Consider the following 1,153,433-nt stretch of genomic DNA (forward strand, 5'->3'; position numbering starts at 1 on the left):
TCCTCAGCCACTCACAACTAACCTGATTCTGGTACCTGAAAAATAAAACCATTGGAGTGCTCTTTCTAGGACATTCAGCCCTTCCCCATACTGTGGTTGATTCTTTGTGGTCCCAACATCTAAGGTTCCCATTGCTTTATTTTAGAGAGCAAAAGGAGCTGGAACTTTTTCCAAATGCACCAATGTAAGGCAAACAAGTCCCAGGCTGTCAGTGGCTTCCTTTCAATATCCCCATCCACCCACTGTTCTGCCTCAATCTTCTATGTCCGTAGTTTCTTGCAGGTGGTCTCTGTCCCATTAGAATGTGAGCTTCTTGAGGTTTGGGACCACATTTTGCCTTTCTTTGTATCCTCAGCACAATGCCTGGCACAAAGTGCATCCTTAATAAATGTTTGTTGGCTGATTGCTTGACCATGTATCTTGTGAATATCTACCAACAGACTGGCCTTTCCCCCTACGTCACTTGGGAGGACTCTCTCTCTCTGTCTCTCTCTGTCTCTCTCTCTCTCTCTCTCTCTCTCTCTCTCTCTCTCTCTCTCTCTCTCTCTCTCTCTCTCTCTCTCTCTCTCTCCCTCCCTCCCTTCCTTTACACAACTCACTTGTCTGACTGGGAATGTTATGCACAGGTCAAGTGGCCATGAGGGCATTGACAGGTGAATTGGCGTGAAGTTTTAGCCAGTTGGGTGCCCTCTTTCCCATGTGACCTCCTTTATAAGTAAGTTCCCTAAAGCAATCTGTTTTTCTTCCCTCCCTTCCATAGTACATAGCCCAGGTAAATTCATTCAAGTGCCCTCATTCAAACAAAAAGAAATTCATGAACGTCCCATTTCTAGAAACAACAGATTCAACATGGCACCAGACTTTTCAAATTCTCCTTATTTTGTATGCTCCCTCCCCTATGACACAAGCTAAGATGGGGTGAAGCTGACTCCCTGTGGCTGAGTTTGCTGGTCAGGAGGCTTTTCATCCCTAGTACTCATGGAGGTGGGGGCAGGATTGTTGTCTTCCACTCTACTCCCCCACTGCTGGCAAGTTTAGCTTATCTTGTGAGTGGTAACAAGCCAAACTGTCAGAGCTTGGACTAGCATCTTGGCCTTATCAACTCTCAAGCCTGGGTTGCTGTGAAGGGATCTTGATTGTAGGACAGTATTGGGAATTTCCCAACTTTCCCTCTTAATCTCTAAGCTTAATCATTCCCTAAGGCCAAACTCAGCTGGGCTGAAATCTCCACTGCCATTGTCAAAAGCAGAGACCTCCCTTCCAGATGTTGGCCTTATGTTTACTCTAGGGTTTTATTACCTCCAGTACATTTTCCACCAATCCTTCCAGCTCCCACAAAAAAACAAAATCCAAAACAAAACAAAAAACCAAACCCATGACAACAACCATAAAATCCTACACAATATACATAATAAGATACTCAAGCTTTAAAAGTCACTTGGCTAGAGGGAACCAAGGACTTGTACTTTCTGGTACCTGGAATTCACAGACTAGCCCTATGTTCTCTTTGCCCTTAGAAGGATTTTTTTAATGGTGGGAAGAGATCATCCAGACCTGTGAGAGGTAGTTGTGTGACTGAGGCACTTACTAGCTGTGTAACCCTGGGCAAGTCACTTAACCTCTGTTAAGCGTTAAGAGTTAACCTCCTCTGTTATAAAATGGGGAGGTATCTCACAAGGTGATCATGAGTATCACTTGAGATAATATACATGAAGCACTTTGCAAACCTAAAAATACAATATAAATTTTAGTTGCTTCATTCATGTGCGTAAACCCTAGAGTGGAAACTCCCTTCACTGATGCAAACCTAAAACATCTCTTTAACTTCTCTTTAACTTACAGTCTTAAGAGAATTGTGTGGTACTCCAAGAAGTGATTTGCCCATAGTCATATGGAGAGCAGGGATCAAAGGCAGGACTTGAACCCAGGATCCCGAGATTCCAAGTCTACCAGACTGATTTTTAAAAGACCGCATCCTATATAAGGCGGCAGAGTCTGTTCCTTGAAATCTCAGCCTTCATCCTTAGGAAGTTAGTTCAGTTTTACATTTTGAAGAGTTACAAACACAGTCTCATGCTACTTACATCTAACTTTGGGATTTAAAATGCAGACTACTATAGCACTTCATAGACAAACCAATGGTGGTACATACATACAAAGGAAACAAGCATTCATTAAACATCTAATGTGTGCCAGGTTCTATGCTAAGTTGCTTTACAAATATCCCATTTCATCCTCACAACAACCGTGTCAGGTAGGTTCTATCATTATTCATAATTTTTACAGATGAGGAAACAGAGACAGATTGAGTAAGTGTCTGAGACTGATCTGAACTCAAATCTTTTTCGCTCCAGGTCCAGCATTCTTTCTACTGGACCATCTAACTACCTACAAAAAGGATGCGATGATACAGTCACTAATAACCCCCATCAGCTATCCAGTTCAGCTGGTTGTGATCTAGAAGAGGCGAAGTACCCTATATAGCAGTTCCAGAAAGCCAACCCTTCTCAGGAGTACAGACTGAGTCTTAGAAATCCATACACACACAAACACATTTGATGGTAGCACTCTTTTATGTTCAAGGAAAGCCAAGAGAGTTGAAGCCTTTTTCAAAGCACTGGTCTAGGGTGAATGGGTACCATGTACTTTTTGAGTATACCATTGTTGTGGTTTATTTGTATCTGACTCTTTGTGACCTCATTTGGGTTTTCTTGGCAAAGATATTGGAGTGGTTTGCCATTTCCTTCTCTAGTTCATTTTACAGATGAGGAAACTGAGGCAAGCAAGGTTAAGTGACTTGCCCAGAGTCACACAGCTAGTAAGCGTCTAAGGTTGGATTTGAACTCAGGTCCTCTTAGCTGCAGGCCTGGTGCTCTATCTACTGCATCACCTAGCAGCTCCTTTGAACATACCAATTATAGGTAAACAAGGTAAAGATGTGTATGAGGCTGCTAGAGTCCCTTTGGTAACAAGTTTCAAGGGCAGTACTTATGGATTCAGCATCAGTCCTTCTAGATCTTTCTATCTGTCCTTCTAAGGGGAGGTGCTTTACCTGAATCAAACAATGAAGGAGAATACTTCCCTAAGACCTAAATCAATGGAGAGCAAGTTTGGAGAAGGTAATGTACTGTGCAAAAAAACACAACTCTGAGTCAGATGACTTAGATCTAGTCCCAACTTTGCTCCTAACTAGGTGTGGAACCTTGGATAAAACATTTCCTCCATGTAGGTCTCATTTTACCAATCTGTAAAATAAAGGCGTTAGACTACATGATCTCTGAGATTCCTTTTCATGGTTTCAGGTCTTTGTAAGCAAAAAAGTCTTAGAGTTTGGCCCCAGCTGTATGTTATGTGTTGTCCAAGGATGAGCTAAGTTCTCAGAAGTTCATCACTAAAAGGTCAACCACAAGGTAATTATTTCTTCAGCCATGAAAATCATTTACAAGGCTTAAAGTAAAGCTTCTTAAACTGGAGGTCCTTTGATTTCATGCATAGATTTTGGGAGGCCTGTGAATTTGGATGCAAGAAAAATGACACCTTTATTTTTACTCTATTTAAATTTTTTATTTATTAATTTTTAATTTATGGAATAAAACAAGTATTTCCATAACATATTTAGCATTTCCTTTAAGTATTTAAAAACATTATTCTGACAAGTTGTCACCACCCTGCCAAAGCAGTCCATGACACAAAAATGGCTAGGAATTCCTGATTTTTAAGAATTTTTGGCCCCACCTGTGGAAAGCTCATGTTTTAAGTTAGAATACACCCTACAGATGAGCCTGGTAGTTCAATCCCATTGTGGCAAGAGGGGCACCTGTTCTATGTTGACTGGGATGGTTTCTCTGTAAGGAGGCAGCAAAGCCAACCCAAGAATATCATTGGACCAGGGAATAGGATTTGTTTTAATGACTTGACTTCCTTTCCCCACTGACACATGAAAGACCCTCCAGCATCAGAGGGTTCGTGGTCTGAAGCCTTTAGCTGAATGCCTAATAACCTTCAGAGAGTCTTCCCTGGACCAAGTGTTACTCTGACGAGTGCAGAGGTAATTAATTACCATTTTATTTTAATTTAACTCAAAATTGTATCCTTTTTAGTCCTAGCACAAGTAGAATTTTATCTATTGCATTCCTGGTCCAAAAGTACCTCATTGCATTCTAATAGTGATCTTGAATCACTGAACTAGCCCAGGATAGGCCTGGCCTAGATACCCTTCATTTTATAGATGAGGACACTAAGACCCGAGGAGACCAAGTGACTTATTTGAAATCACACAGAAAGTCATCAGCAGAGCTGGGGTGTGAACCCATGTCCCCTGATTCCAAACCCTGCAGTTTTCCCACTGCCCCCAATTCCCAGGCTACTCAAATGATGGGCCATTAAAATAAGCCCTGTTTATAGAGCACTAGGAAGGAAGTGCTGGGGGAAATAATTTTGCTGATTTAATGATGGGTTAGGGAGGAATTGCAAATGGTCTACACAGAAACCTCCGCTTATAATAATAAACCCTAGAGCTGAAAGTGCTTTGAATAGTTTAAAAGCACTATGCAAATGCAAGGTATTATTCTGCATGATCAAGCCAATTGCTAGTCTGGCTTCCAGAAGGGGAACAAGAAAAGGATATTTTCTTGCTAAGAAGTAGCAGGCAGAAAAAGAGCAAAGCTAGCGCTCAACAAGTCCTATTTCTGTGGCCCTCTCAGTTTCACAAAGGCTTTTCTCCCAACAACCCGTGAGGCAGGAAGCACAAGTGTCATTTTACCCACTTTATTAACAGGCAGTTATATAGCACTTTGAAGTATACACTGGGCTTTATATACATGAATTCATTTGTTCCTCATAGCAACCCTGTGAGAGGTAGAGAACAGATGCATAGATGGGTGGAAGGATGGAGAGAGGGAGAAAGGGATGGATGGAGGGAGGGAGGGAAGGATGGAAAAACCTCTTTTAAATGCTAATGTGCCAAACACTAGGCTAAGCACCGCAGATAGAAATATATATAAGTAAACAAGACAATCCCCAACTTCCAGGTATTTACAATCTAATAGGGTGTAATGGTAATGAGAGTTAAAGACCCATTAACGGCCCTGCCCACTGAGGGACACTTGATTAGGGGAGGCCTACACCTTTGGTTAATTTCTAATGAGGCACTGGTTCTCAAGAGTTGTGATGCCCTGTGACTCTAAAAATGTATAAATGCTCTGAGGTGAGGTTTTATTTTGGAGCTTGCTCATTGGAGTGTTTGTTTGACCAGATGGGACTCTGGGTAGGCATGAAGGAGGCTTTCAAAACCCAGATGTTGGTGCTTCTGTCTCTGATAACTATGTATGTATTGCTTATGGTCAGACAGTTGAAAGCCCTATCTGTTGATTTTTATTTCTTTGTATTTTCTCTGAAGTTCAGGGTGCTGACTCTTCCCCCTGAACTAAGTGAATGACATTTGTGCTTGATTAAAGTAGATTGTTGACCCCTCAAAAGTTGCTTTCCTTTTAGGAAAGCAGATCTAAGAATCTGTACAGCAGGCCCTCCTGTGTATGCCAGGGTCCTTGCTGTTACATAGGGTAGGAGATATATAGAGGAGAAAGGGTAAGTAAGATGCATTTTGGACAAAGAAGTCAGCAGAAATGGTGAATGGAACTGTGGGGCAATTGACTGACTCCTGAGATAGTCAATAAATCCAAATTGGGAGATGTAGTGGTCTTTTGCAGAGAAAGAAAATGGGATCAGAGACTAAAGTCATATATGCCCAGGATCACACAACTATTAAGTATCAAAGGTAGGATTTAACCCCAGGTATTCTACCATTTAAACCATGTGTATGTTCGTCCTTCGTTGCTGAAGAAGACCATGCCATTGCAGAAATAATGACATGACTTGCACTTGACTTTGTTTTGAGTGAGGGAGGGCTGTGCAGGTCACCAGCCTCACTTCTCCTCCAGAACCATCTGAATCCGGTAAGCCGCTTGAGAATAGGGATTGTTCCATCCTTTGTATATGTATCTCCAGTGCCTGGACATTGTTTCATTGAGAATACAGAGTGTATACGTTCTTTGTATTTGTATCTAATGCCTGGCACGTGGTAGGTACTTAGCAATTGATTGTTGGTTGGCTGATAGTAGGAAGTTGTAACTTGCTTTTTTGAGGGGGGCGGATTGAGAGGGAAAGGGAGCTGTTGTAGTGTGATGTTGTGATAGTGATGTTGGGTAGTAAAAAGTGAAGCCCCCTCCCCAACTGATAAATGACCAAAGGATATGAACAGACAATTTTCAAAAAAAGAAATCAAAACTCTCTATAGCCATAAGAAAAAAAATGCTCTAAATCCTTTGATTAGAGAAATACAAAATTAAAACAACTCTGAGGTACCACCTCACACCTATCAAACTGGCATGACAGGAAAGGAAAATGACAACTGTTGGAGAGGAGGTGGAAAAATTGGGACATTAATACACTGTTAGTGGAGTTGAAAATTAGTCCAGTCTTTCTGGAGAACAGTTTGGAACTGTGCTCAAAGGTCTGTAAAACTATGCATGCCCTTTGACCCAGTAATACCACTATTATGTCTGTACCCTGAAGAGATCAAAGAAAAAAGAAAAAGATCTATACATACAAAAATATTTTTAATAGCTCTTTTGCAAGGAACTGGAAATTGAGGGGATGCCCATCAATTGGGAAATGTCTGAATACATTGTGGTATATGATTGTGATGACATACTGCAATAAAAATGACAGGTAGAATGGTTTCTAAAAAGCCTGGGAATATTTACATGAACTGATGCAGAGTGATGTGAGCAGAACCAGGAGAACATTGTATTCAGTAACAGCAGTATTGTGACAATGATCAACTATGACTGACAGCTATTCTGATAAATAAAATGACCTAAGAGAATTCCAAAGGACCCATGATGAAATGTGCTATCCACCTCCAGAGAGAGAATTTTTGAAGGCTGTGTGCAGACTAAAGCATATTTTTTCACCTTCTTTGTTTTTCTTGCTTTTTTTGCAACATGGCTAATATGGAAATGTGTTTTACATGATTTCACATTTATAATGGATGTTGCATAGCTTGCTTATTTAATGGATGGGGAACAGGAGGGAGGGAGAGAATTCAGAACTCGTTTTTTTAAAAAAATGAATGTTATGGATAATTAAATATTAATTTAGAAATTAAAAAATAGAAACTCCTATACCTCCTCTGAGAACAACAGAAAGGAAGGAAGGAAGGAAGGAAGGAAGGAAGGAAGGAAGGAAGGAAGGAAGGAAGGAAGGGAGGGAGGGAGGGAGGAAGGAAGGAAGGAAGGAAGGAAGGAAGGAAGGAAGGAAGGAAGGAAGGAAGGAAGGAAGGAAGGAAGAAAAAGTTCCTACAACACTCATGTAATGAAGACAGGGCGAGTACACTTACTTGCCCAGGGTAATTCAGTGTTTGGACAAATTTCTCTTGGTCCAGAGGAAGAGTCTGCAGCTTGAATGGGTGAAACAAAGAGTATTTTGCAACATTCCCAGAAATATCTGGTTAAATTCAGACAAAGAGATGTTCCAAACTGGGAAGAGAAGAGGTTATGTTATAAGTTCCATTCAAAGTATTGCCATCAACTCACTGCCAGAGCTCAAGAAGTTTCATTAAACTGAGGGGTCCATACCCATTCAGATAAACTGAGAAACCTCTGGGGCCTCTCCAAACTACTGGGGCTATTGGCTCCCAACTTCTGTGGCTTGCCCAAGTGGGAACTACTTCTTCTGGCCTTCTCTTTCATTCTACTATATTTCTACAGTATAATCTTAATGAAAACAGAAACTATGTATTATTTACCCTCGTAAACATCCAGCCTCTAATCTGGTGTATGTTATAGGTTCTTAGGAAAAGTTTGTGGAATGTTGACTCAAAGCCAGTTTCTCTGAACTCATGTTAGTGTTTTTTAGTGTCTTCTTTACTATGCTGAACACAAAGATGGTTAAATTCTGGTGGAGGCAGATATGGGCCTCTTTGATGTTGTGTTAGCTTGGAGAAGGCTATGAAGTTTCCCCATTTGGGGTGTGGCTCCCATCTGCAAACAGAATGTTTCTGAACATAATATAAAGCACGTCCACTATTATAATACTTCAAGTATGCACAATATTGTCAGAGTAGGTACTTTCTCCTCTGATACAAATCATAACTTTCTCATGCCTTACTAAGCGGTTTCATAAGTACCTGGGGCCAAGTTAAAAAGCAACTAGTGCAAATCTGGTCGTATGCTCTCCAAGCTAGGTTCTTTAGATGATGGACATCACTGGACCCATGCTCAGAGACATAACTAAGGCAGAATGACTGGGGCTTTGCTAGAAGGTGCTGGAGTTTAGAGGAAGGCTGATAGCACTTTTATTTTTTAGCAGGTAGAAATAAGGGAGCTTAACACTGAGTTAGCAAGAGTAATTCATTTAAATGGGAAATTAACAAATGATACACTCCCCTCCTTCCCCAGACTGCATCACCACTTCTCCTTTCCTACCCAGCCCTGTTTTGCTCTTCTCCCTGTAGCATCCTCCTGGTATACTATGGTCTCCACCCACAAGGATCAAAGTCCTGAGATCTCTCTTTCCCCCATGAGGCCTTGTGATGCAGAGTTTGCATCCCCTCCCTAGGATTCTCTTCTGCCCTCACCAAACACACACACACACACACACACACACACACACACACATGCACACACTGAATTTGTCTTAAAAGCTTGATTTAAGACTGCTTTTGTGCCACCTACACATTTGGGGATACTTGCTCTGGGCAGCATAATTACTAGTTACACCTCTGCTCATGCGACAAGCCTTTCTAGAATGGAATGTATTATACACAACACACAATATGTACATTAAATTAGAGAAATTGGTAATCAATATGTAGCTTTCTCTACTGTGCCATTGCTTCTATCCATCGGCTCAAATACAGTATTAGATGGAACAGTGCTTTGAAAACTATGCAGCCTTGTACAAATGTCAGGTGATACCCACTGTTATTTCTCTTGCCTTTATACCAAAATGTGATTATAACCTGTGCCTACACTTAAAGACACGTGTGTGTGTGTGTGTGTGTGACAGAGAAAGGGAGAGAGAAAAAGGGAGAGTGAGACAGAGACAGAGAGAGAGTACAACTAGATTTGAGATTTATTGGGGAGCACTTCTGTGAGGAAATTCCCTCTACCAGTGCCCATTGGCACCAGCTTTGCAACTCATAATCTCAGACGTAATTCCTAAAGCACTAAGAAGTCAAATGACTTGCCCAGGGTCAGGTATGCAATATCAAACTCTTTATTGTTTTTTCAGTTACGGGAACCAAGTCCCAGGAAAAATAACTTGACCCAAGTTATACAGCTTATGGGTGGCAGAACTCAAGACTGTTGACCCTCAGAACAATGTTCCATCCATTATCTGACTTATCATACAATAAGCCCAATGTACCCTGGAGAATGGAATTTTCTGGCATTAAGAAACACGCAGTGCATATATGCATCTGTGGTACTGTTGTGCTTTCTCTCTCTCATGCACACACACACACATACATACACACATACACACACACACACACACACACACACACACACACCCATACCCATCATTGCACTCTTCTCTGTGGTATATTTGAGGATGATACTCACCTTAACCACTCCTACTTATAGTTCTGAGTTAAGGAGTAAAAGTGAGAGGGGAAAATGGAAAATGGTTGCTCTGGAGCAGGTCACCCACCCCCTCTGTGGAGCTGGAAAACAGAGTTTGAATCATCATAATCATTTAGCTAAGCCCTTGGGGATACAAAGGTGACAAAGTAGCATAGTCTAGTCCTCTTCCAAAAGCTTCCAATTTATCAGAGTAGGAATTGGGGGGATAGAAACATCCACAAAAATAAAGGATGAATCAAGGTAGAGAGAGATGAGTTCAAAGGGGAGATTCAGACCACATGGTCATTGGGAGCCACATTTGAGGCTCTAAGGTTCCTTCCATTGGAAATGTTCTGTGATCATTCTTTGAGGAATAATGCACATTTTTGACAATTTTATAAAGTTTTTGATATTGAGGTTTTTTTAGTTTTACATTTTTACATTTTGAATTTTACAAAGTCTTTTCCTCAGAGTAGCCTTAGTTTTCCAATTCCCATTTAACAGATAAGAAAAATGAGACCCAAAGAACTTACATTCTGCCCAGAGAATATAAACTCCTTGAAGACAGTGATCATTTTATTTGGTCTTTGTAATCTCAGGACACACTGTGCCCTACGTATAGTAGATATTTAATGAATGTTTGTTAAACTAAATTAAATTGAACTGAATTGGTCACAGAGGTAGCAATGTCAGAGCTAGGACACAAAACAGTGCCTTGAAACCAGTGACAGAAGCCAAGTCTTTTGACTTCAAGCCCAAGCCTCCTTCTGCTTCTACACTAGGCTTCTTCTTGGGTACATGATTGTGCAGGCAATAGATTCAGAGGAAGAAGGCACAGCTGAGGCCTAGACGGGTCAGGGAATACTTCATGGACAAAGCCCATATCTGTTTTCCTGTTAGTGATGGAAGACTCCCTGGCAGAGATTATAGCTCAGAGCCATTGAAGGTAATGATTACAACGTAGATGTTAATGGGAGATGCAAAACAGTATAGGGTAAAGAGAGATGGATTTGGTGTTAAAAGACCTTGGCAATATTTATGACCTTTAGGAGTCACTTTAACTATGTGGGTCTCAGTTGTCCCATCTATGAAATGAGGGTGTTGTCTGATGTTCTCTAAGTCCCTTCCAATTCTAAATTTCATGATATCCAGAGCTTTGGGTTTGCTTTGGATGGTTTTCTCCACTATGAGTGCCAACTCTTCGGATTTCAAATACCTCCTCTTCATGATAACATTTGGCTGGTATGGATAGGGACAATTTTGGTGGTGTGTATTTTAAGAAAAGGTAGTTTTTCTTCATATAGTTTTACATTTATTGATTGCAAGCAGTTGCCATGACTTCACTTGGAAAATGTTGTCAAGGCCAGGTGTAGTTAAATATACCAGTAATCCTTGCCACAGGGGAGGTTAGTGATGGTAGATCAATAAAGCTTTGGAGTTCTGAACTGCAGTAGAGCTAAAGTCTATGTGTATCTGCACCATCTGGCACTAATGTGGTAAGGCTTCAGCATTGAGGTATAGGGGGAAATAGGGTGACTGGCAGATGTCCCAGGCTGACTAATAAGGGGCAAAGAGGCCTTGGTTTGAAATAGAGAAGGTCAAAGTTACCTAGTCAATCATCATTAGCAAAGGAAGGAAAGAAGAAGAGAGGAAAGGAAGGAAAGAAAAAGGAAGGAAAAAAGAAGGAAGGAAAAGATCTTGAGCATAAGCAGATCAATCAACAAGGAAAATATTAATAATAGAAGGAAAATTGGCCTTCACATCAGATAAAGAATCCCAGTATCTAAAAATAAATATTAAAATACAAAGGAACACCAATCAACACTTGATGAGGCAGAGAATCCCGTGGATGCCCAAGAGAGCATGGAACCACAAGCAAGGTGTTCCTGCTGGTAACTGGATGGTAACTGAAGATGAATTGAGTCATGTGATCCTATAAGAACCTCAGGAAAGCCAAAGCCCAGCATAAGCTGAGGGTTTGATAAACATTAAGGCAATAATAATGGGCTTTGAAACTATGTTGCAGGCAAGGGAGGGTAAAAGAAGGAATGGTATTCTTGTTGGTGGATAGGCTGATGACCATATGTGATAATGGGAAGACTGAACTACTCAACTTTTATTTTGTTTGTTTGTGTTTTCTACCAAGTCAGTCAACAAACATTTATTAAGATCTTACTTTACGCCAGTCACTGTGCTGAGCACCAGGGATGCAAAGATAGACAAAATATGGTCCTTTCCCTCAAGGAACTCCCATTCTAAAGGCAAAGACCACAAGAACACAACTAGGCAACAGTCTGATGTGCAGCCCAAAAAACTGATGTGATTTTAGCCTGCATTAAGAGAGGCAGAATTTTCTGGAATAAGGAGGTGAGAGTCCCATTGTACTCTGCCCTGGTCACAGTTGAATTCAGTTCTGATTGCTATAATTTAGGAAAAATATTAATCATCTTGAGAGCATCTCAAGAAGGGCAATTGGGGTGGTGAAGGGCCTTGAGCCATAGAAGAACTGGATGAAGGAATTGGAAATATTTAGTTTAGAGAAGAGAAGAATCGGAGGGAACATGACAGATCTCATCAAGGACTTGAAAGGGTGTCAAAGTCAAGTGGGATTAGATTCATTCTGTTGGATATCGTTGTTTCATTTACCAAGAAAAGGTCAAAATGGTACATGATTTAGACATGAAGGGTGATATCATAAGTAAATTAGGGGAGTATGGAATAGTTTACCTGGCATATCTATAGATAAAAGAAGGATTTATTACCAAACAGGAGGTAGAGAGCATTATGGGATATAAAATGGATAGTTTTCATTGCATTAAATTTTAAAGGTTTGCACAAATAAAATCATTGCAGCCAAGATTAGGAAGAAAGCAAAAAACTGGGGGTAATTTTTTTACAGCAAGTTTCTTTGATAAAGGCCTTATGACTCAAATATATATACAACTGAGTCAAATTTACAAGAATATGAGTCATTCCCCAATTGATAAATAGTCAAAGAATATGAAGAGGCAGTTTTCAGATGAAGAATTTATAATATCTGTAGTCATATGAAAAATGCTCTGTTATTATTACATCTATCAGATTGGCTAATATGATAGAAAAGGAAAATGATAAATGTTGGAAGGGATGTAGGAAAATTGAGACACATGCACTGTTAGTGGAAATGTGAATTGATCCAACCATTCTGAAGAGCAATTTGAAATTGTGCCCAAAGGGCTATAAAACTATGCATATCCTTTGACCCAGTAAAACCAATAATAGGTCTATATCCCAAAAAGATCCAAAAAAAAGGTGGAAAGGATCTATATGTATGAAAATATTTACAGCAGCTTTTTTGTGATAGCAAAGAATTGGAAATTGAGGGAACTCCCAAACAAGTTATGGTATATAATTGCGCTGGGATTCTATTGTACTGTAAGAAAAGATGAATAGGGTAATTAAAAATCTGTAAAGATTTCTATGAACTGATGAAAAGCGAAGTGAGCAGAACCAGGAGGACATTGCATATCTTAATGATGATCACCCATGAATGGCTTAACTATTTTCAGCAATATAATGATCCAGGAACATTCTGAAGGCCCTATAATGAAGGTCTGCTCTCTACCTCCAGAGAAAGAACTGATGGACTCTGAATGCACATTGAAAAATACTTTTTTTTTACTTTATTTTTTGAATTTTTAAAAACTTTTTTAACAACATAACTAACATGGAAATATGTGCATAACTGTACATGTATAATCTATATCAAATTGCTTGCCTTCTCAACAGGTGGGGAAGGAAGAGAAGGAGAGAGAATTTGGAACTCAAAATCTTAAAAAAGAATGTTAAAAATTTTTACATGTAATTAAAAAATAAAAATATAAAGTGGGAGCAAAAAAAAGATAAAAAAAATATTTTGCAAATACATACACACGCATGCATGTATGCGTGCACAAGCACCAAAGATTTGTTCTGTTGGGTGCCAGGGGGAGAACCATGAACAATGCATAAAAAGTTCAAAGAAGATAATTCAGGGTTAATTTTGAGAGGAGAATTCCTAAAAACTAGAGTCCTTTAAAAATAGGCTTCTTCGGCATATAATGAGACCCCCTCTCATTGCAGGTCTTTAAGGAGAAGCTAGATGTTCACTTTGTTGGGAATGTTTTAACGGGGATTCCTTTGTGGACATGGGTTGGATTGAATGACCCCAAAAGTCCCTTCCAGTTTTGGAAAGCTAAATTATGAATGAGATATTGAAATACAAGAGTCCAGTTATAGAGAACAATTGTCTTGTTTTTCTATTTCTATCCCCAATGCTTTGTACACAGTAAGTGCTTAATAAGTGTTTCACTCATCCATTCATTCTCCTTGCTATTTACTTTTAATGAGCTGAATTTGCCAGGCTGGGAGAAACTCTAAGCTGTGGTACCAAAAAAACCTTATGGATATGATTGTTGGACTATTATTAGTGATCTCTGAGGGACCATGGCAAATGAGAGAGCTCCTATAGGATTAAAGATAGGCAAATGATGACCCAGTTTTCATAAAAAGAGATGACTCTTCAAACTATTAGACATGATGTTTAACTTTGTTTTTTTGCGAAATTCTCAGATGCATTATTAAAAGGTGGTTTGTGTAAGCATTTAGAGTGTGAAATGGTAATCATTAAGAGTCAACATAGGTTAATTAAGAATGCAACTCCAGACTAATCTCCTTTGTTTCTTTTTTGTTTTTTGACAGGGTTATTAGACTGGTATCATGGGACTGCCATAGATAAAGTATAATTGCATTTCAGTAAAGTGTTTGACAAAATCTCTATACACTTATGGAAAAGATGAAGAGGTGTGTACCATATGAATAGTACAATTAGATGGATTTGGAAGTAACTGAATGATCTACCTCTCTCTCTACCTCTACCAAAAGTCATGATTTACTGTCCATCCAGATGCAAAGTTCACCTCTGATGCTTCATTGTGGTACAGAAGTGGTGCTGGAATCTGTATGTAGAATACAGATTCTAGTGCATTCCATTATGCTGGAAAGACTTAGGGCCCTGATGATACTGTTTCTGCTTTTGGAGGACTATTCTGGATAAAAAAGGAAAGACTTATTACCAGTACGTTGGTACTAGGTGACTATGACAGCTCATGAAACAAAGTAGAATTCAAAATGACCCACAGTCCTGTGTGGCCTCTTTTGCTTCTGTGGTGATGATGACAGTAGCAGAAAAGGAGCAATAGAGTAAAATGTAATTTTTAGACTTCCCATAAACATAAACTGAATTGTTTGTATGAGATCCCTATCCAGTGAATAGAATTGAAAGTAATACTGGGGAAATGAATTGTATCAATATTTGCAATTTACCGTAAGGGTAAATGGAAGACAAAACGAAGTTGAAGTTAAATGGAAATATAATCAATCAGTAAGCATTTATTAAGTGTCCCTATGTGCCAGAACCTATGCTAAGCACTGGATAGCTCCTGGGCTCTCTTTGAAGAGGCCAATGAAGGAATTAGTGAACTTGGTGTTATTCTGTATCCAAAGGTAATCAGAAATTTCTTTTCATGGGATATTTGGTCATTGGTAGTATACTTTCCAGGGATATACACATTGACAATGAAGTTGACTCACACATTGCCAAAGTTAGCTCAGTGTTTGAAAGGCTGAGAAGAAAAATAGGGGAGAGAAGAGGTATTAGTCTGACTACCAAACTGAAAGTCCACAGAGCCATTGTGCTGACCTCATTGTTGTATGCCTGTGAAACATGGACAGTGTACCAGCACCATACCAGGAAACTTGAGTTGCTTCCATTTGAACTGTCTTAGGAAGATTCTGAGGATCACCTGGCAGGATAAGGCACCAGTCACTGAAGTCCTTGCTCGAACTGAACTGCCAAATATTCAGACTGTGCTTTGGAGAGTGCAACTCCGATAGGCTGGCCAAGTTGTTTGAATGCAAAATGTATGCTTGCCAAAAAGATTATTTTATGGAGAACTTGCATGGGGCAGGCGATCACATGGTGGTCAGAAGAAGTGCTACAAAGATACTCTTAAGGTGTCTCTCAAGAACTTTGGATTTGATTGTGCGACATGGGAGACACCGGCACAGACTGCACAGAACGGGTGCCCACATCAGAAAGGGTGCTGTGCTCTTTGAGCAAAGCAGAATTGAGACAGCATGAAGTAAACACAGGATACACAAATTTGTAGTATCTACCTCAAATGTTCATATGGACTATCTGTGCCCAATCTATGGTAGAGCATTCTGAGCTTCTATTGGTCTGATTAGCCACAGTCAGACACACTGAAACTTGAGTTTATAATGGTGATGTCATTTTAGTCCCCTTTGAGAACGAAGGACAACAACCAGCCAACCAGTACTTAAAATGAACATTATTAAAAAGGCTACCATGAGGTTAAATCCAACTTATACACCAATATCTGTGCAGAATAAAAGGAGGTGGAGAAATACTCTGAAGAACTCAATATTATTGTTCAGTTGTATCTAACTCTTCATGACTCATTGGGATTTTCTTGGCAAAAATACTGGAGTGGTTTGCCATTTCCTTCTCTGGCTCATTTTACTTATGAAGAAATGGAGGCAAACAGGGTTAAGTGACTTGCCCAAGGTCACACAGCTGCTAAATGTCTGAGGCCAGATTTGAACTCAGGAAGATGAGTCTTCATGACATCAGGCCGAGCACTCTGTCCAATGCACCACCCAACTGTCCTAAAGAACTCCATAGAAACTCTCAAATAGATCAATATTCTTCAGTGACTTTAGTACAAATTTGGACATAGGGGAGGATGACCAAAAAAAAGGTATTAGTAAAAATGATTCAGAAATAAAAAACAAGAATCTCAAGTCTGGGGACTACAGAACAGCCTAGTGCCTGCATTTTAGGAGAACTTCCTATAAAATGAGAGTTAGGAAGTATTGAGCTTGGCAAGTGCCAAATAACATCACATAAAATGAAATTGATTCTATCTTTATAGACAGGAAACTGCAGGTCATCAATGAAAGAGTCATTTCCAAATCAGTTGTGGAACAGACCATTGATTTGTTATAGTAAAGACTGAAATCAATATTGTTAGAAGAAATAATAAAGACAAAAATATATGCTCTGAATAATTGAGATAACTACAACATAACCCTCTTTTCAACAAAATGCTGAAACCAAAAATGGGAATTAGATACAAGAATAGACATTGACATGGATTCTTAGCTCTTCCTAAGAAAAATTAACAGGTAAAAATCAATTGCCTCAGAAAAACACCTAAAAGTCTAAAATTTTCCTTAGCCAACATATACTTTTTCTCACAAAACAAAAAAAAGTTGCCAAGACTCATGTTGTTTTAGAATATAAATTTGTTTGTAAAATCTTACGGAAGAGGATAGTGCAAGATTATGAGCAGTATCATTCCCATAAAACAGCAGGAGGCAGTGGAGGGAAAAATAAATTTACAGATACCTTAGCAGAAGATCCAATTAAGCCATATCATGCCAAGAGCATTTAAGGATAAAACTGGAAGGAGGACAGCAGATAAAAATGGAAATGATCTGTCAAGATTACTATAACAAACTATTCTTTTCATCAATGGCAGTAGAACTACAACATTTGGATGCGAAGGATATTTATTCCCTGATGTGCTTGCTGAATAAAGAAATAGAAATGACACTAAAGAAAACAGAGATGGGCAAAACAGTTGGAAAAACCAATTATATACAAAGAAGGTCCAAGCTGGTGACAATTTTGAAGGTGCTAAGAAATTTATTCTCAGGATATCTGAAAAAGGGAAAAATAACACTTGGGAAAATATCAGGGATCCTATTACTACTTCCAAAAAATATAATTATGAAAACATCCATAACTACTGATCTATATGCTTACTTTTCTACCTCTATACCATTTTCTATAACAGACCATATATGAAAAGTCACACATTTGATTAAAAATAGAGTGAATACAAGAATTCAAGTTCTATCTATGCTTAATGTTTGGTTATAAGAAAACATTTGATATAATAGAACAAGATGCCACCTTAAAGGGTCTCTTCAAACATGTTATTCCTCAATGCAAATATTCAAATACAAGCTATCTTGAAAGATTCAACAATAGAGAACTGACAACCTCTATATCAAGTAGGACATCAGATAAGGAGATATGTGCTTATCAACTGTGTTTGCCACTGTCATGGTAGATGGTGCCCAGTGCACAATCCAAATCAAAGAAATTCTCTGTTAATAATGAAATTCTTCAGATGTTCTTGTTTGCACATGAAGTTATCCTTATGATATCAAGACCTAGACCATTGCAGAGCTTCCATAAACGTTCAAGAGATCTTGACTTAACTATCCACATAAGAAAAACCAAGTGGATAAAGCATATTTATTGTCGAGACCATGATACACAGTTAGATTGAAAACCCATAGGGCTAGTCCTTCAGAACATGTTGAAAATGGATAATACACTGAGGCTACAATTGAATTGCATCATAATGAGCTTTATTCCTCTCCAGACTGTAATCCTGACTCTGAACTTTCTCTTCCTTGCTACATCTACACCTTGAAAGCTCATTTCACTGCTAGACTTCTCACATCGGAAGTACCTTCTGTCCCTGCACTCTTTCCTTCCAATTGGCTGGCTTCTTCCAGAACCTCCATTTTAAGAAGGACACTTGGATCAGCTGTGTCTTCATTCCTCTCCATGTTGCACTCTTTAATCTCCAAACTTTTTCTAACACACCCCCTGCCAGGTACCTATATCTCCTCTCCCTTTTCATTTTCCTTTTATGTGCTACCTTCCCCCATTAAAATGTAAAGCTGCTTGAGTTTAGGGACTGTCTTTACTCCAGCTGGTGTTTCTGTTCCCAGCACTTAGTACCATGTCTGGCCCATAGTAAGCACTTCATAAATTCTTGTTGGCTTGACTTGGCTTCATTTGGATTACATTAAGGGATTATTTATTAACAACCAAAGGATTATTCCTTAAACAAAGAACTATCTTTTTTAAAAAAACATCAGCACTTTTCTATTTATGCTAGAGAGATGCAAAGCATGGAACATTACAGTCTCCAAAGAATTAAAGTTACAGGTTGCCAAAGGTCATTGAAGTGATTGAAATTGGTTGTGAACAGATTGTGGCATATTACCAATCAAGCATTATGCAAGAAGCAGCATAAAATAATTTGGCTTTGACCCAGATCTATAATGTCATGAGTATAGGGAATTCCAACTGAAAATACTCCCTTCACGCATGGAGACCAGTAACTGCTCTGCAGCTTGAAGTTACAGTTGCCTGGAAGCAATGAGAAGTTAATTGACTAGTCCAAGGTAACACAGCCAGTATATTTCAGAGGTGGTACTAGAATCCAGGTCTTTCTGACTCTGAGGCCAGCTTTCTATCTACTCTGCCATGATGTCTTTCAGTATGAAAAACATTATTGAAGATATACATATATATCTATATGCATTATACATATATATGCATTATACATATATATATATACACACATGCATATATATGTATATATTTGGAAAAGTGGATTGATCATGCAATGGATATAGGGATAAGTGATGGACATAATGTATACACTTTTGATGATAATAATGATGATAGCATCCATATAGTGCTTTTAAGATTTGCAAAGCTCTTTACACGTTATCTCAATTCTCACAACAACTTTGAAAGGCAGGAGCTATTATTATGCCAAATTTACAGATGAAAAAACTGAGGCTAAGAGAGATTGAATGACTAGCCAGGGCCACGTAGCTAATAAGTGTCTAAGACAGGATTTGAACTGAGGTCTTCTTGATTGTTAAGTCCAGCACTCTAGCTACTAGTCCACATAGCTAGACAAAATCAAGAGAGGCAGAGAATGGATCACATAGAATAAACCTTTCATGAAAGATTAATAGGAATACATAGACAAGAATCAGATGGGACAAAAAAGGTTTAGATAGAAGGGTTGCCGTTTACATTGATTGAGGCATACCCACATTGATCAATTATAGATCCATCAAAATATTAAAGTCCACTTGGAAGAAAATTGTCATTGGGATAATCCTTAGAGCCTCTACTCTTGGCTCTATTCTGCCCAACATTTTCATGAATGGCTCAGATGAAGGGACATCATTGCTTATCAGATTTTTGAATGACATGAAGTTGAGACATAGTTAATATGATAGATGACAGAATAGGACTTATAAAAGGTCCTGCCAGACTGAGATGATTAAAAAAAACAATAATACAAAATTTAATATAGATGAATGAAGTCCCACACTTGGGCAAAAAGCCCCCAAGAGAATAACCATCACATGTACAGGATGAGGAAGGTGTGGGTAAATAACAGATCACTGGCAGAAGATCTGGGGGTTTTAGTGGCATGCAAGCTTAATATGAGTGAACTATGTGACATGTCAACCACAAAAAATCATGTGATCTTGGGCTACATTCATAGAGTCATATCATCTGAACTGAGCCAGACTATGGAGACCACATCTGGAGCATTATATTGACTTCTGGAAAGGACATCAGCAAACTAGAAGTGAGGGGACCCATATAAGCTATGTAAGGGTCAGTTGAAGCAACTGAGGATGTTCAGCCTGTAGAAAAGAAGACTCAGGTGAGATGTGATAGCTATCATGAAGGATCTGGAGATCCCTCCTGTATAAGAATATTTGTTGTGATTGGTTGCAAAAAACAGAAGTAGAAGTGGTGGTGGCATTATCTATGTGAGGAAAAACTCTGTAATGTAAACAGTGCTATTTGACAGGGGGATGAAGTCAAGTGTAGTATAGCCTTACCTGTATCCCTGCTACCAGAGAGGTGGAGGCTAGGGGATCATCTGAGTTAGGAAATCTGAGCTGTACTTGACGAAGGTGATCAGGTATCTGTACCAACTAGAGCACCAGCATGACAAGCCTTTAAGAATGTACAAAAATATTTATAGCAGCATTCTTTGTGGTGGCCCCAAACTGGAAATCAAGGGTATGCCCATCAATTGGAGAATGATTGAATAAATTGTGGTATATGAATGTAATGGAATACTATTGTGGTGTAAGAAATGATGAACGGGAAGACTTCAGAGAGACCTGGAAAGACTTATATGAATTGATGCTGAGTGAAAGGTGCAGAATCAGGAGAACTTTATACACACCAACAGTCTCAATGTGCAAATATTTTTTCTGGTAGACTTAGAACTTGGGTTCATCCTTCACTGCCAAAGAAGACCATGCCATCAGAGAAATGATGACATGACTTCCACTTGACTGTGTTTTGAGTGAGGGAGGGCTGTGCAGGTCACCAGCCTGACTTCTTCTTGGGAAGACATGTATGATAAGATTGGAAAGGTAAGTTGAGAGTTAGAACTACATTGCAATGCAAGGACTTAAAAAAATTCCCAATGGTCTCTTAAGGCACCATCACAGAATGTAGCAGATCATTTTCTTTTGTATTATGTTTTGGTCCCATTCATTTTAATTCTTCTATGCAGCATGACTAAGGTGAAAATGTATTTAATAGGAATGTATGTGTAGAACCTACATAAAATTGTACAATGTCTCAGGAGGGGTGACAGAATGGGGAAGGAGGAGAAGGGAGGGGGAAAAATCTAAGTTATGTGGAAGTGATTGTAGAACACTGAAGACAAATAAAATAAAGAAAAAAAGAAAAAGATGGAAATAAAATTTTGCTCAAAAATGTCTTCATCTACTTATAAAATATCTATAAAAAATGTCTCTAAACAAATTCTAAAGCAGCAGAAGCCACAAAACAACAGAGTGAAAGAGATTTCCAGTGCAAGGAAGCCTGGAAGGCTGACAGGAAATGTCTTTCGCACTGGGCAGGGAGTGGAGCACTGCCCAGCCTTGGCTGCACAGCAGGGACAAGACCAGAGCGGGTTTCAAGGCGCCACTGGCAGCAGCTGCAATTCCTAGATTCATCAACCCATAAACATTAAAGGCAACTTCAAAGGTCAGTGAGAAAGTTCTTTCACCTGAGTTAGAATGGAACGCAGCAGTCTAGCTTTGGCCCCAGGTGGCGGCAGCTTCTATTGTTGGAGACTCTGGGGGAATTGAACTGCTGATCTGGATCTCAGCTCTGAGTGGCAGCCCTGGGGTGAGGAGGAGAACTGGCAGTGGAGCTGCCAGAGGGTTTGGAGAGGGATTCTTCTCACAGAAAAGAGTGCTTGTAGTAGCTCCCAGATCAGAGCACAGGCCAGGAGAGGAGGAAACTCCTCTTCCATGATTGTGCCACCTTGGAGGGACTAAGAACTTACAAGTTCCTGGAGTATACCCTCCTCTTGATAAAGAACTCAAAAGTCAAGTAACTGACTGGGAAAATGCCCAAAGAAGAGAAAAGGAATAAGACAATAGGAGGTTACTTTCTTGGTGAGCAGGTATTTTCTTCCATCCTTTGGGATGAGGAAAAACAAAGAATACCATCAGAGGAAGACCTAAAAGTCAAGACTTCTGCATCCAAAAACCTCCAAAATCAATGTCGAATGGTCTCAGGCCATGGAAGAGTTCAAAAACATTTTTGAAAATCAAGTAAGAGAGGTGGAGAAAAAATTGGGAAGAGAAATGAGAGTGATGCAAGAATATCATTGAAAGCAAGTCAACAGCCTGCTAAAGGAGACCCAAAAAAATGCTGAAGAAATTAACACCTTTAAAAATAGACTAACTCAAATGGAAAAAGAGGTCCAAAAAGCCAGTGAGGAGAAGAACGCTTTAAAAAGCAGAATTAGCCAAATGGAAAAGGAGGTTCAAAAGCTCACTGAAGAAAATAGTTCTTTAAAAATCAGAATGAAGCAGATGGAAGCTAATGACTTTGTGAGAAACCAAAAAATTACAATACAAAACCTAAATAATGAAGAAATTGAATACAATGTGAAATATCTCATTGGAAGAACAACTGACCTGGAGGATAGATCCAGAAGAGACAATTTAAAAATTATGGGACTACCTGAAAGCCATGATCAAAAAGAGAGCTTAGACATCATCTTTCATTAAATTATCAAGGAAAACTGCCCTGACATTCTGGAACCAGAGGGTAAAATAAATGTTGAAAGAATTCACTGATCACCTCCTGAAAGAGATCTGCAAAGAAAAAACTCCTAGGAATATTGTAGACAAATTCCAGATTTCCCAGGTCAAGGAGAAAATAGTGCAAGCAGCTAGAAAGAAACAATTTGAGTATTGTGGAAATACAATCAGGATAACACAGGATCTCACAGTTTCTACATTAAGATATCAAAGGGCTTGGAATAGGATATTCCAGAAGTCAAAGGAACTGAGATTAAAACCAAGAATCACCTACCCAGCAAAATCAAGTATAATACTTCAGGGGGAAAATGGTCATTCAATGATACAGAAGACTTTCAAGCATTCTTGATGAAAAGACCAGAGCTGAATAGAAAATTTGACTTTCAAACACAAGAATCAAGAAAAGCATGAAAAGGTAAACAGGAAAGAGAAATCATAAGGGACTTACTAAAGTTGAACTGTTTACATTCCTACATAGAAAGATAACATTTGGAACTCTTTGAGACTTTTCTCAGTATTTGGGTAGTTGGATGGATTATATACACACATATATAGACAGAGGGCACACATATATAGACAGAGTGAGTTGAATAGGAAGGGATGAAATAAAAAAAAATTCAGGGATAATAGAAGAATATATTGGGAGGAGAAAAGGAGAAATGGAATGGGGCAAATTATCTCTCATAAAAAAGGCAAGAAAAAGCTTTTTCTTTTTTTTTCATTTTCAAAACATATTTTATTTCCCCCCAATTACATATCAAAACAGTTTTTAAAACATTAAAAAAAGCTTTGAGTTCCACATTTTATCCCTCCCTTCCTCTTTCTTCTCCCTTTCCCCACTCCCTGAGATGGTAAACAATCGGATATAGGTTATAAATGTGTAATTATGCAAAACATTTCCATATTGGTCATTTTGTACAAGATTCAAAAGAAAAAGAAAGAAAGAAAGTGAAAATAGCGTGTTTCAGTCTGCATCTAGTCAATATCAGTTCTTTCAGTGGAGGTGGATAGCATGCTTCATCATTAGGCCTTTCAGATTGTCTTGGATCCTTGTAATTCTGAGAATAGCGGTCAGTCACAGTTAATTATTGTTACAATGTTGCTGTTACCGTATACAATGTTGTCCTGGTTCTGTTTGCTTCACTATGCAACAGTTCATGTAAGTCTTTCCAGATTTTTCTGAAATCATTCTGCTCATCATTTCTTATAGCATAATAATATTCTATCACAATCATATAACACAACTTGTTTAGCCATTTCCCAATTGATGGGCATCACTTTGATTTCCACTTCTTAGCCATCACAAAAAAGAGCTGCTACAAATATTTTTGTACAAATAGGTCCTTTCTCCTTTTGGTGGGTGTCTTAAGAAAAAGCTTTTTCAATGAAAGGGAAAAGGGGGAGGTGAGAGGGAAAAAGTGAAACTTATTCCCATCACATTTGGCTTAAGAAGGGAGTAACAAGCACACTCAATTTGGTATGAAAATCTATCTTATGCTATAGGAAAATAGGAGAGAAGGGGATAACTGGGGTGTGGGGGGATGATAGAAGTGAGGGCAATTGAGAGGAGGGGGGTAATTAGAAGTATACACTTTTTGGGAGGGATAAGGTCAAAAGAAAGAATAGAATAAATGGGGGGGGCAGGATAGGATGGAGGGAAATATAGTTAGTCTTTCACAACATGACTATTATGGAAATCTTTAGCAAAACTACACATATATAGCCTGTATTGAATTGCTTACTTCTCAGTGGGGATGGGTAGGGCAGGAGGAAGGGAGAGAAGATGGAACTCAAAGTTTTAGGAATGAATGTTGAGAATTGTTTTTGCATGTAACTAGGAAATAAGCAATACAGGTAATGGGGTATAGAAATCTATCTTGCCCCACAAGAAAAGAAAGAAGATGGGGATAAGGGAAGGGAGGGGTGTGATAGAAGAGAGGGTAGATTGGGGGAAGGGGTAAACAGAATGCATGGTGTTTTGGGGTGGTGGAGGGGAGAGATAGGGAGAAAATTTGAAACTCAAAATTTTGTGGAAATGAATGTTGAAAGCTAAAAACAAATAAATAAATTGGGAAAAAAATATGAGAAAAGAAAATAAGAAAAAAAATGTCTTCATGCAGAGCCTGGATGATGATTTTTTTAGGGATGCTATTCAATGGAAGAGCTGTGTCCAATGTTCTCTGAAACCCCTTTAAACTCAGAAATTCTATAATTCGAGAACCCTATTCTATTCATTCTCAGTCTGGCATTCTCTGTCTTGTACTCTCTCCAATCAACCTCTTGTTGCTAACAAGGTGCTAAATCAACTGATTTATATGTCTTCCTTTTACACCCTTGTGTAGTCTCTTAAACACATGGAGATGAATGAGAGGCAGAGATCAGCTAAGGGACCTGGGTAATCCACAAACCAGACACTAATCAATTTCATAGTAAATGAAAATTGCCTGTATCCATTCAGAGAGCATTAGTCACTATGACACTGACATACACTATTGAAAGTTCTAAGTTCAGTGTTCCATATATGTGTCTTGTCTCCCTAAATTGTCTGTAAGTTCTTGGAAGGCAGGAACTATATCACCTTCTTCTATTTCCTTTACAATGGCGAGCTCAGTGTGAGCATAAAACAGGACCTCAGTAAAGATTTGTTGAATTAATACATATCAAAGCCTAAAGCTGTAGATATTCTATCTAAAACATCAATTGAATACCTACTATGCAGTCCAGCATCTGGTACATAGTAAGCACTTGATAAATGCATGTTGACTTGACTTACAAGATTTTCTGCTCTGGGTTGTATAAAGAATTAGATGTGTCCTCTGGCCTCAAGAAGACTTCTCTAGTGAGAGAGACAACCAAATAGCAGCAATAATAATAAATAAAATTTATAGCACTTACTATGTCCTAGGCACTAAGTGCATTTCAAATATTATGTCATTTGACTCTAGTGACAATCCTGTGAGGTAGGTGCTTTTGTTATCCCCATTCTACGGCTGAGCAAACTGAGGCAAACAGAGTTAAATTACTTGCCTGGGGTCACAGAGATAGTAAGTATCTGAGGCCAGAGTTGAACTTAGGAAGATGAGACTCCCTTACTCCAGGCCCAGCCCTCTATCCATTACACCGCTTAATTGCCCTTGGTCTAGACTAGCACTTCTTGACCTTTTCTGTGTCATGGATTCTTTTGGCAGCCATCTGATGAAGCCTATAGACCTCTTCTCAGAATAAGGCTTTTAAATGCACAAAATTTAAAAGTAGAATTACAAAGGAAACCAATTACATTAAAATAAAGATGCAATCTTCCCCATTCAGATCCACAGATCTCCTAAAATATATCCATAGAACTCTGGTGGGTCCACTCTGAGATTACTTCTAATACCTTATAACTCTGTGGAGATGCTGTGGACATTCAGAGAACTGATCAAACACTTTGGGCTAGGTTAGGAATGGGGAGAATCAAGGAAAGACTGCCTATAGGTGGCATCTGAGTTGGGCCTGGAAGAATGGATGGGATTTTAACAGGTGGAGATTTCAAGAAACAGAATGGACAGTGTAAGTAAAAATGTGGAAGTCATCAAGGAAAATAGCATGGGAAAAGACCCAAAGACTTTGGACAGAGTTCTGGGGGACACCTCTCACTAGCATGCATGGCCTAGATGACAAGCCAGGAAAGAGAAGAATGAGGTTGTTTCTGATCTCAAAGAAGAGTTCCTCTGTAGGGAAAGATGGAAAGGCTCAGTACTCAATAGGGTACACTTTGGGAAAGGGAGATCTTATGGGATCTGGATGGATACTGTTTGTGGTGACCATTAGAGACTTGCTATCCAATGGGCAATCCTCTGGGGCATCCAGGCTTATTTTTGTGTGGGTGGAGCCTGGAACAGGCCTAAACTAGTATGGTCACAATGGGAATGGAAAGAAGATATAGATGTTCAGCATAGGTGTAATATATATGTGTACACAGACGCATGCACATAATACACTTTGGTAATGTCACGTTTACCATTACTTAATTGGACTAGTTTTGCAAGGTGTTCCTTCTACAATCTGTTGAGTTTATCTTAGATAGCAGTGATTTTTAGACAGGTAAACAGTGGTTCCCCTTATTAGATTTCCACCAAAGCATGTCTCACTATCTAATAGAATGGAATGCCAGTGAGGACAGTCTGTTGGAGAAGATAGGAGGTAGATTTAAGAATGCACATCACTTACTCATTGTGTGACCTTGGGCAACTCACAACCTCAATTGCCTTGCCTTCCCCCCTCCAAAAAAAAAAAAAAAGAATACATAAACAGTAAAGGTTCTTAATTCGTTTTTTGTCCTGGACCACTTTGATAGCCTTTGAGGGATCCCTTCTCAGAGTAATGTTTTTTAAATGTATACATTTGTTTAAATCCATAAACTTAGAGCATATCATAGACTTCACTTGTAATCCTATTTATTTTTACATAGGATTACATTGGAAACCAAGTACTGTAATTTAGAATATAGTTCTAATTTTTTTAAGTTCATAGTAAAGAACCCTTAATAGATGAATTGCCCTTGGCAAGAGGAAGGGTCACTTCATCGTTCCAGACCAGAATGGAGGAATTTGGGGGTTTTCTACAGCTCTTTCTTTTTCAAATCTCTGCAGGTAAAGTTTTAGTGAGTTGTTTCTGCTTATCAGAACTGAAGCAAGTCCAATAATCCCTAAAGCCAACCTTCCTTGACAGCCACCTGCTCTTTTAATGATTTAAACAGAAAACCTCACTGTGCCCTTTAAAACCTCATTGTGCCCTTTCCCTCTTGTGGGCAGCCAAAGAAAGGACCTCCAGTCACATGATGCTTTAAAATCAGGACTTCTCAGACAGGCTGTTGCCATGTCCCTAGCTCCCCTCATTCCTGATTCTTCTCACTCCATATCCTTTCTGATAAATAAGTCATCTCCATTTTAGCACCTCTCTGCTTCTTGTGGCATCCCCCCCTTTCTGAATCCATTATGGGGGAAAAGACAATTTAAAGCATGAGAATGCTATGGTCTCTTCCCATATACATATAGACACAAATAAATGTATACATGTACTCATAAAGAGGCATGCACAGAACAGAGTGGCTTGGATAGCAACTGAGGGTGTACTAAATCTGTGCTATTAATTATAATGGAACTAATTTGGATCTGCTCTGTCAAACTCAAGGAAATTGAATAATCTCAATAAAACAGAACAGATTAGAGTGTGTTTAGTGATCTTCTACTACTTTGTTCAATTTTATGTTGTACATAATTAGCAAATAAAATCATGTTGAGGATTTAATTACCAGTTACATCAGACAACTATTTTAATTTGGGGTGTATTTATTGAAAGGAGGGGGAAACAGAAAATTTCCAAGTTGTAAGAAGTTACTGCTTAATAAACTCTCATGCCCTAAGTAAATCACCATCATTATTTGGGATGGAAGAAGGAAGATCTTTCTTAGATGACGGATAGGTAAATTGTACAAAATTATAGAATAGCAAGAGCAGGAGTGAAATGTTTCCTATTCACCCATACAGACCCTTGGACATTGAATCAAAACTTCATATTAAGAATTTATATCCCACAGATTTAGAGATGATGAGCCTTGGAAGGAGTTTTAAAGGTTATCATGTCCAATCTCCTCATCTTACTGCTGAGAAAACTGAAACTCTGAGACATTAAGTACTTACCCAGGATCACTCAATTCATCCCACCCCTTCCCACATGCCCTATTTAACAAAACTGATCACTAAAACACAGAAAAGAGAAAGGATTTTCAAGATTCTATACAGTGAGTCAAGACAGGACCAAGCCTAGAATTGGAAACTGAGTCCAAAAAATATTCTGACCTATCTGAGCCTTCCCATGTGATTCAAACTCCTGAATATCTGCTTGCCTAGGTTCCATTATCTGACTCAGGTTTTTTACAGTATTTCTACACAACTCCCCTCTTTTGATATTTTCCTTCCACCATTCCCACTCCTACCAATCTGAGATTTATTCAGGTCCCAATAGATCCAATTTATTTGATGATTTACAATCTCAAGCTAGCTCTCAGCCAATGGGAAACTCTCCTAGTTGCTGCCTGGTGGTTGATGCTATATTGATCCACATTTCTTATTTAATTACTTGCTAATCTAGATCTTTTACTTCCCTCTACCTACAGGAGGAAGGGTAAACAGAAATCCATAAAATTTATGCCTAAATACTTAGGGAAAATGCAAACCAACACTTAATTCAACCCCCAAATTCACAATGGATACCCTTATTTCATCAGAATCTTCATGCTTGGTTAATTTTAAAACAAAAACTTACTAATTAAAAGAATTTTACCTTTATCTCTCCCATGCCACTGCCTAGATTTGTCCCTAAAGGCTCTGATGGCTTGGGTCTTTGCCGTGGTTTTGAGGGCATATTTTCAGAGGCAAGAGAGGTGACCAGTCTTTCTTGATATTTTCCTAATATTTAGCAGCAAATGCTCTCTAGATGGATGGTGATGTGGTATTGCTATCATACCATTAAAAAGTGAAAGCAGAGCCCAACGCACAGCCTACATGACTTGTCAATATGAGGAGCATTTATTATAGGAAACCATCGAGTTAAATATTGTCAAGATAGAGGTATAACCATCTAATAGAGAAGAAGTCATAAAGTCTCAGTTTATCATTTCCATCATGAGTTATTACGTATGTGTAAAATAGATGAATGTGAAAGCATCCCCAATGTTTATGGGAAGGAGGAAAATTCTGCAAACCAAATTATCCTTAATATTTTTCATAGGTATCAAGTAATGGGCAAGAAATGCCTTTGAGATATCAATAGTTCCTTTAGTATATAAGTATACTAATATAATAATATAATAGTTCCTATAGTATATACAGCTTCTTTAACTGTAATGGTCATAATGGTAATTAAGCAGAATGTCTGAAAAGCTTCTTTTCCTTTGGAATCTGTTTGGGTTGTGGACCACTTTTCCTTTTTCTTTTCTGCCACTTTTTTTTTTTAAATTTTTTTTATTTAAGTTTTCAACATTCATTTCCACAAAATTTTGAGTTCCAAATTTCCTCCCCATCCCTCCCCTCCCCCACCCCAAAACTCGGAGCATTCTAATTACTCCTATCACCAATGAGCCCTCCCTTCTAACATCCCTCCCTTCCCTTATCCCCATCTTCTCTTTTGTCCTGTAGGGCAAGATAAATTTCTATGCCCCATTACCTGTATTTCTTATTTCCCAGTTGTATGCGAGAACAATACTGAACAGTTGTTCCTAAAACTTTGAGTTCCAACTTCTCTTCCTCCCTCCCTCCCCACCCATTCCCTTTGGAAGGCAAGCAGTTCAATATAGGTCATATATGTGTAGTTTTGCAAATGGCTTCCATAATAGTCATGTTGTGTAAGACTAACTATATTTCCCTCCATCCTATCCTGCCCCCCATTTCTTCTATTCTCTCCTTTGACCTTGTCCCTCACCAAGAGTGTTGACTTCTAATTGCTCCCTCTTCCCATTGGCCTCCCTTCCATCATCCCGCCCACCCTTCTTATCCCCTTCTCCCCCACTTTCCTGTATTGTAAGATAGGTTATCATACCAAAATGAGTGTGCATTTTATTCCTTCCTTGAGTCGAATGCGATGAGAGTTAGCTTCATGTTTTCTCTTTCACCTCCCCACTTTTTCCCTCCATGGAAAAGTCTTTTACTTGCCTCTTTTATGAGAGATAATTTGCCCCATTCCATTCCTCTCTTTCTCCTCCCAATATATTCCTCTCTCACCCCTTAATTTCATTTTTTTAGACATGATCCCATCCTATTCAACTCACCCTGTGCTCTCTGTCTCTCTGTCTGTGTGTGTGTGTGGGGGGGGGGGGGTATGTAATCCCACCAACTAACCAGATACTGAAAAAAGTTTAAAGAGTTACAAATATTGTCTTTCCATGTAGGAATGTAAACAGTTCGATTTTAATAAGTCCCTTATGATTTCTCTTTGCTGTTTACCTTTTCATGCTTCTCTTGATTCTTGTGTTTGAAAGTCAAATTTTCTTTTCAGCTCTGGTCTTTTCATCAAGAATGCTTCAAAGTCCTCTATTTCATTGAAAGTCCATTTTCCCCCTAAAGTATTATACTCAGTTTTGCTGGGTAGGTGATTCTTGGTTTTAGTCCTAGTTCCTTTGACTTCTGGAATATCATATTCCACGCCCTTCATTCCCTTAATGTTGAAGCTGCTAGATCTTGTGTTATCCTGATTGTATTTCCACAATACTCGAGTTTCTTTCTAGCTGCTTGCAATATTTTCTCCTTGACCTGGGAATTCTGGAATTTGGCCATAATGTTCCTAAGAGTTTCTCTTTTTGGATCTCTTTCAGGTGGTGATTGGTGGATTCTTTCAATATTTATTTTGTCTCCTGGTTCTAGAATATCAGGGCAGTTTTCCTTGATAATTTCATGAAAGATGATGTCTAGGCTCTTTTTTTGGTCATGGCTTTCAGGTAGTCCCATAATTTTTAAATTGTCTCTCCTATATCTGTTCTCCAGGTGAATTGTTTTTCCAATGAGATATTTCACATTATCTTCCATTTTTTCACTCTTTTGGTTTTGTTTTGCCATTTCTTGGTTTCTCAAAAAGTCATTAGCCTCCATCTGTTCCATTCTAATTTTGAAAGAACTATTTTCTTCAGTGAGCTTTTGAACCTCCTTTTCCATTTGGCTAATTCTGCTTTTTAAAGCATTCTTCTCCTCATTGGCTTTTTGAACCTCTTTTGCCAATTGAGTTAGCCTATTTTTCAAGGTGTTATTTTCTTCAGCATTTTTTGGGTCTTCTTTAGCAAGGTGTTGACCCACTTTTCATGCTTTTCTTGCATCTCTCTCATTTCTCTTCCCAGTTTTTCCTCCACCTCTCTAACTTGATTTTCAAAATCCTTTTTGGGCTCTTCCATGGCCTGAGCCTATTGAATAGTTATTTTGGATGTTTGGGATACAGAAGCCTTGACTTTTGTGTCTTTCTCTGATGGTAAGCATTGTTCTTCCTCATCAGAAAGGATGGGAGAAGATATCTGTTCACCAAGAAAGTAACCTTCTATAGTCTTATTTTTTCCCCCTTTTTGGGCATTTTCCCAACCAGTTACTTCACTTTTGGGTCCTTTGTCAAGAGTAGGGTATACTCTGGAAATCTGTAAGGTCTCAGTTCCTCCAAGGTGGCACAATCAAGCATGTACACTGGTTTGGGAGCAAGTAGAGATTTTTGTGCCCAGAATCTTAGTAGAGTCTCCTCTTTACAACCACCTCACCTCGAGTTCCACCAAGCCAGCACTGGGGACTGAGATTTGGATAAGCTGTGGGGGAAGATCCACCATTTAGTGTGAGATAAAGATCAGCTGCTGCAGGGCCTCTACACAGGGCTGAGGTAAGAATCAGCTGCTCCATGCCCCCAGGGGTTTTACAGTCCAGCAATGGATGTAGGGTGCTCTAGGGGCTACTGTGGGAACTGCTGCTTCCCGCCCAATGTGGCCTCTTGAGGCTGGAGCTGTGGGAAGGCCCTTCTCCCTTCTCAGACAGCTGAAAAAACCCTGTCACTGACCTTTGGCACCTGTGGATTGAGGGATCTGCAAACCACTACTACTGCAACTGGGGATTCTGCCCCTGAGGTCTGCTTATATCCTCTTCCCAGAGCTGTGCTATGCAGCCAAGGCTGGGCTGGGCTCCACTCTGTGTCCAGTGTGACAGACATTTCCCATTGGCCTTTCAGGTCACCCTGAAGTGAAAATCTCCTCCACTCTGTTGTTCTCCACTTCTGCTGCTCTAGAATTTGTTGAGAGTCTTTCTTTACAGGTATTTTATGGGCTGTGTGGGAAGAGCTAATATATGTACATCTTTCTACTCCACTATCTTGGCTCCACCCCCCACTTTTTTTTCTTAATGAACAACTCTGTACATTGTTAAATGAGTAGGACTTCTTCCTAAGATACCTTCTGGCTTTCTAAGCAATTTCCTAAGTGGATGAAGTCCATCTGAACTTGCGAAAATAATGTTTATGTTTAGTTATAGTCACTATTAGCAATTAGTAAACTATATGTATGAAGCCTTCATTTGCCTCTAAAAGGCACATTATCTAAATGTGGAAAGATATAGGATTCATTTGTTGATGTCTGTGCTCAGCTGTAGAAACCCTAGGTACTCTGGATTTTGCTGGCATAAGAGATGGTTTTTAGAGACGGTCAACAAGCTATCAATCTTATTGGGTCCTAGGGCTGGCTGGAAATTATATTTCAATATACCCTCCCCCAAATAATCTGTGACCTTATCAACGGAGATATCCTCTCCAATGATGCTGATTGCAACCCATTCATGCCTACCCAGACTGTAAGACTTTTGTCTGTATCCTCTTATTTATTCATCACAGGAGATCTACCCATCATGCTCAAGGTCTTCCTTGAGTTCACTGGTGCTGAAAATTAAAACTGGAGGAATAGGTTCTTGAAGACTATCTGCCCTTAACCTATCAAGCTATCCTCTGTCCTTAGATAAATAGCTATTGTAGAAAATTTTCTAGGATAGTTAAAAACAAGAAAATCACTTTGGTATTTGACTAGGAAGAGTTCTGAAAATAAGCAGTGAACATAGTTTCTGTAAAAGTTTTGGTGACAGGCTCTTATTTCATGGGACATTTTCAGAATAATTTTGTGTCTAGTAGAATGGATGCTTCTTGAGGACAGGAGCTATTTTGCTATTCTCCTTTCTTGTACACTTCCATTCATTTTCTTTTCTTTTGTCTGTTCCTTTTCTTTTTTCTTTTCATATTTGTATCACTAGCACCTAGTAGAGTGCCCAGTATATTAATTAATTATAGTGATATAATGATATATATATATAGTGATTAATAAATGGTTATCAAATTAAACATCCTAAAAAAAGTTTATTGAAAAATATGTAGGTAGTCTTTCTAAATTTATGATTAGTCTTTTGAGCTTAGCCTTGGTATACTTTCAATATTTTCAGGAGCCTTATGCACAGGTGACTGTTATATTAATGGGGGTGGTGGTGAAATGTACTGGGCAGTTTCTCATAATTAACTAACGGATAATACATTTCAGCAACTTTGGGAGGTAATTTTTCAGGAGGAGAAAAATAAGGAGGAAAAGGATGAGGAGTACCTCAACCAAAGAGAAATTCATTAGTTATGGCAACGTCCAAGACAACAACTTCTTAATAAAAACTGAAGACGCATATTTTCAAATACTCTTTAACAATTCTAATGAGATATTCCAAGTTATTCTGGGTACTCTTTTCCATTTATGTATCTTAGCAAAGAATAGTAACAGATAACACCATTTTCTTTCATATGTGCTCCTTTTTCAGGTCTTCCAAGTCCACCTATTCTCAGGTCTTAGCTTCTAAGTCTGGTAGAAACTATTTAAAATGCAAGATCATGTTGTTGATAGATGGAATAATATTACTTGCCTGAGTCCTGCTGCAGAGATACACAGGGTACTTCAAGGGTCTTTTTGGGGGGGAGGACTTTTTACTAAAGCCTGCCCAATGTCGATGACAATAATTATTCTAATGCAATAGGAGTGATAGACTTGGGCATGTATGCTGACCTCTTGTTGAGGGACACATGCTTTACTTTGGGTTGAGAAAGATATCTCTTATTGATTTCTGTGATTGGGGACTGATGGTTGAGGGAGGGAGCATTGTTCACTCTGGGGAATGAATAGAGATGGTTTCAGGTCTTTTTTGTGAGGTAGCCAGCCTCTTTAATGTGATGCAGTAAACACCAGCTATTCCTTAGACTTCCAGCAAGGGGCTGTGGTGAATATTCCTTTTCAGCTTAGTTTGGAAATTAACAAGCAAATAAGTAGATGAATTAGTAAACAAATGAAGAGAGTGATAGATAGATCTTTCTTTACCCCTTGCTCTCCACACCAGATTCCAATTTCCTCCCCTTAATTTGGCCCACATATTTTCAATGATCAAATAAGCTCTAACTGATGGCCATCTAGCTTTTCTAACAATTTCAAACAGCATACAAAACAAAATTAAGCAGTTAAGAAATAACTTTCCCAAATGCTAAATGCATGGGGCCATAGTCCACAGGAGATAGAACTGACTTTTTTCCCCACCTCTTCCCCCATTTTCTCACTGCTCAGAGGGGAGCAATGGGAATTAGTTGTAACTGATATGCAGAGTCTGACTTTGCCATCTAGGAATGAAGGAGAGACACAAAGGTGTTAGAGATCAGATGAGCACATCTCACTCGCCCCTCTACTGGTTCACTCACTTGTGAGCTAGTCTAGTCTTCATCTCATATCATGCTTATCAGCTTGGAGATGGTCAATAGTTATTTGACAATAGAATGGAGTCCCAGTTGGGCCTCTGTCTAAACTTCATTCTCTTTATCATGGCCATTATCTTTTGTTGGACATCCATTCTAGGTTTTAAAAAAGCCACAAGAATTTGAGGAACCTGAGTAATGGTTGCCTGACATCTCAACCTACCAAGTCTCCAAAACAATGACCCTGAGGGAGGGGTGATCCTGGAGAATGACCTTGGAAAATGCTATCATTATCATAGAGTGGGGGGTTCATGCAGACAAAGCCTGCACAGTAAAGTTTCTCCAAAAGTTACAAAGGGAATAATATATTATAAAGAATAAAATAAACTCAACATGAAAGCAGAAAGGGTTTTTTATATTCACCACATAATTAATATAAGTGTTTCTTCTACTTGAGAAAAGAAGCTTCTAAAAATTAGGATTATGCTAAAGATTTCAGTATTCTATAAGTAATAAATGGACCCACCCACATAGGTTTGTTTTTTCTGTCACTCAGTCTTAATTCTACATGCAGAAATTCATACCTTATTAGCACTTTGAATAATGAGATGGACTGAAGCAGTTTTACATAGCACTGGCCAAGAAAAATATCACTTAGAACACCCCTTCAGTCCAATGAATAGTCCATTTCCTGGGCTGTGGGCCCCAGGTCCCTAATAATTAGCCCAGATATTAGAGGGCTGTGTAGATTCTTTAATATTGGTGCTGTTGCTTCTGTTTGAAATCATTATGACAGCACTTGCCAATATGAGAATGAGAAAAAGGTCCAGTAATGGGAATGGAAAGAAAAGCTGGCCAGTGAGTGGAAGGGAGAAGCAATCATATATACATATATATGTGTGTGTATTAAATAAATATGTGTGTATGTATATATATGTGTGTGTATCTTATATATGTGTGTGCATGTATTATAGATAGATGAATGGATGGATGGGTAGATGGGTGTGTATTATTATTAAGGGCAAGATAACTTGAGGAGCAGGAGAAAAGTAACAATTGAGGTTATCAGGAAAAACTCCCAGGAAGTGATGATGCCTGATTTTAGCCTTAAAAATCCCCTAAGAATTTTAAGAGCAAGAAGTGAGGAGGAAACATTCCAGGCATATGGAACATCCTGTGTAAAGAAATGGAGGAAGGAGATGGGATACAAAGTTCAAGGAAGAGTAGTTATATATAAAGGTGGGCCAATTGGGCTGGAACTCAGAGTGCATAACAGGGATTAAAGTGAAGTAAGTCTAGAAAGGTAGGCTGGAACCAGACTGGGGAGCATTTGAAATGCTACTAAAGAGTTTATATTTTATCCTAGAGGTCATAAAGAACCATGGATAACTTTTGATCAGGAGAGGAACATAGTTAGACCTCTGCTTGAAGGAGATTATTTTACTAGGTTGTGGAAGCTGGATTGGAGAAGGCAGTAGCTGGAAGCAGAGAGATTAGTTTGGAGGCTATTACTATAAGGTATACATAGGGCACTGGGGATCTGAACTAGGGTGGCCGTCGTGTGAATAGAAAGAAAGGACAGATGCAACAGATGTGGTGGAGATAGAATTGTTAAGACCTGGCAACTGATTGGCTGTGGGGGAAGAGGGGTAAAGAGTGAAACATCTACAATAACTCTAAGGTTGCAACCCTGGATGACTTGAAGGATGATGGCACCCTTCACAGAAATAGAAGTTCTGGATGTGGCCCAGGTTTAGTAGGGAAAACAATACCTTCCACTTTGGATAGGTTGAGTTTTAAATGTCTTTGGGAACAATGTGGAGGTGTCTGATAGACCACTAGAGAGGCAGGACTGGAGGTCAGGAAAGCAATAGTAGTTGGATATATAGAATTGGAAGGGGCAAAGGGTGGGGCAGTTGGATGGTACAGTGGATAGGGCACTGGGACAACTCATCTTCTTGGGTTTGAATCTGACCTCAGACATTTACTAGCTGTGTGACCTTGGGCAAGTTACTTAACCTGATTTGCCTCAGTTTCCTCATCAGTAAAGTGAGCTGGAGAAGGAAATGGGAAATCACTCCAATATCTTTGCCAAGAAAACCCAGATGGGATCATGAAGAGTCGTACACAACAGCTGAACAACAACACATAGACTTGGGAGTCATCTACATGAATTTGAGGCAGCTGGATAGCACAGTAGATAGAGGGTTAGATTCAGAAGCAGGAACCCTCCAACACTTATTGACTGTTGAATCCTGGGCAATTATCTTCCGCTATTTCTTCATCTCTAGAATGGGATAATAATAGTACCTATTATTGCCATGAGGATAACACTGAGATAATATTTGCAAAGCAGGTGTTAACCTTAAAGCACTACATACATGTTCGCTGTTATTAACTATGTAATAAATGGCTCTGTGGAATGTCAGCTGAGATTGCTGAGACAGGGTATAGAAGGAGGAGAGAAGAAGATCCAGGTCCGGTTTAGAGGGGCAACCCATGGCTATGTGTAGAGGTGGGGATTGGAGGGAGCAAACCGAATAATGATCCAATAAAGAAGTCTGAGAAGGAGCAGGTGGGCAAAGAGGTAGTTGGAGAGTCAGATGAGGACTGTCATGAAAGTTGAGGGAGATAAGAATACCCAGGAAGGGAAGAGGGAAGAGGAAGGCCAACAATGTCCAAATCTGGATAGAAGTCACAAAGGATGAAGACTGAGAAAACGTCATCAGATTTAGCTTTGAAGAGAACATTCATTAACTAGGGAGAGGACAACTTCAGTTAAATGTTGGGATTGGAAACCAGATTGAAAGGAACTGGGAAACTGGAGGTGAGGAAATGAACATAATCAATTTAGATGATGCTTTCTAGTATTTTGGCTGCGAGAGGGAGGAGAGAAAGAGGTCAATACTTGAAGTGGTGTTGGAATTAAATGAAAGATTAGAGTTTTTGTATTTCTTTTTAAGGATGGAGAAACCTAGCCATGTCAATCAATAGGCAGCAAGGGAGGAGTCAGTGGATAAGAGGAAATTGAAGATGAATGAGTGTGGGAATGTCTGAAGGGGCAAACTCCTAGAGAAGATGGGAGGGGATGGGACCAAGGGGCATAAGGAGAGGGATTAGTCTTGGAAAGGAATAAAGCCAAATATTTTTATAGACTGGAGAGAATAATTTATAAGCACTTTGTCATGTGTTATAAGGGGGAATACGGAGTTGCCCGAATGATCTCCATGTTTTTTCCAATAAAGCAGGATGGCGTGGTCCTCTACCCAGAGGAAGAGGGAAGAGTACTATGGGGGGCTTGCTGAGAGGACAGAAGTTTAAGAACAGCCAATGTGGGCAATGTGAAAGAGAATGTACTAAGGGAAAAGAATAAAAAAAAATAAAAGGTGGTGAAGGTCTAGCTGAGATACTTTTGCAATGGCTGTCCTCTGTACCCAGAATGCACTCCTTCCTCACCTCCACCTCTTGAGAGTCTCTTGTTTCATTCAGGCCTCAGCTCCATCACCACTGTCTACCATCCACCCCAAGGTAATAGTGTCCTCTCTTTCGAAACGATTATATTTATGATTAATATAGTATTATGGATGTATATGTATATATAAAATATGTATAATGTAAAGTCATTAATGACAGAAACTATTTATTTTTTCTCTTTGCATCTCCAGTATCTAGTCTAGTCAGCCAATCAGTCTGTCAGTCATTCAATGAACATGCATTTATTAAATACCTACTACATTCCAGACTCTGTGCTGGGACTGTAATGAAAGACAAGAGCAATCTCCAGCCTAAAGGGGCTCACACCCTCATGGAGAGACAATATGTAAGTAACTAGGCACATGCAACATAGAGACAGCTCAAGGGAAGGTAGTCTGAGTGGGCAAGGAATTGAAAGGATGGGGAAAACAATATTGCCTTTGAATCTTCAAGGAAGCCGGGGAAGCAGAGAAGTGGCGCAAAGAACATTCTCGGTGTGGGGAACAGTCAGTGCAAAGGGAAGGACAGGGGAGATGGAGAATCACATTCAAGGAACAGCAAGTACACCAGTGGGGCTTAATAAATACACAAGTCATTAACTTGCACATAATAGGTGTTTAATAAATGATTGATGAATTGAACTTAATTTTCACTGTGTTACCTCTCTTGGCAGCAAAGTTTTGGATATTTGCAGTCATTTCTGGGTGGGGCTTTAAGTCTTGCTTCTTGTTTTCTGGACTTTCCCTAAGGACCACTCTTGCTCTTGAACAGCCAAAGACCCTCCCTCTGCACCTCCAGGGTGATAGTTCACAAGGATAGTTTTAGGACCCCTCAAATCCTGGGCCCTGGTCCTATAACCAGGGTGGGTTCAAGGTGGGTCAAGGGTCACTTCTCCAGGGAAAAATTCATCTGTTTTCTCCACAAATCACTCTAGAACCTTGTACACAAAGGCACTCAATCTATATTTGTTCAGTGGATTGTGTAGTAAAATGACCCAACATGGGGAAACCTCAGCTTTGACACCTATGAACTGTGTGACCATGAGGTAATCATTTTACTTCCATGAGACTTAATTTTCTCATCTATTCAAATGAGGATTATATGATTCTAAACTGGAAGGGACCCTAACCTTCTGTCCAGCCAGCCTCAGATAAGGAAACTCAGGTCTGGAAAGAGCAAATGACGTGCTCAAGGTCATACAGGTTTTAAGTAGCAAAAGTACGATTCCTCTCCAGGTCCCCTAACACAAAAGCTAAGACACTGTAGTAATGATGGCAGCACTACGAACTCACTGGGTTGTTGGAGAAAGTCCTTTGTGAATTATAATGTGATTACAGGGCTTTGTAAACTTCAAAATGTGGTTCATTACCCTAATAATAATAGGCATTATTATTAGCAATTTCAGTTTTATTTTAAAAGGTAGGAATGAGATAATAGCAAAATACTAATATCATTATTATCAAGGACCGACTGAAGAGATCATTGGTCTAATGGACTCAACTTTTTTTTTTGGGGGGGGGAAGGATGGTGCAAAAAAAGTGATGGAATATAAGTATCTTTCCAGTAGGGATTATTTCATTCTTTGTATTTGTACCCTCAACACCTAGCACAGTGCCTGGCATAGAGTAGGAACTTAATAATTATCTGCTGATTGAATAATTGATTGACTGTGATTGATGGTGACAAGTCTGATGACTATGAGTTTCAAAAGGCTGTACCTTCCTTTCAAATGTTCTTACTTCCTCCTCATCCTCCCATGCCAAAGTCAATCTCCTTTCCTCCTCAACTGGAAGTTACACCTTGAGGTGGCAACCAAGAGACCAGGACCACTATGGCCTGGGGCCCCTCATCTAATTGACCCCCTTGCCCTCCTCCCCATCCCCCAAACTTTCTGTAAACCTCTGTGACCTTGATGGGCTGTTTCTTCCTTTATTGTATAAGGAGATTATGACGCACAGCTAAGCTGTGCTCTTACTCCTGAGGTCAGTGGGAGGGAGGAAAGAAGGCAGAAACACAGACCCTCCCCTGGGAGCCTTTATCGGCCAGTCTTTCTCATTGGTGCAGTTCTCATGTTCTGTTCCCCTCAAGACAGAGGTAGCTCCCTTTATTTGGGAACCCTTAGGATATTTGAAATCATTTCAGGTCAAGCAGGGGAATAGTAAGTGGGTCTGGGTGACAGGGAGGTGGAAGGGAGCTTGTGGGAGGAGATTATTCCCTAGCTGGAGAAGCAGTATGATGTAATCATAACTGGCATTTACGTAGTACAACAAAGTTTTTACTTCCTTTATATAATTTTAGGCTCAAAAGAATACGATAATGTGTATACTGAAGACACTTTAAACTATCTCCTTTTTTCAGCTGTACAGTCTCAGAGTGATTAAAAGCCTAGACCATAGTCACACAGCTAGGCTGTATCAGATGCCGGATTGGAACCTGAGCCCTGAACAATATCTACTACGTCATGATATCTTTAGTATAATGGAATGAACGTTGAAATTGGAGTTAGAGGATGTAGGATAGATGTCAGACTTTCCTACTTACTACTTTGAGCAAATCAAGTCATCTGTGTTAATCAGAACAGATCCATTTACTACCTCCTTGCCTTTGCACAGGTTGTGTCCTCCATGTGAGGAATGCTTGCCTTCCTCACCTGTGCCTCTTTATTTCCATCATTTCCTTCAAGACTTCAGATATTACCTTGTGAAAGGAGACCCTACCACGTCCTGTCAGATGCCAGTGTCTTCTCCCAGATTACCTCCCATCTACTGTGTATGTATCTAGCTATTTACATGTTGTCTTCCTGTTAGAATGTAAGGAGGGAGCGCTTTTTTGCTTTTCTTTTCTTTGCTTGCCTAGTACTTAACACAATTCCTGTCACATAATAAATGCTTGTTGACTTATTGACTCCCTAGTCTTGTGTCTTTCTTGATATGATGAAGAGGTTGTTATTTGTTGTTGTTCAGTCATTTTCAGTTGTGTCCAATTCTTTGTGACCTCTTTTGGGGTTTTCTTGACAAAGATACTGGAGTTGTTTGCTATTTTCTTCTCTAGCTCATTTTGCAGATGAGGAAACTGAAGCAAATAGGGTTAAGCGACTTTTCCAGGGTCACATAGCAAGGCTGAGGCCAGATTTGAACTCAGGAAGATGAATTGTCCTGACTCCAGACTTAGCACTCTATCCACCATGTCACCTACCTGCCCTTAATGTGAAGGCTAGACCAGACAATCTCCAAGTTTCATTCCAGCTCTAAATCTTTGATCTAAATCTTTGATGTGAGCTACTAGGCTGATATTCACAGAATCTGAGCCCTGGAATAGCCTGGGGGAGATCATTTGGAGCTGTGGTTGAGAATGATCATATGATTACTTTTATTGGAGGGAGGCAGTGAAGTTTTGCATTGTCTATAATATAACATAAATGCTAGGTGGTTTTTTCATGACTATATACATAACTAAAGCAGAAATGTGAGTCAAGAAACCAAAGAGCAATCACCTTGGACACCTTTCCTGTCTTTGCTGTTCATCCTTCATACTGCTCTGGTGGGTTTCTTTGACCAAGTTCCCTGAAATGGGCTTCAGAGAACAGGGGAAGCCTCTAGGGACTACACTGGCTTTGCAAACAACTTTTAAGTCCTAAGTCATATAGTTATCTAGGACAAAGGATTTTGACTCAGCCCCAAATATGTGGTGTTCAAAGCACAGACCTAATGTTAAACTGGGAAAATTCCACTGGGCTTTTATTTATCAGTGTGGTTGTTCTGAACCTCATCTATGACTAAATTGGTCCACCCTTATGGAAGTCAAGCTAGCCAGTAGGAAGCCTTAAGGAGAAGCCCAGAACATGGTTGGCTCGAGAAGGTCATAGACCCCAAGACAAGAGGCAGTGTGGTGTGGTGGACACAGAGTAGGTTTGGAATCAGAAAGACATGGGTTGGAATTCTTCCTCTGATACTAACTGTGTGACTTTAGGTAACTTACTTCACTTTTCTGTGTTTCAGTTTCCCTATTTATAAAATGAGAGGCTCAGATTTGATGATCTTTAAGGTTCTTTCCAGACCTAAACTTAAGATCCTAGGATTCCATTAGACCAGCATAAATACCTAGAAGAAAAAATGGAAGCTCAGAGGAAAGTAGAGTTAAAATGCCCAGCAGCGAGCATCATGATGATGTAGCCAAAAGGCAGCCTGAGATATTGAAGATATGAGTTGCCATGGCCACAGCTGTCCCTTTTCTGTGTGTCTGCCATGAGTGTGCCCTGGTTATACATATTCCCTCCATGTATATTTCCTCGTCATCCACATTCTCTGTATGTGCATCTTCTCCTATTGTTGATCTGGAAACCTGTGTAAGTGTGTGGCAATCTTCATATGGGAGACTTTTTTCTTTTCTTTTTATTTGCTATGTTGTTTGATTAAATGTTTTTGGTTTTGCGTTAATGTGTCCCTTGGTTCATAAAAGCAAATATATCAATGGGGGCTCACAAGTGTAGTTTTAAGTAGCTACTAACCCCCAGAATCCCTCAAACTTGGATAGCTATTCTGGAGTCCATATGCAAAAGGGGGTATGACAGGGACTACATATTACTATCAATATCCAACACCCCATCTATTTAGTTAGTGTCTACCCCTCCCCCTTGGAGCAGCTATATCTTACTACTACTTTCCCTTTTGGTACCCAAGTGATATTTCTTCCTGTCTGAGTTTAGTAAGAGGTGGGAATAGGAATAATCATTTCATTTTAACTGATACCAACTTATGGAAATTATTTCTTTATTGAAAAATTGTAGCTGGAGGGCATTTCAAACATTTTGCATTTTCCTTATTAGAGAGCTAATGGGTTTCCACCATCGATGAAGCCAATAATTTTCTAAGTAAGAAAGAATATGGAAATCTACCATGAAAGAAATACATGCTTCTGCCCTTAAAACTTAGACTTTTCCCAGATGAGTGAGGATAAACTAGGTTATGACAGCACCAGTAGGATTTGCAGTGGTTATGCCCCTGTGGTTATTATGCCCATGTCAAGAGGAGCAGGCTACAGATCATTGAGAGAGAGAGAGAGACAGAGACAGACAGAGAGAGACAGAGACAGAGAGAGACAGGGAGAAGAAAAAGAATATGAAGGGGGAGGAGGAGGGCAACTGGCTCCTCAATTCTACTTCCATCCCTAAAGCTCCACAGGAAATAATAATGTCTTTTGAAAGAAAAGAAGGAAGGAAGAAAGGAAGGAAGGAAGAACAAAAGGAAGGAAAATGAAAAATATAGGTAGATTTTTTTTTTTTTTTACAGAATTATAGAATCTCAGAACTGGAAGAAATCTTGCTGGCTGGCAAGTCCAACCTTTCCCATCACCATTACCCTCAACCTTTTCTTTTCCAGTTGAAACATGCCCATTTCCTTCAAGTGACCTTCATATCCCATGAATTCAAGGTCCATCACCTTCTAGGCCCATCAGTCTTCTTCCTAAAATATGGCACCCAGATCTGAACACAATACTCCAGGTGTCATTTCATTAGGCCAGAATATAGGAAATCACATCATTATTCCTGAACGCCATGCCCCTTATAATGTAGGTTGAATTCTCTTCCTTGCCTGACATTTAAACATTCTTCTGTCTCCATATTTCTAGGGAGCATAGCATTCGCTGCACATGATAGATGCACAGGAAATACTGCTATGGCTCACATTCATTGTTTCATATGATCCTCAGGTGGATAGAGTAAGGATTAGGATCCCCTTTTTTACAGATGAGAAAGCTGAGACCCAGAAAATCACTTGCTTTAAGTTCTACAGAGTTGGTGTATGATCTGGGACTAGAATCCAGGTTCCTGAAATGTAACTCAGGTTCTCTTTCAATGAGTCCTTCTTACCTTGTGTAGGAGAACCCAAAGCCCTGGTAGCCCTGGGCAGGGAGTGAGAAGATACAAAGAGTGGCCTGAGCAGTTCTACTGACCTGGAGCTGTTGCCCTGACCTCACAGGGCCCAACGTCTTCTCAATTATCTGGAATCTTGAGCAAAAATTGTCGTCAATCAATCATCAATCTTTATTAAGCATCTACTATGTATCAGGCACCATGTTAAGCACTGGGGATACAAAAAAAGGCAAAAGATAGTCCCTGCTCTCAAGAAGCTTCTAATCAGGTGAAGTCATGAGCTATGGGTCCTTAGGACCCAGGGAAGGAAAGAGAAGTCATTTTGTAGCATAATTCTCCTGACTCTTAGTGCCATGTCAGTTCATTTCATTAGAGCCCAATGTGCAATTGTAGCCAGCTTTCCATATACTTTCATATAGGAGCTGTCAGGTAGTTATTTAGATGTGTCTCATTCTGGGATGTTTTGTCCTTCATTTTGGTTGGTCCTACATCCTCTTTGGCCTCCATGACCATGCAACATGTACACTGGCATTTCATAAACTGAACTCTGTTAACTATATTTTAATATACTTAGATGCAGCTAGATGGTGCAGTGGATAGAATGAAGGGCCTTGAGTCAGGAAGACCTAAGTTTGTATCCCACTTCAGATACTTACTAGCTGTGTGACCTTGTGCCCCAGTCACTTAACCTTGGTTTGCCTCAGTTCTTCAGCTGTAAAATAGGGATAATTATGACACTCAGAGTTAGTGTGAGGAACAAATGAGGTCATATTTATAAAGTGCTTAGCACAGTGCTTGGTGCATAGTAGGGGTTATCTACATGCTATTAATAATAGCAAAAATTATCCTTATTAATAATAGATAACAGTATTAGTAGCTAATATCATTCTTATTAATAACTAACATCAATAATAGTTGTTAACATTATTCTTATTAGCAATAGCTAAGATTTATAATAATTAATACTAACATTATTAATTAGTAGTAATAATGGTTAACATTAGTGTTAATAATAGCTAATATATTCTTATTAATAATAACTAGCATTTATAGTGGCTAATATCAATAATAGTTAACATTATTCTAATTAATAATAGCTAAGATTTGTGATAGTTAATATCAGAATTATTAATTAGTATTAATGATAGCTAACATTAATATTAATCATAGCTAATATCATTCTTATTAACAATAGTTAACATTTATGATTGTTAACGCTAGCTACTTTTAGTATTAATAATAGCTTACATTATTATTAATAATAATAATTATATAGCATCTACTCTATTCTAGGCACTGTGCTTTACAAATACTATCTCATTTGATATAACAAATATTATCCCATTTTAAAACATTATTCTAAAAACATTATTCTAAGAAAACGGTATGTAGGTTTCTCCAGGCTGCCAGAGGGGTCTATGACATAACAAAGGTTAAGAATCCCTTGGTGTAATGTCTCTCTTAACTTTCCTTGAATGAAGAAGACCACTTTTCCTTATTTATAAGTCAGGTCATGTAATGACTCTGCTCAGAATCCTTCAATGGCTCCCTATTGCCCAGGAAATTTAAGTTCTATAGAGCATAGAACAGATTTAGAGTAGAAAGGGACCTTAGTTGTCATCATTTTACATATGAGGAAACTGAGGTCCAGAGAGGCTGCCTCAGGTCAGATGGAGGTTGGGGGGAAGGGTAAATGGCAGATTCAGGAGTTGAACTCAGCTCCTTTAGACTGAGAATCCAACACTCTCCACTGTACCTGAGGCTCCAATTCTGCTATTCTGCTATTCTGGCACCTGGTACCATTCTACCTTCACAGTTTCTTCTCATACTTGTCTTCATCTACTTTGCGCTCTAGTCAAACTAGATGCTGCCATACCTACCCTGTGCTTTTCCACCTTCACATCTTCGCTCATATTGCTCCTTATGTCTGGAAGGCCTTCTCCTTATTGAATTTCTACCCATCTTCTGAGCTCCCACTTAAATACTACTTCCTCTAGGAATTCCAGGATCCCCCTCCCTAGAACTCCCCTTAGGCAATAGCGACCTTTCTCACTTCCACCTTATGTGGCACCTAGCTTGTACCTCTTTTATGCTCTCCTCATGCATTCTTTTATATTATAGAGAAATGGCTGAGTGGGGTAGAGGATTGACCTCCATGTCAGGAAGGTCTGGGTTCAAGTACTGCCCCCAATATATACCATCTGTGCAACTCTGAACAAGTCACAACTACTCAGTGTCCTCAAGCACCACTCTAAGTCTGTAAGCTCCAGAGATGGTGCTGACCTTCATCAACATAGGAGGCTTCTCCACCAGCTGCAATTTACATGAGTGAAATCCTAGGTCTGATGCAAATTTAAAAAAATTTGTATCTGTGAATGAGTCATATTTCCTAATCAGCCTATAGGTGCTATGAAGTTGGAACTCTAAATTTTTTTTTTTTGCATTCCTCCTAGTTTTTGGAATTGTTCAACTGAATGGCATTGCATGTGTGTGTGTGTGTGTGTGTGTGTGTGTGTGTGTGTGTGTGTGTGTGTGTTTGTGTGGGTGGATGGGGAAGATTGCCCAGAGTTCAAGACACAGGTACCGATTTGAGAGGTCTAGCCGGGAGGCTACAGTTTCCACTTTCCATTTGACTTTAAGACTTTCTGTGTGAAGATCTGGGTCATCTGGGCAGTCACCTGTTAGACAAGTAGACTCATTGATCTCTGGTGCTCCAATGCTTCCTGTGAGTTGACAGAGTTTGCTGTTGTATTTCTGGATAGTTTTGGGGGAGTTTTACAGAAATCAAATCACAGTAAATATCTTTGGTTAAACTAACAGATCTGGGAGTAGGAGGACAACACACCCACATATATACTCCACAGGGCATGTCCAGTCTCTTCAACTCAAATGCAATAAATGTAAAATGCTTAGCACAGTACTTGGCACATAGTAGGTGTTTCATAAATGCTTATTGACTGACTGACCGATTGTCCTCACCTGACAAAGGTATCAGTGGTAACATCTTGTCATTTACTTCAATTAGGATGGATGTAAAATTGTTTCACTCCACCCTTACCCAAAGAATAAAACCATAAATGGAAGGGCTGTTTTCATTGTCTCTTTGGTGAACCCAGTGACAGCATCAGAACATGATAGGAGCAGCCCTTGACAAACTACCACCTGACTGATAAGAATTAAAGATGGCCAATTAAGGAGGGAATGGACTGAGTTGTCTTTAGGTCTTAGAAGCTTAAAGTGTCCCCAGAGTAGACCCAGGCTCCTCACAATATAATCAGAACTCAAAGATGCTGACAAAGCATTCTGAGTACCAGAATGCAAATTAAACTCACTGAGCATTCCATGAGAAACTAGGCATTTTTAACCCAAGAGCACGAGAAAATTAGCTCTCCTGGGAGAATAAAGCCTCTACAGTGTCCTGACCTCTCAGACCTGACTTGAATTTACAAACTTTGAAGAGGCCAGACTGTACTCCGAGTGCTGGAAAAGAAGTCAGGCCTGCTGATTCCTACCCATCCATCAAGGCTATGTCATCTCCTTTCTTTGAATTCCTAAAGTTTTGAACTCTACTTTGAACTCCTCAAGAACTGAAGGTCATGGGATCCATAGAATCACAAATTTTAGAGCAGGAAGAGACTTCAGAATCCAACACAGGTAAGTCTGATGCACATTACATTGTAATAGGTATATAAGAGGTTTATAAAGTGCTATGAGATCATATAAGGATGAATGACTTCCATCTAGGAAGACTTTATGGAGAAGGTGGCATTGAAGTTGGACCTTTAAGAATGAGTAGAATGCTGACAGGTAAATATGATGGTAAATCATTTATTTATATTTTGCTTATGGGCCCCATCCACAAACCAATCAATGAACTACTTTTTTTTTTGTCTACCATGAAGATTGTTTATAAGGTTTTTCCATCATTCTAATTTCCCTTTAAGCCAGTTGACTAATCACTTGGTATAATAATAATAATTAATAACAGTTGACATTTATATGTTTGCCCCTTTTCTAAAGGCAAAAAATTTCCATCATTAGAGCTTCATTCTTTTGGCTTAAGAATAAAATCACCATTAAAATGAAAAAAAAAAATACCTCTAGGATAGGTTCCCTGTTGAGCTATTTATACCTTCATGTGAATGAGTTTAATCTTAACTTTTCTTGACAATTAGTTATGAAAGGGGGTATTAGGGAGGATCATTAGGCCACTGTGAAGGATTGGAGGTAGAGGGGATGATCAATATTCTAGAATCTTAGAGTTATGAGAGAAATGGTTACTTTTGTCTTATATTAATAACCAATGATTAAATTAGTATGGATATTTTCTCTTCCTATTTCCTCATTCAGAAGCCAACCTCTATTAATAACCAATATTTAACAATAATTATTAACCAATTATTAATTATATAATAATATATATTAATAATTAATAACCAATTATTTATTAATAGCCAATGATTAAATTAGGATTAAAATTTTCCCTTCCTATTTCCTCATTCAGAAGTCAACCTCTGTAAGTTATTCAGTCAGTCTCTGAAGGACATTGCTGAGAGATGAGATTGTTCAAGTATTCTGGGTACATGTTTCTTGATCTTGGGTAGGACCCCACTCAACTAGAAGAACTTACAAACAGAATTCAATCTAGGTGAGTTCTTGTCCTTAAGAAATTAGCCCCTGTCCTTGGAACCTTGTGTTAGAATTTAGGGTGACCCAACCTATGAAGGAGAAAACCGATCAGAGTGGTCTGGGTAGAGATGGATTCTTTTGTACAGTTTGGAGGAGGCAGCTGAATCTCATGCTCAGGTCATGTTCTCAGCAGGAGGAGCTAAAGATTTTTTGGCCACCTCCTCATTAATATATCCACCCTCTCATTAATTGTTAACCAATCAGAGTTGATTTCCACCCGTCAGGGACAACTTCTTTTCCAAAGGAATTTAACCATTCAGTGATCTCCAAGATTCCTTTAGTTTCTGATCTCAATTTACTGATTATCTGCTAGCTTGATTAATAAGTTGATTATTTATTACCCAGAAACTATGTATCTCAGACTTCATTCATTTCAGTCATTTAGTGGAGACACTGGGATATAATGAATAAAAAAGCACTAGATTTGGTGTCAGTCTATCTAGGTCCAAATTCTGATTCTACTGCTTATAATTCCGTTTAACAAGCATTTATTAAGCACACATTACACATAAGACATTATGCCACAGAAGCAAAGACAAAGCAAGCAGACAGAAACAGACATGGTCCTCAAGGAGCTTGCATACTTGCTAGACACTTGTTTGAGCCTCACTGTTTTCATTTTAGCATGAAAAGGTTATACTAGATGCTCTTTAGGTTCCTTTCGGGTCTGAGCCCTATGATTCTGTCAGCATACCAAAGAGTACAGAAATCTGCCTGGTAACAAGTTTGCAAGTCATATCATGTAAGGAACAGTGAGAGAAAATAAGAATAGTTAGCCCAGCAAAGAGAAAATTTAGAAGAACCCTGGAAATTGTCTTCACTTTTCCAAAGGGCCGTCACAGACAATAGAGCACACACTTTTCTCTGCTATTTCAGAAGCAAAACTTAGGAGCAAAGAAGGAAGGTTATAAGGAGGGAGATTTTATCTAAGCATGAAAAATAACTCTAAAATAATTATAGCTGCCCAACAGTAAAATGAGCTATACTGGGAGGTAGTGAGCTCCCTTTCACTGGAAGTGTTCAAGCAAAGGTTGGGTCACCACCAGTGAGAGTCAGCATGATGAAGGGAAAATTTCATGTAAGGAATCAAAAAACATGTTTATCTCCTGGCTCTCTGTCACTTACCGGCCATGTGTCCTCAGGCAAATCATTTCGTTGGATGATCCCTAGATCCCTTCCCAGGTTAGAGACTGGCTAGGTAAAATCCAGCTAACACTCTAAATCCAGAGCTAGCACTCCGGACCTTGGTTCCCTCTTTTGAAAAATGAGGTAGTTGAATGAGATGATCTCTAAGATGCCCCCTAGCTCAAAGATTCAGTGAAACTTTTGCAGATTTGGAATTTTCAGTGTTCCAGGTGTTTGTAGACATTGGATATGAGTGGGAAATGGGTATCTTGGTAGGATAGCTTTAGATTTGGAACTAAAATTCTATCTGCAAATTCTGCCTCCCTGTGGGACTCTGGGCAGTCATTAGCAGCTGCAGCAACAGTAGTAGTAGTAGTAATAGCAGCAGCAGCAGCAGCAGCAGCAGCAGCAGCAGCAGCAGCAGCAGCAGCAGCAGTGGTAGTAGTAGTAGTATTAATAGCTAGCAATTATACAGCACTTTAAGATTTGTAAAGCACAGAAACCCTGGGAGGTAGGTGCTATATCATGCTTATTTTACACATGAGGAAAATGAGTCAAACAGAGGTTTGAATGACTTGCCAAGAGTCACAGCTAGTAAGTATTTAAGCCAGGATTCAAATTTAGATCTTCTTGACTAAAAATCCAGCACTGTATACTGTGCCATCTAGCTCTCTCACTGGGCCTCTTTCCTTTTTTATGAAGTCAAATGGGTTAGACATGATAGACAGCACAATATTTACTAGCTGTGTGACCCTGGGTATGTCACTTCAATCACTGTTTGCCTCAGTTTCCTCATCCGTAAAGTGGGAATAATTGCTTCTACCTCATAGAGTTGACAGGAGGATTAAATGAGATAATATTTGAATACCTGGCACATAGTAGGCACTATATAAATATTAGCTATTATTATTATTCCTAACCCTACATGTAGGATCCTGCTAGATATTATTGGTTTAATCAAGTCATTAAACTGTGTATTGACTTCCTCAGATGTTCAGATTTAACCAGCTGACCAGTTGTTTGGGTCTCTTGGAGGCATGGCCCATAATGACTCAGAAAGATCTTTGCAAAGCCAGTGCCCAGGAAGATCTGAGCCCTGGGGTCAGACTGGATCTTCTTTGGTGACAGGTTCTCTCATATCTTCAAGCATTGAGCTGATCTTGGCAGAAGACTCACTGGGATGAGAAAAATTTGGCTGGAGGCTGGATCCTTCAGTCAGCCAACTTTAGCTTGGTAGGTGAAGCTTTGTTAGCAGGTTTATCCTAGTGAAAGAAAGCCTCAGCTCGACTCCTGGTGCGGACCTCAGCTCCATAGGCAAGAAGATCCATTCACCTTCAGAGTAAATCTTGATAACATAGTCTGATAAAAAATCTCAAGGAAGACTGGGGCATTTTAATCCAGAAAGAACCTCTGACCTGTGAGTCACCTTTGCAGGGCATCTGCCTCATGAGCCCAGGTTGGTGCTAGGGAGTGCTGGGATTGATCAAGAAGTGAAGAGATGGTTCTCCTTCCCCTCAACAAACCTTCAATTACTAATAGTCATCTTCTGGTGTTGGATAACTAGCATCAGAATCAGGAAGACCCAATTCCAAGACCACCCCTGACACAAATTGGCCATGTGACTTGGAACAAGTCTCTCTGGTTAGCAGTTAGAACTCTTTACAACCTGGACCGCAAATTACCTGTCCAGCCTCATTACATACTACTTCCCTTTCTGAAGCCCATATATGGGCCTGGCAAACTGACTTTCTCACTTTTCATCACACTAGACACACCTCCCCCCATCCCCATCTCTGTCCTCTTCTCAATGCCTGGAATTAACTTCTTTCCTTACTTTCTCCTCTTAGAAACCTTTATTTTCTTTGAAACTCAACTCAGATATTACCTACTCAAGTCTTCCTTGTAGTGCTCTCTACCCCAAAATTGCATTAATTAGCTACTAAATACTAATACAACTAGCATTTAATAGAACTTTAAGGTTTGCAAAATACTTTACAAATATTATTTGATCCTCACAACTCTATTAGCCCATTTTATAGATGAAGAAACTGGAGCAGAGGTTAAATGACTTGCTCAGGTCACAGCTAAGAAGCATCTGAGGTAAGATTTAAACTCAGGTCTTCCTAACTTAAGGTTCAGTGCTCTATCCATTGAACACCCTACATTTTGTCTCCTGAGAGAATGTAATCTCTTTAGTGGCAGGAGACTTCTGGTTTTGTGTTTCTGGAACTCAACAGAGTGCCTGGCACATGGGTGAGAAGTGGCATAAAAGACCTCATGGAGGACCAGGAAAGGAAGAAGGTCAGTCTTCCCAACTGCATGTTGGTACCCAGGATATATTAAAATGTCCAAAGGAAGGTTTCCAGCACATTGAGTGGATCTTAACCAGCAAATATGGGGATGAGAGGGAGGAGAATTTCACAGAATGAGAAGGTATAAATGGACTTTGATCTTAGTGTATGAAGAGTGTACCCATGTCAAAAAGAGTAAGTCCATCAAAGTATCCACTGCATAACTATATTGTAAGAGGATCATCTAAAAGTCTTGCAGATATTTATCCAAAAGAAGAAAAAACATAAGCAGAATATGATCATTGCCCTCACATGCCACATGGTAGAAATATTCAATTTATTCTACCTCACCTGGGAGGACAGAATTAAAACCAACAGATAGAAGTTGCTGGGAGGAAGATTTTAGCTCAACATTAAGAAATTTCAAACCATTGGAGAGTACCAAAGATGGAATGGACTAACTTGGCAAAAGGGTGGTTGTAATGGTCCTCCAAGTGGATATTGCATACCCCTTTATTGGGTATCAAGAGGACTCCTGCTTCTGCTAAAAGTTGGACCAAGGGCCTCGGAAATCCCTGTGAGCAGACATTGAATTTAGAAAAGTCTCTTTCCCATTCTGGACAGAAAGGAAAGAATCACACAGCAGAAATGAGATGGTTCTTCATTTCCTATGCTGAGGAGGGAATGTGCAAAGGGGAGACTGGGATGCTGAAAAGAGAATAATGCAATTTGCTGAACTCACTAATCTCTCAGTCTGGCATATCAGCTCAGAAAGCACTCCAGACTTGTATTAATCGTAGATGCTGACATGCTAAATCAATACGTCAATGGGTAAGATGTTTTTTTTTCTTCTGGGCTCTTGATTTCCATATGGAAATCCTACCATCCTCAACTGGCAATCCTCTTAGCCAGGATGTGTTTGCTTGTGAAGTGAACATTCATTGTGGGAAGGGAAGGGGGAGGAGAAAGGAAAGGGAAAGAGTGGAGTGAAGGGAAGGGAAGGGAGAAGACGAAAGGGGAGAGGAGGAGGGGAGGGGAGGGAGGGAAAAGGAGAAGAAAAGAAGGAAGGGAAAGGAAATATGTATTACTTTGCTTTGTTAACTGTATTCTCTGTGTGTATCTTATCAATTCATTTAGACTTTAGAATCTTTATGGATAAAACCCATGTCTTTTATAATTTTTGCATTCTCCAAAGTACCTCCCAGCAGGGTCAAGTGAGTAGAAAACATTAAAGACTCACTGGATGAATGTTTGACTATCAAACCCTCAGAATCAATTAGGTATTTGCAAAGTTCCATTGCTTTATACATTTGGGGGAAGGAAAGATAGAGAAGGAAGGTCTAGACCTTTTATTTAATTGGTGTGGGGGACTCCTATTATGATAATTTCTGCCTTCCCCCCATACAGTTGGGTAATTCTATAAATTATAGTCTTAGAAAGTTGCCTGTGGACACAGAGTGGTTATGTGATCTACCTATGGTCCCACAACTAATATATGTAACAGAAGCAGGATTTGAACCCAAATCTTTCTGACTCTAAGGCTGACTCTCAAGCCATGATGCCATACTGTCTCTCTATTACCATGTCCTTGTATATACATTAAGCACTTGATACATTTGTTGACATGGTTGGTCAGTAACTTTTACTTTAAAAGGAGGGTAAGCAGGGGCATGTGTTTATCTGCTTGCCTGCAAGTAGGCAGGGGAAAGCTATAGTATTCATTCAGTCATATATCGTATGTGTTGAATACTTACTTTGTGTAAGACTCTGTAGTAATCTGGAAAGAGTATCCTTGTCAAATGAGAAGAAGGCATGAGTTGGGCTCCTGTCTAGTAGAGAAAATAAGGAATGTTAATATGATCCAAAGGAGAAACAGCACCAACAAGAAGAAATGAAGTACCATGGGCTGCTATCCATTCTTGAATAACCAAAAACTACTGTCTCTCTGGCAACTGGAGCTGTGCTAACTTGGGATAGCAAGAGTGGTTCTGCTCAGGGTCCCGAGCCTGCTGCCTGCAAAGGTCTTGTGGCATCTAACTTGGGCACACCCAGGAGAACAGGAAAAGGTTTTATTGGCAACACTGCAACAGTCATCACCATCCAATTCTTTCCAAGATCTTACAGGATGGCACATTTTTTGAAGGGACGCAGATGCACAAAGAAGTCACTCAGGTAGGTGGGCTCTGCAAGGGCATGACTTTTCTGAGAAAAGTTCTAGTCTGGCTCAACTGCTCTTCTTCCTGTCAACATATTCCAGAGTCCCAGCTTTATAGAACCAGTTTAGACAATAGTCAAGAGGCCTGGGTAATCTGTGCTTGTTGTACATGCTTCTAAAAGGAGTGTCAGAGGGGAAGAGAGGCTAGCGCCTTGACAGGGGCTGTTGGCAAAGGCTGCTGCCATCTTCATTCCCGTCTCCCCCACTAGGTGCCAGTGCCCTACTTCCATGATTACAAGAAAATGGAGGGGCATTTGGGGTAAAAAAATGTGGGGGTGACTAAGAGAGAGAGGGGGGTAGCAGCATGCCAGTCTTCAGACTGGCTAGCACTCGCCTGCAGATCCAGGTAGGAATGAAGTGCATTACTCGTGCTGTATGTCCAGCACCCTAATCAGGAAGGGCAATGGGGTCATGCCTGCTGTTGTGGATAATTGAATTTCCCAAAATAAGATGCCTCCCGCCCACAGGCACGATGTAATTTCCAGCCTCCAAATGGCCAGTTCAGGGCAGAGTGAGGAGGCCAGCCGGTCTCTCTCCTTACTGGCAGCACCCCTGCTGCTCCCTCTCTGTCTCTCTCCTTGGCAAAGGATGCCAGGGCAGCTGTTCAGTGCCAGGGCATGGAGGGATGCTAGAACAGGGACAGATGTCCACAGGGGCAAGGCCATTAAATTCATTTTCATTCATGACCCATATCCAGCCAGCATTTCTTGGGTGGTTGTTTTCCTATCTGAAGTGGGTCTTCAGAGGGGAAGAAGTCATTAACCAAAAACCACCTGGATTTCTTCAGCATGCAGAGTTGCATCGTTCTGTACAACTGGTATTTGTTTTCTCACCATTCCTTCCTTCCTTCCTTCCTTCCTTCCTTCCTTCCTTCCTTCCTTCCTTCCTTCCTTCCTTCCTTCCTTCCTTCCTTCCTTCCTTCCTTCAGTAACTGTCCGTGTAGTCCATAGTTTGTTAAGGCTATTGTGCTAGCTGTTGCAGGACATACAAAGATGAATAAGGTTCAGACCCTGCCTTGAAACTGAATCAAGTCAAATCAGCAAGTATATTAGGTGCTCGCAATGTGCAAAGCACTGTGGGGAGCACTGAGAATGCAGATGCAAACAAAAAAAATAAAGTCCCTGTCCTCAAGGAGTTTATATTCCAGTGTAAGCTTATATTCTAAGGTTATCTAATGGAGGAAGTGACACACAGAAGGAAGCTGAAAAGGAGAGAAGGGATAGGAAGGGGAGGTGTAGTGGAGGAGGATGTCTGAAGAGGAAGAAATGGAGAGGAAGGAAGGAGTGGCCCTGGTTGGCTTGAAAACTTCCATTAACATGGAGGTTCTGGGAGGAACTGACCAATCAGAAGAAGGAAACATAAGGGGCAAAGTGATTTTTCAGGGTGAGAAGACAAGTCCAGAGTGTCCAGAACCTGGAGTGGTATGAAGGAGTGAACTCTGAAGAGATTAGTCTAGTAGAGAGATGACATGCACAAATAGCTACAAAGCAAGGTGAAGGCATATTAGGGGGAGGGGAAAAAGGGAACTATGTACCTACCATGTGCCAGGCAATGTGTTAAGAACTTTACAAAAATAACCTCATATAATCCTCACAATAAGTCTGCAAGGTAGGTGCAATCATGATTCACATTTTACAACTGAGGAAACTGAGGCAAGCATAGGCTTGCTCAAGATAACACAGAAAGTGTCTGAGAGCAGATTTGAACTTAGGGTCTCTGCAACTCCAGTCCCAACACGATGTCATCTATGCTACCTCCCTGCCTCCAAATCATGGAATTACAGAGGAAGGAGACATCCATTTCCTTTTTTAAAAAATTTTTTAATTAATTAATTTTTAATTTACAACTTTCAGTTCCACAAGCTTTTGAGTTCCAAATTTCTGCCCCCCTCCCCAAGATGACATCAGTCTGATATAGTCTCTCTCTCTCTCTCTCTCTCTCTCTCTCTCTCTCTCTCTCTCCCTCCTCTCTCTGTCTCTCTGTCTCTTTCTCTGTCTCTGTCTCTCTGTCTCTCTGTCTCTCTGTCTCTCTCTCTCTCTCTCTTGCTCTCTGTCTCGCTCTCTCTCTCTCTGTCTCTCTTGCTCTCTGTCTCGCTCTTGCTCTCAGTGTCTCTTGGTCACTCTGTCTCTCTGTCTCTGTCTCCCTCTCTCTATATGTATATTATACACATCTAACATATTTTCACATTGTTCATGTTACAAAGACAAATTAGAACCAATGGAATGAACTATGAGAAAGAAGAAACAAGATAAAAAAAAAGAAAGGAAATTGTATGCTTTAATCTGCATTCAGATTCTATAATTCTTTCTCTGGACATGAGTAGCATTTTCCATTATGAGTCTTTTGGAATTGTCTTAGAACCTTGGTGAGGTTCTGAGAAGAGTCAAGTCTATCAAAGTCAGTCATCACACAATGTGATTGTAACCGTATACAATGTTCTCCTAGTTCTGCTCCCCTCACTCTGTATCAGTTCATATGAGTCTTTCCAGGTTTTTCTGGGGTCTTTCTTAAACTGTGGCACCAAGAACTGAACATTGTACCCCAGAAGGCATCTGGCCAGGGCAGGGTACAAAGAATGTGCCCCCTTTTATCAGCATGGGCAGAAAGGATTGGAATGAGAAGGGACCAGTTACGACATGTTGGAATAGTCCAGCGCTACTGAGACCCACCTACACTGGGACAGACGTTCTCTTTTTTGTACCCCTTTCCCCTAGAACTGTGGCTCTATTTCTTCTTTCTAGGAAGTCAGTGTCCTATGATTTGAGCCCTTTCCCACCAACCCCCATCCTAATGTGCTTTCAGGAGAAGCATTTCCATCATTTACTTCTCAGTGTGAAGATAAGCCACTCTGTTCCCTGAAGGCAGGCTAATAGCTGCTAACTTCTTGACTCCCACTAAGCACTGGGTTTGGCATACTGACACCCAGTGTCCATAAGTCCCTCCTCCTGGCACCATTCACTCAGGTGCATGCTGTCTCCCCTGATTGTTGATTTCCATGTAGACACCTGGCTAGATGAAACTTTCTACAGCCTATCTAGGGCAGGCAGGCAGGGGCCATGGAAAGCATGGTGATTTTTGGAGTTAGAAGTCCTCAGTTCAAATTCCACTTCTTCCACTTAAGGTTTATTTGACCTTTGGCAACTCAGCCTTTCTGGGCCTCAGTTTCTTCATCTGTAAAATAAGGGGATTCAATAAGATGACCCCTAAGGTCCCTTCCAATACTAAAAACTAAGATCCTATTGTCTGTCTGTAGTCTCTAAAAGCTCTTTCTGATGTCCTTAGCCTTGAGCCTGGCCTTTTCAATCCTTTACATGTACTCCTCTTTGATATTTCATTGCACAGTTATTTCCTGATTTTTCTTCTAAGGGACTTGATCTTTATCCATCATATCCTCTTTATTATGTGGTTTTCATAGATTCCCCTGTTTTAGAAAAATGTGTCCTCTTCTTAAAGGTGGCATAATGAAGTGGATGGAACACTTGGAGTCAGTAATATCCCTGGATTTGGCTCTAGCCTGAGGCACTTGCTAGCTGTGTGGCACTGGGCAAATCACTTCAACCTCTGTCTGCCTCAGTTTCCTCAGCTTTAAAATAAGGATAATTAAACCACCTTTCTCAAATGAATGTGAGGATCAAATGAGGAAATTTATGGAAAGTACTTTGCAAGCTTTAAAGCACTGCACAAATGTGATCTATGATTAGTATTAATTAGCAGAGCACTGAACATCTTTTCCCACCAGTCTTTCAACTCAGGGAAATGAAAATTTGAAATCTTCCCTTCAGTGTTACCATACCTTACCTCCTTGATGTTGGAACACACATACACACACACACACACACACGCACAGACCATTAAGGTATAAAAAAAATCCTGCTCTTCATTGATCATGACTACCCTGCCCACCCTGCCCACCATAAAAGCTTACTTCTAAGTCTGAATTGCTATTGCACATTGAAGTTATTTGCACATTTTTCCTATCTTCCCCACTAGACTGGAAGCACCAGAAGGACAGGAACCATATCTTTGTTTTTAAGATTTAAATTTATTTATTTTTCATTATCAACATTCATTTCCATAAGATTTTTGAGTTCCAAATTTTCTCCCCATGTTTCCCCTCTCCCCACCCCGAGATGGCATACATTCTGATTACTCCTTCCCCCAGTATGCCCTCCCTTTTGTCATCCCCCCATCCCCTTTCCCTTTACTTTCTTGAAGGGCAAGATAGATTTCTATACCCCTTTGCCTGTATATCTTATTGCCCAGTTGCATGTAAAAACAATTTTTTAACATTTGTTTTTAAAAATTTGAGTTCCAAATTCTCTCCCCTTTTCCTTCCACACCTACCCTTTAAGAAGCAAGCAATTCAATATAATTATAAATGTGTAGTTATGCAAAACGCTTCCATAATAGTCATGTTGTGAAAGACTAACTATATTTTTCTCCATCCTATCTCACCCCCTGATTATTTTATTGTCTCTTTTGACCTTGCCCCTTTTCTAAAGTATTTGCTTCTGACTACCTCCTCTTCCAATCTGCCTTCCTTTCTATCATCCCCCTCTTTTATCCCCTTCTCCCTTACTTTCCTGTAGGGTAAGATACCCAATTGAGTGTGTATGTTGTTCCTTTCTTAAGCCAGATCCAACGAGAGGACAGTTCACTCACTCCTTCCCACCTCCCCTTTCTTCTCCTCCATTGTGAAACTTTTTTCTTGCCTCTTTTGTGAGATTATGTGAGATAATTTACCCCCCCATTCTATCTCTCCCTTTCTCCTCCCAATATATTCCTCTTTCATCCCTTAATTTTACTTTTTAGATATCATCCCTTCATATTCAACTCACCCTGTGCCATCTCTCTCTCTCTCTCTCTCTCTCTCTCTCTCTCTCTCTCTCTCTCTCTCTCTCCTCCAACTACCCTAATACTGAGAAAGGTCTCATGAGTTACAAATATCATCTTTCCATGTAGGAATGTAAACAGTTCAACTTTAATAAGTCTCTTGGAGGGCAGAGCCAAGATGGTGGAGTAGAAAGACACACATACACAGGGTCTCCCCTCACAGCCCATAAAATACCTGTAGAGAGGGACTCTCAACAAATTTTGGAGCAGCAGAAGTGGAGAACAACAGAGTGGAGGAGATTTCCAGCCCAGGGTGACCTGAAAGACCCATGGGAAAGGTCAGTTGCTGAGCACAGGGCCCAGCCCAGCCTTGGCCACACAACGCAGTGCAGTGTGGTGTGACTCTGGGAGAAGGACACCTCGGGGGCAGAATCTCCATTCGCAGCAGCGGGTCCTCAGATCCCTCAACCCATAGGCGCCAAAGGTCAGTGAGGGTGTGTTGTCAGCTGGCCAGGAAGGGAGAAGGGCCTTCCCATAGCTCTGGCAGCAGACAGCCGCAGCAGAGGCTTCACAGCAGCTAGTACAGACCACTCCATTGGAGCATAAAAAGCCCTGGGGGCACTGAAGAGCTGAGTCTTACCTCAGCCCTTTGTAGATGCCCTGAGGCAGCTGGTCTTTGTCTGGAAATGAATGGTGGCCTTGCCCCCACAGCTTGACTGAATCCCAGACCCCAGTGCTAGCTTGGAGGAACTGGAGGTGAGGTGCCTATGGACAGGAACCTCTGCTAAGATTCTGGGCGCAAAAATCCTTCCCTGCACCCAGACCAGTACACATTTGATTGTGCCACCTTGGAGGAACTGATATCTTACAGGTCCCCAGAGTATACCCTACTCTTGACAAAGGACCCAAAAGTCAAGTAACTAGTAGGGAAAATGCCCAAAAAAGGGAAAAAAAATAAGACCATAGAAGGTTACTTTCTTGGTGAACAGATATCTCCTCCCATACTTTCTGATGAGGAAGAACAATGCTTACCATCAGGGAAAGACATAAAAGTCAAGACTTCTGTATCCCAAACATCCAAAATAAATATTCAATGGTCTCAGGCCATGGAAGAGCTCAAAAAGGATTTTGAAAATCAAGTAAGAAAGGTGAGGAAAAACTGGGAAGAGAAATGAGAGAGATTCAAGAAAAGCATGAAAAGCAGGTCAATACCTGGCTAAAGGAGACCCAAAAAAAAGCTGAAGAAAATAACACCTTTAAAAATAGGTTAACTCAATTGGCAAAAGAGGTTCAAAAAGCCAATGAGGAGAAGAATGCTTTCAAAAGCAGAATTAGCCAAATGGAAAAGGAGGGTCAAAAGCTGAAGAAAACAGTTCTTTAAAAATTAAAATGGAACAGATGGAGGCTAGTGACTTTAGGAGAAACCAAGAAATCACAAAACAAAACCAAAAGAGTGAAAAAATGGAAGATAATGTGAAATATCTCATTGGAAAAACAACTGACCTGGAAAATAGATCCAGGAGAGACAATTTAAAAATTATGGGACTACTTGAAAGCCATGATCAAAAAAAGAGCCTAGACATCATCTTTCATGAAATTATCAAGGAAAACTGCCCTGATATTCTAGAACTAGGGGGCAAAATAAATATTGAAAGAATCCACCAATCGCCACCTGAAAGAGATCCAAAAAGAGAAACTCCTAGGAACATTGTGGCCAAATTCCAGAGTTCCCTAGTCAAGGAGAAAATATTGCAAGCAGCTAGAAAGAAACAATTCCAGTATTGTGGAAATACAATCAGGATAACACAAGATCTAGCAGCTTCTACATTAAGGGATCAAAGGTCGTGGAATATGATATTCCAGAAGTCAAAGGAACTAGGACTAAAACCAAGAATCACCTACCCAGCAAAACTGATATAATATTTCAGGGAGAAAATGGTCTTTCAATGAAATCAAGGACTTTCAAGAATTTTGAAAAGACCAGAGCTGAAAAGAAAATTTGGCCTTCAAACACAAGAATGAAGAGAAGCATGAAGGGGCAAACAGCAAAGAGAAGTCATAAGGGACTTACTAAAGTTGAACTGTTTACATTCCTACATGGAAAGACAATATTTGTAACTCTAGAAACTTTTTTCAGTATCTGGGTACTTGATGAGATTACACACACACACACACACACACACACACACACACACACAGAGAGAGAGAGAGAGAGAGAGAGAGAGAGAGAGAGAGAGAGAGAGAGAGAGAGAGAGAGAGAGAGAGAGAGAGAGACCACAGGGTGAATTGAATAGGATGGGATCATATCTCAAAAAAATGAAATTAAGGGGTGAGAGAGAAATATATTGGGAGGAGAAAAGGGGAAATGGAATGGGGCAGGTTATCTCTCATAAAAGAGGCAAATAAAAGACTTTTCAGTGGAGGGATAAAGAGGGGAGGTGAGAGAAAAACATGAAGCTTGCTCTCATCACATTCGATTAAAGGAAGGAATAAAATGCACACTCATTTTGGTATGAAAACCTATCTTACAATACAGAAAATGGGGGGAGAAAGGGATAGGCAGGGTGGCAGGGATGATGGAAGGGAGGGCAGTAGGAGGAGGGAGCGCTTTGAAGTCAACATTCTTGGGGAGGAACAGGATCAAAAGAGAGAATAGGAGCAATGGAGGGCAGGACAGGATGGAGGGAATTATAGTTAGCCTTACACAACATGACTATTAGGGAAGTCATTTGTAAAACTACACCAATATGGTCTATATTGAATTGCCTGCCTTCCCAAAGGGAATGGGGTGGGGAGGGAGGGATGGGGAGAAGTTGGAACTCAAAGTTTTAGGAACAACTGTTGAGTATTGTTCTTGCAACTAAGAAATAGAAATACAGGTAATGGGATATAGAAAGTTTTCTTGCCCTACAAGACAAAAGAAAAGATGGGGATAAGGGAAGGGAGGGATATTAGAAGAGAGGGCAGATTGGTGATAGGGGCAATTAGAATGCTCGGTGTTTTGGGATGGGGGGAGGGGAGAAATGGGGAGAAAATTTGGAACCCAAGATCTTGTGGAAATGAATGTTGAAAAGTTAAATAAATGAGTGAATGAATGAATGAATGAATAATGTCTGTTATGATTTCTCTTTCCTGTTTACTTTTTCATGCTTCTCTTGATTCTTGTATTTCAAAGTTAAATTTTCTATTCAGCTCTAATCTTTTCAGCAAAAATGCTTGAAAGTCCTCTATTTCATTGAATATCCAGTTTTCTCCCTGGATGATTATAGTCAATTTTGCTAGGTAGCTGATTCTTGGTTTTAATCTTACTCCTCAGACCTTTGGAATATCATATTCCATGCCCTTTGATCCCTTAAAATAGAAACTGCTAGATATTGTGTTATCCCATTTGTATTTCCATAATGCTCGAATTGTTTCTTTCTGGCTGCTTGCAATATTTTCTCCTTGTTCTGAGAACTCTGGAATTTGGCTACAATATTCGTAGGAGTTCTCCTTTTAGTATATGCAGAGGCAACAGGTGGATTCTTTCAATTTCTATTTTACGCTCTGGTTCTAGAATATCAAGGCAGTTTTCCCTTGATAATTTCTTGAAAGATGATGTCTATGCTCTTTTTTTGATCATGGCTTTCAGGTAGCCCAACAATTTTTAAATTATATCTCCTGAATCTATTTTCCAGGTCAGTGTTTTTTTCCAATAAGATATTTCACATTGTCTTCTACTCTTCATTGTTTTGGTTCTGTTTTATAATTTCTTGATTTCTCATAAAGTCATTAGCTTCTATTTGCTCCATTCTAGTTTTTGAAGGAATTATTTCCTTTGGTGAGCTTTTGAATCTCCTTTTTCGTTTGGCCAATTCTGCTTTTTAAAGCATTCTTCTCCTCATTGACCTTTTGAACTTTTTTCACTATTTGGGTTAATCTATTTTTAAGGTGTTATTTTCTTCAGTATTTTGGGAGGGGTCTCCTTTAGCAAGCTGTTGACTCACTTTTCATGATTTTATTGCATCACTCTTTTTTCTTCCCAATTTTTTCTCTACTTCTCTTACTTGATTTTCAAAATTCTTTTTGAGGTCCTTCATGGCTTGTGACCAATTCATATTCCTCTTGGAGTTTTTTAACGTAGGAGTTTTGACTCTGCTGTCCTCCTCTGGTTGTATGCCCTGATCTTCCTTGTCAGCAAAGTAAAATTCTATAGTCTAAGTTCTTTTACAGTGTTTACTCATCTTTCCAACCAAACACTTGACTTTCTAACACTTTGTCAAGGTAGAACTCCGCTTCCAGTGGGGGTGAGGTTGGGGGTGGGTGTCCCAGTCTTCAGGGACTTTGTATCAACCCTCGATCCCCCACCATCTATGGGCCCCGAGCTCTGGAAGCAGCCTCTGCCACTGCTACTGCTACACAGCTGCTAATGATTCAGTCCCCTGAGTACTGGTCTGGCATGTCTATGCCAGTCAGCCCATACAGAGACTGTTCTCTGCTCCCTGCCTGGTGTGAAAGACTCTTCCTGTTGATTTTCCAGGTTGTCTTGGACTGGAGATTTGTTTCACTCTATCATTTTGTGGGTTCTGTAGCTCTAGAATTTTAGAGTCATTTTTTACAGGTATTTGAAGGGCTTTGGGGGAGAGCTCAGGGAAGTCCCTGCTTTTACTCTGCCATCTTGGCTCCAACTCCAAGAACCTCATCTTGTCTAAACTTTCTCCCCCAGTACTTAATACAATGCCCTGCTCACTGTGGGCACTTTCAATGTTGAAGTTGTTTCACAGGGTTATAAATGTGTTTTCCATCTGCTGATGGAAAAATACACAGCCTGTTGAGGGGACACATGCATTGTGGGTGAACTGAACCATGGGCATCAGAGACTGCTCAATTGCTCTTTTTCTGTTTTCTAATAATAAAGTAAATGTGGTAGATTTGGGAACTCTTTCCTGTTGTTGTTTTTAAGGCTTCTTTCTGCATCTTTCTTACCTCCACAGGGTCCACAAATCCTCACCAGCCCATCCTCTGGTTTTATACCTTCAGTATGACAATGGTATACCTTCCCTCTCATTTCAATCCATCAGTCAATCAACAAGCACATATTAAGTACTTACTATGTTTGCCTGGCATCTGAGCCAAACTCTAGGAATACAAAGAAAAGCAAAAACATGCTTCCTGTCCTCAAGGAGTTTACATTTTGATGAAGGAGACAAGAGGTAAACACACACACAATTGTACATATAAGATATACACAATGTATATGGGAGGTGACCTCAGTGCGCTATTTGCTGAGCTTTTCTGCTTCCCTTACAACTCTCTTCCATTGTTGCTAGTGTGAGATGACCTGCAGATGATGACTGGGCTATTTGTTTTCATATTTATATTCTACTTTTATTCTTTGGGGGAGAGACAGAGAACAAAGTATCTAGTTGATGGAAAGGACCTCTGAGGCCATCTGGTTCAATCTGTTCATTTTTACAAATAAGGAACTAAGGTACAAAGAAGTTAGACTTTGCCAACATCAATTTGGTTTTTTTATTTATACTCATACTTTTTTTTACATTTTTCATTTTTTACACAGTTCATATCACATAAAACAATTTCAACTTTTGATCAGGTGATACTTCTTTTAAAGCATTTACAATATAGACCAAAAATGATTTTTTTTTAACATTAACCGAGACACAGATAATAACTATATATGCTAACTTCACAAGCCCTTGACCTAATTGTCTCCACACTATTACTAAGAATTAAAGGACCCTAACTTATTGCTGTTGGTCTAAAGTCCTAAGCCTAATAGCTTAATTTTGGACTTAAGCTTGGATGTCCCCCTACCAACAATCTATAATTTAATGGATCTGGTATTAAGCTTACAAACCTTTTGACTGTAGGAAATTGCCACTAAGAGTAGGGACAGTGCAGGGAAATAATATCTCCCCAACTTCATGTCAATTCCAGGCAAGAGAAGATTGTCAACTTGCATTCAGTCAGGCTTAAAGTCTGCCAGGTGATGGTGGGGAAACTGAGTCAGGAGAATCCTACCTCAGCCCAGACTGAACTGCTGCTCTCTCACCCTTCCCATAAGATCACCTTTTGCAGTTCATATCAGCATCTTACAGGCTTACTGGCATCATGGAGTGGAGGCTCAGACCGCCTTTCTTGCTATCCATACCTGGTGTTAGATTCAGAAGAAAAGTCAGTCCCATAGAATCTTAAAATAGCAAGTTCCAATAACCAGGTTTCAGATATGACTATAATTTCACATTGGCTAAGAAACATCTTTTGAGGCAAGTCTTAAGTGGCTTACATGCCTTTCTTTACATGTTCTAGTTCCTGATTAAATAACAATCATAAAATCAGATTTAAGATTAAAACCTTAACTTTTCCATCAATGTCAAATTTTACTCAAGGTTTCCTGCCTCTAGGAAGCTTAGACTAAAATTCTTTTCCCCAAACTAAAGATGTATCTGACTTAGTCTCAGTAATTAATTCAGTCAATTGTTTTAATACTAATTGCTTTTATATCACTTTGTAACATGTCCAATTTTTCTCCCCATCTCTCCCCTCTCCCCACCCTCTAACACTTTGCATTCTGATTACCCCTTCCCTCAATGTACCCCTCCCTTCTATCACACCCCACCCTTCCTTTATGCCCATCTTTTCTCTTTTCTTGTAGGGCAAGATAAATTTCTATACCCCATTACCTGTGTTTCTTATTTCCTGGTTATATGCAATAATAATTCTCAACATTCGTTTCTATACTTTGAATTCCAACTTCTCTCCCTCCCCCACCCTCCCCAGCCCCACTGAGAAGGCAAGCACTTCATTGCAGACTAACTATGTGTCATTTTGCAAAAGACTTCCATAATAATCATATATCATATGATTCATATGATAAATATCATAATAATAACTATATTGCCCTCTATCCTACTCTATCCCACCTTGTTTTTATATTCTCTCATTTGACCTTGTCCCTTCCCAAAAGTGTTTATTTCTAGTTACTCCCTTCTCCCATTTGCTCTCCCTTCTATCATTCCCCTCACCCCACTTGTCACCTACTCCTCTACTTTCCTGTAGTGTAAGATAGATTTTCATACCAAATTTAGTGAGCATGTTATTCCTTCCTTAAGCCATATGTGAAGAGAGTAGCTTCACTTTTCCCCTCTTCCCTCCTCCCTTTTCTCCTCCAGTGAACAAGATTTTTCTTATGTCTTTTATGAGTTATAGCCTGCCCCATTCCATTTCTCCCTTTCTCCTCCCAGTATTTTTCTCTCTCACCTCTTAATTTTTATTTTATTTTTGTTTTTTTTGTGGATATCATCTCTTCTGATTCAACACAACCTATACTCTCTGTCTATGTATGTATGTGTGTATGTGTATGTACAATCCCTCCACCTAACCAAATACTGAGAAAAGTATCAAGAGTTACAAATATTTTCTTTCCATGTAGGAATGTAAACAGTTCAGCTTTACAAAGTCTTTTATGATTTCTCTTTCCTGTTTACCTTTTCATATTCCTCTTGATTCTTGTGTTTGAAAGTCAAATTTTCTCTTCAGTTCTGGTCTTTTCATCATGAATACCTGAATGTCCTCTATATCACTGAATGACCATTTAGTCCCTTGAAATATTATACTCAGTTTTGCTGGGTAGGTGATTCTTGGTTTTAATCCCAGTTCCTTTGACTTCTGGAATATCCTGTTCCAAGCCCTTCGATTCCTTCATGTTAAAGCTGCCAGATCCTGTGTTATCCTGATTGTATTTCCACAATACTCAAATTGTTTCTTTCTAGCTGCTTGCAATATTTTCTCCTTGACCTGGGAACTCTGAAATTTGGCCACAATATTTCTAGGAGTTTCTCTCTTTGGGTCTCTTTCAGGAAGGAATTGGTGGATTCTTTCAATATTTATTTTGCCCTCTGGTTCTATAATATCAGGACAGTTTTCCTTGATAATTTCATGAAAGATAATGTCTAGGCTCTTTTTTTGATCATGGCTTTCAGGTAGTTCTATAATTTTTAAATTGTCTCTCCTGGATCTATTTTCCAGGTCAGTTGTTTTTCCAGTGATATGTTTCACATTATCTTCTATTTTTTCAAACTTTTGGTTTTGTTTTTTAACTGCTTAGTTTATGTCATAGTCATTAGTTTCCCTGAACTCAGTTCTCTTTTTTAAAGAACTATTTTGTTCAGTGAGCTTTTGAACCTTCTTCTCCATTTGGCTAACTCTGATTTTTAAAGCCTCCTTCTCCTCATTGGCTTTTTGGACTTCTTTTTCCAATTGAGTTAGCCTGTTTTTAAAGGTGTTATTTTGCTCAGCATTTTTTTTTTTTGGTTCTCCTTTAGCATGCTGCTAACTTGCTTTTTGAGCTCTTTTATTGCCTGAGCCCAGTTTAAGTTCCCTTTGGAGGCCTTGGAGGCAGGGGCCTTGACTTCCCGTGACAGTATGCCTTGTTCTTCCCCATCCAAAAGGATGGGAGGAGACACCTGTTCACCAAGAAAGTAACCTTCTATGGTCTTATTTTTTTTCCTCTTTTTGGGGCATTTTCTCAGTCAGTTACTTGACTTCTGAATCCTTTGTCAAGAAGATGATCCTATTGCCCCTTCTCACCCCAGTGTCATGTTTGAGGCTGAGATTGGACTCAGCTGCTCAATTCTCCTGGGGCTTTGGGTGGGGGCAGGGCTGTCACTGAGGGCTGAGGTTTAGATCAGCTGCTCCCTTCTACCAGATGCTTTAAGCTGAACTGCCTGGACAATGGACCCAGGTTGCTTTCTGGCCACCATAGCTGACTGCAGTCTGCTACTGCTGTTGCTGCCATCAGGAACCCTGTTCCTCTCTCACCCTGCTGGAAAGCCCTCCCACTCTGACCTTTGGAGCTTTCTGTGTCACTTGTGGGTTGAGGGATCTGGGACCCTCCCTGCTGTGAACTCTGCTCCAGAGCACTATTCAGATCCTGTTGCTCCCAATGCAGCATGGCCAGGGCTGGGCTCTGCTCCTCTCAGCGTCCCATGAGATAGACCATTCCTGTTGGCCTTCCAGGTTACCTTTGGCTAGAAACCTTTTTCTTTCTGTTGTTCTGTGGTTTCTGCTGCTCTAGAATTTGTTGAGAGTCATTTTTTACAGGTATTTTGTGGGCTGTGAGGGAAGCGCTAGAGTATATGTGTCTTTCTACTCCACCATCTTGGCTCTGCCCCTCTTTTCTCTTTTGTAAGATGAGGGAGATGGATGAGGTGACCTCTAATATCCACACCATCTTAGACAGTCTATAATCCAGTCCCTTCTAGTTCTAACTCTCTATTTTATTTGCAGACAGTCTATAATCTAGTCCCTTCTAGTTCTAACACTATTTTATTTATAGACAGTCTATAATCTAGTCCCTTCTAATTCTAACACTCTAACATTGGCTTCCCATCCTATTGCCTATTTGAGCTATATTACCATCTCCCTACTGCCCTGGACCTTCTTCTCCTCATCTGGTTCATACTCTCTACCTTGGACCTGAAACTTTGACCTCCACATGCAAGTCTTCCAGAATTCTGGCCCCAGTCCTGGGGACTTATACCTGGAACTCCTGCTATGGGAGTCAACTCAGTTAATTGGTGACCAGTTGGATACACACTAGCTCACTTGGCCCACTGTCTCCATTGAATGACTCTAGACACCAGACTACGTTTCAGCTTCATATCCCATTCAGTTGGGCCATCTCACCATCTTCCCCCACCTTTATACTTCTCCAAAACAAACCAGTCTTCCCTGGTGACTTCTCTGTATGTGCTGTGTCTTTTCCTACCATCATCCAAGCTCCTTGAGGACTGAGACTGTCTCTCTTTTTTAAACATTTTCATCCACAACACTTACCAAAGTGCCTGGCACACAGTAAGCACATAATAAATATCTTTTTCATCCATTCATTTAAAAGTTTCTTCCAGTTTTAATATCCCAACTTCTCAGTTCCCTTTCTGACATTCTGTATTCTAAATTCCTTTCTAATTCTATCATTCTATGTTCTAAGATCCCTTCTCATTGAAATGCAGTATGATATATTGGGGAGAATACAGGATGCTGAATCAACCAGACCAGGTTCTGGTTATAATTTTGCCATTTACTAGCTGTGCAACCATGAGTGGGTCATTTAATTTCTCTAAGAGTGTTTCCTTAATTGTAAAATGCTTATGGTCCTTAAATCACAGGGTCATTGTGAGAAAAGTGCATTGTGAATCTTAAGGTACTATAGAAATGCTAGCTATTACTATTCCAGATTGCACATTCTATGGTTCTGTTGCTTGAAAGAGTAAAAACTCCATGAGGACAGGGCCAGTGTCTTACATAATCACTGCACCTTCTCCATTAACTAGTCTTGTAGGTACTTAATAAGTACCTGTTGTTTCTCCTTCATATTTTTTTTTAAAGAGAAGATATGTAGACTCCAAATATATTAAGATACCACCTCTAGTGCAATGAGAGGAAACTTACTGTCATCCTCACCCATTTCATGGTTCATTCACTCCAAACCTCTGCTTGGTTAAAGAGAAAATCATATCTTATCCAATCAATGGCCTTGTCCTAAACCAACTAGAATGAATAGCCTTCCAACCCTGCCTACTCTGACATGTGCTGCAATTTCCGTGAAATTGAACCAACCAACTATTTTCTGCCCCATTACGGCCCACCACTATGCCTTTTTAATGCCACACACACACCCCTTCTATTATTCTTGCCAGTTCCTGCAGGAGGAAACTTGAACAAACCCTAAGATCAGTGGTTTTCAATGCCAGTGGCCTCCAATTTCTATCTACTTCTTCCTTTCTTTTCTAAAATGTCAGCACGAATGTTCCTCATGTCATTTTTTTTCTGATCATGTTATTTATGCCACTGAAAATAACACCTGGCAGTTTGCTCGAGCTGCCCCTGAGGATCTGGTATAGCTGGGACCAATACCCAGGGAGTTACAGGCAGGCAGATGGCACAATCGAATGGAAGAATAAGAACAATCCAGAAGTCAAATAGGGTCACTTGTGAGCTTCTGACAGAAGGTGTCCCTGGACCAGAGGCTGAGAGAGCACCAGTCAGGCATCCTGTAGAGGGTTTGTTCCTGCAAATGGAGGAAAATAGGGCAAGATGACTTCTGGAGTCACTCTTGACTTCAAAGTTCTCAGATCAAGAAGCAATGTCTGGTGCTGGAGAGACCATAGTGCTAGGGAACAGGAAACTTGAGTTTTAGCCCAGGCTTTGCCACAAATTGGCCATGTACAATCTTGGACAACTCTAGGTCATCTGTAAAACGATGAAGCTGGACTGGATCTAAGGTCCCTTCTATCTCTTAGATCTTCTGTATTCTGCGAACTTCACCATCAGTCTATTGGACCAAGGACTTCCTTTGTTCACTCATTCCATCATATTTTTCACTTCTCCAGTCAGAGAAGATATCTCTGCTGATGAGTTCTGCATTTCTTTCACTTCTGTTTGATGCTCCAGTATCGCATCAATTCCCATTTTTCCTCTCTCTTCTTTTTCTTTTTCATATAATGATGAGAGCCTTGATTACCTAATTTTTCTCTTTCAGAGGCATCATGACCTATCTTTTTATTGTAAGCCCAACATCCCCGGGTTCCTTTCTCTTCTTTATTTGGCACACTCTTATTTAATCATCTAATCACAAAATGTTTGGACTGGAAGAAACTTTAGAAATCTTCTAATATACTTGTGTTTATCACAACAGAGGAAACTGAGGCTCAGAGTGAGAAGTAATCTAAGAATACCCAGTCAGTTAATGACACCATTAAGAATAGACTCCAGGTCTTGGATTTCTTTTCCTGTTCTTTTCACTGAAGAAGCTGGGTTTTTTTGTTTGTTTGTTTTTTGGTTTTTTTGTTTCTCTTCCTGTATAATTCCCCAATAATTCAAATTTTCACTTTCTTTTCTCTTCCTTATATTTCTGATGTATAGGTAACAGGTACCACACACCATACCCACACCCTCAACCAAAGTCAGGGGAAAATGTGACTCAGCAGGTCCTCTGGGATTAGAAATAATAATCTCTAATATTACCATTTTATTTCCCCACTGTGATCTGCAGATTTCTGCCCATACCAGACTTTGAGAGTAGAATGAGAAGTGATGGGTAAAAAAATCATAGGAAGGCAGATTTCAGCCAGCACAAGAGCAAGCTTTCTAACAATCAGAGCTATCCAAACGTGGAATAGGCTGCCTCATAAGGTAGTGAGCTCCCTATCCCTGGAGGTCTTCAAGTGAGGACTGGGTGATCACCTATCTGGAATGTTATGAAAAGAATTTGAAAGGATAGGAGGAGGACTGGTAGACCTCTGAGGTTCCTTCTAATGCTAGTATTCTATGACCTTCTAGTCTGCCTGTTTGAACTGCTCTAACACACATCACTGCTCCCCTCCTTTATTGCAGGTAGCCATCTTGGCTAGGAGAAACCCACCAGATCCCCTAACTTTCCCTATCTGAAGCCCAGGAAGAAGACAGCATTGGCTTGATGTCAAGCAATGCTTTCAGTGAACCCAGGACTAAAAAGGGGGTCTGCCAATTCTTAGTCCATAACCTCAGGGATTGAATCCTTGGCAGGCATATATGAGTACACAGCAAGGGGGAATTTCCTGCCCCTTACCATGATGGATCAACACTGTCTCATAAGGGAAATTTGAACTGAATATTGAATGATCATGCCCATTTTGTAAAATACCAGTTCACTATCACCATTTCAGCACAAAAGGAGAATCTCTAATGTAAACCATCTTATGTATTTATGTAGGATGATGGGGACAAGACCTGTGACTTAATTGACATAGAGAACTCTCTAATAGGAAACTCCCTGTACCAATGCAAGTGAGCACCTTCTTTGTAACTTATAATCTCAGAGAGTTGCCTAGAGGTATTAAGAGTTTGAGTGATTCTCCTGGGGTCACACAGTATTTGTAAGAAGTAGGACTGATTCTAGGTCTTCCTTACACCATGCTGTCTCTGTGTAATTGTGTGCAATTTAATAAAGGAACCTTTGGAAATGATTAGAAAGTTTACCCACTAAATAGACAGGCAAGTTACTCTTAAAATTCAATTCACCAAATAATAAGCATCTCCTGTGTGTAGAGCACTTGGCGAGGTGCTAAAAGAGATTCAGTGTGCAATGTTTAGATGAGACACAGTCCTTGACCTCAAGTAGCTTATGGTCTAATTGTTTGTCCTTTGTTCTTGAAGAGGACCTTGACAATCAGGAAAGGGATGCCATGATTTGCAAGTGAATTGAATTTAAGAGAGGGAGGGCTGTGCAAAGTCACCAACCTTACTCTTTCCTTTGGAGCCATTTGGGTCCAGTGGCAAGATATAGATCAGAACAACTGGAGGTGGTCCTGGATACAGGTGGAGACCTTGACCTAGTCTGGTAGGTAGATATGAAAGGTAATTGATAAATGGTTAAAGTCTTCAGAAGAAGAAATACAAGCTATTAAGAGTCATATGAAAAAGTTCTCTAAATCACTAATAATTAGAGGAATGAAAATTAAAACAACTCTGATGTGCCACTTCAAATCCATCAGATTGGCAAAGATAATAAAAAAAGAAAGCGACATGCTGTAGGGACTGTGGGAAAATAGATACATTAAAGCACTGTTGGTAGAGCTATGCACTGGTCCAGACAACCTGAAGAGCAATTTGGAACTGGGAATATCCTTTTACCCTGTGATACCACTATTGGGTATATACCCCAAGAAAGTCAAAGAAAGAGGAAAATAATTCATACATACAAGGATGTTTTAGCCAATCTTTTGGTTAGTGGCAAAGAATTGGCACCTGAAGGAGTGCTTATCAGTTGGGGAATGGTTGAACAGTTATGGCATATCAATATGGTCAATATTATTTCCAATAGTATCAATATTATTATGCAATAAGAAAGGACAAAGGGGAATTTTTCAGAGAAATCTCGAAATATTTGTATGAACTGATGCAAAGTAAAGTGAGCAGAACCTGAAAAACAATTTCTCCAGTGTTAATACACATTGTAAAGACAAACGACTTTGAAAGACTTAAGAACTGATCAACACAATGAACCACCACAATTCTAGAAGACTTGGGATAAAATATATTATCCACCTTCAGACAGAGGGGAGATAGTCTAAGTGGACAGGTTAAAATATATTTTGGGTAGGGGGAGGGTAAGGAATATGTGAGCAATGGAAAAATTTGTTTTGCTTGACTACATATTTATATTCTATTTTTTCTTGCTTTCTCAATGGGTAGAGAAGGGGGAAAACAAAAGATTTGAGATCTGAAATTAAAATAAAATTGAATTAAAAAAGTAAAGTGCTTTGTGAATCTTTAAAAAAAAAGGAAATAGGAAAGACTCCAGTGGAAAATAATCCATAAGTATATCATGAAAGCTCAATCACAATGTTGCATAAGATTCATGGTGGGGGGAGTGGAAGCAGAGTGAGCTAATAACTGACCATGGAGACCAAAGCGAGCTTCAAGGAGCACGTGACATATGAGAAGGATTTTAAAGAATTCAACAGGTAAAGAAGGGCAAGGAGAGAGCATTTTAAATATAGAAAGCAGACTAAGCAAGGTCTCAGGGACAATTAAATGCAGGGCATGTTTCAGGGATGGTAGTACAGTTTGACTAGAGTGTAGAGAGGCTGGAGGGGACCGTAAAGAGAATGCAAATTGTAGAGAGCCTTGAATATCAAGCAAAGCCATGTGGACTCTGCTTGGTGGACATTTGGAATCCACTGAAGAATTTTGATAGGGGCAGGACATAACTAGGTATGCATAAAGAAGATTCATTTGGCAATGGTAAGAAGCATAGCTTGGAGTGCATTAACAATGGAGTAAGAAAGATCTATTAGGACCCTAAAGAAATCATGGTATAATGAGAGACAGTATGGTGTAATGGATAGAGTCAGGGAGTTGTTGATAATCAGTCATGTCTTCATGATCCTACATGAGGTTTGCTTGGCAAGAATACTGGAGAGGTTTGTCATTTCCTTCTCTAGCTCATTTTACAGATGAAGAACTAAGACAAATAGGGTTAAGTAACATACCCAGGGTCACATAGCTAGTAAGCTTGTATTTGATTGGATTTGAACTCAAGAAGATGAGTCTTCCTGATTCTGAACCCAATACTCTGTCCACTGTGCCACCTAACTTTCCTCAGAATCATGGATACCATTATTTAAAACCCTCCTTGGGTATTTTGTAGGTCAAGATCTCACACTGCGTATGTGGCCACTGGCCCCACGTGGCTCTGGAGGAGAAAGTGAAGGTGGCAACTTTGCACAGTTCTCTAATTCATTTGCATGTCTTGGCATCACCTTACTACTGTCATGGTGCTCTTCGAGAACAAAGGACAAACAACACAGGTATATAACCCTGGGTAAGTTGATTCTACTCTCTGGGCCTCAGTTTTCTCATCTGTAAAATAAGGAAATTGGATGCTTAAGAAATACCTTTCAGGGTCTGCTAGGTGGTGCCATGGATAGAGGACCTGAATTCAAATGTGGTCTCAGACACTTGACCCTTACTAGTTGTGTGACCCTGGGCAAGTCACTTAACCCCAATTGCCTCACCAAAAGAAAAATTACCTTCCAGTTCTAAATCTCTGACCCAATGAGAGCTTGCATTGGAGTGGTGGCAATCAGACTAAGAAGAAGAGGACAACAGATTTGACATTTAAGGCTCTTCCCAACATGGTCCCTTCATAAGAAGTCGTCCCTCCACTTTACTTCCCTCCCCACTCTCTACGGACTAGCTCTCTGTGCCATTCCTTGAATTCAACTCTCCATCTCTCCTGTCTTTGTTCTTTTGCACTTGCTATCACCTGGGGTGCTCTCCTTCCTTGCCTTTTCCTACTGACATACCTGGCTTCCTTCAAGACTCAGCCCAAATGTCACTTTCTGAAGGCCTTCCTGGTCCCAAGAAGTCTCTTAAGCTTTCCCCTCTAAGATTACCTTTCCTGTACTCTGCGTCTGTTGTGTATGGATCTTTTTATTTATATATTGTCTCCCTCATTAGCATGTGAGCTCCTCAGCCCTTAAGAAAGTGCCTGATACAAAAGTTAATTGCTTAGTAAGTTCTCATCAGTTTTTAGACTGGTATAGCAAAGGTAGATGAGAAGAGAATAAGGAGGAGCCAAAGATAACACCAACATTTTGATCATGGGACACTGGATAAAGAGGAGAATCGGTGATAGGCACATTGGATTTTAAAGGAGAGATACTCAACTGTGTTCTGTACATTTTGAGTTTGATGTGCTATTGGGACATCCAAATAGAGATATCCTTTAAGTTATCTAATTGGAGAAGTGGATCTGGAGCAGGGGGAAGTGGTCAGGGCTAAAGATTCAGATAAGAGAATCATCTATGCAAGTATGATGTTTGAAGCTATCAAACTGAATGAGATTTCCAAGGGTAAGAGCATAGAGACAAAAGATGATTGAAATTTAGAGAACACCAACTTTAATAGAACTCTGGAAGAGGATAAAGAAAGTAGAAAGTGAACCAGGAGAGTGAGGTGTCTCTGGAGCCAAGGGGAAGGACAGATGGTGGAAAATGTGCAGTCAGCAGGTTGAGAAGAATGAGAACTGAAAAAATGATCATGGATTTAAAGGTAGACAGGATCTCAGAGGTCATCAAATTCAGTCCTTTCATTTTACAGATGAGGAAACTGAAACTGAGAGAGGTGACTTGCCTCAGGTGACCCAGCCTGTAAGAATGTGAAGCAGATGATTAAAGCCAATGTTCTACCCATTGAGTCAACTAGCTCAATTGGATGGCATAATTACGTCATTATGGGTGATCTTTAAGAGAGTAGTTCCACTAATGGAGTGGATAGAAGTAAGCTCCGAGGGGCTATGTAGAAAGTAGCTGCACAAAACCTTTTTTAAAGAAGTTTTCTAACAAAAAAAGAAAAGAGGCAAGAGGCTAGACTAGATGGGTCAAAGGGAGGCTTTTTGTTTTTGGACTTTTTAAGGACTAGCCAGTCCAGAGCATGGTTGAAGGCAGAGAGTGAAGGGGGAGAGACTAAAGATGCATGGAATAGAGGGCATGAATTTTGAAGCAAGACCATTAATTCAATAAATGCCTATGAAGTGCTGGCAAGGTGGCATCTTTGCATTGAGCCAGGTTCTTGGGGGAGACATAGTACTTCAATACTATTTGCAGGAGCAGTGGTTTTTGTTAATGGAAATTCTCCTTTCACTGACAGTCCACCCAACCTTTCTACAAATAAGTGGTTGATCTTTCTAGAGTCACTGTGGCCAAAAGTTTCCATGGCCACTGAGTGGCCATTTTTGTGTTGATTCTCTCTTATGTCCAGACTGGTTCTCAATTGACAGATATATAATCAGTTTCATTACTGGACTTGTACTTGAATCCTTTACTACTTGATGGCAACTGCTAAAGATTTCAATCTGTTGGCATAGCTTCTAAGATGCCATGGCCACCTCCATGCCATGTGTTGGAGCAGTGCAAATGGAGAAGTGCAAAGATGATGCAGACTGCTCTAATGGTCATCCAGTGTAGGCTCATAGATCTAGAGCTGGGAGGCACTTCAGAATCCATCTAGTCCAATCCCTTAATCTTACCAGTGAGGAAACTGAGACTAAAAGAGGTGAAGAGACTTGCCCAAGTTCACAAAGGAAGGAAATATGACAGGTCAGATTTGAAGTCTAACTTCAGAACCAGTCCCTTTCACTGGACCACCATAGCCTTTATCTTCTGCCACTCAAACCCCACTCAACTCAGACAGAGTTTGGAGACTTCCAACCAATTTCCTATACTGTAAAATGGCACACCGTGAAGCCTGGAAGCGTTGGGGAAGGCTTCATAGAGGAAGGAAGACTCATCCTTGAAAGATTAGTCTTTATTTCTAAAAATATTTTTATTCATATATATATATATATATATATATTTCTATAAGGGGAGAAGCTCCTAGATAGAAATTGTCATTCTTCTTGGTTCCCTGATGGAAAAGCCCTATAACAGTTAACAAAGGTAACAATGGTTAGGGGCGGGGGAGAGGAGGTGGAGAGAGACTGTTGGAAAGCTGTTTTGCTAAAAACCAATCTCTGTTTTATTCTGGGAAACAACACAATGCAACCAAGTCTTCTGCTCTTGTTGCTTGTTTCATTCAGGGGCCTCACTCAAATAGAACCAATTATAGTTATGGGCAAAGAACTTAAATGAATCGCAGAAAATGGTGCTTTACAAAACAAAGAGGTGGAATCTGCACATTTCCTGGCCCAGGTTTAGGATTCTTCCTTTGCCCCGCCCCTCTCCTTCCTAGCCCTTGGTGTGGATAGCAGAGGAAGGTGACATTTTGTAAAAACTTAAACCAAGGTGGCATTTCCAAAGCTTCTCCCTAGCTGAGTTTTATACACTTTGATAAGGGCCTACAGAGCCCACCTAAGCAAAACTAGAAGTTTGGTCATCTGGATTGTTTTCTGTGCCCCCCCTCCCATCTCAATTTAATTCAATTGATAAAAGAGTTTAAAGCCTCTTCACTGTGCTATAGAATAGATAAAGACAAATATGGCACAGTCCAATGCTCATAGAGTTCAGAGCTGGGGGTGGGGTGGGAAGGTGGCCAGAGGAGATACAGTAAGATGGGTAAAGGGGAGGATATTATCAGTAGAGGGATTAGTGTGGGTAAAGACAGGAGGGTAGGATAGAATGGATTGTATTTAAGAAAGAGTATAATGTAATGGGATGTTGAATGAGATAAGGTATCCATTGTTAAGTAGTACCCAACTGGGGATGGCTTTTAATGCCAGGCTACGGGTGGACCTCTCATTTCGGTTTCCAGCTTTCTCTTCTCAGCATCCCCATCAAATGCTCACTGTCCTCGTGTCGGTGTTTGCAATGTGATAGGAGACTCCTGAAGACTCAGTCTGTAGCCAAAGAAATGACTTTTGAATGGTGGAATTTCAACCACAATGATGGGGCTAGAAAGGATAATATTTGGGGGTGCAGGTGTGCTTAACAGGTAATCCATTTGTTGTAGCATTTGTATGTATATTTGTGGATGATGAAGTTTTGCATCTAGGCCTCATTATTTTTTCTTCCAAAACCAAAATGTATGTTCCACTTAGCTTCTTGGCCTCACCATTCCCATCTGTGATCTGGGAAGAATGGCCATCACTATCCATGGTGCTCTTCTCCTTATAGGACTATCCATTCATGAATCTGTACACAGTAGACATATTATAAATGTTGATTGAATTAAATTCCTAGCTATAAACAGTTGAAAATTATTGAATTGTAGCATATCTATAGATGGCAAGGCAATCTTTATATAACTAAGTAAAAGAGATATTATCAACATATTTTAAAAATCAGAATAAACCTTTTACTAATTAGAAATGCAGTCAATGTTACATGAATATGTAACACTCTTTGTTTAGTGCCTCATGGAACAGGGTAGTAGGCCAAGGTCAGATAAATAAATATTCATAAGCCAACTTGAAAATCATTTTCTAGAGAGAATACTTATGTATCTATGAGTTCAGGGCAGCCATGAGCATGGATTCTGTTGCTTGGGCATGGATAGGTCTAGGCAACAAGTAGCACAAAGCTTGGATCCTTCCTCTGCAACTCCCTGACCAATCAGCATAAGGCTTTCAGCAGTGTCTTCTCAAGGCCTTGTGTCCAGAACTTACAATAAAAGCAGTGAGTCATAACCATAGTTTTTAATGACATGCCCCCTCTCCCAGTCACCCAGATTCTAAATGTTGGGCTCTTTCTGGTTCTTTAATCCCTTTCACTTCTCACAACCAAATCCTGTTGACTCATCCTCTCCAGTATCTCTGGAATGCAACCTTTCCTTACAATTCTCACTAAGATCAACATAAATCTAGTTCAGGCCATTTTTTTATCTGTTCTCTGTATTATTTTAACAGTTTTCAAAGTTATCTCCATGCTTCTGTCTTCCCCCCTTTCCTGTTCCCCAATTCATCCTATCTACTATCACTATATGAATCTTCTTAAAATACTACTTTTGTTTTTTAAAATAAATTTTATTGAGATTGTAGAACTTGATATTTTAAAAAATGAATGTTAAAAATTGTTTTTACATGTAATTAGAAAATTTTAAAAATTTTTATTGATATCTTTTGTTTTTACAGTAGTTATTTCTAGAAATACTTCCCTTCTCTTTCCTCCCTCCCTCCAAACTGAACTTTCCCCTATAACAAAGAAAAACAGTAAAACAAAAACACATCCAAATGGTGACTGTGCCTTACAGGGTCTACAACATTCTGCCCCCTATTTCTCTGGAAAGAGAGGTTTCATCAATTCTTCTCCAGGACTAGTATTGTTAAATATGACTTTTATCATACAACTCCCTTGGTTCAGTGAAGCCTTCAGTGGTTCCTCATTGCCTATAGCAATGTTTCCTCTAAACTTTGTACCCATGAGACATCAAACATTTTCTGCCATAGACTGCTCTGTTCACAGAAGTGTCATGGCAGCCAGCTTGTGGAGTCTCAGGAACCATAGAGGATATCCAATTTTCTCATCTCATGGTGCCCTGAATTCCTCAGTGATTTTTTTCATGCCATCCCTAGGGCAAAAGAAATACCAAAAAATTGTGTTTATTAAGTACTTAGGTGGAAAATGTAAACATCTTGGGTGCCCCAACAAGTCTGTTGTGGCATCCAGGGAGCTGAGGCACATGGTTTGGGAATCAGAGAACAAAATGAAGGATATCCTTGGGTGAGAGATGCAGAGTATGGAGAGAAGGAGGAGGAGTTATTTTTATAAACTTATCAGCTGTAAGAAGCAAGAATCTTTCTTCTCAAAGGCAATGTGAAAGTAGAAAGTTCATGGGTTCTGTAATCAAGGGATCTGAATTCAAATCCTGCTCTGATACTTCCCTATCCCACCTGGGCCAGTCATTTAATCTCCCTTGGCTTATTTTCTTATAGATAAAGTAAAAGGGTTGAAGAAGAGAGCTTCTGAGGTCCTTTCCAGCTCCACATCTGTAATTCTCTAGTAAAAAATTTCCATGAATCAGTCCCAGTTTATGAACCCACAATCTGGAAAAATTGGTTTGCAGAACAAAGTCCATCTACATTCAGATTTGATCTACTTCCTGTCTCTAGAGGCACTTTTCTTTTTTTATGGTCAACCTTTGCCCTGAAAGTCGCCCCTGCCTGGAAGGCCCTCTTGGACCCTTCTTCACTCATCCATACACTACTCTAGCCTCAAAATCAAGATCAAGAACCACTTTTATACCTGAAAAGAATTACATGGACTGATGCAAAGTGAAATGAAAACATTGTACACAGTAACAGCAATATTGTATGATGATCTACTATGAATAACAGCTGTTCTCAACAATATAATGACCCAAGATGATTCTATTTTTTATGAGAGATAATTTGCCCCATTCCATTTCTCCCTTTCTCCTCCCAATATATTTCTCTCTCACCACTTAATTTCATTTTTTTAAGATATGATTCCATCCTATTTAATTCACTCTGTGCTCTATGTGTGTGTGTGTGTGTGTGTGTGTAATATCCCACCAACTACCCAGATAGTGAAAAGTTTCAAGAGTTACAAATATTGTCTTTCCATGTAGGAATGTAAACAGTTCAACTTTAGTAAGTCCCTTATGATTTCTCTTTACTGTTTGCCCTTTCATGCTTCTCTTGATTCTTGTGTTTGAAGGTCAAATTTTCTTTTCAGCTCTGGTCTTTTCAAAGTGCTTGAAAGTCCTCGATTTCATTGAAAGACGATTTTCCCCCTGAAGTATTATACTCAGTTTTGCTGGGTAGGTGATTCTTGGTTTTAGTCCTAGTTCCTTTGACTTCTGGAATATCATATTCCATGCCCTTTGATCCCTTAATGTAGAAGCTGCTAGATCTTGTGTTATCCTGATTGTATTTCCACAACACTGGAATTGTTTCTTTCTAGCTGCTTGCAATATTTTCTCCTTGACTAGGGAACTCTGGAATTTGGCCACAATGTTCCTAGGAGTTTCTCTTTTTGGATCTCTTTCAGGCGGTGATCAGTGGATTCCTTAAATGCTTATTTTGCCCTCTGGTTCTAGAATATCAGGGAAGTTTTCCTTGATAATTTCATGAAAGATGATGTCTAGGCTCTTTTTTGATCATGGCTTTCAGGTAGTCCCATAATTTTTAAATTATCTCTCCTGGATCTATTTTCCAGGTCAGTTGTTTTTCCAATGAGATATTTCACATTATCTTCCATTTTTTCATTCTTTTGGTTTTGTTTTGTGATTTCTTGGTTTCTCCTAAAGTCATTAGCCTCCATCTGTTCCAATCTAATTTTGAAAGAACTGTTTTCTTCAGTGAGCTTTTGAACCTCCTTTTCCATTTGGCTAATTCTGCTTTTGAAAGCATTCTTCTCCTCACTGGCTTTTTGAGCCTCTTTTGCCAATTGAGTTAGCCTATTTTTCAAGGTGTTATTTTCTTCAGCATTTTTTGGGGTCTCCTTTAGCAAGGTGTTGACCTGCTTTTCATGCTTTTCTTGCATCTCTCTCATTTCTCTTCCCAGTTTTTCCTCCACCTCTCTAACTTGATTTTCAAAATCCTTTTTGAGCTCTTTCATGGCCTGAGCCCATGGAATATTTCTTTTGGATGTTTGGGCTACAGAAGCCTTGATTTCTACATCTTTCCCTGATGGTAAGCATTGTTCTTCCTCATCAGAAAGGAAGAGAGGAGATATCTGTTTACCAAGAAAGTAACCTTCTATTGTCTTATTTTTTTCCCCCCTTTTCTGGGCATTTTCCCAGCCAGTGACTTGACTTCTGAGTGTCCTTTCCACACCCACCTCACCTCCAGATCTGCCCAGCCAGCAATTGGGATCTGATATTCAAATGCTGCTTCCCAGCCTCAGGGCTTTAGGCAGGGGTGGGGCTGCTATTCAGTGTGAGATTAAATTCAGGTGCTCAGGTCAGGGCAGGGCCACCACACGGGGCTCAGTTCCCTCATGGGGTTTATGCGGATACCTTCAACAATGTGTCTGAGCTCCTGCCTGCTTTGGGAGCCTTTGTCTGCTGTCACCTCTGCTGCTGCTTCCTGAGGGGGCCTGAGTTATGGGGACACCCCACTCCCTTCTCGTCCAGCCAAAAAGACCCTCTCACTGACCTTTGGCACCTGTGGGTGGAGGGACCTGTGCGGCCACTGGAGATTCCATCCCTGAAGCCTGCTCAGATCTGCTCCTCTCAGTGCCGCACAGCCAAGGCAGGGCTGGGCTCTGCTCTGGGTCTGGTGCTCGACAGACCTTTTGTGCCAGTTTTTCAGGGCTTTCTGGAACAGAAATCTCCTCCGCTGCGTTGTTCTGTGGCTTCTGCTGCTCCAGAATTTGTTGGGAGTTCTTCTTTACAGGTATTTTATGGGCTGTGGGTTTGGAGCTAACATATGTATGTCTTTCTACTCCACCATCTTGGCTCCTCCCCCTCCCAAGACGATTCTAAAGGACTTATGATGAAAGATGCTGTTCATTTCCAAAGACAGAACTGGTGGAGTCTGAATGCACATCAAAAGATATGTTTTCTCTATTTTATTATTTTTTGGGGGGTTTTCTATGTCTATGTTTTCTTTCACAGCATGATTTACATGGAAATGTGTTTTGTATGACTACACATCGATAACCTATGTCAAATTGCTTGCCTTCTCAATGAGGTGGGGAGGGAAAGGAAGGAGAGAATTTGGAACTCAAAATTTGAAAAAATAATGTTAAAACTGTTTTTACATGTAATTGGGAAAAACAGAATTTTAATTAAAAAATAAATGATTTTTTAAAAAAAGTATCACTTTTGTTATGGAAACTTTTCCTGACTCAATCCATGCTGCTGCTCCGTATTCCTACTGAATTTATAGCCAGGACCACACTTATGAATGAGCAGTTCCTTTACTTCTGCCAGTTTTGTCTTTTGCCTCTATAGTGCCTTGCATAGTATTAGACATATGGTAGAGACTCTAAATGCTTTTCGATTGCTTTGGTGCTTTTTCCTTTGAGTTGGTTAGCTAAATTACTGGGATGCAGCCTGATTGTTGTGGCCAAAAGAATTTGTGGTCCAATTTCCACCCTGCTGTTATGGCACTCTGCTCTAATTTCATCTTTCTGAGTCTCAGTTTCCCTATCTGAAATTGAGATAATATCCATCCTAACAACTCACAGGAATGAAGCATGGTCTAGTGGAAAGGGCATGAGACTTAGGGCTCAGCATTTTGCATAGCTCCTGGTATACAGTCAGCACTTAATAAATGTTTACTGACAGACTGGAACAGAAGACCTGGTTTGAGTCTGGTTCTACCAGTCACTAACTCTATGACTTTGGGAAATTTTTTATAGCTCTCTGATTTTACTTCTTCATGTGTAAAACAGAGATGATGATAATATTTATGGAGTCTAGCTCACTGGGCTCTATTGAGAAGGGAGCTCTGTAAACCTTAATGCTCTCTCTATAGAAATATCAGTTATTATTTTGAAGATAAAGTCAAATCATGTGAAGCAGATTGCCACCGTCTTGAAAAAATGTAAAATATAATTGTTATTTAAGTAGAGACAATCAGATGTCATGAGGAGTTGTTAGGGAGAGCTGACTTTAAACAACACCTCTGATATTTACTATCTGTATCACTCTGAGAGATTCAGTTATCCTTTAGGTGTTTTGAGCTAATCTTAGTTATGTATTAGCTATAAAAGATGTGTGGGGTGTTCAGGGAGGACTTGCACCCACCAGGTGAGGGCTTGCTGAGCCCTTTGCAGGGCTGTTCATCCACCATTGGTGTCCACCTGTCACCCAAGTCTCACCTGTGATTCCAAGAAGCTATAGCAAGTGCAGTGGCCAAACTGGGATGAAACTGCCTCAGCATTTAGGCTAAAGCAGATTGAGGGTAATTGACAAGCCTCAAACCTGTCAATGGGTTAGGAAAATATCTTCCTTGAGCATAGGAAGACTTCCCCCTGACAGAACGGGTGGATGAGAACAATTTGTTCCTTTGGCTATGAAGGAAGACAGCTGAAAGAGGAGCTGTGGAGTGCTTAGACCTTGGTCCGACATCAACGATGCCAAGGTCATCACCAGTTGTCCTGACTTTTGTATTGTCACTGGACTTAGGTGACTGAAAGAGAGAGTGAGGTGACGATTTTGTGCAACTTTGCCTCACTTAATTCCAATTTCATGCACAAGTCAAGACATTACCCTGTGATATCACTGGTCCTCTTTGAAAACAAACGATGAATAACAACATCAGCCATTAGTGGTGGCTAACTTCTACACTGTTGACAGAGGGAGTTCTCAATATGAGATTATGTTGATATCACAGGTCCTTTTAATATTTTAAATGTGAGAGACAGAATTTCCCAGTGAATAGAGAGCTAGTTTTGGATCTATAAAGACCTGAGCTGGTGTCCCACCTCAGACACACACTGGTTGTGTGACTTCCACAAGTCATTTAGTTCTGGGCAACTCAAAAGCTATAAGTCCTAGACGTCTGGGTAGCATTGGTAGAGGTGACTTTTTCATCTGGGGGTTTCCTATATGTATATAATGAAATCACCTTATCTCTAATATTTCTTGACAGGCTGGGTGAACTGAGCTTATTAGCAATAGCTACTTGAAATCTTTTCACATTGGTTGATGAGTCTTGGTTGGATGACTATTCAATAAAGAAGTTTAAGGGATACTTTCCACTTACCTTTCTCCATTGAAAAGAGTAAGTAGGCAGCCCTGGAGATTCAATACCATTCTCTATGGACCCAGGATATCCTCAGTAGTATTATGCTGAGTTATATTGGTTGCTCTTTGAGGAAAGCCATACCAAAACCTAAAAATGCATTTTCAGATTCTATGACCTAAAGATGTCTTAGAGGGATGAGGACAAGGACACCTATAAAGATATGAATGACCCTGGTCAGTCCTTTATAAATGACAAAAAGTTGATAACATTGCCTTTTGATTTCTTCCTCCTTTGGTTTCCAGATTCTTCTCTGTTCTTTTGGTCCTACCTTTCCAGAATGCTCAGCCTCTCACTAGAGACAAAGACAACTCCAAATCTTTTGCTCAATCTCTTTCACTGCCATCAAAACTTGCCTATTCTGTGTCTCATTATCTTAGGACCCTGATTGGTAATGGAACCTAATTTGTCATTAATGACTGATGATTACTTTATACATTATCCATCTTATGGGCATTTTCCTTTTAATAGGGAGCAACCTAAAGGAGTGCTCTAGCTATAAAATATCATGTTCCATGGCAGACCTATTACCAACCGTGTTAGAGGAAGAGAGATTTTTCTCAATACTTCTCAGCTTACACAACAATGATAACACCTATTCTTTTTTTTTTTATAGAGGGGGGAAAGGCAAGGCAATTGGGTTATGTGACTTGTCCAAGGTCACACAGCTAGTAAATGTGTCAAGTGTCAGAAGCTAGATTTGAACTCAGGTCCTCCTGACTCCAGGGCCAGTGATCTACTCACTGAGCCTCCTAGATGCCCCAATATCACCTATTCTGTCAGTATATAATAGAAGGTCATTCTTGAGTAGCTCTAGATTTTAGAACATTAGACATGAGACAGCCCAACTTTATTTATGGTTGGAGTTTCAATCCTGCCACCAGGTGGCACTATTTTGGCTTTGTAATCAGTTGCTTTCATGTCTTAGAACATAGGGCAGAAGATGAAGTGTTTAGATGTCTTTGGAGGTATACAAGAGTGCTATTTGCAGATCCACTTTTCTGTATAGAGTTTGAAGGAGGCAGAAAGCAGGGGAAATTGAACCAAGTGCCTGACTTCATGAACACATGTGTTTGTTCCTCCACCCAACCCTACTACTTATGAATAAAGATCATATTCACAACTATAGTTACAAAAATGAGCATGGACCAAAGATAGTCCTAGAAGAGCAGAGCCTCATAAAGTTGTTTTATATAGAGGGGTGCTCAGAAATAGTGACACATGAAAATCTAAGTAGATTGGTGGAGAGATGTGGAGTTGAATCCCAGTTTCCCCAAAGAAGGCATTATCTCCAAATTTTCTAATGGGTTTGCAGTACTGCACCAGGGAGGTATTTCCCAAAGGGATCACCTGATTTAATATATTATATGTAGACTGGAATCATAGAATCATAAACTATTAGAGTTGGAAAGGTGTAGGTCCTTGAGAAAATGGTGGGATTATACAGATCATGAATCCCCACCAATATGAATGGCCCTATCATTTGCTATCTGTTAATATCAGCAGGTGGGATTAACCTTTGGTGCCCTCCAATATCCATTTCTGGACACACACACACACACACACACACACACACACACACACACCCCTTATTCTGGTCCTATTTTCCTCCTATTTATTATTCAGAGCCTCTCTTAAAACAGCCAACAAAATGCCAATAATCTAAGTCATTTTACAGACAAAGAAACTAAAACCTAGAGAGAAGAAATGATCTGGCATGATTCTAACTCTGTTTCTCAGTTCAGTTTTCCTTGGATTACCTTTTCCCTTCAGATCTTTTTTCACCTCTACAAAGCATTACTAAGTATAGCAAGGGTGATCTCCTATGAAGTGGAATAAACATTGATTTGGGGCCAGATGCCCTGGATTTTCATTTTGGCTGTAACCCTTACTATTGCATGACTTTGTACAAAGTCACTTCACCTCTCTGGGTGGGAGCTTCTTCTATAAAATGAGATGGTTTAAAAAATAAAAAGATAATAAATTTTAAAAATGAGAGGGCTGAAACAGATGATGTCAAAGTTCCCTTCCCTAAGTTTTACTTCCCAATATCTTTGATTATCATTATCTGTGTATGTGCCATAACCCCTGTGTAAACTCCCTCAGTGTAGTGGGCAGGGAACATCTTTTCTAACCTCTGGATGTTCTTCCATTGCCTACCAATGTGCTGTGCACAATAGATACTTTAGAAATATGTGTGTGTGTGTGTGTGTCTGTGTGTATTTCATTTCCACCACATCCTAGGATCATAGATTTAGAGCTGAAAGGAACCTTAGAAATCATTGTCACCAAGTCTATCCCCCTCACTTTTACATGTAAGGGAAGGGTTGATTGACTAAATCAGTGAAGGCACCCCGTAACCCTTAAAGTGAAAGATAAGATGTTATCCCCTTGATATCTTAACCAGGTGTCTCAATAGAACCAAATCAATCAAAGACTTTCAACTAAGTGTGCAAAGGTCCTGATCAGTCTGGATGTCTCTGATGGGATATTGGATGAAGAGGGAGTGAAGTTTCATAGAAAGTGTTCAAATGGACTGAGCAAACTTGGTAACACTGTCTCTATAAAATGAGGGAGCTGAGTTAGTGTAGAAGTTGAGAGATTTGGGGTTAGACGCGTATCTGTTGGGGGAGAGAAGAGGGATATCTCTGAGAAGGGACCACAAGTTGGGAAGAGAACACCTCAGTTTTGTTGACATTGTACTCTTCCTGCCCCCTTCTTAGCCCAAGAATGAACTTTGCAGGTCTGGAGGACTTCCCATCTTCCCATCAGTGTTCTAGCAGAGTTCCTGGAACAACTAAGGACAGTGGCTACATCAGGAGCCAAGGACAAACTAGACATACAGTTACAGCTCTGCAAAGAGCCCAGCAGAAAAATATACTATACACAAGGTCCAGCAATGGGACTTCTTGGAGCTTTGAGTTACCCCCTTAACAAGATGTACTTTCTAAGCTTGGACCCACTTTCCACTGAATGCTGTATATACCAGTGGGAAAGTATGTTTTAGAATTTTTGGGAAATATTTTATGAAAATTGATAATTTTTTTTGAAAAAACAGGCACTTCCCTTCCCTCAGTCCTTCAGGGCTATTGCTAGAGCCCTGAGGGGATCCAGTAGCTAAACTTTAATGACCTGACTTGCCAGTACAAGGGGCAGTTGGGACATTAAGTCCATTGCATGCAATACATATACTTGAGAAATTGAGGGTGAGACACTTGAAGTGGCTGGTCTAGGACCATAAAGTTAGTAAGTATCTGAAGTGGAATTCAAACCCAAGTATTTTCAAGGCCAAATTTAGTACTGTAACCTAGAAGTGTTAAATTTGGTAGTCCACAGAATTCTCCTCCAACTAGGTGTTTAACAAAAGAAATTAAAAATACAATTCAACATTGATAATATTAATTTGTAGTTTTCTAGGTCAATATGGCCCACAGAAATCTGTTTCTATTGGAATTTGACAGCGTTGCTCCTTCATGCTGGAGTGCCCTCTCTCTGTCTCTGTCTCTCTCTCTGTCTCTCTGTCTCTCTCTGTCTATCTGTCTCTCTCTCTCTCTCTCTCTCTCTCTCTCTCTCTCTCTCTCTCTCTCTCTCATACATTAGGCTGCATCTCATGCCATCCCAGCTCCTGGACCCTACAAGGAAAGTGCCCTGGCCACTGGCAAAACAAGAACTTTCTAATAAGGTTGTGTCCTCCCATGCCACCTTCATAATCTTCTGCAGGAGAGAGGTAGGAAGAGTTGGGGAGGTTTGGGGGGAGCAGGGATGCTGGCAGCCCTTGCTGAACTGTAGAAAGTAGGTGATGACAAAGCAACTGTGAAATAACCAGAAAAATACCCCGAGCGACCCAGCTGGCACCAGCGCTGCCATTGCCACGTGAATCTTCCCTCCTGCCAGACTGGAGAATAAAAGCAGGGACAGCCATCAGTCTAACCAGTAGCACTGAGAACTGGTCAGTCTGTCAGTAAAAGGAGCCTATTGGAGGCAAGGACCCCTCCCTCCTCTTCCATAGGCACCAGAAATAAAAACTGGAAGAGATACTAGCTCTGTGTTGTTTTCTTAAGTGCTGGGCACAATGATTTGGGAGGGTGGCCCCTCATCTGGCTTGGGCATAACAAGTGACTTTGGTGCTTCTTTGAGCAGGAGCCAAAGAGAACTGAGGAAAACAATGCGTGTGGTGGAAGTGAGAATATCCTGGAAGGAAAGAAAAGAAGAAAGGCTGTGGTGAGCAAGGGGCCTTAGTCCCTTTAAATTTGTTCAATGTTTCTTGACACAGAAAGCTGGCATCTCTAAGCATTAGGCAGGGGAATATAACCTCAGAAAAATACTTTGCAAAACTTAAAGCACCCTATAAATACCAGCTGTTACCAGTACTGGTGTTGTTATAGCATTTAGGAGTCAGACTCTATAAAGGGCAAAGATCCATGTTTGCAATGCACAGAGACTGCATGGATTTAGTGCTGAAATTTAACTCTGGAAGCAATACTTGTTTCAAGAGTATTTAGGTTGTGATGTGGTTTGCTGTCCATCCTTTTCAAAGAGAACCAGTGACATCATGGGTGATGTCTTGGCTTGCAGATGAACTGGATTTAAGTGAGGCAGAGTTGAGTAAAGTCATCAGCCTTGGGTCTAGGTTTGGCTTTTGATTTTTCATCCACTAATTCTCTCTCTCTCTCTCTCTCTCTGTTTCTCTCTTCCTCCCTCCCTCCTCCGTTTTTATCTTTACTTTCTCCATCTGTGAAAAGGGGGGGGATTCTGGCTTTCCCTACAGAATTGTAGTGTGGGGGTTAATTAATTTTGAAGAATGATGAAATCCTGTTAATAGATGCTCTATATTAATGGCTTTAGCAATCTGAGGAGCTGGGGGATAGGGGGATAAAGGGAGATCTAGAATATTCTCAACCTGGTACCTATCTGATTTTTTTCCATGCTTGATTTAGTGATTGAGGGCTAAAGATGTGACTGACACTGCTTTTCTTAACTCGACATTTTTTGCTCTGGGTTTTTACCTTGATGCTTCTTAATTATTACTGATAATGTAAGCTGATGTTCCAAGATCAGTCCCTAAAAAGGAAGGTGCTCAAAGCACTCAGAGGAATGGGGCTCTTGGTGGGTAGTTTCTGCAGACAAGATCAACATAGCTGACGGTATGATTTGAGGAATTCAGAGTTGGCCTGACACCTCAAAATATTTTCTCATCTACCATGAATTAAATGCAATCAATAAATGTCTCTGGGAGACAAGGCATATTCAACTGGGACCAGTTACTAAAAAACACTTCAGGGTGGCTTTGCTTCTCAGATTTTCTTGCAGAGTGGGACTCTGATACCAGGTAGCTAAGTTTCAGTTAGGAGAAAGAGAAAGGGAAAGTTTTAGATCTCAAGCTTCTGCCTAGACCAGTAAGATGAAGTAGGGGGGGTATGGTCACTGTGCTGGGGGGGCATTGGAAGGGTAGGGGCAAGTGACTGTAACTGTCCTACATCTTAGTGTTTTTAGTGGCTGATCCAGAGAAGAGTTGTCCTAAAGCTAGGAAGGGTCCATGTGCTCTCCTCACTCTGGACTAGGCACGTGGGAGGAGGACTCTTCTGGCTCCCTAGATCAAGCATGCAAATTGAAACTTTAGGTGAGACAGGGAAAGGACTAACATTTGCAATCCTCACAGTATAATTTAAGCTTCTGACTGGGTAGCTTCTCACTCCATCTCTGCCCCTACCAGCCTTGGAAACGGAAGGGGAAGTTCCTTAAGATGTTTTTTGAAAATGAATATTTTAATAAATTATAGGAGTTAAGAGACAGAAGGTACTTTAGGGACTGTCTAATTCAATTGTCCTTTCTTTATAGTATGACTTGGCATTTTCATGCTGATGTTCATTTTGAGCTTATTAGGGTGTTTGGTGTAAGATATTCATCTAAACCTAATTTTTGCCAGACTATTTTCCAATTTTCCAGTAGTTCTTGTCAAAAAGAGTCTTTCCAATTCTCTTATTTTACAGACAAAAGCAATCAGTGACTGGAAAAATGAATGATCTTCCCATGGCCACCCAGCTAGGCTTTGGCTAGAACTTGAGGGACTAGAACTCGAGAAAAGCTGGTATAAGAAAGGCAACATTTGTGCTAGCAAGAGTACCCTAATGGCAGTTGCATCCAGAAGGCTCTGTGTGACAGTGAACAAGTTATTTCATCTTAGTTTCTTTATCTGTGAAATGAGGGCAGCAGTATCTGTCCTATATCTCTAATAGCATAGTTGTGAAGAAAACATTTTGTAACCTATAAAACACAATATAAATGTGGTCTATTGCTACTTTTAAATAAGCCTTTAGCCCATTCTCTAGGGGGAGTAATAAGAGATATTGGGCAAGCAAGAATGCTCCTTCATTTTTGCTACTGCCTATAGTTAAATCAAACAAGGATATTTATTATGATTTGGAGTGAAATGATTAAGCTTTGAATCCCAGTTCTTCTACTTATTGCTTATAGCATAGGATAGGATGGGATGGGATGGGATGGGATGGGATGGGATGGGATGAGATGGGATGGGATAGGAAAGGATAGGATAAGATAGGACAGGGACTGAACCTGTGATTTGATTGATGTCAGGAAAAAAGATAAGGAAGTTCTTTAACCAATGCACCTTAATTCATTTCTGCAACATAGAATGTTAGAGAGCTGTCTACTGTATTTGGAGGGTAAGTGAATTATTTGCCTGGGGTAACAGCCAGTATGTGTTAGACCCTTTAGGAGGTCTTTAGATTGGTTCTCTATCCATATCAAGTCTCTCTGTTCCCTGGGACAAATTATACATTCTCTCTGCCTCAGTTCCCTCATTTGTAAGATGTGTTTGGGATTTCAGCTCCCACTCTGAAGATCCTATGAGCCAGTATACTACTCATCTGTGTCCCTGTTTGCAAGGTTATTTTAAAAGTCACAACCAGGTGACAATGCTACCCTCCTTGTCAGGGATGAGTTGTTCTTTTGAAGTATTGTTACAAGGTTCTGTGTTGAAAATCACAACTCTGTGTACCAAACAGAAGATCTGCTCTTCCAAAGCTTTGCTAGCCCCTGAGTTTGTGTGTTGTGCAGAAAGGTGGGTCACATGCTTTACAGAACAGTTTCTTAATATAGTGTAAGCTTGGCAGGGAAGGAGCACGTCACAGGCATACAGAAAGAAAAAAAATGTAAAAGAAGGTATTTGTAAAGTCTGATATGATAGTTTTCATAGTTGCTTCAGAGGGAAAATATAGAAGGCAGAGATAAGCTAAACAATTTCTTTAAATCCCAGTGAACTTTTATCTTCTCTCTGACACTGCTTGGGAGTGGGTGTATGCATGTGATGTATTTACTGGTTCTCTTTGATATCCCTTCTCCCCACTCTGGACATGGTTCTTTGACTCAGCCCTCTCTACCTGGAATGACGCATGGCCTTCTGTGGGACTTAGCTCTGCCGAGGGAATCTGCACCACCAGACCCAGATGAATGTCCCCGGGAATCCTCCTGCCAAAACCTTAATTCAAGACTTGATTAACAGCGGGATGGAAAATGTTATTCTGCTTGTAGTAGTAAATGAGCTGGCTCCAGAGGAGCATGGAGAATTGGCTGGAGTAGGGGGAGGGGGAGTGTTAAGTCCTCACACCTCCAGGTGAAAGTCTCATTTTTGTAAGAGAAGACATTAATTGTTTGCTGTCTTTGTGGAGTTTTTCAGTTCAATTCTCACTCACTACCATTGCCTGAGATCCGGCTTGTTCTTACCAGGACTCAACAGTCCTTCTCCTCCCTCCAGACCTTTTCATAGCCTCCCCCCACCACTGTCTCTGTGCCTGAAATATTCTCTCTCCTTACTTATGCCTCTCGGAAGTCCTAACTCTTGTCAAGATTCAGCTCAGAAACACAATAATGCCTTTTCTGTGTCTCTCCCCTCCCAGAAGTTAATGGTCTCACCACCCTCAAATTGTGTGTATTTGTCTATATGTGTCTGTCTATCTATCTGCCTGTCTGTCTTTCTCTATGTATAGATAGATATGGATGTACACACATACATGTATAAGTACATCATATGTCATGTAATTTATGGCACCTAATATGTCATGTTACAATACACATGTGTGTTGTATGTTATATATGTGTGAATGTATGTATAATAACACCTACATATTACTGTTTTACCCCAGTAGGGCCTAAGCAGCCAGAGGGCAGGGACAAAGTTTTCAGATAGCACAGTGTCTCACTCACAGCAGACACTTAATACACGCTTGACAAGGAACTGAAATGATGCTCTGTCCTTCATTCTCTGCAACACCTGGTTATGGTGGAATGCATTCCCCATTCAGAGAAAAGAAAGGCTCTGGAAAAGTCTAAACTAATCTGATTCCTTTGTTATCTCCTTCAGAATTTAAACCTCAGTACAAGGGGGGATAACTAGCGCTGGAAAGGATAATGCCAGAAGCCCAGGACATTTTCTATAGGCAAGAGACCATGGTGAAGAATCCACTGGTATCCTGCTAATTGCATATGAGGTTCCAGGGGATGGGTAAGGGGCCTAGAGCTGGAACCAGTGGAAAGATAAAAGAGTGAGCATTGGAGTACCACTGACTGGAGTAATTCATTTCTTGATGAACCAGGAGTACAATTTTCCCATAGATATCAGGGAGGTAGTTTGGAGTGCTCCATAAGAGGAGGAATGCATTCTTTTTCGGACTCTCTGTGTGATCTTAAGGAAGTCATCTCTTTTCCACTACAGTTTCTGCCTCTGTAAGATTGTGGGGATTGGTCTGTATGACTTCTAAGATCTTATTCAGCCTCCAAATTCTGCTTTCTAGTTCAGCAGGTATATTCAGAGTTTGTATTGTTTTTAGAAGATGAAATAATGAAAAGAAAAATGCTAAACACTGTATCAAAATGTCTACTGATAGCCTCTCAAACTGCTGGTACAGGGTCCATCCATGTAAAGGGAATAAAGTGTTATCAGTTATATAAAAATGAACTTTCTTTTGAATTGAAAGACTCTGGGATTTTTTTTAAGCACAGATAAATGTAAGGGGTCATAGGAAGCAGATCCATAACTAGGGCTGGGCAAATAGAGCTTTGCCTCAGGGCACAAAATATAAAAGTGGTGAGAGCACCAACCCTGAGCTTGCTTCTTCCAGCCCCTTAACCATAGCAGCTGTACCCCATGTGAGCTCCTCCCTATCCACTGCTTTCTACCCCAGCTGTGCTTCTGAGCATCTCCACACTTTTGTTCTCTTCCTCACTGTGCTTCTAACTCTCCCAGATTTCATGACCATTACTCAGTCACATTTTCACCCTATAACCTTCCTCACTGTCTGAAGCCTACTCACCCTGGGACATTCCTCCATCAAATGTTCCTCTTCTCTGACTGGTAAACTCCTTCAAGAGTGTTTCTTTTTTGGGAACAGACCTAAGGCCAGACTTCATTCATTCCTATTCAGACTGTAGTCTTTACCACCATGGTTGACAAGGATTTATGTGTTTATCTTCCTGCATTAGAGTGTAATTCTTTGATCCTCTGAGGACCAGAACCATCTTTCTTTGTCCTTGTAATTCCATCTCTTAGCATAGTTCTTGGCACAGAGTTAGCCTTATTAAATCCTTTCCTTGTCCAATTCTCTACCTCAGGCAATATCTAGTCCTTAAGCCACATCATCCCAGAGCATATATATCCATCCCTCTGGGGCTGCACCTCAGGTGAGTTCCTTATTAGCCCCAATTTCCTAACACTTCCCTCTCTTGCCTCAGATACAGAAATTTCTAGTTATTTAATTAGTCTTCTCTAGGAAGTAACTAGTTAAAGGTAGAAGGAAGGACACTAGTAATTTATCAATAAACAATGATTCTTAATCATTCTTTGTTGGCTGAATAGATGAAGCTATTTAGCTTGGCCTGACAAAGGGAATGAGGCAAAGGAATCATATTAGCTAAACTGATCAGTTACTTTAAGACTTACAAAGCACTTTCTTCATAGTAGCCATGAGGTTGGTAGCAGAAGTACCATTATAGATCCATTTTAACAATAATCACTGACATTTATATAGCACTATAAACTTTGTAAATCACTATGTGTATTTCCTCATTTGAATCATAAAAACCCTATGAGGTAGGCTCTATACTTATTATTATTGATAGTAATAAATTAATATTATTGTTTTGATCCAGACCTATGATTTCATCCGTGTGAGAACTCCCAGTGTGGAAATTCCCTCCAAAGATGTAGTCAGCTACTCATCAGTAACTTGTGGTCTTAGAAGTTAAATGACTGTCTCATCCCATGATCACAGAGCTAGCATGTGGGCAGAACTTGCTGAATCCTAGGTTAGCCCTCTGTTCATGTCTCACACTCCCTCCCATCTCCATCTTATGGAGATAGCCAGGAATACCGAGAAGACTAAATGATCTTTCCATTGTCAAGCTCGTGTCAGAAGTGGGATTCAGGCGTAGGTCTGCCCAGCTCCAAGGCCAACACTTGATCCCCTATGGCCACAGTGCCTGTCCCCAGATCCATCCATCTGTTGCTTCCTGTACTGGGAGAGGGTTTAATACTAATCTTTATCACCATATGAATCTCTTCCTAATCCACCACACATAATGATATATGCTAATGGCCAAATACTAATTATTTCACAGGGTTATTGGGAGAAAATTGTTTTCAAAAAACCACAAACCTCTATACCAAACCTAAGCTAATATTATCATCAGTAGGTACAAGTGCCCTTTGCATCTCATCTGGGTTTGTTTTGGGGTTTAATATAATGCCATAAGCAGGACTCTATTGCTCACAGAATCTCAGCTGTGTCCAGATCACTGTGGGGTGTTGCCAGTTGTCCAGTTCTGTTGTATTCATTTTAGGTTTTGCCCTTTCTAACACCAGCTTATTATTAATTTTAGTCCCTAGGTCTAAGGGAGGAGGGGCAAGAGGGTGCCGGGTAGGGAGGCAGAAAATGAAGGAGAATCCTTTGGTTGTGATACTTCAGCAAATTTTTTTTCTAAGAACTACTTTACAAATACAGAAACAAGGGTTCAGTGAGGTGAAGAGATTCACCCAAAGCCACATGGCTAGTAAGTAGTATTAAAGCTAGGGCTGTCAGCCCAGACCTTCTGACTATAAGGTCTGTGATCCTTTCTCCACCCCTTTAGTCGGCTTCTTTAAGACCCTGAGTAAGTCACTTAGCTATTCTGGGTCATGGACGAAACAAACACATTTTTCTGAAAGCTTGAACAAAGGGAGATTGAAGATTCTGTGTGCTGTGAACTTCTAAGAAAAGTACTGGGGAGGGTGCGATCACATGGTCCCCAAGTGTTCAGCTCTCACATTCCAAGAGCTGGTTTTGCTGTTTTCTTATTTGTTTTGGGTTTGCTCATTCCCTCAACAAATATTAACTGGATGTCTACTGTGCACAGCAATGTGTAATATGGTCTGAACAGCCACACTTACTGGTGCTATACTGGTAAACAAACCTTTTATCTGTTGGATTTTCCCATGCTGACTGCTTGAGTGGGGGGGCTCTTTTTTCACCCCTGACTGTGCACAGGGCAATACAGCTGGGGTTCTTTATGGCCAGGTTTCCATCTTACTCTGAAGCAGGTGGTAAGGAATTGTGGGGAACTGCATTATCTCTTCCTTTAAAATCGCAAACAATTTATCCCCCAAAGACTCTGCTCTGTTTGTTTAAAAAAAAAAGTTGCTTTGACTACAGGTCTTTAAAATCTGACATCATTATGCAAGACTTAATAAGCCTATTAAGGACTTCACAATCAAGATCTAACTTCTCTTTGATCACACACATGTATATATATACATACATATGCATACACATGTATGTGCAATGCATGTATATAAAATACAAACTATATGTTCACATACATATATACATATATATCAGTCTATCTATATTTCTCTATCTTTGTCTACCTATACATCTATCAGGGCATTTGGCCCTAAGGAACTTTGGACCATCTGAAGGAGTCCCAGCTAGGGACCAAGCATTGCCTACAAAAGAAACCAAGGCCTCCAAGTTCAGTCATCTAGCTAGCGACATTTTCGTCTTTTCATGTGTGAACTCTCTTTAATTCTGGAATCTGATCTCCCTTTTTAAGCTCAGACAATCAGAGATTTGTTTAAATTATCAAAGGAATGGAAGACAACACGGGTCAGTGTAAAGAGTCTTGGATTTGGAATCGAGGGACATAGGTTCAAATCTTGGTGTTATCTATTGGCTCTCTTACGACCCTGGGCAAGTCATTTCTTTTCTGTGGATGTTGGTTGGACTAGATGACCTCTAAAAGATCCTTCTATATCTGGTTCCTGTGAGTCAAGAGACTCCCATAAACCACCTCAGAAGGCTGTATTGGCTTGGAGTGGTCAGGGCTGCTGACCTTAAGAATGTGTGGTCTGTCTCTGAGTCATGGCTAAATATCAAAACAAGCTAACGTCCATAGCGGAGAATAACCTCACTAAATAGGATTTGGTTTCCTCTTCTCTTGTAAAGTACAATCATTTAGTTTAGGCATTTTTGCCTGTAAGGAAAGAAAATGTGTTAATTATATCCATAGCTATACTTAATTACAATACAATCAATTGTATGCCATATTGATTATATAATACATACTACATTAACACAATTAATGAGAACCTATGTGCAGAAGTGGATAGAGGGTGACCTCAATCAAGAATTCATGAGTTCAAGCCCTATATTTGACAGATACTAGTGTGACCCTGGGTAAGTCACCAGTTTACTTAGCACAGTGCCTGGAATATTATAGAGGATTAATAAATGTAATGACTGAGTGATATAATGTCTCAGTGTCCCAGGCAATACTCCAAACCTCTATGTTACAGCCAAGTTGCTCATATAAATAATGAAGAGTATTTCAACAAAGGGAATTTTTCCCATTCTGATGAAAATAACAATTTCAGACCTTCATATATGTATATATAATAGCTAATGATAATAGCTAACATTTATATAGCACTTACTATGTGTCAGGAACTGGGCTAAGGTCTATATAATTACTACCCCCTTGATCCTCACAATAATCCTAGGAGGGAGGTGCTATTATTATTCCCATTTTACAGATGAGAAAACTGAAGCAAATAGATGATAAAGTGACTTTCCTAGGTTCATCAAGTTAATACATGGCTTAGGTTGGATTTGAATTCAGATTTTCCTAATTCTAGACCTGGTGCACTATCCATTGTGCCCCCCTACATGTGTATACACATGCATGCACATGTATATATGCACACACATATATACATACAAACACAAGACAATAATTATAAATGCAAGTAATACAGTATTTAAGGTTTGCAGAGTTATTTAAATGTAATCTATATTGAATTCTCATAAGTACCTTTGAATTTCACTCGCATTTAGAATAATAAAATCTCACTTGGAAGGAATTTTGCATGTCACCTAATCTAACCTCCTATTCAATGTAGGAATCCCTTGTATAGAACCTCAGACATCGAGGCAGCTAGTGTGGATAGAAGGCCCTGACCCAAGTTCAAGTCCAACTTCAAACACTTACTCTCTGTGTGACCTTGGGCAAACTACTTAATTTGTTTGCCTCAGTTTCCTCAACTGTAAAATGGGATAACAATAACATTTACCTTCCAGAGTTGTTATGTGGATCAAATGAGATAATATTTGTAAAGAGCTTAGCACAGTACCTGGAACATATAAATGCTAGCTATTATTATTGTCTCTCTTTGAACACTTTCCGTGATAGTGTACTTGCTAAATTGGGAAGTAATTCATTCTTTTTCCTTCTTTGAATGCAAATTTGCCCCCTACAGCTTTCATCCATTGGTCCTGGTTCTGTCCCCTGAAACAACAGAGATGTCTGTTCCTTCTTCCCCAGAACAAGCCTCCTGAATATATAGAGACAACTATCAGATATGCCCTTAATTTTCTCTTCTCCATGCTAAATATGCTTCAACCATATGACATGGTTTCCAGACTCCTCTGACTCTCAGTCACTCTCCTCAAAACATTCTCTAGTTTGTTAATGCTACTTTTAAATGTGGAACCCCAAACTGAATGCATTGTTTTAAATGTGATCTGGTCAGCACAGAACAAAATGGGAATATTCTCTCTCTTCATCTGAATATCACAGCAGCCTGCTACCAAATGTAGGATTCCTCTAGTTTTGCCCTGGTCTGGTGCAATCAAGGTGACCCTGGGTTTTTGAACACTATACTGGTAGAATTCAAGCTCTGGCAAGAAATATCTAGTTGGAAAGGTAACAAAACCAGGCAGCTAGGTAGTGCACCGTTAGGTAGTGCGGTGGATAGAGCACTGGGCTTGGAATCAGGAAGACTCATCTTCCTGAGTTCAAATCATTAGCTGTGTCACCCCGGGCAAGTCACTTAACCCTATGTACTTCAGTTTCCTCCTCCGTAAAAATGAGCTAAAAAAGGAAATGACAATTTTGTCCAGTATCTCTGCCAAGAAAATTCAAATGGGATCACAAAGAGTTAGACGCATGACTGGAAAACAGCAACAAAAAATAACTTGGGGGTACAGAGCTGGACCTGGTAGAGAGTCAGGAAGATCTGAGTGCAAACCTAATCACGTATACTTATTAGCGATGTGACTCATATGCCCATATCTGTAAAATGAGGATAATAATAGCACCTACATTTCCGGGTTATTGTCAAAATCACATGAGATAATATTTGTAAAGTTTGCTCAGCAAACCTTAAAGCTCTACATAAATACTAGCTGGTAGTAGTAAATATGGTAGTCTATTTGAAACCAGATCTTCTCACAGCATATCTAGGATTTTTCCTACTTTACTGTGTTAAATCTGGAAAGACCTATTACCAGAAAACTGACTGTGAAGAAATTTTGGGGGGGCTATAACAGCTAATAAATCCATTTACTAAGGCATGAAAAAGTTGCCATCTCCATGGATAGAAAGAATACTTAACTTCAAGGAAACAGATCTTTTGAAATAAGATTTTTATTAGCTATTTTTAAAAGTATCTATGTTACTGTTGGCTCATACTAAGCTTGCGATTAAGCCTCCAGGAGTTTTTCTTGTGAACTAGGAACAAGTTAAGTCTCCCTTATCCTGCAATTGTGCAACTGATTTTTTTTTTAACCTAAATGGCAGATTTTTACCTTTATCCCTGTTCAGTTTCCTAGTAATCTATCATCTCTCCATATCAAAACAATTTTTTTGGCACATTACTCCTCCCCCATTTTGGGGGGGAAGTTTTGAACAAATTTCATACAAATGCACACACATTTGACAAGCAAGCCTTCCATATATTCCTTCAAATTATTTATAAAAACATTAAAGAAAACAGAACCAAGGATGGGGCACTGTGTCATACAGAGAGACCTCTTTCCCAGTTGACAATGAGTCATTAGTCAAAACTGGTTGGTATTGATTCAGAGCAGGGACCCCAGGCGCAGTCAATACTCTAACTGCACCTGTAATCAAAGCATAGGCTCTGACTCATGTTAACAAATAAAACTAGAAATGTAAGCAGGATATCCAAATCTTTTTTCCCTTGTTGAGGAGAGTTGCTAGCATTCGGTTGTTATCAATAGCAATAGTTGTTCTAAGTCTACAGTTTATAAATATTAACTGGCTTTATTTAAAAAAAAAAAAACCCAAAGCCAACTCCTATCCATGTTTGTTTCTTCCCAGTGCCCAAGGAAGCCCTTTCCTTCTTAAGAAGATAAACTTTGGATGCAAAAGGTGAAGGTGAGAGTGAGGGTGGGATGGCAAAAGGAAGGGTGATTTGTTTGACGTCCTGCTAGGTCCGTTTTATTTTTTACCTACAACCCTGGGGATTTGGAAATAATTGGAACACAACAGAATGACTATAATGGAGGTCAAGGAAAATCAGTTAGGCAGGAGGCAGATGGTGAGCCTTGGATTCCTTCTTCATTACTACTTCCCTCACCTTTCCCATTGCCCAAAGGGGTGGAGGGACTGAACTGTCTGAGCATGGGGGAGTGGGAGTGAATTGGGAAATGGGTCATAAAACCTGAAGACATTCAAACACCCACTGGCTATAAAAGCCACCTTATGCTTAATTCTAATTGTCACCGAGGCATCGTGATTCATTCCCTGCTGGCTTCTTCTCTGCTCATGAGATTAGGTGGTGCCTGGAAGGAAGGGATTGGAAGGGGCAGAGCTCCTGCCTTTCTTTCATCCTTTACCTCCCGAGTCTCAGATTGGGAGGGAGAAGAACCAATGCCTTATTTCTTTGTGTTCACACTCAAATCTAGGGGGCTGAATATCTGATTTATGCGTCTTAGGGTGGGAGGGGGGAAGATTGTCTGAGAAGCAAAGAAAACACAGGAGGGAAAGGAATGCCACAAATCTCAAACACGGATTTATTCTCCATCATATGTGGAATTATCTGCAGAGGAATCACCTCAGTCCTAGAGAGATGATGCTCTGGGTCATATGGAAATGGGGTCCTAGTGAGGGGTGCTTGCTGGATTCCTGCATCCAGAATTTTGTTAGCGGATGGGACAGAGTATAGAAACCCCAGGTCCAAAAACGACACATTTCCTGCTGATCAGACCTTGACAGGCAACCTTTAGGACTCCGGAAATATCACTGAACTTGGAGTTGGAAATCTGGGTTTGAATTCCATCTTTGCCACTTACAATGTCCCTAAGTCTACTGAGACTCAGTTTTCTCATATGTAAAATGGAGATAATAACTATTGCTCTACCTACCTCATAGTGTTACTGTGAAGAAAGTACTAGTGTAAAAACACTCTACAAATGTAAATGATTATTATTGCAGACACCCCCTGGCGTCTTCTCACCTTCTGTTTCCAGCTAGTTGGCTGAAGAGAGAGGTCCTTTGGTTAGGGCAGGTCCAGGCTGCCGTCTCTCTCTACCTCCTTGAGCAGCCCCGGGGTTTGAGGTTGGCAGAAGGAGAGCTAAGCAGAATGTCACGATAGAAGACTGTCAGGGTTGGGGTGTTAGATCTTTCCAGACTCACAGTTCGGTTCCCTCTCTGGTGGTCCTTTCTCCCTGGTTCCTTCACTTACTCCCTCCTCAGGCCCCAGGCGCAGGCCCCAGGTGCTGTCCGAAAGCTGAAAGACACAAACATCCCAGTCTCGAGGGAGGAGAACATCTCGGTCCTAGGGCGCTGCCCCACCCCCAGCCCCGCCTCCTGCCCAGCCGGAGTGGCTCAGCCCTCTCTAGTCTCCAACCTTGGCCTGATTACTGACCGCCCCAGGGAGTGAGAAAGAGATCTGAGACCCCAGCTTCCCTCCCTATTCCTTCCTCCCACCCCAGTTCTTTGCTCCCGCCCGGCTGCTGTGACGCTACCCAGAGAGGGTCCCCACCGAGCCTTGACCCCAGGCCGAAGAAAGGTGCTCAGCCCTGGGACTGGTTGCTCTGCTGCCGGAACTGTCCCAGTCTTGGGGCCCTAGGCTCTTGCCCGGGTCTCTAGCTAGACCGGCAGAGGCGGGCGGGGGAGCGACGGTGCACGCACACGCACACACACACACATACACACACACACACACGAACACATACAAACCCATACACATCAAACCACACACACTCGCGCGCGCACACACGCACGTACACACACACACACACACACACACACACACACACACACACACACACACACACACACACACACACACACACACACCCTCGCTTTCTCGCTGTCACACTCGCACAATCTCTATCCAGCTCTCGCTCTCACACCCACAGATACAGAAACCGGCACTTTGCAAAACTCCACTCCGCGCCAGGTGGAAGAGCCAGCGGCGGTGGCGGCTGGTCCCGGGCGCTGCCCGCCGCGGTGGGTGCACACGACGGTCCGGGCTGGAGCTCCCGGTGCCTCCGCCTCGCTCTCCGCTGCCCCCTATGTCCCACTCCCGCTGACAGGCTCACGCCGCTCCCGGGGCTGCCTGCAGCGGCGGCAGCAGCAGCAGCAGCACAGGCAGTGGTGTTGCCTTCATGGGGGCATCTGCAGGCTAGGCGCTAAGCCCCAGTCTCCCGGAGGAGGAAGGAAGGAAGGAAGGCAGGCAGGAAGGCAGAGGAGAGGAGAGAGGGGCGAGGGAGCGAGCGCGCTGAAGAGCCGAGCCGCGGGCAGGCGGGTGGGGAGCGAGCCGCGCCGCCGGACTCCTCCCTCCCCACCGCCGCCGCGGAGGCAGCAGCAGTAGTTACCTCCTCCCTGGACCAAGGGACCGAAGCTCAGCGTCGAGCAATGGCGGCCCGGAGCTGGAGCCAGAGCCCCAGCGCCCTGGCGCCTTCGCCGCCGCCCCTGCCGCCGCCCCGGCCCCTGAGCGCCCTAGCTTGAGGAGGGCTCCGCTGGGGAGGGGCGGCTTCAGCCCCGGCTGGACTCTCCTCTCCTCGTCCTCCCTCCACTCCCCCGACCCCCGCAAGTTCCCTCCAGGTCCCCGACGCGTGGCCTCCCTCCCCGAGGGCAGAAGGTGGAGAACCGCCTCGCCCCTGGTGGCTCGCCCGCCCGGGAGTCCCGAGCCTTGCGCCAGCCCTCTGGCCCCCGGGCAGCCGGTGCAGGAGGGGTGGGGCGACGGCGGCGAAGCCATGGAGAGCCCCGTGGAGAACCCGAGCAAGGCGGCGGAGTATCTGAAGGAGCTGAACCGAATCATCGAGGCGCAGCAGGAGCTGCTGGAGCGGCAGCGGCGGCGGATCGAGGAGCTGGAGCAGCAAGTGGCGCGGCTGTACCGGGAAAACGCCTGCCTGCAGGACGAACACCAGCGGCACCTGGCCTCCTGCCGCCTCGGGGCCACGGCACAGCCCGGACCCCCTTCCGCGCACCCTCCCGCGCCTCCCCTCGGGGCCATCCTGGAGAACGTCCGCCACGAAAAGTAAGCGGGGCTGGGACCTGGGCGACCGCAGGCACTGGGGAGGTTGGCGCTTGGGGTTGAGGGTCGGGGCGGTGGCGGGATGGCGGGGGCGGGGGGGAGGCCGGGAAGCGCTCTTGGTCGCCACCCCGCCATCCGGGAGGCGCACCGGAGAGTTAGCACCCGCAAAGTTGTCAGAGGGTTGTGAGATTTGCCCGAAGGAGTGTTTAGACAGGATGGAGAAGGTGACGAGGCAGGAGGGACATTTAGGGGCTAGATTAGCGACCTGGGGCAAAGCGAAGGGCGACTTTTGGGGAGCCCTGAGATTCCTTGCTTGGCTGTACGAGACAACGAGGGTTGATGTCCCGGCTGATCCTGGCGCTCGCTCCCAGAGCCGGCGGGCCGATTGGGATTGTGAAGGGAACGTACCAAGCGCCTATTTTTTGCTACAGGGTGGAGATGGAGATGTGGACGGACAGAGTTGGGGGGAGAAGGAAGTGGTGGCTTTCTTTTCTAAGAAGTGTTTTTGTGTCGGTGGCAGCTCCCTTCCTGCTCCTTCTCCTCCGCCCCCACTCATATTGCCCACCCAGGTGGGATTTGGTGCTCGTGATGCTCCAGAGGCTCGTCTGGAATCCAGCCGGAGGGAGCTGGCTTTTTTCCTCCTCCCTCTCCCCAAATCCTGTACATGCCCCGAATTTCTAGACTTTCTGGCGTGGAGTGGCTCAGGACCCAGGTCCTGAGAGTCCTTCTGCGTTGATGGGGAAGTAGGGGGTGGAGTGGAGAAAGGTAGGTTGGGTGGACAGGTCCCAACATCTCTTTCCCCTTTAGTCTCCAAAGGGCTACTCTTCTGTTCCATTAACGCTAAGCTAAGGTCACTTCTATGACACTCCCTGTCTGCTACCTCTCTGATACCGGGCGGGGGTCGGGGGAGCGGGGTAGCAATCTTCCTACCCTCCAGACCCCACCTGGCCAGGATAATCTTTTCGTGAACTACGGGGTGCTTGTTATAGAAAACAACCTGGAATTGGGCTGAAAGGAAAGGGCCCCTGCCTCCCACTCCCCAACCAAGGACCTTACTGCACCTTCATCTCTCCACCCTACCATTGGCTGCCGGGATGAGTCACCCCTCTCTGGTGAGCTGACAGTGGATAGAGGATCTGTAAGCGTTGTCCCCCTGCTCTGAAGACCCTAGGGGACCGTGTGTTTTGTCCCAAGTCTCTCTCTTTCCTACATCCACTCTTCAGTTGGCTACCCCCACTGAAAGTCAAGGGTGTCAGTTTTTCTTCTTCTTTTCCCCGAACCAAGAGCGCCTCCTAACTGGAGACTGAAAACAGCTTTACTGGAGCTCAGAAATCGAGTGTGTGTGTGTGTGTGTGTGTGTATGTGTGTGTGTATGTGTGTGCTCAAAATGACTGCCATCCCTGAGGCCGGGAACTATCTGTCCAGGATGGGCCCCCTTGGAGTGAGGAGATATCAGCTGAACGGCTGAATTCCAAAGCAAGTCCTGGTATAGCCCCTCACCTCATCTCCCATCTCCCCACCTCAATTTCTTGGTCTCTGGAGCTGCTGCTTCTATTTCTCTGCCCCCTTGCCCAATCTCCTTACTACTCTTAGGCCGAGCCTGAGGCTGGACGAAACTCCTGCCATCATTCAATATCTGATGTTCTTTGGTGAGATCTTCCTGTTTGATCTGTCCCAGTGAGGAGTAGGAATCAGACTGGTTATAGTCTGGGAAAGTCAGGTAGGACTGGAGCTTTATGGGCCTCGACCAAAGCAGTTAAAAGAGAGTCATACTTGACTGAAATATGGAGGCCTTTGCTAGTTTTGCCTGGGGCTGCTAGAGTTCTCCCTTCTGCCAGTCTTCCTTCTTCTCTTTCCCTTCTCATCATGAAGTTCCTGTCATTACTTGGGCCAGATCGGGGGAGCAGATTTAAAAAGAGATGAAGTATGAGGCAGGAACCCTGTATTCTCCTTGGCACCCAGTTTCCAGTTTAGTACAGGAGCTCTGGACCCCCCACCCTCAACCCCCAGTTCTTGTTACATGACTCTACTGTCTCAAAGCAATGACTTTTCATTGCTTCCTATTTTCTTCTTGCTAGTGCTGAAATCCTAGCCTGGACTGTTGCCTTTTCCTTCATTCTGGTTCTTCCCTCTGTAGTTTCCAAAGGGAAATGGATTCTCATGTTTCAGTACCTCAAAGCCTCTAACTATTCTTCAGGCCTGAGTTCTTAGAGGGGGAGCTGCCACCCATGTGTCCTCCTGAGTTGGGGACAGAGATCCTTGAGGTAAGACCTCAGTATTCCCCAGTCCAGATATTGACTGTACCCCAATCTTCCCTTATGTCAAGTGAAACAGCATCAGGCCCAACTCCCCAGTTAGCTGATATGGGAGCTGGGACAGGTGGAAACACAAGGTCTGGAGGGGGCAAACCTGAGGTAAAGGTGAGGTGATTAGGTGGCTGCTCCAAGACTGGAGCTCATACTGAAGAAGGTTCCTTCAACATCTCTGAGCACATTGTTCCAGGGAAGAAACTACTTTCTGAGACATTATAGGCACCTGGAGAAGACCACATTTACTTCCAAATACTTCTTTCCAAGCTTAATTCAATCACTGGAGAGATGACAGAATAAGAATCCTAAAATTTAGGCACTGGAAGGGCCTTTAGAAATTACCTAGGCAAAGTGGATGGAGTACCAGGTCTGGAATTAGGAAGACCTGAGTTCAAATCTGGCTTCAGACACTTACTAACTGTGTGACCCTGGTTGAGTCATTTGACCCTACCTGCCTCAGTTTCCTCATATATAAAATTAGCTGGAGAAGGAAATGGCAAACCAGTCCAATATCTCTCTCAAGAAAACCCCAAAAGAGTCACAGAGTCAGACATGACTAAAAAGGAGCTAACAAGTCCTTATTTTACACATGAGAAAACAGAGAAACACATAGAGAATACATGACCACACCAGTATTACATTGTATGGGCAGATCCAAATCAGAACTGAGGTCTCCAAACTCCTAATTCAATCTCCTTTCCACAGCACCATGGCACAGCAAGGTAGAGTGCTTGAAGTGTTGTTCACGGAGTCAGAAGACTATGACACTTCCTAGGTGGTGACTTGGGAAAAGTCACTACCTCTGTGCCTCGGTTTTCCCTTATATAAAGCAGGGGTAGTAATAATTGCACCTACTCACCTCAGGAAAGTATTTTGTAAAACTTTTAAGTGATTACATAAGTAGGAGATACTGTTACCGTTTTTAGTAATTCCACTCCCCATTTTTTTCCCTCTCCCTCAGTTTTGGGTTACTTTGATTAAGCATAGGAAGCCACAGGAAAGGACACCTACCCACTGATTGCCTTAAATCCCACCAGGAATCACAGCTGTGCTCAGGGAGTGGCTCAAATATGTTCGCATATTTGTTGTGTATTGTGACATTTCATACAGTGAAATCCCAGGTGGAGGTGGGGTAGAGAGAGAAATGCTCTGTTAAACAAGGGAGCCAGGACATTGGGAAGAAAAAACTGTGAAAAGAAGTAGTAGGTTCCTGACCTTCATGTAGGAAGAACAGTCAAAACCTGTTATCGCATGGAAAAATATGCACCTGAGCAGGGCAGAGGTCTTTACCCTCTGGGGTGGATACTTGGGCTTCTTCTCAGCCCTTTCCCATAACCCCTTTCACAATCTATCTTCCACAACCTCCAGAGAGATTGGCAGGCATCTTTGTGTACCCAAGGCCCTTTCTTCATACTGCCAGATGAAAGAAATATATAGGATTTCCAGAAAAAACAAAAACGAAAACAAAACTCCTAGGAGTTTAGAGTCTGCACAGGAGATGAAATTGGCATTACAGGAAAACCACCTTGTTTTCATAGGAAACAGTGACACATGTTGGTCGGCAAATGCCTCACAACACAATCTCCAGGGATTGATTTTTCTTCAAAAATCACCCTTGGTAACCAAGTGGCCAACTTTGCTGAAGGAAAAGAGTTGACAATTTCCAAATAAAATTTATATCTGTAATCATCACTAACTAAGTGCTTTCCCCATATTTAGTTCAGATTTTTCCCTCTGGAGGGATTAGGGCTGGGGGTGGGGAGATGTGAAAATTGCATTTCTGAAGCACCCTGGGAATCCTTTGGGTCAGCCAGACTGTGGCCTGCTTCTCTTGTTTCTGGAAGAGCCAATGACAATAAAATCAGGCTCAGAATAAACAAAATGTGGCTGCTAGCTTATTGCCAGGTTTCCTATGAGGTGTAATGAACCAGTATATTGACAATAACAATTGGTGCTCATCAAGGGAAAAAAAAAAGCACTAGTCTCATTTCCAGTGGCTCCGTTTCATTTAGCATCTCACTGGTGAGAGGCCCCCCTGAAATACACAATACTGAGCCTCCAGCTTCAGGAGAACTGTCAGGAGTTGGACTGTGACAACGGATCCCCAGGTGGGACCCCTACTGTTTTGCTTTCAAGCCAGGTAATCCCAGAGAGTTCTTGAGACAGATGGACTAGGATGAGAAGGTATGGTCTACACCCAGATTGAGTATTGAGATCACTTGCCTCCTGGCTTGCCATCTTAATGGATTGAAGCATCCACCATTTCACCAGTGCTGGAGTAGAGTATTGGACTTGGAATCACAAGAGACCTGAGCCCCAGTTTCACTCCTGATGCTTCCCAGCTATGTGACTTTGTGCAAATAAGAGAATTTTACTGAGTCTCAGTTTCCTTATTTATTAAATGAGCATTTAAACCTCCCCCCCCCCAAAAACAGCCCAGAACTTATTTCTCAGAGTTATTGTGAAGATCAAGAGAACTAAGACATGGAAAGTGTGTTGCAGACCTTAAAGTCCTGTAGAAATGGCAGCTATCTATACTACTACTAATAAATATCAACAAATAGGATTTTGGCCAAAGTCTACAATCTAATAATTGAGCTCTAAACTCTAGGCTGCTTGGTGATTATCCATATGTACTTTAATGAAGTGTTGCAGAATGTTACTCAATTTCTTCATCTGAAAAATGAGTTAGATTAGATGATTTCTGAGGTTCCTTCTAACTAAAAATCTAATGATTTGATGAGTTTAGTACCTTGGAAGCTGAAAGTAACCAGATTCCATAGTTGATTTAATCAGCAATGTTGAATGACGACTGTGTATAGAGCCTAGTACTAGAAACTGTGAGGGAACACAGACCCTTTCCCCTAAAGTGTTTACCATCTAGTTGGGTTGACTGAATGCTCATAAACGCTGCCCTGTAACCCCTTTTCCATCTACAAAATGACCGAGATGTGCTTCTGCAGACCAGTTTATGATTGGTAAAGTTTAGTACAGTACAACCTAATAAGATTATTATGGTACAACCAAACTGCATAATTGAGAAATAAACTCCATGTCTCCATCCACTGCAAAACAAATCTGTACCTACAGTTCATGAGGGCAATAAGGATGTCCACCATGCAGAGAGTCTGAATTCACTTACCTTTAATGGCTTAGCAAGATGATGGCCCCATTTCTGAATATTTGCACTCCCTTTAACCTTTCTTAGAATTGTCATTGTAGGAGTAAATATGGAATTGCTTATTTGGATCCAATAGTGTGGTCCAGGGATGGGGAACCTGATGCCTCAAGGTCACATGTGGCCCTTGAGGTCCTTAAGTGCGGTCCCTGGACTGAATCCAAACCAAAGTTTATGGCCTTGAGACCACAGGTTCCCTACCCCTGGATGGTCTTTCTTAAGATTCCTGTTTGTGTTAGGGATTATACGGGGGGAAATGTCCTTTCCTGGGGAGCTACTGACATAGTGATTTTTTCCTTAGGGTAAGAATGGAAGGAGTTTTTCAGAAGTTAGATTTTTTTTTTCTCAATCAGCTTCTTGTATTTTGAGGCACCTAATCCAGGAGCAATCAGTTAACAAGTTTTCAGTGCCTCTTAGGTGCTAGATACTGGAAGCATAAATCCAAATAAAACAATCCCTGTCCAGTTTCTTATGGATAGCAGCTTCCACAACTTCTTGGGACTACAGCGCCCTTATGGAGAAGTCAGTCTAGTCTGTAGCTTTCCACTGTCCCATTCCATCCTTAGCATGGATCATAGAAAATCCACTAACATTCTTTGGGAGTAGTGTTCCTGTGAAAGAGAAATTACTGGGTCAACTGGAAAATTTTAGATATGCCAAATCCACTTAAAAGAAAAAAAGAATACCTTCCTACAAGAGTTAGTAAAAAGTGGATCTCCCAGCTCCAGGTCTCTAGGATTTGTAACCTTTAGGGGCGCATTTCCCTCTTGTTAGCTTTCACATAAACTAGCAAGGAAGTAACATGAAAGGCAGATCAGATCCTTGGTGTATTTAGGAATTTTGTTCTGACAGTTGAGCAAAGGTAAGTTTGCAAAAGCCCCAAACTGGAAAGGCAGATTTCTGATAGATTGAACTGGTACAATCAAGGACACTGATGGCTGAACAGGAGATGAGCCTGGGGCATTGGGTTGGCAGCAGGAGAGGGCTTTGGGTCCAGCTTCTGTCACTAGCTCTCTTTGTCCCTTGGACAAATCCCTCATCTCTTTGAACCTCAGTTTCCATTTTGGAAAAGTGAGGAGTTATACTGTTAGCTTTAAAGGCTCTATGAATCTATGAAACTTTTCTTAAGCAATAATAGTAAAAATAATAACTAACAATTAGGTAACACTTCTACATTATCTCCTTTGATGAAATGAGACAAATTCCCAGGCAAACCTTTTAATCTTGTTATGTCTCCTACATCTGGGTTCATTCCCATAGACTTGGAGACAAGCCAGAATTCGTTCATTCCTTTTTCTTTTAAAGTAAGTGTTTCATCGACATTCTTTCAAAATACAGAACTGAAGAACCCTCCTTGGTCATAAAGAAGTATAATTAAGCAAAACAAATTAACACTGGGCATCTCTGGCAATGTGTACCACACTCTTTACCTACATTCTACTGGCTCTCTGTCAAGAGGTCAGAGACGTGTCTCCCTGTTAGCCCGCTGGAGTCACAATTGGCCCTTGCATTAATTAGAGTCATGATATTTTCAATGCTGACTTCCTTTTACATCATCACAACCACTGGTTGAATTGTCCTGGTTCTGTATCCTTCACTCTGTATTAGGACGTCCAAGTCTTCCCAAGTTTCTCTGAACTGTTTTATTCATTATTTCCTCTGTCCCAATAATTCCATTGCATTCACCTCACAGTGTGTTTAGCCTTTTCCTACTCAGTGGGTAACCACTTTCCTCCCAGTTTTTTATTACTTTAAAAAAATTTTGCTAGAAATATATATATATATATATATGAGACATTTCCTTCTATCTTTGATGTTCTTGGGTTATATCATATTATTATTGTAATTGTTATAATAATAATGATGATAATAATTATACCTATGACGGTTTTGATGCATAGAATACATGGGTGGGGAGGGAATGTGGAGAAATAACACAAAAATTTTATCATCCAAAAACATCATTTTGAAGGGGGGGGAGGGAAGAGAGAGAAAGGAAGAGATGGGGAGAGGGAGAGAGGAAGAGAAAAGTAGGGGGGAGGGATGGAAGGAGAGAGAGACAGTTTGTGTGTGTGTGTGTGTGTGTGTGTGTGTGTGTGAGAGAGGGGGGGGGGAGAGGAGGAGAGAGAGAGAGAGAGAGAGAGAGAGAGAGAGAGAGAGAGAGAGAGAGAGAGAGAGAGGTGTATTTCAGCTCTTTGGTTAAAAAAGAGATTAGTTCAGGTGGAAAGACAAAACATGTTTTAGACCCTGAACAAAATGATCTCTGAGGTTCTCTACAGTACAGCCATTTCTGTGTTTCCATGATGCTTCTGAGGCAGATTTGAACATCAATCTAAAGGAGTTGTTTATAGTCTGGAGTGGACTTTTCCTCTCTCTTCCTTCTTCTAGTCCTCAAGCACTGTCAAATAATTCAGAAGGGTAGAACATTCTGAAGATCAAAATTTATGACTCATCCTGTGGGAGGATTCCAATGAATCCAAATATCTGTTTAGTTAACAAACAAGCTCCATTCCCAGGTCTATGGTGACATTCAGCATAACGATGTAGCATAAATTAGGAAGGAAACCCAGTAGCTATTGTGAGCTTGGGAGGGAATGATTTAATAGATGAGCTTACAAGAGCCTTCCATACCATTCAGATGAAGGTACACATTGGAGGGTCTCTGTAAAGAGCCCACTGGATGTGTAGCTCACTCTTTACAGAAGGGCATTAAATACCAGAATTGTGATTTAATGATTCTGAGGATTTTGAAAGCTTTTGAATTATGGGTACAGATTCATAAGGGATCAGGATTAGATCTGTGATTTCATTCATATGGGGCATTCCCAGATGAGGAAATACCCTCTACCAAGATAGGTTAGCATCTACTATGTACTTTAGAGTTGTTATAGAGTTGCCTAGAGCATTGGAGGTTAAGTGACTTGTCCAGAGTCCTTTTGTCAGTATGAGGGGAGGGCAAGATTTCAATCTAGGTCTTTGTGGCACCAGGACCAGCTCTCTATTCAGTAGGCTGTGATGATAACCATAATAAAGTTGTAGGGTTCAGACCTGGAAGGGACCTTAGAAGTCATCTAATCCAGGCCCCTCATTTTTAAGAGAAAGAAACCAAAGCTCAGGGACATGAATAGACTTGCTCAAAGTCATATAGGTGGTAAGGAATAGATCTAGACTTCCAGTTCATGTCCTGTGACTACATGCCCATTATCTTTTCTATTGGGTCATGAGCCACGGTTGCCAAACACTTACCTGTATTATCTTATTAGATTGCAAGGTATATTTCAACTCAACTTTTGTGATTCATCTTGATCTTTGCAACAAATTGTAGCTCCAGTGTGATAGCCACTGTAGTCACTATGGATATGCATGCATATTTCCAGGACAAATTTGCAAAATATAAACTCTCTTCTTCAAAGAGGAAACCAAAATATTTATTCAGATATCAGAAAGCCAATTCCACCATGGTAACAGCAGAGGGAGGACCACCATACTGAAGCCTTTCCTTCTTAGGCCTTCCCACAAACAAGCTCCCTTTGGCCAAATCAGTCCCTCTCTCACTCACATTAGCTGCTCCGCTGTTCCTCACTTTGTCCCAGCCCTGCCTCACTCTCTCTTCCTGTTCCACCCTTCTTGCTCCACCTGTTTGGCAAGCTCCTCCCACCACGGGCTTCATGTAACTCAGGCTGTGGGCTGGGCCAAAGCTCAAAGCAGGTCAGATGGGCCTGTTAAGGGGCAGGAAAGATCTTCAAATTCCCTTACCATTACACAAACATGGGCAGTGATAGTATTATTATCCCCATTTTACAAAGGAGGAAGCCATGACTTGGGAAGTTGTCATGACTTGCCCAGTATCTACCCAGTTAATGGCAGTGGTAACATTTGAACCCAGGCCTTTGCATCCTAAGTCCAGTGCTCCTTCCAGAAGCGCAGTGTTATGTTACATTATGTCTATTAAATGAGGAATATTCAAGTGCCTGTGTTTTTAATCAGATAGCAATCTTCAGATGTACAGAAATTGGGGTTTTGTCTGCCTAAGTGAGTGCTGATAGATGAGGCCAAAAATCATAGTATCATGGGATTTGAAACTGGGAAGGATCATTTGATAGATGGGGAAACTGAGGTAAAAAGAAGTCAGGTGATTTCCCCAATTTATCTGTATTTATTATTAATGACAATAGTGGCTGACATTTAAATGGGCTTTAAAGTTTGTAAAATTTTCTAGGAAGGAAACAAACATTCATTAAGTACCTACCATATGCCAGGCACTGTGCCAATATCTCTTTTGATGCTCAAAACAACCTTCTGAAGTAGGCGCTTATTATTTACGTATTTGTTATTACAGTTGAGGAACTTGAGGCAGTCAGAGGTTAAGTGACTTGCCTAGCCTCACACACCAAGTAAATCTCTGAGGCTAGGTTTGAATTCAAGTCTTCCTGTCTCTAGGCTCAGTGTTCTATCCATTGCACTATCCAGCTGCCTTTCACTTGATCTTAATTACAATCCTGGGAGGGAGGTGCTGTTTATACTTACTTTAAAGATGAGCAAACTGAGGCTTTGAAAGTTAGTTAACTTGCCCAGAGTCACAGAGCTGGTAAGTGTTACAGTTGGAACTCAAGGTTACACGGTTTCAAAGTTGCCTAGTTGTGATTCTAATTCCTATCTTTCTCCAAATCCAGGGTTCTTTGGGGGCAGCTCACTAACTCAGAATACAGTGATACAAAGTCAAAGCATTTGATTTAGGTAGATGGGCCCCTTTCATGCTGGCAGAGAACTATAGCTGATTAGAAAAGGAACTCCCTTCCCCTCCCCACCCTCCCCATCCCTTCTTTGTCAATTCTAACTTTCAAAGTCCAGCTTTTCCTGCTTCCTTTCACCACACTCCCCTATTCTGCACTCCTTTCCCTGTATCCAGTGTATCTCTGAAAGAACTAAATGTTTTATTATCACTCTTGCCTTGGCCTTGGACACTCAGTCCTTGGGAATCATTTTTTCCCAGCTGCTCTTGATTCAATGAACTATCCTTAAAAGCCCAGGTGGGGAATGGGGAGTGGGGACGCATAGCCTCAGGGATTGGCTGTTAGGTAATTAGGAACAGAAAGAAAGAACTCTATAGATCCATATGGATGGGCATATGTATACACACACACATACACACATATATCTGGATAGAAATAGGTATCTCCCTACATCTAGATTCACTGCAATTCAATTTAACATACATTTATTAATAAACAGGCACTCTGCTAGTACTAGGATTGTCGTTGAGTTATTTCAGCCATGTCTGACTCTTTGTGATCTCATTTGGGGTTTTCTTGGCAAAGTCACTGGAATAATATGCCATTTCTTTCTCTAGCTCCTTTTATGGAGTCAGAGTTAAGTGACTTGCCTAGTGTCACATAGCTAGTAAATGTCTGAAGCCAGATTTGAACTCATGAAGATGAGTCTTCCTGATTTCAGGTCAGGGACTCTAGCTGCCTTGTATTAGGATTACAGAGGCAAAAATAACTGTTCGTGACCTCCAGGAATTTACTTTTCTGCTGGAGGGAGTGGGCCAGCAAATGTTTAATATCTATCTGGGGATGGGGTGGGGGATGTAAGAAAGATACATTTTAAAATTTAATCTGCATCCTAATTTTCTCTATCACTTTTAAAAATTTAAACAATCAACAAAAAGATAAATCGAGCCTTGATTTGTAGTGTTTGCCAATTTCCAAAGTGTAAATGCTTACACCAAATGGCTCTAGCACATCCCTGGATGAAGCCAATATACAGAGAGGTAAATGTGAAGTAATTTTGCAATACAGGACAGAGTACTAATGACTGGAGTGGGAGGATCAGAGGAAATCCCACATAAGAGGGGGCCTCTGCAGCGAGTTGTGAGGATAGCTTGAGATCGGAGAGGCAGTACTGATGAGGGCAAGCATCTCAGACATAAGGAAGAGCCTATGCAAAGGCTTGAATTTGGAGAAGGGAATTTCACCTACAGAGAGTAGCTCTAGACAAGTTTGACTCACATTTCTGTGGAGGGAGGTTGGAAAGGTAGTGGGAGGCAGACTGGAGGAGTGACTGCCAGGCTGAGGATTTTGGATTTGGCCACTGTGTGGAGGGTGGAAGAAGGAGGAGAAGCTAGAAGCTAGGAAAAAAGTCAAGAACCTGTTGCATGGTCTTAAGAGGTGAGTAGGACCTGAGCTATGGTGGTAGCTGTGTGAGTTGAAATAAGATATGTTGAGGAGACAGGCTTAACAAAACTTGGCATCAGATTTGATAATAGGGGGTGAGGAAAAGGGAAGGGTTGAAGATGATTCCACAGTTAGGAACCTGGGTAACTAGTAGGTTGGTAGTACTCTCAACAGAAATAGGGATGGTTCTGTTTTGGACATGTTGAGTTTTAGATGCCTACGAGGGATCCAGGTGACCATGTGCAGGGGGCATGTAATTCTAGAGATTAGGGCTGGACATTGATTTGAGAGAAGAGATTAGGAGCTGATAAAATTAATTAGGGAGAGGTTGTAGAGAGAGAAAAACTGGGAGACCAGAATCTGGCTCTGGGGATGACTACACTTAGTGGGTGGGAACCAGATTGTGGACCAGCATAGGAGACTGAGAAAGAACAGTCAAACAGGAAGGAGAACCAAGAGACACTGGAAGTGGGAAGAGGGTATTACAACAGCTCAGGGGAGAAGCAGTGAGGGCCTGAATTAGGGTGGGGGCTGCATGTGTGAATAGAGAGAAGGGGAGGGATAGAAGAGAACTAGTATCGACAAGACTTGGCAACTTACTGGACATGCCAAAGTAAGACTCAGGAGGGCTCTGGATCTCAAGTCAGAGGATAATTCCAGCCCTAGTTACTAGTTACTACAAAGAGTTACTAACTAGTTGTGTGACTTTGGGCAAGTAGTTTCACTTCTCTGGGTCCAAGTTTTCTCCTCTGTAAAATATAAAGGGTAGGGGGTTGATCTAGATTGTTTTCCAAGATCCCATCCTGCTTAAAATTTTAGGATTAATAAGAAGATAATTATTGATTAGCCAACAGTTTGCTCTAGTTTCTTCTATTTGCTTTGAATGGACAAAATGTATTTCCCTCCCAGGAATTCATCAGTATTTAAACGATTAATTTTTTGCTAACACATGGTGAAGACGGAGGGGCATTTCTTTCTAAGGAGCCTATTTGGATTCTGACAAGCTAAGTAAATTATGATATTTAAAACCTTCTGGCTGAAATCTAGAATCAATGTATGTGAAATAAAAGGGAGACCTTTTTCCCCACCATTTTTCACCGACTCTTTCCTAATTTATGCGTTTTTTACATGTGGGAAGATTTGGATGCCATTGTACATGTGGCAATTTCATAGCCTCCCTGGATCTAGAGACAAAAGGAAAACTTTGAGATCTTTGAGGTTAGAGGTACTCAAATCTTTTGGCCTCAGGAGCCCATTACTCTCTTAAAAATTATCAAGGACCCCAAAGGGGTTTTGTATTGTGTCTATCAGTATTTACTCTATTAGAAATAAAAATAATATATTTAAAATACATGTTCATTCATTTGAAAAAAGTAATAAACTCTTTACATGGTAACATAAATGACATGTTTTATGGAAAATATATTTTCCAAAACAAAAAAAATGAGTGAGAAGAATGGCCTTATTTTTCATATTTTTTTGAAAATTTCATGGCCAGCTTAAAAGAAGGCAGCTGAATTCTCATATCTGCTTCTGCATTCAATCTGTTGTGTTATGTTGTTTTGGGTGAAGTGTATGAATAGCTAATAGTCATGGGATCAACTATTATCTAAGCAAATCTTATCTATATGAAGAAAATCTGGCATCATATGGATATGTAGTGGAAAAAGAGAGAAGTATTTTAACAGACAAATAACATCTTAAGTATTATTATGAAAATCATTTTGACCTTTCAGACCTTTGTCTGTGAAAGCCAGGGATGGACCACATGGTGAGAATTGCTGATTTAGCTCCATTATTTTATAGATGTAGAAACTGAAGGGCAGAGTAGAGGAATGTCACCCAGGAATCAGGGTCACCTAGGGAATTAGTACTAGAATCAAAATTTGAACTCAGGCCCTTCGAAACTTATCCCTCATGACACTAATCTACCCTGCCTTTTAAAATAAAGTCTTCTGAAGCAAAGGAAGTCATCGTTTTGGCCTGGTTTGCAAGTGGCTGCACTGGAGTAGCTCTTTGGAATAACTTGGATGGTGTCTCAGATTAAATTGTGCAGACTGCTGATTCAGCATTTGTTTGTTTGTTGCTTTTTATCTTTTTTTAAGGAATCCCTTGGATTTATTTGGAAAGAGCTCTAGGCTTAGCTTGTCTGGGTAAAGGCTGTTCTTGTAATTGTAAAGCTGGAAATTTGTCAGGAGAGAATAAATATGTACAAATAGTAAGACAGGTGGTTTGGGAAGAGGTTAGTGCAATAAAAATCAGTTAATTGAATGTAGTACAACAATAATGAATTGTAGCCCATGCTTATATAGCATTTTATCACATATAAAGGACATGGGACTGGGAGGAGGGGGACGGATGACTCAGAGTCAGACATTTCTCCTGTGTGAGTCAAAGGTTCTCCGCCTCTACAGTGTAGGGCTTGAGCTTGGTGATCTCTAAGGCTCCAGCCAGAAATCACACTCTGAGATTTGGCGAGTCTATGAAGCAGCTGGATGGCCCAGGGAATAGGGTATTGGATGGGGGATCTCATCAGAAAAAACTGAGTTGAACTTTTGTCTCTCATGATGGTTAGCTATACGCCCATGGTCACCTAGCTCCTCTCTACCTCAATTTCTTTACAAAATGTCGATAAAAATGACAGGGTGGTTGTAAAGACCCAATGAAGGGAAGAGAGAGAGAGAGAGAGAAAGAGAGAGAGAGAGAGAGAGAGAGAGAGAGAAAAAGAAGAAGAAGAAGAAGAAGAAGAAGGAGAAGGAGAAGAAGGAGGAGGAGGAGGAGGGAGGGAGAGACAGAGACAGAGTTAGATTTGCAAGTCTTAAAGAGATAGATATAACTCTTCTGTGGTTGCATTGATTCCCTTGTCTTTACTTATCCACATGCTTCTACCCCTGAATAGCATGTAAGGTCTCTGAGGGGCAGAGTCTTTCTATCCTCGATGCTTAGCCTGGTGCCTTGTGAACAGTCAGTACTCTGAGTATTCTCGAATTTTCTTTCCTCTAAGTTAGACTCAGCTCCCTGAATGATTCTCAGTTACTGAGATTTTGTTCTAGCTTCACAAACCATACTGGGAGTCTTTTCTTCCTTTAAGTTGGCACTTCTCGGATGCATAGGCATCAACACAAACAGTGGGGCACCAGCTTATTTGTTTAATGCTTAGATTGGCTTGTGGGTCTCTGGCATTGGAAGTTGCTAGGGATCAGGTTTTTTTCTCTGTTGTTGAAAATGTCACAGCGTCTCTTGGCCACTTTGGAGCTGACGGTGTCACAGAGACTGAGTTTCTTTTTGTGACAAGCGGCTTTATATGCCTGCTGCTACAAATAACTAAGTTCATTTCCCTATCCTGCTGCCCTCCAGATTCTAGAAGCATATGAGAGTGACTCAGAGAGCTTGCTGTGACTTCAGATTTTAGCCTTTGTAGTGGTGGGTAAAGGGCTGCTTAATTCTTCTCGACTGTGCTTTGGCCAAGCTCTGTCTCTGTGGGTAGAAGGCGAAACTGGTCTAGTCACTTGAAAATGCCCATCTCCTCCTGTGGGAGAAGGTGTGACCTACTGCATAGGAATATGTGGAGGAAAAGAATGTTAATTTTTTCCTTTGTGGAATCATAGGTTGTCAGAACTAGAGGGGCCTTAAATCTGACCTCATCCAACACTTCATTCTACAGATGAGGGAAATGAGAAGCAAATTCACTTGGCAGCTAACGATATGATGTTAGGCTTCAGCTCAAGGACTGTCAGGTCTTTGGAGCTCTAGTCCAACATTGCTTTTGATTGTTTCATGTAATGGTTCACATTTATATAGTGTTGCTTAAAATAATTGCAAAAACTCTTGAGAGCCTATCTGGCATAGTGAATAGAGAACCATCCTTAGTGTCGGAAGTCCCAAGGTTATGTCCTAGCTGTGTGATCATGGGCAAGTGGCTTACCCTCTCAAGTCCCCAGGCTACCATCTAGGATCATTAGTTACAGATGAATTGTTGTATGATTTATCTGGTAATGTCATCGCTGGCACTAGAACCCACATCTCCTGATTTCCAGACCAGTGATCCTTCTGTTACTTAAACCTCTCTCACTGAGGATATTTTGTGCAATATTATATATATATATGTATACATATATGTATATATATACCACACGTGTATATGTATCTAAGCATATATATATATATATACACTCACATATATGCAATACAATACAATATATATGTGTGTGTAGTATGTGTGTATATATAGTATATGTATGTGTGTGTATATATATACATACACGAGGTTGCTCATTAGATAGAACACTGACCCAGAGTCAAGAAGACTCATCTTTCTGAGTTCAAGTCTGGCCTCAGACACTTCCTAGCTGTATGACCCTGGGCAAGTCACTTCACCCTGTTTACCTCAGTCTCCTCATCTGTAAAATGAGCTGGCGAAGGAAATGACAAGGCACTCTAGTCACTTTACCAAAAAAACCCCAAATGGGGTCATGGGGAGTTGGACACGACTGAAACAACTGAACAGCAGCAAAAATGTACATATGTGTGTTTCATAAAAATTCTTTCAAGAAACTTTCAGAGATTTCCAAGGATTACATGACAATCAGTGGTCCAGGGAATTGTGCTTATACCAATTTGCTTCAGTGCTCAGGCTCTTGAAACAAAAACCAACTTTGTTGCCAGTTATCATCATTTGAATTTGTGTGTCTTCTCTTTTGTAAATATTTGAATTTTTTTGACATTAGTCTCTTGGGACACTGCTGAGAAATCTGCACTTAGATACTATACTATGTATATTACGCTGTATTACATTACATCCATTTTACATCATACATAAAAATCATCATTTCTCTTGACTCCCTCTGCTGGCTCTTGGACGCTTATCTGAATTAGTCCTGTGTCTGTTCGGACATCCCACTCAGGTTTTGGCCAGTCACTAGAGCTAAGGAGTTTAAAGCCTGATCCAAATCGGTTTTGTTTAAAACCTAGGGGGGAAAGCAATCAGTCTAATGACAAAAGATTGAAAGAGCCTCCTGTGGAGGAAATTTGCCTGTGAGCTGAGCCAGTCTCTGGTGGGCTCTCTGAAGTCGAGTGGTACACAGTTTATACACAAATGTTTCCATTTAAAAGAATTATTCTGTCTTAAAATGCCAGCATTTTCCTGAATTGGACCAAAGGGCAGGAGCGGAAAAATAAACATTTAGTCAATAGTGTACTTAAAATAAGCAAACAAACAAACAGACCCCAAACTCTACACTGAGGCAGAAGGCCAGCTTCTAATGGTCTCCCCATTGGGGGAAAGACAGAAAGTCAAACATCAGAGTCATCTGAAATAGCTCTGCTTAAAAATGTGAATGATTCATGGTGGATAGGAAACTTGAGTAAAAATCTGTTGGTCAAACACATTTTAAAGGCACACACACATACACACACGTACACACACAAATATGTGGGGTGAGGGGTCAGAAGGGGATCAGATTCATAATTTCAATAGGGCGTGTAACACCCTCTAAAGATGCAGATTGGCAGCACTTTGAACCTCTGAGTCTTAGACAATTTGAGCAGAGGCAGTAAGAAGTTTAGAGCCAAAAGGAGACCTTTGAAACCATGAAGTCCAATGCCCTCTTGTTTTACAGCTGAGGAAACTGAGGCACAGAGAGGTTAATTGATTTACCCATTGTCATACAACTACTAAGTGTTAGGAGCAGGATCTGAACCAAGAACTTATTTGCTCTAAGTCCAGCATCCCACTGGCTAATCAATACTGCCTTTCTTTGTTACTGTTAATATTATCAATTCCCCAGGTTTATCCTTGTTAGCAAACATTCACATTAGGTTACACTTTAGAGGAGACATGGAGGTGGGTTGGGAGCAAGACCAGAATTTCCTGGGCCAAGTCCAATAGGTAAATGAGAGAAGATCTCTGGTCTAGGCCTTTGTAAAGCTCAGTCTTAGGTCTCTGTACTGCATTTTGTTTTCTATTAAAATTCTTTTTTTGTTTAGAAGAGCTTTTTAGTCCTGATTTCTTCCACTCAAGAAAGATATATCCCCTCATCCATACCTTCGCTCATATCCTCTGTCTGTCCATCTGTCAGCCAACCAGTATTTATTAAGAGCTAATTCTATGTCTCAAGAAGGCAGTCAGGTGGCACAGTGGATAGATGGAGGCCAGACCTGGAGTCAGGAAGATCACAGTGGATAGATGGAGGCCAGACCTGGAGTCAGGAAGATCTGAGTTCAAATCCGGCCTCAGACACCTCATAGCAGGGTGACCCTGGGCAAGTCACTTAACCCTATTTGTCTCAGTTTCGTCATCTGTAAAATGAACTGGAGAAAGAAATGACAAAATACTCCAGTATCTTTACCAAGAAAACCCCAAATGGGGTCAAAAGGAGTTGGACATGACTGAACTGATTCAACCAGTGTGCCTGGTACTTTTAGTTGAAGATACAAAGAAAGACAAAAACAGTCTTTGTCCTTAAGGAGGTCACATTCTAATGAACGCTGCCCTAGGAGGCACCCTATGTACCTCTCCCCCACCCCATGGAATTCCAGTCTGTCCTCTTTAAAATCAAGATCAAATGGCATCTCCTCCTAGAAGTCTTTCTTGATCTCTCCAATCAGTAATGATTTTCCCCCATGCCTCTCACATAGTATTTTGAACACATCTTGTACGCTTTATTATTTTGTATTTTAGTTACTTAAGTGTGAGACTTAGCCTTCTGCCAAATTGTAAACCCAAGGAGGAGAGAGATCTTGTCTTATCTAAACTGTGTATACCACCCACCCACTCACATTCCCCCAGTTTCTAGCCCTGAATGGACAAGGAATTTAATAAATTGTTGACTTGAATTGGTCCTCAGGTCTATGTATTCATTCTGATCATATGCTCCATATGTTTTATCTTCTAAGCAGCCCTGTTGACACCTATTTTGGATTGTTGTGGGCTTTTAACCAATTACAGGTCTACTAAAGACAACTTTAAAATGATGGTGTTTGTATTTAACTGTGTGTGTGTGTGTGTCTGTCTCTGTGGTTCCCCTCCTCACTCTCCTCTCTACTCCATTTCCCTCTCTCCCCCATTCCCCCTTCCTATCTTCCTTTCCCCCTCCTCTGCCTCTCCCCTCTCTCTTTTCCTGCCATCCCCCTCCCCTCGACCTCTCTCTGATTTCTTAAAAAGAGCTGTATAGTTTAGCTGAAAGTGTTTTGCAGACCCAAATATCCAGTGGGGGAATTGGAACAGGCAAATGTCAGTCAAAGGCTCCAGTTCCAGAGTCTCTCATTTGACTGGTTGGCAATGCTTGAACAGCTGTTACTCAGGCCAGGCATGGTGGTAGCAGCTGCTGTCCCAGTTCACTGGCCCCAGTAGGAGCAGTAGCACTTGCTTGAGAGGTAAAATCCCAGCCAAGAGAGAAGGGAAGAAGGTGGGGATGGTGGGGATTGCTGCTGATCGTGTTTCATGTGGGGCTTTCCTAAACAATTTCTCCTAAAAATTGCAGCAATAAGAACAGAAGAAGAAACCAAACAAACTAGACAACTCTCCTATAGCAAGCCATTTGAATCCCCCTTACTCTGAGCTGTATTTTTAACTTCTACCATATGGCAGAGCAACCAGAACATGCAGGGAGAGGGAAGGAAAGCAGTAGAAATCTTCATCTCTAATATGTTTTTAATAACTACTGTAATTAAGAGCACTGCAGTAGCATCCCAGTCTTCCATCAAGCCATTTTGCCTAGTGATTGATCGAACATGAGAAAACCATTCCATTCTTTTTTTTAACCTGATGGAAACAGGTGAAAAGATAAGAACTGAATTTCCATTGCTTTTCCTCCTCATATGTCACTTTCTTACCACCATTCTCTCCCTGAAGTACATATGGATGTTCAGCTTCACCAACAATCCATCTCTGGTGGAGCCACCAAGTCATAGAGGCAAAGTCAAGGGCAAGGAATTGTTATGATGGGAGCCTGTTGTTGCCTTGTTCCTCTGGAGGGATAGTGTGACCTTAACAGCAATCTGAACATGGCGTCTGGTGAGCATCTGCCATCCTTTGAGATTTCATCCTCTAAATTCAAAAAACGCTTCTCACTTTTTAATTAAAAGCATAAACCAAACAAACAATTGTCCTAGTGTGTTCAACCAATAATTATAGAATCGTAGAATGTTAGAGATAGAAGAGGTCTTAGAGATCATGTGACCTAGCCCCCCTCATTGAACAGATTAGGAAAGCAGGGAGTCTGGAAGCCTATGCCCCCATATAGCAGACAAATGAACCTGTTGGAAAGTGTGTAAACATCTGGATGAACATGTTGAGTGTGGCTTGTTTCTGAAGTAAGCCAGGAATCTAAGGGTAAACTGCATCTTCCCATGGTGGCTCACTCACTAAGAAATAGACTGTTTGTGACAATAAACCATGGAACTTTAATATTTTCAGGGGATAACAGTGAAGGGAGAAAGCTCATTGATGAGCCTATAGTATTAAAGCTTCATTCAGCAAGTGTCCATCACAAGATGACCCCCAGCTTCCAGCAGTCTGCTCAGCAATGAAAAGCTTTGACTTTCATTACTATTGCACTCGATGCAGAGAGACACTGCTGAGTTTGCCTGGGCATTATGCTATTCTCACAATGACAAACAAAATAAAAGATGGTGCCTTATTACCTGTACCCACTTTGTACTTCAAGGTAAGACAAGGACACGTGTTTTATTTCTCACTGGGGGAAAAAAACCCCTTCAAGGCCCAAATATTCAGAATATCCCTCTGTCCTTTATCATTAACGGATCTTGGTGTGCGGGGTCCTGATTATACACACCATAATAGGAATACATTTTTATATTCCTCTCAAAATGGAAGATTGAAGTAAACCTAGTGTGTTTTTATTGATGTTTTCTTCCCCTATCCTGAATTAAATGGATTTTCAAAACCCTCCTCTTCACTCATGTAACATGACCATGGTAGATCAAAAAGGGCACTGCATTTGCAGCCAAAGGACTTGGCTTCCAGTCTTGGCTTGGCTGCTCACTACCTTTGTGACAGGGATGCGATTTTACTTTTGGGGACCCCAGTTTCTTTATAATATGAGAAGGTGGCTATGTTGATAACATGAGAAGGCTGAAGGAGGTGACCTCTAAGATCCTATGATCTTATGATCAGTGACTTTTCCATCGAGTCTACCATAAATGCATCATGCCATTTATTTCTGGAACTGTTCTGTGGTGCTGTTATGTTCTGCATGGAGTGAATGGTCTTCCTTGGGAAATGTCAGTGGGAACAGTAGTTAAAAAATATTCAATATTAAGTATCTGTAATATTTAGTACATGCATCATTTGTAAAATAGGAAAATAGATTAGATTTCTTCTCTTTTACTCCTGTTTTTCTGAACCTCCTTTATCCCAGGGATTGTTTATGCAGCCCTTTTGGATGAGCCTTGTTGTTGCTGATGAAGATGATGATGATGATGTCGTCAATATAGTTCAAGCCTAGAAGTGTTCTATGAGCAAATTAGCATAGGCAGCTTGCCACTTACCTCCAGGGTTCCACCATTGGTTACACAGGTTCAACCTGAGAATTATCCTTGCCTTTTCCTTCTACCTTGCCCCATACTAGTTGTCAAGATGTGTTGTTTCTCCCTCTAAAGCATCTCTTTCATCTGCTCCCTTTTCTCCAATTACATGGCAATCATCCTAATTCAGGGGCTCATTAACCCTTATCCAGGGCACTGTAGTCATTTTCTTTCTGATCCACTGCACCACCTAGCTGGTCCCAAATTAATATTCTTAAAACATAGATGTGACCATGTCACCCTGTTGCTTAAAAAGCTTTGGTGGCTCCCTATTGCTGCTAGGATATAATTCAGACTCCTTTATTTATCATTTGAAGCCTTTCACAGACTAGCTCCAAATTATATTTTTTCATGTTACTTACTTTCATGGACTTCATGTCCTGGCCAAAATGGCCTGCTGGCTTTCTTGGCTTGGTGTCCTTTGTACAGGTTTCTCTCCACTTCCTTAGAATGCTGTCTCTTTGTACTTCCAGCTCTGAGAAGTTGTGCCTCCATCCAGGTTTCAGCTCAAATGACCCTTCTTATCCAAGCCTTTTCCTGATCCCCTCCTTACCAATTATTTTCGCTCAGTAGAATGTAAGTTCTTTGAAGACAGTGGTGCTTTTCATCTTTGTCTTTACAGAGACAAAGATAACTAGTATGGTGCTCTGGCACTTAGTAGGTGCTTAATTATGCTTGTTCAATTGAATTAATTTGAATAGTTCAAATTAGAATATGATAACTATACGAGGGAGAACCGACTGAGCTGACTTGGCTGGGGAAGTATCTATGAGCTAGATACAGACTTTGTCAAGTCTGCGTGACCACTGGAAAACTGATCCCAAATCATACTGATGGAACAGTGGAATATCAGCTCTTGCACAAATTAAATTGGAAAGGGGAAAAATCTTGAGAACTGATTGGAGAGGAGAGCAGTTGGGGGGGGAGGGGATCATCCTAGTTTTGATGGATGGGAGGTAGAAAGAGTGTGGATGAGGCCAGCAAGGAGCAAGTAGAACAAGGGAAGAGCATTGGACTTGAATCCTGTGAAACATGAGACTGTTTTCTGGACATGGTTTAGCATATGTACAGATGTAGTGAGGGCAAGGGGGAAAGGAGAGGACAGAGAAACAGAGAGGGAAAGGAGAAAAACAAGGAAACAAGGCTCTTAGTAAAGGTAAAAATGAGGGACTTTGGGGAGCATCATTGAAGGAAAGATCACAGCGCAGTGGTCTACAAGTCTACCTGCCCTGGCTAAGCTTCACTTAGGAGCCCTATCCTCTACCCTGTCTGCTAACTCATATGTTTAGGCTCTGAAAGCTATATTGGGGCCCTGAAAAGACCAAAGTTCTGCCTGAAGGCCTCTCCTCTGGTCACCTTGCTGAAGCACAGTACTTACTTCTCACAGTTTCAATTGGTTGCTCTGTCCCTCCAATCCACAGGGGAGGCAGGATCATCCTGGCTGAAATGATCCACTGGGTATTTTCTCTACCTACAGCATCTTTTTCCCTTTCAGAGGGAGAGAAAGGGGTGTGTTTGTATGTGTGTGTGTGTGTGTGTGTGTGTGTGTGTGTGTGTGTGTGTGTGTGTGTGTGTATGTGTGTGTGCGCGTGTGTGTAGAGCTGAATGCTATTTCCCTTTTTTTACTTACCACTTTTCTTTCTTCCCTGGCAATCTGGTCTGAAATTTGAGAAATTGTGGAAACAATTCTGTGAGTCTGTCCTATCTCCCAGGATATTGTGATAGAAAACTGAGATCCTTCTAGGTTGTAAGCTCTATGAGAGCCTGAAATGTGTCTTCTGTCATCATTAGGAAAGCACCTAGCACAGGGGCCTGCCCTGTACATTGTAGGTGCTTAATAAACGTCTGTTGTTGTAATGAAAATCTAGGGTGTCTCTGCTCTCATCCTTGTTATGAGGCAAACTGAATGTTTTAATTTTACTGAGGTCTCAGTGAAATCTCCTTTGACTTGAAAATTGAATCAAGTAGAGAAGGGAAAAAGAGGAGGGGGGCTGAGAGGAAAGAAGAAGGCAGAAAAAAAGAGACACATAGAGAAGGGAGAGAAACACAGAGACAATAGAGAGGGGGAGATGGAGGGGGAGGGGGGACAGAGAAAAGAGAGAGAGAGTGATTGTGTTCATCCTTCATTGCTGAAGAAGACCATGCCATCAGAGAAATGATGACATGACTTGCACTTGACTTTGTTTTGAGTGAGGGAGGGCTGTGCAGGTCACCAGCCTCACTTCTCCTCCAGAGCCATCTGGACCCAGTGACCAGATATTCATCAGGATGGCTGGAGATGGTCCAGGATGCACTGGGAGGCCTTGGGCCCTTTAGGCCAAGGTCTTTGCAGGTACTCACTTAGGGTGAGGCAAAGTCCATTCATTGAATAGGCCTGTTTAAGAAGTAGCCAGGGCATGGCCCCTTTAATGAGGCCAAGGAAAAGAAAGACATCAGGCTGGGAGGGAAACAGCAACAGCTATTACTGATAATCACTCTTAAGCCAGGTGGGTCCAGAAGAGCCCTTAGGGAGGGGCCTGTTGGAGTCCCAGCTTCAGAGTGCAGTAGGTTCAAGGTTTGGGGAAAGGACAGGACAGGGGAGAGGAGAGGACAGGGGAGAGGACAGAAGAGGAGAGGAGAGGAGAGGAGAGGAGAGGAGAGGAGAGGAGAGGAAAAGTGATAAAGGAGAAAGAAAGGAAGAGAAAGACAGGTAAATGAGAAAGGGGGAGGGAAAAGAAGGAAACAGAGATGGAGAGGAGAGAGAGAAGATAGATGAAAGGAAGAGGGAAATGGAAACATATAGAAAGAATGATAAGTAGAGAAAGGGGGAGAGAAACAGGAGAATGAAGGAAAAAACAGAAAAGAGGGGAAAAGACAGAAGAGGGAGAAGGAGACAGAGAGACTGATAACTAAGTATTTTCTTCATTTTTGGAAAACTCTGTTCTGCCTCCCACACACATATCATCAACCCTTTCTGAGAGCTATGGTTTGTGACCTTTGGGTCTATGAGATGTGATTCTGACTAAAGACAAGATGGTTCATTTTTAAGCTGGACTCAAGGGGCTCCAGCTACCTCATTCTGCCACATCTTAGGGCTGGCCTGTCTTCAGGTGAAGACGGTGGGAGCTGTACTGGAGCTGGGCTATTTTTATCCACCTCAGCAAAGCTTTTGGCCTCTCTAATCCTCTACACAGACTGGATGGCCTTGGATCTCTGTGAGATAGGTGGATGTGTTGAATTTGTCTTCCATTTTATGCACAATTTGACTGGGTCTCATTTGTCCATATTTTCCCTAGTGCCTAGACAGTGCTTTACATATGGTGGATGTGAAATAAAGGCTTATGGAGTTGAATTGAGCTGACATAGCTAGGTTTGAATTGTATGTCCATATGGTAGTGGTGGTGTGGTGGTGGGGAATTGGAGGCCAGCCGATCAAGTATGAACATGTTTTAGAAACCTATTTTTATTGACACAGATACACTGTTTTCAACACCCCTGTCATCTTAGCATCTGCAAGAAAGAAAATTACTAAAGATGGCTCTGAATTCTTCCCTAGTAAGCACATATAATATATAATCTGTCTTCTCAAGGGCCATGCAGTTGATACCCAAGATGAATGAGAGGATCTTGAATTTAGTCCTAGAAGGAACCTTACAGATCATTTACTTCAACCTTTTCATTTTATAGGTAAGCCATATGAGACCCAGAGTAGTTAAGTGAGTTCCCCAAGATAAGATCTAGCAGCTTAATGGCACAGCCCAGATTCAACCCAGCTTCTTGGACTCCAGATCCCATACGTTTTCCACTGCACCATTTGGTATCTCAAGGGGTCCTTTCCTCCCTTCCTCTTTCCCTCCAATGCTTCCTCCTTCTCTCTCTCTCTACCTTACTCTTTCCCTTCTTCCTTTATTTTTTCTCCCTCCCTCTTTCCTTTCCTCCTTCCATATCCTCCTTCACTCTTTCTCGTTCCCTCTCTCTTCCTCCTTCACTTTCTGCCTTCCTCTTTCCCTTCCTCCTTCCCTCTCTTACTATTTTCCTCTCTTCCTCCCTCAGCAAAGAACTGACCTTCATAGTTTTCAAAACAATTTCATATAGATACAGATAAAATCGCATTTGATTCTTATAGCAGCCATGTAAGGCAAACAGGGCAGATGGTTATTAGCTCCTTTTACAGGTGAGGAAACTGAGGTTTAGAGAACAAAAGAGCATGAAATCCAGGCCATCTTTAGACTTCTATTGTACCGGGTTTTCTGGTAGTACTGGTATCATTTATAATTCTCCAAAGAAAATTTAGTAACTTTCCTTCCTAAGCCCCCAACCCACACAAAAAATATCCTTATTTTGTGATCTCCCAGGCCCTGTATTATCCCCTTCACTGGTAGTTACACCCATACTAAATAATCAGGTATGGGTTTTCTTCCACATGGTACCAGTCTTTCCCCCTACTCCCACTTGAGGTTATGTGGTTTAGTACAAAGATCTGGGGACTTAGAATCAGAAAACTTGGGTTGAAACCCAGGCTCTGCCTCTTGCTAGCTATGTGATCTATGGTAAATCACCTCCCTGCTCTGGGCCTCAGCTTCTTTGTCTGCAAAAAAGAGGATGGGTTTAAGGTGCTTTCCAGCTACAGCATCCTATAATCTCATCCCATCAGCTTCGAGGTGTTGCGGGCAGTTGGACATCCTATCCTTATCACTTTCTGCTGGGAATGAGATCTTACTCACTCCCAGAATGAGTAACAAACTTACTTTTTTATTTCTTCCACCCTCCCCCATTGTTCCCACTCCTTGAAAAGGAGGAGATGAGGGGAAGAAAGGAGAGGACATCATGAATGTGACATAAAAGGACTGTGTGGGGAAGGGAAAGCCAGAGCCCAAACTATGGCCCAACAGGTGAAGGAAGCTGTCCAGCCCCCAAGCTTACTTGTACTCCACATTCAGCACAAACATGACATCCCTATCTGACTCCAGGCTTATGAGCGGGACAGCACATGAAATCAAAGCTCTTTGTAAATTTTTAAAGTTTTTGGGGGGGCGGAGCCAAGATGGCGGAGTGAAAGCAAGGACTCACCTAAGCTCCTGGAAAAACTCCTCTGATTATATCTGGGGGGAGAGTCTGACCAGACTTTGGAGGTGTAGAATCCAGTGGGAGACGGACTTTGACAGATTCGGAGCCCAGGCTGGACTGGAAGGTCCACGGGAGGGATCTGTTCCACGGGGGTAAGACCCCGGCGCACAGCGCAGCGCGGTCGGCACGGCAGGGTGGAGGGGACCAGAGGAGCCCGAGAGTGGCGGGCAAGACCAGCGGAGCAGGAGATAAGCCAGGCCGAGCCGGTGAGAGCTGCTGAGTGCCAGACATCAGCGCAGCAGTCCTTGAAATCTTCAGCCTGAAGACGGACTTCGGTGGGTCACTACTTGAACTTCCAGGAACTGGGATGGCAGAGTGATCAGTAAGTGCTCTCTCCTCCCCCCTGATGACCCTGAGGGAACCATAAAATTCTTCCCCAGATTAATCCTGGATCAGCAGGAACAGCAGAAGGGGGCGGGTGGTCTCATAACACCAGAGGCTGGAGAGGTGGCAAAGGGGGATTCTTCCTACCGTGGTGGAGGCTATCTGGAGGGACAGACGACCCAGGGCAGAGAAAAATTCGCACTGAGACCCAAGCAAGCCGCAGCCCGGGAGACGAGCCCCAGGAGGGGCGGGAACACGCATTAGCCTCTAGGCGTGCCCCAGCCCTCCAGGGGAAAGGGAAGACAATAGGGAAGCTGGGATCAGCATCCCCGGACCTTGCCTTTGCCTCAGGCCAGCTGAGGAGATATCCTGAGACCAGACCACACCTCCCACACACCTATCAAGCTAAACCCAGGGTTGATCTGGGAAACAAACAAACAAAAAAAGCCTGCTTTTAGCCTAGACAAACATCAACTCAACTTAAAAGATCTGTATCTTCTGACTGAAAGAACCAAAAGCTACAACACTCAGCCAACATCATGAATCGGAAAAAGCAGACGAAAAGTGAAAAAACCATAGAATCTTTCTATGGGGATAAGGACCAAAACACAAACACCAAAGAGGTCAGAGCTGAGACTGTACTTCCATCTGAAACCTCAGATGGGACTATGAATTTCTCACAAGCACAACTAGATTACCTGGAACGTCTGAAGAAGGATATAAAAGAAAAACTGGCCAATGATTTTAAAACCATAAAAAAAGAATTCACTGATGAGAACATCAATCTGAAAAAGAAAATTGAAGAAATGGAAAAGGAAGTTCAAAAATTAACTGGAGAGAATAATTCCCTAAAAGGAAGAGTTAATCAAACGGAAAAGGAAACTCAAAACCTAATAGGGAAAATTGATCAGATGGAAAAGGAAACCCAAAACCTAACTGGGAAAATTGGTCGAATGGAAAAAGAAGTACAAAAATTAAATGGAGAAAATAGCTCCTTAAAGGGAAAAATTGGCCAGATGGAAAAGGAGATGCGAAAGCTAACTGAAGAAAACAATACGATCAAGATTAGAATTGGGCAAGTAGAAACTAATGACTCAATGAGGCAACAAGAATCAGTCAAACAAAATCTAAAGAACGAAAAGATAGAAGAAAATCTAAAATATTTAATTGGAAAAACAACTGACCTGGAAAATAGATCCAGGAGAGAAAATCTAAGAATTATTGGCCTGCCAGAAACCCATGATGAAGAAAAGAGTCTGGACAATATCTTCCAGGAAATCATCAAGGAAAACTGCCCAGAAGTACTAGACTCAGAGGGCAAAATAGTCATCGAAAGAATCCACCGTTCCCCACCGGAAAGGGATCCCAAACACAAAACCCCAAGAAATATAGTTGCCAAATTCCAGAGCTATCAAGTGAAGGAGAAAATACTACAAGCAGCCAGAAAGAAACAATTTAAATATCAAGGTCACACAGTCAGGATCACACAGGACCTTGCAGCTTCTACATTAAAAGATCGAAAGAATTGGAACCCAATATTCCGTAAGGCAAAGGAGTTGGGACTCCAACCGAGGATCAACTACCCAGCAAAGTTCAGCATAACATTTCAGGCAAGGAGAAAGTCATTCAACGAAATAAGGGATTTCCAGAGCTTCCTGACCAAAACACCAGAACTCAATAGACAATTTGATCTTCAAATGCAGGTCTCCAGAGAATCATAAAAAGGTAAACAGAGGGGAAAAAACAAAAACAAAAACTTGCAACTCAATTAGGGCAATCTGTTTACCTCCCTGTAAGGGAAGATGATACCTGTTAATCTTGAGAACTGTGCAGCTATTATGATAAAAGGGATATATGTAGAGGGAACGGGCATAAAGTAAATGATGTCATGGCAAAATATGATTTAAGTATGAGAAGGGAATGTAATAGGAGGTGTGGAAAGGGGGAAGCAGAAAATGGCAAATTATATCACATGAAGAAGTACAAAACTATAGTAGAGGGAAGGAGGGGAGGGAGATGAGCATTGTTTGAGAGGTACTCTCATCTGATTTGTTCAAAGGAGGGAACAATAATCTTAAGTAGATAAGCCTAACTAGCTCTATAGGTAGTAGGAGGGGAAGGGGGAAGAAAGGGGAGGGTGGCTAAAAGGGAGGAAAGAAGCAATAAGAGTAAAGGGGACTAAAAGGGAGGGGGGCTAAAAGAAGGAGGGGAAGGCTGCAGGAGGAGGGGGAGAAAAGTGAATACTATTGAGGAGGGGAAGGGAGACGGGAGAGTTAAAAGCACAAATGGTGGGAAAGAGGGTGGAGGGAAATACACAGATTGTAATCATAACAGTGAATGTGAATGGGATGAACTCTCCCATAAAACGGAGACGGATAGCAGAATGGATTAAAAGCCATAATCCAACAATATGCTGCTTACAAGAAACACATTTGAAACGGGGGGATACACATAGGATAAAGGTCAAAGGATGGAGCAGAATATATTGTGCTTCAGCTCATGTAAGAAAGGCAGGAGTAGCAATCCTAATCTCAGGCAAAGCGAAAGCAGAAATAGATCTAATCAAAAGGGATAAGGATGGAAACTATATCCTGCTAAAAGGCACCATAGACAATGAAGCAATATCATTACTAAACATGTATGCTCCAAGTGGTATAGCATCCAGATTCTTAGAGGAGAGGTTGGGGGAGTTGAAGGAAGAAATTGATAGCAAAACTATACTAGTGGGGGACCTCAACCTCCCCCTCTCTGAACTCGATAAATCCAACCTCAAAATAAACAAGAAAGAGGTTAAGGAGGTAAATAAAACTCTGGATAAGGTAGATATGATAGATCTTTGGAGAAAATTAAATGGGAATAGAAAGGAATATACCTTTTTCTCAGCGGTACATGGAACATTTACAAAAATTGACCATGTACTAGGACATAAAAATCTCACAATCCAGTGCAGAAAGGTAGAGATAATCAATGCATCCTTTTCAGATCACAATGCATTAAAAATTACATGTAATAAAAGGCCATGGAAAGAGAAACCAAAAATCAATTGGAAACTAAATAATCTAATTCTAAAGAAGGATTGGGTTAAAGAAGAAATCATAGAAACAATCAACAACTTCATTCAAGAGAATGACAATAGTGAGACAACGTACCAAAACTTATGGGACACTGCAAAAGCAGTTATTAGGGGAAGTTTTATATCTCTGAATGCTTACATAAATAAAATAGAGAAAGAGGAGATCAATGACTTAGGCTTGCAGTTGAAAAAGCTAGAAAAAGAACAAATTGAAAATCCCCAAGTAAATACCAAATTAGAAATACTGAAAACCAAAGGAGAGATTAATAAAATTGAAATAAAGAAAACTATTGAATTAATAAATAAAACCAATAGTTGGTTTTATGAAAAAACTAATAAAATTGATAAACCTTTGGTTAATCTGATAAAAAAAAAGAAAGAAGAAAACCAAATTACTAACATTAAAAATGAAAGGGGTGAACTCACCTCCAATGAGGAGGAAATTAAAACAATAATTAGAAACTACTTTGCCCAACTTTATGCCCACAAATTCGACAATCTAAACGAGATGGATGAATATTTTAAAAAATACAAATTGCCCAGATTAACAGAAGAGGAAGTTGAATACTTAAACAACCCCATCTCAGAAAAAGAAATTGAACAAGCCATCAATGAACTCCCTAGGAAAAAATCTCCAGGGCCAGATGGATTCACAAGTGAATTCTATCAAACATTTAAAGAACAGTTAATTCCAATACTACATACACTATTCTTGAAAATTGGGGAAGAAGGAGTCCTCCCAAATTCTTTCTATGATACAAATATGGTTTTGATACCCAAACCAGGAAGAGACAAAACAGAGAAAGAAAATTATAGACCAATTTCCCTAATGAATATAGATGCAAAAATTTTAAATAAGATTTTAGCAAAACGAATACAGCATCTTATCACGAGATTAATACATTATGATCAGGTAGGATTCATACCAGGACTACAGGGCTGGTTCAATATTAGGAAAACTATTAGCATTATCGATCACATCAACAACAAAGCTAACAAAAACCACATGATTATCTCAATAGATGCAGAAAAAGCTTTTGACAAAATACAACATCCATTCCTACTAAAAACATTGGAGAACGTAGGAATAAAGGGAACTTTCCATAAAATAATAAGCAGTATCTATCTAAAACCTTCAGCAAGCATTATATGCAATGGGGACAAGCTAGATGCATTCCCAATAAGATCAGGGGTGAAACAAGGTTGTCCATTATCACCACTATTATTCAATATGGTACTAGAAATGTTAGCTGTAGCAATTAGACAAGATAAAGATATTCAAGGAATTAGAATAGCCAAAGAAGAAACTAAGTTATCACTCTTTGCAGATGATATGATGATTTACCTAGAGAATCCCAGAGATTCAAGTAAAAAATTACTTGAATTAATAAACAACTTTGGCAAAGTTGCAGGGTACAAAATAAACCCACACAAATCCTCTGCATTCCTATATATTAGCAACAAAGTTCAACAGCAAGAGATAGAAAGAGAAATCCCATTTAAAGTTAGGGTAGACAGTATAAAATACTTAGGAGTCTACCTGCCAAAACAAACCCAGGGACTATATGAACACAATTACAAGACACTTTTTGCACAAATAAAGTCAGATTTAAGTAAGTGGAAAAACATTAGTTGCTCATGGGTAGGCCGTGCTAATATAATAAAAATGACAATTCTACCCAAATTAATATACTTATTTAGTGCCATACCAATTAAACTATCAGACAATTACTTTCTAGAGCTGGATAAAATAATATCAAAATTCATTTGGAAAAACAAAAGGTCCAGAATATCAAAGGGACTAATGAAAAGAAATGCTTGGGAAGGTGGCCTAGCGCTACCAGACCTTAAACTGTACTATAAAGCAGCAATTATCAAAACCACTTGGTATTGGCTAAGAAACAGAGAGGTAGACAAGTGGAATAGACTTGGCACTGAAGATGCAGTAGGCAAGGAATATAGCAACCTTCTGTTTGATAAACCCAAGGACCCCAGCTTCTGGGATAAGAACTCATTGTTTGACAAAAATTGCTGGGAAAACTGGATAACAGTGTGGCGGAAATTAGGCATAGACCCATACCTGACACCGTACACAAGAATAAAGTCCAAATGGGTACATGATTTAGGTATAAAGATTGATACCATGAATAAACTGGAGAAGCAAGGAATAGTGTATTTATCAGATCTATGGAGAAGGGAAGAATTCTTTACTAAAGGAGAGATAGAATGCATTATGAAATGCAAAATGGATAACTTTGAGTACATTAAACTGAGAAGTTTTTGCACAACCAAACCCAATGCAACCAAAATCCGGAGGGATGTAGTAAATTGGGAAAAAATTTTCACAGCTAAGCTCGGGGATAAAGGCCTCATTTCTAGAATATATAGAGAACTGACCCAAATGTATAATCATACAAGTCATTCCCCAATTGATAAATGGTCAAAGGATATGAACAGGCAATTTTCAGAGGAAGAAATTAAAGCTATCTATAATCATATGAAAAAATGCTCTAAATCACTATTGGTTAGAGAGATGCAAATCAAAACAACTCTGAGGTACCACATCACACCTATAAGATTGGCAAACATGACAGAACAAGAAAATGATAAATGCTGGAGAGGATGTGGGAGAGTTGGAACACTAATTCATTGTTGGTGGAGCTGTGAGCGCATCCAACCATTCTGGAGAGCAATTTGGAACTATGCCCAAAGGGCTACAAAAATGTGCATACCCTTTGACCCAGCAATATCGCTACTAGGACTATATCCCCAAGAGATCATAAAAATGGGAAAGGGTCCCACATGTACAAAAATATTTATAGCAGCACTCTATGTAGTTGCCAAAAACTGGAAGTCAAGGGGATGTCCATCAATTGGGGAATGGCTGAATAAATTATGGTATATGAATGTAATGGAGTACTATTGTGCCATAAGAAATGATGAACAAGAAGACTTCAGAGAGGCCTGGAAGGACTTATATGACCTGATGCTGAGTGAAAGGAGCAGAACCAGGAGAACTCTATGCACAGCAACAACCACAGTGTGTGAGAGCTTTTTCTGGTAGACTTAGATTTTTGTAATAACACAAGAACTTCTGAAAAAAAAAAAAATCCCAATGGTGGACCTCAAGGCAAAATGCCTTCCACACTCAGAGAGAGAAATATGGAAGTCACTCACATAATGTAGCAGATCATGTTTGTGTATGTGTATCTGTTTGTGTATCATGTTCTGATTTGTTATACGGATTCTTTCATTTATCTTAGTCTGACTACATAGCATGACTATAGTGAAAATATACTCAATAGGAAAGTATATGTAGAATCTATACAGAATTGTATGCAGTCGTGGGGAGGGAGGGAGGTAGTGGGGGGTGGGTGGGGAGGGATAAAATCGTAATTGTATGGCAGTGATTGTTAAACATTAAAAAAAAAAATAAATAAAAAAAAAAATTTTTAAAGTTTTTTTCTCCTACCATAATCTGAAGGAGACAAAGTAGCCAGTCTTACAGAGTCCCTGCCAGACACTCCTCCCTGGCAGAGAAAGCAGCCTGCATCCAGGGAGCTGTTACTAAACTTGGTCCAACATTGATTGGTTACAGTGTTTTTCTCTTTTGCTCTGTCCCTTTGCTCCAGAATAGTTGACAGTGATGAACTTGCTACCACTTCCCAAGTTATTAACTTGCTTTTCTGAAGGGATCTTGGTGCTTCATGCTCTGGATTGTCCATTTTTTATTCTTCCTGGGTTTTGAAACAACATGGGCATTGCTTTGCCAAATCACAATGACCAAAAAAAAAAAAAAAAGTTGGTGTGTCATGCTCTCAAACCTTTTTCTTGATTTTCTTGATCTGCAGATGAATAATATGGAAATCACTACTTAACTGTTCCCCTTTTAGCCTCTCTGTTTTTTCCTTTTTAAGTTTAAGGGTTTAGATTTGGAAGGAACCTTGGAAATCTGTTCATCCAACCCCCTTATTTTACACCTCAGGAATTTCATTTATACTGCTTGAAGATATAATAAGCAGCTCATCCAAGAACTGTGGGGTCTGGAGTTTGACCTCATTGTCCTTCTTCTCACACAAGCGTAGTGTGGTGGAGAGCTCTGCTCTGGGAGGTAGAAGACCTAGGGAACAGTCCCAGCCAGCCTTGCCACTAATTTGCTCTTTTATTTTGAACAATAATGTTTTACTTATACCTTGTGCTTTTCTATCAGTACTTTCCTGACGTATCTGGCTCCCAAAATCACCCCTCCCCCAATAAATCTCCTTTGCAACAGTTAAACTACCTACTAACACAGTTAACCCACCAACACAGTGACGGTATCTGTTGGGGTATGCACCATTCCACACCTGCAGGCCCTACCTGACCCCTCTCCCACTACTCCCTCCTTTGTTACAAAGAGTTAAGCAAAACCCATTGACACAGTAACCATACAAAAGTGTATAAAACACTCCTCCTTCCTGTTTCCTAGGCTCATGAATAGGTGGAGAGCTTAGTGCAAACCCATCACCACTCTAAATAATACACCTCAAAGTACCATGTAATTTCTGCCTTTTCCAGGAAGTGTTCACTGAGGTCCCCATTTGTGAATGACCTTCTCCCTTGTGTCATAAAATCATCAGTGTAAAGCTGAGATATTGTAGGTTTTTGAGTCTAAAGCTGTTCATATAGAATTGTAAGTGATAGATCAAGATTTGGTCCTTGAGTTTAATTTCTGGCACATATCACATGACAATTCTGTAAAGTACTTATGTAATATTGTATATAGTTATTTTTACATATTATAGTAGTCTATATCATATTCCACTATTTGACTATAACTTTAAGAGCATAGGGACTGTACACTTTGGGTATTTATATATTTATATTTCCCATCATTAGGGCAGGAAAGTGGCACTGTGGATGGAGTTTTGGAACTGGAGTAAGGAAGACTCATCTTCCTGAGTTCAAATCTGGCCTCGGACATGCACTGGCTGTGTGACTTTATTTGCCTCAGATCCTCATCTGTAAAATAAGCTGGAGAAGGAAATGGCAAAACACTCCAGTCCCTTGCAAGAAAACCCCAAATGGGGTCATGAAGAGTTGGATGTGGTGATTGAGCAATAAAAGCTTTCCAGCATGCCTAGCCTAGTTTTCTGTATATTATAGGTACTTAATAAATGTTTGTAAGTAATGAATATAGAAAAGGTTGAATGAACATACTACTGCCAAGTTCCATTATTTTCATATCCAAAGGACCGGCATCACAACAGAAAACCTATGTAGAATACCAATGATCACATTCAAACAATTACTAGTATTTTTTCAATGATTGTCTCCTTTTAAAAGAATCATTTTAGAGAATTTTGTTGTCTAAACAGGTCAAAGTTAGAGTGTTGAGACATATTTGGGGACTGAAAACCTTGATTCAAACCCATCTCTGCTGATTGTTCACTATTATGACCTTGGACAAGTAACTTTATTTCTTTGGGCTTTTTTTTTTTAATCTGTAAAGTGAAGAGTTAAGAAAGGATAGTCTATATCGCTCTAGCCCTAACATTCTGTGACTCACAAATTAGCTTTATCATAGGTAGATGAGTTTGCCAAAGGCTTAAAGTAGCCTTAGAACACAGAACATAATTATAATAATAGCTCACATTTGCATACTCATTTATAGTATGCAAAAGTGTTTTCCTACAGAATCTCATTTGGTTCTTACAAGAGTCTTTGAGTTAGGTAATATAAGTATTACCATCCCCGTTTTGGGGATTATAAACCAAGTCTAGGAAAAGTTAAGTACCTCAGCTCAGATCACACAGCTAGCCTATGGTGGACCTTGGACTCAAACCCAGATCTCTTGATTCCTAGGACAGAGCTCATTCCACCACATCCAAGTTAGGTGAAAAGAGGCAGCCAAGTGGCCATTTTGATAACCTTGGCAATAGTAGTTTCCTACTTCTTGAGTGAGATGGGAATTTACCAATTGATTTGCAAAGCAGGTAAAAAGAATGCACAGTAAAATACTGGTTTCCCTTTCTGTTCTCCTTATGTGTTATCTCCCCTCCCCTTTTCAACTCCCCCCCCCCAGCTTTATGTCATACTAAGTTTGAACACAGATATTTTCATGTCAACCCTCCTAGTAGATTGTGAACTCCACTTAATAGATGCTTAATAAATGCTTATTGACTGAATGACTGACTGATAGGAGTAGCATCTTCTTAGCACTGACTTCACACCCACTTAAAAAGGTACCAGATCCCAAAGTCCGAGTTTACAGTCTAAAATAAAATATGGAATCTGCTTTATATTATAATAGAAGCTGCCAAACTTTGAGAGGTATAAAATTCTCATGATTTATTTAATTGGTATAGGGGAAAATCCTGTAAATGTTTTACAAATTCATAAAACCCTAAATCTTGAATTTTTAACATTTGCTTCCAGATAACTTAGCTGTTTCTTGATAGCCAGAGATGACCCTACCTAATCACACTTCTAGAATTTGAGCTCTGTAAATCACTTAAAGAAAGTGAACCTTTGTGTGTTTCTAGTGTTACATTCGTCTAGAAAGATTAATCTCAGAAGATTCAAGTGCAATCCTCAATTCCTTAAGCCTTTCAAATGTCAAAACTTCCAAGGTTAAGGCAAAAAAGGCTTTGCTAATAAGGGTTGTGTTAAAATTCTATCTTGTTCTGGTCATCCCCCTTCTCCCTTCTGTCAGGATAGTAAGTGTAGTGAGTGAAAGGGGCAATAACAGGAGATAAGATTGCCTAGAGGAACCTGGAATTCACTTCCAAACTGTGCCAAAGATGAAAGGTGCGTAATTTACAAAGTGTATCATATATTAACCAAAATTCACATCCTAGTAATATGTGCTGAATCAGGGGAAGGCATCTAGGAGCTGCTGTCAAGATTTCTGGTCCTATGATATTTAAACCTCGGACAAATTCCAAACCTCCACGGTTCCACACCAGCAGAACATCAAAATGGTGTTGATAATTTTGAGATGATGACTTCGAAGTTTGGTTTGGTTATGTTAAGGAACTAACCCCAAGGTGGAACAGATAGGAATTATTCTGTCCCTCCCCCACCCCCCAAAAAACTATCACAATGAGACTTCAAACTCTTGCCCATCCAAGCCCTCGTCCATCCAAGTCCTCTTTCATCTCCATTGGGTCCATGCTGCCTAGTGTTTTCCAGTTCTAATCTGTGTTAACCCCATCCTTTTCCTCAAACTGTCTGCCTTCCTTTACCATCCTGTTTTCTCTGTCCCTGAGTCACTTTGTCTATCTCTGTTCCCTTCCATCACTTGTCTTTTAACCTTCTGTGCCTTATAAAAGTGTGGTTGCCTCTCCATTTCCTGCTGCCAATCATGGTCTTTCCCAGTGACTACCCAAAGAGCTGGGCATGCCTGCACCCATTCTGTAATATTGTAAATTAATTATTAGTTCAAAGAGTGATTCTTTACAGTTTTGTGTTTGTTTTCATATAGGTGATATCTCTAAATGACTAAATGAGTATGTGTCCAATTTTTCCTTGGCTGATGAAAAAGGTGGTTCTTTTCTTTGTCATAACCAATCTCTCTATTTGTGCCCCCTTTGATCTCTTCCCTTTCAACCTCAAGAACATGCCCCATCAGTGATTTCCTCTCTCATTTTCAATCTTTCCTTACCTTCTGGATCCTCTCCTACTGCCTGTAAACATTCCTAGGTCTTTCTCATTCTTTTTTCAAAAAAACCCAAACAAATCTTCACTTAACTCTGTCAACTCCCTCAAGCTATGGCACTGCATGTCTCTTTGCTTTAACTGCTGACCTCCCAGAAAAAGTCATCTGTACTTGTTGCCTCCAGTTTCTCACTTCCCACTCACTTCTCAACTGCTTGTAATATGGTCGTCACTCAAATGAAACTGTTGCCTCAAAGGTTACCAGGGATCTCTTTATTGCTCAAGCCCATGACTTTTCCATCCCTGTGTGTCTCTAGATACAATCAACAACTCTGTCCTCCTCATTCTTTTGCTTCCATAACACTGCTGTGCCATGATTTTTCTCCCTGAAATCACACTTCTCCTCAATCTCTTTGCTGGAATATCCTCTTTCTCTCATCTGCTAAATGCAGGTATTCCCCCAATGCCCTTTGCTGGACCCTCTTGTCTTTCTGTGTTTCCTCAGTAGTGTCCTCATCAGCAACTTCCCTGGGTTCAGCTATCATCACTATGAAGATGACTTCTACCTCTACACCTGCAAATCAAATCTCCTCAGTCCTCTTTCTATACTGTCAACTGCTTGCTTATCTTGTATATCACATAGCTATCTTAATTTCAACCAGTCTAAAACAGAAGTCATGATCTTTCCTCTAAAACCTGCTTCTTCAAAGTGATTCATTTCATAGGAGCCACTACCATCCTTCTACTCATTTGGGTTCACAGACTTGTACTCATCCTTGGGTAACCAATGCATAGAGTGGGAGACCTGCATTCAAGAAGACCTGAGTTAAAATCCAGCCTCAGACACTCTTTGTATGACTGCACATATAAAAGCTATTATTATCATGTTATTATTGTGGTTATGGCTATAATCCTTAACTCTCCCCTCTCTTCCAGTGTCCACATTTCATCACATTTGTTGATACTACCTCAGACCTATCTTTTACCACCACCTAGGTTCATATCCTTTTGCCTGGATTTTTGGAGGAGTCTGCTTGTTGTCTTACCTGCTTCCAGGATCTGCTTTCTTCAGCCCATCTTTGACACAGCTGCCAAAATAATCTTCCCAAAGCATAGGTCTGACCATATCATTCCACAGTCTTCAGCAGCTCCTTCTAGGAAAAATTTATCAAAAAAACCCCTAACCCTCAGTCTAGCTTTGAAAATACTTCCCATTCTGGCTCCACTTAATCTTTCTAGACTGATCTTGTCTTACTCCCCTTTATGCACTTTTCCTTCCACCAAAAGAGTCTATTTGCTGTTACCTATTCAGCATTCCATCTCCCACCTGTGCTCCTGTGCACAAGCTGTGATTGGAATGTCCTCCCTTTCTACCTTTATGTCTTAAAATTCTCAGCTTCTTTAAAGGCTCAGCTCACATGCCACCTCCTACACAAAACCTTTCCTGATACATCTAGTTTGCTAATGATCTTTCTGATTCTCAAATTCTATTATATTTATTTTTCTATTTTCCAATTTTCTCCCCCTCAGTAGAATATAGGTTCCTTGAGGGCAGAGAATTTTCTCAGTTTATCTTTTCATTCTCAGGCTAACACAGTACTTTAGAATAGGACCTTGGTAAATGTTTCTTGAATTAAAATAAATGGAAAGAGTACTCTGAGTTTTCCTTCTGGATAATTAGCTATATGAATTCAGGCAATTCAGATGATCTCTCTGGGCCTCAGTTTTCTCACCTGTAAAAATAGGGTTGGACAAGATTAGACTTAGAGCTTGACAAGGCTTGGGGGGACGTCATTTTACTGAAGAAAGTGAGGTTAAAGGGTTTGAAATGGCTTGCCCCATGACACACCAGAGCTGGGATTTGAATCCAGGTCTTCTGGGTTCTCACTCTGATACTTTGTGAACTATAATGTCCATGTCCATAAGGTAGCTAGCTTTGGGAGGAGGGAGAATGATTATTTGACAGATAATTGATAGAAAGGATCACACTTTTTTAAGACAGAAAGAAATGGTACAGCACAGGGAAATCTGTCAAATTGTCCAGTGGTCAATGGCCAAATTCAGGAAATCAGGAGTTGACTTGGGTTTCTGACTTCTCACTGCTATTTCAGAAATGTTTCTGTCTCCACTGATCTCCTGTCCCCCACTCTTCTAAAAATATCAAAGTTGTAGATTATGCAGTCAGTTTGTCTTGGGGTCTTATTCTAGGTCATAAGAATCCTTTGGCTGGTAAGCTCAGTTCACTCTTCCAATACTAACACCACATTGTGGTTGCAACCTTCTGGCTCCTCATCTCCCTCGCTTGCCTGTTCACCCTCACCCTGGCCTTAGCCAAAATGTTCTTAGGCATTGAAATATGCAGGAGGTGAACTACTTCCTGTCATTATGCATCTGGCTTCTGTGTTGGCAGGGGCAATCTCTGTGCCAATGATTTGTGTTCTGTGCCGGAGCTTTATTGCCGGCACAACCCGTCTAATTAGTCATATTTTGAAAGCATAGCTGCTTAATTGCAAACAGTACTAAATATTGGTATATAAATAAAATCATTAATAACTGTACACACAGGAACTTTTCTTCCACATAACAAATACAAAAATGAGGCGCAACTGAGAGTCTGTTTGAAGTTCCAACAACAAACCTCCTGGAGGGCGTACTGGTGCTTGGGTAAGAGCTGAGCATGAAAGCAGCGGCAGAATGATTTCAGCCCACGCATGTTGTTCGGAAGGGGCCTGCTTTTAAAAGCCCAGAATGGAGTAATGGGCCTTCTGTGATTAGGAAGCTAATTTACATGGCACTGGAAACATTTATGGTTTTAACCACTCGCTGCATTAATCAAACCATCTCCCTGAAAGCTGTGGCTGAATTGATTGCATTTTATGAGGTATCCCAATTTCTTCATTTAGAAGAAAACATAATGGTAACTCCCCAGCCCCCTCTTTATGACACTGTATCACCAGCCTGACCTTGATTATAAAAGTAGAGAATCAGAGAAACTCAGATTCAGAAGGAAGTTAGAGGACATGCATTCTAACTTCCCACACCAGTGGTAACAACCATAATAAAGTCATTACATAATTTTCTGACGGGCAAACTATCGTTGGGTTCTTCAGTCTTGAATAAAAGCAAGGCTCTGAATTTGTTGTTGTTTGGTCATTTTCAATTGTGTTTGATTCTTCTGTGACCCTGTTGGGGGTTTCCTTGGCAAAGATACTGGAGTGGCTTGCCGTTTCCTTCTCCAGTTCATTTTATAGATGAGGAAACTGAGGCAAACAGGGTTAAGTGACTCACCCAGGGTCACATAGCTAATAAATGTCTGAGGCCATATTTGAACTCAGGAAGACTCATATTCCTGATTCCAAGCCTCACTCATTATCCATTGCCCCACCTAGCTGCTCTGAATACAATACCACAAAGTAGGATACAACCAGATTTCCCAGAATGGGAAGAATTCTGAATCTCAGTGATGGCAGAAACTTTCAGGATAATTTAGTCCAACCCTCCCATTTTATAGGTGCAGAAACTGAGACTCAGAAAAGTAAGGTAACCTCTCTAAAGTCAGAAAGCTAGCTATTGGCAGAGCAATTATAGTTTAGTGGAGAGGATGCTGGATCTGGAGTCAGGGGGCCTGAGTTCAAATCCTGCCTTAGATGCTTAAGTATCTATTTGACCTGAGGAAAGTTATTGGATCCCAGATTCCTCATCTCTATAAAGAAGTTGAAGTGGGTTCCCCATGCTGTCCATTCCAACTCTAGAGCTCTTATCCTATGACCTATGACCGACTAATGAAATGAGAGTAATTTGAAGACCTCCCAAGAATGGTAGCTGCATAATATCCAAGTGATTGATTTTTGATTATTAAACATTTCTACCTCTACTTCCCAGCCCATGCCCAGTCCTCATATGAGTGAACATATTTTTCCATGTCCTTGTAACCTATCATTAGAGAAATAAATAAGGTGGTAAAGCTTTTCCTGTAAATCTCTATACAATTTAAAAATATACTCCATTAGGCTGATGTAATTGAAAATAACCCAACCTATTGATAATCTGGATAGAGAAATGGTATAGGTAGAAATTCTGGGCTATTAATTTAGAAAAAAAATTAGGAAAAAACCTTTACAAAGACAGAAGTGTTAAGTACAGAGTAATGTACTTAGTACTTCCTTAATACCTGTTATGAATTGAATTGAAAATAACTAGAATTCCCAGCCCTCTGTAGAAATCAAAGGCAGCTATCTCTTGGAGTCCAATCTCTTCTAATTCTCCGTCATCTTATGCCTTGTACAAATGCTCATACTCATGAACATTTAAACTTCAAATAAACTAAAGTTTGAAAGTTCTACCTAACCTGGTGTGTATGTGTGTGTATATATGTATATTGTATATATTTTATATATGTGTGTGTACACATACACACATACATACACATGTACATATACATATGTGTATACACATATTTTCTGTCTCATTCAACAGAAAACTTAGGTCTCTGATCATCCTGTCAAATAATCCTTTTGGAAATTTCAGGACCTTAGAGAGGAGGATGGAGTGGATGCCCTCCTTGCCCTCCAATCCCTGTGGTCCCCTTATTGGGAACTTCTGGCTTGTCTTTCAAAGCCTTATTAGCCCAGGCAAGCAGGGACTGTTTCAATGGTAGCTCAGACTGGGGAATTAAGTTTTTAATCTAAAGTCATGATGGTGAATCCAATCATTGCTGCATGAAAGTCAAATGATAAGACTGGAAACCTTATTAACCATCTACCTTTGCCTCCAGCACTGAAATTCTGTACAGGTGGTACAGATGTTTCTGCAACCTGTTGCCGACCCATCTGTAGCAATCTTTATTTATCTAATCCCCAAATCTGAGGGAATGCTGTTTTCACCTCCAGGTCCAGAGAATCATGGCCTCCAACACTGCAGAAGAATTTTTATTTCCTTTATTTCCCTGCTCCACATGGCACCCCCTTGTCATTATTTTCTCTTCTCAAATAAAACAGACACGCCACCTGGCCCCAGTGAAACTTTCCTTATGACTTTAGAAAACCTTAATCCAGACTGTCTAAATTAACTTTTGAATTGGCCTCCTTTGAACTTAGAGTGTGAGGGAAGAGGCAAGAATTTGAGAGGGTGGCAAGGGGCATAGCATCCTCAGGGGAAAACCACTTGCTAGTTAGGGAGAGGAGGTGGAAGAAGCATAGGAAGAGATCCTTACTGCAAGTGATTTGTTGACAATGGATGATGGGAGTGGGGAAGTCAGGGTTTCCATGGGGTAGAGGGAAATGGAAATTGGGGAAAGTTAAGACTGAGATGGAGGTATATTTGTAGCTGACATAGCATTTCAAGGCTTGCAAAGCAACTTACATACTTTAAATCTCACTTGACCGCCACAACAGCATTATTGGTATTATTATAGCCATTTCACATGTGGGGAAACAGGTCTTAAGAAATTAAATGACTTACCCATAATCACAGAACTATTAAATACCAAAAGTGGGATTTGAACCCAGGTTTCTGCTTATTTCAAGTATAATACACTTTACACTATAACAGTATCATCTCAATCAATCAACAAACATTTATTAAGTGCCTACTATATGCCCTCACATCCACCTCCATTTTGCATTCTGGTAATCAAAAACTTGCTCATTCTTTGCCTAATACTTTGAGGGACTGAACATTTAAAAAAAAATAAATTACTATAAACTGTGTTCCCTCAAATCTGTCATTATAACTTTTGGGAGTTTCTCTCTTTCAGCAACAACACTGAGATGTAGTATTTTGCTGAGGTCTAGGGAAGGAAATACTAAGAATGAAACATTCCCTTCTCTCAAAGAGTTTGCATTGTAATGGGGGTAGATGAGTGCCTATGGAAATATATACAGAATAAATATGGAGAAAATAAACCCAGGGAGTTGAGGAAAGGAGGGCAAAACCAGTTGGGAGCATTGTAATGTTAATGTAAGTTTAATGGTGGGTGAGGGGAAGAGTTAAAGATCTTCCCTGCCTAGTAATAGGCCTCAATACTTTTTGTTAATTTCTGTTGAGGCACTGGATCTGAGTGTTGGACCCTCAGGCTCTGAAAAATGTATAAATACTCTGAGATGAGGTTTTCTTTGGGGGCTTATTCATTGGAAGTGTTTGGCCAGAGGAGACTCGGGGTGGCCACTAAAGAGCACCCTGGCTTTGAAAATTCAGATGTTGGTGCTTCTCTCTCTGGCAACTATGTATATATGTTATGATCAGACAGCTGGATCTGTCTGTTGATCTGTGATATATGTATTACTTATGGTCAGACAGTTGGAAACCCTGCCTGTTGATCTTTATTTCTCTATTTGTATTTTCTCTGAAGTTCAGGGTGCTGACTTTTTCCCCTGAACTAAGTGAATGATATTTGTGCTTGATTAAAGTGATTGTTGAATCCTCAAAAGTTGCTTTCCTTTCAGAAAAGCAGATCTAAGAACCTGTACAACAGGCCCTCCTATGTATGCTGGGGTCCAAGCATCAGGAGCAACTTTACGTAGAAGATGATACTTGAGGTGTGATTTGTAGAAAGAAACAGATTCGTGGAGATGAGCATGAAGATCATTCCTGGCATGGGGGTCAGCTCCTGGGAAAGTAGCACATGAGAGAGGTCTCAACACAATGGGGAGGGGAAGGGAAAAGCAGGTTTGTACTCAGAGAGAAGTTGTTAAGGATGCCAGGGATCAGGAGATTAAGTTGGGAGGGCAGTTTACATTAGAGAGACTTGATTTCCTTGTCTTTGGAACAGTTTCAAGCAGGAAGGAGTTTACTGAGTTAGTGGACCCCATGGTTCTAAGTGATTTCAGCAATGTGAATATGGACTGAGGTGGAAGTCACTGGTTCAGGTAATCTGGTTTTAGACTCCCAAATACACATAGATTTTTTTTCCTAAAAAATTTGCCTTTGGGAAGAGAATATTAAGAAAAGGGATTTTGAAACCTGGTGTTTTTCTTAAAATGTGTCAAATCTATGTGCTCACTATTGCTTAGAAATGATTATTTCCATGGAGAATAATGAAGGTGATAGCAGCCATCCAGGTACAACACATTTAGAGATATCTGGAAGACAGTTTTTACATGAACAGACATAAAAACCCATAGGAAGGTGAGCATGGTAAAGTTCCCTGTCCTTATTCTGTCATTTTTTCAGTTGTGTCCAACTCTTCATGACCCCATTTGGGGTTTTCTTTGCAGAGATGCTGGAGTGGCTTGCCATTTTCTTTTCCAAATCATTGTACTGATGGGGAAATGGACACAAGGTATCTCCCTGAACTTGTAGGTTGGGACACTGGAGTCAAGAAGAATAGTACCATGTTATCTTGGTAAATATAAGAATTTCAGAGTCTGTCAATTAGCAATATAGTAGAGTTTTCAACTACAGTTGTGTTTAGAGGATGATAATCTGACTGCACAATTATCCATTGATGGAGAATTTTCAAAGTTCCCCAGTGGAGTATGTTTCTATTTCTAATACAGGAAATGCAGTTTCTGTTTGATTACTTCTATTTAATCACTTGCCAAATTCTGCAGAAGATCCCGGCATATGCATTTTAATTGATGTGCATTTTGCTTCTGTAATGTTGTGCCATTTACATGAGGGCTCTGAATAACTACAGTCATTCAACATCATAATTTTAGTGCCCTTGGAAGAGCATGAGACTGTGTGATGCCTTTTTCACCAAATAAGCCCAACCCTTTCACGGTAATATTTGTTTTTCCCAGATTTAGATGCAATTGACTGGTCTCCAGAGAAACTCCTTATTTTCTCCCCTACTCCATGTTCTCCCAGGAAAATGAGTCAATGGAGACTTCAAAAATAGAGTTACATTGATTGCTTCCGCTTCCACCTACATTTTGTACTCTGACAATCAAACGCTTGCTCTTTCTTGCCTAATGCTTTGAGGGATGGAACTATTTTTAAAAAAATTAAATTGCTGTAAACTGTTTTATTTCAGATCTGTTATTATATACTTTAAGGGTTCATCTCTTCTAACAACAATCCTGAAATAAAATTTATAAAATATTTTAAAATGGGCACAAATCTTTTCCCCATGCAGTTGGATAGAATTGTTCTTGAACCCTCTTCCAATGGGTTGTTTGTCATCTCCTTTCAATGTTACACTGGGGAGACGTTCAAATGAATAAGCAGACTTCTACAGGAAGGCAGAAGTCTCAGAACCTTCATTTCATCCTCGCACACTACTCATATTTAGTGTCTGTCCCACGTGATAGCACTGCGCATTGAAATGCTGCTTATCATCTCTTAGTTGAAGGTCTGGACAAGGAGTAAGAAGGTCTTTGTTTAAGTCCTAGCTTAATCACTTTGTATGTGATGTTGGGACGAGTCACTTAACCTCTGTCGGACTCATTTTCTTCATCTGTAAAATGCGTTCAACCAGATGGTCTCAAAGGCCCCTTTCATCCCTGAGATTCAGGGCTTATGTGCTTGTGATTGACTGACCATTGTCATTTACTATGGTCTGTTACAAAGACCTATCATAACTGACAAATCACATGGAAAATGGTACCCTGTTCTTGAAACACGATAGTATAATAGTGTCATGCTAATGAGTTTCTATTCTATTCCAAAATTTAAAAATCCACAAATAAATTAGGGAAGCTATTGTTGTGTAGAGGCAAGCCACTATTTTTTGTACGTTTTTTTAAATCTTTATTTCTCTGACCTTTACTATGTATAAAACATGTATAAAATGCATAAAATAAGGAGGCTAGACGAGATGAATGATAAAATCCTTTGCATTTTTCAAATCTAAGTAATATAGCTAGGATAATAAAGCTATGTCTACTGAATGAACTGGGTGAAGCTACATTAAAATAATTAATTAATGCATGTAGGTAATTTTGTCTATATGTGTGAAACTTTTTTTTTGGCTCAAACTTTTGATTGGTTGGTGAGCTCTTGGTATGCAAAGTGTCTTTATTAACTCATCTGTAATTAATATGTTAAGTAATTTGTCCATGGTCACACAAATGGCATATGTCAGAGGTAGAATTTGAACCCAGGACTTCATGTGCCACCTCTCTAAGGAAACCTCTAATCCATTACCTTGATGTCAAGCATTGGAAGGTGGGTTTCATTATCAGTCATTCAGAATTTATCATGATCACTGCTTTGGGCAGAGTTCTCAGGTCTTTTAAGTTGTTTGACCTCACATTCTTGTTGTTATCATCACACATGTGATTCTCCTGCTTGTGTTCATTGCAGTCTGCATAATAGGATTCTTTACATACATGTTCATAGGAGTCTTTATATATTTCTCTGAATCCATGGTATTCACATTTTCTTATGGTATACTAATATTCTACTGCCTCCTTAGACCACAATTCATTCAGCTATTGTCCAATTGCCAGATACCTATTTTGTCTCCAGTTCTTTGCTATGACAAAAACAATGGTACTATAAATAGTCTGCCACAGGATATTCTTGCCTGTCCATGTAATATTGCATAGAATCCTTTTCTTCTGTCTGTGACCTCCATGGGGTACATTCCTAACAGCGGTATCACTGTGTGAAAAGGTATACAGTTTAGTGGCTTTTGAAGTATAGTTTCAAATTATTTTTCAGAATGGTTGAACCAGTTCACAGATCCACCAACCATACATAATTCTTCCAGTTATTGCAATTTTCTACTTTTGTCATTTTTGTCTATCTGATGTGTATAAAGGAGAATATCCAAGTTGTTTTAATTTTCATTTCTCTTTTTAGAGATGTGGAGCATTTTTACAGAGAGGTCAATGACTTGGATTTTTTCATTTTGAGAACTGCTTGTTCATATTATTTGACTTTCTGTTGGGGAATAGTACACACACACACACACACACACACATGCACACACACACTGGGGGTGTGTATATGTATGCATGTATGTATGTATGAATGTATCAAATCGATTTCAATCTTGGATATTAGACTTTTATTAGAGAAATTTAATGGGAAGCTTTTTCCCCCCATTGTTTCCTTTCTGAATCTGTCTTTTCTTATGCTAATGAGCTAACATGTAAAAGTGCTTTGAAAACCTTGAAGTGCTATATAAATGTGCAAATGCTTTTTAATTTTATAAAATTGAATTTTCCATGTTATTTTTTGCGATCATCTTTATTGCTTGTTTGGTTGGAAATTATCTCTTTAGTCAGTTGTGAATTACCTCATTCCTTTGTCCTTTGATTTTTAATTATGTCATGATCTTTTATATTTAGGTCATGTGTCTATTTGGAGTTTGTTGTGATATGTAGCATAAGATATTGACCTAAGCCTGATTTCTGCCTGACTGCTTCCCAGAAGTTTTCCTAGAAATTTTTGGGAGTTCGTACCCCAGTGGTTGCTGTTCTTGAGCTTATAGAACAGTACTCTTCTGTATCTTCCATTGTTTCTTTTTTTTTAATCTAATCTTATCCATTAATCAACTTTTCTATTTTTGACAAACATTAAATTGTTGCTTCATAATTCTATTTAATCTCTTTACACCTACTTTTAAAAACTTATTTCTCTTGAAATTCTGAATGTTTTGTTCTTCCATATGAATTTGGTTATTAGTCCATCTAGTTCTCTTAAAATAGAGCTTTGGTAGTTTATTTGAATGGAACTAGATCTGTAAATTAATTTAGGCAAAGTCATTTTATTGTATTGCCATAGCCCAATCATGAGCCCTTAATATCTTTCCAGTTATTTGTTTTCTTTTAGTTTTGCCAAAATATGTTGCAGTTGTATTACTCTAAGTTAGAGGCAGACCATAACTCTCTCTGACCTGAACTAAAGTCTAATAAGGATATATATAACAAGATAAGCAAAAAAAAAAAATACAGCATAGATAATACTATATTTTAAAACAAAGTCATTAGGCAACCAATAGGGATCCTTACGTATGGATTAGTGGACAGCTATATAAATTAGGGGTGTGTCTGGTAGGTTGAGTCTAAGTTTCATATGTTCTGTATTTATTTTGAATGGCATTTCTTTATCTATTTCATGTTAACATAAAGAAAGACTGATGATTTTTGTGAGTTTGTTTGGTATGCTGCAACTTTTGAAATTATTAATATTTAATTATTAATTATTATTAATATTAATATTTCCTTGAATTTTCCTTGAAACTAGGGTTCTCTATGTATTAAATCTGCAAATAATGATAATCCTGCTTCCTCTTTGACTGCATGTATTTCCTCAATCTATTTTTCTTGTCTTATTACTAGAACTAGCATTTCTGGAACTTCATTGAACAATTATGGTAACAATGAAAATCCTTGCTTTACCTCTAATCTTACTGGATAGTCCTCTAGTGTTTTTCTATTACAGATGACATTTAGTTTTTGGATAGACACTGTTTAAGATTTTAAGGAAAGACTCATTTATTCCTATGTATTCTAATATTTTCAACAAAAACGGGTCTTGTGATGTTATCGTGCAGTTTATATTGTTTTTTAATTAATAGGATTGGTTATGATTATAATTTTCCTAACGTTCAAATAGCCCTGAATTCTTGGTATAAATCTCTGAACAGAAAGCTGCTTGGTTCAAGGCTCAGCTTTCTTCCACAGCACTTAACTGAGATTTCAGCTCTGTCCTGGGACCAGGAACTGGACTCAATGTTGGAACTTGTTGCAATCTGCAGCTTCCATCTGTATTCTAGGGATTAGTCTATCAGTGGTCACACTGGCCTTCCTCTTCTCCTTGTTGTCACTTAATAGAAGTTCTTGGCTTCTGGACCTTAGACTGGCTAATTTCAGGTTAGGATTATTGGGTATCCCCTTGTCAGGTGCAACCTCTTTGTACTTTCCCTCCAATATTTTCCATATATAATCATCTTCTGGTGGCTTGAGGCTCTTGCTTGGGGCCTAGGCCCATACAGTGAAAAATGACTCCCCACTGGGAAAACACCAGGGGAAATGGCTCCAATCTCAAGCTAATCTCTTAAGGTGACCCCAGATTCTCAGGTGTGCTAGCATTTGCCTAGTTTCTTAGTGTTATCAGGTGTTGGGAGTCCCCAAACACTGCAGTAGACTTTGCTTTGGGTCTAAGATCTTTGTAATGTCTTTTATGTGACAGAGGCGCTCAATGGTATTTTTCTTTCATTCTGTTCCATTTGGTATCCTTCATTGTTAAGAGGCATTTCTCAGGAAAGTTGGGTTTCCAAGAACAGAGGTCCTTTTTTTTTAATGTCATGATCCCTTTCACAGTGCAAGTTATAGACCTCTTCTCAGAATACACCTGAAGTCAGGAAGACCCGAGTTCAAATCCAGCATCAGATAATTACTAGCTGTGTGACCTTGGGAGAGTCACTTAATTCCAATTGCCTCCAAAAAAAATATGGTACTGTGAACTGAAGCAGTATATCTTTATGCATGTGGACTAGAATGATATATATGTGTGTATATACATCTATGTATCTCACAATATACATACACATATAATTAATGTATACATGTATTTAGATACACAAACACATATGTGAATGTATGCATACCATTATATATATCTACAAATATACATATATGCACACATACTACACTTATGTGTATTTGCTTCCTCTTAATTGAAATTATTTTTATCGGTGACAAAGAGGAAGACATAGAAGGTATGCTCATCAAATTTGTAGGTGTCACTAAGCTAAGAGGGATAATTAATATGATAGATGACAGAAATGAGATTCAAAATGATCTTGACAGACTGAAACGCTGAGTCAAAACCAATAAGATGAAATTAAATAGCAATAGATATAAAATCTTGCATTTAGGTTAAAAAAATCAATTTCCTAAATATACTAGGGGAAAAACATGATTGACTTAACATTCATGTGAAAAAGACCTGAGCTCTTTGAGGGCCAGAGTCATGCTTAATTTAGTTCTATGAGTTGTCTATAGTTAGCAGCTAGGTGCTTGGAATAAAGAAGTAGGAGAAAGAACTAGGAGATGCTGAAATCAACAAAAGGTAAAGATGTCTGGAAGAAAGAGTTGTTCAAAAGTGTCAAAGGCTGTGCATGAGTCAAGGTAAATGAGAACTGGAAAAACCCAGATCAACTGGATTTGGCAATCCCAAGGTCATTTAACCTTGGAGAACAGCTGACACTGCATTGGTAGGAATAGAAGTCCAGGTTACAAAGGTTTAGGAACAGAGTTGATGTTAAAGGTGGGAAGCTTTAAGAAGAACCAAAGTAGGCTGGGGGGGGGGGGCAGGATGGTGGCTTGCAAAGTGGCAGATTTCAAATGTATGTGGAAGCAAGATCTTCATAGCATCTAGAGCTATCCAGCAATGAGGCAGGGATAGACTGTCTCCACAAACTGTAAGCTTTGTGTCAGTGGAAATGTTTAAGTAGAAACTCAATAACTATATATCAGTGATGTTGTTTAAAGGATTTCTGCACTGGGTGGGATATTGGATCAGATGACTGATGTAGTCTAGTTAGGTCAAGAAGGAGGGTGAATTTGTAGACAGAAATAGGCTGAATGACTGATGGATCCATTAAATGCAGCCCCTGACATCAAAGGAATTCTCCCAGCCCTTGTGATTAACCTTACCTAGCCTTTTCATAGGACTGATATATTCAGAGATGGATGGGGGGGAGGGGGTTCCTATTTACCATGGTTTAGTGTGATTGTAAAGGACTACAGCTCTCTTTGTTTTGCTGCATATAAAGCCACCCTTTGAGCTAACCACACTGAGCTATTCAGACCTCCTGGAAGGTCCCCAATGGAGTATCTCAGGGATCTGTGCTAGGTCCTGTGCCATTTAATATTTTAATCAGTGATTTGGATTAAAGTTGTAGATGGCATGATTTGCAAATCTGCAGATGACACAAAGCTCCACGGGATTGTTAACACATTGTATGAAAGACAGAATCCAAAAGTTTCTTCATAGATTAGAACATTGGGTAGAATTGAATATAGTAAGTTTTAATAGGGATAAATTTTGGTCTTATAATTGGGTTAAAAAATTCAGGGGCAGAGCCAAAATGGCAGAGTAAGTGCAACTACTCACCTAAGCTCTAGGACAAACTCCTTCAGATACTTCTAAAAAGAGAATCTGAACAAATTTTAGAGTGGTAAAATCCAATAGGAGACAGATTGTGGCAGATTTCCAACGCAGGATAGACTGGGTCAATGGGAAGGATCTGTTGCATGGAGCTGGAGGAATGCACAGCGCATAGCTCACAGACTGTACCAGCTATATCTCCAAGGCAATATTCACAGCATTGGTGGTGACTATGAATATGCCAGCATAGTTCTCAATCACAGATTATAAAAGACTCTCCATATAGAAGGCAGAAGAAACGCATTTATTTAAACACCAGAAAGCCAAATCCCAGAATCAGAAAGCAAAATCTGTCATGGTGAGAAAGAAGTTAATAAACATGATCACAGCAGAGGGCACAGCCATTCTCAAACCTCCCTTCCCTCAGCCAGAGCCTTCTCACTATCAACTGTCACAATGTGTCAGTTGGCCTGTTTTCTTTCCCCTTTGGCCTGACCCCACTCACTCACTTCCTCCCAGTTCTATTTCACCCTTCCTGTTCTGCCTCTTCAGCAAGCTCCTACCACCACATGTGACCAAGGCTTCCAGGTGATTTAAGCACATTATATGGGCCTAATAATTAATGAGAAAGATCTTTCCATTTAAATTACTATTTCACCAGTGTGGACCTTGACATAGCAAAGCTGAGCAGAAAGCCCCAGGTGGTCTGAAGCAGCAACTGCACAGTGGAATCTCAAACATATCAGCCCAGGATGGGAGTCCAGTGGAACTGAGCAAGAGGGAACTGCAGAACCAGAACTGCACCAGCCCCTCCTGAGACTATCAGCCTGCAGATTAAATGTCTGTAAGTCACCTATTTGAACTTCCAGGAGTCAAGATGGTGGAGTGATTGTAAATGCTCTCCCCTTCCCCTTGTTGACCTTGAAAAACCCATAGAATATTTCCCCAGAAAAAATCCTAGAACAGTGGGATCAGCCCCACCTCAGCAAACTGGGAGGAGATCCTCAGCCCCATGGGGGTGGAGCCCACAATTGTCAATACCAGGACCCCAGACATGCCTCAGCACAACCAGGGGAATAGGGAAGACACCAGTGCAAATGGGGTTCACCAACCACTGAGCCTGCCTGTGCTCAGGAGACTAGACCTCCTCTGGTCAGATCACCCCCAACACTTAATGCAGCTGGCTCCAGAGTAACTCCAGGGAAACTCAGAAAGACTTCACCTGATCTCTGCTTTGGTACATTAGCCAGCTCAGCACCAGGTCAGCTACAGCATTCTAGATTCTAACTGAAAGAACTACAGGCCACAATAACAAAGCCTCAAATTCTACGCACAAGAACAGTGGGACAGAGCCCTGCTGTGCCTCAGAAGCAGAGATCCACTTTAAAAGCCAGGAAAAGGGTGATCATCATAAGCAAGAAGCAAACCAGAAAAGATTAGACGATAGAATCTTTCTATGGGGACAAGGACCAAAACACGAATAACAAAGAGGGCAGCATTGAGACTGTACTCCCATTTTAAACTTCAGAAGGGAATTTGAGCTGGTCTCAAACCCAAAGAGCATTCTTAGAAGAGCTCAAGAAGGATTTCAAAAAGCCATATTAGGAAGATAGAAGAAAAGCTGACCAATGATTATAAAAATATGAAAAAAGAAATCACAGAAGAATTTAAAAAGAAAATTAGACTAATAGAAAAGGAAGCACAAAACCTAAAGGGGAAAACTGGGCAAATGGAAAGGGAAGTACAAAAACTAACTGGAGAAAATAACTCCTTAAAAGGAACAGTTGGACAGATGGAAAAGGAAATGCAAATGTTAACTGAAGAAAATAATTTGATAAAAAATAAAATTGGGCAAGTAGAAGCTAATGACTCTATGAAACATCAAGAATAAATCAAACAGAATCTAAATGATGAAAAGATAGAAGAAAATGTAAAATATCTAATTGAAAAAACAACTGACCTGGAAAATAGGTCGAGGAGCGAAAATTTAAGGATTATTGGTCTACCAGAAAGCTATGATAAAAAAAAGAGCCTGGACAATATTTTCCAAGAAATCATCAAAGAAAATTGCCCAGAAGTCCTAGATCCAGACAGCAAAATAGTCATTGAAAGAATCCACTGTTCACCTCCTGAAAGGGACCCCAAACTAAAAACACTAAGGAATATTGTTGCCAAATTCCAGAACTATCAAGTGAAGGAGAAAATACTATAGGCAACCAGAAAGAAATAACTCAGATTTTGAGGAGCTACAGTCAGGATCACACAGGATCTTTTGGCTTCTACATTAAAAGATCATAGGGATTGGAATATGATGTTCTGTAAGGTGAAGGAGGGGGGACTACAACCAAGGATCAATTATCCAGCAAAATTGAGCATAATATTTCAGGCAAGGAGAGGGATATTCAATGAAATAAGGGATTCCAGACCTTCCTGATGAAAAAGCCAGAGCTCAATAGAAAATTTGGTCTTCAAATAAAAGTCTCAAGAGAGGCATATAAAGCTGAACAGGAGGAAAAAATATTGTTATTCGATATGGGCAAACTGTTTACATCCCTATAAAGGAAGATGATACTTGTTAATCTTGAGAATTGTTAACTTATTATGATATATATAGATAGAGGGAGTGGGTATAAAGTAAATGATGTGATGATAAAATGTGATTTAAGGGTGTGAAGGGATTGTAATGGGAGATGTTTAAAGGAGAAGGCAGAAAAAGGTAAATTGCATCACAGGAAGAGGCACAAAAATATATTACAGTAGAAGGAATGAGAGGAGGGAGATGAGCATTGCTTGAAATTTACTCTCATCTGCTTTGGTTCAAGGAGGGAAAAACAAACTCAATTAATTATAGAACTCTAACTGATTCTATAGGCAGTAGGAGAGGAAAGGAGAAACAAAAGGGAGGAGAGGCTAAAAGTGAGGGAAGAAGTAGTAAGGGAAAAAGGGAGTAAAAGGGAGGGGGGCTGAAAGAAGGAAGGGAAGACTGAGGGAGGCTGTGGTCAAAAATTAAAACTATTGTGAAGAGGAAGGGAGAACCAAAATCATAAATGGAGTGAAAGAGGATGGAGGGAAAGACTAAGATAGTAATTATAACTGTGAATGTGAATGGGATGAACTCTCGTATAAAATGGAGACAGATAGCAGAATGGATTAAAAAACATAATCCAACAATATGTTGTTTACAAGAAACACATTTGAAATGGGGGGATACACACAGGTTAAAGGTAAAAGGTTGGAGCAGAATATATTGTGCTTCAGCTGATGGAAAAGAAAAGTAGGGGTAGCAATCCTAATCTCAGACAAAGCAAAAGCAGAAATAGATCTAATCAAAAGAGATAAGGAAGGAAACTATATCCTGCTAAAAGGCATCATAGCCAAGGAAGCAATATCTTTACTAAATATATATGCTCCAAATGGTATAGCATCCAAATTCTTAGAGGGGAAGTTAAGGGAGTTACAGGAAGAATTAGACAGTGAAACAATACTTGTGGGGCACCTCAACCTCCTTCTCTCTGAACTTGATAAATCTAACCTCAAAATAAACAAGAAAGAAGTTAAGGAGGTGAATAAAACTCTGGATAAGGTAGATATTGTAGATCTCTGGAGAAAATTGAATGGGGATTGAAAGGAATATACCTTTTTTCTCAGTGGTACATGGCACATATACAAAAATTTATCATGTATTAGGGTATAAAAACCTCACAATCCAGTGCAGAATGGCAGAGATGGTCAATGCATCCTTCTCAAATCATAATGCAGTAAAAATCATATATAATAAAAGGCGATGGAAAGATAAACCAAAAATTAATTGGAAAATAAGTAATCTAATCCTGAAGAAGGAGTGGATTAAACAACAAGTCATAGAAACAATCAACAACTTCATTCAAGAGAATGACAATAATGAGACAACCTACCAAATCTTATGGGATACTGCAAAAACATTTCTTAGAAGTTTTATATCTTTGAATGCCTACATGAATAAAAGTAGAGAAATAGGAGATCAATGCCCCTGAAAAAGCTAGAAAAACAATAAATTGAAAATACCCAAGTAAATATCAAATTAGAAATACTGAAAACCAAAGGAGAGATTGATAAAATTGAAATCATGAAAACTATTGAACTAATAAAAAAAACCTAAGAGTTGGCTTTATTTTTAAAAAACAATAAAATTGATAAACCTTTGGTCAATCTGATTTAAAAAAAGAAAACTAAATTAACAATATCAAAAATGAAAAAGATGAACTCACCTCCAATGAGGAGGAAATTAAAACAATACTTAGAAATTACTTAGCCCAACTGTATGCCCATAAATTCGACAATCTAAATGAAATGAATGAATAGTTTTAAAAAAATATAAATTGCCCAGATTAACAGAAGAGGAAGTTGAATACTTAAATAAACCCATCTCAGAAAAAGAAATTGAACAAGCCATTAGTGAACTCCTTAGGGAAAAAATCTCCAGGGCCATATGGATTTACAAGTGAATTCTATCAAACATTTAAAGAACAGTTAATTCCAATACTATATAGACTATTTGGAAAAACTGGTAAAGAAGGAGTCCTACCAAATTCTTTTTTATGATACAAATATGGTTCTGATACCTAAACCAGGAAGAACCAAAACAGAGAAAGAAAACTGTAGACCAATTTCTCTAATGAATACAGATGCAAAAATTTTAAATAAAATATTAGTGAAAAGAATACAGCAAGTAATCACAAGAATAATATATTATCATCAGGTAGGATTTATACAAAGAATGCAGGGCTGGTTCAGTATTAGGAAAACTATCAGCATTATTGATCATATCAACAGCAAAACTAACAGAAACTATATGATTATCTCAATAGATACAGAAAAAGCTTTTGACAAAATACAACAACCATTCCTTTTGAAAACACTGGAGAGCATAGGAATAAATTGAACTTTCCATAAAATAGTAAGCAGTATCTACCTAAAACCTTCAGCAAGCAATACATGCAATGAAGATAAACTAGATGCATTTCCAGCAAGATCAGGGGTAAAACAAGAATGTCCATTATTGCCACTGTTATTCAGTATGGTACTAGAAATTTTAGTTTTAGCAGTAAGAGAAGAAAAAGAAATGGAAGGAATTAGAATAGCAAAGAAGAAACTGAGTTATCACTCTTTGCAGATGATATGATGATATAGTTAAAGAATCCCAGAGAATAAAGTAAAAAACTACTTGAAATAATAAACAACTTTGGCAAAGTTGCAGGTTACAAAATAAATCCAGATAAGTCATCTGTATTTCTATATATTAATATCAAAGCCCAACAGCAAGAAATAAAAAGAGAAATCCCATTTAAAGCTATGGTAGACACTGTAAAATATCTGGGAGTGTACCTGCCAAATCAAACCTTGAGACTATATGAACACAATTACAAAACACTTTTCACACAAATCAAGTCATATCTAAGTAAGTAGAAAAACATCAGTTGTTTGTGGGTAGGCCAAACTAATATAATAAAAATGACAATTCTACCTAAATTAATTTCCTTATTCAGTGCCATACCAATCAAACTACCAGATAATTATTTTCTAGAACTAGAAAAAAATAATATAAAAATTCATCTCGAAGAGCAAAAGGTCCAGAATATCAAGGGAACAAATGACAAGAAATGTTAGCTACCAGATCTCAAACTGTATTATAAAGCAGCAATCATGAAAACCACTTGGTACTGGCTAAGAAACAGAAGGGTAGACCAGTGGAATAGGTTAGGTAATCAAGACACAGTAGTCAATGAATATAGAAATCTACTTTTTGATAAGCCCAATGACCCCAGCTTCTGGGATAAGAACTCACTATTTGACAAAAATTGCTGGGAAAACTGGACGACAGTGTAGCAGAAACTGGGCATAGACCAATGCCTGACACTGTGCACTACAATAAAGTCCAAATGCATACATGATCTAGGTATAAAGACTGATACTATAAACAAATTAGGGGAATAAGGAATAGTATATTTGTCAGGTTTATGGAGAATGGAGAAATTTTTGACCAAACAAAAGATAGAGAACATTATGAACTGCAAAATGGATAATTTTGATTACATTACATTGACAAGTTTTTGCAGAAACAAACCCAATGTAACCAAGATTAGGAAGGAAGCAGAAAACTGGGAAAGAGTTTTTGCGACTAAAATCTATGATAAATGCCTCACTTCTAAAATATAGAGAGAACTGAGTCAAATGTGCAAGAATACAAGTTATTCCCCAATTGGTAAATGGTCAAAGGATATGAATAATCAGTTTTCAGAGGAAGAAATTAAAGGTTTCTATAATCATATGAAAAAATGTTCTAAATCACTATTGATTAGAGAGATGCAAATCAAAAAAACTCTGAGGTACCACATTACACCCATCAGATTGGCTAACATGACAAAACAGGAAGATGATAAATGTTGGAGAAGATGTGGGAGGCTTGGAACATGAGTTCATCGTTGGAACTGTGAGCTGATCCAACTATTCTGGAGAGTAATTTGGAACTATGGCCAAAGGGTTATAAAAATGTGCATACCCTTTGACGCAGCAATTCCACTTCTAGGACTGTATCCCAAAGAGATCATAAAAATGAGAAAGGGTCCCACATGTACAAAAATATTTATAGCAGCTCTCTTTGTGGTGGCCAAAAACTGGAAATCAAGGGTTGCCCATCAACTGGGGAATGGTTGAACAAGTCATGGTATATGAATGTAATGGAATATTATTGTGCTATAAGAAATAATGAACAGAAAGACTTCAGAGAGGCCTGGAACAACTTATATGAACAGATGCTGAGTGAAGGGAGCAGAACCAGGAGAACTTTGTACACAATAACAACCACAGTGTATGAGGAATTTTTCTGGTAGATTTAGTCCTTCACAGCAAGGCAAAGACTTAAAAAATTCCCAATGGACTCTTGAGGCAAAATGCCTTCCACATGCAGAGAGAGAGCTATGGAATTGGATCACGGAATGAAACAGACCACTTTCTCTTGTGTTATGTTTTGTTTTATGGTTTCTGCCATTCATTTTAATTCTTCTGTGCAGCATGACTAAGGTGAAAATGTATTTAATAGGAATTTATTTGTAGAACCTATGTAAGATTGCACACCATCTCAGGGAGGGAGTTAGGAAGGAGGGGAAAAAATCTAGGACATATGGTGTGGGTGTATGTGTGTTTGTCCTTGGTTGCCAAAGAAGACCATGCCATCAGAGAAATAATGACATGACTTGCATTTGACTTTGTTTTGAGTGAGGGAGGGCTGTGCCAGGTCACCAGCCTCACTTCTCCTCCAGAATCATCTGAATCCAGTGACCAGATATTCATCAGGATGACTGGAAATGACTCAGGATGAGGCAATTGGGGTTAAGTGACTTGCCCAAGGTCACACAGCTAGTCAGTGCCAAGTGTCTGAGGTGAGATTTGAACTCAGGTCCTCCTGACTCCTGCACTGGTACTCTATCCACTATACCACCTAGCTGCCCAACATATATGGAAGTGATTGTAGAAAATGGAAAACAAATAAAATAATTTTTAAAAATTTAAAAAATTTAAAAAACATCAACTTCATGAGTTACAAGATGGAAGAGGTATCACTAAATAGTCATTTGTCTGAAAAACATCTGAAGGTCTTACCAGAGAGCAAAGTCAAAATATGTCAATACAGTGTGATATAGCAGCCAAAAAGTTGTTATCATCTTAAATTGCTTTAAGAGAGGTAGAGTATCCAGGATTAAGGATGTGATCCTGCTGCTGCAGTGATCTCCCCTGGATGAATCATATCTGGGATATAATATTCAGTTCTAGTCACTATCTTGTAGGAAGGACATTGATTAGCTAGATAGTATCCTAGAGAAAAAGACAGCTGGCATGAGGAAAGACCTCTAACTCGTAACATATGAGGGCTAATTAAGGGAATTCAGGATGTTTAGCCTAGAGAAGAGAAGACAGACTGGGGGAATATATCTGATAGGTGGCTTCCAATATTTCTGGATCATCCATGTGGAAGAGGGAATGGCCTTGTTCTGCTTGGCTCTAGAAGACAGAATTAAAATTGAAGGGGTGAACTCTAAAAAGAGGCAGATGTAGACTTGAGGTGAGGAAGTACTTCTTGAAAATTTTGGTTTTGTACAGTTGTGTCTGACTCTTCATGATCCCATTTGGGATTTTCTTGACAAAGATGCTAGAGTGGTTTGTCATTTCCTTCTCCAGCTCATGTTATGGATGAGGAAACTGAGATAAACAGGGTTAAGTGACTTGCCCAGGGTCACAAAGTTAGTGAGTGTTTGAGGTCAGATTTGAACTCAGGAAGATGAGTTTTCCTGCTTCCAAGCCTAGTGCTCTACCTACTGTGCCACCTAGAGGCCCCTCCTAATGATAAACACCATCAAAAAGTGTCATTGACTCCTTTAGGAGGTAGTCAATTGTCCTTTCCAAAGGGAGGTAAATTTCTAGTTAACGTGGGGTTTACTGCCTAGATTTCTTCCTTCCTCCCTTCCTTGCTTCCTCCCTTCCTTGCTTCCTTCCTTCCTTGCTTCCTTCCTTCCTTCCTTCCTTGCTTCCTTCCTTCCTTCCTTCCTTGCTTCCTTCCTTCCTTCCTTCCTTCCTTCCTTCCTTCCTTCCTTCCTTCCTTCCTTCCTTCCTCCCTCCCTCCCTCCCTCCCTCCCTTCCTTCCTTCCTTGCTTCCTTCCTTGCTTCCTTCCTTCCTTCCTTCCTTGCTTCCTTCCTTCCTTCCTTCCTTCCTTCTTTCCCTTTCCCCCCAGTTCACTCTTAAACCATAATGGGTCTCTGGCCAAGCTCCACTTAATGACTGTATTTTGGGCCCTCTTGGCTTTGAGTGAATTTACAGTGAATGTCAGTGGTTACTGTTTGTCTTTGGAACAGCAACCCTGAGGGTCTTTCTCTCCTAGCTTGATTTTGTTTTGTTTTGTTTTTAATTAAAGGGGCTACCCCTTAACTCTTTCCTTAAAGAGGCGAGGCCTATTCCATAAATTGAAATTACCTCACTTTAAGAGAGTACCTGAAAATGCCTTAGCCTTAAAGGGCAAGTGAGTCCCATTGCATCCTGGGCCATCTCCAGGCAACTTGATGAATGTCTGGTCACTGGATCCAGAATGGCTCAGGAGGAGACAGCGAGGCTGGTAACCTTGCACAACCCTCCCTCACTCAAATCAAAGTCAGCTGCAAGTCATGTCATCATTTCCCTGATGTCATGGTACTCTTTGACAAACACAAGTTGTCCTTCATCAGAGCTCTTTGAAATAAGGTTGGATAACCACTTACCAGGGGTGTTAGAAAAGAATTCTTGTTCAGGTGTAGCTTGGTCTTGGAGACCCCTTGAAGTTGTTTCCAACTCAGAGATTCAATGATCCTTTAATTCTCTGTACAGCCTGCAGAATTCTGGGGAAGGCTACATTCCTGAGACTGTTGCTTTGTCTCTTCAAAATAGATCTAACTCTTAGACAAGGGTGGCAATGAGGCAGACTTTATCTGGAAACAGCTGGTGGCTCAGAAGATAGAGCAGTGGAGCAGGAAGACCTAAGTTCAAATTGAACCTTAGATATTTTTAGCTCTGTGACCTGGGCAAGGTCATTTAACCTTTATCAGCCTCAGTGCCCTTATCTGTAAAATGGGAATTATAATAAGCGCCTGCCTTCCAGGATTGTTATGAGAATCAAATGCGTTAATATTTGTAAAGCATTTTGCAAATCTTAAAGTGCTACATAAATACTAGCTAATATAGGCAATATATTCACATGTGCCTAATTATACACATCTACTCATATATTCATACATATTCACATATATTCTATCTACGTGTGTGTACACACATACTTTTTGGAGTTTACTACAGACTGATTTCTGTAGTTAGGTCACCTGAGTCTCTTGTCTCTTGGAATCCCAGGCCAAACAGGTACAAATTCCTCTATGTCTTTCACCTCTGTGATTTTATAGAAACAACTATACAGTTGTGGAAACACCCAAATGCTACGGGCTAATTAGAGAGGAGAGATTGGCCCATAGAGATGAAGAAGGGAGCTCAGACGTTGTTTTGGGCAGCACCAAGTACTGAGGTAAGACAGAGAAGGAATAAAATTAAACAATATGAGGTATTTCTGTATTGTTTGGGTAAATGGGGATTGGATGTATTACCTGGAAAATCAAGATGCTTTGTGGGGTGCAGTTTGGCCAGAAATGGAGTTGGGACCCAAAGGAATCAAGGAGACAACAACTTTCTCAGTTACAAGAGAGTTAGGGAGGCACTTCTAGCTGAGGTTAGGGGTTGAAATAGAATGCACCTAAGAAAAATGCTTATAGGAGTTTGCAGTGTTTCCATCTTCCCTTACTATGATTATATCATAATAACTAACATTTATAAAGTGTGTTAAGATTTGCAATATATTTTACAAAAAGTATCCTGATTCTCCTACCAGTGAGGTAGGTGATATTATCTGTATTTTACAGATAAGGAAACTGAGGCTAAGAAAAGACAAGTGACTTGCCTAGGTTCACACAACAAATGAGTGCCTGAGGCAGAATGCTAACTCATGGCTTCCTGACTCCAGGCATAGTGCTCTCTCCATTAAACAACTTAGCTGAAGGTCTAAGCTCCTTGAAAGCAGAGTCTGTGTTATAGCTATCTTGGAATCTCCAGCACCCAACACAATGTTCTACTAATAGCAGGTAAATAAGAAATGATGAGCCAGATTTCCAGGGCATTTGGAATGACTAGGACTTGACTGACAGGGAAGCCAGAAGGAATGATTGTTTTTTCTGCCCTTCAGCGGCTCTATGTTCCTGTAATTCTTGGCTTAGATGGAGTTTTTTTCCTTGGAAAGTACTCACACCTGGAGTAACATTAATTCTAAAGTGCTTACATCAGTCGGCTGCAGGGTGTTCTGATGATTTACAGTAGAAGTGAATAGAGCAGCTTGCAGAGGTGGGGAGCCTGTGGCCTTGAGGCCATATATGTCTTCTGGAGGACCTAGAGGACCACATGTAGTCTCAAGGTCGCAGGTTCCTCACCCCTGATAGGGGAAGGCTATGGCCCCAGGAAGACACCCTCACACAAGTGCTAACGATGAAGAAAAAATGCCTGATGCTTTCCTATTTATTTCCTTACTTGTGATTTTCCATTCCAAAGTCCATTTCTCTATCACCACTAAAGTTCTTAGTAATATTCAGAAGTTTAGGAAGCTACAGAGAACTTCAGATCTTCCATATAAACCAACTGGCTGGAGATATGATGATGGTGGTCATTCTCACATTGTATCTTAAAGTCACCAGGAATGTTGAGATTTCTATGTTGTGGATTCAGCGCAAGGAGCAGTAGAGAGGACTGACTGGATCTTCCCAAGGTGCTTGAGTTTAAATAGAATTGTTTTGCTTTGGCGTGTTTTATTCTCCACCCTCTCTCCTTCCCAATTTCATTGAAAGAAGCAGGCATTGTGACATAGGAAATAGCATGCATTGGACTGGATATCAGGAGACCTAGGCTTGAGACCCAGTTCTACTGCTCTGTACCCATGTACCATGGGAAACTCCCTTTACTCTCTGAACCTCAGGAGCCTCCTCTCAAAAATTGCCAAAGACAGTCCGTGGCCTCCCTAGCTCAGAGGGTCGTTATGAGCATGAAGCACTCTGTAAATATGTAGGGGGATGGGGGCAGGGAATAGATTGAGCTAATATTATAAGTAAGGTGATTTTCCATTTACTTATCACGTCCCCAAAAACTGACAAAGAATCATTCTTAAAAACTTGCCTAATCTCTATAAAAATGATTAGGGGTCTGAGTCTAAGGTTTTTTTCCTAGAATCAATGTAATTCATTTGCTATTTTAATTGGTAATAATTTTGCTATTCATGCAATCATTCAGTCACTCAGTGCACTTTAATTACCTCCTATGTGCTAAGAAGAGTAGATGACACAAAGATAAATGAGATTCTACTCATTGAGAAGAGTTAAATTTTCTTTTTTTAAAGACTGTCTTTTCTAATTCATCTTTTATTTCTTTGATACTTTTATGGAAAAGTGATCTCTCCAGATGTTCAGATTTCAACTGATCTGTCTTCTCAACCTGTGTGACTCTTGTCCATGCCTTTCCATGAACCTGTCACCAGGGGTTGACCAGACATGCTGTAGGCTTTCCTCAAGATCTCTTGATTTTGTGTGGATATGAGTGGAGCACTTGGGCTGTCCATTGGTTATTGATCATTCTTGATTTATGACTGACCCACATCTCTCTAATGACCTACATCTACTATAGAATTCTTCATTGTTGCAGTTGATATGCTGCATTTGACTCACCTTCCCCATGTGCTATGTCTGAACTCTAGCCACACACTTCAACATGCTGCTTGAGGGAGCAGAACTAGTACTAAAAAACATCAAAAAGATTGGGAGTGGGTGGCATCTATCAGGGGGGATCTGCAAATTCTTTGGCTTGCTGTTGGTGAGCTAAGAATGTTTTTGACATTTAAAAATAAAATTTTAGTATATTTGAAAATGTAAAAACCATTCTCAACTTACAGATCAAGTCCTTAGCAACTGATTGCTGACCTCTAGACTATGCCAAGTATGTAAGTCTATACTGGGGGAAAGACATTTTGAGACATCAATTTTTGAAATAACTGGAGGAAGGAAGATGATTAGACAATCAAAAATCATGGACTTTATTCATATCAACAATAACAACAGTGAGGTGGCCTAGAAAATATCAATAACTATCCATCTATCCTATCTATCCATCTATCTGACTATCCTACTTTCCCCTCTCTAGCAAGTCTTTATGAGGATAAACTATACACATGCCAAGACATCACTGATAAAGGTATGAAAAGGGCTTTTGCAAAATAATCAGATATTGTTTTTACAGACACATTGAAAAGCATGAAGAATATACTATTCTGCCATGCTTATTGTTTGTTAAATGAAAGCTCTTAGGTGATTATTTTGTCAAGAACTCTGCTAAATGGTGGGGATACAATTTTTTTTTAAAAGGAGAACACTTGCTGCTCTCAAGGAGCCAACACTTGATACATGAGTGTTGTAACTAGGGAGTGGTGTTTTGTTCTGGGGAAGAGAAAAGCTAAGGAGGGTGAATGGATGGTGAGAGGGTATACAGAGGGTGAGATGGCCTAGTGGATGGCTAGATAGGATGTGAAACTGCCATGATGTCATTGGTCCTTTACAAAAAATGAAGGACGAACAACAATGTAGTTGACTGTATGTAGCATGGTCTGATATTGCAGCTGTTTGTGTAGAAGGATAAATATGAGCCCAGTGTTAGGTGGGGTCTGTCTTCAGAAGACCTGCCTAATTATGGAGACTCATCACTAGTAGGTTGTTCCCTTGGTGATGAATTATTTGGCTATGTCAGTCCATTAAGCAGAGAAAAACATACAGTCAATCTCAGTCCAGTGTGGTCTACCATCATTTCTGCAGGAATGGCGGAAAGAGGATACAGATAATGAGACATTTTTAAACCACCTATAAGCATTAAGTTAATAGCTGGTTCTCTGAAAATGAGATCCTTGCCTAGTGATTAATGAATCAGGATACATACTAGCAGGAGAACCAAATCATATCAATTTTCACATTCTTGCTATAAATGAAACTAGCAGATCCAAAGAGATCAGGGCTCAATAGAATCTTCTTGGAGAACCAAACAAAGACATCTACAGAATTTACTTTTAAGTCCATTACAACAAGACAAGAAGAAGCATTATCTTATAATAATTTGATCATCTCTCATTATGTTAAAAAGCATTTTAAAAAAAGAGCACTATGAAGCTGATTGACACTTGTATACCAATATCTGTTGCCTAGAATAAGGAAGAAAGGACTTTTTTTGAAGAACTTGATTGAAGTCCTTCATGTTAATTCAACATCAATTTAACACCCAGTGTGACTTTAATGTGCAAAAGTTGTCTTTAAGAGAGGATGGCAAAAACCACATTGGACAACAGAGTTCAGGAGTAAAAAATGAAAGAGACTGAAGGCTTGTTAGACCATCCAAAAGTGTCATAAAGAAAGAATACTTTCTATAACAATAGGTAGGAACACCAGACTTTCCCTTTGGTATTCCTGCTAGTGACTACCTCAGAAGCACTCAGCCCCTATTTCTGCCTATAGATTCATATTGAACTCTCCATTGGAGGTCAGACCACTAGGATTTGGAAAAGCTCATCCTATGTTCCTTTCTCAGAGAGGTTTTTATTACAGGTCCCCAAAGCCAATGCTTCAAGCATTAGCTCATCTCAGAGTGGCCAAGGTTCAAGACTGGAAAGGACTGATTTGAGATTCCATTTCTGAACATAACAGCAGCAGAAATGAAAGGGCTGCCATCTGATGGGCTCCCTTGCCATAGCCAGCCCCATGCATAAGATGGCCATCAAGGGCAGGAGCTTGAAGAGGGGTCCTGTGGATTGAATCTGGCCAAAGGGATCAAGTTGTCATCACTTAGCCTCTGTCCAAGAAGTCACTCTGCAAAGCAACTTAAGTAATGTTTTTGGAGTTAATAGTAAAAAGAGGTGTGTGAGGAAGGACAAAGAAAGAAGAAAGAAGGAGAGAGGAGGAAGTAATAGAGGGAAGGAATGAGGGAGGGAGGGAGGGAGGGAGAGAGAGAGAAAGAAAGAGAGAGAGGGTGCCAGTAGCTAGTAGGCATGACAAGCACAGAGTAACATAAAAAATGAAATTGATTATACTCTAACAGATGGTAAATGACTAGTTACTTATGAGAAAGTCACTTTTAAATTCACTCTCCATATACGGTTGAATATCTGCTTCTTAGAGCAGAGATAAAAATCAATACTAAACTAGAAGAATAAAAATGTGAAGTAGTTACAATGAAGCAACTAGAAAATGATCTATTTGAAGAACATTTTGATGGAAGAATGAGGTATGAATGAAGGTACAGACACTGACAAGGACTATCATCATTTTCTAGGAAAGTTGAAATTAAGACTGTTTAATTGATGTAAATAACTTACTACATTGAGAAGAAGTTTTTAGAAAGCCATTTTAAGAGTCTTCTATGATTTTGACATTTATGGGAGACACCACAGCTGAGCAGAGACCTTAAGATGACATTGTGCTCTAGTGAATCAAATTTTTTTTAATGCCTTCCTCCTTTCCTAATCTCGACCTTCTAGCTAACCAATTCAACTTTATACTATCATCAGTTCTCAAATCCTTTGGTCCCTTACCCTATAGCCATTCAGCCATTGCTAAATCCCAGCCCTGCATTACTCCCATCATCCCCTTCTTTTGCTCTTCCTACTTCTGGTTGCTGAACAGAGCTGGAGGAAGTCACAAAACTATGCTGACCACTACAAATTCAACTGGGCTCTCACCATAACAAGGCAATCCTTTTATTCCTCCTTGAAGATCTTGCCTCAGTTTCATACCTATCCAGTCATCTACCCAAGCCGTCTCACCATCTGCCCATCCTCCATGACCTTTTCCTCCCCACCTGAACCAGGTACCCTCCACACTAGACCTGAGAGTTGGACCTCTACATGGTTCTAGTCCCATGAGAAGTTAATCTACTCAACTTTGAAACTCTGGCCCTAAGTCCAGTTGAGATGATTGGAGATTTGAGTGTGTGCAAGCTTGCCCACTGTTATCTGCTAGTTTCATAGTCTGTCTCCAGGCTGCCTTTCAAGCTTTATTTCATATTAATCCATTCTTTATTCTTACCAAACTATATTATATCAGTTCATTGAAACTGATATTTCATCTTTCCTCTGTACATTTACCCCCATGCTTGGAGCACATGCTTACCTCATTGCCACTGTCCTGACATTCCTTCAAGGCTTAGTACGCAAGTCCATGAAGCCTTACCTTATCATCCTGGGCATTGATGCTTTCTCCCTCTCTGGTCTTCCTGAAGCATTTTGATTGGATCTCTTTTATCCCCATCACTTTATACCTTTTAATAGACTTATCTATATACATGGGTCATCCAGTAGAACATATACTCTTGGAAGGTAAGTACTTTTCTTCGTTGATGTCAAGGGTTCTTAACCTGGGGGTCCAAAGACTCCCAAGAAGTCTGCAGATACATGTGAGGGAGGTTTGTCAATTGGATGGAAAAAATTACATCCTTGTTTTCACTAATCTCTACCTGAAATTTATTAATACCTTCAAGTATTTAATATAATTCTGAGCTGTATATAGACTTCACCACACTGCTACAGTTATTGTTGTTCAGTCATTTCAGTTGTGTATAACTCTTTGTGACCCTATTTGGGGTTTTCTTGGCAAAAATACTGAAGTGGTTTGCCATTTCCTTCTCCAACTCATTTTATAGATAAGGAAACTGAGGCAAACAGGATTAAGTGACTTACCCAGGGTCATACAACTAGTAAGTGTCTGAGACCAGATTTGAACTCAGGGAGATGAGTCTTCCTGACTCTAGGCCTAAGTCTATTCACTGCACCATCTAGCTGCCCCTACCAAAGGGGGTCCCTGGCAACAAGAAAAAACTCTTGATGTATGTATTTCCAGTACCTAGTATGATGTCTTGAACATTGTTACTTTAAAAAATAAATTTTAAAGCATTATCAAGTTTTTATTTTTTTCCCTCCTACTTCCCTTCTTCCATTGAATAAAAAAAAGAAAAAAATCCTTTTAACAAATAAGCATATTTATACAAAACATATTCTCATGTTGACTGTAGTTAAAAATGTGTTATATTCTGCATATTTAGTCCCTCTCGTCTCTGTCAGGTGGTGGGTGGTATTCTTCCTCACTGGTCCTTTGGAATTATGATTGGTCATAGAGCTTATTGGTCTTCTGAAATCTTCCAAAATGAAGTTAGTAGAGACTTAATTCCATCTTGAATCAAACTAAGCTGTAGATGATTAATAATAATATTAATATGAGCATTTATAAAATGGTTTAAGATTGCAAAGGAAAGCATTTTACAAATGTTATCTCATGTGATGCTGGCAACAACCCTGGGAGATAGGTACTATTATTATCTCTATTTTATATATGAGGAAACTGAGGCAGATAGAAGTTGTGACTTATCGAGGGTCCCACAGCTGGCAAGTATCTGAGGCTGGATTTGAACACTGGTCTTCCTGATTCTAGGTCCAGTCCTATATCTACTTCATGACCTTGTTGTCCACGGCTAGTAGGAACCAACATAGGTAGCTATGTTAGTGTTAACTTGATACCATATGAAATATTTGTCTCTTTGTAAGAAATAAATAGCCGTTTCCAAATATCAAAAGATCAGATTTCAGTGTTTTTGCCCCATCCTTCTCCCCTTTAAAAAGAGGATATTTAGCTGCTAAAATGAAGTTAGGGAAGGATAAGGAGTGTCCAATAGGGGTAAAGATTACTCCAAGCAGCCACTGCTGGCAGAAACCTCTTCCTCCCCTCTTTCCCCTTCCACTCCTCTCTGAGGAGGCCCTGAGGGCTTAGCCCAAGTGATAGATAGCTGTTAACATCCCATTAAGCCTTTAACTTCCAGCAAATGCCTTCTTGGCTGCTGTGACCCAGTCTTTTTAGCAGTTCTGTCCCCTGTTACAAAATTAAGACATCTTCCTATGGGGAACACAGAATGAAAAGAAAAATCAATGCTTCCTTCCCAGTCAAATGCTCCTTCCTGTATATTTTCTATAAGTGTGATTATAATCTTTGTGAGCCAGACACTTAAAATGACAGGACTTTACACTATCAAAACTTGGGGAAGAGTTGCTATAAGTTACATGAAAATATATGTTTCTACCTGTTGGTAGAAAGGTGTCTGATTAGATTTACAGAATAAAATAGATGTTTTCAAATGTGTCTGGTCAATGTAGGAGAAGGGAATATGGGTTTATAAAGTGCCTAATATGTACCAAATCAAACTGTTGTTATTTTTTTCTTTATTAAAAGGGTCCATCCCATGAGTAACTGCTTAAAGAGGTCTATTCATTGAATGGGTGTATCTCACTCAAAGTGAGAATCTGATAAGACCTTAGCCTAAAATGATCAGGGTCATACGTTGCATCCTGGACCATCTCCAGAAGTCCTGATGAATATCAGGCCACTGAACCCAGATGGCTCAGGAGAAGAAAGTGAGGTTGGTGACCTTGCACAGCCCTCCCTCACTCAAAATAATGTCAACTGCAAGTCATGTCATCATCTTGATGTCATGGTCCTTTTTGAGAACGAAGGACAAACACATACAATATGTACCAGGTATGATGTTAAGTTCTTACAACAACCCTGGGAGGTAGGTGCTCTTATTGTCTCCATTTTACAGTTGAGGAAACTGAGGCAGGTAGGAGTTAAGTGACTTGTCCAAGGTCACAAGCGAAGTAGTGTCTGAGGCTGGATTTGAACTTCGGTCTTCCCCACTGCAGGCCCCATGTGTCTATCTATTTTTCCACTGTACCATCTAACTATTTTGGTTGCCTCAGTGTACTGATTTATTTTGTTTAGCTATGGATATGTGATACAAGGGATGGTTTCTACTAAGATCAGGGAAGTGGATTAGTGGAGGGTGATAGACATGCTTTAAAGAGCACCAATAAAGTATCTGAAAACATGAAAAAATGTACTGGTGTTGAAATAACAGATGCAGATTTCAAGGAAAAATGAATGTCATTGCACTTACCTGCATCATTTTATGCTAGATTAAGAAGGAAATAAGTTTCTTTTGGAGAGAAGTTGGTTTAGAAATAGTTTCAACTGATTTTTAACCTTAAGGGACTTGTATCATCTGTGAATGAAAGCGTTGCATCTGTTTAATTGAACATTCTTCAAAGGTGTAGATCTGCTTCTTGGAAATGCAAAGACAAAGATGGGAGAGAGCCTAGAAGAAATAATCCAGTCAGAAAAGATGTACCCACAGAAGGAAAACATCTCTCTGAAAATCTGGGAGGCCCTTCTTTAAAATGAAAGTCTTTGCTTGACCCTTTACATGTGGACGTCTATACAAGTCTGGCTGATTTTGTCCTTCCTGTGCTCCATTTATTTAGGATGCTACCTACCTTCAATTAATTTTTGGTCCTTCAATGAGAATTTATCCTGGTGTGGAACAGTTAGAAATATATCTCATTAGCATGGAAACTAAACATCTATTCTTGCTCTCCTGTAGGTAATGGATCTCTACGGTGGCCACTACCCTATTAAGGATCTGTGGGGGTTTTCAGATGAATGATTTATCAATGGAGTCAGTTGTAATAATTGATGTCTGTCCTGTCCCATCAACTCTGCCAATTAGAGTGAATCGTCTTCCCTTAGTTCAGGGAGGCAGAGTATAGAAAGTGTAATAGGAAGGCCCTTTGTCAAGTTATCTGTGGTTCTTTTTCATGGTTCCAGTTTGCCAGGAAGGGACCCAAGATGGACCATGTGCATAGAAACCATTCCCTTCCTGGGAGAGGATTGAGTGGAAGGCTCCTCTCTTGTGTCCATCAAACTCTGAAGGTGCTCTGATTCTCCCTGGCTTTTGAGATCTACTTGCAGGAAAATACTTTATTCTGTTAGTACAACAATAAGCATTTATTAAGCACCTGCTGTGTACCAGGCATGGTCTTAAATTCTAGGTATGAGAAGAAAGGCAAAAACTCAGTCCTTGCCCTCAAGGAGCTTAAATTCTAATGAGGGAGACAATATGAAAGCAGCTGTGCACATACAAGATATCTCCGGTATAAATAGGAAGTAATCTCATAAGGAAGGTTCTTTGTTGGGGGGAAGGGGTAAACCAGAAAAGGTTCCCCCTAGAGAAGGGAGGATTTGAGCTGTGTCTTGGAGAATGTCAGAAGGTGGAGATGATGAGAGGGAATATATTCTAGGCTTGCAGAACAGTGAGTAGAAAAGCATTGAGTGGGAGATGGAATTCAAGTGAGACAGATGTTTAGGTATTCAGTAAGAGATTTACCAAGAGAATGAAAAAAAAAATACAAAAAAACCCATACCAGAGTATGACAATTGTATCATTTGATAAATATGACAGATTCACCAAAAGAAGGGAACCCTCCTCTTGTTCATATTCCTTCTCATAAATCTGTCCAAAATTCCATAACTCTCATTCTGAGAGTTACCCAGGTAGAAGATGGCACTTTTCTCAGAAGATGGCCCCTACAGATATCATGGAGCAGTCTGGGTCAGTTCTGATGCCCTGCCTGTACTTACCAGATGCCTCTACTGCCTTTTTCCTTGAGGGCAGTGTGACTTCTATCTGTGAAAGTTCTACTCTTGCCCTCCACCCATTTCACTGTCAAATTAAAGGGCCTGAAATGCTCTCTTGTCATTTCTGTAGGTTGGTTCTATCCTGAGGCAAAGCTAGGCTACTTAACCTCTTGTTATAACTAGCATCTGGCCTATCCTGGAACCCACCCACTTTGTTCTCAATGGTCACCAATCACCATGATCCTTGAAAATGACAAAGATGAAATCAATGTAGTCCTTGATCACGTAGAATTTATAGTCTGACAGGAGCCATATGCATTAATAAGTAGCTTAAGGTGGTTTTGAAATGTATTTGTGAGGCTTTTTGAAAGTAAATTACCCTTTTTACATTTTGTCACTCCCATGGCCACCACCCTCGTCCAGGCTTCTTGCCTAGATTACTGCAATAATTGGGAAGATCAATTAGGAGGGCTCCCAAAGAGTCAAATCTTTCCCTCCAAAAGTGATTTTCCTAAAGCAAAAGTATGACCATGTCATTCCCTTACTTAATAAACTGTAATGGTTCCTTGTTGCCTCAAGGAACAAATAGCAGCTCTGATGTTTAGCTTTTAAAGCCATTGACATTCTGGCCGCCAAACCACCTTTCCTAACTTATTATACATTATTCCTCTTCCCGTAATCTACCGTCTAGCCACACCGATGTTACTCACACATCTATCTCCCATCTCGATGCTCTTACGCTGGCTATCCCCCAAGTCTGGAATGTCCTCCCTCTTCCCCTCCACATTTTAGGATCCCTTGTTTCTTTCAAAACTCTGCTCAATCAATATTTTCTACAAGAAGCCTTTTATTGCTCTTCCTCCCCAAACTGCTAGTGCCCTCCCCCTTCCCCTTAATTTACATTCGATTTATTGTGTATGGATTTATGCATGTTAGCGTCCAAGGGAGTCATTTTGCCATATGGGCTTTTTGAATTTGTACCTTAAAAAAAGTATACAAGGCTCTCTTCCCTCCCCCCCTCCCCCCCACAATGCCTACAGTCTATAGCTCCTTAATTGCTTTCCTCCACAAAGTATTGCTTCAGTATGTCTTTAGGGAGCCAGCTGGGTATAAGGGAAAGAACACTGATTTTGGAGGCAGGGGACCTGCTTCAGGCCCCATCTCGGCCATCTATAAACTATCTGCACATGGGCAAATTATTCAACACCTCTCACCCTCATGTTCCTTCTTTGTAAGGTGGGAAAAGTAATATTTGCTGTACATGCCTCCCAGAGTCATCATGAGGAATGGGTGAGATAGCTTTGTGTGTAGAAATGTAAAGCACTGGATGAAAGTTAACATTATGATTAACTTCCTGACCCTATGAGACAATCCCATTGTGGATCAGTTCCAGGCCCCAGTCCAGACTGGAAAGAAGCAGCTTATTTCACTGAATACTAGTCATTGAAGGTCTTTTTCAATCTAAGGGCATGAGCTATTTAGAAATATCCCAGGGACCACATTTGTGGAAGTTCTACTTCATTTATTTCATTTCCTATAAGCTTCTTGAGGGCATGGGGCTGCTATTTCTCTCTCTTTTTTAAATCTTTGGATCTCCATCTCAGAAAGGCAACATGGAGTTTTATGACTAGAGAGCTAACCCAGGAAGGCACAGATTCAAATTAAGTCTCAGACTGGGAAATTCACCATGATTATAAGTAGCAACTTGCATTGGTAGAGAGGGCTTTCCTCATCTAGGAGTTCTCTGTGCTAATGAATCAATAGAACTAGTCTTCAGGTCCTATCTAGCTGGAGATCTATTGACTTCAGAATTGATGGTGGACTGACCGTATATCATTTCTCAGAGCATCATTCAGAGAGGCTCATCACCAGGCTATCTAAGGGGTGAAGAATTTTTGGGTGCAATAGCTGTAGGAGAACATCTTCTAAATTGTAGAAGGCTGCAGTCTGCTTCAGCAGAGGGAAGTGCCCACATTGATAAACCACTGATCCTTGAAGTATCATGGACTTTGTGAACAGAGCTCTCCTCTCAACAATCCCATGAGGTATTACTTCAGGTATTTATTGTCCCACTTTCACAGAAAATGAAACCAAGGCTCACAGAGACCCTGGCAATTTAATGATTCAACTGACTTGTCCAGGAATCAAGAATATGTACTTCAAATAGTTGTACAAACAGCTCCTTAGAGGCAGAGTCAGGGCTCCTGAATCAGGCTGATCCTCTTTCAGCTACACACAATCTCCTTTTTTAGTTCTTTCATATATGTTGATTGCACCATAGCTTACAAAACTGTGGCTCAATTTGAACGGGAATCTGCAATTTTAATTTAATGCAAACAAAGAAAATATACAACTTACTCTAATACTCCTTTGAGAAATTAATTCAGTTGCCTGTCTTTGCCCCCAGCAGGATCACCATGGAATTAGCTGCATTATCTTGAAGAAACTTATCCTAGGATGAAAACATAAATGGGCAAAATTCATCTTGTGGGCTTGTATGCACTCACAAATTATGTGGACTAGTAAAATATGTTAATTTTTTTCTTTTCCATTCTCAGTAATGGAGCTAGAGTTAATGTGATGTTTGGAATTGTTATCCCCTAACATTTTTTAAACAAGCTCAGTCTTGGGGCTTTGTAATTATGTAGTTCATGCTGATTTCTAGTCCTCCCTGAATCTGCTCTGTCCAAAATCAAGATAACTGCATCAAACTCCTCTCCCCTGTCTCATTGATGAGCTCCACCTGGTACCTCACTGGGGAGATGCATGCTTCAAGAGGAAACAGCCTAGAGACAGCGATGCTGACACCGATTGTGGCTTTCAGCCCAGAGGAAGCAGCTGCTGTGCTCCATCCAGCTGGGATGTTGGGCCTGCAGACATTGTTCAGCTTGCCCTTGCCCACAGCACTTGAAGTGTCCTAGTGGGAAGGACACTGAACTTGAAGTCAAGAGACCTGAATTGGAGCCCCAGGCTACTGCTTACTAGCTAGAAGAACATTAGGCAAGGGATTTAACCTCAAGGAGGCCCCCATCATTTTGTCATTTGTAAAAGTGTGGTTATAATATTTATGCCCTACCAGGTCCTTCTGAGGAAAGTGCTTTTTAGCATCCTTGCTCCTGGAGAGACTAAGACTGGTGGATCACTTGAGTTCAGGACTACTGAGCCACAGCAGGACTAATGCCACACTAAATCTGGCACCAAGCTCCAGGAAGTGGGGAGGGAACCACCAGACAGTCTAAGGCGATTAGCATTGGCCTAGGTCAGAAAGGGAGCAGGTCAAAGCTTTTGTGCTGAGAATTATTGGCATCTGGCTCACAGGTAATCACTGAATTTCCAGACTGGGAGACCCAGTCTCCAAAAAAAAAAAATGCTTTTTAACCTATAAGATGCTATATGAATGTAAGTTATTATTATTATTAGAAGTAACAATAATAACAATAACAGTTGGAGACTATATGACCTTGGATAAGTCACTTAACTTTTTAGAGTTGTAGGCAATTCTCTAAGACTGTAAGTTGTAAAAAAAAAAAAATGCTGATCTGCATTTGAAGGAGTTTTCTCTCCAAGGGGATCCCTTTAAAACAAAATCATAGGTCTAGTCTCTGTTTTCTACCTACCTATATTGTTCAGCAATGGGAAATGCTGATTAGTATACTAAGTCCTTTTGTTCCCTCTCTCTTACCACCATCAGTAGCTCTCTAGAAGAGCATGGAAACTGAAAATCATTTCTGAGACTGGATAATAATCAACAACACATTATACCACCCAATCAAAATCCTGGTAACTATTGTCTATAGACTTCCAGAACACCCCCTTCCTTCCTCAGTGAATTCAGTACTTGACTTGCAATCATTATCTTTTTCCCAGTTCCTGCCCTTATACCAGAGGTCTTCAATGTATATGTATTGATACTTCTTTAAATTCCCTAGCTTTGATCGATACTGTGGACAAATTGGTGGAGCAAGGAATGGTGTATTTATCAGATTTATGGAGAAGGGAAGAATTTTTGACTAAAGAAGAGATAGAGAGCATTATGAAGGGCAAGATGGATAATTTTGATTACATTAAACTGAAAAGTTTTTGCACAACCAAACCCAATGCAACCAAGATTTGTAGGGATGCAGAAAACTGGGAAAGAATTTTTGCAGCTAGTGTCTGTGATAAAGGTCTCATTTCTAGAATATATAGAGAACTGAGTCAAATGTACAAAAATACAAGTCATTCCCCAATAGATAAATGGTCAAAGGATATGAACAGGCAGTTTTTAGAGGAAGAAATTAAAGATATCTATAGTCATATGAAAAAATGCTCTAAATCACTATTGATCAGAAAGATGCAAATCAAAACAACTCTGAGGTACCACATGACACCTATCAGATTGGTAAACATGACAGAATAGAAAGATGATAAATGTTGGAGAGGATGTGGGAGAGTTGCAACCCTAATTCGTTGTTGGTGGAGCTGTGAGCTGATCCAACCATTCTGGAGAGCAATTTGGAATTATGCCCAAAGGGCTACAAAAATATGCATACCCTTTGACCCAGCAATATCACTTTTAGGACTGTATCCCCAAAAGATCATAAAATGGGTAAAGGTCCCACATGTACAAAAATATTTATAGCAGCCCTTTTTGTGGTGGCCAAAAACTGGAAATCAAGGAGATGCCCATCAATTGGGGAATGGCTGAATAAATTATGGCATATGAATGTAATGGAATACTATTGTGCTATAAGAAATGATGAACAGGAAGACTTCAGAGAGGCCTGGAAAGACTTATGTGATCTGATGATGAGCGAAAGGAGCAGAACCAGGAGAGCTTTGTGCACAGCAATGACCACAGTGTGCAAGCGTTTTTTCTGGTAGACTTGGAGCTTCATTGCAATGCAAGGACTTAAAAAAATTCCCAATGGGCTTGTAAGACAACATACCTTCAACCTCCAGAGGAAGAACTATGGAATTCAATTGCAGAATATAGCAGATCATTTCTTTGTGTGTGTATTATGTTTTGGTTTGTTATATGATTTCTCCCATTCATTTTAATTCTTCTATACAGCAAGACTATAGTGAAAATGTATTTAATAGGAATGTATGTGTAGAACCTATGTAAAATTGTATGCCATCTTGGGGAGGGAGGGAGGAGGAAAGGGAAGGGGTGAGAAATCTAAGTTACATGGTAGTGCTTGTAGAACACTGAAAATAAATAAAATTAATTTAAAAATATAAATTTCTTAGCTTCTTAGGTCATAAACCTCCTCAGTTCACATGACTTACTCTTCCACCCCACCTCAGTCATACACAATGGTTACACTCCTGATCTTGCCATCACCTATAAATCCACCATCTCCATGTTCATGAACACAGAAATTCCATTATCTTATCACAATCTATTGAATTTTTCTCTCTTTCTCTGCCTTCTAATACCAAATCCTACCTTTCCTCCATATTGGGACCTCCAATCTTTCACCTTCTCAGGTCTCTTCCAGGCCATCACCCTTGAACTAGTCACATTTTCTTCCTTTCTCCATATCGATCCCTTGGTGAACCAATTCAACTTTATACTATCTTCTCTTGAATTTTTTGTTCCTATATCATATTGCTAATGGTTCCCTGTCAAATCACAGCCTTAGATTACTCCCACCAACCTTTGGCTTTGTTCCTATACATGCACTGTTGAACAAAGTTGGAGAAAATCATACAACCATCCTAAATGGGTTCAGTACAGATTTAGGTTACATAACTTCAACTGGGCCCTCAGTACACCTCCCTAATTAACTCACTATACTGCTCTTTCAAATCTTTTCATCCCTCCTCAAACCTCTCATGGCTCCCCTTTCCCCATCCTCTCACCAGAGAACCTTGCCTCATATTTTGCAGAAAAAGGAGGCTGACTATTCACCAAGAGCTCCCTCTTCTCCCTTCCTTTTTATCTTACATCATCTGTATGCCTTTGGCCACTATTTCTTTCTTTACGCTGTCTCTTCTTGCCATGGCCTCTATAAGCTTAGGTGATCCCATTCTATCTCGTCTCCTCCAGCATTTGTCTCCTCTGTCTTCTCCATCCTCTCACTTATCTTCAACCTCTTCCTGTGTGTACTGATTGCTTCCCTACTTCCTATAAACAAGCTCCCCTATTTTCCCTATCCACAAAAATCTCCCTCTTCATCCTTTCATCCCTGATGACCATTGTCTAATATGTCTCCTGCCTTTTGCAGCTAAACTTCTTGAAAAGGCCACCTACAATAAATGTTTCTATTTCTCTCACCTTCTTTTAAACTCTCTATAGTCTTAATTCCAACCTTATCAGTCATCCAAAACTCCTCTCTCCAAAATTACCAATTATTACTTTTTGGGGTGAGTGGAATTAATCTAATCTTTTATTTCTATATTCAGTTCCAAAGTCTCTCCCTCCCTCTATCCACCCACCCCCATTCATTGAGAATGCAAGAAATTCAGTATCCATCATACATATGAAGTCATGTAAAATATTTCCACATTAACCCCATTGAGAAAAAAAGCAGGAAAAAATAAATTTAATCTTCACTTGGAGTTCATCAGTTTTCTCTCTGGAGATGGATAGCATTTTTCATCATGAGCCCTTTGGAACTGTTGCAGATCATTGTATTGATCAGAGTAGCTAAATCTTTCATAGTTGCTTATTGTTACAATATTGCAATTACTGTGTACAGTGTTCTCCTAGTTCTGCTCACTTCACTTTGCATCAGTTCATATAAGTCTTCCCAGGTTTTTCTGAAACTATACCTTTCATCATTTCTTACAGCATAATAGTAGTCCATCATTATCACATACCATAATTTGTTCAACTGTTCTCCAGTTGATAGACATCCCCTCAATTTCCACATGCTTGCTACCACAGAAAGAGCTGTGTTACAAATCAAATGAATTCTTAACCTGCCAAATCCAATGTCCTTTTCTCAGTCCTTATCTTTGTTGACCTCTCTGCAGCCTTTATCACTGTTATTCATGTTCTTCCCCTTGGTACTTTATCTCTTAACACTGTCCTCTCCTGGTTCTCCTTCTACTTATCTAACCACTCCTCAGTCTCCTTTACTGAATCTTCATCTAGGTCATGCCTATAAACTATGGGTTTTCCACTGGACTCTGTCCTGAGCTTTCTCCTTTCCTCTCCTGTCCTCTCCTGTCCTCTCCTGTCCTTTCCTGTCCTCTCCTCTCCTCTCCCCTCCTCTTCTTACTTCTGTCCTCTCTTCTCCTATTTCACTTGCTCATCTCATCAGCTTCCATGGATTCAGTTATCATCTCTACGCTAATGATTATCCAGCTCTACCCACCCTCTCTGCTGACCTTCAGTCTCACATCTACAGTTTCCTATAAGACATTTCAAACTGGATGTCCTCTAAACGTTTTAAATTCAACCTGTCCAAAACTAAACTTAGGATCTTTTCCCCCAAATCTCCTCCATTCCAGATTCCCGTATCAATGTGGAGGGAACCACCCATCTTCCAGTCCCCCAGGTTAGCAACCTAGGTGTCATCCTAAATGCCTCACTCTCACCCATATACCTGGGAAAATGCTTTTTATGGTGAACTGGACAACCTGGGATCCTTAAGCTTCACCATACTAACAAAGGGCTCCATGACACCTAAGAAAAAAAAAAGATTAAGAACCTGTGATCTAAGAGGAGAATCATATTTGGAATTGAGCAAGAGATGATTCATGCTGCCATTTTGTTTGACCTGATGTCACTGGGTAGAGAACAATTTTAAAACAGCCAGGAGCTATGTGTCCTATCCCACCCCCAGTCAGGAGATGAGTCAAAGAAAGCTGCCCCTCTGAAGCACTAGGGTTAGAGAGAAATAGGAAAATGGGGGGATAAGTATGTTAGGGGAAGATAGGAAAGAAGGAGGGAGAATGAGTAGAATTCCCATATGGAATTCATCCCCATGCTTCCGGTAGCTCTAGTCCTTAAAGCTTCTGACATTGATAACATTGGACCACATTTCCTTTAATAGAAGTGTTACTACTATAATTGAGGAGACAAAACCAAGCCAGAGAACAATTAGAGAATACAAGACAGCATACAATTAGGTGCTAAATTATGTGGAAGATTTTCATGGCTGTAGGGGTTCAGAGTATAGGAAAATCAATGAGGGTTGGAACAGTCACTGAAGGCTTCATGAAAGAGGTGGGTATTGATTTGGGTCCCACCGATACACAGCAAAAAAATCTGAAACTTCACTAATTTCCCTTAAAACAACTTCACAAATTGCTTTTAAAAATCAGCCTCCACTTCCCCTTCCCAACCTTCCCCCCCCCCCCAGTTTTAGATTGCTATGACATTTGTACTGGAAGCTTACAGCTCCCCACCTTCTGTTCTTCCATATCAGGATATGGGAATATATGAGCATGCCATCAACATGAATTTCTATGTAAACTTTTGGCATGAAAATGATTAGAATGACTAGAATGTGGTCAATCTCTTGAAAGCCAGCTACCAGACTTGAATCTGACCCCCCTCCTCATTTCTCTGAGACTTTTGTTTCAGCTAAAATTCTACTTTCTGCAAGAATATTTTCCCTTGCTCTTTAATGTTACCGTTGTCCATCTGAGATTGTCTATAGTGTATCCTGCATGTAGTATTTTATTTTGTCATATTTGTGTGCATGTTAGATTAGATTTAAGTGAGATTAGGTTTGATTGAACTGTGAGCGCCTTAAGGGAAGGACACTTTTGGCTATTTATTATGTCCTCAGTGCTTTAGCACAGTGCCTGGAACACAGTATGCTCTTAATAAATGCCTATTGATGATTTGAATGGGCATGTGTATTGCCTGTTATGCCAGGGACAACAACAAAAAAAAAACAGCTTGGTTCCATACTCCCACCCTGCCCCACCCCCACCAGTAGATCCCATGCCACAGCTGGGGTTCCCAAGTCATGTCTGCATCCCAGGGTGGAGGGAAAGGGTTTCCAAGAGAAATAAAGGGGATTCCATTCCTGCATTCCAGGAAATCCATCATTTTTCGCCCTTTCCAGCACACTGGTCACTAATTTTCTCTAAATGAATTTCCATCTCTATGTTATTTTCCCCCTCTGTTCTGCCAGCAGGAATACTCAATGAGATACAATTGGGATGATTTCGGGCAACCCCCAAATCATCATCATTTCTAAGGTCTGTCAGTTTGGGGAAAAAATTGTTTCCAGTGGCTTCTGTTTGTTGCAGGTACAGGAGTAAAGTGAAATGCCCAGAAGGCATCTTTGGGTGTTTAATTGCTGAAATATAAAGGGAGTCATCTCATTAATCACCTCCCAGATGTGAAACTTGTTTTCGTTTTTTCTCTCCCTTTCTTCCCCCCTGCCCTCCACAATTCTTATGCGTGGTTAAGGACAGAAAACATTAATGCTCCTTAATTCATCCCTTGCATTTACAGCTAATGAGATATGTATTGTATTCTTCTGGTCCTTGCTGTTTCTCGCTCCATGAAAGCTAATGAATCTCTCCTCCTTTTTCTTCTTCATTTTGTTCCCTCTAGAGTTTCACTCCATTTATTTTGAAATGTGACTTGAGTTTGTCAGCCATCACCTCTCCAAGAGCTGCTTCTTCAGGCTTTAGCAAAGCTGTGGGAGAAATATTAGAGGCGATATAAGTATCAGGGCAAACAGGTTATTAATGAGTTTCTTTGCTTGCTGGAGCTATTATGGCTCCTGTTGACTTAATACCGTATTGGGCTTTGTATCTTGAAGGCATCAGGTGGTAGCAGATGAGAAATCAAAAGGAGCCTCATGCCACTAGGTGGTGTTTTTATTAATGATGCCACCCCTACCTTAAAATTCTATCTTCTTTTCCTATGTTTTATTTTCTGCACCTCTCTGCAGATGGATCTTTGTGTTGGCAGACAAATTTAGGACAAGGACTGGAGTTTATGAACTTCTGGCATGGAATTTTTGCAAATGTCACACCTGCTTTCTGTAAAATGAAAGGAGTTGGACAAGAGGATCTCTAAACTCATCTCCACCTCTGAATCCCATAATCCTTTGATTGGGGAGTAGAGGTTCATTCATAAGAGCTAGGGAATCTGGGAGTGTGTGTACACCAGGCTGCTGGTGCAAAAATAGCACTTCAGGCTGGGAGATGGGCGGGGGAGCGGGGAGCACATCCTTAAGCTCATTATGACTAACTGGGGAAATTAACACTAACCTGACACTGCTGATTTGGAAGTCACTCCGGGAAATCTGGAACATGGAGTGACTTTTAAATGAGACTGTTTGGACTCCTGTTTTGCCCACATGATAATTTTACAGTCTGTACCTATGCTTTGGGGCATGGCCTTTGCGTTCCCTGCCTTCTCATTCATAGAGAAGCTACTAAGCCTAGATTGTCCTGTGGCAGGGGATGAGGAGGGTGAGTGTGAAGGCTGGTTTCTGGTGAGGAGAAGGGGATGATGAGGAGCCATATCCTCCCGGCCGGGACTCTGTCTTGCTTCTCAGCTAGTCCTTCAAATACTGGGAACGATAAGAAACATTAGTGGGTAGGATGGAGGAGAGATCCCAAAGGATCTTCCATTGGATTATTCTTCTGAAACCAAGGGAATAACCCTTGAATGTTCTGACTGTACCTGTGTTTTGCTTGGGCTGAATTCTTGATTAAAAGAGAGACACTATTTCTTAGTCATAAGTGTTGGATTGTATGAAGTCCTCCTAGCCATAATGCTGATGAGACCTCACAGAGAGACCTCATTTTCTCTTACTCACCATCATCAAGAGACATTCACAGAGCACCTACTCTGTGTAAGCCCAGGAGATGAAAAGAAGTATAAGGCAGCCCCTTTCCTAATGAAACTTTGAAGCTAATTAGGAATATGAGATTTATATAACCCTGGCATCAGAAGCCTGATACAGCTGGTGCTCTGGGCACCTCTTCTCTGGTTTGGTACCCCACCCAGGTTGAACCCAGCTGACAGCATCAACATCTGATACTCAGCCAAGATCTTAGCATCATCAATTGAGAAATGGAAGGGCCCTCAGAGGCCAGCTAGTCTAGCCCCTACCTTTACAGCTGAGGCCCCAGAGGCTAAATAATGCCTGGCATGTAATAAATACTTAATAAATGCTTGCCGATTGATTGCCCAAGTTTATATAGTAGTAAGGATCAGAGGTGGGTTTTGAATATGTGTTATTTGTATATGGTTTGAGCTCTTACTGAAGGTGAGATGAATTCATCTAGTTTAAAAATTTCCTTTTCTATAGAGGACTGTTCCTCAGATAATTTGTTCCCTGAGATTTCACTGAATAGTATATTCTTCACACTTTTCTTGTATCAACTCATGGAATATACTGCTGCTTTCTTATAGCTACTAACATTTTTCTTTACTGGGTGCCTTGGTACTTAGACATCCTCACTCTCAAAAGTATTCTCAATCATACCTAGGTAACAATTGTATGAAATGTAGTTTGGAGTAGGGAACATGAAATATACCTTTTTTATAACAAACTTTGCACACACGAGTGTGCGTGTGTGTCTGTGTGTGTGTCTGTGTGTTTGCATGTGCACGCGTGTTTGGAAAAACCTGGGACCTGGTGAGGACAAACTAAGGAAGAATTTGGCTACCATTTTGTACTTTCCTATTTTAACTAATCATTCTCTTTTTGAATTCAGTTTTGTTTTCAGTTCCAAATTCTCTCCCTCCTCTAACCCCTCCCCCATCTAGAAGACAAGAAAGAGAAAATCCATTAGAAAAATGAAGCCATGCAAAACAAGTTTCTGCATTTAACTAATTTTTCTTGATAAATTTGTGCAAAGATGAGTTGTTGTTTTTTTTGCCATCAAAAGCCTGTAAGTGCTTCTGGCACCCTTTAGTTCTTGGGCAATTCCATGATGGTCTTACCCTACTTATGGCTCTGCTCTCACTAGAGGTGATTAGTAGAATGTAAGTCCCTCATCTGTAGGAAGTTTCATTTTGGTCTTTATATGTACAGTGCCTTGCTCTGAGTTGAAACTCATTAAATGTTAGAGGGATTGAATTGTATGAAATCAGTTCATGTGTTTTTCTTTTGTATAATTAGATGTAGAAGTCCCTTCTTTTTTAGAGCCCAGAGGCGCTGAGCTGAGTGTTGTTTGATACACATTAATAAAGCTCTTTTTAGCATGTCAAGATGTTCAAGGACATTGTCTTATTCAGTAAAGTTCTGACAGACTGTGGTTCATAGCTCAGGGATCCAGTCAGAAACAAAGGAGAAAAAACAACCCTACAAGTCTGGATTTCTGGGTTGTCCAGGACAAGCCCTGTCAGTCAATATAACCGGAGGTTGTTTCCTGCCAGCTTCTGACATTAATGACTGCAAATTTCAGACTCGTAATGATAAATGACAGGAAAATCCTGGCAAGAATTGTGGATCCTAAAGTTAACTGGTTATGTTCAGTCAAGAACTGATGTTTCATTGGTTGGATGCAAGATTTCATGGTGTAAAAAGTATTGGAATGACCCATGCAGAGTCAAAGCTGGAATTCTCCAAAATTAAAAAGGCAATTATAAAGCTATTTGAGAAATGGTGGATAATCAATCTCCCCATCTTGGAATAGAGAATGGTTCAGCATTCTGCAGTGGGCTTCAGAGTTGGAAGATTAAGGTTGCAATTCTGACTGTGTCGCTTACATGGGAGTTCTGAGCCAATCACTTTAACCTCCGAGTCTCACTTGCCCTTTTTGAGAGGGTTGAACTGGATGACTTCCAAGTTCACCTTTAATTTTAAGTCTAGGGTGCTATTTTATGCTTTTTTGAAAGATAGCGAAGGTTTAGTTTTGTTAGAGATGGAAACTGAGGGAGAAAGTTTTGATTTACTGAGAGCAGTAAAATTGCACTTCATGTCCCTTCTGGAAATTGTATCTGGGAAAACAAGAGAGAGATGTGTGTTTGCAAAGAAAATGGATCATCTTGGTCTTTAATAGAAGGATCAAAATTTAAAAATACCTTGAAGGACCAAGTACATTTTTGCATCAGTTGATGGGCTTGGTCCATCTCTAGTGTAACCATATTGTCCAGGTAAGTATAACGGAACAGTCTAGAATGAGGGTTCAATACCTAGACTTAGGCTTTAAGATGAAAGTCACTTATTGTGAGTTTCCTTGTAGGTATATGTTGTATCCATATACATCGTGGATAATTGAAAAGGATCAATTCAAGTTAAGATGACTGAAACATTAATAGGGCAGTCCTGAATTCTTGCAAGACACAGTCCCTTAGATTGTTTATGAGTCTGGTTTTGACATTTAAAAAAAGAAGGGTGAGTGCCTTGGGTGTATGTATACATGTATGTATGTGTATATATGTGTATATATAAACACACATGCACATACATGTGGAAATTCCATTTCCTATGACAGAGTGAAAAGCATGCTAAATTTGGGTTCAGGGAGACTCAGTTTCAAATCCTTCCTCTTGACACTTAATAGCTGTGTGGCTTCTTAGACAGTCACTTAATCTTTCTGAACCTCTGTTTCCTGATCTATAAATTGGGAGGTAATGATACCTGTAGTATCTACCTCACAATCTTCTTATAAAGCTCAGATGAAAAATGTAATGTAAAGAGCTTCATTAACTTTAAAGAAGGAGGCAAATATTAATTGATAAGGGAATGGAAATAATTAAGGTTTGCAAAAGCACTTTATCAATATTATCTCGTTTGATTCTCCCAGCAACCCTGGAAGACAGGTGCTATTATTAGCTCCATGAGCAATTCAAGGCTACCATACTATAATTTAATAGGCAATTAAGGAATTATCCTCTTTCTGGTTTTAGCCAGAATGTTCTGGTTACCCAATCTGTTCACCCAACCATGGTTATTCATTAGCATGTGAAATCATTAAAGAAATGAAACGGTTTCTCTTTCCATAAGTCCTTTGGAATTTCCTACCAAGAAGCTCAGTCATCCTTGGTATTTGAAAATGTCTTTGGTTAAGGTACAAAGCTTTACTTTCTCTTGAGAAAAAATAAAAATCCAAACAAAAATTCATGAACTTTCTCATTGTTAGACTGTAGTATGGGGCTGTCCAGCTACTGCCACCACTTTAGTTAACATCCATAGCAACAGACTTTATGTCAAGGAGGGCTTGATGGGTCATCACAAACCTGCCTGAAGCTCCTTTCTGGAACCTATTTATATTTTTGACCAGTGTCATCTCTCAGAGTAACAAGTTCCATCCATTTACCCACTGTGTGAAAAAAAGGACATTCTTTTATTTGTCCTAAAACTGCCTATTTCATGCTTCAGGAAACCTTGACTCATCTCCTTTCAAATTACATAGTATTAATTTCTCTCTTTAAGTGTATCCAGTGTCTCTCTCTCCCTTCCCTCCTGCCCCCCTTCCCTCCCATGTAAGCTTTGTGAGGGTAGGTGCTGTTTTTGTCCTGTCTTTGGTTTTTTAACTCCTAGCATCATGTGTTATTCAGAGTAGGCGCTTAGTAAAAGCCATTCCAAATGGAGCGGATTCAGGAAGCACCCCCAAGTTCAATTATTCTGGGAAGTAGTCAATTAGTTCAGGTTCTCTCTATCCAGAAACTTTGTAATTTTATAGACCTGGACCTTGGTCCTTCTTAGTCTTTTTCTGGAGTAAAGAATGCTTTCTATCTACACTTTGATCTTTTCCTTTGCCCTAGAGAAATGTAAAAGATAAGCAATCTTTTAGACAAAGATTAGAAATTGTCCAACTCTTAATGACCCCATTTGGGGTTTTCTTGGCAAAGATACTGTGGTAATTTGAGATGTTCTTTTCCAGCTCATTTTACAGATAAGGAAACTAAGGCAAACAGGGTTAAGTGACTTGCCCAGGATCACACAGTTAATTAAGTGTCTGAGGTCAAATTTGAACTCTTGTCCTCCTGACTCCAGGACCAACACTCTATCCGCTTCACTACCTTGCTGCCTCTAATGGTGATAGTTCATATTATTAAATATTTCCCTCCTTTTCCCCATTAGATAAAGAGCACAATCAGGAAACAGCTAGGCTTCTCTGTATTCCTACAATGGTCAATAGAAGTCTTTTTTTTTTTAAATTGACAAAAGATAAAGTATTTACTTTGTTTGCTGAGTCTTTGGAACAATATCTTTTAGACGTCAGTGTCTTCCTGAGCTGGGTAAACCCTGGAAGATCTTTAGGGCTTTAAAAACATACACACACAGAGTAGAGATTTGGTCATTCTTTCTGGTCAGCATCTCCTAAATCCATGTTGAAAAATCTCTAGAGCACTGTAGAACAATTGAACTGAATTTTTCTATCTTGCAAAATAATTACTTTTTCAAAACCATAGCTCTGTCTCCTGCTTAATAAATTGGTTTAATGAAGAATTGACCCTACCCAGTTTACTGTGTTAGGAAGATGGATGCTAGTGTAGACTCCACATGTGGCTTTCAGCCTCCTAGTGGCCTAGTCCTGACGGGATCACCTCGAGGTTTTAGTTTTCTGACGTTCCGGAAGGGAAGCGTAAGGATTACTCATGGCCCCTCTAACTCCTCTTGTCCATCTTGCCACCTCCTTACTCTGCCTCTCCTTTCCCAAGGATACTTCATCTCATACCACAAAACTGTTTCATCCTCGAAACCCTTTCCCTGAATCCTCTGGCTTCTTCTTGGCAGCTCTGGAGAGGATCCAGAACCCTGCCAGAGGCAGATCGGAGCCAGCTGCCGAGTGAGGGCAGAAGGAGCTGCCAGCAAAAGGAAGCATTCCTTTTAATTACATTAAAAGGCACGTGGCAGACACCCTCTCCATTCTTGCCAGCTGTGGCTGTCAGCCTTATCCAAGCACATGTGAAAAGCCTGCTTGGCTTGGGGAGGCCAGAAGCATCTTCCAAAAGGACTGAGACTAGTGGGTGAAGGTTAGAGGTGACTGCTGAGGAAAGATGGCCAATTCCCTTTAGCCCTGTGCAAAGTCATTATTTTATTAAGCACCTATAATGTCCCATACACTGGGCTAGGCATTGTAAGAGATGGACAAAAAGAGATAATAAGACAATCTGTGCTCTCAAGGAGCTGACATGGAAGAGCTACAAATACTCACTATAATTACATAATAATGCCACCAGTTCTCCATGGAAGATTTATGGGAGATCACAGGCAAGACTTGCCCAAGATAAAAAAATAAGTACAAAGTGTCTTACCTGAGTACTGGACTGTGTGTGTGTGTGTATACACACGCACACACATGTATGCATGTGTGTGTGTACACATATATGTGTACACACACATATGTATACACACATATATGTATACTAATGCCCAGAATCAGATTGAGAATTGAACTTTTCTCACTTTTGAGTTGATAAACAACAGTTTTAGCCTCTTGGTAATGTTAAGGCAAAGAAGCTGATGTGATCTTGGAAAGCTCTGAAGAGCATCAAGTCTAGGACTGGGGATGTGATGGCCCTACTCTACCCTGACTTGGTCTGAACATATCCAGAGTACTGAGTTCGTTTCTAGGTGCCTCATTTTAGAAAGACCATTGATGAGATGGAGACTCTAAAGGAAGGCCATCTGGATGGTGAAGGACTTTGAGTTCATGTCTTATGAGGAGTACATGGAAAAGAAACCAAATTAATGAACTTTATTCTGGAGATGAAAAGACTTAGGGAGTGGGGCACTCAAGATCATTGTCTTAAAGTATCTTAATGATTGTTATGTAGAAAAAGGAAGGAAGGAAACAGCATTTATGAAGCACCAGGCACTGATCCTCACAACCCTGAGAGGTAGGTGCTACTATTATCCCAAATTTATAGTTGAGAAACCTGAGGCAGACATGTTACGTGAATTGCCCAGGGTAAGTGTCTGAGGCCAGATTTACATTCAGGTCTTCCTGGAACTCTAACCACTGCACCACTTTCATACCTTGTTTTGCTTGACCCAGAGACCAGAACTAGGAGCCCCAAACTAAGTGGCAATTGTAGCTTTGATGTCAGGAAAAACTTCATAAAAATTAACACTATCCAGAAGTGGAGGTAGAAGTGGTTTCCCCCTAGAATGGGTGGTCTTTGAGCCAAGGTTGCAGGATCAGTTTGGTAGAAGGGATGGGTTAGAGTGGATGAAGCCTTAGGTTCTTTTCTATTCTCAAGTTCTGTGAACTGGCTATTTTTTATGGATGGATCTACTCCAGGGGATTCACTGATAAAATCACAGATCCATGGAAGTGTTGAAATATATACACATAAGGATCACAGTCAGATGCAACAATTTAACTTTGCTCATTCATTAATTGTAAACAATAGCTTTAGTATCTTCATAAGCAAGAGGTCTGTGCCATTGTCCTTGCTACTACCAAAGCCTTCTTCATCCTGTAAAGGTTGAGGACTCCATGGATGCAAAATCCAGTGAAGGAACAAAGCCAGGTTTGCTGTGGAATGATACTCAATACTCCTGGGGCAATCATTCCCTACAACTAGAGTAAGGAGTCTATGTAAAATGGTTATAATGGTTTTAACTAAGAAGAGGAAGAGAAAATTGTATCTTCCAGCAACATTCTGTGTTGCTCTCCATTTATATCTCTCCCAGGTGCCACTGAGTTGGAAGATAACCTCATCGTGTACAAAGATGAAGCTTTCTCAGTATTATGCCTGTCAGCAAGTGGAGGCATCATGACTTGTTCATTTGCTCTTCAAGTACCAAGTCATAATTCCCATGGGCTTTGATTTTTCTTGTTCATCATCTTCTCTCCAGTGGCTTATGCTTTGGACTCCTTTTGTTCTCCTCCCAATCCCCAACTTAAACTTCCATAACTTAACTTCCTTCCACTGATCCAAATCGTGCCCAGATTCAATGTCCCCTTCAAATATTCCCTTTTCCATGAAGGTTTTCCAGACCACTCCTGCCCCCAATGAATTCTCCCCCCTCTGAATTCCTCCAGCCTTTACTATTTGTACCAGTCATTGGAAAATTGATGAACCGATTAGTAAATGTAGTTATGTGGCATCTCTCCCTTAGCATTCTTAAACCTTTCATCCATTTATTTCCCTAATCAGAATGAAAGCTTTTTGGGGGAATGCCCTGTAACCCTCTCAGCCTTAGGCTTCAAATTCTTCATATGGGAAGAAGCTTCACTAAGTATTTGTTGAGTCAATACCTCTCATTTCTATGTCAATTTCAGGCTTGCCAATTGCTTTCCTCACAAATGACTTGGAGGGTTATTATCTGTAATTTTACAGATGAAGAAGCTGACGGCCAGTAATTCAAACTGACTGGGTTTCTGACTCCAAATTTGGTGCTCTTTCCATGGTACTGGATTACCTCTGAGTAATTTATTAGATTGTATATTTTATTCTTTATCATTTTGCCAAAGTGCATCCACCCTTCCCGCCCATGTTAGTTTCTTCATTTCAATTCAATTCAAAAAGCATTTATTATAATTAATAGTATTAACATTAATATTAATGAAACTTTGTAATTGGTATTATTATGAATAGCTAACATTTAGGTGACACTTTAAAGTTTGCAAAGCACTTTACAAATATGATCTCATTTCTTCCTTACAACAGCCCTAAGAGGTAGGTGCTATTATTATCCCCATGAAATATTTGAAATACATCGAAATAATACTTGCAAAATGTCTGGTACATAGCAAACATTTAATAAATGCTTGTTTTCTTCCTTCTATTTTACAAACTGAGACAGACAGGGGTTAAGTGACTTACAGTCATGCTGGGTCAGAGACTAGATTTGAACTCATATCTTCCCAACTCCAAGTCCAAAATTCTATCTTACACAACTACCTAGTCATCTCATATTAAATGCTTGCTATGTGCCAGGCATTGTCCTAAGTGCTGGAAACATGAAGAAGAAGTAAAAACTCCTACCTTCAGGAAGTTTACATTTTTATGGCAGATACAACATTAATATAAATAGGTAAAAATAAGATACATTCAAACTGGTGGGAATGTAAATTTAGAGAGCAAGACACAAACATTTCAAGGAACCAGGAAAAGCCTCCACTAGAATGTGGCATTTGAGCTGAGTTTTAAAGGAAGCTGGGGATAAATACAGACAAAAATTTAATAAGAGTAAATGCACAGCAACTTTGAATATGGAAGAGTTCTAATGATGGGAGGTGGAGAGATTAGGAAAAGCCTCCTGGAGAAAGTAACCCATGTGAGCTGCTGCACTGACCTGGTCTATTGCAATGTATTTTACGATTGACTTTCTATTGCTAGTCAGTGAAAAGGCCCTCTTCTCTTCTAAAGGTAGAAGGCATTTGGTTTCAAAAAATCAACTTCATAAGCACAGGTTGGGGAGAGATGGCTAGACAACAGTTCACTGGAAAAAGATATGGGAGTTTTGGTGGATTTCAAACTAAATATGAGTTGGCAGAAGAAGTAATATGGCAGCCAAAAAAAAAAAAAGCAACTGTGCTCTGCTCTAGTCAGATGACATCTGTAGTATTGTATTCAGTTCTGGGTACCATATTTTAGAGAGGATGTTGATAAGTTCAAGGCAATCCACAGATGACTATCCAGGATATTGAAGGACTTTGGGTTCATGCTATGAGAAGATCACTTGAAAAAAAAAGACATGAGTAGCCTGAAGAAGAGAAGACTTAGGTAGAAGCATGATAGGTATCTACAAGTATTTAAAAGGCTGTCATGAGAAGGGTTTATAATTTAAATTCTATTTTGCCTCAAAGGCAGAATCAGCAGCAACAGGGGGTATTGCAAAGTAACATATTTTGGCTTAATATATTGGGAAAAATCTTTCCGAAAATTAGAGTTATCCCCAAGTATAGTGGCATGCCTCAAGAGGTAATGGGTTCCATCCTTAGAGGTCTACAGGTAGAGACTGGATGACCACTCCTTATAGTAGACGTTCCTTTGGGGTATGGGTGGCGCTAGATGGTTGTTGAGTTTCCTTCTTATTCTTAGATTCTGTGACATGGAGAGAGAAATTTCCTATGACTTTATCTTCAGTGATCCCCTTTACAGAACTAACTACTATCATTTTGCTTTATGTTTTATATACCGTGTGCAACCTTTTGACAAGGTCTGAATCAATAGTCTATTTCATGGTGAAAAACTCAAATCCTTCCTCATGTGGAGTCCCTTGTGTGGAGTCATTACAATGGAGAGAGAACAGTAGTTCCAGAATCAGAGAACTTAGGTTCATATTCCTCCTCTAATATTTACTGCCTGTGAGACCTCAAGCAGATTACTTAAGCTTCCTGGGTTTGAACTTCCTCATTTTCAAAATGATGAGGTTGGTCTGGGCGGCTTTTGAGGTACCTTTCAGTTCTAGCATTAGAAGACTAAAAGTCTACGGTATCTAGAGTACATTCATCTATGGGCTTTAGAGTTGTTCTGTTATTTTGGGGCGGGGATTGGTTTTCAGAGTTTTACAGACATGTTCCTGGCCTTTGCCTGGTGGATTGAAGGCTTTCCAGGTACGCCTGGATTCATAGAACCAATATAAAGGAAGCAAGATATCTCTCACTGGGGATTACCCAGCAGACTCAGTTAAGGAAAGGCATATGAACTGTTCACCATTCCCACAGTGCCACCTCAGGTACTACTGATTCTGGGCACACATGATAGATAGGGTTGTGGAAGGAGCTGCATATTGTGAGAGAAAACATTCCAAATATATCACCCTATATTTAGGGGCTTTTACAGCACCAGACATAAATGTGTTGGATTAAACTGACTTCCCTGCTGCTTCCATTTTCACAGAGATTTAGTGAGTCTGAATAGCCTATTAAAGTCTTCTTAGAATTAGAGTCTAAGGTCCTTCAGACCTTCAACTGAATCTGCATTGCTGGACTGGGGAGATGGGAAGTTGTTTGCACCATCAGAAACTCCATGCCTGATGCTATTTTACCCTCCATGCTAGACCTCTAGGGATCACGATGAGAGAGAGAGAGCTAAGCCGCTCAGCTCTGAGCTTCCTCTGACTGCGGGTCTGTCCTTATCTCTGCCTGGGTCATCTACTGCCCTGCTGTCACCCGTGTGTTTCACCTCCCTTTTCCCACTTCTTGCTTTGAGAACTGTAGCCAAATCAGCCCCAATATCGCCTCTGGAATAGAATGTGCCGCTGGGCTTCCCTGCGGTTCAGCTCGCCATGCCTGCCTTCCTAAACCAGAATGCCCTTCCTTTGCGCACCGCTCTCCTAAACGTATTGTCTTTCCTCATTACGGTGTGAGCCCTCTGAGGGAAGAGATCGTCTTGATTTTATATTTAATTAGCATATAGTCTTTGGTGTGCAGAAAGCACTTACTGCATCTAGGTGGCGTAGTGGGTAGAGCACTGATCCTGCAGCCTGGAGTCAGAAAGACTCATCTTCCTGAGTTCGTATCCCACCTCAGACTCTTACTAGCTGTGTGACTCTGGGCAAGTCACTTAACCTTGTTTGCCTCAGTTGCCTCATCTGGAAAATGAACTAGAGAAGGAAATGGAAAACCATTCCAGTATTTTTGCCAAGAAAACACCACATGGGGTCATGAAGAGTCAGACATAAGTGAACAACGAAAGTACATACTGAATTTTTTAAAATTCATTCATTCACTCACTCGTTCATTTACTTGGGACTCTTACTTACTCTCTTCCCCTCTACCGCACGAATTTGTGTCCCTTTACAGAACAGTAGCATTTCCAAAAACATTGTCTGTTTTATGTTTAAATTTATGTGCGTTGAAGTCTATTTCTTTCATTAACTTGCACTATAAAGCAGATCTGTGTCCCACTAAGAAAGAATTTGGCAACAATCCATAATGAAATCATATTTAATAATGTAGTGAACTTGTAAGTCACATTTGGAGGGGAAAAGAATATTTTTCTGATAAGCTTTTAGTAATGATAAACTATAAAATATAATGCCAAGAAATGAGTGCCCTTTTGATGTGAGACAAATTAGCTCAGATGTCTAAAAGAAAAATAAGTTGATTGCACAGAACACAAAACAGAAAGGCCCCTCGACTTTATCAAACATTCTCTCTTCTAGTTGATGGCTTTCAATCATGCAGTGCTCTTTGGTGGCTCAGCCCCTGCTGCCTAGCTCTGTGCAGAAGACACCACATTTTGTAAATAATAGGTTTAGTTCAGCTGAAGAGGAAATGTAGAAGCATGGGCAAGGCAGAAGTAAATGGCCAGATGGGAGTACGTTGACGGGGGCTGATGACAGACAATAAATGAGGAGGCGTATTTGTTGAAACACATGGCCTAGAGTGCCTCATATTCAGCAAGAGTATACTCATCTCACTGTCTACTGTCTAGGCTTATGTTCACACAGATCCCAGGAGTTGTATAACTTGTGTTGGGGGAATTATCTTGTTGAATAATCCTTCCACTTAACTGTAGATTAGGAAAGCTATTTCAAAAAAGGGGGAAATAATCCAGGATTATTTCTGAGGGCCAATGAGAAGAGCTCAGGGTCTCGGCCCCTAAATAAGCTGCCCAAGAGATGGGACCTGCAATGACAAGGCTTCTCAGAGGCAGGTGCATCCCTCCCCTCCCACTAGGACGTGTATTTAGAGCTGGTTCCTTAAATTATAAATTCTTCCTAGCAGGTTTCTATATAATGAGATAGAGTTGTCCCTCCTTTCCTCTCTAGTTCCCCAGCTAGACTCAATGTCCCTAATCAGCTAATAAAGAGCTGGAATGGACCAGGGAAGCTATGCAAATAAGCATAGGCTTAAGACCTGAAATAATTAAGCTTTCTTTCTTCTCTCTTAATTCTTTTTGTTTTGACTTCTTTTACAGACACAGCTCCCCTATACACCCTAAGTATATCTTCTGCAGACAGAAGTCTTATGTCTTATAGTTTCATGAGATAGGCAGAAGGAAAGGGTAGAGTTGGGGGTACTCCCTGGGTGGCTAGATGCTATGTAAAATTGGTGGTTTGGTTAGCATGTTAGAAGGCCACTAGGTGATGCAGTGTATAGAGTACTGGGCTTGGTGTAAGAAAGACCTGACTGGCCTCAGATACTTACTAGCTATGTGACCCTGGGCAAGCCACTTAACCCTGTTTGCCTCAGTTTCCTCATCTGTAAAATGGACTGGAGAAGGAAACGGCAAAACCACTCCAGTGTCTTTGCCAAGAAAACCCAAATGGGATCAGAAGAGTTGGACATGGCATGTGAGACATCCCAGCAAGCAGTAGGACATTGATTATGGGTCTTTCTACAAGATTGGGTTTGCAGATAGAACACCTCCTTCAACCAACTTCCCTTGCTCCAAGCCCTAACCACCTTCTCATGTAGGTCTGCGTGCCACCAAGGTCCATCTCATTCTGACCCTAAGCATCAGGAGAGGAGGATGAGAAGAAGATGGAGAGGGATTATCCAAGATACTTGTCTCTTAGGCACTAGTGAATCATCAGTCTTTTATTGTGCCTCATTTCCCTTACCTTTAAACGTGCGTAATGATATTGTTGCAGTCTATTTCCTAGAGCTGTGCCTTGGGCAGCAGTGTGGGACAATGTAGATATGGATTCAGAAGACCTAGATTTGAAACCCAGCTCTGCTACTTGCCATCTGTGTGACCTTGGGAAGGTCATTTCCATTCTGGACAGTTTCTTCGTCTGTTCTGTGAACCTTAAAGAATCATATAAATCCAATCCAACAGTATTTCTGAAGCAACCACTATATGCGAGGAAGTAGGTTAGCAAAAAATAAAGCCAAAAAAAAATAGTCTCTGCCCTTGAAGACCGTACATTCTAGTGCTGAGATACAATATATAAGGGAGAGAACAGTAACAACTAGGATTGGGAAGGGCTTCTCATGAAGGTGTCACATGGGATGAAGAGGCTGAGAGGAGAAGGAAATGCACTTCAGGGACAGACTATGCCAAAACCTAGAGGCTGAGGATGAAAGTCCAGGAAAAGGCTAAAATGGAGAGTGTGTGTGGCCAGGGTCAGGTTATGAAGGACTCTGAATGCTCACCTGAGGAATTTGTCTTTAATTCTAGACTCAATTTCACAAGTCAACAAGGATTTGTTAAGCACCTACTATGTACCAGGAGCTATACACTGGAGATAACCCCAAACCCCAAAACCTGCCCTTGCTCTCAGTGAACTCAGTCTTTGGGGAAGATGACATGCAATCAACTAAGTACAAACAAGATATTTATAGAAAAAATTGGAGATAATGCACAGAGGGAAGGCATGGTAATAAGGATTGGGAACAGCTGCATGTAGAGGGGTATTGAATTAAAGGAAGCCAGGAAAACTAAGAGAAAGAGATGAGGGAAAGAGTTCCTGGGATGGCGACAGCTAGTGAACATAACCCAAAGTTAGGAGATGGACTGCCTTGTGAGTGGAACAGGAAGGATGCCAGTGTCACTGGATTGAAGAGTATGTGCAAGGAATGAAGAAGACTGGAAAGGTAGAGAGGGCCTGAATCTGAGGGCTCGCAAGTCCCCAGTGGGATTTTGCATTTGATTTTGAAGGTAGGAAGAAGCCAGTGGAGTTTATTGAATGGAAGGGAATGGCATCGTCAGACTTGCATTTTAGGAAGATCAATTTGACAAGCTTAGGGGAGTAGGAAGAGACTTGAGGCAGGGAGACCAGCCAAGAGGCTATTAAAGTAGTGTGGGAGTGAGGTGATGAAGACCTGAGCATTTGGCAACAGATTGGATATGGAGGGGGGGGGAGGGGAGAGAGAGAGAGAGAGAGAGAGAGAGAGAGAGAGAGAGAGAGAGAGAGAGAGAGAGAGAGAGAGAGAGAGAGAGAGAGAGAAAGTCCAGAATGATGCCTAGGTTGTGATCTTGGGGGACTGGGAAGTTTATGGTATTCCTGATGGTAAAAGGACAGTTAAGAAATAGGGAAGATTTGAGGGGGGAATCATTTTGGACATGTTGAGCTTAATATATCTATAAGGCATCCAGACCAAGATGTTCAATAGACAGTTGGAAACACAAGACTGGAGGGTAGTAGGGCTGTATAAATAACTCATCAGCATAGACATGATAATTGCATTCATGGGAGTTGATGGAATCACCAAGTCCAACAGTATAGAAGAACAAAGCGATGGATGGAACTTTGGGGTACGTCCAGTTTGTACATAGTGGTTTGCACATTATCTCCTGCATTAGACACTGAAGTACTCAAGACCAGGGTCACTTTTTTGCCTTTCTTTGTCTTTTCAGGGCTTAATTTAATATTTGGCATGTAGTAGGTGGCTAAAAAGTGCTTGTTAACTGACTGAATAAACAAAAAGGACACTCTACTTCTCCAGTTATTCAAGTTCTAAGATAATTTCTTTTCTTGTAAAATAGATTTGTCTTTTTTGTTTGTTGTTCATGGCTTGTTTCTGCTCCTTGTGGGAAAACAATGAGGTTGGAGTCTTTCATGTATCAACCTCAGCAACTGCCACAGGGTCTTCCATGAAGAAGATAATAGACATTTGTTAAGCAACTGAATGAGTAAAAGCATATCTGAATGAAAAATACATTTATTGAATGTTCACTGTATTCAAGGCACTAGAGCCTTGCAGTAACTATAGAAAACTATAGCCCTAGTGTCCTATAGCTTGGTTCTCACTAGACCTTTTTGCTCAAGATGTTGCATTATCATTGGCATCCATGGCACTCATGCATGCCATGGTGTGTTCTTTCCAATCAAAATTTTCTTTTAACTTAGGAGCAAGTTCCCTTAAATTATGGACAAAAACTGTAATTTAGCCACAGAGGCCTGAAATCCTGAACAGGCTGAATTGTAAAGATAAAAAAAAAAATCCACTGGGCTTGTGGGGGTTTTTTTGTTTTGTTTTTTGTAAATCTGTAAATTACAGGCACTGTGCCTCATTTTCCAGATCACTAATTGCATGCAAAACTTTCCGAGTTTGTAGCAGATGCTTGTAACACCAATGGCTCACCGAGAAGGAAAGGGGGTGCTTTAATATAGTCACTGTGAGAATGGACCATATGCTTTATCGCTTGCCGTCACATTAAACTCTCTGCTGAGGACATGCTCGCCTCATTCTACACTTTCTAGGCGTATGTTCATGCAAACCCTGGGAGTTCCATGATTAGTGTGTTGGGGAAAATCATTTTCTCAAATAATCTTCCTGCATAGTTGTAGGAATGTTTACAAAAGAAAAAAAGGAGAATTCATTCAGGATTATTCACAAGGATCCATGGGAAAAGCCCAGAGTCATTATGGACTACGAATGAACTGGCCAGGAAGGGGTGACTGTCCACAACAGCAGAACCACTTATCACACTCCTGAAGCACCTTATGATTGGGAGGAGCTATCAGAGATGTTCCGACACTGGCAGAATGATGAAGGTTGTTGGGCATTAGAAACTACCATTTGAAGATCAATTAAAGGAACTGGGATTATTCATTAAAAGAATAGAAGAATTGATGAAAGGTAGGAACCTAAAGAATATGATAGCTATCTTAAGGTATTTATAGGTTGGCATGGGAAAATGGGGTTAGATTTATTCTCGATCATAGAGGGCAAGACTTGAAGCAAAGGGTGGAAATTCTAGAGAGTCAGAGCCCCTACCTTGATGTTGGGAAACATTTCCCACTTGTCCCAAAGTGAAATGGACCGTCATTGGAGGGAGTGATTTCTCATTGCACCAGGGGTTGGAGAGGGGGTCCTTTGAGCTGAGGTTAGATAGATATTCATTTGATTTTCAACATTCATATGTTTAACTTTATCTTCAAACATTCACATGATTTTATTAGTAACCTCATATTCACTTTCACATTGGCAAGTGTGCAGTTCCACATGACTGTGTGCAGTAGAAAAAAAATCAGAGGCACAATGTGTGCAGATTTTTGTAGCAGATAGTATCCTACTAGGCAGTCTCAAGGTTCAAGGTCAATTGGTCTCTGCTATGGTCCTATACTCTGAGACCCTTAAGGATCTCAAATGGTGCATAAAGCAGATGTCATTGACTGATTATTTCAAGCTGATGAGTTCTTCATGATCCAATGCCATCCACCAGCTGTGAAGGACAGACTGTGGGAGGTGATGTTGAGACCTCCCCAGGCTCAAGGTCTGCAGACAGTAGGGACTGAAGTCCCAGCAATGTCCCCCTTTGTTTTTAGAGGGTGGCCAAGGTACAGCGGTTTAGAGCAATATGGTGTACAGCACAACACCATCACACAGCCCTCTAACATAGACAAAGGTAAGATTAAGTTTAAAAAATCTTTGAGTTTTAAGAATTTTATTTGCTCTACAGTATTTGTGATGCTGTAGACTTCATTTTTTATGAAAAGTGAATATTGTCTGAAATCAATGTTTTTGTTTTTAATTAAGATATTAGCCTAAATGGTCACAAAATACTAGGGAATTACCAGCAGGAAAATATGTTTTGCATGTTAACAATTTTATTTTTTGTACTGCATTTTATGGGTTTCATGGTTACTGTGCTAGAAAAAATGCGTATCATCAAAATTTTAATAATTTGCTATAAAGAATTGTACATAGAAACGTGTATTTTCAGCAGTCTCTAACAAAAGATTGCAGTTTTTGGTGTTGTGGGATTTTAACCCCCTACTTCTGACAGGTTCAGTGTATCAGCATTTGCAGTTTTTACTTTTGTTCCATTTTCTGGGAACATTACCCTGTAATGTTCATTACCTCTGAAAGTTGAGGACTGAGGCTATAAGATGAGGATCCTATAGAGAAAATTTCTATCTAGCTATGGTTTGGACTCAATGCCCTCTGAGGTTCTTTCTTTGAGCCTTCGATGAAGCAGTGAATACCTGATGATGATGATGGTGATAAGTTTTCCATAATGTTTTACATTTATAATGTCCCAAAAGATTTAGTGTAATTTTAAGCTCTTAAGGCTAAAAGCACCAAAACTTTTGGGACACCTTGCATCATCTTACTTTGTTTTTCCCAACAACCTTGGGAGGTAGATCCTATTATTATCATCCCTATTTTACAAATGGGGAAACTGAGGCTGAGAGAGGTTAACTTGCTTAGGGCCATATAACCACTAAGTTTAAGAAGCTGGATTAAGAACTCATATCTTCCTCACTCCAAGTCCAGCAGTATATCCACTGTACAACCAAGCTGCCTAGTTTTAAGCAGTTAAAATAGTGAAAACAACTGAATGGAGAGAGAGGTTTATTTGTTTGTTTGTTTTCCCCCAGTGATTGTTATCTACCTGAATACCCCTCTTAACCTTGTCAAGAGGTAGCAGCCCCGGCTCCAAAGCCATGAAGCAAAAACTAAGAAAGGATTTCCATAAGAGGGAAGGAAGGAAGGAAGAAAGAAATAAAAAAGAAAGGAAGGAAGAGAGAGGGAGTGAAGGGAAGGGAAGGAGGAAAGGAAGAAGGAAGGGGGAAAGAGAAAGAGGAAGGGAGAGAAGGAAAGGGAAGGAGGGAGGAAGGAAGAAGAAAGGAAGGAAGAAAGGAAGAGAAAAAAGGAGGGAAGGAAGATAGAGAAGGAAAAGAAAGGAGGAAGGAAGGAAGAGGTAAGGAAGGAGGAGGAAAGAAAGAAGGAAAGAAAAGAGTAGTGAAGGGAAGGGAAGAAGGTAGAGAGAAAGAAAGAAAGAGGGAGGGAGGAAAGGGAAGGAGGGATGAAGGAGGAAGGAAGGAAAGAAAAAAGAGAAAGAAAAGAGAGAAAGAAAAACTAAAGAAGCAGAGCCATTACTTTTTGGGGGGGGGGCGGAATGTATATTCTAAGCCTGAAAATGAAAGGAAAAATTCTTTTAAGGAAAACAGAGGTAGCTTTGAACATTTTGAAAGACTTTCTACCTCAGAAGTCAAGGAAGAATTTATAAAAAAAAGTAGTATTTGATGAATGATCACAATTAACTAGACAATACAGATATAATGGGAGACTGATGTGAATGTCAAATGTAAAATATCTCATCCTATCGATAAACTTGAATTACCTGCTGGTTGGCACCTATCCCCTGATGAAAAAATTGGTGGGGGGAGAACGTGAGAGAGCCATTTTATAGCAAGGCCCAGTAAAAGCTAACTCGCCCCTTCCTACAGGAAGACCTTTCCTGATCCCCTAGTTGTTCGTGTTTGCCCCCTTATCACCACCTCCCTCCTCCAAAATTACTTTATATTTTCCCCATGTTTATTTTGTTAATTCTTATCTGTGTGTATACAGTTGTTTCCCCTAGGACATAACCTCTTTGAAGACGGGCACGGTTTTGTGCTTGCCCTTTTCTTTTTCCAGACAGTGTCCTGCTACTTCTTGTTTTGAGGAAACCTTAGAGGGTTGGTACCTTGGTAGAGTCTCTGCTCATTTCTGATCATCTCCAGATGGGCATCAGAGTTTAGGGATAGACACTAATGCATAGAGGCTGCCAAGAGGTGTTTAGATGGTAGTGTATGGAGGACTGGACCTGGAATCTGGAAGACCCAAGTTCAGATTTGACTCCTGAAACTTACTAGCTGTGTGACAATTTACTTAATTTTCTGTCTCCCTCAGTTTCTCCTCCTGTAAAATGAGGATAATGGTACCTACTTCACAGGATTATTGTGAAGCTCAGATGAGATCATATTTGTAAAAGCTGCTTAGCACTATAGGCACTTAATAAGTGACTATTTCTTCCCCCACCCCCCAACTATTGGTGTAATGAAAGGCACATTGGAACTTAGAAGCCATGGGTTCTAGGCTCATCTTTGCCATGTACCTGGTGTGTGATCCCAGTAGGCCTCAAATGAGAACCTTTCCAGGGGTCACAATCTAGAATGAGTTTCATATACTTGAAGCTAGTGAAAGTTTCCAGAAGTCTCACTTGCCTATCCTGGTTCCCTTGCCTCAGGCTCTGCCTGCATTCAGACCTCCTACCTTTCTGGATGGGAGAGGAACTGTCCAAGTGCCCTAGTAGGATCAAGGCAGTTAAGACATCTTCAGGCCTGGATAGGCAATGTACAGCTGGTAAGGTGGAAGGAACACTAACTCTTGGGGAGGGGGATGAGCTCAAATCCTGCTCTGCTACTTATAGCCTGTGTGACCTTGGGTAAGTGACAAGCTCCCTGGGTCTCTTTTCACATCTCTAAAATTTGTGGAATTAGATCAGATAAAGAGCAGCTGAATGGCTCAGTGGACTTGGAATCAGGAGGACCTGAGTTTAAATCCATCCTCAGACACTTACTAGCTGTGTGACCCTGAGCAAATCACTTAACCCTGTTTGCCTCAGTTTTCTCATCTGTAAAATAAACTGAAGAAGGAAATGGCAAACCACTCCAGTATCTTTGCCAAGAAAACCCTCAATAGTGTCATGAAGAGGTGGACATGGTTGAAAACAGTGACCAACAGAAGATTAGATAACCTCTGATGTATGTACTCATACGAACATATATTTTTCCACACAAATATAGCAGAATTTTTACTTCTAAATGAGCGTCGTCCCTTTCAACATAGTTCCTCTGGAAGATTAGTAAACTCAGCCATTCCATGGGTTGCAGTCTCATACAATGTCATACTTAAGGGCACATTAAGAGATGATCTAGAAATGATGGATATATGCATTTCATGGAAACGTTAGAAAATTTGCGCTCTGCAGAGAGAAGTCAGCAGAACCAGGGGCACCATGCACACCATCACTATAATAACAGAAATGAAAACAGTATCCAAAGCTAGTTAAACTCAGATGAATTGCAAAGGTCAACTTTGGAATGGGAGAACAGAGGTGGGGAAATGAGGGGAGCACAGTGTGGCATATGATCTCAGATGCAACCGTTCTATCATTTGATTTTGTTTAACTCTTCAGTTTATTGTTGTTGTTACCAGGAAGGAAATAGTAGAAAATATATCTAGAAATGACTTGTAATATATTAAAAAAGCTATAAAAATGTTTTTTAAAGTATCTTTGCTAAGAAAACCCTAAATGGGGTCATGAAGTATCACACATGACTAAAGTGACTGAAAAACAACCTAAGGAGAATTTAAGAGCCTTAAGAATAAGTCACTTTAGTCTGTCCCTTATTGTGTAGAAGAGAAAACCAGGGTATTTCTCAAAGGCAGCATGGTGATATGCAAAGATAACTGAATTTGGAGTTGGAGAGCCTGGGTTTGAATCCAGACGGATCCTAATTAGTTGTATGATGAGTCCCATCTCCCCATCCCTCTCTGGACTTCAATTTCCCTATTTATTAGGTGAGACAGTTGAGACAGATGACCTCTAATATATCTTCCAACTCTAGATCTATGATCTCTGAGACTCTTGGAAATGGTTTTTGAAATAATTTCTGAGTCCCCCAAGAAGGGTAGGTTTCCTCCTTTGTTGTCATACCATTTCAAATCAATCACCTGTCTTTTCCTTCCTTACTTCTGAAACTCAATATCACCAGACTGTCTCTGAAATTACTTTTGATAGTTTTGTGAGCAGAGCACCAGGCCTGGAGTAAGGAAGACTCATTTTACTGAGTTCAAATCTGGCCTCAGACACTGATCAGCTGTATGACCCTGGGCAAGTCACTTAACCCTGTTTGCCTTAGTTTCCTCATCTGTCAAATGAGCTGGAGGAAGAAATGGCAAATAATTCCATTATCTTTACCAAGAAAACCCTAAACGGGAGCATGAAGAGTGGGACATGACTAAAATTACCGAAAAACAAGTTTCTAAAAATTGAATCCAGCTTCTTACCCTATGCATGCTACCTTTTTAATATGCTGCAGTCCACAAAGACAATTCCCAAAGAGCAATTCAGAAATGCTTTCATAACAGTAGTTTCCCTGCCTGCTGGGTCTTGAAGGATGCAAAGGGTATCAGTGGATGGAAATAAATTGAATAGATGGAAGAGACTCCTACAAATGGAAGATGGCATGAGAAAAGGCAAAGATGTGGGAAAGGATAAGATGATTTTGAAAAATGATCAAGAGTATAGAAGAAATGTAGCATGAATTATGTGGAAATTAAGGCTTGGGATAAATGTTTGACCTCTCAGGGCAACCACTTTGAAGGAGCACCATACTCATTTCCTTGAATAACTTGTGGTCTGTTTGTGGTGGGGAGAACAGTCCTATCACCATATTGCTACATTTTACCTGTATGTGTGTATACCTATATATACACACATATGTATATACACACACACATACACACACAAGTACACATATACACATGCATGTGTATGTATATGCACATGGGTGTATACACACCCACACATATGCATGTGTATATGCATATATACACATATGTGTGTATATAGGTATATCTATGTATACATATCTATGTATATATTTGGTACTATTTATTCACAAGACTTGGAAATTGGGAAGCTAGATTTCTCTCCACCTGGTAGCTGAGTCAGAAATGGCTTGAGCAGTTTAGCAAAACTTATAGACTAAGACAGAAGTGATAAATGTACAAAATTTTTGGTGAGGGCTCTGCTGGTGTTGAATTATTCATCATTTTAATATGCACTCTTTACAAAATCTATTATAGCATTCCAGTACTTACTAGTGTAGGGCAATATGTAGCTAACTTAATAAATATTAATAATTTATGTAACATTTGTTACTTGGGGAGCACTTTAGACTCATACTTAATACTCCTCTTAATCATTTGGGGAATGTTAATATTATCTTGGATGTTATAAAATAATAACAGTTAATTTAGTGTATACTTTGTTATTAAGCACCAGTAATGTTAACACATTTATAAAGCATTTAAGATTTCCAAAGTGCTTTTCTCATAGCAGCCTTGTGAGATACGTTGTTCAAGTATTCCCCATTTTATAAATGAGAACAGTGAGACATCAAGAAGGAAATAATTTATCCAAGGTCACACAGCTAGTAAATGTTAGAGCCAGGACTTGAACGCTGGCTTCTGACTCCCAATACCAGATTTTTTCTTTTGTTAAGTAAGACATTAGACGGAGGGATACAAACTGCTGGTATGAATGTAGGGAAACCAGTTCATAAACCTTGGAAAAGAAGTATGAGTGATGTGTTATAAGCAATGTCAAAATTCTAACTGTAACAATGAAATAGATAGATGGATGAAGTGAGGGTGCCATAGCCAACTACTGGTAAAATGATGAAGGGGGTACAGTAAATGGAACTTGTATCTAGGAAAATTGAGGGTTAAAGTAAGGAAAAACTTCCCAACAATTCAAACTGCCCCAAAGTGTAATGGGCTGACCCAGGAGTTAGTGAGTTCCTCTCACAGGAGATCCTGGCATTTAAGGCCCCACAGTCTGTCTCCAAGTTTCCTTTCCAGAGATATTTTCCATTTTTCTTCAGGCACTCTGTCTTCCAGTCAGATTGGTCTACTGGGGATTCTCCAATCTTCACATTCCATCTTCTTCCTCTATGTATTTGCAGCATATTTTATCCTCACCTCCACCTCTTGAATGATTTTTCTTCCTTTAGAGTTCAGCTTGTATGCTACCTCCTCCATGAAGCCTTTCCTAAGCTCACCCCCAGCACCACTTCCCATTGCTAGTACTCGCCCAGCCTCCAATTACTTGTCTTCATTTATCTGTGAGCATGTTGTATCTTCTAGTAGAACATTCTTAGTATGAGGACAGGGATTATTTCAGTTCTATTTGGGTATCCCCAGCACCTACTGCAATGCTTTGTGCATAATAGGTGCTTTATAAATGTTTATCATATGGTAGCAGTAATGACTTAGATTCTGTAATGTTCTCCAAAATCTCATTCACTTCGAAGCTCCACCTTTGGTTCAACAATTCAAAAGGAGAGACCAGGAGCTCTGTAATAAAGTCATCAGTAGACAATCATCAAAGCTGGTTATTAAGTCTTTTTAATTACGATTTTAAATTATTTTTTCAATTAACAAGATTTTATCTTCCCTATCAAGAGGGGAAAAAAATTTTAAAAAACCCCTTTTTAACAAATATACATACTCCAGCAAAAAGATTCCCACACTGACCATGTCCAAAAATATATGACCCATTCCATACCCTTGGTCTATCTTCATCATCTCTTAACTAGGAGGTAGGCAGCATTCTTAATCATAGTTGGAATCATAGTTGGCCAGGTATTGTTCAGAGATCTTAAATCTTTCAAAGTTATTTGTTTTTAAATTTTCATTGTTATGTAAATTTCTCTTTCAGTTCTGCTCACTTCACACTGCATCAGTTAATACAAGCCTTCCCAGATTTCTCTGAAACTGGCCCTTTCTTCATTTCTTATATCACAATAATATTCCATTATATTCATATACCATGTTGTGTTGTCATTTTCCAGTTGACAGGCACCCCCTTAGTTTCCAGTTCTTTGTCCCTGCAAGAAGAGACATGATTAACTTTTCAGTACCTACCATCTGGCATAATGGAAAAAGCACTGGATAAAATAAAAAGAAAGGAAGGAAGGAAGAAAGAGAGAAAGATAAAGAAAGAGAGAGAGAGGAAGAAAAAAGAAAGAAAGAGAAAGGAAATTATGCCTGTTACATCAAACTTTATAACCTAGTATTTGGGCCAGGATGTGTGTGTGTGTGTGGGGGGGGGGTCTATCTTTCCTTACCCTTGCTAGAAATATCCATGTAAGCCCCAAGGGTAGGGGATGTGAGGACTGGGTACAATGTGATTTGAGGATGGGTGACCTTTCAAAGTTTCCTTCTGCTTCTGTTTATTCACCTGTAAAATGAGAAGAGTTATACTTAGACGTCTCCTAGGGATGTTCTGAGACTTGCTTAATTAATGTTGAAATTGCTTTGACAGATTCAGATGAAAGGAAAGAGCAATAGAACTGCTGGGTGGCGATTTTACTGTTTGTTGTTTCATTTTTTTCCTGCACATTCCCCATGAGCTGGATGCACCAAGCACCCCGTGGGTCACATCCCCGATCCTGTGCTGTCTGAAGTCTCTAGGCTTGCTGAGTTGGTTGATTGGCTGGAGGCTTCGTATTTCAGCCTCCAGTTAATCGTGGCTTCACTTCCTTTCCCAATGAACCTTGGAAGAAGAAGTGGTAGAGGCTCCAGGGAATGTCGTGAGCTCCAAAGGAACAGGAGAAGGCACCCATTCAAAGCTGTTGAAGCAGAGCCTTTCAAATGGGTTGCTGGTGGAGGAAAGAGGAGAGTTCATACTCTTGTCTGTTTCCCCAGCTGCAGGGAACAGAATCTGCTTCGTGACATTGCAGTTAAAGGGGTGAAAACTTGACACAGAGAGGTACAACAGGGTTTTTAGTTTTTCATCATGAATGTTAAAAATGGAAGTCTTTTACAAGCTGATCTCATTTAGGTATATAGAATCATAAACGTAGAGTTGAAAGACACCTCAGAGATCCTCTGATTCCAAAGGAGCCAGACTTCTTTCCATTGTACCATGTTATCTATTAGTTAATTAACCAGTTAATTAATAATTAATTTATCTGTCAATGTATTTATCTCTGGTTTGTGAATTTTAGGACTGCCAATAAAAAGAACATTTTTAATTACAAAATAGAACAGGAAAAAGGGGATTATATGGGGAACCATTTCTATTACTTATGACTTGCTTTTTAAAAGTATATAATAAATTCAGTGTGTTACTTTCAAAACCGTCCTGTTTCCTTATGAACTTCAAGACAGGCATTTGTTGGCGTTTTGTTGATATGAAGCTTGTCTGATGCTGGACACACAGGAAAGGGCTTCCTTGACTATCAGAGCAAGTTTGCCTGTATTAAATAAAGGCCACCCTAGGACAGATGGTAGAGGAAGAGATGCTGAGCCCCAGTTAGGGTCTTTTGTTTGACGGAAATAAATGAAATTTCTTGGGCAACAAGGGGGGAATGTTAAGTATTTTTAAAATCTTGTCCCTAAGTTTGAACCAAATTTTGCCTAAAAATAAGTTTCATCTCCTAATTCGATGTTTTGCTGTCAGCTGTAAGGTGACATTTCTGATTAGTCTCCATTATTCATCGGACTCTTCCTTCCTCCTAAGGTTTTTGTGAAGATCAATGATATAATATGTAGCCAGCTATTATCACATGCTGCATCACACAAACAGGTTATGGAGTTGTTGTTAAGTCATTTCACTCATGCCTAACTCTTTGTGACCCCATTTGGGGTTTTCTTAGCAAAGATATTGGAGTGGTTTGTTATTTCCTTCTCCAGTTCATTTTACAGATGAAGAAATGGAGGCAAACAAAGTGTCTGAGGCCAGATTTGAACTCAGGAAGATGAGTTTTCCTGACTACAGGTCCAGTGCTATATCCTAGTATAATTATTCAGATAACTCAGGCCCCTAAGTAGCCATTAGGAAGAAAAGCAAAGTTTAAGGGCTGAAGAATAGTATTTAGCCTGGGGTGGTGGGAGAAGACCGAAGGAGGACCCCAAGTTTTTCAGATTGACTTTCTCATGCCAATTAATTGTGGTTTACAAACTCCTGGCACTCGGGAAGTCACAGTGGACAAAACATTGGTTTTGGAGTCAGAGAATCTGGGTTTAAATTTTAGCTCTGTCACTTCCTACTCCTGTGACCTTCAGCAAGTTCCTGAATCTCTGAGCATCTGTAGAAGGAGGGGGCTAGATTAGGTGACTTCTAGGTTTCCTTTCAGTCCTCTATCTATGATCCTTTGATCTGCTATATAGTGTATGTCCATGGCTTGTAAATTAAGATAGACTGGCAAATCCCAGGGGGATGACTTCCACCAAAAAGTGGCAAATATGCCAGAATCTCCTAGGAATGTACTCATTCAATGAAATGAGACTTATACATATAGGAATGAAGGCCTCAGAAGGAGTTTTTTTTGTGGTTGATATCCATTCTCTGGTTTTTCTCAACTCATTCTATTGCTTATTTATTCTAAATTCAAAACCTAAAGGCAAAGCATTGCCAGATATGTGGATCTGTGCATTAGTCATTTTGCCCCCACACTCAAACACTTGTTTCTACCATAGTCTTAGTGGGATGTTCTAATATGGTTGGCTATGCAATGATATTTCCAGATATTCTTTTAAAAGAACCAAGCTGATGTGGCAAGAATGGGAGAAAGCATGGTTACTTCCAAGACTCATGGCTGGTTACGCTATGTTGCTGTGGTGACATGCATTTAATGATTCCAAATTGAATTTATTTAGTCATGAAACATTTTTGAGAAAAAGCATTTTTGAGAAAATCTGGTAAAGCCAAGTGCCAATAATAAATACGAAATTCATAACGCCTTCTTCCACCATTTGAATCTAAAGAGATTGCTACTGGAAGGAAACTGGGCTGGGAATCAAGGTACTGAAGTTTTGGTTCTAAATCCATCACTTCTTAGCTGAATGATCTTAACCAAGTCACTTCACTATTTCTGCCTCAGTTCTATCATCTGTGAAATGAGTATAATGGGATCATTGATTTGGAGTGATAAGATATTTTAGAGGCCGTCTGGTTCAACCTCCTTATTTAACAGAAGAGGAAATAGACCCAGAGAAGCTAATGTAAGTTGCCTGAGGTCATTCTTATAAGTAACAGAGGTGATATTCAAATCTCTGGCCTTTGACTCCCAATCTTCATCTGCAAAATGAAGTGGTTGAGCTCCATGGTCTCTTCTAGTTCTGGATCTATGATAATATAATGAAATCCAACATTCTTTCCCCTGTACTCTGTGATCTAGCTCCCTCTGTTTTGCAGCTCTTCTCTGAACATATATAGTTTCTCTATTATTAGCCACAATAATAATCTTAATAACAAATAAACAAAGTAGGGGAAGGTATTGGGATTATTAATTGATTTAATGCTGAAAGAGTCCCTAGAAATCATTTACAAGGAACTCAAGTAACTTTCTTCAAATCATACAAGTGGCTGAACTAGGATGTGAGCCCATGTTGACTCTGAATCTAACATCCTTTCCATACAACCACCTGTCTAGCTTCCCACAAGGGGCTACTGCAAAGAACAAATGAGATAATGCATGTGAGAGCTTTATAAGCTGCAAAATGCTAGAAAATGTGAGATATTAATATTATTATAGCACTTTTGATCAGCAATGCACAATTTAACACTTCATTACATACTATCTTCTTCTCCAGCTGCCTCCTGGGTGTGAGTTTTGCTTTCCCAAACAAGAAGGTTAAATTTCTCAAGCACATGAAATATATAACAACGGTAATAAATATTTATTGATTCCTTCTACTCAACAGCCATGTAACCTTGGGCAAGTCAGTCTCTCTGAGGCACGGTTTCCAGACTTGGGCTCATTTTTGTCCTTTGTCTTTTTTTTTCTTTCCTCTTCTATCCCATCCTTGTTCCTAAGGCTGTTTGAGGCTGATTAATCCAGCTCTCCACTTCAGATCAGCTTATTCCCAGATCTCTTAAGCTCTTCTCTGAACATGTATAGTTTCTCTATTATTAGCCACAATAATAATCTTAATAACAAATAAACAAACTAGTGGAAGGTAATGGGATTATTAATTGATTTAATGCTGAAAGAGGCCCTGGAAATCATTTAGCCAGGAGTTCTCTTTCATGTCATAGACCTCTTTGGCAATCTGATGAAACCTGTTCTTCCCTTCTGAGAACAATGTTCTTAAATGCATAAAAATAAAATCCATAAAAGTACTAAGAAAAAGCTGTGAAATAAAGATGCAATTTTTTTTCTCTTTGAAGTTCATATACCCACTGAAATCTATCCATGAGCCCCTTGGAGCTCTAAGGATCTCAGGTTGGGGTGGAGCCAAGATGGTGGAGTGAGAGCAACTGCTCACCTAAACTCTTAGACACACTCCTTCAGATACCTCTAAAAAGAGAATCTGACCAAATTTTGGAGGTGCAGAATCCAATAGGAGACAGACTGTGGCAGATTCACAGACCAGGACAGACTGGAAGATAGACAGGAAGGATCTGTTCCTCGGGCATGAGCCCACAGCACACAGTGCAGTGCGTCCTGCAGCAGCAGGGCCAAACAGGAAACCCCTAGGGCAGCCTCAGGCAGCAGCACTGTAACGGGATGAGTTAGAGCTGACCCCTATCCATTTCAGGACGCCACACACTGAGAGCCTGCCTAGATAACCTAGGGGCTTGTCAGTAGGGGTGGAACTAGATGGATTCAGGAGGAAGGGTCTCGTCCTTGTTTGCAACGTGGCAGTTCTTTGTCCTGGCTCCGGATGTCCAGTGGAGAGGACACCCATATAAGGAAAGGTGATAGGTGATAGGTCCTACGTAAGGCTTAGAAATGTTTTACGTATTCAAGACTATAAATGCCTGTGATTTAGGTGAATAAAACAGAGTCTTCACCACCTTTGTCTCCCACCCCATTTCATTACTCACGAGATCAAGGCCTCTTGCCAGACAAGAGCCTTGGGTCGGGGTCAGGGGTTCCCGTAAATGGTCTAGGGGACCCCAACACAACACCATGGTGGAAAGGCAGAGTGGCAACCCAGGGTAGGAGACCAGCAGAGTGGAGTGAGTGACAGCTGCTGAGCCCCAGGTATCAACTGCAGTCACTCCCAAGACTTTCAGCCTGCAGATTAAACATCTGTAAGTCACCTACTTCATCTTCCGGGAGCCAAAATGGCACAGTGATTAGTAAATGCTCTCTCCCTCTCCCCTTATTGACCTCGAAAGAACCATAAAATATTTCCCCAGAAAAATCCTAGATCAGTGGGAACAGCTGAAGGGGCAAACTCTCATAGCACCTGAGGCTTGGAAAATAGCTAAGGTGGATTCCTCTTACTGTGGTGGAGGCTAACCAGAAGGAGAGGAGCAACAGAGGGAGTGGAAACTCACACTAGGACCCAGGTGTGCCTCAGCGCTAGGAGAGAAGACACAGAGGGGATGGAAACTTGCACCAGGACCCAGGCATGAGCTGAGCTTGCCTTTGCTGTAGCTCAGCTGAGATCGCCCGGGGCCAGACCACCCCTTCTGTACACTTAAGAAGCTAGTCCCAGGACTAAGCCAGAAATTTCAAAACAAAAGGAAAAACAAAGGCACTTGCCCTTAGCTTTCCCATACCAGCAGCTCAACAACAAATTCTCCAGCTTCTAACTGAAAGAACCAGAGGCCACAACACACAAAGCCTCACCATCATGAGCAAGAAGAAGCAGAGCAAGCAGGAAAAGACTATAGAATCTTTCTATGGGGACAAGGACCAAAACACCATTACCAAAGAGTTCAGTACTGAGACTGTACTCCCATCTGAAACTTCAGAAAGGACTCTGAACTGCTCACATGCACAGAGAACACTCCTGGAACAATTGAAGAAGGAAATAGAAGAAAAAATGACCAATGATTTTCAAAGTTTGAAAAAAGAATTCACTGAAGAGGGCAGCTCTTCAAAAAGGAAAATTGAACAAATGGAAAAGGAAGTACAAAAACTTCCTGGAGAAAATAATTCCTTAAAGGTAATAATTGGGCAGATGGAAAAGAAGATGCAAAAGTTGTCTGAAGAAAACAATTTGATGAAAATTAGAATTGGACAAGTAGAAGCTAATGACTCTATGAGACATCAAGAATCAGTCAAACAAAATCTAAAGAATGAAAAGCTAGAAGAAAAAGTAAAATATCTAATTGGAAAAACAACTGACCTGGAAAGTAGATCCAGGAGAGAAAATTTAAGAATTATTGGCCTACCAGAAAGCCATGATGAAGAAAAAGAGTCTGGACAATATCTTCCAAGAAATCATCAAGGAAAACTGCCCAGAAGTGCTAGATTCAGAAGGCAAAATAGTCATCAAAAGGATCTCAGGTTAAGAATCCCTGATCTAGGCCAGCCCCCAGATTTTATAGATCTGAGGATGGTTGATCTGGTACTAGATAATACCTCAGAGCCATCTAGTCTGACATCCTCATTTTGAAGATGAGGAAAGTTAAGATGCAGGAAAGTTGTGTCCTCCTTCCATAACTTATTTTTACATCAAATTGTTTTGAGTTTGTTTATTCTATATATGTTTATGTCTGTACCATTTGTCTCCCCCTGTAGAATATAAGCTCCAAGAGACTGGGACTCTGATTGTATCCTCGGTGCCTAGTGTATAGTAGGTGCTTAATCAGTGCTTGTTGATGGATTGCTTGTTTAATTAAGTGACTTCTTTGAAGGTCACAAGGTACTGTAGTAAGTAGTTAAGCCAGAATTTGAATCTGTGACCTCTGACTAGCTCTGACTGGCTTTCCATTGTGTACGTTGTTTCTGTTTTGATCAGAAACCCTGAGGGTCTTTCCCTCCCAGGTCTTTTTTTTTTTAAGAGACTATTCTTTCCCTCATTTTTTAATAAGCCTTAGTCACTGAATGAGTCCTTCCTCAGTTGAACTAAGCTTAGCTTGAACTTAACTTAGCTTGAAATGGCCAAGGTCCCCCACTCCATCCTGAGCCATCTCCAGTCATCTTGATCTATATCTGGGGACTGGACCCAGATGACTCTTGGGGGAGAAAGTGAGGCTGGTGACTTGACACAGCCCTCCCTCACTTAAATCCAATTCACTTCCACATCATGGCATCACCTCCCTGATGTCATAGTCCTCTTCAAGAATGCAGGACAAACAGTAGCAGTTGCCTCTCTCACTGCCCTGTTATGAAACTCCAATGAAATCACAAATATGGCAGTTCTTTATAGTGGCAAACTGCCATATAAGCATAGGTTCAGATTCATCCAATCAGCAGATACTAATTGGGTGCCTTTTACATATGGGGCAAAGTGCTAGACTAATTCTGCCCTGTGAAGTCATTCAAAATAGAAATAGAAAGCAAAATCCTGGTGGTATTCCCCTTTAAATTCTTGAATGGGTCTGAAGGTGCTTTATGGAACCCTTGTAAAATTATTGTAGGTGGGATATCACAGATGGTCAAGCAGCTCACCACAGAAACCTGGGAATTGGACATTGTTCCCGCTCATGTTCATAGAGCACAGACCTCGAGGCAATTATTTCAGATGTGAACTGATTGTTCTTAGATAATTTAATTGGTGTGTCATTCCTGATTTTATTAGTCACTAAACATGCAGCACGCGGTCTTCTGGGAACGGTCATGTGTCAGTTTCATTGTTCTTGAGTCGAAAAGGTTGGAACACTTTTATGTTCTTTTGTATCTTAAAGTTACTGAATATTTTAAGAAAAAAAGAATCCTCACTGGTTCCATGGACTGTTTTGTGTGTGCATCTGGGCAGCAGGGCACATCTTCCTAAGCCACCTAAATAATGAGGCCGACATAGCACAGAATGGCTTTAGAACAAGCAGTAGAGATGGTCATGTCAAAAATCACTTTTCACTTGCTAAATGAGAAACACATTTTGACACAGAAGTCAGCAAATGAACCAGTCAGGCCCTGCCATAGGTACTTAGCCTCCAGTTATGGTCTGGGAGAGGATGCAACCTTTGTGGAAGTTTCTTGCTGGAGATCATAAACACCTCCATTCATTTACATCCATTGACTTCCCCTCCAACTCAAGGTTGGGTCTGTCATGGCATCTCCCTGTGTGCTTAGTGTCTATAGAAGAGGGTTTTTCCTACATGGCTATATTCGTCCCATTCTTTGGAACAGGATGGGGAAGTGTGGACTTGGACTTAAATGATTCATTTCACTTAGGTCTAGATGACCTTGGCCTCCAAGGCTGAGAGAAATAGTTTAGTATACTGGAAAAAGTCAGAATTGGAATGAGATAACCCTGAGGGGACAGGGGAAAGGCAAAGCCAGGAGTAGAATCCAGTTCTCCATGATTCCTATCAGAGTTCTCAAGCTCCTCCCATTTCCTGTTCATGACCTTCAGTTTCCTCCCCCTGTGGATACAATGTAGCCCAGTGGAAAGACCTTGGGAGTCCTGCGGGCCAAATCCCAGCTCCTAGCTCAAGCACCTCCTTCTACCTAAAGCCATTCTGATCTCTAACTCTCCCATTGGCTAGTGTCCACTCTCCTTAACTAATTTGTATTTTTTCTCCTATTTATTCAGAGTATACTTATTGATCTACTTGTGGGTCTCATTGAGAGCAAGGATTGTTTTATTAATTTTTAAATTTATTTCCCCAGTGCTTAGCACAATGCTGGACCTATTTTAATTGCTTAGATAATTACCTGTGTGATCTTAGTTTTATCCATATGTAAAATGGGGGTGGGGGTCAGACAAACTTATCTCTGAGCTCCCTTTCAGCTTGAAATCTATGAACTTAAGGCTAGACAATGTCTGAAAATCCCCTTCTAGCTCCTCATTAGATGACCTGTGATTAATGATTTCACTTCTAGCTCTAAGAATCCATATTTCTTTCAGTTCCTAGTCTACTACTGATGACCTGGGTGCATGTAATCAAATCATTTCACTTTCCTAAGACTCAATTTTTTTATCTGTAAATGGGGATGATGATACTTATAGCATAGAATAATGGAAAAGTACTGGGCTTAGACTCAGGAAGAGTGGGTTTAAAACCCACCTGTGATAATTACTAGCTGTGTGGCCCTGGGCAAATCTTTTAACTTCTTTTGACATTAGTTTTATTTTCTGTAAAATGAGTAAAATAAAAACACCTTTTTTTTTTTTTACAGTTTTCAATTTATTTATTTTTCGTTTTCAACATTGACTTCCATAAGTTTTAAATTTTTTCCCCCTCCTTCCCCAAGATGACATATAATCTGATATGGGCTCTACACATACATTTTTATTAAACATATTTTCCCATTAGTCATGTTGCATAGAATAATTATAACAAATGGGAGAAACCATGAGAAAGAAAAGCAAAACAAAGCAAAAAAGATAAAAACATCTTCTTCATAGTGTTGTTATGAGGGTCCATAATAATAAGTAACATATATATATATGCATGTATATATTACAAATGAGAACACGAAGGCTCAGAGATCATAAATTACTGGCCCTGGGTCACACAGCTAGGAAGTGTCTGAACTTAGGACTTCCTGCCTCCAACCCCACTGCTCTGAATCCTCCGAGTTATCTAGCTACTTTTCAAAGAAGATGATGTATGTAAGGTACTTTACAATTCTCTTCTTGGTATTCATTTGTAATTCATTCCTGTCCAACTTTCTGTGACCCTATTTGGGGTTTTCTTGGCAGAGATACCGGAGTGGTTTGCCTTTTTCTTCTCCAACTCATTCACAGATGAGGAAACTGAGGCAAACAAGAATAAGTGACTTTCTCACTGCTAGTAAGCATCTGAGGTGGGATCTGAACTCAGGAAACTGAGTCTTCCTGACTTCCTGATTCTATCCACTGCACCACCTAGGTGCCCCTCTATAAGATGCTACATAAATGTGAAATATTAGCGAATGTTAGATTGTCAGCGTGAGCATTTCTCTCTCAGAAATCAGCAAATGCCCCAAATCAGGGCTTGCCTGATTGTTTTGTTATTGTCCAGATTTTCAAAAGTGATGGAGAAAATGTTAATGCACAGATTAAACTTAAAAGTGTGTCCTGTGCCCATTTGGTTCCCCACCCCCGAGAGTTGTTAAGCATTTGCCCAGCTTCTGAGTATTCATGCTATTATCCACTTTGTAGAGCATTTGGCAGACTTAAACGCGATAGTATATGTCAAACACTTTGTAACCACTTATAGAAATGTCAGCTATTATCCTATACTATACTTAGATTTGGTGGTTGGTAAGGACGAGGTGAATGGGCCCTCATATCCTGTGGAATATTCCTGAGGCTTGGCAGAACACTCCAAGAGAAAACTTCTGGGACTGCTCATGGATAAAGCTCGCCTGCTTTTTGAGGAGCAAAATGAAGAGAAGGCAAAGAAGGTTTATTGCTTGATAGCAGGACCCTTTGATGATCTAGGTGATTGCTGGCAGGGCTGGATTTGTAGGGAGTAAAAGAAGGATGTCCTAACTCTGGTGCAGTTGTCTCCTGCCTGTTTCCTCCACTGACCCCCCTTATGCCTTCTCCCTTCCTCCCTGGAGGAGAGTAGCTGTTAAGCATCAATCTGTCATGGCCCACGCTAATAAAATCCATCATCAAGACAGCACTCTTGCCAGCCTGCTCCTTGGCTGTGGCACTACTGAATACTAATAGCTCCCATACCATTTACAAAACACTTAACTCCCGTCACATTGACCCAGCGAGGTTGATTGTGCAAATTTTATTATCCCCATTTCACAGATGAGGAAACTGTACTCAAAGAGGTTAAGTGATTTGTCCAAGGTCACACAGACCCAGGTCATTGAATTCTAAAAGCCACAGCTCTTCCTCCTGTCACACAATACCTGTCCAAAAGCTTAGCAACTGTCCAAAGTTTATCACCTGGCTGGGCACAATCTGGCATGAGTTGTACTGCAGAACAGCATGGGATTCAATCACATGGATTGATGTGGCTAAATATATTATGGATTGGAGGATGAGGTGGGATTTATTAATATTACTTTATTATGATAATGACCATAGAAATACTTACTGAGAGTTAGCAGGTCATAGAGGACAGAACTCCAGTTTCAGAGTCAAGAAGACTTGTGTTCAAGCCTTACTTATATATACCAACTGTGTCATCCCGGGCAAATCATTTAATGTCTCAGTGCCCTGGGCTACTTGATATGCTTTTAAATTGCAGAGAAAGTGTTGATATGCCTTGTTTAAGGGACTTTTTTCATCTGGGATTTCCATAAAACAATAAAATCACAAGTCTGGTCCCAAAATAATAATTGCTTATAATCATAATAATATATGCATGTATATAGCTTTATACTTCTGAAAGAGTTTCCATACACCTTTCATCATATGAGTCTTATAACAACCACTGGAGGTAGTTAGGTTAGGGATTAGGTGCCCTTTTTGACATATAAGGAAACTGAGTCAATATGAGTTATCTAGGGGAAAACCTATTTGATAATAATAATAAGAACTAGCATCTATATAGTGCATAGTATATACCAGGCACTTTACAAATGTCATCTCATTTGACCCTCACAATCACCCTGGATGTAACTGCTATTATTTTCCCATTTTTTACATGGGGAAATTAGGGAAAGGCAGAGATTAAATGACTTGCCCAAGGACATACAGTTACTTGGTGTCTGAGCCTGGATTTGAACTGTGGTCTTCCAGAGTCCAGGTCCAACCCTGTATCCATTCTATGAAACACTTTGGAATCGATTGTGAGACATGGGAGACACTGGCACAAGACCACCCAGCATGGTGTCCACTCATCAGGGAAGGTGCTGTGCTCTATTAGCAAAGTAGAATTACAGTAGCTCTAAAGAAACATGAGATGTGCAACTTTAGAGACATTTCCACTCCAAATCTTCATGTGGATTAACTATGCCAGACCTATGGTAGAACCTTCCAAGGTCGTATTGGCCTGATCAGCCACTAGTGACATTCTGCACATTGACCCCAACATAGTGACATCATTTTGGTCCTTTTCAAGCACAAAGGACAACAACCAGCCATTGCATGACCTAGCTGCCTAGAACAAACATGTTTTGAGTCTCTTCCCAACAAAGACAGCATGATGGAAGGGAAGTGAAAGGACACTGATTAGCCAATTAATAGAACTGTATAATTGGAAGGAAATTCTTCCCCAAGGTATACCTGTCTTCTTGCAACTTTTGCCCACCGGTCTTTGTTCTGACTAGGCAATAATGCGGAAAAACTCTGTTTGCTTTGCCACATGATAGGGCTTTAGATATTTTAAAGATGTCATTTAGCTCCTTCCTTTGACCTTCTCTTCTCCAGGTTAAGTGATTGATAGCTGTTAGTAGGACCAGAATTTAGAGATACCTTCAAAGGACCAAATAAAAGTATCGGTTGATATTCCTGGTCCTTCTGGTGTTAACTGTTCTGTAATGTTCCATAGTTTCTGAAACTTACCCTGTTCTGACTGGCCTCCTCTGGACACACTCAAACTGGTCCAACTCTCCCTCAAAATATGGTGCCCAAAACTGATACAGTGCTCTGGTGTGCTCTGACCAGTGCAGAGTAGGATGAAACTCTTAACTTCTTTGATGTTCTAGACACTCTGCTTGATGATGAATGCATGACTGACTCTAGGGTTAAAAGAGAGGGGAAATTTAATAGTCTTGAGACAAACAAGTCCCCATGGATCCTTCTCAAGGAATGCCCCTCATTATTCCCTCTGCCTGATTCTTCTCCTCAGGACTCATGGGGGCCCTCCAGATAGGAGCCTGTTGGATGTGCTCCCACATCCTTCCTGGGTTTGGATAAGTCACTGCAGGATTTTCAAGGACATGAGTGCCTAAGATTCCCACAATTCCATCCTACCATTTAGGTTTCCAACTCTGACTAGAAAACAATCTCCAGAAACCTTCCAGTTGCAGAGACCTGTGAGGCATAGCATTTTTTTCAATGTTCCCCTAGTATCCCATTCCTGCTTCCCCAAAATAACAACCTCCTCCTCTGTTTCTCCTGCTTCCCATCCCACTAGGCTCAGAGGCAACCAGACTTTCTGCCAATGGCAGACAAACATTCCCATGAAAAAACTGGGCTAGAAGAATGGGAAGTAGATACATATATGTGCTTTCCATACCTTTTAAACTGGCTACTTAATTTCTTTTAACCCTCCCCTGTGATTTTTAAAAACCCTGATCAAAGGATTCAAATCATAATTCTAGTTTCTCCAGGTTCGCCTGCAGTGATGTTGGCTTCATCCTACAGAATCAGAAACCTTGGGTTCCTAGGGAACAGAATAGGGCTTTGGGTTTTCAAAAATATTTTTTTCACTTGTACTCGTGAAGCAAGGCAAGGAAGAGCTGAGTCTAGTGGAGGAAACCTCTTCCTGGGGGTGAGTGGTAAGGGTGGAGTCTACAGGCTGTCCATAGTTAATTCCATTAATGTGATCTGTTGAATATGAGAGAGGGGCAAAGGGAGGAAAGAAGGAAGGAAGGAAGGGAGGAAGGAAAGAGGGAGAGAAGAAAAGAGAGAAGGAAGGAGGGAGGGAGGGAGGAGGTAGGGAAGGAGAGAAGGAGGAAGGAAAGAAAGGAGGGAGGAAGCAAAGAAAGAAGGAAGGAAGGAAGGAACAAAAAAGGGAGGGAAGGAAAGAAGGAAGAGAGAGAGGGAGGAAGGAAGGAAGGGAGGAAGGAATGAGACTAAAAGTAGGCAGGTGCGATTTCTGTCTGTGGACTTCCTTTTGGATGGATGTTGGCAAGGCCCTCACTTTCAACTCAGCTCTGTCACTACTTTTGACTGTGGGAACCCAGATCTCTTGGTTCCCAGGGCCCTGATGGGGTTCACTGAGCAAATGGAAACAGAATAATGAGATCAGGAAATAAATTACAATTCCAGGCTGTCTCTCTACCCTTTTCCCCTAGAGCTGCCATTAATAGGCACCTAATGAAGACTCTTTATCTTGGGTTGAAGATTTGGAGAACATAGGAGGATGTCATTGAGAAAAGCTTCCTAGTAAGGAAAGATCCCCAGAATTTCATATTTTAGTCTTGGTGATGACAAGGAAAATGGTAGGCAGTCTGCAACCTGTCTCTCCACTATTTTTTCCCTTATCAGCAAAGGTAGGCCTCCAGTGACTGGTGTCCCCTGCAAATTCCAAGCCACCATCACTTTTCCTTTTGAGAAGACCACATGGCTTTCTTCACCTTACTTCTTTCCCTGCTCCAGTAGCACAGCAATCTCTTAGGTATTTAAAAGGTATTTAGTATGAATCACTATAGAGGAATACACATATAGAAGTGTAGGGGGCATTATATGACAGATCACAGTTTATAAAGGTTCTTATTCTGTGAGTTTAATCCTGGTCCTCCACTAGTTACAAGGCACATACAACTTTTTTTAGTTCTTTCCTGTCTGTTTCTTTTTCTAGGTCTGAACCTTGATTTTTAAAAACTTAAAATTTGTAATCTTAATAGCCACCAAGAAAACAATCAAATCCACTACAAAAGAGGGAGTAAAATCCTACATAACATATAGCAGTAACCAGGTGGAAATGAATGAATGTACTAGCGATAAATGAACTAAAAATTCTTTGGGGTTCTATGTTCCCTTCCTGATCTGTCTGGAGTTTAACTAGCCTTATTTTCTTTTCTTTCTTCCTTCTTTCCATCCTTCCTTCCTTCTGTCTTTCCTTCCATTCTTTCTTCCTTCACTCCCTCCTTCTTTTATTCCTTCTTTCCTTCCTCTTTCCTTCCTCTCCTCCTCTCCCTCCTTCCTCTTTCTTCATCTTCTTTCCTTCCTTCCTTCTTTTTTTCCTTCTTCCTTCCTTTCTTCCTTCCTTCCTTCTATCATTAAAAACTCAACTTATATAACTCTGTAAAAGTCATTTTTGGATTTCCTTTTATGATTTTTTTATTTATTCTTTTTGGTAGCATCATAATATTTTGTTACTCTTGATTCTGTACTCTTGATAAGAATGAGAAGTATCAAACAACGGTCTCCATTTTGAAGAAAAGGACAGGATCCCGAACAGTGTCAAGGAATTGGTGATGGCCATGGCCGTGGTGGTAGACAGTAGTGTGACTGGAACCTGCTGGCCAGAGAGACTAAGGTCACTACTCTGGTTTCTGGTTCAAGCAACAATTTCTTTGCTATTACAAATATAACAGCTATGAATATTTTGGGGCAGATGTCATTTTTAAAATTTTATGATGTTTTGGGGACAAAAATTCTATCAAAAGGATTACTATATTGAAAAGTACGATTAGTTTGGTGACTCGTTGCATATTTAGGTCCTGATTTTAGCTCATTTCTAGTTCTGTCTGGTGGGTTTGGCTAACCCCAGCTGACCTTAGCCTTCTAGAACTTGGCTTGCTTAATTTGTCATGTAACTCATAGGAATCTAGCCTGTTCAGATGGTAGGGAATGAGGAAAGCACTGCAAGATTAGAGAAGGGTGGGTATTGTCTTGATTTTCAAAAAAAAAGGAAGGAGAGTAGAATGTGCAAAGCATGGACTAGTGAGCTTGACACTTATCATTAAAGGGTTGGTTGAAGAACTTTTAGAAAATGAGGCAGTAACCACAAAGATCAAGCAGGACTTCATCAAAAACAGGTCATGTTAGGTAATCTCATTTCCTTGTTTGATAGAGCTACTCAACTGGTAGATCAGAGACATATATAGATATGTTTTATTTCTATTTTATTTTCTTTATTTTAATTTTCTTTTTAGAAGAGTTATATCAGAACTTTTTTGAAAAAACTTTACAATTTAAAAAAATATAATTGTTTCCCAATACTCTGTCTCCTACTAGCTAACACTGGTTACATTCTGCTACTGGAGTCCCCTACCTCTTTACTGAGTGGAAAGAAGTGTATTTCATCATCTGTCCATTAGGAACAAGATTGGTCATTGCATCTAGAAGTCTCCATAAAAGCATTAGAAGGCATGATTGTCCAAACTGCTGATAATACAAAGTAGGAGTAACTAAAATATTGAATGACAGTGAAGATCCAAAAAGGTCTTACCAGGTTCAAGCTTGGAATCTAATAAGACAAAATTTAATTGGAATAAATATAAAATTTCATGCTTGGGTTCAAAAACTCAGTTTTGCAAATACAAGATGGGGGGATTTATAATTAGACAGCTAGCCATTCGAAAAAGATCTGAGGGTTGTTTTTTTTTTCTTAGCAGAGTGTATTCTTAATATGAAGCTAATATATGATATATCTGGATGCTTTTAGCTGATCTGAAGGCTACATTCCCTTCTGTTATTAGTGTTTTTTTCTATTGACTTACCTGCTTCCACGGAAGGTATTTAGCTGAGTTTTCTTCCTCCTGAGACCTTTGCCAGTTTTGGTCTTTTTAATTTTTTCTGCTTTTTTTTTTTTTTTTTGGCTGTGCTCACTTTCTAATTCCTTCTCTTTTGATTTGTTTCCCTTGGGGCTAGACCTCAAAGTTATCTTAGCTTCCTCCCAAGTAATTTATATTTCACTGACCTCAGTCTCTTCCTCTAGTAATTTCTGGGGTGACCGAATGGCCCCTCAGGCTTCCCACACAGCTCCTCCCCCCACCCCAAGTGTCCTGTCACCTTTCCTTCTGATCCTCAGTTCTGTAACTGAGCTCACTGTTGCATCATGGAGCACTGCCATGCTGCTTGTCCCAGCCAGACAAATCTTTTGGTTTTTCCTGGAAATAGGAGGAGGGAGTGGTAGAGTTGTGTTCTTTTGCAAGCTCAGGAGCTGGCTTGTGTAAACCTGTCAGTGAGGGAGTTAGAGGTTGGGGATTAGCCTTGTCTGCTATCAATTAATTGAATTATTACCTTACTAGTTCCCTTGGTGTCTTAGATCATGGAGATAGCTGAAATTGCTTTATCTCTTGTGTTCCTGTTTTGGAGAGGTTTGAGAGGTTGTGAAAACTGGAGAAAATATGTAGTCCTCCAGTTAGTTGGTCATGTGACCCAGAAGTCAGCAACTGTATGATATGGCAGCCAAGGAATCTAGTACAATATTTGCCAAGGAAACCCTAAACAGAGTCACAAAGTCAGACACAATGGAAAATGACTGGACAACAACGCTGTGCTAAGGTTTGGGGATACAAAAAATAATTAAAAGACAGTCCCTGGTGTCATGAAGATCACAGGCAAGGCGGGGAGACAACATGCAAGTAACTACCAAAAGTTATGTATGGGACAAATTGATATGACTTAACAGTGGAAAGGCATTAGAATTAAGAGGGATCTGGAAAGGTTTTCTTTTTAATCTTATGATTTTGTTTCATCTTTTTAAAAATCATTATTCTGAGAAGTGGCCCAAAGACTTCACCAGACTACTCAAGGGGGCAAGGACACTCAAAAATGGTTAAGGACCCTCGAATTTACAGCCACCCTGTACTAGAATGGGCTGCCTAAGGAGAAACGGAGGTTCCCCCTTAGTCTTCAGTGAAAGACTAGATGAATATTTGTCCATCTTCTCCCAGAGGATATTCTTTTGGACGGGGTGGCCCAAGTGAGAGTCCCCTTCCCACTCAGTCCCCTTCCCACTCAGTGATTCTATAAATCTGTGACCAAAGTTGCCTTTTCAGTGTATGGCATGTGAGCTGGGACCCATGAGACCTGGGCAACCTGGGCATCCTCACTGGGCTAATCCCCCCAGAGAAACTTGCTTTCTGAAGATAAATAGCAAAACTCATAGGAATAAAAATGGAGATTGGACTTTCCGAACTGTATATGTGATTTTGTGGTTGTGCACAGGGAATTACTGAGGACCATTGAATCCAAGTGCCATCCTCATTTGGCAACTGACCAGATGAAAATTTGCATTGTGGGAGTCCATCAGCTGTCTGTTGTTGAAACCAATTCTAGCTTCAAGGTTATCTTTTCTATACAAAGCTGAAAAGCTGGATTTTTGCCTGGGAGTAGCTCTGTGTGTGTATGTGTGTGTGTGTGTGTGTGTGTGTGTGTGTGTGTGTGTGTGTGTGTGTGTGTTGGCAAATATATTACCTTCTATAGTTAATTTCAGCTTACTACTAAGACTATAAAATGTGAAATCCACATAATTTTCCTTGCTTAGCTTCTATGTTTATCTCTGCGGAGGTATTCCTTTACTTGGCTTCAGAAAAACTGTAGCATGTAAATGCTTGATTAAAATAACGCATATGTCATGGTGGGGAGGAAGGTACTGAACTAAACAATATGTGGAAGGTGCCACTTTTTTTTTCAGGGCAATAAACATAGTGGCACATGGAAAGATTTTCTGATGAGTCAGGCCCTGTACAAAGTATTATAGACAAAGCAAAGTCAAATAAAAAAATGATTTCTTTCCTCAAAAAACTAACAATTTAATTGGCCAGATAGGACATGAACACATTCAGTTAAAAAATAATACAAGAAATATAGCTCACATAGTTATTAATTGTAGAATTATTAATAGCTGGTTTATATTGTATTTTAAAGGTTCTAAAATACTTTAAATAGGGACTAGATCCATCGTTTTATTGGTATAGGGAACTCTCAGATAAAGAAACTGTCTCTACCAAGCTAGGCTGGTGTCTTCTTTGTATCTTATAGTCTTAGAAACTTGCCCAGGATGCTGAGAATCTTAGTGACTTGTCTGGTAGCACAGCTAGTATGTGTCAGAGATTGGGTCTGAACCCAGGTTTTCCTATACATCTGTCTACTATATCGTGCTGCATTTAAACCAAATAAGTGAAGTTTTGAAAGGGGAGGGAAGGGGAGAAAAATCTAAATTATGGAAGTGATTGTTGAAAACTGAAAACTAATTTTTTTTTAAAAGTGAAGTTTCACAATAACCCTTGGAGGTAGGTACTGGGGGTGTTATCCCCATATTGTAGATGAAGAAAACTGTGAAGACCATAAAGGTAGAAAAGTCTGAATCAGCATCTCTCATACCATAGTACACACACACACACACACACACACACACACACACACACACACACACACCAAACTCTTTGGATTAGGACTAGAGATAGAGAAGGAACCATATCTGTGCATTTATGAACATTACCCTATGTTGACACATAGAGGTCCTATGTTGACACATGGAGGTCCCATGTGAAAGATGGTCCTCATCGTTATTCTCTTTTGATTGTTTTGTGTCCCAGACTTCATTCTAGGACCCTGTTTGGATACAGAGCCTGCATAAGGCACTGTCCACTTTACAGGGGGTGGTGCAGATGATGCACACAGGGCTGGAATTGGATGTGCAGGGAGATAGGATGCTTCAGACATTCCCAGATGTTGCTTCATCACTGAGTCACTCTCTACTCCTCTCAACTTTAGCCTTCATTACTCATAGACCATGAAGCCTCTCTTGACCCTTGCTTAGTTGTGCATGCCCTCCTTAATTGGTAGTTCAGTGTATAGATTTATCTGTTTACATGTTGCAACCCTCCAGGAGAATATAAGCTCCTTGGGGGTATTTTGTCTTTTTATCTCTAGTTTCTAGCATAGTGCCTAGCAAAGAGCAGGAGCTTAATCAAATGTTCCCTGGGTTGGGATTAGATTGCTAGGGAAATAGAAAACATGAATAGGGATGTGGAGACTCAAAGTGAAATTGTCCCAATGGTGATTTATTGACCTCCAGAAAGGTGTTCAGGAGGAAAGCAGAGTTTTATTTGACAAGAAGATCATGGTAACCGGCTGCCTGGGAGAGTTTTTTCTTCTTTGTCTGTAGGTTTCCAGCTCATGTGCTGTGATTGATACAGCTCCTCATTATCTCTGCCATTTCATTCCCTTCTTTCTGGGGACTTTAGCCAGCTGCGGAGATCCATCTGGAACAGGCACCTGCTAATCTCACTCTTTCACCCCTCCTTCCTTCCCTTCCTACCCCCATCCTTCACTCTTCACCTTAGAGACTGGGAATCTGTCTCACATTTATGACCATAAGGCTTTTTGTTTTATATTTAACCTGGGAAAATGTTGGGAAAAGAAGATTCAGTGTGTGTGTGTGTGTGTGTGTGTGTGTGTGTGTGTGTGTGTGTGTGTGTGTAAGGCTCACTTAGAACCTTTACCACATTTAATCATCAACTTTTGTAGGCTTGCTATCCTGTATCTTATTAAAATGTGGGACATTGTCTCTCTAGAACATGTAGCCTGGATCACAGACTGACCACTTGGGGAGGGTCTCTGCAGTTCACACTGCCTGCTGGTAACAATCATATTGTTCAGGTTGATTCCCAGGGCTCCCTATCTGCAGACCCCAATCTGGGTCTCCTATAAAAGCAGCTACAACCAGCCTGGGCTATTCTCTCTGCAAGATTCTCATTTTTTCCTAGACCCTGAGTTGTCACAGGTTTAAGATAGCCGGGGAAGATTATAATTATAGAAACTTAGAGTCAATTAATGAACTCCTTGATGAGGAAATTCCTTCTACCAATACAAGTGGTCTTAGAAAACTGGCTTTGGAAATTATCTGGTTTAACTTGTCACTGAAGGATGAAACTCACAAACAAGATCCCAGAGAGGGAGGGGAAGGGAGAAGGAGGGAGGGAATTTAGAACTCAAAATTTTAAGAAAGAATGTTAAAATTGTTTTTACATATAATTGGAAAAATATCATTAAAAAAACCCCAAGATCCTTAAGAAATGGTCACATAGCCTATACTTGAAGAATTGGAAACTCAGCACCTTCCTAAGCAGTCTACCGCTTTAATTAATTATTCCATTTACAATGAGCTGAAGTATGCTTCAGTTAGTATTAAGCACCTACTATGTGCTTGGCACTGTGCTAAGTATTGGAGATTCAATAAAAAGTCCCCCCCTAAAAAAAGACCCTCAACAAAACATTTGTCCCTGATTTCAAGGATCTCACAGTCCAGGAGAGAGAAAACATGCATATAGTTATGTATAAACAAGATATATACAGGATAGTTTGGAGGTAAAAGGCACCAGCACTAAAGTTTCTTGGAGAAGGGAGTATTTTAGTTAGGACTTGAAAGAAGCCAGGCAGAGTGGGAGATGGAGACATTGAGAGAGACTTCCAGGCATCAGGGACAATCAGTAAAGATGCATGGGGTAGAGAGGAGGACAATAAGGAATAGCAAAGAGGCTGCTTCTTGGTAACTTCATAGCTATGGAGTGTGGGACTAAGGAGAATAAATCTAGTCCTGCTCCCATGCTGAGCTTGTGCATGCATATTCATTGTAATGATGGGGATAGATGCCCATTCACCCCTGCGCATCCCGTGCAACTTATGGTAATGTTCCCCCATAGGTCTACCTAAGGAGGTCCATATAAATATCAACCCAATGAATTCATGTTGTTACCCTTCTAATATCTGAAGGCATCTATCAAACCCTCCCCTAAGTAATCTTTTCTCCAGGATAAACATACCTAGTTCCTTCAATTAATCTTGATATGATATGATTTCTATTCCCCTAATCATCCTGATTACTGTGCTTGGAAGAGTTCCTGAAATCTGAATCCCTGAACCAAATGTATTATTCCAGATATGGTCCAACCAAGGCAGAATCTAGATATTATAGGAAAAATACGTTGGAGGACGGAAAAATGAGGTTAGGATTGGGGTTGGATTTCACTCTAAGAGATCAATCAGATTAGGGAAAGACCCTAAAGTATTTTGTCTACGAGGAACAAACACACATTCACCTCTCCCCTCACAACTAGAGGATAAGAAGCTCTTTCAGGAGTACATCTTTCATCATACTAAAATATTAAAACAAAGTAAAATAAAAGATCACCAAATGGGACATTATATGCCCAATGGGACATATACCCTGCCTCTTCCTCTCTCTCAATGACCTCATGAGCTCCCATGGATTCAAGTATCATCTTTATACGGACAACTCCCAAATCTATATATCTAGTTCTACTTTATCTCTTGAGTTTCCTTTCCACATCATCAAATACCTATTGGAATCACCACCTGAATGCTCTGGAGGCATCTGAAACCCAACATATCCAACACAGAACTCCCAAACCTACCCCTCCTACAAACTTGTATTTTTTTTTATTGAGAACACCACCATCCTTCTAGCTATAACCAGTTTTGATTCAGCCTTGACTCCTCTTTCACCTTCAGCCTCCATCAAGAACAAGTTGAAAAGTCTTGTGGGGTCTACCTTCACATCTTTCGCATGAATCATTACCTCTCCACTCACATAATTCATTACTAGGTCATGACTCCACTACCTTTCCTAATTGGTTTACCTTCATCCATTCTCTTCCTTCTCCTAGCCATATTCCACATAACTGTCAAATTGATATTCTTAAAATGCAGATCCAACTATTTCGCTCCTGTACTCCAAAATCTTCAATGGTTTCCTAGACATATTGCATAAAGTATGAAATCTTCAGTCTGGCATTTAGGATCCACCATGTGGATCCTATTAAAATTCAGTCTTACTTAATTTTACTTTTCTCTATGGATACTATTCGAGTCAGACTATGCTGCTAGCCATTTCACCTGCACCACATTCCTTTTCTTGCCTCCTCATCTTTCTGTTGGTGGTGCTCCATCCCTAGAATACACTCCTTCCTCACCTCCACCTCTGACTCCCTAGCTTCCCTCAAAACACAGCTCCTACATGAATCTTTTCTTGATGCTCCTTGATATTCCCAGTTATTGGTGCTATCCTGAAATTATTGTGTTATGTTTATGTTTTGCATTTATTTATATATGTACATGTGTTATATGTGTATATATGTATACACGTGTGTGTGCATGTTATGTTCTCTCATGAGAATGTAGTTTTGCTCTTATCGTTGTATCTCTAGGGCTAGCATAGTCACATTGCACATATAAGTGCTTTAAAAATATTCATTGAATTAAATTGGATTGAATATGTAGCAGGTAATAATGTATTACCAAACCACACTGTTGTTTAGCCTGTAATAGAAGTATCCAACCTCCTGTCACGTAGGTGGGAATGCAGTAGGAAAGGAGTTTGTTGCTTATGATTTTTCCAGCATCAGGTAAATTAACTATCCTATCTCTACGAAAGGCATATTCTGTTATTCCAGCAGATTTACCCCCCTTGACTACGACCCCCTGCCATCAAATATTATTAATTAAGGTAGCAGCATTCTAGTTCAATGCAATATGATGCCGTCTGTGTAAATTAGCATTAATTTAAAGGTTGGGTGAATTTCTTGGCATCTCCAGGAAATTTTTGGTCTTTTCTTTCCACTCCAGGAGGGTTTGAAACAGATGGGTAGGCAAGAGGAGCTCACTGAGAAACTGAAAAAGGCATCTGAAACACCAAAGACTCAGCTTCTAAAGGTGTGAGTCTGATGTCATCTTAATTGCTTGCAACTAAGTGCAGAGAGGTAGAAAAATCAAAACAGAAATGCCCAGCAGCCACCTCACTCAGAGGATTGCATGATTGTTGTACAGATCGGCCTGGCCAGGCTGCTACTTCTTCTGTACTGGCAAGAGTCATAGAATGTCTGCTCAGTGGCATCATGGTGTTAATCCAGTCAAACTGAAATTAACCTCCTCCTCCTCCCAAGCCAATGAAGGGCCTAATAAAATTATTGTTAGTGATTAGCAAGATGCTCCTGTAGGGTCAGAGTTGCTGGGGTGAAAAGGGGATGTGTTTGGGTTTTTCATTTCCAAGGCATCTCAGTGAGGTGCAAATTACTGGTAAGTTTTTGGAATCACCTCTCCAAATGGCATTAAGAGTTGGCAAATATGCTAAGTTAGGTTAGCCAATGACATGGATATATTATGGGGGTGGGAATGGATTTTCAATTTAGCAAATGTTTGCTAAGAGAGAAAGAATTGGGTATTGTATTCAGGATACTGGGCCAGATACTAGGGATTGGAAGATGATAGAAGATAGTCTGTGGCCTCAAGGAACCTACAGTCTAGTAGGGAAATTATTGTTCTTTTATTAGGAAATGGAGTGCTCACCTCATTATCGAGCTGGATTTGGGCCAGTGGGATTCTATTCTGCCAAGACGATTGACTTCCCAGAGCTACCTCCCCGCCTTAGAACAAAGTGACCTCCTTCTTATTGACCCCCGCCCCTTATCAGGGAACATTTTCCTTCCCCCAAAAAACCTGATGGTAGAAATGGATCAAATGATTATTGCTGTTTGCTATTTTGTTGTTGGGAAAGGGATGGAGATAGAGAATAGATCTGTGATTTCACTAATATAGGGAAATTCCTGGTGAAGAAACCCCCTACTAATGCAGATCAGCACCTTCTCTGTAACTTATAACTAAAGCACTGGAAGTTTAAGTAACATATCTAGGGACATACAGCCAGTGTGTATCAGAGGCAGGATATACTGCTGTTATTACTGTGGCTAATAATAATAGGAATAATCTGACATGTATATTGATTAAATTTCACCAAGTACTTGACATGTCTTACTCATTTGCTACTCAGGTTATTTAATCCTCGTTTTATTTATGGAGACTCTCAATCTCAGAAGATAATGACTTGATTGTGATCCCATATCTATTAAAATTCCATAGGCAAGATCTGAACCCAGTTCTCTCTTGACTCCAAGTCTAGCCCTACACACTGAGATATGATGTATATGCATAACTTTGATACAAATTAGAATATATTAAATATCTATAAGGTGTCTAAAAGAGCAATGGGAAACTTTACCATGGACAGATCCCCTCCAGCTGGGGGAAATCAAGGAAAGCTTCATGTAGGAGGTGACATGTGAGCAGATACTTGAAGGAAGGACAGGATTTCAAAAGGGCTCAGATGGCTGGCACTCTCTTCTGGCTGCAGGGAACTAGGAAAGAGCAAGGCAAGAACTCTGGACAACAGTAGTCCTGTTTTATTGGTCAGTGGTGTCCACGAAGAGAAGTTAGAGATAAGGGTAGAATCCTCATTCCAATATATGCTTTTTTGTAGATTGAAGGGGTGAAAGTAAGACTCATACAGTTACAATGGGTTTTTATCAGTGATGAATTTCATTTTATTTATGAAAGTAATCACTAATGCAGCTAATGTGACAATGTCAAAAACTGCATCATCTTCCTCGAGGTGAATTTAGATTTGGTTTTGACTTCCAGAAGAGCCTCCTAAGTTTTTGGAAATGGCATTTAGCCAAATGGTTCCCAGTAATTTAGCATGAAATGCCCATTAAGGACTCAAAGTCAAGAATAATTGGGAATCCATCGGATAAGGTCATCAAAGAGGAGAAATTCAGCCAGTGGTGTGTTTCCCAGTTGCTTCAATGTCAGTTTATGTACCACGATCCCCACTCATGCACACCTGCATTCCTTCCTTCATCAATATTTATTAAACACCTACTATGAACAAAGAACTTTGTTAGGCAGTAGGGGAAATTTGAACTATTGTAGAAGAGAAGGTTGCTCAGGTCACATGGCTTGTAAGTATCAGAGGTCAGATCTTCCTGACTCCAAATCCAGTGCTTTTTTCATTTTCTACCTAGTTGTTTCCCCTTCCATTAGAATGGAAGCTCCTTGAGGACAGGGACTGTTTTTGTGTTTCTTTGCATTGTGAACTCTTAGCACAGTGTATATAGTACATAGTAAGTGCCTACTAAATGTTTGCTGGCTCTCTGACATATGAAGTTAATTCATAAATTACCTTTGCTATCATGAAACTGAGGGAATATGATATCTACCCAAATATATAAAGCTATAAATAACTACATCGTAACTATAAAGTAAGATATCAAAAGAACATTAGATAGGTATAAAGGGCTATTAGAACTCAGGGAAAGGAAAGATAATTTTCGGTTAGGGTGGATTGGGTAAAAAAAAAAATGAAAAGCCCACCCAACGCCCCATTTGGTGAATTATGATCTAATCATCCCAGTTCAGTCCCCGAGGCTGATGAAATCTGGATGGAGTTCCAGTCACCATGCTTGCATATGGAATTGGGCAAATATACAAAACCCATGAAAATTGACTTTGCATCTGGTCAGAAAATATCAGCAAGACATTTCTCTGCCACAGGGAAAATTGTAGGAGATTGTGTCTGGCCCCCACTCTCCCTCTGATGATATTAAACTGCACAGAAAAGATGCAGATTCAGGCCCCGGAATAGCTGGCTCCTGTAGCTGGCCACATCCTTGGGAAGGACTAGTGGGCTCTAACTCTGGTGGGATTTAGTGTGTTAATAATTTTACTAGAGGCATGAAAGTGGAAAACAAGCGTTAAGTGGTCGCACAGGTCAACAAAGCAATCTCAGCAACCCAAAAGGCAATTTCGGAAACAAGGCTGGGCTACAAGGTAGGATGCTTCAATGCCCAGTAGGTACTGTGCACGTAGTAGGCATTTTAGTAAATAGCTGTTAAGTTGGACTGAACATATTCACATCCTCTGGATGACTGAGAAGAACAGAGAAAATGGGAAGTGTTGGTGACGTTGATTACACAGACAGATTGACTTTGGCTCCAAGGTTCAAGAAAAGACAATGATTTAGTATTCCATGAAAAAGATATTACCATATTTACTTAAACAAATTTTGCCCTCTGCCTCTAGATGACCTTGTTTATGTTTTATATACTTACATCTGCACACACTTTCCCCTAAGAGAACAGAAGTTACATAAGCTATTTTTTATCTTTTTACATCTAGTGCCTAACACAGTGTTTGACATCTATTAGGTGCTTAATAAATGCTTGTTGATTGATTTTACACACACACACACACACACACACACACACACACATACACACATGCACACATGCACACACCAAATTTTTTTCATTCTCAAATCCAAGAGAAATTATCTAAGCACTAGGTCCCCACTCAGAGCGAGGAATTATAGTGGATATCCAAAGTGTGGACACGTAACTGTGTTTGGATGTGTCAGGGTACAAGATGGAAGAGGATGCAAAATGATTTTTTGATGTGATTGAAAGCCAGTATTTACATGAGTATGGCTTCCTTTCCTTTCAAGTTTCAGATAAGGAGCTTTGGCAGAAGGAAAAAGCACTAGGCAGCTCCCTATCCCAACTCTTTTGTCATTCTTTCAGGTTAGAGTTACTCTGGAACTGACCAAACTTATATCACCAATCGAGAGACAGGAGACAATAGGAGAGACAGGAGACAATAGGAAGAGAAAAGAGGGAAGAGGAGAGGGAGAAACAGTTGAGCTAAGGTAGATAAATGTTTGCTCACTGCCGCTCATCTTGCACCTTTTCCTATCATTGGTAAGCAACTGAGTTCTGTGACGGGAAGGGCTTTTATTTAATGGAAAGCTTTGGAGGAAGACAGGGATCTCAGCAAATATCTGCTTTCTGTAAAATGAGATACTCACTTCTGCCCAATCATTGGTAATAACTTGAGAGTGAAGGAGGCAATCCCTTTTCTCCTCCCTCTCATTATTGTTGTTCTGGGTTCGCTTCTCATCAGCTGAAAAGTTATTAAATTAGATGCTGTTGTGCCCTTTCAAAACAGAGTGTTCGGTGATTATTGGAGATAGATTTCTATTGCTTGATGGTTCCTGGAGTAGTTATTCATCCATAGAGTTATAGAAAGAGGGTGGTGGGAGATTAGATCAACTGAACTTAAAACTTCAAGTTGTCCAGTGAGACAGAGGTGAGAAGTGATCATGGGTAGGCTAAAGTAAGGAGGAAAGGGACCGGTTTTTTCCCCCACCCTGTCAGGAATTATATCTCAGCAGCTTTGCAAGGTATCTAACTGACATTGCTGTTAACATGTCCTGACTTTAAAGATACTCCACAACCTAAGCCCACTGGAGAGAACTTACCCAATATTATATTCCATTGCATCTCAAAGCCCTATTATTAATTTTCTTTGTCAATCCATTTTTATACATCTGAGTAGATTTCTACTTGACTCTTTTCTAAATGATCACAAATTCTGAATCAGGATCTGAATTCATGTGGTTTTTCTGTCATCAATAAAAATTCTACAAAATACCTGTCAACAACCTTACAAGGAAGATTGAATTCCGTTGTCAGTCACTTAGTCCACTACTGTTTTCCAGACACTCTGCTAACTGCTGGCAATACAAGGAAAGGTTAAAACAGTGCTGGCCTCAAGCAACTCATATTCTAATGTATAGACCTATGTAAATAATTAGGTATATACCCGATAGAGAGTACATGGAAAGTTTTCTCAAGATTGGATGGTACTCACTGCCAGAGGGGCAGAAGGAGAGAGGTAGGAAAGGCCTTCAGGAGGTAGGATTTAATCATAAACTTGGAGTTCCTTTTCCAGACTTTTCTAGATCTCAAGTCCAGATATTGCCTTTAAATAGTATTAAATGCACAGATCGAGACAATAATGCATTTCTTTCTCTGTGCATGTGTGTGTGTGCATGTGTATTATGAATGTATGTGTTTCTCTACTTTTGGACCATTAGTTGATACCAATGATACTTTTCAACTGTGCACTTGAATGTCTGAGGAAGTTGAAACTGGGGAGAAACACAAGCTTGTGTGAAATAGTAAGCAGGTGTTAGAACCAACCAAACACCTTCCTGATCTTGTCTCCCTGTGTGTTTCATAAATAATTAACAATGGAGGTGGCAGCTACATGCTTGTCTCCTTATCCTGTAAAGCAGAACTTCAGAGTCCTTTGTTATTTATTCCCCATAAGAATTCTCCATTGAATCAGGTAATGGATTGTACTCTTGCTATTAGAGGTAATAAAAATAACTCAGTGAATACAATACAAAGCACATTTGCATCTCTCTCATGGATTCTCATCGTTATTAGATGCCAGTTTAAAGAACAGGTATGAGCCCCGTTTTCCAGGTGAAGTAACTGACATGGACAGAAAAAAAGTCACCTACCCAAGATCACAGCTGAGGTCGGAGTGGAGACAATATTAGACCTCTGATCATCAGAGTTGCAACTAGGGTGAGGCTATTGGACCTTTGTCCAAAGGTGCCAAAATGTGGATGGCTCTGACCTCACTTGTACACCTGCAGATGGAAACAATTGACCTTAATACCAAAGATAGCAAAATAATTAAAATAAGAAGCTACCAAATGGCATCATCTTTCTCCCCTCTGTAGCCCCATGCCAGGATAGCTCCACCCTAGTCACTTCTCGTCTTGTTCCCTCCCACAGTGGTGACTTCTTGAACAGGAGTGAATTTTATGTGTCTCTAGGTCTCCAGATCCAAAGGTCTCTGTTTAACCTTCAGGGGGTCAGTGGCCAGTGGTCTCTCCTCCTTGTGTCCCAAAGTCAAGGACTTATCCCCCAAGAGTCTTCCTTTCACCTCTGTCAAATTTCTCTTTAAAAGTCATTTGAAGAGGCTTTTCTGCTGCTTGCCTGGAGAACATTTTGTGATTCCTGCCCCAGGTACAATTCTAACTGCAGCTTTGCCTTCCATTCTTTTCCTTTATGCTCTGTCCTTTAGGGACTACTTGCAGCTAAATTCATGTTGGTAACACCAGCCCACTGCCATAGATTGCCTCTGGCTTCCACCCTTCCATAGTAACTTAGAAGAGCTCCACGTGTATATGACTATAGAAGAAACTTAGGGACTGGTTTACAGGCCAGTTTTCTGCAATCAATTAGCTTTAAAGGCATGATGAAAATTCATTTACTAGCATTCCCAACAAATTGGAATTTGAAATGCTTTAACCCTAGGAAAGTTTATCTTTCTACTACTTAAAGGTTTTGAAAAGGGAATTGCAAAGAAAATAATGATGTAAACAAGATTTCAGGGTATGATGCATCATTAATCCCTAAAATCTCTTCCAACTTTGAAGTTCATAGGATTGTAAGATATTGAGCTAGGAGGACATTACAAGGTCCAGTATACTCATTTTTTAGAGGAGAAAACTGAGGCCTACAGAGCCTAAAATAATAAGTTGTCTAAGGTCACATAAGGAGTAAGGAATATTAGATTTGGGATCTGAAACCGGGTCTTATGACTCTGAATCCAAGCTTCTTTCTAGTATACCACATTGTTGTTTCTAACATCAGCATTATTATTAATAATAATGATAATTGCTAGCATTTATACAGTGCTTCAAAGTTTGCAAAGCACTTTATAGATTTTATCTCATTTGATCCTTACAGTAACCCTGACAGTAAGGTACTATTATTATCCCCATCATAGATATGAAGAAACTGAGGCACAGAAATAAAGTGATTAACCCAGGGTCACACAGCTAGCAAATTACCTGAGACAGAATTTGAATTCAGGTCTTCCTGACTCCAAATCCCATACTTTATCCACTGCATCTATGAAAATGTCAGCACCAATTTCAAACAATTTTCAGGGTTGTTCAGTTCATCAGACCCTACTGGAAGTTTTCTTGGCAAAGATACTGGAGTGGTTTGCTAATACTACAGATGAGGGAATTAAGGCAAACAGGGTTAAGTGATTTGCCCAACAGGTGGTAAGTATCTGAGGCTGGATTTGAACTCATGAAAATGAGTCTTTTTGACTTCAGGCCCAGCACTCTATCCACTGCACTACCTACTTGCCCCAATCAGCCATGGGATATAAAGGAGTTCCGTCTTTAGAGTTTGACCTTGCTACAATAGCCCAACTCTTAAGAAGAAGATAATTCAGTAGTTGCTGTTCAATGAGAGGGAGTATTTTCCTTTTGCAATAATATAAGGAATGGTACCTTCTAAGTACACAGCCTAGCCCCTGAAATCAGCTCTGTCAAGGTTAATGAAGACATTGGCTCTTTTGGGTCTTGCTGTCTCAACCCACTCCCTCTCACACCAAACATATCCTTGTACCACACAGTTAGGCTCCATCCTACTTCATCTCTAGTTCTTAAGGAAAATAAGATTCTTTTTGACTGGTTTCAGGTTTACCCTCCCAAATCAGTTTGAAATGGCTCTCCCTGGACCCCTAACAGATGAAGCGGTTGCTTTAGTCTCTCATTCTGATTTCCAGACTTTGTCTTGTTCCCAAGGACCCTGGCTTTGGTCCAATTCCATAAACTGCTGCTCTGTCAGATCCTGCTCTTCAGTTCGTAAAGAAGTCCCCAGCTTCCCTATCTTGCTTTCTTTTCGTTTTCTTCTCAGATAGCTCCTTCCCTCCTCCCTGACTCATCCTTACTTCCCCCAAATATCCAAGGGTTTGCACATTTTTAATCCCCCTTTTGTGCCTGGTGAGTCAGTCTTTTACCCATTACACACATCTATTTACAAAGCAACTGTATTCTCATAAGTGAGCTGCTGGATGGCCAAAAAAGAGAGAGAGATGCATATATACATATTTAATGGAGGAGTAACCCATGGGAAGCTTAACGATGAGAAAACATTGAAGCACTTTATTCATAATAGTAGAAGCTCCTATTTATAAAGTACTTTATGGTTTACAAAGTGTTTTCTACCCAACAACCTTGTGAGATAACTAGCACAAGTATTCTTATCCAGAAGATAGATGGGGAAACTGAGATTCAGAGAAATTATAACGTTTACTCAAGGTCTATGAGGAGCTGCGTTGGCTTGAAGTTTTTAATTCAAGTCCTTTGTCTCCAATTCTGGTGATTTTTTCACCAGTCTAGATACTTATTGACCAAGTGCTAGTTAAAAGTACTCATTGAGACATAACATAGAAAAGTTGATAGAGGCCTGGCCTTAGAGTCAAGATGACCCACATTCTAATCCTGCTAAAACATAGGCAAGGTTGTGCGATCCTGGGTGAGTCATATAACCTCTCAGTGTCCTAGGCAACTCTCTTAAAACTACAATAAAAAAATAATTTTTACAAAAACTTATAAAAAATAATTCTTGATTTGTATCAGTGGAGGTTAGTTCCCATGCCAGGAGTTTCCTATACCGATCTGGATTTCATTAAAAACTATGTTCACTAGAAAAATTATTTGACCTCACTTTTGTGAGCTTTGATTACTGCTATTACGTACTTAGGAATAATACAATTGCATTTCTTAAAAAAAAATTCTATAATCTAACCTTTCTTCTATTTGTCTAAATTAATGAATTTGATGCATTAGACCTATTCTGAAACTGCTGTGTTTGTCACTGAAAGTGAACTACTAATGTAGAAAACAGATACATTTTACTGAAGTTGAATAAATTGGTTGGTGTACTGTGCTGTTATGTCAGAAAGGACACCCTCTTAATGGAATTTTGCAAATGTAAGTGCTGTTCTCCCTGTGGACACAACTCTGGCCTTTAACCATTTGGGGAAATAATCATGGTTGAATCCTGAATGCTTCACTGTCTATATGTCTAACCATGTGTATCTCCTGGGAAGTTTTTGCTTAGCAGATTAGAGCTGGGAGCTACTATTATTATCATCATTATTGTTACAACAGATGATAGAACTGTCTGGTGGAGTAAAGCTTGGGTCCCAGATTTCATAACTACACTTTCGTTAACAAGCAAACACAACCTTTTTGTGTCTTTGTTTTACAGGATAAAGTGTGGAACAGGGGAATATTCATTAGGGAGTTTAATATGAAAACCACAGTCCCAGCTCAATATATTCAGGGCATTCAGCTGGGTCTATCTTTTTAAAATTAAATTCCCATCTGATTCTCATCCTCCCTCTTCCTTATCTCCCAATTCATTCTGCAAAACAAAGTCACAAGAAGGCTGTGTTTGCTCCTTAATGAAGCCCTGTGGAGTCAGGAGACATGGAATCCAGTCTTGATTCCACCAGTCAGTCCCATAGCTTGGTGTTATAATAAGAAGACTTGAACCACAGTGGGAGAACTCTCCATGGTGGATCTATGAGATACTGTAACCAATAATTGTGCAGGCTTAGGAGTCATGGATGGGTGATGGTCTCCATCAAGAGAGGACATAGCCTCAAAGAGAAGCTCAGAGATACATTTGTTTTTTAAAAATTTAATTGATTTTCCCCTCATTTATGGAGGTAACAGAGCAATATAGGTCATAGAAGCTCAACTTTGGAGTCAGGAAGACACACTAGCTGTATGATGGACCCAATACAATTGGCCTAATCTCTTGGAGTCCCAGGGAACTCCCTCTAAATCAAAAAGACGTGTTGCCCCTCTGAAGAGATGACAGTTTCCATGCCTAGAGTTGCCCCACACTGATGAAATGACAGATCTATATCAATCAATCAACAAGTATTTATTAAGAAACTGTCACCTTTTCATCATTTAATGTACAAGGCACTGGGGACACAAAGACAAAACCTAAAGAATTCTGCCCTTAAGGAGCTTATGTTCGATTTGGGGGAACAAAGTATACTTGTATAATAAGTACACACCAAATATATACAGTCATTTCTGGGAAAGGACATCACAAAAGGTCTCATGTGGCATCTTAGCTATTGAAAGAGAGAGCAACAAGACTATGTGTGTGTGTGTGTGTGTGTGTGTGTGTGTGTGTGTGAGTTAATAATGTATGATAAGTCTAAAAAGGTAGGTTGGAGCCAAGTTGTAAAGGGTTTTAAATACCAGAAGAGTTTGTACATGATCATAAATGCAGCAGGGAACCACTCGAGTTTATTGTGTAGGGGATTGATATAGCAAGGATTGTGCTGTAAGAATATTACTTTGACAGCTGTGAGGACAGATTGGGAAGGGGAAAGATTTGAAGAGAACCCAAAAAGGAAGAAATTATAATGGCCAAGGTAAAAAGCAATGGATAACTGGCCTAGAGAAGGGGCATATATGTAGAGAAAATGGGGAAAAATGCAAGAGTTGTCGGAGAGATAGACTCCTCCAGAGGTGGTGACCAATTGGAGACTAGGGGTTGGAAAGAGTGAGGATTCAAGGATGATGTCATTATTATGAATGAATGAGTGATTTTTTTTTCTTTTTTATATACCTGGTGCCTAACAAAGGGACAAGCACATAGTAGCAACTTAACAAATTCTTGTTGATTGATGGTTTGGTACTTTCAAACAGAAAAGGGAAGTTTGAAAAAGTGTGAGTTGGAGGGGGAAGAGGTAATGACTTCTGTTATGGATGTTCCATTTGAGATTCCTATAGAAGTCCAGTTGGAAATGTAAAAAGAACAGTCAGTGATGCAGGACCACAACTTGGGAGACAAGACTGAAAAGAATAACCCTAATGCTTAATAAATGCTTGTCATGTCTTATCTTTTTAATGTTTTTAAGATGTGAGCTCCCTTTTATCAATTGGGGAATGATCTATAAATTCTTATAAATTTGAATCAGTTCTCTATATATTTTATAAATGAGGCCTTTATCAGGTAAATTGGTTGCAAAATTTGTTTCCCATCTTTCTGCTCCCTTTCTAATCTTGGTTGCATTGGCTTTGCTTGTGCAAAACATTTTCCATTTAATGTAATCAAAATTATCCATTTTGCATATCATAATGTTCTTTATCTCTTGTTTGATCATAAATCCTTTCATTCTCCATAAATCTGAGAGGTAAACTAATCCTTGCTCTCCTAGTTTGCTTATAGTATCAGCCTTTATATCTAAATTGTGTACCCATTTTGACTTTATGTTGGAATGGGGTATAAGATGTTGGTCTATGCCTAGTTTCTGCCACACTATTTTCCAGTTTTCCCAGGAGGGGAAGAAAAATTTGGAAGTCAAAATCTTATGGAAGTGAATATTGAAAACTAAAAATTAATTAATTAATTTTAAAAGGATGTGAGCTCCGCATATGCTAGAGGTGTTAATCCTAAAAATTTTGAGGATAACCCTTAGCAGGTGCCAGAGCCCAAGTGTCAATATACTTTGTCCTGGCTTTTCAAATATATACATACATACATACATACACAAACACATGCAACATATGTACATGCTCACACACATATATGTACATGCATATGTGTATTGTATAAGCATATATGTATATGTATGTATACATGTATATATATGAATGTTATACATACTATATGCAATATATATTATATATAGCTAACATTTATATGGCATGTAATGGTTTGTAAAACATTGTATAAATATTATCTTATTTGACTGTCAGAACTCTGGGAGATAGGTGCTATTATTACCATTATCTTACAGATAAGTGAACTTAGGCAAGCAATGGTTAAGTAACTTCTCTAGATTCACATAGCTAGTATGTGTCTCTGGTTAGATCTGAACACAGGTCTTCCTGACTCCAGAGCTAACATTATCCACTGTGTTACCTAGCTGCCTACCATCTATTCATTTAACAGATATAATATTAACAATGATAATAAGTTCTCATAAAATGCTTTATAGTTTGTAAAGTCTTTTTCTCACACAAGCAGATGGGTGATAGAATTATTTTTATTTCCATTGCATAAATGAGGAAACTGATCTTCCCTGAGGTCATACAGACTAACTGGTGGAGCTAGGAATTTGGACCAAGATCTTTGGGTTCCAAACTGGTGCACAATGGTTTGTTAAAATTATGATTGAAAAAACCTACTTTCCACCCACCTTAGAGGTTATTGTGAGAATCTCTTGAGACAGTAGATGTTAAAAACCTTTGAAAGGGTAGAAAGTGATATGAAGTGCTAATACCCATCTGGCTTCTGGAGCTAAGCCAACTCCTATGAACTCTGACTTTTTTCCTGGTCATTATTTCCGTCACTGAGATATTTTTCCCTACACTCCCTTCAGAAAATTCTTTGTTGTGTGTTCTGCTCTTTAACAAAACTCCTCTACCCTGTGCCTGGGGAGAGGATATCATCTGCCTAGTTTTGCTGTAGAAGGAAGGAAAATATCAGTGAATGGAACTTTTTTCCTGAGGATTTTTCCAAACAGTCAACACTTGCCTGGGTAATCTGTAGCTAGGCTAACAGTAAAAATGATACTTGGAATCAACCCTTTTCAAACTGCCTGAAACAGTATGGTACCCTTTGGGTGATCCATAAAATCAGAAAATCTCAGCACCAGTAAGGGTTTCAGAAGTCATCTCATCTAAATTTCAGGATGTCTTGGATTAGAATCCCAAGCTGGACACTCATTAGCTTTGTCATCCTAGGCAAGTCATTTAACCTTCTGGGCCTCAGTTTCCTCATCAGTAAAAATCCCTTTTGGTCTAAATCTATATTTCTGTTGTCTTATGAAACATGAATCTTCTCTCCATTCTCCATGGCAGATAGATGTCTAGCCTAGTGCAGAGCTTTGCACCTAGTAGGCGCTTAACATTTGCTATCTTGAATGGAATGGAATTAAATACTGAGCACTTCCAGTGACAGAGAGCTCACTCTCTCCCAGGCAGCTAGTCTACTTCATCATCAGTTAGTCAACTGTCAGTAAGTCAACTTTATTATTAGGTTTTTTTGTTGTGATTGTTCAGTCATGTCTGACTCCATGTTCACGACCCCATTTGGGGTTTTCTTGGCAAAGATACTGGAGTGGTTTGTCATTTCCTTCTCCAGTTCATTTTACAGATGAGGAAACTGAGGCAATCAGGGTTAAGTGACTTGCCTAGGGTCACACAGCTAGTAAGTGGCTGAAGCCAGATTCGAACTCACGAAGATGAGATGCCTGACTTCAGGCTTGGCACTCTACCTACTACACCACCTAGCTGCCCTGGCAATTCTTTTACCTGACTCCAAATCTGCTTCCCACTACTTTCCTCCCATTGATTCTAGGCATCCACCATGCAGCCAAGCAAAACAAGGCATATCCTACACCAGCTATCTGACAAGAGCAGTGACACCTCACTTCTCCCCCTGACCTCCCCAGTCCTTGCCAGGGATCTGGCCCTGGGGCTTATCACAAAGGATGCAGGTGATATTCCAGCTGCCCCCAATGAGCGCTCCTCCCAGTTAGTGTGTCCTCTTGTTGACAACTCAAATCAAAAAGGAAGCTGAAGAGGGAAGGTGTCTGAGACAGATGTTACAGTTTGGAGATGGGCTAAAAGTAATGGAGGGAAGAGGGATGAAGGAAAAGGTAGTGTGGTAGAAGCTGCTGGTGGTGCCCTTGGTTTTACTGCTGTGTGCGTCTATAAGTGTCCCCTGGTAGTTATCTGGGTTGGGGATGGGGGGTACAGTGCCCCCCTCCTGGGAGAATGGGTCTGTATACAATAGTAGAGAGAAAACAGAGGATGAGCTGTCGTCTTGTTCTCTTTGCCCCTCAGAGGTGAATGATGCTTCTGAAATATTAATAGGCTCAAAATGTGCTTGTGTTTGTGTCCAAACCCAGTACATGATGCTCTGGGAAAATGGGATTTCTTTGGATTGACTGGCCCAGGCTGCAAAGGATTCGAGCTGAGCCCTGCGTGGAGATGGAGGGCTGCCTTTGGAAATATTTGATGTGCTTAGCTTTCTGATCATTTCACGTAGCGCTGGCTTTCCCTAACATTCCTTTCTGTGTTACTGCTTAATAAAATTAATGACATAATTAATGTAATTATGATATAATTAATAATCTTTCATTCATTTATTCAGCAAACATACAGTAAGCACCAGAAATCCATGCACGTTGGGGCTCCATCTTAAGGATGCCGTTCGCTAGAAGTTTTGTCAACAGTTTTAGCATCCACTTAGTAGTCACAGCAAAAATTACAAATCCACTCTGCTCCTTAATTCTCCGTCTTTAATGACACCATGAACACTCACAGGATATCAGAGTTAGAATGGACCTTTGGGTCATCTAGTTCACCTTTCTGCAAGATGCATGAATGTTGGCTTTTTCCATTTCAGGCAGCATGGTATTGGAATGAGGGCCAGACATGGAAATGGGAGATTTGGGCTCAAATCTGGGCTCCAACACTTATTGTGTGAGCATAGGTAAGGCTTCTCTGAGCCTCAGTTTCCTCTTCTGTAAAATTTTAGTTGTCTGACTGTACCCACCTGACAGAATTGTTATAAGAAAAGTGCTTTCAAAAACTCTAAGCCTTCAGTAAGCCATAATATCATAGATTTAGGTCTGGAAGGGATTTCAGAGGTCAGCTAATCCAACCACCTCATTTTACGAAAGAGGAAACTGAGGGAGAAGAGCACAATAATTCACTCCAGGTCACATATGTAGCAAGTGACAACTAGGATTTGATCCTGTGTCTTTCCTGCTGAGGTATGCACTGGGACTATTGTGATTTAAATATTCTGTTGCTGTTATGGTGATCACAAACAGTTATCCAGCTTTTTCTGAATACCCCCTCAGTAACAAGGAATTTACTACCTCAAAAAGCAGATAATTTGATGATCAGGCACCTCTCCTTTTCAGAAAATTCATACTAATTCCTCTGTGGCCAAATTTCACTTGGCCATCTAGGGAGAGAGTCTTCCTTTGTTAGATTTATTTTAAATTATTCTATAGTGAGAAAGACCATCTGTAAACCCTGCAGTAGGAACTACCTCCCTTGGATTTACTTGCCAAACTGTGTTGTGGTTTATTTGTTGTTACTGTGCATGATTGCCTGTAGGTGTAGGGTAATTTGTGATTGGGATTTCCTGGCAGCCTCAAAGCCAACACCCATCAATGGAGAATATGTTTACCACAAGTTCCAAACTGAGTGATACAGAAATATTAAAGTTCCATTGATTGCAAGGAAAAACCCTCCAAATTCCTCATTCCCACCAAAAAAAAAAAAAGAACAAATATGAATTTGTGTTTCTGAAGACTATGTAGTAGTGAAAGTAACGTAAAGAGCTTTATTGCTCTTTCTATTAATTTGGAAATCTGGGGATTGAAATGCAGCTTTTTGGATTTGAAAAAAGCAATAGTAAACACTTATGAGATTCTAATTAGTTAAAAAATATATCCAGTATTCTCCTCTTGGCTAAGCGTTGTTTGGATATGAACTTAAATTTACTCTTCCAGTTGTAGGGACAGAGAGAGCCATCACTGTACTTTTGCTCAGTGCTCCTTATGACCAAAGGTACTTATGCATAATATGAAAGATGGCCAAGGAATGTCAGGAGCATCAGTCTGTAGTTGGGGTCAAAGGTCAGTCTGGGCTCATGGCTAAGACTCATTCTATAGCCAAGGAAAGGCACAAACCAAAACTGGAATTAAAGCTCAAACTGTGGTTGGTATTATGGATTGTGTATAGGTTCAGGGACCTCAGAAGACATCTCGTCTGGTTACCTCACTTTACAATGAAAGAAACTGAGGCTAAAAGATATTAAGAGATTTGTCCAAGGTCACACATGTAGTAAGTGGAAGAGCTAGGATGTGAAACCAGGTGCTTCAAGACTTGGGACTGAATGTCTGGCATTAGGCTCCTAATCAGTTGAGATCAATCAATTAATCAGTAAATAGGCATTTCTGAAGTACCTGCTGTATGCCAAGCACAGTGCTAGGCTCTGGAGGTACAAATCCAAAAATGAAATGGTCCCCGCCCTCAAGAAGCTTATATTCTGTCAGAGGAGACAACATGTTTAACATATATGTGCATGTATATGTTATATGTATCCAAAAGTACACATATATTTATATACACATATAATATATTTAAAGTATATATGCATCTACAAGTATATATATATATATATTAAGTATACATAAAATATATATATTTGGCAAAAACATACAAAACAGATGCAAGGTAATCTTGGGGGGAAGCTCTTAGCAGCAGGGGGCCGAGAAGGACCTTCTGCAGAGGCTGGCGCTTGAGTTGAGTCTTGAAGGAAGCCAAATACTCCAGGAGACGGAGAGGAGGGAAGTCGTCTTTGCACAGTACAAAGACAAAGAGATGGGAGATGAAGCATCATGTGTGAAGATCAGCAAGGCTGGAATGGCTAGACCTTAGAGTTTGTGGAGGACAGTACTATGTGTTGGAAGCTGAAGAAATAGGAAGGCGCCAGGTTGCCAGGAGAGATGAATGGCAAACAAAGGAATTGATGTTTGAACCTAGAAGCAACAGTGATTCATTGGAGTTTATTGAGCGGAGTGGCAGTAATGTGGTCAGATCTTTGCTTTAGGAAAAATCACTTTGGTGCCTTTGTGGAAGACGAATTGGAGAGGGGAGAAGCTTGAAATCGGAACACCATTTAGAAAGTCATTGCAGCAGTCTAGGCAAGAGGGGGTGATGACTTGAACTGGAAAGATGCTCCAAGACTATTTGCTGATAATGACAAGAATTGACTCTAAGAGAAGCAGCTTGGTACAGTGGATAAAGAACCATACTTGAAATCAGGAAGACCTGTGTTCAAGCATTGACTCTGACGCACACTGGCTGTATGATTCTGGGCAAATTACTTAACCTGTCAGAGCTCTGGACAAGTCTGTAAGATCTTAAGTTGTAGTTGCCTGGGCAGGGAAGTGGGGGGCATGGGTCCTCATCTGGGAACTCCCAACATCAATGACCCTAACTATACAGCACTCTTGGGTTTGTGAAGTACTTCATATGTTAGCACATTTGAGCCTTTCAACAATGCTGACATTTATCATCCCTGTCTTACAGATGAGGGAACTGAGACTCAAGAGGGTAAATTATTTGCATTATAGGATCATAGACCTAGCACTAGAAGGGAACTTAGAGGTCATCAGTCCACCCCACTCATTTTTACAGTCAGGAAAATGGAGATCTTCATAAGTTAACGCTACTTGTCCAAGGTCACTCAAGTAGCAAAAAACAAAAAATAAAGCAGAACTAGGATTTGAACTAAGGTCCTTTTACCCCCTGCACCATCTGTTTGCCCATGATTGCAGAGCCAGTAGTTGTTAAGAGGCGCAGAATTGGATCCTGGATCTTAACTTGTGTTGCCTTCTATAGAAGGCTCCACCTGGTCCCCTTGATGCTGGTGACTTCTCATCCAAGGTTGCGTTGTCTGTGCTTTGTAAGTTTATTGCACATCTCTACAGACATATATATTTCATGTGCCTCTAACAGAATGTTTAAAAAAGGACATTCTATCCACTCTGTGATGTTAAATCCATCTCTGTGGATCACGTGATACTCATTAGTCCCTTCTACTCCATGACACCAAGACCCATCCCACTCCATCTCTGGAGAAGTAAAATTTCCACATCTTACTATCTGAAATGCATCAGATGGTTTCACCTTTCCTCTTCATCTTTACATGGCTTTTGGAAATAGCTCCATAGGCCCTGGAGAGGAAGAGCACCTCTGGATCTCTCTCCCTCTTGCAATTGGTCTTTTCAATTTTTTTATATTCATGGGGGCATAGGGCTTATACTTGGGGGGGGGGGGTGGAAACCACAAACTCATAATAATAGGCAGCAGAAGCAGAGACTAAATTAACTTTTAATGTCCAAATAAGCTTGCTGACCCAAGGACTAAATTATATAAGCCCTCCAAGGGGAAATGATTTGAAATCTTTTAAAATTAGAGAGAAGGGAGATGGGAGTTGACCCTTGGTTCACCTGCTCTGTGTTCTGTAATTCTTTCCACTGCCCTTGTGGTCACATCCATCAAAAGCATTGTTTAATAATTTGCATGTTCTCCAAACAGAAAATGCTCCCTAGGAGGCATGTCAGGGGCCATCCCCTCCTAGAATAGCAGCTAGCAAGTATTGGAGGGCCCATAATGGGGGCCCTTGTGTGTGTGTGTGTGTGTGTGTGTGTGTGTGTGTGTGTGTGTGTGTTGGCAAGGTAGAGGAAAGTGGGCAGTGACAGCTCTCCCTTCCATGACTCCCCTGGGTATGGTTCTAAGGGCTTCTCCCTTCCCTATTCCCCAGCCCTATGTTCTGAGAGGCAGATTAATGCTGACTTGTGTAGTCAACAAGAGACCCCTGCTGGGTCACAGCTGGAAAAATGGGGATGATGGTGAAAGGCACAGAGTGTGCAGACTTGCAGATGCCCATATCTTGGTCCCTATTTGATAGATGTAATGCAACATTTGACAAAAGTTAATCAATCAGCAAGTATTTATTAAATCCTTGCACTATACTAGGTACATGTAGAGAGCTGATATAAGATATAAATGTACGTGTTTATAGATATAGATTATATATATACATGTATATATTTAGGTACATACATACATTGTGTACATATCATATAATTTATGTTTGTGTCTGTCTATATATATATGCACCTATATGTAGACAGACACACATATGCACAGTGTGTCCCAAAAGTCTAATTGTAGTTTCAACTTCACTAAGACTTTTAGAACACTATATCAAATCCTATCTATGTCCATATATGTCCTAAATTGTGTGCAACAAATAATTAGTAAACAGAACATTTGGATTTTCTAAAACCTTATGCCAGCAGGACTCATTACCTTTCTCTTCCCCCTCCTTTTCTATGACTTCAACCCTTTGAAAAATAAGGCAGTTGCATGCAACTTTTCATGCTCCAAACTTAGTCACTCTGCTGGCACCATGACACCAGCCCCTCACCATCCCTTAGGTACCAGTGAAATCCTAGGGGCTATTCATGAGCTAATGGAAGGTGTAAGGAGGTGCTACTGCCCTCCCATGCATACACTTCTGCATCCTGTCCCTGATTATTGCTCCCCAACTCTACCCTCTATCCCACCCCGACCCCATCCCCCAAATGATTAGGTATTTGAGGTGATTTATTTGTTTTTTAGCTTATCTCCTATATTTTCATCAACTCCTATTTACCTAAGTTACCTAGTTCATTGATTCTCCCTGCCCCTCTCCCATCTGCCTCTGCTTCCTTTACTTGGTTTTAAACCGTTTATTTCAACCACTAATAGCATCTAGAAATTGCAGAGCTGAGCAGAAGCTTGCAAATACAGCCTTTCTATCTTATGCTATTTACTGTCGTGAGGTAGCCAAGGAGCTGATTAATTCTGGTCTGAAGCCAACTGGGGAGGGGGGCCAGAGGAAGACAAGATGAATTGTATTTGTCATTGAGTACTGAGAAGACTAGGGGGGAGTTGATGCTACATAGAGCAGAATGTGAAAAGACTGGGTGAAAAGGGTTGGCAGCACATCAGTGGCACCTAGATGGGCCAACATGGAAGTGATGCCTTTCTCAAACTGCTCACGGCATTATCTTCAGCCTCTTCTCTAGTATTCCCAATGGTGCAAGCACTGTGAGAACAAGGAATGTTTTCTTTTTCTTTTTGTATTTTTGCATATTTGTATTTTGTATTCCTATGTACTTGGAACATAGGCACTAAATAAATGCTTTTTTAGTTGAATACCACATGCTTAAACTGTATTAGCATTTTTAAAAAAATTTAAATTTATTTTAATTTATGGAATAAAACAAGCATTTCCATAACACAGTGTAATTTTAAAAATGATTGAACTTGGAACTGGAATTTTTTGTAGAGATGTATAAGCACCTCCAAGACGAGAAACTGTATCATCGTTCATCTTTTAATTCCCAAATAATATAGCACAAAGCTTACATATGGTAGGCACTTTTAATAAATGTCAAATGAATGAATGGCTTGGAGGGAAATAACCTTATATTCACTGAATACAGCTGGCCCCTTGGAAGGGCAGAGGGAAGACAGAATGCTGTGTATAAATGGAGCATGGGCATGCAATAATGGAATTTTCATATCTAGAGCGTTCCTGGAATCTTAATGCCCACCCTGAGAAGTCCCCAATAGAGTAGAAGTTCCTTCAGACCAGGGACTGGTTTTTCATTTTGTCTTTGTATGTCTAGCACCATCTTGCAGATGTTTGATAAATGCTCATTGGATTGAATTGGAAACCTCGTTAGAGAAAATAAGCACCACTGCCTAGTAAACCCTTGACCTGAGAGGGTCGTCACTCACCAGTCTGGTTTTTTGAGGTCAGGGTTTCATAATAACAGTAAAGAATCAATTAAGAGTGAAGCAAGTGGCTATTCGTTCCAGCCAGTTAGGCAGATCGGAAGGTGGGTGACAATCTACCCCCAGCGTGACATGTCTCTTTACGTACAGACTTTTTAGGGCTACATTCATAAGTTAAACATTATTCAAAGTAACAGTGTGAAACAAAGCAAAGAAAGATGGTCATTCATAAATGACAAGTAGCTATGAACAAAAATAATAGTATACTTGTTAGAGAAAAATGTATTCTTAGCTATAGGTGACACGTATAAGGGAATTGTTGTCTGAGTATGACTGGTGTCACTTAAAGCAAAGAAATTTGTTTATCCAGCCAGAGAGGCAACAGAACATTCCCAGGATTCAGTTTGGTAAGTCTTTTGGTGATAAGAGGTGAAATTGAGACACTGACAGACAGTAGCTGCTACAGCTTTCCTTCCTTCACTAACAATAAAATAATTGGAGTCAGGATGTCTTAAAACATGGCTGTTCCTAAGGAGGTGAGAGCAGAAAAGGGGGTCTTTGTGTTACACAAACATGTCAGGGAAATTCATGGTGCAGTGTGAAAGGGGGATTGGTATGGGATATTCAGGCAAAGGCACTTAGAGGTCACTACTTAATTCAAGATACTTGCTGAGGTCAGTCTCTCGAGTTCATGGTCGGGGTTGTATCTTTATTCACTTCTACACCTAAAAAAGAGTCAAAAAATGGAGTATTCTAGTCCATACTCCACAGAAGTAGCAGATGGGCAATGGAGCTGATGTTGGTTAATCTGGATGTCTCATTCTTTTTCTGAATGACTACATATCAAAGAACAGAATTTTTTAACCTAGGTCCTACAGACCCTCAAGAAGTCCATGAACTTAGATGGGAAGAAAATTACATCTTTAATTTTCCAGTTTCTAGCTGGAATTTAGTATTTCTGTTCATTATGATTTTAAAAAAGACATGATTCTGAGAAGGGGTGCTTCAGCTTCATCAGACTCACAAAGAAGTCTAGGGACACAAAGTAATAATTTTTACTGTAGAGCAATGTTATCAAACTCAAAAAGAAACAGAGGTTACTAAGGATCCCTATGAGCCACATATTGACTTAGAAAATAACATATTAATGTTATCTATATTCTATTACATTATTATTAATATTGTTAAATATTTCCCAACTACATTTTTAAAAAATTTTGTTTTATTTATTTTGGTAAATATTTCCCAATTATATAAACAATTTTAAAATAATTTTAAAAATTTTGAATTCCAAATTCTCTCCTTCTCTCTTGCCTCTCCCTCTCCTTGAAAAGGGAAATATTTTTATATCAGTTATACATGTGGAGTTATGCAAAATATTTCCATATTAGCCATTTTGCGAAAGAAAATAAACAAAAAAATAAAGCTTAAAAAGCATGTTTCAGAGAGGATTCTGGGAAACTGGCAGAGTAAGTCAGAAAATTTCAAGCTCTAGAGTTTTCCCTCCTCAAAAGAAATAAAATAGTGCCTCTGGGTGAACATAGAGCCAAGAGAACAAGTAAGAGTAGGGGCAAAACAGGGGTCCTTTTGGGACAATCAGAGAAGACCTGAAGAAAAATCCCAGGGCTAGATTCTCCCCCTTCCGCAAGAATAAACACCTGAGGTTAGGGTTAGCTTTGACTACTAGAGGCACGCTGCTTAAAGAACAAGTAGCAAGTCCTGGGGTTAGCTGGGTTGGGAGACTGCCTTGGCCCCAGCCACAGGAACTTTTACCCCTGGGACAATGAGGGGGGAGTTGGGTGGTTGACCTGTGAAAGATCTAGGGCACCTCTGCTGACAAAGAACACCAGACCTAGCTGTGCTTTGGTTGGGGGGAGGAGGAAAGAGCACAGGACAGGTGAGTACAGAAGCAGTGGGCAGGATGCCACTGCTTGTGGGTACTTAAAAGAGGTTGGAGGTCTTGGTTTGAATTCAAGGTCAGAGGAGAGAAGTAAAGAGGCACAATCCCCATACCCTAGGAGGACTAGAGGTGTTTATAAAAATTAAATTATTACCCCCTCCCAAAATGCACAGGCAAAGGAGAAAGAACCCAACCATAGAGAGCTACTATGAGAACAAAGAAGACTTGTCTTCAGAGGAGATTACTAAAGCCAAGAAACCCTCTTCTACCACAGAGTCATGTCAGATGATCACCTGTCCCAAAAGAATTCATTGTAGAACTTTAAAAAGACTTTAAAAACCAAGTGAGAGAGATGGAAGAAAAACTAAGAAGAAAAATAAGAATAATACAAGAAAAACAAGAAGATTATGACAAGAAAGTCAACCAATTAGAAAAGGGAATCCAGAATCTTAAGGAAGAAAATGACTCCTTGAAAATCAGAATTGGGCTAAGAGAAGAGATGAAAAAATATAAAGAATGAGGAAAGAGAAGAGAATATGAAAAATCTCATAAGAAAGACAACAAATCTAGAGAATAGATCAAGAAAACATAGGAATAATTGGGCTACTTGAAAGTTCTGATCAAAAAAAAGAATCTTGGTACAATAATACAAGAAATAATTAAAGAAAATTCTCCGGAAGCATTAGAACAACAGTAAAGTAGAAATAGAAAAAAATCCACCTGTCACCACCTGAAAGAGATCCTACAGGGAAAACTCACAGGAATGGTATAGCAAATTCTGAAACCTCCAGACCAAGGGCAAAATATTACAAAGCAACAAGAAAAAAAAATTTACATATGATGATACTACAATTAGAATCACACAAGACCTAACTGGTGACACTATAAGATCACAGGTCTTGTTACACTGTGTATCAAAGAGCAAAAAAATTGGGCCTCTGGTCGAAAATATCATGCCCAGCAAAGCTAAGTATAATTCTGAATGCAAAAAAAATTGACATTTGATCTACTGTCAGACTTCAGGATTCTGTTTTAAAAAACCCTGAACTCAATAGAAGATTTGACATACAAGAGCCAAGCAAAATAGGAGGTACATAACAATGACCAATTAATTACAAGGAACTAAATAAGGATAGAATATTTACCTTTTATGTATGGAAAATTTTAAACCTCTGTCTAATACTGTTACTGGTGATTAGGTAACCTATAAGAAAGATTGGGGTAGACCTGAGTAAGGTATGACTTTAAAAAGTGAAACCATTCAAGAACAGCTAAAAGAATAATTATCTTATACAAATGAGGTACAACAGAAAGAACCAATACAGAGGAATTAGATGGAGGAGGGAGGCTTCTAGTTCTGGAAGCCTACTTTCATTGGGAATGGATTTAAAAGGGGAAAATATATATACATCTATAAGAGTATATGTCTTCTAAATTTAAAAAGAAATAAAATTCTAAGTGGATAGAGAGGAGGGGGGAGAGGATAAAAGAGATCTTTAGAGGGGAGGGTGAGGGAATAGTTTAAAAGGGGGTTATAGAAGGATTTTAGATTTAGGGGAATGGGAGAATAAAGGAAGAATTGCTGGAGTGGGGTAGGTTAAGTAATAGGAGGGCAGGGTAGCAGGTAAAGTAGAGGAGTTAGGAGAGATAGGAAGAGATGCACAAACACAAACAAGATTAGGTGTAGAATCTCTTAGGGAAAGTATATATTTATGTATGTATGTATATATATATGTGTATATGTGTATACATGTATGTATATATCATTACCTATATAAAAATATATCCATGCTCAATTGTAGCCTTGGGTTGATGGATAGAAGGAAGGAAGGAGAAAAAAAAGTGTATAGCAGAGAAGAAAAGAAAACCTATAAGGAAGCAAAGAAAAGATGGACAGTTTTCACCATAACTCACAGTATTTACCATATAGGCTTTCTTGAAATGATAAGTTATTGCTATATACTCTGAATCCTCTCCTATGTTCTGCCATGCAAATGACAAGTTTTTTGTCTTTTCTTATTTTATGTATGTTTAATATTTAAGTTTATAATGTTTTTCTTTTCTTATTATGCATTTGTTTTAGTATTTGTCTAAAACAGAAAAAGGGGAGTAGATAGGTGGTGCAGCGGATAGAGCAGTGGTGGAGTCAGGAGAATCTGAGTTCAAATCCAGCCTCAGACGCTTACCACTCACTAGCTATGTGAGACCCTGGGCAAGTCATTTAATTCTGATAACCTCTCCACCAAAAAAAAAAAAAAAAGAAAAAGATGCTTCTATCTGCATTCAGAGTTCATCAGTTCTTTCTCTGGAGGTGGATAATATTTTTTGCAATGTTCCCTTGGTTCTTCTCACTTCACTTTGCATGAGTTCATATTAGTCTTCCCAGGTTTTTCTGAAACCAGTCTGCTCATTTCTTATAGTACAGTAATATTCTATCACAATCCTATACCACAGTTTGTTCAACCATTCCCCTAACTGATGGGCATCCCCTCAGTTTCCAGTTATTTGCCACCACAAGAGTGCTATAACTTTTTTTGTACAAGTAGGTCCTTTTCCCCTTTTTTTGTCTTTTTGGGATACAGACCTAGTAATGGTATTACTAGGTCAAGGAGTTTGCTCACTTTTATAACCGTTTGACCATAGTTCTAAGCTATAGAGCATTTTTTCATGTGACTGTTGATAGTTCTGATTTCTTATCCTGAAAACTGCCTGCTCATATCCTCTATTTATCAACAGGGGAATGCCTCTTATTTTTATCAAATTGGCTCAATTGCAAACATTTAATATATTCCAAATGTAATAAGTCTAATAAAGGAGACCTTTATTAGAGAAATTCACCTTAAAATTTTCCACCAGTTTCTGTTTTCCTTATAATTTTGGGTGCATTAGTTTTATGTATGCAAAAACTTTTTAATATTATATAATCAAAATTATCTATTTTATTCCCTATGAACATTTTTTATCTTTTGTTGAATCATAAACTCTTCCCTTATCCATAGATCTGACAGGTACATTTTTCCATGCTCCCTTAATTTTCTTATGACATCATCCTTTATGTCTAAATAACTTACTCATTTTGACCTGGATATATGGTGTGAGATGTTTGTCTATGACAAGCTTCTGCCAAACAACTTTCCAGTTTTCCCAGAAATAAAATTTTGTCAAATGGTAAGTTCTTGCCTTCTCAGCTTGGATCCTTGGATATATCAAACACTAGATTATCATGGTCATTTACTGCTGTGTGTTGTGTACCTAGTTTATTCCATTGATCCACCACTCTGTTTCTTAGCCAGTACCAGATAGTTTTGATGATTACCACATTGTAATATAGTTTGAAATCCGGAACTGCTAGGCTGCCTGTCTTCACATTTTTTTCATTGATTTCCTTGATCTTTTATTCTTCCAGATGAATTTTATTTTTTTCTAGCTCTATAAAATAATTCTCTAGTAGTTTGGTTGCTATAGCACTGAATAGGTAAATTAGCTTAGACAGAATTTTCATTTTTATTATATTGGCCAACCCTATCCATGAGCAATTATTATTTCTTCAGATGTTTAGATCCATCTTTATTTGTGTGAAAAGTGTTTTAATTGTGTTCACATAATCCCTGGGTTTGTCTTGGCAGGTAGACTCCTGAGTATTTTATGTTGTCTATTTTAAATGGAATTTCTCTGTCTCTTCCTGATGGAAGAAAAAGTATACAGAAAAGCTGATGATTTATGTGGTTTTATTTTATATCCTACAACTTTGCTGAAGTTAATAATTATTTCAACTAGTTTTTCAGTTGATGTTCTAGGATCCTCTAAGTACAATATTGTATAATAGTGTTGATAATGGACATCATTGCTTCATCTCTGATCTAATTGGGAAGGCTTCAAATTTATCCCCATTATAGATAAATGTTTCCTGTTGGTTTTAGATAAATCTACTTATCATTTTAAGAATAACTCCACTAATTCTTATGATTCCTAATATTTTGTCAAAGTCCTTCTGTATCTATTGATCTAATTATATTATTTTTGTTGTTTTTGTTATTGTTACAGTCAATTATGCTGATAGGTTTTCTAATATTGAATCAGCCCTACATTCCTTGTATATATCCCACCTGGTCATACTTATATGATCTTTGTGATATATTACTATAATCTCCTTGCTAATATTTTATTTAAAATTTTTGCTTAGATATTTACTAAGGGAATTGGTCTATAGTTTTCTTTCTCTGTTTTTGCTCTCCCTAGTTTAAGTATTAAAACTATATTTTTGTCATAAAGGAATTTGGTAGGACTCCTTTATCATTTTTTCAAATAGTTTATATAATTTTGGGGCTAATTGTTCCTTAAATGTTTGGTAGAATTCACTTGTAAATCCATTTGGTTCTGGGAATTTTTTTTCTTAAGGAGTGCAATGACGACTTATTCAATTTATTTTTCTAAGATATAGTCATTTTAGTATTCTATTTCCTCTTCTGTTAATCTCTTATTAATGGTTCATGTCTGTGTAAATATTCATCATTTCACTTAGATGGTCAGTTTTATTGGTATATAATTGGGCAAAATCACTCCTAATAATTAATTTTGGCTTCATTGATAGTGCATTTACTCTTTTCATTTTTTGATACTAGTAATTTGGTTTTGATCTTTTTAAATCAAATTACCCAATAGTTTATTTTATTTTCTTCATAAACCCATCTCCTAGTTTTATTTATTAATTCAATTCTTGCTTTCAGTTTTATTATTCTCTCGATTTTCAGGATTTACATTTTGGCATTTAATTAGGAATTTTAATTTGTTCTTTTTAAATTTTTTTTAGTTGCATGTCTAATTCCTTGATTTGCTCTTTCTCTCTTTTATTGATACACTTGTTTAGAGATATAAATTTTCCCCTAAGCATTGGTTTGGCTGCATCCCACAGATTTTGGAATGTTGTCTGATGCTCATCATTCCCTTTAATGAAATTATTGATTGTTTCTATGATTTGTTCTTTGATCCACTCATTCTATAGAATCAGATTATTTAATTTCCAATTTAATCCCTGCTTCTATGGCCCTTTATCAAATGTAATATTTCTGCTTTTCTGAATTTGGTTGTGAGGATTTTATGTTCTAATACATGGTTAATATTAGTGAAGGTACTATGTACAGCTGAGAAAAAGGTATACTCCATTCTGTCCCCATGCAGTTTTCTCCAGAGGTCTGTTGTATGTAACTATTCTAAGATTCTATTCATCTCATTGACTTATTTCTTGCTTATTTTATAGTTAGATTTATCTAGCTCTGAGAGGTGTAAGTTAAGGCTCTCTGCTAGTATAGTTTTACTGTCTATTTCCTTCCATAATTCATTTAAGTTTTCCTTCAAAATTTGGATGCTATACTGTGTAGTGCATGTATGTTCAGTACTGATATTACTTTCTTGTCTGTGGTTCCCTTTAGGAAGATGTAGTTTCCCTACTTATCCCTTCTCATTAGGTCTGTTTTTGCTTTTGCTCTGAGATCATGATTGTAACCCTTGTCTCTTATTTCAGCTGAAACATAATAGATTCTGCTTCAGCTCTTTATTTTAATTCTGTGTGTGTTTCTCTGCTTTAGGTGTGTTTCTTAGAGACAACATATTGATGGATTCTGGTTTCTAATCCATTCTGCTGTTTCCATTTTATGAATGAATTCATCCCATTCACATTAATGATTACTGTGCATTTTCCTCATCCTATTTTCTTCTGTTTATCCTTCTCTCTTTTTTTTTTTATCATGTCCTGCTTTTGAAGTCTGTTTTACTTCTGACCACTGCCTTAGTTTATCTGCCCTCCTCTTATCATCCTTCTCCCCATTTCCTTGTTCTTTTCCTCTTCTATTTCCCTGTTGGATAAGATAGATTTCTATTACCAATTCAGTGTGTTTGTATGTGTATGAGGGTGTGTATGTATGTTTTCATTTCCTCTTCACAACTTGGATGTGAATGAGGTTCCCCACTCCTCTCCCCCCACCATTTTTCTCTCCACTCTGAAAGTTCTTCCTTGTGTACCTCTTTTATGTGAGATAATTTCCCCATTCTTTCTCTCCCTTGCCCCTTCTCCCAAAATATCTCTCTTTCTCACCTATCCATTTTATTTTATACATTATCCCAACATACCTCATTCCTGTGCCCTCTTTTTCTGTAGAATTCTTTTACCTTCCTTAATAATAGTAAAGTTCTTAGAAGATACATGTTTCATCTTCCCATATAGAAAGGAAAACAGTTTTATTTTATTGGATCCCCTATGATTTATCTTTCATATTTACATTTGTATGCCTCTCTTCAGTTTTGTATTTGAAAGACAGTTTTTCTGTTCAGCTCTGGTCTTTTGATCAGGAATACTTAAATGTTCTCTATTTCATTAAATATCCATTTTTCCCCTTGAGGGATTATACTCAACTTTGCTGGGTAAGTTATTCTTGCTTGAATTCCTAGCTCTTTTGCCTTCCAGAATGTCATATTCTAAACCTACTTCTCATTTTATAACATAGTTGCTAAATCTTGTGTAATCCTTACTGTGGCTCCATGGTGTTTGAATGGTTTCTTTCTGGCTGATTGAAATATTTTTTTCTTTGACCTGAGAGCTCTGGAATTTGAATATAATATTCCTGGGAGTTTTCATTTTGGAATCTTTTTCAGGTAGTGGCTGGCAGATTCTTATAATTTCTATTTTTCCTTCTGGTTCTAGAATATCAAGGAAACTTTCCTTGGCATTGTCTTATAACATGATGCTTAGGATCTTTCTTTGATCATGGATTTCAGGTAGTCCAGAAATTATTTTTTTACCATTTAATTTTTTTCTCAATTACATATACATAGAAATTTAAAGCATTCTTTTCTTAAAATTTAGAATTCTAAATTCTCTCCCTCCTTTCCCTATCCTTTAGGAGATGAGGAATTTGTTATAGTTTATTCATGTACAGCCATGGAAAACATTTCTATATTAGTCATGTTACAGAATAAAATAGAGATTGAAAAAAGAAAACAAGAATAATGGATAAAATTTAAAAAGTGTGCTTAAGTCTATATTCATATTCCATCAGTTCATTCTCTGGAAGTGGATAGCATTTTTCCTCATAAGACCTTTAGAATTGTCTTATAGTCCAATAATTCTTAAATGATCTTTCCTCATTTTTTTTTCCAGGTCACTTGTTTTTCAGATGAGATATTTTACATTATCTTCTATTTTTTTCATTCTTTTTGCTTTGTTTTTTTTTTTCATATCTCATGGAATCATCAGCTTCCACTTTCCCAATTCTGATTTTTAAGGAATTATATTCCTCCATGACTTTTGTACCTCTTTTTCCATTTGGCCAATATTGTTTATTAGATTGTTATTTTCTTCTCTATTTTTTGTGTCTCTTTTAACAAACTGTTAATTGTCTTTTCATAATTTTCTGCTTTTGCTTTCATTTCTTTACCTAAGTTTTCCTCTACCATTCTTACTTGATTTTGAAAATAATTTTTAGACCCCTCCAGGATGTCTTGTTGGGCTTGTGTAAAATTTGCAATTTTTTTTCCTTTTGAGGCTTTGCTTGTAGCTGTTTTGATTTCATTCTTTTCTTCTGAGTTTGTATCTTGATTTTCTTGTCACCATAGTAGGTATTTTTTTAATCATCAGGTTCTTTTTGTTGCTATTTGTTAACTTTCCCACCCTATTTCTTTATTTGGAGCTTTACTTTAATGTTGGACTTTGTTTGTGGCATGGGAGGGGGCACTATTTCAAGCTTCAAGCTTTTTTGCAGTGCTGTTTTCAGAACTAGTTATGGGGATTTGGAAGTCTCTAATGCTTCTAAGGAGGTATGACTTGAGGTCAGGTGTGGCTACTGCTTTTTTGGTCTACACTCTGGTCTTTACCCAGAGAGCACTCCTGATTCCTTGGGATTGTAAGCAATAATGTTCCTCAGAGACCGTGATCCCTTGGTTCCAAAAGCAATATTGTCCCTCAAGGCTTTCAGTTCCTCTTAACTGAAAGTGATCCTCTCTGCCTTTGAAATATGATCCAGAAGTGGGTATAGGCAATGGAATTTCCAACTAGTATCTGGTCCTATATCCAATGTTAGCATTGGGGTCCCCCATAATCTCTTTCTGACAAGTACCCAGGTTCTCTTACTATCTCTGACTTGATAACTACCAATGCTGCTGCTACTTCTGTTTCCACCACGTGATCTCCCTCTTGGTGTTTCCTTCATATAGACTCCAGGCCAACCTCTTACTGCATGTTACAGAGCTATCTCTCTTCCCAACCTTCTATGTTGTCTTGGGCTAGAAGAATGTCTTGCTTTTATTTTTTGTTGGCTCTGGCACTCCAGAATTCAATTTGAGGCATTATTTTAAAGGTGCTTGGAGGAGAATGTTGGGAAGACTCAGCTGAGTACTTTCTCTACTTTGTCATCTTGGCTTACCCCCTGGAAGTTGACCCCCACCTACATTTTAGTCTTGTTCAACCGCACTAGGGAATATGCACTGCTGCATGTTTGCCACCTCTACTATAGACGGATAGTTATCTTCCAACTCTTCCAACTTTCCAGCTATATCCAGGAATTCTCTAGTTCTTTATTTAAGTAACAAAGCCCTTCCTTGCCATTCCTCAGCCCCCAACAGTGGGGCAAATAATCCACTCAGCCTTGATGTGAGTCAGGGTGCAAAGGTTAATTGAGTTATCTGAGATTAAGTACCTCAAACTTGCTTCACTCCTCTAAATTAGTATTACTGCAACACTCCACTGTCCTTCCTTTGATAGTTACACAGGGACAGGGATTTGAATGCTGGTCTGCTGCTGGACATATTACCACCCTTCTCCACCTCTCATTTTGCTTCTGATTCGTCCCTTGGCTAGGATGAAGCTCTCTTCCCTTACCACTAATCTCTTCTTCCTCATATCCATCCATATCAACCCCCTCTTCATACCCCTCCTTACCCTTCTTGTATTTATTTATAGGTAGACATGTCTTCCCCCTTTTCCCTCTGTCAACAGGAAAGCAGAGACTGTTCAGTTTAGTCTTTAGATTCCCAGCCCCTTATGTGCCTGGTATATAGATAGGAAACACTTCATATAAGGTATATATAATTTTTGCCAATATTTAGTTAGTATAAAATGGCATACAATAGAATATACCTGCAATCTCCTGAAATATTAAACCCTAAAACTCTATTGAATATAATTGAGTGTTTGACAATTCAGAAATTTGAGAGATGCCTCTTACTTTCTGTGGTTCTATGGACAAGAGACTTAAACTCTCCTTAAAAGAGGTTTCTCTATTTGTAAAATAGGGGAGTTGGACTAGATGATACATTGGCTTATTTCAGTCTGATGACTCTTTGATCTTTCAGTACAGTCTCTATTAATCACTGGCTAGTACTAGAGGCAAATTGTGATCATTTGAATTTTCTAGTTCCTTAGATTCTGGATCAATGCAGGTTTTCTTTAGCAATCATCAGTTCATTGGCTGGAGGCAGTTCTTGGGAATATGTGGAGGTGGAGACCATTTCCGACAAATCATCTTTAATTGGGGACATACTAACTGGCCAGAATAGCTTCTTACTCTGTCATCAGCCAGTTTGGGGACTGGCTCTTCCCTTTGTCATGAATTCAGTTGTCTTTCTTAGTGACCGAAAGTAGCCCAGAATGTTTTGATTCTTGGACAACCAAGAAGCTTATCTTTCACAGAGGTAGCTGAGTTCTCCCTTCTTTGGGCAAGGCCATTTGGGCATGTATAGGGCAGGCCTTGGATGAAGAAGGGGTTGTATCCTAGAGTCTGTGAAGAGAACTTTTGCTTATTGACATATCTACATAAGTGTGTGATGATGATGGCTCACATTTATATGATACCTTAAGGACTATAAAAGTTTCCTTATAACAACCCTATGATACAGATAGCTTAAGAATTCTTATCCTTGTATGATAAATGAGGAGACCAAGGTTTCAGAAGATTGTGACTTGTCCAAGGTCATACAGGGCCCAAGGTAAATAAGGGTCCAAACTATCGTCTGAGCCTAAATTTTCTGCTTTTGAAAGGTCCTCCCTTTCCCTATAAAATACAGCCTCAGGTTCCAACTAAAGCCATTTAAAAATGAACAAATTAATACATTTTGATTTTGTTCAAGCATTTGTTCTCTGGAATTCAAGGGCCCACTAAAATCCCACCTGCTGCAGGAAGACTTCCTTAACCTCTCATTTCTACCCCAATTGAAAAATGGTCAAAGGATATGAACAGGCAATTTTCAGAGGAAGAAATTAAAGATATCTATAATCATATAAAAAATGCTCTAAATCACTATTGATTAGAGAGATGCAAATCAAAACATCTCTGAGGTACCACATCACACCTATAAGATTGGCAAACATGACAGAACAAGAAAATGATAAATGCTGGAGAGGACGTGGGAGAGTTGGAACACTAATTCATTGTTGGTGGAGCTGCGAGCGCATCCAACCATTCTGGAGAGCAATTTGGAACTATGCCCAAAGGGCTACAAAAATGTGCATACCCTTTGACCCAGCAATATCGCTACTAGGACTGTATCCCCAAGAGATCATAAAAATGGGAAAGGGTCCCACATGTACAAAAATATTTATAGCAGCACTCTTTGTAGTTGCCAAAAACTGGAAGTCAAGGGGATGTCCATCAATTGGGGAATGGCTGAATAAATTATGGTATATGAATGTAATGGAGTACTATTGTGCCATAAGAAATGATGAACAAGAAGACTTCAGAGAGGCCTGGAAGGACTTATATGACCTGATGCTGAGTGAAAGGAGCAGAACCAGGAGAACTTTGTGCACAGCAACGACCACAGTCTGGTAGACTTAGAATTTCGTAATAATGCAAGAACCTATTAAAAAAAAATCTCAGTGGTGGTTTTCTAAGGCAAAATGCCTTCCACACTCAGAGAAAGAAATATGGAAGTCATTCGCAGAATGTAGCAGATCATGTGTGTGTGTATATGTTTTTGTGTATCATGTTTTGATTTGTTATATGATTTCTTCCATTTATTTTAGTTTGACTACATTGCATGACTGTAGTGAAAACGTACTCAATAGGAAAGTATATGTAGAACCTAGACAGAATTGTATGCTGTCATGGGGAGGGAGGGAGATAATGGGGGGTAGGTGTGGGGGGGATAAAATCTTAATTTATGGCAGTGATTGTAAAACATTAAAAAATAATAATAATTAAATTAAATTTAAAAAAAAACCCTCTCATTTCTAGTGCTGCTTTTCCTCCGTTAATTATTTCCTACTTAAGCTTGTTTGTACATATTGTTTACTTGTCTCCCTCATTAGATTGTGAGCTCCCGAGAGCAGAGACTTTTACCTCTTTTTGTATCATTAGCACTTAGCACTGTGTAGGTATTTAATCAGTGCTTATTGACTGACAGGCTGATGGCTATAAGTACATAAAAAAACCTGTTTGTTTAGCTTGATATTTGGACATTTTCATAGTTCTGTGGATATGTGATCTCACCAATGTGAGCACTCCTTCCATTGGTGTGGATTGTCACCCATCTATTTCTTCTGCTTGGCATTTTTTGAGTGCCATTCATAATCTGGCCCAACAGCTTTTCCAGTCTGTTTACACATTACTCCCCTACACCTACTCTGGAATCCAGTGACATCAGCCTCCTTCCTACTCCTTGAATACAGTATCTCCACACTGGAGGCATTTTTACTGACTGTCCCTCGTGCCTCTCATTCTCTCCCTCCTTATCACTATCTCCTGAATTCTTTCAAGTCTCACCTAATATCCCACCTTCTATAAGAAGCCTTTTTCAATCCCACCGTAATGCCTTTCCTCTATGATTATCTTCTCTCCATCTCATATGTCTCTTTTAAAAATTTTTTGGTATATAGTTGTTTGGGTGTTATCTCTGCCATTAATAATAATAGCTAATATGGCACTTACTACGTGTAAAGCACTGTTCTAAGCACTTTATAGTTGATGATAAGAACTGGGGTTTTGCCTTTCTTTTCATCTCCGGAGTTTATCACATGCCTAATAGATGCCGCACTTTTACCAAATGCTTGTTGACAATTCATTTTGGACAGCTTTTGCCTATGACCTTCCATAAATCCTCTCCTACGAGTTCACCCAGTGTGCTGGGAACCTTCCTCTAAATTGCTTGGAATTCTGTATAGCACCATGCAGGCATATTCCCAGTATGGAATAGGTAATTCACAAATTCTTGTTTCTTTCCTTTCCCCTTTTGCCTCATGGCAAGTATGCCACCTTTACTGGTCATATATTTCTCTGAGGCTACCTTTCAAGAGATTTCTCTTGAGCAAGTTTTTATTGGTAATATTTTGTAGCCTACTTGGATAACCACCATCTCTGGCATTTCATGATTCATAGCCATATAGTATCACTGGAAGGATATTGTAGAAAAGATGGAGCTTTGTTTCAGAGAACTTAATAAAGTGACAGATTGTGTTTTTGTGTACTTGTTTATTTCAGAGACTAACTTTAAAAGAAAGAATTTTCTTTGGTGTGCCGACTCTCTGATGAGGCTCAGTTCAATAAACATAGGATGGATATTTCTACTAATGGTGGCATTTTAGGTGATTGACAAACCTATGGATAGACAAAAAAAATTTAAAATCTCCAGCTGTTGCTCAGAGAGTCTTCTCAAAAAAGTCCCGCAAAGAGTAGTTTGAGAAGGGTGAGAAAAAGATCAGTTATTAAGGTCACCAATTTATTTTATTTTTTTATCCAAATATATATTTTTATTCAAATATTAGTCTTTCACCTCTTTCTTTTTTTAAATTAATTTATTCAACTTTTAACATTCATTTTCACAAAATTTTGGGTTCCAAATTTTCTCCCCATTTTTCCCCTCCCTCCACCCCAGAACACCGAGCATTCTAATTGCCCCTATCACCAATCTGCCCTCTCTTCTATCATCCCTCCCTCCCCTTGTCCCCATCTTCTCTTTTGTCCTGTAGGGCCAGGTAACTTTCTATACCCCACTGCCTGTATTTCTTATTTCCTAGTTGTATGCAAGAACAATACTTAGCAGTTGTTCCTAAAACTTTGAGTTCCAACTTCTCTTCATCCCTCCCTCCCCACCCATTCCCTTTGGAAGACAAGCAATTCAATATAGGCCATATCTGTGTAGTTTTGCAAATGACTTCCATAATAATCGTGTTCTGTAAGACTAACTATATTTCCCTCTATCCTATCCTGCCCCCCATTGCTTCTATTCTCTCTTTGGATCCTGTCCCTCCCCAAGTGTTGACTTCAAATTGCTCCCTCCTCCCATTGCCCTACCTTCCATCATCCCCCCCACCCTGCTTAACCCCTTCTCCCCCACTTTGCTGTATTGTAAGATAGGTTTTCATACCAAAATGAGTGTGCATTTTATTCCTTCCTTTAGTGGAATGTGATGAGAGTAAACTTCATGTTTTTCTCTCACCTCCCCTCTTTTTCCCTCCACTAAAAAGTCTTATGCTTGCCTCTTTTATGAGAGATAATTTGCCCCATTCCATTTCTCCCTTTCTCCTCCCAATATATTTCTCTCACCACTTAATTTCATTTTTTTAAGATATGATCCCATCCTATTCAATTCACTCTGTGCTGTGTGTGTGTGTGTGTGTGTGTGTGTGTGTGTGTGTGTGTGTAATCCTACCCACTACCCAGATAGTGAAAAGTTTCAAGAGTTACAAATATTGTCTTTCCATGTAGGAATGTAAACAGTTCAACTTTAGTAAGTCCCTTATGACTTCTCTTTACTGTTTACCTTTTCATGCTTCTCTTCATTCTTGTGTTTGAAAGTCAAATTTTCTTTTCAGCTCTGGTCTTTTCATCAAGAATGCTTGAAAGTCCTCTATTTTATTGAAAGACCATTTTTCCCCCTGAAGTATTATACTCAGTTTTGCTGGGTAGTGATTCTTGGTTTTAGTCCTAGTTCCTTTGACTTCTGGAATATCCTATTCCACACCCTTCAGTCCCTTAATGTAGAAGCTGCTAGATCTTGTGTTATCCTGATTGTATTTCCACAATGCTTGAATTGTTTCTTTCTAGCTGCTTGCAATATTTTCTCCTTGACCAGGGAACTCTGGAATTTGGCCACAATGTTCCTAGGAGTTTCTCTTTTTGAATCTCTTTCAGGAGGTGATCGGTGGATTCCTTGAATACTTATTTTGCCCTCTGGTTCTAGAATATCAGGGAAGTTTTCCTTGATAATTTCATGAAAGATGATGTCTAGGCTCTTTTTTTGATCATGGCTTTCAGGTAGTGCCATAATTTTTAAATTGTCTCTCCTGGACCTATTTTCCAGGTCACTTGTTTTTCCAATGAAATGTTTTCACATTATCTTCTGTTTTTTCATTCTTTGGGTTTTGTTTTGTGATTTCTTGGCTTCTCCTAAAGTCATTAGCCTCCATCTGTTCCATTCTAATTTTGAAAGAACTATTTTCTTCAGTGAGCTTTTGAACCTCCTTTTCCACTTGGCTAATTCTGCTTTTGAAAGCATTCTCCTCATTGGCTTTTTGAACCTCTTTTGCCAAATGAGTTAGCCTATTTTTCAAGGTGTTATTTTCTTCAGCATTTTTTTGGGTCTCCTTTTAGCAAGGAGTTGACCTGCTTTTCATGCTTTTCTTGCATCTCTCTCATTTCTCTTCCCAGTTTTTCCTCCACCTCTCTAACTTGATTTTCAAAATCCTTTTTGAGCTCTTCCATGGCCTGAGCCCATGGAATATTTCTTTTGGATGTTTGGGATACAGAAGCCTTGATTTCTACATCTTTCCCTGATGGTAAGCATTGTTCTTCCTCATCAGAAAGGAAGGGAGGAGATATCTGTTCACTAAGAAAGTTACCTTCTATGGTCTTATTTTCCCCCCCTTTTCTGGGCATTTTCTCAGCCAGTGACTTGACTTCTGAGCTTCCTCCTCACACCCACTTGGTCTCCAGATCCACCCAGCCAGTGCTTGGGGTCTGAGATTCAAATGCTGCTTCCTAGCCTCAGGGCTTTCAGGGGGGATGGGGCTGCTATTCAGTGTGAGATTAAGTTCAGGTGCTCAGGTGGGGGCAGGGCCACCCCATTGGGCTCAGTTCCCTCAGGGGGTTTATGCAGAGACCTTCGACTGGATCTGAGCTCCTGCCTGCTTTGGGAGCCCCTGTCTGCCGCCCCTGCTGCTGCCTCCCAAGGGGGCCTGAGCCACAGGGACACCCCACTCCCCTCTCGGCCACCCAAAAAGACTCTCTCACCGACCCTTGTCAGGTGTGGGTGGAGGGACCTGAGCAGCCACTGGAGATTCTGTCTCTGAAGCCTGCTTGGATCCGCTCCTCTCGGTGCCCCACGGCCAAGGCAGGGCTGGGCGAGGGACCCTTCGTGTCAGTTTTTCAGGGCTCTCTGGAACAGAAATCTCCTCCACTCCATTGTTCTGTGGCTTCTGCTGCTCCAGAATTTGTTGGGAGTTCTTCTTTACAGGTATTTTATGGGCTGTGGGTTCGGAGCTAGCATATTTGTATCTTTCTACTCCGCCATCTTGGCTTCTCCTAAGGTCATCATTTTAAAAATTGTTTCTGATTCTTTTGCTTATGTATTATAGAAAGACTGTGTAGCCATGAGTAGAAAGACAGCAGGACTTGAAGCCAAGACAGTCAGGACTTTATCTAGATGCTAGCATTTTCTAGCTCTGTGAAAATGGGCATGTTCCTTACCATAACTCTCACGGCAATAACTTCGTCATCTGTAAATTGAGAACAATAATATTTACATAATATTTCCACTTCTACTTTGGAGAAAGCTCCCTCTACCCCCTTAAAATTCACTCTGTGCCTACAAACTTTTATAGGTCTTGTTGCATTCAGTGGGAAAAACCAAACTAAACTGGCTGAAGTAAAACAACTATGGGAAAAAAAGCACTTAACCAGAAGTTACAATAACTGGATGGTAGACCTGGTTCTAGCAGCAGCTAGCAATTCAACTAACTAAGCCCTGCGACTCAGTTTCTACTGCTGTGGCATCATCATGCTCATTGATTTTTATAGAGCATCTTGTAGTTTACAAGGTTTTTGTGGTAATTTGTGGTAATAATAAAACAGCCATTTATTTTGGTAGTATTTTAAGGTTTATGAAACACTTCAGAGAAATTTTCTCATTTGATCCTCATGACAACTGTTTGAGATAAGTACTACAGGTATTATCAACCCCATTTCATGGAGTAGGAGCAGAAGGAAACAGATTCAGAGAAGCTGGTCACTTGCCCACAGCTAGTAAGTGTCAAAGGCAGGCTGTGGTGATAATATGGGAATGTCTGACCTGCCCACCTTACAATGTCCCTACGAGGGGTAAGTAAAGATTTGAAATAAACAACTTAAAGAGAATAAATTTATTTCTTGAGTTTGCTGAATGTGTTTGCTGTCATCCCAGAAAAGGCAATGCCAGACCCTGGAGCAGATTTGAGGGAGGGGGAAAGACTCCAGCTCCATTGTCTGTCTCCCACTTGTTTGAGGGTGCAAAGAGTATCCCCAAATAGACAGGGAGATGAATGAACCTCTCAGGTATTTTTTGAGATGCAGTGGAGTGAGACACTGTTATTTTAGACCCTAATTAATTCTAAAGCCAGTGGCATTTAAGGATCATTGTTGTTGTCGTTTCTAATGACATTTTTAGAACTGGGGCCCTAAATCGGCAGTGTGGGCTGCCAGGTTTGAATTACGTCCTCAGTATTCTCAGCAAAAGAAAAAAAATTGCCCCAGAGTTGGCAGGAGCTGGTGGAGTTAAGCGCTTGAAATAAGACACCTTTTCTTGGATTGAACTCATTCCTGAAGGAAACAGTCGCAAGAACAGTCTTTTTTGATCTGCTGCGTTGGGTCTTGTATTTCCTTAGCAGGCTTATATGGAGAGAGCTGTCTTCTACCAGCTGAAAGGTTTCATTTGGTTTGCACTAATAGAATCTGCCAGTCCCATTAAACACACTGTGGCATTTTAACAGTTTTGTCTTGTTTGGTGTTTTGTTATTTTTTTAAGAAGATTGGTTTTCGTGGTACTATGTTCTATCTCATGTCGGAAAGTTGATTTTAATAAAAGTACCATTTTGGGGGAGGGGATCTTACATTTTAAGAAAGGGTCTGCTGACTCTTTCGTATTAGCAACCTCGTCTCTTTCGGAGATGCCTCATAAGGCTCCTAAGAAGACACAGGATCTTTGTCATAATACATGGAACTAAAGAAAGAGCACTGAACTGGAGGTCAGAGACCCTGGGTTCTAGTTCTGGCTCTGCCACTGCCTGGCTATGTATTAGGCAACTCACCCCTTCTTTCTGGACCCCTCTTGTCTCCTCTGTGAACTGGGAGGTGGAGATGAGGAGGGGCTTGGATTGGCTGACCCCAGAGCTCCCTTCTAGCGCTGACATTCTGTAATTCTGGGAAGAGAATGATATATTTCTTCTTTTTCTTTCAGCATAGTGTGAGATAAGAGGCAACCTGGCGTAGTGGATAGAGGTAAAGGTTGAAGTCAGGAAAATCTGAGATAAAGTAATGCTCTTGCCAGGGGCAAGCCAGTTCTAACTGGCTGTGAGGGGTGCACAATGTTAAATTTAATTTACCTCATTAATACCTCAGAAATCAGCAATCAGCACAAATTAGTGCTTGGTTCTTTGTTTTTGGATTGTCTTAAATGTAAGATGCAGATTAATGCGATTAAACTTACAAGTTTGTGCCTATATTTGTCACTCCACACTGCTCCCCAACCCAGGCACCAAACATTTCCCAGCCCCCCTGTGTATATTGCTCTATAAACATGCTTTATCTGTCTGAGGAATGAGGTCATCGCCAGCTTGGCAGACTGATGACTATGAGATAATAGTGATAGTAATGGGCATGTATATAGTACCTTAAGGTTTGCAAAATGCTTCCCATTCATTATCTCATTTAAGCCTCACAAAATCCCTGTCCCTGCCCACATACTGGCTTTGTGATCATGGGAAGTCATTCAACTCTCAGCAGCCTCGACAACTCTCTAAAGCCAAAAGATACAGGTGGATTGTTGAATTAGTCGAGCAAGTTTCCATACCAGGAGCTCCATACACATATTTTTGGATCTGCAATCAAAAAAAAAAAAAAGTTAGCTATTGAAGGTCAGGGCATCGCTACCAGAAATTGTTGTCATTCAGTCATTTTTAAAGACATTTGTGACTCTTTGTGACCCCATTTGGGGTTTTCTTGGCAATGATGATGGAGTAGTGTGCTGAGATTCTGTTTTCTTCTCCAACTCATTTTATAGATGAGGGAAGTGAGGCAAGCAGGGTTAAGTGACTTGCCCAGGGTCACATAGCTAATAAGTATCTGAGGCTGGACTTGAACTCAGGTGTTCCCAACCTGAGACCCAGGTCTCCATCCACTGCACCGTCTATCTGCCAGAAATTATAGAAAAGTTATTCTCAAGGAGACCACACATTCATTAAGGCTGACTTTGCAAGCCAGTGATAGAACGTATACCATAAATCAGATATACTTGACTGACCACAGGCCACAAAAATTTAGGACCTATCAAATACCTAACAAGACACAACCTGGTGGCTAGAATTATACACCAGAAGGTCCCTAACTTTTTTAAACTAACAAATGATAAACATTTGTGCTATAGAGATCTCAAAATGTGCATGAGAATTCAACAAATAAATTTCAGTGGAACTAAAGCATCATCCCAGACAGAAAAGTTGCCCACAATCACCTGAACAACATGATCCATAAAAAATTTAAGAACAATGTTTTCAGTCTCCAAGTTACATGGAATAAGAGGCTTTCAGAATATAGAGACAGAGGAGGAGAAGACAAAACCATGTGAAAACAGGATGAGGTGCGTTACCCTATTTTCTACCAGAGATGTCCCGAAGTTATTTCAGTGAGCCTAGAGGGGATGAGCTTATATCCCCAAACTATTCAACTACAAAAGTTCACTTTATCCATCTGTTCTCAGAACATTAAGTATAAAAGAAATATAGGAGACTGACCTGTTCCAGGATCATTTCTATCTGAACTCCATCTAATTACAAATGAAAACAAGATGGCAACAGCAACAACAATGATAGCAATAAAAATGGGGCAGCTAGGTGGTGCAGTGGATAAAATGGTAGGCCTGGAGTCAGGAAGACCTGAGTGCAAATCCGACTTCACTTACTAGCTGTGTGACCCTAGGCAAGTCACTTAACGTTATTTGCCTGAGTTTCTTCATCTGAAAACGTACTGGAGAAGGAAGTGGTAAACCACTGCAGTACCTTTGCCAAGGAATCCTCAAGTGGAGTCACAAAATCAGACACTACTGAAAAACAACTGACCAGCAGCAATCCCTCTTCCACAGGACAGCCCTCCAGACATTTTAGTACTGCCCTCATGTCTCTCTAGTCTGCAGATATAAAAAGGGAAGTAGGAGGTTAATAAAGAGCTCTTTTCTTTTAACAGGATGTAATGAGGTGGTCCTGTAATGATACAAGAACTCAATTGCGAATCTGCATTCTGTTCACATCTATTCCCTCCTAGCATCATGGACTCCTAGTGAAGGAAGTGAATTACAGGCCAGAGCCGAAGCCCAGGGCACTGAGTGGACCAGGGAATGTAGTTTGCAGTGATGAGCTGAACATCCACATGATGGGGATAAACCAGCGAGAGAAATGAGTGAGAGGCAGCAAAAACAGCAGATTAAGGCACTAATTTATGAGTTCTAATAGGGAAGGAAATAAGCCCCAAAACAGAGTTATTAAAATGCCAGTAAACAAATTGCCTGCACACACAAATGAAGCACTAGTAAATAGGACGGAAACCAGCAAAACAAAAATCAAAGTGATTTGAGTAGATTAGGCTTATGGGTAGATAAGTGCCTCATGTAATTCAATGAAGCATAGTGTAAAGCCGTGATGCTGAGGAAGGAATGCAGACCTGGGAGGAGGGAGGCTTACTTACCTACAAGATGCAAAAGACTTGGGCCATCCCCTACTCTGGGGATACGGTTTTTAGGTTAAAGCTTAGGACATACATTTGAATAGCTGAGTGCACCATATTCCTCTGGGCACATGACGTGGGTGCGACCTACCTCCCTGCACTTCAGGTTTCTCTTCTGCAAAATGAGGGGGTGAAACTAAACGACCTTGTGGATAGAGCCATTACAAATCTACCATTCTATGGTTCCGTGAGATGGGACGAGGTCTGCCCACTTGTGTCAAGAATAATTGTTGTCTTTTCAGTATTTAAGTTCGAACATGGATAGAGCACTGACCTAGGAGTCAGAAAGTTTAATTCCTTCAGATGCCTAGTTAGGTGTTTGATTCACTTACTGTTTGTTCCATATGTAGGAGGACTGTGTGCTAGGTACTATGGAGGATACCCACAAGAATAAGAACATAGTCCCTGTCCTCAAGGAGCTTCTAGGCTAGAAGCAAAGACAAGAAAGTTTTACCAATAAATATATTATGTACTGCCAAGTATAGGATCATTCTGGACCTCAGTTTCCATATTAGTAAACTAGGGGTAAAAATTAGTGTGTGTCGTTCCCCCCCCCCCCCCCCAGCTACTAATGTCTTCTCCTCATGGGGTACCAGCCATCTACTCTGTATTTCACATGTACCTTTTATGACGGGTGATCTATTCACTTGGGGCACCTAAGTGACTCAGTGGATAGAACATGTTGGGCCTGGAGTCAGGAAGACTTATCTTCCTGAGTTCAAATTTGGCCTCGGGGATGCTGATGTTGGCCAAGCCACTTAACTCTGTTTATCTCAATTCTGCATGTGTAAAATGAGCTGGAGAAGGACATGGCAATTCCCTCTAGTATCTTTACCGAGAAAACTCCGAATGGGGTTATGAAGAATCAGACAGGACTGAACGTCTGTTCTCATTGAAGTGTGTTCTCCTTGAGAGCAGGGGTTGTTTTTGCTTTTTCAGTGTACCCCCAACGCTTGTCATAGTACCTGGCACACAGTAAGCACTTAATAAATGTGTGTTCATTCACTGATTAAGTGACACCTCTCCTGTCTGCCACACTTGATTTATTGTGGGAATCAAAGGAAATCATAGATATGAAAATATCTTTAAAAGACTGATATTTCATATGTACATAAAATAAATGTTTTTACATATGAGTGAAAATAAAATCTAACACTTATATAGCACTTTAAGGTTACCAATATGCTTTCTACAAGTTATCCCATTTAATTTCATTTTGTATATGCCCAGATATGTTTTTAAACTAAACGAAAGACTCTAATGTATCCGGTGTCCAAAATGCTTTCCCCACCTCCCTTTCCCATGTGTTGAATTAGTACTCATCCTTTCTTTCTTTAATTCAATTTTATTTTATTTCCACTTCCAAATTCTATTTCTCTCCCACCCATTGAGAAATACAAAACCCATTACAAATATGAAGTCATGCAAAACATATTTCTGTATTAGCCATGGTATGAAAAAAAAGAAAGAGGGAAAAATCTGCTTCAATTTGTGCTCTGAATCCATCACTTCTCTATCTGGAGGTGGATAGTATTTTTTGTCACGCATCCTTTGGAATTATGGTGGTTCATTGTGCTGATCAGTTACTAAATTTTTCACAGTTTATTATCTTTACAAGAGGCTCATCTCTTCAAGCCCAACTCATGTTCCACCTCCCCTTGAAGTCTTTTTAGATTCCCAAAATCAATAATCCTCTGTCCCCTGTCCAAGTTTACTTTGCCCCAGCACATCTCTTATACACCAAACAGTCATTATAGTGTATCATAGTTAGTAGGGTGCGTATTATGCTTTACTAAAGTCATTCTCTAATGCCTGGCATCATCACCTGGAGGTGACCCTGAGTTCTTGAGAGCTGGGACAGCAGAATAAAATCTCTGGCAAGACTCACCAAACTGGAAAGATTTCAAGTATAGTGGGGGAGGGAGGGCGTCAAACGATGTTGCCCAGGGGTTAGTTTGGAAGCAATATAGTTGATATTAGCCCCATGTCATCTATCGTATGCATAAACATGAATAAATATATCCAGAATAAATATGAAAACAATAAATACAAAGCAGTTAAATAGAAGGTGATTTGACAAGGTGGTCATTAACAGTGGAAGAGTCAGGAAAGGCTTGATGTAAAAGGTTGTGCTTGAGCCACATCTTGAAAGAGAGATACTTTATGAGGTGCTGAGGAGGGAGTGATCCCAGACATGAGGGATAGTCAGTCCAAAGGCACAGAGATGGAAGATGGGGTATTGTTGGGGAGGAACAGAGAGAAAGCCAGTTTGGCTAAATTGCAGAGTGAGGGAGAAATAGTAATGTCCATTGAGGCTGGAAAGATATATAACAGCAAGGATAGTGCTTTGCATGAAGTAAGTACTTAACAAATGATTGTTGAATAAATTTGATCTCCCAGACTCTCCGTGAAATGAAGGTGTTGGACTATATGATCTCCAAGGTTTCTTTCAGGTGTAGTCATCTATAATGCTATGATACTCATCTGAGAGCTATCAGGTTTGAGTCTGGGTATGTAAGTCCATTCTTCTGTTTCAGTATCTTACCCTCACACATTGACAACTTACAAGATTTTCCCCCCAAATTCAGTTCAGTGTGTTTTACACTTTCTCCAGTTCTAGATTTCTTAGGAGATGACATTTGTAGACTTCATGGAAAATTCTGTGGGTTGGTGTGGCTTCTTTAACACAAATCTGATGGGAACAACTCAGCTCTCTCCCACAATAGTAATGTCTGTTCCATTTACAGAAATTAAACCCAATCTGATGATCATACAATGGGAAAAATAAGAAATCTGAGGCAGCTCCCCCCCATAATGAATCATTATGAATCAATCACTCCTGATGCCAGATATAAACATAGAGCCAATTTGAGCCATGATAAACCATTATTTCTTCTTAATGTTCTTTTAAAGATAGATACAATTAAGAGTGATGAAATGTGTTAGGGTTCTACAGCTCTTTAGTATGGAATTAAATGGGTTTCTGCATATTGCATCAAAGGAGGAGACATCAGAATTTAAGGAGCTGTGTTCTGCCTGGCAGGGTAGGCTAATGACATTATGCTTGCTGTTTGTCATCCATAGACGAATACTTAGGTAAGTAGAAAATTTCCCATCTTATCATCTTTAGGAGGCAGGCTTGGCTTTCTCTTTGAGATAGAGTAGGGATTTCCTTTCTAGGCAATGACATCCCATTGTCTTTTTCAATCAGTGTATGAAATATAGGCTTGCCTGTTTTTTCTCTGTTTCTCAGTAAGTGGCATGTTGACTTTTCTAGCATTCAGATGAGATTTTAAAAGCAATCCTAAATGGGATAGTTTTCTAAGTGCCTATAATCACTCAATTCATGTTGCTTTTATAGAACAGTAAAACATCATGCCAGGTATAATCCTATCCATAAACTCTGATGTTGCTGCAAAATAATCAGGAAGCCTCCTTTCCTACCCCTGTACCACGCCCCCCCCCAACTGGATCAATTCTGTGCTACCTGCAGTGTAGACTCCACTGTCTCATACTGTTGACTTACAGTTCATGGAAACTACCTACACATTAGGAGCTTACAGGAGGATTTTATTACCTAGAACACTGTAGGTTGTGAGGTTTGGCTGTTTTGCTGCATATTCATCTCCCTCTGCCCCTACTCCCATCCAAATTACGTTGTCTCTACTTTGCTTATATTTTACATTTGTTTATTTATGTACCTGCTGTTTTCATTTTGTCATTGTATGTTCAGGATCTAGTACAGAGTCTGACACATAATAGGTACTTCACAAATGCTTGACGGGTTTACATTCAGTATGTGTGCATGTGTGTGTGTGTGTGTGTGTGTGTGTGTGTGACATAGAGTTAAAATTTTAAAACATACAATTTAGAGTTGGAAGGGACTTCATGTCCCTACACAGTATCCAAGCCATCCCTAAGCAGGGTTGCCCTCTACAAGATATCCAGACCTTTTCTTGAAGACCACTGGAGGGGGATCCTCATCCTCCCTGGGCAGCCCTTAGCTCCGCCAGGCAGCCACAGAACTTTGGAAAAGCTCTAATCATGTCAACACCTGAGGTTTTTAGGGCACTCGGTTCTTCTCCCTCTAATTGGCAAGGACAGAGGGCTTTAATGCGTTTGAGAATTTTTTTTCTCCATCTATTTGGGTTGTTTTGTTTGTTTGTTTTTTCCATTGGTGGAGATGGGTTTGCACAGAATTATCCAAACCGTCTTACCTTATGGTCAAATGCATATTATTTTTTTAAAAAAATGAGTCCAGGGGCAGCTAGGTGAATGGAGCACCAGCCCTGGTGTCAGGAAGACCTGAGTTCAAATTCAACTGCAGACACTTGACACTTACTAGCTGTGTGACCTTGGGTGAGCCACTTAACCCCAATTGCCTTACCTTCCCCCCCTCCCAAAACAATTTTAAAAAGTTTCCAAAAGTTAGGAATTCAGTCATTGGTTGGGGAAAAGAATAACAATTACTTTATTTGAGAATCAAATGTGCGACCCCCTTCTTCATTAAGGCCATGCTTTAGCCAATTAAGATTACAGAGCCTTCCTAAGATTGGATTACTCCTGTATTATGAAGACTCTTAGACTTCACAGTTTGTCATAAAAGCTGCTGTTTTCTTTTCATGTGCCTAGACTTCTCAATTAGCAGATTGAACTCTGAAGTAGAGGTCAGAAGTCACTGCTTCTGCTGTTAGCAGCTCAAAGCCTTTGACAGTTTGCAGGCTAGTCCTTCCACAGCTTTGAGACCTCAGTATTGGTAAATCCTTAGTATTTTAAGGGAACAAAGGATTGCAAGGTGGTGACAAACCGAGGACGAACCAAACAAAGCACCAGACTGTGAAGAGATGCCCTGGGATTACATAGAGATTATTTAGAAAGAGTAAATTTCTGCCCCTGCCCCCATGGGTTTGGGAAAGGGAGTTATGAATAATATTTCTACAGGGTACTGAATTTTGAAGGATAACATTCTGAAGCCCCCACAACATGCATATGCTTTAGGAAAGCTTTTACTCCAATTTCAGAAATGCAGAGTCACTTATAACAGAAGCAGAAAAAAAAGGCAAATGGGCAGCCATCAGCAAAGTGGAGAACAAACTGTCTGAAGGGATTTTGATGTCAAAGTGACCTGAACATGCAGACTCTAAGGATGATCCCAAGAAGACATCTGACTCTGAGGTAGAAATTCAGGATGAATTGAAAGATGTACTTGATTAAGACCTGGGGCTAAAATCAGACCAGAATTAACTGGAGTTTAATGACCACAAGGGATTAGTTCTTTATATCCAAATACAGGAAACTAAATGAAATGGTTTGACATAAGAGGCTTGAACTAGACAGAGAGAGACTAGAAGGTGTGATCAGATGGATGAAAGCAGATAGATCTGGAAGGATCAGGCTGACAGAAAAGTTCCACCTAGATGGTTCAACAAAAGGTTGACCTAGAGGAATCTTCCAGTCCTAAAAGAATTTGGTAAATATTGTAGGCCCAAAAGGTAGGGTCCAAGAGACAATGATGTGGGTACTGGTGAACACGGAAGGCTAAAGTAACCTGTGTTCCTCAACTAAATTTTAAGCTCTTAGAAAGAAAATATTACACCTTGGGTTCCACCCCACCCGCACCCCCACCTCCCATACCACCTGTCATAAGGCCTATATTGAGTAGTTTGCTCAATAAGCATTTCTTGATTATCCTAAGGCATATGTCTTTGTTCTTTTTCATTTTATGCCTGTCTCTTGGGTGCAGGCAGCCCTTAGTTTAGCTCAGGTGTTATTTATGCCAAGAAGAAAGCCAGCAGTTTGAAAGTGAGCCTTTCATTCACCCTGTGAATGAGACAACACCCAGCAGTCTAGGATTTCTTTACTTTGAGAAATGGGCAGGTTCTGGGCAGATAGTGATATCCCAGATCACAGATATATAGATCACTAGAAGTGAAAGAGACTTTGCAAGTCATTTAATCCAAAAGGTAATCTTCCTTCCTTCCTTCCTTTCTTCCTTCCTTCCTTCCTTCCTTTTCCTTTCTTTTCTTCCTTTCTTTCTTTCTTGAACCCCTTTGGCAGCCTCATGAAATCTATGGACTCTGTCTGAATAATGTTTTTAAATGCATAAAATTAGATACGATGGGTTACAAAGGAAACCAATTATATTGGAATATAATATCAAAATATTTTTAAAAAATAAGTTCACAGATACTGGGCTAAGATCCACTAATTAGTGCCACCCCTTCATTTTATATATGGGAAAACTGAAGCCCAGAGAGAGTGACTGACTATTTCAAAGTTATACAGCAAGTGACTGGGGTTAGAAGCTGAGGAGCTTTCCTGGTGTCATGATAGCCTGTGGTTGGTGATCAGAGGCATGGTTAATTTTTCAAAGCACAATCAAGGCATCCTCACTGCCTCTGAGGCAAGCAGGAGTGACTTCAGGGTTCCATTGGCAGGTACGGACTGGTGGACATGGCTCCATCTGAGCATAGAGGTTATAGTTTCAGTGGACATTCCAGGCTGTGCCTGTGCTCAAGCTCCAGGACATCCCTTTATTGCCTCTGTTGTCTGTAGCACAATCCTGGAACCCCTGAAAATGATGCAGGAAAGGGGGAGAGAGGAGCAGAAAAACAGCTGTTGCTAAAAAGTGAAAATGAATTTGGTGGTAATATTGAAATGCCGAAGGGAAATCAAGGAATAAGAAATTGATAATTGCTTTCTCCCTGCTTGTCTTTTCCTTGGGTCTCATTGGCAATCTCCATATGGGTACAGACTTCTGACAAGTTATCTTTTTGTATTCTCAGTCTGTTGACAAGAGGGTAAAGAAGGTAGGGGAGGCACAAGGAAAAAATGGGCATAATGCTTTGGAGTTGGGGATAGCTTTGGCGAGTGGGCTAGAGATCATTGATGATCAGAAGTAGTGTCCCAGAATAGTTATAGCACTGAACTTAGAAACCAAGAAGTCCTGGGTTTAAATCTCCCCACTAATATTTGCTATGTGATCATAGCTGAGCCACTTCATTTCTCTGAACCTCAGTTTCCCCCTCTGTAAAATGGGGGTAGTATACTTATAATGTCTGTCTCAGGGATGTTGTGAAACTCCAATGAGGTAATGTCTGTAAAGCATTTTTTAAAGTTTAAAATGTAACCTAAAAGTCAGTTATAAGTTTCCCATTATTCCTTTTCTATAATGAAAAACTTTCCTTCATTCCAGACCTCTTTCTCTCATACTACTTTTATCCGTTAATTTTCACTGAGACTTCTATCTCCCTGATAACTCTATATCCCTAATCATCCTCAGTAGCACTAGTTGTATCTTCTCCCACCTCTCCCCCACAAATACACTCAGCTGCTCCCTGAGAAGGAAGTGGAATATTCCTCCTTCCCCATTGACACTTCAGGCTAGCCCTTTACCAAAGTCACTGAGCATCTCTTCCTCTGGATTCCATTCAATCAGAATTATAGTAGCTTTTGTCTACCAATTCCTGGTCTTCCTACCTTCTTTTTTTGGAGTTTAGCACCCACCTCATCATCTTTCCTTCCCTAACTTCTGTCCTTAAGGTGTTTCAACATTGATGATCCCTCAAACTCCCTGGTATCTTAATTTCTCAGCCTCTTCAGATCTCATGACCTTCTCTTTCACTCCACCTCAGCCATATGTAGCAATGACTCCACATAGAATCCAAACCCTTGCCTTCTCCTTTTACGTTCTCCCTCATAGTGACCTCATCTGCTCTGATGCTGTCTCTAAGCAGATGATTCCAGATCTATACCTCCAGCCCCGATCTCTCCCCTGAGTTTCAGTCCAGGATCATCAATTGCTTTTGGATATTTCAGACTGGATATTCCAGTCTGAAACTGAGTTCCAGTCTGGAACTCAGATTAATTTCTTAAACTCAAAATGTTTGAAGTTAAATTTAGTCTCCCCTCCCCTCAATATGTTTCCTCTTCTGTTTCCCTACTTTTGTCGAAAACACCACAAAATGCCACTATCCTCCCATTCTCCAGGTTCATAATATTGGAACCATCCTGGACTCCTCACTTTCCCTCATCCCCCCCATATTCAATTAGTATTTGCCAGATCTCATTTTTGCTACCTTTACAATATTCCATCTCTGACCCTTTCTCTCTAATAGCCTCCAAATTGGTCTCCTTGCCTCAAATCTCTCCCCATATCAGTCCACTATCTCCCCTGCTACTGAAGTGATTTTTCTTGAGCACCTACTCAACCAACTCCAGAGGCTTCCTTTGCCTCTAGGATAAAATACAAACTCTTCCGTTTAGCTTTCAGAACCCTTCACAGTGTGCCCCCAATCAATCTTTCCAGTCCCATTGGATATTACTTCCTTTCCTGTACTCTACAATCCATCCAAACTGACCGTCTTTCTGTTGGTCACTTACAACACTCCATCGCCCATCTCTGTCCCTTTGTGCTGGCTGTCCTGTAACTGGAGTGCATATTCTCCTTAGATCCACCTCACAGAATCTTTCCTAATCTCCCCAATTACCATTGTGTGCTCTCTGTCTCTGTCTCTCTCTCTTTGTCTTTCTCTGTGTCTCTGCCTCTCTCTCTGTCTCTCTGCCTCTCTCTGTCTCTGTTTCTCTCTGTCTCTCTCTCTGCCTCCCTCCGTCTCTCTGTCTCTCTCTGTCTCTGTCTCTCTCTCTCTCACACACACACACACAATATTTAGCCTGTCTATGCTTATTTGTGTATTTGCTGTCTCCTCTGTTACAACATAACAATCTGTGGCATATAGGGGGAGCTTAATAAGTACTTGCTTATTAATTTTATTGATCCTGGATATCTCTGCAAGGTTGCCAGGATGTTTGATGTGCAAAGGTAAGCATTTCTAATCTCTAGAATCCTGAGCAAATCTTCCTAATCAGGCATCATCTATAAATCCTGGTATCTCCTTAATCTCATGGAGATACAAACATTATTGTAACTGGGTTTTAAAACTTTTGAATGCTGTCTATTCTCTGTTTGCTGCATATGTTTGGGTTTTTGCCCAGCATACTGATCTGAGGGCAGAATAGGCTTCAGCAAACACAAAATCTCATTGTCCATCTTTGCAAATGACACGAGTAAATATCGCCGATTCTCACGTGATTAACTCTGTCATACTTTTTATGGTCTTGTATTATACATTGATCCATATGTTTCCCATCATACAGAAGACTCTTCTACTCCTTCACATATACAAATTCCACTATTGGACAGGGAAATTAATACCAGGCAGTCCTCTTCATCTCCAAGCACTTATTAAGCACCTGTTGTATGGAGAGCCCCAGTGTTAGAATATGGAAGATGCGAAGATGAATAAGATAAAGATTGTAGCCTAGCAGAGGTGGTAAGACATATTAGCAGATAAGTTCACATAAAAATTAGAATCCAACCAATTCTCAAGAGGAAGTGTTGAATAACAAATGGAGGATAGATAATAAATGAATCAGAGTTAGGAAAAACTGGGTTCAAGTTCTTGCTTTGTGGACACATACTGGCTTGGCAACCACAGGCAAGTTACTTAACAGATCAATCACATGATTGGTACCCCACAGGGAGCCCTCAAAGACCACACTGTAGATAAATGTCTGTATGAGTCCCCACATCTATGAAGTCACAGATCCAGATCTTCTTCCTTCCCCGCAAAAAAAGGAAATAGGAGAGATTCCAATTGTTCTCATGAATAATAATAATACCTAACAACTATGTAGCACTTGGGGTTTGCGAAGTGCTTTACAAATTATACTATCAAAGATTGAGAGCTAGAGAAGAACTTAGAATTGATCTAGTCCAGACCCCTAATTTCATAAATGAAGAAACCAAATCCCAGAGGGAGAAATGGGGTCCCTTTGTTCATAGTCAGATCAGTACTAAGGACAGAGGTGCAATTGTAATTTTGGTTCTTTGATGCTTTTCCATGGTATCACATCACTGCTCTGAGAGTGTTGAAAAGGGAGAGATGCCTTCTGGGACACTTACACAGAAGCTGAGACAGTTCCATGGGAGCTTTGTCTTAAAGAAAGAGAAACATGTTGACAGGCATAAATGCAGTGTACATTCCTTGGGAAGACATGAGGAGTCCATTCCAGATGTGGCAGGGAGGGGCACATGAGCAGACGTACAGAGAGGGATGAGTATGATCTCATGTTAAACAAAGGACTTGGCAGTTTAAAAGCTAAGTACAAGACAGGTCCAGGTGACAAATGAGAAAAACAGAGGACCAGAGAAACCAAGTACTTGTCTGAGGCCAGACAGTTGGCAAAATGGCAGAATTGGTCATGAAACCAGTGATTTCTAATCTCAGATCCAATGCTTCTTTCACTATATAGAATCATACAGTTTTAGAGTAGGAAGAAGTCTCAGCAGCCATCTAGTCCTATCCATATTTTCAAAATAATCCTTATTATGAAATGCCTGACAAATGGTTTTCCAGCTGGTGTTTAAAGATTTCCAGTGTGGGGGAACCTTGCTATCTCCCATGGTAGCCCATTTCCCTTTTAGATAGCTTTCATCATTAGGAAATTTTTCCTGACAACTTTCAAGCAGAAATCATCTCTGGGACTACACCAGGTTCCTTTGTTCTGATTTCTGCAGCTAAACAGGACAGTTAATTCTTTTACCTGACAGCTCTTGAAATATTTGAAGGCAGCTATCCTGTCCCTTTTTCCAGGCTATATGCCTTTATCCCCTTTGACCCATCTTCACAGGACATGACCTCAAGGTCCTTCACTGTCTTGGCTGTCCATCTCTCCCTAGCTCATCAATGCCCTTATTAGACAAGTTCAAGTACAGTATTCCTTTTGTGGTGTGATCAGGACAGAGTACAGTGGGGAAATCACTGCTTTATTCCTTCTTCTCTTTGCGAAGACCAAGATCACATTGGTTTTTTGGTGTTGCCTTGCTTTGGTTGTCATGCTACACTTGCTACTGCTGTTCAGTCATTCGGTGGTGTCCAACTCTTCATGACCCCATGGACAATACATGATTTTCTTGGTCAAGATACTGAAGTGGTTTGCCATTTTCTGCCTCCATCAAAACCTTAAGGAGATGAGGTACTTACTTCTAACCTTAGCAGTTTTACTTATGTGTCCTTCTCAGAGGGAAAAAAAAATTTCTAAATCTTAAGTTAAGGATCATTTTCTAGAAGGGCTTAAGCCTCAAGGCACCTAACTGTGTACTCAGGGTTCTGTGGTATGGCTCACCAAACATCATTTAAGCATCTTTCTAGCAGCTATGCTGTGTTACTCATTGCCATGATAAACCCTAATTACTCTTTCAACTCTCAGCTCACTTGTGTCCATAGGTAATTAGAGAACCGTAAGTCCAAATCCTTAAGCATTCACAATTACCTTGCATTTTAAAATGCCTTATGACATTTTTAACTCAACAAATAAGTGAATTCTTTTGGCATACCAAGAGATACCTTGTTGACTGTGTTTTTATGTACATATATATGTATGTCTGTGTATGCATATGCATTATACAGTAAATGAAAGCAGGATAGCCTTGGGAATTAAAAGGGATTTAATTATTCCAACTGCTTTCTCCCCAGGGACCTTTTTATTCAGGTATGGTACTCGAAACAACATTAGAATTCCATGTTTGTCTAACTTGCATTTGTGATATTGATCGACTTTATGAAGCCTGTCTGGGCCTTCCTTGATCAAATCTCATAATCGTTCTAAGTATCTATACTAAAAGATCTCTGATCAACCTGGAGGTTTCTGTTTTGTTTCTTTGCAGATGGGAACTTGATCAGGAATGTTTTGCTTGAAGAATAGAAAATTTAGGGCAAAGTTGGTCTCTGTCCTCATAAATCTTAAGAGTTGCCATATGAGATTATCTTGACTTTGTACCTTCTCCTAGATTTCGCTCAGCTTTCCGTTTGCAGCAGGCATTTGACATATATTTGAAGTTATTGTTAGACTTGTGTTGTTTGGTCCTAGAAGTCAGAGATAGAACCAGCTGGTGAAAGTTGTCAGGAGGTAGCAGATTTAAGGTAAGGAAGACTTCTTTCTTGGCAGGTCATGAGAGCTTTCCATTTTTAGAGGTTTGTAAGCAGAGTTTAGGTGACCCTTTGTTGGTGGTATAGAGATTCGATTAAATGATTGGCAGAGGAGGGCAGGCAAAGTGCCACATATCTGTCATCCTTGGTACATCACCTGAGCTCCAGAGGTCTGGGCTAATGCAGAGAGGGTGTCACTAAGTCCCTCACTAATATGGTGAGTCCTGGTGGAAGCCCCCAGACTGTCTAATGAGGAGTAAACTGTCCCAGGTCCAAAAGACTGAGAAGGTTAAAGGTTCTGTATTGATCAGTATTGGCATCCAGCCCAGGAGTGGGTATTATACTAGGAGAGCTTGTTATACTTACACTGATCTTACTGGGTGAAATAAGAAAGCTAGTCTCAAAAGAAAAAAATTACTTTGGAGACCCCTTTCATCTGTAACTTGACATACAATCTGAGCAAATCTTATGGGCTTTAAGGGTCCATAAAAGAAAGGGATGCATTCATATTATCTGTGTGATGGAAAGAATGCTGGGTTCAAATTCTACCTGGCTGACTCCCCTCTGGTGATCCACTTGCCCTTCCTTGGCTTCAGTTTGCTCATCTATAAAATGAGAGGGTTAAATTAAGTGATCTCCAAGCTACCTTCCACTTTTAAACCCATCACCCTGTGTTCATGACAAAGGTGGTTCTGGGAGCAGAGTTTTGACTGAGATGGGGGGCAGGGAGTCCTTTGCAAAATTGTTTGGAATAAGGTAGGAAATGTAAATTGCAACCCTGTGTCCACAGGCCTAACATCTTTCTGTTCACCATCAGTTTGTAGATGGGATCTCTTGACAACAATTCAGGGAATGGTTAATGGTTCTGCACCTCCAGGTAGCTCCTAAGGCCAGCAACCCATTGAATCTGACCGAGGATTAAGTCTGTTTCACAAACTCACTTATTGAAGCTCCTCTGTTTAAGCCTCCCTCCTGACTTCAGGTATTCTGTGCTACAGGGAATGGAACAAAATGACTCGCAAAGATGCATTTAGATCTCTCTCATTGCTGGTATGTGGTAGAGAGGCAAGTGGTTCTCCGGAGTCATATTTTATCCAGGTATTTTGGAGGAATTTTTGTGTTTGGAAAATCCACAAACTCCTTTCCCCTGGCTATCAGCATTCTCCTTCCACCTGTTGGTCATGTTCCCAGGTGTCTTTGACCTGTGTGACCCTGGGAAAATCACTTATCTGTTTAATGGGATAGTTGTTGTAGCCCTAAATCTATGATCCTATAAATATTTTGCTCCTTTCATTTAGAGACAGCTTCCAAATCATCAAGGACCTCTCTCTGAGAGAGATAGGTACAGAGAGATAGAGACAGAGAGACACACAGAAATTTACATTATGACTTTACTTAAGAGTACTGGATTCAGAGACAGAAGATCTGGGGTTTTTTTTTACATTTACTAGCCATGTGACCTTGGGTAAGTTGTTTCCCCTTGCTGAGTCTCAGTTTTCTCATCTCTAAAATGGGAATAAAAATAACTTGTACTCCATCACAGGACTGTTATGCAGAAAAGCCATTTGAAAGCTTTAAAATGCCAGGCAAAGCTATTGTATTGACATTTATATGCCACCTTTATTTTTTTCAAAGTACTTTCTTTTATTATCTAATTTTATCTTCACACCATCCTTGGAACATTGCTAAATCAAACATTATTATCCTCAGTTTACAGACAGAAGAAATTGAGACGTAAAATAGCTTCTTCAAGGCCCTCCACTAAGTTCTTCAGGAATTTCCTCTATCTTAGACATGGTATGTTGCTCATATGTCCCTCTTTTCCTCTAAATCAAGTTCAAGTTGTTCTCATAGGAGGAAAACAACCAGCACTGACATGGGGCCCTTTGGAGTCATGACATGCTTTGAGCAGACCGTCTTGTTTGGACGTACAGTAATCCTGTGAGCAGTTGATCCTATGGATATTATTATCCCATTTGTACAGAAAGGAAATGGAGGCTAAGAAAGAGAATGAGGGGATTTCCCCAAGGTTACACAGCCAGTCAGTGTCAGAGATAGGATTCAAACCCAGGTCTTTCTGGTTTCAAGTTCGACACTTGACACACAGCATCACATTGCCTCCCCTGGACCAAAAGATTGCTGCTCTGGGTCACCTGGATCATGTCCCACGTGCATGATTGTTTGAATCTCAGGCAAAACCACTGTGGGCCTCAATGTATTTATCTGTAAAAGGACAGAGTTGGACTGTAAGAGCTCTTCCAGCTATGAACCTATAAAATAGACTCAAGGAGGTAGGTGACTCACACAAGGACATGTAGTTAATAAGTGGAAAATCTGGGACGGGAGCCCAGGTCTTCTGATTCCTGGTTCAATGCGGTACTTTCTACAGTGCTGGGCTTCTTGTCAGCATCAGTTAAGGCTTGTTTTTTGAGTTGCCCCTATAGTAAGGACACTGTAGCCAATTGGTTTCTTTTATGAGACTGGGCACTCTTCTGTAAGGAGGCTGCCTAGAGAGAGATGTGAGGTCAGTCTGCGGTCACAGAATGGAATGAAAGCAGCTGGTCACACGGGGATTGAACCTTGGACCTTGGTCTTGTGAGCCCTGCATGATAACTAGCTGAACTAAAGACCCTTCATCTCAGGATTAACATACTGTAAAGAGAAAAACCCTCCCTCCTGCCTGATCAGTATCCCTCAGTGAGCTAGTTTAGGAGACCCAGTATCACCTTTTAGCCACTCTCTCTGAATGAAGTAAAAATGATATCTTGTAAACAGGAGGGGGAAGGAAAAAACCTTGGGATAGAGGAGAGATTTTAGGAAGGCCCCTTAGGGTATGGAATGAGAGAAAATGTGATGAAGCAGGACAAATATCGCCAGTTGAAGAGTAGATCATAAATTTTAATCAAAAACAGCAAGTGTTGGAAGAGTGGGGTCCAGTAGGGAGATGCTTGGACAGCATACCTTGCATTTTTTAGTATGTTATATAATCTCAGTGAATCGGATAAATGTTACTGCTCTGATGGTAGAGTCATTAAAATTGACTCAAAGGGCCAAGCAAAGACATGCAATACTTGATGTCTTTGAGTTTTTAAAGGTTATACTATCTCAGCATAGTAATACCATGGCTGAATTCTGGTTTTCCTGTCTGAAGATATTCTATCAATCTTCCCTCCCTCCATTCTCATCCCTCATGTATTCCAGGCCCCTATCAAGGAAGCATCTTTATTCTCAGTCAATGTAGACACCATCATACCCAGAGCTAGTTTCTGTTTTTTCTTCTTATATCTCTTCTATACTTCCAAAGAGCTAAGGTTTCCTCCCTATGGGTGCCTTTGCCAGTGTCTCAGATCCCTACCCTCTCCATACCTCAGTAGGTGGTTTTAAAAGTTTCTGAGGCCAAAAAAAAATCATTACCTGGTAACCAACTTTTGGATGATGAGCCTGTCAAAAACATAATTTGATTGACAGTTTCTGGGCACATACTTGAATTCCTCACCCATCTTGGTAGAACCTTTCTGAGCATACTCTCCTTTGCATAGCCTTCAAGAACTCCAGGTTAACTGTGAGACAGCACAATGAAGCTTGAGGAAATATTGATAACAAAAATCATATAATCATGTCAACAGATGCAGAAAAAGCCTTTGACAAAATATAATATCCATTCCTATTAAAATTACTAGACAGCATTGAAATGAATGGAGTCTTTTAAAAATAAGCACTATCTATGTGATGCCAAGAAAAAGCATTATCTGTAATGGGGACAAACTTGAAGCCTTTCCATTAAGATCAGGAATAAAGTAAGGATGTCCCTTATCACCACGATTATTCAATACTGTATCAGAATTGCTAGCTATAACAGTAAGACAAGAAAAAGGATATTGAAGGAATAAAAATAGGCAATGAGGAAATAAAATGATCACTCTTTGCAGATGATATGAGGGTATACTTAGAGAATCAGCTAAAAACTAATTGGAACAATTAACACCTTCAGCAAAGTTGCAGGATAAAAATAAACCTGCATAAATCACCAGGATTTCTATATACCACCAACAAAATCCATCAGGAAGAAATAGAAACAAAAATTCCATTTTAACATAACTGCTGACAATATAAAATAATTAGGAGTCTACCGGCCAAGACAAACCCAGAGATTATATGAACACAATTACAAAACACTTCTCACACAAATAAAGACAGATCCAAACAATTAGATAAATATTAATTGCTCATAGGCAGAACCAACTTAATAAAATAATAATTCTATCTAAGTTAATTTACTTGTGCAGTGCCATACCAACAAAACTACCAGTGAATTGGTTTATAGAGCTCAAAAAATATTAACAAAAATCATTTGGAAGAACAAAAGATGAAGAAGGTAAAGGAATTGGTGGGAATAAAAATGAAGATGGCCTAGCAGCACTAGATTTCAAACTATATTACAAAGTGGTGATCACCAGAACAATACGGTACTGGCTAAGAAATAGAGCCGTGAATCAGTGGAACGGATTGGGCACACAATACACAGCAGCAAATGACCTTCATCATCTAGTGTTTGATAAATCCAAAGATCTAAGCTTTGGGGGTAAGAGCTCACCATTTGAAAAAATTTTCTTGGAAAACTGGAAAACAGTTTGGCAGAAACTAGTCAGAAACCAACATCTCATACTACATACCAAGATAAGGTCCAAATGAATAAATGATTTAGACATAAAAGGTGTTATCATAAGTAAATTAGGGGAGCATGGAAAAGTGTGTCTTTTAGATCTATAATAAGACAAAAGTTTATGACCAAACAAGAGATAGAGGGAATTATAGGAAGTAAAACAGAACATCAAATTAAAAAACTTTTGCACAAACAAAATTAATGCAGCCAAAATTAGAAGGAAAATTCTGAAACTGAGGGAAATTTTTATAGCAAATTTCTTTAATAAGAATCTGATTTCTTAAATATATAGGGAACTGAGCCAATTTTATTTTAAAAAAATACAATATTCCCCAGTTGATAAATGGTCAAAGGATATGAAGAGACAATTTTCAGAAGAACAACTCAAAACTATTAATAGTCACATGAAAAAAGGCTCTAAATCACTACTGATTAGAGAAATGGACATCAAAACAAGTCTGATGTATCAACTCACACCTATCAGATTGGCTAACATGATGGAAAAGGAAAATGACAAATGCCAGAGGGAATGTGGAAAAATTGGAACATTATCGCACTATTGGTAAAGTTGAGAACTAGTTCAACCACTCTAAAGAATAATTTGAAAGTATACCCAAAAGGATATAAAACTGTGCATACCCTTTGACTCAGAAATATAACTACTAGATTTGTATCCCAAAGAGATTTTTTAAAAAAGGAAAAGTACCTATACATACAAAAATACTTACAGCAGCTCTTTTTGTGACAGGAAACTGTAAATTGAAGGGATGTCCATTGGGGAATGGCTGAGCAAGTTGCGGTTTATGATTGTAATGGAATTATAATAATATGCATTACTACCTAGATAGATAGTACTGTATTGTATATACTGTATTATAACAATATAATAATATACAGTACTATCTATCTAGATAGTACTATATATAACACATATCTTTATATATATAGTACTGTATATATACATATATAAAGTATATATACTATATATAATATAGATAGATAGTACTGTATATAATATATAATAATAATACTGTAAGAAATAAGTAAGGTGCTTTCAGAAAAACACGGAAAGATTTACATAAACTGATGAAAAGTGAAATAAGCAAAATCAGGATAATGTATACAGTAACAACAATATTGTAAGGATGATCAACTGTGAAAGGTTTAGCTACTATTATCTGGAAGACAATGATCCAAGACAATTGCAAAGGATCCATGATGAAAAATGCTGTCCATCTCTAGAGAGAGAATTGATGCATTCTCAGTGAAGAATGAAGCATATTTCATTTTAATTATTATTTTGTTTATGTTTTCTTTTTCAAATGACTAATATGAAATATGTTTTGCCTGATTTCACATATATAATTGGAATAAAATTGTTGAGCTTCTCAATGATGGGAGAGGGTTAGGAGAGAGGGAGAGAATTTGGAACTCAAAGTTTTTAAAAATGATTGTCCTAACTTTTTTTTTAACATGGATTTGGAAACAATGAAATAAAATTTTTTTTTTAAACTTGAGGAAGGACTATAGAAATGCAAGCAGAAAATTAAAGATAAGTAGTAAGGAAAGAGAAATATTAAACAGATTAAATTTGACCTTTTCATAGTGATGGACCCAGGGTTAATTCCATGCCATCTGCTTACTGGAACGTAATTTACTAAATGTGTAACTCATTTGTAATGACTGAATTTACTCAATCAATAGAGAAAGTGGAGTGTGACTTTAACCATGTTTCAACATATACTAACAAACAGATATATCATTCTTTATGGAAGAGGTATGTTCTTAGAAAGCAATTTTCTAAAAATAGGAATATCTTTTCTCTTTTACTTACACTATGAAATCTGCTATGGGACTTGCCCACCTCACCCAGAGGGAGAGTTAACCCTTAGATTCAATCAAAATTATTCTTTAAAAAACTCAGCCTACCTTTTAAAAACATATTTAATGAAAATAATATATGATTTTTCTTTAAAATGGTTTTATTGATAAATGGCTTATTCTTTTGGCATCAGTTACATTTCAGTTACATATATCACTTCTCCCTCCTATTCCCAAAGTGCCATCAATTATAACAAAGACTAAAAAAGAGAATAAACTTGTTCAGCAACCAACAGTGGGAATCAATGTGACATTGCAGAATTCACGAACCATGGGCCACCATCTCTGTAAAGAAGTGAGGGAGGTGCCTTCTCCTATCTCTACTTTGTGGTCAATTTTTTTTTCAAATATAAAACTTAATAGTCACAGAGAACAGAAAGCACTTTGAAAAGTGCTTTGAAAAGTAGAAGTCATAGAACCCTGAAAGGGTGGAGATGGGTTCTGGCCCTTTATATATAGTCAGTGTCACTTCCTCTTTCCCTTGGATGTTACCACCTAACAAGGAGACAGCTAGGGTGCTGGCCCTTTCACTTGAGTTAATGCTGCTTGCAGGAACCCTTCCAGAAGCTCCAGAATTGTTGTCATTGAACAAGACCAGTCTGGAGCACTCAACTTTCTAATGTTAAAGCTCATAAGACCTGATGCTCCACTTGTCTCCTTTATAGCTTGCTGCATACTAAAACTACTCCAGAACAAGGAGCTTTAATATTCATCACTGAAGATCCATAACCATCTACATAAGAGCATATCCATGGGGATGGCCGCCTCTCAAGCTCTCTGGGGACTATTAACAAATCTGTCATGGAAAGAAGAGGATGTGCATGGCAGGAGAATAACCATGCATGAGTTCTTGCTGCACAGACCTCACATGACCCTTTCCTTAGACCTCCCCTATTCATTTCTCACATTCTAATTTATGTGTCTTTGGAAGCTCTAAGATCTTTGAAAGTATAGATTCTGTCTTACTCATATTTGCCTCTCTACAACCCCTAAACTCAGGAATTAGCACAGTGTTTTATGCGTAATATGTATTTATTAAATGCCAGCTGAATGTGTCCCTTTCTTATTACCCTCTACCAGGTTGTAATCTGTACACGAAACTGTAATTCCATTGCTAAGCACTGGAGCTCTTGGAGATTTAAGCATTTCAATCATGTTGATTCAACTCTACAAACATCTATTAAGCATTATGTGAACTCAATCAATCACTATTTATTAGATGCCTACTATGTGTAAGCATCTATTATTTATTAGATTATTAGCTGCATTAATTAGATGCCTACTATTCTATTAAGTGCTGGGGATATAAAAAGAGCCAGAAAACAGTCCCTGATGTCAAGAAGCTTACAATTCAATAGAGAAGACAACATGCAACCAAATATATATAAAACAAGCTATATACAGGATAAATAGGAAATAATTAACCAAGGGCAGGCACTTGGATTAAGGGGGTTGGGGAAGGCTTCCTGTAGAAGGTGGGATTTTAGTTGAGACTTAAAGGAAGCCAGGTAGTCGGTAGTCAGAGCCAGGAAAGGTACAGAATCTATTACCTAATGAGTATAATTATCTGAACGAGAATTCAGATAACTATAAAACCTTAAGATTAGAAAAATATGAGAGAAAGTGGTATCTTATGTCCAATGGGAAAATAGGAAAAGGAAAATAGGAAGGAAAAGCTTCTCAGAAGAAGTAGCTCTTGAGTTAGACATTAAAGGATGAGTCAAGAGGAGAAGGAGAAAGAGAAGGCATGCCTGTTATAAGAAACTGCCTGAACAAAGGCATGGAGATAGGAAAAATCAGCGCAGGTACGGAATGCAGATGACTGAAGTAGCACCATGTGAGACAAAGGAAAAGTAAGACAGAGGGAGGAAGATCCCAGCCTGCCAAGATCTTGAGGCCTGATTGAGAAAAGTTCTTTGACCTGCTCCTGGTCACAAAGCAAAATGGGACCTGTGAGGAAACAGTGCCAATGACAAGTATCTATAGATTTAAAAATTTTTTCTCCCAAGTAATATGTCCAGTTTGTGGCACAGGGGGAGTCTCCACAGAGGGGTAGCTCCCTCTCTGATTCTAGGCACATCCCCATAGTGGCTGGCCCAGAGCCCTGATGCAGCAACAGCTCTGAGCTGAAGTCACACTGAATTCTTCTATATTTTCCCCAGATTCACCACTGCCATCAACCCTCCAGATTAACAGCAAGAACCCAATGTTGGACAGATAGTCGGGGTACTTCACTCTAGTCCCAGAACTGCAACTGACTTGAAATAAGTCAATCCCTCAATTTCCTAGAAAACTTTTATGTGGTATAATAGGAAGGGCAGTGGACATGAACCCAAGAGATGGTTCTGGTCTTGTTTCATACCCTAAATGTATAGCCCTGGAAAGGTTAATTAAACTCTCTGAGCTTCAGGTGCATCCTCTGCATCCAGAGAAAGACCTGATAAATAGAAATATGTATAGAATGATTTTACATATACATATACGCACACATACACACACATACATATACATATTTGTGTCTAATGGTAGCCATCTCTAAGGCAAGGGGGGAGGGGTTGGAGGGGAAATAGAACAAAAAGGAAAAAATATATAATTTCATTGTATATTTAAAAGAAATAGTAAGTTGAACACAACAGATTTGCAGTTTCATGTGCAATCATCTTTTTTTCTATTCTAGTATGTAATGAAAATGCTTGTTTTATTTCTTCAGTTCAGAATAAAGTAAATTTGTTGTAAATTTATAATAAATATATAATATAATATAAACATATAATAAAATTTGTAATGACAGGAATAATACCTGTAATACCTGACTGTTGTGAGGCTTAAATAAGACAATGGGTATAAACCACTGAACACTTTAAAGTTCTGTATAGATTTTAATTATTATAGTTATTATTGGACTAGACTAAGGATTTCAATGACAGAGGCAACTCCCACTAAGGAAACTTCTTCTGTTAAAGGGAATTGGCATTCACTATGCATCTTGTAGTCTTAACAGCCTGGAGAAACATCAGATCAAGTGACTTACCCAGGGTCACACTTCCTGTTTGGTGCCAGGGGCAGGACCTGAACCCAGGCCTTTCTTCTTGGCTTCTCCCCCATTAGGAGGCAAGTTCCTTAGAGGTAGAGACTGTGTTCCAGCTTTTCTTTGTATTTTCAGGCCTTAGCAAAATGCCTGGAGTATATTAAGCTCTTAATAAATACTTGTTCACTGGCTAATTGGCTTGAAGACAAGCTTTCTATACAGTATCCCCTGCTGTCTGTATTACAATAGTCATTCATGCCATAAACTTAAACTATTTTTATTTCTTCCTTTGTCAAACGAGGAAGCTGTTTTAGGTAATTTCTCTTAGGTCCTTTCTCTTTCTGAGGTTTGATGCCTATACTTATGTCTGTCAGTCTTTTCAGATTCAGCCTGACTTTTTGTGAAAATGTATTCTCATTTCTCATAGCTGCCACTCTATCAATAGTGACACTGCCACACAGAGTACCTTAAGAGATGCAAAGTATTTTACATACGTGATTAATTTAAGCTTACAACGATCCTATGAGCTAGATAACAGTGGGGAACCTGTGGCCTCAAGGCCACATGTGGTCCTTTAAGTCCTCAAGTGTGGTCCTTTAAGTCCTCAAGTGTGGCCCTTTGAATCCAAACTTCACAAAACAAATTCCCTTGAAGGATTTGTTCTGTAAAACTTGGACTCAGTCAAAAGGCCACACCCAAGGACCTAAAAGACCACATGTGGCCTTGGGCCTGCAGGTTCCCCACCCCTAAACTAGATCATTTGGGATTTTACCTCCATTTTACTGATAAGGAATCTGAGACTGAGAAAATGTATAAGTTCCTCGTGGTCATTTAGCTACCAAACGTCCAGTCAGGATTTGAACTCATGTCTTCATAACTCTAGGTACAACACCCTATTTTATATTCCTCTGCTTCTAAAATTCAAATAGGGCTGTAGAGCTGGGACTTCGCAAGTCCTTCTATCTAGTCTAGGGGTGATTCTCTGCTCATGGATGTACAAACCTGAATTGCAGTAGCTACTCCCACCACAAAAGGAGGAGTTTAAGCTTTTGAGCTGTGTTCTCAGAGAGGTCAGAGTACTTTGGAAAGTACTTATTCACCCTGGAGGCAGAGGATCCAAGTTAGAACCCTGACTGCATACTACCTTCCATTAAGTATAGCAGAGTGTCTGGCACATTGAAAGTGTTGCAGAAATGCCTGTGGATTGATTGCATGACCTTGGACTAGTCATTTAACCTCTTTCACCTCATCTGTGAAATGAAGGCCTTGGATTAGATGGTCTCCAAGGTCCTTTGTAGCTTGGAATCAGTGATCATCTACTTGTTTTGTCATACCTGAAGACTGTGGTCTTCTCTTAGACAGGTGCCCCAAGGACACTCCTGCCCTTCTTTCTTCCCTTCACCCTACTCGATAGTAAAGTCACATATGAATTGAAGAGTTAATGCATCCTACCTAATGGTATCAAATTCATTATGTGTCTCTCAAAGATACTTAAAGCCAGACCTCAGAGGGCAGTTGTTGGCTAAGCAATCTATATATTGAGTAGCAAACAAATGTTACCACAGTCATTAGCTTGATGCAGCAACGCTCATGGATACCATTTAAACTTCAATGTCAGCTCAAAGCATTTTCTAAAAATAAAATCTTTTTACAAAAGGCCTTTGACTGGAGCCAAATTAAAGCCATCTTCCTTGCCCTCGGGAAGGGATGGAGACAGAACCAGGCTAAATGGAGACTATTAGTGCAAACTGAACTTGACTTTGAGATTTGACCAAGGAGTGGTCTACTGCAGACCTGCTGGGTCCCCAGTGCCGCTCTTCACAGAAGCCTTCAATGACAATGACAGAGCTGAAAGGAGCCAGAGAGATCATCTAGTACATTTTACATATGGGGAAATGCTGAAAGTCAAGAGAAAACTGACTGACTCAAAGTCACATAACTGGCATTCTGCAGAGCTAGGGCTCTTTACTTTTTGCCCTTGTCCCTTCCTCATGCTGGTACTGCTCTGGGATCCAGGAAACCTGGGTTCTAGTCTCAGTTCTGACACTCATGAACTATGTGACCTTGGGCAAATTACTTGCATTCATTCAACAAGTATTTGTTAAACATCTGCTATGGAAGGAACATCATGCTAGTGCTGAGAACACAAGGCAATCCTTACCCTAGAGGGGCTTTCATTCTACTGAGGTAATATAACACTTACATGTAAGATCAAGATAATCTGAAGAGAGAGAGCACTAAAATTACACCAACATAATATTTAGATTGCTTTGTGGTTATGAAGTGCTTTCATTTTTTAATGTAATCCATAAAGCAACTTCCTATCTGAGATCTGAGAAGAGGGTAGAAAGGTACAGTCTCACATTTCTTCTTCAAGGCCAAGGTGGGTTATTACAGTTTCTTATCATTCAGGGGTTTTTTTTTGTTATTTTGGGGCTATTGTAGTCATTGTGCAGCTTGTTTTCTTATATCAGTCTGCATCAATCCATTTAATCTTCCCTTGCTTCTCTGCGGGGGCAGCTAGATGGAACAGTGGATAGAATGCTAGCCCTAGAATCAGATGAACCTGAACTCACATCTGACCTCAGATACTTTGTAGCTATGTTACTCTGGGCAAGTGACTTGACTCATTTTGCCTCAGTTTCCTCATCTGTAAAATGAGCTGGAGAAGGAAATGGCAAGCCAGTCCAGTATCTTTGCCAAGAAAACCCCAAATGGGGTCATGGAGAGTCAGACGTGACTGAAATGACTCAACAACAGCGACATGCTCTTCTGTATTCTTGCTTTCTTATACTATAGTAATCCATATTCCATGACATTCATGTACCATAAGTTGGTTAGCTGTTCCCAAATTGGTGGGCTTTATTCCTTACAGTGAAATCAATGACTAGAGTAATTTAGTCTGTTTCTTAGTATAATTCCAAATGTCTGCAGAATGATTGGGTCCAGCCACACCTGCACTAATGGTGCGCATGCAAGTCTTGTGACTACTTTTCTACAGTGCCTCCAATATTGTATATTCTCGTGCTTTGTCATCTTTGACATTTGCAAAGGGGGGAAGGTGAAACGTTAAGATTGTCTTGCTTTATTTTTTTCTTATTATTGATGATTTGTGACATGTTATATATTTTAAAATATATTTTATTACATTTTATTGCAATATTATACAAATATTAGAGGGCAGCTAGGTGGTGCAGCAGATAGAGCACCAGTGCAGGAGTCAGGAGGACCTGAGTTCAAATCTCACCTCAGACACTTGACACTCACTAGCTGTGTGACCTTGGGCAAGTCCCTTAACCCCAGTTGCCTCATCCTGGGTCATCTCCAGTCATCCTGATGAATATCTGGTCACTGGATTCAGATGGCTCTGGAGGAGAAGTGAGGCTGGTGATGTGCACAGCCCTCCCTCGCTCAAATCAAAGTCAAGTGCAAGTCATGTCATCATTTCTCTGATGGCGTTGGTCTTCTTTGGCAACGAAGGATGAACACACACAAATATTATATAATTTATAAATGTATCATATATTATTTATTATATGTTATATTTATGTATTATGTATAATATACAAATGTATTAAAATATATTTTATATATTATGTTTGCATAATTTATAATATGGTTATTATAAGGGTCAAATGAGATAATATTGGTAAAGTATTTACTATAGTGCCTGGAACACAGTGAGCTGCTTCCTTCGCTTTTGCCAAGTCTAAGGGGCCATGTATAAGTGAGCTACTGCTATTATCGTTTGGGTCTTACTCTTGTCAAAGAAAAAATGAATGAAAAATGATTACAATAGAGACTTGACCAATAAGTCAGTAAATCCTGGACAGCAACAGCAAATGGACAGGGAGCCTGGCCCAGAATTGAACAGGAAAATTACCATAGGCTGGATTGGATTGGGGGAAAATGCATAGGTCTTTTTAATTACCCCAGGCTTCTCCAGGAAACAGAGACCCGACTGATTCCAGTGTTCATCCAGGAATATGGATTGATTCTAAGTCATGGAATATCACAGTTTCTGAAGAGCTGAAATTCTCTCAAGGGGGAGTAGGGAGGTACATGGTGGATGGGAACAGTTCTCAATTCCATACAAAAGGGGAGAATCAGAGTACAAGATATTATCAGAGGGATGCATGTTAAGAGAGGAAAAACACATACACATCTCATATAGAAAGAGTGATGAATTCCCCTGCCTTCCATCAGTATCCCCAGATAAGAAGAGTTCTAGAGAATGGCCCAAGAATGTTGGGGATTTGTGGGAGGACATAGCCAAGAACTGCATAGGACAGGCAGACATAAGTTGAATGGATCTACATCATTAAAGGAGTCCCCACATTGATGATGTCATAGATTGACTCAAGTATCAAAATCGCAATCAGCCTCTATCATTAGAATGTAGACCCCACTCTGTGAAATTGCAGGTCTCTCTTTCCTTTCTTCCTGCATTTCCAAACTCGAAACCACTCGTTCACTTCCCTTCCTAGTCTTGGCAGGTTAGGTTGTTAGTAGCATCATAATTCAGGAATAGAAATAATACATGAATCCTGATGCCACAGTATGGGACAAAATGAAAGAATATTGACATCATGTCAGCGTGAAGAGAGGTCTGAGAAGTCATCTCTTCTAACTCTTCATCTTAGAGGTGAAACATCTGAAGCCCAGAGAGGAGAAGTAAATTTAATTGACTGGGGGTCACATAGCTAATAAACAGGCCTCCTTCAAACCAAAATTTCTTCCTTTCTCCCCTGGTCCTCATTTTGCTTCACCCCATCTGCCTCCTACTGGTTACAAAAACACTGCAAATAATTCTGATGAAACTGCATCTAAGGGATTCTTAATTACATGTGTGTCTTGTTGAATTTGAGAGAATGCAGCTTTGTTTATTTCGAGATGTTGCTCTAAAAGAAATTATTACTTTGTTTTTGAAATGAAAATGTGCTGTCAGCGTTGAGTTGTCTGGAGAGCCTCCTATTTTTAAAATGGCCCATGAGATCCAGTTTCCTAATTTGTCAAGAGAGGGTAATAATTCCCACACTCCTCTGCCCTGGCCACCTCACAGGACCTGTGCCTGAGTGTTCTTTATGGGATGGTCTTGTGTCTTTAATTAGATTACAAACTTCTCAGGAGCAATGATTTTGCCTTCAGCTAGCAGCACCCAGCATATGGTTACACCCAAAAGGAAGAAAGTATGACATAACTCTATAAATTTCAGGGCAGAAAAAAAATCTAGTTCAGTATGACTATTTTAAGTGGGGGAAATTTTCATCTGTTTTTTTCCTCTATAGGCATGATCATAGAATCCTAAGAGTTAGAAAGGACTTTAGGGCCAGCTGGTGTAACCTGTAACCCCAAAAGGATCCCCTCTACAATATGCATGCAAAATGGGTCAACTCATCCTTGCTTACAGACCTAGTATGAGAGGGAGCCTCCCCAGGCAGCTCGTTCCACAGCTCTAGTTATTAGGAAGCTTTATTTTTTTGTAAACCATTGCCCATCTATAACTTTAACCCCTTGCTCTTAGCTCTGACCTCCGGATCCAAGTAGGGCAAGCCTACTCTCTCTTCCATACCACCATGCCTAGAAAACTTGAAGAAAACTATTTCTGACCTGATCTTTAGGTAAACCATCCTCAATTCCTTCAACCAATTTCCGTCCTGATTGCTTTCCACTAAATAGCCTTTAGTTTGTCATTGTCCTTCCAAAAATACAGTGCCTAGGACCAAAAAATACTCCAGATGTAGCCTGAGCAGGGCAGAGTGGAGGAGGACTATCATCTCCCTAGTCAATCAGTCAATTGACTAGCAATTATTAAGTGATTACTATGTGCTAAGCATGGTGCTAAGTTTTGGAAATACAAAGAAAGACAAGAAAACAAACAAACAAACCCGTGCCATCAAAAAGTTTACAGTCTAATGAGGAAGGATTCCATATAAATAACTGGGTATAAACAAGAAATATGGAGGCTAAATTGGGGGGGGGGCGGTGTCACAGGGAAGGAACTGAGATTAAGGAGGACAAGGAAAGACTTTCCACAGCAGGTGAGACTTGAAGGAAGCCTGGACAATGTACTTCTCTTAATGTAACATAAGATTTTAGGATTCTAAGCACTAAGGTACCTTACAGGGAGGTCATCAGCTCCAAGAAACATGGGATCAGAAGTCAGAGGGATTCAGCCCCTTCTTTTACAGATGAGGAAACAAAGCAGGGCCCAGCAGGGACTAATGATTTACCCAAGGTCACACAGGTAGTGAGTATGATGAATTAGCAGCCAGATGTGATCATTGTGGGGGAGCAACACATTCTGTAAGAAAAACCAAGTACTAAGATACCAAATTAAAATGAGCTATACTCACTATCCCTGAGAGATTACCTAATCAATAATAATAAAAAGAGATCTAAGATTCAGCTCTAAATCCTCTACCAAAGGGGATATTACAGCTTGCTGAATGTTTTCTGCATTTTAAACAAGTGGTTTTGCATTTCACTTTACTGATAAAGAAACAATTGAACCTCAGAGGTGAAGTGACTTTTCCAAGGCCATGAAGTTAGTCAGTTACTGAAACTAGGACTTGAACCCAGGTCCTCTGGTGGTTTTAAATTGTGCCTCTAAACTGCAAGATGTCTACTGCATAAAGATTAGGAAGTAATATGTTGTAAGGAACGTCATTCGATCCGAATTTTACAAAGCCTGTTTTGATTGTTTACTTTTATTCTTTCTCTCTGGCAGTCACCTGCCCCTAAAGGTTTATGACTCACCCAACAGACAACAAAGATGCTTAAAGATGAGAGATGGAATTGGATTTTTATCTTTTTTGAGGTTTTGGGCTGCTGATTATCTCATATTTCAGGGTACAGTGACTGTTGGGCTATAAATATCTTTGAAAGTTTACAAAAAGAAATGGTCTGGATTTTCTTGCCATTAGAAAAGGTGTGGCACAGGGGATTTGACTCAGGAAGACTCGTCTTCCCTAGTTCAAATCCAGCCTCTCATACTTACTAGCTGTGCGATTTTAGGTAAGTCACTTGATCCTATTTGTCTCAGTTTCCTCCTCTGTAAAATGAACTGGAGAAGGAAATGGCAAACCACTCTAATGTCTTTGCCAAGAAAATCTCAAATGGGGTCATGGAGAGTTGGACATAACTGAAATGACTGGATGACAAAGAATAACAAAGAAGATACTGGTTTTGAATACATAGCCATTCACCTGAACCTTCTGGGATTACTGTCTATTCACATGGGATATAACCCAATAAACACTAGACAAGGGTGGAGAAGACCAGTGTTCTAATCCAATCTGTGTGACAGTGGGTAAGTCACCTAATTTCTTTGAGCCTCAATTTCCAATCTATTATATGGGAACAATAATACTTGAACTGTCTACCCGACAGGGTAATTATGAGGAAATTGCCTTGTCAGTCTCAAAGTGCTTTCCAAATGTGGGCCTGAAACAAACATCAATATTATTATATATTCCGTTACTTTCAAAGCCTCACAAAAACACACTTTATGATGATAGATATATAGAAGGTAATTTAACCTTCCAAAATCAATTATCCAGTCCAACCTCTTTATTTTATATCTGGAGAAACTGAGGCTCAATCAAGGTCAAATGATGTGACAAAGGTCTCATGAGTAGCAGAACCAGAATTTGGACCCAAGTCCTCCGAGTCCAAAGCCAGTGATCTCTCTACTGTACCACATTGCCTCTTTTCTATGAAGAAGAGTTCCATAAAAAGACACCAACTGTGTTGTCTTTTTTGGGTCTTTGACTCTTAAGTAGCTGCTGTGTGATTCCTGGCAAATCATTAATCTCTTGGAGTCTCAGCTTCTTCATATGTATAGCGGGGGCATGACACCTATGAAACCCTCCTCACACAGAATGGTTGGTTGGTTCTTGTGTGTGTGTGGGGAGGGGTGTTCCTTTGTTTTTGAAGGTAACAAGTGACATCACATGGATTCAAATGAGATGGTGTATGCAAAATGTTTAGTCAGCCTTAAGCTATATAAATGCCAGGTACAATTATCAGAGGAATGGTGGCTGTGAGAGAGAGAGAGAGAGAGAGAGAGGGAGAGAGAGGGAGAGGAAGAGAGAGAGAGGAGAGAGAGAGAGGAGAGAGAGGGAGAGAGAGAGGAGAGAGAGAGAGAGGAGAGAGAGAGAGGAGAGAGAGAGAGGGAGAGAGAGAGGAGAGAGAGAGAGAGAAGAGAGAGAGAGGAGAGAGAGAGGGAGAGAGAGGGAGAGGAGAGAGGGGAGAGAGAGGGGGGAGAGAGAGAGAGAAGGGGAGAGAGGAGAGAGAGAGGAGAGAGAGGGAGAGGGAGAGAGGGAGAGGGAGAGCTTGTTGAGTTGGATCCTTGGCTTAGAATCCATCATTTATTTTCCCTCTTTTTCCCTAATGCCAGAATGATTGGAAAATCTTGGGAACAACTTTTAAGAGTACTTTACAACGAAGTATGGTGATGTGAGCCTCTAACCCCTGCATCTTTAGAGGCAGAGGGTGAAGTATTGTGGAGTTCCAGAGTTCTGAGCTCAGTGAGCGAGAGCAGATTAAGTGTTCACACTAGGCCTGTCATCAGTATGGTGAGTGCCCAGGAGCAAAAGGCCACCAGGCTGCTTAGGGATGGGTTAAATCTCCCATGAGGATCAGTATTTGAATCATTCTCTAAGTGGCTGGGGAGAGATAGGCTGGCTAAGTCACAAACAAAAATCCCAAGAGTGCTATACAGCTTCTCAGATTTGCTAATTTGATTATCTCAGCTGGGCCATAAGGGGAAGTAGAGGGAGGTAAAGAATTTGGGCAAGAAACTTATAGGGACTGCTTTTTCATCCAAGCTAAATCTGTCTACAAGAGTCCATAGTAAATTATGTTCAAGACCTTTCTAAGATGCTGCAGGTTGATTCAAAATAGGAACAGGTAGAAGAAACAGTGTCTGAGAAAGGATTAGAGAACATTATTGCAAATTATTTGTCTCTGTTCCATCACTGAATTTGCCTTATATGTCTTAGGACAGCTAAGTGGCACAGTAGATAGAGTGCTGGGCCTGGAGTCAGGAAGACTCATCTTCTACATTCAAATCTGGCCTCAGATACTAACTAGCTTTTAGACTTTGGGCGAGTCACTTAATCCTGTGTGCCTCAGTTTCCTCATCTGTAAAATGATCTGGAGAAGGAAATGGCAAACCATTGCAGTATCTTTGCCAAGGAAACCCCAAATGGGGTCAGAAAGAGTCAAACACAACTGAACAACAAGCAAAATCTTAAAGAAATTATTTGATATCCATATTAGGGTAGTTCTGTCAATAGCGCCTATTCTGCATTGAGTTCTCTGTCCTATAAAGAGACCTGGAACTATTCCCAGTTTGGACAGTGAAGATAGTATATGACTTAGCAACAAGGCTTTCTCAGTCCTCTTTACATTTAATGCCTTCCCTCTGAATGACCTTTGCTTTATCTTGTCTGTATCTTCTTTATACGTAGTAGTTTGCATGTTGTCTCCTCATTAGATTGTGAGTTCCTTGAAGGCAAAGACCATTTTTTGTTTTTCTTGATTTTTTTTTTTTGCTTTTCTTTGTATCTTCAGTATTTAGCACAGTGCCTAGCATATAGTAGGTGCTTAATAAATGCTTTTTGACTTGACTTAGGACTCAGATTATTGAATGAAACAGCTAGGTGTCAAAGTAGATGGATTGCTAGACTGGAATCAGGGAGACCTGAGTTCAAATGTGACCTCAGCTGTGTGACCCTAGAGAAGTCATTTAACTAATGTGTGCCCCAGTTTTGTCAAGTGTAAAATGTGAATAATGTTACCACCTATCTCCCAGGATTGTTGTGAGGATCAAATGATATAATATCTGTAAAGCACTTAGCATAGTAGATACTTAACAAATGTTAATTTCTTACCTTCCTTCTCTATGGTTTAAGGTTTAGGGTCTCTGAGATCCTTGGTGATCACCTAGAATTCATGGAGAAGAAAGGTACTAGAAGATTAGAGATGGACAGATATTGTCCCATTTTTCAAAAAGGAAGAAATAAATGATTCCAGAAACTATAGATTATTAAACTTGACATTGATCCGCTTCAAAATTCTACAATCAATTCTCAAATAGCTTGTGGACATTTAAAAAAAGAATGTGGTAATCACCATGAACCAGTATTGGTTCATTAAGAACAAGAAGTATTTAATTTTTTTGTGACACAGAATTTGTTTGACATGTTGGGGAAATAAATGTTTGATATCAGTCTCAATTATTAACGTGATGTAGCTTTAAAAAAAGATAATGTGCAATCTAAGATCCTTTACTTTTTATATGTGTTTTTTCAATATTTTCAAGCTTCTGGATTATTCTTTTAGTCAACAGATCTGTTGGTTCAATCCTGACTTCAGTTTTGGAGCTTGGTCAAACAGATAATATTTTAGAGATAGTATAGTGTAGTGGAAAGAAGGCCTGCATTTGAGTCCTTTTTTGAATACTTAGTAGCTGGGTGACCTTATATGAATCACTTAATCTTTGTGCCTTAATTTCCCCATTTTAGAAATGAGGATAATAATATTTGCATCATAGGGTTGCTGTGATGAAAGTACTTTGTAAACATTAAAGATCAGTAGAAGTGTGAGTTTTTGCCAATCTTCCCTGACAGTTCATGATCCTGGAAGCAAGCAATCTGGGTAAAGGGCAAAAATCCATTAGGTTCTGAACTCTTAGAAAACTGGGATATTTTTGCTTTTCTTTGAATCCCCAGCTCTTAGCACAATGCCTGGCACATAGTGTTATTAAGTGTTTGTTGACTCGATTTGAAAATCAAAGAAGTAGCATTCCCAATTACTCTCTGCCCCTATTATCCCTTGGAGAGTGCCATGATCATTTGTTTTGATGTTTTCTCTGTCTCTGGGCATCCGGTGCTGCTATCAGCAAAAACTGCCCCAGATGGTTTATCTTCTGTTTTGTTTATAGAAAGCCAGGGAGAGACCAGGCTATGCTGGGTTGCTTATGAAGAGATGAGGGGAAGTAGGACAAGCGAACAAAGGTCATCAGCCTAATCAGCCTTCTCTAGTCAGCACAGATGTTTGCTGTTTCCATAGAACTGAGGAGCACAAGAGGATGAGGTTCACAGTTGCCTGAGCAGCTCATTTTCTGTTTGAGAAGGTACACCTCAGAGAGATGAAGTGATTTCCCCAAGGTCATACACTAAGGAGCTGCAGAAACAGGACCTGAAACCAGGTGTTCTGACTCCAAACCACCCCTACAATAATGATAACTAGCATTTACATAGAACTCCAAGATTTATTAATCACTTTACAAATTTTATCTCATGTGATCCTTGTAACAACTTGTGAGGGAGGTGGTATTATTATCCTCATTTTATAGATAAGGAAATTGTGGCAGCGGTTGAGTGACTTGCCTAAGGTCACACAGCTACTCAGTACCTGAGACTGAATTTGAACTCAGATCATCCTGACTCTAGGACCAATGTTCCATCCACTATGCTAAGTATTAATGCTATACTTATTTTACAAAAAACCCCACAAAAACCCATGATGCTTAGAGTCATTAAATAACTTGCCCAAGTATAAAACAGGTAGTAAATTTTGGAGCCAAAATCTGAACCTAAGTTTCATACATTTATTCATTCAACAACTGTTTACTAAGCATTTACCCATATACAGATTTTTTTTCCAATATAGCCTGCTGCTTCCCCCCAAAAATTATCTTTATGTTAATTTTAAAAGATAAGCTGATTATGTACTTTCTCATTTAAAATGATAATAGGAATAACTGACATTACATAGAACTTTAAGGTGAGCCAAACCTCATAGATATTATTTCAATTGATCCTCACCACAACCCTATGAGGTAGATGCTGTTACCATTCCCATTTTACAGATGACAACATGGAGGTTCAGCAAGGCTCAGCAACGTGCCCAGTGTCACCCACCTACGTTTTCCTGACTGTGTTTAACACCTTGCCTGCTCTATTAGTCTAGTACCAAACCTGTTCACAGTGTTAAAGTTCATACTCAGTATGTTTTTAAGAGTTGTTGCTACAAGTCAGATAAGAAACATTGTTGGTAACAGGTAGTGGGGAGTCCCTTAAGGAACTTCACAATGGATAGTATTAGTATGCAAAGTAATCTGAAACAAGGAGAGGGAATTTGTTAAGCATTTGGACTGCTGGGCCTCTATATACTTCGGAGAAATTTCTATTAGCATAGAAGATTTATGTACTGGATTGGATATTTTGCTTATGTATAATTCCTGCACATTCTCCATACCTTTTCTTCATTTCAGTCTGACTGCTGTGTATACCTGTATATTCATGGCCTCCACCATTGATATATGGTAAAATGTCTTGTCATCATCTTGTTGGAAACAATCTAATTCTTTTGAACTGAAGCCTTTGTCTAAATTATCCCAGAGATGTTCACTCCCAAAGGTGTCTGTTTCTTTCCTTTCTACTACATTCTAGTAATTAATTCTGACACCGATGAGAGATCATCAGAGAGATGGTTTTTTCCCCATTTTTGACCCTTTTTGCAAGTTAATGTTGTCAAATATGAAGTGGTAGGGAAAAAAAGCTTAACAATTGAAGGAGAATGCTATGGGTTTTCATTTATTCCTTACCTAAAGCTCAGTCTCAAACTCTGGGAAGGGTATCAGAACCCCTAGTGCTTTGGGAGTCTTTAATCTCTCTGCCCCCTTTGTCTTTGTAAGCTGGCTAGTTTCTACTTTGGGAACATTGAGGGCAAAATGTGCTTGTGAGAATGGCCACCAGAAGCAGTTCACACCCCTTCAAAAGTCTCAAGACCCAGAGATGGGTGGAGGACTAGAGAGGGATTGGACTGGGAAGCTCTTAATGGATGCCATTTCACTGGAAACATTTTTATTTTTAATGATGAGTTGGGAGGATAGCTTTATTTAATTTTTTTCCAACTGGGTACAAATGGTTTGGAAGATGGAGTGGTTTTTAGAGGGAAAAAGGACATGAGAATTTCCCAAGAGGGCACAATATTGGTAGAGGAGATCAGATATGGCCCTTCTTGGGGGCTGATTGATGTGTCTGTGACTGAGACAAATAAATTGTTGCATTTAATGGTTGGGAGGATCTTTATTCACGAGGTCAGTGGAAATTTCCCTCCAGATTATTTTGGAGGGAAAAAGAAAGAATAGAAAACATGATAGAAGTAACCTAGCACAGGCTGGAGAGAAATAGAGATAGTGTTGTGCTAATACCTCTTTTTTTTTCTAAGACAAAAACCCTTTAAAGAGAGATACAAGTGTTTGCCTGGATGTGTCTCTATACTTGCTGTTTGGGTGGCAAGCTTTTAAATCACCTGTAATAGGGAAGGAATTGCAAATGTGAACAGAGGGAAATATTATAAAGTTTGGAGCTTCACAGATCTATTTAAAGTTTTTTGGCATGCCCTGGCATTTGGGGTAATATAAAAACAACAGTTTAAGCTGGGAACATAACTGCTTTGCCAGTGAGTCTCAGCTCTGATATTTATGTGATCTTAGAAAAGTCACAATTTCTCTGAGCCTCAGAATTTCTTCATATGTCAAGTAAGGGGTTGGAGTAGATACTCACTAAGGTAAATGGTTTTCAAAATGTAGTCCACTCTTGCAAGGTACTCATGAGGTCAAAACTATTTTCACAATAATATATTTTACTTTATAATTTAGTAAATATCTACAGATATTTACAGATAGATATTTACCTACACATACAAAAATTCTTGGTGGGGGGGGGGTTGTCTTTAATAATTTTTAAGAGTGTAAAGTGGTCAGGGATGAAGCCAAGATGGTGGAATAGAAAAAATGCTCAGTTTTCCCCTCCCAACATTCCCCTCCAAACAATTTTAAAATAATATCTGAAATCAAATTCTGGAGTGACAGAGCCAACAAAAAATCGTAATGAGACAGCTCAAAACAACTTAGGAGTTCAGAAAGAGGAATCTGTTACAAGGGATGGGAGACTGGCTCAGAGCCAACATGGAGGAAAACCCAGTGGTAGGACTAGGTAGTGTCAGCAAAAGCAACATCAGTATCAGGAGCTCCCAGCCAGAAACAGTAAGGGGACCTGTAGACTGGGCAGTAAGAGACTACAGGGGACTGCCATGTTAGCACTGGAGCAAAGACCAGATGCTACTTGGCAACTCCATTTTCTATATTCACTTCTGGGTCATAGTTCATGGGCAGCGAGAAGCATTTTTGGTCAAGAAGGAGTGGAAATTCTGAGGGAAAGTATCATTTTTGGTCCCAAGGGATTAGGGAACCTGAGAAGCAGTACTAATTGCAATCCCCAGGGATCAGAGGTCCTTCCTGGATAAGGAGCAGAGTGATTACCAGGAGATAGTGACCATACCTCTCATCACATCATACCACATCAGAAGCATTGAGAACTTTGAATTCCCCAGAACTAGCTCCAAAAACAACAGTGTGAAAAAACCTGAAATTAGAGATAGGGTCCACTTTTCCCCCTCCCCTCATATAAACTGGGAACAGAGTCCAACATTAACACAAATTTCCAAATCAAGAATAAGGGTTGGAAAATGAGCCAACAACACAAAAAGAACATGATCATTAAAAGCCACTATGATGACAGAGAATATCAAGACACAAATTCAGAAGACAAAGAAGTCAAAACAGCTACAAGCAAAGGATGAAAGAAAAAAATGTGATTTAGATACAAGTCCAACAAGAATCCCTGGAAGAGCTAAAACATGATTTTCATAATAAGAGTGATAGAGGAAAAAATTGGAAAAGAAATGAGAGTAATACAAGAAAATTGTGAAAAGAGAGGCAACAGCTTGGTAAAAGAGGCACAAAAAAGGAAATAACACATTAAAACCCAGAATAGGCCAAATGTGCAAAGAGGGTACAAAAATTCAATAATGAAAATGACTCCTTAAAAAGCAGAATTGGCCAAATAGGAAAAGAAGTACAAAAGCTCACTGAGGAAAATAATGTCTTAAAAAATTGAGCAAGTGGAAGCTCCGAGATAAATGAGAAAATACTTCAAGCAGCCAGAAAGAAAGCATTCAGATATTGTGGAGCCACCATCAAGATCACACAAGATTTATCAGTTATCACATTAAAGAAACTGAAGACTTAGAATATGACATTCCGGGAGGCAAAAGAACTGGGATTGAAACCAACAAGAACCTGCCCAGCAAAACTGAGTAAAATTTTTCAGAGGAAAAATAGATATTTAATAAAAGAGAGGGCTTTCAAGCATTCCTCATAAAAACCAGAGATGAATAGAAAATTTGACTTTCAAATATAAAACTGAAGCAAACATATGAAGGTAAAGATGAAAGAGAAATCATAGCGACTCGGGAAGATTAAACTTTTTCTATATGGGTAGATGATACATGTAACTTTAAGAACTTTATCATTATTCATGCTGTTAGAAAAATTCTACATAGAAAGAGGGTGCAGATGTGGATTGATTATGTTGGGATGATGTAACATAAAGTGGATAGATGAGAAAGAGGGATGCCCTGAAAGAAGGGAAAAGGGAGAAAGAGAATGGGGGAAATTATCTCACATAAAAGAGGTTAAAAATGAAGATCTTTTATAGTGGAAGGGAAAATGCTGAAACCTACCTCAATCTAAATTGGGAAGGGAAAATACACACACACTCAATTGGTAGTACAAATCTATCTTACGCAACAAGGAAGTAGCATCTTACTAGAGAATGAAGGGGGATGATAAAAGGGAGGAGAGATAAAAGAAAGCAGTGATCAGAAGCAAAACAGACTTTCAAGGAAGAACAGAAAAGAGAAAGGGGAGAGACAGAGAGAAGGATAAATAGAGTTAAATAGAGTGGAGGAAAATGTACATTTAGTAATCATAAATGTGAAGGAGATGAATTCACCCATAAAATGAAAGCAGAATGGATTAGAAACCAGAATCCAACAATATGTTGTCTATAAGTAAGAGACACACAATGGGTTAAAATAAAGGACTGGAGGAGAATCTATTATGTCTCAGATAAAGTAAAAAATGCAGGGGTTACTATCATGGTCTCAGACAGAGCAAAAATAACAGTAAACTAATTAAAAGGGATAAACAGGGAAACTGTATCTTGCTAAAAGGAACCATAGACAAGGAAGTAATATTAATACTAAACATATATGTGCTAAATGGTATAGCATCCAAATTCTTTTTTTTTAAAGCAATTTGGGATTAAGTGACTTGCCCAGGGTCACATAACTATAACTGTCTGAGGCCAGATTTGAACTCAGGTCCTCCTGAGTTCTATCTACTGTACTACATAGCTTTCCCCACCGTCCAAATCCTGAGGAAAAAAGGTAAATGCATTACAGGAGGAAGTAGTCAAATTATAGTAGTGGAGGATTTCAACTTTCCCCTCTCTGAGCTAGATTAGCTTAAAGTAAATAAGAAAGAAGTCAAAGAGATGAAGAGATTCTTAGAAAAGTTAGACGTGATAGTTGTCTGAAGAAAACTAAATGGGAGTAGAAAGGAGTATGCCTTATCCTCAGCTGTATATGGCACCTTCACAAAAATTAACCATGTATTAGGGGATAAACACCTTACAACAAATGCTGAAAAGCAGAAATATTAAATGCATCACTTTCAAACCATAATGCAATAAAAATTACTTTCAATAAAGGCTATGAAAACATATATTAAAAATTAATTGGAAACAAAATCATCTAATTCAAAGAATGAGTGGATCAGAGAACAAATCATGGAAGCAAGCAACAATTTCGTTAAAGAGAATGACAACCATGAGACAACATTTCATAATTTGTGGGATGTAGCCAAAGCAGTACTTAGGGGAAAACTTATGTCTCTAAACATGTGCATCAATGAAAGAAAGAAAGGAAAGATCAATTAATTGGGCATGCAACAACAACAAAACAACAACAAAAAACCTTTAAAACAAATAACCAATTAAAAATCCCCAATTAAACACCAAACGGGAAGTTCTGAAAAATCAAAGGAGAGATTAATAACATAGAAAACAAGAAGACCATTGAACTCATAGATAAAAATAGGAGTTAGTTGTGACAAAACCTAAAAAAAACAGATAAATCATTGGTTAATTTGATTTCAAAAAAAGAAAGACAAATCAATTTACTAGAATTAAAAATGAAAAAAGTGAATGCACCACCAATGAAAACAAAATTAAACAATTATTAGGAGTCATTTTGACCAATTACTTGCCAGTAAAGCTGACAATTGATGAATACTTACAAAAATATAAATTGCTCAGATTCACAGAAGAGGAAATAAAATACTTAAATGATTGTGTCTTAGAAAAATAAATTGAATAAGCCATCAATGAGCTCCCTAAGAAAAAAATCTCCAGGACCAGATGGAATTCTACCAAACATTTAAGGAACAATTAACTACAAAATTATATAAGCTATTTGGAAAAAGTCAGCAAAGGAGTCCTACTACATTCCTTTTATGATGCAAATATAGTTTTGATACCTAAACTAGGAAGAACAACAATAGAGAAAGAAAAGTATAGACCAGTTTCCTTAATGAATATTGATACAAACATTTTTAAATAAAATACTATCAAGGAAACAATAGCAAAATATCACAAAGATCATTCACTATGACCAGGTAGGATTCATGCCAGGAATTCAGAACTCATTCAACATTAGAAAAACTATCAGCATAATTGACCATATCAATCACAAAAGAACAAAAATTATATGATTATAGCCATAGATGCAGAGAAAAACCTGAAACAAAATACATCCATTCCTATTAAAAATGCTAGAAAGCATAGGAGTCAATGGAACCTTTCTTAAAATGATAAATGGTATCCATCTAAAACCCAAAGCAAGTATTACCTGTAATGAGGATAAACTTGAAATCTTCTCACTAAGATCAGGAGTGAAACAAAGATTTGCATTATCACCATTATGACTGATATCGTACTAGAATTGCTAGGTATAACAATAAGAAAAGAAAAAAATGAAGGAATAAAAATAGGTAGCAAGGAAACAAAATTATCACTCTTTATAGATGATATGGCGATAGACTACCCTAGAGACTCAACTTTAAAAAAATAGTTGAAACAATTAACTTCAGTAACATTGCAGGAAATGAAATAGAACCACATAAATCATCAGCATTTCTATATACTACCAAAAAACCATCGGGAAGAGATAGAGAAATTCCATTTAAAATCAGACAATATAAAATATTTGGAGTCTTTAAGACAAACCCAGAAATTATATGAACATAATTACAAAACATTTTTCACACAAATAAACACAGACCCAAACAATTAGAGAAATACTAATTGCACATATAAGAAATGATGAACAGGAAGACTTCAGAGAGGCCTGGAAAGACTTATATGAACTAATGCTGAGTGAAAGGAGCAGAACCAGGAGAACTTCGTACACAGCAACAACCACAGTGTGTGAGGAATTTTTCTGGCAGACTTAGTACTTCATTGTAATGCAAGGACTTAAAAAATTCCCAGTGGTCTCTTAAGGCAAAATGCCTTCCACATCCAGAGAAAGAACTATGGAATTCAATTGCGGAATGAAGCAGATCATTTTCTTTTGTATTATGTTTTGGTTTGTTTTATGATTTCTTCCATTCATTTTAATTCTTCTATGCAACATGACTAAAGTAAAAATGTATTTAATAGGAATGCATGTGTAGAACCTATATAAAACTGTATGCCATCTCAGGGAAGGAGTGGGGAGGTAGGGGTAAAAGGAGGGGAGGAAAACAAATCTAAGATATATGGAAGTGATTGTAGAACACTGAAAACAAATAAAATAATATAAAAAATATTAACTGCACATTTGTTGGTGAAGCCAATATAATAAAAATGACAATTCTGCTTAAACTAATTTACTTATTCAGCGCCATACCAATCAAACTATGAAAGAATTATTTTACGGAGCTAGAAAAAATAGTAGTAAATTTAATCTGGAAGAAAAAAAGGTTAAGAATATTAAGATAATCAATGAAAAAAAAATATGAAGAAAGGTGACCTTAGCAGTTCCAGATTTCAAACTGTATTACAAAGTGGTAATCATCAAAACTATGTGGTTCAGGCTAAGAAACAGAGTGGTGGAGCAGTGTAATAGATTGGGTACACAATTGTCTTGTTCAATTGTTTCAGTCATGTCTGACTCTTTGTGACCCCCATTTGAGATTTTCTTGGCAAAAAAATGATAGTAAATAATCATTGTAATCTTGTGTTTGATAAACCCAAAGATCTAAGCTGTGGGGGTAAAAATTCACCATTTGACAAAAACTTCTGGGAAAACTGGAAAACAGTTGGGCAGAAATTAGGCACAGATCAATATCTCACACCATATACCAAGATAAGGTCAAAATAGATAAACGCCATAAAGGGAGGATTATATAAATAAATTAGAGAAGCATGGGAAAATGTACTTGTCAGATCTATGAAGGAAGAGTTTATGACCAAGCAAGAGATGGGGAGGATCACAGGAAGTAAAATAGATAACTTTGATTACATGAAATGAAAAAGCTTTTGCACAAACAAAATGAATACAGCCAAAATTATAGGGAAAACAGAAAACTGGGACAATTATTTTTCAGCAGGTATCTCTGAGAAAGGTCTCATTTCTCAAATATTAAGGTAACTTAGCCAAACTTATAAAAATAAAAGGCATTCTCCAGTTAAAAAATGGTCAAAGGACATGAATAGTTTTCAGAAGAAATCAAAGCTGTCAATAGTCATATGTCATAAGTACTTATTTTAGTGAAAATGCACATTAAAAAACTCTGACTTACCACCTCCCACCTATTGTATTAGCTAATGTGGCACAAAAGAGAAATGACAAATTCTGGAGGGAATGTGGAAAAATTCAGACACTAATTGACTGTTGGTGTAGTTGTGCACTAGGTGGTGCACAGGGTGGTGCAGTGGATAGAGTACCAGTGCTCGAGTCAGGAAGACTGTTCTTTCTGAGTTCAAATATGGCCTCAGAAGCTTACTAGTGGTGGAATCCTGGGCAAGTCATTTAACCCAGTTTGATTCAGTTTCCTCATCTGTAAAATGATCTGGAGAGGGAAATGGCAAACCATTCCAATATCTTTGTCAAGAAAACTCCAAATGGGGTCTGATGTGACTAAAAGGGACTAAACGAGAACAACACTATCACCGACAATGGAGTTATGAACTGGTTCAACCATTCTGGAGGATAATATGGAACTGTACCCAAAGGTGTTTAAAACTGCCCATATACCCTTTGATCCAGCAATATCACTAGTAGGTCTGTATCCTAAAGAGATCAAATAAAAAGGAAAAAGGACCTATATGTGCAAAAATATTTATAGCGGCTCTTTTTGTAGTGGCAAAGAATTGAAAATTAAGGGGATGCTCATCAATTGAGAAACAGACAAGTTGTGGTATATGAATGTGATGGAACACTACTGTGCTGTAAGAAATCTAGTATTGGTTGATTTCAGAAAAATCTGGGAAGGCTTCCATTAACTGATTCAAAGTGAACTGAGCAGAACCAGGAAATCATGTTACACAATAAAAGCAATTTTGTACAATGATCAACTGTGAAAGGCGTAGGTATTCTGATCAAGACAATTCCAAAGGACCCATGATGAAAAGTGCTACCTATCTCCAGAGAGAGAAATAATGAACTCTGAGTGCATACTGAAGAATATTTTTCTACTTTTTTTATTTTTATTGTTTTCTTTTGTGTTTTCTTTTACAATATGACCAACATGGAAATACTTTTTGCACTATTTCACATGTATAATCAATATCAAATTGTCTCCTCAAAGAGGGGTAATGGGTAGGAGGGAGGGATAGAATTTGGAACTCAATATTTTTAAAAATTGAATGTTTAAAATGTACATGTAATTAGGAAATATTTAATGAAATAAAAATAAATAAAAATATTTTTAAGGTTCTAAAGGGGTTCTGAGACCAAGTAATTTAAGAAATACTGCTTGCTCTAAGTTAGCTTTCTTAGTTAGTCTATGATGCTATGAATACCCATTTCTTAGATATTTCTATGTGAGTCCTTGCTGGGTAAGGAATTCAAGAGGGGAAAAGGCACAAAACATGCTGTTGCACTATATTTAAAGATGTTTTGACTGATTTTCACATTAAGCTACTTAATAACTAGGTATTGTTTCTGTAATTATTAAATCCTTATTTCAATGCTAATTGCACATTTTACCAAGATGCTAATAATGGGAAAGGAGACCTCTTGAAATCAGAGCTGTGAGTTTCTCCTTCTTATACCCACATCTCCAAGCTCTACTCATTGTTCTAGAACAGATGCTGGAATTTGGCAGGAAATGTAGCTAATGGAGTGTGTATTGGGGATTTTTTCTCCAGCCTTTAGAATCTTATTCCCTTTCCTAATCAACTTTGTAGATGGTACTTGTGAGTATCACAAACCAAAGCTGGCTTTCTTCTACAGCGTTTTTTTTCCTTCTGATAAGTTTCTGAGGTATAGTTAGCTACACAATTGGCAAAAGGTCTCCAGGGTAGCCATGGGGCCTTTTATCTCCTGCTAGATGGCAGAAAGAGTTTATTTCTGTTTTTTATCTTTAGCATTGGAATTATAGAACCTTAAAGCAGGAAGGGTCATTGCAAAGTATCCAGTCCAAATTTCTTACTCTGCAGATGAGGAAAGTGAGGTCCATACAGACCATGTGACTTGCATATACTCGCGCAGCTGACGAGTGCATAACCAAGGCTAGAACTCAGGCTTCCCTCCCCCCACTGCCCCCAGGTCCTCTGACTTCAAATCTCATACTAGAGTGCCTTCTAATTTTATGGAGTAAGAAACCTTAGAAAGCTTTCCAATCCCAAGCTCCCTCTACAAGAGGAATATTTTTTTTCTCTCTCATTTTATGCCCATGTGTCCAGCCCGAGGGCATGGGCAATAGTAAATACTGTTAAGTGACTACTGCCAGGCCTAGAGGCCTGAGGGCTACCCGAGTCTTCTTACCTCTATCCTGAGGTCTTCGGTTGGCCAAACCGGATGCTCGTATGAGAGAAAGGACGTTCCAGAGTCGAACAAGGGTTGAGCTTTATTTCAGGGTCTAGTTACAAGTGCAGGGGAATTCTTCCTTAGGAGGGAAAGAGAATCTCCCAAGGAGGCAAAGATCTTACAATAAGAGATTGGAAGTAGAAGTATAAGTGGGGAGAGGGGGAGGGGAGAGAGGAGAGAGGAAAAGCGGAGCCTTGTGTCCTGTCCGCTCCGCGCCCCTCCCGCCAAGAGCTTTCAGGCTTTCCTGATCCTACTTAAGTTCTCCAGTCGCATAGTTTGCATCTGAATACCGTGCCTGTTAGGTGTGCCCAGATCCGGGACAATCTCGAGGGCAGGGAGAGCTCTCTCCCATCACGTCTCTCCCGGGAAGAGGCGGAAATACACGAGATAGCTCGGTTCACCTCAATTCCCAGTCGTTTCCTGGGGGGTCTCGTGAGAACTCTAAGATTTAGAAGTTCCCACCTTTACCCGCCCGAGACTGTCCACATGGAATTGAGCTTCCAACCCTAGCAGACTACTGTCCTTGGATTGTAGGAAAGGGTTTTCATGGTGTAGATGCGGAGAATACCCTTGAACCTCAGTTGTTTTTTTTATTTACTATTTTAAAAAAATTTTCCCTTTTTTTTTTTACATTAGCACATATTTATGGAATAAAACAAGTATTTCCATAACATAGTAGAATATAAAAAGGATGATTGTACACGAAACTGCAAATCTGCTAACCACACTTGCTTTTCCTTTCAAATAGGCCACAGTTATCATGTTAATTTTTTTTCTACCCTCCCCTCACCCCACTCTAGATATCTACCATTATAAAGAGGTATATATATACATACACAGATAGATATGTAGACATATATGTGTGTGTGTGTATATATATACACACATATATAATATGTAAAATTATTCTTTTCATACTTCTACTTATCATTTCTTTCTTTGGATGCAGATAGTGCCTTTCTTCATATGAAACTCAGTTTCTTGAAGTAGTGACCAGGTTTCCATAGCATTAGTTCCATTGTGTCTCTCCATAGCTATAATCAGGGCAAGGTGACTGCGTCTGGGATCCAGGAGTCCAGCATCCAGAGGTGTACTTCCTTGTATCTGTAAGATATGTAAGATATGTCTGACACCCGGTCCACTCAAGCTAGATGTAAACACCTCTGTTTGCTTACTCAGTCCCATCCCTTGCCTTCTCCCAGGGCGTACCATCCCCTTCTGCTATGCACCCTGCTCTCCACAGCCCTCCTCTTTTTCCTCCTCACCAGTGTCTCACCTGCCACTTTATCTTGTCTTTCCTACCCTCAGCTTCATAACAACAGCTGATGCTGGCTTCAAAGTTTCAATGACTCATGAGCTTCAGCCTAACGATCCATCCTTGATGTAAGGATCCATTAAAATTCCTTGATTCTTCTGGCTCCTGGAAAGCTGACCAAGCTGTTTGGTGCAAACACTCCTGGCTGCTGCCTGAATCAGATGCAATGGAATTGGGAAGTGTTTAACAAAATAAATAAAAATATATAGAACAAAAATAATTTTAGTATGTGGTTTTCAAGGTCAATATACTATAGGAATCCTGATTTAAGGTTTACTGGCCCCTGGTTCTATGTGAGTTTGCCACTAGTGCAATAAAAGACATGGAAAGAAACGACTTTCCCTGCTGGTGGCCTGCCTTCTGACAACTGAATAGCTGGGTGAGCCCCAAAGCTCCTCCATCATCTTTACTTGTCACCTCAGTGAGACTCTGTATCTTCATCTACCTTCTCTTCTTTCCTTTTCTGGCTCAGAGGAAGCAATATTTTTGTCTATGCTTCAGTCCCTTCTCCCCCTGTCTTTTCTAGGACCTTGCCTCATCAGTGATCCCTCTAGTATCCTGCCTCTCCCTTCCTTAGTCCTGCACCTGAAAGTGGTTTCTCCTTCTGTTCAAATTCCTCCTCTGATACCATCTTTGTGACCTTGGATATGGTCACTTAATGTGCCTGAGCCTCAGTTTCTTAATCTGCAAAATGAAGGGATTAAAGCAGATGACTTTGGAGGTTTCTTCCAACTCTAGAGATGGGATTCCATGGTCCAGTATCTTTATCTGTTTACCTCTCTTAGTCCACATATAGATAACTTTAACCTCTTTTGGCCTCCATTTCCTTATCTGCAAAACGTTAAGACTGAACTAGATATAAAATGGGCTAAATGGAAGGGCCCTTCCAGCTATAAAACCCATGGTCCTATGATCTTGCGATTCTATGTACATATTTCATCCTCCCTACTACACTCTAAGCTCTGAGGGCAAGGACTGTATCTTATACATTCTGTACCCCTCTCCTTGTCCATTTTCCCTCCTTTGTGCTTAGCACAGTGACTTGTACTTAGTCGGTTTTCAATAGAAATCTGATCAATAAATGAATGTCTTGAAATGTGTTTAGGTCTCCTTGGATAGAAAAACCTTTGCTGCTTTCTCTAGTTCCCCATCTGCTTCTCTCTTTCCTTTCTCCTCACCCTTAGCAGCTGGTGGCTGTGCTTTGGCGCTAGGGGCAGCAGTACTGCTCTGGGTTCTTGCTCATATTAGTGACGATCACCCAGATTAGCATCCATAGGGAGCTGAGGCAAGATGGCAGTGATCATGGGCTGCAAGGATGATGAAGCAGCCATTGGAAGGGGTCAGAGACACAAGACAGGAATTCTCAATTGAGCTAACAGGCCAAAGTATTGCCCTCTCAACTTTATGCTGCCCAAAGGTGACTATTTTTACAAGAAGTAATGATTTGTTGCATGTTAAGAAACCTCACCGCCTGCCTACTCAAGCTTCAGTTTTCACTCTCTCCTGAACTTGCTGAGGATTGGTCTCCAACAATTCAATTTAATGAGAATTTATTAAGCCCCTCTTTTGCCCCGAGGATACAGAAGTGAAGCATAACCTGTCCTCAAGTGGCTCACTGTCTAATAAGGGCATGGTAGAATGTGATGGCACATAGGATAGAATTGGGCAAATTTCTCTAACATGATTTGAGAATGAAGATTTACTTTTTAGACCAGAAAAAACCAGGAAGACTTTTTGGAAGAGATGGCAAAGTCCTGAGTCCTGAAGAATAGAATCTTTCTTTCTTTTTTTTCTTTTTTTTTATTTTTTTATTTTTTTATTAAATTTATTTATTTAACTTTTAACATTCATTTTCACAAAATTTTGGGTTACAAATTTTCTCCCCTTTTATCCCCTCCCCCCCCCAAACACCAAGCATTCTAATTGCCCCTATGACCAATCTGCTCTCTCTTCTATCATCCCTCTCTGCCCTTGTCTCCATCTTCTCTTTTGTCCTGTAGGGGCAGATAGCTTTCTATACCCCTTTACCTGTTTTTCTTATTTCCTAGTGGCAAGAACATTACTCGACAGTTGATCCTAACACTTTGAGTTCCACCTTCTTTACCTCCCTCCCTCTCCACCCCTTCCCTTTGGAAGGCAAGCAATTCAATATAGGCCAAATCTGTGTAGTTTTGCAAATGACTTCCATAATAGTTGTGCTGTATAGGACTAACTATATTTCCCTCCAACCTATCCTGTCCCCCATTACTTCTATTCTCTTTTGATCCTATCCCTCCCCATGAGTGTCGACCTCGAATTGCACTCTCCTCCTCATGCCCTCCCTTCTATCATCCCCCCCACCCTGCTTGTCCCCTTATCCCCCACTTTCCTGTATTGTGAGATAGGTTTTCCTACCAAAATGAGTGTGCACTTTATTCTTTTCTTTAGTGGAATGTGGTGAGAGTAGACTTCATGTTTTTCTCTCACCTCCCCTCTTTATCCCTCCACTAATGAGTCTTTTGATTGCCTCTTTTATGAGAGATAATTTGCCCCATTCAATTTCTCCCTTTCTCTTCCCAATATATTTCTCTCTCACTGCTTGATTTCATTTTGTTTTAAAGATATGATCCCATCCTATTCCATTCACTCTGTGCACTCTGTCTCTGTGTATGTGAGCGTGTGTGCATGTGTAATCCCACCCAGTACCCAGATACTGAAATGTTTGAAGAGTTACAAATATTGTCTTTCCATGTAGGAATGTAAACAGTTCAGCTTTAGTAAGTCCCTTATGACTTCACTTTGCTGTTCACCTTTTCATGGTTCTCTTCATTCTTGTGTTTGAAAGTCAAATTTTCTTTTCAGCTCTGGTCTTTTCATCAAGAATACTTGAAAATCCTCTATTTCATTGAAAGACCAATTTTTCCCCTGAAGTATTATAGTCAGTTTTGCTGGGTAGGTGATTCTTGGTTTTAGTCCTAGTTCCTTTGACTTCTGGAATATACTGTTCCATGCCCTTCGATCCCTTAATGTAGAGGCTGCTAGATCTTGTGTTATCCTGATTGTATTTCCACAATACTTGAATTGTTTCTTTCTAGCTGCCTGCAGTATTTTCTCCTTGACCTGGGAACTCTGGAATTTGGTCACAATGTTCCTAGGAGTTTCTCTTTTTGGATCTCTTTCAGGCGGTGTTCTGTGGATTCCTTGGATATTTATTTTGCCCTCTGGTTCTAGAATCTCAGGGCAGTTTTCCTTGATAATTTCATGAAAGATGATGTCTAGGCTCTTCTTTTGATCATGGCTTTCAGGTAGTCCCATAATTTTTAAATTGTCTCTCCTGGATCTATTTTCCAGGTCAGTTGTTTTTCCAATGAGATATTTCACATTATCTTCCATTTTTCCATTCTTCTGTCTTTGTTCTGTGATTTCTTGGTTTTGCATAAAGTCATTAGCCTCCATCTGTGCCATTCTAATTTTGAAAGAACTATTTTCTTCAGTGAGCTTTTGAATCTCCTTTTCCATTTGGCTAATTCTGCTTTTGAAAGCATTCTTCTCCTCATTGGCTTTTTGAACCTCTTTTGCCAATTGAGTTAGGCTAGTTTTCAAGGTGTTAATTTCTTCAACATTTTTTTGGGTCTCCCTTAGCAGGGAGCTGATCTGCTGTTCATGCTTTGACTTCATGTCTCTCATTTCTCTTCCCAGCTTTTCCTCCACCTCTCTAACTTGATTTTCAAAATTCTTTTTGAGCTCTTCCATGGCCTGAGCCCATTGGGTGGGCTGGGACACAGAAGCCTTGATTTCTGTGTCTTTGCCTGATGGTAAACATTGTTCTTCCTCATCAGAAAGGAAGGGAGGAAATGCCTGTTCGCCAAGAAAGTAACCTTCTATAGTCTTATTTCTTTTCCCTTTTCTGGGCATTTTCCCAGCCAGTGACTTGACCTCTGAATATTTTCCTCACACCCACCTCACCTCCTGATCCTCCCAGCCTGTGTTTGTGGTCTGAGATTCAAATGCTGCTTCCAGCCTCAGGGCTTTTGGCGGGGGCAGGGCTGCTATTCAGTATGAGATTATGATCTGGTGCTGAGATCGGGGCAGGGCCACCTCTCAGGCTCAGTTCCCTCAGGGGGTTTATGCGCCGACCTTCCGCAATGGATTCAAGCTCCCGCCCGCTTGGGGAGCCCCTGTCTGCAGCCGCCTCTCAGCTTCTACCTCCCGGGGGGGGGGGGCCTGAATTATGGGGGCACCCCACTCCCCTCTCGACCCGCCAAAGAGACTCTCTCACCCACCCCTGTCACCTGTGGGTGGAGGGACTTGTGCGGCCGCTGGAGATCCCGTCCCTGAAGCCTGCTCGGATCTGTTTCTCTCGGTGCCGCAGCCGTGGCCGCAGCAGGTCTGGGCTGGGCTTTGTGTCTGCAGCGCGACGGACCTTTTGCGAGAGGTTTGCAGATCCCTCTGTGGGTGGAGGGACCCGCGTGGCCGCTGGAGATCCTGTCTGTGAAGCCTGCTCGGATCTTTTCCTCTCGGTGCCGCGGCCGCGGCAGGGCTGCACTCAGCTCCCAGTCCCAGCGCCCAGTCCGCGGCGCGAAGGACCCCCCGCGAGAGGTTTGCAGGTCTCTCTGGAACAGAAATCTCCCTCGCTCCAATGTTCCGTGGCCTCTGGGTGCGGAATTCGCCGTGAGTTACTTCCCTGTAGCCATTCTATGGGTTGTGGGTTCAGAGCTATGTGTATGTGCGTCTTTCTACTCTGCCATCTTGGCTCCGCCCCCCCAGAATAGAATCTTTCTTAAGTAACCTTTATTTTATTTTATTTTTTATCAATTATCAAGCATTTTTCTTTTCCTCTCACCTTCCAATTGAATAAAAACCAAACAACAAAAATACCTTTGTGACAAATATGTATATTTAAGTGAAACAAATTCCCACTTGGCCATGTCCAAAAATGTCTCATGAGTTTTGAGTCTGTCACCTATCAGGCAAGTGAATAGTTTCCTTATCTGGAATCCTGGCTAGTCATGACATTGACCAAAGTTCTGAAGTCTTCTGAATTGTTTGTCTCTTCAATGATGCAATTGGGGAAGGTGTTTCAAAAGAACAATCTTAAAAGTCGAGAGCTTCCAGTCATGGATCTTGTCCCCAACAATTACAAGGAAGAGGAGAAGCTGAGATTCAAGTAAAGAAGCAGTTCAGCTGGAGCCCAGAAGCTGAACTGGGGTGGGTGGGACAGCCAGGGCATTGACTCAGGAGGGCTCAAATTCAGAGGGGGCTATCAGTCATGTACTCCAGCAATTGGGAACAACTAAGCTTGATGATTATTTAGAGAGAATAATTAGTTAAAATAGAAACTACCAAATCCCCATTTCCTCTCTCTTGCAGCTGTAGCCTAGATTTGCTCCTCCCTGACCAGTTTTCTTCCCCTTTGCCTCCTAGTAAAGGAATGGACTCCCTAGAAATGCTCTCTCAGTATCCTGATGTCTCTACCCCCAGATCAGAGTCTGACTTTCCCTTTTCTCCCTCCACCACGGGGCATTCATTGCCCAGATTTCTTCCCCCACAGGTCCCTTGTGTTGTGAATTCATTGAGTCCCTCCCCAAAGATCTCCCTGTTTTCCAACTGAATTTGCCTTAAAAATAATTAACTTAAGGGCACTTTTCAAGTTCTTCCCATTGCATCAAAGTTACTAACTCCAACACTGCTTCCCATCAGCTTTCTTCTCTGAACTCTTTTCTTTTTGTTTTGTTTTAAATTTTATTGATATGTTTTCTTTTTAAACTACAAAGATTTGTAGATTACTCCCATGTCATGAGAGGTCTCTTGTAGCAAAATAAAACCACTAAGTAGAACCAACATACATTGCCTTCAGCTGAAAGGACATACAGCATTTCACATCTGTAGGAACCTCCACTTCTTGATTTTTTTTAAGTTAAGAGAATTCTATTTTCTTTCCCTATTGCCTCTTATCCCATTCTTAAAAAAAAGAAAAGAAAGCCAAATTTCATGTAACAAATATGCATTGTCAAGCAAAAAAGAATTCCCTCAGTGTCTGTGTACCACTACACACAGAGAGATATGTACATATATGATACATATATGTGTGTATATTCACATATATGTAGATATATATTTTATATATGAGTATACATGCATACATGTATTCATATTATACCTTTAATCCATCATCTCCCTTTCACGTGTAGCATGTTTCATCATTATTCCTCTGGATGCATGGATGGTTATTGTATAGATCATAGTCTTCATAGCTTTCAAAATTGTCTTTACAGTGTTTTTATTGTATGAATTGTTCTAATTTTGCTCATTTCATTCTTCATCGGTTTATAAAAGTCCTCAAAATTGTCCATTTTTATAGTAATATTGATGTTACAAATAGAAATTCTTCTGGTTCTGCTAACTTCACTCTGCCTCAGTTCACACAAGTCTTTGCATGTGTTTTTGGAGTTTTCCCCCCATATTTTTATTTTCTCATTTCTTACAGTCTAATAATATTCCATTACATTCATATGCCATATCCTATTCAGCTTTTCTGCAGGGGATGGGCACTTTTCAAAGGTGTATCTCAGTTCTCTGCAGATGGCTCCAAACCCCCATTAGTGATATTCCTCCAAGTTTAGAGGGTGGTTCCTGCCCTCAGTTCCATTTAGCCACTAACATATTAGCTTTTAACAGAAATGTTTACATTACATATAATACACCTTATAATCACAAATATACAAACATTCTTCCCAATCTGTAGGAGGCATAATCCCCTTCCCCCAAGTTTGTATCATTTCACTCTTTGGGGAGGGGAATGGATTCAGTTTATAGTTTAGTTTGGTTCCTATAGAGTACAGTCCCAGTTCCAAGTCCAAAACCCCACTAGGGCTCAATTCTCAGACACCCTGGCTTCTCAGGGCTTCCCTGTGGGTTAGTTGGCGGCACCATCCTTCCTGTAAAACCATGGTTTGAATTCTCAGTCCTGTGGGAAACACTGCTAACACCTGAAACTGAGAAGGACAAATAACACAGAACAGAAACCAACATCCCCATGCTCATTTCCTGGTGCTAAGGTCAAAAAGAAAGTAGAGCAGAGAAGTCCTTCCCTTCTCACCAGTTCAGTTCATGGCATCAGTTGGACGAACTGATGGACGATCTGTGGACATTATCCTTCCAGTCAGAAAGAGAGGAACCATCTCAGTCTCACATTTCTAAAGATATGGGCAGCCAATCAAAGGAAGCTACACTCACCCATGTAGTGGAGGAAACAGAGATCTCCATGTTAGGCAATCTGGATAAATTCTAAAGGCCACTTGGGGTGCCGCCATGTTAGGATGACTGGACATGCCCAGACAAGCTTGGATTAAATGGAATTGTAAACTATACCTTCACATGTGCTGGTCTTCTCTTTTCTACCAAGTTGTGAGCCTCTAGAGAGATATCCCTTGTGTCACCTAGCATTCAGCTTTGGGCATAGTAGGAATTCAATGAATATTTCCTGGGATAAACTAAGTATCTGGTGTTCCCTGGACACTAAAGAGCACATGCCCGCTCTCCAAGACCAGCAATGGTCTCTAAGGAGAGACAAACAGGTCACCCTGCCTTTTCCTGTCTCTTCTCTGATGAGCATTTGTTCAATGACTGAAGGAGCTGTTGAATTTTCTTACTCTTTCTACAAAATATTTCTTTTCTCTGGCTTTGTGAGATCTTTCTGCCCCTCTCTCTTGTGACATGTCAGCTGTCAATCATAATAAATCAGTCAAACAGATATACTTTGGGGAATTCTCTGACAAGAAACAGACAAAGGAAAATCTGATTTCTTCCTCCAAGCTAATTCAGGACCACTCTTCTCCCTTTCAGAGATCACCCTGTGCCCTTTAAGAATTATAGAATTTTAGATTTATGATGGGAAGGGCCCAAGTCTTTTAGAGGAAATTAGAGACAGATTAAGTGATTTGCCCGAAGTCACAAAGGTTGTAATATCAGAGTCAAAATTTGAATCTAAGTTCTCTGATTCTAGTGGAGAAAATATTCTCATATAATGGCAAAAGAAATGAATTTGTTGCCAGAGGGGACCTAGGTTCAGATTTCAATCCTACTGCTTACTGCTGCCTATGTGATCTTAGAGAAGTCAATTCATATAGAATGCAACAAGAAATTAAGTGATTACTGTGTGCCAGGTATTGTCATGGTCCCTGGGGAGTCAAAAAGAAAAACCCCTACCCTCAAAGAACTGACCTACAGAGATAAGGAACATAATCAATATATTAAAAGTTCTTATGAGAGTGGGAGGACAGGGAGCCTGGGACACCCTCCCCCCATCATGAAAGTCCTCTGGTAGGAGATGACTCATAGAGAGCTTTGACAGTTTCTTCATCTATAAGAATGTAGCACTTGAATTCCATAACTTCTTTTAGCTCTAAAGTCCATGATCCAGTAAGGATCATTATTCAAGTGAGCTATGCCATGGCCCATTTTGGAGAGTCAGGGGTTCTGTACTCTGACCCCTTTCCATCAAGCTAAGGATTCTGAAAGTAAATAGGAAGTTTCCAGTTCAAAAGCCAGAGACTTCACAATAGAACCTATCAGAGCAGAAATCCTTGCCCTTGCCATAGCACCCTCCTTGCCTTTGCTTAAACTCTTCTTAAGGGATGATTTTTAGGGTGTTTGGCTTGACTCCTTCACAGCCATCTCACACTTTGATTTTCATCCCTCTCTTTATGTCAGTGCTTGAATCATGTTGTGGCCAGAAAGATTCCTACTGGGAGAACAGTCATTCGTGTTGTGTCTATTGGTTGTTCTAATCTTAAAAATGACATCTTGGTGGCCAAATCCAACACCTACTGGTGTTACCCATGCTGCTCTCTTGAATTCTTACCTGGAGTTGGAAGAGCATTAATCCAATTTTTTTAAGAACAAAGAATTTCTGCTTGGTCATTTGGAAAGCTCACCCTAGGTGCTAACTGCTTTTTGTCTCATTTACTGCTAGAAGGAAGGAAGGAAGAAGCCAGGGCATGATAGAGAGCAAGATAATTGAACTGGAGAATCCTGTTAAATAGAATCCCACTCTCAAGTGTGTTGAATAGGGCTAACTTACCCCAGGGTGTTGGAGAAGGGCCTACTTTTAAAGTTTACCTCCTCTTCCCCCACCCATCCCATATCAGAGATACTGCCTTTTTCTTAGCTTAAACAGATCTTTTAAAATGGGTTGACATCAGCAGAGTATAAAGAATACTGGATTTGGAGTCAAAAGATCTGGGTTTGACTCTTGATTCCACCAATTACCACCCGTAGAAATTAGGACAAGTCCTTTCACCTCACTGTTCCTCAGTTTCATTGGTAAAAAGGGGGAGTGATCCCTTTGTTTCATTGCCTTCCAGATATCTTTTGTGATGTGCCTGTTCTTGATGCTTCTCCATTGGCTTGAGGGTAACTTATATGGTATTTGACAAGTCTGTGGAGCTATGGCTCTGTATGAGATTCTGCCCCATAAATCTGAGGGGGCTAAGAGCCCTTGGCATAATGCTGCTTCCATTGGTGACACTCTTCCTGAAACATGGAAAACTGGCAGTGGGCTCAGCATTAGATTGCATCTGGCCAAATGTCTCATTATCACTTACTCCTTCCCCACATCCCCCCATTAATTTTTCCATGTCATAAGTAGATCCAAGAAAAACCCAAGCCACACAACTGGGCCAACACAAACATCTATGGATGCTCCCACATGCCACACATATTGCTCAGAGTCCAAGTGCAGCCTGTCCCTCTCCTAAATTAGTTGGCCACTCACATACACACATTCCATTGGTCCTCACCAATGTTCTCTCATGTTATCATACCCTCTCAAAATGACATGTAGGCCAGTTTCCATGTACCATTAAATCACTATTCATCTGTTGCCTTCCTACTTGTTGACATCTTTAAATGCCCTGGCAGAAACATCCACAGAGTCATCTATTCCTCATTTCGTCTGTACCTGAAGTAGGAGCATCCCAACCCAGCTGCCTGTGTACAGTATCTCCTGTGTTTGCTTTTGCATCTCAGCCCCTGTAGTACCCCTTGCTCCTGACTCCATGAGATAAAGTATTTTGATTTCCAAGGGATTCCTTGCTGACCTGGAGAGTGGATGTCAAATAAGGCCATTTGGGGTGAAGAGGGATAAGACTCATTCTGTTTCCCCTAGAAGGCAGACCTAGAAGCAAAAAGTTGCAGAGAGACCAATTTAGTTTTGATATAAGTAAAACCTTTCTAATAATTAGATGTAGCTAAAAGTAGAATAGATTCCCTCTGGAGATAGTAGGACCTCTCCACCATTAAGGTTTTAAATAAAGACTGAGTTACTACTTCATCACCTGTGTATTATAGTGTGGTGTGAGATAGACCAGATGGATGAAAAGGGGTCCTTTCCAACTCTAAAATTCTTTGATTACCTCTACATACATCCTATGATAACAATACTTGATAACATACATGTATATATATATATATATATATATATATATATATATATATATATATATATATATATGATTTTAACATTTGCAGAGCACTTTTACAAATATCCTCAAACCAACATTCTGTTAGATATTATTATATCTTCTTTACAGATGAAAAAACTGAGGCAGACAGAGATTAGATGGCTTTCCCAAGGTCATATGGTTGGTGTCAGAGAGCAAAGTTGAACTCAAATCTTTTTGACTCCAATGCACTATGCCCTTCAGCTGCTTCTGATCCAGTGAATTCAGTTTAAAACAGGGGCTGAACCTAAATGAATTCAATTTAATGGGAGTGGGGGGAGCTGATCATCTTCTCTCTGCCCAGTCCTAAAGCATTATAAAGTGGGTTGGTAAGGGCTTATGTGACACCTTACAAATGTAGTGTTGAAATCAGTGGGTCATGTTCCTTGGGCTCGCCCCACCAGAGGTGATGTTTTGGCTCACTTACTAAGTCCATTAATAAATCATTGTGGTTGAAACAACTCCTGCTTTCCATGCTCTACTGGATAACGAAGAATCAACAAGCAAGTTCGAGACTTGCTTTCACAAGTGAAACCCAAGGCATCTGTCACTTTTGATAAATGAAGCTACTTCCCTTCTGTCCCTTCTCTGAGTCAACCCAAAATGCACTTAGGATATCTAAGGCTGCAACAGTTGCAGGGGACAGGGTGTCCTGGTTACATATTTCCATTTGTCATAGATTTGTTAAAAGGTTACTTCCTGCTACGTTCCTATCAGAATTTTTATATGATTTTTATTCTGGAAAAACAACTCTGGGAATTGATATCGATCATCACCACAAATAAGGTACTGTGGTACTGTGGACAGAGTGGTAGCCTTGGAGTCAGAAAGACCTGGTTTCAATCAACAAGCATTTATTAAGTCCTTGCTGTGTACCAGGAACTATAATTAAATGTGGGGATACAAAGAAAGACCAGAATATCCTATTCCCTCAAGAAACTCACATTCAAATACAGGAGACAATGCACAAAGATAGGAGGGTTGATGGAAGGGCAGATGCAAGGTAAGCCCAAAAGAGAAGCACTAGCATTAAAGGGGGCTAGGAAAGGAGGCTTTTTGCAGTTGGTAGGATTTTAGCTGAGACTTGGAGGAAGTCATGGAAGCCTGAAGGCAGAGATAAGGAGAGAGAGTTCTTTAGGCATGAAAGAAATCAATGAAAATGAACGGTTTCAAAATGGGGTGGTTTTTAAAAAAGAAACAGGAAGTCAGTGTCACTATAGCATTGAGTATGTGGAAGAGAGTAAGATGTGAGAAAATTGGAAAGGTAGGGCTCTCAAAGCCAGAGTTTTTTTAAATTTGATCTTTGAAGTAATAGGGAGCCATTTGAGATTATTGAGTAGGAGGGTAACTTGGACAGACCAATATTTTAGGAAGATCACTTTGATAGCTGAAGGATGATAGACTAAAATGGGGAAAGACTTGAGGTGGGGAGAGCATCCAAAAAGCTATTGCAATAGCCCAGGTGAGAAAGGATGAGGAATTGGACCGGGGTGGTAATAGTGTCAGAGTAGAGAAGGGGATGTATCTGAGTGTTTTTACAAAGATAGAACTGATAGGATTTGTCAACAGACAAGTTGAGGGGTGAGGTTGTGAGAGGTCTAATCAATCAATAAACATTTATTAAGAACCTACTAGGTGCCAGGTACTGCGCTAAGCACCAGGAATACAAAAAGGAGACAAAGGACAGTACGTGCCTACAATCTAGTGGGGGAGACAATATACAAATATACACAAAGTTAAGCTATATACAGAGTAAGTAGGGAATAATTAAGAAAGGAAATTAAGAGGTACTGGGGAAGGTGTCCTATAGAGAGTGGGATTTTAGGTAGTCAGTAGTCTGAGCAGAGGAGGGAGAGAGTTCTAAGCATGGGACAGTCAGAGAAAATGCCCAGAACTGAATGGCTCATATCCTACCTCACTCAACCACTTACCACTGGAACCCTGGGTTAGTCATTGAAAATCATCGGATCATAGATATAGGGTTGAAAGAGATCTTAGAGACCATCTGGTCCAGTCTCCTCATTTTCTAGAATAAAATGAGGCCCAGGGAGATTAAGTGATTTGCCCAGTTACCCAAGTAATAAATGTCAAAGATGGGAGTGAATACAAGTCCTCTGACTCCATATCCACAGCTCTATCCTCTGGACCAAGATATTTCTGGGCCTCAGTTTCCTCATTTGTAAAATGAAGGGGTTATACTCATTGATTTCTAAAGTCCTTTCCAGCTCTAAATCCCTATCCTATGATCATACACTCCATTAATTCCTGTTGTTGAAGCCTAAAATGAAACATTCTGAGGCTGGATTATCCAATAAAGAGTTAGAGCTTCATAACATGGGCTCAGCCATGCAGAAAGAAATATGAATGGCCATTTTAGGTGGAAAAAAATTGGAGAGCTGAAGCATGTACATAGATCCTAATCTTGCCCAAGGATAATTCTAGCTCCTGCTGCAGACCAATAGCTTAGAATAGGCTGTATTCTCAGGAGAAGTTGGTAAATTAAAAAATCAAATTGTTTCAGGAGAAACACTGCTGGGAGGCTGCTATCTGAGTCCTTGCTTTACCATGACAACTTATGGGCCCTTCAGCAGGTTCCCTCACACATTCCTCATGTGCCCAGTGTGCTAGCCCCTTCCCTCATACTTAGAAGTTAAAGGAATGGATTCTGAAGCCAGAGGTCTTTGTTTATACCTTCCTGCAATGAGTCATAGCACACCTCAGAGAACTGAACCAGAGAGAATCTAGGTGACCCATCTTAATACTCTACTGAACCTAAATAGAAATTTCTTTTGCCATCTGAAAAATTTTTGGCTTTTGAATAACTTTCTGTGTTAGTGCCCTGTATAATAGAAAAAAGAATCAATGAATTTCAGAGCTGTAAGGCAGGTGTCAAACTTGAAACTGAATTAGATTAAAGTATAATTGGAAAACATTTAACAAAACAAATAGAAATACAATAAAACATTTATTGTAGTTCAATCACGTCTGACTCTTGATGACCCTGTATGGGGTTTTCTTGGCAAAGACACTGGAGTGGTTTGGCATTTTCTTCTCCAGATCATTTTACAGATGAGGATACTGAGGCAGGCAGGGTGAAGTGGCTTGCTTAGGGTCACACAGTGTCTGATGCTGTATTTAAATTCAGGTTTTCCTGACTTTAGGGCCAGTGCTTCCAAGAAAGGTGAAACCCACTACCTCCTAAGGAAGCCCATTCTATTTGAGGGAAGCTCCAATTGTTAGGAAGGTTTTCCTTACATTAAGACTAAATCTGCCTCTCAGTAATTTTGACTTTGCTTCAAGTTCTACCTTCTGGGACCAAATGGAACAAATTTCTTCCTGTTTCTCCCTTCAAGTCTTATTTGACATTCAGCTTTAGCCCAGCAGGAAAGCCCTTAGAAACCAACATTCATTTAGTATCATATGATAAGGGCAGACTGCAAGGCACACAGTAACACAAGGGGTACCATATGTAGGTAGCCTGGGAACATTTTCTTGGGAAATTGTTATTTATGTATAGCTTGGCTGGGGGCCCTGTCAGACCCTAGGATCATAAATCTAGAACTTTAAAGGACCTCAGAGAACCATCATAGTCCAAAGGTCTCCTTTTACTTAAGGAAATGGAAGCAATAAGGAGGTCAAGTGCCTTGCCCAAGATCACAAAGATCAGTCAGAGGTGAGATTAGAAAATAGGTGTTCTCACAGTTATTCCATATCTATTAGTGTCAACCACTAGTAAGGCCTTGGGGAGACAGCGACAGAACCAAGACAGTCCCTGAATTCAAGGAGCTGCTGTGACTCTAATGGACATTAATGGACAACTAATGACAACATGGACACTAATAGGTCAACAAATACATCCACACAGAGAGTAATTATGGAAGGTCTCACCACAGAGCATTAGGAAAGGTGCTTGTAGAAGGTGCACTCAAGTTGAATCTTGAAGGAAATTAAGAGGATTCAAGAAAAGAGATAATTCCAGTCATGGGAGGAGGAGTATAACCCATTCAAAGGCACAAAGACCTGGAATTTTATTTCTGGGAAATAGTAAATAGATTGGTTTGGCTGAAATGTCAAGTATGTGATGGGGAGTAACATAGTGAGCCTCAGGAGATAGGTTGGAGGCCAATTGTGAAGGTCTTCAAATTTAGAAGGAATAGGGAATCACTGTAGCTTCTGGAGCAAAGAAATGACAGGGTCAGATCTACCATTTATTACAGATTTGGGTTTTTTTGTCAATAGTGATGGTACAGAGAATCATCAAGTCTAGAAGGTCATTCATTACAAGGAAGACCAAGAGGGTTTATGTGAATCTTGTGGGGGTGTAGGCCTTCTAAAAAGGAGGGTGTCTGAGATACCATCATATCATTTGTCCTCTGACTACATGACTGTATCAGGCCCCTCCATCAGTTACCTTCCCCAAGGCTTTTCAGCTTCTTTTTATGTGTTTATGTGTTGCATTCTTTATTGGATTATGAATTTCCTGAGGGCAGTGACTGTTTTCTGCCTTTCTTGATAGTGTTTTGAACCATGCCTGGCACATAATAGGCCTTTAATAGATGTTTAGGGCCTCTAGGTGGTACAGTGGATAGAGTCAGGAAGGCCTTGAGTCAGGAAGACCTGAGTTTAAATCTGAACTCAGATACTTACTGGTTGTGTGACATTTGGCAAGTCATTTCACTCATTTTGCCTCAGTTTCCTGTAAAATGAGCTGGAGAAGGAAATGGCAAACCACTCCAGTATCTTTGCCTAGGAAACCCCAAATGAGATCAAGAAGTTAGAAGTGACTGAAAATTAACAGAGCAATAGTAATAAATGTTTATTGATGGATGATCAACATACCTCTTTATAACAAAACTTAATATGCACAAGTTAGAATTTGTAGAATTTCAAACTCATGGACCTGATTTTATATTCAATACCTGGCAATTCAATTCACTTTGCAGAATTTTCAAAGGCAGAGTAGCATTAGAGGGAAGCAATGTCTTTCTGCATTTAGAGTTGACCAAAAAGCAGGCAGTTAATAAGTGTTGAATAAATGAACCAGTGAATAAATGGTTGGATAAATGGATGAGTGAATTCTGAATTAAATCAATAATGAAGAATAGTCCGTTGTGTTTCCTCTTAAGTCGGTATTAGAAATATGTCAGAATCAATAGATTTATTTCCAGATGAGCTAAAGGGAGGAGGTATCCTCAATTGCTTCACTATCACTACTCATGTTCAAATCTAGCTTTTATAAAACCACAAGTGTTGCTAATGACCATGCTTTAGCCCCACTGACCAGCTTAGGCCTTGATGGACCCCCTAACAGCAGCAAAAATAGCTGCTTCCCTGGAAATCTGCACAACAGATGAAGGATCATGTATCCATTGCCTCTGTCACTGGTGCCAAAGATAGAAAATCTAGATCCCTTTCACCTGCTCTCAGTCTCTGCCTGGACTCCCTTAGGCAGAGGGAAATAGCTCACTACAGAGCTCAGTAAGTCTTCCTTCCTCTCTCCCCGGTATCCAGAGACTTACTTAGGGTGGGTGGTTGGAAGGGATCTTGAGGAGTCCTTCCCCCAAATAGTTTATATTCTGCCCTGCTGAGGCATAACTTCCTATTTATTAGAGAGTTGCCTCTGGGTCTGCAGATGGAAACTCAATTTATTATTCACTGTCATGAAGTGGAAAAAGTAGGGGGGTGGTGAGTCTCTCAATCAAGCAATATATTTATTAAGCACCTCCTACACCAGCCACTGTCCTAGGTGCTAGAGACACAAAGACCAACATGAAAGGGTTTCTGCCCTTAAGAAATGTGTATTTAGTCAGGAGCTTTATATATACATATATACATATATGTATATATAAATCTATATCTATCTATCTATCTCTATAGGTATAGATATAGATAGATATAACCTGTAGAGTTGAGTAGTGGGATTTCCAAGCTTTGTAACCAAACAAAGAATTGCTCTAAAATGGAGTGAGAGTAGAATGGTGTCTGTATAGGGAGCCAGGCAAGTGGAAAGAAGGGTTGAAGGCCTCCTCTGAGGCTTTGGGGGTCTCTTTCTCTAAAACTGAAAGTGGCAGAATGTCTTTAATGTGTCAAAGAAATGATAAAGCAAACTCAACAACACCACCTTTGCATGGTACTTAAATATTTGCAAAGTGATTCCTAAATGATAATCACACAAGGTGAGGTGTGGAAGAAAGTCTATATTCTTAGTTTAACTTAGTAGTCCCCAAAAGCCTGAATCTTAACCTGAGTTAAGGGGGTAGGGGGACAGGTCTTAGAAGCCACCAAGACCTTCTTCTCATTTTCCAGATAAGGAAATTGAAGCCCAGAGAGGTTGGGTGACTTGACTTGACTGAGGTCACAAGAGCTAGTAAGTGTCTTGGTAGGATTCAAACCAAAGTCTTCCTGGCTATAGTTCAAGCTCCTCTACTGCCACAGGCTGCATTGTCTCTGCACTTATTCAAAGACCTGCTGAAATGGCAGGATGACCACATGTAACAGCAAGCACCCTAACAGGTTCCTGGATCTACATTTCTTAAAGGAAAGGTGTCAACCATCTTTTAATCAAACACTTAGTTCAGGGGAAAAAGTCAGCACCCTGAACTTCAGAGAAAATACAAACAGAAATTAAAAGCAGAAATTACAAACAGAAAAAAAATAGCATAAAGACCAACTGACAGGGCTTCTAACTGTCTGACCATAAGCTATGCATACATCACAGATCAATAGACAGATCCAACTGCCTTACCATTACATACATACATAGTTACCAGAGAGGGAAGCACTCAACGGCTATCCAGAGTCTCATTTGGCCAAATTACATGAACTGTCTTCCAGTGAGTGAGCCCCAAAGCAAAACCTCACTTCAGAGTATACGTAGAGCCTGAAGACATCACTTGTTTCAGTGCTTAATTACCAAAAGGTGTGAAAACCTTCATGCAAGCAAGCTTCCCCTAAACAACCTTCCTTTAATGGGCTCCACATGAGGCCTATTAAATGGATTGGGAGATCTTAAATCCCATTAACGTTACACCATAGCAGAGTAATGCAAGAATATGTAATAGTACCACAGATGAACAGGAAGATGAACAGGGTTATGGGGGCGAGGGAAGGACTAGCAAGACATTTCTTCCCAAAGCTTTTTTCACTACCCTCCTCGGGCTCTTAATATAATGCAATTTATTTAATCTGGACAGAATGGGAGCATTACGGAATGTCATCAAGATAGTCAGGGACAGAAAATATGAATTGCAATTGCAAAGAAATGACTACCAATGGTCTCCATCTCTGGCCTGTAAAAAGTGACTTGGAACACTCTTAAAATTTGCACAGTTGGGTGAGTTGTTACAGGATGCTCAAATTTAGACTTGGTCCTGTACCTTAGAGATGCATTTCACAGACAGGAAGCTGAGGCCTGCAGAGATATGACTTTCCTCAGGTCACGCAGAGCGTCGTTGGCAGGGATAGAACACAAACCTAGTGCCTCTGATTCCATTCCAAATCCACATGTCCCGTGTCTTCTTTTGAAAAGACGCAATTTTGTAGGCTCTTTGCTTTTGTTACCGTTTTAATGCCGAGTCTTGGCTTGCGCCAGCTCCCAATCACATCTGGTCGCAGTGCAGTAAAAGGGGGTAGAATCTGAGAATCCCCAAACCACTAGTGCCTGAGGCTTTAACTGGTCAAGTCAGAGAGAAAGCAGACAACCACTGTTCCATCAAGGAGGCTGTACTGAATGCACTGATTATATTTAAACATGTTTTTCATATACTCTGCATGCCATATTTTATTAGAAGCTTAAATGTTCACAATTAGAAAACTAATGACTTTCCTATTTTCAAACTTATTTCTCATTTCTAAATTTCCCACCTTGGGAGGTTTGTTTTAACTTTCTATAGCGTTTTGGAGTTGTTGGCATTATGTTTGCTTAGGGGAATTTCACAAGACGTGGTCATTTCACACAGTTAACTTTTAGGAGTCAAGATCTGGGTTTAAATCCAGTCTCAGATACTTGACACTAGCTGTGTGACCTTGGGCAAGTCATTTAACCCCATTGCCTTGCCACAAACAAAAAAAAAAAGACCTGGGTTGAAGTACCACCTTTGGATAAGTTTCTTAACTTCATGGTATCCTGGACAACTAAGGTTAGAAATTGTAGAACAGTTGATAAATGGAGTTTCTTCACCAGGAATTTCCTACATTAATGAAAGCATAGGTTTTTCACCAAAAAGAAATAAAAATAAATTGCTACTTATGGGTGTGTGTATTTTTTTTTCCTTTTTAAATAGATCTAGGTTCATAGTTTACATCTGAAGTTAGCTAATACTCTAATCAAACACTGTAGGGATTAAGTTTTGTTTACAAGAGCAGATGGCATTTGGGGCTAGCTAAATAGCAGGTACTTAATAATTGTTTGTCCAATGAATGAGCAAATGAATGGATGAACGGATGGATGAACAATGGACTGCTGAATGAAAAACTGAATCTTGGGTTGAATCAACAGTAAAAAAGAAAGAAAGAAAGAAAGAAAGAAAGAAAGAAAGAAAGAAAGAGAGAAAGAAAGAAAGAAAGAAAGAAAGAAAGAAAGAAAGAAAGAAAGAAAGAAAGAAAGAAAGAAAGAAAGAAAGAAAGAAAGAAAGGGAGAAAGAAAGAAAGAAAGAAAGAAAGAAAGAGAAGGAAGGAAGGAAGGAAGGAAGGAAGGAAGGAAGGAAGGAAGGAAGGAAGGAAGGAAGGAAGGAAGGAAGGAAGAAAGAAAGAATTCTGCAGTCTTTTTATTTTTATTCCAAACTTGACAAACACCAAATAAAAGTAATTCCATATAGCATAGAAGAGCAGATAAAAAGGATTGTACACAAAACTGTAAATATCTGTTGTGTAGAGCTTCTTTACTTTTTAAATGTAGTGGCTTTCAAAACTGTCCTGCCTGTGTATGATTCTTTCTGGGTTTTTCTTGCACCTTCTTCCATGCATTTCTAAATCTTTTTCCTCTTTTTTTTGTTTTGTCCAACCTTCCTCTCCCCCACCCCACATTCCCCAGGGAGTTACACTTAAAATCTCTGCGCAAGAGTTAGAAGGGAGTTAATCTAGTACAATCCCTTCATTGTACAGATGAGAAAATTTAAGCCTAGACAAGAGGAAATATGTGTTGCCTAGGTTTCATGGGATTATAGTTCCATCGCTTGAAGGGGCCTGAAATATCATGTAGTCAAATCCCTCCATTATACAGGTGAAGAAAAGGGACCAGAGAGGACAGGGTCACACACTTGTAATTCTGCCTTTGATGTTTGGGGTCCTAAGATTTTATCTGAATAGTTCTCTTTCATATGCTAGGGATTTTGTGATGAAACTTTTGTATCAACAACATCATTGTCTACTGGTTGATTTTCATTACACTTATCTCTTCTGCATCTTGGGGTTACAGGCACAGTATTACCCTCCCCCCAACTCTGGAAAATTCATGTAAAATTTTTTGGCCCTCCCTTTGTATCAGAGAAGAAGTCTGAATTTTGTCTTTTTCTTTTATGGGGTATTTACAATACCTTATTGTAAAATCTGGGTAAAGTTTTGGTCATAGGCTATATATAGGTCAATGTTAAGTAAAAATACTTTTTCTGTGTTGCCTGCTGGCCTTTTGTGTGTCATCTGCGGTTTCTTCAAAACTCTCCCAAATTTCCATTTAATTTTTTATGCTGACCTGTGACATATCAAAACTGCAATGAAGAAAAGTTGTATTGTGGAAGGAATAATTGTATTTCCAAAGGAGAATTCACCTCTGACAACTGCTTTGTGTTATTAAGGTTTGTTCTTTGGGGTCTGTAAACTGAGTGTGAAGGGAGGGGGGGTCAGGAATAGTATCACTGACAGTATCACTACTCTCCTGCTGTCCAGTTGGTTCTCCTGCTGTCCAGTTGGTTCCATGATTAGAAGTAGAAGTTGAGTAGTGCAGCGGAGAGAGCCCTGAACCTGGAGCTAAGAAGACGAGTTCACATCCAGCTTCAAACACTGTGGGCATGTTACTTAACCTGTAACTGTCTCGATTTCTTCATCTGTAAAATGAGGATAATAATAGCACCGACTTTCCAGGCTTGTTATGAGGATAAAATGTAAAGCCCTTTACAAACCTTCAAATGCTATGGAAGTTCTAGTTTTTGTTATTATTAAGTAAAGTGTCATCACCGCCCATAGTTATAACAAACAGTATTACAGTGAACTGATTTCTGAATATGGAATCAGAAGACCTCAGTTCAAATTCTAGTTCAGACACATACCATGTGACCTTGGGTAAGTTATTCACCTTCTGGGGGCATCTGTTTCCATACTTGTAAAGTAAAAAGACTGTACTAGATAGCCCTTCTGGCTTTAAATTCTGTGATAAGTGATGATCTGTAAAGTAGGAGTGAATAATACTTTCAGCTTTTGACCACAGGTAATTGTGAGAAACTCGTAAACTTTCAAGTGTCATGTGAGTTAATATAGTGCTCCTTCTCCAGAACTCTCCCACAATTTTTTGTCTTTCTCTTGTTTATTTAATACATTCTTCTTTGTGTTGTAATTATTCATATAGACAATAAGATAAAACATTTAAAAGCTTACTGTCTACCAAGTTCTGTACTAAGTTTTGGGATTACAAACACAAGCTAATGGGATGGTCCCTACTCTCAAAAGGCTTATATTTTAGTAGAAAAATTCAAAGCAGAAAAAGCTACAAAGGGGGAAGGAGAGGGTATTATATAATTGGCATGTCTTCCATATCAGACCATAAGATCCTTGAGGTCAGGAAAGGAGGGAAGGAAGGAGAAAGGGAGGGAAGGAAATATGGAAAGGAAGGAGGATTGGAGGGAGGGAGGGAGGGAAAGAAAGAGGAATGGAGGGAAGTAATCAGGGCAGAAATTCCAAGCTGTTCTTGCAAAGTTATCTCTTCCTCCAATAAGACAATGAATAACATGAAAGCAGCCACATTCCATTCCAGAGGTGATCCATTTTCCTTTGCAGTGAGATAATTTAATAAAGGAATACTATCAGAAAGTTGCCAAGTAATTGTTTCTACAAGTTTGGTCAGATACTTGATTTTCTCAGAATAGACAGCTTTGCCGTATTGGAAGTGAAAAGCCCAGAAAGAAGAACATGTTTTACAAAGATGGCTCTGATTACTTCCAAGTATTGTCTAGTCTGAGTTTACATGGACAAAGTTCAATCATAGAAATTTCTTACATAATCATACTTCTAGACTCATGTTTTCACCCTCTTCGTTCCCTGGGAATGCTAGATTTTGACTCTTTGCAACAAAAAAAAAGTCTTTCAGCTTTTATACAGTTACTCAGGTTAACAAAATATCAAATATAGGATGGGGTTTATCTCACCTGACAAAACAAGCTCATTAACAAAAAAGAAAAGCCCTCCTTCCCTCTACTGAGAACCCTATCTCCCCAGAGACCTATCCATCTTCATAATTTATAGTAGTACCCTGAATAAATCCTCCCTCCCACATACTAAAAGTAGGGAGGGCAGAGAGAAGGACTTGGGTTTCTGGAGAATTAAGTAATTCTCCCTTCTGATTGGACCAACCTCCCCAGGGACCTCTGGGCATTATGATATTCCCCTGGATGTGGGGAAAGGATTCAAGGCTCTTGGAGTGACAGGCCACTCCCCTCCCCCCACCATCCCCATAAGTGAGCTCACTCTGATAACTGTGTGGGAACCTCTGCTGTGAAGTAATACATAGCGCTCTAGTTGACTTTCTATCTGTCTTTGCAAGCGTTTAGTTCTTCTTTAGATTTTTAACCCATTTAAGCAAATGAACCAAAATGACTTATTCCTGTTTCTTCTGGGATTGTGCTTTTTTAAATCATTAGACATGAACAAAGGCATCATTTAAACAAACCTTCACATTTAAGAGAGAAGGGGAGTCAGAATGTTATCTCAGAACATTATTAATTCCAATACCTTCCCTCTCAGAGGAGAAAACTTTACCCTAGTTCTTTAACTAGTTCTTTAACTAATGGCAGTGATACTTGTTAAAGCAGCCCTTACATGGCAAGAGTCATCCAGCTAGACATACCTTGCAAGAGAGCCCACTGAAGACAGCTGCAGAGATGTGTTGGAGCCAGCTCTGGGGGACTCGAGCAATTACAATTTAAGAAATGGGCGAACGTTATAAATCAGAACTTGATTTATTGTTTTGTTGATTTCTGTACTTAAAGTGATGGAGAAAGTTGTAATGCAAATTAAACTTAAAAGTGTGCTGTACTTTTTTTGGAAAGCTGGTTGTTATATATTTACTAGCAGCTCTAATTAATTATTAGAAATATTTTCCTTCTGTTGAACAGAAATCTGCCTCTCTGCACCTTTGGCCACTTGCTCCCAGGCTCTGCCTTCTGTTGTCAAACAGAACAAAATTAATCCTAAACTCCTCCTTGTCGTAGCCCTTCCAAAACTCGAAGACAGCCACCCTGTCTTCTTCTTCCTACTGTAAACATAACCAGTTCCTTCAACTGAGCTTCCTATGGCATCCCTAGAGGACTCTTTTAATTACCCAACTCTGGTTTAAGTACGTTTTTATTTTGGTAATAAATTCACATTTAGAAAATCCAAGGATTAGATTCCTGAACCTGTTTGCACATGGCCTTTTAATCCAGTCAACTGAGCGGAAGGCTAACCATCATTAAACTAATCCTCTTGCCTCTGGTGCGGTTAGTCCAGAGAGCATGTATTTTGGCTTGCAGAATGTGAAGTCTTCATCTTTGATTCTGTGTATTTTCCCCAGCCTTTGAGAAAGTTCAAGTAGGTGATACAATCCTATTTCTTGACTTTTGCAGATGTCTCCTTTTTAAAGTGGTATAATTGATTTTTTGGTATTTGAAAATTGAACTTGTAGTTTGGAAATGCTTGAGAAATACCAAATAGGTAATAAATGAAGCCACCCTCCATTCCCTCACTCCCTCCTTTTTCCCCCTCCCCAGTCTCCCCTTTCCCACCAGTATGGGAATATTGTGTTTCTTTATAGAGTAGATGAGTGTCTGCATTTTTCTTTTTCTCCCCGAACTCTATTTTAGCATTTTATTTTTTCCTATTTCATGTAAAAATCCATTCTTAGCCTTTGAGTTTTTACAATTTTGAGTTCCAAATTCTCTCCCAACCTCCCTCTCCTCCCCCCTCATGGAGAGAGCAAGCAGTTTGATAAAGGTTATATATGTGCATTCATGCACAACATGTTTCCATATTAGTCATGTTGTGAAAGAAAACAGACAATAAAACCAAGAAAAATAAAGTTAAAAAAAATCGGTATGCTTCGATCGGCATTCAGGTTCCATGAGTTCTCTCTGGAGGTGGATAGCGTTTTTCATCATGGGTCCTTCAGAATTGTCTTGGATCATTGTATTGATTAGAACAGCTCAGTCATTCACCCTTGATCATCATAATGTGTGTATTTTTTAAGAGAAAGTGTCAACAGCACTCTAAGTGTCTCTCTGTTCCATTTCCTTGCAGGTCTGAAGGAGAAGGCTCACGGAGTGTCAGGTATGTGTTTAATTAGTTCCTCTGCTTGTGTCACTGTGGTCCCCTGGAGTTTGTTGTTTTAATGAAGTCATGTGCTTTGATTTCTGTCTGACTAGTGGTCTTATTAGGTCAGAACCATTGAAGCAAGGAACTTAGTGTTTTGCATTTAAATGGATTTGTTTAGAAGTGCACCCCAAAATGAAATATACTCCTTCCTAGCCCTCCAAAACCATGGCTTCTTTTTCTTCCCCTAAGCAATTCCAACAAGGGGCTTCACTCAGGAAGAATGTGGACTCATTTTTTTAAAAAATTGCTTTTGGTCCGTATCCCTCAATTGTCCCCTTCCCCCAATCACATTTGATCAAATTAAGCAAAGTAAGGGACTCTATGTCAAGGCCTGCCTTGATTTCAAGTGGCAACATGAGCTTGATTCCTTGAGTGACAGAATATATCTAGTCTTGAAAGTGTTCCCCTTCAATGGAAGCAGGCATTCTACCAAGCTATCCATGGATTTCTTACTCTTCCCTGAAAACATCCCCAGTCCTCCATGGCTGCCTTGTTGGGTCAGGGCACACAGGACCTGGAGTGTTGCTTGTTTGTGAACACCGGCTTTACAAAGAGGGCTGAGATTGATTAAACAGAGATTGCTCTTTCAGAAAAACAGAAAACCAGAACTGCAATGGTTTTTCACTGTTGGCATTTTGAAATGTCTGCCTGGTTTGAAGGAGAGAAAAGAAACCAAACAATATTGGTGTGATATCCATTGAAGGCTGTTGTCATTAATGGGGGTTTCTTGCCTTTTTCTTTAACTAATGACGCTACTCTATATAGGATGTAGATCCAACTGGCTAGAAAAGGTCTGGAAAGAGGGTCTGACCTGAACATTACATTTGTCTTTACAATTTCTTTGAATTTTGTACAATGGGCTAGAGTTGATGCTCTTTACGTTTTTTGGGGTACCCAGCAGGACATGTATATTAGTTGTCTCCATCTGTCTGTCTATCTATCTGTATCTATTCATAGATAGATAGATGATAGATAGAAAGAGAGAGAGAGAGAAAGAGAGAGAGAGAGAGATGATAGATGATAGATATGAAAGAAGCATTGCATTCAGGAAGAAGGAGACAGTTGTCCCATTCTGCCCTGGTCAGACCTCCTCTGGAATGTTGTGTTCATTTCTGGGTGCTGTACTTAAGGAATAAGAGAAGTAAAGTGGTGCGTATTCCATGGAGTGAAACCAGAATGGTAAAGAGCCTCATATTCGTTCTCCAGTGGGGGGAGGTCAATTTAAAAAAGTGGTGTTGTTTGGTCTAGAAAAGAGATATGATAGAGGTGGGACATGATTGACATCTTTAAGTATTTGAAAGGTCATCCTGTAGAAGAGAGATTAAACTTGTTCTGTTTCTCCCCAAAAGGCTGATCTAAGAATGATGGGATGGAAGTTTCTGAGAGGTTGATTTAGGTTGGATATAAGGAAGGATTTCATATTGAAATTATTAAAAAATGGAACAGGAAGTTTCAGGAGGTAGTGGGTTCCTCCTCAATGGAATTCTTTTTTTAAAAATAGTAATTTTTTTCCCCAATTACATGTCAAGACAATTTTTAGCATCCATTTTTACAAGATTTTGAGTTTCAAATTTTTCTTCCTCCTCTCCCCTCCCCTTTTCTAAAGATGGTAGGCAATTTGACATAAGTTATATATGTGCTATCATGTAAAACATAATGTATTTATGTTTTCTGTATTTCTGTATTAGTCACAGTTATTAAAGAAGAAAGATCAAAATGGGAAAAAACATGAAAAAAGAATAAATTAAGTGAAAAAAATATGCTTCAATCTGCATTCAGAGTCCATCAGTCCTTTATCTAGATGTGGATATGATTTTCTTTTGTGGGTCTTTTGTACTTGTCTTAGGTCACTGTGTTGCTAAGAAGAGCTGAATCATTCATAGCTGATCATCACACAATGTTGCTGATACTACGTACAATGTTTTCCTGGTTCTACTCATTTCACTTTGCATCAGTTTGTATGAGTCTTTCCAGGTGTTTCTGAAATCTCCCTGCTCATCATTTCTTATTGAACAATAGTATACCGTTGCATTCATATACCACAGCTTGTTCAGCCATTCCCCAATTAATGGGCATCCTCTCAACTTCTAATATTTTGCCACCACAAAAAGGGCTGCTATAAGTATCTTTGCACATGTGAGTCCTTTCTCCTTTTTATGATCTCTTTGGGGTATGGACCTAGTAGTTGTATTGCTGGATCAAAGGGTATGCACAGTTTGGTTGCCCTTTGGGCATAGTTCCAAATTGCTTTCCAGAATGTTTGGATCAGTTCACAACTCCACCAGTGTCCCAATTTTGTAAATGCATTAGTGTCCCAATTTTCCCACATCCTCTCCAACATTTATCGCTTTCCTTTTTTGTCATATTAGCCAATCTGATAGGTGTGAGGTGGTACCTCAGAGCTGTTTTAATTTGCATTTCTCTAATCAAAAGTGATTTAGAGCATTTCTTCATATGCCTATACATAGCTTTGATTTCTTCATCTGAAAACTGCCTGGTCATATCCTTTAATCATTTTTCAATTGAGGAACCTCACTGGAATTCTTCAGGTAGTGACTGGAAGACCATTTGTTGGGAGTGGTTCCAGAGGCTTCCTTTTACCTCTAGGATCAAAAATAAAGTCCTGAGATTGGCATCCAAAGTCCTTAATAACCTGGTCTTTTCCTACCTCTCCAATCTCATACTTTATTCCTGTCTCTACAGTCTAATGATCCAGCTATCCCTCATCCACTTCTTGTTGCTATCTCCTGTCTCCATACCTCCATTTTGAATGCCCCCCACGCCTGGAGTGCTCTTCCCCTTCTCTTCACCTCACTTTCCTTATTTCTTTCACAACACAAGTGAAATTCCATCTTCTGCAGGAGGCTTTTCCCACTCCTGACTTCTCCTCCATCCTCCATATAGTTCTTTTCCTCTAATATTATCTTCCATTTATACCTTATAAATCATATGTGCACAGAGTTATTTATATGCTGTCTCCCTCATTAGAATATGAATTTCTTGAAGGTAGATTTTTTGCCTTTCTTTGTATTGCCAGCACTAAGCACAGTGTCTGGCTTTTTGATTGTTGTTCACTGTTTTAGGGTGGTATTCTTGACCTTGCATGAGCTACAATTCCTCCAGAAGACAAACCATAGTTAGTTATTAATTTCACAGGGAGGCAAACATTTCAAAGAAAAAATTATACTTTCAGCACCTGCTCCTCTAAGTTTCTAGCACCTTCATACATCTCCTTGGCAGCCCATGGCTTTTCATTGTGGGGACCTGCTTGGGTCTGTATTCAGATTGAATTTTATCTGCTTTTACCCATCCTTAGCATGGATGCCTCACAAATCTCTAACTTGAGCCTTACCTTGAGCATTTACATGACTACCATATACTGGACACTAGACGCTTGGTATTCCAGAACCAAAAAATAAAATAAAGTTCTCTTTCTACTGGGAAAAATGTACATAAGTAAACAATAAGCAAAAGAAATACAAACTGATTTCAGAGGGCTCAAAGAGCAATAACGTCTAGGGTTTGTGAGTGGGAGGAAAAACCTGAACTCAGCCCTGAAGGGACCTAGGAATTTGTAGAAGAGGAAGGAAGTAAAAGGGAAGAGGATTCTTGGTACATGCACAGAGACAGGCGATAGATGTCATATACAGGAAACCACAAGTAGGCCAGTTCATCTGGTGCATAAAGTACGGGAGGGGGAGTGATATGAAATCAGTCTGGAAGGAGAGCTTGCAGCGAGATTGTGAAGGGCTTTAAATGTCAAACAGAGGAATTTGTATTTTCTCATAGAGAAAGTAAGAAGTCGTTGAGGCTTCATGAATGAGGGGTGTCGTGGTCAGATCTGAGCCTTGTATCATCACCATTTTGGCATCTTGCTGAAGGATGGTTTGATGAAGGGAAAGGTTGGATCCAGTGGGAAGAATTATGAGGGGAGTGGAGGGAACAAACATTGATTAAGTGCCCACTATATGCCAGAAACTATACTAAATGCTTTACAAATATCATCTCATTTGTTCTTCACAACCACCTTGGCAGGTAGGTTCTATTATTATCACCATTTTACAGCTGAGGAAACTGAAGCAGGCAGGGGGTAAGTGACACACATCACAAGTGTCTGAGGCTGGATTTGAACTCAAGTTTTCCTGATTCCATGTCTACCAACCGTGACACCAAGAATAGTAGTCAGGTGAGAAGTGAAAAATTCTTGAATGAGGGTACTGGGTGGGGGAAAAGAGAAGGGAATGAATGCAAAAAAAAATTGGAGATAGATTGGATAAGTAAGTCTCAGTGACTGCTCTGAAATGGATGTAAAAGAGAGAGAAGACTCCAGGATGACTCTGAGGTTATGAAGCCAGGTTGGGGTTAGTATTAGCTAAAAAGATGGTGGTGACCTTGGCACAATAGGGAAGTTAGAAGGAGAGATGGAGTTTTTCATGTCTCTAATCTCCCTCACTGAGTGATCTTCTGTAATCCCACAGATTCACTTTCATCTACAAATAGATGACTCCAAAATCTCATTACCTAGTCCTAATTTCTCTGTGGAGTGTATAATTCTTTTTTCCCAGCTAGCTGTTGGATGTGTCCTGGATGTCCTATGGACATCTCAAAATCAAAATATCCAAAAACAGAACTGATCATTAAACCTCCAAACCAAATCCTCCACTAAACTTCCCCATGTCTATGGAGGACACCACCATCCTCAAAGCCACTCAAGTCTCTGACTTCATTTAGCTTTGATTCTTTTCTCATTCTTTCACCTTCCATATTCAATCTGTTGCCAAGACAGAATTTCTCTAAATGCCCAAGTGTAATGACTTATATGCCGAATTCTTTTTTCATTTTCAATATTTTTGAAGGAAATATTTCTAACATGTGTTATGTGCTTCCTATCTTAGGAAACAGAGCATATGGAGCATAATGTAACCTTTTCTTGATGACTCAAGGTCATCATTATGATCATGAGGGCAAAGATGGTGTCATATTTATTTTTGTCTCCCCAGGGAACATGGTGGAACACAGTCTTGAACATAAGACCCTTAATACTGTTTATTGAATGAATTTTACTGTTCTCTAAATGCTATAAGACATTGGATATAATCTTGTAAAATACTCCTAGGGTGGTTAGTCTTTGATGTTCTGTAACCTGTCTTTCTCAGCTGAATTCCTCCATTCAACATGTTTTCTTAATAAAAGTTTGTTGACTTGAACTAGGTTGTTTTCAGCTGCTTTCTGGTAAGAATGAAAGAAACTCCTTTCCTTGGAGAGGTGGGGGACCGTGAGTGTGGAAAGTTGCATATGCTGTCAGATATGGTTGATTTTGCTAAAATGTTTTGTTTTGTTTTTATTTTTGCTACAAAGAAAGGTTTACTGAGTAGAAGAAGGAGAAGAATATATTGAGAGTTTGATGTAATACTATAAAACAAAAAGCACCGTTAAAAGTTTTACAATTTAGAAAACAATAAAGGGCAGGAGCTTGATGATAATACAATTAAAATCTTCTTGGGAAATCAACAATTGAATCAAAAATAGAAGCAGCTTTTCCTTAGTTGTTTTCTCACCCTCAATAAAGAGTCCATGTTTTATCAGTATCTTTTCACTGCTCAACCAAATTCAAAACATTCTCTCCAATTTCAATCTCTTTGTCACTTTCAGGTCACTTTTAGTTAGGTTATCTTGCTTTAGAAAGTGGGGAGTATCCTTTTTCCGAGGGGCACCCCATCTTTTTCCTGTGATCCTACAGGCTGTCACATACTAACGACCTTAAAGCCAGGTTACATTTTGACAACTAATTGCAGACGTGAGTGCCAACTTGATGTACTATTGATGTATGTTATGAGTTCTTCTATCAGATACCTGATCTGGGCATGCCAGACAATTGAATTTTTGCACTCTTTCCCATGAAAGCTTTGACAGTAGAAAAAAGGAAGAAATTATTATGGCTGTTGAGACTTCTGACTCTTCCTGATTCTCCTTCCCTCTCATTGTTTGTGTTGTTTACAGGTATGATCCACTTGGATAAAACACTATGAAAAATTGGGCTTCACAAAACAAATTAGGGGTGATTTATTTGTATCATGTGAGGACTCCTTGCTTTACCAAAGGATTCTCCTAAGTATGCCTGTAAATATTGAACTCTCCTAGCGTGTTCAAAATTGGATTTAACTGACAAGTATTTGATTTATGCACCTCTTTCCGAAAATGTATCTAGAACAAAAGTAATAGCTCATAGTCACATGGTATTTTATGTTTTACAAAATACTTTCCTCACAATAGCCCTATAAGGTGGTAAAGAATGGGCATGTTTAATCTCATTTTATAAATAATAGAACTGAGACTCAGAGAGGTTAGTGACTTAGCCAGTTATACATCTAACGAGTGATAAGGTTGGAAAGAAAACTAGGTCATTTCATTTTAGAACTCTAAGGGGCCTTAAGGCCCACTTAGAACCATAGTGGAGTTCAGTGGCAGCTAGGTAATGCAGTGGCTGGAGTCCTGGACCTGAAGTCAGCAAGACCTGAATTCAAATCCTACCTCAGACACTAAGTGGGCATATTACTTCAAATCTGTCTGCCTCAGTTTCCTCATCTACAAATGGGAATAATAACAGCAGCTCCTTCCTAAGGTGGCTGTGAGGATCAAATGAGATAATATATCTAAAGTGCTTCCCAAATCTAGCCTTTGTCTAATCTCTCATTTTACTGATGAGAAAATCAAGGCCCAGAGAAATTAAATGACATGTCCAACATTACCCATGGATAGAGTTAGGACTTGAACTCAGGACCTCTCACTTTCCACCCATCACACTTTCCACTGTATCAAACCAACTTCCTGAGGTCAGTGCTCCTGTTCACTCTCATGCCGTCTCACTTCAGCAGTCCTTAATTGCTCTGTTGTACATGAAGGCAGAGTGGTAGGGTACTCTGGGAGCCAGCAACCCTTATGCAAGTTGATTTCCCTCTGGGCACCTCAGTTTCCTCATCAGGCAAAGGAGGGAGCTAAACCACTGATCTCAAAGGTTCATACCGGCTCTGGCATTCTGTCAGTCTCATGTTGTATTGGCCTTCAGAAAGAAGACTGCCATCATTAGAGAAAATCACTCTGTGCATGCAGGAAAGATGAAGTGATATGATGAGCTCTTGGTGAGTCAAACTCAAAGGGAACATGTGTGCACTTGGATTTTCAAAATGTTGAGCCCTGCCTATGTTACCCAGCACAAAGTGATCTCTGTCCGGTGCTCGAGTCTGGGAGAGACTTGTCAATGCCCTAGGGAAAAATCACTGTGCTTTTCCCATCCCTGGACAGCCCTCTGCCTGGTCTGCCTGTTTTGTTGCTGCCTCAGCTGTTCTGGCTTATCTTTCCACAGACTCTCTTTTCTCCCTTGCTAACTTTACGACCTTGTCTCTGATTTGTTCCCCTGATGGGTTTTGCCTTTATTACCTCAGTACAAGATTTCAGCAGGAGGCATCGACGTGACCACAGCTTCATCATCTACAGGGAGAAGGAAGGAAGCCACGTGGAGAATGTGACAAAGGGCAGCATCATCACTCTGCACAGTAAGGTACAGCATCAGAGAATGTACAAATACCTGGGAGATTAGTATGGAGAGTGGAACATATGTCAGCCGCCTCCAGCCAAATTGTTCTCAGTGGGATGCATGAAGAGGAGGAGTCACCAGCATTGATCAAACTGGGGGGAAAGCCAGGAAGAAAATACTGTGTTTAAGTATTTATAGCCTAATGAATTAGGTTACGTCTTGTAATGACTTCTGGTGTGACTTGCTATGGAGAGTCGTAGACTGGAAGCAAGAGTCATGACAAGGTTTGATGCAGAAAGCACTGATAAGAGAGGTAATCCCCTGAGAGGAAGGAAACATCCAGCTGGTGATTGGACAGAAAGAGAAGAGTTTGTGCTGCAAAGTAACTAGAGGCAAGTTGCAATCTTGGAGAACCTTTCAAAAATGAATCCTGATTTCTCTTTATGGATCTGACACAAAATTTGAGTCAGTGAATCCGGAGACATCTATATCAGATCATGCTAGATCTATTTATTCAATAGCTGGTGTGCCTAGTGCTTGGTACTGTGAGGGCATACAGAACAAAGATAAGATGCAGTCTTTGCCTGCAAGAATTTACAATCTAGTTGGGGAAGGAAGGCATAAATCTATAAACAGGGAAACAAGACAATCTATGATCAAATAGTAAAGTACTCTTGCTCAATTGCTCCAGGAAGTCAGAGAAAGGAGAGGTCAGCATAGTTTGGAAGGTCCATGGGAAGTTTGGGGCAGAGGGAAGGGTAGGATTTGACTTGGATCTTAAAGGATGAACATGATTAAGAGAGGCCAAATGAAAGGCAAACTGATTCCAAGGTGGGGAGCATTACGGACAAATGCAGGGAAATCCCACTTTGCATACTGAGAAAATGAACAGGGCTCAAAGATATGAGCCAGTCTCTACTTGGAGTCAATGCATGAGCTGTGGCTTGATTCTACTTCATGGTGCCAAGCACTGGCTTCTCTTTTCACTGATAGGGAGTGGTCTGGACTGGCACTCATGAACAGCCCCCCACACACAAATTTCCTCTGAATGCTGCCATTTATCAACTTTTGTGGGTAGTGGAAGGGAGACAGAATCCTGAACTTGAGTTCAGAGGTATTTGACTCTGGAGTCAGAATGTAATTAACCTACTGCTAAGGACAGTGGTAAAAACTAACTTACATCAGTCATTTGCAGACATTTCTAGTCTATCAGCTACTTTGTCAGGGCAATGAACTAGAAGACAAAATTCCTAACAATGGAATTTGTCAAATATGTAATGAGTTGTGTTATGATATAGTGACTTTCCCAATATATATGTTCCATCAGAAGATGAATGCCCAAGTAGTGGGAATGTGATAGAAAGCACTCATATTTTGAGTAGGGGATGGGACTAGATCAGGAGTTCTTCACCTTGTTTATATCATTGATCATATGCTGTCTTGTTTCCCTGTTTATATATATTTTGGCAATACGCTAATGAAGTCTATGGACACCTTCTCTGAATCCAGCTTTTAAATGTGTAAAAAAAATGCATTGGAAACCAATCATTTTGAAATAAAGTTAACAAAGTATTTTTAAAAACAATTTATGGATCTCAGTTTTAAAACCCTTAGCCCAGATAATCTCCCAGATCAGGTTGTATGAACTTACAAGTCTATGATGACTTGGCACTCAACAATGAGAGAAGAAGGAAAATCATTAACAGAGTGAATGGATAAGACTGGCTCTGCTTTGATGGGCTATCCATGAGATCAGTCAATCAACAAGCATATACTTCTACTACTATTACTATTATTACTGCTACCACCATCAGCACCACCACCACCACCACCACCACCACCACCACCACCACTACTACTACTACTACTACTGCTACTACTACTACTGATAACAATAACAGTAGAAGAGAATAAGCATTTATTAAGTATCTACTATATACCAGGCACTGCACTAAATACTTTTTAAGAATATTGCCTCATTGGGTCCTCATGACAACCCTGGGAGGTAGGTGCTATTATTATCCCCATTTTATAGATAAGGAAACTGGGACAGATAGAAGTTAAGTGATTTGCCAAGGGTCACGCAGCTAACAGCAACATTAACCACAACAGCTAGCATTTGTATAGTGCCTTAAAGTTAGCAGAGGGCAAGTAGGTGGCACAGTAGATAAAGTGCCAAGACTAGAGTTGGAAAGACTCGTCTTGCTGAGTTCAAATCTGACCTTACACACTTACTAGCTGTGTTACCTGTTTTTTGCCTCAGTTTTCTTATCTGTAAAATGAGCTGGAGAGGGAAATGATAAAACCAATCCAGTGTCTTTGGCAAGAAAACCCCAAATGGGATCATGAAGACTCAGACACAACTAAACAAAAACAACTTACCTAAGGTTTGCAAAGCACATTCTATGTTATTTCATTTATTAAGCATCTGCTGTATGCCAGATGCAGTACTAAGCACAAGGAACACAAACAATGTGTCAAGTGAACAAGCATTTATTAAATACCTACTCTGTGCCTGGCATTGTGCTGAGTAAAGCACACACACACATGCATGGCAGGGAGCTTACAGTCAGATGGTTTTTCTTGTTCATAAGTATACAGGAGCAAAAGAAGGACCCTGCAGCATTTTAAGCATGAAAACCCCAAGAAACCCTCCATATACCATCTCAAGTAACCTACTTAGAGAATCATGGGCTTGGATGCAAAGCTTTATGCAGATCCATGTTTGCTTGGGTTTGTCACTTGTCAAACTACATTAATAAAGAAATACAACTCTCTGATCCGCCTTTGAAGGACTCTGAGCTTGGGCCTGCATTTGCCAGGAAGCAGCCGGTGCAGAATTAGCATGCGTTGCTTTCCTCCATGGTGGTTTGCTTATTTTCCCCTCTGTGCTGCCTCCTTTCTGACCATTTTGCTAGCATAGGACTTTTTAATTATGGCTTGTTGTTCCTAAAGAAATGGTGTCTCCAATTTTCTTTTGGCTCTTTGCAAGCAGAATGCCACGGGGTCACACTGGTTTTGACTCCACGATGATTCAGGCTTGGGTTGGCAGGGGAAAAGGGAGCCTGTCAGAATAGAGATGAGGGAGAGCAGTAAGGACAGTTGGCTCATATTTAAAATGCAAGGCCTCTCTAGAGTAGTAACAACTCTGCCTTCCCTCCTGGATTTACAACAAAACAATGGAAAGAAATGCTACTGTGGCGAGATTGAAATATGATTGCGCTCAGTGTTTTCTGGGAACAATTCATTTCCCAATGTCAGATTATGCTAATGTTCCAGAAATGAGGGCTGATCAGTGCTTTGCAAATCTGATTTTGTTTAGAAAATATTGCAAGAGAATGCCCTGAGTACATCCCCTGACCTCTCTCTGAGGCCAGAATGTTCGCTAAAGTTTTCTGAAGTAATTATCAAGCTCACTTAGCTTGAACCTGGTGAGTGTGACCAAGGAGGGGTGCTCTGTCAGGAGAAGTGATGCTGGCAGAGCCAAACTCAGTTACAAATATTGTATTAAATGGAAGCTATTTGTTTAAGCTAAAGCAATTAGTTAAATTAATTCATTTTTCTGTGAACACGGGTCCTGCTGACATGGAGCCAAGGCACAATGCATGAGCGCTGCAGCTGTCATAATTAACTGTGCATTTTTACAAACTCAAAGTGAGAAAATGCAATTTATTTTGTGTGCAAGGAGGTAGGAAGATTGCCTAATGCAGCAGTTCAAGCTGGGGAAGTGGGCTCCACCAAGCCAATGGCGTCTGGCCCATTCCCTCTTTAAGAGTGGGCAACAGCCCCTCCCATTGAGATAAATTAGTCCATTTGGGAGCTATGCCAGAAAGTTGTTGGACATTTATGATATACCCCAGGAAGAGAGAAGTCTAAAGCAAATCAAGATAATTAATTTCCTGATGAGGTAGAACTTTGGGAAAATTTCCCAGTTTGCCTTCAAGTCTGCAAAAGGAATCCTAGAGATTGGACACTGATCTCAAAATAATAATGCTAAGAGTGATCATTCTTTCAATTGGTCATCCTTGACACACTACTCCCTCTGCCAATATAGATTGCAACCCTTCTTTTTCATAATAACTTTCTTTATAAATTGCCTTGTGTGAGTAGATCATATTTGTAAGTTGCTATAACTGAAAAAAAAAAAACAAACCCAAAGTATTATCCAGAAGTCAATCTTCCAATGAGCAGTCACTCCAAGCTTAGTTAAGCTGCTGCTGGAAAGGTAGAATTTGTAGTCCACTATCTAGTCCCCTATTTGACATCTTTCCAGCTTAGAAGGATCAGTGAGAGCTTGAACACTTTTGGCATAGCCTGGGATGCTTTGAGAACCTATGGTCATGCCTGCTCTTGAGGTATCAAAGCAGGGTTTCAAAAGGAGAATGAGAACAGTAACCTGCATTTGTATTTATGGTGGCAAAGCAATTTCTATCCATTGTCTCATCTGATCCTCATGACGATCCTGTGAAGTGGGTCAGTTACAATTTTATGTATGTGAGTGATTCTTCTACCAAATAGAAATTATCTACAATTCACTAACTAGCCTTAGAAGAGTATTAGCTAGAGTGCTAGTAAGCAAAGTAATTTGGCAAAGTATCAGAAGCAGAACTGAAAAACCCAGGTTTTCTTGACTCCAACACTTTATCCCCTATGCTAGGAATTCTTAACCTTTTTTTAAATTAATAACCTCTTTGGGCAGTTTGATGAAGCCTATGGACCCATTCTCAGAATATTTTAAATGCATAAAATACATAGGATTACAAAGGATTCCAATTATATTGAAATGTAGCTACTAAATATTCTTTTTAAAAAAAGTTAATGAACCCCATCTTAAGAATTCATCCACCATGGCATTAAATATTTGTCTTTATTTTATAGATGGGAAAATTGAGTCTCAAAGAGGTAGCCTGATGGAGTGCAGGAAATATCAGACTAAAAGTTAAGAGATCTGTGTTCCCTAGGCAATGTCCTGTCACTAATCACCTGCATGACCTTGGGCAAGCCACTCCAAATGTCTGCTGAACCTCAATTTCTTCACTTTTAAAATGAGGCATTGGAATAGATGCTGTCTAAAATCCATTCCAACTCTCAAATTCATGATTTGGTGGGTTGCCCCAAGTCACATAACTAGTGAGTGTTGGAAGTAGAACTTAAACCCAGGTCATCTGATTTCAGTCCACAGCCCCTTCTGTAATTCCCCATGGCCTCTCATCCAAAAATAAAAAAAAAAATTAAAGATAAAGTGGCATGCTTAAAATAATTAGTTAGAATAATTAGTTAGTTAAAGAAAGCTTGGATTTTTTTTAAAGAAAGAAATTGCTAAAAAAGACAACCCAGTGCTTCATTTAAAGATAAAATGATTTGGAGCAGCTAGATGGTTCAGTGAATAGAGCACTGGCCCTGGAATCAGGAGGACTTGAGTTCATATCCAGCCTCAGACACTTGATACTTACCAGCTGTGTGACATTGGGCAAGTTGCTTAACCTCAATTGCCTCACCTTTCCCCCTCCAGAAAAAAAAAATCTTTGAAGAGATTTTTCATTCAGAAAAATTTCAATCATTACCCTTAGCTAAAAAAAAGAAATATTAAAAAAAGTTAAAATGGTTTGATTCCTCAGAGAGAGAGTGTGTGTGTGTGTGTGTGTGTGTGTGTGTGTGTGTGTGTGTGTGTGTGTGTGTGAAAATAACTTTTGGATGGACTGGACTGGACTGGAATTGAATTGAAGTGTGTTGGTGGCAGATCCTAGATTGGCTTCATCATTCAATCAGGCTCCTAGAAAAAGTACTTAACAACCACAGCAATACTAGCTAGCATTTATATAGCACCTACTGTGCTAAGTGCTTTGTGAATATTGTCAGGTTAGATCCTTACAACAGCCCTAGAAGATGGCGTTATTGTCATCCTCGTTTTACAGATGAAAGAACTGAGACAGACAAAGGGTGAGTGACTTAACCATGGTCATGCAACAGTTAAGTGTCTGAAGCTGAATTTGAACTCGGCTCTTGCTGGTTCCTGACCAAGAATTCTCTCTATTGAACTACATACTAGGTCCTAGATTCTTGACTTTGTCAAGGAGTTATAATTTTCCTCACATGGAAAGCAGCTTGAAGTCGTGGATAGAGTTCTGGACTTGGAATCAGGGAAACCCGAGCTCAAAGATTGCCTCAGAAACTCACTAGTTGTGTGACTGTAGGCAAGTCACTTCGCAAGATTATTATGATAATCAAATAAGGTGATGTTCATAAAGCACCTTGAAAATGTTAAAAGTGTTCTATAAATGCATGCTTTGTTATTATTAGTGAAGACTCTTGGAGACAGCATCAAGAGCCTCCTTGAGGCAGCTAGAGATGCCATATATCTGGAATCAGGAAGACCTGAATTCAAATCCAGCCTCTGATGCTTCCTAGATGTGTGACCCTGGGCAAATCATTTAACTTCTGCCTCAGTTTCCTGCAAAATGTAAAATTGAGATAATAAATCTATCTAATAAAAATAATTTAAAAATCTCCCAGGGCTGTTGTTAAGCTCAAATGAGATAATATTTGTTAAAAAAAAGAAAAAAAAGCACCTAGCACAGTACCTGGCACATAGTAGGTACTATATCAATGTTCATTCTCTTCCCTTTTGCTTGTCCTCCCCTCCTTCCCTGGACATTCCAGCTTAGTGTGTAGACTCAGATAGAACGTGAAAAGAGCCACGAAGAGCTCTGGTATTTATTGTCATCTTGCGTGAGACTGTTGCACGAGACTAGACAACAGGATCCCATCTACTCTAGCCTTCCTTAATAAAATAAAATAATTGGTCTCACCCAGTTTCCTATTTGAGTTGTTTGGATCGCTTTGAATTTCTGTTTCTGTTCATTTTAATTTCATGCTTCTTCTAATAGTTCAAAGCTCTTGTTTTGGGCAGCCAACCTTGCCAGGACTCAGGTACCACATTCATAGTCATGTCTCTGTCTACAACTGAAAAATAAACATTCAGCTCTCCTTGATCACAGGTCACTGATCCCAGCCACAGGTCACTGACCCCTGCCACTGGGGATGTTCTGTCAGCTGCTGGTTACTTCTTTTATTTAGCAATATTCAGTTACAATGGTAAGTATGAGCTTGTGGGAAGCAGTCCCTTCACTGGGAGCCAGCTGGAGTTATTCAGTCAATTATTCGATTTAATAAGCATTACTAAATGTGAGGCACTATGCTAAGTATACAAATACAAACTCAACCTAGCCTCTGCCTTCATTTGCTTCCAGTTCCCTATGGAGTTAGGATATCCCAGAATCGTAGAATTTTAGAATTGGAAAGGACCATGAGTGACCAACCATCTAGTTTGAAGCATGCATAAACAGAATCTCACCTAAAACACAATCAAGAAAAAATAACCGATTCCATTTTTGGACAGCTACATATTTTATCTCCTCCCCACCCCCACTAGTCTTCGTGAGAATATGGCCAGTCTTTCAGTCAAGATGATTTCGCCATCTTAATTGTCCTCCTATTGGCATCTCCAGCTTATCAATAGCCTTCTTAAACCGAGGTACACAGAACTATGACAAGATCCCACAAATAAGTTTGGTGAAGGTAGAGTGTACCAGAACTATGACTTACCTATTGCCTCTCTTGGTACAGTTCATGATTACATAACTCTTCCCTGCTGCCATATCAGATGACTCATATGGAGCTTGTGGTCCCCTAAGACATCCAGATCTTTCTCAGAATAACTGTTCTCTAACTATATCTTCCCCATCTCTACTTGTTTACCTCTAAAAAAAAAAACCTGTAAGTTCATTAGAACTCTTTAAGAGAGGGATGAAAATTAACATCTTTTGTTTGTCCTGGCACTAAGGGAAAAGTACCCATGCTACCAGACATATATCTGGGGCAAATTCATCTGGGATGATAGGTGGCAGTGGACAGCTTTATCTCAGCCTAGTGAATATGATGAGGAAGGAACAGGTCTGTCCCCCAGAGATTCTAACCCTGAATCTTTTCAACCTCTGGGAGGCAGCGACGGGACAAAAAAATGGTAGCAGCTTTGCTCTGTGGGGTAGAGCCTGGGGATAGGGAGTTGATAGTCACCTTGCACAAGTAAGAGTCTACCTAGGGCAAGAAGACTCTGAGACAGCAGACTAGTACAGAGAGAAAGCTTGAACTTACCCTCTCCTCTTCATGTCACTACCCTGCTGTCAAATCCTCCTTAGTCTGATCTCCATTCTCCATCCCAAGAACTATTTGTTCCAAAGTCAATGGGGTCCCCTTCCAACATTTTTCTTAACAGGTTCCAAATTATAAACTTCTAGGCCTTAAAGAATGACTTGGCTTCATAGAGAATCCTGCAATTTTTAAGACATACTCTTTACAACATTCTGGTGAGTGAAGTAGGGCAAGATTACTAGCCTTAGTTTACAGATAAGGAAACTGAGGTTCACCATTTTCAGTGACTCACTGAAGGTCACATTACCAAACAAAGAGTATGCCTAGGGCTTGAATCTTGGGCTTCTGATTCTGATTCCATGATTCCACTTGCCTCTCAGAAGGAAAAAGAAAAGAAGGAAATGATTAATCTTTTAGATTTAGTATCAAGTAGGACATTTCTTTTGTGGGGTTTTTAAGCAGCATGCTGCATGGGTCAGGTGTTAGGCTGACCCCTGTCTCCCTCATTATTTGCAGTCGATGGGAAATGTTCAAACCCATGAACAGTAAAATATGGCAATGATCTCCGTTAATTTATTTGACAATTTTACTGCTAGAGTCAGGGGACTGAAGCACACCGAGTCGATGCCCTCTTCAAAGACATTTTTGGCTCTGAGATTTGAAGGAAGCAAAACCTGCAAAAGCTATGAAATGGATAGACCATTAGAATAAATTTAATATGGAATATTGCTGTCATTGCTGCCTTTTAGGCTGTCAGACCTTTAGAAGAAGAGACCAATCACACTTTCTATTATAGAGTTAGCCTGAGTACACTGGAGCTGTCGCCGGGAGAATGGAGAACGTTTTGAAGTGGCTTGAGCCAAAAATCAGCAGGTTGACTAAAGGATAAAAGGATGAAAAAGCTGGCCTTGTAAACCCAATTTGAAAATATGTTTTAGGCCTGGGAGCAATTCAGACTACTTCAGCTCACTCTACATTTATTAATTGCTTGCTTTTTTCATAGCTGTGTGTTCAGTGTGGGTGGGAGATACAAAGATGAATGAACCCTGGTCCAGGAATTTGTGATCTTGTAGCAGGGTAGAACACATCCACAAATAACTAGAATGCAAAATAGGGCGATTGGGTGCACAGAATAGCTACAGATGGAATCTTATTGGAAGTTCAGTGTGTCAAGAAATTGGGAGTCTGCTAAGCTCAGAGAGGGGAGAGAGCATATATGTAGGTGATGTTGTTTTCGCACAAAACTTTCCTGCATGGCTGGAGAGAGGAGATTTAATTGATTCCACTGATGCAGATTATGCTAATGATGATGATGGTGGTGGTGATGATGATGATGATGATGATGGTGATGATGGTGGTGATGATGATGATGGTGGTGATGATGATGGTGGTGGTGATGATGATGGTGGTGGTGATGATGATGATGGTGATGATGATGATGATAGTGGTGGTGGTGATGATGATGATGGTGGTGGTGATGATGATGATGGTGGTGGTGGTGGTGATAAAATTATTCTTGAGAAGAAGTATTGTGTTGATGATGATGGTGGCAGTGGTGGTGGTGATGGCAGTGATAGTAAAAACAACTCATGTTTCCATAGTGTTCTAAGATTTGCAATACTCTTTCATCACTAAGGCATCACAAGCACCATCATTCCTGGTTTTTTTTTTAATAAAAAAACTTTGGCTGGGAGAAATAGAATGATTTGTCACAGCAAGGTCTGACTCTAGGTCCTGTGCCTTTCCAACGTAGGGTATCACAATGCAGCCTTGCAGGGCATTTGGACAAATTTCTGGTGTTTGGGAAGGAGTGGTGGGTATGAATAATGGCCTTAATGAAAAGTGTTCATTGATACATGAAAGTGCCTCTGGGGAGGGGAGCAGCACACCAGACAATATTACACAAGGAAGGAAAACTAATTTCCAAATAAGCTATATAGTTTGAATGGGGGTAGGAGGAAGGGAAGTTGTTGGGTAGCAATAGTGATACAAAAGTAAAAAAGAAAAGAGAATCAAGGAGAGATTTTTTTAAATGTACACAGAGAGCTAGAGTACTGCCCCCAAATCCAACTAAATGCCTGTAAAAAATGGCTCTAACAAATTCTGAATCTGGAGAACCTACAAAATGACAGAGTGAAGCAAATCTCCAGTTGAAGACAGGCTGGCAGTTCACCAGGAACTGTCTATCATGGCATGCAGGGGGCAGGATGCAGTCCAGTGTGGGTCATGCCAGCACAGACAGGACCTGAGAAGGCCTTGGGGAGACTGAATCTCCCACACCTGAGGCAGTTTCCAGACTTCAAAATGCAGAGGCCAAATTGGAAGGTCAGTGGAAAAAGCCTGTGGGACCAGTGCAGGACAGTGGAGTGATCCCACCCCAGCCCCAGGGCAGAAGAGGGGGAAGGGGGCGGAGGAACCCACAGTAGCCACAGCAGCAGCAGGAGGAGAGACAAGGACTATTTCTGGAGCTCTAGACCCACAGATTGTGGGGGAATTGAGCAACTGACAGTACACCCCCCACCCCCACTGGAAGCAGAGATCTACCTTGACAAAGAGCTCCAAAGTCAAGTAAATGACTGGGGAAATGACCAAAAACTGAAAAAAGAATCAGACTATAGAATCTTACTTTAGTGACAAGGAAGACCAAAATATACAAGCAGAAGACAACAAAGCCAAAGCTCCTCCATCCAAAGCCTCCAAGAAAAATATGAATCAGGCCATGGAAGAGCTCAAAAAGAATTCTGAAAATCAAGTCAAAGAAATAGAGCAAAAATTGGGAAGAAGAATGAGAGCAATGCAAGAAAATTATGAAAAACAAGTCAACTGCATGCTAAAGGAGACCTAAAAAATGCTGAAGAAAATAACACTGTAAAAAATGACTAACCCAAATGACAAAAAAGATCCACAAAGCCAACGATGAGAAGAATACCCTATAAAGCAGAATTGGCCAGATGGAAAAGGAGGTCCAAAAAGCTCACTGAAGAAAATAATTCCTTAAAGGTTATAATGGAGCAGATGGAAGCTAATGACTTTATAAAAAAATCAAGAAATTATAAAACAAAACCAAAGGAATGAAAAAATAACAGACAATGTGAAATATCTCATTGGAAACACAACTGACCTGGAAAATAGATCCAGGAGACTCAATTTAAAAATTATGGGACTACATGAAAGTCATGATCAAAAAAAGAGCCTAGATATCATCTTTCAAGAAATTATCAAGTAAAACTGCCCTAATATTCTAGAATCAGAGGGTAAAATAAATATTGAAAGAATCTACCAATTGCCTCCTGAAAGAGATCCCAAAAGGAAAACTTCTAGGAATATTGTAGCCAAATTCCAGAGCTCCCAGGTCAAGGAGAAAATATTGCAAGCAGCCAGAAAGAAATAATTCGAGTATTGTGGAAATACAATCAAGATAACCCAGGATCTAGCAGCTTCTACATTAAGGGATCACAGGGCTTGGAATATGATATTCCAGAAGTCAAAGGAATTAGGATTAAAATCAAGGATCACCTACCCAGCAAAACTGAGTATAATACCTCAGAGGAAAAAATAGTCATTCAATGAAATAGAGGACTTTCAAGCATTCTTGATAAAAAGATGAGAGCTGAATAGAAAATTTGATGTTCAAATACAAGAATCAAGAGAAGCAAGGAATGGTAAACAGGAAAGAAAAATAATAAGGGAATTACTAAAGTTGAACTGTTTACATTCCTACATGGAAAGATAATATTTATAACTCTTGAGACTTTTCTCAGTACTAGGGTAGTTAGAGGGATCATATAAATATATATATATAGACAGAGGGCACAGGGTGAATTGAATAGGAAGGGATGATATCTAAAAAAATAAAATTAAAGGGTGAGAGAAGAGAAAGGAAAAAATAGAATGGGGCAAATTATCTCTCACATAAAAGAGGCAAGAAAAAGATTTTTCGATGGAAGGGAAGCAAGGGGAGGTGAGAGGGAAAAAGTGAACCTTACTCTCATCACATTTGTCTTAAGGAGGAAATAACATGCATACTCAATTTGCTATGAAACTCTATCTTACACTACAGGAAAGTAGGGGAGAAGGAGATAAGCTGGGGCTGGGGGGGATGATAGAAGGGAGGGCAAATGGGAGGAGAGGATAATCTAGAAGCAAATACTTTTGAGGAGGGATAGGGTCAAAAGAGACAATAGAATAAATGAGAGGCAGGATAGGATGGAGGGAAATATAGTTAGTTTTCCACAACATGACTTTTATGGAAATCTTTTGCATAACTGCACATGTATAGCATATATCGAATTGCTGAATTGCTTGCCTTCTCAGTGGGGATGGATGGGGAGGGAGGAAGGGAGAGAAGTTGGAACTGAAAGTTTTAAAAATGAATGTTAAAAATTGTTTTTACATGCAACTGGGAAATAAGATATACAGGCAATGGGGTATAGAAATCTATCTTGTCCTCCAAGAAAATAGAGGGGATGGGGATAAGAGAAGGGAGGGGTGTGATGGACGGGAAGGAAGATTGAGGGGAAGGGGTAATCAGAATGCAAGCTGTCTTGAGGTGGGCAGGAGGGAGAGATGGGGAGAAAATTTGAAACTTAAAATCTTGTGGAAATGAATGTTGAAAATTAAAAATAAATAAATTTTTTAAAAAAAAAGAACCAAAAAATAAAATGTACACAGAGAGCTAAAGGAATTTTAAGAGGCCAGCTAGGTGGCACAGGGGATAGATTGTTGGACTTCAAGTCAAGAAGACTCGAGTTCAAATCCTGCCTCAGGTACCTAAGTAGTTGTGTGACCCTGGCAGATATATGCTGGGAAATATTTAACAACTGGCTCCCCTCTCCCCAAAAATGTATACATGATACACTTTGAAGTTGAATCTTCATTATTAACATTTTTCTTTATGACGTTCTTAAGTCCAGAAAATCAACAAAATAATAAAGCCTGGATATGTAACATTTACTGAATTTCTGATGTATAAATTTTCACCCTGAAAATTTAACAGTCACCTCCCATAAAGAGTTTGTTCCAGTACATCATACCACTAGACGTTGGGGAAGTCAAATCACTTAACCTCTGTCTACCTCGATTTCCTTATCTGTAAAATGGAGATCATAATAACACCTAGGGTCGTTGTAAGCATCAAGTGAGATATTTATAAAGGACTTTGTAAAACTTCAAAGTGTTACGTATGTTAGCTATTATTGTAAATTTGGATATTAGGGGGACACAGAGATGAAGGAGTTTTATTACCATATCAAATTTAATATATACTTTATTAAAAATAAACTCTAGGTAGTAGAAGTTTATATACACAAGTCTTCAAAGCTTCATATGCAGCCCTTTTTCTGTTCTTTGTACCTTGATGTGATAAATGTAAAAGACAAACCTTGAATGCTAGCTTTTACTATTGTTACTTTTATTGAAATGTTCATATTTGTTAAGTTCATAGAAAAAGAAAAATTTTTAAAAGCAAACTCGGAGAAGTTCTCTGAAATTATTTCCTTGCTGTGGTAAACTCAGTGTAAAATTAAAGTTCCCATTACTCTCCAATAGAAAAATGATTAGTTTGTTGGAAAAGACTTTCCTGTGCTAAAATGATCTAATATGTCCAGTTTGGGGGCATGGATTTCCCAGTTTCCTTGGTGCCAAAAAAGATACCCTTATGACTTTGTAAGGTCAACAAGTCAACAAGCATTTTTAAGTGCTTACCATGGGTCAGGCACTTTGCTAAATGCTAGGGATATAAATACAAGCAAAAAAGAAAGGCAGACCCTGCCCTCAAAAAGCTTACCTTCTAATGTGAGAAAACAACACAAATGGAACTGAAAAGGTTGTCATATTGATAAAGTCTAGAAATACAGAAGCCTGGATGGCAAGGAGAAGAATGAAGGATAGCTGTTCTGGGCTCTCACTCAAAATGGAAGTTCTGAGAGAAACTTGTCAATGGGAAATAAGGTCCCAAGGGTGGAAGGATGTACCAGAGTGTGACAGAAGCTGAGGCATGGTGACATTCTGAAGAAGCAGAAGCAGAACTGGGAGAGAAATGTCACTGCACTAAGCCTCTAATTGGTTTTACTGAGCGTAGCGTTCAGTTTTAGGGACTGAGGGAGCAGCTATTATAGTAATAAGCTTCTTGTAAAAACCAATTTGCCATGGCAACAAGTTTTTGAAATATGTTTGTAGGGAGCATAGCCAGCACTAAGACGGCAGCAGCTGGAGGCAATGACAGCCTGGGAAGAACCTTTGGGCTCAGCCTTCCACAGAGGAAAGGGAGAGTTCCACACTGCCGACATCCCTCCCCTCCCATGGTTCCCTCCTCCTCGTGGCCCCCCTCCACTCTGCCATCTATGAGCAGTCCTCCGGGTAGGACTGCATGGAGAAGTTGATCCTTGCTTTCCAGAAACCCAGGTCAACCCAGGCTGCCACTCTTCATCTATAACGTGGGGGATGGTATAAAAGGACTTGTCACATCCCTTCCAACTCTAAAGGGATCTTTAAGTCTTACTGCCATGAAGAAAGAAATGACAAGACTTCATGACAGATTGGCTAGAAGGATTCCTTCTGTGATTCTCTTCATAATAGGAGCTCCCAGGTGGGGAAACTCCTGCTAATTCAGGTCAGCGCATTTTCAGGTACAGAATTATAGGCAGAGAGTTGCCTAGAGCACTGAGAAGCTGTGACTTATGAGGGTCACACAGCCAGTATATGTTAGAGGTGAAATTTAAACTCAGGACTTCTTGGCTACGAGGCTGAGGACCTAGCCACAACTCCACAGCTGCCTCTATTAGCTGTAGGAGAAGAATGTTTTAATCTCTGTCCTACTTGGCCATAGGGTTTTTATTCAACAAGATAGCCAACTATCTTCTTAAGGATCTTAATGATTATCTGTGATTTCCCAAAATCTGGATAAAGCATCATGAATACCCCAGTCCTATACTAAAAATAAATAAATAAATACCATTTTTTAAAACATTGTGTGGGAAGATATATATTTTCTGGTTCTTTTTGTAAGTTTGGCTTGTCTTCTCAATTAGGTTGTAGTCATATTTCATATTTTCTTTGAATACCCTATAAAACTTGTGGCAGTATTTTGCATGTGTCAGTCTTGAAGGCTTTCAGGAATGAATGAAAGAATGAAAATAAGATAGGCCTACACAATATGCCTTTTTATTTATAATTCCCATGTAACCTTTCTGTTTTCAGTAATAGAAGAATCAGATTGCTATTGTCCTCCCTCCCTAAAATACTTGTATGTATTTTTATTTATTCTGTCTCCATTTATTTATAAGCATGTTTTCTCTCTCCCAAAGGATGTAAATTCCTCATGGAAAGGGACCATTTTTTTGTATTACTTTGTATTACTTGCAGCTGGCAAAGTATCTGGCACACAATAGGTACTTAATGAGAATGCCTGTTGATTGATTAATTGATGGTAATTTGGGCATTACCACTGCCATATTTTACAGGCACTTTTGAAGTTGTATAGTCTCTGTTAATCTGGTAGAAAGAACTGCTAGGTTGGGGTCAAGAACCTCAGTGTGAATACTAACTCATCTATGTAAGAATTGTATAGCCTTAGATAAGTCACCTAAGCACTTTAAGGCTCAGTTTGCTCATTTGTAAAATGAGAATGATAATGTTTGCGCTAACATCCTCACGTGACTATTGTGATGAAATTAGTGTATAAGTGGGTTATGAGTAGTGGCAGACTCATAAGATCATACATATGATCTTACGGAAGGGACCTTAATGAAGGAACCTTAAAATCTATCTAGTTCAACACCCTCATTTTACAAGTAAGGAGTCTGAGTCTCAGGGAATTTAATTGATTTGCCCCAGGTCACAAAGAGAGTAAGTGACAGAGACAATATTTGAACCCACATCCTCTGCCTGCAAAGTCAGTGATCTTTCTAATTTATTAGCCAAAAAACCTGGAAAAATTGGAAAATAGTTTGGCAGGGACTCGGGATAGACAGCTGATGCCATGTGCCAGGAGAAATCTGAAAATGTCTGTACAGTTTAGACATAAAGAGTACCTCATAAACTCATGAGAAGAATAAAGGAAAAATTGCCTTTCAATTCTATAAGTAGGGAAACAATTCATGACCAAATAAGGGATAAAGAGGTTCACAGAAGATAAAATGGACAATTTTGTTTACATAAAATTTAAAAGTCTTTTCATAAAAAAGCAATGCAGCTAAAATTAGAAGGGAAACAAGTAACTGAGAGAAAAAATCTTTGCAGCATGTTCTTCAGCAAAGACCTTTCTAACATATACATGGAACTGATTCAAATTCACAAGATGAAAATTCATTCTCCTATTGATAGGTGATTAAAAGATATGAACAGGCAATTAATAGCCACATGAAAAAATACTCTAAATCACTAATAATTAGAGAAGTACAAATTAAAGCAACTGAGATTACACCTCACACCCATTAGATTGTCAAAGTTGACCAAAAAAAGGAAAGTGATAAATCTCTGAGTGATTGTAGAAGAACAGGTATATTAATGAACAATTAGTGGAACTGTAAATTGATCCAACTATTCTGAAGAGCAATTTGGAATTATGCCCCCAAGTTATTAAAATGTGCACATTCTTTGGTCCACTAATATTCAGTCTATAACACAAAGAAATTGATGAAAGAGGAAAGGGAACTTGAATAAACAAATATTTATAGTAGCTTCTTGAGGTGACAAGGAACTGGAAGCTTAACGAGGTGCCCAATAATTGGATAATGACTTAACAAATTATGGTATATAATTATAATGTCATGACTGTCATGCTATATGAAATGATGCAGGGAATGATTTGAGCAAAGCCTGAGAAGATTTCTATGACCTGATGCAGAGTAAAATGAGCAGAACCAGAAGAACAATTTATACAATAACAACATTGTAAAGACAATCAAATTTGAAAGAACTTCAATCAGAATAATAAAAGAGGATTCATTTTTTAAAAATATTTTTATTTTGTTACATTTTTAAATTACATTTAAAAAAAAACCTTAACATTTATTTCTAAAATTTTTGAGTTACAAATTATCTCCTTCCTGCCCTTCCCTCATCCCTTGAAAAGGCAAGTAATGTGGTATTCATTATACACACGAATTCATGAAAAACATATTTCCATGTTAACCATGTTTCAAAAGAAAATACATGCATACACAAATTAAGAAAAATAAAGAAAGTGAAAAAAGTATGCTTCAATCTGCACTCAGAGTCATCAGTTTTCTCTCTGGAGATGGATAGCATTTTTCATTATGAGTTCTTCAGATATGTCTTGGATCATTGTGTTGATCAGAATAACGAAGTCTTTTACAGTTAATCATTCTTATAATCTCTTACTATGTACAGTGTCTTCATGGCTCTGCTTACTTCACTCTGCATCAGTTTATATATGTCTTCCCCAGATTTTTCTGACACCATCCTGCCTGTCATTTCATATAGCACAGCAGTATTCCATCACAATCATATACCACAGCTTGTTCCCCAATTGATGGGTATCCCCTCAATTTTCAGTTTTTGTCACCACAAAAAGAGTGGCTATAAGTATTTTAATACATGAGGATTCATAATGAAACATCCTCCCCACCTCTGGACAGAGGTGATGGATTTAGGGTACAGAATGAGGCATACATTTTTTGAACATGGTCAATGTTTGAATTTCTTTTTGTCTTTTGATTCATTTGTTCATCCAACAGATATAGAAATGCAACTTACCTATAACTTTTAGTCTTAGAGAGTTGCTTGAAAGCACTGAGAGTTCTTGACTTCTGCACAGTCACATTTCTAGTAAGTGTCAGAGCCAGGACTTGAACCCAGGTCTTTCTGCCTCAACTGATGGTCCTTGATCCATTATACCATACTGTCTCCCATTACTATTATAATAACATGCAGATAGTATTACGATTGTTCCATTTAAAGAGTTTTTATCGTGATGACAATAGTATAATATTTAAAAACTGAATATACAAGGACCAGAGTTAGATAGGATGGGAAGTCATAAGATGGGTTGTGATCTACATTTTTGCAAGGAGTGCTCACACCTATGAGATCACAGATTCATTAGGGTATTGGAGAATAATGACTCTTTATATCCAGAAACTGGACCTTTTATTATCTTCATATTGCCAGTGACCAGCACAGTACCTTGTTCATAGTATATGCTTAAGAAAATTTTTTTTCTGAACTGAACTGAATTGCTTTGAAGTTAAAATGCATGTCTACCTTTTTCTGTTATTAAAATAATGTACATAGTGATCTAGTCACTTTTTACACAGAGAAGCATGTCTACAAATCACAGTTTTTCCCTTTTCATGCAGCTTCGTACCTACCTCCGGGAAATAAGATGTGTCACCTAAATTGGCCTCAGTTCTCTGGCTAAGCCTAATGTTCAGTGGTGTGTTCTGCAGCTAAATGTGAAGGAAAGAATGAGTTGGCACTGCAGTTTATCCACCTAATGCATGTAATCTCTAGAGCCTGAGAAAATAGGACTTCAGGAGTGGACCTACTCATTTACTTAGGTAAATGGTGGGCTATTTTTCTTCTAAACATCCAGCAGAAGATAAACACAATGTAAGTTTGTGCTATATGAGTATTCCTTATTGTAACTGGGGTGAAGAAAAGCCTTATTGGGTGGAAGAAGGCCATGGTAGTGATCTAAAAGTATTTGAAGGGCTGCGTTGTGGAAGTGGGGTTAAATTTATTTAGCTCGACCCCAAAGCACAAAACCAGGAACAATAGTTGAATGTTATAAAGAGGGAAATTTAAACTTGATGTCAGAAGAGACTTCCTAACAATGAACACTATCTGAAAATGGAATAGGATACCTCAAGAAGTGGTGAGTTCCCCTTTGTTAGAGGTGTTTGGAAGCAAAGCCAGGTAATGCTGGGTATTTTATAGGAGGGATGCTCATTCAGATATGATTGGACTAAATAACCACTGACTTCCCTTCCAACTCTGAGGTTCTGTGATCCTGTGAAAAAGGAAGAAATCAAACATTAAGTTATTCAAGGAGTTAAACTGGGTTCCATAGTGTCTGAATGACTTCAATAGTCTTCTTTGAAATAGGGTTTTTTGTTGGTATGTACCATTGTTTAGGTTAATATTCATACTAGTGTTTTTACTTTAAGACTGACCATATTTGATATGGAATCTATCACTAAGTGACATTTGTTCTGTGGCTACTCTGTGATGTTAAACCCCTGTGAGAAAAGGTTAGAGAGGATGAAAACTACATAGCCTGGAGAAGGTAAATTTTACTCATTAATGTCCTTCATGTCTAGCCATCATGGACATCTTAGTGTTGAAATAGAGAACCTCTGACACAGGGAACAAATGCAAACCTTGATTTAACTTTATCTGGTCCCTGGGTCAAAAGTAATGTCCCTACTTATGCCTATGATTGTAAAAAATGTAAAACATTGTAAAAACATGTTAGGTTGTAACAAGCTCTTAAGATTGTAATGTTACTCCTTTGAAGTCTATCTGTCTTTTCATCTCTGTGAAATTCCATGTGTGTATGTGAGTATGTGTGCACCGCTGCTTCGAGCTTTGTCTTTTCTTCTGTATTGGGAGAATCTATACAAACGCATCAATGTTTTTATGTACTTCTTATCTTTTTCTTTGTACCTATGTATGCATGTGCCTTACTAATTCTGCTTGTCCCATCTTCTTATTTCATTTTCTTTATCTCCCAGTTTTCTTTTCCTTTTTTCCCAATCAACAATCCAACTTCAATTTCCCACTTTCAATTTAGAAGTATAGAATCCAAAAGAATCTTGGAGCTTCTCTAGGCTAACCTCCTTTAGTTTACAAATAAAAAAAACCTGAAGTCAAGAGAAGTGAGGTGATTGACCTTGGACTTGATTCCTCTTTCTTAATTGGCTTTCTGTAGAATGTGATGACCATAATCATAAAAATAACTCATTCCTATAGTCTTTTAAGTTATACAAAGTACTTTCTTCACCACAACTCTATGAGTCAAGCAGGGCACATTTTATTATTCCCATTTTTAGAAGAAGAAACTGAGGCTTACAGAGGTTAAAATAACTCACCTTGTGATCACACAGTTATTTAGTGTGGAATTCAAACCCAGGCCACCCAAGTTCAATGTTCTAGGGGCTACAGTGTTACCAGGAGCTCTCCATGGTCCTGCCATGGACAACTGCTGCAGCTCTGTTTTCAGCACTGATTTTTCCTCAGGCTGCCTCCTGTCTTAGTGACTGACCCTGCCTTGACCTGGGTTCATGGCCAAGTCTTTAGCTTCTTTATTGAATGTGATCCTGTTTGTTCAGACTTCTTCTGTGAGGCCACACCTCTTGGCTAAACCTCCTAGTGCCGCTCCCACTCATCCTTATTATGCCTGACTAATCTCCTATTTGAGCACCCACTGACCTGATCCCCTAGCAGGAAGGCAGTCTCATCAGGAGACCTGGCTCTAGTCTCAATTTTTCCACTGGCTTTAAACTGCATCATAGCTCTAGCAATTACTTTTCTTCACTTATAAAATGTGGAGGGAATGAACTAGATGCCCTTGAAAAGTCCCAATTCTGACATGTTGTCTTCTATGAGTCTGGTGTAGCATCCTTTCCAGGATTTTCTGCAGAGGATGAATGCTAATTCCTGGATCAAGGTGCAAGAGATACCTTGTGGGTACCCACTCTTACTACTATGACTTAATTAGCTTGAAGGAAAGGGCATTTATTAAGATGACATGATAATAAAAACACCTCATTTCATTACAGTAGAAAACAACCTCCACACAAACACCTACATCCCATTCTCCCTTTACCCCTTTTCACCTCCCACCCACACACATAATCTAGGTATATCTGACAAAAAAAAAACCTTGATTCTGTGAATATCTGTTATCCTCATCCCAAGCCTACTACCTTTATCTTTTCCCTCACACAAAAGAATTCCCATCTGTGTATTCTCCCTTAAAAGAAGCAGAATACCTTGGTCTCCCTATAGTTAACCAGAGAAGACATTCTGAAGTCCAGTGTGCATAAACATGCCCTTTTCTTGGTCACCTGATTTCTGGCTTTTGACTTTTTTACTTGACTTTAACTCAGAGGCAACAAGCCCAGTCTGTCGATGAAGCTATAAATGATCTCAAGAGGCTCACTGATATTGGCAGCCTAATGAGACCAGAAGTACTCAGTAAAGGGACTTCAGGTAGCACACATTCCTTCTGCCAGACAATAGCACCCTCCAGCATCCCAGAATCGGAGAGTTAGAGCTGGAAGGAACCAACATTGTGTACAGCCCCATCATTTTATAGATGTAACTGAAACTGTTCTTTCTTTTGTTACCAGTGATCTCTAAATGGCCAAATCCAGCAGCCTTTTTTCAATTTTTACTCTTCTTGTCTTCTATGTAGTCTTGGATAGTGTCAGTCATCCTCTTCATGATACTCTTTTCTCTCAAAGTTTTCCAGACACTACTGTCTCCTTGTTCTCCTTCTACCTATCTGACTACTACTTTCTCAGTCTTCTTTGCTGGATCCTCATCTAGCTCACACCCACTAACCATGGATTTCCCATAGGGCTTTTTCCTGAACCCTTTTATCTTTTCCCTACTACTTCACTTGTTGATATTATCAGCTCCCATGGATTTAATTATTATCTCCTTGTTGATAGTTCTGAAATCTACCTAATTTCTTTACTGACCTTCAATCTCACATCTTAGCCTGGATGTCCAATAAACATCTTAAACTCAATATATCCAAAACATAACTCGTTATCTTTCCTCCAAAACTCTATCCCCCTCCAAATTTCCGTACTACTGTTGAGAGCAACACAATCCACCCCAAGGCTTGCAACCTAGACATCATCCTCCGTGCCTCACTATCTTCCACCCCATATCAAATCTATTACCAAGACCTGTCAGTTTTACCTTTGAAGACTCTCTTGAATACTCTCCATCTTGCCTCTCTCACTCTCTACACTTCACTCTAGTGTAGCCCCTCATCACCTGGGCTATTAATTAAAGTAGACTGCTGGTAGATCTGTCTGTCACAAGTCTCTCCCTACTCCACTATGTCCTTCAGTCAGCCACCAAAGTGATTTTCTTAAGCTACTTATCTGACCATCATATACACACAAACACACACAAAATAAACTTCATTGTCTCCCTGTCACTACCAGAGTCAAATATACAGTCTTCCCTTTGGCAATCAAAGTCCTTCATAACCCCTTCCTACCTTTCCAGTCTTCTTACACCTTGTGGTGGTGTTATTTTAAGTTGTTTCAATTGTTTCTGACTCTCTGCAACCCTATTTGGGGTTTTTTTGGCAAAGATACTGGAATGGTTTGCCTTTTTCTTCCCCAGCTCATTTAATAGATGAGGAACTAAGGCAGACAGAGTTAAGTTACTTGCCCACAGTCACAAAACTGGTAAGTCTCTGGAGCCAGATTTGAAATCAGGAAGATGAGTCTTCCTGATTCCAACTCAGTGCTCTATCCACTGCACCACCTAACCGCCCTGCACCTTAGACCTTCCCACGTACCGTCACTCAGTGACAGTGATCTCACTGCAATTTCTTAAACAAGACACTCCATCTTTTGGCCCCAGACATTGTCTCTGGCTATTCTTCTTGTTGAATATTTCCCATTTGTTTTATGTAGCTGGTTTGTCCATATTTGTTTGCATGTTGTCTCCTAATCATTAGATTGGGACCTCCTTGAGGGCAGGAACTATCTTTTGCCTTTCTTTGTATCCATAAAATTTAGCATAGTGCCTGGCATATAGTAGGCACCTAAACGCTTATTGATTAACAGATGAAGAAACCAAGGCCAGGAGATGTTAGATAAGCTGTCCAACATCACATACATGAGGAATAGCAAAGATTCAGACTCAGATCTTCCAGTTTCAAAACTAGTGATCCTTCTCCTGTGCCCAAGGACAAAATGCCAACAGCATTAGATAGTAGCATTGGTCCTCTTCTGCTTTTAGATCTGCCCAAATGCTTTGACGGTTGAGGGATTTTGTTCACAACTCTGAATGGCACCATGGTATGGTGGAAAGAACTTTGGCCCTAGCGTCAGAATATCTGAATTCAAGTCCTCATTCTAATATTTACAAGCTATAGATACACCATGGGTAAATCAGTTTGGATCTCTGAGACTTTATTGCCTCATCTCTACAATAGGAATAGTAATCCCTATCCTTCACCTTCATTTTGAGAACCTTTAAGTCTTGTATCGCTGTGAGTTATTACTGTCCTTGATTCCCAGGTGCCAGATCATATTTTGAAAGTCATTTTCAATTAAAACTAAATTCTTTACACAGAATCATGTTAGCCTCATGTATTCTTTGTAAGTACCAACTTCCACAGGGAAAATCCTATCTCCTTTTAAATATCATTGGTAGAATGACATCTAGTCTGTCATCCCAGGCACCAAAAGAAGTATGAAGATAGGTATGCACTGCCCGGTTCATTCCTGGAGCTTATGGCCTAATAGAAGGGAGGAGATGTGTACATGAACTTAGGGATGCTTCCAGCCCAGTGTCCATGGTCATCATCCTGAGAAGCAACCACTCTGGCAATAGAGCCACAATAGCCACATCTATTGAAGACCCAGAAAAGAAAATTATTGTCACCAAAGTTCTTGGCACTATAGTACCTACTATGCACCTGGCACTGTATTGAGTGCTTTACAAGTATCATGTCTTTTAGTCAGAAACTGATATAATTTTATCAGTGAAAATGATATTGTGGGTGGGTATTGCCATCTGCTTTGGTGCTGCTCCCTAAAGACTTACTTTTCCATTGGACTTGCAGCTGAAACTTTCCATTTACATTGCCTCCCTCATGAGAATGTGAGCTCCTAGTGACCAGGGGCTGTCTTACTCTTCTATTTGTATCCCCAGCACTTGTGTGTTTTGCTCATATTAAAGAATTAATAAATCTTTTCTTCATTAATTCATTAGTGAACTAAGGCATATGCTTATACTAATAATATAATCATTATAACAGCAATAGTTAGCATTTATAATGATTTAAGGTTTGCAAACTGCTTTACAAATAAATTATTTTAGCCTTACAATCCTAGAAAGTAGATGCCAGTATTATCTCCCATTTTATAGATAGGGAGGCCAGGGATAAATGACTTGCCTAGGGTCACAAAGCTAATAAGCAATAATAATAAATATGAGGTCAGATTTGAATTCAGGTCTTCCTGACTTCAGGAAGTCTGCCCACTGCCTTACCGGCTGCCAATATTGTACATAAATAAATTACTATTAATTGAAGCTACTATAACTGAAGTTCAAAGTTTGGTTGTTTTATAAGTTTGCTCTAAAGAATCACCATTAGATTTGGTGATTGCTTATTTTTAATTATATAAACAAAGGAACTTTTAGTACAAAAAGATAGATGAAGCCTTGTGGCTCAAATTGCACTGCATAGCTGTGGCAAAATGCCCCCACCTGACAGAGGCCTGCCTTTGTTATAGGGGCAATACTGAAAGTTTGGGATTTCATAGGGACACAATTCATCATAGAGCATAAAGATTCATCTACTCAAGCCTCCCTAATTTTACAAATGAGGAAACTGAGGAACAGAGAGGTAAAGATAACTTGCCCATAGTCTCAAGAGTTGCTCCCCTATATTGCAGTGTTAAAATTATTTTCAGATGCATCATTTCATTTGATCTTTACAACAAGCCTAAGGGTAGATATTATTATCCCCAACTATAGAGGATGAAACTAAGAAGTGAAATCACTTGCCTAGAAACATATGACTGGCAATTCCTGGAGCTAGGATTCAAACACAGGTTCCACATCCACCATGTTGTCTGATTGCTCTCCTTTCCTATGGTCTCTTTCCACTCCAGTCCATCCACTATTAGCTGACAAAGCGTTCGTCTGCTCATGTCACCCACTATTCAGTAAATTCCATGGTTTCCTGTTCCCTCCAGAATCAAATAGAAACTCCTTGGTTTGGTCTGTCAAGCTCCTTCCAACCTGATCTTTCCCTCTTTCCAGGCTTCCTCCACTTTACATTCCACCGTAACACTACAGTCCAGTCATGTTGGCCTGCTTGTGGTTCCTCACAGAGGACATGCTCTCTTCCAACTCCATGGCTTATACCATCTGTAGTCCATGCCTGGAATACTCTTTCTCTTCACATTCACCTCTTAGTTTCTCTGGCTTCTTTCTGCCCTCAACTCAAATGTCACCTTCTGTCAAAGGCCCTTTCCTGTCCCTCTCTTTCCTTTTATTTCCCCCTTGGTCCCCCCTGAATCTCACCATCAATGCCTTGCCCCCATAGATGACTCTTCATCTAGTCTGCATGGATCTCGAGTGCCCCTCATTATTTACATAGTGTCCCCTACAATTAGAATGTGAGTTTCTTGAGATCAGGGACTGATTTTGATTTTTCGTTGTAGCCCCTGCCCCTGGTCCAATGACAAGCACATAGTAAATGTTTAATAAATGCCTGTCAGTTGATTGATTGACAGAGCGTGCTTGCTGCCTCTCTATTACTAGTTAGATACAAAAAGGAATTTCCATTAGGCTAAGGGAAAGGGAAGACAGCTAGGGAGTGCAGTAAATGAAGTGCCAGACCTGGAGTCAAGGAAGATTCCTCTTCCTGACTTCAAATTTGGCCTCAGACACTTACTAGCTGTTTGATCCTGAGCAAGTCACTTAACCCTATTTGGCTTAGTCTCCTCATCTGTAAAAATGATCTAAAGAAGGAAATGGCAAGTCACTTCAGTATCTTTGCCAGGAAAACCCCAAATGGGGTCACAAAGAGTCTGACACAACTGAAACAACTGAACAGCAACGATACCAAGGACAGGGAAGGAAAATAAGTCATTAAACAGAGGCAGAGGCTTAAGTGCTAACGCAGATGCAATAGTATATTCTCAAGCAGAATAAATAGACCATATTGAAGGCTGGTTTAGATTCCTGCAATCCTGGGGCCAAAGGTTGTTTGCAGATTTGATCCTTGTATGAGCCAGTAACTTACCTCTGTTTTATGGCCATAAAGTCCTCACTCTCATCACAGCTCTGGCCAGTTTTCTTCCACAGATGTGTCCACTGTCAATTAGAGGTCACCTGGAGGACTCCCTCCTACATATTGTTGTTCAGTCATATCCAAATTCATGGCCTTTCTAGGACTTCATATGACCTTGGGCAAGTCACTTAACCAGAACCCAAGTTTCCTTATTATAAAATGAAGGTAATAATACTCACAATATCTACTTTACAGGATTGCTATGAGGGAATCACTTTGAAAAGCTTACAGTGCCATGGCAATTTGAGAAGGTATTATTATGATCTCCAAGTTCCTGCTGTTCTCCCCTCTCCTCCTCCCCATCCGTGTACTTTGGCCCTTATTTTATTCATGAGCTTCTCTCTTAGCACCTTCTTCTCTACTCCTCCACCCCAGCCCAGCAATTCTAACACTTGGGTGAGATAAAAAGCAGCTTCTCTTCATGACAAGTTTGGGGACCCCTTCTATCTACCATGAGTCATCCAAGCACAAAACATCACTGGAAAGTCCTGGCGTTTTGTGCAGTTTGGAAGTACTGTAAATGTCAGTGACTCAGAGGAGGCAATAATTCTTCTGCACTTCTCCCATTGTGACTCATGGTCAGATGCCCCCTCCTTTCTATGAGTGAATTTAAATATGTTTTCCTTTCCCTTCAATCATCACCAAAGCCATTCCCAGTGGGAGACTTCAACTTTGGTTTCTTTTTTTTAACTTTATTTTTACTGAGAGTATTTAAGTGTGTAGTTCACTAACGAACAACTTAATTGTCACTTCAAGGACAAAGATCCTTCAGTTGTGTCTGAGCCAAGGCAGGACAATATGGAAGAGTCTTGATTAAAGTAGAGAAAATCATTCGTTCACTACCTACCTCATAGGAGTTTAGAGGGGAAAGTATTTTTTAAAACCTATAAGTACTAGCAATCAATCATTCAACAGTCACTTAATTAAGCACCTACTATATATGAGGAACTGTAGTGGGCACTTGAGATACAAGGAAAAAGAATAAAACAACCCCTACACTGAAGAAGCTGGCATTCTGTCTGATGACAACAGATGCCTCATCGTCACAGCTAGCATTTATATAGCTCTTGTATGTTTGTGAAGTGCTTTACAAATATTATCTCATTTGATCCCCACAACAGCCCTGAAAGGTGGGTGCTACTATTATCCTTATTTTGCAGATGAGGAAACCAAGGCAGAGAGCGGTTGCCCAAGGTCACACAGCAAGTGAGTATCTGAGGCTGGATTTGAACTCAGAACTTCCTGACTCCAGGCTAGTCCTCTAACCTCTCTGCCACCTGGCAGATATTTATATCTATAGCCATATCTAGAGAACAAACAGAGACCGAATAGAGATGTAATGAAAATGTCCTCTGTATAATACAGACCATAGAAGCATGGTAATTGTAGGATTGCAGATTTGAAACTAGAAGGGATTTTGGAGGTCATTTAGTCCAACCAACTTATTTTACAGATGAGGTAACTGAGGCTCAGAGAGGTAAAGTGATTTGCCCAATGTCATACAAGTATTAAGTAGAGGAGAAAAGTTTTGATCCCAAGCCTTCTAACTCTAAACCCAATGCTCAGAGCGTCTGAGGCACCATGAGGACAAGGGACCTCCCCTGGTCACACAATTAGCTTATATCAGAATCGAGGTCTTCTTGACTCCCCTGCTCACCCTCCATTAATTACACCATGTTGCCTTTCAAAGCAAGTATACATATGAGTTCTATTGCTGTTGCTATTATAGTATTATAATTTAAGTCAAAAGGAGCAGTTTCTCCTGCAAGTGAAGTGCTGGCTGAGACTTTTAGCAGGGAAGAGCTTGGAACTCACTATGTATTCTCAGCACAATTTTCCTTTGGAGAAATAAGCTATTATCGGTCCAAATGGTGGAAGTTAAGCCTCTGATTTCCTTAGCATCATAGCTTCTCATACCTTGAGCCCTGTGCTACCTTGGTGCTCTCCTCTCGGTGCCATTTCTCTGGCTCATTTCTAGTTAAGTTAGTCATTTCCTAGACAGCAGGGTTGCTCCAGCACCACATGAAAATTAATTTGGGGTTAGTCATAACCAACTAACACCCTGTGAAATGAGCAGGGTGGACTAGATAAACTTTATGGTCTTGGCCAACTTGAAGTCTGGTCATGTGGTCTGATGATTATAGGGAACCGGGGCAATCTACCTCGATTACTGAGATTGTGGTGAAATTGACATGAACTTGAGGATGGAAATGGGGAAACTGATAAAAATGGAACAATTGGGTATTGAAAAATAAAAGAATTCGTAATAAGAGAACGATGTAATACATTTGGATTCTTTTTCTCTCTCCCTTTCCCTCTCCCTCCTTTACCCCACTATTCTCTCTGTCTCAGTCTTTCTGTGTCTTGCATTGTCCCTGTCTTTCCTGTCTCCTCCCCCTCCTCCTTCTCATTGTTCTTGTTCCTCTGTCCCTCTTTTTCCCTTCCTTTCTCTCTCTCAGTATTTCTATCTCTCTGTCTATCTCTGTCTCTGTCTGTCACACACACACACACACACACACACACACACACACACACACACACACACACACACACACACACACACACCCCTGAAAAGACAAAATGGATAGAAAACTGACTTCAGGGTCAAGGACATCTGGGTTCAAGTATCACCACTGATACCTTGACTGTGTAGTCAGTGTGACACTGGGCAAGTCACTTAGCTCCTCAAAATTCTAAGCAACTCCATAAGACTAAACATTGAAAAGAATATGTCTGTTTGAACCAGTCATAGCAAATTCCTCACCTAGAAGTCCATTGTACCAGTTAAATCACAGATCCAGCTCCCATACCTGTCCCTATATCTTCAATTCAACCTGATGTTAAGTGCCTATAATGTTCTTAGGTATCATAGATCCACAGCAGAAAGTACCTCAGAGAGCCAATCCCTTTAATTTACAGGTGAGGAAAATGGTCTCACAGTAAGCTTTAGAAGGCTAATTTGAACCTAAGTTCTCTGACTACAAAACTGGTGATTTTTTTCCTGCTGTACCATTCTTTTCCAGGAAACAAATTTATGTACCTCCTTCTGGATATAATAAAAATAGTTTGTTGTTGTTCAGTCATCTCTAACTCTTTGTGACACCATTTGGGATTTTCTTGGCAGAGATACTAGAGTAGTTTGCATTTCTTTCTCCAACTCACTTTACAGATGAGGAAACTGAGGCAAATCTGGTTGCCCAAGGTCAAATATCTAGTAAGTGTCTCCGGCCAGATCTGAACTCACAAAGATGAGTCTTCCTGACTCCAGAACTGATGCTCTGTGCACTATGGCTCCACCTAGCAGTCCAAGTACATGAAAATAGTGCTAGACTTGAAAATCAAAGACCCAGATTCTAGACCTGGGTCTACCATTCACTAGATCTGTGACCTTAGCCATTTCATTTTACCTTTCTGTGGCCATCAGTTTGGAAGAAAATGTGTAGAGTGAAGATAATCTCTTACGCCAGGGTTGTTTGTGGGGAAAATGCTTTGCAAACTGAAATTCTATAGACAACATATCCCAAAATTCTTAGTACCGTTTTAACTATTAAAGCTTAAGTAGCTTTTAAGAGTTTTCAATTTAAATAGCTTAATACTGTACTAAGACTTTTGAGACATCCAGTATATGGAAATCAGCAGCAGCAGCATTATTTCTTGCCAGTGATGTAACTTTGGACCAGTCATTTATATTCTCTGACTTTCATTTCCTTTAACTGTAAATTGGGAATCATGATGCTATTACGTCTTACTTCTCCCTTAAATCTGCTATAAAAATGTGTGTATTATTATCATTGTTACACAAAAACAGAGGTTTATTTGTACATTACCAGGTGGAATCAGCTGCACTACCATGAAAAAGCTTACTTCAGGGCCTGTTAGGAAACAATGCAGTTAACTTTAAAACATTTGTATTGAGTTGGAAAACAACCAAATGAATTAAAAAGAAATTTCATTGAATTTGCCGTCACAGATCCTCAATCCCAGTTTGGTGCTTTTTCCACTAGAATTCTCTATGTTTATATAGGTTTTTTTTTCTTTCTTTAACCTAAGGAGAATAACAAAGAGATTTTTCTTTCTTTAACTTAAGGACAATAATAATGCAGAATTTTTTCCTGCTGACCCCAATGCTACTAGAGTATAAGGTCCTCAAAGGCAGGAAAATATTTGATTCGTGTCTTTACCCTCTGCCTTCACTTCCCCACCATGACAAGCACAGTGCATTGCATATAGAAGGTACATGATAAATATTGGAGGGAGGGAGGAAAAAAGATAAAAAGAGGAAAGAGAAAGATCAGGGGTGCAGGAGGCCTCTTAAAATTCTGTCATTTTGGTAAAAAGAAATGCTTGATCACCCTCTGCCTATAGGAAATATGTTCTTTCCCAATGTAACTAATGCAGCCATGTAGAATTAAGAAGAGTTGTGTGCTATTGTGTACTTCTGGAATTTTAATGCGTTCATTCTAAGACTTTAAAATTTTAAGGGAAAGTCATTACCTTTCAATTGCTTTGCAACAGATGGCACCAGTGCTGGCATACATAGGCTCTGTCATCTCAGACTCAGTGTGTGTTAATTAATCCCTAAATGAACTTTAGCAAACTTGGTTTGCACCCTGACATTTTGAATAGACAGGAGATTTGCTGTTTGCCTATGAGGAGCACAAGGGACTGGGGGATGGATCAGGTAAGTCATTTTACATTGTAAATAAGATGGGTAGTGCCCTACATTTGATTGGACAGTCCACAAAAGAGCCCTTTATTGATGGCCACGCAGTCCAATATGGCAGAAAGTGTACTGGACTAAGAAGCAGGAGACCTTGGACAAGTCACTCATGCTCTCAAGGTTTTTATTTCTTTACCTGCAAAATAAGGAGGTTGGACTAGGCAATTTCTTTTGAAGTTCTAGGATTCAATGAACTGTTTTGTCTGTCACTAAAATGTATGCTCTTCCTTCACTTTGCTGTCCTCCAGAAAGCTGGAGTGCTTTCTGGTTTCTCCCCTAGCTTCCTCCAAGACTCAGATCTAAGGTTGCCTTCAGCAGAAAGCCTTGCTAGATCCCACCAGCTGCTAGTATCTTCCTCTCCAAGGCTACTTTCCATCTATTTTGTAGATGTCTTGTGTGTACCTATTTATTTACATGTTGTTGACCTCACCAGACCATGAACTCCTTGAAGGCAGGAACCATTTTTGCCTTTCTTTGTATCCCTAGCACTTTTCACAATGCCTGGCACACAGTAAACACTTGAATACTTGCTGCTGATTGATTGATTCTTCTTGATTTCTTTCTTCTCCTTCATCTTCCTCTTCTTTCTGAAGCTGGTGGTGCAGCCCTGGGTCTGGAGTCAGGAAAGCCTAAGTTTAAATCTGATCTCACATACTCAGCTGTGTGACCCTGAGCAAATCACTTTAGTTTCCTCAACTCTGAAATAGGGATAATAATAGCACCTACTCCCTAGGGTTGTCATGAGGATCAATTGAGATAATAGTTGTAAAAAGCACTTAGCATGGTGCTTGGTACACAGAAGGTGCTATATAAATGCTTATTCTCTTCTCCTTCTTTGCTCCATGGTATGTTGTAGTACTTAGAAGAAAAAGTCTGCTACATCATTGACAGCCTCCAAGGCATAGAGTTTTTCCCCCTAGAGAAGGCTCTGAACCTCTATCCAATTCTGGTTCCTTTCAAGCTTGGGGGCTTAACATTTATTCCTACAATATTTTTATGGTTTGCCTTTCTAGAGAGTTGTTTTGGTTACTCCCCTATGCCTCTTCTAGTTGATAACATCTGCCTTCAGGCATATTGATCTCCGGCTCCCACCACCTTTTCAAAGAAGGATCCTCTGATCATGACTTAGGCTTTTAGGAGAAATTCCTCAATTTCTTTTTTCTTCAAACCCAAATGAAGGCAAAAGATAGCCCAGACTCTTGAGAGAGGGAGTCCAATGAGGGAGAAGACATGAAAAAACTGTACACAAAGATATACTGGAAGAATTGGGAGTAATCCCAAAGGGAAGGTGCTAAGGTTAAGAAAGACTGGGGAAGGCTTCTTACATAAAATGCCACTTTAGCTGATTCTAGAAGGAAACCAGGAGAAAAGGATGGAAGAGAGAGAGGTCTGAGCATGGGAGATAGCCAAACCAAACTTTCAAAGTTGGCATTTGGACTGCGAGAGAAACAACAAGGCCAGCGTCACTGAGTCATAGAGGGAAGTCAAAGTCATTCATAGTCAACTAGTCTTTATCAAGCACCTGCTCTCTGTCTGACACTGCTAAAGGCTGGAAAGAAGACTGGCAAGGCAAGAAGGGGTAGGGTTAGAAAGAGCTTTAAATGTCAAATGCTACAGGGATTCATTTAATGATGATTCACATGTATGTAACAATTTAATATTCATAAAGTTCTCTCATTGCTATAACCCTGTGAAGTATGTACTGCGAGCATGATTTTCTCCACTTTGTGAATGCAGAGAATGAGATTCAGAGGGAAGTGACTTGCCCATCAATCAGTCAACAAATAAACATTTAGTAAGCACCTACTGTGTTCTAGGCATGGTGAAAAGCATTGGGGACATAAAAAGAGGCAAAATGCAGTTTCTACCCTCAAAGAGATTACAATCAAATGGGGGATATGATATGTAAGCAAATATATGCCAAGCAAGCTACATATAGGATGAATGGGAAATAAGAGAAAAAGCACTGGAATTAAGAGGGGTTGGGAAAAGCTTCCTGCAGAAGATGGGATTTTAGTTGGGACTGAAAGGAATCCAGGAGGTCAGTAGACAAGAGTAGAGGAGGGAGAAAGCATCCCAGGCATCGGGGACAGCCAAAGAAAATACCCTAGGTAGAGAGAGGGAGTGTCTTGTTCATGGAACAGACAGGAAGTCAGTGTCACTAGATCAAAGACTATGTGGTGAGGCATAAGTTATAATAAAACTGGAAAAGTAGGAGGAGGCTAAATTATGAAGAACTTTGAATGCTTTTGTATTAGTTCTTTGAGGCAACAGGGAGCCACTGGAGTTTATTGAGGGGGAAGGATGATTGGATCTGTCTCTTAGGTTAATTACTTTAGTGGTTAAATGGAGGATGGTTTAGAGTATGGTTTAGAGTAGGGAAACAATTGAGGCTGGCAGGCCCAACAAAAAGCTATTGCAGTAACACAGACTCGAGATGACAAGGGTCTGCACCAGACGGGTAGCAATGTCAGAAAAAAGAAAGAGGAGTGTTTGAGAGATGCTACAAGGTAAAGCTGGCAGGCCCTGGCAACACCTTGGATATGGCAGCATTAAAGACAGTAAGGAATCCAGGATGACTCCTAGGTTGTGAGCCTGAGGCACTGGGAGGGTGGTATTGCTCTCCATAGTAATCGAGAAGGTAGGACTGAGAGAGAGAGTTAAGCAGAAAAGATAATCAACTTCATTTTGGACATATTGAATTTAAGAGATCTACTGGGTATCTAGTTCAAGATGTCTGAAAAGCATTTGGAGATGTGAGATTGGAGGTCAGCAGAGAGACTGAAGCAGTGAAAACAGATTTGGGAATCATCAGCATAGAGGTGGTCATTAAATCCATGGGAGCTGATGAGATCACCAAGCAAAGCAGTATAGAACGAGAAGGGAAGATGGCTCAAGTCAGAATCCTGAAGGTCACCTACAGTTAGAGGACATGATCTGGAGGAGGGTCCAGCAAAGAAGACAGAAGGAACAGTTTGATAGTTAAGAGAAAAGCAGGAGAATGGTATCCTAAAGAGAGAAGAAAGTGTGATCAGCAATGTGAAAGGCTTCAGAGAGGTCAAGGAGAATGAGGATTGAGAAGAGATCATTAGTAACTTTGGAGAAAGCAGTTTCAGTAGACTGATAAGATCAGAAGCCAGCTTGTAAGAAGTTAAGAGAGAGCAGAGAAAGTGGAGGCTCTTATTGTAAATGACCACTGCGAAGAGTTTACCTACAAATGGCAGAAGCAGATCTAGAATGATAGTTACCAGGGATACCAAGGAAAGGTTTTTGTTTTCTGGATAGGGGTGACATGAGCATGTTTGTAGGCAGTAAAAGATGAGCCAGAAGACAGGGAGATTTTCAAAATAAGCAAAAGGTGATGGTTATAGAAAGGGCAATCTGTTGGAGGAGAGAGGATGAATGGGTTCACTTGAACAAATAGAGGGGTTGGCCTTGGTAAGGAGTAAGGTCATCTCATCATGTGAGCCAGGAGTGAAGGAGGAGAAAGTGACAGAAGGCATCTGAGTGATAGGAGATGAGGAAGAGGGAGCTCTCGGTGAATGACCTACATTTTTTTCTGTAAAATATGATGCAAATATGATCTCCACTGAGAGAGTGAGGTAAGGGAGAGCCATGAGAGGTTTGAGGAGAGATTAAAAAAGGTTTGGAAGGACCTCTCCGGAGAGTAGAATAGGGAGTTGATAAGAGAAGTATGTAGTAGGCTGTCTATTAGCAGTGAAGGCCCAGTTGAGGTTATATAACATAAATTGGTAGTGGACCTAGTCAAAACAATTGTATGATTTCCTCCACCCTCATTCAGCAGCATTTGTATAGAAGTGAAGGCACTAAGTGATGGGAGTGATCTGAGGGTGAGTCTTCTGGGAATAATCATCAATGTGCAAAGGGGGCTAGGGATTCAAGAGAAGGAGACAGCATAGAACTGAATTGGTTCACCAAGGAGTCAAAATGGGGGAAAGAGGTGAGAGTGACTAGTGCAAGGAAGATGGCCCAAGAGAGAATTGAGGGGTCAAGGGATTGGGGGTCATGGTACAGATGAAAAGTAGGGAAACAAAGACAGAGGGAGAAGTAAAAAGCCAAGAGATTGTGGTCAAATAAGCATTCTTAAACGTAGTGGTGGTTCATTAATGGGTGATGGTAATATCAAGGGTATGAGCATCTTTGTGTGTGGCTGGAGTGGGGTGGATGAGTAGCTCATAGGAGGTGAGAAGGTTGAGGCCCTGAGTGGTCAGGATATTTGAGGGAGAATCCATATGTATATTAGCCTCCTAGTATGAGGGCAGGCATTAGGAAGGAAAAACATCATGAGCCATGTTTTGAACTCATTGAGGAAGGAAGAGGACTGACCTGAGGATCTGTAGACAAGATATTAAGTGGCAGAGCCAGGATTTGAACCCAACTCCTCCTCATAAATGTTTTTTATTCATTCATTCATTCAATAATGCATACATAGCTGACAATTAATGGGAGAGGGAAGGGAATAAATACTCACACATTCACACACACACTGCACCATGTTAAACATTTTGTAAATATTATCTCATTTGGTCCTCACAACAATCCTAGGAGGTAGGTGTTATTAATATCCTCACTTTACAGTTGAGGAAACTGAGGCAAACAGAAGTTAAATGACTTGCCAAGGGTCACACAGCTAGTGTCATCTTCCTGTCTCCAGGACCAGTGCTCTCACTTCTTTTCCCCTACATCAGGTTGCCTCTCAATTAACTCTAACAATTGCATATGGGGCAGCTAGGTGGTGCAATGGATAGTGCACCAGTGCAGGAGTCAGGAGAACCTGAGATCAAATCTCACCTCAACACTTGACACTAGCTAGCTGTGTGACCTTGGGCAAGTCACTTAACCCCAACTGCCTAATCCTGGGTGATCTCCAGTCATCCTGATGAATATCTGGTCACTGGATTCAGATGGCTCTGGAGGAGAGGTGAGGCTGGTGACTTGCACAGCTCTCCCTCACTCAAAATAAAGTCAAGTACAAGTCATATCATCATTTCTCTGATGGCATGGTCTTCTTCGGCAATGAAGGATGAACACACACACAAACAATTTCATGTAATAGTTTTCTTGATAACAATAGAATTCCACTTTACTTTACAAAAATGTGCCCTTTAAATATTCAGCATCACTGGATGGGTTCTGAGCTCATGTAACCACTAATAATAGTTATAATAATGTTATTAAAATATTTTTTAAAAATTCATGGACTTCAAGTGAATAATTCTTGCCTTAAAATCTTATAGAAATATCAGACATTGTTCTGTTGTTGATCTCAAGGTAGGACTGAGAGGTTGCCAACCTTTAGATTTGATGCATCAAGAACTATTGTTGGATCCTTCAGAGGAAAACTTTATATAACTGAAAATGCCCCAAAGTGGTCCTTTCCCCCAAAGCCCTTCATTACTCAAAGAACATGGCCACCACAAATTGTGCATTTCATTTATTTAGAATAATGTGTTGAACAACTCAGCGTCTAGAGAGAATTGGTCGCTTTAATATTCTTATGATAAATAAATAATCTCTCAGGGGTGTGGGGAGAAGCCAACTGAGAGGAGTGGGAAGATGAAAACAGGCTTGTCTCCATTAACAACTCTTTTCCTGGGAGATTCCTTGGAGAGTTGCAACCACCAGCTACCAAATAGAGCACCATGATCTGGTTTTATGCCTGTATTTAAGCTTCATAATGAAAAGCCAAAGGCACAGAAGAAGAAGGATGATAGTCCTGCTGTACTCTCTCCTGGTCATATTCCATCTTGTCATGTGAAAGTAGGATTAACCTACATAGCAGATCTAAAATCAATTAATAGAAATTTTAAGGGGAAATTACATTTTGACCTTATGTATAAGAATTGTATGTCCACTAGAGCTTTTATCGAAAATAGAATGGATTACTCCCATGATTGTTGAGCTCCCCAGCACAAGGGACATTCTGGCAGAGACAGGATAACTACTGGAGAGCTATCTCATCAGTAGAATCCATGCCCTAGGTAGGAGCTAAACTTGATAGAATCTCAAAAGTTGGAAAGGACCTCAGAAGCCACTTAGTCCCACTCATACCTGATCATGTACCTGATTTAATATCATAATAGCTAGCATTTATATAGAGCCTACTAGTGTCAGGCAACATACTAAGAGCTTTACAAATATTGTCTCATTTTATCTTCCTGGCAACCCTTGAAGATAAGTTCTATTATTGCCTCATTTTATATTTGAGGAAACTGAGGCAAACAGAAATTAAGTGACTTACCCAAGGTCACAAAGCCTATAAATACATGACACTGGATTTGAATTGAGGTATCCCTAACTCCAGGCCCAGCCCTCTGTCCACTATACCATCTAGTTGCCTCATCAAGTGAGGGGTCCAGAGAAGCTAAGTAACCCCAGTTCCTATAGACAATATATGAGAAAGCTGATCCAAATCCAGTTTCCCTTTCTATACCATATGGTACCATATGGCCTCTAAGGCCCCATTCCAACTCGATGGTCTAACCACAAAGATTCCCTTTATACTCTGACTGTCTCATGACACTGATAATCCTCCAACTGTTTCTACCACTTTTATACACCAGATATGTAGAATATGTTGTACCTGATCTTTGCTCAGTTCATTAAATACTAGAAAATGGCCTCCTAAAAGATAACTTTTCTGACCCGAAAGACAGACCAAGAAGAACATATATTATTCATCTGCTGGAGTGATGGCATCATGTTCTTATGGTGCTTTTTAGATGATGAGCAGGAAGATATATGGATTTAGCTAACTGATTAATAAGCATTTATTAAGTGCCTACTCTATGCTAAGTGCTGAAATGCAACTACACAGAACAAAGCAAAGTGCTTTTTCCTCTCCTCATCATTCTCCACGATGTAAGCACCTCTTTGTATTCTATCCAAGGTTGTATTTATGTACAAGAGTGAATGTGTATGAAAGAAGTAGTCATTTCTCCCGAAATCCTTCCTCATTTAGAGGATATGGTTACCACATTGTGCATTTCGCATTGTACATTGTGTGTTTATGTGTAGACAGACAGACAGACAGACAGATAGGTAGACAGATAGATAGAAAGATAGATAGATAGATAGATAGATAGATAGATAGATAGATAGATAGATAGATAGATAGACAGACAGACAGACAGGTAGACAGATAGACAGATAGACAGATAGACAGATAGACAGATAGACAGATAGACAGATAGACAGATAGATAGATAGATAGATAGATAGATAGATAGATAGATAGATAGATAGATAGATAGATAGATAGATAGATAGATAGATAGATGGATGGAGGGAGGGAGGGATGGAGGGAATGGAGGGATGAATAGATACGCATATGCAGAATAAACATAAATAGAATAAATCCAAGGTAAAAGCTATCTTTATTTCCAAAATGATTTTCCTGATTCACGATTCAACTAGTGTACCTATCTTACCATAATCCTTCCAACACTGATCATTCTCATCTTTTTTAAAATTTTTGCCAAGGTATGAGATTATTGATCAGGGTTATTTTGATTTGAATTTCTCTTATTAATAATTTGGTACTTTCTTTCACATGGTTGCTAATAGTTTGCATTTCTTCTTTTGAGAACCGTTTGCTCATTTGACCTTGTATTCATGGGGGAATGACTTTTGATGTCGTTTATAGATATATAGATATGTACACATACATATATTCATGCATGCAGATTTGTTAAGTGTGTATAAATCTTGGATACCAAACTCTTATTGGGGAAATTTGATAAAAGGATTATTTTCACATTTAAATGTTTCCCTTCTTACTTTAGGTGCATTAGTTTTCTTTGTACAGAAACCTTTCAGGTTCATGTAGTCAAAGTTTTCTATTTTATCTTTTCATAATTGTTTCCATCCCTTCTTTGCTTAAGAAAACATCTCCTGCCCATAGCTATAAGAGGCATAAGATCTGTTTCTCTTCTAATTTTGTTTTAGCATGATCTTTAAAATTAAGGACCTATATCTGTATGGAATGTATTGTAGAATATGGTATAAGATGTTGGTCTAAGCCTAATTTCTGCCATGATGCTTTCCAGTTTTCACTGAAGATTTTATCAGATAGGGAGTTCTTCATGTTTTCTGGTTTATTGAACACTGAGTTTTTAAGTTCCTTCCAGAAGGAGTTATGTACAGTGAGATGGTTGCAGCTAAAAAAAGAAGCTTATCCTAGAGGCAATAGGAAGCCAGTGGAATTTCCTGATAGGGGAATAGCATGGTCACATCTAAAGGAAAAACATTTAGGGGATTGTCTAGAGGACAGCCTGGACAAAGGAGAAATTTGCGAGAGGGATACCAATGTCTCTTAGTTTTAAATCTAAGAATAAAAGTTGATTAAGGCAGGTTTCAACTTTTCAGGTTGTGCTGAATTTTAATCACTTCTGCTCATTTGCTGTTAATTTAATGCCTGCAATGAATTTGTCAGAAAATGATGGTAGAGAAACCAACTCTCACATTATTTCTACAATATATACCATATGTCTCAAAGGCAATTTTCTGTTAACGAGGAACCAGACTGAGCAGATTGTTATATAAATTGTGTCCTTTCTTATAATAATAACAACATAATAGAGTTTTCTGCTAGTGGTCCAACTTTGCAATATGTCAAAGAATTTGGAATGGAGAGACTATAATAAATGGATATGGCTTTCTCTTGCAGCAAACCAGAGAATTCACACAGGACAGAAGCATCTGTTGTAGTCACATTAGCCTATCTGAGCTTGGTTGTACATGATGCTCCTTCCCCCTTTGTGCCTTTACCTTGGCTGTCTCTCCTGCTTCAAATGTTCTCCTTTGCTTTAACCTTTTGGATTCCCATCTTCAGTGCTTTGTTCAGATGTCACTTCTTCCTGGAGATCTTTTCTAATTCCCTCACTCGATCGTGCCTTCTTCTTCCCCAAATTACTTTGTTTCTACTCAGTCAGCCACCTGAAGGAGCAGTCAGTTAGGATTCAACTCAATTGAACAAGCATTTATCTATTGCCTGAAGTTTAGAAGACCTTGTACTAGGCACTAGGAATAAAGAGGAAATAAAAAGAATTCCTGCTCTCAAAGAGTTTCCATTTTAGTCAAAGGCTACAACATATACATAGAGAAGTAAATAGTGAATTGAATTTCATCAGGGGCAGGAGGAGAGGAAAATAGAGAAGAAAATCAGCAAAGATCTTGTGTAAAATGATACTCTTGATTTGAGCCTTGAAGCATGGGAAGGATTCCAAGAGGTAGAGGTGAGAAGGGAGAAGAGTAGGATGTGGCAGACAGCTGCTCAGAGGACTCATTGTAGCCACCACAGGCCCTTGAGTTTCTGATTGGAATTTCCATTTCAGGAACTCCTGTCATAACAGATGGCCAACATAATAGCTTATGTTTATCTAGCGTATTCCCATACACTCTCTCCTCTGAGCCTCACAATGCCTGTAAAGTAGCAAGTGCCCCCTTTATATAAACCAAGAAACCTAGACATAGGAAGGTAAAGGGTTATATGACTGATAAATGCCCAGACCCTGTGAGAGGTCATATACTAGTGAAACCCTGTCAGAGCTTGAGGACAGGTCTTAAGGTCAGAGGAGTTTTTGTTCTAGATCTAGTCAAGTCCAATGCCACTCTGCTTCCTGTTACAGATGAGGAAACTGAGGCACAGAGAGGTGTGTGTGTTCATCCTTAATTGCTGAAGAAGACCATGCCATCAGAGAAATAATGATGCGACTTGCACTTGACTTTGTTTTGAGTGAGGGAGGGCTGTGCAGGTCACCAGCCTCACTTCTCCTCCAGAGCCATCTGAATCCAGTGACCAGATATTCATTGGGATGACTAGAGATGACCCAAAATGAGGCGCTTGGGGTTAAGTGACTTGCCCAAGGTCACACAGCTAGTAAGTGTCAACTGTCTGAGGTGAGATTTAAACTTAGGTCCTCCTGACTCCTGCACTGGTGCTCTATCCACTGTACCACCTAACTGCCCCTGGCACAGAGAGGCAGACTGATTTGGTAGGTAGGAGCAGAAGCAGGACTAGAATCCAGGTCCAAGGCTCTTTCCGGGACATCACACTAGCTCTCCTTAGCAATAAAAGGGCAGCAGGGTTAAAATGTTAATCTACTTAATTCAAAACCAGCTCTAAGAGTGTCTTTTGCTTGAAACATCCCTTTGCCGCTCTGTGTCTCAAATGGCTAATGTTTTATAGATGAGCTCATCATTTCCCCTGTCTGCTGTGTTTTCGCATTGGCAGTTCTCTTTTAACTCTATTATCTCAATTGTTACCTCATAAATCTGTAAGACATTAAAGGTTTATCCCTGCCTAATGCAGAGGAGATGACATGGTAAAGGACGCTGAGTTGTTGGTGGACCTTTTTATTGGAGTTGACACTTAGAAAGGACAGTGTTTATGCCCATAATAAGATTCAATTTGAAGCTAAGTACTCCTTCCCAGAGCCAAATGGCCAACAGGAAAAATTCTGTGGGCCCAAAAGAGAGGAGACAAATGGTGACTGACTTTTGGTTTTTAAAACAAATCAACTCCCCAAACATTAACCATTTACTCTTTAGAATAGCCTCTTCTAAGCCTCTTGTCAATGACTGCTGGAGCTTTATCCTTGGCCAAGTATTTGAATGCTTAACCATTGGTATAACGTGCTTAATTAGGTGGCCAACCCTGCATTTGGAGCTCATAGTCACCTAACTGCTAATGTAATTATGTTTTATACACACACACATGCGTGCATGCATGCACGCATGCACACACACACGCACATACACACACACACATGCTACAACTGCCCCCTGCAGGTGCAAGCCACCACCATGTGGCTTCTGGTTACCCTGGCTGGCAGCCAGGTGCTGACCAAGGCAGTTTTATATTGAATGTCATCAGGTCACTCTGGTGATTGTTCAGATTAAGTGGCTCACATGAAAGACCCTGAAGTAGATTGCCTGAACCCAGACTTGAAATGGACCTGAGCTTGGAGCTGTCTTCTGATTTACATATATTTGCATATGTGTTTACATATATACATGCATACACATACACATACACATGCACATATGTGGTAGGGAGTGCAACCACATGGTTCAGTGAACAGAGTACTAGGCCTGGAGTCTAGAAGACTAATCTTCTTGAGTTCAAATCTGGTCCCAGACATTTATTAGCTGTGTGACCCTGGGCAAGTCACTTCACCCAACTTGTCTCAGTTTCTCACCTGTGAAAAAGGAGCTAGAGAAGGACAAAGCAAACCACACCAGTATCTCTGCCGAAAGGACACCAAATGGGTCCACGAAGAGTTGGATACAACTGAAACAACCAAACAAAATGTATACATACAAACACAAAGACATACATACACACATATATACTATATACATGTGATATATTATAAATTACATATGTAAACACATATACACACAGGTACTGTAAAACATTAATTCAGACTAAAAGGTGATGGGAAAAGAATCCCTATCAGACTTGGGAAACGTCCTGGTTCTATTTTGAAATACTAGTCTTTGGAAATTGGGATAGATCTTAGAGATCACCTGTTCCTCTCCATTTTCCACAGAAGGAAACTGAGGACTAAAGAAGGGAGTGACTTATCCAAGGTCACACAACCCATTACTAGCCAAGCCAGGGCTAGAACCTAGATTTCTAGATTCTAGAGCCTGGACTCTTTCCACTGTGCCAAGCTTCCCTCTAGGAAATGCTGTGTCTAAAAAGGAAGTTTTATATTACCCTCAATACCATCATAATGAATTGCACACTACAGGAAATGAATAAATGTTGTTGAATGAGTGACTGAATGAAAGCTTAAATAACTTACTGCCACTAGCCTCCATGCTTGGTTGTGCATTGCCTTACAAATCCAGCTTCCTGAGAGGGATTGAAAACTGCTTAGGAGTACAGTGGGTGCCAGCCACGTGGGAAGGCTGGGGCAGATGGTGAAGGCAATGCCAAAGTCATCAGGATCTTCATCTTCTTAAGTCCTAAGTGTGCTGGATTGCATGGTTTATGTAACTGCCATACAGCCTGGTACAGTGGAAAGAACGCTGGATTTGGAGTCTTAAAGTCAAGGTTTGATTCCTGGCTTTGCAACTTACAACTGACCTTAAGAGAGTGACTTCTTTACCTCTGCAGTTCTGATTTTCCACATGTGTAAAATGAGAGAGTTGAACTAAATTATCTCTAAGGTCCTTTTGAGTTCTATATCCGGTGCCTAAAGACAGAATTAGAGCTAATGTCTATAAATAGGTAATAGCTATTAGCAAATTCACTAATGAGGACCATGTTTACACTTTTGTTGTCAATTATAATTATTTGTTTGAGCTGAGGGTCCTTTAGTGTATTAACATCATTACTGCTTGTCAGTGAAACTCAATGTGATTGAATTTTAAAATTCAGGTTGTACATTCGTAGCTTCTAAAGGGAGTATGCTCAGACCAGAAAATTGAATACTTCCAGATGCAATACAGTCAACTCCTCCAGGCATAGACCTTGTCAAAGCCACTGGGGTTGGGCTCCCTTCTGAATGGAATCGACAGTTTCTGGTTTCACAATTTTGAGATTACCTAAGACTCACCTGTGACTTGAAGTGGACAGAGTGGGAGACTCCTATCAGTGGATCATAGGGCTATAGACTTAGGGCTGGAAGGGACCTTAGAGATCAGTTAGTCTAACCTCTCTGATTTTCAAAAGACAAAGTTGAGGTCCAGAGAAGTTAAATTTGGGTCTGCTGTGCCAGCTCCTAGGGAAACTGAGGCTGGTAGATTGCTGGACTTTGCTGAATTCTGACCTGCAATAGAGCTATAGCCTATCAGGCATCCCCACCAAGTTTGGCATCATTATATTGAACCCCTGAGGCTAGGGGGCCATTAGGCTGCCTAAGGAGGGGCCCACCAGCCCAGGAATGAAATGGAGATATCTGATTGCTCAGGAAGGGTGAAGGTGAGGGAGGGAGGATTAGATTTTGGAATGCAAAGGTTTTTTTTAAATGTTTAAAATTGTTTTGATATGTAATTGGGGGAAAACATAATATATTAAATTTTTTTAAAAATAAAGAAAAGAGTAAAGCTTTTTAAAAAATGATATTGAGCAGGTTAAAACTTGCGTGTGTATCAGCAATAGCGTGAGACCACGAGTGACTAATGTACCTGAAGCCCTAGCTATGTAGGGAGACCCAGTCTCTAAAAAAGCACCACCCCCCCCCAGAAAAAGAAAAACAAACAAAAAGAGTGCAGAGGAAAGAGCATTGTATTTCAAGTCAGAAAACCTTTATTCTAGTCCTTCCTCTGTAACTTACTTTCATTGTACCCTTTATCTCAGTTCCTTCTTCTGCAAAATAGGTATCATAAGATCTGACCTGCATACCTCACAGGGTTGTGGAAAAAAAGCATTTTATAAAGTGTAAGTGTGAGGTATTTTAGCAAGACTGTACAACAAACATTTCAGACTAAACTTGCTTTTTTAGGCTCTGAGTGACATCACAATCATTATTTTCACAGGAAAGCTACAGTTCGACATCACTGCAATGAGGAATATTTAGCAGACATTCTCTCGCCTCTAGGACAATATACATACTTCTCTGTTTGGCATTCAAAGTCTCCTTAATAATAATAGTAATACCTTCCTTCTCTTAATTATGTCCTGTACATTTGTACATAATTGTTTACATTTTGTGTTCACCATTAGAATTTGAGTTCCTTGGCAGCAGGGGCTGGCTTTTGCCTTTCTTTGATCCCTAGTACTTAGCACAGTGCCTGGCACATAGTGGGTATTTAATAATTTAATAAATGCATCCTGTTTTAGGTTACTCCTTCTCTTGCACTCTGTGTTCTGGCTAACCTTGCTGTTCCCCATACATTTTATTCTTTCCTGCTTCGTGCCTTTGCAACTGGATGTGGCTGTCCCCTCTGCATTGGTCCTTGCTCACCTTTGACTCTGGGAATCCCCAGGTCTTGTCAAGGCTCATCTCAAATGGTCCTGGATCAAAACTGAACAGTATGTCATCCAGAAGCTTTGCAAGTATCCTTGCCTGTTAAACAAGAGCATTGGAGTAGATCATCTATCTCCAAGGTCTCTGCCAGATCTGAACATCTGGCTTTGAATGTTACATACTGTCAGGTCTCTTATAGACTATGTTCTAACATTACAGCACCTAATTTTTCTCTCCAGTTGTGATTATATGAGGTTCTTTTCAGCTATATTAGTCTATATCTAACACTGACTATGCTAAAGTCTCTTCTAGGTCTGAAATTCTTTCTTCTAAAGTCCCTCACAACCTATTCCAACAAGCATTTTTTAAGTTCCTTCTATATTCAAGGTACCATGTTTAGATGAAGGAGATACAAAGATGAAACAAAGAATAGCCCACAGAATCAAAGAGTTAACATTCCTCAGGCAGCAGTGACATATAGAGGTCATAATGGCATATAGGCCCAAGAAAAGTGAGTCCCTCACCCCAATGTCACACCAGTACTAAATAGCCGAACTGGGCTGTGAACCCTACTCCTCTGACTGTATGACCAGCCCTCTTTCCATGCTATGGCGGTCTACTTTGGAGAGTGATATGGCAATACTTGATGCCCAAAATCACGTGAAGGAGGATTTAAAAATTGGAATCCAAAATCCTGGGTTCTAATTGGGACTCTCATCATTACTAGATGTGTTTAATTAAGAATAGCAAAAGTCATTTATACTCTCAGTTTTGGTTTTCTCAGTAAAGCATGAATTTATAATGGTAATAATAATGTTAACACTACTAATATTACAGAATTGAAAAAAACCTGTTTTTTAAACTATAAAACATGATAGAAATGTAAGCTATTGTTGTTATTAACATTATTATTCCCTTAATAGTACTCTATTGCCAATACAATTCTTGGCTAAATTAATGGAAATATAGCGTCCTTGACAAATGGAAAAATGTCAATGGCCCACCTTTCAGAGTACATATGAAATATTGTGTTCAGTTGTGGAAGCCACATTTCAGGAAAGATATTGACAAACTGGCCTAGGTCCAGAAAAGGGTGACTTGGATGAAGAGGGATTTATAAATCATGCCATACAAGGTATCTCCCATCCACATGTCAAATTTATTTAAGATACCTTGAAAGACATAACAACCAAGATAACCTTATTTGGCAATGCTCTGACCACAAATATTAGATAAGGCATGGAACAGAGAAACATATACTCACCAAAGCTTTCCTCAATTTGCATGGAGTCAATCCAACTGTTGAGTCTGAGTTGAAGAGAGATGTCCTATGGACAATGAAGTCTTCCATGTGCTTCTGTATGCAGATGCCATTTTGGGTTGCATCAAGCTCTGGAACATGGCTGATCCCCCTGGAAGACGTCCATAGCCACCCTAGAGTTTGGCCTGACCATTCACACAGGAAAAGCCAAGTAGGCAGAGAATGTATTTTGTCCATATGATGACATGCAGCTATATGGCCAATGTTAAGAGCTCATCTATCAGTATCTATAGTTTGGACAGACAATACAAATGGACTGGTTGGGTCTAGAATTAAACAGGAGGATGTAGGCTGGCCAGATTGCTTTCAGGAAGTTGCAGAGCTCTTTTAATGATCCCAGACTTCCATCTGAAACAGAAACCCATCTTTTTAATGCCAGTATTCTGTTGGCGTCGTATGGCTGTGAGTCATGGAACACTATAGTCTTTTTTTTCTTATTAAATATTTTATTTTTCCAATTACATTTAAAAACAATTTTAACGCTCTCTTTTTTTCAAATTTTGTGTTCCAAATTCTCTGACTCTTTCCCCTCCCCCCCCATTGAGAAGGCAATCAATTTAACATAAGTTATACATGAACACTACAGTTTTTCAAGAATTAAAGATGAACACCACATGGAAGGCAATGGAGAGATGCGTGGGGGAATGAGCAGTATATTATAACATATAATGAATGATGCACTTCAGAGAAGACTGTAAGTCATAAATGTCATCAGGGAAATGCATGGTTGAAAAAACTAATGATGAATCATACTACCTACCTCCTGAGAGACAGGTGGCAGACTCAGGGTACAGAATGGAACATACATTTTTTTTATTTAGTATTTTATTTTCCCCAGTCACATGTAAAAGTAATTTTTAATATTCATTTTTTAAAACAAATTCTCTCCCTTCCTCCCTCCCCACTCCCCCCATTGAGAAGACAAGCAATTTGATATAGGTTATACATGTATAGTCACTCAAAATATATCCATAATAATCATGTTGTGAAAGAAAACATAGACAAAAAAGACTCAAGAAAAATTATGAAAGTTAACAAAAAGTGTATTTCCATCTGTATTCAGACACCATCAGTTCTTTCTCTGGGGATAGATAGCATTTTTCATCATAAGTCCTTCAGAGTTGTCTTGGATTGCTGTATTGCTAAGAATACCCAAGTTATTCCCAGCTGATCATCTTACAATATTGCTGTTACTTTGTACATAGTACATTTCACTTTGCATCAACCCATGCAAACCTTCCCAGGTTTTGCTGAGAGCATCCTGCCTATAATTTCTTTTAGTACCATAGTATGGAACATACATTTTTATGGACACAATCAGTGCTGGAATTTTTTTTTTTGCTTGACTTTATCTATTTGGTTTTTTTTCTTTTTCCCCACAATGGGAAACATTGAGGTGGGAAGGAAAAATAGATTTGTATTCATTAAGAACGTTAAATTGAGTTCAAAAGAGAAGAGGAACTGGTGATGTGAGAAGAGTGTAGCTAACCGGTAGATAGAATATGTGTTTCACTGGTATACTTGAGATGTCACCTCTGTGGAGAATACATAGGAGAGCATGGACATAATTCACATAGGATGATTAGACATAGATGGACTGAAATCTGTATCATTGGATGGAACATGTGAACCAGGGAAGTCACAGAGCCATTTCAGTATTTATCATACAGCTGAAGAAACTTGGAATGCTTAGCTTGAAGAAGCCTTATTAGGACATAGCATTCTTCTTCCAATAAGGGCAAAACTAGCCTGTGAGTAAGACTGATGCTGTTTTGTTGTAACAAGAACAAGTGCTAATGAGTGGAATTTATAGGAAGGCAGATTATTTGCTCAGTATAGGGAAGAACTTTCTAATTGTTAGAACTATTTGAAAAGGGAAAGGATTTTTTGTTAAAGCAGTAAGCTTTCCATTACTGGTGGTGCTGAAGGAGAGAGTGGTTGACTGCCTGCAAATATTCCTCACTGAGAAGTATGCTAGTCTGCATGACCTCCAAGGTCCTATAGTCATGATGATGACTATAACATGACGACAAGGAATGACAACATTATTTATCTAGCACTTTAAGATTTGAAAAGTGTGTCTCCTAAGCTGGTGCTCCCCGTCATTAATCAGCATAGATCATTGTCTGGGAATTAACTGAACAGATAAGGTAAAATCCAAAGCTGGACCTTTACTCCTTCCATTGTGCCTCAGATTTTCCCTTTCTTTTCCATCTCATCTCATTCCCCCCTACGAGAATTTCAGAATTTCAGAGCTAGAAAATATTTCAGAGCCTTTCTCATCCAAACTGTACCTAAGTAGGAAACCTCTTACATATAATGTCTCTGATAAGTATTCATCCATCCTCCACTTGAAAACCTCTAGGGAAGGAGAATTATTGTCTGAGTCATTCTGTTCCATTCCGAATAGCTTTAATTGTTTGCAAGGTTTTTCTTTAGGTCAGGCAGAATTCTTGCTTCTCCCTTTTGCTCTTAGTTCTAATTGTTGAGGCCAAATGGAAGATTTCCAATCTCTTTTCAGTCATGGTACTTGGAAAGAACATTGCATCAGGAGAGATCTCATCACTGGAGTTCAGCGTCTTCCTTAGTGATACACCCAGTTTCTTTTCTATTTGTAGGATGTAGGTTCCCAATATGGAGCCTGGGGAATACAAGGTAAAGGTTACTTAATTTCCTGAAAGTTTCTTTCTTTTAGACCTTGGGCATGTATTCATTTCCAGGGAAATTTTAGAACAAATTATGTGAAGGCTTATTTGGCCACTGAGTCTTTTAGACATCCTGAATATCTTTGGGACAAGATGCATTTCCAAATCTTGTCAATTTATTTTTTTTTAGCAGGGCAAAGGAAGAGAAGTTTCATTTACTCCCCTACACTGGACATTTTGCAGCCACTTCTTTCATGGCACTGGACAGAACGCAAGGGCTCTTGTAAAAAGTGTTTTAAAGCTGTTGAAAGTCATCTTCTTTATGCTATAAAATGCTGAGTTGTTTGATTTATTTCTGGCATGACTCCTCATGCTAAGATGGTAAGAAGCAGGGATACTCAAATAGAAATTTATTAGATGAGTTCTAAAGGTGTCATGTTGTGTCAATGTGCTATTATGGCTGATCCCTGGTACATTATGTGTGGTCCATTCTCTGCAAGCTTTAGTAAATTACCCTCTGAACAGGGAGAAAGGAGTGACATAAAATGAAGTCACATAGTAATAGGATATCTGTGGAGATGACCCAAGGGTGGCAGAACTTAAAGATGGCCCAGCCTGAGGGTGGAATGCTGGCACTGATTGTTCTGGGAGCAGCTGAATGAGTGGTTGACCTATTATGCCTAGACAAAACAATACTCCAATTTACCCTCTGGAGCAAGGTTGGTGCAGAATGAAAAAATGCTGGCTAACAACTGAGAATTAGGACCATGCTGGTAAATGTTTAGCAACCAGCTCTCTGGGGCAGTGGGGGAAAGATATAGGCACAATATACTTTTAAAAGTTTAACCTGCATTATTAACATTTTCTCCACCACCTTCTTAAGTCTAGACAATCAACAAAACAATAAATCAAGCCCTGGATCAAGCCCTGGTTGGTCAGTTTGTCAAGTTTCAAGATGTAAGCCCTCACACTTACCCCTCCACAAGCTGAACTGGCTCCAGCACACCCCTGTTAGGACATTTTGCTCCTGGTTCTGGCTTGTGATTCTGCTCCTTCTGCCTGATTTCTTTTAGACCTTGGATGGGTGTTCATTCCAGGGCAAGTTTATTGCTGGTTCCCATGGTAAACATTTCATATCCACCCTGCCGTCTAAGGCCATGAAATTTCCTGGATCCCCTGGGCACAATTTCTACTTCCAAATACCAGCAATTCTTTTTATTTATAAGGACAGGAGAGAAGAAGGTTCCCATTATTCCCCTCTTTCCTTGCAGAGTAGTGACTTCAGAAGTAGCCAGGGTGGAGGAGATTGGAAGCAGCTGACTCAAGAATAGTTTTAAACTTCCCCCAAGATCATAACTGAAACAAACAGTGGGTCCCAGAAAGTGTGGGAGAGTCTGCGAGGGAGCAACTATAACTCTGGGCCAGAGCAAACTCTTTTTTCTTAGCCTATTTTTTCCCAGTGTTCTCTAACTCCCAGAAGCCCTGGGACATTGAGCTTCTCTATCTAATGTTTATGACCTTGTTGGGGGGCAATGTGGCTTAGTGGGAAAAGTCCCAGATAGGAGACCTAGTTTCTAGTTTTGATTACCACTTACTGGCTAAGTGTCTCTGGGCAAGTTACTCCCCTTTTCTGAGCCTCAATTTTCTTATCTGTAAAATGAGGAGGGTTGAACTAATTTGTCTCTAAGATTTCTTCCAGCTCCAAATCTATGTAATTTATGAAAAGGAACCTGATGAAATGTCACTGGAAACTTGTAGTCCGAGAGCTCTCTCTCTCTATGAGTAGAAAAAAATCCCATTGTAAATGTGAAGGAGAGCCAGCCCTCAAGAGGAGAACCTAAACCAATGGATGGAAGTTACAGGGAGGCCAAAATGGAAAGAAAAACTCCCAGTGAATACAGTAGTGAAAGGGGTAGCCTCCGGAGTGAGGATCTTATCACTAGAGACCTTCTTGGCTTCCAATGAAGCTTGATGACTATTTTTGGAAGATATTTCAGGTCTGAGCCTCCTCCTAATTTTACACTTCTATGCAATTTGCCACCCAGTGCCAACTGAAGAGCAATGTTCCTGCTGGGCTCCAGAAGACAGAACAAGCTAGCAGCTTCTAGAGTTCCTTAGCAATGTCCCATGCAAAAGCTTTTATTTAAATTTCTTCTCCATGAGGAAAAATAGGATTGACTTTATCTAAATTTTTGCATCATGGTGTGATGGAGAATGCCTTGGACTGGGAATCAAAAGATGTGGTTTCTATTCCAGGCAGCTCAATGACTTTGGCCCGGTTGCTTTCTCTCTCTGGACCTCAGTTCCTCCACTTTAAAATGAGGAGGTTGGATTAGACAGGATCTCAAGTCCCTGCCTGTTCTGCCTTTCAGTGGTTCTATGAATCCAAGCCCTTCCCTGCCAGGGAGGGCATGAATGCCACTCCTTTTTGCACCATCTGTTATGCCTCTTGCTCTCACTGTGAAAGGCAAAAGGCCAAGCAGGGGTTCCAGAATATGTTCATTTCCTGGGTTTCTCTGGGCTTTTTATCTGTTGCTTCCCAATGGCAATCAAGCTGACCTCCTCATTTTCTCTCGTTGGACTTGGCTGCTGAAATAGCTGGAGGGCTCTGAGTTCCCCCTTCAGCACTGTAGCAAGAATGGGATGCACCAAGGGAAGCCCATCCCCACGACTGGCAATGAAGTGCTCACTCCAGAGAACAGTAAATGGTGGTTGAATTTTTTTTCCTTTTTTCTGTATCTTTGAAAGTAGAAAATGCAGTGCCTTGCCTGATTCTGTCTATGAGTTTTGATGATAATTACAGAGTTAAGGCAGACAGGGACATCATGGGCAAAGCCCCTTCATCTGCTTCTCAACAAAATTCCACAATGGAACCAGTCTTCATTGTTTTTGCTTTTTATTTCATGCTTTTCCCCCCAATTGTGTGCACTAGCAGAGGCAGATTTCTTTTCTTAATCCCAACCAGAGGGAGGCACCTTTGTCTCCAGACTTCTCCTTTGTGTTGCAGAAATCCCTCCGATTTTCTTGCTTTCTAGTCTAACTTATCACAGTCCTTTCTAGTAAATTGGGGTTTTATGTGAGCAAAAAAAAAAATCAGTATTCATTTAAATTTGCATAAGATGAAGAAAGCAAAGCTGATATGAATCACCAAATTAGGAAGCCTCTGGTGATATGTCTCCTGTTAAAACCTTGTTGTTAAATTAATCCCTCAGAAGAAGAAGAAAAACGATACATTCCTACCTTACTGTTCTTCAGTGCTTGGGAAATGGGGCCAGAGTATGGCATATGACTTTCCTCCAGCCTAGGGTTTGTGAATGGCTATCTTGGCCTCATAGCAAGGCCCAGCAGGCAACCAGAGGCTACAACTTAGCATTACATTTTTGCTTCTTAGAATCGCATCTCTTTAGCCCTGCAGGGTCCAAGCCAAGCTGTTTTCAACCTTTTCAAAGAATGAAAAAATGAAGGCTATTAGGAAGGGTTTGAATAACTATAGGGATCCCTTTTGGGAGTCTGCAGGAATGCTTTTTGGCTGGGGCAGGGCAGTGACATGGAGGGAAGTATTTGAAAGTGAAGTGGATGGGAGGTTGGCTATTGATTCAGGCTCACAGGAGACAGCTGCTCTAGTGTCTGTGTGAAGCTTGCCCATCTCCATTCAGTAAGGAGTCAGTTGAAAAATAGATCCCTCCCTCAGCGCCTAGTGATTTAGGAGCACAAGGCCAATTAAGCCACATAGACACTAAAACCAGAGCTCTACCAGCTGAGCTTCTCTTTGCCAGTTGGTAGAAAACAAGCAACAGGGAAGAGACTCAGAGCAGATGGAGAATGTCTCTTCCACTCTTATCTATGGAAGCCAGGTCAGTGACCTCACAGATCCAAAGGACTTTTTAACTGATACAAGTGTTTGGGAAACTGCATTAAGGCATTTATAAATATTAGAAAGGGATAGGCCTAGGAACCAAGGTGGCTGAGGGAACTGAATATCTTTATTGTGGAGGACACTTAGGGAGAAGGGAAGGGGGGAGGGGAGATTGATCTGTCATCAAATATCTTAATGGACATCAAATGGAAGAAGTCTTGATGATAATAATAATAGCTAGCATTTAAAGTTTGCAGAGCACTTTACATATGTTAATTTATTCCCTACCTCATTACAACCCTAGGAAGTAGACACTAGTATCCCCGTTTTACAGATTTGGAAAGTGAGGCAAAGAGAACAAAGTGATTTGCCCAGCGTCACAAAATTAGTGAGTATCTGACACAGAGTTTGAACTCAGGTCTTCCTCATTCCAAGTCCTGAACTCTATCGACTGCACCACTGAGCTGCCTTTAAGACTTGTTCTGCTTGACCAGAGGGCACAACTGAGAACGCGAGGAAGAAATATATGATGTAGCAGATGAAAGAGCAGTGAATTTACGCCCATGGGGTTGTTATAGGGCTCAAATGAGATTATATATTGTCTGACAACTTTAAACCGCCATGTAAATGTCAACTATAATTCTTTCAAGTGAAAAAACACAAGTTCAAATCCTTCTTCTGTCACTTACTCCATGGGTGACTCTTCTGAGTCTTAGTTTCCTTCTCTAAAGACCTAAAGTTGTGGGGTATGACTAGATCATCTCTAAGGCCCCTTTTTCTGAATCCTATGATCCCTACATGTACAAGGAAATAGGGTGCAGCCAGATATAAGGAAAACTATAAACACTGTCCAACACTCACCTGGAATGGAACTCCCTATGAAAGGTGATGTCCAGGCTGAGTCTAGATGCCCTGCTCAGCTTCAGAGAAACCAACCGTGAAAAGTGCTGCCACACATTGGAATGGCTGATCGGAAAATAATCAAGATGCCACTATCTGTGAGCATCCATGGAGTGCCAAGGTGAGGCACAGTGCTAAGTACAATGATGGGGTGGGAAACAAAAGTGTGAGGATGCCATCCCTCCCTCAAGTGACAGGCTTATGACCAAGGTTCCATTTTGGTTCCCTCTGATTATTGAGAATCTAATTTTTGTGAGTCAAAAAAATTATGGACCAGAAGACAAGAAAACTCTGGTGCTTGTTTCAGCTCCACCTCTTGGCAGCCCTGTGAACTTGGGCAAATCGTGTAACCTCTCAGTGTCTTGTTTTCCCCAGCAATAAAATGGTGGGAGGGGTGATCATAGCAGTCCCTTAAAGTTTACAAAGTACTTTACATTTTATTCCATCATCCAATTCAATTTTATGTTTTATTCATTTTATTCAGTCCTTATAAAACTCCTGTGAGTTAATGTTTGTTGTTTTTATTTGTTATCTCCATTTTATACAGAGGCTCAGGGAAATTAGGTAACTTCCCCAGGCTCACATAGCTAGTAAATATCTGAATGAGGATTCACTCAGGTCTTCCCAATTCTGTATCCATTGTATCCAATGCTCTATCCACTATGGTGCCTTGCTGCTAGCCCTTCCTAGTAATACCTCACTTTTTCTGTAGTAGGCTAGGGTTTACACAGCTCTTTCCATAGCTACCCTAGGAAATACTGAGTATCTGAAAACTGAGGCAGAGACACTAAAGTGCCTTCTCCAAGGTCATATAACTGCTAAGAGTGTGAACTGTGACTCATATTCAGGTCTCTGTTTTAAAACCAGGTTTCTTCCAGTCAGGGAGTCAATCAATCAGCTAAGATTTATTAAGTATCTACTATGTGTCTGATACCATGCTAAGCACTGGAGATGCAAAGAAAGAGAAGGGTGAGGCAGGGAACAGGAATTTATTTAGAACCTACTCTGTGCCAGGCATGGTGCTAAGCACCTTATAAGTGTGTGCTATCTCATTTGACAAAGGCAAAAACAGTCCTTGCTATTAAGGATCTGGCAGTCTCATGGGGGAGGAAACATGGGAACAACTACATACAAACAAGGTATAAGGCAGGCTAAATAGGAAATAATCAAGGTCAGCTGGGGGCACCATAGAGCACAGAGCACCAGGCTGGAATCAGGAAGACTTCTCTTCCTGAGTTCAAATCTGACCTCAGACACTTAATAGCTGTGTGACTCTGGACAAGTCACTTAACCCTTTTTGCCTCAGTTTCCTCATCTGTAAAATGAACTGGAGAAAGACATGGAAAATTCTTATTCCAGTATCTTTGTCAAGAAAAACCCAATTGGGGGCCATAAAGCATTGAACATGACTGAAACAACTGTACAACAACAGGAACACAGAGATTGAGACTTGTCTAGGGTCACCCAACTTGCAGTCGTCTGAGGTGAATTTTGAACCCAGATTCTCAGGTCTAATGCTCTATCGACTCTGCCAGGTTCTGTCTCCATGAGATTTCCAGGGCCTTAGCCTGAATAGGAGAGCCCCCATGGGCAGAAGTGATCCATAGAGAGTAAAAGAGATTTTAATTTGTAATCAGAGGACCCAGGTTGGAAACCTGATTGCCATTTAAAGTATGCCCAACCTTGGGCAAAGCACTTGGTCTCTCTGAGCCTCAATTACCTCCCTGTAACATCTGTAAAACGAGAGGATTGAGCTAGATGCTCCAAACCTGTATTCCTATGATCCTCTGCCTGAGAATCAGCAGGGCTTCATCTCCCTTTCATAACTTTCTACATCAGGTCCTCTCGAGTTCTAACTAGTATGCATGATGAAGATTCCCGGAGGCACCGCAAGATCCCCAAGTGCCTTCTGAATCATCAAAGGAAGATCTAATTTTAGTTTCAGCCAGTACAGATGCACAATGATGGAGGCTGGGAAGAAACTAGAAATCTCCTTTAAGACCACAAGCTTCCCTTGGAGGAAAAAAAAAAAGACCTCCCTCCCCAAACTCTCTTGGATCCATTTAAAACATATATTATGTATCTACTTTTATACATGCATATATAAATAAATATGCTTCCTCTTCCCTCATTAAAATATAAGCATCCTGAGAGGAGGGATTGTTTTTTTCTTTATACCTGTATCTGCAGCTCCAAGAATAGGACTTGATACATAATAGCTACTTAGGATATGCTTGCTGATTGTCTGATTAATAGCAACATTGTAACAGTGTCCTATATGGCAGTGAGACTTGGAATACAACAAACTGAAGGAATAATTATGAACATCCAACAGAGGGAAATGGAAGGTGTCAAGAGACCACAATATTATCAATCAACCAGCATTTACTAAACTCCTTTTCGGTTCCAGGCACCATGTGATTATGTGTTGGGAATATTAAGACAAAATGAGATAGTTACTGCTCTCAAGGGGCTTCCATTCTAAAGAGGGAAGCACCATGATTATTTCTATCTCTATGTCTAATCTACATATGTATGCATGTATATACATATACGCACATCTACATATATACATATGTATGTACACCTGTGCATATCTACATATATAATACATACCCAAAGTACAAATATGTGTGTATGTATATGTAGAATTGTATAGTTATATCTACATACGTATACATATAATTTACATGTAAATTATATGTCTATTTGCAAATTGAATTTTATATGCATATACATATTTATGTGAGTACATTTCTCACATGCACATATGAAATTCATCTAAGGTAGCATGAGAAGGGAGTTCACCAGTAGCTTGAGGGTGGGGTGGGGATCAGGAAAGGCTTCATGTAGAAGGTGAGGAGGGCAGTGCTTCTGAAGTATGGAGGGTCAACCAGGGAAAAAGCAGAGGTAGAAGATGGCATGTACTGTTTGAGGAATAGCTAGTAAGCCAGTCTGGCTGGTCTGCAGAGTGCATGGATGGGTATGATATATTAAGAGGTTGGAAGGGTAGGAAGGAGCCAGGTTGTAAAGACAGAGGAGTTTGCATTTGATCTTAGGGTATTGATGAGAAGGAAGAGAAAGACAAGAAAGAAATAAGCCTTTATTAAGTGCTTCCTAAGTGCCAACACTGTGCTAAGCACTTTATAGATATCTCAATTGATGATTTCAACAATCCTGGGAGGCAGATGTTGTTACCTCCATTTTACAATTGGGAAAACTGAGGCAGCCAGTATTTAAGACCTTCCCTAGGGTCATACAGCTGGTAAGTATCCTGGGCTGGATTTGAACTCAGGTTTTTTTACTGCTCTATTTACTGTGCCCCCTGGGAGGGGTAATATACATGGACCTACAGGTTTAGGAAAATTACTTTAGCAGCAGTGTGGAGGATGGACAGGAGTGGAGAGAGACTTGAGGCAAGGAGACCAAAGAAGCCACTACTGTTACCATTCAGTCAAGAGGTGATGAGTGCTTGAATTAAGGTAGAGGCTTTGTGAATGAAGAAGGTAAATAAGAGATACATGGAGATGGGAAAAGTAACATTTGGTGCAGCTGTTTGGATATGGGAGGTGAATGAATGAAAGGTAGAGGATGATAATGTAGCTGTGAAGGGACATGACTCTCCTGGGTGGTACCCTCGATGGGAATAAGTCAGAAGAAGACAAATGGATTCGGGGAGAAGATAATGGGTACTCTTTTGGACATGTTGAGTTTGAGATGTCTATGGGACATCCACCTTGAGATGTCCAAGAAGAGGTAGTTTGGGATGTGGGCCTGGGGCTCGGAAACATCAAAGAAGGATGGGAGTAAGAGAATTCATCAAGAAAAAGCATGTGAGGAAGAAGATAGGCTACTCACATGCCAAGGACATGGGATGACACCTAGGCAGAGGAGCCTAGTGCCCTTGCTATGTCCAAAGAAAGCACACTGTTTGGGGAGGGGGGAATCTGCTAGGACTCCTATCCTTTGCTAGGATAGTGCCCAGACTTGAATGGGATGGGCAGGCAGAGATGGATTGTGGTCTGTGTTGTTGGAGAGCACTTCCAAACTGATAAAATCACAGGGAAATGAGTCTTTGCAAACAGTTTCTGTACAATCCAATCAGGACCTCTATCCAGCAGAACACTGCTATCCAGCATTCTAGATGAATTAGTGTTTATGTTCAGTTGCTCAGCTGCATCTAACTCTTCATCATCCTGGGGACCTTCACGCACTAATACTGTCCATGGGGTTGTCTTGGCAAAAATACTGGAGTGGTTTGTTATTTCCTTCTCCAGTGGATTAAGGCAAACAGAAATTAGTTGACTTGCCCAGGGTCACACATTTAGTAAATGTCAGAGGCCGGATTTGAACTTAGGTCTTCCTGACTCCAGGCCCTGCATACTATCCATGTGGCTTCCTCTATTCTAGATGAATATGGCTTATAGTTGGTGGAAGAAAGTTTTCACACACACACACACACACACACACACACACACACACACACGGAATAAGTATCACTATGTCCATAACAGCACAAGATTGACTAACTGAGGCTACATGGGACTAGAGGACAAAGGAGTATTTCAAATTCAGCAATATGAACCTAAAATACCTTCCAGAGAAAGAACCCATGGTCTGATCACAAAATAGTAGTTGTTAAATTTCATTGATTGTAAAATGGAAGGAGCTTCAGCAAGCTATTGGGTCTAACCTCTTTATTTTGACAAATGAGAAAATTGAGAACCGGAGAAATCAAGTACCTTGCTCAATGTCATCCAGTTAGTAAGTGACAAGAGGCAGGATCTGAACCCTTGCCCTTTGACTTTACAGTCTCTTCCAGAGGGTGCTATCTCTGAAAGATGCCTTTGTCAGGAAAAGTTGTTGTTGTGTTCATCCTTCGTTGCTGAAGAAGACCACGCCATCAGAGCAATGATGACATGACTCGCACTTGAGTTTGTTTTGAGGGAGGGAGGGCTGTGCCTCACTTCTCCTCCAGAGCCATCTGCATCCGGTGACCAGATATGACATTCATCAGGATCACTGGAGATGACCCAGGATGCACTGAGAGACCTTGGCCCCTTTAGGCCAAGGTAATGCCTATTTAGGGTGAGGTAATGCCCATTCATTGAATAGGCCTGTTTAAGAAGTAGCCAGGGCATGGCCCCTTTAATGAGGCAAAGAAAAGAAAGACATCAGGGTGGGAGAGAAACCGCAACAGTTACTGTGGAAGGGGAGGGGAGGGAAGGGGAGGGAAACTAGCCAGTAAAACCCAAGTCAACTGGGTATCTTTTGACCATCCAAATTTACCTTTCTTTGGAGAGAAGAAGGAAGGGGAGGGGGAGGCAGACAGGAAAGGAGGAGCCGAGAGCCTCGTAAGGATTAAAAAAGCCAGAGAATTCCATCTTCTGATATCCAGGAACTCTTGATACTACCTTTTGGAGAAGTGACTCTTAGAATATTGCAAGCAGAAAGGATCCGTGAACTGAACGAGGATTGAACTAATGAGGATGAGACTCTTTATTTGATAATGAAGGAAGCTGAGGCCATGTTGTTTGATTTGAGGAAAGTCCACTTCTCTGGACTGTAGTCTTTAAAATGAAGGTGTTAGACTAGATTGGGAGTGCTCAACCAGGGTCCTATGAACTTGCTTTTAAAAATATATTGATAAATATATTTCACAATGATTGGTTTTCTTTGTAATTCCATGCATTTTATTTGATGCATTTAAAAACATTTTTCTGAGAAGGGGTCCACACACACACACACACACACACACACACACACACACACACACACACACACATTAAGAACTCCTGGCCCACATTGAGACAGATCCTTCTAGCTGTAACCAGATGGGAAACTGACTCAAATGGCAGGCTCTATCCACTATTAGCACAACTGTCATTTGTGACTTCATTATTTTGACCTTTGAATTATTTTAAAGACTTAGCACAACTTGTACGTCAAGGCAGAGCTAAGAGCCAGAACTTGGGTCTCTTGGCATTCAGTTCATATTTTCCCAATGTCATACCACAATGCTTAAGCCAAGTAAATGGATGCTAATGTTGGCATTCGAGGTACCAAAGGCTGGTTGGGGAGATACATCCTTTGAGGCAGAGGCACCTTTCTAGAGTTCCAGTCACACCACAGAGTTAGACACACTCCAACTACGTGCAACATTGTCTCCCCTGGCTACATTCAGCTGCTCAACATAGAGGGAATGTGGAGTCTGTGAGAGTTGAGTGTTTTACCAGTAAGATACCCTAGTTCCTTGTCTCATGTTCACACAGCCTATCCTAAAGCTCTGTGTTTGCAGAGCTCAGTCCTCATGGCCTGGCCTCCTCAGTATGGTCTGGCTTGTCCTCTCCCCACCGTCCATCTGTTCCACTGGGAACACAGCCACTCAGCAGCTTTCAAGTCTGCTGACTTGACAGAAGCCCCTTCTGCTTTCTGTGCTCTCCTGAAGGCTCGCTCAGTTGCCAGCCTCTGTTCTCTGTAATGCCACTTGGCTTCTGCTCAGGGCAAGGCTCTATCTAGCAGCTCTCAGGGCAATGGGTTAGGAATCAGTAGCCATAGTTATCAGCCTGATTCTGTTACTAATGGGCTCTGTGACCTTGGTCAGGCTGCTTCTCTCTTGACCTCAAGCACCTCATCTGTAAAGATAGGGAGTTGATCTAAATGACCTCCAAGCTCTCTGCCAGCTGTGGGATTCAAGGATACCAAGTTATTGATTGAGGGGAAAAATGGAAAGCATTGAGCTGGTCTCCTAGCTCTGCTTCTCCCTGACTAATTTTGCCACCACAAGCAAGTCACACAAATTCTCAGGGGCTTGCTTTCCTCCCTTATAAAAAATAGATTAGACTAGATGACCTCCAAGTTCCCATCCCAGTCTAACATTAATGATTGGGGTCATCTCACAAAAGTCAGCTCTTGATTTTAATGGGTCCTTTAGTAATTAATATTGAAAACCTCCCTTGTATGTCAAATAAACCTGCAAGTAAGGCCTAGGTAGAATAGGAAGAAAAGAAAGTGAATACTGCGGATAGGTCAGCTTTTTGTGTTTGTTTATACTTGTTGTTCAGTCATTTCAGACTCTTTGTCACTCCATTTAGAGTTTTCTTGGCAAAGATACTGGAGTGGTTTGCTATTTCCTTTTTCAGCTCATTTTACAGATAAGGAAACTGAGGTAAACAGGATTAAGTGACTTGCCCAAGGTCATACAGTAATAAGTGTCCATGGCCATATTTGAATTCAGATTTTTCTGACTCTAAATCTTCTGTGCCACCTAGTTGCCCATTTGTTTAGGTAGGTAGCTATAAATTTACTCTTGAAGGGGGACCATTTGTCATAGAAGAGGGTGTCTTATGTTCAGGAGAGGCAGGGTAGTTAGTGGAGAAAACCCTAGCTCTGGGATCAAAGGACTTGGGTTCAAATCTTGCCATTTTGGTGACCTGGCATACATCATTTCACTTCCCTGGACCTCAGTTTCCTCATCTGTAAAATGATGGGTTGGATGAGGTGGTCTGTGATATTATGAACATGGGCAGTCATTTCACCTCCTGTGTGACCCTGATCAAGTCACTCCACCTCCGTTTGCCTCAGTTTCCTCATCTGTAAAATGAAAATAATAATAGCATCAATCTCCCAGGGTTGTCATGAGGATCCAGTGAGATAACATTTGATAAGACTTAGCACAGTACTTGGAATACAGTAGGTGCTTAATAAATACTTGTTCCCTTTCCCCTTTCCTTTTTCAGCCTCAGTTTCCTCACATGTAAAATGGGGAAAGTACTTACATATTCTTCCTGCCCACCTCACCCTTACGGGGTTAAAGTTATTTAAGTTATTAAACAAGTTGTTATGTAAATGTGAGCTACTGTTATCATGATACAGAACAGGATTCATGTCTTCCCAAGCCTCTCATGTGATTCCTTCTCACTCAAAAACTGCTTGAAACTGTGAGGACAAGACAACTTCACTGGACCTCGGTTTCCTCCATTGTAGGTTTTTTTCAGCTCTGAATAGTATGATCCTACCGCTCAAGAAGAGGCTAAATTGGGGGGGGGGGAGGGGAATGATTTAAAGCACCTAACACAAAGGAAAATCTCCCATACGCAGGAGACTGAACATAGCATATATGTTTTACCAATGGTATTTTATCTATGGTCCCTGTCACCCAGTAGGAGTATGGGGGACTGGAGGGGAGAGATGGAAAGAATTCTCAGAGATCCTTGAAGTAGATTTTGGATGGCAATCCCTAATAAAAGCCAAAGGGTTTGAACTGTGAGATAATGAAAATCAAGCTGCTTTCTCAGACACAAAACGAGGAGATCAATGAAATGAGTTCTTGAGGAGACCTTTCTATCACTAATCATTAGTTGCTCTTATATACCATTAGAAAAGAAAAGTTTTCCAAAAACTTTCATATTGATTACCTCATGTTATCCGCATAGCATCACATGAGCATGGTGTGCCTCCCCTCCGTTGATTTTGTAGAGTCATGTTTGACTCTCCTTGACCCCATTTGAGGTTTTCTTGGTAGAGATACTGGAGTGATTTGCCATTTCCTTCTCCAGTTCACTTTACAGATGAGGAAACTGAGGGTTAAGTGACTTGCCCAGGGTCACACAGCTAGTAAGGGACAGAGGCCAGATTTGAACTCAGGAAGCTTAGTCTTCCTGACTCCCACCCCAGCACTCTATCCACTGTGCCACTCAGCCGTTGTTGATTATCTCCTATTTATCCTGCCTTATATCTTATACCTGCCTTACCACATTTTTCCTTAAAAGTAAAAACTGTCTTTCTTTGAACTCTCCACTGTGCTATACATACAGTAGGCACTTAATAAATTATAAAAAACCAAAACTAATTCTGTCCTCAGCTCATCTCTCATCTGTTCCATCGTGGGCCTGTGCTAAAAACAGACAATAGAGAATTAGAGCATTGGTTTCTGTCTCTTTCACATTAAGGGACCAAATGTGCCACGTGTGTTTCCTGCAGCCTGTCCTCATCACTCCAAATCTCATTTTAAAGACAAATCACCTGAGTTTTCATGAAGCGTCTTCCTCTTTTCTCCATGCTGCTGCCTTGGCTGTTCTAATGACAGCAGAGTTGTTTAGTGTTCTCCTGTTATTGTGCAGAGACTTTGGAGGGATGTTTCCCCTTTGTTCCAAGGACTTTGTCCTTTCCATGGTAAAATTCCTCTGTCACTGAGATGAGTAGTGATTATGCCTTCTTTAGAGTTGGTTTTTTTCTGCCTCATATTTGTCGAGTTCTAAATCATCTCGAATCTTTCAGAGTCTGTCTAAGCTTTTTACCCAGATGCCGTCCCTGCATCTCTGTGACAGGATCAATTTAATTCGACAAGCATTTATTAAGTGCCTACTATTTTTGAGGCATTGAACTGAGCTCTGGGGACACAAAGACAGAAGAGAAATACATTTCCTGCCCTCATGGAGCTTATATTCAGCTGGTAGAGATATTGTATCTGCTCTACACTGTTTTCCCCTGTCCCAGCTGTGGGTAGGTGTCCTGGTCCATAAAGGTCTTCTGCCTGGACCCCAATCTTGAGCTCCTGATTCCCCTTGGCTACAAATGCCTTTGCTCCCAAAACTCCCTTGGAGACACTGTGTGTATATATTATGCATGTGTGTGCCTATATATAAGCGCATATATACATAAAATAATATTTACATGGACACATACACATATATTTATATACTGACATGTGTGTGAATCTCCCAGGGATTGGGCAAGAGAAAGAGGGAGGCAGAGAAAATAGTACCGTAATTCTGTCTGCACCTAGCTGATGACACCATTCTGAGTCCTTGAAATCTGTTATGATCTTACGATAGTAGATGCTCTGATTCCTAGTATTTTAGTGCATCCTGGTCTTATTACTGGTCCCCTGCTGTACCATGACTTCCTCAGAAGGGGATAAGTGAAGGCCTGGTGAGGCCCTGCTAGTACACTGGGGAGAGAGAGCAGAAGAGTGTGACTTCTCCAAATGGAGAGTCATGTTGCCTGTCTCTGCCAAACATCCTCAATTAGATGGAGAAAGATATGAATCAGGAGAATACCCCAAAGGATTACCTAATATTGAGTAGATTGCAACATGGCATAATCTGTTGGCCAATAAATATTTCTTAAGCACCTACTATGTGCCAGGCACTTTGCTAAGAGCCAGAGACACAAAGAAAGGCAAAAGATTGTCTCTACTTTTAGGTAGCTGACCCTAGAGTTGGGAGAACCCTGCCCCTAGCTGTGTGACCTTGGCAAGAATTTAACCTCTCAATGTGCCAAGCAAATCTTTAAGTTTGTAAGTAGTGATCTGCATTGATAGAGGGTGTTTCTACATTGGGAGATCCCTATACCAATGAAATCACAGTTTCTGTTGGGGAACAACCATTAAAAAAAAAAAGAAAAAAGAAATGAATTGTTGGGTCCCTAATGGCACTAAGATTTCACAAGACAGTGACTTCCTGTCAACAAGCCTTTGGGTAGGGTTTGAGTCATTGACATCTCTTTGCCCAGGTCCCTGAGGGTGGAAAACATGCATTGGAGATAGCAACATTGGAGATAGGGACCAGGAGACACTGGGATGACATACTTCTCTACCTCCATAGAGCAGCTCTTCTTGATCTGGGGTCCACAGATAGATTTCTATGACAGAGAAAAATTACATCTTTATTTCCATATAATTGGTTTCCTTTGTAATCTTATACATTTTGCTTCTTGTATTTTTTTAAAGTTTCCAAGAAAGGATTCATAGGTGTCTAGGTTTCACTAGCCTGCCAGAAGTGTCCAGGACATAAAAAACGTTAAGGAGCTCTGGCCTACAGCAAGAATGTTCTCTGCTGCTTGGACCACCCAAGAAGCTCTAGTTTGGGCTCAGCATCACTGGGGTTTGTTGGGGAGGCTAAGCCAGGAGCAGAACCATCTGGGAAGGAATATGGTGTCAAGCCTGCTGCTTGGGGCTTTGGCAGGAGGCACATTGCACACAGACACAAACTGTTTATAACTGGGATGGACAGATCCGGAAAGTCTGCTCTGGGAACTGCTGTCTCCAGTCTTCCTGACCACCCACAGCACTGATTGTACCATAGACATTGGACCTTAGTTAGGATCATAGAACTTTAGAGCTGAAAGAAAATTATCTAGTCTAACTCTCTAATCTTACCATTGAGGAAAGTGAGGCCCCATGAGGTTAAGTGACATCCAGTGTCACACAGGTAATAAGTATTCTATCACCTTGTATTATCGTCTGACTTTTTCATATATTAATCTGGGCTCCCACTGACAGCTCCAAGGTCTTTGTGATGGGGGATCTGCATCTTCAACTCATATCTTCAAAGTACCTAGGACAGGGTTCGGCACACCTTGATCACTTTGTAAATATTGAATGAATTCAATAGAAGATTAATGGACTTAGATGGAAAGGTGGAAATAATCAAAAGTGACTGTTAGAATTAAAAAGTAAGTGTGACTTTAGAAAGGAGAGATAAGTGGATATCCCAACCCCATTCATATGGAGGTGGGGGATCCAAATATGCATATGTATCCATATATAAATACACATATATGTATATACATCCATGTATATGTATATACGTATATGTATGTGTATATATATACATATGTTGTATATACAGGGTATCTCAAAAGTCTTAGTGCCACTTTAAGTTTTAATAGCATAGGTAAAGAAGGCTTAAAATTACACTATGGTGTTTTAGAACACCGTATTTTCAGGCTTTTTCAATGTATTTTTATGAGGGTGCTGATTTTTTGTCTACTCTTTCTCTTTCTTTCTTTAAAAATATTATGTATTATATGAGATGACTCTGAATGGGGAAAGAGAGGAATACTGAGCAAAAGTCTGGTGATATTTTTAAAAATAAAACAAGCAAAAGATATTGATAAAACAGTTTTTAGGAAAAAAGAAAATTAATGAACCTATGTGCTTGCCCTTGACCCAGATACCATCTTTTCTTGTTTGCTATCTTGCCATGTAATAATAGTACCTAACTCCCTGCATTGTTGAAGGGATCAAATGAGATAATATTTGTTTGGCAAACCTTAAAGTGCTGTACAAATGCTTTTACTATACCACTACTACCACTACTACCACTACTACCACTACTACTACTACTACTACTACTACCACCACTACTACTACTACTACTACTACTACTACTACTACTACTACTACTACTACTACTACTACTACTACTACTACTACTACATGGAAAGACCCTGTGGTACAGTAGAAAAAAAACATAGGACTGTAAAGTAGGAGACCAGAGTTCTAACTTGGGCAACTCACTTAACTTCTCAGCATCCATTTCCTCATGTGTAAAATGGGGGTGGATATAAGAATCAAAGGAGCTCATGAACATGATACTTCAGTGATCTGTGCTCTTCATCAGTATATATAATTTTCATACCAATTCCAACCCAACCCCTCTGCACCTTAGTAAACCATCTTGGTGGCAATCTGTGACTGCCAAACGTGTCACTCTTTAAATATCTACAGGATGTCCCTCTTCAGCATGGTTAGGCTGGGCCTGGGATGAGGGATATTGAGCTATCCTTACTTGAAGTCCAGTTTAGTTGGACCTCTTCTAGCTTGTGCTGTGCTGATATTGAGACTGTTCTGGCATTGAGTCAGCTAGGACCTGACTAGTTTTATGAATAATAAATCCTCTGAAGTGCTTACATTATCTGAATTTCTACTGCATATTTCCATTGGGCTGGAACCAATGACCACTGTTGTTGTTTAATCATTTTTCAGTCGTGTCCAACTTTTCATGACCCCATTTGGGGTTTTCTTGGCAACTATATTGGACTGGTTTGCCATTTCCTTCTCTAGCTCTTTTCACAGATGAGGAAACTGAGGCAAACAGGATTAAGTGACATTCCCAGGGTCACACAGCTAGTAAATGTCTGAGGTCAGATTTGAACTCAAAAAGATGAGTCTTTCTGACTCCAGGTCCAGCTCTACAGTGCCACCTAGCTGCCCAAATTCTACATAATTATAACTTAAAATAATGCAAATTGGGTACATGCAGCCATTTAGGGATTCATTATTTGCATTAATCAGTACCTAACTATAAATCTTTAGTGGCAAAAAGTGTCCCCCAAAATGCTATGTAAATTTGAGTTCATATTATACTAACCCCCAAGGTAGAAGGGGAGAGACAAACAAGGTCAGATATCCTGATGCTATTTCAGACATGGACTACATCGTGTGCTTAGCCGCCCAACAATTTCAATCATCCAGACTTGTTTTAGAAAGTCCTCAGGAGCACCAAGAAATGGACTTTTACAAGAAATAAGGAGGGGCATCAGTCAACAAATTAGAAAAGAAATCTCTTAAACCCAGGGTGCTAAAGTCCTCAACTTCCTAGGAACTGTAAGGCCTTACCATGAGCATAAATCTCGGACTTCTATGGCCAACTGGTGACACAGGAACTCTCTAAAATATTGGGGCCATGATGGCTAAGTGCCATGAAAATGGACAATAAAATCTTGATCAATACCAAGTTTTATTAGATAACAACGTAAAGATTGTGAAATTTGTAGAGCCCACTCCCAGGACAAGACTCTGGAGAAGTATGCCTGGGAAAGTAGCGTTAGTGCAGTGAGGGACCTTAAAGGCATATTGTGCAACTTGCTCATTCTACATAAGAGGAAACTGAGGTGCATGGAGAGGAAGGGATTTTTTTTCCCAGGTCACATGGGTAATAAATGACAAGGCTAGCGTTCAAACCTGGTCCTGTCATTCTGAATCCAGCCCTTTTCTCAGTGTGCCATGTTCATGAACATGATAGAATGTTCATGATTTCACCAGGGAAACAAAGTCTCCTGCATGCATCAGTAATTTCTATTTGTTTTTTTTCTTGCCAAAATGTAATAGAATTGTCAGCTTTTGGAGTAAGAAAGGGCCTCAGAAATCACCTAGCCCTTCTTACAGCATAGGAGCATAGATTTATAGCTTGAAGGAACCTCAGAGGCCATGTATTTCAACCTCAGAGGCCCCTCATTTTACAGATGAAGAAACTGAGGATAGAAATAAATGAGAGTCCTACTTCTCTTTGAAGGAGCTCACATTCTAATTGGAGAAGATAATCGAGAAAAGTTCAGCCACAGGACAGATGGAAAGAGCTGGAAGTACTAAGGGGTAGTTGCAGGGTAGATTGAAAAGTTCAGGAGTTCTTAGGGGACTAAGTAGGTCAAATGGTGATACTGGGGATCTTGAGGGCTATAGAAGCAGGATGGATGGTAAGACCCAGATGTCTTTAGGATGAGGCAGTGAGGCAGGTGGTAGGCACTGGTGAGCTTCTAGAGAAGTGAAGGTTGCTCATGGTTACACCCAAGTGGTGAGCCACAGAGTCAGACAGATGGTTATCCAGGCTACAGTGAAAAACTTCCACCAGTTCCAGAACCTCACCCCCATGTCCTGAGGTGACCAGTTCTATTGTTAGACATCTTACATAGTTGGATCTTCTTCCTATTTCACTGAAATCTCCTTCCCTACATCTTCTACCCTCTGGCACTCACTTTGTCCTATTTTAGACCAGTAAGTCATTCAGCAGAAATTCAGAAATTTCCATCACAGAGATAAACGAACAGAGACCCTGGTGTTTTTTTTGACACCCAGAGCACCACCTAAAGATGTCCTAGAAGGTGGACTCAGACACTCATCTGCTGAAAGCCTCAATGAAATATGTGCTTCAGAAAATGTCTAGGGACTGTGGAAGGTATAAAGAAGGGAAAAACCTGGCGTTCCTCAGTCTACATGACCTCTGTCACATACTTAGATCCTGCACTATTTCCTAGTGTTTGGTGTATGTTTTAGCTTCCCCAACGCCATGTCTGCCTGTCTGTCACTCCCAACTAAACAGTTAGCTCCATGCAGGCAGGTCATATGTCTTATTTATTCAACCTAACAAACTTTATTAAGCACCCAACTAATATGACCAAGGCAGCATGCTAAAGTCTGTGGACACAGGGAGGAACAAAGATGCAGTCCCTGCCCTCAATGGGCTCATATTCTATTGGGTAAAATGTGTTGATTGGGAATTTGTTGGTTTGTTTTAAGAAAAATCTGTAATTTCATTATTTAGGGAGGTCTCAGAAAGGACTTCCTCTACCCACACACAGATATACCTTCTCAGGACTGCATCACATGACTGGTCACAGCCCTCTCTCACTCTACTCCTGGCTTTATTCATTCTCTGGACTCCGCCCCTCATTAGCAACCTTGCCCCCTCCACCTTCGCCATGTGTGTTGTCTGCTTCCATTAGAATGGGAATTTTTTGAGGACAAGAACTGGATTGTTCATTGCATCTGTATTCCTAATGTTTAGCACATAGACGTTCATCAATATATTCTCTCTGTCTCTCTGTCTCTCTCTCTCTGTCACACACACACACACACACACACACACACACACACACACACACACACCAGACATTGGGCTGACAGTCAAGAATACCAAAGTTCAAATCCATCCTCAGACACTTAATAGCTGTATGACCCTGGGCAAGTCACTTAATTTCTCCCAGCTTCAGTTTCCTCATTTGTAAAATGGGAATAATAATAGCATCTAACTCACAGTGTTACTGTGAAGATCAAATAAAATAACAATATACAAAGCCTTTTGAAATCTGAAAGTGCTACGTAAATGTTAGATCATATTATTATGACTGTCTAGTTGTTTAGTCATTTTAATTATGTCTGATCCTTTGTGACCCCATTTGGGGGTTTTTGACAAAGATACTGGTGTGGTTTCCCATTTCCTTCTTCAGCTCATTTTATAGATGAGGAAACTGAGGCAAACAGTGACTTGCGCAGGGTCACATAACTAGTAAGTGTCTGAGGCTGGATTTGAATTCAGGTCTTCCTGACTCCTGATGTGGCACACTATCTACTGCCCATTGTTATCTAATTGTGCTTCTTAAAGTCTGAGAAAGTTTCCTGGGGCACTGAGATGCTGTCACTTGCCTAGGCTCTCAGTATATGTATCAGATGTGAATCTTGAGCCCAAATCTCCCTGTCTGTAAGGTCAGCTTCCTATCTACTGTGATATGCTCCTTCTCAAGTGAGATGAGTTGTGTACACACATCAGAATAATTCAAGGTTGGGAGTGAAAAGAGCACAGGGTCATACAAAGCACTTTGGGAAAATTGGCAGGGGGAGATCAGTTTCAGCTGGGGAGATCAGAGAAAGTTTTTATGAAAGATGTGTTAGCCCTTTATGAAAAATGATTTCAACAGGCCGAGATGGTGGGGTCAGGAGGGGGCTGTGCATGCACCATGTGTGAATGCAAGAGTTGATAGAAAGTAGGACAGGAACAAGAAACCTCAGCTCGGTGTCCACTTTATCTGAAACAAAGTACATGGGGGTGGGGGAGAGGGGAAAGAATTTTTTTAGTATCTTTGTTTTATTGGGGGAAAAAAAGCACAGGATTATTTTAATTATTCTAATTTAAATATGAAATCCTTTGATAGTTAATTATTGTATCACCTATGAGACATTCATTCTCAAGAGTTGTGAATAGAGGGCTGGAAAGGTAGGTTGATTCAGATTATGTTGGGCCTTAAATGTCAGGCTGGGGAGCTGGTAATTTATCTTAGAGGCAATACGGAGCTGCTGCAGTTTTATAAGGAAGGAAAATTACATGGTCAAACCTATGCCTGAGGGAGATTATTTTGGTAGTTAGGTAGGGAACAAACCAGAGGAAGGAATGAGTAGACATAGAAAGACCCGTTAGGTCTTTGTATTATCCATAATTCCTAGAGCAGGGCTGGATACCGACTGATATGTCATTTTTCATCTTTATATCCCCAGTGGCTCCTACAATGCCTTGTATATAGCAGTAATATTTTTTAAAAACTGTTTGGAGTCAGGGGACTCGAGTTCAAATCCTATTTCTCCTACTTTTTGCCTGTCTAACCTTGGGCAAATCATTTCACTGCGAGCCTCAGTTTCTTGAGCTGTAAAATAATCTAATGCAAAAAATCACATTCGTCTCTGAACTTTAGAGCTATGATCCCATGGGCAGTTAAACTGAATTGAGATATAGATTTAGGAGTCACTCTCATAGAGGGGATAACATGACATAATAGACTGGGCACTGGATTTGGAGTCAGGGGAACCTAGGTCAAAATGCTGTCTCAGGTACTAACTAGTGAATGACAGTCTTTCGTTTCTGTCAGTTTCATTATCTGAAAATGGTGTGGGGGAGGGGGATAATGGAGGGGAAGCCTCTAAGGTCATTTCCAGCTCTAAATCTATGACCCTATAGAACTAGATGAGCTCTGGGCAGAAGAGCAGTCACAGGTTCAGAAAAGAGATAGTGGTTAGCATTAGATATGACCTAGAGACCAACTTCCAAACTGATGGCTCCAGAAAAAGCTCCCTTACCCCTTTAGCCTTTAGTCTATGCATTCAGATGAAAATGTAGCTCCGGTTGTTAAAATTCTGAACATGACATTTTCTGAATATGTCCTGGTTCTTCTTTGAAATTCACTTTCTTTTTTTAGCCAATTTAATTATAATAGCCAACATTTGCCAAGAATACTTTCCTCACAACCAACCTGTGGAGGGGGCAGGGTGGTTATTATTATCCCCAGATGAGGAAATTGGCAGGGAAAGGTCAAATAATTTCTCTAAGGGCAAACAGCTAAAAAGTAGCAGAACCAGCACACCCATCCATGTCTTCTGACTTCAGGTCTGGACCCTTTCCTCTCCACCATAGTATCTATGTCATTCGGCCCCAATGATGGCCATGGGAAGAGGACTCCGGATTTTGTCTTCACCATCTTGGTTTGGGTCTGAGAGAGTCCATCTCTTTAAGATGTAGCATTTCCCAAATATGGCCTGATTTGCTGAAGCATCAATGTCACGAAATTTTTTACTGAGGGAATTTAAGAAAAGTCTCTCCATGGGGAAAGGACCAATCATTCTCCTTGCAAGCTCCAATAATTCTAAACTGCGGTGAACTTCAGGAAGCGGCACTCAATTATAAGACATAGCGGCAGTGCCAAGGAGTAAAGATGCAAATTCTCCTCTATAGATCCTTCTGATTTTTTTACTTGGAGATACTTTACTTGACTTATAAATCCTTACCAGAGCGGCATAGCTTAAACGTATTTTTGACAAAATATGTGTCACCAACATTAGACTTGTAAGCAATTATGCTGTGGACATAAATCAGGGAATATGCTTTTGTTAGCTACCTGTTCCCCAAATCAGGTTAAATATGATGCTCTAGAGGCCATAGATACCAAGGCTAACTTCAGGCAGTCACTGGGAACAGAGTGGCAATGATGATCATACCTGTACTACCTCTGTCCTTGGAATGTTGCTTCACAAACTTTTAGGGGCCGTGTACATGTTGTTTGTCTCTAGTTCATCCTACCTCCAAGTCAAATGTAAGCTTGTTGAGGGCAGGTACTATTCCATTTCTGTCTTTATATCCTCTGCACCTAGTAAAATACATTGAAAAATCAACAAGCATTTATTAAGCACTTACTGTATATTATAGTATAATTATATATTATAGCACTCCTATATACTATAGTACTACTACATACAGTAGGTGCTTAATAAATAATATTGTTAGTAATACTATTTTTATTATTTATTGTTAATAATTAATATATTGATATTAATAACTATTAAGTGCCCACTATTTAGCAGTACTATCATGAAGTGCCTACTACATATAGTACTACTACACTATCCTATTTGTAGTACTACTATACTATATTAAGTATTTACTATATATAGCACTACTATATACTATACTATAGTGCTACTATATACAGTAGGTGTTTAATAAATGCTCATGGGTTGTACTTAATGAATGCTCGTTGACTGATTATATGGCACTATGCGAAATGCCAGGGATGTAAGGAGGAAAGCATAAACCTAGGAGAAGGTGTTTAACAAATGTTATTGTATTATATTCATAAGGACTCAATGAATGATGCTACCCTTTTTTCTACACTTCCGAGTGTGACATCAAGTGACTCTTTTCCTTTCAGATCAAATGCTCTTTCCCATTTTAGAACCCACAGTAGCTCCCCAACGTCTCAAAAAGTCTAAATGTCTCTTCCTGGCATTCTAGGCTCTCCCTGATCTTTTCCTACTTTCCTGGTTGATCTCATATACCCCAGTGCCCCAAGACCAGTTGTTGATTCTTGTCAAGCCAGTCTCCTCACTGTTCCTTTCATGACCTGTGCTCAACGTGACCTTTGCTCAGGCTGTTTCCAACCCTACTCTGCTTGCCTTATTCAACTTCTGCTCATCCTTCAAGGCTCTCCTCTGCTAGGGAGACTATCCTGACCATTGTCCATACCAGTAAGCCCTTTCTGCAGCACTGATCCTTTAGTACTTTAAATTTTTGCTCCTTTTCGTGTTTTGTATGATTCATTTCTGGACAGTTAGTGGCACAGTGGATAGAGCATCAGACTTGGAATCAGGAGGACCTGAATTCAAATATGACTTCATACTTTTAATAGCTGTATGACCCTGACTGTATGAACGGTGTTTGCTTCAGTTTCCTCAAAAATGAGCTGGAGAAGGAAATGACAAACCACTCCTGTAGCTTTGACAAAAAACTCCAAATGAGGTCACAAAGAGTCAGACACGACTGAACAACAACGAATAATTCATTTCAAGTTAGACTGGGCATGCCAGACTTATTCTGACAGTTACAGATGGGGGTACACAGTAGTAGATAATAACTTGTGACCCTGGGAAAATCACTTATCCTCTGCTTGCCTCAGTTTCCTCATCAGTAAAATGGGGATAATAATACCTCCCAGGATTGTTGTGAGGGCGAAAGAAGGCAATAATTGTAAAGTGCTTAGCACAGTGACTGGCACATGGGAAGTGCTACATAAAAGTTATGTATTATTATTATCAGAACTTATATAGCACTTAAAGTATACAAAGCACTTTACAGATATCTCATTTGGTCCTTACAATAACTCTGGGAGATAGGTGCTATTATTATCTCCATTTTACAGAGGAGGAAACTAAGTCACTATCCTTGCTACTTAATATAAGAGTCTGAATGGTATGGTGGAAGTGACTGCCATACTAGGCATATAGAGAGGAGTCAGGAGACTTGAGACTTAGTGGCTGTTCTACTCTTATGTGACCCTGGACAAGTCACTCACTCCTCTGAGCCTCAATTTTCCCCCAGGTAAACTGAGGCATTTAAACTAAATGACCTACAAACTCCCTTATGGCTCTGAATCCTGTGATTCTCTTGTAAAGCACCACACACACACACTCCCCTACCTACACGATGTCTAGGGCCCACTAAATATCTGAGTAATTGAATTGGAGTCCTTTTTTCTAACCCCATCCCCTGGCCAGCATTTCTTGGTGATTAGGCTAGAGAGGTCAGTCTGAAGGTCTGAAGTTAAGAGAAAGCATCTGGAGCCTGGAGACCTGGAGATAGCTTGCCATCCTTCTTGAGATAAAGACTTCATGCCTCCCTAACCAATGACTAAGTGCAGCCAAGCTAATGAAGCCAACCAAGCAGGATGCCCACCCTGCCTCAAGAAACTACTGTGGTCCTTGAAGTTGAGGAGGTAGAGGACCACTCCCTCCATGAAGCCTTCTCTCTTCCTCCTAGCTAGAAGTTACAACAGAAGCATTAACAAATGGTAGCTGGCATTTAGAAGCACAAGCAAAAAGTCTCTAATTTGATCTCCCTTACAAATTGACAGGTAGCTAACGCGAGGATTGTTGTCCTCATTTTACAACTGAGAAAACTGAGTTTCAGAAAAGGTACATGACTTAACCAAGATCACATAGCTAGTAAGTAGGAGAACAGAGATTCGAACTCGAGTCTCCTGACCCCAAAGTCCCTCACATCTACTCTCACAGCATATTGTTTGGCCTTCTTAGGCACAGCCTGACCTCAATTTTCCAGTGGGTCTGTACTATACCAGTGGGACCTCAATATTCCAGTGGGTCTCATCTATACCTTCTCACTCTGAGCACTTCTTATTGGTATGTCTTTCCATAAATCCCTCATGGTTAATTTTGTTGTTGTGTTTGTCCTTTGTTGCCAAAGAAGACCATGCCATCAGAGAAATGGTGACATGACTTGCACTGGACTTTGTTTTGAGTGAGGGAGGGCTGTGCAGGTCACCAGCCTCACTTCTCCTCCAGAGCCATCTGAATCCAGTGACCAGATAGTCATCAAGATGCCTGGAGATGGCCCAGGATGCAATGGGAGACCTTGAGCCCTTTAGGTCAAGGTCTGTTCAAGAACTTACTTAGGGTGAGGCAACGCCCATTCAGTGAATAGGCCTCTTTAAGAAACAGCCAAGGTATGGCTCCTTTGTGAGGCATAGGGAAAAAACGATAACAGGCTGGGAGGGAAACAGCAACAGTTACTATTGACAATCACTCTTAAACCACCGTGAATTTATCAATTCACTGAAGCCTTTTCCTAGTTCTTTTAATATTTCATGGATACCACAGCAACCCTAAAGCAGTTCATCTGATAACCCTCACTTTTTATATCCTTTTCATTCATTCATTCAAAAGCCATTTATTTATTAAGCATCTACTATGTGCCATCCCACTTTGCTTGGCTATGAAGATGCAAAGACAAAAGGAAAATACAGTTTATCCCTTCCAGATCACAGGGAGTTAGGGTCACAGCACCGCCCCCCCCCCACCCTGTGATCTGGAAAATCCACTTAAAACTTTTTGACCCTCCCTTTGTACCAGAGAAGAATTTTTCCTTTTTCTCTTATGGGGTATTTACAGCACTTTATTGCAAAATTTGGTTAAGTATTTGGTCATAGGCTCTGTGTCATCTACTGGCCTTCACGTATTTACCCGTAGCTTCTGCAAAATTCCTCCCAAATTCCATTTAATTTCTTATGCTGACTTGTGATATATCAAAACCATGATGGAGAAAGTTGCTATGTAGAAGGGATAACTAGCCCTTGCCTGCAAGGAGTGTACATTCTTTGGGATTTGGGGATGCAGTAGGAACTACAACATGCACATAGGTACACAACATGAAAATGTATACTATGTAATTTGGGGGAGAGTACAGCATTAACAATTAGGAGGGAAGAGTCAGGAAAGAATCTGTAGGAGATGGCCCTTGAGCTCAGCATTGAAGGGACCAAAGGATTCCAAGAAGTGGAGGTAAGGAAGATGGATGTTATATGCATGAAGGAAAGCCCATGTAAATGTTATGCAAAAGCACTGGAGTGGGAGATGGATGATTGTGTACAGGGAACAAACACTGGACAGCACTTTGGAATGCAGAGTACATGATGGATTATAAAATCCGGCTTGAAAATTAGTTTGGAGACAGATTATAAGGGGCTTTAAATGACAAACATAGGAGCTTGTATTTAATCTTAGAGACAATTGGGAACCATTGAAGTTTCTTGAGCAGTGGAATGAATGTTCAGAGCTATGGTTTAGGAATGAGTTTGGCAGCCAAATAAAGGATGTATTGAAGGGAATCTTGATTAAAGTTATTCATCTCTGCATTCTGTTGTCCCTGGCAGACCATAAAGTTCTTAATGCCAGGCACTGAGCCTTATTCATCACTGTTTGCCCAGCAGAGTCTAGTACAGAACATTACGTGTATAGCAGCCACTTAGTTTGCATTTATTGAATGAATGAATGAATGAATGATGAGGCATTGCCTGACAACTTTCCTCAATGACATGTGCATACTCTTGTTCTTTCCTGCCTTCTTTTCCCTCTACATTTGACTCACTTTTGTCTTTTAAAACAAAATGATCTGCCTAGAAAAAAAATGTTTGCTTGAATTTAACTATCTTTGATGGCAAGAGGAGCTATTGAGTTGAAATTAGCCACTGCAGTCTTAAACATCAGAGTTTACACTGTATTTCAACCTCATAAACTTCCCATGTGTAGTTTGTTTGCTTCAAGTTAAATGATCTAATAATTCACCACTCCTCAGGGGTCCTGAGAAATGTAAAAAAAGAAAAAAGTATGGAGATCACATCAAGGCTTTACATGGATTCCAAGACTAGGATTTGTCAAATACAAACCTTCTCATAGCTAAGATTTCTGTTTTATATCATTGGAAAGCCCCACAGGTACATGCCTATCTATCAGCCCTTGCTACTGTGTCTCTGAACAGCTCATTCTCTATGATACTCTTTATTAAAAAGAGCTTCAGAGACTAAATTAGAAAGTCCTCCTGGCCTTCTAGTGGATGCTGTATAGCTCTCATAACTTCCTTTGGTTTTCTTTACAATGTAGGAGCTGTCAGGGTACTCCACCCAAAAGAACCCACAAGCCCCCATCCCTGTCTCACAGCAACCATGATGGTGATCAAAGCTCCTCTTTTGTCCTAATTATTGGAGAAGAGTCTTCTCAGTTGGCTATGTCCATCCATTGTCTGTCCTTCTGATCTAATACCTTTGTTTCCCAATCCTCCAGAGCTTGCTTAGGTCTCTGGGATTGAGTTAATGTACGTTCCTCATCCAGGCTAACCCTTCCCTAGTTGGCCACACTGACAGGTCCAGGTAAATGGGTCAGTGGGAAGATCATCAGATTTGGAATCAGAGGACCTGGGTTTGTATTCTGGCTCTGCCACCTATTAGCTGTGTGTTCTTGGGCAAATTATCCAACTTCTCTGGACCTCAGCATCTTCATTTCTGAAAGGAGGAGGTTGGAGGCAAAGCATTGTGCTGAATGATTGCGGAAGTCCTTCCAGTGAAATCCTAGGATCCTAGGACCAGATAATCTCCAAGATCCCTTCTAGGACTTGATTCCAAATCTATGAATCCTGCTCACTTGAGACTAGGCTGCCCTCTGCTGGTTTCTGTGGCAATTACAGACCAGATTACCCTCCTATAGCCCTATGACCAGTCTCTGATACAAAGTCAACAAACATTTATTAAGCACCAGGCTTATATGTTAGGCATTGAAAATACCAAGACAAATAAATAAGACAATTCTGCCTGCCTTCAATGAGATTACATTCTGCTTCTTTGAAACATGATCAAATAAGTAAATACAAGATATGAATATAGATATAATATAAATATATATTATAACTAATAAAAATACAAGATATAAAAAATAATTTGGGAAAGGGGTTTTATTAACAACTGATGGGATCAGAAAAGACCTTTTGTGGGAGGAAATACTTGAACTGAGCCTTGAAGGGTGCAAAGAATTCTAAGAAACTGAGGCAAAAAGAGTGAGCATTCTAGACATGGAGAACAGCCCGTTCAAAGGCATCATGTCAGAAGCTAAATGTCATGTATAGGGAACAGCAAGTGTGCCAATCTGGCCATAATTTAGAGTACATGAAGAGGAGAAATTGCCAATATGGAAATATTGGCAATATGGAAAGATGGATCTGAGCCAGATTACAAAAGATTTTAAGGGGCCAAAAAGAAGAATTTGTACTTTATTCTAGAGGCCCCAGAGAGCCACTAAAGCTTCTTCGGGTGCAGTGATATTTTTATAGTTCTTTAAGGTTTTTAAAGCACATTATGAACATGACTTTATTTGATTACTAGAAAGAAATGCTGGATATTGGGATCCATAGAACTGGACTGACTGACCATAGCCAAATAATATAGGTTCATGTTCTGAAGATCACTGAATCTATGGGAAAGGTGACCCACATAATCAGGAGTATTAGGGAAGGACAAAAATAGCGTCCAAGCAAGTGGGACATCAAGATCCACTCATTTCATTCACTCATTCATTCAAAAAGTATTTGCAGGATAGCTGTACTCCATATTTTCTATGGAAGATACAAAGAAAGGATCCAACCTTGGTACTCATGGATCTCACAATCCAGCCTAGGAGAACTGCACTGATGTGGAAAGACTACTGGACTTGGAGTCAGAAGATGTGAGTTCAGATCCCACTTCTGTCACTTTATTAACAGTGTGCTCTAGCTATGGCATGGATAGGGGCTATGGCTTATTCAAACTCTATATCTTTCTGACACAGTGCACTGCACAACGTGTTTCACAGATGTTTATCTAATTAAACTGAATTGGATGGAAGAGGTAGCATTTGAGTTGGGCCATGAAGGATGGGTAGCATTCCACAGGTGGGGAAGGCCTTCCAGACAGAGGGCTTATTCTAAATTGTACCAAAATAGCCATATTCTACCTTTTGGGGGTTAAATGTATTTTGAAGGAAAATATTTAGAGACAAAGTTCTCCAACTGTATTGTACTTAAACACGCCAACAACAGTCAAATATTACAAATAACCTTGAACTAGTTTTCAAGCCTTGTCTGCCTCTATTCAAAATATTTTGGTCCTGGACTTTAACAGCAATTTAGTATAGAACCTGATTTTCAAGATGCAAAATAATCCTGCTAGCAACTCCTACTCACTAGTAAATAAAGCCATGCTCAACAGCCTGGAACACAGATACTTTACAAAGGTAACCCTGGCCTTGAGAAGATCCAGCATCAGGGAAATGGTGTATTCATTCAATACACTTTTTGCATAGCCAACATCTTCCATGTAAACACAAGCTGATTGAAAATGGTGAATATTTATAATTTGGTGAGATGGACTTCTAGAATGTGACCACCATGTATGATGTCTGTAGATATGGCCTCTATATTTTAGTTCATGCAATTCAGAGGCCTACAGCAACCCAGGCATCAGACCCTAAGAATTCAACCTCCTGTCCTTCAAAAAAGGAGATGTTTTTTGATACTGCTTGTTTATACTAGCCCATCAGTCCTTGACTACCTTTTATTTCTTTCTCCCTCCCTCCTCTCTCACTCCTCTCCCTCTTTCTATCCTTCTCTCCTCTTCTTTCCCTTCCTCCTTTCTTTCTTTTTTCTTCCTTCCTTTCTTCCCTCTCTCCCTTTTTTCCTTCTCTCCTCCTTTCCTTTCTTTCCTCCTTGCCTTCTTTTCTTCCTTCCTCCATTCCTTCCTTCTTTTCTTCCTTTTCTTTCTTCTTTTTTCTTTCCATCTTTCCTTTTTCCTTCCTTTCCTTCCTTCCTTCCCTCCCTTTATAATGAATTCATTTATTCATTTGATAGGCATTTTTAAAGTAGCTACTGCATATAGAGTTCCATTATTTATGCTGGACATGTGCAGATAAATAAGACCTAGTCCCTGCCCCAATGAGCTTAAAATCTAGCAGAAAAAATCAGAAATGAAATATATAAATACTCAAAGGAGTTAGAATGAGAAGTACATAAGAAAAACACAATTCAGTCTGTGATCATGTGAGGGCAGCATCCCTTCCATCAGAGAAGCTGGAAAATTTCACTTGCCTCCCTACCTAGTTTTGACCCAATGGTAAATCATGTTGGTGATGCCCTGTCCTCTACTCCTAAATCCCTTGTCCTCTTGCCCTCCATCTTCATGGTCTGCTCATCCTCAACACTGGATAACTTCTACCATCTACATGTTCTGCTTCTACTTCTGAGCTGCCAGAAGAAATCACAAAATGATACTAACGAGATTCATTCCAAATGCATGCTACCTAATCTGAAGCATTCCCCTGCCTCCGTGAGGCAATGTTTTTATTCATTGCATATTGATTTTCTATCACATTCTCTGCCATGGATGCTTCAAATCTCTTCTTGCCTTAAGCCCCCCCAGCTCTGCCCCTTTTCTCTCACTCTCAGCAAATGACCTCCTCCTCTTTTGATGAGCAGAGACTATTGTATATAAATTGTCCTAATTCCCCTCCTCCATTCCTCTTAAAACCCTTATTTCCCTCTGAGAGAAAGGTGGCCCTCCTCCTTGCCAAATCAGTGCCCTCAGTACTATCCCCTTCTGTGTCTCTGCTGTTCAAATGAAGCTAATCCCATTATCAATAAAAATAAATCGTTAGCATTTATATGTCTATACTATATGTAGTATAAATTATGTTTATGTTTATACTGTATTTATATAGCATCTACTATGTGCCAGGCACTTTACTAAGCATGTTACAAATATTATCTCATTCAGGACTCACAAGGAGTAAGTACTATAAGTATCCCCATTTTACAGTTGCAGAAACAGACATGTTAAGTGATTTGCCCAATGTCACACAGCCAGTAAATGTCCAAGGCTGGATTTGAACTCAGGTCTTTCTTAGTCCAGGCCATTGTGCTACTTACTCGTGTCAGCCTGCTCCCATTCATTCCTACATCTTCCAGGACCTTGCACCATCAATCATCCCCCCCCTCCTTTCTCATGTATTTTCAATCTCCCCATCTCCACTGGCACTTTTCTTTCAACCCATGAACATGCCCATACTTCTCCTCACCTATACTGCTGAGAGTCTCCTAATTCATTTTTGTACATCTAGCTCATGTCTTCATGATTCATGCTGCTTCCCAAGAAATCTTCTTTGTATACAGCTCAGTTAATGTTGGCCCCCCATGGAGTGCAACAAATACTGAGTACAATATTAATTCCTGTACCTGACACTAAAAGCTCACCATAATCTGTTTACAGCCTACCTCCCTAGCTTTATCTCATGGGACTTCCCTTCATCTATTCTACATCCCAGCAAAACTGAACTATTCTCAACTGCCAATTCTCCTCTTAACCACCTTGCCTCTATGTACGTTCCATCCACTCTGTTGGAATGGGACACCCTACTTCTATCTCAGTCTATTAATGTTTCTCCCCTCCTCTAAGGACAAAGTCAGGTACCATCCTCTTCAGGAATCTTCCCCTGATCTCACTCTCCTTAATTCCACCAATGAATGTGGCTTCCTTCCTCAAGTTTCTTGTAGCACTTTGCTAGATCCTTATTTCATTCCCTGTCTCGTAATTATCTATATGTATACATATAACTATCCATCTATGTGATAACCATCCATCTCTATACATTGCTTTCTCCCCATTAGGATTATAGGAACACAGATTGAGAACTGAAAGGTCATCTAGTCTGTCACTGTAATTTTACTCAAGTTAGGATTGTGATGAGGCCAAGAGTTGCCCAGAGACTATATGATAGGCCCAGAATACAAGCTTGCCTTCTAGTGTTTTTCCCACTTTATTATACTGCCTTCTTCATTTTGAAAGTTGGGTCTGTGTCATATCCATCTTTGTAGCACCAGCACCAACCATAAAAGAAGTTCTTAAATATTAGTACAATGGAAAGGAACCAGTGGCATTAGAACTGTTATCAGGTAGAAATTTAGACATAGGGATGGCCCAAGAGAACATTTAAAGGTGGAAAAGCCTGGAAATGGCGGGCACTCCAATTTAACTAGTGCATAGATTATATGAAAAGGAGTAACTTGAGGAAAGATTAAGAAGCAGTCAACCAACAAGCATCTATTAAGTCACCTACTATGTGCCAGGCACTGTGTAAGTGCTGGGGAGACAAAGACAAAGAAGTAACCTCAAGAAGCTTACGTTGTAATGGAGCAGGGGAAACATATATACATATGTATATATTCACATATATATACGCATATACACACTGAATAAATATTAAAAGAATAAACCTATAAGGAAGATATTATTTGAAGAGATCAGAAAAGGCTTCATGTAGAAGGTAATCCTTGAGCTGCACCTTGAAGGAAGAAAGGGCTTCTCTGAGGTGGAGGTGAGTGCATTTCAGGGAGGGGGATGGCCAGTACAAAGACAGAGACATGGGAAAGTGGAGTCCTTTATGGGAGAAACAGAAAAGTCCATTTGGTTGGATTGTAGTGTGCAACAAAATAAGTAGGGGCCAAATTATTCAGGTCTTTTGGATAATAGGTTAAGAATTCCAGACTGTTTCAAAGCAGATATCCAGTGATTTAGAGAATGTGAGGGAACGGTAAACTCGGTGCTCTCTCTCTCTCTCTCTCTCTCTCTCTCTCTCTCTCTCTCTCTCTCTCTCTCTCTCTCTCTCTCTGTCTCTCTCTCTCTCTCTCTCACACACACACACACACACACACACACACACACACAGTAGTTGTGATAGCAAATACAAATTCCAAAGCAATAGCTAGTAGCATCAACCTAGTTGATCAAACTGGCTGTTTGACGCTTGAATGACCATGCTTGAAACTGATCTGAGATGTGCCACTTTTTCACTAAAAAGACCTCAATTTAAAATTTTAATATCTAATTACTGAAAAGAGAAACATGTAACATTTCCTTGCCTCAGAGTAGAACTTCAATCTGCATTCCTCTGAGCTCTGTGTGAGGGGAGATCACTTCTCCATTCTCAAGAGTGACTCATGGTAGTTTAGGGAAGTACTTTTCATAATGCAGTAGCTTCAAGACTCAATAGATTCCATTTCCTCCAAAACTACATATTGCAGGAGGATAGTAAATGAACATCCAAAACCAACTCAAATAACACCAGTAGAATTTTTCACTTTAATCTTTAAAATCCCAATTCTTTCCAATCATAGCTTGCATTTGATGGATTCTGGTGATGGGGAAACCATGAATTTTTTTTTTTTGCCTGGAATGGGCGGAGAGAGGGAGGTTAGAGTCACATTACTAAAAGTGATTACACTTTATCAAAGAGGAAATCATAATAGCAGAAAGGATGGTGAGTGTCAATACACTAAACCATGGTCTAGGACAATTGAGAGCTCAGTTCTAAGCCCAGCTCTCACCCTGTGACCTTTGAATGTTGTTTCTTCCAGCTCAATAAGTGTATAAGTCTATGAAATGAACTACTTACTTTTCTGAATCCTTTTTGAATAGATTAAAGGAGGTGGCAGCAATGGACTGCTAGAGATTCTACTCAGTGGCCTGACATTATAGGTATTTGCATCAGACCCTGCTTATTGATTCATTAAATGTTTATTCAACACTAATAATGATGCTGGAGCAGAATCTATTATGTTTCAACTGAATTAAAAAAGGTGGGGGTAACAATCATGATCTCAGGCAAAACAAAAGCAAAAAATAGGTCTAATTAAAATAGATTATCAGGGAAACTACATTTTGCTTTAAAAAAAAAGGTACCATAGATAGTCAAGTAATATCTGTCCTAATATATTTATACACCAAATAGCATAGTATCCAAATCCTTAAAGGAAAAGTGAAATGAACCACAGGAGGAAATAGACAGTAAAACTATACCAGTGAAGACCTCAGTTTTCCCCTCTCAGAATTAGATAAGTCTAACCATAAAATAAATATGAAAGGCATCAAGGAGATGAATTGAATCTTAGAAAAATTTGATATGATAGACCTCTGGAGAACACACTGAATGGGAACAGAAAGGAGTATACATTTTTATCAGCTTTCTACAACATCTTCACAAAAATTGACCTTGTATTAGGGCATTAAAAACCTCATAAACAAATTCAGAAAAGCAGAAACATTAAATGCACCCTTTTCAGACCATAATGCAACACTGATGATGATGGTGATGATGAAGATGCTTTAAAATAACCAAGGAAACTGCATCTATGAACCCATATGCCTAACTTCTTTCTTTTGTAAAATCCAGTTCAATACAATATGCATTTATGAATGCCTATAATGTACACGGTAGTATGCCAGGAGCTGGGACATGAAACTATAAAACTATATCATGGTTCAGATCTGGCACAAGCGAAGTATTTAGAGTCTAGGTACATAAGCATATGCTTCCTTGCCTGAGGTACAAAGGATATATACTCTTAGGTAATGACACAATGATACATGATAAACATAGATTCTAATAGTCTTATTTCCCTACAAAGACAGGTATAGTGAGACCTTTTGGAGGTGCCTGGAGGCATGGTTTCCATCATGTTTGAGAAGTCAGCCAGCAGTATTTAGTGTGGTCTTTACAATTCTCAAGAGGTTTCTCCCTATCTGGTGATCACATACTCAAAGTCTACATCGTATGTCATATCCCACTGAGAAGATCCTGACTCCTTCAACCAGTCCTATGTTTGTTGTTTAACCGTGCCATAGCTTACCATATCGGTCAAAAGTAGAAACTCTCCCCTCAAAGAGCTTATCTTCTACTGGTAGATACATATCAGCGTAGTACAATGGAAAGAGAACTAGCTCTGGTCTCAGAGGACCAGGATTCAAATCTTATCTCTAACACTTTTACTACCTGCCTGATGTTGGCCAATTTATTTAACCTCCATGCCCTTCTGTTTCCTTATCTGCACAATTAATGGGGCTGGATGATACAGCTTCTTGGGTCTCCCCCTCTAGGTCTATGAACTAACAAAGGAATGATAAGCATGTACACAAGTAAGCAAGAGTATAATAAATGCAAATGAACACCAATGGGATACAGGAGTTAGAATCATCTCAGTAGCATCCACCTGCTGAGCTGGGTGGCAGAGGGTTGCTGCCAACAACTGACCATGTCTTCTTTGGAGAGGATATACATTCTCCCTGGTAAGGGCATTTTTTTTAAAAAAGTTTTTTGCAGTGATCTTTCTGTGCTGGTGGAAAGCATTTCTGCCTGAAGGCAGGGGGCTGGACTAAATGACCTATAGAGAGTTTGGCTATCTCCTCATTGCCCACACAGTTTCGTCACTTTCAAGATGATATCTAGAGATATTGTTTGCCTTTGAATCACAAAACATCACAATCTCTGAAAAATCAAAGTTGTAAATGAGAGATGGAAAGCTGCATGGTGAATGCTGAGCATGCTTCTAGCATGCTACCAACAATTATTGGCATGATAGAAATAGCTTAACATTCATGACTAATAATAGTTTACATTTGTATCATGTTTCAAGGCTTGTAAAGCATTTTATATACATTACCTCATTTGATCTTCACAATAAAAATCCTGAGAGCGAATCACCATCATCTTTCACATTTTACAGATGAGGAATCCAAGACTCAGAAGGGATAAGTGATTTTCCGTAAGCACATAGCTGGCATGTCTCTGAGGTAACATTTGAAGCCAGGCCTTCCTAAAGCCACATTTGGCACTCTCACCATCAGAATGCATGGACCCCCAAGAAAATAGGATTTGAATGGGAAGGGGAGAAGTCATGCAATTAGTGTTTGGGATAACAGGTGGCAGCTAGATAGCTCAGCACATAGAGCACTGGTCTTGAAGTTAGCAAGACCTGAGTTCAAATCCATCCTCAGACACTATCTGTGTGATCTTGGGCAAGTTATTTAACCTCTGTTTACCTTAATCCACTGGAGATGGAAATGGCAAATCACTCCAATATCTGTGTCAAGAAAACCCCATGAGGGAGTTATGAAGAGTCAGATGTGACTGAACAAGAACATCAGGTAGCAGGTGGAGTGCTCCAATGTGGCATCGATACCCCAGGCATTTTCAAAGAAGTAGAGGAAAGACCTGTGATACACTGGGGAGCTCCTCACTGATGAGACTAGATCTTATTAGAGACTCTCTTTTTCTCTGAACTTCCCTTCAATGCCCAGCACAGGATTCCGGGTTCTGTACCTATTTGCTGACTGAGCGATTGACAGTATGGAAGGAATCTCAGTTCAAGTCAGTACTTTCTTTGATTTTTAAGGCTTGTAACCTCTTTCCACAGACTTGGGTCCCTAATTGGCTCCACCAGAGTTTACCAGATGTGACATTTTTTCCTTCAAGTGCTTTCCTCTCAGTGACTAAAGTCAAACCCTCTAATACCTCTTCTCCTATGAGATCATCCATTCTTTTAATTGGCCCCATCCCCTAAGAGTGGAAAGCAGAAAAAATCCAAGTTAATCAAGATTTCTGTCTCTTATACATGAAAATCTGAACCTACCAAAGAGATAAATCAGGGGATTATTTCCATTACATAAGAACTCTGATTTACAGAAGGATTCCGGAGAGAATTCCTTTAAATAGTAAGCTCCCTTACTGCATTTAATTTTGGATTTACAGATCATGAGTTGTCAGAGAGACCGGGTTGGGAGGAGAAGAGATTTCAAACGAAGCCAATTGAAAATCAATCAGGAATGAAGATTAAATAGTTCTGAAAATATAGAGTCAATGGGGAAAATAGGATTTTATTTACAAAAAATATTGATTTTCACGATGTAGGAGAAATGTGTTGTGTGAACTTGGCTCTCTCTGGGCCTCAGATACCTCATCTCCAAAATGAGGAGGGGCTGAGATTAGATAAATGCATATGTTCCTTCCAACTTCGATATTGCTCATCTTTAGGGGATAAGGTCATGTGCAAAGGTAGGGACACTGGCATGGCCAATCTCATCCCATCCAATCTATTCACTTTGCTTCCTGAGAAATGTGGATTGACTTTTGAGATGTTTCTCACTAGGCATTTCTGTCTTTGATCAGATCTTGGTCACCAATAGATCTTTCTGGGTCAGTTCCCTTAGTTTCTCACACACAGTGTAGTTTGCTCAGCTGATCCAAAGTTTCAATCAAGCTTGCGTAGGAACAAACAACTCGTGGGAGCAAAATCCACATCTTCATGAGCTGTTAACATGGCCTGTCTGCAGTAGGCCAGTGGGAAGAAGGCAACTGTGAATTAAGCATGCTGAGTGCCGAGAAGAAATCCCAGATTGGGAACAAGAGAGCTCTGTATTTGGTTTACAGATATTCTTTTAAATTAAAATCTATGCTTGCAGTGAACGCTGAGTGAGTACATCAGATAAGATTCTCACGTGGCAGATGTCAGTCCTTGTTAATTACTAGAGCTCCATTGCACAGAATGTGCCCCCCCCCAACGTCTCGAAATCTAGGAAAGTCATTAGCCTATGAGCATGCAGCCACCTGGTGCTTAATGGTCTGGGACGGACCTGAGTGTGCCACAGTTGGCAGGCTGAATATAAAGAGAGCTTAGAAGATGGGGGATTTCACTCAGCAGATTGCGCCCAGAGCATCCCTGTCACTGTAATTTCAGGAATGCCAATCATTCCTCCATCAGAGCCTGTAACCAATCTCAGGGGTGCTCCATGTTTACATGATTCTACTGGGTGGAGAGGGGATTCTGGTGTTGCAGCCTCACTAGAAGCCTAGGGAAGGGAGGAGGGGGGAAGTGAGAGACAGTTTACAAGGTAATAAAGACACATACTGAAGAAGAGGGCCAGGGGCATTTTTTCAAGCAACCACAGGCATCCAATGGCCTCCCACCTCCCTTTACTGCTAAGGGCTTTCTTTGATAATGGCATCATGATAGTTAAATGCCACATCCTAGCATCGTGAATATCACAGCGGCAATCCCTCAGCTGAGCCATATCTGCTGAAACCAGCAGCCCCTATACTGGTGGAAACCTCCTGATTCTTCAGGCCATCCAAGGAAGGCTCTCAGACAGACCTGAAGCTGTCAGTATGGGGCTCACTGGCATTGTATGCCAATCTGTAATTGATGTTTTCTGTTGCATTCCCTTTGGAATCACTACCAAAGGAGGGATTATTAAACAACTCCTCAAAAGGAAGTGGGGCTGAAGCTAGAGCCACAGGAAGATACTGTCACACCTTAGAGCGAGGGTTCTTAACCCTTGTTGTGTCCTAGACCTCCTTTGGCAGTCTAGAAAAGCTAGTGGATTCCTCAAAATAATGTTTGTAAATGCATACAGAGGATCACAAAGGAAACCAAAGGTGGATGTCAATAAAGATGCCATTTTTCTCCTTGAATCTATCCAGGGCCCTTGAATGAAGAGCCCTTCACTAGAACAACTTAACAGAAATAGTTGAGAAAGAAAGAATTCTTTCTAGTGTGGTTTGGGTATAGTCTTCATGCATGGGAAATGGAGTAAGTGGCCCACTGAGATTACCAAGAACCTTCTGTCATGGAACCAGCCCCTACCAGGGAGGCCACAAAGAGAAGTTTTGGTATCAAGTACTGAGCTTCCACTGACCTTAATGACACAGAATCAGCCCAGCCTGGCTAGCCAATACTGTCAGCTGGGCCTAAACTCCCAGGAAGCATGAGAGCAAGGCCTCAGATGGAGCAGCCTAGTCCCCCCACTGCTGATTTCGTCCCTTGCATGAGTAGTTCCCTAGTAGGACACAACAGCATATAAAGGAAGAAAAATAAGCAATGACTGAAAATCATGCTATACCTACTGTCTCAGGAGTCTGACCTGCCCTGACCTTTCTCTCACCCTACGATGGCTCACTCTGGATCCACAAAATTGTAAGAACCAATATCAACAACATCAGCATGGGTTATGATGTCATTCATATTTAAAAGGGGTGTCTCCACACAACCGTTGTGTGAGTGGAGACATCTGTGTACTAAAGGAGCATACATACCCATTTCCTGCCCTGTTAGTTCTGCTGTGTCACCTTCCACATTATCCTAATACACTGAAAAAAAAATATTCCTCCCCAAAACTTTGATTCACCATGTCTTTTCTTCCCAGGAATGCTTTAAGAAGGCAAAGCTGATCAAGTTCCCCATATGGGAGCCCCCTTTGCCAGTAGAGATTGCAGTCCAGCTATACCTTACTAAGTAAGTCCTAGGGAATTGCCTGAAGGATTGTAAAGATGTGTCTTGCCCAGATTCATGCAATTTGTAAGAGTTAGAGGCAAGATTTTTAACTCAGGTTTTTCTTGTTCCTAGTCAAGTACTCTATCCACTATTCCATATTGCCTCTTCATCTAATCAGTAATCTGTAATTACACAAAAAAATCCAACTTATTGTAGCTCAAAAATAACTGGTGCCTTCACAGACAATATCAAATTTTTAAAACTAAATTCATATTTTCAATTTCTAGTAAAGCATACAGGACTAGGGCACTGTTCAACTGACTGATTTAAAAATGTTAAGGGTATGGCAGGGTTTCAGAGTGGTTACAAGTTTAATTAAAAGGCAAAGTGAGCTCAATAGATTCCATTAGAATACTGGTGCTATCTATTGGTAGAGCTATGAATTGGTCCATCCATTCTGGAAAGCAATTTAGAATTATTCTAAGGATGTGATTATAACAGCCATACCCTTTGAGCCAGAGATATTACTGCCAGGTGCATGCCACAAGAAAGTCAAAGACTGAAAGAAAGATTCCCACGTACACCAAAATATTAATATAACTATTTTTTTTGAAGTAGAAGAGAATTAAAAACAAAGGAGTTGCCCATTGATTTAATTTAACAGAATGAAAGGACTGATAAAAAAAAAAAAAACAACTGCAAACTTGAAGGATTTTAAAAAAACATGAGAAGACACTTGAACTGAAGCAAAATTAAATAACAAAATTAAATAATAAATACATTAAATAATTTATTTGATTAAATAAAATTAATTAAATAAAATTAAAGAACAGGAAGATAATATGTAGAATGACCACAGCTATGTAGGAGACAAAAGCAACATAAGCAAAATAAAATTGAATGATACATAATTATAGTGATCAAGTTTTTCCTCTCCAAGAAGAGTTGAGAAAATATACTGGGATATTAATAGATAAATATAGATAAATATATTTATAAATAAATATAAATATATTGGGATGTAAAGGTGATATAAGAACAAAAAGTATCAACAGATTTTTAAAAGGATTTTGGTATTAGGAAGACAAAGATAACACCCACATTCTAAGTTTGGGGTATTACCATAAGAGAAATACCATTCCTGTTCACTTAATAATCATAACAATAGTTAACATTTATATAGCGCTTATTGTGTGCTAAGTGTTTTACATTTATTATCTCATTTGATGCTCATGACAACCCTGGGAGGTAGGTGCTATTTTTATCCTTATTTTACAGATAAGGAAACTGAGGCAAACAGCAATCAAATGACTTGTCCAGGATCACACAGCTAGTGTCTGAGGTTCAGTTTGAGCCTAGGTCTTATTTCATGCACTCTATAGTCCAGCCGTAGATGGAACTACTCACCAATACCTATTCTTATGCTTCTGTCTTCATACATAGTCTCAAACTAACCTCTTTCCAGGGATGGACTCTCCAACCATGCCCCTTGTGAAAATCCTTGCTTCTGAAATTTTCCAGTATTATTTTCAAGTATCTTATAATTTGTTTGGATCTATATGGCATTGCTCATGAGCCCTCATAGTCCATCTAAATCTCCCCATAACAAGTCAGAATTAATCATTGGAAATTCCAGTGGTGAAAAGTGCATGTATTAAGATAAAAGGTAAACAACAAAGACAAATTTCAAGTAGTAAGCATGCCCATCACCCAATTTCCAAATTGTGAGACATTAATTTACGGTTAATGAAAGATAGTAGTCCTCTTGCAAAAGGAAACAGGTCACCATCTGCACCAGTGTACAGTAATAACCTAGGGAAAGGAGAGGGAGTGTGAACAACATACCCACTGACCAAACCCAGGAGCCTCAAAGTCTATAGTTTGGAAGTCTACAGCCATTGCTTCTCAGGTTGGAAACCAGAAGCGTGTCTGCTGCTGTGGCACCAAAGCGCTTGCCCTGAAAGACTAACCCTGTCACGGGATGTAGCTGCCTCAGTTCTGTGAATCAATATTCAAAAATGAGCAGCAGTATGATAAAGAGAAAACAGCTGAACTTAGATCCAGTGGCCTGGAAGGTTCCTGGTTCCCCATCATTTTTCTCTCTTGTTCTTTCCTGTCTCTCCTCAGCATTGGAATTAGGAAGGACTGTGGAAAGTATTGTTTCTTTAGGGGAAATAGACATGCAAGATGTGAATGAAGGTCAGGTCCTGACTATCCTTTCTCCCCCATCTCTCTGTCTCTTTCTCCTTTTCTTTCTTCTCAGCTTTGGTTCTCTGATGGGCAAAAAGCCCTCTTCCCATATTCACTTCAGGAACTCACTCCAGTAAAGAAAAGAGTGATCTCCACCCCATAATTCCACTTCTTCCACGAACTTGTTCATGAGCTAATTACTTCATCTGGAAATGGTAGCCCCTTTAGGAAAGAAACAGGAGCAGTGACTCCAAACCAGAAAAACCAGACATCCAGATTTTCCAAAAGGGACAGATTCTTCACCTCTAGGCTATTAACACTATCATTCCTGACAAAATTCTAGGATACACTTTTAAAAGGATCGCACTTAGAAAAGGAAGCAGCAATCACTACAAGCCAGAATGGTTTCATCAAATAGAGTCATGCTAGGTCAAGCTCACTTCCTTTATGACAGGGTCACTAGACAGATAGATGATAGAAGGCCACAGATATGATATGCCTAGATCACAGAGAGGAAAGTGACAGAACTTCTCCTGATATTCTTGTGGATAAACTGTAGCTATTTGAGATATGTGATCCCCTAACAAGTGCATTGAGAAGTTGTTGAAGATTTGAGTGGTGGTTAATGATGAATCAATGTCAACTTGGAAAAACATCTCTGGTGAAGTGTCCAAGGATTCTGTCCTTGGCTCTTGTCTGTCAACAATTTTATTGACAACTTTGAAGAAGTCATAGATACCAAGCTTAACGCATTTTCATACAACACAGAGCTAGGAAGGGTTATAAACTAATACAATGGATAAAAAAATTAGCTGTTACAGGATCCCAAAAGATTTTAATAGACTGGTTATAATCATCCAATCTAATAAAATGAAATTTTAAAATTTAATGTATTTTACAGATTCTTTTTTCTTTATAGTACAATATTTTTCTGGGAGAGAGAGAAAAAAACCTCCCTATGCTTCGGATTGAACCCTCTCTTTTTTAGTGCACAAAAACACCTGATACGACATTTTGCCCTAGTTGTCTCTCTCTCTTTGGCATGAAGATATAGGTATGTTTCAGTAACTATTTTCAGTTACTTTGGCTTCCTTTTAGCAATCATCTCATTCACATTGTTATAGTTACTGTGTGTATTTTTCTTTGGGATCTGATCGTTTTATTCTGTATCAGTTCATGCGCATCTTCCTATGTTTCTCCAAATTCTCCATAATTCTCATTTATAAGATAAAATTTTAAAAGAATAAATGTAAATTCCTTCTCTTAGTTAAAAAATATCAATTGCCCATGTACTGAGTTGGGGAAGAAATGGCTCTTGTGAATAACACTGGGAATTTTAGCACATTGGTAACTCTTGAGTCTTTGTATTCTCAGCACAGAACGTGGTGGGTACTTAATAAATGTTTAGTGTCTGATAGACAGTGCTGTGATATGGCAGCCAAAAGCATTGCTACAATCTTAGGTTGCATTCTTAGCACCAAAATACTGGAAATGAATGAGAAAATAGGTCTTTTAAAATTCTACTGCCTACTACACATCTGGATTAATGAATTCACTTCTCTGTAACACATTTTCGGAAGGACATCGATAAGCTGGAGCTTGTCCCAACAGGGATAACCAGGCTAATATGGAAACTTGAGCCAGAGGGGGTGTGGAGTTCCCAAACGATCAAGTGACTAAAGCTGGTTAGCCTAGAGAAGACTTACTTGGGAATGTGATAACTGCCTTCAAGTTTTTAAAAGGCTGTCTCCTAGAAAATAAATTAGACTTTTTCTGCTTAGCCATAGAGAGTAGAGCTAGGAGCTAGGAGCAAGAGGCAGAAAAAAAAAAAACCAACCTGAAAAGTTTGTTCCAAGGAATACTGTTGTTGATGTTCAGTCATTTCAGTCATGTCTGACTTTTTGTGACCCCAATTGAGGTTTTCTTGACAGAGATTCTGGAATGGTTTGCTATTTCCTTCTGTAGCTCATTTTTTTTATGGATGAGGAACTAAAGCAAACAGGGTTAAGTGACTTGCACAGGGTCACACAACTATTGTTTGAGGCCAGATTTGCACTCTGGAAGACTCATCTTCTTGCCTTCAATCCCACCCCACACCCCAACTATCTGCTGTGCCATCTGGCTGCCACTCTGAGGAATAACTACGTAACAGTTAGAATTGTTGGCCAGGATAATGAGCAGCCTCAAGCAGTGGTGAGCTCTTTATCACTGATGCATTAACGTTCTGACTGACCACTTATAAGCAATGTGGTAGAGAGCATTTTTGCTTAAATATAGGTGTTATTAAATGGCTTGTTACTCTTTTCTCCTCTGAAATTCTGTGATTTTATAAGGGATCCTTTCTTCCCTTGGATTTCTAAGTGCATTTTGTTGGGACCTATCTTCATGAGAGGCTGGGTGGTATAGCAGAGAGAAGGAGCCAGTCATGGGACCAGGACTGTTGTAGTGACTTGTCTTTCATTCTCAAAGAGGACCATGACATCAGGGAGGTAATGTCTTGATTTGCAAGTGAATTGAATTTAAGTGAGGGAGGGCTGTGCAAAGTCACCAGCCTCACTTTCTCCTCCTCAGCCATCTGGGTCCAGTGACCAGACATGGAACAGGATAACATGCCCAGGATGCAGTTGGAGACCTTGATCTTTTCAAGCTAAGGTCTTTAATAGGCCTCAGTTTGACTGAGGAAAAGCCCAGGTTCAAGCCCCATGTCTGGTACATACGAGTTGTGAAACCCAGGGCAAATTGGTTGTCCTCTTAGTAATATAGGCAACTATTTAAGACTTTGTTGTAGAGGAGGTGCCTGCCTGCATTAGACCAGGGGATTTGTTCATCCAGGGAGTTCATTTTGTGAATAAAATCACAGATCTAGCACCTATCCCTTCATGATCACTTTCTAACATGATCATATTATCGTATTTGATATACCTGTCAAGTCTCTATCAGTCATTTGTAAGTTCCTGTATGAGTAAGCACCTCAACATACACAGCGGGGCCTACTACAACAGGTTCTTAGATCTGCATTCAGAAAAAGAAAACAACTTTCAAGGGGTTAGCGATCACTTTAATCAAGCACAGGTATCAGAGAAAATCAAAATTTTAGAGAAATCAAAAATAAGTCAACAGACAGCGCTTCCAAACTGCCTGACCATCACATACATACACATGTCTGACCATTACATACATACACAGTTATCAGAGAGGGAAGCATCAACTTCTGGATTTTAGTGGGGGGGAAGGGAGGGTGAAGGGGCTCCTTAATGGCTTCCCAGAGTCTCTCTGGCCAAAGAAACACTTCCAGTCAGTAAGCCCCAAAGTAAAACCTCATCCTTAAAGTATTCATACAATTTTTAGAGTCAGAGGGCATAACCCTCTGACCCAGTGCCTCAATAGAAAAAACAAAACCGTTCTTGGGACGCTCCTACAAAACAATTCCCCTGATCAAGCTTCTCATCAATGGGTGGGAGAGATCCTCCCCAATCACATTATTCAATCAGAGGCATTTTTAAAACAAAAACAGCAAAAGATCCTAATTTGATTGCCATTACAGTTCCTCAAAAGAACTCTGTCGGAGTTCAACTTTCATTCAACTTTTATTCCTAGTCCCTCCGCTTAGTAGGAGCTTGTTGCTGAATACAATTGCTGAATTATATTAGAATCACAGGATCATAGATTTAAAGCTGAAAGAGAGCTCAGAGATGTTCTAGTGCAACATCTTCCTTTTACAGATGAAGACACTGAGCACCTGAGAAACTGCTTGCTCAGGTTCACACATATACTAAGCATCAGAGATGGAATTTAAACTCAGGACTTCTGACTCTAAAAACCAGTGTTCTTTCCATACCTCCTCAATATCATCCCACCTCTCTCCTGTCTTCTCATATCCAGGACATCCTGTACAGCTTTGCTGCAACTCATTAGCAGTATCTACCTGGGATTGATATTGAGAAGGTTACCTTAAATGCAAAAAAGGGTACAAATTGCTAGCATTACTAGCTGTTGTTGGCCAGTATGGTGTCCCATCTATCAGCCCCTGCTGGTGCAGCCAGACAACAGTCCAATTAGTAGAATCATGTTAGAGCTGGAAAGGACCTTAGAAATTTCATGGACCAACCACTTCATGTTATAGAAGAGAAGAGGTGTTGAAAATGGAACTGACTTGTCATAACTAGTGGTAATACTAGAATTAGAACCTAGATCTCTTTGTATCTGGTGTTTTTTTCCATCACCACATCCTGTTTAACCAAAACATTAGGGCTTCCTTCTATATTTTCTATGCAAGGAGATCATAATTAATTTTAATTAATTCATTAATTACTAGAAGCTTTTCTCTACCCTTTATCTCTTAAGGATTGAGAGAAGAACTCCAGGTTAACCACTGTGGACATGTGTTCAATTGGGTTGGTGGCCCTCAGTTATTTCTCCAGCCTTTGCTCACCATCCCTCAGCCAGTCTTTTTGACCTGAAATTTCAAGAACCTACATTTATAGTTCTTTAAAGAATGTCCAGTTTATTTAAAAATTGAAACTAAAATTCTGTGCTTGGTTTCCAATAGCAGCGAAGTGTTAAAGGCTTATATGCCTCTTCATTAAAGCCTCTATTACCTTGCAGGTGTGTTACTTCTGATTACATGTGTTTATGCTGAAAACATTTTGAACTGGGTGCTTGGGAGCAGAGACAGTCATATTAAATGGGTTGTTATTTTATAGCAATAGTAACACCAGAGGGGGGTGGGGTGTTGAGTGGAATATGGCACTAGGTTATTAAAACTGGAAATGCCAATGATTCATACCCTTTCCCATTTAAATGTGAGTTTCTCAGTGTTGATTCCAAGCAACTGCTCTTGATGACTTGCAGTAAAGCTAGACGTGGTGCCACAAGTTCTGGAGGTCAGGAAGGAGTTAGAGAGAAATCCGGAACAGTTGTCAAGGCACAGGATATCAGAAGTCAGGAAGGGGGTAGGTTCATAGAATGTAGAGCTGGAAGGGACATTAGGAATCAATCAACTAGTCTTTTTAAGCCATTTTATAGATGAGGCAACCAAGGGTCATAAACATGAAATCATTTTCCTGAGGTCACAGAGAAGGTAAGTATCAGAACTAAAATTTGAATCAAGGTTCCCCTCATTCTGAATCCAGACTGTTTTGTTACGTTCAGTCTAATTGACAAACAAGTGTTTATTCAGAGCATATTTTGTAGATACTTTGTTACATAAGACTAGAATAAAATAGTTCCTGCCTTCAAGGAGCTTACATTTTATGGGGGAAACAATATGTACACAGAGAGTAGATACACAGTTCATACCAAGTAAATGCAGTGGAGTTCGGGGGAGAAGGTGAAGCAAGAACCCCTAATAGTTCATCTCTGGAAGAAGGCAACCCAGAAACTACTTCCAGAAGGAAACAACTGGGTAAGTTATTGTGGAAGGTACTGAAGAGAGATTCTTGGACAGAAAGAAAAGATGGAAAGAGGAAGTATGTCTGACTGGCCCAGAACACTCACAAGTATCTATTGGGTTATTTAAGATCAGCCAGAAATAAAACAGGGAACTTAGAAGGATAAAGCCAAAATTGACTAGAAGCAAAGCTGAGGTCAAATGCCCGGATCCCAGATTGTCAGGGCCAGAGCAGGGCAGGGCATGTGGCAAATTGCATCATCAAAGGTGAGTTTGACTGAGCCTTCTTTTGAAGATGAAGGAATTCAATGGCCCTTCTCCCAGGTGGGATGTGGTACTCGAAACACATGGGCCCTGACACTACTATCTCTTTCAAGAATCACAAGTAAAATAAAAACCAATGAAATGTAAGCAATTGCAAAAGCCACAAGTGTAAACAGCAGGAGTATCATTTTATTAGGAAATAAAACAAGAAGACATTCAAATAGATATCCTTTGTAGGCTTTAAATAAAATATGATGGAAAACAAATATTAAAAACTGATTCTTTCTCACCGATTGAACATTTATGTTCATTACAGCTTCATAATAACTTTTGAAGACAGTTCTGTCAGGCTCTGCTATCAGAAAATCAACCCATGGAAAGTCTTTTAACTAGATTTTATCTTAATTATTTGCTCAGTGTGTGTATTATTTGACGTGTAATTTTGGTCCTAAGGGAAATTAATTTTCATGACTCAGAATGGTCTTTATTAAAAATGGAGCAAGCAGTGAATTTCAACCATGCCTCCAAGTTACACTGCAACCATATTTAGCACATCTCACCAAGGGAAAATTAATAAAAGGAAGGAGGGAGGATGGAGTCAGTGGTGAGGTATGTCAAACCCTGGAAATGATCAGAGACTTTTCTCCATGGAGTTCGGATACAGCTTGGCCAAATTAGGATGCCTGGAGTGCTCCTGAAGCCCTTGTGTTCCTCATACCAGAATACAGCTTTAGAGTTTGAGGAAGACCTTATTGGCTATCTGACTCAACCCTCAAATTTAATAGATCAGAAAAGTTTAATGATTTGCCAGAGGCCCACATGAATGGCCATCCATTTCCCCTTCTGACCTATCTTGCTATTCTCTCATTGATCCAACTGTAGGAATTGGCCTTTGGTGCAGACAGAGACCATGTTCAATGTCTCTTCCTGACTCAACAAGCCGTCTCTTCACACATCATCTGTGTGAAGGATCCAATTTAGAAGTGAGCAGTTCAACCCATAGCTCAACTTGTAAGCATGTGTCTATTGCTTAGTATCTTACTTCATTAGAACCTGAAGCTAATGAGATCAAGATCACAGCTTCCAACTTCTTCAGTAAGTTAAATTCAAATGAAGAAAAATTATTCCCCATATACAGTCTGTAGGTCTGGCTCCTCTGGTGCCATCTGTAGCCAAGGATGTGCAATTGATCACAAAGGGGAATGAATAGACGTTAGTGAAGTTAGGAAAGCAATGGACTGTGAATATGGACAAATTCAGTATATTCAAGGCAGGTCTCAGAAAGCAATTAAGTGCCTACTATATGCCAGGCAGTTATTTGGAGCAATCATGACTCTATCAAGGACAAGGTCTTGCTTGTTGTAACATCATTTCAACTTGCTCTAACTTCATTTTCTTTCTTGACAAGATTACTACATTGGTAGGTCAAAGGAATTCCAGAGATCAAGATTTATTTTTTATATTGCTTGTTTTTTTTAATATCATGGACTCCTTTGGTAGTGTGGTAAAGCCTATGGATCCCTTCTCAAAATAATTTTGTTAAGAATTCCTAACTGAAAAAAATACTAAGTTATAGTTGAGTTAATAAAAAATAAAGACTTTTTTTCTTTTTTACCTAGTCAACTTCATAGATCCCCCTGAACTCAGTCCACAGATCTTTTAGATTTGAGGTTAAGAATCCCTACTATTCATATAATTGTTGTTGTTCAGTTGTTTCAGTTGTGTCTGACTCTTTATGACCCCACTTGGGGTTTTCTTGGCAAAGATCCTAGAGTGGTTTGTCATTTCTTTCTCTAGCTTCTTTTGCAAATGAGAAAACTGAGGCAAAATGAGTTGTGACTTGCCCAGGATCACATAACTAGTAAGTGTCTGAGGCTGGATTTGAACTTGAGTCTTCCTGACTCCAGGCCAACACTCTATCCATTGAACCACCTAACTACCCCAATTCATACAATTAAGCAATAATATAAGCATCGTGGGGCAGAATCTATTTTTTACTTTGTCTTTCTATCCCTAGTGCCTAACACAGTGCCTAGCACATAGTAGACACTTTACAAATGTTTATTTGAGTAGATTAGATTGAATTGAATTTAGAAGTGACTGAATAGTCAAATCCATTATATACAGCCAAACCCAGATAATGCTCTATATTCTGGACATAAGGACAATCATCCTCCCTGGATATCTTGCCATTTGTCTTCCCATTGTCTGTTTCCCTCCTACCTTACTCTGCCCTAGGATGGTATGATCTAGATCCAATGTGGATCTAAGGCAGAGACTGCTCCTTGAGCCCCAAAGAGAGTTAATCCAAAGCTGAACTTTGGATCTCCTTTCTTGGAACAAAGTTGCCCTGATTGGAAATGAGGGTCCAAACTCACCTAAACCACTCTATCTAGCTGGCCCTGAGGATCTTCACACCCACCACCCTGAACATCTTGCCACGTACTCTGCTTCCATATATAGTAACCTCCACCCCAATGCAACCACTCCTGTTGCTCTGAGAACACCAGGAATCAGATAAATACTAACATTGCTTCAGGAGACAGTGTACTACCACATGGCCCCACTTACCATTCCTGTGACTTTCCATTCCAAAACTTTGCCCATCACTCTCCAAATTCATCCCCTAGCAGAATTAAAAACTACTTGACGGTAGAAACTGTCTCATATATCTGTATCCTCAGTGCCTGGAACATAGTAGGTATTTGATAGATGCTTTTTTGATCATTTAGTCATTTGTCATCTTGCTCCTTCCATTTTCTGATAGCTCTATGAATAGAAAAATTCTCTTTCCCTGAGCCAAAATGTTTCCTTGTTACTTCTACTCATTGATCCTGCGATCATTCTTCCTTCTGAAGCCACATAGAGAATAATTTTAATCCGTGTTCCATAAGACAACCTTTCAACTACTTGAGGTTTTCATGTCCTTCCTAAATCTTCATTTCTCCAAGATAAACATCTCCAGTTTCTTCAATCAATCATCATTGAACATGGTTTTGAGTCTTCTTATTATCCCTACTCACCTTGCTATGGCTAGAAATTAGCTTATCGATGTACTTCCTGACATGGAATGCCCTGAACTCAACATAGCACCCCCCTCCCCGGACTTCTTTTATTGTAGCCTAAGTAAATATCCATTAGGGGGTTTTTTCCCCTCTTTTTGTCAATTAAGTCATACCGTTGACTGCCATTAAGTCACCTGCCACTGCAGTGCACTATGGCTCCCTAGGTCATTTTCCTATGGACTATTATTAGATCATGTTTCTCTCTCCTATACTTAGGCAGTTCTTTGAAAAATTTAACTACAGGAAATTTCCATTTCTCTCTATTAGTCATGAATGTGACAGCAGAGGCCCCTGACTCACCTTTCTCAGTCTCTATGTATTTAAATGTCCTCCCACCTCTGTCCTTTTGAAACTCTCAGATTGAGATTGTAGTTTGGAATGAATGTGATTTTTTTATATCTGTGTACATATATACATATACGCACACATGTGTATACAATGCATATCTGTATGTACTTATGGATATACATTTATACATATATATCTATATTTATGTATATGTGTATATGTATAATATACATATATAAATATATATACATTTGTATATGTGTACATATATGGGTGTGTATATATGTACCTAGATACACACACATACACACACATACATATATATGCATATATATATATGTATGTGTGTGTATGTATGTACATCCTCACCTAATACCTACAGATTAAGAGTAGGAACATAAGAAGTCTTGTCATTCCCCTCACTCACAGAATGGAGCAGTGTGTGACAATAAAACCTGACAAAATGAAGTGGACTTAAGATCCAAGAGAGGTTAAGTTAGCCACTTAGAGAACTTTCCTGAGACTACACGGCAGTGGGCATGTTACCCCTGAGATAGCAATGTCTCCTACTTTAGGAACTTTTGAAAAAGGAGATACATAGCTAACATGATATAAAAAGTAGATGCAGTGCCAGATTTGAAGTCAGAAGCCCTGGGTTTGAATCTGGGCTCTTCCATTTCCTACCTGTGTAACTTTGAGCAAGTCAGTAAATAATAACTCACATGTATATACTAAGCTTTTAAAATTTTGCAAAGTGCTTTTCTAAAAAACAAATCTAGAAAGCAGAATTACCCCAATTTTACCGATGAAGGAACTGAGTCTCTGAAGGGCAAAGTAATTTATCAGTTTACATAGGTTTTAAGTGTCCTGGGCAGTTAGCTGGTATAGGAGATTGTTTGTGAGACTGGGATTCAGGAAGACCCAAGTGCAAATCCTGCCTCAGACACTTACTGGCTGTGCAATCCTAGGCCAGTCACTTAACTTTTCAGTCTCAGTTTCTTTATATGTCAAATGAGAACAATAGTAGCACCCACCCATCCCAAGGGTTGTTGTGAGGAACCAATGCGCTAACATAACATGGCTACTGTCGTTGTCTTAGGTGGAATTTGAACCCAATTGGTATGTGAACTCCAAAATTAGCACTCTCCCTACTGCACCAGGCTTACTCTTGCTTAACCTCTCCGGGGCTCAGTCTCCTTTTACAATGAGGGGAAAGGCCTTCATGTGCTCTCAGATTCTTTCTAGTTCTGAGTTCTAGAATCGGAGGTCAGTGCAATCTTGTCTAGAGGCAGGGTGATGAACTAGATCCCCGTTACCCCAGGCTTCTGCCTCTAGCATTTCTATTTTTTGAGAGACTCCAAGATTCCATTAATTTGAATTGTTTCTTTTTCCATAAGCTTCTCATCCTGTACAAATTTGGTTCGTGTGTTCCCATAAGTTCTCTATAGAGTATCCACTTAACCCATTAGAGTCTTTCTCCTTAACTTTCTTCATGGATCCCAGAGCAGTATTTAGACCATCTGTGTGTTATCTATCATGTCCACCATCTTTTCCAGACATACTCATCTGGAAATACTCTTATTCAGTCATAGTTTTTTATATTTTGTGTTCATATTATCATGGGCACTCTGCTACAACCTACCTAGACTTGTCCTTCATCTTTCCACTGCCCTTGGGGTCACTTGTAATTTTGGTACTGTTTTGCTGTCATCTTCTGCCTCCTCCCATACTTCCTGCTTCCAGTAAAATAAAAATTCCTTAAGGAAAAGGACTGATTAGTTTTTAATCTTCAAATTCTCAGCACCTGACATAGCACCCATCCATAGAAGACTCTTAAAAAATGTTTGTAGAGGTGTGACATTGTAATGATTGAGCTATTCCCTGAAGAAGTGGATGAATGTATCTTTCTCCATTCTTTTGCAGAAGGCTTACAACCCCAGTCTCTTCTGACCATGAGTCTCTTATAGGAGGCCTTGTGGTATTCCAGCACTCGGTGCTGTCTCTGATGCCCTCTACCAGTTGAAACCATAAAACCTCTTGTGTGGTACCTGCCCTTATACAAATACAAGACGACTGAAGATATATAAAAATGGCCAGGTATAACATAGGTACTGGCCAGTGCCTATCTCCAGTGCCTTCTAGGGGAGCTCCACCCCACCCCATCTCATCAGCATATACAGAAAATCTGGGCAAAAATCTACAGCCTAAAAAACGGCAAAGGAGAGACCTGTACAAGTGGGGTACTGCATGCTCAGCTGACCTGTTGGTGTGTTTTACTGGACAATGTTTTCGTCTCTCTTTTCAATTATTTGTTACATAGGATGTCTCACTGTGTAGAGAAGGGGAGGACTAGATTCAGATTTGATAGTAAAGTAAAAGATAAAGATATCAGTAAATATTTTTAAATTTTTTTCCTTATTTAATTGAATTGAATCAAATCATCGAGTACCATATAATATCACAGATTGAGCATCTGTAAGTCAGGATCATTGGGATCATTAATAGTTCTATTTAGTTTCCCAAAATTGGTCCAGCCTAATCTCCTCACATTTAACTCTATCCCATTTCTCCCGCAGTGCCCATCTACCATCTCTCCAAAGTATCTGTCCAGTGTCTATATACTGAGGAACTGATTCAAAGCACTACTAATCCCACAGGGTGTCATAGTTCAAGGAAATGTACAGCCTTCATCCACTTGGCTTTTCCTTTGTGAATTGCCATCCCAGTCTCCTTTAAATGACCATGAATCTCTTATATGATATTCTAGACTTAATGCAGTCCTTGATGCCGTCCACCAGCAGAAACATCAGGAAAACCTTGACGCTTCTAGAGACCCTTCTTGTATGGTATCTACACTTGTACAAATACAAGGCAAATGAAGCTGTGTAAGAATGGCCAGGTATACCATGGGCTACTGGCCCAGTGACTACCTCCAATATCTTCAAGGGGTGCTCTACCCCACTCTATCTTACCTATATGTACAGGAAATGTGGAGAAATGTCTGCCACCTAAATCACTGCAAAGGAGAGGCCTAGAGAATATCCAAACAGCCTTGGTGGCTTACAGTGCCATGGTTTCTCAGGCAGTATTTGGAAATAATGCCCAGGCTTCTTTCTGAGTGGATTAGCTTGACAATGCTTTTTCTTTTCCTGTGCATGTGTGTTTATAGGGAGAGGGGCAGAGGGAGTTCCTGTAAGACCAGCTCTTTGGACTTGTCCCTAGGAAGCCTGAAGGTCACAAATGCTGCAAAGCAAGTAGGGGTGAAAAACACAGTCCTCTGATCCTTGTGCTGAAAGTAACTTGTCAGCAAGCTAAATAATTTATTTATCTCCATTCATTTCATACGGTGCCAAAGCAATGCCTTATAAGGATCCAGGGCAATGGAGGCAATAAAGAGCCTCCCTATAAAACTGTGTTTTCTACTTAAATGCTTACCTCTGTGGTAATTATACTCTCCTTCCATAACTAAATTACCAGCTGAGAGGTGATAGTGGATTGCCTTTGATTCTTATTAAGTGGTTAACAGGGATGTCATCCTATACTGTAAAAATATAAGTTGTATTATATTAAAAGTCTCACTTTATTGCCTTTGGAGGTCTCGAGGAATCTATGTTTAATCTCTGTGTGACCAAGAGGAAAACAGAAGAGTTTGGGTGTTCAACTCTACCTGCCCATGTGTCACACTTCTTCTTGTGCTTGTTAGGGGGAGAAACTGATGGGAAAATTAAGAAGAAATAAATGGAGACATCATTTTGTATTGATTTGGCAGGAGAACGAAATCTGCAGCAGAGGAATGCTGTAACTAGACAGCAGCATTTATGCCATGGAAACTTCCTTAGGCAACAGTAAAATGGCAGGGTAATTCTGCCTAGCAGATAGCTGCCAGCCTACCCCAATGTCTGCCCCCCCTCCCCTCCCACAGAGTCTCCACTGCTGTTTCAGGGGTAAGCTAACGGATGAACAAAGTCTCTGAAGGAGGGCACGAGCGCTGTTGGCTCTTCTTTCCATTTTTATCTTTTCCTGAAGCTAGCTGCTATTTAGGCTCCTTTTTGATTTCATTCAAGCTTAGGCCTATAGTGATCTGCACAGGAAGTCTCTGTCCCCAGTGGCATCCCTTATAAACCTGGGGTTTCCTGACCACCAGCCATCCTCCACCAAAGGAGGAAGAATAAAGGATGGTACTGCCAGCACCATTCTTCCCATTTTATAGAAGCATGGAAAGATCTTTCTGGGTCTGTGGAAGTGGAACACGATGCCCATTGGGGGAATTATCCCCCATATGTCTGTAATCCAAAGTACCTGATCTCTCTAATCTCATTGCAAACCACTTAATCCCTGGTGGGCATACAGGCTTGCTAAAAAAATGTGATAAACAAATGCGGGCAGCTGAGGCTTGGAGGCCTCCCAGTATGTGCTACCTATCATATGGAACCACAGCCTTCCACAGTACTCATTTAGTCTGTGACACACCCTTCCATGGCCTAATCATCTGTCTTCTTATCCCCCTTTGGAGGAGACCTTGAGGAAAGATATTCATTTGGGAGAAGATGGATTATAGAGCTAAAACTGGCCTCCCAAACCATTATGTCCAACCCTTTCATTTCACAGATGAAGTGACAGCTCCACAGAGAGGAAATCACTTGTTCAAGGTCACAGAGGATCAAAGAAGATTTGAATCAAGGTCCTCCAACTATACAAATTTTTCCCTCTCTACCAACCTGCCTTCCAACATAGGGTACAAGTTTATGTCAACAGTAAAGACTGTCAGGAACGAAAATAGTCAGCATTTATAGAATAGATTCATTTATAGAATAGTTTCATTTATAGAGCACTTTCGCACTTTACAAATATCATCGCATTTGATCCTCCCAACAACCCTGAGAGGTAGGTGCTATTATTATCCTGATTTTTGAGAAGGGGAAACTGAGGCCAACTGAGATTAAGTGACTGCCCAGGGACACATAGCTAATAAGTGTCAAGTAAGGATTAGAACGCAGGTCTTCCTGACTCTAGCTGCTAGGAGGCGCAATGGATAGAACACTGAATTTGGAATCAGGAAGACTCCTCCTCCTGAGTTCAAATCTGACCTCAGACACTTCCTAGCTGTGTGACCCTGGGCAAGTCACTTACCTGTTTGCCTTATTTTCCTCATCTATAACATGATCTGGAAGAGGAAATGGGAAACCACTCCATTATCTCTGTCAAGAAAACCCCAATTGGGGTCACAGAGAGTCAGACACAACTGAAAACAACTACAAACTTCCTGACATGAAATCTAATACTCTGCTCCACTGTGACACCTAGCTCCTCGCATTCAAGCCCCAAAGAAGAGAACATTTGAGAATGACAGTATGTCGTTTTACAATACCTGCCTGCTGGAACAAGGACAAAGAGTAGCTGAGGTCCTGGCGCAATGGAAGGAAAGCAAAATTCAGTCAGAGGGCCTGAAATCGAATCCCAGCTCTGGCGCTGAGTGACCCTGGACAGATCACTCCAACTCTCTGAGCCTCAGTTTTCTCCTCTGCAAAATGAGAGGGTTAGATGGGATGACCTCTACTACTTCAGTGGCCTCTTGGTTGTTCTCTCTGCCTTAGGTTCACACACACGTACACACACACACACACACACACACACACACACTATTGGTCCATCCTATCCTCAGTTACCAAGATGATTTTCCTGAGAGTAGGCAAGACTTTATCACCTCTCTCTGTCCAAGAAACTCCATTGGGTCCCAGTTACCTCCAGGATCCAATATAAATCTTCTTTGTCACTTGAAGTTCTTCACAGCTTGGCCTTTTCCTACCCTGGTCTACTTGCCATTCCTTCAACAAGACAATGCTTTCCTCATCTCTTTACTTGTCCATTGGCTGCCTTCTTATCTTTACCTCTGAGTTTCCCAGGCTTCCTTCTAGATTTAGCTCAAATCCTATATTTTTCAGAGGCCTTTGCCTATCTTTCCAGCTATTAATACCTTCCTCTTTTAGATTACCTTCATTTACTTTGTATCTACCTTTTTATATATAGTGTCCCCCATTGAAATATAATCTCCTGAGGGCAGGGACTGTACTTGTTTTAAGAGACTTTTTTGGGGGGGTAGTGTTTGGTTGGTTGTTTTTTGATTTGGTTTGGGTGGGGTTTTTTGCCTTTCTTTGTATCCTTAGCACTTAGCACAATGCTTGAAACATAGTAAGTTCTTTATAAATATGTATGTTAACTGATTAACTCTAAAGTCACTTCCAGCTTTAAGGGAGCAAGGGAAAAGTTCTAGAAGGTCTGAGCATACCTCACTCACCTGTCCTACCCTCCCCTCACTCAGCACATAAAATCAGCTCTAAAATGGTAAATTTCAGAGCTATTGAGAATGGTCTGGAAGCAGGGTGGAGAGAAGGAAGGGAAAGGGAGAGAAATACCCATTGAGTTTTATGGCTAGTAGAATAACAAATATATTTTTATAGCCACATAATATGATCCAGAATACACAAAGGTAAACATCCCACTCACTTCTGGGGCTGGTGGAGATGGGAGATTGCTTGCCATAAATTTGACAGGAGAGCCTGCCTAGCAATGAAAAGTTAAATTTCTAGCATATTGGGAACAGTACAAAATAAACGCCTGACTTATCTGTACAGACACCAGTGCAGCCGATACATTGCGGATTTGTCAAAACACTAGGCTTAGAAATATCCTAGTTCCATCTGAACGAGCAAGATGGACTCTATGAAGGGGAGCCAACCTAGCCACATGCCTTTACCCAAGGCATCAGAGCCTCATCCCACCCCTCCCTGCCAGCACTGGCCTTGCCACCCCCTACTGAGAGCTAAACTCAAACAGGCTAGAGCTATCTCTGCTCTGGGTGCTGCTGCAGGCTCTCTGAGCATTTGCCTCCCCAGCTGCTTGTGAATTCATGAAACGCAGTGGGAGCATCTGGGGGAGTTGTGTATCTCTCCGCAGTGCCCTGAGTGGAGGTCCTGACCAATAGCACAGCACAACTTCTAGCAGTCAGCTCCCCTTGCCAGCCAAGGGTCCCTGGATGTGTCCTTAAAATCCTCCCAGAGGAAATTAAATAAGATTTAGTGACTTTGGAAGCAGTTTGGTTTTGCTTTTCATAAAGTCAATATGTGAGAATCAACCAAATGTGGCAGAAGGAGCTGGGAGGGGAGAGGCCTTCTTTCTAGTCCTTTCTCCATCACAAGCTGTGCGGCCTTGAAAAATCATTTCGCTTCCCTGGACCTCAGTTTGCTCATTTGTAAAATGGGAATGAGATGACCTGCTCTGAGATAATAGATATGAAGAAGACTTTGGGAAACACAAAGTTCAATTAGAGATGGGGGGTGAGGGGTGGAGAAATGTCATTCCCAGAGATTGTAAGTGGAGAAGGAGGTTCTTTGTTCTATCGATTTTAGTCAGAGTTGATTGAATGGACATGAATCCTGTTGCAGGAAACACAGCGGTCAGTGGGACATAGTGATGCTGGCAGACTTTTCTTTTCATTGAGGTTCTAGGTTCCAGAGTAAATCAGAGGCAGTCTGGGATAATCCAGTGGGCAAAGTACAGAACTTGCAGTTGGCAAGATGTGTCTTCAAATCCCACCTCAGACGCTTAATACCTGTGTGACCTTAGGTAGGTCCCTTAACCTCTCTGGGCTTCTCATTATAAAATTAGGAGACTGGACTATAACTTCTAGTTATAAATCTATGGTGCTATGAAACCATGCATGGATCCTTTGTTTATGAGCCTCTGCTAGGAGCAAGACACAGTGGAGGGCTGCAAAGACATAGATGATTTCTCTTCCTGCCCTCTGGCCACTTTTGAGCTGAAAGGGAAAACAAGACACAGTCATCGAGGTCACAGTTCATCACAGATGAACTCCTGACCTACCTAACAATGAGAGTTAGCATGTAGTTTTCACCTTAAAGTTTTTATAAAGTATATGCTTTTATATCTTTTTATCTCATTTTATCCTCATAACAACCCTGTGAGCTCGGTGCTATTATTACCTCCATTTTACAGATGAGGAAACTGAGGTTCAAAAAAAGATGTGACTTGCCCAGAGTGAGATGCCTTGGAAGTGTCAGAGATCAGATTTGAAACCAGGTCTTCCTGACTCTCAGTCCATTGCTCTTTCCATTATAATATCAGCATCAATAAAATAGGTGTACTTTTTTCTTTTTAAATTCAATTTTATTTTATTTTTACATTTGCTTTCTCTCCCTCCCACCTCCCTCTTCCCCCATTGAGAAAACAACAAAAATGAAACCTATTGAAAATACGTATAATCAAACAAAACATATTCCCACAGTGGCCAAGTCTTGGTGGGGTGGGGGTGTACACATGCAGAATGGAAGGCGACTGAAGCAGGCACTATGGAGTCCTTAGGGCTTGATCGGACATGGAAGATGCCAGGCTCATGCACCGCATCCTGGGCCGTCACCAGTCATCTTGACTTTTGTCCTGCTCCTGGACAGACGCCTTAAGTGAGGCAGAGTTGTACAAAATTGTCAGCCTCACTCTTCCAGCTCTGCCTCACTTAAATCCAATTCTGGCACAAGACATCAATTCATGATGTCACTGACCCTCTTCAAAAACAAAGGCTGATTGACATCAGCACATACATACATATTTAAATAGACACATAGTTACATGTGTATGTGCATATATCTGTATATCTGTCTCAGTCTGCTCTCTGAGTCTATCACCTCTCTACTTGGGGGTGGGAACATACTTCATTGTGAATCCTCTGGAATTATGAGTGGTCATTGTAAGTGTCTAGAGGTTCCTAAGTCTTTCAAAGTTATTTGTCTTTACAATATTGTTGTAATTGTATAAGTTGCTCTCCTGGTTCTGCTTACTTCATTTTGCAGCATGTCCATGCCAAAATATCCAGATTTCTCTGAAAACATCCCCTTCGTGATTTCTTAGAGAACAATAGTATTCCATCATATTCATATACTGTAACTGTTTAACCATTCTCCAATTAACGGGCATCCCCTTCAGTTTCAATTTCTTGCCACTTCCTTGAATTTTAGTTGCAGAAATGAATTTCTCCAGCCCACTCTCTTATCTGGTCTCTCCATTCCCCCTTCCAATTCCATTCATACTTGGGGACCAACCAAACTTGTGGCCAGTTTATATCACAGGACAGAGCTGAGTAGCCCAAAAGACTACAGCCTTGGTCAGCTTGCCAAACTGGGCTAAAATGAGAAGAATACAAGACTGTGCCAGAGCAGTAACTTTCATTTAAAATCCTAGTTGCAAGTCACAAATAATTGTAGTAGCCACAACACAAGGCTGACAGTTAAGGAGACCTTGAATTTAGTCCTGGCTGCAACTAGGGGTGTAGCCCCAAACAAATGATTGTGTTTCTCTGTGTTTCATTCCCTTCAAGTTCTAATGTTCTGCATGAGCTCTTGCCAGATACAACCACAGCGAGAATAATCACCTTTTCTCATCTTTCCTTGTCTTGTTCCTTGTAATCAACTTTCTTGATGATTTGTGTTTATGCAGGAAAGGGAGAGCTTAGAAAAATGAAGCCCACAGATGACCCACAGATGTCTTTGTATCAGATACCTTTGCACTTCAGCCACACCTAGTGTTTTCCTAGATCCAATCGATATGCTGTTGGCAGTCATTTCTTCTTTGTATCACCTCTCTACCCTCTCTTGGAATTGTCCTAAATTATAGAATTTTAGAGCTGGAAGAGACCAGAGGATCACCCCTTTGGACTTCCTCATTTTATGAATGAAGACTCTGAGCCCCAGAGAAATTAAGTGGCTTGTCCCCAGGAGACAGAGTGAGTCAGTGGTAATCTCGGCTCACAATCCAAGTTGCTTTCCCCTGTACCACTCTATAGTCCAATTGGCCAAAAATCAGTTAGTGGGAAGGAAAGAAGAGACAAAAGGCCTAAGTAGTCCACACAATCCTAGAGATGTCTAATCTAGACACCTGAGAGCAGAGTGCCATGGGGATGTCTTTGAAAGCAGTCTCACACACAGCCCTCTGTGTTTTTCTGTTAGAAATCCTGGACCTCCGCCTCTCATTGACTGCCATGTTTAATATTCAGTGACAGCAGCTGAAAATCAGAATGAGTTTATGATGAGCTGACTGCTTTTTAATCACATCAAGATGAAATCTGGCAGATTCAGATGCTGATTCATTTGATGATGCTGTTTGGCTTTTCATTTTAATGTACTTGCCTCTCTTTACTTATGGCACTGGGGTTTATTTGGGTTCTCAGATATCGAAGCCTGTTAAACAAAATCTGTTTCAAGTGCAAGCATACATTTTCCCTTTACCTGTCACCAAATGGATGCAGCATTTGGAAAAGGAGTACAAGAAATACATCTGGTGCCTGGTCATTATCTTCAATAAACATGATAGGTACCTACCATCTGCTCTGCACTAAGAATAAAAGACAAGTAATGAAACAGTTCCTGCCTGCAAGGGGTTTACTTTCTACTTAGGGCAGCTAGGTGATACAGGAGATAGAGCTCCCACTGAAGTCAGAAAGACCTGTGTTCAAATTCCACCTCAGACACTGGACAAGTTATTTAATCTCTATTTGCCTTAGTTTCCCCATCTGTAAAAAGAGGATAATAAGCACCTTACAAGCACCTCCCATGCTTGTAAGGATCAAATGGGATAATAATTACAAAGTGCTTGGCACAGTACCCCAGTACATCATGAAAGACATATAAATGTTAGTTCTCATTAAGGGCTACAGCAGATACATCGATGTTGACTGATAGAAACAAAGTCATGTAAATTAATTTCAAGGAGAAAATTAGAGCTGAGGAAAGGCCTCAGGAAGAATGTGGTATCAGATTTGTGCTTGGAAGGAGTCTAGGAGAAATGAAGGGATGAATGTGAGGAAGGAGTATATTCCAGACCTGTGGAGTCACCTGTGCAAAAACTTGAAGGCAGGAGATAGAATGTTACATACGAAAAATGACTGGTTGGCCAATTGGACTGGAATGGAGAGTGTGTGAAGGGGAAGTAATAAATAGCAAATAAGACTTGAAAAACATTTCAGAGCCAGATTGTGGGAGAACGGAAATGACAGGCTGAAAAGATTGGTTTTTCTTCAAAAGACCATAGGGAGCTAATGGAGACATTGGGAAATATGTCGTTTAGGAGCATCCATTGGACAGTTATATAAAGAATAGATTTTAGAGGGGAGAAACTGGAAACAAAAAGACTAATTAGAAGGCTTTTGTAATAATCCAAGCAAAAGGTGATAAGGGCCTGAACTGTGGTTAATAAACTGGCATTAATTAGGAAATTAAAGAAGGGAATGGATACAGCAGATACTCGGGAAATGGGATCTATAAGGCTTGGCAACTCTTTGGATATGGCAGGTAGGTTCATTGAGGGTAGGGTCTGCTCTTGTTTTGTCTTTGCCTTTCAACCAACAGTTGATGTGAATAAATGCTTGTCGAATGAAATAGTACTTCATACATGGTTTTTTTTAAAAAAAATTCATTCATTCATGTATACTTAGAAATGATCTTATCATTGTGGTTCCTTCCTCCACATTTGCTTATTCAATAGAATTCTTGTCTCTTTTCACCTGTAAGAGAACTGTAAAGGATCTGTAAGGGTCCTTGAAGTTTCCCTCTTTGACAAGTGATGATTCCACTTCTGCCCAAATATTTCTAGTGACAGAGAACTTACTACCCAACAAGGACAGCCCATGCCACTTTAGATAGATCTAGTCAGGAGAAAGTTGTTCCTCATAACAAGCCAAAATGTGTCTCCTTTTACCCCACAACCCTTAGTTCTTTCTGGAATGTTGCAGAATAAGGCTGCATAATTCTCCACTTAATGCCCTGGAGATATATGAAGAGAGCAGCCCTAGGCTTGTGGACTGCAAAAGGCTTGGTGAAAACAATGGCAGGACTGAATGAATTACATGATGGAGACTGAGATGAGCATTGAGGACATTTTGATTTAATTGAGAAGATAAATACTACATTAAAGGCAGAAACCAAGTTACTTCCACAGCTGTTCAGCTCTGCTGTCATGACAAAAGCATTGGATTTAGAATGAGGGGAACTGATGGGAGTTCTGGCTCTGTACTTATTACCAAATGTGACACTGGACAAGGCACATCTTTTTGGGCCTCAGTTTTCTCATCTGTAAAATGAGAAGGTTGAGGGATCTCCATTGTCCTTTTCAACTCTAAATCCTAAAATCCCCTAAGGGGAGCAGTAGAACACTTCAGAAAGAAGACCTGAGGGGTGGAGTCAAGATGGCAGAGTAGAAGGATGGACCTGTAGAAGCTCCCCGCCATAGCCCATAAAATACCTGTAAAAAATGACTCTAAATAAATTCTAGAGTAACAGAAGTCACAAAACTACAGAGCAAAAGAAATTTCCAGTCAAATACAGCCTGGAGGGCTGACAGGAAAGGTCTATCACACCAGGCGCAGAACGGAGCACAGCCCAGCATGGGCCGCACAGCGTGGCAGGGACTGGACCTGAAACAGGCTTCAGGTCACCATCAGTAGCAGCAGTTCCCAGATTGCTCAACCCACAAACGCCAAAGACAGCTTCAAAGGTCAGTGAGAAAGCTCTTTTACTTGGGTGAGAAGAGAACACGGTCTGGACCCGCCAGCAGCAGCCACTGCAGTGGCAACATCCATTTTTGGAGCCCTCTGCCTAAAGACCCTGGGGGAATTGAGTGGCTGATCTAGATCTCAGCCCTGAGTGGTGCTTCTGGGTTGAGAAAGAGTGCTAGCAGTGGAGCTGGTGGAGGCTCTGAAGAGGAAACCCTGCAGATAGATACTGGGCAGAACAGAATGCCTGTGGTTGCTCCCAGACCAGAGTGCAGGCCAGGAGAGGAGTAAACTCCTCCCCCTTGATTGTGCCACCTTGGAGGAACTGAGAACTTACAGGCCCCCAAAGTATACCTTCTTCTTGACAAAAGACTCAAAAGTCAAGTAACTGACTGAGAAAATGCCCCAAAAAAGGGGAAAAAAATAAGACTATATAAGGTTACTTTCTTGGTGAACAGGTATTTTCTTCCATCCTTTCAGATGAGGAAGAACAATGTATACCATCAGAGAAGACCTAAAAGTCAAGGTCTCTGCATCCAAAACCCCCAAAATAAATATGCAATGGTCTCAGGCCATGGAAGAGTTCAAAAAGGATTTTGAAAATCAAGTAAGAGAGGTAGAGGAAAAACTGGGAAGAGAAATTAGAGCAATGCAAGAAAATCATGAAAAGCAAGTTAACAGCTTGATATAAGAGACCCAAAAAATGCTAAAGAAAATAACACCTTTAAAAATAGGCTAACTCAATTGGCAAAAGAGGTTCAAAAAGCCAATGAGGAGAACAATACTTTAAAAAGCAGAATTAGCCAAATGGACAAGGAGGTTTAAAAGCTCACTGAGGAAAATAGTTCTTTAAAAATTAGAATGGAGCAAATGGAAGCTGACAACTTTATGAGAAACCAAAAAATTACCAAAAAACCCCCAAAAATGAAAAAATAGAAGACAGTGTGAAATATCTCATTGGAAAAACAACTGACCTGGAAAATAGATCCAGGAGAGACAATTTAAAAATTATGAGACTACCTGAAAGCCTTGATCAAAAAAAGCCTAGACATCACCTTTCATGAAATTATCAAGGAAAACTGCCCTGATATTCTAAAACCAGAGGACAAAATAAATATTGAAAGAATCCACCTATCACCTCCTGAAAGAGATCCAAATAGAGGAACTCCTAGGAATGTTGTAGCCAAGTTCCAAAGTTCCCAGGTCAAGGAGAAAATATTGTAAGCAGCTAGAAAGAAATTCGAGTATTATGGAACTACAATCAGGATAACAGAAGATCTAGCAGCTTCTACATTAGGGCATTGATGGGCTTGGAGTATGATATTCCAGAAGTCAAAGGAACTAGGATTAAAACCAAGAATCATCTACCCAGCAAAACTGAGTGTTCAGGGGAAAAAATGGTGATTCAATGAAATAGAGGACTTTCAAGCATTCTTGATGAAAAGACCAGAGCTGAATAGAAAATTTGACTTTTAAACACAAGAATCAAGAGAAGCATGAAAAGGTAAACAGGAAAGAGAAATCATAAGGGACTTTCTAAAGTTGAACTATTTCTATTCCTACATGGAAAGAAAATATTTGTAACTCTTGAAACTTTTCTCAGTATTGAGTAATTGGAGGAATTATACACACACACACATATCTATATATATATAGACAGAGAGCACAGGGTGAATTGAATAGAAAGGGATCATATCTAAAAAAAATAAAATTAAGGGCTGAGAGAGGAATATATTGGGAGGAGAAGGGGAGAAATGGAATGAGGCAAATTATCTCTCATAAAAGAGGTAAGAAAAAGCTTTTTCAATGGAGGAGAAAAAGGGGGAGTTAAGAGGGAAAAAAATGAAGCTTACTCCCATGACATTTGGCTTAAGGAGGCAATAACATGCACGCTCAATTTGGTATGAAAATCTATCTTACATTACAGGAAAGTAGCAGAGAAAGGAATAAGTGGGGTGGTGGGATGATAGAAGGGAGGGCAAATGGGAGGAGGGGGTAATTAGAAGTAAATACTTTTGGGGAGGGACAAGTTCAAAAGAGAGAATAGAATAAATGGGGGCAGGATAGGATGGAGGGAAATATAGTTAGTCGTACACAATATGACTATTATGGAAGTCTTTTGCAAAACTACACATATATAGCCTACATTGAATTGCTTGCCTTCTCAGTGGGGATGAGTGGAGAGGGAGGAAGGGAGAGAAGTTGGAACTCAATGTTTTAGGAACAAATGTTGAAAATTGCTTTTGCATACAACTGGGAAATAAAAAATACAGGTAATGGGGTATAGAACTCTATCTTGCCCTATAAGAAAAGAGAGAAGATGGGGATAAGGGAACGGAAGGGTGTGATAGAAAGGAGGGCAGATTGGGGGAAGGGGTAATCTGAATGCACAGTGTTTTGGGGTGGAGGGAGGGGAGAGATGGGGAGAAAATTTAGAACTCAAAATTTTGTGAAATGAATGTTGAAAACTAAAAATAAATAAACATTAAAAAAAAGAAAGAACACCTGACTTAGCCTCAGAAGGCATGGGATCAAGAGCTAGCTCCATTGTTTACTAGCTATATGGCAGTACCTGATTTTGCCGAGCCTCAGTTTCCCCACTTGTAAATGAGATTGCTATCATTTATGTAGGGTGGCTAGGTGGTGCTGTGGATAGACTGCTGGTTCTGGAGTCAGGAGGACCTTAGTTAAATCTGGTTAAAATATTTACTAGCTGCGTGATCCTAAGCAAGTCACTTAACCCTGTTTGCTTCAGTTTCCTCATCAGTAAAATGAGCTGGAAAAGGAAATCGCAAACCACTTCAGTGTGTTGTGTGTGTTTGTCCTTTGTTATTGAAAAAGACCATGCCATCAGAGAAATAATGACATGACTTGCACTTGACTTTGCTTTGAGTAAGCGAGGGCTGTGCAGGTTACCAGCCTCACTTCTCCTCCAGCGCCATCTGAATCCAGTGACCAGATATTCATCAAGATGACTGGAGATGACCCAGGATGAGGCATTTGGGGTTAAGTGACTTGCCCAAGGTCATACAGCTAGTGAGCGTCAAGTGTCTGAGGTGAGATTTGAACTCAGGTCCTCCTGATTCCTGCACTGGTGCTGTATGCACTGCACCACCTAGCTGCCTCAATTTCTCCATCCACATCTCCAACCACTCCAGTATCTTTGCTAAGAAAACCCCAAATGGGGTCACAAAAAGTCAGACATGACTAACAACCACAAATTTTTTATTTGCTGTTCCTAAAACATGAAATTACTATTAGAAAAACACTTTGTAAACAATTAAGTACTTTATCAATGAAAGCTCTTATTATAAGTAGGTTTTTTAATCTTAATTTTGTTGATAATTTCCATTTTTACACCTCCTTCCTTTCTGAATATATCCCTCCCCTATCCCCACTGATGCCACATACCCCTAGTAGTCAGTTAATGAACACTTATTAATCACTTATGGTACTCCAGGAACTTATGCTAAGTTCTGGGGGTACAAAAAAAGACAAGAAATACACTGCCTTCCTTCAAGGAGCTCACATTGTTTTTTTTTTAAATTTTTATTTAAAATTTTGAATTCCAAACTGTGTCCTTCTCTTCCCTCTTCCCTCCCTGAGATGGTAAACAATCAAACATAGGCTACACATGTGCAATTGTGTAGAACGTTTCCATATTAGTCATGTTGTACAAGATGACTCAAATAAAAGAAAATGAATGAAAGAAATAAAGTGAAAATTAGCAAGCTTCAGTCTGAATTCAAACATTAGTTCTTTCTCTGGAGGCAGAAAGTTTGCTTCATCATTAGTCCTTTGGGATCGCCTTAGATCATTGTATTGCTGAGAATAGCTAAGTCATTCACAGTTCCTCATTGACCAATTTTGCTATTACTGTGTACGATGTTCTCCTGGTTCCATTTTCTTCACTATGCATCACTTCATGTAAGTTTTTCCAGGTTTTTCTGAAGTCATCGGGTCATTTTTTATGGCACAATAATATTCCTTCACAATCATATAGCAGAGCTTGTTTAGCCATAGGAACTCACATTCTAATGGAAAGGCTAGCATGCAAACAGCTATGTACATACCAAACATATACAGTGTAAAAATTAAGATTATAACAAAGAGAAAATTTAACAAAAGCAACCAATAGATCAACTGAATCTGACATTCTATGCAATATTCCACACCAAAGTCAAGGAGCATTTAAGCCCTTACTAGAACACCCCCACTCCCCTTCCAAAAAAAAAAAATGGAGGGAGATGATAACTTTATCAGTTCTTCTCGAGGGTTGAGTAAGCAGGTTTTTAATTAGATTCCCAAACATTCAAACTTGAGCATAATGACTGGATTAAATAATATGCACCTAAACCCATAATCAGTTTCACCTGCCATCATTACTGTTTACTACTTAGTAAGTCTATAATGACCATAAGCTCTTTAAGGAAAGGGTCATTTCAGTTGTCACCTTAATTACCCTAATATCATGTGTGTCTCCAGGAGGACATTGGGATGTGTGCATCAATCTTAAGGGTGATAGAAAGTGTGGGGAATAAATGGCATATGGGTTGGTGGGTATATGATACTAAATCTATTTCAGTAGTTAAGTCAATTAAATTTTACAGCTTGACAAGCCTTAAGTAGCCATTATGATGTCTGTAAAAACTGCCTGCTGGGAGCACCGCACAAAGAGTCAGTTTTCCCCTTTGCTACAGTCAGTGAGCATGCCTACAAGCCTGTGACAACTTTGATGGCCCAGAAGTGCTGCCCCAAAATTACAGTCCTAGCGGCAAACAGCGTCTCCCACCTCACCCATCTAGCCTTGGTTCAGATAGCAGAGCTGGAAGAAAAAATGGGGGAAGGGAGCAGAGAAGGAGAATTAGAAATGACAGCAGGGCTGTTGGCAACATTTTAGGAAACTTGGGAGGGTGCATCTTGCCCTCAGTTTAAATACATTCTGGAAATTTGTTGTCGGCAGTGATGCCCAGAAATCTGTACAAATCTGGTGCTGCATTAAACTCTCTTTTCTTACAGATAAGGACATTAGGATTCCAAAGAATTTCAGAGACTTGTCCAAGGTCACGTAATCAGATAGTTCCAGTGGCCAAGTCTCAATTCCTCCTACCATATCGCATCACCTTCCTCTCCACACCCCCTATTCAAGCAATTCCAGTGGTTCCTTCTTGCCTTCAAGATCAAATATATAATCCTCTGTTTCGAATCAAAGCCCTATGTCACTTGAAGACAGATACAGCTAGGTAACTCAGTGGGCTTGGAGTCAGGAAGACCTGAGTTCAAATCTGTCCTCAGACACTCACTAGATGTGTGATCTTGGGCAAGTCTCTTAACTTCTGTTTGCCTTAATCCATTGGAGAAGGAAAGGGTAAGCCACTGTAGGATCTTTGCCAAGAAAAACCTATGCAGAGTCATGAAGAGTCTGACACTTCTGTACAGCAAGAACAAACTGGCTTTTCCAAAATTTTTGCAAGTCTTCTCATGCCTTACATTCCCTCCACCCACCCCCAGTCTGTGATCCAATGATAACTGGACTCTTTGCTATTCCTCAAACTAGACATTCCATCTCCAGTCTTGGGCAGCTAAAACTGTTCTTCAAGAAGCTGCGTGATCACCTTTAACACTAGCACCTTTCTTCTGCTGATTGTCTACAATTCATTCATATGTGTGTGTGTATATACATATATGATACTTATATATGCTATAAAACATTTATTAAGTATTTAGCATGTGCCAAGCATTCATTTGACAAGCATTTATTCACATTAACTGTTGTTTGGATCGCAAAATCGAAACAAAAAGACCCTGCCCTCATTGAACTTACCTGCCATATCCAAAGAGTTGCCAAGCCTTACGGATCTAAAGCATCTGCTGTATCCATCCCCCTCCTCTAATTAATGCCAATCCTGTCCCCAGTTCAGTCTCGCATCACATTTTGCTTGGATTGTTGCAGTAGCCTTCTAACTGGTCTTTTTGTTTCCAATTTCTCCCCCCTATAATCTATTCTTCATATAACTGTCCAATGGAAACTCTTAAAGTACATATTTCACAGTGTCTCCTTTGACTCCTGATGGCTTTTTGAAGAAAAGACAATCTTTTCAGCCTGTCATTTACATTCTCCCACAATCTGGCTCTCAAATTCTTTTCAAGTCTTATTTCATATTTATTCATTCCCCTTTATATGTATGTATGTACGGATATATGTATGTGTGCATTATATACACACATATGCACGCACACATACACATACATACATACATATGGCCTGTATATATCTTGTTTGTACGTACTTGTTTTCCTGTTGCCACCCCCATTAAACTGTGAGCTTCTTGGGATCAAGGACTGCCTTTGGAATTTCTTTATACCTGCCCAGCTTAGCACAGTGCCTGGCACATAATAGATATTTAATAAATACTAGTTAACTGGTATCTCAGCAGCCTCTAATTTCTTCCATATAATATATTAGAACATACACATACCACACACTGATATCCAACAGTCATTACAGCATTCAAATCTCAAATCATTTTGGGGGTGGAGTAGAGGAAGACTTGGTCTGGACCTATGATGTCATCAGTTTGGAGGATCTCTCAGTATGGAAGCTCTTTGTGCCAATGCAGATTTGAAGGGGGGAAAGAGGGTATCTATAGCTTATAGTCTTAGAGACTTGCTGGGGGAACTAAGAGGATGAGAGACTTGCCTAAGGTCACAGAGCCAGTATGTGTCACAGGCAAGATATGAACCCACGCCTTCCTGAGTCTAAGGCCAGTCAGCTGTACTGCCTTAAAAGGGTGACTACAGCAAAGTAAATAAGACAGCCAACATAAAAAAGGGATTAAATAGTTTGAAAAGTTTCTAACTGATAAGCAAACACAAAAATCACACATTAAATTTATGTTAATCATTTATACCTATCAATTTATATTTTAATTAAAGTTTAAGCCTTTCAATTAAAGCTATTCAAGTGTTTTATGGTTTTAATCATTTCCTGTTCTTTTTTTGCATAATCAGTTTAAAGTGTCAGAAATCATATTTTCAGTTCTATTTTACCATCGGGAAGGTGGAGGAGAAGACTTCCAAACCTCAGTTTCCTTTGTTGTCTGTCAGTCATGTCCAACACTTTGTGACCCCATTTGGGGTTTTCTTGGCAAAGATACTGGAGTGGTTTGCCTTTTCCTTTTCCTGCTCATTTTACAGCTGAAGAAACTGAGGTAAACAGGGTTAAGTGACTTGCCCAGGATCACACAGCTACTACATGTCCAAGTCTAGATTTGAACTCAGGAAGATGAATCTTCCTGATTCCAGACCCAGTGCTCTGTGCACTGTGGTGCCACCTAGCAGCCAACTTTCCTTACCTTTAAAAATGAGAGAAATCAGACTAGATGACTTCTAAGGTCCCTTCAAACTCTGTGATCCTCTGATCCTGTGAGTTCTAGTATGGAAACTCCTTTCCCCCAATGCAAAACAAATATTCATGTGTAACAGAAAGATCTAAAGAGTTACCTTGGGCACAGGAAGGTCAGTTAAGTGACTGCCTGTGGTTCTGGGCACTAGTATACGTATGTGCCAGAGTGAATATTTGAACTAGGGCTTTTGGGGCTTCCCAGGTTCTACTCATTCTGCTAGTTAATGTAAAAAAAATCAATAAAAATATATATTTTCTTTTAAAATCTACTTTATATAAACCCCTGTGCTATGTGCTGGTGGGAACAAGGGATGATCCCAATCCTTAAGAAGTTACAATCTAGTTACAACTGAGTTTGTTTTAAAGCCCAGAATAGGAATGCCTAAAGGTAGCTTGGTGGTGCCGTAGATTAGGGTGCAGAGCCTAGGGTCAGGAAGACCTGAGTTCAAATTCAGCCTTGGACACTTACTAGTGAAGTGGCCCTGGGCACTTAACCCTGTTTGCTTTAGTTACCTCATCTGTAAAATGAGCTGGAAAAGGAAATGGCAAACAATTCCAATATCTCTGCCAAGAAAATCCTGAATGGGGTCATGAAAACTGGGACATGACTGAAAAACAACTGAAACGGAGATGGTAATGTCTCCAGTACAGTAGAAGAAGGAGGGGAGGAAAGGAAACGTGTGGAGATGATCCCTTGGTGCTCTAGGAGGGTCAGTTTGCAACATGAGCTTTGCTCCACCATCAAGCATCAGCCTCCTTTTCACCTCCATCTCAGTCCCAAATTTCTTTAAAGGCCACCATTCTCCACTGGCCATCATTCCTGCCAGCCACAATGACCAAAGAATCCAAGCAACCATCCATACCTAGATCTGTACTTAAACTTTCTGAGGACACACTCTTCCCGTCTCTGACAGCCAACAGAATGGGGAGAGGGTGATGTATATGGGCTGCAGTGTGTTGGGAGGGGGTTAATTAAAAAGGTGGCTGGGAGATGGATTTCTGGAAACAAAAATTGGAAAACAGTGGAAGCTATTGATCTGCGTAATGGGAAGCCGATGGTATCAGTGAGAGCAGACAGTTTGGGCATTATGTAGGTGGCAAAAGATAAATGCTGAGTTTTCTTCCTCAGGATGAACTGGGTGGGGGGGAAGGAGGGAGAGAGAGATGGAAGAATTATGTTCAATAAAGGGATTTTGCTTCAGTTCTGCCAGACCTTTCACAAGTTGAACTTTGGGTTCAAACACTAGCTGGAGCTTTGGAACAGTCGGCAGAATAAATTACATTACTGATTGGAAGCAAAATCCTTATTGTATCTGATGCATCAACCTGATAAAGTGTCCAGGGAGGACGCCATTAATCAGGCATTTCACAGTGAAACTGATTATATCCTATTTCTTCACTGTGGTGTTGTTTTAGAACTTAAAGTGCCAATTCCCAGAAATATGGGAAGAAGGCGGCACACTCCTCTCAGTGGGATGCAGGAAGTTGGAATCAAGGAAAGAGAAAACTGGGCATAGAGTCTTCCAACTTGCTTTGGCAAGCAGGAAAAGAATTCAGTTATATTGAGTAAATATTCCTTAGGCACCTGCTTCCAGGCACATAGGGATCAAAGTCTGGGTCTTGTCCTTAAGGAATTCATAATGGTGGAGAGCAGAGGTTCTGAACTTGGTCCCTGCATGGACCCCTTTGGCAAATTGCCTAGGGAAGTCTTCTCATAATAATTTATTAAGATGAATGAAACAAAATATATTGGATTACAAAGGAAACTACTTATTTTAGAATAATATTATCAAAATATTTTTAAAAGTTCATAGATCATAGGTTAAGAACCTCTAGGGTTCACAGGTTCACAGATAAGTAAATGCAGCAAAGGATGGGATTTCAGTTCTCCTCACAGCCTGATTGTGTCCTGCCTTTCCAAACTGAGCACAACTACTTCCCTTCATGCATTCTGCAATCCAGCCAAGCTAGCTTTCTTGCCATCACTTCCTTGCCACATTCTGTCTTCTATCTCCAGACCTTTCCACAAGCTGTGCCTCATGCCTGGTATGCACTCCCTTCTTACCGTTGTTTCTTAAAATTCTTTTGTTGTTGAGTCATTTTATTCATGACCCCATTTGGGGTTTTCACAGCAAAGATACTGGAATGGTTTTCCATTTCCCTCTCCAGATCATTTTACAGATAAGGAACTGAGTCAAATCGGTAAATATCTTGTCCAGGATCACACAGCTGGTAAGTATCTGAAGTCAGGTTTGAACTCAGGTCCTCCTGCCCAACACTGCCTCGCTCAGCTTCTGTTACCTAGTATGGTGTGTGTGTATGTTTATAAGTATATCTATGTAGAGATATACACATATACATATATACCACCTACATATCGGAAAGAACGAGTAAGAATTTACATGTATATTGTATGTCCCCCAGCAAAGTTTCTTAACCTGGAGTCCATTAGGTTGATTTTTTTATCATCTTATTAATTTTATTTCCACATATTTGGCTTCCTTTATAGTCCTATATAGTCTTATTTTATGTCTTTAAAAACATTATTTTGAGGAGTCTAAAGAAAGACAAAAAACAAGGATAAAAACCCCTTCCCTAAAGAATTGTATGTGTCTGTGTATGTATGCATGTGTATATAAACACATTACATATGCACTACATACATTTACACATATATATGTACATATGTGTTTCCATGTGTTCGTGTGTTTCCATGTGTGTATATATGCACCTGTAAACAAGCACAGAGGTCATTTAATCCAACCCCCTCATTTTACAGTCAGGGAAATTAAGACCCCAAGAAGTCAAATGACTTCTCCAAGATCACACAGTATAGAATTTGAACCTGGTTCCTCTGACACCAGAGCCATGGCTCTTACTGCTCCCTAAATACCAACCTGCTTCTCAAAAGACTGTAACTAAAAAGCTCCTTGAGAGCAGAAAATATTTCATTTGCTTTTTGTATCTCTAGAATTATATGTACTGGTAAATGTTTAACAACCAGACCTCTAGGGAGGAAAATGCATTATTAATATTTTCTCCTTCATTTTCCTTAGACAATCAGTAAAATAATACATCCAGCCCTGTTTTGTCATTTTTCCTGATTTCCAAGTTATAAATGCTCATGCTGATCATTTAACACCTGACTCTCACACCATAGGAACTAGCTGCCAAAACTCAGCAAAGACTAGGTGCTTTATAAATGACTGTCAACTTATTGATGAAAGATATTAGAGAAAGGTCTATGGTGTTTAGAAGGAAAAAACATAAAATTTTAAGATTTTAGAGTTAGAAAATTGTATAAAACCATCTAGCCCAACCCTCTCATTTTACAGATGAGGAAACTGGGATCCAGAGTGGTACAGAAGAAAGAACACTAGATTTAGAGGCAGAGGTGCTGGATTCAAATTCTGAATCAGCTACTTGCTACCACTACCTTGGACAAATCATTTCTACTTCTTTGGTGTCTAGTTTTTTTTATAAAATAAAGGGGTTGGATGAGTATATCTCTAAAGTTGAGTGTATCTCTCAATTTTCTTGGCTCTTGGTCTAAATCTTGTGATGTGGCCACAATTACCTTGGGAGTAATGGAACTGAGCAAAGATTTGAACCCTGGTCTTCTCATCCCATATCCAGAATTCTTTCAACCTGCCATACTAGGAAATTCAGGTCAAGGACAAGGTCATTGAGTTAGAGTGGTAAGTGATGGTAGAGGCTAGCTCCTCCAGCCTCTCAGTTTTACAGAAGAGGAGCTGAGGCCCAGAGAGGCTAAGAACTTCCCCAAGGTCACACAGAGATACATTTACACTGTGCCTTGCTGCCTTCCTTACTGGAAGAGGTTGCCATTGTGCTGGGTCTTTAGGAAGATCAGGGAGGATTTCAGTAGGCAGGGACAAGGGGGAGGTATCTGTAGATTCTCCTTGCCACCTGGGGCATTTTGTTCTCTGAAATGCATCCACTTAGGGGAAATGGAATAATTGCCGCTAGTTCTGACCTGGTGGTCAAGAATGCAGGCGAAGGTTAAAGATTAAAGGGCCCCTTGTCTGCCAAAAGGGAAATGTTTTCTGGCTTGAGTTCACGAGTACTATTTTCTCCTGAACAAATGACAACTTCACTGAATATGCATTCTTGTTCTAGGGTTTCTCTCTCAGCTGCATTCAGTTGCAGACTCTCCAGGGATGGGTGATACCAGACCCATGCCCTGAGACCTACAGCCAAGGGATGCTTCATGGTGGTCCTGGATTTTTTTTTGACAGAGAGGATATCCTTGGGAATGGTCTGGCTTCATCATTCCCCTGGCAAAAATTCACATGTATGCACAGCTTTGTCCCATCTTCTTCAGGCAGTGTGGCAGAGTAGAAAGGGTCCTGAATTTGAGAGCAGCCAGATGGCACAGTAGATAGAGCACCAGCCCTGGAATCAGGAGAATCTGCGTTCAAATCTGGCCTCAGACACTTACTAGCTGTGTGACCCTGGGCAAGTCACTTAACCCCCATTGCCAAAAAAAAAATAAAGCAAAATACCAGGAAGGACCCTGAATTTAGAGCCAGAAAATCAGTCAGTCTAGGTTCAATGGTGACTGTGCAATCTACTTAACTCTCTATTTCTCAGTTTCCTCATTTGTAAAGCAAGGGAGCTAGACTAGCTGACCTCCAAGTGCCCCTCCATTCTGAATCTATGTCCTTGAAATCCTGGGATTAAAAGCTGACTTTCTACAGCAGGCTCTAACCCCTTAACCCTTTGACTTTCCAGGGAACCCTGACCAGAGCAAGCATTACCCAAGACAAGAGCACCATCTCTGGAGCTAAACTGCTGGGTCTCATTCTGTCTGCTCTGAGCAGCTCTGAGGAAATAGTAGAAGCAATATTGACTTTTCTATTTTTTTCTCTCCTGCTGCTACAGTCCTAAATCTGTTATTAAGTCTTGAGTCATTCAGAATTTTAAGCATCTTAGCATCTAGAATCAAATCTTGACTATACTATGTGTGTGTGTGTGTGTGTGTGTGTGTGTGGCTTTGGGCAAAACCTACCTCATCCTCAGTGTCCTCACCTGTATAAGGGGGCTAGACTATAATGGTGGTACCATGGTGCACAGAGCCCTGGGCCTGGGGTCAGGAAGCCTCATTTGTTTTCCTGAGTTCAAATCTGGCCTCAGACACTTACTAGCTGTGTGACCCCAAGCCAGTCATTTAACTTTTTATGACTCAGTTTCCGCATCTGTAAAAAGGAGTTGAAGAAGGAAATGGAAAAACCACTCCATTACCTCTGCCAAGGAAACCTCCAAATAGGTTCACAAAGAGTTGGACATGACTAGTCAACAAAGCAATGTGAACTATATAACCTCTGAGGAGCCTTCCATCCATAGATCTACAGTCTCACTTTTCTCATTTCCTACAATTTCCTTGTCTAAAAGGACTATTTTAGACATCCCAAAGATAACTAAAGACAGCCTTGGAATACCTAACCTCAGAGTTAAGAGGTCCTGAATTCAAGTCCCTGCTCTGACATATCCTTGTGCTACTGGATAAGTCACTTCACTTCTCAGTATCCTGGACATCTCTCTAAAAGAATCCATTGTAGATCAGACTCTGATCTACATTAGTGAAGAGAAGTTCCTCACTGGAATGTCCCTGCATGGAGGTAATCAATCACAGATATGATCCAACATAAACAAATAAATAAATGAATGAATGAATGAATGAATGAATGAATGAATGAATGAATGAATCCCAGCCTCCATAATCTGTGTTTATTTATAATTTCAATTGCTCCCATGTGTTTTGTGAAAGCTTGAGATTAAAGAGACCTTGAACAGAAAAAAGCAAATAACTCCTTTTCCTTAGCTCAAAAAACATAAGACAGGTGTTTCCAAAGGCTAAACAATTAAAAGGAAAATTAAAAAAATGGGTGGAGTAAAAAATGGCAAAGTTACCAGACACGTGAATCTTCTTCCAAATTAAACCCATGTCCAGTCATAACTGGACAGCACTGCTGCCAAAGATAACTAGCCTGGCTCCCATCATAATTAGTCTCTTGCCTTAATCCTGCCACATGGCACATCCTGCTATTCTGGGTTTCCCAGCTCTCATTAAACAGATAAAAGCTTTGTTAAATGCTTATTCTGTGCTCTGGGCAGCTAGGTGGCACCCTGGTGCATAGGGAATTGGGCATGGAATCAGGGAGACTCATCTTTGTAGGTTCTAAACTGACCTTAGACACTTACTTGCTGTGTGACCCTGGGCAAGTCACTTAACCCTATTTGCCTCCATTTCTTCATCTGTAAAATGAGCTGGAGAAAGGAAATGGCAAAGTATGGAAGTACCTTTGCCAAGAAAACCCCAAAAGGATCACAAAGAGTCAAACATGATTAAACATGAGTATAGGCTCTGTACTCTTCCTAAGCTCTCCAGATACAGATCCAGGTAAGCAAAAGTCACATAGGGTACTGCTAGGTTCTCTCTACCAATGCAGGTTTGTACCTTCTCTACAACTTTTAATCTTAGTGTTGTCTAGAGCACTAAGAGGTTAAGTCACCCAGCCCAGAGTCACACAGATGTAATGGGGCAGAGATGGGATTTGAACCTAAGTCTTCTTGACTTCTACGATGGTTCTCCAGCTACTAGGCTACCATATTGTCTCAGTGGTATATTCTTATTTCATGCTGTTCCTAGAAATTTCCCTCGAAGCTCTCCATTGATGGGCTGGCAGAGAATAAGGATAGCCAGCTTTGGCTCTTATCATGGCAACTTTCATAGAACTTGAAGCTTCAAGCTGCCCATTGTCACCAAGGTAATGATAAGCATCGAAGGCCTTCTACAGTCTAGTCAAGTCATATCTATCCAAACTTACTTACCATTGTTTCATGACACTACCTTCTCCACTCCAAAAAAAAGGTCTTCTTACTCTCCCTGGAAAATGCTGTGATCATTCCTACCTCCCTGCCTTTACCTACACTCTTCCCTCTTCTTTTTTTTTCTTTCCACCTACCTAAATCCTGCCCCCCTTCCATGATCCCTCCCCCACCCCTAGTACTTTGCACATAGGAGTTTAAAAATGTTCATTCATTCATTCCAGATCAATCTAATCTTCCTCCTTCACTGAGTTCCTAAAATATCTAGTGTTTGTCCCATGCCTGTTGTCATTTCTACTGTTTGTATCACATACTGCCTCCTTTGTAAACTATCCCCATGTAGGAGGCTTGGGTTTCCAACTAGAAGGTAGATACTTACTAAATGGGTGACCTTCAGTAAGCCACATAACCTTGGATCTCAGCTTCCTTGATGGTAAAATGAGAGGGTTGAGCATCATCTCCTCTGTCCCTTCTAGCTATAACTCTGTGATCTATGATCTTACGACCATCTCTTTATACTTCTTCAACTTGATTAAATTCAACAAACATTGATTAAGCACCTGCCATAGGCAAGACTGTGTAATACTCTGGAGCCGAGAGGTCAAACAAGCTCACTGTGCCTCTGAATCAGATTAAAATGTAATTGGGAAATATTTAACAAACTAAATAAAAATACAATAAAACAGGGATATTACATTTTAAAACTAAGTCAATAACTTTAATACTTTTAATCATTTTAAAACTAAGCCTGCAGGGATTTTTTTGTATGGAGTAGTGGCCCTCGTTTCTATTTGAGTTTGGAACTACTGCTCAGAAGGCTATAGACATCAGCAAGACAAGGTCCCTCCCTCAAGGAGCTTACCATCAAATAAGGAGTAGACAAATAAATCACCAAATGGCACAAATAACTCAGCACCAGAAGAACTGGACACATAGTAAGAATTCAGTAAATGTTTAAAGAATTCATTTGATCATGGGATCATAGATTTACAACTGAAAGGGATCTTGCATGTTATCTAATACAACCTTCTCATTTTATAGATGAGGAAACTGAGGCCCAGAAAGGTTAAATGACTTATCCTAGGTCACACAACTAATAAGGGGCAGATCTAGAGTTCAAATCAATATCCTTTAATTCCATCGTCCATATTCCATACTACCTTTTTGCAAATGCTCATCAATTTCATTGATCTAAAGGTCTGAATTTTCTCTCGAATTTTTTGGGGAATAGGGCAGGGTTAAAAATCAATTCCAACATCCTTTGGTATTTTTTATCCAGATAAAATCAAACCCAGCAGTACTTATGTAGTACCCAGATGCATTTTGGCGGTCACTTGTATCAGTACCTATCCTAGAAGGCTAAGATCATTCAGAAACTGCTCACTCATGAAATACTCATTTTACAGACATGCATTTTTTATTCACAATGTATATTGATTCACAGCTGCTGGGCTTAACTTTAGAATAATAGAAAACAGGAGGAGAAAGCCTGCATTCCAAGAAATCAGTGAAAAATAGTTAACAAGTCATTCTATTTAAGTGAGGGAGAGAATGTGCGTATACATTCAGGGCTAAGCTGATCAATTTGATGTGTTGATGTTATTAGCAATTTCGGTGCCTAGCCCAGCCCAGCTGGTATGAGGCTGAGCTAATGCGCATTAGTTAGCTTGATAAAAGAAAATTCCACTCGGTTCTACTGCCTATATATGGCATGCTATTGTAATATGTTGGCAGCTAGGTGGTGCAGTGGATAAAAGAAAAGGATTAGAGTCAGGAAGACTCCAAGTGTCTCAGATACTTACTAGTTATGTAGGCTTGGGCTAGTCATGTAACCTCTATTTGTTTCAGTTTCCTTCACTGTAAAAGGAAAATAATAATAGTACCTAAATCATAGAGTTGTTGTGAGGATCCAATGAAGTAATATTTCTAAAGCACTTAGAGCAGCACCAGGTATGTACAAGATGCTATAAATATGCTAGCTATTATCATGGTTGTTGTTAATAATGTTGCATCAGACAATGATAAGCTGTATTATCCTAGGTAAGTTACTTAACCTCTCAACCTCAGTTTCCTCATTTGCAAATGAGCTAAGACTTAGAGGATAAAAAATTCTGAGAAGTGGAAATGAGAGAGGAGTCCAGTGAGGAGACAAAGGACAATTTGTGCAAATGCACAGAGCCAGAAGAAGCAATGTCAAGTTAAGATTGCAGCTAGAGGTCCACTGAGTATGAGAAGAATGGAAATGATTTGAAATAAGGCTCGAGCAAGAATATGGAGGCTCTTGTATACGATGAAGAGTTTATATCTTATTTTCAAAACCATAGAGAGCCACTGAAAACTTTTGAGGAGGGGAATGGTATAGTCCAGTGGTTAGGAAGAATTATTCTGGCAGGGAAAAGACTGAAAGGGGACATACATGTTGGAAGGTTATTACATAGTCTAGTTGAGAGATAATGAGGATCAAGACTAACATGGTGACCATATGAATGGAAAGAAAGGAAGAGATGTTAGGGAGATACAATCAACAAGAGTTGGCAATTGATTGGATATGGGAGGAGGGAGAGGGAAGACCGAAAGATGGCTCTGAAGATACAAATCTGGATAACAGGGAGGATGGTGGGACCCTCAACAGAATTAGGGAAATCTGGTTTAAGGACAGGTTCAGGGAGGAAGATGATGAGTTCTATTTTGGACTTGCTGATGGAACATTCAAAAGATGTCTAGCAGCCAATGTGGTGCTAGAGCATAGGGGTGAGGTTAGATCCATATAGAGACTTGGAGGGGTCATCTCTATATAAATAACCACTGAATTCATGGAAGGGGATGAGAACACTGAGTCACCGAGCAAGAGTCTAAAGAAAGAAGAGACACTAGGCAAGATGGAGCCTTGAAGGGACAGCCATGTTTAAAGGGATGATAAAAGATAATAGACCCAACAGTAAAAATTAAGAAGCAACTATCGGACAGATATGACGAGAACCTGGAGAGATGTATGTCATAAAAGTTACAAAGGGACTAGCCAACAGGGCACAAGCAACAGAAAGGTTAAGGAGCAGGAGGAGTGAAAAAAAGCCATTGGACGTAGCAGTTAAGAAATCTTGTCCATAACCTATGAGAGAGGAGTTTCTGTTGAATGTAGAGGGATGGGAACAGTCAGAAGCCAGATTGAAATGGGTTCAGTAGTCAATGAGTAGTGAGACAATGAAGGCAACAATTATACACAACTCATTTTAGGATAATAAGGTCCTCAAAGTGACATCGAGATAATCTTGTTCATTCCTTTATTTGTTTTTAAAAATGAACAAATTATGCATTCTCAAGGTCCCACGGGTACCAGAACTGAAACTGGACGCAAGAATCAGTGATGACCAGTCCGGTGCTCTTGCTTTCCAAAAAAGACATAAGAACAATAATGAGGTCAAGTGAAGGTTATTTCAAGGTGGGGCAAATCTTTAGCATGTTTTTAGGCACCTCAGAAGGAGTCAATAGTTAGGGAGATATTGAAAGTAAGGAGTCAGGAAGACCAATGGTAGAAAAATGGTAAAACCATTCAGAGGAGACTGGACGGGATGGTATAAGGAGAGGGATAAGCAAGCCTTCTCAAGGAGAAATATCTTATTTTCTGAGCAAAAGAAGGAATCGATTCTTTTTAAAAGACATAGAAAAGATTCAAAGTATGGAAAAGGCTATCTAGGAAGCTGATGACATATGTCCTTGATTTTCTTGGTAAATTTGATAAGAAGATTGGGTGATATTAAAGACTTGAGGAAAGAATGGAGGATTTGGAATATGGCTGCCTGAAATGTTCCAGAGTCAACCACAGAAGGATAAAATGGATTGCTATGCAACAGCGAGGATCCCATTGAGTTTAGATAACATCAACGTGTAGCAGACCCCAATGACTTGGCTGCATGACATAACATTCTCCTTGATCATTCAGCAACATGCATGTAGGACAGGATTTGGTATGAGTGATGATGAGGCAAAGGAATAAAGGATTCAGTGATAGAAGGTATCATACAAGGTATCCTAAAAGCTTAATTTGAAGCTTTAAGCTTTAAAAATGAACTAAGACTTTTGGGACACCTAATATAGTTGAACTGGTCAACTCTTAGGTCAAGATTGAGAAGAGAAGTAAGTCAAGTCAGAGCAAAGGTCATATATTGGGAGAATAAGGAGAAATGAGAGAACTGGAGGTCGGGGTGAGAATTCAGAATAGTTAGAAGGAATGAGTCAGAGAGAGAGACAGAATATTATAATCAGAGTGGAATTTCAGAGTTCAAGGTCATAAAGATGGCCAGAGGTGAATACTTTTCTTTGTCTCCCCATTGCTTATTACGGTACACACACACACACACGCACACACACACACACACACACACACGCTTAATAAAAGCTTGTTCCCTTGACTTACAAACAGAAGAACGATCTTTAAGGTGATTTTAAGTTCTTTCATTCTTTGACTAATATACCAACAAATCAGCGGAGTCTACTCCAAGCTGGCAGAGTACAGGAAGATGTGTCTTAGTGGCAAGATATTGTGTGTATTTCCTAGAAATTATCCCATGATCCAAAAGTGTAATGTGTCTCATAAAAATACTCTGAGTACCTTTGTCTTAAGATGTCTGGCTTATCAAATAAGCCAGAAGAAAAGGGTTCTTAGGTGGCCAAGTATTAGACTCTGCCTCTGCAGAGAGAATGGTTCAAATGGCAGGGTTTGTCTCTTTTTAACTTGTTACTGCAGAAAGAAAACTAGCCATGACATCATCTCAATACAATGCTTTCTTGATAAGCATACTTGATATGAAATCAGTGAACGTTCTTAGTAGTTAACATTTTGTTTAGTGGTCGTTAAAAAAATTGTAAGAGAGAGAAAGTGGGCCTGTGAGGCATGCTTGCCTCCCCCTAAACAAACAGGCAGGCATGGCATCCTTTGAAAGCATGGTAGTGAGTGAGTAGCACAGTTGGAACAGCTGGGCTGGAAAATCTTCTGCTCTCCAAGGATCAATCGGTCATTAACAAAGTGATTATTATTACTGATTATTAATCAATTAATTAGCAATTACTTTTAGGATGATGATGACACGTTCCTCTCCTTCCATGGATCTCCATGCCTACTCTCTCCTACAAAGGTTATTGAAGAAGGACATTGTCAGGGCTGACTGAGAGTATCGTGTCCTTGGAGAGACAGCATTTTGTAATGGAGTCAGGAAACTTGGATTCTAGTCCTAGCTGTGTGACCTGGGAAAATCACTTTTCCTCTCTGACTCAGTTTCCTCATCTAGAAAATGAAGGTGTTAGATTAGAGGAGCTCTGAGATCTCTTCCAATTCTTACTTTCAATGGTTCTAAGGATTTTCTTTGCAATCTAAATCCCTTCCACCTGAAAACAATATATATTATGAGCCCTTTTAGAAAGATAGCAGGCAGAAGAAGATTAGTATTTTTCCTATGTGTCATTTATAAAACATGATAGCCCAGGAGAAACTTTAATAAATGGCAAATGCTGATATCAGTCCCTCTTTAAACAGGGAAATATATGATGGCCACATTAGTTATAGGAAACACGGGAACATAAGTTCCCAGCTTTTGTGACTTAGCTTCAGCCTCCCAGGAAAATATTAGCGTACAGCATGTGTGTTCAGAGTCCCATGAGTTTGTGTGTTTGCTCTGAGTGGGAACAGGTTGAATAATGTATTTTTTTTTAATTGAAGCGTTTCACTTATATATCGCATTCATTTCCATACACATCCCTTCCCTCTCTCCTTTGTAATGAGCCATTTCTTGTAATAAGAGAAAAAGACGAAAGGAGTCATCAAAACAAAAATCTGTTTCAGTAGAAGTGACTTTCCACCCTCATAGTCTCTGCAATAAAAGGAGGCCAGGTCCGCTTTCTCAACTCGTCTCCAAGGTCAACTGTGACCGTTATAATTAGGCAGCATTCCACTTGTGGGTTCTCTTGCTCCTCTCTGTGTCACTGTAGTCACAGTATATTATTTTCCTGATTCCTCTTCCCTTTGTTTCTAGTTCATAGATCTTCCAGTGCTTCTCAGAATTCTTCATGTTTGCCATTTCTTATAGTGTAAGAATGTTCCATTACCTTCATGTATCACTTTTCTATCACAACCAGGGACTCAATGTGTTGCCTTCTCAGTTCTACTTTTCCAGTAAGGTACAGTTCCCAAAGGACCTCGTTTCAGCTCCCACCTCTGGCTCTGTCTACCAGCTCTCTGTCCGAGGAGTAAATTAGCTCATTACTAAACTTTTTATGCTTTTTATGGATATAAGTGGGGCAGAGAAACAATTTGGGGTACCATAGGAATGCAAGATTATTGAACACCTGAAAAAACATTTCCCATGTTTTGTATAGCCCAGCACACAGACCACGTTTGTATATTTTCTCTCTCCCAGTACTGAGTGTGGATAAGAGAAAGACATGGGGGTATAATGGAAAGAGTGTTAAACTTGAACCTGAATTCAAATCCTGGTCTGGCCACTCACCTGTGTGACCTAGGGCAGTTACTTAATCTCTCTAAGCCTCAGTTTTATGATATATAAAATGAGAAGGTTGGACCAGATGAACTCTAAGACCTATGCCCTATGAGGCAGAGATGGGGAACAGGAGTTCCTCAGTGCTTTCTCTAGATAGGCCTGGCTCTTGAGTGACCCTCTTCCTAAGAGTTTATAACTCATATAACCTCCTAAGAATTACAGTTCATTATGCCTTCCATCCTAGGTAACATCTAGTCATTCTTTCAAACTCCTAAGGTATCATTTTTAAAATTGGTATTCTGGTGTAGTCTCTGTTATCACAGTGACCTGGAGGAATAAATGCTCCTATCAGTGCCTCATGGATGCTCTAAGGTCTGGCTCCTTCTCTTTCTTAGATTCTTATGCCCCAAGGAAGTGACAATTTCTCAATCAATAGGCATTCTATTAAAAGACCTCACAGAAAAAATGCCAATCCTGATAAGTGAACAGTTTTAAATTTAAGACTCAGTTTTGCTTTAAAAAAAAAAACCTTACAGCAGACTTCACCTTCTAAATCCAGACAACTGTCTTGAAAATGTAAGTAGTTTATTGCTGCATAAGAAATAAATGCTATGCAGAATTCAGGGAAATTTGAGAAGCCGTATGAGCAAGTGCAAAGCAAAGTGACAAAAATCAATTTACAGAATAACCGTAATAACGTAAATGAAAATAGCCCTGAAAGACATCAAAACTTTGATGAATTTAAGGGGTGACTTTGGTCTCTGTAGTCCAGTGGTGAAGTGTGTCTCCCTCATCTCTGCAAAGAGGTGGTAAACTATAGGTGTAGAATGATGCAATGGATTGATTTGTTTTGCTTAACTCTGATTTATGATAAGAAGAGGGAGCATTAGAAAGTAAGGGGTTTTTTTAATAATTGTATGTGTTTAGTCATTTCAGTGACGTCTGATTCTTCATGACCCCATTTGGGTCATTGCTTCAAATACTGGAGAAATTTGCTATTTCCTTCTCCAGCTTATTTTATAGATGAGGAAACTGAGGCAAACAGGGTTAAGTGACTTGCCCAGGGTCACACAGCTAGTTAGTGTATGAGACCAGATTTGAACTCAAAAAGATGAGCCTTCCTGACTCCAGACCTAGTGCTCTACTGCACCACCTAGCTGACCCCCCGCCAAAAAATTTTAATTTGGTCATTAGCCATAGTAGTGTAGGAAGATCTTGTTCTATAAACTAGGGATCTGTGTTCTAGTTCTTCCCTGTACAACCTCAAACAAGATCCTCCTCATTTCTGGGGATGCATATTTACAGAATGCTGGGAATAGAAATGAACTTCCAGAACACTCAGGCTGACCTTCTCCTTTTATGTATAAGGAAAAAGAAGTCCAAGTAAGACCAGGGAATTGACTAAGGTCACACCACTAGGAAGTGGCTAATACGGGAGAGAGACTCAGGACCCTTTGTACACTGTGCTGCTGCTCACCTGCCAAGCGATGGGGCAGGATTATGTGCTTTCTCAAGTCCTTTCTAGCTCTGACAGTCTACAACTGTTATGAGGAGATCCTGGTTCTGGCCACATTGACTACTTAGAAAACAACTCCAAACACAGGCCTTGAAGATGGTGAATTGATCCAATAGTGTTTTCTGTTTACAGACTTTACCTCTACCATCTCTCCCAGGACACCTGCCTTCTTCCTCCTTCTTTTCCACTGATGATCTTGCCAGATCAATGGCGGTTCCATTGAAAAAGCTTACAGCTCACGTCCTAAAATGCATGTTTGTGAAAATCCTTCTCCAGGGTGAGGCTGTTGCTGGCTTATTTGTTGATCTTTGACGAAAGGTGTAGCTATTGACCTTATTAGGTAAATGATACTTTTGTTTGTATTAGCCTGGTTAGTTAGCATAAATATTGGCTTTTGCTTCAGCAGGTATTGAAAATCTGCCATTTGCAATACATTGCGTGGATGTTACCAAAGTTCATCCATGTATGCAAAACCCTGGCTATGATTTGGTCTTGTAAGTGGATGAGTTGACTTTCTAAAATTGCATTTACATGAAACTTCCAGAGGCAGTTCTAGGTGTTGAGCCCTGAGGACTCCACCAAGGAGCAATGTTTACTCATTATTGTATCCTAAGATTTAGAGTTGGAAGGGTCTTTCAATTTAACAAGCCTTTATTAAATGTCTCCTATGTGCCAGGCATTGTGCTAGACCCTAGGGATGGAAAAACAAGGAAACATCACATTTCCTGACTTCAAGAAGCTTCTATTCTAATGTGGGACATCAGCTAAGTCAATCTCCTTTTACAATTGAGGGAACTAAGGTCCAGACATTGTCCAAGGTTATACACATAGGACAGGCAGCTAGGTGACTCAGCAGATAGAGCTCCAGGCCTGCAGTTGGTAAGACCTGAGTTCAAATCCAACCTCAAACATTTATTATTCGTGTGACCCTGGGCAAGTCACTTAACCCTATTTGCCTCAGTTTCCTCATCTGTAAAATGAGCTGCAGAAGGAAATGGCAAACCACTACAGTATCTTTGCCAAGAAAACTCCAAATGGGGTCATAGAAAGTCAGGCACAACTGAAACTAGACAACAACATATACATAGGAAGTAGCAGAGGTGAGTTTCCAACTCAGGTCCCTGCCCTCCTGTTCCAATCTCCACTACAACTAGATCCTTCTCTTTAATGGCCCATTGCTAGTCTCAGAGTGATAAGAAGAGCCATGCACAGAGCCTTTATTACATTAGACAACCCAGTGAGGGCCCTCTAAGAAGGCCAGTTGCATAAAGAGAGTTGAATTGGCTGCTCACTATTCAGTTGCTTCTCCTCTTTCAGCTGGGAGGGGAGCAAACCACTGCTCCAACCCTGTTGTGTTGGAGGTTCATTAAAGAGGGGGCTGCAAAAATAGCTTTAATTTTAGCATTTCCAAAGTGACAAATGGCTGATAATTAATGTTGGGGCTGAAAGTTATTAATCAATTTAAAGTTGAGTGCACAGCCATGAGCAGTTCCAGGAAAGAAAAAATTGTACGGTGCCACATATGCCGAGCTCTGACTCATCAATCATCAGTTTTGCAAGCAGCTTATTAAAATGTAGAGAAAAGCTTGACTAGAAAAATAAAGAGCCTCTTTAAAAGCCCTAGAGAGAATTTCCTTGGTTTGCACCTTGGTGTGTTGTAGAATAGAGGAAGCCAGTTGGCTCAGTGGATAGAGTGCTAGGCCTGGAATTAGGAAGACTGGAGTTCAAATCTAGCCTCAGATACTTGCTAGCTATGTGACTCTGGGGAAGTCAAGTAATCGTTTTTGTTTCAGTTTCTTCATTTGTGAAATAAACTGGAGAAGGAATGGCAAGCCATTCTAGTATCTTTATCAAGAAAACCCCTTATAGGGGCACAAAGAGTCAGACACAATTGAACACCTTAAATGACAAAATGTGAATGAAATATCATCTTTGGAGACTTGTGGATGTTGAGCTAAAGGTGACCATAAAATTCATAAGATTATAGAGTTGAAACCGAAATGGACCATAGAAGCTATTGAGCTCAACCCCCTCATTTAAAGAATAAGGAAAGTGAGGCACAGTGAGGGTAAGTCACATCTTATAAGGGTTCTAACTGAGGTTTTCCTGACTCAGAGTCAGCCACCCAGCTACAAACATTTCATCAGTTCATGTTAGACCCTACTGCTGTGTCTCTCCAGATTTAAGTAGGCAAGTCTTGGAACCTGAGATAGAGGTCATAAGAGCATCCCTGAGGCCTTTTCTGGTGGGTAGAGTCAGCCAGAGCTTTTCCTCAGCTGACATAACTTTCAAGGATCCAGGCATAACATTTACCTCCAGGAAGCATGGGAAAATGAACAAAGAGCCAGCCTTAGAGACAGGGAGACCTGATTTCAAGTCCCATCTCTGATCCAACCTGAGATAAATCTCAGGGCAAGTCAGTTAATCTCTCAGGGCCCCCAAGCAACTCTCTATTCCAGAAGCTGTTTATGCTTTTAAAAATTATTGAGGATCCAGAGCTTTGGATTATGTGGGTTATAGCTATCAATATCTACTATATTAGAAAGGTAAACATCTTAGTATTGTTATAAAAACAGCGTTGACCTCATGGACCAGGCCCTAAAAGACTCTTCCCAAAAGGGTCTGTGGGACCCCCAGGGGTCATTGCACCCTACTTTTAAGAACTGCTACTCTGGGTTATACTTCTCCAAAGATTAGTCCTGAGCTCTCAGAGGTTGTCAAAATCTCACTTTAGGGTCCTTGTCCCTCAGGAAATAGTTGCTTTTTATTTTCAAGTCTGCTTACTTGACCCTAAAATATCCCACTCTCCACCAGCAGCAGGGCCAAACAGAGACTCCCACTTGCCCACTAACATCAGCCTGCAGGGAATCCCATACACCCACAAATTTCAACCCCCATTTGTGTGCCCTCCTGAATTAGAAAATTCTTAGTGTCATTTTTTTTCCTTTCTGCCTCTTACTAATGAAATCTGTAAAACTGGCTTTTTCCACACATTAGGAGATTCCTGCCCTTCCCACATTAGCTGTTATTGAAAAAGCTGGCATTGCTTTTCAGGCTCATGCAGCAGCAGCAGAAGCAGCGTTTATGCTGAGGGGGCGCAGAGCCTGTGTAGATTGGCAGGAGGGAAAAAGCGGGGAGGGGGATGAAAATGACAGGAATCAAAAGATCGATTTTCAAAGCTACAATTGCTCTTCCCACCTTCCTTCTCCTCCCCTCCAAGCATAGCTCCTCCACTAGCAGGACTTCCTCTTCTAATCTCACAGTAAGAAAACCTGCTTCTTGTGGTTGGTAATGTTTTCATGGGACTGGTTACAATTCCCATCCCATCCCCAGCTCCCCTGAAGGAAAATGGTACAGTTGAGAGTGGTCAGCATTGATATGGTAATTAAATCCTTGGGAGCTGATGAGATCACCAAGTGAAGCTGGGGTTGTTCCATCCTTCTAGAAGAGGGCTAGTAGCATCATGAGGGTGATTTCTTGACTTGCATATAAGTTGGATTTCACCAAATGAAGTAATATATATATAGAGAGAAGAGAGCCCAGGACAGAACCCAAAAGGATACCTGTGGTTAAGAGGGCATGTTCTGGAGGAAGATCTAGAGAAGGAGACAGAGAAGGAATGGTCAGATAGGTAGGAGGAGAATCAAGAGAGAGAGTCATGTCCTAGAAACCTAGAAAGAAGAAAATATTGAGGAGGAAAGAGTGTCAAAGTGTCAGAGACTGCCAAAGCTGCAGAATCAAACAGTGTCAAAGAGAGGTCAAGGAAAATGAGGATTGAGAAAAGGTCATTGAATTTGGCAAGGTAAGAGATCATTGGTAACTTTAAAGAGAGCGGTTTTGGAGGAACAATAAAGTTAGAAATCAGATTGTAAAGGGTTAAGAAGAGAGTGAGAGGAGAGAAAGTTGAGGCATGAATTGTAGATTGTAGAGAGCCCTTGGAGCTTAGCTACAAAAGGCAGAAGAGATATAAGATAATAGGTAACAGGGATGGGGGAGAGATGGGCATATTTATAGGACGTCAGAATAAGCCAATAGACAGTGAGAGACTGAAAATAAGTGAAAAGTCAGGAAGAAAAACTGGAATTTAAATCTACCCTAGCTGTGTGACCCTGGGCAAGTCACTTAACACTTCCTCAGCCTTAGTCTCCTTGTTTATAAAATAGGGATGATAACTATAGTACCTACCTTCCAGGATATTGTGAGGATCAAATGAGGCACCATGTGAAGTGTTATGTAAATGTGTTTATTATTTTGTGGTTATGGTGGTGACGATTTTGTCTATTACCTTGTCCCAATCTCTCGGCTAAGCTTCATTTCCTATTTCTAACTGCCTTTCAAACATCTCAAACTGGATGCCTGGGAGATATCTGGTTTGTTTTTTTTTTAAGTTTTGAGTTCTGAATTCTACCCCTCCCTCCCCCACTTCCTCCCTTCCTGAGATGGGAAACAATCAATTTCAGGTTATACATGTGTGATTATGTCAAACATTTCCATATTAGTCATTTTGTACAAAAATACTCAAATAAAAGAAATGAAAGAAAGTGAAAAATAGCATGCTTCAGTCTATATTCAAGCAACATCAGTTCTTTGCAGATAATATATCATTAGTACTTCTGGGTTGTCTTGGATCGTTGTACTGTTGAGAAGAGCTAAGTCATGCACAGTTCATAGGACAATATTGCTATTACCATGTGAAACATTCCCCTAGTTCTGTTTACTTCCCTATGGATCAGTTCATGTGAATCTTTCCAGGTTTTCCTGAAATCATCCTGCTTGTCATTTCTTATAGCACAATAGTATTCCATTACAATCATATACCACAGTTTATTTATTTACCCCAATAGATGGGCATCCCTTTAATTTCTGATTCTTAGTCACCACAAAAAAGAGTTGCTATAAATAGTTTTATACAAATAGCTCCTTTCACGTTTTTTTTTTTTGGATATCTTTGGAATATAGACCTAGGAGTGGAATCACTGGATCAAAGCCTATGCACAGTTTTATTACCCTTTGGGCATGGTTCCAAATTGCTCTCCAGAATGATTGGATCAGTTCACAACTCCACCAACAGTGAATTAGTGTCCCAGTTTTTCCACATCTCCTCCAATATCCAATGTTTTCCTTTTTTGTCATAATATCCAATCTGATAGGGGTGAGGTAGTCCAGTAGACATCTTAAACTCAGTATATCCAAAATGGACCTCATTATCCTTCCCTCTACATCCTCCCCACTCCTATCTTCCCTATTACCATTACCTGTAGCCACAGGCTCACAGCTCCTCCTCAAGCTCACGGCATAGGAGTCATCTGGACTCCTCACCATCTCTCACCTCCCCCCACCACCACCCTGCCATATCCAAGCTGTTGCTAAATCTGATAATTTTCACCTCTGCAACATCTCTCAAATAGTCCCTCTTTCTGACACTGCCTGTCTTTTAGTGAGGACCCTCATCACTTCATGCCTGGATTATTATAATAACTGCCTGCCTCAAGTCTCTCCCCACTCCAGTGCATCCTCCATTCAGCCACTAATGTGATTTTCCTAAATAAAGCAAAGGCCCAATCATGTCACCCCTTTTCTCAATAAACTCCAATGGCTTCCTATTACCTCCAAGAACAAGTACAAAATTCTCTGTTTGGCATTCAAAGCCCTTTATAACCTAGCCCCTTCCTACCTTTATAGTCTTTTGAAAAGAAATCTTCTCCCTTCTTCCAGTCTTCTCCCCAAAACACTCTTTGATTCAGTGACGCTGGTCTCCTGGATGTTCCACAAAGAAAATACTCTTCTTGGCTACAGGCTTTTTCTCTGGCTATCCCTGAAATGCTCTCCCTTCTTCTCTCCCACTGCTGATCTCCCTGGCTTCCTTTAAGCCCCAACTAAAATTCCACTTCCACAGGAAGCCTTTCCCAACCTCTCTTAATTCCTCTGGTAATTATTTCCTATATATCCTGTGTAGAGCTTGCTTTGTATATGTTTGTTTCCATGCTGTCTTCTCCATTAGATTACAAGTTCCTGGAAGGCAGGGACTGTTTTTTCACCTTTCTTCCTTTGTAGCCTCAGTCCTTTGCACAGTGCCTGGCATATGGCAAGCCCTTGATGAATTGATTGATTGATGGACTCCAACAATCTATCCAGTGAACTACAAGTCCAACCCTCTATCCTCTGTGGTAAAAGAAAAGAACAATTCAGATCAGTTCAGATTTGTATACATACAAATATATATAAATCTACATACTTATGCACACAAGCAGACATACAGTCTGACACAATTCTAATTCCTATGCTTAAATCTGTGCCCATGAAGCTGGGAAACAGGAGAGAGAAGAGAAGGAAGGAGATTCCTTCCCCCTCATCCTACCCACCCCCCAAAAAAGCAGTAGGCAGAGAAATTCCAGAAAGACTGAGCCAAGTCATAACAACAACACCTTGTTTTCATAGGTCACCTTTTGGAAGGGTTTCCACATCAGTTCTCTCATTTCCTCCTCCTTGTACTACCCCCTCCCCTGTGGGAGTGGTCTGAGAGAAACAGGGTATTACAGAGGAAAAAGTACTGGATCCAAGACCATATCTGATGTATTCAGAATCTAGCTATTAGTTAACCTTTCTGTGCTTCAGTTTTCTTATTTGCAAAATTTTTTCAATACCTACTTCACAAGGTGCTTTGTGGACTAAAAAGCACTATAGAATACAATTCAACCATTATTAAGTACCTACCCATGCCAGAGGATGACAAACAATGCAGTCTTAACCCTCTAGAATGCTTATGCTACAGTAGCATGGTTATTAGTTCAAATGGTTCAGCATCAGAAATGGATATGACTATCAGTAGATATGACTTTAAAGTAGGTGCATTGCAATCTCCTTTGCTACTCTACTGTAAGGACCATGGGACCTTTCCTTCTGACTCAATCTAAATCTGTAAGTATTATCTCCTCTGTTAGAATATGAGCTCCTTGAGAGCAGACTATCTTATTTTTCTATCTGTATTCCTAAAACTTTGCACACAGTAAGTGTTTAATAAATGCATTTTCATTCATTCATCCACATGACATGATCAAGTACAAGAAGGCTGTGATAAACATAAAGGAGTGAGGATGAGAAATTTAGTTGACTGTCAGCTGGGGAGAATCCAAAGAGGCTTCATGAGAAGAAGTAACACCTAAGCTAAACCTTGAAGGAAAAGCTTGGGAACAGAGGTTGAAAGTCTGTGGATGTAGTGACTAATAAGCCTCTTCGTGACAAAGGAACACTAAACCTCTTTTAATAAACAGCTGAGACCTACATGATATTACACTCAGCCTGGCAACAAAGAGTGTGGTTACGGTTAAGTCCATTCTTCTGAACTGCTAGATTCCTGGTGCCAGTTAGAACTGTTTCACCTAAGCCAAATGATTTGGGTTCAGAAAATTCCTTCTAATTCCCCTTAAATCCTTGGTTATATCTGTCTACACCCCCAGAACCCATTTCAGAGACTATATTCAACCATATCCTCTACTAAACTATGGGAAAACCAGGGTAAAAGGATTTCTTTCAACTCCCACAAATAAACAAACACTTGAAACCAAAGATGTCTGTGGCCCCTTAGTCACATGGCCTGTGCTTATAACCATATCCATGCATCACTACTCTGATTTAGCCTTTTTCTCAGTGTCATGGAAACTGGAAAAGAAAGGCTTTTAAAAGAGTAAAAATCCATTCATTAAGAATTCTTATTAAAATAAAAAGGCAGGCAACTACTTCTGTCTGGGCCTCAGTTTCCTGAAGGAGGGGGTTGCACCTGGTAATCTCTAAAGCCCTTCGGGCTTTAAATCTTACAGTACCATTGGCCTGAAGGCCAATACAACATCCGCTGTTTGATCTTGTTCCGAAGCAGCCAGATATTCCACAGGCTTGGATTTGGGCCCCAGACCTCCTATTTCTCAGGGTTAGAAGTCCAGACTTGAGCCCAGGGAGCCTTTGGCAGAGGAGAGGTGAAATCCTGATGCTAACCTCTCCAAGGCATTCTAAATTAGCAAAACAGATTCAATTTAGCTCTTTGACAATCAACAACAGAATGTGAGGACTTCCAGCAAAGGCAGCTTGCCGTCTATCTCCTGGTAATAAGCTGAGATTTGTAGGCCCTGCTGGGATTTTCTTTTCCTCCCTAGCAGCTGATTTAGGACCATGAAAGCAGCTTGAAGGCCTACATGCTGCAGAAGCAAAAGGCATCCTGTGAGACAGAATGATAACTGGTGGAGACTGGGGGAAGGAAAAGAGAAAAAATCTGGAGGAGGGGGAGGATGCAGTGGCCCAGCAAGACAAGGAGCACTTTTTAGGCACTGGTCCCTCATTTTTAGGGTATCCTGGACAGGAGCAGTCCCTATGAAGCCAGTCATGCACTTTGATCCCCTTCCCACGAGAGGTACCCTGGCTCCTTCAGAAAGGAGATGAGTAAGCAGAAGCTCTTGGCTGGTCTCTGTGTTCTGTAACAGGGGCCAGACGGTATGCCCAGATCTAGAAGGCTAACCCCCCACCATACAGAGGAGAGGATAGCAAAAGATGAAGAGCCCAGAGGAACCTCGAGCAGGGGTTCTTCACTTGAGGTCTGTGGATTTTTTTTTTAATTTTAATAACTGTAATTCATATAATTATTTTCTTTTGTAATCCTATGCATTTAAAAATAGTATTCTGAGAAAGTAAGAGTCTATATCACAGAGGAATTGAATTGAAAGGACAGGCTTTCTGCCTATAGAGCTGGGGAGAGCAAATAGAAATAGGGAGAGAGAAGAGAGAGTTGGGAGAGGAGGGAAAGTGGGGGAAGGAGAAGAGAAAGAAGGAGATAAAGGAAGAAGAAAGAGACAGAGGAAGGGAGAGAGAAGAAGAAAGAGAAGGAGGAAGGAGAGAGAAAATAGAGGGAAGAAGAGAGGAGGGAGGGAGAAAAAGATAGACAAAGGAAAGAAAGGAGAGAAAAAGAGAAAGGGAGGAGAGAGTGAAGGAGGGAGACAGAGAAGATGGAGGGAAGAAGAGATGAGGGAGGGAGAGAAAGAGAGACAGAAGGAGAAGAGAAGGAGAGAAAAAGGAAAAAGGAGAGAGAGAGAAAGAATCAACCAGTGGACAAAGAAAAGGCTTAGTCAGGATAAGCAGCAAGAGAAGCCCCTTGTATTCTCATATCTGGACCATTACTTGCTGGATTTCATAAACTCAGAACAAGGAGGCAGTTTTAGTGGTCATCCAATCCAACTCCCTCATTTTACAGATGAATAAATGAGACCAAGAGGGGTTAAGTGATTTGCTCAAGGTCACATAGATAATCCGTGGCAGAGGGAGGACTCAAACCAGGTTCTCTGTGTCCACATTTAGAGCTGCTTCCTTCTAGATCTTGAAATGAATAATTACTCATTCATGGGTTTCTGTTTATTTTCCTCCTCCTTTCTTCCATATTTTAAGCTGGCCAGGAGAGCCCCACCCCAAACTCACCACGTCACCCTCAGTGTCCTGGGTGTTAGATACCAGAGAGAGATTTTCCCAAGTTTCCTCATTATAGGAACATATGACCCAAGGTCTCCCAAAGTGTACCCAGGGTTCTTTGTGCCTTGAAATAATCTTACACAAGGGATACACGTTTGTATAGTATTTCAATTCAGTCCAAAAAAAACAGAGATAACAGAATCAAACCCTTTCCTGAGTGCCTGCTATATGCAAGGCACTGGGCTGTCTGCATTACCTTACTTCATCCTCCCAAGCGTGGCTGAGGACGTAGTCTACATACTACAGTGCTCCCTCCAATCCTCATTTTACAAAGAGGAAAAAAAGGCTTCTAAAGGTTCAGGGATTTGTCCCAAAGTCAAAGAGCCAGCAAGATTCAGAGGAAGATCCTGTCCCTCTGAGGTCGAAAACTCCACTCTAGTCTGACTAGAAAATCCCTAAGTCCTGGATTTCTCTGCATTTCAGCTGCCCTTCCTTACCCAGTTATGTTCGCTGGAATCCCTGTTGGCAGCGCTGTATCTGTAGGGTGGTCTGAAAGCAAGCCAATGGCCCCTCGAGGCTCCCAGACTCCACTGGGATCCGCCTGAGGCACAGCCCTGTTTCCCTGGCTCTTTCCCTACCAAATGTTCCAACAGAGACTCTGATTTTATCCCCACACATTTTCATTTAAGATGATTTCTCCGGGGCAGGATGTAAATGCATAAATAAAAACGTTCTTGAAAAATATATATTCCAGAGCCACCATTCTGTTTCCCAACCTAGCATTCATTCTTTCTGAATGTTCTGTGCCTGTTTGGTTTTTTCCCTACCCTTCCTATTTCCAAAATTACCACATAAAATATAAAAAGGAGAACTCCATGTATGCTGAGATACCACAGCCACATTTATTTATCAGTGTTTCTATCCTGTGCCCTTCTCACCCAGGCCAGCATTTTCCCTCTCACTTCTCTCCTTCCCACCCCCACCCCCACCCCAACACTATGGCTCTGGGGGATTAGCAGGCATTCGGCACTCTCCCCTAAAATGGATCCCATGAACCACCTCCTTCTCCACCCCATCCCCCCCTTCACAGGAGATCTCAGGACAGCTGTTTTATTCCCATTGTCAGGTCTCCAACCTTCCTAGCTTTGTGTATCCTGATCACCCCCTTCATGGGCACTGCTGGACTACTCATTGGCCTCCAAAGCCACCCCTGGCTTTTTCATCTGGGTCTTTCTTCATGCATTCTCTCTACCTGGAATGCCCTCCACTCTCATCTCCACCATTGTTTATGGAATCCAGCCCATCTTTCAAGGATGGCCTTGCAGAGGGATGTTCCATTCTGAGGAGACTCCAGGAGTGCCTCAGTGTTGCAGAGCAGGGAGGCCCAGATGCTAAGGGAAGCTCCAAGATGAGACAGCATGGAAGAGGGCCAGGAGGGGACATTGGCTTCAGAGATGAGATGTCGCCTGTCTTTTGACTGTCCTTGTGTAAGAAATGGGATAAAGAAAGGAAAATGTAGAGGTTAAATGTGACTTGTCATTTAACACTGAAATGGAAGTTCATTCTCAAATGGAATTATTTATGTCAAGAGAAGGGAAATCTTTCTTTGATATCACAATTGTACATTATTATAGTTATTATAACCCTCTTAAGGATATGGACCATGTCTCAATCTTCCTTGTGCCCTTGAGCGCTAGGTTGATTTCCCTCAGTGTCTCTGTGTCTGTGGGACCAACTTCTTACCTTACCTTACCTTACCTTACCCTTACCCTTACCTTATCTTACCTTACCTTACCTTACCCTACCCCTTAGTGGAGTGAAATTGGTCTCAAATCCTGAGTCTGCCTATTATTTGCTATGTGACCTTGGGTCAATCCCTTTCCTCTATATCATCTCCAAGTTACAAATGAGGAAGTTGAAACTCAGGGATTCTATTTCCTCACTGGTAAATGGGGTTAATAATCCGTATACTCCCTTCCTCACAAGTCTGTTCAGAGAAAAGCACTTTGTGAACCTTAAAGCATAATAGACAGGAATTTTTATTGTGATAATGATCTTGCCTTTCTTTGTCCAAGCACTTTTATTTGCTGAGTAAACAGCATTCTGTCCTTTTGCAGGCATTTTACAGAAAACAGGCATGTCCCCTCTCATACTACATTCTGCTCATGTACATCAAACTCTACTTTGTGTTCATACATACCCCTCCATGCTTCTTAATTTCATTTTTTCCTTCTCTTTGCTTTGAGCATTTTGGTGGCATCTTTCCAGTTTCTTTCTCTGCTGTATTTTATTACGCCTTTCTTTCTGATTTGTTCTTCACAGCACCCCTGTGTGATAGGAAGGAACAGGGGGAATCTCATTTTACTGGCGAGGTCATGAGAATTGAAAAGACTTGTCAAAGGTTTTGTAGGAAGTGGGGCAGAGATGTAAGTATGGGGCTTTATGCCGTAGTCCGCGCTGCCTCTTCAGGGAGCCCTTTAGCTGAAAATGATGATCTCTAGATCTTAGCTCTCATAATCGCAGAATTTAGAGTTGGAAGAATACATAGTGTCCATCCAGTTCAATCCATACCCAAAAAAGAATCTCTGCTATAACTCATCCATCAAGTCATCATCCACCCTCTTCTTGAAGATTTCCAATAATGGAGAACCTACTAAGCACTAAGGTAGCTTATTCCACTTTGGGAATGGTTCTGTATTAATAAATTATCTCCCTGGCTATTGTTGATGATGAAATAATAATAGCTCACATTTGTGTAGCATTTTAAGATATGCAAAATTGTGTGTGTGTGTGTATAAGATTCATAAGCTAGGGACCTGGGGTACCCTCTCCCACTAAAGGCCCTCAGTGCTAGATTCACATGGACTAAGTTCAGTCCTGGAAAAGCCTGGTCCCACAAAGTAGTATCACAGGATTTTCTTATACTCCTTGACTAATTATACTCTAACATCATAAACAAAACTTGGGTTTTGTTCATGTCTGGAGTCTCCCCCCAAAAGATAACAGAGTTCCTTCTAGGAAGGCTCTCAAATGTACAAAGTTGATGAGGTATAGGACAGCTATTTATTTCTTTCTCAACGAAGCAAATGTGTAAGACATGAGGTTCAAAGAATACACTGACAAACACTTAAAACATGATAAAGGAACCTACCACTTCTATTATGCTCTCTCAGAAGGTTGATACTTAAAACAGCAAAACATGAAACACTTTGTGGAGCCACTGAACAGACATTTCACTTCTATCCAAACAAATCACTTAAAGTCCATGCCTGATAAGCCTGTTTATACTTAGGTTTCTCCTTCTGTCAGCAGTCATTTTCTCTTCCAAGAATCATTGTAGTAGCTTCAGGGAGCACCTCCCACAGGTATTAGCATCAAATGACAAGCCCAGGAACTCTTTGACTCTCAAGGTAGCCAATCAGACTTGAAAATTTCATCTCTCAGATTTACATAGCACAGTCATCTGTGCTAAGGGAAAGAAACCCAAAGCAACAGAGGCAGCTAGGGCTTTGAGATCCAGTCCCAGGCTTATCTAAACAAATACATCCTCTTGCCACTCTTTCTGTGCCAGAAGCTGGCATACTTCTGGGTAAAGGGGGAGAATTAGCTTACCACTACTACCATGGAAAGTCCAAGGGGAGAACAGTTTTAGGACACATATTCAGTCAAATATTCAGAAGGGAGTGAGAGCAGACATTCCCTTTCATTTTAAAGTGCACTGTACAGGAGGCTCTTCCATCTCAGTGTCCAGACCTCTTTGACACAGCTCCCAGATGGTGATATGTTGGCAAATGTTTAACAGCCAACTTTCCAGAAATAAAGATGCTTGCAGGACACTCTTTTAAGTTTAATTTACATTATTAACATCTTCTCCATCATTTAATAAGTCTGAACAATCAAAAAACAATAAATCAAGCTCTGATTTGTAGTATTTCCTGATTTGCAAGGTAGAAATGCTCACGCTGAAAATTTATCTGTTCTGATAAGCCAGTAGGAACTGGCTCCAGCACACCCCTGCCCTTCCTCCTTCTCCCTGACTTCAAGAAACTCCCATGAATTCAGATTCTGGCTCAGTTCTGAGGCCCTGACATAAGAGACTCCAGGACTGAATAAGATACTGATGTTTTGGAGTAGATGATATGTTGACTTTCTATAGAGTAAAGTCACAGGACTCTAGGAAGTCTAGGGGCTGAGGAGAGGTATATCCTAGAAGAAATTCTATTTTGCAACTACTGGTAGGTCCACCATGGAGGAGGGATTGGGTGGTTTCTAAGTGACCGGAGACAATTTTTCAGCTTTCATCATCTCTTCCATACAATCTGCCATGGGCACCATTGTCAGACTAATCCTCCTTAATACCACTTTTATCATGTCATTCCCTTGCTCCAAAACCTTCCTTGGCTCCCTTTTTCATAGAATTATAAAATTTGAGGTATGGAAAAGAGCTTGGAAACCATCTGATCCAACCCTTTCATGTCAACTGATGAGGATCCTGGGGGCCAGTGAAATGAATGGCTTATTAGGTATTAAAAACCCAAGTCTCTATGCTCCATGTTAGTTCTTCCCTCCATCAAATATAAACTCTTTCACTTCTCTTTGGATTCTTTCCAAAATCTCGGCCCTCCATATCTATTTGTTGTTATTTCCCACTGCTCCTCTTCCCTCATCTAAAGCAGCAGCTCTGATGTAACCCCTCTTCTCACCTTCCCAGGGCGAACCCATCTTTGTTCCTATTTCTGTGTCCATGGCTAATGTGGTTCTTGTCAGACAGGGACTGTGTGGTGAAGAGGATTGAATTTAAAGTCAGAGGATCTTGATTTTTGAATACTGATTCTTCTACTAAACTAACTTTGTAACTTTCAACAAGTCACACACACATCACATATATAAGTATATGTACATATATACACATACTTATATATACATATATGCAAATATATCTGTGTATATATGTATGTATGTATGTATGATAGATGATAGATAGATAGATAGATAGATAGATAGATAGATAGATAGATAGACAGACAGACAAACAGATATAGGTATATGTCTTTAGGTCACAGTTTCCTTATCTATAAAGTGAGAAAGCTGAACTAGGTGACATCTAAGCTCCCTCCCAGCTCTAGTTCTATGAAGCTAGAATTCTCCCTTGGCCCCGCTACCTACACAAGTCTTTCCTGTGCTTCATGGTCTGGCCCACGTTTTCCTTTCTTCTACAAAGATTTATTAAGCACTGTATCAGTGGGAAAGTCACTGGGCTAGACACTATGGAAAATACAAAGATGAATAAGACATAGTCTTATTAAATGAGTTTAAAGTATAATAAAACAGAATAGATCTATATACATAGATCAACTAATGGTACAAAGTGGTAGGTTGGTTCAAAGAGGGAAATACCATTCTCAGCTGAAAAGGGCAAAGAGAACTTTGTGAAAGAGATAGCATTTGGGCTGAACCCTGAATGATAGGTGGCATTTGGGCAGGTAGAGATGGAGGAAAAAGGCATCCCAGAGGAAAGGAGTGGCATGAGTGAAGACTTAGAGGCAAGAGGCATAAGTCAAATGGAGGCAATAGAAAGTAGTCCAAATTGGCTGGAATAGAGAACACATATCACTGGAGACAAGACTAAAATGATATGTTGAGAGCCTTGAATGTGAGGCTGAGTTGGGACCTTATTTTCTGGGTAAGGGGGAGCCACTGAAAATTTCTCACTAGGGGAATGACATGACTAGTACCCACTCTTCCGATTCTAAAATTCTGGGATTGATTGAACTCTTACTAGAAAGAGGATCCTGTAGCTTACCTGATTGTCAGGTGAATTGGAGCAAGCTAGAAGTCCCAAGAGCTATCCTTCCTCCATGGGCTTAGAATCATGGAATCCTAGAGCTGGAATCTACCACCTCTGAGTGGCTCAGCATTCCCCTAAAAGAGGAATGCCAGGTGCTTAGGAAGGACTGGAAGAGCTCGAAGGTGGCTCCAGGTGCCAGTATTCTGATTCTGTGAGATGATGGATGAGAGGCTGGATTAAACAAACAGGAGATGTGTGGTATATGGCATAGCAAACAGCCCTGGGGTTCAGGCAGATCAAGGTTGAAGTCTCACCTCTAACGCGTACTGACTGGGTAAACCAAGGCAAGTCACACAATCTCTCTATCCCCCCAGGCACTTTCTTTGTCTATAAGTTGTGTTCAGGTCCTGATCTAAATCAATAGAGGAAGATTTCTGGACAAGAGTTCCCTACACCAGGGAAATCACAAGTGCCCACCAAAACAGTTCTTTCCAAAGCCAAGATTCTAAGAATGTCCAATTCAATACTTCTAATCCATATCATGTACATGCAAGAGGCAACCAGGAGGTCCAGTGTATAGTGCTGGATCATTTGGAGTTAGGAAGACCCAAGTCCAAATCTGGTCTTAGATACTAGCTTTGCAACCCTCCTCAAGTCAAGTTTACCTCCCTCAGACTCAGTTTCCTCATCTGTAAAATGGAGATAAGAGCATCTACTTCCCAGAGTTTTTGTGAGGATCAAAGGAGAGAAGCACTTTGCACAATGAAAGCTCTCTAAAAATGCTAGTTGCTATTAAAATTATTATAATAATTATTATTATAGTTCTTATTATTTAACTGACCAGTTGCTTTATGGAGGGGCAGAGAGTGGAATTTATTCCAGGGAGAAGTTTTGGAATCAGCTGATCAAAATAGTCCTCATTTGGCACATTTTCATAAAAGGCTTGGCAAATACATGAGCTTTGTTTTGATAAAATATGACAGCCCTAAAAAAGACATTTTAAAGCCAGTTGAGCCCATCCATCTCCAAAGAGCTGTGGCTCAGGAGCTGCATTTTCCTTGGCTGGCTGTCTTTCTAACTCCAGCATAAAGAGGGATGTTTGAGGTTACCCAGAAACTTTGAGGGCCATCTCTAAAGTTGAGGCTGAAGCCAGGATATCCCATAGCAAAAGAGACACCTACCCTTGGGAATCCATCACCATCAGCCAAAGGCATATGGTGTCTGGAAAGAGGAGAGCTAGGACGAAGTTGTTTTATTTCTTAGACTCAGTGGGGCTGGATACCCCAGAAATCCAGCAGTTCTCTCTCTCTTACCTTCACTATCCTCATTCAATCTTGAAATGTGTCGTTTTCATAAAAGATATAGATTATATCTTGTAATCACATTACATAAAAAATCATAGATTAGAATTTACCAATCTCATCTCTACCTCTCAGAATTCCTTGTTCCCTTTCATCCATCTTCAGCATAAAGCCTTTCCTGATCACCCAGCTGTTAGACCCCAAGTCAAAAAAAAAAAGTCCTTGTATTTATTTCCTCTTTTGTCTGTATACGTATACAGATGATGCCCTTTACTGTAATGGGAGTTCACTGAGGGTAGAGTCTGTTTCATTTTCATCTCCTATGCTCAGCACCCTGCTCAGTGTCTGGCACACAGTTGGCACCTAATAAATGCTTAATGATTGGCTGATTAACCAATCAAGGCCTTCTCAATAGGGATTTAAGCAAAACTTTTTTTTTGCCTAAGAACTCATTGCAGGTTGAATGGGAAGAGAGCTGTTTTTCTTCCTAAGTGATTTGTTCCCAGTATGATATAATTGAGAGAGGCCTGGTTTTGGAAGCAAGGAAGGAAATAAGCATTTATTAAGTACCAATGTGTGCCAGGCACTGTTCTAAGCATTTTACAAATATTATCTCATTTAATTTCCATAACTACCACTCTGAGAAAAAAATAGGTGAAGCTATTATCCTTATTTTATGATTGAGGAAAGCCAGCCAAGAGTGATTTGCCTGTGGTTACACAGCTAGTATCTGAGGTCACATTTGAACTCGGGTCTTTAGGACTTCAGGCCCAGTACTCTATCCACTGAGCTGCCTGCCTATCTCACTTTTTGGAGTCAGAGCACCTATATTTAAAGCCTGACTCTGTTACTGACTTTTTTAGGCACATTGGACAGGCCTTGTCACTTGTGAGGAGTGTCTGATCCCTCATCTGTGAAGTGATGAAGCTTCGGACCTTGTGGTCTTATGATTTGGAGGAGCTGGTGCATTGACTGCTAAGGGCAGGTCTGTCCATGTACCATTTTGATTTGGGGCAGGGGAGGGGAGGGAATAATAACTCCCTGCAGGTGGCACCTAAAAACTTGCTTACTTCAAGCTTAATATCAGCTTCCAGGAAAAACCAAAAAACATTTATTCCTAAAAGCATCATGGACACTTTTTGAAATGCATAGCCGGCAGCTTAGGAATTCATACTGATTCCAGTTCTGCATTCAAATGCATAAAATATATTCAGGTAAATACACAAGTGTGAACCAAACCAAGTTAAGGCAGGCCAGGAAAACAGCTTGAACCTATATGCCTTGCCTCATAAAATTCTAAGGAACAGCAAAGAAACACAAACTTCCCTCCCTCCACCCCTCCCAAGTTGTATCTGTTTATTGGTAGTCAAAATGCAAATTTATTTGGTCAAATCCCTAATGAATAAATAACCAGTTAAGAATCCCAGACTAAGAGTCAGATGACCTGGTTTCTGTTATCAGCCTCCATGACTACTGCTGGGCTATCATAGGAGAGCTGAACCTCTGCCTATAGAGTCACAAGAAGGGGCATAAAAGTGTGAGCACAGGTAGGGGAACCTGTCCACCTCCTTGGATACAGGCATCATGCCTTTTTGGAAAAAAAAAGAAAGTTGAGTCTGACTGTGGGTATTTAGCACCCACTGCTGACAAATTACCTGCCATAGACTCGGCTTGAGATTTTAGGGGCTGTAAAGTTTACAGTCTCTAGAAAGGTCTGTCTTTTGGGGTTGACTGATTAATTGGCTATCCAAATTTGAGCTTTCACAACAGTGTAACTTCCTGCTGACTGCAATGTCCAGGGAGGTGTATAATACACAGAAATCTAATGAGTGCCCAGTAAGTGTGAAAGGAATTATGCTGGCAGCTGCTTTAAAGGTATTCTAGGGTTGACGGTCAATGTAAACAATTCCAGATAGTTGCATTCCTTCGGCAGCTTTGATTGTGTGTTCCTCTTCCCAGACTTTCTAGGTCCTTTATGTATTGGCCAGTTTATAGAAAATATAGGCAAAGAGGCAGGGCATAGGATCATGGAAGTTCCTAAGTGAGGACAGTGATGTCTAGACCACCTTGAGGAGGAGGCATCCTCCCACCCCTGCCATGTCAGCACCCTAGGCCAAAGTTCTACCTGCTCTACTCTGGTTATATCTCTGCTTCTCTCCTTGCAGCCTGGGCTGTGATTTTGCTTGCTAAGCAGTTTTATTTGTCACTGCAAATAAAATATTTCCCCATCTCCATCCCCCCACCCTTGTTTCTGCTAACACACACGCACACACACACACACACACACGCACACACATACACACACACACAGACACGACTTTCCTTATAGGCCTTCAGACATTCTACTCCCCTGTCTTTTGCAGCAGCTGATGGGTATATTCTCCCGTAATCAACTATTCATTGTACTTCCTCATCTGTAATGTTTATGCAGATTGCAGTTTAAAAAGGCAGCATTCAGTGTCTTACACATTAAAAAAAAAAAAGTTGCCTCTTCAAAACCAGAACTGGTTTCCAAAAGGGAAGTGATTGGGCAGATACTATCCTTGCCCGATACTACAAAGCCAGGTTTGCAAAAAATAGCCCGCAGGCCGTGGATACGAGAATGTAAATAATTATGATTTAATGTAAAGTATGATTAGTGCCTCTGTGGAAATAGTGTTTATTTTGCTTCTAGTTAGGATAGACTTGTTATGTATTTTAAGGACAGAATAAATTCATAAACTACCATTTGGTTACTGGTAAGTGTCCCAACTACCATTATACCTAATGGTTATGCTATATTCAGCCCTAAAATTATCCGAAGAAATGCAATCTGTCTCCAACTGCCCGATACAAGTAATTAACGGGGTGACTCTGGGTGTGCTTACAACATGGTAAAGCACGCCAGACAGGCGGTGTTAATGGATACACATTTCAGTTCAGTCAGCAGCCTCAGTAGTTACATTGGAGGGAACTGCCGAGCTCCCTAATGGATGGATCAGCTTTACTGCTCTGCAGCAAATAGCAGTCATGCAGTGGAGGATGTGGTGATGGAGAGACGGAGTAAAAGAGCTTCTTGTTCCACTTGCCTTGAGCCTCCATGAGGCTTTGCCCCCTGAGGGTTTGGGCCAGGATGCCATACTGGAGCTCATGCTGGAGTCTCCTTCCCATGCCCTCTAGTTAGCTGCCCTGGCACCTCCAGGCTTTGCCACCTTGGTGTTTCTGCTGACATTTCATCCCCTCAATGTGAATCACCCCATCCAGAGGTATTCTGGAGCCAATGGTGGGAGCATTAACAACTCAGAAACTGGTAAACATAGGGCAATGAGGTGGCAAAGTAGCTCTGTCTGGAGTCAGGAGGACTCTGAGTTCAAATCTGATCTCAAACACTGACTAGCTATGTAACCCTGGGCAAGTCACTTAAACCCAATGGTCTCAAAATAAAAAAGAAAGAAAGAAATTCTCAAACACTAGATGCATCAGAGCTGGATTTATTGTTTCGTTGACTTTCTAATTTCAAGAACATGATGGAGAAAATGTTAATGATGAAGATTTCTGGAGAGGTGATTGTTAAATATTTACCAGCACACCTTCATATCTCTACAAATTGAAATCCTAGTCATGACAGAATTCAGAGCTGGAAAGGACCGTGAAGATCATCCAATCTGACCTTCCTGTTTTATAGAGGAGCAAACCAAAACCTAGAAAGAAAAAGTGACTTTCTTATGGATATGTAGGTAGGAAGTATCAGAGCCTGCTCAACTGAGTCCAGATTTAAATCTGTTTCCATTACAACACATTGCTTCTTGTTAAATGGGCACCAATCTCACAGAGTTATTGGAAGGATCAAATGAGATAATGAATGGGAAGAGCTTAGCACTGTGTCTCATTAGGAGTGTTCTAGAAGAAGTAGAAAGAGCACAGGATTTGGCATTCAAACTCCATCTCTCTCACTTGCTACCTGTGAGATCCTGGGCAAGTCAATGAAATTTGAGGGTTTCATATCTTCATCTCTAAAATGAAAGAGTTTGACTCAGTGGCCTTTTAGGTCCCTCCCAACTCTAACTCTTTGACTCTATGACCCTAACTTCAAGGAGACCACATGGCACAGTAGAAAAGATGCTGAATTTGGGGTCTGAGGACCCTAGTTCAACTCCCAGCCCTGCACCATGCTACCTATATGAGCTCGGGCAAACCACAACTTCTCAAGACCTATTTCCTTATCTATAAAAAGCTGAATTTGATTGGACTAGCTACCCTCTAAGGTCCTTACTGATTCAAAATCTGTGATCCCATGTTGTATTGGTCAATCCATCATTTAATGAATTCCAGCTATATGCTCCACACTGTGCTGGGCACTGGGGTTACAAAGACAAAAATAAAACCTTTCTAACTTTCATGGAACTTACATTCTATTGAAGGAGCTCACATTCTAGATGACTGCCTGTCGAGGGTGTTATAGAGGAGATTCCAGTATTAGGCAGAAGATTGGAGTGGATGGCCTCTTAGATTCCTCCCAAATTGAATTTCTTCTGGATTGCATCAATTCAGACCAGCTGCTCTGGCTGTGCATTACATTTTTGTTTTTTAAATGAATGCATTTATTCCATGGTTTTGTTCTCATTTTTCTCCCTCCCTTGCATACCTAGTGTTGATGAAATTGTAAAGAGTAATCCATTTAGGAGAGAGTAATCTCTCCCTTCCTGCCTTCTAGCAGAAGGATGGGGGGAGGGATGTGTGTCAAGCTGCTGGTGCCCAGGGAGTCCTGTGGTTATGAATTAGTGCAGTGAGTTGTTTATCAGGTGCCTACAGCATGATGTGATGTATCCTAGCCAGCCTCTTAAAGACTATAGCCTCATTTGGTTTCCTTGCAAAACTCCCATTTGCCTTCCAAAATTGGCTACATGTTTTCTGCCCACAGAATGCAAGGAGTTGAACAGGACCTTAGAATGAAGAATGGAAGGTTGGTGCTAGAAAACACCTTATAATAGAATGATAACTAGTTTATGGCCTAGCACCCCATACTCGGGGACTTATATAGGTTGTGTTCAGCCCTTGAGGCAGTCCTCAAAATCATATGTCTTTTTCATTTTGTCCTCACCCAGAGTTTCTTCTGGTAACCCCAGAACATAGCCTATGCCTAGGGTTCCACAAATGCAGGAAAAGGGGTCCCCAGGTCCTTTGTAAATTATTCAAGGTAACAATTCATTTCAGGTACAGCATTCCACAGAAAAGACAGGTGACACATAAAGAATTCTCAGAAGCCCAGAAATAATTCTCCTTTTCTGGTGAGTCCTACCTTCCTGCTACTGTCCTATGTAGACTTCTATTCTCAAAGCAACTTCCTGTAGTCTGTAGTCCCATTGAAAAAAGGAAATGAGAAAGGCAAATTACCCACATTCTGGTAGATCTACTTTCACCCTGAAGGACATAAGTCTTCTCACCTTAGAGCATACTACAATAAGGGCTTAGATGACCCTTGAGGGGAAAAAATGATCTTTCCCTTGCTAGGGAAGAAGCTTTCCCCACTCCCACCCCATTCCAGTTGGTCCTCTAATTTTCCTAGGAACTAAACAGTCTCCAGTCTTATGGCACTACCCTGTAGGTTTGCATTTTCTGAAAGGAATATGACATTGGGATTGCTAAAGAGTCAGTCATTATTCCGTTTAGACCCACATTGTCCAGAACTCACAGTAGTAATGGATATCAAAATCCAGATCTTTTCCCCCCATTTCATGATTCAGTTCCTTGTTGCTCCTCCATTTAGGTAGCCCACATATATGATATTCTTCTCCCTAAAAAGTCAGTGATATCCAGGAACACCCCAAAGCTTAATCCCAAGATCTTTTCTCTAAGAATCTGATGCTATCCAGATACTCATCTTTTCTCTTTCTAGAAGACCAGGTCCTGGAACTCTCCAACTTGGAAATGTTCAAGAGGCAATCCAAAGACTTCTCCAGAATTCTCCCTTCTTCTCTAGAAGAAACTCTCTAGGAATTTGACATTGCTAGTTAGATACTCCCCCTCTATCTAAGAGTCTGAGATTCAAGAACTCTCAACTCTAGCCCCTCCACAGCTGGGGACAGGAACTCAGGGTCCAGGAACTCTCAGGCCTCAAAGTTGAAGATACAGGCAACTACAATGTACTTCTGTCCCAAAGAAGTCATTAGTGGTTGGAGGGGAAGGAATATATTTGCATAGACTTCTCCCTTCCCCCTCTAGATTCAAGTCTTCTCTTAGCTCTGCTATTCTCTGACATGTGTTTAGCCCTCACAGGATCTCCCAACAAAAAGCTTTGACAGTGACCCAATTGTTTATAAACCTAGCACAAAGGAGTGGTTCTAACCAACATTAGTCAGATTTGACCAATTCATTCCCAATCAGTGAAGTTTAGGAAAATACCATCATCCTCAATGAGACATTATTGGAAATACCCCAGCAAATATCCCCTAATCCTTTCAATGAGATTGTCAATGAAGTGATAGTCAAAATCCCAAAGAAAGTCTTGCTACACTTTAAATTCATCCTCTAATCATCCCCCTGTTAGGATATATTACTTGGAGACCTTCTCCAGGGCTGCCTTCTCTGACTACATGACTCCCTGTTGCCCTCTGTTAGTTATTGTTGTCTACCTCTCCTCCCCTTCTCACCCTCACCTCTTGAGGAAGCCATGAGCAGCTGAAGCCTTCATTTCCCTCTTCTTACTCCTCACTCTTCAGTCTGGCTTTTGACCTCATCATTTGACCAAAATGTCTCTCTCCAAAGTCCCCAGTGAGCTCTTATTTGCTAAATTTAATGACTTTTTCCCCATCTTCATCCTTTTTGACCTTTTTACAGTCTTTTATACCATAGATCACCCTCTTCTCTTCAAATTTTCTGACAGCATTCTCACTTGATTCTCCTCCTGTCTGAGTGTTCCTTAATTATCTTTTCTGGTCATTCATCCAAGTCATACCCACCAACCATAGGTTTCCCTCAAGGCCATTTTCTCTTTGTGCCTTCTCTTAGATGCCTTCTCTTTTCCCTCTATATCCAGAGTTCATAACCTGGGATCCATGAACTTGCTTGAAGTACAGTTGAAAACTTTCAACATAATTGGTTCTTTGTAGTCCTATGTGTTTAATTTTATGCATTTAAAAGCATTATTCTGAGAAGGTGTCCAAAAGCTTTGCCACGCTGCCAAAGGGGGCCATGACACAAAAAAGGATTAAGAACTCCCCCTCTATACTTTCTAGTTTGGTGATCCCATCACCACCCATGGGTTCAATGATCACCTCTATGCAGATAGATCATATAGAGATCCCCAGATCTATATATGCAGCCCTAAAATCTCTCTTGAGTTCCAGTCTCAAATCACTGACTGCCTCTTGGGCACCTCTAAACTGTATGTCCCACTGACATTTCAAAATCTATATATCTAAAACAGAACTCATTATCTTTCCCCAAAAGACCCCTCCAAATTTCCCTATAATTATCAAGGGTACCATCACATTTCTAGTCATCCAGTGGATCAGTGTAGAGAATATCTTAGATTCTTCTCTTGAACTCACTCCACATGTCCAAACTCTTCCCAAGTTTTATCATTTCTACCTTCACAACATCCCCTTCTCTTCACTCACAAGCACCATCTTGATGAAGACTCTCATCAGCTTAGGCCTGAACTGTTGCAATAGCCTTCTGGTTGTTCTCTCTGCCTTGTTTTCCACTCAAATCCATTCTGCACTCAGCTATCAAAATGATTTTCCTAAAACTCAGCTTTGACCATGTCACTGTTCTCCAGCGGTTACTGTTGTCCAGTCATTTTCAGTTGTGTCTAGCTCTTTGTGATCTCATTTGGCATTTTCTTGGCAAAGGTTCTGGAGTGGTTTGCCATTTCCTTCTCCAGCTCATTTTACAATTCTCCCCACCCCCTCTCAATAAATTCTAATTATTCCATATTACTTCTAGGATAAAATATGAAATCCTCTGTTTGGCATTTAAAGCCCTTCATAAGTGAACCCCTTCCTATCTTTCCAATCATCATACATTTGGCTCCCCTCCATGTTCTCTATGATCCAGTGACACATACAGGCCTATGTACTGTCCCTCTAACTTTAAATCATATCTCTTGACTATTTGCCTTTTCAGTGGTTATCCCCCAAGCCTGGAATGCTCTCTCTTCTCAACTCCAACTCCTGGTTTCCCTCAAACTTTCTATCAAATTCCACCTTATTCAGGAAGCCTTTCTTGATCTCTCCCCTACACTCTCTTCCCTCTCTTATTGCCTTCCCTTTGAGATTATTTTTCATCTACTCTGTATCTCTTTATGAATACAATTGTTTCCATGTTGTCTCTTCCATTAGAACGTGAGCTCTTTGAGGACAAAGACTAGGTTTTTGCCTTTCTTTGTAACCCCAGCACTTGGCACAGTGCCTGGCATATAGTGAGCAGTCAATAAATTCCTATTAACTGACCAACATGAATATTTAGAATTCTACCCAAATGTCATGGAACCAGTAGACATTAACTCTTTGACATTCACCTAGCTAATCAGACATTTTTCCTGTTCCAAATCTATGTTCCCTAATGAGTCTTTTTTTGTGAATTTAGCTCTTCTGATCAAAAAATTATAGATTTAAACCTATAAGGGACCTTAGATGAGAAAAGTAAAGCCCTAGGAGTATACGTGATTTATATGAGGCCACAAAAGCAAAATTTCAGGTGGTAGAAGTTACAAAGAGGAAAATTTAGGCTTGAAGTTGGGAAAAAATTCCTAACAATTAGAGGTATTCACAAGTTAAATAGATTGCCTCCAGAGGTGATAGTGTCCCCCTCAATGAAGATTTTCAAGCCAAGGTTAGTGGACTGCTTGTGGACTTTTTTATAGAAGGAATTTTTTTTCCAATATGGGTTGGTCTGGATAACTGCTGAGGTCCCTTCCATCTCTGATATTCTGTGATTCTGTCTATGCTAACTCCTAACTACAGAAACTTAAAGACTGAAATTTGATCTATATGAAAATGCTTAGGGGAATGGAGTGTAGAAACCTCCCCTTGTTGGTGTTTACCTGCCCTACCACCCATACTCTGGGACTATTTCCCATTTATTGGAGCTGTCAGAGACTGGATTTCTGGTAAGCTGCAAAGTGAGTGGTGATGGCATTGAACCAGTGTACTCACATGTGTGGAATGAACAAGGAAGAATAAAAGACTCTGAAAAGAAGGCCGTTCTCCCACCATAGATATGGGGGGAGAGGAAGGAAGGGTGTGTTCAAGAAGGAGAATGAACTTAGTGAGCGGGACGTGTTGCTGACTTGCCATCTGGGAGACACTGAAATAATGTTTTGCTAATTTTTTTTTTAACTGAACCTCTCACCCCTGGAATTACCATCTCTCTTTAAATTCCTTCACTTTAATCTTTATTACAGATATTTGAATACTTAACTTTCATGTCTCTTTTGCACTCTAAAAGAGATTGAAGGAAATTTCTGCTTAATATAAGAAAGGATTGCCTAATGATTAGTCATTCGAAAATGTAGTTTGCCTCATAAGGTGAGATCCCTGTTGCTGGATATATTCAGTGGACTTCATTTCAAGAGTTATATATTAAAGTTCTGCTATGTGCCTGGGGTCAATGATACAAAAACTGAACAGTCCCTGCCTTCAAGGATCTTACATTCTACAAGGGGGATAGAAGAGAGAAGCATATATATAAATATATGAGTATGTATTATAAATATGGGGGATAGTGTGTGCAAAGGCATGGAGATGGGAGATGGCATGTTGGTTGCAGAAAACATCAAGTAAACCAGTTGGAGGAGGAGTAACATAAAATCCATCAGAAAAGATAGTTTAGAGTCAGACTGGAGGGCTTGGAGTGCTAAGTAGAGAAATTTGCGTTTTTATTTTCTAAAGATAATACAGAGCCAATTGAACTTCTTGGTCCCTGACTACTTAATTCTTTACCCCTCTGGGCCTCAGTTTCTTCATTTGTAAGGTGACGGGACTGGATTAGATGGTATCTAAAGTCTATTCCAGCCTTTGATCCTAATGTCAGGCCTATGCTTAAGGGATGTTCCTTCAGCTATGTGGAGGATGGATTGGAGAAAGGAGAGATAGAGGCAGAGAGAGACATTGGAAGGCTACTGTCACAGTCCACCAAAAGGTGAGGAAAGCCTGTTCTACTGTAGAATGCCAGTCATGAAGGTTGAGAAATGGATCACTCTGAGAGGGGTTGTGGAGAGAATCAACAGCTTGAAAACAGGCTACAGAGGCTAAGAGCAAATGAGTTGAACGTGGCTCCATGGTTGTAAATCAGGGTAAATGGAAAAATAATGTTGCCCCCAAAATAAAGAGGGTGACTAGGAGGGTGAGGAGGTGAGCCTGGAGTCTCAATGACCACATGATAAGGATCTTATAGGAGAAATTCATGTGGCAGATGCTGGACTAGCTGGTCTCAAGGTATCTTCCAGCTTTAAGGATTCCACTATTTTGAGGCATCTTGTAGGTCCATTGAGAAAAAAATGAGGAAAAAAATGTCATTCTTAGAAACACTGAAGATACGACTACTCCTTATGGATTTCTTCCTTTCAGAATCTGCTAGGATGACCAATGTGAAAATAAATTAATTATCTCATTTTTGTCTCCTTAGTTTTTGATGTACTAGACTCAATCAATCAATCAGCAGCTAAGGGACACTGATTACAATAAACAACTTGGAGTCAGGAAGACCTGAGTTTGAGTCATGCCTTGGATGCTTACTAACTAACTGTATGACCTAGGAAAGTCACTTAACCTCTGTGTCTCAGTTTCGTCCTTGGTAAAAATGGGGCTAATAATAGCCCCTATTTCACAGGGTTGTTGGCAGGATCAAATGATTTCACGTATGTAAAGTGCTTTGCAATCTCTAATGTACTACATAAATGCCATTACTATTTATTACTGCTATTATTAAGGACCTACTATTTTCCAGACACTGTGATTAGCTCTGGGGCTACAAGTACAAAGGATGAAACAATCCCTATTCACGGTGAACAAGGAAGCCTTGTTCAGGTTGAGCCGAGAGGAAAGGAAATCAGCAGCAAACAGAAGCTACCCCAGGAGACTTGATGTCAGGGGAAATCATCCTCATAACTAGTGCTAACCCAAAGAGGAACAAGCTGCCTGAAGAGAAGGTGGGTTTCCTCTGAATGGAGTCTTCATGCAGAATTTAGATGCAAAACCTTTGCCAGGTAGGAGATGATGATTGCAGTCTCTTCCAATCCTGAAATGCTCTGACTCCAGGATTCTGCAAAGTAGACCTTTCAGTAGAGGTTTGCATATTGTCCTTCGGCTTTGAAATATACAATCTGGTTTTTTTTGTTGTTATATTGATTTTTTAAAAATTTCTATCCTAAGTTTCTTAGTCATATCTGTTCACCTTTAATGGAACCTTTCATTGTAACAATGGAGAACAGTGAGTGAATCAGACCAACATCTGAGCTATAGCTCTGCCAAGATCCAGCTTCTTTACTGCCTTTTCCAGGAAACTTTCTCCTTAATTCCACCCAAAGCTCTTTTTCCTCAACCCTTCCCTCTCTCTCCCCTCTGCCCATAGTACTTATTGTCTGTACCATAAACTTTGACAGGTTATTACAATATAATCAAGTGAGTTCTTGACTATTACATGAACGTAAGTTTACAGACATAAAACTATTTTTCAGTCAGCGCACCTAAACTTACATATTCAAATAAGTGTTCTTTACAACTAGCAACCTTTAGTGGCTCTCCTTTTATTAGAGAATCCACCTTCAATGAGTAGCATTTAGTAATCACCTACTGTATGCTAGGCACTGTGCTAAGCACCAGCAACCAATTTGTGACTGCTATGAGAAACTGAGGCTTATTTTTTTACAGCCCCACCTTCAACTGATCCAGACTGGTCTCATCCCACTTGGTCACCCTCCTTACTCACTCAGTTTGAATCCAAATGACTTTGGATTGCTTCTGAAACATAAACTACTGTGAAACAATGATGTCTTGCCATAATCCAGGAAAACCAAAAGTATATTTTATGGGTTCTAAAGAAGGGTGTTGGAAATGTCCTGGACAAGACAGCCTCATCGGGAATAAATATGTGACCTCCCATAGCACTGCATTGAAGGAGACAAAACATATGAATGTGCAATTTCTGATGTTTCTTGTCATATCTCATCTACTGTCTTCTATCATTTCCAAGACATTTTATAAGTTTGAGTTTTATTAACCAAGCTAGATGTGAGTTTATGTTGAGTGTGGAAGCTGCCTTCCTTCCCTTGTTTGCCCCCAGGATGCTCATGCTGCAAGCCCTCGGTTAATGTTGCTTGGAATCAAATAGTGGGGAAGAAAAAATTCTCAGCAAACTCCAGCCTGAATCCTGCCCTACCATACCTTAAGTTTCTTAGAGTTGAAAAGATGTTATCCTTCAGCATGCAGATGATTCCCTGTCATTATATAATGAGCCCTGTTCTCTGGCTCTTTGAAATCAGGGTCTAACATTGCTTTCTATAAAATTGTCTCACACACACACACACACACATACACATGCACGCACACATGCATACATGCATGCAAACAGCTTAGAATAGTAACTAGAAACTTAATTGCATTTAACATGCATGGCATATTAGAAACATCAATGGATTGGGAGTCAAAGAACGTGGGATCAATGCCAGTTCTTCTATTTACTATAGTTGTGACCCTGGACCTCAGTTTCCTTCTTTGTAAAATGAAGAGTTTAGACTAGACAACCTTTAAGGTTCCTGCCAGCTCAAGATCTATGAGGCTGTGAAATCAGTGATCTGAATCCAGCATGAATGAATAGATTCTCCTGGTCATTGTGATTGATGGCTTTGTTTGGTGGGATGCATGCTACGTTGAGGAGGATCTACAATCCCAAGGAGCCAAGGAGGTACTTTCCTCTCTCTGCCCTATTGATGTACAGTTTAAGAGAATGACTCACCAGATCTCTGGGAACCAGTCCTGATTGGTCACCAGTCTGAGAACAAAGCAACCAATCACAGAAGAAGGGACATGGGCATAACAGGTCCCAACCACAGAATGAGGATAGGGAAGGTTACAAAGACTTCATGACATTTTCAAGTGACTCCCCGAATCACAGCCTCATCTGCTTAGAGCTAGAAGGGAAGTTAGAGGTCATGTAGTCCAAAACCCTCATTTTATAATTGAGGAAACTGAGATCCGGAGATATGGTCACACCACATAATGGTAGAGCCAAGATTGGAACCCTGGACCTCTTACTCCCAATCCTCTTACTCCCAATCCCAGACAACTACACAATACTGTCTCCTCAGTGGGTGACCTAAGTTTAATTTTGCCCCCATAAACATGAACTCATTCTTATCTCTAAGTCCCTATCATTACCAGATGCATTCATTATACCCTGTTTGCCTCAGTTTCCTCATCTGTAAAATGAGCTGGAGAAGGAAATGGGAAACCATTCTAGTATCTTTACCAAAAAACCCCAGAAGGGGTCATGAGGAATCGGACATAACTGAAAAATTATAAGCTATAGCAACATTGTGCTAAACACTAAGGAGGCAAATACAAAAGCAGATGTATTCCCTGCTCTCAGGGACTTTACATTCTGATGGGAGAAGATAGCACATAAAAGAGAGTGGGGGAGACCAAGGGAGGATGTTTTGTTTGGAAAGTTATGGGGCTAGTAGGTGGAGCCATTGTTTGACACATCCTTTCCAGGAGCAGTGTCAGAATTGATTTGCTTCTGCTTCTAGCACCGGGTAGAGGGGGAGGGTAGACAAAGTGGGGGAGATGCATGGCGGTTGATGAGATGACTGGCAAGCAAAGCAAAGCTTGGCTGGAGCCGATCCTGGATGTCGTGAGTGACTGGGGCAACCACCTGTCAGCACAGCCTTAGATTGCATTTGATGTCATCTCCTTCCCTTTTGACATATGTCAGGTTATACCAAGACTTTTAATGTTCTATGGGAGTTAACAGCCCCATCTGCAGGGAAATACTTTGGAATTTACATGGGAATTAACTCCAAAATAGATTTGGCAGCTCTTGCTTGAGTTCACCAGCCTGTCACCCAGAAGGCTTTGGGAGTCAAGAATGCTGCTATCCTTTAAAGAACATTCTCTCGTGATGCTGCTCCTTTATCCTTGGCCAGGAAGGACACCAGATCATTTCACTGGAGCCAAGCATCAGATGACAGGTTTCTCCTTCAGTTTTCTTCCTTCTCAGACCTCACATAATATTTTAGTGTGCAGCTCACTAATCTCCTTATCACATAATAGTGTGTATCAAAACTAGCTTTCTTAGTATTTCATCATATCTACACACACACATATTTACACACACAAACTCATACACATACACATACACACACACACACACACACAGACTATGAGGGAAGGGAATTTGGACCTCCCTCATCACTGAGCACAGTGCTTAGTATACAGTAGGCTTGATAATAAATACTTACTGCTTGACTGAGGAGGAATAGTTTCTCTCTCTCTCTCTCTCCATCTCTCCCCTCATTCCTTCCCTCCTTTTCCCTTCCTCTCTTTTTCTCTCCTTCCTTCCCTTCTTCACTCCCTCTCCCCCTGCCTCTCTCCTCTCCTCTCTGCTCCCTCCTTATTCGCTCTTCCCCAGATAGAGCTGGTTGGACTCCAAATGGAACAGTCCCTTATACAGATGGTCAAAATACCTGGGCTTGTTCCCAGGGACACCTTAGAGACTGAGCCGTAAAAGGGCCTCTTATGAAGAACTAATTTCCTTTTTTGTAACTTGGATCCTCAATTAACATTTATTACTAGGTACCAGATGCTGTGCTAAGCACTGGGTGTATAAAGGAAGCAAAACACAATTCTTTCCCTCAGGGAGTTCACATTCTAATGGAGAAAACAACACACAAACACCTATGTTTATGCAAAACATATACAGTATAAATGTGACATCATCTCAAGAAAGGCACCTGCCAGGCAGGGCTGGGGGACAATGAATTGAAAGAAAGCTGTCAAACTGAAATAATATTATATAGTTACATAATAATATTCTTTCAGTCTTTTTTCCAGTTGTGTCCAACTCTTTGTCATCCCATTTGGGCTTTTCTTGGCAGAGATACTGAAGTGGTTTGCCATTTCCTTCTCCATCTCATTTTACAGATGAAGAAACTGAGGCAAAGAGGTTAAGTGACTTGCTCGGGGTCACACAGTTGATAAATATCTGAGGACAGATTTGAATTCAGGGAGATGAGTTTTCCTGACTCCAGACTAGGCACTCTATCTACTGAGCCACCTCACTGCCCCATAGCAAACTTAATTATATATTATTAATAATACATATTTATCATATTCATTATATTACAAATATTATTAATAATAATCATAGACAAAGAGAGAAAGGCTTGTAGAGGCTGTCTAATCCAGCTTCTTCATTTTAGAGATGAGGAAACAGAGTCCCATAGAGATTAGACAACTGTCTCAAAGTCACATAGCTAGTAAGGTCAAGCATGGGATTGCATGTTTCCTACCCGTTCTCTAGCCTCACCATGGGACACATGCAGAACTTTGTACAGGGATGCATTTTGTACAGGGGTCCCAGATATAGTTATAAGCTCCAAATTTAACTACTTAGGAGGAGATGGGGATGGGAGAGGGCTTTAAAGTTAGGAACCCTATGTCCCCAAGTAAGGTAGTGCCTCCAGATGCCCTGATGTGATTACAAGACTTCTACCACCTCATCTCTAGCCTGGATGCTGCTTAAGAATGCATCAATTGAAATCACCAACCTGAAGCTTAATGAGGTGCTACAGACTCTCAGGTCTGAAAAGAACATTAAGAGGTCATTTTACTGCCTTAAATCATCATGACAGAGCTAGGCAGGAAGCCCATCTGGATTGAGAACAGAGATTTTGTATCCTGCCTCAAGGCAGGGGGATGGACCATCCCACTCCAACTCACAGCGATCTCTTCCTCTGGATACACAGTGCTTATCATCAATAACAGTCATTTGGTGTTTATTTGTAGATTTCTGAAGCTGACCAGAGTATATTATAGTGGAAAGCACCCTGGATTTAGAGTAAGAGGACCAAGAATTGAATACTGACTTTGCTATTTGCTCCTTGTGTGACTTTAGCCAAGTGCCTTAATTTCTCTGGGACTTTGATTGCTCATCTACAAGATGGAGTCGAATTAAGTGATTTGCCTCAGTTTCCTCATCTGTAAAATAAGATGGAGAAAGAAATAGCAAACAACTCCAGTGTCTCTGCCAAGAAAACCCCAAATGGGGTGACAAAGAGTTGGACACAACTGGAAAAAAAGACTGAGAGAACATTATTATCTAACTATATAATATTATTTCAGTTTGACAACTTTCTTCCAATTCACTGTCCCCCAGCCCTGCCTGGCTAGTGCCTTCCTTGAGATGATGTCACATTTATACTGTACAGGTTTGTATAAACATAAGGGTTTGTGCGTTGTTTTCTCCATTAGTTGTCTCTCCTGTCTCAAAATCAATTCTTTGCCTGGGGTCTGTGAACTTGTTCTTGAAAAATATTTTAATAACTGTTTTTCAAAATATAATCCTAGTTATTACATATGTTTAAAAACTTCATTTTGGGAAGGGCTCCATAGGTGTCCATAATCTTCCATAACCTTAACCCTAACCTGTCACTAAAGGTTCTCATGGTCCCCCCCAAAAAGACTCAGTACCCTTGCTCTGAACCCTTTGGGGCAGCTAGGTGGCACAGAGACTAGAGGTTCGGACTTTGAGTCAGGATGAACTGAGTTCAAATTCCTCCTCAGAGACTTACTATCTCTAGGACCCTAGGTGAGACTTTTTATCTCTTGTATCTGTTTCCTTCTTTCTAAAAAGGAAGATAATAACACCGACTTCAGCAGGTGGTTGGGATGATCAAATGTGATAACAAATGTAAAGGACTTTGGAAACCTTAAAGTACTATTTAAATTCTAGCCATTATTATCATTATCTTGTTATATTAACCTGTGTCTCTAATTAAATTGCAAGATCACTGAAGACAGATAGCCCCTTTGTCTGTTTCTTTCCACCCCTTAGCATGATGCCTTCCTTTCCCGTTGAGTTATAAAAGCTCACCATAGGAAGCCATCTTAGAGAGTATCTAGTCCATCCCACCACCAGCACTACGTGCTGGATTGTGTTTGTCCTTCATTGCCAAAGAAGGCAAGGGGGAGGCAGACAGGAGAGGAGGAGTTGAGTTATCCAGCTAGTTGGATCCCCCATTCAGCCACCTGCATCTACTCACAGGACTGTATTCGTCCTTCTTTGCCAAACAAGACCATGCCATCAGAGAATTGATGACATCACTTGCATTTGACTTTGTTTTGAGTGAGGGAGGGTTGTGCAGATCACCAGCCTCACTTCTCCTCCAGAGCCATCTGAATCCAGTGACCAGGTCTCCCAGTACATCCTGGGTTATGTGCTGGAATCACTGCTCCAAACCCCTAAAAATAGTCATAGTCTCCTCTCTCCTCTTCATTCACTCCACTCCATCTGCTACTCTGCTTGGTTTCAACTCTAACTCCAACTCCAAGATGCTCATCCCAGGTTCAGCTCATCACCTCTAATCTTATCAGCATGTTGCTAACTCCCAAGCCTGGGCTGAAACTTCTTCGGCCTCCTCTACCCTCTGATTGGAGGACTGGAAGGTGGTGTACCAAAATCCTCTCAATGCTTTCTTTATAGAGGGCAGAAACTGGACTTTTAGACTCCCTCCATTCTGTATCAACTGTCCTGCCTCCTTTCAACTCTACAGAGCAAGAGACACCCCACCCCTCTCCAAGTCCTGCTTTCTCAACCCTCTCCACCTTCCTGCTTTATTTTTTGTGTATTGTCTCCCCTGCTCTATTAGATTGTAAGCTCCTTGAGGTTGGGGACTGCTTTTCTTTTTTGTTAATTATATCCCCAGTGTTTGGCACAGTGCCTGGCACATAGCAGACATTTAATGAATGTTTATTGGATTGGATTGGATCTTCTAGGACACATGCGATGAATCCAAAGCTTACACAATGCCATTTTCAGACAGTTCTGATTGTTTGAACTTCTTTCTCACAGTGAGCCAAAACTCTGCATCCCCATAACTCCCACCCATTGGTCCTAATGTTCCTCTCTCAAATCACACAGAAAAGTCTGTTTCCTCTTATACAACAGTTATTCAAATATTTAAGGACAAAATTCATGTCCTCCCTGGGTCTTCTTTTCTCCATTCAACATATAATCTTCAAATACAAAAGTAAATGCACTGGATCTGGAGTCAGAGGCACAGTTTAAATCCCTGGTCTGCCACTTACTGCCTCTACAACTCTGGAGAGGTGACTTCCCTTTTTTGTCCTCAGGTTCTTGTCTGTAATGTGAAGAGGTTAAACTAGATGGTACCTAAGGTCCCTTCCAGCTCCCAACTTGTGATCCTATGATTCTAGGATCCTAAGATATGACGTTCAGTCCCTCAGCATTCTGGGAACTCTCTGGTTGTGTGTCAACTTGTTGAAGCAAATTCTAAAACATGACCCCCAGAACTAGACATAATGGCTCAGATATGGTCTACTCAGAGTTGAAGACAATAGCATATGGTCTTCCTTTGCTCTGAACCATAATACCTAAATTCTAATGAGCCTAATAGGCAACTGAATAGTCTTCTTTACATAGGCTTCCGTTTACCCATATCTGCACTTATGCAATTGATTATTTGAGTCCAAGTCATGGAGTTTACAATGATCCCTACTATAATAACAGAGGGTATTTATATCTCACTTTCATCCATTACTTTATTTGTGCCCTGTAATAGGCTGTACACATATTATTATTCTCATTTTAAAAATGAAGAAATAGAAGCTCAGGGAAATGACATCCAAAATATCATTGCCAACAAGTGGTTAGAAACAGGATTCACACCAAGGTTTTTTCTTCCATACCATGAAAGCCTCCTCCTATCATGTACCTATTAAACACCTAATATGTGCCACGCTCTGTCATAGATGCTGGGGATACAAAAGGCAAAATGAAAAAATTCGCTGTCCTCAAGTTGTCAATAAGCACTTATGCATTTACTGTTTGCCAGCTGTCTGCTAAACTCTGAGGATACATATATAAGCAAAAAGATAGTCTCTGCCTTCAAGGAACTTCCATTCTAATGCAGGAAGGCTCATCAAAGGAGCAATAGGGTGGAAGTGGTACTCATATAGAGGCATGGTGGCAAAGTCAAGACAGTCAGAAGTGTTAGAAGTGAGCCCCCAATAGTGAGAAGCATGCTCATCTTAAATGAAGAACAATACCTGTTGTGAAATCCGGAAAGCTTTTATTAATCTTTACGTCCACCCCTGAATGGATGGGTAGTCTCCCCAGTAAGGTTACAGGATGACTACAACATATGCAAAAAGATGGGGTTTCTTATACTGCTTTCTTAACTTTGGTTCTCCCGCGATACCATCCCTTGGCCATGTGACTCCATGTTCTCCTCTCTTATAGGTCCTTCCTCACACAGCTCCTTGAGCCTGCATATTAGTCTCTGACATCTAACTTGTCCATGCTAGGTCACAACCTCCTATCACCCAGGAATGTAGACAGCAGAACTTTCTTACTTCTCACAGAAGGAAAATACGAAGGGCAGTTCCAATGTGAGGAGGCAGCTGAAACATGGAAGCAAAGTCTAAAGAGGCCAGATGGTTGTCTTGAGCCTTTCATCCAAATGGATATTCCATGAGGAAGTCATCCATGGGAGGAGGAGGCTTCTGGGGTACAAAGATATGCCTGTGTGAGGACACAAAGAAGGAGGCAACTTCTAGGGTGAAAAGGCAAGGTCTTTACTCATTTTTATACTTGTTGGTAGCCCCAAGAATGTACCCAAAGGTACCACTGACCTTGAATCCATGAATCACTTTGCAGGAAGCAGAACTGGCACCATATTTCCCCAAAAAAAATCTTCTTGGAACTGAAGAAGCTGCCCCATCAGCCTGGCTGAAGTTTTATTGGTAGGAGTATCTGCCTGATTGTCCTTTCTTTGGTGTCTGCCCAATCAGATTCAGGCCAATTTCCTCTGGGAGACAGTCTCTAGGCTCTGCCAAAACTTGCCCCCAAGGCCTCATATTCTTTTGAAGGATCCAACCTGTACATTTAGATGTATATACAAAAGGATTCAAGGTGATGGTGGAGGGTATTTGCCTTTGGGGGAAATAAGGAATCTTATTTTCTTAGATTCAGTCCTTTGTTCCTACCTAGCTCGATCTGTTTGAATGCTGTTTCTTATTAAGAATATCGTAGACCTAGGCTTTACTCTAACAATCTACAAATCTATAAGAGATGCTCAATAATTACAATTGCTTGTTGATAGAAGAAGGCAGTGTGGGGCCAGGGAAAGAATGCTGAATTTGAATTAGGAGACCCAAGTTTGAATCCCAGCTCAGACATATGTTGTCTATGTGGATTTGGGCAAGTTACTTCTCGGGGTCTCAATTTCCTCTTCTGCTGAACAGGAATAATAACACACTGCCTACTTCACAAGGTTGTCAGAGAGCCACTCAGATTGATGTGAGCTATTTTTAGTACCGATGGCCAAATAAGACAGGCAGAAATTGTGTCTTCCTGTGGTTTCCAGGTTTTTTTTGGGGGAGCAGTTCATAAAACAGAATTCCTAGTGAAACGACCTACTCACTGACCTGTTGTAGGAGTGTATAGGGTCATAGGATCAGAGACTTAGAAAGGGACCTAAAAGCTTATCCTTTCATTTTACAGATGAGGAAACTGAAGCCAAAAGAGGTCAAGCTCTCCCCCAAGGTCCCACAAGCAGTAAGAGACAGAACTGTGATTTAAGCGAGGTCCTCTGATTCCAAATGTAGGCCTCCTTCCACTGTCCTTCCTCTCTCTTTCATCTCACGAGCAGTTTCCCTGGCTCTCAGACACACCCAGGCTCACACAATCTATTTGCAAACTCCTCCTGGGTGTGAGTGAACATTTATCTCCCTGCTCATTCCTGTGTCCCTGGGCTGTGATGGAGAAGCCATCCCTACATTCTCCACTAAAGCCTACATCTCTCAGATTTGATCAGTTTGCCCCAGAGGGACGGAATGAGCTCGGTTGGGGGAACTATTACAAGCAGGCTTTTGTGTAAGAAAACATGAGAAAGCACCAGGCCCACTCCATGGGCTGGGAGCAGAGGAGAGAAGGCAAACCCTGGCATGGTTTTTCTCCCACAAAGAAAAGAGAGAGCTACTGGTAAACAACCATACAACAGCATGGGACTGTTCCTCCAAGAGATACAGCCTGAACTGGTCTGAATTGTACTTAATAAAACTGTGCAGCCAAGAGAAAAAAAATGAACAAGACACAAAGCAGCTCCCAAGAGGTTCCTGGTATTTGGAGGGGGTCAGGAGGTGAAGTCAGCCCCTCTTTCCAGAAGCTCCAGTCAAGAGAAAAGGCTTCTAATCTGAGCTGATTGACCCCGCTATGTGGAGCAAAATTCATTAAAGCTAATTAATCAAGATACAAAGGTAGTATGGTCCCAGGAACATTGAACAGAGTGCTAGAAATGGAGTCAGAAGATCTGGTGTGAATCCTGTATCAGATGCTTGTGAGCTGTTTGACCCAGGAAGAGTCCTTGAGGATCTTAGAATTATAGAGATAGAGCAGGAAGGGCCCTTAAAGGCCACCTAAAAGTCCAGCCTTCTTCATTTTACAAATGGGGAAGCTGAATCTGAAAGAATTTAAGGGATTCACCCACTGAGCATGTCAGCCTCAGTCTCCTCACTGGTAATGGGGGAGTGATAATAGCACCTGCCTCATAAGGCTGTTGTGAGAATCCAGTGCAGTGATGTGGGTAGAATGCTTTGCCAGCCTTAAACCTCAGTATAAATGTCAGAGCTGGGGTTTTTTAATCATTATTCGCATTGTTGTTAGATGAGTATTATACTGAGTTGAGAGGACTGGGTTTTAGTCTCGGTCCTACCAATAGCTTGCCTATTGATTCTGAGCACATCATTTGCCCTCTGTGAGGTCCCTTCCAATTCTAAGTCAATGACCCCTATGATTCTATGGCCTCTGGACCTCAGCTTCCCCATCTGTAAAATGATGGAATTGAATTAGATGAACTTGGTGTTGAGGGTGAAAGAAGTTATATTTCCATTGTCTTTTCTGCCAGATATTGGGTTCCATTCTGGTGACATGTTTTAGGGAAATGTCCTAGGTGGGGGATTGCTTTATCTGGCAGCCATGGAGAGACCAGGTCTTGAGAATTGTGATCAGCAGCAGCTTTACTAGGCAAAGATACAAGGGAATGCAGTTAACCTAAGCCTTTTTTTGTTGAGGTTGCCTAGAAATGCTCAGGTAAAAGCAGCTCCAATATATAAGGCTGTCCTTTTATACCCCTAGACCAGGGGTAGGGAACCTGCCGTAGACTTAAAGAGCCCACACCTGATTTGTCATGGCCCACAACATTCCATTTCCTGATCTGATCTCTGGCCCACAACAGACATTGATAAGGAGAGGTGAATCCAGACCTTGGAAACCATGACTGTGCTTGAACTGAAACCCATCATAGGAAGTTGATGGCTCTAGGGATATTTAGCCTAGAGAAGATATAAACTTAGAGGAAACACGGGAGCAGTCTTCAAGCAGCTGGAAGACTGTCATTACAAAAGGAATGCAGTCAATAATAGGTGGACTCTGCAATGAGGCACATGTCATCTCACTATGTGAAAAGGCTTCCTAACAATCAGAGCTTTCCCCAAGAGGACTGGGCTGTTTCAGGAAACAGGGTGGTCCTCATTAGGGCGGGCTGGGGAGGGAGGTGATTTTTCAGATAGAGTCTGGATGGTCACTCAGTGGTGATGTTGAAAGGGGATTCCTGCTTAGGTACAAGTTGGACTGGATATCTCTGAAGTACCTTCCAACTCCTATGATCTTGAAAGAGCTTTCAGACTCTGATATTCTGATTCAGGCTGGCACAGTATGGACAATTGCCTACTGATCATAAAAGCAATAGCAGTTCAGAGAAGAGAGAGAGAGATTGCTATGAGTTGCACTGATCGTAGAAGACTTCAATGGGAATGGGACTAGAGGTAGACCATCAAAGCTGGTGAGGATTTAGATTGACAGAATGGGGAGTGAAAGAGTTTTCCAGTGGAGAAATGATATATGCCAAGGAGTTTAGCAAAGATTTGAGGGTCAGGTTTGGCGGCCAGTGAGCAGACCTAGCTATAGTATCATGGATTCATACATCTATAGCTGAAAGGGACCCCAAAGGGCATCTACTCTAATTTAAACTTCTGTCTCAGTTTGTGTAAACTAGGAATAAAAAATAGTACTCCCAGCTTAGGGTCACTGTAATGATAAAGTGAGATGGTAGTTGTAAAGTGCTTTGCAAGCTTTGAAGTGCTTTATAAATGTTGTGTGTTATTGTTATTATTACTAGGAGTTGAAGGGACTGGATTCTAGTCCTGACTCTGGCCACTGTGTGACTTTGGCTAAGTCACTTAATTTCTCTGTACCTCTAGGGGTCTCATTTAAAATAGGGATGATATCTGCTCTACTTACTTCACCAACATGTTGGAAGGGGCAGATGAGGAAGCAAACATGAAAAAAAATCTTTGAAAATTCTACAGTATCTTAGAGGAAGATTGACAATCTAGAAAACATTCAAACATCATCAGCCAGGATGCTGAGGGGTCTGAAGATCATATTATCTGCGAATGGGTTGAAGGAGTTGGGCATGTTCAGCATGAAAGGAAGACTTGGGAGATAAAAGCAGCAGAGGAGGACATCATAACTATCTGCTAATATTACAAAGGACATCTTGTGGTAGAGCAAGGTGATTTATTCTTGGAAGCACTTAGAGAAAGGCAGATTTTAGCTCAATACAAGGAAGAACTTTCTAACCATCCAAGCAATTAGAAAAACAAATAGGATATTTTGTGAAGTAGTGAACTCCATGCTGCAGGAGGTATTAAGACAGGAACAAGCTGACAACTGGTGATGGAAGATCATAGATGCGTAGATTTGGAGCAGGAAGGGACCTTAGATGCCAGCTAGTCCAACCCACTCATTTTTCAGATGAGGAAACTAGGGAGATTAAGTTGCTTAGTGAAATCACCCTGGTGATAATTGACAAAATCCCACTTCATTTCAAGGATTCATCTAGGAGTCAGGGGATTGGACCAGATGACCTCTAAATTCCCATCCATCTCTAAGATTCTTTGTGCTTGATACATGAACGAACAGCATCTAAATTTAGCCTCCAGATAAATGCCTTCTGTAGAGCAAACAAACCACGGCTTTTCTGGAAAAATAAATTCCCTTATCTAGATCTGGAAATCTGCCTTGAACTCTAACGATGTCTTCACCTTGCATTTACTTGGTGCCTACCTGGGAGGAAGGAGAAAGAGCTTGGCAGCCAGCCTGGTCTTTGGACTCTCCTTACCAACAACCCTTCAAACGGATCAGATGAGACGATGCATGTAAAAACGCTTCGCAAACTTAAAAGCATCACAGTCATGTCAGTTATTGTTTTCAGCACCACCGTCATGATCACCTTCATCATCATCATTATTAATCAACTGCTTCAGGCATATGTGGCAAGGGATGATTTATATAAAGGTCCAGTTGACATCATCTCCTGTGGCTCTTACAGCCGGGCACTGCCCTCTGCTGGCCTGTTATTGAACTGTGGTCTTCAGCGAGCTCATCTGGCATAATCAGGTTTTCTTAGCTCCCCTCTTAGAAAAACCTCTCCAAGGAACCTTTATTAAGCACCTCCTGGATGCTGGGCCTTACGTAATGGAGTCCTAGGGTCTCCAAATTCAAATCAGATATTTGTCCATAGCATTTATCTATTTGTAGCATTAGCCAACGCGGTATTTCCCTTTGGATATTAGAGATTTGTGTATATGTGTGTACATATATGTATCTATGTATGTATACATAAACGTGTCACTTCACCTTAAGAATCTAATAGAAGAAAGTACATTGGATTTAGAGTTGAGTCCAGACTCTTCCATTTCAGTTAATCAAGCAATCATTTTTTAAGTGCTTACTATGTTCCAGGCTAAGAATGCAAAGGTAAAAGCAAAAGCAGTCCTTTATTGTTTCCCTGACTACCTCTGTGACTCTGGGCACTGGCCTCCCTTGCCCTTAATTTCCTCATCTGTAAAATAGGGGGTTGGGCTAGACAGCTCTGAGGTCTCTTCTAATTCCAAATCTGTTTCCACTATTCTGCATCCTGAGTTTTAATCTTGGCCCTATGCAGAGTACCTGCGTGACCTCAGTCATGTCACTTAACCTTTGGTCTGATGTTTCCTCAACTGTAAATTCAAGGACATCTGGGGTCCCCTCTGGCTCTAAAGCTATGAACTCCATTATGTGAGACAGACTTTTCAAGACATCCTCAGATGCATAAGATAAAACCCTGTGGTTCAAATTTCTCACTTCAAAGAAGGGGTATAATTTAGCTGACATTTACATATTGTGAAAAAAAATTTGATTTTTGTCTTCATGGAGTCTAAGACTTAGTACTTAAGCCCTAGGTCATTGGTTGAGACACATACAGAAGGTATGGAATTTGTCCAAAGTCACAGAACTAGTAAGTATCCCAGACAGGATTTGAACTCTTTTCTTGCTGATTCTAGGCTTAGCAACTCTGTTACCAGGAGTGGAGAACCTCGAGGACACGTGTGGCCCTCTAGGTCCTCAAGTGTGGCACTTTGACTGAATCCAAACTTCGTGGAACAAATTCGCTTAATAAAAGGATTTGTTCTGTAAAGCTTGGACTCTGTCAAAAGGCCACCTCCAAGTACCTAGAGGGCCACAGGTTCCCCACCCCTGTATTATACCATGGATACCATTATACCATTATGCCATGTTGTCTTCCTATACCCAATAAATGCCTGTTGGACCAGGAGGCAGCATAATTTTGTACCAAATGTGGACTCTAGACTAGAAAGACCTGGGTTCAAATTCTGATTTTCATCAGTTACTACCTGCGTAGTGCTGGGCAAGTCATTTCGTTTCTCTGGGCCTCAGTTTCCTCCTCTGCATAATGAGGGAGGTTGGACTAGGTCCCTTTAGACCTTAGCAGCAGGTCCAAGATCCTAGGATATTAAATTAACTCTAGGGCTTTAGAGCTGGTAAAGCCATCTATATCCGTGATCTCATTTGTGCCTCAGGAGAGCCCTTGAGGCTGGTTGTACAGGGATTATTGTTGTTTTTGTACTGTTGTTGAGTTATCTTAGTCATGTCCAACTCTCCATGACCCCACTGGGTGTTTTCTTGGCAAAGATACTGGGGTGGTTTACCATTTCCTTCTCCAGCTCATTTTACAGATGAGGAAACTGAGGCAAACAGGGTGAAGTGCCTGACCCAGCTGGAAAGTGTCTGAGACCAGATTTGAATTCATGAAGATGAGTCTTCCTGGCTCCAGGCCCGGTGCTCTCTCCACTCCACCACTTAGCTCCATTTTATAGAGCAGGAAACTGAAGCACCAGCAGGTTAAGAGGATGGGCACAAGGTCATGCAGAGCCATTCAAAAGCCAACCACTTGCCACCCTGCTCGATAGCAGATGTCATCATCTCTTTGATGCCTCCCCTTTAAAGAGCACAGGACCAAGACTTGGGAAACCAGTTTTAGTCTTGACTCTCTCCTAGATGAGTATATGTTAGGATCTCAGACCTAGAGCAAATCTCTTGCCCTCTCTCAGCCTCGGTATTTTATTCTGTGGCAACTGAGTGGCATAGTGGGTAGAGTGCTGAGCTTGGAGTCAGGAAGACTTGAGTTCAAATACTACCTCAGTCCCTGAACAAGCCACTAACTACATCTCTGTGCCTCAGTCTATCAAATGAGCATGGAGGGCTCAATGACCTCCAAGATCCACTGAGAGTCTGAATCCATGACCCCATGAATTCTACGATTTCTGGGATTCCCTCCCAACTCTAATGTGCCCTCTACCATTACTGGGCTCCCCTTTGAGCTCTGGGTCAAACACGGACCTTTCACTTATGGTACTATCAGTCTAATGGTGGAGTCTTTTAAAAAGACTCAACCCAGGGCAGCTAGGTGAAGCAGGGAATAGAGCACTGGCTCTGGAGTTAGGAGGAACTGAGTTCAAATCCAACCTCCAACACTTGCCACTTACTGTGTGACCTTGGGCAAGTCACTTAACCCCAATTGCCTTGCCTTCCCCCCTACAAAAAATGAAAATAAAAAGACTTAACTTGATAACCCCATTTGGGGTTTTCTTGGCAAAGATACTGGAGTAGTTGGCCATTTCCTCTTCCAGCTCATTTTATACATGAGGAAACTGAGGCCAACACAATTAAATGACTTATTCAGGGTCTCACAGCTAGTAAGTATCTGAGGCTGGATTTGAACTCATGGGAGTTGGCTACATATATGTATGTTAGGGACTGACCTATGATTTCACTGATAAAGGGAACTCTTGGGTGAAGAAATTTCCTCTATTGATGAAAGTCCTAGAAAACTGCCTATGTGTAATATATAAATATATTATTTATATTAATAAGAATATATATTATGTGGCTGGGATTGTTAGTAAGGGTGAGAATTTGAATATAACTTGGGCTGTGTGGCTGATAAGGTCATCGCTTGAAGGTCCCACTCCACCATTCTAGAGTCAGGACAGGGTTTGAGAGTGCCAGACATTATACACAGAGAGGTTGAAACAGCCAGTGAGTGACAGTATATAACTGGTCACGTTGGCAGTATTGGTTAGAAGTAGAAAGTGCTTCTCTTTTCTCTCTTAGATACAGGTCCTGAAACTGAGCTGGTCAGCATTTAATTATATGTCAGGGACTTCTGACCCTCCCTACTCTCTACCCTATTTTTGAGAGTGTAGGCTTCCTTTTCTCAGCCCATCTCTTGCCCCATTGACAGGCAAGCAGAGCCCTACCTGGCTGACTCTGGCTTGCTATCCAGAAATGGGACATCTGGGAGCTCGTGTAAGCTCAAAGCTTACACATAGAAAGGAATGGGGTGATAGAATGGGAGAGACAGAGACATACTACAATGGCTCCCCACCACCATGGGTCAGCTCCCCTGCACTGTATGGAGAAGTCTCCACTGAAGAAAGTTTCCCTAGGATGGTCACTCCACTGCAGCTAATCCCTTTCCCCAGGTACCAAAGGATTACTTTGAGAGGCAGCTTAATTAATAGAAAGAGCAGTGAGCTTGAAGTCAGAAGAGTCTTGAGTTCAGATTCTGACTCAGAAACTTACTGGACTGTAGGGCTCTGGGTCTCACATTCAGCTATGACACATACGAGCCCCCGCTTGTAACTTACTTGTTTCTAAACCATTTCCTGAGCCTTCCCTATCAGATTATAGATTTCTCAGGGAGAAAGGCTCTGTCTCTTTTTCTTGTATTCCCCCCAACAATATCTAATCCAGGCCTCTGTCCATGGAGTGTCCTCAGTCAGTGCTGCTGACTGATTGGCACCTCAAAGGGACATGAAGAAATGGCTCTGCCATCAGAGCCATGATTGTTATTATGGCTTTCGAAACAAAGCAGGGAAAGACTGAAAACCCTCTCACCATTGGAGAATCCAGACTATCTACCTAGAATGGTTCCCTAGACTTTCTGGTGCCTTAAAAGAATGTATAGCTACAGCCAGGCAGACATAACATATGTACGTGTGTGTGTGTTTATTTGTTCAAAAGAAGAGATGTGAGAAGACCCCCATTCAACCTATTTTCAGAAGCCTACAAGTGCTGTACAGTGCACATTGGCAGACTTTTTCAGTGTATTGAGCAGTACTGATTTTTTTTCCTCTTTCCTTTTTTTGTCTTTTAAAAATACTATTTGTTATTTGAGTTGGCTCTCTGAAAGGGGAAAAGGAGGGAAACTTGGGGAAACTAAAGTGGTGTAAAAAAACATCAAAAAAATTTATTTTGTAAAAAAACTGTGCATTTTTGTGTGTGCATGTATATATATACATACATATGAAAATATGTGTATATAAGCACACATATGGACACGTATATGCCTGGAAACCAGGAAGATTTCAGTTCAAATCTTGCTTCTGGTATGTATAGTGGCTGGGTGATCCTGGTCTCATCACCCAATTTCCTCAGTGTTAGGCAATTTTCTATGAGCTGCATTGATAGAGTAAGTTTCTTTATCCAAGAGTTCCATTTATCAATGAACTTGCAGGTTCAGTCCCTAACACAGATATGGATATAGATGACTAAAAATAGATATACAGAATTCTGTGTATGTACATATATGTATATGTATGTGTGTATGTGGGGCAGCTAGGTGGCGCAGTGAATAGAGCTCTGTGCTTGGAATAAGGAAGACTCATCTTCATAGAATTCAAATCCAGCCTCAGATACTTACTAGCTGTGTGACACTGGATAAGTCACTTAATTGTGTTAGCCTCAGTTTCCTCATGTATAAAATAAGCTGGAGGAGGAAATGGCCAACCACTCCAGTATCTTTGCCAAGAAAACCCTAAATGGGGTTACCAAGAGTCAGACATAACTGAAACTACTGAATGACAATGACGTGTGTATACACATACATATAATTGTATATTCATATTTTTGGTCCCAACCATGATCTCATCCCAGGGAAGAAATTCTATTTATCCAGGCAAATCAGTGGCTTCTCTGAAGCTTTGAGCCCTTCAAGGCTAAATGACTTGTCCAGGACCACACCGGCAAGTCTTTGCCAGGGATCTTCTTGACTCTGAGGCCATCTCTGTGTTCCCTATGCCACATGGTCATTTGTATACATATGTTCACATACCTAATCATACACATATTCATTCTAGGTTGCCAGATTTTGACTGCCCTTGGGTGATTTATTTTGTCATTCCCAAATTTTAAAGAATTATTAGCCAACTGACTGTGTTCCCCATAGTGACCTCAGGATGGACAAGCCAGTGAGCCCCTGGCCATTTAGCAGCATTACAGAGGCAGCATGGTGTAGGGAGATAGAACATTAGACTTGGAGTCCAAAAGACCTGAGTTCAAGTCTTGCCTTAAACACATGCCAGTTGTATGAATCTAAGCAAGTAATTTAAGTTCTCTGTGCCTCCATTTACTTATCTGCAAAATAGCAGGATAGGGAAGACAACAAGGGTTGAACTCAATGTTGTATAAGGTTCCCTTTCAGCTCTAAATCTGTGATCCCATGACCCATTTCTGTGGCTGTTAGAAACATTCAACAGGCCAGGGTTGATTATTGTTTTTAGGTGTCCTCCAGATCAGAGTATACTCCAAACCAGGTAGGCTTCATGGGAGATGGGGCTCCCCAGGCCCAGACCCTTTCATTCCATCCTACCATCCAGATGAGGTCTCATCAAAAATTCATACCATTGACATGAGCATGCTCCAGTCATCTACAGAGTAACATTTTCTGAGACATTCGCTCAGGAAATTCCTCACTAAATTACTCCTTGATACATCAGTTTGAGGGGAAGCAAGGAGGAGAAAGGAAACACTTTATAGATAAAATAATAGCCATAGAACAATAAAAATGGAAACTTTCCTTTTTTCCCATTTTAAAATGAGCATTAGCTCAGAAAGGGCAGTGAGTTCCCATGAGTGCATTCCACAGAATGCTCCCTGGAGTTGGCGTCTGAAATCTGACAAGTGAATGTCTCCAGAGAAAGAGAAACAAAGAACTGAAGGTAATGTCACAGGCAAAGCTTACATTCTTTTGTATCCCTAGGAGCATTTCTCTTACAAAAAAAAATGCATTGGGTTCAACTTTAGTCTATGTTTCTTTGGAAAAAAATAATCTTTGTACCACTGAGCCAAATCAGGCATGAGTGACCTTCCTTTCTCCCCCCATCTTCCAATGCTGTTTTTCTCCCCTTCCAGCCAAGTCTTGATAAAATTACTTTTTTTTTTTTTTTGGTCAGCCAGAATCAGATGCCAAAATTAGTCAGCAGAAAATATTTATCATGGGCAAAAAAAAAATAGTGCAAACATCAGGTCAGTTATGTAACAGATTATCTCACTTCTCCCCTCCACTAAATTGATTGCCACTGAAAACTGGATGGTTTATCATTGATTGAAGAGGTCTGCGTATGATGGAGTTCTCTTATCAGTACTCCCCACTGCCAGTTCATTCTGTAGCCAAGGATCCATCTCTGTCAACAGAGTGGGGGTTAAAGGCATGGTATTGTCATCAAGGCTCCTGCCTGATTCAAGTCGTCCAGGTCTCTCTAGAAAGCTCAAAGCCCTCTTCTCAGACAGATCCTTGGTGGTCCTGGGCTCAGGCCAGAGGCACAGAAAACTCAGGGCATCTGTCCTGTTTGCTGTCTTTGATTTATGTGTCTGCAGAGATCCCTTTTGTTCCCCTAGAACTCGTGAATTTCTAACTTTCTTTTCTATTTTTAAAGTATAATACAGTGCTGTGGGCGAGGAGCCTTTAATGTGGGGAAATTACCTTTTCTACTGCAAGGCAGTAAAGTCTCAGGTTCATAAGGGAACATTTGAAAGCAGCCGAGAGGCCCCATTCAGTCACCATTCTAGGAGATGCTGGCAGGATCACTCAGGGCCCAGCACCCTCATTTTCACAAGTATGTTATTGCCTAGAAGACAAATATCCTGCCAGGACACTGGCACATGAAGGCTGCTTCTGGTTCAACCACTTCAATCATCAGCTTCTGGACATGTGGCTTTGACCTCAGTTACTTGGTCGGGAAGAGTGCTGGATATGGAGTCAGACAGTTTGGTGTCCTGAGTAGGACACTGGGCTGGGGATCAGAAAGATCTAAGTTTAAATCTTACCTTGGATACTCACTAGCTGTGTGACCCTGGGCATGTCTCATAACTAATCTGTGACTCAGTTTCTTCATTTGTAAAATGAAATCCTCTAAACAAGGACTCAGCCTTTCAGGTTCCTTTCCAAACTCCAAATCTGTGATCCCATGGTCTGATGATTTGGACTTGAATAAAGCCCTGGTCTTGGAGTCAGGAAGATATAGATTCAAACCCTGCTTAAACTCTTACTAGCTAGTAACCCTCATAAGTCCCTTAGCTTTTCTATGGTTTATTTTCTTCACCTGCTGAATGAAGGTTGTCCTGATTGCCTCTAAGGTCCCTTCAAGATCAGATGTGACCTTTGACAAATCACTCAGCCTTAGACATTAGTTCCTCATCTCTACCACGAGAGGGCTGGATTAGATGTCCGTCAAGGTATCTTCCAACACTAAATCTGTAACCTTGGAACAGGAGCGTGTCTTGGGCAAAGTAAAGCATCAGAGCTCTTGACAAGGGAAGGCCTCTGTTTATGGACAAATCTATAACCTCCCAACAATGCAGGGCTCAGCTCTGAGCTCCTCTAACAGCCCTCCATGGGTTTCTCCAAAAATTGAAAAATGAATTGTCTTCGAAAATCACTTAGTTACATGAACATCTAAACATGACTCTTCCTTAACCTTCTGATCCTCCCCAATTTCCTCAAACAACTCTTCTTCCTTGTACGTGTAGACAGAGTCAGAGCCATGGATAAACAGTGAAAGAGGCAGGAAGGAGTTATGAGAAGGATTTAAGCATGGAATCTGGGCCCCAGTTTGGGTTCGATCCAAGAAGTCTGCTATATCGCTACCACGAGAGCCTTGCACATGTTTCCATCCCTTTCGTCAGTCTATTCTGTCTCAGGGGGTCCTATTAGTAATAATGCATATCCATTATTCATTTTACACAGCAGCTAATTAACCCACTCCCTACCCAAGTTGTATGACTATAAATAAGCTCATGGATCCAAGTTTTCTTCTTCAGCTCCCCTTTTACCCCCTGCCTTTTCAGAAGACTCTCCAGCCTTGCCTGCTTGTGACATTGGCCCCTTCCCAGAATTCTCCTTTCTCTCCAGACTTCAGCAGCCCATACATGCTCTCTCCATATAAAAAATCGTTCTTATTTTGCCTTTAAATGTGCCCAGCACTCCTGGGTGAGTACACAGGTGACAAATCAGATGAATTCAAAAGTATGTGTTTCTGCCATATGCATTGGACTAATTTTCCATCTTTGCAGCAATATCTAGATGGGGTTTGCACCATCTTTTTAGTTGCATATAAAAATCAGTACATAAAGCTTAATTCTCCACTGTTCAACTTTGGGGGAAGGGGAGGGTCCAAACTTGTAACTCCATTGATGTATATAACTATACCAATGTGGATGTACAAGTATTCCACAATTTATGCTTTTAGTCTGTTGCCTGGGTTATTCACGGTTACATATATAGGTCAAAGACAGATTTTGCACCCAGGTCTTCCTGATATGGAACTATTTACAACAGCATGAGGCATCTCACACAACATGAAATAAAGAAATAGTATCAGAATTCTTTCCTATAAGTCAGATTTCCTTTGCTTTCTAACGGCCTCTCATGGTCTGCTGGTTCCCCTAGAGTACTTTCCTATTCTCAGCAAAGGCAATGTCTCAGAGAGTTCTGTTCAGATAAGAGTTTGTGGAGTAGGCAACATCATGCATGCCAGCCTTGGGCTCATCTCACACAAGACTGTCCCCTGAAGCCCACCGACCTGCCTCCATCCCACCCCTCAAGAGCATACGTAAACCAGCTGGGCTCTATCTACCTTAAGACCTCATTCCCAGAAGGGTACAAATTGTCCTGAACTGGTGAGCATTTAGCCCTGACATGGGACAGGTCCCTTGAAAACTACACAACCAAGAAGGGGCAAATCATTCATAGCTGAAGAGGTGGTGTCCTTCAGGACAGGTGGTCTTATCACTCAAACACTGTAATAATAATGACCATAATAATAGCATTGATATAGTACCTACTGTGTACCAGGGCCAGGGTTGGGGGGCAGCTAAGTGGAGCAGTGGATAGAGCCCTGTTCTTGGAATCAGGAAGACTCATCTTCCTGAGTTCAAATCCAGCCTCAGACACTTCCTAGCTGTGTGACCCTGGACAAATCACTTAACCCTGTTTGCCTCAGTTCCTCATCTGTAAAAGGAGAAGGAAATGGTAAACCACTACAGTATCTTTTCCAAGAAAGCCCCAAATGGGGTCACCAAGAGTCATACCTGGTTGAAACAACAACTATTCTAGGCGCTGTGCCATGCTCGTTACAAATATCTCATTTTATCCTCACAACAACCCTTCGATATAGGAGTTATTATAATCCCCATTTTGCAATTCAGGAAACTGAGATACATAGAGAGGTTAAGTGATTTGCACAAGGTCACACCACTACTTAGTGTCTGAGGCAGTGTTTGACCTCAGGTCTTCCTTACTATAGGCCAGCATCCACAGCACCAACCTAGCTGCTCCATTGCAAACATAACCCAGATTCAAGGATCATCAATAATGAGCAGTGTCTATCTCTTGGTTCTTAAAATGCTCCCCTGCGGGCATCCCAGGCTCCTTAGCAGCCACAACAGCTTCCAAGGTGGTCCACACCAGCAAAGTAATTTGTGAAGTGGGCAAAATGGACAGCAACCCAACAAGACAGACAGGTGCCCAAGTCTGAGTGTATATGGATAGGTATAGATACACAAAAACACACTACGAAATTATCTCCACTTAAACTTTCTTACTGTTCATTTTCAACTTCGGGTATGTAATGGAAAGATCACTTAAACAGCTGGGTAACTTTCCAGATGCAGATATTCCATCTAGTCTATTAACTAAAATCAAGTCTAATAAACTATAATCACAGGGCCTATTATTAGTCTGTTTGCAAGAGTAATTGCACAGTGCAAATTTAGATTGTCTAAAGAATGTTTATGTGTGGTTGTATTTTTACCAAACTGGTTAGGGGTGAAACATCTTAAAATAATTAGAAACTAAGCAACAGTGTTCACACTCCCGCCTAAATTAGCAGATTTGTGAATGTGTTGGGTAATTACTGGCTCTGGGCTTTTATCAATGAATTCCACTCACCTCATTGGATTCCGAGGTAAACCCACTTGTGCCCTATGTATGGGATTGGTTCATTACCTCCAACCCAGATGAAGCCTGTGTTTCTTGGTCAGCTTGGGAGGGAAGAAAAGGATACTACTTTCTCCCTGGGTAACAAAACTTTATAAGGCATCTCCAGACTAATAGAGACACCACTTTTAGAAAGGAGAAGCTGGCCACCCTGCCCAACACACTGAGGCAGCTGGGTAACACAGTAGCTAGAGTTCTGGACTTGGAATCTGGAAGACTTGAGTTCAGAGTTTGCCTCAGACATGTATTGGCATTCTTGGTGGTGGTGGTGGTTGCGTTTAGTAGTTTTTCATCATCTCCAACTCTCTGTGACCTTGTTTGTGGTTTTCGTGGCAAAGACACTGGAGTGGCTTGCCATGTCCTTTGCCAGATCATTTTACAGATAAAGAAACTAAGGCAAACAAGGTTAAGTGATTTGCTCAGAGTCACACAAACTAGTGTCTAAGGGCAGGTTTGAACTCAGGTCTTCTGCCTCCAGGTCTGACATTCAATCACCTAGCTGCTCTGTCCATGGGGTTTTCTTAGAAGAGATATTAGAGTGGATTGTCCTTTCCTTCTCTAGTTCATTTTACAGATGAGGAAACTGAGGCAAACAGGGTTAAGTGACTTACCCAGGGTCACACAGCTAATAAGTGTCTGAGGTCAGATTTGAACTCAGGTCTTCTTGACTCCATCCACTATGCTCCTATCTACCCCATTAGCTGTATTACCTTAGACAAATCACTTAACTGATCTCAGCCTCAGTTTTCTTATCTGTAAAATAAGGAGATTGGACTTAATGGCCTCTAAGATTCCTTCTGTCTCTAAATCTATCATCCAGGGTTAGGGTTAGGGTAAAGTAGAGATTCCTTATGTGGAGTCCATAAATTCCCAGGAGGTCTGTGGAGAGATTTCAGAAGTTCAGTGAACTTGGATAGGGAACAAAAAACTTTCAGCTTTATTTTCAGTAACCTTTGGTTTCCTTTGCAATGTTTAGTATTTTATTTTATGGATTAAAAATTCTTATTCTGAGAAGGGGTCTATAAGTAAAATAATACATGTAGGGGAATTAGAAGAGGACACAGGGAAAGGTACCTGCATGGGGTTGGTGAGAAGCAAGGGAAATCCAGATAGTGAACTGTGATCTAAGGAAAGTGAAGGCTATCCGGAGCCCTTCCTGAAATGATGGTCCTCAGGTGGGAGAGGAGTTTCAGGGTGGAGATTTTCCAGGGTAAAAGGCAAGAACTAAGTCTATCTATCGTTTCTATCTCTCCCAGTGCCCAGCACAGTGCTTTGCATGCAGGAAGTATTTCATAAATATTTGTTTAATTGAATTGTTAAAAATCCAATCATTCAGATTCCTTCAGGACATTTGTTTTGCTGCATTAGGTTTTATTCCGAACATATTTAGAAATTTTCTGAATAATGTTTGTATAGTAAGTAAACCTTCTTAGTCGTTGATTAAGAACGATAAGGGACATGGAGGTTATTTTGCCTAACCCTCCCATTTCATGGGGGCCACCTCCAGTCTTGCTGATCTATATCTTGCTTGTTGACCCCAGCTGGCTCCAGAGGACAAAGTGAGGTTGGTGACTTTGCACAGCCCTCCCTCACTTAAATCTAATTTACTTGCAAGTCACAACATCACCTTCTTGATATCATGGTCCTCTTCAAGATAGAAGGACAAACCTACTTCCTGGGGGAGAAATGTGAGGCTCTGGGGGGTTTCAGTGACTCCAAGGCCCTGAAGGCCATAGAAGGACTATATCTCAATGTAGGTCCTTGAATTCTAAGTATACCTTGTTTCTGACATTTCAGTAGTCAATCTATCAGTCAGTAAACATTTATTAAGCACCTACCATGTTCCAGGCACTGTTCTAAGAAATAAGGATACAAAGAGAAGCAAAAGATAGTCCTTAAGGCACTCACAGTCTAACAGTGGAGATAACAGCAAACGGACAAGCTGTATGAAGAATAAATAGTGAATGATTTACACAGGTAAGGCACTAGAATTAAGAGGGGATGGCAAAGGCTTCATGAGGAAGGTAATACTTTAGTTGGGCCTTGAAGGAAGGAGGGAAGTCAGGAGGAATTCCTTCTTCAACCATGAGTTCTGCCATGCTCTCTTCGGGGTTCTTGATGCTAGGGAACAGGAAGTGACAAATTAACCTTTTTTAGATACAGTAAAAGTCCCTTGACACCTCTAAGGACAATCAGGTGACCTCAAGAGTTCTCACTAATGGCTAGACAAGAAACTCAGGTGAGCTCGAAGACTCCTTCTGTAAATACATTTCTGAGAGTCCATGTGTAAGGTCAGAAGGTCATAGATTTAGAACTGAAAGGGACCTCAGAAGCTGTCTGGTCTAGTCTTCTCATTCTATAGATGAGGAAACTGAGGCATGGGAAATAAAGTAACTTGTTCAAGGTCACTCAGTAAGTGACAAAGGGGCAATTCAAAACCAGGCTCTATGATTCCAGATCAGCGATTTTTTTCATAGTATCAGACGCAGTCTTAGAAGTTCTGGATATACATGCAGTTCTCTGCCTAATCAGATCAGGCCAAAGGAGGGTGAGGATGGATGGAAGAAAGCCTAGGATAGAAAATAAAATCTTGGAAAACACCCAAAATTCAAGGGTACAATGTGACAAGGAGACTGAGAGAGGGTGGTCAGACAGGTTAGTACAAAGAATGTGTGTGTGTGTGTATGTACGTGTGTATATACATATGTAAGTACAAAATGTCTATTATGTAGATATACGCTTTGTATATATGTATTTTGTAACTATATAGACAATTTGTAGTTACATTTGTGTGTATACATATACATATATCATATCTGTATATATAATAACTTGAAGAGGGAGAGGGTTCTGGAAGGATCAGGAGGAATTTGATATAGAAGTTGGTACCTGAGTTGAGCCCTGAAGGAAGCCAAAGCAGCAGTCTCCCAGAGATGGCATTGAGGAGGAAGAGATGCCAAAATGGGCATATCATATGTTCTTTGAACTCAAGGCTCCTTTCTGTGACTTGCCTGGATTCCAGGACTATTGTGAAAATTTAGCACTGCTTTCACTTGCTCAGTAATTCCCAGCACTCTGTGGTCTTCCAAACCAGTCATTCCACAAGAACTGAATTATTTATCATCCTTTGATGGATAACAAACTCTGAGGCTGTCATTGTGCTATTATGCCCCATTGCAAGGTCAAGGTCTCATGGCCAATCCAACAGCTCTAATCTTGCTCTCCCAGGTCCAGGTGCCGGGATGCGTCTGCCCAACAAACCACCAATTGCACTCGGAAGAATCAGCCTACCCCGCCTCTCCCTTGTCTTTCCAAGCCCACTCTGGTAACTGTCAGCAGGCTATTCCAAGGCACCTCACATACCCAGGCCACACAGTCTGATTGAGACACGTCAAGTCTATGCCTCTGGGAGAAGTGAAGTGGGACTCTGAAATGCAGCACCACTGCTGGTACTGCTCTCAGGGCCAGCATTGACTGAAAGGTTGTGTTTTCCGAGGTGCCACAGACTTACATGTTTTAAATGAAAATAGCAGGTGATAGCAGGTGCCCAGAGTCTGACAAATTATTTATTTTCCTCACATTCTCAGTCAGAGAATAGCAGGTTGCTTTCTGGAATAGGAGACCTTCAATTGCAACCATCTTTAACAACATTGGAAAGAGCATATGGTTTGCAAGCTCTGAAGTTTCTGGTAGTTAAACACACACACACACACACACACCCCTTCCCTCCTCTTCCTTCCAAAAAAGAAATCTCCCTCCAGCTACATTCTGGTCATATGATGGCTGTGTGCACTGTAGCTGCCTGTCTCTGGTTCCTTATGGTGGTAGATCAGTGAACAACCAGGGAAATACTGCTCAGGTTTTCTTAGAAACGTTTCCCAAGTTAGCTGCTGATTTTCTTTGTATAGAGAAGAGAGGGGGTGGGGGAGAGGGGGTTGGTTGGTAGAAGGTGAGCTTGATCTCCTCGACTTCAGGGGCTCTTTTAAGAAATCTAGTGTCAGTGTTGGAGCTTGGTAGGGTAACCAGAATGACCTGCCTAAAGATGGCTAAAGATTACGCAAAAGAATATTAGATTTTAAGTCTGATGACCTGGGTTCCAATTCTGACTCTGGGACAAATTTTCTCTGAGCCTTAGATTCAGGGTGATGTCTAGCAGTGAGAAGTAAAATAACCAGCCATTGAAGCGATGGTAGAAGGATTCAATGGCCCATTCCCACTCCCACCCCCCTCCCCCACCCCCATTTTTATTTTTTTTTAAAATGTAAATACAAAATGAAAAAAGAAAAAAAAAACATTGCCATGTATACAGTGACCATAAGAGAAGATTCAGTATAAGCAATAAATTACCATTTCAAGAAAACCTACATAATAAATACAAGCTTGAATCTGTTTATAATATAATGTATATTTATAATATAATATTGATGTTCATTTATAATAAATATTAATTGTTTTCCAAGCTGCCCAGCTTTTCTGTGCCTCCTTATTGGTTTGCTTTTGTCCTCTGCTGTGCATTTTTTACTTTATTTTATTTCCCCTCCCTTTCCCCACCACCCTAAAGAAGGCCACATTTAAGCATGAATACTTCTACATATCCCAAGCATTCTCTTTTCAGCTCAGCTACACACCATGGTTTAGATAAGCTGAACCGGACAGGATCCTGTCTTCCTGCTTATCCTCACTGTTCCCTCTGTGCTGATATCTACCGTGTGAGGGTACCAGCAGGCAAACCACAAATCCTGACGGATAAACACCCCTGAACACCACCCACCACAGTGAGGATGCCGGGGCAGGCTCTCTGAAGGAAGGGCAGACAGCAGCTGCTCCATCTGCCAGCTTTTACCCTCCCTCCTGATATTCTTCTGAGATCTACAGCTCAGCACAGCCATGGACACTCTCTACCACTCTCTGCACCCAGGCTGGTGGCACATCTATCATTTCCCACCAGCCACTAGCCATCTGCCAACTTCCTGCCCCACCTAAGTATGTACTCCTCAGCAGAATTCCCAGCAGTCTCTTCCCCTCTCTAGCTGCTTGAGACACACCCCACACCAAACAAAAACAGACAAACAACAAAACTCTGCAGGGAATTGAACTTCCCCAGCATCCCAGAATGACAGTCAAAAGAAACAGAGATGGCAGCGGCCATTTCGTGCAACCTGTACCATTCCCAACCAACACGGAAACATGAGTAGTCATCCCACCTTTGGGTGAAGACCACCGATGAGGGGGAAACCACTGCTTTTCAGGGCAGCCTATTTCCCCATTAGCGTAGCTTAAATTCTTAGTTTTCCTGAAATCAAGACTTAATTCTCCTCTTTCCAGCATAGATTTATTACTCCTAGTGTAGCAGCTTGGTGGAGCGCTCTTGGCTAGAGCACTGAACCTGGAGTCAGGAATACCTGAGTTTAAATCCTGTTTCAGGAATTTACTAGCTATGACTTTTATTTGCCTCAATTTCCCAAATTGTAAAATGGGGATAATAATGGCACCTATCTCCTAGGGTTGTTGTGAAGATCAAATGAGGATATTTGTAAAGTACTCAGTACAGTTCCAGACACATAGTAGGTGCTTAATAAATGCTTGTTTCCTTGTTTCCTTCCCCCTGGGGCCAAGCAGAACACCTCTGATCTCTCTAAGGACAACAGCCGTGGCTTCTCAACTGTCTCTTCTCCAGGATAAACAACCCCAGTTCCCTTAATCTAACCTGCTATACCTACCTTCACATCTCATCCATCTATCTACCTGGATGCCATCCTCATCCCCTTCTTCTCACCTTACTCTCTCCAAAGACTATACTCCCCTTCCCTGAGATATCTGATCCACTCAGTTTTGTGGAGCTGTCACCACAGCTGTCCTGATTGGTGAGTGAGTGCAAATTTACCTAATCCACTATATGGACCTGAAGTCTAGACATCTTGCTATCTGACCTGTCACTGAAGGCGTACCAACATCAAAACCAGCCCACCCACTCATGTTTTGCTCTGAGAACAGTAACTTAATTAGTACTACATTGGCTTCTGGAAAGGATATGAATTCAACCACCTTATGACTTCTCCAAACCACGACTTCATTCCCTGACCACCATGCCCCCACCATTCAAATGTAAGCTTCTTGAGGGTAGGTATGGCTTCACTTTTACATTGTATCACCCTTGCTTCACACTATTCAGTACCTAGTTAGCACCTAATAAATGCCTTTCTTTTTATTCATTTATAGGCTTGTCATTCTTAACATGTTCAAAATAGAATTCATTATCTTTTTTCCAAAACTCACAATTCTTCCTACTTTCCCTTTCTCTGTCAAGGTTATCACCATCCTTCCAGTTGCCCAGCTTTAAAATTCCAGAAGCTTCCTTCTCCCTCCCTCCACAAATCCAATCTATTTTCATGATATCTTTTGCATACACTCTTTTGTCTTCACTCACGTGACCATCACCCTAGTTCAAACCCTCATCATCCCTCTTCTGGACTATTTGAACAGCTTCCTAGATTGGCCCCTTTGCCTAAAGTCTCTCCCTTCTCTAATCCATCCCCACTCAGCTGACAAATTGACATTCCTAAAGCACTGTTCTGACTATATCACTCTTATGCTCAAGAAAGTCCAGTGGATCCCAAAGACCTCTAGAATAAAGGAAAATAAAATATAAACATCTGTGTTTGATATCTAACACCTTCTATCATCTAGCTCCAGCCTGCCTCTCCAGGCTTATTGAAATTGCTGCTTTCATGCATTCTTCATTCCAGGTTCAATATTTGGCAAGAAATTGGCCAGGGTGAGATGTGTAGCAGGCCTGGGACCAGCTGTGAATGGTGGGCTATGTGAACTTGAGCTTACTCACCAATCAAGAGAGGGAGAGCTGCAGGGCTCAAATATACACCCAGAAGCTCCACACCATACTCCATATGTTGTCTGCCTAAGGCCAAGAACAGAAAAAAATGTCACCTTATTCCAGAGAGTTATGCCTCTTGTAATGATGTCTAAGATCTCATTATCTTTTTTGACTATCACAGTTGACCAGGGGCTCTTAACCTGGTGACTGTAAACTTGATCTTTTTAAAAAATATTTTAATAATTTTAATAATTATTTTTATTTTAATTAATTTATTTTATTTAATTAATTTAATTAATTAATATTAATTTTAATAATTTAATATACTTATAATTAATTATAAAAATTAATTATAAATTTAGTCATAAAAATTAATTAATTAAAATAAAAATCAATAACCTAATACAGTGATCATTTAATGACATTTTTCATATATTTCAATATAGTTTCCTATTATTTTACTTTATGCATTTGTAAATATTATTCTGAGAAAGGGTACACAGGCTTCACCAATTTGCAAAGATACCTTCAAGTCCGATGTCCTCATTTCATAGATGAAGAAACTGAGACTCAAAGAGGTGGGACTTGTCCAAGGTCATGCAGGCTGGATTCAAGTCAAATCCAAATTCTACTACATCACATTGCTTTACTGATCATATTTTTAATAAGCTTTCATTTTATTTAAATGCTTAGTTTTGTTGGCATATAATTGAGCAAAATCTTTTCTTACAATTTCCTTTAGTTCTTCATTATCTTTTGTGAATTCACTTTTTTCATTTTTGATTTTAGTAATTTGGCTTTCCTCTGTTTTTTAAATCGAGTTAGCTTATGGTTTCTCCGTCATATTACTCTTTTAAAAAAAAACACACCTCCTACTTCTATGTCAACAGTTTTATTTTTCACTCTTGTTTATCTCTTCTTTGATTTTCAGCATTTTTATTTTTATGGGTTGTTGTTATTTTAATTGAATACCCAGTTTGTAGGATTTTTTCTTTCTTTTGTTGATATAAGTAGAGATAACTTTTCCTCTCAAGATTTCATTGGTTGCCCCCCAAAAGTTGTAATCATTTGTTGACTCATGTTATAATTTTCCTTGATAAACTTATTTATTGTTTCCATTATTTGTTCTTGTACTCACTCATTCCTAGGATTCTATTATAGTTTCCATTTAATATTGAACCCCTTTAAAAAATTCAATCTATTGATTATAATTTTTGTTGAATTGTGGTCAATGAAGGTTGTGTCTAATATTCTTGCTTTTCTGTATTTGTTTATGAGTTTTTTAATGTCCTAGCACATGGCCAATTTTTGCAAGGGGGCTACATAAAGCTGAGAAATATGCATAGTCCTAACAATTCCAATTCAGTAATTTCCAGAGTTTTCTCATATTTAAGCTCAGGATAAAAGATGGATGAGAGCAACCACAGAAGCCAAATGTAGAAGTAGTCTGACAATAGCAGGACAGATGTTGGCTTCTGGAACTATTAGATACAGGTGACTGGGTGATTGGAAGTGATTAAGCATAATCAGAGACTGGAGAGAAAGTTGAACACTCTCCCTTCCTGCCTGGAGCATTTCTCTATGTAGATCAGAAATCTTCCCATTCAGAGAAACCAAGTTAGTCAAGTTGATGCCTTGGATGGGAAGCTTGAACACCATGGATTATATATCAGCAGCTCTCTAACATTTTTGTCTATAGTCTTTAAAATTATTAAGGATGCCTCAAAGAGCTTTTAAAAAAACTGTGGACTATATCTATCAATATTCATTGCATTAGAAATTAATATCTTATCATTATTATGAAAAGTTTTGACTTTGTCAACCCTTTGAAGGATCTTGGGGGCCCCTGGGCATCCTTACCCCAGACTTTGAGAACCACTGGATTTGAAGATCATACATTTAGAAGTAAAAGGGGCCATAGAGAACATCTAGTTCATTTTGCTTATGAAGAAACTGAGGCCCACAGAGGTGAAGTGATTATCTAGGGGAGGAAAAAACCAGAGCATGTAAGTGAGAAAGTCAGGATTTGAACATCTTCCTCTTAAGCCAGTGGGTTTTTTCCCACTATATCATGCTGTTTTAGATAGAAAGTCCAGTTACTGGAACAAGGATGCAAGGTCAGGAGCTAGACTAGTGATGCTGACTGTCTCAGCTAGGGTCTTTCTATTTCCCCTGTCTGAGATCTGGATTGGGCTCAAGGCTAAAGTTGCGGGTGGTATATAAATGACCCCAGATGGAGGGATGTAGAAACAGGAGGCCAGGCTGGTCATCATAATGAGGCGCTCATCTGGGTCTCCTGCATGCAGCATTTCATTGCATCTGGCCAGGTAAACAAGAGCAGCAGGAATCCGTGTGGGCACATCCTACTTATCTTCAGGAGATAAGTTCCCCTATAAAACAGCATTTATTTGGATTCCCCAAACCAATGCTCTTCCACCCTGCTTCTGTTCTCCATGGGCCATGCGGCAGTGGGCTATTCCGATCTTGGAAACAAAGATCCTGAATCCCAGAAAGCTCCCAGAAAAGCACACAGTTGACCCTACTTAGAGTCACAATGACTAACAGTGGGTGGGTGATAAAGCATCCAAAGACAGGTGCCGGTAGCGGGACATCTCCTATCAGGGAGCAAGATGTGCCTTCCCTGATGTCCTGGCTCTTCCTGTACCTATAGCCACAGCATGCCAAGCTGGCAGCAGGGCACAGATGCCCTTGAACTCAATGCTTACGGCTGTTTCCCAAAGAAAAAGCAAGTAAATGATGGAATTTCTCTCCTTGAGTTTTTCCTTTTCAAGTTTTCTCCGCTCAGAGAGCTGCTTCCTTCCCCCCTCAGAGCAGGCTGAGCCTAGGGGTCAGGAGAGCCAAGAGCAGGCAAGCCACCTTTCTGTAGCCCTTCGAGGCTAGCAAAGCCTTGCCTTCACAACCTCCTCGGTGAGGCAGGAAGCACAAGCATGATTATCCTCATTATACAGAAGAGGACATAGGGTCTCTAAGAAGTGAAGCCACTTATAGATAGGAATACACTAAGCTAATAAGAGTTAGAGTCGCGATTCGAACTCAAGCCACATAATCCGATGATCTTTGCCATTACAGAAAACTGCTTCCTAATAGGAAAGTGTGGTGGTTCAGGAAAAAAAATCTTTCAAAGGTTCCCCTCATTGGTACTAAACATGCACTTCACAGGCCTGAAGGAATTGGTTCCTTCTACCACCTTGGTGGCCCAGTGGATAGATTGCAGGGCCTACAGTCAAAAAGACCCAGGTTCAAATCTGACCCTAGACACTAGCTCTGCGACTCTGGGCAAGTCACTTAGCTTCTGCTTGCCCCAGTTTCCTCAACTGTAAAACAGAGAGAGTACCAGCACTTACCTTGAAGGGCTATGGTAAGGACCAAATGAGATAATATGTGTAAATCACTTACTCTGTGCCCAGCACATAGTAGGTGCTATATAAATCATGGTTCCTTCCTTTCCTCTTTCCCATCAACTCCTCTAAGGAGCTCTATAGGCTCAAAGATAGGATCGTCAGTTTCAGAGCTCAAATGAGGCTTGAGGAGATATTGTCCAACTCTTTCACTTTTACATAGGCAGAAACTGACTTGCAGCAGTCACAGACCTGAAGACAGAAAGGACCTTAGGCATTTTCCAACTAGCTCCCTCATTTTTCAGACAAGGAGCTAAAGCCCAGAGATGTTAAGTGAATTGCCAAAGGCCACACAGGTAGTGAGTAGCAGAGCCAGGATCTGAACCCAGGGCCTCTGAGTCCAAATCCAAAATGCTTTCCATTTTCCCAGCATCACATAAGTAGCAAGTGGCAAAGCTGGGATTCAAACCCAGGCTCTCTGATTCCAAGTTCAGCATGATTATAAATTATTTCTGCTCAGTTGTTTCAGCCATGTCCAGCTCTTCTTTAACCCATTAGGGATTTTCTTGGCAAGGATACTGGAGTGGTTCGCCATTTCCTTCTCCAGCTCATTTTACAGATGAGAAAACTGAAGCAAACAGAGTTAAGTGACTTGGCCAGGGTCAACCAGCTAATATCTGAACTCGAGCCTTCCTGACTCCAGGCCTGGTGCTCTCTGCATTATTGTACCACCTAGCTGCATAATTATGAATTTGGGTCTTCCTAATTCCACTGGGAAAATAGCATTGCCACTGGAGTTGGAGAATCTGTGTTTGAATCCTTCCTCAGACATTTTATACTTATGTGACCTTCAGCAAATCAACTTTTCTTGGCTTCTTCCTGAATTCTAAAATAAGGAAGTTGGATTCAATGGTCTCTGATGGTCTCACTTTCAGCTCTAGTTGTACCATCCTTTGTTTCTGGCATGTGCCCCAAATGGCAAGAGATAAATCTGTCTTTGTTGTGACTCGGTAACTGTGTGTGGGAGTGGCTCTATTTCGGTGTTTCAAATTTCTCGAAAAAAAATTTCATTAAGTTTTACAGTAACAGACAGTTTATGGAGCTTGGGGTGGATTGTTGTGTTTTTGTTTTTGTTTTCTAAGTCATTTCCACTTAGTGATGGAAACCCAGAAGGAAAACAAGAACAAAGAATGAGGGATTTAATAAAATCCTGCTTTTCAAATTGGCTGATCTCTGAGCCCCAGTGTCATTAAGAGTGTCTGGGTGTTGGTGGGGCACAGCTCTTCCCCTATGCCTGACAACGTAGGAGCCAGGCAGCCAATTATTTTTGTTATAGGCTGTAATGGCATTCGGTGCGTCAGAGGGGACAAAGTTATTTATCAAACTGACACCATGCATTTCCACGCCTTTGCCCTGCTCAGCCATTTGGCAGAGACTCTGCTTCTCATTACCGATGAAGGTATTGACATTTACAAAAGCTGTTTGGAGAAAACAGGACTTTTCCCTGATCATAAGTTTTGCTCAAAGCCTCTAATTATTTTCCCTGAGTGATGTTGGAAACATCATCTTCCAGGCACAGGACTCGAGTACCAACTTGTGATGTGCACAAAATGACGATGAACAGATTTTAAATATAAATTAAAGCACTGGGCAGCCAATGAATGGAGAGTCTCCTCTGGTCCTGACCATCCCTATCAGTCCTGAAAAGGTATCACCTGATCTTGGACTTTGACAAATAATGCTTATATTTTTCAAAGTGCTTTTTCCTACATTCTTTGAAATGTGTTGTGGAGGAAATGGGTTCTAGCTGGTCTTGCTACTTACTATAGCAATGGGTGATCTTGGGACCTCAACTTCATTTTGTGGGGTCTCACTTTGTTCTCTATAATGGACTAATGATCTCCAGAAACCCCTTCCAGCTCCAACATGCTACTCTATTTTTTGAAATTCTATGTTCCCCTCAAATCAATTGAATAGCGTTAGAGGATGTCTGTAGGTTGTCAATGGCATGAGTTAGACTACAAGGGCTGCAGGAATTCAGAGATGAGCTTCACCATGGATGGGGATAATTAGGAGGTCTTCTTGAAGTAGGTAGTTCTTCACCTGGGCTTAGAGTTATGGGAAGGACTTAAGATATTGAAGGAGAAAAGACAAAAACACAGAGGAAGGAGTGAACATGGGCATATGGCAAGCAGGGATGATGAGAAATGAAAGGTCCATGTTAATACAAGCACACCATACTTGAGGTGGAAGGAACCTCAGGAAGGCCATTCATATTTGAAAAATGATCCCCTGTAGAATATCCCTAATAAGTTTATAATAGAATCATAAATGGAAGAGAATTCTGAGACCATGCAGTCCAACTAACTACAGATAAGGAAACTAAGGCCCAGGAAGATTAAATTACTTACCCAAAATCAGGTGGATATCTTGGTGTTACTTGAAAACCATCCTAATGCAGAAATTATTTTTCTTCAGGCCTCCTACAGACTCTAGGCCTAAAATTCTAAGGTAGCCTCCAGGTGATAGTTGGGAACCGTTAGAGACTTGACACTGTGATATGTGTCCAGGTCAACCTCACTCTGAAGATTGGTATACAGAAAAGTATCACTTACATTGGCCTGGAACAAACTTTTCTCTAGATCTCATAGTCCTTTGGTCATGTTTGTGGGAATCCATTCAACCTTATGTCCCAGGTCAGTACTCAGTGGATGAATGAATGAACTAAACAATGATTAGAAGGAAAAGTATCTATTAAGTGCTCACTGTGTGTGAAACACTGGTAATATAAATGCAAAAGCAAAAAGTCCCTGCCCTCATGGATCTTATGTTCTAATAGGGAGAGACAAAATATAAATGAGAATGGTGGCCAAGGAGGGGTATTTTGGTTTCAAAATGTAAGGTGATGCTGAAGGGAGCCATCAGGGAGTAGAATTTCTCCCTTTTAGGAGCAGTGGTAGTACTGAGTTTATTATAGCTCCAGAATTGGTCATTAGGGAGGAATGAGGATCATGGCAAGGTCTATGACAAGAAGATATCCAGGGAAATAAGTTAGGCATGGTTGGGAACAAACTGAAATATTGGGCTCCAGAAGGTTCTCATCAATCATGGGGGAAGCATGGAGGAGAGGGGAAGTGGGAAGAATTCCAGAGAAGAATGCGAAGGACAGTGAGGGACAAAGGTACCTGCAGAGTCTGGGTCCAGTTTGGAGAATTCATCCATCCACCCATCCATCCATTCAATAAGCATTTATTTACTAAACACCTACTTTGTACAAAGCACTGTACTTGGCCTGAGGATACACAGAGTCAAAAATTAAACAGCTCTTGCCTTCAGACAACTTACATTGTACTAATAGGATACATCCTATACATGGATAAAGAAATACAAAGCATCTACAAAATCCATCCAGATTATCCAGAACATCCAGAAGAGAGAGTGCAAGAAACTGGGGCAATCAGGGAAGCCTCATGTAGGAGGTGGTCTGAGCCAAGCATGAAAGAGAACATGGGTTTGAAGAGGCAGACACACACACACACACACACACACACACACATACTACCTTCTTTCTTGACAAGGAATTTCTTTATATGTTTGCATGACTTCACATGTGAAACTAATATCATGCTGTTTGCCTTCTAATAGGGGTAGGGGAAGGGCTGGGGGAAGATGAGGATTGGAACTCAACATTTTAAAAAATGAATGTTAAAAAGTAGAATAAATTAAAAGATTATGACATGTCTTTGATATAATCCTTTATTCTACTTATTCATCATAGTTCCTTATTTATTATATGCTGTGGGCTGCTCACATCCATTGCCCTCTGAGTGATACTGATTCTTCATTCTTCTTAGAATGTAACATTCCATGATTCATAGCCAGACAACAACATAGGTGGGATGTTCAGTTTTTTCAGTCATGTCTGACTCTTTGTGACCCCATTGGGTTTTGGGGGTTTTTTTTGCAAAAATACTGGAGAGGTTTGCCATTTCCTTCTCTAGTAGCCTATATTTTACAGTTGAGGAAACTGAGACTTGCAAAGGATCACAAGGGTGTTAATTGCATTCAATTCAACAAGCATTTATTAAGCACCTTTACTATGTGCTAGTTACTGTTCTGGGCTCTGAGAATGGAAAGGCAAAAAATTAAAAATCAAAATCAAACAGTCTCTGCCCATGAGGAGCTTCCATTCTACTGAAGGACACATGCATACAACATAAATAGAAAATAAGTAGGAAAGTAAGTTCACCACTGGGTGAACCCCTCTTGGAGGAGGTGGGGTCTTTAAAAAAAAAAAAGCTGGCATACAGAAGTAAGGATAGAGAGCATCCCAAGCATGTGCAAAGACAGAAAGGACAGCAATAAAATGTCTGGAATGGGGAACATCCAGGAAGCCATTTGCACTGGAACAAAATGTGTGCAAGGGGAATGTTGTCCACATAAGTCACATAATTACATGAATGCATTAATTACATAATAAATATCTTTATGACTGATACTATTTGCTGCCACCTTCAGGACCTCTTTTTGGTGTTGAGGAAGCCCTCAGGAATGGATGCCACCCCCATCATTGCTTCTGCTCATGTTCTCTAAGTTTTTGTGTATATAGCTCACACGAGTCTTCTCTCTTCCAAGGAACAGCCAATAATCATTTATTAAACTTCTATGTGCCAGGCACTTTTCTAGGCATGGATGATTCAAAGACAAAATTTAAAATGAGCCCCCACCTTGAGGAGCTTACATTCCATAGGAAGAATGATGGCGGCTAGAGATCCTGGTTCTTGTGTTATCTGAGAGCATGTGTGCCCACAAGGGAAACAAAGTACAGAGTTGGGTGCTACCTCCCATTAGCTCTGTCACTCAGAATCTCTCCCTTCATCTTCAAATATCTAGGCTTTCCTCAAGTCTAGATGTAGTAGAATGAGCACTAACTAGCTTTGGAATTAGGAGACTTGGAATCCCAGCTCTGTCAGGTCTTTCCCCAAGTAACCTTGAGCAAGTTACTCCACCTCAAAGGGTTTCGATTTCAAATGTGAAATGAGGAGTTCCCATCCAGTTGGCAAAGATGATAAAAGACAGAAATAGCCGATGTTGGAGGGACTGTGGGAAGTCAGGCATATTACCGTCCTCACTGTTGGTAGGTCTGGGAATTGGTCCAACAATTCTGAAAATCTATTTTGAATTATGATGGAGAAGTTTCTAAACTGTTCATGTACTTTGACCCCTGCAGATCCCACTATTGGGCAAACACTCCAAAGAGTAAAATATTGAATCTCATCTATACCAAAATACTTATGGGGCATTCTTTGTTGTAGGAAAAAACTGGAAATGAAGTAGGTGCTCATTGATTGGGGAATGGATGAATACATCGTGATAGATGAATGTGGTAGGATATTATGACCCAGTAAGAAATAATGAACATTAATTCAAACAAACCCAAAGAAGACTTGTAAGAACCAACCCAGAAGTAGGAGAATCCAGGCAGGATATAAACAATGACTGCAAGAATGTCAGTGAAAATACCATTTGCCTTCCCCCCACTCCAAAAAAAAAAGAAAAGAAAAGAAAATAGTACCAGAAAGCATTGTCCTCAGATTAGTTGCTGTGACCATTCTTGATCCTGAAATAGAAGATAAAATAAAATTTCATCCTCTTGCTGGTGAGATGGCAGATTCTATGTGCGGTCAGCCTTTCTGTGTCTCTGGTCTCTTTGCTTTGCTTAACTAGTTTTCAATTTCCTCATTTAAGAACCAAGGAACTCAGACAAGATGGTGTCTGAGGTTCCTTCCTGCTCTGTTGTCCTATGACTAAAAGATTCCTGGGGGAATAAAGAGACAGGGTAGGGGAAGAAGGAAATATTTGGAAACAATAGTGGTATTTTTTAAAATTTTAAAATTTTAAATTTTGGTATTTTAAAAGAATGAATAAAATAATAAAATAAAATAGCCCCTAGAGTCTGTCCCTTCTGTTTCATAAACTTCTGCTATTTCTAAAGGTGTTCTTTTCTTCAAGTTCCATTTTTCTTCTCTTGGTTCTCTTTCCTCTCTTCATTACTTGCTCACTTTGGACAAGGCAATCCTTGGCAAGATTTCTATCCTTCTCTAGACAGTGAGAATTTTTTAAGTGTTTCTTCTTTTTTGACAGAGGTATTCCTCTTGGACCTCTCTCCTTCCTGCCAGCAGCAGCTAGGTGGCACAGTGGATAGAGCAGCAAGCCGAAAGTCAAGAAGACCTGAATTCAAATCCAGCCTCAGATATTTACTAACTCTGTGATCCTGGACAAGTCCCATAACCTCTATCTGCCTCCGTTTCCTCATCAGTAAAATGGAGAATTAATAATAGCACCTATCTCCCAAGAGTAGTTGGAGTATCAAATGAGATAATAATTGTAAAGCATTTAGCCCCGTGCCTTGCACATAGTAAGTGCTACATAAATGTTAGCTATTATTAATATCAAAATCCCACTAAAGCAAAGAATAACAGCCAAGTCAAATCTAAGGCTTAGAGCTTTCAGTATTTTAGATCATTTCAGCATTATTCCCCTACCTCCAGCTCTGGTGAATGAAGAGTCAGAGCTGGCTGATCAGCTCCAATGTCATCTCCTAGATGAGGTCTTTCTGGATGCCCCCAGTTACTAGTGATCTTTGCACACCCCAAAATGACTTCATATCTCGGGTGTTCATCCCTGCTCTTACCCCCACCCCTATGGAATGTTACTTCCTTGAGGGCATGAACTGCTTTGTTTTTGTCTAGATCTACAATGTAAGCTTATATAGTAGGTTCTGCAGAATTCTTGCTGAGTGAATGAATGAAAACTGATTTGACCAACTGAGGTTTTTCTTCAAAGGAATGAGGTCAGTTTCTGTCTATTACTAAATAAAGAAGAAATCACCCAGTTGGCTTGAGATTTAATGTCATGCCTTTCCTTTCTCTGCTGGCATGATATTTGAAGTTCATGAAGGGAGGGATAAATTTCGTTTTATACTATTAGCCTTTCTGGTTAGATCTGTTAGCCCATATTCCACATTTGAATGTATAAAAAGTGGGGGAGTGGCCTCCTCACGATTCATCTCATGAGTAGGTCATGCTGTTCAAAGATTGGAAAAGAATAGGAGAATACTGGGTGGTGCTATAGAAACCTCTGTATTCCAGGACTTTTCCCAGCATGACTGAATGCTTTGGGGGTCCAGCAAAGTGACTGCATGTACCTTGGTGATTGTCAAAAATGAATTGGATCCTAAACTATTCCCAAAAACAATCCCACAAAAGGCAGACAGACCCATGAATGTGCTGGTAGAACTGTCAACTGCTCCAACCATGCTTGAAAACACTCTGGAATTCTTTAAGAAAAGTAACACAAGCATTTGACTCAGAGATCCCCCCCTACTATTGGTCAAGGCTTTGACCATGGATGTCAGAGACAGAAAGAAAAGTCTTATATGCATCAAAATACTGACAGCAGAACTTTCTGTGAGAGTGAAAAACTGCAAACAAAAGAGGTTCCCATAGCCTGGGGAAGGGTTGAACAAAGGAACAGAAATGCAATGTGTTATTTTTTGCACCAAAAAGAATTATAAATATGAGGAATTCCGAAAGAAAACTTATATAAACTGATTCACAATGAATTTTAAAAGTAAGGAGAATAATGTAAACAATGACTAAAATTATGTAAATGAAAAGAACATTAAGGCAAGGCTGAACACAGTGTCATTGTAATAACCAGCACTGACCAATTGGAGAAGGAATAAAGAATCATACTATCCTCCTTTCCTTAGAAATATGAGGAACTACAGGTACAGGCTGTTGCGTGTGTTTTCAAATGTAATCGATATAGCAACTGATTTGTGCTTGTTTTGTTAAAAGGGAAAATTTATGCAGAAATGACTGCTATTTTAAAGTTATCAATGTTGAGAGAGAGGGGCAGGGAGGGAGGGAGAGAAAGATGGATAGTTTAGATTGTGAGCTTCTTACAGACAGGAACCATCTTTCATTTTTCTTTGTATGCCTGTGGCATTCCACACAGTGCTTGCCATATAGTACATTCTTTAATAAATGGCTATTGATTGATTGACTGAAAAAAATAAATTTTTAAAAAATCCAACTAGGTCTCACCCATCAGAAAATTCAGGAAAGAATGTCCCAATCTATCTTCTAATCAGAAGTTCACGTTGATTTTCTATATTTATTTAGTGTGCTTCTCTATTTTAGAATTTATTCCATTAGTCAATAAATATTTATAAAGTATCTACTAGGTGCCAGACAATGGGGATACAAAGCCCACAGTCTAATAGCTCTCTGGTATGTTACAACCTCTACAGCATGTGTCAACTCTGTAGTGAGATTCCAAGAATCTTGGTGATGAAAAGGATTCTCAGAGGTCATCTAATCCAAGCAATCACTCCAATAGGTTTTGAAACATTACGTGGTAAATCTTCAGATCATTTGCTATCACTACACATGCCCACTTCCCCCATCTTACCCTTGTTTTGGAAGTTTGCTAGATTCTCTAATAAGTGACAATCCATCATGCATCCCACAGATCTCAAAACTTCCAGGAAATGATGGATAGCGCCTCCTCACTGAAATATTGGGGGCTCCCACTCTTTGTCGTTGTTGATTCATTTCAGTCATGTCTGACTCTTCATTACCCCATTTGGGGTTTTCTTGGCAAAGATACTAGAGTAATTTGCCATTTCCTTGTCCAGAAATGTTTACATATGAGGAAACCAAGGCAAATAAGGTTAAGTGACTTGCTCAGGATCACCCAGCTAGTAAGTATCTGAGGCCAAATTTGAATTCAGGAAGAGGCGTCTTCCTGATTCCAAGACCAGGGCTCTATCTCATTCTACAAAACCTAAGTCACACTGAGTGTAGCAGCACCTTGTAGAACAAAAGAGGACGCCAGCCTGCAGGATGGGGACTAGGTCTGTTTATAGAATACATAGCAAAGGACATAACAAAGGAAACTTAGAAGGACATGGAGTTCCAGGCAAAAACACCCATCCTTTCTAACCTGAACATCTCATTATCTATACCTCGAGGGAAATACTGATTTCGGCCAACTCAAAGTCTACTGCAGAAGAATTAGATCTGAGTTCTCCTCTCCCGTGAGAGGAGAACTACAAGCAGTACTGACTTGTCCCAGCACACAAACTAGAGAGTGTCAATATCACTGTCAAAATGAAGTAGATGTCAATTTCACACAGTGGGTGTGAGAGAGCCGACATCAGGCTGTCTGTTTTGCACTTGGTTTTTATTCCTGCACACTCGTGAGCAAGGAGTCTCAGAGTTGTGGGTCAACAATCTGAACAGACAGCTGGTATGCATGGAACCGATAGCCAGTATTGATAACTGTCCCTGGCTGTTACTGAGATTTCTGCTTAGTAAAATAGTTTGAAATAGGAATAAGAGTAAGCAGTCAAAACAGCCCTCACTCAGTTCTATTCTGAAATGATCTTTTACAGCAGAGTGAAGTGTATGGAAGGAAAGTGCCTTCATTTTTAAGTGGGATCTCAGAATGCAGTGCTTGTAGAAAGAAGGCCCTTATTCTCCCAGGGGTAACCTCAGTGCTCTGGCCCTGCCTCAGCCCATTGGTCTGAAAGTAAATGCCAGGGACTGTCAACCATGTTTTCATTCTACTGAGACCATTTTGCACTGTGGGAATTGATGGAAAAGAAAACCATCCTGCTTCTTTTGTAATGTTTTTTTCCTTGATATCATCTTGTAGTACAAAATGAACTATGGTAAAGTAAATGGAGAACCACAAAGACATGAATTCAATAGATGGGTGTCATCTCTGACACAAGGCACTTCACTGATCAGCATGCTGGGCAGCTAGGTGGCACAGTGGATAGAACTCCAGGTCTAGAGTCAGGAAGACCTGAGTTCAGATGTGACCTCAGGCACTTACTAGCTGTGTGACCCTGGGCAAGTCACTTAACCTTATTTGTCTCAGTTTCCTCATCTGTTAAAAGACCTGGAGAAGGAAATGGCAAACCATTCCAGTATCTTTGCCAAAAAAAATCCCAAATACAATCACCGAAAGTCTGACATGACCAACATCAACTAAACAATAAAAGTACTAAGCATCCAACTAAAATTAGACGTTATGGAGAAAGTGCTTACCTACACTGGTCAAGGAGTTTTCCTTCCTTGGCAGTTCTCTGTATGAATGAAATCACTGGTTCAGTCCCTATCTCTGTTGTCATGCATCCTTGGTCACAGGATCTTGGATATGGATTTCCAAGGGCCACTAGAGGTCATCTCATCCTTTTGTGTTATGATTAGGGAAACCGAAGTCCAGCAAGGTTAGGTAATTTGTCTATCATCATATAAATAATTGAGTAAGGATTTGAACTGGGGTCCTCTTGCTTTAAATTCAGTCCTTCTTTCTAATTTACTATTTGATTTATATGTATACATTTCCATTTCCATTTATTCAGTTTCTAGAACTTGTAGTCCAGGTACATGTCATTGAGGTACCTGTCCAGGACAACATGTTGTCTAGGAACATGTTCTTATAGTAGAGTTATTTGTATATTTTATAGTCTATGTAAGCTCTATGAGGGCAGGGATTGTGTTTTAGTTAAACTTACCACCTCCAAAATCAACCATTCAATGAATTAACAAATATTTATTAAATGATTAGTATCTGCTAGCACGGTGTCAAATTTGGGGGATACAAAGACAAAAATAAAACAATCCTTGCTTCCCCAAAAGAGGGGGCATTCTACTGCTGAAGACATGTAAATATATGATCAAATAGCATATATATACACATATCCATATCATATATATAAACTTATATATAAGCTTTAAAGCTTACAAAACATCTCCTTGTGGGATAGTTTTTCTTAGCCCCATTTTATAAATGAGTCAATTGAGGCCCAGGGAAATTAAGTAACCTACCCACAGTCATACAGATCATAAATATTGGAACATGGATTTAAGCCATTTTTTTCTGATATAATCAATCAATAAGCCTGTATTAAATACCTTCCTGGTGCCAGGCACTCTCATAGGTACTAGAGATAAGAATACAGAAGTGAGTCAGCTGCCTTAAGGAGCTCACATTTTCAATCTTCTTTCCACCCCATCATGTTAATAATCCTAATAGCTCACATTTAGAGGGACGTGGGCAGCATTTTGGACTTGCTGTCTAGAGGATCCAGATTCAAGTCTCAACTCTGAGTTGAGTGACTATGGACAAATCACTCAGCCACTTTTAGCCTCAGTTTCCTCATCTTATAGACAAGGAAAATGATGCTCCTCAGACAATCTCTGAAACTCTAAGTCACATCCCCAGACAAAGCTCTACAAACTAAGTTGCTGGGGAGCTCTGATCTGCACTGGTAGAGGGCCCTTTCAAATCAAGAGATAAAACCACTAATAAACCACTGATAAAAATGCAAGTCTAGACTTTCCTCATCAGCTTGGGATGAGGTCCAAATAAGATAAGGACTGTCAAGTGCTTTGTAAACTTGACAGCGTTAAAGAAATGCCAGATCCTCCTAAAATGCACTATACTTTCCTTGGGACAGTGCTTAAAAGGTACAAGATTATTCTCATTTTGTAGTTGGGAAACTGAAGCTAAGAAATGTTCAATGACCTACCCAAGGTCACCCAGCTACATAAGAAGCAAAGTCAGGTCTTGAACCCTGGTCTTTCAACATGAAGTCTAGCGCTTTTCCCTCTATACTGTATTGCCTCCTGATTTTGAGAAGGGGGGCATCAAAGGCTGTGCACAAGATCCCTCATGTGACTTTCACATGCATGTGGAAGTGCAGGTTTAATCTGCTGACAGGTCATGCATACAGAGCCTTTCAAAAATGCTACTGTAGGCAGTGTGTTCAGAGGAGAATGTCGTGGGTTGTCCCAGATGAATTTCAAATTCAGCAGTTCTATTTCCTCTTGTCACAAATCTCCAGACCTCATGGAAGATCTGTAATTGGGTGAAGATTTGTCTCCATGTGTATCAAGAGGGTGCGATCCACTCAGGTGAGGGGTCTCCTTGCTTTGATAATTCAAATGACAAAACCTGTCAGGATTAATAGGGTTCCAGGTAGAGTTATTGGTAAGAAAGGTGGCAGCCAAAAAGCTAGATTTTGGTGAATAGTTCTCAGGGAGGAATTTCTCTTTTAGAAAGAGAAGCACAGGGCAACTAGGTGACACCATGGATAGAATACCAGGTCTGGAGTCAGGAAAACCTGAATTCAAATCCAGACTTGTATACTTAACTGTGTGACCTTAGGCAAGTCACTTAACCCTATTTGCCTCAGTTTCCTCATCTGTAAAATGAGCTGGAGAAGGAAATGGCAAACTACTCTAGAATCTTTGTCAAGTCATAAAAAGTCAGACATGACTGAAAAAAAAAACTCAACAATCACAGAATCACAGGTCTGTTGTAAGGAGTTTGGCTGTGATCCAGGCTTATTTTAGAGTTGTGTGCTTGATCTACCCTAGATCTGAACTAGATCTGAAACTCCATGAGGTCAAGGACCAGGAGTATCCAAATGTTGTATGTCTCCCAGAACCCAGCATAGTCCTCTGCATTTCCTGATCTCTCTCATTATTCATGCCTTCTCTGTAAAATTACCTCCTCTCTACTCTGTATGTATCTTGTATGAATATTGGTGCTTTCATGTTGTCTCTGTGTTCAAACATGAGCTCCATGAGAGCAGGGGATCATGTTTTTTTGCCTTTTTTTTTTTTTTTGCTTTTTCCCCAGAACTTAGGATAATACTTATACTTAATAAATGTTTGCTGACTGACATTCTTTTTCTTCCTCATCTAGGGTCTTCCACAGGATAAAAAAGGAACTTAAAGGTCATCTAGCCAAATAATGTTGTTGTTGTTGAGGTTGTTGCAGTTTTTTTGAATACATGAGATAACTAAGACCCATCAAAGTTGAATAATTTGTCCAGGATTGTATAGCTAGTAAGGGACGGAGCTAGGATTCAAACTCAGGTCCTCCAAAAACCCATCTACTGCCCTTTCCAAGCCTCCTGAAGAATTATGTCGGCCTGTTACTAACCAAGGCTGGAACTTTAGCAATTCCAGGCCAGATCCACAGGCAGGGAAAACTTCATGATTAGACCTTCCCCAAAGGATAAATTGGCCTCTGTTTCAGATCCTCTCAAAGATTTTCCTTCCTACGGAGATCACAGAACAGGGCAGCTGAGATCAGTAGCCCAGGGCTCACCTGAGATGACATCAAGTGGTATGGCCAGGACCAAATGGCCATAAAATTGCAAGCTCCATTTGGCAAACATGCCTTAAGAGTCTACTCTTTTCAATACACTCGGTATTTGCTCTCTCCTATCTATATAATATCCAAATTGCCTGCTTTTGCTGGAACTTCCAGCAGCTTCCTATTAAACAGGTAAAGATCTTCCATTATTTTGCCATTTGAGTTTCCAGAAATTCATCTCCCAGCTACCTTTTTACTTAATCCTCTGCCTTTCTTGACTCTCCTCAGCTTATATACGTCATCTCTTCCCCACCCTTCATATTAGTGCCCTCCCTCTGTTGATCATTTCTATCGTGTACTCATCTTGTTTATGCATAGTGTTTGCATGCTGTGTCTCCCCGTTAGAGCTCCCTGGGAGCCTAGACGATCTCTTACCTTTCTTTGTATCCCCAGAGCTTATTATACACACACACACACACACACACACACACACACACACACACACACATACATGTATTCTGGACTGACAGATTGCCTGCTGGTACAAATGTAACCCTAGGTATTAGTGAGACCACAAACTCAGTAGCCATAATGCTTGACACAAATAGTGGTCCCATGGATCCACTACGTTGGAAGAAACTGTCGGACCAGCTGACCCTCCTGCTCACAAAAGAGCCTTCCCTAAAGGCTACCTTCCTCTCTTCTCCTGCCTCTTTTGCTCTGCTGTTGATATGACATCCTATGGTCTAAAGAATGTAGTTTGTGGTTTCTTGAGAGTAAAAATTAAATCTTATTCACCTTTGTCATCCCCATGGTGCCTAGCACCAGCCCGTGGCATGGAGCAGTCATAGTAGAACGAGTGCTTATTTGCTTTATAAATAAGTAATTATTATATACCAAGTCAGTACTATGGGGATGCAAAGATGAATGAGAACTTAAAGGAATGCTTATTCTATTAAGAAATATTTTGTTGTTCAGGATTTCAGTCGTGTCCAACTCATTGTGACTCCATTTGGGGTTTTCATGGCAAAGAAACTGGAGTGGTTTGCCATTTCCTTCTCCAACTCATTTGACAAATGAGGAAACTGAGGCAAGCAGGGTTAAGTGACTTGCTCAGGGTCACACACCTAGTAATCGTCTGAGGAGATATTTGAACTCAAATCCTCCTGACTCCCAGCACTGTGCTCTATCCACCATGCCACCTAGCAGCCCTAAAATATAAGGTCCATGGAGAAGGAATAAGGCAGAGTGCAGAAGTTCCTAACCTTTTCCAGTCCCCTACCCCCCTGTATTTCAGTAAATCTTCCCATATTCCCTTTTCCATATAAAAGGAAATCAATTCTAGAGTTGATCATGCATATACACATTAAGAAATTAAATTAAGAGATTTAATTTTTCATAATAGAAATTTTATTCAACATGCATCATTTTAATGTCTTGAAGTTTCTAAATGTTTATCAAATCTGTCAGATAAATTAATGAAACCAATTCTTGATTCTTTTTCACACCAACCAAAAGTTTTATTCTCTGTATAGGTTTTTTCAAGAAATATGCTAGTAAAATGTCTATCCTCTGATTTTTATGTCATATTTTGGATTTGCTTGAGAACAGGACCAAGAATCCTAATTCAAAGACACAGATTGTTACAAATGGAATCCAAATCTTGTAAGCATATTCAGTAATAATGGGATAAGCTTCTCCAAAGGCACACTTCAAATTTTGTAATCTCATTGATTGGAAATCAGTTCAGAGTTTCTAGTTGCTGCAAACCCCAATTAGCTCATCTTCCACTGGGTCATCATTGCTGGGTTTTGCTAGTTCAGTATGAAAAAGGTCTTATATCCAAATCTTATTATTTTGGTTTTGGTTCATAAGAATAATTTCTACCAGTTGTTCCTTTCCAATTCTACAGTTGCACTAAAATGTTCCTCCTTCTACCTCATTGTTTTCCATTCAATCCACAGATGTTTTCACTAACATTAATGCTTTTGGAATATTTCAATTGGATGAAAGAGTTATTTGCCAAATAAAAGCTAGCAAATATCCCACGTATGCCCTTGACAAGTTCCCCATACACCTCAGGAATGTTGTTGTTCAGTTGTTTTTCAGTCATGTATGACTCTTTGTGACCCCATTTGGGGTTTTCTTGGCAAAGATACTGGAGTGGCTTGCCATTTCCTTCTCTAGCTCATTTTACAGATGAGGAAACTGAGGCAAACAGGGTTAAATGACTTGCCCAGGGTCACACAGTTAGTAAGTTTCTGAGGCTGGATTTGAACTCAGGAAGATAAGACCACCTGACTCCAGGCACAGTGCTCTATGCACTGTGGCACCACCTAGCTGCTCCTCCTCAGAGATACACATTCCTGAAATCTGGAACTGCAGGCTGGGTCTGAATCCTACTTCATACACTTACTATCATTGTTTTGCTAGACAAGTCAAATCAGTGAATATGTATTAAGCACCTACTATGTGCCGTGTGCTGTGCTACATGAACAAGCAGAAAACAACCCTGCCCTCAAGGAGCTCACAGACTAATGAGAATTTCTCAGCCTAGCTTCTTTATCTGTGAAATTGGGATAATAATGTCATCAGCCTCATGGGATTGTTGGGAGACTCAGATGAGAGGATTCATCAAATCCTGAAATCATGAGCTGACCCTGAAGGAAACTGGGGGGGATTTATTTGCCTATCTTGGTCTACATTCATTTTACCAAGGGAGAAAATGCACAGATCTAGAGCTGGACGTGAGGTATCTGGCCTCAATACCTGTGAGATATTCTGTGGAAAATTTTAAAATGACCAGTGTCAATGATCAAATGAAAATTAGAGCCAGCTGAGATCAAGAATAAGACAGAGAATAAGACCAGTGCAAGGCTGGGAGACTTGCTACCAAGATGGCAGCGTCCACAAGAAGCAAGATGCCCAGTTCCCACAAACCATCTCCAGAAAACCCCGAAATGAAGAGCAGATGAATAATGATTAAGAAGCCCAATGAGGAATTAACAGTGACTTCTTTTACCTGCCCCCCAAATACACAAAAAGTTAGCCAGAAGCCCATGGACTACAGGAAAGGGGGCCCCTCCAACAAAGGAAGTATTCGCTGACTTTGCACAGCCCAGCCTCACTTAAATCTAATTCACTTGCAAGTCAAGACCTCACCCTCCTGAGATCATTGGTCCTCTTCTAGAACAAAGAGCTGGAATACACATAATCTCCATGAATCTGTATCCAGAGGTGGCAAAAGTGGAGAGCTGCCCTGAGGAAACATCACGGTGATCAGAAAGCCCCAGCATGGGCACCTTGGAAGGCCCAGAGAGTGACAGTGGCCAGCTGCCAACGAAGTCTACAGGGCTCAGACCAGAATAGTCCAGACCCAGGGGGACTGAGGTCTCTGACTCTCTATCCTAACATGCCAGAAAAGACCCTGAAGATTCATTGTTCTGAATCTCAAAGATCTAGGAAGAATCAAGCTGAAAATCAGAACAAAAACTGGAGGGACCCAGAGTGAGACCAAGTGGGGCTGACCACCTCACTCAAAAGCATAGTAGGGGATAGAGACTGGTCCTGGCACAAATCTCCAATTCAGGAACAGAAGCTGGAGAGATGACTAATACTAACCAATACAAAAAATTATAGTAAACCTAACTCCTAATAACTGCAAGCAGAGATGCAGAGAAAAAAATGGATTTTCCATAAGCACTCCATTAATACCTATAAGAAATGAAGCAAGAGATTAAAAAAGTGATATAAAAATTCTTGAGGAAAGAATTGGAAGGAAAATAGATATCTTAAAAGAGAAAGTAGTAAACCATTCTCAAGAAATGAAATCCCTCAAGACTAGAAGAAACTAAACAAAAATCAATGATTCCCTGAGACTGCAAGAAATATTAAGACAGAATCAGAAGATTGAAAAGTAGAAGAAAATGTAAGATACTTTATATTAAAAACAACTCACTTGAAAAACAAGTCAAGGAGGGAGAATTTAAGAATCATTGGACTCCCTGAAGAATGTGATTTTTCACAATGGCTACACAGAAAATAAAATGAACAATTTTTGATTGTATAAAATTTAAAAGTTTTTGCAGAAACAAATCCAGTGAAGCTCGGAATACAAAGTAAAGAGTTAGCTGAGGGGGGAAAAGGCTTTGCAGCATATTTCTCTGATAAACATCTCATTTCCAAGATCCATAAGGAACTGATGAAAATTTATAAGAATAAGAGCCATAAATGGTCTAAGGATATGTGTAGACAGTTTTCACAGAAAGAAATCCAAGCTGTCTATAACATTTTTAAATGGTCCACATCACTAATAAGAAGAGAAAACAACTCTAAGGCTCTACCTCACACCCATCAGAGTGTGATGATGAGGATGACAAAAGAGGAAGATAATGAATGTTGGAGGGGCTGTGGGAAAACAAGCACATTAATGCACTATTGGGGGAGTTGTGAGTTGGTGTGTGTTCGTCCTTCGTTGCCGAAGAAGACCATGCCATCAGAGAAATGATGACATGACTTGCACTTGACTTAGTTTTGAGTGAGGGAGGGCTGTGCAAGTCACCAGCCTCACTTCTCCCCCAGAGCCATCTGAATCCAGTGACCAGATATTCATCAGAATGACTAAAGATGGCCCAGGATGAGGTAATAGGGGTTAAGTGACTTGCTCAAGGTCACACAGCTAGTGAGTATCAAGTGTTTGAGGTGAGATTTGAACTCAGGTCCTCCTGACTCCTGCATTGGTGCTCTATCCACTGCACCACCTAGCTGCCCCAATGTGAATTGGTATAGCCATTTGGAAAAGTTACATGGAACTATGCTTCAAAAATTTTAAAGCCATTTGGGAAAGTTACATGGAACTATGCTTCAAAAATTACTAAACATTTTTTTTCCAGTAAGGGACCAAAAGGGAAGAAGGAGGGGGAAAAATAAATGCTCAATACCTGAAAACAAAATTATTTAAAAGAATAATTGGTTGATGATTGGTTGAGGAAACTAGGGGTGGGGTAAAGGGATGAGCACACCCAACAACACAGAAAACCACTCCATCTATTTCACCATTTCTACCTGGATGTCCCAATACTCCCATCAAATTCAACATGTCCAAACTGAACTCATAACCCTTCCCCTCATTCCTACTTCCTTCTTTCTATGACAGCATGACAATCCTTCAAGTCACTCAGGCACAAAACCGTGGAGTCCTTTTGAACTGTTTAACCTCATTTTGCACATCCAAACAGTTACTGGTTCTTGTCAATTCTTCCTTCATAGTATTCTTCCTTCCATCCTCTTTTCCATTCTCACCACCACCATCATTCAAGTCGTCATTAGAGGCATAAAGCTAGATCTTGAAAATCTAGGAAGATCTAGACCCCAGACCACTTAGTCCAATGATCTGATATTATAGGTGAGGAAAGTGAGGTCTCTAGAGGGTAGGTAACTTGCTCAAGGTCATTTAGGTAGTAAGTTACAGAGACAGACACTATGACTTTCAAGTTCCTTAAGAAAGTTCAACACTCTTTTCATTCCACCATTGGCAACCACTTCCTCCCTTACTTCTATCTGAACTATTGTAATATCCTTTTTTCTCATCTATCTTTTACATTGCAGCTAAAATATACAGCTCTGTTTATGCTACTTTCTGATTAAAAAAAAAAATCTTCAGTGGCTCATCCTTGCATAAGGAATCTAATGCAGACTTCCTAGTCTGGCATTCAAGATTCTCTACAATCTGCTTCTGACCTGTCTTTCTAGTCATACTATTCCCCTTCATGTATTTTCTCTTCCAGTCAAATGGGACCATTTGCCTTTCCACCATATTGTCCTGATCTCTGCTGTCTAAGGGATTTTACTTTCTCCACCTCTTATGCCTGAAATAGACTCTGCTCTGAATCACCAGCCATTAAATCCTCCCCTTCTTTAAAGGTCAGATCTTAATTCCTCCAATAGTCATTGGCCCCGCATCTTTTTTTTTTCTTTTCTTCATCTTTATTCCATCCTACCTACGTATCAATCAGTGAGCTTTTATTAAGCACCTACTATGTGCCAGGCATTGTGCTAGGCTCTGGGGATATTAATACAAAAAGTAACCTCAATGAGCTCATAATTTACTGGAGCAGGGGTTCTTAACAAGAAGTCTAAGAACTTTTTTAAAGATAGAGACAGACAGACAGACAGACAACTGGATTTCAATATAATTGGTTTCCATCATAATTGTATATATTTAATTTTATGCATTTAAAAACACTGTCCTGAGAAGGGGCCTCTAAGTTTCACCAGACTGTAAGAAAAAAAAAAAAAAAGATGGGCACTCCTTGGACTTCACCAGACTACCATAATGGTCCATAACACAAAAAAGATTAAGAACTCTTGGACTAGGAAGAGGCAACATCTTCATAGATGAGTAAATTTAGCATGTGATATATGATGGTTGAGGGATGGAAGCAGTATGTGGGGAGGAATATAATGAACTTTATCCTAGGCCCGTGTAGAACATAGGCTGGGTATGCCTAAGTGTTCCAGCACACCTGACCCACGCTCTATATGTTGTTGTTCAGTAGTTTTTCAGTCATGTCCAGCTCTTTGTGGCCCCATTTGGGGTTTTCTTGGCAAAGTTACTGGAGTTATTTGCCATTTCCTTCTCCAGCTCATTTTACACGTGAAGGAACTGAAGCAAACAGAGTTAAATGACTTGCCCAGGGTCACACAACTAGTAAGTGTCTGAGGCCAGATTTGAACTCAGGAAGATGAGTCTTCCTAACTCCAGACCTGATATTTTATCCACTGTACCACCTAGGTCTCCCACACTCTATGTACCCCTATGAGTTATGAGTAATAATAGGTGAGTGCTAGTGTTACAGTAGCACCAAACCACCATATGTTGTCACATGTTTGTGGGAAAATGGGCCACTTGGGATGACAACTGTGCATCTATAGACCCTTTGCAGAAAGATTGGGGATTCCTCCTTCATCCATCCTCAGGACAGAGTTGTGAAGCAGAAGTACTATTTTGATGAAGCTATCTGTTGTGGGAATGGGAGAAGAGGAGAGAGTACAGCGTGAACTGCTCCAGGGTGGAGAGCATGGTATTCAGAGCTCACTAGGAAAGCCAAAAGACTGGAAGGGAGAGAGAAAGAGACATGGTGTCTAAACAAATCCCAGGGAGGGCAGATTGGATGGAGGCTCCGCTGAAGGACTGAGTAACGGACAAATCAAGGATTTTCATGGGCAGAGCTCAGGAGACAACAGCTTAGTCATCATATCAGATGGCTTCGAGGAACGTAGTTTCAACCTGAGGCCAGAAAGGTTGGGTCTGTGGAATAGAAAGAAAAAAGCCCTACTTCCCCAGGGATCTGAAGAGCTGACTGAGAAAGAAACAACCTGGCAAGGTCTGGGAGTAAAAGGAGCAGGACAAGCATGAACACTGACCCCATGGATGCTGGTTGAAAAGGGGGCCTGTGGGCTGGATTGAGAACAGGAATGAGGAGTGCTTGAGCCTGAGTCAACCAAATGAGCTACTAAAGGCTAATATCAACTATGCCTGGTCTGTGTCCTAGAGACTAAGGGGCACTATCAATGAAGAGGTGTAGGAGAGAAAGGCAACACCCTAGAGCCCACACTCCAGGGGAGAAAACCCTACCCCAAGACTCTCCCAATCCTATATGCTGGGCCCCTCAAAACACCCACATTTTTCTACATTTTCTTTTCCCTTAAGTAAACAAACCAGAAATTGGTAATATAGAAAGAGGGAGCTCCCCTTCTGTTTGGGAGCAATCCAAAAGGGATAAAGAGAGGATTCCATTAGGCCATACCTCAACCAGGCAGGGTTTCCATTTTAAAAGGGGAAACATTTACTGACAAGTTATTGTTCATTGTTCATCTTTAATTTTCAAAGAGGACCAGTGACATCGCAGTGTGATGTCTTGACTTGCTTGTGAATCAAATTCAAGTGAGGCAGAGTTGCACAGTCATCAGCCTCACTCTCTCTTCCAGAGTCATCAGAGTCCATTGGCCGGACAAAATCAAGATGATCAACAAGCTAATCTGTCTGTGGGTGGGAGGAAGCATGGTTTGAGGGGTAGAGGACTGAATTGGGAATCAGAGAACCTGGGTTCAAACCCTAGTTCTGACACTACCTGTACATCATTGGGTCAGTCACCTAGCCTGTCTGGATCAGTTTCCTCATCTGTACGATGAAGGAGTGAGAAAAGATGATTTCAAAGGTTGCTCCCAGCTCTCCATTAGAGATGCTATGATTCTAAGGAAGGGAGAACATTACTATTTAGACTTTGAAGGAAATTTGAGGTCATCTAGGACAACACTCTAATTTCAGAGCTGAGGATTTTGCTTTCCCTGGCCAAGAAAGGTATATAAGTAAAAATTAGCAGAGCTGAGGTTGAAACCTAGAAAGTCTTCGGACTCCAAATCCAGTGTTCTTTCCATTGTAGCGTTCTACAATGAAAGGATTAACAGAATAGCTCCTAAAATTATTGACCTCAGGTTCATGGTATGGTGTACTTGGCATCATGGAGACATGGAGGTACAATGGAAAGAGTTTTACATTTTTCCTTTGAACTTAGAGTCATGAGACCTGAGTCTGGATTCTGCCTCTGCCATTTACTACCTGTAGGAACATGGGCAAGTCATTACAGTCTTTGAACCTCGGTTCTCTCACCTATGAGAGGAGGGCAATGGAGTAGGTAGTGCCTATGGGGTCCGATCCAGCTCTGTAGCTAATGATCCTATAAGGAAGACATCAGGAGAACTGAGTCCTAATTCCAGTATTGCTGATGACTTTAAAGGATCTGGTACAAATTATTTAACATTTCTGTGCTTCCATTTCCCCACATATAAAATGAGAAGATTAACAGAACTTTCCGTGTAGTCCTTGGAAACATTTCAACATCTCAATTCTACCACAATTTGTGATTTCTTAACAGTTTGGAGAGTCCTCCCAATACAGACTTCAATCATTCAGTCATTCTAGGTTTTAGTAGATAGTTTTCAGGAACTGCTGGGGTCAAAAGAGAATTCACAGTTTGGTGTCCATCCTTCTAGTTAGAAACCAGGCATGCTTTTACAGTCTGGTCTCTGGACTATAGTCAGAGTCTTTGAGCCTATTTTCAAAATCTTTGTAGTTCAGGGTCAAGAGAGCTAATCTTAGAGTCATGAGGCCTGTTTTCAATTCCTGTCTCTGCCAAGAAGGCTTCATCTGTAAAATGAGGCAGCTATCCCAGACAACCTCTAAAATTCTTTCCAGGTCTGAATCTATGATCTCATGACTTGCCAAAGTTTTATACTCTGATAGCATAGTCTTCAGGAGCCAGGGTTACCTTCATACCATTGGTAATTGTCCTTCATTCTCAAAGAAGACCAAAATGACATCACCGTTTGGATCAATGGATGGTGTGTCTGACTGTAGCTGATCAGATCCACATAAGCAGGTCAAGCACAAATAGTCTGTATGAACTTTTGGAGTGGAGTTTTGGGGAAACATAGAAGGTAGCAGAAGTGAGTAATACTTTGAGTTTTTCCTTATCTAAGGGGGTATCCCAGCCACCCAAGCTGCAATTAATGTCATTCAAAAGATATTCTACGCTCTGATACCTTTATCAGGAGAGAATGACTCTTTGATTGAGTTATAGAATTAATCCATTCATCAAAAGTGTAAAATGGGTGAACAATTCCTAGACACCTCTATTGAATCAAGTAAACAAAAACCTACACCAGGCAAGAACATCCTAGTTTATCAAGTTGGGAAAGAGTGAAGTACTTTGAGCTACTGGAAAAAAAACCAGATGATGAAATGTATTGAGACTGGTTGAAAGTATTAGACACACCTCAGGGTCCGTGTATATCAAAGAAGGAGATTCTGTCAAGAGCATTCCCCTAGTTGCTTCAAGACTTAAAGCTTTCTCCTTACTTTGAGGAGCCAGACCCTTGCTCCTGTAACCAGAGGGCAGCAGGGGGGGGAATAGGGGAGGAGGCTTCCACACTTACCGTCCCCCATCTCCTCAGTGACATGGTCAGTGGAAAGACTGGATCAGGAACAAACAGTGCATCCAGTCCAGCTGGGAGCTGAGGGGGACAGACAAGGTGTGCTAAGGAAAGATGACTTTGGGGAGCATAATCTCTTTGGGATTGAGAGAGTATAGCCTCAGGATTCCTCATAAGTCCCAGCAGAGAGCTACACACACATTTAAGGGAAATTTCATGATTATTCCAAGAAAAGAGAAAAGGACTTCCATTCAGTGACAAGCTGGAGGTTACCCCTTCCCACATATGCTTGCCAAGCTTGACTTCACTGTCCCTTGGAATCTGTATATATTTTTCACTGGCCCCAAACTTGGGAGTAGGGCGTTGGGGGAAGAGGGCATGCCTTACCATTTGTTCTCACTATCCCTTCTCTGTAAATACTGCTAACTCAAGGCCAATGAGGTATGGCTGGTAAATCAATGGAGAGCAATAGTCAGCCACCCTCTGGGGCCCCAAATTGCCACTACAAGTGAAGTCTGGGAAGTATCTCCAGAGAGGATGCTCCACTAAGAAGGTGCTATATAGCCAGGAGCCTAAAGAGGAGGAAAATGTGGGTTTGGAAGCTGCCTTTGATTTCTCCCAGCATGAGGTCTGGCTGGCCCTGATGCTCGCCTCTGACATCATGCATCAGCCACAACAACAGCGCAGATCAGATGGCAAAGAAATGTTCTTTAGGCTCCACAGTAGAGCAGGTAGTGACTTGGCTGATAAAGAGAATCATCCTGGATCATATGGTTTTATTCCCTGGCCACGCAAATCAGATCAATTCATCTACAAAGGTGATTTTTCCTGGGAAATTGATCACACGGGTCCTCAATAAAGGACATGAAGTGACACTGTGAAAGACGTTTTAAACCGTGGTTTTATTTATGAAAGATACAGAAACCTGTTTAACTGGGGGGTTCTGTATTAAACCTCTCATGAAGCCAGATCTAACATTAATCGCAATGAAGGCATTTCTGCCAGGTTCTAAAAGAATGTGTTCTGAGTACTCAGCCTCCTGATTATACAGCAACGCAGGAATATAATTCAGAGAGTATAGATGAATGGATCGTTAGCATGTCATTAGATATTCATAAGCTCTTTCTTTTCTTTTGCCTCCCTCTCCCTCCCTTTGTCCCCTCTCCTCTTTTTCCTCCTCCCTACTCTCTATCTCCAAATGAGCTCCTAACAGGTGTTGGTGGGCCTTCAATACCTAATCAAACCATCTAACAAGTATCCAAGGGCAGCTAGGTGACACAGTGGATAGAATTCTGGTCCTGGAGTCAGGAAGACTCATCTTCCTGAGTTCAAACAGCCTCAGGCACTTAATTGCTGTATGACCCTGGACAAGTCACTTAATCCTGTTCACCTCAGTTTCCTCATCTATAAAATAGGCTGGAGAAGGAAATGGCAAACTATTCCAATACCTTTGCCAAGAAAACCCCAAATGGAGTCACAAAGAGTCAGACTTGACTGAAAAATGACTCAGCAAAAACCAAAACAGAACAAGTATCCATAGTCCAAATCATGTATGTTTTTAATTAAAGTGAGAACCATAAGTTTTGGGTCCTGGAGGAGAAGAAGGAAAATCTGCCACTCTGTGTGGAAGTTTAAGAACCAGACTTGTATTTCTTGCCCAGACAGAAGGGCCAACCCACATCAGCATGGATGTGGGTAGAGGAGAAGGGGAGGAGGGGAGGAGGGAAGGTGGCTACATTTCCCTTTTATTTTTTTTCAAGAAAGAGCTTCTCAACCTCTTCTACTACTAATTAATTAATACAATAATTCTCTATAACATTATATAATATGAAAGAGATTGTTTAAATCTAAAAAATTATTAAGACAATTATCTATTCTTTCCCCAAAGACACTCAGTATGAATCTAGTATGCCTTATTTGCAGAAGAGCTACCTTCTTCGGAATCCTCTAGGTTGAGTCAGCTACAAAGAACACTCATGCATACTTTAATTCTGTCAACAGTCTCTGTGCAAAGGCTCACTCCAGGCATTTAGTCAGTTCATCAGCATTTATTAAGCACCCACTATGTGCTTAGTATTGTGTTGGGTGCTGGGGATACAGACAAAAATGAGATAGTCTCTGACCTCAAGAAGCTTACATAACATAGGGAGACACAACATGTACAGCATGCACACTTGTAAATATGCATAGAATAAGTGTTGCTGGGCATGAAGAGGCATACCTGTAATCTTAACTCCCAAGAAGGGTAAGGCTACTGGATCTCTTGAGCTCAGGAGTATTGAGCTACATTGGGTTGATGAGGGCTAGAAAGGGGGTACCAGAGGCAGGTCGTCTGGAGAAGAAGTCATGAACTCAAGTACTGCTAAAGTCAAGGTAAAGATTTATTACACTTTTCAGCAGGCAAGAGTTCTTAGGGAACCTGCAACTTTAAAGGGGTACAGGGAAAGTTTATATAGGATATACTATAGTATAGTTAACTAGGTGTTTTGGGTGGGATTAGGGAGTGGTCAGTTCTTAAAGGAACATGCACTTTTGATATCTCTTGTGCGGGTATTTTACCCAAAATTCATCGGGGAAATAGCCTAAGGAGGGGTTACCTGGAGGTGTAGTGTTAGGCCTGAAACATCTCTAAGTCAACCAGCAGTCAGGGCTGGCTCAGAAAAATCAGGCTTCTCTTCTCAATGTCTTGTTAGATAAGATTAATGTAAGGGAATACAGGTATGTCTAAGTCTAGGATACATACGATTAGTCAGTAAGTAGTAAATGTCGTTATGACCCAGGACATAGCCAGTTCGGTCAGTATGCAGCTGACTCTAAGTGATAAATTCTATAGGCTCAGCTGGCTGCCATAGCAGGAAGGGAGATAGTGTTTGTTGCTGGGGCAGGCTGTGTCCTTGGGCTGGGGAGAAACTGCCTGAGAGTATTTTGAAGCTAGAGAGAAATGTGATTTTTAAAGAGAAATGTGACTTTAGAATTGGGGCCCAACTACATGCAACCATGCACCCTATCAGGGTTATATGTTGATCAAGTGTCTACACTAAGTTTGGCATTAATATGGTGACCACTTGGAAGTGGGGAGACACCAGGTTGCCTAAGGAGGGATGAAGGAGGGTCTAGGTTGGAAACAGAGGTCAATACTCCTGTGCTGATCAGTAAGTAGTAGGATCAGGTCCATGAGGAGTCCCTTGACCTATAACCTGAATAAGAGCAATGGTCTCCTTAAAATATGTATGTGTGTGTATATACATACACATACACACACACATATACACACATATATACGTACACACACATATATATGAGTTCAAATTTGGCCTTAGACTTTGGGCAAGTCACTTAACTCCAGTTACCTCCCTCCCCCCCCCAAAAAAATTCCATGTATATGCAGAATATACACAAAATTGTACATATCATGATCTCTCCACCCAATGTCATCCTATATAACTTCTGGCTCCATGGTGCACCGAGCACTGGACCTGGAGTCAGGAGGATGTGAATTCAATTGCAGCCTCGGATACTTATCTAGCTCGATAATGGTGGACAAATCACTAAAAAGTAAAAAATTAAAATTAAAAATAAATTGTTTGCTTCAGTTTTCTCATCTGTAAAATGGGAGTGATAATAATAGCGTCTACCTCTCAGGGTGGTTGTGAGGATCAAAGGAGACAATCATGGTAATGTACTTAGCTCAGTGCCTGACACATAGGAAACACCATGTAAACATTGTTATCATCATCCTCAGTCCTCCACGTAGATTCAGCCCACCTTGCTGGAGACCTAACTCTTCTTTCTGTAGCCTGAGGATGCTAGTGCCACATGTACCACCTATCTGAGGATACTAAGGAACACCCTCACACACACTCTCAAGAGTAAGATTAATATTTGGGAGGCTTAGAACCTTGGCTTGGTTGATTTCCCAGTTGGATGCTGACCTGGATTGAGTCTCTCTCCACCTGCCACCTCTACAAAGCTGGGAAAGATTTCTAGTGCAGAGAAGAGCTCTTTGCAGCTTTCCCCAAAACCTATGGCCTTTGTGTGTATGCAGAAGGATTCTAAGATGTCAGAGGAATCCAATATTCCTCCAGCTGGCAAATGCCTCCAGAGAGTGAGATTTGACCTCCTGACTGCTTCTCTCAACCTTAGCTTCCCAGGCCCAAGAAGCCTGTTGTCAAGAAAATCTCAGAAGGTATGGTATAGATATTAGGAATAAAGACCCCTACTTTCTCAAGACCTTGGGAGTCCATCCCTAGGTGAGGATGCAGTCTTGGCCCCACTTCCAGACCCAGAGCTAAAAATATTTCCAAAACCACGTGAGTGTTTTTTGCATTGAATTTAGCTAGGTGGCCAGATGGTGGTGTGGGTGACTCACTGATTCTCAGAGGCTGGTTTGGTATCCCAGGGGCAACAGACTGTTCATGAAATGGAGGATGAATTAGCCCCACTGAGGGTAGAGGGATGGCAGGGAGAGAGATTTAGGGACAGGGACAGTTGCAGAGAAAGGCAGACTCCCTCTCTTTTCTATCCTTGGGCCTTTGGACCCTGGAAAGGTGGATAAGGGAATGATGCTAAAAGAGCTGTCTTTTAACTTGTCCAGACTTTAGCCCCAAGGCAGGATTGAATAATGGAAGTCATCAGAGACTAAACAAAGCCAGCTACCAGGGGAAAGAGATCTGTTCTGGGAGGCAAGGGAGTGAGGGTGTGGATATTGAAAAGCTAGTTGTTTTCAAAGGGAAAACTTTGCTTGGAAATAACTATAGAGAGGATTATTAGCATGGTACCTGACTCAAGAAGGATTAACCAGTGTGTGAAAGCCAAGAGAAGATCACTGGTTCATTCTGTGGACACCAGAGCTATGGGAATGAGGACTGCCCTGCACTGTAGAACATGGGTGGGAGAAAGGTGGAGAAGGCAGAGACACTGGGGAATGGGGGTGGGATACAATGCATCCTTGCAGTCACAATGGAATTTGTTTTCCAGCCTAAGGATTTATAGATGTTCTATTCCTTTTGTCTGTGTATCCCCAGCACCTAGTACAGCGCCTTGCCCATAGCAGGGACTTAAATGCTTGTTGAGTCGCAGTGAATTCAACCTGCACAGCTGGGTCTGGGTTTTCATGTTCAGATCCACTCCAGGGAGCCACAGGTTGCCAAGCAATAGAGAGCCTGGGTTCAATCCAATGCAATGATTATTGGAGGCCAATCATGTGTCCAGCACTGTGCTAGATGCAGTGGAGGGATGTAAAGGAAACACAGGGCATGGGACTATTCTAGGAGGCAAGACTTAGAAAACTGAGGATAAGAGACCATGTGAAATAATACATCCCCTCAGAGAGTCAAGCCATCTCAGGAGTCCTGAGAAGGGCAAGAGAGGTTAGAAAAGGATTCATGAAGAAGGTGGGGAACTGAGTGCAATAAGTATCTGCAAGGTTCTGCCTTCAGGGAAAGGCATCAGGGAACCTATGTGAAGGCAGCTTGGTCACAAGCTTGTGCATTTTTGTTGTTGTGTATTATTTTTAATAACCCTCTGGGTTAATGATAAGGTATAGTTTATGCCCCAGAGAAAAGTCTTTTTTTGAGAAGGGCATTTAGAAGAGCATTTCTATGAGCAGCAAGTTTCCAGATGCCCTTAGCAGGGGGTGGGTGTTGGTATGTGCTTCTCTGTGAATGACACCACAGACATGGGAGCCCTGATGGATGGCACTGACATTCTCAGTCTAGCATGGCTTATTTCTATTCCTGCTCTCTCTGGCTAGTCCCTGATGTAGCCCCTGCTGCCTTATCAGTTCACAGAATAGTATGTGACTATAAATTGACTTTGCAGCCAGGAGGGAATACGATTTGCCGCTACGGATGCTGCTGTTGCCATGGAGACGGAAGCCAAGGTGATTGGTCCTCTTTGGACTGTACTACGTTGCTTCTTCTGTGATGGTGAATGCTACCATCTCCCCAGTCACTCCTCTGACTGCTGACTGTGAGCTAAAATCGAAAGGCAAATTCTCTCTCCCCCCCCCCTTCCTTTTTTTTCCCCCACATTCTGCGTGGGGAAGGGAGGAAAAAAAAAAAGGGAAGAATCAGAGGTGTTCCTAGGTAGCAGAAAGCCAGCCCAGATCACACCATCCAGGCTTGGTGCTTGCTGCTCTGCACGTTCTCTAATCTTCCTCCCTGGCTCCTGGGCAGAGCAGAACCCCTTGGTCCTGGGCTCATCTGATGCATGTTTGATGACACTTGCAGCGTAGGCTGACTAGCTTTCCTGTGTCGTTCTCCCAGGCTGAGAGTGAATGAGAGTGCTCACACTCTGAATGTGAATTTTTATCATTTTTTTTTACTTCTTGCCAGAGTGACCTCTACCCTACCTCCGGTTTATCATAACAAGACAGAAAAAGAGCAAGAGAGAGAAGGGGAAAAAAAACACCCCCCATACAGGATGGCTTGTAGAAGGTGTTATTTGTGAGTATGTTTCTTCTCTGAGCTGGGAGCCCAGCACCTGGGAGATATACTGTGGATTATCAGAGGGAGAAGGGGTTGGAGGTACAACGTGGGCAAAGCGATGTGGTGTGTCAGGGTGCGGCAATGGGAACCGTAAAGGTCTCTTTTCAGCAGAGGCCAGTACTGCAGCTTGGACTATTGGTGCTGTTCATTGGCAGGTGAACTGACCCGTGGACATTCATGTCACAAAGGCACTGAGGCTGGAATAGTAGGATTGAGGATGGCGAGGGTGTTAATGAATCAGCATGCCAGACTCTTGATCTCTTCTCTGCCCGTTTTGTGGCAGGAACCCCTACCCCACACTTCATTCCTAGTCCTGCCGGATGAGATCTCTCTGCTATTTTAAATTTAAACGTTGCTCCCATATTGTTTTTATTTTCTGGTACAAAATAACTGCTCATTAAAAACCTCCTCGGCCTCAGGGACGTTTGCACTGCTGCCTGTTCTGGCTGGGACATATTGTTGGTGTTGTGTAGGTTGAAACCTCTGGACTGTAGATGTGGAATGGAGGGAAGAAAGGCCGTTGTCTTGCCCACTCCAACCCCCACCCCAGGGGGTGAAGGGTTTGTCTCAAAACCAGAGCATGTCCGCAGTCCCAGCCCTGCAGCAGAGGCTGCTGAAATATCTTGTTTTGTTTCTGAGTTTCAAGAGCTCTTTGCACTGGCTGCTGCCCTGTTGGACTGAGAAGTGAGGGATCTGTAGCCACAGTAAAGGTTGTTAAAGTTTGCATTGTGCTGGTGACATCACACAGCTGGAGTATTTATGGAATTAAAGCCTCCTGTTTCATTAGGTGAGGTGTCCTGGTGAGAGCCAGAGGGGATTAGAGTCCTAAGCCTCCCAGCCAGCCACCTAATGCTCTAATATGTCCTTCTTGGGCAGCTGACAAATATGAACAGATACGGTGGTGATACAAGATTTCTGCTTTTTATTGGATCTCTGTCTTGGCATGGTACCCCCTAATGCTTAACCTGACCTGACTACTTTCCCTTGTTATGTCTGCTGGGAGACCCATGCCTTAAGGGTCATCTCCCAGCATCTCCCCCAAATGCTTCTTCCCGCTAGAAGATGACTTGCCAATTCCTAGATGCTATTTTGGGCCATTTCAATTACCCCCAAAATATCCTATCTCCTTGGGAAATGAAGGAAGCCAGCTAAGAGCCAGAAGAATCTTCCAATGGCAGTGTAAATTACACAGTGAGGCCCAGGGCTGGTTCCACCCTATTGGGTCCAATTTCAGGCACTGAAGGTGAGGTCTTCTGCTCTCTGAAAAGCAGCAAGGGGGCAAGCATTGGCCATGGCTATCTGTCATTAACAGGAGTGACTGATTTCCTTGCCCCTTCTGGAGTCAGGCAATTTCAGGGTTTATGGACTAATATCAGGAACTGGAATGAATGGTTGGAAAAAAAAATAAGCAGGGCCACAACCAACACGGTCACTCTCCTGCCATTGATCGCAAATCCTTCCTTAGCAAGCTGTTCAAATTGTCTAGTTCAAGTGCGTGTGAGTGGAGTTACGAACATGCCTCAGGTGCTGAGTCAGGAGGCTTGTGAAAAGATCCCTGTTTATTATGAACCTCGCTGAGACTGTGATTTGCTGTTATATTCCAGGGGAATTTTTGTGTAGGGTGTTATTTTTTCCCCACCCTCACAGAAAAGCCTGGGGGTTTGTTTGTTTGTTTGTGTGAACAGAAAGCTCTGGATTTTACTTCTTTTTGACAGGGCCTTGGCTAGGTTTTTAGAAATAGATAGTAAACCCTTCCTCATGGGTCTTCCATGGCTAAGGGAAGCAGATTTTCCAATACTCTGTGGTGGCACCTTGAATGGGGTTAAGAATTGGAGTGTTGAGGGGAATTCACACTTGGCAGGTGTGCACCTGGTAACATGCAGGTGAAGGTATTATGATAGGAGAGATCTGGAGAAGGGAAGGCTGGGAATATCTTCAGACCTCAGTCTTAATGGTTTTTATATCATATTCTAATGTACCTCCATATAGGTTATAAACTGCTTTACATACTTTCACACATCCATCTTTGCATTTGGTCTTGACTATGGCCTAAATAGAACAAGTATGATTACCCTCATTTTCAGATGAGGAAACTGGGGTTTAAATGCATTTTGTAGGATCCTAGATATGGAACTTGAAGGGCCCTTAGAGGTCATCTGATCCAATCTCATTCTTTAAGAAAAGAAAGACAGAAGAAAAGGAAGGAAGGAAGGAAGGAAGGAAGGAAGGAAGGAAGGAAGGAAGGAAGGAAGGAAGGAAGGAAGGAAGGGAGAAAAACCTGTGTCCTAGAGAGGCTCATTGATCTGCTTTAGATTATCTAGGTAGTGAGTCAGGACTTGAATCCAGGTCACCTGACTCCAAATCCAACACTTTCCCACTCTACCATGCTGTGATTTAGAGGTGGAGGGAAACTTTGAGATCGTGCAACCCAGCCTCTTCCTTTTACATATGAGGAATCTGAGGTTCAATGAAAGAAACTGTGCAGTCAGTAAGCAGTCGCTGTCCATTGTGGTTCAGCCATTTCAGTCATGTCCAACTCTTCATGACTCCATTGGAGGTTTTCTCGGTAGAGATACTGGAGTAGTTTGCCATTTCCTTCTCCAGGGCATTTGATAGATGAGAAAACTGAGGTAAACAAGGGTAACTGATTTACCCAGGGTCACAGCTAGTGTGAGGCAAGATATGAACTCAAGTCTTTCTGATGCCAGACCTGGCATTCTGTTCACTATGGCACCTAGCTACCCTGGTCACTGTCCAATATGTGTTGATACCCTTCTAAGGATACTTTGTACTACATGGAATATGGTTCATCTTCCTCTTCCACTACCCCAGTCCTACCTCTCTCAATGACCACTTCTTCCAGTAAGTCTTCCCTGACCATTCAAGCACATACTAATTTCTTCTCTCTTCTTTGTCTCCTGAAATTACAGTCTATAGCATAGCTCTCAGCACCTGATTATTCTTTGTTCCATGCATGTGGGTGTGTGTCTTGTCTTGTCAATTCACCTCTAAATTCCTAGAGGGTAGCAGCCATGTCTCTACCTCTCTCCTTAAAACCCAACCCAATGCCGGGCACATAATAGAAAATGAACTTTAAATTGAACAACCCAATGTGTCTTGAATCTACCACACACACACGCACACACTCTAGTGTCACCCTAGGCTCCCATCAGCCCTCACCTGTTCTATTACAGTAGCCTCCTAATCAGTCTCCCTACCTTAGGTCTCTCTTCTCCAAATCCAGGCTCCACACAGTTGCAAAATTAATATTCCATATTGCTCTCCTGCTCTTAAAGCTCTGATGGATAAAAATACAAACAAAAAATACAAACTCATATGTTTCTTTTTTTAAAGCCCTTCACAGTCTGCCTCTAACCTTCCTTCCAAAGTTTATTATTACACATCACTTCTCTTCACAGTTGACTGTCCAGTCAAACTCGCCTACTTGTTGTTTCTCATTCGTGACATCCCATTTCCCTCCTCCATGGCTTTCCCAAGCCATAAGCTATGCCTGAAGCACACTCTTTCCACCTTTCCTCATAGAACACCCACATTCCTTCAAAGATCAGCTCAAATACCATATCCTACAGGAAACCTTGAATTACTAGAACCCTGCTCAGGGGGCTTTGTATATCTCATTCTTATTCAGTCCTGTCAGTTGTATCCAACTCTCTGTGACCCCACTTGTGACTTTCTTAGCAAAGATGCTGGAGTGGTTTACCATTTCCTTCTCCAGCTCATCTTACAGATGAAGAAACTGAGGCAAACAGGGGTAAGTGACTTACTCAAGGTCACACAACTAATAAGTGTCTGAGGCCAGATTTGAACTCATGAACATGAGTCTTTCTGACTCCAAGCCCAATGTTCTCTCCACTGTGCCCCCTAGCTGCCCTTGTTTGTATTACTTAGTATGGATTTTTTATTTAATTTTCTGTTTATTTACCCACCACCACCACCTTTGAATCATCAGCACTCATCACAGTTCCTGGTGCATAACAGGTTTTAAATAAATGCTTACTGAATTAAATTTAAAGCCAGAAGTGTCCATAAAACTAATCTAACCTAAGTGCTTCATTTCACAGAAGAAGAAACAAAGACCCAAAGGCTCATAAGATCATAGACTTAGCATTGGATGGGACCTCAAATGGCTTTCTGGTCCCACCCTCTCATGAGGAAAGTGAGGTTGTGACTTTCCTAGTTACCAAGTAGGCCATCATAGATCATGGATTTAGATCTGAAAGTGACCCCAAAGGCCAGCTAACCCAATCCCCTTCTATCACAGGTACTACTAAGTCCCCAGAGAGTATTAGTGACCTACCAAGATCACATGGGGAAAAACTGGCAAAGTGAGGATGAAGGGACTTAACCAAGGTCACACAGCTCCTGACCATGAAACCAAATGAAAAACCTAAGTTTTTTGGTTTTTGAGAAGTGAACCTCAAAATAGGGCTGTTCAGTTCCTTCCCAGAAATCTATTTATACCTAATATAGTTTCCCACTCCAGTGAAATGAAGGAGTTGGACAAGATGACCAATCCTAAGTTCCCTCTAAGAGTTGAGGTCCTACATCCTATATCAACAGGCCACCATTGGCAGTTGATTCTTTTGGGCTCTTTAAACATTAGGTGAGGCAGAGGTTTTTGTTGTCAATCATTATTATTTGTTGTTATCATTATGGTTATTACCATTACATGAGCCAAAAGTATCAATAGTGGCCAGGCTGGGGATAGGGAGAGGTGTTGCTGACTGATAGTTCTGACAGAAAAATCTTAATGGATGCTTCATGCTGGTCAAAAACAAGAGGGACATGGATGGCTGACTGGTACGCAGGAAGATGATGTGATCCTGACCTCCTCTGCTAGACCAGCTTCTCTACCCCTTGGTTCTACTTTGGGGCTTTGGGAGGTCTTGTGCACAGGTTAGGTGGAGAGGGATGGAGTTCACTCCAATTCTGCGCTAAAGCCCTCTGTGATCTCAGGCAAATCACTTAACTTTTCTGTGCCTCAGTTTCTTCACCTGTAAAGTGGAGTTGGACTACATGACTATTAAATTTTCTTATAGAGAGGGGGAAAGACAAGTTATAGTCATCAAACTCAATGTGTTTCTCTGTAAAACGAACCCTTATGTCATGGTTAATGATTGTTAACCATTTACTCAAGTTCATGGTGGCCCCTGAGTAATTCACGGAGTTAAAGGAATACGAAGAGAGCAAGGGAAGCTTTATCAACCAAAAATAAAGGGGAAAAAAAGTGCAACAAGACTTTGAGACTGTATTTCTTAATCAAACATGCTTACAGCCTTCTAAGACTATAGGTCAGTACTTGTTAGACAGCTTAATTAATGCTGGCCTAATTAAGGTTAACCCAATGTCAGACATTAGCTGGAGGCTGGATTTTTATTACCAGTTAATTCAGCAACTGGACTTTTAATGGGTGCGTTACATGCTATGATTCGAACATGAAAAGTTGGGCTGTTTTCTGAAGGATGACTAGTTAGTTGACAAAAAGGTGAAGCATTCATCTGTGCCCAACCTTTCATTAGAGGTAGTAGCTTTTAGCAAGGGGTAGAAGCGCACACATGTGCGAGCGCACACGTGTGTGTGTGTGTGTGTGTGTGTGTGTGTATTTCAGAGGAGGCAAATCCCTATAGTTTCTATTCCGTGATCCCCATCCCCTGTGTCTCTGGTGAACATAGGCAAAGGGCCTGAAACCCATGCTGGAGATGAGTGTGCCCGTACATGCCTATGTGTGCAAGGGGGCTGGATGTGTAGTAGGGAATGAACATTGGCCTTGGAAGAAAGGGAATGCCAAGAAAATATCTCAGATTTGGGAATCACAAGATTGGAAATGTAGAGCTGGGAGGGAACCATAAGAGGTTAAGCCCACTGTCCTTAGCTTAGGCAATCAACAAGCATTTATTAAATGATTACTATGTGCGAGAAACCTATTAAATGCCTACTATGCACTGGGAACACAAAGACTGATACGAAACCTTTAAGGAGCTTATAGAAAACATAGACCCAGGGAAGATACACAACCTGCACAGGGGTCACCACACAAGTTGTAAGTAGTAGAGCTAAGGTTTAAACCCAGTTCATCCAAGCCCTGGATTCTTTGCATGGTACCATAATGCTGGGTCTAAATGAAGTCAAGGTGCCGTGTTAATTGTTGTGAGAGATCTTGGAATCACAGAGTATTAGATCTGGAAGGGACTGTAAAGGTCACTTCATCCAAGTCCACCATTTTATAGGGAAAAAAGGAGAAGCCAGATCTAGAACCTAGATCTCTTGACTCCCAATTAAGGGAGTCTTTCCACTTCAATAGAATCCCTAACCTCCAGGCTTGCAGTCTAGCTGGGAAGATAAAAAAGAAATAAAGAACGAAGTCACATCATTGTCTTGCCAAGGCTTGCTCCTTCAAAAAAGGGCACCACCAGGCTACTGCTCCCCATCTCTTTCTAAGGTGGGCAGGGTAGGTAGGTCAAGTACACCTCCTTGGAAATATTCTTTCTTCCCTCTGGGCTCCTCTAGCACTTTGTAGCTTTCTTACACATTGACTGTTCAATTTTTTTATCATGATTATTTGTGTGTGTGTGCGTGTGCACGCACGTTATCGCCTCTATTAGCCATCTCTTTGAGGCCACACACTGTTTTTGCTTTTGCCCTTGCATCCCCAGTGAGCAGCTCAGAAGCTGGAACACAGTAAGTACACAAATGCTTATTGACTGAATGATTTGGGGTTGATTGATTATTAGACTGTCAACTCCCTGAAAGCATAAACCTAATTTTCATAACTTCCCAGACTTAGCACATAGTGGGTATCTAATACCATGAGCATTGCTTTGCCAATATAAGTCATTCAACCAGCCAAACAGCACCTATTAAGCACCTACTCTCTGAACGATTATTAGACTGTATTATTGATTATTAGACTTTATTGATTATTAAACTGTAAATTAGACTGTAAATTCCCTCTTTAATTTTTGTAGCTTCTCAGACTTAGTGCATAGTAAGTATCTAATACATGAGAGTTTCTTTGCCAACATAAATTATTCAACCAGTCAATCAGCACATATTAAGTGCCTACTCTGTGCTAGGCTCTAGGGATGAAAAGACAGAAATGAAACAATCTCTTCCCTTAAGGATCTTACCATCTAACTGGGGGAAACTCCATAGGCCAAGGAGATATGTACAAAATGTTTGAAAATAAGCATACATTGATTTAGGTGGGAAGGCAATAACAGCTAGTAAGATCAGGAAAGACAATGAAGCTTAGCATAGATGGAAAATGGGAATTCTAAGAAGCAAAGGTGAAGAGGGAGAGTTATCCAGACATGTGGGAAACACCAATGCAAAGGAACAGAGGTGAGTGTTCTATATGAGGAACAGAGAGACTAGACTAGACTGTAGTAGGTGAGAAAGGAAGTGAAGTATAAGACTATAGACTGGTAGTCTGAGGCCAGATTGTGAAGTATTCTAAATGCCAAACACAGGAATTTTTATTTAATCTCACAAAGTAATAGAGAGCCACTAGAATCTATTGATAGGGGAGGGATTGTCAGACTTATGCTTTAGGAAAATCACTGTGGCAGATTCTGGAGGAGGGTTTAGAATGACTTTAGTAAAAAGGCAATTAGATGATGCAATGGAGAGCGTTGGACTTGAAGTTAAGAAGCTTTGGATTGGAAGGATTCAAATGCACTTGAAGCACTGTGGGTAGAATGCTGGACCAGTAGGAAGTCGTTGTTCAGTCACAACAGACTCATTGTGACCCTGTTTGAGGTTTTCTTGGCAAAGATATTTCCTTCTACGGCTCATTTTTCAGAAGAGTAAACTGAGGTAAACAAGGTTAAGTGACTTGCCTAGGGTCATATGACTAGCCATTGTCTGGGGTCAGATTTGAATTTAACTCTTCCTATCTCCAGGCACAGTCCTCTATCCACTTCACCACCTAGCTGCTCAGGAAGACCTGAGTTCAAATCCAGTGTCAGACATTTACTAGCCTTGTAACCCTGGGCAAATCACTTAACTTGACTTGGGCAAGTAGAATGAAGCTAATAATAGCACCTCCCCCACAGGATTGTTGAGGGAATCAACTGAGATCATATTTACAAGGCATAGCCCCCTGCCTAGCATGCAGTAGGGGCTTAACAAATACTTGTTCCCTCTCCCTTCTCCCAGATACTTTCTAGCCGTGTGAACTACTCTGAGTTTTAGTTTCCTCATCTGCAAAATGAAGATAACATCACCTCCCTAACAAGGTTATTGTGAGGATCAAATGATATAACTTATGTAAAGTGCTTTGCATGACTTAATAGGCTATGTAAGCACTAGTGATCGCTTTATTTATTGTTTTAGCGGAGTGCCCATTTTTAACATTTTTCTTAGGGAATTAGCTGGCCCTTTTCACCTACTATTGTGTTTTGAAGCTACTGATTAATGATCTCTGGCAGGATATGCCTGAATGATGTTTGTGTAATTGAATTGAATTTCCTGTTGCCAAAGGAAGTGGCCTTAAAAATGCTGCCAGTGTGAATTGGGCTTTCCAGGAATTCGTCAGAATATGGTGACTTTCCCTTCTTCTGGACGTTGTTTATTTTCAGTCCAGTGACTTGGATTTCCTAAGGTGGAGGATGGCACAGGGAGGAGGAGACAGGATAAATCAGTGCCTGCCTTTGTGAACTTGAGACAGAAATAGTAAATGATCTCCCCTCTACCGTCGTATTGGCCCCTGTGTAGCCTGTGCAGGAAAATTTTCTCTGTTTATTGGTGGTTCAAGTTATCAGTTCCAAGCTTTGCCCAAGAGATTTCTGGGAGATGAAGTTTCCTAAACCCCCTTCTTTCTAGGAGAAAGAAACAGTCCTGAATACAACCCAAGAAATTTTCCCTCCTCCTCTCTTCTTTGATACCCCTTTGTCTGTAACTTCAAAAAGACCAAGAGAATATTCTGTAATGTCTTTTTTATTTTGGAAATATTAGATTATACCATTATATCTTTTGTGGTTGACTCTATTGGATTTGTCTTTTGGCATTTATATCCCAGTAGATTTGTTTATATACTTACCTTCTTTCCTCTATTAGATTATAAACATCTTGAGGGCAGGAACTTTCTGTATCCTCCGGTAACATTTAGTATAGAATCTGATACAGAATGAATGTCCAGTAAATGATTTCTTGTAATGTCTGGAGGAAGATGGGTAAATGTTGTGAGCAACTGAAAACTTAATTGGGCAAGTGACTTCTGAAACTATTTCTAAAGCTGATTTTTGGAATGTCATCCCCCAAATGTCAAGGGATGGGTCTCCTGTGCCAAGCACATTTGGGGCACACAATGACTAGCCAAGAACAATTTGGTTTCATACTCATACCAGTGTTGGTCCACAGATGGTTTATTCTGTAATCATCTTGGTTTAACCTTTTGATAAGCATTGATGCAATGTTTATATGCATATATGTGTGTGTATGCATGTGTGTATATGTATATACTTCTTCTTCCTCCTCTTCTTGCCATTCTCATTTTCCTTCTCCTTTTTCTTCTTCTCCTTTTTCTCCTCCTCATCTTCCTCCTCTTCCTCCTCCTCCTTCTTCTTCTTCTTCTCCTCCTTCTTCTCCTCCTCCTTCTTCTTCTTCTCCTCCTTCTTCTTCTCTTCTCCTTCTCCTCCTCCTTCTTCTTCTCCTCCTTCTCCTTCTTATCTTCTGCTTCTCCTTCTTATCTTCTGCTTCTCCTTCTTATCTTCTCCTCCTCCTTCTTCTTCTCCTCCTCCTCCTCCTCCTCCTCCTTCTTCTTCTTCTCCTTCTTCTTCTTCTTCTTCTTCTTCTTCTTCTTCTTCTTCTTCTTCACCTGAGTTTGGAATCTTGTTTAATAACCGAGGATCTTTCAGGATATTAGTGTCTTCATCTTGAACCTTTATACTAGCTGGAGGTAGAAGGTGGGAAGGACATTGTACTGAATGGGTACTGTGCTCAATACAAGATTAAATAAGTGGTGCATTTGATTTGGGGACCAAATCCCAGATCTGAGTTGTGATTACCTTTCAGAGGACCAGGTTCATGCCCCACCTCAGCTGCTTCCTACCTGTTTGCCCCTTGGGTGAACGCTTCACCTACATGGGGCCTCAGTTTCCTACAGCTGTACCTTTGAAATGAGGTTGGTCCCTGAGGACTTTTCTGTGTCTGTCTCTGCTTCTCTAATATTCCTAGAGAAGGCACCAGTTTTCAAAGCATTTCTATGCAGATGACTCTCTTTGAACAGGAGGCAGCTTGACTTGGAGCTTAAAGACATGGCTCTGGTACTTTCTGACTTAGTGACTGCACAAATCACTTCCTCTCTCTGATCCTCAGTGTCCATATCTGTAAAATAGAATGGTAATAAGACCTGTCCTGCCTTCTTCCCAGGGTTTCTATAAGGATAAACAGAATAAAAATAAAAAATAAAGGAAAGACTCCAGTTAATGCAGAGTTCTGGGTAGTCATGTGGCTTTGTGGTATACATTTGTGTTATGAGAAAGCATACCAGGTATGGAGTCCAAAGAATCCTGGTTCATGTCTTGGTTCTGCAGTTTACTGTGGGGGTGGCTGGTAGTAAAACACTAAACTCACATTTATATAATGAGATAAGGTTTGCAAAATGCTTCGGGAACACAGCTCATTTGAACCTCACAACAACGTTGTAGGGGAATGTACCTGCTTTCTAGAGGAGAGCGCTGGAGGTCAGAGAAATTCAGTAGCTTGGCCTGGGTAACAGCTAATAAGCGCCTGTGGTGGAATTTGAACCCAGGCCATTCTGTCTCCAAGTTCACTCTGAGTTTCAGTTACCTCTTCTTGCAAAATGGAGCATTATAGTACATGATCCTTAAGGCCTTTTTGAGCTCTCAATCCTGTATTCCTAAGTTCCAGTTGAGTGAGAGTCCCCTGCACAAGTCCTGGTATTGCACCACTGCAGTCCTGCCTAGGAATCTGGGCGCCATGTTGATTTTCTTGTTCAGAAGGCAAGGAAAATTCAGTATGGAAAGTTGCAGCTGTAGATGACTCTCATTTTGTCATCATATGCCTTATTCTCTCCTATTGATGTCTCTTTGTCTTATGGCAACATGAAGCCAGAGCACCTGATGCAAACCAATGAGGGAGGATTTTTCTTTTTCTTTTTAATCCTATGGAGACATTTGCTGTCATTGTTTCTGAGATGGGGGCTTTTGAATGCTAACAAAAGCAATCCATGTGCTGGGGAGGCTTTTCCATCTGAGCAGTGAATGACTGCTGATTTGACAGCACCTGTCCTTGCCTCTCCACCCCCCTCCCCACACCCACCCCCGCAGAGTGTGTAACTCCGATAATACTCTAAGGAAGTAGAGTCACACTTGATGTGTGTGATGCAACAGCAGGAATGCACTTTCCTTTTGCCAGGAAGGCTTGGGATGTTTTGGAATGACTTTGAGTGGGAAGATGGTGGGTGGCAGGCTGCTCTCACTGTCTGATAAGAACTGGCAGCTGGGGAGCGCCTTCCCAGAGTCTACAAGAATTCTTTGGTCCTGACCATTCAAAAGCGCAAACTGTCCTAGTTAGAACAGTACCATGAACCCAGCTGCAAGTCTAATAACTTCCCTTTAATAGAAAGGGCAGATGGGAGTGAAAAGGCCTAGGCTCCACTGAATTATAGGATATTCAAGCCAGGCAGGTCCCCCGAGAATACTCTGTCTAGCCTCCTCATCTTAGAGAAGAGGAAAAATGAGGCCCAGAGAGATAGTGACTAAAGCAAGATGATTTATGAGAATTAGGCCAAGTACCGAGGTGCTTGTATTGCCATAACTGAACCCGTTTTTCATAGGCCTAATGGAAGTAGAACCACCCAACTGGAGAGCTGTGTTAATCTTGTCTGGCCATCAATGGACCCACTTACTATGCATGGATTATGAGATTTTAGAGTTAGGAGGGGCCTTAGAGATTACCTAAGATGTTTTTCCAGAGTGTAGCTGCCTAAAGCCTGCTGTAGCTCAGGGAATCATTCCGGTCCATGAAGACTCACTATATTCGGTATTTACTAAGCAAAGCTAAAAGAAAGCCCAGCAAGCTTTTCTTCTCCAGATCAGCCCTGGGTCTAGCTCAGGGAAAGAGTTTACTCTTCAACTTCCCAAATCATCCAACTTTCAGTCGGTCAGTCAATACACATTTATGAAATATTTACTATGTGCCAGGATTTGGGCTAAGTGCTAGAGATACAAAGAAAAATTAAAAACAGTCCCAGGTTAATAGTAGAGGGAATATGCAAATAATGGAGTGGGGAGGAATTACATAATAGCTTTATTATATATTTAAAAGGAATAACAAGTTGTACATAATAGATTTGTAGCTTCATGTACTATCTTTTTTTCTGCTCAAAAAATATGTAAAGTGCTTTAAAAATAAATAAATAAATACTTGAAAGTATATGCTAACACAATATACAGGATAAGTTGGGTCTAATTCCAAAGGGAAAGCACTAAAATTGGGAGGGATTAGGAAAGGCTTCTTGTACTTGAAGGTAGGATTTTAGTTGGGTCTTGAAGGAAGCCAGGACACCTAGAGATCAAGATGAGGAGGGAGAGTCTTCTAGGCGTGGGGACAGCCAGTGAAAATGCCCAGTCAAGGAGATAGCGTGTCTTGTTTGAGGCCAGTGTCACTGGATCAAAGGGGTAGAGGGGAAGGGGGATTTATGATGAAAGAAGACTGGAAAGGTGGAAATGTCAGGTTACGATGGCTCTGAGAATAAAACAGAGGATTTTATATTGATCCTGGAGGCCAGAGGAAGCCACTGTGGTTGATTGGGAGGAAAAAGAAGAAGGCAACATGGTCAGACATATGTTTTAGGAAAATCCCTTTGACAGCTGAACAGAGGATGAACTGGAGTAAGAAGAGAAGTCAGAAGGACCAATCAGGCAGGCGATTCAATAGTCCAGGCATGAAATGATGAGAGTGGGGACTGCATCAGAGGAAAGAAGGGGGTGTATGAGAGATGTGCTGCAGAGGGAAAACTGACAAGCCTTGGCAACAGATTGGATATGTGGGCAATGAGAGCAAGGGATCAAAGATGACATCTAAATCATGAGCCTGGGTGCCTGGGACCATGGTGCTACTTTCAATAGTAATAGCTTTATACGAAGCCATCACTTGTCAATGAATTCAAGGCAGCTGCTCTTAAACTCAAATTAGAGGCATAATAATATTATTGTCATTGAGAGGCAGAGTGTCATTATGGATAGAGTGCTAGGTTTGTTGTCAAGAGGACCTTGGTTTCCATCCCACCTGATGTTTCCAAGCACTAGCATCATGGGCAAGTCACTTAAACTCTCAGCTTTGGTTTCCTCCTCTGTAAAATGGGACTAACAATATCTATTTCACAGATTTACTGTGATGTTCAAAATCAGTCAAAAAGCATCAATTAAGTGCCTACTGTGTGCCAGCACTGGTCTAGGTGCCAGTGATACAAACACAAAAGAGGTAATATATATAAAAGATACTTTGCAAATGATAAATTTTAGGCATTAATAATTATTCTTACAGTTATATATTTATAACTATATAATGTAAGTATGATACATTTTTAAATATAATTATTCATAATAATAACAATAGATAGAGTGGCCTAATAGAAAGAGCTAATGGATTTGGAAACATGAAGCCTGAATTCCAATCTCAACTCTGATACGATGTTGAGGACTGTCACTAAGTCACTTTATCTCACTAGGTTTCAGTTTCCTCATCTGTAAAAAAATGAATGAATGAATGAATGAAGAAATAAATGAATGAACGAATAAAATTGGCCCAGACAATATCCAAGGTCCCTTCCCACTCTAAAAAGTGCTTGATAAAATGCCTTAGAATTATTATTACACATTAATATCAGGATTTCTGCAGAAATCTACCTATGAGGTAGATAGTTCAACTTTTGTTATTCCCATTTTTCTCCATTTCATTGAGTCAACAAAAGGCAGCATGACCCATTGCATGAAGAACCAGCCTTGAAGTCAGGCAGACCTGGGTTCAAGTCTTGCTTCTCAGACTTGCTAGATGATCATATGACTCTGGACAAGTTACCTGACCTCTATGTCTACCCCCACCCCTACCCAGGCAACTCTCTAAGACTCTAAATTTTCCTATCTGTATTAATAGCCAGAGTCAATCCCTCCCTGGGAGTCTCCTATACCCATGAGGTACTAATGGCACTAAAAAAAATTATTCAGCAAAATAGTTGTGAAAAAGCTAAGGGACTGGGCCAGGTCTTCTGATTCAGGACTAGTATTTTTTTTTTTAGCTAATTTAATTCTTTTTAGTTTCCAAAATTCACTTCCATAAGTTTTAAATTTTCTCCTCTTTCCCCTCCCTCCTCCCTGTGATGGCATGCAATCCAATATAGGTTCTATATATATATATGTTCCTATTAAGCATATTTTCACATTAGTCATGTTGTATAGAAAAATTCGAATGAATGAGAGGAACCATGAGAAAGAAAAAAACAAAACAACAAAAAAAGAAAATAGTCTGCTTTGCTCTGCATTCAGACTCCCTAGTTCTTTCTCTGGGTGTGGACGGCATTTTCCATCATGAGTCCTTTCAGTTGTTTTTGGTCTTTGCATTGCTGAGAAGGGCTAAGTCTATCAAAGTCAAGTTGTCACATACTGTGTCTCCTGTTCTCCTGGTTCTTCTCACTTCCCTCAGTATCACTTGATATAAGTTCAAGACTAAAATTTTTTCTACCATTCTGCACTGCCCTTCTATATGATGTGCACTAATGCTAACCTCGAGTCCATAGTCTCATTTGATCCTCAGAACCATGGGAGTTATATAGGAAGAGTATAATTATCCCCATTTCACAGATGAGAAAATTGAGATTCAGAGCTGCTAAATTAATTATCATATAACCAGTGAGCAGTAGAACCATGATTCAGACCCAAGTCTTCTGTTTCTCAGCCCAATGCCCTTTCCACCATACCACAATATATTCTTTTCATTGTCAGGGTTGATCCTCACAATAGCCAAGGAACAGACCACATGCTCACTACTAAGGGATCACATCAGACTGATCATTGGGGCAAAGCAGACACACAAAAAGCCATTCTGCCTTTGGGTCACCCCTAACTTCCTGGACTCCCAATATCTGAGATATATAAACGCATGGATGTCATTGGATCATTCATCAACCAGGAGGTGCACCTGCACTGTCTGAGATTGTCAGTACTGGCGAGCACCACCCAAGGGACAGACGCAGGTGCAGGCTTCTCTGCAGTAAGCACCAGAAGTCAGCACAAATCCATCCATCAGTTGTTTGCATGGACTAATGGCCAAATAGGAATGAAGCAACAGAATGACAGTGTGATAAGAGCTTGACTAAAGACAGCAGAGGAATCCAGTTCTACAGCACCTAGTTTTTGTAAATACAGAGATAAGCAATTATGGGTGAAAAAAATGGGGCATAACATAATACTAACAATAGTATTTCTATAAGGCTTTAAGGTTTAAGAACTACATTACATAGGTCATCTCATTTACTCCTTTAACAACCTTGGGAGGTAGGTGCTATTATGAACCCCATTTTACAGATGAAGAAACTGAGTCAGGCCATAGTTAAATGACTCGCCCAGAGTCACAAAACCAGAAAATGTCTGAGGCAGAATTCAAACTCAGGACTTCCCAGCTCCAAGTTTAACTAAGCACCATATAGTCTAGCATCACAAAAGAACTCAGTACCTTGATTCAAAGACAGCCTTTCACAACCAAATCAAATCGGCGTATACAGCTATAGGAGGCTCTCTGGACTGATACACCAGGCAAAGAGATGTGTTCTAATAACCCTAACTGTCCTCCTTTCCAAAGACTCTCATGAGGACAGATGAGGTGGCAGCTGTGAAAGTGCTCTGCAAATGTAAACGGGTATTATTCCAGTTGTAAAGGAGGAAACGTGAGCAAAGTTAAAGGCCTTGCCTGAGGTCCCAAGGTTTCTAAAGGGAAGATCCAGGGCTTGGATCCTCATCGTCCAATGCCTTTTCCATTGCACCGTGTTGCCGAATCACAGAGCGCAATGACAAGTAGTACAGTGTTCGATGTGCATAAAATTGTTTATTATATTATTTTATTACTGAAACTTAAATACACAATAAGAAAAGAAAAAGAAAAATTATAAACTTAAATATTGAAACTTAGATACAAAATAAGAAAAGAAAAAACATGGCATATACACAGCAGAACATAAGAGAGGATTCAAAATATATAGCAATAAATTTCCATTTCAAGCAAACCTATGTAAGAAATACTGTGCAATGTGTTGAGAGCCATCCATCTTCTCTGCTTCTTTCTGAGTTTTATTTTGTTTTCTACTGTGTACTGTTTACTTTGTTATTTTTTCACCTTCTTCCCCTCCCCAAAGGTTATAATTCAATATGGATATATTCCTATGTAGATACATAGATACAAATATATATACATACATGTATATGTCCATACATATGTAGACATAGACTTTCCCTAACAGATTCTACTTCTGACATTTGGTTTTTTTGTTTGTGCATATCTCTTATTTCTTAAGAGTATATTTTTTCCAAGTACACATTTGTGATCCTCCAAGTACACAATTTTACTTCATGTGTATGTTGTCATTACTTGTGTTTTTGTCCTATCAGCCTACTCCTTGATGAGCTCACTGAGGGTCCAGGTCCTCTGGGTCATGTTGGTCAACAGCCAATAACAAGCATTTAAGCCCCTCAGGTCATCCTTTCTCTGATGTCATGGTCCTCTTTGAAAATGACGAGGAGTACAACTACATACCAGGCAGAGTGCTAAATGCTGAGAATACTATTCAAGCAAAAAGAATGGCCATCCCCGCCCTCCAAGAGCTGACAATCTAATGGAGATAAAACAGTCCACAAAAGGAAGCTTTGAACCAGGGAGGTATAAAGAGGCACCCAGGGCTGGTGGTACCTTAAAGGGAGTCGAGAGTCTAGCCTGGAGAGAAATGAAACAGGGCTGCCCTGGGAGCCCTCCTTGATTAAATGGAATTTCTGAGAGGAGCCATTGAATCAGAAATCTGGGAGGCTGCAAGGGTACAAGATGCTTCTAATGTGTGAATGCCAGGGCTGGAGTGAGGCTTCAGGATGAAGCCCAGAGGTCTGGCAGAGGAAGCCAAGTTCAGCCTGGAGAGGAAGGGGTAATTTAGAATTCTCCAGACTTGCTACCTCTGAATTCCTGACACACTGCTGTAGACCCTTCAGGCATTTTAATAAATGTTTGTTGAATGAACAAATGAATACAAGAAATAGTGCCTGAACACATACGTATTACAATTAAACATAACATTATCAAGGTTTTAGACACTTAAAATGTGTTTGTTGAGTTGAGTTGAATTGGAATTGAACTTAGTAGTTTCTTATGTGTCTCCTAAACATAGACCTGATGTGAAGAATGAGAATTGTTCAGTCATTTTCAGTCATGTGATCCCATTTGGGGTTTTCTTGGCAAAGATACTGGAGTGGCTTGTCATTTCCTTCTCCAGGTCATTTTACAGATGAGGAAACTGAGGCAAACAGGGTTAAATGACTTGCTCAGGGTCATACAGCTAGTAAGTGTCTGAGGTCAGATTTGAACTCAGCAAAATGAGTGTTATTGACTCCAGTCCTGGGCACTCTATCTACCTAACTACCCAACAACAACAATGATATTTAGATTCTTTTTTAAAATATGTTCATTCATTCATTCTTTTAGGCCTGATCCAGACCTGCAAATTTACCAGAAAAGGTGAAATTTCTTAGCATAGAAATCCCTCCATTGCTGTCACCTCTTCTGTAAATTGATAGTCTTAGCAAGTTGCCTGGAGGATTGAGAGATCCAGTGACCTGTCCATGGTCCCACAGCCCAGTATGCATTAAGCAGGCCTTGAATCATGTTTTGCTGACTCCCTTAAATGATGAACACTTTGAGAGCAGGGACTGTCTTTTGCCTTCCTTTGTATCTCTAGCACGTAGCCCAATGCCTGGCACACAATAGGTCCTTAATAAATGGCTAGTTGTTTTAAGTGGACTGCCTGAGCCAATGCTGACTATCCATCCATGAGGCCATGCTTAAGAAAATAGACAGGGTTGGAAAGTTTTCTCCTATAGTTCTAACTCTTAGCTGTGACTGGCCCTGGTAAGCACTTAATGAATATCGATTGATCAGTGAATAAATGTTTGTTCAATTAAATTTGAATTGAATCTCTCCAAACCTCTGTGTCCACATCTGTAAAATAAAGAGGTTGGACACAGTGGTCCCTAAGGTCTCTTCCATCTCGAAACCTAAGATCTCCTGATCCTATGGTAATAATAATAAATAAATAAGCATAATTAGTATTTTTATGGCACCTTAAAGTTTACAAAATGCTTTACGTATGTTATAACTGAATGAGTTTTGGTTGATTTTGTTCATTAGCGTTTTGAAAGTTTTTCTAAAGAAATTTGATTCAGGTCACAGTTTAGGAAAATAATTTGGGATCCAGTTTGAAGTTCAGCAAAGCAGTGAGTTTCATTCCCATTAAGGGTACTGAATTTAGTTTGGTTACATTCCAGATTCAGGGCAGCAAGTTGGCACAGTGGATAGAATGCCAGGCCTGGAGTCAGGAGGACTCATTGTCCTGAGTTCAAATCTGATTTCAGACACTTACTAGCTGTGTGATCCTGAGCAAGTCACCTAGCTCTGTTTGCCTCTTTCCTCATCTGTAAAATGAAGTGGAGAAGAAAATGGCAAATCACTCTAGTATCTCTGCCAAGAAAACTTCCAAATGGCCCCGCAAAGAATAGTGCGTGACTGAACAACAACACGTTCTCAATCAATGTTTTCTCCTAAAACAAACTCCCATCTATATGGATCGATAGGCAAAGTCTCATTGTTTTGGCATGCTATTATGAAAATAGTACAAGATGGAGAGTCAGGAAGCCTTGGTTCTAGACCCAACTCTTGGCACTAATTTGCCATGGTAACTTTCAGCAATCACTTTACTTCTCTGAGACTTGGGTGTTTCTCAACTATAAAATGAAGGGTGTTGGATTACATGACCTTTAAAATGTTTTCTGAGTCCACCATTCTATAATTTTGTCAAAAGTAGGGGATTCCCTATTCATGGGTCTCCTTCCCCATGGTGGTCCCTTCCCATTCCTGATCTAACAGAAAGGATATGTATTCTGCTGATGGCAGTCTCTGGCTGTCACTTCATCAGCACCACGGGGGATGTTTCATGCCCTCAGTCCTGTGTTGGAAGGTCGTCAGCTCTATATTCTCCATTTCCATCTGGCTTGGCTTGTCGGTCTCAGGCAGGGTGCAGGAACAACTCATTCACGTGGGGTGGGCACAGAATCCAGCTCATAAACTTGTCTCTTTGGTCTTTTTCAGTAACATAGCTACCAGGAGCCTCACCTTCCTCTGAGAGGTCAGGATGGCTCTCTGACACCTGCTGTTCCATGTACCCACATAAAAATAGATATTGGATTAGGCACAGAAGGACTGAATGGCTAACTCTGGGACCTTGGGAATGTCACCTCTTTGGTCATATTTTTCCTCATCTATAAAATAAGATTGGAATTGAAACTAGACACTCTGAAATTATAATGGCTAAATTTGTCTCCAAAGAAAAGATATGAGAATAAACCTTTTTTCCTTCTATACAGAGGCAGAGGACTATGGAACACTATACAGAGTGTCCCAAAAGTCTTAGTTCAGTTTTAAGCAATTCACTATAAGCCGTTAGCTTAAAACCACACTAAGATAACTTGTGAAATGGGTGTCTGTGCTGGTTTGGTTAATGTGCTGGTTAGTTTTGCTAAATTAGTTTTTTTTTCATCTCTTGTTCTTTATTATAAGATGTAACTCTCTGGGAGAGGCAATATATACGGAAATATAAGTGATATCTATATTAGGAAACATAGGAACAAAAGCAGGAATAATTTTTTTTAATTCGCTTAAAAACAATGACATTTGACTAGATGACCTAAAATATCCCTTCCAGCTTCAAAGTCCCATGGTTCTATGAAAATATGACTCAGTCGATGTTTAGGGAATGTGTTCCCTCATTCTCAGAGCCCCCAAACCTAGGAGGAAGCCTCCACCCAGGTTATTGCAATAGCCTACCCTAGCTAAACTTTCTACCTCTAATTTTTCCCCTCTCAAATCTATCCTTTATCAGATTAATCTTCCTAAAAACTCACCCCTCCTAATGTCACTTCCCTTCTCAGAAACTGTCCCAATGACTCCCCATCCCTAGAGAATCAAGTTCAAACTTGTTTTTCAAGGCCCTCCATGATCTGACAACACTCTCTTTAGCCAATCAACTCTACTTATCTGTCATTCCCTACACAAACACTACCCTCCGGCCAAGCCAGTCCCCTCAATTTCTCCTAGAATAAGGGCCCTACTTATTTTGACTTCCCTGTCTTTGCTAAAATTATTCCCAACCTCAACTGAGAATTTCTTCCACCTCCCTTTCCAGTGCTTCAGGGCCCAGCTCTAGTATAATTTCTTTCATGTCCAATCTATTCTATAATAAGAATTCCCTCTTCTAAACTCCAATACTACTTAGAGTCTCCATGACTTTTTAATGTTTTTAAGTCTTTTTTATTTTAATTTTTTTTCAAAAAGTATATATTGCTCAATGCCTTGTCTCTTCAGTGAGAGATAATTTCCTTATAAACAGGAACTGCATATTTAATTTCTTTTATATCTCCCCATAGTGCCTAAGAGATGAACACATAATTAGGCACTCAACAAATCTTTGCCAGCTTGAGTTGGATTGAAGTGAGTTAGGTTAATTTGCTGTATTTAAAAGGTCCTAATATTGGGCCATTGGAAGAGCATTGGGAAATGGTGGTCTGAACATTACAATCTATTTTAGGCACTGATTTAATTCCTACAGTAGAACATCCATTAAGAAAAACAAAGCCATAAGCACCATTGCAGGGAGCCTGGAAAAGAGAGTCAACCAAAGCTGACAGCAAGGCTTTCTGGAATTAACATTCACACTGATACTTCTAGTGTTTTAGTAGTTTTCAGGGATGGAAGAGAAGTAGTCCAACTGAATGGTCTTCTCTGTGTTTTCTGTCCTTGAGCATCTCTCTGTTGGTACCCATTGTTCTCTGGTTCTTCAGTGCCATTCTGTCCTGCCTCTGTCTGTCTGCCTCTCTCTGAATCTCTGTGTCTCTGTCTCTCTCTGTCTCTGTCTCTCTGCCTCTCTTTGTCTCTCTGTCTTTCTGTGTCTCTGTGTGTCTCTTTCTGTCTCTCCTGCTTCTCTTTCTGTCTGTTTCTTTCTCTGTGTGTGTGTGTGTATGTCTCTCTCTCTCTCTTTGTACATCTTGGCTGTGTCTCTCCCATCAGTCTGAGTCTGGTCTGTACAGAGGACATTCACAAGAGTTCCTGGGATTGTGCTCCAAATTCCTGGGGTCACATTCTGAAGAGTTTCCATGGGAGACTTGAAGCTGATTCAAAGAAGCTTGGGAAGTGGCTTGGCTTTGTCATCATCTTTCATTTCCTTTTTCACAGAGGAATAATTTTGAAAGGGAAAAACCTCAATAGCAGTGCATTGATGGTGGCCACAACCTGCTTCCTTGAACCAGCTGGATAGGAATTTGTCTTTAAAGCTTCTTGGCTCAGAACAGAATGTGTCCCAAAGCCTCACTGTAGCCCAGGTTGAATGACATCCATGGGCAGTAATGTGAATGGCATCTGGCAGAGGCATCTTTGGAGTCATCTGAAAAGCATCCTTTTCATTCTGAGTCATTGTGTAAAGAGAACTTTAGCCATGGAGTTCTCATGAGTTAAGAGAGGTGATAAAAATTACAATAATAATAACAGTTCATATTTATATGGCACTTTCCAATTTTAAAAGCATTTTCCTGAGAGCAACTTTGAAAATTAGATCCTGTAAATACTGGGGAGGAGGACAATTGGACCAGCTCTTGGCTGTTCTGGGTGGTTTCTCTCCCAAAAGAGCGCTTCCCATGACCCCACACCCATTTCACCCTCAAAGGCTTTTGCCAAGTGGTTGGGAGTTATCAGGGATGAAAGAAGCAGAGCACAGTATTAGTCTGATATTTCCCGAAAGGGCTAGATTTTGTACAACTGCTGAAAGGCACCTTCTTGCTATTTAACAAATGTCTTCTGGTCCCTTTCTAGGACATAGAAACTTGACTGATTAATAGGTGGATAGGGGATCTAGCCCTGAACCTGCTTGTGATAGTCTTTAGAACAGAAGTTCTTAAGGCAAGATCTGTGAACTTTTTTCCATATTTTGATATTTTCATTTCAATATAATTTGTTTCTTTTATAATCCCATTTTTTATTATGCACTTAAAAATGTTGTTCTGAAGAATCCCTAGGCTTCCCCAAATGGCCCAAAGAGTCTCTGACACACAAAACATTAAGAACCCCTGATTAAGAGTTCAAAAGGACCCTAAGTCTAATCTAGCCTGATCACCTCATTTTATAGAGAAGAAAAGCAGAGCCCCAAGAATTTGCCCAGTCACACAAGGAATAAGGAGCAGAAAGGAAGATTCAAGCCCATGTCTTCTGATTACAGTCAGTACTCTTCCCCCAACCACCATCCTGCTTCTAGTAATTGACACTTAAAAGTCACCTTCTAGATTATTACAAAGTACTTTACAGGCATTGTATCATGTGGTCATAGGCAGCTAAAAGGTGCTAACTTAGAGTCAGAAAGACCCAAGTTCAAATTCTGTCTCAGACACTTAACTATGTGACCCTGGCCAAGTCACTTAGCTCTATGTGCCTCAGTTTCCTCATCTGTAAAAAGAAGAGATGAAGAAAGTAGACCCTACCCCCTCCAGGGATTCCTCTAGCTCTGAATCCAACATCCTCGGATCCTCATGACAACCTGGTGAGGTAAGTAAAGCCAATATTGCTCTCCCCATTTAGCAGGTGATGAAACTGGAACTCCATGATCTTAAAGCTAGAAGTAAGTGATAGTGTGGATATGAACCTAGTGCAGTTTCCTCTCCTACTTGAGAGACCCCAAAATGTGACTTAGTACAACAAGGCTCGAATTTCAGGTTCTTTCTCCATCTCTGGCATGGAACAACTTCTCCATTAAAAACTCAAACATGACAACTCTCACAACACATACACATGCATGTGCACACACGCACATGCACACACACACACATACACACACATACATCCCCACTAGGAGCTATCCCTCTGCAGACCTATAGCAGCCCATCCTTTACTTTTCAGGGATGGCACCTGCAGACCTAACATAAAGGCAAAGCAGACTAAGGTTTTTTTCTGTTTCTAAGTTTTCCTGCTTTACCTGGAAAGCCCTCAGAAGGATTAAGTGCTAAATTCTCTCTGAAAGGAAGACAACAAGCCCCCGTCCCTTGCTGGAACACAGCAGATTTGTGCTCAGCTAATTGCTGGATGTTTGATTTGCTCCAACAGTTTCATTTCGAGCTGAGATGATCCTCAGCATCTGTTTAGAGTGGTTAATAAGGAAATAATGCATTTTTAATATCCTTGCCTATTGCAGTAATTCGTGGCTCATTTTTTTTAACACTAGTCGCCATGCACCACAATCATACAAGACATTTTTCTCAGATTTTTATTTTGTTATCAAATAAGTGAAATAAACTATCCAATTAACCTAATAATTTCTGGGCTCCTGGCTGAAATCTGATTCCTGCTGTAAGCAGAGTTAGCAAATGACCTCAAGTTGGGTTTTTTTTTCCTTTTATCAAGTCAGTCAACAAGCATTTATGAAGTACTTGCTATATGCCAGGCATTAGCCTAAAGGCTAGAGATATAAAAAATGGGCCCTGTTGTCAAGGAGCTCAGATTCTAATGAGGGAGACAACATGCCAATGACCATGTACAAATAAGATATGGAAAGAGGAAACTTGGAGTAGTATTGTAGAATTTCTGAATTGGAAGGGACCTCAGAAGTTACTGAGCCCACCCCTCCCTGAAGCATAAAACCCACTGTGAAGGACCGTGGCAAAACTGAGGACAAAATGGACATAGCAGATACAAGGGAAGGGAGCCTCTGCCTGTGGTAATTTGGTGTTGTTTGATCAAAGTCAGCTTAGAAATTTGGGCAATGACTAATTCATTTACTGAAATTATAAGACAAGTTCCCTTCCAACCTCAGTAAAGGACAGAGGCAAAAAAGCTGTCAGGGGCTGAGAGTCTAAGGTAATTGAAGCTTCATTCCCTGTACATGTGTGCAGGCAAGCTCAATGGTGCCAATGGCACCTCTTCTCCTGACCACTTCCATTCCCATCTCCATCTTTTGAGTCTGCCATGTTGGATGTGTCTAGTACATTTTTCCTTCATTCCCTTTATTCCTTCCTTCCTTTTCCCTTCTATTTTTTTTTATGAAACAGTCTTAGGTGGAGAGGAAATATATATGTGACATGTTCTACCCTCAAAAGCCTGGCCATTTCTTTCAGCACATGACAACATTAATATTGGAAGACTTTAGAATGTTGGAGCTGAAAGGAACCTTAGAACATAGACTGTAAGGGCTGAAAAGGAACTTAGAACATAGAATGATGGACCTGGAAGTGAGCTTAGAACTTAGAATTGTTAGAGTTCAGAGTGGAGAGAGAGAAAAGGAGAGAGCTAAAAAGAAAGATGGACAGGTGAATGCACTTTTTCATGCTCCCGTAGATAATGAGTGGTAGAAACAGGAGTCAAGAACTCCAAGTGCTCTTTCCACTTGACCTTATAACCTTACATATGACCTTGAAAACTATTTAACAATCACCTCAAGGAAGGAAACCCCTTTTCAGAAAATGTCATTCTGTTATCTGAGGCTCTTGAAGAATCACTGAGATCTAAGGAAATAGGTAGGACAAGAGGTTCGCAAGAAGTCTTTATATAAAAAAGGCTAAGATGTTTGAGCCAAGATGAATGTGGTTCATTATTACTGTCATCCAAAAAGAGAGAATCCATTCCTTCAAACCAACCTGGAATATGATCTTTCCATTGTTTCTTTTTTTCTTCATTTTTTTCTAAGTTGGCCCAGGTTTTGATTTACCCAGGCCTGAAGGTAAACTAGCCTTGCAGATTAGTATTCAGTTTACTAGCCCACATACAGCCTGTTTCTCCCCTCAGGAGTTTGCAGGAAGTCCAGTAACCATTAATAATAGACTTTATTTTTTACCCAGTAGAGAGTATCACTCTGCCTCGATAAATCTATAAGTAGTTCTTCCTTGACAAGAAAAGGCAGAATTGCTTGGTATGCCTGCCAAGTCATCCAACCCCAGGAGATTGGCCTGACCCATATCCTTGTGCTGACCCCAAATGGGGAAAAAAAATTAGACCTGGGTTAGAAACCAATCAGAAAGTGTGATCTGACATTGGGGGAGAGGTGGTTGCAACTATAAAAAGAACCAGCAGTAACAAGAACCAACTGCCTATGCTGATTAAATGGTGTTTGGCTCTCTATGGGGACATTCTCTTGAATGCAGCATTGAGCCCTTCCACATCTCAGAATGTCTCCCATATTTAAACAGTTGAATGATGAGCTACGAAGCCTATCATGTTCCTGGAACATGGTGGATACAAAACAGCAATTGGGAAGTTCTTAGGTTAAGTGATTCTCCAGATAAAAATAGGAACAGCAGACAGATCTGAAGAACTCAACAGATGCAGTTGGATGGACAGGATCCCACACAATTTCTCATGAGGGCTACATTTAGTATTCTGATCAGAGTCTCTAAACTCTAATATGAAAATAGTCTTTCATTGGGTATAATGGTGCACATCTGTAGTCCTTTCTGCTACTGGGAAGGCTGAGACTGGTGCATCACTTGAGTTCAGGAGTTCTGAACTGAAGTAGGACTCAAGCCAATTTGGTGTCCATAATAAGTCTGGCATCAATATGGTGAGGAGGAGGAGGACCACAAGGCTACCCAAGGAGGAATGAAGTGGCCCAGATCAGAAAAACAGAACAGGTTAAAAGCTCCTGCGCTGATCAGTATTGGGGGGAATCTGTAAGAGGCTGCTACACTTTCAGCTTAGAAGAGATGGGGAGAGAGGGAGGAGAGAGAGACAGACTTAGAGCGAGAGACAGAAGCAAATAGAGTCAGAGAGGAACAGAGAGGGAAACAGAGAGACAGATATAGAGACAAAGGATAGTTTTTCCCCATAACTAAGCTTGCTTTGTTTAGATTCAATGCTGGTATGAATGCACTATGAGCCGTAGTTCATAAGAACATGCTACTAGGGCATCCTATCTGTCTCCATTTTGTTTCCTCTACCCCTTGTCTGTCGTGTTAGCCTCAAATGTAGGTAACAGGAAATATCTTGAGTGAACATGACCATGTCTATGAAAAAGAAGAATCACTCCCAACTTTCCTGATAATTAAAGTTGTTTTTATCTCCATTCCATTTCTCACACCCCCACCCCCACCCCAGCACCAAGATTCCATAGAACTTTAGTTACTCTGCCTTGGCTGTTTAGTTGACTAGCAAGTAAAGTTTGGTTTGCAGCAGGTTTTACAAGACTGGCACTTTGTATGCACTAGATAAACATTTGTTGAACTGGATTGAATTGACAGTTCTGAGCTCCACTCAATCAGTCTCTCACAGGCCACTGTGAAAGACATAGAAATTATCTTCCCATCTCACTGTCCTCAGTATTCTGTGCATGTGACATTCATCCTGATCATTTTGGAACCATCTGCTGAGAAGCCTCTTTGCCTTCACCAAGCTGGGGGACAGACATGTGGAGTACAAAGTGTGCCTGTGTCAAGGCATTTTCCTTTCCCTGAAATAGAAATTTCCAAGTTGCACACCATCCAAGCTTTCTGATAAAGGAAGGTCCCCCACTCAACTGAAAAAAGCTTTGGCTTTAGAGTTAGAAGGCCTGGGTTTGAAACATGGCTGTACTACTTGTTTCTGAGTCTTTCTGAGCTTCAGTTTTCCTATCTGTAAAAGAAAGAGAGACAGACAGAGAGAGAAAGAGAGAGAGAGAGAGAGAGAGAGAGACTCAATTATCTCCAAAGTCCCTTCCAGCTCTAAACCTCTTGGAGCTGGGTTACAGGCCATTTGGAAAGCATAATCTCCTGAGGTTGGAGGAGAAATGGTTGCAATTGTAGACAGAAGCAGCACTAGCACGAAGCAACTGCCTGCACTGATTAGATGGTGATTGGCCCTCTGTGGGGACATTCTTTTGAATGCAGCATTGAGCCTTTCCACATCTCAGAATATCTCCCAAATTTAAGCAGTTGAATGATGAGCCACCAAGTCTAATATGTTCCTGGCATATGGTGGATAGAAAGCAGGAGGATCCAAGTATCCCATCATTCCATAGTCCATGGGAGGTTAGGATCCCATCATTCCATAGTCCTGGGAGGTTAAGAGTCAACTAGCATTTCTAATGAGTGAGCCAGGATATTTTTTTATTAAAGCTACAACAAACATTTGTGAAGTATCTGCTTTATATAGCTTAGATAAGCCCTTGCCCTCACTGAACTTACAATTTAGTATAGGGATTTCATACTACATTTTGTGATACCTAACATTTTAAGTTTCTTTCTTCTGCTCTGGAAGGTCATTAGCAATAGGAGGGATCAGGAAAGATTTCATGGAGGAGGTGGCATTCAAGATGGGCTTTAAAGGATGGGGAAAAATTCAACTGGAAAAAGTAGGGAGAAAAGACATTCCAGAGTCAGGGAAACTTAAATCTTGGTGCTATTCTCCTCAGAACTCACTTTTCTAGTATTTGTATCTCTGTCTCTCTCTGTCTCTGTCTTTCTCTCTGTCTCTGTCTTTGTCTGTGTGTGTGTGTGTGTGCGTGCGTGTGTGTGTGTATGCATATGTCTCTTTCCCCTCTCCTCCATCTTTCTGTGTCTCTCTTTGTCTCTCTGTGTGTCTTGGTCTGTCTCTGTCTGTCTGTGTCTGTCTCTGTCTCTGTATCTGTCTGTCTGTTTGTCTGTCCGTCTCCTCTCTCTTTCTCTCTCCCTCCCTCCCTTCCTCCTTCTCGCCATCCCTCCTCTTTCTAATTCCCTCTCTATCAGGATGCTAATATCCCTCTACCAGTTCTGTTGTCCAACCTTGAACCCATTCTGAAAATGACAACAGAGTTCTGGGCACATGGTTTAAGGCTTGGTCTAGAACAGTAGTGTCAAGCCCAAATAGAAACAGATCTCTGCACACTGCATATTGATTTAGAAAGTCACAAATTAACATTATCTAGGTTGTATTGTATTACTATTTATTTTGATAAAACATTTCCCAATGATGTTTTAATCTGGTTCTTGTAGCACTTAGGAGTTTTGTAGGCTGTGAGTCTCACACCTCTGGTCTGGAGCACTAAGCCAGTCTATCTGTATCTTCCTGGAATCCACACTCATGCTGGGTTATCTGGTGTGTTCAGGAGGGACTCTGAGAGGCAAGTGCCAACTAGGTCTATATCCTGAGAGGCCATTACCATTGTTGACTTTGACCATTTTCTGATCTCACATTTTTTTTGCTTAGTCTTCACTTCAGTCACATAACTTAAAGTATGATTAGTATGTTAAGGAAACAGAGAATGCACAGTGTGTTCTGAAATCACTTCCTCTTTCTGGGCTTCTCTTTCCTCTTTTTAAAATTAGGGGATTGAACTATGTGGACCCTAAAATCTCTTCCCAGCTCTAAATCTGATGATTCTTTTATCTAAGCCCTAAGGACTAGCAACCTAAAAAAGAAAGGAAGAGAGTAGAAATGGGTGGAAACTGAGTTGGTGCTATCCAAGGTTATGGGAAGGTAAAAGGTAGAGGGGGAAGGAAGCTGAGTTGGTGCTGTCCAAGGTTCTACGTGGCTCCCTGGAATCAATGAAGACTCCAGTTCAATCCAGCATTCCCTTGGAAGAAATTTATACTCAGAAGAAACATTCCTATCTGGTTGAACCTCACTTTAGAAGATAAAAGGAACAGCTGAAAAGTTTTAAATAAATGGAGTTTGGGCAAGTTGAATGATGTTTGAAAAGTATTGAGAAACAACATAATGAATTCATTTATAAAGCATTATTCATGCATTTTGTTTTATGAGTTCAGTTTTTTGTATACATTGCATCTGCTTCTCTCTTTGAGCAATAGTGATTTGATTCTATTAAAGAGAAAATTCAATTACGAGGGAACTGGTGAAAACTATTTGAGGAAGGCTTATCTCAAGAGAGACAGCAATAAAGAGAACTTTGGATTTAGAGCCGAAAGAGCTGGGCTAGAGTCCCAGCTCCCACACTCACTAGCAGCATTATTGTAGGCAAGTGGATTTACCTCTATATAGTTCGGTTTGGCTCTCTGTACTATAGGAATATATTACAGGTGTCCCAGAGGTCTATTTAAGCTATTAAAGCTTAAAGTGGCTTATGGGATACCTTGTGCTTAAGGTAGCTAGGTGGACACAATGGATAGAGTACTGAGTGTGGAGTCAAGAAGACCCAAATTTGAATGCTGCCTCAAATGCTTGCTAGCCATGGGACTCTGGACAAATCACTTGACCTCTGTAAGCCTCATTTTCCTCATCTATAAAATGAGTGGGCCATTTAAATAAAATAATTTTGCCTTTAAAATCTCTTCCAGATATAAGTCTAAGATCCTACTTTTGCTACCATTATCACCAGGCTATTGCGAGGATAACTCTTTATTAAATGGATAGAATTATGAGTTCTCTTTCATTATTTTTTGGTTAATATTTAGTTTGTTTGGTTATTTGGTTAATATTAACCAAATCATAGTTGGAATCCATTGCAAGGCATATCTTAATCTAAGTAATACCTTACAACTGGGACTGGCATTTGATATTTTCCAAAGTATCTTAATAAATTTTGAATTGAATTGCCTTGAACCTCAAAATAAATCTAGGAGGTAAGGATTCTGTCCCCACTTTATAAATGATGAAACTAAGGTCCAAAGAGGTAAAGCAACTTATCCAAGGTCATGTACTATGTCAGGAACTAAGCTAGGACCAGAATCCAACTCTTCTAGATCCCAGGTAATATCCTTTCTGGTACTTGGTGTTGCCCTTCCTACTTTTAAATGAGCCAACCATAGCTAAGAGTTTATCATCTGTTTTATGAGATGCCAAGATCTGCTAAAGCTACTCAGGCCTAGAAATGCAAGTTTTTAGAGGTTGTCCATAGAGTCTGCATAATGGGATAGCAACATGTGTTCTCTTAGCTTTTCCCAATTAGTTGTTGTTGATTTAAAGAAGTTAATGGGTTATTCCAAAAATAGTGGCAGCTGGGATTTAACTTTTGTCTCAGAAGAGACCTTGGGTGGGTAATTTCTGTAACAGAAAATATATCTCTATAGGCACAAAGGCAGATCTCCGCAGTGCCATAAAGCCAAGAATTGTGGAGGAATGTTTATCATATTTGTGGATGACACTAAACTTGAAGAGGCAAGTGACACATTAGACAATAAGGTTAGGCTCCATAAAGATCTCAACAGTCAGAATATTGCAATGAATTAATCAGATAATATTCAGTAGGGACAAAAGTTGGATCCATTTGGATTCAAAAATTCAATTTCACAAGAATAAAATGGGGAAGATGCTAGTAGATGGTATTTCATCTGAAAAAGATCTGGGAGTTTTCGTGTACTACAATTCCAGAGCTGATAATGTGATATGAGAGCCAAAAAACTAGCAATAACATAGACATCACAATAGTATCCAGAAATAATAGCTTGTTTTGCTTATGTTTGTTTGCATGTTATCTCCCACATTAGATTGTAATTTCCTTGAGGACAGGGACTGCCGTTTGTGTCTTTTTATATCCAAAAGGCTTAGCACAGTGCCTGTCACATAGTAGGTATTTAATAAATGTTTATTGATTAATAGCTCCTCTATCATCTAGCCTAAACAAACTCACCTTTGAAACTTTGGGTTCTAGTTACCACATTTTGGGAAGGATATTGATAAGATGGAGAGTATTCAGAAGAACACAGTGGGCAAAAGACTTTGAATTCATGCTATATAAGGATTCTGTAAAAGAAGTGAGGATGTTTAGCCTGAAGAAGAAAAGATTCGTGGGGGATATGTTAACTATCTTCAAGTATTTGAAAAGCCATCATGTGGGAAATGGATTAAATGAATTTTGCTTGATCATGGAGAGTAGAACCAGAAACAATGGATGGAAAATGCAGAAGCACATTTAGACTTGATATAAAATTTGAGGCTCAGATGCAATCCATCTCAGACTCTGTCTAGCTGGGATTGTGTCTGGCCCACTTGTGAACACCAGCGTCACAAGTGCTTAGGCTCCTTAAGAGGCAACCCAATTAGGCGAATCCTTAATAAACTTTGTTTTCTTTGGCTTTAAAAAAAATAGATAAATAAAATAAAATTTGACCAAAAGGAGGCATTGCTAAAATTTGCATGATCCTGTTCAGTAATAAGAATGAGTTACTGAAGGTGCACCCCAACAATGCTGTATCACACCCAACACCAAAGATCACTGTTTAACATAATCTAAACTCTCAATAGCTTTCCAAGAACTGGCTACTTCTCTCCCCCAGCTCCCTCATTTTTGTGTATGACAGTGTTCTTTCCTCCTAATCTAAGGAGTTGCTGTACATGTATTTATCCAGTTAGATTTGTGGCTTAGTCTCCCACCATTTCTTTCCTACCTTTTTCATTTTGCTTCTTCACTTCAATGGAATCAACCTCACAAGTATGGCATAATGGATATTTTACTCAAAGAGTCAAACAGTCAACATTTACGAAGTACCTACTATGCGCCATACACTGTGCTAAGTGTTAGGAGTACAAAAAAAGGAATACAAAAGATAGCGTCTGACCTCAAACAGAAAATAAATGAAAAGATGCACACTAAAAAACCCTGGAGTAGGCTGGATATCCCCAGATCAAGAAGCTCAAATCCTTTTGGATCAGACCAAAAGGACATGACTTCAAAGAACATGATTCAGGTACTCAGATTCAAACATCCCCTGTGTCTACAGGCAAAGCCTCTCCACTTCCCCTTTAAACACACACACACACACACACACACACACACACACACAGAGCAGTTTATGGAACAATATTCAAGTGCTCGGATTCAAATCTTACAAAACCACCTTCAACACACTAGCACAAGATGGTGGATGAGTCAGCCATTCATAGTCTGAATAGCTAAGTACATGAGTTCTCAGCTGGATCTTTGCCCTGAGATGTGTCCCCACTGTGCTTCCTTAATCACCACTATAATACTGGTAAGTGAGGGGAATGCTGCTCATCTCTGACCCCCACTTAACACCAGCAATTAGGAGGAAACAGATCTATATAGAAAATGACCTCTCAGTCCTTTACAAGCGTTTGCTAGGGGATATGCACAGGTATTCCATGTGGTACCATTACCTCTCATTTCTCCTTCTCTTTCCTTTTTCATTTTTGGAAAAATCTCTGTGCACCAGGCCCTCTCTCATGTCACTTCCACAGGCAAAATCTAATTCCCACACTCTTTGCCTCTTTTCATATCTTTGTAGTTTGGTAGAGGTTGTTCATCATCTAGACTTCTCTTCCTCCTACTCCCTCAGCCCTGGTTGGGCAGATCAACAAGGACATTGCATAAGGAAAAACTTCCCAAAAGTTAGAACTCTCTGGAAGTGTAACAGGATGTCTGAGGAAATAATGGGTTGCTCACAGGAGGTCTTCAAGCAAAGATGAGATCTTATTTTTAGAAAGATCATAGATATAAGGCTGCAAGAGAAATCACTGATCATTTAGTCCAGCCAGATCATTTTACAGGTGAGGAAACTGACAGCCATTGGGGCCAAATGACTTTTGCAAGGTAAACTGTATAGTAAGTGGCAGAGCCAGGATTTGAACCCAGGTCCTCTAATTCCAAATTTGGTGCTGTTTCCATTGTACCATGTTGTCTGCTTTAAGAGATTCTTATTCAGGTGTAAGTCAGATTTGTTGTTCAGTTGTTTTTCAGTCATGTCCAACTCTTCATGACCCCATTTGGGGTTTTCCTGGCAAAGATATTGGAGTGGTTTGCCATTAAACATAAAACTAATCAATGCAGGCTGCTCCCCTGCTTTTCCTCCAACCTTCTTTGCTGGTACATCTTCTTCCTCCTGCCACTTTTAGAACTTCCATATATTCCACTTCTTTATCTTCATTTATCACCTCTACATGGTTGACTTTCACATATATGTCATCGTTGTTCTTCACTTGTCTTCAGTGATATCTGACTCTTTGTGACCCCATTTGGGGTTTTCTTGGCAAAGATATTGGAGTGGTTTGCCATTTCCTTCTCCAGGTCATTTTACAGATGAGGAAACTGAGGCAAACAGGGTGAAGTGACTTGCCCAGGGTCACACAGCTAATAAGTATCTGAGGCCAGATTTAAACACAGGAAGATGAGTCTTCCTGACTCCAGACCCAGCACTCTATCTACTGCATCACTCAGGTGCCTGTTATAAATCAGGCTAAGCAGCCTTAAAACCATTCCAACCAGAAATCTTGTGAACTTATACACAACATTCCCAGAGAGAGAGAAACTGAATGAGACTTACTGCACAGAATTACTTTGTAGTTATTGACCATAGTTCTAGGATTAATGGTTCTAAGGTATAGCAGAGATATTACAGTCTAACTTCCTTATTTTACAAATGAGGAACCCGAAACCAAAAGACCAAATTATACAGCTAATACATGGCAAGGGCAAGATTCTAACCAGCCCTCTGATTATAAAACCAATGTTTTTTTCATTAACCAACTAAATGCCAAATCCTGCCATTTCCAATCTCAAAATTTGGATGTTATGATTTTGATATGAATTTTGTCTACATGAGTTGTCTACATTTTGTCTGCACTTTCTACATTTTGTCTACATTTTTTGTCTACATTTTCTTTTCATTTCACTATTTGGACATGGTCATATCCATATAAGTATGAGTAAGTTCTATTACCCAGTGAGTATAATGTAGAGGTTCATGGTTTCAGATTATCTTTAAGTGAGGTAAATTTATAGATTTTGTGAGGCACAACTAGTTATCCAATCATTTACCAAATATTTTTTGAGAAGTAGCCATTAGCAGGGCATGTGAGATGCATAGATCATAAAAATGGTCCTTGCCTTCAAGGAATTTACAGTCTGGGAGAGCCAAGACAAATACACAAATAGCTACAGTACAAGGCATACATGGTAAGTGCTATATAAATGGAATGAATAATAAGCCCTGTAGGAGTTCAGGGGAGATAACTACCAAGGAAAGCTTCATTAATAACATGAAGCCTTACTTAGGACCTAAAAGATGAGTAGGATCTTTTTGTCATTATTTTTTTTATTTTTTTCCCAATTACATGTAAAGACAATTTTTAACATTCATTTTTTAAAATTTTGAGTTCCAAACTTTCTCCTTCCCTCCTTCCCCTTCCCCCTGTCTTAGAGGGTAAGCATGTAGATTATATATGTATATATACATATATACGTATATGCAGTCATGCAAAACATATTTCCATATTAGTCATGTTGTGAAAGAAGACAGAGACCCAAAGGAAAAAAATCATGAAAAAATAAAGTGAAAAATAATATTTTTTAATCTGCATTCAGACTCCATAGTTCTTTCTCTGAAGGAGGAGAGCATTTTTCATCACGAGTCCTTTGGGATTGTCTTGAATCATTGCATTGCTGAGACGAGCTAAGTCATTCATAGTTGATCATCATACAGCATTGCTGTTACTGTGTACAATGTCCTGTTGGTTTTTCTAACTTCACTTTGTATCAGTTCATGTAAGTGTTTCCAGGTTTTTTCTGAAATCAGCTTGCTTGTCAGTTCTTATAGCATAATAGTATTCCATTGCAATCATATACTGCCACTTGTTCAACCCTTTGATTTCCAATCTTTGTCACTTCAAAAAAAAGCTACTATAAATATTTTTATACAATTAGTTCCTTTTCCCTTTTCTAAAAAATCTCTTTGAGATATACCTAATAGTGTTACTGGATCAGATTGTACACACAGTTTTATAGCCCTTTGGGCATAGTTCCAAATTGCTCTCTAGAATGGTTGGATCAGTTTGCAACTCCACCAATAGTACATTAGTGTCCCAGTTTTCCTACATTCGCTCCAGATTCCTTTCCTGTGATATTAGTCAATCTGATAAATGTAAGGTTATTTTAATTTGCATTTCTCTAATCAATAGTGAGTCAGAGCAAAAGAGGCAACAGGGGCCTCAGTGGACTAAGGCTTTTATAGGAGGGTCCAAGAAGGCCTCTCTTTCTGGATCTGACTATAGATAGCTTTGATTTCTTCATCTGAAAACTACACGTTCATATTCTTTGACCACTTTCAATTGGAAAATTACTTGTATTCTTATAATTTGATTCAGTTCTCTGTATATTTTACAAATGACACTTTTATCAGAGACACTTGCTGTTAAAAAAAACTATTTCTCAGCTTTATGCTTTCCTTCTGACCTTGGTTGCATTGGTTTTGTTTGTGCAAAACCTTTTTAATTTAATATAATCAAAATTTTAAAGGATTGTTAAGATTTCAATAGGCAAAGATAAAGGGAGGCTATTTCACATCTGTTAGCAAAGGCAGGAAGGAGAGAAAGAATAAAGGTTTTTGGGTGAGGAGTAACGTGGATAAGAGTGGTGGAGATAAGACTGGAAAGTAGGCTGGGGCCAGTACATGGAAGACCTTGACTTCCAGTCAAAGGAATTTAGATTTTATCACATCGGCAGTGGAGATGCATAGACAGATTTTGAGGAAGAGAGTGATGTTTAAGGAAAATTCCCATGACAATCCTGTGTACGACAGATTTGAGGGAGAGACACTGGAGCCAGGGAACCCAAGAAACCTTTTCAGTTGCCCAGACATGAGGCAATAAGGTTCTGAACTAGGGTGATGGTGATGGAAGGAAGAAAATAGAAATGAGACATTCAAAAGGAAGAGCTGACAGAATTTGGTGATTGATTTGATTACAGGTGGGAGGACAAAAGAGACAGAAGAGTCAAAGATGACTCAGATTTCTAGGCTCAGTAAATGGGAAAAGGTGGTGCCATTATGGAAAATAGAGAAGTCAGAAAGAGGAACTTGTTCTGAGGGAAAGATGATCAGTTTAGTTTGGGACATTTTGAGTAGGGGGCTGGAGTTCAAAAGAGATGTTAGACCTAGAGATTTAGAGGAGTTGCCAGAACAAAAATTGATACCTGAAGTAATACAAATTAATGAGACCTTTGAGACAGATGGAAAAACAAAGAGAGAGAAAGAGAAAGAAGAAACCAATGAAGGAGTCAAGAAACAAGCTGTCAGAAAGGTAGAACCAGAGCAGTGTAGTATCAAGAGACCCCAAGGGGAAAGGGAATAAACATTTTTATATAGCACCTACTATGTGCTAGGCCCTGTTCTAAGTGCTTTTTACAATATTAACTAGTTTGATCCCCATAACAACCCAGAGAAGTAGGTGCTATTATTATCCCCATTTTACAGCTGGGGAAACTGAGGCAAACAGAGGTTAAGGGACTTTCTCAGAGTCACATGGTTAGGTCAGATTGGAACTCAAGCCTTCCTTATTCCAGGCCCAGTGCTCTATTCACTGAATCACCAACTGCCTCTAAGGGAAAAAGATTTAAATAGTGTGGGGGTGTGATCCACCAGACCCATAGTGCTAGGCACTATGCTTCCCTTACCTCCTTTACGACTAAGGTCAAATCCCACCTTCTGCAAGAGATCTCTCCCTGTCCCCCCTTCCAGCTAGTGCCTTCTCCCTGAGATTACCTTCTACTTACTCTGTATGTATCTTATATGTACATAGGTATTTGTGTATCATCTTCCCCCATTAGTATGTGAACTCCTCAAGGGAAGGCATTCTGTTTTTGCCTTTCTTTGTATCCTTAGCACTTAGTACAGTGCCTGGCACTGTTAACTGACTGCTAATTGGTCTTTATGAAATGGATTTATTTAACCCAAAGTGGAGAATTCTACATTTATCTCTGCTAAATTTAGTCTTTATAGATCCAGCCCACTATTCCAACCTGTTCAGAACATTTTGAATCCTCCTCCTCTGGTCTGAACTCTTAATTCCCAGCTTTGTTAACATCAACACATTTAATAAGCACAGCTTCTTTGTCTCCAAGACATTGATAAGAGCGTTGAACAGGGTAGAGTCAAATATAGGTACCTATAGCACATCAATAGTGACATTAAAACAATAATTGAGTTTCCTGCTCAGTTAATTTCACCTCAATCTCTTTCACACACACACACACACACACACCTACCCCTATCTTTTCAGTACCCTCCTTGTTTCCTTTGACTCTTTCTCTCTCTCTCTCTCTCTCTCTCTCTCTCTCTCTCTCTCTCTCTCTCTCTCTCTCTCTCTCTCTCTCTCTCCCTCCCTCCTTCCCTCCCTCCCTCCCTCCCTCCCTCCCTCTCTCTCTCTCTCTCTCTCTCTTTCTCTCCCCCCCCCCCTTCTTTCTTGCAGGTCTTGCCCAGTGACCTAAGTGTGTGATATCTCCTCACTAGACCAAAGTATTGCTTTTCCATTAGCCTACGGGAGACATTATAGAAATCATAGTCAGTCACATTTATTTGTTAATTATCCAGAAAGGGAACGCAATATTTACATTATCCACCAGATGGCAATCTCTTTGAACCACCAGCTCAGTGACCAACATTTTCTCTAGGGAGTGTGTATCCAGTTGTATGGGATAGCCTTCTTAAAAGGCTGCAGTGTCTCCACTGGCCACCAGAGGATGCTTAGTCTATAAATGCCTAGACTTCTCTTAGAGGCAATGGGGCTCCCTTTTCTTAGTTCACAACCCACTACAAACACACATTCTGAGAACATAAATTTTATTGTACAAAGGAGTGAAAGGAAATAGACCATATACTTTATGGAGAAGTTTAGACATAACCTAAACCTCCTCCCACTTGCCCTCCCAGCAATTTGGACATAGCAGTGGTAACTCCTGAGCTATCACCCAGACACCTCTTGGAAAGGGATAAAGGAGGGGAGTATCCACCTCTGTCTCAGATCATGTCCTAAAAATACAGTGGGAGAGACAATGTTAGAAACCATTCTCTCCCTCCCAAGTTCACAAAATTCACAGTGTCTGGCAATTTCAATGGCTTGGAATGGCTCTCTCCCAGTGGCTCCTGTCTCTGTTTCTGCTCTAAGATCTGGATTCCTCTCAGCACTAATCTCTAGTAAATTCATTAAGAGGACTTTCTAGTCTCTGGCAGCAGCAGCGATCACCACAGCCATAGCCACAGCTGTTTCCATCTTTCCAAGAATCCAGATCCAAAGGCAGTAGCTGCTCACACCCAATGTCCTCATGGGAACCAGGAAGTCCAGCTCTTTAAGTTGTAAGGTAGGAAGGGTTACAGCTGACCATGGACAGCACATTGTACATATCCCATCCCCCTCTTTCTTATTGCTCATCAACCTTACTAGTTATAAGTGCATGTTTGCAAGACTCCTAATGAAGGGGGTAGGGTGAGCATTTACTCCCTTGGGTACCAGTATCATCAAAAACTACTTCACCAGCCTCTCTCCAAATTATCCTCAGATAATGAAACCAGAGGAAAATATTAATTAAGAGATAAGAGGACAAGACTGAGTATAGGTTACAATCACCAGACCTCTCTTCTGCCCTATCTCTTTTTCCTTTTTCACTCTCCCTTTGATAAGCTTAAGAACTCTACCAGTGACAGACTTGTATTGAGGAAAAGGAAATCCATCGCTGTTAAAATGAAATTAGATATCATTTTTTTAAAAAAACAGGAAACTCCATCTTTAATGTCCTTGAAAGGGCCCACAGATCCCTTTATAATCCTCACAAACCCTCTGTCTTACTTGCTTATACTCTTCTAATGAAACCTGCTTTTCTTTGAGTCCCAGCATCCAAGATAAATAATGAAGTTTTTTTTAAGTCAAGTTTTACTCAACAGTATAGTAGTATTATTTTCTGGTTTTCATTGGCCATATAGAGTCTTGTAGCAGCATTATATCCTAAAAAAGATTTTTGTGTCCTTGCCTGGAAATCCAGCTAACATGTATGACATCATTCCTCTAAGTTAACGAACTCTGAGCTTCAAACAAATGAGGATCTAGGTTTGAATCCTGACTCTTCAACTCACTCTGTGGGTGACTTTGTATCCTTTACTTCCCTCTCTGAATCCCTATAAAAAGAGGGGATTGAACTAGGTGACTCCAGAGATCCATTCCAGCTCTTTAGAACCCATGGCTTGCAAATGGACTTTTGGAAGGTAGTCCTTGGGTAAGCTGGAAGCCATTCATACCAGGATTTAACTCTTAAAAACCAGAGAGAAAAGTTTGAGCTCTATACAAGGATAAACTTGCCTAACAGCTAGAGGTATTCAAAAGGAAAAAGAGCTATCTCTGGAGGAAGTGAGTTCTCCTGTGCTTAAAGGTCTTCAGGTAGGGTCTGGATGAACATTTATCAGAGATTAGTAGAGGAATTCTTATTCAGATGTCTGTTGGATTAGAAAATATCCACAAAGGCCGTTCCAGTGATGAAGCCTTGTGATCCTTTGACCTCTGTGATCCCATTAAAAGAACTATACCACAAAGATCATAAATTTTGAGCTAGAAGGGCAATGAGGAATCATCTAGTCCCACTGCTTAATTTTTTTCAAAAGTCTTATTTTTTATTTTATAGAATAAAAAAGCATTTCCATAACAGTAGAATAAAAGAGATGATTGTACATGAAACTGCAAAGCTGCTGTGGACAACTTGCTGTTCCTCTCAAATATACAAGAGAATGATCATGTATATTTCTTTTTCTTTCTTCCCTCCCCACCACCCTAAAGATGACTACCCTAATTTTACAAAAGGACAAACCGAGGCCAGAGAAATTAAATGACTTAACAGGTCACACAGGTGATGTCAGCTTGGTTTTAACCTAGACCCTTGACATACAAGAATCAGAACCAAAGAGCTAATATGAGTGGAGGACTGGTTGCCCTCCCCCTTGGAATAGAGACTCTATTTCCCTTTTGTTTTTAATAGATGTTTATTGAGATCTTTTGTTTTTATATCACCTACAATGTCTAATGCATTGCTTCCCCTCACCCTCTGAAGGAGGAATCCTTTAGATACTCTGCTTTTACAGGCATGAGCATTTAATTTCCCCCTCCTTCTCTCTCTATATATATTCCATTACCAGATGCTGTCTGGCAGCTCCTCTGAAGGAGCCGGTGGGCATGGTGGGAGGAGGCCCTCTTTCTAGCTAAGTTCTCACCATTAGTATATTGTCCTAATGAGAGAAAGCACTGGACCAGAAAGCAAAGGAGCCTCCAGCATTCCCCTCCAAGCTGTGGGAGCAGTCTCTTTGGGGGAACACAGAGGAAGAAAACTGGATTCCCACCACTAGAGGGAGAAGGGAGCTAAATGGAGGCTTTGCTGCATCCACAGTCCGGCTTCCAGAAAGGACATTAAGAGCCTGGTTAGAAAAGATAAGGAGATGACAATATGAGATGAGACCAATGCCCCACTTTGATCTAGAATATTGGATCAGGGAGCTTTGGAGGTTCCGAGGCTCAGGAATTAGGAAGGGGGGTTACAAAGTCATAAAGACAGTCAATTTTACCCAGGCTATCCCCCAGTCTTGATGCCCTGGTTCTTCCCCAATCAATAAATAGTCAAAGGATATGAATAGGCAATTTTCAGATGAAAAAATCAAAACTATCTGTGGTCATATATGAAAAAACACTCCAAATCACTATTGATTACAGAAATGCAAATTAAAACATACAACTTTTTTCAATCTTTAGAGGAAGCTCGGTAGTGACCCCGGGCAGGTTCTCCTGCCTGCCTCAGTTTCCTCAACTGTAAAATGGCACCTACGTCACAGGATTTCTCAGAAAATCAAATTATATAATATCTGTGAAAGGTTTTGTAAAGTTTAAAATGCTATATAAGTGTTAGCTGTTATTATTTTCATCCTTTTTGCTACAGAAAAGGATTGTTATATCCTTAGCAATTCTCAAAAATGAGAGCCGTTACTATGGTTATCTAGCAGGTCATAAAATGGGTGCATTGGGCACTGGTGGAGGGAAGGCCACACAGTTGAAATTGCAGCACAGATACTTGGAGGATTAAAAAGTAGCTACAAAGCTGTGGGCTAGATGCTAGGGATACAAAAGGTGAAAAAACCATCCCTCAAATGGCTTAAAATCTAATAGAAGGTCTATGATCCAAACGCAGATTTGTTATTCAGTTATATCTGACCCTTTGTGACCCCACTTTGGGGTTTTCTTGGCAGAGATACTGAACTGGTTTGCCATTTCCTTCTCCAATTCATTTTACAGATGAGGAAAGTGAGGCAAACAGGGTTAAGTGACTTGCTCAGGGTCACACAGCCATTAAGTGTCTGAGTCTGGATTTGAACTCAGGAAAATGAGTCTTCATAATTCCAGGCCTGGCACCCTATGCATTATGGTACCACCTAACTGCATCAAACACAAATAAGTATAGTCCAACATCAGCCTAAGTGACACAGTGGACAGAGCTTTGGATCTGACCTCAAGAAGCCTGGACTTCAATTCCATCCTCATAAACTTCCTTCTGTGTGACCCTGGGCAATTCACTTTACTTCCCTCTGTCTCCGTTTCCTTATCTGTTCAATGGGGAGCCTAATAACATTTGCCTCCCAGTGTTGTTATGAGGATTAAATAACATTTGTGAAGCTCCTAGCACAGTACCTGACTCAGAGTAGGCACTGTGTGTTAATTATTGTTGTTACAGATGAAAAACTGAGTCTCAGCTTGAGTGACTTGCCCACAGTCACTTGATCAAAGGAGATATTTGTAAAGAGATTAGGCAAAGAGTAGGCTCTTATTCCTTCCTTACAAAGTCGCACATTCAGTAAGTGTCTGAAGCTGGATCTGAACCGAGGTTTTCATGGATGAGGTGACAAGTGGACTAGATATTGAAGGAAGAGAACTTAGGTAAGAGAGGAGCTTATTTGTCACAGGAAGGAATTTGGTCTTTGTGAAGGCAAGGAGACTGGACGATGCAGGCATAAATCAAGCTGATTAGAATGTACAGTTTAGTTTGTTTGAAACATTGAGTATATAAAGATGGGCAATGGGAAATAAGTGTGGAAAAACAGGCTGGAACCGTACTGCATATGGCTTTAACTGCTGAGTTACAGAATTTGCATTGTGTCCTGTAGACAAGGGACCTCTGAAGATTCATAGGATAATAAATATATCATAAAGGCACAAGATCATCTAATCCAACCCTCTTGTTTTATAGATGTGGAACTGAGAGAGAGAGAGAGAGAGAGAGAGTGTGTGTGTGTGTGTGTGTGTGTGTGTGTGCGTGTCTTGGGACAAATGACTTGCCCAGTGTCACATGGCTTGAAAACGTCAGAACTAAGATTTGAACTCAGGATCTGTGCTTTCAAATCCAAATTTCTATGCTTTGTCAGCAGTAGAGGGACATGATCAAGCCTGTTCATTGAGTAGATTATTTTTGCAATTATACAAAGAATGAAATCAAAAGGGGGAAAAGATTGAAGATAAGGAACCTCCATTAGGAGGTTTTCACAGTTTTCTGGACAAGAAGTAATAACTAGAGGCCTGCGATAGGGTGTTGGCAATGTGAGAGAAAAGGAAGGGATGAGAGTGAAAGATATTGGATTTGGCAAATGATTTGACTTGGGGGTGGAGGGAAGGAAAGAATCAAAAATGATCCAAAGATTTCTTTCTTCTTTAGGCTAAATTTTTAAAAATTTTAATTAGCAAATATTAATTTTCTCTACCTCATATATCTCCTTAGTCATTGGGGAAAAAAACAGAAACAGAAATAAAATTCTTATAACAAATATGCACAGTCAAATGTGGAAATGTTTAATATAATTGTACATGTAAAGCCTATATCTCATTGCTTACCATCTTGGGGAGAGGTGAGGGTGGGAAGGAGAAAAAAAATTGGAAATCAAAATCTTATAAAAGTGAATGTTGAAAACTAAAAGAAAAAGTAAATTTTTAAAAAGAAAAAGGAAAAAACAAATATGAACGGTTATACAGAACAATTTCCCGTACCAGCAATGTCCAAAAATGGAGGTCTCATTTGGAATCTTGAAGGCAGCACCTCTCTGCCAAGAGCTGACTAGCTTTCTTTGTCATGAGTCCTCTGGAATTGGGGTCTGACCTTGAAGTTCCAAGCCTGAATGACTGGGAGGATGGTGATTAGCAAGTTGTGAGAAGGTTTAAGGGAGGATAGGATGATCTCAGTTTGGAATACGTGGAATCTGAAGTGCTGGCAGGACATCCATATGGAGCTATCCAGCAGGCAAATAGATATGTAAGAATAAAATCCAAGGGAGAGGGTCAAGTAAGCAAGCATTTATTAAGCACCTACTGTGTGCTAGGCACAGTGAACACTCTAGTGACTTCCTAATGGCAGAATTTCAGCAATGAAATTCAAACAGGAAAGAAGAGAAAGAATGTGGCAAATGAGGCCCTGCTTGGTACCCTTAAAAACTGCAATATGTAGATAACTGCTTGGTAAAACTAGCCCCTCCTGGGTGATGTAATTCACTCAGGTCCAAATAAAGAAAACAGAAGGGAATAGCATGTTGATTTGGTTCTGGGGAGCCAGAAAGAAATGCTTCACTTCTATTTCTTATTCCTGAAGGAACTTGGGCTCATCTTCAGATGGTAAGTGGCATTCACTATTCACTATAGGGTGGGCCAAGGCATTGCCTGCCCAGCTGGAGAGAGGAAACCAGGAGATTGCGTGTCATTCCCCATTTCCATACTGTCTATCTCTCTGGTATTTTCTCCCTTCCCAGAGCCTACTTGGGCAACTATATTTGCAGCCAAGAGACAGCCTGGGCACCTTAGGTGCAAGAGGTCTTGAGAGAAGGGGGAGGTGGATGGAAAGAAGGAACCCTGAAGATAAACTGTGTCTAGACTCTGAAAATGTTAGAGCCAGAAGGAACTTAATGGTCATTTACTCCGTTTTTGTTTGTTTATTTGTTTTGTGAGGCTACTGAACTTAAGCGACTTGCCCAGGGTCATACATCTAGTAAGAGCATCGTATTCCATTTTACAGATGAAGAAACTGAGGCCCTAGTTAGTATCAGACCCAGGCCTATAGGCCAGGTCTCCTGCTACCCACCTGAGCCACAAGCCAGACTTGCCTGAAGATCCTCAGGTCAGAGCAAAGATGGACAGATTAACAAAATACTTAAAAAGCATCTTGAATGCAGAGTGAAGAGTACCTTGGATGTGGGCTATTCTGTTGCCATCTCATTCATCCAGACCCACAGATTTCATCTGTCTCCCTTTTCTGTCTTTGGAGGGAGGGGAGGGATGAATAATCGAAGTTCCTCTCCAATAGTCATTCTGGAAAGTGGACACCAGAGGGAGCTCCAGAGCAAATTCTTATCCAATCCTGGGCAGGGGTCTTTGGTGCTGATGGGGGGCGGGGGGCGTACAGCACATTCTCAATCACCTTTTTGTCTGTGGTGATGCAGTGACCCTGAACTTGACCCTATTTCCCAGACTTGGAGCCTTCACACCCAGAGCAGTTGGTAAATGGTATGAGGTGCTGTCAACACTCCTGGCTGAGCAGCCTAAGGCTCCAGGACCTTGGGGACTCTGTTTTAGCAACCCAGCTTCAGAACCCAGTAAACACCTTCTGTGTGTTTGCAGAAGCAGCTTACAGAGTGAAATCTGCTCTAATGGGGTTCTAGGCTATAGTAATGGAGGAAAACCCCCCACCCCCACTGGAGGAGACAGGGCCTGGGGGTCTTGGCCTGGAGACTTGATTGTCAGCAAGGGGGGGACATTTGCCTGGCTCCAAAGATGACAAAATGTTAGTGGTGTCAGAGGGACCCAGTCACCTGCAACCGCAGAGACCAAAGACTGTGCTCAGTAGGGACAAACTGCATGTTCTTTTATAAGCAGCTAGAACTGACTTTGTTTACAGAACACATTAGGGAGGCAGCTGATTTGGTGACATATTAGGGAGAGAAAGTGTCTAATTAAAAAAAGAGGAAGAAGTTATGAAAACAACCTCCTACACATAAGTCTTTGTGCCTGGACAGCAGCTATGACTGTTGCGGGGAGCGGAGGGGAATGTGTTTGGGCAGGCCCAGGGAACTGGATCTATCAGCTCATCAACACGCATCTACTAGGTGTTGAGAATTTTGTTGTTGTTTCAGTCATGCGCAATTCTTTGTGACTCGGTTTGGGGTTTTCTTAGCAGGATGCTGGAGTGGTTTCCATTTCCTTCTTTAGTTCATCTTACGTATGAGGAAACAGAGGCAAACAGGATTAGGTGACGTGCCTGGGGTTATACAGTTGGTAAATATCTGAGGCTAGATTTTTAAATGAGGAAGGCAAGTCTTCCTGAATCTAGGCCCAGCACTCCATGCACTACACCACCTAGCTGCTCAAGATTTATGTTTATATATACACACATATGCATATATATGTACATACATTTATTTGCACAAATGCATATATAGTGTATATGTGTAGGTATGCATATGTATATATACACATAGACATGTGTGTGTATATAGGTGTGTATATTTATATGTATAGATACATACACATATACAGAGATATACATGTGCATATATACACACGTATACATATATACGTATATGTATATATAATAGTATGTCTATATGGTATATACGTGCTGTAGTATAACATGCATATAGTATACACTTCAACTATTTTTCGAACTGAACTTATTTTATTGAACTGAATGAATGAAAACCTTATAAACCATCAAGTCTAACCCTCCCATTTTATAGGTGAGGAAACTGAGACCCCAGAGAAGTAATCTGCCCAAGGTCACAGTGTCCAAGCCAAGGGTAAAAGACCTTCTGACTCCCAATCCCTAACGGTCTTGCCATTTTTGATCACAAGCAAGTTGCGGCACTGGAGTCAGAGGTATGGGGTCTCCAGCTGTTGTAAGCCGTAAAGAGTCTGGAAACCCCCTTTCTTTTTTTAACAATTATCCTGCCCCCAGAACATTCCTGACTGCATCGGGGCAGACCAGCTGTCTCACTTGGTGATGCTCTGCCCTCTTTGTGGGCAGGCAGACTTGTTCCAGACCCTAGGAGATCTCTCTTCCGGAACTCCCTGCAGACCCTAGGCGGCGGGAGGGCTGTGGGGAAGGGTGGGGATGTGGAAAGAGAACAGCAAACACAGACTGAGTCACAGGGAGTCATGGGAAATACAAAGGCTGCAGTGTGGAGCTCCCTCACTCTCAGCAGCCCCAAGAGTGGGCTGTGGTAGAGGGTGGAGCATGATGGGAGGTAGAGATTGGAAAAACAGAGGTTTCAGCAAACAGGGGCGCTTGTGTGAGTGTCCTCAGCTACCAGCTTAGTGGACACAACCCTTGCACTGGATGTAGCTGGTTGGAAAAGGCATGGATCTTGTAAAAGCAGGCACCAGGATCTTGTGGAAGGCTGGGAAGTGATGGGGTGGGACCATGCTATGAATGTAAAATAACATGATACACTAGGGAGTTCCTTGGAAATTAAAAGGCCTATTCAATGGCAAGGGAGGATTAATTTTTAGCCTAATAGTTCAGCTTGATCGGGTCTTCACTCTTTGTGCCTGCACAGATCCTATTGTCTAGAGGCGTGATTAATAACAGAGGGGAAACCAACCTTAGAGGTCCCTAAATAACAACCTCCTCATTTTATAGATGAGGAAACAGAGATCTAGACAAGTGATTCATTTCCTGACTTAGCACAAGATTCAGCTTCTGCCTTTTGGGCAGCTGGGAGTGTCACTTACGAACTCAGGCACTTCCTAGCTATGTGTCCCTGGGCAAGTCACTTAACCACTTTTTGCCTCAGTCTCTTCATCTGTAAAGTGGGGGTGATAATAATAGCACCTATCTCCCAGGGTTGTTGTGAGGATTTTATGAGATATTGTAAAGCACTTATCATAATGACTGGCATGTGGTAGGAGCTATATAAATGCTAATTATTATAATTATCTTTTGCCAGAATCCTTCTGTGGCCTCCTCTCTGGCAAACCCTACTAATAACTCACATCTGTAAAGCACTTTAAGGTTTACAAGCAATTTTCCCCAAAACTACCCTGTGACATAGGTAATTTTATTGATTTTACACAGGAGAAAACTGAGGCTCTGAGAGGTTCAAACAGGGTAACAAACCTAGCTAAATATCACAGCGCCAACTCACACCACAGTGCTTTCCACTGTATCGCTCCACCCTTCTGTGTCCACCTCTCTGGTCTTTCCTGACCCTTCTGTCTTGTACTTCCTCTGGTTCTTTCTGTCTCTCACTATCTCTGGCTTAATGTCTCTATGTTATTGTCCAGTTCTCTGTCTCTCTCCCCTCTTTCCCCCTCCCCTTCTCTCTTCCCTCCCTCCTCCCCAGTTTTCTCCCTTTAGCCTCTTTCTTCTCTCCTTCCTTCTTCCTCTCCTTCCCCCTTCTCTCCCTTCCCCCATCTCTCTCCTTGTATGTCTCCCCCTCTCATCGCCTCTCTTCCCTCCCTCTCTCTCTTCCTTCTCTCCTCCCCAGTTGTTTCCCTCTCTCCCCTCTCTTCCTTCCTCCCTCCACTGTCCCCCCTTCTCTCTCTCCCCACATCTCTCCTTTTCTCTTTCCCCACCCCCTTTCTTCTCTCCCCTCCCTCTCCCTTCTCATTTTACCTCCCTCTCTCCCCTTATTTCCTCTCTTTTCCCCTTCCCTTCTCTTTCCTCTCTCCTCCCCAATCTCTTCCTCTCAATCCCTCTCTTCCTTCTCTCTTCCTCCCTCCTCTCTCCCCTCTTCCCTCCCTCTCCCCACATCCCTCCTTTTCTTTCTTTCCCCACCCTCTTTCTTCTCTCTCTCCCCCTCCCTCCCCTCTCTCATCTTTCCTGTCTTCTCTCTCTCCTCTTCACCTCCCCCATCCCTCTGTCAGGCTCTCTCTCACTGGAATGCCCTACAGAAAAGAAAGATGATCCATGCCAAGATGTAAAGAGGGCATCTGGTTTCCCCTTCCACCCAGCACCAATAACACTTTGGACAGTATTTGCCCTTCGGTGAGAGACCCTGCGCCCCGGGGCTATAACCTGTTTGAGAGACAGACAGGGAGAAGATTTTTCAACAAGAAGACATGCATTTGTTAATTTGGAAAGAAAAAGCAACTAGTCCACTGTGCATTCTTGAAGGATGGAGCAGATGTTTCTGTGAACAAGGTCTGATTAGAAGCCTTTCCTGGGCTTTGTTATCAGCTAATCTGTGGCCTTGTCAGCTGAGGCCTGTCAATATCAGCTGTCCATGAAATTGTACACACACCCCCAGACCCCCCTCAACCCCTCAGTTTTCATGGCTCAGGATTAAAGTAGATCTCTTTGTTATAAGCCCCCTTCCTCAACCCAGAGCCCTCAGCCCTCCTAGGCCCCCACTGCTGCTGGGCCCCCCCTTGCTATCCTGCTTACTGCCCCCACAGCTGCTCCCACTGCTACCCCCATAGCTGCCTTCCCTGCAGCCCCCACTGCGGGCTCCCCTGCTGTCCTCACAGCTGTTTTGCTACAGTCCCCACTGATGACCTCACTACTGGCCCTACCACCGTTCTCACTATTATCCCCCATTGTGACCCCACTGTTGCCCTCCCTCTGTCTCCCCTTCACTGTTGCTGTCATCACTGCTCCAACAATCACACACATCCCCTGGGGTGAAGCAGAGAATTGATCCTCCTCCTTGAACCAGTTCTGGGTTGGTCTGCAAGTGTCCGACATTTGAGCATCCCATTCTGATTAACTTCATTTGCCTGTGAACCCGGCAGGGCCTAAAACCACTTAGCCCTTGGTTGTAACAGGCTACATCTGAGCTATGGAAATCTACCAAGGTTAGGGATCATGTCTCAATCTCCCTCCCTCTACCCCCCCCAAGCCCAGAGCCTAGCCCAGGGGGTAAATATATAGGTTTCCAGGACTTGCTGGTTGATTAGGTCACAGCTGTGCTTCCACTCAGTGATAGCCAAGAAGTGTGCTTTGACCTGTGAGGATGTGGGACAGACCCTAGCTCTCCCCAAGCACATGGCCCCTTTCAAGCCCAGCATTATAGACACAAAACAGTACAATGGAAGGTGACCTCTTTTCATATCCTGACTTTCAACCTTACTAGCTGTACATCCACATGTGTGACCCCTTTCTGGGCCTCCTGTGATCTTATCTATGTTCTCGCTACCTCGCTCTTTATGAGCCTTAAAATACTATGCAAATATTGTCATTATTATTATGACCAGGAAGCAGTGTCCCATTCTCCCTGCAAAGCTGAGAATCAAATGAGGCCACTCCAAGAGGGAGTGGGGTGCAGTGGAAATGTTGCTGGTTTGGGAGTCACCCACCTCTGACACCCACCTTGTGCCACTGGACCATTGAACCCCTCTGAGGCTCAGTTTCCTCATCTATAAAATTAAAGGATTAGACTAGATAGTCTCTGAAATACCTTCCAACTCTGAATCTATGTTCCTAAGCCACTTAAACTCTTTGGCCCTCAACTGCCTCATTTATGAAATGAGGGGAACACATGGGCTCTCAGGTCCTGCCTAGATTCTTATCTATGATCCCAAGATGGCCTCAGTTTCCTCTTCTGTAAAATGAGGAGGTTGGACCACACAGGCTCTAAAAAGCCTACATTTAGATCTGTGAAGGAAGATGGAACCACGATGCTGTAGACCTTTTCTGAACGGCATAGTGACATTGTCCCTGAACGTATAACGACTTCTTGTAAGACGGGCTAGAAAATGTTTAGTGGTGATGGAAGAGAGGTTGGCTGGCTCTGAAGAGGGGCAGATTCCATTGCCAAGTATTACTGGGCTCCTCCATCCCCTCATCACAATCGCACACACTTGCCAGTGCCAAGGAATTCAAGCCAGGGCAGCCAATTTCTCTTGAAAGGAAGTGGTCTCCTCCAGGAAACATTGAGAGTGGGGCTTAGAGGGGAAGGCTTTTCTTCTTTGATCTGGAGGCAGAGGGAGGTTGGAAAAGAAATATCCCCAAAGCAGCATTTTCCAGGCATTCTAGACAGAACTTTTTTTCCCTTTGCCAGAGTAGCCTGGAGGGGGCAGCTACTTCCCCCAGCCCATGGATGATCACCTCTAAAATCACTTAGGGGAATCTTAGCAGGACAGATTCAGGCAGGGGTATTCTGGAACTGCCTCAGACTCAGAGCCAATTGTTAAATTTTCCATGTGAACGTTTATGGCAAATGTTACAAATCAGGGTTTGATGTATTATTTTGTTTATTGTCTAGACTTAAGAAAGGAATGGAGAAATGTAAATAATGCCTAGTAAGCTTAAATTTTCAGAGAACTAATTGTTAAACGTTTGCCAGAAAACCCTTGGGTTGAGACATCACCAAAAGAGAGAGTTTTCTTTTGTGAACCCTGCCTCTCCAAGGCAGTTGGTTGTTTATAATAATAATAGTAAATCACGTTTCTATAGCCCTTTACAAAGTGAGACAGGCAGTCATGGTGCTGTTATGCCTATTTTTACAAATTACAGAACTGAGGCTCAGACAAGGCATGGGAATTGCCCGAGGCCACACATGTTGCAAGTCATGAGAGCTCCCATTCCAACCCAGGTCTCCTATGACTAAGATTTCTTTCCAGGATACCCTGTGGTCCTAGTCAGAGAACCCAAACTCCAGAGGCATCATCTGAAATCCTAGAGTTCTCTGGAGAACTGGAAGGAAAGATTGAATAGCTGAGTCCAGAGGTCTGTGTTGGTCCCTGGCGCTCCCCGAGGGACGTTGCCGGTGCATGTTTAGCTACAAAACAAACATTTACAAAACACTTACTTTGTCAAAATATTAATCGCCTGTTTATCAAATGCTTTACGGTTTGCAAAACACTTGTACATGCCTTGTCTGGGTCCTCACAACGACATGGGAGGGCGAGTAATACTATCCTAATTTACATATGAGTAAACTGAGGCTTTGAAAAGCTTGTTCATGGTCACACAGCGAGTCCTCAATGTGTGAAAGGAGCACCTCAAGCTAAGGCCCTTTGACTCCTCCAGGCTACCTTCAGCCTGGCTCATAGGACTGAGACTGGGATTTCCTGCCCTCCAACCCCCACCCCGGGCAGGCAGAAGTTGGCAGCTTCCATCAGGAGCAGGTGGGATCTGGGCACTTTTCCTCCAAAGCAGTATCCTGGTTAATGGCCTATTTCCTGGGGCCCCTCCAGGTGGCAGCAGCTGGTGGGTGTTTGTCTGCAAGCTCAGCTGGCCCTGGGCTCCTGTACATCTTTGGGAGTTGTCCTGGGCTTCCTATCCTCACAGGACCTAAATCTTCTGGCTTAATGGAAACCCATTGGTAGAGAGCATACAATGACTCCTCTCTCCCCAGAAAGGTTATTGGCCAGGACCAGGGCTTGCTACCTGCTCCTCCTCATACAGGGAAAAGAACAGTAAGTAAGAGAGGCTGGAAGATCAAGGTTCAAATCCCCACCCTGCTGCCACTTATTAGGCCTACTTTTTCTCTTTTTGGCCAAATCATTTTGCCTCTCTTTGTCTCTGTTTCCTCATTTGCAAAATGAGGGAGTGTAAAGCAGTTTCCAGTGCCAGATGGGGGCTCAGAGGTCATCAGTTACAAAACAGAAGAGATCGTTGGAAAAGTGACTTGCCCAAGGATCCCTCATAGCTAAAAAGATACAGAAGAGCCCAGGTGCCTGCAGCAAACGGAGTCAGTTGGTCTAGACCTCTAGGGTAGTCACTCCCAAACTACCTTCATTACTATGGACAAATAACTTTGCTTATCTGGGCCTCAGTTTCCTTTTGGTAAAGTGAGCTGGTAGAGTCCTCACTGGGCCCTCCTCTGATTTCTAGTGTTTACACAGAGGCTAAGCTGGACTTGAGTCACCTGCAGCAGAGGAAAAGGAGAACAAGGCAGCCCTGTGTGAATGCACAGCCTTTTTCTCAACAAGAAGATGAAACAAGTCGAATTCAAGTGGGATTGCCTGTCAGAGTGTGGCATCATGGCCTCCAGGGAGACTAGTGGATTTCTGCTCAGTGTGGGAGAAGGTCATCTCCGGGGAGCTGTGGCCATTGGCAGAGACCTTTATGGACCACTATAGATAGGCCCGTGAGAGAGCAGAGCCTGTGGAAGTAGAATCTTTCTCAAGTTCTCATTCCACTCCACCTTCCACGTAACTGATTTTGTTAAAGCACAGACCCGACTATGACTCTTCCTGCCTCCATAAACTTCAGCAGCTGTAGCTCCCTACTCCCCTTATCTGTTTGGCACATAAAGCCCTTCACAAGCCAGCTCCAGCCTACCTTTATCCTAGGTTATTCCCACTTCATTCACTTTGTATTTCAGCCAGACTGACTTGCTGTTCTTCTACGTCTTGTCTTGGGATCTTGTCCCCCTTTCTGGGAACGCATAGTGTCCTCACCTCTATGCTTAGAGCCCACAGCTTCCTTGCTAGTGCCTTCTCCCCTTCCCCTGCCCATTACTTTGCATTTATTTTGCTTATAATGATATACACTTTTATTTACACCTATTGTCTCCCCCTATAGAATGTATGCTTCTTGGTGTTAGGAACTTTTTCATATTTTTTCTTGTATCCCCAGTACCTAACATAGTGCTTGTGATATAATAGATAATTATTGATAGCATGATAGATTGACTGATTAATGGTGAGATCACCTGTATTGTCGTTGTTCAGTCATTTCAGTCATGTCCGACTGCCCATAACCTCATTTGGGGTTTTTTTGGCAAAGCTACTGGAGTAGTTTGCTATTTCCCTTCTCCTACGGTTAAATGACTTGCCCAAGGCCACACAGCTAGTAAGAGTCTGTGGAAGGGTCTCAGGAAGCTAAATCTTCCTGATTCCAAGCCCAGTGCTTTGTGCACTATAGTACCACCTAGGTGCATCATATAGAGCATTGGATTTGGATTCAAGAAGACCTAAGTTTAAATTTTGCCTCCAATGCCTACTAGGCCAGTCACTTAACCTTGCTCAGCCTCAGTTATCTCAGCTATAAAATGGGGATGATATTAACAGAACCCATCTCACAGTGTTGTTGTGAGAACTAAAGGAGATGACATATGTAAAGCAAATTCCAGACTTTAAAGTTCTGTAAAATGCTAGCTATTAATTGATCATGGACAGCCAAGCCTGATCAATGAGCTCATAGATTTAGAGCTGAAAGGGACCATGGAGGTTGTCTAGTCAAAACCCCTCCCTCTCCAGATGAGAAGCTAAGGTTCCCCCAAGGGAAAATGACTTTCTCAAGGTCACACAGTTGGTAAACACCCAGGCTAAAACTGAAACTCCAGGTCTCTGACTCAGACTTCACATATTGGAGAAGATTCATTTTCCCATGTATTATATTATTCATATTATATTATACTATATTAGATTGTATTATATTTTATTATATTATATTATTATATTATATTATGTTATACACAGTCTTGTGCAGAATCTCCATTTGTCTCCTGTATCTCCTCCATTGTCTCCTCAATAATCCTGTTAGTTCCTTAAAAGGAAGCCTGGATCTCCTCCTCCTCATTTCTTCAATCATTCATTAAGAACCTACTATGTGCCCATAATAGGTGTAAAGGGGAAGACTATAGAAGGAGAAATAAAAGATGGGACCTCTATTCTCATAGAACCACCTGTAGGGGTCCCCAAGAAGAAAAGGCTGCCATGAAATAGAGTAGTTGAGGATCATAGGAGCTCTCAGGGTCATTAGTGGTCATCTAGTCTAATTCACTCATTTTTATAGATAAGGAAACTGAGGCCAGAGCTGAAGTGACCTACCTACCCACAATCACTCAAGAAATGAATGTCAGAGTCAGACTTTGAATCCAAGCCCTCTGACTCAAAAACTGGTGCTCTTCCCATTGAAGGATTATGAAGGAATAGGAGGAGGAGGAGGAGGAGGAGGAGGAGGAGTAATAGTGGTAGTAGTAGTAATTGACATTAAACTTGAAGGTTTGCAAAGTCTTTTACATTTATGATCTCACAAGTCTCATAACAACCCTATGAGGGAGCTATCATGAATATTATTATTCTCCTTTATAATGAAGGAAACTGAGTCTCTGAGAGACTTAACATTCCCTTAGTTCTATAAGATTTGCAAAACACTTTCTATACGTTATCACGTTTAGTCCTCAAAATTCTGTGAGGTATGTTCTATTATTTTCCCCATTTCCTAGAGGAAGAAACTGAGGCTTGAGACAGATTAAGTGACTGCTTGGGGTCACACAAATAGTCTACGTCAAAGGCAGGATTTGAACCCAGGTTCTACTAACTCCAAGTCCAGCATTCTAAACACCAAATCACATTGGAATGGAAAGAATGTTGAATTTGGAATCACAGTGCACCTGTATACAGATTCAGTTATGCCACTTATTAGCCACCTGACCTTGAATAAGACACTTTCTCTCTGGCTCTTAGTCTTGCACTCAGTAAAATGAAGGGAGCCAGGTGGTACAGTAGATAGAGTACCAGACTTGGAGTCAGGACACCTGAGTTACAATCCAGCCTCAGACACTTACTAGTTGTATGACCCTGGGTAAGTCATTTAACCTTGTTTGCCTCAGCTTCCTCATCTGTAAAATGAACTGCAGAAGGAAATGGCAAACCACTCTAGTATCTTTGCTAAGTAAACCCCAAAATGGCATCATGAATTGTCAGACATGACTGAAAAAAGACTGAAAAACTATAATCTCTAAGATTTCTTCCAGTTCTACAGCTATGATCCTTTAAATGGTATGGAGAGCATATTATGCTGGGCATAAGGCTGAGCTCACTGGCTTTCATGGAACTGGCTTTGTGGTTTTCCTTAGTGGTGTTTTCCAGAACCCACTTTGTAGTGAGATAGAAAAGAGAAATGGAAGATGAAGACCATTTAGAAACCTATTATTATCCCTCTGACTTCTTAGACTAAAAAAGCCTTCTTCCCTGGACACCCCTCCCCATATATGTTGTTTCATGAGTATGAGAAATATCAAGGAGGATGGTAAGGTAGAGTACATGGAAAGAAGCAATGTGAAAGAAGACTGGAGGGAACCAGGGTGCTCAGAGCTTTAAATTAACTAGCTATGTGATACTGGGCAAGTTGTACCTTTCATCACCTCAGTTTCCTCTTCTTTACAATGACAGACTTGGACTCAGTTAAGAGTGCTTCAAATGGTATCCATAAATAAATTTCTGGGGATTCATAAACTTAGCTGGGGAGGGGAGATTACACCTTTATCTCAATATAATTGGTTTCCTTTGTAATCCTATACATTCAAAAACATTATTCTGAGAAAGGGTCCATAGATTTCTACTAGATTGAAAAAGGGCTCCAGGACCTCCAAAAGGTGAAAACACCCCCCAGACTAGATGATCTCTAAGGTCCATTCCAGTTCTCATATCCAATGATTCAATTAAAAATATTAAATTTTTTTAGCATGAAAGACAGCATGGCATAGTATCTAGAAAGTCAGCCTAAAAGCCAGGAGGATAAGTTTTAGGTTCATTATACCTTTGACATATATTGGCTGTGTGACATCAAGCAAATCACTTAACCCCTCAGTATACTAAGATGATGACCTGCATGGGGAGAAGGAGTTTCCTTACCTGGGAGTTCCCTATACCAGTGAAATCTCGGGTCCAGTCCTTCTTCCCATCCTATTTGTGAGCTCCCTATGTGCATAGTATATATAATCCTGATCTTTTTTCAGGTAATTTCCATGGCAAACTGAGAACAGGAGGTGGATCAGGAGGTACCAGGAGAGCATAAGACCAATGCCAATTTTGCAGATAAATAGGATTTGGGCTGCTGGCTGATTTTTTGTCAGCCCTCTGCAGGGCTGTTTATAGTAGTAGCTTTGTGCCCCATCACAGGGAATGACAGTTCTGGCACTGATGCCTCTCATTGCTGGTAATATTATTTCTTCTGCAGCACTGAGAGAGCACGAGGTTGGCCTGCTTGCCATCCACTCAATGGGCTTCTTGTTCAAGCCTACATCGCTGCCTCTGGGTGACAGGAGGCCTTCCACGTGGTCCTCTGCAGAAACATCCCCTCCCTGGCATTTTGAGAGGATACCGGCCAAAGGAAACCCATGAGGAACCAGAGAGAAAAAACATTATGGAACAGGATATCATTCCAAGAGTCTGTCCATTGAGCGACTGTCTCCCAGACTCCATTACCTGCTCTTGTCACTAATGCCCAGGAAAAGCTACCATAGTTATACTGTCATTTGTATGTAAGCAACTTGTGGAAGATGATAGAACCCACAGAAGTCACCCTTCTCAATAGAAAAGAGAAGTGAGAGCAGGGAAGAGGAGGGAAGGGGAAGGGATAGCAGCAAAAACTCATATTTTAAATATTCCTAGAAATGTCAGAACTTTAAAGCACTTTCACAAACAGTTGATCCTCACAACAATTCAGCTATAGAGTAGTTTTGTGAACCCCATTTTACAGATGAGAAAATTGAGAGCTCACGTTACTTTCCCAAAGTCACAAGCTGGTAAGTTTCAGGGCTGCCAGGTTATGAGACTTTAGAGTTGGCTAAAACCTCAGAAATCATAGTGAATTGACCTGCCCAAGGCCATACAACAAGGAAGTAAAAGAGCATGAATTTGCATCATGGTCTTTCAAGGCCCTCTTTCCATTGTACCACCATTATTACATTTTCTGATCATGACCACTTTTCTATGGGCAGCAAAAACAGAGGCCCAACACCCAAGATGCTTAAGGAGATCTCTTATTAAAGACCAGGCTGTCAGTGGTTGACATGTTGAACTGAGTCCATCCCCAGCACAGTTAGCTGGATCGGGGATATTCTTCATACATGTCAGTATGAGTGAATTTTATATTAACAAAGCCCCAGTAAGAGTCACGAGCTGCATAAAAATGTTAAATAGCTGACCAAGAAGATGGGAAATGGTTTTACAAATGGAATTTGGATATCACCAAATGAGACAGCCTTCTCAAATGAACCACTGAGTTCCTGCTCCTTTGTCCAAGAGGTTGTGAATAGGGTGCTGAGCTTGAAATCAGGAAAAACAGGCTCACATCCTGTCTCAGATACTTAATGACTCTATGTCCTTGGGCAAGTCACTTAACCACCTGGAGCCTCAATTTCCTTCTCTGTAGAATACAAGCACCTACTTGAAGACTGAATGAGAGAATTATGTAAAGAGCATTGTAAACCCCACAGCACTATTTAAATGTTAGCTATAATTATTATTCATGTGTTTTTCCTAGCAGAGCAAGGCTCTGAAGGTCGGTCCCACTCCATCGCTCACAAACAGCTTAGGGAACAACCGTTTTGTTTTTTTTTTTTTAATGAAGGCAGCAAACACTTTCACTGAATAAGCAGGACTCAAAGCATTCTAGGTCTTATTTGAACTAGTAATGTAGCAAAACGACTTCACAGTCTTGGTGACACAGATGTGATTGAAATACGTGAGCCAAATGGCCTGTAAGGCATTGCTTTGAAATTAACTTTATGCTAATATCAGTTTTCTGTGCTCCTAACATTGAGAAAGGGACATATGGGAAAAAGGCAAAAGCATTCGAATCCACCAAGTTGGGTCCAAGGTTTCGTAAGTGATTAAAGCAAATTTAAAGCTTGTCTCTGGGCTTTTTAGATGGCTGAGACACAGTAGAAGGAGCCCCCACAGAACAGAGTCAGAGGCCCAAGGTTTAATTTCTTCACTCAGCTACTTACTGGCTTTGGGCAAACCAACTAACTGCAAGACTGTTTAGAGTAAGCAGCAGCTTGGTAACCCATCACAGGGAAGGACAGTCTTGGAACTGACACGTCTTACTACTGGTGATATTATTTCTTCCCCAGGACTGACAGCAAACCAATTAACTTCCTTGAACTCAGTTTTCTTATCTGTAAAATGAGGCTAGCAATACTTCATATTAATATTATATCAATATGCACATCAATACGTTGTCCCATAGACTGGTACTAGAGATCTGTAATCATCTAAAACTCTGGGGACCTTGGGTCATCTAGTTCACTGGCCCTCATTTTGCACATGAGGAGCTGCAGCCCAGAGAGGTTAACAGTTTGCCCAAGGTCCCACAGGTAGTTTCAGGAGCAGGATTTGAACTGAGGGCCTCTGACTCCAGGGCCATTGCTAACACTGAGTCATATGACCTCAGAGGGCAACTGTAAGGATCCAATGAAATAATTTCATACAAGGTGCTTTGTGAACCATGAAGTGCTACTTGTAAATTCAGTCGAAGAAGAAGAATTCAAGGTGGTATTAATAATAAATTATCATTTTTGAGGGTGTTTGGTATTCCCACTCCTCTGGCCTTGGGGTCCCTGGAGAGCTGGCCTCTGCTCTCAAAGGCCTTGCTTATAGGCTGTGTGCTCTCACCTGGGGATGAATCATCGAGTGGATCCAGATACTCCCTGCTCCATGTTTTCCAACACATCTGTGTCCCTATTGCATTTGGACACGCATTAGGCTCGGTGACAAGTCTAATATCACCAGCTTGAATATCTATCTCGGCCTGCCATGTTCAATGGACTATGGTAGACGCCCCACTGTGGTGATGAGTTTTCACTCCTTTCCCCCAGAGCCCCTCCGGTCTCAGGAAGGTGAGCTCTATGTTTATAGATAGGAAAATGAGAAAATAGCTGGGCAGATGGTGTACTGGCACTGCCAGTAGGAGATGGCTCCAGGCAGGGCACCATCCGTACTTTGCCATGAATTAAATAGAGGGGACTTTGCCATGCACACGCTTGGCTGTTTCACTGTCAGGATGAAAAGATGCCATTCTTTCCAGCATCCAGGCCACAAGGATCACTTCCGCAAGAGGCAGGCTCTGTCTGCCTACATTGATTTTAACAGGAGAAAGTATTTACAGACCAAACATGGTCAGCAGAACTCTCCTGGGTTTAAAAAAATGCCACTCTTCCTTGTTGGGATGTTCAAGATCTCAGGGCATAGAAAAAGTCTTCCTAGCATCACTCAGACTGGGGTACCCAGCAGTTACTTGGCAAAGAGGTCATTTCCCTCTCCTAGAAAGGCAGTCAGACCGCAAGGCTGGGGTCTGGAACCAGATGTTAGACTGATGTCAGACCCAAGACAGTACCAGGGCAGCCTGTCCTCCTACTTCTGGAGGATGCTTCAGCCACTTTCACCACTGCTAACATCACTGCTGGAGGTGATAGCCCACCTATCCAGAGATGCCATCTTTCCCCTTCTGAGGTCATAGGTTGCTCTCTCCTAATGGTCTGAAGTCAAAGTTACTGCCTCTTGAAGTCCTGCTATCACTTGTGGTAAAGACTGACCTGAGCAGAGTCAAACAGTGAGTGACTCAATGCAAGAGAGGACTGAATACCTAAGACCCGCTCTGGGCCAGCTCTCTCACATCAAAGGTCATAGAATTAGAACTAGAAGCAACCTTCTCATCTAATCTCATTTTATAGAAGCAGAAACTGAAGCCCAGATTGGTTATAGGATCCTAAAGAACTAGAACATCCCTGACAGGTCATCCCATTCAATGCTCTCATTTTACAGATGAAACCCAGGGACTCATCCAAGATTTCCCAGGTCACAATGTACACAGGGGCAGAGTTGGGATTTGAACTTAAGCTCTGGGACTCCCAACACTGTATCTTTCCACCAAACCACACTATCTTCTTCTTCATCTCCTCTGTGTTTCCTTTCCCATCCCCTACCATTCAAGGAGCTCTGAGCTCCTAGAAATACTTCCTGATGAATCCTTCTTCGATTCAAGTCATTTCCATTCATTGAGCTTTTATTAGGTGCCTACTGTGTGCCAGACACCATGCTAAGTGCTGAAGTAGAAAAGAAAGGCAAACACAGTACCTGCTGTCAGTCAGCTCTCAGGCGCTCACAGTCTGATGGGAGAGATGACATAGGAACAGCACAATATACCCAAGATGAATCAAGGGTAGTCCCAGAGGAAAGACACTAAGATTAAGAAGGACAGAGGAAAAACTCCTTGCAGAAGATGGGGCTTTTAGCTGAGACCTGAAGGAAGCCAGAGAGGCCAGGAGGCTGGGAGGAGGGACAGACCCAAGGCTGGAAGATAGTGAGTCTAAAGAAGAGGAAGGCCAGTGTCCCTAGATCATAGAGCACAGGGAAGGGCCAGAAAGGAAGGGAGGTGCTTTAAAAGCCAGACAGATCCTGGAAATAATAGGAAGGTGCTGGAGTTTGTTGGATGAGGGAGTGGCAATGTAAGAGTGTAAGGAAGACCAGGTTGATAACTAACTGGATGATGGACTAGGATGGGGAGAGACTTAAGACAGGCAGTACCCCCCACTGACTGCTGCGCTAGTCTGAGCATGAGGGTCTGCACCAAGGTTGTGGCAGTGCTGGGGAAGGGGACACAAAGGCAAAATAATCAGGACCTGGCAGCAGATTAGGCGTGGGGGAGCGAGAGAGTGAGGAGTGCAGGATGACTCCTAGAGTTCAAGTCTGGCTACCTGGGAGGAGAGCCATACCCCTTGTGCGTGTAGACGGGTCACTTTGGCAAGAACAAAGACCATACCATCAGGGGAAACAGGTGAAAGAGGAAATAGTGAAGGAAGGCAGCGGAGATCAGGAGCAAGGCAGAAAGACAGGACTCGCTGCCTGGTTGGTGTTTTGTTGTTTTCTTTTTCCAGTGAAATAGGAGGCAAGGTTTTTAGCCAAGACAGTGAAAGGAGGGGAAACTGTGAGGTTTGAGGAGGGATAAAGAGGTTTGGAAAAACCCACTGCATTACGCGGGGTTGTGAATTGATTAGGGAAATGTAAAAGGACTGCCTTACCACAGTGAGGGTCCAGTTGAGGTGAGGCAATATCAATCTGTAGCAGACTCGAGGATGTGATTTCAGGACGTGCACCAGCTTCATTCGACAGTAGAAAGCGGCACATCGTGGAAGTATTTCTAAGCTAGGGTTTATCCCCTTCACATGGATAAAGGGGCAAAGGACTCCAAAGGGGATCACGTAGTTAAACTGATTCACCAAGGGGTCAAGGTGGGAAGACAGTTTGACCAATGTAGACACTGTGCTAAGGCTCTAGGGAGACAAAAATGAATATCCTCTGCCCTCATGGAGTTTACATGGGGAGGGAGGAGGGGGAAGGATGGCAGAAACAGGAGATATGCACAATAAATACAAATTAATTTGAGGGTGGATGGGTAGCATGCCTACAAATTATAGGAGACATGAAGATCAAGGAGAAAGGTACAAAGAAATACCTGGTGTCGTTTAGTCCTCTCAGTCAGGCCCAACTCTTTTTCATGACCGCATTTTGGGGTTTTCTTGGCAAAGATACTGGGGTGGTTGGCCATTTCCTTCTCCAGCCCATTTTACAGATGAGGAGACTGAGCACAGACAGGATGAAGTGACTTGCCAGGGTCACACAGCTAGTAAGTGTCTGAGGCCAGATTTGGACTCAAGATGAGTTTTCCTGATTCTAAGCCCAGGGCTCTATCCATTGTGCAACCTTGCTGCCCCACGTAAAGGACTACTAGAATGTTTTAGCCAAAATCCAACAGTCAATCTGAGGCCAGAAGACTGAGTAGGATTGGAATGGGGGCAGATCATGATTTAAGTTTCTTTCTCTCTAACTATCTTTGGATCCTTGTCTCTGGTTAGAAACCTGGCCCTCTCCTCAAAGGATTTCTGTGTTTTCCTGATAAGCATTCATCTTGGGTGTCATTTGACAGTAGACTAGCCTAGGTCACATCCCTCCTGTTCCTTGGGACGCCAGGATACCAGTACAGCTGGCTATCCTGCAGGATCAGGCTGCACATGGCCTGTCCCACTCTAGGTCTGCAGCAGTGGACAGTGTAGGGCAGTGGGTACAATGGGAGTGGGTACAATCAGGAAAGCCTCTTGCCCTTGGAGGGAACAGGACAGCCTCTATCCACCTTTCACCTACCCCCACCCCCAGAGGAATAAAGAAATATACCCAGAAGGGAGGAAACATGAAAGGTGCCAAAAGAACCTTGCAAACCTCCCAACGGGAGTTACCCCTTCTGTGTCACACAAAAGGAATTCATTTATAGAAGCAACTAGCGGTGCCAAAATCTCCTTGCATCAACTATCACCTGCTGTTTTCCAACTTCCTTCATCTGTTGATTGAACCTCACTATTAGACTCTAGAGTATTATCACCCTGATTTTATAGACAAAGTTACTGAGGCCCCAAAACTTGCCCAGGTACCAACAAATAAGGATCGTTTATCTTCATACTGCTAACTAGTCACAAAATGTGGATGAAGACAGCACTTGACTTGAAAAAAAGATCCAAGTTTGAATCTTGGCCCCATCACTTATTTTCCTGGATGACCATGGGCAGATCTCTTTCCCTCCTTAAGCCTCGAATTGTCTTATCTGTGAAATGAGGGGCATGGACCCAGGGCTTCTTAAGCTTTTTCCATCTGTGACCTCTTCAGTGCTTCTTAAATTATAGGTCTCAATCCCATATGGGGTCCACAGTTTAAGAAGCACTGGAGAGTAAAATGTCATTTATAAATGTAAAAACCATTCTTGGCTCAGTGGCCAAACAAAAAGGGCAAACGGGAGTGGGGCTAGTTTGACAACCACCGGACTAGATAATCAATCTCTATTTAAGGTGCCTCTCACCTCTCAGTCTCTGATTCCATGATCCCTTCCAACTTGAGAGACTCTGGATTCTAGTCTATGATTCAGTTGTTTGGACCTGAGTGAATTGGATTGGAAGGGCCTTCTGCAAAGATACAAGTTAGGCCTGGGTTTAGGAGAGAGAAAGGTAATAAAGACAGCTGACTGGAATGAGGAAAGCACCTTCTGGAAAAGACAAATTACCTCTGCAGGAGTGGACCCCTGTAGACTTGTCAAGGGCTTAACTATTTCAGCTGGTTACCCCCTTCTTACCAACCCTCCTTTCCCTTACCCCTATCTCTCCAGACAATTCCCCGAGACACGGGGTGAGGGGTGGAGGGGGAGCCTTCCTAGTTTGTCTCTTTCAACCCAGTTTCTTTTAGGTGGCCTTGACCCACAGCTGGGGAAGCAGTATTTGAGATTCTTGTGTTGCCACTGATGTTACCCAGGGCTGAGATAAGTACCTGGTATTTTAATGACTTTTGACTCCTGTTGGCAGGGACTGCTCCCCAGGTGACAGAATGTGCTGTCACTCTTGAGGGTTATCAGCAAAGCCTGGCTGCTCATTACTGTCTTCCCTGTCCCTCCCCTGTCCCCCCCACTCCCTGCCAATGTCTTCACCACCAGAGGCTGGGGGGGGGGGGGGGGTGTAATGAGAGGAAGCCAGCCTCCTGCTCTAATCATGCTCTGAGAATGGAGAAAGGAAAAGGGGCCTTCTCTGGCTAACACATTGGATGCTTGAATATCTCACAGCTTCCTCCAGTGAAATCTACCCCTGAGACTGAGGCTTCAGGGGAAAGAACACTGTGTGGTGCAACCACTGAATCAGCTGGGCCTGGGGCATTGCCAGAGGAGGGCATTTACATGAAGACTCCCTTTTCTTTTCTCTTCCTCCAAACTCAGAAGTCTTCTTATGCACCATCCCAAAGCAGACCAACCACAGACCACCCTCCCCTTCTCTCTGGGGGGAAGGAGGAGAGGAGTTGTTTATCCACAGGGTGATGAATGTTCTTCCTCTGGACTAAGGAAGGCTATGTCAGCTCTAGACACATCACAGAGAAAACCAGGAGAGAGACTCTGGGCCTTTGGAGGATGTTCAAAGCCTGATCTGGCAAGAATGGGAGAGAAGAGGTAGAGAGACAATTCAGTAACTGAGTTCAGTTTGAGAAACATTGGTTAATATTGCAAAGCACCATGCTAAGTGTCGAGAATTCGAGGATGAAACTATTGAGAGGATGGTGCTAGGCAAGAGTATTGAATCTGGAAGTCCAACAACTTGGTTTGGAATCCTGGCTTTGTGGTCTCCTACCTCTGTGATCTCTGTGATCATGATTTAAATACTCTTACCCTTATTTCACATTGAATAAAGAACCCTACATGGTGCTACCCTTGAAGATTTCCTCACTCTTCAGGGGTTACCAGCTCCCAGAGGTATTAGTGACTTGACCATGTCCCAGGACCTGGAGCTGGACCATGTGATGTTTGCATTCCCCTCTCTCTGGACAAAACTACACCCAAAGGGGTCAAGCAGTGCTCTTCTGTTCTATCCCGTACCCCTTAATTTGCCCTCATAGACAGAATCTCTAATTACAGCCCTGCTGAATTCAAATCCTGGCTGTGCAGCTTAATTAATTAATTATTAATTAAGCAATAAGGCATTTATTAGACACCAGCTATGTGCTGCCTATCATAACAGGTGCTAGAGATAAAGAGACAAAACAAAAAAATGAAGCAGCTCCTGCTCTTAAGTAATTTACATGCTCTTGGGAAGACGACCAACACACGTGTGTATGCACAGAATAAGCATAACATATGAGGTGATCGTATATAAAGTACTTGGGGCAGCTAGGTGGCGCAGTGGACAGAGTGCCAGGCCTGGAGTCAGGAAGATCCATCTTCTTAAGTTCAAATATGGCCCCAGACACTTCCTAGCTAGAAGTGTGACCCTAAGCAAGTCCCTTAACCCTGTTTGCCTCAGTTTCCTCATCTGTAAAATGAGCTAAAGAAGGAAATGACAAACCACTCCAGTGTCTTTGCCAAATGGGGGCATGAACACAACTAAAAAGGACTGAACTGAATATAAAATAGTTAGGGAAGGAGGTGACTAGCATTTGGAAGAAGAGGACCAGGAAAGATTTCATGTAGAAGGCAATGCTTGACCTGTCTTGATGGAAGCAAGGATTTCTCTGTGGTAGAGAGGAGGAGATGGTGCATTCCAGGAATGGGAAAGGGCCAATGCATTGGCCTCGAGATGGGATGGAGTGCCATGTGCAGAATATATAGCATATACATTTATAAGCATATACAGACTAAATATATGCAGAAAAAAGATAAACACAATGTAGGGAAATAAGAAGCCAGTAGGGAGGCTCACAAATCCCTTCCCCTCTGAAGACCCCAGCCTCTTCCTCTGTAAAATGAGGGGATTTGATTAGATAATTCCTAAGGTCACTTTCAACCCAAAATCCTATTCTCTGAGGTCCACTGTGTAGTCTCTCTTAAACCTGCCTAAAATGAGAGGAAAAGTACAAGGTCATTGGCATATGAAGGGCAAATCCTCTAACCCAAACCATTTGTGTCTTCACATTCCTGAAAACCTGTGGACAATGTTACACATCAGGGTGTCCAAAGATCCATGGCTGCCACTTCTATAAAGGCAGATTCCAGCCCCTTAGGGGCCACTTCCGTGAGTTGTTAGGGCCAGAAAAGGTCTACACCTGGTGGCTTTGCTCCTAGAGCTAGGTCTTCGAGCGATATCATTGAATAACCCACATGTGTGGTGTTGGTCTGATTATCCTGTTTGATGTCTGATCATTTGTCTCATTCCCCAGCCCTCAGTGACATATAGTAACTCTTTTTTTTCACTTCTGCTATTATCCCAGGAGCTCCCTGGAAACCAGAAGCAGCCTCTCCACTGATCACTACAGGTACCGTTCCCCTCCATCCCCTGTCCATCCACCTCCCCCCACCTCAACCCAGTACACCTGGGCTAGGGGCAAAAGATCCCACCAAACAGTACACTTTGAGACAAAATTGGGAACTAGGAAATTAGAGGCAGGGATGAGAGAAAAGACATGAATTTCTAATAATTTCAGGGCAGCCTCCCTGCCCCCAGCAGAAGTGATGTCCCTTCCTAGGACCAAAGGGACCTCCAAAGATAAGGCAGCTGCTCTGAATTGGATCATACTGCTGGAAACTGTTCATCCTAGAAATGTATATACTTTATGACTCTGTTTCCCATTCTGCCCCATTCCCCAAGGCTTTATGGAGAGGGATAGAAAGAAAGAAAGGAAACACTTTTCCCTAGAGACCTGGTCAACTTGAGGAAAAAGGACAGAAGAAAGCTAGTATCCCCACATACACATACATACATACAGATTAGTGAGCTCTTGAGACCTCCAAACCTGGGAAAAAAATATATAACTTAAGTAACATGGATTTTAAAAGTGAGAGGGGAGAAGGAGAGAAGCTAGATGGCTAAGTGGGTAAAGTGCCCTGCCTGGAGTCAAGAAGACTTCTGAGTTCCAATCTGACCTCAGATACTTACTAGCTGTGTGTCCCTGAGCAAGTCACTAAATCCTGATTGCCTCAGTTTTCTCATCTGTAAAATGAGCTGGAGAAGGAAATATCTTTGCCGAGAAAACCCCAAATGGGGTCACAAAGAGTCAGATACAACTGAAATGACTGAACAACCAAACAGGGGGAGGGGAGAGTGAACAGAGAGGGAGAATTCCTGGGGAAAGAATTATAAGATATAAATTGTAGGCTTACCCACAACTAAAAATATGACATGATCAAGGTTTGACTTCCATGCCTCTCTCTTCGTCTATCTGGTCCTTCCCCTTTTCATTGCTGCCTTCCCCTTGTAGAAAGAGTAGCAATGTCCTTGATGCCTTCGTGCTTCCCCATAGCCAAGATACTCCAACCAGGCCTGTTGTGCTATGCCCCATGCTATAGACCTTGACTTTCTCCTAACCCATCAAAATGACCCATCCCCTGTAGAACCCCCTGAGAGATGATTGGCTAATATGATAAATTAAAGCAAATTGTGGATGAATTTATTTTTGGTCAACAATTAGCTGTAGGTTAATAATGTATAATGGTTTGACCTATCTCTATAGAAATAATCAAAATAACTCACACATAAATCAAGGTTTCCTTACAACAATCCCATAAGATGGACAGTACACATTTCATTATCTCTGTTTTACAGATGAGGAAATTGAGGGGCAGAGACATTGTTACTGACCTCTACTCCCCCAGATATGAAGTGTCAGGGTCCAAACTCAGATTCCAAGTCTACTTTCCTTTCCGCTGACATCATGCTGCCTTCTTAACACAATTCCCTAAGCCAAAGGCAGGAAACTCTAATGGTGGACTTTCCATTACCATGACTTACTGGTAGAAGAGAAATTTGATAGAAACACCTTTCATTTCCCTTAAATCACACCCAGAGACGACAGCTTATGCAGCCAACGCAGCCCTGGTATAATGTTTTAAAAGAAATGTAGCCTCTTTACTTTCCACTATTGTATATATTAGGAACTAAGGTATATATGGATCCTAATAATAATGTGAAGCAAGTCAACTTAAAATATTATAATTCATAATGAGTTCTCCAAAAAATCTATGAATTTGTGAATGTTACTATTTATTGTCTTCTGTTTGTCATTCTGTTAAAGCAAATTCCATACCAACCAACAATGGAAGTCAACAGTCAGAATGATACTCCTGCACGTTGATAGGACAACAGTGTAGAGGAAAGAGCACCAGACTTGTAGCCTGAGGCCAGTATACAGGAAAGGCTTTGGAATCAGAGGTTCTAGGTTCAAATCCCATGTCTGATGAATACTACCAATGAGACATTGGGCCATGTCACTTATTTTCCCTAAACTTCATTATCCTCCTCTATAAAATGATGGTGTTTGAATATATGACCTCTGAGGTCTTCTCCAGCTCTAGATATATACTCCTTTGATTGATAATCTGAGTTCAAATCCTGAGTCCAAGTCTATCATCCCAGGATCAAATTGAGAGCCAGCAGGAACTTGAGATATCATGGAATTTAATCCCCGTGTTTTATACAAGAGGAAATTGAAGCCCAGAGGAGGGAAATGACTTACTCAAGATCACAGTGTCAGGTCTGGAATCCAGGTCCCCTGATTCCAAAGCCAGTGTTTCTTCTACCATATAGTGCTTTCTGAGTCATTGGAGAAGGATGTATTTAAGTTCAATAATTACAAGGTAATTCTGAGGATCAAATAACTCATGTAAATAAAGTAATTTATAAACTTTAAAGTGCTATGGAAATTATCTGTATGAACTTGGGTGAGTCTCTTCTCCTCTGTGGACCTCAGTTTCCTCATCTGTAAAGCGAAACAGGTCTGATCCAATGAACTCTTAGGTCCATTCCAGCTTTAAATCTTATAGACTGTGAGGAGGTAAATGTTGGCTCAATAGGAACAGAAACTTTCTTTCACATTAACCCAATGATGATGAACCTGAGGTGGCAGTAGATTGTACTATGGTGTTCAGTCAGAGGCAGAATGATCGTCTGTCAAGGGTGGAGTTGAAGAGTGTTCATGTGTGGGGTGGGAGATTGGACCAGATACCCTCAGGGGTCCTTTTCAGCTCTGAGACTGTGATTCTTCTGCATGGAACAGAGCAAGGATGACTTTCCAACACTGATTCACAGACAGTTGGCTTTCAAGAAGGTTTTGCCAAGACAAACGTGGGAGAGTGTCTCATCCATTCTCGGCCAGTTCTGACTCAGGCTAATCCGTGGTTCTGATTGTCTAGTATTGAAACTAAATCAAGGGAAGGGGAAAAGAACATCATTGATGAAGTACCTATGATGTGCCAGGCACTGGGTTAAGCTCTGTACAAATATTTTATTTGATCCTCATAACAACTCTGTGAGGTAGATGTTATTTTAACCTCCTTTTACAGTTGAGGAAACTGAGGCAGGCAGAGGTTGAGTGATTTGCCCAGGGTCACCCAGATAATAAGCTAAGTTGAAGTCAGGTCTTCCTGACTTCAGGCTCAGTGTTTTCTGCAGTGTACCACCTAGCTGCCCAGGTACGCAAACTGTCAAGATACTCATAGACTGTATAACATTTAACAAAAGAAGTTTACTTAATGATAGCACAGAAAAGCTAAAGAGCCGAGATATGGCATTGACTCAGTTGGGCCCAGGTCCCTTCACCCTCTGTATTTGCCATGATGGGGGTACCAAGTAAAAAGGTTATGATGATTCACACATCAGCGAGAAGTCCGTCAAACATAAGGAAGCCCTCACTACTTGTATTCTTTTATGCCTTAGGTAACTGGGAAGATAATTGGGGTTTGAGTCTGCATGCCCTGGACCAATTAAGTTTCATCTTCTTTTGAGGGAAACAATGGCCAATATGGCAGACATTTTCCAGTCTTATCAGATGTTGCTTCTATTGCATTCATCCTAACCAAGTCCAATGCCCCACTAAGTTCCCAGCCACCCCATATAACAAAGATTCATTGCCTAATCTGGTGGGGGTGGGGAATCTGCAGCCTCAAGGCCACATGTGGCCTTCTAGGTCCTCAAGAGTGACACTGCAGGTTTCCTACCCCTGAATGCATCACATGGAGTAAGTTATTGAGACATGTTTGTTGGAAGACGCAAACAAAAAAAACTTTCTCTCCATTACTCCCCCGCTTCTCTCTCCATTCCTATAAAAGTGGGTATAGTTTTACTGGTATGAGTGAAAAGGCATGTGATAATACATCCCTGGCAACCAAATTGGATGGAAAGGAGAGTGGTAGCTATTTGGGGGCTTTTCTCTTTTGAATCTATCAAAGCCTTTTATTAAAGGTAGACTTTATCTCTCCATTGTGTACTCTCCAGAGCTGATTTAACATCTATGGGCTGGGGAAAGAGCTGGAATACCAGGAAGGGAGCTGCTAATGGAACTCATTACTCACAAAAAACATTACTCTAAGCCTGAGCCATTTGGGTAGGAGAAAGGGTAGAGAGATGATCTTGTCCCATTTACTTGTTAGAAATGGTTCAGTTTACAGTCAAACCCTGCTTTTAAGGCTTTTTGGAGGCTGGGGGAAGGGGATGAGGAAAGTGCTATAAATAGCAAGAGAGGAAAGAGAGGAAAACAAAGAATATGGTATTGATTCTCACACTTTAGTTTCACTGATAACAATAAAGCAGTTTTTTCTGGCTCTGAGAATAGTCTGAGTCTTGATAAGACCACAGAATCCCAAAACTGTAGGGTTGGCAGGGATAACAATGGCTGTCTGGTCCAACTCATACCCAAGAAGGAATCCCGACTACGTCAAGTCCAACAAGTGACCACTCAGTCTTTGCCCAGAGACCCAATGAAGGGAAACCCATGACATCCTAAGGCAGCTCACTGTACTTTAATTAGTATGAATTTTTTTCCTGATGTCAAACCTAAATTTGCCTTTTTTGCAACTTCCAGGTCAGAAGATTGTGATTTTAGCTCTGGTCCAGAGCTGTTACCTCCTGCAATTCACTTAGCTTGTCTGTACTTCAGTTTCCACATCTGTCAAATGGGAATAATACCCTGCCTTACTTACCTCACCAGGTTACCAAAAGAATAAAATGAGGTTACAGATATAAAATGATAGGGACTGGATTTCTGGTTTCTTTGGTATAGAACAGGACTTCTTAAACTTTTTTCACCCATAACCCCTTTTCGAGTTTTGGCAGCATTCATTGGTGTTTCACGGCATGATAGCATGTGCAGTACAAAGTGCACATGCTTTGTGTTCAGAACCAAGGCTGCAGCAAAGTTGTTCAAGGCAACACAAACACATCGGGTTTGTTATGTATTTGATTTTTAATTTATTTTTGGTCATCGCGCATTCAGAAACCTTTTACTGTTGTCAGATTTTATGGGGTCAGAGCCCACTGTTTAAGAAGTACTTGTAGAAAATCGAGGAGACTTTCTAACCCATTATAAGTCAACAACCCTTTTGCAACTTATAAAACGACCTTTAGTAGCGGAAGTTTAGGTGACTTGCCCAAGATCACACAGCTAGTATGTGTCAGAGACAGGACTTGAATCCAGGTCTTCCTCATCCTCAGGCCAGCTCTCTATCCACTCTACTATCCTGCCTCTCCAGTATGGGTTTGAAAGTACTCTGAAAAGTTTGAAGGCATTATAGTCATGGAAAGTAGTATGAAAGCCATTGTAGGATTCATTCCTGAGGAGCCAGTCAAGCAGCCTTCTTGAGGGGTGGACCATCAGTCTAGAATCTCAGTTTTTTTCATCTGGAAAATGAACAGGTTGGTCTAGTTGATCTCTAAAAAAGCCTCCCAGTTCTAATCATCCATGAATCAATAATCTTCTCCTACATTGTCTTCTTGGGCCAGACCCAGGAGGTCCCTCTGAAAGTGTTCGGCTTTTATTAACGCCTTGTATAGGAAGTTCTGTCTGGGGGATTTAGGTTGTAGAAATGTGCATTCCAGCACCCAAGCATGTGTTGTCTTCTCTCTGGGCCTAAATCCCAAATTCTCTTCTTTTTCAGAGCCCCAAACAGTGATGTGTTTTAAGCATCTCTCAGAAACACATATGTTGAGTGTGGAAGTACAAATTATAGTGTGGGATATTTCAAGGATCTTGAAAAAAAATTTGGATTTTAGGAAAATGAAAATGGAACCAGGTCAATACAAGGCATAGCCCTGGGATTCTCTTCTTCCTGAAATGCCAATAAGTGATGGAGAAGAGAGCAGTGGAAAGATTGAGATCCGGAGCATCTGGGTTCAGATCCAAGCTGATGACCTTGGGCAATCAATCAACACGCATTTTTTTTTGTTTCGTTTTTCACTGAAAGGGCAGAGATTCATTTTTAATTGCTATTACCCCATTTTGCAAGAATATCTCAAACTAAACTTCATGGAGTCAGTGAGCTCTTAAGGTGTTCACAGAATTCTTCCTTCTTATTCAGCCATAAGCTCAGTTAATTCATTCTGGAAACTCCATGAAGAATTTGTGGATTTAGACAGATAACAAGCATTTATTAAACACCTATTATGTGCCAGGCACATAGTAGGCACAGAAACATGTCATCTGATCTCTCTGGGCTTCAGCCTCCTTCTCTGTAAAATGGGATTAGATGAGACGACTCCTTTTAGCGCTTAAATGCTCATTCATTTAATTTCTTCACATAGAAAGGAACTAGACCAGGTGGTTTCTAAGGTCACCATAAGATTGTCATCATGAAAATGAGTTCTAAACCTTAAAAATTTCATGGCAATGTGAGCTTATAATTTTTTCTTATTGTTCCAACTGTAAGACTGTAATTATATTTGGAAAGAGGGAGCCCCACCTGAATTTGTCTCTAGATCTCTCATTGCTCAGTTCTTCCCTATTCTTCCTCACAGCAACCGGCTCTCATTGCTCAGGTCTTCCCTATTCTTCTTCACAACAACCGGCACTCTTTGATCCATGAATTCCTTGAGAAAAAAGACCATATCTTATACATCTTTATATCTACACCACTGCTTTCTCCTCAACACAAAACTGTTGAATGAATGAATGATGAATTAAATGAACATCTTCAGTTTATGTCCTGGTGAGGGCTCAGCTGGAGAGTTTACTCACCATGTGAATCTACCCCTGTTATTTCAGTCATTTTCAGTCAATTCTGACTCTTGTTTCATTTGGGAACTTCTTGTCAAAGATACTGGAATGATTACATTTCCTTCTTCAGCTCATTTTACAGATAAGGAAACTGAGGCAAACAAAGTTAAGTGACTTGCCCAGGGCCACATGGCTGGTAGGTGCTTGAGATTAGATTTTAACTCAGGAAGGTGAATCTTCTGCACTCTATACACTTTGCCATCTAACTGCTCCCAACTCAGGTTTTCAGCAAAACAAGAAATCTTACTCCTGACCGTTTTAGGGGTTTTCAAATTTGTACTGAGGATAAAACTTCACTGACAGATATGAGGATCCATGGCACTTTGTGTGTGTATTTGTCCCCAGGACCTATATTGTTAGTCTGCAATAACACAATCCTAGGCTTTTAAAACTTAAGAAATGACTTTAGAGGTCATTTAGACTTATTTTATAAAGGAGAAAACTCAGGCCCAGAAAAGGAAGACACGTCTTATCTAGGGTCACAGAGCTAGTTAGTGACAAGGGTGGGGGGGTGCCTACTGAGATTTTTGCTGTTCTGGTGTTGTAGGATTCTCCCCCTGCTAGGTGGCAGAGGTAGGGTTGGATGGAGGCAGCCTCCTGAAGGCTGCATCTCTCTCTCTGTCTCTCTGTCTCTCTGTCTCTGTCTCTGTCTCTCTCTGTCTCTGTCTCTCTCTGTCTCTCTCTGTCTCTGTCTCTGTCTCTCTCTCTCTCTTTCTCTCTCTCTCTCTCTCTCTCTCTCTCTCTCTCTCTCTCTCTCTCTCTCTTTCTCTCTCTCTCTCTCTCTCTCTCTTTCTCTGTCTCTCTGCCTTGGACAGTTTTTCATGAAACCACTGGAAAAACTTGCAGACTGGCTCATTGTCTTGGAGGAGTCCTCGACTTCAGGAACAAAACTCCCAGAGCCTAATGGCAATTCACTGGGAGGACGGGATCCTCTTCCCAGCCTGAGATTTCAGGAACTAGGACTTTGGTGGTCAAAGGTCCCTTGTCAAGAGACTGATTTTTTCCCTATGAGTGGGTGTAGGGGAAAGCTAAAAATCACACACACACACACACACACACACACACACACACACACACACACGGAGAAGAGTATCTTACCCAATATTTTTTCATGAAAAATGCACTCTGTTTCCTCTGCAGAGTCTCATTAGCATTACAGAGGCAGTGGAATATAGTGGGGAAAGCACTGGACTGGAAGTCAGGAGACATTATGAGTAACTGTGCCACAGATCAGCTGTATGACCTTGAGAAAATCAGTTCCCCACTCTGCATCTGCAAATGGGACATGTCAGAGTAATGTCCATTTAACAAATATTTACTAAACATCCACTATGTGCTAAATGCTAGATACCAAGACAAAAATTGGAACAGGCTCTGCCCTCGAGGAATTTCCAACCTACTAAACGTTAACAAGTAAATTCAAAGTATGTAGAAAGTAATGCAAAGTAGATGATCCATCTCTCAAGTCCTTTCCAGCTATACATTCTATATATGTCTATAACATAGGACACTTGGTTTTTAACCAGGATGCCTAGGTTTCAGGTACATAATTAAAATATAGTTAGCCTCCTCAAACATTATAGGATAAGTTACTGCCTGGAGAAAATAGAATTGGTCTTTGCTGCTTGTAGAGAAGACGTCTGTCTTATAAAAGGAGTCTGGAAAGAGTTGTCTATGCTTTGTTTTCGAAGAACATCAGGGAGGTGATGCCATGACTTGCAAGTCAACTGGATTTAAGTGAGGAAGGGCTGTGTGAGGTCACCAGCCTCACTTTTCTCCTCTGGAGTCATCTGTGTCCAGTGGCAAGATATAGATCAGGACAACAGGAGATGGGCCAAGACGTAGTGGAGAGACCCTGGTCTTTTTAAGTTAAGATCTTTCCCAGGTCTCAGTTTGACTGAGGCAACACTCATTCTGTGAGTAGGGCTAGGTAAGAAATGCGGCAGAAAATGGCCTCTTTTACCTAGTAGAACGTAGATTCCTTATGTTAGCAGATGTAAGTTCAAGGCCTGTTTCATTTTTTTGTCTTTGTATCTCCAGCATTTAGCACATAGTGGATATTTAATAAATATTTGTTGAATTGACGTTCCTCTGACACCTTCCATTTGCAGATGCAGAAATGGAAACTTTGAGTGGAGAACTGATTTTTCCTCAAGGTCACACATCTAATTTGTGGCACAGTTACCCATGAGATCTCCTATCAGTTCAGTACTTTCCCCACTATCCCACTGCCTCTGTAATGCACTCTGGAGAGGGTAGGGCAGGACACTGTGTCTAAGCTAGACAGACCATTCTTTGCTCTACTATTGTAAATGGCGTCCTCTTGCCTCTAGGGCAATGTACAAATTCCCCCATTTGGCATTTAAAAACTTTGCAAGCTGGTTCCCACTTATCATTACAGATTTATTTCACATTGTTCCCTTTTACACACTTTATGTTCCAGTCAAAAGTAACCTACTTGACATTTCCCCATGTACAACATTACAACATTATATTATAACATTACACAACAATATTCATCATACGACATTACGAAGTTACGTCTCTCACCTCCATGCCTTTGCATAGACTCTGCTCCATGCCTAAAAGCTCTCTTCTGACCTCCATCTCATATAATCCCTATCTTTCTTCATAGCACATAGTTCTAATAATGAATCTTGTGGAGTGGTCACATTACTTGAATCGCAGCGCATATTTACACTGGATACTAACCAATTACCTTATTTTACATTATTATAACTTTGAATAGTGTAAATTCAAATACATGTGACCACTTCATGGGATTTATTATTGACACTAATCAGGGATCTAGGTTTAGTAGATGCTTGTTGAATCAAATTGCATTGGGCATGAGGGGTATTGGATACTGTGTACTTGACTAATTGAGGAGGAGGTAACCTACTTCTGCAATCTCAGCTTGGGATATGATAACAGGATTATGAACAGGGTTGGGAGGAATCTTCTGTACCAACCATTTTACAGAAGAGGAAACTGAGACTCAAAAAGGAAGCTACTTCTATATGGCCTGTGAGGCCCAAAGTCACACAGGAGTAATGGGCAGGTCCAGAATTGGAGCCTGAGTCCTCTTACTACAAATGTAGTGTTTTTACCACTCCATCCCTGGTTAGCTCAGCCTTATGTTGTACAGCTCACTTCAGCTTGATTCTGGACAGAATGAGAGTTTGGATGGACTTCCAGATGCTCCCCCTTCTTTAACTTGATTGTGAAGTTTGGATCTCAGTTTCCATATTTTTAAACCCCAAGGATTCACGCCTTCCTTTTGGTTACAAAATAAGTAGACAACAAAATGAGGAAAAAAATAACAGGCTTGCTTATAGTTGGTCTTAATTTGTAGTTTTCCTTGAAGAAGAGGGACAGATGTCAAGTTTCTTGACCAAAGGTACACTTGGGATTTCAACCTGGCTAAGTTCCACCACTGAATGACTAGTGCACATCCAGCCCTGAACTAGTCCCCACCCTTGGGGATCTGGAGAGAAGTTCTATACCTATGGAGCAGAGAATAATAGCAAACCAGAGTATGATAAGTTCTTAATGTGGTGTGAAAAATCAGGAAACTAGGACTTTCATGTGAAACAGAGACATTTGTCTTTACAAAGATGAACCTTTAACTGGTCCTGAAAGTGAGCAGGATGGGAAAAGAGGAAGAGGAGGGCACTGTTGGCAGGGGACAGTGGTGAGGAGAAATGTACACCTGAGCACCCAAGCCAGGAAGGAGCATGTACTTTTGAGCATAGTTTCATTCTTGGAGCCTCTAAATCCCTCTTGACTGTGAATCTGTGAAGGCTGAAACACTATAATCTCAGGAAAATCACAATTTCAGGTAGTCCAAAGGGCAATGGAAAGATTGATGGTGGAGGGTATTAAAGAGGTAATCAAGGAAGGGCATGTTTAAAGGGAAAAGTAGATGGGCCAAGCATGTAGTGAGATTGAGAAATGATGTAGGGACAAGCCAAGCAAAGAAGTCATACCTACAAAAATATTAAATGAACCAGAAGAAGGCCCCTGACATTAATGGAGTTAATGTTCTAGGAACAATTTACTGAAAGACAATGAGCTTGGATCAGAATGACACACACCTGGACAATTGTCATAGCTTTGTCATTTGTTCCTTGTATGGGCTCATCACCTAACTTCTCTGAGTCTCAGTATTCTTATCTGTAAAACAAAATAATTATGCTATATGAATGCTCTATAATGTGCCTTCCGACTCAAAAGCTGTGATCATCTAAGAAGAAATCATGGATGCGAGGATGGGCTAGAACCAGCTCAACACCTGCTCAGATTTTCAGGATGAGCATTTGATTTAATTCAATTCATGAAGCATTTAATAAGTACCTGCTTTGTGCCAGGCATGATGTGTGCTAAGCCCTAGGGATACAAAAAAAGGAGCAAAAGACTGTCCCTGACCTCAAGGAGTTTAGAGTCTAATGAAGGAGAAAACATGCAAGCAAGTATATGTAAAGCAAGCTATATACAGGATGAAAAGGAAATAAGAGGGGAAACCCTGGGATTAAGAAGGATTAGGGAAGGCTTTCCACCTCACAAATCTGCACATGCTTGATTGTCTAGACTAAAGAAAGTGACAGAGAAAAATGTTAATACTACAGATTAAATTTAAAATGTGTCCCTCTTTTTTAATCCCCCTGAGAGACAGTTGTTAAATATTTACCAGCACATCCCTGCATGTGTATATTTCTATATGCTCCAGAGAAGGGAGTACCCAGATTCTTGAGCTCTTCTGTCCAATGGCATTAAATTCAGTCCCTCCTACAAACAGATCCTTAGGCTAAGAGACACCTGAATCTCTCATTCCACCCAGTGTCCGCCCTTGGCGGTATCCACCTTCCGTGGTGGCTACCGTCTAAATGATTTGGAATACTGGAGTTGGGTGTACGTTATTAGAGAAGTATTATACCTAAGGCAAGCATGTACCTGAGATGGGATGGACTGAGATAAATGGAATTTGAAAGGCAAATGGACAGGGGAGGGCCATCCACTGCCCCCTGCCCTCCCCCTCATTACAAAGCCCGGAGTGTTCCGAGAAGGACGAAAATATTGAGACTAAGAATTACATTGGTTGAAAGTGCCTGGTTTTGTTTTATTTACTTGGTTTTTTTTCTTCCCCTTAATTTTACATTTTAAAAAAACCACAAAGAGGAGAAAGTTGAGTACATCCCCATTGTTTCTGCCACTCAGAAGAGGAAGGTTCCCACTGTTTCTGCCCAACAATGCCGAGCTCGGCTTGCATCACCGCTCCTTAGCCCGCCCCCCGTTCCATTCCCAGCTGATGGGGTTGCCATGCGGGTAGGTCGGTGCAGTACACACAGGTTGGGAGCGACAAGAGTCCCCTCCCATCAGCCAATGAGCTACGGTCATCAAGGTTCCATTTTAGATTTTATCAATGTGTGCCTGTTGCCCGGGCAACCAGAATCAGCCTATCTCAGTGAGGCTTTATCTGGCTGGCTTTCATAGCTGGGAGCTTCTCCCCTACCCCAACCCCAAGAGCACCATGTGGCTCGGATGATTAGTTTTTTTTTCTTCTTCATGCAGGCCTAACTGGCAAAGTGTGCAGGGAATAAGATAAGCATAATTTATCTGAAGAGTGGGGAGGGTGCTTGCCTTCTTCCCACCCCCTTCAGTGTTCTCCCCCCCCACTCTTTCCCCCAGCATCATAAGGAAGCGCAGATCTATCATAGGTGTTGGCAGTCACAGACGATGAATGGGGCAGATATGATTCACTCCAGATCTGGCTGAAAAGAAAGAGTTGTGAGCTGTGTCCCTGGGAACTCCGGAGTTTGGTCTGGGACGACCAATCAGCCAAGTGCTGCTGGCAGGATCGCAGAGGGGCACGAGCCTCGTCCGGAGCTCAAGGGGCTGGGCTTGCCCTGCTCGTCTCCCAGGGCCAGGTGCAGTGAGGATGGTGGGCCGGGGGAGGCCAAGGGCGGCCAGCGACCGGCGGCTCTGGGTGGCCCCGGACGCGGCCCGGGAGGCCCCCAGAACCTGCACTTACTAACGGGCGCCAGGAGGCAGGCAGTGTGGCATCGCCTTGGCATACCTCGGGTGGCGATGTGAGTGAGAAGAGCTTGGTGGAGGGGAGCCGCAGGCGAGCGAGCGAGCGAGTGCAGAGAGCAGACCAAATGAATCTGTAGGCTTTGTGTGCCTGTCTCTTTGTATTTCAGAAGTGTACTGTACTGTTGCGGCCAGGGCTGGGGCCATGTGCCGAGGAGGCTGCAGGGACTGGCCGCTGAGCTTAGGGACTGGCCACTCCGGCTTGTAGCTGTGGGGGTCCGGGTGGGAGTGGGGAGCCAGGAAGCAGGCCGGGGTAGGTAGCCGGAGAACTTTCAGGTTTGGCTCACAAACTCACCGCTGAATCCCTTTAGCAAGCTTCATGTGCCTTGTGGAGAAACCGCTTTGAACCCACCTTCTCAGGCAGAGAGGGTCGTCAGAGTATTTGAAAATGCTCAAGCTAAAGGCCTTCTGCTTGGATTACTGGCAGTTTCTGTGTCTCCAGCCTCTTCATGGGTTCTATAAAAGGTAAGGTAGCATTCAGTGTGATGGGTGTTTCAGGGCTGTGCTAGTGCTAATGGATGGGGAGGGTTCATTTCTGTGCCGGATAAATTGCTAAGAACACTTCAAAGTAAACCAGTCAAAGTTCTTCCCCCAAATTAGGGATTCTTAACCTTGCTAGGTCCTGGCTGCCATGGGAGGGCAGTCTGGTGAAATCTGTGGACCTCTTCTCAGAGTCATGTTTTTAAATGCATGAAATAAAATATCTAAATTACAAAGAAACCCAGTTATATTGAGATACAGCTAAAAAAAAATATTTTTTAAGCAAGTCCAGGAACCTTAGATGAAGCAACCCCTGACTAAGAAATAATTTGGGAAGGAATTTGCTGAAGGAGAAAGTGAACTTTCATGTATGAACTTTCACTTTTTTCATTCCAAGTTAAGCAAAGCTTTGATTGTCCGCTAGGGTCCCCCTCCTGCCCAGTGGGCACCTCTGGCTTCCCCAACAGCAGCTGGTGCCTGAAGGGCCAGAGAAATTCGAGTGACACTGATAAGTTGCCAGCCAGAAGTATTTTTGATAAGCAGTGCCATTCACTTTGCTTTTCTCCTGCGGAAGAGAGTGCCCGTCTCAGCCATTCAGGCAGGCTGACACTTCTCAAGGCCAATCTGACAGGGAAGCCCAGGATGATTGATAGGGATCGAGGCGGCGAGGAGGGAGAATAGCTAGCTAGGCCCTCCAGTACCCAGGGACTTGCCTACATACTGGAAGAGCACAATTCAACCTGCCATGACCCTTAACCCAGAAGGCGAGTCTTTCATTGGGTTGATGCCATCTCACTCAGGAGAGTAGCTGGGAGGAAAAATACAAGTTGGGGAATTTCGGGAGACATTCCCATACGTTAGTGAGGGGAGGCAGAAAAGGGAAATACCATGGGCGGGATTGTTAATAAATCTTGCCTAATTCTTTAGAAATCGTATGCAGTCCATATGTACACCTTGGCTAAGTAACCATCCCCAGACACAAAAGTGTATTCATGTGGCTCTTGGTTGGGACCGTATTTAACAGAGTAATTATGGAGCACAGAGAGGAGGAAGGGATTATTCAGGCCATTCTGGGGGAATTAGTGTTTCCTGATTTCACATTCTGTGTAGTAGTAGCCATTAGCATGCAAGAAGTTCTGGGAAATTGGTGGGAGCTTTCTCTTTTTTTCCAATAGGCCAGCTCTGAAAAGGGTGAACTTGTCTTTTGCAAAGGCTTTGGGGACAACAGGCAGAAGGGGGCTGGCTGGCTGGCTGGCTGCACTTGGGCCCCTGCCAGGTTAAGGTAGCAGTCTCTCTCTGTCTTTCTCTCTCTGTCTATCTCTATCTCTGTTTCTGTCACTCTCGCTCTCTGTCTCTCTCTCTGTCTCTGTCTGTCTTGAATTTTGTTATACTTCCTTAGGCAAAAGGAAGAGAGGTTGGCCAGTGGGAGTGTCTGTGTACACTTTCATATGGCTTTCTGGTCCATATGATAATGTTATCTCAAGCTGTAACTTAAAGAGTCTCTGTCAACCTAGCTCATCCTCCAGTTGGAGATTAAATGAGTTACTCTGTCCTACTTAGACAAACATGAACTCATAGAATCATAGAATATCAGAACTGGAATGAGAACTTGGAGATCATCTAGTCTGACTCCCCTCATTTTACAGCAGAAGAAGCTGAGTCCCAAAGAGATACAGAAACTTGCCCAAAGTCAAAGAGTTGAGTAAGAGTCAAGGCTCATTCATCTGTTTCGGCATTTGTATTCATTATTTATTAAGGTTCTTTATTAAAATTAAAGAATTTACTCAAGTCTATTATGATATACCAGATACTATGATAGGCACTGAGGGGAAGGAAGGAAGGAGAAGAAAGGAAGGAAGAAATAAATAAATAAATGAGAAGCCTTCATTTTACCAGGGTAAAACAACATGTATACAGAGAAGTCAATAGAAAATACCTGCAAAGTAGCGGCAGAATGATAAGGGATGAGGGGTAGTACCAACAATGGGAGAGATTTGAGGAAAAGCCTCATATATGGGACAGCATTTGAGGTGAGCCTTAAAAACAGATAGATTCCAAGAGATAGACATGAAGGTGGTAGTATCTTTCAGGCATGGAATGTATAGCCTGTGCTGAAGGCACAAAGGTAGGAGAAGATGGAATATTGAATACACTCAGGGAAATGCTAGTAAATATTTAACAGCCAGCTCTCCAGAAAGGGGAAAAATTTTAGTATGCACAATGTACTTTTAAATTTAATCTTTATTGTGAATATTTTCTCTGTTACTTTCTTAAATCTAGACAACCTGTAAAACAAATAAACTAAGCTTTGATCTTAGCCTTTGCAGATTTTGAGGTGTGCATACTCACACAAAATTCAACAGTAGACTCCCTAGAGCTGTCAGAGCTAACCATCCAGCACAAGCCTGTCATACACAGGACATCAAATGGGTCAGTTTTGCCCAAACTTATGGCCTGCCATGGACAGCAGTGTGAGATCAGTCTGTAAAGATCGATTAGAGCTAGACTGTGCAGGACTTTAAATGCCAGACACAGTGGAGGTTTTATGCTAGAGGCAATAGGAAACCATTGACATTTGCTCAGCAGGGAATGGCATGGTCCAGCTCTTATTGGAGGTCAGTATTCTAACTCCAACTCAAGTGATCTTTTCCATGAATGCACCATCCACTTGCTTCATCAGAGTAGACAAGACCATTTTGATCATTTTTAACCAACTTAATTCAGCAACCTTTACTGAACACCTTAAGATGGAGAGACAAGAGGCTGCAGGTTGGGAGGGATAGTGGACCTCCCTTGGAATCAGGAAGACCTGAATTCAAATCCTGCTTTTCATACTTACTAGGGACAAGTCATTTCACCCCGTGGTGTCCCAGGCACTGAGACTCTTAAATTCAGTCAATAAGCATTTATCATGCGCCTGCTATGTGTGCTGAGGATAGAAAGGCAAAAATAGTACCTGCTTTTCAGTCTGATGGGGGAGACAACATGCAAACCACTATGTACAAACAAGATACATGCCAGGTAATTGGAGATGATCTCACATGGAGGGGAAGGGAAAGAAAGGGAACAAGCATTTATTAGGTTCCTACTATGTACCAGACACAGGACTAAGTGCTTTACAAATAGTATCTTCATTCGATCTTCACAGCAACCCTGGGAGGTAGGTGCTCTTATTCCCATTTTAAAGTTAAGGAAACTGAGGCAGGCAGAGATTAAATGACTTGGCCAGGTTCACACAACTAGTGAGGTTAAGGAGGTCCAAGGAAGGCTTTTTTTAAAGGACTTTAACTAAGACTTGAAGGAAGCCTGGAACTAGAGATGGAAAAGGAAGAGTGTCTGCTGTGACTGAACAGCAGTGAGACCAGTATATCCCTAGATCTGAGTAGTGGAGGAAGTTTTTTAAGGCTTAACTGTTCATCTTCATTAATGGAGGAAATTCCCCATACCAAAGAAGTCTAGGGATAGGAACTAAAAGAAAAAAGGGGAGGCGTGATCCTAGGGTGGGGGTGGTGAGGGGGTACTAAAAATAAAGCCCAATCCCTCCCCTCAAGAACTTTACTGTCTGGTAGGATCAAGGCACAGATCCCAAATCTCCCTCCCTCGGGTTAAGCTTTGAAAACTAAACAAGTGTTTCCCACCCCTACCCTCGCTTCCTCTGCTGAATTTAACTGTTTAAATTAGTGATTTCGCAGTTAAGAATATAAAAAGCAGGTAATGAAAAATTAACCACTTTTTAAATATTGGATTCCTTTAAGCTGTTAATTATTCTTCATTAAGATCCTAATGTAAAAGATCCTTGGAGCTAAGCCTAAGGCTAGGGCTGGGGGGGGGGGGGGGGAGGAGGGGGAAGGAAGAAAACTGCAGTTGAAGCTGGAAAACTTTCCAAACCCTCGGCTTTGTCTCTTCTGGAGGGGGAGCTCCCTCGCCCTTGGTTTAGTGACTTTCCCTGTCTTTATCTGTGTGTGAGAGACTCTATCTGCAGCCTACCCATCTCTTTGTCCCTCATCAGCATTTCCCAATCAGTGGAAGGAAGAGAGCCCTTTAAGTGACTGGGGCATTAGGCTTTAGTAAACTGCAAAATTGCTGGATAAGTCTTCTCTTTTGTAATTGCTCTTCTTTCTCTCCACAAGATAGTTCTTTAAATGACCCTTATAGGGGGCAGCTAGGTGGTACAGAGAGAGGATAGAGCACTGGCCCTGGAGTCAGTTCAAATCCAGTTCACACACTAGCTATGTGACCTGGGGCACATTACAACCTGAATTGCCTCAAAAATGAATGAATGAATGAATGAATGAATGAATGATGACCATTACAGCTCCTCAGAGGCAGCCAGCCTTGGAGTCTTGACTCTCACATACTGGCTGTATAACCATGGGCTAACACATCTCGGAACTCTAGACAGGTCTCTAAAACTGTAAATTGAAAAGAAGATGTTGATCTGCAGCGGGAAAGGACAGTTCCTCATCTGGGAATTTCTTGCTGACCTTCAGAGAGAGGCAGCATGTGAAAGGATGGTAGCTGAGTTCTGACAAATCTGGGTTCAAATTCTGCCTCTGACTCAGCATAACCACGGAAAAAATCACTGTGCGAGCCCCAAGCTCTAAGATTTATCTACTAAATTGCAGTGACCTGTATGGGAGGACGTTCCCAAACTATCTAATGCCAAATGCATTTCCAGTTCCTCTCAGAGGTTTTCATTTCCTCTTAACAACTTCTTACCTGTGGTACTAGATGTCTTCCCTCTTTCTTGGTGCATTTCATCGGAAGTAATTGGACCCTCCAACCGGCCCAGGTGTCAGCATTACCACTTTTGAGTCCTTCCATAATTCAGTCCTGCCCACAAACATTTATCCAAGTTGTATGGATACAGCTGTATGTATGCATAGCTGTATGCAGAGCATGCTGCTAGTGACAGAAGGGGAAACAAAGTTTAATGGAGACAGGTCCTTCTCCTCAGGGAACTTAAATGCCCTACTTACTCGAAATATTCCCTAAAAATTCATTTCATCTATGTTATATATTCCCTAGCAGCAATTGCATTCATTCATTCATTCATTCCTAAAGAGTAAACTCATAAAGATGAAGGACCAAAGTCTTGTCCTAGAAGTGGTTAAGGTTTGTCCTGAGTCAGCCTCAGTGGGATCTTATCCTACAGATGAAAAATGGATGGATTTCCACAGTACTGGAGTGTTTTCCATTTTAATTTTGTCCAGTGAACAATAATTGATTTTTTTTTCTCCCTCCCACCCAAAGTATTGGTTTTTAAAGGGCTCAGGCAGGCTGTGCTCTCTCTCTGATGGATGACAATCAGGAGCTAACAAAATCACTCCTGCTTTTTTTTTCATTCCTCTTTAAAATGAATGCCCTGTTTAATCAGGATATCCCAATGATGAGCCATGGAGCATGTGGTAACTGTCTGGAGTTTGGAGTCACTCAGAATATCTTTCGGTTGCCTTTGGGCTAGGAAGATTGTACTGCCAGCAGCTGGTGAGGAATCCCTTCCCCTCCCTCCCCCCATCCAGAGTTGTTACCGTTAGCACATTGTCGAAGAAAGAGCAGAAGGTGAGAAAATCTGTTGCTGGCAAAGAAGAGGGAGAGCCAGGTAGTTTCCATTCCAAAGTAACCTCCCATCCTGCTCCAACTCTTCCTCTCTGAAGTAGCAGAGTTGCCTTCCCTTCTCTGGTTCCACTCTGGGTTCCCTCGGTGACCCTGGGCTGATGGCTGGCCCTGTCCTCTCTCTCTGACTTGCTGTGTCTCTGTCTTATTTTCTCTCTTTCCATCTCTTTCTGTCTCTCTGTGTCTGTCTTTCTCTCTCTCTTGTATTTCCCCTCTCTTTCACACTTTCTTAAAATCATTAAACCTGAAGAAGGGGAGAAAGAGGTAATCATGCCAGGAAAGAGGGAAAACTAGTGCCTTCTAAGCACATGGAGAGTATAGGATACACAGCTATCATCCTTAGCCCTTGGATATGAGGAAATGAGCACCCATGGAAGCAAGAGGGAAGGGGGCAGGCATTGAGGTTAAATCATAGGATAACAGAACTCAAAGCCAGAAGACATCATGGAATCATAGATTTTGAGCTTCAAAGGACCTCAGAGGTCATCTAATCCCACCCTTTTATTTTAAAGTAAGGAAACTGAGACCCAGAGCACTGGGTGCCTTACACAGGTGAAGTTAAATTTTGAGATGAGTCCAAATCCAGCACTGTCTCCCCTCCAGGACCTATGGAATCATGGGAGGTCAAAACTGGAAAGAACCCTAGAACAAAAACTGTGAGAAATCTTACCCCTGGAGAGTCACAGCCAAGGGTGGGAGGCAGAAGTTGTTTCTTCTTTTAACAAGCATTGAGCCCCCACTCCTTACTATTGTCAGAGGACAAAGAGAGGCTCATGGGCCAAGTGCCCCTGCTCTAATCTTTTTAGTGGAGGAACTGAGACTCAGAAAGGGAAGTATCCTGCCTGAGGTCACATCAGGAACAGAACAGCCCCCAGAACTTAGGTTTCTATATCTCATGGCTGTGATAATGTGTTGTAAGCAGAAAGATTTTAAGAGGATCCACAGTCATGGAGAGTGTGCACAGCATAGAGGAAGAAACAATGCTTAACTTCGAAGCAGGAAATCCAGGATCAAGCTCTATCTCAGTCATTCATTTATCTGTGTGACTTTAGGCAAGTCAGTCTTTCTTAGCTTCTGTTTCCTCATCTATAATTAATTTAAAACTGTTGTCCTCTTGAAAGGCAATGAATGGTATGTAGTGAACAGAGAATTTTCCTCACAATCAGGAAGGCCTGGGAACAAGTCCTGCCTCTGACACGTATTGTCTGTGTGACCCTGGTCCAGTAACTTCTCATCTCAGTATATAAGAAAGAACATCTATAAAAATATACACTATGTAATATACAAACTAAAAAATAGAAAATATATAATAATATAAAAGTAGAAATAGAAATGAGAGTATGATACTTAAGAATCCCTGTGGTCCCTCGTTTGGCTCAGTTTTAAAATGTAACATTACTTAAATAAACATTTATTTATAATGTAACATTATTTCTATTTGTTATTGTGTAACATTATTTATCCTAATTTTGGTAAATATTTCCCAATTACATCATAATGTAGTACCTCCCCCTCTCCCCCAAGGGAAAGTCCTAATTAGCATTAGTAGAGGGAGATTCCTTTTCCAAGAGTTCCCTACATTAATGAAATCCCAGGATCAATACCCTATGGATAACATACATGGAGCACTTGGGGGGGTAGCTGCAGCCTGGAAAGCCTTCCAAGTAAGGCAGATCTGAATGACTGCGCAATGCCATAGATAAGCAGACAGTACTTGAAGGGATATTAGGATGTTTTTGCCAGGAGAAATTGTGGAAACTGCCTTCTTTCACCTTTCCCATTCTCCCCAAACCCTTGCAGTCCATTTTCCTCCATCTGGGACCCAAAGGGATTACTGTAAGTCAGCTTATTACATGAAATAGACAACACCCAGTTGTCTGGGGGTGAAGGGCTGATTATCCTGTTTTTCCCCTCCAATGAGGAAACCCGATAAGATGCTCATTCGAAAGTACTTATCTCTCCACCCAAAGCATCCCACTGGGTCCTTTGTCTAGTTCCCAGCCTAAACCATTTAGGTTATTAGTGGAACCACGGGTCCTTGATCATCTGGCCTGTGACACAGAGTAACAGATGTTACCCTATGGATCTCTGGTTTTAGCCTTGCCTCCAGCAAGGCTGCTCATCTATGAAGAGGGGAGATAGCAAGGAGGGGAAGTCAGAGGGGCTAGGTTCAAATCCTTCTTACTTGTGTGAGCTCAGGCAAGTTATTGAATCTCCCGAGTCCTCAGTTTCTCCATCTGTAAAATGAAGGGGTCGGACTAATCGTCCTCTAAGGTCCCTCCCCCTCTTGATAGATAGTCCCAGGTTTTACAAAGGGTTTTGGCTGGGGAGTCGGAAGAGCTGGATTCTATTCCCTGCTCTGAGACCTAGAGGGAGTTCACTTAAATGTCCCTGGACATTTCCTGCCCCGCCCCCACCATCTGTAACATAGGAATAAGAATGTCTGCCCAGCCAAACTCTTCAGGGTCGTTCTGAAAGTCAAATGAAATCAGTGTTTTGTAAAATAGGCTTAAGGAACTAACATCACCAGGTCCACTTTCTTTTCTGGGCTTGTCAGCTATTCCTCAGAGCCCTCTAGGGGAAGGTTTAGTGCTTGCATCCCACAGATGAGGAAAACTGAGGCATTAAGACCTTTCCCTGCTTCAGAAGCCCCACGGGGTTTATGATGTTAGATCCCTTGACTTCCTGACCTAGTGTAAAGGAGGGAACGCTGGTCTGGGAACCAGGAAGGCCAGGTTCAAATTCTGTCTCTAACACTAGATAAGTGACCACTCGGAGCCTCAATATCCTCATCTGTAATGTGGAAATAGCATCTGTAGGTAGCATTTAGCACAGTGCTTGGCACAAAATAAGCCCTTAAGAAATGTGACTGAGTCGATGCCATGCCTCATGGAAACTCAGTGTTTCTGGGAAGCAAGAAGCAACAAGGACTAGTGGGTGTGGTCTGGCTAGTGACTGGTGGTCACCATGACAACGGGGAAGGGTACAGAGGGGAAAAGAAAGCCCTGGAATGATGTCATACAAAGCTCCAGGTGAAGGAGCATGGGGTTGTGGGGGACTGGGGTAGCTTTGAACTCTGCCTTCAAATATCCAGAGAGCAAAAGGGATTTATCTAATTCTGCTTGACCCTAAAGGGAAGAATGAGGACCAGTAGTAGGTAGGACTAACTGGGAGGCAGATTTCAATGTATTATAAGGTGAAGTGTCCTGACAAAACCCAAAAGGTGCTAGATTTATAATCTGAAAATTTGGGTTCTATTCCTGCCTCCTTGAACTAGTAGCAATGACTAGTTGGATGATGTCTGGCAATTTTCTTAATTTCTCCGAACCACACTTTTCCCCTCTACAAAACAAGAACATAACAGGAGGTTAGAATAGATGGTTGTTAAGGCCTTTTCTCAGTTACATTCTATGATTCTAATTAAAGCTGTCCAAAAATAGAATGAGCTGCCCTGGACTGCAGTGAGTTTCTTGTCATGGGATGTATTTAAGCATTCACAAGATGATTCCTTTCTGAAATATTATAGAGGTGATTCCTGCTTTAAGTACTGCTTCATTCTACATGACTTGGAAGATTCCTTCCCATTCTATGATTCTGTGACTGGCTTGAATACTCTCTCTGTTGGCTCAGAGGTTAGGAGGAGAGGCAGCCCACCCCTGGCTGTCCCCTGCTTTCTTCCTCCCAGAGTAGGGAGGCCACCCCTGAACTCTTTCCACCCTGAGCAAACTTTCTAGCTGCCTCTGAGAGCCTGACGTTACATTCTGACCTTGCAGTCCCAGTTCTCCTAGGGAACAAATAAATAGTTTTTCTTTGCCTGATAGTGACTTCATCCAGAACTGGACTGTGTGAGTCACTGGGCATGTGGTCCAGCTCTCAGAGGAGGACGTTAGTGCTTTGCAAACTCGCCAGGAAGTGGGAACAGCTGAGTCTGTGCAAACTCCCATGCAGATAGAATTCTGCACCCTCACTCCAGCTTTGGTTCACAGTGACCTGAGGAACAAACTCCGAAGGGCCCTGAAGTGGCTCTAGACCCTAGAAATCTCCTTCCCACCTCAATCTGAGGCACCCCCCATCATCTCATTCTCTTCAATCAAACATTTCTTAGCTGGTGAGCAGCCCTTTCCTGGATGCTGGGTTTTTAAAAACTTAAGTTTTCCTGGCCCCTTAGAGAACTAGAAGCTCTCTGTAGCAGAGCTTTCTCCAGCTACCAGGGTAACTGATACTGATCAATGAAATCCACAGATAATCCAAAATCATCCTTGCTGCTATTAGCCTCATGCCCTTCCCAAACAAATTGCTAATAATGGAAATTGCCTGATTTAGGCTTTAGCTGTATTGATGTCTTCAGGGCAGCCCCTGTGGTGGAAGAAGCTGCTGGACCTGGAGGGGTGGCAAAAAAAATATGAGGGGGGAAGCCTCAAAATCATCAGAAATGTCTATATTTTGCTAGCCCATAGCTAGGATTCTGGAGCACTGGAGCAGGGAGAGGGGAAGGCAGGTTTGGGAATTCTAATGGTCAAAGCAGAGGCAGAGGAAGAGACTGAGAAATACATATATAGGTACAAATACATACACACACACATACACACACACATACACACACAGACACACACACACCTTTCAGAGGCTGTGGCTAGAGCCAACCTGATCATTCAAGACAAGCACATCTTTTTTTCTCCACTGCAGGGTTGGTTTGGGGAATGGAAGCAGCTGGATGGTGCAATGGATAGGGTATTGAACTTGGAGTGCGGAAAACCTGAATTAAAATCATGCTTCAGACGCTGTGTGACCCTGGGCAAGTCACTCTGTCCCTCTAGGCCTCAGTTTCCTCGTTTGTAAAGTGGCAATAATAATAGCACCTACCTCCAAAGTTTATTACAGGATTAAATAATGAGAGAATACATATAAAGTACTTTGCAAACATCCATATAAATGTTAGCTGGTTTGTTTGGGCTAGAAGAAGGTTTGTCTCAATTATCCGGATTCCCTTTTTCATATTGCTTGTGTGAACCATCTCCCATGGGGCTCCTTTCTAGCCCATCCTGGGAATAGGCCTGTGGCCTTCAGGCACAGGACCTAGAATAAATGAGACAACACAAAAGCTGAAGGTATTGAAATCAATGCGATGATGGCAATAGACCCTCCCACAGAGTGGTTAAGTGACTGTGTTTTTCAAAGCCCTTTTCCATTTGAAAGGCCATATAGACCCTGATCTTGGAGACAAAAGGCCTGAGTTCTAGTACTGACTCTGCCACTTAGGAGCTGTGTGACCTTAGGCAAGTCATTTCTTTTCCCCAAGCCTTGGTTTCCCCATCTGGAGTGCAGAGGAGATGGTGGATGTAAAGTTCTTTGTACCCAAGAATGACTATTTATATGTGAATTATTCTTATTGATAAGTTTCAGCCCTGAGGTGGACTATAATGGCAATGAATCCAGGCTCTGTGAGCCTCAGTTTCCCCATCTCTAAAATGGAGATATTAGCACTTGTATCAGCCTACCTACCTTGCAGGGGAAAGAAGCGCTTTGTAAATACTAATAGCACTGCAGAAATAGGAGTTGTTGATATTTCAAGGCTTTTCTTCAAGTTGCGTTACTCCTGTCCTAGCTCTCAGAGGATGCTGCTGGTGTTCTAATGGGAAGACAAACTCATCGACTCCTGTATAACTGAAAGAGAGATTAGAATGTATTGTATAAAAAGTCAGATAGAGGGGGGCTTAGAACAGAGAATGTCAGAGCTGGGGGAGGGAGGACTCAGAACAGAGAATGTCAGAGCTGGGGGCGGGGGTCTTAGAACAGAGAATGTCAGAGCCAGGAGGGGCTTTAAAATAGAAAATGTCAGAGCAGGAAAAGACCTTAGAACAAAATATGTTAGGACAAGGAGGGAGTTTAACAGTCATCTAGGATAGCCTTCAGCTTCCTGATAAAGAAGTAATCTGAAAAGTACGAAGAACGGCAGAAATTGGAAGTGGCATTCCTGTTGTCGATGGTACTAGGACAACAAGAATAAAGTGGGATAGTTAAAATTTTTCTTAGAGAAGGTGGAGGGATGAGACTTTCAGGAAGGTCCTTCTTCTAAAGGAGGACCAAGTGCCAGAGGCCCCATCCCTTTCCTAACCACTGCACTGCCTCCCTCTGGCAGCTCCCAAATTCAGCATCTGGCCCCCAGTGTGCTGGGCTGATGAAATCAAAAGGCTTCAGAGTGGATCCAGCCTTCCCAGTGCAGGCAGCTGGCAGGGAACCAGTTCAGTGGTGTGGGGAGGGGGCAGAGTGGAAGGACTGGGGTGATTGGGGAGGTGCCTTTGAAGAAGCCAGCCTTCAAAGGCTTGTTGCCTTGCAGGAGGGACCAAGAAGAAATGGAGATGGAGATGGAAGGGGGCCAGAGGTTCAAGAGGACGAGGAATAGGAGGTAGGGGTAACTTGGGAGTATGCATTTGTAAGAAGCAGAGGCTGCTAGGAGAAAATGACTCAAGGTTGCCAATATGTAGAGGGAGAGACCAAATGGTTAGAGATAGATGGAGAGTTTAGGGCTCATTTACTTGATTAGCAATCTCCTTGAACCCAAATCATCTTGATAGGAAAGCCCTCCTTGTTCTATGCCAAAAGCCTCAGCCATCTCTGATTATCAGAGAGCCCCACACCCAAACCTCAGCAGATCATTAATTCAGTTATTAAGATCATTAATTCAGTTATTAAGTGCCTGCTGTATTTAGAGGGAAATGTAAAGAGAGTCAGCCAGGATACAGTGAAGCAAGTCCTCCCAGGTACCACCAATACCCAAACCAAACCAAACTAAAATAAATAATGAAAGCTACACAGGAAGTAAAGAAAATGAAATAACTCAGAAAAATGAGGGAAGCTGATAGAGAAAACTGACCGCCCCTGGTTAGAAGTCACACCCAGCGGCTCCTCCCAACTGACTTTTCAATCCCTCCATTTTTCAAGGCCCCTTTTCCAACCTTAATTGGAAATAGCATTCTCTATATGGAGCCACTTATATGCCTAAAAATAGCCCCATAGAAACAGAGCTGAGGCAGGGACTGGGGAGAATCAGTGCTGAACACCAACTGGTTCTGCCTGTGCTTTCCTGGAGGCTGCTCCAAGCCTGCTCTGTCTCACTCTCCAGAGCACTGCCTCTGGAATTCCCAAGGCCTAGGCTCAAATCCCATCGATAACGTGAACCACCTTTGTGACCCTGAGCAAGTCCAGTGGGAAGATTTTGATTCGGAATAGCTGCTAAATGTTATTAGGAGGATCAGTGGAAACAGAATGAACTTTATATACCTTAAAGGGCTCTTTCAAGGTCTCCTATTATTACTGTGGTTATTGTAGACTTATTCTTAGCCTTTTGGACGAAATTCAGATAGAAATTTATTCTAGACCAAGTCACTCTCTGGCAGTTATTCCTTTATGTTTAATCATGTGTGGGCTGTTGCACAAGAAGATAAAATGATAAGTGCTTTTCGTACTTGAGTTAAAGAATTGGGATATAAGTTCTTGGTCACATTATTATTAATATTAATGTCAGTCAGATCAATTATGGGCATCTAGAATAGAGCACCATGCCTGGAGTCAGGAAGACCTGAGTTTCAATTTGGGCTCAGACACTTACTAGCTGTGTGACCCTGGGCAAGTCACTTATCCTGTTTACCTCAGTTTCTTCTTCTGTAAAATGGAATGGGCAGGAAAATGTATCTTTGCCAAGAAAACCCCAAATGAGGTGAGGAAGAATCAGACATGATTGAACAATAAAAATATCAATTATGTAATATTATTAAGGATTTTAATGTTATAAATTCATAATTTGATACATTATTAATTATGTTTATATCGTATACTATTAAAAGTGACAGAATCACGTAGAGTGATAGAGTTCACAAGCTAACTGTGTGGTTTTGGACAAATCATTTGAACTTTGGAACCTCTCCTTAGTGAGATTTAGAGTGGATAATCTGTATCTGAGTTCCCTTCTACTTGGATCATTCTTTGCTCAAGTTCCAAATACGGATAATAAAAACATTTGAATAGTTAGAAAGGGGAGGGAGAGATGTGTTTAGTGGCTTCAGGGGAGGCTCTGGAAGGGGGAGGGGATCCTGGCTGGGACACCTTTTTGCCTTTTCTAGGTTGGGTTCGTAAGGAGTTCCATCTGAGTCTTGGGTAGCTGGGAAAGGAGGCTTTCTGAGAATATTGGCTAAAGACAGACCTTGTGTTCCTTAGAGAGGGAAGAACCCCCTAGGAACTGGACAGCTGCCTCGGTCCAAGAGGCAGCAGTATGACTTAGTAAACAGAGAGTTGACCTCAGAACCCCAAGTTCCAACTCTGACACAAACTGACCATGTAACCGTAGGCAAGTCCTTTCAAATGTCTGAGTGTTCTAGGCAACTAAGATTACAAACTGTATAGAAGGTGCTGACCTTCGTTGGAAAAGAGAGTTTTCTCTCCCTGGCATCCCTATACCAGTAAAATCACAGGGTCTAATAAAACAGCACCACCCCAACTGCAAATGGCCCATCCTATTTTGGAGAGGGGAAGGGTTGAGGTAGTTGGAGTCATCTTAAACTGTTAGGATGACAGCTGGGAGTAGGAGGGAGAAAATAGCTCCTCAGTTGATCTTTAAAAAAATACCCTGAAGTTTATATACATATGTATGTATACATATATATACATATATGCATATGTATATATGTGTGTATATATATACACATATATGTGTGTGTGTGTGTGTGTGTGTGTGTGTGTGTGTGTGTGTATATATATATATATATATATATATATATATATATATATATATATATATATATATATATATATATGAAATCTACCCATAAACTTTTACTTTCACCAAGGTTTAGGAGTAGAACTGCTTTTTTTTTCTTTCCACATCCTCTCCCTTGAGATAGCTTTTTGTGGGTTCATTTCCCCCCATTCAAATCTGGCCTTCTATTTACTTAACTATGAGACCATGAAAAAAATCATCTCCCAGAGCCTTAGCTTTCTCATCTGTAAAATGGATCCTAGAGTTCACAGCTGACTAAATTGTTCAGAGACTTTAAGGTCTTCCCAAGGTCATATAGGAGGTAGCTAGCTGAGCTAGGATTTGCATCCAGGTCATCTACTCCCAAATTAAGCCTATTTCTACTATTCTGTGATGAGAAATAATCCTTGTTACTTACCTCACAAGGCCATGAGGGAGACATTTTGTAAACCTCAAAGTGCTACATAGCTATTATATTATTAATTATTGGTTTTATTTTTATTTAAATATTTATTTAATGATGTTATTAATTAGTGATGCTAATAATACTTCAAGAATCCGTAGTTTTGTTGGAGTATTCCTTTATCCAAAACAGATTTGAAACCCCTCTCTGACTTAAGAGAGAGGCTTTGGAAGCTGCCAATGATAAAAAAAAATTCAGTAGGATAATAGAATTAGAGTTGGAAGGGACCTTAGAAGCCACTAGCCTAATCCCCTCATTTTACAGATGGGGAAACCGAGACTCAGAGAGGCCAAATGATTTACCCAAGGTCACACAGCAGAACCAGGATCCAAACCTGGGTGCTCTGAACCCAAATGCAGTATTTCTTTCCATACTTGGTCACCAACGCCTCCCCAAACATAGCTTGGCTTGTCATCAAACAAGAGACACGGCTAGCTCATCACTGGACCCATTCACAAAGCCTGCCTAAGAATGCAGGGTCACCTGCATGCTACAGTGAGTCATCAGAAGAGGACTTTAGCCAAGGGATTATGAGTGTCTCAATGAATAGGCTTCAGAGTCTCTCCTCCAAAGTATATTGACTAAGTTACTTAACTTCTCTGCCTCCCAGCTACCCCTAAGACTACAAATTACAGAAGAATTATTTGTCTTTATGGATGGATGGGATTTCTTCATCTAGAATTCCCTTTACCAGTGAAATCACAGGACGGGTCCCCCCCACAAGAAAAAGTGTTAGGTGTTGGGATTTTCTTTTCCCTTCTCCTACACCTTATAGGGACAACTGTGGTCCTTGAACTTCGAAGAGATATCCTTACCTGGGCAGAGTGGAGCGAATCATGACTCAAGGGAAGAGGTTGTTGGTCAATAGAGGGGACTAAGAAGTGTAGAGAGGGACGGGAACGGAAGAGAGAATTAGTAGTAAATGTTGGGGAGGGCAGGCCTTCTTACTGGGCTAAAACCTATTTGCAAGGCTGAATTAATGTTAGATGATCCTAACCTTGCAGTGATACATGTTTCCTTTTCCCATAGGAACTCCTAGACACATCATAACAATAATAGCTAGTGTTTGTATGAGATGTACAAAGCACTTTACATACGCTACCTCATTTGATCCTCAATACTCTCAGGAAGTAAGCACTGCTATGAACCCTGGTTTATAGATGAGGAAAATAAGACTGAGAGACGTTAGCTGACTTTCCCAAGGTCACACAGCTACTGAATCTTTGAAGCAGGATTTAAAGTTAGTCCTTGAGGCCAAGCATAGCACCAGGCACCTACCTACCTTGGAATCCATCAATCCTCAATAGTGTGCCTTTGGGGAAAATAAACAAATTCTAGGCATTATTCATCATGAGCATTCCCAGTTTCTTTGACCCTTTTCATCTAGGATATTCTCAAAGCTCCCTTGCGATACACAGTCCCTACGCTGTCTGCCAGGACAGGCAAAAAAGACCCTTTATCCCCCAATGTTGCCTATGGCATTGGTGAGGAATTCAGCAGAGATCGAACCAGAAACAGCAGACCATTACTTTCTGAGAACAGGGGTTTAGGTCTTTGGGGGGAGGTGCTGCAGAGCACGAAAACAAGCTGGTCTATATGGGAGGCACAGGAGGGCTTGGGCGGTGTCGGTATGTGTGAGTGGGTGTGGGTATATGTATATATTTTCTGGACACACAGTCCAAGCTTCTTTTCCAGAAGAAATTTTTTTCCCTTTAATAAAGGTTTGGAAAAGTTTCTAAGCAAAGACTAAATAAAGATGCTGGGGTTCTCTCTCTCTCTCTCTCTGTGTCTCTGTCTCTATCTCTCTCTTTCTCTCTCTCACACACACACACACTCTCACCCTCTCACACGCACACATACTCTCTCTCTCTCTCTCTCTCTCTCTCTCTCTCTCTCTCTGTGTGTGTGTGTGTGTGTGTGTGTCTCTGTCTCTATCTCTCTCTTTCTCTCTCTCACACACACACACACTCTCACCCTCTCACACGCACACATACTCTCTCTCTCTCTCTCTCTCTCTCTCTCTCTCTCTCTCTCTCTCTCTCTCTCTCTCTCTGTGTGTGTGTGTGTGTGTCTCTGTCTCTATCTCTCTCTTTCTCTCTCTCACACACACACACACTCTCACCCTCTCACACGCACACATACTCTCTCTCTCTCTCTCTCTCTCTCTCTCTCTCTCTCTCTCTCTCTCTCTCTCTCTGTGTGTGTGTGTGTGTGTGTCTCTGTCTCTATCTCTCTCTTTCTCTCTCTCACACACACACACACTCTCACCCTCTCACACATACACTCTCTCTCTCTCTCTCTCTCTCTCTCTCTCTCTCTCTCTCTCTCTCACACACACACACACACACACACACACACACACACACACACACACACACACAGTGGCGGCTCCATTCCCCTGTCTGGGTTCATGGAGGGCTTTGGAAAGTGACTCATCCTCTGCTTTGGCACTGGTGGGTTTATTGCAGGAGACGAGCAAGAAGTTTTGCAGACAGTGGGGAGTTGATTCTGTGACAGCCCTGTGATTTAGGGCGTATCTGGTCAGGGTTTACTGTTCCCAGTAAGTGAGAGCCCAGGACCCAGCAGCCAAGGAAGCAGTCCGCCCGCCTGCTGCCTGGAGAGAGGCAAGGACCAGGCAGATTCCTCCCAGGGCCATGCAAACCAGTGCTCCCTCCTTCAGAATATACTGCTTGGACTTATAACCTGCCAAGCAGCCTCTAAGGGAGCTTCATTGGTTCAGCAAGTGGCACAACCATTTACTTTTTTTTTTTTAACCCATCTATTTATATACATTTTTTTTTCTTTAAATCATGAAGAAGGAAGTAACTTGAGACCTCTGCTTAGAGAGCTGGCTCCCCCTCAACAAGTGAGAAACACAGAGAGTTCGGGCCAGGGTTTGTTCCAGGGCAGGTCAGAGGACTGTTTGGTGACTGGGAACTGGTGTGTATGGTGGCTGCCTCTGGGGAAGCCTGGAGGACATCCTGGATGTGGCTCTGTTGGCCCAGGAACCGCTGGATTGGTCTCCTTTGGATGCTCGAGACATGAAGGGAGATGGGAGTGCTGTGTGGAATCTAATGTGGAAATACTGCATCTCAGTCAGGACTGTCAGGTACAGGGGGCTACCCAGGGCCACTGAGTCCCTAATTCCCTCCTCCTGGGGCTGCCAAAAGATGCCCACTTGGCCAGAGCAAACCGCTCAGAGGAGAGTGAGCTGGCTCTCGGCTAGGACTAGTGATAGTTCTGCCCAGGGTCTCTACAGAACCTTGACTTCTATTAGGGGCTAACAGCCTGGGGTAGGGAAAAAAGCTCTGGGGGATTTCTCTGCCTGGCCAGCTGGTCGGGGCTTCTTTTGTCTGTAGCTGAGGGTAAAGTGAAGTGAAAAGAATCTTGGATTGGCTACTTACATTTTGGAAAATGGACTGGGCAGCCACAAGATTGTAAATATCAGAGGCTGCCTCCAAGTGACAGCATCCGACCGTTAAGGCTGCCCTGGCAGCTGTGGAGGGATCAGAGAGGGAGACTGAGGAGAAACAGGGGTCTCTTCTGGCTTAGTGGCTTCCCACTTAGAAAGGGAGAGGGGAGGGAGTGTTCGGGGCTGAAAGGGGGTTGGTGAAGGATGGGAGTGATTTGCAGAAGAGTTGGGAACAATACAGGCGAAACATGGGGAGAGACATAGTCTTCAAGTGTGTGTTTGTGCAGTGAAGTGTGAGTATGTGGGCATGTGTGTAGTAGCATATCAGGTGTGGGGACTGGCATCATGTATATGGTATTTCCACATAACAGGTATGTTATCTTACACAGTGGGGAGAATATGAAATTATGGGTGGAGAGGGGGTGAGTGTATTGAGTGGGTCTGTGTGCAGTGGACAGTGTGAAGTCGATATACAGTATGGCACACACATGGATACAGATGTTTGTGCAGGGGAGGATATGAGGGGGAAGGGGTGCGGTTCATGCATGTGTGTGGACAAGTGTGCAGTGAAGTACAAGATGGAAAAAGACATGAGTATGTATGCAGATTAACAATTGTCATTTGTTCAGTTTTTTTCAGTCATGTCTAATTCTTTATAACTCTGTTTGGGGTTTTCTTGACAAAGATACTGGAGTAGTTTACTCTTCTTCTCCAGCTCATTTTACAGATGAGGAAACTGAGGCAAACAGAGTTAAGTGGCTTGCCCAGGGTCAAACAGCTAGCAAGTGTCTGATGCCAGATTTGAACTCAGGTCTTCCTGACTTCAGGCCTGGTACTCTATTCACTTCATCACCTAGTTGCCTGATTAAAAATTAATTAAAAATTAGAATTCAGTAAATATATATGTCCAGGCTCAGGGAAAGGAGTTGGAAGCAGCCTCCCTAATTCCTGTGCCAGGGTGGGCTCTTAAACCCTGCTGGTTCCATCTGGGGGCGACTTAGACTTGACCTTCAATGCCATTTGAACAACATTCTTTACTAGAACCAAGGTGCTCTGAGAATTGAGAGAGCTATCTCTCCAGGAATCCCCTGCCTAAGTCATTGTCTCCATCTAGTTGGGTTCCTACAAGTACCACTTACCAGTCTTCACTGCCAGTATGGGTAGTGGATGGCATAGGGGATAAAGCACTGGGCTTGGAGTTGGGAAGACCTGAGTTTGAATCCTGTCCCAGAGAGTATCTATAATGCAAATCATTTAACCCTGCTCAGCCTCAGCTACCCTTATCTGTAAAATGGCTCCTTCTTCCCAGAGTAATTGTGAGAATCCAATGAGATAAAATATCCAAATTGCTTTTCAAACTTAGCCTTTATTATTTACTTATTTACTCATCCATATTGCCCTGGTTGATCTTGTTGCTACCATTGTTACTAGTTTTTATCTGTATGAGTCTGGCCTGAATTTAGTTGAATTGTTTGGAGGGAGATCCTGGCTTAGTTCCCGAGAAGGTCTCATGGAGGAACAAGGCTAATGAGCTGTTCTTAAAAGACACTAGAGATGAGAAACAAAATTAGCTTGGGAAAATATTTCGAGTTGCCTGGGCACGTGGAAACATCCAGGATTGGAGTACCCAGAGCATGAGGATTTTCCCCCACTGGCAGGAGGCGGTGGAATGCCCTTACAATAGAATGGGAGATTCCAGGCATCTGTTCTCATCATCATCCAAAAACGGTGGGAAAAGGCCTCCCTGGGCCCCTGGGTCTCTGTTTTTCTCTCTCCCTGTCTCTGTGAGTAGGCAGTGTGGTCACGGGGGGCAGGGCTGCCAAGCTTCCTCAGTACCTTGTGGTCGTTCTTTCCTCTGGCTGCATCTGTATCTTCCTCATGGCTCGTTTTTCCGGTTTTAGGGGACTGGTTGCCTGCAAACCTCAAATGTTGTTTACTTACTAACTATGAGTGAGTGGGCTGTGTGGCTGCCCAAGACCTCATTCATGTGCAGAGAGGCTGTGGGGGCTGGGAAGTCACCCATCCATGCTGTCCTAAATTTAAAAAATCACGCTGCTGATCGATAGCACCAATTTCTCACTTTAAAATCCCACCAGAGATGTTGGCCTTGTTGTCAGTAGGGCTGCTTTCTAGATATAGATTTAATGGCATTTATACTCAATCTGTATAGTAGGGTAGTCCTTATGGTGTGCCCAGGCAACCATCCTCCATGCTCTTTTTTAATATAACCTACACATCTCCTACTTCCCTATGGAAGGTCAATTATATCAAACTATCTGCTCCTGTGCTTACCCAGGACCCAAGGGCTGCTTCTAAAGATTCCTTAAGGACTACAGATGACTCACAAAAGATTCTAGTACCTGAGAATGTTAGAATTGGAAGGGAACTGGAAACTGAAGCTCAGGGAGGTGAATTCATTTAAGGCCGTTCACTCATTTATTTAACAAGTATCTATTAAAGATCCTCTGCACTCAGAGCACTGCAGAAGATGGTGGGGGAAATAGACATTTTAGATAAACCATGTTCCATAAACCTTATGGAGCTTATGGTCTAGTCTAGAAGGGGGATAGATGATATACGAAGACAGCTGTCATACAAAATAATACATAATGGCATTGGGGAGATAGAATATGGTATTATGTGAAGTCTGAGAGGGAAAATGATTACTTGAAAGGGGGATCATCAAAGGCTTTGTGAAAAAGGTGGCATTGTAACAGAAGTGTCTATCACCCTATCATCACTCCCTCCCCCATCCCACCCCCTCCAAGGAAGCTCCTCCATCAGCCTACAGTCCCTGTCTCAGAATAAAACTTACAGGGGATTACACCTATTGTTGGTTTTTTAAACAACATCATGGTTCCTGCCATCCTGTGTTGCCTAATTGGAATAAACATCTCCCATACGCTCATTCCTCCCTCACTGCCTTTTCCCACCATTTCTGGTTGATGATGAGAACAGTGATGATGGGAGAAGTTAAAACTTCTAGCTTTGAAAGGTTTAGGAATACCGTCCGTCCAAGGAGTCATCACATCTCAAAGGAGCCAAGGAAAGAAAGCAAGATAGGGATCTGTTTAGGCTCACCCTAACTGAGGCAAGGAGACCCTTTCAGAAGTCCAAGTCTTCCTGGATCCATCGTGCAAACTGAACAAAATCAGGAAACATTCATTAAGCATCTTCTGTATGCCCTACACAAGGATAAGTGTTGAGAATTCAGTGAGGAAAATGAAATGGTTTTTGTCCTGAGGAAGCTCCCATTCAATTAGGAGAAACAACATGTGTATACAAGTCTGTATTCAAAATAAATAGAAGGTACAGGATTGGGAGGGAGGAGACACCAGCAGCTGTAGGATCAGGAAAGGCTTCATGCACATGGTATCACTTGAGCAGAGTTTTGAAGGAAATAAAGGACTATAAGAGGCAAAGGGAAAGATGGAATCTACTTCAGGAATCAGAGGCGTGGAGACTGGAGATGAATGTTCATTGTGAGAGACAGCAAGAAAGGTAATATGGGTACAGGAAGGTAAAGTGTAATAAGTTTGAAGAGGTAGGTCAGGGCCACCTTTGAAGGGCTAGGTGGCACAGTGGATAGAGTACCAAGCCTAGGGTCAAGAAGAGTCATCATCCTGAGTTCAAATCTAGCCTCAGACACTTAATAGCTACATGAACCTGGGCAAGTCCCTTAACCTAGTTTGCCTCAGTTTCCTCATCTGTCAAATGAACTAGAGAAGAAAATGGCAAACCACTCCAGTATCTCTGCCAAGAAGACCCAAATGGGGTCACCAAGTGTCAAACATGACTGAAAAATGATTGAACAACAACAAAAAAGATAAGCAGATGAGTTTGTATTTGACCTTAGAGTGGGAATCAATAAGGAACAATTGGATTCAATTGAGTAAGGAGAAAGTATGTTGATACCTGCCCTTTAAGGGAAACATTCTGGTAACCGTGTGTGGGATAGATTGGAAAAGCAAGGTACTTAAGAAAGGAAGACCAAATAGGGGGCTCTTGCAATCATCTAGGCAAGAGGAGATGAGGGCCCAAACCACAGTGGAGGTGATGGGAGTAGAGCAAAGGGGACAAATGCAATAGACATCATGGAGGTAGAAACAAGATTTAGCAACATCTATTCCAGGTGAGTGAAGGAAAGAGCCATGGGTAACACCAAGGTTGTAAACCTGAGTGACTTTCAGAATGGCTACACCCCTTAATAGGAATAGAAAAGGTTAGTTTGGGGGGTAAGGCAAGTTCAGTTTTAGACATGTTGGGTTTAAGTTGCCTTTAGGGCATCCGGCTTGAAATATTCATTGGGAAACATGCCTGATCTCAGGGGAAAGATTAGGGCTGAATTTGGTAGTCACCTGGATAGAGATGTCAAGCATAAGGTACCAAGAAAATATACAGAAAAAACAAAAGAGCCCAGGACAAAACCACGGAGTACACTCGCAGTTAGGGGATGTGATATAAAAGATGAACCAATAAAAAAGACTGAGAAAGAGCAGTCAGACTAGTACAGGAGAACCAAAGAGAATAAGGTCATGAAGACCAGAAGAAGAGAGAGTTTCCAGAAGGAGACAGAGGTTAACAGTGTCAAATGCTGCACAGGGGTCGAGAAGGATAAGAATTTTTAAAAGACCATCCAAATTGACAATTGACAGATCCTTAGTAACTTTGAAAAAGAGAGCGGTCTCAATTGAGTGATGAGGTCAGAAGCCAGATTACAGAGGGGTTGAAAAGGAGGAAGTGGAAACAACAGGTGTAGATAACTTTTCTAGGTTCTCTTTGAAAGAAAGGAGGGAAAATAAATATTTAAGTAAACCAGCATTTATCGAACATCTGGTATATTATATGCAAGACTAGAGCCTGACCCCTGGGTTACAAAGACATAAATGAAACTGTCCCCACCCTCAAGAATACACTAACTGAAACCCTTAATACCATGAGCTGAGACCTTGGGGAGGTTCCAGATGGCACAGGGAGGAAAGGGAAATGGAGAAGGGATACTATTTTTTACCAATAACATTCTTAGAAAGTCCCACACTCCAGAAGGAGAGCAGTAGGCAGAATCTCTTTGGGCTGACCCTGAGAGGGATCATTCCATGATTGGAGATGACACAGCCATAGTTTCATAGAATATCAGAGTTGAAAGGGAAATTAAAAATTATTTTTTAAATGAAAATGGAAGAATTAAAAGACAAAAAGTCTTATTCCCTCATTTTTCAAAGGAAGAAACTGAGGTACAGAGTCAGGAAGAGATGCCCAATTTTACATTGGAATTTCCCTTACTAGGACTGGAACTCAGATTCCTCTGGTCTTGAAGATAGTATTCATAGGGTCACAGACTTAGAGATTTAGAGCTAGAAGGGATTTTAGAGGCCATGGAGCCTGAACCCCTTCCCCACCCCCAATTTTACAAATAAGGAAACTGAGGCATAGAGCAGTTAAGTGACTTTCCCAGGATCACAAAGATCGTAAGTCTCTGACACAGGATTTGAACTGAGGTCTCCCAGACTCCCAAATCCAGCTCTCTGTTCTTTCCAGTATAAAACAGAAAGGAACTTATTTCCTCAATTGGACTGGGGAAGTAGAAGGGATCATGGTGTCATGGGACTTGGAGCTACTAAATACCTCAGAGATGATCTAGTCTTGTAGTTCTTAACTTGGGGTCCACGAAGTTAGTTTTTGAAATATTGTGGTGACTATTTCAATATAACTGGTTTCCTTCACAATCCTATGTATTTAAAAACATGATTCTGAGGAGTCCATTGGTTTCTCCAGGTTGCCAGTGGAGTCTATGACACAAAGAGTGCTACATACTCCTGAAGTAGTCCTACTTTGTATAAATAAATTTACAAGTGAGGAAACTAAGTGGTTAGCTCAAGCTAACAAGTAGTAAGTAGCACTATAGAATTTGAACTCGAAGTTTATTGTCTTGAAATCTATAGAATCAGCTAACTCTCTACTCCCTAACATGTCATCTTGGATGCCCACCCCAACCCCCACCAGGACAGAAAACTGCCCAGGACCCACATCTAGAAAGGAGAAGCAGTCATAAATTAAGTGAGCATAACAGTTGTTGAGACAGATGTTGGCTTGCATAATTGGCATCGGATTCATTCCAAGGCTACACTTAGCACCCCTAAACATATAGAGGAAGCCCCTGTGGTTAACACAGGCAGTAGCATGTCATTCAGCTTGGTTAATGGCACCCTCCTTCAGCTACCTAACTACCCCCTTGCCTCCCTGGCACAGGCTGAGGGCACATCAGAAGGCATTGCTGGAAGAGCCTGCTTGCTTGAGCTGCTGTGGTCCCCGCAACTCCGAAACTTCCCCACATGGGGCAGTCCACGTGGGCCAGCCCAGACCGTGGGACCCTTCCCACCACTCCTCATGGAAGTCCTCGCCCTTGAGGACAGGACAGTCCATGTGCACAGTCACGGGCCTGGAGCTAGTAAGTGGAAAAGGCATCCCAGGCTGCCTTAGTCAGCAGGTCTGTAGCCCACAGAGAGTAAATTGGAGGGTTGAAAAGAGAGCAGTGCATAGTTTTCAGCTTGCGTCTGAAAATTCCACTTCTGAGGCATAGAGGAGAATCAGTGTCAATCCAGTGTCTCTGCTGCTCACATCTGGAAAAACAAAAAGGTCTGAATGGTGAGAAAGGCCTGCTGCCACTCAAAGGTCAGTTCAAGAACTGTCCTAGGAATGACTTTGGGGTTTTCTCTCTTTCTCTACTTCCCTCTTCTGTGGCTGGTCACTTCCTCAGGTGGAGAAGTAAAGGGGCAAAGGGGAGCTATCAATGGCAGGGTGGCCCTGGCCCTGGCTGGCCTCCCAGGAGCCATGAACACTAGCCCAGCCAGGCAGAGGGAACCACCTGCTCATAGGGAGGTCTAGGCTGAGCCTCTGAACCTCCAAAGTTCAGCCCTTGAGTAGGTATGCCAAGAGCTAAATTCCATACTCTATACACATTAGACCAGGAATCTCTGCATTCAAATAGAGGTGATTGGAGACTTTCAGGGTTTTTCCTGAAATGCAGGGGTTCTGGGCCTTCTTGGCAGTCCCCTTCTCAGAATAATGCATGCAGATGCATAAATGAATATATCAGATTGTGAAGGAAAACATTTATTTATTTATTTATTTGTTTGTTTATTTAGGCTTATTCAAGACTGAGAGCTATTTTTAACGTTCTGAGTATTGTATTTTGAAATACAGTAATCAGAACATTAAAAAAAGTTCTCAGAGTTCAGATGAAGATTAAATGAAGAGTTGGCATAATCTTATTGTCAGTGGGAGGTTAAAGGGCACTGGATTATCAGATCATAGAATCAGAGCTCACAGAAACCTCAGAAGCCCTCTAGTCTAACCCCTTCCTTGTACAGATGAGGAAATGGAGGCCTAGGGAGATAAAGTACCCAGAATCACATAGATAGTAAGTAACTGAAGCACGCTTGAGCCCATGTCCTCTGACATCAAATCTAGCACTTGTTTCACTACTGGTTCTCTCTGCCTAAGGGACATTTTCTTGCCTTTGGATGGTATACTGGACTTGGGATCAAGAGTTGAGTTGTTCCACTAGGCAAATGACTCAGAGCAAACCCAGTTCTCTGTGCCTCAGTTTCCTCCCATAAAACAAGAATGTTGGATGTATTTCTAAATCCATGATCCTGTGGTGCTGTGAGCAGGCTCCTCTCTGTGATTGCTACTGTCCTGTCATTTCTCTAGTCTTAGGAGAGAGACAGGAACATCCTGCAAATAAATGACTTGTTTTGAGGTCGGGCAGCTAAATTGTTTTCTGAATCTGACGTTATTTTGGGAAAGGCAGCAAGCACACTGAGAACAAATGAATAGTTGGAGCTGACTGGCAATCAGAGGAGGCCTCTTGTTTTGGAAAATGAGAGTTTCCCCAAGAGGCATTGATTAGAGGTGCTTCACCGAGAGCAAGCAGGCACAAGTTCTCCAGAGGTCTCATCCCCAGTGAAAGGCTTCGCTCTTCCCTTGGGGCTGCTGTGTGTCTCATTCAAGCAGCCTGTCTGACAAGGTCCTTATCTCAGGCCTAGTCAAGGTCAGGTCAGTATCCAAGACATATGCCTCCAGTGAGTGGCCTCACTGGCCTTTGTGTGTTCTGGCCTCCATGCCCATCTCTGGTTCATGGGCTAGTTACCTTATGTCACTGATCCAGACACATGGCAAGGAGTAGGGCTGCTATTTATTCACATCCTCAATGGAGAGCTGTTGTGGCTTTCTAACCACACTTATCCTAGAGCCCACCAGATCTACCTGCAAGACAAAAGGGGTCAGAATCTTCAGGGCTTCACCCTCATCTAAATCCTGTCTAATAGGAGGAGTCCCTTGGTTTCTCCAAGTTCAAGTTTACTAACAGTGGAATATTGGGTAGTCTGAACCCTGGGGGAGACATTGGGAAAAGGTGTGGTTATATAAATGGCCAGAGTTTGTGAATTGGAGAGCAACTTGGTGAGGTTCTTGTTCTATAACTTGCTCTGTTAACTTCAGTGAAATGCCACAGATTAGGGAGTGAGAAACTTTGGGGCTTAAAGCCAAGCAACAAACCTGTTGAAATGCAAGGTGGGGGAGGAGGGATTGCTAAACCAGAGAAGCTCAATGGGGAAGTGATGATATCAGCATGCACATGTCACTGCTTCCCATTTCCATTTGTGATGGAGATGCCAAAGATGGGGGTGGAGGAAAAAAAAGGATCTATGGTTTGGGGCAAGGAGATAGGGTCTTGGGGTGATAGGCAGATACAGGGAGACAAAGAAGACCATGATAGCAGACTCATACTACTTGTCTCACCTTTACTCCCCCCCACCCCACCTCCACCATTAGGAGCAATACCCAGAATCACCAGCCTAGCCCTTGTTCCCCATCTCTCCATCCTACTGCCAAGAGTCACCTGACACAGGTTTCAGACAAAGAGAGGCTGGAGCCTGGCAGGGGAGCCTATGGCGGGGGGGGGGGGGGCCTCAGGGTACAGCCTCCACCTCCCTCCAGTGCCCTCATTCAGCCCTAAACCTCTTTTAGAATAAATGGAGCAAGGTGCGCTGGGGGAGCCAACCACCTGTTGGGTTTTGCCTTTTGTCCTCAGGCTCAGGCAGGGATCTCAGTTCCTGAGGGGTGAGGCAGACTAAAGGCACTATGAGGCCACCATTTGCATCTGGGCCAAACGTTCCACTTGAGGTCGGCTCTTTCAAGACACAGGACATTAAGGATCGCAGAGAAACCCTAGAAGCTTAGAAACCTGAGCAGCCAGCAGGAGCAGAGTTTCACAGAGGCAGCTGTATAACTTATTGACCAAGAGACTTTTTTAGGAGGGTGTGGTGTGGAGCCACCTGGTAAAGTCATTGTCTTTGAGGAGTTGGCTACTGGAACAGGGAAGGAGTTGGACTGTTCTGCATCCCTGAGCAGATCTAGGCAGGAGGAATCCCTAGGGGCCAAGCCAGAGGGTGGGACACCAGGGATTGGCTTAGAAGGCGAGTCTATGTCCTTACCACGTGGGCATGTAGAATGGTTTTCCGGACCCGTACTAAGAAGGAAGTTAGATTCTAGATCTGGTAGCTGCTGAGCTTGGGCTGACACAGGGTGTGGATGGGCGGGCAAGCCTGGTCCTTCTGTGGTTTTTGGACGGGACCTCCTTAAGGTTTCTTTTGGCCGCTCCAGAAAAACGTGAGTACTCGGGGCTACCCATCTGTTTCCCTCCCCAGTCAGAATGTCCTTTCTACCAGCAGAAGAATCTAGATCTAGAATCAACAAATTGTTCATGGTGTCTAATGACTGATGAATGATGTGGTGTTTAAGATGAAGCATCACTGGCAAGCTACTGTTTCCCATTGTGGCCGTAAATTTATGATGACCAGCTAGCACATCAGAAAGGCTTGGGGGGGGGGGGAGGGGATGTGTTTTTTGAATTTGCCATCTGCTTCTTTTTACAGTCTTGGGTGGCTGAAGGCCAAGCCTTTCTTGGTGGTTGCCTGTCTGCAATCCCGCTTCCTCCCTCCTTCTTCCCCCACTCCCAGGTATTAGCTGAGCCATAGGTAGGCTATTTGCATCTCATTCGTTTTTCCTCAGCATCTGCTATAAGTGAAATGATGTGAGGCGTCTGTGCTTAATGCACTATGAGCCTGCAGCTAGAAGGAAATTCATTATCTCTTGTTATAATTAAACTGCCAGACCCTTGTGGAGGGACTAAAATACTTCAAATGTACCTCCTTCCCTCCCAGGGAGGGGAGAAACACAGGGTTGGTTTGTGGCACTGAGGGTGGCATCCAGGAGTTTGGTATGGTCCCACTGCACACTTTGCTGTTGCTCGGGTCCCTTCCGATGCATTTTGGGCATTCATATTCAGCACCTGCCTATTCTCCCTTAGAGACTTTTGGTTGAATTGGGGGTAAAGGGTGATAGAGTGGCAGTAGGGGAATGTGAAGCTCTATATGGTACCATAGACTAGAAATTTGGATCTAGGGTCAGAGGGCCTGAGCATGAACCCCAGCCTTGCCACTTACTGCCTGTCTGACTCTGAGCAAGTCACTTTTCTTCTTCTCTGGGTCTCAGTTTCCTCATCTGTAAAATAAGGGAGCTAGACTAAATACTGATGTGATCTTGGGTGATCCTTACCCTCTGAGCCTCTTCATTTAAAAAAATAAAGGGATTGGACTATGATCTTTGAAGCTCTTTTCTGATTTAAGTCCATGATCCTAAAGGTCCCTTTCAATTCTAAGTCTGTGATCCAAATAGGATTCTTTTGGCAATGATATGTGTGTGTATGTATATATACATATATATATATGTATATGTATGTATGTGTGTATATAAATATGTGACTATATTAGATAGATAGATAGATAGATAGATAGATAGATAGATAGATAGATAAAATGGAGGCTCAAAATGCTGACATCGGTCACCTTTCCTAGGTTCTGTATATGTTTTCCCAGACCCAGGCTGAACCAGGCAGTTTGGCCTGTACCAAGCAGCCACCTGTCCTAGGGGTTTAGATCAGGGGAACAAGGTAACATAGAACAAAGCAAATAGAAGTGTGAAATGTGAATGTGTAAATAGAAGCGTGAAATAGAAGCGTATAAGTATGTGTGAAATATGTGTGAAAATATGTGTGAAATATAAGTGTGAAATATATGTGTAAATATGTGGGGGGGGGAGTAAGGGAATAAAGTGAAGAAGTAACATGAATTGTGTGGTGAGCTGTCAGAAACTCAGAAACGCCCTAGTCATGGGATCATATGATCATAGGTCTGGAGTTGGAAGGGACTTAAGGATAGGTTGTGAAGACCAACCCCCTCATCTTACTGAGGAAGGGCCTGAGTCACTGAGAGGTAAAGGAACTTACCCAAAGTTACTCAGGAGAGGAGATGATAGAGGTAAGATTTGAACTCAGTACCTTTGACTCCAAAGCCTATGTGATATCACAAGGACCACTACCTTTAGTTAATCATGTCGTGGAGAAGGAATAGAAAACACTCTTGGTCAAGTTCATTAGAAACTACTGTTTATTCTCAGGGGTCCAGGATGTTCCATACAGTTCATTTTCCTCTGGGTAATGAGAGTTATTGGTTTTCGTCACCTGACCAGCTGTCTTCTTTGTTTGTTCATATGTTTCTTCAGTGAATTCTTTATCCCAATTCTCTGCAATTCCTCAAGTTATAACCTTTTCTTTCCCTATTAGATTGTGGACTCCTTGAGGGCAGGAACTGTATTTTCTTTTTGTATCCATGGGGACAAGATGGTAACTTTCTCATGAAATGACAGGCATGAGCCTTGTTGGAAGGCTGGTGGAAAGACCAAGCACAAAGTTGGGGATGCATCCATCCATCCATCTATCCATCCATCCATCCATCCATCCATCCATCTCTTCCTCTATCCCATGAAGTAAATAGATGCAGGTCATGCCCATGATGTGGTAGAAACAATGATGGATGGCCTTGGAGTCAGGAGACCTGGCTTAGAGTCAGCTCTTAATTATTAATCTGACTTGGAGCCTCAGTTTCCTCAGTTCTAAAATGGGGATAGTACTTGTACTACCCTTGTATCACATGTGTGATGAGGAAAGTGTTCCATAATTCTTAAGGAACTATAAGCAGGCAACTTTTCATTCTTACTCCCTTCACCAACATGACCTCCACCTAGCATTGCTACCACTGGCCAGTCTGGACTGAGGGAGGCAGTCATATGCTTTCAAATGCAAACATTTTTAAAGACACTTCTTCTATCCTTACAAATTTTCCTCAGGCTTTAGCTCCAGTTTCCGATGTGAGTTTCTCGTTTCCTTATCAAGCTGATAGATGAGGGGAGCATTATTAAATAGGATGTATCTGGATTTCACTGATGTTCTTCACAAAGTCTTTGATGATATCTCTGAGACAAGAGAGAATGATGTGGACTGGAGTCTATTCAATTCTAAATCATTTACCTTGGGTAAGACTTTGTATTAGATGCTGGGATAACAAATACATAAAGAAAAACTGTCCCTGCCTTCAAGGAGCTAATGGAAGACAATGCATTTAGGTGGATTCATAGTGAATTGGATGAGAGTACCTGAAAGATGCTGATTCATGCATCCTTATCAACAGCAAAGTGTTGCTTTGTTGAGTGAAATTGTCAAGTTTTAGGATATTAGAGCTGAAAAGGACCAAGAGAGTATTGAGTTCTATACCTATTTTACAGATGAGGAAGCCAAGGCTTAGAAAGACTAAGCAATTTGAAAGTGCTTTGTAGCATATAACCCCTCCCCCAAAATAAGCCATTATGATCACTCAAAATAGTCAAATCAATTTGTGACCTTATGCCTGTGGATATTCCCTCCAGTGATGCTTATCGTACCTCATTCAAGACTGGTGATTCTGTTTGACTTCTCTCTGTGTCCTCCCATAAGTTTGTTAGAGAGAGTCCATCCAGTGTGCTGAGGGTCTTCTTCATCTTCACTGACATCTCCAGGAATCTCTGCAGAACACATGGGCTTTCCTCCTGTTCTCCCTCATTTCCACCATGTGACCAACTGTCTTCTTTTTTTTGTTCATATGTTTCTTCAATGAAGTTCTCTGTAATTCCTCAAGTTATAACCTATTCCTTCTCTATCTGCTGTCAGTCAGTGAATAAAAACATTCAGTGAAAATTTACAAAGTGCCCCCTATGTGCCAGGCACTGGATTGAGTGCTAGGGATACAAAAAACTAAGTAAAAGATAGTCCCTGCTCTTAAGGAGCTCACAGACTAATGGGGGAGAAAATATGCAAACAACTCTGTACCTACAAAGTATAGATAGGATAAATCAGAAATAATTAATGGGAAGAAGGCACTGGAAACAAGAGATATCAGGAAAGGTTTCCTGTACAAGGTGGGATTTTACCTGGAACTCCAGGGAAGTCAGGAGGCAGAAATGAGAAGGAAGAGCCTTCCAGGTATGGGGGACAGCTAGAGAGAATGAATACAGTTGGGAGATGCTGTGCCCTATGACTCAAAGTCATCCACAGTATGATTGCTGTCATGGCTTACAATGATGAATCAGTCAGCTACTCCCTGATCTGAAAGAGAAAAGGGGTCATCTATAAACTTGAGCAAAAGAAAAACAGAACAAGAGCAGGCAATGTTGGAAAGATGAGAACTTAAAATATTATTTTTGCTGAAAAAAAAAGAATAGTAAATGTTCAGTTGCAAGAATTCAACCATCACATTATTGTAAGAATGTCAGCGAACATGCAGGTACCTGAGCATTCCTTGGCAGCTACTCCGACTACTGATCAGCATTGATAAGGAAAGTCAATGGCCAGTTATTGAACCAAGGGGGAAATTTATGAAGGATACTAGAAATCATCCTAGACTTGGAGCATTGGTCTAATTGGGTCTTTGCTGCTAACTCTATATGGAGCAGCAAGCAAGCCACTCTCCATCTACACCTCATTTTCCTTATCTAGAAAATGACTCAAAGCAGATGATTTCTAAGTTCTCTCTTGAGCTCTAATAGCCTTTGCTTCTGTAATCTGGTCTGTTGCAGTACTCTGTCCTAGACTTTGTTCTGTCCAACGTTTAATTATCTGTCCTTTGAACATAACTTTCCATCTCCCAACTGGGCATTTTCACTGGCTCTGCCCACTATCTGTAGCTCTCTCCTTCATCATCTCTCTCTCCTAGCTTTCCTGACTTCTTTCAAGCCCACTGTCTGCAAGGAGCCTTTTGTTTTAAATCCTTCTTAATCTTAGTCCCTTCTGACATTATCCTCAGGTAAGTCTGTCTCTGTCTCATATGAACATAGTAGTTTGCATGTTGTCTGATGGGGGAAAGGATAGATTGGGTTTTTATTTCTTTTTTCCTTTTTATATCCCCAGACTTCAGTCCAGTATCTGGCACATACTAGATATATAATGTTTGTTGACTGATAATGACTTGAATAAAAACATTCAAAGAACAATTATCAAATTTTAGGTGGCACAAAGCTGAGGTGGAAACTCATCTGTCGGATGACAAAATCAAAATCCGAGAAAGTCTTGCTGGCTCGTAGACAAAGCCAAAACTAAAAAGATGAAATTTGGTGAGGCCAGAGGTGAAGTCCTGCAATTAGATTCTAAAAAGCAGTAACCTATGTCCATGATGGAGCTCATCAGTGTCAACTGTTTGGGGACTTTGCCCTAAATAACTTCCATAAATACCTCTCCTCGCTTAACAGTAGTTCAAATGAAAAATAAATTGGTGTTTTCCATAGCCCACAACCAACTCAGTATGAGTAAACAGTGTGATTCGGCAGCCAAAAGCACCTAAAACACCATCTTAGCCATCGTTAATAGAAGCAGAGTGTCCAAATCCCAGGCATTAAGTGTCTTAATTGGTCTCTGACTTCAAATCCAGTATTCTTTTTATTGCACTTCAACATGATAACTGGCTTCAGGTTATTTGAAGGATTGTCTGTTGAAAGGTCTATGGTCTGGGGGTTTTGATCCCTGTCATCCCCCAACATGCTGTGTGACCTGAGGCAGGTCTCTGGATATCTCTGAGCCTTGTTTCTTCATCTTAACTCTGGTAAAGTCCTGTCTTTACAGAATGAGCCAGAGAAAAGACATTCTGTCTTACTCCAAACAAACAAAAAGGGATCTTCTAAAGATATGAAAATGACCAACTTATTCTAAGCATTCTATTAGGGGAAAGTATTCTGTTCATTTGAATAATGCTGGGAGAGAAAATATTTTAGTGTTGCTTTTTTCTTCACAGATCACTCTAGATCAACAGCAATATGAAAGAGCTACTAAGCATCTTTCAAACTTCCTTGACCTGTCGCCATCATTTTGAACATTTAAGATTTCAATTAAGAGAGTATTTTCTCTAAAGATCACACAGTTACAAGCCCAGCTGGTGGGGAGCTTGAGCTGGTAAATTTCTGGGAGTAACAGTGACCACTTGTATTTCTAAGCCCTCCAAATACTTTGTACCTCTCATTATGGATTCATGTTCTGAATTCTGTTATTTGTGTTAGTGCTTTATCATGTTGTATGAAATAACTTTATCATGTTGTATGAAATAATCTCCATGAGGACTTTATTATTCTCCGTATCCACGCCTTGCATATAGAAAGAATTCAGTAAACATCTGTTAAATTGATGGATTATTGAGCCAAATAGTTCATTCCATAAATTGATGCTGAACTCTAAAAGGTTATAACAGATGAGATGTATGACCATGCCATGATAGGCATTGTGGGAGATATAGGAGGGCTCTGGAGAAAGTCCCAAAGGGAGCATACAGTCTAACTGAGAAGAAAGAATATAAGCAAATAGAAAGCGTGTAAGTTAACACGCCTTAAGTGTTTCCATTTGTAAATAGGGAAGAAGCTATTTCCTGGAAAGATGAAAAGATTTCTCAGAAGTTTGGAGAGGACTGGTTTCTTAACCCTTGTTAGGCAAAGGGAAGTTGCAGCTGTCTCTGGCACTTCTAGCGTGTGACTTCAAAGGTTCTGCTTGACCTCTCCTAGAAATCACTAATTAATCGCAACAGGAAATCATTTAGTCCTAGAGGTCAAGGGAAAAGTGAAAATTCCAGATGGTCATCCTTTTCAAGAATCTATTTACCCACCAGAATCCCTTGCTAACCTTTCTAGTAGTTAGCACATCTTTCTAACCCACTTCATTCATGGTCCTCTTGCCGCCATTCAGTTCAAATAAGCAAATAATCAAAACATGTAATCAATCAATCAATATTTACTAAGCACCTACTATGTGTCAGGCTATGTGCTGAGAATTGCTGGGTTATAGTGGAACATAACTGTAAATTCCTGATACTTGGGGAGGCTAAAACTGGTGCATCTCTTGAGCTCAGGAGTTCTGAGCCACAGTAGGGCTAAATCCATTGAAGCATCAACACCTATATTGGTGAGCCCCTAAGAGCAGGAATCATCAGGCTGCCTAGAGAAGGGCAAACTCAGTGAAGTCAGGAATGGAGCAGGTGAAGCTCTTGTGCCAATCAGCCAAGGGATTGAACTCTTGAGTGGCAGCTACACTTCTAGCTTGAGTGAAATGTCTCAAAAAGACAAAAATTAACTAGTATTAACTGAGTATACTCTCACACAACAGTAGCTACATGGATCCCATTGGCAGGGGAGTGATACGTTTTGTTAAATTTAAATCTCCATCTTAAATTGTTTTAACAACAGGAGCCAAGAGCAACATAAAAAATGTATATGGAATAACATTTCAGAGTTGGAAGGGACTTCCACAGCTGTCTAGTCCAACTAATACCTGATAAAGACTCCCCTCTATAACAGACTCCAAATCTAATGCTCTTTCCACTCTACCACACAACCTATTAAAAAAAGAGACCAATGCAAGTGATCACCCAGCCTTTCCCTGAAGACTTTCTGTGCCATATAACAATCAGTAGAGGAAAAGATTTGGATTCTGGGAGGAGGAAGCATGAAGGAGGGAGAGCTCTGTCTTCAAAGATTTATAGTATCAATGGAAATTGTCTCAGAGAGAAATGAGGAGAGCCCTGGCATTCTATAATTCTGTTGCATCAGAGAGTCTTTATGAATACAGAAAGGTAAGAATGTTGGTCAAGAGCTAAGTTTTACCACTGCTAGAAAAGAGTAAGAGTAGCTTTTTATTTTCTCCTGGACCTGGAAATAGGCATCCATCTTTTTAACATTTAGTCAACCTTCCTCCATCCAGCTCATGCAAATGAGTGTGTTTGTTTCATTAGGTGTGTTTAACTAGGCAATGATGTGTGTTCCTTATGGTCAAAGTGGCCAGACTACAGACTCTTTACAAATATAATTCTCTCCAGGACTCCAAGGCACCTTGCTGATAAAGGGGTGCCTCATTTCCCTTTTCCTTTGAAAAGAACAGGTAGTCCAAAACTCTAATCTGTGTTGTTGTTGTGTGATCATGTATTTTTTAACAGGCTGGCAAGTTTTGAGAATCAGGTCAGATCTGTACTGAGTAAAACTTCTTTTCAACTGAAAATAGGGCAAGGATTGAGAGGCTAAGTGGGACAGCAACAAGGGGAAAATCTGACCTAGAGGAGTTCAAACTTATCATGACCAAAACAGAATATATCAACCATTTCCTTCTTCCTGTGACACCAGCTCCTCCTCCTGACTTCCCCATATCTTCTAGTGGCATCACCATCCTCTCAGTCACCAAGATAAGGAACCTCAGAGTCATCTTTAACTCCTCCCTCTTCCCCTCCCTCCCCTACCCCATGAACTGGTTTCCAAGACCTAGTAATTTTGCTTCCTCCATCTCTTGTGTCTCTCTCCTCTTTTCTGAGTGACTCCTCATCAAAAGCCTTCCAATCAGTCCCCCTCCTTCCCTCTTCCAATCTCTCCTGTCCACTCTTGATAGAGATATCTTTGTAATCAACATATCTGGTCCCATCATTCTCTTGCTCACTCCACTGTCTACTGAATCCATCCTACCCTTCTAGGCTTATCAGCATGGCCCAGTGGAAAGAGTACTGCCTCTGGAGTCAGGGATCCTAAGCTTAAATATAACTCTGAGTGACTTTGGGCAAGTCATTTAACTTCACCAGCTCTCAGCTTCCTCATCTATAAAATGGCAGAATTGGATTAGGGCCTCTGGGGTCCCTTTCAACTCCAAGTCTACATATGATTCTAGTCTCCTATTCACATATTCTAGGCACTGGGGCTAGGAAGACCTGAGTTCAGATCTGGCCCCAGATACCTACTAGCTATGTAACCTTGGGCAAGTCCCTTAACATCTGTTTGCCTCAGTTTCCTCAACTGTAAAATGAAGGTCATAATAGCACCTACCTCCCAAGGTTGTTGTAACAATCAAATGAGATATTTATAAAGTACTTAGTATAGTGCCTGGCACATAGCAGTTATCGTTTGCTCTTTGCTTTCAAAGAGGACCATGACATCAGGAAGGTGATGTCATGACTTGCAAGTGAATTGGATTTAAGTGAGGGAGGTCTGTGCAGAGTTACCAGCCTCACTTTCTCCTCCAGAGGCACCTGAGTCCAGTGGCCAGGTATAGATCAGGACGACTGGAGGTGGCCCCCAGTATGTAGTAGTCACTTCATAAATGCTTGTTTCCTTCCTTCCCATTTTTACTGATAAGAGAACTGAGACTTACAGGATCCTAACAGAGGGTGTCTGACTCTGAAGAGTTCATGCTGCTGGTCCTTCCTTGTTCTATCTTATTCATTTCTGTATCCCTCTGATTGCTCAACTCAGGACTTTAAACCTAGTAGGGTGCTCAGTCAGAGCTGACCGCCGAGCAAACGGTAACTTCAACGCCAGGCTTTTTAGAAAACAGAGATATCTAAAGAAAAGGAAATAAGTGAGCTTTTCACTCCAGACATAGGGGAAGAGAAGAAGGCCATTTGTAGCTGCTATGAGTTTTTTATCATCTCAAAATGAGTCAAACAGGTTTCAGAGCATGTTTGGAATTTGAGATTCACCACTGGTCAAGCTAAGAGGGAAGTAAATCTACTCAAAAAAGGGAAAATGTTGAAATACCTTCCCAGCAAAATGGTCACTAACATTATGATTGGACAGCAACTAAGTCAAAAACAACCTAATACTTAAAAAACATAGGTGGAGTCATTCCCAACTGGAGAGGATTTGGCAATTCATAAATATTTGCAAAGTATAAATACGTTATAGGATTATAAGTTTTAAAGCTGGAAGATTGTCTTAGAAATCATCTAGGTCAGCCCCTTTCTTTTACAAGGAGGGCCAGAGAAATGCCATCACTTGTCCAAGGTGTCACAGCTAACAGGGAGCAGGGACAGGATTAAATGATGAATGTACTGTCTGTTCCATGCCCAGAAAAATGACTTATGTGCATGTTGGCACACAGGATCTTCTGAAGTATGGCCTCATTTGAGTTTAAAAACATAAGGTTAATTTTTTAAACATATCAATTAGTTGTCAATGGAAGGACTCTGTCCTTAAAGTAGGGCTGTGCCTGAGTACCAGATTTTCCATGTACTGGCTGTGTTGGGATCTTGGATGAATACACTTTTGCTGTTTGGACCTCAGTTTCCTGTCTATAGACCGGATGATGTCTATGGGTGTCTCCCACTTCTAACATAATAAAATTCTATAAAAAAAGATGAGCTGAAGAACAGTTAATAAGAACTGTCACTTTTTTTAAAAAATCTGACTAAATAAAATGTTAAATTTTTAACAAAAATCTGATTAACATTCCTTTTAAGAAATTATTTTATTGTATTTTAACCAGGACTTTGTGTTCGGATTTGAAGTGAATTAAATGTGATGGATGCTGGGTTTTTGTTCCTGTTCAGTAGTGTTCAGAAACATAGGTTTTCTTTAGTTTTGAACTGGTTCGCTGAGTAGTTAGGGAGTGGCAGACTTAGCAGTCTAGGTTTTTTCTTTTTTCTTTTTTTAAGTCAACATCTCATTTTAGTCTGAGGTTAAGCAAATTAGTGTGGCTCTTTCTGGGTTTTGACTCATGCTTTGGCTTAGTCCCTGCTCTTAACTCAGGAAATTTTGGCTTTTTAAAAACTATGTTTTAGCTTACTATCTTTAAAATCAGTAATACATGTGCTTAATTAATGCTTAAATAATTATCATTTTAATTAAGAAGCAAACCTGTTCCTGCCCTCTGACTAGCCTTGGTCACTAGTTTGCAAATAGGCTGGTTTCTACATTTGGGCCTTTGAGTAAATACCTGTGAGGAAGACAAGAGGGACTGACAGAGAGAAAAAAGGAGGCTCATAGGTTAATTACTTGGGGAACTGGGGGGAAGATTCTAAGAGAATGATAAATGAATGTGACATGAGGCAGCATCTCTGGGGGCAGGAGCCCCAGATCAAATAAATATTAGCTAAGGCTGGCTGGGCCCCTTGGGCGCCCCTCTTCTGTCCTCTTCATTTGCATGAACTGTAGCTGCCTCATCTGAATTTGGGGAAATGGGCCTTTTTCACTTCTTTTTGTTCCACAAAACATACGCCTCCTGTACGTCTCCTCTTTCAAGCTATATGAACATTCCCCAGCCCCATGATCTTCACCCAAGTTATCCCTTCTTATTCCATCTCAAACAGAACTATGTCTCCCTCCCTCATCCAATAGCCCTTCCCCACTGCCTTAAATGGTATTTCCATTCCTGGGACAGCCAACCCCTGAGGAGAATCAGCTGAGCCTTCACATGTCCACTGTCACAGATTCGCTGATGGAGAGGCTTAGTTAGCACTCTACGAGTGATGAATTGGGAATCAGAAGATCCCATCTCTGTTCCCACCTCTTAAGAGCATAGGCTCATGGGTGTAAAGATAGAAGAGGTCATAGAGATCATCTAGTCCAAAATTGAGGCCCAGACAAGTGAAGTGATTTGCCCAAATTTTTATAAATGACAAGTAGCAGACCTGGGATTTTATTTCAGGTCCACTGACCCCAAATCCAGGATAGGTGCAACGTATTTAAGATTATACTAGGTCTCTATGTAACTCAAGGCATACTCAAGCTTCCTGTTCTGTAAAATGAAGGAACTGGGATTAGATGGCCTAATTTCAAGGTCCCTTCCAGTCCTGGTTATACCATCTCCTCTATCATTTTCCTCCTGTCTCTAGCCTCAGTTTCCTCCTTTGTAAAGGGAAGTTTTGGTCTAAACACACTCAGAGGACCTTTTCAGCTCTAATATTTTGTGACTTCCATGACCTTCCTCAACCCTCCTACTTACAGCTTCCTAAAGAAAAAATTTTAAGTCCAATTTAAAAATGATAATATTTTGATTACTAAAATCTCTCATTTTTTTTACAGTCTAAAATCCTTGGCTCATAGAATATTGAGGATAGAAACTGTGAGATCATCTATCTAACCCAGTCTCATTTTGAAGATGATAGTTGTTCAGTTGTGTCTGTCATGTCTGACTCTTCATGAACGCATTTGGGGTTTTCTTGGCAAAAATACTAGAGTAGTTTGCCATTTCCTTCTCCAACATTTTACAGGTGAGCAAACTGAGGCAAATAGGATTAAGTGATTTGTGCAGGGTCAAACACATACCTAGGAAGTGGTCTGAGGCCAGACTTGAACTTGGGAAGACTCACATCTTCCTGACTTCAGTCCCGGCACTCTATCCACTGCATCAGTGAGCTGCCTTACAAATATTATGACTTCGTTGGATTCTCTTTCTTCTTTAGGAACCTTCAAGGGTTGGCAGAACTGGTATTCCATTGAACAGATATGCTTCTGAGACCCAGAACCATAAAGCTACTTATCTAAGGTCACAGCTACTCAGTGGTAGATTTAGGAACAGGTTCTGACTTTCTTGACTTTAGAAAATTCCTTTTCCAGTTTGGGGCAACATCCCACTCCCAGACACAACTAGTGGCCTGTGTTCTTAGCACTTTTGAGCAAAAGTCTTCATTCCAGTCCTTCCAAGCCCCAATTCTGTTATCTCATGGTCTTCTGGTAAGGCCCAAGGACATTTTTGTGTCTCTTCCTGGTAAAATGGTAGAATAAAGACAAAAGACTTCTTCATTCACAAAATGTAGCAGATCATGTTTGTGTATGTGTATGTGTATGTGTATCATGTTTTGATTTGTTATATGATTTCTTTCATTTATTTTAGTCTGACTACATAGCATGACTATAGTGAAAATATACTCAATAGGAAAGTATATGTAGAACCTATACAGAATTGTATGCAGTCGTGGGGAGGGAGGGGGGTAGTGGGGGGTAGGTGTGGGGGGGATAAAATCTCAATTGTATGGCAGTGAATGTTAAACATTAAAAAATAAAAAATAAAAAAAAAGACAAAAGACTTCTTCAAAAAACTACAACTCATATAAATATGAATCTGTAAACCTCTATTAGCAAAATATCATTCTCCTTAAAGAAAAAGGGAAAGTGAAGGAAATATGTCCTAGAACTGTTCCCTCTAGATAGTGGAGCTAGGCAGGTGGGGTAAGAGATTCTCCCAAAGAATCATCATTATTCCTTGGGGAAAAAAGATATTACAAACTTAACTGTCAACGAAAAATAATCAAACGTAAAAAATAAGAAGTAAAACTTTATGTATAGTCCTTGGCATATTTAACAAGCTAAAAAGAAGGGAGCGAGAGGTAGCAGGACACAATAGATAGAGAACCTAGTCACCTGAGAGTCAGGCAGACAGACCTAAGTTAAAGCCTTGACTCTGTCACATACTAGATGGATGACCTTGGTCAAGTCACTTACTGTCTCAGAGCCCCAGACAGCTCTGTAAGACAATAAGTTACAGACCAATTGTTGGAGGAACTTTGTATATGGGAGGTCTGGAGTCAAAACAAAACAACAATCGGTGAATAACAGATAAACTATTAAGGTTTTTATTCCAGGTCTCCTGCCAGGTCCATCTGGTATAGACATAAATCATCCTAGTCTTAGGGGTGCCACAGTGGCTAGACTTGGAGTTAGGATGGCCTGAGTTCAAATCCTGCCTCAGACATTTCCCAATGGTGTGACCCTGCCCGAGGGTTTCAGCCTAAATTTCCTCATCTTTAAAATAGGGATGATAATAATACCTACCTCGCAAAGTTATTGTCAGGATCAAATGAGTTGACCTATATAAAATGCTTTGGAAAACTTAAAACCTAACATAAAAGTTGTTGTTATTATTATTCCAGATAATCTAGCCCACCCTCTCATTCTATCGATTAGATCTAGAAAGGAGAAATCTCTTGCCCTAGGGTGTAAAATTCGTGGCAGAGATCAGAATGCAGGTTGTCTGCCTCCAAATCTAGTCCTCTTTGTGTGGTATCATTCTGGTTCTCCACAAAAAGATGGCAGGTTCCCCTCATCCATTCCTCCATGTATGGCTCTGGGTCTGGTGCTGGATATAGTCTGTCCTGAAGGAGCTTACAACCTACTAGGGAGAGAGAATATTTACACAGAAAATTGGGCACGGAAAATTGGAGAATGGACTAAGGTGAGCCTTGAATTTGTTAAAGAAAGGAGAGATTCTCATCTAATTTGGGATGAATGTAATCATGGCTGGGAGGCAAAATCATATCATCTAGTGGAAAAGAGAGAAGACCTACCTAGCTCCTGAACTTGGCTCTGTTCCTTGGACAAAACCTTTTAATGTCTCCAGGCCTCAGTTTCCCCATCTATGATGGTCTCCAGGGTCCCTCTGACCTCTCAAGGCAAGGACCCAAGACTCTCAGAGACTTTAGGTGATGGAATGCTCCCATCTTTTAGATCCAGCATAGAGGATTAGAGGAGCTGTGGGAGTGTAGGGTGGGGGTGTGAATGAGAACACACCCATTCAGCGCCTGGAAGCGGGAGAGTATGCCCACAGCTGTGACCCCTTTGTGATGAATCAGCTCCAGGCCCCTGGGTCTGGTGGAAAGTTCTGTTCCCAGATCCTGATGTCAGAGTTTCTGTCAGCCTTACCCCAGGCCAGCCTCCCTGGATGGCTGACCAGCGGGACCAATAGAAATCCCAAAGAGGCAGTGCCTGGCTAAGCTGCTGAAAATCTCTGCTGAAGCACAGCCTGATGCCTTGTGGGCCTCCTTGAGTAAGGAGAACCCAGAGAGCAAGGTCTGGTCCCCCCACAGTTTTATTCATTTCACTTGTCACTTTCTCTTGATTAGGGGGTAGGCCCCTCTGGCCGCCTGCTTAGCAGAGGTCTCTGATTGTTTGCCTAGCTAATATCCTTTCCCAGTGACTCTCAGGCTCAATTTGATCAGCTGTCTGTTTTCAAGTCATACCCCTGTGTGATGAAGGGAGAGAGGGGAGGCCAGGAATAGGGGCTTAAATGCCTGAACAATAGCCCAGCCATGTCAGTTTGACTTTCCAAACCCCTCTCGTTCACCAAGCAGGGGCTGTGGGACTGGCCAGCTGGTGGGGGGCTGAGCCTCTCCCCACACTCAGGGGTTCCTCGGGCACCAATCTGCCTCTGGGAACTAAATTAAAAGAACTTTTAGCATATGATTAGTTGTATAATAAGACAGTGACTGGGGCATAGAGACAAAGACTGAACAAATACTGTGCCACCCAGCCCTCACCTTCTGCAGAAGAAAGATCGCATCCCTTTAAAGAACAACATTCCAATTGGAATAGGGTGAATTGGGTAATTGCCATGAGTTGGTTTTAAAGTCATTTGTCTGCCTGACAAGAAGCAAAACAATAGCTAAGAGGTGTTTCAGGTAATTAGGCAGCTTAGAATTGGCCGTGTGGCATAAAGGGTTCAATATTTCCTTCTTCCTCGTCTCGAAAGTTATTAGATACTTGGAAAAGATGACCTCCAAGGGCCCTTTCAGTTCTGACATCCTACGTTCCAGAGCCCCTCCCTTCTAGCTTGGACACTGAATTCTAAGGTTTCTTCCAGCTTCAACATCCAGTGTTCTAAAATCTCATCAGCCTTTGTTCTAAGTTCCCAGCTCTGGCTTTCTATGTTCCAGAGATCCACCCAGCTCTGACTTTTTATTTCCTATGGTTGCTTCTAGGTCTGACATTCTGTGTTCTAAGGTCCCTTCCAGCCCTCCTATTCTATATGCCAAGCTTCCTTCCAGGTCTCTATTCTATGTTCTAAGGTCCCTTCCAGCCCTGATATTCTACATGCAAAGTTTCTCTCCAGCTCTTACATTCTGTGAGTCTCTGTTTCAGTTTTTAAGCTTTAAGCTTATTAAAAGCACTAAATCTTTAGGATACCCTGTTTATCCTTAGTCACTTGTGAAATGAGAGTCAATCCTCTGCCATATTCCTATGTACTTGACTTGGAAAGCTTATGTAAGCTTAAACTGCACAAAGAACTTTCGGGATACCCTGCCTTAATATTCGAGGATACTTTGGTTATTCAATGGTTCTGTTGTCTCATGGTTATGAGTATTTTTTTTCAGGTGGTACAAATGACAATCCATCCATGATTTCTCATCCTGTGCAAGGCTTGTCTATGTCTTTCCATAAATTTTCCATGGGGAATCTTCCCAAATGTGCTGGGAATTCTTCTTTAGATCTCTTGACATTGCATGGCTACCAATAGGACACATAGAAGAGTCCACCAGCTATCCTTCATTCTTACCATAGACTTACCATAGACTTTCTTTTCTGGTCCCTTGATGACATATCCCTTGCACAAGATTCTATGTTACAAACTACTCAACCTACCAAGTTCTTTTCCAGTATCCTTTGGATAACTCACAACTTTGGTTCTTCTGAGACAGTAAAATTCCATGACTTGCAGCTATATAGTATTCTTGGAAGAATATTTATGCTGAAAGGATGGATCTTTGTTTCAGAGAGTTACTGGAGGTTACTAAAAGCACTGAACAGTTTCTCAAGTATAATCTAGTTCTTTCTCCTTCTCCAGTTGAAGTCTGAGTCCAGGTCATTATCCAGCCACCTTTTGGGTCCAAGATGAGAGAACTGATCAATTTCTATCCAGCTGAACATCATAGTTTGGATAAAGGAATTTTTCCCTACACTTAGTTTTTCCTGTGTAGATAATTAGGCTGAACTCTTTTCAGTTATTATAGATCTCATTTAGGAGGGTAAGGAAAAAATTAGAGCCATCAAAAAGTTAAATGGACTACTTATTTAAGGATAATAATCACCATGTTGATAATTACTATACTAATAATATTATTATCCAAAGGTGATGATGCTTCACATTTATTTAGCAATTAAAATTTACAAAACACATTCGTATGTTTTATCTCAGTCAAAATTTACAACCCTGTGAATCAAATAGTACAAGTATTATTATTATCATCCCCATTTTACAAGTATAAAAACTGGGGCTTAAAGGATTAAGTGGCTTGCTAAAATCCACACAACCATCAAGGGCTGAAGTTGGTCTTCTGAGTCGAGGTACAAGGCTTTTCCTCTCTCTTGGTCTCAGTGTTCTGATCTGTACAATGCGGTTATAGGATTAGATGATCTTCAAAGTCTCAAACACTTTGGTTCCTTGATTCTTGCTGCTTGATGGCTTGGGAGACCAGAGAAAAGCAAGGATTCCTCCCTGCTTCCCTGAAACTGGCAGCAGTCTCACCTCAGTCCCCCAAGGTCACACCTCTAGGAGAATCCTATGTAATCTTGACAATTTAGATGAAAGTCCAAACAATTAATAGAAAAGGGATAGTTACAGATGGATCAAACCTCATCCATCTGTAGCGATAATGTGAAACCAAAAAGTGCTGTGAGGTGTACTTCCCCACATCCATTACTCCATTACCTCTCCTAAGAAGCAGGCCAAATGAGGCGTGGCAGGATGCAGGGGAATCCCATTTGGTAGATCGGGCTCTGAATTAATTCTGAAACAAACCCAAAAGGTGAAATTACATGGAAGTTCCCCAGACAGACTCTGCCTTTCAACTCAGAAGACTACAAGCCCCGCACTCCTGTGATGCCCCCTGGGAACCACCATCTCTTACGCTTCATAATTACTGTGAAAACCAATGAGTGCTGGGCCACGGATGCCAGGGAGCATTAATGCAAATGATTATTCCATGGGTTATCATGGTAACCACATGCCTCATTTTTCCTCCATTTGCATATTCATTAAGAGGGTGGGAGACTGAGTTGTTGCCAGGGATCACAAAGGGATTTCTTGAGGACAACTTACTTATTCAGGCAATCAGCTAATAGGGGCTGGTACTGAATTTGGAGTTAGAGGACCTGGGTTCAAATCCTGTCCCTCCTGCTGCTTGCAACCTATGCCACTATGAGCATTTCTGTTCATTTTTCTGAATATAGCTCCTATAAAATGACAAGTTAGACTACATGACCTCTAAAGTCCCCTCTGGCTCTAAATCGTTGAACCTATGATTTAATGGAAAAACAATGGAAAACCAAGAAGCCAAAAGGTTTGAGTTCTAATCCTGATTTCTCACTGAGTTAGTTACAGATCTTGAGCAAATCCCTTTGTGTTTATGAGTCTTAGTTTCCTCACCTGGCAAAGGAGAGATTTAGGCAGCCAGCTGGTGCAGTGGATAGAGCAGATAGAGCACTGGAGTGAGGAAGACCTGAAATCAAGTCCAGCCCCAACATTTACTACCTGGATGACCTTGGGGCAAGTCATTTAACCTCAGTTTTCTTTTCTGTACAAAGGGAATAATAATAGCACCTACCTTCCAAGGTTGTTGGAAGGATAAATGAGATGTTTGTAAAGTGCTTTGCAAATAATATAAATGTTAGGTTATTTTTGTTAGAAGAAAAATATTCTTTCAAGTTCTGACATTCTCTGATATACTAAGCCTCTGTCCTGTGCCCAGCACTGTGCTAGACTTTGTGGAGGACACAGAAAAAAATCAGGCAACACAGTCCCTGCCCTGATTAATTAATCTTCCTAAATCAGGAAGTTATTATTCCTAAATAATTTGGAAGATTGGAGTCTATAAAATGAGGATAATGATACTTGGGAAGAGAGGCAGCATGGTATAATGATTGGTGTACTGGCGCTGGGTTCAGATCCTGTCTTTGATATTTACTAGATATGTGACCACGGTCTAGTAACCAAAGCTCTCTGGGCCTCAGGCTATAAATTATAACTGGGTTCTGATCTGTGTTGATGAAGGGCGTTCCTGTGCCCACAAAATCTCAAATCCTTAACATTGACTAATTTCTGTAACACCAAACCTACCTCACAAGGCTGTAAAGCCTTCCAAAAATGTCAGCTATTTTAATTATTAGGGAAATAAGACATGTATTCCCAAAATAGCAACACAAGGTGATACATGACTCATTGGCCAAAGTGTACCAAAAACATGGGAGGAGTTCCTTGTGAGCTGGAGTAGTCAGAGAAAGAATCCTGAAAAGGTGAGCTTTAAAGAACAGTCAGCTTTGGGATAGAGGGGGGAAAGTGGGTAGGGCCTTCCTGGCTGGGAGAAGGGTCAAGGCAAAGACATGGAGGCAGAAAGGCAAAGTCATGTTCAGGAGACAGTGAGACCAGACTTGTCTGGGATCCAGGGGATGAGGGTGGAAAGGGGGTGGGAGGAATGGTGTAAAGGGAAAAGAAGCAACATAGTTGGAGTTGTAGGTCTGAATTGGATTTGAACTAGGTTGTGATCCACATTCAGAAACAAGCTTTGCCATTTTCTCCCTGTGTGACGGTGGTCATTTAACATCTTTATGCCTCAGTTTCCCCATCTGTACAATTAAGGTTTGGATTAGGTGTCCTGTAAGATCCTTTTTAATTCTATATCTCTGATCCTGAAATGAGAAAAAATAGGTTGATGTGAATCTAAGTCTTCTGCCTCCAAATCCAGTGGTTTTCCCTCTACCTACTGAAGCAGTATGTGATATGGAAAATTAGAAGTATATTATAGGGGATGCTGAATTTTAAGCTGGGGGTGGGAGAGGAGGATGGACTTTATCTTCCAGGAAATAGGGAGCTATTAAAGCCTTTTCAGCAGGGATGACAGGATAAGAGTGGTATTTTAGGAAGATTAATCTGGGTGGCATGATGTGGGAGGGATTTGTTGAAATCCTGTTTAGTGGTTGACCTCTAAGGAAATAGAGTGGTGGTTTACTCAGCCTGGCTTCAACTGCAAGGAAGTACCAAGAATTATTTAGCTTGGTTAAGGAGAGGAAGGCCCTAGGGATTCTCAAAGATGAGTCTCTGCATATAGAGTCATCCTTGGCTTCCTGTCTAAAGATCCTGACTGCCTTGAAAAGAAAATATGGAATTATAATGATTGTAAGGTCTCCTGTTATTGGTCACTCATGATTAAAAATGGAGGATGGGGCCATCACTCAGGATTAAAAATGGAGGATTGGACCACAGTCCCCATAGAGCTTATCACAAAATAACCTAATTTTAAAGTAGGAAGAGCCCTCAGTGGCCATCTAGTAAAAAACCATAGCTCCAACAAGGATCGGTATGTAACATACCCAACACATGTCCCTCCAGCCTCAGCTGAAAGTTAGGGAGAATCCACTCCCTCGGGCAGCAGTGTACTCCATTTTGGAGAGCTCTAATTATTAGGAGTTTTCCCTCATACTAACTGTAGAGTGCCTCCTCAATTGAGTCTAGTTCTGCTCTCTGGAAACAAACAGAACGAGGCTAATCCCTCTTCATATGACAAGTCCTCAAGTCATTGAAGACAACTTTCATGTCCTCCATGAACCTTCTCATCTCTAGGCTGAACATCCCCAGTTCGAGAGAGAGAGAGAGAGAGAGAGAGAGAGAGAGAGAGAGAGAGAGAGAGAGAGAGAGAGAGAGAGACAGAAAGAGAGGGAGGGAGAGGGAGGGAGAGGGAGAGAGGGAGGGAGAGAAAAAGAGACAGAGACACAGAGGCAGAGAGATGATAGAAATAGATAAACAGATGATAAATAAGTAGAAAGACATAAAAGAGATAAATGATATTGTGAGTGATATATTCATAAATGGTTCTTGGAAAGATAAGGCCAAAGTCTCACCTATCAGAATGGGAAGGAAGTAGAGGTGGGGTGTAGTAAGATTCTGGTGGTATGGAGACAACTGGAAGTGGAGCTGTGTTGGAACAAGTGTGGACTCAAGACCCTTTTGGTTGGTTACCCTCCTCTGGATTCTTTCTAGTTTATTAATATCCTTCTAAACTATGACAATCCAAGACAAAGTCAGGGAAGATAGGGTCAAACAAGATAGTTCCCAGGAGGAAATGAGCTTGCCTTAGGAATCCCAAGGAGATAGCCTGGGACTGGGTCCTCCATCCCAGAATCTCTCCCAGTCTGAGGTCTGTTGGGAAAAGGAGGCCAGGAATGTTCCCTGTCAGGTCTGGAAAGTGGGGAGTAAGACTTTGAGGACTTGAAGATTTAAAAAAATTCTTTTAAAATTCAGGTTAGTGTGAAATAAGCTCCTCTCTATGATGACCTGTAAGAATGAACCATTTATTTGGGGGACAAATCTAAGTGTCAACCTCCAACCCAAAGGAAACCCCAAAGTCCTGACTTCATAGCAAGGACTATTAACTTGGGGTCTGTGAATTTGGTTTTTTAAATATTTCTGTAACTATTGCAGTTCAGAAAAGTTGGTTTTCTTTGCAATCCTGTATGTTTTGTTCATTTAAAAACATTCCACCAACAAATCCATACACCTCACCATACAGTCAAATGGTTTTGTGATTTGAAGAACCTCTGGGCTCAAGAAATATCCAAAACTCAGCCTACCGCTACCCCCCTATATCTAGAAAGACCACACTTACCCATTCAAAGACAACAGTGTAGACAAGGTCCACAGTCCTAAGGAAGACCCAGAAACATCTGACCTAGGCTCCCACACACAACCAGGAGACTTGTCAGACATCAGTGATCAGGGGGAAGGTCAGCCTTCATTAGTAACAAGTCTGAATTAGATAACATCTTTGTCAAATAAAGGCAGTTTTATTACTTTTGAGTACATGCAGTAACTGGGACCAGGCTAATGTCTTGTAATCTAGTAAGCATCCAGGAATCAATCATTCCACTGAAGGTCAGGAAGAAATCTTAGACATGATGGATTCCACCCATCCTCAGTAACTGAAGCCAAGAGAATGTGAGATGACTTGCCTAAGGTCACCCAGGAAGTTAGCAGAGAAGCCAGCAGTAAGATCCCAGTCTTCTGAGCTTGCCCACTACCCCCACAACTATTCTGTACCTCCTTGGGAGACATACTTTAATGAACAGCTAAGCCAGGCTTGTCATTGGGCTATCGAGTGTTGGTAGTTTAAAGGTTTCCGTTATTGCTTGAAAACATTTGTGCTTTGATACAGAGAAGTAGACCAGACATTCCTTCTGCAGTGATTGACCCAAGGTCACACAAAGCAAATCATGGAACTGGGACCAAGAATCCATATTTCCTGACTTCTAGCATTCTAACTACACTTGGGCTAATAATAATATTTTTAGTGTTATATTATATAGAATTATATCATAGTAATACTATATGATATAGTAATACCATTATATCATATAATATTGTGGTAATTTATGGTAATTATGGTGAAATATGCTAAAATAGACATTGACATAGTATTTAAAGGTTTGCAAAAACACCCTAAATTTATGATATCGTTTGTACCTTACAGTAATCCCATGGCTTAGGAACTACAGATACTATTATGCCCATTTTAGAGATGAGTGAATGGAGACTTAGAGAGGTCAAGTGATTTGTACATAGTTATCAGAGCCTTAACTAGTAATTCTGGCATCTAGGGCAAGCAATAAGAATTCAGTTTCTGGAGCCTGGTCCTTGGGATCTAAGGCCCTGATAGGGGTAGAGATGGAAACCCCATGATACTTTGAAGCTCCTGGCTACCAGGGGAGGGAGCAGGTTGGAGCCTGGCTGATAAATACAAATCCCTCTAAATTTCAGCACCTGTGGACAAAGTCTTGGTTACCCCACCTTAATTGCAGCTCTTATCATCGTAAGTACTAGAGGCAAGGTTATGAATCCGGATCCTTCCACTTCCAGCAGCACTTTTTCTGTTGTTATACTATGTCTCTTGAGAAGAGACCAGATTGGGTTTTGCGGCTTAAACCTATAAAACATCTCCTTCTTTAGTGGGTGCCTGCAATCAGGATGGCCCCTTCTTGTCTCTGTCTGGGTGCCACAGGTAACAGCCTATGTACAAGGAGGCTTGGCTATCAAGGTGACCCAAACAGCTGAAATTTTCCTCCCTTTCCCTTCAGGCAAGACACAAGGTCTCAAAACTGCTCTGCACCATCTGGAATACTGGCCAGATTCATCTCTCCCCCTAACCAGGCTCTAGGAGGCCTGCAGAGGAAGAACCTAAACAGACCTTTTTCTACTTTCTTTTTGTATCTCTTGGGCTTCTACAGTTTAGGAGGAGTTACTAAAGGGAAGAGAGAAAATTGCAAAAAGCAGGGAAGAGGAAGGCAGAATGCTGGGGAATTCATAGGATCATAAATTTTGAGCTAAAAAGTACCTTTGAGGTCATTAACTCCAACCCCCTCATTTTTGCAAAGAAGGAAACAGAAGCCCAGAGAGGGTGATTTGACTAGGGTCACAGACTTAAGAAGTGGCTGAGGTGGGATTCAAACCTGGGTCTGATTGGCTTAGAATTCAGCACTCTGTCCACTAGGCCATTCTGCCTTTCTAAGGTGATGGCCTCATCATCTTGTGAGAAATTTAGGGCATGTGTTACCTGAGAGGAGGTATTAGATGGCTCCTCTGGGGTTGGCCATGATGGCTGGACTGTTCATTTTCTTGGCCCCGTGAGGGTTCACCAGGGACAATATCACACCTTTATCTGATTTCCAACTGGGGCAACAACATTTGAGGCCTGAGCGTTTGGGTCCCACTCTGTAGAACAGTTTCTTTTAGTACCATCTCTGTTGCCAAACCATTGTGAAACCCTGGGAAAGTTATTTCTCATTCTCTAAACCTCAGCCTCCTCATCTGTAAAATGGGATTGGAAGAGATGATCTCCAATGACCCTTCTAGGTCTCTGAGTTATTCTAAAGCACAAGGTCTCAATATGGAGAAACCCTGAGACCTACATAATGTAGATACTTCCAGTGCCCATGGGTACATGGGTAAGGCCAAGAGAGAAAAACTCCACCCAATGTTTTTTAGAAATGTACCATGTTATAAGCCATGTGTTTTGATAGCATAATAAGCCACTACGTGACAAAGTGGCTAGAGTTTTTAGACCTGTATCTAGAAGACGCGAGTTCAAATCCAGCCTGAAGACACTTCCTAGCTGTGTGCAACCCTGGGCAAGTCACTTAACTTCTGTTTATCTCAATTTCCAAATTGGCAAAATAAGAATGATAATAATAGCTCATGCCTCATAGGGTTGCTGTTATATGTTCATCCTTTGTTGCCAAAGAAGACCATGCCATCAGAGAAATGATGACATGACTTGCACTTGACTTTGCTTTGAGTGAGGGAGGGGCTGTGCAGGTCACCAGCTTCACTTTTCCTCCAGAGTCATCTGAATCCAGTGACCAGATATTCATCAGAATGACTGGAGATGATCCAGAATGAAGCAATTGGGGTTAAGTGACTTGCCCAAGGTCACACAGCTAGTGAGTGTCAAATGTCTGAGGTGAGATTTGAACTCAGGTCCTCCTGACTCCTGCACTGGTGCTCTATCCACTGCACCACCTAGCTGCCCTAGGCTTGCTATGAAGATTAAATGAATAACATATATTAAGTGAGGTTTTTTTAAGTTGTTTTTAAGTTTTTGTTAAGTGTTTAAGGCACAATATAAATGCCAGCTCTTACAAGCTGCCATCATAGAGTCTGGAGCTGAAAGGACATTTGGACATTGTTTAGTTCAACTCCCTCATTTTTTACAAAAGAGGAACAAAGTCCCAGAGCAGTAGATCAGCTAGTCAATCAGTGAGTATTTATTAAGGTTTAGTATGTCCCAGGCACTGTGCTAAGCTCTGGGGATGCAAAGGAAGGCAAAAAGAGAGTCCCTGCTCTCAAAGAGTTTACATTTTAACAGGGAGGACAACATGACCTCTCCCTCCAAACTGTACATACAAGATATATACTGTGTAAATGGAAGAAAACCTCTGAGGAAAGGCTCTGGGAGGGAAGAAGAAGGAGGTCCTCTTGCAGAAGGTGGGCTTTGCCCAAGGTGACTCCAGGAATCAATAGCAGAACCAGACCCTTGGACCCCAGAACCAGGAATCTTCCCTTGGTACTATACTGCCCCTTACGGGTTTGCCTATGCTAACTCCATGTGGGCCTGCCAGCCTTGACCCAGCAGAAGAAGAAACAAGGCAAGAAGGCGGCTGTTCTAAACCTGCTGAAATGTCAGCAGGCTTTGAAAGAGGCTTCTGACTGCCAACGGTGAAGTTATCTGCATCTTTGATGAGCAAAATCAACACAGTGGAACCAATAAGAAAGGAAGAGGGTCATTCATGCTTGGAGGATCTGGCTTTGATAAGCTCAAAAGAGAGAGAAAGAGCTAGGTAGGCCCCAGTTAGGGAGAAGGGGCAAACACTGTTTTTCTGAAGGGCCCTGTTGGGAATGACATGGATATCCACTGAGCCCCTACCAGGTATGGAGCATTGTGCTGAGTGCTGGGAAACCCCTGCCCTCAAGGGGCTGATCTTATTGGGGATAGATAAGACACATACATAAAAGATTTTTAAAATATAGATTTGTGCACAAGTTTGGTGGAGAAATAACCTTCTGTGGACTGTGATGAATGGGGAGATTCCATAGAATTTGGGCTGACCTTTCAAAGAAGGATGGGGCTTAGACAAGGAAGGAGGGGACATTCCTGTTCCCCTGTGAGGAGAAAGCTGTGAAGGGTATAGTGAACAGACTCCTAAGATTTAAGTCAGACCTGATTCTTGCTCCCTGTATAGACTTAAGTAAAGCACTCATACTTGGCTTCAATTTCTTTCTTTGTAAAATGAGGAGATTGGGCTATATGTTCATTAAGGTACCTTCCAGTTCCTAATATTCTATAGCCCATAGGTAGGGAGGCAGAAATGCTCTGGCTTTTTTGTGTAACAAATTGGAGGTTGTTTTTTGTTTGCATTGGAAGCCATTTCTTTTGTCATTAAAAAAACTTAAATGTGGCAGCAATGTGTACAGTTTTTCAGAGACCTCCCCCCCCAAAAAAAGGGAGGGGAGGGAAAGGAGGAGTATTAGAAAAAGAAGGGTCCATTGACATGATGGGGAGATTGGGATGGAGGCAGGGAGAGTTAAGGACAAAGTTAGAAAGGACTAGGGCTAGAGGTATGTCCAAAACTGCAATTTCCACCTGTGATTCTAATATAAGGCTGAATTTTTTTAATTATTTGGGAATGTGGAGTGGAGAGCCAAGGGATCACGTTGTGTAGGCAGCTGGTCTTGAGTATTTCTGTGGGCTCTGGGGATCCTCAAGCTGGAAAAAGTAGCCTCATCCATTCCTACATGTCCTGGGGGTTTGCCCACCTGTTGATGGGGATGTCGTCTAAGGTCTTCTGCCTCTTCTGCTCTAAAAGGACTTTTTCCTTTTGGTCACTTTAAAATATAAAAGGCAGAATAGTTTCATTTGATCATATTATTACCCAACCTTAAAGAAGATTGTGCTTCCTCTGCAGGGACATAATTTTCTTTTCTGTCTATAGATCAGAGTCCCTGACATAATCAGGGCCATTTACTAGCTTGGGTGACCTTGGAAAATTCTCTTCATTTCTCTGAACTTCTGTCTGCTCATGTGTCAAATGAGGAAATTGGACTAGCAGATCTCTAAGGGCCTTTCTGACTCTGACATGGCATGTTCTAAGACCCTTTCCACCTTCCACCTTCTAATCCTGTGATCTCTTGGGAATCAGTCTATATTCCCATGACCTGTGTGAGGGATGTTGCCTATACTGTCCTATGCTCAGGGACTAGCTGGAATCCAGCTGTGGGATCCATATGGGAACTCAGCCTTCTTCCTTCCCAAACAGGAAGGCCAGAGATCAGAGGGGAGGTTGCTGTCCAGGCTTCTTTGAACTGGGAATGAGGACACAAAGGCTCTATTGGCCCTGGCTCATTCCATTCCTTGTTTAAAGGAATTTGACCTTTCCCTTCTCTAGACCTGACTTTCATCCTCTGTAATATGTGGGCTTTGGATTAGATGCTCTCTAAAATAGATCCCTTCTAGCTTTTGGATGCTGTGAATCTGTGACACTCCCAGTGAAGATGGTATGGTTTTTAATAGACATGCCTCTAGTAGCCAGTAATAGAAAGGGAGGTGAATATACTCCAGGCAACCTGGGAATTCTGTTTCCAGAATCAGAAGATGTCAAAACTAGAAGAGGCTTTAGCCCAACCCCTAGCCCAACTTGGTCACAGAGGAGGAAAGTAAAAATAACCTGTCCAAGTTCACAGAAATGGTTAAGACTTAAACCCAGATCTCCCCTGGAGATCCACTATTCCACTATGTTCCACTGCCTCCTACTACTTCCTGTCAACCTCTGTGACTGGACTTAAGACATCACAGTCTTAATGTTGCTAAAAAGATTAATAGGGAACTTTTTCAATTGAGGGTTTTACCCTTTTACCATTGTAATCAAGGAAGCTAGCAAAGGAGAATTATTTGTTTCAGCCTCCAATTTCTTTATAAGAAACTGACTTCTGGTGTCTGGGCCCCAGAGTCTGCCCCATGAGACTATTTTAATATGCCCCTGCCCAGGTTTGCCGCAGACCCTCTTCCTATGGGAAGGCCAAAGGAGGTATGATATTGTACCATAAGATACGGTGAAGAGGCTGGAAACAGGTCCCTCTGTTGGGGGAGGGGGGGGCTCAGGAGGAATGGATGTTATGTAGGATGGCACCACAGCCCTTATCCTGGCCTGATAAAGGTTTTGTGGTCTGGGTGTTTGGAATCTAACGGGCTCAAATATTTGGTGCCAGTTCCAAAACTTGGAAATGTCACCTACACCATTGGTCCATGGACTGTGGTCAAGCTACTTTAGCAGGGCTTTGGAGAATAGATCTATCTCCTCAGAACTCAGAACCTCCTGGTCAGAATGGTGTGATGGAAAGAGCATTATACTGGGGTTCAGGAAACTAGGAATTGGGACTGAGAGATCTGGGTTTCAGGCCTGGCTCTGCAACTTGAAATGGAAGCACTCTGAGACCAGGAGCTGTACCATTTTTATCTTTAGGTCCTCAGCACACAGCACAGTATGTGAAGCCTGTTGGTGAGTAGTTTTTCAGTTATTCTTGATGCTTCATGACCCCATCTGGGGGTTTCTTGGCAAAGATATTGAAGTGGTTTACCATTTCCTTCTCCAGCTCATTTTCCAGATGAGGAAACTGAGGTAAATAGGGTTAAGTCAGGGTCACATAGCTAGAAAATGTCTGAGGCCAGATTTAAAACAGGGAAAATGACTCTACTCTATCCACTGCCCTAGCCAGCTGTCCTTCCTAGAGCTTTAGGAAATGCTAGACCTTTAATAAATTGCTTATTGAACTAAATTGAATTGAATCTTATGACCTTAGTCAAGTTGTTTCCTTTTTCAGTTTTCTCATTTGTAAAATGGGTGGTAAAAAAAAAATACCCACCTTACCTATATCATAGGGGGAAGAGGTGAGGAAATTACTTTGTAAATTGCAAAGTGATGTATTTATGTGAAATATTCTCACTGGAACAGAGGTTACTTCACTAGCAAGATGGAGTTGAGCCAGCAGGTAGCATAGTAGGGATGGGGATGTCCAGCAGGTAGAAGGGAGTAGTTACAGGTAAGATTATTCCATATCTGGTCAGATTGAGATCATAGATTTAAAACTGAAAGAGATCTTCAGGGTCATCTTGTCCAAGTCTGTCATTTTACAGGGGAGGAAACTGAGGCACAGAGGAATTAAGAAACAAGGTCACACAGGGGTGTGACAGGCAGAGCTGGAATTTGAATCCAGGTCTCCCGACTCCTATTTCTTTCCACTACACCATGCTGCCTCCAGTTATACCAAGAATGTAAGCCATTGTTCAGGAACATGGAGTCTAGAGCAAACTGAAGAGGAAAGGCAGAGATTAGAAGCAGGGTTAAACATGGTAGAAGTCAGCAGCATGAACTCCAAAGTTAGATGGGGAAGGACCATGCTGGAGCTGGGATACAGCTCAGAAATGGGTTGACCCAGTACTGCTGAGTCATCTGGTCTTTGAATCTGACTTGACCTCAGTACAGGACAGGCTTTCTCAGTCTACCTCAGGGTCTACACTGGAAGAGATGGCAGCTCCCAAGGGGCAGGAGGATGGTCTCCAGAACAAAACAGTTTAGCTAGAGATTCCAAGCACTAGACTAATAGGTTTTGCCTTGTCGTTCATCCTTCATTTTCGAAGAGGACCAGTGACATTACAAGGGTGATGTCTTAGAGAAGACCTGGGTACACCTTCAGCTCAGCTACTCACTACTTATGTGATATTGGGCAAATTACTTCCCCTCTTGAGCCTCAGTTTCCTTGTCTACAAAAAAGGACATGACATTTCAGTCACATCCAACTTTCTGTAATCTTATTTGGGGTTTTCTTGGCAGAGATACTGGAACAGTTTGTCTTTTCCTTCTCCAACTAATTTTATAGATGAGGAAACTGAGGCAAATAGGGTGAGGTGACTTGTCCAGGATCATCCAGCTAGCAAGTGTCTGAGGCCAGGTTTGAACTCCTCCTTCCTTCAGGCCCAGTACTCTATCCACTGAGCTGCCCAAAATGCCACATGGAGGACTTTATATTTGATCCTAAAAGTTAACAAGAAGCCAGTGTAGTTTACTGAGTGGGAGGATGACATGCCACACTTTAGGAAAATCACTTTGGCAGCTGCCTGAAGGATGAATTGGAAGGAGAGACTTGAAGCAAGGAGACCAGTTAGAAGTTGATTGTAAATAATCTGGGCAAGAAATGAGGAACTATACAAAGGTGGCTGCTGTGTGCGTGGAGAGAAGGATAGGTATGTAAAACATGTTATGAAGGAAGGGACAAGACTGGTAATGGATTGAGCATGTGCACTGAGCAAGAGGGAAGAGATGAGGATGACTCCAAGATTGTAAGCCTGGCTGACCTAGAGGGCAGTGAGAGTAACATTCAGAAGAGGGGGAAAGAGCATGAGTTACATTATGGAGTTTTGAGTTTCAGATGCCTATGAGACAACCTGTTCAGGATATCCAAAAGGCTGTTGATAATGTGGGACTGGTGCTCAGGAGAGAAACTAGAACTGGATATATAGTCTGCACAGAGATGATTACTGAGTCCATAGGAGCTTAGAAGTGTGGTATCTAACAAGAGTCCTCTCACACAGAATGGAAGATGAGTCCCTCCTCCTTTAGGACCATGTACTCTAGGCTCAAAAAACCTCAGTTCTATATGGCAATAGAAAAATCACTGGATCTAGAGTTATAGAATCATCCTTAAGTCTGATTCCTGCATTTTACATGTAGGGGAGAACTTAAAGGACACTAGGACATAGTCATACAGCTACTGAGTTACAGAGCCGAGACCCTGGGTTCAAGCCTAGGATTGAACCTAAATCTAAAAGGTAGCCCCTTCAGGGAGTGGGACTGATTTGGGGGTAGCTCTCCCTACTCCTCCAGAAAGTCAGCCCTGAAGAGGACTACTGAGGGATAACTAGGTGATGTAAAAACAAAAGATATCAATGAAAATCTGCTAAAAAAGAAAAAGAAAGAAAGCCCTATTGCCAATTGACCCAAGGCATCATGGCGTCTGTTCTGGTGACCCTAGTCACCAGAAAGGGGGATAGTATGGAGCTTCTTTAGTCATTAAAAAAACAATAACAAATGGTCCACCATCGGTTCCTCTAATTAGTAGCAGATTTTCTATTGCAGCTAATGATGGATCATTAGATCCCTCCCTACCACCACATGACTGCATGCTTCACAACTCAGAGGCAGTATTAAGCCCAGCACATTTGCTTTCCCCATTGATGCATGCCTTTCTGCGTATGTGTAAATGTCTGTACATGGATTGCTTTGTGGATGAGATGTAGGATCATAGAACTTAGAGCTGGAAGATTATCTTTCCAAAGGAAACTGAGGACCAGTGAATGGCTTGTCTATAGTCATATACTGGCCTCCAAAATGATCATTGTTTGGAGCACTGGCCAAAGCTAATAAAATGGCATTAAAGAGAGATAAATGCAAAGTCCTTTACCCTCATTGAACAAAGCATTAACTGTACAAATGCAAAGCAGTATCAGGCAGACCTCTCATGTAAAGATAAAAAGTGATACAATAATGAAAGAGGCTTCCCACCTCCCGATCAAGAGGTGAAAGACTTGGTGCAGACTGGGGCATTTTTTTTGGATGTGGCCAATTTGTTTTGCTTGACTATATGTATTTATAATAGTGATTTTATTTTCCTTATTCTATTAGGGAGGGGGAGAAAGTAGGTTTTCATTAGTTAAAAAAATTTTTTTTAAAGATTTAAGGACTCTTTATCAACCACAGGCTTAATATGAGCCAACAATGTGCTTTTAAAAAGTCATAGAATCTTGGACTTCACGAATGGAAGTACAGTGCCTAGGACAAGGGAAGTATTAATGCTTCCATATTGGTCAAGCTGCATCTGGAGAATGTTCTCATTTCTAGGTCTCACATTTTAAGGTAGAGCATGTTCAAAGAAGGTCATCTAGGATGATGAGAGGTCTGGAATCCATGTCTTATGAGCAAAAGAAAATGAAGATGTTTATTCTGAATATAAGAAAACTAAGGAAGGACATGATAGATATCCTTAAGTAATTGATGGGTTGTCATGTGAAAGAGGGAGTAGTGCTGTTCTGTGAAACTCCAGCGAGCAGAAGCAGGACCAATGAGTGGGAGTGACAAGGGAGCGAATTTTGATTTAGTCTAAGGAAGAGACTTCTGACAAATAAAACTGACTAACAGTTGTAAGGATTGCCTCCTCAAATGGATTCTCCATCATGGAGTCAATTCATGCTTTGAGTACGGGAAACCTCTAAAAGCCCTTCCCATTCAAACATTCTATGATCTGGTGGTCTCTGTGTTCAGTCTAGTAGATGCCTATGAGACATCTATATGAGCAAAGGAGTTATTTGTATGTTGAAGACGCTCATCTTATGTCCAGACTGTCAGTATTCTGACAACCTGTTCAAGATATCCAAAAGGCAGTTGATAATGTGAGGCTGGCACTCAGAAGAGAAACTAGGACTGAAATTATTCACCTTTGGGAAAAAAAGTTGTTTTAAAAAATATATGGAGAACATGAGGGTTATCCTCATACAACCTCTACCTAGTCTAATTTTCAATGTAGGCATTCTAGAAATAACCCAGTCATTCCAAAGCCCTAAATATCTGACTCAGATTCTCTGTGGTGATCTAGGTTCTCCAAGCTCCCTAGCACACCAATGTCCAAGGGCACAAAGCCCAACACTTAGATTAGTACAGAGAACATTTACATTGGAAGATCGAGTTGGGGAAACTGTGACCTGTTCTCCTTCATCCTTTGCCTCTGACACCCAAGCAAAAGGCTAACTGGATCTTTTCCTTCATCCAACCACCATTCTAGTTCTGGAACATGCCTAGATTATGGCAATAACCTCCCGACTGGTCAGCCTGCTTCCAGTTTCTTTTTTTTCCACTCAGGTCTGACCATGTCAGTGCCCTATTCAAAAATCTCGTATGATTCCCTCTGTCCTTTAGGAACAAATGTGAACTCCTCACCCCAACATTTAACATCCTTCACCACGTAGCTCCAGATACCACTCTAGATTTATTTTGCATTATTTCCCACTATGAATTCTCTGTTCCTGACAAACTGGCTGACTTACTGTTCTCTGAATTTGGCAATCCATTTCTAGACTCCATAGCTTTGCATAGGTGGTTAATAACATGTCAGTATCAGTACCCTCATAAAGAAGGAAAAGGAAAGGAGGGCTTGTTTCTCAAACTCCAGAAATTAAGAATGAGCTTGAAAGTGCTAATCTTCAGACTAATAAAGAATCGTCTTGCTTTATAAAAGCAGGTTTAAATGTTTATTCCTATATGGAGAATGCATTATTCTATCATTTTTATGATGACCTAAGTAACTTCAAAAACAAGTTTGGACCAATTAGGGGGAGGGATTGGACATGAAATTTCTTTGATATAGGAAACTCCCTCTACCCATACAAGTCAGCATTTTGTTTGCAACTGAGAGTCTTTGGAGGTTGCCCAGGGGAGAGAGTTGTGTCAAACTAAAATAGAAACAGGGGCCACTAATCTGTATTGACTTAGTTTTAAAATGTAATGTTATCTATGTTTTATTGTATTTTTATTTAGTTTGTTAAATATTTCCCAACTACATTTTAATCTGGTTCAGGCTACACTTGGGAAGGTTGCCCAGGTGCATGTTTGACCTCTCTGGCCTACAGCACTGGTATGGCTTACCCAAGGTCACACAGCCACTCTATGTGCAAGGCAAGACTTGAACTAAAGTCTTTGTGGCTTCAAGACCAGCTCTCTATCCACTATGCAACATTCTCTCTAAGATAAATTAATGGATAAGAATCCATAAGAGGTTATTTAAGGGAAAATAGGCTAGTTTGGGGAGTTTTAAAAAAACTTTAAAGTTATATCATCATCATCGATAACAACAAATGGGAACTAGAGAGAGATAGAGAGATGTACAGATAGAGATGGATGAATGGATGGATGGATGGATGGATGGGTAGATAGATAACTGGATGGGTAGAGATACATGGATAGATGGATAGAGATAGGTAGAAAAGTAGAAGGGTAGAGACTGATAGAAAGAAGGAAGGAAAAAGGAAGGAAGGAAACAAAGAAGGAAGGAAGGAAGGAAAAAGAGAAAGGAAGGAAGAAAGAGAGAAAGAAAAGGAGAGAGAAAAGAAGGAAAGAAGAAAGAAAGAAAGAAAAAGAAAGGAAGGAAGGAAGGAAGAACCCTCTGGTCCCCAAAATGTTTGCATGCTTTATACTCATTTGGCCTTCACAACAATTCTCCTAAGTAGGCAACATAGCTAAAGGAGGAAGACCTTGTCTTCCCACATACCACTTGCAGTAAGACATAATCCTGACCTCTTAGGACTATAAGGGTCCCACTTTACTTCCTCTGCTCTAATGTGTTGGGACAGAGACAAATCCCTCTAGCAAGCTCACATCTCAATTCATTTCCTTAGTCAAAACTCCCTATTTTCACATCACATTCTCCTGGTGAGACTTTATTATTGTGGATCATGGAAAAATAAATACTGCATTTAAAATTCAAATTTTAATTAATTGATTGAAAAATCAAAATTTGAGACAACCTTTGGAGCATGGAGAAATCCATGGTGAGCACACGTAGGCAGCTGAGTATCTATTAGCAATAAAGACTTGGGTGCAAGAAGTGGCATCAAAAAGCATATGACTGGAAAAGAAGGTGAGCAACCGCTCATGTAGTAAGAGCCAAGGATGACGGATGAGCAGCCCAAATGTTGCCATTGTACCAACAAAATATTAGAAGAAAGGCTTCCAGTATGTTGGGGAATAGGGACAAGAGTGCCCCAGGGGGGTTGAAATCTGCCCTGCTGAAGGGGGTCTGCCCATCTGTGGGTTCTATTGAAGTATTGGGTTAGATGGGATAGCAGTTTTGCACTTAATAGGCAGAGCATTGGTTGTAGGAGGGAGTCATTAGGCTCCAGGGCAGAAGTGGATAAAGAAATGATCCTTTCCTTCCTGTGAATGGACGTTGTACATAACCAAGTTTATATGCTTCTCCTAAAGTCCTAATCCAAGGTGACCCTGGGTTCTTAAAGGCCATGCCAGCAGAGGACAAGTCTTGACAAGTCCTCCCAAGTTGGAAAGGCTTCAAGTACAGACCTGGTAACAAACTGTAAACCTATTGTCCCAGGGCCAGCCTCCTTAAGTTCCCAGGGGCTCACCATCTCCTTGGCAGCAGGGTGATACTTTTTCAGCCATAGCAGCTCTCGAGGACCATCTATAAAAGGACAAAGGGATTGTAAGCTCTCTCCATGCAGGGAGTAACCACCGAGATGAAATCACACATCCTTGAAGTATTTTATACAGCTTGTTCCAAAAGTGTCTTGGCTCAGTTTTAAGCTGCCTAGAAATTCGTGAACCTGTTGCTACTAACCATATTATCGTCCCGCTATAGGGATCTGGGGTAGCAGAAGGATGTAGTGACAAGTCTTATCACTCTGAGGGAGCCATGGAATCTTGCTAACATAGTACTCTCATGGACTCTGGAAGCACTGGCCCCTGAAGTTGGTAGAATGGGGTAACATTAATGCCAAGATGGATGAAAGGAAAAACCTACAATAAGTGTTTTGTTGGAGGTAGGTATGAGAATATCTTTGCCTAAAGTAAGATGGCAGCTTTATGTAGGAGTCAAACCAGAAGCCTAGGAAATAGGAAGAAATGAGTTTAGGCAATGAGTGATTCTAAGCCATTCTTTGGCCAGATTCAGGGGATTTTCAGATAAGATTCCCATACTCATAAATCAATGCTTCTGGACTCTGTGGGTCTGGGTTTTTTGTTTTGTTTTATTATTGCTGCCCTCTTTCTCTCAGTTACTAGTGAATCTCTTTTGAAATATTTGTTTTTTAATGAAGTAGGGAAAAGTAGGGACTGTCCATGTGATGCAAAACATAGTCATTTTGGAGAGAAGGGGGGGGGAAGGGAGAGGGAGAGGGAGAGAGAGAGAGATACAGATACAGAATACAGAAGTAAGGATTAATAGAAACCTAGTAAATAAGAGAACAGAAGCCACCAGGTAGGCTCAGCCACCCCTCCTGCCCTGCTCTGTACCATTCTACTGGGTATTGCTCCACAGAGCTGGCCACCATTCTTTCACAGGGTTGACTGCCATTATATGGTGGAGGTGGGAGGTTCACTGCCACTGAATGATTTGACCACCAAATGAGTCACATTCCCACAAGGGCGGATGGATGAGTTGTGCCTGCCATGTCTTCTCTCCAAGGGACTCATTAATGAAGACCCTGAACACATTAAGGTGGACCTTCCAAAGTCCAGCCCCACCGGGGCTACAAAAATCAGTCAAAAAGTCTTTATTAAGTTCCCACTATTGTGTTAGACTCTAGGGACACAACTACAAATGATGAGACAATCTCTACCAACAAGGATCTTACATTCTATGTAATGGTTTATAAATATATGAAACATAAAGCAAATACACACAGATATACAAAGCAGCTAAACACAAGATACTTGGTGGAGGAAGGGCAATATTAGCAATTGATAGAATAAGGAAAGGAGTAAATACTGCAAGGTAAGAAAGCATCTGCCCTCCCCCCCCCCCCCCCCCCCAGTGATTATGAACTAAGAGAAGTCAGAAGGAAATTTCCCTCTCCAAAAGAAAATAGATGCAGAGACCAAAAAAAAAAAAAGCCAGAACAGATCCCCTTCTGGCTGAGTCCAAGAGAACTCTTCAGCCCAGGAGAAATATTCTTCCCCAACTAGGCAGGAAGGGGAAAAAGGGATGGGGTAAATGAAATAATGCTAACCATCATTCTGCAGCCTGTGCTCTCAGTGGGATGTTAGATACAGCCAAGGCAACCTCCCAGGGAGTGTTACAGCTGGGAAATTACAGATATCGTTTCATATCCTGAGCACAAAATCAATGCTCTATGGAAATCACCACCTGATCCTCCTGGTTGAGGCCCAGAAGACAGCCTTTCCTGCAGGAGGGCTAGGGGCAGCTCCATCTCCCCTCTGCTCCTTCTCCCAACATGGAAGACCCTGGACCAGGGTATGTGCTCTTGGAGCAGATGCTGCACCGTTTGTACAATCCCAAAAAGGAAGAGAGCAGTGTGAGCCCCTGGGAACTGTGCCCAGCAGCCTGCAAGCCTCCCCTTGGCTGCGTCCAGCTAGCTCTGAGAAGGTCATGCACTGTGAGCCTTTATCTCCCAGCCATGGAGTCCCATGGTTGCTGAAAAAGAAACTATATTGGGCTTACAAAGGGACATAAAGCTCTGCGTCACAGAGACTCTCCCTCCCCCAGGTCTGGCTCATAGGTACAGGGGTGGGGGGTGGTTGGCAGGCTATCTCTGCATGCAGTAGCACCACATCTGGACCAGCAGACAATCCCTTGTAGTGTCCCATGATGTTCTTAATTAACCGAACAAAACGTCACATGGCACCATCACCCTCTACTGGCCTCCCGGGAGCTCATTACAGCACATGGCAAAACTCTAAAGAGGCTGATGCCCCAGCCCTGATGGGCCAAACAGGAGACAGAGACAGAGACTGATGTGAAATGTTCCATCACAGCACAAAGAACTCACCATGGTAGGTGTCAAAACTTGGTCTCTCTGCTAACAAGCAGACACTCGTTAAAATGAAACCCTACGAGGGAGGAATGCACAAAGACAAGACAGAAAGCAGAGACCCCTCTTAGAGAGCTGGATGTCATTAGCACTCTACGCTCCTGCCAAACTGGGTTATGAGATGTTTGAGAAGGGAGAGAGTGTTTCCAACTGAGAGATCAAGGAAGGCTTCTTAGAGGAGATGGCTTTGGGGCTGCATCTTGATGGAGAGGATTTCAACTGGCAGAGACAGAACATGAGTGAGAAGCATCCAGGGACTAAGAAATAGACCAAGAGAAGGCAGGAATACAACAAGTTTGCAGAGCCCTGGGTAATCCAGTGTGGTTCATGCCTGGAGACTGAAATAAAGTTGTAGAAAGAAACCCACAAAGTGGGGCTGGGCCCAGACTGAGGAGAATGAAAGGCAAAGTGAATCTGAGTAATTACAATCTATATTCAGGATCATTTTAACTTCCTTGTCTACAAAACTTCTCACCAGAGTCTCATATACACAAAGAGAAAAAGGTTGAAATTTCAACACTTGTAATTTCCCCAGGTTATTGGCTTCCAATGTTAGGGGAAATTTAACAAGAGCCAAAGGTCTGGTTCATCCATGTTCAGTCATTTCCATTGTGTCCAACTCTCTGTGACCCCATTTGGGGTTTTCTTGGCAAAGATATTGGAATGGTTTGCCACTTCCTTCTCCAGCTCATTTATAGGCAAGGAAACTGAGGCAAACAAGGTTAAGTGACTTGCCCAGGGTCACACAACTAGTCAGTTTCTGAGGCTAGATTTGAACTCAGAAAGATGAGTCTTCCTGACTCCAGACCCAGTATTCTATCCACTGTGCCACCTAGCTGCCCAACTATGGTTGAGGGGCATAGCAATCTTATAATTCAAACAAAAGGGCCTGTGGGTTCTGCCACATACCTCCCAAAACATCCCCACACCTAGCTCCAGCTAAGTATATGTCCCCCCAGCACCTGGTAGTTTGGTAACCTGCCCTTAGCTCCACCACTGCCTATGTGGTCATTCCCAATCTCCCCACCAGGGCATGAGGTGAGAGATGTAGAAAAATAATGGGAAATATATAGAGGATGTTACAGAAGAATTATGTCCTGTTTTAGACACCAGCACAGTAACCCACTCTTTCCCTTTGTCTAAGTCACTTCACCTATGCTGAACTGAGGTCATATCAGATTCAGATACCAAAAATGGAATAAGGATATTTTAGAAATAATATTTAGATCATAAATCACTGAATAGTACATCTGGAAGGAACCTTGGAAATCATCTGTCCTACCCCTCCCCTCGTTTTACAGACAAGGAAACTGAAACCCAGTGAGGGGGAGCGATTGTTTCGAGATTACATAACTAGTTAGTGGCAGCGTTGACCCCACATAACCCAAGTCTCCTGATTTCCAAGCCCAGGACACTTTCCATCACACCATTGCTTTCCTGAAAGAAGACACAGTTGTCAGAGGTGGCATTGATGGCACAGTGAATTGATGGTACAATAGAAGCTGTGATGATACGTCCTTAGATTCAATTAATGCTTTTAACTTTTTAAAGTACTTTCCCATCCATTAGACAATGTCAGTCCCAGGTGACAGTCTTTGGAAAGGGTTAGAATCTTTCATGAGGGTTTTTCCTGAAAGAATAGCATTCTAATCACATGCCAGGAGCTGGGGTGAGGAGTGCAGTCTCAGGGCAGAAGCAGGTAGGCGGAGGTAGGCAAGAGTTCCTCGCAGGCAGAGATGGTGTCTTCTTTATGTTCCCCCATGGAAGAGCTGTCCCATGCATACTTGTCAAATGAGGCTAGAACTTGCTCCCCAAATTGGAAGCAGAGATGAGGTGGGCTGCATCTGGTTGGTGTGGCTTTCTCTTGCTTCCCTGAAGTTTGTAAGGGAGGAGAAGCAGTACTAGACTTTCCTGCACAGGTCATAAATTTAGGGCCAACAAGGACTTCAGAGATTATGTAGGCCAACCTCCCAGGATTGTTGTTAGGATTGGATGAGATGTCTAGAAAGTGTTGAGCTGAGCACAGAGTAAGCCCTTAAGAATGCTTCTTTCCTTCCTTCCTTTTGTTGATCATGGAATCACCCTACGATTATGCATCTAGACCTGGATGCCCAGTCATGTCTGACTCTTCATGACCCTATTTGGGGTTTTCTTGGCAAAGATACTGGAGTGGTTTGCCACTTCTTTCTCCAGATCACTTGACAGATGAGGAAACTGAGGAAAGCAGGGTTAAGTGACTTGCCCAGGGTCACACAGCTAGTAATTGTTGGAGGCCAGATTTGAACTCAGGAAAATGAGTCTTCCCAACTCCAGGCCTGGAACCCTATACACTATGATGCCACCTACAGCTTATTGTAGACCTGGTAAGAACCTCTGAGACCATCTAGTCTCACTCCCTCATTGGAGAAATGAGGAAATTGATGCTCAGTGAGTTTAAATGACTTTCTCAAGCTCCCACACTAAGCGAATATAGGATCTTAGAGTTGGAAGGGACATTAGAAGTCATCAAGTCTTCATTTCATAGATGAGAAGACTAGGGCAAACAGAAGTGACTTGTCCAGGGTCACACAGATAGTAAGTGTCTAAGGCTGTATTAAAACTCAATGCTTGCTGATTCCAAGCCCAGTACTCTACCCCCTTCACCACGCTGCACAGCCAGGATTCAAACCCAGGACCTCTGCCTCCAAATACAATGTTCTTTCTATTGTATCACACCATTCTTTCAAGAGTCATAGAATAGGAAGTAAGCTTTGAAATCATCTGCTCTTACTTCCTTATTTTTTAAATGGGGAAAGAAAGGTCAGAGAAATGAAGCAACTTCCCTTATATCAGCTCTCTGGGGAATGAATGTCAGGGCTGGTGCTAGATCTCCCAGTCTAGGTTTCTTTCCAGTTATTCACACTCCCTTTTGTTTTCCTCTCAGGGACATTCTAGGATGTAAGGGAGAAGGGAGGGAAAGACTCTTTGAATTACTGGGGGGAGAAGTGGAATGATGGTGACAGCTCTTCAGCTTCATTTTGTCACTGCTCTCAGTAGGGCAGAATACACTAGTCTCCATTCCCCCCAGCCCTATCTTGAAAGGGATTCTGTTTGGATACTTATTTTGAGAGGATCTGGGTACTAAGTTCTATGCTCCTCTTCTGGAAGATGGTTTGTCAAGAAGGAATGGATGTTTCAGAGTGCTGTAATAGAGGCGGGTCAGCTTGCGGTGGGGATGATCGAGAGTGCCCCATGAGGGGCTTCCTCTTCTGGGAACTGCACTTCCCTATGGCCTTGACAATGCCATATTTTATGACTGCAGTGTCACCTCTTCTGTTGCTTGTAACAAGGGCATCTGAACTCTGACCCAAAGAGACAGCCTCATTCCCATAGAGAGCCTTCATGAGGAAATTAAAAGGAAGTAAATCCTTGCTAAACTCTGCTGACTTTAAAGAAAATAATAAAGAAAGAAGCAATGGAATCTGAGTAGGAAGGGACCTTGAAGGTCATCTACAATAATAACAACTCACATTCATTCAGCATTTTACAGTTCACAAAGCACTTTCCTCACACTAACTCTGCGGGGTAGGTCATGCCAACATTATCATCTCATTTCTCCAGATGAGGACACTGATGGAAAGAGTCTAGATGACTTGCCCAAGGTCTTCAGACTAGGTCATAGAATTTCAACCTAGATGAGACCTAACCTTTCATTTTACAAACATGGAATCCAAAGTCTACTTTTACTTCCTCAAAATTATACAGTCATTAATTACCAAAATCAAAATTCAAATCCAGCTCTTCTGTCTACAAATCCTCTTGTGCCTTTCACTATACCATGTTAGCTGTAACCTCACTAATGTTTCAGCACAGCAGTCCCCTATACAACAAACCTAATTAAACAAAATTAAATGGTTAATCCAACCTGCTTAAACATCTCTACCAGTGAAGAACTCATTACCATATAAGCAGCCTATGATGCATCGTTTAGCACCAGAAAATTTTAACAGTAAGATTGTATCCATTTTTAAATGGGTTATTCCATTTGGTCTATTTGCGTATACCAAGAATGTAAGAAAATAAAAGCAGCCTTTAATTGTTAGAAATTGTTATAATTACATGAAGTCTCCCTCCCTTGAACTTCCATCCATTGATCTTAGTTCAACCCTCTGAAGAATTACAGAATAAATGTTTCCTCCTCTTTCATAACAACTTTGCAGATATTTAAAGACATAATAGTTTACTTCTCTAGGCTAAAAACCCTCTATTCCTTTAACTATTTCCCATACAAAAAGAATTTCAGTCCTCTCATCATCGGTCACTATTCTTGAGGTGTTCTAGTTTGTCTAGTCTGTCTCTCTTAAAGTGTGGTACCTGGAAAGAAACCAAATCATGCAGCTGCAATTCTGTGGGAGTGAACAGACCTGGCTGGGTCCAAGGGGAGAACTTCAGCTGTCCTGGAGGAAGTTGTAATTTGTCTCTCTCTAGAAATCAAAGCCGTTCAAATGGATAAAGGCACCTTGCTCTTGGTGCTGAAATTTAAAGGATGGTACTCCTTGGGTGGATAAGAATAACCAAACTTAGCATTTAGCTAGCAAGAATGATTAGTTAAAATTGGAAATTACCAGATGGTTCACTTCCTGCCTCCACATGTCACAGTCCAGACCTCTAGACACAGACTTGCTCTTCTCCCTCTCCTGGGGGTGACTTCCCCAGAGCAGCCCAGTGTTTTCCTAGTCTCCTTTCCATGGGATTTTGTGTCCTGAGATCTGTTTCTCTCTCCCAGAAACTGGACTTTTTTCCTTTCTGCCTTCTCTGTAATGCTATTTGAGACTAGGTCAGGTAAATACATTATGGAATGTTGGTACTGGAAGGAATCCCCTAGCACCCATTGTCCTGAATGAGGGAAATGGTGCCACAGTGGAGAGAAGGAAGTGGGCTAAAAGAATCTTTGGGGCCAAGTGAGACCAGCCAGGAGCTGATTGGATCTTGGGGGCTGGACTGGCCACTGAGTAGTTGGCAAAACATCAGGGTGCTGAAGGACTTGCTCTAACTCCGGGGAAGGTTTCAGGGTTCTGCATCAGTTGGACAAAAACTAAAAACTCCATCTGTCTGAATATACCTCCTAATTAAGAGATTGTAACCCTTGTGGCTCAGAAATTGTAGATAGCGCAATGGTTACAGGGACCCTAAAAGGGACAAAGTGTGCTTAACCCGTGAGACAGCTCCTAGGATACCATAAAATTAATGAGAAGGCAGACAAAGTCACCCCCTTCAAACCGAAAAGGTGGAAAAGAAGCTAGTGTTGGTATTCGGCGACCAAACTGGGATGTTTCGAAAAGTCTGTGGCCTGACTTCTAAAGTGAGTCCCCACCTAGCGTGATCTTAAACGTCCTGGGGTCTAGAGATGCCAAAGCTGTGGAACTGATTAGAAGGAGAAGCCCTGTCTCCAAAAAGCATATCTCAGAGGAGGGGCAACTACAGATTTATTGCCCTACTTTCCCTAGTACACCCCCTACCAACCTTCAACCAGAGCCTTGTTCTGATGAAAGGGAAGAGGGGAAACTGATAAAATGTCGAAGGTGAAATCTGGTTTTACAAGACGATTCCAGGCTTAGAATGATGAAGGGGATCATCTCATGGGGAACAGGCACTGGCTCATAGCTGAGAAGGAAGGGGATGGGCAACATCTCCCCCAGAGATGACCCTGCAGGGCCACGGGCACCTCGTGCGCACGGCCCTGGTCAATCTGGGGCATCTGCCAGCCGGGCAGCTGACCTTGTAATGGGGAATGCTGTCTGGTCCGTGTCAACACAGAGATGGAGCATTACTCAGACTCCTTCTGCGGGAGCTGCGGCGGGGGAGGGAGCGAGAGCGAGCGAGAGCGTCCGAGGAGGGGGAGCCCGGGAGGAAGAGCGAGCGAGAGAGCGAGGCAGCCCGGGAGCCGCACTGTGCTGGCCGCCTGGAGAGCCGCTGCTGGTTCCCAGCCCTCGCTGGGCTTTGGGAACCATCAAAGGGCCCCCAGCCCATCTCCGGCCAGCCAGCCCCCCGGCACCCCTGGGTCCCCGCCCTTCCCCACCTCTCGCCACACTGGATGTGTTGGTCTCCAGAGTGGGAGAGGGCAGTGGCGGCGGCGGAGAAAGCCCCTGCACCTGGCTGCCCACGGCATTGAGAGCGCGGGAGCCACGGCGGCGGAGGGATGAAGTCAGAGGTAGGCTGGGCTGGCTGATGCAGTGCGGTCAGGACGGTGCGGCAGCGCGCGCGGTGCAGCTGCCACCAGAGCCGGGGCATGGCTTGCGGGAGCTGGCCGAGGAAGGGGGTGGCGGCCACGGAGTCCCGAGGGGCGAGCACCTCCACGAGATCGCCGCCTTGCTCTCTGTGCCCGGGGACAGAGCAGGGCAGGGCGGTGGAGTCCGGGCTCCCCTGGGGTCTTGGATGTAGGGAGAGCCCCCTCTGCAGCTGGGGTTGCAATTTCCCGAGAGCTCTGGGGAAACCGTAGGTCTGGAGCAGCCGCGGGGAAACTGAGGGCCCCTCCCACTGAGCGAGGGAAGCCCCAAGGACTAGGCAGAAGCTCTGTTTTGCGCACATCTCCCTCTCCGTCCTTTGCTTTGCCTCCTCGCCGCTAGCTCGCCTCCTGCCAGAGCTGGGGTAGCAGGTGCGCGGGTGGGGGCTTTCTGGAGGACAGGCAGTCTGTTGGGGGTGAGAGGGCTCAGACCCCTCCGGACTCTGGAGCCAGTACTCCTCCCAGCCAGGGCACCTCTAACTTGCCGGTGGGTTCCTTGATACCTTTGAGCCCAGGGAATGGATAGCTTCGCCTCTGCCCTGCTGCTTTCATCCGAGGCCGACCTGGAGATCCAGCAGGGCACCACCAGCCCTCCAGCTGCTGCGCCACCGAGGGTGAAGTATCTCTGGAATGAATTTGGAAACTGTGATGCTTATGTCACCGAGAAACCCTTTGCTGGAGAAAGGAGGGGGGAGAAAAGCAGGCAGGGGACTTGGGCTCCTTTCCCGACATAAATAGGTCACGATTTTCAGGAGAGGGGTGTGGCTCGCTCAGCCTGACACTGCTAAGGGTCGAATCTGTGAGGTGTCAGAAAGAAAATAGCGAAGGAATGTTTGGAGCTGGATCCCAGACTTTGGAACCTGTACTTCAAACAACAGCAGAGATGAGCGACCTGGGATGAGTGGTTGAAAGTTTGAGGTCACTGCTATACCGGGGAGTCCGAGTTTGGTTTTGTGCGCTTGTGTTTGCTAAGGAGAAAGTGGGCCTGGTGAGGGAGCGGGGAGGAGGGTCCCATGCGTTGGTGCAGTTATATTATCTGCAAAGTAACAATAGGGCTTCCGGATTTGCAGCTGATAACTTTAAATTGCTTAGTGTTCAGATTGTCACACCTGATAAACTCTTGGAGCAAATGAACTAGAAATCTAGCTGTGTCTCCCTACATCCTCCCCCAACTGGAAGACAGGCTGAACTGATGATGGACGAGTAGAGAGTTGTTCCTAGGCGGAGGCAGAAAAATAAAAGTCATTCCCTGGTTAGGCATTGCTGATGCACTGAAGTGAGATGCTAGGTTCCTCACATTGGTTTTCAAGAACCAAGTCTTTTCCCTCTTCTTTAAGGAAAATCTTGAAAGGTAAATCTTGAAACTAGCAAGCTAAGACTAGTGTGATCCGGTTTATCTGGGGAGTTTGTAAATGCAACTTGGGAGTCAGTGGAGGAACTGAGTAGAAAAAGTGAATAGAGGTAGGTACTTCCCCACATGGCAGGTCTGACTCCTCTACGTAGGCAGCCAATGTCATTTTGGTCAACGGCTTATAGCAAAGGCATTGTGACAAGAAAGAAGGAAAAAGGGAGGATATTGCAGGCAGAGGAAATCCAGTGTGTCCCAAAAGTCTTAGTGCAGTTTTAAACTAGACTTTTGGGACAGTGTAGGCAATAACTCTGGTCAGGTCCAGTGGTCTTAAGCTGGTTTAAGAGAATTTTAAAGCTAAGAAAAGAGATCATTTATCTAGTTCTGTTGCTCCATTTTACAAATGAGGAAACTGAGGTTAGATGAAGGTCACCTAGCAAGTTAGGACCAGAACCAGAAAGGAATTCCATTCTCTTGGTGCAATATTCTTTCCAGACATTTTGCTGTGGGAGCCGGTTCTATGTCCCTGACTCCCTCTCCTGTCTTCACAATCTCTAAGGTTGTCCGTCATATCACCTCTTCAAAGGATGTAGGAAAGGTAGCCAGCTCCGCCTGGTTCACTGAGCCAGAAACCTGTCCAGGTTCAAGCTTTGAGCTCAGCCATGTCCCAGAGTGTCTTTAGCAAAATCAGTCACCCAGTCAACTTAGCCCTTCTTTCAATGTCCTGAGATCCAAGATTTCCACCTGGGGAAGAGTTAACAGCCACAAAGGTGAGCTGCATATTGGGGACCCCTAGAAAAGCCACTCATCTCACTTGATTGGTTTCCAGCATCTGCAGCTTGACTTGAGTCCAGCCTAAAAACATTAAGTAATCTTGCATTTCGTCATCTGAGTGTTGTTGTGAGGTACAGGCTGGAGTGGTAGAGGAGTTCAGAGAAGAGAGAGAGATGGGTTTTCTTTTATAAGGAAACACATTTTGGCTTAATGAAAATAACTTAGTACCAAATCTGTTCAACCCTGGAACAAGCTGCCTTGTGAGATAATAAGCTCCCTGTTACTGGGAGGGTGGGGAGACTATGAGGGCTTTATCCTAGATAATCTTGAAGGTCCCTTCCAGCTCTCAAATTCCATGATGCTATAATATTCTAGCCTATATTGATCTCATTAGTATCTTGAGAATTAGAGGAAATTCTAGGGATTACTTAGCATAATCATCCCCCTACTTACAACATCCTTGTTAGATGCCCAGTCAGTCACCTTCTATACATGGAGGACAACTCTCATTCCAACAGAGGACTCTCAAAATCTCTTGGGCACCTATGTTAGTGTGTTAGAATTAGAGAATACAAGGGAAATATACAGTCAGTGGAATCATAGAATCTTATCTTCTTAGAGCAGAAAAGACCTTAGAGGTAAATCTTTTCGTTCAAACCCTTCATTTCATACATGAGGTTAGACAGGGGGGAATGGCTTGTTTGAGATCACTGGGTTTGTTGTGGTTGCTGTTTAGTTTTTTTAATTCTATTCAACCTGTTGTGATCCCATTTGGGGCTTACTTGGCAAAGATACTGGAGTAGTTTGCCATTTCCTTCTCCAGATCATTTTACAGATGAGATAACTGAAGCAAACAGAGTTAAATGACTTGCCCAGGGTCACACAGCTAGTTTGGACTCAGCAAGATGATTCTTCCTGACTCCAGGCCCACCACTGCACCAGTTAGCTCCTTCTGTCACATGGTTAGCTGATGGCAAAGGGGAAGGTTTTCCTGACTCCTAAGTTCTCAGTTCCAGCACTCAAGGTACTATCTGGGAAGATAAGGTCAACTTGAAACAATTATGCACCACAGTACCAAACTGTGAGACATTGGCTCTGAAGACAGTAGGTCAGCAGAGGATGAAGGTAGAGGCTAGTGTGGTCAGGGAAGCTTCCTGGAAGAAACTGGACCCAAAGGATGGGTAGGATTTGCACAGATAGAAAAGAGGAATGGAAGCCTATGTTGAGCTTTTTCAGTCCATGCAAGGTGACTGGAAGGACTAAGCAACCTGGGGCTGGAGCAGGCATTTGTCCCAGGTAGAGGTCACCAAGTGAATGAAATGAATAATCAAAGTTCCCCACCCAACCCACCAGACTGACCTAACAAAGGAGACCCTCCCATGCCTTTGTAAAACAGGAAGCAGGAAAGCTAAGGGCTGGGGAGCAGAAAATGTTCTCAGTTAAGGAGAGGAGAATGTGGAACCAACATTAGACCCACCTCTTATGGCACAGCTGTGGATGATGCAGGGTAGCCAGGTCTCTCTTCTGGAGCAGCGAGGGGATGCCAGTATGAATTGGTGGAGGAGGTGGCCTCATGTGGCCTCCATGTGACCAGCTCAGCAGGGCTGGGGCTTTAGGAGCCTGGCCATGGGATTTCCATCCTCTTTTTAATGGTCATGCTGGACATCAGCCAAGAACTAAGCCTGCTAGAGTCATGAGAAGGGGCATGAGCAAGCCCCAGATAAGAGCATGAGAGGAACTAAGGAAAATCCTGAAAGGTGCACTTCTTTTTCTTTTCCTCTTCTGTCTTCTCTTCTGTCCTCCTCCTCTCCCCTCATCCTGCTGTTTTCTTTTCTTCCTCCTTTATCTTTTCTCCTTCCTTTTTCCTTTTACCTTTTTGTTTCTTCTTTCTCATCCATTCTTTCTCTTCCTCCTTCCTCCCCTTCCTTTCTTCCTCCCCTTCCCTCCTTTCTTCTTTCTCCTCCCCCTCCCCCAGTTCCCTATAAGTTGTCCCTGCAGAACTTAAGGACATAAGAGATCCATCCTCTTCTTTCATTCCCAGGATGTTATCAAAGAAGAAAGAGCCCCTTCTCCCTGCTCCTCTACCCTAATAAACTCTATCCCACGCCAGCAGCATTCCCAGGGCAGAGGATTTGAAGACAAGTTTCTTACCAGCAATATGTCATGTGTTGTTATACATGCTATACATGTGTGTATATGCTAGACCTTATGTGTATCTGTGCACATACTCATCAGTTAAGACAACTATGCTTCCTTTTCAAGACTGGGATCCAAGCCCCTTCTGCACCGTAACTAACCTCCAAAACTATCCAGCCCCTCTACCCTGAAATGGAGGGCTGAGGCTGGAAAGAGTTTGGGGTTTTGAGATGTAAATGAGTGATTCCAGGAAGCAGGCTGTGCTGTGGAATTCCCACCATGCTATGCTGCTTAGAGACCACAGTATTGGGTCTGCACTAAGGGTCTGGATGCCCTGAGGACCTGCTTTGCACATCAGTGTTATACTGGATGGATAGGATGTTATGGTTGTGAGTAAGTAATAGTACCATTAATGGTTAGCATTTATATAGTGCCTACTATGTGCCAGGCACCTTACTAAGTGCTTTACAAGTATTAACTCATTTGATCCTCAAAATCCTGAGAGACAGGTGCTATTATTATCCCCACTTTACAGTTGAGGAAACTGATGCAAATTGCAGTTAAGTGCCAATAAGTGTCTGAGGACAGATTTGAATAGTTTCCTGAAGTTTGGAAGCAGGAGGCTTGGGGTATTTGGAAGGAAAGACACAGTAACTGAGGGCCCGGTTTAGTCATCTCATCTCTAATCCAACAACCAGAACATACAGGACAGAGGAAGTGTAGTCCATCGCTAGATTGTAGCAGAGTCAGAATTAGAACCCAGGTCTCCTGACTTCTAGCCCAAGGCATTTTCCATTACACCCTGCTGCCCCAATCAAGATAGCCCAAGATCATCCTCTAACCATTTTTTGGTTCTCTCAAACTCCCTTGAAAAAACACCACCATAAGTGTCCATCATAAGTGATCATCACCATAATTGACCCCCATAAGTGACCACCACTGTAAGTGACCGATACACCGAAGAGCTCTCCAACCCCTCTTCAGCTTTGTCTTCAGGGGGCAATTCTTCCTCTTACAGATCGGTCATGTCTTTTATTATCTGGGGGCTCAGTGGGAATTCATCATGATGGTAATAGAGCCTTTTTAAGATGGTGTAAGTGCCAAGGTATTTTAATAACAGCTCACCCTAGGGTATCGTTGAAATGCTACATTATTCAGCATATCCAACAGCAACAGGGTGTGACTTTGGTCCCATTTAAGCTGCCTGGTGATGTGTTATTAAAGGTTTCCTGGTAGAGTGATAATTCCTAAAGCTGTTCCCATAAAGGTCTTACCTTTTGCAAATTAGAAATGATTGGTTATATTATCCAGTTTAAATTTCATCTAAATCTCAGTTCCCCACCTCTATACATGTTTATTTGCAGTATGAGTGGCCAGGGAAGGGAATGTGTTGACATGTGGTATAGGCTCAAGAACTGGCACCCCTGCTATCTGTGTGACCTTGCCAATGGCATCCTCCAGGTGGACCAGTTTGGCTGGAATGTAGTTATTTAGTTAGTTCATGGAGAAGATTAATGTGAAATAATCCAGCAAAGGTAGGCTGGAGTCAGGTTGAAAAGGGCTTTAAATGCCAAGCTAAGGAATTTATTATTTTTTTTCCCAGATGTAGTAGTGAGCCATTGAAAATCCTTGAGAAAGGGAGCAAAAGAGTCTGTCCTCTGCTTTAGAAAAATTATTTTCATACATTCTTTTGATGCCTTTTGGCTTTTGGCACCAACCAATCCAGTTAGTTCCCCTTTCTGGAATGAAACAAACGCCATAACAGAAAGTTGATGCCCAGGCTATGTGTAAAGATAAACTTTTTTTTTTTTTACAACTCACATGTGTTGTAGGCAAAAGGGTGATTGCATCAGTTGCTTGCAAGGATTTTGCTTAAGGCAAAAAGGGAAAAATTGTTAACCCTAGAATATATAAATAACTACCTATCTGATTCTATATCTCTCTATACGTTCATACATAGAATATATATGTATATGTGTGTGTTGAATGTTGAACTGATACTAAGTCCGTGCCTGGTGTGGGTTGTTTTTGAGGTCACGTAACATGTGCTATGACTAACTAGTTAAGATCTGATTCCCTGGAAGCTTTTGCAAACTAAGGGGTGGGTAAGCAGACAGGCAGAGGGGGAGAAGATGGAAATAGCTAAGAACTGGTGGAGTAGGTGCCTCACCACCTCTCACTCTGATTTGTATTATAATTTACATTTATACAGGGCTTTAAAGTTTACAGAACACCTTACATACACTATCTCTGAGGAGTATCACAACCTCTCTTTGAAGTATAGTTAGCTAAAGGTATCATTATCCCATTTTACAGATGAGGAAAATGAGCCCCAGAGAAGTTGATTACCTGTCATCACTCAGCTAGTGAATATCAGAGATGGAATTCAAACTCAGGTCTTTCTGACTCCCAAGTCCAAGCCTCTTAATTGGTCCCTTTTCTTCCAACCCCACACTGTTACCCCTCTTCCAGGTTATTGTCCACATAGCTGCCAAAATAATGTTCTGAAAGACCAGGTCTAACCGTGTCACTCCCCTACTCAAAAACCTTCAGTGATTCCCTATTGTCAAAGGATAAAATAGAAACCTTAATCGTGACCCTCCTCCTTCTGACTTTAACCTCCTTTTCTTACCTTATTTTGTATTGTTCTCCTCCACACATTCATATCCCAGCTAAATTAGACTCCTGGCTCTTCCTCTAGCTTAACCTCCTGCCTCTGCACATTTGCTCAGACAGTCCATCCCCTGGCATGCTGTCCCTCCTCCCCTCTGCCTCATAGGATCCTTCTCTTCCTTCAGGGTCCAGCTCACACTACTTCCTCTATAAAGCCACCTTTGGTCCTCCTAGTATACAACACTTCTTTCCTCTTCTCAAATATACCTTGAGCCTCCTGTCTAGAATTTGTGTCCTTTGTCCATTATATCCTGCTTTGTATTCAGCTTGTCTGTGTATGTGTCATGTCATCATTCCCCTTGCCATCCAGAAGAATGGATGCCCCTTAAAAGTAGGGATCATTGTATGTGCTTGTTTTTCCTTTTCCTATGCACCCATGGTATCATGGCTAGAGAGCCAGCCTCAGAGCCAGGAAGACTTGAGTTCAAGTCCTGTGGCTGTAAGAAACTGGACAAATCCCTTTAACTTCTTTCTCCATGCTCTAGGCTACTCTTTTAGAATATAAGTGGTACACAACAAGTTAGGAAATTACTTTGTCAAGTTGTCCCACTAAGGGGTGAGATAACTGAATTTTTGTGAAGCAGTCAGAAAACAGTAGGAGAGAACTGTGCACAAATTATCAGGATTCTAAAGTACAGAGACTGGGACACTTTATAGTTGCCAAAGAAAGGGAGAAACAACATATTCATAGTTGCTGAGCCAAGAATGAGTGTACAATGACCACTCACTTCAGGGTCAGAGGAAGGTGTCTGACAGTGTGGCGTTACTTCTGCCAAACCTGACTGTACAGCTTCTCTCCTTTTGTTCTATAATGTAGAAATGTCAGACTTGTATGGGGCCAGAACCAGATTCAAATGTGATTGGGAAATGTTTAGCGAGGTAAATAAAAATACAGTAAAGTATTTTTATAAAGAATATAAGTGGTATAGAAGGTACCATTCAGCATTGGGAAAGGCAATTGCCTTATATGGGAATTCCCAGTGTCCGTGAAATTATGCCCCATCCCAAACCCTGCTCCTTCCTCAATGACCAGCATGGTAGACTTAATAGACATGAGAGACAATAACTATTTGTTGAATTTAATTGGATGCTTATAATGAGGAAGCCTTCCGTCTGCTACTCTGACTAGGCAAGCGTGGAAGTCACTTTCCTCTGGTTGTATGTTGTCATAGTCTGTGCCTGCCAACCTACACTTACTGAGCATCCTGTCCAGAACCCTGACGGCATTTCATCTGACATTGTCTCTGACTATTGTTTCTGTACTGTTGAACTATTTCATGCATGTATGTTATGTATCCCCTGCTACCTCCTTAAGGTCATTTCGTATGCTCTTCCCAGGACCTAACACAGTACAAGGAGTACAAAGGCCTTGAAAGAAATGATTACAAGCTAAATGAGGTGTTTTATTATTTAGAGGCAGTGTGGAACAGTGGAAAGAACTCTGGGCTGGGAATCAGGAGGCCTGGGCTCTGTTCCCAGAACTGCCACTGACTCGCTGTTGCTCAGCCACTTCACCATGTTCTGCCTCAGTTTCCTCATCTGGAAAATGAGATGAATGATCTAGGTGATCTTGAAGGTCCATTCCCTCTTTTACAATCTACAGATTCTGTGCATGAATACCAGGTACAGAAAAGGATGAAAAAGGCCTAGTCCACAGTCCTGAGCTTGTGGTCTAATGGCAGAAACGAGACTCACACCAAGCAGCCTCAAAAGAAGCACACACACAGCCGTATGTCCTCATGTGCCAAATAGCCTAGCATGGTTTGAAGCTGTGAGTGCCATCAGGAAACAGGGCAAATGGAGGTTACCGTAGAGCTAGTGCAGTTCTTGCTGGACCCCAGAGTCTGACACTGGGATCAGCCCACAATGAAATCCTCCGAATAAATTGAATTAGCTTCATTATCACTAGGGGCTTAACTTGGGGCTGGGAATTGTCAGGCCCAGCAGTGTCCTTAGCAGCACTAAGCGATGTTGAGTAAAAATCTGGTTAACAGACCGCAATCCCTGTGATCCAGGCATAGCAGGTGCACAGATTTTTGCTAAATGTTGTTTCAAATCCACCTGGCCAAACAGCCAATGGAGGGAGACATTTGGGTGGGCAAGACTATATGAAGCCCCTAGGCATCCAGCCTCCAGGGATGTCACTAGATAAGGGAAACAGAGCATCTCATTCCACTGTGCTGTCCAGTCCTGTCCTCTGCCTCCCACTGGGGAAGCAGAAGCATCCTTTATGAAGGCATGTAATCTCTGCCTCTGGGTCCCAGCTACACACACCCTGCCCCACACCCACCCCACCAGCTGCTACTCCTGCCAAACTGGTCTGTGGAACTGCAGCCCTGTCACGTGTCCACTGACTCCAGGAGATTAAGGAAAGGCTGCAGGGCCTGGCATTTATGACCCAGACTGGACGGAGAGCAGAGAGGAAGAATTAGTGAGTTTGCAAAGCCCCCTTCACTCTGCAGAAAGACTCCCCCATTGTCAGATTCGGTCTTTCCCCCCTCCTGTCCCAAATCCATTTGATCCCCATTTCCAGAGAAGACAGAGAAAGAAGAACAAAGCAGCAGCGGTCAGAGAGAGCCCAGACGGTACCTTAGTTAGGACAGATCTGGAAGGGCCGGAGACAAAGTGTCACAAGTGACTCCAGTAAGCAGTCCTTAGATAAAGGTAAAGAGGATGGGATAACCCTTCTGGCTCTCTCTTCTGTTCCTGTCTCTGTCTTCTCTCCAGCTGTCTTCCTCCTCTATCTGTCAAAGTAGAAAAGCTAAGCGTTCTCTCCCTCTCTTTCCCTCTCTCCCTCCCTTCCTCTCTCTCTCTCTCTCTGTTTCTCTCTGTCTCCCTGTTTCCTTATTTCTCCCCTTCTTTCTCCTATCTCCTTTTCTCCTCCCTTCTTTCTCTCTTTCTTTCTCCTTCTCTTCCTCTTTCTCTGTTTCTCTCCCTTCTCTTTCTCCCTCCCCCTCTTTCTCTCATTCTCCCTCCCTCATCTCTCCCATTTCCTCATCTCTCCCCCTCTCTCCCTCTTTCCTTCTCTCCTTTCTTCTTTCTCTTCCTCCCTCTTCCTCTGTTTCTCTCTCTTCTTCTCTCTGTCTCTGTCTCTCTCTCTTTTCACCTCTCTCTCTCCCTCTCTTCCTCCCTCTCTCTACCTCTGTTTCTGTTTTCACTTTCCTCTCTCTGTCTAGCTGTTTCTTGGGTAAAGTCTGATAAAACTGTGAGTCTGTCCTCTGCAGAAACTCAGAACTATGTCATCTAGGCTCCAGGCACCTCAGCGTCTTGACATTCCCTAGAATCCACCACAAGGACACGGGCGGGCGCATGCAGGCGCACAGGCTCAGATAGACAGACACAGACACGGACTCACACAAACATATTCTGTAAGTCTGACTTCTGGCCTTGTTGAGGGGGAGAGATAAGTGCATGGAGAACTCACAGAATGCCTGCTGTCCCACTGCCCCCACTCCTGCTCTGCCTGAAGCTGCCGAGGTCGGCTGCATGTTCAGCAGCAGAATAGCCGAGGTGAGTTTGACATTAGCCAGGCAGAAGGGTCACCCTGCCTTGGACTCCAGAGCCTCCGTAAGTTCACTAGACCCTCGATCACCTTGGATGGCATTGGGACCTTTCAGCCTAGTCCATTCTTTTCCCTCACTGTGTCCTGGAGCTGGCTTCCAGGGAAATGCTGAGGAAGAATTGTCTAATTTTTCCCCATGCAAGTTCATGGATCTTCTGAAATCTCTCTATAGACTGGGAGTCCTTGGCTCCAGGTTAAGAATGTCTGTACTTGAGGCAGGCAACTATAATATATTGAGGAGCTAGCCTTGGGATCAGGTAGGCCTGGGTTCAAGATCTACCCATGACACATGGACTCAAGTGACCGTGGCCAAGTCACTTAGCTTCTCAGTGACCCTGATAACTAAGATTGTACTTTTCTGCCTTGGTGGAGGGAGTTTACATGTCATAAGTTCCTTATCCCAATGTAATAACAAATCTGTGTCAGTTAGTCAACCAACATGCATTTATTAAGCATCTACAAAAGCTAACGTGACTGGCTCCAGGGCAGTTTGTGCGGTTGGTTCTGCAGGGTCTGGGACTGGCACAGTTGGAGAAATACCTATGTATAAGAAATTGCCTGGGGAACATGGGGAAGAGAGGAAGGAGTACCTCTTTGCATCCAATCCCCATTCCCCTGATAGTTGGATAGGGGAAAGGTCTGGGGATGGACGTGGTGCAGGAAGCAAGTGCCATTCTTGGGTCAATAGTAACCTTAATGTTTAGTGGAGTGCTGGAGTGGAGTTTTTGACCATCCTGGGCTCATTCGCTCCTTTTATCTGCTGACTCAACCCCAAAAGTTTCCAATTCCACTCTTAATAAGGTCTTTGGATGATGTTCACAGCTCCCTGCTTGATGCTGGGTGGCTAGCTGGCTACCTGTCACTCACATTCAATTCAATCTCATTCAGTTCAGCAAACATTTGCTAAGGGTCTGTTATGTGACAGGCACAGGATCTCTAAATTCAGACCACCCTCCTAGTACTAAGATTTCACAATATGGTTATTATAGGGGTAAGCTGCAAGTCTGTCTGTTTAAAACAGGAGTTTGTAACCATGTACATGTATGTGTGCTCTGTGTGTGTGTGTATGTGTGTGTGTGTGTGTGTGTGTGTGTGTGTGTGTAGCCTTTTGGCAATCTGGTGAAGCCCATGGATCTCTTTTTAAAATAACATTTTTAAATGCAAAAAAATAAAATACAAGCAATTGCAAACAAAAAGATATAGCAGAATGATAGTTATCAAAATATTAAAGAGAAAAAAGCTCACAGACCTCAGATTAAAAATCCCCATTTTTTGTTTCGTTTTTAAGAAGGCTGCCTTTAAAAGCGACCGTTGGGGGGGGGGGGGGCGGGGAGGGTAAGGAGGGCTACAGGGCCAAGGCTCTTCCAAGGAATCAGATTTCAGTTTCTCCACAGTTGCCCACTCGTCTGTTCCACCTGAACTATCTAGAACACAGGACCAAAGGGTGAAGCAGCTTGTCCCGGCCTGGGAGGTAAAGCCATCTGCTGAAAAAGTAGATATCCCCTTTTGTGGACTTCTGGCATTAAATTTTTCCCAGTCAGCAAAGGCAAGGGAGGAGTGCCTCAGCCACAGGCTTGCAATCCGGCAAGGAGTAAAGGGCGAACTATCCCAACAAATCTAGCTATAAACAATCAGTCTGTGTGTGTTAAGGTGGAAGTGGTGAGGAGGGGACCTAACCGGATGGGGACCAAGGCATGGCCACCAAATTCTGTCCAGGATCCCTTCCCAGGGCTCTTTTAACCAACTGGATACCTGGGAGCACACACACACACACGCACACACGCACACACGCACACGCACACACACACACACACACAGACACAGACACACACACACACACACACACACACACACACACACACACACACACACACACACACACACACACACCCCTCAGCCTCACCCCCAACACATCCAAAACAGGATGGAGTGATTTGTGGGAAAGGAACATAGATCAAAATTAAAAGGCAGGTAACATAGAGTTATTGGAATGGGCAGAGGGCTGGACTTAAAAGTGAGACCCATATTCTTTGTGTGAACCTGGGCAAGTCACTTAACCTCTGTCTACCTCAGTCTCTTCTTCTGTAAAATGGGCCCCTTCCTTCCATAGCTGTTGTAAGGATAAAATGCAATAGTATTTGTAAAGCACTTGGAAAACCTAAAAGGATTATATAAATGCTAGCTATTATATGTTTAGCTGTTACTATGAAAGTCCTGAACATGAAATTCCAGTGCTAGAGGTGAGTCTCCCCTTGAGTCCTGGGACCCCAGCAGGGGTATAACTGAGAGCTAAGGCTCAGATTGTATCAGAGAAAGGGATAGTCCCTTCTGAAATCTGCATCTGTAGCTCTGACTCATTCAGGGTGGAGCATTACTATATACTTAGTATAGGACAATAACATATTCTTCAGGCAAAGTCAGTTTTCTTGGCCTAAAGAGACCCTCCCCCAGGAATCATCCACTCATGGCTATAGAACGGATGACATAAAATGAGGGGATTCAGCTATCGCAGTGGTGCCACAGCCCTCCCAAATGGGGCCAGAACCAGATAAAAGTGTCATTGGGAAACATTGAACAAAATAAATAGTCGAACATGTGTTGTTCTTGAGTCTTTTCAGTCCTGTTTGAATCTTCGTGACCCCATTGGGGGTTTTCTTGGCTAATACTTGAGTGGTTTGCCATTTCCTTCTCCAGCTTATTTCACAGAAGAGAAAACTAAGGCAAATAGGGTTAAGTGGCTTGCCTAGGGTCGCACAGCTAATAAATTTCCTAGGCCAGATTTGAACTCAGGTCCTCCTGACTCCAGGTCCTGCGCTCTATCCACTATGCCCCTTAGTTGCCTACAAGCACCACAGGATGGATAATGTCAATATGTGGTTTTCTAAGTCAATATGCAGCCCCCAGGGATCTGTATGCCCCATCTAGTGGCCGCCAGTACGACCCAGTCTCTAATTCTTATCTCTCCCAGAAGAATACTCCATGAAGGACTGGGGAGAAGCTTATCTCAGGAGTTTTTAGATAAGAGAAAATAGCCAGGAATATATTTTTTTAGCTAACATTTACATAGCACTGTGTGCCAGGCTTTGAAATAACTGATTTACAAACGTTATTTCTTCTGATCCACACAAAAACCTCAGGAGGTAGGTGCTGTTGTTATCCCCATTGTGCAGATGAAGAAACTGAGGCAAACAGAAGTTCACTGACTTGCCCAGAGTCTCACAGTGAGCAAGTTTCAGAGGCCAGATTGAACTCAGGTCTTCCTGACTCCAAGGCTGGTGCTGTCTGACACAAAATTATGCTGGAAAGTGTGCATGTGTATGTGCATGTGTGTATGTGTGTGTGCGTGTATGTGTGGAGGTGGGGAGGGACAGGATTTGGAGATGGAATTATTCATGGTAGAGAAAGTCTAGAGTCCCAGATGTGAAGGCTGGAGAAGACAGAAGATGTGGCTGATCTATTATTGTTGAGTGGTTCAGATTGCCCCATTCTTTGGGACACCACAGACCATAGCATGCCAATACTGGCTATCGGGTTTTCTTGGCAAAGATACTGGAGTGGTTTCCATTTCCTTCTCCAGTGGATTAAGCAAACAGAGGTTAAGTGACTTACCCAGGGTCACACAGCTAGTAAGTGTCTGAGGGGGAAGGAGTAAAGTAAGTGGGAGGGATCATGAAGGGGTTGGCCTGAATGCCCTCTAATGTCCCTTCTGGTTCTAAATCTGTGAAGTTGCAAGGTTATCATCATTTACCAAGCACCTGCTAACAGCTAGTGGCCAGTGCTAGGTGCTAGCTGCCTATTCTACAGACAGAATCTTTGACATTGAAGTTCTTCCGGTCTAGCTGCAATGGTTGAGAGGAATCATCACAGAGGCACCAGCCCTAGAGTTTGGCCTTGGGGGAAGTATATCTGGCAGGAGGAATGTTATTCAGACTTCAGCGTGGCTTCCTTATCTGTGGGACTAAAACTTGCTAATAGTATGGGACTCAAGAATCTGAACTGCCAAGATTTTGAAGGAAAGGACAGGCCTGTGGCTGCCTGGGGTGACTTTAGGTGTGTTCTAACCACAGAGGGGGCTAGAGATGCCTTCTAACCCTAGGGTCCTGAGATTCCCTCACTGGCTGGGCTTCAGAAAAGTCTGGATAGCCATGGTACAACACTTTTTACCTCCCAATTCTCCAACTCCCAGCCAAGGAGTCTAGAGAGTTTGGGGAGAATTTGAACTTATATGTCAGAGGAGCTTTCTGCCTGAACCAATTCCCCTTTCCTGTTCTTCCCAATGAGAAACTAAGGACTTACAGTGTATAGCCTCTTGGTTATTGTACATTGCTGAGCGCTTGCTTGGGAGCCCTCATGGAGCAGGCTAGTTGGGTGACTCTGTGCTCTAGAATGGACTAAGCTTATGGGGGTAGGTGGCATCCTAAGAATGCTGAGCCTCAGGCAGGGGGTAGTGAGGGGTCATTTGGACTGTGCTCAGGAACAGGCCTCTTCAGAAGTGTCCTCTGCGTTTCACTAATTAACAGAAACAGAACTCAGAGGTTGGAAGGAACCCCCAGTAACTTCCTGGTCCAACCCTACCACTGTATTCAGTAACACACACCCTTCAGCCACAAGCAGCCCCAAGCTGCTACACCTCCTGGACACAGTGTCCCGGAAGGCAAAGTTACCTAGTGATGACATGGAAACCCTTTTAGGGCAAGGAGTTCTTTGGAGATCTGTACTGATACCTTCTCTATTTACAAAACCCCCCAGAGAGTCTATGGCCTTCTCGCTGGCGTTAGATCTACTACCTTAGCTTAATAAAGATAAACTAATACTGTCTTAGGATTTCCTACCTTACAAAGCTGTTGTGAGTATAGCTCCTATGGTGGCCTCTCTCCCATGTAAGTTCCCAGATTCAAGGTAATCTGTAACTCTACGTTCTTTTATTATCATAGCTCATGAGCCCCTACCTGTGGATCTACCTTTACTAGTCAGCCAGAGCACACAGTTAGTTCAAAGCAAAAGCATTTAATGAAATAACTTTGTTCTTTAAAAAAAAAAATAATAGACTCTCAAAATCCTGGAGCACACTCTTGCACATATATACACACTGAGCAGCAGAAAAATTAAACACAAATAGCAATGACACATGGGTACATAGATAAGGAGTTCATGAAACTTGAAAACCGACATGGAGAGAGCACATATAGCAAACACTTGTCAAATGTTTCAACATCAGAAATGATATATTAAAAAAGAGGCATTAATATCTGCTTTACTGCTGCACCCTAAGGACCACTGGACCTTTCCCTCTCACTTGCAGCTTAAACCTTCCTTATGTCTTACCTTACCCATGAGAATGTGAGCTTTCTGAGTTTTTCTAGTTGTATCCCTGGGACTTACCAATGCTTTGGACATAGTAAGTGCTTAATAAATGCTTATTCATTCATTCATTCATGTGGAAGAGAACTTGTTTGGTCAATGCAAAATAAGTTGAAGAATAACTCAGGCCCCTGACACTATAGGGTTTCCATATTCCGCTGGTGACATTATGCTGGTCTGTTCTCTTTGGGACCTGCTTGCTGCTCAGTCTGACTGAGGGTTAGAAAGTCTTCTTTAACTCCAGTCAAATCCTGACAGTCTACTGTCATTCTCTCTTAAATGTTTTCATGATCTAAGATGCTGCAACCTAATAAACCAGAAAAAACTATATGCAGGTCTGAGGTAGTATAATTTTCCTCCCTCCAGCCCCTCCCCAAATCCTCTGGGTCTCTTATGCACATGAAGAGGTTCTTATCTCATCTTGGGGAGGGGAAAAACAGAAAGGCCAGATGGAACCCATGTTAGAATCATCTACCTTAAATATCTTTCTTAAAGTTCTTGTTTTTCACATGCAAATATGGCTGGCAATTGGATTGTGCTTAAAGGTAACTCATATAGGGTGCCACTGATTGTTAAATTTTTAGTGTGATCATTTATACCTGAGAAATCACAAACTTACAAATCAAGGATGGATTTATTGTTTTTGAGTTTCTAATAAGTTATTATTTGTTCCAAAGTTTAAGAAAGTGACATAAAAATTTCAATACTTCAGATTAAATTTAAAAGTGTATCCTGTATCAGAGAGCTGTTTTTTAAACATTTACCAACACATCCCCAGCCAACACCAACTCCTCCTCCCACTCGCCCCACCCCTAGACTTTGAGCCATCATGTATTAAGAAAGCATGTTATAAACCTTAGAGGCTATAGAGATACGATTTATTGTTAATAATTCATGATGGAGACTGACCAGCTGAAACCTAGCTGGAGGCACAGCCAAGATAGACAGAGATCTTGAGACCCTGTCGTATGAGAAATGACTTATTTCCAATCAAGACTGCTAATGGTGTTTGGCTCAAAGAAAGGAAAATGTTGAGGGAATGTGATTTCTGAAATATATGAAGAGCTGACTTTTGGAAAAGGAAACAGAGTTATTTTACATGACTCCAGAGGACAGGGCAAGGAGTAGTCCTTGCAAAAAGATAGATATTGGCTTAGTATAAGAAGTAGCTTTCTAACAGTGAGAACCATTTAGTGTCTTTGCTCATAGAGTAGTGTGCTCCTCATCATGGGAAGAGCTTAAGCAAAGACTGAGTCTGCCTCGTGATAAGCAAGAATCCAAAGTTCCCTTCTTTTTTGATCTTCCACGGGAAAGGGACAGGACCCTGAATGAGCCTGGACGTTGCAGGCTAGGTGGCTTAACGTCAGCCACCAGGATCTGAAGTCATTGCCGATGACTGAAGCTCAGGACAGAGACCAGGAGGTATCCATTTCCATTCTAACATAGTTGGAAAAGGGAGTCTACAGTGTCCATAGAGCAAAAACAAAACAAAAGCAACAGAAATAACCAAAAATAAAATAAAAAATAAAGCCCTCATGCTCTTGAGAATATTCCAGTCTTCTCCAGTGAAGACATAACATCATAAAATGTGAGAACAGGATACGAGTACAGAGAAGTCATCTGTCTTGTAGCATAGTTAAAAAAGAAAGTCATTTGTAAACCTTAAAGCACTATAAATGTAAGTTATTATTCATCCTAAACCTTCACTTTATTTTATTTATTTCATATTTTCTTCTTCTAAACTTAGCAACTATCAACAAAAAACATTCACATAAACAAAGTACAGAATGCTTATTTGTGGGCTACACGTTCCATGTTGCTTATAATTTATTTTTAAATGCTCATATTTTCACTTTAGCATAATAATAAAAATAATAGCTGTTCTCTCCATATCCTTTTCTGATCTTTTTTTTCTTCTAAATGTTCAACTTACCAGCCCTTGATCCCCAACCCTTTTCAGTGATGAGGGCCCAAGTTATTACCCTGGTGTTTCCAACCCCAGGAATCACTGAGGGAGAATGTCTCTCTTTTTCTCCGAAAGAGACTAATTATCTCTGCCAGCTCTGCTTTTTGGTAGGTGACAGCTGTTTTCTTCCTTAGGCTAAGGTATGTGCATTTTTCCAATTATAAGTTTGACTCAGACCCCCACCCACTAGAAAACTCTAACTTCTTCCCTGTTCTACTGTCTTTCAATGAACACTGCTCACCTGAAAATGACATAATGGATTAAACCACATAAGCGTGTTAATTGTATACAATCTTTCCTCATGTATAAGGAGTACAATCAAAATATATTAAATAACACTATGCCATCTGCATGCTTGCACCTTTTAGACCCGGGTCACATTCTCCCAGTCAATAAAATCACACCCCAAATCCAAATAAAGTTCATGTACCTAGACTCACTCAGCCTCCGAGTTAGCTGCTCTGATAGGAAAAAGCAAACATTCCGCAGTGAATGTAGTACATGTGAGAATCCACAGAGTAGGATCAGAAGAGGTGTTCCAAACCTGTCCAGCCAACACATACAGAGCCACCGAGACATCACTCCATCTTTCTCTCTCCTTGTCTTGGAATAATCCCCCAATTATATAATTTCCTTTTCTGTCCCTTTGGTTTTTCTCGTATCCTTCTGAAGTTTGGTTGTTTTGTCTTCCTTCTTTGCCCCCATTAGTCACGGCAGGAGGACAGGATGAAGAGAGTATGCTACCATATGAATTTTTCCCCAGATTATATTGATGTTATTATAAATGCACATAATCATAGTATATGTTCCAATTCTGCTCTCTAGACTCAGCATCCTTGCTTCATTATTTCTTTGTATTCATCATACTTATCATTTCTTATAGCGTAATAATATCCCATTATGTTCATTTCCTCTAATTTATTCAGCTGATATTCTGTCATTGGACATGTATATTGTAACTACTGTTTCACTATTATGAATAAACCTGCTCTGGTTATTTCTGTACAAATGAGCTTTTTCGCCTTTTACTAACATCCTTGGGGTATAGCTCTAGCTGTGTGATCACTGGGGCAGAGGGTAGAAACTGTTTTGTAATTCTATTACACATTGCCATATTGCTTTCCAAAGATTATGCCAGTCTGCACCGGTAGTATAATTGTGTTCTCTACAGCCCCCCAGCATTGAATTTTAGAGGCTTTTCTACAGCTGTTAGCAAATAAATCAGCAGACAATGGTACCTCAGAGTTTTGAAATTTGCATTTCTCTGTTTATAAGATAGGTAGGGAGAATGTGTGTTTTTTACCTTCAAGAATGGCCCATTTCATATTCTTGGACCACTTATCACTATGGAATTTAAATTTATGCCAATTACAACTTTGGGGTAAAAATCAGATTCTTATCAGATACACTTACTTCCAATAGATTGTTCCTATCCACCCACCCAAATCTTTTTTCCTTTTGTATTTTGGATGCAGGTAACTGGGTAACACAGTGCACAGAGACTTCTGAGTTCAAATCTAGCCTCAGACTATCTGTGTGACTCTGGGCAAGTCACTTAACCCCGTTTGCCTCAGTTACCTCATTTGTAAAATGAGTTGCTGAAGGAAATGGCAAAGCACTGCCATATCTCTACCACGAAACCCCAAATGGGGTTACAAAGAGTCAGACTCGACAGAACAACACGGATGCATTGCCTTTTCCGATACTCTCATCCTTCACATAAGAAAGCCAAAGTCCAGAGGCGCCATAGTTAACAGCAGGTCGCAGAATCATAGGGATTAGAGCCAGAAGGGAACATAGAGCTATGTGGTCCCATCCAAACATTTTACAGTGAGGAAATAAAGAGCCAGGAAAGTTGAAAAATTGATCGAAGTCACACAACTAATTCGTAATGGGGCTGGGATACAAAACAGGTCTATTCTGCCTCTGCTAAGCTAAGTGTCCCTGACATCGAACTGTAATTAACTGAAAGCAACAATAGAAGCGCTTCTTAGCACTGGAATCATGCCTTTGATTTGGGGAGATTACTGATCCAGCTCATTTTATGCTATTGTGGTGCAATATGAAGGTGATTAATGAAGGGGAAAGGCTTTGTTTGGGGGTGTCTCAGAAAATAGGAGAGAAAAATCTTTCCCAAGTCACAGTGGAATCCATTGAGAAGTAACAAGAGAGAAAAGCATCTTCTTTCTCCTTTATGGAAATACAAACAATTCCTGACACATAATAAGTGCTTAATAAATGCCCATTGACTTGACTAGACAATACAGTCATGAAGAGAACTTGTGGCTGTCTCCGTGAGAGCTAAGTGGAGGTTTGATCCCAGAACACGTCCAATATTCATAAGTGAGGGTTTAGAAAATTCAATTCCCACAGTAAGAACTGGCCTCGAATCACAGAATCTCAGGGAGTGTGGCAAGAATACTGATCATGCACCCAGACCACCCAGGCAGTAGAAATATGGGAAAGTTCCCAGGAAGAAACGAGCATTTCCAATTGAGGAGCTGTCATATCTGACAAAGAAGAGACTATGTTTACACATGAGCCAGAGGACTTAAAAAGGAGAGAAGTGACGTGAGATAAATCAGGGAATGCTGGACTAGGTCAAGATGGGCATCAATTGAGTGAAGGAATGAATGAGTGGTTGAATTTGTGAATGAATAAATTCTTGGAAGAGTGGAAAGAATACTGGAGTGGAGACAAGAGACCTGCATTCCAGGACTGACTCTAGGTTGTGACCTTGGCAACATTCCTTCATCTCTCTCAGACTCAGTTTCCCCCATTAAATGAAAGGGTTGGACTAAATGCTCTCTAAGACTCCTTCTAGCTCTAACAGCCTAAGGGTCTATGATAAAAAGAAAGGTTTATTGGGGAAATGCTTTGTTGACCACCTGAAGGATATAAAAGATTGGGGAGCTGGTGAGTGAGAACAGAGGGTCCTTCTCAAGGCTAACACCAGCCCCCTGAGATTATTAAAAGAGAAGAAGTGAAAGAAATGCATGTATTTGCAGCCATTGGGCCTCCTTTCTCCTCCTCTCCACACCTCATCTCTGGGGTATTTGGCCAAGGCTTGCAGTTCTCCAGTTAGACAACAGATGGCACAAAGCCCCAATCAGTCACCTCCAGGCTAGCAACAGGGCGGGCAGAGGGCCAGCTCCCTGTCTGACGTCATAGGAGAGGGCTCTGCTCTAGAATGACAGGCAGTAACAGTGGGATTTTTTTGCTTCATGGTTTGGAGAACAGCCCAGAGAAAAGCAGAAATGAAACAAGCTCCCAGTGGTGTGGGAGGGGGGTTCCCAGAAGGTTCTTATGACTACAGCATGCCTTGGCTCAACCCCCTGAGAATCCCATATCTCATAGTGGGCCGGCAGCTCCTGGGAGGGCTTTGTGCATGATGGAGGACTCTCAGCCCAAAGCCCAGAAGGAGAGGGAATGGGGTGTGTGAGAGCTGGGGAAGTGAGAGCTGTCACTCAGGAATGCATCAGGACTGGCAGTTAGCTAACGAATGAGCAATGAATTTGGGACATGGAGTGGACTGGTCTGGACAGAATCGTCTAGGACACCTGTCTATACAGCCTAATCCATGGCTTCTTTAGTTGGGCAGTGCCCTCCTTGCTCGCATCACAGCTAGATAGCTCTATCAGCTAGCCATGGATGGGCAATGAGGACTTCCAAGACCCTACTAACTCAGAAATTCTCTTGAGGACACAACATGATATTGTGGGAAGAACTCTGCAATCTGGGTTCTGCTACTACTACTGCTAACAAGCTGGGTGACTTTGGGCAAATAACCCTCTGGACCTCAGTTTCTCTTCCTGTAAAAATGAAGGAGCTGGGACTCCACATACATGCAGCTTGACCCTCACCCCAATCACTGTTGGCACAAATCTGTGCTACTTCCTGCTATGGACAAGTCCGTCCCCTAAAGCCACTGACCAGTGAAAATTACTTCTACTGTGTATTTCTCTAAGACCTGCCATTATTAGCTAACGTTAAGGATGAGGCACTATAAAATTTTTAGTGGGCTCTCATTAAAACAATGAGGTGAAGAGGAGAAGTATTGTTCCCATTTTCCAGATGAGGAAACTGAAGCTTGCAGAGGCTAAGTGGTCAGAAAGTATATAAGTATCATGACCAGGACATAAACCCAGGTCTTTTGACCTAGTTCAATATTCTTATCATAATGCCTTCAATGATTAGAGGGATGATGGAATGATTGAGACTGTCAGAGTCAAAAGGAATCTTGGAGCTCATTTAGCCAAACCCCCTCATTTTGCAGGTGTGGCAACAGGCCCAGGGAGATTAAATTATTTGCCCAAGGTCACCGGCGATAGGCAGATGGCTAAACAGCTGTGTCTTCAAAGTCATGGAAAAAAAATAAAAGGGAGTAGGAAATGAAACCATTCCGAAGGAGGTTCTCTCTGAGATTAGAAGATTACATCATCAAAGGTATGATTGGTCCACATTTGGTCCCCAGAGAAGCAGCCCCTTCTTTTGGGTGGGAAGCACTGAGAAGTGAAGACAGGGGGAAATCCCTTTATTGGTTCTTATTGCTCCCCAGCACTCAAATTGCTGTCCAGTTGTCTTATCTCCATCTTTCATCTGATCAAAATAACCCAACTTAGGGAAGCTTCCTCAGTCTCCAAACCACTGCCTCAAGGGACAGAGTGGCTAAATGGAAGCATCCGTATTTTTCAGCTGTTCTAAATTTGATAATCCAAGTCTTTGCCTGGGCTTGAGCCTTGGCACACAGGATTATATTCATCACTACAATAGAGGAGGAGTCCAGGCAGGTTAAGTGTAGACAAGAGGAATTGGCACCAGAGGTTCTAATCCATGTTGGGAGGGTCCCAGGGCAACCTCTGACTCCTCTATATTCCTTCATTTTAAATTGATGTGTGACCTTCTCCTATCACATAGGCTTGTCATCGTGAGCTTCTCTGCTCCTGAACACTGCCAAAGATCTGAGAAAGTGAGAGCTTGGCCTAGTTGGGTATGACCTTCAGAGTCTGTCAAAGAATGCTAAAAGTTCAGATTCAGCCACACAGTCAGCTGTTTGTGGGACTGTCCCTCTCTAGTGACTGAGACCCACTTCCCCAACTGTCTTTGGACCCAGGAAACTGATCACGGTTTCGATCCCTGAGTGGAAATCTTTGTTTTCTCAGCCCTTAATGGACTCATTAATGGGGTCCTGTAGGATATCATAGACAGGAAGCCTAAAAGATCTTCCTATGAAACCTTTATCTGCTGCACTGTACTCACCATCAGCTCTGACAGAATCACAGCATTTGAAAGCTGGAATGTCGTCTAATCCAACACTTTGGTCTTGGGACATTTTTACACGCCTAAAAAATTGTTGAGGACTCCAAAGGACTTTTCTTTATGTGAGTTATAGCTCTCGATATTTACCATATTAGAAATTAAAACATCTTGGTATTATGAAAATAGTAGGGGTGAGGAACCTGCAGCCTTGAGGCCACATGTGACCCTCTAGGTCCTCAAGTGTGGCCCTTTGAGGACCTAGAAGGCCACATGTGGCCTTGGGGTCTCAAGTTCCCCACCCCTGTTTTGACTTTGAGGACCATATTTTAAGAACTGTGATCTAATCCAATCCTATCCCTTTAGCTGAAGTGATGCCTCCTATAAGAGACTTTTCCTCGTTGCCCTGGTTGTTAGTGATTCCCCTCACCTTCCCCCCCCCACCTTGAAATTAATTTGTATTTATCTGTGGACATATGGTATCTCCCTTGTAGAAGATAAGTTCCCCAAGGGCAGAGGACTATCTTTTACCTTTCTTTGAATTTCCAATGCCCAGCTCAGTGCCTGGTACCTAGAAAGTAGTTGTTGAATAAATGTTTGTTGGATTGAGGAGATTTGAATAGACGGAAGAGGAAACTGGGTCTCAAAGAAGTGTATGGTGACTTCCTCAGAGCTGGGACTGGGACCCAGCTCTCTTGACTCACCTAATTCAGGGCCTTTTGCATTCACTACATCACACTGGCCTTTCCTGGGTCTTTCTAGGACCCACTGAAAGAGTGTCTTAGAGGATGTGAGTCAGTTCTCTTCCCTACCCCTCTCTGTTCCCCTCACCTCCAGCCCGCCCCCCCCCATGTCCCATGATAGGGTCACATACCGAACTTCTATGCTGAGAACACAGGCTCAGTGATTTTGAGTGGTAAGCAGCCTTTCGCAGCCTTCATGTTACAGAAGAGGAAAATGAGGTGAAATGACTTGTCTAAGATCACACGTGTGAGATAAGCTTTAAAGTCAAGGGGTGGAATTCAAGTTTTCTATTTCCTATTGCTGATAGACCTTGGAAATAATTACAGAATGCGTATAAATGTCCATAACTGAGAGTGAGTATATAGCCCAAGCATCCTCCAAGGGGACTGTGCTCCATGGTGGTTACAGCCCTGTTTCCATGGTCGCTTCAGACCAGGATTATGTCTCTGATAAGTCTATTCTGAAATGTCTTTCTCAAATAGCCTCAATTCTACTAACAAGGTCTCCTTTACAACCTGCTGAGGATCTGTTGTCTGATAAAACCCTGAGCCCTCTGTGCCTGAATCACACCCCCTTCCCATCTATACCATCTTAGAAGATGTAGTTTCTTTCAAAGTTTAGCTCAAACATCCCCTCCTAAAGGAGGCTTTCCGTGACTGCCCCAGATGCTAGTACCCACCCCCATTTACCTTGTATATACAGTTCACTGGCTAGAGCAGAGCCTGAGTGGGAATTCCACCTAAAACACTTCTTGACTGTGTGACTCTAAACAGGTCACTTAACCTCAGTGGATCTCAGTTTCTTCATCAATAAAATGTGGATAAGAATAGTCCCTAACTGACAGGATTATTGTTAGAATTAATTCTGTGTATGAAAAATGCTTCATGAACCTTTAAGCACTCTATAAAGGTTAGTTATTACACACAAGCAGGACAGCTTTGAAAACTATGAGTTTAATTTATTATCTACTTCAAAGGAAAAACAAACCGCAGAAGAATAGCTAGATTTCATATAGCTCAGTAAGTTTTGCGAAACACTGTCCACTGGTTGATGTCATTTGACCTACACAAAGACTCAGAGGCAGGTGCTATTATTATCCTCATTTTGCCCATAAGGAAACTGAGGCTGGGATAGGTTAAGTGACTTGCTGAGGGTTATACAGCTAGTAAGTGTCCAGTGTAAGATTGGAACTCAGGTTTTCCTGATTTCGAGTCCAGCGATCTTATCTCTGCTTATGTCATAGAGGTTCCCACTTTCTTGTGCACAAGGTTTTTTTTCATCTGCTTTGTATAATGAAAAGGCCCATTTAATTTGGTGTTTATTGTTTAGAATGTTCCTGTGATTCTAAGGACCAGAATGGTGGCAGTTCTCTCTGGGGCTGGAACCAGGGACATTTTTTTTTTCTGGCCTAGGTAATGAAGGGCGAGAGGCTGCTGGAAACTTTCCTCCCATCTTTCCCAAAGGCCCTCACCCTCTCCTCTTCCACGAAGCTGGGCTTTGAGGGAGCCATGCTCTCCCCAAGTTCATGTGCTCTGCCTTCTTCATGCTGTAAATGAGGCAGCAGTGTGATACAATGGAACTGGACCCTGGCTCTGAGGACCTGGGCTTGGATTCCACCATGAAGTACTTATAAAGCCTTGAAAAATTAATTTCCCTGGGCTTCAGTCTCCTCATCTGTATCTCAGAGAAGCTGAGTCACTAGCCCACTGAGTCATATACAACTAGAAGAAGACTTGGACCAAAGTTTTCCTGACCCCAGCACCCTCTTGTATGCTCTGAAACCTTGGTATCAAATTCAAATAGAAACAGATCCCCTCCGGTACCCCCACAATGACTTAGAAAATCACAAATTGACATCTGTGTTGGATTATATTTTTCTTTATTTTATTAAAGATTTCACAATTCTGTTTTAATTTAGTTCAGGCTGCCCTGGGAAGTCTTTCTGAGGCTTGCTTCCCACATTAGGTGTATGTATTCCCCAACTGTCTTGTGCTTTTACCCAAAGGTCATACAAAGCAACCCAAGGCAGTTTCCTGGCTCAGTGGCACTTACTGCCTTGGGTATGATGGAGGAGGTGATGTGCCTTCCAGTCTGGGCATTTATTAATGACGCTTTCCAACAAAAGCATTGGCTCCCTGTACTTAAACATTGATTCTTCCTTTCTCTTTCTCTGCACAGCACCAAAGCTTTGCCAGACTGACTCCTACAAAGTCATACTTTAAAAGCAGCATGCAGAAGTATTTCTTCTGGTCTATAAAAATCTATTTAAGAAGAAAATTATGTATTAGGAAGAATACTGGATTCAGAGAAAGGGGACCCGAGTTCAAATCCTAGCTATGCTACTTAATATCCATGTAAATTTGAAGAAGTCATTTACCTTTCTAAGTCTCAGTTTCCCCATTTGTAAAATGAAGTGACTAAATTAGACTATTTCTGAGAATCCTTCCAACTCTGATTCTCTAACCCTTGCAGGCTTCTTACCTAAAAAGAATGTGATGGGATATTATAGAAGGTCTGGGGTCTGGCTGGGTGGTACCTTGGTAAGCCAAGATTTATAGAATCATAGCCTTTTGCAAAAGAACAGTCTTGGGGTGAATCTAAAGACCATTTTGCTGCTGGCACTTACTATTCAAGTCATCTTGGGCACATCTACCTCCCTGAGCTCATGTTTCACTATCTGTAAAATGAAGGGTCAGACTAGACAGCTTCAGAGGAGGGCCTTTCACTCTTTTAGATCTTATTTAGATCTAAGATTCTTTGATCCTGGTTCAATTCGACCATTTTATAAAGAAGAAAACTGCCATAACTGTCCTAGAGGTCAGGAGACCTGGGTGCTAATCTCCTGCTCTTCCAGGCAACGTGGAAATAGCACAGCATTAGAAATCAGTAAGACCTAGGCAAATCACCTCTCCCATCTGTTCCTCTTTCCTTAATATGCTAAATGGAAAATTTATGTTAGCACAATTTTGACTTCACAAAGCTCTCTAATCAATAAACATTTCATAAGAGTTTACTCTGTGCCGGGTACTTTGCTAAGCACTGGAGAACCAAAATTGGAAATGGTCCCTATCCTCAGTATGCTTACACTCTAGTGATCTCTAGGGGAGAGCACATATACATAAATAAGTGTGTGTATGATGTGCATGTCATTTAACCTTTCTTGGTCTTGGTTTCCTCAACTGAAACGATGGGCTTGAGCTAGCTAATGGCCGATGTCATTTCTAACTGTAACATAATGTGATTCTGTGATTTTTTTTTCAAACAAGAAAGCCCCATTAGCTGCAGAATGAAAGTACTGGTCTTAGTATCCAAGACTTGGGGAAAAAAAAAAATTGCACCAGGATAGAAAAAGATCACACATTATGCATCTCCCCATCCTGCCCTCTCTCCCTTTAGTTTCATTTAGCTCCTTCAAAGAGTGAAGTTATTATATGGTATTTAAGAAACCAGAGAGGTCCCTGCACAGGCCTCTGTGGCTGTGCCATCCAGCATTAATGAACAGTAATTATAAGAGTTCAGTGAGTGATGGTCAAACACAGTGCCTTTAGTGCCTCTTCAATCCCCACATGGGGAGGAGGGCAGAGAGCAGAGTACTCTGAGGGCCAAAATCTGATTGGTTTGTCTTCCTCACTCTTTGCTGTTCAGGTCCAAGACTCAAGTAAGAGACCAGCCCCAAACCAGCATCAGGAGGAGTTGTTTTCTTTATTTTCTTTCCCCTCCCCACCAATGCCTTACTGAAATATTGTGTATTTGGTAGGCATCTGATAAATGTTGCTTGCTGTAAGGAAATGGTACCCAGAGAACAGAAGATATTTTGGAGCCAAATCAATAGTAGCTGATGTATTTGTAGGGAATTCTGGTGGGGTCCTGCCTAACCACTCAAGTGGTGAAGGGAGTGATGGATGGAAACAGGTTGAAGGAGTTAAATGTGACAGCTAAGGAGGAGGATGAAATTATAGTTGTCTATGATAATAAAATAAAATAAAACATCCGGAGATTTTGAACCTGGTATGATATGGTAAAAATAAGATAAAAGTAGGAAAGTATAGGGGGAAAGTACAAACTTTCCATTGGGGGAGAGGAGGAAGAACAGCTTTTGATGTAAAATACTTGACTATACTATGAATAAAAATTGCTATTCTTTGTCCTCTTCCTCCTCCTTCATCATCATCTTTTATATCCTTGTGGTGCTGTAGATGTTTTACTTTCAACAATGCAGTAAACATTTATCAAACACCAAGTTCAGGGCACTGGGCTTGGGTACTGGATCCCTCTCTTCATTGGAGCCATCACTTTCACATTCATCATTTTATCTGATCCTCACAATAACACTGTATCATTATCCCTAATGAACAGATGAGAATATTGTGGCCCAAACAAGGGAGTAAACCAATGTCAGATGGCTCTCTGGTGGCTGAGCCCAGCCCCCAGTGCATGTCTTCTCATCCCGAGTTCATGATTTCTTCCATCACACAACACTGCCTGATTTGCTCATCCTTATAGCCCCCACACTTTCTGGCACATAACCTTCCAAGTAGGAGGTTTCTTAGTAAATATTTATTAGAAGGACTAGAGATATTGCCATATGAGTAGTGGCTGAAGATCTGGAGCTATTGGGGGTGAAAAGGAGGGAGAGAAAGAAAGAGAAAGATTGGGGAGAGAAAGTAAGAACTTGAAAGAAAGGGGAGAGAAAAAGAGGGAAAGAGAAAAAAAAGTCAGGTGGGAGAAAGTGAGAGAATAAGAAAGGAGAAGGAGAGGGAAATAGAGAAAGAGAGGAGGAAGAAGGAGAGAGAAAAAGAAAATGATGGAGGAGAGAAAATGAGAGAGTGAAAGAGAAAGGGGAGAGAAAAAAAGAAAAAGGTGGGGAGGGAAAGTGAGATAGTGAGAAAGGAGAGAGAGGAAAGGAAATAGAGAAAGAGAAGAAGAGAGAGAAAGATGGCAGAGAGAAAGTAGAAGAAACTAAAAGAGAAAGGGGAAAAGAAAAAAGAGGTGGGGAAAGAGAGAGAAAGGAGAGGGAGGGAACTAGAAAAAGAGAGAGGAGGGGAAAAGGAGAGGAAGAGGAAGATGGGGAAAATGAGAGAGGGAGAGAAATAGAGAAAGAATAAGGGGAAAGAGGGACAGAAAGAGGAATACTCAGTTGCCTGCTGATGTCTAGCTCATTATTAGAGATTTAGAAATATTTATTACTGTTCTTTTCATTCTCTATCTATACACATACACACACACACACACGTACATTTTACTAATAATGAGAGGCATGCTGACAAAAACTACAGAATTCACATCAGGAAGAAAGTTCAAGTCATACGTCGGACACGTGGAGATTTGGGGCCATGGGCAGCGAGGGCCCTTCACTCCTTCCCTCTGTGTCTCAGCCAGCATGCTAAGACTGTGCATTATAAATGGAATCCAGTCTATATTGGTAAAAGAAGTTTCTATACTAAGAAAATTACAAGTCAAAGAGAAAGAGGGGAAGATTAATAGTAATAAGGTGTTTATTATTAATAATCACTGTTATCTCACACTTAATTAGTGCCCTATACTTCTTAAAGCACTTTCACATACATTATCTCATTTAATCATTTCATTCTTAAAATCCCATTACTTAATCTTTCTAAGCCTTAGCTTTCTGGTCGAAGAAATGGAGCTGAGAATGCTAGACATTGTATTTATTACATTTATTACATATCCACTATCCTGGATCCAAAATCCAGATCTCTAGTTTGGTAGAAGTTCATTGGGGCGTGCCCATCCCCTCCCCTGATCTACTCCCAGCCTGCTTTTCTTCTCTGACTTTGTCCAGGGATTTCCTTGTCCATTCCACAGGTAACTAACTCCCCTTGGATCTTTAAGCTAACCCAGGATACTTGTCCATTTCTTACTTTTAGTTCTGTGTGAATAGTGGTATATTAAATGTGATTAAGTTTGAAATTACTCTTAACCAGGGTAATAATTACTGTAGATTTAGATGACATGTTGTACAAATTGCTGTGTGCTTGTAATTACAAACTGCATTTGTAGCACTCCAGGGGTTTACAAACCTTGATATCTTCACTATTAACACATAAATTACAGTAATTTATGTAAATTGGTAGATAGACCAAAATTTCAGTGGATTGTGTTCCCTATTAGATATTAATTATAGCTCGACTCCAGAAGAGCCCAAAGTTGGCCTGGCCATTTTGGGGTCTTGAGTTTTCCTGGCAGAGTCAAGTTCTTCAGCAGGTTAGAGCTGAGTTCTGCTCTAGGCCCACCATTGTTCATTTCACCCAAAGAGGAAGCTGTGTCAAGTGGTGGTGTTATCCAAATGGACCCTAAGTCAACCCTAGTGTCAACGGATCCCTCCCTCCGTGAGCCCAGTGTTCAACAAATAGACTCTGTTGAGTTCTTTGAATGTGTTGAGTTGTCCATGTAAAAATAAAATTGGCTGGAAGTCTCACTAATCCAACCCCCCAATAAGTCAAGATGCTGAGTAAAGTGGACCAAGGTGGGTTGAAGTTTACCTCTTTATGGAAAAAGATTTGATCTGCAAATTGATTAAGCAAGAGAGTAAGCAAATGTACTGAGAGAAATGTTTAACCTACAGAAGGGAGCCATTTATTTGTAAGCACTTAGCAAAGCATCCATTTGCAAACAAATTGTTCAAGTGCTCATTATAAGTGATCCTTATCTATTCCTTTAAGGCAGGCCCAGCTAGAAAACTACTTGACACCACTTGGTTTGCCATTAGGTTTATGATATTGTATCTGCCAGAATTCTGGAATGTTAGATGAAGGTACTTTAGAGTTAAAGTGGGCTCATTTTTGTACTTGAAAGTAGTAAGACTTCAGAAGCAGCTTGAGGTAAGAGTTCTGTATTTATGATTCTGAAAATCTGGGTTCTAGATTGGTTGTGCCCAGACTACAAAGCTCCTCCTCTCTAACACGAAGAGGTTAAGATAGATAATGTATAAAGTCCCTTCCAGCTCTAATACTCTATGGTTCAGTGACATTTCCTTTTAAAAAAATCCATAATTCAGACTTGGCCCTGTCTAGCTGATGACCCTTTCAATTAGACTCACTTAGTGAGATTTTATTATATGGCAGCAATAAAAAAAGTAAGTCCCCGTGTCTCAGAACATTGCTTTCATGCAATGCTGAGGCATGATATGGGTTTCCCAGTAAATTATCTAAGTTATTTTTCTAGATTACCTAAAATTACCTATCCCCTCTGAGTTCAATGAAGTCATAGATTTGGAACCTGAAGGGAACTGAGAGATTATTTAGTTCTAACCTGCTCATTTTACAGATGAGGAAACCGAGGCCCAGTGGCTCGTCCAAGGATATGCAAGTTGTAAATTGCAGAACAGGAACTCAAACCTGGACTGTTCTGGTGTTCCATCTGGTGCCCTTGCTGCCTCTGGAGAATTTGGGTTTATAAACCAAACAGATTAGGAGATTTTTATTTGCATTACAGAAGAATTCCTTACTCTGCAAAGTGGTTCAGTAGGTGGGATGCTTTTATGTGGGATGTTCTTGTGTTTTAAATGAGTCTTTTTTTTTAATCTTACTTTCCACATACTTCCTGCAACATTTCTAGAGTAAAATGAGATCCACCTGGAGGAGGAAGACCTCCAATGACAGTGGTCAATTACCTCTGAATACTAGCTGGGCTACAGTAACATAGATAAGTCTGGGGGAGCAGGGAAAGATGAAAATGATGGTCAGAAGTGTTCACATACTAAGGAGTCATCCTCCTCACGATCTGGATGGGATGCTTAATAGTTGAGCAAGAGACTCTCACAACCTCTTGCCAATTGTTTGAGGGGCAAGAAGCAGGGCTTTGAGTCAGGAAGACCTGGGTTCAAGGTCTTCCTCTGACATAGATTATTTTAGATAGGACTAGGCAATTCTTAGTCCATTGGAGGACAGAGCTTCCTTACCAAGGAAATTGCAGGGAAAAAAACATCCCATTTTTGGCAAATAAAACAACTATATTCATAGAATCTCAGTTCAGAGGAACTTTAGAGACCTTGGTCTAGGCATCTTTATCCTTTTTTGTGTCTTGGCCCTCTTGGACAATCTAGTGAAGCCTATAGATCCCATCTCAGGATCATGTTTTTAAATGCATAAAGTAAATACAGAGCATTACAAAGGAAACCAATTCTGTTCAAATACATGAATCAAAAAATAATTTTAAAAGCCCCCAAGTGCTCTGAACCTCTAATCTGGTTCCATCCTTACTCAAATAAGAATCTCCATAAGAAAGTCTCTAGAAAAGGAGAACCTACTACTTCTTGGGAAAGCTAAGGCAGCCCATTCCTTTGACAACTTCAACCCACCATTATCAATTATTTCATCTGAAACCAAACCAATAAGTCAAATCTTTTCCTTGGGACAATCCTTAAATACTTGAAAACTATTACTCTGTCTTCCCCTCCCAAGTCTTCTGTTCTCCATGTTAAACATCTCCTGTTCTTTTCAATTTACCCTCCTTTATCCACTGCCCTGAGTGGCAATGTTCCTTCTAAAAAGGTGGTTCCCAGAACCAAACACAGCACTCTAGATGTAGTCTGACTGGGGAGCACAGGAGCACTGTCACCACTTGCTTAGTCCTGGATACTGCCTCTCTTAGTGGAGCCCTAGGTTGCCTTGAGTATTTGGGGTTCCGATATTACACTGCAGTTCCATATTGAATTGGCATTCTACCAAGGTCTTTTTCAGGGGATTTCCTATCAAACCATGGCTCCCCTATCTTATACTTATGAAGATGACTTTAGAACTTACCCATGTGATTTTACATTTATCCTTAGTAGATTTCATTTTGTTAGAATTTGGCCAACATTCTAGCTCATCAAGCTCTTACTGAATCCTGACATCTGTTAGGTTAGCTATCCCTCCTACCTTTGTGCCATCAGAGAATTTGCTAAGCATGCTCTCTATGTCCTTATCTAAATCATTGATAAAAACTTGTAAATAGATCAAGCTCAGACCTTCCAAGGCCATATTGAACCACTAATGACTGATCACTCTTTGGTTTGGGCCATTCAGTTTTGAATTCACGTTGCTTGTACTTTTATCTAGCCCACGTATCTCTACCTTGTCCATAAGAATAGGAAGACAGACTTTATTAAATGCTTTCCTAAAATGTAAGGAAATTATTTCTGCAGCATTCTGATCTATCAGTTTAGTAACCATATTAAAAAAAGAAATGTTTGAACTGGCATAACCTGTTCTTAATGAAAGGATGCTGACGTTTAGGGTCACTGCTAAGAACTCAAAATGTTCCTTTATGCGATATATCCTATGATTTTTCCAAGGAATGGAAGTCAAGATCACTGGTCTATGGTTTATAGGCTCCATTCTCTTTCTCTCTCTCTCTCTCTCTCTCTCTCTCTCTCTCTCTCTCTCTCTCTCTCTTTTTGAATCAGAACAAAATGTGTCCTTCTCCCATTCTCTTCTACCCTTCCTATTCTCTTTGATCTTTGAAAAATTGACTTTGTGTCAATAATCAATAGTACCTTATGTACTATTGCACGTGGGCCAGGTAACAGACTCAGCTGAGTGTTCTCTTACTATGTCCCGACTTGCCTGAGGATTAACAACTGTGACAGTGGAGGGAACACCTGCAGTGATGAAAGGACAACTCCTTCAGGGACTGAATACTTTGCAGACTATAATCACTCCACTAATTCATTTACTTTTTCCTAGGGTGTGCAGTGGATAGAGCAGTGGGCCTAGAGTCAGGGAAAAAATGAGTTCAAATCCAGCCTTATGAACTTGAGCAAGTTACTTAACCTCTGTCTGCCTCAGTTTCCTTGACTGTAAAATGGGGATAAAACAGCATCTACCTTCCAGAGTTATTCCAGAATCAAATGAGAGCATAGTAAGTGCTATATAAATGTTAGCTATTATTATTAGATGAGATAATATTTGTAAAGTCTTAGCACACTGCCTGACCAGAAGAGGTGCTTAATATATGTTTGCTCTTTCTTTCTGTTTTCTTCCTTCCTTCCTTCTTTCCTTCCTCTCTTCTTTCTTTCTTTCCATGTCTTCCAATGTACCACTTTCTAATTTGCCTCATTGGTGAAATTTTCTTCTCTTTTACTACTGTTGTGTATATGTGAGCATCTGGACTGAACTGCCTTAAAACCTAATCTTCTCTTGATGTTGAGCACCCTCTAGATAATATAGTGTATGGGAAGGAGGACTTGGGAGTCCAAAGAACTAATTTTAAGTCCCACCTCGGACACTTAGCATGTGCCCCAAGGGATGTCATTTGACCTCGAAAAGCCCCAAAGAATTCTAGGAAGATAGGCTGCAGAACATCAGCTGGATTTGCTTTGATAGAGGAAATTCCTTCACCAAGGGTTCCCCACATGCAAGGTGTCAAACACTTTGCTGCCACCACATTCCCAGAGGGTACCGCAACACTGCCAAGTGAGTCCAGAGCCAAATTCACATGTAACTGGGAAATATTTAATAAAATTAATCAAACTACAATAGAATATAGATAATGTCAACTGTGGCCCTTGGGATCTTCTGTGCTCTCAGGGTCCCTTTACTTAAAGATTATGGAGCACCTCAAACAGCTTTTGTTATCCATGTTTATCTATAGATTGTTTACTGTACTACAAATTAAAACTGATCAATTTTTAAATTATTTATTAATACATTTAAAATAAAAATAAACATCACAGGTTACTGTAAATAATATATTTTATGAAAAATATTTTCCAAAGCAAAAAAATTTAATGAGTGGCATTGTTTTATGTATTTTTCCAAATCTCTTTAATGTCTAGCTTAATAAAAGACAGCTGGATTCTCTTATTTGCTTCTGCATGTAATCTGTTGCAATATGTTGTTTTGGTTGAAGTCTCCTAAGTATATCCAGCCTTGCAAAGATATGTAGTTGGAAAAGGGATAAATGTTTTAATAATCAAGCAACATGTTATTATTATGAAAATAATTTTGACCTTTTGAACCCCTCAAAAGGGTCTCAGCTACCCCCAGTGATATCAAAATATAACTTGCCTATACTAATGAAATCACAGATCTCGACCCCCGCCTCCCAAAAAAGGAAGGCATAGCGTACTTGGGGTCTTAACATATTAGTTCCACATATTAGCTGTGTGAAATTGGACAAGTCACTTAACTATTAGGGGCCTTAGTTTCTTCACCTATAAAATGGGGGTAATATTTGTATTACCTCCCAGAGGGTGTTTGTAGGAAAAGGGCTTTGTAGACTAGAATAGTTTTTTTTAAACTCTCATCTACTCTCCCCTAACCACACTCCCACATTGTCCCCTTTTTGAGAGGCAGTCCAGTGTCTTCCACTGGTCCTGGAGTAATCCAGTGAAATCAGGAATACTAGCCATGTAAGCTTCACATTACACCTTTAAGCCTCAGTTTCCTCATCTGCAAATTGAGGATAAACCAGTGTGTATGTGTGATGACCCTCTTGGCCATTCAGTAAAGTCTATGGACCCCTTCTCAGAATGCTTTCAAATGCATAAAATAATATACATAGGATTCCAAAGTAAACTATTATATTTAAAATCACTTATCAAAATATTTTTTAAAATAAATTCACAGATTCGAAGTTAATGACCCCTGAGATAAGCAGGTTCCCTTTGCCTACTTCTGTGGGGTAAGTGTCAGGATCCAATGAGCTGATAATATATGCCTGCTCCATCACCATAAAGAGCTACATAAAAGTCATGAATGATTATACCCCTTCCCTTAGGCAAGCTCCACATCTATTATTCATTTTTCATCTCTCGACCCCCTGGCTCCCATTGTGACTCCTCTAGGCCCCTGCAGTTTGCCAACTCAGACACAGTAATGATGCTGTAGGCCCGAAGGACAAGATTTGGGTTGTGGTCTCTGCAGAACTGAGCACCAAAGGTCAATTACTTCCTGCTTACACACATGCTCCCCCAGTGTAGCCTTAACTTTGGGTTTGGGGCATTTAAAAAAAAAAAGCTCATTTGCTCCCTATCATCACCCATGTGTCCAGGCCACAGCTGCCCAATGACTCTGGCCATCTGGCTGGATGCTTCTGTTTGACTTTCTTCCTCTCCCTTTCCTTTCCCAGTGGTTGTACAATTCTAAAATTACAGATCTCCCCTGGATCCTAGGAGATCATAAGATCAGAGATTTTAAAGTTGAGAGAATTCAGAGGTCATTAAGTGCTATCTTGCCTTTTGCAGTTGGAGAAACTGAGGCCTGAAGCACCAAGATCACACAGGTAGCCAATAGCAGAATCTGGATTCAGATCCATGTCCTCTGATTTCTAATCCCCAGACCACCCACCTCTTTTACAGGCTTGAGCTAAAACCCAGGAAGTCTAGGTTTCCACATGGGTTAAATTTCCTCCCTACTGTCCTACACCTTCATCTGTCCTTTTATCTTTCATGGATCTGCTGCTGCATCATCTCTCCAGTAATCGTCTATCTGCCCAAAGACACTCAGAACTGTTGACTTAAACTGGGGGGGCTGGGGTAGTGCTCGACTGAAAAGCAGCTAGGAGATGAGGTAATTAAAGAAAGATTTTGCAGTGACTTCGGTATTAATTGTTAACGACCACACTCCTCCACCCCTAGGCCCTACTCCCATCCTCCCTTGTCCTGGCTAAAGCCAAACTCCTTTGGGATTCCTGGCATTGTTGGTATTTTTAAGATCTCTTTTATTAGAGATGAATGCTTCTAATCAGACCCATTCACTTTGGTGAAAAGCAGGTCTGCTGGAGTGCAGAGGAGCTGGGTGTTAACCAGCACATGGGGAAGGAATGCAAATTGCTATCAGATTCCCATCCTGAATGGAGAACGGGGTAGAAGCAGCCAGACAGGATGGGAGGAGGAGGGAGAGAGTACCAAGAGGGGAGACCTTTCATTTACACCTACACTCTTGGAGCAGCTTGCAAAATGCCAACTGATGAAATAAACAGAAGGAGTTAGCTAACACCACAAAACCCTTTCCTGGGTCACCGTTTTCTTCCCATTTATTTTCAGGTCGGTGTTCCCAGAGGAGGGAACTGAAAATAGCCCAGAGTAAGCTGGGAATAGAAGCAAATGATCTTGGGATTCAGATTGCTTTTTTCCTGCATAGAGAGTGTGACTGATTTGTGAATGGAGCCTGAGGTGGTAAAGCTTGCAGACTATAAGGATGCTCCTTTTCCCCTTATTCTCTATTTAGGTTTTTGGGTCTGGCATAGTTGCTGGGAATTGTCATTTGGGGTGCAACCCGTGAGCATAAATAAACGGAAAGAACATCCTGCTGGAGGAGAGGCAAATGTCCAAAGGGGCATTGATTTGTCTTCCTAGCATCCTCCTGGGGATGTGTTCCCATTCACTCCTGCAGGTCAGCAGAGCCCCTTCCCTCAGCTGGACATCATTCTAGCTCTTAGTAGAGTGCTTGGCACATAGTAGGCACTCAATAAATGTTTACTGATTGATCCTGTTTGAAGCGAGATGGGTAGGGAGCAGGAGGAAAGTGGAGGTGGCTGTGATGGGCTCCTGAAAGGAAGACATCTCAATTAGTCTGGGTCTGCCTGAGTCTTCTGGGCATAAATGGGAAACTGCTCTCAAAAAAGTGACTTCTGTCCCATACACAATGCTTCCCTCCATCTTCTCCAATTAGGAACCCAGAGACAAAAGGCATTTCATTTTGCATTCAGAGAAGGCCCAGGGCCCTATTTCATTGTCTTCATCTTGGAAGGACAGAATCTAAGGCATAGGGAACTCTCCCCTTCCCTAATAGCCAGAAACCCACAGGAGTGGAGCCAAAGCAATAAGGAATAAACCTAAGGCCCTGCAGCTGGCGAGGCATCATCCAAAACCTGCCTCAAAGAGTCTCTCTTGGGGTAGCCTGTGAATGCATGTTATGGTTCTGTACTTGATTTTGATGTAGTGAACTCTTAAAACCCCTTCCAATATGATGATGTTTCTTCTGTCTTTATAGACCAGAGGGTGTAAATTTTGTGTTAATGTGTAAGTCTGGTGTCCTATGAACAAGTACCAGTCTTTGGGGAACTTGTCCTAAGGGCTTTCATTTCTGCCACTGACAAGACCATGCTCAGCTCCGATGTGGATTAAATGTTGTGTGTCATTTGGAACGTTTCTTCAGATGATCTGATGCCTTGTTGTTCCAGCCCTAAAACAGAATTCCCTATTACATGCCCTCTCTCATTCCTTACTAGGACTTTCTATAATCAAGTTCTAACCTTTCACAATTCTGTTCTACATGTATCTCTAATTTCTTTCCCTATCTCCTTCTTCCTTCATCTTTTGCCTCTTATCTTCTTGATTTCATTCTCTTCCTGACAGAAGTGCCCAAAGGCACCTCTTCACCAAGAAGAGTTTCTCACTTCTATACCAGAATGAACGTTTTATAAAATCCCAACTTATTATTCATCCAGGTCTTTGGAAGAGGTTTACTGTGTATTAGACCAGTCCTATGGTGTTGGTATGCATGGATGGGAAGTAAATCAGAACTGTGTCTAGGTCTACTGTGCCTCAGTAAGCCAACTGGTCTTTCCAAAGCAATCATCAGGGGCAAATGTTTAATTGGTCCTCTTTGTGACAGAGAGTGGATTCTGAGCATTAAAAAGGTCCCTCACTCTGCAGCCAAAGCTCACTCCGTCCCTAGACCTCTATCCCAATTCTCTTCCCTCAAAATGAGATGAAATGGCAATAAGGCATAGGTTGGAAAAACAGAAAGAGTAGTTTGCTAACAAAAACAGCGATTATGAGTCATTTTATTTTGGCTTCTAAATACTTCAAGATTCCATGTTGTTGATGAAGATTACAAGTCCTCCACAATTTGGCAGATGGTTTTCAAGAGCTATTATGGCCACAGAATCGATCATCCTATGGATGACCTGGTGATGAACTTTGCATTTGAGTAGTCTGGTCCTTGGTCCACTCTGTTGTTTGTCCTAAACCCCAAGCATTTTTTAGGATCTGCCAGAGTTTAGTGTGGTTCAAGTATAGCCTGAAAGAGTACAAAGTTATTTTAATGCCATGATGAGGCCCTGAAGGAGAAGGGGAGGCTTTCAAATAATCGAATGAACTTGTCTGATCAATTGAATTGGGCGAGTATAGAGAAAATAACAGAGATAGACATAACTCAGAAATAGCCATTAAAATTTAAAACCTCAGGTCTGACATCAGGTCATGGCTTCTCCCAAGACTCTGCATTAATTGTGCCAGACCACCATTTTTCTCCCGTTTGGGGTACCATATTTTAGGAGAGTGTTTAGAGACTGGTTACTAGGAAGGTGAGGGAACGAAAGACTCTATTGTTTGTGGAACAGCTGAATAAATTGGGGATTTTTAGACTGGAAAAGTGAAGAGTCAGAGGGAACAGGATCATTGTGTCCAATTAGTTGAGGGATTATTATGTGGAAGAGGAAAAGGATTTGTACTATGCACTTCTAAGGGGAAGGACCAGGGCCAGTTGGGGTGGGGGGAGAGAGTTACAGGGAGGTAGTTTGCTCTTCAGTATAAAGAAGAGCTTTCCATTATTGGATCAGTTCAAAATAGAATAGGGAGTGAGTTCCCAATCACAGGAAGTATCAAGAAAAGACTGGATGATAATCAAGAAGGGACATTGGTAGAGGAGAGTTCTAAGAAGGAATTTGAGTTGAATCTCCAAGGTGCCTTCCAACTAAAGTATATGATTTTGTGACTCCCCTCTCAGGCTGTATCATGTTTTGTTTGTTTTTATAGTAGAAAGAGCACTACACCTGGAGTCAGGTGAGATCTGAGTTTGAAGACCACTCCTAAAGTAATAATGATGATAACTGACATTTATATAGGATTTTAAAGTTTGCAAAGCACTTTACAAATATCTCATTTGACTTTCACAACAACCCTGTAGGTAGGTGCTCTTATTATTTCCATTTTACAGATGGGGAAACTGAGGCAAACAGTGGTTAAATGACTTGCCCAGGATCTCACAACCAGTAAATGTCTGGAGCCAGATTCAGACTCAGGTCTTCATGACTCCAAGTCCAGCACTCTATCCACTGAACCACCTGGCTGCCTATGGGATTGTCACAAGGGGCAAGTCACTTCAACCTCTCTCAGCCTGTTTCATCATCCTTAAATGGGAATAATGACACCTACAGTACTTAACACACCACTCTGTAGATTAGACAAAATAATGTACACAAAGGACTATGTAAACCTTTAAATCACAATCTAGGAGTTGATTGCTATTATTATCTGAGCCCAGAAGTTGAGTGACTTGGCTTTTTTAGCTTAGATACAAGTCACTTTATTTACCTCCTTACCCCTTCCTACCTCCAGGAGAAAATTATAGATATGTTATGAGTGCTCCAGACAACAGTATTTCCCAAATTCACCTAGTAAAAGAGCACTTTTCATCTTTGTCTTGAGACTGATTCGAGGGTCCCCAGTCCTCCATGTCTTGGAGATGACTGTTTCCCTAGAGAGTAAAGCGGGAAGGGGCACCTGGAGCTTTACAACACAACAAATTTAGAGGATTCGAGGGGGCAAGATTTGTTTCAGGCATATAAGCAGAAAAGTTCATCCCCAGGATACCTAGTGCACAGATAAAGGAAACTGTGCTCAAAACGCATACTCTTATTGTTAGCCTAGTATGGAGTCCTGCAGCCTGACCCTGATTCTTGTCATTTCCCTCCCCCTTTTCCCCACCCTCTTGTTTTTGATGCTGGCACCAAAGCTATTTTCATTCCTTACATTGTTCTCCACCTATGAGCTTTTAGAAGTCAGTATCCTGGTATCCTGTAACCTATATCCTGGATCCTGAACGTGTCTTATCCCCACAGTGCTTCGGTCCCTCCCTCCATAGGAAACTCCCAGATTTAGATTTTCCTCATCCCCCATCTGGGGAAGCTTCAAACAGTACCAGGGAGCTACCTCAGACTTGGTGAATGGCAGATCCTAGCCCCTGACTCTGTCCTAGGATGGAGCTGAGAGAAAAAGTCTGCTTCTAAATATGTTAAAAATTTGTAAATGCTGGTCTTGAAGGTTGAGGATAGTGTGCATATAAGGAAGTGGGAAAATTAGGAACAAAATAAGAAATAAAACTTTTTATCCTGAAAAACAATTCTTCCTACATTAAGTGCAGATCATAGAATATAAAGATCAAAGGGATTTTAGAGTTAATAGAATCCAATTCCTTTAGTGTCCTGAGAGATGAAGTAAATTATGTGACACTGGACAAGTTATATCACCCATACCTGCCCAAGACAGTTCCTTAGGATGAGTCTACTAAGGCTTGGTGAAAGAAGTTTCCCTATGCTGGTGAACTCACAAAGCCTTACTACCACTTCAAACTGTCAGGCAAATGGCTTCTAAGCCAATATTCAAACCCAGGCTTTCTGACTCCAAATCTAACACTCTTTCCACTGTACTATGCTAATAGGTCACATTGAACATTGTGCCAATATCACTGTCTTTTCTTGGAACTGGATCCACAGTGCATGTCTAATGAAGTACAGCTTAGACATGGTGTACCAGAGAAGTCCTGAGATCCTACAAGAATTCATGTAAGGAAGGACTCTGGAAGCCAACGGTCTAACCTCCAATACAAAGATTTTGGTTTTTATCACCGAACAAATACATAGATATGTGTGAGATTCCAGCAGTCTTATTGAAATGGGTCGATGAAAGGTGTCCAGAAAAACCATTTTTAAAAATCCCATTTGAAATTGGCATCAGGATACAATGACTTCCAGATTCAATCAGATTTTTGACTGATACATTCAGAACTCCCTTACCTTTCCTCCCTGACTTGTAGCTCCTAGCTCAGGTATTTTACCAGCTACTTTCTATTCATTTGACCTAAATTTGCTAGTCCCAGAGAAGCAATGTGACATAATGAATAACGTTCTGGGCTTGGAATCATGAAGCCCTGGGTTCAACCCCTACTTCAGATACTTATTAGCTGTGTGATCCTGTGCAAGTTACTTAATCCTCTTCCGTCTGTCTCAGGCACCTCCCTAGGATATATGGACTAAATCATCATGGCAAAGGGAGTTTCCTCCCACCAATGAAATAACAGCTCCCCCCATCCCGATACATCCTCTAATTGTTTTCAACGCATTCTCACAGCATTCCTTAACCCTTTCATTCACTGTTTGTTATTAGAGGCAGCTGAGTGAGTCTGGAATCAGGAAGACCTGAGTTCAGATTTGGCCTCAGGCACTTATTAGGTGTGTTACCCTGAGCAAGTAACTTCACTTCTGTCTCAGTCTCCTCAACTTTAAGATGGGGGGTGATAATATTAGTCCCTATCTCCCATGGTCATTGCGAAAATCAAATGAGATAACAATTGTAAAGTGTTTAGCACAGTGTCCAGAACATAACAGAACATAACATTTATTGAATGTTTATCTGTGTTATGAATTTTTATAGTTTTTTATGATAATTCAGAGAATACAGTTATCTGTTGAGGAAAGAGAACTGGACCAGGGAGTAAGATAGAGACTATTCCCTGCTTTGCCTCTAAGCAAGTCCGTCTGTAATCTTGGGCAGGTCCACACCGCTCTCCAGGCTCCCTCTTCTTCATCTGTAAAATAAGAGGGCTGTGCTAAATGATCTCTAAGGACCCTTCCAGCTCTAAAATTCTGTGCTTCTAAATCAAGTATAATCTCATTTTAGCAGCATAAGATTGAGCCAGATGACATACATTATAATGATTTACTTCCAGGATAAAAATCTCCTTGATATGTCAGGTGTCTAACCTGCTCAAGATGCTCAAGATGGTGCTCAGGGTAATTTTTAATACTGATCACTTATCCCCTCCCTGCTATTTGTCTGAGTGGCTACTTTAATGTCATAAGAAGTAACATGGTGGTAGGACCTTTCTGATGTACCTCTGGCACATACCCCTCCCACCACAAAACTGCCTCTCAATTTGGCACATCAGAATAATGGAAATTAAAATCTTAAAGCATTCCTTTTGAAAGGTTAGTAACTATGGGAATAAAAGTATTGCCTACCAAATCATAGCCAAAATGAGTGTTCCCAAAGATCTGTAAGATGCCCAGCATGCATAGTTGGTTATTATTATGAATCATTTTATATTAACATCATTTATAACAAACATTTATTAGTGTTTGTCCATTATGTCCAGTGTCAGATGCTATGGAAGATACAAAGTGAATTTCACATATTAGCTGTGTGACCATGGGCAAATCATACAACCTCTATAAATCTCAGTTTCTTCAGCTGTAAAAAGGGCATAATAATAGCAACTAGCATTTAATTAGCACTTCAGGGTATAATCTACCTCACAGGGTTGTCATAGGACAGGCATTTCATAAATCTTAAGGCACTTAATACATGTGAGTTATTAATAGTGATAATAATAATTAGATATAGTCACCACCCTCAAGGAGTTTAGAATGTAGTAGAGGAGACAATATCAGGGCTTGAATTATTAATTTACTGATTAGTTAGATTTAAGAAAGTGATGGAAAAATGGTAATAATAAATTTAATAACTTAAGTGCAAGGCACTTAATCCTGCTTACCTTAGTTTCCTCATCTGTAAAATGAGCTGGAGAAGGAAATGGCAAACCACTCCAGTATCTTTGCCAAGAAAACCCTAAATGGGATCACAAAGAACCAGGAATGACTTGAAAGGACTGAACAACAACAATTAAGAGAAGGGAAAGGGAATAAGCATTTATTAAGTACCTCCTATGTTCCCAGGCACTGTGCTAAGTTCTTTACAAATATTATCTCATTTAATCTTCACAACAACCTTGAAGGATAGTTACTGATATTATCCACATTTTACAGTTGAGAAAACTGAGGCAAGCTGAGATTAAGTGATTTGTTCAGGGCCATAGAGCTAGGTCTTATCAGAGGTTGAATTTGAATTCAGATCTTCCTGACTCTAGGTCCAGTGCTCTACACACCTAAATTTAATTCAGCCCAGTATTCAAGCTTTCAAGATCTTTTTGAATCCTTATTGTCATTCAACATGTTAGCTATCTCTCCTAGCTTTGTTTCACCTAAAAAAAAATTTTAAGCATTCCATCTTTTCCTTTTTTCAAAGTCACAAGTAAAAATGTTCCAAAAGTGGGCCACTGCACTAAAGACTTCTTCCAAGTTGACTCCAAACCATTAATGAGTCTGGCCATTCATTTGGTTCTGAATTTACTTGCTTACATCTCTCTGTTCTTCTACAAGAAAAGCATGGAAAACCTGATTGAGCGCTCTGCTAAGATCCAAGTAAGATGTTTTCTACTGTTTCCCTTTGATCTTTTAGTGTCTCAACTGTCAAATATGGAAACTTGGTTAGTTTGACAATGATCTGTTCTTGAAGCTTTGCTGGCGTTTTGAAATCATCACTTTCCCTTCTAGATGTTTGGTTGCCATCTCTTTAATAATACATTCTACGTTTTTGCCAGGAATCAAAGTCCAACTCCATGGACTATAGTTTGGAGATTCCACTCTCTTGCCTTTTTTAGAAAACTGGGACAACTTTTGCCTTTCTCCAGGCCTGCAGCATCTTTTCTGTTCTCTGTAATGTTTCAAAGATCACGGACAGTGATAATTGACAGGAAGACTGCATAAGAAACCATGCTCCAGATGGATTAGAGAATTAGGTGCCCGGTGGAAGGGAGGCCAATCAGGAGAATTTTCTGAGAGGCATCTAGCCCACAAAAGCATTGGATTTGAAGAGAGGGGGTCTGAGTTCTAATTCTGACTTGGTTACTTGTTTCACCTAGAGAAAGTCACATAATCTCTTCTTCCTCAATTTCCTTATCTGATCAATTGAGATAATGGATGTTTGGTACTTTGTAAGTCTTAAAAGAAGTAGATAAATAGCAACTGTTATTATCGATCAAGTTAACAAGCATTTATTAATGGCCAGCACAAGGGATACAGAGAAATGCAAAGAAACTGTCAAGGAGTTCATGCAATGATCTAAGACAATTCCAAAAGACTTTTGATGGAAAATGCCATCCACATTCAGAGAAAGAACTGTGGAGTCTGAATGCAGATCGAAGCAGACTATTTTCTCTTTCTTTTGTTTTTTTAGTTTTTGTTTTTTCTTTCTCATGGTTTTCCCCTTCTGTTCAAATTCTTCTTTCACAACATGACTAATGTGGAAATATGTTTAATATGATCATACATGTATAGCCTGTATCAGATTGGATGACGTATTTGGTGGGGGGGAGGGGGGAGGAATGAAGGGAGAGGGGGAATTTAGAACTCAAAATCTCATAAAAGTGAATGTTGAAAATAAAAAATTAATTAATTAATTATTTTTAAAAGGAGCTCACAGTCTAATGGGGAGAAACATGCAAGCAATAACTCCCAAGCTATGCTCAGGCTAAATTGGAGGTAATGCTGGAGGGAAGGCACTTTGATTAAGGAAGATTGGGAAGGACTTCTTGCAGAAGGCAGAACTTTAGCTGAGACTTGAAGGAGGCCAAGAAAGCCAGGAAATGAAGATGAGTGAAAGAGTTCTAGAAATTAGGGCAACTAGTAAAAAGAAAACAAAACCTTGGACTCAGGTAGTAGAATATGTTTGTGGCACAGTAAGAATGCCAGTGCCACTAGACTGAAAAGTAAAGAATAAGGAGAGTAAGGTATAAAAAGACTAGAAAGATAGAAAGTGATCATATTCTAAACATTTTTAAAAATCCAAACAGAAGATTTTATATTTGATCATGGAGGCAGTAGGGAACCCCTGTAGTTTATCAATCAATCAATAAGCATTTATTAAGAGCTCACTGTATGTAGGAACATAGAAATGAAAAAACAGTATCTGTTATCAAGAAGGGTACAATCTAATGAGAGAGACATAAATAAAGACATATATCCAAAAGATACTTAGAGTAGATACAAGGTAACCTAAGAAGGGACAGCACTTTAAACTGCTGGGACAACCAGGAAAAATCTCAGGAAAGAAGGTTGCATTTGAGCAGTTTTGAAGGAAACTAGTGATTCCAAGAGGCAGAGGTGAAGAGGAAGTACGTTCCTAGCACCTGTAAAATGAGGGGTAAGCTTGATTATGGCTTTTAGTTCTAGAGCACAAGAATCCACAAGGCTGTTGCAATAGTCCATAGAGGAGGGGACTGGAGCTTACATTAGCTTGGCAGAAATAGAATGGGAAAACAGGAGATCTGAGAGCTACTTTAGAGACAGAATAGATTGTACTTGGCAATAGACTGGATTTGGGGACAAGAGAGAGAAAGGGAGGACTCCTGGATGACTCAGAGATTTGGGATGTTGATAATAATTGGTGGAAAAATAACGTTCTGAACTCAGGTAACATTCTAAACCAATAAACCTCTGGTATCCCCCAATGAGCCACATTGCTAAGTGTCACCCAAGTGATACTCTACTCAGAAACTGAGAGAAGTCTGCCTTGCCCCATCATCTTGGTATTCTGTACCAGTGAAGCTGCAGAAATTGCTATGGGCATCATTATAAGTAACTGGGAGTCAGGTAGCTGTCCCTGGAGACAATGCCTCCAAATGCCCCAGTATGATTGATGCCATGACAGAGGACTTATCAAAATAAAAATGAACTTTAGCTACTCTAGAATTTTGCTTTGTCCTCTCATCCCTAATAAGAAGGATCCATTTCTCTCAGTTCTTACCTTTTCCCTATGGTAAGGAAACATGAGACATCAGAGTATTACATTTTTGTGATATATAACTAGTGAGTTACCAGGGAAAGGAGAGAATAGGACACTGTGAACAAACTATCAAAGCACAGCCAAGGTCATCAGAGGATTTGAAATCCTGGGATTAGATCAAGAACCAAAGTCCAAAATCCTGACTTCTGATTCATTGGCACCAGGAGACAGTTGCACCTAAACTCAAATGAAATCCTTTTGGGAAAATGGTGATGTGACTCTCTCTAAAACCATGAGCCCTAGAATGAACTTAAGAGGTTGAATCTTTAAGGTCTACAAAGAGGAAGGTGCCAGTGAGGGGCAAATGACATACACTGTGTGTTCTTTGGATTTTGTAGTACAATAGGAAGAACATTGGCCTTGAGGTCAAAAGACCTGAGTTCAAGGCCTTCCTTTGAAGCACGTAGGCTGTGTGACTCTGGGTGAATCATTTAATGTCTCTGAGCCCTAGTTTATTATCTGTAAAATGGAGATAATAATGTTTGTACAATTCTTTATTTAAGAGGGAACATTTCTGATCATTAGAGCTGTCCAAAATTAAAATGGGCTTCCTGGGGAGGAACTGAGTTATCCCTTCAAGTTGTCTTCAAGACAACTCCAGGTAACACCTCATCAGAGATGTTATGAGTTCCACAAATAATAGAAAAATCATTTTCTGGTGGGGTATAGAGCAAAAATGGTGAGGGATCAGAGAAGTCTTCAGAAAGGAGGGGGTTGGTACTTCTTTTGGTTAAGAAGTAGTTATTTATTTTTAAAAGTATTTTACTTATTTCTCCAATTACATATTAAGAAAAAATTTTAACCTTCATTTTTAAAATATTTTGAGTTCCAAATTTTGCTCCCTCCCTCCTTCTGCTCCCCTCTTCTGAAAATGATAGGCAGTTTGATATAGTTTATACATGTTCAATCATGAAAAACCTATTTCCATATTTGTCACAGTTGTGGAAAAAGAGACAGACTAAAAGGAAATAAAACCATGAGAAAGAATAGAGCTGGTGAAAAAAATATGCTTCAATCTACATTCTTAGTCCACCAGTTCTTTATCTGGATGTGGGTAGCATCTTCCTTCATGAGTCCTTTGTACTTGTCTTGGATTGGTGTGTTGCTAAGAAGATGTCATTCATAACTGATCATCACACGATGTTGCTGATACTATGTACGAAGTTTTCCTGATTCTGCTTATTTCACTTTGCATCAGTTTGTACAAGTCAGTTAAGAAGTATTTAATAATGTCTTTGGGGATTCCTATTCAGGTAGTCTGAGCGATGAAGTCTCTTTCATCTCTTGAGTTTCTTCTTCCTTAATGAAAGAACTTTGGTATTTTGTGACTTGGCTGGGTTTGAAGAGGTAACCTTGATCATCTGGTTTGCTGTTTAGAATTAATTTGCCTTTAGTCTCTTGAGGGTTTAACTTTCTTCCTTTTTCTTTTTTTCCTTTCTGTTTCCTTCCTCACACAGAGAATTGAATTATTAATAGCCAGTGCAGTTAACTCTATAGAAACACACACACACACACACACACGCACGCACACACCAAAACACAGCAAAACAGAGTAGAAAATTAATAGGCATTTAGTTTCCAGGGGCCTGTTCCTCTGTTCTTAATGAATGCTCACAAGGAAACTCAAGTCCATTCTTCTAAGTCCCAGCCCATGCAACGTAGCCAAAACCATTCCTAAGGCTGGGGCTCCGTCCATGGAAGTTCCTGGAATTCTTGGGGAAAAAATGTTTTGTAGCTGTCATGGCCGGTCAGTGAAGCCTGCAAACCAGAGAACAGCTGGGTTTGAGAGAGTTCTCTTTCTGGTCCATTTATTAAAATCTATTTTTAGCCTTCCTTTTTCAGGTTGTTCTGCTAGTTTTTCCAGACCTGACCATTTCAAGTCCTTTTTTTCCCTCAAGACAGATGCACAGTGGGTGTGGTTGCAGCTCTTCAGCAGGGTTTATTAGCTACTGGTCTGAAAAGGCCCCTTCCCTTTTCAGAAGGGCTCAGTGTGAGCATTGTTCAAAGAAATAATCAGAGCGGCTTTGTTGATTATTTTTAAATTAAGCAGAGAAAACACTGCAAGTCCTTAATAAGAGAAGCCAGCAAAAAAGAAAGAGAGAATATTTCTTGGGGGGGGGGCAGTATTTGGATGCCTGTTATCGGACCCTCACACAGAACAGTCTCTTGTTTAGATTCCTACAGGGAGGGAGTGTGCCTGCCGGGTGGTTAGAGTTGAGTTGTGCCTGGGTCCTGTTCCTCAGCCTGCCTGAGGCCTCTCAGCCTTCCTTGCGCCCCAGTTTCCCCATCTGCTGTGTGAATAATGCTCATTTGTAAGGTCCTTTGAGTCCCCCCCCTCCCCCGTGAAAGCCCAAAGAGTACAAATTAGGATGTCCTCTGGCATGAGTCACATCCTGCTGCTCCATCCCAGACCCTCTACTGCCCTCCAGAGAAAGGGGGCTCCCTGTTTCCTGGGGGTACTGGCCAGGAGAAAAAGTACCACAGGTTTAGTAACTAAGCCTGGTCTGGATGGCTTTTCAGTGTGCTAGGCTAAGGAATGCTCCTTACTAGGATCTTAGTCACTGCCCACGTGACCTCCCCTAACCTTCTTTACATAAGGAAAAACTCATTCTATCCCTGAAGCCTCAGACAATGTGTATATACACTTACCAGGTTGTTTGCATCTAACTGTCTACTCTTGGGAAATGTGGAGGAAGGGCAGGGGGTGTTGGCTGGGAGCAGGTACAAAGATCCTGCTTCAAGTCAAAACTTAAATAAAAATAAATATTAACCATCTAAGTGATTGTGTCAACACTGGAGTCCTCACCCCTGAGTTGGGTCTATTTTTATTGAATACAAAACCAAGAAAACAGAAGCCATGGGAAATATTTAAATACCAAAAAAAAAAAAAAAACCCCAATATGTTGGGGTACAGAGGGGAAAGACGCTCTCCTGCCTTCATTTAGGAATGGACTACCCTGCTCTTATAGTAACAACCTCATTTACTTACCTATACAATCATGTAGATTTAGCTCTAATATTGACTTTCAGCCCTGAAGAGAGATCTTGGGCCCCCAAATCCTTATTATATAACTAAAAAAGGCAAGATCCTGAGAGGAGTTAGCTTTGGTCCTGTGTAGGAACTGTGTCAACACTGTTAGCAGAGTCGGGTTTTTTGGGGGGGAGGGTGCATCTTATTTGGGAAAAGGGAGGAGTGTAGGAGGGAATTAGAATCTTTACCTCCTCAGTGCCTAAGGCAGGTTATGACTGTAAGGGCGGAGAGTACCTGGAAGTTCATAAAGGACATAGATCTAGAGAAAGGAAACTCAAAGGTTATCTAATCCAGGTCCCTCATTTTACAGATGAGGAAACTGAGAATCCCGTTATTTCCGCTGTAAAGTTAAAAGGGCAGCTAGGGGGAGGGGTCGGAAAGAAGGGAGAAGTGGTGGTTCCCATGACCACCTCTCCACACCCCACATAGTGGTGACTACTTGGCGACCCCTTTTCCCCAGTGTGAGGGATGCTGCGGCTGCTCAAGAGGATGGGTCTCTTTTTCCTACCTCCCCTCCCATCCCCTCTTCTGCTGGAATTCCCGGTTTCCTGGCCGCTTGGTGGGGCGGGCTCGTTTTATGGGCAGGCCTCCCGACTCCCCAGACGGCTATGGGGCCTGTGCCGGGGATCTGGCCTGGGTCCAGAGCCAGAGCCCGGAGCCCGGCTGCCTTTCCAAGATGGGGGGTGGGGGGGGAGGCTGGGGGAAGCAGGCGGGGAGACCCTCCAGACAGACAGTTTGGGAGGCTGAGCAGCATCTCCCCCTCAGTCAGGGTTTCTACCACTTGCATTTCAGGTTTGCGCCCTGATACCGCCGGTTTGTAGCTGGGGCTACAAGACTCAATCTGGGGCCGGGGCGGGGACGGGGAGCAGGACTTCTCTCCCCTTTCTCTTGTCCCCAGTCTACCACATTCCTCTGCACCCCATTCGCTAGCCCCTTCTTCCCTCTATCCCGCCTTTCCCCTCCGTCCCCACCTCCAACTCCCCTAGCTTTTCTTCTTCTTCACTCTTTTCCTCTAATTGTCCCCTTTTCGCTCCTTTCTCCTCCATCTCTCCTCTTCCCATTCTCCCTTTCTCCTCCCTTTTCTCTTCTCCTCTCCCTCCACTATTTTTCCTCTCTCCCCTCCCACCAGTCTTCTCTCCCTCTTTCTCTCCGCTCCCCTCCCTCTCACCACTGTCTTCTCTCCCCCTCCTTTCCCTCCTCCTCCCCTCTGTTCTCTCCCCTCCCCTCTTTCCTCCCCCTCCCCTCTGCTCTCTCCTCCCCCCTCCCTTCTGCTCTCTCCCCTGTCCCCCTCCCTCCTCCCCCCACCCCCTCCCCTCTCCGCCCTCCCTCCTTTCCCGGCCGGCCGGCGGGCTGTTGGTCCCATTCCTTGCTGCCCAGTGCTCCCTGGTGCAGCCCCGCTCGGCTGCGGGCTCGGGCTCGTGGCCGAGGCCGAGGCCGGGCCGGGCCGGGGGCGGGGGGCCGGGGGCTGGGGGCCGGGCTCCGGGGCAGCCTCCGGAGGGAGGGTCGGCGGTAGCGGCGGCCGGGCTGGCAGCTGGCGCGGGCCTGCAGGCGGCGGCGGCGGCCGCCGAGGTCAGCGCCGGAGGGCCAGGCTAGCCCGGGGCTGGCCAGCCCCCGGCCCGGGCCCAGCCATGTGGTGCCTGCACTGCAACTCGGAGCGGACCCAGTCGCTGCTGGAGCTGGAGCTTGACAGCTGGTAAGGCTGGCCGGGCCGCCGGGCTGGACCTGGCCCGGGGCGGGGAAGGGGGCGCAGCTGCTGCCGCCCGGAGCCCCAGCCCCCGGCCCTTGGGCTCCGGGCTCCGGGCTCCCGGCTCGGGCTCAGGCTCGGGCTCCGCAGCTTGTCATTTCGGAATGTGCGTGCGTGCGTGCGTGCGTGTGCTGGAGGGAATGGCCCCGAGTGTCCGGGAATGCCAGCACACGGAGTGCGGAGAACTCGTGTGGGGGTGCGAGCGTGGCCCCCCGAGGCCGAGCCTGGCAGAACGGAACGGCCGGTCTGGGGGAGATCTGAGCAAAGAGAGGTGCTCCTGGGAAAGCTGCGTGTGTGCAAGAGTTGGGGAGTGAGTGTGTGTGTGTGTGTGTGTGTGAGAGAGAGAGCCCAGTGCCCAAGTGTGCCAGTGTGTGTATTTGTGTATAACAAGGTCTGAAACGGCGCGGACAGATTTGTGTGCCCCAGGATGTATCAGTCAGGCATTAATTTCGTCCCCACTGTGTGCCAAGCACTGTGCTAAGTTCTGTCTGAGAAAGTCCACAAGTGTACATATGAACATATTTGTGTGTCTGAGAAACTATGTGTTATGCATTTGTTCTAGAGTCTAGAAGTGTGACCATTCATTTATTGTGTGTGTATGAGTGTCAGAGGAAGTCCCTGAGTATATTTGTGTGTCAGAACATTTGTGTGAATGTGTTTTTGGGCCGTGGGTCTGTAAATGCATTTGTATGAGTCCAGAGATTAGTAAGAGAATATAGATTTGTGTCTGTAGAGTGTGAATTAATTTTTGTATTAGTGTCAGTGTGAGTATGCCTGTGTGTGATGAATATAGATTTCATATCTGATTGCTAACTGCTCCCCTCCCCCTCATCAACAGCACAGCTGCACACTCTGGTTCCACTGCACTGAGCTGTACTGGGCAGAGACCAGGAGGAGGGACCTTTTAACTGTGACTCAGGGGGAGGATCCCTCCTGGTGCTATATGATCTTTATTTTTTAAATGTCTTTAAATGTGTTCCACATAGCTCTGCTGGGTGGTTGCAGACCTGTTTCTTTAAACAGCTCCTGCTCCACCCCTAACCCTTGATAGAGAACCGCCTTGGGACCCTGAGGATGTTGTGGTTGGGAGATGCCTATCCTTGCTGCTATGAAGTTAGGAAAACTTAGTGTTCTTTCTTGCTGATTCCATCTCCTGCAGTCTGTGGGGAGATAGGGAGCTGGCTTCTTTCTCAAGCTTGACGCTCAATAAGAGTGGGGGGAAAGTGGGAGCAGAGAAAGTGTAGCCCCAGCAAATCATCTATCTGTCTTTGAATTAAAATGACATTGGTTAACTTCTCCCAGGTCTTAAGGGTCACTCTTGGGAGAACCTAATGTCTGGGTGATTAGCTCAATAGAATATCCCCATTTCTTCCTTCTTCCTTGCTTGTCTCCTTCCAAACAAAATACAAGAACTACAAGAGATCTTAAGAAGTCACCTTGGTTAACTAAATTGCTTCCAAGTATGACGACCCAGTTATTATCTCCAGACTGGAATGAGAGAAGATGCCCAGTTTTTATGTTCCTCCAGTGAAAGTCCCAATGCCTGTCACCCATTTTGTTGTAGTGGTTAGAGAGCTGTCTAGGAAAATATGAGTTCAAGTTGGAGCTCTAATATATCTGATGGCTGTTGATTCTGAAAAAGTCCCTAAACCTCTCTCAGTTCTTTCGACAACTTTTTGATACTAAAAATTGCCAAGTGCCAGCCTGCACTAGCAGAAGGAATTTTTCTATTTCAATGAAACCACAAGACTAGTCCCTCTATCCCTAGCTCTTGGAAATGATCACCTTCAGAATCTCTCCTGCTACCCTTCCAGCCCATTTCCACTGGTTCTGTTCCCAAGGGAGATGGAGAACAGCTGCTCACTAAGTTGCAGACAGGACTAAGACACAGGTGCACACAGCAACCACTTATTTTTAAAGTTACCCAGGCTATATTTTGTACTGGTTAGAACCAGCCTCTTAAATCCCTTGCATTTGCTCTAGCGCCCTTGGTATGTGGTCTGAGAAACCTCCCAGAGGAAACCAGCAGGTTTGGCACATTTCCCTTGCCTCTCTAATATTAAGGTTGACTTTAGACATTCATCCTGTACCCCTAACACTCAAATTATGAATCCGATCAGGGTCTAGGTTCTGTGAAAATACTAGGACACAAATTTTGTGAAGTACATCGTTGATAAACCTTCAGGTGCCTGCAATATGCTAAGCACTGTGCTCAGCACTGGGGATGCAAAAGAAGGCAAAAGACTGTTCATACTCTTAAAGAAATCTTGGTCTAAGGAGGGAGACAACATGCAAAACAACTGCATACAAGATAAACAGGAGATAATCCACTGAGGGAATTAAGGAGGATATCAAAAGGCTTCCAGGACGAGGTAAATTTTTGACTGAGACTCAGGAAGTCAGGTGATGGACTCTGTCTAGATCATACACATTACTTAAAGATTTTAAATGTAAAATATTTTAAAACTGAGTTGAATGAAATGGGGATAGTTTAGCCTAGAGGAAAAAATGTTTAGTGGGAGATGGATAACTTTCTTCAAATATTTGAAAGGCTGTCTTAGGTAATCAGAATGAGACTTATTCTCTTGGTAGGAAGAATGGGTAGAAGCTGAAGAGAAGCAGGTTTCAGATCAATGTAAGAAAGTTTTCCCCCAACAATTAGCAATAAATTAACAACAAATTAGCAACAATTAACCAAAAGTGGAATGGGCTGCCTAGGAGGTAGCAGGCTTCCTCTCATTGGAAGTCTTTTAAGCAATGGCTGTTTAACACCTTGTTAATAATATATTGTTCCTATTATATGTGCATATGTATATGTGTGTATATGTATATGTGTGTGTATGTGTATATATATATATGTATGTGTGTATGAATATAAGCTCCTTGAGGATAGTATTAGTCTCTTTTATAATTGTATCCATAGTCCTTAGCACAGTGCCTGGCACATAGCAAGTACTTAGTAAGTATTGATTGATTGATGGAGGGATATCATAAAATATCCTTTAATGAAAGGAGCACTCACCCATCTGTTTGGAATGTTTTGGTGGGTATAGGCTGGCCTGGAGGCAGGGGAATGGACTGGATGACCTTTAGAAGATTCTACTGGCCCAGCTAGAATTTTATATCTCTTCTCAAGGAAGCCGAACTCTGTACTAGTTGTGTTAATATTTACTCAACTTCAGCTCCAGAATAATGGCTTATCCTGACAACTGCCTATATAAACAGTATGATGGTTGAGCAAATAGGAGGTTGGGAGAAGGGAAAGAAAAGAGACCGCTGGGGTTGCTGAAGATGAACTGTGTGGGAGCCTGTTTCCTTGTATAACATCTGCCAGGTGGTCCCCAGCATGTAAGTGTGTGACACAGAGAGAAGTCAGAGATCTGAGTAAGTCAGAGACCCCTTAAAATGAGCATTGGCTAAGAACAGAATTATAGGCCCACCATATCACCCTCCCTCTCTCCACTGGGGTGGTAACACTTTGAGAGTTCAAGCTTCTATGGAACATTAAACTAACATTCTCCTCAATGCCTGGCACATAGTAGGTGCTCAATACGTGCTTGTTGATGAAATAGAGAGTCAGGTAATTTTCTTGGGTTCTAGTTCTGACAGCAGTTATGTAGGTGAGGTTTTGACCCCTACCCTAGGGCCAGCTCCAGCCCTTGATGGAGGCGGCTCTGATGGGTCACATGGTCAGGGAAAGAAATAAGGGAAGGACAGAAAACTGAGGGGTATGTCTATATGTGTATATGAGGATGGATGAAATCATCTCCAAGGCTCCTTCCCAATTTAGACATTTTATAATTTATTTCTCTCCTCCTAATCAAGCCTGGAAATCACCCCAGAAAAAGAAAAATAACCTTCAATTTTGTTCATTGAAACTGTGACCCAGTGTAGTCACAGATTCTGGGGAGAGAATGATTTTGAATGGAAAAGAAAATGACTTAATGGAACACGGGTGGACATTTGGCTTCTTAAATATAATTTAGAGTTGGTCCTAAAAAACAAATCTAATGAACCTAAAACCCATCACATCTCTTTAGAAATTAATTGATATGGACTTGGAGAGCTATTTGTTTGGCCAACTCCAACCTGATGAGCCAGAGTTGCTATCAGAGAAAACTGATGGAGTTTATGGATGGAAATATGGCCTACTGCCATCCAGCAGTGTGTTATCTGTCTGATCAATGGCACTGCTCCAAACTGGGGAGTTTCCTAGTGTTAGGCATTCACAGAACACCTAAGAAGCCCCTCTGGTTGCTGCTGTGGGCAGAGTTATCCTGCGTTTGTGGTTGGTATTTTGTGATGATGGATGGCAACCCAAGTGGTACTATTTTTCTACATTCTGCATTTGTAATAAGAAACCTCATTTTGTGATGACACCATTCTACTCTCTCCATTTTAGTTTAAAGGACTTAAATGTTGTTGATTACAGGTATTTCTTTTTTTTTTTACTAACCTCCTGGGGTATGGTTTTGGTGAGGGATTTTTTCCCTTTTGTTTTAAATTGGGTTGCAATGATCTTTGTCCTCCTTGAAGCTGATGGTGGTTGTCACACAATGTTGTTGCAGAAGTTGTTGTCTTTTCTGTTTTATTGAATATAGCTGTGCTTTTGCTGCTGTTTGCTGTATTTAGAGTGTCTTTCCATTGTGCTAGTTTATTGACTTTGTCCTAAAATCACTGGTGTTTTAATTTGCTCTCTGAGGCCCAACAGATAGCCATGGTAGATGATTTTGCTCAAATAGTTATTATATGATTATTACATACTTCATAGTTCACATTTCTAGAGGGCTTCAAGATTTACAAAGTGGATTCAGACTAACCCTGTGAGGTAGGAAATGCAAGTTTTATCATCCTCATTTTAAAGATGATGGACCAAACAAGGCATAGCAAGGCCAAGTGACTTGCCTATGGACCCACGATAAGCATCAAAGCAGGGTTCAAACTCACCTCTCAACTCTAAATCCAAAAACATTGTTTTTTGCTGTATAGTTTTGTGTTTCAGTGAGAGGCTTATACTTTGAACCATAGATAGAGCTGTAAAGGGCTCAGAGATCCTCCATTCCTATCCTTTTCTAGATGAATAAATCATGAGGTCACCTGTTTTTGTTTTAGTCTTAAGGCTGATAAAACATCCCCTTTGGGAAGGGGAGAAGGTTAAATAAAATGCAGCAAAAACCTTTAGCTGCAATGAATATGAGGCTATACTCTTGTGGCTTTCTGGAAAGACTAGGTGTCTGGGGTTATCCCCAGAATTCAAAACTGCTCTAAATATTCAGCTACCCAGCTGTGATTTGATCGATGGGACCTCAGCTATTCCCTCTTTGGTGCTTTGCCCAAACCTTCTTTATAACCCCCACAGACTCACCCAGCTCCCTTCCACTTCCCAGCCAGCATTCACTAGCAGAGCAGTGATGTAGTAGCTTCATCCTCACTGATTTTTTTATCACATGGAATGTTGTAGGTATACAAGAATATAGGCTACAAAGCTTTTATTTTTCTTAATTAATGTGGTGGAAGGATAGGCCTGAAGTCAGAAGAGCTGGATTCTCAATTCTCAATATACCGTTAACTGACCTTGGCTACTTCACATAGACTGGACCTTGCTTTTCTCTACAATGAAGGGATCAGATATGATCTCCAAATTCCCTTTCTAGGTATACACTCTGATTCAGCATCTCGAATAAATAGAATGCAGTTACCATGCTTTGACTACTTTAGAGATACCAAATGCATGTGGGAATGGTAAGCTTGGTGCTTGTAAAGAAAGGGAGAATCATTTGTAAACTGGAATATCTGGAATGATTGAGTCCTCCCCCTTGTTAGCACAAATGAATAGTCTTCCCCTGAAATGGGCTAAAATTAGTGCCCAGGAGGGATTTATCTGCCAACATTAATCATCTCTTCATAGAATCCGGTTGTCAGAGCTGGAATAATTCTAGGCTAACCCCCTTCATTGAAATGATGAGATTGAGGTGCAGAAAAGGGAAGCACTTCCTACAGTAGCACAGGTAGTGATCTGTAGGAGAGCTGGAATTCCAAACCACATCGTTGTGACTCCAGATCCAGTGCTTTTCCCACTAAATTGGCCTTTAAGCCTTTCAGGATCATCCAGGCCGGGCTTTTCTTTTTTACGGATGAGGAAACTGGGGCGACTTAGTTTTGAAGTTCACAAAGCTAGAACCGTGACTTCTGAACTCTGGTCTTTTGAATTCTTTTCTGCTTTCCATTAATATCCTACTCCCTTGTGCCTTTTTTATACCCAGGAAGAGATACTCACTATTTCCTCCTTCCAGTGGGTCACTTTTTTTTCTTTCTATGTATGTCAGTGTGCACCAGATAGGGATTCACAGTGTCAGACGTGAGCTCTGTAGTTCCATCATGCTAATAAACTTTTGTTTTTTCTGCTTGGGGGCAGCTTGGCGTGGAGGCTTCAGATCTTCATGCTTGACTTGACACAGTTGCCTGCTCCTGCCCAGTGGCCCAGAGTTAAACAATAGAGGCAGAGGACAGATAGGTAGGAGGAAAAATTAAGGAGCAATGAGGTTTTCATTTTGTTTTGAGAAAGTGGAAATTCAAAGTCGTGTAACAGATTGAAGACTCAGTGAGAAGAAACTAAAACCTCTGGGCTGCTGTATGTATATTTTTAAAATATGGTATTGCAAGTCAGTGAACTGAAATGGTCTACCAAGAAGTGGAAAATTAAAGAGTGTTATGGAAATTGCGTTGCCTGTAGAGTTGAGAAATTGCAAAATACAGGTTGCCTGCTGCTCAATTTTGCTGCTGGCAAGAACTACTTAGAGACACTGTAGATGGATGGAATTGTGGAGCTGTAAGAAATTTGATGGAGAAGACTATTTGTGGTCTAGGAATATTCATAAAATTCTAGAATTGGAATGGCCATTCGTTCCTCTACATAAGCATGAATCCCAACCTTTCCCCCTCATTCCCCCAGCCCTGGCATCCCTGACAATGAACATATAGTTACTACTGAAGTAACTTCTAGGATGGGAGACCTCACTGTTTCTTCACCAAGCAACCCGCTGGTTTGAAGGCACCCATAACTGAGTATAATAACTTGGATGTGTTTTATGGCTTGGACCGTCTCTGGGGCATTTGGATCAATTCCCTCTAAAGTTGCTGTCTTATTTGGGGGAACACTTTTGTCAGTCTAAAGTCGGGGGACCCTTTTCAGAATAATGTTTTTAATTAATCAAAGGAAAGGCTAAATTTCAGTTGGAAGTTAGTGAAAATAAAGATATAATGTTTTTTCAAGTTCACAGGACACACACCCCCCTCCCAAATCAAGTAATGAACTTCAGATTAAGAACGCTTACTCTGGCTGGTACTAGTAAGGAGCAGCACTACTTGAAGTATCTTCTAAATCCACTGAGAATTGCCCCTTCGGTCACTCAGATCTCATTTTACAATAGCACTCTCCAGAAGGAGGTCCTTAGAGTAATCAATGCAAGCCTAGATAACATCATTCACTGCACTTTCCATAGCTCCAAAGCATGTTCCTTGTACTTGTTTTGGTATCAGCTTCTAGTCCTTTGAAGATGTGAGTAAACCTTTTGCCAGTTCTGCCTCAGACTCTCCCCCAAAGACAGTTATCTTTGGATTTTCTCCCCTCCTTCCTTCAGGTCAGACTACCACTGAAGGCTGCTTCCATTCCAGGGCTGAAGCTCAGTGTAGATCAGGGAAGCAGGACTGAAACAGATGCTGACGCTAAAATTGACAAAGATGGAAAATAGAGGCAGAGAGAGACAAGACAGAACCATTGGCATGAGTGGACCTGGGACTTAGAATAGCTACACGAAGAAGTTGAACCAAAAAACTTCTCTTTTGATCTTTTTAAATGTACATATTTTTATAAATCTATTACCAGTGTGCATGTACTATCTTGTGTCTTGCTCTTTTAACTTGATATTTCATTTGCAGCTTTCTATGTATTCATATATTCAATACATTTGTAATTTTCAACAGCTTTATTGCCTCGGGTTTGCAGGTTGTTTTAAATAAAATTTTAATAATTGTATATCAATATTAATTGGCTTCCTTTGTAACCCACTGTATCTTATTTTGTGCATTTGGAAACATTCTGAGAAGGGATCCATTAGACTTTACCAGACTACCAGAGGGGCCCATAAACACAAAAATGGTTAAGAACCCCTGCCCTAGTATGTAATTTCATTCCAGAGTTTGCTTCGCACTACCCTATTGTTAGCAATTTGGGTTGTTTCCAATTTTTTTTTTCTATTATAAATAGCACTGCTATGAACAACTTGGTACAAATTACTATTTTTTTTTCCCTTTTGGGTTACTTTTTGAGTTTCATTCCCCAAAGCAGAATCAAAGGACATGAAAAGTTTTATAGCTTTTGTTATGAATCGCTTGATTGCACCAATTTATAGTGTTAGCAGCAATATCTAAAAAAACTGTCTCTCTTTATCTACTATTTCCTACCCTGTCTTCTCACCCCATCCCATCATCCAAAGCAGGAAGGGGCAGAAGGATGTGTGTTCATCCTTCGTTGCCAAAGAAGACCATGCCACCAGAGAAATAATCACATGACTTTCACTTGACTTTGTTTTTGAGTGAAGGAGGACTGTGCAGGTCACCAGCCTCACTTCTCCTCCAGATTCATCTGAATCCAGTGACCAGATATTCATCAGGATGACTGGAAATGATCTAGGATGAGGCAATTGGGGTTAAGTGACTTGTCCAAGGTTATACAGCTAGTGAGTATCAAGTGCCTGAGGTGAGATTTGAACTCAGGTCCTCCTGACTCCTGCACTGGTGCTCTATCCACTGCACCACCTAGCTGCCCCTGGTAGGGGGATAAAATGAATAGGAAGAGCAAGGAGTAGTAGAAAAAAGATGATAGAGGAACAGTATAATGTTATATGTTGTAGACCCATTAGGCAGGTAACGCCTGTGGAATCCTCAGAATAATGTTTATAAATGCATAAAATAAAATATAAAGGGGACTACAAAGGAAACCAATTATATTGAAATACAGTTATCAAAAACATAAAAAATAAAGTCCCCAGGCCCCAGTTTAAGGAACCCTGTACTAGATTATAAACCATGAAGCAGTTATGACTTTTATTTTCTCTTTCCCTACCCTCCACCTCTAGCACCTAGCTCTGTGGTCTCTACGTAATCTTGAACTAAATTGAATTAAGTACATGACCCTCCAAAGTCCTTTCTATGTTTCTAGGGTACAATATTAAGTGTCTTGCTTTGCAGATACTCTAAAAATAGATTCCGTTTGCAAGATAGTATAGGACATTTTGGAACTTTTCCCAGTTGCCTGGCATCATAAAAATATGCCCTGCTAACCTGATAGAAAAATTTCCAATAAATATATTACATATTCCTTGTCCCTTTTAGAAAAACCCTTGATTGGAGGTACATTGGAGGAAATATAACATATATGGATAGGAAGGAGTGACAGATGCGTCCCTTCCTTTGCTTTCTGGTGCCATTTGAGGGGAGGAGTATACTTAGAAGCATAAACCATCATTTTTATCCTCCATATGCCTTCCAGAGCTGTAATTTAACTGTGAACATTTTTTCTAATTAAATTTTTTATTCACTTAATAAAAAATGTGAAATAGCCTAGGAAGATAATGAGGAGTGGTGCTGGGCTCTGCATGATTTTAATCATGTACCTGTAGCAACTCTTGCCTTGTTATCACTCTCAGAGAACATTCTTTGTGTTGATGGGGCCAGAATCTGATAGTGATGGAGAAAGAGAAGTGACTAATGACCAAGTGAGGATCAAGGTTAGAGATTTGCATATTCATATGAGGAGATGGGAGCTCTTTGTCTTTGGAAGCTGCTAAAAGGATATGGTCAGGCCTGGTTCTTTGCCATCAAACTTATTTCTCCAATGGCAAATTCATATTTCTACCATGAGGAAAGCCTCCTTTTCTCTCCAAACATGGCGGTGTTGCCTCTCCTTTTCTCTGCGTCCTCTTCACCTCAGGTATCACATTTTGTACACAGGTAGCCTTGAATCCATGGAGCCGGCTCGGTGGTTTTGTTGTTGACAGTAATATCTCGTACGAAAGAGATTGTATTCTGTTCTCTGCACTGGCCAGCACACATCTGGGGTCAGTTCCAATTGCCCCATTTTAGGAAGGAAATTAAAAAGGTGGAGAATATCCAGAGGAGAGTGACAGGCATTAGATCAGAGAATCACCTAAAGATTTTAAATGTAAAAGATTATCAAAGCAAGTTGAACAAAATGGATACGGTTTAGCCTAAAGAAAAGAATACTTAATGGGAGATGTGATAGCTGCCTTCACATATTTGAAAGGCTGTTTTCTGTAAACAGACTGAGACGTGTTCTTTTCGTAGGAATAACGAGTAGAAGGTGAAGAGTGGCAGATTTCAGATCAACGTAAAGAAACTTTCCCCCAGTAACCAGCACTAACCAAAAGTGGAATGGGGTGCTTAGGAGGTAGCAGGCTTCCTCTCATTTCAGATCTTTCAAGTGATGGCTGGATAATACCTTGTTAATAATGCTGTAGAGCAGAGGTATCAAACACAGTAGGGCAGCAAGTACCACAACTCTCCCCAATGCAGCCTGAACCAGATTAAAATGAAATTGGGAATTATTTAATGAAATAAATTAAAATGTAATAAAACATAAATAATGCTAATGTGTGGTTTTCTAAGTCAGTATGTAGGGATTCTCATGTATAGTTTCATGACCCCTGTTCCTATTTGAGTTTAACACCACTGGTGTAGAAAGGATTCATATTCAGGCATAGGTTGAAATAGATATATAACTTCTGAGGTCCTTTTGACTTTGAGATTCAAGATTATCCTCCCAATTCTTCAAAACTCATTTTTTAGGTTTTGGATGCTTCCTGCCACCCTTATTTTTCTCAACCTGACCCATACTGCCTGGTGTGTAAAGGGAAGGTGTATTGGATTCACCTGTTTTAGTAGGAAATTGTGTTATAATGAGGGAGATTAGAGAAGCAATGAACTCTGGGAGTCAGGAAACCTGAAGCGGGATTTGGGACCTGCCTTTCATTGGCTTTATGACCTTGAACAAGTAATATCACCAATTTAGACCTCACTTTTCTTTATAAAATGTGAGAGTTGGACCAGATGACCTCAGGCCCCTTCTAGTTCTAAAATGCTAGGATTATATAATTCCCATCTGGAAGATCAAACTATGTCTATCCTTTGTTGTTTATTAATGGGGGAAAGTCAAGCCTCTTTTCCCTAGAGATGAGTGTGATGTGGTTTTATCTGTGACACTCTGGGTGGCTTGAGCAGATTTGGGGGCTCTTACTAGCTAGGCAGGTGTGCCCTTTCTCCCTCAATGCTTCTTTCAAGCCTTTACAGACCATATACACATCATTCTAATAAAATGTTCTTCAAAGACTAACTTGCCTTATAGAATCATGGAATCCTAGAATTAGAAATTGGAACCTTGATGGTCATCAACCAGCTTTGAATTCTCCTAACTCTACTGTCATCCAACCCACAAAGAGACATTATTAATAATAACTAGCATCATTCCTCATGTTTACATAATAATATCTCATTTTATATCCAGCTTTAGGGTTTACAGAGCAAAGCTTATAGCACTTTAAAATTTGTTTGATTTATCGCACCTTGTCTTTGGTTTCCCAGCTTGTAGATGTCTGTGATGGGATTCAGACCCAGGACTTCTGAATACGTACCCAGTTACCTTTCCACTACATCATATTGCCTTTAATAGTTCCCATTCATATGGCATTTTAAGGTTTATAAACTTTTCTCCATGATAACCAGTAAGGCAGATGGCATAAGTGTATTCATCCCCATTTTACAGATGAGAAAACAGAAGCTCAAATTAGTTGATTTGTTCAAGGTCACAAAAAGAGTATCAAAGCCAGAATTTTAGCACAAACCTATTACCTCCAAGTCTAATGCAGTTTCCTCCATGACACCTTACCTCTATTCTGAACGTTTTTGTTAAATACTTTATGAAATCCAAGCATGTTCTGCAACATCAGTCTGATTTACAGGAATTAGGGCCCCTGCCAAAAAAAAAAAAGGAAAAGAGATTGGTCTGGCATTACTTGTTCTTGGTGAACCCATTCTGGTTCCTAGTACTCACTGCTTTGTTTTCTAAGCTTTGTCAAACCACTCATTCAGTAATCTCTAATTTATTTTTCCCCAGGGATCAAATTTATCCATCTAGTTTTTAAATTCTATTTTCTTTTTAAATAATTATATTTGCCTGTAACTTGTCCTTTTGAACCTCCCCTGTTCTTAACAGGACCACCTGAGGTCCATTTGAGGTGGTGTGGTACACTGGAAAGGGTGCTGGATTTGAGATCAGAAGACTTGACTTTGAATTCTAGCTCTGTCATTTTCTACTTATGTGACTTGGGGCAAATCACTTAACCTCTCTATGCCTGTTTCTTCATCTGTAAAATGAGGTTTCAACTGATCCACACTAGATATCCTCTAAAATCCCCTGCCCTAAATCTGTGATCCTCTGGACCCATTGAGATTGTTATAGAAGTTACTGTGCTCGCTGGGGTGAGGGGAAGTAAGATGGCCTCTAAGGACCTTCATACTTCTGCAATTCCAAAATTACCAGAATTGGTTCATCAATTACATCTGTAAGTCCTTCCATTATTGGGTTTGGAGTGACAAACATAATTTGTCAGAAGACTCAAACTCATCTAGAGTTGAAGGTGCTGTCTTGCTGTCATTTCCTACTTAATTCGCTCTTGACCATGTTTGTTTTAGGGGAAGCTAGGTATCTTCATGGATAGAGAGCTGGACTTGGAATCCAGGTGACCTGAATTCAAATCCTGCATCAGACACTTAATATCTTATTCATCCTGGGCAAGTGACTTTAATTTCTCTCACCTGGAATAATTCCACGGTCTTTGTAAGGAGCAAATGAGATACTATATAGAAAATGCTAACCCAATGTAAGTGCTAGCTATTACTATAATTTTTGTTACCCTTTTTAGTCTGAAGATCTTTCTACTCAACAGAGAAGACAAAAGCAAATTAGGTAGTAGAGGTTAAAGAGTGGTAGATTTGGAGTTTTAGAGGACCTGGGTTCAAATCCTAAAGACGATCCAGGACAGCTCTGGTATACTTACAGTTAGGAGTATATTCTAAGACCCTTTCTAGCTCTAAATTAATATATATACATATATATATATAAAAATTACATTAATTAATATATATACTACATATAAAAAATTCTTCAACAGAAAACTTATAAGGAGAGAAATTAATAATGATGACAATGATAACCTGCAGTTCAAACCTGAAAGTCTGAATTTGTCTTAAACCTGTCTATGTAAATACATTTTTTAAAATAAAATTTAAAAAATTTTTTCAAATAAAATTTTACTGATGTCTTTTTGTTTTTCCATTACCTAAAATTTCCCCTCTCCCCTCTTCCAGAGAGCCATCCCAGTTAACAAAAATCTGTATATTTTTAAAGAAAATAAAAAGAGAAAGGATAGAAACAAATTAACATAACTGAACAATATTTAGGAAAATTATCTAAAATATATGCAATGTTCCATACCTGTGAACCTCCCACCTCTGCAAAGTAGTAGAGAGGTGTTTTCTCATAACTCATCTCTTGTTTGAGGTCAGGCTTGTTTTTTCTAATTTCATAATATGCAGTTGTGATTGTTTTGTAGTGGTTGTTCTTTCTATTTGCATTGTTGCAGTTGTTGTCCATTGTGGTTTTTTGGCTTTGCTTATTTCACTGCGCATCAGTTCACATAAATCTTCCCATACTTCTCTGCATTCATCAAGTTCATTCTCATTTCTTACAGAAATATGTCATTCCACTCATGTTTCACAATTTGTTTAGCCAAGTGGACACATTTTTAAGGGTTGCACTACACTCCTTCTGGTGGTGACACTCTGCTTTTATATTTATTTTTAAATGTAAAAAAATAACAGAAGATATATTCACATGAGGAGAGGGTAGTGTTTGTGCTTCCAGACAGTTTTGGAGCCTTTGCTATGGAGAGCAGTTCAAATATCTAATGCATCTCCCTGATAGGTCTGGAAGACCAGCAGCAACTGTGATTACAGAAAATAAATTTTGTAAAGTTTTAGGAACTCTCAAGACCAAAAGAAAAATACAATCTTGTCCCAATCTTATCTCTCACTATATGCTTCCCCCACGTGACCGCACTTCCACCAGTCAAAATGCTTTCTTCCCTCTGCATCTTAATGATTGTTTGCCATTTTCACTTCTGTATCTCTGCTTACTGTGTTCCCTTAACGTCCTTACTCCTCCCATCTTTCTAGATCTTATCCCTTCTTCCAACCCCATGTCCTTCACAAAGCCCTTTCTCAGTGCTCCAGTCTGGACAGATTTTAGAATCTAAGAGTGAAAAATGTTCTTAGAAGCTATCTCATCTGGATTTTGGACAAGAATCCCTTCTCCATTCCCAATAAGTAGTCTTCTAGTCTTTTCTTCAAGTCTACCAGTGAGGGGAAACTGCTTCCTCCCCAAGGAAGCCTGTTCCCTTTGGGGAAAACAAATTATTAGAAGATTTTTCCTTATAATAGCCTAAATCTTCCTTGCTACTACTTCTGCCTTCTGAGCCATGTAAAACCAGTTTCATTATCAAGGTGGCCCTTCAAATACTTCAATACTTCAAAGACTGCTATATGCCCCCAAATCTTCCCTTCAGTAAAGATACCCTATTTGTCCAACTAATGTGTCATCTCAAGGCCCCTTACTGTTATAATTGGTTTCTTATAAACATTATTTATTCTTTTCCATGTCTCTCCCTAAAGGGTGATGCCCAGATCAGACATAGCATTCCAAATACAATCCGACTGGGGTTAGAGCACAATAAAACTATCACCTCCTTCTCCTGGACCCTGTGCCTCACTGGAAGGCAGCCTAAGATGGCATTAGGGTTGATGTTTTTGTATTTTGGTGGTAGTAGCTGCCATGTCATGATTTGCCGAGCCTGAAGTTCACTAAATCCCCTGCATCTTTTGTCGACAGTGTAGCAGCCTAAGGAGCTACATGATTGGTAATAACAATGCCCAGCATACCTAACCAACAAGACTGATAGAAGGATCCCACAATATATGTGAAAGCACCTCGAAGAGTATATCATTCATTTGTTCAGCAGACATTTTATGAAGCATCTTCTAGATAGCTTGCTCACTTTTAGGTAGTGGACTAGCTTTCCTTTTTTTGAGGGAGTCTGTGTGTCCACCCCTGTTGATGTCTGAGGTTACCAACCTTCCCAGACACCCTTAGTGTCCCCTCCCCATCACTGCCAGGTGGTAACAAAGAGAAACCGGTCCATATTCCTGGTGAAGCTTCCCTGTGCTCAGAGTTGGAACATGGACCTCCCATCCCAGGAGTCTCCACAATCAATTAGATAATGAAAATGCTGACCTTCAGCTGTCCAGCTATGGAAGCTTTTTATGAATGGTTTCTTTTGAGTTACTAATGCTTGGACATGGGAAGTAATTAGCAGAGGGTGCAGAAGAAATGTCATTAAAAAAAAACACCGTTTTTGAAAATCTTTTTAAAATGCCTCTAGCCACTCTTGTACTTTAATTAGCAAATTTTTGCTTCCTAGATTCACTCTGGGCAGTGGCAGTTTGATTCCATTAGATGGAAGATCCAATTACTAGGGAACCTTTGAATGCCCATCTGGAGAAGACTCACCGTAAGACATACAGAGAGAGAGAGAGAGAGAGAGAGAGAGAGAGAGAGAGAGAGAGAGAGAGAGAGAGAGAGATACAGAGAAGAGGGCTGGACAAGGAATCAAGAGACGTAGTTCAATACTTCTTAGTCTGGGTTATTAGGTAAATCATTTAAGCTTCCTTAGTGTAATCTATAAAATGGGGAAACAGACTTGCGCTACCTACATTATGAAGATTGTTGTGAGGAATGCATTTGGTAAACCTTGAGACACATCTATGGTGGTTTCATTATTGAAATTTTCTTTGTTCATTGCAAATCTTGATGACATAAGGATCATAGTCAGATGGTAAATTCTCATTGGCTAGAATTATAGATGGGAGATAGAGACAATGGACAATTTGGCCAAAAGACTTCTAACCTTAGGACTTCCATCCCCTGGGAGGAACAGTTGGTTTATGGGTGTGTATTTAAAGGGAAGAAACTTACTAAAACTCTGTCATCAGCTATTTTTTTCTTTCTATTTGGCTTTCTCCTTAAAGTAAGGAAGAAAATTGTGTTTATGTATACACATATACAGAAAGGTGTATGTGTGTTTGTGTGGTTCTGGTTAGTAGAGCTATAGTTAAATGGAATTTCATCAAAATGAGAATAAAATATATGGTAGGTGTGGTAGTATTTATTATTTCCTTAGATCCTCATGAAAACCACAAACCTAACAGAAGATGGGAAAGTCCTTAGTGAATTCTCACTCATACAAGGGAAGGTGGAAGACTTAACTTGAGATACCCAGGGGTAGCCAGAGGGAGACAAGAGAAGAGGATGTAGTGAGCTCATAGTCACCAGAAAGATAAAGATAAGAATTATGACTCAGTCAGCTGAAGAGTTCCTGCAATGAACATAGGGCTATCACAGGAGAATGAAGGGGGTCAATGATCCTGAGAAATGTTGCCCTCCAGAACCGGCCCCCAGATTGTGCCAAGTTCTAATCATTCCTCTTAGTTCAATGAGAGCCTCTGAATCTCATTCCACACCCAATAGGCCGCCAGCATTATCAATGAGTTCTGGAGCCAAGGGTTTTGTAGGTAGGGGCGGAGTCTTGCTTAGGCATGTCTGATTGGTTTCTTAGTTCTGATGTCACAGGCAAGGAGGCTGCCAGTTAGTGAGGTTGCATATATCATGGAAGTTTCTAGTTTGGCAGGTTCTAAGCATAGAAGATTCCAGAAAAGGGAGGGGGCATGTCTACAGCAGAGACAACCAGAGGTTTTTGGGGGGCTATTACAGACATCTCTGTCCTGGCTGGCATAATAATGCCAAGCCAAGGCCAGCTTTATTTCATACCAAGGTATTATATTTAATTATATCAAGGGTTCCCAACTTTTTTCTAGAAGGGTAATCTACTTTTCATCTCCCTTGTCTTAAAATCATGGGGAGGGGGATAATGGTTACCAACTCTCTTAAGCTAGAGTCTGGGAAGCTCCCATACGTTGTCCTTGACTTATTTTTCTGCAATAGCAATGTATTCTCCAAGGGCCAGTAAGCAGGTATTTGGAAGAGGTAGCCACCTGCCATCACTTGACTTCCTGTCACTTGTTGTGTGACATTCCTCAACCAGCCTGGGGCCAGAAGCAGTAAGCTCCATTTTTAAATGGCCATTTTTAGTTCTCTGGTCTATTTTAACCAAAGTGACTCCACAGCTGTGAAAGAAATCAGTGGGAAGATGTGGTTTGGGTTTCTGGACTTTCCTCTCCTCACAACTGGATCTCCCTTTAAGAATCATTCTTTGTGTTTAGCTAAACTGCTGCCACACCCACAGTTCCCCTGGGCCTTCCAGGATGGTGCCTTAAAAGCTCCCTGGGCAGTGGAAGGACCGACTGTCCATCAAAATGGTTTTTGTTAGAGGGAGGCAGACAGTCCTAGCATTGCTGAGACGTGCTGGGGTGTCTGTTCCCCTTTGGCCCTTCCTTGATGGAGAAATAAGTCATGTTCTGGGAAAAGGCTCTTCCATTGCCCCCTTTTGAAGTAATTCCACTTTAATTAGATTCAGCTTGCCCATTCATGATGTCCAAGAGACTTAAAAAGACTCGATTTTTCACAAAACTTTGCACAAGTATTTGTGAAGGGACCAGACAACACAAGGAAATGAATCATTGATGTTGGAATTTCAGCCTTTAGTTTGGGAGATATTTTGGGGGCTGGGCACAGCACATAGGGTCACTGTTAGTATAATCTCTAGGAAGGCTGGTGCTGATCTTGCCTGTATCCCTGCCTCTCTGGACATATAATATAATTATCCAGTTATAAAGGCATTTCTGGTATTTCCTTCTTTACTCACACTCGTTAATAATGACCTATGGGGAGGTGGGGCAGTGAACTCCCAGGTATGTTGTTAAGGTGGTACCCTCGGGAATATGGATGCAGTCCTTGGAGATTGTAGGAAAGAGTATGACGTATCAGAGCCTAACACAAATCTGATTAAAATCTTCTTTCCATAATTGCTAACCACATTTCACTACCAACTTGCCTGCCTCAGGAGGCAGCAGCTGACATGTGGAATGCTGAATATGGAAATAAGTAAGAATCTAAAAATAGTTTCTTGCTTTGAAACAGTCATTGTTGATAGTTTTGTATTCTACACACACACACACACACACACACACACACACACACACACACACACTCCCCTCAATTTTAAATTCTCCAAGATCACCACTGCTATAGAGCCAGGATAGAGGGACAAACCTTATCTCCCTCTGCAGGTCCAACTGGCCCTCAGCAAAGTGTAAAGTAGGCAAAGTTTATCTTTGGAACCCGGTTAGTGCCTTTTTAGCTACCAGTTAACCCCCAGTACCCAGTGCCCTGATGGTATCTCCCTGTTCTCTCTAACAAAACCTGTTCTCAAGAAACTTATCCTGCAGTATAAATGACTGGTGTTAGCTTTAAGTATTATTCAGCCCTAGGGTATTTACTTTTTAATGGGAAGTCAAAATATAAGTTAAAAGCAATAAAATTCCAGGGGTGAAACTTTAGGCATGCTTCAGGAAACAGGGTAGATTTTGGGGGGTGGGGGCTAAAGGCTTTCCCAAGTCCCCTAATGTTAACAGCATAGAGTCTGTCACCTATTATACCTGCAGTTAAAGTAGACTTGATTAATCTGTAGGAACTGGGTGCCAAGAGAGAATGAGGGTACAGCTACAATCAAGGTCATTGACCCTTGGATTTGTGTTTGTGTTGATGTTAGAAGTGAATTAATCCAATGAGTATCAAACTCATGTGGTTTTTTTTTTCTCCTCTTTTTCCTCTCTTCCTCCTTCCACCTTCCTTTAAATGTGGATTACTTAGGGTGCATTGAAGCCATAACTTGGGAGAGATTCCCTGCAATATGGATGGCTCATCTTGATTTGGTACATGGGACCTGCTTCAATGCAGAGAAAAATCTCAAGAGTTTGTTTGGTTTTGTTTTTAAATGGTGTTAACAAAATGCCCCCTCCTTTTTTTTTTAAATTACAATATGGTTTTCTTATTCATTTTTTTTTTAAAAAAAGCTTTGAATAGTCTTGACCAAAAACATTCAAAGTAATTTGAGTTAGGGTACAAGTGAGTATGATTCATATAATCATACCTTCTAGGGATGTGAGAGCTGGAAGGAATCAGAGAGACCATTAGTGTAGAGATGAGGAAACTAAGACCAGGAGAGGTAGACAAGATCACAATGTGTTTGTGTGAAAAAATCAGGACTAGAAGGCATATCTCTTGATCCCCAGCCCAGGCAGCACAGTCACCTCTTTTCAAAGGGGCTGTTCAGTCCTGGCCTCTGGTCGGGAGCATCAGATCCTTCAGGCTGGTTGCAGCAGGTAGGACTCTGCCAGCCCACCAGCCTGTGAGCTTTTTTCCACAAAAGGGGGAAATGAGCAGGGCTTGGAGGCTTCTCCATTTCCCTGGAGAAAACCTTGAGGGAAATTAAGACAAGTGGAGGAAGAAAGTGAAGGGAGATGAGGGTGGGGAGAGGTGCTCTGTCTTCCCTAAAGCCCTGCATGTGTGAGGAGGAGAAGGGCAAAGCAGAACAGGGAGGATGGTGGAGGAGGACCACCTAGGAGAACAGGAGCTGGATACCGTGGACAATGAAGACCAATTACAAATTCTTGGGAAGGAAAGCAGCATGGTCACAGTGGTGTTTTTAAGAAAGTCAACCTGATGGCAGCAGAACAGTAATAAGAATAGCTACTTACTGGCTGTGTGACTTTGGGCAAATCACTTACCCCCAACTGCCTTGCCTTCCCCCTCCAAAAAATAAAAGAAAAAAATAGCCAGCCTTTTTAGAGCCTTAAGTTCACAAAGCACTTTATCCCTTTCAATCCTCCCAATAACCCTACCCTCAGATGAGAAAAACTGAGGCTGAGAGGTTAACTTGACCAGGGATCATAGAGCTAGTAGATGTCTGAGGCAGGATTTGAACTCAGGTCTTCCTGACTCTAGGTTCAATAACTCAATCCGTTTTACCATCTCATTACCAAGCATGCAAGATAGATTTGGTGTGAGAAGAGGCAGATAGATTCCACATGACACATTGTTGTAATCTAGAAGTCAGGGATGACAGACTGGACTTGGGTGATTATTTTTGGATGGCCTCCTCTTCCCTACATTAGAAGAAATGACCAAGAGTTGGCTCTGCTTGCCTGGTCACAAAGAAAAGAGGTCCTTGTCCCCCTCTGACCCCCAGCCTCAAGTCAGAGAAACAAAGGAGGACCCTAAACTTTTGCTGGAAACAGTAATCACGAACCCAAAGATTTCCCACTGCTAACCTGGCTCTGTTACTTTCAACTTCTTCATTTCAGATTGGCTGGCACTCCAAAAACTTAAATGCCCTAATGTTTGGAGAGTCTGTTAGGAGCCACTTTTCTTGCTACACATAACCAGAAAAGACTGTTTTTTTCTTCCAAATATAAGTTGCGTTCCTAATTCCTCTTGGAAGCCTTCCTGTCTCCTTCCCTCTTAGTGCAGAAGCAGCAGTTTTCTTTCCATTATCATCTAATAATTAAATAAATAGCATTGTCCATCTCCTTGGAGCATCTTAGGGTTCACCAGGTGCTGAACCCTTAGATTTAGTGGGTTTTCTAAACTCTTTCAAGGGATATATGGGGACTTCTTCTCATCTCATCTCCCTTCTTCTCCCTTCTTCCCCAGTTTTTCCCTTATCTCACTGAAATCTGGGTCTACTGGACAAAATTCAATAAAGTGCCTCCAATTTCAAGGCATTATATTGGACTCTAGCAATACAGAGACACTATAGATAAAACCTTTCATTCAAGGAACACTTAATGTGTGAAGGACTCAAATGGATTTGTGATCTCATTGATTTAGAAGTTTCTTTTGTAAATCATGATCCATCAATGTGACTTTTATCCATGTCGTGGCATAAATTCAACAGAGTTTCAGCATGCTGATGACGTTCCTTACGTTCTCTTGACATCTTGACAGTATTAGGGAAGCTCTCTCTCTGTTACCCCTCAACCCTGACATGTAACCAGACCATCATCTTTTCCTATCATTCATTTCCTCAACAAATGCAAACATCTGATCCTGACAACCTTTTGTGGTATAGTTATTATTCCTGCCCCCCCATATTGTAGTTCAGAGAACTGAGTCTCAGAAAGGTTAACAACAAATTAGGCGAGCCAGGAATAGGACCTAGGTCATTAGGCTCAAAGACCTTCAGGACCTTGTAGCTTCTTTATTAAATGATAAAACAGATCAAAAAACACTTATGAAAAGTATAAGATGCATATAGAAGAAAGGATTAAGTCATGGAATGTTAGACCAGAATGGGACAGTAGAGGTAATCTAGTCCAGCTTCCAGGTTTTTATAGATGAAAAAACTAAGATCAGAGATTCGGTAATTTGTCAGATGTCACACTGATGGGCACTGGGTAGGTCTCTTGACTCCCAAGACCAGTTTTCTCTCTATTCTGTCTCTCCGTCTCTCTAAGGACCAAGTAGCTTTATTTGAAGTCACTCTCAAAATTCCCTTCCCTGCCCACTGCCAGACCCACTCTTACTATTTGTTTCTGTTTTTCACTCTCCTCCCCTTGGCACTGTTCAGAATCTACCTCACTGCAGGGGACTTGAGGGCAGTGTCTCCCCCTACCCCAATGTTCCAGAGCCAAGAATAAACCTAATTAGAGGTATGAATATAAATTCTGGGCCTCAAACCAACATTTCCAGAAGGGGCCCCCTTCCTTTTTAAATTGCAAGGGGGGAAAAATCAGATTTCCCAACAGAATAGAGCCTTTTCCTGTCCTGGTCCCTACAGGAAAGTTAGGAGCCTTCACATAGCCATGGAAGAGACCAGCTCCTTCCCCATTTCTGGAGTGATTGCATCCTTGCATAAGAGGAGGCGGTGTGGTATAGATAGGGATTAGGGGCCAGGACCCCCTACATTCTACTTCTTTCTTTCCCCCTTCATTAATTAATCCTGTGACTTTGGGCACACTGCTCAGCTTCTCCTTGTCTTATCTTCCTCATCTGGTAAAGGCAGTTAATAACAAGCTTGTCCAGAGGAGAGTAACTAGGATTGGGAGGGAACCTGAAACCCTGCCACAAAAGCAAGGATTTAAAAGGCATGGAGAATGTTTAGCCAAGAACAGCTAAGGTGCAAGCGTGGCATGGTAGCAGCCTCCTTTGGGGATTTAAGAACTCCTGAAGTGAGATGAGGCACTTCTCCTTAGCCCCAGAAGGCAGAATAGGACCAGTGGGTGAAAGTTACAAGATGGTGGAGTCTGACTCCCGAAAAGAAAAACATCTCTAGAATAAGACCTGTTGAGAGGTGAACATGGGTAGTGAGCTCCCCATTATCAGAGGTCTTCCTGTGGAAGCAAAGTTCACTTGGTTGGAATGGAGAGTGGGAGGAGACAAATAGTTTAGAGGGCACACACACATCAGGTATGAGATGGTCTAGATTGTCTCTTTCATAGGACATAGAGGAAGCAGTATTGGTTGTAGAATTAGGAGAACTGGCTTCAGATTCTCAGATTCAGATTGTCTTAACTATCTGTGTGAAGTTGCTTTCTAAGCATCACTTTCCTCCTATGAAAAGCTAAGGAGTTGGATTAAGAAGTTGAATGAGTTGCCCCAAGGATACAGAGGCTCAGGTCCTTCCCAGGAGAGACAAGCTAACAGAGATGGCTGGGATCTAGTATGATGATCCATGTGAAGATTGTATATGTTCAAGCTAAAAAGTGCCATACAGATAGCATCTGTTGAAGATACAGGTCCAGACAGAAAACTGTTGGACAAGCCAGACAACTCCACGTCCCACCCTCACCACTACCCTGTGTCCCTCACCCACCTACATTACTTGGAGGGTATTTTGATAGCGTCTTCTTACCCACCTCTACACTCCAGGCAAATAAAAGCCTTTTGGAGGGAGGATGGGAGTGTGTGTTTGCTTCCTGAGTTGTAAGGTACCTGACTACCATCAGGCCATCCCATCTTGCTGTTCTAGAGTATCTTTCAGAAAGAAGGAACAGGCAGAATCTGGTGCTGGATTAAGGTAGAGAAGAAGGGAGAGACTGTGAGAAACTGGAGACATCAATATTTCAGGAGATTTTGTTTTGCCTCGGATTGTACAGACTGTCTGGAGTCTGGACTAAAAGTTTCTGGCAAGTGGTATTTAACCACAGCCATCCTTTCAAAACTGCTTGCTTCCCCTGGAGCAGAGAGTGAGTCTGGCAGGCCCAGCCTGGAATATGGCTTCACCATCCGCTGTGGCCAGCCAGGCCACAGGCTTGTCTGTTTTTCTTTTTCTGAGGACCTATTCATAATGTTCAAGCTCTCGCTCTCTCACTTTCTTGCTCACACACGCATGCGCCCTGAGTCCCTGTGACCCAAAGAAAATCCTGACCCTAACCCCTTAACCTAATGTCCCAGTTTGTTTTCTCTCCTCTATAGGCAGGCAGCCCCAGCACAGGGGTCCCCACAGGGACTGCCTAGGCCCTTGTCTTGCTCTTTGTACCTGTACCAGGCAAAAGAGATTGGAACCTGTGCCTCCATTGCCCTTGCCCCATGTTTCCCCTGACTAACATATTTCTTGGGAAAAATCATCGATGACTTCACAGGCCATAATTAAAAACACTCATTGACAAAGCCCGTGTACGTACAGCTTACATCCTGACTCACTTTTTGGAATCAGAAAGTTCTCTCCCTGTCCTCCTCTCCCTGTCTGCCAGCCTCCTGGGTACTCCATGAGCCCCGGGCCTGTTTAGAGTGGCACTGTCCCCAGATTACTGAGCTAAAAACCATCTCAGTTAGCCGTTCAATCTAAGGCTTCCCTGCATCCTCCTCCCATCTTCTAGCCTAGACCCGGATCTTTCCAGGACGGGTCCTCATAGCCCTTAGTGTCTCACTCAAGAGACACAACTCACAAGACACAGTACCTATTTTTCACCCTTTTGACTAAGAAGCCAGCTAGACCCCTCACAGCTTCTGTAGATTCCTCTTTCCTGTTGTTCCCCCCAGGGCCCGGAAGGTCATGGAAAGTATGATATATATATTCCCTGCTCTTCTGAACATCCACAATGACAGGGTTTGGAGACATCCTCTTCTCCATCCCCATCCCCCAACCAAGCCCCACCCTAACATTCTCCTACATTAACAACCAAAAAAAAAAAAACTGACAAATAATCTCTATTTGGAAAAAATTTTAAAGCAAGGGGTAGGAACTTGGGAATTTATTTTTGAAATGAGTCAGAGATTGTAGTGAACGTTCTGAGGGTGAGAGAAGTGACTGAGTCTGGAGTTGGTGGACAGCCCCCGACATTTTTAGGAACTCCAACTCGGGCATGTGCCAGAATACAACCCAAGGCTTATTAACTTTTCCTCAACTGCTTCCTCCTATTGCCCTCTTATGGTTCTCTCTGTGGGTACCTTTATAGGTCTTTTAGATAACAGTTTGTCTCTCTGTGAGATATTCCTTCACTGAAGGGTTGTTATTGTCTGGAAGGCAGCGTGGAATAATGGATAGAAAACTAGCCTTGGGGTCAGAAAAATATGGATCCAAGGCCTACATCTGACATTTACTGCTTGTGTGACCATGGGCAAATCATTCAATGACCTCTTGGTGTCCCAGACAATTCTTCAGAACTCTTAAGTTATAGAGAAGTTTCCTATGTCTATGAGTGGAGGGAGTTTCCATGGTAGAAGTTTCATGAACTGATGAAATCACAGGTTCTGAGGTAGGGAAGATAGAGGGGGGAAAGGTGGTACTGTCCACCAAGATAGGCAGCAAAGCTGATGGGGGAATAGAACTGAACAGGATTATAGTCCATTATGACTTAGTCTGTAGCTCCAAAGAGAACCATCCTCTTAAAGTAGAAGATATATGAAAATGTTAGAGGGGGTGGGGTGATGAGGAGAATTGTTGAGAATGGGGCTACTGAAGGTGAGAATCAGTATATTCAACCCCCACCATAATAAATGGCCCTACTGCCTTTCCTCGAATGATTCCAGTGATGGAATCACTGTTTCTTCAGACAGTCTTTGCTTTTAGTTGAACTTTCTCCGTTTGGGTTTTTGTCTTACATTGAGCCAAAAATCAACCCCCAATAACTCCCACCCATTTGGTCTTAATTTTATACACCGGAGCAACAGAGAATGTCTATTTATTCTTCCTCATTTTTGCAGACAACCTTGTTATTATGGTTGTGTGTGTGTGTACATACACACACACACACACACACACATACACACATCTTACCTATTAATCTTTTCTTCTCCAGGTTGAACATCCTCAATTTTTTTAACTGCCCTTTGGTAAGGTCCATTCCAGACATCTCAACATCCTGCTGTGGGACTACCTCCAGACATACTCTGGTTAATTAGTGTCCCCAATGTTGGTCTCAGTTTTCTCTATAGTGAGAGGGTTTGACTTTATAATCTCTAGAGGACCTTCCATTTTGTATTATTATACGTTTTTATTATGATCAAATACTGTGATTCTTTGTGACTTGACCAGTACAATGTATTATGGACTGTTATTGCTTATGAAATCAGTGGAAAGTAGAAAAGAAGTCATAAAAAGGGCAGCCAAAGGGCGTTTGTGAAAGGGGGAGAAAAGGCATTTTTATGTCTTTATGTTGGTGTTGGTGGAGAAATTTGTGGATTGTATCTGCTTCTATGGGCTATTTTAATACTTAGAAAATGTAGCTCGTTTTTAGTAGCCCAGAATCCTCCCTGAAAAAACAAATCTCTCCACTTTACTATTTATCTATCCATCATTCATCATGAATAGAAAGAATATAGTTTGGGATCCCAGAGTTCCATGTGTATGAATCTCAGAAGCCACATGCTTCCCTAATCACTGGCTGGGGTGGTGGGATAGGGGCAGGTCAACAAACTTTCAAGATTCTGATATTTAATTTCTAATTTCTTCTTTTACTACTGTGGAAGAGGTGTGTGTGTGTGTGTGTGTGTGTATGTGTGTGTATACACACACGTATATGAATGTATATATAACATCATAATTACTTCTCTGTTTCTTCAGAGGTCAGGTACGTGATGTCAGAAGCCAAAAGAAATCTGGCAATACTTGTATAGATGGAGCATAGGAAGAGGTAGCATTTTCTCCTTTAAAAATTTTTTTATGTATTTTTCATCATCTTAATTTTCCAATATATCCCTCCTCTTCCCCCACGAAAAGAATCATTCCTTATAACAAAGAGGAAAATAGAAAGAGAAAAAAAGCAGTTCAGCAATACTAAGTAGCACATCAACCAAGTCCTGACAGTCTATAGTGTTCCGTGCCCAGGTACCTTCTCCTGTTTTGTCTCTGGAGCCAAGCTTGGTCATTATAATTACAGGATATTCCATTTTGATTTTTTTCTATTTCTTTTATTGTTTATATCATTTCCTGGTTCTGTTCCTTTCACTTTGTTTCAATTCGTAGAAATCTTCCTATTTTTCTCTATATTCTACATATTTGTCATTTCTTGTAGCACAGTAATATTCCATTGTCTTTATGTACCATAATTTGTTTGGCCATTTGCTTTGTTTCCAGTTCTCTGCCACTACAAAAGGTACTGTGATGAATGTTATGGTGTACATGGAACTTTTCTTTCTTTTGTAAAAATTAAATTAAATTTTTTTTGACCAAAAAATTATTTTCTCTTCCTACCTTCCCATTCTACTGTACCATGAATAATCTGGGGATTTGTGAATATAGATAGGAAAAAAAGAAAAATGATCTTCTTTCCACTAATCTTTGTTTTTTAAATTCCATTTATTGTATTTTATTCATTTAAAAACATTCTGAGGAGTCCCTAGGCATCACCAGGCTGCTAAAGGTGACCATGGAACACAAAAATGTTTAGAACCACTGGTTTAAGGTCTAGGAGTCCATAATTCTCTATGGTATGCTACAGGAATACAGCAACCATTTTTAATGAGGGCTTATAGAATGTTTAGGCACTGGAATGCTTCTAAATGCTCTAAATTGTCACTTTTCCTATGAAAAAGTAAGACTTGATCATTCATAGGATTATAGATTTAATGGAAGACACTCTAAAGGTCATCTAGTCAAACCTGGCCATATTATGAATGAGGAGACTGCAGCCCTGAGATGAAGTATATTACTCTAGTTCACAGTGAGGAATAAGTATCAAGGCAAGGATTTGAACTCAGACCTTCTAGTTACTGCTTTTCTAACACTTTTCCCACTGTACCTGTCAAGCAGAGTTGCTAATGGGCAGTGTCCTTGATAAGACTTCATATAAAATCCTGAACCATGTGCAGTGTCTACTCTAATTTCCACTTTGGGAGTGAGATTTAAGCCACTAATCATAGATGGCAGAGATACTTGGGAAGGAGGGAATAAAGAGGAGCAGAGGAATGTCCAGGGGGAGCTTTGCCTTCTTTGGGAAGCCAGAACTTCCAGAGAAGTGGGAGAGATGTTGCTTCTTGGTGTCTCTGTCTTGTAAATGCACAATACTGCAGCTATTTTAGAGGTCTTTTAAGTATAGACCCAGCTGAGTCTTTTAAGGGGAAAAGGTTTTCTTTCCTGTCAGACTCCTACTTGGAAAAACCCATTTGGCCATTCACTGAAATAATTTCCAGCTTGGGAGTGCTTCTTCAGGATAGATGGGGACAACTGGGAGCAAAGATAAAAGAAAGTGATTTATCTTTACATGATTTGCTGGAAGACACAGAGAAATCTGAGAGCCGATTGCCTTTGGACAAGTCACCTTATCGCCTGTGAAACTGGAGGAATTGTACTAAATGACCTCTAATTTCCTTTTTTTTGAATCTCTGCTCCTTTGACCCTACCCAGACAGATACACAAACACAACAATGGTCCTCCCATAAGGAAGGATATTTAACCATTCTTATACTATGGCTCTCCCCAATAGTAATGGGATGGAAATATTCTTTTGGTGGCTAAAGGCAAGAGATTCGTTAGAGGAAGGGAAAATTGAAAGAGTTCCATTTGCCCTGTCTTAGATCAGGGGAAGGAAGGGCCTTTGTCAACAAGAGAATCTCTAAGTTAAGCAAGGGGATATATCAAAATTGGTGGCAAGGGGCCATAGTGCTTTTCTTAGGAGTGTTGTTGGGAGCGGAAGACTTGTGACTATTTTTAAAATACACCACAGGAATGAGTATGAATGTGTGTGTGTGTGTGTGTGTGTGTGTGTGTGTGTGTGTGTGTGTGTGTGTGTATTCTGAGATTTGCTGCTGAGTTTTCTTATTCCTGGCCAAGTGTGACTCAAAGGGCAGACCATTTCCTGCCTGCCTCCTGTGTTAGCTGCAAGTGGAAACATGGTTAGAGTAGTTTCCTCTAATCTGACATGTATCTTCTGGTCTGGGCCTTCCCCACCCCCAGTACCCTAAGTTTGCATTGGAATTGAAGGGCTGGTGAGGAGAGTAACTGACTCTAAAACAATGGACTATCCTCTCCACCATGGCAGGCCTTGGACATGGTGGCCCAGCAGTCATGGCTCATGGTTGGCAAAGTGCATAGACACACTGATGACAGAATCAGTTTGTACAATGATGCTTTCCCACATGGTCTTGAAAATTACCCATCATCCAAAAGGAAAGTCTGAAGGAGGGGGATTTTGAGATGTTTGAGGGAGAAAGGGGGCAACACAAGGGCCTACTGGGGGTGCTAGTAAAAGTTGTTCTGTAAAGCCAGCAAAGGAAATCTCACTTCTCTCTTTCACTCAGGCTAAAAAGAAATCTGCAGTGGAGCTCAGTAGAAGAAAAAAAATAAAGAGCTCTTAAGTTTGTGGGTTCAGTGTGCCATCATGTTTAGTGCACAGAATGAAGCAGCAGGGATGATTTGTACATCATTTTACTCGGAGGAAAGGAAAAAAAGATTGTTAGTTTTCTCTGGGGCTGACTATGACTAAAACAAGACAAAGAACTGGTTTCTGGCCTTCTTGGAAAGATGATTATCAGCTCTTACACAATACTTGTATTGCCCTGGGCCAGGCTACAGGTGAAGGGAGCTAAGGTCTCAGGGATCTGCTTCTCACTCACTGGAAATGTCTTGTCTTTTCTTTCATGTCCAGCGTTGAAGGAGAAGCCCCAGGAAGTGAGACTGGCACCTCTTTGGACAGCCCCTCAAACTACCATCAAGGTCCAATAACGCACAGCTCCACTCTGAGCCCTGACCACTACGATCACTCAGCGTATGGGCTGTACTCGGTTTCCCCTGGGCAGCCCCAACGTTCCCGGAGGCCCAAGCTTCAGCATTCCACCTCCATCCTCCGTAAACAGGCAGAAGAGGAAGCTATCAAGCGGTCAAGGTCTCTTTCCGAAAGCTATGAGCTCTCCTCAGACCTACAGGACAAGCAGGTACTTGAACTCTGTGTTCATTTATTCTTTGGAGTGAGAGAAATCAAAATGTGGCTGCACTGACAGCCTGGGTCTGGTGAGGAATAGCCAACCTTCCAGAGAAGGGAAAACAAATGTCTGTTTGCTGGAGCCTCATTTGGCTCAAGCCTGGAAGAGTGAAAGGCAAAGAGGGAGAGAAATCAGTCGAGTCTTTGATTTTTTTTTTTGTCCCCTTGCCTGATTCAAACATAAGCTACAATGCAGATTCATGTCATATGTGTGTATATATTTTTAAGTATGTGTATTTCTGTGTGTGTATATATATGTATATATATACACATACAGGTAAAATGTAAGTTCATGGAGCATATGGCATGTATGTATGTGTATTATATGTGTGTATACATACATCGCTAAAATGTAGGTTCATGAATGTGACATATGTATATGTTATATTGTGTGTATACATACATGTATAGTGAACATGTAGCTTTATGGAGAATGTGGCATATATGTGTGTTTGCATGTATTCATACATATATGACTAAAATGTAGGTTCATGGAGAATATGGTACGTGTGTGTGCATACATATCGCTAGCCAACAAACATTAAATGCTTGCTGTGTGCCGAACACTGTGCTAAAGCATCATTTTAGACACGACGTTTCCTGCTTCCTATTGGAGGTTGGCTCCTGGTATTTATTCCAGAAAATACTTTTTTCAAGTAAAAGAAGAAGGTGCAGCTTGAATGGGGCTAAGGCAGGGACCAGTCACCTGAGCTAGTCAGGTGAACTAGAAAGACTCGCCTTGGTGGGCTGCCTAAGTGCAGGTGTGTGACAAGGGCTTCAGCATGGTTCAGAAGTAAAGGAGGGAACAGAAAACGAAAGAGCAGTGTGCAAGATGGTACTAGTATCCAGGTGGGTCAATCTGTGGCATAAATAGCACAAGCTTTAAAAAAAACCTCTTCACAGCTAGGGGAGATGAGATTGCTTATTATATCTGCTTTCATTTACAACTTTGTCCTCTGCTGGGAATGCTGCAGCCCAGCTTAGTGTTAAAGAACCTTTCTTTTTCCTGGGGGAAGCCTTGCCCCAGAGAGCGCTGATTCTGCACATGTAAGGAGAGTCTTCCTAGAGAGACCCCTGAGTACTTCTTGTTTCCTCATGGGTTCAGAGCCCTGAGGCTGCCCCTGGAGAGAGAGCTTTAGGCTACTTCTGCTGGACAGGTGTGGGAAAAGAAGGGCCCCAGCTGGGATTAGGAAGGGAATAAGTATTTATTGAGTACCTGCTATGTGCCAGTGACTATGCCAAGTACTTTACAGATATTATCAAATTGGATCCTGACAACAAGCCTGTGAGGTAAATGTTATTATTATCCTTATTTTACAGTTGAGGAAACTGAGGCAGACAGAGGTAAATAAGCCCAGTGTCTCATAACTAGTAGGCATCTGAGGCTGGATTTGAACTCGGGTCTTCCTGACTCTAGGTCCAATACTCTATCCGCTGCACCTCCTAGGTAAAGGTGGATCTGATGGTGATGAGAAAGAAATCACGGAGAATTTTCCTTCATCTGTACTTCTTTTTGTACATCCTGTATATAAGTTCCTTGAGATCAGAATCTGTTTCTTTTTGTCCTTGTATTTATAGCACCTAGCTCAACTGTTTCCACATAGTGGACACTTAAGCATTTGTCCAGTTGAATAGAGTGGTGTGTGTTCATCCTTCACTGCCAAAGAAGACCAAGCCATCAGAGAAATAATGACATGACTTGCACTTGACTTTGTTTTGAGGGAGGGAGGGCTGTGCAGGTCCCCAACCTCACTTCTCCTCCTGAGCCATCTGAATCCAATGACTAGATATTCATCAGGGTGACTGGAGATGACCCAGGTTGAGGCAACTGGGGTTGAGTGACTTGCCCAAGGTCACACAGCTAGTGAGTGTCACGTGTCTGATGTGAGATTTGAACTCAGGTCCTCCTGACTCCTGCACTGGTGCTCTATCCACTGCACCACCTAGCTCCTTATTGGTAAATTTCCATGGAGGCAGTGTGGTGCAAGGGAGAAATATACTCACCCTAGACTCTGAAGAGCTTGGCTCCAGTCCTGCCTTTAATGATGAGTTTGTGTCCTGGTGCAAGTCTCTTGGGTCTCAGTTTCCTCATCTATAAAGGAAAGATGTTGGACTTTATGACCTCAACTATAGATGTACAATTCTAAGAAGAGGGTGGAAGCCAACTCAATTTAAATAAACATTTGTTAAGCACCTACTATCTGCCTGGCACTGAGATACAAAATAGTTCATACCCTCAAGGATCTTTCAGTCTAATAGGAGAAACAACATGCAAACAACTATGTGTGCACAAGAGATGTACAAGATAAACTGGAGAAAATATTAGAGGAAATCATTATCATTGAAGGGTGCTGGAATAGGATCCGTAGAAGACAGGATTTTAGCTGAGACTTGATGGAAGCTGGGAGGCAGGGGTGAGAAAGGAAGGATTTCCAGGCATGGGGGACAAAGCAGCACATGTGGATCGGAAGGCTAGCCGGGGAGCTGATTCAGCAGAAAGCCGAGCAAGGGCAGTTGATTATTTTGACCAGCTGCTCACTGCACCTTGGCCGCAGAACTCCCAAGTGAGGGCCCCTCCCTTCCTCGGCAGAGGATAAACACAGATAGAGACACAGCACAACCATACCGGGGAAAGAACTGGTCTGGAAGTCAAGGTGAGACCTCTGTTCTAGGGCTAGCTCCAACATTGCTAGCATGTGACCTTCAACAAGTCAGCTCATTTCTCTGAGCTCCACGCAGGGGGATGTGGGAGCCAAATGTATAAAGCATTTGTACTAACTGGAGGAAATGGTAACCAGAAATAATTAAAAATGGTTGATGACATGCTTCCTTCTAGTAACACAGGCAACAGGGGGAAGGTGGTTTTGAGGACCCACATGAACACGGCTTTGAGCCTTAGTCTGGCTATTTCTCTTCATGGGGAGCATCATTAGTGGTGACTGTGAAAAGTTAATTGGTAAGCTTTTTGCCCTTTTTCTCCTAAATTTTTCTTGCCTTAAATGAGCTTACACTTAACATTTGAAAATATACATATTTAAACACATACAAATTGAACATAAAGTAACATTCACTAAGAGAGAGACAGAGCATTCTACGCAAAGGGGGCCAGCCAGGGAGACTGCCAAGAGTCAGATGGAATGTCTTGTTGTAAGGCACAGCAAAGAGATCAGTGTCACTGGATGGCAGAGTATGTGTGTTTGGCAGGAGGACAGGGGTGGGCATAAGCTATAAGACTGGAAAAGTGGAGGTCAGAACACATGATGAAGGGCTCCAAATGCCAGAGGATCTTATATTTGATCCTGGAGGTGATAGGGAACCATTTGAATTTAGTGAGTAGTGGGTTGTTTGTTTAATTTTTTCATTTTTTAAAATATATTTTTAATTGGTAGCATTTGTCATTTGTTTTTACCTCTCTTAGATTTCCCTCTATACCTTTTCCCTTTCCCTCTTCCCTTCCCTTATTACAAAGCCTTTTTTTTAAATAAAGAAAAAGATTAAGAAGTGAAGAAAAATCAATAAAAAAACCAATTGACACTTCAGAAAAATACATTGTATGCAGTGAGCACTCATGGACTCTGATGTCTGAAAAGGAACTGGAGGGGGAGGGAAGAAGTCTTCCACTTATTTTGCAGCTCATCCTAAGGCAACACCTGCCTTAAAGTAGACTAAATACTCAAGTTGTATGGTCAATGTACAAACTATAAATGTCATGTTTTTTTAAAACAACAACACCATAGCCTTAGTATGTCATCAGTGCTAAGCTGTCCTTTTAATTTTCATAATTAAGCCCAAACTTGGTCAAGAGACATCTGGCCCATTTGGTCTGTGATGGTGGGAATGACTCATGGTGGTCTGTATGGATTGGTCACCAAACCAGAGTCCAACTTCCTCCTGAGTCTGGTGCTGAGGCTTCTTTGCCATTATATTATTTTCCTACCCCCAGATGGGGATTTCTCCCACCAAAAAGAGAGTTTAGCTTGGCTAAGGACTAGTGTGACCCAGGAGTTTTTGTGCTGATCTCCCTGCCACTGACCTCTATAGTTCTTCCATGACCCTGGTGCAATGTGAAGTTTTGTCCAGAAAAGATCAGTGCTATATTGGGCAGTTTTAGGAAGAGAATTAGAAATGAAACAGATATATTTTCCTCCCTAACTGTCCACATTTGGAATGCTTGTGTGGTGAGGTCTAGATGTCATCACTCAGGCCAGATGTAAAAGAGATGAAGGAAAGGTATGGAGAAGATCAGGGTTTGTCATAGGGCTGCCATATGACATGATATTTTTTTAATGGAAATATTCAGAACGGAAAGGTAGTGTGAGAAGAGTTTTGATTAAAGCCTGGGAAATCATGAAAGGGTAAACACAGGGCACAGGAGCATAGATTTAGAGAAGAAAAGGACCATGTATATGATGTACTCTCATTCCAGTACTTTACAAATAAGGAAATAGACCCAGAGGAGTTAAGTGACCTACCATGAAAATATATGATAAATAACAAAGCAAAGGAGCATGAGGTTAGGGGTGAAGAGATCTGAATTCTGGTCCTAACTTGACCATTTATTATCTGTGTGACCTCAAACAAGTTATTTAGTTTCTCTGAGATTCAAAAAGGAAAATAATTCCTTCCCTCTAACCTAAGATGATGTTTTTTAACATTTTAAAGCACTAGTCTGGTATCTGGTTTTTATGATTACTTCTTATACCTAATAACTTGTTACCATAATCAGTTACTGGGAGAAAACTCCCAGGCAACTCTAGACCTTGGCCAAGCCAGATGCTTCCTTTGGTTGGAGTTGCATCTTGGAGCAGAGATGACCTTGACCAGTTTCTTGGAGGCTAGCAGAGCATAAGCTGTAGGGATGTCTTCCCATGTTGGAGAAATTTTGAACATTAGGTCCCAGCATTAGGCTGTGTCTGAGGCCAGCCTAAGAAGAAAAAGACTTGCTGCTGGTAGACTGGCCACTAGACTGAATTATTTGGCAATGATAACCCATGAAGCACCCTTGAAGGTTAACAGAGGAATTTTTAAACTAATGAAAGGCTGCCTTGCATTACACAGTCAGGAATACAGGTGTGGAATCAAGGGGTGGGACCCATCAGAAAATATAAATAACTTCGAGAAGATTTAGATAACGAAAACATTTCTGTATCACTTTCAGGGTTACAAAACACTCTCCTTGTTAAAAAACACAAAACCTAGGAAGCAGGGACTGCAAGGACTTTTACCATTTTACCATCTTTCCCCATTTCATAGATGAAGAAACTGAGGCTCAAAAGGGTTATTGACCTGCCTGTGGTCACACGGTAAATGTTGGAGCCAAACTTGAAGCTCTTATGTCCAGAACTCTTTCCATGCCTCTTGTTACGTATATTGGGCCCTGAGTCCACTATTCACCTCTCTAGAAAGAGGGAATCACCCATCAACTTGGTTACAAGCCATCTAGGTTTGTGACTTCTCTGACTTTCACAGGTCCTTTTTTTAATTACATGGATGATTCATCAGCTTTCATTAACATAAACCAACATGAGGCTATTTTGTCCACACGCTATTCCTGGACAGAATGGTTTGTATCAGGTTGTAACAGCACACATTAGCACTCATCAAAGTGAAGGGCATCCATTGACATGCTTGCCAACAACCCAGCTTCCACCAAAGTCCTTGGTTTCCTTCTTCCATCTCCTTTTGGTGTTAAAAGCCATAGAGAACGGTTGTATGGGCATATCGATGTAGAGGGTGAGGTGAATGGTGCATGGTCCAAAGTCTTGACCCTCTGTGAGTTTCTGCTTAAGCCACTATTAGACAGAACCCTGGCTTGGTTTCCATTCATTCAATAAACATTAACTGAATATGTGCTTTGTGCAAAAATCTAATGCTACATACTGTGAATACTGGAAAGTCAAATAAAAATGGTGGTCCTTGACCTTCAAGGGCATATGGGATGAACCTAAGGTGTTATTAGCAGTGGTGCTGCTGCTGTTGATGGCCAGACCATCAACAGAGTGAAGGCTGAGCTACACAAAGGACCTTCAAGATCATTTACTCTAATCCCCACAATTTGCCAATAAATGGACCCAGAGAGATTAAATGATTGGCCTACAGTAACAAAAATAATAAGTAACAGTGGAAAGAACATTAGATTAGGAGTTAGGAGACCTGGATTCTGGTTTCAGGGTCCTTAATATGGCTGGACAGTAAGACAGTCTTCTTTTTTTTTTTTTCCTAATCACTCCTCCCTTTAAAAATGAGTATGAAGTTTAGGATAGGCCAAGACTCTTCTATACGTTCAGACATTAGAAATTATTTTCTCTACTAGCTCTCTTTGGATTTCCCCGACATGGATCAGCCCCTGTGATCACAGCTATTTCCTCTCTAAGCATGCACTTTCATATGTAACCTTCCAATTCCTTTGCTATCTCCGTTGAAGGTACCCCAATGATGGATGGGGTGAGGGTGAAGGACAAAAAGCACATGGTCATTCTACCCCTGAATAATTGAGACTTGATCATTACTAAAGGGAAAACCTATGATGAAGGCTCCTGGGAAGAGCAGGAATGTGATGTTCTCCTCTCATCCCCAGTGCTCTGCCTCTGATTACCAGAGTTGGGGAGCTATTATAGGAACCTGCGGAGTGGATTTTGGGTTTGATATAGGGAGGACGAGAGACAGAGAGAGACAGAGAAAGAGAGAGAGAGGGAGCGCAAGCACAAACATTTACTCGGTACTTAATATGTGTCAGACATTGTGCTGTTCTCTGGGAATACAAATATAAGCAAAAAGACAGTTTCTACCCTCAAAGAGCTTACATTCAACTAGAGGAAGACAACTCATTAAATAGAGCCAAACTCTAAGGCAGTCGGGAGCAGAGGAGAAGGTAGTGAGCATGGTTGACCTGGGTATTTCCTCAAATGGAGATTCTGGGTAGGAACTCACCAATCAAAAGAGGCATCTATAGGAGTCTTCCAGGGTGAGACAGCCAAGAAATATGAAAGGATTTTCCAGGGTGAGAAGTCTTTTGGACTATGGTAGAGAAGTCCAGAGAATCAAGAGCAGACCAGAGAGAAGAATGAAGTCAAGTCCTAGGAAGGACCATTGGAGAACAAGAATTGTTGCCTCTGTTTGCAGGGGAAAGAGCTTCATAAAAACAAGACCTGAAATAAGCATTGGAACCTTGAGGCTTGTTGCAGTGAGTGCGAGCTTCTTGTGTTAAGGGAAGGTTGCTCTTGATCACTGGGGAAAGGAGTGTTGGGAGACAAAGAGAGACAGAGACAGAGACAGAGACAGAAGAGAGAGAGACAGAGAGAGAGAGAGACAGAGAGAAGTGGAGGAGGAGGAGGAGGAGGAGGAGGAAAAGGAAAAAGAAAGAAGGAAAGAAAGCAAGCTTTAGAAAGCATAGCCTTAGGGGCCAGTTTGTGTGCTGTGTGGGTTTTTTAGAGAGTTTTGCTCACAATCCAAAAAATAGAAACTTTCTGCTTATAAATGTGGAAGTGAAGTCATCTCTTTGGATGTTATTCAATAACCTCAGGGTGAGAGAGAAAACAGAACCGCCCTGACTTACTCTTAGGCCAAAGCTGTTCTATGAAAAGTCATTTGATTCTCATTTTTTTCTCTATCTACTCTTCTCTTTATGCCAGTCTTGGCAAATACTAACTCTTCACCAGCCATCTTCCTCATTAGCTCCCTCCCTCTACTATGGAGTAGCTTTTTAATTTAAAAAAATTTTTATGTAAAGTGGTGCCTGCCCTTTGTACTTGGACAATGCCTCTGACCCTCTCCTCCCAATCAGCAGGATGTGTGCCTGAGGCTTTACACTGAAACATCTATATTTTATTGTCCTATTCCCTGGTGACTGTTTATGATAGGACCACTGGATGAAATTAGGGGTACAGTCTATGGTGACTCAGTAGATTTCTTTGTTTCTCTTCTCCCCACCCTTTCTTCTCTGCCACTAGACTCCCCCAATTCTCCAGGTCTTATTGCATTCAGCCTCTGACACTCACTGCATTAGCACAGCTATCTGATTAACAGCAGATCAGCCCTGGTTGCTTTCCTTCCCCCTGTCATTCCTTGAATTCAGAACCTGTATCCAATTCTATGCAGATATAGCAGAGGACACACAAAGCTGAGTCAAACAAGATGTCCTCTCCCTCATAGACGTACTGTGGGGGTGATAAGGTATGCAGACCAAGAACAATAACATAAGACAGATGGTTAAATGGAAATACAAACGAAGTATTATGAGAGCTCAAAGAAAGAAGATTGTTTTCAACTGTAGGAATGATAGGAGAAGGGTTTTGGAGACAGTATCCCTTTACTGGGTCTCACAGTATGGATAAGAATCGCACAGGTGCTGAGGGAACTGAGAAGGGGATAAAAGTATTCCAGGCACAGGGACACAGGCTGAGAGAGTATAGAATGTACGGGGTCGAAGACTGGATAAAGGAGAATGGTAGAAGGGCCTTGAATGCCAAGCTAACAGTTTTAATTGAGTGTTAGCTACATTGCTGATATAGCCATGTAGAATATGATTCCTGGGGCTAGTGAATGAGTTAATATTTCTAGTGTCTTTAACTTGGCTCCATCCACATGATGGAGTCTGAAAAAGATATGTTAAGAGTGCATTTCCAAATATGAGAAAGATTCCATTTCCTGAACATAAAGCCCAGGGCAGGGATATGTGGTCACCTTAGTCTGGTCAATGAAAGTGAGTTTCATAGGTACAACCTGTGGATACTTCACAAGAACCCTGCTATCTCTAGATAAAGGAAAGCTGTGGGCCTTACTAGGGCATCAAGAGATTGCAGAGGCCCTAGACATGAGAAAGTTCTCCAATCCCCCACCACACCCCCAAAAAGGCAAAGGCTATTAATTGTCCCATTTTCTGTTTTTCTCCTCGGCTGTTGATTGTCTAAGCACCTAGAAAGAAGAGGGTGCTTTCCTAACTAACTGATGTTAGAGAATTCAGCCCTGCCCTTTACTTTATAAACCTTTAAATATTCTAAAGAATATAGACCTTATGAGGATGCCTGAGTGCCAAATACCCAGTTCTCTCCATGAGCCAGGAACTGGGATGGTCCCAGGGAAATTGCCTTTGTATTCATTCAGTAAAGCTGGTTAACTATTCAGTTCCCCTGGTATGTGGCCCACTAAATATTAAGAAGCTTAGCTGATCTATGATATTTGTAGAAGTTTCTTTTTAGTAATATTTTCCCCCAATTACATGGCAAGATAATTTTTAGCATTCATTTTTACAACATTTTGAGTTCCAAATTTTTCTCCCTCCTCCATTCTCCTCTTCCTTAAATGGTGGGCAATTTGATAAAGGTTATACATGTGCTAGCTTGTAAAACATTTTCATATTAGTCACAGTTGTAAAAGAAGAAATAGATCAAAAGGAAAAACACAAAGAATAAAATAAGTGAAAAAAGTATGTTTCAGTCTACATTCAGAGTCTGTCAGTTCTTATCTGGATGTGGATAGCATTTTCCTTCATGAGTCCTTTGTACTTGTTTTGGATCGTTGTGTTGCTGAGAAGAGTGGAGTCATTCATAGTTGATCATTACACAATGTTGCTTATACTGTGTACAATGTTTTCATGGTTCTGCTCATTTTACTTTGTATCAGTCCGTACAAGTCTTTCCAATTTTTTTCTGAAATCTCCTGCTCATCATTTCTTATTGTACAATAATATTCTATTACATTCATATATCACAGCTTGTTCAGCCACTCCCAAATTGATGGACATCCTCTCAATTTCCAATTTTTGCCATCACAAAAAGGGCTCCGATAAATATTTTTGCATATGTAGACCCTTTTCCCTTTTTTTATGATCTCTTTGGGATACAGATCTAGTGGTGGTATTACTGGGGATCAAAGAGTATGCACAGTTTGGTTGCCCTTTGGGCATAAGTCTCCCAGAATGGTTGGATCAGTTCACAATTCTACCAACAATGCATTAGTGTTCCAGTTTTCCCACATCCTCTCAAACATTTATCATTTTCCTTTTTTGTCATATTAGCCAATCTGATAGGTGTGAAGTGGTACCTCAGAGTTGTTTTAATTTGCATTTCTCAAATCAAAAGTGATGTAGTGCACTTCTTCATAAGTCTTTAGGTAGCTTTGATTTCTTCATCTGAAAACTGTTTGCTTGTATCCTTTGACCACTTATCAAATGGGGAAATGGCTTGTATTTTTATAAATTTGACTCCGTTTTCTATATATTTGAGAAATGAAGTCTTTTGTTTTTACAAAGACACTTCCTGTAAAGATTGTTTCCCAGATTTCCTCCTAATCTTGGTTGCATTGGTTTTGTTTGTGCAAAAGTCTTTTAGTTTAATATAATCAAAATTATCTATTTTCCATTTTGTAATGCTCTCTATCTCTTGTTTGGTCATGAATTCTTCCCTTCTCCATCTGTTAAGAATTTGGATGCTATACTACTCAGTGCATATATGTTTAGTATTGTTATTATTTCATTGTCTGTGGTACCTTTTAGCAAGATGTAGTTTCCTTCCGTATGTCTTTTAATTAGGTCTATTTTTGCTTTGCCTGAGATCAGGATTGCTACTCCTGCTTTTTTACTTCAGCTGAAGCATAATAGATTCTGTTCCAACCCCTTACCTTTACTCTGTGTGTGTCTCTCTGCTTCAAGTGTGTTTCTTGTAAACAACATATGGTAGGATTCTGGGTTTTGATCCAGTCTGCAATCTACTTCCATTTTATGGGAGATTTCATCTCATTCACATTCACAGTTATGATTACTGTGTATTTCCCTCCATCCTATTTTTTCTCTTATTTGTCCTCTCTTTTCACCCTTTCGCTCCTTGACAGTGTTTTGATTCTGTCTACCACCTCTTTCAGTCTGCCCTCTCTTCTGTCAGTCCCCCACCCCCTTTACTTAATCTTTTCCCCTTCTACTTTCCTGTAGGGTAAGACATAGATATTGTGTATATTATTCCCTCTTTGAGCCAATACCCATGAGAGTAAGGTTCATTCCCATCTCCCACTCTCCCATCTTTCCATCTACTGTAATAGGTTTTTGTGCCTCTTCATGTGAAATAATTTGCCCCATTCTACCTCTCCCTTACTTCTGTACCTAGTGTGTTCCTCTTTGCCATTCCCTCCAATTCACCTTATACTTATACTCTCTGTCTATGTATATTACTAATAGCTATACTATTAGTGATACAACTTTTAAGAATTACAGGTATCCTCTTCCCATGTAGGGATGTTAACAGTTTAGCTCCATTGAATTCCTTATGTTTTCTTTTTCTTTTTATACCTTTAAGTTTTTCTTGGGTCTTAATTTTGGAGATCAAATCTTTTGTTCATTTCTGTTCTTCTCCTTATGAAAGTTTGAAATTTTTCTATTTCATTGAATGATTATTTTTTCCCTTGAAGCATTATGCTTAATTTCACTGGCTAGGTGACTTTTGGTTGTAGTCCTATCTCCTTTGCCTTCTGGAATATCATGTTCCATGACCTCTAGTCCTTTAATGTTGCAGCTGCTAAATCCTGTATAATCCTGATTGTGGCTCCCCGATATTTGAATTCTTTCTTTCCAGCCACTTGCAGCATTTCTTCCTTGACTTGATAGTCCTGAAATTTGGCTATAATGTTCCTTGGAGTTTTTATTTTGGGGATAGCTTTCCTGAGGTGATTGGTAGATTTTTTTTCAGTGCCTATTTTGTCCTCTGGTTCCAGAACATCAGGGCAGTTTTTCTTGATAATTTCTTGAAAGATGCTGTCCAGTTCCTCCTTTTGATTATGGTTTTCAGGTGGTCCAATGATTCTAATATTGTCTCTCCTGGATCTATTTTCCAGGTCACTTGATTTTTCCAATGAGGTATTTTACATTTTCTTCCAGTTTTTCATTTTTATAAATTTGTTTGATTTACTCTTGATGTCTCATAGAGTCATTAGCCTCCCCTTCCTCACAACCTTTCCCTCATCTATGTTTCTGTTGGCCAAAATGACTCTAGACATGTGACATTGGGTCCCATAGGTACCTGTTAGTTATCACATCCCCATGTCTGGATCTCATGCTAAGAAAATAAGCTGGAGTAGTGCTCTGCCTTCTACTAAAGAAACTGTGCTTTACTTCTGAGTATATAAGTTCTTTCTGTCTCCCCACAGAGCCAGCCCAACCACAGTCACCCACACAGACTGTTTTCTGGCTGTGTCTTAGCCAGTGACGTCAAAATAAGCAGTCAGGTTAGGGGGAAGAGAACTCATTCTTTTCCTTGGTTTTTCTTTAATGCCTAAGGAGCAGGCTCTGGTTGGTAAAATGTGCTTTGCTTTCTTATATTCCAGTAGAGTACAGAGAGCTTGTGCTGAATTTTTTGGATGCATTAATGCTCATCATGAAATCTTCAGTCTGTGATTCCTAACAGGGAGTTCTTAGGTTAGGAGGACTATAAGACTGTCATCTTATCCATCTCTTTCAGTCATGTATGACAATTATCCAATCTCTCCAAAAATATTACTGACACTCGAGCCCAAATATGCTAATCCGAAAGTTAACAGAAAGGTAACTATAGATGTCCTTTTAGGGCAGAACTGGTTTTCATTTTGTCTTTGTATGATTTGCACCCATCAGAGAGCCTTGCAAAGTAAACACTTAATAAATACTTGTTGGATTAGATAAGTGTCTACATCTTAAAAAGACGGGAAGGAAGGAGGGAAAAAGGAAGGGAAGGGAAGACTGGAAGGAAGGAAGGAAGGAAGGAAGGAAGGAAGGAAGGAAGGAAGGAAGGAAGGAAGGAAGGAAGGAAGGAAGGTAGGAAGTGGGGGAGGGAGGAATGGAGGGGTTGAGGGAAAGAGGTTTCCAGAAGGGATATCAGGCATTTCATTGTCTTATAAACTCAACAAGCATCTTGAAAATTGCCTCATACCAGATTACTTACCATCTTCCAGACAACTGTGATATAAAGTAAAAAGAAAACTAGTCAATTGTCTGTATCATGCCTCAGTTTTTTCTTCTGTCCCCCTTTCATCTTAATCTTGTGAGAATCAATTGCAATAAATGTTTTTCGTTCTTTGAAATGTGTAAAATGCTACAGAGGTGTCCACATTATTTTCATTATTAACTTTTCCTTTTCCCACCTAGGTGGAAATGCTAGAACGGAAATATGGAGGCCGTCTCATAACCCGCCATGCAGCTCGAACCATCCAGACAGCATTTCGCCAATACCAAATGAACAAGAATTTTGAGCGACTCCGGAGTTCTATGTCAGAAAATCGTATGTCACGACGCATTGTTCTGTCCAATATGAGAATGCAGTTTTCTTTTGAAGGGCCAGAGAAAGTCCATAGCTCCTACTTTGAAGGGAAGCAGGTCTCTGTGACAAACGATGGCACCAAACTTGGGTCTCTGGTTCAATCAGAGTGCGGTGACATCGTAGAACCAGCAACCATGAAATCTCCAGCTGCCTCCAGCGACTTTGCTGATGCCATCACAGAGCTGGAAGATGCCTTTTCCAGGCAAGTAAAGTCCCTTGCCGAGTCAATTGATGATGCCTTGAATTGCCGTAGTCTGCATGCTGATGAGGTTCCAACCCCTGAGCCTATCAGGAGCCGAGACCTGGAGCGGGAAAGCTGTGGGAGGGAGCTCAAACCTGCCCTCCATGGTGTAGACCATCGGAAGCTGGATGAGATGACTGCCTCCTACAGTGATGTCACTCTGTACATTGATGAGGAGGAGCTCTCTCCGCCCCTTCCTCTTTCTCAGTCTGTGGACAGACCGTCCAGCACTGAGTCGGACTTAAGACTGCGGTCTATGAACTCTTCTCAGGAGTACTGGTCAATGACTCACAAGGATGACAAGATGGACACTGATACTAGTTGCCGGAGCACCCCTTCCCTGGAACGCCAGGAGCAGAGGCTAAGGATGGACCATTTGCCTCTGCTCACCATAGAACCCCCAAGCGACAGCTCTGTAGACCTCAGTGATCGCTCTGAAAGGGGCTCACTAAAGAGGCAAAATGCCTATGACCGAAGCCTTACCAACCAACAAGGGAGCCCCAAGCACGTGCCCCATGGGATCCCCGCCAAGATCATCCCCCGGGAGGAGCCAGAACCTCGGCATCGGCCCCGGCCCATCGAGAGTCATTTGGCCATCAATGGTACTGCCAACAGACAGAGTAAGTCAGAATCAGATTATTCTGATGGTGACAATGACAGTATCAATAGTACCTCCAATTCCAATGACACAATAAACTGCAGCTCAGAGTCCTCCTCCCGGGACAGCTTGCGGGAGCAAACTTTGAGCAAGCAGACCTACCACAAGGAGACGCGCAACAGTTGGGACTCACCAGCCTTCAGTAACGATGTCATCCGGAAGCGCCATTATAGGATTGGATTGAACCTCTTTAATAAGTAAGTGCTCTGCAGTGGTGCCATGTCCAAGCTGCCATTGCTCTAGTGATATTCTTTTTGGTGGTGTATAAAGTGTGTGTGGGGGCGATGTATGAAGAGGGGTGGGAGTAGGGGAGAAGGAACAACTACAAGTGGAAATTAAGCAAGACTACCACAGAGTGCTAGCCAGGGTTGGCTGAAGGATGTTTAATTTGGAGAAGACTTTAAGAGGAATGCAGTAGTTGTCTCCAGGTATTCAAAAGGATGTCACATTGAGACATTAGATATATTTCTTGTCATCTCAGAAAACTGGAGTAAAAAATGAGTTGACATGGCAATGAAGCAGTTTTTTGTTAGACAGAAAGAAAGACTTCTAACAATTAGAGGTACTCAGGGGTGCCTCTGGCAGTAGGGAATCTCACACACACACACTTTCCGTCAGTGGAGGCTGGGGAACCTCCACCTGTTGCTGATGAAATGCTTGAGAAGGAGGTTGCCATTCAAGTGGCAAGATGGGTTCTGAGTTCCTGTCCTGCCCTGAAATTACCTCCTGTAAGGGACTCTAGAAAATCATGTTTGGGACATTATATAGCTAATAAGAACTGAAAACAGGCAGAGATTTCCTGTGACCACTAAAGGGTTAAATGCACCAAGGCCTCACTTCCTCAGTAAAGTGTTTGCCCAGTAGAGCAATTATGAGAATAGCCTGAGGTTGGATTGACTTTCCTTTCAGGTTGCATGTTTGTCTTTCTACTCAGATTAAACCACTATTACTCCAGTATTTAATATAAGGATTATGGAAGCTCTGAAAGCCTCTTTGTTTTATGCATGCAGGTTCTGGTGAGGGAAAGGGACCATTCATGGGACTGGCGGTATAGAAACAAATGGTTGGCCAAGGGGGCTGTTGTTGCAATGATGTCACTTCAATTTGTTTACTCTCAGTTCTGAAAAGCACTGTCTCCGCACCTTTGCCAAAAGGAGGAACAATGGCTTCTGTCTCTGTCCTCTAAGGCCTCTCTTCTCTCTGTGGAGTGTGTGAGAACGTCTGGGAAAAACAGCTGTGCCAGCGTTGCCCACAGTGGGGGCCAACAGTCCTGGTGAGGGAAAGTGCTGAGATTTGGCTCTGAGCTCCACGCCTGGCCTGGTTCTTCTCCGAGCAGGCAGTGTTGGGAGTTGTGTTTGAAGGGGGTCAGAAGGTCCCATGGCAGGCTAAGGGCAGGCATCTGGACAGGGGAAGGGGTTTGGGGAGCATAGAAGCAGGCTTTTCCCAGCTGGGAATTCACGGGTCTCAACTCACCATTTGTCCTGCATTCTCATTCTGACCTAGGTAATGAGCTTATAACAGTAAGGCAGGCTTACATTTGTACAGATCTTTGCAAGTTTTAAACCATCATCTCATCTGATCTCTCATGTTGTCTTCAAAGCATGGGTCAGCAAGACAAGCCATATGATCCTAGCTTTGCAGATGACAGTCCGAGGGCCAGAGGAAGTCAAAGTGATAGACCTGAGGTCTCGTGATTCAGGAGTGATGGGAAAAGGACCAGTTTACCAATTCTCAGTAGTATGACTAAAACTGTGTCTCCTATGTGAATGACACAAGTTAAAAATCCTCAGCCAAGAGTAAAGTAACCTGGCTTCTGGAATGGATGTTAAGTTCTTTTGGTAACTTTGGGCTTTTTGCAAAGCTTCTGTGCTCCTCACCTTCCTCATCTTTCATGCTGAGCACGTTGCCCAGCATCTTACCAAATGCTTTTTGACAGATTGATAATCATCTTACAGAGATGTTGAGAACCGGATAAGATATGGTTATAAAAGCTCTCTGAAAAGTATAAGACATTGCAGAAATGAAAGAAATTCCCATGACTCTTGATTAATAGGAAGATGGGACCAGGGAATACACAGCCTCCCCGAATTACTCTTCCAAGCTTCCTTTAACCAACACGTTCCATTTCTGCCAGGCTTCCCCAGTGTCCCCTGCCTTTTATCAGAGCTCTTCACAAATTGCTTGAGGAACAAAGATTCATCTTCAATTCCTTTTGTCATTTACCAGTGCATAGGACGGAGATGGGGGCAAAGTAGGATTGGAGGGGAGGGAGACGGGGCTTGAGAGCTGTGAATGGTCACAGGGCAGTGAACAGGGAGGCCTATATAATGCCATACTGAATGTCACTCCCGCATCAGTGTGTTGGCTCTGATGAGGGTCTGCTTGCTAACTGGGTGGAAATAGTGGTATGATTTTACATTCTGGATCCCCAAATAGAAGCTTATAAAATGTCTCTTGGCTTCTTTCTCTCCACCCTTCCCCCAATCCCCCAAAGCTTTAGAATATCCAATTCATCAAATATTTATTAAATGCCTGCTATGTACTGGGCAGTGAAAATGCAAAGAACCATTTATGTAATACATTTAAGCTTTACAAAGTGTTTTCCTTATCACAACCTGTGAAGCAGATAATGCAAGTATCATTATTCCCATTTTGCAAAGCAGAAAAGTAAGGCTCAGACAGATGAGGGACTTTTTGGCAGTCATACACTGACACTAATTGAGTGGTAGGTAGCAAACTCCTTGAAAGCAACTGTTGTGTTTCAGTGTGCATGAAGAGGAAAGCCCTGGATGTTGAATTGGGACACCTGGCTTGAGAATCTTGGCTCTGATGGAAGAGTGTTCCCTCTGAATTCTCGTGGGTGGGCCCTCTCTGAGCTGGAGTGGGAGACTGTTGCTTTCTCCTTCAATTCAGCAGAGATAATGTACAGATTAAGCGGCTATTAATCAGGAGGGCCAGGCCAAGGTCAGGTGTACATATGTGTGTGTTTGATGGGGAGAGGGTGGGGAGTCAGTAACTAATGCCAGCCTTTCCTAAGGCAAAATGAATTGGGTCCTTTGAGGAACTGTTCTCATTGGCTGTTAGAGGAGTCTCTCTCCTGTTGGGAAATTAACTAGAGCCAGGTATTTTAAACATTCTATTCTTAACACAGCCTAAAATAATGCAGGCACATGGAGGGAGGGAAGTTGGTGGAGCTTGGTGAGTCTGGGGAGCCTCTTGTTAAACAGGAATCTAAGATCACACATTATTTCCAAATCATAAGATGTGAGGCCTGATGCTGACTCTTAGGGGAGACATGGACACCAAGGGAGTGGGGCCAGCTTTGTTGCTTCCCCACCCACATCAGCTGAGACTAACACAGAGTGGGGATAGGGAGGGATGGCCATGGAGAGTTTGTACTGCATCCTGTGGTTCATCCCCCAGAAAAAATAAATATATGGTGCTGGAGGGTGGGGAAAGGGGGGATCAGCTAAGGAAAAGAGACCCTAAGTTCCTCCTAAGCCTGTTTTGTGCTGAACTAGGCATAATGGCTTGTTCGTACCCTGCCTTAAATTCCCAAGGTCTCTTCCCTTTTCTGTTTTGTTACCTCAGGAGAGATTTAGATTGTGAATCTCAGAACCCCTCAGTGTTATGACTCAGGACCCTATTCTGCAGTAAATTGAAGAAGAGTCGATGGCTGTGGTGGGGACGTTGTGTGTGCCAGCTCAGGATTTGTGGGTAGAGTTGGCCTGGGAGAAGGGAGGGAGTAAAAAGAAGGAAGGGAAATCACAGAATTTTAGAACTTGAAGGGACCCCAGGCAGGAGCCTTCTGTGCCTAAATACACACACACACACACACACACACACACACACACACACACACATCTGGTTTTTGCTTGGGAACTTCTGTGAATGGAAAAAAAGTGCTGAACTTGGAGTCATGGAGCTGAGTTCCAATTCTGATTCTCTACTACCTATCATCTCTGGTGCTCACTTTCTTCATCCACAAAATGAAGGGATTGGCCTAAATGACTTCTCCAATCCCTTTTAGCTTTATATCTGTGATCCTTTCAGGACAGCCTGGTCCACTTTTGGTTCTTCTGATTGTGCCTGGCATATAGTATGCATTTAATAATTGCTTACTGATTTGCTAAGTTACTAATTATTGGGAAGTTTTTTCCTTTTATGGATACTAGATCTGCTTCTCTAAAATTTCTACCTCTGTTCCTCAATCTGGGGGAAGGAGGAGTTAAGCCTCCATAACTTATCCCTATTTATTTGGAAGCCCTGACTTCAGAAATTTCAGTGGGCATGGGGGCAATAGTGTCAAACTGCATATTTACTTCTCTTTGACATACCTATGTGCCTACAGACTGATGTCTTCCAGGATGACCATAATTTCCTTGTGCTGGGTTTATTTTGTTCTGGCTGAGGTTGCAAGATTGATGTTTGGGAACCCTCCCTGCCAATTCTGTTTAAAGACTTTCAGTACAGAGAAGACAGAGACTGTGTTTCTGGGGTCCCTGTTGTTGGCAATACCTTGGAATCACACCTCAAATTTCATGTGCTCCTAGAGACCTATCCTTACATGAGGTTGCCTTAAAGTGGCTTAGTTGTATGACCATCAAATAATTTTGAGTTCCAGAAGTGTAGGATGTGGGATTTGTATTGAAGAAAGTTCTGCAGCTCCTTCTGGGAACTGACTTAGTTGACCAAAAAAAGGACTGTCCCAGGAAAGCGAGATTGTGTCCCCGAAGGCTCTTGAAGAATAGAAACCTGGTAAATAAGATGGTGATTTCCTTTTTTCCTTAAGCAGCTAGCTTGGGAGAGAGTATCAGTGAACTGCCATTTACTCTAGGAAGGCACAGTAGTATTGACATCTGTGAGAACTAAAGATTTTATTCCATATTTTTGCATTTACTTATTCCTGATACAAGGTAATTTTTTCCCAAAGCTGCAAAATTTTTCCCCACACGCTGCCTTTTAGAGTCTTCCTACTCTTCTATCATCCCCCTCAGCCCATCACCAGACTGAAGGTTTTTCCATGACTGTTTTGGTCTGTAATTCCAGAAGTCCAAGGCTAGGTAGGCATGTTCTTCATCCGGAATCTCAGTAGGTCATTGGACATTCCAGAAGACCACATGTGGTGGGGAAGAAAGTCTGGACAAAACTCCCAATATAAACTCTTTGTTCATATAAACCCCAAATTCATATAAACTCCAATGGGGAAGGGTGGGGACTGAGGTGCTAATTATTGCAAGGTTTATTGAGTCTGATCTGTTCAAATCCTTTAGAAATGAGGCCAGAGACAAGTCTTGCAAACAGGAGTAGGACAAGAACAATCACCCTGGATGGGAGGTTAAAGGGGAAAGGTCAGTGGAGTGGGTGATCCTGGTGTGTTGTTGCCATGCAGCACACAGAAATATTCTTTAAAATTCAAGAAATATCTATGAGAGGGTTGATGTTCTGTCTTGGTCACAGCTTACCCTGGGCGCTCTGAAGAATCAAACTGCTCACACGGCCTCCATCATAAAGCCAATCTAACTGCCCAGTAGGCCACGCCCTCATACCTCCTTCCTTCTGATGTTTTTAGCTAACACACCTGCATAAATACTGTCTGGTCTCATTCTTACCTGACCATATTCTCTCACTCTGAGCTAGTTCTTATCTTTATAGGATTTAGGTCTGGAAATTACCTTTGACGTTGTCCCTTATTTTATAGAAGGAAAGCCAAGGCCCAAGAGTACCTTACCTAAAGTTACACAGGTATTATAGCAGAGCTGGTCTGGTACTCTATATTGTGATGTTTCACTAGCTTCAGAGTGATGCTACTCCTGTTGTCAAGTCAGCAAGCATTTTAATAAACAAGTGCCTACCGTGTGCCAGGTGCTCTTAAGCACTGGAGATACAAAGAAAAGCAAAAACTAGTCCCTGCTCTTAAGGATGTCACTGAGTGACATGGGAGATACGTATAAATGAGCTATATACAGAATGACCTGAAGACAGCACACAGAGGGAAGGCGTAAGTATTAGGGGAGGTCAGGAAAGGCTTCTTATGGATGATGGGATATCAGCTGAAACTTGAAAAGAGCTGAGAGGAAGAAGTAAGGAAAGATGAAATTACAGGCCCAGGAGACAGCCAGTTAAAATTCATGGGGTCAGAAAATAGAATGTCTTGTGCCAGGAGTGACCGAAGGGCCAGAATCTTTGGATTGTCCGGCATGTTGAGGAGAGTGAGATGTAAAGAGACTGGACAGGCTAAAACAGCCAGGTGATGATGGTTGGCTTTAAGAGCCAAACAAAGGATTTTATATGGGATCCTGCAGGCAACTAGGAACCACTGGAATATATTAACTAGGGAAATGCCATGGTCAGCTTTGTGCTCCAGGAAGGTGACTTTGGTAGCTAAGTGGAGAAGGGACTGAAGTGAGCAGAGCTGTGAGTCGACATGCCAAGGCGTTGTAGGGACCTACTCTTTGGGAAGGTCACTTTGGTGGCTGAAAGGAGGATGGATGGGAGTGGAGGAGAGACTCTGAAGTTGGCAATCCCTCCCTCCTCCTCTAATCCAGGGGTAAGGGCCTGAACTAGCATGGTAGCAATGGCAGGAAAGAGAAGGGCATGTATTCAAGAAATGCTGCAAAGGTAGACTCAGCCAGGCCTTGATGACAGCTTAAATATGGCGGATGAGAGATAGTGAGGAGTCCAGAATGCTTCCCAGCTCGTGAGCCTGCTGGGCTGGGAGGATGGAGTTGTCATGGACAGTCGTAGGGAAGTTTGGGGGGTTGGGACAATTATTTGATGGCTAAGTCATTGGATCATAGGACTTAGAGCTGAAAGGGTATAGGAGAATTAGTCCAATAAACCCTTTCTTTTTGTTGATAAGGAAACTGAGCCTAGGAGATGACCCAATCCAAGCTAACACAGAGTCAGAATTCAAATCGAGGTCTTCTCATTCAAATTTCATTGTTTTTTGTACAATACTATTCTGTCACTCCAAGTAAAGTACTTTGTGAGGTCTGAGAGAGGAAACCTCATTTCCTCCTTAGCATTAGTTAGAGAGAGGTGGGAGTCACAGAAAATTTGGGTAGGCAGTTCAGAGGGGAGCAAAAAAGGGCTACCCTGTGCACCAGGACAGGTGTTCTGATATCAGCCTCAGCCCCTTCCCACCCCCCTGACCCCTTTCACTTTAAGACCTCCCTTTAAGTCTTTTCCCTTCCTATAGACGGTTTTCCCAGAGTAGGCGTCAGGTTGCCTGTGTCCTTCCTGTAAGGGAGCTGCTTCAAGCTAAACAAATGTAACCAAAAAAAATGGAAGGGAAAAACACAATGTAAGAGTAACTTTAGAAAGTGACCAGAGCCTCTGTGTGTGTGTGTGTGTGTGTGTGTGTATTTGTGGGCCCCCACCATGCCCAAGTTGTTTTTGTGTGACGCCAGTACCAGTCTGTCTTAGATTATAAACTCCCAGAAGGCAAAGACGTGTGGGCATGTTCTTTTTGGTACCTGGCCCAGTTCAGACCCCCAGTAAACACAAGGCTTCTTCCCTGCCAGCTGCTACATCTGGCCTCCAGAAACAGTTAGAGCTTACACACATGCACTGGGTAGCATGATGGGGATGTTAGCAGTCACAAGGAGATATTGAAGAAGGAAGGGGAAGCATGATGCCCCCTTATCTAAAAAATGCTGATATTCTGAGACCAAGCCCCCATCCTGGGCTACATACCCAGTTTCCTTCAGTTTCCTTCTTCCTCAACCCCATTCCCAACCTAGGAACTGGGAGAGGCACCCTGCCAGAGTCCCTAAGGCTGCCCAACTGTGGCAGGGGAGAGCCCAGAATTTGAGAAGGGTCAGGTACAGAATTAGTCCTAGAAATTGCGGGATCCTAGGGATTTCTCAGCCTTCCTAGCCCCTCCAGCTCTGAAGAGATCCCGGTTTCAGGGCTCTCCCGTTCTCTGTATAACTTCTCCTTCCCTTGGAAACTGAGGGTAGACATTAAGATTAGTCACCTGTCTTAGAACAAGCCATAGTGAGAAGAAGCCTGAGTGGAGGCAGGGTGGGGGTAGACCTAGGGGTGACTGTAAACGGGACAGATCTAAGTCTGAGGAGTCAGGCACATGCAGGCTGCCATGAAGCCTCAGCACTTAGGCAGCAAGGACACTTTCTAGAAGGCTTTTTAAAAGCATCTTTGTTTTCCTGCTTCTGACTCCAATAGCTATGTCTTTTTCAAGGGCTTAGCCATGGAGATCCCCTTGGGTAAATCCCTGTCTAGTGCAAAGATGAGGAGAAGGCAGAACTTATTCATAGAGTACCTGGTTTCTGGGCTTGACTCTGGCATGGACTTGGTGACCTTGGATGACCTTCCCGGGTTTTTAGCTTTGATATCAACAAAATCAGAGAGTCAGGCTGGATTAGGGATTCTTAACGTTTTTGTGTGCTAGAACCCTTTGGCTTTCTAGTGAAACCTAGAATGATATTTTTAAAGGCATAAAATAAAAAAACATAGGATTGCCAAGGGAAGCCAAAGGCTAGTAAAAATAAAGATATAGTTTTTTTTCTCATCCAAGTTCACAAAGCCCCCTGAAATTTATGTTCCATGGACTTCAAATTAAGAACCTCTAGGCTAGGTGATCTCTGAAGTCCCTTCTAAGTAAATGAGACTCAGGAATGCAATCTTTCTGTCCCCTTCATGGAAGGCTTTCCTCCATGAAATACTTCTTAGCAGCCCAGCTGGTCCATCCATGGCCCTCCAGTAGTTGTGAATTAATGTGATCTTTTTTGGAGGTGTTGTAGCCCTTTGGTGGATTCTTTAGGAGCCATCCCATCTCAGACTTGGGGAGCTGTCAATAGAAAAGAGTTGGCCATGCCCCTCAGGATAAGTTTCATTGTCAGTTCATAAAGACAACTTGAGTAACTATTTTGTGCCCAAAGACATGTTTGTTGGTGAAAATAGTTTTGGGGGGAGGGCACAGTCTTATTATTTAGTCAACCAATTCATATACAATCATTCGTTTTATACATGCATTTATACTCTATCCCTTCTACCGTCCACCACCACCACCACCATCATTTGAGCAATAACAACAAATAAAACCCTCATCATAAACATGCATAGTCCAGCAAAACAAATTTCCACAGTAGCCATGTCCAAAAATGTGTGCTTCTCTCTTCATCTTAAGTCCAGGTACCTCTCTGGGAAGCACTTCTCTGGTGGGAGGTGAGAGGCTTGTTGCATCTTCTGTCTTGTGGGCACATGGTTTATCATTGATCAGATTTCTAAGGTCTTCCAACATCATTTTTCTCGATAATACTGTCATTGTGTATCTGTTCTCTTATTTCTGCCCATGTCACTTTTCATGAATTCCCAGTCCTCCATTTTCCCTTGAAATTGTCCATTTTGTCATTTTTTTATAGCACAATAATACTCCTTCACCTCCATATACCACAGTCTGATTATCCATTTCCCAACAGGAAGACATCCCCTTTGAGTTTCTAATTTTGGGCTGCCACAAAAAAAAAAATTACTACTAATATCTTTGTACATGGAAGTCCTTTTCCATCTCTTTGATCTCTTTGGATTATAGACCTCGTAGCTGTATTCCTGTAGTGGGTACAAACATCTCTTGGGACATAGTCCCAAATTACCTTCCAAGATGGCGGTCCCAATTCACAACTCCCCCAACAGTGTGCTACGGCACCCCACCACATTTGTCATATTTACCATTCTTATGGTCTGATGGCTGTCATTTGGAACCCATGAAGGCAAGTTTGAAATGTTTCCTCCAGACTCGTGCTTATTTTCCTTTTGGTGTTAAAAGATTCTTTTTTTCCTTCCTCTCTGTTCATGTGGGATTAGAAGAAGCTTCTCTGGAAATAAAGGCTGGTCACTTAGTTCTCTGTCAGATTTTCATAGAGAGATCATTGTAGGCTGATTCCTTCCCTAAGATGCTAATAGTCTAGCATACATTCAAACAAGTATACATTCAAAGTAAGTATATGTAGTTTTGTATGTGTACAGTGTGTAGAATTTACACCCATACAAATATACTTATTGGCTCCACTAGGTACTACCCCCTATGCAAAGCCTTTCCATTTAAGAGAAAAAACTTTTTTTTGTTGTTTTACAAATACCAAATACAATGAACATTTTCCATGCATGTAGTAAAACAGTAAAGGAGGGTTGAACATGAAACTGAATCTCTTTCCTTATAGCCTGTTTTATAAGTTTATAATAAATCCAACATGTAACTTTCAAACTTATTATTCCTTCTGACCTTCTCTATTCTTTTCTGTGAATTTTTTAATGCTTCAGTAACCTCCTTTCTCTCTTTTTATTTTCTTTCTGTTTTTTTCCTCCTAACATAAAGCCCCGCTGTTCCTTCTATCTGCTCCCCCCATTGGAAAAAAAATTCAAACAAGCCTTTATGATAAATATGTATAACTGAGCAAGACAAAATTGGATCGATATAAAAATGTTTGTCTTATTCTGCAACTTGAGGCCATCCCTCTCTGTCTCGAAGTGTGTAGTATGCGTTATCACTGGTCTTCTAGAATCATGGCTTATGATTTCATTTGATCAGAGTTCTTCAGAGTTGTACAAGGCCTTTCCTAATACCTCTAGTAATTGGTGAGGTCTCCTTCCTCAAATTATCTTGTATTTGCTTATCTGTGTATATGTTCTATCTCCTCATTATAATGTAAAATCCTTTGAGGGAGCAGATGATTTTGTTTTCATCTATGTATCCTCAGTAGCTTTTGCAAAGCAAGTACTTGTGTGTCTTTGTCCTTCGTTGCTGAAGGAGACCATGCCATCAGAGAAATAATGGCATGACTTGCACTTGACTTTGTTTTGAGTGAGGGAGGGCTGTGCAGGTCACCAGCCTCACTTTTCCTCCTGAGCCGTCTGAATCCAATGACCAGATATTCATCAGGATGACTGGAGATGACCCAGGATTAGGCACTTGGGGGTAAGTGACTTGCCCAAGGTCACAGAGCTAGTGAGTGTCGTCTGAGGTGATATTTGAACTCAGATCCTCCTGACTCCTGCAATGGTGCTCTATCCACTGCACCACCTAGCTGCCCTCTTAAATGTTTCGATTAAACCTAATATCAGTTATACTTCTTTCTCCCCAGATTTAGTTTGTCCAAAAACCTGAGCACAACCTATAATTATGTTTTTAGTCTGTACTTGTATAGTTTGAAAAAAACTCCGTTCCAGTGCCTTCTTGCACTGTAAAGGTGACATTGGTTGATCAAAGGCTACACCAGCAGCACTTAAGCTTTAGCAGGATCCATCCAATTGGAAAGACTTCCAATACCTGTCCAGGGTGTCTGTCTTATGTAGATGTCTTACTATCGCTAATAAACCATCTTTTAAGTCTTAAGTCATGGAAAGGTTCCAACCTGCATCAATGGAGACAATGTAGTATGGCTAAAAGAAAAGACCATTGAATGAATATTCAAGTTGGATTCCATCTTGGCCACTAGAGTGAATTATATGACCTTGAACAAATCAGTGAACCTCTCTAGGTATTACTTTCTTCATCTGCAAAATGGGCACGTAATACCTATCTCGCAGGGTTCCTAGAAGGGAAATGATTTGCATTCTTTGAAGTACTAAATGAATGTTAACTATTAGGGGGAGATACCACGTGGTTTTCTCTCTCATATTTACAAAGACAAGAGAAACTTAGTGGTGTGACCTTGGGTAGCTCATATGACATCTCTTAGCCTTAGTTTTCCTCATTGTGAAGTGAATGGGTTTGATGATCTAAGGTATTCTCTGGTTCCAAATCCTGTGTTCTTCACCCCTTTCTTCTGATCCATGACATTGCCCAGGGTCACACAGCTATTATGTATTGGTAGGATTTGAACTCAGGTCTTCCTGATTCCAAACACAGTGCTCTATCCTTAGTGACTTGGGAATCCTTACAGAGAACCTCTGTATTAGTGAACATATAGATCTAGGGCAGATGCATTTCATTCTTTTCATGGAGAAATCATAAAGCACGAAGTCTTAGAATCGAAAGAGACTTCACAGACCATGGCGGGGGGACCCTGTGGCCTTGAGGCCCTCAAGTGCAGCCCTATGACTGAATCCAAACTTCACAGAACAAGTTGTATGTGTGCATGTATGTATGTATATGTTGTGTGTGCATTGTTTGTCCATGGTTGTTAAACTGTGAGGTCCTTGAGGGCTGGGGTGGTTTTTTGCCTTACTTCATATTCCCAGAGCTTACTTAGCACAAAACCTGGTACATAGCAGAAGTTTAATAAATACTTGTTGACTTGAGAAACACTACGTACACATCTAAGAAGACAGAAAATATGTATCAAATACGAGGTTGTTGTAGGGGTGTGAAGGGAAATCAGCAAAGTGTGCACATGGGAATAACCAGCACTTCAGCTGAGTGAGTCTGTAAAGGAAGCTAGAGATTCTGAGAGGGTAGAGATGAGCCGGTTGAAAACCTGGGGAATGGCCTCGCCAAGGGCACCCCCGAGATGTAGTGCCATGTGGGAGGAAGTTAGTAGTCAGTTTAGTTGAATCATGACGGGCCATAAAGGAAAATAATAAATGTCCTAAGTCTGGAAGGGGAGGTTGGAGCCAGATTGGGAAGGGCTTTAGATGCCAAACAGAGAAGTTGCATTTTTATCCCAGAGGTAATAAGGGACCCCTGGGGATTGTTGAGAGAGCAGAGAAGTGACGTGCGCCGCCCTAGGCTAGCTCCTCAGCAGTTGTGGAGGAGAGATCAGAGAGGGAGGCAATTAGGCTCCTGCAACAGGCCAGCCAGGAGGGAGAAATGTTATGGATAAAAGGCTTGAAGTTTGTGTCTCATTTCAGAAGACAGAGAAAAATGTGGCTGTCTAAATCTAAATAGGGGAAGGCAGTGTGATAGAGGAAAAAGAGAAACAGATTTGCATTCAGAAAAACTGTGTTCAAGACCCAGTTTCTGCCACTTTTTACACATATACCCTTGGACAAGTGCCTTTATCTCCTGGATTTGTCTCCTGCTGTACAAAATGATGGAATTTGAACTAAGGTCTCCTTCCAGCTTTAAATCTTGTGATCCCATGGCAAGCAAGAGTCTATGGATGTCACAGCCAAAGATAAAACAGAATTGTTGTGATAAGCATCTTCATCTCCACACTAGACAGAGGGGTGCAGATACTATCAGCAGCCAAACAAAAATGTACCTTGTGATTGTCCTTTTCCCATTTTAACAAGTCATCTGTGCCTGTCTTATCTCCCCTGCTGAACTGTAAGGACACGACAGCAAACTGTGTGTCCTGAGGCTTTAGTTTCCTGCTTCCTAGAACCCCGCAAATGCAACAACTAACTCACCGTGATTAAAAGGAAGACCAGCTCAATAAACTTGAAACACTTCAAAGGTTTAACATGCCATGCCAAGGCCCTAAAATACAAAAATGTCAATTGCAAAGTTGTTATCTGGATGTCGCTAAGGATAGAGCATTGGGCTAGGAATCAGGAAGACCTGAGTTCAAATCCTGCCTTAGATACATAATAGCTGTGTGACCCTGGGCAGTGTCACAAACAACAAATCTGTTTGCCTCAGTTTCCTTATCTGTAAATATGAGACTAATAATCGCACCTACCTCGCAGGGATATTGGTCGGGATCTTATGAGCTGATGTTAAACTGTGAGGTCCTTGAGGACCTCACAGCGCTTTGCAAACCTTCATGGACTAGCTATCATCATCATCATCTTTCCAATAAAGAAAACCATATGGTGTAAAAGAAAGAGGGCTGGATTTAAAGTTAGGGAACTTAGTTTGGAACCTCAGCTCAGCTACTTCCTACCTGTGTGACCCTGAATAAACAAGGTGCTTCACTTCCCTGTGCCTCAGCTTCCTCATCTGTAAAAATGGCTAAATAGAACCTGTGCTAGCTTACAGGACTGTCATGATTATCATATGAGAAGATCAACAGGAAACCTTTTGAGAAGTATAAAGCCTTTTATAAGCTGTAAAGTACTAAATGAATGTGAAGACCAAATGATATAACGTACGTGGAGCACTTCAGAAACCTTAAAGAGCAACGTTATTGCCTGGTTGTGATATTACCCACTCTGCCCCCACTTTAAAGTTGAGGAAATGGAAACTAAAGTGACTTGTCCAGGGTCACACAACTAGGATGAATGAGACTAAGGCAGGATGGGAAAACAAGACTGGAGCTCTGTCCATGAGAACAGGCAGCTGCTATAAATGTGTGATCTTACCTGAACAGGACTGAGAAAGCCAGTGAGAATTCACTCAGGACCTGTAGCTATTTCTACTGGATAACTAAAGATAGGAACCAGAAAGGACCTTTGAAAATCACGTAGAGGGTGTTATTGGAACACACCTAAGGAGCAATAAAGACTGATGGAAAGTTTTTATTTTATTTTTTAACAGGACCTGTGATTTCATTCCTGTGAAAAATTCCTGGTTAGAAAACTCTCTCTCTCTCATTGCAGACTATCAACTACTTTACAGCTTAAGAGTGTTGGAGAGTTGGCTGGGGGATTCACTGAGAGGCTAAAAGCCTGTCCATTGGCACCCAAGCAGTGTGTGTCAAGCTTAGGACCTGAGCCCGCATCTTCTCGACCCCATGACTGCTCCCTAATCAGCACAGCAGGTTGCTCCTCTGAATAGAGTCCAGAGAGGCAGAGAAAGGGCTTGTCCTCTAGGAAGAGCTAACCCTGGGATGTCTCTGGTGTAATGAAAACAGGACCAGGCTAGGAGTGAAGAGACCACAGTGTTCCAGTCCTGCCTTGTGCTTTCATTTCTTGTATGGCCTTGAGCAAAATGTCGGACCTTGTGAGATGAAATCATCTCAGAGTTATTGTGGGAACCAGATAAGGTAATTGGGAAATCTTTGGAAAGTATAAAGCACATGCTGATGTGAGAGTTCTGTTTATTATTCTTTGGTGGTCTTATTCCTTCTGTTGTTGATAGGGGGCAGTTTATATAACTGTTTTAGAATCCCATAGAATTAGAGTCCAAGTTCCAGTCTTTACTAGAGGAAAGGTGTGACCCCAGCACTGTTCTTAGAGTCAGAGGTCCCCCTAAGGAGTCTAGGTCATGCCCCAGGCCTGAGGCAGCAGACAAGGAGATTATGGACCTTACCAAAGGAAGCAGGACAGAGCTTGTCACGTTGTGCCAAGCACCCACTGTGTTTCCTCTTTTTTCTTTCTACTATCTGAGCACCATGAAGTGGGAAAACAGGCTTGCAGACTGGTTGACTGTCTGTCTAACAAATTCCAATTTCAGCAAGTGCCTCTGGAGGTATGGAAAAGGCTTATATATCCCAGCCCATGAACCTTGCAATGGGCACGAAGGTGAAACTGAGGACAGACTGCCCTTTCCAGGAATCCAGTGCAAAAAACAAAACTCTGTGCCCCAATCTCCTGAGCTCAGGTCTCTATTCATTTCATTCATAAAGCAAGTATTTGTTAGAAGCCTACTCTTTACTCAATGGGAAAGGTCCTGTGAAGGATATAATAGAAAAATATAGCAGCCCCTGCCCTTGAAGAGTTCACTGAGACTTACCTACAAGAAATAATTAGAAAACAATTATCTGTGGTATGTAATCAGGTGCCAAATTGAATATAATCAAATGATCAAGGTTGCATGGTCCAGAGTGCTCCAGGTTGTCAGGGGTAGAGGTTGTTTTGGAGGGAGTCTTCAATACCTCAGTAAACTTAAAGGAAGTTACCAGGATAATCCCACCCCTGGAAATTGCATGTCCTTAGGGACAGTGGTAGGGACTAACTGGAAGGGGAGCTTACATTGTGTTGGGATTGTTTTTCAGGGCAGTATAACAATAAGACATGCTAAGAGATGGTGTTTTCTTTTGCTTTTTAATTTTTTTTAAAGCATTTCCCTTTGCTGCCTTTGACTTTGTTGTTAAAAAACTGGAATTTTCTGAATAAATCCTAGAATGAAATTCACAGCCACTTGGAAATATATATGGTTCAGGGGTGGGAAACCTATGGTCTCAAGATCCTTGGGTGTGGCCTTTTGAGTCCTAGTTTTATAGAACAAATCTTTTTTTTTCCTTTGTAATTCTATGTTTTTTATTTCTATGCATTTAAAATTATTTTTCTAAGAAGGCATCCATAAGCTTTACGGGAGTGCTAAGGAAGAATCCCTGATTGAACCCACCCCATACATAAAGAAATTCCCCGATTATCAAGACTCCACAGTCTTGATACATTAGTCCTTGATTCTCAGATTATTTAAATGAAAGACCCAAAATTCTTTGGTCTACTTTGCTCTTCTTTTTTTAAAAATATTTTGTTTTCAATGTTCTACAATCACTTCCATATATCTTAGATTTTTTTCCCCTCCCTCCCCCTCCTTCCTCCCTACCTCCCCAAACCCTCCCTGAGACGGCTTATAGTTTTATATAGGTTCTACACATACATTCCTATTAAATACATTTTCACCTTAGTCATATCGCATAGAAGAATTAAAATGAATGGGAGAAATCATAAAACAAACCAAAACATAATACAAAAGAAAATGATCGTCTTCATTCCGTGATCAAATTCCATACTTCTTTCTCTGGATGTGGAAGGCATTTTGCCTCAAGAGACCATTGGGAATTTTTTAAGTCCTTGCATTGCAATGAAGTACTACGTCTACCAGAAAAATTCCTCTCACACTGTGCTTGTTGCTGTGCACAAAGTTCTCCTAGTTCTGCTCCTTTCACTCAGCATAAGTTCATATAAGTCTTTCCAGGCTTCTCTAAAGTTCTCCTGCTCGTCATTTCTTATAGCACAATAGTATTCCATTACATTCATATACCACAATTTATTCATCCATTCCCCAACTGGTGGGCATCCCCTTGATTTCCAGTTTTTGGCCACCACAAAGAGAACTGCTATAAATATAGCAAATCTTTTTATGAAGGGGATTTGTTTTGTGAAGTTTGGATTCAATGAAAGGGCCACACTTGAGGACCTAAAGGGCCATATGTGGCCTTGAGGCCATAGGTTCCCCACCCCTGGTTAGGCAGTCATGGAAGCTGAAGCAGCAGAAGCCTTTGGATATCTCCAGTAGGATAGAAGAGAGAAATAGTTTTAAAAACTGAATTAGTGTTTGTGTGTTTTGGGAAATTAGATTATTTTGATATTGGGGGGGTTAGAGAATCTGGGGAAGAGGTGGTGTCTGTGTCATTAGAAGTGATGGTGACTAAGATGAACCAAAGGTGGACCCTTTGACAAAGCACCTGGGGATAGGGTAATGGTTGTGTGATTATTCTTGGATAAAAATAGTCGGGTCACCTTGCTTTTGGATGTTAATTTAACTTGTGCTTGGAAATGTAGTATCCTTGAGACCTTGCTGGAGAGTCAGGAACAGCTGACTTTTGACCTGTGATTCCACCCCAGCCCCCAGAATAGCTGGGGAGGGCCCTAGAACTTCCCATGGGGACAGTGGGCACTGGTCTCTAAGGAATGCATGCTCTCTCTCCCACCTGCCCCACCCAGGGAAAGGGTGAGAAATGGCTCCAGTTCTCCAGCCAGATGGCCAAATACAAATGTTCTGATTCTTTCCCCCAGTGCCCTGTTCAGAAGAGATTGTTCTCCCAGTAGAGACAAAATGGAAGGACTTTCTGGAGGAGCTGTCAGCATAATTTACCAACAAGTGGTCTCCTCAGTAGTGGTATTCTGTTTCCTAAGTTACACCTTATAGGCACAAGACAGGCTGACAGAAATCCAAAGGTCTGACAAAAAGTCCGTTATGAAGGACTTGGGAACCTTCATTTCAGTCGAACAATTATGACAGTTTCCTGAGCCTGCCAGGTGGGCATGGTTCATCATTCTAAGACCTTCAGAACAGCTGTCTTGTTCATCTGGCTGCCCTGGGACCTCAGGTACTGGAGTAAAAAGGAGAAGGCAACTTAATCTTTCTCAAACCACATGGTAAAGGATGTAGCAAAAGGAGTAAATTTTTCTTCCATCAGCCTTTCCCCTAACTATAGAGGTATAGCCTGTGGTCAGTTTAGTCCAGAACAGAATTAGGTTCAATGTCAGAAATGACACTGAACATTTGTTAAGCTTGATTCATATGTAGAGAGTACTCTCCTGAGTATCAGGGGGTGAAACATAGTTTATGTAAGACAAGGCCCCTAATCTCATGGAGATTACACTCTCCTGGGATGTAGGAGAGAAGATGAGAAACCAGTCAGTCAGTCAGTCAATCACAAGTACTTATTAAGTAGCTACTTTGTGCCAGGAGGTATGTGAGGCCTGAAGGATATAAAGAGAAAAAAGAAAGCCTGGCCCCCTACCCTCCTTGGAGCATCCATTCTGTCTGCAGAGACATGAATAAATGGTACAAGTAGCATAGACCAAAAAAGCGTCTACCAAGTCTCTTTGGACCATAGAGAGTATGAAAGATAGTAGTGAATACTAAGACTGGATAGTTAGGATGGAACCAGTTTGTGAAGGGCTGTAAATGCCCAATAGAGAAGTTTGACTTTGACCCCAGAGGTCATAGGAGGCTTTGGGATTTATTGAGTAGTCCCTGGCACATAGTAGGTTCTTAATAAAAGCTTGCTAATAGAATTACATTGACTATGAGCTGGCAGATTTTTCCAAGGCTGCTGCTTCATGCCCACAGGTAGGTCAGAGTCTGGTTATTCCTATATCCCAGTGCTGGGGGTGTGTGGCACCAGACTGAATGTTTTTGTTTTGTTTTCTCCCCAGGAAACCTGAAAAGGGAGTCCAGTACCTCATTGAGCGAGGCTTCGTCCCTGACACGCCTGTAGGTGTTGCTCATTTCCTCCTTCAGAGGAAAGGTCTCAGCAGGCAAATGATTGGGGAGTTCCTGGGGAACCGGCAGAAACAATTCAACCGGGATGTGCTTGAGTGAGTAGCATTTGTGGCAGAGGTCCCCAGGGCACAGACCAGGAATATGTACTGGGTCTAAGGTTGAAAATGTACATGGTGTGGGTGCTGCTTATTCCCAGGAAGAATACTGAGCACTATGAACAAAGGAAGGAGATGGGAAACCTCACTTGCTCTGCCAATTCATCAATCAATCGATAAACATTTTGTAAGTGCTGACCGTGGGCCAAGCATTGTGCTAAGAGCTAGAGATACAAAAAGAGGCAAAAGACAATCCCTGCTCTCAAGAAGTTTACAGTATGATGGAGAAGACAATAAGCACATCTTATCATTCCCACCATGTGTGTGCTTTATACTCTCGTGAGTACACATGTAGGCTTTCTTACTCAATAGCAGTGCTAATGTTTCATAGCAGAATTGATCAGTAGAATGCTCATGGGGATTTATGGACCTCTCAGTGACTGATATTTACTCTGAATTTATGTGGCAATCGCTTTAAGAAGGAGGAAACCTATTAATTTGGGGGCCTTTCCCCTTTGTGAAGCTTTGCAATAATTTATTACTGGAAATGAAATCACATTATGTTCTGCATATGACTCCATCAGTGAGAATAGGAGAAAAGATATTATCGTTTCAAGACCTCCTCACCTCCTTTAGGTATGGGGAGCTCAGTATCTAAATATAGCCTCCATCGTTGTTCTTAGAATCTCTCTTTTAAAAGTCAGCTCAAGTGCCCATTCTCTATGAAGCCTTTCCTGATCCTCCCCACTCCTTTCCTTCCTCAGCTATTAGTGGTCTTCCCTCCATCCCCTTATATTTATCATACCTCAATGCCTAGCAGATAATGAGCCCTTAATTAATGCTTCTTTACCCTCTAGGATGGAGCAGACAATTCACAGAAAATTCTTACTAGCACAGAAATTTGAGGCTTTGGATCTCTCTCCATCCTGGACTCAAGCACATACACCTACCTTGACCAAGGAACCAATTCTCTGATATCAGCCTTTGACCATATTTAAAGATAGAATCTCTCCTTCTTTTGAGTTCCTTTGTTTAGATGCTTCCTGAGAGCATGACAGTGAAGGGCTGGAGTTTATTGGACTACACAGAGACCAAAGCCTACTCTTACACCTCATCTCAGATTAATACTTTGCTCTCTCTAGTTCTCCGCAAAGGACCAAAAAGAAAAAAAAGTCTGCCTCTGAAACTGATCTCTTTTTATAGACCTACCAGTTGATTTTCAGTGGACCCTTAATAGCTCAAGTATTTTATTTCCTTTAAGTATCACCCTGTAAGCTCATCAGATTGACCAGAGAATTCCCCTGATCACCCCCATAGAAAATATTGATGAGAGAGCCATGAAGGCTGTGGACAATGGTGTCAGGAGAGAGAGAGGGGAGGTTACCTTCTATGGTACCATGAGTCCCAATGATTTCCCACCAAAAAGACAGCCTGTCCCCAGTCTCTTGCAGTGGGAGCTGAGGTATTCTGGAGAAGGCGTGAACAACAGGCTTCTTTCTGATGGGGAAGTTGAATGAGAGCATCTAAATATCTCAGGCCTTCTATGTGGAACTGTCCAGGGCCTACTTGGCAGGCGTTTCAGCCCTTCCATTGCTGAGCCAGCTTCTCAGAGTCAACGAAGGACATTGACCCATTATTGTTATATGTACTGTACATGATCCTTCTTCTGTGTATTGGCTGAGGGAATCCCAGGCTCTGAAGAGACTCTTCAGTTGATGATCTAGCCTTCTCTGCATCAGCACTCACCTCTGTCCTTATCTTGCTGCAGAGAGCCAATTGCCTGAAACTTTTCAGAGAAGGGTACAGATGTTTAATTTAAATTTTCGATTGTAGCTGAACTTCATTCTCCCTTTATTCTGTGCAGACAATACTATAGAAATGCCCCCAAAGTATTTGGCCCAGTGTCTTCAGTAATAGATTATGTTAAATTCATAGAGTTGCTGTCCTCAATGACTTTTCCTCCTGAAACACATAACATCTTCACAGACAGACTTTGCCATGAGACAACAGTAGGAAAAAAAATCCTACTCAAACATTTCTAAATCAGAATGAAGAGCAATCATTCACATGATATGGAAGTTTGCCTGCAAAATGCATGGATCATCTCTAGTTTAGACATGAATAGGGATGAATTCTCAGTCCAGAGCAAAACTGTATTCTTGTGTTTTTTTTTTTCATTTTTCCAAGCATGTCTCAGCCAACCCCCTCCCCACTTCAGGATCATATTCCTGGAATTTAACCCTATTCTGAGCTCAGAACAAATCCAGACTCACCTTTTAAAAGCCTCTAGGCTCATTCAAAAGCTAATCACCCTCCCTTACAACCCCCCACATTTAGCCCATGGTCTTTGCTATAGATTCTAAGCTCTGAATGAATATATAAAATCTGCCCGAGTTCTGGCAATAAAAGGAAAATAGATTGGAGCGTGTGGGAGAGTCGGAAGAATGCAAAGAATGGATTTCAGAGTCTTTCTTCCCCAGATATAAGTAGGAAATTTTCCTGATTTTCTATGTGACCAGACCTTCCTTGGACAAGGACAGAAGCCCACTCCTCTCCCCTCTCACCCCAATCTGATCCTTTTAGCTTCATGGTTTGTTTGTTTTTTTAACTGCTCAGCATTTCTCTCCCTTTTCCATCTAATCTGCAAATAGCTGCTGCTCTGTGGATTATATTGTTTTTCATTGTATGAGGAAGTAGTATAGGGGGAAAGTAGATTAGTGCCCTGGTGAATCACTGGCCCCATATATATGGTCTTTGTGTTTGTTTGGCCTTGGCTATCCCTGTCCCCTCCTTCCCCCCGCTCCCACTCCAGCTCCTGGCCCATTCTTTTCTGGATAGTTTGCACCCCCCAAGTCTCCCACTTGTTTTTTTGTTGATAGGAAATCCTTCCATTGTTGTGTCCTTAAATCAGAAATAGTCATGGCCTCAGGAAGCAAGCTCACCTTCTGCCACATCCTAGACTGTTCAGGGTAGTTATGGGTTAGGGAGAAGTTCAACAAATGGAATCACAGATGGGGGGCTGGGGGAAGCCCTCTGTATTCTTCCACTCTGCAGAAAACATCAAGGACTCTATTTTTGGCTCAGATTGACCAGTGAACAAAGATACTGAATGAAACCCTCGTGGTCCCTCTTGCTCCGTCCTCTCTCAGAAATGGGTGCAGAGCAGGCTTATCTCTACCAACCATTACCTACTATTTAATGAAGTACCTCGTAAGCAACATTAGATTTCTCTGAAGAAGATTTCTAGTCATCATCCCAAATTTGCAGTGATTAATGTTCCATTATTAAAAGATAAAACTTAAGTTTGGAGAAAGAGAGAAGTCTTTTTAATTTGGAAATTATCTTTGAGTGAGCTAATGGAAGGAGGTAATTTGAACTGATGTCTTAACTTCTGTCCTCTGAGGACAGTTGTCTCCCCCCTCCTGTTGGTGTTAGCAGATAGTCATGAAAAGAAGGAAGGAAAGGGAAAAGATAAGAGCTGTGAAGGAGGTAAGGGTGGATTTATCACTAAATGAGGAAATCTGCAGACTTTGTCATCACTTAGTATTTCAGGCTCCCATTTTAAGTCCAGCACTATACTACACAAATAAAGATACTGTGCATGTCCTTACAAAATACACACACACCTGATAATTCCTATTTTACGGATGAGGAAACTGAGGCTAAGTGACTTGCCTAGAAATACACAGCTAGTGTTTGTCTGAGGCAGAATTTGAACTCACCCCTTCCCCATTCGAATTCCGACCCTATCCACTATGCCATCTTACTGCCACTAGTGATAGAAAGACAAAAATGAAACACTTCTTGTCCTCAAGGAGCTTACATTCAATGGAAAGAGGCCACATATGAATAAATATGAGGTATATTTTTTGAGGGGAGGATAACACTTTTGCTTTTTTAAACCATAAAGCACAGTACAAATGTGAGTCGTTCCTGTTCTGGTGGGCGAGGTGCAGCTGAAGTGTGGGAGGGGGCTGATTGACAGTGTCCATCTCCCTTCGTTCCAGTTGTGTGGTGGATGAGATGGACTTCTCGGCCATGGAACTGGATGAAGCACTCAGGAAATTTCAGGCTCACATCCGAGTCCAGGGAGAAGCGCAGAAAGTGGAGCGGCTCATTGAAGCATTCAGGTTTGGGGTCTCAGGTTCCTTGGTCCCAAGCTCAGAGACAAGTGGAGTAAACCAGGTTCATCCCTTTCAGTCTGGACATGTTAGGTTTTCATTTCTGCCAATCACATGGAGCATTCTTAACCTACAGTAAATCAGAGAGCATTAACCAACACCTCATAGTCACCTTGACTACTCTCATTTTTGAAAAAATCTAATTATCTTCCACTTCATTATTATTTTCCGTTCTTCTTCACCCATACCCTATGCATTGTTACTTTTCCTTACATTAGGTGCTTTATAATTGTTGAATGGTCTTTTAACAAGCATTTACTAAGTGCCAAATAGAGAAGGTAGGAGGTGGGAAAAGAGGATAATGAATGGATAATGATGTGGAAGAATTATGAGAGTGGGTGAGAAGCACTATGCCAGATACTAAAGCAGATAAACAGTTTAGACAAAAAACACAGAGCTTACATACAGTCTCCTAAAGGCATAAGACACAAACACAGATACCTATAATACTAAGTATTACACAGTATCCCTGAGTTGTAAAACACAGTACGGAGTAGGAGATCCGAGAAGGAACATTTTTACTAACCTGGTGAGTTAGGGAGTCAGGAAAGGCTACCCCACCATGCATCTGTACAGAGAAGGCCACATTTTAGGCATAGTGCTTTTACATCTAATTCTTCCAAACCATCCTTTCTTTTTCAAGCTGAAATTTGGGGTTGTTAGAGCTCTGCATACACTAGCATGGGACTAGAGCAATGTAAGGGAGAATGCATGATATTTTGAAAAGAATATTGACCTGGGATTCAACTCCATCAATCAGTCGACATTGATTCAGCATCTATTATGTGTCACACTGAGCTAAACACTGAAAGGTCAGAAGACCTTGGCTCCTCTACCACCTTGGGTGAATTATTTGTCTTTAACCTTGCCAGGCTTCATTTTTTTCTGTCTATAAAATGGAGAGGAGAAGAGACTAGAGTAGAAGATATTTAAAGTCCCTTCTGGGATTAACTTCGGTGACTTTGTGATTCTGTGGTGCCTTGGCCCACCAAAATGTAAGCGGTTCCTTTCTTAATTACATGTGGTGGGTTGTGTGCCGAGTGACTGGCTGCCCCCCTGGAATGATAAACGTGACCTTTTACTATTAGTCAGTAGGTTAATTTATGCAGAATTTGTGCATGTTTTGAGGGGGTCTCAGGTGAGCTTCTGGAAGGACAAAAGGAGGACATTGGTTGTCCAAAGAGCTCCCAGCCCTACAGCTGTGCCCCCTGTCCTAGTCTCAGTGTTGCTGATTCATACTGTTCCCCCACCTACTCTCCAAGCTCTGACCTGCTCTTTCCTCCTGCAGCCAGCGGTACTGCATTTGTAACCCTGGGGTAGTAAGGCAGTTCCGGAACCCAGACACCATCTTCATCCTGGCCTTCGCCATCATCCTGCTCAACACAGACATGTACAGCCCCAACGTGAAGCCTGAGCGCAAAATGAAACTCGAGGATTTTGTGAAGAACTTGAGAGGTGAGCTACTCTGCTAGAGCTTGAGGATGTAGTCCTTCACGGTTAGGCTTTCGCCAAAATACCAACACCACAGCCAGGTGGAGGGCTGAGGGCTGCAGGCACACCCCATCCTGGTTGGGAGGATGGGTCTTCACCAGGCTACTAGTTTCCATACACAGTGGCACAGTGAATAGAGCCCAGGCCTTGGAGTCAGGAGGACCTGAGTTCAAATTTAGACTCAAAACATTTGACACTTACTAGCTGTTGACCCTGGGCAAATCATTTCACCCCAATTGCCTTGCTCTCCCCACCCTGCTCCCGCCCCCCAAAAATGCTATCTACCTCCAGAGAAAGAACTGATGGATTCTATATGCAAATCAAAACACACTTAAGGAGAAAAAATTCTTTCTAGGCCTCTTTGGAAATTCAGTCCAATTCAATTAGTGTTTGTTAGATACCTATTATGTGCACAGCACAAGGCAGGGGCACAATACAAGGACCAGAAATTGAGGAGGAGCTGCCTTCAAGGAAAAAGATGGGTCCCAGACAGTGAAAAACTTGCTGCAAAAATTTGTTATAGGGGGAAAGGGAATAAGCATTAATATAATGCCTACTATGTGCCAAGTACTCTGCCAGGCACTTTACAAATATCTCATTTGATCCTCACAGTATCGTTATAAGGTAAGTATTGTTATGATCCCCTTTTTATAATCGAGGAAACTGAGGCAAACAAAGATTAAGAGATTTGCCCAAAGTTGCACAGCTAATAAGTTTCTGAGGTTAGATGTGAACTCATTTCAACACCAGCTGCATGGTGCATAACCTTGTCATTTCCAAGACTACACAGTATCTAAAACTAGCGTGACATTGTTGCCAGAGAGAATTCCTGCTGCTACTGTAATGATGATGATGAAGAAGATGATGATGACGACAGTGACACTTATGTAGCTCTTATCCTGTGCCAGGCACTGTGCCAAGTGCTTTACAAACATTATCTCATTTGATCCCCTCACAACAACCCTGGGAGGTGGATGCTATTATTATCCCCACTTTACAGATGAGCAAACTAGAGCAAACAGAGGTGAAATGACTTGCCCAGGCTCCCATAGCTAAAGTCTTTCTGAGGCCATATCTGAACTCAGGTCTTCCTGACTCCAGGCCCAAGGTGCTCAGCACACTATGGCGCTACCTAGCTGACTGATACATAGTTTTGTTCCTTTCAGAAACATTTAATTACTAGAACTATCTGTTATGCGAGGTAATCCCTACAACCCATACTTTAATTACTAAGAAAGAGTAGACAAAAAGAAAAATTTTAACTAACCTGTAGGCTGTATAAAACTTCAGTCCTGCGAAAACTCCTGCCGAAACTTCGTCCTCCGGTAGGGTAAACCTTCTCCTGCCATCCTGCTTCCAGCTCATTGTTGCTCAGCTTCTGTGATAATTAGAGATAGCAGTCATATGGTGCTTTAAAGTTTGCAAAATGCTTTACACGTGTTAACTCACTCGGTAGATAGATATAGACAAAGTACTTTCATACAAAGAAAGATAAACTTCAAGCCTGTGTCCAAGTATCAAAATTTTTGAAATCCTTGTGAAATCAAAATTAATGAGATTAGTTAACATTAATCTTTTAAAAGTCATTTCCCCCTGTATTGTGCTTTTAAAAATTAGTCTTTTTCATCTCATTACACCTGGGAGTATTGAAAGTGATTTCATGACAAGTGTTTTCTTTTCAATAAGAAAGTAAAAAATATTGGTGCATCTTTCGTTCTGTTCTAGCTCCCTCCCTTGTGGTGGGTATACTTATAACAGGACAGCTTCTTGGAGTGAAAGTAGGTCCACAGGAAGGCATGACAGCCATTTTCGTAGACCAAGAACTTCCTTCATGAGGCAGGTCCCTCATTTTTCATAACTGAGAATTGAACTGAAATTGAGTTTCCCTATGGACTGGATCTAACTAGAAGCAGACAAGGAGCCACTTGGGGAAAGATGAGATGATTCCAAACCAACTGGAAGGGTTGAAGTAAGAGACCTGATAGTGGCCCACAACATCAAGGACTGTTTTTCTTCCCTACAGGGTAGCCATAAATTAGTGCCTTAAGAAAGAGCCCCAGACTGGGAGATGGGAGACCTATGTTGCCAGTGACTCATCATGTGCTCTTTAAGCAAAAGAGTTGACCTCTTCTGACTTGCTGGCTTTTATTTGTAGAAGAAGGGAATTAGTCTAAATTATATGCCTGAGCCATTAGAGAGGAAGTTTCCAGTACCTCAGGGTCCAGCAAAGAGGAATGCAGTGTCTGGTTCTAGAAGTCTGGGGCCAGAACTTCTACAGGTAAATGAATCTTTTCTCAGACAAGCCAGTAGGAAAAGAACTTCTCTGGAGTTGGGGATGTCCTCCCCACATGAAACTGGGCTGCCTTATCATCCATAGCAATGACCACCAGAATATCCATGATCCCATTTTTCCATCACTTGTTGGCTGAGGAATATAGCCCCCATGCAGCCCTAAGGAATCAGGGGCCAGTGAGGGATATTTGCACTATTGACTCAGACTGTTGTAAGAATCAAAGGAGTAACCAATCAGCTACTCAGCAGATATTTATCAAATGCCTGCTTTGTGCTCGGCACTGGGAATGAATAGATAATGTGAAACAGTTTGTTCTCAGAGCACTTACATTCTGTTGGGAGAAAACTTGATGTAAATACACGTATGCACAATAAGTACAAGGAGATTTGTGTTGTTGTTGGGTAGGAGAAGGTACTAGCAGATTTAAAGCATATCATAGGATTTAAAGATGGAAGAGACCAACCCTCCAATCCCACTCTTATTTTATAGATGAGGAAAACTGAGGCCCCGGAGGAGGGGGGTTGGGAGAGAGTGGTATGTGACTTGTCCAAAGTCGCATCGTGCTTTTGCAACATCTCTTGTATAAGGCCCCTCATCTCCTCTGGTACCACTGCCACTCTGGTGCAGACTGTCATCCCCTGGATCACTGCGGTAGTTTTCTGGTTGGTTTCCCTGACTCAAGTCTTCGAACAACTCCAGTCCCTTCTCCATTGTTTTATCAAAGTGATTTTCCTAAAGTGCACGTATGACCGTGTCACCCCTATTTTAAAAATAATGGCTTCCTATTGCCCCCAAGATAAACTTTTAAATCTTCTATTTGGCCATGATTACATTTTTATATCACAACCTTCACTTCAAAAGGAACTTGCAGCCTTCTCTCTAATCTGTTTCCTTACCCAATTAAAAAAATGTTCCTCATTATTTATAACCTTTTTCTACTAGAGAGTTGATGTTTTAGACTTTTAGTAGCTATTTCAAAGTAATGGTTGGAAAAGAACCTCATATGGTCTAGTGTGCTAACTTAGGTACCTTTTTCGTCCATATGTCTTCTTCTAAGGACACTACTAAGGTTTTTACCCAGCACTTTAATTCTAGTGGCATAAACACTGGGTTTGGGGTCAAAGGACCAGGGTTTGATCTCCATCTCTGCTGCTTACCATGTGACCTTGGGTACTTCAGCTCCACAAGTCTCATTTTCTTCATCTGTAAAATGAGAGTGAAGGTTAAACTAGGTGACCTCCATGCTGCCTTGGAGCGCTAAGTCTTTTCTTGTGTGCCCTTCTGCTATGATGTTAAACTCAGGAAAAGCAAGATAGCAGTGCTTCACCCATTTATCATGAAGAAATTTCCTTTGGATGGATCTAGAAACTAAAAGCACAAAGCAATAGCTCGATAAATGGACAGAAAAGGCATTTACTGAACATTTACCATATTTCAGATATTCTTAGGGATACAAGTATAAGGAAGTTAGACAGTCTTTCCCTTCAAAGAGTACGTTCTAATGGAGGAAGACAGTATATAAAGAGGAGGAGGAAATCAAGAAAGGGTACGATGTAGAGGCCCAGTTCTAGGCACAATGAGGCAAAAGCCGCCTTTTCAGGGGCCATCATGAGCCTTGTCACTGGTAGAGCCATGACTTCCTACTTGCCTTAACAATTCTGTCCCTTGTCATACATAGTGAAATTGCGTGTGAAATGAGAAGAGATTGATCTAGCAACCTGAAATTTGGAGATGATGAGAGATTTTTAATTTCCTCCGGTGGCTTTCTCCAGGGTTTGTGTGATGGGGAAGGCTACTGTTTGAAATTCATTAGACTAGGCTAGAATGTTTTACACTTGTTATACAGTAATCATTTAATAAATGTTCTATCAGCAATCTATCTAGTCATTCCAAGAGCAAAAATATTGTAAAGAAGCCTGAAAGAAAGGAAAAAATACCCATGTAAATGCTTGTATTTCCCATGTCTTACAGTATTTATAGTGACTCAAAAAAATCACCAACTCCTAAATCAAGAGACCACAGCCAGTGCTATTTCTTCTGCCCACAGATAAAATCTCACAGGGCTTTACATTTTCACAACTTCATCTCCAGAAAATAAGCCTAGAATTACTTCAGGTGACAGAACAACCCTGGAGGCAAGGAGCTGGACTCAATGATTTCTTAAGGCATTATTAAGCAATTTTAAAAAGCCTGAATTTTAGGAAACTATTTCTAGAAAGAGCCCAAATGCTCCTCTGTGTCCTCAGAAGTGTTTATGTTTGTTCAGTGTCTTTTATGTGACTTTATTGGCTGGGTAAATGCTATAGATCTGCTGAAATTCATGGTGCCCACCCCATGGGATGGGAGAGAGATTTGGAGTGAGAGAGATATGCGAGCACCAAGTACAGGGCCTCTGTTGGCTAAGTGTAAGCCAGGAAGATTGCAGCAGAGCAGAGTGGCAGGGATTGGTGCCAGGAATCACTGGAGGAGAAAGGACTTCAGTGGGAAGAAGATCAGCCATCCAGGATGGCTCTGAACCTCAAGGAGAACCTCTGGCCTCCGCTGTTTCACTCCCACCCTCCTGAGCAGATGACCCCTTGCTGTGCACCTGTGTAGCTAGCCCATGCCTCCTGCAAGTTAGACTGCCCCTGAAAATTAGGGAACTTTAGAATCAGCTTGTATTAAGTGCCTACTGTGTGTCCATGCACTGTGACAGGTGCTGAAAATACAAAGAGAACAGTAAAGCAGTCCCTGCCTTAAAGAAGTTTCCCCTTCCCTTCTCTAGATGGGAGAGAAAACATGGATGTGTCTAAATGTGTGTCTATTCACAAATATCTAGCTAGCGAGATACATAGATATACAAAATAGTATACATACACACATACATACATATCTGTGTACATACACAATACAGGATAATTTGGAGGGAAGGCAAGAGCAGGTGGGAGGGGATCAGGAAAGTCCTCATGTGCAAAGAGACTTGAAATAAGTCTAGGATTCTAAAATCAAAAGTGAGGAGGGGAGGCATACCAGGCATGGAAGCCAGCCAATGCCAAATCAGAGAAATGGGAATTGAGGTAACCGTTAAAAGAAACAGAAGGCCAGTTTGGCTTTACTATAGTATTCGTGGAGGGGAATAAAGTGTAATGAGACTAGAATGTGGGTTGGGGTCAGGTGATGGAGAGCTTTAAATGCCAAATGATCAACAAGTTTTTGTTAAGTACCTGTTATATGCCAGGCTCTGTGCTAGGAGAACAAGTACAAAATATTCCTTTGCCAGAAGTTCATCTTCTGAGGATCACTGGAATTTAAGTAGGGGGTGACATGGGAAGGTCTGCTCTTTAGGAATATCACTTTGGCAGCTGTGTGGTGGATAGATTCAAGTGGGAAGAGACTTAAGGCAGGGAGGTCAATTAGGAGGCTATTGTAATAGTCCAGATGAGAGGTAACAAGGAACTGAACTAGGGGATTGGCTGGTGTGAGTGGAGAGAAGGGAACAGGTACCAGAGACATTTATGGCTGCAGAATGGCAAAGCTGGAAAGCATCTTAGAGATTGGTTCATTTCACAGTGCCTCCATACTGCAAAGGAGAAGACTGAAGAAAAGTCAAGTGACTTGCTCAAGGTCATGTGGCTACAAAGTGGTAGGGTCAGAATGATAACCCAGGTCTAGAACTATAGCTCCCAGCCCTGTGTTCTTGCCTTCTGATGCTACCCTTCCTAAGATGTCATCACTTTTAACTGTTCAAACCTTTTTTTATTTTTTCGATCAATAAAAATCTACTTTTTCCCTCCTTCGTCTCCCTCCCAACCATTGAGAAAGAAAATGAATGAAACAAAACCTCTGTTACATATGGTATATATACATATATGTATATATATACATATACATATGTATACATGTTGTGTGTGTGTGTGTGTGTGTGTGTGTGTGTATGGTCAAGCAAAACAAATTTCTGTGTTGGCTCTATCTGCACACTGAGTCCATCCCTTCTCTGTCAAAAAGTCAGCAGCATGTTTCATTGTGAGTTCTTTGAGATTGTGGCTACCATTTTTACTTTTAATTAAAGTGCCACATCCCTTCCATTTGGTAGGATTCATGCCACTGAGTGGTCCTAAAATGGTTATTAACCAGCCCCATCTCCCAACACAGGCAAGTCAAACAAAGGTCAAGTTTCCCTCTTAGAGATGAGGCTTCCTTGTGATAGGCATCCAGGACTTAACAGGGAAAAGGAAAGTCTTCTAGAAGGAAGATGAAGTGGGACAGCTCTACCTATAATCTTTGTCCACAGATTCAGATTAAATGATTCAGTTTAGGAGAATAGATGGGTCTCCTGACCTTCTTCTGGTTCAGTAATTGTAGAAAATACACAGATTTGGTTCTTATTTGAAATGCTTCACTGGGTGTTTCTCTAAAGGAACTAGGGATCCAGTAAAACTGTATTTGGAATTAGAGTAGGATTGAGTGAGGTGATGGAGTCTGTGCCTGGAGGTGAGCAGTGATACAACCACAATGGAGGTTCTCAGTCAGACTCATCTTGTACACCCTGCTGTACCATTCGCTGTCTGTCTGTCCTTGCAGGTGTAGATGATGGAGAGGACATCCCGAGGGAGATGCTGATTGGCATTTATGAACGGATCCGCAAACGGGAATTGAAGACCAACGAGGACCATGTCTCCCAGGTCCAAAAGGTTGAGAAGCTCATTGTGGGAAAGAAGCCGGTAAGTGGCATGTGGGCTGCTCCCTGCCCAGGTACCAGTCAGGCTAGAGAATGAGGGCAGGAGAGTTGAGTTGGAGCCAAACATGCATTGCAAGGGAAGTTATCCACTTTTCAGGAGAGCTCTCATTTCCCAAGAGTGATTCCATCTCCAAGAACAAATTGGTCCCCGACCCAGGCAATCCTAATATAGCACAGCCTCAAGAGAGGCAAGGTTATGAATATTAAATGTTGTAATGTGAGGTGTTAGAGTTTTTTTTTCAATTTTTCCTCCTCGTTTTCAAATAAGTATTTATAAGATTCCATTCATCATACATGCAAATGCAGCCTGTCTCTGTTTCAGTGCTAAGTTTAGGGTGAAACATCTGCATTTTAAGCAGCTTTGATGGCCAGCTCCCCTGAGGGCAGAGGCATGCATTGGTAAAGTATCATCTGAAGGTGGGAGGACAGAGGTACCTCCTGGCAAGCAGTGGGGACTCAGGTGTATTCTGTGAGGCCTTGATGACAGTGCCAACTGTATGGCCATCTATGCTGACTCTTGAAGTAGCTTCTAAGGAAGGGAGATTTCTAAGGGAGAATGATAGCTTTGGAAAGTTGGCCGATTTCTATGACCCTCCCCTCCCCAAATTGACTCTTCTTATAATTGACTAGTGGTCTCACTTTTCCAACAGAGTTCAGTCCGTGTAAAATTCTACCTTCACCAAGGAATTGTGTTTTGGTTTGAAGGTTTTCTTTCCCCCTCCCCTCCCTAGGCATGACACACCCCATTCTGAGTCCCTCCTATTGAGATCTGTCACAATCTGTCTTTCTTGATTCTGACTCAGAGCTGAATAGGATGTGTACAGGTTTGTTCTGGGAAGGAGGAAGCCAATAACACATCATTTCAGTTTCCTTGGCTAACAAATCATTTCACTTTGGTTACTGAAGCACTATCATGGGGGTAATGCAAGAGAAAGCACTGAACTGGAGGTGGGAATTCTAGTCTCCACTGGAATTGTGTGCCTAGCCACTAACTCTTTGACAAATTATTTTACCTAGGACCCTTAGTCTCTTCATCTGTAAAAATGAGGAGGTTTAATGGAATGATCCTCCAATGAGGCAATGATTTTTGTGTTTCTTTTACCATCAGGAATGTTCTTATGGTGAGGCCCAGAGAAACTTAACAGAGAATGCTTTCTGGGGAGGAAAAAAAACCCGAACAGCAGCAAATTCTTCCATTCCCCCAAACACACAGAGCAGAACTTGGACAAGATCCATTTTCCTTCCAAATATAATTTAAGGACTTAGCCAGTGATTCAGCAACCATTCACCAGTCCCCTGGACCAGGGGTGTCAAACTCAAACAGAAATGGATTCCTGCCTCTTCATATTAACTTTAAAAAAAACACAAATTAAATGTTATCCATGTTATATTGAATTTTCATATATTTTGTTAAACATTTCTGGTTTGGGGCAGCGTTCTGGAGTTTTGCAGGAGGGTTTGATACCTTTGCCCTAGACCTGTTACCCACTAGGGATGTCTGATAATACCTATGGAACACTTCATGTTGTTCTACATTGATTATTACAAGTTTATGCAAAAGGTGCCCTAATGTTCTGAGATTATTCCAAGCATTAGAAAAACAACCCATGCCTGTGGTTTGAGAACCTAGGAAACTTTATGTACAAAAAGACTGATGGAGCAGTACAATCTCCATTTGAAATAATTTCTCTGCCCTCCCCTTGACTTTGCTTTTTAACTAGCTGGGTTGCTGAGAGTCCTGCTGGCCCTTTCTGAGAATCACAAGGATGTTGAATGATAAAATCAAGGATTATTAGAACTGGAAAGGGCCTTAGAGGTCATCAGATTTAAACCTCTCATTTTACAGATGAGAAGACCGAGACTCAGAGACATTAAAGGCTTTGCCCAAGATCACACCGATAGCAGATCTGAGATTCAAAGATTCACCATGCTATTTCCCTTAACTTTTCTGCTTCATACCTAATCCCTTCATTTGTTTCATAAGTGATTTTACTTTAGAGAAATTAAGGGATTTGCCCATTAACTATGGCAGTAGGACTTACCCACGATCCTAGGCAGTAGGACTTGAGGCCATAGGGTTACATTTGTGAGACCGTCTAGTCCAGTTCTTCGACGTTACAGATGATAAAACTGAAGCCAAAGGAAGCTAAGCAGTTTGTCCAATGTCACACAGGTAGTAAGCAGGATTTGAACACAGCATCCATTGGCCTCTTCCGCCTGTGTCCTGCTGCATTCCTTAATAAAGTAGCATAGGTACATGTGGCATTTAGGACCTAGTTACATTGGGACTGATGTAAAGATGTGATAAGAACTCATTTATACCCTGAATTAGGTTTGTAAGTCATATTTCTTATGCTATTCCAGGAAAACATAGCATAGCATTTTCAAGTTGAAAGGAAGTTTAGCTCTCATCAAAAGAAATCCCATCATTTTTATAAATGGGGAAACTTGAGATTCAGAAGGAGGAAGTGACTTTCCTAGGGTCACTCCTTCAATCAAGTGGAATCCTTAATTATTTTAACAAGACTAGATTGAAATAGAACTAAGTATTTGCTATGATGTATCTTTTGGGAGTTTAATGCATCTGTATTTTCTCCTATAGATTGGATCTCTGCATCATGGACTTGGCTGTGTAGGTATCTCTCTTCTTATTGGTTCATGACTTATACCCCACATGAGACAGGACAATCATGTCATTTGCCCGTTTGCTTATTTACTCTAGCACTTTCTTCCAGAATATGGGCTTTTCCTAAGTGTTGGCAGCTTCAGTTAATTGTCTTACAAGAAATGAATTTTCTTAATTTTCCTATCCTACTTCTGTGGACTCTTTACAAAATCACATGGGCCATGCTGCCCAACAGAGATTTCTTGAGAGTTGAGAAGCCCCCTTTTATCCAATTTCAGTACACAGATGCACCCCAGTCAACTGAGACAACCGCCCAGACAGGCATCACTTCATACTGTGCTTAATTTTGGCTGTCCAGGCTGAAGACTGGGGACTGGGAAATAAGCATCCCTGTAAACAATGTATAGAAATTGGTTGACTTCAGAGGCTACAGTTAAGTTGATCTTTTTTCTCGTAAAAATTCTCTGACTTTTCTCCTTGCTGTACTTGCTCTCCTGGCAAAGAGAATAGGGTTATCATAAGTGTTTTATACTTCCTTGTTATTATTCTTAAGCTTTCTCTGGTTTGGGAATGAGGGGTGGTCAAGGATATCTGCTTTATACAAGGAAGATAGATCATATGACATAGTATTTTGTGAACCAAAAAGCACCGTGTAAATATCAGCTACTATTATATACCCTAACCTGAGCACCTGGCAACACTCAAAAGGGATGACAGCTTTTATTTGCTAGCCTGTGGTTGGTCAGGTCAGAACTTAGCCTATAGTGCATGCAGGTATTTCACTCACTGTTGTCAAACATTCTGCCCCCATTCTGCCATCTTGGACATGCATGTGTGCCCTTGGTCACATGGGAAGAGAGCCCGGATGGGTGATCACACAATCCCATAGGGGGTGACTCCCTGCAACCTTTCCCCACTACTGGAGGCAGAAAGTTAAAAAGGACATTTGATTAGGAGTCAGGAGACCTGGGTGCTAGACTTTGCTTTTCTAGTTCTCACTTTTTCGTCATATAACCTTGAGTCAGTTGCCAGACCTTGAAGAGCCTTAGATCGCTTACTTGACAAATGTACACATTAATCACAGAATCTTTTCATTGGAATGAACCTCATCACTAACCCACTCCAGCTCCAACCTGCAGCATGAAATCCACCTCCAGCGCACCTGACCAGTAGTTATGCAGCAGTTCTAGGGGCAGGAAAGTCACTCTCTTTCAAAGTGCTGCATGCTATTTCTGAATCACCTTAATTCTTAGAAAGTTGTTCTTAATTTAGTGAGTCAGTATGAATCAAAATCTGCCTCCTTGTCTCTTTTAACTCTTGGTACTAGTTCTTGCTTCTGACTCTGAGCAGAATAAGACAATGTGTTGTGCACAGCAGCCCTTTGAATATTCCAAGACAGTTGTCATGCATCCCCTAAGCCTTTTTTTCTCTATGCTAAATTGCTCTGGGCCTTCCAGTACTCACAAGATACGATTTTGAGTCTCCTCATCATCCTCATCACTCTTCTCTCAACATACTCTACCTTGTCAATGATTTTCCTAAAATGGAGGGGCCCAGAGCTGAACACAGTACTCTGGATATTAGGGCATCCAGATGTTCAGCTATAGTACAGTACAATGGAACGTCATTCTAGACAATTCTATTAAAGTAGCCAAAGGTCACATCGATGACTTGGATTGCTGTGCCTTCCTCAGGACTTAATGAAAATGAAATTGGAAATATTTTGGAAAGTTTTGAAATTTGAAAACTATGAAGTGCCATACAAAATCATAGTCTGTCTTTTGGGCTGTGGGTCACTGCCATTAATATGATATATGAGAAATCAAACATCATACTAGCAACTTTTTAGGGAATGGAATTTGCAAGGATTTGACCTTATAGATCCTTAAATCAAAAAATGTCAGGATTTGAAGGGACCTAGAGGTCATCCACCCCAACTCAGAGGCATTGATGGGTACTGCAGGGTCTCCATAATGTCCTCTGCCTGAATCCCGCCAGCAATGCTCAAGTCATGTGAGAGGTTGTCCAGTTTATTACCGGACAGTCCTCAAAGTTAGAAGTTTCTTTCATATTCTGAGCTGAAGTCTGGTGGGTTGTAACTTCCACACGTCGGCCCTTGTTTCTCCCTCTCAAACACCAAAACTAAATCTACTGTCATATTCTTCTGAGTGCTGAAGAAGGCAACCTTAATGCTTCTCCAGGCTAAGCATTCCCAGTTCTTTCAGCTCTTCATCATATGAAGTAATTTCTAAATCGATCCTCATTGTCTGTTGCCCTAACTTTTGCAGCATGACTGAGTCACGAAGGGACGCGCGGGGTGATCACAGTAACAATCACAGAACAGGGCAGGAGTGGAGATTGCAAGCAGCTGCTGTAAAAGATGGAAGCCTGGGGGACATGGGATAAGTCAGACAGACAAACTCATCCAGCAGAGTCTGTAAAAGGTAGCATGGCATAGTACGTGGCAAGATGGACTTAGAGTCTGGAAATGCCAGGTTCAAATCCAGCCTCAGACATTTATTAGTGTGTAACTCTGGGCAAGTCATTTAGCTTCCCTTGACCCCAGTTTCCTCATCTGTAAAATGGGAATCATAATAGCACTTACTACACAAAGTTGTTCTGAATATTGGGGGTGGGAGGAATCAAGGCATGTGCCAGGCACTAGGCTAAGCACTTTATAGATACCTCATTTGAGCCTCACAGCAACCATATGAAGAAAGTGCTGTTATTATCCCCATTTTACAGTTAAGGAAACTGAGGCAAACCAGTGCAATGACTTGTCCAGGGTCACGCAGCTAGTAAGAGTCCCAGGTCTTCCTGACTCCAGTCCTAGCACCACTGCGCCATCTAGCTGCCTCAAATGAGATAACATGCAAAGCATTTCACAATACTTAAGAAATAGCGTAAATAATGTTTATATGTGTGTATTATATGTATCATGTGGATATATTATATATCGTATATATCTATATTAATATGTACATGGAATATTAGTAGATAAATGTTAGATATTATTTTATTTGTATTGATATCTCCTGTTTTCACATCTCTCCCTTTTAAAATGTAGCCTTAATTGCGCTTTACAATCTTTAAGGTACTTTAAATATTATGTTAATATATTAATATATGAATGTCCAATATGATTGTATTTGTATTGATATCTTTTATTTCTCGTCTTTACTATTTATTATACATCCTTACCCCAACTCCTTCCCGACAAACTAATCTTAATAAGAAAGAATAAACATGAAAAAAGGGAGAGGAAAAGGAGGTGAGCAAAACTAATCAACAATGAGTCCAGCGTGATAGTGTAAGCCAACTTCCCCACCTCTGTAATAAAGGGAGGGAAGTACACTTTCTTATCTCTTCTCTGGGACCAAGCTTGACCATTAGAATTACTTATTCCTGAGTTTGGGGGTAGGTTGAGGATCCATTTGTCTTCGCTTATTTCCTTTACATTGTTTCAGCAATTATGTTTACAATTCTCTTGGTTCTGCTTACTTTACTTTGTGTGATTCCATAGACATCTTCCCATGGTTCTCTGAAGTTCATTTCCTATAATACAATGATATTCTGCTGTATTCATGTTCCACGATTTATTTAGTCTTTCCTCAATCAATGGGCATTTTATTTTGTTTCCATTTCTTCATTACCACAAAAGGTACTGCTGTGAATTTTCTGGAAGAGAGGGATTCTTTCTATCTTTATTTTCCTTGAAGTATATGTCTCACATTTTAATCACCTTTTTTTAGCGTGATTCTAAATGGCTTTACAGACTGTATGAACCTATTCACAGTCTTACCAATGGTGTAACTGTGTGCCTTAGCCATTCTTTCCTTAGCCATTCCAATTTAAACTATCATCATATATTCATCATATTTGCCAGTTTGCAATATATGAGGTGGAAATGCAAGCCAATGCTAATATTCTAGCACTAAACTCTCAGCCTGAATCTCTGCTTCTCCAACTGGTTTCCCATTCATTTTAACCCTTGGATTTGAACACTCCGAAGAAACCCTTGTACCATCCCCCTTCCAGCATTTGCTAAATCATTGCATATGTCAACCCTTCCCTGAGTATGGTCAATCAGCAAGTGTTCATTTTGCATTTACTGTGTAACAGGAATTGTACTAGGCCTTGGCAATAGAAAAACAAAAATCGTACAGTCCCTGTCCTAGAGAAGTTTATGTTTTATCAGAATGGCAGCAGATATAAAAGAAATCCATATTAATGTGGGATAGGGAGCAGCACGACCAGCTGTGGGGATCAGGGGTTACAGGGATAACATGAAAACCCAAAGAGAAAGTGTAATTCCCTGTTTTAAATGCTGCAGAGAGATCAAGGATGAGGCTGAGAAAGGGCCATCTGATTTGGCCATTAAAAGATCATTACTAACTTTGGAGAGAGTAGTTTCAGTTGAGTATTTAGGTTAGAAGTCATGTTACCAAAAGTTAAGGTGTGAGAGGAGATAAAGTGTAAATAATGAGGTCAGTCGGAAATTAGGAAAGTCATAGTACAGTAGCTTGAGGTAATTTTTTTAAGAATAGAGGAGACTTGGGTGTGTTTGTAGACAACAAAAAGGAAGAGGTTAAAGATTAGAAATGGGAGGTAGTGAGGGGAGGGGAGTCTACCAGATCAAGGAGGCACCTATAGAGGGTTGACCTTGGTGAGGAGGAAGGCCAGCACTTCATCAAATACTATAATGAAAGAAGAGAAAATAAGGGATAATGGCAAAGGGTTTTGAGATATAGAAAAAGGGAGAAGAGGGAGCTTATGGTGAACAGCCTTGATTTTCTCGGTTAAGTACAAGGTAAATCTCTATTTTTGCAAGTGGAAGGAGAGGGGAATGCTATGGAAGGTCTGAGAAGAAAGGAAAAGGTTTGGAACAACCACTATAGGGAGTGTGATTGAAAATCATTTAGGAAAGAGTTAAAGGATTGCGTTGAGGTGGAGAGGTCCCAGTTGAGATTAAATAAGACAGTTCTGTAGTGGACCAGTAAGCATGGTTTAACTGCATGTGAGTGGTGGAGGAGGAAGATGGTGGGGAATAATCTGGACTGGGGTTGGACTAGACATGAATGTCAATAGGATGAGAGCGTAAGAAAGCAGAGACTGTAATATTAAACCGGTTAACTACTAAGTTGAGATTGGGAAGGACAGAGGGAACTGGAATCCTGGTGAGGGTAAAGGATAAGTTCAGAAAAAGTGAGGCATAATGCGAAATGAAATAATGGGAAGTTAGCATTGGGCAAACAAGATCAAGTTTGTCTTTGTACTTTTAAAAATGCAGTACCTCGGAGCGGAGTGGTCTGACTAGCACAGAATGACGGTATTACCCATCTTGATCGGCGTACTCTATCAGCGCAGCATACAATTATCACCTTAGGAGACAGAAGTATCATTTTTTAATTTTTTTATCATCATCATCGCTAACACGTAGCACCTACTGTGTGTCAAGTCCTGTACTAAGCACTTTTACAATTATTATCTCATTTGAGCCTCACACCGTAGCCCTGGGAGGTAGATGATATCATTATTCCCATTTTACCGATGAGGAAACTGAGGCAAAGAGGTAAAATGACTTGCCCAGGGTCATGAAGCTAGTGAGCATCTAAGGTCAGATTTTAATTCCTCGAGTGCTTTATTCACTGAGTCAACTTGCTGCCCCTAAAATCATAAGATTTCAACATAGAAAAGCAACTAGTCTAGCCCTCCCCTTTTACAGATAAACAGAGGCTATCGCAGTGATACAAACATTAGGTGGGAATCAGATTTAAGTCTTAGGACTAGAAATCCATTATCCTTTTCACTCATAACATGCTAAGAGGTCAGAGGTGACTTGACGTTACCCAGATGTTCACCAGACTCCTCCAACATTAGCTTAGGAATGGAAGCAGGAGCCAGACACGGAGAAAAATCAAGCCACAATGGCACTAAGGATTTCACCCCCCGATTCTCCCCCATACACAAAATCCCCCCTATTCGTGACCATTAAAAACGAATTCTAGGGAAGGAAGAGGAATGCTCCTTTTTCCCTTCTCTGTCACATCCTGGGTCTAGCTTCTCCTTTATTTGTGCATCTCTCTAAGCCAATGTTGAGGTAAGGCTTCTGGAGCAAGTTGAATGAGATGCCAGTGGGGGAACCTCTCTCTGTTCATGGAAGGAAACAGGCCCCATCCTGACCAGCCTCGCCTCCTCTTTCCCCTGAAGCTCATCAAGAAGAGCATTTTCAGGCTGATCTAGGGGGCTATAAAGAGATACTGAGCATCAGTCTTCCCTTGGCTATTTACTGAGAGCCAGCTTACTGCATGCTAGGTGCTTTGTTCACTTTTGTTAGATAGAGAAATCGCATAAAACATGAATCCTGTTCTTAAGGATCTTACAATCGAATTGGGAAAACAAACACACTTTAAAAATTAGTAGAAATATACATGGAAATACACGATATATCACATGAATGTCAGCATACAGTATTAAACTCAACAGGGTCAGAAATGACCATGGACTGACTCCACATAAGTAGGTAAGATCTGAGCTTGAAGGTTAACAGTGGACTGGTTAGGGAGGAGAGGACATCTCAGGTGAGGTCCTGAAGTGCTCAAGGACTAGCAAGTTGGAAATGAACAAGAAAAAGAAGCTAGCCTGGCCTGGTAGGACCGAGAGGGCAGGTAAGACTGGAAGAGGGAGTAGGAACCAGAGCCTAAGAAATATAAACTTTATGGAGGGCCATTGAGGCTTTTGGATCAGGAGAGTGAGCTTATCAGGTTGATGTTTAAGGAAAATTAATCTTTCAGGGGCATATAGGAGGAATGGGGAGTGGAGAGAGAGGCCCAAGGCAAAGATGTTAGTGAGAGAATATTGCACTGACTTAAAGAGTCGATAAAGGGGGGATAAAGAGACTAAGTAAATCAAATATAGGTGGGGAGAATTCTTTGTTAGCCCAATAATAACTGCTCTGTCTGGGAACAGAGGCAGGGTCACAACTCTCCTCCTCTAGCATGGCATGGAGTAGAGCAGGAATCCCATCTGAATGAAGTAGATTCAGGAGTTCTGAAGGAGCGAGCACAAGATCACTGGTGTCTGGTTAGTTGGCAGAGGGAGGCGAGGGTGAGGTCAGCTCTGTGCCAATCAGTAGCATATTTAGATCAGCTAGGGGCACGCACCTTCACCTGGCCATATGGGAGTTGCTAGTTTACAGCTGACATCAGTACCTCTTCCCTTCCCACAGGTACTTTCCCTTCCCCATCGGAGGCTTGTTTGCTATTGCCGGCTCTTTGAAGTGCCCGACCCGAATAAACCCCAAAAGCTTGGATTACACCAGCGAGAAATCTTCTTATTTAATGACCTCCTTGTGGTACGTAATTGAATTGTGGTGTATCTTCACATACACGAAGAACCTCTTCTGGAGTTGTCCTAGCACAAGCCATTTGTCATAGGTCTCAGGGCCCCTGATGACTCTCCTCCTTAGAGATCAGCACATCTGAAGATTCTTAACCTGAGGTCCACAGTCCCTCTGAGGGTCCACAAATAGAATTTAGAGGAGGTGGGGTCTGTGTACTTGGATAGGAAAAAACTCACATCACTATTTCACTAACCTCTAACTAGAGTTTAGCATTTTCTTCCATTATTTGAATGTAGGCAGGAAGCCACAGTGGTATTAGTAATACCTGTGTCTTTGTCACCAATAGAAATCACAGATGTTTTCATATCACATTAGTTATCTTGAAATATAGTTTATGCTTATCATTACCTCAAAATTACTATAATTAATAGAACTGTAACTAGATCACAGACTGTACTTCAATAGAATTAGTTTCATTTGCGATGTTCTGCGTTTTATTTTAATACACCTAATAACATTATTCTTAGAGGTGTGCCTGTAGACTGGCAAATTGTAAGTACTGTATTCATGGACAAAATGGTGCACAGTACCAAAAAAAGGTCAACCCCTGATCTGTTTCAGCTAGATTAGCAAGCAGTTTGAGGGTTGAGGAAGAGTGTTTCTATATGTACACATCTGAGTGGACAGAGAATTAAATTTTAGTGTTTGGCATTTCCAGCCGATGGGGCAGTGTCTATTTTTGCTGCAGAAGACATTTCTCCTTGATCCTCAGGTCCCCTTCTTATGAGAACACAATAATAGCCTTCCTGTTGATTGCTGCCCACTATAGTTAGTTTTGGGATTTGCTTTGGGGACCAGCTTTTAGCTTCTAGAAAGGACTATTCCCTTCTCCAGAATTAGACCCTACTCAGAACAGAGTAACTGATGAGCAGACAATGTTTTTGTATGTAGTTGACTATGAGGCCAGTTACAGAATGGAAGTTTCCTATTCTGTGTGGATTCAAGCATCATGGATCATGAGCTTAGAATAGTGGTTATCTTACATCTAGGTTTTGATTATGGAAGAGAAGGCAATAAAGTTTTACCTCTTTGCATTATTTCTATGTTTCACTTACTGATTTGCACCCCTTCCCCTTTGGTACTAAGTCCAGGGGAGTGTACTTCATTGCATTACTTTCTTAATAGGCTTTATCAAGCATGTAAATATAATAGTGCTTCCTGCATCCACCCTGAACTACAGGATTGTAATGAAGCCTGCAGTGACTCTCAGGAGACTCTGTCTCAGGTCCACAAAGCTGTAAGCTTTGCAGAGAACAAAAACCATCCAATGATTTGGAGCACAAAAGGGGTGTTTGTACAGATGAGATCAATCTCATGAGCAGGTGTTCAGAATCCTCTCCAATGTCAGCAAAGACTTCTCAGTGTGAGATACAGGGATTTAAAGGGCATCCAGGTGGAAGGGGAGGGCAAAGACTTATGGGAAGCATGTCCATTGGGGAGAGGAGAGAGAAACAGGGATAAAGAAGGCAAATGGGAGACAGAGAGAGAGAGAGAGAGAGAGAGAGAGCACACATTTCTCCTAACTGGAAGAGAAGATGGAAGGCATGGATTATCCTCGGGTTTTTCCCCATGTCAGTGTAACTAATGATATAATACATTTGCTCTCCTCAGGTCACCAAGATCTTTCAGAAAAAGAAGAATTCTGTGACATACAGTTTCCGCCAATCCTTTTCTCTTTATGGCATGCAGGTCCTCCTATTCGAGAATCAGTGTAAGTCTTTCTCTTCCTCCCCCATTTTCTCTCCTCATGAAGAGCCAGATGTCCTAAGAACATATCAGGGATGGGACATTGCTGCCATCTTAAAACATCTGAGTAGTTTTGATGTGGGAGAGTGATCAGATTTGATCCCCTTCACCCAACAGGGCACAATAGGAACAAAGCATGAAAGACACAGAAAGGCAAATTTAAGCCCAATGGAAGGAAAAACTTACTAATGATTAGTGGCTCCAATCAATCCACAAACTTTAACTAAACTCCTGCTCCATGTTGGGTACTGGGTGAGGCACTAGATATATAGTCAAAGATAAAGCCGTCCCTGCCGTCGGGGAGTCTACATGTGGAATGGCCTACCTTGGGAGATGATGAATTCCCCATCACTGGGTATCTATCTTGGAGGCTAGATGGCATCTTACTGGGAATTTGGTAGAAAAGATTCCTATCCACATGGGGTCCTTCTCAGCACTCACATTTTGTGGAAGCTTCTTTTTGGGAAACTGTCACTCTTCAAACTTTAGGATTGCTATGCCTTCCTTTCCCTCTGGTGGTACCCTTTCTGTCCCCCACCCCTAATCCCAGAAGTATACTCGGGGAAAGGCCACAGAATGTGATCTCCTGGATTAAACTCCCTGGGGAAATAGGGGACTACGAGGTGAAAATAACACCAATTTTATAGGCACATCTCTGTCTCAGTCTCCCTTTCTCTTATTAACTCTCCCTCTGCTTCCAACAGTCTCTGCCTCTTTCTTCTTCCTTCCTTCTCTCCCCTGTCCCTCTTCCCCACCTCCACCCTTAACTGTAAAGACAGTTGAATGATGGAGAGTCTTAGGAATCTAGAAGCTGAGCAAAAGGCATCAGAAAGGCTAGGAGACAAGCCAGGAGAGGCTGTTTGTGAGGCTTTAGACTATATAGCTCTCCTCTCTTTTCTGAAGTCTTGGGGTTGCCTGCTAAGCTGATTCTCTTTCTCCTGAGACCCATAGACTGGATTGGCCTAGGCTGGGCTCTGCTTCCTCTGCTCTCCCATGCTGGGACAGGGTCTGTGATTTAGGTGTTGCTAACCCAGTGTTCCAAAGTACTGCTGATGGGAACATGCTGACCTTGGGGCTGCAGCTGGGGTGGGGCTGAGGATTGTCTCATCCCAGATGGTGCTGCTAGATGAAGGGTCATTTGAGGCATGGCAGTAATGCTTTTAAAACAAACACCATTCATTCAGTATTGGTTTTGTCTTCTTAGAAGACTTTTGGCCCTTTTTGTATTTACAGGTTAGGGCATTCTGGGGCACCTAAGCAGCTCTTTTGGACACTACCTGACTAGTTGAGTTAGGAGAGTTGAGGCCTCTTGCCCTGGCTTCTTTCATCCTAGATCTGGAAACTCTCCGTCCTCTCTTCTGGAGACTTGGGCTTTCAGTGATTGCCTAGCCCTTCTATGCCTTATCTTAACCCTGGGGGAGTTTCTGTGCTGCCTGAATGAGGGCCTTTGGAGCCTTGTATAACTTGTCTTTGGGAAATAGGCGTGTGAGAGAAGACAGGGTACAGTTTGCTCTTGTCAAGGGCATGGAGGCAGCATGTCGGTGCTATCTGCTCATAGAGAGGACTTGGGCCTGTAAAGATGGGCATTTGGCATCTCAGAGGGCCTGTTGATTCATCTGACCCCCTCATGCCCAGTCCCCATGCTCACTCACCCAACAAGATCTGGCCTTGGACCTTCTCCAAGGAATATCTCCTGTGGTAATAATGTCAATGAACCCTCCAGTAGAAATGAGATCTATGCTAGAGTCATGGCTGTAACCCAGGACCACCCCCATCCCCCTCTAACTCCTAATCCCTGGTTTGCATGTCACCAAAGTCCTTGAGTGACTTTCCCCTCATCCCTGTTCCCAGAGTCAAGAAGACTCATCTTGAGTTCAAATCTGGCTTCAGATATTTCTAGCTGTGTAACCCTAGGCAAGCCACTAAATCCTGCTTGCCTCAGTTTCCCCAACTGTAAAATGGGGATAATATGTAGTAGCTACCTACCTCGAAGGATTGTTGTGAGAATCAAATAACATAAGTAAAAAAAAGGCAGGGGGTGGGATGGAGGGGACCTTAGCATAGTACCTGGTACACAGTAGGCACTACATAAATGTTTATTCTCTTCCCCTTTTCTTCCCCTTTCCTCTGTTCTGAGAAGGGGTCCACAAAAAATATTAAGAATTCTTGCCCTAGAGCAACACAGAATATGTCAGTTTCACCTTTAACTTAGCTAATGGTTCCTGCTATCATGTTCCCTGCCTTTTACAAGTTAAATATCTTAAGTTCATTAATTTTCCTCATGTGATGTTATTTATGGTTCTACATGGCAAAGGCAGTTTTGTGAGAATCGCCCAGGTGAAGCCCCAACAGGTGAGACACTGCAGCAGTTTGGTTTAATGCTCTCAGTGACAGGAAGGGTTAATTTTGTGTCTGATGGACATCGGCTTATTTCATATCCCTCTCTGGAATCATCTACCCTGAACCTTACCACAAAGTCATGGGTTTAGAGTTGGAACAAGATGTCGGAGATGAGGCTATCAAGTTCAGTCTTCTTACTGGAGAACTGAGAAAAGTGAAGCCAAGAGGAGTTGAAATGACTGACTTACCTGAGCTCATATAGGTAGTAAGTGTTGGAGCCAGAAAGACCCTGGGTTCAAACCCGGCCTCAAAGCCCAGGGCTGTGTCCACCATACCACCTAGCTGAGCACATTGGCCAAGTCTTGAGTTGTAAAGGTTCGTGTTCTGAACTGGGTGAAAACCAAGCCCTGAATTCAGGGAAGAAAAACTGACCAGAAACAAGCAAAACTGAAAACATTTCTTTCCCTTTCCAGATTATCCTAATGGCATCCGGCTCACATCTGCTGTCCCAGGAGCGGACATCAAAGTGTTGATAAATTTCAATGCACCCAATCCCCAAGACAGGAAGAAATTCACCGATGACTTGAGGGAATCGATCGCAGAAGTTCAGGAAATGGAAAAGCATAGGATAGAGTGTGAGTACAAAGGATCATACACAGTTTGAGTCTTGACTACAAAGTCATTGTCTGGCTCAGGGTCTAGATCAGTGAGGAACCTGTTGCCCTCTAGGTCCTTATGTGCTGCCTTTGATTGAGTCTAGGTTTTACAGAATAAATCCTTTTATTAAGGGGATTTGTTCTATGAAGTTTGGATTCAAGCAAAGGGCTACACTTGAGAACCTAGAGGACCACATGTGGCCTTGAGGCCAAAGGTTCCCCACCCCTGCTCTAGATTCTAGGGTGGACTCCACACATCATCAGGCCTTTCTGGCTCTGCAACTGGCAGAAATCTGATGGGAGAAGGGTTGGTGGAAATCCAGGGTCTGGCCCCCTTTCCATGGGAGCTGAGAACTGGCTGCTGGAGTGAAAGCAGAGTCTTCCCCCACCAGCTTCTTTTCAGCAGCGTTGGGTTAGTAATCACAATAGTGCTATTAAAGGAAAGCACTTTGAAATCTTAAATTGCTAGGCAAATGTCACTTATTATTATCACTATAATTTTTGTAAATAATGCCAGCAGTACCTTGAGCTCTCTCCAAGAGGCATATTACTCCTGGAATTACACCAACTTTGATGGCTCATCCTTCCCCATCTAGGGTGGTAGGAATCAGAGACAGACAGGGAGAGGCAAAAAAAAAGTCTTAAATAAATTGTCCATTAAGCTAGAGAAATGGCATGACAGATTGGGCACCAGGTCTTCTGAAGCCCAGACCTGCCCATTAAGTCAAACTTCTTCTCTTGAAGAGGGTACAGTCCCCCGCTCAGGGTTTCCAGCATTTCCCCAAAGGTTGGCTGAGTCATTTTCTGTCCTTCCAGTGGCCTCGTCCCACTAGGATACCCCTACATTCCAGTCTTGGTGAGCTCCCCTTCCCCCAGTGCTCCCAGACTTTACATGGGTAACCCTGAGAACATGCCTCGATTCTGTCTGTTTCAGCGGAGCTTGAGAAACAGAAAGGGGTCGTCCGGCCCAGCATGTCCCAGTGCTCCAGTCTGAAGAAAGAGCCTGGCAATGGGGCTCTGAGCCGAGCTTGCCTCGATGACAGCTACGCCACGGGTGAGGGCCTGAAACGCAGTGCCCTCAGCAGCTCGCTCCGAGACCTCTCAGAAGCGGGTAAGAGCCGGGCTTAGTTCTGCCTTCCTAGCGCAATGCATGCAAAACTCGGAAAAGAAAAAGCCCGACAGTTTGTGCATGCATTGTGCCCATGGAAAGAAACATGGCAGAGCCCCGGGCAGGGCAAGTGGGCAAGTTTTCTTAGCAGAACATTGTTTGGTTTTACTTTTTCCCCCCGTGAAAATTCAAATAGCTTTGACAAATACAAAACAGTTCTAGTTTTTGCTGTTTGTACTTTTGAAAAAGAAAGAAGACAGAACCCATTTTTAAGTGTCATCACAGAAGGGAAATTGGTCTAAGAATAAACTAGTTAGTTCTCCCATTTTAAAGTGGTTTTTTTTCCTTTAAGAATTTATAACATGGAGAGAGAGAGACAGCAAGAGAACAGGCCTCATTAGCAGCTATGTCCTGTGTATTTTGTGCTGAAGTTTTTACCTGTGTTTTACACTGATGAATGAAATTGAGTGAAGCCCTACTAAATTTTGCCTAGAACCTGACATCCCCTCATTCTTTCCTTCCCTCCCTCCCCCAGCAGAGGCACCTCGTGGTAGTCTCTCTCTAAATATGATATTCCTTCTTTCCCTTGGTTGCCTTTACCTTTGGCTTGAGTTGTTGATAGAGAACTCTAGCCTGATGATCAGGAAAAGTCCTGATTGCTCAGCACGCACGTTCTAAAATATCATTGCCCCTGAGGTGACTGAAATCCAGATGCCACCAAACTCAGCATTAGTAGCTAATAGAAAGGTGTTTTTTAAAAAAAGCCCAAAGCCCTCAGTGAAAAGAGCAATCTGTGCCTCTCCTCATTGCTTTGTTTTCCGTTTTTGTTTTTTGTTTTTTTGCTGCCAGCCATTAATACCCAGTGATGCCCACTGCCCAAATCTTTAGTGGGATGCTAGCACCAATGGGAGAGAGATGCTAGGGCCATGGTGGTAGAGATGAAGCAGCGAGGGGGAAAGACCAAGAACCAAACCATGTTAGCTGCCAGTGAATCCTAATGCCTGGCTTGTTTTTAACCACTGCACCTTAGCATAGCCATGATCCTCAAACGCCTGTGTTTCTGTGTCTGTTCAGTGGCTAGATGGCTTCTCTGTAGAGGCAGCAGGGAGGAGGTTCCAGTGGGGAGGCCACTTAGAGACTTCGTTGTCCAATGGGATGGATAGGTGTTGATGACAAATCTCTTTGCTGTGAACTTTCTGATGATTAGACCATATCTATTCCTTGATATCCCTATCTGCCTCACAGCCAAGAACACCGCAGGTTCACACCTGCTAATGTGAATTGGCCCTAGACTAGAGATAACTTTGTAGTCATCGACTGTTTATTTTAGGCCTAGAAGAGCTATCCCATCTCCAACCTGCTGGTAACAGTGGTATAGCACCCACCTGTAGACCACTGGGAAGGAGTCCTGATTTCACTCTTTCTTCCCTGTCTGATTTTTCCATCCCAGTCTCTCCAGTATTGCCACATAGCCATGCTCAGGCAGAAGGTTATGTGTCATCTGCAAGACAATTCCTTCTGCTCATGACATCATTCCATGTATCAGCAGCATATATCTTGCTCCTGGCATGCTCATTTCCAAACAGTTTTGGTTTTTTTTTTGGTTTTTGGTTTTTTCCACAGTTCAAAACTGAAATCCATTTACCACATAAATGGTTTAAGCAATGGATTTGTTAAACCCAACTAAACTTAATTGCAGGCTCTCTGCCCACCAAAGGCTTTATGGGTTGCTTCTGTTTGGTGCTGTGCAGTGTGAAAAACCAACCAACTCCCTCCCTGACTCCTGCCACCCTCTCCTGTTATTTGGCATAAACACCAAGGCTTCTGGTGGCTGGTTATGCTTGTGCTGCTGTCCAGGTCTTGTCATACTAATTAAGCTAAGAGTCAGCTTCAGGACCCCTGAGGCCCAGCTCTTTTCCCATGCTGGGAGAGTACCTCCCACCATAAGACCTTTGGACCCTGACCACAGTTCCTTTCCAGAACTGAGTAATAATACAAAGAAGTTTAGTCTGGGGCATCTCCAGCTTGTCAATACCCCCTGTCCTCACCCTCCTAGTAACCAAACCAGAGGTTCAGGGTGAACAAGTGACTCAGGTTAGTTCAGAAGTCAGAGCAATCAGTCATTTCTTCTCCTAGCTACCAGAGTTTGGGGTCAGAAGGGATGGATTTTGATTCCATCCAATAGGAGGGATTAAGACCAGGGTAATGACTTTTTCATTCTATCTTGGATTACAGTATTTGTGGAGAAAGTAATATTGGCACTACTTTATTATTTTTTTTATTAATAATAACAGTAATGCTATTTTAAGATCCTGAGTTGAAAGGAGACATTAATCTAGATCTAGAACCCTCTACAAGCCCTGAAGGAAAAACATGGAACCTCTTAAGATATTAATTCCAGTAACTTCTCTATTCCATTCACCATAAGAGAAGGGTAAAAGGCGAGGTCTAGGGTAGGTACACGTAGCCATTTAGATTTACTTGTGGGGGGAAGGTGAAGGGACATAAGGATTATAGCAGGGTGTCCAGGTGGAGATGGATTTTAAGTGTCCTATCATTTTGCCAAGAAGATGACTTCAAAGATACCTATTCCCCTGGAACCTTAAGTCTTCCAAGAAGTGAAGCACAGGTTTGAATGCTGTCCTAAGGAAGGAGGCCAAGATTATAAAATCACCAGGTAGGAAAGGAAGGTCCTCAGAGAAAGGGAGCATGTCATCTTCTTGTCCTCTGATGCCTCGCAGCCTTGCATGGGGTGTTAAATTCTCAGAAAAAAAAAATGTACTGAATTAGTATGAACAACTGGTGAGAAACTCTAAAAGGCTCTCCTGGCTAGGTGACTGACTATTCATCCCCAGAACTCAGCCAATGCTACCAAGACTGACTTTTTCAGAGTGTCCCAGAGCTAGAATGACTCAGAGTTCCACTTGTGCAAATAAAGCAAACATCTTTATTTCTCAAGGCTCCTCTGTCTAGACAAAATAGATCCTAGATTCCTAAATATAGAGCTATAAGAGACCTTAAAGGTTGTCTGATTTACCTCCTTCATTTTCTAGATGAGAAAACTGAGGTCAAGAAACAGAGACTGACCTCCCCAGGGTAGGAAGTAGCAGAGCCAGAATTAAAAGTCCTCTGACTTCTCAGTCATTACCAGCTAAAGTAGGTTGGCATCTGCCTTTCAAATTAGTGGCAATGCTGAAGAAATACAGGGTCACTGCTCTGAGGACTTTTATTCAGCCCAGAGAAGTGTTCTCCCATCTCTGCTTACAAAGCATGGGCAGTTAAGGGGTGAAGATGGCGACAGCTTCAACTTTCCCTTGGCCGAGGGGCAGTCAATCTCCTACATGGATTACTCCACCAGCTATAACTAAGGTCCATCCAGTTACAGAAGCCTTTTTTCCTGTTGCCAACCTTGAGGATGCTAAGAAAAATAGAAGCTAACCGAAAGCTTGGCTTCCATCCTTCCTGGAACATCTCTTTGCTCCATAGATGATGAACGTTATTTAAAGTCTTTGAGGACTTTTCAGACCTGCCATGTATTGCTAACAATCCTGAAAAACCTGTACAAGAAACGTGCATGAGTCCATGGGTTGCTCATCAGAGCAGACCTGGGGCTCCAGATATATGCCTGGGCTAAGGGAGACTTCCACTACCCACTCACTCACATCAGCTTACACAGGGCCATCAGAAGCACGGGGCTTAGAGGTTACTGCTGAACTCTGCAGTCTAATCAGTGTGCTGACCAATGAAGTGTTGAAAAGTGAGTCAAGGACTAGATTCCCCCAGGGGGACTGCTGGCCAATAATATGATGTCTGTATGACTCCAAGCCTTTCTTAAGCATTTATTGAGTACCTACTGTGTACCAGGCACCATAAGAAAGTATCTGTGGTCTTCCAGATGATTAGAAAACCTGGACACTGGTGTTACATCTGCATTCAGGTAGCAGGATAGGACATACATCAATGAGGGCCTGGTATGGAGTCAGGGACATTTTACTTCAAGTTGTGGACATCTATGTAGATTGAGCTCTGTGTACACATATGAACATCTGCGGATGGAGAGAGAAAGAGAGTACACATGTGGGTGGCTACCTAACTGAGGTATATATGTTTGCTTATGCATGTGCAGACATGTCTCAGTTTCTGCATACATATTGGTGTGCATGAATGTGTGTATATGTGTGCATATGTTTTCACTAGTTGACTTTGGAAAGTCTGCCTCAAAAACACCTCACCCATTAACCTACCTAACCACAGACTGGCACAAGGCTCAGAAAAATAAAGGAAAATCTAATCAATATGTTGAAGGAGACGAAGAAGAAACACCTAAGCTGCTGTGTCCCAAAAAGTCCTCATCGACATTGGAAGGGAAGGAAGATTCTTTGGAGGAGGAAAAAGGCTTCCATGATAACCTCCTAACTGCAGGCCTTGGTTTGTTTGTATAGTGGATGATGACCTACTCTTGCTTGTGTCATCACATGAGGAAAGCTACAGGGATCCTTTCTCTCCCTACAAAAACAGGCTTGTGAAGCTCATTCCTTCAGGAAAATTAAGAGTGCTTTCCTAACCCCTTTGGGACCCAGATGTAGGATACGGAGCAAGGTCTAAAAGGGCCCTTTAACCAAGAAGGCAGAGAGAAAGGTAACCTTTCTCATCTCCCAGACCTTATGTGGCTCAAACTGGCTTTTCTTTCAAATAGAAAGAAAAGTTTCTTTGAGGAGTCAGCCCTCCTGAGTTGCCTGTTTTCTTGACTCAGGTGCACCCTTTTGGGCCACAGTAGAGCTGGAGGTGGGCAAAGGGGGAAAGGGTGCATGTTTTTAAAACCTGCTGGTTTTTTCTCAGATGGTAAAAGGAGAGAATCCCCTCTCTCCTCTGTTAGGTTAGGATAGGACAAGATGGATGATTTTTCCTTAGGCTTTTTCTGACCTAAGGAAAAAAGTGCCAAGTTTCAACCTTCCTGTATCCTAGGTATCTTGTAGCTGTAAAAGGGGAAGATGCTAAGTAGGACATTTCACCCACTCCATTCTCTTGGTAAGAAGGAGCAGGGCCTTCCTTTTAGAGTCTTCTAGTTCTACCTTCCTGGGGTTCAGATTTGGGTAAAGTTGAGTCAGTATCCCAGTTTAGCTTCTTGAAGGTCTGTACCAGGCTCTGTCCAGCTGATCTAACCTAGAGGGATAGACATCATGAAACCGGGTGGAAAAGGGAAAGCTAAGAGCCCAGATGACCTTATGCAAAGGGAGGGATTTGTCCTGAGATTCCCCCTACAGATCCGTTTCAACAGCAACCTTTCCATTTTCTCATATGGACAACTCAGGCCACACAAAGTGACCTCTGCCCACCTTGCACAACCATGCACACACCACAGAGCCAAAGCAAAAGGGGACACTTGCAATTTTGGCTGGTCTAGAAGAATTCAAAAAGAAAAAAGATAAAATTAAGTTTAGTTTCCTCCTAACTATCCCCCCCTAAAAAGATATATGAAATCCACTGAGATTCAGTAGCTTCACAGAAATTGTTTTTTGCTTTTGTTTTTTAGTTTCCTAAAAAGCCTCACTTTTCCCCCACATCTCCTTATTGGTTCTTTCTTCCCATCTAATCTAGTACTTGGAAACACCTCAGTTGCCCAGAAACCCTTGAAAAAAGCAGATGTACCTGACATCTGGGGGAAGATGGTCTTTCCTTTTTTAGAATCTGGGCAGAATTGGATTCTCCCATTGGTGAAGGTGTCCCTCCTGCCCACTGTGCCCCATTCCCTGGAGAGACTGGAATTGGAGTGTAGGAGATGGTCTTTAAATTTGGGGCTATGTTTTGTTTTTGTTTATATGTGTGGTTTTTTTTGAAATACCTTTTTGCACCTGAATGGCTATTGCTTCTCCACTGAGCCTCCTCCTCCCCTTGGACCCAGATGTGGGCCACAGAGGCCTGCCGCTGGGAGCTTCCTGGAAGCTAAGCTTGTGGGTGCCCGCCCAGCCCCTCTGTAGTTGCGCTTAGAGGCTCCTGTAGCAGCGCCAGCTCAGGCCTAGAGAGGATATTGCTCAGCCAGGTCTTGTGTCCGGTCTCTAACCTATGGTATTGCATGTTCTGGGCAGGGAAGCGTGGGCGTCGCAGCAGTGCAGGATCGCTAGACAGCAATATGGAAGTAAGTAGGAAGCGCCTGATGTCTAGCTGGATGTGACGATGTGCGTTTTCCAACCTTTATTTTATATACATGTATTTTTTTTGCTCCTCTTCTTCTTATATATACATAAATATATATATATGTAAATGTACACACACATAGCCCTCTAACAACCTGCCTGCCTAAGATAAAGTGCATGCCTGGGCTCCTCACTCCGTCCTGGTACAAAACTTAAAAATACCAAGCGCCACTTACTGGCTCGTTTTTTATGAAACCCGGGTTGTTTTGGTTTTTGTGTTTTGGTTTCAGCTAACCCCGTCTCCTCTGTTCCCACAAGCATGGTTAATGAGCACCTGCCCCTTTGCCATCTCCCCTCCCCACTCTTCCTCTCCTGCCACAGCCCCAGCTCACTGGCTACTCCCTCTTTGTTCTTGCTACTTGGATGTTTTAGCTGACCTCTTGACTTCCATGCTCAACCATCTCCATCGCTTATTTTGGCGTTTAAACTGCTCAATGTCTGCAGTCATGACACCATGGAATTGCATAGCTAGGTTGTGGGAGGAGCTCAGCCAATGAGACAGATGAATTCAATGTGGATTTCATGAGATTTCATTCATCTTCAAATCATTTATATTTACTGTTCATGTCAACTTCAGCTTGCAGATCCTTTCTTACCCTTTTTTTGGTTTGTTTTGTTTTGGGTTGCATTAGGTAGGATAAAGTTTAAAACCTAGGTAATACCCTAAGCATAGCTTGTCCTGTGTCCCACCCACTCTAGCTGTTAAAAAACTTGAGAAGAGGTAGAGCCTCGAAAGCTGAACTGGAGCTAGCGGGCCAGTTAGGAGAGTACAAAAGACTTAGTGAAAAGAAGCGATTGTCAAGGGAAGGGGACCAGGCTGCAGGCAGCCTAGCCAGTCTATTTACCACACTAACCAGCAGCAGCCAGATAGTCCTGATAATGGTCAGCCCAAGACAGATTTGAGTTTTCCCATTTATAGTTTTCTTAACACCTGCTTGTCAGGAAAGGATTTCCCAAGTCAGCATTTTCTCTGCTCTTTACTTGGAAAGTTGCAGAAAACACTCCTCCACAGAGCAGTTCTACCTGGCAGAGTCACTCGTCCTACCAGTGGAACCCCTAGTTGTATTAGAGGAGGCATAGGTCAGAGCCTGGCCTCACCCAAACCTTACCCACTGTATATAGCCAGGCAGCTAAACTGAGGCTTGATGATCAGTTTGTTCATTTCAGTTTTTTTTTTTCATTCTGACATAAATACTTTGAGATCTTTTAATTTTTATTTCTATGAATTTCCTTTTTAGGGGTCCATCATTAGCAGTCCTCACATGCGCCGAAGAGCTACATCAACCCGAGAGTGCCCATCTCGCCCACACCAGACTATGCCCAACTCTTCTTCCATCCTAGGCTCCCTGTTTGGTAGTAAGAGAGGGAAGCCTCCTCCTCAGGCCCACCCACTCTCTGGCCCTTCACAGCCCCCTTCTCACCCACCAGTCATCTCCCATCAGCAACATGCTCCGCATTCGTCCACCGGGCACCACCAGGGCCCCTCTGAGGGACAGACACAGGCCCAGGTGCACACGCACCATACCCAGTACTGCCACATGCAGCAGAATCCGCCCCCCTACCACCACCACCACCACTACCACCCACCTCAGCACACTCAGCATGCACACCAGTACCACCATGTCCCCCATGGGGGTCATCCGCCCCACCCACCCTATGTGGCACATGCCCACACACCGCATGCCCACCCACCACTGCCCTCATCCCATGCTGGGCACTCCACCCACTCTGGGCACACAGTGCACCACCACGGACAGCAGTCTGCCCCTCCTCCTCCCACCAGCACGAAGCCCAAACACAGTGGCATCAGCACAATTGTCTAGACAGACCTGGGGGGGATGGGGAGGGGGTCTCAGACCCCCCCATTGACTGTAGCACCAAATGTCCTACACAGAGGCGCACCCAGTAGGCAGCCAGCAGCATATCAAAGCCAGGGTGATTGGTTTTCTTTTTTTTCCCCTTGGCCCTGGAATCAGACAATATGATTGAATCCCATAAGCTCACAAGGCTTGCATTTTAGGAAATGAAATTCCTTTCAATTTAACCTTGTTGGCCTGGGCTTCATTCACCTCCACCTTTGGGAGGACCTGCGTTTGGGCCAGTCTTTGCCATCATTGGCCTTGAAATGGTGCCACCTTCCAAGTAGATGTTAAACCGCCCCAAGCTCCCTTGCCCTCCTTGGTTTTACAGGCATATGAAAACCCAGCCTAGAAAAGAAGAAACACACACACACACACACACACACACACACACACACACACACACACCTTGTGGCATTCTTGCTCTAATTGACAATGGGCAAAAAATTAAGTAGACCTGATATGGTTGATGAAAGTACGTAAGTAAACTTTATATAATATAAATATATATAAATATATATATATATAAATATACATACACACTGTATAGGTAATGTTTGTGCGTGGAAAGCAAACTTTTCAGTCCACATAACTAGCAATATAGATTTTACAAGGAATTTCCACTTACTTGATAGACAGCACCATAGCTGAGTAGTATGTGAGAGAGTAGGCCAAAAACTTAAATGCTAGAAACAAATTTCAGATGTTTCAGTATTTTCAGAGAGAGAGAGAGAGAGAGAGAGAGAGAAAGTCCCCTGAGGACTTGCAAAGATCTCTAAGCAATCATTACTGAATGTGCCAAGTAACATAGCATCTAACTGTTTAAGTCCAGTATTGCTTTGTATAAATCCTTATTTTATTAACAATAATATCCTAAGTAACCAGTATTGTAATTGCTCTGGTATTTCAGGTAAGCAAACTAGTTAGGAAGCAGTAAACCCTACAGTAGCAACATGGGATGACCAGCTAAGCATTGGTTGTCTTTGAGTATTGGTTACAAAACTTCTTAGACACTTTAAAGGCTGTAATAACTGTGAATTTACATGATCCACATTTCTTTTGTATACATTTGATTTTTTTGGACCCAAAATTCCGAGTCATATGAGAGGTGCACATAAACATGGCAGAAATTTTCATCTCCAACATGAAAATGACAGACACTCATCCTCGCTTCCTTAACACCATAACTTAATCATTTTGTTCCCAATTGCATTGGGCGGAAGTCCCTCTAGAGCATTTCCAACAGGAACTGCTCTAAGACATTTATTTTAGAATTTAGCATTATAGGGTGGTGTTTTTATTTTAAAAAATAATAACAATAATTGTAATTCCATGTAGCCATGTGCTAGCAAAACACCTGTTTCATCATTGTGACCCATCCGACTTCTTAGCTGACAAGTACCCAGTACTCAGCAGGCTGAGTCTCCCCTGCCTCTCTCTCATAGTCTGGTTAGTTGCAAAAGCATCACATGAAATCAAGCTGTGCTCTTGTTGCTTCTGTGTTGTGATGACACCATCTGCTAACCCGTCCAAGATTCTGCACATCCAGATTTTATACTGAGTCAAACATGGCACCTACTTTGTAGTTTCAGCCTTTTGAGCCTCTGCAGCTGCAAGTTCTTTACACCTAAGCAGTAGAAACAAGAGATCTGCCCCCATTGCTCCAGCTAAAATGCAAGACCCCTTTAAAAAAAGAAAAGGAAAGGGGGGAGGATACGAAGTCCCTCTGTTGAGATGTGGGGAAAGCACGAAAGAGTTGGTGGCGGGGGCTGGTGCAGAGGCAACGCCAACGAGAAGAACAAAACCTTCTGGTTTGAAAAGCTCCTGGTTCCCGTCGCTTGGGTCATCATCAAGTGTGGGGGCATCTGTTGACTCCCCATCTTTTTCTTGATTCCTCACCCCTTTTGTCATGCCATTGCTATCACAAAATCAGCAAAACTGCAAACTGAGCACTTTGTTGTATTTGTCCTCTAGAAAGATTAACTGTCTAGAGCGTAGCCTTTAAAAAAAAATTAAATCTACCCATTTTTGTTTTTCTATGTGTGTAATACTTCTTTCTTTGATATCTTCTCCAAACTGCTCTTTTGTGAAAAGAGTGGTACACATGTCCTTTAGATTTAGTTTGGGCTGAGTTGGGAGGCTATTCGGTTGCCATTAACTGTTCCAAAATTGTCCCATTTACCTTAAAGTTGAACTTGTCCAAATTCCCTTGAGGCTCTCTGTTCTTGCAAGTGAAGGGATATTGTTATGATAAGGGAAATTAGAACTGTATTGCATGTCATCTAATGTTAATGGTGTGAGGCTACACTCTACATATTGTATATTTGCAAAATATATTGGTCTTTACTGTTGAAAATTAGTTGAAGTAAAGTGGTAACATTAAAATATGTAGGCTTTTCTTCATCCCGCTGTACCAGTGGTAGAGTCTAATTGTAATTTCTAGGTTGTTCCAGAAAAGATATGAAACTTTGGGTACAACATTGTTCTTTCTCAAGTGGCATTAGTGAAAAATAAATAAATAAATGAATGAAATGAATTCTGTCCTCCACCACTGTCCACTCCCCTTAACCAAAAGATACTTCTGCATCATGGTGCTGGGTCTGTCTTTGTTGTTTTGAGTTTTTTTTGTGGTCATTTGTATTCCTAAACTGTCGTGTGTTCTGAAGTTCTACCTACAAGGTATTGAGTCTAGACTTTGTGCTAGGGAGATAGATACCTGGGCCAGAAGATGATCCATTGAAAGCCTTAAGAGAAGAATTACCACTAACATGGGTTAAACAGTTGTCCTTCCCCTGAAGCTTTCACAATGAACTTTTTATCCTCCTGTTTCCAATTTTACCCAAGGCTTGGATCAACACAGTAGACAAACTTTGTGCTATCTGTGTTTTTCTAAGCCCGAGACTAGAAACATTTTCACAGGTATCATCATAGACTGAGAAGATCAGAGTTATGCCTCCTGTTTTTACTTTGGGAAGTAATGAATACCAACAAACTAGTTTCCCAAAAGTCACATAAGAGGTCTTTGGGACATCATTGCTTTTTTATAAAGTTACAATCCAACATGTCAGAATAAATCACAGATTAATAGCCATATGGAAACATCATCTGTCTTTGCCTTGAATGGGAAGATAGAAGGACATTGATGAGTTGGGCTGCAAAAGAGAATTAAATGTTCTCCTTGAGGCTGAGATGGCTGTTGGGATGGTTCTAGTCATGCTAGTTGAAGAAGTCGAGTCAGGACACACTAGTAACATTTTTCAAACCCCACAAATTGGTGCGATCATATAATCAATAACATCATGGCAAGACCCTTAAGGAAAACAGCTGGTAACAACAACAACAAAATCTTTTCTGGGACAACAATCAAATAATGTATTTGTATTTTTTTAAGTTTATGAATGAAATGTACATCAGTGTAAAAAATAAAGTTCGTCCTAATATAATGTACGTCTTGCTAAAAAGTAATCAGATTTCCAGTGTAGAGTTTTTTCCATCATCAACTGCATGCAACAGAAGCCTCTTATTTCTCATTAAAATGAGCTAAAAAGACAGTTGGCAAATATTTAAACAATGACTCTCTACATGTTGACTTGCCGTTCCATATGAAACTGTGTTTTCTACAGTTAAGCATGCTGTTTTCGTTGTAAAATACCATCGCCCTTCCTGCCTGAAAAATGAGTAATTGTATATATATTAACAACAGTAACAAAGGAACCAATTGTAAGATTACTTTGAGTGAAATGGGGTGGTGAAAATGGGACCAAGTAGGAGGAATAGATAATTCTCTCAACTTGTATATAGTGTGTAAATTAGTATTACTCTTAAGTCTGCATTCTTTCACTTTGAGGTTACATACAGTACCTATCTCCTCTTAAGAACCATAATTCAGCTTTGAACCGTATTAAAAATTGTTAGAGTTAGATCTTGAGTGCAGACTGTTTAAAGACTTCCAAGACCATCCTGCTCAGAAGAAGCTTCTGCTTTATTGAGGCCCAGTACCCATTCATTGACTGTGTAACTCTGGAGAGGAAAGGAGTGCTTTCGTTTTAATATGCATTCTGTCTGTAAGTAGTAACAGACCCTATCAGTGTAAAACTATAACTGTGATCATGTGAAGAAATCAAATAAATCATTTAAAACTCTTTGTTTCTTAATTTTTCTGAAACATCTAGGAATTCAGTTATTAGCTAGAGAAAGAAAGATATCTATATTCTCTTTAGCTGAGTACTCATTGAAAACATTTAATTGATCTTGGTCACTTTTGGGGGTACTACCGAAAGGGGTTGAGATTCATGACAAACTAAATTTGTGAGTCACTCATGGCTGACAATTATGTTGGCTACATGAAAGGCAATAGGAGAATACAGATGGGCCAATATTTGATTGTAAATATCCTTCAACCTTGTTAACCTGCAGAGAAGCATTAGAACGAAATTTCTGGTAGAAAACTGTCTCAGTCTTCCATTAGAGATTAAAATGGACATGTCATTCACAGATAAAATTGATTTTCACAAGTTGAAGTACTATGTCATTTTATATAATTGAACTGAGAAATGTCTATGAATGTACAGTTTGGGGAGTTGTGTTGTTTTTTAATGAATTGGGGCTTAGAAGAAAGATATAATTGCTTTCTAAATAAATGTTCCTGACCAAATTTAGTCTTATTGAATATTTCCCTAAAGGTTTAGTCCATATCACATTTTGAAACAAAAATTAATAACAGTTACAGAAGATACATATATGTAGTCCTTGAGAACTAAAATAACTTTAATGGTAAGTCATACATGAAGCTTGCTCACTGTAGGGTGATGAATTCTGATCTATGAAAAAGTCTTCCCATTGATCTCCTGTTCCTATGTTAGGCAAAAGTCAATAGTTCAGAAAAATTATTTTTACTCAACTAGAAAACGTTTCATATAGGAATACTTGAATGATTGCAAAGAAGGCACAATCAGGAAAATAAAATATCCAAAGAATAGAGTAATGGAAAAGAAAACATTAAAAGGCAGCTGAAACACTTCTATATTGTTTCTAGAGAACAAAGGATGAAATGCATCTTTCTTGATAGATGGGAAACGTTGTATATGTACCAGGCCCAGTTTCTGAGTTTGTTGGTTTGCATAAGTGAGGGTTCAATAGTTAGGAATGGGGGATATATAAGTGTGAGCTAAAAAAAAAAGACAGGAAAATGGGAGAAATCCCATGATGAAACATCCACAGTATCTGATATTGCAGATGAAAAATATTTCTACCAAGCACCTACTATTTCTGTTTTTGTTACTGTTGGCTATGAGATACTCTTGGTTCCTCTTTCTGATCTGTTCAATGTCCTTTATGGTATAGAAGCTGTTTGTCCTTAACCAAAATGTGTTTATTTTTTATTTTTTTCAAGGAGTTTAATAAATGTTTGTTGATTCACTACATCATATTACCAGAGATAATTTGTACAAGAGATGCAGTATTTTTATATATATATATATGCAGTATTATATGTATATATATATATAATATATGTTTTATATATATGTTATTCCTGGAAAAGAAGATGGGGGCAGCTGTAATGATAGGTGGTAGATGACGATAGATGACAGCCTCAGGGCTAGATTAGTACCCTTAAAATATTAAACTAATCAGCTCTCCAACACATTACATAGGTCTTCCGTGGAGCATTTATGAGAATAAACAGATTTGAATTACACACAATATGGAGGGGTCACAACTTGCATCTGTGAAATGAGGATGAATGAAGTCATAGGATCAAAGATACAATGCTAGAAGGTGCTGCACAGACCATCTAATATAGCCTCCTCATCCCACAGACAAGGAAACTGAGTCATAGGCAGCTCAAGAGACCACTTCTGGGTCACACGGGCAAGATGTGGACCCAATCCTCCAGCTCTGATTCAAGAGCCTGGGTTTCTTCCCTTGAATCACATGGCTTCCAAACGGAGGGAAAAAAAACAGGAAAATTATACTTCAGAGGAATGGGCAAATTTGACTCTACATCTGAAGTTATTCATCTCCAAAATCACATTAATGGACCTTCACAATTGGCATCTAGGTAGCACATAGAAGCAGCTAGGTGGTGCAGTGGATAGGGCACTGGGCTTGAAATTAAGAAAACTCCTCTTGCTGAGTTCATACTAACTGTGTGACCCTGGGTGAGTCACTTAACCCTGTGCCTCAGTTTTCTCATCTGTAAAATGAGCAGGAGAAGGAAATGGCAAAGCACTCGAGTATCTTTGCCAAGAAAACCTCAAATGGGGTCACAAAGAATCAGACATAACTGAAATGACTGAACAGCCAAAAAGCTGTTGGGAAGTGCTGGACTTCGGCAGTTATCTAGCCTACTTCCTGACTGATAGAATTGTGCACTAGTCATTTGCTATTTAGCAAATATTCAACAATTTCAGAGGTGGCCCACTCCTGTTCCCCACAAGGATATCATAGTAAACCAGTATGAAGAAAGATTTAATGTATTTAAGCTTAAGTATTTGGACAAAGCTAAAACAGTCAAATGTGTTTTGATTCTTTCCTCTAGGATCCCTTTTTAGAGAGCTATATAGTAATCTCTACTGGCCAATGTAAACATTTCATTGGTAGAAAAATAATTTTGCTATGTAATATTGTGCCACCCTGGATTGATATCCAAATCATTACCCTTTTTTAAAGCTCTGGTATAGACCACAGGGTTTCTTAACCATTTTTATGTCATGTACTCCTTTGAAAGTCTGTTGAAGTCCATGGACTCAATAGAACAATATTTAAATGCATAAAATGAAATGGATAGAATTACCAAGGAAACCAATAAGATTTAAACACAACTAACAGATTTTTAAAATTGTGATATATTTCACATGCCTCCTGAAATCTATCCACAGATCCCTTTGGTTAAGAATCTCTGGCGTAGAAGATAAAGTTAACAAAACCAAGAGATGTCTTGGAATATGTTTTCTACAAAAATCTGTCATATCAACAACTATTGTGTGTATAGTGCTTTTAGGCTACAAAATATTTCCCATGTTAACTCATTTTAATCTCAAAACAGTAACATGAGCAAGGTAATCCAAATATCCCTAGCTGCATTTTACAGATGAAAAAACTGAGAAACAATGACTTGCCAAAGCTGGTAAACAGTGGAACCAGTACTAATATCCATGAATTCTGACTCCTGATCAACAATGCTTCTCTAAACTTTATTTGGACATCTCAGAGAACCAACTACTCTCGAGAGTGGAAAATAGAGTTTAACTTGGGCTGCAAATGTTGCCATAAGTGGTAAGAAATGGAGAAAGTAGATTTTACATGCTATTCAAACTGATAATGTAACAAGTTCCATTCATTGTCTTGTTCATTTATAAGATTTGCTTGATTCATTCAGTCTTGATTGGGTTTGTTAACCAAAAATAAGGCAACTCAAGAAAACAAGTTCAGGGGACCCCTTCACAGATTCACAGCCATACACAGTCCTTAGAAAAGTAAAATTTCTTCTAAGAAATACCATGTATATCAAGAAGCCATTTCTTAATTACTTATTCTTTGACAGGCAATGTGCTAAAGATACAGAGAAAAGCAAAAACAGTTCTTGTCTTCAAGGAGTTTACATTCTAGTGGAGACAATATTTTAAAAACTAGGTGTTGCTGTTTAGTCATGTGCATTGAGCCATCTGGTTGCCCACTGTGTGTGACCTTGGGCAAAATTGAGAAGGGAGATCCTTTCAGCCCTGAGGGAGAGCCAGGGCAAAGGGATGGATTCAGGAGACAGCATCTCATGGAGAAACAACAAGTAGACCAGAACAGCTGGATCTCTGAAGGCATGCATAAAAGGTAAAAAGAATGGAAAGACAGGAAGGGGCCCAGATTGTAAAGAGCTTTAAATTCCAAATAAGAGGACTATATATTAACTCAAAGCCTAAAATCTCTCCTCACTACTTGGCTTAAAACATTTTACTTTTCTGAAATGAAAGGCTAACTCATGTTCTTACTTCCCACGCTGAGGTAAGGTATTTTATTACAAGCCACTCTTCACTTTTAAAATGAGATGTTATGCCCTTGAAAGATGGTGTCTTTGTGCCAATAAAAGGAGTTTTGGGAATCGTAACATTAACCATAAGTCTGAGCTAACAGGTTCATATTTATCACCATGCCACTCGAAACCAAAGTAAAGCCAAGAACTAATGGATGAATTAACAATTATCAGAAGCTTAAGCCTCAGTGTTACTGAATTTCATATTTCAATTCAATTCAATAAATATTTATTAAGCCCCTACTCTATGCAAGAAAGTGTGTCAGGTATTGGAATAACGAATGTATGGGAGTTTGTCCTTCGTTGCTGAAGAAGACCGTGCCATCAGAGAAATGATGACATGACTTGCACCTGACTGATTTTTTTTGAGTGAGGGAGGGCTGTGCAGATCACCAGCCTCACTTCTCCTCTAGAGCCATCTGAATCCAGTGACCAGGTATTCATCAGGATGACTAGAGATGATCCAGGAGGAGGCAATTGGGCTTAAGTCACTTGCCCAAGGTCACACAGCTAGAGAATGTCAAGTGTCTGAGGTGAGATTTGAACTCAGATCCTCCTGACTCCTGCACTGGTGCTCTATGCACTGCACCATCTAGCTGCCCCAAAGTATATCTTAAGGTATATATGGAAACCCCCCTTTAGGAGAAAACAGCATTTCCTATCCTATTCATATAACAGCACTTCTTTAGACAAATAAATTCTGGGCCTAGCTACATAGCACTTTTGATTTGCACATGGCCAAGTACAGCTGCTGAACTTTTATTAAAGAGAAAAAAGAAGAATTTTCAAATTATCTGGCATCAGATAACTTGCAGTGCATATTGTCCTAGGTCTAAGAAATTTATTTTGGGTGACCATTGAGGGGACTAAATCTCTCATACATTCTTGATCGTTTAGTTGCAAATACTGTCTAAATGGCTGGGTATTCAAGCATTTCAAAAGACCAAAAACAACCTATGTATGAAACTTATATAACCTAGCAAGATTGATTGATGGGTATTCCAGCCAGTTGACTTTCCAGTAAAGAATCAAGAGTTAAGGACACAGATATTATATCTTGTTATCCCAGATACTTCTAGAGGGAAGAATGTGTCTTCATGAAGGCCTTTAGATCAGGTCTCACGCCATATAAGTTCATAGGAGATAGCATTAAAAAGGGACATCTGACCCTCCTCATTTACATGAGGTAGGTAAGGGGACTATCTTTGTGTGTTGGTGATATTAGTTCCCCACTTTGTCTTGCTTTGGACTTCCCAACATTTTAAGGAAAAACCAACAGTTGCTTCCAATTCCTATGGCTAGTGTTTGGGATTTTTGAGCGTTAGAATTAAATGGGCAAAGAAGGAGAAAAGCAGAAGTAAGGGTGGGGTGGGGTTAAAATCTGTCTCATCTATTGGCTTTGAGTTGAAATCTATGAAACATTTTCCTCTGTATATTACCAGAGCAAAGAAACCCATCCTTCCCTATAGATGGTCATTATCTATACTGCAGCTATGGTCCCTTGAGAATTCAGACAAGGGGTCTCATGGGTGAGGTATATACAAAGTTATCAAAAAGTAAAAACACAGTTGTTCTTCATTTGATCCATAGCCTGTCCTGAATCAGTTTCTAGGCCTTAAAGCATGCTACATAGGTACAATAAACAAGTCAATATTAATTCAGGGCTTTTGTTCTGCATTTTTTATCTATCAGTCTGTTTCACATCTATGAGATGGGTCAGCTGACTAGTCATAACAGTGATGATGATGATAGATAGCATGTATACTGGGCTAAATGCTTTACAAAAAGCTCATTTGATCCTCACAACATTAGGAGGTAATTGCTTTTAGTCTGCTATTATCCCCATTTTACAGATGACCAAACTGAGGCAAACAGGGTTAAGTGACTTGCCAAGAGCTACTGTCTGAGGTCAGCTCTGAATTCAGTTTTTCCTGACTCCAGGCCCACTTCATTACCAAATACAGGAGGATTGAAGCATGCCTCCATATTCTATGACCATAAGCTGGCCCTGAAGAAATATTACTTTAGACATGCACATGATATGATTAAAGAATAACTTATCTGCATGTTACATGATGCATGATGGGGGGGGAATGGTGGGGAGGGTTGAAATGAGTATCCTGGGATAAAATGTCCACTTGTATATTCTCTGTGAAACAGTTGGGGGGAAATGTTAAGTAGTTCCCTGTTTATGCCAAATTTTATTGTTCTAGCCTGGTAAATGCCAGGTTTCCATTCAGAAGAGTAATTTCCTTTTTAAAGGATGGGCATACTTATAGTCAATATTGTTTGGTTTGATGCTAAATCTCTATAGTTTGTACCGGCAGTAAAGAACGATTGCCCAGGAAGAATCGAGATAGAATTTTTGTCATCCATTTCCTTCCTTTGATTCCTAGTGAATATATTTGATTAGTAATATTCACAGTCTCTGTACCAAAAATTCATGATGCAGTCCAATAGATATTTTTATTAGAGACTTTTGATGTAGAGTGAATTTTATTCTTCATCAACTCAAGCTGAGTGAGCATTGCTAAGCTATTTGAAATGTAGAGTGGTTTTCAAGAATGAGCAGTTTTCCACCTTCAGTAGTGCTCAGTAAGCATACCATTAAAATGAATTCCAGGGCTTCTCACTTCATTATCTGGTTTGCAGTCCCATAGTCAGTGGTTTGGAGAATTACGAAAAATGTTGTTATTACTTTCCAACAAATGTTAATGCCGATTGCTGAGCTCCACTGATAGAGCCTGAAGTGTTTCTCACAAAGAGGCTGAATTCTGCACTTCTCGACAATTACTTGGCCTGATTTCACTGGATGTCAGAATTATGCTGCTGTGAGGAAGGGCATGATGAATTGTACTTCACCAAACCCTGGTCCTGACAGTCATCTGTTGAAGGATTTTATAGAAGAATATTCCACGCCAAATCTTCTTAAGAAAAACTGGCATATTTGCATCTTTATGAGCTCTTGCCCAGGGAGTGAGATTTTGGAGCCCTAGTTCTGGTAGCCAACAACCTACAAATAAGGCTTGCTCTTTACTGATTTTAGTGCAAGCTGCTGAATGAAAATGCCGTTATGTTGATATGATTACCTGAAATCCATATTAAGGAAGTTGCTGTGGGACATCTACAGATTTCTAGATAGGGTTTGCTTCATCAATAAACTTTTAGTCAGAATAAACTGGTTGGTGAATAATCCACAATCTGAAATAGGCTCATTTGTTAGGAAGGTTTTGCTTCACAAATAAGAGACCAGATCAAAGATTCTTTTCTAATGTTTATTTCCTTAGGTCAACTCATTCCACTTCTGGGCAGTTCTATTGTTAAGAAGCACTTCTTTGCTGGGGACTGAAATCTTTAGCCATTGTGAACCTTCTGGCCTCAAACATCTAATCCCTGTTGTCATATGCCAGGCCTTAGGCAGAGAAGAGGGGAAGGACCTCTTTGTTCTTGTTGAGTCATCTCAGTCATGTCCTACTTTTTGTGACTCCATCTGAGGTTTTCTTGGCAGAGATACTGCACTGGTTTGCCATTTCCTTCTCCAGTTTTTTTCATACTGATGAGAAACTGAGGCAAACAGGGTTAAGTGATTTGTCCAGGGTCACACAGATAACAAGCATCTGGGGCCAGATCTGAACTCATGATTCTGATTCCATGCCATGTGCTCTATCCACTGTGCCACCCAGCTACCCACAAAGGGCCTCTTAGTTGAGAAGAAATCAGCACAAAACCAAAGTAGGAGGCTGAAGTGAATACAGTATGTAAAGAGAGCAATTGGTAAGCTTGACTAGAGAGGAAATTCCCTATAAGGCAACTTGGGAAATCCTCTGCCACCAGGCAGGTTGTGGCCTTAAATGTCATACTAAGGTGTTTGACCTTTATCCTACAGACAAGAGATAACCATTGTAGGTTTTGTAGATTCTAGGTTATGGGAACCATTTGAATTCTGCTGTCAACCTTTACAGAGTTTATTCTAAGAAAGATAAACAAAATTAAGCTGCATGTTCATATTTATTTCTCTCAAAGCTGGAGATGTGTATTCGTCCATGCACAAGAGTCGTAAGAATTAGGTCAAGGAAAAGACAGTTGAAGAGGACTATGTGTTCAGAACAAAGAAGTGTTTCCTTCTCCCTCCCTTCCTGGCTTGCCTTTGTCAGACAAAATTATAGTCCCCATATGTGTTAACCATAATATGAGAAAGAAATTTCTTAATAGGATAGATTTATAAAACATGGATGTTCTAACAGGACATAACATAACAGTGTCCATAAAATAACAAGAAAAGTCAGAGTATTCAAGATAATGTCCAGTTCAAGGCACCTGGTCCTTGGCAGAAGAATGTTCCCAGTCAGGAAAATCCAACAGGAGAGCTTGAGTTCACTCGGAGACCAAAGCATTATGCTTCAGTCTGTCATACCAGAGTCTGCACAGCATTATGGTAGGTTAAGCTCAGAGTGAGCCAAAGATGTCTTTCTCCTGATTGGCCAATCCAGGTTTTAGGCCTTTCTCAGGTGAGGGGGCACTCATGCTGGTTTAGGGAGTTTGGGGGAGTGCTAGTTTACAGTGCCTATAATAAGTAAGGGAATGGCATAATTTACAAGCATGAACTTTGAGGAACAGTCATTAATAATTGATTATTTCTATCTTCTGAGACTCCTTCATGCTCTAAAGTCATATGACCAAATTTGAAATTTGAAAGGCAGATCTAGCTGTAAACACGACTTTCCTCAAGTTAAGTCCATAAGCATTTAAGAAGCATTTACTATATGTCAGACACTGTGCCAAGGGCTAGGGACACAGATGTAAGCACAAATAAGCAGATAGTCCCTGCCCTCATGGAACTTCTATTCTACATGTTTCTAAAAGAGGCAAATGAACTGAGTAGTCCTCCTGTCAGACACCCTTTTAGTTCTCAACAGGTGACATAAATATTTCATATACACACACATGCATATGTGTGTGCATATACACACATACATGTATGTATATCTATACATGCACATATACAAACACTAGCCATGTATTGACATTATATATACTAATATATACTCTATATACATGTATACTTTATACTATATAGTATATACTAAATATACTACATACATACATATGTAGTGTATGCACACATATACACATAGTATTTACTATATACATATATAATACACATATGTATGTATGTGTAAGTAGCATACACATACATAAACACATACACACTAACAGGCCTCAGAAAGTTAATAGGATTTTGATGGCCAAAAGCTAGCTAGTTAACTTGGGGTTTACAGGTTAGATTTCTTTTCTTTCTCTCTCTCTCCCTTCCTTCCTTCTTTCCTTCCTTCCTTCCTTCCTTTCTTTCTCAAAGACCAAACCTATTTCACTCTGCAGTTCATAGATATTATGTGTCAGAGACTATGGACACATAGGACTACAATAGTTTCCTGCCCAAGCACCTCTTAATGGCTATTTTTGGGCCCTCCTGGCTCAGAGTGAATGTAAATAGTAACTGTCTTTCTTTTGGCCAGCAGCCCTGACGGTCTTCCCCTCCCGGTTTGATTTTTTTTTTAATTAAAGGGTCCCTCCCTTGACTCACTTTTTAAAGTGGCCTATTTACTGAATAGGAATTACCTCACTCAAAGTTAGCACCTGAAAAGACCTCAGCCTAAAAGGGTCAGGGTCTCCCATTGCATCCTGGGCCATCGCTGTCATCATGATGAATATCTGGCCACTGGAACCAGATGGTTTTGGAGGAGAAAGTGAGGCTGGTGACCTTGCACAGCCCTCCCTCACTCAAAACAAAGTCAACTGCAAGTCATGTCATCATCTCCCTGACATCATGGTCCTCTTGGAAAATGAAGAACAAACACAACCTGTGAGGATACATACAAATAACTGCACCCCTCTCCCTTCCACTAATGTCACTGTCTGGCGAAGCTATCAATGTTACTATCAATGCTGCCATTACTAATCAACAACTTTACCACCCCCCTCTCTTAATTAGTTCCTATTTATTCTGTATATAGCTTCTTTGTAAACATTTTTTTATTTGTTCTCTCCTCCATTAGACTACAAGCTCCTTGACACAAAGGACTGTCTTTTGTCTCTCTTTGTATCCCTAACACTAAGCACAGGGCCTGCCATGTAGTAGGAGCTTAATAAATGTTGACAGAAGCCCTGATCCTAGTCAATAAAAGGAGCTGAAGGAACCAAGGATAACTAGATGAGTTTTCCTTCTCTACCCCCTCCCTAATTCAGGACAAAAGAAAGATCTTAAGTGGCAGTTAGAGAATGCAATGCATCTGCTACACACTGGAATAACAGGAGTTGCAGATACCTCCAAATCTTCAGACCTTTGGTTTACATTTCCTTGTCACCTCCTGAGTAACTGTTGTAAGATGAGGTTGAAGACATTTAGCTGGGACACAGTCATCCCTGTACATGGCAAAGCCCCCCAAATGACTACTGTGGTCACGGTTCTGTCCTGCCCCAATGTAATATATATTGATATATTAATGTATGTCAATATATTAGTCTGTTATATTAATTATACATTGTATTATTTCTTATAATATATGGTACTGCTCTTATATTATCTATTATATTAATATTAATATAGGCACTTGTATGCGTGTACGCATACACACATGCCTCTATTGCACAGTTATGAGCATAATTGTCACTTGTGACGGAAGTGGTGGGGTTAACACTGCTATGCTTTCTTTCACATTTCTGAATGTTGTCAGCAGCATCCCCCAGAAGACATGCTGAAAATTTACTGACTGTAAGTATTGCAGAAAATGCTAGACAGGTGGGTGCTATTGTACATAACATAAAAGGACATGATAGCTATCCGACAGGGCCTTTTTCATTCCTCAGAATATGGTGTAAATTCCAGAACGTGCTGAGAATAATAACACAGTTACTGCATTTGTAGCTTTCTGGGAACTTGTGATTCCCCCTCCTCCAACACTGTTTCCATAGTAACTAATGTACTTTGGGAAAGAGCAAAGACCTCACAGTATAGGCCTAGCAGAGTAAACAAGAGATGAGAGATTACACATCCCATATGATATATATATGTATGTATATACACACATATATATATATATGTAGTCACAGTTGTGTATAATGTGCACCCAAACCAATTTAACCTCCGTATTGTGAAAGGTCACGTCCAACATTTTAGTTGTCCTTAGAAACCTCCCTTAGCAACCTAATGCTAATTCACTGACCGTTGGCAACTCACAATTTTTACAGCTTAATAGGATGTCACCTTCTGTAAGGCAGGCAAGTCAGCATGACTGAATTCACTGGTTGTCTGACATACCTCACTGCTCGTTTTGTGAAGGGCACTTATAATCCATGAGCAGAATGTGAATTGTGCCCATACTTACTCTCAAATAATGAATGTAGACCTCAAAACTAGCAAGAGGTTTTGCTTCTTTAAAAAACAGACATCAGCAGAATTCACAAGCAATCCTCTATGCCTACATATTTTAGCAAGAAAACCACCAAAGTGCAGGTGGCAAGAATTACATTAGCATTATAGTAAAATGATTGGCACAGTGACACTGGGAATGGAGTCAGGAAGACTCATCTTCTGGCATCAGACACTGACTAGCTGTGTGACCCTGGGCAAATCACTTAATCCTGTTTGCCTCAGTTTCCTCATTTGTAAAGTGAGCTGGAGAAGGCAATGGCAAACTGCTCCAGTATCTCTGCCAAGAAAACCCCAAATGGGGTCACAGAGTTGGACATGACTTAAACAACTGAACGACAATAACAAAAATGGAAATATATCATGCAATTTCCAGTTAACTTTCTTCCAGATCAATAAAAGCTTTGTTGGTGTGGTGAGAGTCTAGTTAGCTTTGAAAATATATATATAAGTACTATGTGAAGGGGCCCTACTTTGTACTTGGTAGAAGGAGTTCCCACATGCATATGGCTTTCTCTAATAAATCAAGTTTCTACTCATGTGTTAAGGAGTCAAGACCTCATTAACAAGTAGCAGCACCTACCTGTGACACATACTGCCTATGTAACTACCAGCAAGGAATTAATCGCTCAATGCCTCAAGCAGTTCCCTAAGAACCTAGTGCAGAAGAGTTTCTGATCTCTACCAGATGAACAAGTTTTCACAATTTTCACATCTGGAGTTGCCTGTGCTGATGAAAAAGAAAAACAAAATGTATGTAGGCAAGGCCCCAGAGTATAGAGGAAGGGTCATGAGAAGTAGAGTTCCAATCTTTTCCACTTAGTAGGTGTGTGACTGAACAAGGCCCTTGGCCTCTGCATCAGATTCCTCAACCTGTAAAATGGGGATGACAATACTTGTGTTACCTACCTCACAGTAAATCTTCATTTGTCATATGGATCTTATCTTGCTGTCAGTGATCCCCTTAAGGTAGAACCCTAATGGAATCCCAGAGTCAACCATTTAGTAATTCCACATTATTTTCTAGAACGGCTATCTCTCTTTTTTAAAAATTCTCTTTTTTTATTTAGTATGTTGTTTTCCCTAAGTTACAAGTAAAAATAATTTTCAACATTTGCTTTTAAAACTTTGAGTTCCAAATTCTCTCTCTTCCTCCCTCCCTATTCCCCTCATCAAAAAGTCAAGCAATTTAACATAGATTACACATGTGTAGTCATGCAAAACACATCCATGATAGTCATGAAAGAACTCACAGACCAAAAAAAACCTTAAGAAAAATAAAGGAAGTAAAAAAAAGTATGTTTCAATCTGTATTCAGACACCATCAATTCTTTCTCTGGGGATGGGTAGCTTTTTTCATCACAAGTCCTTCAGAGCTATCTTGGATCATTGTACTGCTGAGAACAGTTAAGTCATTCACAGCTGATCGTCTTACAATACTGCTGTTACTTTGTAGCCAGTACATTTCACTTTGCATCAGCTCATGCAAGTCTTTCCAGGTTTTTCTGAGAGTATCCTGCTCATCATTTCTTACAGTATAATAGTATTCTATCATAATCACACACCACAATTTGTTCAGCCATTTCCTAATTGATGTGCATCTCCTCAATTTGTAGTTCTTTGTCGCCAGAATGCTATAAATATTTTCACACAATAGGTCATTTTCCTTATTGTTTTTTATCTCTTTTGGGATACAGACCTAATATGGTATTACTAGGTCAAAGGGTATGTATGCTTTTATAACCCTTTGGGAATAATTCCAAATTGCTTTATAGAATGGTTGAATCAGTTCACAACTCCACCAACATTGCATTAATGTCCCATGTTCCCACTTACCCTCCAACATTTGTCATTTACCTTTTCTGTACCATTAGTCAATCTAATAGGTGTGAGTACCTCAGAACTGTTTTTATTTGAATTTCCCATTAATAGTGAGTTAGAGTATTTTTTCATATGCTTATAAATAACTTTGATTACTTCATCTGGAAACTGATCATATCTTTTGATCACTTATTATTTGGGGAATGGCTCTTATTTTTATAAATTTGACTCAGTTCTTTGTTTGTTTGAGAAATCAGACCTTTATCAGTGAAACTTGCTTCAGTTAGTTACTATTGCTAACTGTATTTCCCTCCATCCTATTCCATCACCCCTTCCCCCCTCATTTATTCTATTTTCCAGTGCTGATTCAATCACTCCCAAGGCCTGCTCCTGGTTTGCTGAGGTTGGGGCTGGACTCTGTTTCACTCTCATCCAAGTGGAACAGAACTTTCCTGCTGACCTTCTAAGTTGTCTTTGGCATCTATGGGCTGAGAGGTCTGGAATCTACCTCTGCTGCCAGTGATTCGTAACCAAGACCTGCTCCAGATTTGCTGGAGCTCAGACTGTGCTTCTCTCTCACCCTGGTGCAACAGACCTTTCCTGCTGACCTCCCAAGTTGTCTGGGGCTAGAAATTTGTTTCACTTTATCATTTTGTGGGTTCTGTTGTTCTAGAATTTGTTTAATTTTTAAAGGTATTTGGAGGAGTTTAGGGAGAGCTCAAACAAGTCCCTGCCTTCACTCCACCATCTTTGTTCTGCCCCCTGAAATCTCTTTTGAAAAATACTTCATGCTGGGATCAAAAACTATTCACCATTTTTTCAATAAAGAAAATTTTTATGCTGTTTTTCAGTATTGTTCAGTCTTCTGCACCAATGAAAGGACTAACACTAATTAATAAGGATAATGGAAAAGTACAGAAGATCCATTTAGATAATCTACCTAATCAGGCAGCCTCTACCTAGCAATATGAGATGGCAGCCATCTGGTTTATGCTATTCTGCAGCATATAGATTTTTTTTAAACCACTGCTGAAGAAGTATCTCTCACAGCCTACTTTACGTACTCAGAATTTTCTTGACTTGCCAATTCACACATGGTCAGGACTAGTCATTAATGCTTTCTGGCATTATAATTATTAGCTGTACCACTCTGATCCTTGGTCATACCCTTCACTTTCCATGTACTAGTGTGCTAGAGTATACTTGGAAGACATTAGATTCTGTTCTTTGGCTAAAATTTTCCAAAATAAGAAATTTTCAGCGAGGCTGTGTCAGAGATTCACTAGCCTTCAGGATTTTCCATCACAAACTATTTCTGGGGTATGAAGCTAGGCTGTGGTAGATAAAAGTTCAGCACAGTTCTTGTAAATGCCTACCTGAATTTGATGAATTAATGAATAGATGAAGTGGAATTCTATCTCTCTCTTTTCAGAAGAGATTGAAACTCTTCAGCTACAGATATAGACAACGCAGATTTATAGAGCACTGTGACATTTTCAAAGTGTTTTCCCTACAACAATCCTGAGGAATAAGTAGTGTGGGTACATCACAATTTACCAATGAGAAACTGAATCCTAGTGGCTTGCTGAGGATCACAAGATTATTATTTGAGGCAGGATTCAAGTCTAGGTCTTCCGACACCACATTCAACATTTTATCCTATGCTGCCGCTCAGAAAATTAGGCATCTGAAGTGCTAAATAACCTATCCCCACTTCCTTTGTTCCTCATTCTAGACACTAGTTATTACTTGGTGAATGTACCTGCCACAGACTCATGGAGCCAAGTTGACTCAGTTATGGAAATCAGGGACTCTATGCCTGGGGTCAGGGTTAGAAATCATCTCCAAAGTGGGGGCTGGTGCCTCTGAGAAGTCATGGCCCAACCCTAAGGGGTGTGTGATCAGTCATTTGGTGGGTACCAAGATGAATCAGATCCTATCCTTCCTGTGTGATGATTTTTTAAATTAAATTATTTTATTTGTTTTCAGTGTTCTATGTCTTAGATTTTTTCCCTCCCTCCCCCTCCTTCTCCCCTCCCTCCCCACTTCATCCCTGAAATGGCATACAATTTTATACAGGTTCTATACATACATTTCTATTAAATACATTTTCACCTTAGTCATGTTGAATAGAAGAATTAAAATGAATGGAAGAAATCATAAAACAAAACAAAACATAATACAAAAGAAAATGGTCTGTTTCATTCTGTGATCAAATTCCACGGTTCTTTCTCTGGAGGTGGAAGGCATTTCACCTCGAGTCCATTGGGAATTTTTAAAATCCTTATATTGCAATGAAGTACTAAGTCTACCAGAAAAATGCCTCATACACTGTGGTTGTTGCTGTATAAAAAGTTCTTCTGGTTCTGCTCCTTTCACTCAGCATCAGTTCATATAAGTCCTTCCAGTCCTCTCTGAAGTCTTCCTGTTCATCATTTCTTATAGTACAATAGTATTCCATTACATTCACATACCACAATTTGTTCAGCCATTCCCCAATTGATGGGCATCCCCTTGATTTCCAGTTTTTGGCCACCACAAAGAGAGCTGCTATAAATATTTTTCTACACGTGGGACCCTTTCCCATTTTTACGATCTCTTTGGGATACAGTCCTAGAAGCAGTATTGCTCAATCGATGGGTATGCAAATTTTTTATAGTCCTTTGGGCATACTTCCAAAGTGGATCAGCTCACAGCTCCACCAACAATGAATTAGTGTTCCAATTCTCCCACATTTATCATCCTCCTGTTTTGTCATGTTAGCCAATCTGATAGGTGTGATGTGATACCTCAGAGCTGTTTTGATTTGCATCTCTCTAATCAATAGCAATTTAGAGCATTTCTTCATGTGGCTATAGATAGCTTTAATTTCTTCCTCTGAAAACTACCTCTGTGTGATGATTTAAAAGGTTCAAGAGACATAGTTTCTGGGTAATTTAATCACTTTATTAATAAGACTAGTGCATTATTAATATAAGGATGGTCATTTGGCCCTCTTTTAGAACAGAGACAGTCATGGCAGCAGGCCCAGGGTTATAAATAATCATCTCTCTCTCCTGCAGTAGTAGTTTGTCTCTAACACAACTATTCTAGCTTCATGTCTCCCCTTCAACTGTTCTGGCTTCTGATCTCCCCTCTTCTGACCCTGGGGTCAAACTCAAAGAAGGTGGCCACTAAATCACATAAGGATTCCAGCTGACCTGTGTTAACTTAGAAAAATAATATATTATGGTTGTTCTACTGTATTTTTATCATGTTAAATACTTCCTGGTTACATTGTAATCTGGTTGTGGCCTCACTTGGAAACATTGTAGCACCTTTGCTCCAAAGAATCTCACTCACTTTCCAGGGGTGATGGGGAAGTCTTCAGCAGAGCAGTCCTTTATATTCAGGCTTTCCAGCTCCTAGTTCAGTGTTCTTTATAAAATTATTAATTGGCAGAGAAACAAACGCATGCTAAAGCAGTTAAGGAATAGTTTGCTTTGAGTTTTAACATTAAATTGCTTGTTGAGGCAACATGGTGTGGTGACTATGGAGCCTAACTCAAAGCCAGAAAGAGCATGACACTTCGTGGTTGGGAGACTAGCATATCACTTCACTTCTCCAGGCTCTAGGCTAAGAGTAAGAGTTCCCAAAAAAGTGTTGACCTGCATTGGTAGAGTGACCACCCCTGCCAGTCGGGAGCTCACGATTTAACGAGGGAACCACTCACAAAAACCCACCCATCTAGGGAGATACAGACAGGATAAACTGGAGATAATCAATAGAGATCCACAATTCTCCATCTCCCGACCTGGTGTCTTTGCATTGGCTGTGCCCCCCGTCTGGAATGCTCTCCCTCCAGACTCGGCTCGAGTGGCCCCAGCTGCGAGTGCCTTCCCCGCTCAGCTTGCCCTGCTTTTATACCATAGGCGCCTCATAAGGACGCAGTCACTGACACGCACCCTAAGGTGGGAACTCCTGGACTGCCAGGACCGTGTGGATGCGGCCCAACACAAAGAAGGCGCTTAATTGACGCTGGAGCAGCGCCTCCAGCTCCGTCACATGCGACCCGGTGGTCCGAATCATCCAGCTTTAGTAGGGAATAAATAGGGAGAAGGAGTGGGGAGGAGGAGCCTTCGCTCCACGTGCCGCACTTCAGGCTGCGCAGCCGCAATCCGGACCACAGAAGGGAGGCTGGAGGGGAGGGACCGGGGCTGCCGGGAGCCCGTAGCCGCTCGTGACGCCATCTGGAGGCGTCCGCTTGTGACGCAATCGGGAGGCGCCCGTGCCTTTCCCGGCGCCTGGGGCTCCTCTGTGGCAGCTTGGCACCGGCACGCGGAGCATCATGAGCTGCGGCGGCTTCCTCCTCCTGCGGGCGGCCGGGGTGGGCTCCGGCCGGGTCCTGGGCACCCTCCTCCAGCGGCCGCGGACGGCGGGCAGCCTGCGGCGGCACCTGCGCACCGGTCCGCGGTGCCAGTCCTACGCCAAGGATCTGTTCCTGGGGAAGATCCAGAAGGTAACGGCCGGCCGGCCCCGGCCGGTGGGGAGGGGGCCTGGACCTCCCGGGCCCTCCTGTCTAGCCCCGCTGTTGGCCAGCTGTGGGAGCCCGAGCCAGTCCCTTTGCCTCTGCGAGCCTCGCTTCCCTCATCTGTAAAATGGGCAGGAGGCAGGCAGCAGTCCGGGCTTGAACCCGCGCTTCGGGGACGGGCGTGGTGCCACGGCTGGACCGCTCCCTCCCCTCTCCGGCAGTCCCGGGGGCCCCCGTAGTCCGAGCGATCCCCAAGGTGGATGTCACGTCCAAAGCCTCTGCACCTGCCCTTGCCCGTCCCCCAGCACGGACCGCTCTTCTGAGACCTTTTAGAGACCTTGGACCAGAAACAAACACACACGCACCTTTATCGTCGCTATCCTCTAGCTGAAAGGTAGCATTTTCTTATAAGGTCTGAAAATATTCGGAGAAGGGGCCCATAGGCTTCACCAGACTGCCAGCAAAGACGAAAAAACCCTCATCTCCTTTTAAAAGTCAGGAACCAGGCTGAGGAGAGGGGAAGGGATTTGCCCACCTTCACGTGGTAAATTAGTGGCGGGACTGCGGGACGAACACAGACCTGACTTTCAGTCCGATAATCTTTAAAACAAAAAATTTTTTCCCTAATGTTTTTTTCTTACCCCACTTCTCTCCCCTGACAGCCACCCACAGCAGCAAACTGAATTCAAGGCTGTCACTGTTGGAGAAGTCTCTACCCCCTACTTCTTCATCCATCCCGAGGATGCTGCCAGATAAAAGTTCACTAAGTACAGCTTTAAGCTGTATGTACTTTTTCTTAATCCATTCTAAGTATAGTGCTTGATAAATCTTAAGTACGACTTTAAATTCATCCTTGCCTTACTGACAACACCTTTAGTGGTTCTCTACAGCCAATTGATTATATAGTTCCTGCTTAGATGAGACTATAAATGTATGTGAATATTACCTCCTTCCAGTCAGGGTGTAATCTGTCCACTCCCATGAATCTTGTCTATGTCTTACCAGGATTTTTAACATATAGGTGCCCATTGCAAGCAGCTTAGGCTGTCCTTGACTCTTACTGTGTAAAATCGCAGAGCTAGACTTAGAAGAAATCTTAGAGGTCATCTAGGTCAACCTCCTCCTTTTAAAGATGGGGAAACTGGGGCCCAGGAATGTTAGTCATCATCTGAGGTGAATTTGAGCCCAGGTCTAGAGTCACTGCTAACATAGGATTAAGGCAATTTGATATGAAACTTAACTAAATTGATATCAGCTCATTAAGGACTACTCTCTGGTTCTAGTCATTAAACTGGTTCTGAATCTGAATAAATCACCTAAAATGTTTAGTCTGATCCAGAGGTGTCTAACTCAATTTGAATGCTGCAAACCACATTAAATGTAATTGAAAATGTTAAAATAAATAAAAATAAAATATAGATACTACAATTTGTGATTTTCCAATTCAGTATGTGGCTATAGGGTTCCATTTCTGTTTGAGTTTGACACCACTGATGCAGCCTGTACCACTCCATCTTGTCCACAAGGGGCCTTGTCCGTAAGAGGCTTTTGTTAACATGCTTTAAAGTCTGAGTTTACTGTGCCAGCTAGGTGATGAACTAGATAGAAAACTCAGTCTGGAGTCAGGAAGAACTGAGTTCAAATTTGACCTCAGATACTTACTCGCTGTGTGACCCTGGGTAAGTCACTTCCCTGTTTGCATCAGTTTCCTCTTTTGTAAAATGAGCTGGCAAACCACTCTAGGATCTTTGCCAAGAAAATCCCAAATGGGGTCACAGAGAGTCGGACGTGACTGAAATGCCTCGGCAGCAGCAGCAAACACTACGTTCATGGCATTCCTTTGGTTTATCATTTCAGCTGCCTTGTCAGAAACAGGACAAGATGAGTCTGGCACCATCTGTTCTTGATGAAGCCTAGCTAACTGCATCTTCCCTAAATGCTCACAGAGCAGCACTTGTAATGGCATTATAGGATTCTTCAATAATCAAAGTCAAGCTCCCTCATGTATAATTGACAGATCTCTCTCTTTTCCCTGCCTTTCTCTCCCTCCCTTGCTCCCTCTTTTCCTCTCTCCCCCCTCTTCCTTCCTTCTCTCCTCTTTCTTCCCCTTCTTCCTCTCCCTACTTCTCTTTCATCTCTCCTCTCTCCCCTCTCCCTCTCTCTCCTTTCTCTCACTCTCCTCTCTTCTCTCTCATTCAGCATTTTCCCTTCTCCAGTTTTATTCCACCTGTACTTCTTTGATCAACCATTATATCTCCCCATTATTCCATTACCTGGACTGAACCTGGTGACTTGAACTTTCTAAGAACACGTAGAAGCTGTCTGGCTGTATCTTCATTTATCTTGCATTTCTGTTCTCTGGTAATTATTTTTGTGGTCTCATCTTTATTCAGCAACATATTATACCTTAATGATATGTAAGGGTCATCTTGGACAAAAAAGGCATGTAACTTTATAGAACATAGATTGTAATCTTATATGTGGGCTCATCTAATGTCCTACGATTCTAAGAAAAGCAGCAAAAGTCATCGAACTTAAGTGGGGCAACCTCAAACAAGACAGGACAGGTCACATTGACATACAGCTTGGACCCATTTGGCAGAGTATTATTAACAATAATAGCTGCTGGGAGAAAGGTATTCACAAGTGGCCTGATAACTCGGCTCTCAGAGGGAGAACAGCAGTTGGTCCAGGGCTGCTGGCCCTCAATCAGACTGTGGCCTTAGAATGCCAGCTTTGAGGATATCACCCAGTTTATTCTATGTTATCTTGCTCCCAAGTTTGCCGTAGCTTTCTCTTTTAGCAACCAGTACCTCCTTTTTGGTGAGCCAGGCAAAGAATAGTCAAGCCCCTTTTCACTTCTCTACGTTTTGAAGGATGAAGTTCTCATTGAGATAAGTTACACATTTCTTAGATACTTTGCCTTTGGCACAGAGAAAAGCCCTGCGGATATCTGGGTTCCTATTGCTATGGTATCCCCTTATTTGTGCCAGGTCTGTGATCTCTTTTCCAGGTGCCTCATCGGATTTCTCCTTTCTGCCTAGGCAGTCTGAAGCATATCCCCAAACAATATTACTTCTGTTTCTCTGTCCCTTGATCCTCATTCAGATACTCCCTACCCAGTTTTCCTGCGTCAGATTCCTGGGTTTCCTAATGAATGTATCATCTTAATTTAGCTCACTATTCTACTCTGCTCTTTTTTTTTTTTTTTTAAGCCATGCTCAGCCAGAGTAATACTTCACTAGTGAGTTTTCTGCCTGGCCTGTATCTACACAAACCAATATGTGGTTGATGAGTACAGGAAAACTGGTTCCCTACGGACTTTAGTTTGTGCTATCTTCTAAAGTCTTTGAACGGTAAACATACAAAAATCATTGGCTGCATGTGTAGTTGGATGGAGATCTACACTGTCCTTGTTCTTAATGCCATATAGCATCAGAAGTTAGTCTCCTCGTGGATATAGGAATAGGAAAAAAACAAAGGACTTTGAGTCAGTAGCATTAGCTTCCATTTCCATCTCTGCTTTTTGCATGTGACCTTGGGTTCATCTACCTCCCTAGCCTTCAGTTTCCTTATCTGTAAAATGAGGATGTTGGACCAATTGATCTGCAAGGTTCCTTTCAATTCTAAAGGCCTATGATCTTATGATCTGGTTGTCTTATTTTGTGATTTATCATTACCAGAATTCAGGGAAAGTTGTTAGCTGGGTAAAAGTCTTAGTCTGTAAATGAGGTTTCCCTGGGACTGTCTATTATCAGCACTCAGCCATCTTCCTCTTCCATATTACTGTAACAGTTCAGCCAAGTGGGTTATCCCCTTTTGCACAGACTCTTTCATGCAGGCCTCAGGGCCAAAGAACAGTCTGATGTTCCTGTTTTTTATAAGTACTTTTGATGATAAGTCCAGGCTGTGCACCTGTTGGAAACATTTCCCAGAAGACCATGTGTCTAACACCAGCTTCCAGATCCTTGGATATGGAGCTGGGAAGGACCATAGAGAGCCAGTAGTGGGATTGTTGTTCAGTCCTTAGATATTCCATGCTTACTACCCCATCTATGTGTCTTGTTGCCCTTTTAAGTAGCAATACAATGTGACTTGCACCGATGTTTGTGGTTGGGCTTATACCTACAGTTAGGAGCTTTTCTTATGCTGTTTGTCTTTAATCTTCACTGTCACCCAGGTTTTGTTGGATCATTTTTAATTTGTCATTGTCCAATCTTACGTTCCCATTGCCATTTCAAGCTGAGACAACTTAAACTCGGTATATCCAAAATAACTAGTTCTGTTCCCCTCCATGCCAGTCTGTCTTCCTGGTGTCCTTATTTCTTTTGGGATGCCACCATACTTTCAGTCACCAAGGCACACAAACATCCTGATTCCTCGCTCTCTCATGCCATTTGCTAGGGCTTGTCAGCTTTTCATTGTAAGCCTCTGGGTCAAAATGACTGAATCTCAGGATTCAGTTTTGGGCTCAGTACAAAAAGACCTGAGGTCAAGGTACTAAGACAAAGTATCCCAGACTTTGCTTAAACTAACCTTGTTTTGTAAGTATTTTGAGTTCATTTTAAGTTTTAGGTGCATTAAGTCTCAACACTTCCCTTTATCCTAAGTTGTCATCAGTATTCTTCCTTTTCTTTCACTTTGCCTCTTCCGTGTATTCCATTCTTTTGAAGTGCTGGTTTTTTTTCACTTTGCTTTATTTCATGTAGATCTTTTTTGTTTTCTTTTTATACTGGATGCTTGTCATTCTTAATTCTTTATAGCATTCTGTTAAATTAATGAATTATTTAACCCTTTCTCAGGTTATTTACAGACTTTTACAGGTTGGGGCTTTTGTTTTTGTTTTGGGTTGTATATAACACTATGAAAATCTTTGAATACTTAGCTCTTTTTTTAAAAAAATGACACTTTAAGCATTTATTACAAATAGAAATTGAGTCAGAAGGTATGGCTCTTCTTATAACTGTTAAAGAGGAATAAGCTTGCAATTCCACCAGTAATGAATGAGTATTGCTTTTCTTCCACAGCCTTGTCAGCCTTGCTTTTCTCATTGCTTTTAACTTTTGTTGCTTATTTGACATGTAGGAAATGATAGCTCAGAGTGGCTTTAATTTATATCCTTTTGACTGTGAGTGGGCATTCTAAGTAATTATTCATTTTCTGTCTCGTCAGACAATAAATTCATGTACTCTGACCTTTTATCTGTTACGGATTGTGAATATGCCTGTGACTTTCATAGAGATTTAGAACTGGAAAGAGACCTTAGGATCATCTAGGATTATGCCCTTCCTCCGCCCCCCCATTTTACAGACAAAGGAACTGAGGCCTAGAAAAGTTACATGACTTGCCCATGGTCACACAGGTAACAAGTTCCAGAGCGATTTCCACCTTTATTTTGGGGTTTATGTTTTTATAGTTCAAGGTCCATGTATTCAAAGTGTATGTGTATCTAAGGTCCATGTATCTAAGGTCTTTCCATGATGAAAAGATAGAACTCACCTGAGGTTAGAAAAGATTGAAGGCAAAAAGAAGAGAGGACAACAGAGGATACTATGGAGAGTGTCATAGAAACAATGAATGTGAGCTTCAACAGACTTCAAGAGATAACAGAAGATATAAGGTCCTGGTGTGCTTTGGCCCACAGGCTAGGAAGAGTCAGACATGATAACAGCTCGACAACAAAGCATTTATTGTACCGAAAAGGTTGCAGAGCACTTTGATATAGGTTATATGTGTGTAATCATGTAAAACCTATTTCCATGTTAGGAGGCAGCTAGATGGTGCAGTGGATAGAGCACCAGTGCAGGAGTCAGGAGTTCAAATCTCACCTCAGATACCTGACACTCATTACCTGTGTGACCTTGGGCAAGTCACTTAACCCCAGTTGCCTCATCCTGGGTCATCTCCAGTTATCCTGATGAATGTCTGGTCACTGGATTCAGATGGCTCTGGAGGAGAAGTGAGGCTGGTGACCTGCACAGCCCTCCCTCCCTCAAAACAAAGTCAAGTACAAGTCATGTCATCATTTCTCTGATGGCGTGGTGTTCTTTGGCAACGAAGGACGAACACACTTCATTTCCGTGTTAGTTGTGTTGTAAAAAGAAAAAACCATTTGCAAATGGGAAAAAAAACCCAAAAAGTGAAGAAAGTGAAAATAGTCTTTTTTTGATTTGCATTCAGACTCCATCTGTTCTTTCTGTGGAGGAGGATAGCATTTTCCATCATGAGTATGAAAGCGCTTTGTAATTTAGAGATGGTGGTGAGGACAGCTACCTGTACATTAGTTACTTTAGCCTGGTGGAAAGCCTGCATAAAAGTACTCACAATAGCAACTTTTTTGAATACCAAAGTTAACATGAGGCCTTCTCTTTGTTAAACTTGGGAACCTTCAGAATGAAGCCCTTTGAAAGGAGCCGGACATGGAGAGTTACATGGAAGCAGTTCACTTCCTTGTAATCAGAGTGCAGTATACTTTTTGGTTCTTCCCCAAATCCAGACTCCTCTTTAAAAGAGCTTTTGTGAAGCTCATTTTTTTAAAACATCAGTGTCACTTCTTCCCGCCCCGCCTTCCCAGAAAATGTCTCCTGTGTAGTATCATCAAGCAAAACAAGTCAACAACACAATGATCATGTTTGAAAGAGTTGACCTTGGGAATGCAGAGGAGCTGGAAAGGTTTCCATAAACTGATGAGGAGTGAAGTCAGCAGTACTCACAGTGAGTACAACATCAGTAGAAGGAATCACCCCCAAAAAACAATCAGAGTGAATGTTTGCATGATCAGGCACAGCTCCAAAGAGGAGATCACGAGATCAGATGAAGACGTTTCCAGCCCTTCCTTTGTAGAGGTGGAAGGACGCAGGTGTGGAACATTGCAGATTATTTTCATACTTATTCAACCTATCATTCTGTTTCATTAACTTTTTTCTTTTTTTCTTTAGAAAATATCTTTGTTATGTGGGATAGCTTTTTGAGAAGTTATCAATAAAATTATTAAAAGATATCAAAGTTATTTTTTAAGTTTTTTAACTCAAATAGCAGAAAAAAATTGGTACCTCATTTGACACTCCTAGTTCTCATATTTTTTCCTCCCAATGTAGTTAGTGTGTAGAATAATGCCTAAATGTTTTCATTCTCTCACAACTCAGCTCAAGTTCCCTTTTCCTATGTCTTAAGGTAGTCTGTATCCTATAGAGAAAGATCCCTGTCAAAGGGATGTGGTTCAGGAAATAAGCATCAACATGCAGTCTAGTGCTCTGACCATCTCCCAAAAGTATAGTTTCCTTAGGAATGGATTGGATAGCATTTGACTGTGAAAATGATAATTTTATTAAATATTGCCATTTTTTTTTTAGAAAGAAGTTTTTCCGTATCCAGAAGTCACCCTAGATGAATTAAATGATATGAAGCAGTTTGTGGTACCAGTAGAAAAATTCTTCAGTGAAGGTGTGTGTCCTTTTCCTTTTTTATCAGAAATCTTAACTAACAAATTCCTCTTTTCTGTGGTTGTCAGTCTGACTTGAAAAATCTTTAGTTTGTATGATCTTAACAGAAATAATATTCATAGAAAAGATGTGGATTTTTGAAAATAAGCTAGTTATATGAAAACATTAAATGCTGGTATTTTAAAAATTGCTCTGATTGATGTTTTAAAATACAAGAATCGTACAAGCTTAGAGTGTAGATGTTATCTGGTCCAAACTCAAGAAAGAATCCAATCTTTAGCATTCTGGACAGGTAATCAAACAGCCACTTATTAGAATACTTAGAGTGGTGACAGATCACAAGATTAATTGTGTATTTTTGTAATGAATTAAAAAAAAACTAAGACTTACTTCCCTTACTGTTGTTAGAAATTACTTAATTATGTGTGAGTATTCTTTAGTAGACCTCAAAATTTGCATTGCTGGTGACCAGGTGTAGCAGATAGAATCAAAACTAGATTAGTAATGGTGATTTTTAAAATATATGCCTCAAATCTGTCACTTCCTACCTGAATGACAAACATCAAAAAAACCCAACCCAACTGGTATAGAATTTTTGAGGTTCATGTTTTAAATGAAAGTATCCAAGATTTAAAAAACAAACAAACCATACAACAGTATGCAAAGCTGCTTAGAGTCTTAACCAGAGTGTCATCAATCCACATCATTCATGTCCTCCAAATCCCTCACCAGTTGGGGCATGTGGGAAACACACATTTATTATATTACGGTCCAAAAAGAAGAATTGCATTGTAAGAGAATTTTCCATTTGTGTCAGAAAATTTAAAATCCTACTAAAACAAACTTTATTATGTATTAGATGAGGGAAAAGGTAGTATAAAATATTGACCTCCCCAGCATTTTCTGCCAAGGAGTATATAAGGAATGGAATTGGAGGGTGGGACATAGAAAGGTAGGAAAGGCAGCATAGTTTAGACTAGGGGTGGGGAATGCTGCAGCTTCCCCACCCCTGGTTTAGAGGAAAGCACCCTGGGCTAGAGCCCATGAGATCTGAATTCTAGCTTTGACTCTGCCACTAGCTGAGTATGTGTTCTTGGGCAAGCTGGGCCATCTCTCTGGGTCTTATTTCCTGTTTAAAATAAATGAGTTGGACAAGATTAACTAAAGGCCTCTTTAGTTCTGAGATTCTGTAATTCTTAGAATAACAAGTAACAGCGGCAATTAATGTCTGCCCTGTCTGGTACCCTGATCTCTGCCTCTCCCTGACATTGCTTCCCTTAATTGACTCTTCCATATTGCATGTTTTTCCTCAAGGAACATATCAGTAAAGAAATGGTTTATGACATTTTATAGCCAGATTTCAAAGTCATATCTCTTCCAGGTTTCATGTAAAACAGATGATTATGTAGATGAATTAGTAGGAAACTAATAAACTTTATTCTGCAAACTAACTTCTCAAACCTTTGATCCAGAAGATGTTTACATTCCAAAGTCTTCCACAGCACAAATGTTTGAGGAGATATTAAGTATTTCCTTGTTACCTTATAGCTAAAAAGTCTAGGTGAAAAGCTGTTATTTTCAGGTTTTTATTATCTTGGAGATTGTTTGATCATTAGGTTTAAAACATTTCTTAAAGCATATCATTCACCAAAAGCTACATGTTTAGGCCTTCGCCATGGCAAAGGTTTGAGTGATCATATTTTCCTTCTCTGAGTTTCAGGAATTACAAAAAGAAAATACTGGAATCTTCACCCCTCATTGTATTTATGCAGTGGGTGTTTGTAAACCTTGTAGTCCCTCGTTTTGCCATTATGTGTTTTGGCAGTTGAGTATATTTAAGCATTAGGTATCTGTTAACCCTATTTCCTAAAAGATGGTTCTGTTTTCAAATTAGATTAGCTATTTATCTCCCCCACTTAGGTCACTTTTCAGGTCCGGAGAATAATTACTTTTATTTGGGACTATTGATTGATAGGATCATTGACTGAGAGCTAGATGGGATCCTCGAGACCATCTAACCCAAGCCCCTCTTTTTCACCAGATGGGGAAGCTGAGGCTTGGAGAGGTTAAACGTCAGAGGTGTGGTTAGTGCTCTGCTCTACAACACTTCCTCCCCCTCCTCCTCCTTGGGTTTTTGCCTCTCTCGTATCCATCTGGCCGAACCATTCATTTTCTGATGCTTATTATCCTGCCTAGAAACCAGGCCTTGCTGCTCTTATTTGTCTTAGCACATGCAGGTCTCCAACAGCTAGTTCCACATGGTTTGCTACCCTCAGGTCTTTGTTTTTCTTTATCGCTCCGTCGCTTGGACTGCCATTTTAGCCACACTTGATGGACCTCTTGTTTTCCATAGATAACTCAGCTGCTCTGTTTTCCATGTTTCCATTTACTTGAGTCCCCTTTCTTCCTCCTATAAACCCTCGGAAAAATTTCTGACCAAATTGACACTGATTTAAAGCTTATATCCCATTAGTATTGTATTGGAGGCTATATTATATTATATTGTATTAGAAGCTATAAACTTGGAAATTTTTGCTGGGCCAACCAGTACTCTTCTAAATATTTTTAGCATTATTTCATTTTTAGGCTCATGTATAGGTATTCTTAAACTAAATAGTTTAAATTAATTAAATATATTCAATTTTACATATTTATAATGTTTTTTGTTGTCAGTGGACTCTCGAAAAATTGATCAAGATGGTGTAATTCCTCAAGAAATTTTAGACAAATTAAAGCAACTGGGGCTCTTTGGCATGTTGATTCCAGAAGAGTACGGTAAGTAACCATAACTTCACAACTATATTTCTCATGAAAAAACATATTTTGGGATTCTGTCTGTATTTTGAAAGTTAACATTTTACCAATAGCTATGCATTTGTTTCCTGGAGCATAAGGAAACCTGGAATCTTCTTGTTTCCAGAGAATTTTAATAAACTCCAAGGTATAGAAAATTTGTAACAGTACATGCTAGTTCTGTCATTTTGAAAATGATTTCACCCTACTTTGTGATTATATGGAAGGACAGAAGCATGCTACGTGTAATCCTCTAGGGTTAGGAGGAGGATTTGCAAATAAAGGCTCCAGCACTCCTTAACAGCAGGATTTTCAGCTCCATTTTGCAGATTATAAAGTATCAAAGTGATGACACAGTCAGGATTACATCGTAAGTCATTTATAGCACTGGGAAAGAATTACCAGCTCTTAGCTTCTCCTTCTTTTCCTGTTGGTCATTTATAGTGATTTTCAAATTGAATTTTGAAATCTCCAAAATCATCTGTAAGGCATATAGAGGAAAATCTCTTGCATTCAGATGTCACTAATTGTCACTGGGCTGAAATTGAACTTGGGACTGTCTAGAAATAGAGACTGTTAAATAACTTAATAAAGTAAAAGAATGCATTAAATTAATATCATAGATGGGTTTCTAGGGAGACTCTAACCTTAAGAGAACAAACCTGAACAGCTTTTTACATATACATTGTTTATATGCACATGGAGTTTCCCCATTAAAAATTTTTACCTGCTTATCAAAACACAGTGGGACTTCTACTTGGAAACAGAAACTCTGACCTACTAAAGTTGAGAAGTGTGTAGTCAGAATGGACTGTTACTTATAGCAGCCTGTCTTGGCTGGTGGGTGAGCAGTCCTGTTCACCTCCACTCTCTGATCATCTCTGTCTGTTAACTTCTTCCCTGATGCCTGCAGACCTCAAGTCTCCCCATCTGCAAAAGCCTCTCATTGCTCCCGGCTATACCACTAGCTGTCATCCTGCTTCTCCTCCCCTTCTTGGTTCAATTTCTTGAAAAAGTCGTCCATGCTTGTTGCCTTCATATCTTCTTTCACTCTCTTTTAAACCTACAGTTTGGCTTCTGATCTTATCAAATTGCTCTCTCTCTCAATTTTTTTTTTTTTTGGAGGCAATTGGGGTTAAGTGACTCCCAGGGTCACATAGTGTCAAGTATCTCAGTGATCTCTTAATTGTCATATCTAATACCCTTTCTCCCTTCTTCTCCTTATTGACCCTTTCTTCATCTTGGGACTCTCGTCTCTGGGCTTTTGCGACTGTGCTTTCTCTTGGTTTCCCTCCTAACTGTCTGACTCTTCCTTCTGCCTTTTTGGTTGGATCTTCATCCTTATCACACCTCCAAGAGTCTGTCCATGGTCCTTTTTTCTTTTCTCTCTATTCTGTCTCTTCCACAGATTCAGTTATCTATATGCAGATGATTCCCTGGTCTACATACCTGGACCTGGCCTCTCTCCAGAGCTCCACTTCCACATCAACAATTGTCTGTTGGACATTGTGAATGGAATGTGCTAGAGACATTTCAAATTCAAAATGTCCAAAATAGAGCTTGTTATCTTCTCTCCCCTCCTTCCCCACCCTTTTTCTGAACTTCCCTATTACTTCTGAGGGTACCCCCATCCTCTTAGTCACCAAAGTTTGCAACCCTTGGCATCATCCTTGACTTCTGACTCTGTTATCCTATAGCCTGCTATTTGCCAGATACTGTTATTTGCATCTTCATCACTTCCCTTAGATACCTCATTTCCAAAGTCACCGGCTGCCACCCTGATTCAGGCTCTCAACACCTGTCTCCTGAACTATATGTCTTCTCCTTGGTTTTCCTTCTCAGATCTCTCCACCCTCCAGTTTATCCTCCACACAGCTGACAAAGTGATGTTTCTAAACCACAGATCTAACCACATCACCTTGCTACTCAGGAAGCTCCAGTGTCTCCCTATTACAAATGGGATTGTCTTTTGTTTGACATTTACAGCTCTTTCTAGCCTGTCTCCTTCCCATCTTGCCCGTCTGCTTGGACTTTATTTCTCTCCACAGTTCAGTGGCATGGCCCTGCTTTTTTTCCCTCCTGTGCTGTTTCATCTCCCCCCTTCATGCTCCTGTACGCTTGTTTCCCACACCTGGAAGATGTTCCCTCCTCACCTCCACCTCTTGATGCTGCCCCCCTCCCAGCCACTGAAGCTCTGAGGTTAGTTACACCTTCCTTCCCATCTGGCTGTGTGTTTAGACCTATCTCTTCCATTAGAAAGTAAACTTCCTGAGGACAGGGGCTGCTTCTGTGTTTTTCCTTCCTTTTTATTCTCAGAACTTAGTACAGTGCTTGGTGCATAGTAAGCAGTTAATAAATGGTTGTCGTTTGATTGCTCTAGTTCTTGGTCTATTTTTCTCCAGTGAATATTCTTTTAATAATGCCTCTGTTTCTTCATCCAAGCTAGTAGTAAGATTTGGAGTAGTAGGTACATTGTAATAAAAACATTTTTCTATTATATCTTGTTTTGCACAGGGTCTAGATAGGTGGATATTTTTACAATTCTAATTATTATTCATAATATGTTGTAATAGTAACAACTTTCATGTATCTGGTGTCTTATAAAGTGTTTTCACAGACATCACTTGGTCCCCACAGTCTCATAAGATGGTTAAAGTGTTGTGGTTTCTGTCTTACAAAGCAGAAAACTGAGGCTTACAGAGATCTAAGGTTATACAGCTTGTATGTGAAATCAAGAGAAAGCCACATCTGATGTTTACTCTTGCTCTTTCCTCTGCATCATTATCAAGGCTTTGGCACTAATAAAAGTGTATTCATCTTTAACAGGTGGCCTTGGTTTATCACATATAATGTATGCACGTTTAGGAGAAATCTTTTCTCAGGATGGAGCCATTGCGGTCACTTTGGCTGCACATCAGTCAATAGGACTAAAGGTACTTACTGCTCAGCTGTGGTTTTGTTTCCCAGTGTGCTGCCAAGCATCCCCTTGGCTGCCCCTCCCCACCCCCACCCCCATACCACCCCCCCCACCCCTTCTGTATTCACGTTGTCCCATGGGAGGCAGTAACGTGTTCCATATGGTTGTAATGTGACCAATACAAGTCTCCCTATATTTTCCAGCCACAGATTTTAATGCTGTGATTCCTTCTGCTGTAACTCAGGCTCTCTCACAACAAGTAGCAAGACTGAATTTTTTTTAGGAGTAGGGAAATTGTTGCTGCCAGAGCTTCTTGAAGGTGTGACCTGTTTTAACAGAAACCTACTCCATGTTGTATCATTTTTTGATAAGATGCAAATGGGTAGGATCCAGTTGGATCAGAGAGAGGTGTGAGCCCCAGCCAGAAAGTGAGGAATGTTGTGCTTACATAAACACAAAGTGAAAGTGATAGTACAGTAGGAGAGATTGGATTTTCATGCCTCACCTGCCAAGAATGTGCAGCTGCACCTTGTAGAAAAAGACACCATATTATACACTTAAAAAAATTGTGTGTGTATGTGTGTGCATGTGTTCATCCTTCGTTGCCGAAGAAGACCATGCCATCAGAGAAATGATGACATGACTTGCCCTTGACTTTGTTTTGAGTGAGGGAGGGCTGTGCAGGTCACCACTTCTCCACTTCTCACTTCTCCAGAGCCATCTGAATCCAGTGACCAGATTTTCATCAGGATGACTGGGGATGACCCAGGATGAGGCAACTGGGGTTCAGTGACTTGCCCAAGGTCACACAGCTAGTGAGTGTCAAGTGTCTGAGGTGATATTTGAACTCAGGTCCTCCTGACTCCTGCACTGGTGCTCTATCCACTGCACCACCTAGCTGCCCTGGTACCAAAATTACAAGTGACCCAAAGGGCAGTGGAAAGATGAATGACAAGTCTAGGTAGATTGTAGCAGAGTGCCCATGATAATATGAACACAAAATATAAAAAACTATGACTGAATAAGAGTATTTCCAGATGAATATGTCTGGAAAAGATGGTAGACATGATAGATAACACACAGATGGTCTAAATACTGCTCTGGGATCCATGAAACATGAAGAAAGTTAAGGAGAAAGACTCTAATGGGTTAGGTGGATACTCTATAGAGAACTTATGGGAACACACGAACCAAATTTGTACAGGATGAGAAGGTTATGAATATAGAAACTATTCAAATTAATGGAATCTTGGAGTCTCTCAAAAAATAGAAATGCTAGAGGCAGAAGCCTGGGGTAATGGGGATCTAGTTCATCACCCTGCCTCTAGACAAGATTGCACCGACCTCTGACTCTAGAACTCAGAACTAGAAAGAATCTGAGAGCACATGAAGGCCTGTCCCCTCATTGTAAAAGGAGACTGAGCCCCAGAGAGGTTAAGCAAGAGTAAGCCTGGTGCAGTAGGGAGAGTGCTAACTTTGGAACTCATACACCAGCTGGGTTCAAACTCCACCTAAGGCAACGACAGTAGCCATGTTATGTTAGCGCATTGGTTCCTCACAACAACCCTTGGGATGGGTGGGTGCTATTATTGTTCTCATTTACATATAAAGAAACTGAGACTGAAAAGTTAAGTGACTGGCCTAGGATTGCACAGCCAGTAAGTGTCTGAGGCAGGATTTGCACTTGGGTCTTCCTGAATCCTAATCTCATAACCAATCTCCTATACCAGCTAACTGCCCAGGACACTTAAATCCTATGTAAACCGATAAATTACTTTGCCCTTCAGAGACTCAGTTCCTTCATCAGTAAAACTGGGATAATTCTACTTTCTAGATTTGTTTTTTAGAAAAGCACTTTGCAAAATTTTAAAAGCTTAGTATATACATGTGAGTTATTATTTACTGACTTGCTCAAAGTTACACAGGTAGGAAATGGAAGAGCCCAGATTCAAACCCAGGGCTTCTGACTTCAAATCTGGCACTGCATCTACTTTTTATATCATGTTAGCTATGTATCTCCTTTTTCAAAAGTTCCTAAAGTAGGAGACATTGCTGTCTCAGGGGTAACATGCCCACTGCCGTGTAGTCTCAGGGAAGTTCTCTAAGTGGCTTACTTAATCTCTCTTGGATCTTAAGTCTGCTTCATTTTGTCAGGTTTTATTGTCATATGCTCCTCCATTCTGTGAGTGAGGGGAATGACAAGACTTCTTATGTTCCTGTTCTTAATCTGTGGGCATTAGGTGAGGATATATATTCATGTACATATATATGCATATATATGTATGGTATATATCACATATATGTACACATATACACATGTATATACGCTTAAAAAAATGAGTAGGTAAAGGGACAATTCTTTCTAAATAAGTGTGTGTAGGAGTTCAGGGGACATTTTAATTCTCTCAGTCCACGATTGAGCATTCATCCTTAGGGTGTCAGGCAGGTAGAGGGTAGGTCCAGAGAACAAAACTTGCCCAATTCTTTTTTAGGCTAAGATAATTATATTTAACAACTTGTGAAGTAGGAAATAGGTAACCCACCTGCTCCGATCGAACTGAAAACTCTCTGACTTTAGGTCAAGACTCTGTATGGTAACATCTGTTCTACCTATCATTGACTTCATTCCAACCAGGTGTGTGATGTATGAAGATGCCATTACTCTATGTTTTTTTTCTTTTCTTTAGTTTATTTCATATTATTTCTTCAACACGAGGCATTGTGGATATTCCATAAGGTTAATTTCTCTGACTAGTAACTAGGTGATAAATCTATCTTAAATATTTTGCACTTTCATTCTGTATGCTTAGGAAGTTTTTTCAAAGTCTTTTTAAAAAATATCTAATATTCATCATTTTTCAGAGTTTTAAAAAATCTTAGTGACATTTTTCTTTTTACATAACCTTCCTTTCCAAACACAGGGTGTGCCACAAGTCTTAGGGCTATTTTAAGCCACAGTGTGTTCTGTTTGTTGAGAGGGAGATGACTCCATCCACGAAGTCTGTGAAGCCATCCCCCTGGGCCACTGGGGTCTGTCTGACTGTTCACCCCCATCATGAGGAAGCTGAAAGGCCCTCCAGACATGGTAGCGACCCTCTTCTGGGGCAGGCCCCAGTGGAATCTAGTCTTCTGGGTTGGATCTAAGTCTAGAAACGAAAGTTTAGTTTTCTCACGTGCACAGAACGGGAAGGGCTCTTGGACTGGCCCTGCTCCCACATGCTCACAACAATGCTGTGTCATTGTCACATGTGAAGGAGGAGAACAGTATGTGAAAAGGAGCTGTCGAGCTTTGCTACATAAATATGGAGCCAACAGGACTCCCCTTTGGTCCTGCTTTGTGTCTGATTCAGAACTGATAAAGAACATTTGGCCCCATCGACTGAGGAGTCTGGGAATATTTCAAATATAGCCACTAGAGAGCAAATGCCAAAGTGACCCTGTCGGTGAATCATTCAACCCCAGACTTTCCCACTGAGCTACACTCTGTGTTTTCAGTCTTCGTGGAGTTACAACAGATTTTATTTATCAGAAACCGACTTGAGACAGATGTTTTCAAGGGGTTTTACATATATATTTTCATGATTTCATTTGTTTTTTAGCTTTTTGAAATACAAACTTTGAGTGCAAGCCTACTTTCTTTGATGATTATTTTTTTCTCCTTTGAAATAACTTTTTGCTAAAGAAGGTCTTTCACGAACTCAATTTAACTTTTTTTTTCGTGTTTTGGTTTGGCATTAACTGAATACATCATTGTGTGTGTGTGTTTTAGGGCATCCTTTTGGCCGGCACTGAGGAGCAGAAAGCAAAATATTTGCCTAAATTGGCAACTGGGGAATATATTGCAGCTTTCTGTCTCACAGAGACCACAAGGTGGGTGGCTTGCTTTGTTATTTTATAGGTTTGAATTGTAAAATTTTTTTTAAAGTAGTTGATAATCAGTATTTCCAAGGTTTTTAGACCCCTTGTATTTTTTTTTCCAATTTTTAATAGTATTTTATTTTTTCAGTTACATGTAAAGATAGTTTTCAACATTCACTTTTATAAGATTTTCAGTTCCACATTTTTTTCTCCCTCCTCAAGATGTCAAACAATGATATAGGTTATACATGTATGGTCATATTAAACATATTTCCACTCTAGTCGTGTTGTGAAAGAAGAATCAGAACAAAAGAGAAAAACCACGAAAAAGAAAAAACAAAAAACAACCAGAGAAAGAGAAAATCCTATGCTTCCTTCTGCATTCAGACTCCATATTCTTCCTCTGGATGTGGATAGCATTTTCTATTATGAGTCTCTTGGAATTGTCTAAAGTCATTGTATTGCTGAGAAGAGTAAAGTCTGTCATAGGTGATCATCACAAAATGTTGTTGGACTCCAGGTATTTAAGAAAAAAGGCCAAAGACTGGTTATATCCCAGTAAGCAGAATGTGCCACTAACATCTGTTAACTTAACCTCCGGATCAGAGACTTAGTGTTAAGAGGGACATCTGAGTTCGGTCTTCCTCATTTTGTAGATGAAGTCACTTAGTCCCAGAGAAGTTAAGTGACTTAACTAGGGTCACAGAGCTAATAAATGTCTAAAGCAGAATTGGAACCCATATCTTCCATATTCCAGAACTAGCACTCTGTCTGCAGAAACACCCAAGGTGGAAGGTACCATCACAGGGGTAGTGAACATAGTGGGATGATTGGTTCTACTGCTAGGGTTCCCAGACTTGCACAGTTGAATCATTTATAGCTGCAGTTAGCTTTCAGAAAACCAAACATCCACATGAACCCTTTGGTTGAGATGCTTCATTGTCTGGTCTCCAAGAATACTCAGCAGGTGCAGCTGCAGTATTTTCATTAATTCATCAAATGTCGTAAGTGTTTACTATGTGCCAAGCATTATGTTAGGTCTGGGGAACAATGAAAAGTGTCTTCTTAGGACTTAGCGTCTAGTAGGGCCTGTGCTGCATACACAGCCATAATATGGGTAGCTTGCATGAAGATGTTCATTGTCTTGTGTAATCTGAGGAGGAGAAAGATCCTTGTGACTGAGAGGCACTGGGAGGACTTCATGCATGGGGTGGCATTTGAACTGGCCTTCAAAGCTTGGGTAGTATCAGTGGGCGTAGGGGGCACAAGGCCCAACTTCCTTCATAAGTTTACCCCAAAATCAGGGCAGAAGGCTTACAGAAGTCCTGACAGTGTATATAGACACCAACATTGGTTTTAAATTTTTGACCCATGACACTATGGACTGTTGTACTAAGGAACAGATTGTCAATTTTCTCTGTGTGCAGAGTTCTCCAACCCTTACAAACCGTTGCTATTCTCTTGCATCTTGTCACCTTCCTCCTTCCTAATATTGTACCTCACCCCACCTTTAGAAAGTCCGACTTTGACTGCCTATCAGTGGACTTTCACTAGTGAATTTTGTTGATGAATCCTGGTTTCACATTTGGGTTATTTTATAACATCAGCCCTTCTTGTTTCTTAATGCTACTGTCCAGCAGCATAGGCAATGTATAAATTATAACTTAAGTTTTTACTATCACATACAAAGAAAGCCCTTGTAGCTCACGTTATTCTCATTAGAAACATACCTTTTTTTCCCACTCTGTCATCTAGATTACACAGTTGGAAGAATCATCTGATCCAGTGGTCTCATTTTAAAAATGAAAAGGTGTACAAAGATTGCCACACAGCTATATAGTAGCTCAGCTCTTGGCTTCCACTCAGGTGCACCTTCTCCTCTGCTATGCTTCCCTTTCTCAAACCAGGATTACGTCTCCAAACTTCTCCATTCTACTCCCCTCCATGCCCTGTTGCCATCTTCACTGCAAGTGGCAACCAGAAAACCCTGTGACACACTGGAATTTTCAAATGCTATTCAAACAAAGCGTAAAATGGCCACTCTAAGGAGTTCTATAATGCATATGACCAAGTGAATCCATAAATAACCCTGAAAGGCCTCCTGTGACTTAGTGAGCGCAGGCTTTCAGATGGCTGATATCTGTCAACTGTTGATGTTTCTGTAGTGGGAGCGATGCCGCATCTATCCAAACGAGAGCAACTCTGAGCGAAGATGAAAAGCACTACATCTTGAACGGCTCCAAGGTACTTGTCCCCAGCTTCTTCTGACACCTGTCGCCCTAAGATGGATAACGTCTTGTCTTCAAACTGAGTGTTTTCACAAGGAAGGTTGGGCTAGAGTCAGCGGGTTTTGCGGGGAATTCGAATTATGGTCTTGTCATGGTATAGATGGGAAAACAAAGCCAGGGAAGGGAGGGGCTGACACAGGGATGTGGAAGGGAGGAGGTTAGCACTCGGAGACTGCTTCCACATGTAGAGCTTCTTTTATCTGAGAGAAGTTGGAGCAATTCAGCCTAAGGTAGGAAACAAGCATTTACTAAGGTCCAAAGGCCTGAGTGCACAGTTGTAAACTGGACTGTTCAGGACAAGGTAGAGGTCCTGTGGAGTGCCTTCCCTCTCTGAGAGGTCGTGATTGTGGTGTTGGGCACAGCCCCTGTTCTCATGGAACTGGCATGACATTTATATGATGTTTTAAGGTTTGCAAAGCACTTTACTGATAGTATTTCATTTCATATATTCATGGTCACCTTGGGAGGTAGGTGCTGTCGTTATTCCCATTTTACAGTTTTGAGAAAACTAAGACAGACAAAGGTGACACGGTTTACCCAGGGTCACATAGCTGGGAAGTGTCTGAGGCTGGATTTGATCCTGACTCTGGGCCGCGTGCTCTAACCACTACACCACCCAGCCCCTTCGTGGCTAATGGTTAGCTTACTCCCATTTATTTGTGGTGACATGGTGGGTTGAAGACAAATCAACATTGAGTTTTGCCCTCTCCACATCCTCCAAAATGGCAAAGCATGTGAAATTAACTGTATGAGACTTAGGCTTCCATGAGGAAATTTAGGAATTTAATGCCTGCAGGAGATTGTAAGGAGTTACCATGTGGCAGAAGATTTTGGAGGGAGAAAATAAAGTATACAGTAATAGCTGATTATTTTTTTCTCAAATTCTCCACTGTTTTAAAATATTTTACCTGAATTATTTCATTTGCTTCCACGTAAGCAACTCTTTGAGATAGGAAAGCTGGGAAATTGGCATTATCCCTAGTCTCTGAGGGAAGGGAATGACTTGCCCAAGGTCACACATTTGAAATGGGAACTTGAACCCAGGCCTTCTGACTTTGGCTGCTTTGAGCTTTCTCCTACACTAGAACCAGCTCCAGCCTTATTGAAGAAGGCTTGCCAATAATGGTTACTTAGATTTTCCTAAGTTCCTTTTTTCTTTATCTCCTTCCAGATCTGGATCACAAATGGTGGCTTAGCCAGTATATTCACAGTGTTTGCCAAGACAGAGATCATTGACTCAGATGGCTTAAAAAAGGACAAAATCACAGCATTCATTGTTGAAAGAGATTTTGGTGGCATTACAAATGGTAAACCTGAGAACAAATTAGGCATCCGGGGCTCTGACAGTAAGTATCTTGTTCTTTGCCCTGCCTGTTGTAGGTGTTGGGTGACATCAGGTTGTGTGTCAGTTCCCCAGCCCTTCAACAGTGTGCTTAAGAGTCCACATCCCAAATGAGGAGTTTGTTTGAAGTGTCTCTTGCGGGAAGGTGACAGTGTCCATCCTAGAGGGCTGGCTTCGGTATCGGCCCTCTTGCTCTCTCTCGCCTCAGTGCCCTTGCTCAGAGGCTCCTTTATGTGCCTTCCCATTTTTCTGTGGTGTTGATCATTTCTTTTCCATACCTCACTTAGGACTTAGAGAAGGCCCTCTGTTCTTTAGGTAGAATCCTAACACTGAGAGGAGCCTTAGAGACTATCCAGTCCATGCCCTTCTCTTTTCAGGGGAGGAAATGGAGGCCGAGGTGGTTTGAATTTACATAGCTGCAAAGGGGCAGACCTGGGACAAAACTGATCTGACTCCTAGCTAGCCCTGTGCTGTCTATGCTAGTTCAATGTGAAGCTTCCTCTGGCTTCATGTTCTATCTCTTCATAATAATGACCCTATTGCCATCTTCCTTCTCTTTTTAATTATCTTACAGAATGTCAATAAGCACATTGTTCCATTATTAAAAATTTTTTGGAAGGGATATCAATGGCCATTTAGTTTCCCCAGAAGTCCCTAATGTAGTATACTTGACAAGTGATTTTCTAACCTTACTTAGAAACTTCCAGAAACTCTCTGCCTTCCAAGATAGTGCATCCACTTTTGAACAGCTCTAATTGGTAGGAAGTATGTCCTGCAACAAGCTGACATTTGCCTCTTTGTAGCTCTCACTCATAGCTCCTGTTTTACCACTTGGAGCCACACAGTCTGTATGCCTAATCCCCTCTTCTGAACAATGGTGTGCACTTTAAAAACCTTGGGTTTAGCCAGTTGTAATGACTCATGCCTGTAATCCCAGCCCCTAGGGAGGCTGAGGCTAGAACTCTCAAGAGTTCTGAGATACACTGGGCTAAATGGAGAGAAGAGGTATTCACACAAAGACCAGCACCAATATGGTGAGCCTCACCCTGGAGCAAGGCAGGGAAGAGAGATGATAGCTAGGATGCATAAGGAGGGGTGAACCAGCCCAAGGTGGAGACAGAGCACCAATCAGTGGTAGGATTGAGCCCTAAGATGGTTCTTCCAGCCTAGGAGATATAGGGAGACCCTGCCTCAGAACAACAATGAGAAGTTAGGGCTTGGCAAGAGTGAAGTGAAAGGAAGTGGCCCATGTTGCAGTCTCTGCCGTTGTCCTTATCATTACCCAGTGAGCTCAACTAAACGTTTCGGATAACACTTTAGTAACTGAATGTCCTGTTTCTCATCCTGTTTTCTGTTCAAATAGTTTGCCTTTTGTTGCATAGTGAAGTGAAATCCCCATTTTTCTTTGGCCATGGTACACTACTTAGGTAGGACTCAAACACCTTTCAGTGTGTTAAAAGCTTGCTGACTGATATTATTTTTCTTTTACTTGTAGCAGTTCTTTGGGCTCATTTGTTATAAACTGGAATGAAAATGAAACCATTTGAATTCTTTTTTAATTTTTAGCTTGTGAAGTTCATTTTGAAAATACAAAAGTGCCTGTTGAAAATGTCATTGGAGAAGTTGGAGGTGGATTTAAGGTGAGCTTCTTTTGGTGGTAGATTCATTATGTTCTCTTTCATTAAGTGTTGTGTAACCACTTTTGAAGCACCATGGGTGTCATATAACCATGGCAGGAACTTGGGGGGATCCACAGAGACTTATGACTGGATGGTGCTGGCCTCCATGAGTGTATATTCTGTGAAGTGGTAGAGGGCTGGGAGTCTCTTTCCCTGGCAGATTGATACCCACCAGCTTTGCTCTTTTTCTCCCAAGATCAAAGGTTTGAAACTCCATTTTTATCTCCTAGGGGCAAAAGAAAGCTGAACTAGAATCATAAACAGTTTTGGGAGGGGGTTGTTTTTGTTTTGGCCAACGGATTAAAACAATCTCAGTGGCACAGAAATCTTCTTATAGCTGAGGCTTAATTTACATTTGAACAAGAGGAGCAGAGAGTTAGAAAATGAAATTCAGGGTGAGGAATAAGGAACCAGAAAACCTATTCCTCCATTCAGAGGACCGTTTGAGTGGAGATTAACCTGATGTCACAGAAAGCTCAGGTGGAGAATGAAGAGAATGCTGGGATGTTTAAGGATGTGATGACAGCAGAGGCAGGTCCTTGAGAGGAGCGGATGGTCCTCACACTTCTCAATCTCTGACTAAGACCATGGCAGGTAAATGAAGCCAGAGAGCACATGATATTTTTATTTTTTAAAGAATATTTTATTCTTTCCCAATTACATATAAAGGCAATTTTAACATTCCTTTTTTTTTTTTTTTAATTTTGAATCCTCATTTCCTTCCTCCCCCCTCTGAGACAGGAAGGAATTGGATGTAAATTACACAGCACATGATATTTTTAAAGATTATGGAAAGAAATGGCCAAATGTCAGAAAAGGAGGTCAAGCAACGAGAATTTGTGAAGATTAACAGAGGAAAGGGTTAAGCATAGAATTATAAACATTTGAACGCAAGAATCCATTTTAAATTTTAGAATCAATTTTAGAAGAGTTGGGTATAAAGTATATTGAACCAAGGAAGAGTCTTACATTGTCTCTTTTGAAAAGCTGTATTTCTAAGTTTGATTTGGGACTACATGGCTAACAGAACATAATGCTTTTTCTACTATTTTTTGCTAAATCTTTTAATACTGTATAGACAAATGAAACCAGTAGATTAGAGCTTATAGTAGTAGGTGAAAAGCTTCCAGTAAGGTCCTATCTCCTTTCCTGGCCAACAAAACAAAATCCCCAAGTTCTCTATCTGGACCCTGTTAGATTGCCCAGGGAATAGGGGGCCGTACTTGGAGTCAGGAAGAACAGAGGTCAATCCAGCTTCAGGCCCTTGGTAGCTGCCTGACCCTGGGCAAGTCATTTCACTCTCTTAGCCTCAGCTTCCTCATTTGTAAAACAGGGATAATAATAACCCCTACCTTCCACAGTGGTTGTGATGATCAAATGAGATAACATGTAAAATGCTTTGCAAACCTTAATAAGCTGTATAAATCCTAGCCATTATAATATTCATGTTGTTATTGTCACCAGCCATAAGCACAGAGGACAACTCTCCTGTTCCTGTCTGGCTTTCTCTTTGCATTTGTTTGCTCTGTGTCTGTATAAAAATCTCTGAGTCTGCCACCATGTCAAATTCAAAGTGCAGCCAGCCAAAGAAAAAAAAGTCTCTCTACTTCCTTGGATTTTGGCTAAGTTCTGAAAGTAGTGGGAATAGACAAGATATATATGTCTGCGCATCTTTTACGCTGTGTAAGGGCAAGGCACTATACTAGGTACCACTGAAAAAGACCCAGCCTCTGCTCTCAAAGAGCTTATATTCTATTGGGAAGTGGGGAGTGGGGAATGGGAGTGGCTGTTAGGTTTGTTTGGCAGAAACAGACTGTGAAAGCAGATGATATGAAATAAGACTGGAGCCCAGTTGTGGAGGGCCATCCTCAGCTTTTAAAGAGTTTGATCCTAGAAGTACGAGGGAGCCACTGAAGGCCTTGAGCAGGGGAGAGACAAGATTAGATTCCTGCTTTGAATTACTTTGGCTCCAACTGAGAAACACCCTAAGGGATGCCATTATTAGTGTGTTTCTGTAACCAAGGTCCCAGTTGTACAGATTCTTCTCAACTTAACCCACATTTATGCCTCTCCTGATACATCTCAGGGGCCAGCCTTCTGGCAGGAACAAGTTCTTTTTACCTCAGCGGGGGCAGCCAAAGGCACATAGGGTCTTTCCAGGAGCCCAGTCATTCCCAGGCAGACTCTTTCTGGCTTGGGAGAACCTTCCACAGACTGCACCTTCCCAGAATTAGAGAGAACTTGGGGGGCTGCCTTGGCCAGTCTGGAACCAAATAGGAATCACTCTCCTTTTAGTGTATTCAACTCAGGGTCATGAACATTTTCAGCGAAAGGCATTGGAGACAACCTCTTCCACTTTTGTATCATTCTGATAGCAAAGTGTTGTTGTTGTTTTATAAGAAGCCTACGTTTGCTTTGGACTCCTCCCTCAGGTCCCAGGCAGAAGCTTATTTCCCTACTCTGTGTGACACCTCAGCTGTTTTGTGTTCCATTCCTTTTTTCCCCATCTCCGATGAAATAGGATCCATTTCCTTCAACTGATTCTCATTTGACAAGACCTTGAGACCTTTAGCTCCTGGCTGCCCTCCTAGATAGTCTGTCCAGTTTATCAGTCTGGACCCCACAGCCGCCACAGCACAGTGAAGCCTCCAGGAAGAACTTTGCTTGGTGAAGGCACGTTTTTAGTTTAGAATTGGAAAGATCTGTCATGTATAATGTGTTCTGTTTTATATTAAAATTTAATTCAGACATTTGACAGAATAATTAAGCTGACTTTCAGATACTTGAATTCTGCATCAAGTGGTCACTGATTTTGTGACTGCTAACAAGGCACTTAACCTCCTGGTCTGAGGCACATCTATAAAATAGAAATAAAAACACCTCCAGTACCTGCCAGTACAGAGGACGATTCTAACAGCCACATGGGATCATGTGTGGAAAGCACTTTGTCCCTCCCAAATTCAGACATAAATGCTGTTACTGCCAGCTCTTGAGAAACAGGAAAAAAGAAAAACTTGAACAGAAGAAGCCATCAGTTTCTTAGTGAAACAGGAGGTTGTTTTATTTTTTTATTTAATTTGCCATGCTGTTATTAGAAAGGTTTACTTTTTGGAAATAGAACCAAGAAGGGAAGAGGGGAGAAAACCACCCCAAGTCTTAACAAATAGAAATTTTGCCATTGAAATAATCTTTCATTTTTTTGTCTCACCATCATCAGTGACTGTTTCTTCTGATGTTTTGTGGTATTATGGACTTCTGAAAATTAATAGATTGACACAAGCATCTCTCCTCTATTATGTGTTAATTTATTCCGTGATTACATGTTTCTAAACACAAGTCAAAGAGCTCTGAGACTACTAAGTGACACAGTTTTTATAGTTTGCTAGCCTGGGGTCAAGAAAATTGGAATTTGAATTCTGTCCCAGACACATAATAACTGTGACCCTGGGCAAGTCACTTAATCTCTATTTGCATCAGTTTCCTCATCTGTAAAATGGGGATAATAACAGCACTCACCTCCCAGGATTGGTATGAAGATTAAATGAGATGATAATCTGTAAAGTGCTTAATCCAGTGCCTGACATGTAGTAGGTCTTGGGTAAATGCTTATTATTACTGTCATTATTATACTGAAATCAGAACCTGGGTTTGAATTCAACCTCTGCTTCTTCATGGCTTGGTAACAGCAGACAAGTCACTTTGACCTGCTTTGGTCTCAGTGGCCTCATCTGCCCAGTGAGAGGCTGGTCGAGATCATCTCTAGACTCTTCGAGTTCTAAAGCCTGTGATTTTTCTGCATGTTGCTGGAAGAAACCAAAACAGATGACGAACAAACAAGAGTAAGAAGATATTGATAAGCCATGTTGCAAGAGGAATCAGTCTCTCAGCAGGCATCCTCTTAACCACATACCTGCTGGCCTGGGAACTAGATAGATCTATAGATCTTTTAAAGCAAGATTAATTATATATTCTATATACTACTGTATTATGTATTATTTGTACATCAACTTTTTCATACCCTGAAAGATGGTGCACCTGATTAGAAGCTGTAACTACCGTTTCAGAAGCCTGGAGCTGTCACTTGTTTTGTCAGCTCTGATTTATAGTTGTCTCATCATTTTGAGCACATGAAGAGAGCTGTGCCATTTCTGAGTGCTATTATGATCAGAATTATGCTTGTTTTCCCTTAAAGTACTTTTTTCGTTCATTTTCACTTAAGGTTTTCCTTAGGTAGCTAGGTGGCATCAGGAAAACTCTTCTTCCTGAGTTCAAATCTGGCCTCAGACACTTACTAGCTGTGTGACACCCTGGGCAAGACACTTAATTAAGTCTTTTTGCCTCGCTTTTCTCATGTGTAAAATGAGCTGGAGAAGGAAATGGCAAAACACTCCATTATCTTTGTCAAGAAAACCCCAAATGGGGTCACAAAGAATTGGACGTGACTGAAGATGACTGAACAACAACACAAGGTTTTGCCATTATAGAAAAGGTTCTTGAGAAGTTCACAGTTTTCTGCAACTCAGACATATTCAGCCCTGGAAAATTCTGTGGCCCCAAGCTTTGTTTCCATGCTGATTCCCTGATGGCCGCAGGCTCTTTGTGGAAAGCTAACTGGCTCCTTTCCCATTCCAGACCCCTAGAGTTCGATGATGAGGTCAGATGCCTATCTGAAGCTGTGTAGATGGTTCCCATAAATGCCTCTTGGCTGGCACCACCTTGTCTGTGAAAGAACGTTCACCATGTGTTCCAGAAACCTACTTTTAAATTCAGGCTCTTCTTTCTGCCAGTGTGACCTTGATAAATAATTTAACCTTTTTGTGCATGTTCCCTCATCTGTAAAATGAGATGATTGCCAAGGACCCTTCCAAATCTAAACTCCTATGTCCCTTGTAAGCTTGAAAAAGACATAATTGCTTTATCCCCATCAAGTTTTACCACAGGGTTACGATCACTATCTTACTGTCTTTCACTTTTTGAAGACAAAAGTTACATATATTATGACTGTTTTTACTCACTTTTATTGACCTCTTTGCTGAAACTGAACTTTAGATCTTTTGTGATAATAAATCAACTTCATGATGTCATTCACAGCCCTGTGTGATCTGGGCCTAGCCTTATTTTCTACTATTTCCCTTCTCATATCCTAAATTTGCTGTTCCTGAGTTTGTCTTCTATATTCTGTTTACACTGTTTTTCTCTGTTATCACTGTGTTTGCCACATCTCCTCTCCCTCTTCCACTCTCTTGTTCCCCCAGTCTCTTCTTGTCCAAATCTTTCAAGGCCCAGCTCAAAAGATATTTCCTTCATGAATCCTTCCTGGGACTTGCCAGCATAAAGTATTGTGTTGGTTGGAACACAGGCCACTGTTTTCACTGACTCTAGCTTTATGTGAGGACTGAGTGCAACCTGTCTTAAGGAGAAAAGTCAAGATTTAAGGTGAGATGCCTGGGACCAAGCTGAGCTTTTGTGGATTAGGATTACCTCAATAAAAAATTTACCAGCCTTTCTTGATAGGTGGCACTAGTGACATTGTGAGAGAGGACTAGAAAGTGAAATTTTCTTTTTAGATTGTAAAAATATGGGTGATGATACCAGGGGAGAAAATTTCTAGCATTTGACTTGAATTTCAAAACAGCAGTCACTATTGGAATTTTAAACAGGAAGCAGGAAGGAGATAAAGTGTTAATAGAAAAGAATATGTTTAGTTGGAAAACAAAGAAAAATTCAGAACATCATTGGACAGTATTTCAAGAGGCTAACTGGAATGAATAAGGAGGTTTATCAGCGGGTACTTTTCTTCCTAAAACTAAGACCAAAAATGCAGTTCCGGTCAGCTGCCTTTGACATTCATATCAAAGGCTTAGACGTCACAACTAAGCTAAAAGTGCTTCCAGATGCATGTAAAGCAAACTTGGGAGGGTGCTAAAGATGTGTGCAGAGTAGTCTCTTCCTTAGTTGGAATCTTTAGCTCAGCAGTTTCCAACTCATTTCACAAGAAATGGCTGGAAGACTGACAGCATCTCCGTAGTCTTTGGAGAAGTAGACATAACTGAAGTGCTAGTGGAATATTTGCGTTCTTCAGAGTACCAGGCGTGGAAAAGAAAGCAGTGAAATCCATCCTCATCTAGACAGTGGAAAGAAGACAAAATGCCCCTTAAAAGCAGTGTTAAGTACCAATAGGTGTGTAGTCTACTGAAGTAAAAAACCTTTTTTTCTGAAAATGAGGGTCTTCTAAAACAAAATAATCCCAGGAAGAGCAATTGTACCAAGACAAAGGCTAAACGATGAATGACTTAGCAACCAATTGGTGATTTGTCATGTAGAGTGAAAAGACTAGTGCTCTTCTAAAAGGAAGCATTATACTCATTTGGAGGACATTGAACCCTCAGCATTAAAAGTAAGTCCACATATTCAAAGCTGATGACGATTCCTGGTAGAGTGGTGCCACAGCAACCAGTCCTCAGTGGTCACGCCTTAGCCAATCAAGGACAACTCAAAAGTCAGTGCTCAGATTGACTTTATTGGTGAGCAGCCATGATCTTCCAGGTAGAAAGCAGTTAGTTTGTCTATGAGTAGTTAGAAGAACTTCATTCTTTCATTGTTGGCTTCAAAAAAAGTTACCTTCAATTGCGGTGACTGGTAGGGAAGATGTCCTTATCAGAACATTGGGAAATAGTCCATCCTAATTCCTGCTGATCATAACTATACCTGCCAGGTTTCGCTGGTGGACCAGAGTATATCAGAAATCCTCTTTGGGAGCTGTGGTGCATCTGTGCTGTGGGCCCACAGACAGGGGTCTCTGAACACAGAAATAGATTTTCACAGTTAAGCAAACAGGGAGGGGGGTTAGAGGGATTGATTAGACAAGTTGATTTTAGACTCCTTTAGTCCTCCAAGAGAACAACCTCGTTCCTCAATCCCCTCACGTAGATAGGTGCACATTGGTTCAGCATCTCAGCCTAAGTTATGTTTGGGGGCCCTGGGTGGTTCTTGTTTCCTACACCTAAGGGCACAGCATGAATTTCAAGAAACTATGTGGTAGTAAAGCACTTGGAGGTCTGGCAGATGCTCTCCTCTGATTGCCATCTGGTCTTGGGGTGAGCTGCTGAGCCATGAAGTTACTTAGTGTCCAGGCATATTCCAGACCCCATGTGGCATAAGCCCCAGGAGTCTCCTCTTGCTGCTCTTTGCTGATATACTTGCCCAGTGACACATCTCTAGAGGGTGGGCTGAAGGTGTGACTTGTTTTGGAAGGAAAGGTGTGCCTGGTGGGCCTGAGCAAATAGCCTGCCATCTGCACAAATCACCAACCTTGAATAAGGTTTATCAAGGTCTATACTCCCTCGCCCCTCCAAAAAACAAACAAAAACCAAACTAGGGAATCTGGGGCTTAGAAATGGGTACCTATTAGGCTGTTTGTCCAACTACTAGGACTTAGGGTAGAGATGGAGGTGCTTTGTGTGGGGTTTCTAGAAACTTGAGTTACTCAGCCTTTCGAGGAGAACAGCCTCAATAGCCCTTGTCAGACCCTGGTTAGGGCAAAGGGAGAGAGCTCACAGAACAGTAAACAAACTTGCCCTTTCATGAACAACTGCTACATTCCAGGAAAGGCTCCATGGCCTGATGCCTAGACCTGCTTCTTACACTGTGCTTTCACCCCTCGTGTAGAAACAAAAAACAAAAAGGAAAGGGAAAAAACAAAAAAAAAATGGGAAAAAGACGACAGTGAAAATTACAAAGTGACATTTTAATTTTAATTGAAAGGAATGTAAACACAATTTATAGATGTTTTAATACAGTAAATTTGTGTAATTATTTTTCATTATATTGCTTTTTTCCTTTCAAAGTAAAGGTCACATTTTAGGGATTCAACCTTTATTCAGAAGTAGCTTTGATCTGAACTTATATGGCATTCTCTCTTTCCTTTAAATCATGCCTTGTCATAGCACTTGATTTCACTGTTGTTTGTATACATGTTTTTATCTTTTCTATTGGACTGTAATCTCCTTGGGCAGACTGTCTTATTCATCTTCATATACCCTATAGCACTTAGCACATAGTAGGTCCTTGGTAAATATCTGCGAAAATGAATGAGGGGTGTCATTAAAAAGCAGGCTTGGACCATGATATGTACGTATTATTTCAGTGATAAATGAATGCTAAGTTATTGACATATATCACCTTCCTCAGTAAAAGCTAAGTCCAGGCAGAGGATGCTTACAAGTCCTACAAACTTGGAGTAGAATGCAGTGGCTCTTTGGCACGATCTTAGTTCTGTAGGCCACCACCTGCTTTGTACACATTGGTGCTGTTTCCCAGATTGTTTGTTTGTTTGTTTTCTCAGTTCACAGTCCTTAACATAACTATGATAGGACTGGATTCATAAAACAGAATCTACAGAAGAGCTCCTGGGTACCTGAGGAGCAGAACCAAATCTGGCCTTTGCCTTGTGGACCTTGTCCCATGTTAGCTTGCTTGCTGCTTCTTTTAGAAGCAGTCTTATCCTCATTGCACACACACCAACATGTCCTTCTCTGGAATTTGATGAGCTCTTAATGTTGAATAAATAAAGCCTTTCCTTCCTCTTACAGCTAGCAATGAATATCCTCAACAGTGGGCGATTTACCATGGGAAGTTTAGTTGCTGGGATGCTCAAGAAGTTGATTGGTAAGTTAGGCATGATCATGAAGTGAAGACTTATGAGTATCTGTCCCACTGGCACACTAAGTCCTTGATCTCGAAAGAAAAAGGACTCAGCCACCTCAAGGTCACTGTTGAAAGAAATAACCTGAAAAAGGAAGATTCTTTCAGATTCGGTTTTAGTGTTTCTTTTTCTCTGGTGTGATTGAGCTTGGAAAACACGCTTGTTCTTCAAAGTAGCAAATCCTTCCGTGTGGCCACTGTCTAGTTTCCTTGGAAAAACAAAATGTGTGTGGAGGAGAAAAGTGTGTGTGGCACCACACCCCACTCCCTGTAGATTTGTTATTCAGTTATTTCAGTCAGTTGTGACCCCATTTGAGGTTTTCTTGACAAGACTGTACTTTGGCTGAGCCATAAAATGATTACTGAAGAAGCCGAGCTCTCGTTGTGAGGGCTACAGTGTTCCTGGTGATGTTTCCAGAATGCCTGAACAGCAGTTTGGCCCTGGTGAGGCTAAACAAAAGGCAGTGTTTTCCTTTTCTTAAAATTTTTCGGGATGTATTTTTTGGAGGCTTCTTTTAATTTTAACTCCTTGGCTCATACAACTGAGCAATTTTCCCCTTTCTGAGAAGATAGAGATGGATTTATCCCATCACTCCTGCTGATACATTGGAAAGCTCATGAACATGACTAGGAAATCATCCTTCTTAATGACTGCTTTCTTTTCTTAAGGAATGACAGCAGAATATGCCTGTACAAGGAAGCAGTTCAACAGACCTCTAAGTGAATTTGGATTAATTGAGGTAATTAAGAAACTGAAAGCTGCCCTTGCTCATTTCAAAGGCTTCTTCATCTGGGGCCAGTGTGTGCTTGAAAAGTGGAGAATTTTTCTCCCTTGTAATGGTGACTGCTTGTTGTGGTGATTTAGAAAATAGAAATAAAGTTATTCTATTTCATGTAAATATCTTTATTAAACCTCTGATCTGTTTTGGAATGCAGCTGCTTGCCCTGCATAACTGCCTTTATTACAGTTCAGGAACCACATGTAAATTGGTCTTTGTGTTTGTTCTCATGAACTTCAGGAAAAGTTTGCTCTGTTGGCCAAGAAAGCATATGTGATGGAGAGTATGGCCTACCTCACTGCCGGGATGATGGACAGCCCAGGTTTCCCTGATTGCTCTCTGGAGGCAGCGATGGTGAAGGTGACTGGGAAAAATGGGGTAGCTGTGGTTTTTGAGAGGCTGAAAGAAAGATGCCAATTCCCACAAGGTGAAGAGCCGTTACAGGTCTTCTAGGCATTGCCCAGAGAGGTGAAGGGATTGCCCATGGCTTCACGGTTTACTTGTTGTAGATAAGTCTTTAACAGCATTTATTTTTCATCCCACCATGAGCCATCCCAAGCCCACTTTACTGATCCCAGCTTTTCTACCCTCGTTTTTTTAATGCTTCCAATCAATCATTTATGAAATGCCTATGGAATGTTCAGTGTTCTCAGGATATTGGACCTAGTTCTTGCTCTCAAGAAGTTTATAGGCTGGTTGGAGTCACAAGACTAATACACATGAAATAACACTGAACCATACTAGAATGTTATATGATTAAATGATGCAGAGAATGAGGGAATTAAAAGTTCATAGAATGTGAAGATCAGGGAGGGTGCTCATAGTCAGGGAATATTCTACGAAAGAGGTCATATTTATGTTTTTCATCTAACAATATCATTTGCTTCATCTAGACCCTGCTGTTATTATCTAGTGACATAGATATTCAGCAAGGCCATGATAGCCGCTTTATCATTGGTGGTAGGTGTTCAGCTCCGAAGCAGCCTGGATTTGTGTAAGTGAAGCCCTACAGATTGTTGGAGGCCTGGGATACATGAAAGATTACCCCTATGAGCGCTATCTCCGGGACTGCAGGATTCTGCTGATTTTTGAGGTATGTCTTGAGTTTTACACTTGTCACAATCACTGTTTCTTCTGATTGGACTGGAATATGTGTTGCCTTTCCTAGCTAGTGGAACATCAGAGAGGACTTACCTTTTGTTTATGATTTCAGCCTCCTGAATTGTATACAGTGTGGTTTTTCTACTAAATTGGCTTTGAGTGTTGAAGGGTCCAGTCCAGGTGGTTCAGATGCTTGGAGAACAGCGTGGATGAGCTTAAAGGCATAGGTTTTGTCCCCTAGTCGTGGAGGAAGCTTATGTGGCTAGATGTCTCTAGTCTCGCCAGCAAAATAATGCCATTTGCCAGAACATGCGATGGAGAGTTTAGATAGCTCAGAGTAAATCCAGGCCCACCCTTAAAAGCACAATGCAAAGTTCATGTCTTATCATAATGTCTTTGTGAACAAAAGCCAGCGCACAGTTGTTGATTTTAAAAAATAATAACTTGTGATTATGTAATGCTTTCAAGTTACAGAATACTTTATGTTTATCCATCTTCTGTGAGCCTCACAACTTCTCTGTAATAGAAGTATCATTCCTCGATTGCCAATGAGGAGACAGGTATTAGATGGCCTGCCCAAAGTCAGGACTAGCATCCAGAGCTTTTTGACTGTAAGGCCTACGTTGTATTCCACTGTCTCCCTTTGCTTAAAGTAGAGGGTAGATAATACTTTTTCACATCTTGGATATTTGCTCATGGAATCTGGCACAGCACCTGTACTTTCTCAAATTTAAGATTTCAGCACTTTGAAAAAGAATCGTCAGTGCTGGAAAGTGAGAAGGACAGAGGGAGGGAGGGTACTGAAGAACACACTCCAGACGGTTGTGTGATCAAAAAACTGGGGATGTTTAACCCTGAGGGACACAGTACCAGTGAAGTTAGGCAGGTCTGGACCTGGAGTCAGGGCACTCCTTTTTTATCATTTTATTGTTAGGATGGACATTTTAAGAGAACCAATGCAGGTGTTCAACCTGCCTGTTTTGTACTTTTTAAGTTTCTGAAAGTAAGTATATGCTCCTTGGTAGGTCAGCAAATTGGACTCCTTTTCTTCCTCTTTTCTCCTCCCTCCTTCCTCATTTGTCCCTCATTGTTCAGTTCAGCTCAGGAGATGTGTATTAAGCACCTGCCATATAAATGAGACAGGAGGATAAAAACGAAACAAACCATGTCTTCAGGACGGGAACACAAGCTCAGGCACACAAGCTCTACGCAAAATAGTAAACACAGTAGAGGTACAAAGTAATTTCAAGAGGAGGAAGAGTGCTAATAATGGGGGGTGAGAACCACGAATGTGGAAATGGAGCACCCCAGTCTATGAATAAGTGCGTGATGACTGTTACCCACAGCAGGGGTCACATTGTAGATCAAAGGGAGTCTTTTCCACATACATGCTTTTGAAATCTCTGAATTGCTCTTCCTCATCACAGTCTCCTGTCCTTCCACTTCTCCCACTGCCTCACTTTTCAGTTGACCTTCATTCACTTCACCACATCCTCTGATCTTCACCTTCTCGTGACCCAGTGGATAGAGCTTCAGCCTCAGAATCAGGAACATCTGAGTTGAGGTTTTGCCTCTGACACCTACCGGCTGTGAGAACCTGGGAAAGTCAACTAAACTCTTTCAGGCATAGTTTCCTTGTCTGTAAATGGGGATAATGGCATATACCTCATAGGATCGTTGTGGATCAAGTTGAAGTAATGGGTGTAAAGTACTTTGCTGACCTTCATTGTACGTTAGCTGTTATTATTCGTTCCTTAACCTCCCATTGCATCCCTCTCTTTCCTTCCTTTGTAGTCTTGACTTTGTACTTAGTCAATTCAACATGCCACTGTTCTCCTTCCTTAAATCCCCTCCTTCCTTGTTCTGTTGGTCCCACTTTGCCAATCCTTAACACTTGGTCACCCCTACTTTATGCCTTCTCTCTTCCTACTCCAGAGCTTCTTAGCACACTGGAGATTGTCTCAGAATTATGCAGAGAATGGAGTACAAATTTTTGTTCCATTTCCTCAGCTGGGCCTTTGGTGCCAAATGGCAATGTTTTCATTCTTCTCTGATTGACTGTGTGATGCTGCCCTGCGGGGCTCTTTCCTCTAGAGAGAACTCTGCTCTCTCACTGTGGGCAAGCCTCAGTTGTTTCATCTGTAAAACCAGGGCAACAAGAGAGATGATGCTGTGCTAACCAAGTGATGGCCAAATGGCAGTTGTTAAGAGTTATCATTGCTCTCATCCCCAAAGGAAAACATTCTCTGTCCCTGCAGATTCTCTTCTGCCAACTCCTTTCATTTCCAACCTTAAATTACTCTTCATTTCTTTTTAGGTGTCATGTGCCCCCAACCCTTATTAGAATATAAGCTCCTTGAGGGCAAAGAGGGTGTCACTCTTACATTCCCAGTATCTAGCATGTTGCCTTAACAATAGCAGTTGTTTTTTTTTTGAATAACACTTTGTTGAATTAGACAAGTTTGTTAAAATTATCTGCGCTCTCACAGTTAGGTATTTGGGAGGGTCCTTGGAATCACCTCCTGTTAAAAGTGGTTGAAGAATGGTGACCAGAAGGGGCAACTAGGCACAGTGGATAAAGCACCAGCCCTGGACTCAGGAGGATTTGAGTTCAAATCTGACCTCAGACACTAGGTGACCCTAGGCAAGTCACTTAACCCTGATTGCTTCAAAAAAAAAATGGTGGCCAGAGCCTGGCTAAATGGAGCTCCCAGGCTAGGGAGGGTATGGGGCTTTCAGAAGCAGTGTACTAAAGCCCATCAGGGCCATACCCCACCACATATAACCTGCTATGCTTCCACAGCATCTAGTGCAGTATAAGATTGGGCCTAGTCTTAATCCTTCTGTCATTATCCATTTTTGAACCAAGTCTATTGATAGATTCCACATAAACATTTATTTTCTATAAAATAAATCTCTAGAAGAAAGGGCGTCTGCACTCATAATTTTTCTGTACATGTGGTTTTTTAAGAGTCACCTGTAGATGTAGATCAGGATGCCAGGGATTCAGTACTGGATTTCTTTTCTTTCAGTTACTATTTGACATCCCATCAAGGATTCATTTTCTTATTGTTTCTTTGGGTAAAAATTTTCTTTTTAAAATGAAACATGACAGAGAAGTGGGATCACATTGCTTAATCCTTATTTTATGCATCATGTGCCGGAGAGAAAGGAATCCATTTGTTTTTCACAATTCAGGAAGTTTGCAAACTAGCAGGCATGTGTCACAGTGCTATGAAGATGGAAGGCCAGGATGTGGTTTTAATGCCATTTAAGCAAATCAGAAAAGGAAGCCTTGTGTACAGCATTATAGTAATATGTTCTCAAGACTATAAGCTCCTAATAAATAGAGTGCTTTCTTCTGTCCATAATATCTTCTAATGAAGTGGAATCAGCCATTCTTCCTCTTTACTCACATATCTACAGCATTTACTATGCTCAGCGTGCCTGAGTTATGTAGGTCAGTAAATATAGAATATCTGTGTCTCAGGATACCTGTGTTCTTTCTGTTCCTCTCACATTCTTTGAACATACATGCTCTTGTCACCTTACCTCCTCTCCAAGGTTTACTCACAGACTATATCTAAGAAGTACTGGAAAATAGAAGTTATTTACGAGTGGTCTGTTCATACTTTGAAATGTAATGTTTCCTTTGAGGCTATATCTTAAAGTGGATCTTGGATGACATCTCAGCTCACATACGTGCTGTGTCCTGTGTGTGCGTGTGTGCGCGCACGTGTGCGTCTGTACTATTTTCTTCATATCTTTGATCTTCCAGGGAAGCCAAGTGGGAGAATAAAGGCAACAAGAAATGAAACACAGGCCACCTTGAGTAAGTGGAATACAGATTTGAGTGTCTGACAAGTAGGAGATCACTTCATATCATCTGGAGATCATGAAGATTCCCAGTCTTCTACAGAATAGGATTATTGTCTAGGTTTTGTCCAAACCAAGGAAAGCTTAGTTTTGAGTCAGGTTCCAAGAGTGACATAATAAAAGCTTGAGGCCTAGAATCTGAATATATAATAAAGGAACATTTTCTGGAACCTGGCCTAAAGTGTGGCCTGATGCCAAAAGCTGTGAAATTGATAAGAGGATGGGGACACAGGTTCCATCTCTCTAATCACTCGCTGGGCTTGTCTCCAACACAACCTTCCCTACTTGGAGAACAGGATCTGTGGTGTGAGGCGGTAACCAGATGGTAAGGGCCTTACTTCTTCCCCCACAGAGGGGATCCACTTATGAGATGACAGGATGTGAATGAGGTGTGATCTTATTACACTCTCTTTCTCACAAATCACAATCTTCCTTCTTCCCCCTAGCTTTGCTATTACTGTCTCATAACCTTCGTGTCATCTTTGACTCCTAACTGTCACTTGTACCTCCTGTCCATTAAGCTGCCAAATCCTGTCTTTTATACTTCCATGACATCACTTGTGTCTGTTTCCCTCTTTTGGCACCACAGTGCACAGAGCACAAGGCCTAGAGTCAGGAAGACTCATCTTCCTTAGTTAAAATCAGGCCTCAGATACTTACCAGCTGGGTGACTTTGGGCAGATCCCTTAACCCTGTTTGTCTCAGTTTCCTTGTCTGTAAAATGAGCTGGAGAAGGAAATAGCAAACCATTCCAGTATCTCTGCAAAGAAAACTCCAGTTGGGGTCATGAAGGATCTGACACAACTAATGACTACTGAACAACAGCACCTCTTCATAGCCATCAAGTTAGTTTGGAAACTTTTCACCTCTTTTCTGGACTATTGCCATAACCTCACTGGTCTCCTTACTTCAAGCATTTCCCTTTTCCAGTCTATCCTGTACCCAGCTATCAAAGAGATTTTGCAGATCTAATCGTATCATATCCTGATCCTAAAGTCCTAAGCCTAATAGCTTAATTTTAGACTTAACCTTAGGTGTTCTCCTACCAGCAATCTGTAATTTAATAGATCTGGTATTAAGCTTAGAAACCTTTTGACTATAGGAATTTGCCACTAAGAGTACAAACATTGCAGGGAAACAATATCTCCCCAAATTCATGTCAATTCCAGGCAGGAGTAGATTGTCAACTTGCATTCAGTTGCCTGGTGTCAGTGGGGAAATTGAGTCAGGAGAATCCTACCTCAGCCCAGGCTGAACAGCCACTCTCCCACCCTTCCCATGAGATCCCCTTTTTCACTTCATAACAGCATCTCACAGGCTTACTGGCATCATGGATTGGAGGCTCAGATCACCTTTCTTGTTATCCATACCTGGAGTTAGACTCAGAAGTCAGTTATTAGTCCCATAGCATCTTAAAATAGCAAGTTCCAATAACCAGGTTTCACATATGACTGTAATTTCATATTGGCTAAGGAACATCTCTTGAGGCAAGTTTTAAAGGGCTTACATGCCTTTCTATACATGTTCTCGTTCCTGATTAAATAACAGTCATAAAATCAAATTTACTATTAAATCCTTAACTTTTCCATCAGTGCCAAATTTTACCTGAGGTTACCTGCCTCTAGGAAACTTAGACTAAAATTCTTTTCCCCAAGCTAAAGATGTCTCTGATTTAGTCTCAGTAATTAATTCAGTCACTTGTTTTGATACTAATTGCTTTTGCATCACTTTGCATCATGTCCAAATTTTCTCCCCGTCTCTCCCCTCCCCCCACCTCCTAATACCTTGCACTCTGATTACCCCTTCCCTCAATGTACCCTCCCTTCTATCACACCCCACCCTTCCCTTATGCCCATCTTCTCTCTTTTCTTGTAGGGCAAGATAAATTTCTATACCCCATTACCTGTGTTTCTTATTTCCTGGTTATATGCAATAATAATTCTCAACATTTGTTTCTAATACTTTGAATTCCAATTTCTCTCCCTCCCTCCCTCCCTATCCCCACTGAGAAGGCAAGCAATTCAATACAGACTAAATATGTGTCGTTTTGCAAAAGACTTCCATAATAATCGTGTTGCATAATACTAACTCTCTCGCCCCTTATTTTTTTATTCCTCATTTGACCTTGCCCCTTCCCAAAAGTGTTTATTTCTATTTACTCCCTTCTCCCATTTGCCCTCCCTTCTGTCATTCCCCTCATGCCACTTGTCGCCTCCTCCCCTACTTTCCTATAGTGTAAGATAGATTTTTTATACCAAATTTAGTGAGCATGTTATTCCTTCCTTAAGCCATGTGTGGAGAGAGTAGCTTCACTTTGCCCCTCTCACCTTCTCCCTTTTCTCCTCTATTGAACAAGATTTTTCTTATCTCTTTTATGAGTTATAGCCTGCCCCATTCCATTTCTCCCTTTCTCCTCCCAGTGTTTTCCTCCCTCACCCCTTAACGTTTATTTCATTTATTTATGTATTTTTTTGTGTGGATATCATCTCTTCTGATTCAACACAGCCTGTACTCTGTGTGTGTGTGTGTGTGTATGTATATGTACAATCTCTCCACCTACCCAAATACCGAAAAAAGTCTCAAGAGTTATATTTTCTTTCCAAGTAGGAATGTAAACAGTTCAGCTTTAGAAAGTCTTTTATTATTTATCTTTCCTATTTACCTTTTCAAGCTTCTCTTGATTCTTGTAAAGTCAAATTTCTATACAGATCTGGTCTTTTCCTCAGTGTGAATTATTGAAAGTTCTCTATATCATTGAATGACCATTTATTCCCTTGAAGTATTATACTCAAATTTTCTGGGTAGGTGAGTCTTGGTTTCAGTCCTAGTTCCTTTGACCTCTGGAATATCCCGTTCCAAACCCTTCGATCCCTTAATGTTGAAGCTGCCAGATCCTGTGTTATCCTGATTGTATTTCCACAATACTCAAATTGTTTCTTTCTAGCTGCTTGCAGTATTTTCTCCTTGATCTGGGAACTCTGAAATTTGGCCACAATATTCCTAGGAGTTTCTCTATTTGGATCTCTTTCAAGAGGTGATCAGTGGATTCTTTCAATATTTATTTTGCCTTCTGATTCTAGAATATCAGGGCAGTTTTCCTTGTTAATTTCATGGAAGATAATGTCTAGGCTCTTTTTTTGATCATGGCTTTCAGGTAGTCCCATAATTTTTAAATTGTTTCTCCTGGATCTATTTTCTAGGTCAGTTGTTTTTCCAGTGAGATGTTTCACATCATCTTCTGTTTTTTCCAACTTTTGGTTTTGTTTTTTAACGCTTGGTTTATCTCATAGTCATTCATTTCCCTGAATTCAACTCTCTCTTTCAAAGAACTATTTTGTTCAGTGAACTTTTGAACCTTCTCCTCCATTTGTGGCTTATTCTGCTTTTTAAAACCCCCTTCTCCTCATTGTGTTTTTGGACCTCTTTTTCCAATTGAGTTAGCCTCTTTTTAAAGGTATAATTTTCCTCGGCATCTTTTTGGTTCTCCTTTAGCAAGCTGCTAACTTGTTTTTAAGCTCTTCTATTGCCTGAGCCCGGTTTAAGTTCACTTTGGAGGCACTGGAAGCAGGGGCCTTGACTTCCTCTGACAGTATGCCTTGTTCTTCCTCATCCGAAAGGATGGGAGGAGAAACCTGTTCACCAAGAAAGTAACCTTCTGTGGTCTTATTTTTTTCCCTTTTTTGAGCATTTTCCCAGCCAGTTACTTGACTTCTGAATCCTTTGTCAAGAGGATGGTCCTATTGCCCCTTCTCTCCCCAGTATCATGTTCAAAGCTGAGATTCACCTCAGCTGCTGGATTCCCCAGGGCTTTGAGTGGGGGCAGGGCTGTCACTCATAGCTGAGGTTTAGATCAGCTGCTCTTTACCACTAGAGTCTTTAAGCTGAGCTGCTTGGACAATGATCCCAGGTTGCTTCTCGGCCACCATAGGTGCCTGCAGTCTGCTGCCGCCACCTCTGCCATCACCTGGGGCTATTGCTGGAGGAACCCTGTTCCTCTCTTGCCCAGTTGGGAAAGCCCTCCCACAGTGACCTTTGAAGTTTTCTTTGTGGCTCCTGGGTTGAGATATCTGGGACCCTCCTTGCTGGGAACTCTGCCCTGGAGGTCTGTTCAGGTCCTGTTCCTCCCAGCGCCGCGTGGCCAGGGCTGGGCTCTGCTCTGCTCAGCGTCCCATGAGAGAGACCTTTCCTGTCAGACTTCCAGGTTACCTTTGGCTGAAAACCTCTTTCACTCTGTTGTTCTGTGGCTTCTGCTGCTCTAGAATTTGTTGAGAGTCATTTTTTACAGGTATTTTGTGGGCTGTGGGGGAAACGCTAGAGTATATGCATCTTTCTACTCCGCCATCTTGGCTCTGCTAAAATTGCTTTTTAAAAACTTTATAATCTGCCTAATTATTATTACAGTAGTATGTGGCTAATGATAAGGATTAGACCTCTGATTTCATTGATATAGGGAACTCCCAGATGAGAAAATTCACTCCGCCAGTGCAGGTCAGCACCTTCTCTGCAACTCATAGTCTTAGAGAGTTGCTTAGCACACTGAAATTTAAGTGACTTTCTCAGTATCACAGAGGCAGTGGATATGTAAATAAACACACATATTGGGAATACATGCCCAAAGTTTTTTTAATGATCAGGATATGTGAGTAAAAAGTTTGGAAATTACTGGCCAAAAGGAAACAGGTATGTGACTTCTTAGGAATCTTCAATTCTCAACTCCCTTATTCTCTTGCCCTTTTGAGTGTTTACTCCTCATCAAACCCCAGCCCAGGATTATTCCCAACATCTGCCTCCTCCAAACCAACTTGTATTCTGAACTAAGCTAGAAGAAATTACAATTAAGCCTGAGTCTCTTTCACATTTCAATTCTCTCATCTCAACTAGACCCTCACCACACAGCAAGACAGTCTTTTTATTCCTCCTTTTGGTTCTCTAGCTCACTCCATACACAAGAGATTTCAAACCTCTTTTTTCTCAGCTCTGCCACAGTAGCCACTCCCTTCTCTTTCTCAGCTGTGTACCTTGCCTTATACTTTATGGAGAAAATAGAGACCATTTGCCAGGAGCCCCATCTTCTCTGCATCTCAGAACCCCTTGACATCAATTCTCATTCCATCCATTGCTCAAGTCTCTGATGAAAAGGTGATCCTTATTGCGAGGCTAACCTTTTTGTACATACCCTAATCCCCTCCCCTTCCCCTTGTTCTCCAGTGGATTGTTCTATAATCCCCCCACTGTCTCTGATCTTCATTCTCTGTATCCTGGTTCTTTCCTGCAGCCTAAGTGCCTGTCATCCTGGAAATAAGCCCCATCCTCTCAGCTTATCCTCTGTCTTTCCTCCCTTTCCTAGACAAATAACCTGGAAGAAACTATTAATATTGGTTGCCTCTACTTCTTCACTGGTTGGTCCTGCTCTTTCCAGACGTTACTAGTGATCTCTTACATGCCACATCAGAAACCCTTTTCTCAGTCCCCATCCTCCACAGTGTCTGTGTAGCACTCCACTCTACTCACCATTTTCTCTCCTTTCTGGATTTTTTTGATACTACTCTCTTGGCTCTCTTACTTGTCTGACTGTTCCTACTGAATCTTCTTGGGTCAAGTCAAGCCAACAAGCATTTTTTAAATGCCTACTATATGCCAGGCATTGTGCTAAGCACAAAGAAAGGCTAAATAAACAGTCCCTGCCCTCTAGGGGCTCCCAGTGAGATGCTTCGTTATCCATAGCATGGCTCCTCACTGTGGATCTACTCCAGGGCCCAGTCCTATGTGACTTTCTTTTTTTCATCTCTACACTCACTTGGTGACTTCCTCCACTACATAGGTTTAACTTATCACTTCTAGACTGTAAAGGTAACTTTCAGATCTGTATATCCAACGCTGGTTTCTCCTTAGTGCCAGTGGATTATTCCAAACTAGGTGTGTCATAGGCATTTCAAAGTCAAAACCTGCCCTCCCATTCTGAACTTGCTATTTCTGTCAAGGGCCCCCCCTTCCTTCTAGTCACCTCTGTGGTTTCCTCAACTCTTTCCTCTTCCTCACCCACCTCCCCACCATTCCTTTGCCAGATCTCCTTCTATCCCCTTCCCCCTCCTCACTCCCTAGCTCAGGCTCCCATTCATTGCCTCTCATCCAAACTATTACTCCAGCCTCCTAACTGGTCTTGCTTTCTCCGTTCTATCTTCTATGCATCTTCCCAAGTGATTTTCCTCAAATCCAAGTCTGATCATGTCAGTCCTCTACTCACCAAACTCCAGTGGCTCCTTGTTGCTCTCACAAGCAAATATGAACCTGTCTGTTGGACTTGTAACGCCCTTTCCAACCTTGCTGCCAAGTCTGTCCTGCCCACTGCTTCTAGCAGCTGTTCCATCTGCTCTGCCACATGGCGGGAACACACTTTCACCATGCTTCATGTGCTTCTGTACATGCTGGTTCTCTAGTTCCTTTTGAGAACAGTGACCATTTCATTTAAATTTGTTTTCCCAGAACGTGGTGTGTAATAGGCCCTTAGTAAATGTTTGCTGATTTCTTCAGCTCACCATAACCCTTCTGTGCACAATTGCCCAGCTGACTCAGGTTTCTTTACCAATAGGCTGTGTGATCCTTTCGGTTTTTAATATTTCCTAGGTCTTTTATCCTACTCCAGGCCTGCCCTTCAGTTACTCGATTCAGGCTGGTGCTCATCTCCCTGGATTGGTCTAGAAGTTCATTTTATTCCTGTCTTAGGAGAGGATCAGGGTTTTCCTTAGAAGAGCAGTGTAATGAAAGCTGCATGGGATATAGAAATGTGCTCAGCACCTGTATCAGCAAGGCCCTACCATGCACAAGAGGGCCTAAGAGGAAAGCTACTTTGGAGGGATCAACAGTCTACTTTAATCAAGTACATTTATCATTCACTTAGTTCAGGGGGAACAGAGAAATAAAGAAGAGATAGGGCTTCCAACTGTCTGACCATATATACATAGTTACCAGAGAGAGAAGTATCAACATCTGCGTTTTCAAAGGGAGAGGGGTCTTAGTGGCTGCTCACAGTCTCATCTGGTGAAACAAGCGCTTCCATTGAGCAGGTCTTAAAGTAAAACCTCACCTCAGGGTATTTATACACTTTTCAGAGCTAGAGGGCAGGGCCCTCTGACCCCGAGCCTCAGTAGAAATTAGCAAAAGGTATTGAGGCCTATTAATGGGTGGAGAAGATCTTAAACTCTTCCTCCCACCCACCATTAACCTTAAATTACCATTTCAGGCAGGGTCCATGGAAGGGTCTCTAGTGTAAATGCCCTTAAGGTCCTCTTTGCTCTAGGCCTAGGAACCTGTAGATGATCACATTCCCTCAAGTTCCCTTGTCCTCGTATTCCCCCCTACAGTCACAGTAAGGGGTCTGACTCTAAAGCCATTGAATGCCTTGATATTTTTCATCCTAGGAGCCTGGGAGTGATCTCACACTTGTCTGTCCAGCTCTCTAGGACTCAGTTTCCTTTAGAGTCACATGAAGTGGTAGGACTCTAAGGCCTCTGAAAGACTTGTCATTTTGAGTCCTTGGACCTTTGTGGGTGATCCAAAAATAGTCCCCACAGCTCTCTAGGCCCCAGGTTCAGGCAGAGTCCAGTGAGGGTCCTCGAGTGTAAATGCTCTTAAGGCCTTGTTAGTTTTAGGCCTTGGAACCTGAAGGTGATCACATACAGGTCCCTGAAGCTCTCTAGGCCTCTGTTTCTCCTACACTCACAGCAGAAGTCTGGCTCAAAAGCTTTTGAAAGCCTTGACATTTTTAATCCTTGTTAGTGATCTTACACTGGGCTATTCAGCTTTCAAGGACTCAGTTTCCTTCAGAGTCACATAAAGGGTTTGAATTCTGAGGACTCTGAAAGACTTGTCACTTTTTGTCCTTGGACGCTTGTGGGTGGCCCTACACAATGCTCATTCAACTCTCTAAGCCTCAGTTTCGGGCAGAGTCCATGGAGGGGCTTCTGTGTAAATGCCCCTGAGGTCCTCTTTGCTCTAGGCCTAGGAACCTGTAGATGATCATATTCAGGTCCCTCAAGCCCCTTTGACCTCATCCCCCTCCCCCCAGTCACCACAGAGGGTCTGGCTCTAAAGCCTTGATATTTTTCATCCTAGGAGCTTGGGAGTGATCTCACACTTGTCTATCCAGCTCTCTAGGAATTAGTTTCCTTTAGAGACACATGAAGTGCTTGGATTCTAAGACCTCTGAAGGACTAGTCACATTTATTCCTTGGATCCTTCTGGCTGATCACACAGTGGTCACTTGGCTTACTAGGCCTTAGTTGCAGGAAGATACCTGGGAGTGGGGTTTGTACTCTAAATGGTCTTAAGGCGTTCTTACCTCTAGGTCTAGGAAATTGTCTTTGATCACATACAGATCCATGAAGCTCCCTAGGCCTCCTACGGTCACAGTAAAGAGTTTGGCTCTAAAGCTCTTTTTTTAATCCTTGGATCTTATTAGTGATCTTACACTGAGCTATCCACCTTTCCAGAACTCAGTTTCCTTTCAGATTACATAAAGGGTTTGGACTCTAAGCCCTCTGAAAGACTTGTCACTGTTTGGCCTTGGACACTTGTGGGTGCACGTAAAATGTTCATTAGAGACTCTAGCCCTCAGTTTCAGGCAGAGTCCATGGAGGGGCCTCTAGTGAAAATGCTTTTCATTTTCATTGCCCACGTTCCATATAATGGCTGGCTTAGAATGATTATCAATAGTAACAGTTTCTCTTTCCCTCCCAGTTTCATTTAGTTATTTTTTTCTTTTGCTCATTAAAAGGGCCATTCCCTGACTACTTCTTAAAGAGGCCTGTTCACTCAATGGGCATTACCTCCCTCTAAGTGAATACCTGAAAAGGCCAAGGCCCCCACCACATCCTGGGCCATCTCCAGTCATCCTGATGAATATCTAGTCCCTGGATCCAGATGGCTCAGGAGGAGAAAGTGAGGCTGGTGACCTTGTACAGCCCTCCCTCACTTAAAACAAAGTCCAGTGCAAGTCATGGTCTTCTTTGAAAATGAAGGATGAACACAACAACCATTACAGCACCTAAACTCAGTCTGTTTGCTGCAGAGAGCCTTACAATATTGCAAGGTAGCAGCACTGCCAAGAGCATTAAAAAGACTGCTAAAGTTTGCATTCTGTCTACTTGTAGAGATAGGGACACGCAACTATCTTTTCAAGGCCCTCCTCCAATCACTGCCTGCCCACCCAAGAAAATCTTCCCTCAGTATTCCAGCTTCCCCTTGGCAGCATTTTAGAGATTAACACCACCACCACCCTACACACAGACACACACACAGTCAGCCCAGATCAGCCATCTTGTTCTGTAGTCGTTTCATGAGATTAGTACTTATAGACACTTAAAGATTACTTTAAAGGTTATGAAGCATTTTATATACTTTCTCTCTGAGAACATAAATATCTTACCCTTTTATATTTCTTTCAGGGTTGAGCATCAAGGCATTCTCTTAATAATATAACTTACTTCTTTAAAAAAAATCTCAAAAGTTTGTGTTGGAAGCATGTAAATTAGAGTAGGGAGCACAGGGACAAAGCCTCCATCCTTTTTTGCTTTTGTCTGAGAGCAGGGATGGTATTAATCCTTGAGGCCCTGCCAAGGCCTGTAAAACCTACTCTGTATACACCATGAAACTTTGTCTGACCACAGACCTACAATTTCCATAGGGACTGAATAAGTCTGAACCCTTTGTGAGTTGTAGCCTTCAGGCTTTTTGTTAAGTTGTGGTTACTTCTCTGATTATTATCAATCACATCCTCTGCTCTGTCGCTTTTAAACCATCAAAAACAGCAAATGTCAAAGCTTCTCCCCCCACCATAAACCTTCCATAGTGAATCCACTCCACTGAACTGCAGTCACAGACCTCTTTGGCTGTAGTCCTTTGTAAATGACAGGTTTTGGACAAGATGACATTCTAGTGATTTCTAGCACAACTGACTCCCCCCTGCCCCATCATTGCTCTGGGAGCTTACCTGGGCTCCTTTGTTAACGGAAGATAGGAATTCAGGCGTTCCTAGCCGATCCCACAGTTGGTCAGATACTTGCATTTATGGTAGAAGTAGCAGCAGTTGTGAGGCTCTTTGCTTAGAAAACATTCCTCAGATTGAGAAGTCAAGGGTAGAGCTCTCAGCTCCATGAAGCATGAGGGATCTCTTAAAGTATTAGAGAAGGGAATAAAAATTCTTGCTGTCTGTTTACATAGTTGACAAGAGAAGCAGAGGGGAATTAAAGCCCCCATCTAGGCTGGAGCCTCATGGTACAGCTGCAGAGCAGGGATTCTGGACATCCATGCTCATGTTTGACATTCTCAGTTTCTTCAGGTTTTCTTCAGCAGTATGGTCAGTTGGCCCCTCATTGGCCTCGTCATCAGATTTCAGTACTGAAGTAAATTTATTGATATAAATTGATAGGGCTGCCTTAGTGCCCTGGGAGTTCTTCTTACCAGTTTGAGGAGATCATCTGAAAGCCTTTCGTTGGAATTTCATAGCTCTGTGTTTTGTCTTTTTTAGGGAACAAATGAGATCCTCCGCATGTATATTGCCATGACAGGACTGCAGCATGCAGGCCAAGTCTTAACAAAGAAAATCAGGTATGTATGCTTCTGGTGTTGGAGCTTCCAAAGGATCAAATAGTTTTAGATGTCTCCTCTCTCCCCTTACCCTCACCTACCCAAAAGTCTAGAGCTTTAGGAGGGATAGAGACCACTACCACAGACCTGAATGGAAAGGGAGTTGCTCCCTTTCTCCCTCTCTCCAAAATTTCGGGTTCTGAGCAAGCAGGTCTAAAACTTAGAGAAATGTTCCTAGGCCTTGGCATCTTCTTACTACTGGTCACAGTTTCCTACTTTTTAAAAAACATGAAAGATCACAAAGCCCTCATCAGAGACTAGTGTTTGAGCAGAATTGCTATCATCATTATCCCCTTCATCAGGATTAGTATTTTAGAACCCAGGCCATGCTGTTTTTTTTCTCTAAGCAATATTCTTCCTGGACCAAATAAGCAAAATATTTCTGCTACTGATTCATGTAGGTGGTGATTTGTTTGTTTTTTAACATGAAAAGGGATTTTTAATCCTTTAAAAAGTCTGAAACACATCAAAGAGCTAGTCCAAAACGTGCTACAGGAAAAAGGAGGGTCTGTGCTCTTTACCAGCTGCCCTTAAATTGAAGAGATTTAGACTGAGGAACCATACACCATCCTCTCTGGTGCCTCGTTTCCCTTCCAGCATAGTTGTCAGAAAGAGGCCACCTTTGTTGCTCTCAGATTTGCCAAGAGTCGGAGATAAGAAGTTTGGGGGAGGGGAGTATGGGAATGACTTCCTACATTGCCTCTACCTACAGTTCTTGAATTCAGCCTTTACTTTATTCCTCTCGTCTGAGATTGCTGTGCCCTGCTGTCTGGTTTCCTCCCTGCCTTTCTCCCAGGCACTACAGCCTATAAGGAAGTTTGGTTTTCAGAGTCTGTGAAATAGCATGTGTCTCTCATAGGACATCAAAGCTCAGGGATGAGGAGGAGTCAGGCACGCATGTATGTGTGTGTGTGTGCACGTGCATGCATGCATGTATACATATGCATGCTCATTTTTTGATTTTAGAAATGACTGCTGGGAACCAAATGAGAATTGCTAATATTCATTTGTTTGGCATACTTTCTGAAGGAACTGCTTCCAAGCCAGGTTAATTGGCATTTAACTATGAGCTAGACCGAGACCTGCATGCTTAATTTCCTGACAGTGAGATGCCCTGTTGGGAGTGATTCTTGTGTGTGAGAAAAGATTCACCCAGAGTCTGATCCCAGCTGTCCTAAGCTGCCAGCTTCTGGGGGGCAGCATGCTTTGTAGCTAGGGAGTTGAGAGCAGATGACAGAAGAGAAGCTGAATGATACTGTGGTGATAATGACACCTTCATTCTCCCTTAAGAGTTACCAGATCTTTCCCATATATTGTCATTTGATTCTCAACATGACTTTGTGAGGCTAGAGACAATGAGGAAACAGGCTCAGAGAGGTTGCTGTGCCCTCAGTCACACCGTTGCTAGGTCTGAACCCAGAGCTTCTTACTGCAGTGTCATTTCCCCACACAATAAGATGTGACCAAATAATCGCCTTTCTAGCAGGGGCAGGTGAGCTTCTAGGCTCCGATTATTCACGCAGCCTTTGGAGTGGATTCCTGAGCTGAAGGCCTAGCTTCTTCACTTCCTGCAGGGTCTGAGCCATCTTGTCTTACACTTACCTCTTAGTGCTGGTCCATTCCCTGGAGAGATGCATCACTGACCAAAGGGAAGATTAATTGCCTTGCCAAACCACCTTAGCAGCACTTCCACTGTGCTCCCAAAATAATAAACATTTTCTTCCAGTGTAGCCTTAAGCTTTCTGAGGTTTTCTTAGGCTTTCTGAGCCTCAGTCTCTTTATCAGTAAAATGAAGATCATAACATCTGTCCTTTGTCCTCAGTAACATTATGAAAGGAGTTAGTACCTCTAATATGCTTTGGAATTATATCCTCCATAAACTGTCACTCTTAGCACAAAATAATGTCTTGGGCTTGGATGATACTTTCTGTTAACAAAGGATATGGATTGTAGATAATGTGTGGGTATACACGGAACAAACAGCCTTTCTGCTGAAACACTGTTTTTATAAATAATTCATCAACATCCTTTGTCAGAACTCTTGTCCATGACGGGGCACAGAACATTTGTACCTGCTTATTGAGTAGGTTTGTGAATCCCATTTCAGAGAAATGCAGAAGGGGAACGTGAGCGTTGCCATGGAATATGTATCAAGCAAACTTCGAGAAAGCTTGATCAGAAAGGTCGATCTTGGTCTGACAGGAGTAAATGGATCGGTGCATCCCAGTGTGGCGGTGAGGACGGCTTGTATTTCTTGGTCACTGATGGGCGGAGATCTGAGAGACTAGTGATAGTCCATTGGGAGGGTGTGTGTGTAATGCATTGTTCTGGCCCACCAGCCCTGGGGGTTAGCTTAAGTTAGGTGGAGAGGAGTAGCTTTGGGCTCTCTTCCCATCCTTACCACAAGACAGATTTATTTGAAGAAACCCCTGGACAAGACATTGTCAAGGCCTCTGCTAGCTCTAAATCCTATGATACTTGGAACTCAATTTTCTTCATTCATCCGTTTGATACTTTTTTATATGGGAGATCCCAATCCACTTACCTTTTCCTCCCCCCTAACAGTTTGTTCAAGTTCTGGCTGGCTTACTCAGGTGTCCTTAGTCTACAGATCTAGGTGACCTGTTATTTTTATCCCACTATTGTTTTGCTTATTAATTATACATTATTTTCCTAATCATTTCTACTTTCCAAATTTCCCATTAATTCCTCCCTCAAATTAAATTCATTTGGCCCAGTTACTTCAGATCACAGGATCTTTACAACTTATAGATCACATGCTCATTTACCCCGCAGCATTGGGGGAAAAGGTTCCTCTTCCAGATGCCTAGTCACATTTTTGCATTACTGAAGAATCCTTTTAAACAGTCCTCCTAGAGAAATCAATAAAATTAGGCACAAAACAGACTTTTTATTTTAAAATTTGATTCAATGTATACTGTGTACATCCTTTTCCTTTTAGAAATGACTCTTCATGAGAAACCCCAGTTGAGGGAGGTTGACATTTTTATTTTATCAGCATTTATGAAGCCAATCTACCTTACAGGGAAAAAAAATGAAACAGTGAACATAAAACGGTTTGAGAACACCAGATCTTTTTTTTTGAAGCCATAGAAAAATGCAAAAAACAACCATATATAGGATTCTGTTTGGTGGACAAGTTATTTGAAGCTTAATTGTTTGCTGCCCCAACCACTCAGTGTGCTCGTCTGCAGAGAGTGCCCACCTTGGGAGTCTCTCCACTCCATCAGTGAAGGCCTTGGTAGGACCAGCCTTGAGATCCATGCTTACAGTTCACGTGTGCCCCACAAGTGGGAACAGGCAAAGTCAAGGCAGGAGCCCAGGAGATCCGGGGAGTAATGCTGTTCTGGTTTGAGATCAGAGTGATTGATGTTGATTAACTGCTGTTCGATTCAGTTCCCATCTCAAAGCTCTGGACTCTGCAGCTGTATGTTCTGCTTCCCTTATAGGAGAGTGCAAACCGACTAGAAGAAAATGTGTATCATTTTGGGAAAATGGTAGAGGTGGTGCTGAAGCGATTTGGCAAGGTAACTAACCCTGTCTTGGTCAGTGATACATCTGTCTAGTGAAGGGACCAGGGCTGAGAAGTATCTGCAGGTCAGCTTAGACCCTGCAGAAAAGCTCTTCGCTTTTGAGCCCGTGCCCACCATTCTGGGAAGCCCCAGAGCAGCTTGTGGATGAGCAACCTCAGCCCTTTTTTAAATGCCCTCATTCCAACAGCTTCCATTCACAGAATGGAAGGTTAGGTTTTACCAGGTGTTTTCCACACTGCGTGTCCTGTGCCAGAAGGAGGTCAGAGTGTGACACTGACATGGCCAAGGTTATCAACAATGGCTAACGGAAGAGAATCCACCTAGAATGTCTTCCCTTTGCCAGTCTCTGGTGAGGTCCTGGCTGTCCTTCAGGGACCAGCCCTGGTACTGCCTCTAACCCAAAGCCTTCCTTCATCTCTCTCCCTGGAATGATCCTTTACTGCAGCCTGTTCACTGAGAGCACAGGTGGCATTCCAACCATTTCTGTATGTAGTTGATTCTGCCTACTAAATTCTAAGTCTCTCAGGGCAAGGATTTTTGTCCCTGTGTCTATCCTAGATTTAAGCAGAAAGATTTCATTATTTGTTGAAAAGAGCTTTCATTATCACATTATCACCATGAGGATTTCAGAAACATTCAAAAACATCTCGAACGTTTAAGGCCGTCAGACCTGCTCCTTCTCTCTCAGGAATTAGGGAGATTCCTTCATCTTTGTGGCCAACAAAGACCCAACTCATGACATGTTAAGGCCCTTGGTTATAAAAAGCTTAATTGGGAGGGTTTAATTATCTTGGTTTGTCAAGGCTAACCTAGGGAAAGGAGGCTCTCACTTGTCCTTCTGAAGGAAAATTTCCCCTTCTGGAGCCAAGAGTTGGCTGCCAGTTTTTAGTTGTGGGCAAGTACAGGGCCAGCCCTGTATGGGATTCTTACATCTGTTTCCCATGAGGGAATCGGGAATTATGTAGGGCATGAAACAAGAATCTCCTCCAGTCACTGATGAAGGGCTAAGTCTGAGTAGCTTGAAGAAGCAGGACTGCAGGATGTGCTCAGAGGTTAAAGGAGGGCATGTGCTGAATATCTTACTGTTTGGGGCTTTCACTTGGAGCTCATCTGCTGTCCTCTCTTTCCCAAGTGTGGTAGCTGCTGCTAAAATCTAGCTTTGGTTCCTTCCTTTTTGTTCTTCCAATCCCCATCTAGAGACAAAGAGCATCAGCATGTTTTGAAGGTGGTTTTCAATTTCCAGTGATCTCTTCTGTGTTAAAGTGACTCCCTTTTCTTAGAGTATCGTGGAAGAGCAGTTGGCCATGAAGAGAATAGCGGACATCGTGATTAATCTGTATGCCATGACTGCCGTCCTCTCCAGAGCTAGTCGTTCCGTCCGCATTGGGCTGCGTAACCATGACCTTGATGTGAGTGTGTGAGCGGGGTTGGGGCTCCAGCAGGCAATTTTTCTCTCCTAAGTTCAGTACATATATGGTGAACCCACTTATCCATTTGTTTTCAGTATGTTGTTTTTTAAATACAGTTGGTTTTGGAGACAGAAACATTTCTTTGGGAAATAGGTTTGATGACTGCGATTTGGTAGTAAGCACCATGATCAGTCTTTAAAGGGCTCAGTTCTCATAGGCAGTTTTGATCTTGCCTGCAGAAAAAAAATGAAAGAGGTTTGTTGTTTTCTTTTTATATTCAGTGATTCCATAACTTTTTTCCCCCAGGGAAGTAAAAGAAATAGTATTTATCTGTGCCATGTAGGTAGAAGTGTTAGCAACAGCTCACTCTGTGACCTTGGACATAATACTCCTTCTTGGCACCTCACCTTCATATGTGAAATGTGTGTTTGACCCAATCTTCTCTGAGGCCTTTCCTTTCATTATAAGTGTGATGTTATGGCCTTTGGGAACTTAACAATTCATCAGTTACAGCTCCTTTCTAGTCTGTAATCATGGGGAGGGATGGGGGCTACGAGTGATACAACGCCTTGGGAAAAGGCTTGAGCACTCACCCTCCCTGTTTACTTAGAACCGAGCTGTGCTCACCATTCCTGACTCATGTCCCTGCTGTGGGGACCCCAGAGAAGACAGAGCCCACCCGCATGTGCCCCAGATGCTCCTCTTTTCATCTTCCTGTGCCTGTACTCTCAGCACATCACTAAAAGACTTTGGGAGTTGTCCTTTATTCAACTCCTGCTCTGGTTCTTGCTGGCCCAGTTGACCCCAAGGTCAAGATTGCTGAATGTATTTGTTTAAAAGAGGGCAATTTTAAATCTGCTAATGTTGATGGTTTTTTCTGCTAGGTTCTGCTGACAAATATTTTCTGCACCGAGGCATATTTTGAGAATCTTTACAACATGTCTCTGTTAGAAAAACGTAAGTGATAAGGGTTCTGAGGCCCAATCAGAGAGTGGGACTTTGGACATAGGCTGGGGATTATGGGAATGGGCTAGTTCAGAATTCTTCTTGATTATTTATCTGTGTAAGAGGAAGGAATAACAATGAGCACATTTTCAAATTAAGGTCTTGTTTATACTCGTTTGCATTCATCATAGATGAACTAAGTGGCCCTTCCTCTCCCTTTAGTCCCTGTTAGTATAGGATAAAGTATTAGAAAAATATTTTAATTCCTTTGGCAGTCAGCATTTGCACATACCCTAGGAACCAAGGCATTGTATCCCCCTCTAAATAATTTATCGTTATCTTTCATAATAGAACCATGGTAGCAACACCAGCCAAAAGGCCTTCATGAATGCTGCTGTGTCCGCCTGTAATGGAAATTAGCTGTATGTTTCCCACAAGCTTAAGGCAATCAAACAAGACAAATTTAGTGAGACTGACAATGTGTACCTTGTTGGGTAAAGAAGTGTAAGACAGAAGGTCCCCAATTCCTGACTGGAACTTCCCCACATTACAGCTGTGTTATTGGGGTTTCTTGCCAAACTGCCCAGGTAAGCCTGGACAGCAGACTGTAGGTATCCTGGATTGTACTCCTGGGGCCACTTTTGGAAGAGAGGTCCCTAGAAAAGGGAGCAGGAATTTTCTTTTCTGTGTCCGTTAATCAATAGCTGCTTATAGTTCAAAGTACAGTCCCAAGGTGCTTAATGAATTTTATTTGCTCCAAATGCTGCAGACATTTGTCTAGAAAAGTCATAGCTATGGCCAGCATTCTTTCGTATCCCAGCTAGGAAAGCAGCAGCAATTTGGGCCAGTCTGGTGGCTTCCTCTGCCTCCTGGGGCATTTGTTTTGCATCTCACTTTAGACTTTCCATGACTCAGCATTGCTACTCCTGCTTGATTGTGGGCCCTATTAGACTATCATTCCCTGCTCTCCTGAGGAGAAAATGCCTTGGGAAATTACCTGGGCCTGCAACAGTCGGAATCCCAGGAAAAAACTTTAGACAGACTGCTTTTCTCCACCCTAGCACAGAGATTGATCACCTTTTCTTTGTGCTTTCTCTCAAATGATGTAATGGTAGTACTCGCATCTGTCACTGTCATCTGTTTGGTTTTTTCCGGTTTTTTTTCCAGATTCTTCTGAAAATCTAGATGAACACATTAAAAAAGCTGCCCGGCACATCCTGGGTAGTAGAGCCTTCACATGTGCTCATCCCTTGGAAAGGATATTCTGAGATGAGGGGAAAGTGTTCCTGGAATCCATATATGATTATGATTGACCATGTCTCTGAACTGCATCAGCTCATGACTTCATATGGGTCTGATTTGGAATGACACTTGCCATTTTTTCAACAGAATAAAGAAATAAGTAATTGTGAAAATGTTTTATTAAAAATGTTAAAAACTATTTAATTCCTCTTGTCAAGTTCCTGAAGGACCATCTTGCCTTGAAAATGGTGCTAAATTTTGATAAACTGTGTCTTGTTCTATCACATTCTCCTTCCACATGATTTGCATTCCTTCCAGGGCAGAGAATGAAGGCTAGTGAAGGGAGCTCGGAGTCCAGCTTGACAAGTTGTTGGGGAGGAAACAGTCGGTCTGAGAATATCCACACATTCTGAACTTTGCTCTTGATTGCCTTTCTCCATTATTAGAGCTGTGGTGGGGAGAGCACTGGCTCAGACCAGAGATGAAGATGGCTGGGATCCAGTTAGTGCCTGAGCGCTCTCATCTTCAGACTGGCCTCCATCTTCTTGGGGTCAGAATGAGCACTCACTTCCTAGTCTGCCCCTCTCCACTTGCCTGAAGGTGACACAAGAGTTCAGGGTCCCCATCCCCAAAAGAAAGCTAATGTTTTGTCTGACCAAGGCCTCAACCCAAATGTCATCCCACCCTTCCTCAAGTTAAGTTTCAAAATCTACCAGAACCCATGCTCCAAACCTGACCAAACAAAAGCCAGATTATCAGGACACGAAGGAATCTTCCCTCAGAGGTCAGTACAGAGGAATCCACTGTCTTGAGGGGATGGGGCGGCTCATTTCACTGCTCCAGAGCTCTCAAACAAGAAGCCTCTTTAGAGGCATCTTGTGCCTGTTGCTCCTGGTTGTGCTGCCTTGGGGCCAAGTACCCTAATCTTACTCTTTTTCCACATACTAGTTAGCACACCTTCCCTAGAAGGGAAGGTGCTTCCTCACCCAGCAAGAACTTTGGGCCCTCTCCCATCTGATTTCCCTCCTCTGCACATCCTGGCTTACTGATGTTCTCCCCAAAATGGGGGTGCCTCATCATGAACAACAGTCTCTTAATTCTGGTGACTTCTCTCTGTTAATTACAATTGATTCTCATCATTTGAGGTGGTTATGTTTTATAAAGTTGCTGCAAACACTGAATTAGCCAATACTGCACCATCACTCCTAGGAAAAATACACAGGTATCTGTGAGCATCTGGTCATAACATTTACATCATCTTTCCCAAAAGGGCTTATTTACAGATCAACAAATTTCCTCTGCTTTTTTCTGGCTGTACCATATTGTTGACTCATTAACATTGAACTCACAGCCAACAGTGGTAGAAGCTTATCTGGTACATGTGTTTTATCCATTAGGTCAATCATACCCTTCTTGTGCTTAGAAACACTGGGCAACACTTCAGTTCCATGCATGGGAAGCATTTTAAACAGTGAAGTCACCCACACAAGTGCAAAATAAAAAGTAGTACTAAATCACAAAAAGGATCTGTGTTTACAATATGAAAGCTGAAACCAGAAGGCAGAGAGCAGACCACCTTATTCAATCTCAGCTAGGATAGTGTGACCGCACATGACTACGAAAGCATGAGTATTGATTTTGGGAGCAACAAATACATTCTAGCAAGTAGGTAAATTCACAAGTATGGAATCTGAATGAGGATGGATCAACTGTATTTCTTATTTATCTCATCTATAACTTGCTTTGTATATATTTGCCTGCATGTTATTTTCCCCTTGTAAGCTCCTTGTGGTCAGGAACAGTCTTTTCCTCTTCTGTATCCCTGATTGCTTAGCACAATGACTGGCACAAAGTAGTAGCTTATTAATGGTGGTTGATTGACATCATTACCTAGGAAGCATGGAGTGAGCACCAAAGGCAATCCATTCATTAAACAGTTTGACTTCAAGCAATTCAGAATTAAAAGAAAATACATTGGTATTGGCAACATATTTAATGATACTAAATTAACATCTTTAAAGAGATTTATCAAAAGTTGGGAGTCTAAAAGTAACATCTTGTCATTGAAATGCTAAATGAATTTCAGTGATGGGTAATAAGTACCCTGTAAGGAAATTTACAAAAATAGGACAAAGATACTCATGTTTTTTAAATGCTGGGAAAATGTAGAGCCAATCTAACCACTCTTCACTAAGTAGTATTTGTGGTCCTTGAAACATACTGTACTGCATTAGATGGATATACTGAAAGGGTGGGAAGGACCACATTATTTTGATAGAGCTACATATCCTTCTGTAAAGGAGTCTGCTAATCCCAAAGTTGATTGTCAGATCCGTCTGATAGCAGGATCTGCTTTCCCTCTGAATTCGGCATGACTGCCAGGGAGCTCCCTCTATCATCAGCAGAGATTTGATTTTTTTCCCCTTAGAGCTCTTCAATCTTCCAATATTCCAGGTTATGCTGGTGTATTATGCTTCCATTCAGCTGCAGACTGTGTTGTTTTTTTTTTTTGTAGCCATGGAACAAATCCACTCTCATTCTGTCAGCTACCCAAATCCTCCTCTTTCTTGTGTACCTCTTACATTCCTGAGTTCATGTTCTAATACATGGAGATGAGAAAATCCATTGTGCTTTTCCATTCTTTTTCCATTGAATTACTCAGGGTTTCAGTTAAATATACTGGCTAATTAGACCCCCCAAAAATGAGTGAAGACCACTTAGGAAGCCTTATACATCAGTGGGCACATTTCACAACAAGGAGAGGGTGTGGGATAAGTGGTGAGACGTTTTTTTCCCCTTGCAGTTTGGAAGTTTCATCACAAACTTTGGATCTTCGTGGTGAGTGATGAAGTGTGAGAATACTAGCATCCTGGTACTTTGTTGCAATGATGAATGCACGGAGCACTGGCACGGTTTTCAAATAATGTCAAGGTCCCTGCGGGCACTCTGAACTACATGCATGGATGGCTTTGTACTGGAGACTAGAAGCCACAATCAAAGAGCTGAAGCTAGGAAATTAATTGATAATTCAAGGCAGGTGTTCATCAGGATAATTATGCCATTGGCTAGGTTTCCTTATGTTTTTGCAAACTAAACCATGGGCAGGACAGAGAAACAGCCGCTTGTGTTCTGCAAGTTTTTTTTGGTCTCTGTCCTACTAAATTGTCTTCTTCAAACTTGCTTTCAGTCTTTAAGAAAACTATTCCAAGTGAAACGAAGCATCTGTGAAATTACATCTATTTCTAGAATAGTATTTAATGAGCTGCTTGAGCTCTATGGAAATAGTGTCTCTAGGGACAAAAAAAAATCTAGCCAACCAAGAAAACAAATTTCTTTGAAAAACAGTCCAGTCATTGCCATAGACAATGAAAATGCTTATTTACATATTTCTAAATATCTCTATAAATAGATTCAGCAGCATCTGATTACATTTAAACCAATGTCCTTGGTGACAGGATGTCCTATAGGCATACCAAACTTAACAAATCCCCCCAAAAGGCATCATTTCCCTCCCCTTCTCCAACTTCCTGAAATTCCCTGTGGGCATTCCCATCCTCCAAGTCACACAAGGTCACAATATCAGGGTCACCCACAGCCTCTACCTTGCATTCACTCCATGTGTCCAATCTCCATGTGTCCAATTCACTGCATTCATCATTTCTACCTTCACAACTCCTCTTGGATATGTCTTCTCTCCCCTGACACCCCTATTCTAGTTCAGGTCCTCATTCTTCTAGTTCAGGTCCTCATTCTTCTTGCCTAGACCACAATGGACAACTCAGAGCCAGAGAATTCAAACAGTCTTTTTGCTATAAATATCCCAATACCCACAGGCAGAAGATAACCGCTCCCCCTCAAAAGAAAAAAGAGTAGTTAGAGTTTCCCTGAAGTCTCAGAGGCTCTCCACCAAAGTCCTTTTAAAAACTGCTTTTCTGCTCCTCTTGAACAAGGAGTACAACAAGATTCTAGATCATCCCACCTGGGAGCACTTAACCCAAACTGCCCCAGATCTGCCTCACAAGCTCTCACCAGACCCATCTGATGTGGGGATGATATCTTAGGGCATCAACCTGTCGTCCCCAATTCCACCATACTACTGGCCCGCAGCAAGACATCTGAAGTGCCTCCTAACATGCTACTTCCGACTTTCCTAGTTCTACACTTTCCTCACTCCTCCGTATAATCTATAATCCAGTTACATCGATCCGATGCTGTCCTTCACCTGTGACCCTCCTTTCTAACATCACCCCAGCGACTACGTCTTCCTCTTTGAGATTACCTTCCATCTAGTGTGCTGCTGCCTCCCCCATTAGAATGTAAACTGTTTTTGCCTTTCTTTGTATCCTGGACACAGTGTCTGCTACATAGTGAGTACATTACTTCAACAAATGCTTATTGACTGGTTGTGGTTGTTGTGTTTGTCCAACTGAGAAGTCCGAGATGCCTGAATGGGGACCCAGACAGTTGGGTAATTTAGCTTGTCCTCTCCTCTTCAAAGGAAGACAAATTTTTATGGCTGAAAGCTTCCTAGTTAACCTGGGATTTTTTTCTCTTCCTGCCTTCCTTCTTTCCTTCTTTCCTTCTTCCTTCCTTCCTTCCTTCCTTCCTTCCTTCCTTCCTTCCTTCCTTCCTTCCTCTCTCTCTCTCTTTCTTTCTCTCTTTCTCTCTTTCTTTCTCTCTCTCTTTCTTTCTCTCTTTCTCTCTCTTTTTTTCTTTCTTTCTTTCTTTTCTTTCTCCCTGATGAATACCTGGCTGCTAGAACCAGATGGTTCTGGAGGAGAAAGTTAGGCTGGTGACCTTGCACAGCTCTCCCTCACTCAAATCAAAGTCAGCTGGAAGTCATACCATCATCTTCCTCATATCATGGTCCTCTTCAAAAACAAAAGACAAACTCAACCTGTGAGTAGTCTGAGCTGCCTGAATGGGGACCCACCCAGTGGGTAACTCAGCTCATCCTCTCCCTCTCCCCCTCCCCCTCCTCCTTGCCAAAGGAAGGTAAATTTTAATGACCAAAAGTTGCTTATAGACTGAGGATTGGAAGGGAAAAAATTCACTAAAGCCATTAATGAAGATTGGACTGATCATATGACAAGCAAAGACAATCAGATCTGAGGCTTTGTGGTATTCCTGTAGTGTCAAGAGAGAGGAGAAAGGGCTCTAGCTCATTGACTGGTAACTCTTATGGCAGATACATGGGAGGGCATAGGCCTTGATGACTTGTAATCTGCATTACTGGGGGGCTCATCCAAATCAATGAGGTTACAGGTATTTGGATATCACCATTAGTGGGAATACAACAAGCATTTATTAAGCACTTGCTATATAACTGGTACTCTGCTAAGTACTTGACAAATATTCATGGGATTTAAAGAACCTGTTTTCCCAAAGATTAGTCCATAACACAAATCCTTCCACAGTCCTTATAACCTAATTATCAAATCCTCAGATATCAATCCACCATTAAATTGGATTGTTCCTTTCCCCCAAATGTCTCTTTGATTGCTAATAATCATCTCTAGACCAGATATTCATCACCTTATGTCTGATTTAGCATACTTGTTTTTCTAATCTAAATTCATCCCATACACAGAATCTTAGAGGACTAACCTCCCTACCCAGTGCAAGAATCACCTTACTACCTTCTTGAGTTTTAGAATAATTATGGTGGCACCATGGGCTTCAGGACACACAGCTTCTAGTCCCAGCTCTGCCCCTAACTTGCTGTTAGCAAGCAAGTCACTTTTTCTCATTTCCTTATGTCATGGAATTTGTTGAATATATCCAAGTGAATAAGAAAAAATATCTTAAAAAGCACTTTGAGTACAAAGATAAGAGCAAAGGGGATAGATGCTGATTCAAGAAGATTTAAACAAATCCCTTAACACCAGGCACATGAGCAGGGGCAAGTCATTTGATCTGTGAGTTAGTTTCCTCATTTTTTAAGAAAAGGATGAATGAATTAAAAATCAGACCTTTAATCCTACCTTGAAGTGATGTTGTGAGATTCTCATAACAAGATATGCAGAGTGCTCAGCAACCTTTAAAGAATTTCATAAATATCAGCTATTATCTAAACCCGGGGAAAGCATGAAGGAACATTGACTTTTGAAATGGGTTTGTTTTTTCTTCTTTTGTTTTGGTTTTTTACCTCTCAGGGAAAATCTTTTAACAGGAAGAGGTATACTAGAGGGTGGCTTCTTGTAAATGTCAAAATCCAAATGGCGCTCTTCCCAGTTCATTCTGTCCCTATCAAGGACAGGCTTCAGGATATTAGCAAATAGCCTATTCTCTTGCCATAACTAAAATGGAAAGAAAAAAAAGACAGGAAGAAATGTTATTGGTATGGATGAGGAAATCAATCCCTACATGTGAAGTAATTTGCCTAACAAAATATTACCTCTTTTAATTCTTCTATCCGATTTGGATCTGGGCTCTTGGGGTGTCGATTACTTTCAAAACTAGTCCGATATCCAGGAACTTGAAATCCTTCTGGAGTAAGCCAGAACTTAGATTTAGGTATTTTGGGGGTCAGGCCCAAAGGTTCTGGAAGGGATGCGAGGTATTTTTGAGAGTAAGTGAACCTTTTCCATCTTTCCTGTAAAGAATGTAACCGAATTAAAAAACAAACAAAAAAAACCTTTGGAAAATGTCAGTTCAGTTCAGTAGTTGACTCAAGGTAGTGGGGGTGTAGTTTTCCAAAATAGGATATGATAAATGAGTTAGTACCATCTAACTATAGTATTGTTGGGTGGTGGTTTGCAGAAAGTTCAAGAAGTTATCGTTCCTTTCCACTCTAAAAAGACTTGAGAAATGTGGAATTATTTTTAGCCACAAATACTGAAAAGGCCCTGGGAGCCTTTGGATGGCCAGCAAGTCTCTGGGTGTCAGCAGACAAGGGAGGGAAAGTGATTCCCAATTGCCAGTTCCAGTGTTTCCTGCACAAACACCCAGTATCAATAAGAAGAGGGCTGCACTCACCTTGTCCATTTGAGCAATCAACTGTTGCTTTGCAAGCTCCCCAGAGTTCAAAGTCTGACTGCTGTAGTTATATACAGATTTCCCATCAGCAGGAAAAATTCTGATTGTTCTCCCTTCAGGCCGATGGTAGGTCCTTCTCATCAGAGATGCCTCAATCAAGTTTTGCTGAAAAGACATGCCAGGGATTCATCTATCCAGGGAGTAAGTTTTTACCCATCATCTACATAACACATTTCCGTTCCAAAGCTACTATGATAACTATTCTATTTACTCTTCATGACCCCATTTGGGGTTTTCTTGGCAAGGATAATAGAAGAGTTTGTCATTTCCTTCTCCAGTTCATTTTACAGATGAGGAACTGAGGCAAACAGGATTAAGTGACTTGTCCAGGGTCACACAGCTAGTAAGTGTCTGAGATCAGATTCGAACTCATGAAGAGGAGTCTTACCGATTCCAACCAGAGTCAAGATGGTGGCTAACAGGAAACAGTACAGCAGGCTCTTCCCCAAAACTCCTCCAAAAAGATCTAGAAACCAGACCAAATACTGATGGCAACCCTCTTCCCCTACCCCCCAAAAATCCCAGATCAGTATAGAGGCAGATTGACAAAGTTTAGGTCTGTAGACATGGGATAAAGGGTGGCAATCTGACCAGGAACCCACTAAGAAGAGACGTCTGGTAATCAAGGGAGAGGTTATATACCTAGGCAAAAAAGGTCCCCAGATATGGCCAGAGGGTGAGGGAACAGGTGAAAAGATTGGAAAAGTATGCTGGGTTCAGATTGTGAAGACTTTTTAAAGCTAAATAGGTGAGCTAGTATTTGAACCTAAGGACAAGGGGAACTGACATGGTCAGGACTACACTTTAGTAAAAAATCACTTTAGCAGCTGTGTGGAGAATGAATTGAAGAGAGACACACATGTGGCAGAAAGACCAAGTAGGCAGTTATTTGTAATAGTTCAACTAAGAGGTGATAAGGATGAACTAGGGTGGTGAACTTTAGAATAGCAGAGATAAGAGAATTGTTATAAGAGATATTATGGAAGTAAAATTGATAAGATTTGAGGAAATGACTGGATATATGGGGTGAAAGAAAGTGAAAATTCAAGTGTAACCAGTGTTCTAGATTGAGAACCTGTGTCCCTGAGAAGATGGTGACACCATTAACAGAAACAAGGAAGTTGGGAAGTGAGGAGGGGGAGAGAGGCGTCAGGGGAAGGGGAGAGTCTGTTTTGGGCAGAAAGACGAGATCAGCCTGGGACATGTTGAGGCTGAGATTTCTTACAAAACATCAAATTTTCCATTTTCCAGTTTCCAAATCAGGTTTGAAATATCCAATGCTGCATAACCATATTCTTTTTTCTTTTTTTTATTTAAATAGTATTTTATTTTTCCCCAAAAACATATTAAGAAAATGTTTACCATTCATTTTTTGAGTTCCAACTTTTTTTCCCTCCTTCCCTCCCCTTCCTTCTTCTGAAAATGGTAGGCAGTTTGACATGGTTTATACATGTGCTATCATGGAAAAGATATTTCCATATTTGTCACAGTTGTGAAGAAGAAACAGATCAAAAGGAAATAAAACCATGAGAAAAAATAAAGTAAGTGAAAAAATATGCTTCAATCTGCATTCTGTGTCCATTATATACACATTTTCTTAGCATCCAATGGAAGTAACAATAAAAATTGTTCACTAAGTAAAAACTGCTTATTAAGGAATTATAAACAAATGTAAAAATGGCATAAGTAATAAACATATTTGCAGACCATGATATAAAGCAATAATTATTTAAAAAGGAAACATGAGGAAAATATGCAGATCTAAATGACGGCTAAGTAATGATATCAGGAATCAAGAACAAATCTTAAGAACAAGAGATATATATGTTAAAGAGAATGATACTAATGCAATAATGAACGAATCCTTACAGAATGCTGCTAAAGCAGAACTCATAGGAAGATTTATTTCTCTAAAAATATTTACTAGAAAAATAGAAAAAAAGAGGATCAAAGTATAAACAACTAAAAAGATCAAATAATTAAAAACACTAAAAGAAGTGTAAAATAAGAAAACTGGAGAATAGAGACACTTGAAAATAGAAAGACAATGTAACTGACAAATAAAACTAAATACTTTTTTAACAAGACTGACAAAATCAATAAGTCATTAGCTCTCCCAATCAAAAAAGAAAAAAAAGAAATAAGAAAATCTAAATCTAAAGTAATTCACTGTGATCAAGTTATGTGCATACCAAGAATGCCATGATGGTTCAATATTAGCCAGATAATTAGGATGAAGTTCACAGCCCTGTCCCTTTCTACTCTCTGTTCAGAGAAAAGTAATCAGATCCATTCTCCCAAAGCTTCTGGAAAAGATATGATACATGGAGTTTCATGCATAATCCTCCTCTTATGTTGTACTATTTATATGGAAAACCTCACTTTATTTGGTGTTTGTTAAGTTCTGGATTTTTAAAAATAAAATTCTTTTTTAAAAAATAGTCTATGACAAAGGATTGCCCTTTAGGTATACATACCACTTCTATGACCCCACAGACAAAAGATCCCTCCCTTGTCACCTATATCTGTTGCTCTCCCTGCTCCTTCATTAGAATATAAGTTATTTGAGGGTAGAGACTGACTTTTGCTTCTCTATCCTATAAACCTAGCACAGTGCCTAGCATATATCAGGAGCTTAAACAGTGTTTTTTTCATTTGTTTATGTTAAAAACCATAAAATTCATAGACATGGAAGGGCCCAGCTTTAATATAACCAAAAACTTAAAGTAAGCATTATTTGTAATGGAGAAATACTAGAAGCTTTTCCAGTACAAAAAGATCTTTGCCTCCAAATGTTGAAGACAGGTCCAGAAATTCTAGCTATTGCAATAATAAGACCAAGAAATTAAAAATATGAACATCAATAAATGGTTCCTATCTGCAGGAAGCAAGATGCTGTGCTTAGAAAACACCAGAGAATCAGAAAAGAAATTGAGATCATTAATAATTTCACTAGAGTGTGATTTAAAGTAAATCACAAAAATCATCAGCATTTCTATACAATAATAACAAAACCTAGGAGAAATCAATAAGAAAAGTTTCACCCAAATACCTACAAAATGCATATTTGGGATCTAACTTCCTAAGACACTTTGGAGATTTATATAAATATACCTACAAAATACTTTTTATAGCAATAAGAGAAGATAAAGAACCGTAAAGATACTGTTCATGGTTTGGCTATGCTAATTTAATAAAAATGATGAAACTAATTTATAGATTTTAACATTATGCCAATCAAATTACCAAGGGAATACTTTATAGAGTTAGACAAAAATAATAAAAGTATTAATTTAAAGTAAAAAAGAGTCGATAATCTCAAGGAGAGTCATTTTTAAATATAGATATGAAGTATAGGTAAGAGACCTGAAGATAAAAGTTCATATCATAAAGCAGTTACAGGAGAAGGGAAAGAGATACTTCTCACATTGATGTTTAAGCGAACAATTCTTAACCAATATAAAGGAAGAGGCAATCAAAACAGACAATTTTGATTACATAAAAATAAAAAAATTTTCATGCAAATAAAATCAATTAAGACAATAAAAACAGCAATTGTTGGGTAGGAAAAAATCTTTGCAACAAGTACCACTGATATTAGCATAATATCTATGATAATCAGGGAACTGGCACAAATATGAAAGACCGAAAACCATCCTCCAATAAATCACAAGTCAAAAGATATGAACAGTTTTCAAAAGAATTGTAAATTATATACATGATCATGTGAAAAAATGCTACAAATCACTAATATAAGAAATGCAAATTAAGGCAATTCTAAGGTTTTGCCTTACACCCTGAAAATTGACAAATATGTCAAAAAATGGGAATAAGTGACGTTGGATAGACAATAGGAAGACAGAGACACTAATATACTGGAGGTATGAAGTGTCCTAATCTTTGACCCAGATGATCCACTGTACCAGACTGCTATTAAGTCTAAAGACAGAAAAGATACCATAAAATTTAAGAAGATATTATTTTAAATTGTGGAATGGCTAAATAAATGATTATATATGTAGGTAATGAAATATTATACAGTAAAAAATAATGAATTTGAAGAACTATAAGAAACATGATAAGATGTATGTATACTAATACTGAATGAAATAAGAATGTAAAAAATAAAATACATATATACATCATAACTACAACAATATTGTCTAAATAAAAATATCACTAAAAGGAAATAAACACTGGACTAGCTTAAAAATCAATAACAATACCAGAGACCAGATAAAGAAATAGCCTTCCCTCTTCTTGACAGAGAGGTGGGGGACTACAAGGTTGGAATGTTGCAAACATCGACAGATAAGGTCCTTGTATTGAGTGTTTTTGCCTGTTTGTTTTTCCAGATAGGGAGTAAGTAATGGAGGGTATTTTTCCCCCTCAAGAAATAACTGATATAAAAATAAAAGGTACCAATAAAATTTTTTTAATGGGCTAGAGAAGAAATATGAAGGCATGATGCTGACAGTACCTTTAATTAAATAGTCGCAGGTGGTACCTACCTGAATGTAGCTCGGTGCTAAGGCCCGTTTCATCTCCATGTCCTTTTTCCATTGTAGATAATTTTCTTGATGTATTTTGATTAGGGAAGAAAAGCTGAGTATTTTTTGCCTTGGTCTTTCTATCTTTAAAAGAGTAGATGGCACTTTCTTCAGTGGACTTGGGGTTAATAACTCTGACCTACTCACAGGAACCCCGAACTCTCGGCTCATCCATTTTACCATTTCTGCTGAAGGCAACAAATCTCCTTCTATGATATCCTTGAGTTTGTGGCTGTGACAGATAGAATCGAGCCTATAAGAGATCATTGGGACAGCTCTTCAATTATGCTAGAACAGGAATTCCCCCCTAAACCTCCCCACCACCACACCCCTAAAAAAAGGTCTCTTCTTTTTGTCATTGGAGACTTTATACTTCCTACACACGATTCTGGGGCTTCTTAAAGGGTACAAAATTAGAATACGTCTATTGCCCCCTTACTTTTCTCCAGAATCCCCACCCCACACCATAGCAAAGTCAGCTAGAGAAAAAATGATTTTATGAGTGTGTGGAGATATGGGTTCAATTACATGCAAGTATGTAAAATACAAACATAACCTCAATATGGCCAAGGTTAATACACTGACCCCCAAAGAGAGTGTAAGATACTTGAATAAAGACAGTATTTATAAGCTTAATAACTGCTACTCTCCATAGTTCCTAATATGGTGCCTTGCAGAAAAGCTCTGTGTATGTTTGTTAAATAAAAGAACACATCCAGTAATTGAATGTTACTCTTCCAATTCCTAGTTGAATGGATGTGTGATGTGTTTATCTGTTCAATGAATGAATTGTCTAATTCAACAAACAGTACAAGGCATTACACTAATTTGTAGAGATACAGAGATGAGAAAACAGCCCCAGCTTCCAAGGAATTTATAATAAGAGGGATAAAGCATCTGTAATTCAAGGTACATCCAACCCCATTTCACACCGCAATGCTTAAAAAGACCTTGTGAAAAATAATGTTTTTTCCCCTTTAAGTAGCTGCTTATAAAGACTCAACCAAAAGCACAGGGGGAGAGATGGAGACAGAGACAAGAAAAGAAGAGAGAGGAAAGAAAGAGAGGGAGGAATAGAGATCCTGAGAGAGAGTGTACTTGAGCAAATGCTCAGATATCCTGCAGTATCTTCCTTTTATGAGAATTTGGTGATCTCTTTCCCAAAATCTCCATCTAATTACTTCTTCTTCCCAAGTGATCTGCAGCCTGTTCCAGTGACAGTATCATCTGTTGACCCTCATTCAAATGCTTTATGCTTTCCCCTGTCGTTCCTGGATTTCCTCACATAAGTACATCTTCTTAATGGACAGCTCTATTCTACCACTTTTTTCCCCCATTCTGGTGTTCTTAAATATATCATATTCTTTTGGAGTCATGTTCTGGTCCTAAGTCATATGTACCAAACCCCAGTGACATATCTATGAGATCAAATTTGACCTCTTTGTTTTATGATCTCTACCCTGTTTATTACAATATTTTGTACATTTGTATATAGACATCTGAGGCCATGACTTTCATGTTGGATTTATTTTTTATATAATATCCTTTGTGAATTACTGGTCTTCTCTCTTCCCTCCTTCCTTTCTATTCTCTGTTGTACCAGCCACGGTAGATCTATGGGGGAAGTTTTTGTCTTTACCCTCTTTTTCCAGTTCAGGTATGTTAAGTTTGATATGCTTGGTAGGGTTTCTGAGTGATATTCACCAGCAAGTTGGAATTAGAGGACTGGAACTCAGAGACGTCAAGGCTAAACACATACACACATATCCATAGATGCATGTACATAGATGTTTATACAAACATACAAATACATAAATGCAATACAAATATATACATATAGATGTGTATATGTAGATACATATATAAGTATACATATATGCATATACATGTACACATTCATATCTAGATACATGTATGTATGTATATACACACACATATATACATGCATATATATATTAGTCTTACGTTCAGTCTGAGTACAATATTTCAAGAAAAAACACTGACAAACTAGAGAATTTCCAAAGGATGACCACCAGGAGAGTCAAGGGCCACACCATATGAAGGCTCGCTGAAGGAATCAGAGACATTTAGACTGTAGAAGAGAAGTTTCAGGATAGATCCTATTTTTTTTTCCAGTACTCAAAGAGTTATTCTTGGAAGGAATAGACTTGTGCTATTTGGTCCCAGAAGAAAGAACTAGCAGCAAGAATGGAAGTTGCAGGAGCAATTTAAGCTTGTTCTAAGGAAAAATTTCTTAACAATTATTGCTAGATTATTCTCAGCAATATGGTAATCCAAGCCAATTTGAAAGGACTCGTTTTGAAAAATGCTATCCACCTGCAGAGAAAGGACGGAGTGCAGATCTAAACATATTATTTTTCACTTTATTATTTTTTTGTGCTGGGTTTTTTATCTGTGCTTTCTTTTACAACATGACTAATATAGAAATCTATTTTACATGATTGTACATGTATAATTTATATCAAATTACTTACCCTCTCAGGGAGCAGGGGAGGGGAGCAAGGGAGAGAGGAAGGGAGAGAATTTGGAACTCAAAATTTTAAAAGATGAATGTTAAAATTTATTTTTACATGTAATTAGAGGAAAATAAGATATTCAAAAATGAAAAAATATTTAGAGCTATTCAAGAGTAGATTGGACTGCCTTGGAAGGTAGTGGCTTTAAAACAGCCTTTAAGAGTCAAGGCATCACCCTGAAATGTCACTGGTTCTCTTGGAAAATGAAGGACAATCAACAAGTAAAGGCTCCAGGATCCTTTGCCCATCATGTGGTAGAAGGGTTCTTTTTTAACTAAGTATAGGTTGGATTCAATGGTCACCTTCAACTTTGAAATTCTATGATTCTATGAAATTAAGTGAGAAGAGAATAAGAAGTGTGTGTTAGTGTGTGTGTGTGTGTGTGTGTGTGTGTGTGTGTGTATGTGTGTGTTGGGGCTGGGTTAATTAACAGTATCAGTTATAGAAAGAGGATGAGGACTAAAGAAAGGTAATTATATTAGATAATTAAGAAGTTATGAAAGATCTCATAGTTTCAATACAGTATAAAGGACAGATATCAGATTTCAGGGGAGGTGAGTTGTATTTGGTGAAGAAATTGAAGTTAATTCTTCTAGAACCATAGTAGCATAAGGCAAGAGAAATATAAATTAAAAACTTCAGAGTTTTTAAGGGTCAAACGAAGATTATTTTTAGATCGAGGGAGCCCTGGGCACATTTGTGAGCAGAGGCAGAGGTGTGCTGGAACCAGTTCAAACTGGTTCAAGAGAGCCAACTATTAAATTTTCTGTGTGAACATTTATACTTCCAAAATCAGCAAACTACAAATCAAAGCTTGATTTATTGTTTTGTTGACTTCTAGACTTAAGGTAGTAATGGAAAAAATTTTTATAATTCATCATATATACATTATTTTTCAGAAAGCTGATTCTTAAACATTTACTATCATACTCCTGGGAAGAGAGAAAAGGGCTATTGAAAAAGAAAGACTGATGATGAGTCAGGGGATGATAGATGAAACAAGGTTCTGGAGGAAATGGGAGGAGACAAGAATGCTTCTTTTGCCTTTGTCCTCTATGTATAGTTACTAAGTCCTACTGATTCATATTTTATTTTTTTCTTGAATTCATCCCTTCCTCTTTCTTCTTATCACCCTAATCTAGGTACTTCTCACTTGACATTTGGACCATAGCAACTGTAGTCACCTGCTGACTCTTCACCACCTTCAGTCTTTCTCTTTCAAATGCATCCTCCAGACCAATGCCAAATTTCATCTTGTCAGTCCCTTGCTAAAAATTCCCTTGTTGTTATAGGATAAATTCCAAAGTTCTTGACCAAGCATTCAAGGCCATTCAGAGTCTGACCCTATGCTACCCAGTCAACTTTATCTCCCATTTCTCCCTAAGAAGCCTTCCTTTCAGTCTGGTGGATTCTCACTTTCCTCTAAACAAGTTATGATAACTTCCAAACTCCTTGATTTCATCCATGTTGTTTACCCACCCTAAGTTTTCATTCCTCTTTCTTCCGTCTCTCCAAATTCTACATAACCTTCAAGATCCACTCCAAGTCTCACCTCTTCCTCAAAGCCTGCCCCAGATACACCAATGCTGTGACCTTCTTCCTTCCCACAATGCATGTAGCACTCACTGTCTGTCACTCACTTTAGGATTCACTAGAACACTCTTGTACTTTCACTGAATATGCCAAAATAAACCCTATTGTAAACTTCTGGAAGAAAAAGGTCATATCTTACATCTATTTTCATCTGTCTCCTCAGTCCCTACAGTAGTATGAGTCTCAGTATTCTAGCTGAATGAATGAGAATGGATATATCTCTTTGAAGTGTTTGTCTCTTAATAAAAAAACAGATACAAGACACATATATTAAATATAACTGAAAATACTGAAGTAAATCCTGAATATAGAATTTCTACCCTAGTCTATGGATTCTACTCTTACAATAAATTATCTTGTAGTGGCTTGACTTCCAGATATGATGAAAGGGATGATGATGTTACTTGGGGTTTTTTTAGATTATGCTTGTACAATCACATTAAATATATTTTGACATTAGTCATGTTGTGAAAAAAGAATCAGAATAAAAGAGGAAAACCACAAGAAAGTAAAAAACAAAAAGTGAAAACAGTATGCTTCAATCTGCATTCAGACTTCTGGATGTGGATAGCATTTTCTGTCATGAAGATGGTATTACTTATAGTTATAACTAATTCTCAACACTGTTTGAACCATTCATATGAATGATCAAAGTTCCTTGCTCAGGAATCTGGGAAAAGGTAAATCCCTCAACCCTGACCACTCCATTGTCACCAACCTATACTAAATCCTCTCTAAGGGAGACAGGCAAAGACAAGCAGACAAAGAAGTCAAGAGTTTAGATTATCTGTTTATATATGCTCTCCCTGCCCACTGACATCATGGATAAGTGACTTAAACAGAACAGTTATGGAATTGGCTCATCCAGGTATTCCCAAATTTCATCTTTTGTAGTTATGTTCACTCCTGGGATCTACAGTCTAGGAGGAAGACTAAGGAGCTGGAGCTCCTCCATAGGAGGACCAAGAGTCTGGACATTCAGTTTCTGCTTGAACCCTTCCAATGACTGAGATGAGGCAGCCTGTTTCCCTGTTGGACAGCTCTACTGCTTTGGAACTTTCTAAAGACAATCTTTCTTGCTAAAGAAAAGACTTAAGGAGACCATTTCTATTGTCAAATATCTGAAGGGCAGGGTCAAAGGGTAGCTAGGTGGTGCAGTGGATAGAACACTGGACTTGGAATCAGAAAGATTCATCTTACTGATTTCAAATCCAGTCTCAGACACTTAATAGCTATATGACCCAGGGCAAGTCACTTCACCGTTTGCTTCAGTTTCCTCATTTGTAAAATAAGCTGGAGAAACCACTCTAGTATCTTTGCCAAGAAAACCTCAGAAGGGGTCATAAAGAGTTGGCATGGCTGAAAACAACTGAACAACAACAACCCTAACCCGATTTATTCCATTTGGCTCTGGTTGGGAAAAGTAAAACTGGTGAATGTAAGATTTTAGCACACTGCACGTAAGAGCTTCCTAATTAGTTAAGCTGTCCCAACACTGAAACAAGGGACCTCATCACTGTCACAAGAAATGTACAAATAGGAACTGGCTGATCCCTTGTCAGTGATGATGGGAAAAGGATTCATCAACAGAATTGCAGATGGACTAGGTGAACTCCAGGATTCCCCTCTCTTTCTCTAATACTAGCAAAGGCCATGTTCCTTGGAAATATTTTTATTAAAAAAATTTAAGAAAATTGGCCATCATTCCAGGAAGATCTCTTGTATTCTAGCAGTCAGTTCAAGATAAAACATAATAGAGTGGATTCTAACTTTATCAAGGCTTCAAAGGACGGTTGAGGAATCAGTCCTCTGACAAAAATCGTTGACTGTTTCATTAAAGTTGAAAGAGGTTTGCAGAGATGGATGTGGTATAAGAGTGCATCCAGATCCACATACAGACGTTCATGAAATGTTAACTCTGAGTTATAAAAAACTTGAAACTTTCCTTCTTCTGAACCTGGTGCACTGTAACAGAAGACCATGATAGTTATTATAACAACAACAACATTAATAAAATAGCATTTATATGTTGTTTTAAGGTTTGCGGAGTACTTTACAAATATTATCTCAGTTTATATTCACAGCAACCCTATGATGTAGGTGCTATTATTATTGTCCTTTTAGCGTACTTTAATTACCCTCCATTTAACAAATAGGGAACCTGAGGAAGGCAGCGATTACATGAATTGCTCAAGGTCACATAGTTAATAAGTGTTTGAGACCAAAATTGAACTGGGATCTTCTCAAGTGCAGGTCCAGCATTCTATCCACCATCTAGTTGCCTCTGAAGAGTGATGATCATTGAGTTTTGTTGTCTCCTTTAGAGATACATGGCCCATAGTAGGCACTGAATGTTTTATCTGATTGGCTATGATAATTCTTTCTTTTCCAAATTCTGCTTCTTTGCTTTTCTGGGATTTTGACCACATACTTCCTTTTAAAAGGTAAGCCAACCTTGGAGACTTTTGCCCAAGTGTTTTCAATACTACATTCTAAAAATAAAGGTCTTTTGTATTTTAATGAACTTTTTGTACAAATTCATGAAAATCTTTGCCTAAATTATCTGACAGTGTACTTGAACCTTACTTTTCTAGAATAAATAGTCATGTGTGAAATGAGGGCTATTTCTAGTGGCAGTAGCTGTTAGCTTGTTAGTTAAAGTATCACAAACAATAATTCATGGACCATTATGTCCTATGGCCAAGGAGCCATTTTGAACTGGTATACAAAAGCTAGTTTGTCCTATGGCCAAGGACTTCAATTCCAAGCTTAACTAAATCGACAATTAGCTTGATTGAAACATAAAGAGAAGATGATTCATGAACATGGAACCTGTTCTAATAATAAAAGCAACTTACATTTATAGCTGAGAGTTTCTAAAGCACTTCCCTGACAATGCCCCCATTTACTTATGGTGAAGAAACAGAAAATTAAGTGACTCCCATAACCCCATAGGTCACATAACAAGTAAGGGGCAGACCTGGAAACTTGACCCAGGTCTTTGTACTGCAAGTTTAATGTCCTCTTTACTATATAAGCCTGCCCCTTCAGCTTAGTCTTTAGGTAATATTCAATTAAATAAAACACATACTCCATAGACTGTATGAATTGCTTGGACATAGTAGGTAACAAAGAAGGTCAGTCCATAGACCTTTGCTAGCAGTGTGACCCTGTGTCTCAGTTTCTTCAGCTGTAAGTGGGGATAACAATAGCACCTACCTCCCAGGGCTGTGGTGAGGAGTAAATGAGTTTATATTTATAAAGCACTTTGCAAACCTTAACGCACTATAGTAACGATATTATTTTATCATTAGCAGTGGAGAAAAAAATTTCTTCTACAACTCTCAATCCTTAGTGTGTTATTTTATTTTGACAGTTGTTTTGGCATTGGAACGAATTTATTTTAAGTAGTTGGGATGTTTGAAAGGGGAGTGGGTTAAGTCTAGTGGTGTTTTGTTAAAGGAGTCAGGACACCTGGCTTCTAAAAGTAGCTCTATGATGAACTCATCTCATGACCTTGGACAAATGACTCATCCTCTCTGGAACTCAGTTTCATCATCTGTAAAGAGAAGGGGTTGAATCAAATTGTCTAGGTACCCCACTTTAATATGTGAAAAGCTCCATAATGTCCTCTACCTGGGTAACCCTTCCACTAACACAGCTCATGAGCTGCTTTGGCCAAAAAAGAGTCACCATCCCTTAGTGGCTCATCTCCTGGTGATGAGCTGCCTTCAAACTCAGGGAGAATGGACAATGAATAACAGGAGGTCCATGGTATCAATGAGCTCATGAGAGAAGGCTGCCCTGCTTCGCAGGCTCTTCCAGTGCTTATTTTCTTTTAGCACAGCTTTCAAGAACCCTCTCCCCTTGATGTCAGGATGAAGCATAGGAGCAAGACCTCAGTGGAGAAGAAAGGACAATAACTCTAAAATCTTATGATTCTATAAACAACTTTCACAGCAGGATTTTAAGTATAAAGGAAAAACAACTCAGCCTTCATCTCATTTATAATACCCAAAGTATACAAATGAGTTACTATTGGGAGCCATTAAAATAAGAAATAAGAAAATAAGAAATAAGAAAGTGCTTTGGAAATCATAAGCACTACATAAGTATACTCCTGTTTCCGAGTTCAAATCTTAGATACTCACTTTGTGTGCCCTCGTCCATAAAAAGAGCAGGAGAAGGAAATGGCAGATGAGGAAACTGAGGCAAAGAGGGTTAAGTGACTTGCCCAGGGTCACACATTGTGCTATGTACCTGCCCTATGTACCAGCAATAATAACCGCTGTTATTATTAACTAAAGTATCTGCTTATGGTGTTTGTCCTCGTGTCTGCTATTTACTTCAGAGAAATAACTTTTCTTTCATTTTAATAAGGTTATTGCTAATAATACTAAATACGAACAGAGTATCCCAAGCAGACCATCATTAAAAACTCACTTTGAAAATAGGACACTTCAGTTTTGGAATTCTGGAGAAGAAAAGAATTGCAGATAAGTTATGTTCATTTTAAAGAGAGAATTATAGAACTAGTTAGTATTATTAAGATACTCAGACTAAAGAACTTAAACCCCTCCAAATAGATTCTAGAAGGAACTCATCGCTGTCTTATTTTAATTAGTTAAAGACAATGAATGTAAGTCCAAATTTGGCTTAGAAAACCAAAGAAAGTGAAGTTGCTTTTGGGTTTTGGTTTTGCGTTTTTTAAGGGAAAGAAATCATTAAAATTGCTTACCGATTTGGATATCTTTCCCATAGCTTCTTCAGTCCTTGCTCTGCCAACCCTTCCAAAATAAAGAGGTGAATTTTGCCATCTAACAAATGGAACCCAGTAATCACATCATGATCTAAACTTGTCTGTATTTTAATTTTCACCTTAAAGGCTGAGAGCACCTCTTGAATATCTTCGGAAGGGTGAGATTCCAAATGAAGAGCTTTGGCATTTATTTCAGTAATGGCCTTCAGGAGAGCCCTCAAGAAGTCAATTTTTGAAGAATCAAAAATATAAATTATACGCCCAAACCGTTCACTTGCAGATTTAGCTGCATCAATCCGTGCTTGTAGGTTCAGAGGCACACATAAGTCTATCCTCAATCGAAGCAATGAGGAGTGTTCAAAGTAGGTGCCCATGGGCATTGGAGTAGACTGCAGAGTATCCATTGGATCATGACCACCAAAACTTTTTCTACGACCTTGCCTGTCCTTTGGAATGTAAGAGGAATTGGGTTTACATCTGTGAATGGGCACAAACATGTCCACGAATTTTTGGCCAAGCAGCAGATCAGCAAAACTGACCTTAGCGACCCCATAAGGATCCCACTTCCTGTTAATGGCTTCTAATGGGTTTTTGGTTAAGTCACTGTAAGTAATATGACTCATGTTGGTCAGATTTGCATCAGCTAAATCTTCCCCAAATAGAGAAGGTACAGCTATATATACCTCCTCTTTTCTATCTCGGTCATGGATTTCAACTTCCATTGGTGGCCCTTCCAGGTATTCAAGCAGATTTTGAGGATCCAGTGCTCCTAGGAGGATTACATTGATGTCATCAAAATAAATATGTGTTCCATAGGGTTTTCCTTGAGTCCGATGAACAGGAGCGCCATGAAATTTGTACTTACAGTATACTGGAACACACATTTTCTAAAAAGAAAAAAGAAAGAAAGAAAATATAAGGTTGCTTATATAAGCTCCTAGAATTCTTGTTCCTTCCTCCATCCCAATTCTTTTTTTCTACTAAAGTATGGAGCACAAGAAAAGACACAAAAGATATTATCTGAGAAATTTATATTATTAGAAATAGGAGGATAGGAGATGGGGAAGAATTCACCATTTCTTGTCTTCATGTGGTCTTCATTCCTACCACACATGTCATTCCTTGAATCCTACTTCTCATTTTCCACCTCTTTGCCTTTGCATAGCCTGTCCCTCACACCTGCACTACCCTCTCTTCTCACTTCTTAGAATCTTTAGCTTCCTTCCAGGCTTAGTTCATGGACCATCTCTTCCAAGAAATCTTCATTTCCTGATCCCCCTAGCTGTTAGTATTCTCTCTCCCCAAGTCATCATGCATATACTTCTCTGTTTTATATCATTTGTCTTCTCTTATAAAGTGTCAGCCTCTTGAGGACAGGAACCATTGAATGAATGAATGGAAAACATGCCTTAGGTGCTTACTATGTCAGATTGGCATAGTGACTACAGAGTTCTCTTTGGAGCCAGAAAGATCTGAGATTATGTCCTGGCTCTGGAAAAGTCATAGCTACTTCTTACTCTAGACAACTTTCTAAGACTAGGAGGTGCCAACTTACAGAGAGGGTGTTTTCTCACTTGAATATTCTCTATGTCACTGAAATTTTAAGTCTAGTTCTCTGTCCCCTATCCCTTGTTATGTGCCAGGCACAGTGCTAGCAAGTATGAGACATAAATGCAAAAGAGATCAAGCAAGGCCTGAACATTTCCTGAAGAAGGAGATAACACACATAGGGAAGTGGTGACTGAGGGTGCTTTGTTATGGCAAGTCATAGGGATAATGAGTGATCCATGGGGCAGGAGATTAAAATACCAATCCCCATTAAGCAGAACCAAGATGGTGGAGTAAAAGCAAGAACTTGCCTGAGTTCTCCCAAATTCCCCTCCACACGATGTTAAAATAATACCTCAAAATGAATTCTGGAGGGACAGAACCAACAAAAGGACAGGATGAAATGATTTTCTAGTCTAAGACAACTTAGAAGGTTGGCAAGAAAGGTCTATTTCATGGGGGTGAGAGTGGAGTGCAGTCCAATGCAGGCTGCAGCAACTCAGGCCATGTCCCGGCAAACCAATAGCAGGTCTTGGGGGTGATGGAATCAATGGCAGCTGTAGCTTCCAGAGGTCTCAGCCCACAGATGGTAAGGGGTTGGAAAACTGGTAAGAAGGAGCTATCAGGAGACCTTTTGCTGGCACTAGGTGCAGGACTCTGTTGCATTGGCTATACCCAGTTCCGGACCACTGTCTCAAGGAGAAAAGGAGCTCTTGCAGGAGCAAAGACCCCAGTTACAGTTCCAGGGTAAAAAACAATACTTGTGGTCACTCACAGACCAGAGTACAGGCCAGGAGAACAGTGACCACACCTCTCCTTGGATCATACAATTTTGAAAGAACTGAAATTTATGCCACCCTCCCCTAAGACCTAGCTCTGAACACAGAAGCATAAAAATCCTGAGGTGTGGAACAGACAGTGCCCCCTGTCCCCTAGTAACAGAGATGGCTGAAAAATGAGTAAATATCAACAACAAAAAAAGAACTTGATCATAGAAAGTTACTATGATGGCAAGAACGATCAAAATGCCAGCTCAAGAGAAGACAAGGGCAAAGATCAAAGCAGCTACATGGAAAGCCTCAAAGAAAAATAAGAATCACTATCAGGCCCTGGAAGACTTCAAAAAGGATTTTAAAAATAAAAGAGGCAAAGGAAAAATGGGGAAAAGAAATGAAAGTGATGTAAGAAAAAGTTAACATATTAAAAAAAAACACAAAAAAATACTGAATAAAATAATGCCTTAAAAAAACCAAATGTTAAAAGAGGCATAAAGATTCATTGAAGAGAAGAATCCCTTAAAAAGCAGAACTGGCAAAGTGGAAAAAAAGACAAAAAAGCTCGCTGAAGAAAATAATTCCTTAAAAATTAGAATTGGGCAAATGGAAGCTAATGAACCCATGACACATCAAGAAGCAATCAAACAAAATCAAAATAATAAAAAGAAGAAAATGTGAAATATCTCATTGGAAAAACAACTCACTTGGAAAATAGATTTAGGAGAGATAACTTAAGAATTATTAAACTACTTGAAAGCAAGCATCAAAAAAAGAGCTTAGATATCATATTTCAAGATATTATCAAGGACACCTGCCCTAATATTATAGAACCAGAGGGTAAAATAGAAATTAAAAGAATCCAACAATCTCCTCCTCAAAGTGATCCCCAAATGAAAACTCCCAGAAATACTATAGCCAAATTTTAGAGCTCCCAAATGGTTATGGTTTTGCCAGTAGAAGACATGTAGTTTAATGGGACTAACCAATCAGTGGAAAGACTGAAGACAGCAAGCACTTATATAATGCTTTTAAATTTACAAAGTGCTTTATAAATATTATCCTATTTTATCCTCACTACTCCCTGGGAAGTGGGTGTTATTATTATCCTCATTTTACAGAAGAGTAAACTGAGGCACAGGGTTGCATAGCTAGTAATTGTCTGAAGCTGGATTTGAACCTAGGATGCCTTCACTCCAGGTCTAGAACTCTATCCACTGTGGTACCTAGATAGTAGATTCCTGCATGATAGTAGCCTGCTTCAAAGACTAGAGGCACTTTACATGGTAACTTGGTAACATTTCTTATGGAATAGTCCCTTTTCTCTGGCATTTGAAGACAATAAATCAGGTCTCCTTATGATCACAGCATTTGGTCACAGGAATCAATCCTTTGTATACTATTCAGAAATAGCTAATGGTCAGCCAACATACAATGATAAGATTGACATACAAAAACCATTCTGCAGGCATTAATGACAAAGAGATCAAGGGTGACAGGTGTATTAGAAGAAATCTATCACACAAGAAGATGGGAGAAAGGTCAGATTCAAAAAGACATCATGGAGTCCTGGATTAGCAATAAAAGACCTAGTTTCTTCTACCTCTGGTAGCTCTGTCACCAACTAGCAACCTGATCTCAAACAAATCATTTTACTTCCCTGGGTCTTGATTTTCTCCTTTGTAAAAAGAGGGGGTTGGATTGAATGGTTTCTAAGATCCTTTCTGACTTTGACTTTATGTAAACTTGTATTGTAAGGATGCCAGACCTTACAGTGATTTAACCACTTGAAACAGCCAGGATCCAGTTGCATCATAAGCAGTAGGAAAGGTGTTGTTAGTCCTTCATTTTCAAAGAAGACCAATGTGGGGTGGGGGGATAGAGCCAAGATGGCAGAGAAGAAGGATGGACCTGTAGAAGCTCCCCCACATAGCCCATAAAATACCTGTAAAAATGACTCTAAACAAATTCTAGAGCAGCAGAAGCCAAAAAACGACAGAGTGAAAGAGATTTCCAGCCCAAGGCAGCCTGAAAGGCCAACAGGAAAGGTCTATCACATCAGGCACAGAGTGAAGCGCAGCCCAACCTTGGCCACTTGGCAGGGACAAGACTGGAGCAGGCCTCAGGGTATACAGAATCCCTGGCAGCAGCACTTCCCAGATTCCTCAACCCACAAACTCCAAAGGCAGTTTCAAAGGTCAATGAGAAAGCTCTTTCCCCTGAATGAGAAGGGAACATGGTCTGGCCCCAGTGACCTCAGGGCAGCAGGAGTTACTGTGGCACAGCATCCATTTTAGGAGCCCTCAGCCTAAAACCCCTGGGACAATCATGTAGCTGATCTGGATCTTAGCCCTGAGTGGCTCTCCTGGGGTGAGGAAGAACTCTGGCTGGCCTGGTGGAGCTGGTGGAGGTTCTACAGAGGGAATTCTACTCACAGATCCAGGGCAGAAAAGAGTGCTAGTAGTTGCTACCAGACCAGAGCACAGGCCACGAGAGAAGTAAATTCCTCTCCCTTGATTGTGCCACCTTGGAGGAACTAAGAACTTACAGGTCCCAAGAGTATACCCTCCTCTCAAAAAAGGACTCAAAGTCAAGTAACTGGCTGGAAAAATGCCCAAAAAAGGGGGGAAAAATAAGACTATAGAAGGCTACTTTCTTGGTGAACAGGTATTTTCTTCTATCCTTTCAGATGAGGAAGAACAATGCATACCATCAGAGAAAGACATAAAAGTCAAGGCTTCTGCATCCAAAACCTCCAGAATAAATATGCAATGGTCTCAGGTCATGGAAGAGCTCAAAAATGATTTTGAAGATCAAGTAAGAGGGGTGGAAGAAAATTTGGGAAGAGAAATAAGAGTGATGCAAGAAAATCATGAAAAGCAAGTCAGCAGCTTGCTAAAGGAGACCCCAAAAATGCTTAAGAAAATAACACCTTTAAAAATAGGCTAATTCAATTGGCAAAAGAGGTCCAAAAAGTCAATGAGGAGAAGAAGGCTTTAAAAAGCAGAATTAGCCAAATGGAAAAGGAGGTTCAAAAGCTCACTGAAGAAAATAGTTCTTTAAAAATGAGAATGGAGCAGACAGAAGCTAATGAGTTTATGAGAAACCAAGAAATTATAAAACAAAACCAAAAGAATGAAAAAATAGAAGACTACATGAAATATCTCATTGGAAAAACAATTGATCTGGAAAATATATCCAGGAGAGACAACTTAAAAATTATGGGACTACTCATAATCAGAAAAAGAACCTAGACATCATCTTTCATGAAATTATCAAGGAAAAATGCCCTGATATTCTAGAACCAGAGGGTAAAATAAATATTGAAAGAATCCACCAATCATCTCCTGAAAGAGATCCAAAAAGAGAAACTCCTAGGAATATTGTAGTCAAATTCCAAAGTTCCCAGGTCAAGGAGAAAATATTGTAAGCAGTGAGAAAGAAACAATTCGAGTATTGTGGAAATACAATCAGAATAACACAAGACCTAGCAGCTTCTGCATTAAGGGACTGAAGGGCTTGGAATATGATATTCCAGAAGTCAAAGGAATTAGGATTAAAACCAAGAATCACCTATCCAGCAAAACTGAGTATAATATTTCAGGGGGGAAAATGGTCATTCAATGAAACAGAGGACTTTCAAGCATTCTTGATGAAAAGACCAGCACTGAATAGAAAATTTGACTTTCAAATATAAGAATCAAGAGAAGCATGAAAAGGTAAACAGGAAAGAGAAATCATAAGGGACTTACTAAAGTTGAGCTGTTTACATTCCTTCATGGAAAGACAATATTTGTAACTCTTGAAACTTTTCTCAGTATTTGGGTAATTGGAGGGATTATACACACATATATATAGCCAGAGAGTACAAGGTGTGTTGAATAGGAAGGGATAATATCTAAAAAAATAAAATTAAAGGGTGAGAGAGGAATATATTGGAAGGAGAAAGGGAGAAATGGAACAAGACAAATTATCTCTCATAAAAGAGGCAAGAAAATGCTTTTTTCAATGGAGGGGAAAAGGGGGGAGATAAGAGGGGAAAAGTGAAGCTTACTCTCATCACATTTGGCTTAAGGAGGGAATAACATGTACACTCAATTTGGTATGAAAATCTATTTTACACTACAGGAAAATAGGAGAGAAAGGGTAAGTGGGGTAGGGGGGATGATAGAAGGGAGGGTAAAAGGAATAAAGGAGCAATTAGAAGTAAACACTTTTAGGGATAGACAAGGTCAAAAGAGAGAATAGAATAAATGGGGGCAAGATAGGATAGAGGAAAATATAGTTAGTCTTGTACAACATGATTATTATAGAAGTCTTTTGCAAAACTACCCATATATAGCCTATATTGAATTGCTTGACTTCTCAGAGGGGATGTGTGGGAAGGGAGGAAGGGAGAAAAGTTGGAACTCAAAAGTTTTAGGAACGAATGTTGAGAATTGTTTTTGCATGCAACTGGGAAATAAGAAATACAGGTAATGGGTATAGATATCTATCTTGCCCTACAAGAAAAGAGAGAAGATGGGGATAAGGGAAGGGAAGGGTGTGATAGAAGGGAGGGTAGATTGGGGGAAGGGGAACTCAGAATGCACAGAGTTTTGGGGTGGACAGAGGGGAGAGATGGGGAGACAATTTGGAACTCAAAATTTTGTGGAAATGAAAGTTGTAAACTAAAAATAAATAAATAAACATTTAAAAAAAGAAAAAAATACAAAGAAGACCAATGACAATACAGGCTAATGTCTCAACTTTAGTGAGGCAGAGCTGTGCAAAGTCATTAGCCTCACTCTCTCTTCTGGAGTCACTGAAGTCCAGTGGCAAGACAAAAGTCAGGACAATTGGTAATGGTCTAGGATGCAGTGGGAGACTTTGGTATCTTTGATATCTGACTAAGCTCTAAGAACCCCATAATGTTTGCTTCAGCTGCTTTCATGGCTGCTGGAAAAAAATTGTACTCGTTCACTTATTCCATTTGGGAATGTCTTCAAATGCTTGGAGTAGACACCCTGTTAACTGACCTATGGGTTTGTGGCCTATGAGTTACCCTCAACCTTGTTTAGCCCATCTGCCAAGATAGTTTTACCAGGGTGTGGCCACTGCACATGCTACAGCTTCTTGGAGCCACAGATGAGAGTTGAGTGCCAGGTGGACACCAAAGATGGATGAGCAGCCCTGAAAAGCACTCAGCAAACCCTCACACCACAGGTCCTAGCCCTTCTTGAACACCCCATACAACCCAATAGGGAAGATAAAAACTCAGTGGAAAAGCCAATAGTCTCACTATTTGGACAATTATGGAAATAACAAGGGTCGGACTATCATTCCTAATATTTGATGGGTTAAAGTTTCCACAGATTCCAATCTGAATATGTATTCTCAAAAGAACCAGAGGAATCTTATTCCCTAAGTGGAATTAGCCAAATCAGTCTCTGCAACAGCATCTATATTTTTCTGCCAAGAGGTTTAATGCCATTGAAGATAATTACTTAGATTCCAATTTTTATAAAAAGCCTGATGGCTCTCTGAGAGGGAGACAGAGAGGGAGACAGAGGATACCCATGATGATATAACAAACAGAAGACATCAGTAAAAACATGCTTAAAAGGTTTATCACTGATAGTTGATGCATATATTTTGGTCATGATAAAACCTGGCAAAGGAAGCAATTCAGGAAGAGAAATCTGTTCCAAATTTGGTGTTATATGGGAATAAGAGAAGATGAGAACAGTAACTGAAATACCTGCAGTTGATCAACAGGCACAGGAGCTGTTGGAAGATAAGCAACAGACTTGATCTTTATAGTCAAAGGATTTAAATCCTGCTTTTGCTTCTCAGTCATAAGTGGGACATCTACTGTTAAACTCAAATAGCAATCCAAAACTTTGGTATTCTTTTCTTTAGCGTGACTCATTACAGTTTTCTGTCCTGTGGAAAAAATATATGCACCACAGAAATATCTTTATTTACCATTTATTCACCCTGAATCAAATGAGGCTAATTCAGTGCTCTAATTACTTGGAGAAGGCAGAACACTTTTCTAATTTTTCTAAACAAATTTCAATTTTAATTCTTTTTTTAATTTAAATTTGAAATTTCTATTGCATTACTGTTCAGTCATGTCTGGCTCTTTGTGACTCCATTTCACAGTTTCTTGGCAAAGATAATGGAATGGTTTGCCATTTCCTTCTCCAGCTCATTTTACAGATGAGGAAACTGAGACAAACACAGTTAAGTGACTTGCCCAGGGTCACGCAGTTAGGAAGTGCTTGAGATCAGATTTGAGCTCAATTCTTCCTGATTTCAGGCTCAGCACTCTATTCACTGTATCACCTAGCTACCCCCAAATTTTAAACTCATAACCAGCTAATAAACACACATAAACAAATACATTAAGTTTTCTGAAATAAATATTTACAGGTTAGGTATTTCCCCAAAGTATCACTACTGTAGGATGGCACTGACTTAACTGTATTTGAGAAGAGTCCTTACTGTCCAGCATAAGCATTGTGTTTATTCAATGGTCACCACATAATATTAAGGAAGGTACTCAAAGACATACAAAATGACACTTTGAACCAAATACCAATTCCTATTTGCTTCTCAGTCAGTTAATTTATAAAGATTCTACTGTATGCCAACGTGTTCATTCATAAAGGTCACACGCATAGCCAGGAACTAATGTGATCCGAATAAGAAACCTCTGTGATGATTGGTTCCTTCTGGTTACAGAAAATTCTTCAGGAAAGAATTCAGAAATAAGGGAAATGATTTTAATCATTATAGACCATGTAACACATGCTCCCAATTATGATTTTTAAAACACATAAACTGAATTTTTCCCCAGACTGTTTTGAAGGTTAGTTGCTGCAGCCCATTCTGTTTTCCTGATTCCCACAGAACTCAGTTCTAGAATTCTGTCAGATATGTCTGTCAGATATGCATAAATCCAGCATCTCTATAATTTCTCTGAGGGGATATAGATTGGGTCAAGAATTGGATAATTTCTACAACCCCTCACAACTTGACAATTCTGTGATCCTAAGACTTTAAAATTGTTTTTGAGTTTTAGTCACCTTTTATCTAGAGAAAACCAAAACAGTAAAAAAAAAAAGCCACTCCACTATTTTGCAACAATTTTTTTAAATTGCTGGATATGACCAGGATCCTGCAGATCATAGGAAAACAATTTTGATTCTGAAGAAATACTTTTAACTCAAATATTTTGTATCAAAGCCAGCAGAGGGAGCTCATCACAAACATTGAGCAGACCTGCAACTATTTTCTTTTAGCCTAGAGAAATAGAAACAGAAATCACCAATAGTTTGGTCTTACTTTTTTTTTAATTTGATTTATTTCAATGAACAAAAATCAATTTTTTCTCTCTCCCATATCTCCAGCCACCTGGGGGGGAATGAGGAAGGGGTAGGTGGGGAAACTGTGTAATAAATCTGCTTAGTCATGAAAAACAAATGGCCTTATTTATTGTTTTTCAATATGCTGCCCCAAATATAACCTGCATATGATCTGCCAACATCAGGCAAGTGGCTCCTTCCTAGAAATATAATTACATACAACGTATAAAATTCCCCTAATTGACAAACTATTTTACAACCTCCTTATTAATACATTATGTAACTAATCTCTTCTCTCTTCATGAAATAATACTCTAATCATAGGTTGGTGCAAGCTTACATGCCTCAGGTAACTGAGCCCCTAGAAAGTTACCTCCTCAAAGGCCAATCCACTAATCATCCCATTCACAACATGGCTCTTACAAAAATAAATGCCCCCTTAACTTGTTTCTCCTGATATGGTTTTGCTAAATCAGTTAGCACTGTTAGTAGGTAGATACCTATAATTATAATATAATGTGCTTTTTCCTTACGATGTAAACACAAATATGGAAAGAAAATGGTTTTTAAATAATTAAAAGCTATATATTGAAAAAGTTTAATTCTGATCATCTTTGGCCCCTCTTCCATCATTCCACACTATTCCCTTACCCTATCTTTCCACAGTCATTGTAAAAGTGGAAAGAGGCCACACTGGACTGAGCCTTGAAGGGAAGTCAGGAATTTCAAAAGGTGGAGGTGAGAAGGAAAAGCATCCCAGTCATGGGAAATAACTTTTGCTAAATCAATGAGTCTTCTTCATAGTTGGTAATTTATCTTGTCAGATCAGATTATATCATAATGTGGCTGATGAAAGAGTTGACAAGCTCATATGAGTGGAAGTGTCCACAGCCATTTTCTTGTTCTTTCTTTGTACTCATACAATTTGTTCCCTAAGGAAAGGAAAATGCAACTAAAAAGGAAAACCCTCAGATTGCCCTTGGGAAGGCAACCAGATTTGATGGAACCAGTTTTATTGCATTTTCCTCACCTCTCTGGATCTGTTTCCTTGGTTGAAATGCATTTTTTAAGCTAGTGGAGTCTTCTAGCTCTAAATTTATAACCTTGCACTTGGCCTTTATGCTCAGAAGTCATTGGCATGGGAAATTTATATTGGGAACTTTCTTGTGGGAATATACATGATTTCCACGGTCATTCCCTCATCTAAAATTTAATCATTCTATCCTATGCTTTTCTGAATATTCTGATCCACTTATGGGTACAGGCAGCAAAAATTTTAAATATATTATATGAATATCATATATATACACATATACATATTCATAAATCAATAAATTTTTTAAAACTGTGAAAACTACCAGCAAGAAGAGGCATGACATCCAGCTCCATAGAGAAGATACTCTGTCTCCTGGCCAATGCTAATTCTGATTCTTCATCACTTACTCTAAATCTCCTCCTTTTCCTGACTGGAATTCTTCGATCTTTTTCTTTAAAGGAAGGAAGTGTGAAAAGTGGAAAAAGGAAGGTCAGTGTGAAGAAAGTAAAATTAGATATAATACTAAAGACCAAGGTGGCATAAAAAATTCTTTGAATGAATATTTATGATTTTAACTAGACATTTCAAACCATTCTCTTTACCATACCATTAAAGACTTTAAAACCTATTGAGAGATTTTGTTGAGATTCCTCAACAACAACAAAAACTGAAAAAATTTCCATGTTAAATTCTATTTTGGGCTTGGCATTAGAGCCTGCTGAGATTTTTTGATATATTGACTTTGTTATCTAATGTATCAGTTTTCCATTGTAGCTCTGATCCACTCCAGATTGGATACACATGGCTTCTGTTATTTCAAGTGCTGAAACATGACACAGTCACTAGAGACCACACCCTATAGACAACAATTCATCAGCCAACATTAGGCATCTTTTTCTAACTCACTATGAATCTACCTAATTCATAAGCTACATTGTTAAATGCCCTGATGAAATTAAGGGATGGTGATATTGAGAGTATCCTCCCAATCTTCCAGTCTACCTATCTACCTTAACATAAAAGAATGAGGTTAGTTTGGCATGACTTGCGAACTGGGGCTGGGTCCAAATAATCCCTGATAGTGATCCCACCATCATTTCTTTTCCTTTCTAGTACTTTGCTGAGAATTTATGTCAAGCTAACTGATCGGTAGCTCCCAAGACTGATCAAAGAATCATAGATTTAAAGCTAGAAGGGACCTCAGAGGTCATTTATGATCAGAGGTCCAATCCTCTCATACTACCAGTGAGGAAGTCGAGACCCTAAGAGGTGAAAACCTAGCAAAAGTCATACATGTAGCGAAGCCGGATCTGAACCTGGGTGCTCTCACTCCAAACCCAACATTCTTTCCGCTGTACCATTCTATCCACCCCCATCCATTTTTCCCTTTAAAATATTAAAGCAAAAGTTGTGCATGTTAAATTTACTAACATACCCCCTTGGTCTCAGTGACTTCTGAAAGACTATCAATAGTATTTCTGAAACATCCCTAACTCTTGTCATCAGCTTGGGATGCAGTTCATTTGAACCTGCAGTGAATTTATTTAAAACCATATGGATGCTCTCTCCTTAGCTCCTCATCCATCTTGGAATTCAGTTCTCTCCTAACCATATTTATCATACTCTTATGCTCAACGATCATTTCTCTTGATGGGAAAAGATGAAAATCCAGTAGGAGTTGAATAGTTCTGTCATCTGTTAACATTATACTATGGACTCAAACAGGGAAGCCCATCCTTCACAAATCAGAAAAATATGGGAGCTTGAAGGGACCTTAGAGGTCCAGCATCTCCTTTTGAAAATGAGGGAACTGTGGCATAAATAGATGATTTTCTCATTTGAACCTAAGTTGTCCTAAGTCCAGAGTTTCTCTCATTATTCTGGAGTGCACACCTTTCTTCCTGTTTTTGCTCTGAACATAACTTTAAAAAGCCCTTCTGTGGTCCTCAGAAATCTTCATCTGAGTTGGGGTTGTAGCCTTCCTAAGATTACAACCATGGGTTGTGCAACTCTTCTGTGTTTCCTTAATTATGGCTCTCTCTTTCATCTTTACTACGTGCCCTTTTAAAATGTGAATTCACGAGAGAGGTCTTTGTTTGACTACACTGATTTGTTTAACTGGCTCCCTTTTTCTTTTGCATTATGATTCCATAAATTTGATACTGATGCTGACTACAAAGCATTTTTTTCAAACATTTTAAAGTTTTTTAAAAGTATAATAACAATGATGTTATTATATATTACAAGTTATTGTTATTTAGTATTATAAGGTATGATTATACTCAGCATTTTTTTTTTTTTTGGCTATCATGGGCAGTTGTTTACAGTCACTTTCTCCCAAGATTTCTGTCACTTTCATGTTGCAAACCAAATCTCTCTTGGTCAGAATTAAATTCAGAACAGCAATATTGCTTGTTGCTTCTTCAGCTTTCAGAAAAGAAATGAAACTATTACCAAAGCAAGTCAAGAATTTAACATCAGACAGATGCCTGAATAACTTACATTGGGGATCATCACTACCATACATTTTGCTTCTACATCAGTTTGATCATTTGCATTTGGAAGACTTCATCATGCAACCTATTTTGTCTGTAACATGCTCCCAAAAAATACTGTTTTCTGTTCTCTTTTATCTTGGCGCAAGTACTGCCATGTTTCTGTCTTTCAGGTTCTAGATTCCCATAACCTTCTAATTTGCAGAGCTATCTCCCTTACCTCTTCTATTTGAGCTGTGTCTTTTAAATGAGTTATATTTCCATTGCTGTATTCATGTCATGCATGCCACACATTCAAATCTTAGGCACCTCTGAGCTAATATTAATTTCAGGTTCAATTTGCTCATTACCCATCCTCTGTCTACTGGTATATGAAACTCTAAGATCAGAAATATTATTGCCCTTCTCTCATGAGTCTTTCTTGAGAAACGATCCCTGAAACTTTCTTTACTACATTTTAAATAGCATCAAATTTTTTTAAATTAAAAGAAATTAAAGGGTAAATTTCTCCCTCTTCCTTCAGCTTTAATTAAAAAACTTCTTGACTTGGTTCTTTTGACACATTCATCCTGGTCTTTGAAATAGTCACTCTATTTTTTGCACAAAGGCCATGATTATGAGAGCTATGATTCCCTCCCCCTACTTCTTTTTCAACATCTTGACATTCCCTAGCTCCTCCTTGTCTTAAAAAAAAAAAAAAAAAGAGCTCCCACTGGAAGAAGTAAAGATACTATCTATATCCCAAAGTCCTTCAGTTTTTCTATTCAAATGCTTCAAATTCACTACCAATCCAAGTTTCATCTGGGAATTAACATTCATCTGCAAAAGTGGGTAAGATTCCGGGGAGGTGGTGGTGGTTTGAGGAACACTACTAGTGTTTCCTATGTACTGATGTTCCATATCAATGCACAGAAAAGGTTAGAAGAAAATCTACCAACTTCCCATCATCAAATGGCACATTTCTCTGGGCGTCAGCTTTAGCAGTGCTATTTATCACAGCACAACTTCTTTTTTGGGATAAGCATATGAAAAAAGGACAAGAAAATACATCTCCAGTTGGCAAGGGGAAAATCTGAAATCATAAATAGAAGCACAGAATACTAGTTTTGGAAAGAAAGTTAAAGCCTATTTCCCAAAGAGATCAAAGAAAGAGAAAAAGAACCCATATATACAAAAATATTTATAGCAGAACTGGAAACTAAGGAGGAATGCATAATTTGGCAAAAAGTGTGAACAACTGTGGTGTATGTGCTACAAGAAATGATGAGAGAGATGGTTTCAGAGAAACCTGGCAAGTCTTGTATAAACTGATACAAAGCGAAGTGAGCAGGACCAGGAGAATGAGTTATACAAATAACACCACCACTGTAAAAATAAACCATTTTGAAAGGCTTAAGAACAATTCTGATCAATTCAATAACTAAACAAAATTCCAAAGAACAGAAGGATGAATCATGCTACTCTCTCCTGGCAGAGACATGATGGATGGACTCAAAGATGGAGAATGAGTCATAATTTTGGACATGACCAACAGAAGAATTTGTTTTGCTATACTATGAATATTGATTACAAAGCTTTTGTTTTTGTTTTCTTTTTTCCAATGAAGGAGAGGTGGGAAAGAGAAAAAATAAATGTTAATTTAAAAAACCATCATGTTAGGCTTGGTCTCCCTATCTTGCATCCAGGCTGGAAGTTGAGTGGCTCCCCTCAGGCTCAATCCTACTAGTAACTGGCAGGGGAGGTTTGACTCGCTACGTCTAACCTAAATGGGTTTGCCCCTCCTTAGGCAGCCTGGTAGCCTCTTGTTTCCAGAAGGACTCACCATATTGGTACTAGACTTTGTGCAGATACTTGATCAACTTTAGCCTAACTACAGCTCAAAACTCCTGAACCCAAGTAATCCACTGACCTCAGGCTCCCCAGTAGCAGGGATTACAGGCATGGTCTACCACACCAGGCAAAGACTAAATGTTAAAAAAAGAACTTCTTAACAATTAGAGCTATCTGAAAATGGAAAGTGCTGCTTTGTAAAAAAGGGAATTCTAGAGGTATTCAAAGAGAAGCGAGACAGCTATGTGTTAGGGATGGTCACTGGGTAAAGTATTAAAATAACTGCCCTCTAAGATTCCTTTGAACTCGTCAGGATATCCTCCTTATAGGTTACCTAGTAATCTCCTACTGCAGGTATACACCCCTCTGCACCACTTAGAAATGAGCCATAGAGAATCTGTTTGAACACCTCCCCCCCTTCCTTGTGTGGAGCTTTCTGTTTCACAAAGTAGCCCTTTCCATACTTGGATATGTCCAATGAGTCTTTCTTTATGTTCTGATGAAATCTGACTCATTTTAAACTTCCATCCATTAGTCATAGTTCTTCCACTTGGAAGAACTATGGAATACATATTCCCTCTTCTCCATAACAACCCTCAAATAATAGGAGAAATCTATCACATTTTCCTTTTATATTTTCTTTTCCAAGGCAAACCTTATCAGTTCCTTCAACTATAGCAGTACAAAAGAGCTAATTATAATTCAAAGGAAAAGTAGTACCTAAAAATTGCCACTTTCCCATTATTCAGAGCTGGGTGCTCATTTATTTGTTTCTATTTTCCCCAGAATCTGTTCTTTGGGAAAAGAAAAATTTACATTTGTAATCAGAGATCCAAGGTTCAAATGCAGACTCGGCCACTATCTGTATAACCTTGAATAAGTCACCTAATTTCTCTGGGCCTCATTTTCCCAGTCTTTAAAATGAAAAGATTAAACCAGATGATTTAAGCATCTCTTCCATCTTTACATCCTATGAACTATGAATTTTAGAACTAGAAATTTTAGAAGAAATTTAAAATTCTTGCTAGCTGTCATGAACAATACTGAAAGTAAACTTGAACTTTGAGAATTTGTTGCCTATAATCCCACCACTTAGTTTTTTTTCTGTTTTCAATACGATTATGTTCTACTGTATAAGTGCTCAAACTTGTTCAGTCCCCAATACTTTGCATCCTGAGACTGTCCATAATAGTGGATGAGCTGGCCAGGGTCGGTTGCCTGCTTGCGTCTTTGGGCTCAGATTGTTTTTCTATAGTAAGTCCTGATAGTTTTGACAGATTCCACCTGGATATTCACAAAGACAAAATAAGAGAAGGGGCCCGGGGGGTGGGGGGGAACCTTTGTTAATATCAATAACAGCAGTTCAAATTTATACAACACTTCACCATTTACAATATAGTTCCCTTTCATGATCTTCTGCTGAGGTAGGGAGTGAGGAACTGTTCCAAATGTAAGCTCTACTTTTCTTTCAGATCTGGCTCCTATTAAACCCAAATGTAGCCAATAATTTGTGTTTTTCTTTTTTGGGATGTACCTTTTTTTCCTTTCAAAAAGGTCTCATTTTGGGGCTGAATCCCCCATTTTAGGGATTCAGACCAATATGGTACTTTTTTAATTTTTTAAAAGATTTTAATGTTTTTTTTTAATTTTAAATGTGTTTTTTTTATTCTGACCTTAACAAACACCAAACAAAATGAGCATTTCCACATACAAAGCAGAACATTAAAGAGGAGGGTTGTATGTGGAACTTCAAATCTCCATTACATATAGCTTTCTTTTTCCTTGACGGTAAATAATAAGTTCCTCATGTAGCACTCAAAGCTGTCCTGCTTGTCTATATTTCCTTCCAGATCAACATGGTATTTGCTTTACATACCCAAAGAGGTCACAGGAGGAAAATGCTTTATAAATTATAAAACTCAATACATAAATAGGAAGGGCTATGCTTTGATCTTGAGAGTACTTATATTCTCATCTGTGCTTCCAGATGAACCTGGGAGTCACAGACTTGAGTTGGAAATCTAGCTCTGTCATTTGCTACCTGTGTAACTTTGAACAAATCCTTTAATCTCTCTGAGTCTCAGTTTCCCCTTTTGTAAAATGAGGTGAGGTTGGACTAGATGACCTCTAAGGTCCCTAAGTGTATTCCTACTGAGATCCTTGAGGGAATAGGACTTTGGGAAATGAAATGTGATGTTAATATTACTGTTCTCATTTTATTATATAATAATTGCTGTTTCGTGGCTTCCCCAAAGCCTAGAAAAAGATATTGTACGTGGCATACACTTCAACATTTGCTGAATGAATAAATAAATGACTTCCGCACTTAATATTCATTGCAACTTGATTTTACCCCATTATTGGGGGGGAGGGAGAGCAGAGAGGAGTTAGAAGATCTCAGTCACTCACACCTTCACACCCTAGGCATCCCATTCTTGTTATTACGGTCCTCAAAGATTTAATCAGGAGTCACTAGAATTTTAATAAAAAATATCTGAAAGTCCCAGTCGAATTTCTAACAATGATGTCCAGGTCAATAGGCAACTTCATCAGTATAATATTTTAAATATTCAGCTAGCCTAGTAAATTTTAACATGATTTAATTTTTGCAAATTGCTTTCCATATTACTTCTCAATTATATGTCTGTTATGCACATAGACATATTGATTTTTTTTATTTTACAAATTAATACTTTTTTTCTCTTCTCTTTTCTTTGTTTTTAAAAGACTGGATCTCTCTTTCTCACCCAGACTGTAAGAGCAGAGACTACTCATGGGCCCTGTCTCACTTTGATTGGTACAGGAACTCTGACCTTCTCTGTTTCTGATTCGGCCAGTTGGCCCATCCTTAGGCAACCTGGTCGTCTTCACGCTCAGAGGCTTACCGTCTGGATGCCAAACTTAGGAGGGACCAGCATAGCACACGGCAGCTCAAAACTCCAGAGCTCAAAAAATCCACTAGCCTCAGCCCACCCAGTAGCTGGGATTAAATGTGCACATCAACCACCAATGACTAATTTCTTTTCTTCTTCCTTTCATTTTTTTTTTTTTTGGAGCAAATGGAGTTAAATGACTTGTCCAGGGTCACATGGCTCATGTCTGAGGCCAGATTTGAACTCAGGTCTTCCTAACTCTAGGGCCAGGGCTCTATCCGTTGCACCACATAGCTGCCCCTTAATGCCTGATTTTTTTTAAGAATTTTTACTCTTTACACATGATGCTTCTCTGGGCACATAAAGAAATAAATAATAGCTCATATTTATATAGAATTACAGAATATCAGATTTTGAGTGGCTCTCAGAGCTTCCTATTTTCATCTCTTGCCCAATCTGTACCCAAAACATGAGCTCTCTCTACAACATCCCTAGATAGTAATCTTGGAGCATCTGTGTGAAAACACTTTTGGACAGCCTGGACTTCACAGAAGTCCTTTCATATGTTAATTCAGAATATACTGCCTTGTAATTTCCACCCACTGGTACTAGTTTGGCCCTCTGGGAAAAAGCAGAACACATCCCTTCCTTTTCCCACATGACCCTTTTAAATACTTAAAGATGATAGTCATGTATCTCTCTAAATTTTCCCTTTTCTAAGCTAGACATACCCAGTTCCTTCAACTGCTCCACAGCTGACACAATTTTAAATACTTCACAATTTGGTCCCCTGCCTCTGGATGAACTCTAGTTTATTAATGTACATTCTAAAAGGTGGTGACCAGGAATTTACACAATATAACAGAAATGAGAGTCTAACAAAAGCAGAATACAGCCCAGTTAATGCCTTGCTTTCTTGGGACCCTAGAATTCTATGATTTTAAGATTGTATAAGCCTTTTTGTTTACTACTGACTCATACTGGGCTTATAGTCCACTGAAATCCTAGTCATTTGAACATGAAATGCTTTCCAACCAAATCTCAGATATGTTGTAATGTAACAGTTGATTTATTTAAACTAAGTGAAGATTTATTAAATTCCATCTTGCTATTGAGATCTTTTTGTGTCCTGCTTCGGTGGTACAACATTGTTAGCTTTGTGTCATCCACAAGTTAAGAAGCAAGTAATCTATTCATTTCAATTTACTATGTACAAGGAACTGGGTTATGGTGCTAAGATTACAAAATGATGGAAAATACAATCCTTGTCAAGGAGTTAAGAATCTACTGGAAGATATAACTTATAAACAAGTAAGTATAAGACTGTAAAAAAAATGGGATAAAAAGCCAAGAAATGATCCATATAAAGAGCTTTCTAAAATTTTAGGAAGGAGAAGAAATCAGGAGAAGCTTTAAGGAATGGCAGTACCTGAACTGGATGGAAGCAGAGGGAGGAGGATGTCACTGAGTGGAGGTATGGAGAGAATATGTGCCAAGCATGGCAGATGGTCTACAAAAGTGGAGATTGTGGGGCAGTCTAGTTGGCTCAGTAAGAGGAAGCATTACAACCCACCTCACCTACCACATCTCCTTGACAAACACTTTGAAAATGCATCAGATTGAATTCTAATTGGGAAATGCAAGAAAAATTCAGGAGTCATTTTTCTAGCCCAGAGCAGCTTATAGAAACAAAAATGGAGGCTTGGAGACACTGGGGATTGAGTCTGGTGAAGGGCACAGATGGAACTGAATTCCAGCACTAGGGAATGAATGAGAGCTGAAACTGGGCAGCAGATCAGGAAACACTGGAGCATAAAGAGAATTCAAAGTATGTCTAAATTAGCACCGGGTGCAGGAACAGGGGCTGTCTAGCCACTCTGTCTCCTCCTACCTAGTTTCAAGTCACTGATACAAAACAAAGCAGAGGGAAACAGTCTCAGAGGAGTAGTCACAAGAGTGGACCCTAACTTCCTACTCAGTAAGAACTAGTCCTAGAAGCCGGCAGTTCAGTCTTCCAGACTGCTTTCCTTTTTTCAACAGTTTTTACAGAAAGTTCTTTTGAGTTCTTGGTGAGTTCCTACAATAGCTGGGATCTTTCAGTTTGTCAAACAAACACTCAGCTACAGCGCTTTGTTTGCTCCTATGTAATGAGTCCCTAACCTGTTCTACTAGTCAACCTCTCTATTTCTTACTCAGTACCAAATTGATTTAATTGATTACAGCTTTATATAGTTTGTTTGAGTATAGTTTGAGTATATATAGTATAGTTTGACATCAGGTACTATTAGGTACTCTGATCTCTGACTCCTTCCCTTTTTTTTTCATTGATTCCCAGATATTCTTGATTTTTTGTTTCCCTAGATAAATTTTACCGTTATTTCTTTCTAGCTCTCAAATGCAAAATCAAATAGAAAAGGGGGATACTAAACTATGTATGAGAATCCCTGCCAGCTGGATATTGGCTTAGAAAACCACTTTCTCTATATTCTATTGTATTTTTATTTATTGTGTCAAACATTTCCCAATTACATTTTAATCTGATGAAGGCTATACTTGGGAGAGTTCCAAGATCAGTATAGCACTGAATAAGCAAATTAATTTAAGCACTATTGTCATTTTATTATATTGGCTTGGCCCATCCAGGAGCAATTAGTATTTCTCCAATTATTTAGATCTGTTTTTAGTTGTGTACAGAATATTTTGAAATTGCATTCATACAGTCTTGGCAGGTAGATCCCCAAGTATTTTACATCATCTGTAGTTATTTTTAAAGGAATTTCTCTTTCTGTTGGTTTTTACTGTTAATGTATAGAAATGTTGATGATTTATGTGGGTTTTATATTTTATATATTATTATTTATGTATTTAAATATATTATTTATTTATCTAATTCTAGTGTGTTCTTTATTTATCTAAATTATTTTATTGCTATCATTTTATTTAAACTATTATTTATATTTCCTATCCTGTATATTGTGGAAGTTGTTAATTGTTTCATTAGTTTTTGAGTTGACTCTCTAGAAGTCAGAATATTGTCCACAGAAAATGATCATTTTGTTTCCTCTATGCCCATGTTTATTTTTTTACCTTGGCAAAGATTCTAGAGTGGTGTGCCATTTCCTTCTCCAGTGAATTGAGGCAAAAAGAGGTTAAGTGACTTGCCCAGGGTCACACAGCCAGTAAGTGTTTGAGGCTGGATTTGCATTCAGGTTTTCCTGACTCCAGGACCAGTGCTCTATCCACTGAGCCACCTAGCTGCCTTCTGAGATTACTTTTCTGAATTTGACCAGTTCCTATTCTTAAGGGTTAGTAGATGGCACAATGGAATTGGGCTGGAGTCAGGGAAACCTAAGTTCAAATATGATTTCAGGCATTTACTGTGTAACCCTGAGCAAGTCACTTAATCTCTGCTTGCCTCAGTTTCCTCATCTGTAAAATGGAGATAATAATAGCACCTATCTCTCAGTGTTGCTGTGAGGATCAAATAAGATAATACTTGTAAAAAGTGCGGGGCACAATGGTAATGTGGGCTGGGCACATAGTAAATGCTACAGAAATGTTAGTGTTACGATGGTTGTTCCCTTTCCATCCCATCAATGTTATTCAGGGTCAGGCTCGACTCAGGCTAATGCTGGTGATTCAGGCTCATGATCAGAAGAAACCTGAAACATTTATAAAGCTTGTATTTGTAGCACTTTTAACAAAAGGAGCTAACTCCAGTATTATGGAAAGGATGGTCAGTAAGGATACAGAGCTGTTTCAATGGACATGGCTAATATTGAATTTCCCATCCAATTCTTCATGGGTGCAGGAGCTCCCAGGCAAAAGAATGCGTTGCCTTGCATAGCAACGTTAAATCTATCGCATCTGACGAGCCCCAACTATTTATGTAGCCAGATACTTTAGGCAACCGGGAAATAATGTCAGTGCTTAGTCTTGGGTCTCTGTGGTTGCTAAGGAGGCAGGCAGAGGCAGCCGCATCTCATTTCCATAATGTTTACTCTCCTGGATGATGGATGTGGGAACTTGGCTGACAATAAGTGTGGGAGGCTTTGCCATTGCTGGGGCTTTTGAGCTTACCTACCTGGGAGCAGATAATCATCTGTTGGTTTTGGTGCTGATGGTGATAGGGATGATGGCCACGGCCCTCCTCTACAAGGATTTCTACTGTATTATACCTCTGTGCTAGACTCATGACATTTCTGAACTGCTCATCTAGTTCTTCTATTTTGTCCAGGTGGTCTATACTTGGATGATAACATCTCTGGTTCTCCACTATGTTCCTCCTATTGTGGTTCATGAATTTCCTCATATGAGCATACTTTGTTAAATATGTACAATATTATTTCATATTAGTTTCTTTTGGTTAATAATACTGATCTTTTTGCCTGAGACGTGCTTGCTATTAGAAGATTTACATGTAGTGAACCTGTCTGTCAATTTTTCCCAGGTCTATCTGCTTTTCAAATATCCATTTCCCCTGTCTTCACAGAATATGCTGTTTTTTACTAGGTAAATGGTCCTGAATTCATGGCCCTAAAGTTTTCATCCTTTATTTGAAGTAGTGATGAAAAAGTATTTTTGCCTCTAAATCCTTCAGTTACTTACTTAGGTCTTCATAATCTCCTTAAAAGATTCTTTCCAGCTATTCCCATATTTGACCCTACATTAGCCATCAGAAATGGGTAGAGGTCCTCAGGTTTGATAACATTTAGTCTTCTAAGTCTCTCTCTTAGAAAGTTCTCGGTCACATTTGGAATGCACATGTTTTCCAGTTTATAAAGCACTTTTGTGATAGGCAACTGTGCAAACTAGGTAGTGCAAGCACTTTTTATCCTTATTTTACAAATGAGTAAATAAGGCTCAGAAAGAATTTCAGAATCTCAAGGTTGGAAGGGGTCTCAGAAATCACTTAGCTCATCCAGTGTCACTCATGAGGAATATTAAAAGTGACTAGTCTGAAGCCCCACAGCTTTACCCACAGTGGTTGAGCCAAGGACTCAAAGTGATTTCAAGTCTGGGGTTCTTTCTAATTGTTCTATGGGCTATGATGATGCTCTGAGTAGAGAAAACATAGGAAATGCATTCAGGCTGACCTGATATTAATGTATCATTGACACTAACAGAATGCTGATATTAACATGTTAGGGAACATAAATTTGCATATATATGTATATATATATCATATTTTTACACTGTATACACTGGCCTCATAAGAACAACCCATAACGCCAGATGAATTAAGTTCTGACGATAACTAAGCAAATCTGATTCCTCTAAGACATGCACCAACCAAGGCTATGTCATGATAGCAAAGAAGTGCTTAGGGAGTGCCTCTCCCACACAATAATAAACTGAAGCAGAATTGGAAAAATATACCCAATATTGCTGAGCACAGCTATGCCTCAGGATTCAATGAGTAAATCTGTATCAACATCTAGTTTTTGCCATTTCCCAAATCAGTGAGTTACAAGCATTATCAAAGGTGCTTGAGAATTGTTGGATGTTAATACATAATAGTACCAGAGAAATCCTGATGCACGTGGGCCAAAATGAATTGAATAATCCAAGTCACTGAAGAACTACAGCCTGGTAAAGACTGGAAAATAACCATAGGACTGTGTCAGCCTGTCAGTAGGAAGATCTACTTTATGCCAAATACTTTCACCGGTAATAAGAAGCTGAGCATGGCTACTGAATATTATTCTGTAAACAACATGTTATAATTAAATAAAAAACAGGTTTGAGAGGTCAGTAACAAACTCTAGGCTTGAAAATCTATAAAGCAATTTAATCTATGTATCTATATATCTGAATCTATCTATCTTTCTCTATAGCTATCTATATCTTGTTTGTACATACTTGTATGCCCCTTTAGACTGCGAGCACCTTAAGAGCAAGGGTAGTCTTTTGTCTTTTTTCAATTATTATTATCAGGTGATACAGTGGATAGAGAGTCAGCCCTGGAGTCAGGATCACCTGAGTTAAAATCCAGCTTCAGACATCTACTAGCTGTGTGACCCTGGCCAAGTCAATTAACCCTGCTTGCCTCAGTTTCATCATCTGTAAAATAAGCTGGAAAGGAAATGACAAATCACTGTAGTATCTTTGCCAAGAAAACCCCAGATGGAGTCAAGAGGAGTTGAATGGGATGGAAAAATGTCTGAATAAAGAGCACAGTTCCTGGCACCTAATTTATGCTTATTAGATTGGTGAATGTATAACCATAAGATCAAAGATGTCTCACAGATACATAGGATGGGGATCACCCAAAACCAAGTCCAATACACATAATTTTATTAGTCTAACCTTGTATTAAGAAGAAGGAAAAAGTACCCAAGCTTACATTTTCTACCAAGTTGAAGCAGGAGTACCATAAACAGGGAGGTCAGAAAAGGCACCTTAAGAACTCACAACTTCAAACAATGTGGCAAAACACAGGAATACTGGGAAACAAAACTAGTTGGGAGACAAGCTTGGAATGTAATTCTAAATCTAAGAGAGAATCACAGTCAATAGCTCTTTAAATATTGACTGCAGCTACAAACCAAAGAACTGTCTGAATATATGTGTAAGGGTGAGAGTTAAAGAGTAAGTCAATCAAGTAAGCGATAAGATGTTCTACCCTGATACCTAAACCAGGTGAGAATTGGCCTTGATTGAATCAAATCAATCATAAGCTTTAGACTAAGTGTGAAAAGTCCTTGAAAGACTTCCAAGAAGATTTGAAGCAGAGATGGGAAACCAAAAACAACAAGGGATATTGGATTTGGAGTCAATATACCTGTCCCTGACCACTTCTGTGCCACTTCTGACACTGACATTTTGCCATGGGGGCAAATTAGTTGACTGCTTTGGTCCTCAGTTTCTTCATGTGAAATGAGGACAATTAGCCTTCACAGGGTCAAAATGTGGATCAAATAAGTTAGATGGCACTTTGCAAACCACAAAGAGCTATATCAATGTTGACTTATTATCATGGACAGTCACATAAACATCTTTAGGAATTTTCACATAAATTTAATTCTACCTGTGAGTAAATATTAAGCACCTCTCCTTGCCTCTCTTTACTCTGTCATTATGGGAATTTTTATGGAATTCTTAGATTGCTTCAAACCTAAAATGGAGTATTAGTGTTAAAGAGAAAATTATGTCTTCACCAAGACAACGTAATTTTTAAAGTTCTCAATAATAAAAGTCCAAACCCATACAGCTTGCCCACTCCCACTATTCTGAACTATATCTGAGAATACCTATTTCTTTCAGTAGGAAATTCTGCTGACAGGGCTGTGACAAACAACAATTGTAAAATGAAACCTATGTATAAATTTAAGCTAGTATTATTCCTATTTTAAGTCTTTTATGAACCCTGTTTCTATAAAAATTCCAAATTTCTTTGCCTGTCCTTTCCATGAATATCTACCAATATCACCATCCTCAGCTTTCAGTCCCTTCCCGGGATTCCTCAGAAATAATACTTCCCGAAGATTCTGTTCTGCTGGCCTACTGTCTTTTTCCAGACAAACAGAAAGAATATAAGCAAATCTGCTACAGTTTGATTGCAAATCCCATTTTTAGGAGGACCCAAGTTCAAAGTCAGCCTCAGACACTTAACTAGCTATGTGACCCAGGGCAAGTCACTTAACATTGTTGCCTCAGTTTCCCCATATGTAAAATGATCTGGAGGAGAAAATGGCAAACCACTCCAGGATCTTTGCCAAGAAAATCCTAAATTGAGGTCACAAAGAGTTGGACACGACTAAAAAATGACTTAACAATAACAAATTATAGTTTGATTACAAGAATCACTATGTAATTGGGGTTACTCTTAAATCAGACTTTATCAAGAGGTTTATAATTTTGGAGGAGGAATTTTTACCACTCAAATATAAAAATGACTCCTAAGGATGTAAATAGAAAACCTACTTACTGAATGAGAAATTCATCTCCTCTCAAAGCCTTCTCAAATTCAGGATCAATTTTATTTAAAGAATCTCCATCTGTTTGAAAGAATGTATTATATGTATTAGAAAGCAACTCCATGGAAAACAAGTATTGTTTATGAACTTCTTAAGAAAAGAGATATACTTTCTGACAAAATAATACATACCATAAAACCCAAAAATTATATAAATAAACAATCACAAGGCAGAGAGACAAAATAAAATCACCTAAGATTAAATAGAGGTTCCACTAACTGGTCACGGATTTGGGGCATGTTTTGTTTTTAAAATAAGAGAACTAGAAAGAATTAAGTAAACCACAGGCATGTTGTGTAAATTTGTTAGATATTATAGCAGTATTTGGGGAATCCATCTAATTCATAGAGCCAAGATAACTTAATGCATGTGAGATTTCAAGTCTCTTTGAACTATTGTCTAAAGACCATAATAAGCACATGAACAACAATAAGCATAAAACAATCTCATTGTTTGTCTGCTTAAATGATGGTTACTGCACTTTGAGCTTTTTGCACATTGAAGTTTTATGTGTTGTCTGAATTGGCATTTAGTCAATATGGAATGATTCTGAATCAGTTTTCTGCTGAGCTATCTATTACAGATTGCTCTCTGGAAGGGCTTATGAGAATGGCTTTTCTTTTTTAAATCATAAGTCCACAAGATTTGTACAGGAGACCCTAAAATTTCCTAGAAGAGAGATTCTGAAGGTCCCCTAGGACCTATAATAAAGAGGTGCTGGGCTAGGGGAAATGTGAGGAGGGATTGAGTGAGGGTCACAAGAGAAAAACAGTCTAATCAACATCAGCACTCTCATCCTTGGTTTTTTTTTTTTCTCCTTCCTCTCATCTCCTCTCAAAAACCTAAATTCCTATTAAGATCCCAGCTAGAAACTGATTTGATTAAAACAACTGACAATGGATATTTGTGTTCCCAAAGAGATATTAACCCAAAAGAGAAAAACCTCCAGTTGGTGGGATGTGTGTGTGACAGACAGACAGTTACAGAGACAGAGAAGTGGTGAGAGACAGAAAAAGAAAGGAGAGAGAAAAGAGATAGATCGATACAGAGACAGAGAAGCAGTGAAAGACAGAAAAAGAAAGAGGAGAGAGTGAGAGAGAAAAGAAGGAGAAAAAGAAGAGAGAGAAAGAGAGAGAGACAGAGAGAGAGATTTGAGCTGGGAACCTTCTAACTACAAAGTCCCTAATCCTGTAGTTTTCTAACCTCCACCTGTAGGTTCAGCACCACCTCCCCTGTTCTGGGACTCTGGGACCAAATACCAGGGAAGCTGATAAGAAGTCTTAACTAGCCAATCCTGATACATTTGTTCTCCACTTTTGCAAGTGGCTTTATATGACACTGAGATCAGTAAAAATCATCATTCCTGGAAGAGTCTGGTTTTAAAGTCTAAAACCAAATGGAGAACCCACCAATGTATAACGTTTATGTATAATGTTTAGTCTTACATAGAGTGAACTCAAAGGTCTACACCTTGTCAAGTTTCTTTTCTAGCTCCTCACAGAATTAAGTGTTTACATTGGCTAGACTACATAATAAAATTACCATGATCATAATAAATAGACATGTATGGGTATATAAATACATGTATAATTCAGATAGAACTGGAAGGACTTATATGAACTGATGCTCAGTGAAATGAACAGAATCAGGAGAACACTGTACACAGTATCAGCCGCAATATGCGAAGACTGTTTCTGGTAGACCTAGTACTTCACAGCAATGCAAGGACCTAAAACATTTTCAAAGGACTCTTGAGGCAAAATGCCATCCACATCCAGAGAAAGATGTATGGAATCAGAATGCAGAATGAAGCAGAATATTTTCTTTTGTGCTTTGTTTTGTTTTTTCTCATTGTTTCTCCCATTCGTTTTGATTCTTCTATGCAACATGACTAATGTGAAAATGTAATTAATACAAATGTATGTGTAGAACCCATATAACACTGCACGCTGTCTTGGTGGGGGAGAGAGAAGGGGGAGAGAAAAATCTAAGATTTATGGAAGTGATTATCAAAAACTGAAAACAGATTAATTTTTAACAAATCTGTAAAAAATAAAATAAACACATGTATATAATGGGCTAATTAAAATATAAAAGTCATTCCCTTTCTGACTAACCTATGGTTGATTTAGCTACAGTTGATTCTACTGACCTGATGCAACGTTGACAGGAGGTTTAGATGGTTGAACTTCTATTACCTGATTTTTTTTCTTAATAACACTGGGTTTTGGCATCTTCTCTTTAGATAGTTCTCTTTGCCTTAAAACCAATTGTTTCACTTCATCTGGGAATGCGAAGGATAGTGAATTAATCAATCAACAAGCATTTATTAAATGTCTATTATCTGCTATAGACTATGTTAGGTACCAGAAGACACACATACAAAAGTGATAGTCTCTGCCCTCAAGGGGTTTACTTATAGCCTACTTGGGAGAGGAGAAAGGCAGTGTCAGTAAATCAGAATGCAGAATGAAGCAGTAAATCAGAAGAGAACATCAACTGCCTGTTTAGGGGTATTTTTTGACGCTAGTCAAGGGTGACTTTCTCTAAACTATGTAGCTATGGTTAAGGCTTATTTTTTTGAAGAGGTAGGGACTTAAACCTTAATTCAGAATAGTATAATGATATAATTAATGACAAAAATAACTCACAATTAGAGTTTCTTATTATTTACAAAATGCCTTCCTCACAATCATCTTCTGAGGAAAATAATGCATATATTTTTATTCTCATTTTACAAATAAGGAAACTGAGGCCCAGGAGATTAAACAACTTGACTGATATCACACAGCTAGTAAGTACAAGAGCCAGGATTTGAATCCAGAACTCTTGATTCCCATCCTAGCTATCAGGTCCCCATATGATGTTTCAGACAACTAGCCAGAAGCAATCTGGTATATTTAGTAGTCTCCTGCAGATGCGATGCAGTTTCCCATTGTCTCGGACAGTAATTAACAGCAAGATCCACAGTAAGTTAGGTGAGGACAGTGACAAATCATTTTCAAAGATTTTCAGTGATAGGTTAATGTGATTCCAGTTGTCCTAGTGGTAGGAGGCATAACACTAGAAATACAGTGTAAGCACCCAGTTATTGAATTATCTCTCCATTGGACTCAATGTGATATGCTACAGAAAGCTGAATTTTTGCCTACCTGGTAAGCCATGAATAGCACAGTCTGGAAACTGATACCATCAATCAGTGGTGATTGACGTGAGAAGAGAGACCATGAAGCTAGAAAATTTCAGTAACAGGTGGCCATGTTTGGTAGCAGCAAAGAGTCCAATACAGGAAGGGCAATGAGGCATTTCAGAGATTGGGAAGAGGCTGGGGTTAGAAATATAGATATTAAGATAATTTACATAGTGATAATTTAAGCAGGTCAGAGAAAGAAAAGGTCTGAGAACAGAGACTTGGGGGATGCCCCTCTAAAGGAAGATGAAACAGTGAATGAGCAATCAGAACAGGAAAACCAAGAGAGAATAATGTAAAAGAAGAGTCTACTGAGAAGGAGGATGGGGAGTAGTCAAGATTATCAAGGTCTGCATAAAAGTCAAGGAGAAGGAGGGCTAAAATGAAAAAAGACCATTTGATTTGCTCCTTAAACAGTCATTGGGGAGTAGAATGGTGAGGCTAGAAGACAGATCAAAGAGGCTAAGCAATGAGTGAGTGGGTGATGAAACAATGGAGATAATATAGAGCTGTGAAGAAAGAGAAAGATATAGGATGACAATAATAGGAGGGAGGCAAAGACAAAGGAATGTTGTTGTTGGGTTTTTTTGGTTTGGTTGTGTTGTGTTTTAAAGAATAAAAGAGGAGGGTGGAGCCAAGATGGCAGAGTAGAAAGATGGCCTGCTCCAGCTCTCCCCTCATAGCCCATGAAATATCTGTAAAAAAAAAATTACTCTAAACAAATTCTAGAGCAGCAGAAACCACAAAACAACAGAGTGAAAGAGATTTCCAACCCAAGACAGCCTGGAAGACCAACAGGAAAGGCCTATCACACCAGGCTCACAGTTGTACACAGCCCAGCCTAGGCATGCAGCACAGACAGGACCGGAGCAGGCTTCAGGGCATGGAATCATGGATAGCAGCTGCGATTCCCAGATTTTTCAACCCACAAATGCCAAAGACAGCTTCAAAGGTCAGTGAGAATGCTCTTTCACCTGGCGGGGGGTGTGTGGTCTGGCCCCAGCCCTGGTCCCAGAGTGGCAGCAGCCACTATGGCATCCACTTTTGTAGCCCTTGACCTAAAGACCTGGGGGAATTGAGTGGCCGATCTGGGTCTCAGTCCTCCTGGGGTGAGGAGGAGCACTGGTGTGTTGGAGCTGGTAGGCAGAAAAGAGTGCTTGTGGTTGCTCTCAGACCAGAGTGCAGGCCAGGAGAGGAGTAAACTCCTCTCCCTTGACTGTGCCACTTTGAAGGAACTGAGAACTTACAGGTCCCCAGAGTATACCCTCCACTTGACAAAGGACTCAAAAGTCAAGTAACTGGCTGGGAAAATGTCCAAAAAGGGGGAAAAACAAGACTATAGAAGGTTACTTTCTTAGTGAAAAGATATTTTCTTCCATCCTTTCAGATGAGGAAGAACATAGCACACCATCAGAGGAAGACATAAAAGTCAAGGTTTCTACATCCAAAACCTCCAAAAAAATATACAATGGTCTCAGGCCATGGAAGAACTCAAAAAGGATTTTGAAAATCAAGTAAGAGAGGTGGAGGAAAAATTGGAAAAGAGAGCAATGCAAAAAAATCATGAAAAGTGAGTCAACAGTTTCCTAAAGGAGACCCAAAAAAGTGCTGAAGAAAATTACACCTTTAAAAATAGACTAACCCAAGTGGCAAAAGAGGTCCAAAGAGCTAATGAGGAGAAGAATGCTTTAAAAAGCAGAGTTAGCTAAATAGAAGAGGAGGTTCAAAAGCTCAATGAAGAAAAGAGTTCTTTAAAAATTAGAATGGAGTAGATGGAAGCTAATGACTTTATGAGAAACCATGAAGTTATAAAACAAAACCAAAGAATGAAAAAATAGAAGACAATGTGAAATATCTCATTGGAAAAACAACTGACCTGGAAAATAGATCCAGGACAGATAATTTAAAAATTATTGGTCTACCTGAAAACCATGATCAAAAAAGAGCCTATACATCATCTTCCAAGAAATTATCAAGGAAAACTTCCCTGATATTCTAGAACCAGAAGGTAAAATAGAAATGGAAAGAATTCACCAATCACCTCCTGAAATAGATCTCAAAAGGAAAACTCCTAGGAATATTGTAGCCAAATTCTAGAGTTCTCAAGTCAAGGTGAAAATATTACCAGCAGCCAGAAGGAAACAATTTAAGTGTAGTTGAAATACAATCAGGATAACACAGGATTTAGCAGCTTCTACACTAAAGGATCAAAGGACTGGGAATATGATATTCCAGAGATAAAAGGAGATAGGATTAAAACCAAGAATCACCTACCCAGCAAAACTGAGTATAATACTTCAATGAAATAGATGACTTCCAAGTATTCTTGTTGAAAAGACCAGAGCTGAATGGACAATTTGACTTTCAAATACAAGAATCAAGAGAAACATGAAAAGGTAAATAGGAAAAAGAAGCCTTAAGGAACTCATTAAAGTTGAACTGTTTACATTCTTATGTAGAAAGATGTTATTAGTAACTCATGAGAACTTTTTGAGTATTAAGGTATTTAGAGGGAATATATATATGTAGGTGTGTATGGGCATGTATGTATGTGTATATTATATATATGTACGTATGTATTTGTACATGGGCACATATATGTATGTATATGTATACGTATATGTATGTGTATGTATACATATATATCTACATACATAGAGGGCATAGGGTGATCTGAATATGAGGGGAGTATACCTAAAAAAAATCAAATTTACTGTTGAATGGAATGTACTTGGAGTAAGAGAAAGGGAGAGGTAGAATGTAGCAAATCATCTCACATAAAAGAGGAAAGAAAGAGCTTTTACAATGCAGGGGAAGAGGGGGGAGATGAAAGGAAATAATTGGGCCTTACCCTCATGAGATTTGGCTTAAGGAGGGAATAACACACATTCAACTGAATACAGAAATCTACCCTTCAGGAAGGCAAGGGGAAAGGGCATAGGAGAGGGAAGATAATAGAAGGGACAGAAAATTGGGGAATGGATAGTCAGAAGCCAACACTATCGTGGGACGACATGTCAAGGGAGAGAATGGACTAAATGGAGGGCAGGATAGGACAGAGGGAAATCTGGTTAGTCTTTTACAACATACCTATTATGGAAGTGCTTTGCATTGTTACACATGTATGACCTATATTGAATTGCTTGTTTTCTCAATGAGGGTGGGTGGGGAGGGAAGAAGAGTATATGGAACTCAAAGCTTTAAGAATAAATGTTAAAAATTGTTTTAGCATGCACCTGGAAATCAAGATATACAGGCATGGAGTATATGAATGGAGTATAGAAATCTATTTTGCCCTACATGAAAACAGAGGGGAAGGGGGATGGAAGAAGGGCAGGCAATAGAGGGGAGAACAGACTGGAGGAAGGGGTGGATGGAGTGCATGCTGTCCTGGGGTGGAGGGTGGGGAGAAAATTTTGTATTAAAATTCTTGTGGAAGTGAATGTTCAGAACTGAAAAAAAATAAATTATATATCAAAAAAAGAATAAAAGAAATTTTAAAGCATATTTGTAGATGGAGAAAGACCCAGTAATAGGGGGCAGAGAACAAACATGAGAAAGAAGTAGGAAATAGGACCTATATTACATGAAGAAGTACAATGACTAACTCTTTTGTAACATGAACCCCTACCTCTTAGTATATTCTATTTCTGTTTTCTTCAGAAAATAGGGATTATAGATGAAAGGAGAAGAATGAAGAGTTCCGAGGGTCCTTAGAAGCAGAGTTTCAATCGTAAATTCAGGGATGAGACCTGACCTGCCATACACATGCCAGAGGCATTTTTGGGAAAAGAAGGTTTTAGTTGGACTCTAAGCCTAAGACAATTCCCTGATTCAACTTACTCATATGTAGTCAAATTCTAAGACTAGAATGAGGACATAATTTTACATGGATTCAAGAAGAAATATACCATGATCATCCTTCAACTAACTGTATGGGATTTTTTGCTCAAGATAAACAATCACAGAAAGGGCTGGAATATGATACATTGAAAATCAGAAGAAACTGAACTTCATCCCCTAAATAAGCTAACATGTAAAACTGAGTATACTTTTCAAAGATCTTAGACAGTTTGAGCCTTGCAAGAATTTTAGAGATTTGTTGAGAGATAATCTAACCCCAACATAACATTTGATAAGTAAGCAAAACCATCTGGAACACAGAACAACCTCAATGTATGAAAGCCAAAGGGAACTTTGCTACTATTACCATCTTACTCCTTCAAAAATGTAAATTCCGTGTGAAAGAAGGACCTGGCACATATTCGGAGCACCTAAGACAATGTCTTTTCATATGGAGAGGCTGGGATCCTACTTCTGGAATAGCCATGATGACATGTAAAGGAAATGCCTGGGAGAGACTGTAGGGCATGTGTGAATTTTCTATAACTGATTCTGGTTAGCTAGTGACAGTGGGAAGGAACCTTTTTTGAAATTGGCTATGTAGATAGAACTTCCAGTGACTTCAGAAAGGCCTGAGTCTGCTTCAACCATCTTTCTTTGATATATTCATATATGGGGCAGCTTCATGACTCACTCATGGAATTTAGTGGGTCCCTCCAGTAACTGGCTCCAGTTGACTAATCATATAGAAAAATGCCATCCCAGGTGGCCTGCACATGTGCCATATCCCTAATAGACAAAGAAGGTTAACACAACGGTAACATTCGTTTGAATGGTAACTCTCTCAATAACCAGAGAGGATATCAAATCAATAGGAGTGTTATTTTGATTAACAACTGAATGACACAGACCAGAGGTGGAAGGGTGGGAGAGAGAAAGGGTGAAAAATACTACTTGATTATGAGCATCACAAATGAAGAAAAAAAATCAAGATCAGTGAGCCAAATTAAGATTCCCATCTGACGCAGGGGAGGAGTGAGAGATGACCCCAGTTTCAGAAATGGAGGATCTCAGAAGTAAGAATATATCATTTACAAGATTAAGCATGCACCATAAAACCCATAATTATCTACTTGGAATGCTTTATTTTTAATAATATTTTATTATTTCCCAATTGTATGGAAAAACAATTTTCAACATTTTTTTTTCATTTTGAGTTCCAACTTCTCTCCTTCTCTCTACTCCCCCCTCCCTGAAATGGTAATCAATTTGCCATACTACATGTTCAACAATCACACAAAATATATTTTCCTATTAGTCATGTTGTAAAAGAAAACACAGACAAAAAAAGAGAAAAAAGAAAAAGAAAGAAAGTGAAAAATAGTATGCTTTGATCTGCATTCAGACTCCATCAATTCTTTCTCTAGAAGTGGAGAGCATTTTTCATCATGAGTCCTTCAGAATGGTCTTGGATCATTGTATTCGGAATACTTTATGATGACAGGTAATGTCTGTTTGAAGAGCTTTTGGTGAGACATTCACTTCCTGGAACATCTTTGAACCACAAGCCTCCCAGACAAAAGATAAGTGCTGTGTTTAAAATAATCAAGATCAAAAGGGTTATTAGCGACATGTGAGGATCCCAAAGCAATGCACTGGCTAAATCACCAAGCACTTCAGAGAAATAAAGGAAGGAAGAAGAGGGGGAATTCTTGTGTCTAAGAAAGAGGAAGCCCAAGTTATGGCAGAATCACACATTTAGAGCCGAAACGCCTAAGGAGTCATCAAGTCTCTTCCCCTCTCCTGTTACAAAAGAGAAAACTGAGGCCCGAGAGTAATACAGTGTGTGTTCAAGGCAACCCAGCACAATGTTAAGTTTAAATTAATAACAGAAATAATAAAAACCAAGGGAGCATCCATCCTTTTTCTGATGAAATGACTGAAGAAAAGAAAAACCTTATAACGATAACACCAAACGTTTCCAAGAAACACCTTTAATCCAGATCTAAGTAGATCTGAAACAAAAAACTGGTTTAAAATTTGCTATGCTGCCTTTAATGGTTTCCTCCAAGTCCCAAGTCTCTTGCTACTATTTTATCTTCCAAATTTATTGTGTAATGTTAAATACACAATTTAAACAAAAGTATATTTTAAATATTTTAAAAATTGCTACAAATTGTTGCCAAACAACAGTATATTAGATAAAATGAATGTCACTATTATAACCTTTAATGTCCATTGAATTCCACTATAAAAAAGGAAAAGGGTCACTGAATGGATGAAAACTCACAACCCGGTAACATTCTGCCAAAAGGAAATACACTTAATGCAAAAAAATCACATAAAGATTGAAATTGATAGACTAAAATTTACCATATCTCACCTGAGTCAAAAAACCCAAGTTATATTGTCAGACAAAAAAATGAATTCAAATTATAAAGGATTAACAGAAATAGACAAGGGAATGATATCACATTTAAAGGCACCACTCACAATGAAAAAATATCCATGTCTTTCAATATCCTTGCTGCCAACAGAAGGATGTTGCTTTGAAAAAAAGAGTAGATTTGGAAATGAGCAAGTGATTACACAAATGGTACCCAAGAATAGGTTTTGGATTTTGGAAGCAGGGTTTAAAATATGGACATGCTCTTGGCTCAGGGTTGATGTGCCTCTAAGCAGGAATGGTAAAATACATATTTACTTAATACCTTATAAAGGCTGCTTTAAATTGAAAAGGGAGAGGAGGGAGAAAACTACCTATATATTTCAAGGCAAATACTAGAGTATCAAGTACATTATAGTGGCAATAGAAAAGACTAGTTATTCCCAGGAGACTATCCAAAAAGCATTAAAACCAATGAATTCAGATATCTGTACATAAAATACAAAGGAGAGATAATAAATAATACGCCTGTTTGGCAAGCCTGCTTCTAGAATCTTATGACGATATAGATGGTAGGGGCCTGGCAATCCTCCTCAGATCATACACAGGTATGCTCTGACTGTTTTTAGTCTTCTTATTGCATGATGAAGAAAAGATATTTTACTTGGCTGCTGAGCCAGAAGTAAGACTGAATAAAAAAGGTCCCAGTGGTGAAACTTGTTAGCCACAAGGTGGAAAGATGACTCGGAGGGGCCTGGGGGAACCTGTCTTCCTACCAGACCATCAGGTGAGTGCATGGCCCCCTTAGGCAAGCCTGTGTCTAGCAAGAGTGCTGCTTTCTATTTATGTCCTCTTTCTAGGGTACAAGGCTCTACGAGAACTCAAAGTGTCGAGGAGCTGGAGCCCCATGCCAGAGCATGCTAGCCACAAGACCAGTGAGGATCTCAGCACTGGGGAGGGGCCTGCTGGACTCATGGGATCCAGCCTTGCAGTAGGGGATCTTGGGCAGCCAAGAGGTGCAAGGGAGTGATTCCTGAAATTAGCAATAATTCATTCAGAAGTGAAATTAGATGGGATTAAACCAGGGGTGGGGAACCTTCCTCCTCACAACCACGACCACATGTGGCCATGAGGCCAAAAGTTCCCCACCCCTGGATTAAACTGATTCAACTAGAATGCTACAGTCAGTTCCAGGCACCATGATTTAGAAAAGGCTTTGACAGGCCTCCAGAGGAGACCAACTGGGAGAGTAAGGGAAATAGAGACCATGCCATGTAAAGAAAGAGTGGAAGGAATTAAGAATATTTGGCCTGGAGAAGAAAAGATGGGGATATAACTGAAGCCCTCAAGTATTTACAGGGCTATCATATGGAATTAGATTTAATCTACTTGATGTCAAAGGGAAGAAATAGGTGTAATAAGGGAAAGCTGCACAGGTCATTTAGACTCAGTAAAAGCCCACAAGAGAGTTCTTGACCTTAACCCTCTGTGTCATGGAACCCTTCGGTAGTCTGGTAAAGCCTGTGGATCTCTTCCCAAAATATTGTTTGTAAATGCATTAAAATAAAATAACAGAATTCCAGAGGAAACTAATTTCATTGCATAAATATGAATTTTTCCCATCCAAATTCATGAACCCCTTGAAATCTATCCCCTCAGTCTCAGGAGATTCTGCCTCTACTAACTATAACCTAGCCAAGTCAGTTCTCCTGATGGGTATCAGGTTCCTTGACTATAAAATGAAGATGTTGAATTAAGATTCTACTTAAGGTTCTCTCCAGCTCAAATATTCTGTGGCTCTATACTTCTGTAAATATTTCAAGTAAAATTTGAATAATTAACTTACCAATACTTTCAAAATCCTCCTGGCGACTAAAACTTTTTACTTTAGTAAACTTTGCTTTTTTAGACACTCTCTCCTTGGTGTCCCACACACTAAAGATGATTTTGTGATAGTTCATTTTCTTTAACACTTCCTTTGTAATTGACATCTTATGAGTTTCTTTCCAAGACACCCACAATTTATCATTTTCACACCATGGACTCACAGCCTATGTAAAACAACAATAAAAGTCTTTTACCTATGGAAATTTTATGAGTATTTGTGGAAAAAACAGCAATATTCCCCGTAATGAAGTCAGTTTGAAATCGAACTGCCAAGCAAACACACTTCTTTTTAATTTCTGCCTCTTAGAACCCCTACTTTCCTTCAAGACTCAGCTCAAGCTCCATTTTCTACCAGATTTCCATCACCTACTAATTCCTCCTCCCTGCTCTCATTCCTATATACAGGGTACCCAAAAGTCCGTAGGGATTATTTCTCATTTCTTTCATTACCTTTAAGGCTCACCCTAATGCCAAATAGCACCTAGGTGTTCTGGGTCATGAAGAATAACTTCAAAAAGTTGGAAGTTAGATAGCTAGACAAATGCTTTAGGGTTTACTAAAAGAAATGTAAATAAATGAATTAATTAATGTATAAATTAATATATATTCACTGCAGTAGATACAATTAATGTGACTTAATTTGTTATTCATATTTAATATATATTTAATAAATATATTTCTATTAGTAAATATATATATGTGACTATACATAACATATGCACACACATAAATCTTACCTTTATTCCAGATTCCATAAACACTCTGGCTATTGTTGTACTAAATAACACCATGTCAACTTGTTTGGGCTCTATGTCATCTGGTAAGAGTAAATATTCTATATGATAGAACCGTCGTAATTTTGCAAGTTTGTCGGGTCTTAACCGTTTAAATATGTCAGGCGAATGTTTCCCTTTAGGGCCTAGAAGACATAAGGTAGATTTAGTAAGTGAAAAGTAGTCAACACATTTACATTTCATGGGGGAAAGAGACCTTTCTTCCCATGTTCAAATGCCTATAGCATGATGAGGTAGTCTGTTGTTGGCCAAGCGCAAATCTCCATATCATCCTGCCACCTTTCCTCTCTCCTGGTTTACCTCCAAACTTTTCTCCCTCTTCATGTCTAGTTTTGATTAAACATACATTGAACATGGGCTATATCTCTTCCTAGGTTCAATACTTCCCTCTAGTATCCTTGTGACATTTAAAAAATCAACTACACAACATTTACTGTATTGAAGAATTTAAAAAGGCCAAAGTGGACTAGGAAAAAGAAAACAGGTTGGATTCCATTTGAGAAATTGCACAGTACCTTCAACAACCTCAGGTTTCTCTCTGAAACAAAAACAATATTTTAGCAGCAATATTCTTATAATGCCATGTAGCAGTGAATCATGAAATACGACAATCTCTAAAAATCAAAATTGTGAGTCACCTAAAGGGCAGTAAAGAGATGTTCAACAGACGTAAATAACCTGCCATATATTACCAGTGATGAATTGCATGCAATAAGAAACAAATCATAGAAGAGATATATAACCAGAAAAGGAGATGGGCTAGTCATGGAGTGAAAATAAGTAATAACAGATGGTTGCCTGACTGGCTGTACTGGTACCCACATGTTCAAAGAATGTCTTGAGAGCACTGGGTGGACTTCTGTGGAGGACTTAAGGAAAGTAAGGTTAAGAATGTGTGGATGAGTTGTGATCAAAAAATCAATGGGTATGTAATAGCTAGCAAGGTTACAAATACAACAAAGTTCAGTAGAGGCAAAAACTGAAGCAACATTTTAATCTGGAATATTTTACAGAACAACTGGACAGAAAGAAGAAATTGATGAATTCAGGAAAATGGATCACAAGCTTACCACAGAAAAACAGCATAGTAAGAAGAAGGTACTTCACTACTTGGACAGTTACTAGAAATCTCTCCACCAAGAGCAGAGAAACTAATCGTTTACTAACTTCCCTTAATGATAATTTTCATTCGGCAAATGGTTTTAAGAACCAATGGGGAAGTTCTATTCTGGAATTAATTTGTGTTCCCAGCAAGTTGAGTTCCTTGACACTCAAGGATACAAAAAAGAAATAACCAAGAGCCATTCCTCAAAGATAAGTGGTCACAAGATATGAACAGTTTTTGAGAGAATTGAAAATTATAAATTACATTAATTGCCATTTGGAAACTTGTTCCAAATCAATAATAACAAGAGAAATACAAATTTTAAAAATTCTGAGTTTTCACTTCTTACCCTGAAAATTGACTAAGAAAACAAAAATGAGGATAGTGCTGGAAGAGTTGCGGGAAGAAAGGAATACTTGTACACTGTTGGTAGAGCTGTGAATTGATCCATCCATTTTAGCTACCCATTTGGAATTATGCAAATGTGTGACATTACTTCATACTTCTTGACCGAATAAGTCCCTCTACTAGACATATACCCCAAGAAGTTCAAAGATGAAAACAGTTTCAGCAGAACTCTTTGTGGTAAAAACAACTACAACAAAAACTGGAAACTAAGTAAAGCAAAAGTCAACTGGTATATAAATGTAATAATTCCTGCTACACAGAAAGGAGAAAAATCACAAGAAGGAAACTGAGCTCTGAGAGACTGAGAAAGCAGAAAAGAAATGCTGCAAGAGAGCAAATAAGGGAACGTAGTTGTCTCCCTTTGACAGATGTGTGGGGGAGATATAAAGGAGAATGTCACAGCCAATGTCAGGTAGACTTGTAAACAAGGTTTTTTGGTTTATTTGTTTGCTTGTTTGTTACAAAGAAGAGTTTGACAGGGGAGAGGGCGGGACAGTGGCATAGACCTAGACATAAATGTGATGTAAAAATAAAAGGCATCAATAAAATAGTTTAAAAAAATAAAAATAATAAAACAAAGAAGATGGGAGCAAGGAAAGGTAACAAGGAGATGAACTCAAAAGCCTGTAATAATAGAAGATCTAAAACCAAGAATAAGTCAAGGCTTTTGAGGAAAGTATAACAAAGAGGGTTTGGGTTTTTGTTTTTCTATCGTTTGTTTGGTTGGGTTTTTCAGCCAGATGAGGGCTAGGGGAGAAGGGGGATCCAAGAAAGGGCCAGATTTTTGATTCAGGGTGGGCAGGATGATGAAGACTGACGGGAGATAACAGAAAACCTTATGTGTTGTTTTGTTTCTATGTTGTCCATCAAGGAGAAGGATTTTAAATTTAATATGGTTAAATGTAGCCTTACACTTGGCAAAAAACAAAAATCAGCTTTATAAATACAAAATGGGGAAAGCATTCATCTGGAAAAGTCCTGGGAGTTATTAGGGGAAAAATAAGTTCAGTCCGAGTCAGTGGTGTGATGTGACAGCAAAGAAAAAAGGATGTGTTCAAAGTGACACAGTCAGAAAGAGGCAGATCTGAAATCTGAAACAAAACCATTTGCCTCCATTCTCTAGGCTCTTGTCACTATAGTATAATGATTAATTATACTCTGCTGTATCCCATATATGCAAGTGATTCCAGACCTTCACATCCTGGAGTAGCTTGTTGCTCTAACCAGCTGACCAAATATGTGTAGATGACATAAATTACTGAAGGACACAGGGAGAGGAAATGTGGGGTAGTGGATTGTGAGCCAGCCTTGGAACCAAGAAGACCTAGCACGTAGTGGCTATGTGGGCCTGGCATCTCAATTAAATGCTCAAAGCTCAAGTCAACTAGGATTATAAATCAAAGAGAAGGTACCAACCTTCTTTGGTAGAGAGGAAGTTTCTTTATCCAGGAATTACTCACACCCATGAAATCACTGTTCCAGTCCCTATTCCTAAAGACATGTTTTCCATCTTTGTGTTCCCTAGTGCCTTGTATATAATATGTGATAAAGTAATGATTGTAGAATTGATTGATTGTTGAGAGGAATAAAAAGAAAAATAGGAAAATAAAATATAATTAAGTTATGTAAACACAAATAAATAATAGATATTATAGATATAAATAAATAAAAACAGGGATTTTTGAAAAATATGGTCATACATCCACTGTTTTTGAAGAAGAGCCCCATTTCCTTTGGGGATAGCAACAGAAAGTCTACCAGGGCCAAAAAGTCCAGAAACCTCTGCTAGAGGTCACTGGGACCTTTTTTATAGGCCCTCTAACTTTTCTGATTTTTCTTAAACCTATTCATTATACTTCTTTCAGGAAAATACATTTTACTTTGAGTAATCATAACATTGCCATCCCCATAGTCTAGGCCTGGAATATCTTTCTCTCCCATTCATGTTCTTCCCTCAACTTAATTACAGATTTTTAAAACCATGCCTCTCCCACGAAGACATTCTTGACCTACAGAAATGGTGATTTCTTTAGAATTCTGTCTAAATAGCCAACTCCTATGATTGCCTTTTCACTTACTGCACTAAGTGAATTTATCCCTTTGTTTACCTGTCATATAAATCCTTCAAGGATCTGGGATTTCATGCTCCCTCTACCGATGCAAGCTGCAGCCCCTTCCATGCCCCATGGTTTGAATTATTGTGGCCAAAAAAATTTACCACCTGGTGGCCAACAACAGTGATGAGCCTCTCCAAACTCACCTAGGAGGATCCTGGACCAAAAGACAGAGCCGTTGTTGGGCCCATAATTAAATGTAAATATTTTGATTGATTTATGTATTTCTTCAATATTTCTCCATTTATCTACAATTCTTTAATAACTATCCACATCAAAGCTGTCTCAGACTATAAGCTCCCAGAGGCAGACATTCTGTCTAATTCACTTCAAAAAGCACAATGTATCATGCCCCATTCAGGTGGTCTCTTAATAAATTCCTTTAATAACGGTGACAAGGGGGGGGGGGGGAATCGTATTCCTGTATAAAAATGTACAGTATTTCTGCTTTCCTTTGACTGATGCCCACATTCACTACTTTGCATCTGATCAAATTGGAGGACAAGGTTCTTTTTTCTTTCATAAATGTATAAATTAAGCAACTTTATATCTTCAGTTAGGCCATTCCTCTACTCAAACATCTTCAGCGGCTCCCTCCTGCCTCCCGGGCTTTTGTCTGGCTGATATCTTTCTGTCTTTCCAGATTTATCTCTTAATATTTGTCTTTATTCACTCTACACTCCAGTCAGACTAGACTTCTCTACCTCACCCCATGCCCTAAGTACTTCTTACAGTCTCCCACCTTTGTTCACCTTTATATGAAGGGCGCTCCCTTCTCTTTACCTGTTGAATTCCACCTCATCTCTTAAAAGTCCAATTCAAACTTCTCCTCTATGAAGCTTTCTTTGGCTTTCTGTGACAGTCCTGTTTATCTATTGTCAAGGCTAATCGTTTGTGCTAAACTGTTTATTAAAACTGTGGATAAACAAACATTAGTCAGTGGAAAATGTGGTTAAATTTCATAAGCTCAGAATGCGGGCTCGGGCTTAGTCTTTCTTGTACGGAAACTTGCAAACAATGCTTGAGGTTTCATTTGGATCCACTTGATTAGTCCCCATAGTACTTGGACACCTAGAATCCTAATTCCTTTAAGTTTTGTTCCCTCATTTACCAGTATTCTGTCGTTAACATATACCAGGAGGAAAGAGGGGTGTGAAAAACAAAGAGTAGAGGAGGAAACTGTAAGTATATGTCGTGAAACTTGAGGAAAAAAATCCATTTGCTCATTCATCTAAAACAACGCGTCTTTTCTAGTACCTACCAAAGAAGCCCGGCAGAGCCAAGCAGATGGTGAACGTACAAGGAACTACTTGGGGAATATCCGAGTTTGCAATCATCTCCTCCTCCAAAGACATGGAGAGTTGTTTAGAGAGGTTCTGCCGCATGGGCTGGAAGCCGTCCTCATTTTGCTCGACAGCGTCATACTGGTAGAGAGTCACCGTGGAGAACTCTTTCCCAGTACCGGGAAGAGACTTTGCTTCAGAGTCCCATTGAAAGCTCTTGGCCGCCATCCTGCAGAGAATCCCACCTGGGAGGGGGGAGGAGGAGAAATACAAAGATGGATTCCATGGGGCCACTCACGATACCAGCTGAGCCCTGCTCAAAAAGTCTCCAGATGGCAGCTGGTAGTACCGGAGATCGTGTTGGACTTGGACTCTGTATGGTAACCTGGACACAAACACTTAGCAGTGTGAACCTGCTGGTCACTACCACCTCTCAGCCTCACCTTCCTCATCTGTCAAATAGGGATAATCATAGGATCTACCTCCCAGGGTTGTTGCGAAGAAATAATAATGATAACGAAAAGGATGATGATGATGATGATGATGATGATGATGATGATGATGATGAGTAGCACTTATATAGCCATATGTAAAGCGATTATCTTTTCCTTACAACAACCCTGAGAGGCAGGTGCTATTATGAGATAGGGTGTGTAAAGTGCTTTGCAAATCTTGAAGCGCTATATAAACACTAGCACTCAACCTCTGCTCCAGAAAGTGCAACTCTAATGGGCTGGCCACATTGTTCCAATGCAAAACATACACTTGTCAAAAAGACTATTTTATGGAGAACTAACACAGTACAAGAGTTCACATGGAGATCAGAAGAAGCAATACAGGGACACACTTGAGGTCTTTCTTAAGAACTTTGGCATTGACTGTGTAACATGGGAGATTCTATGAGCAAAGCAGAATTGAGAAAACTCAAAGGAAATGCAGGATGCGCAAATTTAGAGAATCCACCCAAATGTTCACATGGACTATTTGTGCCCAACCTGTGGTACAGCATTCCAACCTCATATTGGTCTGATCAGTCACAGTTGGACACATGTCCAACTCTAGCATGTTCCAAATGCTAGGGATACAAAGACAAAACTCAAACAGTTCATGACTTCAAGTAGCTTACATTCTTTTGAGGGGAAATGGCAAATAAATAAGCATGTTAAATAATGATAATGGTAAGTGATGGAAATGGTAAGTAAATGATAATACATTTTTTTTTAATTTCACCAGATTTGTGAGTTCATGGGCTTAATAAAGGAGCTCTGAGTAAGGAACTTCTTCTATCTAGACAGATCCATGTGTTGACTGTGACTGGAACAATTAACAAGTCAAGTGGCTTGTCCAGGGTCACAGAGTAGATATGTCAGAGGTGGAAAACAAACAAAATTTAGAGAGAGTAATTTCTTTTGAGGGGAAGGGCATTAGCAACAGGTAGATGGGAAGGGGGAAATCAGAATAATCTTAATTGAGGAGATAACATTTAAGTTGAGGCTTGAAGGAAGCAAAGGATTCGGAGTAAGGAGATATAAAGTGGAATGTTGGGTAAATGGAACATCCAGAAGGCCATTCAGACTAGAATGTTAAGTACAGGAAAGGGGAATCTATATGCGATAAGCCTGGAAATCGAGGCTGGAGTGTGATTGAGAAGGCCTATGACTGCCAGAATGGGAGGCACACATAGAAGTCTTCGTTTATTATTTCTATTTTATACATTATATTATTATTTTTGCGTTTTATATTATTATATTATTTATATGTTTTAAATTATGCCACCTACATAAAAAAATCTCATCTCCCCAACAAGGTTGTAAGTTTCCTCAAAGGCTCAGACCCTCTTTTAGACTTCTCCATAATTTCTCCTTAGGGAAGTGGACCTGCTGATTTGAGATCATAAAATTTGAACTCGGAAGGAATCTTAGAGATCATTTCATCTAACCTCATTTTACAGATGAGGAAACTGAGACCCAGAAAGATTAAGCGACCAGTGACCAGAGGAAAAAAATGGGAAAATTAACATTACAGCCCCACTAAGATCTAGGCTTCCTTCAGATAAAGTTCTTGTGGTCCATTAATATCTGATGTCACTTGGAGGATCACATGGAAAGCGAAGATGAACAGAGAATGTATGTAGGAGAAACAATACATATAGCTAGGTAGTAGGGAGACGTTTATTCTTTCAGGTTATCTTTTTAAAACATGAAATCAGAGAGAGGTTTGGAAGAAATTCAGGGCTAGGATGATTTCCAGGACGACTTAGATCAAGTCATTTCATAATGTGCTAACAACTCATATTTATATAAAGCTTTAAGTCTTACAAAAGGCATTCCTCCCCAAAGTCCTATGATATAGAAGCTGAAATTTATTATCATTTACAATTAAAATATGAAGGTCCAGAAAGTCAGAGGGGCTTCTTACCCCGGGTCACACTGCGAGTCGGCATCAGAGATATGATTTTGAATCCTAGCCTTCCGAATCCAAGTAATAAGATGTTAGACTTAGATCTGGAAAGGTCTAGTAGTCCAACACCCTCATTTTACAGAGGAGAAAACGGAAGCCCTGAGAGCCTTGGGGACTTGGCCAAGGCGGACCTAGAGCTCTCCAGCTAAATCCAGCTGCCTCTCACCATGTCCTCTCTGGGACTTCCACTTCCGAGGTATATATCTTGCTCCCCCTTCGAAAATGAGCTCCTTGAGGGAAGAGAACCAGGTATTTGTTTGTTTGTTTCCGTCCTCAGTGAGGCGAGAACTGTCATCCTTCATTCTTCATCCTCCATCCTCCTTCCCACGCACGCGCTCTCCCGGGGCTCCCGCCCCTTGGCCAAACTCTTCATCTTGCCGCGGTGCCACCCCAAAGGCTTACCTGCTCTGGATGAGGAGGGGACGCCCACCGCCGCCCTGTAGCGCTCTCCCCTTCCCCGCCCGCCCATCCGCCCTGCCCCGCCCCTCAAGCCCAGAAGCTCGCGCTTCTCTCTCGCATCTCTCTTCTCATACAGGTGACCCAGGGACCCCTGTGGCGTCAGTACCTCTGTCTGCCCGCTGAACCAAAGAACGCCGCCAGGGCGAGTCGCGCAGGAATCTGAATGAGGCTGCTCTGTGTTATGTGGTTGCTAGGCAAGAGAGAACTTGGTGTCTGTCAGTCCGCGGGCTTGGAGACTGGAGGGCGGGGCCGGAGAAGGGCTTTCATTTTTAAGGGGAACGAATTAGGTTCAGAAGAAGGTGACCAAACTTGCCAAAGAAAAGTCCACCTGTCCCTAAGCTCTTCCCTCCATGAAGTCATTGGCATTAGAGTTGGAAAAGGACTTTTAAAGAACCAGAGCACCAGAGTTTAGGGTTCAAATTCTGCCTCCTGACCTCTTAACTGCCTGACAGAGTTGGGCAATCACTTCTGGACCTCAGTTTTCTCATTCTTTTAAATGAAGGACTAGAATGTGATGACTTCTAAATCTATAACTCCCATAATCAGCTAATCTTAGACATTTTACAGATAAGGAAACTGAAGCCTGGGGCCAGAGGAATGACTTGGCTAAAATCTCACAGATAGAAAGAAACAGAGCTGGGATTCAGCCCCAGGGTGCTCTAACTAGAAATTTAGAACTCCAGATTAAATATCCTTGTTCTCCCTAGATCCGGGTAAGGGGTGGGGGGAGAAAAGAGATCCCTTTCCTCATTTCAAGATGTGTTTTTTTAAGTCTTTCAGACACCACCCACCTTGGTAACTCCATTTGGGGTTTTCTTAGCAAATATGCTGGAGTGGCTCGACATTTCCTTCTCTAGCTTATTTTACAGATGAAGAAACTGAGGCAAACAAGGTTAAGTGACTTGCCCATGGGCACCAATCTGAATCACATTCTTTTAAAAAAAAAAAAGCTTTTATTCAATAATGTTTCCAATGTGCAAGGTCTTGTGGTAGGTATAGGAGAAATAGATGAATTTAAAAGCAAACCCTGTCCAGTTACAATGTAATAGCAGGAATAAGACATTTACCTAGACAAATTTAATATAACTTAGAATGAAATATCTAATAAAAGCTCCCATTTATACAGCTCTTTAAGGGTTACATAGTGTTTTTCTCTCCGTGATACTGTAAGGTAGTTATTGCAGATTCAGTTTCTGTTTCAGAGTAAAGAAATCTATGATCCTATGCAGCTTCAATGAGCAAACTGCCTAGTTGTTTGAAATTTCTTCTTCTACCCTGGTCTTGTCCATAATAACAATAATAATTATTATTGCTGATTTGTGGGTGTGTTCGTCCTTTGTTGCCAAAGAAGACCATGCCATCAGAGAAACGATGACATGACTTGCACTTGACTTTGTTTTTTTTTTTTTTTTGAGTGAGGAAGGGCTGTGCGGGTCACCAGCCTTACTTCTCCTCCAGAGCCATCTGAATCCAGTGACCAGATAGTCATCAGGATGACTGGAGGTGACCCAGGATGAGGCAACTGGGTTTAAGTGACTTGCCCAAGGTTACACAGCTAGTGAGTGTCAAGTGTCTGAGGTGACATTTGAACTCAGGTCCTCCTGACTCCTGCACTGGTGCTCTATCCACTGCACCACCTAGCTGCCCCTATGACTACCATTTAAATAGGTTGCAAAGGGCTTTATAAATATTTCATTTTATCCTCAACACAACCTTGGGAGATAAGTGCTATTATTCCCATTTAACAGATGAGAAAACTGAGGCAGACAGAAGTTAAGTGACTTGCTCAGGGTCACACCATTGGGAAACCCCAGAGAAAGAATTTAAACTTGGATCTTGTTCCCTCCAACTCCAATATTCCACTGCGTGACCTGTTTGCTTTGGTTGTAATTCTGGAGCTTCTTGGTCAAAGAGCCAGAATTTTTTTGTTTTTAGTGCCAGGCAATAAAAACTCTAAAGGTTGAACTGACCTCCTCCCCCACTTGCTGCCTTCCCAAGTCACTGCACTGCTGGTGCCTAGTGGGTTAGGGATCTGAGGAAGTAGGTGTTAGGGTTCAGATCAACTTGGTCTCTTGCTAGCTGCAAACATTTAAATGGAAGAAAAAAAAAGATTGAAAAATCAAAGATCACCTGAGATAATAAATATTTAAACACACTAAGAAAACAGGGAGTGGAAATTTTGGCAGATTAAGCAAAAAATGAAAGTTATAGTTTCCCTGTGTCTCCCACCCCTCTCTACCCTCCCTTCCCCTTGAAAAAAGACAAATAAACTAAGTTATGGTATAAAAAACAAGATGTGCCCAATAAGAAAGATAAAAGTTGAAACAATACTGAGCTCCTGCCATTAACAAGTGCTCCACTAGTCAAACACAATCAGCAGCATTAAAGCTAGTCTCCTGCACCCAGAGAAGAAATACCTCTTTGGATTTCTTGGGTGCTTTTCTGTTTACAAAGTATTTCCCTCCCAACAAACCTGAAAGGCAGAGTCAGATAAGCAACCATCCATTCAGGTGGGGTTTCTTGAGCACTGACTATGCGTAAAGCAATGGAGAGCTTTCTCCCCCACTCCCTTCATCACAGGAGATCACTAATGAAGGAAATCCTCTACCTTCGCAGCTGAGTAGTAGCTTTTCAAGTTTTAGTGTTAAAGTTGCTGTGGGGCATCTGCGATGTTAAGTAGTCACCACTTCGTGCCAAGGCCACGAAGCCTATGTTTATCAGAGGCAGTCCTGAAGTCCAGGTCTCCCAGGCTGGTTCGTGAGACCACCACAGCACCTCTCATGGAGATTAGTAGGGGAGGGGAGGGAATAAGGATAAAGATAAAGAAAGACGTAGCTGCTGGCCTTAAAAAGCTTGTAATCAAGTTACTTTTAATGAATGCTCTTTCCTGGGCTTGGAAAGAGATCTAGTTAAAGACAAAAAAGACTCAGACGTCAAAAGGCTTTTCCAGTTGGCTGGTTACTGTTGGCTGGGGTGTACATACACACACACACACGCACGCACACGCACACACGCACACACACTCACTGAGCTAAAATAGTTTGGGGGCCCTGAAGTAAAACAGTGAATAGATAACCCTTCCCCTCATCACCATTTGGAAGAAGAAGTGTCATAGTACCAAAAGACCAGCAAGTGCCCAGCAGCTCTGCTCGGCAGAGAATGGTGGAAAGAAGCGTGAGAGCAGCATGTTGGAGTGACCAGATCAACGGAGGACCTCAACAAATAGAGCAAGCTGCTAACCCTGTGATATTCCCAGAGGACATCAGGGTCTTGGGGAAAGTAAAGAAAAGCTTCAAGGTAGGAGTTACTACAGCATGTAGAATTTTCTGATCTTTGGGTCATTGATCTAGTGTTGAAAAGGACCTCACAGATCACTTAGCCCAATCCCAACTATTTTGCAGATAGGAAAAAGAGAGGCAACTAAGGTTCAGATGGGGCAAATTACTTTTCCAGTGTCACGGAGTCAGATTATCTACCTCTAAATTGAGCATTCTTTTCACTGTATCATACCTGTGTACGACTATTTTGCCCTATATGGGACCTTTCTTTATTGACCACTTTAGGGTATAAACTCAATACTGAGATGATTGGATCAAAAGATAGGATTGTTATCCAGGCATATCTGACTCTTCATGACCCCATTTAGGGTTTTTCTGACAAAGATACTGGAGTAGTTTGTCATTGACTTCTCCAACTCATTTTACAGATGAGGAAACTGAGATAAACAGAATTAAGTGACTTGCCCAGGTTCATATAGCTAGTAAGTAACTGAGACTAGATATGAACTTAGAAAGATGAGAATCCCTGACTCCAGGCTTGGTGCTGTTTTGTGGACATAGAGCTGGCCTTGGAGTTAAGACCCTGGTTGAAGTTGAGCCACTGACCTCTGATACTGGTGTTCAATCCTAGGAAGGTCACTGAATTTCTCAGTGTCCCAAGAACTTCTCTAAAACCATAAACTGCAGAGTAGATGTTGATTTGCAATGGTAAAGGAAAGGGTGGGAGAGAGAGGAGCGGAGAGGAAAGGAAAGGAGAGAGAGAGAGAGAGAGAGAGAGAGAGAGAGAGAGAGAGAGAGAGAGAGAGAGAGAGAGAGAGAGAGAGAGAGAGAGAAAGAGAGAGAGAGAGAAAGATCCCTCACCAGGAACTAAAAGCATCAATGAAATCTCAGGTATGAATCTCTTCAATCAATCAATCATCTTTGCCAGTTTGACCAGTAAGAAATGTTGTTTTAATTTGCATTATTCTCATCAATAGTCTGCAACATTTTCACTATAGTAGTAGAATTTGCATTGCCATTTTGAAAGCTGTTCATTACCTTTGACCACTTTAGTCTTTTGGAGAGCGATGTCTTACAGATTTGCATCAATTCTCTGTGGATTTGGGATGTCAGATTTTTATCAGAGGTAGTTGATGAAAAGGTTGTTTCCCATAATCCATCATTACTTGTCTTCTCAATGTATTGATTTTGTGTGTGTGTGCAAAAGGTTTTCGTTTTTGTGTAATCTAAATGGCCTGTTGTCTTTCATAACCATCTCTTTCCCTTCCTAATCATGAATTCTTCCCCTAACCAAAACCGTGAAAGACACTGTCTTCCATTCTCCTATAATTTTCTTATGACATGAATTTTATATTGAGATCATTTATCCATTTGGAATTTATTATGATAAATAGTGTTAAACTAAACCTGTTTTACATTATTTAAAATCTCAACACCAAATGTCAAGCAGCTCAAACTTAAGGAGAGAAATAAAAGAAAATGGAATATTCACACTGCAATGAGTATTCTTTACTTTCATGGGTGCAGATGTTAGTAAATTGTGTTGACATCTTTTTGACCCACTCATTTTCTTCCCATCTTATTCAGTGAAAAGCCACAGATTTATCATGCCTCTTCTATCCCATTCTTTCTAAACAGAATAGCAGATGGGTGAGGAATGTTTCAACAAAGAGCCAACACTTTTAATGCTTCTGATTTGAGAGGGCATGACTGTCAACTCAAAATTGTAGATTTCAAAGGTTGTTTATGCCAACATATTTATAAAAGATCTATCACAGTCTTTAAATCAATTACTTACATCCAGCTGGAGATTTTGTTTTTTCTCATTTAAAATACCTAAACCAAACAGTAAAATTATAATAACATCTCAGAGACTCCATATTTTTTTCCCTTAAGTTCTGCTCTCTTAGATAGTTAGAAGCTAATGTTTTTTAGAATATATGCACAAAAGTCAAATAGGAATTAGCCTTTCAGTTGATGTATTACATCCTCGATTATCCATTGTGAAGACGTTTTTTACCCCCAAGACCAGGTTTCCCCCCCACCCCGACCTTCTGTTTTGATTTTGTATTGGATCTGTGATTTTCCTGGTTTAGGAATTTACCGGTTTCAGAATCTCCTACAAATGTAGATCAGAAACTACTCCACCATTTATAATCATGTAGAGTTGCTACAAATGACTTGCATGAGGTGACATAGCTAATATTTATCATAGGTTAAACTTGATCCCAGATCTCCCTTAATGAATCCTCTCATCTCTGCACCTGCTTGAGGCCCTTTTACCGTCCTGATAGGTAAGTGTATGATATGGCCCCCTATTTCTAGCTGGCTCTAACCATTGCATCCCCAACCATTTTCTTCCCACATGCCTACCTGCTATTGAATTCTCCTGGCTACTGGATGTTGCCTTGTGACCTATGGATGTTTCCACTTTATAGTTGTGGAACAGTAATCAATAATTAGGCATACCAATCACACTTCCTATAGCTTCACTCTATCCCTGTGACTTCCCCTGACCACTCCCTGAGTTGTCTCTCCCTATTGAAATATGAGCTCCTTGAGGACAGGAGCCATCTCCCTTTTATATTTATATGGTGTCAACCCCATGATACATAGTTTAAACTCTTATTATATGCTTTTACATTCATGAATTCATTTCTCATCCCTATATCCAGTTTTCTATCCACTATACTATGCTGCCTATTATAGCCTAGTTGCAATTAATTTAAAATTAACTTATTGTTCCCTAGCAATATAACTGGATAGAGAGATTGATTTTCCTTTTACTTATTTTTAGCTAAATACATATGATCAATTAAATGAAGTTATGATTCCTAGAGTGAAAGCCCAACATGGCAGATGCTGACCTTAGAATCAGGAAAGACCTAAGTTCGAGTCTCTGCCACCAACACATATGAGCTCTATGTGAGCATGGGAAAACTGCCTACCCTCTAAGATTTTATTTATAAATACATATGTACACATATATTATAGATAAATTGCCTATCTATATTAGTGGAGGAAATTTCCAAACTATTAAAATCTCAGACCAACAGCACAAAAAAGTCTCCTACTAAACTAAAAAGGCTTTGAGTTAGGACCCAGTAACAGATTATATGTTTTCCTTCTCAAGACTTTTGTAGCTAAGTTAAAAGACTAATCATCAGGTTGACTATAGGTGAAGAATTTTTTTATCACTAGCAACTTTCCTAAAGCACAGAGGAGCGGTTACGTCTGCCTGTAGAAGAAAGACTCATTAAACAAAAACATGAGTCTTTGATGGGAGTGAAATAAGTGTGACTCTCATTATGTGACTCGTTCTAAGCCTTAGTGCCCTCATCTGTAAAATGGGAGTTGGACTACAGGGAATCCAAGGTTCTTTCCAGCTCTAAATCTATGATCATTAATTTTATGTAGCTTTACATTGTTAATATGTTGAAAGGATAAAAAGTACAACAGTTAATTATGCCATAAAACCGCTAATCATGCTATAAGCAACTAGGTGGTATAATGGATAAAACTAAGAACTTGCAGTCAGGATCTGAGTTTAAATCTTGCCTTAGCTATGTGACTTGGGGCAAGACACTTAATCAATCAACCAATGAATATTTATTAAGCTTTGGCTGTGTGCCCACTATGTGCTGGATATTGTGCTACACTCTGAGATACAGAAGAAGCAAAAGACAACCCCTACCCTCAAGAAGCTTATAATCTAATGGGGGGAGACAATATGCAAACAAATTTATACAAAGCAAGTTATATACAGGATAAATAGAAAATGATAAAGGGAAGATACTAGAATTAAGAGCAGTTAGGGAGATTTTAGATGGGACTTTAAGGAAGCCAGGGAAGTCAGTAGGTGGAATTGAGGAGAGAGAGCATTCCAGGCATGACAGATGGCCAGAGAAAATGCCCAGAGCTGAGAGATGGATGGTCATGTTTGTGGAACAGTATGGAGGTCAGTGCTACTAGACTGAAGACTATGCGTTGGGAAGTAAGGTATAAGAAGAGTGGAAAGGTAGAAGGGCTAGGTTATAAAGGGTTTTGAATTCCAAAGAATTTTGCATTTGCACCTGGAGATAATAGGAAGCCATTGAGATTTACTGAGTATTGGGGTAACATATTTGGACCTTTGTTTTAGGAAAATTACTTTAGTGACTGAATGGAGAAAGGGGTGAGATGTGGAGAACTTGAGGCAGCAGACCCACTCATGGTTATGGCAATAATCCAGATATGGGTGGATGTGTGCCTGCACCAGGTTGGGGGCAGTGTCAGAAGAAAGAAGGGGGCATTTTCAAGACATGGTGCAAAGGCGAAATTAACAGGCCTTGGCAAGAGATTGGGGGGAAGGTGCAGAGAGACAGTGAGGAATCTAGGATGACTCCCAGATTGTGAGCCTGAGGGACTGAGGATGGTGTAGCCCTTCACCGGAATAGGGAAGGTAGGAGGGAAGGTTTGGGGAGAAGATGATGAGTTGTTTTGGACATGTTTAGTTTAAGATGTCTGCCAAACATCCAACTGAGATGTCTGAAAGGCAGTTGGAAATGTGAGATTTAGAAGTCATCAGAGAGTTGGTAGATTTTGAGAACCATCAGCATAGAAATGGTAACTAAATTCATGGGAGCTGATAAAATCACTCTCTACCTCAATTGTTGTTTGGTCATTTCAATCATGTCTGACTTTTCTGACCCCATTTGGGGTTTTCTTGGCAGAGATACTGGAATGGTTTGCCATTTCTTTCCCCAGCTCATTTTACAGATGAGGAAATTGAGGCAAAAAAGGGTTGAGTGACTTGCCCAGGGTCACACAGTTAGGAAGTGTCTGAGGCCGGATTTGAACCCATGAAGATGAATCTTCCTGAATCCAAGCTCCACTGTCCCTAGCTGCCCCATTCTCTCTTTCCCTCTGCCCCAAAGTGTCAGGCATCAATCCTCTGCAGGGAATCATGTCATTCATTTAGCACTTAATCCAAACCCAACCTTATGGCATCTCTCCTATTTGGATCCTGTAGCTTTACTTCTGTTTTGCTGTTTAACTTTTTATATTTTATCTCTCCAACTAAGCATTTTATCTTACTTCATATAGTGTTTTACAGCTGACAAAGTCTTTTCAATCATATTATAAATTCCTGGAGGGTGGAGGTCACCTGTGTTATCCTTTTATAGCACTCCTGCTCCTACCCCCACCCCCAGAAGTGACAAGAACTTTCTGGGCACATTGGGGTTGACCCTTCATAGCTTGGGGAATGTTCTTTCTGTAAAACTAAGGGGCCTCCTCTAATCACCGAACCAGAAAATGCAAGTTGGAAAGGAACTTAGGGCTCAGCCATCTTCCCAGGAAGGCCTTCTTTTCACTTCTTTCTGCAAGCCTCTTGCCCAGCTCATATAGGCATACATTCAGAAAAGAGAGGAAAAAAGATTAAAAATGACAAAATTCTAAACAAATGAGCAAATGAAGATTGTATAATATGTATCTCCTTTTGACTACCAGAAAATTTTCTGAGATTAAAAAAAAAGGTCTCTTTAAAAAAAACAGTAAAACTTTACCAAAAAAAAGAAAGAAAGAAAGAAATTCTTCCATTTCTTTACCAGGACCCTCTAACACACACATACACCCATCCCCCAATCAAATACAAAAGAAAGTAGCAGAACCATTGAATTTGTTACTTTGAACCTTAGACAAAAACCTTGTGGACTCAACTGAAATTTCTTTCCAAGACTCCTGGTAACACTGTCAAAACCAGAAAGATCTGGAAGGATTCTATTCTAAACCCTGCCTTCTGTGCCAACGTGTTGTTAGCTAAAAACTAGAACTGTCAACTTGCTTCCCTTAGAGGGGAAAAGAGGTGAAAAGATTACATTTTAAATATTAATGGGTCTCTGAAAGTTGCTTTTTGAAATTTATTCACGGAGTTCCCCCAAGCAGACCTGAAACACAATAAATCCCCAGCTATTGTATCCTAATTATATTCCAATATTCCCAGAAATTGTATGACCTATACATAATATGGATGATTTTGATGTTGCATTTTTTTAGTGAGATCAGTTTAGTCCATCTCCTAGCTGTCTCATTCATTAAACCAAATAAACTTCATTATTCATAGCTGAACATTAAGAGTAGAGCTGTAACAACGAATTCTGTGCATAGAGCAAGAGAAAGGAAGGGAAGGGGGAGGGAGCAGAATACAAGGGGGATATCTCATCTGGAGTGCATAAAATATATGGAGAGAACTATGCTTTGAGATACCTTTAGATTTCTAAAGCTACTGCTGGAGTGGAGGAAGTACTGGGGACCTGGAATACATACTTACATATGACTCTCAAAAGCACCCCTGTAAAACAGGGTGGGCCAGAATTATTACTATTTGTGGGATGAGATGTGCTGGTTCCTGTGGTTTCTCTTATGAGGATGGATAACTCTCTCTAACTAGAAACTGAGGATAGGGGCCTTAAGAGGTTAAGGAATCTTGCTCTGGCCACTGGGCTTGTATAAGGCAGATCCTGAACTCCGGTTTTTCTGAGCTTTCTCCTCTAATATTACTTACACTCTATTCTACTCTGTATGTATCTCATATGTACCTATTTCTTTACATTATGTCTCTTTCTTTGGAATGCAAGGTCCTTGAGGTTGGGGATTATTTTTACTTTCTTTATAAACCTTTATACCCTTCTCTCTCTGTGTCTCTGTCTCTGTCTCTCTGTCTCTCTCCCTCCTCTCTCTGATTCTGTGTGTCTCTCTCTCCTCTGTCTCCTCTCTCCACTCTCTATGTCTCTCTCTCTCCCTCTCCTCTCTCTCTCTCTCATTCTCTCTTTCTTCCTCCTCTCTGTCTCCCTCCTCTCTCTCCCTTTCCTCTCTGTTTCTCTCTCTTTTTCCTCTCTTTCTGTCTCTCCTCTCTCTCTCTCTCTTTCTCTCTCTCTCTCTCTCTCTCTCTCTCTCTCTCTCTCTCTCTCTCTCTCTCTCTCTCTCTCTCCCTATCTATCTATCTCCTCCTTCCTCCTCTCCCTGTCTCCTCTCTGTCTCGTTCCTTCTCTCCCTCTTCTCCTCTCTTCTCTCCTCTTCTTTTCTCTCTCTTCTCTCTCTTCTCCCCCACCCCCATCTCTCTTTGTCTTTGTCTCTTTTTTCCTCTCTGTCTTTCTTTTTCCTTTCTGTCACTTTCCTCTCTCTGTCTATGTCTGTCTTACACACACACAGACACACACACACACACACACACAGAGCTTAATAAGAAAATGTTATTTAAGAATTCTGTTCAATATAATGACACAAGCACACCATAATCTGCCTCCTCACAGAGGGAATGAACTCAAGATGCAGAAAAGAGATTTTTGCATATGACCAGTGTGAGAATTTGTTTTGCCTGACTACATATTTTGGTTACACGGGATTTCCTCCCTCCTCAAATTGCTAACTTGACACCAAAAGAGGCCCTCTCACCACCACACCACACTCCCTCTTTCCCTGCCCCCCCCCCCATTTTAGACATATGGAAACAACAGCTCAGAGATGGCAAACAGTTTGCTAGAATACTCTTCTGCCTCTCACAACAATCAGCGTCCTGGAGTTTGCACCCCCCTCAGTACCTATCACAGTGTCTGGCACAGGTGCGTTGAGAGATTTTTATATGCATCCTACAGATTAAAAAAATCCTCAGAATCATTTGACCGAGATCAGACTGACTAGCTTGGAAATGTCCATGATAACCCTGAATTGCTATCCCAAATCACATAGTTTCTTTAGAAAAGTTTAGCTTCTTCTTTGTACTCTCTCTACAATTCATTTCTGTGGGTGTATCTATCTGGCTAAAATGAAAATTGTTTTTGCCCAAAGGGAAATGGCAGTATCCTCTCATCCATTCCTAATACTTCGCTAGCCAACACTTTTACTTTCCCTTTTCTGGAGGGCGGCTAAGGAGGAGGGGAGAGAAAAAACAGCCTCTTCCTGCCCTCTGCGAAAGGGGAAATTTTATCATCACCAACAGATAATGTACTGTGTATCCGAATTAGCCTTAATTAAGTTTTATGGTAACAAGAGAGAAACACTATGATGAAGGCAAAAGAGGCATTGTAGGAATGCAAATGCAAATGTATTTGGAATCAGAAGTCCTGAGTTTGAATTTTGCCTCTTCTCTTTACTACCTTGTGACCCTGGGCAAACCACTTTAATTCTCTGGGCCTCAGTTTCCTCTTCTGTTAAGAACGAGGAGGTTAAACTAGAGGACTTTTCGGGTCCTTCCCAACTCTAAATCTAAGCAGCAATCACAATAGCTCAGTTATGCAGGACTTCAGAGTTTACAGAGCAACAGCTACGTGGGGCAGGTGTAGACCGTTTCAAACGAGGGAATGACCTGCTCACAGGTCTAGCAAACGCCAGAGCAGGGATTGGAAATCGAATTCCATTCCGTCTACGCTGCTCCTACCGAGGGGAGATCCAGTTGTCTAAGACTCAAAAGTCTCAATGAATTCTCCTTTTAGAGGGTCACTAGCAAACCGCAGCTTGAACAGAAAGCACACGAGGAGCTCTCCCGGGAAGTCTTGCTGCCCGCGGAAATGCTCACATTTGAGGGCAGATTAAAAGGCGGACATCAATTAAAAGGGCAAAACCTTTACTCTGCCGGCTCAGAGCCCCATCCCCACCTGTTCAGTGGCAGAAGGGGCCTGCTCCGAGCCCGGTCCCAAGGGACCTACCCGAGCTGCTAGGGCGCAGAAGTTACGGGGAAAGGGCCACGGGGCGCAGCATAGCACGCCCCACTGGAGAGCGGCTGGCCGCCTGAGATCGCTAGGACACTAGGATCCGACAGCGGGGGCTGGTGGCTCAGAGGGCCGCAGGGATCCGGAGAGGAGGGCGGCGGGAGGGGAGTGGGCGGGCAGCCCCTCCCTGGGATGACGTTCCTCCAGCCCTGGGGCTCCGCAGCCGGTCGGCCTCTTCGTCCCTCCCCGCCGAAGCCGAAAGGACGGCGAAGCCTCCCGGAGTTTCCTGTCCCTCGAGTTCTCTCCAGACCGCGGCGGGCCGAACTGCAGCCTAGGGAACTGGGGGGCAAGCTCCCTCCCCACTTAGAGCGATGCCGGGCAGCAGAAAGGAGCCGGGTCAGAGTCCTGGGTAGCGGGAGAATTCGGGGAGAGGGGAGGGAAGGAAGGCTCCAGGCGGCCGGAGAAGCGATGGAGCCGGGGCCGGTGGACGCCTGGGACCCGTACCGCCGCCCGGCGCGCCGAACGCAGTGGCTGGTGAGCGCCCTGGCCCATCACTACAGTCTAGACCGAGGCGTGGAAAATGAGATCGTGGTGCTGGCCACCGGGCTGGACCAGTACCTGCAGGAGGTCTTCCACCACCTGGACTGCAAAGGAGACGGCCGCCTGCCGGGGGAGGACTTCCGCGTGCTGTGCAAGGTGCTGGGGCTACGGCCTGGGGCCGGTCTAGGCACAGAGGGGGGATGCAGCGAGGACGAGGAGGATGAAGAGGAGCGAGCCGTGCTCTGGGCCGACATGGCCCCGGAGCTCACCTTCCGCCAATTCCACGCCCGCCTCTGCGGCTACTTCAGCACCCGAGCAGGGGCACGGGAGGGTCCAGAGGGGAGTCGGCTGCCTGTGGGCCCGGAGAGCGAGCACATCGAGACCCAGATCCGGCTGCGCAGCCCCCTGCGCCGGCGCCGGGAGCGGTCCGGGCCGTCTGCTGTCCGGGCCGCGTCCGGGCGCACAAGGAGCTCCCCTTCCAGCGCAGCAGTCGCCGGCACGGGCTCTTCTGGCTGTTCCCGGGAATGCTACGAGGAGGTGGTGGCCCTGGAGCAGGCGGAGGACCGGGTTGCCAAGCTAGAGGAGGAGAACGCCAGCCTCCGGGAGCTGGTGGAAGACATGAGAGCCGCGCTCCAGAGCAGCGACGCACGCTGTCTGGCACTGCAGGTGAGCGGCCTCAGCCCGAGAGGCACAGGGAGAGGGGAAGCTGGCACAGTGCGCCTCGGTCCTGACACGCTGCCCAGGGTTACGCTGCCCCCCAGGTCTCTGACATTATCTCTCGGGCATCAGAATCCTAGTGCGCTAGAGGAAAAAAATCATCGAATTTAGGGGCCGGCAGAACCCCGAGCCTAAACCCAACTCTGACAGTACTGAGAGGACTGGCCCAAGGTAAACCCCTTAACTGCTCTGGGCGTCCGTTTCCTTGTTTGGAAAATGGGTTTAATAATAGCTACCACTGCCAATCTCATAGAATTTGTGAGTACCAGGGCGTAGGAAAGTGCTCTGGAAGCTCAATGTACAGTCATCTGAAGGCGTCATTATTATCAGCTAAGGAAATAGTGATAGTGTGTTGTAGTGGATGGTGATCTGCTTTTTGAGCCAGAACGACCTGGGTTCAAATACCTCCCCGGACACATACTAGCAGGGTGTCACTGGGACAGTTCACTTCCCTTCTACCTACAGTGCCTGGCACATAGTGAGCGCTTAATAAACTTCCTTCCCCTCTGTGCCCCGAGGAGACTCTAAGAGTATAAATCGCCAAGAAATTCTTGCTATAGAGAGTTTGGGGATTGCAGTTAAATTCAAACCTGCAGCTCTGCGAACCCCTCATATTTAAACTTGATTGATGGCTGGCGTAGTTCCTCCAAGGATGCAGCTCTCAGCCCATCTACTTCTTTGTTTACATTAGTATCCTCACAATTTCGAGAGAACTAGAGGGTCCTTTTTCCTCCTTGTCTCTTCCTCCCCTCCCACCCCCCATCCCGGCTCCCAGAGTGGACATGATTTCTGAAAGACATGGGCACAAGAGTTGCAGAAGATGGGGAGGTGAGGATGGCTTGGTTACCAGCTGCACCCTTGAAGGGACACCCACATAGATGAGATCACAAATCCATTAAAGTATTGAAAAATGTAATGACTATATATATTATGTCTCTGCGTACGTTCTGTTTGGTTTGAACCTAACCCTTCACTACTAGTCTTCCCATGCAGAAGATGATCAATAGCCACACCCCTCCTACCCATAACTGCGTGGGAGGAGCTGTCGTCTCTCTAAACATTTTCTGATTCACACTTTTCCTGAAATTGGAGAATTAAATATTTTGACTTTCCGTCCTTACTCCTACTGGGCTGCATACTGCACATGGGTAGTGTGAGCAGGAATTGTGTACACCTGCAGATTGGCCATCAGACGCATTTGTGTGATCAGAGAGCCAAACAGTAAGAATTCACAAGGTAGGACCTCTGCCAGCTCTGAGGGCAGTGCCTGGCACGAGGTAGAGTCCTCTGTTGAGTTAAGGGAAAACTTTGATGAGATGGGAGTTTAAGTTCAAGTACAAAACAATTAAATGATGTCAACGTGACCCAACTATTCATCCCTACCATGTAATTGGAATGGTGTTTCAGCCAGAGAATTGCTGTGGTCCTATGCCCAGATTTAGGCCAGTGAGGATTGCATTGTGCTAAAAGAAGAGGTCAGTATTTCTAACAGTGCTGAAATCCCTGAAGCCAGTATTTAACACAAAGCCAGAACTGCAGCCCAGGCTCACCACAGCTCTCCTTAAAATCTTTGTGATCAAAGCAGGCTAAAAACAAGTTGTTTGTTGCATTGATCTGTGACTTCTCTTGTAGAATGTCAAGAGTGACCCTTAGAAACCATCTAAACCAAATTTGTGGTTTTACAGATGAGGAAATTGAGGTCTAAAAAGAATAATATAATTAGCATTTTTATAGTGCTTTAAAATTTGCTGAGCTTTTTAAAAGTGCTCCATTGGAGCCCAGAGTTAGCTCTGTGTCAGATACTTGATGTATTATTTATTACTGTCTCCATTTTACACTTGAGGAAACTGAGTCTCTGATAAGTTCAGTGACATGCATGGTCTGGTCAGATAGCTCTCTGTGTCAGAAATGAGAGTGAACCCCAGGTCTTAATCCATTCAATGGGAAATATCAGATTGACTCCAGTGGGACGTGAATGACCTGCTGCATATTTGGAAGTATTCACCCTAGCGCTGGGGTTTAACAGGCTGGTTTTTAAAACACAGTTGAAATAGATCAGGGGTTTTCTTAAACTTATTCACACTTCTGAGTTGGGAGATGATATACTATAATAAATAAGCCACCTAACTACAAAATAACATCATTTTTTAGATCCAACTGGGAAATATTTCTAAAAAATACATAGGGTTGTATGTATTGTTGTTTTTTCAGCTGAGTGCCAGAAATTTAACTGAAGTCTCCAAGAAAGTACTTGTGGTTTTTAATGTCTTTTGTGTGTTGGCTTGAAATCTGATCTAAGACAAGCACCCCCATTGGGTCCCCTTCCTGCTAGTAATTTAGATGATACTGCATTTATCCAGAGGCTCTACGTTCAAACTCTTCTTTCTCTTCTCCCTAATTCAAAAGATGAAGCTGGGGTGCCAAACAATTGGAACTACATATACTACAACCTATATCTTTATCTCCCATGGCACTTTAGCCTGGCACATCAGTAAACATTTGAGGAATAACTGGATGAACTGAGTTCTATAGCCTTTCATAAAGCCATTTAGTGATAGATACATTTTGCTTTGACACAACAGACACTTCCCATGAAACACCCAAACCCTTTGCAAAGTATATTTACACACAGACAAAAACAGTTTGTTAATTGCTTACAGAAAAAAGGGACATATTTTGACAGAACAATACTAACAGACTGTTATTTCATCAGTTTTGTTTTCTCTCAGTGCTGACTTCATTTATGCGGTTTTGACAGACTTTTTGTCCCTACTATACAGAAGGAAGGTTTTAAGTGATAATAATAGGAGATTATTTATAGAGGATATTATAAGATGTTTTCCTCACAATAAACCTCAAGATAGGTAGTACTAGTAATAATGGCTCCATTTTACAAATGAGGAAGGTGAGGTTAAGGATGGTAAGTGAATTACCCAAGGCTAGAGAACTGAGTGGGTTCCTCTGGACACTAATTCTAGCTAAAGAGATCCTTAAAGATCATCTAATACAATACCTTCCATTTAGCAGTCTTTGAACCTTTTGGGGACTTAATGGTCCAAAAGGTTCAAACTAAGAGTTATTTAATGTCACTTTAAGTAGTAAATAATTATAAAAATATTATGGATTTTATATTAAATTACCCTGGGGGGCTCATAACACATTTTGTGGTTGTTGTTGATGAATGGAGTTTGAGTAATTTCAGAAATATAGTAAGAACCCCTGATCACTTAGTCTATACACTCTTCCATTTTATAGATGAGGAAACTGAAGCCTAGAGAGGCTGGTTGACTTTATCTGAAGTTACTTGGGCAGCAGACAGTAGAGGTATAATTCAAATTTAGCACCAATTCTGGATTTAGCAGGGGAAAGATAGGTAGTTTCAAGTAGTTGATGGGCTATTAAAAGAAGAAGAGAATAACATGATTGGCCACAAGGGTCACATAAGTGTGAATCTGAATCCAGGGCTAGAATTTGAATCTAGGTCCAAAGTATTTCACGATGATCAGCCAATCAAAAAGTATTTCTTGATAGGTATTATGTTAAATTGTGTGAGAGATACAACAGATCTGATCCCTGCGCTCAAGGAGTTTGATGTCTGATTTATAGATATTCATTTTCTTTCTCTAATTAGAGAGTAATTAAGTGCAAAAATGCATGTCACTTGCACATGCCACAGATCTGGGCTGGAGTGATTAGAGAAGACTTCATTCAGGTTGGCAGATGGGAAGAAATTGACCTATGCTTTTAAAGATGGGTAGAATTTCTATTAAAAAGGGACATTTCTGCTCTTCTTACATCTTACTCCTGTGCATGTATTCTGCTATCCAGTGACACACTGTCCTTGAACACAACACTTTCTTGAATCTAAGCGTTTTCACTGACCATCCCTCCCATGCTTGGAGCCTTCTCCTCATATCCTCCTCCTCTTCCTCCTCCTGGCTTCTCTGGTCTCCCTCAAGTTTCAGCTAAAGTCCCACCTTCTGCAAGAAACCCATCCCAGTCCTTCTCAGTTTCAGTGCCTTCCCTCTGAGATGACCTCCAGTTTATCCTGTATATGTCTTATGGGTATGTAGTTGTTTGTCTCCCGCATTAGGTGGAGAGCTTCATGAGAGAAGGGACTGTTATTTGCCTTTCTGTGTATCTTCAGCCCTTAGCATATTGCCTGGCACATAGTAGGCACTTAATAAATGGTTATTGACCAACTGATATATGTGTATATGTCTATAGTTATATGTATGTGTATATATGTGTATATGTGTATGCACATATACACATATATACATACATACATACATATTATTCATATATGTATATATATTCACGTATATATCTGATATATATATATATATATCAGATAGGGGGAATTGCCCAAGGAAAGACACAGAGACAGGAGAATGAGTATGACATTTCTAAACAAAATAACTCTGAATTCTTTTTTACTTTTAATTTTAAATTGAATTTTAATTTTAAAAATAAGCACATATGGCATAGAATTTTTAATATTTATAACAGCCTCCAGCACATGGTCATATCTGGCCCCTGGACCCAGATGGTTCCAGAGGAGAAAGTGAGGCTGGTGACTGCACAGCCCTCCCTCACTTAAATCCAATTCACTTGGTATCATCTCCCTGATGTCATGGTCCTCTTTGAGAACAAAGGACAAACAGTAGCAAGTAAGCAAGCAATTAATAAATCTGTTTTCATTCATTCATTCATTCATGATACAGAATAGGGAGAGGCATCTCATAATCAGACAATGGTAGGATATTACTACAAAAAGGCTGGCGATCTTCATTCTAGGATTCAACAATTTAATTAATGCTTGCTAAATGTCTGATGTGCCCATGGCATTGAGCTAGGAACTGGAGACAGGAAACCAAAAAGAGCCTCTCCCAGCATGGAACTTACATTCTGCAGTTACATTACATGATAGTGAAAAGAGATTGGAGGGGAAGGAGAGAGCCCTAACACCCAGGGACTCAGAAAGGCATCCAGAGCTGAGTCTTGGAGAGAGTCCATTCCAAGCCTAGAGGGTGGCCCATGTAAAGGAACTGAGATGGGAGGCAGGAGATGAGATGGAATGCTGAGTTCCAGGGAATACCTAGTAGGGAAGTTTGGCTGAAACATATGGTGCATGAAGGTGAGTAGTGTGGAATAAATCTGGAAAAGTAGGCTAGAGCCTAGGGGCAGCAATAGTGCATAGATTCCTGGACCTGGAGTCAGGAAGACTCATCTTGTGAGTTCAAATCCAGACTCAGACATTTATTAACTCTGTCACCCTAAACAAGTCACTGAACTCTTCTTTGCCTCAGTTTCTTCATTTGTAAAATGAGCTAGAAAAGAAAATGGCAAACCATTCTAGTATCTTTGCCAAGAAAACTCCAAGTGGGATCACAGAGTCAAACAAGGTTAAGACTACTGAACACAGCCTAACTGTGAATTCTTTAAATACCAGGGCAAGGAGTTTATATTTTATTCTGGAGGCAATAGGGAGCCACTACTGGAAATGTTTTATTAGAGGAGTGACATAATCAGACCTGTGTGGTAGGAAGATTCTTTTGCCTCCTATACGGAGGATAAATTAGAAAAGGGAGACTAACTCAGAAGCCACCATCCCAGAATCAGTCTCAAGCTTCCTCTTCTCTCCTTGAGCTCCTGCCATCACCCTCTCTACTTTCTCTCTCAGAAGAGGACTTTGCCTCCTATGTACTACTCACAGTAATCAAAGTAAGAGATGGGGAGGGTCACAACTAGGAGAGAAATGATAGGTAGATAGATAGATAGATAGATAGACAGACAGACAGACAGGTAGGTAGGTAGAAAAATAGACAGATCTAGGAGTTGATGAAGAAAGAGAGAGTATAGAAGGAGAAGACAAGGTGTCTCTGGACAGTCTTAAAGGATACCCACAGCTAAGGATTAGGGCATACATGTGTGTTCATCCTTCACTGCCAAAGAAGATCATTGTCATCAGAGAAATGGTGACATGCTTTGCATTTGACTTTGTTTTGAGTGAGGGAAGGCTGTGCAGGTCACCAGCCTCACTTCTCCTCCAGAACCATCTGAATCCAGTGACCAGATATTCATCAGGATGACTGGAGGTGACCCAGGAGGAGGCAATTGGGGTTAAGTGACTTGCCCAAGGTCACACAGCTAGTGAGTGTCAAGTGTCTGAGGTGAGATTTGAACTCAGGTCCTCCTGACTCCTGCACTGGTGCTCTATCCACTGCACCACCTAGCTGCCCCCAGGGCATAGATAATTATCTAGCAAAAGGGAGTCTGAAATAGAGAGGTAAGAGGAGAGCCAGAGGAGAGCAACATCCCAAATAAAGAGAGAGGAGAGTATCCAAGAGGAGAGATTGATCGACAGTATCAAAAACTGTAGAGGTCAGGGAGGATGAGGTATGAGAAATGGTCCCTAATCTTAAGGATGGGGACAAACATCTTTTGGGACTTTAGGAAAGTGGGGTCACAAACTAGGGTGAGAGAGAAAGGCAAGAAGAAAGAAAAAAGAAGGAAAGAAGGAAGGGAGAGAAGGAAGGAAAGATGACACATAGAACAGTTATTAAGCACTTATTATGTTCCAGGTAGAGTTGGGAGTACAGATCCATGCAAGTAAGATGATCTCTGCCCTCAGAGAGCTTACATTCTAATGAGGGAAGAAAACACAACAAAGGAGACCTTAAAGGGAAGAGAAGGTACACAAGTGACTACCTAGTATGGAGATGCCTGGGAAGTGGTATGGAAGTCTGGCTCCAGGCCAATGAAGGCAAAAGTTCACGGATCAGAGCCAAAGAAACAGCGGTAGAGTGTGAGTTGCATCTCAGGGGAAATGAAGGTGGTGGTGGTGTCCCCTCAGCATATTGAGGAGATGCTAGGAGGTGGCATGAAAGCCTATTTCCAAGAAAGAAGAAAATGAATTTAATTCTTATGTGGTCTTTTGAGTGTAATGATATATCCCTTTAGAGAATTAAAAGATGCTACCCAGAGCCTTAACTAAGCAGGGTGACCAAGGCTTTGTCCCAGGATATCAAAATTCAGAGTGCTGACTATGCTCGTAGCCAAGGTAGAAATAACTGAATTTAGCACTTTGTTTGCATGAATAATTAGTTAAAATAGGAAGTTGCCCAATAGAATACTTTCTCCCCACACTGTCCTATCTTAGGTAAGCTCCCTCTCAGACCCACACTCCTCCTCCTCTCCCAATCTCTACAGTACAGAGGCCTTATAGTGCCCCAGGGTTTCTGTCTCCTCACCATGGAGTTGTATCTCCCCACACAAATAGAATTTGCATAAAAAGCTATTTTATAAGGCATGTTGTTGTGCTGTGTGCTCTAACAACAAAATGACTAGTTATGGCTGTCTTGTTATATCTTCACTTCTCATAAATAAAATGCCTTCAACCAGTGATTCAGTCAGTTCTCCCAGATTCAGTCAAAGCAGTCATCCAAGAAATTAGTTTGTGGATTTTTTCTGAATCAAGGAGGCACTTTGGACAGGGCACTTAGCCAACTGACCAGGAACTTAGCCAAGGAAGGAGCACTGGAAGTCAGAAAAGCTAATCTAATGTCCTAGCACCATCAAATATTTGCTCTAGGAACTTGGGTCAGTTACTAATCCATTCTGGGCTTCCATTTTCCTCATCTGTAAAATTACAGAATGATTCACTTCCTGGAGGACCTCAGTTCAAATCCCATCTCTGTCACTACCTTTGGGTAAGTCACTTAACCTCATTTGTAAGATGAAATGGTTGGACAAGATGAACCTATGTATCTCATAGGGTTGTTGGAAGGATCAAATGGAATAATATATGTAAAGTGACATTGTCAATTGGAAAGTGCTAAATGGATGTCAAATTTTATGAAGTGAGAGGCTGAAAGTGCTGCTGACATGGAGTAGGAGGGTGAGAGGAAAGTGTTAAAACTCCAACATGAAACCCAGCTGCTTTTTTGTCTTCCTATCTCGCCCCTGGCAGGTGGGACTCTGGAAGAGTCATGCCAGTCACACACAAGATGGTGGCTGCTTTCCTAGATCCAAGATGCTATCAAGCCAGGAGAGCCCCCAGTCCACCAAAGGCCTACAGAGCATGCTAAAGGAAGTAGAGCTGATCCGGAACTCCAGGGATGGTCAGATTGAAGAAGCCATTCAGGTGAATCAGGAATTGGCTAAGGAGCTGCGTCAGTGCCAGGAGGCCCTGGCAGCCTCTGAAGACTGCAACCGCCATCTGAAAAAGGAACAGGCAGAAATGAGGAAGAAAGTGGAGGAGGCCAGGCAGGCAGTACTGAGCGGCCTGGGGAAGGTGAGGGAACTGGAAGCCCAAGCCACGCAAGTACTGCATCTACAGATGTGCATCCAGCAGCTGGAATTAGAGCTACAGTATTACAGGTAAAGTCTGGGGATAAACTGACAGGGCAGGCCTGCTGGCAGAAGCAATGGCAGGCCTTGACTAAAGGCCTGTTTTGTACAAGGGACACTGCTGGGTACAAAAAACAAAGAGATGGAGAGGGCTTACAGCACTGTTCTCCAGTCTAATAACTCCAGAAGATTTCATTTCAGGCAAGTACCTGCCTCAGAGGCTTGTTGAGAGTATGCATATGAAATGTCCACCCAATCCTGAAACTTTATCAAAACTATTGGCTGTTGTTAGGGCTTGTCCTGGGAAGTAACTACTTTGTATACAGTCAGCAAGTCAACAAGTATTTGTTAGGTACTTACTATGTTCCAGGCACTGCTAAGTGCTAGGGATAGGAAGGCAAAGGCATGATCCCTGAACTCAAGGAGTTACAATAGAATCTATCCATCCATCCATCCATCCATCTGTCTATCTATCTGATCTATCTAGCCATCCATCCATTCCATCCATTTATCTATCTAATCTATCCATCCATCCATCCATCCATCCATCCAACTTTCTATCTACCTATCTATATGTGTTTATATATATGAAAGTTTGTAAGTGTGGGTATTTATGTGTACACACATATTTATACACATGTATGTACACATATCTATAAATTTGTTTGTACTATTGCATCACCTGTGTGAATATAAGCTCATTTTGAGAACAGATGGTTTCATTCTTTATCTTGTGTCCCTAGCATGTAGGTGTATTTTTATCTATGGCACATGTAGGTGCTTAATAAGTATTTGTTGGTTGAAGTAAAAAAGAAAAGACATATGCTCAACAAGCATTTTTTCAACATTGACTACATGCCAAGCATTGTGAAGAATGTTGGGGGTACAAAAAGGAAATCGTGCCTGCGCTCAGTCAGGTAAGGCTTCCTGGATGAAGTTATGCCAGAGCTGGACTGTGAAGAGTTATGGGAGGGATTCAAACAAATGGAGATGGGGGGGACATCAGGGCAGAGTGAGCAGCAAAGATATAGAATGGGAGAGGATGGGATAAGAATGAGGGATGGCGAATAATCTAGCTGGTAAGAATTTAGAGTATACCAAAAGGTATTATGAGAGAAAAAGCTGGAGGGGATTGGAGCCAGACTGACACTGTAATAGAATTTTTAAAATAAATAAACAAATAAGGAAAGAAGTTTAATACTGTGTAATTATGATCAAACTTAGTCCTGAATAGAGGAAAAAATGTACCTCCCTTTCTTTACAGGGGAATTAATGATGTGGAATATTATGTATACTATCAGACTTGGTTAATATGTTCATGAGTTTTCCTAATCTGCTGTCTCTCTCTTTTTCATCTTTTGTTACAAGGGACAACTCTGTGGAGGGTAGGGTGGAGAGTTACATTAGAAATGAAGGTGGTGTAAAAACAAAAGTTATAAAAACTAGAAAGAAAAATATATAATTTCAGAACTGCAATAATGTCAAAAACTTGACTATATCAACATGTAATATATGCCCTGGATATATTAACATGTAACATGTCTTGAACTATCCCAAGTCATACACTAATGGGTTGGGTTGGTGGCAATTATGTCCCTTCTGGTCTCTAAGGGTACCCCTGAGTGATTGGGAGGGACCTTTTCTCGTGCTACAGCTCATGAGCCCCCACCAGTGTGATTCCCAACATGACTGTTATTTGATAATCAATTTAGCCAGCCAGACTTGTTGCTTTTTAAAAGGGAAATTTATTAAAGGATATAGTAAGAATGGTACAGACATCATACACACACATACACACAAGTATATGACACACTTCCATCAGTACATACAGAATTCAGGGAAAAGTGGGTTTAAGGACATAAGTCCTTTTTTTTTCTCCTTTTTATGTAGTGCTCAAGAAATTCCCCTCAGGCATAGTTTAGCTGCTTTGCCGGATCTTCATGGGGCCATTGTGAATCTGCTTTTCTGAACTCTATCCTCCTAATACTCTCTTAGTGTGTGAAGCTAAGATACTGATGAGAAATCCCAATCCTTCAGACCTTTTGAGATCCTCCTTCATCCAAGTGGAGGCTGGGGAAGGAGATCTAGGCAGAGGACAAAGTCAAGGCTTCTTACTCCTTAGGTTTTCCTAGAACTGTTTCTGCCTTCATCTCGGGAATTACCCTGGTGCTCAACTATCTCTGCAGAGTATTTTGTAGACAATTTCTAGGGCATGACCATGTTTCCTTAGCACTTCCAATCTCATTGCTACTCAACTCAGTCCATTTCATTCAAGGACTTTTCCCACTGAACTTAAAGCCTATAAGTGATGGGTTAAGATTTGCCCTTGAATCCTTAATATATCAGGACATCTTATCTCTTTAAATAGGTGGGATGATTTCACTGATTTACTCAATCAAAACTACTCTGAAAAATGTAATGTGATACTACAATTTAACTAAGAATGACAGATATAAGGAAGATAGTTATATAGAAGGAGTTATATGAATTAATGCAAAGGAAAGAAAGCAAAATCAGAAGACCAGGATGCTGACTGATTATATAAAGCACCAAAAAAGTTGCCTGTGATTTAAGGCAAGTCACCATGCCTCACTAGGCCGCAGTTTCTTTTTCTGTAAAATAAAAAGACAATGCTTATGTTCCTTACATAGTTGTAGTGAAGCTCAAATGTGATGATAATAAACATTTACATGTTGCTTTTAAGTTTGCAAGTCATCCTATAGACATTTTTTTTTTTGGACCGTCACAGCAACCCTGTGGCCTACAAAATACAGATGTGATTATCTCCCATTTGTGAGATAAGGAAAACTGAAGGTCAGAGAGATTAGGTGACTTAACCACGGTCATGTTAGTTGCGGATGAGGGGATTCAAACCTCAGTTCTACAAACTTCCAGGCTCTTGTATTCCCCATGGCCTTAGGACAGCACCTGGCATTTAGCTGGCATTTAATAAGTTTGTTGAATTGACCTGAAGAGGGACCCAGTGTTTCGTGGGCATGTGGGGAGATAAAGAAGCTGGCAGCAGGCAGAAGGCTGTCTTACAGTAATTCCTGTCTTGTTCTCCACCAGGGAAAAGTATCTGGATTGAGGGCAGTGAGCTAGGAAGAGGGATAGGCATTTATAGAGTACCTACACATGCCAGGTACTACACTAAGGACTTCACAAATATTTTTCTCATTTGATCCTCACTATAACCCTGCAAGCAGATGCCATTGTTGTCCCTGTTTTACTGTTGAGAAAACTGAGGCAGAAAAGTGAAGTGACTTGCCTAGGGTCACACAGCTAATAAGTGTTTGAGGTGAATTTGAACTCAAGTCTTCCTGACTCCAAGCCTAGCACTTTATACACTGTGCACCTAGATGTCTAATTAGTCAGAAGCAGAGAACAGCCCTTTGAGGGTAGAGAAAGGGGTCTTCCATAAGGAAGGTCTTCTATAAAGATGCAGGGACTAAAATATATTCAATAATTTATTTACTGAGTGACAACGTAATGGAGAGAATGTTGGACTTGGGGCCTTAAGAGACCTGAGTTCAAATTCTACTTCTGACATTTATAAGTTGTGTGTCTACCTCCATAAGTTTCTTTTTCCTTCTCTGTAGAATAGGGATAATGCCTGTAGTGCCTACCTTATAAGACCCTTGTGAGGCTCAGATGAAGTAATAGATATAAATGTTCTTTACACACTTGAAAATCCTATATAAATGTCAGTTTGTTGTTGTTGAGTCATTTCAGTTGTGTTGGACTCTTTGTGACCCTATTTGGGGTTTTCTTGGCAGAGATAGTGGAGTAGTTTGCCATTTCCTTCTCCAGCTCATTTTACAGATGAGGAAAACTGAGGCAAATAGGATTAAGTGACTTGTCCAGGGTCACACAGCTAATAAATGTCTGAGACTGAAATTGGACTCAGCAAGAGGAGTCTTCCTAACTCCAGATCAGGAATGAGGGGTGACACACAAAAAGTGTAGGACATGGTTCTTTTTCTTCAGTACATTTAAGTTTAGTTGGGGAGATGAACTATCCATACTGTCCACACATAAAGAACCTAACTCTCTAACTCCCTCCTTACCTTGATGAGTTCCACCCAGTGCCTCCATTTTGAAGATGGGCTCGGGGTGTCCATGCTTCACACCTTCCTGGCTTTGCTTGTGGCCCCCAGAACCTCACCACCACTCCTCAGCTGCCCTTTGAACCTAGAACTTTGCCTGGGACTTTCTCGCCTTGGAATATCCCTCAGTCTCTCCCATCCCCTTCTTAACATGGTGAGTTCTTCCCAGGGCCTCCATTTTGAGGACAGACCCAAGATGTCCTTGCTTTGTTTCCCTCCCAACTTTCAAGAGTTTGCCACCATACCCTCACAGGTACCTTCTCCCTCCCCACCCCACCCAGCTTTTCAGGCCTCTTTTATATATTGTCTCCCCCTATTAGAATAAAAGCTCCTCTGGGTCAGGAACAGTCTGCTTGTATTTGTACCTCCAACAGTTAGCACAGTGCCTGGAACATAGTGAATACTTAATAGATGCTTCTTTTCTTGCCTTGCCAGGTGCTAAAGTGAGTAGTGTAGACAAGCCCAAGAAGGGAGAGGTCCATGTGTCCTCTCCCTTCCCTCCTGCAAGTGAGCTAAGGACTCTTGTTCCAAAGCCAAATCCAGTCCTTCCTAGGTGATGACATACCTGTGGGTGTTGGTTGGTGAATATTTGCCAGGATTCTGATCCAATCCAATGAGTATCATCTCTGGTACCATAGTACTAACAGTCACTTAAGGAGAATATCATCTCTCCAACCCAGCTGACCTGGCCCTCCCCATCAGAGAGCATCCTCAAGTCTATTTGTCCAATGACCTCCTAAGCACCAAGCAACCTCTCTCCCATATCCCTGCTGGAAGCAGAACTATTAACCACCATCTGTCCTGTGGCCATTGCAACTATGCAGAGAAACCAGAAAGAAAGCAGTGAAAATCTGAATGGAAGACATGGTTTAGTAATTATTGTTACTTTTTTTTTTTTAAATTATGTGACGATTTCGTAATTTTTATTTTCGCACAAGTTTTGCAAGCTAGAGACAGTGTGGTCTAGGAGAAAGAGCTCCAAACTGAAAACCAGGAATCCTGTCTGTACCCTTAAAATCATAAAACTTTTTCAAACAATCATAAAACTTTATAACTTGGGGGTGGGAGAACCATAGAGATCTAGCTCAACTTGCCCATTTTATAGAGCAGGCAACCCAGGTCCAGACAAGGAGCATGAATTGTCTAAGGTCATATAGCTAATAAGTGGCAAAATTAGAATTTGAACCCAAGGCTCCTGACTCCCTGGACATGTGATCTATGTGACCTTGAACGACTTCCTCTCCCTAGTTTTCAATCCACCCTTCTATAAAACAAATGAAACTAGATAGTCCTTAATGTCCCTTCAAACTCTAAAGTGTTGTGATTCCAAATATAATTTGTCTGTTTTCAAGTTTGGAGTATTTGAAGAGCTGATTTCCTTCTCTTATTTCCTGCTCTTGTTGTGCCCATACTGTCTTCTCCTTTGACCAGAAGATGAAACGACAGCAAAGAATCATAATATGGCAGAGATCTTTCAGTGGGATCCTAGGAGACTTTTCAGAGGGAGCGAGCATTTCCTTGCTGAGCCAACTTCCTAGTGTTTGGATAATGATTTCCTGTTTTCATGCTTTATCTGCTAAGAAAACTATTCTGAGACATGGCTGCCCTCCAGCAAACCTGGGGACAGTCTCATTTTTAACAGGACAAATAAATAGGGCTCTTCATTTTTTTTTTACCTTAATCTAATTTCTGCCCCTTCTATATATAGATGAGGCTATACTTGGAGTTGACTCCAGCAGTGAGGATGAATTGCACCCAACCATCCCCACTCTCTAGCCTGTTTTCCTCTCTAAGCTGCCATATCCAAGAGCACACATTTACCAGGTACTGCTTGACCTGGGACTGATGTGGATAGCCATGGAATAATGCTTTTTTCCCGGTGCTAAGCTCACTAGTTTGGACCACTGTCAATCCCCTGGTTTTGGCCACATTTGAATGTGCTAACTGGCCCAGTGCCGAGGAAGCAATCACAAGTATGATAAAGGTGAAACAAGAAATAATTTGATCATTCATCATTCCTAGAAAACTGGAGCCCTTGCTGATGCCATATGGATATAAGTAAATGTAGACAATGAAAGGATTTGGGGTTTGGGAACCCTGATGTGCTCTAATTCTTCCTAAATTGTGGAATGATATAGACAGATGTACAGATGGGAATGTTAATCTTCCTTCTGGCACAGATGAATACAAGTTCCGATCTCTTCTCTTATGTTTTCTTTTTTATAGAGGGGAACCATGCTTCAGGATTTTCTAGTTTGGTCTCTAAGCAGTGCTGTCAAAGGTTAGATTTGACCCTGGTTGTGAGAATCACCTATGGGGAAACTGAGATGCAGGAAAGCTAAGTAATTGTAGAATTAAAAAAGCAAATAATTTGTGAGCTGGGACCATAGAGATCACCTAATCCAATCCCCCTCACTTTATATCTCAAGGCACTGAGACCTGTTCCAAGTCCCAAAGCAAGTTAGTAGTTATCCTCCCACACCTTCCTCTGAACACACTCTATAGTAGAAATGTGTGTGTTCGTCCTTCGTTGCCGAAGAAGACCATGCCATCAGAGAAATCATGACATGACTTGCACTTGACTTTGTTTTGAGAAATTGAGGAAACTGAGGCAAACAGAGGTTAAGTGACTTGCCCAGGGTCACACAGCTAGTGAGTGTCTGAGGTCAAGTCTGAACTCAGGTTTCCCTGATTGGTTGTAGACCCAGGGCTATGTGCACTATGGTGCCCCCCTAGCTGCCTAAGTCCAGCCAAACTGGTTTTACTATACCACACAACATCCCATCTGCCATTTTGGTTCTTTTGCAGATTCTCCCCTATATCTAGAATGCATTCCTTCGTCACTTCTACATCCAGAATCCCTAGTTTCCCTCAGAATTCAGTTCATGTTCCACCTTCCACATGAAGACTTTCCTAATACTCCCAATCAAAAACACCTTCCCCCTAAACGAAAATATTTCTATTTCCTTATTTTTCCTTATGTTTTATTTAAAATATAGCATTTCCTTTTTACTTATATTTCTGTAAACATATTATATAACTATGTATGTATGTATGTGTATTGGTATATTAGAGAAGCAGTGTGCAGTGAGGATAGAAAGCCAGTTTCAGAACCAGGAAGACCTGGATTCATATCCTGCCTCCAATATTTAACTGGCTGTGTGACCCTAGTCAAGTCAGTTAGCCATTCTGGGAAGCTCTTAAAGAAGATGTTACAAACAAAGCACGTAAAGGAAGTAAACAAAGCAAGTTGCAGGCGCCTGAGTGGGCAGTAGGAATCTCCTCATTCAGGAGTTCCATATACTAGTGAAATCCTAGGTCCAGTCCCTGTCCCTATAGATCTTGGATCTGCTTTTGTACATATTATTTCCCTGGAGAGAATAAACTGCTTCTTTTTTGTTCATATTCCCAGCTCCTACTGCAGTGTCTAACACATAGTAGGCACTTTTATAAATGTCTGATAATTAAATGATTGATTGATTATAGCTAAGTCAGCACTAGAACTCATCTCCCAATTCCTAGGTCAGAGTTTTTTCTACTGCAACACATCAAACACAGCTGAGGAAAAGTCTGCCACTTTTTGAAGGAAATTTCATTTTGTTTTCTCAAGAAGAAAAGTGTCATTTTTCTTGACCCACAAAGATTCTTAATTTTGCTTTACTCTGTTAGTTAGCTTGTCCACTGGACAGAAGAGAGCCCTAAGACTGAGTTTAGAACTAGAGAACTGTTAATGGCCCTGCTAGTTTTAATATTTTACATGCTGTGTTCTTTAAAACTTTTAAGAATGATACCACAGGTACCCACATGTGGTCTCTCCTGCCAGAGTCAAAGTGCTGTGAGTTTATTAACACATTGGTGCAACAGGAGTATGTTGTTAAATATTTAACAACCAGCTCTAGGTTGGGTGGAATGTGCCTGAGACAGACTTTTAGATTTAATGTGCATTATTCACATTGCCTCCATTACTTTCTTAAGTCTAGACAATCAACAATAAATAAATAAATCAAACCCTGATTTGTAGCATTTGCCAATTTCTGAGTTCTAAAAACTCACTTTGAATATTTAACAATTGACTCCTAGCAAGCCAGTTAGAGCACAACCCTGCTTATAACCTATGAAAAAAATTAAAATTCTCCTGTTATTCCCTTAACATTTCTTCTAATTAAATATCTATAGGACATTGTAAAATCATGAGCAGAATTACTGCTTATATATTTGAATCCATTTCTTTTTTAAGAAATTTCCAGGAATTCAGATGTTTCTAGCAGTGAATTCCTGAACCACAAAACTTCCACTTTAGCTAAATAAATAAATAAATCTTTTAAATTCTTTTTAGTAGCTTTGGTAGACCTGATGTGGAAATGCTGTATCTCTAGTAAGAAATATACCCTAAAATACCTGAGCAGTAGAAGAGGTGACCGGAATTCTTCCAGCTGGTCACCCTTCAGGAGATAGGTAAATATTTCATTTGAAAATGGAAATGACCTTTCAAATTCCCTTTGAAGCTCAAGGGAAAAAAAAGAGTGACTATTTCAAATGAATAATGCAGAAAATGGAAAGAACATTTCTCTAAATCTAGGCAGGGGTGGGGAGGACATTATTATTAATTCATTCATTCATTCATTGATTTCAGACATACCATAAGTAGAAGTTTCCTGGGGCACCTACCTTCAATTAAGACCAGTGACTTAAATCATTGATAATGGTTTTTTTGGATTTTCAGAGAATAGAAGTTCCACCACTCCTTTATACAAGCATTTAATTTTAGAGGAGTTAGGTAGCAAAGTGGATAACTGGAGTCAGAAAGACCTGAGTTTAAATCCGACATCAGGTACTTTCTAGCTGTGTGACTATGGGCAAGTCATTTAACCTCTGCTTCAGTTTTCTAACCTGTAAAATTAAGATAATAATAGCACCTACCTCACAGGGTTGTTGTGAAAACCAAAGGAGATCCTAATTGTAAATTGCTTAGTACAGTGCTTTTAATGTGGTAGGCAATATATGTATTAGCTATTATTAGATAATTTTAGAGCTTGAAGTAAACTTTAAATATCATAGACATAGATGCAAGCATAGAACCAGATGGATGGGACCTTAGAGGTCATCTGCTCCAACCTCCTCCTTTCCCAAATGAGAATTCTAAGGCTTAGAGAGATTGGGACACGTCCAAGGTCAAACACCTCATCAGTAGCAGAGACAGAAGGAAGAAAGAGAAAGTTGAAGAGTGGTCATTCACCCTTTAAATGAAAGAGGTCCCAAAAAACAACCTGGGGCCAGTGAATGTAGGTAGAAAACATGTAGGTTTCAGTTCAACATAAATTGTTTCCTAACAATGACAACTAACAGCAGAATAGATTGCCTTCCAAGGCAATGGATTCCTCATCACTACAGACCTTCAGATAGAAGCTGGGGGAACCTCTTATTGAGAATATTCTAGAAGAGATTGCTGTTCGTATAGGGGTTGGAGTAGATTGACTAAGATTCATTCTACTTCTGAGATTTGGGGATTTGTTTGTGAAATGAATTCTAAAAATGGAAATGGTAAATAAATGTCAGTTGTAATTATTATTCTAAGTTCTTTCATGCCCATAATCCCACTCTGTGAACTAGGTAGGATATGTATTATTATTTCCATTTTAGAGATGGGGAAGTGAACTGATTTGCCTACACTCACATATAGTACACATATAACCCCTAGACACAAGATGGGACTTGAAACCAGGTCTTCCTGATTCTAGGGCTGACTCTAAAACAGTCTGACTGGAATGAGAGGTTTGAGTAAAGGCAAAGCAGGAAATGAGACCAGAAAGGGAGAAAGGGGCTACATAGATTACAGAGGGTCTTGAATGCTAAGCTAAAGACATCAGACATTATTCTATAGGTCATGGGAAATCATTAAAGGCTTCGGAGAAGGGCAAAATGTTATACTGAAAAGCTGTGTTAGGAAAATTAACCTGATTGTATGTGCAGAATGGATGGGGGAGGCGAGAGCCTAGAGGCAAGCAAACCCAATTTAAAATATACTCTTGGGGAAGTTTTTTTGTGTCTAGACTCTTTAGCCTTCATTTCCAGTCTGTTGACTTCCTCTAATATGTATCCAGCTACACTTAATATATTTTACTTGCTCTGTGCCTGGTCAGCCATGCTTATAGGATATGGTATCTCAGCTGCTAGGTCAGTTCCCTTCTGGTCTGGGTTAAGTAGGTCACTTTTCATTGGTTCCTCATGGGACTCAGCTGTTGCTATTGCTGGCTCACTCTATCACCAACTATATTTGCTGGACCTCTACTAGTTTTTTGACTTTTCAAAGCTCATAATGTTATTACTTGGACTGTTCCATCTCTGATACTCATTCACTGTAAATTAGGAAAGAATGAAACACAACAGGGTCAGAAGAAACAAACAACAATTGCCGTACGTTCATGACCACATGGTAGGCATGTGGGGAGATAAGCTGGTCACAGGCAGAAAACCATAGCTGTTACCTCTCCCCCTACAGGCTTATTGCAATTCTTTCCTTGTTCATCACCAGGGAAAAGTTGGGGGTGGAAGGGGGCCTCAGAGAGTCAGCTTGTAGGATAAGCATTTTTATATAGAACCTATTCTGTGCTATACTGTGTTAAGCACTTTACAAATATTATCTCCTCTGATTCCCATAAACACCATGAGTTTTTGCAGTTAAGGAAACTGAGGCAAACAGAGGTTAAGTGACTCTACCAGCTAGTAAGTTTCTGGGGTCACATTTGAACTCAGATCTTCCTGACTCCAGAACCAGTACTTTCTCTTCTGCAACACTAGGTGCCTCCATCTGCTACTATTCCCTCAGAAATCAGCATCTCCCAACACTCCATATCCCAATCATAAAAGTATAGCTTTTTCAGGGTGATAAGAGGATCTCTTCTCTCCAAAACCACTGCCCCTACCCCCTTTATCTCTTTTTTTTTTTTTTGTCTTGGCTCTTGGGAGCAAATATACATACATATTTGCATATCAAGAGGCTCTAAGGAAGAATGGAAAGAGTAGATTTGTGAAATCTTGGGCCCCAGCTTCCTTATTTCTAAAATGAGGGGTTTGGACCAGGAGATCTAAGGTCTCTCCCAGTTTGAAATTCTATGATACACTCCTCAACCTGCCCCAGTAAGTCCTCCCATCTTACATTTCAGTCCAGCATATTTTCCTTTTATTTCCACATCCCACCCGCTGCCTTTTTTTCCGTAAAGGTCCTACGGGGTAATTCATCACCCCATGCTAAGGTTGTCTCTACAAGAGAACTAAGGGTTCCCTGCACCTGGGCAGTACCCATCCATTTAGCCAAACCAAACTTGGCCTTTGGGATGGCAGTTGAAAATCAAGCAGGAAAACGAGACTGGAGCAGGAGAGTCTGACTACTCACAAGTCACTGTGGGTCGCCTTTCCTCGTAGCCTGCGCCAATGGAGGGAGGAGGGAACTGCCCTCTGTCCCCCTGTTGCTGGGAAGAGGATAAAAGGACCCTGGGGTCGGGGAGGTAGAGGGAAGAAAGAAGAGTTTGGCTTTTGACCATGGAAAGCAGGGGGGAGGGTGGGGGGAAGCCATCAAAGTGTCACCTTCTTTCATTCCTTCTCCCTCACCAGCCTCTGCTTGACCTGGGGAGTGAAGGCTTAAATCAAACAGTCAGAGTGAATGATGAACAAACTAGTCTGAGCCAAGCAAAAAAGACAGAGTGAGGGTGGATGGAGGTAAGAAGGGGGCACCATCTGGAAGGAGAAGAGAAACACTCTGGTATTTGTTCCCAATTTCATTATCTCTCTGTGTGAGTGTGCATGTGCGTGTGTGTGTGTGTGAGGGCTACTAGTGGGAAGAGTGCTTTCTCCCCTGAACAATGCCCCATCCTTGCAAGAGTGCCTTTCCCTTAGCAGGGACCTTAATTCTCTATGGTTAATAGAAAGAAAAAGATCCCCAGAAACCAAGATGCCAGAGCTGTCTGTCATCCTCAGGAGGGATAGCAGTTCAGCATTGGGAGATAGTGCTTTCTGTCTGGATGAGGCTCTTGTTTGAGGGGTAGTATAAATGCACTGGGGCATCCTTCAACAAGCTTGGTCATCTGAACCTTACAAGGTCATGGTCAAGAGACTGAGGAAGGATGAATTTTACCCTAATCTTTGATGTGGAATAGGTTCTCTCCTGCCTCTATCTACTGTCTCATCCTCTGGCTGGCACTCTCTCCCTCTCTCTCTCCCTCTCTCCCTTTCTCTCTCTCTCTCTCTTTCTCTCTCAGTCTCTCTCAATTTTTCTCTGTCTGTCCTCTCTCTCTCTTTTTCTTTCTCTCTTTCCCTCTCCTTCTCCCCCTCCCCTTCTCTACTCTCTCTCTTTTCCCACCACCCCCACCTCATCCCAGAATGGATAAGTGCAAAGTTAAGAATTCAATTGGATAATGGATGCATTAAAAACCCTACTGAAGATTCTTAATTTAGGGGTCCATAGAGCCCTGGGCCTGGAGTCAGGAAGACATAAGTGCCTCAGACACTCACTAACTATGTGACCCTAGACAAGTCATCTAACCCTGTTTGCCTCAGTTTCCTCATCTGTAAAATGATCTGGAGGAGGAAATGGCAAACCTCTCCAGTATCTTTGCCAAGAAAACCCCAAATGGAGTCACAGAACACAACTGAAAAACAACTGAACAGCAAAACCATGTGCCCATCACTATGGTAAGGGAAAGGGTTAATTTAAAAAAAAATCGCAAACAAAAAAGCTTCCCAAGACTTTCCTAAAGATTGTTTCTAATGGGGGAAACAGCGTGTACCTAATAGTACATTCATAACATGTGCAGAGTGGGTAGAAGGTGATCTTAGACAGGGGAAGGCTTGGAGCTGAAGGGGAAAGGTCTCCAGTAGAAGGTGGAGTTTGAGCTTGAAGAAAGTCAAGGAAAAACTATGGCTCAGAAGTGAGGTGTGCAGAGCCTTCCGACTGTGTGAACAGCCAGTGGCAAGGCATGAAGTCAGAAGATGGAGGCAGGTGGCTGGACTCACCGAGTGTGAGGGAGTCCAGGTATGAAGAGTGGAAATATGGGAAGGGGCCAAGAGCTTTAAATGCCACACACAGAGAGAAGTTTATCCTAGAGGTCATGGGGGTCCTTAGAGAAATTTAAGATTAAAAAAAAAAAACAAATTTAAAAAAAACTCCAGTGGTTTCCTATTTATAATAAGAAAGGAAACAAAGCTAAGTGCTTTACACGTACTAACTCATTTAATCTCCTCAACAACCCTAGGAGGTAGGTGCTATTATTATCATCCCCATTTTATAGCTAAGGAAACTGAGGCAAACAGAAGTTAAGTGACTTGCCCAGGGTCACACAACTAGGAAGTGTCTGGGGCTGAATTTAAATTCAGATCTTCCTGATTCCAAGCCCAGTGATCTATCTTAGCTGCCCTAACAATAATATCTGACATCACTGATAAAGTCTGATATCATTTGGCAAAGCAACTTACCTGGGAAGGAAGCTTCAGGCCATCATTCCCTGGTGACTCCTATCCTAATAGAGACCCCCATCACCATTCCTAAAGAAGGGCATTAGAATTTGAATTGTTGGAGGCTAGTGATCAAGTTTCCTGCCTTAGATTTCAAGTCTAAGAAGCTGTAGGGGGTGGAGGGAACTCTTTCTGAAATATTAACTCCAGGGCTCAGCCTTCTAAGTTTCCTCTTCCCTGGTTTTAGAGAGATCCGATTGTAATGTTCCCTCTGGGGAAGTAAAGAGATTTCTAACCAATAAATTGGTCCGGAAAACAACACAAGAGAAATATCGTGTTAGGAGAGGTCATTAGGAAATTATTCCAGGGTATTGAACAGATGCCAAGAAAGTTAAATTGTCCATTTCAGCCTTGGGGAGAAAACAGCAGAACGTTTCAGATGCAGAGACCCCACTTTTCGAATTACTTTTTAAAGAGATTTTTATTGATGGTTTTTGTAATTATAGTGCCTAGATTTTCCCCACTATCCCTTCCCTACTTCCCAGGGAGCCTTCTCTTATAACAAAGAATACTCTATTCTTTTTGAGCCTTCCTTCTTTTTAAAAAATATATATATTTATATTTCCCCTCAATTACACATTATAGCAAAGAATTTTAAAAAGAAAAAGAGGAAGAACAGGAGGGGTGGAATTCAGCAAAACCAATCAATATATCCTAAATGCTTGACATTATACTGTGTTCCACATGAACCTCCCCATCTCTGCAAAGGAGGGGAAGAAGTAGAGGGCTCTAATTCTTAGTTCTTCTTGCGACATCCCAAAGTGTGCATACCGAACATGGGGCCCCTGGGAGATCTCCAAATTGTCTGATCTGCCACCATACAGATTTTACAGCAGAAAGTAGGAAGAAGGAGGACAGGCTTTTCCCAGCCTTTCCAAGCTTGGGTAATCGCCACCTCCAGTTGGTTGACAAAAGCCTCCTTTGGCAGTGGCCTTGTTTGCACCTTTTTCATACCCCCTATACACAGTCACAGTGATTGAAGCCACACCTGGCAGAGAAAGCAAAAACCAGAGGGAATCTAGTATCACCTCTCTGGGTCTCAGTTTCCTCATCTGTAAAATGAGAGGGTAGCTTTTCAACTTTATCTTGTTATAGTCTTTCCATCCAGCCATCATCCCAGTTTTGTGTGACCTGTACATATGGTAATATTAAAGCTTGTTCTTCGTCTAAGTCACGAATACTTACACTGAGCAGGACAGCATTTTTTAGGATGCTTTGGGCATACTACTACTAGAAACCACTTTGCGGGTTGAATGTAAGTTCCTCTCTTGGGCATTGTTTGTACTTTGAAATATTATTGGGGTCTAAGCACCCTACAACTTCTACAATTCATTATTTCACCATTTTTACATCACTGAATGGCTTTCTTTTTTTTCCCTGAGTATATAAGCTACATTTCCAAGTCTTATTGCTGCTTTAAAGAAGTCTTTGCTTTTGCTTTTCATCTTTTAATTTCTGCAATGCAACCTTTTGTACCTCTCCCTCTAACTTAAAATATTTGTTGCCCTTTAAGTGTTATAATGCTAGTGAGCATTGAATTTCAAGCAAGCAAATCATCTTAAATTTAGCAGAAACAAGGTAATATTGCAATTTCCAGACCTCATTAAAAAATGTTTTCTTCCTTTAGCATTCTCTTGGTCTGCTTTGACATGATGGGCTGTTAAGCAGATAGAATTAAAAATACTGTTGAGCGGTGCAACTATTCACAAATTCTGCTTCAAACAGACACAGTGCACTGTTGTCAAAAGCTGGTAACATAACTGGCTGTACTTGACCTTCTCACCAACTAGCCTTATGTAGTAGTGGTGCCAGTCAGATGGGGAAAGTTAGAACTAAATAATGAGTGTAGCAGCTGTCCATGCAGCCCTTATGGCTTACTAGTGTTCTAACTGTGCAGGTCAATTGGGAGGATTATTTTGTGGAAGCTTATTTTATTCTTTGGTATTTTAAATATGTTCATTTCTAAAATAAAAACATAAAAGATGAACAAAAATATATTAATAAAAGTGAAAGGACTTATTCTATAAAATTTGAATTCAGTCAAAAGGCTGAAAAAACCTAGAAGACCACATGTGACCTTAAGGCTGCAGATTCCCCATCCCTAGCATAGTGCTCTGCACGTGGTAAGCACTTAATAAATGCTTTATTCATTCATTCATAAATTCAAATACATAAATATCCAAAATTTGGGGAGCTAGGTGGTGCGGTGGATAGAGCACCAGTGCGGGAGTCAGGAGGACCTGAGTTCAAATCTCACCTCAGACACATGACACTCACTAGCTGTGTGACCTTGGGCAAGTCACTTAATCCCAATTACCTCCTCCATCCTGATGACTATCTGGTCACTGGATTCAGATGGCTCTGGAGGAGAAGTGAGGCTGATGACCTGCACAGCCCTCCCTCACTCAAAACAAACTCAAATGCAAATCATGTCGCCATTTCTCTGATGGCATGGTCTTCTTCGGCAACAAAGGATGAACACACACACAAGTTCCTCTTTCATTTTTGTCTTGGCAAGCAACAGGTGATTGATGATGTTTGTGGAATTGAATTGGATATTGATCTGTTAATTGACTTTCTCTTCACTTGGTTGTGAATCTATGTCACTGTCCCACCATCCTGCCCACCCAACCATCTGATCCACAAAGATATTTTGAGATACATTGCTGAAATCAAAGTCAATGCTGCCAAAGCACCAAAAATAAATAAAATGAGGGGTTGGACAGCCTCCTAGAGCCTTCCAGTTCTCCCTCTGTATTCCTACATTATCATTCTAACAGGCCTGTTAGGAAAAAGGAAAGCCCTTTGTTAACCTTTGACCTCACACTTGGGAACTGTTGGAGATCCCAGCCAACCAAAGCCCTTGTGTGGCCACCATTGTTCAGTCTACAGCCCTTTCTTGCCTACAGCCTGACTTTCCTGAGGCTGGGAACCGGGCGTCTTTTGTTTGCTGGACCAGCTGCCTCAGTGGTGGCCTCACTGCTTAGTCTTTGGCATAGGGGAGTTTGTGCCTAGCTTCCCCCCAGGATGCTGCCAGTGGAAGGTATGAGCCAACATACACATCCATGACTCACTCTTGCCCCTCCTTCCCCAAACAGTCTGCAGTTCCCCAGCCTTCTTAGCCTCCTCAGATGCCCACACTTCCTGACTATTGTCAGAGCACAAGGTGTGGCCTCTCTCTTAAGCTTTCAGGAAACGGCATGTTCACCTCTGTATCTCTGATATCTCTCAGGTTGGTTGGTTGTTTTTTTTCCTAATGCTGTCTACAGAGCAAACACCACTGTCTTTAGCTCCTGACTCCTATCTGTGCTGACTTCCTCCAGCTCAGCCTCCCTGATAACAAGTTAGAAAAGGGAGAAAAGTCTCCCTTCCCTGCTACCCATTATCCAAGACATCTGGGCTCTTGTCCTGCTTCTAATGGGCCCAACTGGGTGGATCCTGGCTACTGCCTACTCAGAAAGCAGATACCTATCTCCACAAGGGAAAGGAACAAGTTCAGCCACCCAGCCAATCCAGGTGGGTTATAAGGATGTAATCAAAGGATACTGGGATAGACAAACCCTTGATAGAAGGGTCTGATCAGCTTTCATGGATTTTCTCCCATATCACCCAGTTGTTCTTTCTCCTAGTTTCTCTGAGGCTGGGAGCCTGGAGCCCTGTGTCCTCTGCATTAGTTACCTTGGGGATACATCCTAAACAGATGCAACCTAAAGTCTCAAACTTCTACTTAAAATCCAAGACCGTTAGGACTGGAAGGGACATTAGAGATGGTCATTTTACAACTGTCTACAGTGCTTGTACCTGTGTTGACTCCCTGGGACTTCCCAGTTTGAACCCCAGCCTCTTGACTGCTATAATGATAAAAAGTTATGTGGCCTTCACCCATTTGAATTTCTGATCACATGTCACGCAGTTGAAAAAAAAATTGGATGTACCCTGCTATGAGTGGATTAATAAGGATAGAACTGGGTTTGGAGAGGATGTGAATTTGAGACAGTCAGCCAGTAAGCATTTATTAAGCATTTACTATATATGTGTGTGTGTGTGTGTGTGTGTATGTGTGTGTGTGCCATGCACTGTCCTGAATACAAAGAAAGGAAAAAAACAGTCCCTGTGCCTTTAAAGAGTGTGTATTTTTCTGAATTGCTACATATAACTTTGAGATAGTCACTTCATCTTTTTGGGTCTCATTTTTCTCTTCCGTAAAATGTTGCTGTTCAGTCTTCAGTCATTTCTGATTCTTTGTGATCCCATTTAAGGTTTTCTTGGCAGAGATACAGGAATGGTTTGCCATTTCCTTCTCCCTTATTTTATAGATGAGGAAACTGGGGCAAATAGGGTGAAGTGACTTGTCCAGGGTCACACAACTAGTAAGTGTCTGAGATCAAATAGGAACTCAGGTCCTCCTGACTGCAGGCTGGATTCTTTATCCTCTGTACCACCTACATGCATTCTGTAAAATGACAGGACTGCATAATCTCCAAGGTCCCTTCCAGCCCTAAATCCTCTAGTTCTCCAAATTACTTGTCCATTAATCAGGATACAGGCCCCCAAGAGGCAGTATGACTTGGTGGATAGAGTGCTAGACTTGGAGATAGAAAGAACTAGATTCCAACCCTACCACCCTATGAATGTGAGCTTCTTGAGAGCAGGTGCTAGCCCACTGTCATCTTTGTGAGCCCAGCTCCTAGAACCGTACCTGCTATACAGTAGGCTTTTAATAAATGTTGACAGATCTTAATAAATGCAAATGGTTGATTGATTGTTAGCTATGTGACTCATGACAAGCCACTCAACTTCTGTTTTCTCATGTGTAACATGAGGATAATAGTCCTTGTAGTACTTACCTCGGAGGGCTGTTGTAAGACTAAAATGAGATAATAGGAGCAAAACACCTTGCAAACCTTGAAGTTCTATATACCTCAGAGTATCGAGAAGCACAGAATTTGCAGACCTTATTATATTATATAAATGGCAGTTACTATTATGCTGGAAACACAGATCCTCATTCTTCTCTGGCTTGCAAGGGCTCCTGTGCTGGAAGGCTTTCCAGTATAAAAACTGAGGCTCTGGTTCCTTCTTGATGATGAGCCTGAAGATCTGATGAAAAGAAGCAACCAAAGCTTCATTTCTTTTCCATGGAAAGCCTTGGAGAGCACCCCTCCCCCTCATCAAAAGCACCCAAGGGGCCCCTCATCCCAGCCAGCTCCCACACAACTCAAGCCTTGGGAAAGATCTTCTTCAGCACCTTTGTCTTCTCAGAGTGTTTCAGCTCCCTGGGTCCAGGTCAGCATCTCAACAGAACCATATCTAGCTTATATAATCTATAGCCCAGTACCCCAGGATCTGAGTTTTCCTGGATTAATTTAGAGTATTATCCTTACTACAACATTATTTTATGGTACTGCATAGAAAACTTGGACTCCCCTAGAGAGGAAGCAAACTTTAAGTTGCTAGAAAGGCAATCTCCTTTCCCATTGCACAGCACTGAGCTAGGCTCTGGTGACAAAGACAGAAATGGAGCAGTCCCTGTCCTCAAGGAACTTACATGCTACTGGCCCTGTCCTAGATAGGGCAAGATGGAATGAGAAAGTTGGAAGTCACATTGTAAATAGGTTTCCAATACATGTGGACCAGCCACCTTTAATGAGACTCCAAACGGATCAATGGGGCCTAAGTTAGAAGGCTTCCCAGCCACAGGTAGGCAGACAGAAGTTAAGACTCTTGTGGTAGATCTAAGAAGAGGCCTGTACCATTTGTTGGGCACATAGGTGGTGCAGTGCGTAGAGTACTGGGCCTGGAGTCAGGAAGATTCATCTTCTTGAGTTCGAATCTGGCTTCAGAGACTTCCTAGCTGTGTGACCCTGGGCAAGTCACTTACCCCTATGTGCCTCAGTTTCCTCATCTATGAAATGAACTAGAGAAGGAAATGAGGAACCAAGGAAATGGGGAATCCAATATCCCTGGCAAGAAAACCCCCAATGGGGTCAGGAAGAACCCAACACAACTGAAAAAGACTGAACAACAATACCACTTGAACCCAGAAAAAATCCTAAGAACTCAGCTCTGAATGCAAGAAACCAGGTGCATATTTCATATCTCAAGTGCAGTGAATCCTAGCTTTGGGGTCATGACCTGCATAATAGCCTGATTTGGGTCCTAATCTCTTTGTGAGTTTGGAGTTCAGTATTCTCATCTATAAAATGAGGGGTATGGGCTAGCTGACTTTTAATGGTCCTTTCTACATCTAGACCCCATAGGTCTATAATCCTTTGATTTCATGACCTCTCTGTAACTTAGTTTCACCATCTGTAATACCAAAGGGATAGACTATGGCCCCCATGATCCTTCCCAATCCTAAGTCTATGATCTTATCTATGGTCCTACTTTACAAAGCTCTATGGCATCCAGTATCTCATTTATAATTTAACAGCCTTCCCATAAAGCAGTTAGAGCTGGAATTATTGTCCAAATTTAGCAGATGCAAAAATAGGCATGGGAAAGTTAAATGTCTTGTTTATGGTCACACTCTCAGTTATTGACAAAATAGGACCAGAATCCCAGGTCATAGAATCTTAGATTTAGGGCTAAAAGGGACTTTAAGGGTCATCTCATCCAACACCTTCATTATACAGATGAGGAATTTGAGTCCTAAAAGAGTTAAGTGTGTTGCCTGATATCTCACAGAAACAGAATTAGAATCAGGGTCTTTTAGGTTCAAATCCAATGTTCTTTTTACAGTGCCCAGTTCTCGCAGTGTCCCAATCCATGGGTCTGAAAAAATAATTTCTATTAATCTCTTGTTTTTATCAAACTTTAATTTCCTGATGTATCCCTCCTTCTCCTCTATTCAGAAAGCAAAGAGTGAAAAAGACAAAAAAACCACCAAAATTCAAGAAAACTACACCACCACTTCATCTAACCTCATGTAGTATTCCACTCCCATAGTCCCCATCTCTACAAAGAGTGGAAGGCAGCATTGTCATATCTTCTTCTCCAGGGCCAAAAGTGATTGTTGCAATAACACAGCATTTAATTATTTTGGTGTTACTGTTGTTTCCACTTAGATTGTTATAGTCATTATGTATATTTGTTTTCCTGGCTCTATACCCTTTACTTTGCATCCATTCATACAGATCTTCCCGAGATTCTCCATATTTTTTATTTATTTTTTTAAGGTGCTGTAATATTCCACTATTTTCATGTTCCGTAATTTGTCCCTTAGTCAAATGTTATCCCCCCTACATCAAACAAGGGGATGAGTAATGAGATGATGAGCTCCCTATTGGAGCGCTTGTTCTGATGGAATTTTTAGAGTTAACAAAGGAATTAACACCCACTCATCCAACCCTCAGGGGTTTCATAAGGCCACTGACTTCCAAACATCTCTCTTCCAAAACTCCTCTTTCTTGATCTGCAGAGTTCAAAAGTGGCCCTGCTCAGCCTGGCCTGGGAGACCTAAAGGCAACTTCCTCTTTTTATGGAGACTTTCTTTACATGATGATGGGAGACCTGGAGAAGACTAGTCCCTGAGAACCAGAATTCTCAAGTTAAATCAGTTTCATAGGGGGAAGTAGGAAGTGACTTTAGAGGTTATTTAGCTTAGCCCTTTCATTTTATAGATAAACAAAGGCAGGTCTAAAGAAAGAAGTGTCTTGCTCCAAGCCACAGGTAGTTAATGAAACTGGTGGGAACCCAGGGCTTCCAACTCTCAGGCTGGTATCTTTTCCACTCAAACCACAGCCTCACCCTGACCCAAGGTCACACACCAGTCGGGATCATCTGCCTTTTAGAGGGTATAGAATCACTTCCAAGTCCCTTCCCTCCATCTGGGAAAATTGTGTTTCCTAGGAGGATCAAGGGAAGTTAAAAGGGTCTGTGACTGTGCCCAATGTTACCCATCCTGGCCTGGATAAGTAAAACTCACTGAAGTCAGTCTGATGCAAACCAGATTCCAGAGTGCTCTCAAGAGCCCCCATTAATCTGTCAGAACAATCGACTCACAGCTGTTTTCATTTATACACAGCATTCTCTGGCCCCTGGCCCCAAAGATCTCTGGAACTTTTCATGTTTATGTTTTCAGGCTTGGTCTCGAGGTATTTACCACTCATTCTAAGGCCTGGGGAAAAAGCCAATGGGCACAAACTCCACAATACTGGGCATCTGGAGAAGGAAGGGCCAGCTCTAGTCTTAACATGATTGACTCCAGATCTCTACCCAGACATACCATGTCAATGGAAGTCAGGTGGAGAACGGCTTCTTTATGCCACAGATGCTTGAAGCAGAACTAGAGTTACTGCTCACACTGGAGTTCCCAATTCTTCTAGGATGGAAACCGAATCTTGATACTGTCTTGTCTCAACATATGTCGCTTTTGTACTCAAGAGTATCCCTGTTTCCTCATTTAAGGTATCAGTGAAATCAAAGTAGCTCATATCCAGGGAGTATTTACTGTATTTCTCAATGGAGACATGCTACTCTACCATAACTGAGCCAGGATCTGGGAGCCCCTGGATATGCTGCCTCCTCGGTGGCTGATTGTAGATCACCACGTCAGAACTCTTACAGGAGGGCAGATTGGAAAGTCTGGTCCCCTTACAGGAAGTTGCCTGCTGCAGACAGATCATAACAGCATAAAAAGTTAAATCTAGAAAGGGGCCTTGTAGATACTCTCTTTTATCTTATTTTCCTAAATTTCATTTTTTTTAATCTGAGCTTATAACACCAAATAAAATTAGTATTTTCATATACAAAGTAAAACAGAAAAGAGTACATGACATTGAGAATCTCTATTATATGTAGCTTGCATTTCCTTTTCTTTCATTTCTTTTTCTAAATAACTCTATCCTCCTACCTTTCCTCCCTCCTACCTCCTCCACTCTTAAATTTTTAAAAGGACCCTTTTAATAAATATATGTAGTCAAGAAAAAAATAATCTCCATGTTGGCTGTCTCTAAAAATATGTGTTTCCTTCTGTATTGTGACAGGAGATGGGTAGCATATTTCAACCATCAGTTCTCTAGAATGGTGATTGGTCATTACATTTATAAGAGTGTGTACCAGTTGAATCTATCAATCACCCCCACTTAAAGTAACTCCCTTAATCAGGTGTGAGCATCTCTATTTAATAAATCAAAGGTATTAAACTAGGTCTTTAATCTGGTTTGGAAGGAATGAAAGTCATTGCATGAAATTAAATAATACTACATAGAAAGTATATGGGGATTTGCAGAAAATACTGTCACGCACCATGGGTCTTGTATAAAATAGCAAGCCAGGTTGGATTCCAGCCTTCTGTTAATGAGTAAACCTTTACTGAGCACCTACTATGTGCCAAACACTGTTGTAAATGTTAGGGATACAAAGATATGCAAAAGAGAGAGTCTTTGCCCTCAAGAAGCTTGCAATCTAAAGTGAGCTTGTGATTTTAATGGTAGGCCAACTCAGTGGTAGAGACAGGTCCAACCAACCTCCTAAGGGGGGAATTATTTAGGAGGATGTAAAGAAAGAGCTTTTGTCTCAAGTTGAAATATTTTGGAATTCTCCATGGACATCCTAGAAGTGTGCCTGGAAAAACAGTGGCTGGTTAGCAATGTCAAAAGCCAAAGACAAATTAGTCACACTTCAGGCAACTTCAGGACTTTACAAAGAGCCCGACAGAAAGCTACATTATACCAAAGGAGAACCTCATGAGGACTCCACAAAGGGAAAAAAGGGACTTCCATCAGCTGTGAGTTGCCATATTTGTCTCATTTACTCTAAGCTTGAACCCACTTTCTCCTAGTTCTGTAGGAGTGCATGCTTGAGGGAATGTGTCCCAGATTCTTGAAGGGGGGGATGTTTTAAACTAATTATTCTGATTTACTATCTTAGTGAATATCTGTTTCTAAAAACTAGTTAAGACTGACTGGTTAATTAATATCAATTGATAATCAAAGGGGGAGCACACCAGCAGATGCTCATAATCTATTGGAAAGATACTCCCAATCTCTTCAGGGTTACTTCTAGAACCCTGAGGGAGAGAAAAGGTCAGCTGTCCTCTGGGAGCCAGCCAGTGCAAATGGCAATTAAAAGAATGAGCCTAGAGTCTATGCTATACAAGAGCCCTTGTAAGACTTGCAAAGTTGCTTTCTTTGTGGTGGTATAAATACATAAATTGGTCTGCCTACTTCATTCTGTCTTCAAACAAGGCTTCCCAGGTTGTTGTTTTTTGTTCTGAAACAGTCTCTTTTGTCATTTCTTAGAGCTTAGTAATATTGCATTACCTGTATATACCATAATTTGTGATTTAATTCCCCAGTTGTACCCCCTTACTTCCCTGTTCTTTTTAAAAATATTCTTGTAAATATGATTCATTTTCCTCTTTTCTTTTCTTTCCTTGGGGAATAAGCCAAAATTTAATTTACATAGTTTAGTGAGTTTGGGGTATGAGGTATAGTTCCAAATTACTCTCCAGAATGGTTAGGCTAGACTAATTCATAGCTCCACCAACAATGTATGAGTGTGCCTGATTCTTGTTGAAGTATACCTTGGACCAGATGGCCTCTAAGGTTCTATCATGAATGAACAGTCAATGCAACATAGTGAGAATCTAAGCATCCTGGGAGTCAGAAGCCCTTCATTCAAGGTCCACCAGCTTGGTGGACACCAATCAGCTTGGATGCTTGTGACAAGTCATTTTCCTCTGAGTCTTCATTTCCTAGCCTGTAAAATGTGGAGGTTGGCTTCCATGATCTTCTAGGTCTCTTCCATCTCTAACATGGGAAAATCTTGTCCCCTGATCTTGACATCTCATAACCTTGTTCCCTAATTGTCTGTACCTCTGATTTTCAAGTCCAGCAAACTCAAGCCCACCACCAAGTACTGCTCTCTGTTAAGCCCAAGCAAAGGTTAATTATCTCACTATGCTATTTTGTAATTCATTTAACAAGCCCCTCCAAAACAAATGTCCTCCATATCCTGGTCTCCTTTCCCAAGTCCAATAATCCACCATCTTCTTGCATTTAGGAGTGATGGGTTAGTATTGTTTAAGCAGGGTAATAGAGGGTTCATAGTATTTATTAAAACAATCCAAGAAATCCTAGACTGGTAGAATTACTGGCATAGGACAGACTAGCCTTTGCTGGCAGTGAAGCAGGAAGTAGCCTGGAATGACTCCTAATTCTTTTTGGAAGGGACTGATGCTTTGTCCAAACTCAGGCTTCCATCTCCAGGCAGTTGGAGCCAGGATTCCTAGCTCTGGGGAAGGGAAGAGGGGGAAGTTTGGAGAGGGGGGGGAAGGAGGTCACAACACCCTAGGGGTTCTTCACTTATCTCAGTGGGGGAAGTCACAAAATCCTCAAAACCAAACTACTTTTAATTTGCTTTCATTTTAAAAAAATATATAACCCTTGTGTCAGAAATTCTCATATGACACAAGAGGCCCAGGTACATATACTTTGGAGGATTTCACAAATTACTTAAGAGTTGGAAGAGATCTCAGAAACTATCTAATCTAACCCATACCTGACTACAGTAAATGAGAGACAGTATGCCATAAGGGAACTGGCCTAGGAGATAGAGGTTAGCCTTGGAGCCAGCCAGACCTGGGTTGAAGTCCCATCCCTGCTACGTACATTGTGTCGCTGGGCAAAGCACTTAACTTCTCAGCTCTGTGATAGAGGGACTTTTCTCATCCAAGAGTCCCCTATATTAATGCTATCTGTTATTGTTATAATCATTACCATGTGCCAGGAACTGTGCTGCAAAGAAAGGCAAACAATAACTCCTGCTTCTAATAGGTTCACAGTCTAAATGGGCAGAGAAAATATGCAAACAACTATGTGCATGCAAATTACATACATGATAAATCGGAGATAATCTCAGCGGGAAGGTGCTAAGATTAAAAAAGAACTAGGAAAGGTTTCTTGCAGAAATTGGGACTTTAGCTGAGATTTGGAGGAAGCCAGGAAGCAGAGATGAAGAGGGAGGGTCCTATCTTCTATAAGAAAACTTTCCTAACTAGAGCTATGCAGAAGCCTTGAAGGTCAGTGTGTTCTTCCCCACTGGAGGTCTTGTGTTGGAGGCTGGGTAAATATTTCTTGGATATTTCATCAAAGGGATCCTTGGTCAGGTACTAGTCAGCCTAGATGGTCAATGACATGTCTTTGACCTGATTCTTCTTTGAGTATGGTTCATTCAACCATCTCTGAATCTCCCTAACTATATGGCCATCTAGCCCTCATTTCTCCATCTTGTTCTCAAGGACAGCATGAGAGATGCTGGCAAAGGCTTTGCGGAAATCTTGACATGCTCTGTCTGCATCAATCCCTCCTGAGTCTGCTTCTGGCCTATATTTCCAGTCTTATTTCATATCACTCCTATTCTAGACAAAGAAGCCTAGAAACTGTTCCCAGGGTAGTACAGTAGAAAGAGCTCAAGCCCTGGAGCCAGATGACCTAGGTTCAAATCCTGCATCTGACATTTGCTGCCTATGTGACCTTAGACAAATCCCTTAACCTCCCTGAGCTTCAGTTTACTTAATCTGTAAAGTGAGAGTTTTGGGTCCCTTCCAAGTCTATGATCTCATGAATCCCCATACATGGAATTCCATCTCTGCCCTGGCACCTGTGGTCCCCTACATCTGGGATGAACTCCACCTTGTAGGATCCCTAGCTTCCTTCAAAGCACAGCTTAGATGGAACCCCCTAGATGAGACCTTTCTTTTCTTTTCTTTTTCCATGCTTTTAAATTTAATCTCATTGTTAGCATGTTCGCCATGTCTTCCTTAAATCTAGACATTCAATAAAATGATAACTCAAGTCCTGATTTGATGAGGTCTTTCTTGATTCCCTCCACCACTTCCAGTTCACACTGATTTCTTCCTGTTTTCTTCCTGTTGATGTTACTTGGTATTATGAATCTCTGTACAGACTCTATGTCTCCAGGAAGCTTTTTACGTTAGGATTCATCTTGCTTATGTCTGTCTATTCCCCAGTACTTAGCATAGTGCTTTGTATATAAGGACAGGGATAGGCATTGGACCTGAGATTTCACTGATATAGGGAACTCCTAGATGAATAGACTCCCTCTACCAATATCTATCATACCATCAATGCTTAAATGTTTGTTGAATTAGGTTGGATTGGATTGGATTGGATGGAAGCATCTCCCTAACCTACCAGTGTAGTCATTCACACAGGGTTAATTAGTTAGTGAGGTTAGTTGACCACGGTCTGTTCCTACTGAACTATGAGGGCTTTCACTGGTCGTGTCTTCCCTTGGTAAATGTAATAGTCAACTATCTCTTTAACAAAATGTCCTAGGATTTTGCCAGGAGCAAAAATCAAACTCGCCATTTTCTAGGTTGTAGATTCCATCTTCTATTTTCTTTTAAGTGGAACTCTTGTTTTTGTTATTTTCACTTATTTTCTTCTCAAGGACATTTCCAAGATCACTAACAGCTCAGCAATTATATCTGCTGCCTTTCAGCTCCTTAGCGTATTTCCTCCAGGCTTGACGACTTGAATTCAATAAAGGCAGCTGGTTTTCCTCTTGCCACTTCTTTGTTTATCTTGACTTTCAAATTTCTGTTCACATTTTTATTCAGCCCTTTCCAAAGAGCATTGCTCTGAGCTAAGACAATAGAAACAAGCTAAAGGCTGAGTAGTTTCATCTTCTCATGGAAACTGGTTTTGTTGTGCCCCTCTCTTTTCTTTGATCTTCCTCTTGTCATGGTATAGGTTTTAAATCTCCCCTCCCTTTTTTTGCCCTTAACATTCACTGCCAACCTCCAATCAGTCTGAACTTCACTGTCTGTTATTACAACTGTTCTTGCATTCAGCCCATCATCCACCCTTGCTTCCATCTTCCATGTGTGTCTTTTTAAAATGAAAGCTGATTGCTACATTCCTTGTACATCCACATTAATCTCTCTCTTTGGCTCTGTATTTGCTCCTTCACCAAAATACTTTGCATTTGTGTGTTCCAATTTCTTTTCTGAGAATTTCTCACCCCTTTTTAGACTGCAGATACAGAGTTTTAGATCATGCAACCCTACCTATTCTGTCTCTGAACTCCACTCTAGCTCCCCTAAACACCGAGTTTCTCAGATTGTACCCCCAGCTTTCTTCTCTTCTATTACACATTCTGATGTGGCCACATCTCAGGCTATCACACATAGTCCATGGCCACCATGATTCCAACAAATGATCAGGCCTGTCATTGACAAGCAGATTATGCAGAATCTTGAATTCCAGACTATAGCTCTCGGATTTTATTCAGTAAGAAACAAGGCACTGTTGAAGGTTTTTGGACAGAGGTGTGATATGAGCAGAATTGTGCTTTGGAAAAATTTGTGTTGTGTCTAGAGGTGGCTGGTAACAAAGTGCTTGGCCTGGAATCAAGAAGACCTGAGTTCAAGCTCAGCCTTAAACCCTTAATAGCTGTGTGACCACGGGCAGGCAAGTCACTTTGCCTCTGTTTGCTTTAGTTTCCTCAGCTGTAAAATGGGAATAACAACAGTGCCTACCTCCCAGGGTAGAATCAAATGAGATAATATTTGTAAAAAAAAGTGCTTAGCCCAGAGTATGGCACATAGTAGGCATTATAGAAATATCCCCTTCCCTCTCTCTCCCCTAGGATGGGTTGGAGAGAGAACTATAGAAAGCAGAGAGATGTTAGGAGGCTTTTGTAATAAGTCTAAATAATGAGGGTCTGACCTCAGGTGGGTATAATGGGAATTGAAATATTGAAATGGTCATAGATCTCAAAAGACTGAGAAATATTGTGTTAGAGAATCAAGACACCAAAAGAAAACCATTGACATACAAGATGCAAATCTCAAAAAGGTCATTTCTTGGGTTATGTGCATGGGTCCATAAGTGAGCAAGGATCATATAACTCTTAGAATGAATTTAAACACCCTGTTTGATGCCATTGTGGGTCAAAAGGAAACTGGCCAATTTTCCCAGACCTTAAAAGTCATGATTTGTAGAAAGATCCCAAAACTTGGGGACTGGAGGATGTAGGATATAGGGGTAGCTCTTCCACTGACTGTGATACATCTGAAAAGTCATTTCACCTCACTAGGCCTGTGTTTCCTTATCGGGTAATAACATCTTCCCTATCTGCCCCCATAGGGATGTGATTAATAACAAATGAGATAAGGGAAGTAAATAGCTTTGAAAAGTTAAAAGCTCCAGAAATGAGAGGCATTAATTAATAATACTAATAATGTTTCCTAAAACTGAGCCAAAGGAACAGCATATACACAAGAACTGCAATGGTCTAAAAGGAAACAATAGGAAAAAGTCATCAGAATTCCAATTAAAGGCAATGCCAGTCCTGGCTCCAAAGGACTAGGGATGAAACAAGCTTCTCTCCTCTTGGTGAAGAGGGAGTGAATGACTGGGAAAGCCTGCATGGGCACTGATCACTTTTGACTAGATTTGCTTTCCTGTTTTTCTTTGTTATAAAGGAGGATTCTATGGGTGGAAGGGAAGAGGTGAGAGAAATAGTAGGGAAGGGAGACAGAAATCACTTGGAAATGAATATCATTAAAAAAAAAAAAAGCCCAAGAAGTATTGGTGGCTCATGGCCAACATGGCTCCAACAAGAGCTTCCAAGGTCACTTAGACTCAGATTTGATCCTAGCATCCCTGACCTCAAAAAGTTACATCTCTATTTGCTTTTTTATATGTTTTTACCACTTCCTGGAGTAACACTAGGGAAATATCTAAAAACAAAGCTTAAATATGACTGCAGTTGCCCAAAAATATGGGTTAAAGGGGCCTGAAAAAGATACTTCATGAACAATAGGGGTATCAGGTATAGGATAGCTATTTATTTCCTCTACCAAAGAAATTGCATAAGGTACAAAAGAACTAATGAACAGATACAGAAAGCAGAAAATAATTAACCTATTACACTCATTACACCACATCCCCACCCTCATTAGCCCCAAGGTAAAGACAAGTTTGTGGTATCACTAAATATATTTCACATTCACCTTGCACCCATATTGCCCAAGCTACTCACAAAGTCCAGATCTCCTGGTAAGTCATGAAATGGCTTTTTATTTCTTCAACTATAAGATGATTCTGCCAGTGTTGATCTTCTCCTCTGAAAACAAAATCAAACAAATGTGCTATTAATTAAATCGTTTCTGGATGTGAATAGGAACCCAAATGAGGAACTCAAGAACTCATAAATTCATAAGGCAACCACCTAGGCTGATATCATTTGTTTCTCAGGATCATTAGTTGCTGAACTATGTTCAGAGAAAGAAACAGAAAAGCAGAAGACAAGTCAAGGTCTAGTCTCAGATTAACTAAAGCAAGCACATGTTCACACAATAATGTGCATATACTAAAAGTCAACATTTACGCTTGGAGGACAGCAGAGGAGAGAAATTCTCTCCCAACTTCTGAAAATCCAAAGGAAAGGAAGTCTATTCAGTGAGCAAGGCACCCAAAAGAGAAGGGAAAAGTTTTTACAGTTCTTATAATCCTACAAGAGTCCCTCCCTATGATCCTCAGCCAACAATCATCTTCATGGAAGTCCCAGTTATTAAAGATCAATCAATAGTTATCTTCAGCAAGACATATATTCCTCATCAAGAAGACAGAATCATGTCCAACTCCTTGGGAGATGCCCCAGTTCAACAAGTCAGAAGTCCTTCTAATTATCTTGGCATATATCAATAAAACATTAAAAAATTTTGTTCTATGAAAGACATTCTAAACTTCATATGCCATATGAAGAATATTTGAAGGAAATGGAAATGGATGTATGATTGCATGGTGCAGTGAAATGAACTCCAGATCTGAAAGCAAAACAACTGAGTTTGAATCTTGGTTCTGTACAACATCTGTATAACCTTGGATAGGGCAGCTAGATGTTGAAGAGGATAGAGTGGCGCAGGGCCAGAAGTCAGAAAGACTCATCTTCATGAGTTCAAATATGGCCCCAGACATTTACTAGCTTACTTAACCCTGTTTGCCTCAGTTTTCTCATCTGTAAAATGATTTGGAGAAGAAAATGGCAAACCACTTTAGAACTTTGGCCAAAAAAAAAAAACCCTCAAATGGAGTCATGAAGAGTCAGAAATGACTGAACAACAACAAATAACTTTGTACAAGCCCTCTCTGCACTTCAGTTTCTTCACTGAGAGTTTTTGTTGGCTTGTTTTTGTTTTTTTTAGCTTTTGTTTGGTATTTTATTTTTCCCTAGTTATATATAAAGACAATTGTTAACATTCATTTTTGAAACTTTGAGTTCCAGATTCTCCCCCTTCCTCCCTCCCCACTACCCCATTGAGAAGGCAAGCAATTCAAAATAGGTTATACATGTGTAGTCATGCAAAACATATGCATAATAGTCATGTTGTGAAAGAAAACAAAAAAAAACTCAAGAAAAAGTTTAAAAAAGTATTGTTCACTCTGTATTCAGACACCATCAATTCTCTTGAGATGGTGAGCATTTTTCATCATAAGTCCTTCAGAGTTGTCTTGGCTTGTTGTGTTGCTGAGAATAGCTAAGTCATTCACAGCTGATCATCTTACAATATTGTCGTTATTTTGTACACAATACATTTTACTTTGCATTAGCCCATGCAAGTCTTTCCTAGGTTTTCCTGAGAGCATCTTGCTCATCATTTCCTATAATACAATAATATTCCATCATAATCACACACCACAGCTTGTTCAGCCATTCCACAATTAATGGCCATCCCCTCAATTTCTATTTCTTTGCCCCCAAAAAGAGCTTCTGTAAATATTTTTGTATGTATAGGTCCTCTTCCTTTTGGGAATACAGAGCTAGTAGTGGTATTGCTAGGTCAAGGAGTATGCATGGTTTTATAGAGAGAATCTATTTTAAGAGGCAGTGGAAAGACAATTGGGTTTAGAGTTAGATGAGTTAGGATACAAACCCTGGCTTTGCCACTTATTCCCTGAGTGACCTTTGGTAAATCACTTACCCAAGCCACTTTCTGGGTCTTGATTTTCTTATCTGTACTGTGAGAAAGGTGGTCTCTTAAGGTCTCTTTCAACTCTTAATCTATATTTCTATGATCCCTGTTTTATTTGTGGAATTAGGATTAGGTTTATTCTCTGTTGATCCAGAAAAGAAATACAAGACCGATAAATCAATAGAAGTTACAGGAGAAGCAAATTTCTAATGTACCTGGAGAGCTGTGCAATAAGAGAATGGTGGGGAGGGGGAGTTAGTGAGCTCCCTGTCATTTAAAGTATTCGAGCAGTCTTTCTGACTATTAGTGATTGTATAGATGCTCTCTAAAGCGGAAAGTCTCTAATTCTATAACTATACCCCCTCATCTATAGCTAGCCCAGAGTTAGAACACTAGAGGTGTCATTATTTATTCATTGTACATGTGTGCAAAGCAAATCAGCCCCAGATATGTTGAATCCCACCTGTTTTATACCCTGGGACCATTACCCAAAGTATTTTTCATCATAAGTCCTTTAGAATTGTCAATAAGATGACAACTTAGGTGACAATAGGAGCATTAACTACTATGGGAGTTCAAGGTATGCCTTTCTTTGCCTGGACACCTTCAGAGTCATTGGCCCTAGCCAAGCCACTAGGGTGGAGAAGGGAAAGGATGGAGAGTGGGAAGTACACAAAGCAAATTTGACTGATTAATTTGTTACAAGTGCAAGAGTTTAGCTCTATGGCTATCACCATCATTGAATGATGTGTTTCACCGGGGGCAGGATGAACACAGTACAAAATTCATGGCCACTGGGTCAGAGGGCACAACAGGCGTGGGGTACACAGAAGGGTCATTGGGGAGGGGTAGGAGACAAAGTCAGGGCAGAGGATCATCCTTACTAATGTAGTGACAAAGAAGTCACGGGAGTTGTATATGTACTCCTTAGTGACTGAGTTCCTGTTTTTCTGGAAATACCCCTCACTTTGAAAGAAATCGAGAAAACGGGATATTCGCACTCACATGGGCTGTCTTTGGTGCTACATGGGTTTAGATGAGAGCCTCAAATATCTTTATTTTGTATCTTGAAGCTCTTTGTCCAGAAATGGCCATGACAGATTATTTCATTTCAGAATCTTTTTTAGAAGAATATTAGCAAAGACATCTCACATTTACCTAACACATTTAGGTTTGTGAAACGCTTTATTCACAACAGTTCTGTGAAGTGGACATTGTAATATTATTACTACAATTTTACAAATGTGGAAACTGAAGTTCCATGAGGTAAAAATGACTTGCCCAAGGTCACTCAACCATTAAGTGTCAGAACCAGGATTTGAAGTTATACCTTCCAGTTCTTTGTCCAATGCACCTTCTACTATACCATATGTGCCACTCTGCTTTTCCCACCAGAAAGACTATGTGACCAAGGACCCACATACTTGGCCCAAAATGTGTTGGGACACCCAATCCCACTAATGCTCTCTAAGGTACTGAAGTATCTACCATCCAGGTGCCTGAGGTGTGGAATAATCCTGTCATATAAGGGACATTTCCCTATTCATCCATAAGTGGTCATAGGACACAGGATCTCAGGACCAGAAATGTATAGCTGGAAAAAACTTCAGAGGTCATCTTGTACACCACCCTCATTTGATCAAAGATTGTGAACAAATGGTTCTGAAAAGATAAATTGCAAACATCAGCAACCATATAAAAGAATGTCCCAACTCACTAATGACAAGATAATATCAACTGAAACAACTCTGAGGCTTCATCCAACAACCAACAAAGTGGCATTATAAAAAATGATGATAGACTACGTTGGAGGGGCTGCCTGAAGACAAGCAAACTAATAGTCTGTTAGTGGATCTGTGACTTGATCCAATGATTCTGGAAAACAAATAGAAATTACACTAGAAAATTCATTGAACTGTTTTCAACTGTTGATTCAGAGATCCCACCCCTGGTCATTTATTCTAAGGAGGTTAAAGATACGAAGAAAATTCCCATATATAGCAAAATGATTGTAGAAACATTTTTTCTGGTAGCAAAACAAACAAGCAAAACTGGAAACAAAGTGACTGCCCATTGAATGGAAAGTGGCTGCACAAAGTAATGGAATATTTTTGTGCCATAAGAAATGATGAACATATTTTCTTCCACTTTATTTTTATTACTTTAAAAAAAAAAAACATGGCTAATATAGGAATCCATTTGGCATGAATTCATAAATAAGTATCATATTTCTTGCCTTCTCAATGAATGGGGAAGGGACTTGAGGGAGGAAAAGAATTCACAGCTGAAAGTAAAAATTTTAAAAAGGAAAAAAACGAAAATGAATATGAGAATTCAGAGAAACATGGGAAGACTTTTATGAACTGATGCAAAGTGAAGTCAGCAGAAGCCAGAAGCTGTGTACTCAATTGCTATAAAAGATGTAAGCTCTAAAATTAAATTGAGCACTACATAATCATAATGGCCAATCTTGGCCCAGAAAAGAGATGAAAAAATGTGCCCTCTTTCTTTCATGAGACAGGTGGGAGTCTATGGGTGCAGAATGTTACATACACCGTCAGATATGGCGTCAGCATCAGATGGTTTTGCTTATCTCTTTTTCTGTACTACAAGGGAAGGGTCACTGAGTTTGGGAGAAGGGTAAAATCGGGAAATGACCATGACATGAAAAAAAAGAATTATTAAAACTTTCACTCAAAAACATAGCATTAATAGTAATCAGGTGGTCTTTCCCATAGAACCCTCAGGGTAACTTAGGATCTGCTACTCTGTGAAGAAGAGTTGAATTTAGGCCTTGCTTTCACTGTCCTCCCTTCAGGTTTCTTCTTCCGACTGTTGTCCTATTGTTCTCGTACAAATTCCTCCTGCTTCCTGTGAGACTTCATTCAGGAACTCTCTGGCAACTGGAGGAAATGGTTGTGTGTGAACTTTCAAGACTGGGCTCCCCTCCCAGCCCCTGCTTCAGCTGGGCTGGCTCAAATCTCCCTTCCCTGCCTAGATATCTGTAGGATACAGAAGCATGAGATGGACCTCCCCCCTCGCCCCTGCTCACTGCACAGTCATGCCCAGCTCTCCTGCCTGCTTCCAGACTGGGATTCAGCAGGGATTATTAGGAATTATTAGGAAGACCCAAACCCCATCATGCTTTACTGCCGCCCTGGCTCATTCAACAGCTCAAAGATGTCTGGTGCCACCAATCACACACTTTCCGGAATATTATCAGTAATATCAAAGTGTATATTGGAGCTGAGCAAGGCATTGAAATCAGAGGGATAAACAGGAATGCTCCTTTTCCTTCATTTCCAGGAAAGGCGCAGGGCCTTAGCTGAAGATACTAGATATGTCTCCACTAATGTCCGACAACTATGTAATACTCGTTAAAAGGCAGCGGAACACAATGAAAATTCCACTGGATTTGGAGACAAGGGGCCATGTTTCTAACCTCCTGTGGCTATTTATCATACTTCCCAATTCTGTGAGTTTGATCTCTGATCCTCAGGTGGAGGCTGGATGGCAGAGTCAATGGAGAGCTGCCCTTAGAGTACGAGTGGATCTGAGTTCAGATAAAACTAGCTGGGTGACCCTGGCAAGTGACTTAACTTTTCTGTGCCTCAGTTCCCTCACCTATAAAATGGAAATAATAATGGCACCTATCTTACAGGATTGTTGTGAGGATCAAATGAGATAACATGTGTGTAGTGTTTAGCAAACCCTAAAGTTTCATATATATATGTATATGTATATATGTATATGTATGTATATATACATATAATGTATGTATGTATATGTGTATGTATACATGTTGGTTAGTTATTCTTGTTATCCACATTATTAGTAGAGGGGATCAGGTGATCACAGTGTCTTCTTCTCTTTCTGAACTGCTTTGCACTTTTCAGAGGAATTTCACCTTATTCCATTTTACCTTCACAATCATCCTTTGAACGTTGATTAAACCAGAGAGTACACTTCTCAGACAATGAGGAAGAGGAAGAGGAGAAGGAAGAAGTAGAGAAAGAGGAGAAGAAGGAGGAGGAGGAGGAAAAGACAAAGAGGAGAAAGGAGGAGAGGGAAGGAGGAGGAAGAGAAGGTCATACCTGCTTGACAAATCCTTACAGTCCCCTTTGTAGGTTTATCACCTATAGCAGTGGTATCAGACTCAAATAGAAATGAGGGTAGATATATGAAACCCTACACAAGGACCCCTGTGAGCCACATGTTGAGTTAGTTTGAAAACATTATCTGTACTTTATTGTATTTGTATGAATTTTGTTCAATATTTCTCAATTACATTTTAGTCTGGAATGGGCTGTGCTCAGGAGTGTTCTGGCCACATGTTTGGCACCTCTGTTCTGTATCATGTCCTCTAACTATGGGCATCGCTCAGGATTCTGGCCTGAGCCTTCTTCTCCCTTGAGACTCTCACACTCAGTGAAACTTTCATGGATTTAATTACTTTTCTTGACACACATGACTCTCAGATCTATCCATCCAGCCCCAAGTCTGTCGTCTGGGCTCCAACTACACGTGTGTAGCTGCTTCTTAGATATTTCAAACTGGACATCTCACAGGAATCTTGAGTCCAAAACTGAACTCATGATCTTTCCCCACACGCACCCCCAAACCATCCTCCTCCAAAACTTCCTTTTTTTGGTCAAGGGCACCACCACCCCTGCCATCACCCAGGTTTTGATCTTGGTGCTACCCTTTATTCCTCACTCTAACCCCACACATACAATCAGTTGCCAAGTCTTGTAACTCCTGCTCCATCACTTCCCCCTGCTCCTATAGCCACTACCCTATTTTGGGTTCTTGTCACCTCTTGCCTGGACTATTGTAATAAACTCCCAATTATTTTCCCTTTCCTCTCCTATCCTTCCTACATACAGGCTCCAAAGTGATTTTCCCAAAATGTAGGTCTGACCACATCACTCCCATATTCAGCAAACCTCAATGGCACTTTGTTATCTTAAGGATCAAATAGAAACTATTCTGTGTGGTTTTTAAAGCCTTTCCCAACTGGCCTCAACCTGCCTTCCCAGCCTTGTTGTTCAGCATGCCCCTTCTGGCACTGTACATTCCAACCATAGTGACCATCTCACTGTTCCTGACACAAAAACACTCCATCTCTCACCTCCAGAGCTTTGCATTGGCTGTTACCCCATCTCTGGAATGTACCCCCTACTCACTTCCACTTCTTACAATCCCATATTTCCTTCAAAACTCTGCTCAAGATATACTCTTTACATGAAATCTTTCCTGATTTCCCAACTATCAGTGCTGCTCTGAAAAAATGTGTCTCATTTTTATCTTGTATATATTTATGTACATATTGTCTCTCCAATGGGACAAAAACTCCTTGAGAGCAAGGAATGTTTCATTTTGGTTCCTAGCACGGTGCCTGACACATCCAGTAGGTATCTAATAGTTGTTGGTTGGTTGACTTGGAGTCAAGAAGACCTGGGTTTATGCCTGACCTTTTACATTTGCTGGCAAGTCATTTAACTTCTCAGCATTCCAGGTAACTTTCTAATCCTAGAAGGTGCATAATAGGTGATATCTTCCTTACTGCAAAATTCCTATACCAGTGAAATCATATATCAAATTTAAATAAAATAATAATGTTCTAAGAATATTAATTATAAGAAATTACATTATTATAGTATTATATGTTGTAATTATATCAATTATAAGAAATGAGGAAGAGGAGAGAGAAGGAAGAGGAGAAGGCAGAGGGGGAGAAGGAGGAGAAGAAGAAGAAGAATGAGGAGGAGAAGAAGGAGGAGGAAGAAGAAGCAAAAGAAGAAGGAGGAGGAGAAGAAGGAGAAGAAGAAGTAGAAGAATGAGGAGGAGGAGAAAGAGGAGGAGGAGAGAAGAAGAAGGAAAAGAAGGAAGATGAGAGAAGAAAAGGAGGAGGAAGAGATAATGATGATGACGACAATATCTGTATAGCTCTTTAATGTTTAATAGTCCTTTCTTCACGACAAATCTGTTCCATGGTATAAGCATTATTGTCCCAATTTTACATATAAGGAAACTGATGCTCTGAGACATAAAGAGACTTGGCAAGGAACACACAGCTAATAAGTTCTTTGAATTCAAGTCTCCTGACTGCAAGTTCAGCATTCTTTTCAGCAAGTAAACTATTTAAATGACTTGTTTATTTACTGTCTTCCTCAAGAGCTCTCAATACATCTAAAAACCCTGTAAATAAAAAAATGTTGTAAGCCACAAATTTGGAAAAATAAAAAGCCTCATGCATCATTGCATGGAGGAGTCAGGAGGAAAGTGAGCAGGTATCTTAGCTCTGATGTTTACTAACTGTGTCATCCTGGGTAACTTAATCTCTCTGACCCTCAGTTTCCTAATCTGTAAATGGAGACAATAAAACCTGAAGTACTTACATAGGACCCTTGTAAGGATTAAAAGAAACAGAGGTGATCTGTAGAAAGGTCACCTCTCATTATCTTTTTGTTGCTGTTCAGTCATTTCCGTCATGTCCCAACCCCATTTGAAGTTTTCTTGGCAGAGATACTAGAGTGATTTGCTATTTCCTTCTCCAGCTCATTTTACAGGTGAGGAAACTGAGGCAAACAGAGTGAAGTGCTTCGCGCAGGGTCACACAGCTAGTAAGTGTCTAAGGTTATCTTTAAAGTGTCTTGTTATATTTATCATCAGCGTCATCAGCATCATTCTCCTCAGGAATATGCCCAGGTTAACAAGCTTTATTTGAATGAGCTCAACAACCTCCCTTGAGAACTGAAGCCACAAGTTAATTTTTGTATGTTTTATTGATTTTCTGTTTGACCTCACACACTCCTTTTCTACTGCCCGGTCCCCACCGAGTTTCTCAGGGTAGGTATGTAATAAATGTTGGTCAAAGCAGAACAAGAGAAGGCAATGAAAACAAAGCAAGAGCGTGACTGTGATATCTCTAGCCAGTTGGTGGGGTACTAAGAGGAGAACATTGAAGACAGAGGTCAGTACATGGGACAAGGGAGAAAGTTAGGCCCGGTGGTGTTGAGCAACATGAACTGAAGGGTGGGGAGGTGACAGCAGAGGAAGCAACAGTAGCCAAGGGAAAAGATGAGCCATCTGTCCAATGTGGACTCCTAGCTGTGGGGGTGGGTTGGAAACCTGATTTCGGAAGGAACAGATTTGGCAAAGGACAGCTGATGTAAGCTGTTACTGGAGAGCGTCAAGAATGAGGGCCAGGCACCAGGCACAGGAACCCTGGCCTCTGTCCCTGGCCTGAGGAGGGAAACATCCGAGGTTCACTGGCCACGATTCCAGGGGAAATGCAGATGTGGCCAGCTGGAGGGATCCCCAGGAACTTGAGAACTTGTATCATCTGTTAGAAAGTTGGATGAATCAAAAGAGAGTAGACACCAGGACTGTGCCTTTTACCATTCCCCAGTTTGCAGATTCCCCATAACACATTAGCTGAAAAACACATCTTATTCAAGCTCTGGCCTTCAATGCTCTGCCTACAGAACTATTCTCAATTCCTTAGGTTGGCATTCAAGGTCCTCTGTAACTGGGCCAGAACCAACTTTTCCTTAGGATTCTTTCTTTGGTTCTTAACTGTAGAAACAACATGGTTGATCTTCTCTAAATGCGCCAGCAGTGAGGCAGCGCAACAGAAGGTAACTTTCCAACCATCAAAACTGTCCCACAACAGCCTCTTTGAAAATGCAAATCTCCCTCCTTCCATCAAGCTCCAAGGCACCAGATCTTGAGGATCTTGAGTTTAGAACTGAAAGGAATCTCTCATCTAGTCCAGGACTTCTCCAAATTCCCAAATTTCCCCTAAGAAAATTTCAAGGGCTCTATAGACTTATATAGGGGGGAGGGAGGAAATTACATCTTTATATCTATATCATTGATTTCCTTTTTTGCCCGGCATACAGTGAGTGCTTAATAAATGCTTATTCCCCTCCCTAATTCTCTGTATTTTATTTTGTGTATTTCAAACGATTGTTCTGAAAGGGAGCTCATAGGCTTCACCAGATTGCCCAGTGAGACTTGCTTTACAGATGAGAAAACTGAGGCTCAGAGAGACTAAGTGACTTGATCAAGGTCACACAGCTAGTTGATGTCAGAACAAGCACTGGAACTGTGTCTTCTGACTCCCAGCTTAGGGGGTCTTTCCTTTATAGCTCACTTATTCCCTACTCATGCCCTGTCATCGTTCATGGTTTCAGTGTATCTCTGAATTATTGAGGCTCAGATCATGGCAAATGGAAGTGTTAAAAGCTAATACTTCATCATGGGCAGTATAAATCATAGTTCCCCACATGGGCTCAACTAGTTCACTTCAGGGTTGGAATGGTAGAATTTCCAGAGGGCCCCACATCAATGTCCCCTGGCAGATGCTTCCTTTATGAAGTCAGAGAAGGGCTATATGCCCAGTGCCTTTACCAAGTGATTTGGTAAATAAAAGTCAATGAAGTATGAGGTTAGGTTAGGTGAGGGTTAGGACATAGAACTACTTCCACTTCCCAGGAAAGCTATGTAGTCTTAATACACACAAGTACATTCAAGACCCCACCCCCTACAACTTCCAGATAACCAAATATTTTGACTTATGATCATTATTAGGTTTGTCTGGCCCTACAGTAAACATCTCTTAGGGAAATCTAATCAGATGTCTGAATCAAGTAAAGAGATGGATTGTTGTTGTTCAGTCATCTTTCAGTCTTGTCCAACTCTTCATGACCCCATTTGGGGTTTTCTTGGCAGAGATACTGGAGTGCTTTGCCATTTCTTTCTCCAGTTCATTTTGCAAATGAAGAAACTGAAGCAAACAGGGTTAAGAGACTTGCTCAGGGTCACATAGGGACACACAAGTGTCCGAGGCCAGATTTGAATTCATGAAGATGAGGCTTCTTAAGGCCAGACCTGGCACTCTATGCACCATGGCACCACCTAGCTCCATGGAGATGGATTAGACTGATAGAATAATCACAGAAGGTTAGAAAAGGTGACCCTAGAGATCATTTAGCCTGCTCCCCTCAAGAATTATAAGAACTCTTTGTGTAATACAGACCTTTATCATTCCACTACTGAGCTTTGCATCCTGACCCAAAGACTATATTTATTCCTTGAACTCTGGGTAGATCACATATGAAACATTTCATTGCCTGGACAAACTTTGGCTTGCAAGTCAGGACAGTGCAGCAGCTATTAGTAACACTAGGCATACTCTTAATGTGGCTACTTGAAGCACTTTATCTGAGTAGGCTTTAACGTGGTACTCAAGGGTTGAGTTGCCCCCATTGCTCAATTGGGCATGTGTGAACTCCCGATCTACCCAAGGCTTGTTATAGCTAATCAGGCCACTGGGTGGTGCCCAAAGCTTGAGCTACTAGGCTCATTTAGTCTGCATGTGTGCACATATCACCACAGCCTTTTTCCAGTGCCTTGGGCTCTTATTTAGGAATGTTGTTGTTCAAATAATTACTTGTTCATCTCTCTTGGATTGTTTTGCCTCCATCTCACTAGATTCTACATTCTTGTTTGGCATTCACATCATAACCCTGAAGACCTACCCACTCACATGTAGATTAAATGGAATTTTTACTAGAGTAAAGACCAAAGTAACAGTTGACTTTAAGCTCCCCAGCAGCTAGTAGTTGTCCCTATTAAGCTTAGTCTGCATATTTTACTCCCTCCTTATGCATCAAACATCATTGTTTCCCAGGAAAGAAGAGACTGGTGCACCTGAAAGCCTTTGTGCGGAAACACTCTTAAGCCTCCTAGTTTTCAGAGTCTTATGGGGAAAGTTGCAAATGGTTCTGCTCCATGTTGATTTTCTAGTCAACACCATTCAGAACTCCTGGGTAGCTCTCAGGTGAGTCCAGTCCAGACTTCTGGATTCTGGGGCTAAGAGACATTCCTCAGGACAGCCCGTGTGTCAGCAGCTTTTCACCATTTTCTCCCAATATCCCTGCCAGTCAACATACCTGACTGAATTCAACCATTCCAGACCTAGGAAAGGCCAGAGAGCAGCCCAGTGACAATGCAATGTGTGGCTCTTCCATATTTTTAAAGACCTTCAGTTGCATGATATATTGTGTGACTTCTTTTCCATTAATCATTAACCTTATGAGATCATTCAGTCTCACCTTTCCAACATTTCCCTGTGGCCCAGAGACTCATGAAATTAGGGGGAAAGCCTAGTGTCAGGTAAAACAAGGGCAATTTAATTGAGGTATTACTTCTGTTTGATTCTGATATCAGCTCCTGTTACTGGTCTAGACACTGCCTACAAAATCAAGCCCCAACTCCACAAATCCTTCCCTCACTTGTCTCACACAAACACACACACACACACACACACATTCTAGAATGATGGTGTGAAAATGGGGATTTTTATCCCTGTCCCTCTTCATGTAAACATAAAAGGCCCAGACTTCTCAGTTGAATCAAAGTTCTAAACTTGGTGTAAACAAATTCTTGTTCAGTTTTGGAGGAGGAAAAAGTAATTGGATTATTGGATGAAAGCAGATGACGTACCACAGGAAATACTTTGTGATCAGCCCTATGTTTTATAGAGTAAGCCACTAGAGCCAGCTCAGTCCATCAGGGAGCAATCAAGCTTCAGAAGTTTCCAGGCAGGTGGAGGCAGACTCTTGTATCAGAAAGGTCTCCTCCTCTCCCATTGACCCTGTCACTGAAGAGACTGGACTGGTGGAGAGCAAAGTATCCAACCTAGAGCAGAAAGAAATGCACAATGGTGAGCATACCAGATGGGGGCTTACGAGCTGTAGTATTAGAAATTCCCTCAGGGTTGTTACCAATACCATTAGGGGTGAAATAGTCATCTGCCCTCTAAGAACTTCCCTGTTCACCTCTGCCTAACTTCCTTCAACATATAGTCCAGGTGCCAGCTGCTTCATGAGGCTTTCATGATGCCACTGCACCCTCCCCAGTTACGTTACCTATCTCTTCCTCTCTTGAATTCACCTTGTATTCATTTAGCTGGGTAACGTTGTATTTCCCCAGCAGAATATAAGTTCCTTGAGGGCAAGAATTGTTTCATTTTTGTCTTTATGTTCTCAATGCCGAACTCTGTGCCTGGCATGCAGTAGGCACCTAATAAAAGTTTACTGAATTGAACTGGATTACACCTTTAGTTTACTTTCCTTCCTTAACTTGGTTGTAAGCTGGCTAAGGACTGAGATAATGATAATACTTTTTTCTCTTCCATAATGCCTAACACAGTGCTGGCAACCCAATAGGTCCTTAGTAAATATTGATCATGTAGCCCTCTCTTATAAAAATAACACCTTACATGTATTTAATAGTTCACATTTCCAAGGTGCCAGAGGACATTTGGGTTAAGCAGAGACACTGGCGAAAGGAAGGAGGTGTGGGTGGTGTTCAGTGTTTGTATTGCTGTTTCCCTGTTTAGTTGGCTGTGATGGGATGGTTTCCGTGGGTGGGGGTTAAAAAGCATAGCTTTCTTGGAAGGCGGTCATCAACACATGGCCTCAGCCTACCTTCCCCTACCCAGAATCCTTTGTTCCCCAAAGCCACTGGGGCTAAATGGGGAGATGCTGAGCAAAACCAGAATTGCTCTGCCTGATGAGACATTCCCCCTTCCCTTCCCTTCCCTCCCTGTAGCCTGGAAGACCTTGAATTTAAACCTCACCCCTGTGCTTTAGGCCATTTCCCTGCGACTGATCAGAATGACTCCACCTATAAAGCCCTCTCTGATGAGATCAGCTCCAGGGAATGAAACACAGCTGTTTGGGAGAATGCCTCACAGTTCTATGGAGCCCTTTACATAGACTGTGCAAATATGTTATGCCCATTTTACAGATGAGGGAGATGATGCTGAGAGAGGGGAACTATCTTTCTAATAATAACACAGCTATTGAATTTGTATCTGAGTCAAGACTCGAACCCAGGTTTCCTAACACAGAGTTCTGTTCCTTCTACTAACCATGTTCACTCTCTCAGCCTAGTGTAGGGGAGATGTTGAAGAAGACTCATTCAGTAACTAGAATTCCTTTCTCCCACCTCTGGCAGGAAGTTCCCAGCAGAAGCCTAGTGAGACTTTCCCGGGGCTTCCAAGCCCTATCCCTAAGAAGGCCTTGAGCCAGCCAGCGCAGTGGGACCAACAAGAGAGGCTTTCCTGGCCCTCACCCAGCCCAGCTCTGCTTGCTCCAGCTGACAGTTACATAGAAACAAGGGAGCCTGGTCAGCAGCTGAACAGGGTGTGGCCCAGCACTGCCCCCTTTCCCTCCTCACTCCCCCACCCACCCAGAAGCTGGCAGAAGTGGCCCCTGGCAGGAGAGAATACCTCTGATCCGAACTCAAATTCCCCATGTGGAAGTAGGAATCTTTTCTCTCTGTGCTTGCTACATAGTAGGTGCTTAGTAAATTCTTGGTGACTGATTGATTGACTGTCCAAGATCATACAGCTGGTAAATAACAGAACTAGCATTCAAAATGATTGAGTCTGTGGTTTGAGATGCTTATGCTGGCCATGGGGGTCAGAGAGACTAGTATTTTGAACTGGAAAAAAGCATATTATCAGTTTGTAACACAAACAGTCCGTGGTAGAGGAATTCAGAGAAGGGAGAGCTTACTGTGAGCTGGAGAGAAGTTAGAGGACACCCAGAAGGAGGTGGGCCTTGAAGGAGAAATAGTTTTTGGATAAATGGAAGGTGGTTAGGGCAGCACAGTGGTGCAGTGGATCGAGCACCAGGCCTCAAGTCAGGAAGATCTTGCTGAGTTCAGATCTGGCCTCGGACACTCATTAAATAGGGTTGGACATGACTGAAATGACTAAACAACAATCTGGATGTTTTGTGCTACATGGGGGAAGCAATGGGAATAAAGGCACAGAGATGGAGAATGGGTGTGAGGGGCAATGAGCGGACGGTCCTGGGGAGAAGATTTAGGGGACTTAAGGACAGTTGGATCAAGTGGAAGATCTTAAAAGATAAGCAGAGTACTTCGTTCGTGTCATAGGCGAGCCTATGATGAAAGTAAGATTTTAGTAGGATTAATTAGTAGGAGTCACAGAATGTTAGGGCTGGGAGGGACTTTAGAACATAGAATGTCGGAGCGGGGAGGGCACTTAGAACACAGAATGTCAGAGCGGGGAGGGCCCTTAGAACACAGAATGTCCAGAGTGGGGAGGGCCCTTAGAACACAGAATGTCAGAGCGGGGAGGGCACTTAGAATATAAAATGTTACAACTGAAAGATATAGTAAATATTAGCAAATTAATAAATATTGATTATATAACGCTCTCCTGTCTAGTCCACCCCCTACATTTCGTTGATGAGAAGGCCAAAGCCCAGAGTGAGGAAGGGCTGTGCGCAATGTCCCATGACTGATTTATGGCAGAACCAGAAATAGTCTAGTCCAGTGCTTTTTCCACAGATGCTGTTTTGGGGCCTCAGGTTCCCTCTTTATAAAATGGGGATAGTAATACCTGCCCTGCCCACTTCCCAGGATCAAAGGAGCAAGAAGACAGAAAAAGAACTGTTTTGGGAATCAGGAGGCCTTCATATACTTCAGATATTGTTATGAATAATAACATGTTTGCATACACATCCCTGGACATGTCTGTGCATGTGGGACAGCATGTAACCCAACAAGGATATGCTAGGTCTGGGTCTACCTGCATGGCCCAATAACAGTTGATATCACTCTTGGGGGTCTGGGTCAGTTACAGAAGGGGGAGCTCATGACTTCTGGACACCTCTCAGCAGTTCCTGCCAGTCTTCTCCAAATGTCTTCCTTCCACATTGTCTTGGAGACAAAGGTTGCCAAATAGTGACAGGCCAGCCGCTACCAGGGCAACCTCAGAGCCTAGGTTACCTCCCAATAAGGCAGATCAGGCTTGTTCTCTCTCTCTTGTGGTCCCTGCCCTTTAAGGTGAAGAAGACAGACATGTTCATTCCCAGAGCTCTCCTCTTATAAATGTCATATAAGGGCCTCATGGGGTGAGGAAGATCCACCTCCCTTCCTTCTCACTGCCCCCCAAGAAAGGAAGCCTACTTGGGGAATGAATCAGGCAGACTTGGGAAATGTAATTCTCGTGTCTCTACAATGCCTTTGATTTTTTGCACTAAGGAGATGTTAAATTCTGAGTACCATTGCCACCCCTCCTCCCTAATCACTACCGAGCCAATCCCAGCCATCCTAAGACCTCATCAGCCCTTTGAGTATGAGTGTCCCATTTATCTGGGATGGTTCTACCTGAAGATAAGAATCACAGACATCGATTTAACAACTCAGAGGGACCATGGAGATAAGCTCTAGTATAATCCCCTTACTTTACAGATGAAGAATTGAAACCAAGAAGTGACTTGTCCAAGGTCACAAATTGTAAGTGGCAGTCAGGATCCAAACCCAGATCCCCTGAGTCCAAATTCAGTAATATTTCTACCCTACTCTGTATAGACTCAATTACCTCTTGAGGTCCTGTACAGCCTGAGAATTTGGGGAGTTTATGTTTGGACCCTGACCATTATGAAGACTTAAGCAAATGAGTAACTCCATTTTACAGAAATAAAGCTGAGTTTGAGTGATTTGTCCAAGATGAGCACAGTAAATACGGAGCTGGACAACACACTCAGCTTCTGACTTTGAACCCGATAGATATTAATAAGTCTTTAAACTATTAAAGTCTGCCTCTGCTCAGGTCACAAAGTGATTTTGCACCCCACCCCCCCCAAAAAGAACTTCTCCAAGTCCCCTAAGGCCACTTTTCTTATCCACAAGTGGTCAGACCCTTGAATGGTCCTTTTTAGCAGCGCCATCTGAAACTCCCTCTTGTGCAAAGGTGAGTGACAGATCAGTGGTGGGCTGGGATCCTTCATTCTCCTGGCCTGCTTTCCCTTGACTTTTAAAGATAATGCTATTATGGCAAGATCAGGAAACACTGCATCTCATTGGGGAAATCTCTCATTGGATTTCTTTGCAGCCACATTATTAATTCTCAGAAAAATCCAAACTGTGTTTTCCACCCCCACAGCTTTGCAAAAAGGCATAGGAGAATAATGGTTTTCTTCTGGGCCATTGTTTGCCAGTACTGCCGGGCCTGTTAGAACAACCCTGCCCTTGGCCTGGTGGCTTTAGAAATGGATGGCAGCTGGGTTGGGTCAAACAAAAGCTCTCCGGGATAGTTACCAGTCCCCCTTGGCAGCCGGCTTTGCTTTGCTGCCTAACAAAGACATGTGTGGAGTGTGGTTTCTAAGACTTCAGCAGCTCCAGCAAACTATGGAAAGGATTTGGAATAATTCTCAGCAATTCCCTGTAGCAAGATTTATTTAATCAGGACCACCTAAAGAAATACTTGCCTAGAATTGACATGAATATGTGTGTGTGAAAATATATACGTGTGTGTATATATATAGTGTACTGTGTATTATATGTGTATATATGCATGTATGTATGTATATCTAGAGAGAGAGACAAATGTGTGTGTGTGGAGAGAGAGAGAGAGAGAGAGAGAGGGAGAGGGAAAGAGAGAGAGAGACATATATAATCAAAAGCCATTCACCATTAGATCCAAGGTCAAAGGACATGAATAAACTTTTTAAAAATTGCACAGTATAAGGAGCCACATGAAAATATGCTCTAAATCACTAACAGTAAGAGGAATTCAAATGAAGACAACTCTCATTGTGCAAATTGGCAAAAATCATCAAAGATGGGAACATTTATCATGAAAGGGGTTGCACAACGATTTCAATTTGGAATTATGTGAGAAAAATGATGAAGCTGTACAAATTCTTCCAGAAATCCCACTACTAGACATATGTCCCATAAAAGCCAAAGACTAAAATAAACGTTTGATAGCTGCCAAAATATTCATGGCATGTTTTGGCCAAAGAGAATTGTAAGCAAAGTGTAACAATTGATTGGGGAACGGGGGGACATAAATCCAATGGTATATGGATATAATGGAATATTATGGTGCAGGAAGAAATGATAAAGATGAGGAATTCTGAAACATGGGAATATTTATATGAACTGATAACAAAGTGAAGCAAGCAGAACCAAGAAAATAATCCACACAGACATATAACAGTGTAAGTGAAGACATCACTAACAATAAACTGAGTTCTGAGTAAATTATATTTAATATTATTTATTATATATAATAATATATATGACATATTGTATATGTTATATATAATAATATATTTAAATTATATTCCCATACCAATGAAAATCCCAGAAGAGAGGAAGAGTGACAAGGTTCATACACAAATAACGTTTGAAAATAAGTAGATAGGATCAGAAATTTAGCATTGAAAGGGAACTTAAAAATTATCTAGGGCAGTCCCCTCATTTTACATTTTACATTTTACAGATGAGGCAAAGAAGACCAGAAAGTCACACAGAAGTAGTCAGGTTATCCTGAGAGGTTCAAGGATTCTAGCTGGGATGATTAGGGAGGACATCACAGAGGAGGTGGTATTCAATCTGGGTCTCGTAGGAAGAGAAAGCTGACAAAATGTAGAATGGCAAGGAAGCAAGAGAGGAAAAGATAAGATGATGAAATAGTAATCCAGTTTGGCTAAAATGTAGACCATGTGCAAGGGAGTTAAGTGCCATGCAGTGAGGCTGGAAAACCAGGTTGGAGCAAGTCTTGAATGCTAGGTTGAGGAGTCTGCATTTCATTTTGTAAGCAATGAGGAGTCACACTGAAGAATTCTGAGCAGGGGAGTGATGCAGTCATATTTGACCCTTTAGGAAGAGTCCTTTGGTGGCAATAGAAAGGATGGATTATTGAGGGCAAAGACCAATGATGGAGACAATTTTTAAAATAACACAATTCATTTGGAGGACCAAAAGGTCTAAATTTTGAAGGTAACTCATGAAAAAGGTAGTTATGAAGGGCTAATAACAATAAAACTTCCAGGACTCAAATTATGTATAAAGTAGCAATCATCAAAACCACTTGGTACTGGTTTAAAAAATAGAAAAGTGGATCAATGAAACAAATTATACAAGGGAGGATCAGAAAAAATTGAACTCAATAACCCAGTGCTTGATAAATCTCAAAGCATAAACTACTTTTTAAAACTCCCCATATGAAAAGAATTTCTGGGAAAACTGGAGAGCAATTTGACAGAAATTAGTTGTTTAAGTTTTTTTTAAATTTAACAAAAATCAATTTTGTCTCCCTCCTACATCCACCATCCTTCCCCCCCCCCCCCCCCCCACAAGAGAAAGAAAAAGAAAATTCCTATTAGGAACAAGTATAGTCAAACAAAAATAAATTCCTACGTTGGTCATGTCCAAAAAATACATTTCTTAATCTGCATTGAATCTATCTCCAACCTAAACTGCAGTTGGGTAGAATGTCTCATTCTTCATGGGCTTGATCCTTTAACATCATGACTGTTGATCAGAGTTCTTGAGTTTTCCAAAGCTGTTTGTTGAATAAGTTGTTCTCCTGGTTCTTCTGACTTCATTCTGTATCAGTCCATACAAGTCTTCCCAGGTTTCTCTGAAATCATCCTCTTCATCATTTCTTACATCACAATGTTATTCCATATATCATAATTTGTTCAGCCATTCCCCAATTGATAGGCACCTCCTCAGTTTCTTGTTCTCTATCACCACAAAAAAGGAGTTGCCAGTGCCAGTAGTAGTAGTATCACTGAGTCAAAGTGTATGAATTTTAGTGACTTTGGGGGGATTCCAGAATGGCTGGACCAGGGGTGAGGAACCTGCAGCCTCAAGGCCACATGTGGCCCTCTAGGTCCTCAAGTGTGACCCTTTGACTGAGCCCAAATTTTACAGAACAAATCCTTTTTATTAAGAGAACTTGTTCTGTGAAGTTTAGATTCAATCAAAGGGTCTCACTTGAGGACCAAGAGCACCACATATGACCTCAAGGTCTCAGGTTCCCCACCCCTGCTGGACCAATTCACAGCTTCCCCAACAGTGCATTAAAGTGCCTTCTTTCCCATAAGCCCTCTAACAAGAAGTTTATACCAATATATTATTTCATATTCTACAATAAATTCAAAATGGATATAAGATCTAAATATTAATAATCATGTCATTTTAAAAAAATAGGTCAAATACCTTTCAAACTATAGATAGGGAGTGAGATTCTTAACAAAACAAGGAATAAAGTCAGTTATAAAAGATAAAGTAAACCATTTTGATTATGTAAAACTGGAAAGTTTTTTCAGATACAAAATTTATACAATTAGGATAACAAGGGGAGTAACTAACTGGGAAAAAAGCTTTGCATCAGACTGATCTCTGACAAAGTCCTGACATCTAAGATGTGTAGACATCTAATAGAAATACACAAGACCAAATGCCATTCCTCAATATGATAGAAGTAACCTCGGAGACCATCTGGTTCAACTCCCTCATTTTACACATGAGGAGACTGAGACCCAAGAAGGGTAAGTGACTTACCCAGGCATGAAAGGGAAGATTTGAACCCAGGATTTCTAACATAAGAGCCAGTATTCTTTCTGATATACTAGTTAAACAAGTAAAAGATTTAAACAAACTGTTCTAAAATGAGAGTATTTCAAACTGTTAATAACCACATGAAAGAATTCTCTAAATCACTAATAATATAAGAGAAATGCAAATCAAGGTAATTGATGACTTCCTCTCACACCCAACAACTTGGCAAAGATAACAAACGATGGAAATAATCAATGTTAGAGGGACTGGTTCGTTGGTGGAGCTGCAAGATAGTCCAACCATTCTAGAAAGCAATTTAAAATGCCTGTGTCCTTTGACTCAACAATTACCTTAGCTGGTGCATAGCCCAAGAAAGTCTATGACAAAAAGAAAAGCCCATATCACACCAATATAGCACCACACACACGTAGCAACACTTTTTGTAGCAGCAAAGACTCGAAAAGAAAGTAGATGAACATCAACTGGAGAATAAATAAACAAATTGTGGTACATGAATATAATGAAATATTTCTGTGCTATAAAAAACAATAAGCATGAAGAATTCAGAGAAGTATGGAAAGATTTAGATGAACTCACAGAATGAAGTAAGCAGAATCAGGAAGGCTGCAATAAACTACATGAAAAAAACAACAATAACCAATTGAAAGTGAAAGCTACAAAATGATGATGACCAAGCTTCTCCCCGTAGGAGAGACATGAGAAGACACCTTCTCCCTGATCCTTGTTGTTCTTTCCATCTTGGGTATGGAACAATGACAATATCATCAGACTTTTTTTTAAATGTTGGTTAGTTTTACAGATTTTTAAAAATAAGAATGACTCTCAGACAGGTAGTAGAGGAGATACAATAAAAAATAAAGGTGATATTAAAACAAAAGATAATAAAAGTACTTTAAAAAACCATTTCAATAATCTGCGCAATAGGTCATGGGATTCTGAACTAGAGTATTGACTACAGGCTACAAAGGAAGGGGTGGGTGTAAAAGTTTATAATTGTGACTTTTAGAGCTGGAAGAGACTTTAACACATTAAAAAGTCAGAGCTAGAAGAAAGAATATAGAATGTTAAGAGCTGAGAGGAAATTCACAGCTCAAACCATTGAGGTCTCCTCATTTTGTACTTACCAATCATCTAATCCCCAGAGAAACTCAGGCAGTCATAATGTGTTAAATAAAACCTCTGGCTTGATTGCATGTTCCCATATTCATGGAAATAAGAGTGTTTGGGAGCTAGACAATGCCTTCAGATTACACAGTCTGTGGTATGAGAAGTAGCAATAACTGACCAAAGGAACCCCTAGCTGTGCGGCGATCTAAAGCTTAATGAATGGTGTCCCATGAGGGGGCTGGGAAAGGAGAGATGGCAGAATGTTAGTTTTGCACACTTTTCTTTAACAATTTTCATTGCCCTGCAGATATGATGTGAAACCTGAGCTCCCCCTACCTGAGTCTGGCAAAATCTATTTCTCACTCTCACTATATCTTTGCTTTACAGGTCAGAGATCAGGAAACTACCAACCCCCCTGAATGATCAGAAAATGTCTCAAGAAGATGGTGAGTCAGAGCCTGAAAGAGCGTCCTTTCCTGGGCAGCCAGATGGAATCTTTCCCCCTGAAGGGGCAGCAGCTGCAGATGAAGGTATGAGCTGCAGATATGCTGATGAAGGTTAGATCCGTGGGAGTTGTGGCTTGTAGCTTAAAGGGAAGGGCTAAGAAGGACAAGGTGATGGGTTCAGTCTTCACATGGGTGACTGCTCTAGACAGTGACAATAGATGTGTGCCGATGAACCATCCTACAAGACTCCCTGTCTTCAAAAGCACCACCTACAGGCTCCTCCTCCCATAGTTACAACCTCAGGAATAGTAGTATGCTGGTAAATGTTTAACAGCTGACTTTGGTAGGAAGGGGAGAATGTACACAAGATGCACTTTTAAGTTTGATTCACATTATTAGCATTTTCTCCATTAATTTCATAGGTCTAGACAATCAATGAAACAATAAATCAAGCCCTATTTTGTGACATTTGCCAGTTTCTGAGGTATAATGATCACCCTGTAAATTTAACAGTTGGCTCTGGTATGCTGGTTGGAGCTACTTCCAGAATATCACTAACTTTTCCTTCAACTGCCAATCGTTTCCTTAGTCTCTGTCTTTCACAGGTCGCTTGAATGCTAGACCTCTGATAAAAAAAAAATTGACATTATAAGGGCATAGAATCAATACATGACATTAATTTTATGAGGAAAAGAGAACACAGTTGTTCTCCAAAGCCCATAAAGCAGAAATGAAGTCCAGGGAGAGGAAGTTCCAGGGAGGTGATTTCCCCTCAGGATACAGGAAAACTTTCTAACAATGTGATGTGGCAAGTTTTTTCTGTCTCTAGAAGTAATCAAACAGAGGTTGAACCCTGACAAAGATGACTTGGTAGGGGATTCTGATACCTATGTGAAAGATTCGTCTAGATAACCTCTAAAATCCATCTCCACTCGAGCTTTATGATTCTATGATATGGAAATGGAAGGCAGAAACAAAGTCCAGCTCGTGCAATATCTTTTATTTATTGTAGGATTAAAATCTTAGTTCTGGAGTTGGAAAGGACCTTAGAGTCCACTGAGTCTAGACTCAGAGTGGTTAAGTGACTTGCCCAGAGTCAAGTAGCCAGTAAGTGTCTGAGGCTATCTGAACACAGAAGAACATAGATCTTCCTGTCTTTAAGTTCAATGCTTCATTTCTCTGGCATACATCTGTCTAACAAGATCATCCCAGGTCCTTCTCAGACTTCCCCAAAAAGTCTTAATTTCCCTTCTAATTTCTCTGTGTTCTGCTCTCAGTTAAGGCCAAGCCACCCTGATGAGTTCCACTGACCTGCCACTGAGTACTTTTTTTCTGGTCTCTAGATTCTAACCTCTCCTTCTTCCTCTTGCTCTCCTCTGCCTCCTACCCACAGTGGAAAGAATGCTTGAATTTGGAGCCAGCATGAGTATGAATAACTACTCTGACACTTACTAGCTACATGATCCTGGACAAGATCACCTGACCTCTTTAGTTTCCTTATATGTAAAATGGGAAAAACTCTTTGTAAAATGTAAAAAGTTATTGAAATGTGAGTGAATATATCAGTACTATTGAGGATTATTATTACTCCTGGGAGAGGCAGCATGATATAGTATATTTTGGAGGAAGGGGAGGCAATAGGGGTTAAGTGGTTTGCCCAAGGTCATCTAGACAGTAAGAGTCTAAGGTCAGATGTGAATTCAGGTCTTCCTGATTTCAGGGCCAGTGCACTATCCACTGCACCACCTGGCTGCCCCATGATGTAGTATATTGAGAACTGACCTTGGAGCCAGGAAAAACTGGGTTCAAATCCTGCCTCTAATACTTACTGACTATGACCCTGGGTAATTCATTAACTTAAATTCTTCATATTCTAGGCAACTCTCTAGAGTTGTCTTAGAGTCTCTTAGAGTTGTCTCTCTAAGACTATAAGATCTGCGCTGAAGGAGGGAGTTTCTTTACCTTTACACCAAAGAAATCATAGGTATATTCCCTTTTCCCTGTTATGGGTTGCCTTGGTCCAAGAAGTCATTAGAAATAGACAGCCTACTGGTGCTAAACCTATCCATGCTTAATTAGGTCAGTCCTCAGATAACAGACACACCTCGTCACCACATACTTGAAATCTTTCCAAAACCTTTTCGAGTTTATGATCTACCAGCATAGCCTTCAACAACCTGAGATCACCTCTAGGGAAAGGTGAGGCATCAAGATAAGATTTTGGGGGAGGAACAGCAGGTAAATGACCTATTTGTGGCACTAATGACCAATCAATGTTAAGAGACTGAGAGGAAGATTCCCAGCATGGTGGGTGGGCCTCCCCTGACATGAATAAGATTTGTGCAGGATGAGAAGACATTGATGGGATGTAACATGGATATACTCACCATGCTAAGATCACAGTTCCATCTAAGTACTGAAGCATTAGTATACCCGCTTTGAGCCACCAGTATTTGGGAACCTGATCAGCTTTGTCTTTTTTTCCTGAAGAGTCAAAAGAGGTTTATCCATTAGCAATTAAACTTTAATGACAAAGTTATAGTCATTGACTTTGGCTCAAGCCCCATTTCATTGATAAGCTATCTAAAAACTACCCCTGGTTCACAGCTTTGAGTCAGGACCCAAAAAGAACCACAGCTCACAAATCCTTCACTGATTTTTTTTTTAACCAGACCAACCAGTCAGAAGATGCACTAATTCCAAGCAAAAGCCATTTAGTTAAGGAGCATAGTAAAATAAATGATGAGGGGAATTATCACCCTTACCCTAAACACATGGCTACCCTCTCCCACAAATTCCCTTCTCCATAGTGGAAGAAGGAAAACACATGCCTAAAGAACACGCATGGATAGTTCATAATGTAGCCAGGACAATACATAATCCTAGGGCTACAACCCTACTGGAAACCCTCTCTGCTGCTTGATTTCCTAAAGAGCTTCCAATGTCATCTTTTGGTCCAGGGGTTCATATATCATTAGATTAGATTCTTTTGTTGCTACAAACTGCTAGGGTTCTCTCAGCATTGTTTTCCTCTACTGCCTCACCATCTGCCAGTTTCTACAGTGGACCTTCTGCTGTTGCCATCTGCTGGACCTCCCCACAAATTACAATAGCTAATCCAAGAGCCAGCTCAGCTGTTTCGTGTTCAGAGCCAACCAACCAGAGAAGCCTTTAGGCTTTGTCTGGCTTTTTAACTGAGCCCAGGGTACTATTTGATGTAGTGAGGAAATCCTATTCTACTCTTTTCATATCGTTAGTCTATGCAAATCTCCTTAGAAGCTTCACTTAACTAGACCGAAAGAGGATTGGTAAGGCTGCCAACTTTCCCTAGTAAGTAATCTTTATTCTGCTTTCCTGCCATGAGCAAAGTTGAGGCTCTCCTTATAAATGATATCCCCACTGAACCTTGGTGAGACATCTCATATCCACTCAGGGACATTCAATATTGAATAAATTGCTACAGGTGGTCATGAGAGCATCATTCAAAAGGGTGCATTGACTCAGCATCCATCTGTCCTCTTTGGATCAATCTCAATACCACGCCCATAGAAGTGCCACTTTCCCATCCAAAAGAAAGCTGATAGTCTGTGTGTCACTACATACCTCATTCTGCCAGAGGACTGCCCATCACAGACCCCCAAAATCTCATCACAAGAAATACTAAGGGAGCTATAAAATAATGAGACCAGAGAATAAAAAGTCACATCTCATTAGGGATATCCCTGGAATTTGTCACCAGGAATGTAGTTAGTACTTGTCTAGGAGATGGTCTTAGAGCCAGCTCACTCTTAGCGATACTATTGCTTTTAGTTCTTCAAAATTTTAGTGAATCAGATTGGTGGCAGGGGTAATTAGAATGCTTGGTGTTTTGGGGTGGGGGGAAGGAAGAGATGAGGAGAAAATTTGGAACTAAAAATTTTGTGGAAATGAATGTTGAAAACTTAAAATAAATAAATAAATTTTAAAGAAGACTTTAGTGAATCTTTGATCTCCCCAATACAGGTACACCCTTCACTAGTAAAAATCACACCCCTCACTTCTGCAGTTCTCATCCCTTTCTCCCATCCATCTTCCACTGAAGATCCACCCCATGCTCTGGAGGTCCCCCTCTTGGAGTCTGAATATTCTATGTCAGGGCAACATCTAGGTTATCTATCTGTTATTCCTCCTTATTTATTAATAACCAACAAACCCTTTACTGATCACATGTTTGCTATGTGATATCACCTATACCACTTTAATGGAGAAGTGTAAATCACCTGCTTCCTATTGCCAATAATCCTTCAGCAACTTAGAAGAAGACTCTAGACCATGTTCCTGAACTTCAGCAGATCTTCCTTCTGCAAATTACTTGTCCTCTGCCTTGCTGTTTTCTGCCCTGTAATAAAAGAACTGGTTCCTCAGAGCCAGCTAATAGAGTAATATCACCAGCTGTCTTTCTTCTCTGGAAAGCGCTGCAGAGCTGTCAGTGAGTGACCTGAACTTAGAGCATCCAGCCCTGGGGTCTTCTTTCTCCCTACAGGAGATGAGCAGCTGTTCCGCTCTGTGGAGGGTCAGGCAGCCTCCGATGAAGAGGAGGACAAGTGGCCAGGGGAGCAGCAGAGCCAGGTGGCTGAAGTCAAGAAGCTACTGGCCCGCATTTCAAGCTGTGGGAGCGGGTATGTCTCACTGAGAATCATGGAATCACAGAATGTCATCTCTGCCCCAACCCCACCCCTGACCCTCATAGAATATAAGTTCATAGTGACCAGGGGCACTGTGTCAGAGACTTTGTCTCTGTGTCCCTGATGACATACAAATGCTTTCATTCTAGAGTCTGAAGTCGTGTCCAACTCTTCCTGACCCTGTTTGGGGTGTTCTTGGCAAAGATCCTGGAGTGGTTTGCCACTTCCTTATCCAACTCATTTACAGATGAGGATAGTGAGGCAAGTAGGGTTAAGTGACTTGCCCAGGGTCACACAGTTTGTAAGTGCCTGAGGCTGGATTTGAACCCAGGTCTTCCTGAATCCAGATCTGGCACTCTATCCATTACACCACCTAGCTGCCCAGAGTCTTAGGAATCTTGGTTTAAATCAAATTCTGTTACTACTTATGACCTTAGGCAAATCATCTAACCTCCCTGGGCCTCAGTTTCTTCATCTGTACAATGACTAGGGTTGGACTAGATGGCTTTTAGGGTCCTTCCAACTCTACATCTACAGTCCTATGATCCTGTGATCCCTAATGGCTTGTCCATAGTAGGTACTTAAATATTCATTGTTGAGTTAAGTTGGAAAGGACCTTGATTCTCCACAGAAGCTGGTGATCATAATGATGGGGGGAGCCCAGCAGTAAAGATGGTGCTCCTTTCTTCTCAGGGAGTCTCTGAGTATACAGAGCCCCAGGACAAGATGAACACTTCCCCTTCTGAGCCCCAAGATTGTCCATAGAAACAAATAGTAGCCAGGGCAAGGACAGTGGCTCACCTAGACTCACCATCTCCTCTTTGTTCAGTGGTCTTTGAACAGAGTAGACATTTGCTTGACTGAATGAATGAAATAGGAGAAGGCACAAGAACAATGTCCAAGCAGCCACGTCTTTAGTACAGTATAAGAGTTGAGTTTCTATCCATTTATTTTTCTAACCAACTCTAAAGGTTGGGAGTTTTGGAGTCAGTGGATGAGGCTGGGTCAAAGGTATGGTGAGTGGATGGGAGGCAGGTCTGGGTGAGAGTACATTGGGATTATGGGAAGCATGAGGACAGCATGAGAATTCTGGCTAGGAGGTGGAAGACAGATATAGAAAGGGAAAAGGCCAAGACAAATTTCCAGAGTTACCTACTTCTCCATGGTGCTCAAGGCTACTGCCACTCCTAGAGACCAAGCCAGTTAAACTAAATCTGCAGCTTCATCTTGACCTGACTGGTAGGGACAGGGATGGGGGAGCCAAGTTCCCTGTCTCAAATGCTGCCTAAGCCGGAATGAACTCCATCTCTGAAGCTACAAACAGAAGCCAGGTGCAGATTGGGTAAAATCATGAGAGCCAAACTATCAGATGAATTGCCCTGTTGAAAGATATGCCAACAATATTCATTGGAACACTTCCAGACTCTGTTCACATAGCAGTTTTCTTGAAGGATCTCAAAGTCCTTTATAAATATTTGTCTCATCCATCCTCATATCTTTGGTTGCCTACACTATCCTTCAGCATGATGTACTGGGAAGAGCCCCAGAGTGGGAGTCAGAAAACCCAGGCTCTTATCACAGATCTGCTACTTACTAGTTTGTACCACCTTGGATAAGTCTGAGCCTCAATTTCCTCATTTGTAAAATAGAGATAGTTAACCCCTGTTCTTCCTGTATTGCTGAGATGTTATGAGAACCAAATGAACAATGTGATCTACGAAAGGTACTTTTCAAACTTTAAAGTGCTACATAAATCTTAGTGATTATTATTCATATAATTCATTTTATTCCAGTAATGATATGGATTATTATTCATATAACAACTAACATTTAAGTTGCTCCTTAAGGTTTTAAAAGCACTTTCCACATATTATCTCATTTGATCCTCACAACAACCCTGTAAAGCAATTGCTATCCCCATTTTACCAATAAGGAACATAGGGAACTGTGAAGCTAAGGGACTTACCTAAGGTCACACAGCAGGTAAGTTGGAGTGGCAAAATTCTAACCTAGGTCTTCCTGTGTCCAAGTTTGTTGCTCCACTTACCAGATTACAGCAATGCAGTCTTTGGGCTATAGCATCTCATGAAACTATCTAGTAAAGCTTAGCAGGACCTCCATTCTTTCTTTGTAAAGGTGGGGGACTATTGGTATAGAATAGGGCACTGGATGGAATGGTTAATTTTATTAAACTGCTTTGTTGTTTCTTTTTCTTTGTCTTGAGGGAGGCTTTCTGGATAGGGTAAGAGGGAGGACTCACAGGACCACAAATGATCCAGAAAGGACTTTGCAACTTCCTGGGGGTCCAACATTCAATCCACCACCCACACTTTCTTACGCTTAGGCCAGGGTTAGGTGGGGAAAGAGAGATGGGAAACAGTGACTTCAGGAGAGGCCCCTGTTAATTCCCTCGAAACCAAGACAAGGACCTAAACTGGGAGGCCAGGGCAGGACCCAAAGGGAGGTTACCATCATTGTTTGGCTTTCATTATGCAGATGCGATGACAGAACAGCCAAGAAGCTCATGTCTTACTTCGGCCACTTTGGCAGTGATGAACACACCAGTGCCCTGGGGGAGCTGGGAGAGCAGATCGTCACCCTGACAGAGCAGCTGGGGAACATGGGGCAAGATGTGAAGGTCCTTGACACTGGTGACCAGGAGGTAAGAGGCCCAAGGTAGTCTGGCCCAGCTTTTTCATGAGGAAGCATTTCATCTTTGTCCCTTTGGCTAAGGAGACATCCACACTTCACTGACCACATGAAGCAAGGACCATCTTTCAAATGATCTGGTCCTCATTTCCCACTCACCTGGCTGTCAGCTGCCCAAGAACTTTTGAAAGAGGAGAAAGAGAGAGAGAGAGAGAGAGAGAGAGAGAGAGAGAGAGAGAGAGAGAGAGAGAGAGAGAGAGAGAGAGAGAGAGAGAAATGGATGGATGGATAGATAATCTGTTATTTTTGCCAAATTCAGGACCCAAGCCATCGATTAATTCAGTGAAAGTAGTAGTCAGTTTTCAAATGAATTGTTGCCATTTAAACACATTCTGTTGAAATTTGGTACTGGCCTCCCTCCCTTTTTTGCAGAAGTGGGGGACTCTGGATGTGGAACATTGACTCTGCTATCAGACTTGGCTAATTTCTTGGGTTAGTTTTATGGAACTGATTTCTTTCTTTTTATTCTTTGTTACAAGGGATAGTTCTTTGGGATAGGGATGAGGTGAGAGACATTTGGAAAGGAAGGTGATGTAAAAACTAAATGTTTTATTAGTAAAAATTGAAGATTCAAGTTCTATCAAGAAAAATTTAAACGCAGTTTTTAAAAATAGGATGCATGGGGACAGATGGTGGTCATATGATTGCATGTAAGGGCTTTATTTCAAAGAAATATGAATTGAATTAGCAGTGATGCTTTCTCTGTTTTGCTATCTGGTGATTGGTTTCTTTCTCTTGCAGTCGAAAATAGGCAGGATTCAATTCAAGAAACATTTGTAAAGTACCTCCTGTGTGCAAGGCACTGCGTATTTGTATTTCTATATAAATATGAAAGTGAGAGTCCCTGCTCTCCAGGAGTTTGTTTTACTAGAACATACAATATGCTGTGTGTGAGCACCAGGTTCGGAGTCAGGAAGACCTGAGTTCAAATCTGGCCTCAGACACTTACTAGCTGTGTGACCCTGGGTAAGTCACTTCACCCTGTTTGCCTCAGTTTCCTCATCTGTAAAATGAACTGGAAAAGTAAATGGCAAACCTCTCCAGTATCTTTGCCAGGAAAACCCCAAATGGGATCATGAAGAGTTGAATATGACTGAAAGGACTGAACATCAGCAGAAACAAAATAAATACAAGATAATGTGAGGAGGGAGTGAACATTAAGGAAAGTGGGGGTGGGAGGACTTCATGGAGGAGGCGTATCTGAGCCTAACCTTGAAGGAAGCTAGAATGAGAAAGAAGCACATTCGAGACATGACAGAAAGCCTGGGTGAAGACGTGCAGATGGGAGATGGCATATGGACTTCAGAGAAGAGTTGGAAGGATGATTTGGCTGGGTCATAGAGTTTGTGAAGGGAAATAATGTGAACCAGATATGGAATGGGAGCCAGGATGTGGGAAAGTTCTAAATGCTGCTCTGAGGAGTTTGTATTTTATCCTTAAGGTAACAGAGAGCAACAACGTCAGGGGACTGAATGGTGTTTTAGGGATCTTAATTTGGCAGCTGACTCTTTGTGATTCTGTTTGGGGTTTTCTTGGCAAAGATACTACAGTGATTGGTCATTTCTTTCTCCAGCTCATTTTACATATGAAGAAACTGAGGCAAACAGGGTGAAGTGACTTGCCCAGGGTCACATAGCTAGGAAGTGTCTGAGGCAGGATTTGAACTCAGGTCTTCCTGACTCCAGGCCCAGCACTCTATTCATTGTGCCACCTAGCTGCCCCATTGGCAACTGGGTAGAAATGATATAAATAATAAATATTTTATCAACAAAAATTATTTATTCACGTTCTATCGAGATAATTTCTTTTTGTATTCCAATTTCATTATTTCAATTAACAAAAATCTATTTTCTATCCCCCCCATAAAAAATACCTTTGTAACAAATATACATAGTCAAGCAAGACTATTTCCACACTAACCATGTCCCAAAAATATGCCTCATTCTTAAGCCTCAACATCTTTATCTCTAAAATGAGGATAATAATCCAATCCTATAAGATTGGTAGAAGAAAAACACATAAACCTGAAAATACCATAGACATGTGAGTCACTGCTGCTTTTTTTACTATATTTTTTAAAAAGTGATTTCATTAATATAAGTAGTTTCCAATGAGGAAACTCCCCCTGCCAATGTCTGTCTGCATACCTGGTCTTGGAGAATTTCCTGGCACATTGGGAGGTGAGGTAACTTGCCATACAGTCAGTAGGAGGCAGAGATTGGACCAAGGCACTCCTGACTCAAAAGCTAGCTTTCTTCTCCTTGCCTCCATGTAGAGACCTTAAAGAGAAGCCTAAATCCCTGTCCAGCTATAAGCTATAGACTCTATACAATGTACAGGAAGGTGCTTTGTGAACCACAAAGCAGTATGGCAGCAGTTAGGGATTATCTGATAATAGGAAGGTAGGCATCTGATAGCTCCAGGGCCCCCCAAGAAGGGGCATGTTTGAAGTCTTCTTTTCAGCCCACATGCCTCTGTTTTCTTTTTTCTTTAGTTTCCCATCCCTCCCTTTTCTTCTTGGCTCACTGGCTCCATTCAGTGAACAAAGTAAATCCCTTAGTGATAACTTTCCCTCACAGGCTGTCATCCTCAAGTGGTAAAAAAAAAAAAAAAAAGAAAAAAAGTCTTTTCTATCTACTCAAGTCACTCTCCTTTTCTCTTTTCCTCTGGGTGTTGTAATCTTCTCTTTAGAAACATTTAAATAATCATTCGACTGTGAAATGAACTCTCTAGTGAGGCCCAGGAGGAGAATGAAAGACACAGCTACAAAAAATAGTGGGAATTAATGGTGTGGACATGAGATTGCAAGGTCAGGGCCTCAGAGGAGGACCTGTTGGTTTCCTATGAAGGAAAATGAGAAAGGAACTAATTTTTGCCTGGGAACCTAAGAAGAGAGATGAAACCAAAGGAAAGGACCATTGATAGGGTCTTAGCTAGAGCTGGAAGGGATCTCAGGGGCCATCCTAGCCCAGACACTTTATTTTACAAAGAAGGAAACTGAAGGCCAATGAAGTCATATAACTTTCCCATGGTCACCTAGATATAAAGTAGCAGAACCAGAATTCAAACCCAGGTCATCTGACCTCAAATCAACATGCTCTCAGATTATAGACTCTGCTTCCAATGTGGTTTAAGAAAATTTCAAAAAGCTATTTGGCATAATGGAATAATGAGCCCTGTGCCAGGAGACCTAAGTTCTAGTACCAGTTCTGCCACTAACTTTATAGCTTCCCCTGGATAGGTCATTTCCTATTTATACCTGAGATTCTTCACCTTTAAAATAAGAATCCCAATTCCTGTCCCACCCTGCCCTCCCTACCTCAGACCTATTGGAGGTTCCGATGTGATCATGGAGTTCTGAAAAATATTCTTGTAGCCCCCATCTAAGCTTTCAGTTTTATCCCAACTCCCCCCGCCCCATTATAGTAAGTCAGTCACCCCACCCTTACATTACCAAGTACCAAGTGGTCACCAACTCAGAGGGATAACAGCACCTCCTGAGGAGAGTGAAATGAGTTGGATTGCTGGACAGCTCCAGTGCTGAATTTCTTCTCTCTGGCCAGGTGAAGGAGCCACTTCTCAGTGAAATTCAGCAGAAGGCTGAGGAGAGTGAGTTGCTGAAGATGGAGTTACAGATGCTTGAGACGGAACGAGTTCGGCTCTCCCTGGTGGAAGAAAAGCTGATGGATGTCCTTCAGCTTCTCCAGAGGCTTCGGGATTTGGTATGCCAACAGAACATGGCTCCTCCTGCCATCATCACCTACTTAGAACAGAGTCTCTTGTTCAGTCCCCACCGGAGGCAACATGTAGTCTATGGGGAAGAGAACCAGACACAGGTCAATCATTTGAGTTCTAAGCCTAGCTCATTATCAGCTATTCAGTCATTCATTGTGTATTGGAGGTAGCATGGTGGAACTATCAGAACAGCACTAGAGTTAGTGGTAGAGCTAGGATGAAAACTAAGAGCTCCTGACTCTTAGCCTACCATTCTTTCCATTACCTCTGGAGATGTACATTTAAATGTAGTTATAGAGTCCACATGGGTCTCTTATTCCTTCTATCACTGCCAGAGACCTTATTTCATTGGCCCACTTCAAGAAAAAGCTGGGCCACTTGTTGGCAGTGTTGTAGAGGGAAATTTTGGTCAGCTTGTTTGGACTAGATGACTTCTAAGATCCTACCAATTCAGAGATACTGTCAATTGTAAGATCATAGGTTTGGTACTAACTAGATGACTTCTAAGATCCTACCAATTCAGAGATACTGTCAATTGTAAGATCATAGGTTTGGTACTAGAACCCATCCACACAGAAGTTAAATGACTTGTGGACACAAAGCTAGTGCATGTCAGAGGTAGGATCTGAACCCTAGTCTTCTTGACTCTGAACCAGTTCTCTATATATGATACCATGCTTCTCATACTAATGATGTAATGGTGACATGCTGTATAGAATGATCTGTTTCATATGTTTGTTCCTTTTTAAGAACATATCAAAAAGAGTCTTGGGGAAAATGTTGCTGAACACCTTGGAATCCTGTCAGGACCCCCAACATGGTAGGAAAACTCCTTGGTAATTAAAGTCATTTCTGTCCCTTATTATTCTGAAATAAGTAGCTAAAGGCTAGGGGTGGAGGGAAAGATGGGTGTTGGGGGGATCCATTTCCTATGATAATAACCCGGTCCTAAAAGAAACCTGTCTGAAAAATAATCCATAAACATGCAGAATGAAAGTTCGAATGAAGCCTGCAGAACAGTTTGGTTTCTAGGTTATATTAGCAAGCCAGAGGTTTATCTGCTCTACTTCCTAGCATGACAGCTAGATGCCCCCAGAGCTTTAAAAAGCAGTGGAATTTTTCATTGCAAAACACACCCTGAATTCAAGGCAGGAAATGGAGGGGGGAGATGGACCAGGAACTTGGGGGCAGGGTCTTTTCAGTCCCCCTCCAATTTTGCTAGATGACCTTCTCTCCTTTCTCAATCCTCCCCCCACATGCCTCTAACCCTCACCCTGCCCTGCATTCCAAGACTCCAGGTAAAAGTTTCCCTACATTCAGTATCTTAACATTAAAAAAAAATGCTTAACTAGGCAAAGTCTTCATATACTGCTGTCCTGGAGCAATGAGGAGGGAGAGGGAGAGAGCAACCAGTTCATGACGGAAGCTTGGACCATGCTGAGGATGCATAGGTTTATTACACCTGCACCCACTATCCAAGCTCCCATAGGATGTCTAGCACTGATATTGAAAGAAAAGAATTTATACAACTTTAGAATCCTATAAGACAGCCATAGAATGTCATAGCTAGAAGGGACCTTTTGGTCCCAGCCCCCAGTGTTTCCTCATAACAGATCAAAAACTTTTCTCATAGATCATCTCTGAGTTTTCAATTTTTAAAAGTCTCTCTTTTTTATTGTTGTGGCTATCTAAAATACATAAGTGAAAATAAATAGTAGCTGTTGTTTTTATCCTCAGCCTTCCTGATCCTTGAAAGGCAGCATGGCACAGAGGATAGCTTGCTGGATTTAGAGACAAGAGGAACTCAGTTCAAATCCTGCCTCAGACACTTTATAGCTATGTGACCCTAGACAAGTCATTCAATCCTCTGAGCCTCTGTTTCCTCAACTGAAAATTGAGACAGTTGGTGAGATGAAGAATTCTTAACCTTTTTTGCTTCACAGACTCTTTTGGCAATCTATTGAAGTCAAGGACCGCTTTTCCCAATAATACATGTAAATGAATAAAATAAATAGGATTGCAAAAGAAACCAATTATGTGGAAATAAAGTTTTCAAAATATTAAAAAAAATAAGTTCACAGATCCCCTGAAATCTGTCTGTAGAGCCCAGGTTAAGAACCCTGAAAAGGGTGAGGTCCATTCCAAACTATAGGGGCTAGTAGTCTCATCCCAACCTATTTCTTAAGGATGTTTTGAGGGTAGAATAAAATGAGAGGGAAAAGCGCTTTGAAAACATAAACATTCTCTTCAAAGAAATGCACTGGAATGGAGAATACACTACAATAATCTGGCGAGAGCTGCGCAGGACTTCCTTGAAAGTTCAGACTTTGAAGCTTTCTTCCACACGGCACCCTAAATGACCTCCCTCCTGTGGTTAGTTTTGCAGAAAAAAAATCTGCATACAAGGGGAAGGAACGGAGGAGTGGAGGAGAAGGAGGAGTCCCAGAGGAAGCCCCCCCGCCCCGCCCCACAGAGGGTGATGGAGTGGGAGGTCCAGGGAATCTACATAAAAGAAAACAAGAGGCCCCCTCCTGTTGCATGGCTTCCACAGGCTAGTCATTTCCAGCCCCCCCACCAAGGAAAACCTTCTGCCCAAATCCAACCCAAATGTGGGTTTGGGATCGTGACCAAATGTAAACCCTGCCCATTCTCAGCCAAGGCCACATGCGGTTCCCGATGGCACCAGAACTAACAAAATCTCCCACTGTTCTCTAAGATGCTTTTGGCCAGCAGCTTCATGCAGGCTGGCCGATCTGCTTTGGCAGCAGCAGGAGATTCTTGGGGGTGGGAGGTGGGGGAGGGGGATTGCTGCTCAGAGATGGAGAACTCCAAACCTGGTTAAGCTCACTTCAGCCTGGAGGACAAACAGAAAACAGCCCTAGGAGGCTCAGAGGCATTTTCCAAGGTGCCAAAACCTCTCCGGTCTCTTCTTCCTCTCAGGCTCACCCTGAATCAGTTTGGGCAGCTAGGTAGTGCAGTGGCTAGAGCACCAGTGCAGGAGTGAGGAGGACCTGAGTTCAAATCTCACCTCAGATACTTGACACTTACTATCTGTGTGACCTTGGGCAAGTCATTTAACCCCAATTGCCTCATCCTGGGTCATCTCCAGTCATCTTGATGACTATCTGGTCACTGGATTCAGATGGCTCTGGAGGAGAAGTGAGGCTGGTGACCTGCACAGCCCTCCCTCACTCAAAATAAAGTCAAGTGCAAGTCATATCATCATTTCTCTGATGGCATGGTCTTCTTCAGCAACAAAGGACGAACGTACACACACACCCTGAATCTCCAGCATTTCCAAATTTCCCATCTTTTCAAACATATGTTCATTGAGGATCACTTTCTATGCTAAGGATCATGAGAGATATAAAAATGAACAATTCAGTTCATTTATTATAAACACCAGTCCTGAATTAGACACTAAGGCAAGGGTGGGAACCTGTGACCTCGAGGTCACATGTGGTCCTCAAGTGTGGCCCTTTGAATCCAAATTTCATAAAACGAACCCTGCACTAAGACATCATTCCAGTCTTTGTGGAGTTTACAGCTCAGCTTGGGGTTATATGCACAGAAAACATATACCTATATTAATGTAAGTCAGAATATGATAAGCACTATAAGACCTGGGCTTGTGCGATACTCTCCTAACTCTCCCTTCTCCAATCTACCCTCCAATCCAAAGTGATTTTCCTAAATCCAGCAAGTTTGACCCTGATCCCTGCCACCTTAATAAATTTCAGTGACTCCCTGTTACCTCCGGGACCAAATATAAAATCCTCAGGCATTTAATATCCTTCCAAACTGGCTCCTTCTTACTTTTCAACCTTATTGTGAATTATTCTCCATTATACACATTAGAGCCCAGCCAAATTAGCTATTGCTCACACATGGCACTGCATCTCCCGTCTCCCTGGGATCAGCTTCCTCCTCACCTCCTCACCTGGGATGGACACCTCCTCACCTCCAACCCCTTGACTCCATTGATTCTTTCAAGGCTCAGTCCAAGTACCACCTTCTGCATATATTCTTATATATATACCTGTTGTCTCCCCTTGCTAGAGTCCTCTAGAACAGAAATTGTTTAATTTTGTCTTTATATCACCAGTGCCTGACATAGAGTTGCTGCTTAATAAATGCTTGTGGATTGATGGATTGGGGTTGGAGGGGGTTCTTACCCTAAAGTTTTGCTGACCACAGCCCTGAAGTCATACTGTGTTTTTGCTTCCTGGTTCTCTCCTGTAGAGAAGGCCCACACTTTTGAAGTCCTAGATGCCTTGTACCGGACACTGGCTAGCTGCGAGCTCCTGCAGAAACAGCCTCTGGAGCAAACCCAAGCACCCCAGCCTCTTACCAACCAGCTCATCATCTCCTGTTGAGCATTGGTGTCTCCTGCCCCTCTGCAGAGACCTGCCCCCAACCAGCCTCTGCATCTGCAGTCATCAGAATATTGAAATACAAGTGGACATCCCTGCTGGACCCACCAAGTACAGAACCTCAGCCAAGCAACTTGACCTTGGACACTTGAATTCCCCCTGGGCCCACCCTAGGATAAAGTGCTCAGTGACAATTGGGTCTCCCACTGCTAAGACACCACCCCCGTCTTCCAGGTCATACTATGGAAGACAAGACTGGACCCAGATCTGGTCTGAGAGGCTGATGGAGCTCCACAAATCACTGAGCCAACACCAGCATCTGTGATTGAGGTTTCCCTAGTCAGGGCCCTCCTGCCTTGGAGGTCACATCTCTCCCTTTGATGAAATGGTGCATTTGACCTTCATGTTGACCATTTTCCTGATGGGTCCTGTAAAGCCTCCTAATTTATGCTGATAAATCTCAGGCTAAATCTGTCAGATTTCATCTCAGATTAAAGTGGTCAATGCTTTTCTGACAGCCTGTACCTACCATAACCCCTGCAGAACTCTGGAGAGTGTGGCCTTCCTCCTACTATAAGATTCCTTCCCTTCTCCATCTGGGATCCCCTCCCCTAAAACCAGTGAAATCAGACAATTCAAGGAGTATGGTGGGACTATGAGGAGACCTGCCTGCCTGCTACAGAAGATTCATATATTAAGATAGAAAGGAGAGGAGGCAATAGGGGCACTCATATATGGAAGTCCTTGAATGCCAAACAAGAGTTTGAACTTTATGTAGGGAGTTATGGCAGATTCTTGAGCAGGGGAATGTCATGCAGAAAACAGGACAATTTGTGTGGTGGTGCCATGACAGACCCCAGAGCAAACTAACAATCCAAGAGGCATGTTCTCTCATCCAGAAGTAGCTGTTTTGTAGCCACTTTAGGAAAGAAGGTCCCTGTGCCATCTTGGAGTGGGATGGGAAGGTGCCAAAAGCCAGAGCAGCAGGTATGCTGGGTGGAGGAGAGCTGAGAGCAGCTCTTGTTCAAGTCATGCCTGGAGTGCTCTTAGTGCCCAGAAGAAGATAGTGCTGAGAGGACTAAAAGTCAGGAGACTTGAGTTCAAATCCTAGATAAGTGACTAATATACTATGTGGTACATACTTATGAGCTTCTCTTGTGTGCCTGCCTAATGACAGCGAAGTCAAGTCAAGAGGGTCTGCCCTCCAGGACTTTCTAGTCTAGTTAGGAGGACAAGATGCCTATACACAAGTGAAATATCAGTATATAGCAGTGTAGGCTAATGAGAGAGTACAGACAAGAAGAGCAGGAGGAAAGAAAGCTCAATGTGGGCTGAAGAGATCAGGGAAGGCTTGGGGGAGGGGGGAGGAGCAAGACAGCTTGAGCTTAGTTCTTCAAAATAGGCAAGATTCAGATAAGTTGAGAAGGAGAAGGGCATTCCAGATTCATGAACAAAGGCTCAGAAACATAAGATGGGGAAGAGATAGCCTGGCTGGAGCAGAGGGTAGGTGTGGGTGGTGTCATGAAGTGTAGACATTCTATCATGGCTAAAATAAAATGATAGGTAGGGAAAGAGCAGGTGTTGCTAGAGAAACACAAGGTGGTAGCATCACTGTGCTTATAATCCAAACATTGTTCAGTGGAGACGATCCTGGCTCTAGAGCGGACAGCTGAGTCCTGGTCTTGACTTTGCTCTGAACAAACTATGTGACCTTGGGCAAGTAACCTAGCCTTTCGGAGAGTCCATGTCCTCCACAAAGGGAGTTGGACTCATTGACAGCAAAGGTTCTTCCTGACTCTAACACTTTGTGATTCAGAGATTCCAGAAGGGTCTCGAATAGCTAATAGAAAGCTCTCAGCATCCCTGGGACACACACACACACACACACACACACACACACACACACACACACACACCTCTTTAAAGGTGAGGTAGAAGTGGGATAGTAGCTGGCTATTTCATCCTGTTTCTATCTGCATTTTCTCCCCCCAAAAGGACAGAATCAGCACTAATTCTTCCATGTTGAATTTATTTGATTTTAAATGAATGCAAAATTATCCTTTAAACACTCCAAGCTGTGGCTGATATACCCCTTGCTCTCCCCTCTCTTCCCACTGATCTTCCCTCAGCCATTTGCTGCTCAGTGTTCCTAGAAGTAACTGAGCTCTATAGTTCCATCAGAAAAGTCCAGAATCAGTCACACTCTGCCCTTGGGGTTTGAACAATATCCCATGTTAAGGGATGTGCTAGAAAGAGAGAGGAGAGCTTTTGAGGTGGATTTAGATTGAGATCTTCAGTGTAGAGAAAATCCAAAGAACTCTAATCTAGCTTTTAGAGCATCAGAATCCCAGACTGGACCCAGGAATCCATATGAAATGGAGCAGAAACATCATGGAAATTCTCTTCTCAATTTGATTGAGCAGAGAAGGTGGCAAACTCCCTAAAGAGGTCATAGACATGGCCCTTGGCACCTCTTGGTTACTGGATTTCCCTGGTAGAGGCTGCCTCCAAGATGAATTGCTTGCCTTTGGGGATATCAGACATGTGGAAGTTGTTAATACAAGAGACCCCAATGTTCAATTCAATTCAAGTCAACAAATACAGATTAAACAGTGCACAGTTTTAGGCACTGAGGGAGACACAAAGATAAAGTCTCAGAGTGAAATTTATATCAGGAGCATGTCAAGAAAGGTCTTGATTTGTACCATTGGAGAAAATGACACAGTGATTGATTCAAGTGAGATGAATCAGGTAGGAATTTCCAAAGTATTTGCTGGGAATCCTCATCTCCACATCTGTAGGTTTCTGTGTTGTTATTGATCAGTTGTTTCAGTTGTGTCCACCTCTTCATGATCCCATTTGGGGTTTTCTTGGCAGAAATACAAGAACAGTTGTCCATTTCCTTCTTCAGCTCATTTTTACACATGAAGAAACTGAGACAAACAGGGTTAAGTGACTTACTCAGGGTCACACAGCTAGTATCTGAGACTGGATTTGAACTCAGAAAGAGTCATCTTCCTGACACTAGGCTTGGCACTCTAACCACTGAATGACTTAGCTGCCCTCATATGTCTATAAAGCAGCTAAAAAATAACTTATTTCAGTACTTTCAAGGCTCTGAGATTCATAGCACAATGCAAAACATAGATCCTGGATTCAGAGGGCCTGAATTCAAATCCCACTTCTAATGCAATATGTGTAACTTTGGTCAAGTCACTTAACCTCCCTGGGTCTCAGTTTCCATATCTATAAAACAAAAGGGGTTGGTCCTGACAGAGAGATGATAGGCTCAAGACAGAAAATGAGACAGACATTTTTGGTCAGGGCCAATGTGGTCACTTGTTTCGCTTGACAATACATATTTGTTACAAGGGCTTTTTTTTTCTTTTTCCCATAGGAGAGAGATACAGGTGAGAGGCAGAGAAAATGAATGCTTGTTAAGTAAGAAACTTTTTTAAATGAGAAGGTTGGACTATATGGCCTCTGAGGATCCTTCCAACTCTAGGGCCATGATCCCATGATCCAATTAATAAGGACTTATTAAATGTCTGCTCTGTTTGAGGCATCATGCTAAGTAGGTTTGGGGGCTAGTCCTTAAATTCCACTGGTGTGGACACTTCTCCCATGATGTAAACCCTTTTACACTTAAGTATACAGTTTCATGAGTTGCTCTGACCAAAATCTTCATCACCTGGTCATTCAATCAACCAACAAGTATTTATTATGTTTTAATCAGACAACTAGCATTTATTAAATGCATACAACATGCCAAGCATTGTGCTAAGCACCAGTGATTTAAAAAAAAAAAAGCAAAAGACAGTCTCTGCTCTTGCTTACAGTCTACAGTGTCTACGTTCCATGTTAGGTGCTGAGAATATAAAGACAAAAGAAAGCCCTGCCCTCAGGTAGCTTATATTCTATCAGGTACCCAATTTGTTGATGAGACTCGCTGAACTTAGTTACTAGGGTCTTCAGATCGTAGACATACTGTCTTAAATACAGCATTGACAGACTAGAATTAAAACCCTTTCAGCTTATGGAAATATACAAGAATTTGTACTTTGCTAGGATGACCTTTAGGAACCAAGGTCAACTCTATGATGATAAATTATTAGTGAGACTTTAGTGGAGGAAAATTACCGTATCATAAACTTGACCTAAAAAGTTAATGTGCTAAACAAATTGACATTAAACATTTAATTAATCATCTTGCTGCCTTTTTAGAATTCAAAGGGGTTTCGGGGGATGATATGGATGGCTCAGGTCTCTCAAAGAAACTTCCCAAAAAAGTTTCAACTGATGCTTGGATATTTTCCCCACAAATTTCACAGAACCACAGATTTCAGAGTTGGAAGAGAATTCTTCAATCATCTAGACCACCCCATAGCCACAAAAGAATCCCAGTTACAACTCTATTTGTACCACACATTTGACCTAAAAACTAAGATGCTCCAATAATTAACACTTGTTCTGTCCATAGCAGAAGCATTCAAAGTAAGCCTAATAACCTTAGAGATGAGTTTAGTGACCATGACTGGTATCTTTATCTGTAACATGGAGGGGTTAGACCTGTCCCCGTCTCTCTTCACTTTCTCTCCAAGATTCCTATGAATGTCAAACCAAGGCTTCTCTGAGATCCCGTCCAGTTCTCAGTCTATGACCCCATGATCCCCATTTCCTCCAAAAGAGGTTATAGCTTCTCATTTTGCTCTCATATGTAGGTAAACCATGGAATGAGTTATTACCACACTGAAAACTGAAACGTAGATCTCACTCTAGTGAGACTACGGACCTACTCCAACATATATGCACATCAGCAGGTGGAGTTCCCAGAACATGGCTAACTACATCTCACCCTCAAGGTCCTAGGGGTACCCCTGAAGGGCATAGTAGTCTTCTAATGCTATAGGATTGAGCTCCCATCCAATATGATCCACACAATAACATCACCAGTGATTAGTGATCATTTTACTCCTTACATTGATACCTCCTCAATATCATCAATAAGCAATTAATATCCATTAGTTTTTACAAGGGGATGTATACTGAGAATATATAGCAAGAACAGAAGCATATATACATTACCCTGAATCAAGGCACACTATCCCCTCTGCCACTTTGGGCTCTGGGGACAGTGAGTTCAACCTCAAAGTGATTGTTACTAAAAATTCTCTCTAGAAATTGACTTCTGGGCATGGCACAGCCCTGGAAATGTGCTCCCCTGCCTTCAAGAGATGGTGTCTTGGCTATTAGGTAGATTCACTGCTGGGCTGGCTTGCACAGGCTTTTACTGGACCTGCATTTGTACTGGCTATGGCTTTCATGGCAGTCTCTTCCATGAACCCCTTCTCTCTACACATCTGGTGATTCCTCCAACCCTTTGAAGGCCACAAGATCACAGCCTGGTCTGCTCCATTTCAATATTCATTCCCCTAAAAGCAAGAAGAAACAAAGATACAAAGGTGTCATGTGTTTTGGGCTATGTGGTAACCCAGGTAAGAAGGAAGATGGTGCCAGCAGTCATTCTTGACTTGATCACCACTACGAAATATGGCTGTTGTCTGTTGTACACCTCTCAGTTCCAGTTCAACAGCCAATTAAAAAAGTTTTTCTTCACTACACAGCTATAATAGGATCAATGCATGCCAACATTTCTCCAGAACTGGATTAGGACCATTCCTCCTCCTACCCCAATTTGAAAGAGATTAACTTGTGGGGGCGGAGCCAAGATGGCAGAGTAGAAAGACACATATACACTAGCTCTGAACCCACAGCCCATAAAAAGCCCACAGCCCTTAAAATATCTGTAAAAAAAGAACTCTGAACAAATTCTGGAGCAGCAGAAGCCACAGAACAATGCAGCGGAAGAGATTTCTGTTCCAGAGAGCCTGAAAACCTCTCGCAAAAGGTCCATCGCACTGCGGACCTGGAGCCGAGCCCAGCCCTGCGTTGGCCATGGGACTGAGAGGAGCAGATCCGAGCAGGCTTCAGGGATGGAATCTCCAGTAGCCACGTGGGTCCCTCCACCCACAGGTGACAAGGGTCAGTGAGAGTGTCTCTTTGGCAGGTCAAGAGGGGAGTGGGGTGCCCCCATAACTCAGGCCCCCTCGGGAGGCAGCAGTGGAGGCGGGAGCAGACCTGGGCTCCACAAACAGGCAGGAGCCAGAATCCATCGTTGAAGGTCTCTGCATAAACCCCCTGAGGGAACTGAGCCCTGTGAGGTGGCCCTGCCCCCACCTGAGCACCTGAACTTGATCTCACACTGAATAGCAGCCCTGCCCCCCCCCCCCAAAGTCCTGAGGCTGGGAAGCAGCATTTGAATCTCAGACCCCAGTTGTTGGCTGGGCAGATCTGGAGGCGAAGTAGGTGTGAAGAGAACGTTCAGAAGTTAAGTCACTGGCTAGGAAAATGCCCAGAAAAGGGAAAAAAAATAAGACTATAGAAGGCTACTTTCTTGGTGAACAGGTATTCCCTCCCTTCCTTTGGGATGAGGAAGAACAATGCTTACCATCAGGGAAAGACACAGAAGTCAAGGCTTCTGTATCCCATCCCACTCAATGGGCTCAGGCCATGGAAGAGCTCAAAAAGGATTTTGAAAATCAAGTTAGAGAGGTGGAGGAAAAACTGGGAAGAGAAATGAGAGACAAGCAAGCAAAGTATGAAAAAACAAATAAACACTCTGCTAAAGGAGACCCAAAAAAATGCTGAAGAAAATAACACCTTGAAAAATAGGCTAACTTAATTGGCAAAAGAGGTTCAAAAAGTCAATGAGGAGAAGAATGCTTTCAAAAGCAGAATTAGCCAAATGGAAAAGGAGGTTCAAAAGCTCACTGAAGAAAATAGTTCTTTCAAAACTAGAATGGAACAGATGGAGGCTAATGACTTTATGAGAAACCAAGAAATCACAAAACAAAACCAAAAGAATGAAAAGATGGAAGATAATGTGAAATATCTCATTGGAAAAACAACTGACCTGGAAAATAGATCCAGGAGAGACAATTTAAAAATTATGGGACTACCTGAAAGCCATGATCAAAAAAAGAGCCTAGACATCATCTTTCATGAAATTATCAAGGAAAACTGCCCTGAGATTCTAGAACCAGAGGACAAAATAAGTACTCAAGGAATGCACAGAACACCACCTGAAAGAGATCCAAAAAGAGAAACTCCTAGGAACATTGTGGCCAAATTCCAGAGTTCCCAGGTCAAGGAGAAAATATTGCAAGCAGCTAGAAAGAAACATTTCAAGTATTGTGGAAATACAATCAGGATAACACAAGATCTAGCAGCTTCTACATTAAGGGATGGAAGGGCATGGAATAGGATATTCCAGAAGTCAAAGGAACTAGGACTAAAACCAAGAATCACCTACCCAGCAAAACTGAGTATAATACTTCAGGGGAAAAATTGGTCTTTCAATGAAATAGAGGACTTTCAAGCATTCTTGATGAAAAGACCAGAGCTGAAAAGAAAATTTGACTTTCAAACACAAGAATGAAGAAAAGCATGAAAAGGCAAACAGCAAAGAGAAGTCATAAGGGACTTATAAAAGTTAAACTGTTTACATTCCTACATGGAAAGACAATATTTGTAACTCTTGAAACTATTCAGTACCTGGGTACTGGGTGGGATTACACACACCCATGCACACGCACATGCACACACACATAGAGACAGAGTGCACAGAGTGAATTGAAGAGGATGGGATCATATCTTTAAAAAATTAAATCAAGGGGGCGGAGCCAAGATGGCAGAGTAGAAAGACGCACATACACATAGCTCCGAACCCACAACCCACACAACGGCTAGAGGGGACCAACTCACGGTGAATTCTGCACCCAGAGGCCACGGAATATTGGAGCGAGGGAGATTTCTGTTCCGGAGAGACCTGCAAACCTCTCGCGGGGGGTCCTTCGTGCTGTGGACTGGGCACCGGGACTCGGAGCTGAGTGAAGCCCTGCCGCGACCTCGGCACCAAGAGGAAGAGATCCGAGCAGGCTTCGGGGATGAGATATCCTGCGGCCACGCGGGTCCCCCCACCCACAGAGGGACCTGCAAACCTCTCGCAAAAGGTCCGTGGCGCTGCAGACGTGGAGCCCAGCCCAGAACTGCGGCGGCCACGGCTCCGAGAGGTACAGATCCAAGCAGGCTTTAGGGACGGGATCTCCAGCGGCGGCACAAGCCCCCCCCCCACAGGTGATGAGAGTCGGTGAGAGAGTCTCTTTGGCGGGTCGAGAGGGGAGTGGGGTGCCCCCATGGCTCGGGCCCCCCTCCCGGGAGATAGAAGCTGAGAGGCGTCTGCAGACAGGGGCTCCCCAAGCAGGTGGGAGCCTGGATCCATTGTGGAAGGTCTGTGCATAAACCCCCTGAGGGAACTGGGCCTGAGAGGCGTCCCTGCCCTGACCTGACCATCTGAACTTAATTCTCACACTGAATAGCAGCCCTGCCCCCGCCAAAAGCCCTGAGGCGGGAAGCAGCATTTGAATCTCAGTCCCCAAATGCTGGCTGGGAAGACCGGGAGGCGAGGTGGGTGTGAAGAGAATATTCAGAGGTCAAGCCACTGGCTGGGGAGAATGCCCAGAAAAGGGAAAAGAAATAAAACTATTGAAGGGTACTTTCTCGGAGAAAAAACACTTCCTCCCTTCCTTTCTGACGAGGAAGAACAATGCTTACCATCAGGCAAAGACACAGAAATCAAGGATTCTGTGTCCCAGCCCACCCAATGGGCTCAGGCCATGGAAGAGCTCAAAAAGAATTTTGAAAATCAAGTTAGAGAGGTGGAGGAAAAACTGGGAAGAGAAATGAGAGGGATGAAAGAGAAGCATGAAAAGCAGATCAGCTCCCTGCTAAAGGAGAACCAAAAAAATGTTGAAGAAATTAATACCTTGAAAATTAGCCTAACTCAATTGGCAAAAGAGGTTCAAAAGGCCAATGAGGAGAAGAATGCTTTCAAAAGCAGAATTAGCCAAATGGAAAAAGAGATTCAAAAGCTCACTGAAGAAAATAGATCCTTCAAAACTGGAATGGTACAGATGGACGCTAAGGACTTTATGAGAAAGACAGATATCACAGAACATAGCGTGAAGATTCGAAAAATGGAAGATAATGTGAAATATCTTATTGGAAAAACAACTGACCTGGAAAATAGAATCAGGAGAGACAATGTAAAAATTCTGGGACTACCAGAAAACCATGATCAAAAGAAGAGCCTAGACATCATCTTCCATGAAATTATCAAGGAAAACTGCCCTGAGATTCTAGAACCAGAGGGCAAAATAAATATTCAAGGAATCCACAGAACACCGCACGAAAGAGATCCAAAAAGAGAAACTCCTAGGAACATTGTGGCCAAATTCCAGAATTCCCAGGTGAAAGAGAAAATATTGCAAGCAGCTAGAAAGAAACAATTCAAGTATTGTGGAAATACAATCAGGATAGCACAAGATCTAGCACCCTCTACATTAAGGGATCGAAGGGAATGGAATAGGATATTCCAGAAGTCAAAGGAACTAGGACTAAAACCAAGAATCACCTACCCAGCAAAACTGAGTATAATACTTCAGGAGAAAAAATCGTCTTTCAATGAAATAGAGGATTTTCAAATTTTCTTGATGAAAAGACCAGAGCTGAAAAGAAAATTTGACTTTCTAACACAAGAATGAAGAGAACCATGAAAAGGCGAACAGCAAAGAGAAGTCATAAGAGACTTACTAAAGTTGAACTGTTTACATTCCTACATGGAAAGACAATATTTGTAACTCTTGAAACATTTCAGTATCTGGGTACTGGGTGGGAGTACACACACACACACATGCACACACGCACACATACATAGAGACAGAGTACACAGAGTGAATTGAAGAGGATGGGATCATATCTTTAAAAAAAAAATGAAATCAAGCAGTGAGAGAGAAATATTGGGAGGAGAAAGGGAGAAGTTAAATGGGGCAAATTATCTCTCATAAAAGAGGCAAGTAAAAGACTTATTAGTGGAGGGATAAAGAGGGGAGGCAAGAGAAAAACATGAGGTCTACTCTCATCATATTCCACTAAAGGAAAGAATAAAATGCACACTCATTTTGATAGGAAAACCTATCTCATAATACAGGAGAGTGGGGGACAGGGGCACAAGCAGGGTGGGGGGGAGGATGGAAGGGAGGGCATGGGGAGGAGAATGCAATCCGAGGTCGACACTCACGGGGAGGGAAAGGATCATAAGAGAATAGAAGTAATGGGGGTCAGGATAGGATGGAGGGAAATATAATTAGTCCTATACAACACAACTAGTATGGTAATCATTTGCAAAACTACACAGATTTGGCCTATATTGAATTGCTTGCCTTCCAAGGGGAAGGGGTGGAGAGGGAGGGAGCTAAAGAAGTTGGAACTCAAAGTGTTAGGATCAAATGTAATGTTCTTACCACTGGGAAATAAGAAATACAGGTTAAGGGGTCAAGAAAGCTATCTGGCCCTACAGGACAAAAGAGAAGACGGAGACAAGGGCAGGGAGGAAGGATAGAGGAGAGAGCAGATTGGTCACAGGGGCAATTAGAATGCTTGAGTTTGGAGGGGAAGGGGATAAAAGGGGAGAAAATTTGTAACCCAAAATTTTGTGAAAATAAATGTTAAAAGTTAAATAAAAAAAATGAAATCAAGCAGTGAGAGAGAAATATATGGGAGGAGAAAGGGAGAAATTGAATGGGGCAAATTATCTCTCATAAAAGAGGCAAGCAAAAGACTTATTAGAGGAGGGATAAAGAGCGGAGGTGAGAGAAAAACATGAAGTTTACTCTCATCACATTCCACTAAAGGAAGGAATAAAATTTTGGTATAAAACCTATCTTACAATACAGGAAAGTGGGGGATAAGGGGATAAGCAGGGTGGGGGGGGAGGATGGAAGGGAGGGCATGGGGAGGAGGAAGCAATTTGAGGTCAACACTCATGGGGAGGAACAGGATCAAAAGAGAGAATAGAAGTAATTGGGGGCAGGATAGGATGGAGGGAAATATAGTTAGTCTTATACAACACGACTATTATGGAAGTCATTTGCAAAACTACACAGATTTGGCCTATATTGAATTGTTTGCCTTCCAAAGGAAGGGGGTGGGGAGGGAGGGAGGAAAAGAAGTTGGAACTCAAAGTTTTAGGAACAACTGTTGAGTACTGTTCTTGCCACTAGGAAATAAGAACTACAGGTAAAGGGGTATAGAAAGTTATTTGGCCCTACAGGACAGAGGAGAGGATGGAGACAAGGGCAGAGAGGGATGATAGAGGAGAGAGCAGATTGGTGATGGGGGCAATTGGAATGCTCAGTGTTTTGGGGTGGGGGGAGGGGACAAATGGGGAGAAAACTTGGAACCCAAAATTTTGTGAAAATGAATGTTAAAAGTTAAATAAATAAATTTTTTTTAAAAAAAAAAGAAAGAAAGAGATTAACTTGCCCTATAAGATAACAAAGCTGCTCCTCGGGACCTTATTGGTCCATGCATCTTTCACTACCACCTCCAGTATGGGGTAACCTCAGGTCTCTCCTACTACAAGGATTAGCTTTTCCTAAAAGGAGACCAAGCTATCCATAGGACTAATTGACTCAACTTGCCTGATCCAGCTTCCTGGTCACCCAAGGGCATTAAAAAGTCCCAACCACATGCAACCTATCCCCCTCAAACTTGATGGGTGCCATAAAGAGGTGAGGGAAGCCATGAATACTAAAGATAAAGAAAAGTTCCCCTGAATCTTTGCTGTGTTAGGGCAAAGTAAACTTCCTTTTTATTAAATGTTCAATGACTTCCTAGTGCCTCTTTTCATCCCAAAATCAAACCTGGACACGAGAGTTCTGGTGTCAGATACCTCACCCCCTCTAAAAACAGGAATCAGAAAGGAAATAGTCACCGAATGCCTATGTGTGCTTTTAATTGGAGACAGGATCTCTTCCATTACATGTCATCATTCACTTCCAGAAACATGCTCACCAATCCACCCCCCAATATGAATTGGCAGCAGGCAGAGCAAACCGCTTGTTCCCTGCAGATTTCTACCCCCCTACACACTAGCTCCCATCACTAATCAAATGGCAAAAAATGGGCAACACCTATGAAAGACCAGACAGCATCTAGGACAAGGTTTCTTAACCATTTCTGGGTCATGAACCCCTTTGGTAGTCTTTGGAGCTTCTCAGAATAATGTTTTTAAATGCTTTTAAATGTTTTTAAATTTTAAAAAGTACTTGAGATCACAAAGCAAATCAATACTGTTGAAGTAAAGATATAATTTTCCCCATCTTTCATGAACCTCCCCCTGTTGAATCTATGAAGTTAAGAACCAGTGGTTCCTAGTGGGTTCTAGGATAACTTGAAGGATTTGGGGAAGATAACTATCCTGTGAAATAATGAATGAAGTTCACCTTTTCTTCAATTTGTAGGCTACAGGAATCATACTCAACTTCCTGATCACATGTCAGGTTCAACGTAGAAGAAAAATGTGCCTCAAGCCCCCATCTAGTGCCTACTCTTCCAAAATACAAAGCAGGAACAAAAAAAATCAGACAGTGGGACATTTAATTGAAACAGAACAGAAGCAAATAACAAGAAGAAGTCTTGAAGCAGTATCATTCTCAGACTCCACACATAAATGAGGAGTCTCCTACCAATTCCTGTGCTACTAGAGAAAGGAACATATCCTTAGAAAACAAATGCCCTTTGGTGAAGAAGGGGCTTAGTCTCAAAGCTTCCCTTCCCTTTCCTTCCCTTCCTTCCCTTTCCATCTTCTTCCATCCTTTCCTTTCCCTTCCTTCTCTTTTCCTTTTCAATCAGCCTCAAAGCTCTACCCTGGCTTTTCTGTGCCCCAGACACAGACAAGGACTGCTCAGGAAGATGTAAGATGTCCAGAAATAGTTCTCATTAGAAGGTCCTTAACCTTTATGCATAGTTGAGTTAGAGCAATTAAATTTCATTCGACTTTTTCTTGCCTCAGGGTCCAAGTGTAGGTATACCTCACATGGCAAGCTGAGTTTTTCTAAGACTGGGGATAAACATTTGCTTTTCATTTGCTTTCAATTCCAACGATTCCCTTCTGTAAATAAGCTCTTTGTTGCATAAGTCCCCTTATGCTTAAACTAGATAGATGATCTTTAAGGTCCCTTACAAATCTAAGTAGGGACAGCTAGAGGGCACCATAGTGTGTGGCGTAGAGCACCAGACCTGGAATTGGGAAAACTTCCAGAGTTCGAATCTGATCTCAGACACTTACTAGCTGTTGGACCCTGGGCAAGTCAATTAACTTTCCCTTAGTTTCCTCATCTGTAAAAGGAACTGGAGAAGAAAATGGCAAACCTCTCCAGTATCTTTGCCAAGAAAACCCCAGATGGGGTTATGAAGAGTCCTACACCACTGAAAACAACTGAATAACAACTCTAAGAAAATCCTAGGAAAGCTATGAAGAAGTATAACCCTGAATCTGTAGCCCTTCCACTCCCTTTGTATGGTAGCAATAGAAGTAGAAAGCAAGAAGTCTCCCATCAGAAGTTTCCATGGAATAGGAACTAGACCTGTGATATAGGACCTCTGGATGAAGAAATCCCCTCTTCCCACAATGAAGTCTGGCACCTTCACTGCAACTCATAATTTTAAAGAATTGCCTAAAACTGTGGTGTCAAAAATGAAATAGAAAGATGGAGGCACAAACTGACTCTGCTGTTCAGTTGTGTCTGACTCTTCATGATCCCATTTCAGGTTTTCTTGGCAGATATTAGAGTGGTTTGTCATTGCCTTCTCCAGTTCATTTTACAAATGAGGAAACTGAGGCAAACAGGATTAAGTGACTTCTCCAGGGTGACACAACTTGTAAGTATCTGAGATCAGATTTGAGCTCAGGATCATGAATCTTTTGGAATCCAGGCCTTGCACTATATTCCCTGCACCACGAAGTTGCCCATCAAAGTCTTTTACCCCTATCCATATCAAGTGCCTTTTGTGTTGCTCTCCTGAAGATAGGCTGGGTAAATCATCTTTTCATGCATCAGAGCATGGATACAGGTCCCCAGTCTCCTGCCACAGTTGGATAAATTTTACAAGACTGGGCCAAGTCACCATAAAAACTCTGACCCTGTGAAAATGCCAAGGCAAGTACAATTTATTTCTTCCTCCAGTCCTCCACATCCTGAGTCAAGAACCGCAGTAAATGTACATGCATTCACACCCAGAGGTCACATAGAGCCATCAATTCTAAAAGCTTTAAACTGTTCCTTTTTTTTCCCAGGAACCGAACATTTAATTCCAGTTCCTCTTAATTCAGGATACCGGCTCCCACTATCCCTCAGTTCCAATTTCAGATTCCAAACAAGAAAAAGTCACTATCACCTCTCTAGTTTGGGGACTTCAAACAACCATTCCATCAACAAGTATTTATCAAGTGCCTACTATGTGCTGGACACTGTGCTAAATACTGGGGTAAAAAAGACAAAAATAAGCCCTCAGGAAGCTTATACTTTAATGGTAGGAGACAGCATGCATACACACAGGTGAATCCAAGATACGTACAAAGTAGACACAAGGTCACCTAAAACAAATGGCCCTGGGAGATCGGAGGAGGAAAGAAAAGGCTTGCAGAAGATGACGCTTGAGTTGAGTCTTAACGGGGAAGCAGGGATTCCAAGAGGGAGAGCATTCCAGGCACGGTGGACAGTCAGAATATACAGAGAGGGGAGATAAACCATTGTGTATGAGGAACAGCAAGTAAAGCCAAAATGCGGAGGACCATTAAGTATGGGGAGAGAAGTAATATGTAACTCATCCAATGGTAAGTTCCTCCTGGGGCCTCAACTTGGAGGAAGAGTCCAAGCTAGCTTTCATTCCTCTTAGCCCTGGCTTCATAATCATGGCCTCGCTCTGGGTACCTTCATGCCTCACTGAGCTCCCACCTTTTCGGCTCCATTAGAATGGAAGCTTCTTGAGGGAAGGGTTGGTCTTTTGTTTCACTTATATTTATATCCTCTGTTTCTTACACTGAATGGCACCCAGTGAGTGCTTAATAAATGTTGTGTTGTGTTGTACGTTGTTCAATCATTTTCAGTCCTGACTTTTCATGACCTCTTTTTAGGGTTTCCTTGACAAAGATACTGGAGTGCTGTGCCATTGCTTTCTCCAGCTCATTTTACAGATGAGGAAATTGAGGCAAACAAAGTTAAGTAACTTGCTCAGAGTCACACAGCTAATGTCTGAGGTCAGATTTCCATCTTCTGTTCTCCAAACTAAATACATCAAGTTCCTTCTAGCAATCCTCATGTGCGGCATGACCAGGGCAGAGTGGCTTTGCCCTAGTGCTGAAGCTCTCCCCCCACTTTACCCCATACCCCCTTCTTTGGCCCCCACAAGGTAGGTAGGGCCTCTTAGCAGGAACAGTGCATGACAGAGATAAGGAAAACAGAGAGAAGAGGGAAACCACTAGTGGGCTATCCATAGGCCCCAGAGAAGGAGAAGTCGACACTCAAAAGAAACCATGGCAGGAGGGGGAGGAGAGAGAGCCCATCCTACAGAAATCCCCCTTTCCCTTTTCTTCCAGGATAGAGGGAAGAGACATGATGGATGCATCAGGTGTGTGAGAGTACATGACTGGGAGTAAAGGGGGCTTGGCAGAAGGGCTAGATGAACCAGTCAGGGCTGAAAACAAGAAGTCCCTTTGAATTGATATATAAGGGCAGCAGAACTGGATATACCCAAGGAAGCTGGAGGCAGAGACAAGGGAATAGCTCTAAGGCAGCTAAATGAAACCTTATATTACAAGACTGGAGGGACATTCCTCAAACTAAGACCATTTGTCAATGTCTTTTTCATGGGGCTGGGGCCAACAGCCCAAAACTAGCCCAGCAGCCTCCCTCACCCTAGGGGTGGGACTGAGATAGGGCAGAGAAGAGCTACCACCAGGGATGGCAGCAGAGAGAGTCATGCCATGTTGGCAAGAAAGCAGAATCCACGCTGATGTAGGACACAAGGGTTTAGGCAGCCTTCTCAGCTCCCCACCCCTCAGGTCCAGGCAGGGGGCTGCCAATCATCCTGGAAACTGGAAACCTCCAGCCTAGAAAGTTCCAAGTGTAGAAATATCTAGAATCCAAAGAAGGAATAAAGCATTGCAGAATGAGTGGAAAAAGACATGGAACTAAGGAATGGACAGAGAAAGCAGAAAGAACCAAAAAGTTTTTTGAACTGCCAAAAAGTGAAAGAGCATACAGTGTAATGCAAAGGATTCCTGAATCATTCTGGTACAGTACTTAACCTGTTGTGTGCTTCTTTTGGTGGTCTGAATGTTTTTAGATGCATGAAGTAAAATATATAGGATTACAAAGGAAAACAATTATATGGAAATATTATCAAAATATTACTAAACCAAAGTCATGGACCCTAGTCTAAGAACTCCTGAGCTAGTGCCAGACTTACCACTTACTGGTTGTATGGTCCTAGGAATATTGTTTTAGCCTCATTAGATCTAGGTTGTACACATCCTTTGCTCTGGCTTAGTGGGAGAGTCCTTGTCCCATACTTGGGATCCCCTCCACTAGGAATACCCCAGAAGGGCAAAGATTGACAGGATCCTCTTCCCCACACCTTCCCATTCAAAGTGATCTTACTGAAAACTTATGGTGACCAGGCCAGGTGCTCTTTGAAAATGAACTTGTAAGTATATTATAGAATACAAGGGCCCACATTGACATGATACGTTTTCTTTTCTCCTTGGGGTATCATGGTACAGTAAAACACTAGGTTTAAAGACAGATGCTCTTGGTTTGAATCACTACTCTAGTTCTTATTTGAACAAACCAACTACCTGTCTAGGCTTTCATTTTCCACTGTTTGAAATGAACCGGCCAGACAAGATGACCGCTAACGTTCCACCCAGCTCTAAAAATCCTATCTTCTTCCCCTTTCATCTGCCCAAAACATAAAGGGGCTGGCAAACTGTCTTCCGCCTCATGAGATGGGGTTTTCTGAATAGCAACTCTGAACTCAACCAGGCTATTTTTATTCATTTCCTTCCTTGCTTTCTGAACAGCAGGGTGACTCCTGTCTTGGACCCCTCGCCTCAGAACTGCTGATGGCCCCAGAGAGAAAGGAATCCAGGAAAGGTAACAGAGCATGAACTGTGTTTCAGATCCTTAGCAGTTTTTCCTCAGGTCTTTCCTTCCCTCTCTTTACTCCACCCCCCCCCCCATCTTCTCAGGATGCTACAGCAGGGCCAGGGGGAACTCAGCTCGACTCAGATATAGCTGGATCCCCTTGAAAGAGATGCTTCCTTCCCCAACACGTGCCTTACTCTAGTTCATTCTTTTCTAGATCTTTATTCCAAATATAGGAACCATAAAGAAGTGCCTTGGAACAAAGGGATGGATTTCAGTTGCCTTGGAGAGGCAGTGGGGTCTAAGAAAAAGATTGGGTTTGAAATCAGAATATCCGCCGCCTCCTAGCAGCCTGACTCTGGGTGAATCGCTTCATGTCTCTGAATGGCTTATTAGCTATCAAGGGTTGGCCTTGGGTCAAAAAGACCAGGGTTTGTGCTCTACCCCTGACACATCACCTGTGTGACCATGAACAAGGCTTCCTTCATGACTTTGAACGTCAGGCTCCTAACATGTAAAGTGGAGATAACAATAACTGCAGCGAGCACTTGTATAGACTCTTTCCTATGCACAGTAACTCTATAGGTAGTTGTCATTATTATTCCCATTTTATAGATGAAACTGAGACAGAAAGAGGTCAAGGCCACACAGCCCCTGACTCCAGGTCCAGCACTCTAAGAAGTGCACTAGCTCTTTCTGGAGAGTGAAGCATGAAGGCAACACCTCTGCCCAAAGGCAGCTTGTGGCAGGTCCCTAAAAGATAATCCTATGACCATGTAGTGCTGGGAGAGATGTGACTCCCTCCTGTTTGACCAAACATGCACAGTCTGAGGTGCGAGCCAGGCCCGTCTAATCCACAGCCTCGGGAACTGGCAGAACCAGGCTCATTAAACATCCACATGGGATCAAAACATGCCACACGTGCTTAAAGACTGGTCCTCTTTAGTCAATGTCCCATGACATAAGAGCACAAAAAATAGACGCCAAGTCAATGAGAGGCAGCCTTGACACGCCTCGAAATCCCTTCTCTGCCTTATAGTGGTCATGAGACTCTAGAACGGTTATTTCACTTCTTAGTATTCTAGGGGATTCTCTATAACTAGAATTTGCAGAAGGGTCAATCTGAATTGATATAAAGGAGTTGCCTTCATTTCAGACTCTCCCTCTCCCTCCCTCCCTCCCTTCCTCCCTCTTTCTCTCTCTCTCTCTCTCTCTCTCTCTCTCTCTCTCTCTCTCTCTCTCTCTCTCTCTCTCAATCTCTCTCTCTCTCCCTCCCCCTCCCCCTTCCCCTCTCCCACTCCCTGTCCCTCTCCCTTTCCCTCTTCCTCTCCCTCTTATCTAGGTCTACCCATCAGAGGTCTTGGATTCTTATCCCAGCTTTGCCTGGGACTGACCACATGAATTCAGATAAACTCTCTCCATTTGCTCATCTTCCTTTTCTGTCAAGTGATGCAGTTAGACTAGATTAGGATTCTTAACCATGGGCTCACAGGTGTGATGGAGTCAACATGAACCGCTCAGAAATCTTATTGTTACATTTTTAGCATGAGCATCTACGTCTTGTAAACAGTCAGATGCTACAAATGAGAGCTTTGTTTATTGTTTTGTTGATTATCTAGACTTTTTAAAATGATGGGAAAATGTTAATAATGAAGATCAAATTTTAAAGTGTATCACCACACATTTCCCCCTTCTTCTGGAGAGCTGATTATTAAACATTTACTAGCATGGCCCTACATGGATCATCTTCCATAGCAGTCTGATGAATTCTACATGCTACTTTCCGAGAATAATGTTTTTAAATGCATGAAATAAAATACATAGGACTACAAAGGAAATAATTATGTTGAAGTAGAGTTACCCAAATATTTTTAGAAAACAAATTTACAGATTGCATGCCATCTTAGGGAAGGGGGAAGAAGGGAGAAAAAAATTGGAGCTCAAAATCTTATAAAAATGAATGTTGAAAACTGTCTTTGCATGTAATTGGAAAAATTGTAATTGGAAAAAAAAACTACTAAGTGGGAAAAAAACAAGTTCACAGACTTCAAGTTAAGAAGCCCTGAGCTAGGGACAGCTAGGTGGTGCAGTAGATAGAGCACTCGTTCTGGAGTCAGGAGGACCTGAGTTCAAATCCGATCTCACATACTAATTGCATGACCCTGGGCAAGTCATTTAACCTGGATTGCCTAAAAAAAATCCCTAGGTTAAATCTGGTCTGTTGGACCCTTCCAGCTCTAACATTCTGTGGTTCTATGAATCTAGGTGAGGGGACAGAAAACTCCTGTGAGTATGTTTTTCATAATACTTCTGTAAAGAAGAAGTCACCTGTTCCATTTGTAGTCAGATTGGGATGCTGCCTCTAAAGAAATTCAAACCTTTCTACTCTGTCCCTTTTCCCAGAGTCATTTTCTTTGCCCACCCAATGTCTCACACTTAACTGTTGTGTTCTTCCTCTTTAGCCAGCCAGATGTCTATGCCCATAGCCAACAAGTGGATACTGTTCTTGCTGTGGGGCTTGCCTTGTAGCCTGGCCTGCCCCCCACCCTGTGACTGCCAGGCCCTGGAAACCTTTGGACTGGTGGTGGACTGTAGCAACAGGGGGCTGACCACGGTGCCCACCCTGCCCAGTGCTACCCGACACCTGTACCTACAGAAGAACAACCTGAGTTCCATTCCTCCTGGCACTTTTGACCACCTGAGCTACATCTACAAAATTAATGTGACTGGTAACCCCTGGCACTGTGACTGTAATATCCTGTACCTGAAACTCTGGCTGGAGGACCATGCCAAGGAAATCCTGTACCTGACCAGGTGTGCCAGCCCAGCCATCACAACCACTCTGTCCCTCGACCAGCTCACTGGCAATGAGTTGGAGGGCTGCAGACAGCAGCTGTACCCTGACCAGTACCACATCTTCTTCTGGGGGGACCTGGCTCTGATAGGACTAACAGTCCTGAGCATCATACTCCTGGGTGCCCTCCTGTGGATGGCCCAGAAGACCACCTATTGGGTTACACTCAACCAGTGGCCCCAGGAGCCTCATCAACGGCAAGAGAGCAGCCTAAGGCATCCCAAATCCAAGTAACAGGCCTCTGACCCTGCCCTTGGACCCTCACTGGCCACCTTGCTTGAAGTCACCCCACCTACTGTCTCCATATCAACTCATTCAATAATCCAAATAAATGGTCCACTCATGACCCACCTCCTTCCTAACCTGTGTGTCTTCCTTTCACCAACACCAATGGTTTGGGCTCTTTCCTTTTCTCAGGAGGCCAGTGTTTCTCCACTCTAGGAACATGGGCCAAATTAGCCTGGCCATTTTGGTAATAAACATCACTTCAACTCAGGGTTCAAAGACTAGTCTTTGATGATGATGATGAAACAATGTTCTTATTGGTCCCTGGGTCCTGTGACAGCACCAAGGAAAGCCTCTCAAAGAGGACTGGCCACTCAGATAGAAAGACCAGCCCACTCAGTAGACTCCAACTAGAGGGGGAATTCCCACCTCTCTACTGGGCCAGTGTCCAGGGTTCCACATTCCAAGATCTAGAGAAAACAAGAAGCCATAACAGAGTGGATGCTGTCATTCCCTTTAATGTCTACTGGGTAGGTGGATCTTACAGTTTTCTTTCACCCATGCATCCCTTTCCACCCTTTCAAGGATAGAGCACTGAACTTGGAGTCAGGAAGATCTGAGTTCAAATCCTGCCTCAGATACTCACTAGTAGTATGATCATCACATAACCTATCTTAGCTTCAGTTTCCTTATCTGTAAAAATGGGAATCATAATAATGTACTAATAGATATAATCATTCTCACAATACTATTATAATAATAAAATCAATAAAATGATACAACCTACTTCACAAAGCTTTTATAAGAATCCAATAAAATAACATGTAATGCCCTTTGCAAGATATAAAGTGGTTTGTAAATTCTGTTGGTTTTCATTTGGTTAGCTGTGGTTCAGTCTGTCTTCACTGCCACCCAGACAACAACACTCTCAGAATTCCCTGATTGCACCCCCTGGTTCACTTTACTCCCTGGCCAGCTAGCTGCTCAACAGCCACCTTGCAGCTTGGAATCACCCTCACTGGATCTCATAACTACAGAAAAGAGGAAAGAGAAAAGGAAAATGAAGTGGTTAGATGCATGAACAGAAATGTGTATTCACAGACACACATACACTCCTACACGCAGGAATATCTGGGTTCACATCCCAGTTTTGTTCAATAATCACTACGTAAGCTTGGGCAAGGCCCTTTATGCCCCTCCCCCTCCCCAAGTCTGTTTCTTTATGTGTAAGATGGGAGTGTGAATAGATGAGGAATCTGCCTCAGAAGGCTGTTTTTTTACTCCAATTAGATAATGCATATAAAACATTTTGTAATCATTAAAGTGCTACTCAAATGTCAGTTCCCACTGGAGTCATAACTAAGGCAAGGTCACTAGGACTTTGGCACAGGACACCAAAAATTAGAAGATCCAATCAAATGAATTTGTTCTAATTGCCTCTTGTAATTTCTTTTACTCCCCAAAATCTTCTGGCTAGTTATCTTTCAGCCTAAACCAAACACTGTATTCTGGAGAATTTTTAACCCCTTATGTTCCTGACTTGCCTAGAAGTGTCACTGTATAGCTTTTAAAAGATAAATTTATGAAGAAAGGCAGCTTGGACAGAGTGCTGGATTTGAAGTTACATTAGGAAGATCTAACTTATGCACATCCTAAGCTATAGATGAATGTGAAGGATAATCATCACTGCATTATCAATTTCCCAGGATTGTTGTGAAGATTGAATGAGTTAAAGTATGTGCATTAAAATGCTATCAACTAATTGTGTGACCCTGGGCAAGTCGCCTAACCTCAATTATACACACACACACACACAGAAAATGCTATCAAAAACATGTTAAATAAATTTATAAATTAACTTTATAAACATTTATAATCTGTGTTTTCTTTTGCTCACCAATTGAGCAATTTTTTTAAATCAAAAATCAAACCTTCAGTTTATATACAGTCTAACAAAACAAATTCTCATTGGTGATGTCTAAAAATGTATATCTCTATGCTCTAACCACGTTTCACTTTACTCCCTGGCCAGCTAGCTGCTTTATATTTACCTTGCAGTTTATAATTACTCGCCTTGGAACTCATAACAGTTACAGGTACTATCATCTCTGCTTTACAAATGAAGAACTTGTCTATGACCATATATACTCAGTGAATCTCAGAAGCAGGATTTGAACCCAGGGCTCCCTGACTCTACGTCCATCACTCTATCCAGTACACAGACTTATCATTGTCAGTCTTGGCTGGGGCAGCAGGGCAACTGCACAGGTTCCCAAGACAGGGTGTGTGCTTATTATGTAGTCACACCCTTCCCTTATCTGAGGAATCCAGGAACAGTTTGGACATCCAGCCTCCAACCATAGCTGGTCATCCTGTCCGAAAGTGCAGTGAAGCGAGCCTAGAAACCACACTGATGAGACAGCCACAGAAGGAAGGAAGAAAGGAAGGAAACAAGCATTTATTAAGCACCTACAATGTGCCAGGCACTGTGTTAAAGTTCTGGGGCTATCAATATAAAAAGCAAGATAGTCCCTGCCCTTGAAAAACTTACATTTTAATAAAGAAGATGATAAATACAGGAAAATGGTGGCCAGCAAAGAGAGTTATCATCTGGAGAGGTGCAGGGATGGCGATCTGACTCATAGGGCTATCAATTATCAAAAGCCTTTCCAGAAACAATAGCATCTTTGATTTCCTCCTTGGGGTCAGAGCAGCAGGATTGGAGAAGTTACATGGGTTATGGAGGGGCTGATGGTAAGATGACCCAGATGGATGGATGAATAAAGATGGTATGGGTCAGAGCCAATTACTTATAGTATACTAGACTAGAGTAGATTAACTTCTCCAGGAATGAGGGCATGGATTCTGGTGGTCTTGTGCACGGGTGCTGGTCCAGGTGGGCAGAAGAAGGTGGCAACAGCAGCCAGGTAGATGGCATGGAGAGCTGGAATGGGATGTGAAGCCCAGTCTGGTTTGGTATGAGCCTGACCAGACACTGAGTATCAGTGCTGTGGAGCCTGGAGTAGTCAGGGAGGCCTTCCTAAAGAGAACAAGATTTAAGCAGGCCTTGAAGGATGAGAATTTTAACAAGTGGGGAGAACTTGGGATATTAGGGGAAAGGGCATTCCAGCCAGAGTCTAAAGCATGGAAAAGCATGGAAATAGGGGAACAATGGGGACACCGTTATGGCTAGAATGTCAATTGTATAGTGAATATAATAATGGGAGACAAGAGTGAAGAGCTGAGCGGGTCCAGATTACAGAAAGGTTGACCTAGAGAGTCTTTGCTCCTTGGACTTTTGGACTGGGTTAAGTGTCCAATCCCTTACAGAGCATGTGATTCTACCTTTCCCCTAAATACAGCAGAGTAGAAGGAAAGCTTTTCATGAGGATTACTATCAACAGCTGCTGCCTTCCTGTCTATAATTTAACTGACCTGCCTTCCTGACTGTACTAACATTTAGTACTGAAACTAACTGGAGCATGGCCCTTCCCTTAGCCATGACTTTCCTAGTTAGCAGATTGTGGGTTGTTCTAGCACATGAGCCATTCTTAGACAAAGGATACACTGTTCAGAATTTCGCCTCCCTAAGTTGCTAAAAGGCTGTCTTTGGGACTCATCAGTCAGAGTCAACTGGATCCCTTAAACACAAATCCAGCTAATCTTATGTGAGAAAAAATGACCTCTATGGTGTACCTAGAAAAATGGTTGCTCAAAAATATTTCCAGCACTGTCTGCCCAGGTTTGTGAATTCACTTTTTTGCAAATTTCTGCCAACATCCATTTTTCCATCTGAGTTTTCCCCCCATTCCAGTCCAATGCCACTTTCCGTAGTACTGTCTGCTGAATACAAGCAGAAAAGTCCAATTCTTCTTCCAAATGATAGCTCTTCAAATACTTGAATAGTTTATCCTGTGTTATCATCATTCTCCTCCCCTTCCCAACCACCCCCACAAACATATATATCTTCTCTCTTCAGGTTAAACATTCTAAGTTGTGTCAACTGAGCCTCCTATAGTGGGATCTTAAGACTCTTACCAACTTACTCTAACTAGACGTGTCAATCATAATTAATCCATGAACAGGCTCCTCCTCCAGTCTGGGTGGTCCTGAGCAGATGAATTTGGTGGAATGTACTCTCAAGATGTTTGAAGACAATTTTGGTGAAAAAGTCAAGAGTACAGCTAAAAAAGAGAATAGATCTAGCTACAGACATACTCTTATGAAGACTAGGGATAACTTTTTTGTGTCATTATTGAGACTTTGGAATTTTGTTAATTTTATCCAAGACTTATTTTACCTCTTCCTGTTGTGCTGGCAATTTTTAAAAAGTTAACCTTTAAGAAATTTGAAAAGGACTGTGTGTTTATTTCAGGAACTAGAGGGAAGAGAAAACTCAGCTGGAAATATGGATAGTGGCAGAGAATGGAAGCAACTAGACAGATCCCAGCAGTCCTGCCCCCCAGGACTAGGACACATCTCTGGAGGTCTACACCAGCAGATGTGAAGGAGCAGGTGTGGGGACATCCATTCTCCTGCTACTAACTTTCCTCCCTCTGGTGATGTTGCTTACATTAGAGACATCTGTTTTCCCTTGAGGAAGTTCTGCCCCATCCTTAGCCCCTGAAAAGCCTGCCTAACAATAGTAAGGAACCACAACTGTCTCAGTCTTAGGTCTAAGCCCTCCAGGTCTGGGAGGTTCCCAGGTCCTGGTTTCCTACCTCTGGAGAGAGTTCTGTTTATTAAAGATAGGGTTCATCATGTTAGGGAATGGAGTCCTTGAGAAAAGATAATGATATGGAAAAAAGGTAAGGGAGGAGAAAAAGAGAAAAGAAAAAAGAAGGGAAGGATGAGAAAAGGAGAGGAGTGGAGGGAAGGGCATCAATAAAAAAAATTAAATTAAAATAGTAGTTTAAAAAAAGAGAGCCCTCTGTGGGGGAATGTAGGGTTGGAAGAGGGTAGAAGGTTAATTCCTATTTTTTTTAAATCTGTGATGGTTAGGCCCCAGCAAAATTTTGAAGCAAGTGTAATTGGTCTCCCTGAACCCCAAGGACAGAGCAGGAAGCCACTAACCCTAAACTGCCTCCTAGCCTCCTGAAATTGCCCTGATATCAATTGACTCTGAGAACTTTCCCCACCCCCATCCCAAGAAAGGTACCATTATCCCAGGCAGGGGCTGGACAGGATTATTGGAATCATAGCTCTGGAGCTGACCAGGAAGGATCCCAAAGACTACTTAGGCCAATCCCCTTATTGAACAGATGAAGAAAGTGAGGCAGGCAGAGATGATGTGATTTGCCAGTTAACAAACTAGTGAGATTGGAACCCAGGTCTTTCTACTTCAGAGAGGGTGCGTTGTACCACTTTTCATCCTATCGATAACATCAACCCCAGGGCAGTTTTCTAGCCCTTTTCAGTCCACAAATTTATCTCCCATCTAGTATTCTCCCAACAACACTGTGAGGTAGACAAGGGAAGGTATCATCCCATTTTGACATGCGAGGAAACTGAACTTTATAGGGAGGCATCTGATAGAGTTTGGGGTGTGGAGTCAGGAAGACCCGAGTTCAAATCCTGCCTCAGACAGTTACTAGCTGTGTGGCCCTGGGCAAGTCACTCAACCTGTGCCCCGGTTTCCTCACCTGCAAAACGGGGATGATATTGTTGTGAAGATTAACAGATAATATATTTTGTTATATATATATGTATATATATATGAGAAATATAATTTGTTAAATTATATACTCCCTAGTGATATATAAATGTGAGCTATTACTAATATCATGGAGTTTCAGTGATTTGACCAGTGTCTCACATACACACACAGTCAGGATCAGAACCCAATTCCAGCCATCCCAAGCCCTAGGCCAGGGCGTGTTCTTTCCACCAAAGTTTATCCAGTTTTTCTGGCAGCACTTGTGGAGGTCATTATAGGGCATCTGTTGGAGTAGGCTATAGGGAGACGAGTCCTTAATTTCCCACATCTGGCCTCTTATTGTTCCTGAGAACTGTCAGAGCCTTCTCAAACTCCTGAATGACTCAACACTGGCCCCTAGTGGCTAATGGAATTTCTTCTACCAGAGACAAGAGCCAGTTGGAGAACTGAGATCAGTGATAGAGAAGGGTCTTATCCCAGACCACTGACCCTAGGGACTCCCCACCCCAGGAAAATGGTCATTGTCCCAGGCAGGAGCTGGAACCAATTCTTGCATCATAGATCTAGAAACAACAAGGACCTTGGAGATCACTCACTCCAACCCCTTCATTTTACAGATAAAACAACTGAGGCCCAGAGAGCTTATCCAGTGTTTGAGGATTCCAGATTCAGAGGGCTAGGTCAGTGTCCTCTGGGGTAAAGTTTCCAAAGCAGAGCAGCCAGCCTGGGAGGTAACCAACAACATAATCGCTACCCACCCTCAACAACACACACACACACACACACACACACACACACACACACACACATCTACCATGTGTGCTGTGATTCAGATTGTCTTTTATGTATCTGGGCATAGCTAGTCTCAACAAACTTGGGAAGTTCAGGAAACTTCCTTAACTTCCCCTTTACATCCCTTCACTTGCTGCCACTTATCCTCTTTATCTTCTGTATCTGGTCTTCCCTGGCCTGACACCCTCTGGTCACCCAAAGAGGCCCAGCTCGGATAGAATCTGACGATTGGTACTCAACCACCTTCTCCAAAGAACCACAGATTTAGAGCTGGAGAGAACATTTAGATTCCACTTACTCCAACTCCATCATTTTAAAGAAGATGAAACTGAGGCTGGAAGAAACCTAGTGAGTTGTTCAAGGTCACAAGTATTAGAATGGAATCTAAACCCAAGACCTCTGACTCCAAAACTGCCCCCCAGCCAGAGGGCCAGAGACTATATTTCCTGAGAGCAGGCTTTCCTAGCCCAACAGGCATCAGCAGCTAAGGAGGGCGATGTTTAGAGAGACCCTGCAGAAAGATGACAGAAATACATGTTCTTGTAAGTGGCTGGAGACATTCAGAGAATAGATTTTCCCAGCACTAGCATATGCCAAGGGACTGAAAACTATCCCGCAGAAGCAGAGAGGTTCACTCAATCTGAGGAAGATGGTCATGTAAGTAATCTCAAGTGTGAACTTTCCAAAATTCAAGGATTCTCAAGTGGGGGAATCTAGACATCTGTACATCTAGGGAAAGAGAAGGGAGTTCCTGGACTCAGTCTGCTCCTTGGAGGAAGAAGAGGAAGGTCCATATTCCTAAGCAGTATTCTACTTGGAGAGCAAAGCCAGAGAATTATTTGGTCAGGTCCAAAGAGAATTGCTTATTTGAAATGCCCCAAAGAGTGTTTTCCTTCTAGGAGGGAATCTGTACAAGATGACACTATGAATCTAAAAAGGGCTGTGCATGCCTCTGTGGAAGGACTGGGGAGCCGGAAGAGTATCAGAATGGTGATTTCAAAAACCTCAGTCTCAGTTTCTCTCCACAGGATTATTTAAGTATCAATGAATTTTTTTTATCAATATATTTTTATATTTATTTGAGAGGCAGCCAGGCGGTACAATGGTTAGAGCACTGGGTCTCAAGTCAGAAAGACCTAAGTTCAAATCTATCCTCAGGTATTTCTCAGCTGTGTGACCCCGGGCAAGTCACTTAACCTCTGTCTGCCTCAGTTTCTGTAATTGCAAATAGCACCTACTTTCCAGGGTTGTTGTGAAGATCAAATGAGATAATATTTGTAAAGAGCTCAGACCACAGTGCCTGGCACATAGTAGGCACTTCATAAATGCTTGTTTTCTTTTCTCCTCCTTCTAGGCTCTTATGAGTCCTTTTCATCTTGCATTTTCCATGAGATTAAATAAAGGCTATCCTAGAACCAATATGCATTTGGTACCTTGAGTGCTTATAAGGGAACTGGGGTCCTTCTTGTTCACATATGGAGCAATCCTTGACACAAGTATAACACAGTGGAAATTTTAAATGGAGGATGTTTACTTCCAATGTCATCAGCGCAAATGTTCACACATACTTCCATCCAACTCACAGAAGGTAGAATTTTCCTTCCACCCTGTACTACCTCATCTTCTAGGAAGGAAAGGGGATGAAGGCTTATAGATTAACTCAGTTCCCATAAAGCTTATTAAGCAGTATCAGCTTCAGCTCTAAAGTCTAAAACCCACCTAGGGCCTGAGTCTCAGACACCCTGGCTTCTCAGGATTGCCATATTAGGTGGCAGGCTGTACCTTCCCACCTGCAGTCCTAGCTCCAAGGTCTCCATGACTGGAAGTCCTAGACCTGTAGGAGGTCAAACAGCACAAAACAGAAACATCCCTATGCCCATTTCTCCAGCTCTGTACATCTAGAGAGAAGGAAGGGAATTCCCTGATTCAGCTTGCTCCTTGGAGAAAGAAGATGTACTTCAGGAGAGGAGAGATGTAATGTAGGGGAAGGTCCCTAAGTCCCTGCTGGCTGCAGGAGGAGCCCAACCAAGGAATGGGGAAAAGAGAGGGATGAACTTGCCTCTGTCTCATCATTTTTATTTTTTTTAATTTTTTTAATTTTTATCTTTTCAATTAAATTATTTTGTTTTCAGTGTTCTACAATCACTTCCATGTATCTTAGATATTTTTCCCCTTCCTCTCCCTTATTCCCCACTCATTCTCCACTCCTCTCTGAGACGGCATATAATCTTATATAGGTTCTACATGTACATTCCTATTAAATACATGTTGCATAGAAGAATTAAAATGAATGGGAGAAACCATATAACAAAACAAAATATAATACAGAAAAAAATGGTCTGCTTCTATTTGAGATCTAATTCCATAGTTCTTTCTCTGGATGTGGAAGGCATTTTGCCTCAAGAGTCCATTGGAAATTTTTTAAGTCCTTGCATCGCAATGAAGTACTAAGTCTACCAGAAAAATTCCTCGCACATTGCGGTTGTTGCTGTATACAAAGTTCTCCTGGTTCTGCTCCTTTCACTCAGCATCAGTTCATGTAAGTCTTTCCAGGCCTCTCTGAAGTCTTCCTGTTCATTGTTTCTCATAGAATGATAGTATTCCATTACATTCATATGCCACAACTTGTTCATCCATTCCCCAATTGATGGGCATCTCCTTGATTTCCAGTTTTTGACCACCACAAAGAGAGTTGCTATAAATAATTTTGTACATCTAGGACCCTTTCCCATTTCCATGATCTCTTTGAGATAGAGTCCCAGAAGCAATATTGCTGGGTCAAAGGGTTTGCACATTTTTGTAGCATTTTGGGCATAGTTCCAAATTGTTCTCCAGAATAGTTGGATCAGCTCACAGCTCCACCAACAATGAATTAGTGTTCCAACTCTCCCACATCTTCTCCAGCATTTATCTTCTTCCTATTTTGTCATGTTATCCAATCTGATAGGTGTGATGTGGTATCTCAGTTGTTTTGAATTGCATCTCTCTAATCGATAGCGATTTAGAGCATTTTTTCATATGACTATAGGTAGCTTTAATTTTGTCTTATTTTTAAAGATGAAAGCTGCCACCTACATAGCAGAAACATGACAGGTCTTCAAGTAGACATACTAGGCATGCTCAAAAAGGCAGGTTACACAAGTCTGGACCTATACCAAAAATGTGCCAAATTTTCTTGAATAACTCTAAGTGAAGGCAATGAGCAAAAATAAATAAATTAACCCTTCCTTGGGTTAGACTCATAGAATTAAACATAGTCCATAAGAGTCCAGTGTGCCTGGATGTAGAGGGCCTAGATCACAGGTTGCATAAAAGTTAAGAAGTAGAAAATGTACTTCATTGTACTTCAGCTATGTACTTCTTTTCAATGTTGATAATCTGTTTTACCAGATAATGTCTTATAATGGGGACAAATTTATGCTCTAGGGGCTAGAATGCAGGACAAAAATTGTCAATTCCACATGAGTCTCTTTGAGGCTGATCAAAACTTCAAGGCAATTAATTTGCATGACTCTCATTAGCTACCAGGGGCATGAGGAAAGTTGAAAAGAATTCACTCATCCTGACTTATCATAGTTAACTGGAAGACTTCCATGGTGGAGGAGTAGGAGGCATGAATGAAACTGAAAAAGAATGTCTTGGTAGAGAGCCTGAGTAACAAAATAGAATACTGACTTTGAGGAAGAAGAGTCACAGATTGGGTGAATTTGAGAGTTGGAAGAGACCTCACATGACCTGTCTAGTCCAACCCCTAGATGAAACTAGCCCTACCCTAATACACCCAACAAGTGGTCATGCAAACTCTGGCTAAAGATCTCCAATGAGGAGGAAAACACACCCTCTAGAGGCAACCCATGTAACTTTGGGACAGTTCTAATGGTTATGAAGTTTTGTCTTGTTATTAAGCTTAAATCTGTCTCTTTGAAACTTCTACCCATTGAGGTTCTGTCCTCAGGGACCAAACATAACATGTCAAATCTCTTTTCTGGAGGTCAAGCTTTTAAATACTTGAAGACAGCTATCATGTGATTTCTGAGTCTTATTCTTCAGGTTAAACATCTCCCATTCCTTCAACTTCCCCTCACATGATATGAATTCAAGGTCTTTCAACTTACTGTCTGCCCTTTTCTGGACACCATGTGGTTTATTAATGTCCTTCTTCAACCATGACACCTAGAAGTGAACACAGTGCTACAGATGAGATCTGATGAGTGAAAAGTGTAGTGAGGATTGACATCCCTGTATTTCTAAAATCTATGCCTCTTGATAGATTCTGGTAATGTGGAGTTGACAATCTATGCATCTTGATATAGGCAGTTGTAATCCAACCAGAGACACTTACAAGTAATAAATAAAAATAATAAAATTTTACTTTATCAAAATCTTTGCTAGAATTTAGGTAAATAATATCCACAGCATCCCCCTTATTTACCAGGTTAGTGATGTTGCTTTCAAAAAAGGAAATGAAGTTAGTCTCCCATGTTGACTGTTCATGTTGAAGCCATGCTGGCTCCTTGTAATCACCATTTTCCTTTTTCAAAATGTTCCCCAAACATATTCACCAAGAGTTGCAGATAACAAACAGCTCCATCAGATGGCAGTAGTGGCTTGGTAGAGAGACATCAAAGGTAGGGGAGAAATAATAGAGGAAGGATGCACCAGCCAAGTGCTGAAATAGAAACCAGGGAAAGTATTCCAACCGCAGTTCAATCGTAGGAGTGTGAGTGGTCCAGGAAGTGTTCCCTCTCCCACCAGCCAAGGAGTCTTTTGGAAATTGTGCCCCTCTTTTTCTATAGGGGCTAAAGAATGAGCAACTCAGATTTTGAGACTTTCTTCAGAGTGTGCCATTTATGAAAGTAAATGGAGTACTTATTAGACCAGTCCTTACTCCCCTCTTTGTCCTGGGATGATTTATAGTGAAGAAGTCTTGCAAGTCAAGAAAAGGGGACAGGAGGGGCAGCTAGGTGGTGCACCAACCCTGGAGTCAGAAGGACCTGAGTTCAAATTCAACCTCAGACACTTACTAGCTGTGTGACCCTGGGCAAGTCACTTAACCCCAATTGCCTCCTCACTCCCCCCAAAAAAAAGAAAGAAAAGGGGATAGAATCCTCAAGGACTCCAGATTAGTGCCCACCCGCTACCAGAGAGAACACTACTATGAAAAATGGCAAAATTTGGAACTATGCAATGAATGAATTATTGACCAAAACTGAGCTGACAGGAGATACAAGAAGGCCACTGGAAGGAATCAGGACTCACAGCTCCACAGCCAGGAAAGTGCTCTGTCAGAGATGGGAGTTGTGTCATGGGCCTATGAATCGCCATAAAAAGTCCAGATCTGATACTGACCCCATTAAATGTCTCCATGCTAGCTACACCTGAGTGTCTTGAGTTCTCTTTTCCAATGAAGGTTGTTTCCTAGGCATTAGTTTCCCTCAATTCAAAGCTTTCTCATGAACCACAAGGGAGCTAGTACAGCACCCCTCCCCCCACTTGCGACCTCTCCTTTTTGTTGTGTAGGTGTCCCGCACAAGAGTGGCTAAAGAGGACTTCGTTTTGAAACAGTGATCAAGTCCCATGCCCTCAGGCTCAGATTTGCTATAAAGCCTCTACCCTGACGGAACTAGACACTGAAAAAAAAACCCAGCTGTATGAATGATTTTCCACCTACCTCTACTTCCTTCCTGGGAGGTGGGGGTAAGGAGTGTTTTTGAGGCACATAGGGCAGCTAAGTGGCACTGAAGCCAGGAAGACTCATCTTTATGAATTCAAATCTGGCCTCAGACACTGGGCAAGTCACTTAACCCTGATTGCCTCGGTTTCCTCATTTGTAAAATGAGCTGGAGAAGGAAATGGTTAACATTCCAGCATCATTGCCAAAAAAAACAAAAAAAAAACAAAAAACAAATGGGGCCCTGGAGAGTTGGAGATGATTGAAATGACTGAACAACAAAGTGTTTCTGATGCTTACCACATGTATGACCTGGACAAACCACTTAGCCTCAGTTTCTTCATCTGTAAAATAAAGGAGTTAGACCTGATGGTGTCTGAGTTCTAGATTTCCAGCTCTAGATTGGAACCTCCACGAATTGATAGTTGAAATATCATTTTAACTGTCATGAATTCCTGGTGGCATATTGACAATGTCCTCAACTATCAGGAATCTAGGATCCAAGATGATACATATATGCTTCGTATCTATTTACATATATCCATATCATCACTCCAATAGAATATAAACTCCTTGAGGGCAAGGGCCATTTCATTTTTGTCCTTATATGCCCAGGACCCTAGCACAGAGCCAAGCATATAGTAGGTGCTTAATAAATGTTTTTTGGCGGATGGATGGATGGATGGATAGATAGATAGCTATTTGGGCCCAGGGTCTGCTGCAGTTAACTTCACCCTGCTAATTAGACTGTTGATTGACATTTGTTTCTTTATATCCCTACAATAAACCTCATTTCCTTCTATAAGTACATACCAACACATTCTCTCTCTCTCTCTCTCTCTCTCTCTCTCTCTCTCTCTCTCTCTCTCTCTCTCTCTCTCTCTTATCTTCATGGGTCCCTGCCATATATTCATTTGCTAAATCCTATGATCTGAACCTGATATCATTGGTTGCCTTCTCCATCACTTTAACATATTCTCTTGGGTCAAGAGAGACCCTTGCATTTGGTACAGAACCGTTTCTACTAACCCAAGATGGCAACGGATATATGGCAGACCTGTGTGAGATTTGTGCTCAGCACATCCAGAGGAAAAGACTACCAACCTTCAACAGTCCCCCAAGGGATGCCGAAGTACTAGGTGGTTTTTGGAACTGATGTGCAAAGACTTCTTATCTCTGGAAGGGGAAAGGAAGGTGTTAACGAGCTACCTAATCTAATGTGCCTAGTACTACCAATTAGCAGCTAGACAATTTCCCCAGTATCCAAAGCATGATAAGAGAAGGACTTCTTTGCCTAGAGATTCCCCACCAGGATCCACTGAGATCCTGAGAAAGGTCAAGACTTTGGGAGCAAGCTTTTCAAGTTGATGCTAGTTTTAACTGCAATCAAAATATCTTGAAGGACACCTTGGCATCCTCACAGAGATCCATGACTAGAATATTTCATCTGCATATGATTGAACATGCCAGGAAATCTGAGGCTTGAAAGAGACTTAGGGAGGTCAGTGGCATGTGACCTTCAAGAGACATACGTGTTGATGTTTGGGCGATTGATTTGTGCTTTGTGATTTAGAAGAAATGTGCAGCTAAGTGGTATCATGGATAGGGTGCTGGAGGTAGAGATGAGAAGATCTGAGTTCAAATCATGCCACAGATGCTAATTAGCTGTGTAACCCTGGGCAAGTCACTAAATCTTTTTCTGCCTCTGTTTCTTCATCTATAAAATGAGGATGAGAATAGGACCTACCTTATAGGATTGCTATGAAGATCAAATGAGACTCCTTGCATAAAGCATTTTACAACCATTAAAAGTGTTCATTATAGCTGCTGCTGTTCTGTGGACTATCACAAAATCAACACATCATTTAGCTATGAGAGAGGTTGTAGGAGACCTATTGCCTAGCTATAACCTCAGCTCAAAAGAGCTCAAAGATGAAGCAGTGGGGTATTGCTTGAGTTCTCTGTGAACAATGTCTTATCTAGGGATGAAATGACTTTTACTGAAGTTTGCTGTCTCAGAAAAACACAAGATTAAGAGTCAGTGTAGAACTACCTCATACCAAGTCATTCAAAATCAATCTATCAAAATAGTCCCAAAGTACCCTTAAAACAGGCTGCAATGACTAGCTGACCATTAGGGTAGTATTCTGACTCCTCTGTGACCAGGGGAACAAGAATGATGTAAAATCAGGAAGAAAGGCCCTAAGCAGAGATTTAGAATACCAGCTGCAAAACTGTTGGCACCAGATGATGACCTCTACTGGGAGAATTCAAATCAAGACACAGATGAAGAGAAAACTACATGTTTTGCCCTCTTAGTAATTGGGGAAGCAGGCCAAGACTTCCCTGGCCTAAGGGATAATTCTGCTTAGATGAAAGGAGACCTGAATCCAGAGGCCACCCCCTTTCTAGGTAATATTTAAGCTGTGAAGGCCCCAAGGGCTACCTACTGAGTTTGGAATATTAAGACTTAAGACTGTAGCATTCATCATAGGCTACCCACAGCCTAGGATTAGAGTTCCATGCCAACAGGGTCTAAGGATAACCAAGAGGGAAAAATTGATAGCAATTTACCATAGAAATGCCTGAACTATCTGGCCAGCAACCAAGTTGACATAGGATGCTCCAAGGGTAATGGTTAAAGAAATTACACCTCTTACCAGACAGTGCCCACTATTGGAATGCACATAATGTGTGCTTTCTACTTTGTTATATATTGCAAACCTCCAAGGTAATATCCATGGTCCTGGAACTAGCTGCCAAGCCAGAACTGGAAGATTTCCTGTTGAATAAAAAGGAGCAAGAGGTAGAATTTAATGAGATTTTTAAAAAGAGGAACAGCTAGGTGGCACAGTGGATAGAGCACTGGAGTCAGGAGGACCTGACTTCAAATCCAGCCTCTGACATTTATTAGCTAGGTGACCTTGGGCAAGTCATTTAATCTTGATTGGCTCCACCAAAAAAGATATTTTTGACAGTTACCCGAAGAACCCTTGCAGGATCATATGACCAGAACTAGAGGAGATATTAGAAGTTACCTAATCAAATTCCTTTGTTTTAAAGGTGAGAAAACAGAAATTCAGAGGTTAATGACATTGAGACAAAAAGAGGCAGAGCCAGGATTTGAACCCATAACCTCTGCTTCAGAAGCCAGGGCTCCTTCTACTGTACCATAATACCTCCCTATTGTATTCTGACCAGGCATGACTGTGGGCATTTTAAGATAGGAAGGATTAGACTGGCAAAGAGGAAGCAGAGGGACATCCTCATGTAAGAAGGGCAGAATGGGAGGACTCCCACCCTTCCCATTTGTCCTAGCAGTGACTCTCCTTCTCACAGGCAGCTTCTAGAAATCTGAACTCAAAAGCGTAGATCTCCAAAGTCCCAGAGCACTCCAGAACTTCCTGCTGGGGCCTCAATAAGGAAGAACGTAGCTCATTTTCTTCTTGCCAATGCTTAAATAATCTTCCCCATTCTCCATATTTACCAGGTTACAAAAATACTGTTGATCAAAGGTGTGTGTGCGTGGCTTTCAACCTTTAGCAGTCATTTCTGGGTTTGGTCTCAAACAGGACATCCTTGAGGCTTTGACTCAGAATTTAGCATTGAATTTAACACTCTCCTGTCCAGAGGGAGAAAACCCCAGGACACTGAGCTCACCTTCTGCCCAAGAAGATTAGTTGGTTGGTTGTTGTCCTTCATTCTTAAAGAGAACAAAAATGACATCACCATGATAAACTCAAGTTTCAATGTGTCCAACTGTGGCTGATCAGACCATCAGACCAACATGAGCTCAGAATGCTCTACCACAGATTGGGCACAGATAGCCCGTGTGAACATTTGGGATGGATACTCCAAATTTGCACATCCTAGAAGTTTAGGTTTTCACGTAGGTGTCCATCTCGTATTTATGTATGAAATTATGACATTGGTGCCCTAGATGTCAAAATTCATCAAAGGACTTGATTCAGGGTTCTGCTGTTTAACCTGTGTGAACTTGAGCAAGTCAGTTTTACCTCTTAAGGCTTCAGTCTGTCTTTTGTGAGATGAGGGAGTTGAACTAGCTGATATCTAAGGTCCCTGGCTTGAAATCCCATTGTCCTGTGATTCCACGATTTGTGCTTTATGTGAAACATGAACTTTTCCACGTATAATACTCAGATGTTTCTGGGAAAGATGGCACACCCAGTCCTCAGCACTTTTGTATAAATGAGTTTATCATAGGGCAAGTCTGAGAAGGGCACTCAGAAAGAAGGGCACAGTGAAAGCAAAAAATGTAGTCATAAAATGGAGTTTGGGGTGGCTGAAGACAAATTTAATAATTTTGGTAAGGATCTGTGCTAATCCCAGTCCACCTGGGACCTGGACCCCTCTTATTCAAATAAAATTATCTACCTTATAATCCACTGTATCTGGCCCATAGTAGGAAGAATTGGGATGCGGACTAAACCAACGGAATTTCATTGGTCTCTGGAACTCCTTGATGAGGAAACTCCCTCTACCAATGCAGGTTGATTGCATCTCCTCTGCGGCTTGTAGTCTTAGAGAACTGTCTAAGGCACTGAGAAGTTAAGGGATTTGCCTAGAGTCACATAGACATTGTTGGTGAGAGGCAAGACATGAACTCAGGCTTCAAGGCCAGCTCACTATCTACCATGCATGCCATCTGCATGGTACACAGTAGGTGCTTAATAAATACTTCTTGATCGATTATATTTGTATTTATTTTGTATTTGCTTATAGAGAGAGAGAGAGTGAGGTGGCATAGTGGACTGAACTTAGAGTCAAAAAGCCCTGAGTTCAAATCCTGCCTCTGAACCCTATCAGCTGCCTCACCCTGGACCTGTCTCTTAACCTTTCTCATGCTCTTTCTCCATCTGTAAAGCAGAGATAATAGTATCTACTCCACAAAATTGTTGATTGTACATATTTACATCATTTTCTTCATGCAGGATCATTGTAAGAACCAAATAAGACAATGTACATAAAGTCTGTAAAGGACTTTACGTACAGACCTTTACAGACCTTAAAATGTCATAGAAATGTTAACTATGATTTTTCAATGTATGTGTACTCTTGACTCCCTTTTTAGGATATAAGTTCCTTGAAAGTATGAACCTGTTCTTTCTTTATATAGCCAGCACCAAGTACAATAGCTGCTTGGTGATTAATTGATTAAAGAAGTGACCTAGCCAGGCTCTTTCTAGCTCTCCTTCTCTGGGGCACAGTTGTCCTCTTCTGTCCCTGTGGACCTACTCATCCCTGTCTGTTTACTTTATACCTAACCCTCTCCTTACCTGCATCCTCTCACCCAATGCCATTTGGCCTTGTCTAATGGATCCAGTGTTTCTGCATCCTTTAGTCATTCCCCTGCATCCCTTGGTTGCCCTGACTTGGACCTTGGAGCTAAGAGGGCCTGCAGGTTTTGTCCTTGGTTCTTTTGAAGCATCAGTAAAGAGGGTAGAATTGGATTGTAGACAGCAGAATAAAGTACAATTTCCTTTAAAAAAAAAAAAAGAAAGGAAGTAGTCTGAGCTTTAGTGGTAGAGAGAGTGTTGGGATAGTGGTCAGGGGTCCTGGGTTGTAGTTCTGGCTCTACACTGACTTGCTGTGTGACCTTAAAGGAGTCCCTTACCCCTCTGAGCTTTAGTTTCCACATTCATGAAACAATGGATTGGATAATCTCTAAAATTCCACCCAGATGTAATAATGCAGTGCCACAGACCCCATTCATTCACACGTTCAACCAACGTTTGTTGAGCATCTACTATAGTTTTTTAGAATTCATTTTTATTTTATTTTCAATTCCAAATTGTCTCCCTTCTCCCTTCCTCTCCCCCATGCACTGAGAATGCAAGAAAAACAAAACCCATTACAAACATATACAATCATTCAAAATAAATTCCCATATTAAGCATTCCAAAAGAGAAAGGAGAAATAAAAGAAAGAAAGGAAAGAAGAAAAGAAAGAAAAAGAAGGAAAAGGAGAAAAGGAAGGAAGGAAAAGAGAACAGAAGGGAGGGAGGAAGGAAGGAAGCAAGGAAGGAAAGCAGAAAGGAAGGAAAGAAAGAAAGATGTTTCCGTTTGTATTCTGAGTCCATCAGCTCTGTCTTAAGGTGAATAATGTGCTTTATCATGGACCCTTTAGAATTGCGTTTCATTAGAGTTTCTAAGTCTTTCAAAGACATTTATACTTACAGTATTGGCGTTATTGTAGAAGTTGTTCTCCTGGTTTTACTCACTTCTCTTTGTATCAGCCTATATGTCTTCCCAGATTCTTCTGAAATCATCCCCTTCAACATTTCTTACAGCACAATTGTATTTCATTAAATCCATAGACTATAACTTGCTCAGCCATTACCCAGTTGATAGGCATCCTTTCAGTTTCCAATTCTTTACCACCACAAAAAAAAAAAAAAAGAACTGCTATAAATACTCTAGTGCATGGAAGTCTTGTTCCTTCTTCATTGATCTCTTTGGGATATAGACCTAGCAGTGATATTTGTGGGTCAAGGAATATACACAGTTTAATAGCTTTTTGGGTATAGTTCCAAACTTCTTTCCAAAATGTTTGGAATAGTTCACAACTCCATCAAGAGGACATTCCTGCACCTGTTTTCCTACAGACCCTCCAGCATTTATCATTTTCCTTTTCAGTCATTTTAGCCAATCTGATGGTTGTGAGGTGGTACTTTGAAGTTGTTTTAATTTGCATTTCTTTAATTATTAGCTATTTAGAGCATTTTATATGGCTATTGATAGCTTAGATTTCTTCCTTTGAAAACTGCCTATTCATATCCTTTGATCATTCATCAAAAGGAAAATAGGTCTTTTTCTTGTAAATTTGACTTAAGCTTAGAAATAAGACCTTTATCAGAGAAACTCACTGAAAGAAAGCAAGTTCCCTGCTTTTCTTCTCATTTTAACTATATTAGGTTTATTTGTGCAAAAACTTTTCAATTTTATATAATCAAAATTATTCATTTTACCTTTTCTGAACCTCTCTCCATCTCTCTGTCTCTGTCTCTCTCTGATCATGAACTCTTTTCTCATCTATAGATCTGATAAAAAATTTCATCCACGCTCCACCATTTTGCTTATGATTTCACCCTTTATGTCTAAATCATGTACCCATTTTGGTATGTGGTGTGAGATGTTGGTCTATACCTAGTTTCTGCCAGATTACTTTCCAGTTTTTCCAACAGTTTTTGTTGATTAGTGAGCTCTTGCCCTGGTAACTGGGATCTTTGAGTTTATCAAACACAGGGCTTTGCATATACTACATACACTGTTTAAGCATGTAGTATATGCAAAGCCCTGTGTTAAATGTTGGAAATCAGAACAGGAAAACAACATGACAGACTCTGTATAGAAAAGCAAAGCTAGGAGAGTAGAGGAGACAAATGGACAGGAGAGGATGGGAAAAAGGAATTGAGTAGGCAAAAGGAAAAGAAGAGGAGAGGAAATATAGGGAATGGATAAGCAGAGAAAAGATTAGAAAGAGAAAGAGAGATCTACTTCAATACCTTCTCTAGCATGGGTAAGTGGGATAAGAGAGGAGTGAGGAAAGGGGAGCTCTTTTAAAGAAATTCAGGACTGTAATTGAGGATTTGCATCTATCTTTGGAGCTAACAGTTGCTCATTCATGGATCTCTTCTGCTCTTCTTTCTTAATACAGTTTTCTTTTGTAATATCTTGAAATGCCAAGTTATGAGTACAGAGTTGTTTTCAGTACATTGGATGGGGGTGGGAGTGGGGGCTGTGCATACATTAACTGAGTTTTCCTGGGTGGGGGATCTGAACTATGAGAGTAAGTAAATTCCCACCAAATGGAGTCAAGCCTTTTGGATCATGACAGTTTCTGATATAGGGGTTAAAATTGTAATTATTTTTAGCATGAAGTATAGAGTGGCAGTGTATATTTTGTCACCAATGATACCTTTTAAATTTATAAACCACTTCCTCTCTTTGGCTTCAGTTTTTCTAGCTAACATACAACTTGCCAGTTCCTGGTCTTGTGAAATCCTTAATGCAGTGTTGACAAAGTTCTTAATGGCTTTCAAAGACAAGTGCCAAATACCTACAGGGCATGACCACTCCTAAACATTACATATGCCAGCATTTACCAAATCATGCCACATGGAAGCTAATTATATGATTAGGAGTTCTATGAAAAAAAAGTTGGTATTTCCCTTTCAAAATATGAAATTATGTGTCAAATATACATATAAAATACAGTAAAAGTAGGTTTAACTTGCTCTATTTTCCTTCAAGATTTCCCTGACCCTCCCCACTTCTCTAGAAATATCCATATCCATATGCTAGGAATATCTAGGAATATTCCATATTCTCAGACACTTGAACCATTTGTTAGTTCTATCAAGACATCTAGGCCAAAGTGTTACTTGCTCAATTTACTCCTAGCTGAATTAATTCACTCTTGAAACTATTCTATTCTTGCCAGGAGCCTTGTCCACCTTCAGATAACTGTACCCTAACTGGTGACACCCTGTCTGGGATTACCAACTTCCCTTTTATGTTTTGTCTTCTCCTAGTAGAATGCAAAGAACAGCTAGGTGGAACAGTGGATAGAGTACCCGACTTGGAGTCAGGAAAACTCATCTTCCTGAGTTCAAATCTGGCCTCAGACATTTACTAGTTGTATGACCACTTAGCCCTGCTTGCCTCATTTCCTCATCTGTAAAATGAGCTGGAGAAGGAAACAGCAGACCACTCCAGCATCTTTGCCAAGAAAACCCAAAAAGGGCATCATGACTGGAATGATTCAACAGTAACAATAGAATATAAGCAAACTCCTTGAGAGTAGGGACTGTCATGTTTCCTTGCTTCTGTCTCTCCAGAGCTTACCGCAGTGCCTGGCACATAGTATGTATTTAATAAATGCTTTCTCTTTCTATCCTTAGAAGTTCTATTGTATGCATAGGGTGTAGACATTTATTTTGTCTGTTTATGTTATTTTGTGTTTCCACCCAAGTCCAGGCCCTCATCACCCCTCTCCTAGACCATTTGCAATAGTTCCCTAACAAATATCCCTGACCCCATTCTCTGCTTGCTTACCACCACTACCTTAATCACTTTGTAATATTTCTCCCTGCTCCCAAACTTTCAGTGGTTCCCTACTGTAAGCATCTAGAATTTCTTGATGAGTGATTGTGTTTTGTCTAAGCGATGAATAAAAACAAATGAAAAGTATTTAAATTTTAAAAGTTACTCTTTGTTGTGGTACAACAGAAAGAGTGCTGGATCTAGAGTCAGAAGACCTAAGTTCAAATCCTGGCTCTGTTTACTACCTCTGCAAACTTAATCCCCTCAGGCCTCATTTTCCCCATCTGTAAAATGAGGTTGGCCTAGCTAGCAACTGAGGTTCCTTCCAGCTCTAAATTTATGATCCCATCTATAACAATTGTGAGATAGATAGAAATAGAGATACATATCTGTATTTGTATACATATACAGAAATAGATACACACATATATCTATGTTCATTATATAAGCATATATGATTTTAAAAAAGCAGTGAGGTATAATAAATAAGGTGCTGAGATTAGAGTTAAAAAAAACCTGGGTTCAAATCTTGCATGGAATGCTAACCAGATATATGATCCTGAGCAAGTTACTTCATATTAGAGGAAATTTCAGTGTTCAGTGACTGACTTTGATAGACTTAGCTCTTCTCAGCAATGCAAGGACCTAAAACAATTCCAACGAACTCATGATGGAAAACGTCATCCACATCCAGAGAAAGAACTATGGAGTCTGAATGCAGAGCAAAGCAGACTGTTTTCTTTTTTGTTTTTTGTTTTGTTGTATGTTTTTCTTTCTCATGGTTGATCCCATTCATTCTAATTCTTTTATACAACAAGATTAATGTGAAAATGTGATTAATAAATATGTGTGTATAGAAATCATATAAGATTGCACGCCATCTCATGGAGGGAGGAGGGAGGGAGGGGGAGAAAATCTAAGACTTATGGAAGTGATTGTAGAAAACTGAAAACAAATAAATTAATTTTTAAAAACTAAAAAAAGAAAATATGTTTAATAGGAACGTATATGTAAAGCTTCTATTGGATTGCATGCCCTCTTGGGGAGAGGAAGGGGAGGGAGAGGGAGAAAGCTTAAAACTTATGGAAGTGAATGTTGAAAACTAAAAATGAATTAACTAAAAAAGGGGGGAAAATTGAGGACATTTTTAGGAAAAATTCTCACACAGGGAGTTGCCTTTGAGGACCAAATCACAAGGTCTTCATATATTTGCATACATGATAAAAATAGAGAAAAGACTCATAGCCAAGGCCATAGACAGTTAAGAAAATTCTTTCTCATCTCTCTTCTTATGTTACTCCACTTCTATAACTTGAAAAGTTATAGAACTGCCCCCAAAGACCCACAGGGTTACTAGAGAATTGAATTCTCCCCTCTCCTTACTAGAGAATTGAGTTTCTTTCCACCCAACTATTCCACAACCCTCACAATCCATATGGCTCATAGTACCAGTAAAGGGCAAGGTCTCCTATGCCCATCAGTGGTGCAGTGGATAGAGCACCAGTGCAGGAGTTAGGAGGATCTGAGTTCAAATCTCACCTCAGACTCTTGACACTCACTAGCTGTGTGACCTTGGGCAAGTCACTTAAACCCAGTTGCCTCATCCTGGGTCATCTCCAGTCATCCTGATGAATATCTGGTCACTGGATTCAGATGACTCTGGAGGAGAAGTGAGACTGGTGACCTGCACAGCCCTCCCTCACTCAAAACAAAGTCAAGTGCAAGTCATGTCATCATTTCTCTGATGGCACGGTCTTCTTCAGCAACGAAGGATGAACACCTATATGCATCATCCAGTATGCAGTGCCATATTCAATGTCTACTTCTTCCTTGATTCCTTGACTCCACCCTTTTTTCCCTCTTGCTCCACTGCTGGTTGAATGTCTTACTCTAGTGCAGACTCCTTCCCTTGGGAGTATTGTGAATTCAGTAGCTTTCAACACCATTCTCTCTCCAGGTCCATGTGAATCTCATGCCTATTCCAGTCTGCTCTGCCATGGGTCCCAAAGATTGTCACTCCCCATCTGTGTTTGCCCTCTTTTTTCATGGATTCAGCTCTTGTCTTGTACATGTGCCCCAAAATCCCTTGAGAATTAGATAAGAGAAGGTAACTCAATTCCTGTTGGTAAATGCCCGCTACATGCTCCATTTGGTATTTCTAGCACGTAACACATAAAAGATGTTCAGTAAGTTGTGGTTGGTATTTATGACAATGATGACAATGAAGATGAAGAGATCAAATAATCAGTGACTCCAGTCAATATCCTTTTAGTAAATTGCTTCATTGGTCCATAATTTAACTTCCTCTCAATCTCTCCCATGAGGCCCCATGGCTCATATATCCAGATTTTAGTCTTCATGCTCAGCCACCCGTAGAGTCATCAGATAACAGCGCTAGGAGAGAACTTTAGGACTATGTTGTCTAATTCCCTTCATTTTACCATTGGAGAAACTGAGGCCTAGGAAAGGTAAATAACTAAATCAACCCCTTCATTTCCACTCCCACTAACACCTCCTTAATTCAGGCCCTTTTTGATCTCTGGCCTAAACAACTAGTCCTCCTATTTCTAATTTCTCTCTCCAATCTATATTACTGCCATATTGCTGCCAAAGCAGTTAATGTTCCAAGGTACAAGTCTTAGCATAATGCTTCCCTCCTCAAAACTCTTCAGTAACTACCCATTGATATAAAAAAGTTATTTTTCTTTGGCTTTCAAGAGTCTCCAAGACCTACAAACCCCCTCCCTTCCAGTCTTATTTCATTCTATTAACATAATTTCAGACATGCTTATATGTTCCAACCAAATTGAACTACAGCTGTTCTCTGATCTAATTTTGCCCTCTCCCACCTCTATGCATATGAACTATTTCCTGTCACAGGAATGAACCACTTCCATATCAATATGTGTTGAAATCCTTCCTTTCCCTCAAGGTCTAGCCTTAAAATCACTGTATGGGTGTTGCCTTAGTCAAAAGAAGATCTGTTAAAGACCTTAGTTGGAAAAGGCCAAGGCCTCCCACTGCATCCAGGGGTATCTCCAGTTATCTTGATCTTTACCTTGCCATTGGACCCAGATGGCTCCTGAGGAGAAAGTGAGGCTGGTGTCTGCACAGCCCAGCCTCACTTAAATCCAATTCATTTGCATGTCATAGCACCACCTCCCTGATGTCATGGTTCTTGTCAAGAACTAAGAACAAACAGTAAGAAGCCTCCACAAGGCTTTCCTCCCTCCACCAAGAAATCCCTCCCTAGTCTCTCATGTGTCCTTTAAACTTTACAAAGTTTTTTTCCCCTCATTCCAGTTTTTATTATAGTTGTTTGAGTACATGCTTCTTTGTTGTTGCTCAGTCATTTTCAGTTGTGTCCGACTCCGTGACCCCATTTGGGATTTTCTTGGCAAAGATACTGGAGTGGCTTGCCATCTGCTTCTCCAGCTCATTTGACAGAAGCAAACAGTTCATTGATTTGCTCAAGGTCACACAGCTAATAAGCATCTGAGGTAAGATTTGAACTCAGGAAGATGATTCTTCAAGACTTCAGCCCCCACACTC

General features: G+C 41.0%; 5 protein-coding genes, 4 long non-coding RNA genes and 1 other non-coding gene across 27 annotated transcripts; 5 read left to right on the forward strand and 5 right to left on the reverse strand.

Moving 5' to 3' along the window:
* Nucleotides 1-79,455: 79,455 nt before the first annotated feature.
* On the reverse strand, nt 79,456-102,264 carry LOC140497378 (uncharacterized). The gene is made up of 2 exons (XR_011964652.1): nt 101,910-102,264; nt 79,456-79,953 (listed from the first exon to the last, which is right to left on the reverse strand). It is a non-coding gene; the product is annotated as an uncharacterized lncRNA (long non-coding RNA).
* Nucleotides 102,265-102,682: 418 nt separating this feature from the next.
* On the forward strand, nt 102,683-881,397 carry IQSEC1 (IQ motif and Sec7 domain ArfGEF 1). 10 transcript variants are annotated; one of them, XM_072598257.1, is made up of 16 exons: nt 102,702-103,940; nt 343,643-343,672; nt 577,263-577,373; nt 807,288-807,573; nt 820,726-821,993; nt 840,481-840,642; nt 844,650-844,772; nt 846,112-846,278; nt 853,168-853,307; nt 855,927-855,956; nt 863,179-863,304; nt 864,964-865,063; nt 867,912-868,073; nt 869,029-869,205; nt 875,289-875,338; nt 876,635-881,397. In XM_072598257.1, the coding sequence occupies exons 1-16, from the start codon at nt 103,657-103,659 to the stop codon at nt 877,217-877,219; spliced, it is 3,801 nt and encodes a 1,266-aa protein (XP_072454358.1). In that variant the 5' UTR covers nt 102,702-103,656; the 3' UTR covers nt 877,220-881,397. The 10 variants fall into 10 exon arrangements, with proteins under 10 accessions (XP_072454359.1, XP_072454358.1, XP_072454360.1 ...); XM_072598258.1 differs by lacking the exon at nt 855,927-855,956 and having other exon boundaries at nt 102,683-103,940; XM_072598259.1 differs by lacking the exon at nt 577,263-577,373.
* LOC140497376 (uncharacterized) lies at nt 532,734-553,472 on the reverse strand. The gene is made up of 3 exons (XR_011964650.1): nt 553,322-553,472; nt 544,397-544,471; nt 532,734-539,676 (listed from the first exon to the last, which is right to left on the reverse strand). It is a non-coding gene; the product is annotated as an uncharacterized lncRNA (long non-coding RNA).
* LOC140497375 (uncharacterized) lies at nt 654,701-662,813 on the reverse strand. 3 transcript variants are annotated; one of them, XR_011964648.1, is made up of 3 exons: nt 662,464-662,813; nt 660,897-662,037; nt 654,701-656,153 (listed from the first exon to the last, which is right to left on the reverse strand). It is a non-coding gene; the product is annotated as an uncharacterized lncRNA (long non-coding RNA). The 3 variants fall into 3 exon arrangements; XR_011964649.1 differs by having other exon boundaries at nt 660,897-661,079; nt 661,709-662,813; XR_011964647.1 differs by having other exon boundaries at nt 660,897-662,813.
* On the reverse strand, nt 734,552-737,146 carry LOC140497377 (uncharacterized). Its single transcript, XR_011964651.1, has 3 exons — nt 736,896-737,146; nt 736,345-736,499; nt 734,552-735,294 (listed from the first exon to the last, which is right to left on the reverse strand). It is a non-coding gene; the product is annotated as an uncharacterized lncRNA (long non-coding RNA).
* Nucleotides 881,398-898,695: 17,298 nt separating the features above from the next.
* On the forward strand, nt 898,696-953,812 carry ACAD9 (acyl-CoA dehydrogenase family member 9). Its single transcript, XM_072598272.1, has 18 exons — nt 898,696-899,029; nt 906,394-906,484; nt 909,157-909,258; nt 912,103-912,209; nt 915,963-916,063; nt 918,217-918,295; nt 919,511-919,685; nt 921,248-921,321; nt 929,952-930,027; nt 930,733-930,803; nt 931,083-931,202; nt 931,807-931,935; nt 946,345-946,424; nt 948,571-948,697; nt 949,934-950,011; nt 951,298-951,426; nt 952,311-952,383; nt 953,539-953,812. The coding sequence occupies exons 1-18, from the start codon at nt 898,859-898,861 to the stop codon at nt 953,637-953,639; spliced, it is 1,884 nt and encodes a 627-aa protein (XP_072454373.1). The 5' UTR covers nt 898,696-898,858; the 3' UTR covers nt 953,640-953,812.
* On the forward strand, nt 928,034-928,169 carry LOC140497924 (small nucleolar RNA SNORA52). Its single transcript, XR_011964927.1, has one exon. It is a non-coding gene; the product is annotated as a small nucleolar RNA SNORA52 (small nucleolar RNA).
* Nucleotides 951,426-1,020,469, reverse strand: CFAP92 (cilia and flagella associated protein 92 (putative)). Of its 5 annotated transcripts, XR_011964653.1 has the most exons (18): nt 1,019,613-1,019,878; nt 1,016,965-1,017,231; nt 1,012,020-1,012,201; nt 1,011,242-1,011,446; nt 1,002,129-1,002,260; nt 999,928-999,997; nt 990,290-990,408; nt 985,122-985,250; nt 982,152-982,336; nt 974,070-974,977; nt 971,102-971,296; nt 965,163-965,454; nt 960,592-960,756; nt 960,011-960,208; nt 959,762-959,912; nt 959,598-959,651; nt 957,216-957,372; nt 951,426-951,659 (listed from the first exon to the last, which is right to left on the reverse strand). XR_011964653.1 is itself a non-coding variant. In XM_072598270.1 (16 exons), the coding sequence occupies exons 2-16, from the start codon at nt 1,017,212-1,017,214 to the stop codon at nt 951,631-951,633; spliced, it is 3,210 nt and encodes a 1,069-aa protein (XP_072454371.1). In that variant the 5' UTR covers nt 1,017,215-1,017,231; nt 1,020,012-1,020,469; the 3' UTR covers nt 951,426-951,630. The 5 variants fall into 5 exon arrangements, 4 of the variants coding, with proteins under 4 accessions (XP_072454371.1, XP_072454369.1, XP_072454372.1 ...); XM_072598270.1 differs by lacking the exons at nt 957,216-957,372; nt 959,598-959,651; nt 1,019,613-1,019,878 and adding an exon at nt 1,020,012-1,020,469; XM_072598268.1 differs by lacking the exons at nt 957,216-957,372; nt 959,598-959,651.
* Nucleotides 1,020,470-1,031,948: 11,479 nt separating this feature from the next.
* On the forward strand, nt 1,031,949-1,109,027 carry EFCC1 (EF-hand and coiled-coil domain containing 1). Of its 3 annotated transcripts, none has more exons than XM_072598276.1 (8): nt 1,031,949-1,033,076; nt 1,041,103-1,041,512; nt 1,092,971-1,093,113; nt 1,097,552-1,097,687; nt 1,100,190-1,100,355; nt 1,103,966-1,104,124; nt 1,104,888-1,104,957; nt 1,108,380-1,109,027. In XM_072598276.1, exons 1-8 carry the CDS (start codon nt 1,032,063-1,032,065, stop codon nt 1,108,511-1,108,513), a joined length of 2,232 nt encoding a protein of 743 aa, XP_072454377.1. In that variant the 5' UTR covers nt 1,031,949-1,032,062; the 3' UTR covers nt 1,108,514-1,109,027. The 3 variants fall into 3 exon arrangements, with proteins under 3 accessions (XP_072454377.1, XP_072454375.1, XP_072454374.1); XM_072598274.1 differs by having other exon boundaries at nt 1,031,982-1,033,076; nt 1,104,888-1,104,973; XM_072598273.1 differs by lacking the exon at nt 1,108,380-1,109,027 and adding an exon at nt 1,105,875-1,106,050 and having other exon boundaries at nt 1,031,982-1,033,076.
* Nucleotides 1,109,028-1,125,523: 16,496 nt separating this feature from the next.
* Nucleotides 1,125,524-1,128,818, forward strand: GP9 (glycoprotein IX platelet). The gene is made up of 2 exons (XM_072650501.1): nt 1,125,524-1,125,627; nt 1,128,081-1,128,818. The coding sequence occupies exons 1-2, from the start codon at nt 1,125,597-1,125,599 to the stop codon at nt 1,128,704-1,128,706; spliced, it is 657 nt and encodes a 218-aa protein (XP_072506602.1). The 5' UTR covers nt 1,125,524-1,125,596; the 3' UTR covers nt 1,128,707-1,128,818.
* Nucleotides 1,128,819-1,153,433: the final 24,615 nt, after the last annotated feature.

This window comes from Notamacropus eugenii, chromosome 3 (genome assembly GCF_028372415.1).
Source record: "Notamacropus eugenii isolate mMacEug1 chromosome 3, mMacEug1.pri_v2, whole genome shotgun sequence".
In the NCBI taxonomy this organism is placed as follows: domain Eukaryota; kingdom Metazoa; phylum Chordata; class Mammalia; order Diprotodontia; family Macropodidae; genus Notamacropus; species Notamacropus eugenii.

Excerpts from the sequence above, each read along its gene's own strand:
- IQSEC1 (XM_072598257.1), top strand. The coding sequence starts at position 103,657 with ATGGAGAGCCCCGTGGAGAACCCGAGCAAGGCGGCGGAGTATCTGAAG. Across the intron at positions 103,941-343,642 it reads GAGAACGTCCGCCACGAAAA|GTCTGAAGGAGAAGGCTCAC; the intron begins GTAAGCGGGGCT and ends ATTTCCTTGCAG. Across the intron at positions 865,064-867,911 it reads CCTCCTATTCGAGAATCAGT|ATTATCCTAATGGCATCCGG; the intron begins GTAAGTCTTTCT and ends TTCCCTTTCCAG.
- ACAD9 (XM_072598272.1), top strand. The coding sequence starts at position 898,859 with ATGAGCTGCGGCGGCTTCCTCCTCCTGCGGGCGGCCGGGGTGGGCTCC. Across the intron at positions 946,425-948,570 it reads GTCTTAACAAAGAAAATCAG|AGAAATGCAGAAGGGGAACG; the intron begins GTATGTATGCTT and ends ATCCCATTTCAG. Across the intron at positions 948,698-949,933 it reads CGGTGCATCCCAGTGTGGCG|GAGAGTGCAAACCGACTAGA; the intron begins GTGAGGACGGCT and ends CTTCCCTTATAG.
- CFAP92 (XM_072598268.1), bottom strand. The coding sequence starts at position 1,019,748 with ATGAAGGATGACAGTTCTCGCCTCACTGAGGACGGAAACAAACAAACA. Across the intron at positions 1,002,261-1,011,241 it reads GGAGGATTTTGAAAGTATTG|ATGAAGTGAAACAATTGGTT; the intron begins GTAAGTTAATTA and ends TCGCATTCCCAG. Across the intron at positions 999,998-1,002,128 it reads TCCTGTCAACGTTGCATCAG|ATGGAGATTCTTTAAATAAA; the intron begins GTCAGTAGAATC and ends TCTTTCAAACAG.
- EFCC1 (XM_072598276.1), top strand. The coding sequence starts at position 1,032,063 with ATGACGTTCCTCCAGCCCTGGGGCTCCGCAGCCGGTCGGCCTCTTCGT. Across the intron at positions 1,100,356-1,103,965 it reads TTGACACTGGTGACCAGGAG|GTGAAGGAGCCACTTCTCAG; the intron begins GTAAGAGGCCCA and ends CTCTCTGGCCAG. Across the intron at positions 1,104,125-1,104,887 it reads TCCAGAGGCTTCGGGATTTG|AACATATCAAAAAGAGTCTT; the intron begins GTATGCCAACAG and ends TTCCTTTTTAAG.
- GP9 (XM_072650501.1), top strand. The coding sequence starts at position 1,125,597 with ATGGCCCCAGAGAGAAAGGAATCCAGGAAAG. Across the intron at positions 1,125,628-1,128,080 it reads GAGAAAGGAATCCAGGAAAG|CCAGCCAGATGTCTATGCCC; the intron begins GTAACAGAGCAT and ends CTTCCTCTTTAG.